Source organism: Lemur catta, chromosome 9 (assembly GCF_020740605.2).
Source record: "Lemur catta isolate mLemCat1 chromosome 9, mLemCat1.pri, whole genome shotgun sequence".
NCBI classification, from domain to species: domain Eukaryota; kingdom Metazoa; phylum Chordata; class Mammalia; order Primates; family Lemuridae; genus Lemur; species Lemur catta.
In genome coordinates this window covers 101,072,717-102,162,704 of record NC_059136.1, presented here as the reverse complement: position 1 = coordinate 102,162,704, position 1,089,988 = coordinate 101,072,717, and the positions used below count along the sequence as shown (strand labels likewise).

At 42.8% G+C, this 1,089,988-nt stretch overlaps 6 protein-coding genes, 1 long non-coding RNA gene and 1 pseudogene across 18 annotated transcripts; 6 read left to right on the top strand and 2 right to left on the bottom strand.

Moving 5' to 3' along the window:
- The first annotated feature begins 115,930 nt into the window (after window positions 1–115,930).
- Window positions 115,931–531,336, top strand: SPIDR (scaffold protein involved in DNA repair). 5 transcript variants are annotated; one of them, XM_045561516.1, is made up of 21 exons: window positions 115,931–116,018; window positions 142,121–142,276; window positions 145,787–145,853; window positions 152,721–152,900; window positions 156,334–156,497; window positions 255,190–255,443; window positions 262,104–262,204; window positions 288,046–288,265; window positions 410,143–410,338; window positions 413,114–413,316; window positions 473,395–473,535; window positions 500,225–500,312; window positions 501,350–501,493; window positions 501,587–501,646; window positions 510,187–510,397; window positions 511,020–511,172; window positions 525,159–525,252; window positions 526,253–526,367; window positions 526,636–526,689; window positions 527,303–527,521; window positions 531,093–531,336. In XM_045561516.1, exons 1-21 carry the CDS (start codon window positions 115,986–115,988, stop codon window positions 531,234–531,236), a joined length of 2,997 nt encoding a protein of 998 aa, XP_045417472.1. In that variant the 5' UTR covers window positions 115,931–115,985; the 3' UTR covers window positions 531,237–531,336. The 5 variants fall into 5 exon arrangements, with proteins under 5 accessions (XP_045417472.1, XP_045417473.1, XP_045417474.1 ...); XM_045561517.1 differs by lacking the exon at window positions 152,721–152,900; XM_045561518.1 differs by lacking the exon at window positions 527,303–527,521.
- A 1,352-nt stretch (window positions 531,337–532,688) lies between these two features.
- On the bottom strand, window positions 532,689–533,876 carry CEBPD (CCAAT enhancer binding protein delta). Its single transcript, XM_045561521.1, has one exon. It carries the CDS (start codon window positions 533,793–533,795, stop codon window positions 532,977–532,979), a length of 819 nt encoding a protein of 272 aa, XP_045417477.1. The 5' UTR covers window positions 533,796–533,876; the 3' UTR covers window positions 532,689–532,976.
- LOC123644428 (basic salivary proline-rich protein 1-like) lies at window positions 533,794–535,293 on the top strand. The gene is made up of 3 exons (XM_045560483.1): window positions 533,794–534,528; window positions 534,623–534,812; window positions 534,931–535,293. The coding sequence occupies exons 1-2, from the start codon at window positions 533,794–533,796 to the stop codon at window positions 534,758–534,760; spliced, it is 873 nt and encodes a 290-aa protein (XP_045416439.1). The 3' UTR covers window positions 534,761–534,812; window positions 534,931–535,293.
- Window positions 535,294–537,922: 2,629 nt separating this feature from the next.
- Window positions 537,923–538,747, top strand: LOC123644557 (annotated as a pseudogene). Its single transcript, XR_006737177.1, has one exon. The product of XR_006737177.1 is annotated as a 40S ribosomal protein S6-like (transcript).
- A 13,106-nt stretch (window positions 538,748–551,853) lies between these two features.
- PRKDC (protein kinase, DNA-activated, catalytic subunit) lies at window positions 551,854–722,697 on the bottom strand. 4 transcript variants are annotated; one of them, XM_045560693.1, is made up of 86 exons: window positions 722,516–722,697; window positions 720,960–721,036; window positions 720,765–720,857; window positions 720,016–720,090; window positions 719,167–719,275; window positions 718,607–718,719; window positions 718,420–718,519; window positions 711,489–711,544; window positions 711,374–711,404; window positions 710,721–710,878; window positions 697,628–697,774; window positions 695,706–695,870; window positions 695,093–695,261; window positions 694,715–694,764; window positions 693,717–693,842; window positions 692,398–692,550; window positions 690,053–690,168; window positions 689,555–689,714; window positions 688,742–688,828; window positions 688,183–688,302; window positions 687,587–687,746; window positions 678,934–679,040; window positions 676,207–676,297; window positions 675,210–675,373; window positions 673,888–674,040; window positions 670,153–670,260; window positions 667,650–667,876; window positions 664,590–664,684; window positions 663,041–663,140; window positions 661,708–661,841; window positions 658,710–658,961; window positions 656,527–656,750; window positions 655,077–655,285; window positions 654,512–654,644; window positions 653,898–654,056; window positions 652,877–653,080; window positions 650,073–650,258; window positions 649,587–649,691; window positions 648,407–648,574; window positions 645,696–645,823; window positions 632,306–632,513; window positions 631,106–631,284; window positions 629,458–629,626; window positions 629,119–629,184; window positions 627,948–628,020; window positions 626,692–626,840; window positions 626,059–626,196; window positions 625,725–625,844; window positions 623,378–623,521; window positions 620,968–621,119; window positions 620,665–620,796; window positions 619,445–619,556; window positions 613,944–614,068; window positions 613,721–613,870; window positions 612,028–612,201; window positions 611,517–611,615; window positions 610,190–610,397; window positions 609,369–609,558; window positions 608,339–608,551; window positions 604,302–604,414; window positions 602,352–602,483; window positions 599,518–599,697; window positions 596,681–596,886; window positions 593,827–593,965; window positions 592,817–593,005; window positions 591,938–592,162; window positions 590,970–591,078; window positions 587,768–587,879; window positions 577,848–578,037; window positions 575,049–575,223; window positions 573,267–573,457; window positions 572,287–572,464; window positions 571,608–571,768; window positions 568,958–569,169; window positions 567,464–567,551; window positions 567,228–567,371; window positions 563,517–563,721; window positions 562,491–562,558; window positions 561,523–561,743; window positions 560,843–560,935; window positions 557,395–557,484; window positions 557,115–557,186; window positions 556,845–557,046; window positions 556,077–556,262; window positions 555,003–555,142; window positions 551,854–553,505 (listed from the first exon to the last, which is right to left on the bottom strand). In XM_045560693.1, the coding sequence occupies exons 1-86, from the start codon at window positions 722,688–722,690 to the stop codon at window positions 553,301–553,303; spliced, it is 12,414 nt and encodes a 4,137-aa protein (XP_045416649.1). In that variant the 5' UTR covers window positions 722,691–722,697; the 3' UTR covers window positions 551,854–553,300. The 4 variants fall into 4 exon arrangements, with proteins under 4 accessions (XP_045416649.1, XP_045416650.1, XP_045416652.1 ...); XM_045560694.1 differs by having other exon boundaries at window positions 720,960–721,028; window positions 722,516–722,571; XM_045560695.1 differs by lacking the exons at window positions 551,854–553,505; window positions 555,003–555,142; window positions 556,077–556,262; ... (6 more) ...; window positions 563,517–563,721; window positions 567,228–567,371 and having other exon boundaries at window positions 567,471–567,551; window positions 569,047–569,169.
- Window positions 722,698–723,326: 629 nt separating this feature from the next.
- Window positions 723,327–739,770, top strand: MCM4 (minichromosome maintenance complex component 4). 2 transcript variants are annotated; one of them, XM_045560691.1, is made up of 17 exons: window positions 723,327–723,406; window positions 723,494–723,577; window positions 723,876–724,040; window positions 724,417–724,580; window positions 724,678–724,779; window positions 725,131–725,226; window positions 725,351–725,446; window positions 726,339–726,477; window positions 729,680–729,900; window positions 731,978–732,098; window positions 734,382–734,641; window positions 735,055–735,420; window positions 735,895–736,022; window positions 736,808–737,015; window positions 737,554–737,782; window positions 738,369–738,502; window positions 739,063–739,770. In XM_045560691.1, the coding sequence occupies exons 2-17, from the start codon at window positions 723,508–723,510 to the stop codon at window positions 739,153–739,155; spliced, it is 2,592 nt and encodes an 863-aa protein (XP_045416647.1). In that variant the 5' UTR covers window positions 723,327–723,406; window positions 723,494–723,507; the 3' UTR covers window positions 739,156–739,770. The 2 variants fall into 2 exon arrangements, with proteins under 2 accessions (XP_045416647.1, XP_045416646.1); XM_045560690.1 differs by lacking the exons at window positions 723,327–723,406; window positions 723,494–723,577 and adding an exon at window positions 723,661–723,725.
- A 41,537-nt stretch (window positions 739,771–781,307) lies between these two features.
- Window positions 781,308–826,293, top strand: UBE2V2 (ubiquitin conjugating enzyme E2 V2). 2 transcript variants are annotated; one of them, XM_045560688.1, is made up of 4 exons: window positions 781,308–781,374; window positions 808,918–809,066; window positions 814,224–814,349; window positions 825,396–826,293. In XM_045560688.1, exons 1-4 carry the CDS (start codon window positions 781,359–781,361, stop codon window positions 825,540–825,542), a joined length of 438 nt encoding a protein of 145 aa, XP_045416644.1. In that variant the 5' UTR covers window positions 781,308–781,358; the 3' UTR covers window positions 825,543–826,293. The 2 variants fall into 2 exon arrangements, with proteins under 2 accessions (XP_045416644.1, XP_045416645.1); XM_045560689.1 differs by lacking the exon at window positions 781,308–781,374 and adding an exon at window positions 801,831–801,859.
- A 27,049-nt stretch (window positions 826,294–853,342) lies between these two features.
- LOC123644552 lies at window positions 853,343–900,236 on the top strand. Of its 2 annotated transcripts, XR_006737176.1 has the most exons (6): window positions 853,343–853,662; window positions 865,174–865,287; window positions 893,910–894,505; window positions 895,802–896,114; window positions 898,846–898,943; window positions 899,859–900,236. It is a non-coding gene; the product is annotated as an uncharacterized LOC123644552 (long non-coding RNA). The 2 variants fall into 2 exon arrangements; XR_006737175.1 differs by lacking the exon at window positions 899,859–900,236 and having other exon boundaries at window positions 898,846–899,250.
- The last annotated feature ends 189,752 nt before the right edge of the window (window positions 900,237–1,089,988 follow it).

Below are 1,089,988 nucleotides of genomic sequence, written 5' to 3'. Positions count from 1 at the left end.
AGGGTTAGCATCAGCCCTAGGATAGTGTTAGGGTTAGGGTTAGGGCTAGCATCATCCCTTGGATAGTGTTAGGGTTAGGGTTAGCATTAGCCCTTGGATGGTGTTAGGGTTAGGGTTAGGGTTAGCGTCAGCCCTAGGATAGTGTTAGGGTTAGGGTTAGCATCAACCCTAGGATAGTCTTAGGGTTAGGGTTAGGGTTAGCATCAGCCCTAGGATAGTGTTAGGGTTAGGGTTTTCGTCAGCCGTAGGATAGTGTTAGGGTTAGGGTTAGGGTTAGCATCAGCCCTTGGAGAGTGTTAGGGTTAGGGTTAGGGTTAGCATCAGCCCTAGGATACTGTTAGTGTTAGGGTTAGCATCAGCCCTAGGATAGTGTTAGGGTTAGGGTTAGGGTTACCATCAGCCCTAGGATAGTGTTAGGGTTAGCGTTAGCATCAGCCCTAGGATAGTGATAGGGTTAGGGTTAGGGTTAGCATCAGCCCTAGGATAGTGTTAGGGTTAGGGTTAGCATCAGCCATAGGATAGTGTTAGGGTTAGGGTTAGGGTTAGCATCAGCCCTAGGATAGTGTTAGGGTTACGGTTAGCATCAGGCCTACGATAGTGTTAGGGTTAGGGTTAGGGTTAGCATCAGCCCTAGGTTAGTGTTAGGGTTAGGGTTAGCATCAGCCCTAGGATAGTGTTAGGGTTAGGGTTAGGGTTAGCATCAGCCGTAGGATAGTGTTAGGGTCAGGGTTAGCATCAGCCCTAGGATATTGTTAGGGTTAGGGTTAGGGTTCGCATCAGCCCTAGGATAGTGTTAGGGTTAGGGTTAGCATCAACCCTAGGATAGGGTTAGGGTTAGGGTTAGGGTTAGCATCAGCCCAAGGATAGTGTTAGGGTTAGGGTTAGCCTCAGCCCTAGGAGAGTGTTAGGGTTAGGGATAGGGTTAGCATCAGGCCTAGGATAGTGTTAGGGTTAGGGTTAGGGTTAGCATCAGCCCTAGGATAATGTTAGAGTTAGGGTTAGCATCAGGCCTAGGATAGTGTTAGGGTTAGGGTTAGCATCAGACCTAGGATAGTGTTAGGGTTAGGGTTAGGGTTAGCATCATCCCTAGGATAGTGTTAGGGTTAGGGTTAGGGTTAGCATCATCCCTAGGATAGTGTTAGGGTTAGGGTTAGCATCAGCCCTAGCATAGTGTTAGGGTTAAGGTTAGGGTTAGCATCAGCCGTAGGATAGTGTTAGGGTTAGGGTTAGCCTCAGCCCTAAGATAGTGTTAGAGTTAGGGTTAGGGTTAGCATCAGCCCTAGGATAGTGTTAGGGTTAGGGTTAGGGTTCGCATCAGCCCTAGGATAGTGTTAGTGTTATGGTTAGCATCAGCCCTAGGATAGTGTTCGGGTTAGGGTTAGGGTTAGCATCCGCCGTAGGATAGTGTTAGCGTAAGGGTTAGGGTTAGCATCAGCCCTAGGATAGTGTTAGGGTTAGGGTTAACATAAACCCTATAATAGTGTTAGGGTTAGGGTTAGGGTTATCATCAGGCCTAGGATAGTGTTAGGGTTAGGGTTAGGGTTAGCATTAGTTCAAGGATAGTGTTAGGGTTAGCATCAGCCCTAGGATAGTGTTAGTGTTAGGGTTAGGGTTAGCATCAGGCCCAGGATAGTGGTAGGGTTAGGGTTAGCATCAGCCCTAGGATAGTATTAGGGTTAGGGTTAACATAAACCCTAGGATAGTGTTAGGGTTAGTGTTAGGGTTATCATCAGGCCTAGGATAGTGTTAGGGTTAGGGTTAGGGTTAGCATCAGTTCAAGGATAGTTTTAGGGTTAGCGTTAGGGTTAGCATCAGCCCTAGGATAGTATTAGGGTTAGGGTTAGCATCAGCCCTAGGATAGTGTTAGGGTTAGGGTTAGCATCAGCCCTAGGATAGTGTTAGGGTTAGGGTTAGGGTTATCATCAGGCCTAGGATAGTGTTAGGGTTAGGGTTAGCATCAGCCCTAGGATAGTGTTAGGGTTCAGGTTAGGGTTAGCATCAGCCCTAGGATAGTGTTATTGTTAGGGTTAGTGTTATCATCAGGCCTAGGATATTATTAGGGTTAGGGTTAGCATCAGCCATAGGATAGTGTTAGGGTTAGAGTTAGGGTTAGCACCAGGCTTAGGATAGTGTTAGTGTTAGGGTTACCATCAGCCTTAGGATAGTGTTAGGGTTAGGGTTAGGGTTAGCATCAGCCGTAGGATAGTGTTAGGGTTAGGGTTAGCCTCAGCCCTAGGATAGTGTTAGCGTTAGGGTTAGGGTTAGCATCAGCCCTAAGATAGTGTTAGGGGTAGGGTTAGGGTTAGCATCAGCCCTAGGATAGTGTTAGTGTTAGGGTTAGCATCAGCCCTAGGATAGTGTTATGGTTAGGGTTAGGGTTAGCATCAGCCCTAGGATAGTATTAGGGTTAGGGTTAGGGTTAGGGTTAGGGTTAGCATCAGCTCTAGGATAGTGTTCGGGTTAGGGTTAGGGTTAGCATCAGCCCTAGGATAGTGTTAGGGTTATGGTTAGGGTTAGCATCAGCCCTAGGATAGTGTTAGGGTTAGGGTTAGCATCAGCCCTGGGATAATGTTAGGGTTAGGGTTAGGGTTAGCATCAGCCCTAGGATAGTGTTAGGGTTAGGGTTAGCATCAGCCCTAGGATAGTGTTAGGGTTAGGGTTAGGGTTAGCATCAGCCCTAGGATAGTGTTAGGGTTAGGGTTAGCATCAGCCCTGGGATAGTGTTAGGGTTAGGGTTAGGGTTAGCATCAGCCGTAGGATAGTGTTAGGGTTAGGGTTAGCATCAGCCCTAGGATAGTGTTAGGGTTAGAGTTAGGGTTAGCATCAGCCCTAGCATAGTGTTAGGGTTAGGGTTAGGGTTAGCATCAGCCCTAGGATAGTGTTAGTGTTAGGGTTAGCATCAGCCCTAGGATAGTGTTAGGGTTAGGGTTAGGGTTAGCATCAGCCCTAGGATAGTGTTAGGGTTAGGGTTAGCATCAGCCCTAGGATAGTGTTAGGGTTAGGGTTAGGGTTAGCATCAGCCCTAGGATAGTGTTAGGGTTAGGGTTAGCATCAGCCCTAGGATAGTGTTAGGGTTAGGGTTAGGGTTAGCATCAGGCCTAGGATAGTGTTAGGGTTAGGGTTAGCATCAGCCCTAGGATAGTGTTAGGGTTAGGGTTAGTGTTAGCATCAGCCCTAGGATAGTGTTAGGGTTAGGGTTAGCACCAGCCCTAGGATAGTGTTAGGGTTAGGGTTACGGTTAGCATCAGCCCTAGGATAGTGTTAGGGTTAGGGTTAGCCTCAGCCCTAGGAGAGTGTTAGGGTTAGGGATAGGGTTAGCATCAGGCCTAGGATAGTGTTAGGGTTAGAGTTAGGGTTAGCATCAGCCCTAGGATAGTGTTAGGGTTAGTCTTAGCATCAGGCCTAGGATAGTGTTAGGGTTAGGGTTAGCATTAGCCCTAGGAGAGTGTTAGGGTTAGGGTTAGGGTTAGCATCAGCCCTAGGATAGTGTTAGGGTTAGGGTTAACATCAGCCCTAGGAAAGTGTTAGGGTTAGGGTTAGGGTTAGCATCAGCTCTAGGATCGTGTTAGGTTTAGGGTTAGCATCAGACCTAGGATAGTGTTAGGGTTAGGGTTAGGGTTAGCATCAGCCCTAGGATAGTGTAAGTGTTAGGGTTAGGGTTAGCATCAGGCTTAGGATAGTGTTAGGGTTAGGGTTAGCATCAGCCCTAGGATAGTGTTGGGGTTAGGGTTAGCATCAGCCCTAGGATAGTGTTAGTTTTAGGGTTAGCATCAGCCCTAGAAGAGTGTTAGTGTTAAGGTTAGGGTTAGCATCAGCCCTAGGATAGTGTTAGTGTTAGGGTTAGCATCAGCCCTAGGATAGTGTTAGGGTTAGGGTTAGGGTTAGCATCAGCCCTAGGATAGTGTTAGGGTTAGGGTTAGCATCAGCCCTAGGATAGTGTTAGGGTTAGGGTTAGGGTTAGCATCAGCCCTAGGATAGTGTTAGAGTTAGGGTTAGCATCAACCCTAGGATAGTGTTAGGGTTAGGGTTAGGGTTAGCATCAGCCCTAGGATAGTGTTAGGGTTAGGGTTAGCCTCAGCCCTAGGAGAGTGTTATGGTTAGGGATAGGGTTAGCATCAGGCCTAGGATAGTGTTAGGGTTAGGGTTAGGGTTAGCATCAGCCCTAGGATAGTGTTAGGGTTAGGGTTAGGGTTAGCATCAGGCCTACGATAGTGTTAGGGTTAGGCTTAGCATCAGCCCTAGGATAGTGTTAGGGGTAGGGTTAGGGTTAGCATCAGCCCTAGCATAGTGTTAGTGTTAGGGTTAGCATCAGCCCTAGGATAGTGTTAGGGTTAGGGTTAGGGTTAGCATCAGCCCTAGGATACTGTTAGGGTTAGGGTTAGGGTTAGGGTTAGGGTTAGCATCAGCTCTAGGATAGTGTTAGGGTAAGGGTTAGGGTTAGCATCAGCCCTAGGATAGTGTTAGGGTTAGGGTTAGTGTTAGCATCAGCCCTAGGATAGTGTTAGGGGTAGGGTTAGCATCAGCCCTGGAATAATGTTAGGGTTAGGGTTAGGGTTAGCATCAGCCCTAGGATAGTGTTAGGGTTAGGGTTAGTATCAGCCCTAGGATACTGTTAGGGTTAGGGTTAGGGTTAGCATCAGCCCTAGGATAGTGTTAGGGTTAGGGTTAGCATCAGCCCTAGGATAGTGTTAGGGTTAGGGTTAGGGTTAGCATCAGCCCTAGGATAGTGTTAGGGTTAGGGTTAGGGTTAGCATCAGCCCTAGGATAGTGTTAGGGTTAGGGTTAGCATCAGCCCTAGGATAGTGTTAGTGTTAGGGTTAGGGTTAGCATCAGCCCTAGGATAGTGTTAGGGTTAGGGTTATCATCAACCCTAGGATAGTGTTAGGGTTAGGGTTAGGGTTAGCATCAGCCCTAGGATAGTGTTAGGGTTAGGGTTATCATCAGCCCTAGGATAGTGTTAGGGTTAGGGTTAGGGTTAGCATCAGCCCTTGGAGAGTGTTAGGGTTAGGGTTAGGGTTAGCATCAGCCCTAGGATAGTGTTAGTGTTAGGGTTAGCATCAGCCCTAGGATAGTGTTAGGGTTAGGGTTAGGGTTAGAATCAGCCCTAGGATAGTGTTAGGGTTAGGGTTAGCATCAGCCCTAGGATAGTGTTAGGGTTAGGGTTAGGGTTAGCATCATCCCTAGGATAGTGTTAGGGTTAGGGTTAGCATCAGCCCTAGGATAGTGTTAGGGTTAAGGTTAGGGTTAGCATCAGCCGTAGGATAGTGTTAGGGTTAGGTTTGCCTCAGCCCTAAGATAGTGTTAGAGTTAGGGTTAGGGTTAGCATCAGCCCTAGGATAGTGTTAGGGTTAGGGTTAGGGTTATCATCAGGCCTAGGATAGTGTTAGGGTTAGGGTTAGCATCAGCCCTAGGATAGTGTTAGGGTTAGGGTTAGGGTTAGCACCAGCCCTAGGATAGTGTTATTGTTAGGGTTAGTGTTATCATCAGCCCTAGGATATTATTAGGGTTAGGGTTAGCATCAGCCATAGGATAGTGTTAGGGTTAGAGTTAGGGTTAGCACCAGGCTTAGGATAGTGTTAGTGTTAGGGTTACCATCAGCCTTAGGATAGTGTTAGGGTTAGGGTTAGGGTTAGCATCAGCCGTAGGATAGTGTTAGGGTTAGGGTTAGCCTCAGCCCTAGGATAGTGTTAGCGTTAGGGTTAGGGTTAGCATCAGCCCTAGGATAGTGTTAGGGGTAGGGTTAGGGTTAGCATCAGCCCTAGGATAGTGTTAGCGTTAGGGTTAGGGTTAGCATCACCTCTAGGATAGTGTTCGGGTTAGGGTTAGGGTTAGCATCAGCCCTGGGATAATGTTAGGGTTAGGGTTAGGGTTAGCATCAGCCCAGGATAGTTTTAGGGTTAGGGTTAGCATCAGCCCTATTATAGTGTTAGGGTTAGGGTTAGGGTTAGCATCAGCCCTAGGATAGTGTTAGGGTTAGCGTTAGCATCAGCCCTAGGATAGTGTTAGGGTTAGGGTTAGCATCAGCCCTGGGATAATGTTAGGGTTAGGGTTAGGGTTAGCATCAGCCCTAGGATAGTGTTAGGGTTAGGGTTAGCATCAGCCCTAGGATAGTGTTAGGGTTAGGGTTAGGGTTAGCATCAGCCCTAGGATAGTGTTAGGGTTAGGGTTAGCATCAGCCCTGGGATAGTGTTAGGGTTAGGGTTAGGGTTAGCATCAGCCCTAGGATAGTGTTAGGGTTAGGGTTAGCATCAGCCCTAGGATAGTGTTAGGGTTAGGGTTAGGGTTAGCATCAGCCCTAGGATAGTGTTAGGGTTAGGGTTAGGGTTAGCATCAGCCCTAGGATAGTGTTAGGGTTAGGGTTAGCATCAGCCCTAGGATAGTGTTAGGGTTAGGGTTAGGGTTAGCATCAGCCCTAGGATAGTGTTAGGGTTAGGGTTAGCATCAGCCCTAGGATAGTGTTAGGGTTAGGGTTAGGGTTAGCATCAGCCCTAGGATAGTGTTAGGGTTAGGGTTAGCATCAGCCCTAGGATAGTGTTAGGGTTAGGGTTAGGGTTAGCATCAGCCCTAGGATAGTGTTAGGGTTAGGGTTAGCATCAGCCCTAGGATAGTGTTAGGGTTAGGGTTAGTGTTAGCATCAGCCCTAGGATAGTGTTAGGGTTAGGGTTAGCATCAGCCCTAGGATAGTGTTAGGGTTAGGGTTACGGTTAGCATCAGCCCTAGGATAGTGTTAGGGTTAGGGTTAGCCTCAGCCCTAGGAGAGTGTTAGGGTTAGGGATAGGGTTAGCATCAGGCCTAGGATAGTGTTAGGGTTAGAGTTATGGTTAGCATCAGCCCTAGGATAGTGTCAGGGTTAGTCTTAGCATCAGGCCTAGGATAGTGTTAGGGTTAGGGTAAGCATTAGCCCTAGGAGAGTGTTAGGGTTAGGGTTAGGGTTAGCATCAGCCCTAGGATAGTGTTAGGGTTAGGGTTAACATCATCCCTAGGAAAGTGTTAGGGTTAGGGTTAGGGTTAGCATCAGCTCTAGGATAGTGTTAGGTTTAGGGTTACCATCAGACCTAGGATAGTGTTAGGGTTAGGGTTAGGGTTAGCATCAGCCCTAGGATAGTGTAAGTGTTAGGGTTAGGGTTAGCATCAGGCTTAGGATAGTGTTAGGGTTAGGGTTAGCATCAGCCCTAGGATAGTGTTGGGGTTAGGGTTAGCATCAGCCCTAGGATAGTGTTAGTTTTAGGGTTAGCATCAGCCCTAGAAGAGTGTTAGGGTTAAGGTTAGGGTTAGCATCAGCCCTAGGATACTGTTAGGGTTAGGGTTAGCATCAGCCCTAGGATAGTGTTAGGCTTAGGGTTAGCATCAGCCCTAGAAGAGTGTTAGGGTTAGGGTTAGGGTTAGCATCAGCCCTAGGATAGTGTTAGTGTTATTGTTAGCATCAGCCCTAGGATAGTGTTAGGGTTAGGGTTAGGGTTAGCATCAGCCCTAGGATAGTGTTAGGGTTAGGGTTAGCATCAGCCCTAGGATAGTGTTAGGGTTAGGGTTAGGGTTAGCATCAGCCCTAGGATAGTGTTAGAGTTAGGGTTAGCATCAACCCTAGGATAGTGTTAGGGTTAGGGTTAGGGTTAGCATCAGCCCTAGGATAGTGTTAGGGTTAGGGTTAGCCTCAGCCCTAGGAGAGTGTTAGGATTAGGGATAGGGTTAGCATCAGGCCTAGGATAGTGTTAGGGTTAGGGTTAGGGTTAGCATCAGCCCTAGGATAGTGTTAGGGTTAGGGTTAGGGTTAGCATCAGGGCTACGATAGTGTTAGGGTTAGGGTTAGCATCAGCCCTAGGATAGTGTTAGGGTTAGGGTTAGGGTTATCATCAGGCCTAGGATAGTGTTAGGGTTAGGGTTAGCATCAGCCCTAGGATATTGTTAGGGTTAGGGTTAGGGTTAGCATCAGCCCTAGGATAGTGTTAGGGTTAGGGTTAGTGTTAGCATCAGCCCTAGGATATTATTAGGGTTAGGGTTAGCATCAGCCCTAGGATACTATTAGGGTTAGAATTAGGGTTAGCACCAGGCTTAGGATAGTGTTAGTGTTAGGGTTACCATCAGCCTTAGGATAGTGTTAGGGTTAGGGTTAGGGTTAGCATCAGCCGTAGGATAGTGTTAGGGTTAGGGTTAGCCTCAGCCCTAGGATAGTGTTAGCGTTAGGTTTAGGGTTAGCATCAGGCCTAGTATAGTGTTAGGGGTAGGGTTAGGGTTAGCATCAGCCCTAGCATAGTGTTAGTGTTAGGGTTAGCATCAGCCCTAGGATAGTGTTAGGGTTAGGGTTAGGGTTAGCATCAGCCCTAGGATAGTATTAGGGTTAGGGTTAGGGTTAGGGTTAGGGTTAGGGTTAGCATCAGCTCTAGGATAGTGTTAGGGTTAGGGTTAGGGTTAGCATCAACCCTAGGATAGTGTTAGGGTTAGGGTTAGGGTTAGCATCAGCCCTAGGATAGTGTTAGGGTTAGGGTTAACATCAGCCCTAGGAAAGTGTTACGGTTAGGGTTAGGGTTAGCATCAGCTCTAGGATAGTGTTAGGTTTAGGGTTAGCATCAGACCTAGGATAGTGTTAGGGTTAGGGTTAGGGTTAGCATCAGCCCTAGGATAGTGTAAGTGTTAGGGTTAGGGTTAGCATCAGGCTTAGGATAGTGTTAGGGTTAGGGTTAGCATCAGCCCTAGGATAGTGTTGGGGTTAGGGTTAGCATCAGCCCTAGGATAGTGTTAGTTTTAGGGTGAGCATCAGCCCTAGAACAGTGTTAGGGTTAAGGTTAGGGTTAGCATCAGCCCTAGGATATTGTTAGTGTTAGGGTTAGCATCAGCCCTAGGATAGTGTTAGGGTTAGGGTTAGGGTTAGCATCAGCCCTAGGATAGTGTTAGGGTTAGGGTTAGCATCAGCCCTAGGATAGTGTTAGGGTTAGGGTTAGGCTTAGCATCAGCCCTAGGATAGTGTTAGAGTTAGGGTTAGCATCAACCCTAGGATAGTGTTAGGGTTAGGGTTAGGGTTAGCATCAGCCCTAGGATAGTGTTAGGGTTAGGGTTAGCCTCAGCCCTAGGAGAGTGTTATGGTTAGGGATAGGGTTAGCATCAGGCCTAGGATAGTGTTAGGGTTAGGGTTAGGGTTAGCATCAGCCCTAGGATAGTGTTAGGGTTAGGGTTAGGGTTAGCATCAGGCCTACGATAGTGTTAGGGTTAGGGTTAGCATCAGCCCTAGGATAGTGTTAGGGGTAGGGTTAGGGTTAGCATCAGCCCTAGCATAGTGTTAGTGTTAGGGTTAGCATCAGCCCTAGGATAGTGTTAGGGTTAGGGTTAGGGTTAGCATCAGCCCTAGGATAGTATTAGGGTTAGGGTTAGGGTTAGGGTTAGGGTTAGCATCAGCTCTAGGATAGTGTTAGGGTTAGGGTTAGGGTTAGCATCAGCCCTAGGATAGTGTTAGGGTTAGGGTTAGTGTTAGCATCAGCCCTAGGATAGTGTTAGGGTTAGGGTTAGCATCAGCCCTGGAATAATGTTAGGGTTAGGGTTAGGGTTAGCATCAGCCCTAGGATAGTGTTAGGGTTAGGGATAGGGTTAGCATCAGCCCTAGGATAGTGTTAGGGTTAGGGTTAGCATCAGCCCTAGGCTAGTGTTAGTGTTAGGATTAGGGTTAGCATCAGCCCTAGGATAGTGTTAGGGTTAGGGTTAGTATCAGCCCTAGGATACTGTTAGGGTTAGTGTTAGGGTTAGCATCAGCCCTAGGATAGTGTTAGGGTTAGGGTTAGCATCAGCCCTAGGATAGTGTTAGGGTTAGGGTTAGGGTTAGCATCAGCCCTAGGATAGTGTTAGGGTTAGGGTTAGGGTTAGCATCAGCCCTAGGATAGTGTTAGGGTTAGGGTTAGCATCAGCCCTAGGATAGTGATAGGGTTAGGGTTAGGGTTAGCATCAGCCCTAGGATAGTGTTAGGGTTAGGGTTAGCATCAGCCCTAGGATAGTGTTAGGGTTAGGGTTAGGGTTAGCATCAGCCCTAGGATAGTGTTAGGGTTACGGTTAGCATCAGGCCTACGATAGTGTTAGGGTTAGGGTTAGGGTTAGCATCAGCCCTAGGATAGTGTTAGGGTTAGGGTTAGCATCAGCCCTAGGATAGTGTTAGGGTTAGGGTTAGGGTTAGCATCAGCCCTAGGATAGTGTTAGGGTCAGGGTTAGCATCAGCCCTAGGATAGTGTTAGGGTTAGGGTTAGGGTTAGCATCAGCCCTAGGATAGTGTTAGGGTTAGGGTTAGCATCAACCCTAGGATAGGGTTAGGGTTAGGGTTAGGGTTAGCATCAGCCCAAGGATAGTGTTAGCGTTAGGGTTAGCCTCAGCCCTAGGAGAGTGTTAGGGTTAGGGATAGGGTTAGCATCAGGCCTAGGATAGTGTTAGGGTTAGGGTTAGGGTTAGCATCAGCCCTAGGATAATGTTAGGGTTAGGGTTAGCATCAGGCCTAGGATAGTGTTAGGGTTAGGGTTAGCATCAGACCTAGGATAGTGTTAGGGTTAGGGTTAGGGTTAGCATCAGCCCTAGGATAGTGTTAGGGTTAGGGTTAGGGTTAGCATCATCCCTAGGATAGTGTTAGGGTTAGGGTTAGCATCAGCCCTAGGATAGTGTTAGGGTTAAGGTTAGGGTTAGCATCAGCCGTAGGATAGTGTTAGGGTTAGGGTTAGCCTCAGCCCTAAGATAGTGTTAGAGTTAGGGTTAGGGTTAGCATCAGCCCTAGGATAGTGTTAGGGTTAGGGTTAGGGTTCGCATCAGCCCTAGGATAGTGTTAGTGTTATGGTTAGCATCAGCCCTAGGATAGTGTTAGGGTTAGGGTTAACATAAACCCTATAATAGTGTTAGGGTTAGGGTTAGGGTTATCATCAGGCCTAGGATAGTGTTAGGGTTAGGGTTAGGGTTAGCATTAGTTCAAGAATAGTGTTAGGGTTAGCGTTAGGGTTAGCATCAGCCCTAGGATAGTGTTAGTGTTAGGGTTAGGGTTAGCATCAGGCCCAGGATAGTGGTAGGGTTAGGGTTAGCATCAGCCCCAGGATAGTATTAGGGTTAGGGTTAACATAAACCCTAGGATAGTGTTAGGGTTAGTGTTAGGGTTATCATCAGGCCTAGGATAGTGTTAGGGTTAGGGTTAGGGTTAGCATCAGCCCTAGGATAGTTTTAGGGTTAGCGTTAGGGTTAGCATCAGCCCTAGGATAGTATTAGGGTTAGGGTTAGCATCAGCCCTAGGATAGTGTTAGGGTTAGGGTTAGCATCAGCCCTAGGATAGTGTTAGGGTTAGGGTTAGGGTTATCATCAGGCCTAGGATAGTGTTAGGGTTAGGATTAGCATCAGCCCTAGGATAGTGTTAGGGTTAGGGTTAGGGTTAGCACCAGCCCTAGGATAGTGTTATTGTTAGGGTTAGTGTTATCATCAGCCCTAGGATATTATTAGGGTTAGGGTTAGCATCAGCCATAGGATAGTGTTAGGGTTAGAGTTAGGGTTAGCACCAGGCTTAGGATAGTGTTAGTGTTAGGGTTACCATCAGCCTTAGGATAGTGTTAGGGTTAGGGTTAGGGTTAGCATCAGCCGTAGGATAGTGTTAGGGTTAGGGTTAGCCTCTGCCCTAGGATAGTGTTAGCGTTAGGGTTAGGGTTAGCATCAGCCCTAGGATAGTGTTAGGGGTAGGGTTAGGGTTAGCATCAGCCCTAGGATAGTGTTAGTGTTAGGGTTAGCATCAGCCCTATGATAGTGTTAGGGTTAGGGTTAGGGTTAGCATCAGCCCTAGGATAGTATTAGGGTTAGGGTTAGCGTTAGGGTTAGGGTTAGCATCACCTCTAGGATAGTGTTCGGGTTAGGGTTAGGGTTAGCATCAGCCCTGGGATAATGTTAGGGTTAGGGTTAGGGTTAGCATCAGCCCTAGGATAGTTTTAGGGTTAGGGTTAGCATCAGCCCTAGGATAGTGTTAGGGTTAGGGTTAGGGTTAGCATCAGCCCTAGGATAGTGTTAGGGTTAGCGTTAGCATCAGCCCTAGGATAGTATTAGGGTTAGGGTTAGCATCAGCCCTGGGATAATGTTAGGGTTAGGGTTAGGGTTAGCATCAGCCCTAGGATAGTGTTAGGGTTAGAGTTAGCATCAGCCCTAGGATAGTGTTAGGGTTAGGGTTAGGGTTAGCATCAGCCCTAGGATAGTGTTAGGGTTAGGGTTAGCATCAGCCCTGGGATAGTGTTAGGGTTAGTGTTAGGGTTAGCATCAGCCCTAGGATAGTGTTAGGGTTAGGGTTAGCATCAGCCCTAGGATAGTGTTAGGGTTAGGGTTAGGGTTAGCATCAGCCCTAGGATAGTGTTAGGGTTAGGGTTAGGGTTAGCATCAGCCCTAGGATAGTGTTAGTGTTAGGGTTAGCATCAGCCCTAGGATAGTGTTAGGGTTAGGGTTAGGGTTAGCATCAGCCCTAGGATAGTGTTAGGGTTAGGGTTAGCATCAGCCCTAGGATAGTGTTAGGGTTAGGGTTAGGGTTAGCATCAGCCCTAGGATAGTGTTAGGGTTAGGGTTAGCATCAGCCCTAGGATAGTGTTAGGGTTAGGGTTAGGGTTAGCATCAGCCCTAGGATAGTGTTAGGGTTAGGGTTAGCATCAGCCCTAGGATAGTGTTAGGGTTAGGGTTAGTGTTAGCATCAGCCCTAGGATAGTGTTAGGGTTAGGGTTAGCATCAGCCCTAGGATAGTGTTAGGGTTAGGGTTACGGTTAGCATCAGCCCTAGGATAGTGTTAGGGTTAGGGTTAGCCTCAGCCCTAGGAGAGTGTTAGGGTTAGGGATAGGGTTAGCATCAGGCCTAGGATAGTGTTAGGGTTAGAGTTAGGGTTAGCATCAGCCCTAGGATAGTGTCAGGGTTAGTCTTAGCATCAGGCCTTGGATAGTGTTAGGGTTAGGGTTAGCATTAGCCCTAGGAGAGTGTTAGGGTTAGGGTTAGGGTTAGCATCAGCCCTTGGATAGTGTTAGGGTTAGGGTTAACATCAGCCCTAGGAAAGTGTTAGGGTTAGGGTTAGGGTTAGCATCAGCTCTAGGATAGTGTTAGGTTTAGGGTTAGCATCAGACCTAGGATAGTGTTAGGGTTAGGGTTAGGGTTAGCATCAGCCCTAGGATAGTGTAAGTGTTAGGGTTAGGGTTAGCATCAGGCTTAGGATAGTGTTAGGGTTAGGGTTAGCATCAGCCCTAGGATAGTGTTGGGGTTAGGGTTAGCATCAGCCCTAGGATAGTGTTAGTTTTAGGGTTAGCATCAGCCCTAGAAGAGTGTTAGGGTTAAGGTTAGGGTTAGCATCAGCCCTAGGATACTGTTAGGGTTAGGGTTAGCATCAGCCCTAGGATAGTGTTAGGCTTAGGGTTAGCATCAGCCCTAGAAGAGTGTTAGGGTTAGGGTTAGGGTTAGCATCAGCCCTAGGATAGTGTTAGTGTTATTGTTAGCATCAGCCCTAGGATAGTGTTAGGGTTAGGGTTAGGGTTAGCATCAGCCCTAGGATAGTGTTAGGGTTAGGGTTAGCATCAGCCCTAGGATAGTGTTAGGGTTAGGGTTAGGGTTAGCATCAGCCCTAGGATAGTGTTAGAGTTAGGGTTAGCATCAACCCTAGGATAGTGTTAGGGTTAGGGTTAGGGTTAGCATCAGCCCTAGGATAGTGTTAGGGTTAGGGTTAGCCTCAGCCCTAGGAGAGTGTTAGGGTTAGGGATAGGGTTAGCATCAGGCCTAGGATAGTGTTAGGGTTAGGGTTAGGTTTAGCATCAGCCCTAGGATAGTGTTAGGGTTAGGGTTAGGGTTAGCATCAGGCCTACGATAGTGTTAGGGTTAGGGTTAGCATCCGCCCTAGGATAGTGTTAGGGTTAGGGTTAGGGTTATCATCAGCCCTAGGATAGTGTTAGGGTTAGGGTTACGGTTAGCATCAGCCCTAGGATAGTGTTAGGGTTAGGGTTAGTGTTAGCATCAGCCCTAGAATATTATTAGGGTTAGGGTTAGCATCAGCCCTAGGATACTGTTAGGGTTAGAATTAGGGTTAGCACCAGGCTTAGGATAGTGTTAGTGTTAGGGTTACCATCAGCCTTAGGATAGTGTTAGGGTTAGGGTTAGGGTTAGCATCAGCCGTAGGATAGTGTTAGGGTTAGGGTTAGCCTCAGCCCTAGGATAGTGTTAGCGTTAGGTTTAGGGTTAGCATCAGCCCTAGGATAGTGTTAGGGGTAGGGTTAGGGTTAGCATCAGCCCTAGCATAGTGTTAGTGTTAGGGTTAGCATCAGCCCTAGGATAGTGTTAGGGTTAGGGTTAGGGTTAGCATCAGCCCTAGGATAGTATTAGGGTTAGGGTTAGGGTTAGGGTTAGGGTTAGGGTTAGGGTTAGGGTTAGCATCAGCTCTAGGATAGTGTTAGGGTTAGGGTTAGGGTTAGCATCAACCCTAGGATAGTGTTAGGGTTAGGGTTAGGGTTAGCATCAGCCCTAGGATAGTGTTAGGGTTAGGGTTAGCATCAGCCCTGGAATAATGTTAGGGTTAGGGTTAGGGTTAGCATCAGCCCTAGGATAGTGTTAGCGTTAGGGATAGGGTTAGCATCAGCCCTAGGATAGTGTTAGGGTTAGGGTTAGCATCAGCCCTAGGCTAGTGTTAGTGTTAGGGTTAGGGTTAGCAGCAGCCCTATGTTAGTGTTAGGGTTAGGGTTAGTATCAGCCCTAGGATACTGTTAGGGTTAGGGTTAGGGTTAGCATCAGCCCTAGGATAGTGTTAGGGTTAGGGTTAGCATCAGCCCTAGGATAGTGTTAGGGTTAGGGTTAGGGTTAGCATCAGCCCTAGGATAGTGTTAGGGTTAGGGTTAGGGTTATCATCAGCCCTAGGATAGTGTTAGGGTTAGGGTTAGGGTTAGCATCAGCCCTAGGATAGTGTTAGTGTTAGGGTTAGGGTTAGCATCAGCCCTAGGATAGTGTTAGGGTTAGGGTTAGCATCAACCCTAGGATAGTGTTAGGGTTAGGGTTAGGGTTAGCATCAGCCCTAGGATAGTGTTAGGGTTAGGGTTATCATCAGCCCTAGGATAGTGTTAGGGTTAGGGTTAGGGTTAGCATCAGCCCTTGGAGAGTGTTAGGGTTAGGGTTAGGGTTAGCATCAGCCCTAGGATAGTGTTAGTGTTAGGGTTAGCATCAGCCCTAGGATAGTGTTAGGGTTAGGGTTAGGGTTAGCATCAGCCCTAGGATAGTGTTAGGGTTAGGGTTAGCATCAGCCCTAGGATAGTGTTAGGGTTAGGGTTAGGGTTAGCATCAGCCCTAGGATAGTGTTAGGGTTACGGTTAGCATCAGGCCTACGATAGTGTTAGGGTTAGGGTTAGGGTTAGCATCAGCCCTAGGATAGTGTTAGGGTTAGGGTTAGCATCAGTTCTAGGATAGTGTTAGGGTTAGGGTTAGGGTTAGCATCAGCCCTAGGATAGTGTTAGGGTTACGGTTAGCATCAGCCCTAGGATAGTGTTAGGGTTAGGGTTAGGGTTAGCATCAGCCCTAGGATAGTGTTAGGGTTAGGGTTAGCATCAACCCTAGGATAGGGTTAGGGTTAGGGTTAGGGTTAGCATCAGCCCTAGGATAGTGTTAGGGTTAGGGTTAGCCTCAGCCCTAGGAGAGTGTTAGGGTTAGGGATAGGGTTAGCATCAGGCCTAGGATAGTGTTAGGGTTAGGGTTAGGGTTAGCATCAGCCCTAGGATAATGTTAAGGTTAGGGTTAGCATCAGGCCTAGGATAGTGTTAGGTTTAGGGTTAGCATCAGACCTAGGATAGTGTTAGGGTTAGGGTTAGGGTTAGCATCAGCCCTAGGATAGTGTTAGGGTTAGGGTTAGGGTTAGTATCATCCCTAGGATAGTGTTAGGGTTAGGGTTAGCATCAGCCCTAGGATAGTGTTAGGGTTAAGGTTTGGGTTAGCATCAGCCGAAGGATAGTGTTAGGGTTAGGGTTAGCCTCAGCCCTAAGATAGTGTTAGAGTTAGGGTTAGGGTTAGCATCAGCCCTAGGATAGTGTTAGGTTTAGGGTTAGGGTTCGCATCAGCCCTAGGATAGTGTTAGTGTTATGGTTAGCATCAGCCCTAGGATAGTGTTAGGGTTAGGGTTAGGGTTAGCATCCGCCCTAGGATAGTGTTAGCGTAAGGGTTAGGGTTAGCATCAGCCCTAGGATAGTGTTAGGGTTAGGGTTAACATAAACCCTATAGTAGTGTTAGGGTTAGGGTTAGGGTTATCATCAGGCCTAGGATAGTGTTAGGGTTAGGGTTAGGGTTAGCATTAGTTCAAGAATAGTGTTAGGGTTAGCGTGAGGGTTAGCATCAGCCCTAGGATAGTGTTAGTGTTAGGGTTAGGGTTAGCATCAGGCCCAGGATAGTGGTAGGGTTAGGGTTAGCATCAGCCCTAGGATAGTATTAGGGTTAGGGTTAACATAAACCCTAGGATAGTGTTAGGGTTAGTGTTAGGGTTATCATCAGGCCTAGGATAGTGTTAGGGTTAGGGTTAGGGTTAGCATCAGTTCAAGGATAGTTTTAGGGTTAGCGTTAGGGTTAGCATCAGCCCTAGGATAGTATTAGGGTTAGGGTTAGCATCAGCCCTAGGATAGTGTTAGGGTTAGGGTTAGCATCAGCCCTAGGATAGTGTTAGGGTTAGGGTTAGGGTTATCATCAGGCCTAGGATAGTGTTAGGGTTAGGGTTAGCATCAGCCCTAGGATAGTGTTAGGGTTAGGGTTAGGGTTAGCATCAGCCCTAGGATAGTGTTATTGTTAGGGTTAGTGTTATCATCAGCCCTAGGATATTATTAGGGTTAGGGTTAGCATCAGCCATAGGATAGTGTTAGGGTTAGAGTTAGGGTTAGCACCAGGCTTAGGATAGTGTTAGTGTTAGGGTTACCATCAGCCTTAGGATAGTGTTAGGGTTAGGGTTAGGGTTAGCATCAGCCGTAGGATAGTGTTAGGGTTAGGGTTAGCCTCAGCCCTAGGATAGTGTTAGCGTTAGGGTTAGGGTTAGCATCAGCCCTAGGATAGTGTTAGGGGTAGGGTTAGGGTTAGCATCAGCCCTAGGATAGTGTTAGTGTTAGGGTTAGCATCAGCCCTAGGATAGTGTTAGGGTTAGGGTTAGGGTTAGCATCAGCCCTAGGATAGTATTAGGGTTAGGGTTAGGGTTAGGGTTAGGGTTAGCATCAGCTCTAGGATAGTTTTCGGGTTAGGGTTAGGGTTAGCATCAGCCCTGGGATAGTGTTAGGGTTAGGGTTAGGGTTAGCATCAGCCCTAGGATAGTGTTAGGGTTAGGGTTAGCATCAGCCCTAGGATAGTGTTAGGGTTAGGGTTAGGGTTAGCATCAGCCCTAGGATAGTGTTAGGGTTAGGGTTAGCATCAGCCCTAGGATAGTGTTAGGGTTAGGGTTAGGGTTAGCATCAGCCCTAGGATAGTGTTAGGGTTAGGGTTAGCATCAGCCCTAGGATAGTGTTAGGGTTAGGGTTAGTGTTAGCATCAGCCCTAGGATAGTGTTAGGGTTAGGGTTAGCATCAGCCCTAGGATAGTGTTAGGGTTAGGGTTAGGGTTAGCATCATCCCTAGGATAGTGTTAGGGTTAGGGTTAGCATCAGCCCTAGGATAGTGTTAGGGTTAAGGTTAGGGTTAGCATCAGCCGTAGGATAGTGTTAGGGTTAGGGTTAGCCTCAGCCCTAAGATAGTGTTAGAGTTAGGGTTAGGGTTAGCATCAGCCCTAGGATAGTGTTAGGGTTAGGGTTAGGGTTCGCATCAGCCCTAGGATAGTGTTAGTGTTATGGTTAGCATCAGCCCTAGGATAGTGTTAGGGTTAGGGTTAGGGTTAGCATCCGCCCTAGGATAGTGTTAGCGTTAGTTATAGGGTTAGCATCAGCCATAGGATAGTGTTAGGGTTAGGGTTAACATAAACCCTATAATAGTGTTAGGGTTAGGGTTAGGGTTATCATCAGGCCTAGGATAGTGTTAGGGTTAGGGTTAGGGTTAGCATTAGTTCAAGGATAGTGTTAGGGTTAGAGTTAGGGTTAGCATCAGCCCTAGGATAGTGTTAGTGTTAGGGTTAGGGTTAGCATCAGGCCCAGGATAGTGGTAGGGTTAGGGTTAGCATCAGCCCTAGGATAGTATTAGGGTTAGGGTTAACATAAACCCTAGGATAGTGTTAGGGTTAGGGTTAGGGTTATCATCAGGCCTAGGATAGTGTTAGGGTTAGGGTTATTGTTAGCATCAGTTCAAGGATAGTTTTAGGGTTAGCGTTAGGGTTAGCATCAGCCCTAGGATAGTATTAGGGTTAGGGTTAGCATCAGCCCTAGGATAGTGTTAGGGTTACGGTTAGCATCAGCCCTAGGATAGTGTTAGGGTTAGGGTTAGGGTTAACATCAGGCCTAGGATAGTGTTAGGGTTAGGGTTAGCATCAGCCCTAGGATAGTGTTAGGGTTAGGGTTAGGGTTAGCATCAGCCCTAGGATAGTGTTATTGTTAGGGTTAGTGTTATCATCAGCCCTAGGATACTATTAGGGTTAGGGTTAGCATCAGCCCTAGGATAGTGTTAGGGTTAGAGTTAGGGTTAGCACAAGGCTTAGGATAGTGTTAGTGTTAGGGTTACCATCAGCCTTAGGATAGTGTTAGGGTTAGGGTTAGGGTTAGCATCAGCCCTAGGATAGTGTTAGGGGTAGGGTTAGGGTTAGCATCAGCCCTAGGATAGTGTTAGTGTTAGGGTTAGCATCAGCCCTAGGATAGTGTTAGGGTTAGGGTTAGGGTTAGCATCAGCCCTAGGATAGTATTAGGGTTAGGGTTAGGGTTAGGGTTAGGGTTAGCATCAGCTCTAGGATAGTGTTCAGGTTAGGGGTAGGGTTAGCATCAGCCCTAGGATAGTGTTAGGGTTAGGGTTAGGGTTAGCATCAGCCCTAGGATAGTGTTAGGGTTAGGGTTAGCATCAGCCCTGGGATAATGTTAGGGTTAGGGTTAGGGTTAGCATCAGCCCTAGGATAGTGTTAGGGTTAGGGTTAGCATCAGCCCTAGGATAGTGTTAGGGTTAGGGTTAGGGTTAGCATCAGCCCTAGGATAGTGTTAGGGTTAGGGTTAGCATCAGCCCTAGGATAGTGTTAGGGTTAGGGTTAGGGTTAGCATCAGCCCTAGGATAGTGTTAGGGTTAGGGTTAGCATCAGCCCTAGGATAGTGTTAGGGTTAGGGTTAGGGTTAGCATCAGCCCTAGGATAGTGTTAGGGTTAGGGTTAGCATCAGCCCTAGGATAGTGTTAGGGTTAGGGTTAGCATCAGCCCTAGGATAGTGTTAGGGTTAGGGTTAGGGTTAGCATCAGCCCTAGGATAGTGTTAGGGTTAGGGTTAGCATCAGCACTATGAAAGTGTTAGGGTTAGGGTTAGGGTTAGCATCAGCCCTAGGATAGTGTTAGGGTTAGGGTTAGGGCTAGCATCATCCCTTGGATAGTGTTAGGGTTAGGGTTAGCATTAGCCCTTGGATGGTGTTAGGGTTAGGGTTAGGGTTAGCGTCAGCCCTAGGATAGTGTTAGGGTTAGGGTTAGCATCAACCCTAGGATAGTCTTAGGGTTAGGGTTAGGGTTAGCATCAGCCCTAGGATAGTGTTAGGGTTAGGGTTTTCGTCAGCCCTAGGATAGTGTTAGGGTTAGGGTTAGGGTTAGCATCAGCCCTTGGAGAGTGTTAGGGTTAGGGTTAGGGTTAGCATCAGCCCTAGGATACTGTTAGTGTTAGGGTTAGCATCAGCCCTAGGATAGTGTTAGGGTTAGGGTTAGGGTTACCATCAGCCCTAGGATAGTGTTAGGGTTAGCGTTAGCATCAGCCCTAGGATAGTGATAGGGTTAGGGTTAGGGTTAGCATCAGCCCTAGGATAGTGTTAGGGTTAGGGTTAGCATCAGCCATAGGATAGTGTTAGGGTTAGGGTTAGGGTTAGCATCAGCCCTAGGATAGTGTTAGGGTTACGGTTAGCATCAGGCCTACGATAGTGTTAGGGTTAGGGTTAGGGTTAGCATCAGCCCTAGGTTAGTGTTAGGGTTAGGGTTAGCATCAGCCCTAGGATAGTGTTAGGGTTAGGGTTAGGGTTAGCATCAGCCGTAGGATAGTGTTAGGGTCAGGGTTAGCATCAGCCCTAGGATATTGTTAGGGTTAGGGTTAGGGTTCGCATCAGCCCTAGGATAGTGTTAGGGTTAGGGTTAGCATCAACCCTAGGATAGGGTTAGGGTTAGGGTTAGGGTTAGCATCAGCCCAAGGATAGTGTTAGGGTTAGGGTTAGCCTCAGCCCTAGGAGAGTGTTAGGGTTAGGGATAGGGTTAGCATCAGGCCTAGGATAGTGTTAGGGTTAGGGTTAGGGTTAGCATCAGCCCTAGGATAATGTTAGAGTTAGGGTTAGCATCAGGCCTAGGATAGTGTTAGGGTTAGGGTTAGCATCAGACCTAGGATAGTGTTAGGGTTAGGGTTAGGGTTAGCATCATCCCTAGGATAGTGTTAGGGTTAGGGTTAGGGTTAGCATCATCCCTAGGATAGTGTTAGGGTTAGGGTTAGCATCAGCCCTAGCATAGTGTTAGGGTTAAGGTTAGGGTTAGCATCAGCCGTAGGATAGTGTTAGGGTTAGGGTTAGCCTCAGCCCTAAGATAGTGTTAGAGTTAGGGTTAGGGTTAGCATCAGCCCTAGGATAGTGTTAGGGTTAGGGTTAGGGTTCGCATCAGCCCTAGGATAGTGTTAGTGTTATGGTTAGCATCAGCCCTAGGATAGTGTTAGGGTTAGGGTTAGGGTTAGCATCCGCCGTAGGATAGTGTTAGCGTAAGGGTTAGGGTTAGCATCAGCCCTAGGATAGTGTTAGGGTTAGGGTTAACATAAACCCTATAATAGTGTTAGGGTTAGGGTTAGGGTTATCATCAGGCCTAGGATAGTGTTAGGGTTAGGGTTAGGGTTAGCATTAGTTCAAGGATAGTGTTAGGGTTAGCGTTAGGGTTAGCATCAGCCCTAGGATAGTGTTAGTGTTAGGGTTAGGGTTAGCATCAGGCCCAGGATAGTGGTAGGGTTAGGGTTAGCATCAGCCCTAGGATAGTATTAGGGTTAGGGTTAACATAAACCCTAGGATAGTGTTAGGGTTAGTGTTAGGGTTATCATCAGGCCTAGGATAGTGTTAGGGTTAGGGTTAGGGTTAGCATCAGTTCAAGGATAGTTTTAGGGTTAGCGTTAGGGTTAGCATCAGCCCTAGGATAGTATTAGGGTTAGGGTTAGCATCAGCCCTAGGATAGTGTTAGGGTTAGGGTTAGCATCAGCCCTAGGATAGTGTTAGGGTTAGGGTTAGGGTTATCATCAGGCCTAGGATAGTGTTAGGGTTAGGGTTAGCATCAGCCCTAGGATAGTGTTAGGGTTAGGGTTAGGGTTAGCATCAGCCCTAGGATAGTGTTATTGTTAGGGTTAGTGTTATCATCAGGCCTAGGATATTATTAGGGTTAGGGTTAGCATCAGCCATAGGATAGTGTTAGGGTTAGAGTTAGGGTTAGCACCAGGCTTAGGATAGTGTTAGTGTTAGGGTTACCATCAGCCTTAGGATAGTGTTAGGGTTAGGGTTAGGGTTAGCATCAGCCGTAGGATAGTGTTAGGGTTAGGGTTAGCCTCAGCCCTAGGATAGTGTTAGCGTTAGGGTTAGGGTTAGCATCAGCCCTAAGATAGTGTTAGGGGTAGGGTTAGGGTTAGCATCAGCCCTAGGATAGTGTTAGTGTTAGGGTTAGCATCAGCCCTAGGATAGTGTTATGGTTAGGGTTAGGGTTAGCATCAGCCCTAGGATAGTATTAGGGTTAGGGTTAGGGTTAGGGTTAGGGTTAGCATCAGCTCTAGGATAGTGTTCGGGTTAGGGTTAGGGTTAGCATCAGCCCTAGGATAGTGTTAGGGTTATGGTTAGGGTTAGCATCAGCCCTAGGATAGTGTTAGGGTTAGGGTTAGCATCAGCCCTGGGATAATGTTAGGGTTAGGGTTAGGGTTAGCATCAGCCCTAGGATAGTGTTAGGTTTAGGGTTAGCATCAGCCCTAGGATAGTGTTAGGGTTAGGGTTAGGGTTAGCATCAGCCCTAGGATAGTGTTAGGGTTAGGGTTAGCATCAGCCCTGGGATAGTGTTAGGGTTAGGGTTAGGGTTAGCATCAGCCGTAGGATACTGTTAGGGTTAGGGTTAGCATCAGCCCTAGGATAGTGTTAGGGTTAGAGTTAGGGTTAGCATCAGCCCTAGCATAGTGTTAGGGTTAGGGTTAGGGTTAGCATCAGCCCTAGGATAGTGTTAGTGTTAGGGTTAGCATCAGCCCTAGGATAGTGTTAGGGTTAGGGTTAGGGTTAGCATCAGCCCTAGGATAGTGTTAGGGTTAGGGTTAGCATCAGCCCTAGGATACTGTTAGGGTTAGGGTTAGGGTTAGCATCAGCCCTAGGATAGTGTTAGGGTTAGGGTTAGCATCAGCCCTAGGATAGTGTTAGGGTTAGGGTTAGGGTTAGCATCAGGCCTAGGATAGTGTTAGGGTTAGGGTTAGCATCAGCCCTAGGATAGTGTTAGGGTTAGGGTTAGTGTTAGCATCAGCCCTAGGATAGTGTTAGGGTTAGGGTTAGCACCAGCCCTAGGATAGTGTTAGGGTTAGGGTTACGGTTAGCATCAGCCCTAGGATAGTGTTAGGGTTAGGGTTAGCCTCAGCCCTAGGAGAGTGTTAGGGTTAGGGATAGGGTTAGCATCAGGCCTAGGATAGTGTTAGGGTTAGAGTTAGGGTTAGCATCAGCCCTAGGATAGTGTTAGGGTTAGTCTTAGCATCAGCCCTAGGATAGTGTTAGGGTTAGGGTTAGCATTAGCCCTAGGAGAGTGTTAGGGTTAGGGTTAGGGTTAGCATCAGCCCTAGGATAGTGTTAGGGTTAGGGTTAGCATCAGCCCTAGGATAGTGTTAGGGTTAGGGTTAGGGTTATCATCAGCCCTAGGATAGTGTTAGGGTTAGGGTTAGGGTTAGCATCAGCCCTAGGATAGTGTTAGTGTTAGGGTTAGGGTTAGCATCAGCCCTAGGATAGTGTTAGGGTTAGGGTTAGCATCAACCCTAGGATAGTGTTAGGGTTAGGGTTAGGGTTAGCATCAGCCCTAGGATAGTGTTAGGGTTAGGGTTATCATCAGCCCTAGGATAGTGTTAGGGTTAGGGTTAGGGTTAGCATCAGCCCTTGGAGAGTGTTAGGGTTAGGGTTAGGGTTAGCATCAGCCCTAGGATAGTGTTAGTGTTAGGGTTAGCATCAGCCCTAGGATAGTGTTAGGGTTAGGGTTAGGGTTAGCATCAGCCCTAGGATAGTGTTAGGGTTAGGGTTAGCATCAGCCCTAGGATAGTGTTAGGGTTAGGGTTAGGGTTAGCATCAGCCCTAGGATAGTGTTAGGGTTACGGTTAGCATCAGGCCTACGATAGTGTTAGGGTTAGGGTTAGGGTTAGCATCAGCCCTAGGATAGTGTTAGGGTTAGGGTTAGCATCAGTTCTAGGATAGTGTTAGGGTTAGGGTTAGGGTTAGCATCAGCCCTAGGATAGTGTTAGGGTTACGGTTAGCATCAGCCCTAGGATAGTGTTAGGGTTAGGGTTAGGGTTAGCATCAGCCCTAGGATAGTGTTAGGGTTAGGGTTAGCATCAACCCTAGGATAGGGTTAGGGTTAGGGTTAGGGTTAGCATCAGCCCTAGGATAGTGTTAGGGTTAGGGTTAGCCTCAGCCCTAGGAGAGTGTTAGGGTTAGGGATAGGGTTAGCATCAAGCATCAGGCCTAGGATAGTGTTAGGGTTAGGGTTAGGGTTAGCATCAGCCCTAGGATAATGTTAAGGTTAGGGTTAGCATCAGGCCTAGGACAGTGTTAGGTTTAGGGTTAGCATCAGACCTAGGATAGTGTTAGGGTTAGGGTTAGGGTTAGCATCAGCCCTAGGATAGTGTTAGGGTTAGGGTTAGGGTTAGTATCATCCCTAGGATAGTGTTAGGGTTAGGGTTAGCATCAGCCCTAGGATAGTGTTAGGGTTAAGGTTTGGGTTAGCATCAGCCGAAGGATAGTGTTAGGGTTAGGGTTAGCCTCAGCCCTAAGATAGTGTTAGAGTTAGGGTTAGGGTTAGCATCAGCCCTAGGATAGTGTTAGGTTTAGGGTTAGGGTTCGCATCAGCCCTAGGATAGTGTTAGTGTTATGGTTAGCATCAGCCCTAGGATAGTGTTAGGGTAGGGTTAGGGTTAGCATCCGCCCTAGGATAGTGTTAGCGTAAGGGTTAGGGTTAGCATCAGCCCTAGGATAGTGTTAGGGTTAGGGTTAACATAAACCCTATAATAGTGTTAGGGTTAGGGTTAGGGTTATCATCAGGCTAGGATAGTGTTAGGGTTAGGGTTAGGGTTAGCATTAGTTCAAGAATAGTGTTAGGGTTAGCGTGAGGGTTAGCATCAGCCCTAGGATAGTGTTAGTGTTAGGGTTAGGGTTAGCATCAGGCCCAGGATAGTGGTAGGGTTAGGGTTAGCATCAGCCCTAGGATAGTATTAGGGTTAGGGTTAACATAAACCCTAGGATAGTGTTAGGGTTAGTGTTAGGGTTATCATCAGGCCTAGGATAGTGTTAGGGTTAGGGTTAGGGTTAGCATCAGTTCAAGGATAGTTTTTAGGGTTAGCGTTAGGGTTAGCATCAGCCCTAGGATAGTATTAGGGTTAGGGTTAGCATCAGCCCTAGGATAGTGTTAGGGTTAGGGTTAGCATCAGCCCTAGGATAGTGTTAGGGTTAGGGTTAGGGTTATCATCAGGCCTAGGATAGTGTTAGGGTTAGGGTTAGCATCAGCCCTAGGATAGTGTTAGGGTTAGGGTTAGGGTTAGCATCAGCCCTAGGATAGTGTTATTGTTAGGGTTAGTGTTATCATCAGCCCTAGGATATTATTAGGTTAGGGTTAGCATCAGCCATAGGATAGTGTTAGGGTTAGAGTTAGGGTTAGCACCAGGCTTAGGATAGTGTTAGTGTTAGGGTTACCATCAGCCTTAGGATAGTGTTAGGGTTAGGGTTAGGGATAGCATCAGCCGTAGGATAGTGTTAGGGTTAGGGTTAGCCTCAGCCCTAGGATAGTGTTAGCGTTAGGGTTAGGGTTAGCATCAGCCCTAGGATAGTGTTAGGGGTAGGGTTAGGGTTAGCATCAGCCCTAGGATAGTGTTAGTGTTAGGGTTAGCATCAGCCCTAGGATAGTGTTAGGGTTAGGGTTAGGGTTAGCATCAGCCTAGGATAGTATTAGGGTTAGGGTTAGGGTTAGGGTTAGGTTAGCATCAGCTCTAGGATAGTGTTCGGGTTAGGGTTAGGGTTAGCATCAGCCCTGGGATAGTGTTAGGGTTAGGGTTAGGGTTAGCATCAGCCCTAGGATAGTGTTAGGGTTAGGGTTAGCATCAGCCCTAGGATAGTGTTAGGGTTAGGGTTAGGGTTAGCATCAGCCCTAGGATAGTGTTAGGGTTAGGGTTAGCATCAGCCCTAGGATAGTGTTAGGGTTAGGGTTAGGGTTAGCATCAGCCCTAGGATAGTGTTAGGGTTAGGTTAGCATCAGCCCTAGGATAGTGTAGGGTTAGGGTTAGTGTTAGCATCAGCCCTAGGATAGTGTTAGGGTTAGGGTTAGCATCAGCCCTAGGATAGTGTTAGGGTTAGGGTTAGGGTTAGCATCATCCTAGGATAGTGTTAGGGTTAGGGTTAGCATCAGCCCTAGGATAGTGTTAGGGTTAAGGTTAGGGTTAGCATCAGCCGTAGGATAGTGTTAGGGTTAGGGTTAGCCTCAGCCCTAAGATAGTGTTAGAGTTAGGGTTAGGGTTAGCATCAGCCCTAGGATAGTGTTAGGGTTAGGGTTAGGGTTCGCATCAGCCCTAGGATAGTGTTAGTGTTATGGTTAGCATCAGCCCTAGGATAGTGTTAGGGTTAGGGTTAGGGTTAGCATCGCCCTAGGATAGTGTTAGCGTTAGTTATAGGGTTAGCATCAGCCATAGGATAGTGTTAGGGTTAGGGTTAACATAAACCCTATAATAGTGTTAGGGTTAGGGTTAGGGTTATCATCAGGCCTAGGATAGTGTTAGGGTTAGGGTTAGGGTTAGCATTAGTTCAAGGATAGTGTTAGGGTTAGAGTTAGGGTTAGCATCAGCCCTAGGATAGTGTTAGTGTTAGGGTTAGGGTTAGCATCAGGCCCAGGATAGTGGTAGGGTTAGGGTTAGCATCAGCCCTAGGATAGTATTAGGGTTAGGGTTAACATAAACCCTAGGATAGTGTTAGGGTTAGGGTTAGGGTTATCATCAGGCCTAGGATAGTGTTAGGGTTAGGGTTATTGTTAGCATCAGTTCAAGGATAGTTTTAGGGTTAGCGTTAGGGTTAGCATCAGCCCTAGGATAGTATTAGGGTTAGGGTTAGCATCAGCCCTAGGATAGTGTTAGGGTTAGGGTTAGGGTTAGCATCAGCCCTAGGATAGTGTTAGGGTTAGGGTTAGCATCAGCACTATGATAGTGTTAGGGTTAGGGTTAGGGTTAGCATCAGCCCTAGGATAGTGTTAGGGTTAGGGTTAGGGCTAGCATCATCCCTTGGATAGTGTTAGGGTTAGGGTTAGCATTAGCCCTTGGATGGTGTTAGGGTTAGGGTTAGGGTTAGCGTCAGCCCTAGGATAGTGTTAGGGTTAGGGTTAGCATCAACCCTAGGATAGTCTTAGGGTTAGGGTTAGGGTTAGCATCAGCCCTAGGATAGTGTTAGGGTTAGGGTTTTCGTCAGCCCTAGGATAGTGTTAGGGTTAGGGTTAGGGTTAGCATCAACCCTTGGAGAGTGTTAGGGTTAGGGTTAGGGTTAGCATCAGCCCTAGGATACTGTTAGTGTTAGGGTTAGCATCAGCCCTAGGATAGTGTTAGGGTTAGGGTTAGGGTTACCATCAGCCCTAGGATAGTGTTAGGGTTAGCGTTAGCATCAGCCCTAGGATAGTGATAGGGTTAGGGTTAGGGTTAGCATCAGCCCTAGGATAGTGTTAGGGTTAGGGTTAGCATCAGCCATAGGATAGTGTTAGGGTTAGGGTTAGGGTTAGCATCAGCCCTAGGATAGTGTTAGGATTACGGTTAGCATCAGGCCTACGATAGTGTTAGGGTTAGGGTTAGGGTTAGCATCAGCCCTAGGTTAGTGTTAGGGTTAGGGTTAGCATCAGCCCTAGGATAGTGTTAGGGTTAGGGTTAGGGTTAGCATCAGCCGTAGGATAGTGTTAGGGTCAGGGTTAGCATCAGCCCTAGGATATTGTTAGGGTTAGGGTTAGGGTTCGCATCAGCCCTAGGATAGTGTTAGGGTTAGGGTTAGCATCAACCCTAGGATAGGGTTAGGGTTAGGGTTAGGGTTAGCATCAGCCCAAGGATAGTGTTAGGGTTAGGGTTAGCCTCAGCCCTAGGAGAGTGTTAGGGTTAGGGATAGGGTTAGCATCAGGCCTAGGATAGTGTTAGGGTTAGGGTTAGGGTTAGCATCAGCCCTAGGATAATGTTAGAGTTAGGGTTAGCATCAGGCCTAGGATAGTGTTAGGGTTAGGGTTAGCATCAGACCTAGGATAGTGTTAGGGTTAGGGTTAGGGTTAGCATCATCCCTAGGATAGTGTTAGGGTTAGGGTTAGGGTTAGCATCATCCCTAGGATAGTGTTAGGGTTAGGGTTAGCATCAGCCCTAGCATAGTGTTAGGGTTAAGGTTAGGGTTAGCATCAGCCGTAGGATAGTGTTAGGGTTAGGGTTAGCCTCAGCCCTAAGATAGTGTTAGAGTTAGGGTTAGGGTTAGCATCAGCCCTAGGATAGTGTTAGGGTTAGGGTTAGGGTTCGCATCAGCCCTAGGATAGTGTTAGTGTTATGGTTAGCATCAGCCCTAGGATAGTGTTAGGGTTAGGGTTAGGGTTAGCATCCGCCGTAGGATAGTGTTAGCGTAAGGGTTAGGGTTAGCATCAGCCCTAGGATAGTGTTAGGGTTAGGGTTAACATAAACCCTATAATAGTGTTAGGGTTAGGGTTAGGGTTATCATCAGGCCTAGGATAGTGTTAGGGTTAGGGTTAGGGTTAGCATTAGTTCAAGGATAGTGTTAGGGTTAGCGTTAGGGTTAGCATCAGCCCTAGGATAGTGTTAGTGTTAGGGTTAGGGTTAGCATCAGGCCCAGGATAGTGGTAGGGTTAGGGTTAGCATCAGCCCTAGGATAGTATTAGGGTTAGGGTTAACATAAACCCTAGGATAGTGTTAGGGTTAGTGTTAGGGTTATCATCAGGCCTAGGATAGTGTTAGGGTTAGGGTTAGGGTTAGCATCAGTTCAAGGATAGTTTTAGGGTTAGCGTTAGGGTTAGCATCAGCCCTAGGATAGTATTAGGGTTAGGGTTAGCATCAGCCCTAGGATAGTGTTAGGGTTAGGGTTAGCATCAGCCCTAGGATAGTGTTAGGGTTAGGGTTAGGGTTATCATCAGGCCTAGGATAGTGTTAGGGTTAGGGTTAGCATCAGCCCTAGGATAGTGTTAGGGTTAGGGTTAGGGTTAGCATCAGCCCTAGGATAGTGTTATTGTTAGGGTTAGTGTTATCATCAGGCCTAGGATATTATTAGGGTTAGGGTTAGCATCAGCCATAGGATAGTGTTAGGGTTAGAGTTAGGGTTAGCACCAGGCTTAGGATAGTGTTAGTGTTAGGGTTACCATCAGCCTTAGGATAGTGTTAGGGTTAGGGTTAGGGTTAGCATCAGCCGTAGGATAGTGTTAGGGTTAGGGTTAGCCTCAGCCCTAGGATAGTGTTAGCGTTAGGGTTAGGGTTAGCATCAGCCCTAAGATAGTGTTAGGGGTAGGGTTAGGGTTAGCATCAGCCCTAGGATAGTGTTAGTGTTAGGGTTAGCATCAGCCCTAGGATAGTGTTATGGTTAGGGTTAAGGTTAGCATCAGCCCTAGGATAGTATTAGGGTTAGGGTTAGGGTTAGGGTTAGGGTTAGCATCAGCTCTAGGATAGTGTTCGGGTTAGGGTTAGGGTTATCATCAGCCCTAGGATAGTGTTAGGGTTATGGTTAGGGTTAGCATCAGCCCTAGGATAGTGTTAGGGTTAGGGTTAGCATCAGCCCTGGGATAATGTTAGGGTTAGGGTTAGGGTTAGCATCAGCCCTAGGATAGTGTTAGGTTTAGGGTTAGCATCAGCCCTAGGATAGTTTTAGGGTTAGGGTTAGGGTTAGCATCAGCCCTAGGATAGTGTTAGGGTTAGGGTTAGCATCAGCCCTGGGATAGTGTTAGGGTTAGGGTTAGGGTTAGCATCAGCCGTAGGATACTGTTAGGGTTAGGGTTAGCATCAGCCCTAGGATAGTGTTAGGGTTAGAGTTAGGGTTAGCATCAGCCCTATCATAGTGTTAGGGTTAGGGTTAGGGTTAGCATCAGCCCTAGGATAGTGTTAGTGTTAGGGTTAGCATCAGCCCTAGGATAGTGTTAGGGTTAGGGTTAGGGTTAGCATCAGCCCTAGGATAGTGTTAGGGTTAGGGTTAGCATCAGCCCTAGGATAGTGTTAGGGTTAGGGTTAGGGTTAGCATCAGCCCTAGGATAGTGTTAAGGTGTTAGGGTTAGCATCAGCCCTAGGATAGTGTTAGGGTTAGGGTTAGGGTTAGCATCAGGCCTAGGATAGTGTTAGGGTTAGGGTTAGCATCAGCCCTAGGATAGTGTTAGGGTTAGGGTTAGTGTTAGCATCAGCCCTAGGATAGTGTTAGGGTTAGGGTTAGCACCAGCCCTAGGATAGTGTTAGGGTTAGGGTTACGGTTAGCATCAGCCCTAGGATAGTGTTAGGGTTAGGGTTAGCCTCAGCCCTAGGAGAGTGTTAGGGTTAGGGATAGGGTTAGCATCAGGCCTAGGATAGTGTTAGGGTTAGAGTTAGGGTTAGCATCAGCCCTAGGATAGTGTTAGGGTTAGTCTTAGCATCAGGCCTAGGATAGTGTTAGGGTTAGGGTTAGCATTAGCCCTAGGAGAGTGTTAGGGTTAGGGTTAGGGTTAGCATCAGCCCTAGGATAGTGTTAGGGTTAGGGTTAACATCAGCCCTAGGAAAGTGTTAGGGTTAGGGTTAGGGTTAGCATCAGCTCTAGGATCGTGTTAGGTTTAGGGTTAGCATCAGACCTAGGATAGTGTTAGGGTTAGGGTTAGGGTTAGCATCAGCCCTAGGATAGTGTAAGTGTTAGGGTTAGGGTTAGCATCAGGCTTAGGATAGTGTTAGGGTTAGGGATAGCATCAGCCTAGGATAGTGTTGGGGTTAGGGTTAGCATCAGCCCTAGGATAGTGTTAGTTTTAGGGTTAGCATCAGCCCTAGAAGAGTGTTAGGGTTAAGGTTAGGGTTAGCATCAGCCCTAGGATAGTGTTAGTGTTAGGGTTAGCATCAGCCCTAGGATAGTGTTAGGGTTAGGGTTAGGGTTAGCATCAGCCCTAGGATAGTGTTAGGGTTAGGGTTAGCATCAGCCCTAGGATAGTGTTAGGGTTAGGGTTAGGGTTAGCATCAGCCCTAGGATAGTGTTAGAGTTAGGGTTAGCATCAACCCTAGGATAGTGTTAGGGTTAGGGTTAGGGTTAGCATCAGCCCTAGGATAGTGTTAGGGTTAGGGTTAGCCTCAGCCCTAGGAGAGTGTTATGGTTAGGGATAGGGTTAGCATCAGGCCTAGGATAGTGTTAGGGTTAGGGTTAGGGGTTAGCATCAGCCCTAGGATAGTGTTAGGGTTAGGGTTAGGGTTAGCATCAGGCCTACGATAGTGTTAGGGTTAGGCTTAGCATCAGCCCTAGGATAGTGTTAGGGGTAGGGTTAGGGTTAGCAATCAGCCCTAGCATAGTGTTAGTGTTAGGGTTAGCATCAGCCCTAGGATAGTGTTAGGGTTAGGGTTAGGGTTAGCATCAGCCCTAGGATAGTGTTAGGGTTAGGGTTAGGGTTAGGGTTAGGGTTAGCATCAGCTCTAGGATAGTGTTAGGGTTAGGGTTAGGGTTAGCATCAGCCCTAGGATAGTGTTAGGGTTAGGGTTAGTGTTAGCATCAGCCCTAGGATAGTGTTAGGGGTAGGGTTAGCATCAGCCCTGGAATAATGTTACGGTTAGGGTTAGGGTTAGCATCAGCCCTAGGATAGTGTTAGGGTTAGGGTTAGTATCAGCCCTAGGATACTGTTAGGGTTAGGGTTAGGGTTAGCATCAGCCCTAGGATAGTGTTAGGGTTAGGGTTAGCATCAGCCCTAGGATAGTGTTAGGGTTAGGGTTAGGGTTAGCATCAGCCCTAGGATAGTGTTAGGGTTAGGGTTAGGGTTAGCATCAGCCCTAGGATAGTGTTAGGGTTAGGGTTAGCATCAGCCCTAGGATAGTGTTAGTGTTAGGGTTAGGGTTAGCATCAGCCCTAGGATAGTGTTAGGGTTAGGGTTATCATCAACCCTAGGATAGTGTTAGGGTTAGGGTTAGGGTTAGCATCAGCCCTAGGATAGTGTTAGGGTTAGGGTTATTCATCAGCCCTAGGATAGTGTTAGGGTTAGGGTTAGGGTTAGCATCAGCCCTTGGAGAGTGTTAGGGTTAGGGTTAGGGTTAGCATCAGCCCTAGGATAGTGTTAGTGTTAGGGTTAGCATCAGCCCTAGGATAGTGTTAGGGTTAGGGTTAGGGTTAGAATCAGCCCTAGGATAGTGTTAGGGTTAGGGTTAGCATCAGCCCTAGGATAGTGATAGGGTTAGGGTTAGGGTTAGCATCAGCCCTAGGATAGTGTTAGGGTTAGGGTTAGCATCAGCCCTAGGATAGTGTTAGGGTTAGGGTTAGGGTTAGCATCAGCCCTAGGATAGTGTTAGGGTTACGGTTAGCATCAGGCCTACGATAGTGTTAGGGTTAGGGTTAGGGTTAGCATCAGCCCTAGGATAGTGTTAGGGTTAGGGTTAGCATCAGCCCTAGGATAGTGTTAGGGTTAGGGTTAGGGTTAGCATCAGCCCTAGGATAGTGTTAGGGTTAGGGTTAGCATCAGCCCTAGGATAGTGTTAGGGTTAGGGTTAGGGTTAGCATCAGCCCTAGGATAGTGTTAGGGTTAGGGTTAGCATCAACCCTAGGATAGGGTTAGGGTTAGGGTTAGGGTTAGCATCAGCCCAAGGATAGTGTTAGCGTTAGGGTTAGCCTCAGCCCTAGGAGAGTGTTAGGGTTAGGGATAGGGTTAGCATCAGCCCTAGGATAGTGTTAGGGTTAGGGTTAGGGTTAGCATCAGCCCTAGGATAATGTTAGGGTTAGGGTTAGCATCAGGCCTAGGATAGTGTTAGGGTTAGGGTTAGCATCAGACCTAGGATAGTGTTAGGGTTAGGGTTAGGGTTAGCATCAGCCCTAGGATAGTGTTAGGGTTAGGGTTAGGGTTAGCATCATCCCTAGGATAGTGTTAGGGTTAGGTTTAGCATCAGCCCTAGGATAGTGTTAGGGTTAAGGTTAGGGTTAGCATCAGCCGTAGGATAGTGTTAGGGTTAGGGTTAGCCTCAGCCCTAAGATAGTGTTAGAGTTAGGCTTAGGGTTAGCATCAGCCCTAGGATAGTGTTAGGGTTAGGGTTAGGGTTATCATCAGGCCTAGGATAGTGTTAGGGTTAGGGTTAGCATCAGCCCTAGGATAGTGTTAGGGTTAGGGTTAGGGTTAGCACCAGCCCTAGGATAGTGTTATTGTTAGGGTTAGTGTTATCATCAGCCCTAGGATATTATTAGGGTTAGGGTTAGCATCAGCCATAGGATAGTGTTAGGGTTAGAGTTAGGGTTAGCACCAGGCTTAGGATAGTGTTAGTGTTAGGGTTACCATCAGCCTTAGGATAGTGTTAGGGTTAGGGTTAGGGTTAGCATCAGCCGTAGGATAGTGTTAGGGTTAGGGTTAGCCTCAGCCCTAGGATAGTGTTAGCGTTAGGGTTAGGGTTAGCATCAGCCCTAGGATAGTGTTAGGGGTAGGGTTAGGGTTAGCATCAGCCCTAGGATAGTGTTAGTGTTAGGGTTAGCATCAGCCCTATGATAGTGTTAGGGTTAGGGTTAGGGTTAGCATCAGCCCTAGGATAGTATTAGGGTTAGGGTTAGCGTTAGGGTTAGGGTTAGCATCACCTCTAGGATAGTGTTCGGGTTAGGGTTAGGGTTAGCATCAGCCCTGGGATAATGTTAGGGTTAGGGTTAGGGTTAGCATCAGCCCAGGATAGTTTTAGGGTTAGGGTTAGCATCAGCCCTAGGATAGTGTTAGGGTTAGGGTTAGGGTTAGCATCAGCCCTAGGATAGTGTTAGGGTTAGCGTTAGCATCAGCCCTAGGATAGTGTTAGGGTTAGGGTTAGCATCAGCCCTGGGATAATGTTAGGGTTAGGGTTAGGGTTAGCATCAGCCCTAGGATAGTGTTAGGGTTAGGGTTAGCATCAGCCCTAGGATAGTGTTAGGGTTAGGGTTAGGGTTAGCATCAGCCCTAGGATAGTGTTAGGGTTAGGGTTAGCATCAGCCCTGGGATAGTGTTAGGGTTAGGGTTAGGGGTAGCATCAGCCCTAGGATAGTGTTAGGGTTAGGGTTAGCATCAGCCCTAGGATAGTGTTAGGGTTAGGGTTAGGGTGAGCATCAGCCCTAGGATAGTGTTAGGGTTAGGGTTAGGGTTAGCATCAGCCCTAGGATAGTGTTAGTGTTAGGGTTAGCATCAGCCCTAGGATAGTGTTAGGGTTAGGGTTAGGGTTAGCATCAGCCCTAGGATAGTGTTAGGGTTAGGGTTAGCATCAGCCCTAGGATAGTGTTAGGGTTAGGGTTAGGGTTAGCATCAGCCCTAGGATAGTGTTAGGGTTAGGGTTAGCATCAGCCCTAGGATAGTGTTAGGGTTAGGGTTAGGGTTAGCATCAGCCCTAGGATAGTGTTAGGGTTAGGGTTAGCATCAGCCCTAGGATAGTGTTAGGGTTAGGGTTAGTGTTAGCATCAGCCCTAGGATAGTGTTAGGGTTAGGGTTAGCATCAGCCCTAGGATAGTGTTAGGGTTAGGGTTACGGTTAGCATTAGCCCTAGGATAGTGTTAGGGTTAGGGTTAGCCTCAGCCCTAGGAGAGTGTTAGGGTTAGGGATAGGGTTAGCATCAGGCCTAGGATAGTGTTAGGGTTAGAGTTAGGGTTAGCATCAGCCCTAGGATAGTGTCAGGGTTAGTCTTAGCATCAGGCCTAGGATAGTGTTAGGGTTAGGGTAAGCATTAGCCCTAGGAGAGTGTTAGGGTTAGGGTTAGGGTTAGCATCAGCCCTAGGATAGTGTTAGGGTTAGGGTTAACATCAGCCCTAGGAAAGTGTTAGGGTTAGGGTTAGGGTTAGCATCAGCTCTAGGATAGTGTTAGGTTTAGGGTTACCATCAGACCTAGGATAGTGTTAGGGTTAGGGTTAGGGTTAGCATCAGCCCTAGGATAGTGTAAGTGTTAGGGTTAGGGTTAGCATCAGGCTTAGGATAGTGTTAGGGTTAGGGTTAGCATCAGCCCTAGGATAGTGTTAGGGTTAGGGTTAACATAAACCCTATAATAGTGTTAGGGTTAGGGTTAGGGTTATCATCAGGCCTAGGATAGTGTTAGGGTTAGGGTTAGGGTTAGCATTAGTTCAAGAATAGTGTTAGGGTTAGCGTTAGGGTTAGCATCAGCCCTAGGATAGTGTTAGTGTTAGGGTTAGGGTTAGCATCAGGCCCAGGATAGTGGTAGGGTTAGGGTTAGCATCAGCCCCAGGATAGTATTAGGGTTAGGGTTAACATAAACCCTAGGATAGTGTTAGGGTTAGTGTTAGGGTTATCATCAGGCCTAGGATAGTGTTAGGGTTAGGGTTAGGGTTAGCATCAGTTCAAGGATAGTTTTAGGGTTAGCGTTAGGGTTAGCATCAGCCCTAGGATAGTATTAGGGTTAGGGTTAGCATCAGCCCTAGGATAGTGTTAGGGTTAGGGTTAGCATCAGCCCTAGGATAGTGTTAGGGTTAGGGTTAGGGTTATCATCAGGCCTAGGATAGTGTTAGGGTTAGGGTTAGCATCAGCCCTAGGATAGTGTTAGGGTTAGAGTTAGGGTTAGCACCAGCCCTAGGATAGTGTTATTGTTAGGGTTAGTGTTATCATCAGCCCTAGGATATTATTAGGGTTAGGGTTAGCATCAGCCATAGGATAGTGTTAGGGTTAGAGTTAGGGTTAGCACCAGGCTTAGGATAGTGTTAGTGTTAGGGTTACCATCAGCCTTAGGATAGTGTTAGGGTTAGGGTTAGGGTTAGCATCAGCCGTAGGATAGTGTTAGGGTTAGGGTTAGCCTCAGCCCTAGGATAGTGTTAGCGTTAGGGTTAGGGTTAGCATCAGCCCTAGGATAGTGTTAGGGGTAGGGTTAGGGTTAGCATCAGCCCTAGGATAGTGTTAGTGTTAGGGTTAGCATCAGCCCTATGATAGTGTTAGGGTTAGGGTTAGGGTTAGCATCAGCCCTAGGATAGTATTAGGGTTAGGGTTAGCGTTAGGGTTAGGGTTAGCATCACCTCTAGGATAGTGTTCGGGTTAGGGTTAGGGTTAGCATCAGCCCTGGGATAATGTTAGGGTTAGGGTTAGGGTTAGCATCAGCCCTAGGATAGTTTTAGGGTTAGGGTTAGCATCAGCCCTAGGATAGTGTTAGGGTTAGGGTTAGGGTTAGCATCAGCCCTAGGATAGTGTTAGGGTTAGCGTTAGCATCAGCCCTAGGATAGTATTAGGGTTAGGGTTAGCATCAGCCCTGGGATAATGTTAGGGTTAGGGTTAGGGTTAGCATCAGCCCTAGGATAGTGTTAGGGTTAGAGTTAGCATCAGCCCTAGGATAGTGTTAGGGTTAGGGTTAGGGTTAGCATCAGCCCTAGGATAGTGTTAGGGTTAGGGTTAGCATCAGCCCTGGGATAGTGTTAGGGTTAGTGTTAGGGTTAGCATCAGCCCTAGGATAGTGTTAGGGTTAGGGTTAGCATCAGCCCTAGGATAGTGTTAGGGTTAGGGTTAGGGTTAGCATCAGCCCTAGGATAGTGTTAGGGTTAGGGTTAGGGTTAGCATCAGCCCTAGGATAGTGTTAGTGTTAGGGTTAGCATCAGCCCTAGGATAGTGTTAGGGTTAGGGTTAGGGTTAGCATCAGCCCTAGGATAGTGTTAGGGTTAGGGTTAGCATCAGCCCTAGGATAGTGTTAGGGTTAGGGTTAGGGTTAGCATCAGCCCTAGGATAGTGTTAGGGTTAGGGTTAGCATCAGCCCTAGGATAGTGTTAGGGTTAGGGTTAGGGTTAGCATCAGCCCTAGGATAGTGTTAGGGTTAGGGTTAGCATCAGCCCTAGGATAGTGTTAGGGTTAGGGTTAGTGTTAGCATCAGCCCTAGGATAGTGTTAGGGTTAGGGTTAGCATCAGCCCTAGGATAGTGTTAGGGTTAGGGTTACGGTTAGCATCAGCCCTAGGATAGTGTTAGGGTTAGGGTTAGCCTCAGCCCTAGGAGAGTGTTAGGGTTAGGGATAGGGTTAGCATCAGGCCTAGGATAGTGTTAGGGTTAGAGTTAGGGTTAGCATCAGCCCTAGGATAGTGTCAGGGTTAGTCTTAGCATCAGGCCTTGGATAGTGTTAGGGTTAGGGTTAGCATTAGCCCTAGGAGAGTGTTAGGGTTAGGGTTAGGGTTAGCATCAGCCCTTGGATAGTGTTAGGGTTAGGGTTAACATCAGCCCTAGGAAAGTGTTAGGGTTAGGGTTAGGGTTAGCATCAGCTCTAGGATAGTGTTAGGTTTAGGGTTAGCATCAGACCTAGGATAGTGTTAGGGTTAGGGTTAGGGTTAGCATCAGCCCTAGGATAGTGTAAGTGTTAGGGTTAGGCTTAGCATCAGGCTTACGATAGTGTTAGGGTTAGGGTTAGCATCAGCCCTAGGATAGTGTTGGGGTTAGGGTTAGCATCAGCCCTAGGATAGTGTTAGTTTTAGGGTTAGCATCAGCCCTAGAAGAGTGTTAGGGTTAAGGTTAGGGTTAGCATCAGCCCTAGGATAGTGTTAGGGTTAGGGTTAGGGTTAGCATCAGCCCTAGGATAGTGTTAGGCTTAGGGTTAGCATCAGCCCTAGAAGAGTGTTAGGGTTAGGGTTAGGGTTAGCATCAGCCCTAGGATAGTGTTAGTGTTATTGTTAGCATCAGCCCTAGGATAGTGTTAGGGTTAGGGTTAGGGTTAGCATCAGCCCTAGGATAGTGTTAGGGTTAGGGTTAGCATCAGCCCTAGGATAGTGTTAGGGTTAGGGTTAGGGTTAGCATCAGCCCTAGGATAGTGTTAGAGTTAGGGTTAGCATCAACCCTAGGATAGTGTTAGGGTTAGGGTTAGGGTTAGCATCAGCCCTAGGATAGTGTTAGGGTTAGGGTTAGCCTCAGCCCTAGGAGAGTGTTAGGGTTAGGGATAGGGTTAGTATCAGGCCTAGGATAGTGTTAGGGTTAGGGTTAGGGTTAGCATCAGCCCTAGGATAGTGTTAGGGTTAGGGTTAGGGTTAGCATCAGGCCTACGATAGTGTTAGGGTTAGGGTTAGCATCCGCCCTAGGATAGTGTTAGGGTTAGGGTTAGGGTTATCATCAGCCCTAGGATAGTGTTAGGGTTAGGGTTACGGTTAGCATCAGCCCTAGGATAGTGTTAGGGTTAGGGTTAGTGTTAGCATCAGCCCTAGAATATTATTAGGGTTAGGGTTAGCATCAGCCCTAGGATACTGTTAGGGTTAGAATTAGGGTTAGCACCAGGCTTAGGATAGTGTTAGTGTTAGGGTTACCATCAGCCTTAGGATAGTGTTAGGGTTAGCGTTAGGGTTAGCATCAGCCGTAGGATAGTGTTAGGGTTAGGGTTAGCCTCAGCCCTAGGATAGTGTTAGCGTTAGGTTTAGGGTTAGCATCAGCCCTAGGATAGTGTTAGGGGTAGGGTTAGGGTTAGCATCAGCCCTAGCATAGTGTTAGTGTTAGGGTTAGCATCAGCCCTAGGATAGTGTTAGGGTTAGGGTTAGGGTTAGCATCAGCCCTAGGATAGTATTAGGGTTAGGGTTAGGGTTAGGGTTAGGGTTAGGGTTAGGGTTAGGGTTAGCATCAGCTCTAGGATAGTGTTAGGGTTAGGGTTAGGGTTAGCATCAACCCTAGGATAGTGTTAGGGTTAGGGTTAGGGTTAGCATCAGCCCTAGGATAGTGTTAGGGTTAGGGTTAGCATCAGCCCTGGAATAATGTTAGGGTTAGGGTTAGGGTTAGCATCAGCCCTAGGATAGTGTTAGCGTTAGGGATAGGGTTAGCATCAGCCCTAGGATAGTGTTAGGGTTAGGGTTAGCATCAGCCCTAGGCTAGTGTTAGTGTTAGGGTTAGGGTTAGCATCAGCCCTATGTTAGTGTTAGGGTTAGGGTTAGTATCAGCCCTAGGATACTGTTAGGGTTAGGGTTAGGGTTAGCATCAGCCCTAGGATAGTGTTAGGGTTAGGGTTAGCATCAGCCCTAGGATAGTGTTAGGGTTAGGGTTAGGGTTAGCATCAGCCCTAGGATAGTGTTAGGGTTAGGGTTAGGGTTATCATCAGCCCTAGGATAGTGTTAGGGTTAGGGTTAGGGTTAGCATCAGCCCTAGGATAGTGTTAGTGTTAGGGTTAGGGTTAGCATCAGCCCTAGGATAGTGTTAGGGTTAGGGTTAGCATCAACCCTAGGATAGTGTTAGGGTTAGGGTTAGGGTTAGCATCAGCCCTAGGATAGTGTTAGGGTTAGGGTTATCATCAGCCCTAGGATAGTGTTAGGGTTAGGGTTAGGGTTAGCATCAGCCCTTGGAGAGTGTTAGGGTTAGGGTTAGGGTTAGCATCAGCCCTAGGATAGTGTTAGTGTTAGGGTTAGCATCAGCCCTAGGATAGTGTTAGGGTTAGGGTTAGGGTTAGCATCAGCCCTAGGATAGTGTTAGGGTTAGGGTTAGCATCAGCCCTAGGATAGTGTTAGGGTTAGGGTTAGGGTTAGCATCAGCCCTAGGATAGTGTTAGGGTTACGGTTAGCATCAGGCCTACGATAGTGTTAGGGTTAGGGTTAGGGTTAGCATCAGCCCTAGGATAGTGTTAGGGTTAGGGTTAGCATCAGTTCTAGGATAGTGTTAGGGTTAGGGTTAGGGTTAGCATCAGCCCTAGGATAGTGTTAGGGTTACGGTTAGCATCAGCCCTAGGATAGTGTTAGGGTTAGGGTTAGGGTTAGCATCAGCCCTAGGATAGTGTTAGGGTTAGGGTTAGCATCAACCCTAGGATAGGGTTAGGGTTAGGGTTAGGGTTAGCATCAGCCCTAGGATAGTGTTAGGGTTAGGGTTAGCCTCAGCCCTAGGAGAGTGTTAGGGTTAGGGATAGGGTTAGCATCAGGCCTAGGATAGTGTTAGGGTTAGGGTTAGGGTTAGCATCAGCCCTAGGATAATGTTAAGGTTAGGGTTAGCATCAGGCCTAGGATAGTGTTAGGGTTAGGGTTAGCATCAGACCTAGGATAGTGTTAGGGTTAGGGTTAGGGTTAGCATCAGCCCTAGGATAGTGTTAGGGTTAGGGTTAGGGTTAGTATCATCCCTAGGATAGTGTTAGGGTTAGGGTTAGCATCAGCCCTAGGATAGTGTTAGGGTTAAGGTTTGGGTTAGCATCAGCCGAAGGATAGTGTTAGGGTTAGGGTTAGCCTCAGCCCTAAGATAGTGTTAGAGTTAGGGTTAGGGTTAGCATCAGCCCTAGGATAGTGTTAGGTTTAGGGTTAGGGTTCGCATCAGCCCTAGGATAGTGTTAGTGTTATGGTTAGCATCAGCCCTAGGATAGTGTTAGGGTTAGGGTTAGGGTTAGCATCCGCCCTAGGATAGTGTTAGCGTAAGGGTTAGGGTTAGCATCAGCCCTAGGATAGTGTTAGGGTTAGGGTTAACATAAACCCTATAATAGTGTTAGGGTTAGGGTTAGGGTTATCATCAGGCCTAGGATAGTGTTAGGGTTAGGGTTAGGGTTAGCATTAGTTCAAGAATAGTGTTAGGGTTAGCGTGAGGGTTAGCATCAGCCCTAGGATAGTGTTAGTGTTAGGGTTAGGGTTAGCATCAGGCCCAGGATAGTGGTAGGGTTAGGGTTAGCATCAGCCCTAGGATAGTATTAGGGTTAGGGTTAACATAAACCCTAGGATAGTGTTAGGGTTAGTGTTAGGGTTATCATCAGGCCTAGGATAGTGTTAGGGTTAGGGTTAGGGTTAGCATCAGTTCAAGGATAGTTTTAGGGTTAGCGTTAGGGTTAGCATCAGCCCTAGGATAGTATTAGGGTTAGGGTTAGCATCAGCCCTAGGATAGTGTTAGGGTTAGGGTTAGCATCAGCCCTAGGATAGTGTTAGGGTTAGGGTTAGGGTTATCATCAGGCCTAGGATAGTGTTAGGGTTAGGGTTAGCATCAGCCCTAGGATAGTGTTAGGGTTAGGGTTAGGGTTAGCATCAGCCCTAGGATAGTGTTATTGTTAGGGTTAGTGTTATCATCAGGCCTAGGATATTATTAGGGTTAGGGTTAGCATCAGCCATAGGATAGTGTTAGGGTTAGAGTTAGGGTTAGCACCAGGCTTAGGATAGTGTTAGTGTTAGGGTTACCATCAGCCTTAGGATAGTGTTAGGGTTAGGGTTAGGGTTAGCATCAGCCGTAGGATAGTGTTAGGGTTAGGGTTAGCCTCAGCCCTAGGATAGTGTTAGCGTTAGGGTTAGGGTTAGCATCAGCCCTAGGATAGTGTTAGGGGTAGGGTTAGGGTTAGCATCAGCCCTAGGATAGTGTTAGTGTTAGGGTTAGCATCAGCCCTAGGATAGTGTTAGGGTTAGGGTTAGGGTTAGCATCAGCCCTAGGATAGTATTAGGGTTAGGGTTAGGGTTAGGGTTAGGGTTAGCATCAGCTCTAGGATAGTGTTCGGGTTAGGGTTAGGGTTAGCATCAGCCCTGGGATAGTGTTAGGGTTAGGGTTAGGGTTAGCATCAGCCCTAGGATAGTGTTAGGGTTAGGGTTAGCATCAGCCCTAGGATAGTGTTAGGGTTAGGGTTAGGGTTAGCATCAGCCCTAGGATAGTGTTAGGGTTAGGGTTAGCATCAGCCCTAGGATAGTGTTAGGGTTAGGGTTAGGGTTAGCATCAGCCCTAGGATAGTGTTAGGGTTAGGGTTAGCATCAGCCCTAGGATAGTGTTAGGGTTAGGGTTAGTGTTAGCATCAGCCCTAGGATAGTGTTAGGGTTAGGGTTAGCATCAGCCCTAGGATAGTGTTAGGGTTAGGGTTAGGGTTAGCATCAGCCCTAGGATAGTGTTAGGGTTAGGTTTAGCATCAGCCCTAGGATAGTGTTAGGGTTAGGGTTAGGGTTAGCATCAGCCCTAGGATAGTGTTAGGGTTAGGGTTAGGGTTAGCATCAGCCCTAGGATAGTGTTAGGGTTAGGGTTAGCATCAGCCCTAGGATAGTGTTAGGGTTAGGGTTAGGGTTAGCATCAGCCCTAGGATAGTGCTAGGGTTAGGGTTAGCATCAACCCTAGGATAGTGTTAGGGTTAGGGTTAGGGTTAGCATCAGCCCTAGGATAGTGTTAGGGTTTGGGTTTTCATCAGCCCTAGGATAGTGTTAGGGTTAGGGTTAGGGTTAGCATCAGCCCTTGGAGAGTGTTAGGGTTAGGGTTAGGGTTAGCATCAGCCCTAGGATACTGTTAGTGTTAGGGTTAGCATCAGCCCTAGGATAGTGTTAGGGTTAGGGTTAGGGTTAGCATCAGCCCTAGGATAGTGTTAGGGTTAGGGTTAGCATCAGCCCTAGGATAGTGATAGGGTTAGGGTTAGGGTTATCATCAGCCCTAGGATAGTGTTAGGGTTAGGGTTAGCATCAGCCCTAGGATAGTGTTAGGGTTAGGGTTAGGGTTAGCATCAGCCCTAGGATAGTGTTAGGGTTACGGTTAGCATCAGGCCTACGATAGTGTTAGGGTTAGGGTTAGGGTTAGCATCAGCCCTAGGATAGTGTTAAGGTTAGGGTTAGCATCAGCCCTAGGATAGTGTTAGGGTTAGGGTTAGGGTTAGCATCAGCCGTAGGATAGTGTTAGGGTCAGGGTTAGCATCAGCCCTAGGATATTGTTAGGGTTAGGGTTAGGGTTAGCATCAGCCCTAGGATAGTGTTAGGGATAGGGTTAGCATCAACCCTAGGATAGTGTTAGGGTTAGGGTTAGGGTTAGCATCAGCCCTAAGATAGTGTTAGGGTTAGGGTTAGCCTCGGCCCTAGGAGAGTGTTAGGGTTAGGGATAGGGTTAGCATCAGGCCTAGGATAGTGTTAGCGTTAGGGTTAGGGTTAGCATCAGCCCTAGGATAGTGTTAGGGTTAGGGTTAGCATCAGGCCTAGGATAGTGTTAGGGTTAGGGTTAGCATCAGACCTAGGATAGTGTTAGGGTTAGGGTTAGGGTTAGCATCAGCCCTAGAATAGTGTTAGGGTTAGGGTTAGGGTTAGCATCATCCCTAGGATAGTGTTAGGGTTAGGGTTAGCATCAGCCCTAGGATAGTGTTAGGGTTAAGGTTAGGGTTAGCATCAGCCGTAGGATAGTGTTAGGGTTAGGGTTAGCCTCAGCCCTAAGATAGTGTTAGAGTTAGGGTTAGGGTTAGCATCAGCCCTAGGATAGTGTTAGGGTTAGGGTTAGGGTTCGCATCAGCCCTAGGATAGTGTTAGTGTTATGGTTAGCATCAGCCCTAGGATAGTGTTAGGGTTAGGGTTAGGGTTAGCATCCGCCCTAGGATAGTGTTAGCGTTAGGGTTAGGGTTAGCATCAGCCCTAGGATAGTGTTAGGGTTAGGGTTAACATAAACCCTATAATAGTGTTAGGGTTAGGGTTAGGGTTATCATCAGGCCTAGGATAGTGGTAGGGTTAGGGTTAGGGTTAGCATTAGTTCAAGGATAGTGTTAGGGTTAGCGTTAGGGTTAGCATCAGCCCTAGGATAGTGTTAGTGTTAGGGTTAGGGTTAGCATCAGGCCCAGGATAGTGGTAGGGTTAGGGTTAGCATCAGCCCTAGGATAGTATTAGGGTTAGGGTTAACATAAACCCTAGGATAGTTGTAGGGTTAGGGTTAGGGTTATCATCAGGCCTAGGATAGTGTTAGGGATAGGGTTAGGGTTAGCATCAGTTCAAGGATAGCTTTAGGGTTAGCGTTAGGGTTAGCATCAGCCCTAGGATAGTATTAGGGTTAGGGTTAGCATCAGCCCTAGGATAGTGTTAGGGTTAGGGTTATCATCAGCCCTAGGATAGTGTTAGGGTTAGGGTTAGGGTTAACATCAGGCCTAGGATAGTGTTAGGGTTAGGGTTAGCATCAGCCCTAGGATAGTGTTAGGGTTAGGGTTAGGGTTAGCATCAGCCCTAGGATAGTGTTATTGTTAGGGTTAGTGTTATCATCAGCCCTAGGATATTATTAGGGTTAGGGTTAGCATCAGCCCTAGGATAGTGTTAGGGTTAGAGTTAGGGTTAGCACCAGGCTTAAGATAGTGTTAGTGTTAGGGTTACCATCAGCCTTAGGATAGTGTTAGGGTTAGGGTTAGGGTTAGCATCAGCCGTAGGATAATGTTAGGGTTAGGGTTAGCCTCAGCCCTAGGATAGTGTTAGCGTTAGGGTTAGGGTTAGCATCAGCCCTAGGATAGTGTTAGGGGTAGGGTTAGGGTTAGCATCAGCCCTAGGATAGTGTTAGTGTTACGGTTAGCATCAGCCCTAGGATAGTGTTAGGGTTAGGGTTAGGGTTAGCATCAGCCCTAGGATAGTATTAGGGTTAGGGTTAGGGTTAGGGTTAGCGTTAGCATCAGCTCTAGGATAGTGTTCGGGTTAGGGTTAGGGTTAGCATCAGCCCTAGGATAGTGTTAGGGTTAGGGTTAGGGTTAGCATCAGCCCTAGGATAGTGTTAGGGTTAGGGTTAGCATTAGCCCTGGGATAATGTTAGGGTTAGGGTTAGGGTTAGCATCAGCCCTAGGATAGTGTTAGTGTTAGGGTTAGCATCAGCCCTAGGATAGTGTTAGGGTTAGGGTTAGGGTTAGCATCAGCCCTAGGATAGTGTTAGGGTTAGGGTTAGCATCAGCCCTAGGATAGTGTTAGGGTTAGGGTTAGGGTTAGCATCAGCCCTAGGATAGTGTTAGGGTTAGGGTTAGCATCAGCCCTAGGATAGTGTTAGGGTTAGGGTTAGGGTTAGCATCAGCCCTAGGATAGTGTTAGGGTTAGGGTTAGCATCAGCCCTAGGATAGTGTTAGGGTTAGGGTTAGCATCAGCCCTAGGATAGTGTTAGGGTTAGGGTTAGGGTTAGCATCAGCCCTAGGATAGTGTTAGGGTTAGGGTTAGCATCAGCACTATGATAGTGTTAGGGTTAGGGTTAGGGTTAGCATCAGCCCTAGGATAGTGTTAGGGTTAGGGTTAGGGTTAGCATCATCCCTAGGATAGTGTTAGGGTTAGGGTTATCATCAGGCCTAGGATAGTGTTAGGGTTAGGGTTAGGGTTAGCATCAGCCCTAGGATAGTGTTAGGGTTAGGGTTAGCATCAGCACTATGATAGTGTTAGGGTTAGGGTTAGGGTTAGCATCAGCCCTAGGATAGTGTTAGGGTTAGGGTTAGGGTTAGCATCATCCCTAGGATAGTGTTAGGGTTAGGGTTAGCATCAGCCCTAGGATAGTGTTAGGGTTAGGGTTAGGGTTAGTGTCAGCCCTAGGATAGTGTTAGGGTTAGGGTTAGCATCAACCCTAGGATAGTCTTAGGGTTAGGGTTAGGGTTAGCATCAGCCCTAGGATAGTGTTAGGGTTAGGGTTTTCATCAGCCCTAGGATAGTGTTAGGGTTAGGGTTAGGGTTAGCATCAGCCCTTGGAGAGTGTTTGGGTTAGGGTTAGGGTTAGCATCAGCCCTAGGATACTGTTAGTGTTAGGGTTAGCATCAGCCCTAGGATAGTGTTAGGGTTAGGGTTAGGGTTAGCATCAGCCCTAGGATAGTGTTAGGGTTAGGGTTAGCATCAGCCCTAGGATAGTGATAGGGTTAGGGTTAGGGTTAGCATCAGCCCTAGGATAGTGTTATGGTTAGGGTTAGCATCAGCCCTAGGATAGTGTTAGGGTTAGGGTTAGGGTTAGCATCAGCCCTAGGATAGTGTTAGGGTTACGGTTAGCATCAGGCCCACGATAGTGTTAGGGTTAGGGTTAGGGTTAGCATCAGCCCTAGGATAGTGTTAGGGTTAGGGTTAGCATCAGCCCTAGGATAGTGTTAGGGTTAGGGTTAGGGTTAGCATCAGCCGTAGGATAGTGTTAGGGTCAGGGTTAGCATCAGCCCTAGGATATTGTTAGGGTTAGGGTTAGGGTTAGCATCAGCCCTAGGATAGTGTTAGGGTTAGGGTTAGCATCAACCCTAGGATAGTGTTAGGGCTAGGGTTAGGGTTAGCATCAGCCCTAAGATAGTGTTAGGGTTAGGGTTAGCCTCAGCCCTAGGAGAGTGTTAGGGTTAGGGATAGGGTTAGCATCTGGCCTAGGATAGTGTTAGCGTTAGTGTTAGGGTTAGCATCAGCCCTAGGATAGTGTTAGGGTTAGGGTTAACATCAGCCCTAGGAAAGTGTTAGGGTTAGGGTTAGGGTTAGCATCAGCTCTAGGATAGTGTTAGGTTTAGGGTTAGCATCAGACCTAGGATAGTGTTAGGGTTAGGGTTAGGGTTAGCATCAGCCCTAGGATAGTGTAAGTGTTAGGGTTAGGGTTAGCATCAGGCTTAGGATAGTGTTAGGGTTAGGGTTAGCATCAGCCCTAGGATAGTGTTGGGGTTAGGGTTAGCATCAGCCCTAGGATAGTGTTAGTTTTAGGGTTAGCATCAGCCCTAGAAGAGTGTTAGGGTTAAGGTTAGGGTTAGCATCAGCCCTAGGATACTGTTAGGGTTAGGGTTAGCATCAGCCCTAGGATAGTGTTAGGCTTAGGGTTAGCATCAGCCCTAGAAGAGTGTTAGGGTTAGGGTTAGGGTTAGCATCAGCCCTAGGATAGTGTTAGTGTTATTGTTAGCATCAGCCCTAGGATAGTGTTAGGGTTAGGGTTAGGGTTAGCATCAGCCCTAGGATAGTGTTAGGGTTAGGGTTAGCATCAGCCCTAGGATAGTGTTAGGGTTAGGGTTAGGGTTAGCATCAGCCCTAGGATAGTGTTAGAGTTAGGGTTAGCATCAACCCTAGGATAGTGTTAGGGTTAGGGTTAGGGTTAGCATCAGCCCTAGGATAGTGTTAGGGTTAGGGTTAGCCTCAGCCCTAGGAGAGTGTTAGGGTTAGGGATAGGGTTAGCATCAGGCCTAGGATAGTGTTAGGGTTAGGGTTAGGGTTAGCATCAGCCCTAGGATAGTGTTAGGGTTAGGGTTAGGGTTAGCATCAGGCCTAGGATAGTGTTAGGGTTAGGGTTAGCATCAGCCCTAGGATAGTGTTAGGGTTAGGGTTAGGGTTATCATCAGGCCTAGGATAGTGTTAGGGTTAGGGTTAGCATCAGCCCTAGGATATTGTTAGGGTTAGGGTTAGGGTTAGCATCAGCCCTAGGATAGTGTTAGGGTTAGGGTTAGTGTTAGCATCAGCCCTAGGAAATTATTAGGGTTAGGGTTAGCATCAGCCCTAGGATACTGTTAGGGTTAGAATAAGGGTTAGCACCAGGCTTAGGATAGTGTTAGTGTTAGGGTTACCATCAGCCTTAGGATAGTGTTAGGGTTAGGGTTAGGGTTAGCATCAGCCGTAGGATAGTGTTAGGGTTAGGGTTAGCCTCAGCCCTAGGATAGTGTTAGCGTTAGGTTTAGGGTTAGCATCAGCCCTAGGATAGTGTTAGGGGTAGGGTTAGGGTTAGCATCAGCCCTAGCATAGTGTTAGTGTTAGGGTTAGCATCAGCCCTAGGATAGTGTTAGGGTTAGGGTTAGGGTTAGCATTAGCCCTAGGATAGTATTAGGGTTAGGGTTAGGGTTAGGGTTAGGGTTAGGGTTAGCATCAGCTCTAGGATAGTGTTAGGGTTAGGGTTAGGGTTAGCATCAACCCTAGGATAGTGTTAGGGTTAGGGTTAGGGTTAGCATCAGCCCTAGGATAGTGTTAGGGTTAGGGTTAGCATCAGCCCTGGAATAATGTTAGGGTTAGGGTTAGGGTTAGCATCAGCCCTAGGATAGTGTTAGGGTTAGGGATAGGGTTAGCATCAGCCCTAGGATAGTGTTAGGGTTAGGGTTAGCATCAGCCCTAGGCTAGTGTTAGTGTTAGGGTTAGGGTTAGCATCAGCCCTATGTTAGTGTTAGGGTTAGGGTTAGTATCAGCCCTAGGATACTGTTAGGGTTAGGGTTAGGGTTAGCATCAGCCCTAGGATAGTGTTAGGGTTAGGGTTAGCATCAGCCCTAGGATAGTGTTAGGGTTAGGGTTAGGGTTAGCATCAGCCCTAGGATAGTGTTAGGGTTAGGGTTAGGGTTATCATCAGCCCTAGGATAGTGTTAGGGTTAGGGTTAGGGTTAGCATCAGCCCTAGGATAGTGTTAGTGTTAGGGTTAGGGTTAGCATCAGCCCTAGGATAGTGTTAGGGTTAGGGTTAGCATCAACCCTAGGATAGTGTTAGGGTTAGGGTTAGGGTTAGCATCAGCCCTAGGATAGTGTTAGGGTTAGGGTTAGCATCAGCCCTAGGATAGTGTTAGGGTTAGGGTTAGGGTTAGCATCAGCCCTTGGAGAGTGTTAGGGTTAGGGTTAGGGTTAGCATCAGCCCTAGGATAGTGTTAGTGTTAGGGTTAGCATCAGCCCTAGGATAGTGTTAGGGTTAGGGTTAGGGTTAGCATCATCGCTAGGATAGTGTTAGGGTTAGGGTTAGCATCAGCCTTGGATAGTGATAGTGTTAGGTTTAGGGTTAGCATCAGCCCTAGGATAGTGTTAGGGTTAGGGTTAGCATCAGCCCTAGGATAGTGTTAGGGTTAGGGTTAGGGTTAGCATCAGCCCTAGGATAGTGTTAGGGTTACGGTTAGCATCAGGCCTACGATAGTGTTAGGGTTAGGGTTAGGGTTAGCATCAGCCCTAGGATAGTGTTAGGGTTAGGGTTAGCATCAGCCCTAGGATAGTGTTAGGGTTACGGTTAGCATCAGCCCTAGGATAGTGTTAGGGTTAGGGTTAGGGTTAGCATCAGCCCTAGGATAGTGTTAGGGTTAGGGTTAGCATCAACCCTAGGATAGGGTTAGGGTTAGGGTTAGGGTTAGCATCAGCCCTAGGATAGTGTTAGGGTTAGGGTTAGCCTCAGCCCTAGGAGAGTGTTAGGGTTAGGGATAGGGTTAGCATCAGGCCTAGGATAGTGTTAGGGTTAGGGTTAGGGTTAGCATCAGCCCTAGGATAATGTTAAGGTTAGGGTTAGCATCAGGCCTAGGATAGTGTTAGGGTTAGGGTTAGCATCAGACCTAGGATAGTGTTAGGGTTAGGGTTAGGGTTAGCATCAGCCCTAGGATAGTGTTAGGGTTAGGGTTAGGGTTAGTATCATCCCTAGGATAGTGTTAGGGTTAGGGTTAGCATCAGCCCTAGGATAGTGTTAGGGTTAAGGTTTGGGTTAGCATCACCCGAAGGATAGTGTTAGGGTTAGGGTTAGCCTCAGCCCTAAGATAGTGTTAGAGTTAGGGTTAGGGTTAGCATCAGCCCTAGGATAGTGTTAGGTTTAGGGATAGGGTTCGCACCAGCCCTAGGATAGTGTTAGTGTTATGGTTAGCATCAGCCCTAGGATAGTGTTAGGGTTAGGGTTAGGGTTAGCATCCGCCCTAGGATAGTGTTAGCGTAAGGGTTAGGGTTAGCATCAGCCCTAGGATAGTGTTAGGGTTAGGGTTAACATAAAACCTATAATAGTGTTAGGGTTAGGGTTAGGGTTATCATCAGGCCTAGGATAGTGTTAGGGTTAGGGTTAGGGTTAGCATTAGTTCAAGAATAGTGTTAGGGTTAGCGTTAGGGTTAGCATCAGCCCTAGGATAGTGTTAGTGTTAGGGTTAGGGTTAGCATCAGGCCCAGGATAGTGGTAGGGTTAGGGTTAGCATCAGCCCTAGGATAGTATTAGGGTTAGGGTTAACATAAACCCTAGGATAGTGTTAGGGTTAGTGTTAGGGTTATCATCAGGCCTAGGATAGTCTTAGGGTTAGGGTTAGGGTTAGCATCAGTTCAAGGATAGTTTTAGGGTTAGCGTTAGGGTTAGCATCAGCCCTAGGATAGTATTAGGGTTAGGGTTAGCATCAGCCCTAGGATAGTGTTAGGGTTAGGGTTAGCATCAGCCCTAGGATAGTGTTAGGGTTAGGGTTAGGGTTATCATCAGGCCTAGGATAGTGTTAGGGTTAGGGTTAGCATCAGCCCTAGGATAGTGTTAGGGTTAGGGTTAGGGTTAGCATCAGCCCTAGGATAGTGTTATTGTTAGGGTTAGTGTTATCATCAGCCCTAGGATATTATTAGGGTTAGGGTTAGCATCAGCCATAGGATAGTGTTAGGGTTAGAGTTAGGGTTAGCACCAGGCTTAGGATAGTGTTAGTGTTAGGGTTACCATCAGCCTTAGGATAGTGTTAGGGTTAGGGTTAGGGTTAGCATCAGCCGTAGGATAGTGTTAGGGTTAGGGTTAGCCTCAGCCCTAGGATAGTGTTAGCGTTAGGGTTAGGGTTAGCATCAGCCCTAGGATAGTGTTAGGGGTAGGGTTAGGGTTAGCATCAGCCCTAGGATAGTGTTAGTGTTAGGGTTAGCATCAGCCCTATGATAGTGTTAGGGTTAGGGTTAGGGTTAGCATCAGCCCTAGGATAGTATTAGGGTTAGGGTTAGGGTTAGGGTTAGCGTTACCATCAGCTCTAGGATAGTGTTCGGGTTAGGGTTAGGGTTAGCATCAGCCCTGGGATAATGTTAGGGTTAGGGTTAGGGTTAGCATCAGCCCTAGGATAGTGTTAGGGTTAGGGTTAGCATCAGCCCTAGGATAGTGTTAGGGTTAGGGTTAGGGTTAGCATCAGCCCTAGGATAGTGTTAGGGTTAGGGTTAGCATCAGCCCTAGGATAGTGTTAGGGTTAGGGTTAGGGTTAGCATCAGCCCTAGGATAGTGTTAGGGTTAGGGTTAGCATCAGCCCTAGGATAGTGTTAGGGTTAGGGTTAGGGTTAGCATCAGCCCTAGGATAGTGTTAGGGTTAGGGTTAGCATCAGCCCTAGGATAGTGTTAGGGTTAGGGTTAGGGTTAGCATCAGCCCTAGGATAGTGTTAGGGTTAGGTTTAGCATCAGCCCTAGGATAGTGTTAGGGTTAGGGTTAGGGTTAGCATCAGCCCTAGGATAGTGTTAGGGTTAGGGTTAGGGTTAGCATCAGCCCTAGGATAGTGTTAGGGTTAGGGTTAGCATCAGCCCTAGGATAGTGTTAGGGTTAGGGTTAGGGTTAGCATCAGCCCTAGGATAGTGCTAGGGTTAGGGTTAGCATCAACCCTAGGATAGTGTTAGGGTTAGGGTTAGGGTTAGCATCAGCCCTAGGATAGTGTTAGGGTTTGGGTTTTCATCAGCCCTAGGATAGTGTTAGGGTTAGGGTTAGGGTTAGCATCAGCCCTTGGAGAGTGTTAGGGTTAGGGTTAGGGTTAGCATCAGCCCTAGGATACTGTTAGTGTTAGGGTTAGCATCAGCCCTAGGATAGTGTTAGGGTTAGGGTTAGGGTTAGCATCAGCCCTAGGATAGTGTTAGGGTTAGGGTTAGCATCAGCCCTAGGATAGTGATAGGGTTAGGGTTAGGGTTAGCATCAGCCCTAGGATAGTGTTAGGGTTAGGGTTAGCATCAGCCCTAGGATAGTGTTAGGGTTAGGGTTAGGGTTAGCATCAGCCCTAGGATAGTGTTAGGGTTACGGTTAGCATCAGGCCTACGATAGTGTTAGGGTTAGGGTTAGGGTTAGCATCAGCCCTAGGATAGTGTTAAGGTTAGGGTTAGCATCAGCCCTAGGATAGTGTTAGGGTTAGGGTTAGGGTTAGCATCAGCCGTAGGATAGTGTTAGGGTCAGGGTTAGCATCAGCCCTAGGATATTGTTAGGGTTAGGGTTAGGGTTAGCATCAGCCCTAGGATAGTGTTAGGGATAGGGTTAGCATCAACCCTAGGATAGTGTTAGGGTTAGGGTTAGGGTTAGCATCAGCCCTAAGATAGTGTTAGGGTTAGGGTTAGCCTCGGCCCTAGGAGAGTGTTAGGGTTAGGGATAGGGTTAGCATCAGGCCTAGGATAGTGTTAGCGTTAGGGTTAGGGTTAGCATCAGCCCTAGGATAGTGTTAGGGTTAGGGTTAGCATCAGGGTTAGGATAGTGTTAGGGTTAGGGTTAGCATCAGACCTAGGATAGTGTTAGGGTTAGGGTTAGGGTTAGCATCAGCCCTAGAATAGTGTTAGGGTTAGGGTTAGGGTTAGCATCATCCCTAGGATAGTGTTAGGGTTAGGGTTAGCATCAGCCCTAGGATAGTGTTAGGGTTAAGGTTAGGGTTAGCATCAGCCGTAGGATAGTGTTAGGGTTAGGGTTAGCCTCAGCCCTAAGATAGTGTTAGAGTTAGGGTTAGGGTTAGCATCAGCCCTAGGATAGTGTTAGGGTTAGGGTTAGGGTTCGCATCAGCCCTAGGATAGTGTTAGTGTTATGGTTAGCATCAGCCCTAGGATAGTGTTAGGGTTAGGGTTAGGGTTAGCATCCGCCCTAGGATAGTGTTAGCGTTAGGGTTAGGGTTAGCATCAGCCCTAGGATAGTGTTAGGGTTAGGGTTAACATAAACCCTATAATAGTGTTAGGGTTAGGGTTAGGGTTATCATCAGGCCTAGGATAGTGGTAGGGTTAGGGTTAGGGTTAGCATTAGTTCAAGGATAGTGTTAGGGTTAGCGTTAGGGTTAGCATCAGCCCTAGGATAGTGTTAGTGTTAGGGTTAGGGTTAGCATCAGGCCCAGGATAGTGGTAGGGTTAGGGTTAGCATCAGCCCTAGGATAGTATTAGGGTTAGGGTTAACATAAACCCTAGGATAGTTGTAGGGTTAGGGTTAGGGTTATCATCAGGCCTAGGATAGTGTTAGGGATAGGGTTAGGGTTAGCATCAGTTCAAGGATAGCTTTAGGGTTAGCGTTAGGGTTAGCATCAGCCCTAGGATAGTATTAGGGTTAGGGTTAGCATCAGCCCTAGGATAGTGTTAGGGTTAGGGTTATCATCAGCCCTAGGATAGTGTTAGGGTTAGGGTTAGGGTTAACATCAGGCCTAGGATAGTGTTAGGGTTAGGGTTAGCATCAGCCCTAGGATAGTGTTAGGGTTAGGGTTAGGGTTAGCATCAGCCCTAGGATAGTGTTATTGTTAGGGTTAGTGTTATCATCAGCCCTAGGATATTATTAGGGTTAGGGTTAGCATCAGCCCTAGGATAGTGTTAGGGTTAGAGTTAGGGTTAGCACCAGGCTTAAGATAGTGTTAGTGTTAGGGTTACCATCAGCCTTAGGATAGTGTTAGGGTTAGGGTTAGGGTTAGCATCAGCCGTAGGATAATGTTAGGGTTAGGGTTAGCCTCAGCCCTAGGATAGTGTTAGCGTTAGGGTTAGGGTTAGCATCAGCCCTAGGATAGTGTTAGGGGTAGGGTTAGGGTTAGCATCAGCCCTAGGATAGTGTTAGTGTTACGGTTAGCATCAGCCCTAGGATAGTGTTAGGGTTAGGGTTAGGGTTAGCATCAGCCCTAGGATAGTATTAGGGTTAGGGTTAGGGTTAGGGTTAGCGTTAGCATCAGCTCTAGGATAGTGTTCGGGTTAGGGTTAGGGTTAGCATCAGCCCTAGGATAGTGTTAGGGTTAGGGTTAGGGTTAGCATCAGCCCTAGGATAGTGTTAGGGTTAGGGTTAGCATTAGCCCTGGGATAATGTTAGGGTTAGGGTTAGGGTTAGCATCAGCCCTAGGATAGTGTTAGTGTTAGGGTTAGCATCAGCCCTAGGATAGTGTTAGGGTTAGGGTTAGGGTTAGCATCAGCCCTAGGATAGTGTTAGGGTTAGGGTTAGCATCAGCCCTAGGATAGTGTTAGGGTTAGGGTTAGGGTTAGCATCAGCCCTAGGATAGTGTTAGGGTTAGGGTTAGCATCAGCCCTAGGATAGTGTTAGGGTTAGGGTTAGGGTTAGCATCAGCCCTAGGATAGTGTTAGGGTTAGGGTTAGCATCAGCCCTAGGATAGTGTTAGGGTTAGGGTTAGCATCAGCCCTAGGATAGTGTTAGGGTTAGGGTTAGGGTTAGCATCAGCCCTAGGATAGTGTTAGGGTTAGGGTTAGCATCAGCACTATGATAGTGTTAGGGTTAGGGTTAGGGTTAGCATCAGCCCTAGGATAGTGTTAGGGTTAGGGTTAGGGTTAGCATCATCCCTAGGATAGTGTTAGGGTTAGGGTTATCATCAGGCCTAGGATAGTGTTAGGGTTAGGGTTAGGGTTAGCATCAGCCCTAGGATAGTGTTAGGGTTAGGGTTAGCATCAGCACTATGATAGTGTTAGGGTTAGGGTTAGGGTTAGCATCAGCCCTAGGATAGTGTTAGGGTTAGGGTTAGGGTTAGCATCATCCCTAGGATAGTGTTAGGGTTAGGGTTAGCATCAGCCCTAGGATAGTGTTAGGGTTAGGGTTAGGGTTAGTGTCAGCCCTAGGATAGTGTTAGGGTTAGGGTTAGCATCAACCCTAGGATAGTCTTAGGGTTAGGGTTAGGGTTAGCATCAGCCCTAGGATAGTGTTAGGGTTAGGGTTTTCATCAGCCCTAGGATAGTGTTAGGGTTAGGGTTAGGGTTAGCATCAGCCCTTGGAGAGTGTTTGGGTTAGGGTTAGGGTTAGCATCAGCCCTAGGATACTGTTAGTGTTAGGGTTAGCATCAGCCCTAGGATAGTGTTAGGGTTAGGGTTAGGGTTAGCATCAGCCCTAGGATAGTGTTAGGGTTAGGGTTAGCATCAGCCCTAGGATAGTGATAGGGTTAGGGTTAGGGTTAGCATCAGCCCTAGGATAGTGTTATGGTTAGGGTTAGCATCAGCCCTAGGATAGTGTTAGGGTTAGGGTTAGGGTTAGCATCAGCCCTAGGATAGTGTTAGGGTTACGGTTAGCATCAGGCCCACGATAGTGTTAGGGTTAGGGTTAGGGTTAGCATCAGCCCTAGGATAGTGTTAGGGTTAGGGTTAGCATCAGCCCTAGGATAGTGTTAGGGTTAGGGTTAGGGTTAGCATCAGCCGTAGGATAGTGTTAGGGTCAGGGTTAGCATCAGCCCTAGGATATTGTTAGGGTTAGGGTTAGGGTTAGCATCAGCCCTAGGATAGTGTTAGGGTTAGGGTTAGCATCAACCCTAGGATAGTGTTAGGGCTAGGGTTAGGGTTAGCATCAGCCCTAAGATAGTGTTAGGGTTAGGGTTAGCCTCAGCCCTAGGAGAGTGTTAGGGTTAGGGATAGGGTTAGCATCTGGCCTAGGATAGTGTTAGCGTTAGTGTTAGGGTTAGCATCAGCCCTAGGATAGTGTTAGGGTTAGGGTTAGCATCAGGCCTAGGATAGTGTTAGGGTTAGGGTTAGCATCAGACCTAGGATAGTGTTAGGGTTAGGGTTAGGGTTAGCATCAGCCCTAGGATAGTGTTAGGGTTAGGATTAGGGTTAGCATCATCCCTAGGATAGTGTTAGGGTTAGGGTTAGCATCAGCCCTAGGATAGTGTTAGGGTTAAGGTTAGGGTTAGCATCGGCCGTAGGATAGTGTTAGGGTTAGGGTTAGCCTCAGCCCTAAGATAGTGTTAGAGTTAGGGTTAGGGTTAGCATCAGCCCTAGGATAGTGTTAGGGTTAGGGTTAGGGTTCGCATCAGCCCTAGGTTAGTGTTAGTGTTATGGTTAGCATCAGCCCTAGGATAGTGTTAGGGTTAGGGTTAGGGTTAGCATCCGCCCTAGGATAGTGTTAACGTTAGGGTTAGGGTTAGCATCAGCCCTAGGATACTGTTAGTGTTAGGGTTAGCATCAGCCCTAGGATAGTGTTAGGGTTAGGGTTAGGGTTAGCATCAGCCCTAGGATAGTGTTAGGGTTAGGGTTAGCATCAGCCCTAGGATAGTGATAGGGTTAGGGTTAGGGTTAGCATCAGCCCTAGGATAGTGTTAGGGTTAGGGTTAGCATCAGCCCTAGGATAGTGTTAGGGTTAGGGTTAGGGTTAGCATCAGCCCTAGGATAGTGTTAGGGTTACGGTTAGCATCAGGCCTACGATAGTGTTAGGGTTAGGGTTAGGGTTAGCATCAGCCCTAGGATAGTGTTAAGGTTAGGGTTAGCATCAGCCCTAGGATAGTGTTAGGGTTAGGGTTAGGGTTAGCATCAGCCGTAGGATAGTGTTAGGATCAGGGTTAGCAACAGCCCTAGGATATTGTTAGGGTTAGGGTTAGGGTTAGCATCAGCCCTAGGATAGTGTTAGGGATAGGGTTAGCATCAACCCTAGGATAGTGTTAGGGTTAGGGTTAGCGTTAGCATCAGCCCTAAGATAGTGTTAGGGTTAGGGTTAGCCTCAGCCCTAGGAGAGTGTTAGGGTTAGGGATAGGGTTAGCATCAGGCCTAGGATACTGTTAGCGTTAGGGTTAGGGTTAGCATCAGCCCTAGGATAGTGTTAGGGTTATGGTTAGCATCAGGCCTAGGATAGTGTTAGGGTTAGGGTTAGCATCAAACCTAGGATAGTGTTAGGGTTAGGGTTAGGGTTAGCATCAGCCCTAGGATAGTGTTAGGGTTAGGATTAGGGTTAGCATCATCCCTAGGATAGTGTTAGGGTTAGGGTTAGCATCAGCCCTAGGATAGTGTTAGGGTTAAGGTTAGGGTTAGCATCAGCCGTAGGATAGTGTTAGGGTTAGGGTTAGCCTCAGCCCTAAGATAGTGTTAGAGTTAGGGTTAGGGTTAGCATCAGCCCTAGGATAGTGTTAGGGTTAGGGTTAGCATCAGCCCTAGGATAGTGTTAGGGTTAGGGTTAGGGTTAGCATCCGCCCTAGGATAGTGTTAACGTTAGGGTTAGGGTTAGCATCAGCCCTAGGATAGTGTTAGGGTTAGGGTTAACATAAACCCTATAATAGTGTTAGGGTTAGGGTTAGGGTTATCATCAGGCCTAGGATAGTGTTAGGGTTAGGGTTAGGGTTAGCATTAGTTCAAGGATAGTGTTAGGGTTAGCGTTAGGGTTAGCATCAGCCCTAGGATAGTGTTAGTGTTAGGGTTAGGGTTAGCATCAGGCCCAGGATAGTGGTAGGGTTAGGGTTAGCATCAGCCCTAGGATAGTATTAGGGTTAGGGTTAACATAAACCCTAGGATAGTGTTAGGGTTAGGGTTAGCATCAGCCCTAGGATAGTGGTAGGGTTAGGGTTAGCATCAGCCCTAGGATAGTGTTAGTTTTAGGGTTAGCATCAGCCCTAGAAGAGTGTTAGGGTTAAGGTTAGGGTTAGCATCAGCCCTAGGATAGTGTTAGGCTTAGGGTTAGCATCAGCCCTAGAAGAGTGTTAGGGTTAGGGTTAGGGTTAGCATCAGCCCTAGGATAGTGTTAGTGTTAGGGTTAGCATCAGCCCTAGGATAGTGTTAGGGTTAGGGTTAGGGTTAGCATCAGCCCTAGGATAGTGTTAGGGTTAGGGTTAGCATCAGCCCTAGGATAGTGTTAGGGTTAGGGTTAGCATCAGCCCTAGGATAGTGTTAGGGTTAAGGTTAGGGTTAGCATCAGCCGTAGGATAGTGTTAGGGTTAGGGTTAGCCTCAGCCCTAAGATAGTGTTAGAGTTAGGGTTAGGGTTAGCATCAGCCCTAGGATAGTGTTAGGGTTAGGGTTAGGGTTCGCATCAGCCCTAGGATAGTGTTAGTGTTATGGTTAGCATCAGCCCTAGGATAGTGTTAGGGTTAGGGTTAGGGTTAGCATCCGCCCTAGGATAGTGTTAACGTTAGGGTTAGGGTTAGCATCAGCCCTAGGATAGTGTTAGGGTTAGGGTTAACATAAACCCTATAATAGTGTTAGGGTTAGGGTTAGGGTTATCATCAGGCCTAGGATAGTGTTAGGGTTAGGGTTAGGGTTAGCATTAGTTCAAGGATAGTGTTAGGGTTAGCGTTAGGGTTAGCATCAGCCCTAGGATAGTGTTAGTGTTAGGGTTAGGGTTAGCATCAGGCCCAGGATAGTGGGAGGGTTAGGGTTAGCATCAGCCCTAGGATAGTATTAGGGTTAGGGTTAACATAAACCCTAGGATAGTGTTAGGGTTAGGGTTAGCATCAGCCCTAGGATAGTGTTAGGTTTAGGGTTAGCATCAGCCCTAGGATAGTGTTAGTTTTAGGGTTAGCATCAGCCCTAGAAGAGTGTTTGGGTTAAGGTTAGGGTTAGCATCAGCCCTAGGATAGTGTTAGGGTTAGGGTTAGCATCAGCCCTAGGATAGTGTTAGGCTTAGGGTTAGCATCAGCCCTAGAAGAGTGTTAGGGTTAGGGTTAGGGTTAGCATCAGCCCTAGGATAGTGTTAGTGTTAGGGTTAGCATCAGCCCTAGGATAGTGTTAGGGTTAGGGTTAGGGTTAGCAGCAGCCCTAGGATAGTGTTAGGGTTAGGGTTAGCATCAGCCCTAGGATAGTGTTAGGGTTAGGGTTAGCGTTAGCATCAGCCCTAGGATAGTGTTAGAGTTAGGGTTAGCATCAACCCTAGGATAGTGTTAGGGTTAGGGTTAGGGTTAGCATCAGCCCTAGGATAGTGTTAGGGTTAGGGTTAGGGTTAGCATCAGGCCTAGGATAGTGTTAGGGTTAGGGTTAGCATCAGCCCTAGGATAGTGTTAGGGTTAGGGTTAGGGTTATCATCAGGCCTAGGATAGTGTTAGGGTTAGGGTTAGCATCAGCCCTAGGATAGTGTTAGGGTTAGGGTTAGGGTTAGCATCAGCCCTAGGATAGTGTTAGGGTTAGGTTTAGCATCAGCCCTAGGATAGTGTTAGGGTTAGGGTTAGGGTTAGCATCAGCCGTAGGATAGTGTTAGGGTCAGGGTTAGCATCAGCCCTAGGATATTGTTAGGGTTAGGGTTAGGGTTAGCATCAGCCCTAGGATAGTGTTAGGGTTAGGGTTAGCATCAACCCTAGGATAGTGTTAGGGCTAGGGTTAGGGTTAGCATCAGCCCTAAGATAGTGTTAGGGTTAGGGTTAGCCTCAGCCCTAGGAGAGTGTTAGGGTTAGGGATAGGGTTAGCATCAGGCCTAGGATAGTGTTAGCGTTAGGGTTAGGGTTAGCATCAGCCCTAGGATAGTGTTAGGTTTAGGGTTAGCATCAGGCCTAGGATAGTGTTAGGGTTAGGGTTAGCATCAGACCTAGGATAGTGTTAGGGTTAGGGTTAGGGTTAGCATCAGCCCTAGGATAGTGTTAGGGTTAGGGTTAGGGTTAGCATCATCCCTAGGATAGTGTTAGGGTTAGGGTTAGCATCAGCCCTAGGATAGTGTTAGGGTTAAGGTTAGGGTTAGCATCAGCCGTAGGATAGTGTTAGGGTTAGGGTTAGCCTCAGCCCTAAGATAGTGTTAGAGTTAGGGTTAGGGTTAGCATCAGCCCTAGGATAGTGTTAGGGTTAGGGTTAGGGTTCGCATCAGCCCTAGGATAGTGTTAGTGTTATGGTTAGCATCAGCCCTAGGATAGTGTTAGGGTTAGGGTTAGGGTTAGCATCCGCCCTAGGATAGTGTTAACGTTAGGGTTAGGGTTAGCATCAGCCCTAGGATAGTGTTAGGGTTAGGGTTAACATAAACCCTATAATATTGTTAGGGTTAGGGTTAGGGTTATCATCAGGCCTAGGATAGTGTTAGGGTTAGGGTTAGGGTTAGCATTAGTTCAAGGATAGTGTTAGGGTTAGCGTTAGGGTTAGCATCAGCCCTAGGATAGTGTTAGTGTTAGGGTTAGGGTTAGCATCAGGCCCAGGATAGTGGTAGGGTTAGGGTTAGCATCAGCCCTAGGATAGTATTAGGGTTAGGGTTAACATAAACCCTAGGATAGTGTTAGGGTTAGGGTTAGGGTTATCATCAGGCCTAGGATAGTGTTAGGGTTAGGGTTAGGGTTAGGGTTAGCATCAGTTCAAGGATAGTTTTAGGGTTAGCGTTAGGGTTAGCATCAGCCCTAGGATAGTATTAGGGTTAGGGTTAGCATCAGCCCTAGGATAGTGTTAGGGTTAGGGTTAGGGTTAACATCAGGCCTAGGATAGTGTTAGGGTTAGGGTTAGCATCAGCCCTAGGATAGTGTTAGGGTTAGGGTTAGGGTTAGCATCAGCCCTAGGATACTGTTATTGTTAGGGTTAGTGTTATCATCAGCCCTAGGATATTATTAGGGTTAGGGTTAGCATCAGCCCTAGGATAGTGTTAGGGTTAGAGTTAGGGTTAGCACCAGGCTTAGGATAGTGTTAGTGTTAGGGTTACCATCAGCCTTAGGATAGTGTTAGGGTTAGGGTTAGGGTTAGCATCAGCCGTAGGATAGTGTTAGGGTTAGGGTTAGCCTCAGCCCTAGGATAGTGTTAGCGTTAGGGTTAGGGTTAGCATCAGCCCTAGGATGCTGTTAGGGTTAGGGTTAGCATCAGCCCTAGGATAGTGTTAGGATTAGGGTTAGCATCAGCCCTAGGATTGTGTTAGGGTTAGGATTAGGGTTAGCATGAGCCCTAGGATAGTGTAAGGTTTAGGGTTAGCATCAGCCCTATGATAGTGTTAGCGTTATGGTTAGAGTTAGCATGAGCCCTAGGATAGTGTTATGGTAGGGTTAGGGTTAGCATCAGCCCTAGGATAGTGTTAGGGTTAGGGTTAGCATCAGCCCTAGGATAGTGTTACGGTTAGGGTTAGGGTTTCATCAGGCCTAGGATAGTGTTAGGGTTACGGTTAGCATCAGCCCTAGGATAGTGTTAGTTTTAGGGTTAGCATCAGCCCTAGGATAGTGTTAGGGTTATGGTTACGGTTAGCATCAGCCCTAGGATAGTGTTAGGGTTAGGGTTATTGTTAGCATCAGCCCTAGGATAGTGTTAGGCTTAGGGTTAGCATCAGCTCTAGGATAGTGTTAGGCTTAAGGTTAGGGTTAGCATCAGCCCTAGGATTTTGTTAGGGTTAGTGTTAGGGTTAGCGTCAGCCCCAGGATAGTGTTAGGGGTAGGGTTAGCATCAGACCAAGGATAGTGTTAGGTCTAGGGTTAGTGTTATCATCAGGCCTAGGATAGTGTTAGGGTTAGGGTTAGCAACAGCCCTAGGATAGTGTTAGGGTTAGGGTTAGGGTTAGCATCAGCCCTAGGATAGTGTTAGGGTTAAGGTTAGCATCAGCCCCAGGATAGTGTTAGGCTTAGGGTTAGGGTTAGCATCAGCCCTAGGATAATGTTAGGGTTAGGGTTAGCATCAGCCCTAGGGTAGTGTTAGGGTTAGTGTTCGGGTTAGCATCAGCCCTAGGATAGTGTTAGGGTTAGGGTTAGCATCAGACCAAGGATAGTGTTAGGGTTAGGATTAGGGTTTCATCAGGCCTAGGATAGTGTTAGGGTTACGGTTAGCATCAGCCCTAGGATAGTGTTATGGTTAGGGTTAGCATCAGCCCTAGGATAGTGTTAGGGTTATGGTTACGGTTAGCATCAGCCCTAGGATAGTGTTAGGCTTAGGGTTAGCATCAGCTCTAGGATAGTGTTAGGCTTAGGGTTAGGGTTAGCATCAGCCCTAGGATTTTGTTAGGGTTAGTGTTAGGGTTAGCGTCAGCCCCAGGATAGTGTTAGGGGTAGGGTTAGCATCAGACCAAGGATAGTGTTAGGTCTAGGGTTAGTGTTATCATCAGGCCTAGGATAGTGTTAGCGTTAGGGTTAGCAACAGCCCTAGGATAGTGTTACGGCTAGGGTTAGCATCAGCCTTAGGATACTGTCAGGGTTAGGGTTAGTGTCAGCATCAGCCCTAGGATAGTGTTAGGGTTAGGGTCCGGGTTAGCATCAGCCCTAGGATAGTGTTAGGGTTAGGGTCAGCATCAGCCATAGGATAGTGTTAGGGTTAGGGTTAGGGTTGGCATCAGACCTAGGATAGTGTTAGTGTTAGGGTTAGCATCAGCTCTAGGATAGTGTAAGGGTTAGGGCTAGGGTTAGCATCAGCCCTAGGATAGTGTTATTGTTAGGGTTATGGTTAGCATCAGCCCTAGGATGGTGTTAAGGTTAGGGTTATGGTTAGAATCAGCCCTAGGATAGTGTTAGGTTTAGGGTTAGCGTCAACCCTAGGATAGTGTTAGGGTTAGGGTTAGCATCATCCCTAGGATAGTTTTAGGGTTAGTGTTCGGGTTAGCATCAGCCCTAGGATAGTGTTAGGGTTAGGGTTAGGGTTAGCATAAGCCCTAGGATAGTGTTAGGGTTAGGGTTAGCATCAGCCCTGGGATAGTGTTAGGGTTAGGTTCAGGGATAGCATCAGCCCTAGGATAGTGTTAGGGTTAGGGTTAGCATCAGATCAAGGATAGTGTTAGGGTTAGGGTTAGGGTTATCATCAGGCCTAGGATAGTGTTAGGGTTATTGTTAGCATCAGCCCTACAATAGTGTTACGGTTAGGCTTATGGTTCGCGTTTGCCTTAGGATACACTGAGGGTTAGGTTATCAGAAGCCCTAAGATTGTGTTAGTGTTAGGGTTACGGTTCGCGTTGCCCTTAGGATAGCCTTAGGGTTAGGGTTAGCATCAGCCTTAGGATAGTGTTAGTGTGAGGGTTACGGTCGCGTCAGCCTTAAGATAGCGTTAGGTTTACGTTTAACATGAGCCATAAGATAGTGTTTGGGTTAGGGTTAGTGTTCGCGTTAGCCTTAGGATAGTGTTAGGGTTAGGTTTAAGTTTCACGTCTGCCTTAGGATACTGTTAGGGTTAGGATTAGCATAAGCCCTAGGATAGTGTTAGGGTTAATGTTAGGGTTAGCATTAGCGTTAGGATAGTGTTAGAGTTAGGTTTAGGATTCGCATTAGCCTTACTATACTGTTACGGTTAAAGTTAGCATCAGCATTAGGATAGTGTTAGGGTTAGGGTTAGTCTTCGCATTACCATTAGGATATTTTTAGATTTAGGGTTACCATCAGCCATAGGATTGTGTTGCGGTTAAGGTTAGGATTAGCATGAGCCTAAGGATAGTGTTGGAGATAGGATTAGGTTTCGCGTTAGCCTTTCGATAGTGTTAGTGTTAGGGTTAGCATCAGGCTTAGGATAGTGTTAGGGTTAGGGTTAGTGTTCGCATTACCCTTAGGGTAGTGTTAGGATTAGGGTTAGGGTTCCCGTTAGCCTTATGATAGTGTTAGTGTGAGGTTTAGCATTAGCCCTAGGGTAGTGTTAGGGTTAGGGTTAGGGTTCGCGGTAGCCTTATGATGGTGTTAAGTTTAGTGTTAGCATCCGTCCTAGCAAGTTGTTCGGGTTAGGGTTAGGGTTAGCATCAGCCTTAGGATAGTGTTAAGGTTAGGATAGAAGCAGCCCAAGGATAGTATTAGTGTTAGGGTTAGGGTTCAAGTTAGCTTTAGGATAGTGTCAGGGTTAGGGTTAGGGTTAGCATCAGCCCTAGGATAGTGTTAGTGTTAGGGTTAGGGTTACTATCAGCCCTAGGATAGTGATCGGTTTAGGGTTATCATCAACCGTAGGATAGTGTCAAGGTAGGGGTTAGGGTTCTCTTTAGTCTTAGGATAGAGTTATTGTTAGGGTTAGCATCAGCCCTAGGATAGTGTTAGCATTAGGGTTAGGGTTCCTGTTAGCCTTAGGATAGAGTTAGTTTTAGGTTAGCATCAGCCCTAGTGTACTGTTCGGGTTAGGTTCACAGTTCAGGTTAGCCTTAGGATAGTGTTAGGTTTAGGGTTAGCATCAGCCCTAGTTTAGTGTTAGGGTTAAGTTTAGGGTTCGGTTTAGCCTTTGGATAGTGTTAGGTTTAGGGTTAGCATCAGCCCTAGGATACTGTTACGGTTAGGCTTATGGTTCGCATTACCCTTAGGATAGAGTTAGGGTTAGGTTATCAGAAGCCCTAGGATAGTGTTAGGGGTAGGGTTATGGTTCACATTGCCCTTAGGATAACATTAGGGTTAGGGTTAGCATCAGCCTTAGCATAGTGTTAGGGTTAGAGTTAGCAGCATCTCTAGGATAGTGTTAGGGTTAGGGTTAAGGTTCGCGTTAGCCTTAGGATACAGTTAGGGTTAGGATTAGCATCAGCCCTAGGATAGTGTTTTGGTTAAGGTTACGATTAGCATGAGCCTTACGATAGTGTTAGTGTTAGGGTTAGGGTTCACGTTAGCCTTTCGATAGTTTTAGGGTTAGGGTTAGCATCAACCTTAGGATACTGTTATTGTTAAGGTTAGTGTTCGCATTAGCCATAGGATAGTGTTAGGTTTAGGGTTACCATCAGCCCTAGGATAGTGTTAGAGTTAAGGTTAGGATTAGCATGAGCCTTAGGATAGTGTTAGTGTTAGGGTTAGGGTTTGCATTAGCCTTACAGTAGTGTTAGGGTTAAGGTTAGCATGAGCCTTAGATTAGTGTTAGGGGTAGGGTTAGTGTTCCGTTAGCCTTAGGATAGTGTTAGGGTTATGGTTAGCATCATCCCTAGGAGAGTGTTAGGGTTAGGGTTAGGGTTCCCGATACCCTTAGGATGGTGTTAAATTTAGGGTTAGCACCAGCCCTAGGATAGTGTTAGGGTCAGGGTTAAGGATTGGGTTAGCCTTAGGATAGTGTTAGGTTTAGGGTTAGCATCAGCCCTAGGGTAGTGTTATGGTTAGGCGTATGGTTCGCGTTAGCCTTAGGATAGAGTTAGTGTTAGGTTATCAGAAGCCCTAGGATTGTGTTAGCGTTAGCGTTACGGTTCGCGTTGCCCTTAGGATAGCGTTAGGGTTAGGGTTAGCATCAGCCTTAGGATAGTGTTAAGGTGAGAGTTACGGTTCGCGTTTGCCTTAAGATAGAGTTAGGGTTTACTTTAGCATCAGCCCTAACTTACTGTTAGGATTAGAGTTAGTGTTCGCGTTAGCCTTAGGATAGTGTTGGTTTAGGGTTAGCAGCAGCCCTAGGATAGTGTTTGGGTTAGGGTTAAGGTTCGCGTTAGCCTGAGGATACTGTTAGTGTTAGGATTAGCATCAGCCCTAGGAAAGTGTTTTGGTTAAGGTTAGGATTAGCATGAGCCTTTGGATAGTGTTAGAGTTAGGGTTCGGGTTCGCATTAGCCTTAGGATAGTGTTAGTTTTATGGTTAACATCAGTTTCAGGACAATGTTAGGGTTACGGTTAGGGATAGCATCGGCCCCAGGATAGTGCCAGGGTTAGGGTTAGAGATCGCGTTAGCCTTATTATAGTGTTAGGGTTAGAGTTAGCATCAGCCCTAGGATACTGTTAGGGTTAGGGTTAAGGTTCGTGTTAGCCTTAGTATAGTGTTAGGGTTAGGGTTAGCAGCAGCCCAATGATAGTGCTACTGTTAGGGTTAGGGTTCGCCTTAGCCTTAGGATGCTGTTAGGGTTAGTGTTAGCATTATCCCTAGGACAGTGTTAGAGTTAGGATTAGGGTTAGCATCAGCTCTATGGTAGTGGTAGCAATGTGGTTAGCATCAGCCCTAGGATAGTGTTAAAGATAGGGTTTGCATGAGCCCAAGGATAGAGTTAGGGTTAGGGTTCACATCAGCCCTAGGATAGTGTTAAGGATAGGGTTAGGGTTAGCATCAGCTCTAGGACAGTTTTAGACTTAGGATTACAGTTCACGTTAGCCTTAGGATAATGTTCGGGTTAGGGTTAACATCAGCCCTAGGATAGTGTTAGTGTTAGGTTTAGGGTTCACGTTATCCTAAGGATAGAGTTAGTGTTAGGGTTAGCATCAGCCCTAGGATAGTGTTAGGGTGAGGTAGGGTTCCCGTTAGCCTTAGGATAGTGTTAGTGTTAGGTTTACCATTAGCCCTAGGATAGTGTTAGGATTAGGGTTAGGGTTCGCATCAGCCCTAGGATAGTGTTAGTGTTAGGGTTAGCGTTCGCGTTAGCCTTAGGATAGTCTTAGGTTTAGGGTAAACATCAGCCATAGGATAGTGTTAGGGTTGGAGTTAGGGTTTGCATTAGCCTTAGGATAGTGTTAGAGTTAGGGTTAGCATCTGCCCTAGGATAGTGTTAGGGTCAGGGTTAAGGTTCGGTTTAGCCTTAGAATAGTGTTAAGGTTTGGGTTAGCATCAGCCCTAGGATAGTGTTACGGTTAGGCTTATGGTTTGCGTTAGCCTTAGGATAGAGTTAGGGTTAGGTTATCAGAAGCCCTAGGATTGTGTTAGGGTTAGGGATACGGTTCGCGTTGCCCTTAGGATAGCATTAGGTTTAGGGTTAGCATCAGCCTTAGGATAGTGGTAGGGTGAGGGTTACGGTTCACGTTACCCTTCAGATAGAGTTAGGGTTAAGTTTAGCATCAGCCCTAAGATAGTGTTAGGGTTAGGGTTAGTGTTCGCGTTACCCTTAGGATAGTGTTAGGATTAGGGTTAGCAGCAGCCATAGGATAGTGTTAGGTTTAGTGTTAATGTTCGCATTATCCTTAGGATACTGTTAGGGTTAGGATTAGCATCAGCCCCAGGATACTGTTAGGGTTAATGTTAGGATTATCATGAGCCTTAGGATAGTGTTAGAGTTAGGGTTCGGGTTCACGGTAGCCATACCACAGTGTTAGGTTTAGGGTTAGCATCAGCCTTAGGATAGTGTTTGGGTTAGGGTTAGTGTTCGCATTAGCCTTAGGATAGTGTTAGGTTTAGGGTTACCATCAGCCCTAGGATAGTGTTTAGTGTTAAGGTTAGATTAGCATGAGCCTTAAGATAGTGTTAGAGTTAGGGTTAGGGTTCCCGTTAGCCTTTCGATAGTGTTAGGGTTATGGTTAGCATCAGCCTTAAGATAGTGTTAGGGTTAGGGTTAGTGTTCGCATTACCCTTAGGGTGGTGTTAGGGTTAGGGTTACCATCAGTCCTAGGATAGTGTTAGGGTTAGGGTTAGGGTTCGCTTTAGAATTAGGATAGAGTTAGTGTTAGGGTTATCATAAGCCCTAGGAGAGTGTTACGGTTAAGATTAGGGTTCCCGTTAGCCTTAGGGTAGTGTTAGTGTTAGGTTTAGCATTAGCCCTAGGATAGTGTTATGGTTTGTGTTAGGGTTCGCGGTAGCCTTATGATGGTGTTAGGTTTAGTGTTAGCATCAGTCCTAGGAAGTTTTTCGTGTTAGGGTTAGGTTAGCATCAGCCTTAGGATAGTGTTAGTGTTAGGGTTAAAAGCAGCCCAAGGATAATATTAGTGTTAGGGTTCAGGTGTGCATTAAGCTTTAGTATTAGTGTTAGGGTTAGGGTTAGCATCAGCCCTAGGATACTGTTAGGGTTAGGGTTAGGGTTACCATCAGCCCTAGGATAGTGATAGGGTTAGGGTTATCATCAGCCCTAGGATAGTGTTATGGTAAGGGTTGGGGTTCTCTTTAGTCTTAGGATATAATTAATCTTAGGGTAAGCATCAGCCCTAGGATAGTGTTAGCATTAGGGTTAGGGTTCCTGTTAGCCTTAGGATAGAATTAGGGTTAGGGTTAGCATCAGTTCTAGGATAATGTTATTGTTAGGTTTAGGGTTCGGGTTAGCCTTAGGATAGTGTTAGGTTTAGAGTTAGCATCAGCCCTAGGATAGTGTTACGGTTAGGCTAATGGTTCACGTTAGCCTTAGGATAGAGTTAGGGTTAGGTTATCAGAAGCCCTAGGATAGTGTTAGGGGTAGGATTATGGTTCACGTTGCCCTCAGGATAGCGTTAAGGTTAGGGTTAGCATCAGCCTTAGGATAGTGTTAGGTTTAGGGTTAGCAGCAGCCCTAGGATAATGTTAGGGTTAGGGTTAAAGTTCGCGTTAACCTTAGGATACTGTTAGGGTTAGGATTAGCATCAGCCCTAGGATAGTGTTATGGTTAAGGTTAGGAATAGCATCAGCCTTAGGATAGTGTTAGAGTTAGGGTTAGGGTTCACGTTAGCCTTACGATAGTGTTAGGGTTAGGGTTAGCCTCAGCCTTAGGATAGTGTTAGTGTTAGGGTTAGTGTTCGCATTAGCCATAGGATAGTGTTAGGTTTAGGGTTACCATCAGCCCTAGGATAGTGTTAGAGTTAAGGTTAGAATTACCATGAGCCTTAGGATAGTGTTAGAGTTACGGTTAGGGTTTGCGTTAGCCTTTCAATAGTGTTAGGGTTAGGGTTAGCATCAGCCTTAGGATAGTGTTAGGGTTACGATTAGTGTTCGCGTTAGCCTTAGGATAGTGTTAGGGTTCTGGTTAGCATCAGCCCTAGGATAGTGTTAGGGTTAGGGTTAGGGTTCGTGGTAGCCTTAAGATGGTGTTAAGGTTAGGGTTAGCATCAGTCCTAGGATAGTGTTAGTTTTAGGGTTACGGTTAGCATCAGCCCTTGGATAGTGTTAGGGTTAGGGTTAGGGTTCACGTTAGCCTTAGGGTAGTGTTAGGGTTAGGATTTGCCTCAGCCCTACGATAGTGTTAGGGTTAGTGTTACGGTTCACGTTTGCCTTAGGATAGTGTTAATGTTAGGGTTAGCATCAGCCCTTGGATAGTGTTAAGGTTAGGGTTATCATCAGCCTTATAGTAGTGTTGGAGTTAGTGTTAGCATTTGCGTTAGCCTTAGGATCGTGTTAGGGTTAGTGTTAGCGTCAGCCCTACGATAGTGTTAGGGTCAGGGTTAGGGTTCACCTTAACCTTAGGATAGAGTTTTCGTTAGGGTTAGAATCAGCCTTAGGATAGTATTACTGTTCGGTTTAGTGTTCCTGTTAGCCTTAGGATAGTGTTAGGGTTAGGGTTAGCATCAGCCCAAGATAGTGTTAGGTTTAGGGTTAGGGTTCGTATTAGCCTTAGGATAGAGTTAGGGTTAGGGTTAGCATCAGCCCTTGGATAGTGTTAGGGTTAGCGTTAGGGTTAGGGTTAGTGTTAGTGTTAGGGTTAGGTGCCCTCTTGGGTGCCCTCTGGCGTGGTTGCTGTGCCATTGCTATGCCGGAGGCAGATCTTTAGTGTGTCCTCTGGGTTGTGTTGTGCTTTCCCAGTGTCCCAGTTATCCTCAGGTGTGGCTTTCTTTATTCTCGTGTGATGAATCCAGGGTGTTATCCCTGCAACTTTAACAGCAGTGGGCCTGATTAGGACTATAGTGTGGGGGCCTGTCCAGGTGGGCTCCAGTGGTGTCTTTTTCCAAACTTTAACCCAGATTGAGTCTCCAGGCTGGTGTGAGTGGACTGGGTGTCCCATCGCTATAGGGATCCTTTCTATAACATTGTGATGAATCTGACCCAGGGTTTTGGATAGGGAAATAAGCTGAGTGTGTAGGGTCTTTTCTCCTATCTGGGTAATGTCTCCCTTAAGTTGCTTAATTATGGGTGGGGGTCTTCCATACAAGATTTCAAAGGGGGAATACCCTTTCGGCCCTGGATTGCATCTGACTTTAAGCAATGCTAGACGAAGTAAGTCTACGCAAAGTAATCCTATCTCTTAGCATAACTTTGCAAAGGTGTTTTTGAGGGTCTGGGTCATGAGCTCCACTGTCCCTGAGCTTTGTGGTCTGTATGCAGTATGGAGTTTCCACTTTACCCCTAATATTTTAGTTAAAGACTGTGTGATCTCTGCCATGAAGCTTGGCCTATTGTCACTGCTGATTGAGAGTGAGTGGCAGTCCATATCGGGGAATGATTTCTCTTAGAAGAATCTTCACTACCTCTTTAGCCGTTTCAGTTCAGGTAGGAATAGCCTTGGTCCATCCTGAGAAGGTGCATATCATCACTAGCAGGTACTTCATTCCCCTGCATTGTTTTATCTCGGTAAAGTCATTCTCCACATCTTCAAAGGAAGATGTTCCTGTGTGTTGGATACCTGGGGCAGACCTGGGTCATGTAACTGCGTTATTTCTGGTGCACCTCTGGCAACAAGCACAAATGGTTGCAGCTAGGAAAGGGAGTCTAGGGATATAATAGTGTCGGTTGAGTAAGGTGGTTAGAGTTGTCTTCCCCATGTGAGAGTAGAAGTGATATTTGGAGGTGACTAAGTAGGCCAGCTTTCCGGGTATGAAAATCTGACTGTCTGGTAGGTGCCACCACTCTGACTCAGTCTTCTGGGTTCCTTCTTCCCCTTTCACCGCGGTGTCTTCTTCCGGGTTGTATTCAGGCTGTTCTGACCATCCAGGTGCTAGAAGAATTTGGCTGACTTTTTTAATGTTCTGTTTAAGTGGCTTCTGTTTGGCTATAGTTTTTGCTGTTTGATCCGCCAGGCGGTTGATGAGGGTTACTGGGTCTGTCCTCTTCTGGTGGCCTTGGCAGTGTATAACTGCTCTCTCTTTGGGCTCCCATATGGCCTGTAATAGTTGGAAGATTTCTTCTTTGTTTTTTATTTCCTTGCCTCCTGCTGTTAGCAGTCCTCTTTCCTTATAGAGGGCCTTGTGCACACGTAGGGTACTCCAGGCATATTTTGAGTCTGTGTATATGTTTGTCCTCTTTCCCTTTGCATATTTGAGTGCTTGGACTGGGGCCCAAAATTCTGCCCTTTGTGGGGACCATCCCACCAGTAGGGGCTCGGCCAGGATCACCTTGTCCTTGGTTGTAATGGCATATCCTGTCTTTCGTTGTCCATCTCAGATGTAACTACTACTACTCTGTGAACAGTTTTAATTCTGGGTCTGTCACAGGGGTATCCCTTAGGCCTGGCCGGCTGGCATAGACTTCCTCTACTACCTCGAGGCAGTCATGGTCTGGGAGCCCTGGGTCGATGGGCAGAAGAGTTATAGAATTTAGAGTCCGTACCTCCTCCAGAGTTATTTGTGGGTTGTCACACAGTAATACTTGGTATTGGGCTAGTCAACTGCTGGAGAGCCAGCGGTGTCCTAGATTGTTAATAAGCTGTATTATAGTGTGTGGGATGTGGACTCGGGTATGTTGGCCCAGGGTGAATTTGTCAGCCTCCTTGATTAAGAGGACGGTTGCAGCTACGGCCCTGAGGGATGAGGGCCATCCCGAGGCCACCGTTTCCAATTGTTTGGACAGATAGACCACCGGTCTCTGCCATGGCCCAACAGTCTGAGTTAGGACTCCTATGGCCACCTGATCCCTTTCATTAACAAACAGGTTGAAATCCTTTGTGTGGTCTGACAGCCCCAAGGCTGGAGCCAGCATTAGCTGAGTTTGTAAATCTTGGAAGGGCTGTTCTTGTTCGCTCTCCCATTCCAGGTCCTTCAACTCTGGTACTCACAGGGCTTCACAAAGTGGCTTGGGCATCAGTGCAAAGCCCCAAATCCCTATGTGGCAGAACCTGATTGCTCCCAGGAATTTCCACAGTTGTCTCCGTGTTGTGGGCTTTCGGATCGAAGAGATGGTGTGTTTCCGCTCATGCCTGAGTTCTCTCCACCCCTCTGTGATACAGAATCCTAGATACTTGACAACCTGACGGCAAATCTGGGCCTTTTTCCATGAGACTTTGTATCCCTTTTCTGCCAGCAATTGGAGTAGAGCCCGTGTAGCCTGTAGGCATTCATCCTTGGTCTGGCACGCCAGGAGGAGGTCCTCTACATATTGCAGAAGAGTGAAGTTGAATTTCTCACATGAGTGTGAGTCCAGGTCTGCAGCCAATGCCTCCCCAAATATCGTTGGGGAATTTTTGAAACTTTGTGGTAACCTCGTCCTGGTTAGCTGCCTTCTCCTCCCAGTTCCTGAGTCTTCCCACTTGAAGGTGAAGAGGGGTTGACTTATTGGTGCCACTCGGATGCAAAAGAAAGCATCTTTTATGTCCAAACAGGTGAACCATTTGGCGTCTTCGGGGATGAGTCCCAGGAGGGTGTAGGGGTTTGGCACTGCTGGGTGGAGGGTAATTGTGGTTTCATTCACTGTACAAAGGTCTTGGATGGGTCGGTAGGTCCCATCAGGCTTTTTCACTGGGAGCAGAGGGGTGTTCTGGGCTGACTGACATTCCCTTAGAATGCCTTCTTCCTGCAGGAGTCTGTCTAGGTGGGTCTGGATCCCCTCGAGAGCCTCCTTTCGGAGGGGATATTGTCTTTTTCTTGTGGGCTGAGCCCCTGGCTTTATCTCTGTTATGCCTGGTGCTCACTGATGCGCCAACCCAGGTGGGCTGTCCTCTGCCCAGACTGTTGGAAAGTCTCGCTTAAACTCGGGGGGTGGGGGGTGTCTCTTCCAGGGATTTAATGGTGTCATATTTGTATGGGCTTCTGCCCTTTGGTACTTGGTTACTGTGGAGTCACCATTCCATCTCCCTGGGAAGCATGACTGCCATTATCAGGGACTTTGGGGCTAACAGTAAGAAATCGGTGGTGCCCTCGGGGTGGAAAGTGATCTGGGCCCCTAACTTGTGCAGAAGGTCTTGTCCCAACAAGGGAACTGGACAATCGGAGAGGTAGAGAAACTCGTGTGTTATTTGATGTCCCCCAAGCTGACAGGAGCGGGATTGGCAGAAAGGCCTGGCTACTTGGTTTCCAGTAGCTCCAATTATGGTTATCTCTCGCCCTATGAGAGGGGCAATTTGGGTGGTCACCACTGAGTGTTCAGCCCCGGTGTCCACCATGAAGGTTATAGGTCGGCCCCCCACATCCATAGTGACCATGGGCTCCCGGGGGCCAAGGTTGAGGGAGCGCGGTCGGCCTTATTAGGAATTCATGCCTGCAAGTCCGATAAGATCTTGGGTCTCTGGTTCCATCTGGAACCCCTTAGAGGTGTCTTGTCTTGGGAGGGGACTGGTCTTTCGGTGTGGGCACTCATTCTTCCAATGCCCAGTCTCTTTACAGTACACTTACTGGTCCAGTCTTAGCGTCCCCTTCCTGCGGGGTCCCCTCTCTGGCTTTGTACTGAGCCCTGGTGTAGACACGGGAGCCCTGAGTGCTGCTACCAGAAGCGCAGCCTTATGTTTCATCTTTTTCTCACTCTCTCTCTGGGCAACGCACTCTCGGTTTCGGTACCCCTTTTGGGCTACTTCCATCAGTTGAGTGATGTTCATTCCAGCAAAACCCTCTAGCTTTTCCAACTTTCCCTGTATGTCCGGACTTGCCTGAGCCACAAAAGTGGCATTCACCATCCGTTGATTTTCTGGGGCCTCTGGGTCAAAAGGGGTGTAGATTCTGTAGGCTTCACAGAGGCACTCGTAAAAGTCGCTGGAGGTTTCGTCGGCTTTCTGAGTGACCAAGGCCACTTTATTCATGTTGGTGGGTTTCTTTGCCCCTTCCTGGACCCCATGTAAGAGGGCCTCTCGGTATCTGAAGAGTGCATCTCGCCCCTCAGGGGTGTTGGAGTCCCACCTAGGCGCGACATCTGGGACCATTCATGCCCACATCTCTGGATCAAGGACACCTGCTGGTGCATTGTCTTGAGCCCATTTCCGGGCTCCTGCAGTGATCTGGCACTGCTCCTCAGTATTGAAAAGGGTTCGCAGCAGTTGCCAACAGTCCTCTCAAGTGGCTGGTGGGTCTGGCAGATACTTTCCAGGAGGTTTATCATGGCTTGTGGCTTTTCTGAGTAAGAAGGGGTATGTTGTTTCCAATTTAGGATATCCGTAGTTGAAAAGGGTTGATAATAAAGAATCAGTGGCCCCTGCTAGACAGTCCTGTCATCGGTAACCTGGGGTTGACTGGATCTCAGGGACCAGCAATTGGAGGGCCGGAGATGTGTTCTGTGCAGAATGGAGACGGCGAGCTACCGGAGTCTCCTCGGCCAGGGCATCAGGCATCGGGGGCGGTGGGTTGGAGGGTGGGGGATTGTCCAGTGTTGACAGTAGGGGTCTTGGAGTTTTGTCACCAGGACTGTATGGAGGCAGCAGACCGAGTTCATCCTCTGGTGGCCCTTGGTGGATGGGCTTGAAGTTGGAGTCAAGAGACTTTTTTGGCTTCTGAGCAAAGAGGACCTTACTCTGAACCTTTTCTACACAGAACCTGACCCAAGCGGGCAGAGTTTGGGCAATTTCTAGCCAGGAATCAATATAGGGGAATTGATCTGGGTGTCCAGGGCTGCCTGTAACTTGTTCACAGACTTCCTGGATAATAGAAGTGTCAAGGGTGCCTGAATCGGGCCACCCAACTCCAAAGGAAGGCCACTCTATTTCGCAGAGTGTCTGGAGGCGATTCGGTGTCATCTTAATTCCATAATTGCCTGAAAATCCTTTCTTAAAATTTTTGATTATACACCTGAGGACAGTTGGCTTAGATTTCTTTCCTCCATTGTGTCTTACTGATTGGTGTCGCACTCGGTAGGGTTTACTGTCAGTTGTCCACCTGGTTGCTCTCCTCGTGGGGATTTAGGCACATCTTGGCTAAGGTGCTCCTGTATAAGTCCCGGGCCAGGTCACTCTCCTTTTGGAGGAGTGAGTCACCATTATGCCTTTCGACACTGCCACAGATTCGCAAATACAGACCCAATCAAGCTCCGTAGCTTTTGACCGTGGAGCTGCAGCACTCACACTCACACACACACAGAGGTTATCACATTCCCCCCTTTAGGGAACCTTAAACCTTTCCTTAGGAGGTGATCAAGCTCCTCTTCTGTCCTGAGATGGGCCTGGCTACCTTTAGACAGGGTCCCGGGACCCTACCGCGGCCGATGTCTGACGTCCTTTCCTGGTGGCCTGGTTGCCTGTACTTCACCGCTATCTGGTCGGGTCCTGGGCTCAGCGGTCAGCGGAGCCCCTCCGAGTGAAGAGAACATTATCCTCAAGTGGGATACAGCGCACCTTGCTCTCTCTCAGTCGTTGGGGCCGGCCGGCGTCCCGTCCCGAGCCGTTGGCTTCAAAGGGCCAGCTCACTTGGGGTTTCCCAATCAGGGAACCAAAATGTTACAGCAAAATTGACCAGGAAGAGACCGAGAGGCAGACTGCAGTACAGCAAAACAGGTTTTATTATGCCGGCGGTCTCAGAGGGGACTCATCACCAAATTCTGAGCCCCAAACAAAAAGTGTAACTGTCTTTTATACATTTTGTTTTTAGGGAGGGACCAGGTGGCAGTCGACAGTTGTAATATGGTTATCTTCAGCAGGGCTGGGGTCAGCCACCTCGGTTCCTGGTCCGGGAGTTGCTGCAAGCAGTTTGCAGAAGCGAGAGAGTGATGGCTATTAGGGGCGGTAGCAGGGGTGGCGAGCAGTGGGTTTCCACTTTAATAGGGGCTAACTGGGATTTTCAGTGTGTAAACATAGGCTACTTGGAATTTCACTGGTACTCCCATTCCTTGTCATCTATTCAGGTGGTAAACTCTTCTCTCCTTATCATCTACTGTGCAAACGCGTTGGCCACAAGGATAATTTCAATATCAGATTCAGAGCAAAAATAATTAAGGTCTTGTAACATTAATAAATAAAAAGGGCCATATACAAACCTGTGGAAGTTTGTGTCCATTCTTTAATATTGTGTGTTGCTCAGTTATGAAAAGGCAAGGGAACATAAAATCCGAGTTTTAGGGATATAACTTACAGGCTCAGTATTTTTTTTTTTGCCTCCTCTAAGCCTGTGTGAATATCAAGGAGGGTAAAAAATTCAGTGTTCTCAGTTCAGTACCCAATATCTGATTTCAGAGTAAAAATTGAACATCCTATTACACCTTTATTTCCCTTTTGTATGCTAAGGCCCAACTCGGCAAAGAGGTCACTGTTTATTCTCTTTACTAAAATCACACGTGCCATAGTCTGTCTGCTTTGTCTAGTTTTGGGGTAACCATCCAATCTTATCTGGGCCCCTCACATCCTCATGAAAATAGCCCTTCTTGTTTACTGAAATAGAAAATACCGGCTCATCAGCAATGTTTGATCAGTTTCTTCAGAAACAAATGTTGCTCTGCTTTCTTTACTATGTTTTTTTTTTTTCATCAGACCCAGTCCAACATAAGTGGGAGAAAAGGTAACTGGAGCCTCTTGAAAAACTGAAGTGAATCAAAGTGAGCTCACAGATTCAGATACAAATCGAGAGGAGGAAAAATTGAGAGATAACATGAATTTTCTGTCTAGCAGGTGCTCTCTACTTAAGATTCCCTTTAAATCCTACCAGAAGCATTAGGTAGGATGAAGATAATTGTGACAAACACTGTTCTCATTGGACAGATAAGGAGGCAGGATCAGAGTAACCTGGGCCCAAATATATCGCTAATAAGCATCATAGTGTGTTCCTTGATTACTCTGTTTTGTGAAGCTCAAAAAGTTTGGGCTGTGTGTGTGCGTGCATGTATGTGTCCATGTGCGTACGCAATCATAGGGATTTTAGTAAAACCGATATAAGGTAGGATTTCCCATAGCTTCCATGATTTCATGTCCTACAGGAATATAATATTCTGGGATCAGGTTTTCATTCTGCCTTCTGTGCTGCATGCTCAACATGCCTGTGACTTTACAGCTGAGACTTGCTCAGGAGGAGCCTATTCTCATCTTCTGGAAGGTTCTACTAATCTTTAAAAGACAAGGACATAGGAAGATGATCCTATAACAATGACCGTAACCACAATTAAAGGCTTCATGTTTGCCACATGTGTGCTTTGCCTGCATTTGCTTTTTCACTCTGCATAACATCCCTGTGGGATACACACCATTATTTCTCCATTTCCAGATGAGGAGGCTGAGGCACCAGAGGATTTATGACTTGCCAAGTGACCAAAAAGGGAGTGTCATCCAGGTAGCCAGTCCAGGCCCACTGGCTCTGCAGCCACTCTGCAATGCTGATTCTGAGCCTGACCAGTTCATCACTGGTGGCTCCCTGAGAACCTTGACTTGGCTCCCTTCCTTAGTTGACTTAGGAAGTATATTCATGTGTGTGTATGTCTCTCCCCTCCTCTCTCTCCCTCTTTCTCTGTCTTAGCTTTTCTGAAAAATGAATAGAAAAATAAAAACTTTAAAAGTAGAAAAAAGGTGGATGGGGAAGATGGCGAAGTGGTGGTTACCTCCTGGATTCCTGCTCCTGGACAGGAAGGCATGGATCTCAGTCTGCCACAATGCTAGAGGATCACTCCTCCAGAAGAACAGTGGTGTGAATCCACGGAGAATCAGAGTGGGACACAGAAAGCAAGAAAGGACTGAGGTGAACGGGAAATAAGATCGCGAAAATCTGGAGAGTGCAGGATGGACAATACAGAGGGGAGTGCAGGACAGCTGTACCCGCCTCACCAGCGAGTGAGGTGGGTTCAGCCCCACAGGAAAGCGGCTTATTTCCCCACTGACCTCCACACCCACTCAATTAGGGATCTGCCTGAAGTTGGTGCAGAATCACCACGGGAGATGTGGGGCTCTGCAGAGAGGAGACGTTAGTGGGAGACATTTTTGATCCCGGAGCTCTGTGCACGGACTGTGCCTCGTGGGGGAAGGTTTAATCTAGGCTGCAGCAAAAGGCAGCTAGGAGATGCCGACCTGTCTCCTTTACGTGGGCGGCTGGGCTCCCTCAATCCCCGGCTCCTCCAGCCCCTGCCGGACCCTGAACATTCACCCCCCAGTGCCAGCAATCTGTGGATGGCCAGCCGCTATTGTCAGGGTCCACAGCCTAGCCGCTGCAGAGCGATTGGGTACCAGGCGGCTCCCTGGGCGGCTCCCTCCCCTAATCCGTGGACCCTCACTAGGAGCTCTGCCTTTGCGTGAACACTGAGTGCTTCTCCAGTCACGAGAGAGTGGAGCGTGGACCTTGCGGACATTGGGGTGGGACAGACCATCACCCACGGGAGCTGCAGCAGCCGGGTCGTTGGGCGAACGAGGGCACCGCCCCTTCCCCCTAGCCACTGTTTTTCACGTGGAGAGAGGCATAAACCACCTCTGGAGAGGAAGAGGCAAGGAAAAAGACGCTTTCCATCTGCAATCAGAACAGCCCAGTGACTTGACTATTAAACCAGTTTTGGGTCAAATTAATTCTCTGGGGCTAGACTCAACAGGAGCAGCCCCCCAGCTGAGGTAGCAAAATCCTGAACAACAGGTGAAGGGCTCCCTCTAGTGACAGAGGAGGCAGCTCACCTGGGCTGCTGCACAGCCTAAGAACAGCACGCACGGCATGCCTCTATCCAGACTAAAGCTGAAAGAAGCTGAAAGAAGGGATCTAACAATTGATCCAGATGGGAAGGGCTTATCAAAAGAACTCTGGGAGCATAAAGAATCAAACTGAAATCTTGCCCCTAAAGAGGATTACCAGCTCTCTACCAATTGACACAAACCAGATTCAAAATAGCAATATGTCACAGGAAGAATTTCAAACATGGATCATAAATAAGCTGAATATTATGCTAGAAAAAATGGATAACCAACACAAAGAAACCACAAAAAAGATCCAGGACTTGGAAGAAAAATTCACTAAAGAAATCGAAATATTGAAGAAAAATCAAACTGAACTCCTGGAAATGAAGAATTTATTCAGGGAGTTACAAAACACAGTGGAAAGTCTCAAGAGCAGGGTAGATCAAACAGAAGAAAGAATCTCAGAACCAAAGATAACAGTTTCCAATTAAATAAGTCAGTCACAGAGATAGAGCAAAGAAATAAGAGAAAAGACCAGAGTCCACAAGAAATGTGGGATTATGTGAAGAAGCCTAACGTGAGAGTTATCGGCATTCCTGAGGGTGAAGAAGACAATAAGCAAGGGTTGGATAAGCTATTTGAAGATATAATTGAGGAAAATTTCCCAGGCCTTGCCAAAACTCTAGATATACAGGTTCAAGAAGCTCAAAGAACCCCTGGGAGATTCATACCAAATAGGAATACACCACGTCATGCAGTCATCAGACTGACCAAAATATCCACTAAAGAGGCCCTTCTTTGAGCTGTAAGGATAAAGAAACAAGTAACATACAAAGGAAAGCCTGTCCAAATTACACCAGATTTCTCAACTGAAACCTTACAAGCAAGAAGAGATTGGGGCCCCATGCTCACTCTTCTGAAACAGAATAATGCCCAGCCTAGAATCTTGTACCCAACTAAGCTAAGTTTTATATACAAAGGAGAAGTTAAGACATTCTCAGATAAACAAAAACTCAGAGAATTCACCAAGACAAGACCAGCCCTCTAAGAAGTACTCAAAACAGAGTTACACATGGACCAACACAAGAAAGACCCGCGAATGTAAAACTACTCAAAGAGATAAAGATCAAAACCCAGTTATCACAATGGCTCAAGAGAGAAAACATTACAATGAAGTTCAACCCAACAAGATGAACAAAAATCTGTCTCACTTATCAGTTCTCTCATTAAATGTGAATGGACTGAATTCCCCACTCAAGAGACATAGACTGGCCCAATGGATAAAAAAAATACAAGCCAAGTATCTGCTGTCTTCAGGAAACTCATCTAACCTGCAAGGATGCATTTAGACTGAAAATAAAAGGGTGGAAATCAATATTTCAAGAAAACGGAAGCCAAAAGAAAGCTGGTGTGGTGGTTTTAATCTCCAATAACTTAGTTTTTAAATCAACAAAAGTACTGAAAGACAAAGATGGTTACTATATACTGGTGAAGGGTACAATTCAACAAGAAGACATAACTATGCCTAATATATGTGCACCCAACTTAGGTGCACCCAGATTCATAAAGCAAACCCTACTTGATCTGAACCAAAAGATAGATAACAATACTGTAATAGCTGGAGACTTTAACATGCCACTGACAGTACAGGACAGATCTTCCAAACAAAAAATAAACAAAGAAATAATGGACTTAAATAGAATGCTAGAACAAATAGGCCTGACTGACATTTATAGGAAATTCTACCCAAAATCTACTTCTCATCAGCTCATGGGACATTTTCCAAGATTGACCATATCCTAGGACATAAAGCATGGTTTTTTGGGTTTTTTTTTCTTTTTTCTTTTTTTTTTTTTTTTTTTTGAGACAGAGTCTGACTTTGTTGCCCAGGCTAGAGTGAGTGCCGTGGCGTCAGCCTAGCTCACAGCAACCTCAAACTCCTGGGCTTAAGCGATCCTACTGCTTCAGCCTCCCGAGTTGCTGGGACTACAGGCATGCGCCACCATGCCCGGCTAATTTTTTCTATATATATTTTTAGTTGGCCAGATAATTTATTTCTATTTTTAGTAGAGATGGGGTCTCGCTCAGGCTGGTCTCGAACTCCTGACCTCGAGTGATCCACCCGCCTCAGCCTCCCAGAGGGCTAGGATTACAGGCATGAGCCACCTCACCCAGCCTATATCCTAGGACATAAAGCATGTCTTAAAAAAATTTAAAAAATAGAAATTATACCATGCATCTTCTTAGATCACAGCAGAATAAAAGTAATAATGAACCCTAACAGAAATTCTCATTCCTAATCAAAGTCAAGGAAGCTAAACAACCTTCTCCTGAAGGATTATTTTATAAATGAAGAAATCAAGATGGAAATCAAAAGATTCTTTGAATTAAATGACAAAGGAGACACAAGTTATCAAAATCTGTGGGACACAGCTAAAGCAGTCCTGAGAGGAAAATTTATTTTCACAAATGCCTATATCAAAAAGACAGAAAACTTACAAACAGACAACCTATTGAATAGACTCAAAGAGCTGGAGAAGGAAGAACAGATTGACCCCAAACCCAGCAGAAGGAGAGAAATTATTAAGATCAAATCAGAACTAAATGAAAAGGACAACAAAGAAACCATAAGGGAGAAAACTGAGTGATCCCTACCTGAAGTCTTCAAATAACAGCATGGAGAACTATTTGACCAAGCTGCTGCTAAACTGCAATCTGAATCCAATAGAACTTCTCTTCTAGGGTCTACTGATGACTAAAATCTAAACCAAGATCTAGCTTGAAAATAATCAAAATATGTACAGATTTTAAAGAAATATATGCTCTGAAAGATAATCAAATTTTATAACTGGGACATTTACATGACATTTTAATTGTTTCCCGTTAAATATATGATGTGAAAAACTTTATTATAAGAAAATATTTCTGTACCATAAAAAGTAAAAAATAAAAAAATGAAAAGCCTGCTAACCTGCTGGCAATTAGATTGGGATTGTGCTGGATCTATAGATTAATTTGGGGAGAACTGACATCTTAACAATAATGAATCTTTCCACTCATAAGCAAACTGTATCTCTCCATTTATATAGGTCATATTTAATATTTTCAGTAATATTTTATAGTTTTTAGTGTATAGGACTTTCCATATTTTGTCACATTTATCTGCATTTCATTTTTTTACAAAGTTGTAGATATTTTTAAAATTTCAATTTGATTGTTAATTGCTAGTATATAGAAACATTTGATACTGCTATGTTGATTTTGCATCCTCCAACCTTGCTAAACTCACACATTCCAGTAGCTGTTTTGGTAGCTACAATCAGATTTTCTACCTAGACCAAAGGTTGTCAAAGTTTTTCTTTCTCAAACTACTCCTTTACTAAAGATAGTAAATATGTTAGACTTGTAGCAAAATAGTCCCTGTTCCAGCTAATCAACTATGTCATTGTAGTATAAGAGCGACCATAGACAATACATAAATTAATGAGCATAGCTGTGTTTCAATAAAACTACTTACGAAAACAAGAAGCTGGCCCCCAGGATGGAGTATACTCACCCCTGTTATGTAATCATGATTGTGAATAAAGACAATTTTACTTCTTCCTTCCAACCTGGATGCCTTTCTTTCTTTTTCTTGCCTGACTGCACAGGTATCATGGCTTTAATTCCCCAAGTCCACTTTCTTGAAAATCATTGTTTAATATATTTTGTCTGTCTTGTGTTTGGTTGTTTCCAGTAAGAAGGTAAATCCAGCCTCTTACTCCACCCTGGCTAGAAGCAGATTGCAGTAGAACTTCAACACAGGCTGTTGACTGGCTAGAATGCTTTTCTTCCTCCTGTGCTTACTTGCATTCTTCTCATCCTTTATTCCTCAGTGTATCCATCTCTTCTTCCTCAGGGAAATCTTCCCTGGGTCCAGTATAGATCAAATTCTCTTATGTGATCATGAAACTCTGTTTTCTTTCTTTCTTTGTTTTTTTGAGACAGAGTTGAGACTCTGTCACTCTGGGTAGAGTGCAGTGCCATCAGCCTAGCTCACAGCAACCTCAAATTCCTGGGCTCAAGCGATCCTCCCGCCTCAGCCTCCCAGAGTGCTAGGATGATAGGCGTCAGCCCCCACACCTGGCTGAAACTCTGTTTTCTTAGAACATCTACCTGGATTTATATTTTTCACTTATTTTGTCTTTATTCTTCACTACACTTTAAGCTAAACAAGAGAAGCAGTATTTTCTGTTTTATCTGCAGAGGTGAGTATGTCTTCCACATCGTAGGCACTCAATATATATTTGTTCCATATAGGAATGAGTGAATGTTAAAAGGCACAGTCCTCTATATCCAAAAAGTACTTGAAGATTTTATTTCTGTTTTGTTGTCTCCCTGATACAGATTCTGTTAGCCTATTAAAAATCTAGGAAGCAGTGCCTTCATGTGAAAGATTAATAGAACTTCAAAATCTCACTGTAAATGATGTACAGTAAAAATTTTAAAAATGGCAAATAATGTTAATGTACTATAAAAAAGCTATCCAAAACAAAAGAAATAAAATTACAGAGCATCAAAAAGTTGAATGGGAATGAGAACTCTACAGTTTGAGGTATAGCATTCTAGTTTTAAAGACATATTTATACTATTTATACTGGAAATATGTAGAAGAATTTTTGTAATTTGTGACTTACCTTTTGGGGGATTCAACAGGGGAAAAAACTTCATCTTATGGAGTGTAAAATTCTTGGAAATAACATCACAAGTTCTCAACTGTGACTACTTCTACTAATAATTGAAAACATACTCTTTTAACTTGTAATTTCACTGGCTATATAGAAGCCCACCATATGGAAATCTCATTATGTATTTAACAAATTGAATTTCAGGTTTCTAAATTTTTTGTATTATAATTAATGTTGCAATGAACATCTTTTATAATCTTTTTCCACATTTCCAAATATTTACTTTGAATAAATTCAATATATAAATATTTCATAAATGTATAGAAACTTTTTTAAAAAGGTCTTTGATCAATGTTTCTAAATTGCTCTCAAGAAAGTTTATATTAATTCACAATTCAGCCAATAAAATAAGAAATGGCCAATCTTCTTTTCCAGAAGATTTTTTTTAAAAATTTATACAGTTTTACTACTCAAAAGCTAAATATCAAAGGCCAGATACCACAATGGCTCAAGAGAGAAAACATATCAATGAAGTTCTACCCAACAGGATGAACAGAAATCTCCCCCACCTATCAGTTCTCTCAGTAAATGTGAATGGCTTGAACTCCCCTCTCAAGAGACATAGGCTGGACCAATGGATAAAAAAATACAGGACAAGTATCTGCTGTCTCCAGGAAACTCATTTAACCTGCAAGGATGCATTTAGACTGAAAATAAAGGGGTGGAAACTGATATTTCAAGCAAATGGAAGCCAAAAGAAGGCTGGCATAGTGGTTTTAATTTCAGATAACTTAGTTTTGAAATCAACAAAAGTAATGAAGGACAAAAATGATCACTATATAATGGCGAAGGGTACAGTTCAACAAGAAGACATAACTATACTTAATACGTATGTACCCAACTTAGGTGCACCCAGATTCATAAAGCAAACCCTACTTGATTTAAACCAAATGATAAACAGCAACACCATAATAGCTGGAGACTTCAACACCCCACTGACAGCACAGGACAGATCCTCCAAACTGAAAATAAACAAAGAAATAATGTACTTAAACAGAACACTAGAACAAATGGGCCTGACTGACATTTCCAGGACATTCTATCCAAAATCCACTGAATATATGTTCTTCTCATCAGCTCATGGGACATTCTCCAAGATTGACCATATCCTAGGACACAAAGCTTGTCTTAAAAAATTTTTTAAAATATAAATTATACCATGCATCTTCTCAGATCACAGTGGAATAAAAGTAGAAATCAACCCTAACAGAAACTCTCATTTCTACTCAAAGTCATGGAAGCTAAACAACCTTCTCCTGAACGATTATTTTATAAATGAAGAAATCAAGATGGAAATCAAAAGATTCTTTGAATTAAATGACAAAGGAGACACAAGTTATCAAAATCTGTGGGACACAGCTAAAGCAGTCCTGAGAGGAAAGTTTATTTCCATAAATGCCTATATCAAAGACAGAAAATTTACAAATAGACAACCTAATGAATAGACTCAAAGAGCTGGAGAAAAAAGAAAAGACCGACCTCAAACGCAGCAGAAGGAGTGAAATTAATAAGATCAAATCAGAACTAAATGAAATGGACAACAGAAAAATTATATGGGAGATTAATAAAACAAAAATTTGGTTCTTTGAAATGATAAACAAAATTGACACTCCTTAGGCTACACTAACAAAGAGCAGAAAAGAAAAATCTCTAATAAGCTCCATCAGGAACATGAAAGGAGAAATTACAACTGATGCCACAGAGATACAAGATATCATCTATGAATTCTACAAAACACTTTATGCACGCAAACTGGAAAATGTGGAGGAAATGGACAAATTTTTAGAAACACACAGCCTCCCTAGGCTCAACCAGGAAGAAATAGAACTCCTGAACAGACCAATATCAAGAACTGACATTGAAACAGCAATAAGAAAACCTTCCCAAAAAGAAAAGCCCCAGACCAGATGGTTTCACACCTGAATGTTACCACACCTACAAAGAAGAACTGGTGCCTATCCTACAAAAGTTATTGCACAACATCAGGAAGTACAGAAGCCTCCCCAACACACTTTATGAACCCAATATAACTCTGATACCAAAACCAGGAAAGGACGCAACAAGAAAACTACAGACCAATATCCCTTATGAATATAGATGCAAAAATTCTCAATAAAATCCTAGCAAATGGAATCCAGGTGCTTATCAAGAAAATAATCCATCATGATCAAGTGGGCTTCATCCCAGAGATGCAGGGATGGTTCAACATATGCAAGTCTATAAATGTAATTCACCACATAAATAGAAGCAAAAACAAAGACCATATGATCCTCTCAACAGATGCAGAAAAAGCATTTGATAAAATTCAACACCCTATTATGACAAGAATGCTTAACAAAATAGACATAGACAGGGCCTACCTAAAAATGATACAAGCCATATATGACAAACCCACAGCCAACATCATACTGAATGGTGAAAAATTAAAAACATTCCCACTTAGAACTGAAACTGGACAAGGTTGCCCACTGTCCCCACTGCTATTCAACATAGTGCTGGAAGTCCTTGCAAGAACAATCAGGGAAGAGAGCAGAATCAAGGGTGTCCAAATGGGGACAGAAGAGATCAAACTCTCACTCTTTGCTGATGATATGTTATTATATCTAGAAAACCCCAAGGATTCAACTAAGAGGCTCCTGGAATTGATAAATGAATTAAGTAAAGTCTCAGGATACAAAATCAATACACACAAATCAGAGGCATTCATATATGCCAATAACAGTCAAACTGAGAACCAAATCAAAGACTCAATGCCCTTCACAATAGCAACAAAGAAAACAAAGTACCTAGGAATATATTTAACTAAGGAGGTAAAAGACCCCTACAGGGAGAACTATGAAACACTGAGGAAGGAAACTGCAGAGCACGTAAACAGAAGGGAAATTATACCATGCTCATGGATCAGAAGAATTAACATTGTTAAAATGTCTATACTACCCAAGTGATCTACAGGTTCAATGCAATCCCTATTAAATTACCAACATCATTTTTCACAGATATAGAAAAATAATTTTACACTTTGTATGGAACCAGAGAAGATGCCATTTAGCAAAAGCAATTTTAGGCAATAAGAACAAAATGGGAGGTATTAATTTACCAGACTTCAAACTATACTACAAGGCTGTGGTTATTAAATCAGCTTGGTATTGGCACAAGAACAGGGACACAGACCAGTGGAACAGAACTGATAATTCAGATATAAAATGATCCTCATATAACCATCTAATCTTCGACAAAGCAGACAAAAACATACACTGGGGGAAAGATTCCTTATTCAAATAAATGGTGCTGGGAAAACTGGATAGCCACATGTAGAAGACTGAAACAAGACCCATACCTTTCACCTCTCAGAAAAATCTAATCACAGTGGATAACAGACTTAAATCTAAGATGTGAAACCATTAGAATTCTAGAGAAAAATGTGGGAAAAACTCTTATAGACATTGGCCTAAGCAAAGAATTTATGAGGAAGGCTCCAAAGGCAATCACAGCAACAACAAAAACAAATAAATGGGACCTGATTAAATTAAAAAACTTCTGTACAGCCAAAGAAACAGTCCCGAGAGTAAACAGACAATCTACAGAATGTGAAAAAAAATTCTCATGCTACACATCTGATAAAGGACTGATAACTAGAGTCTATTTAGAACTAAGGAAAATCAGCAAGAAAAAAAAATCAAACAACCCTATCAAAAAGTGGGCAAAGGACATGAATAGAAATTTTTCAAAAGAAGACAGAAGAATGGCCAACAAACATATGAAAAAATGCTCAACATCTCTAATCATCAGGGAAATGCAAATCAAAACCACAATGAGATATCACTTAACTCCAGTGAGAATGGCCTTTATCAAAAAGTTCCATAACAAGAAATGTTGGTGTGGATGCAGAGAGACAGGAACACTTATACACTGCTGGTGGGACTGCAAACTAGTGTAACCTCTGTGGAAAGCAATATGGAGATACCTTAAACAGATACAAGTAGACCTACCATTTGATCCAGCAATCCCATTATTGGGCATCTACCCAAAAGAACAAAAGACATTCTATAACAAAGACATCTGCACCCAAATGTTTACAGAAGCACAATTCACAATTGCAAAGATGTGGAAACAACCCAAGTGCCCATCAATACATGAGTGGATTAATAAAATGTGGTATATGTATACTATAGAGTACTAGTCATCTATAAGAAACAATGGTGATATAGCACCTCCTGTATTTTCCTGGATACAGCTGGAACCCATTCTAATAAGTGAAGTATCTCAAGAATGGAAAAATATCCTCACATGTACTCACCATGAAATTTGTTTCACTGATCATCACCTAAGGGCACATTTAGGAATAACATTAATCGGGTGATGGGCAGATGGTGGGGGAGGGGATGGGTGTATACATACATAATGAGTGCAATGCACACCATCTAGGGGATGGACACGTTTGAAGCTCTGACTCGGGACAGAGGGGCAAGGGCAATATATGTAACCTAAACTTTTGTACCCCGTAATATGCTGAAATTTAAAAAAGGGAAAAAATGTGCTAGAGAGATGTATATTTAAATTAATCCTGCTATTATGTTTTCAGCTGGATATATTAGTTAGGTTATGCTGAATTACCAAACAACCCCTAAAATTCCAGTGGCATAGCACCATTTTTTGCCCACCTGGCATTGCTGACTAGGTGTTCAGGCTTAAAGGTAGCTGTCTTCACATGGTCATTCAGGAACCAGGGTTCTTCCATCATGTGCTTCCACCATCCCTCAGACCTCATCCATCTGTCCCCCTCAACAGAAGGAAATGTTCATGGAGAAATGAACGTGGGAGAAAATTATGGGGTGGGTCTGGAAGTGGCTCACATCAGCCCATTTCTCTTCCCTTGGCAAGAACTGGTCACATGGATACACCTAATACAAGGGAGGCTGGGAAATGCAGCCCAACTCTGTGTCCAAAAAAGGGGAGAATGGATTTCGATGGACAACTAGAGTTCTCTGCAATAGTGAAGAACTCATTTAGATTTATTGTGTTTCTCAAATCTTTATCAAGTGTCTACTGTGTGCTAAGCAGTGAGATAACTAAAAGCCGGACAGAGAACTGACTCAGCAGTGTCCTGGCCTGGGACAAGGTGCCATTCTAAAGAAGGAGACAAGATGTGGTATGAAAAGCCTGTCATGCTAAGAGGCAAAAGGATACAGTGACAGTGATCTGAAGTTTACTGAATTACTACAGATTGGAGACCTGTCTCAAGATGATAGCCGTGGACATCTACTTTTGGAAATAAACAAGATTTGGTTGTGGAGGAAAACAGCAGTGGGAACCATGGAAGTACATAATTTATGTACAATATATATTAAGGAATACTATGCAGCCATTAAAATTACATTTTCAAAAATTTTAAATGACAAATGAGTACTCACATTAAGTGCAAAATTAATTGGAAATAAAAGATGATCCCAGTTTTAGAAAAACTGTATATCTAAATTTAGATAAAAGTATACAGATATGGTAAGTGATAGTTTTCAAATTTTCTCAACTGTGCTTTTTATATAATCAAAAGGATTCCATAAATGTGCTTGGGTTTGATACAGTATTTTCTTTAAGCCAGACATAGCTACTTGGGACATAGTCCAGTTCTCCCACTTTCCCTCCTGCACGCTGCTGGTCCCCGGAGGTCAGTGGTCCTCCACTCTGCATTCTGTCCTGGAATCCAGGCCCTGACTCAGGAGCTCAGCAAGTACATGCTGAAATATCATAGTTGGCAAGGGGCCTACTTTTTCATAATGTAAAATGACAAAACCAGAACTTCCACTAGAAGACACTCGAATACACTGAATCTTACAGAATTTGCCTTGAGCAGTCCAAGTGGGACTCAGGCTCCTTTCGCTGACAGAACCCTGGAGCCCTGCAGCATTCATGCCACTTCCCCTGGGGCCACCAGAGGGCAGTACGTGACTGCGTCCAACAATGACATAGCCCCACTTCAAACATTTTACAAAGGAGCCTTCTTCAGAACATGTTTTAAAACCTTAGGGGATTTTGTTACATAATGAACAAAAGTCATTCTTTAACAAAGACACCTGTACCCGAATGTTTATAGCAGCACAATTCACAATCGCAAAGATGTGGAAACAACCCAAGTGCCCATCAATCCACGAATGGATTAGTAAACTGTGGTATATGTATACCATGGAGTACTACTCAGCTATAAGAAATAACGATGATACGACATCTCTTTGGTTCTCCTGGAGAGAGCTGGAACCCATTATACTAAGTGAAGTATCCAAAGAATGGAAAAACAAGCATCACATGTACTCACCAGAAAACTGGTTTCCCTGATCATCACCTAAATGTACATCGGGGAAGGATACCAATTGGATATCAGACTGGGATGGGGGGGGTGGGGGAGGGGATGGGTGTATGCCTACATGACGAGTGCGTTGCGCACCCTCTGGGGAATGGTCATGCTTGAGGGTGCAGACCCGGGGAGGTGGGGGGGGAGGGGATCGAGGTATGAATACATGGTGAGTGCCAGGCGCACTGTCTGGAGAGTGGGAGCGGACGCGCTTGGGACTCTGACTCGCGGGGATGGGCGGGACAGGGACAATGTATATGACCTGAACTTATGTACCCCCATGATGAGCTGAAATAAAAAAAATTAAAAATAAAAATAAAAAAATTAAAAAAAAAATGTTTATTTGGAACAAACATTTTATTCTTCAATGTCATTTGGAAGCTAATGAAAATTTGCTACAAGGAACAAATATAAAGTAATCCTCTAACTGGAAGGTGCAGCTTGTGACACATACAGATGTAAAATTGTGTTCGACCCCACAATCTCCATCCCTCCTCCATCCATCCATCTATAAACACCTGTCTATGTAAAATATCTCTTGACAATTAGATATAGGATATTATAGATATTTGTCAACCGTGTTGCTGCTTCTTTTTGATCTGAATCTTTTCATAGGAAGGGGTCTACTCATAAGACAGTCAAAATGTAACTGAAACAATGAGAAATGTAATAAAGAAAACAGACAACACACCTCAGCAGAAGTCAGTCAAAGTGGGAAATCTCATGGTTAGCATAGCCACAATCTAGTATACATTGTCCACTAGCCCCAAACCGCTGAGCTTTCTTTTCCCTGGGGAACATTACTAAAATCTTGTATAGCCAAAAGAGCTTCAGGTCAAAATAATGAAAAGTGGCTGCCACAATTTTGAGGCAGAGATGAGGTATGATTTTAATGATGTGTACTCTGCCTACAACAGCTCATCACTCTGTATTATACTATAATCCCTGGTCTCCCTCACCGGACAGTCAGCAACCTGAAAGCACAGTCTACACTTTGATTCTGACCAACCACCAGTCCCTAGCTCAATACCTGGCATAGAATAGATACCAAGTACTGCTGAATTGATAAACTTGAGACTCAGATCTGAAAAGCTGGAGAATACTATTTGCTTTCTGCCAAAACAGCCTGGATATGAGGTCACCATAAACATGCCATTTCATAACCTGCCAGGGTCTTTAAACCTGATTGCCTTCCCACAACATCCCCCAGCCAGGACCTACCTGGCCCTAGGTATTTTCTAGAACACTATCCTGCTTTGACTTCTGTTCGCTTTGGCTTCCCTGATGGTCCTACTGTGTGGTTCTCCACTCTAAGTCCCAGTGACAGCTCCCCAGACCTCCCCCCTCTGGCCTGCGGCCATCACCTGCTCTTGGTTCTGTGCACAGCCTTGACTGCAGCGTCACCACCTTGACTGCAGCGTCACCTTAAGAGATGCCCCAGCATGTGACTCTGCGGAGCCCACACAGCCAAGGTAGAACTCACCACCCCATCTCTTCTAGCATTGCCACCAGGTATCAGCGATTCAGATGTGTACAGATGTGTAGAGAAGAAAAAGGGTCTCATGCTATCTTCCCTGAAAATGAAGCCCAATTCCAGACAAGTTAGTAGTGGTTGGTTTTCCCTGCTGGATAGAATAAGAAAACTTGATGGCAAAAAATATAAACTGCAAAATACCAAACAAATGACAAAATAATTTAAACAATGTAACTGTATCTATGTCTTTCTGTTATGTTTATAACTCTATCAAGAAATTTAAGGTGAAGCCAACTCAGCATTCTAGGGATGGCTAGAATGAGAAAGTTCTGTTCCTGAAGGCAGGAACCAGCTCGCTGCCAGCCCACACCTTGCAGAGACTTCAGAGTGCCTTCTCCCCCCGACAGTTGCCAAACCCAGGCAGGCTTGCTTTTCCTCTCTGTCAGTTCTAACTGTGACTATTAAAGAGCTTCGTGCCATGGCCTCTTCACAGAACCAATCCACCAGGAAAAGTTCTCTGCTTTTTAGAAGAGAAGAGTCCAGGTCAGCTGTAGCCTGGGCCATGGGGCAGGCATCTGGGACCGCAATGACAGGCTGCCAACATCCAGTGGCTGGGCCAGCCCAAACACTCACCCCTGTCTCCTCTGCTACTTCAAACTCATGGGTGTCTCAGCCAGATGGGATTTGAGTGGGAGAATCTCTGACGTCAACAGGTCCCATAGGCTTTGCCAATCCCATCCACCCTGAACCAGCCCACCACCTCTCTCTCCTCTGCCCAGAAGCAGAGTGTAGCTCTTCTAGACATGTCGCATCCCTCCCTCCCTCACATACTGCAGTCTCTGTCACCTTCAGGGGCCTGAACCCCGGCATTGCACAGGTAGGTAGGAGCATCCCAGCTCTGCACACTCACCCCCCACACACATCCAGGAGAGACCAAGGCTGCTGGACTTACCCCCACCATGAGCCCCCAAACAAGCAGGCAAGGCAGCCAACATCTTCATCAGCCACTAACAGAGCCCTTGGGGCAGGGAAATTCACATGCTGGCCCCAAAGCTCCAGACCACTGGCTGCCATATGTGTGCCACCCATGGCATGGGAGGCTTCTCCTGCCAGACCTGGGCTGCTGTCCCAATAGATAAAATGTACTTGCAAGACACGGACCAAGGGTACAAATGGCCATTGTAATGCACATGTGCACACCAGTCTCCAAGAAACACGGTAAGGTGGGGACATGGACCTTGGGACTTCTTATTGCCACTGCTCTCAAGAAACAGTGGCCCTTCCAGAAATAATAGCAATAGCCTCCTGGGTCATTTTCTGCTCCCTCACTGCTAGTCACTGGGGGGAAGGACAGACTAGCCCCTGGGGTGAATGTCAGCATATTTAAGGGGTGTGTGTGTGCGCACGTGCATGCATGCATGCCTGTGTGTGTGTGTGTGTGTGTTTCTGTTGGGTTTTGGTACATTCCTTGTATTCCATTTTCATTTTTGTTGTCTCTTTCTCCCCTTTCTACATGAAGCCCCTAGTCTGGCTGACACTATCACACTGTTACTTGAGTGCAGTATCAGTGAGCAGTCCCAAGGGCCAGAGACCCCACCCGTCGTGATTTCCCAGAGTGGTATACACAGGCAGGTAGATGAGGGAGTCCCAGACTCATGGCCAGGGGCCCCTTGGTCTGTCCCTGTTGTTCAAGACCATGTCACCACACGAGAAAGCAGCCCATGTCTGGCAAAAGAAGGTTTGTTCTACCATAGGTTGAGGCAGCAGCCAGTGGATTACACTGATGGGTCCTTCTCTTGAACTTTGGGGCCCATCAGTGGCTGGGAGAGGTGGAGGACACATGGGGCCTCTGCCGGCTGGCTCTGGGCACTGGGTTGGGACCCTGCCACCCAGTCTCTCCTAGATGGGTGTGGGGGTCAGTGTGGAAGGCTGGGATGGCTCTGCCTGCCTGTGGGATGCCAGTGGTGGGGAGCAGAGAGGACAGAGATTGTGTTGTGTGGAGGAGCTGAGCTCAAGTGGCACTGGGAAGGAACTGTGCTCCACTCGCTGTATGAGGAAAGAGAGAGTTGGCTGGCTATTTCAGGGCAAGGGGCTGGTAAAAGCCCGCCAAACCTGGAATTGTAAGTGGATCTCCCATTCTAGTCCCATCCAGTCATGAAGCCCATGAGCTTCAGGCAGCAGAGGAGATGGGCCTGGGGCTGGCACAGCCCAGGCTGCTGCCGACCAAGGATGGACGTGGGGCCAGGGCCCCCAGGCTGCCTGCTGTGAGCTTGACTTTGCATATGGAAGTGTAAGATCAAATGCACACCAGAGGGACTGTTTCTTGAGGTCCCAGAGGATTCCTCTATTCCTGATGAAGCTGTGACTGCTCCTGAGATATCATCTATGCTCCGTCTTCTATCACTTAGGATGCATGCCCCAGACAAAAATTTTGACAACATGCCTAATGCTCTCTGGGCTAAAAATTCCACCTACATGGGAAAAATAATTGGAAAAGAACCTATAAAAGTTCAGACAGGTCCTACCAAACCATTGCCTAAACTTCCCCCACATCCCTTGAAGCTACTTCAAAGGAAGGGTAGCTATGGCCAAAAGCCTCCTATTCAAAGAGCTTTTCATGCCTTGCACCAGTCCTTGTAACACCCCCATTCTTCTGGTAAAGGAGGTAAATGGCTGAGGACGTCAATCTGTTCAAGAACTCAGGGTTATCAACAGAACTGTTATTCCTCATTTCCCAGTAGCATGCGACCCAAAAATCTACTCTGTCTTCACTTTCTCCCTAACAGCCCGCATCACCGCAGTCACGTTCTGCCCTGCTGCTTCCCGTGTTCCTCTAGATCAAGGGGCTCAACACCTTTTTGCCTCCACCTGTGAAGGGCAACACAATACCTGGACAGTCACAGCCCAGGGGGCCACTGAGGGTACCCCCTCCTATTAAGGAACCAAGACTTAAAAGAATTAAATTTCCCTTGTGATTCACTTCTGACACAACATGTAGGTGACATCCTTCCTTGTTCAGAGAGTAAGGAAGCCTGTAAAAAGGATTACAGTCACTTGATCTCAGCCTTAGCAGAAAAGGAACATAAGGTTTCAAAAGATAAATTACTATTTTGCCAGAACACAGTTCATTATTTAGGGCATGACCTATCCAAAGAAGGAAAAGCACTCTCTCCTGACAGACTAAAGGCTATACAAACTTATCCCAGACTCCCCCACAAAACAATTAAGAGGATTTTTAGGTTTAACTGGACATTGCAGACAATGGGTGCCAATTTTTTCTGAGATTACATCTTTGTGAACTAAGAGACCCTCTGTTAGTACAACTCCTGTGGAAAGTAATTTGAAGATACCTCAAAGAACTAAAAATAGAACTACCATTTGATCCAGCAATCCCACTACTAGGCATCTATCCAAAGCAAAAGAAGACATTCTATAATAAAGACATCTGCACTTGGATGTTCATAACAGCACAATTCACAATTGCAAAGATGTGGAAACAACCCAAGTGCCCATCAATACATGAGTGGATTAATAAAATGTGGTATATGTACACCATGGAGTTCTACTCAGCCACAAAAACCAATGGTGATCTAGCACCTCTTGTATTATCCTGGATAGAGATTGAGCCCATCTTTCGAAGTGAGGTATCATAAAGATGGAGAAACATGCACCACATGTACTTGCCATCAAACTGGTACTAACTGATCAACACTAAGGTGCTCACGTGGTAGTAATAGTCACTGGGTGCCAGGCAGGTGGGGGGGTGAAGGGGTGGGGGTTAGAGTGGGTGGGGTGGGTAAACCCACAGCTAATGGAGACGGGGTGCACTCTATGTGGGAAGGACACACTTGTGGCCCTGGCTTGAGCAAGGCAAATGCATTTCATGTAACCAAAATGTTTGTACCCCCATAATATCCTGAATTTAAAAATAAAAAGAGACCCTCTGCTTTGGGAGCCCAAATATGAGGAGGCCTTCTACAACCTGAAGAAGGCACTTCAACAGCCTCTTTCCCCAGGCAATCAGCACAACAGAAAGCCCTTTAGTCTATTTGTTCAGGAGAGATCTTGACAAGCCCTTGGGGCTTTAACTCAACTTCGTGGAAACCATCAAAAACCCATTGCTTATTACAGCCTTCCCATGGACTCAGTTGCAAAGGCTTCTCCCTCCAGTCTTAGGACAAGAGCTGTCACTGCTACCCTGTTTCTGTTTCTTCTGAACTAGTTCTAGGTTTCCTGCATGACCTCACAGTTCCTTATGCAGCAAAGATGTCACTGCTGAGACCACACACACACACTGCTGAGAACACACAGCCCTTTTCAGCCAGCCCACCAATCTCTCACTGGATCCATGACACCCTGCCTCACACGTTACCTTTCACCACTGGACACTGCAACTCCCCCGCCCCTACCAGGAGAAAGGGGCCTCATGATTGTTGTACCTTAGTTTGGGAACTCTCTGTGCCTTGCTCAGATTTATTAAAGATGCCTATTGAGAACTCTGACCTAATATTATTTGTTGATGACATCTCAAAACTGAAACTGGAGGTTATCAAGCAGGATATGCTATCACTAATCTAAGCTCTCCTTCAGAAGACAGTCCTTTCCTTGAGGTAAAATTATACCAGATGGCAGAATTTATTCCTTTTACTAGAACTTGTCAACTAGTCAAAGACCAGAGGGTAAATACATATACAGATAGCAAGGATGCTTCTGGAGTAGTGCATGACTTTGGGATGCTTTGGAAACAAAGAAGGTTTCCTACCTCTGCTGGAACCCCCATCAATAATAAACAACAAGTTAAGGAACTTTTAGATACACTCATACTTCCTAGGGAGATGGCGGTTATAAAGGTCAAGGCTCATGTGAAAAAAAACGTGGAAGCAAAAGGAGATGCTGTAGGAAGGCATTACACCAAACAAGTCGTATTACCCAAGATTATGATCCTGTCTAAACCCTCAAAGGATAAATCTCTGGAGAGATTCAAAGAGGACATTACAAAATATCAGTGTTTAGCCCCTGATGTTGAAAAGAATAAATAGAAAAAATCTAGTTGCACCCTTCACTAGATAATCTCTAGTAATCTAATCTCTGGTAGCACCAGATGATTTCAAATGGATATTAACTAAGTTTCTCCACGAAACTACTCATCAAGGAAGACAAATTGTTTAGTATCTTAAATCAACATTGGTCCAGAAACTTTACAGACAGCTGAAGTGATTTTAGGGTCGTGTGTCACCTGTCAATAGCATAATCCTGACAAGACTGTCAAGGTCAGACATGGCCAGGAACCAAAGTTTCAAGGGCCCTCTGAACACCTTTAACAGATTTCATCCAGTTTATCCTCTCCATGTGATTTTGTTATGCTTTATTTATTTTATGTCTACTTTCAGGATGAGTTGAAGCATTTCCTTGCCAAAAAGCTACAGCCCTTAAAAGCTCACTAAAAGAGTTGCTTAATTTTGTGGTTCCATCCTGGGGCATCCCAACTTTTCTACCAAGTAGTCAAAGGACACCTTTTTTTTATTTCAGCACATTACAGGGGTGCAAATGTTTAGGTTCCATATATTGCCTTTGCCCCACCTGAGTCAGAGCTTCAAGCATGTCCATCACAGTGCGCAGCACCCGTTAGGTGTGAATATATCCATCCGTCCCTGCCCCCCTCTCATATGCCTGACACTCCATGAAATGTTATTACTACGTGTGCACTTAAGTGTTGATCAGTTAGTACTAATTTGATGGTGAGTACATGTGGTGCTTGTTTTCCATCCTTGTGATACTTCACAAGGGGCTCCAGCTCTATCCAGGATACTACAAGAAGTGCTAGATCACCATTGTTTTTCAGAATGCATATTTTATAGGAACTATCATCAAAGAATTCCCTGTAAAGCCTTACCCCTTACTCAAAAACCACACTGTCCTTACCACTCACAGTCTTCTGGAAAGGTTGAAAAATAAAATTAGCAAAATTTTCACAAACATTTGAACTCCCTTGGCCAAAGTTACTCCCACTAGCCCTTGTAGCCATATGATCCACTCCCTTAGGAAGATATCAATTATTCCCCTATGAATTAGTGAATGGAAGTCCCATATGTCTAAGAATTTCACTCCCACTACTAGACTCTGCCCTACCGCCCTATTGCAGACATGGCAAAATACTGCAAGGGACTCACACACTATAATACCCAGTTACCATCAGCAGACTAAGCCTCCTTCCCACAGTAGCTTCCTAAACAGCATTCTTATGACCTTCAACTAGGAGACTTCATCTGTTGGGGAAAACATCGGAGAAAACCTGCTGTTAAATTTCACTGGAACCAGCTCTATCAGGTCCTGTAGCAACAAATAAAGCAGTGAAACTGCGAAGTCAATCTCTGGGTTCATGTTTCACGACTAAAGAAAACTTCAGAATTCCACACAACTGAAAGACTACTCACATAGAGGACCTCAAACTGAGGATTCTCAGAGACCCTCCAGAAACAGCTGGTCTTCAGAAGTAGACAACTGAATATGCAGATGATGACGGAAAGTGGACAGCTTCTGACCAAAACATCAGACCAAGATTCCTGTCTGATTCCTGTTAGGTTTTCCTTTTTCCCGCTTGGTTACTCTTCCTCTCGTCTTCTATAGACCCCGTTTTGTCATTCACTCATAATGACCCTTTTAGCCTTTTCTTTCCTCCAGTGTAAGAGTTAGGTCTGAATACACTCATTCTAACACCCTTCTTAGATTATCCCAGCCAGTAGCCACTGCCTTCGACCTCACTGACTGCTGGATATGCCGTCCCTCTCCAGACGCCCATGATCTTAATAAAAACCTCTGGGCAATTCCGGTCTCATCCAATGGAACCATAGGCATCATAGCCAATGGCATTTGCACTTGCACCGACATCCACTGTTGACCCCAAACAAGTTAACCCTTGACTTGCTAGAGCCCTTCTCTCCCAGAAGGATAATAATGAGCATTAATAATAATAGTTGATCATTTGCCAATAACAATGAATGGTTCTTTTACCGATTACTACAATCTATTAGATCAGACCCTCGAAAACTGTCAATTTGAATTCAACAACATTCATAGGGCAATAGGCCAAATCGTTGCCACCCGTAAGAGAGTAAGGGAGATCCAAATACGCAACCGGGCTAGTGTGAGGCCCTGGTGTCGACCCTCTGTGGCGAATGGCTTTTCTACCCGATCTCCGTGAATGCCTGCTGAATACTCCCTTTGCGGCCAGGACACGTAGGCCTGTTTGCCTCATCCACTTTGGTAGCAACAGTGTTCCGGGAATTGTACACAGAGCCCCTAATTATATAACTCCTCAGGGTTGGAAATCCAACCCAGACAAGAGCGTGAAAATTCCGATTATTCGGGCAGCCGGGGCGAGCCGGGCGGACGGGGCTCCGCAGAGCGGGCTTTGTTCTTCTCAGTTGGCGGTCTTCATTATTTCCGCAAAACAGTCCAGAAAATGAGTTCCGTGATGCTCTGTTAGGAAAACGTCCAGTAGCTTTTTCTGCCCGCGGACCGGGCCCACGTCTCCCACAGCTCAGCCCTCGGCCAGCTGCGGATGCGGCGGAGTGCGCATGCGCTAGGGGAGGGGCAGAGAGGGGGGTCTCGTCGCCGGGGCTGGAGAGCAGCGGCAGGATCACGGCTCACCGCACGGTCACGCTCACAGCACGATCACGCTCACCGCACGGTCACGCTCACTGCACTGTCACGCTAACCTCACGGTCATGCTCACCGCACGGTCATGCTAACCTGACAGTCACGGCTCACCGCACGGTCACGGCTCACCGCACGGTCACACTGCACTGTCACGCTAACCTGATGGTCACGGCTCACTGCATGGTCACACCGCACTGTCACGCTAACCTGACGGTCACGGCTCACCGCACGGTCACACTGCACTGTCACGCTAACCTGATGGTCACGGCTCACCGCATGGTCACGCTCACCGCACGGTCACGCTAACCTGACGGTCACGGCTCACCGCGCGGTCTTGGCTCACCGCATGGTCACGGCTCACCGCACGGTCACGCTCACTGCACGATCACGGCTCACCACACGATCATGGCTCACTGCAGCCTCGACCTCCTAGCCTCGGCCTCCCAGAATGCTGCGAATATGGGCATGAGGCCCCAAACTTATTTGTAACACACTGATGTGAAGATCAGGTTCTGAGTAGAATAGATTCTATAACTGTTTGAGACTATTATGAATTTTTATGCATAAAAATAATACTTGATTTCATCAACTATAAAAACATCTCACATATTCATAAATCCAAATGATTATCATTGGTTGTGATAATTTATGATCCTAGCCACTAATTGTCTGAAATTTTTTGTTGAGTTTTTGCTAGGAAATTTCCATTTTTCCAGTGACAAGCTGTTGTGTTAAATTAACCAGAAAACATTGCTTCTTGTTATTTTTGAAAGTTTATTGAAATTCTTCATTTAGAATATTTTTTAAATTGGTTAGAAAATTCAGCTTACCAGTTTCATTCTACATGAGTAACTGTTAGAGCTTTACTGACGGCATGCATCATTTCTATCGGCAAACTCACATATGGCGGAAATATTTCCAAACATTTAAAACTCACTCCAGGGCAGAGGATTCTTTTGAAATTCTGTTTTTGTTTCATTTCTTGTTAAAACATCAGTAGCACATTCAGGAAATGGTTTCTGTTCGTGTTTATTTTGTTTTACAGCCACTCGGTAACATAGTACTAACCACCATTGTCATTATAGAAAATGTCAGCAAACATCTGAATATTTGCACTTCAACATTCCACTCATTTTTAAGTTAGGCAAAGCTTAAGTATTTTGTAATTAAAATATATATATTGTAAAAAAATTCATACATTTCACATTTCAAATAATTATTTTCATAATTTTGATTTTTTTAAGCCAATTTCTTATTCGACTTGATTGGAGCAAGGCCAAGGGACAAGGTGATTGCTCCTTAAGTACATTCCATGTCTGTGGGGTCCACCTGTCTTGGAATAAGTCTTGAACTCAACCAGAATTCTCCATCCTGAAGGGGGAACTTGGAAAAGGGAAGGCCCTCCCCATGGAGACTCTATCTGGGGACTGGCTTGATGGCATAATTGCATAATTGCAGAGCAAAAGGATTCCACAGCTTCCCAAGATGGAGCAGCCACACAGCACCAGGAGGAAAATGAGTCGGAAAAGGAAAATGTGAAGGTTGAGTGTGTGGGAAAGGAGGAAAATCAATAAAGAGGGGCAAGGGTGGCCCACCTAGTAGGCAGGAATGAATGTTCCATTATTGTTAATCAGGACATCCCCCATCAAATGCATGCACGCACACGCATGCACAAATGCACATGCTCACTGCCTCACAGGCTGCTCCTGCTGTGACTGAGAAGGACTCTGTAGAACAGAATGGTAGTATGGGTGCAGGTAGGGGCATGTCTTTGAACAAAAAGACAATGTCTGCACAGAGGTTTTCATGCCAGCACCTCCTCTCTTGGGTAAGTGATTCTGTTGCCCTCCCTCCAGCCATTCTCCATGACAATATTCAGGATCTTGTTCCGAGTTCCATGACGGCAAGGTGGGACCCTGTGGTCTTCATGTGGTTGGTACAGCTGTCAGAGATCTCTTTCAGGGACACCACAGCTCGTGCACCAAAGGTGGGTTCTGCAATGTGTGAGGAGGTACAGTGTTCACTGTGGACCCACACTCAGCCACTGTGGACCCACACTCAGCCACAGAAGGCAACATGAGCCACAGAGTCAGTTGTATGCACCGGCTTCTCCACATCCATGTCCCCAGAGATCCTGAAGAGTGAGCGGAGTGGCTGGAAAAAAGCCACAAAGCAGCACATTCTCCAGAAAAGGAGATATGAGTGGCCTCAGTCCTCATGAAATGAGGAGAAGGAAAAACCTCTGGAACCACCTGCTGTACCCCTTACACTAGAGGGAGGAGAGCTTGGGGACAGCATGTCTCAGTTGGGCTCATGCTTGAGCCTTCTCCCCACCTCAGCTCCCAGATGCAGGGACTAGACAAGAACTTTTCTCTCCCATAGAGAAGTTTATACTTACAGAGCCAGCAGGGCCTGGAGAGATCCATGTCTGCTCTTTCCTATATATTTAATAGGAGTGTAAATTCAGGTTTTTGTAGAATCCTTACAACTTGAAGCTCAGAGAGGCTGACACACCCAGTAGGTAGGCAATGCAGGACTGCAGAACTCAGAGGTGGCAGTTCCCAGGCCAGTGGCTCCACACACTCCTGTGACCAAGGATGCTCATCAGGAGAGAGAGGCAGTGGCAGGAGATGAGGTACCAAACGACCGGCTGTGGGAGACATATACTAACCCACACTGACACCCAGATCTGTGCTGCTTTCCAGAGGCACCTGGTCGAGGCAACCAGACAGGATGTGTGCTGTGTTCACACCACGAAGTGACGTGTTCAACATGAGGTGGGGCACACTGCAGGAAGGATCCGTCACTGTGGATCTGCTTCCAGCCCTGGTTTCCCTCATTTTCCCTAACATTTGTACATACAGGAAAACAAGATGGGCCCCCAAAAGGAGGGAAGCTGGTTAGAAGAATGTATGGTAGGGAGCACCTCCATCACAAAAAGAGTTTCCAGTGCTCTGTTCCCTCCCTCAATTTCCTCAGTATTGCCCAATACTGGGACATCAAAAATGCTGTGTAGAGTTCTGTTCTAGCAGGAGACATGCATATAGAATACAACAGGTGTGCAGCTCCCTGAAGTTATCCATCACCAAGCCCTTCACCCCACCAGGAAACAAAATGCACAGACAGGCTAGCACCTCAGTGTGGCCCAGGGTCTCCGGAGGGCAGTGGTGGATGCCAAAAATGTTCCTCTCCAGAGGCAGCAGGAATTGTGATGGCGTGAGCAGATGTGATTGCTAAGGGGCTACACCTGCAGCACATGGACTTGGGCCCTACAGAAAAGCCATTAATGCTCCCACATGGCAGAGACGCTGTGGAGCCCCCTGCCTGTGAGTGGACCTATCAGTGCACTCTGCACATTGCAGGCGCAGCCACGATAGACCAAGGACCAGAGGATCTGTCCTAAGTATTTCTCACAGTGTACCCTTTGCTAAAGAGGGAAAAGAGCTCCCAGTAATTGACTGATTTTTATCCTCCACCCTCACCAATAAATGAGAGATTCAACTATAGAAAAATTAATGTGATGTTTCTTGCACAAATGAGTGTGGTTATATCCCAATGGTCAAGGGAATTTGAATTTTATATAATTTTCGTGTGTTATGAAATATGCCTCTTTTGATTTCTTTTTAATCATTAAACAATGTAAATACAATTTATTTGATACAATATAAATACAGCTGAACAATGTAAATACTCCTCGTATCTTGGGAGAAGGTATAAAAACAGGCAAGATTCAGCCTGCACTTTGAGTACCCTGATTACCTCGTTGTTTCCATAACCAGCTTTCTCAGCACAGCTATTTCAATATTCTCCACCTCACCATACCTCTGCCCCCAGCTCCCAAGCCTCTCCACAGATACACTAGATCCAGCTCCACAAGGAAAGTAAAAGCTGTCTGCTTGAAATTCACCAAATCTTAAGAAACAGAAACAAAAAAAACTTGAAGCCCAACTCCCTTTGCTTCCTTCCTTTCCTATAATAATAATTTAAAAAAGGTATTCCTTCTGCAATTCTTCCTTGATCATTCCAAGCTAGGAACGTTTCCTTTACTTCCTTAAGTACACTTCTCACTCTGTGCTTGTACCTTTTGGTTTAATATTCCATCTGAGGGTATGTCCTTCTCAGACTTGAAATCTCCTCTATTTTCTTTGGCTGCAGCCAAAGAAAGGTGCTTTTTAAAGAATGTAAAATACACATAACCTAAAATTTACCATCTTAACCATTTTAAGTCTACAGTTCAGTGGCATTAAATACATTGTTGTGCAACCATCATCACCATTCATCTCCAAAAACTTTTTATCTTCCCATACTGAAACTCTAGACCCATTAAACAATAGCTCCTTATCTCCTCCAACCTCCCAGGCCCTGGCACCACCATTCTACTTTATGTCTCTATGAATCTGACTACTCTAGGGACTTCGTATAAGAGGAATCACGTACTACTTTGTGTCTGGCTTATTTCATTTAGCATAATGTCCTCAAAGTCCATCCATGTTATAACATATGTTAGAATTTTCTTCCTTTTTAAGGTTGAATAATATTCTTTTGTATATACAACATTTTGAATATTCATTCAACTGTTGCTGGCCACTTTAGTGGCTTCCATCTTTTAGCTATTGTAATAACACTGCTATGAACTTTGAGTATACTAATATCTCTTTAAAATCCTGCTTTCAATTATTTTGGGTATATATTCACAAATAGAATTGCTGGATCATATGGTAACTTCATGTTTAATTTTTTTGAAGTAGTCATATTGTTTTTCTTAGAGGCTATACCATTTTATATTCCCACCAACAGTGTACAAGTTTTCCAGTTTCTCCATGTCCTCACCAACACTTGTTATTTTCTGTTTGTTTTTTTTTTAAGTAGCCATCATAATAGGCATAAGGTGATATGTCATTGTGGTTTTAATTTGCATTTTTTCCTAATGATTAGTGATGTTGAGCACCTTTCTGTGTGTTTGTTGGTCATCTGTATATCTTCTTTGGAGAAATTGCTATTTAAATTCTTTGCCCATTTTTCAAATGGGTTTCTGTTGCTAAGTTGTAGGAATTCTTTATATTCTGCATAGTAACCTCTCTCAGATATATGATTTGCAAATATTTCCTCCCATTCCACGTATTGCCTGTTCACTCTGTTGATTGTGTCCTCTCACGCACAGTTTTTAATCTTAATGTAATCCAATTTGTCTTTTTTTTTTTTTTTTTGCTGCCATGCTTTTGGTGTTATATCCAAGAAATCATTGCCGTATCTAATGTGATGAAGCTTTTCCTCTGTTTCCTAGAATCAGCAACACACCTGATTAACTCTCTTAAACACAGAATTTCAATATAGGTCAGCAAAGAATTTAGTATGTGCACTGCACACTGCTAGTACAGTGTTTCACGAATATATTACTATGTGCTGTATCACATGCACTAATTGTGTTAAATAGAATTTCAATGTATATCATTCAACAAAATAGTATTTGCATCAGAGAACGCTGAGTACTGTTTCACACTGATATCATTAAGCTCAGTAATTTGCATACCAACCTACTTAAACACAGCATTTCAACATATCTCACTAAAGAAAATAGTACAGGCATCACATACATACCTCTACAAATGTAGTAGATGTACCATACACTGCTCAACAGAGTTCCTCCCATATATCTCTATTTCCTACCTCTCTTAAATAAAGGGTTTCAACACATAATATCAAACAATGTCATATATGTAAGGTGCACTGAATGCACAGAGTTTTACATGCATGTAACTATATAACTCAGTAATACATGCACCTAGTTATCCCAGACAGTTTCAAAATATCAATGAACCAGTTTCTGTTTCTAGTTCCACATGCAAGGAGCTTGGAAGTCACCACTCTGTCCTAATAACAAGTAAAAGCTGAACAAACTAAAAATTCAACAACTTTTCTTAGATCCATAAGAGAAGTGAGGTCACAAGGCAAACTTCTGCTCCCAAAGCAGAGACTGACAAGCGAATACGGAGAAGAATGCCTTTCTGGAGTAGAAACCTCCACAGGAATGAGTGTTGGGGTGGGAAAACCTAAGCTGTGATCGATGAATTGCTGGATGTTCAGCATGGTAGCTCAACCAGTTGGTGAGGGGAGATTGGAGAAAAATTCCCTTATGCTTCTGCCGGGGGGGTGGGATGGTACAAGAAACCATTTTGCCATTTTGAAAGATACCAAAGCATTCTGTCCTTGACAAGGTCTCCCGTCAGGAGAAACCAATTAACCGAAGCCTAACGTGCTGAGATTTTATCAGACTCTGAGCTGGGGGAAGGGAAATACACAACCCCAGCCTTCTTCAGCCATACTGTCCCACCAAAGGGGGGGTGTGACTGAGAAGTACATATGAAGTTCAGAAGATCACAATCCAGAGACACAAGGTTCACTAAAAGACCGAGACCTCATCATAGGACTAAGGAATACTTCCCCTTGACACCTTAACACCACTTTACTAAAGGCCTATTTAAATAGTTTACTTTCCCCAGTACATCATGTCTGGATATCCAGAAAAAAGTACAAGGCATGCTAAAAGGCAAAACAGCAACAACAACACAGTTTGAAGAGACAGAGTAAGCATCAGAACCAAACTCAGATATAGCAGGGATGTTGGAATTATCAGACTAGAAAATTAAAACAACTATGATTAATGTACTAAAGGCACTAATGGATAAAGCAGACAGGATTCAAGAATAGATGGGTGGGGGCGCTGCGTGGGCCAGCACCTCCAGGCAGCCGCTGTGGCCGCGGCTGACGGTCAAGCCACGCTGAGGAGCCGGTGGCTGAAGCCGTACTATTTTACCGAATTAATGGAGAGCAGAAAAGATATCACAAACCAAGAAGAACTTTGGAAAATGAAGTCTGGAAGTCTAGAAGATGATGATTATTTGAATAAGGACGCAGGAGAGACCAGCATGCTGAAAAGACCTGTGCTTTCGCATTTGCACCAAACAGCCCATGTGGATGAATTTGATTGCCCTTCAGAACTTCAGCACAAACAGCAATTCTTTCCAAAATGGCGCTTGCCAATTAAAATAGCCGCCATTATATCATCCCTGACATTTCTTTACACTCTTCTGAGGGACTTCAGGGCCCAGTCTAACCACAGGGGAGCTGGAAAGCAGAGAACTATTCCCAGCTGTGCTCAAAGGGAGAAGGGCCTGTAAAAGGAGGGGCAGAGAGACCAATATTGCTCACTTTGAAAGTGGAGGCATGTAGCAACCTCTAGAGGTTTAGAAGGTAAAGGAAAGGGTTCTCCCCTAGAGCCTCCAGAGGAGACTGGAGCCCTGCTGACTCCTGTGTCACAGCCCAGGGAGACCTGTGTGAGACTTACAACCAACAGAACCATGAGGTAAATTTGCAGTGGTTTAAGCCACTAAGTTAAGGTCATTGTTATGTTCTACACATCATAATTTGTATACAGTCAGGATCATGTTGTGTGTTAAGTTTAGGGTCAGTGTGAGTGTCATGAGGAGGTTCCAGATCATACTCAAGGTCAGGATCAGGATGAAGGTAAGGTCAAAGATAGTGGGATGGTTAGGGTAAGGGTGAGTTTGACTGTCAAGAACAGATTCTGAGTCAGTGTGTGAGTAAGAATGAGGTTCAAGGTCAAGGTCAGGGAGAGAGTCAGCTTTAGGGCCAGGGTAAGGATGAAAATCAGAATCAGTGTCAGGTGATGGGTCAGATGAACATCAAGGTCAAAGGGTGAGGATCAGGGTCATGTTAAGTGTCAGAATCTATGTGAGGGTCACAGGAAGTATCAGGCACAGGGACAAAGTGAGTATGGGAGACAAGGTTGGGGGAGACTCAGATAAGGTTCAAGATGACGGTGAGGTTAGAGGTCACTGTAATAGAGTAAGGCCCAAGGTCAGGGGCAGCATGCTGTTGGGATCAGGGTCAGGTTTAGGGTCAGTGTCAGGGTAACGGGGTAAGGTCCCAGGGGTAACATACTGTTGGGATCAGAGTCAGGGCAAGGGTCAGGGCTAGGATGAAGGTCAGAGTGAGGGTCTGTCACAGGGGTAGTGTCAAGATCAGGATCAGCCCCATTAGGGCTGAGCAATATTTAATTGTTTATGTATACCACAGTTTCTTTATCCATTCATCCATTGACAGACACTTAGGTTGTTTCCATACTTTGACTATTGTGAATAATGCTGCAATGAACATGGGGGTGCAGATACATTTACAAGGTGGTGATTTCATTTCCTTTGGGTATATACCCCAAAGAGGGATTGCTGAGTCATATGGTGGTTCTGTTTTTGAATTATTTAGAAACCTCCCTACTGTTTTCCGTAATGGCTATACTGATCTACATCTCCACCAACAGTGTACAAGAGGTCCCTTTTCTTCACACCCTCACCAAACACTTGCTATCTTTTGACTTTTTGATAATATCCATCCTAATGGGTGTGAGATGATATCTTATAGTGGTTTTGATTTACATTTCCCTGATAATTAATGATGTTGAGCACCTGTTCATTCATATTGGCCATTTTTATGTCTTCTTCAGAGAAATGTCTATTCAGGTCTTTTGCCCATTCTTAATGGGGTTATTTGTTTTTCTGCTATTGAGTTGTATGAGTTCTTCATAAATTTTGGGTATTAACCCCTCCTCAGATACATGGTTTGCAAATATTTTTTTCTTAAATCCATAAGCTGCCATTTCATTCTGTTGATTGTGTCCCTTGCTGTGCAGAAGGTTTTTACTTTGATGTAGTCTCATTTATTGATTTTTGCTTCTGTGGGCTGAGCTTTTGGTGTGATATCCAAAAAATCATTGTCAAGGCCAATTCCAGGAGGTTCTGTGCTATGTTCTCTTCTAGGAGTTTTATAGTTTCTGTTCTTGAATTTGGGTCTTCATCAATTTTGAGTTGAGTTTTGTTATGGTGTAAGATAAGGGTCTAATTTCATTCTTTTGCATGTGGAAATCCAATTATATCAGCACCATTTATTGAAGAGACCATCCTTTCTCTATCATGTCTTCTTGGTGCCCTTGCTAAAAGTTAGTTTACTGCATATGTGTGAATTTCTTCCCAGGATCTCAATTCTGTTTCACTGGACTATTTGTCTGTTTTTGTACCAGTAATATACAGTTTTAATTACTATAGCACCGTAATATAATTTTAAATCAGGAAATGCTATGCCCCCAGCTTTGTTTTACTTTCTCAGAATGGTTTTGGCTATTTAGGATCTTTTAAGAATTTTTTTCTATTTGTGTGAAGAAAGCCATTGGGAATTTGATAGAGATTGCATTCGATTTGTATACTGCTTCATGCAGTTTGGATATTTAAACAATATTACTCTTTCCAATCCATAAGCACAGGATATCTGTTGGGAAACAGAGTTAAGAGACATGGAAAGTTTCCGGAATTTTGCAGGCTTTTGCCAAGGCTTTTGCCAAGGAATCTGTGGGTGTGTTAGGTCACAAACCAGAAGCTAATTAGCATTAAGGGGGGGATTCCACCAATCAGGGGCAACTGCAAGTTGGCACTGATCTCAAGGCCTGCAAGCCAGCACCTGGAGCTTGTGCAAGGCAGAGCTCGGCATGGGGCCCATGGTTAAGAGAACTGATCAAGAGATGTCAGCCCAGCAGACAACCTGCAGCTGGAGCTATCATAAAACCTCAAGGCTATTCCTGTTTCACTCCTGACCACATGTCTCGTTATGTAGAGAAATAGATTAGAGAAGTATGCAGGCTCAGTGTTCCTGTTTTATGTGTCACTGCTTAATTATCCATTTTATCTTTAACTTGGATACTCAGCCAGGTCTATTCTTAACTTAAGGGCTTAAGAAGTTTATCTTGGAAAAATTTTGTAACTGTTTGCTCACATAGATAGAATTAGATGAGGGTCTCTTGAAACCTTTGGGGAGCCTTGAAACCTAAATGAATAATCTGTACACATAATTCTATGACCAAGGACAACTGCTTGCTGTATGAATAAATACTGATGTGGGACTCAGTGCTTCCTGGCTTACAGGAATGCTGAGGGACCGCTGACTTCCCCATGACTTTAAACTACACTTTGTCTCTGTTATTTCCAAATCTCTTGCGACGATCCTCCCTGGGACCTGTTTTGTTGGGAGAGTAGCTAACTCCTGGCAAATATCGTTCCATTTATTTGTGTCTTCTTTCAATTTATTTCATCAATGTTTTATAGTTTTCAGTGTACAGATCTTTCATGTACTTGCTTAAATTTATTTCTAAGTATTTTTTATGCTATCATAAATGGGATTGTTTTCTTGATTTCTTTTTCAGTTAGGTACTCATTTGTGTCTAAGAATGCTACTGACTTTTGTATGTTGAATTTGTACCCTGCGATTTTATTGAATTTATTTATTAGTTTTAAAAGGGTTTTTTTGTGGAATCTGGGTTTTTTTACATGTAGAATCATGTCATCTGCAAATAGAGATAATTTTACTTTTTCTTTTCCAATTTGGATGCCTTTTACTTCTTTTTCTTAGCTGATTGCTTTTGCTAGTACTTCCAGTACTATGTTGAATAGAAGTGGCAAGAGTGGGTGTCCTTGCCTTGCACAGGATCTTAGTGGAAAAGCTTTCAGTTTTTCCTTAGTGATTGTAATTTTAGCTGTGGAATTTTTATAAATCAATTTTATTATGTTGAGGAAATTTCCTTCTATACTTTGACTTTTGAGAGTTTTTATCAAGAAAGTATGTTGGACTTTGTTGAATGCTTTTTGATATCATTTGAGATGATCATGTAGTTTTGATCTTTTATTCTGTAAATGTGATGTATCACACTGATTAATTTGCATTTATTAAGGCAGAGTTGCATGTCAAGGATAAATCCCACTTGGTCATGATATATAATCTTTTTGATGTATTATTGAATTTTATTTGAATTCACCAGATTCAAAATAAAAATGAACATTTTATTGAGAATTTATGCATCAGTGTTTATCAGGGAGATTGGCCTGTAATTTTCATGTGATATCTTTGTCTGGTTTAGGTATCAAAATGATGCTGGCCTCATAAAATGTGTTTAGAAGTATTCCCTATAGCTCCATTTTTGGCAGAGTTTAAGAAGTATTGGTATTAATTCTTTGAATGTGTGGTAGCATTCAGCAAGGAAGCCATCTGGTCCTGGGCTTTTCTTTGTTGGGAGGTTTTTGATTGCTTCTTTAATAACTTTGTGTATTATTGATCTATTCAGACTTTTTACTTTGTCCTGACTCAATTTGGGTATATTTTTCAAAAATATTTTATATTTTCCAGGAATTTATCAGTTTCCTCTAGGTTATTCAATTTGTTGCCATATAATTGTGCATAATCATCTCTAATGATCCTTGTTATTTCTCAGGCATCTGTTGTAATTTGTTAATTTCTATTTTTGATTTTATTTATTTGAGACTTTTCTCTTTTTTTCTTAGTTAGACAAGCTAAGAGTGAGTTGATTTTATTTTTTCAAAAAACCAACTCAGTTTTATTGATTACTTATATGTATTTCTGTTATATATTTGGTTTATTTCTGTTCTGATTTTTATTACTTTCTTCTGCTAATTTTGGGTTTAGCTTGTTCTTTTCCTAGTTTCTTGCAGAGTTAGACTATCTATTCAGACTCTTTCTTCCTTTTTAATATAGGCATTTATTGCTATAAACTTTCCTCTTAGAACTGCTTTTGCTGAATTCCATAGGTTTTGGAATATTGTTTTCATTGTCATTTGTTTTTAACCTCCCTTTTGATTTCTTCTCTGCCCCATTTTTTGTTCAGAAGCCTGCTGTTTAATTTCCATATATTTGTGCATTATCAAAGATTTCTCCTGTTATTGATTTGTAGTTTCATAACCACTGTGGTCTGAAGAGATACTGATTTCAGCCTTTTGAAATTTATTAAGGCTTGTTTGTGGCCTAACATATGGTCTGTTCTGGAGAATGTTCCACATGTTCTAGAGAAAAATGTGTATGCTGTTGCTGTTGGATGGAAAGTTCTATATATGTCTGTTAGGTCCATTTGGTCAAAAACACAATTCAAGTCCAGTTATTATATATTTTTTATTAATTTTCTTTCTGGTTTATCTACCCATTGTTGAAAGTGAGGTATTAAAGTGCCCTACTATTACTGTATTGCTGTCTTTTTCTCCCTTCATGTCCATTAATATTTGCTTTCTGTATTTAGGTGCCCCAATTTAGTGTGTATATAAATTTACAATTGTTATGTCCTCTTGATAAATTGGCCCTTTTATCACTAAATAATGACCTTTGTCTCTTGTGACAGTGTATTGACTTGAAGCTTATTTTATAAGATGTAGTTATAGCCACCCCTGCTCTCTTTTGGTTACCATTTGAACGGAATATCTTCTTCTGTCACTTCACTTTCAGCCTATGTGTGTCCTTAAAGCTATAGTTCAGTTCCAGACCACTGCAAGAAAGTGAATATCAAAATAAAATGAGTCACATGAACTCTTTGGTTTCCCAGTGCAAATAAAAGTTATGTTTACACTATACTATAGTCCTGTGTTTCCAACCCCTGGGCTGTGGACTGGTACCGGTCCGTGGCCTGTTAGGATACTGGCTGCAAAGCAGGAGATGAGCCGTGGGCAAGCGAGTGAAGCTTCATCTGCATTTACAGCCGCTCTCCATTGCTCACATCACTTCACAAGCCCCACCTCCTGTCAGATCAGCAGCGGCATTAGATAATAAAAGGAGCGCAAATCCTACTGTAAATTGTGCATACAAGGGATTTAGGTTGCACACTCCTTATGAGAATCTAATGCCTGATGATCTGAGCTGGAGCTGAGGTGGTGATGCTAGCACTGGGGAGCAGCTGCAAATACAGATTATCATTGGCAGAGAGGTTTGACTGCACAATAAATGTAATGTGCTTGAATCATCCTGAAACCATCCTGCCCTCCCCCCCTCCACCCTGGTACGTGGAAAAATTGTTTTCTATGAAACCAGTCCCTGGTGCCAAAAATGTTGGAGACTGCTGCTCTAATCCATCAGGTCAGGCACTATTTCATTTCATATAAAGGGATTAACAGTGCCTGCACATATAAATGTTACATGTTATTATTGTTGTTGACATTATTGCAGGCCATGACTAAAGAAAAGATTGACAAGGACTTCTCTTCCTACCCTGAGTTCATGGATGTTTTAGTCAGATGTTTTGAGGGTGACCACTGTGCAAGCACCTGTTACCCCATGTAGTTGTATCCAGTTCCATGGTTCTCAATGTTGAGCATGCCTCAGAATTACTTGGAGGCCTGTCAAAACAGATTGCCAGGTCCTGCCTGCCAAATTTCTGATTCAGTTGGTCTGGGATGGGGCCTAGAAATTTGCATTTCTGACAATTTGCTAGATGATGCTGATGATACCAGTCCCTGACCAAACTTTTTTATAACTGCTTTATTGATATAATTCAAATACACTAAAATTATCCTTCAAAGTGTACCATTCAGTGATTTTCACTATATTCACAGAGTTGTGCAATGATGCTTGCACTCTAGAACATAACATTTCTAGATCTAGAACAATCACTCTAGAACATAACATTTTTTATTACTTTTTTTTCTTTTTAAATTTTTAATCAGCCATCTAACTAGGCTACATGGAGAAAGCACTCTGCATCTGCTCCCAGACTAGAACTAAGCAGTCAAAGTGGATGCTTAGCACACTCTAGTGCCAGTGCCAGACACCACCAGAACAGTGACGGAGGCATCATAGGAGCGGTTCTGTCTGGACAGCTGACAACTGCTGGAAAATTTTTCTTAATTTTTCAATCTGTTTTTTCTTTTGTTTTTTTTTTTTTCCAGAGACAGTGTCTCACTGTGTCACCCAGGCTGAAGTGTGGTGGCACAATCGTAGCTCACTGCAACTTCAAACTCCTGGTTTCAAGTGATCCTTCTACCTTGGTCTCCTAAAGTGCTGGAATTATAGGCATGAGCCACCACACCCGGCCTCAATCTGTTTTTTAAATAGATGTGCACACAGTTCAAAAATCAAAACTAGGCCGGGTGCGGTGGCTCACGCCTGTAATCCTAGCCCTCTGGGAGGCCAAGGCGGGTGGATTGCTCAAGGTCAGGAGTTCGAGACCAGCCTGAGCGAGACCCCGTCTCTACTAAAAATAGAAATAAATTATCTGGACAACTAAAAATATATATATAGAAAAAATTAGCCGGGCATGCTGGTGCATGCCTGTAGTCCCAGCTACTCGGGAGGCTGAGGCAGGAGGATCGCTTAAGCCCAGGAGTTTGAGGTTGCTGTGAGCTAGGCTGACACCACAGCACTCACTCTAGCCTGGGAAACATAGTGAGACTCTGTCTCAAAAAAAAAAAAAAAATCAAAACTATATAAAAATGTAGAGATGGAGAAGTCTTGCTCCCCTCATCCCAGCCATTTGGTTCCTCCTTTCTACTAGGTACCACTTTTATTTATTTTTCTACACATGTAGCATTTCTTCATGCAGATACAAGCAAGTCAAGCAGGTAAAAATTTTCCCATTTTATTATACTGGAAAGGCAGCACACAATGAGTCCTATTCTGCCTATGGCTTTTTTCATCTGGTGTACCCTGGATATCATTATGAAGGTATACTGTGGGTTATTTAACAGTCTCTTTCATGCAAATGAATATCTCAGTTGTTTCTAGTCTTTTGCTATTGCAAACCATGCTGCAATAAATATCCTTATATACACATTATTTGATATTTGCTATCATTTGTACATGTCTCCTCCAAAATTAAGGTGTTGCCAATGTGCTAGTAATAAAAGGTGGGCCTTTAAGGGGTGATTAGGCCAATGAGGGCTCCTTCCTCATAATGGGATTAAGGCCCTTATGAAAGAGGCTTCATGCAGCATTCTGCTAGCTTACTCTCTTGCCCTTCTGCCTTCTGACATGTGAGGATGCATCAAGAAGGCCAACACCGGACACCAAATGCCAGCTCCTTGATCTTGGATTTCTCGGCCTCCAGAACTGTGACAAAAAAATTTATGTTCTTTATAAACTACTCAGTCTTAGCTATTCTGTTATAGCAGTACAAGACAGACTAAGACAATGTGTGTGCAGGTGTGTCTATAGGATTAATTCCCAGAAGTGGGATTGCTAGCTTAAAGGGTAAATACACTGACAGTTTTGAAAGATACTGCCAAAATCCCCTTGATAGGGATTGCATAATTTTGCACTTCCATCAGCAATATATGAGAGTACTCTTATGCCAATCTGTGTTGTCAAATATTTGGATTTTAGCCAATATGATAGGTGTGCAGTTTTAATTTGCATTTGTCTTGTTATGAGTGAGGGAGCACATTTTTCAAATGTATAAAAGCCAATTGTGTCCCTTCTTCTGTCAACTCTACTTTGCCCATTTTTCATTCGATTTTTGGTCATTCGAACCCTCTCTCCCCCACTTTCCAACAGTAAATTTTACTTCAGGGTGTTATTATTTTGCTCTGATGTGAATATCACCTATTCTTCCTATTTTGTCATTCGTCTTTGTCTATTGTCATTTTTGCCATGCATAAATTAAGGTTTTAGGTAGTGGAATTTATCAATCTTTTGTATTATGATCAGTGAATTTTGAGTCCCAGTTAGAAAGACCTTCTCTCCTCCTTCCTCTCTAGGATTATAAATGAATCTGCTTACATTTTATTCCAATACTTTGACAGTTTGATTGTTTTCATATTTTAATTTTGGATTCATTTGTAGCTCAGTGCTCTCTCTTAACTACCAGACTAAAAAAAAAATATGGACCAGTAGATTTCAAACACTTCTTCCCAAATTAGATATTTTTAAAAATATAATCTTATTCTGTATATAGGATGGATGGAAGGCGAGCTGCGCTGAAGGTGCAGCAGAGACCCCCTTATGACTCTTGGCCTCCCACAGACTCCACGGGTCCCATGGAGTCCTTAGGATTGTTATAGGTAGAGTGAAGACCGCAGAACAACAACGAGGACAAAAAGTTTGATGAGAAAAAAGTTATTAATAAAAGAAGAATGTTTCCGCTTGTCTTCGTGTTCACCAATGAGCGTTTGCTGAGCAGGAGATAGATACGACTGAAGAGGGTTCACATTCCAGCATGGGCTCACCTTTCTTATCAACAGTTCCCTTTTCCTAAGTTTATGTGTTTAATTGAAAATTCCTGGCCAGGCACAGTGGCTCACGCCTGTAATCCTAGCACTCTGGGAGGCCGAGGTGGGTGGATTGCTCGAGGTCAGGAGTTCGAGACCAGCCTGAGCAAGAGCCAGACCTCATTACTACTAAAAATAGAAAGAAATTATCTGGCCAAGTAAAAATATATATAGAAAAAATTAGCTGGGCATGGTGGCGCCTGCCTGTAGTCCCAGCTACTCTGGAGGCTGAGGCAGGAGGATCGCTTGAGCTCAGGAGTTTGAGGTTGCTGTGAGCTAGGCTGACACCACGGCACTCACTCTAGCCCGGGCAACAAAGAGAGACTCTGTCTCAAAAAAAAAAAAAAAAAAAACAACAAAAAAAAGTTCCTCATAATCATACTATGTTCTGATTGTTACAGTGGAGAAAGCATAGACCTTGATATTACACGTGGGTTCTAGCTGTGCAACCTCAAGAAAGTCATTTTTATTGAAGAATTATTAGTTCATTCACAGCAAATTTATTTGAGTGCTTTGTATGTGAAAGACACTAGTTTAAGTGCTGGGGATATAAAGGTGAAGAAGACAGAAATGGCATTACCTTATAATACAGAAGTAGAGCCAGATGGTAAACAAATAATTATAACAATTATTTAGATTATGATTGTTATAACATCTTCAAAGGCGCAGAGGGTCCTATGAAAGTGAAGAGCAAGGAGGTTCAGGCTTAGTAGTTTAGGGAAACTAAAGCAATCAGGTTCAGATTTGACAGGTGTGCAGGAACTGGCATGGCAGAGGAAGAACAGAGCCTTTAGGCAAAAGGAGGAGCAAATGAGGAGTGGGCACATTTGACAACCCAAAGGAAGGCCAATATGGAGAGCATAAACATCGCTGGAATATGTGTGAGACTGAATTGTATGTATGTGGCAGGTGAGGGGCAAGAGTGGATTAGGAGACATGGGTTGAGGTTCCTAGTAGTCTGGGCAAAAGACATTAGTGGCCTGGAAAACAGTGGTGGCAGTGGAGAGACAGCGGGTAGATTGGTAAGAGACACAAAAGTGTTCATGAAAATTCCCAGGTTTCTGCATGGGCTACCACCGGGTGGATGTCAGTGCCACTACTGAGATGGAGAATTCTGAATAGGAGCAAGTTTGGGAAAATAAATATTTAGGTGGACGCGCATCTCCAAGTGTAGATGACAAGCAGGCAGTGTACCGGGGCTACGGCAGGAGCATCACAGAGAGGTCAATCCAGATATGAAATCCAAAGCCCAGGTGCAGTAAGATGGTCAGGAAGATGAAGCAATGTGGCTAATCTCTTCTCTTGGTGCAGTCCCAGTCAGAGTATTATAAATCCTAAACTAGATTTAGCATCTAGTTTACCTTGTTCCAAGTGTTGACAGCAATAATATTAGCAATAATGTCTTCCCAAAGCCAAGATTTTTATTTTTTTTTCATTTTTTTTAACTATTGCAGAGTAGACATCTATCTATTAAGCATTTGTGGCTTCAGGCACCGGAACTCAAGATGATTGTCAACAGAAAAAAAGCCATTCTCTGTAAAACAATTTTAAAGAGATTAATTCTAAGCCAAATTTGAGAACCACGACCTGGAGCCATGCCCAAGAAGCCTTGAGCAAGTGGACTCGCTGTGGCTGGGTTACAGTTTTGTTTTATACCTTTCAGGGAAACACGGTTACAGGCATACATTGGTTTGGCCTGAAAAGGTGGGCCATCTCAAAGCAGGGGGGCTTACAGGTTTTAGGTGGGTTTAAAGATTCTTTGACATATAATTGGTTAAAGACATGAAGCTTTGTCTAAAGGCTTGGAATCTTTTAAGATGAGAGTCTGTTAATCAGATTGAGACAAGCCACCTGACATGTATTTGTTGTGTAAACTGAGGACCTGTAGGTTTATCTTGCATATCTTTAGGCCTATTAATGGGTTACAAAGGATGTCTCCAAGAAGGGAGGGGGCACGATGAGGCATGTCTGACCTCCCTCTTCAAGGCAGGCAATTTAATTTTAGGATATTCCTTTGGCCTAGAAGGGGGTCCATTCAGTCAGCCGGTGGGGGCTGAGCCTTAAGGTTTTATTTTAGTTCACATGCTGGAAGAATAGGGACTAGGGAAGAGAGAAAAACTGAGAATCAGCTGAAAAACAATGTATTCTTACAGAGGCACAAACGGTTGCTTTTGAAGCAGAAGACTAGCCTCCATTCCTGCGTACTTTTGAGAGTACAACTTTCTGAGAATCCTTTCTTCCGTCCTAGGCTAACACTTTTTCAACTTGTTTAAATTATTATTTCAGTTTTTTCTACGGTAGACATCTTTACAGAACCTTCCTATCCAGTCAGACTTTGTAACCTAATCCAGTTTCTGCTCAGGCCCGGCCCTCCTTCCGCTCTCCGAGCCGGGGCAGCCCGGCGGGCCCACGCGAGCGGCCGAGGGAGGGCGGCGCCCGGCGCCTCGGAAACGCCTGTTCTCTGGCCGGTCAGGCCTGCAGCATCCGAAATGCACCCGTCAGCGCTGCTTAACAAGCCGTGATTTCTGCCTCTCACGTTTGAAAGTCTCTGCTCTGGATACTCCAGCGTTACCTCATTCCCCACCCGCAAAACGCGAGGAGTAACACTGCTCTTTCTCCAGGTTACCAACAGCTACAACCACGCCTTAAGTATTGATTTGAATTTGTTGCCTACTTCTGGTTTTCATTTTATTTTCATTTAAGGTCAGTTGTTGCCTGACAACATAAATGACACAGGAGACAACACTCGGAGGCCGGCCCCTACGCACCCCACACGGCAGCCCGCGCAGAGCGACAGTGCCCGCCCCAGCTCGGGCGCGGGCGCAGCGCCCCCGCCCCTTCCGGGCTCGCAGCCCGCCTCAGGCTGCCCGCGAGCGGCCGGGAAGCCCCGCCCCGCGCCGGAGCGCCAGCCAATCGCAGCGCGCGGTGGGGCGCGCCGAGGGGCACGGCGGCGGCGTGCCGGGCGAGGGGCGGCGTGCCGGGCGAGTGCCGAGCGATGGCCAGCGGTGGCGGCGCTCGCGGCTCCAAGGTAGGCTGTGGGGCGGGAACCACGTCGTTTCCCGCGTCGCGGCGGAGCAGCGGGCAGGCGCGCCTCGCTGGGACCCTTCCCCCTTGGGAGGCCGGGGTGGCGTTGCGCCTGGGGGCCGGGCGGCGGCCGGTCCGGTCTGCGCGCGTGCACCGCGCCCGCGTTGCCGGGTGCCGCCACGGGTCGATCTCCTGTCCCCGGTGCGGGCTGAGCCCGCCGCGGCCGTCGGGGGTCGCGCCTCCTGGTCCGAGGGAGGTGCGGAGCCCGTAGCCCGGGAAGGGCGAGGGGTGGCGGCCGTAGGGGAGGTGAAGTGGGCGGCTGGGAGTTGAGTCTGGAAGGAGCGTGTGAGGTGTATCTGCCCTCGCTGGTGTCTGGCCGTTCTTTTATTTGTCTTTTTGGCTTTGTCGTGTAATGCACCAAGGCATGGGAATGGCTTCGCTAGTTTCTCTGGGTACCTCTGTGGCCACACTTCACACTCCGCAGCGGGAGAGGAGTTTGAGGCTGACTGCGCTCAGCCCGAGTATGTGCGTCTGCGCCGCCGCAGTGGCTAGGCAGGGAGTAGGCGTATCGCGCCCGTTGCGTGAGTATTTAAATTGCATCTGTGTTAGTGACTACATCCTCTTTGCTGTTGTGTTAATTGTGCTTGTCTTAGCGTGTGTCCTTTCTCTTTTTAAATTAAAGTTCCTTCTAAGTTCCTTGCTTACAAATATGTTTGATCATACCAAAACAGTTTAATGAAACATGCTGCCTCTTTTCTTGACTGCTCTTCTTTTTACTCAGAAACATCCTGAAAAAATAGTTCCCCTGTACTGGACTCAAATACCATTGCTTGTCAGAGCACACCACCAATTTTGTAACTGATTTTAAGAAATCAAAGAAACCACTGTCAAGCTTACCTATTGATTGTAAGAGATATTCCGATTTCAGAAATAGTAAGAAAATCAAGGAAGCATATGAAATTGCTAAATCCAGTATAAGTTATTTACTTGGTCACTGCAGCATTTGACACATTTGCCACCTGATTTTATTTCTTTTGTGACATCCCTGATGTTGCTGTCCCTGTTCTCTTCGAGTCTCACAACTGCTTATTTTCTTTTGTTTACTGTTTTCCTGCCGTACTCTAAATTTGACCTTGTGCTTTTTCTCACTTTACTAGTTTTCTGTGGGCAATCTCATACATTGGACTTAATTGTCACTGCTGGTTAGAAGACTTTCAGATCTCTATTTGACTATCCCTTGAGCTCAGTTAAACTCAGTATGTCATGAAATCATTATTCTCTCACCCTTAGTCCACCAGGCCCTAACAGTTCCTCCTCACTTAGAGATGTTAGTATTTTTGACTTGACGTTGACTTCTGCTCTCTTTATTCTGCCATTTTTCTGTCATTGACCCTATCAATTTTTCTTAATGGTTGCATTAGTTATCTGTTGTTGTGTAATAAGTTGCCTCAAAACTGAAGCAGCTCACAAATGTTTATCTCATAGAGTTTCTGAGGGTCAGGAATCTGGGAATGGCTCAACCGTGTGGGTATAGGTTAGGGTCTCCCACAAGTTTGCAGTCAAATAAAGGGTTGTTGGAGCTGGAGGGTCCACTTCTAAGCTCGCTCATGTGTTTGTTGGCAAGTCTCAGTTCCTTGAAGTTTCCATAGGGCAGCTCACAACATGGTAACTGGCTTTCCCGAGAACAAGAGAGAGGGAACAACCAAGACAGAGGCTCCAGTGTCTTTTATAATCTAATCTCAGAAGTGACATACTATCTCCTGTCCTATTCTGTTCATCATATAGACCATCCTGGTACAATGTGGGTGGATACCACAGAGAGTATAATGCCAAGAGGCAGGGATCATGTGGGCCATCATGGAGGTTGGCTGTCATAATAGTTTTGCTCCAGAAATTTGTTTTTCACTTGTATCACCCTAGGTGATAGAACTACTTCATGCTTTGAGTGTTTATATGTGGTATTAGCTAGCATGCTCCCATTCCATCTTCAGAGATGATTTTCATTTAGGCACCACTTTCGTAATATTGTTATTCTTCTGCTTAAACCTCATTTTACTTCTTAATGATTGTATAACAATTTATTTCGGGTGTATCCTGTGTAAGTGCTTTGTATGTGTTAACTCATTTAATTCCTTTAACATCCTGTGAGGTAGATACTATTAGTCTTATTTTATGGATGAGGACACTGAGGCTCAAGCAGAGAGGTGAAGTAATTTGCCCAAGGTCACACAGTACACAGCAGTTAAGTGAAGAAGCTAGGATTTGTACCCAGATGGTTTGCTCCAGACTTTTTGTTCAGACTCACAGCCTGTTGTTCACTGCTTCCATGTTTGTCCATGCCTTGTTCCTTAATTTTACAGCTTTGTTCATTATTTATCGTCTAGGTAAACTAGACTACTGTTGTCACTGTACTCTCTTGCCACTTGGTATTTGCTCATGTTCTTAGTTTGGAGTAATGCCATTTCTCCCATTTCTGCTTATTGAAATCTTAATCATACATCAAGGCTCACCTCAAATCCCACCTTTGCCCAAATCATCCAAGTTATAAATGAACTTTTTTCTGTATTCCTGTGGAATTTTGTCTTAGTTGCTCTTGTTATTTTATGTCTTGTATTAGGTTTATTTGTCTGTACCTTTATTCCCATATAATGTAGATGTTTTAAGATTAGGGACTGTCTTCACTCTGCGTTCCCCAGAGAACCTGCCATAATCCCTTGTATGTATTAGACACCTAATAAACATCTGATGAATGAATGAAAGGGGAACTAGTTTAGAAGAATTACAAGTATTCCAGGTTTAAAGAAACATGGGAAATACCCTGGCCATAAGTCTTGGGTATCAACTTCAGCTCTACAACTAACTAAGTTTGCAGTTTTGGACAAGCCACATAGATCTTCTTAGACTGGTAAAATGAAAGTTGATTTGGTTATGGACTAAAGTGGTAGAATTTGGAATAGTATACAAAGGATTGAGTTGATAGATTATAAAAAGATGAGATTTAAGGCAACTTAAATGAAAGACTGAAGAGGAGAGACTCAATATGTGACTCAGAAGTTGAACTTGTGAGAATGGGGAAGGTTAAGGAAAGTTGGTTGCATCTTACTTCATGTTAGGATATACAGATATGTGACATTTAAACCGCGGGGCGAGATTAAGGCTGAGGGTATCTTAGTTCTTCCCCTGCCCCCTTCTCCATAGGCAGCTCCTGCTCTGTCTCCCTCACTGTCCCTTAACATGCTGTGATTCTTTTTCCCCTGTATGCTTTATACTCTCCCTTTCCTTGCTAAAAGTAGCCAAGAGTGAGCACCTATACTACCCTCCTTGGCAAGCTGCTTGCCTTTTGAGATTTCCTTATGCCTGCCTCACTCTTGCCATTCCTTTTGCCTCCTTAGACTGAATTATAGCTCCTAACTCCTCCCCACCCTGTCTGCTTTTCCCTTCTCTCCACTCTTTTCCCACTGAAAGAAAAACTGCATCTTGGCAAGATCATGAAAGAGAAATAAAGATGACACTTCCTTTCTCTAACCCTTTGGGTCCTCATCACCAAAACTTATTCTATTTCTAGTGCTTGTTATGTAAAGACAAGCACAAGGTAGGTATTAAATACAATGTATAATACATATCAGTTTGAATTGAAGAGTAGTCAAGGCTATAGAGTGAAATTAAAAGTGTTTTCTTTTTCAAGAAAGGGAAACATTTTGTTTCTTTGAAGCAGGAGGGAAGGAGCCAATGAAGAGAGTAAGAACCTTTAACCATACTAGAAGAACTGGATTCCATTACATAGTGAGGTTACTTTTGGAGAATAGGGACATTTCCCCTGAGATGGTAGGGAAGAAGGAGAGTTCAGTAGATGGGAGATTGGCTGATTTTTACTATGGTTAATTTTTTTTCCCTTGGGGAAGATATGACAACTTGAGTTATGAGGCTGATATGGAGATATAAACAGAAGGGTAGGTGTGGAGCTCATTTTGTGTGTGATTCCACATAGGTGTGTGTGTGTCTGTGAGTAGAGGACTAGGAAATGAGTAAGAGTATTCACCAGCTGTGACCAAGGACATGTAATGAGAATATATATGGGAGCTGCTCTCATTTTTGGGTCTTTTTACATTTTACAGTAGCCCCATGGATTGGTGGTTGGTAAAGTAAGTTGGCAGAAGGGTAGGGGTCTTAGTGCTTGAAAGACAGCACTGAAGTAGTTGGCCATAGAGTACAAGATGGCAGGAAAGATGTTATGATTGGGAGGGGGCTAGTGACTCTGATAAAGTGAGTGGACATGAGACTTAAAAGTCCCAGTGAATTCCCAGATACTTAGAGCCCAATCAGACACTCACTTGTGGTGCCTGTGTGTGAGAGGTGCTCATATAGTTATTTGATAGGTACTGTTGTTAAAGTGAGATAATGGAGGACCTTCAGTTCTGGAATTAGACATCATGAGGGAAAATCTTTACCCATTGCCTACTAACTCTTTGACTAGGGCAATATACCTAACATTTCTAAGTTATAGTTTCTTTGTAAAATGGGATTAATACTTATCTTTCAGGGTTAGTATGAGGATTAAATGATAAGAATGTCTGGGATGGTATACTGAGGATATAAGCACTTGATAAATTTAATGATAATGAAAGCAATTAATAGCAAAATGCAATGATAATGAAAGAAATTATATGAGGACAAAGATCCTCTATAATTTTGCGTCTAGATTTCCCTGGAATTGCTTTCTTTCAGCTTATTGAACAAAGAATAGGAAAAGGGCTTAGTTTTAAAGTTGTTCAGTGATGGCAGGAAATTCTTTCATGGTTATCTTGGTAGGAGTACTTTATGTTTCTAGTTTAAGGCCTTGGTAATCTCATTGGATGATTTACTGGTGGCTCTACTCAGAATTAGACTACTAATACTGACATTTTAGTCTGGAAGTTGTCTTATCTTTATAATGGAAGGGAAAGAAAGCTAACTTTTGTTGAAGACTTTTTATATATCAGGTGCTTCACATAATGTACCTTACTTAATAGAAAAAATATGTATTTTTAATCAAAATGATATATGCTCATAGATAGGATAAAATAGTATGAAAAAGTTTATCATGAAAACCAGGAATGCCTTGCCCTTTATCTTTATGGGGATAATTGTAGATTCATATACACTTGTGAGGAATAATACAGAGAAATCTCACATACCTTTTATGCAGTTTCCCCCAGTGGTAACATTTTGCAAAACTGTGGTACAATATTACCACCAATATATTGACATTAATACAATCCAACTGTCTTACTCAAATTTCCCCAGATTTGTCTGTGTATTTAGTTCTGTGTTAGTCTATTTGAGCTGCTAATAACAAACTACCACTGACTGGTCCCAGAAACCACCACAGTGGCTTATAAACAAGAGAAATTTGTCTGTCATAGTTCTGGAGGCTGGGCAGTGCCAGATCAAAGGCTGATAGAGTCCGTGTCTGGCGAGGGCCTGCTTCCTAGTTCACGGACAGGTGTCTTCTCGCTATGTCCTCACATGGTGGAAGGGGCGAGGGACCTCTCCTTGGTCTCTTTATAAGGGCACCAGCCCCATTGCATCTGATCACCTGCCAAAGACCCCTCCTCCTAATACCATCACCTTGGGGGTTAGGATTTCAACATATAAATTTTGGAGCAACACAAACATTCAGACCGTAGCAGTTCTATACAATTTTATCACATGTATAGGTTCAGGTATCCACCACCATAGTCAAGATAGTGAATAGTTCCGTCAGGACAAGAATCCCTTTTATAATCACAGCTGCTCACTTCCAGTAATTCCCTTCCCTAGTCTCTGGAAAAAAAATTGTCATTTCAAAAATGTTATATAAATAGAATCATATAGTATGTAACCTTTTGGGGTGTTTTTTTTTCCTTCCACCCAACATAAACCCTGGAGATTTATCCAAGTTGTGCTTATCAGTAGTTTCTTTGTTGTTATTGCTGAGTAGTATTCAGTGGAATGGATATACCATAGTTTGGCTTAACATTTTACCCGTTGCAGGACATTTGGGCTTTTTCCATTTTTTGGCTTTTACAAATAAAGTCACCATGAACGTTTGTGTACAGGTTTTTGTGTGAACATATGCTTTCATTTCTCTGAGTTAAATGCTCAGGAGTGCAATTGCCAGGACCTGTGGTAACTGGATGTTTAGTTTTACAAGAAGCTGACAAACTTTTCCAGAGTGGTAGAACACTTTTTCATTCCTGCTGGCAATTTATATGATTCAGTTTTATGGAAAACAGCATGGGTCTGTGGATAATCAAGTGCACAATGCAGTGGTTTTTAGTATATTCACCGAATTGTACAAATATTTCTAATTACAGAACATTTCATGACCCCCCCCCCCAAAAGAAACCCCATAGCTATTGCTAGTTATTCCTTATTCTCTCTTCCCTCATCTCCCTGCAACCACTAAGCTACTTTCTGTTGGTATGGATTTGCCTGTTCTGGACATTCCGTATGAATGGAATCATAGAATATGTGGTATTTTTGTGACTGGCTTCTTTCACTTAGCATAATATTTCAAGCTTTATCCATGTTGTTCCATGTATCAGTACTTCATTCCTCTTTATGGTTGAATAATTTTTCATTTATGGATATACCATATTTTAAAAATCCATTCATCAGTTGATAGACATTTGACTGACTTCGAAGTTTTGGCTCTTAGGAATAATGCTGCTTTGAACATTTGCATATAGTTTTTTGTATATATCTAAGTTTTTCTTTCTCTAACAGTGGAATTCTGGATCATACAGTAACTCTGTTTAAATTTTGAGGAACTGCCAAACTGTTTCCCAAGGTGGTTGCACCGTTTACAGTTTCATCAGCAAGGAATGAATATTCTGACTTCTCCACATCCCTGCTAACGCTTGCCATTACCTGTCTTTGAGTTTGGCCATCCCATACCCAATGGGTATGAAGTATTATCTCACTGTGGTTTTGATTTGCAGTTTTCTAATGACCAATGAGGTTGAGTATCTGTTCATGTGCCTATTGGTGATTTGTACGTCTTCTTTTTTAATTTTTTTCCTAATGCAGATTTTGGTATTGTTTATCTTCTTGAAAAAAATATATATTCAACTTATTTGCCTATGTTTTAGCTGTGTTATTTGTCTTGTTAATATTGAGTTGTATGAGTTCTTTATAATTCTTGTAGATTTATAAATTCTTTTTATTGTTGGATGGTGAGAGTTCTTTATGAATTCTTTGTACAGTTCCCCTATCAGGTATGTGATTTGCAAATAATTTTTCCCATTCTGTGGGTTTTCTTTTCATTTTCTTAATGGTGTCATTTGAAGCACAAAAGTTTTTAAAAATTTTGATGAAGTCCAAATTGTTTTTCTTTTATGCTTGTGCTTTGCTCTCATATCTGAGAAATCATTGCCTAAACCAAGGCCATGAAGATTTATTTCTACATTTTCTTCTAAGAGTCTATAGTTTTGCCTCTTACATGTAGGTCTGTGATTAGGTCTGCACCTCTTACATTTAGATCTCATTTTGAGTTAATTTTTGTATATGGTATGAGGTGGGGGTCCAGGTTTATTCTTTTGCATGTGGATTTCCAGTTGTCCCTGTTGAAAGGACTGTTCTTTCTCCTTGAATTGTCTTGGCACTTTTTTTTGTTTGTTTTTTAGAAATTAATTGACCATACATGTAAGGGTTTATTTCTGGACTATGAATTCTGTTCCACTGATCTATTTAAAGTTTGCTACCCTTATTTCAGTACCACACTGTTTTAATTACTATAGTGTGGTAGTAAGTTTTGAAATTAGGAAGTCCGAGTCTCTAACTTGTTTTCTGTGTCAAGATTGTTTTGACTGTTTGGGGTTCCTTGCATTTCCATATGAATAGTATCAACTTGTCAATTTCTGCAAAAAGCCATCTGAGATTTTGATTGGGTTGAATTTATAGATAAATTGGAGAGTATTGCCATCTTGACAGTATTAAGTTCTCCAATCCATGAACATGAGTTGTCTTTCCATTTATTTAGATCTTCTTTAATTTCTTTCAATCAGATTTTATAGTTTTCACTGTAAAAGACTTCTTCTTTGGTTAAATTTATTCCTAAGTATTTTATTCTTTTTGATACTGTTATGAGTGTAATTTTTTAAAATTTCATTTTTGGATTGGTTATTGTTAGTATATGTAAATACAATTGATTTTTTTTTTGAGATTGTATCCTGCAATTTGGCTGAACTCTTTTTTCAGTTCTAATACTTTGGTTTTTTTTTTGGTATGGATTTCTTAGGATTGCCTATATGTAAGATCATGTCATCTGTGAATAGATATAGTTTTACTTCACTAGGAATCTAGACGTCTTTTATTTCTTCTTCTTGCCTAATTGTCATGGCTAGAACCTCCAGTACAATATCAAATATAAGTGGCAAGAGTTGACATCCTTTTCTTGTTTCTTCTCTTAGGGCTAAAGCATTCAGTGTTTCACTATTCTGTATGGTTAGCTGTGGGTTCTTTGTAGATATTCTTTATTAGGTTGAAATAATACCCTTCTTTTGCTAATGTGTTGAAAGTTTTTATCATGGAAAAGTGTTGGCTTTTATCAGTAGCTTGTGTTACTTCTATTGAGATGATCCTGTTTTTTTCCCCCTTTATTAATATGACATATTACATTGATTTAAATTTTGGATATTATATCAACTTTGCATTCCTGGAAAAAAATTCCTATTGAGCATGATGTGTATTTCTTTGTATATATTGGTGGATTCAGTATGTTAGTATTTTGTTGAGGATTTTTCCATCTATATTTATGTTATATTGGTCTGTGTTTTGTTTTCTTGTGATGTCTTTGGTTTTGTTGTCAGGGTAATACTGGTTTCATAGTGTGAATTAGTAAGTATTCCCGCTTCTTTTTTTTGGAAGAGTTTGTGAAGGATTGGTATTAATGCTTTTTAAAACGTTTGTTATAAATTACCATTGTACCATCTGAGCCACAGCTTTGTCAGAAGTTTTTAAGTTACTCTGTAGTCTCTTTATTTGTTATGGGTCTATTCACTTTTTATTTCTACTTAAGTCAGTTTTGCTAGTTTGTGTCTTTCTAGGAATTTGTTCATTTTATTTCAGTTTGTTTTCATACAGTTAGTCATATTTTTTTATAATTGTCAACGGAAAAAAAAAAAAACAAACTCTGTAAAATAATTTTAAAGAGATCTGTTCTGAGCCAAATTTGAGGACCATGACCCGGAGCCACACCCAAGAAACCTTGAGCAAGTGGGTTCCGTGTGGCTGGGTTACAGTTTGATTTTATACATTTCAGGGAGACAGGGGTTTACAGGTAAAGTCATAAATCAATATGTGGGCTGGGCGTAGTGGCTCATGCCTGTAATCCTAGCACTCTGGGAGGCTGAGGCGGGCGGATTATTTGAGCTCAGGAGTTCGAGACCAGCCTGAGCAAGAGCAAGACCCCGTCTCTACTAAAAATAGAAAGAAACTGTATGGACAGCTAAAAAAATATATATATAGAAAAATTAGCCAGGCATGCTGGCGCATGCCTGTAGTCCCAGCTCCTTGGAAGGCTGAGGCAGAAGGATTGCTTGAGGCCAGGGATTTGAGGTACTGTGAGCTAGGCTGATGCCATGGCACTCTAGCCCAGGCAACAAAGTGAGACTCTGTCTCAAAAAAAAAAAAAAAAAAATCAATCAATATGTGGAGGGCATACATTGGTGTGGGTCATGGAGGAGGGCTTACAGGTTATAGGTGGGTTTAAAGATTCTTTAACTTATAATTGGTTATAGGTGGGTTTAAAGAGTCTTTGACTTGTAATTGGTTAAGGAGCTGTTAATCAGAGATAAACCACTGGACATATATTTGTTGTATAAATTGTGTAAATCCAGGACCTGCAGGTGTGTTTTGCATACTCTTAGACCTGTTAATGGGTTACAAAGGATGTCTCCAAGAAAGGAGGGGGCCATGATGAGGCATGTCTGACCTCCTTCTTCCTGGCAGGTAATTTAGTTTTGGCCAAGAAGGGGTCCATTCAGTCAGCCGGTGGGGGGGTAAGCCTCAAGGTTTCATTTTAGTTCACATAATGGTCTCTATGATCTTTTTGAGCTTGGTAGTGTTTCCCCTCTTCTTTCGTTCCTAGTTTTTGTGATTTGATTCTTCTTCTTGATCAGCCTATCTAAAGGTTTGTCAATTTTGTTGACTTTTCAAGGAACTAACTTTTGGTTTTGTTGATGTTCTCTGTTGTTTTTCTATTCTCTATTTCATTTATTTTTTCCAGATGGAATGCAAAGTTATTAAGATCTTCTTTTTAAATGTGGGCATTTACATGTATAAATTTCCCTGTAAGTACTTCTTTAGCTGCTTCCATAAGTTCTGGTATGTTTTACTCTCATTCCTTGTAAAGTTATCTCCTAATTTTTCTTGTGATTTCTTCTTTGATCCATTGGTTATTTTGGAGTGTATTGTTTAATTTCCACATATTTATGAATTTTCTAGTTTTACTTCTGTTGTAAATTTTTAATTTCCTTTAATTATTGCTCAAGAACAGTACTAATATTATTTCACTTATTTTAAATTTATTGAGGCTTGTTTTATGGTCTAACATGTGGCCTATTATGGAGAATGTTTTATGTTTACTTGAGAAAAATGTGTATTCCGCAGTTTTCAGATGGGATCTTTGTGGTTTCTGATGAAAATTCAGATGTTACTCTTATTGAAGATCTTTTGTATATGAACAGACATTTTTCTCTTGCTGCTTCATGAATTTTTCCTTTGCCTTTCACCAATTGACACATAGTGTGTATAGGGTGGATCTCTTTGGATTTATCCTCGTTGGAGTTTTCTGAACTTCTTAGTGGTATAAATTGATGTTTCATTAAATTTGGGAAGTTTTTTGGGCTTTATTTCTATAAATATTTTTTCTGCCTCTACTTCTGTCTCCTTTCCTTCTGAAACTCTTATTATGCATATATTTTTATGTCTGATGGTGTCCCACAGGTCTCTTTGAGGCTTTGTTCAATTTTTAAAATTCTTTTTCCTGGTGCTGTCTTTATCCGTTAAATAGCTGTAGAATCAGTGATAATATTGGTCTTCTAAGCAGAGTTGGAAAGTGTTCCCCCTCAGTCTGTTTTCTGGAAGATATTGTGTAAAATTAATGTTAATTGTTTGTTTAAAGTTTGGTAGAATTCTGTAATAAAATCATATGGGCCTAGAGATTGTTTTCAGGGGCTTTGTAACTTTAAATTTAATTTCTTTAGTGGTTATAGGTCTATGTAGGTTATCTGTTTCATCTTGGTTGAGTTTTGGTAGTTTGTGGTTTTTGAGGATTTGGTTAATTTCCTAATTTCTTCTGAGTTGTTGAATTTCTTGAATTTATAACGGTAACCTTCATAGTGTTCCCTTATTATCTTTTCAGTGGCTATAGGATTTATAGTGATAATCCCTATTTCAAACTCATGTAAATGATTTTTGTCTTCTTTGTTTTTGTTTTAGAAGTTTATCAGTTGTACTTTTTGAAGAACCAGTTTTGGTTTCATTCTTTTTAAGATTATTTTCCTATTTTCAATTTTATTGATTTCTGTTCTTTATTATTTCTTTCCTTCTGCTTGCTTTCTTTATGTCTTTTTCTTCTAATTTCTTTCCTTTTTTTTTTTTTCCCCCTAGAGACAGGGTCTTGCTGTGTCCCGTGGGCTAGAGTGCAGTGGTTTCATTGTAGTTCACTGCAACCTCAAACTCCTGAGCTCGAGCAATCCTCTTGCCTCAGCCTCCCAGGTACCTGGGACTACAGGCATGCACCACCATGCCCAGCTAATTTTTCTATTACTTGTAGCAACGGGGTCTCACTCTTGCTCAGGCTGGTCGTGGATTCCTAGCCTTAAGCAATCCTTCTGCCTTGACCTCCCAAAGTGCTAGGATTACAGGGTGAGCCACCTCGCCTGGCCTCTTGTAGTTTCTTGAGGTTGGAATGTTGATTATTGATTTGAGACTTTTCTTCAATTATAATGGAAGTATTTAGCGCTGTGCATTTCTCTCTTAGTTCTGCATTAACTGTATCCCATATATTTTGGTATGTTGTACTTTCTTTTACATTTAATTTTACATATTTGAACAATTTCCTTTGTGACTCTCTCTTTAACTCATGGATTATTTAGAAGCTGGTTTTTTAATATCCACATGTTTAACATTTACCTGTTGTGTTTCTGTTATTAATTTTTGGTTTAATTCCTTTATGATCAAGCAACACACTTAGTATGATTTCAGTTTCTTAATTTGTTTAGGTTTGTTTTAATCACACTGAATATGCTTTATCTGGGCAAATGTTCCATTTGTGTTTGGAAAAATGTATTTTGTTGTTGGGTGGAGTGTTCTTTCTGTGTAAGCTAAATGTTGTTGAGTGATTGTTTTTGTTCAGATCTTTTATAACATAGCCGATTTTCTGTCTAGTAGTTCTGTCAGTTGCTGATAGTGGGGAAAGGTGTTGAAATCCCCAACTATGATTGTGGATTTGTCTGTTTATTATTTCAGCTCTGTCAGTTTTGTTTTATGTATTTCGAGGTTCTGCTGTTTATAATTTGTATTATGTCTTCTTGGTGAATTGATCCTTTTGTCGTTATGTACAGTTCCTCTTTCTTTCTAGTAATTATCTTCTTTGTGAAGTCTGCTTTATCAGATACTAATAAAGCCATTCCTACTTTTTTTTGATCAGTGTTTGCCTGGTATATCTTTTTGTGTCATTTTACTTTGAAGCTCCTTATAGTGTTGAATTTGAAGTGAGTTACTTCCAAATGGTGTGCTTGGTTTTTGTTTTTTTATTTGTTCTGCCAATGTCTGTGTCTTCTGATGTGTTTAGATCATTTACATTTAAGATAGTTATTGATATTTTTAGTGCTCAAGTCTACTATCTTATTATTGTTTCCCCCTCTGATCTCTTTCCCCTTTCTTTTTGCCTTCCTGGTATTTACTTGAATACATTCGGGATTCCATCTTGATTTATTTGGTTTTTAAAAATAATTTATCTCATTTTATGGTTTTCTTAATGGTTTCTCTAGATATCAATATACATGTGTAACTTATCACAGCCTGCATATGCAACAGTTTACCACTTCACGTGAAGTGTAGAAACTTCACTTTTCATTTAGGTACACATAAAAAGGAAAAACAGTTTTCCCTCCACTTTCATACTCAACACAGAGCACTTCTGTGACCAGATGTGTAGGGGTTTTTATCCCCATACCTGGCAATTTTCTAGTGGACACCAACTGGGTATACTATAGTTCAGTTCAATTCTGATACTCTTTACCTGGAGATAGCCTCAGATATTTCACATAGCCCCCACAAGACTGGCCCCACCTCAGATGCCATTTGCAAGTCGTAGATTGTCACCTATACATCTGACCAACTGACTACAAACCAAGATTTTCAAGACCTCCTCCTTAGGTTCAGTTAATTTGTAGATTGGCTCACAGAAGTCAGGGAATCACTTTTCTTACATTTACTGGTTTATTATAAAGGATATTACAAAGGATACAGGTAAACAGTCGGTTGAAGAGATGGATAGAGTGAGGTATTGGAGCTTCCATGCCATCTCTGGGCACACCACCCTCCCAGCACTCAGAAGCTCATCACATCTGGTCCAAGAGTTTTTATAGAGCTTGATCTCCAGCCTCCCCCTTCCCCAGAGGTCATGGGGTGGGGCTGAAAGTTTCAACCCACTACTCCTCTAATCACTTAGTCTTTCTAGTGACTGGCTCCATCTTGAGGTTACCTAGGGGCCCCCACCATAGGTAACCTCAGTAGCACAAACTCAGAAGTTATCAAAGGGGCTCGTCATGAATGACAAAAGATATCCCTATCAGGAAATTCCAAGGGTTTTAGGAACTCTATGACCGGGATCTGGGACAATGACCAAATATATTTCATGTTATACCATGGTATCTTTCTTTACCTTTGCCACTTTTAAATATCATTGTCTTTGGTGTCAGATGGTGTTATAATTTTTGTTTCAATCATTGAATATGACATAAAATTTGTGAGGAACTGTTTGGTTGCACAATAGTAAATAATTGCTGTGTTTTCCTTTAGATTGTTCTCCATCTACTTGTACTTAAAATTTTAAATTCTATGACTACTAGTCAGATTATGTGGTTTATTTCCTCCTTTTGCTGAGATATATTCTCCAGTGTCTTCCTAATAAAAGGATCATGAGAAGTAAATTTTTTTAGTTTTTGTGTATTTTAAAATGTCTATTTTATTCCCTTGATTGTAGTTTGGCTGGGAATAGAAATCTAGATTGGAACTCAGTTTTGCTTAGAGTGTTTGAACCATTGCTTCACTATCTTCTAGCATCCGTTTTGTTTTTAAATTAATTAAAACATAAGTGGGGATGGGATTGTAGCTAGGGATAGTCAAGGCCCGCAGATGTGTTTGGGAAAAGCAAGATAGAGCTTATTTCAGTACTCTTACTACATGAAATTCCTCTTTCATAATATGAGTAATGATCAGAAAAGGTAACGAGGGAGAAAAAAGTTTGAGTGTGTGGAAGAAATAGGGTGAAAAAGTAGATGGAGAAAGTTAGGGAAGAAAGCGCAGGAAGTAAATAGTAGGTTGTTTTCAGATATCTTCACTTGCTCTGAAATTTGTAGTCTTAATATCATTGCCTTTTGATATTTAATTGAAAATGCTTATTAGTTTCTGTCACTGCTCTTACTTTTGAGGAACTAGTTAGTAACTATTACTGGTGTTTAATGTTTTCATGTCACCAGCAGGGGGAGCACTTACTCATGTTCCTTTTGGAACAGACTCAAGCTGGATAAATAGAATTTTAGTATGTGTAATTTAGAACAGTTTTAAACAATTGTTCTCTTTACTGATTAAAAATAATGCATATCTATTGTAGAGCTGCTAGAAAGTAAGGAATACAGCAGAAACTATCACCTATAAACCTATAATCAGATAATAGAAGTATTTTAATGTATTTCCTGCTATTATTTTTCTACAAATGCTTTTCATGTCTATTATAAAACTGGAACATTATCATTTTCAAATTTAATGTAATTAGTAGTACATGGATATGTTCTTTGAAAATAATGCTTTCCATTGTGATAAAATCAATAGCAGAATATGCATTCTTATGTATAAGTAAGATTTTCATTGGGTTCTCATAAATTTATAAATTTAATTTTATTCTTACAAAGAATAGAACCTCCGTATAAAGAAAATTTTGTATTATTTTAGATTAAAAGAAGGAGCAGAATACAACATTGTCTATTTTAAGATCACAACTATGAAAAATTTATCCAATAAGAAGACTCAAATAGTGTAGGAAAACATTAAAATAGTTGTATCAGTTTGGTGGCTTGATACCTGGTGCATAATTTTATACTTGATAAACATTTTAGGAGTGGACGGATAGTGGTAACATGATGATTCTCTTTTTCTATTTATTTTGTTATATTGTTAATAGAATAAAGAAGGAGAAAATTCTATAAAGATTTAGACACACATGAACAATTTCTTTAGAAGTTACTTGTCCAGTTTGTATTGCTTTAGAATAGATTATATTCTATACCTCTTAAAAGCTATGAGAAAAGCAGTACATACTACTATCTGTCCAACTGTTAGTTAATTTATAGAAAAAAGAGAAACTTAGTGCCTGAATTATGGACACAATTTGAGCAAGATTTTGAAAATACTTCTCTTTCTACATTACCTCTGTAAGACCTTCCCTACTTTGAACCAGTTTGTTGAATTTCATGTTCAGCTGTTTGTCATTTATGCGTTAATAAAATGTAGATAACAAATATACCTGTACGTCTATAAGTGTGGAGAAGTACAGTAACCAAGGGGAAACAAATAAAAAACAAAAAACAAAAAAAAAAAAAGGAAAAAGTAACTAAGGGAAAAACAAGTTGGAGGGGTTGGTAAAGAAACTGCAGTTTTTGGAAAAACAAATAAAATATTTGAGTGGGCAAATCTCTGTGTAAGTCTACTATGGAAGGAAATGAGCAAGCTAGATGTGGTCAAGCTGAGGCAGAGATTTATGTTTTCTTTAATTATAGAGACTTGAGCATGACTGAATGATGGCCTAAGGTGTGGAACAGGTTAGCAGGGGAGAGGGGGCGGTCCTGATTGTAGTATCTCATGACTAGCACCTGGTTCGTTGTTGTAGCCTCAAACCACTGGAATGTAAGTTTCCTGCTCTGTTTTTTTTTTATAACTTGACAGAGTCTGCAATTTTACTCCTTTACCTAACATTATATATTTACATTACCCCAGTAAAAAAATTCCAAGCATTCACAGAAGCTTGTGGTTTTGAATTTGAGCCCGAGAGTGCTTTGTGTTTAATTTACCATACAGATTGAATTCTAATCCAATATGCTTAGCAGTGGTTCTTAAATTTAATAGGATAAGAATCACCAGAGTGGCCAGGCCCGGTGGCTCACGCCTGTAATCCTAGCCCTCTGGGAGGCTGAGGCTGGTGGATCGCTCGAGGTCAGGAGTTCGAGACCAGCCTGAGCGAGACCCCGTCTCTACTAAAAATAGAAATAAAAATTATCTGGCCAACTAAAAATATATAATTAGCCGGGCATGGTGGCGCATGCCTGTAGTCCCAGCTACTCGGGAGGCTGAGGCAGTAGGATCGCTTAAGCCCAGGAGTCTGAGGTTGCTGTGAGCTAGGCTGACGCCACGGCACTCACTCTAGCCCGGGTAAGAGTGAGACTCTGTCTCAAAAAAAACCAAAACAAACAAAAAAAACCAACAACAACAACAACAAAAAAAGAATCACCAGAGATGGTTGTTGAAATGCAGTTTCTTGTGCCTCCCCTCCTAATTTGCAATTTGGGTACCTAGCTAATTTACTATTTTAACCATTTTTAGGTGTGTAGTTTTGTGCCATTAAATACATTTGCTATAGACTGAATGTTTGTGTCACCCCAAAATTCATATGTTGAAATCTATTTCTTAGTGTGATGATGTTTAGAGTTGGGGCCTTTGGGAAGAATCCTTGTGAGTGAAATTAGTGCCCTTATTAAAAAGATGCCACAGACTCCTCCTCCTTCGGCCACATGATGACACAGTGAAGAGACTGCTATTCATGAACCAGGAAGCAGACTCTCACCAGACACTGAATCTGCTGGTGCCTTGGTCTTGAACTTCCCAGCCTCTACAACTGTGAGAAATAAATTTCTGTTGTTTATAAGTCACCCTGACTTTGGTATTTTGTTATAGCAGCCCAAACAAGGTAAGACAACATTGTTGTGCAACCATCACCACCATGCATCTTCAGAACTTTTTTATCATCCCAAATTGAAACTCTATACTTACTGAACAGTAGCTTCCCATTCTTCCCTCCCCAGCCCCTGGCAACCACCATTCTACTTTCTTTGTGAATTTGACTACTCTAGGAACCTTATATAAGTGGAATAATACAATGTTTGTCCTTTTGTGTCTGGCTTATTTTACTTGGCATAATGTTTTCAAGGTTCATCTATGTTGTAACATGTATCAGAATTTTAAGGCTGAATAATATTTCATTATACACACACACATACCACATTTTGTTTATTTGTTCATCCATTGATGGGTATTTAGGTTGTTTCCACCTTTTGGCTATTGTGAATATTGCTCGTGTGAACATAGATGTAACAAGTATGTTTGAGTCCTTGCTTTCAATGTTTTGGGGGTACATACTAAGAAGTGGCATTGCTGGATCATGGTAATTTTGTTTAACTTTTGAGGCTCTGCATACTTGTTTTCCACAATGACTGCAACATTTTACTTTTCCACCAGCAATGTATAAAAGTTATAATTTCTATACATTGTTGCCAATACTTGTTATTTTCTATTTTTTGATTTTTTTATAACAGCCATCCTGATGGGTGTGAAGTATATTATTGTGGTTTTAATTTGTATAGCTCCCTAATGGTTGGAGATGTTAAACATCTTTTTGTTGAGTTGTAGGAGTTCTTGATACACAGGTGGTCCTCGACTTACTGTTCTGCCTACAGTTTTTTGACTGTATGGTGGGCAAAGCAACACACATTAAATAGAAACTGTATTTTGAGTATCCACATATGCAACTATTCTGATTTTCAATTTTCAGTATTCAATAAATTACTGAGATATTCAACACCTTGTTATAAAATAGGCTTTGTGTTAGATGATTTTGCTCAACTGTAGGCTAATGTAAGTGTTCTGAGCATGTTTATGGTAGGCTAGGCAAAGTTATGATGTTTGGTAGGTTAGGTGTATTAAATGCATTTTGACTTACAATATTTTCAGCTTACATTGGGTTTTTCAGGATATAACCCCATCATAAGGAGAGGAACATCTGTATTTTGAATTCTAGACCCTTATTAGATACATTATTTGCAAATATTTTCTCCCATTACAGATTGTCTTTTACTTTCTTCCTAGTATCCTTTGAAACTTGTAAGTTTTAAATTTTGATGAAGTCTAATGTTTTCTTCTGTCACTTATGCTTTTTGTTATATCTAAAAAACCATTGTCTAATCCAAGGTTCTGAAAATTTACCTGTTTCCTTTTAAGAGTTTTTGGTTTTATCATTTAGGTCTTTGACCCATTTTTAGTTAATATTTGTCTTATATTCTTTTTCTTTTCTTCTTTTTTTAAAGAGGCGAGGTCTCACTCTGTTGTCCAGGCTTTGGAGTGCAGTGGCACAGTCTTAGCTCATTGCAGCCTTGAACACCTGAGCTCAAGTGATTCTCCCACCTCATCCTCCTGAGTAGCTGGGACTACAGGCATATACCACTAAGCCTGACTGATTTTTTACGTTTTTAGAGATGAGGTCTTGCTATGTTGCCCAGGGTGGTCTCGAGTACTTGGGCTCAAGTGTTCCTCCTGCCTCAGCTTCTTGAGCAGCTGGAACTACACGTACATGCCATGGTGCCCTGCTGTTTTATATTATTTGCATGTGTAATCCAGTTGTCTCAACACCAATTAGGTGAAGAGACTATTCTTTCTCTATTGAATAGTCTTCGAAATCTTGTCAAAAATCAATTTACCATAGCTGTATAGATTTAATTCTGGACTATGAATTCTGTTTCATTTAATAAGTCTATTGTTAGGCCGGTAATATACTGCTTTGATTCTTGTAGCTTTGTGGTAAATTTTAAAAGGAGGAAGTGAGTTCTCCAACTTTGTTTTTTCTTTTCCAGATTGTTCTGGGTGTTTCGGGCTCCTTACAATTTTATATGAATTTTAGGATTATCTTTCCATTTCTGTAAAAAAATGTTATTGGGCTTTTGATTCAGTTGAATTAACTCTGTAGAAAGCTTTTGGGTAGTATTGCCATCTTATCAATACTGTCCTTACATCTATGAACACAGGATATCCTTCTTTATTTATCCTTATTATTCTTCAATTTCTTTCAGCAGTGCTTTGTGGTTTTCCACGTACAATCCTTTTACATCCTGGTTAAATATATTCCTAAGTATTTTACTCTTCTTGATGCTACTATAAATGGAATTGTTTCTTTAATTTCCTCTTTGGATTGCTCATTGCTAGTGTATAGAAATGCAACTGATTGTTGCATGTTTATTTTACATCTTGCAACTTTGCTGAATTTGTTTATTAGCTCTAATAGTTTTTTCGTAGATTCATTGGAGTTTTCTATATGTAAGATCATGCCATCTGCAAGTAGAGGTTACTTCCTCCTTTAGAATTTGAATGCCTTTATTTTTTTTTTCTTTCCTAATTGCTCTGGCTAGAACTTCCAGTCCAGCACAATGTTTAATTGAAGTGACAAAAATGGGCAAACTTGTTCTGATCCTAGGGGGAAAACATTCAGAAAAGCCCTTTGTCATGTTAAAGAAGCTCTCTTGTATTCCTAGTTAAATGTTTTTATCATGAGAGAATGTTGGATTTTTTTTTAGTACTTTTTCTGTATCAATAGGTTATCTCTATTTTTTCCCCTTTGTTCTGCTATGTAATGTGTTACACTGATCGATTTTGATGTATTGAACCACCTGTATGTGCCTAGGATAACTCCCACTTGATCACATTATATAATCCTTTTAATGTGTTGCTGGATTCGATTTACTGGAATTTTTGTTGATGATTTTTGTATCTATTTTCATGAAGGACATTGTAGTTTTGTTGTGATGTTTATATGGCTTTAGTATGCTTGTCTGAGAAAGAAAAAGAGTTACTTCCTTGCATTTTGGGGAAGAATTTGAGAATGGTTGGTGTTAATTCTTTAAATGTTTGGTGGAATTCACTATTGAAGCCATCTGGTCCTGCACCATTGTTTGTTGGGAGGTTTTCGATTATTGATTTAATCACTTGTCATTGGTCTGTTCAATTTTTCTATTTCTTCTTGAGTCAATTTTGGTTGTTTCTATGTTTCCAGGAATTTGTCTATGTCATCTAGGTACTTTAATTTTTGTTGTTCAATTGTTCATAGTATTCTGTTGTCTTTTTTATTTCTGTAAGTTTTGTAGTAATGTCCCCACTTCTGTTTCCAATTTTAGTAATTTAAATCTTCTATTTTATTTACCAGTCTAATTAAAAGTTTTTAAGTTTTGTGAATCTTTTCGAAGAACCAACTTTATTTTTGTTGATTCTCTCTATTGTCTATTTCATTTACCTCTGTTCTAATCTTTATTTCTTTTTTGTTACAGTCTTCGATTTAGCTTGACTTCCCCCGCCAGTTCCTTAATGTGTAGGATTAAGTTATTGATTTGGGACCTTTCTTCTTTTTAAATTTCAGTGTTTGCATCTATAAATTTTTTTGTGAGCACTGCATCCCATAGATTTTGGTATCTCATGTTTTTATAATATTTTCATTTTTCTGAGAAAGTATTTTCTTTTTTTTTATTATTTCAGCATATTGTGGGGGTACAAAAGTTTAGGTTACGTATATTGCCCTTGCCCTCCACCCCCCCTGAGTCAGAGCTTCAAATGTGTCCATCCCTAGACGGTGCGCATCGCACTCATGTATGTATGTATACACCCATCCCCTCCCCCACCCACATCTGCCCGACACCCGATTGATGTTATTCCTGAATGTGCTCTTAGGTGATGATCAGTGAAACCAATTTGATGGTGAGTACATGTGGTGCGTATTTTTCCATTCTTGGGACACTTCACTTAGTAGAATGGGTTCCAACTCTGTCCAGGAGAACATAAGAGATTCCATATGCCCATTATTTCTTATAGCTGAGTAATACTCCATGGTATACATATACCACATTTTATTAATCCACTCATGAATTGTTGAGCACTTGGGTTGTTTCCACATCTTTGTAATTGTGAATTGTGCTGCTATAAACATTCGGGTGCAGATGTCTTTGTTATAGAACGTCTTTTGTTCTTTTGGGTAGATGCCCAATAATGGGATTGCTGGATCAAATGGTAGGTCTACTTGTATCTGTTTAAGGTATCTCCATATTGCTTTCCACAGAGGTTGCACTAGTTTGCAGTCCCACCAACAGTGTATGAGTGTTCCTGTCTCTCTGCATCCATGCCAACATTTCTTGTTATGGGACTTTTTGATAAAGGCTATTCTTGTGATATCTCATTGTGGTTTTGATTTGCATTTCCCTGATGAGTAGAGATGTTGATGAGAAAATATTTTCTAATTTGCCTTATAATTTATTTCTCATTTTTCTTTTACCCACTGATTATTTAAATTGTATTAATTTCCACTTATTTGTAAAGTGTTCATTTCTCATTTTGTTGTTGATTTCTAGTTTTGTTTTTTTTTTTTTTCCAGACAGAGTCTGGGTAGAGTGCAGTGGCGTCATCATAGCTTACTGCAACCTCAAACTCGTAGACTCAAGCGATCCTCCTGCCTCAGCCTCTTCAGTAGCTGGGACTACAGGCATGTGCTGCTACACCTGGCTAATTTTTTTCTATTTTTAGTTGCCTGGCTATTTTTTTCTATTTTTAGTAGAGACGGGGTTTCACTCTTGCTGAAGCTGGTCTCAAACTCCTGACCTCAAGCAATCCTGCCTCGGCCTCCCAGAGTGCTAGGATTATAGGGGTGGGCCACCATGTCTGGCCCATTTCTAGTTTTATTACACTGTGGTCAAAGAAGATACTTCGTATGATTTTGTACTTTTAAAATTCATTGGAACTTTTCTATGGTACATAATCTGTCCTGGAGAATGTTTCATGTACACCTGAGAAAAATGTGTATTCTGCTGTTATTGGATGGAGTGTTCTATATATACCTGTAAGGTTTACTCAGTTTGTAGTGTGTTCAAGCCCTCTATTTCCTTATTAATTTTCTATTTAGTTCTGTTAAAGGTAGGATACTTAAGAAACCAACTGTTATTGTAGAATTGTTAAGGTCTCTCTTCAATTCTTTTAATTTTTCTTTAATGTGTTTTGAGGTTATGTTGTCAGGTATGTGTATGTTTATAATTGTTCTTGATTCATTGACATTTTTGTCAACATCACTATGTCATTCTTTGCTTCTAGTAACAGTGTTTGTCTTAAAGTCTATTTTGTCTGATGTTGTTATAGCTACCCGGCTCTCTTTTGTTATTACTTGCATGGATTATCTTTTTCTGTCCTTTTATTTTTTTGTGTTCTTGGACCTAAGTTGAATCGTTTGTAGACAGTTTATAGTTGGATCATGCTCTTTTAATCCATTCTGCCAATCTTTTAAATCAAGAGTTTTATCCATTTACATTTAAATACTGTTAAGGAAGGACTTTTGCCATTTTAGTGTTTGTTTTCTATATATCTTATACCTATTTTGTTTCTTAATTTCTCCGTTACTGTCTTCTTTTGTGAGAATCTGTTGTTTTGTAGTGTACTGTTTTGATTCCTTTCTTGTTTCTCTTTTTTTCTTTTTTAGTTTTTTTTTCTTAGCTGATACCCTGGGTTTTACAATTGACTGAGCTTTTTAATAACAATCTAGTATGGCTCATCATCTCTTACTCAGGTTTCTCCGTAGGGTATGAGACAGGGCTGCCGGCTGCTTGGAGGTCACATCCCTGGCCAAGTTGGGAAGAAGGAAATCCTCCCTAGTAGCCCCAGTTAGAAAAGTCCTAGAGAGGGCCTCTGACTGACCCAGCTTGGGTTCCATGGCATCCCTGAATCAGGTGAGGCTGGTGTCCTGTGACCGTGGCTTCAACTGCCTAAAACTGTGGTGATAGGGGTATGTTTTGTCACTAGAAAAGAAGGGTAGGTGGGTGAGGAGGCTGGATAATCAGTGAAGCTGCTACTGTCAGGGCCTACTCTGGCTGAGTAAACACTGTGCAGAGAGACATCTACACAACTTCCATAAAGTACAAAGAGAGCTATAGTGCAGGTACTGTTTATTATAATCTAAAACAGGAGTTACTGTCTGATTTACTTTAGATATCGTTACCATCTGTGAACCAACTTTAAATTTTGTGACAGGTATGGTTAGAGTCAAGTAATTTACATATTCATTCAACAGTTATTTAATGAATGCTCAGTGCCTACAGAGTGCTGTGCACTGAGGGGATGGTATGAATTAGGTACATGACTCCCCTGCCATTCAGGAAGAGACATAGAAGTAGAAAAGGCAGGAAATAGGATGGCTTCACAGAAGGAAGGAAAGGAATGGAGGCATTGAGGGGTATTTATGGAGGAAGTGATTATTGATCTGTAGCAAAGTTGGAGAGAGAGGAGAGTAGAGAGGTGATTCTCAGCAAAGAGAGTGCTATGGATGCAGATGTTGGGGTGGGAATGCTTGGGCACTGTTGGCAGGGGCCAGTGTAGAGTAGACCAGAGCAGTTGGGGAGGGAAGGGCAGAAAAGTGAGGGTGAAGGCTAGGTTATCTGTACTTGGGCTCTGGCCCTCATGTTAAGGTGAAGTCATACTGCATTAGGGTGGCCCTAGATCCGGTGACATGGAGAATGCCATGTAACAGTGGAGGTAGAGATTAGAGATACAGGTACAAGCCAAGGAATGCCAAAGATTGCTAGGAAGCTTGGAAGAGGCAAGGAAAAATTATTCCCTCGATCTTACAGAGAAAGCATAGCCCTGCCAATACCTTGAGTTTAGACTTCTAGCCTCTGGACCTGTGAGAGAATAAATTTCTGCTGTTTTAAGCCAACTGAGTTTGTGGTAATTTGTTATGGCAGCTCCAGGAAACTAATACAACCCTTTATTCCAGTTCACCAATTTATTATTTGGATGTCTCTCTCTCTCTCTCTCTCTACCCCTTTTTTCTCTCCCCTTCTCTATGCATGCACACGTGTGTGTAATTTTTTCATGTACTATTTTAGAGCAATCAGGAGACATAGTACACCTTTACCTCTAAATATTTAATTATTTCCTAGAATAAAGACATTCTCTTATATAAACATAATATAATTATTTAAAAAAGGAAATTTAAAATTGATATAATACTGTTACCATTACAACAGTTCATATTCAAATTCTATCAGTGGCCCAATAGTGTCCTATTTTCCCTGGTCCAGGATCCAATCCAGGATCATACGTTTTATTTACTTTTCATGCCTCTTTGGTCTTCTGTTAATCTGGGACAGTTCCTTAGACTTTGTGTTTCTTCACTGTGTCATTTATTTTTTTTGAGACAGAGTATTACACTGTTCCCTGGGCTAGAGTGCCGTGGCATCAGTCTAGCTCATAGCAACCTCAAACTCCTGGGCTCAAGCGATTCTCCTGCCTCATCCTCCTGAGTAACTAGGACTACAGGCGCACACCACCACCCCTGGCTAATTTTGTTTTTCTATTTTTAGTAGAGATGGGGTCTTGCTCTTGCTCTTGCTCAGGCTGGTTTTCAACCCCTGAGCTCAAGTGATCCTCCCGCCTCGGCCTCCCAGAGTGCTAGGATTACAGGCATGAGCCACCGTGTGCTCAGCCTCAAGAGACTTTTTAAAAATATTTACTAGGATGTATCTTGGTTTTGATTGCCTCTAGGTTCATATTCTTAGGTATGTGCTGTGCTGTTGCAATGTGTAGATTCTCTGTTTTTGAATTTCAGGAAAGTTTTCTGGAATTGTAGTTTTTAATAAGTGTCCCATTTGGTTTTCTTCTTCAGAAATTCCTGTAATCTGTATGTTGGATTCCAACAAACTTGATCAGACTCTATTTCTCTTGAATCCTTTTTCTCTTTCTTCATGGGAGGTGGGTGGCAGAACTTTAAAATTTTTTCCTTTTATTTTCTATTTAATAAGATAGTAAGTGAAATATTTGTATTCTTAAGATACTATATGTGATATGTTGGTTCTTGGATTCTTTCTGGTTTAGTACCTTTTTCCTCACATGATTTTTTAATTTTATTCTACTTCTTTCTTAAGTTTGTCACCTCATTCCTAAGTTTTTATAACTCTGAATATTTTGTCTCCTTTTGAAATAGTAGTTTACCATTTTATCTGTTTCGTGTGTCTTTCGTGTGCTTTCTTTGTATGTTGGGATGTTATTCCACTTTTTATTTTTTTTCCCCCCTAATAATATCTGTATGGGATTTGGCTTTGATACTCTTCTGTTGCTTATTTTTATGTGATAGTTTTTCTGAAATGTGAGGAGGAGGCTGGATTTGGGATAGCTCTTCTACCTTGCATTGTTTTCATGTAGTTTGCAAAAATATGGCCACTTATTTATTTGTCGTATAGAGGCTTCCTAGCTCTGCTCCATTTGGGCCTTTTCTTTGTCTCTCGCCCTGTGTTGCTGAGGGTGTTCCACTCCCAGCACTTTCTCCTCATGTGGGACCCTGTCCAGAAGGGAGTCCTGGCTGACATGTTTCAGGTGTCCCAGTTTGCTCCCACCCCTTTGCATCTTCTCAGGGTTAGAGCTCTTGCCCTCACCGAGTTCTAGGCACTGATCTCAGATGGGTCGCCTGCTCCACTTCCCATGGAGCACTGGTGTCCAGTGCCTCCTTCGCCCCCTTGCTTCCCTTGGCTTCTTTGCTCTCAGATACTGATACCATGCAGGAATTTGGAGGGGTGGTGGTTTGTCCTCACCCACTTGTATTTTGGCAAGTGGTGTCTGTGGGTTTTTGGTTTTGTTATCACGTGGCTCTATCTTTATGTGAAGATTCAGAGATGTTCAAATACTTTGCTTACTACTGCCATTCCTGGGTTTCCAAATTGTTAATTGTCAACTTAATGTATATTTTTAATAAGATTGATTTTATTTTGTTTTTTTCTTTAAAAATCATCTCCACAGAGAAAAAGGAATTGGGATATAGAGCACTCCTCCTTTCCAGGAGAGAGGCCACTGCAGGTCAGAAGAGCAGGTCCCAGGACAGCAGGGGCAGCTGCCTCCCTCTCTGAAGCGTGGCTCAGGTGTGGAGAAGGATTTCAGGACATTTCTGGGACTCTGGTAAGGTAGCTGTAGAATTGTTTTCCCTGAATGCTGAAGAGTAAATCCTAAAATTCCTGAGTGTTCACGACATTGTAATTATGTTTCTTTGGAATTCCCTTCCTTGTTTTCTTTTAGGACACTGTAATTGGTGCATTACTGGTTTTTCCCCTCCTCATTCTTTGAATTCCTTTAATAATTGTGACAAGTTAGAATTCACCTCTTTATGACATGCAGAAAACCTTTATACTTCTTTGTAAGTGAAGGATGTATACTAAGAATATTCTCAGAAGGTGAAACCATTGAGCATACTATTTTTCACAAGAAGTGTGTTTATGAAATGTTTATCTAATCCTACTTTGGAGATAATGAGGGTTTAAACCACTGCAATAAAGCAAATACTGCAATAAAGTGAGTCACACGAATTTTGTGGTTTCCCAGTACATAGAAAAGTTATATTTACACTATACTATAGTCTATTAAATGTGCAATAGTATTATGTGTAAAAAATGTACATACCTTAATAAAAAAATACTTTATTGCTAAAAAAATGCTAACAATCATCTGAGCTTTCAGAGAATTGTAATCTTTTTGCTGGGGGAAGGTTTTGCCTTGATGCTGATGACTGCTGACTGATAAAGGTAGTGATTGCTGAAGGTTGGGGTGGTTGTGGCAATTTCTTAAAACAAGGCAACAGTGAAGTTTGCTGCATAGATTGACTCTTCCTTTTAGGAAAGGTTTCTCTGTAGAATGTGATGTTGTTCGATAGCATTTTACTCACAATAGAACTTCTTTCAAAATTGGACTCAATCCTCTCAAACCCTGCCACTGCTTTATCAACTATGTTTACGAAATATTCTAAATTCTTTGTTGTCATTTCAGTAATGTCCACAGCATCTTCACCAGGAGTAGATTCTATAATATTTCAAGAAACTACTTCCTTTGCTCATCCATAAGAAGCAACTGCTCACCATTGCAGTTTTATTTTGAGATTGCAGCAGTCATTCACATCTTCACGCTCTACTTCTAATTCAAATTCTCTTTCTGTTTCCACCACATCTTCAGTTACTTCCTCCACTGAAGTTTTAAACCCTTCAAAGTCCATGAGAGTTAGAATCAACTTCTAAATTCTTGTTAATGTTCACGTTTTGATCTCCTCTCAAGAATCATGAGTGTTCTTAGTGACATCTAGAATGGTGAATCCTTTCAGAGATTTTGTTTTCTTTCTTTTTTTTTGTTTTTTTGTTTTAAGAGACAGGGTCTTCCTCTATTAGCCTGGGCTAAAGTGGAATGATCATAGCTCACTACAGCCTTGAGTCCCAGGGATCAAGCAATCCTCCTGCCTCAGCCTCCTGAATAGCTAGGACTACAGACACATGCCACCATGCCTGGCTAATTTTTTAATTTTTTGTAGAGATAGGTTCTTGCTGTGTTGCCTAGACTGGTCTCAAACTGCTGGCTTCAAGCAGTCCTCCTGCCTCAGCCTCCCAAAGTGCTGGGATCGCAGATGTGAGCCACCATGCCCAGCCTCTAGGAGATTTTCAATTTATTTTGCCCAAATCCATCAGAGGAATCACTATCTATGGCACTGATAGCATTACAAAATGTATTTCTTAAATAATACCAGTTGAAAGTCAAAATCATGCCTTGATTTATGGACTGCAGAATGCATGTTGTGTTAGCAGACATGAACACAACTTTAATCTCCTGGTACATCTCCATCAGAGCTCTTGGATGACCAGGTGCATTGTCAATGGCAAGTAATTTGAAAAGAATTCTTTTTTCTGAGCAGCAGGTCTCAACATTGGGAGCTTAAAGTAGTCAGTAAACCATGCTATAAACAGATAATCTGGCATCCAGGCTTTGTTGTTCCATTTATGGAGCACAGGCAGAGTAGATTTATCATAATTCTTAAGGACCCTAGGATTTTCAGAATGGTGAATGAGGATTGCGTTCACTTTAAAGGCACAAGGTGTAATAACCTCTAACAAGAGAGTCAGCTTATCCTTTGAAGCCAGACATTGACTTTTCCTCTCTAGCCATGAAAGGCTTGGATGGCGTCTTCTTCCAGTAGAAGACTGTTTTATCTACATTGAAAATTTGCTGCTTAACGTAGCCACCTTCATCAATGATCTTAGCTAGATCTTCTGGATAACTTGCTGCAGCTTCTATTATATCAGCACTTGCTGCTTCACCTTGCACTTTTATATTGTAGAGATACCTTTTTTCCTTAAACCTCATGAACCAAGCTCTGCTAGCTTCAGACTATCCTGCAACTTCCTCACCCCTCTCAGCCTTTATAGAATTGAGATTTAGGGCCTCGTTCTGGATCAGACTTTGGCTTAATGAAATGTCATGGCTGATTCATTCTGTCCAGTCTGGTAAAACTTTCTCCCTATCAGCAATAAGGGTATTTCACTTTTTTATCATTCATGTGTTTACTGGAGTAGCACTTTTAATTTCCTTAAGACCTCCCCAGCCCCCGAAAAAAAAAAAAAGAAAAGGAAAAGAAAACAAAACAAAATAAACCTTTCCGTTTGTATTTACAACTTGGTTAACTGTTTGGAGCAAGAGGCTTAAATTTTAGCCTGGCTCGGCTTTTGGCATGCCTTCCTCACAAAGCTTAATCTTTCCTAGGTTCGATTTAAGATGAGAGATGTGTGACTGTTCCTTTCTCTTGAGCACTTAGAAGCCATTGTAGGGTTATTAATTGGCCTAATTTCAATATTGTTGTATCTCAGAGAATAGGGAGGCCTGAGGAGGGGGAAATGGGGAAACAGCTGGTCAGCGGAACAGTCAGAACACAGACATTTTCTGACTGAATTTGCTGTCGTATGTTGGTGGGTTAGTGGCACCCCAAATCAGTTACAGTAGTAACACCAAAGGTCACTGATCACAGATCACTGTAACAGATATAATTATATTGATAAAGTTTGAAAGAAATATTGGGATAATTACCAAAATGTGACATAGAGACATAAGGTGAGTGCGTGCTGTTGGAGAAATGGCTCCTATAGACTTGCTTGACACAAGGCTGCCACAGACCTTTAATTTGTGAAAAACACTATATATACAAAGCACAATAAAGCGGAGCACAATGAAATGAGATATGCCTGTATGTTCAGAATCTTTTGGCAGTGAAATATTCTGGTTACTTTTTTTTATGTGTGGTAACTTCCACTATAGAGGAATGGAAGAATGCTGTTGTAAACTCTAAAGATAATTTAGATACAGATAGTAATGAGGACCTCATAGGTGGTCAGAGTTGTATATATGAACAGGTATTGACGTTAAATGTTAATGCAAAACATTTTGATCAGTCAGATCTTTGTTTAGATTCTGGAAACATAAATTTATGAGTATGTAAAGAGTGTGTACTTCAGGAATATTGAAATTGGTGAATATAAGTAAAGGAAATCAAGAGAGGAATATGTTAAGGAGGATATAGTTTAATATTTTAAATATTTTACAAAATATGGTTGGTTTTTAGCATTTGTTACAGGAATTACATTATTATTATTTTCCCTGCAGTCATTAACAGCTGAAAAGAAGACTGTTACAGAAAAGCATCTTGAATTATCCCCTACACCCAAGAAAGGTAATACTATTTTGTTGGTTTCCTAACAGAGAAAGTATAAAGTTAATATATCCCCATGTGATTTTTTTTTTTTCTTTTTTTGGCTTTCTTTTTAGAAGTTACTTACATAGTTTGGGTAACCTGTATATACATGGTTAAAAAACACCAAAACAATGTAAAAAGATATTTTTGAGAACTCTGTCTCTCATCTCTATTATCATCTACCCCATTCCTCCTGCTCTCTACAGGTAATTATTAACATTTTTTTATGTGTGTTCTTTGTCCTTTTATCCTGCAGACCCCAGTAGGTTAGCTCATGCTTATAGCTCCAGGGGTTTGCTTTTTTGTTTAAAATATGATTTGGAAAATAAACATGACCTATGCTATAAGAATTGTACTGCCTTCAGACTGTGAAATTCTTTCATGGCTAATTAGTTAGGGAAGGCTTTGAAGCTACAAGCTGCAGGAAACTCTGTTCAAACATTCAAACACAAATGGGGTTGAATTTGTCTCTTGCAGTAAGACACCCAGAGGGCTAGACTCCTGCTGAGTTCTACAGCCTTAGCGTGGGGTTGGTTCTCATGGTGGTGATGTGGTTGCTGAGTCCTCCAGGCTGGGTTCTCGGAGGGGTGTAGGTGCTGAGGATTTTGCCAAGTGCACTTTGCCTTTCCTTTGGGGAGGAGTGCCCTCCCCAGTGTCTCTACCTTCATCTAGAACTTGTTACATAGGGTCACCTCCACTAAAGACACTTTAGTGAAATTAAGGATTTTTATATAGATATGTTGCTGCTTAAACAAATTTGGATTATTATAATAGTAATGAAGAAGAGGGGATGGACATCAGGCCACTAGCTCTGCTGCCACAGGCAGTCAGCTCCCCTGGGGGTGGGTGGAAGAGTGGGGGCTTGGGGCTTTAGGGATCTTGCTGTGTCCTGACTGTAATCTTGGGAAAACAAGCCAAACACTCTGAGCCTTGGTTTCTGCATCTGGAAAATGGGCACAGTAATATGTGCCCATTGAGTTCTTGTGAATATTAAGTGAGCTAAAAAAAACAGTAGGTAAAATGGCTAGTTCAAAGGCTTTCGTTAGGTACTTCATTGAGAGCAGCAATCGCTGTTAAGTCTGATGGCAGAGAGAGCTGTGTGAGAGCCTGCTCAGAGTTCTGCAGTGAATAACTTCTGTGACTAGAGACTAAACATTCAGACCATACTGTTTATTTCACTAACATTTAAGGGAGTTTTTTTCTATGCAAACAAAAAAATAAAATTTCCCAAAATGTTCTTTAAAATTCATAAAATAATGTATTATAAAATAAACTGGCACACACCCTTATGTAATACTATAATCTTCTGATGAAACTGCAGAATTTTACTTTTCTTATTAGTGCCAAATGCTGTGATACTCAAAGATCAATTTAATTCTATTTCTGAAACTTCATAATATATGGAGAACAGTATTTTTGTTTAAACAGATGTGGCTTATATCTCTTTCTGGAGATTTTAAGTAAGTGTAGCAAATTGAACTGTGAGAGAGAAAGAAATATTAAGTAAATTGCTACCTTGTATTAATTACATAATGCTCTTTTGGGATGATTTTCCCATGGCAGTATATATTCAACCCACTCTGCTGTACTTACTGTGCTATGGAATGATCAATATATTCTGAAAGGCCGAAAGAGCTTTTATTAATGTATAATTATTTATTGCATATGCCCTTGTTAAGACAAGAAAGTATTGTTAATAATTTAATACAGTCTTGCTATTTGTAATAGAGATAGGTAGAAAAAGGGACTCGAGGCATTTCCTAGAATGTTTTCTTTTAAAAACAGTAACTTCTGAAATATTAGTTTAAGACAGCCTATTAATACAAATTACAAGGGAAAAATTCTATACCACATTTAGGGTGAGGAAATAATATTTTTATTAATATGAAAGGTAGGAAGCAGAAGTAAGGGAACATACTTTTGTAAAGTGTACATAAGGTCAGAGGCTTGTGTCTATGTCTATTCCCTCATCTGTAAGGTATTGAGAACAGAGAAAACTGAAAAAGGGAAGAAAGAGAGAGGAAGGGGGTAAGAGAAGTGAGCAAATGAATGTTGGCAAAGGATTTTTTTTTAATTTACTTGTTTTTTACTTGTATTTTTTTTTAGAGACAGAGTCTCTCTCTGTTGCCCAGGCTGGAGTGCAGTGGTGTGATCACAGTTCATTGCAGCCTTGAACTTTTGGGCTCAAGCAGTCCTCCTCAGTAGCTGGGACTACATGCGTGCACCACCATGCCCCACCAATTTTTTTAAAAAAAATTTTGTAGAGACCGAGTCTTGCTGTGTTGCCCAGGCTGGTCTCCAACTCCTGGCCTCAAGTAATCCTCCTGCCTCAGCCTCCCAAATGACTGGGATTATGGTGCACACCACTGTGGCCCAGCTTGGCAAAGGATCTTGCAGATAGTTCAAGGGAGAAGGAAGATAAAAACTTAAAATGAAAAAAGTCTGTACTCTTTGTAGGTAGTGATTCTTATTATAAGGTGGAAGTTTTATTTATTTTTTTAAAAAGGGGGTTTACCAATCAAAATGAAGGGGAAAAAATGGAATTCATGTTTAATTTTTTTCCCTGAAATATCGTGCAAAGTATTTTCTTGAAGTCTTTATTCATTGAGGTCAGAAAACTCTTGCCCCTTAAAAGCATTACTAAATTTTTTATGATTGTTTCTTGACCAGCTTTTTCCCCAATGGGCCACTTGCTTCTTAAGGGAAGATCCTGTGTTGCTCATCTTTGTTTCCAGCTGTGGTAGTTTCCAAGGGCTGCTGTAATAAAGTACCACAAACTGGGTGGCTTGATCAATAGAAACTGACCACCTCACAGTTCTGGAGGCCAGAAATCCAAATGAAGGTGTTGGTAGGCCTCTTTCCTTTTGAAGGCTGTGAGGACAGGATCTTTTTGAGGCCTCTCTGCTTAGCTTATAGATGGCTGCCTTCTCTCTGTGTGTCTTCTCATTGTCTTCTTTCTCTGTGTGTTCAAATTTCCCCTTCTTATAAGGACACCAGTCATCTTGGATTAGGGTCCACCTTAATGACCTCACTTTAGATTACCCTTGTAAAGACCCTGTCTCCAAAGAAAGTAATGTTCTGAGGTATAAGGGGTTAGGACTTCAACAAATCAATTTTGGGGAGAAACAATTCAATTCATAGCACCAGGTCCTAGCACAGTACCTGGCATACAGTGGATACCCAGAAATGTTTATAAATGCTTGGTAACTGTTTTCATGGTCTGGCTGATAGCCGTCCTAGAATTCCATTGGAATAGGCCTTGGTCTCAAGGACATTCTCTTTTCAGTAAGTAAAATGAATTACTAATAAATTCCTGTTAGTGGTTTTAACTCAGTTGTGCAGTTAAGTGCCTTTAATTCATGCGTTTATAAATCTAGAGGCCTGGTGTCTGAGAATTTGAATGTCATAACTGTTAATTATCGTATCCCTTTTAATAGATGGTACAAGAGCACCAGACAGTTATGTATTTTCTTAGTGTCTCACACTAAACTAATGGGGAGAGAGACTATAAGTCTGTCTGCCTTGGGAGCTTTGCATAGTGGTTAAGAACAAGGGACTCAGAAGCCAAACTGTCTGGGCGTGCGTCTCAACCACCACAGCTCCTGGTCAAAAGGAAGCATTGCAGTTGGGAAATCCTTTCTAACAGTGACTCACAAACCAGAAGCCATGGGATAAAGGCTGACAAATTCACCGAAATAAAGAGAGAAAATCTGCATGGCCAAAAAAACACATATAAGTCAAGCGTGGTGGTGCACGCCTGTAATCCCAGTTACTTGGGAGGAAGGGGTGGGAGGATTACTTGAGGCCAGGAGTTTGAGGCTGCAGTGTGCTGTGATCCCATCTGTGAATAGCCACTGTACTCCAGCCAGGGCAACATAGCCAGACCTCATCTCTAAAATAATTTTTTTTAAAAAATTACATATATATCCGCACAATTTAAAACTCAGAAAAACTGGGGAAAATATTCGTAATACATACCACAAAGGCCAATCTTTCTAATAAAGAACCATTACAAGTTAATCTAGGGGAAAAAAGATAACTATTACAAAAATAAAGATTGTGAGATTATGATCCTTGGTGTAGAATTCTTCAGGAAAAAAAAGGAAAAAATATTATGAATGGACTTCTTACAGAAAAGCAAATAAAAATGATTTTCAAACATACAAGAAGATGCTCATCATCACCTGTAATAGGAAAAATGCACATTGAAGCTTCACCGAGAGACCATTTTTCTCTGATCAGATCATCGGAAATCTTAAGTATATGTCTTTCCATTTATTCAAGGCTTCTTTTATGTTCTTTTAAAAGTTTTCTTCATTTAGATTTTACATGTCTTTTAAATTTCTTTTAGGTATTTTATCTTTTTTTGCTACTGTTTTAAATTTGACTTTTTATAGTATTTTGTAACTTGCTACCTTTACTGGAGTTTCTTGTTATTGGTAGTAGTTTTTCAGTTGGCTTTTTGAGTTTTCCATGAATTCATTTTATAATTTGTAAACAGTGGTAACTTCCTTTTTTGAATTATTTTTTAAGATGCATAATAATGAAAGAGATTGACTGTCTTTTGCAAGGAAGAGCACAGCTTAGTTTTATTAGCTGTTTAATATGGAGTCTTAGGTTATTCTGAGTAGCTTGGTTCTCCTTTGATAATTTGAAGGATAGGCCACTTCAGTAATTCTAGATGTTCATGGCACAAAGTAAGTGTTCAGTAAATGTTGATTATTTCATGTTTTTGTCCTTTTGTAAGTACTGTTTTTGCAGACATCTTGTTGTCAGTGAATTCTCCTTTCCTGATCAGTACAAAGCAGAACATTCAATATTTTTTATGCCACCATTGTGCCATGACATACCTCTAGTATAATAATTTTATTTTTCTTTTCATGATTAGTATTTCTGTTCAGACCATGTTTTCCCTGTGGAAAGGAGTTTTCTTATTTTGTTTCCTCATGGTTTGTTGTATGAGAGGGCTTCTGTATATATTGAATGAAGCCATTTAGATTCCAAGCATAAGTTTGCTCTTTTATAAAACATGAATTATAAACATCTAATCTCTTAGTCTCATAGTATATTGAAATGTGGTTTGAAACTTGTCAAATACCATATCATATAGGATAAGATATATTAAACATATGTGTATGTATATTCAGTTTAGCATTATAGCTATAATTATGAATATATGCAGAACTATTTTTATTAGGTATGTATTCCTGTTCTTATCAATATCAGAAAAATTTGCCATTGACTTCTGATTCTGCTGAGATGAAGTAGCCCTATTCCTTCTAGGTCTTCTGCCTGTCAGACTGGCTAAAATACAAAATAGTGGTAATACCAAATACTGGTGAGGTTGTGGAGAGACTAGATCACTAGTACAGTGCTGGTAGACTGTAAAATGGTTCAGAAGTTTCTTATAACACTAAACATGCAATTAGCATATAGTCCAGCAATTGTACCTTTTGGGATTTATCCCAGAGAATGAAAATTAAATTCACGTAAAATCCTATACATGGATGTTCATAAGCAGCTTTATTCATAATAGTGCCAAATTGGAAATAGCACAGATATCCTTCAGTGGGTGAATGATTAAACAAACTATTGTGCATCCGTACCATGGAATATTATTTAGTAATATAAAAGGAAAGTAATTGTTGATGTATATAACAACTTAGATGACTGTCCAGGAAATTATGCTGAGTGAAAAAGCCAATCCTAAAAGGTTCATAGTATGATTCCATTTGTACAACATTCTTGAAATGACAAAATTATAGAAATTCAAAACTAGTTGGTGGGAACCAGGGGTCAGGGATTGGTGCAGGGGCAGGAGGTGGTGTGGCTGTAAAAAGGTAATAGGAGGCATCCTGTGGTGATAGAATTGTTCTGCATCTTGACTGGATCAACGTCAGTATCTTGGTTGTGATGTCATACTAAAGTTTTGCAAGATGTTACAGTTGGAGAAAGTGGGCGAAAGATACAAGGGCTCTATTATTTCTATATGTGAATCTATTATCTTAAAATAAAAAGTTTATTTAAATACAAAGTTTGCTGTTAAGTATTTTAAATACCATGCTGCTACTAGGGATCTTAGCATGGCAGAGGAAGCACATAGAAACATTCCTGTTATTCATAAGTTTTAGTTTGTGGTTTGCTTTGTGTTTTGTGTGGATTTTTTTTTCAGTTTCATCAAATATTTTAGGAAGTTATAGTTCTATAATTGTTACCTCAAGTCTTACTTTTCCAGTTTTCTTTTGTGCTCCAATCATTTTTCTTGTCTTGTGTAACTTTTCTCAACCAGTTCTTTTTCTTCTTGTACCTTGGCTGTAATTCAAAGAATCTTAGACTGTATGTAGAACTTTAGGGAGGATGATTTGACATAAGACATTGCTTTCATTATCAAAGAGTTTTGTGTATTTGTGACTTTGACAAAGTAGCATGCATAAAATCTTATTCTGATAAGTAACCATATTAGTTGATCATATTTATGTGCTTGCTTGCTTTCTCTCTTTCTTTCTTTCTTTCTTTCTTTCTTTCTTTCTTTCTTTCTTTCTTTCTTTCTTTCTTTCTTTCTTTCTTTCTTTCTTTCTTTCTTTCTTTCTTTTCTTTCTTTTCTTTCTTTTCTTTCTTTCTTTCTTTCTTTCTTTCTTTCTTTCTTTCTTTCTTTCTTTCTTTCTTTCTTTCTTTCTTTCTTTCTTTCTTTCTTTCTTTCTTTCTTTCTTTCTTTCTTTTCTTTCCCTCCCTTCCTTCCTTCCTTCCTTCCTTCCTTCCTTCCTTCCTTCCTTCCTTCCTTCCTTCCTTCCTTCCTTCCTTTCTTTCATCTTTTCTTTCCTTTTCTTTCTCTTTTTTTTTTAACAGAAACTACCACATCTAAGAGTACCAGTGGGCTTACAGATATAACATGGAGTTCCAGTGGAAGTGATTTGTCAGATGAGGATAAGACACTTTCTGAATCACAGAGAGAGAATGAACATAGCCCTGGAATAGACAGGTTTTGTAACAGGAATATTTTATGTCCAGAAGATGGGGCCAGTGAAGGTAAATTGATAATTTTGTAAGAAATACAGTTTCTTTTAAATATTGGATTTAATATTGCAAAAAACTTACATTCCTTTCTAATATTTGTCATTAATTATGATTTTACTGAGTCCCAGCCTCTATGTTAAGCCCTTTAGAAACATTGTATTATTTCATATTTCTTATAACAACTCTAAGAGATCTAGGTATTATTGTTTATTTTTGTATAGCTAACAACATAAGCTTGGACCTGTTAGAATTGGTTGGAATTTCATTTTGTCTCTTTGACTCCAAAACCAGTCTTTTCAACTCCTACATAATGCTATATCCATACTACCTCCCTGCTAACCTGTTAGTTGGGTAAATACTATGACAACCAATGTGTGCTAGAAATATAACTTGCTAACAAGTTTCTGTTCTGATGGCATTTTATATTGTATCATGTCTTAGTTTAAAATAGGGTTTCTCAACCTTGGCATCATTGACACTCTGGGCCAGATAATTCTTTGCTCCAGGGAGGAGTACATTCCTGGGCATTGCCGGATGTTTTGCACTATCCCTGGCTTCTCCCCACTACATCACAGCAGCACCTGCAACTCCAGTTGTGACAACAAAAAATGTCAGTAGATGTTGTCAAAGGGCCCCTGAAGGACAAAATCACCTCCAGTTGATAACCACAGACCTAGAATTATGGAAATCATGTTCTTTTAAAAATTTTAAAATGTATAGCTCATTTAGACTATTTAAAAGTCTCAATGCTTTTAAAATAACCTTGTGACTTTTAACTCTGTCAGTTCATGTTAGTTACTTAGTCAAGGTTAGGTTTGTACAGACTGCCTCTTTGTATAGACTGCCATTCTCTGGAAGGTGGTTAAATTCTTTTGGCCGCTTTGCAGGTCATTTTGGTAACTACCATTGACATTTTACTAGATGAAGTGATATTTTAAGATTATACATAAGCTAATAGTACTTGTATTATTAATTCAGCCATATTAAATGAAATTTCTTGTTATATAACTCTTGATTTATCTTAATACATTTCAGAATATAGTTTCAATATTAAAAACTATACTTTTTTTTTTTTTTTGAGACAGAGTCTCACTCTGTTCCCCAGGCTAGAGTGCCGCGTGTGGCGTCAGCCTCGCTCACAGCAACCTCAAACTCCTGGGCTCAAGTGATCCGTCTGCCCCAATCTCCTGAGGAGCTGGGACTACAGGCATGCACCACCATGCCTGGCTAACTTTTTGTATATATTTTAGTAGTTTGGCTAATTTCTTTCTATTTTTAGTAGAGACGGGGTCTCGCTCTTGATCAGGCTGGTCTTGAACTCCTGAGCTCAAACGATCCACCCGCCTCGGACTCCCAAAGTGCTAGGAAAAACTGTACTTTTTATGGGTGAACAATATGGCTTATGAATTATATCCCAGTAAAACTGGTAGTAAAATAAATTAACTTTTGGGAGGCTGAGGTAGGAGGATCACGTGAGGCCAGGACACAGCAAGACTTCATCTCTACAAAAAAATATTAAAAAAAAAATTAGCCGGGTGCAATGGCATGTGCCTGTAGTCCCAACTTCTTGGAAGGCTGAGACAGGAGGATGACTTGAGTCCAGGAATTTGAGGCTGCAGTGAGCTATAATCATACCACTGTCCTCTAGCCTGGATGACAGCAAGACCCTATCTCAAAAAAAAAAAAAAAATTAAAATTGAGTTTGTTCTTTTCAGTAAAAAGAGAAAAAGTGATAGTAGTTTCCAAAACTCTGTTTAAGAGTGGAAAGACGCTTTTGGCTAATCACTTTAAAATGAGTTAATATATTGTTGACTTCTGTTAAGAAGTTGAGCATTAAGTAGCAAGTGCATGCTTCCTTGGGGTATATATAGAGCTGTGTACAGCTGCTGGTTTCTCTCTCCGTTCCCCTCCTTGGGTTTCTCCCTTCCCTTCCTTCCACACTTCTTCCTTCCTTTTAACCTTTACTGGCTAACAACCATTACCATTTATCAAGTTTTGTTATTCTCAGACACTTGGCTGCATGTTATATGTTATTTCCTTTGCTTTCTACCATATCCTTGAGCCTAAGAAGTATCCTTATTTTACAGAAGAAACGTGGGACTTGGAGAAGTGAAGTCACTTGCCCAGAGTCACATAATTAATAAGTTTGCCAATTGACATTTAGAGCCAGGGTTGTCTAACTTCAATGCTGTGTGCTTCCACACTGTTCTGGTGGTTACCAAACCTGGCTTCATATCAGAATTACCTGGTGAGCTCTAAAAGCAATATTCCTAGACCTTCTTGCAGCCCTACTAGATTATAGTCTCTGAGTTTTAAGGTCTGGAATTGGGGTTGAGAAGGGAGAGCCCTGAGTTAAAATTGTGAAAATATTTTTCTCTTAAAAATTTTTTCCTTTCCATTTGGTTTTCATATAACTTTCAGGACATAGCTTATTGGAGACTCAGTTTCCTCATCTGTAAAATGCAACTTTAAGTCTACTAATAATTATCTTCCTGCGTCATAAAAGTATTGTGACCCAGGTATATAGCTCTCATCACATTGCAGTATGTTGTTCATGCACAGTAGGAATGGTGCTGTTTCCTCTCTTGTATTTGTTTACTTTGTATTGTGAGTATCTAGAATGGTGTGATGGGCCCTTAGTAGACACTTAGTAGACACAGACCTCCAAAATAGGACCAGTATCTTATTAGCTTTCTAAGTTGCTGAAGTAGCTCCTAAGGAGTACTTGTGCTTTGTGCTGTAGGAAAGGTTTACGTTACAGGCCACACCTCAGAGACAAATTTATCTTTAATAACTACTATTATTCTTTTAAGCATAGCAGATTAGAATTAGTACATTAGATTATTTAGTATTTGAAAGTATGTTAACATTCAGACTTAAAATTTTACAATAGTAGCATCTAGATAACAATGTTTATGAAATAAACTTAGAAACCGAATTTAGTTGTTTACTTACTGATGAAAGAAATCTACAGAAAAAAATTATTGGGTGAAAATACCTGAAAAAATAATTTTCTAATACAAGAGTAGTTAAATAAACTATGTCCAGCTGTATAATAGAATACTGTGTTGTAGAAAATAATAAGGATACTCCTTACTGTTATGGTAAAACTTTGTAATTATGTTAAGTGAAAAAAATGTAGGTGTCTAAGAAAGGAGGAAAAGATAACATACATTTTATTTGCTTAAACATGTTGGTGAAACTCTGCATTGATACAAAAACAGCTAATGAGAGTGGTTAACTTAGAATTGGGGTGGGGGTAAGGAATGGGAGAAACAAGGAGACTACAGATAAGTATAGAAATATGCTTTTGATTTTTCTGATGTATTTTTAGCAGTTATTCAGTGTCATGGATATATTAACCACTGAGAATAAAAAATAGACTTACAAGTGAAATATTGAGATATAAATTATACATGTTATTAATAAAAATTACATTTTTTAGATGAATTACAGTTTATCGACTGGGAGATTGACAGTGACAGAGAAGATGCTAGTGACTGTAATGAGTGTGAAGATGGTGAGGGTGCTGTGGACATCTCAGACTGCGCTTCTTGCGCAAGTAGTCATTCTTTGACAAGTGATGAGAGGCTGTCTGAGCTTCCCAAGGTAAGAACGAATTATTTCAAAAATTTATTCTCTTTATAAGATTTGTTAATCACACCCTTTGGTATTTTTTTCCCCTTCCCTCCCAATGAACAACCACTTTTGCATCTTAGTGGATTCTTCTGTTGTTTACCCTGGTACATCTAAATGCCATGCTTGTGCTGTACATCTAAACATGGATAAATATGGAGCTCTCTTCTTACCCACTCCCCACCCCCAATTCCACACTGAGATTTTCTATCCTTCCATTCTCCTAGTACAAATATATCAAAGTTCGGTTAGATTGTATTCAGCATTTACATAATTTTGAATAAATAATGATAACCAGGGCAAATATTTATTATTATTTTTCTTTCAGAATATTTTGTTTTCCCTGGATTTAAAATTGTTTTGGTTTTTATTCACCTAGTTTTACTAACCATTAATAAAATAATTGTTCACTATTGTCTAGCTCTCTTAGTAAGATTTCAGACATAGTAGGCATTCCACCAGTTTCATTTTTTTGGAGAACTCTTTTCCTACAGCCTCCTAGCTGCTCCAGTTTGAACTTGGCGTCGTCTGTGCTTTGTGGATGTTGTCACCCTGGGTCTCACTTCATTATCATTCTGGGAATTTGTTCAGCTCTTTCTCCTGCATGGAGCTTCTTTATCTGGATTTCATGTTTTCCTCTTTCTTGGTTTTCACACTTGTCCTGGTTGAACACATCTTCCAGTAGCTTCTTAAGAAATAATTAATGAAAGATAATTTTTTGAGACTTGTTATGTGTATAGATGCTTTTATCATACTTTGTTATGTGATTGAAAATTTATTTAGAATTTTAGATTGGAAATAATTTTCCTTCAAAGTTTTAAAGGCATTGCTTCATTGTCTTAGCCCAAGAGTTGCTATCTATATAAGCCTTAAGCTATTCTCATTCTTAATATTTTAAGATTTTCTCTTTATTACTGGTTTTAAGCAATTTTATTGTACTATGTCTTGGTATGGTTTCCTGCTTGGTGTTTGTCAAGCTTCTTGAATCTGTGGTGTTTTTGAGGTTCCCAAGATCACCTCCAGGTTTAGTAATTCACTAGGCAAATTCTCAGGACTTAGCATATAGTCATCGTCATGGCTATGATTTATTACAGTGAAAGGATACAAATCTAGATTAGCAGTCTTTCATGAGTCCTCTCCCAGTGGAGTCACATGGGATGTGCATAATTCCTCCAGCAAAGAGTTTGACAACGTGTGTAAAGTGTTGTCTACTAGGGGAACTTACTAGACTCGGTGCCCAGGGGGCTGGTGATGTAGGCACCGTCTGTCTAGCATATACCCAAATTCCAGACTTCAGATAAACCATATTGTTTGCATGTTTAGACACAGTGAGGCACCCTTATCATTCAAGGAATGATGAAAACTCTCCTGAAATCTGAGTTTCTAAAAGCTAGGTAAGGACCAAGTTTGCAAGCAGGGTTTTCTAAGGATAGCCATCTCAGGCTGACTGTGTTAACTTTGCACATGTGAGTTTATAGTTTTTGTCACATTTGGGAAATTTTTGGCTTTTATTTCTTAAATTTTTTTTTCTGACTCCCTTTTTCTTTTCCTCCTGGGACTCTAATTACATGTATATTAATTAGGCTACTTGATGTTGTGTCATGCCTCATTTATGCTATATTCATTTTTCCCCTTCTTGCTTTTCTTTTGAGTGATTTCTCTTGCTACATCTTCAAGTTTAATAACCTTTTCCCCCCTGCAGTATCTAATATGCTGTTAATAGTATCCAGTGTGTTTGTCATTTCAGATTATATATTTTTCATTTCTAGAGGTCTGATATAAGTCTTTTTTTATACTGTCCATGACTTTCCTTAATGTGATCATACTTTCTTCTGTATTTTGAACATATAGAGTATATTTATAATAGCAGTTTTTAATGGCTTTTTTGATAGTTTTATCATCTGTGTCTATTTCTATTGATTGATTTTTATTTTCATTATGAGTTGTAATTTTCTGCTTTTTTGCATGCCTGGAAAGTTTTTTAAAAACTTTTTTGAAGAATAAAATGAATTTTTATTTATTATAGTCACCATTGTATGCACTAGATTACTAAAGCTTGTTCCCTCTGTCTAAATGAAATTTTGTACCCATTGATCAACATACCTCCCCTTTTCCCATCCACCGCCCTCCTCCAGCCTCTGGTAACCACCATTCTACCCTGATTATCATGAGTTCTACTTTTTTAGATTCCACAAATAAGGGAGATCATGTGGTATTTGTCTTTGTGTGCCTTGTTTATTTGACTTAGCATAATGTTCTCCATGTTCATCCATGCTATCACAGGTGACAGAATTTCCTTCTTTATTGAGGGTGAATACTGTGTTTTCTGTATCCATTCATCTGATGAAGCACACTTAGGTTTCTTCCAAATCTTAGCTATCGTGAATAATGCTGCAGTGAACATGGGCCAGAAGTGGGATTTTTAGATCATAAGATAGTTCTATTTTTAGTTTTCTAAGAAACCTGCATACTGTTATCCATAATGGCTGTATTAATTTATATTTCCACCAAGATTGTATAAAGTTTCCCTTTTTGTTATAACCTCACCAACATTTATCTTCATCTTTTTGATAGTACATATTCCAACAGGTGTGTTTTGATACCTCATTGTGGTTTTAAACTGTATTTCCCTGATGATTCGTGATGATGAGCATTTTATCATGTACCTCTTGGCTATTTGTATATCTTCTTTTGTGCAGTGTCATGTCTATTTAGGTCTTTTGCCCATTTTTAAATTGGGTTCTTTATTTTCTTGCTATTGAGTTGTTTGAATTCTTTATATATTTTGAATATTAGCCCTTTATCAGATGTATAGTTTGCACATATTTTCTCCTAATGGGTTGTGCCTTTGCTGTGTAGAAGCTTTTTAGTTTGATGTAATCCCCCCATACCCCCTTTTTTTGCTTTTATTGCCTGTGCTTTGGGATAATATCCAAGAAATCTTTGCCCAGACCAATGTTGTGGAGCATTTCCCCTATGTTTTCTTCTAGTAGTTTTACAGTTTCAGGTTTTACATTTAAGTCTATAATCCACATTTAGTTGATTATTTTGTATGGTGTGAGATAAGGGTCTAATTTCATTCTTCTGCATGTGGTTAACATGTTTCCACAGCATTATTTATTGAAGACTGTCCTGTCCTCCATTGTGTGTTCTTTATACCTTTGTCAAAAATCAGTTGACCATAAATATGTGGGTTTATTTCTGGGCTCTCTGTTCTGTTCCATTGGTTAGTATATCTGTTTTTATACCAGTACCATGCTGTTTTGATTACAGTAGTTTTATAATAGATTTTTGAAATCAATAGTGTGATGACTCTAGCCTTGTTCTTTTTGCTTAACATTGCTTTGGCTATTCAGGGTCTTTTGTGGTTCCATATGAATTTTAGGATTGTTTTTTCTATTTCTGTGATAAATGACATTGGAATTTTGATAGAGATTGCATTGAATCTGTGTTATTGCTTTTGGTAGTGTGACAATTTAACAATATTCTTCCAGTCCATCAACATGGATATCTTTCCATTTATTTATGTTATCTACTTTTTCTTTCATCAATGATTTATAGTTTTCAGGATACAGGTCTTTTGCCTCCTTGGTTAAATATACTCCTAAGTATTTTTTAAATTCTATTGTGAATAGGATTGATTTTTTTCAGATAGTTCATTGTTAATGTGAAGAAATGCTACTGATTTTTGTGTGTTGAGTTTGTGTTTTGCAGCTTTATTGAATTCATTTATCAGTCCTAACAGTTTTTGGTGGACTCTTTAGTGTTTTCTATACATGAGAACATGTTATCAGCAAACAGAGATGATTTGACTTCTTTCCAATTTGGATGCCTTTTATTTCTTCCTCTTGCCTAATTGCTCTGGTCAGAACTTCCAGTACTATGTAGATTAGAAGCAGCAAGAGTGGGCATCGTTGTCTTGTTCCTGATCTTAGAGGAAAAGCTGTCAACTTTTCACCATGGAATGTGATAATTGGGCTTGTAATATAGCCTTTAGTACATTCCTTCTATACCTAATTTATTGAGAGTTTTTATCATGAAAGGATGTTGAATTAGGTCAGTTGCTTTTTCTCCATCTATGGATATGATCATATGGCATTTTGTTAATGTGGTGGATCCCATTTATTGATTTGCATATGTTAAACCATCCTTGTATCCCAGGGACTAAAACTTGAAATGTCATGACCAAATCCCACTTGTTCATGGTGAATGAGCCTTTTAATGTGCTGTTGAATTCAGTTTGCTAGTATTTTGTTGAGGATTTTTGCATCCTTGTTCATCAGGGATATTGGCTTATAATTTTCTTTTCTTGTAGTGTCCTTGTCTGCCCTTGGATCATGGTAATTCTGGCCTCATAAAATAAGTTTCGAAGTATTCTCTCTTCTTGAGTTTTTTGGAAGAGTTTGAGAAGGATTGATATTAGCTCTTCCGTAAATGTTTGGTAGAATTCAGCAGTGAAGTAGTCAGGTCTTGAGCTTATCTTTGATGGGAGACTTTTTATTACTGATGCAATTTTCTTACTCATTATTGGTCTGTTCAGATTTCCTACCTATTTATGATTTAATATTGGTAGGTTGTATATTTCTAGGAATTTATCCATTTCTTCTAGGTTGTCCAATTTATTGGTATATAATTGTTCATAGTATACCATGGAATATGTCATCCCATTCTCTCTTGACCTGTAAGGTTTTTGTTGAGAAATCTGCTGATAGTTATTTAATACTTTGGAGCTCCCCTGTATATGATATGCTTCTTTTCTCTTGCTGCTTTCAGGATTTTCTTTGTCATTGATTTTTGACAGTTTGATTATAATAGGTCTTGGTATAGTTTTGTTTGGATTGAACATAATTAGAAACTTTTGAGCTTCTTGTACCTCGATATTTATATCTTTTTTCTTTTCCAAAGAAAACTTTCAGAAGCTTTCTGTGATTAGAGTACTTCCCCTTTGTCCAGAGTTTTACTTTCTGCAGTTTCATTATCTGCAGTCAACTGTGGTCCAAAAATATTAAATGAAAAACTTCAGAATTAAACAAGTTGTAAATTTTAATTCATGCACTGTTTGAAGTAGTGTGATGAAATCTTACACTGTCCCTCCTGGGATGTAAATCATCCCTTTGTCCAACATATCTATACTGTATATGCTACTTACTTGTTAGTCATTGACAGCATCTGCTTTTGACATCCAGCCATCAACATCGTCTTTGCTTAATAGCCCAGGGTCACCCAAAGTGAATGATCCTCCTTCTGATGTCAGAAGATCAGTAGTAGGCTAATGCTACATAACAGTGCTTACATCATTCACCTCACTTCATCTCATCATGTAGGCATTTTATCATCTCACCTCATTATAGGAAGAAAAAGGGTGAGTATAGTACAATAAGATATTTAGAGACCACATTCACATAAATTTCATTGTAGTCTGTTATAATTGTTCTATTTTATTAGTTATTAATCTCTTACTGAGCCTCATTTATAAATTAAATGCTCATAAGTGTGTGTGTGTGTGTGTGTGTGTGTGTGTATATGTACATATATGTGTGTGTATATAAAAAACATATATAGGGTTTGATATTATTGTTGCTTCAGGCATCTACTGGGGTTTTGGAATATATCCCCTGCAAATAAGGGGGAGACTATATCTTTAAATAAACTTTCTGCCTCTTTCTTTTTCTTTGCTCCTTCTGTGACATCCGTAATGCATGTATTGGTTTTCTTGATTGTGGATTCCTATAGAGTTTCTTTATTCTTTTGTCTGGGTAATTTCAAATAACCTGTCTTTGAGCTCACTGATTCTTTCTTGTGCTTGGTTGAGTTTACTGTTGAAGCTCTATGGAATTTTTCAGTTCAGTCATTGTGTTCTTTAGCTCCAGAATTTCTCTTTGGTTCTATTTTATGCTTTCTATCTCTTTGTTGAACTTCTCATTTTGTTTGTGTGTTGTTTTTGCTTTTTGTTAACTGCATTCTCTTATAGCTCATTGAGCTTCTTTAATATGATTATTTTTAATTCTTTGTCATGTAATTTGTAATCTTTACTTAGGGTTGGTTACTGGTGCTCTGTTTTGTTCCTTTGGTCATCATGTTTCCCTGATTGTTCATGATCCTTGTGGCCGTGTATTGGTTTCTGTGCTGGAATTAATTATTCCTAACCAGACCAGAAAGCATGCCGTGGTCTGACATTTTCTGTTAACCTTTCAGTATATGAACTGGACTAGTAATACTTTACCTCTAATAACTTCTTCAGTATAGAAGTAAAGACTTATGTGATGGTGTGGTCTGCTTCTCTTCTTATTCGCTCATTATACTAAGAGCATGCTTCTGAAAGTTTTTGCTCAATATTTACTTATTGCAGTGGTTGCTTCACTGGCTGACTACCTGTTACCTAAATGTTCCTGGCTTTTTAAATCACCTCATTTCTATTGAGAGAGGTGGGCTTCTTGTGCATAGTTTCCTACCACAAGTCAACTGTCTTTATAATTTTCATGTTTTATCTGGTATTTTATGAACAGGTTCTGTACTGAGAATAATAAAATATTCAATAAAGTTAGCTTTATGAATTCTTTTTTCTTGTTTTGAATAAAAGAAATGGTGAATTATTCTTATGATAGAATATTGCCATCACTGAACTAAAAATTAATTTTATTATTAATTTGTCAAAAACTAATTTTCTAGGCTGGGCACAGTGGCTCTCACCTGTAATCCTAGCAGTTTGGGAGGCTGAGGCAGTCGGATCAATTGAGCCCAGGAGTTTGAGGTTACAGTGAGTTACGATGAAGCCACTGCACTCTAGCCTGAGCAACTGAGCAAGACGTTGTCTCAAGAAAAAAACAAAACTTTAATTTTCTTATTAGGAAATAACACTTTTTTAGAACTTTTCATTTTTTTCTTCCTTGTTTTTGGGAATAATATTCTGTAAATCAAGAATATATTTATCCTTTCAAAGCTCCTGTAAATAACCATGACGAGAACAACTTTAATGCTACGTGGCTGGAGATGCTGGCTGGGTGGCTGGGCTCACTGGCTAAGAAACTCTCAACCACAGGTTGCTTGTTGCGTGCAAGTCAAATTCATGGCTTTTTAAAATTATAAGTTATAGTATGACACATTTTTCAGTTAGCTCTTGAATAATAAAATATACACTCATAAAAAGTGAATTGTAAGTGTTCGCTGTTCTCTGAAATGTGAACAATATATCTCTGGTAGGAATATTGGAAAAGTTTGTTTCCTCCTTTGTTTTATTTCTTTCATAATAAAAACATAAAAGACAACATAGCATTCAATGGATGTTTTCCTCAAAGGAGAAAAAGAAAACAAATCACATATACTGAGCATTTATCTATTGGGCCTTATATTGTACTTGTTGCTTCATGTATTAATAAATTTTCCATTTGAACCTTAAAACAATCTTGTGAAGTAGAGTTATGTTCAATTTTCAGACAAGGAAACTATTAGAAAAGGTATGTGACTGTGAGCAAGTTGCTTATGTAGTAAACAAAAGTATACTGGTGTAGACTACATGCCTTAGAATCTATTAGTAATATATTCATTGGTCATTTTGGAAAAGCATACATATGGTCATAAAAAAGAGAAGACCTTGGCCTGCTTTGTATTAAAAAACTCAAGACTTCTTTCATGTATACACTTCCTCTTCAATTATACTTGTTTTTCTTAATAAACTTATGTGTATTAAAGCATAATATATTACATTGTTGTTAAAAAAGTGACTTAGAAAGCAGATTTCTCATGCTAGGTGCCAGGGGCGCATGCCTATATTCCTAGTTGCTCAGGAAGCTGAGGCATGAGTATCACTTGAGCCTAGTAGTTCAAGTCCAGCATGGCCAACATAATGAGACCTCTTCTCTAAAAAAAAGAAAAAATTAATCATATACGTATATATAGAAAAAAGTGGGTTTCTCTGAGCAGACATTGAGAGGCATTCCTATCATGCAGAAAAGGCCCTTTTGGCTTTGTGATCTGCCCTAACACAGTGGTCTTCTCTCTCGCCTCAGCTACTGTGTCCTTTTCTTCCTTTCCCTTCCTCATATGTGGGGAAAGATTCAGTTATTTTCCTTTTTCCCTCCTCAAACTATAGTCTCCTCCAAATACTGATAACTGTTAAATCTTTTTCTAATCCCAGTTACTCTCCTGAATATATGGGTTTCTAGCTGCCTAATGACATCTTTGTGTGGATATCCTGAAGTTACTGTAAGTTTAAGAGCCATTTCTTTTAATTTCTTTTAATTTTAACTCATGCTCATCCTTTTTATGCATTTTTGGTCTTAGTTAATGAGTAGGTTAATGACTTTTCATTTTCACTGCTTGAATCTATTTCATTACCTGGTCATGGAATTTGGTCTCTAAACTAGATCATTCCCAGTATTTCTTCCCCCAAATTAGCCCTTTCACCTGTTGTGTTTATTGTTTCAGTTTCTTCATAACTGATTTCCTAGCTTATGTCTTTTCTTAGAATTATCTTAATAAAAATTATGACCTTATTACTCACTTATTGGAATACTGAAAGTCAAGATCAATATAATTTAACCTACTTGCATCTATGTATAACTTAATCATCACAGTTCAGCCTTAGGCTCTTAAAATGAATAAACAGAGTACATACTGTATGATTTTATTTATAGAAAGTACAAGTGATTCTGTAGTGACCAGGTCAGTGGTTGACTGGGGCTGAGGGTGGAAGAAGGTTTGGATTGCAGCAGGGCATGAGGAAAGATGTCCAGAAGGATACATATCTATAAATATTCATTTTAGCATTGTTTACAAGAGAATGAACTTTGGGAAGTAACTATTGACTGCACACCCAGGGGTGCTAATGCAGGCCTAGTACTGTGAGACACAGAACCCCTCTAGGGCAGTTTTGGATTAAAGGCCTCCCATCAGCCTGGCCAAAATTTTCTACTGCTGCACTGTAGCCAGAGACTCTTTCTACCCAGTCCTCCTTCCTTCCCCCTTTTTTCCCATAGCTGTCTGAGCTGTGTTGTGGTCTTAAGGATCTCCTTGACTATTCCTGCTTTGTCCTCTTTATCCTTCACAGGGGCTTCCTACAGCTTGTACAGCTAGCTGGTGCTGTCTTGGGATCTGCCTCCCAGAAGACTTTAACTCATATACTTGCATACCGTGCTCTCTGATCAATATCTTGCACTCACATTAGCACTTCCTTTCAAATACTTCCTTCTGCTAATACCTAAAACTATTCTTTTCTCTTTACTCAAAATATTTCAAGTAGGTTGAAATAAGTAGAATAATTACAATGTAGTTTTTGTACATTTGCCTATATTTGTGGTTTATAGTTTATCTTTGGATTTCCTTAGAAGCAGGACATCTGATACCTCTGGGAAGTGAAGTGGGCAGGTGAGCTTGGGAAGAGGTATCAGCCAAACAAGAATCGTTATCAAGCAAGTTACCATTGTGGGCACCTGGAGGTTAGTACTGCTTGGAAACTCTGGAAGCCTCAGAATTACCCCACCAGAGGAACAAGGAAGCTGGGGTATTTATATGTGGATCCGTTCATTCATTGGTTGAGGGCTGCTCTTTGGTGGAATTGGGGAATGGCAGTATTTGCAAGTTCTTACAGCCTACTGCACAGGCAGGACAAATGAGTTCCAGAAGTCAGAGGATGCTGCGCATTAAAGAAATGGAGATGCTAAAAGTTGGGAATTGGGCCAGCATCACTGAAGGTGTTAGGGAAGGAGATAAAAGTAGAGCATTGACAGCTACAATGTTTAAATGAGCCATATACATTGAATAACACTCAGCAGAGGGATACATTTATTCTGTAATTAGGAATTTTGTAAGTATTACTTAGATCTCCAAAAACAAAAGTTTGCTTATATAACTCATGAGGCTGTTACTTTTTGCCTCTTATACATGTTTGTAGAAATGGAACATATACAATGATTGGACACTTACCCTACAACAGAACCATACTTTAACTCAGTGGGAAGCATTGGTTATATTAATAATTCAAGTCTAACTTGAATCCCTTCCCAGATAAAGAATGTTGCTGATTTAGGACACTTTGCCTGTAGGCATGATTCTGTCAGTCCTCTGGAGCAGAGTGCTGTTAGTGTTGATGTGAAAGTAACTGAGCTCATAACAGCAGCAACTAACTAACATGAGTTCTTCTTTGCTGGGCACCCTTCTAAGTGCTTTACTTACTTGCATTGGCTCATTTAAATCTCACAGTAACTCTGTGAGGTGGTAGCTACTGTTGTCATTCCTATTTTCCAGATGAAGATTCTGAGGCACAGAGAGATTAAATAATTTCCCTTTTGTTATGAAGTAGTAATTGAGCCAGGATTCTACCTCCGGTATTCTGGTTTCTGGGCTGTGATCCTACCCATTTTGCTATAGTGTTAATAATAGTAATAGTGATAATAACAGTAATAACAGCACTATAACCCTGTATTCTTACTCTGTGTTAAACACTTGGCTAAGTGCTGATCACATGAGGTTGATGTTATTGTTAACCCCATTTTAGAGAGGAGGTAATGGAGGCACAGCTAGTAAAATGGCAGAATGAGATTCTAATGCATGTGGTCTGATGCCAGATTCTCTTAACTCTGTATGTTATATTCCTTGGGGTATAATAGTATAACTACATGTTAACTCCAGTCATGTTGTCACTTAATGACAGGGATACATTCTGAGAGATGTGTTAGGCAATTTCATCATTGTATGAATGTCATAGAGTGTACTTCACAAACCTAGATAGTATAGCCTAATGTACACCTAGGCTATGTGGTATAGCCTGTTGCTATCCTAGGCTACAAACCTGTACAACATGTTACTGTACTAAATACTGTAGGCAACTGTAACACAACATTAAGTATTTGTTTATGTAAATGTAGAAAATGAATTTTTTGGATACATTATAATTTTATGGGACCATTGTCATATATGCAGTCTTTTGTTTACTGAAACGTCATTATACTTACAGACTTGGAGGAGGAGCGTGACAGGAGCCAAAGAACACAGCAATAACTTCTTTCTGCAATGTATTTGATGATTGATATGACTTTCCATATTTTTAAGGCGACAGCAGTCCAATATTGCTGTCTGGGTTTTTCAGTTTTTTTTGAGACAGGGTCTCACTGTGTCTCCCAGCCTAGAGTGCAGTGGTGTCATCATAGCTCACTGCAACCTCAAGCTCCTGGGCTCAGGTGATCCTTGTGCCTCAAGCTCCTGAGTAGCTAGGACTACAGACGTGCACCACCATGCCCAGCTAATTTTTCTTATTTTTTGTAAAGACAGGGTCTCGCTATTGCCCAGGCTGGTCTCGAACTCCTAGCTGCAAGCAGTCCTCTCACCTCGGCTTCCCAAAGTGCTAGGAGTCGTCGCACCTGGCCATGGGTTTTAATAACTTATTTTGTCAGTGTCTTCCAAGAACCATTTGTATGGTTTTGAATGTTCCCTCCAAAACTCATGTTGAAATTTAATTGCCATTGTGACTATTATTAAAAGATAGGGCCATTAAGCAGTAATTAGGCCATGAAGACTCTGCTTCCTGAATGGATTAATGTTGTTTCTGAGGGATTGGGTTGATTATTACGAGAGTGCATTGTTACAAAAGTGAGCTTGGCCCTGGCTGCCTCTTGCTCTCATCCTTGCTTGCCCTTCCGCCTTCCATCATGGGATGATGCAGGAAGAAGGCCCTCACCAGAGGCCAGCACCTTGATATTGGACTTCCCAGCTTGTGAGAAATAAATTTCTTTCCTGTATAAATTTTCCAGACTAGTAGTCTGTTACAGCAACACAAAATGGACTAAGACACCATACCTATAGAGGGCAGCAGAGACATAGCAGTGAGTTTTCTTCATAACCTACATTTTTCAGGAAGTAGGAAGGAAATTGGATTTAGGTGAGCTTTGTTATGTAATTCTCATATACTTTATGTAGTGACCCCTATGAAAATACATGCTTATTATTAAACATAAGTTCCAGATTACTTGAGTGAGGGTCATGCATTTTTGTAAGAAGGTGAACAACAGCAGTTAACTGGGATAGATAAAAGATCTGAAAGTAGTTAATGCAATTTTAAAGAGAAAGCAAATGTGGTTTTCAAATTTGAAATATGGATTCATTGTTATGAAACAGATGGTTTCTTTGTATTCTTACCAATAAGGGTAGAAAAAAAGTGATTCAATAGTTCATAGAAGATGGAATTATCGAAAAGTTGTAACAAAACTGGAATAAACAAAATTTTGTATTCTTATGTGGGAGGATACTGTAACCCTTTAGAAAGTGATCTGACAAACTTTGAAAGTATTTAATGAGCATATATGTGATTTTATCTTTGTTTATTTTTATTAATATTTGTTTATCGAAAATTTTGAAAGTAATATATGTAATTTTGCTTTTAATCAGTTTTAATAGTGAATTAGAATAAAATGTATGACTTACTAATTGTTAATGGCAAGAACTGTCCATTGTATATATTTTTTCCCCAAATTTTTAAACGGTAAATTCACATGATATAAATTTTAATTTACCATCTTGACCATTTTAAAATGTGCAGTTCAATGGAATTACATATATCCATAATACTATGCAACCAACACCAACATCTATCTCCAGATGGTTTCTGATTTTGTAAAACTGAAACTCTCTACCCATTAATCAATAACTCCCCATTCCCTCCCCCCATCCTCCTGGCAACCACCATTCTACTTCCTGTCTCTATGATTTTGACTGCTGTGATTACTTCACATGAGTAGAATCATACAGTATTTATCTTTCTGTGACTGGCTTCTCTTAGGTTAATATCCTTAAGGTTAATCCATATTGTCAGAATTTTCTTATTTTTATAAGGCTGAATACTATTCCATTGTATAGTTATACCACATTTTTACTTAATTTGTGGCCTGACATGATCTATCCTGGAAAGTGTCCAATGTATACTTGAGAAGAATGTGTATGCTGTTGTTAGGTACAGTGCTGTATGTGTATTTTTTAGATCTAGTTGGTTTGTTGTCATAGGTCCTCTGTTTCTTTACTTCTGTCTGATTGTTCTTTCCACTATTTTCAATCTGTTTGATGTCATCAGCTATTATTGTAGAATTATCTATTTCTCCCTTCAATTTTTGCTTCAGTTTTTGGTTCAGTATTTTATGATCTCTTAATCAGTACATAGAGTTTATAATTTTTATATCTTTTTGCTGTGTTTAATCATTTATTAATATATAACAAATTTCTTTGTCTCCTATAATGTTTTTTGACTTAAGTCTATTTTTTCTGATATTCATATAGCCACCTCTGTTCTCTTGTGGTTACTATTTACAAGAAATATCTTTTTTCATCTTTTAATTTTCAATCTGTTGTGTCTTTGGATGTAAAGTGAGTCTAGGGTAGGCAATGTATGGCTGGATCCTGTTTTTCCTTATTCATTCCACCAATCTCTGTCTTTTGGTTGGAGATCATACATTTTAATCTAAAATAATTACTGGTATAAAGGGTTGTCTGTCATTTTGCTATTTGTTGTGTGTATGCCTTATTGCTTTTTATTGTCCCTCATTGCCTGCATTACTGTCTTCTGTTTAGTTGACTTTTTTTCCTGAAATGTTTCAATTCCTTTCTCATTTCTTTTTGTGTATATTCTATAGCTATTTTCTTTGTATTACCATGGGGATTACATTTAATGTCCTAAAGATATAACACTCTAATTTGAATTTACCAACTTCAGTAACATACAAAACTTGTGCTTCTTTACTTCTCTATTCCCACCCCTTTTGATTGTTGATATCACAAAATTATATCTTTTTACATTGTGTGCCCCCAAATATAAACTAGTAATTCTTTTAAATGCATGAGCCACTTCAATTACATAGAAAACAAAATATAGTTACAAAGTTATAATAATACTACTTTTAGATTAATACTTTTTTAATGTAATAGTCTCTGAAATCATGTAGAAAACAAAAAGAGTTATAATAATACTAGCTTTTATAATTGACCATGTATTTACCTTTACTGGGATTTTCATTTCTTCATTACAGCTTCTAGTTACTGTCTAATGTCCTTTCATTTTAACCTGCAGGACTCCCGTGAGCATGTTTGTATGGCAAGGCTAATGGTAATAAATTCCCTCAGCTTTTGTTTATATGGGACTATCTTAATTTCTCCCTTACTTTGAAGGACAGTTTTGCCAAATAGCGGATTCTTGGTTGACAGTTTTTTTTTCCTTTCTTTTTCTTTTAGCACTCTTAATATGTTGGCATATTGCCTTCTGGCCTCTACAGTTTCTGATGAGAAATCTGCTCATAATCTTATTGATGATCTCTTATATGTGACAAATTGCTTCTCAAGCTGCTCTAAGATTCTGTCTTGTTCTTTCCTTTTTGAAAGTGTGTAATAATGTGTCTCTGTAGGAGTCTCTTTGAGTTCATTTTACTTGGAATTTATTCAGTTTCTTGGATGTTTTTATTCATGTCTTTCATCAAGTTTGGGACGTTTTCAGTCATTTCTTCTTGAAATATTCTTTCTGCTCCTTTCTCCTTCTCTTCTTCCAATATTCCCACAATGCATATGTTGGTCTATCTGATGGTATCCCACAGGTTCCTTAGCCTTTGTTCATTTTTCTTCTTTTCCTCAGATGCAATAATTTGCATTGTCCTATCTTCAAATTCACTGCTTCTTTCTTCTGCCTTTTCAAATCTGCTTTTTACCCATCCTAGTCAGTTTTTCATGTTCATGATTGTACTTTTCAACTCCAGGATTTCTATTTGGTTTCTTTTTAGATTTCCTGTGTCTTCATTGCTAATGATATTCGTACATTATTTTCGTGCCTTTCTCTACATCTTTCTTAGTTCTATGAGCATCTTTAAAATACTTGTTTTAAAGTCTTTGGCAGAACCACCATTGGGTGTATTCCACTGACCATTACTGTTGGTTTATTTTTTTCTTTTGCATGTGCCATGCTTTCCTGTATATCTTGTCTTTTTTTTTTTTTAAATCTGGACATTTAAATCCAATAATGTAGTAACTCTGGAAATCATATTCTCCCTCTACTTGAGGGTTTGTTGTTTTTTGGTTATTGTTTTTGCTTTTATTGTTGTAGGCTGTCTCTGTGTGAAGGGTCAGCCTGAGGAATAAACTTCAGATCTGAGTTTTCTCTGAGTATGAACCTTTCCCTGGGCATGTGCTGTCACCTTCTAATTTTCCCCATATATGCAGTTGCTTTTGAATGGTCTATTCTTTAACGTCTGGCTCCCAAAAGGGGAAAAAGAGAAAAATTAAGGGGTGGAAAAAGGTGTCAGCTCTTTAAATACCCTGGTAGTCACTTAACCTGGAGGGGGAGGGCCTTGCAATGATGCAGGGAGACGTAACAACAATGACTGCCTGCCTTGTTGTCTTCACTTCTGTGATCAGAAGCAGCAGTTAGTGATCTGAACACACTTGGGGGACAGGGTTCTTTTTGCCCATTCTGGCTCCCATAAAAAGCTGCATGTGAGCTGCTAGTTAGAATGCATGCACAGCTGTCTGCCATGGAGCTAAAGATGGCAGAGGAATAGCTGCTACTGTGGTAACACCTGAAATTGAGGAAAATTAACTTCAATTTGCTGTTTAAGCCTTCGTCTGGAAGTTGCAAGCCTTCAGTAGACTCCAGAATTTCAAAATACCACATAGGACAGATTCTGCCAATACAATTATTGTCTAGGTGGGGAGACAGATTTCTAGGGCTTCCCACTCTGCTGTCCTCTCAGAATTCTCTGATTGCACACAACTTACATGTACAGTTGAGGGAGTTTAATTATGATGATCAAAATTATGATCATACATTGTAGAAACCTTCTCTCATATATAATTATGTTTATGTAAACACTGATAAAATTTAGTGCTTGTAAAGGGAATTCTGAAATTTTTAGTTTTTTTGTGCATGATTATATTTAAAAGATTTAATTATAGAAACATTAAGAAAATGTTATATTCCAATGTGTTCTCATGGTAAAAGAGAGAAATGTTGGAGATTACATTGAGGAATCTATTTTTTTATTATTTTATATTATAAGTCATGTGCTATATGATCTATGATCTTATAACATTATAACATTTTTTTTGGCTCTTATTCTCTTTGTGAAAGTGACTTACTATATATACCAATATCATTTGTAGCATCTGTGCCAGAAATTTTATCTTATTTTTCCGACATCTTCCTTCATTCATGGCTGAACTTTAGCTTATGAGATGCCAGGACAAGAAGTTTGTCAGTTTGTCCTTTTTGTTAGCGTAAATCTTCTTCCCCTTTCACTATCACCCTGTCATCCCATTTCCATTCATTCCCCTCTTTCTTCTCAATCCATTCACATCCCAAATACTTCTGTTTTCTGATATAAGAAGGGCTAGAATAGAAAAAGAACAGTTGTAGGAAATATTGTTACAACCATGTAATGTTAAAAAGTGATAGTAAAAGTCACGATGGGTGTGACTCTTCTAATATTAAAAATAATTCTTTAGAGTTCCACTTTTAATAATGACAGAGTAGCACATGTCAGACTACCTTTTCTGCAAATAACAATGATGACTTTTGGACAAAATATAAGAAACATGTATGTGAAGGCACAATAGGAAGACAGAAAGTAGGCTGAAACTGGAGGATGTTGACACTTGGAAGACAGAAAGGCACAAGGTGAGTTTTTCATTCTTTGTGGATGTTTGCCTGTGAGCATAGCCCAGTCAGTGGTTGTGTAGGCTGGCTGAAGCTTGAATAGAAACCACAGGGCAGGATTAGGCTGACTGTAGCAGCTAGAAAGTGTGTGAGTGTAAAATAGAGTCTCATAGAGGAGGGTGCCCCAAATTCTGCATAAAAATCTCAGGCTAAAAGAACTAAAGAGATTTCATTTGTTGCCCACCATAAGGGAGAAAGAGTTTGGGGAGGAGATATGGCCAAGTTAACTGCCTATTAGGCAAAAGAATAAATGCTCTTCAGAAGAAAATAATTGAATCCAGAGTTTCTAAAAATGTATCATTCACAGTGTCCAGAATGCAATCCACATTTATTAGACACACAAATAAACAAACAGAAAAATATGATCCATACTTAGGTGAAAAGTCAATTAATTGAGAAAGGCCCTGGTATGACTCATAGGTTAGAATTGGCAGCTATTGTAACTCTGTTTAAGGACATAAATGAAAATATGTATATCATGAATGAACAGATAAAAAACCTTAGCTGAAAAATAGAAAGTAGATGAAAGAACCAAATGAATATTCTACAACTAAAAAGTACATTTGTAATAAAATAATTAAATGGGATCACAGAAGATTGGGACAAGATAGAAGAGTTAGTAAACTTGATATATTGGTAGATGTTATTCTATCTTAAAAAGTGAAGAAAGAGATTTCAAAAAATGAAGTTAGCCTGTTACTGGTAGGACAATATCAAAAGGTCTAACAGGTATGTTACTGGGATCTCTAGAAGTAGAGGTCAGAGGAAATTGGCTCAAAAATTTTTGAAGAAATTATGGCTGAAAATTTCCCTAAATTTACAAAAAACATGAATTTACATATTCAAGAAGTTCAGTGACCTCCAAACAAGATAAATACAATAAAATAACACTTAAGAACATTATAATGTAGCTGTTTAAAATGATAAATAATCTTGAAAGTACCCTGAGAAATAAGCTAATGAATGATAACTAACTTCCGATGAGGAACAATGTATGACAGCAGGCTGTAAACACTCTTAAAGTCCTGGTCAAAAGACAGGTCAACTCAGAATTCTGTAACCAAATAAGAAAACTTATTTTCTAACTAAGAAAATTTCTGCCCTACAAGAAATGCTTAAGGAAATTCTTCAAGCTGAGGGGAAGTGATACCAGTTGAAAACTCACATATTCAGAAATGAAGAGCACTGCAGTTGGTAAATATATAAGTCTTCCCCCCCAATTAAAGATACATATAATTCTTACAGTTTAAAGTAAAATTATAATATCATAATATGTTTATGGCATATATTTATATAATATGATTACTGATGCATAAAGGGTGGGGCTAGGTAGATGGAACTATGTACTTACTAGATTCTTTTTTAATATTTATTTTTAATTATTATAGGTACACAGTAGTTGTATATATTCATAGGATACATGTGATGTCTTGATACAGTTATACAATGTGAATTAATCAAATCAGGGTAATTGGCATATCTGTCACCTCTTCCATTTAACATTTCTTTGTACTAGAAATATCCTAGTTCCATTCTTTTAGTTGTTTTAAACTATACCCTAACTTATTGTTGATTATAGTCATTTTGTTGTGCTATCAAATATTTTTCATTCTGTCTGACTATATTTTTGTACCCATTAACCATCCCCACTTTATCCCCTCCCCCCTGCTACCCTTCCCAGCCTCTGGTAACCATCATTCTACTCTCTGTCTCCATGAGATCAATTATTTTTAATATTTAGATCTCACATATAAGTGAGAATATGTGAGGTATGTCTTTTGGTGCTTGGTTTATTTCACTTAACCTAATGTTCTCCAGTTCAATCCATGTTGTTTCAAATGGCAGGATTTCATTCTTTTTGTGGCTATATAATATTCCATTGTATATATTTAGCACAATTTCTTTATCCATTCATCTGTTGATGGACACTTAGGTTGATTCCATATCTTCGCTATTGTGAATAGTGCTGCAACAGACATGGGAGTGCAGATAACTTTTCAATATATTGAGTTCCCCTCCTTTGGGAATACCAGCAGTGGGATTGCTGGGTCATTTGTTAGTTCTATTTTGAGTTTTTTTGAGGAACCTTTATACTGTTTTCCATAGTGATTGCACTAATTTACATTCCCACCAACATTGTAGGAGGATTCTGATTTCTCCACATTCTTGCTAGCATTTGTTATTGCCTGTCTTTTCAATAAAAGTCATTTGAACTATGGTGAGATGATATCTCTTTGTAGTTTTGATTTGCATTTCTCTGATGCTTAATGATGTTAAGCATTTCTTCACATACCTGTTGGCCATTTGTATGTCTTCTTTAGAGAAATATCTATTCAGATCCTTTGCCCATTTTTTGATCGGATTATTTGATTTTTCTCCTATCAAGTTGTTGGAGCTCCTTATATATTGTAGTTATTAATCCCTCATCAGATGGGTAGTTTGCAAGTATTTTCTCCCATTCTGTGGGTTGCCTCTTCACTTTGTTGATTGTTTCCTTTGCTGTGCAGAAGCTTTTTAGCTTGATGTGATCCCATTTGTCCAATTTTGTTTTGGTTGCCTGTGCTTTGGGGCTGTTACACAAGAAGTCCTTGCCCAGACCAGTGTCTTTAAAGTGTTTCCCCAAAGTTTTCATAGTTTCAGGTCTTCAATTTAACTCTTTAATCAATTTTGATTTGATTTTTGTATATGGTGGGAGATAAAGGTCTAGTTTCATTCTTCTGCATATGGATATACAGTTTTCCCAGCACCATTTATTGAAGAGACTGTCCTTTCCCCACTATATATTCTTGGCACCTGTCTTGCAGATAAGTTCCCTGTAGATATGTGGATTTAATTCTGGAATCTCTATTTTGTTCCATTGGTCTATTTGTTTTTATGCCAGTACCATGCTGTTTTGGTTACAATAGCTCTATAGTATAAATTGAAGTCAGGTAATGTGAATCCTCCAGTTTTGTTCTTTTTGCTCAGGATGGCTTTGGCTATTCTGTGTCTTTTGTGGTTCCAAATAAATTTTAGGATTATTTTTCTATTTCTGTGAAGAATGTCATTGGTATTTTGATCGGGATTGCATTGAATCTATAGATTACGTTGTGTAGTATGGACATTTTAACAGTATTGGTTCTTTCAATCCATAAGCATGGAGTATCTTTACATTTTTTGTGTTCTCTTCAACTTCTTTCATCATTATAGTGTTCATTATAGAGATCTTTCACTTCATTGGCTACATTTATTCCTAGGTATTTTATTTTATTTGTAGTTGTTGTAAATGAGATTACTTTCTTGGATTCTTTTTTGGGTTGTTTACTGTTGACATATAGAAATGGTACTGATTTTTGTATGTTGATTTTGTATCCTCCAACTTTACTGAATTTATCAGTTTTAATAATGTCTGGGTGGGATCTTTAAGTTTCTCTAAATAAAAGATCATATCATCTTCAAACAAGGATAATTTGACTTATTTTTTTCCAATTTGGATGCCCTTTATTTCTTTCTCTCATCTGATTGCTCTAGCTAGAACTTCCAGTACTATGTTGAATAAGAGTGGTGAAAGTGGGCATCCTTGTCTTGTTCCAGATCTTTGAGGAAAGGTTTTCAGTTTTTCCCCATTCAGTATGATACTAGCTGTGGGTCTGTCATATGGCTTTTATTGTGTTAAGTTCCTTATATACCCAGGGTTTTTGTCATTCTTTCTATCGATATGATGTATCACATTGATTGATTTGTATATATGTTGACCGTGCTTGCATCCCTGGGATGAATCCTACTTGATCATGATGAATAATCTTTTTAATGTGTTGTTGAATTCAGTTTGCTAGTATTTTGTTCAACAGAGATATTGGCCTGTAGTTTTCTTTTTTTGTTGTTTCTTTGTCTGGTTTTGGTATCAGGGTGATATAGACTTCATAGGATGAGTTTGGAAGTATCCCTTCCTCCTCAAGTTTTTGGAATAGTTTGAGCAGGATTAGTATTAGTTCTCTGAATCTTTGGCAGAATTCAGCGTGAAGCCATCAGATCCTGGGCTTTTCTTTTTCTTTTTATTACTGCTTCTATTTAGTTAATTGTTATTGGTTTATTCAGGTTTTGGATTATTTCTTGGTTCAGTCTTGGTACATTGTATGTGTCTAGTAATTTATCCATTTCTAATAGATTTTCCAATTTATTGGCATATAGTTGCTCATAGTAGTCTCTGATAATCCTTTGGATTTTTGCAGTATCACTTGTAATGTCTCCCTTTTCATCTATGATTTTATTTATTTGGGTCTTCTCTCTTTTTTTCTTAGTCTGGCTAAAGGTGTGTTTAGTTTGTTTATCTTTTCAAAAAACCAACTTTTTGTTTCATTAATCTTTTGTATTTCTTTGGTTTCAATTTCATTTATGTCTGCTGTGATCTTTATTATTTATTCTATTGATTTTGGATTTGGTTTGCCCTTGTTTTTCTAGTTCTTTGAGAAGTAGGTTCACTTCCCATCATTAGGTTATTTTTTTGAAGCTTTTCTACTTTTTTGATGTAGACACTTATTGATACAGATTTTCCTCTTATTACTGCCTTTGCTGTACCTTATATGTTTTGCTGTGTTGTGTTTTCACTTTCATTTGTTTTGAGAAATTTTTAAATTTCCTTTTAATCTCTTCAGTGACTCACTGGTCATTCAGCAGCATGTTGTTTAATTTCCATGTGTTTGTATATTTTCCAGTATTCCTCTGTTACTGATTTCTAGTTTCAGTCCCTTGTGGTCAGAGAAAATACTTCATATGATACCAATGTTTTTGAATTTTTTGAGACTTTTTTTGTGGCCTAACATATCTATCCTTTAGAATGATCCATGAGCTGAGGAGAAGAATGCGAATTTTGTAGCTGTCGAATGAAACGTTTTGCAAATATCTATTAAGTCCACTTGGTCTATAGTGCATATTAAGTCCAATGTTTCATTGTTGATTTTCTGTCTAGATGATCTGTTCACTGCTGAAAGTGAAGTATTGGGGTCTCTAACACTTCCATTGTATTGGGGTCTCTCTCTCTCTTTAGCTCTGATAAGATTTGCTTTATATGTCTGGGTTCTCCAGTGTTGGATGCCGATATATTTAGAAATGCCGATCAATTGCTGAATTGATCTCTTTATCATTATGTAATGACCTTCTTTGTCTCTTTTTGCAGATTTTGTTATGAAATCTATTTTATCTGACAGAAGTATAGCTACTTCTCCTCTTTTTTGGTTTCCATTTGCATGAAATATCTTTTTCCATCCATTATTTTCAGTCTATGTGAGTCTTTATAGGTGAAGTATGTTTCTTGCAGACAACATATAATTGGCTCTTGTTTTTTTTATCCATTCAGCGACTCTGAATCTCTTTATTGGAGAGTTTAGTCCATTCTCATTCAATATTATTATTGATAAGTAAGGACTTACTGCTGCCATGTTGTTACTTAGTTTCTGGTTGTCTATGGTCCTCTCTTTCTTTCTTTCTTCCCTCCTTCCTGTCTTCCTTTGTTAAAAGTGATTTTTGGCTGGGCATGGTGGCTCACACTTGTAATCCTAGCACTCTGGGAGGCTGAGGCGGGAGGATCGCTCAAGGTCAGGAGTTCAAGACCAGCCTGAGCAAGAGCAAGACCCCATCTCTGCTAAAAAAATAAAAAAGAAAGAAATTAGCTGTGCCAACTAAACATATATGGAAAAAATTAGCCAGGCCTGGTGGTGTATGCCTGTAGTCCCAACTATGTGGGAGGCTGACGCAGGAGGATTGCTTGAGCCCAGGAGTTTCAGGTTGCTGTGAGCCAGGCTGACACCACGGCACTCTAGCCTGGGCAACAGAGCGAGACTCTGTCTCCAAAAAAAAAAAAAAGAAGAAGTGATTTTTCTCTGGTAGTGTGTTTTAATTTCTTATTTTTAATTTTTTTTTTTTTTTTTTTTTTTTTTAGGCAGAGTCTCATTCTGTTTCCCGGGCTAGAGTGAGTGCCGTGGCATCAGCCTAGCTCACAGCAACCTCAAACTCCTGGGCTTAAGCGATCCTACTGCCTCAGCCTCCCGAGTAGCTGGGACTACAGGCATGCGCCACCATGCCCAGCTAATTTTTTTCTATATGTATTTTTAGTTGTCCAGATAATTTTTATTTCTATTTTTAGTAGAGATGGGGTCTCGCTCAGGCTGGTCTCGAACTCCTGAGCTCGAGCGATCCACCCGCCTCGGCCTCCCAGAGGGCTAGGATTACAGGCGTGAGCCACTGCGCCTGGCCTTATTTTTCATTTTTTTGTGTATCTGTTGAAGGTTGTTTGATTTCAGGTTACCGTGAGGCTTGTAAAAGACATTTTATAAGTAATTATTTTAAGCATTTGATAACTGTGCTTATAAACAAAGAAATAAAGAAGCAAGGAGAAATCTAACAGAAATTCTTCCCTTTAACTCCATCCCCCACCAAGCTTTTTAACTTTTGTTGTTTTCATCCGTCTCTTTTTATACTATCTATCCCAAAAAGCTTTTGTTGTTATTTTTGATGGATTTGTCTTTAGTCTTCCTACTCAAGATACTTCAATAATAGCAGCAGAGTATTCTGTCTTTGTGTCCTTACTGTTACCAATGAGTTGAGTTGTATACCTTCAGAAGATTTCTTATTGTTCTTTAATGTGTTTTTCTTTCAGATTGAAGAACAACTTTTAGCATTTCTTGTAGGACAGGTCTGGTGTTGATGAAATCCCTCAGCTTTTGCTTGTCTGTGAAAGTCTTTATTTCTTCTTCATGTTGAAGGATATAATAGGGTTAAGGATGTTTCCTTCAACGCTTTGAATGTGTCATGCCACTCTCTCCTGGCCTATAAGGTTTCCACTGAGAATTCTGCTGCCAAACATATTGGAGCTCCTTTATATGTTATTTTTTTCTTTTTTCTTGCTTCCCTTAGGAACTTTTCTTTATCTGTGACCTTTGGCAGTTTGATTATTAAATGCTTTGAGATACCCTTGTTTAGGTTGAATCTGCTTGGTATTGTATGACCTTCTTGTACCTGAATATTGATATCTTTCTCTAGGTTTGGAAAGTTCTTTTATTTAATATCATTTCTTTGAATAAACTTTCTGCCCTAATCTGTCTCTCTCCCTCCTCTTTAAGGCTAGTAACTCTTAGATTTGCTCTTTTGAGGCTATTTTGTAGATATTATATTCATTCTTATTTATTCTGTTTTCTGTGTACTTTCAAATAGCCTATCTTCAAGCTAACTAATTTTTCTTGGTCCATTCTGCTATTGAGAGACTGTGGTGCATTTCTCAGTTTGTTAATGGAATTCTTAAGCTCTAGAATTTCTCCTTGATTTTTTTTAATTTCAATCTCTTTGTTATTTCTCTGATAGGCTTTTGAATTTCTTCTCTGTGTTATCTTGAAGTTCATTGAGATTCTTCAGGACAGCTATTTTGAAATCTTTGTCTGAAAAATCACCTATGTTCATCACTCCAGGATTGGTCTCTGGTACCTTATTTTAGTTCATTTGGTGAGATCATGTCTTCCTGAATGTTCTTGATGCTCATCAACGTCTGGGCATTAAAGAGTTAGGTATTTTAATCTTCATAGTCTGAGCTTGTTTGAGCCCGTCCTTCTTGAAAAGGCTTTCCAGATACTCAAAGGGAATTGAGTGTTGTGGTCTAAGTCTGGTCACTGTGGCTATATCAGCACTGGGGGTGCCTCAAACGCAGCAATGCTGTGACTCTTGCGGACTCCTGGTGGTACCACCTTGGTGAGATTGAGTAAGATACAAGAGAATTCCCTGGATTACCAGGCAAAGTCTCTCATTCTCTTCCCTCACTCTCTGTGCTGGGCTGGTGGAGTTGGGGGATGAGTGATTTGGCCATTCTCTAGTGGCCATCAGCCCCAGGTCATACCTGAAGCCAGCTAAGTCTCACCCAAAGCCCATGTGGACTGTTGCCTGGCTACTTCTGATGTTTATTCAAAGCCCAAGGGCTTCTTTAGTCAGCAGGTGGTGAATCCTGCCAGGACCGGGTTCTTCCCTTCAAGGCAACATGTTTCCTTCCAGCTCAGGGTGGGTCCAGAAATGCCATCCAGGAACTAAGGCCTGGACTCAGGGACCTCAGGAGTCTGCTTGACACTTTATTTTACTGTGACTGAGCTGGTTCCCAAGTTGCAAAACAAAGTCCTCTGAGCTCTTCCCTTTCCTCTTCTCAAGTGGAAAAAGACTCTCCCTGAGCCTTTCTGGCTGTAGCTGGGGGAGAGGTGACAGAGGCACTGGCTTGGCCACAGCTGCTGACATCTCACTGGGTCATGTGTACCCCAAGTCCACTGGCTCTGAGTCAGCACAGCCACAGGAATTGGCCAAGGACTGCAACCCTGGTGACTTGACTACCTTACCAGGCCCCATGCTGTTCTTTGTCTGTCAGTGGTGGGATTAGTGGGAACTCGGGCTTCAGGGCACAAGATTTCCCTCTGGCCAGGCTGGTCAAAATGCTCCCTCCATGGGCACTGGCAGAATTCTGCCCAGTGCTGTGTTCCCCTGTGCCAGGGCGGCCCTGAGTTTCAATGCAAAGACCCCACAGTCACTTCACTCTCCCTCTGCCGGGCACACAGATTCTCTCTACTCCACTCTGTGTGCTGGCGCAGTACTGCTGTGGGATGGGGGTGGTGGTGCAGGCAATGCAGGACTGTCTTTTCTGCCCTCTGCAGTGCCTCTTTCCTTGGTTTGATGTTAAAATCAGGTACTATGATTGCTCACCTGATTTTTGGTTCTTCTGAAGGTTCTTGCTTGCATGGATAGTTGTTGAATTAGGTGTTTGTGTGGAGGGACAATCACTGGAGGTTTCTATTCGGCCATCTTGCTCCACCTCATCATCTCTAGTCTCCTAGGTTCTTATTGTGTGTGAAGTGTTAGAATTAGCTCTACGTGCACTGTGAAAAGTTAAAGGTGTGTATTATAATTCCTAGAACAAACACTAAAAAAGAAAAAAATGCAAAGGTATAGCTAGAAAACAGGAGAGAAATCAAAATGGAATTCTAAAATATATTTAGAGAATCTGAAAGAAGTGTAAAGGGAGGAACAGAGGACTAGAAAACAGATGGGATGAAAAGAAAACAAATAGCAAAACTAAAAACTTAGATCACTTCTATCAATAGTTACATTAAATGAAAATAGATTAAGTATTTTATTTAAAGGTATAGATTCACACACTGGATAAAAAGCAAGACCTTTCTATATTCTTTCTCTCAGATGCATTTTAAATATAATGACACAGATGGATCGAAAGTATAATAAATGTATGGGAAAAGATGTAGCATGCAAATAGTAAGCCTATGAAAGATATATTGGCTTTATTAATGTTAGATAAAGTACACTTTAGGACAGTATTATGGGAGATAAAGAAGGGCATGTCATAGTGATAGAACTCATTAGAAATACATATTATACATTTTTATGCACCTAATAAGATCTACAGTCATAGATAGAAATTTTAGCCCCACTGTGTAACTTACACAAAATGTAGACCAAAAATCAGGACAGAAAAGATAAGAAAAACACTTTAACCACCTTGACCTAACTGACATTTGTAGAACATCACATGCAACTTAGAATGCAATGGAGTGTACATTCTATTCAAGTGCACGTGATATGCATACTAAGATGAATCATTTTTTAGGCCATAAAACATATCTCAGTACATTTCAAAAGATTGGAATCCTGAAGTATATTCTCTAGCCACAATAGAATTTATTTTTATTTTATTTCATTTTATTTTTTTAGAGACTGGGTCTCATTCTGTCGCACCATAGCTCACTGTACCCTCAAACTTCTAGTCTCAAGTGATCCTCCTGCCTCTGCCTCCTGAGTAGCTAGGACTGCAAGTGCAAGCTACCATACCTAGATAATATTTAAACAAATTTTTTTGTGCAGACAGGATCTTGATATGTTGCCCAGGCTGGTCTTGAGCTCCTAGCCTCAAGCCATCCTTCCACCTCAGCCTCCCAAAGTTCTGGGATTAAAGCATGAGTCACCACACCTGGCCTTCTAACCACAATATAATTTAAAGTAGAAATCAATAACAATAATATAACTAGGAAAAATTCAAATATTTGGAAATTAACACAATTTTCCTTAGTTGCTGTATAAATTTAATGTGGTCCAAATCATTATCTTAAAAGGTTTTTTCTATTTTAGTAGAAATTGACAAGCTGATTTAAAATCATATGGAAATATTATAAAAAGTACCTAGGTTATGCAGAGCAATCTTGAAGATTTTCAGGATGGAAAACTTAAACTACCTGTTGTCAAGATTTACTCTAATGCTACAGTAATCAAGACTGATATCAGCATAAGGATATACATATATATAAATGGAACAGAATAGAGAGATGAGAAATTGTTTTTAACAATGAAAGCTGTCCAATGAGGGCAAAGAAAGGCTTTTAAACAAGTAGTGCTGGAACAGCTAGACATCCATATGGATAAAATTTCATCTTGACCCTACCTCACATGGTACACAAAAGATAAATCAAGATGAATCATAAATCTAAATGTAAAAGCTAAAAGTATAAAGCTTTTAGAAAAACAAAGTAGAGAACAGACGAAGTTTTCTTTGACAGGTTACATAAAGCAGTTAAAAAGAAAAACTAGCCTGGCGCGGTGGCTGACACCTGTAATCCTAGCACTCTGGGAGGCCGAGGCGGGCGGATCGTTTGAGCTCAGGAGTTCGAGACCAGCCTGAGCAAGAGCGAGACCCTGTCTTTACTAAAAATAGAAAGAAATTAGCCAAAAAACTAAAATTTATACAAAAAAATTATCCAGGCATGGTGGCGCATGCCTGTAGTCCCAGCTACTCAGGAGGCTGAGACAGAAGGATCACCTGAGCCCAGGAGTTTGAGGTTGCTGTGAGCTAGGCTGACGCCACGGCACTCTAGCCTGGGGAACGGAGTGAGACTCTGTCTCAAAAAAAAAAAAAGAAAAACTAACACTAGAAATTATACTTCATTAAAATAAACTTCATGTCAATAGACACCATTAAGAGATGGAGAAAACAGTATCAAAACCTTTATCTGTAAAGGACTTGGATCAAGACTATGCATAAAGAACCTCTATAACTCAACAGTAGAAATACAGCTTCAATTTGAGAAGGATTAGAATAGACACTTCATAAATGATGCTGTATGAATGGTCAGTGAGCATATATGAAAATGTTATCAACGTCATCAATCATTAGGGAATGCAAAGTAAAACCACAATGAAATACCACTTCACACCCACCACATTATAAAGATTTTTTCAAAGTGTTTATTATAGGCAAAATCTGGAAACAGATTATGTATCTGTCAGTTGGAGACTTGAAATAGGTATAGTCATAAATAGAATACAACTTAGTAATGAAAAGGAATAACATCTTGGTATATCAGCAACATGGTGAATTTCTAAAACATGCTAGAAAGGAGCCTTATGCAAAAGAGTAGGTTCTGTACCATTCCATTTACATTGAGTTCTAGAACAGGCAAAGCTGATGTATGGTGAAAAACAATGTTGCCTCACAGTGGGGTGAATATTGTGAAGAGTTTCAGGGGAACTTGCTGGGTGACAAGGAATATTTTATGTCTTGCTAGGAGTTTAAGTTAAATTATTAAGTGACAAGTCTTTTATTGTACATAAAATTTACCTAAAAAGATAAACATTAATACATATAAATACACGTTGAACTCTTACTATTGATGTCCATGCTGAGGTATTATGAGGTAATGTGTACTGTTCTATGCAACTTTGAAATGAATCTAAAAGTAAGATGGATTAATGGATGAAGAGATGTTATAAAACAATCACAGCCAGATATTAACAATTTTGAAATCTAGGTGATGCCTATATTGGTGTCTACTATCTTTAAAAAATTTCTGTATGTTTGAAATTTGCATAATATTACTACAATGTGGGGAAAAATAAATTTTAAAAAATCTCAGGGAGAATATAACTGTGTTTTCTTGTTTATGTAGGTAGTTATAGAACTCTTTAGTCTTAGAAAGTCTGAAATTACCAATTGGGTGTACAGTGTCTCCTTTTGTCACCATCTGGGTTTATTTCCAGTTGTTGTAAAACACTACAATTGACATCAGAAAATATTTTGATATTTTTATACTAGACATGGGATATATAATGCTCCCACTTTTACTCTTTGAGAGACAGAGAAAGGCCCTGGGCATTTGTGTTGTATGAACCATCCTAGGCTCAGATCTCTATTCTACCTTTAACTCTATGGTTGGCCTTCAGCAAGATATAATCTTTAACTTTTCTTAGACCCAATTGGCTTGTCTATTAAATGACTTTAATAATATATTCCTCACAGAGTTGCTGTTAAAATTGGTGAGTCATGGCACAGAACCTACCTAGCACATAAAAGGTATTCAGGTAATAACAGATTCCTTTTAGAATGCAGGTTGAGATTTCTGGGCTTAAAATAAATTGAGAAGCAGAATTAGTCTTTTACCTCTTCAGAACTCCTTTAAAGTCTTAGTGATTACAGAACCCATGGGATATACACCTATAGTCCCTACATGCTTTAAATTAAAAAAACAAAACAAAACAGGTTCTTTAACCCTGCTTCTCCCGTATTCAAGATGGGTTGTCAAGTAGTTGGTCATCTGTGCTGTGAAGTTGAATAAATATCTTTTGTGTCCTCTTTTAGATTTCAACATCAAAACCTTTTAAGAAGTTTCATCTTTTTTTTAAAAGTCTTTAATCACAAGTTAGAGCAACTAACATTTATATTACTAATAATCTTCTCGATTATATGGATCCTTTGGTTATTGTTAAATGGTTCTAAAATCCACAAATGAAAACCTAAAGGGCTTTTATGGCCAGCTTACCATTTCTTTGGAAGAGGAAGAGGAAGTCTAAACTGATTATATTGCTTTGAGTTAGAATATCTGAGAAAATGATACTTATATTAGTTTGCTAGGGCTGCTATGACAAAATACCACAGACTAGGTGGCTTAAACAACAGAAATTTATTGTCTCACATCCTGGTTGGAGGCTGGAAGTCGGAGATCAAGGTGCTGGGAGTGCTGGTTTCTCCTGAGGTCTCTGACTTACATGTGGCCACCTTCTCACTGTGTTTCCACAGGGCCGTTTCCTGTGTGTGCAGCCCTGGCGTCCCTCCCTCTTAGTGTGTGAGGACGCCAGTTATACTGGATTAGGGCCCACCCTAACACCCTTATTTTAACTTAATTGCCTATTTAAAGACCTTATATTCAAATACATTACATTCTGAGGCTCTGTGACTTCAACATGTGAATTTGAGAGGACACAATTTAATAACAGTACTATAAAGAGGAATTCAAAAATTAAGATGGAGACTACTTTTATAAAGAAAGGTAATGAGTTTACTTTTGGAGTCTTAAATTGGGAATGTATAGTAGATAGTTGATGGTGTCACTTGGAATTTGAAATAAACCATGATTGGATGCTGATTTGGGTAGCATTTGCTTAAAGGTAGTTTAGTAAAATTAAAGCAACATAAGGACATTTCTTTTTCTCTTCTCTCTGAGTCTACATTTCTGGGGCACGAAGAAAAAGTCAGTAGTATAAGTAATTGTAAAAATTCTTAGAAGCATGAAGAAAGAACCCGTAAGAGAAATTTGAAGAATAAGATTTGTTTCTCATGGGTTTATTTTCATAGATTGGCCGATTTATTTTTCCTTTTTGAAATGCCATCATTTTATGATGTTTTTTAAATCAATTATGATGAAAACGTTTTTCACGTTATAAATGTTTTGCAAAGGATTTACCTAAAATAGACTACTGATCCAACCAACTTTCTGAGTTCTAAAGCCATAGAGACATCTTACGGTGCTTCCTTTCCTGGCGCCTGGCTGCTATTGCTACAACAGCTATTAACAAAGGCATTTGAGGTTTGTCCTCTTTCCATGAGAATGGAAACCTCTTCCAGCTTGCTTCCCCTGATGTCCTGTGGGCACACTGCCTCCTCTTTCTGTTTTTCCTGAGATGCCTCTGAGATAGCTAGCTAGGTTGTTGAACTTTTCCTGGCGCTCAACACTATTTCAGGGATTATCTAAGGAGAAGAAAGCAAGCTTCCAGTAGAACTAAAGTTGATAGGAAGATAATGGTCAAATGACTTTACTGTGCCTTCTTTTGGCTATTTCTGTATCTTGTCACAAAAGAAGCAAGCTTACATCCACACAGTTTCTTTTATACAATAACAGAAAGTACAACTATTTTCTTTCCAGACTGATTGCTTTCAACATTGCCACATATATCCACTTGCTTAGCAACATGCAATTGGATACCAGATCTTTCAGTTTAGTTTTTTAGAATTTGATTTTATTGAGATGAAATTCACATAGGATAAAAATAACATTCTAAAATGAATAATTCAGTGGTACTTGGTACATGTACAGTGTTGTGCAACTATTACCTCTATCCCGGTCTAAAATATTTTCATCACCCTAGAAGGAGATATGATACTAAACTGTTAAACATCCGCTCCATACTTCCTACCGCATCCCAGTCCCTAGCAACACCAGTCTGCTCTCTGTCTGTATGGATTTTACCATTTCTGGATATTTTATATAAATAGAAATTGAACAGTATGTGACTGTTTGTGTCTGGCTTTCTTAACATATGTTCTTGAGGTTCATCTATCAGTACTTCATTACTTTTTATAGCTGAATAATCCATAGTATGTATATATACATATATATATGTATATATATACCGTAAATTATTTATCTGTTTATCTATTGATGGATATTTGGGTTATTTCTACCCTGTGGCTATTATGAATAATGCTGCTATGAATTTTAGTGTGCACATATCTGTTTGAGTACCTGTTTTCGATTAATCTTGGTTATATACCAAGGAGTGGAATGGCTGGATTATATGGTAATTCTATTTTTTTTTGGCATTTCTTTTATTTATTTTTTTATTATTTATTTATTTCAGAGTATTACAGGGCTGCAAACGCTTTGGTTACCTAATTGCCTATGCACCTCCCAATTCAGAGCTATAAGTGTGCTCATCCCCCAAACAGTGGGCAAAGCACCCATTAGGTATGAATTCACCCATCCCCTTCTCCCCCTCCCACCTGCCCAACACCTGGTGAATGTTACTTACGTATGTGCACCTTAGTGTTGATCGATTAGTACCAATTTAATGGTGAGTACACGTGGTGTTTGTTTTTCCCTTCTTTTGATACTTCACTTAGAAGAATGGGCTCTAGCTCCATCCAAGATAATACAAGAGGTATTAGTTCACCATTTTTTTATGGTTGAGTAGTACTCCATGGTATACATATACCACATTTTATTAAGCCACTCATGTATTGATGGGCACTTTGCAATTGTGAAATGTGCCGCTATAAACATTCGAGTATAGATGGCTTTATTATAGGATGACTTTTTTTCCTTTGGGTAGATGCCTAGTAGTGGGATTGCTGGATCAAATGGTAGTTCTACTTTTAGTTCTTTGAGGTGTCTCCATATTGCTTTCCACAGAGGTTGCACTAGTTTGCAGTCCCACCAGCAGTGTATGAGTGTTCCTATCTCTCCACATCCATGCCAACATTTGTTGTTTCAGGACTTTCTGATAAAAGCCATTCTCACTGGAATTAAGTGATATATCATTGTGGTTTTGATTTGCATTTCCCTGATGATTAGAGATGTTGAGCATCTTTTTCATATGTTTTTGGCCATTAGTCTATCTTCTTTTGAAAAGTTTCCGTCTCTGTCCTTTGCCCACTTTTTAAATGAGGTTGGTTGATTCTTTTCTTGCTGATTTTCCTGAGTTCTATATAGATTCTAGTTACCAGCCCTTTATCATATGTATAGCATGCAAATATTTTCTTGCATTCTGTCGGTTATTTGTTCACTCTAATGATTGTTTCCTTGGCTGTGCAGAAGCTTTTTAATTTGATCAGGTCCCATTTATTTTTGTTGTTGCTGTGATTGCTGTTGGGGTCTTCTTCATAAATTTTTTGCCAGTGTCTGTAAGAATTTTTTCAATGTTTTCTTCTAGAAATCCTTGGGTTTCCTGCTTTAGGTTTAAGTCTGTTAACCATCATGAGTTGATTTTTGTGAGTGGTGAGAGGTGTGGATCCTATTTCAGTCTTCTACATGTGGCTATCCAATTTTCCCAGCACCATTTATTGAATCAAGATTCATTTCCCCAGTGTATGTTTTTGTCTGTTTTGTCAAAGATCGGATGGCTATATGAGGATGGTTTTATATCTGGGTTCTCAGTCCTCTTCCATTGGTCTGTGTCTCTGTTCTTGTGCCAGTACTATCCTGTTTTGGTTACTGTAGCATTATAGTATAGCTTGAAGTCTGGTAAATTGAAGCCTACCAATTTGTTCTTTTTGCTTAAGGTTGCTGGGGCTATATGGGGTCTTCTCTGGTTCCATACGAAGCATAGAATTATTTTTTCTAGATCTTTGAAAAATGATGTTGGTATTTTAATAGGGATTGCATTGAATCTGTAGACCACTTTCAGTAGTATAGACATTTTAACAATGTAGATTCTGCTGATCCATGAGCATGGTATCGTTTTCCATCTGTTTATGTCCTCTGCTATTTCCTTCCTCAGTGTTTCATAATTCTTCCTGTAGAGATCTTTTACCTCCTTAGTTAAATATATGTCTAGGTATTTTATTTTTTTTGTTGTTATTGTGGAAGGTATTAAGTCTTTGATTTAGTTCTCAGTTTGACTGTTGTTGGCATATATAAGAATGCTACTGATTTGTGTACACTGATTTTGTAACCTGAGACTTTGCTAAACTTATTTATCAATTCCAGTAGTCTCTTGGCAGGATCTTTGGGGTTTTCTAGATGTAAGATCATATCGTCAGCAAAGAGTGGTGGTTTGACCTCTTCTGCCCCTGTTTGGATGCCCTTGATTCTCTTCTCTTGCCTGATTGCTCTGGCTAGGACTTCCACCACATTGCCTGGAAGTGGTGATAAAGGGCAGCCTTGTCTGGTTCCAGTTCTAAATGGGAATGCTTTCAGTTTTTCCCCATTCACTGTGGTGTTGGCTGTGGGTTTGTTGTATATGGCTTTTATCATTTTTGGATAAGTCCCATCTATACCTATTTTGTTAAGCGTTCTTGTCATAAAAGGGTGCTGAATTTTGTCAAATGCTTTTTCCTTGTCTATTGAGAGGATCCTGTCTGTGGTCTTTGTTTTTACTTGTATTTATGTGGTGAATTGCATTTATAGATTTGCATATGTTGAACCATCCCTGCAGCTCTGGGATGAATTCCACTTGGTCGTGATGGATTATTTTTTTGATGAGCAGTTGAATTCAATTTGATAGGATTTTATTGAGAATTTTTGCATCTATATCCATAAGGGATATTGGTCTATAGTTTTCTTTTTTTGTTCAGTCCTTTCCTGGCTTTGGCATCAGGGTGATGTTGGCTTCGTAAAAGTTGTTGGGGAGAATTCCTTCTTGATGTTGTGGAATAACTTCTGCAGGATAGGCACTAGCTTTTCTTTATAGGTCTGACAAAATTCAGATGTGAAACCAACTGGTCTGGGACTTTTTTTTTTTTTTTTTTTAGGAAGGTTTTTAAATTTCTGCTTCAATTTTGGTACTTGATATTTGTCTGTTCAGGAATTCTGTTTCTTCCTGATTGAGCTTAGGGAGGCTGTGTGTTTCTAAGAATTTGTCCATTTCCTCCACATTTTCAAATTTATGTGCATAGAGATTTTTATAATATTCATAGATGATATTTTGTATTTCCATGGTATCAGTTGTCATTTCTCCCTTTTCATTGCTGATTGAGTTTATTAGCATTCTTTCTTTTCTGTTTCAGGTTAACCTAGTGAGAAGCGTGTCAGTTTTATCTTTTCAAAGAACCAGCTTTTTGTTTCATTAATCTTGCATATAGTTCTTTTGTTATTGATTTCATTTAGTTCTGCTCTGGTCTTGGTTATTTCTTTTCTTCTGCTGTGTTTGAGGTTGGTTTGCTCATCCTTTTCTAGTTCTTTGAGATTATTCATTGGATTGTTGATTTGTGATCTTTCTGTCTTTTGAATGTAGGCATTTATGGCTATGAATTTTCCTCTCAGGACTGTCTTAGGTATGTCCCACAGATTTTGTTAACTTGTGTAGTCTTTATCATTTACTTCAAACAGTCTTGATTTCCATGTTAATTTCCTCCTTGACCTGATTTCATTCAGCAGTAGGTTTTTAGTTTCCATGACTTTGTGTAGAGATGAGTGTTTCTGTCAGAGTTGATTTTTAATTTTATTCCACTGTGGTCTGAGAAGATGCATGATGTAATCTCTGTTTTTTTAAAATTTATTGAGACATGTTTTATGGCCTAGCATGTGGTCAATCTTAGAGAATGTCCCCTGAGCTGATGAGAAGAATGTATGTTTAGTGGTTTATGGGTAGAATCTTCTGTAAATGTCTGTTAGGCCCATTTGTTCTAGAGTTCTGTTTAAGTCTATTGTTTCTTTGTTTATTCTTTATTTGGAGGATCTAGCCTTTTCTGTCAGAGGGGTGTTGACATCCCCAGGTATTACGGCATTGCTGTTTATCATTTTGTTTCTATCAAGTAAGATTTGCTTTATGAATGTGGATGCATCTGTGTTAGGTGCATAAATATTTAGAATTGTTATGTTTTCTTATTGAATTGTTCCTTTTACCATTATATAATGACCATCTTTATCTTCCATTAATTTTGTTTCAGAGTAAGAGAACTGCTACACCAGCCTTTTGATTTCCATTTGTGTGTAATATTATTTTCCATCCCTTCACCTTGAATTGGAATGCATCCTTGCAGGTTAGATGTGTTTCCTGAAGACAGCAGATACTTGACTTGTATATATTTATTCATTCAGCCAGCCCATGTCTCTGCAGTGAGCATTTTAAGCCATTCACATTTATTGAAAGAATTGATAAGCAGGGTGGATTTCTGTTCATCCTGTTGAGTGGAACTTTGTTGCTTTGTTTTATCTCTTGAGCTATTGTGGTGTCTGGCCTTTAACCTTTAGCTTTTGGGTGATCTTACATTGTTGAGTGTCTGTTGTGCTGATGTGTATATAATGCAGTTCTGAGTACTTCCTACAGGGCAGGTCTTATTTTGACACATTCCCTCAGTGTTTGCTTGTCTGAGAAAGACTTTATTTCTCCTTCTTATGTGAAAGTTAGTTTTGCAAGATACAGAATTCTAGGGTGGCCATTATTGTGTTTGAGAAGACTGAGCCCTTCTGGCTTGTAAAGTCTCAGTTGAGAAGTCTGCAGTTAGTGTGATGGTTTTTCCTTTGTAAGTTACCTGCTCCTTTCACCTTACTCTTCGTAGGAGTGCCTCTTTTATGTTTATTTTGGCCAGTCTGATGACTATTTGTTGTGGTGTTTGCCTCTTTGTGATGAATCTCCCAGGAGTCCTTTGAGCATCTTGTACCTGTATATCTAGCAAGGGTAGGGAGATTTTCCTCCATTATTCCCGCAGATAAATTATCCAACCCTTGTGTATTTTCTTCTTCACCCTCAGGGATGCCTATGATTCTAAGGCCTCTTTATATAATCGTACATTTCTTATAGGCTTTGCTTGTTCCTCTTATTTCTCTGCTCTGTCTTTGTGACTGACTTGTTTCATTGAAAGGTGTTGTCTTCAAGCTCTGACATTCTTTCTTATGTCTGATCTAACCTATTTTTAAGGCTATCCACTGTGTTTTGTAATTTTTTGAATGAATTTTCATTTCCAGAGTTCTGTTTGATTTTACTATAATATTTCAATTTCTTTAGTCAATTTTTCATTCTTTTTCTGCATTGTTTTTGTGGTTTCTGTGTGTTGGGTTTCCATTTTATCTTGCATTTCATTGAGCTTCCTTACAATCTGTGTTTGAAATTCTTCATCTGTCATTTCAATATTCTGATTTTGGTTGGAATCCGTTGCTAGAGATCCGGTGTTCCCTTTTGGGGGTATCCTTTTGCTTTGATTCTTTATGTTTCCTGGGGTTCTTTCACTGATTCCTTCTCATCTGGAGCAGCTGTGGCTTCTTACTTTTGGATTTTCTTTGTTCAGATAATGACATGCCCAGTTTACTCTCTGAGCCAGTAGGTGGTGCTTGGGGGTGAGAATCGACCATACCTCTGTGTTTGACATTTTGAGAAAGCACCAACCTATTTTCCACAGTGACTGAACCATTTTACATTCCCACCAGCATTGTACAAGGGTTTTAATTTCTCCACATCCTTTCCAACACTTATGTTCTGTTTTTTTAAAAAAAAAATCCTAGTGGATGTGTGTGAAGTAGTAGCTCATTATGGTTTGGGTTTGCAATTCCCTATAGCTAATGGTGATAATCATGTTTTCATGTGTTGGTTGATTATCTGAATATCTTCTTTGAAAAATGTCTATTAAAGTTCTTCACTGAATTTTTATTGGGTTTTTGTTATGTTATTGAATTGTAAGAGAATTATATATACGTTCTGGATGCTGAACCCTTGTGAAATACGTGATTCACAGTTGTTTTCTTGCGTTATGTAGGGTTGTGTTTTCACCTTTTTGACATGTTCTCTTAGTTTTGAGAAAGTACAGTTTATCTATTTTTTCTTCTGTTGCTCATGCTTTCAGTGTCATATCTAAGAATCATTTGCCAAATTGATAATCATGAAGATTTACGCCTATGTTTTCTTCTTAGAGTTTTATAGTTTTAGCTTTTGCATTTAGGCCATTGATCCATTTTGAGCTAATTTTTGTATATGGTATGAGGCGGGAGGGGGGTGTCCAACTTCATTCTTTTGCATGTGACAATGCTGTTGTCCCAGCACCATTTGTTGAAGACTATTTTTTCCTCACTGAAAGGTCATTACCTCCTCTTGAATCTATATTACATCCTTTTTACAGAGCATTAGTGGAATGTTCACTTTTTTATCCGATATGACTATCTCCACCTTTGGTTGGATTAATTTATTAAAATCTAATGTTATATTGATATAGTAGCATTTATGTAAACCATTTACTTTTAAATTTCTATATATTTTAGGGTTTTTACTCTTTCCTGACTTATTTTACTATAAAGTAATATTTTCTTTTGCCACGTTTAATTCTTTTAATGTCATTTTCACTATATGCGTTTAGTTAGATTATCTGATTGCTCTTGTGCTTATCGTATACATCTCAACCAAATCTCTCTCAGATTTGTACTAGTTTTATTCCAGTGAGACACAGAAACATTACCCCATATAGGTCTATTTTCTCTTCTTCCCCTTCATGCTGTACATATTGTATCTGTATATGTGTTACAAACTCATCAATAGTGTTATAATTATTAATTAATATAATTTTGTGTTTTATAGAAATGAAGAGAAGAAAGGAGAGCAAGTATACATTTATAGTGTTAGACGATTCTTCTTATTTTCCATTTCTCATTCTCTTCCTTTGTTTCTGTGGAGTCACATTACCATTTGGTGTCATTTCCTTAGTTTGATAAGGCTTTATTCCCACCTGCTGCTTTTCTATTATTGACAGATATATTACATTTCTCTATGTTATAGGTATAACAATACAGTTATATACATATTGTTTAATGCAGTTTTTAAAATTAGTTAGAAAAATACACATATATACTGATTTTTAATGAGATAATTAGTTTTACATCACTCAGTGTTTTCATGTGGATTTGTGTGGATTCTTAGATCACTTGCTTTTTCAGCCTTAAGAACTTGTGTTAGTGTATTTTATAAGGTGGGCCTTCAAGCAGTGATCAGTTTTTGTCTATCTGGGAATGTGTTTTTTATGCCTTCATTTTGTTGGTGGTGGTGTTTTTCTTAAGATTTTTTTTTTCAGAGCAGTTTTAGGATTACAGAAAGATTGATAGTAAGGTACAGAAATATCTCATATATCCTTCCCTACATGCATAGATTCCCTGTTACCAACATCCCCCACCAGAGTGGTACGTTTTTTGCAATTGATGAACTTAGATATAAACATCTTTATAACTCAAAGCCTGTGATTTACATTAGGGTTCACTCTTGGTGTTGTACATTTTGTGGGTTTGAACATGTTTAATGACATGTATCCACCATTACAGTATCATACAGAATGTTTTAATTGCCCTAAAAATCCTCTATGCTCTGCGTAGTAATTTGCTCCCTCCACCCTAACCCCTGGAAACCACTGACATTTTTACTGTATCCATAGTTTTGTCTTTTCCAGAATGTCATATAATTGGAATCATATAGGATGCTGCCTTTTCAGATTGGCTCCTTTCCCTTAGTAATATGCATTTAGGTTTCCTCCATGTCTTTTTATAACTTGATAACTTACTTCTTTTTAGCACTGAATAATGTTCCAGTGTCTGGATAGAACACTATTTATTTATCCATTCACCTACTGAGGAACATCTAGGTTGCTTCCGAGTTTTAATTATGAATAAAGTTGCTATAAACATTCATGTTCAGCTTTATATGTGGACACAACGTTCAGCTCCTTTGAGTAAATACCAAGCAGAACAATTGTTGTGTTGTATTGGTAAGAGTATGTTTAGTATTATAAGAAACTACCAAATTGTCTTTTAAAGTGGATATAACATTTTGCATTCCCACCAGCAATGAATGAGAGTTCCTGTTGCTCCACATCCTTGCTAACATTTGGAGTTGTTAGTGTTTTGGGTTTTGGCTGTTTTGGTAAATGTGTGGTTATGTCTTTGTTGTTTAAATTTGCATTTCCTTGATGATAGATGATGTGGAGCATCTTTTCATATACCTATTTGCTATCTGTATATCTTCTTTGGTGAGGTATATGTTAAAGTTTTAGGCCAGTTTTCAAGTAGGATCATTTACTTACTGAATTTTTTTTTTTTTCCTTTTGTTTTTTTGAGACAGGGTTTACTCTGTTGCTCGGGCTACGGTGCCATGGCATCATCATAGGTCACTGCATCTTCAAACTCCAGGGCTGAAGCAATATCCCAGGCTCAGCCTCCTGAGTAGCTGGGACTATAGGAGCATGCTTCCACACCTGGCTAACTTATTTATTTATTTATTTTGTAGAAACAGGGTCTCACTATGTTGCCCAGGCTGGTCTTGGAACTCCTGGCCTCAAGCAGTCCTCCTTCCTCAGCCTCCCAAAGGGCTAGGATTACAGGTGTGAGCCACTCACTGCATTTGGCCTCTTAATGAGTTTTAAAAGTTCTTTGTACATATTGGATGACAGTCCTTTTTTTTTTAATTTCAAAGTATTATAGGGGTACAAATGTTTTTGGTTACGAGGATTGCTTTTGTGGTGCTTGTGTCAAGGTAGTAAGTGTGCCTGTCACCCAGATAGTATTCACTGTACCCATTAGGTAGGTTTTGCCCATCCTCTCCTCCTACTTCCCCCCTGATTGATTTCCATTGAATTATACTTCCCTCTGTGCACATGTGTGCTAATTGGGTTAGTTCCAATTTAATAGTGAGTACATGTGGTGTTTGTTTTCCCATTCTTGAGATACTTCACTTAGGATAATGATTTCCAGTTCGTTCCATATTGTTGCAGAAGGCATTAAGTTGTCCTTTATCTCATGGCTGAGTAGTATTCCATGGTGTACATATACCACCTTTTGTTAAACCACTCATAAATTGATGGGTTTTTTGAGTTGATTTCACATCTTTGCAATTGCGAATTGTGCCTCTATAACATTTGAGTGCAGATGTCTTTTTTATAGAATGAGTTTTTTTCCTTTGGGTAAATACCCAATAGTGGAATTGCTGGATCAAATGGTAGACTTACTTTTAGTTCTTTGAGGAATCTCCATACTGTTTTCCATAGAGGTTGTACTATTTTGTAGTACCACCAACAGTGTATAAGCATTTCTTTGCCTGTGCATCCACACCAGCATCTATTGTTTATGGACTTCTTAATAAAAGCCATTCTAACTGGGATAAGGTGATATCTCATTGTGGTTTTAATCTGCATTTCCCTGGTAATTAGTGATGTTGAGCATTTTTTTCATATATTATTTCCATTTGTCTATCTTCTTTTGAAAAGCTTTTATTCGTGTCTTTTGCCCACATTTTAATAGGGTGGTTTGATTTTTCTTCTTGCTGATTTGTTTGAGTTCTTTGTAGATTCTGGTTATTAGCCTTTTATTGGATGTATAGTATGTAAATATTTTCTCCCATTCTGTAGGTTGTCTGTTTGCTCTTTTGATTGTTTCCTTGGCTGTGCAGAAGTTTTACATTTTATATTTAAGTCTGTGGTCCACTTTGAGTTAATTTTTATGAAGAGTATAAGGTTTGTGTCTAGGTTGATTTTTTGGAATGTGGATGTCCTGTTGTTCCAGCACCATTTGTTGATCAAAGATCAGATGATTGTGCTTTTATGAGTCTTTTAATGGGCTCTCTATTTTGTTCCACTGATCTGTTTGTTGTTTTGCCAGTACCACAATGTCTTAATTACTTTATATTAAGTAACTTTATAGTAAGTCTTGTAGTTGGGCAGTGTCATTCCTCCAGCTTTATTCTTTTCGTTCAATATTATGTCACCTGTTCTGGGTCTTTGGCCTCTCCATATAAACTTTAGAATTAGTTTGTCAATATTGACTAAATAACTTGCTGGGATTTTGGTTGGGATTTCATTAAATATACAGATCAAATTAGGAAGAACTGGCATCTTGACACTATTGAGTGTTTCCATACATGAAAATGGAATAACTCTCCATATATTTACTTCTTCCTTAGTTTCTTTCATCAGAGTTTTGAAGTTTTTTCGAATAGATCTTGTATGTATTTTGTTAGATTTATACCTAAGTATTAATATTTCATTAGGGGGATTAATGTAAATGGTATTGTGTTTTTAATTTCAAATTCCACTTGTTCATTTCTGCCATATAGGAAATTGACTTTTTTATATTAAATTTGTATCCTGCTACCTTGATATAATTGCTTGCTGGTTCTAGGAGTGTTTTTAACGATTTTTTTTTTTTTTAGGGTTTTCTAGATAGATAATCATGTCATCTGTGAACAAAGTTTTATTTCTTTTTTCCCAATCAGTGTACATTTTATTTCCTTTTCTTGTCTCACTGCATTAGCTAGGACTGCCAGTATGAGTTTGACAAGAAGTAGTTAAAGGGGAAATCCTTGCCTTGTTTCTGATCGTAGTTAGAAAGCTCCAAGTTTGTCACGATTAAGGATAATGTTAGTTGTAGATTTTTTGTTGTTTTTTTATCAAGTTGAAGAAATTCCCCTTTATTCCTATTTTACTGAGAGTTTTTGTTGGATTTTTGTCAAATGGTTTTTCTTTATCTATTGATATGATCATGTGTTTTGGTTTTATTTTTGTTTTTTTTTTTTAACTTTTTGATGTGATGGGTTACATTAAGTGATTTTCAATGTTGAACCAGCCTTGCATACCTGGATAAAACCCACTTGTCATGGTGTATAATTCTTTTTATACATTGTTGGATTTGATTCGCTAATAAATTATTGAGGATTTTTCATCTACATGTTCATTGGAGATATTGGTCTGCAGTTAGTTTTCTTTTCTTGTGTTTTTTTTTTTTTTTTGCTTTGTTTTGCTATTGGGTGATGTTGGTGTTATAGAATGAGTTAGGAAGTATTCTCTCTGTTTTTATCTTCTGAAAGAGATTGTAGAGTATTGTTATAATTGTTACAAATTCACCAGTGAGCCCATCTGGAACTTTTGCTTTCTGTTTTGGAATGTTATTAATTATTCATTGAATTTCTTTAATTGCTATGGGACTATTCACATTGTGTATTTCTTCTTCTGTGATTTTTGGCAGATTGTATCTGTTAAGGAATTGTCCATTCCATCTGGGTTATCAAATTTTGGGGCATACATTTGTCATTCACTTAATGTCCATGGGTCTGTAAAGATGTTTCCGCTTTCATTTCTGATATTAGTGATTTCTGTCCTCTTTCTTTTTTTCTTTGTCTGACTAGAAGCTTGTCTATTTTACTGATCTTTCAAAGGCCAGTTTTTGGTTTCTTTCATATTTTCTATTGATTTCCTATTTCTAATTCCATTGATTTCTGCCTAATTTTTATTATTTTATCTCTTCTGTTTATTTTGGATTTAATTTGATCTTCTTTTCTTAGTTTCTTACGGTGTAAGCTTAAATTATTGATTTTAGATATTTTTTCTTTTCTAATTAGTCATACATGACGTAATGACTTTGATATATTCTGAGAAGTGCATTGTTAGGTGATTTCATACTTGTGGGAACATCATAGAGTATACTTAACAAACCTAGGTGGTATAGCTTGCTATACGCCTAAGCTGTATGGTATTGATCCTAGACTACAAACCTGTACAGCATGTTACTGTACTACATACTGTAGGTAGTTGTAACACAATGGTATTTGTGTATCTAGACATATCTAAACATAGCAAAGTACAGTAAAAATATGGTATAAAATATAAAAAATGGTGCACCTGTACAGGGCAATTACCATGAAGGGAGCTCTGGGGGATTCAGTGACTGGTGAGTGAATGTGAAGGCCTAGGACATTATTACTGTAGACTTTATAAACACTGGACACTTAGGCTGCACTAAATTTATAAAAACATATTTTTCTTTTCTCAATAATAAATTAACCTTAGCTTACTTTTTTACTTTATAAACTTTTAAATTTTTTTTGAACTTTTAAACATTTTCTGATAACACTTAGCTTGAAACACATATTGTACAGCTGTACAAAAATAATTTCTTTCTTTATACTCCTATTTGATAAGCTTTTTCCTATTCTTAATTTTTTTAAATGTGTTTTTACTGTTGAAACTTTCTGGTTAAAATTTAAGACATAATCACACTTTAGCCTAAGCCCACACAGGGTCAGGATCACTAATATCACTGTCTTCCACCTTCACATTTTGTATCACTGGAAGATCTTTAGGGGCAATAACATGAATAGAGCTGTCTTCTCCTATGATAACAATGCTTTCTTCTGGATACCTCCTGAAGGACCTGTCAGAAGCTGTTTTACAGTTAACTTTTTTTTTTAAAAAAGGAATATGCTCTAAAATAATGATAAGATATATAGTATAATAAATGTAAATACCAGTAACAGTTGTTTATTATTATCATCAGGTATTTTGTAGCATACATAATTGTGGTATACTTTTATACGACTGGCAGCGCAGTAGGTTTGTCTACACCAGCATCACAATGAACACTTGGATAATGTGTTGTGCTTGGGCATTGTGACTGCCATGCCATCTCTAGGTGATAGGAATTTTTCAGCTCCATTGTATCTTATAGGATCACCGTCGTCGTATATGCAGTCTGTCATTGACAGAAACATGTTATATGGCACATGACTGTATATGCTTTCAATGCTATAAATTTCCCTCCAAGCATTGCTGTCACTGCATCCCATAAATTTTGATAAATTGAGTATCATTTTCGTGTAGTTGAAAACATTTTAAAATTTCTCATCAGATTTACACTTTGACTCATGTTTTATTTAGAAGCATCTTCTTTAATCACCACATATTTGGGGATTTTCCAGGTATCTTTCTATTAATTGATTTCTAGTTTAATTCCATTGTAGTCTGAGAACAGACATTGTATGATTTCTGTTTTTTAAAATTTGTTAAGGTGTGTCCTATGGCCCAGAATGTAGACTATTTTAGTGATTGTTTCATGTAAGGTTGAGAAGAATGTGTATTCCACTGTTTGGAGATGAAGTAATCTATAGATGTCAATTATATGCAGGTGATAGATGGTGTTGTTGAGTTCAAATATATCTTTACTCATTTTCTGCCTGCTGAATCTGATAGGAATCTTGAAGCCTGCAGCCATAAAATGGATTTGTCTATTTCTCCTCACATTTCTACCTGTTTTTACCTCATGTATTTTGACACTCTTTTGTAAGGTGTATACACGTTAAGGATTGTTGTATCTTCTTGCAGAATTGACCCCTTTATCACTATGTAATGCCCCTCTTTATCCCTGGTAACTTTCCTTACTTTTAAATCATCTTTGCCTGAAATTAATATAGCTAGTTCTGTTTTTCTTTGGTTAATGTTAACATGGTATATCTTTCTTCATTCATTTACTTTTAGTCTATATGTGTCTTTAATATAAAGTGGGTTTCTTGTGGACAACATGTAGTTGGATCTTGTTTTTTGTTCTACTCTGACAATTTCTGTCTTTTACTTGATACTTTCACATTCATATTTGTTACTGGTTTCTGTTTGTTGTCCTTGTTCTTTGTTCCTCTTTTTGTCTTCCACTCTTTTTCTGCCTTTTGTAGTTTTAATTGAGCATTTGATATGATTTTATCTTCTGTCTTTTCTTAGCATATTAGTTGCACTTTTTTTTCACCTTCTTTAGTTGTTGCCCTAGAGTTTGCAGTATACAATTACAACTAATCCAAGCCAGCTTTCAAATAACACTATTCCACTTTTACAGATAGTGTATGTTATAATAGCAAAATAATCCTAATTCATCCTTACTGTTCCTTGTATCATTGCTGGCATTCATTTCAGTTATGTGTAAGCATGCACAAGCACATTATAAACATACATTGAATACGTTGCTATTACTATTTTGAACAAATTGTTATTTGTTATATCAATTAAGAATAAAAAAAATTTTCATATTTTACCATCATTTATTCCTTCTGTGATGCCTTTCCTTTCTTAATGTAGGTCTAAATTTCTGACATACAGAGATTTATTTTTCTATAGAACTTCTTTTAATATTTCTAAAATTCAGTTCTATTGGCAACAGATTCCCTCAATTTTTGTTCATCTGAGAAAGTCTTTATTTTTCCTTCACATTTCAAGTATAATTTTACTTGGCACAAAATTCTAGGTTGGTAGTTTTTTGTCTCAACACTTTAAACATTTCACTCTACTCTCTTCTTGCTCACATTGTTTCAGTGATGTTAGATATAGTGCTTATCTTTGCTTCTCTGTAAATAAGGTATTTTTTTTTATCCCTGGCTTCCTTCAGGATTTTTTTCTTTATATTTGATTTGTCTGTAGTTTAATAATGATATGTACAGGTGTAGGGTTTTGTTTTGTTTTTGTTTTTTGCATTTATCTAGCTTGGTGTCCTAAGCTTCTGGATCTGTGGTTTGGTGTCTGACAGTAATTTGGGGAATTTCTAGTCATTGTTGTTTTAAATATTTCTTCTCTTTTCTTTTTCTTGTTCTTCTACTTGTGGTACTCCCATTATGTTTGTGTTACACCATTTGTAGTTGTCCCACACTGCTTGGATGTTCTTGTTTTTCAGTCTTTTCTCTCTTTGCTTTTCAATGTTGGAGGTTTCTAATATAATATCATATGTATATAACACATTTTTCAGTCTTTTCATGAGTTGATGAACATTGGGTTCCCTCGCCACCACCACCGCTACCACTTTTTGACTATTAGGAGTACTGCTGCTCTGAAATTGATGTATAAGTTTTTCTATGAATGTATGTGTTCAGTTCTCTTGTATATACATCTGTAAGTGGAATATACATCTGTAAGATGCAATCATATTGTATCTCTGTTTAACTTTTTAAGGAACTGTCAGATTATTTTCCAAAGTGGCTGCACCATTTTGCATTCCTGCTAGCAGTGTATGAGGGTTCCAGTTTCCCTACATCCTTGTCAACACAGCCCTTCAGCTCCTTTTTTGTTATAGCCATTCTAGTGGGCATGAAATGGTATCTTATTTTGGTTTTGATTTGCATTTCTCTAATGGCTAATGATCTTTTCATGTGCTTATTTGCCATTTGTATATGTTCTTTGGAGAAATGTCTATTCAAATTCTTTGTCCATTATTTAATTGATTTTTTGTGTCTTGTTATTGAATTGTAAGAATTCTATTCTGTATGCAAGTTTTTTGTTTGTTTTTTGAGACAGGATCTCACTCTGTTGTCCGGGCTAGAGTGCCGTGGCGTCAGCCTAGCTCACAGCAACCTCCAACTCCTGGGCTCAAGTGATCCTACTGCCTCAGCCTCCTGAGTAGCTGGGACTACAAGCATGCACCACCATGCCCGGCTAAGTTTCTCTAATATATTTTTAGTTGTCCGGCTAATTTCTTTCTATTTTTTTTTTTTTTTTTTTTAGTAGAGACAGGGTCTCACTCTTGCTCAGGCTGGTCTCAAACTCCTGACCTCGAGCAATCCTCCCGCCTTGTGTATGCAAGTTTTTTAAATCAGATGTATGATTTGTAAATATATTTTCCCACGAATGTGTTGTTTTTTCACTTTCTTGATACTATCCTTTTTCACCCAAAAGTTTTTATTTTTAGCAAGTCCCATTTATGTAGTTTTTTCTTTAGTTTCTTGGGCTTTTTGTATCATATTTAAGAAACCATTGTTTAATACAAAGTCATGAAGATTTACACCTTTGTTTTTGTCCGAGAGTTTTATAGTTAGCTCTTCAATTTAGATGTGTAACCATTTTGAATTAATTTTTAGGTGGTGGTGGTAGGTAGGTGTCCAAATTTATTCTTTTACATGTCAGTAATCAGTTGTTAGAGCACCATGTGTTGAGAAGACTATTCTTTTATTAATACCATTTAAACGTCATCACATCTTTGTGAAAAATCAGTTGACCATAGGTACATAGGTTCATTTCTAGGTTCTATATTTTATTCCATTGATCTACATACCTGTGCTTAAGTCAGTTCCACCCTTTCTTGATTAGTGTAATTTTTTGGTAGGATTTGAAATTGGGAAGTGGGAGTCCTATAATTTTGCTTTCTTTTTCAAGATTGTTTTGGCCCCTCTGGGTCCTTTGTATCTCCACAGGAATTTTAGAATAAGCTTTTCTATTTCTGCATTCTTGCCTCCCAATCATGGGTCCCTTGTCTGTCCTTTTCTTGCTGTTGGTTTTGGGGAAGCAGGAGTGCATCCTACACTGAGAGAGATCACACTGTAGTAATGCATGAGTAATAGTGATTATGGCCTGAAGACTCCAGTATGGGACATGGTTAAAAGATGTGCTGTTCTACTTTTATGCTATGAAATTCCTAACAGTAAATGTAACATAACCAGAAAACTTGAGATTGTCAAATGAAGCACAATAACAACCTTTGAGAGAGTCATTGGAAATTTATAGTCATATGCATTACAATGGAAGATGCAGCATCCATTAGTAATGATTTAAGCAGCATTAAATAAATGTCATTAATGAACTACAGCAGATAATATGTTGTTTCAGTACTAACATGTTCTAGGAGCCATGGCATTGTGTGTCATAATAATGTTACCTTTTTCTTGGGAGACCTTTATGAGATTAGCCAGGAACAGCACATTTGATAATGAAGAATTTAGGTATGGTACCTGGACACTGTGAAGAATGTTCATTTTTGTGACTGGCCAATAAAAAAATACTTGGAGTACCTCTTTTCTACCACATATTCTAAAATTTTATTGATAAATCATTCAGCACCCATGGGTCCATGAATTTTGTAATGTATTTTAAAATGACATTATTTATATAGAAAGGACCTCACAAAAATTATTTGCCCAGAGCCTCCACAAATCCTAGGGGTAGCCCTGCTCAAGTTTACATTAGTAGAATATGATCCCAAATGTTGTTGGGAGGTCAGCCCTGGCTTTCTTTCAGCCTAAATGGTTTAGCCTACATGAGAATAGGGAATATTTTCAAACATAAAGGACAAAATGAGTAAAATGAATTGAGCTTGCATTGTTCTAGTTTCAATAAAAGTATTGTTTAGAGTGAATCTTAATGGGTGAGGGGTCAGTCTGAGGAAGTAAAATTTTCTTTAATTGGGTCTAGGAACTTGTCTTAATACAACTGCTTGCGAGGGGTTTTGATTTTCCTGGACTATGTAGAGAAAAGGAACAAGGATCTGAGGGTATTAATAATTATAAACTGTAATAGGTAGGATTTATAGATTTATAACAAACATGAAAATATTTTCAAATATTGTGTTTGCCTTTCATTTCCATTTTAAATATTATCTTTAAGAAATGATTCACGATTCAAGAATTAAGACCTGACCAAAAAACATGGGATTAAATTTTAGGAACTTTAGAGATTTTATTTGTACCTTTTTAATAAAAAACAAACTGAAAATATTCAAGATTGTGCTTTGGTAAGATTGTCCCTTGTGTTTAATTTACTATGTTTCTAGTGAGAACTAATTTACCACGATCGTATTGTGAATTATTCTACTGCTTTCCTATGGAGAACTAATCTAACAACCTCCTATTGAGAACTAATTTTCCATGTTTCTATAATGGTAGCCAGAGAAACGTATTTGAAGGTGAAAAATTATCTACCTTGCTTTTTATGTAGTTAACCTATATTTTTCTAAACAATTTTCACACATTTCTCACTTTCCTGAAGATGAGTAGTAGATGAGAAGTGAACTAAGCACTAGGGCTTGTGAAAATGGATATATATTTAAATAAACCACAGCATAAGGATTTTCTTTACCGCTTTGAGGACTTAGAGTGATAAGAAAGAACTCACTATTTTAATGTAAAACAAGTTTAAGTTGAATACCTTTCGAGCATAACTATTTACATTCTTCAATTGCTGCTTTAATTTCTATCCATGAGTAAGTGTAGTCTTTGCATAATTATAATCTAGTTTTGATATAATTTTGTGGGGCTTTTCCAGCTTATCATTTTTAGTGGCTGCTATAATTTTATATTATGCCTTCTTTCTTCACCTTCCAAATGGATAAATAGTTTCTAACACAAAGGAGGCCATCAGTGAATGAATGCATGCATTTGGGACATTTTGTCACATGTGGCTACCGGTTCGAAAGGGGAGATATAACTATGGGACTCAAAGTAGTTCAGTTTCTGACTTCCTCTAAACATGTTTATTGTACACTGATAAAGCACTTTTTACTTATTTATATAATGCCTGTTTTCCCACCTAGAATGTAAGTTTCATAACAGCAGGGATTTGCCCTTTTTTAGTCATTACATTATTCCTAGCCCTAAGTACAGGCACTTAAATAAATATTTGTTAAATTAGTTTAATAAATATTTGTTAGATTGAATTATCTAATTTTTCACTTATTAAAAATGTCTGCTTATAGGTAGATATATACGTAGACAGATAACGTGCACATCTCTTTTCTTTTTAATTATTTTCTTAGCGTAAAATCAGTAACAACAGAGACAGGATTATGAATGAACTTTTGGCTTAAAATATTGAATACGTTATATATTATATACATTATATGAATACATATAAATATATTACAAATATTTTACTCTATTTTTCTGTGACCTCTCCTTGGTGGTGTTTTAAATCTATCCTCCATTTATGTCTCTCACAATTTGGCATTTTAACTATGCTAATAAGCATTCGCATTTAGAGATGAATGAGATGCAGACTGTTAGGGCACTTACAGTCAATGAGAGATGTAGAAAAGTTGACTGAAGAAAGCACCGAAGAGGACCGTCACATGTCACATTAGATTGAGAGCAACCAGAAAGGTATGCCAGAGAAGGAGCTTTTGGATTCAAGGTGAAGGGTAAATAGGTACTAACCAATTGAAGATCTTTGGGAAAGAATGTGCTTTGTGGTTGCCAGAAGGCAGTAACCCTGTTGCTTGGGATATCTTTGATCACACAGTATTACAGAAGTCTAACTACTCATACTACAATTTTGCAGGAGGAGGGGGATTTTACATAATTAGGGAGAGATTTCTGTTTGCTTATTTTCATATAAAATAATCTAAATCTTAGAGAAGTTAAAGGGGCCCTGTAATGTATACTACTCCCTGTTTTATTAGATCTTAACCCATTCCATACCCTCAACAAAGGAGATCCCCGAAGGTAAGATGGTGAGACCTATCGGTGCCAAGGGTCAGCCCTATTCCTGAGGGCTATTTGTTTAATAGACATAGAGTAGAGCAATAGTTGTTTTAATGTATATTTTAAATTTTTTAGGGAAGTTAAAATTCTTGTTTACTGTTTGATTTCTCTTTTTGATATTTCTATCTGCCCAGTTAGGGATGTATAATACGGAGAAGTGTGACAAGCATTTAGATAAATGCTTTAAAGAATTACAGGTGCTTTTATAAAAGTATGTATACTGGAGACACAAAAAGATATAATTTTACTGTGGGAGGATCTTTCATAATTTCTATCATGCTCAAAATAATTATTGAGATATACATATTATTCTGCTAATACTTTTAATAATAGTAGGATTTGAAAACATTTTAAATCCTTTAATAGACTTCGATTTTGCTATGGTGTGAAGTGTAGGTTTGAATTCAATTACATGCTTATCCTAGTAACACTTTTTAACTGTTGATTCACTTCCCTTATATTTTGGTACATAGAATTTGCAGTATATTAATTTTTTACAAATAGTAGGGTCTATTCCTATGTTCCCTGTTGTGTTCTATTTTTCTCAATTTCTATTTTTGTTATATAGTATTCTGTTTTAACTATTGCCAATAATTTTTTTTTCTTATAACCGACTGAGGTAGGCCTATTCTATTTTTTCCAGCAGGAGAAGTAGATGAGTTACAGTTGTTCTAAAGGAAAGCAACTTTGGCTGAGAAAAAAAGATTAGCTCCAGCTTACTTAGCTAATTAGTGTGGAACCTGATTGAATCCAGACCTGTCTGACTTAAAGCCTGTGTTCTTACTGTTGTGCCCAGTGTCTTCCTGCTTTTCTCATGTAATTCTAGCTACAGTTACACGGGGTAGCTAGTAGTATTCTTGTCTTACAGTGAACTAAGCTGAAGACATGGAAGGCAGTTAGCTTATTTAAGGTTACTGAGCTAGTGGATGGAAGAGTTGGGATTTAAATTGAAGTTGTTTTGACTGTTGTGTAATAAAAAATATATCTGGTCTTTTTCCAGGTTTTTGGCACAGATCTTCAAAAATCCTTGGAATTTCTTGAGTGATAGGAGTGTCTTTGTTATGCTAATTAGGTGGGTCTCTAGATGGCTTCAAGTGAAGGCTGGTTACTAGCAAAACCAAGTATGTGACTGGGACTTCAGCCCCTAGACCTCTAGGGAGGCCATTGATTTAATCAATCACTCCTATGTAATAAGACTCAAAAGAAAAACTCTGCAAACTGAGGCTCAGTGGCTCTTCCTGGTTTTTGAACACACAGTGTTTCTGGAGGGTCCTGTACCCTGGCTCCGTGTCACACAGTCAGGAGAGGGCATAGAAGCTCTGTGACTGGGACCTGCCTAGGCCTCACCTTGTGTGTATCCTTTATATTAATGGTAAAACTGGTGGAAAGTGTAGTACTTTCCCTGAGTTCTATGAGTTTTTATAGTGAGTTATTGAACCTGAGCAGATTGTGGAAACCCCTGTGTTTCTAGCTTTTCAGCCTGTGGATACCTGGAACTTGGAATTGATACTGGAAGTGAGGGCAGTTTTGTGTGGAAGACTTTGCCCTTAACCTCTGGGGTCTGTGCTAACTCAGGTGATTAATGTCAGAATTGAATTGTAGTATATTCGGTTGGCATTAGAATAGTTGGAGTTGAAACAGTGTACTGATATGTAACCTTTTCCTGACATATTTGCATATATCATATATATTCTCACAGCAACTGTATTCCCTTTCCAGCTGTAAGATTTATGTCTTTTAACTCTCTCATAGCAGAAAAATTTCTGTGTAAGTAACTTAAAACCTATGGTAAAAATAATGCTTGTGTGTCTTTGGTTGCAGGTTAGGGCTTTTTTTAGAGGTACATAAACGTGTATTTTTTTTGTTTAAAAAATTCTTGTTCGGGGGGATGGAGGGGAGGGGAGGGGATGGGTGTATACCTACATGATGAGTGCGATGTGCACTGTCTGGGGAAGGGACACGCTTGAAGCTCAGACTCGGGGATGGGGGGGCATGGGCAATATATATAACCTGAACTTTTGTACCCCCATAATAAGCTGAAATAAAAAAATAAATAAATAAATAAATCCTTGTAACTAAATATTTCATACATTTAAATTAATAATAATAGGTTATTAAATACTAAGTTCCATTTACTATTCTACTTTCAAAATTTCTTTTTTTCAGTGTAAATAAAATGTTTCACTTTGTTGCAGGTAATTCTTATGCAAAGCAGAACTTTATATATCTACAGCTGCATCTTCATCCCCATGTTTGCTGCTAAATTTTACATTGTTGACACTAAGTTTTAGTTTCCAGAGCCATGAGTAACTTTTTTCCTCATTTGGGAACAACTTAAGGGAACATTCCTGTGTACATCCAGCAGCATTTTTCAAATTCCTTTAGTAAAGCTTCATTGCTGCCTGTGATCATTTCTTGTCACAGCATGGAGCAAGCAGCAGCACTGTCCCACTTAGCTTTCTCAGCAGTCCCTGTGGGGGTCTTCCCCTTCCCCTCTGCAGTCTCCTCCAGAACCACACAGAGCACGTTTCTGAGGGTGGTGTGTGCTGTGCTTTGGCTTCCTCTCTCATTGCCCAGATTCTCACCAATGTATTTGCTGCAGCTCGGCCTTTCATCTTAGCCTGTTTGTCCATTCTTCACCCTGTATTATGGTTTCTAATATCCCCAAAACGATATTTTATGTGAAATTTTGTATTTAAGGAAACTATTGTAGCAGTCTAACCATTCGAACTAAAATTTAGCATAATGAGGCAGATTTTGCCTAGTTTGGGAGACGTTTCTGTGTTGATTTTCACATAGAATCATCTGAATCTTAAAGAAGTGAAAGCCCGAGGACCCACAGTTGGTAAGAGGAGGACTTGCCAACCTGAGAGGAGGCCCTGCGCTGCTCCTCGCTGCAGCGTTTCTGCCCGGTGGTGTCTAGTCACCAAGGGAACAGGCAGATTCTCTTCCTCATGTTTCTGATCTGCGTTGTTTTGTACTTTGAAATTAGTCCTTACTTTACTTTACTTTATTTTGTTTTACTTTATTTTACTTTAATTATTTTATTTTTGAGACAGTCTCACTCTGTTGCCCCTGCAAGTGTGCAGTGGCATCATCATAGCTCACTACAAGCTCCAACTTCCTGGGCGCAAAGCAATCCTCCTGCCTCAGCCTCCCTAGTAGCTGGGACTATATAGGCTTGCACCTCCACGCCTGGCTAATTTTTTCTATTTTTGGTGGAGAGGGAGTCTTGCGCTTGATCAGGCTGTTCTTGAACTCCTGAGTTCAAGCAGTCCTCCCACCTTTGCCTCCCAGAGTGCCAGGATTACAGGTGTGAGCCACTGCATCTGGCCTCTAATTTTATATTTGCAAAGGTAGCTTTTAGTACACATTGTAAACTCCATTTCTTATTATTACCTTTCTTATGTATCTTGGTAATTAAATATTTACTTACCTTTAGTGCAGACACCTTTCTTTCTGATTTTAGGCTACACTGTACTAACATAGTAATTGTGGGGATTTTCTAAGCATATTCTTAAAACCAGACTGGTCATCTTTATGAGCAGACATTTCAGAATATATAAGTAATTTATAAAAATAAATCTCGCAGTTGCATCTGGGGTTCCACTGGATTGGAAATTATTAAAAGACACACATTCTCCAAGTTCATTATCTGGCTGTTCTAATTTTATTATACTAGTAAATTAATATTATGTTTAATTAAGTGATGTTATGTTTTTCATGTTAACTTTCCACTTAGGAAAAGTTTTGAAGATGGTAGCCTTGTTTTGTTCATTGATTAGATCTTTTTTTTTCTTTTAAATTACCTAATACATATTTTAGAATTTGAGGATATAGAGTACCTTTTCTGAGCTAATTTTCCTAAAAAAGCTTATTTGGAATATAAAAATCTGATGATGGTATTAAAATTAAGCAAATTAGGAAAAGAAAGGTTGCCTTATTGTCTCTACTATTTTTGACTGTAGGTGTGTGAAAGTTGGACTTTTTTGTGTTCAGGAAAAACTTTGCATCTCTTTAGTCTATGTTTGGATTTCTCTTTCACATTACTTAGCGTAGAGGTTGGCATGTGCCAAATGTTTACTTAGTCAATGAATTAGTGACGTGAAGGATGTGAAGCAGGTTCACTGTGCATTGGTTGCCAACTTGTCTGAGTCTAGTGAGACAGAATCCACAACAAGTTATATGAGGCAGGCTTATTACTTACAGATAGGCAGTGAGAGACAGAAGAATCCTAAGGACTTCTTGCTGGCCGGTCACCCAAGGCTCAGGAAAGCTGCCAAGGGTGGCTGGAGACTCATCTGTGTGTATCCCCTTTGCACCACAGCTAAGGGACCCTGAAAGCAGCCTTCCCAGGGTTTTATACCACGGGGGGCACAAGTCTGTTGGGCTAAAGTATTGAAGGACATCTCGTTTTGAGGGAAGGGGTGATTGGAACAGAGCTTGGGCTGCTCCAGCCAGTCCTTCCCTAGTTCAGGATGTTTCATTCCTAGCACAGTCTACAGTTGTTCTTGAGAACAACAAGGGAGAAAGGGGAGAGAACTGGGAGTCTAAGGCCACCTGGAGAACCTCCCTATGGAGGGGAAAAAGAAAATGCTTCTAGGACGTTCTTATGTATTTAACCTTCTGTATCAGACACTGTACTAGGTCATTTTATGTGTTTTGTTGGTTTTTTAAAAGTAACAATCCAATAAATTTGCTGTTATTGTAGTCTCCATTTTAAAGGATGAAATTTGTATGAAGAGGGATTAAGTAAATTATAACAAAAAGGATTTGCAGATTCCCAAGAAGAAGCTCTGAGCAGGAAAGGGATGTTTCATAGTATGAGTGCTAAGATTGATGGTTCTAAACCTTTTTTTTCCTTGACACATGTGAAAGGTGACATTTAATGTAATTTATGCGTCATACTCTCAGAGTCATATGCATTTCTGGTACTAGCTAATAATGTCATGTCTACCTTTTTTACCCAAGAAAGCCTGCTGACATGTAAGTGTGATGGGAATCTAACTTCTTAAATAAGGGGACAAATATAAACTGTGGTACTTTATCATTAATGACCATATCTTAAATCCCTTCACAGCCGTCGATCATAGCCCATATTATATTATGGTTATGGGAATGGCTGGCTTAAATGAAACTTTAATATAACATTTGAGAAACAACTTTTGTGTGACATAGTCCCCCCTTATCCACAGTTTTACTTTCTGAAGTTTCAGTTACCCATGGTCAACCTTGTTCTGAAAATATTAAATGGAAAATTACAGAGATAATGATTTGTAAGTTTTAAATTGCATGCTGTTCTGAGTAGCATGATGAAATCTCTCAGCGTCCCACTCCATCCCACCTGCGATGTGAGTTCTCCCTTTGTCCAGCTACCCACACGGTAGCTGTTTCCTGCCATGCATGAGTCACTTAGTAGCCCTTCTGTGTTCAGATCGACAGTCATGGTATCTCAGTGCTGTGTTCAAGCCACCCTTGTTTTACTTACTAATGGCCCCAAAGTGCAAGAGCAGTGATGCTGGCATTTTGTTATAATTGTTCTGTTTTATTATCAGTTATTGTTAATCTCTTACTGTGCCTAATTTGTAAATTAAACTTCATTATAGGTAGGTATGTATAGGAACAAACATAGTGTGTACAGCAATGCCTCCTTATCCACAGTTTTGCTTTCTGCAGTTTCAGTTACCTGCAGTCAATTATGGTCCCAAAATAGGTGAGTACAGTACAGTAAGATATTTTGAAATAGAGACTACATTAACATAGCTTTTATTATAGTATATTGTTATAATTGTTCTGTTTTATTATTAGTTGTTGTTAGTCTCTTACTATGCCAATTTATAAATTAAACTTTATCATAGGTATGTATGTATAGGAAGTATCATAGTGTATGTAGGGTTTGGTACTATCTGTGGTTTCAGGCATCCACTGAGGGTCTTGGGACATATGCTCTTGGATAAGGGGGGACTACTGTATTGATTCTTATTTTTAAGTCTCAAGTCTTAAAAGCAATATGGAGAAATGAGGTGATTTACAAAGGAAATTTTGAGTTGGGTTTTGAAGGCTGAGTGAGATTTCCTGAAGTAGAAAATGTGGTAAAGACATGGGGTGAAAGGTGTATTTAATTGTCATGGCAAGCTGGAGTGTGGAACTCTAGGGTGGGGAAGATGATAAGAGATGAAACTGTAATGGTGGCTTGGAGCAAGGCTGTGAAGGGACCTGAGGAGTGGATTTAAGTCTTGGGGAGTGGGCCAAGTGCAGCCACACTAGGCCATCAGTATTTATAGGTGGGTCTCAAACTCAGGTGGCTGTGCAGATCAGGCAGGTTGAGAGTATGAAGCAGGCTGATATTAGACAACCCAAAGTGGTGGGGGCTATGGGAAAATGGAGAGAATCTGTTCGTGGATACAGCAATGTTTCTAGCCACCTGTTGTCTTATAGAAACACTCGTATGGTGTCATCTAAACCTCTCATTCTCCGTTAGAAGTTAGGAATTTGGATTCATGTGAGTAATTTAATGATTAATGATTTGTTAAATATACCTGCTATTACAAACCTATCAGAACAGCTAAAAAACCAAAACACAAAAAACCCCAGAACTTGACAACACTGAGTGCTGTGAGAATGAGGAGTAACTGGAACTGTTATACATTGCTTGTGGGAAAACAGTTGGGCACTTTCTTATAAAATTGAGGATATATTTACCATATACGACTCAACACTCAGTTTTGGGTATTTACCCAGGTGAAGTGAAAACTTATCTTTTCACAAAAACCTGAGCATGAAAGTTACAAGCAACTTGTTCATAGTCATCTGAAACTGGAAACTCAGACCTTCAGTAGGTGAATGGATGCATTCACACAATACTGTACTCTCAGCAGTAAAAAGGAAAAAACTATTAATCCATGCAAAAAGTACAGTGAACCTTCAATGCATTTTGCTACTTGAAAGAAGCCAGAACCAAGTATGTTACAATTCTCTTGTGAGGGAAAACAGATCAGTGGTTAATAGGGGTTGGGGCAAGGAATTGACTGCCACGAGGCAGCGTGAATGAGTTTTGGGGGTGAGAGAACAGTATGGTGGCAGACTATGCATAACTCTATGCATTTGTCATAACCCATAGATGTCTAAACACCAAAGAGTGAATTTTACTCTATGCACATTTAAATAAACCAACTAAGTTGTTAGGGAAACCCAGGATATAATAATCTAGACTGTGGCAAATGATATAACCTCACTGAAGGGGATAAGGAAAAGGGAGCTGACCTAAGTAACTTTGGAAAACAGTGTTTGACTGGATTCTATAAAGCTAAAGACAAAAAGAGTGTACACAAACATTGTATTCAAGTTGATAAATTTATTTTTCACAGCTATATGGTTAGCAATTTTGAAACTACTATAATATACTGTATGTATATTATAATTGAATAAGTACATATATTTGACATTGTAGATATTGAAAACCAGAGGAGAAAGAAGTTACAGATAAGCCATGGGGATTGTTGGAATGAACCCTGTGGTGCTGGATTGGAGCTCAGTGTATCAGTAGGAAATTAGGTATTTTCTTTTCTTCTATACATACACACACACATATAGATAGACTCAAGAAATAGTATTAAATATGTGTGTGTATAATTTCCTATTGCTGTCCACTGAGGGGACCTAGAAGCAGTGAGAAATGACCACAACTAGTACATAGATGTTGGTTTCTAATACCATTTCCAACAGGGGAAGCAGGACTACTTAGCAAAATGGCAGACGCTATGGCCAAGGCAGAGAAAATACAAGATGAGCCTGGAGCACCAATTACCATCAGAAAATAAGGAAGAGTTCAAAACAAAGGGAGTGGATAATGTCCAAAGGCCATATCCAATCTGAAAGTGTTCTGAAAGGCCAAAGCTGAAACAACTTGAGCAATGAAATAACAATGATAATACTGGATTATAACTCAGAGAATGAAATAAATATCCACAAGTACATGCCAATATAGATATATGATTGAATATATCTATCTACATAGTAGAAAAAGAGCAACTTTTGCTTTTAGAAGAATTTACATTAAAAGGTGTAGAAAGAATGAGAGAAATAGAAAATCACGTGTAGACTACCACAGTAGTAGTATTGCTGAAGGCAAGATCTCTCAGTGAATGTTAAAATTAGTGGGCAAAACTTAATGTGAAACAGGATATTTGTATGACTTCACAGCATTTTCTCCAAAATATTTGGAGGGAAAAGTAGTAACTTTATGTGTTGAACCACGTCATACATCCTTTTAACCAAGTGATGAAATGTTGAAAATAATAAGGTATTGATATCATGTACTCCTGAGGGCACACCACCACACAATCCATAACTGCAGTCTAATTTAAATATTAGACAAACCCCAAATGAAAGACATTCTGCAGAGTACCCAAGTAAGATTCTGAAAGGTGCCAAATTCTGAAAGGCAAAGACAGACAGAAGAATTGTTACAGACGGGAAGAGACTTGGGGCATGGCAGCTAACTTCCAGATGGGAACCTGGGTTGGATGCTGAAACAGAAAAGCTGGAGATAACTGATTGAAGCCTTCAGTTTAATTAGAAGTATTATATCAATGTTAATTTTTTAGTTTTCCTAATTATACCATCATTATATAAGATGTTAACATTAGGGGAAGCTGGATGAAGGCTATGTAGAAATTCTCTATACTATCTTTGTAACTCTTCTGTGTCTAAAATTTCATCAGAGCAAAAAGTTAAAACATAGTCAGTCCTGCCGTTTTAAACACTTCCATCTCTTAACTGAAGTTGCCAGTCCCCTAATGTTCATGTTTGTTAAATGGGCACTAGAGGGTCCTTCAGAGCCCTGGGGTCCCAGGAGGACACCCTGAAACCCACTGCTGAAGATGTACAAATGTCTTCTCATATATACAGGTAGGGGTGTGTACAAAAGCAGGTAGTCTCATTTCTCTGTCATCCTGTGTAGGCAGAATAGTTTCTACAAGGAGCATCAGATGGTCTTTGCATTGAATTTTCACAATTCTAGTGTCAAGGCTGTCTGAATTGTTGAAGTGCTTCTGTTTAGAACTGTGGAATGCCATCAGCGAGCATATCTTAGTAAAATGTATAATATAAATGATGGTTTTATATGAAATGAACTGAGAGTGAACAGCGTGTTTTTATTTATTGGTTAGATGGTCATATCATAGAAATACATAGTAGAGATGACTTTTTAATTAACAGAAAAATTTTAAGCCCTGGCTGACTTCTAAACACAATATTGGTCCATATATTCATAGGTATCAGTTGATATCAAGATATTTATATTAGTTTTGACATTCATCTGAGTCAACCATATTTGGAAAAATAAATCTGATTAAAAAAAAGAGAAGCTTTTATTTGAGGGTAAGCCATATATATTTTAATTCTTTTTGTCCTTTTATGTTTGATGTTACTTATAACTTTTTGAACATAAGTTAAACAAAATTATATCATAATTTTGAGAGTAACTTTTAAAGTACAGCTGGCCCTCCTATCTGTGGGTTTTGCATGCATGGATTCAACCAACCACAGATAAAAATATTCAGAAAAGAGCAGTTCTATAAATTTCCAAAAAACAAAACTTAAATTCTTCATGTGCCAAGTACTACATTGATTCCATGCTAATGAAGTGATTTGTAGGCATTGTATTATTATAAGTAATCTAGAGGTGACTTAAAGTGCACAGGAGGATGTGCATAGGTTATATGCACATACTATAACATTTTATATCAGGGACTTGAGTATCCGTGGATTTTGGTATCCACGGGGGTCCTGGAACCAACCCTCCACAGATACCACAGATAATTTTGAAGGAATAGATGTTCAAAATCCTTTAAACATTTTACTATGTTGAAAAAAACACTTTGACTTCTTGTCTTCATGGGCTGTAAAAATATAAACATTAGAGTTAAAGGCTTTATTTCTGTTTGCTTTAGCCTAGACATTGGATATGTATTCTTACAGGATGAGAGATCTGATTTCTTTTAGCCATAGCAGTAAAAGTGATGAAGAATTAAGACTGAAAACTACAGGGTTTAAGGGTGAAAGGAAGGACTAAACATTTATCATTTTAGTAGTGGCATCTGCCAGAGTAGACTGCTGAATGTTTGTGATTTGGATCTTGTTCACTCTGTATATTCTAGGACTTGTGTAGGTTTTCCCCAGAGTTGTGAGGTGGCTGTAAACCGCTTTTGCTAGTGATGAGAATGAACTATTCTAACGCTATACCAAGGATGATGACATTTTGGGAGACCTGGAATTTAGAGAAAAGGAGGATGGTAAAAACTAGGGGAAATAAGTAGTGTTTTTTTCTGAAAGAAAGTATATACAGTCCCTGCATATTTCTATATGTATACCAGGTTTTGTTTTACTTGCCTTCTCATTTGCATGTTACCTTTGTGGCTGCATTAATGTAACCCGTACAGGAATGACATAGTTGTACTGCTTCTTACCTGCTCGAGCTGCATCGCGTGAGAGGGCTGAACTGTGGCCCATATTTTTCTCTAGGGCTTTCCACGGAAGTGAGTCAACACATTGTTTCTGGCTTTACTTGCCGTCCCTCCCTAATACATCGGCTTTGGGTGCCTTGGAATTTTCCAGGCACAGTGTTGGAGGAGTCCTAGCATAGAAGGAGGGCTGGAACGTGGGTTTAGTGTGCTTGGGAAAGGGTTGAAGTGATTATTCAAGGGAAGCATTGAACGTGACCAAAATGGATTGAGAATTAAAAAAAAAAACAAAACACCTGAAATAAATGTGTACCAAACATTGAAAATCCCTTATTATATTTAAGTATCTTTTATCATTGTATGTTAAAATTGATTTAAAATGTATACTGAGATACTTTTTAGTGTGTATTTCAACACTTTGTTTTGTGCTTGTGCCAAGAACACAGTGTTCTGTTAAGTCATTCAGTGACGAAGATTGTTGGCCTGTTGCCAGCCAGGGTCAAGTTCATTCAAAAAAGTTTCAGTGTAGATTCTGACTGGGTGAGGAATGTTCCTCTTGTCTTTGCATGTTAGGTGGGTCTGGAGAGTTAGTTGTTTTAAAATAAGCTTATTAATACTTCTGTTTTTTCAGGGTTAAGGTTTTTTTCTCTTTTAAGACTTCGTATACAAACAGTGCTATGATACTAGTATCACATTCTTGTCTACTTACTGACTTTCTATGTCTGATTTGGTAACAGCTTTCCTAACCATACCAGATTAGAATCTACCATATATCACATTGACTGAGCTATATGATTTAAGGTATTGCTTTATACCTTTAAAAAACACCATATATTCAGAAAGTGCTTTTCTCAGGCTCATGAGAATTAAAAAATTGAACAAAGTAGAAGTAAGAAAAACACAATGTTTGATAAGGAGTGTATACCTATGAAGATATGTCCATCTTTAAGTATTTTATTCATTCCTTCATTCCTTGGAATGAATAGTTCTTCCTCAGTTTCTTTCCTTTTTTTTCATTTACCTTCTTTGTTTTCCAGCCACAGAAATGCATTGACTCTTGTATTCAAAATTTAATGAGTATACAGAAAGGTAAAGATTAGAGCTAATTATGCCTCTCATTTGGTGCTTAGCAGTTTTGGCTGGAATATTTAAGTTGCGTATATGTGGATGAGTGGACAAACACATCATGTCTTCTAACTAGCTCAGCAGACCTTCAGAAGGTAACCTTTTTCCTGTTCATTGTGGTATTTAAACCAGGGCGATCAGTGTATATTGATATTGATGGAGGTTTGTTAGAGAAGGCTTGTCTTAGTGTCTATTGGAATATGTGATTTTTTTGTTTAATGTTTGGTAATGTGTCTTTTTGTGATTAATCATTATGTCTTTCTTATTCATTAATGCCTTTGTAGAATCTGATAGGCTTCCTGGCCCTCAGTTGCTCACCAGATACTTACAACCTGACTGATAAATGGGTAATTGTCATAGCTCAGACTGGAAATAATGGAGCATTTATGTCTAGGAACCTATTTTATGTCACAAAAAAATAAGTGAAGAAAATAAATCACAAATATATGCTTTCATAGACATATATTAAGTATTTAAACCTAAACACATTATCAAAAAGCTATATTATAACCATTCTTTTGGTGCATTTTTCTGCATGGGTTACGTTGGCTGGGCTACTTAAAATCAGAGTCCAGTGAAGTTTGAGTGCAAGAAACTTATTTTCCCATGATATATTCCTTTGGTAAAGATCCTCATTACCCTTCCAAGGACCTCTTCTGAATAGTATTAAATACTTTTTTTGTAGATTGGATATATATGAATTTCTTGGGAAACCTTTCATCTTAAATGCTGGGAGTAGTTTATTGCTTCCTCCCCTGCCCTCTGAGGCTCTATTGCAGTTGTCGGTTACCAGCTGGGTTTGGGTATCACATCATGACAGCACCTTCTCGCTGCCTTTGTGTCCTCTGTCATAGCTCCTGGTGATCATTGCCTTACTCACCTCTGTCTTCAAACAGACTGCAGGTTCCTTGAGGGCCAGGGTCATCACTGAGTGAGTGAGTGAATAAATGAGTATAGTAGACATGAGACATGTGGACAGATAGTGAGTGGCAAGGATTTTTTTAAAAAGTGTCAAAGAACCATATACTCATGAGCTAATGAGTTAAATGCCTATATATCTCTATGGTCAAAGTATAACTAGATATGACTCTTTAAACATTGAGTCCTCATGAAAATAGAATTGATGATATTAAACTTTTTGATTTGTATTTATTCCCTTAAATGTCTCTGCTTTTATAAGGCAGTTTCATTCCTGAAATGAGGGTGATGGGATGAAGTTAAGGGAGCATAATTTCTCTTTAGTGAAAACTCCCTCAGAGTGTTCGTCAGTATCGGAGCTTTCATGTCAGAGTTGAGAATACTTAACAAAATGTGTCTCCTGATACAATCAAGACTTTCAACCATGAAAAAAATTAAGTGGGGAAAAATTCTGCACTTAATTAGGAAAAATAACTAAAGAAATGAATGTGTAATGATCTCACGGTGTGGTCATTTGAAAACCTATTACCAGGATTTATATGATGATTCAATTTTTTTTTTTTTTTTTTTGAGACAGTCTCACTTTGTTGCCCGGGCTAGAGTGAGTGCCGTGGCGTCAGCCTAGCTCACAGCAACTTCAAACTCCTGGGCTCAAGGGATCCTCCTGCCTCAGCCTCCCGAGTAGCTGGGACTACGGGCATGTGCCACCATGCCCGGCTACGTTTTTCTATATAGATTTTTAGCTGTCCAAATCATCTCTCTATTTTTAGTAGAGACGGGGTCTCACTCTTGCTCAGGCTGGTCTCAAACTCCTGATCTCGAGCGATCCTCCCGCCTCGGCCTCCCAGAGTGCTAGGATTACAGGCGTGAGCCACCGCGCCCGGCTGATAATTCAATTTTAAGTAGACTGCTTGTTAACAAAGCTGACGTATCCCATGGGTTCAATATGTAGCTATGATTTGTATAACTTATATTTCCAGAAGAAATTTTAGTGGAAAACATTATTGCACAGACAGCACATTTGCAGTAGGCGGTAGTGGGGGTGGGGTGGGGTGGTAGTTTGCATCTGTTACCTTAAAGTAAGACCAGTATGAACATAAAGTCCTAGAAAATTTTGGATACTGAACTTCACTTTTTAAAACTTCTACAGTAATGACAGCTGCTATTTTGTAGGCACCTACATACTATGTGGGGGTGCCGCAGAATCTGTTTTGTACATATTTTCTCATTCAGTTTCCACAGTGACCCTGTTGAAATGGGGTTTATTTTGCATATGGGATGACTTGGCTTTCATCTTGGCTGTGTCTCAAATAAATTGCCTAGCATTGCTTTGCTGGTAAGGGGCAGAAGGAGGACAACCAAGGAAATCTTTGAATTAGACCATATGAAGAATCCCCTTGTGTTCTACTAGTCAGTTTAAGTTGAGTGCTCACATGAAACATTTTCTTTCATAAGTAGGAAATTAAGGAATAAGAGAGTGTTCATTTATCAGCTAGGCTTATAAAGGAACAGTTAAACTTTATATGCTAGCTTGCTTCTTGTTCATCTTAAAGTCTGGTATCCAAATTTCTGAGCCTTGGAGTACTTTGGTATTTGGATCTGAGGGAGGGAAAATCATTCCACCAGGTTCTCATGTCCTGACACCCACTCCCTAGCTACCTGTCAGAACTTGCTGTGCTTATCTAGCGTGTGGGGGAGACTATCAACACTCTGCTGTGCCCGGTGTGTCTTGTGGTTACTTGAGACATCCCACCAGGCTCTAGGATATCTGCCTGAAGAAAAACTGGGGTGGGGGAGATGTTAGACAGCCAAGAGGAGGAGGAAATTTGCTTAAGTCAGACTTCTTTATTTATCTTATTTTTGCTTAACATCATTTACTTTGGTCACAGGTTACATTCTTTTTGTGGTATGATGGAGCAAGATAGCATTTATTGTCCTTTCTATGTAATTTTTGATTCTTTTGTTTTAGTTGAACTGAAGGGAATTCCCTTTCCCTTTTTATTAAATAAGAAGGAGAAGCAAAATGAACCTCATACTCATTTCCATAAATATGTGCTATTACTTTGTTTTTAACTTGTAAGAAAGAAATTTGAAGTCTGGAATTTGGAGTTCTGGAAAAGAATTAGGGAAGGAAATGGGGAGGAAATAAGGAGAAAGAAAGGAGATCTCATATGTGCTGAACATGTAATGTTTTAAAGCCTCATGAAGGTCATTAAGTAATATTAGAGAGCATTAAATAAGATGTGCTTATCAGTGATTTTAGTAGATTTGTGAAACCTTTAGTCACTGAAATACATGTGGTTTAAGTTCACTCTGGCAATCTTTGCTCTCCAGCCTGGTGGGAGTTAGCATCCTTATTTACCAAATCTGTTAACAAGGAGATGGACCATTTGGCAGACCATTTTATTTTTTAAATTTTTAAAGAAATAAATATTGAGAGATTATCTTGGTTTTTCTCAAACACCTTATGTTACAAATGATAAATTTACAGTGTACACTGACTCCTGAGTTTGGCCTATTACCTTGAGGTGACAGGAGACAGGACCGAACACCAGCTGTTAATTCAAGGTTAAGATTTGAGGCTAAGGTTTCCCTATGCTTTTCCCACAAAGTCTTGTGAAGAGGAAATGATGAAACAAAGCCACGTCATTTCTCCCTGTATTTCTCTGTAAATGTGGCATGGCAATGGCTTGGATTGTCTAATTAGAATTTGTTTTTCAGTTCAAAAGAATTATTTGACCCCTATATTACTTCAGTGGGGGAATTTTAAAGATTTTACTTACCTTCATAGAATGTGTTTCTTTACATTTTTATGGGCTTTAGTCCTGCCCACAAATATTTGCATTTAGGAAGTTAGGATGTAGGATACACATATATATATGTTACTGTCCCCCCCCCCCCCCCCCCCGCAAAAAAAAATCTTTTTGAGTTTTCTCTCCATTATTAAAATAACTTACAATCACAGAAATTTTTCTGGTAGTCTCTAGCTGGAGGCAATAGGAGTTAACTTTTTTTTTTTTTTTTTTTTTTGAGACAGAGTCTCACTTTGTTGCCTGGGCTAGAGTGAGTGCCGTGGCGTCAGCCTAGCTCACAGCAACCTCAAACTCCTGGGCTCAAGCGATCCTTCTGCCTCAGCCTCCCGAGTAACTGGGACTACAGGCATGCGCCACCATGGCCGGCTAATTTTTTCTATATGTATTTTTAGTTGTGCAGATAATTTATTTCTATTTTTAGTAGAGACGGGGTCTCGCTCAGGCTGGTCTCGAACTCCTGACCTCGAGCGATCCACCCGCCTCGGCCTCCCAGAGTGCTAGGATTACAGGCGTGAGCCACCGTGCCCCGCCAGGAGTTAACATTTTTATAAAATTTGTTTTCATGTTAAGACTAACTCTAGCATGACTGGGCTTTCAGAGACATCTGGTAATGGGATTGAGCAGAGAGATCTCAGATGCTTTTTCCTTTATAAATTTTTGTATTGACCTGTTTTACATTATTCACCTTGGCACATTTGATGAGGAATTTACATCACCTCTGTTATCACTGTTGGGACAAAAGTCGTAGTCTCAAACTCTGACAACTTCTCTTTTTTGGAAAGCACCACAGGTCAAGGCCTCTGCTTGTTTGGCCGTCCTGGGTCCCTCTGTGTGTGTCAGAGCGTGTAAAGGAGTCTGAGAGATAGCCTTTCTTTTTGGCTGTTCTCAAAGGGGCAAAAAAGGAGAGAAGACCTGATGAGTGCAGGACAATGATTTTGTGACTCACCTTTTCTGCAGTGATATGGGTAGGGGGGAATTTGCTTGAATTCCTTTTCCCATATTTCTAGAAAATCAACCACTGCAGATGAGCTTAAGTGAGATTTTGATCACTCAGCATTGTGCCCTGTAGAGTTTATAATTGTTCTCTAATTTAGAGTGGAGAGCATTGTGTTTCTCAAGAAAGTATAGTCATAGTTTTTTTGTGTCGTGTGTTATTTTTTGTGGCTCAAGAGTATATCATAAATGGTAGTTTTCATTTCGGCATGTGCCACTAGCTTCCTCCTTCTCTAAGAAACAGATCCTCAGTAACAACACGCTGTTAATAGTGTGGAGGGTTGGCTTCTGGGCTGTATTGTGTGTATGTGTGCATCTATGTGAAGCTATTTGAAAGTGCGTGGAACAATTTATTACTCTATTATAGAAATGAAGGGACTGGCTCTCCCAAAGAGAGGCAGCAAGAATCAATCTCTCAGTCTCACTGTTGTGTGGTTAGTGATTTGTCTGTTATTTCTCAGTAGTCCCTAAGTAGCCAGACTGTATCACTCTTAAGTTGTAGTTCTGTGAGCCTGCAGAAATTTATTTTGCTCAACTTGTTTGTCATTGATCCATTTTAACTCTGTTAGAACAAGCTCCAGGGCAGGAGGCCTTTGAATGCCTGTGGACCCAGGCAGGTGGTATAAACCAGTAGGCCCAGAGGGCCCTGCCTGACTAGAGAGGCCACCCTGGCTTAGCCTGTGCCCCAGCAGGCTCCATAGGAGTCTGGTAGGCAAGCTCATGTGGCAAAAGCATCTCGGAGGGACTTAAGAGGCACAGAAATTAAAGCTGTTTTTTCTTTTAAATTAGGTAGAAGAATACTTCAGACTCTTCAGTCTCCTGGTTTCCCTTCCTCCTGCCCCATCCCCTGGTGGCGCTCTCTGGGGAAGAAAGCTTGTTGGATGGCTGCTTTCCATAATGGTTATGTTTGGAGCCATAGTGGAGAGTATCATGTTATTGAAACCTTGCTTTTAAAGAAGCGCTCCCTTTCTGATTGTGCTGTCCAGAAGAGCAGAAGCGTGCAGTGGTGCTGCAATTAAATGTGGGGACTACTGAGCACATGCTCTAGGCAGGAGGGTAAACTGCCAACGCAGCGTCTAGGTTGTTTTTCTGTTTTGTATTTCTCTCTGTGTCTCATTTGGTGGTGGGTAAAGAAAATCACTCTCTTTCAGCAAGGTCTGCAAGATATTTGTGCACATGAAGGAAGGTAGTTGATGTCCCTGTAGAGGGTCTGCACTCATTTGAAGGAGAGAGTCTTTGTTTTAAATATACTTGGAACATTGTTTCAGAGAAGACGATGGAGAGGAGGAAATAAGCTTTCTTTGCTCAGTTATTGCTCCTATAAAAGTATTGTTCTTCAGCTAATTAGGAAATAAAGCATTTGCTTCTTGATGAGAACATTTTGTGCATTTGGCTTAGAATAGTAACTGGTCACATTTAATCCTGTATAAACCTGAAACTGACCTTTGCCTCTTCCAAACTCTTGCATGGCTGGTGCCCTCTTAGACGTCAGGCCAAGGGTTACTGTGAGCCTGGTGTTGCTGTTGGTGCTTCCCAGGGCCTTGGCCCATACATTGTAGCTGGAGCCTCCTGGAATCTCCCAGTTGAAGTTTACCTGGGGAGTCTTTGCCATCATCTTGGCCTAATCTGAATCAAAAGCAATCAGAAGAACTCTATTATTCGAAGCAGTATTTTTGATCGTACAACTTCAATGCATATTTTTTTTTATTACATATAAGATGTGGAACCTACCCCTGGATGAGAGACTCATTCTACTAGTTGGTTAGGTCTGCTCAGTTGTTCAATTACCAGCTGGCAGGCTCAACTTTCTTTTCACTTCACAAGTAGAATTCTCATTCGGAATATATCCAGTATTCATTTGGTTTCTTTCAGTTGCAACAAATCTTACAGACTATGATTTCAGTTTCTAAAATACCATGTGTTTCTCAGGAAGTGGCATTTCTGGTAATGCAGGCCTCATGATCCAAAAAAAAGTCTACTAAAAAGCAGATTCACCTTTAATTATTACGTTTTTTCTGAGTTTGTGGTCAGAGCTTGTCCTGGATCCATAAATACTGCAGAGTCTCTGGTGAGTTTCTAGGCTTCCCCTGCATGCACTCGGTTAGGTAGCAGATGGGCGGATCTCAATGCCAGCGGTGAGGATGCTGTGGCACATACGTGCAGGCGCTGCGGCGGAGCCCCGCTGCTTGCCTCCGTCTTCCCCACGGCAGGCCTGTGGCCGGCTCCCAGTGCATCCACAGCAAAAGGAGGGGTCTGCAAGCGTTTGGGAAGACCTGCATAGTTTGTTTCCTTCTGCTGAAGAACCTGGAACACGCAAAGTTATACATATATATTTTTTTTCCTTCAGAAGCATCAAGTTCCTTCCTGGGCATTGACCTTTATGACGACTGTGGGTGAATCTTACCTCTTTCCATACTTACAGAGGGGCTCAGCCTGGGCTCCTTCCATGTTCACACGGTCCAAGTGGCAAGGAGAAGGGTGGAAACCACCTTGCTCCTGTCCCCATCTACCCAGAGCCGCCTTCTCTAATAGGCAAACACTGTATTCAGTTCTTCCAGAGATTTAAATAAACGTATATGCAGATATGTTGCCCCCCTTTCATAGAGAAATGGCAGTGTGCTCAATAACTGCTCTGCACTCACAGTGTACATTTTAGCATGCCCCAAGTCTTGTCTGGAGACACAGAAAGACGGGATCCTTCCTTTCACCACTGTGGTGTAGGCTTCCGTCGACTAGTGCTGCCTTATCCATTTAGCTGTCCCCTGTGGGTGGACTTTCAGATTGTTTCCCATTTTTGGCACTTGAAAACCCACGTTTTCCAAATTCTGTTCCTTTTCCTGCTTTAAAGCTTCTTTTGCTACAAAAGACAAGGTTTCTTTTCCTAGAATCTCTTTTCCATTTATTCCCATTGTAAAAGTCTTAGATTTTATTTAATTTAAACGTAAAATAAATTGACTTATATATAACCCTGGGCTGTTATTTGTACTGTTATTTCATTCATTCAGAGACCAGGGTGGATAACCTACTTTATTAACCTCTAAGTCCAAAGACCTGTTCTTCTAGGCAAGGAAAGATAAAGAGATTTTAAAAGTGGGTCAAAGGTCAGGACTGGAGGTGTAGATTGGATTGTGGAAAAAAGAGCTACTCGTTTAGTTTCTCGTGTGTGCTGCGTAAGATGCTATGGAATAAGAAAAAGAGTATATATATATTACACACACACACACACACACACGCATGCACATGTACGCACGGGGAGTTCACAGCATAGTGGGAAAGGTAAAGTGCACCTATTGAAAAATGACAAGAAACCAGAACAAGATAGAGATAATACCAGGTGGCCTGGGTCAGAGCACAGCCAAGCAGCAAAGCAGATTGCGGGATGAGAGTGATGAAAAAGTCTTGGCGGAGCTGACTCTTCCAGGCTAGGAAATGTCTGCTTGAGAGAGCAGCTGCGCAGGGAGCTGGGGCCAGAGATGGGGCCAGAAAGGCGAGGTGTCCCTGGGGCTGAGGAGTGCTGTGGCATTGGGCACAGGCTTTGAAGTGTGAGTTCAGGGACACTGAGTGTGGGCCTTGAGTGCTGGGGTGGGGAGCTTTGGTAGCCTGACTAGACCGAGGGCTGCTGTGATTCCTGAAGAGAGGATTGAGCACAGCATTGGGGATTTTCCTGGTAGGTTTGTGTAGGATGGGGCAAGCGTGTGCAGGGAGAGAACGAAAAGGAAGTGGCAGGGAGGTCGGGTTAGGAGACCAGGGCCTCAAATGATCCTGTTCTAGACACAAAGTGTGCTTGAGAATGGAGAGAAAGGGCAAGTTGTTAAGATTTGTTGGTGAATTAGTTTCCAGTTCATTTTGACGTAAAAAAGAATGTAGAGTAAATGATGAAGAATCATTCGAAGGCTGAAATCTTGGAGTACTGGCAGCCTGGAGGTATAATGGAAATCTGAGAAAGGGGAAGGTTATTAGTTCAGTTTTATCATGTGAGGTTGAGTGAGATACTCAAATATAAATGTCTCTTAGGTGTTTGTAAAGATGAGCAGTTAATCAGCTAAAAGAGGCATAGATTCAAGAGTTGCCCATAATTTTTGTTTATTGCACTCCTGGGATTGAAAAACAAAAGCTTTGTTAGGAATTTGCTTTGCTTTGCTTTGCTTTGCTTTCATTCATTCATTAATTTATGTATTTATTGAGATGGAGTCTCACTCTGTTGCCCGGACTAGAGTGCTGTGGCGTCAGCCTAGCTCACAGCAACCTCAAACTCCTGGGCTCAAGCAATCCTCCTGCCTCAGCCTCCCGAGTAGCTGGAACTACAGGCATGTGCCACCATGCCCGGCTAATTTTTTCTATATATATTTTTAGTTGTCCAGTTAATTACTTTCTATTTTTAGTAGAGACGGGGTCTCGCTCTTGCTCAGGCTGGTCTCAAACTCCTGACCTTGAGTGATCCTCCCACCTCGGCCTTCCCAGAGTGCTGTGGCATCATCACAGCTCACAGCAACCTCAAACTCCTGGGCTTCAGCAATCCTCCTGCCTCAGCCTCCTGGGTAGCTGGGACTACAGGTGCATGCCACCACACCCAGCTAATTTTCCTTTCCTTCTCCCTTCCTCCCCTTCTTTTCTCCCTTCCTCCCCTTCTTTTCTTCCTTCCTCCCCTCATTTCCTTTCCTTTTTCCTTTCCCCTCCCCTTCCCTTCCCTTCCCTTCCCTTCCCTTCCCTTCCCTTCCCTTCCCTTCCCTTCCCTTCCCTTCCCTTCCCTTCCCTTCCCTTCCCTTCCCTTCCCTTCTCCTTTCCTTTCCTTTCCTTTCCTTTCCTTTTTCTCTCTTCCCTTCCCTTTCCCTTTCCTCCTTCTCTTTTCTCCTTCCCTTTCCCTTTCCTCCTTCCTTGTCCCTTTTCATCTTTCCTCGTTGTTGTTGTTTTTTTTTTTTTTTTCTGTAGAGACAGTGTCTCACTCTTGCTCAGGCTGGTCTCAAACTCCTGAGCTCAAGCGGTCCTCCTGCCTCGGCCTCCCAGAGTGCTAGGATTACAGGTGTGAGCCACCACGCCTGGCCTTTGTGTTTTTTTATAAACTGTGGTAGGTAGAATTCTAAATGGCCTCCAGTATACCCACTTCTTACTGTGTATTACATAATTGCTGGGATTGTGAATAGGATGGATTTTACTATTGTCATTAGGTTTTCTTATATGGTACAGTTGACTTTGAGAAGGGAGTTTATCCTCAGTAGGCTTGACCTAATCCTGTGAGCCCTTTAAATCTGAGGCTGGAGGTCAGAGGCTGAGGAAGTGAGGAATTCAGAACAGGAGAGGTGTTTATGTGCTGCTGCTGGCTTGAAGATGGAGGGGGCTGCAGGTCTAGGAGCTCAGAGCAGACGCCAGCTGGTAGCCAGCAAAGGAACAGAGACCCCAGTCCTATAACCACGGTAGCTGGATTCTGCCAGCTTCAAGCTCCTTGAAGAAGGACCTTGGAATTGGATTTTTCTACAGAGCCTCCAGAGGAGAGCTAAGTCTCACCAATACCCTGGTATCAGCTTTGTGATACCCTGAGCAGAGGCCCAGGTTAAAATGCGCTGGACTTCTGGCCTATGGAACAGTGAGCAAATAAATGGGTGTAGCTTTAAGCTACTGAATTTATAGTAATTTGTTACACAGCAATAGAAAACTAAAGCAAAATTTGTGAACAACAGTTCAAGGATGTAGGTAGTATGGACCATTATATAAACCCACACACTTAAGACAGTGGGGCCGGGCGTGGTGGCTCACGCCTGTAATCCTAGCCCTCTGGGAGGCCGAGGCGGGTGGATCGCTCGAGGTCAGGAGTTCGAGACCAGCCTGAGCGAGACCCCGTCTCTACTAAAAATAGAAATAAAAATTATCTGGCCAACTAAAAATATATATAGAAAAAATTAGCCGGGCATGGTGGCGCATGCCTGTAGTCCCAGCTACTCGGGAGGCTGAGGCAGTAGGATCGCTTAAGCCCAGGAGTTTGAGGTTGCTGTGAGCTAGGCTGACGCCATGGCACTCACTCTAGCCCGGGGAACAAAGTGAGACTCTGTCTCAAAAAAAAAAAAAAAAAAAAAAAAAAAAAGACAGTGGGAATATGGGAATTGAAAGAAGTTAAGTGGTTGGCAAGAATTTCTACCATTAGCCCTCATTCCTTTCCTTCTCCACTGACCCTCTCCACTCCTTTCGTAGCACTTAGTGTGCTGTGTCCGGAATCACTCTGAGCCTCAATGGAGATCATAAAAACATGCTGATTCAAAAGCCAAATTAGAAACTGTAGGATGACAACTGTTGTCTCAGTCCTTTGGTGCTGCTGTAACAAAATACTGCAGACTGGGTGGCTTATAAACAACAGAAATTTATTTTTCATAGTTCTGGAGGCAGAGAAGTCCAGGATGAGGGTGCCAGCATGTTTGATGTCAGGTGAAGGTGGCTTCCTGGTTCATAGATGGCCATCTTTTTGCTGTAAACTCACATGGCTGTGGAGGAAGGCATCTCCCTGGGCCTCTTTTGTAAGGGCACTAATCCCATTCATGAGGGCTCTGTCTTCACTTCTTCTGATTACTTCCCAAAGCCCCAATGCTGTCACATTAGGGATTAATTTCAATATAAGAATTTTGGGGGCACACATTCAGTCCATAACAGAAGTCAGTGGTTGTTAACAGTCAGAAGGAGTTGAGAAGTCAAACAGATGATTTTGCTTGGGAGACTGTGCTGCTAGGTGGTTTTTAGTGAAATACTGAATACTGAAACAAGATTTTAGTAATTGGAATAAAAAGCAGATCCTTGGAGCCTCGTGTCTTCTTGCCAAGGTGAATGTGCTATGGTATTAATGTGAAGAGTGGAAAGTAGCATGTGGACACAAAACTTCATGCTCACCTTCCATACATATATCTTTTCTGTGCAAAAGTGGTTAATGTGTGGTTAATCATGGAAAAGACAGTCATGTGTGGTCTTCTTTTATGAAAAATTGTCAATAGTCTCCTTGTTAATACCACTATTAACTATCTTACTGACTGTGAAACATATATGTAACACTCAGTTTTCTGTTTAATGATGGAAAAGGTCTGTTCTGTGAATATTTGTAAGGATCAGGAAAAGAATTCTAGGAATGATTTTAAAAAATTGAAAAGAGAAATAAGTAGGTGAGATATAAAGTTTCCATGAAGTTCAAATATCTACAGATGAAAGGGCTAGAAACAGCTTCTAACAGAGGTTCCTTAGGCCTTAATATGAAAGTTGTAGTAAACTGAACTTGCTAGCTACAATGCCAAAGACATGACTGGTAATGTGTTCTCTGTGATGAGAATACATTTCCTAGGCAGGTAGAAATGAACAAACTTTAGGAGAAGCTAGTCATTTATTACATAGACTGGAAGCTTATTGGGGGTGGGTTTGTATATGAAGAGGGCATCACAGGATATTATAAAGTGAAGAGAAACATTACCAAGATCCTCATAGTGTGCACGAGTAGGTGAGTGAGAGAGTTCTTCCCCTCTGTCCCTTTCATTAGATATCATTATCAGATATTTTTTCCAGAAGAGGTTTCTACAAGGAATAAGGGGAGAGGTAGCTTCTAACAGAACAAAGGTTACAGAGACATGACTTGGCTTTTGTGGGCTAGCCTTACCCTGAATTGCATTGTTAAAGTTTTGAATTTATAATTATGATACCCTAAATTACTTAGTGTTTTAACTGTATTTGAGACCACAAGCATTTCTTCAATATTTTCTCAAGTCCTTGAGACACTTAATTCTCCCTCTTGACTTCCTCTTCATCTTAGAAACTGCAATTTCCTTTGTAGGAACAACTTCCTGCTGGGTGCTGCTCTCTTGGGTCACTTCTGTCTTAGGTGCCGGTGTTTTATCTAAAGCCGTAAGTGTGTTGCAACACTAACCGTTGCATCATCGTGTGGATTGGGAAAGCCCGGCAGGAGGTCACAGTTGGCCATCCCTACACAAGCTTCACACTTCTTGGCTGCTGTGTCATGAGAGACAGTTGGGGTTCTGAATAGCAGTTGTGAAGAGGATGCTTTGCAGAAAGGACTTCTTTTCTAGAGATGTATTTTCACCACAGTCTAAAAAAGATCTTACACGGTCCGTTGCTGTTTTCCTTTATGGTCATATTCATTAATTTCCAGCAGTAATTTTCTTGGTTTATCTGTTCATTTTTACTTTTTAAGGGGTTCTCACCCCCATTGTAGGAGAGTTTTTTCTTTAACAGAACCGAAAGAAATTTCTATTTTTTTCATCTTCTTTTCTTTCTTGTTTTTTGCACTGCAAGTCTGTTGTGTACTGTTAATCTCATCTTTTCTATATGGGATCTGGTTTCATGATTATCTATTGAAAAGATGATTTTGTAGGCACAATAACAGGTCAGAAGTGATTAACCTACGGAGTGAGTATTGTCTATAAATTTCATCATGATCTTTGGAGGGTCTTTTTCTGCATGTGACATCTAATGTAGCAAGAAATCTGTCTGCTCTCCTAAGGCAAAAGGAACCTCTTTAGTTTCCTTCTTTATCAACTGCAGAAGTGGTGCAAAGTTTATTTCCCCTTTGTTGCAGTTCAGATAAGACAGTTGCCTCTAGAATTCCCAACACATAAGGGAAAAGTATATCATGAAATAAAATTTTTTTTCTACTATCATTTAGAGATCAGATGAACAGAAATTTTTGGTAAGTAATGTGGTCAAGATTTTATTTCATATTTTCTTGCATAGTAGATTTCTCTATGCCGGTCTTGGAGCCAAGCACACAAAAACCTTTTCAAGGAGTTCACAGTCTCAAAGAAGGAATAGACTTGTATACAAATAGTTGTAGTGAATAGAAATTCAATAATAGAAACAGTATAATATGTGGTGGTGACCATCCTTCTGTGGATGATGTGAAAGCAGGTATAGGGAAATGCTGTCAGATTCACTCATAATAGAATATTGGGGTGGGAGAAAGGCTTCACAGATGAAGGATGTGTGAATAAAGTCTGTGAGTAGGAGTTTGCCATGTGGGCAGAAAAGAGGAAGGGCATTCCAGGTAAAAGAAACAGCGCGTGAAATATATATATAAACCAACTAGCTTTCTGGGGAAACTTCAGTAATTTGGTATAGTTGAGTTAGGCTTTTTTTGTGGAAAAGCAGCAGGAAATGAGATTAGAGAATTAAGATTATGAGGGCCTTGAATGCCAAACTATTTGATTTTTATTTTTTTTTGAAAAAAAAAAAATAGATCTTTTCCCACATTTTTTAAAAAAGGAAGAAACTCACACCTTTCTTGACCACACTTCCCGGTGGCTCCTGCCTCATTCCTCTGCTCCTGTTTACCCCTTGAGATGTTGTCTAGGTTTGCCATCTCTCATGACTCCTCTTTCATTGCTCTTGCTGCCTACAGTCCAGCTTCTGCCTCTGCCCTGCACAGTGCTGGTCAGCAAGGACCTACACAAGGTAAAATCCAGAGGCAGGCTCTCCATCCTCATCCTGTGTGGCTTACGAGCAGCATTGAGACTGCTGATGACTTGCTTTTCTTTAGACACCATAAGCAGAGATTTATTTATTTATTTTTTTAGAGAAGAGAATGAAAATCATCAAAGTGTAGGTGCTACTTCATGAAACTCTTGTTTCAATTACAATCTGTCTTGCCAGGTGAAATGTGTGTTGCTGTGCAAAGAAGTTTGAAAAAATTTGAGAACACTGACGTAGATCACAGGGGTTAAGGGCTTACACAACCTGGGCTCAGATGGCCAGGTTGGAGCCCATTGGTCACTAACCCTGTGCCTGGAGCAAATTGCTTAACCTTTTTGAGTCTTTTGGGTTAGTTCAGGCTACTACAACAAAGTACCATAGACAAGGTGGCTTATAAACAACAGAAATTCTAGAGGCTGGAAGTCAGAGATCAGGGTACCAGCATGGTCTGGTTCTGGTGAAGGTCCTTTTCTGGGTGCAGTCTGCTGACTTCTCGTATCCTTGAGTGGCAGACAGAGAATGAACGAGCTTTCTGAGCTTTTCTTACAAGAGCACTAATCCTATTCACGGGGGCTCCACCCTCATGACCTAAGTGCCTCCCAGAGACTCCACCTCCAGATACCGTCACATTGGTATCAACAAATGATTTCCACATACGAATTTTGGGGGGAGGAGGGGACACAAACATTAAGTTCATAATAGTTTCCTTCTCTGTAAAATGAGTGTAATAATTCCAATCTCATATGGCTGTAGTAACGATCAAAAGAGATCATGAATATAAAGCCTTTGGCACACAGTAGGTTGCTTAAAAAAATAGGGAGAGCTCATACATAGATGGATAGGTTCTACCTGGTGAGACAGAAATCCTCTGCTTGTAACTTTCTGGAATGCGTGAACCACCTTTCAGCTTGACTGCTCACATCGTCTTTCCTCTGGCTCTGCCATACTGGCCACATCATGGCTCTCCGGACGTGGTGGGCTGGTCATTCCTCCATCTTGCTGCTCCTCCTGTTGTCTTTGCCTGGAGCACCCTCTTCTTCCTAACCTCTGCCCCGTACTGTGAAACATCTGCTCATTTTCAGGTCACCTCTTCTGAGAAGACTTCCCCATCAACCTCCTTGCCCAGAAACTCAAGTTCTCCCATGCCCCATGTGTATTATAGCACCTGTAACTCTTTATGTTACTGATATGTTTGCTTTTCTGTTCCTTTTTCTATATTGTAAGTTTCTCAAGGTCAAGAAAAATGCCTTCTTTATCTTTTGTTCCCAGCCTAGAACAAAGTCTGGCTCATAGTAAACATGTAATTAGTGTTTGATAGGTAAGGGTAGAAAGGCTTACCAGTTCCATAGCCAGTGCTGGGCATTAGGGATAAGTAAGACAAGACACTGTCTCTGTCCTTAAGAACCTTATAGTGCTTTTTATACTCTTTCATTTAATCCGCATGATGATTTTGTGGAATAGGCATTATTAATCTTTTTTTTTTTTTTAGTTGGAGACACTGGGGCTCAGAGAGGTTAAAAAACTTGTTCAGGTTGCAGCACTAATAGAACACAGTGCCTAAAATTCTTAGCAGGGAATTTACTCTGCTAGTCTTGAAGGAAATGGAAAGGAAGAGGTAAGAGGGCTAGGGCTAGAATTAGGGTATTCAAGAACTTATTCTTTAATTCCCAGCCTTGTGATCTAACTGTGGAAAACGGAGGTAAACATGAAAATATTCAGCACACTACTGTGGAATGTATTCTTTAAATGATATTATAAAACCATTAAAGTCTGCAGTTTATCTGAGTAGTGTTTCAAGTGGTGCCACTACTTTTAACAATAATGAGCTCCACCTTCTCTTAGTTGAAAAGGTTAAATTAAAAAAAATCAAATTTTTAAAAATTCTATAGACTAATTTCCTAAATTGCCAATTTTTATGTCAAAAAAAGTAGAGATTATCGTTGTGTAACTCTTACTTAGGTAGGGTACATTAAACAATTCTGATCAAGCAAAGTTTTACCCATAGTGAGGAGAAAATTGGGCATATAGTTGGCATACGTTAGTAATTAGCCTGACTTTTGGCAATTTGGGGGAGACACGCATACAAAATATTTGCAGTTTCAAGGTTTAAAATGTGGCAAGAGTCTAGGTGGTTTTCTTTCTTTTTAAAGAAAAAAGCTAGTGCTTTTCATTATATAGGCTTAGAGTAATGTGCTCTAGCCATATCAAATCAGTAATTTTTCAGTGGATTCAAAATCATTGAAATTAAGGAGGATTTTAGTGTAGGCCCAAATTGTTATTGTTTAAAATTTCCAAAGAATTCACATTAATATTTGATTGTGTTAACGTGTCGTATTCTGGCTTAAGATCTATTTTAAAAAATTCTAAATTGAAAAGTGAAGGTGGAAGATAATGATCTTCAGTTGTCAGTAAATATCCAGGGCATAGGCCTGGAAGAAATACGCTGCTTGCCCCTGAGGTTTACTTTTTAAAGTGCTACTGTCCACCTAGTAATCATATGTTACTGTTTTGTTTTGTTCTTTTAATGAAAATTGATCTTTTCTTGACCTGTTGGCATATGCTCTTTTAGGTTGATTTGTTTTACTCATCCTAGCTGTAGTGATGGTTTCTGCTGAGCCATCTTTTTTCTTTTGTCCATCTGGGAAATTTTTAAAAATAGGATTAGGGACAGATGTGGAGAAAGTCAATCAAAAGATTTTAGAAGAAAATTAAACTAGGTAAACATGACATTTCTCTAGAAATTAAGGCAGCATATTAGAAACCTGTTCCATTAAAGCCTGTTTGCCTTATGTACATCCTTAGTTGCCTATTTAAACTTTTATTGTTTAAATACAGACCCTATTCAAAAGCCATTAAACTTTGTTACTTAGAATAACAATGAAAATATAAATTGTCTCAAATTGTTTGAACTTAATTATTTTGCCATGCATATGTAATTTTGAAGTCTAAATATCTGTGTAGGTTGACTTTTGTTTTCCTATTTTTTTATGTCTGTCAGGATATAGAGAATATCTTCCTGTTTGTCTCCAGCCTAGGCATCTTTGTGATGTTTAGTTTTATATGCTGTCCTCAGTTTTAGCTGGGTTTTAATATTCTAATTTGTTCTGGACAACTCTGCTTTCAGTTATACCTAATTTAATCAAGGAGGCAAAGTCTTCTATTGTAAGAAATGCCATTTATAAACAGACAACATGTAATTATAATAATTGAGGCCAGGTAGGTTTGTAGACCGTTTTGAATGCATGTGATTCTCTTGTTTTGCTTTGTCTAGTTTAGAAATTTTATTCTTTTAAAAAAAATTTTGGGTAAAATAGATCAAGATTTAATAGCTATTAAGAAAACAAAAATAGTAATGTTTTTCTAAAGCAGGGCCATCAAAGAAATAGGTCTAATTGTTCCATATTCTCAAGCTATTACAAATGTCTTGTAGTTTCTTTTAAGGTAGTTGTCATTAAATCAGTAAGTTGTGGGTGATGAAGAAAGGTATTTGAATAGATTCTGGGCTCTTACAAGTATTACTAAGAACATAGCACAATAGAAAAGCTTTTTCTGTGTGAACTTTTTCAGAGATCTGCATTATCTGAATGCTTAAGATTTATGTTCATGCTGGTCCAGTGTTCCCAGGAAGTTTGTATCAGTCCTGGGAAATCTATCAGTCTTACACGACTTTAAGATAGAAGTTTTTCTAAGAAAAAAACTTTTCCAAAATCTCCTCTCACTGTGCCTTTTTAGGGGCTTTATGTTAGACATGCTTTGAGGTCGTCTTTGAGCAACATTGAATCCCATTATTGAGTAAATTAAATGTTTTAAGCTTTTTGGTTGTAAGAGCCAGTTGTAGGAACTGTACAGTGATTGGACATCAAAAAGATTCTTTATTACTGCCTGGCTTAGATGATGGAGGAGATCATGTGGCAAATAGTGTGAGCAGTCAGAGAGCTGAGAGCAGCCCCAGCTGACTGCTAGCAAGGAAACGGGGCCCCAGTCTGCAAGGAGCTGAGTCCTGCCACAACCACATGAGATTGGAAGAGGATTCTGAGCTCCAAATGAGAAGGCAGCCTAGCCAGGGCTTTGATTTGAGCCTGGGGAGCCCCTGTGTGGGCCTCTTCTGTTTGCCCAGATAAAGTTTGTACAGAACTGTGAGCTAATAAATGGGTGTTTTTTAAGCTGACAAATTGGTGGTAATTTGTTGTGAAGCTTAAGAAAACCAATACAGGGGAATGTGAGCCAGTCTGGACTATCCCACTGCCAGTAGCAAAGTCTTTTTTTTTTTTTTTTTTTTTTTTTTTTTTGAAACAGAGTCTCACTCTCTTGCCTGGGCTAGAGTGCCGTGGCGTCAGCCTAGCTCACAGCAACCTCTAACTGCTGGGCTCAAGCAATCCTCCTGCCGCAGCCTCCCGAGTGGTTGGGACTACAGGCATGCGCCACCATGCCCAGCTAACTTTTTGTATATATATTTTTAGTTGTCCAGATAATTTCTTTCTATTTTTAGTAGAGACGGGGTCTCGCTCTTGCTCAGGCTGGTTTCAAACTCCTGAGCTCAAATGATCCTCCCACCTCAGCCTCCCAGAGTGCTAGGATTACAGGCGTGAGCCACTGCGCCTGGCCCTGCAAAGTCTTAACTTACGCTTTCTCTTTACAGCATTTGGTGTTGGACTGAGGTTGTAGTGGGTGCCAATAAATAGTAAGTTGAATTTTAAAATTCATTTATACTTCCAGTGTAGGTGATTTGAATATTAGAGTTTTATCGGAGCATATTAAGATACATTGAGTGATGAGGAAAAAAATCTTAGGACTTTCCTTTGTCTTTTTTTAAATTTCATTTTAACCTAGAAAAGACATTGAGAAAAATTATCTTTATTGAAGCTCAGTTGTTCTGGTTTGAGGCTGGCAAACTATAGCTTGTAGGCCAAATCTGCCCTACCACCTATGTTTCTGCATTAATAAAGTTTTGTTGGAACCCAGCCACACTTATTAGTTTATGTGTGGTTTTTGGTTGCTCTCACTCTACAATGGCAGAGTTAAGTATTTGCAACAGACACTGTATGGCCCACAAAGCCTAAAATATTTACTATATGGTTCTTTATATTAATAGAAAAATTTCTGACACCTGTTCTGGATGACGACTTGCTTTCTAGCCATATTTATTTAACCTTAAATGGGTTCCACAGATGAGGACTGATGTTTCTTTAAGTCCTGAACATAAGTTATTTTTTAAAAAAAAATATATTCAGCCATACCCGATTATCAGGGTTATATAGACTAGTTTTTACTTCTTACTCTACGCAAGTTTTGGGGAATGTGTTAAACTTAATAAAATCCCATAAATTTATGTGTCTGGGGTCCCCAAGATCATTTTCAAGTTCAGTGATTTGCTAGAAGGAATCACAGAACTCAGAAATGGGTATACTCATGGGTATGGTTTATTATAGCAAAGGAAACAAAGCAAAAGGTGCACCAGGAACAGTCAGGAGGAGACCAGGCACAAGCTTCCAAGAGTCCTCTTCCAGGGGCATTGCACAAGACACACTTAGTTCTTCTAGCAATGAACTGTGGCAAGACATGCAAAGTGTTGCTTATCGGGGAAGCTCACTTGGTCCTAACAGTTCAGGGTTTTTATTTAGGTTCATTTGTGTTAGGTACACAGTACCTGAGTGACAGACCACAATTGCTGAAAACTCTGGTTCCCCAGGAGGAAAGCGCGTGTTCACCATTGTTTGTGCGGACTACTTAGACAGAGTGGTACAGTGTGGCCAAGGCCCTGAGTGTTCAAAACGTTTCTATGAGAATATTCCAAGAGCTCAATGCCCAAGGAGAGCCGGTCAAGGGCCAGTCATGAGAACAGGCCCTTTGTGGTTGGAGCAACTCAGCCTCTGAGTTAATGCATTCATGAACTCTCCATAATAAGGATCTTAAGTGGCATATATTTCAGAAACACAAAATGTTCTGCTAGCTATAATTACATTTCAAAATGTTCTTTTAGTGACTTGACTATTTTTAATACCAGTATCTTATTTTTCACATAAGAAATACTTGTATGACTTCATAAATCAAGTCCAGAATAACTTTATAGCATTATGGGTATTTAAACGTTCACCAAGATAAACATTGTTATGTTTGAATTCACAGTTTAAACCAAGTATCTTCCCCAGAGTGAGGTTCCTAGGACTGCCTTTGCTGTTTCTAGTTTTTATAGGGACTGAAAGTGTCTTGCACTTTTTCCTCATAGTTCATGTTCTTGCATGAATATCAAAGAGTAATCATTTTCAGAGATGACTTATCTCTATAATATTGTTTTAGCTCCTTGTGGCCAATAAAATTCCCAACAGTATATTAAACATTATTGTTTCCCTATTGAAATAGTGATGAAACAAGCATTATGAAACATTACATCTTTTATTGAAGTCCTTGGTGTATCACCTTTATTGAACCTCATGGTTATTGAAAAATATACAGGACAAACTTGTTCTTTAGAGATAATTCATTTTGCCTTTCCTCATGTTTGTAGCTATTAAAGTTATATGCATATGTTCCCCCCCACCCCCAACCTCATTCTGCTGCCTGCCATATTTTCTAGGCAGAGCCTGGTACAGGGTGTGTAGGATGCTACGTGGGTAAGTAAGGATTCCTGAGATTTTTCTCTTGTGTGATTCTGGGACAACTGCGTATAAATCACTTAATCTTCTGTTTCAGTTTACCTCATTTGCTTTCTTCCACCACAGAGTAATCTCATGAGGCTTATTTTGATAAAATTTGGTTATTTCAAAGAAGCACCATCACACACATATATGGTGAGGTGCCGCTTGTGAGAAGTCCTGCCAGGGCCTTTGGGGCTACCCTTGTATCTGGAAGGAGGCTCTGAGTCTCTGACATAATTGCTGTTAGATTTGCTTTACAGCTGAGTGTTTGGGGCTCTTAGTGGCTTGACTTAATTATGAAAATGTAGCCAGATGTGACACTTGCAGAATCTATAGTTTATTAATCTTTATAGTCATCCCGATGTCCCACATTGAACCTTGCTGTTTCCTGATCCCTAAACCCAAGCCAAACAAGAAGGGGGCTGTGACTTTGGCAACCAGTCAGGAAAGCTATGTGGAGCAGACTTGGCACTGTAGCAGTGGGGCCAGCTAACAGCCTTGCAGACGGAGAGAAAGGAAACCCAGCTGGCATGTGCAGAACTGCATTACCTCAAAGTCCAAAATAATGATTCTTCACAAGAATAACTGCAAGCTGTCATTAGATTATTCAACTATATTCAGCATATACTATTTAAGAAGATAAGAGTAGAAATAAACAGAAATTTCTACTTTGAAATAAAGTAGAACATATGATGGAAGATTTCACTTCCAAGGACATTCCATTAAAGTGATTAAAATATAAAAGTTTTTAGAGGTTCAGTTCAATGAGATGCTTAGTGAAAAACTGGTTATATTGTGGCCAAAGGAGTTTAGGAATGACTACATATTACTCCTCTTAGAGGTCACAATATGCACAAGTATATTAAAGGCTCCAGCAAAGTCTTACTATGGAGACCTGTTTAACTTTATTCAGCTGGATTTATTCAAACTGTGGATCTCCTTGTCCGCTTAATACCTGTTGCCATCGCTCCTGCCCACAGCTCAGGGCTGTCCGCTCACTCATCACTGCTTTTGTTTTGTTTTGTTTTGTTTTTATTTATTGCCTTTGTTCTCTTAGTGCACCCCCCTGGCTCGATTCCTCTGAAGCCTCTACTTTCTCAGGGCTCCTCTCTCAACTACTTCCATTTTACCCCTCCTCAGTCCTCCATTGCAGAGGATTTTGATTCTTTGCCTTGGGTAATGATAATAAAAAGCCTGGCTCATAACCAGAAGCAACTTGCATCTTGCCTCTGGTTCCATTTGCCTAAGTAAACATATTTATTTTTAAAACATGCTGTCTTTTTTGTTTCTCTATTAATTTAAGGCCCAGGTTTTGAGTGTAGGTCTCAGTTGGATGACCCCTCAGCCACCACCAGCCCAAGAGCAACACATGCCACCCCTGCCTGGGACTGGCGGAAGGTGCCGTTGCAGAAAGACTCAGGCCTGCGTCTGTCACTGAGCATATTTTGAAACACAGAGAATAGCCTGACAGATCACGTCACAGTTTGTATCACAATTCTGAAATTTATGCTATTTTCCTTTTCTTTCTGTCTGTGATCACTGTAGACAAGATGCATGAGGATGTTGGAGCTCAGGGGACCGCACTGCTGGGTGGGAGGACTGCCGTGTTTGCTGTGGGGTCCTCCTGGCCCTCGCACGCTCTTCTCCACACTCAGCGACTGCTCCACGAACTTTTAGTGACCTAGCAAGTTACTTCTTTGCAGAGCATGGTACTTCTCCTCCCCTTTTCTCTTAAGGTGTGCCCTTGCCCTGCAGTTTCTCATTTTCTTCTCAGGCTCCTCAGAGCAGGCCCTTGGCGGTGAAGATGAGTGGAGTGGTGCTTTTTAAACCCACATCGGTAGAAGTTGAGTTCTCTCATTTTCACTGGGCTGCAACTTAAGTTTGGAAACACATATTTGGTTTGAGGAAGGCAAGCCAAGTGATTTTCAGAGGTGTAACCATGGGTGTAGCTTGTGAAACCTGTTTACCTTAGAAAAGGTTTTTTTTTTTTCTTTTTCTTGAATGTGTGAGAAAACCTATAGCTTTTGTTTTCGCTCTCAGTAGCTGGCTCGGATTTTCATGGATAAAGTTTCAGTCACAAAAAGCACACCATGTAAACAGTGAAAGTACATCTCTTAGTAGTTTAAACCTTTCTATTGTCTGGACTTGTGTTGCTTTATTGGTTTTAATCCCAATAGAAAATAAAATTTTGTTAGCAACTGGGAGTAAGGTATAGTCTCCATTTTTGGTGGTTTGCTGTCTTTTTTTTACGCAGCCAGTGAAGCTCTTGATGAATAGCCACAGAGCAGCCCATGTCATTGAAGATGTGTGCGGGTTATGACTCCACTAGGATATAAAGATTACATTGGATGAGGACTTTTGAGTTTTCCCCCCACTATATTCATTGTACCTAGAATGATTCCTGATAACACAGTAGACATGCCATTTGTTAAATGAATAAATTCCATTTTAGAAATGGGAGTGGAAATTAAGGCATTTGATAACTAAATTTTTTGGCTTATCAGCCCCCAGTGCTTTCTCATTCCCCTTAAGTTTTCAGAGCAGTCTTGATTGGTAATTTTACCTTCTGTAGCATTTTTGTTGTTGCCCCCACTGTCCAACCTCCTTAAAAACAGTTAACGGTTTATACGGAGTTTTAAGCTTCTAAACAGGGATAGCCTTATAATTCTCTTGTTCTTTCCTTGCAGTGCTGTTTTCATTTGTAATATGACTTTAAGAAAGGACGGTTGAGCCCAGGATAAACAGGGTGAACTTACCGCAGCACTGCACTGGGTGATGTCAGAAGCTCCCACGAGGGCAGGTCTGGGCCTGGTCAGTAATTGGGTGGGAGGCATCAGGGAGCAGAAACCAGTGCTCAGCAGGATGTGGCTTCGTGAGCCTGCCTGGCCTGTGAGTCAGGCACAGCCAGCACCTGCCCCACATGGTGCCAGGCGCATGGGTATCCTCCCAGAGCTGCCCCGTGACACGCCTTTGCATGTTGGCTGAGACCAGAGACTGGAGACTTTTACTTTTGGACAAGAGTGACAACTTTTCTGTCTTATAATTGGTTATCTCGAGAAATGATTTTAGTTACTCTCCTTCCTTTGTTCTAGCTGGGTAGCATTTGGCTACAAAGGTATAATTTAAAAATAAGGAGGTGATCATTTATCAGTGATAGTCCACTGTTGTTCTTAGTGTGACCTTTCTATAAATTTTAGAATTAAAAGCTTTAATTTCTAAATGTTTATGGAGCAGTGTTTCATCTGGCTAATCTGTTTCGTTTGTCATTAAGGCAGCTTTACCCCAGGGGTACAGCTTCATCTTGCAATTAGACTCTGATTTCTTCCTGGCTTTGTTCATAGGCACAGTTTTTCATCTAGGAGGCCCCATACATGTAAACTTTCTATGTGAATTTAGATTAAGATTTGGTTTGCAGGAATTGGGATACTGCATTTCGACGGTAGCACGTCAGGTATTCAGGGGAATCACAAGGATCTTTTAAGAGTATCACGTGAATTATGTAGAGAATTATGCTAATTTATCAATTTTTAAATTTAAAGTTTATGATAGTTATTTAAGCATTTTTAATTTTATTTTTTAAAGAAAAAGTGATATTGTTGAATATCCACCTGTTTAGAATATCATAGGATTTTCTGATTGTTTTTTTGGTCAGCTCACATAAGTATATGCATGTGCTTCTCATCCTACCCTCCACCCCCAGTTGCATACATTACCAAAAACCTGGCAGATTGTAAGAGAAACAGTGGGTCTTTGTCTTGTCATCTTGGCTACCCAGGGTTATAGAATGTCAAAATAAAGAATTCCCAAAAGGAATGGAAGTCGTGGAGTCATTGCAACTCTTAATATACAACCTGTGGGAGGATGTGATAAGACCGAGGCCATAGAAATGCACCTTAACTTTCAGAGAGCCCGGGAGTTAGGGTGCTGACCTGGCGTGTCCTCACGCCTGCCTACCACGAGGGGTCTTACAGATATCCTTTCTTCTCCAGTGAAGAAAGTTGTTTGGCCTCTTTGCCAAACAACTGCGTTTCTAGCCTTCTGCCAGGTGCTCTGTGTCCTTGTGCTGGTACTGTGAGTATTTAAACTCCAAATAGTCTCTTCTTTCTCCTTTCTTTGCTCCTAAATGTGTTCTCTATTTCAATTAGTAGCATCACTATCCTGGCTGGCATGAACTTTGGCCTCTCCTAGAACATCCCTTGAACTGACTGACTCTTTCTCTGAAGTATTTTCATTAGTACTATTTGGTTACAGAACTGTTTTAGAATACTAATTATTAAAGTAATGGGGAAGAAATGAATCAACACCTGCCAATGTACTGAATTATTTTCAGTACATTAAAACGCTATATTAACTTAATTTGCCAGAATATTTCATCAGTGGAGTTGGGGATAGTAACAAGTCAGAATGCACAGATTTTACCACAGACCCAGTCAGTCCCCTGGTGTGGAGAAACCAGTGAACGGGTGTGGGTAAATTTGCCCACATTCATCACTATTCTAAGAAAGTAAATGTGGAGCATAGTCCCCACTGCAGATGGGTGTGTCCCCTTATCTCCGGGTAAGAGGACTTGTGTGCTCTCTCTGTGCACACACACCTGGGCACACCCTTTTGTATTTAATTAAGCTTTAGAAAATCATCAGTTTTTGTCAGTATAACTGTGCATTTGTGTTTTTATAATTATTTTTATATTTTATAATTAATAGAAAGCCTTGAACTTGCCATGTGGCTTTTATTTTTTTGACTGAAAGATAGAAATCCAGGTAATCTGTTCATCTTTTGTGATGCAGTCTTTCAGTGAACTCAGTATCCCTAAATAATACAAGACAGTCATAGTATAAAATGTTCATGTTTTGATATATGGTATTTAATATTTTCAACTTACCGTTTTGGTAGAGCATTTATTAAACTTTAAAATAGGAAAAATACAGAGAAATACCTGTACAAAAATGATAACAATTTATGAAGGATTCCACTTTTTTCCCCACTGAATTCTGATGAATACATTGGCATGTATTGTTTTGTTCAGTGATTTTTGAATGAGAGTTGAATGCTCATTTTTAAACCCTACCCCCATAAAGCAAAACCATCAGTATTTCTGGTGAAACTACTCCTGAATCTTTGGTTCTATATAGACTTAAACCTAATTGTTAGCTTTTGAGAAAAGAGTGTAGCTTTACTGATACTTCTGCTTTTCTATTATCTTTCGAGATAGTAAAATAAAGCTTTTAAAGACTAATGAAACAAATCTAGCATTGAAGAAAAGTTGGAAATATCTAAAATCAGTTTCTTTTTTTAGCATTTTAGTATAATTTGTACTAAAACTGGTATATGTAGGTCCTATTGCCCTCATACCATGTTTAGGAACTTTTTTTTTTTTAGTTAGCAGCAAACGTTTTAAAATCCTCCTTCCTCTCACTGCATAGGGTTGGAGGCCAGAAGCTTAGACCAGACCCTTTGCTAGAGAATTCCATTGGTGATTCAAGTCAGTTGCCACTGATATATTTTTGTTTTTTATCTAGATGGCCTAAGAAGTATTTCTATATTTCTTGTTCTGTTCATTTTGAAGAGAAAACAAATGTCCCTGGTTACTTAACAGCTTGGAATAATGTGTCCTCCCCATGAACTAGCTTCCTGCCAGTCTCTTTTTGTCTTTTTTGTTCCTTCTTTCCCCATTTTGTGTTGTTTTGTTTTTTTCTCTTTTGGCATTTAAGTATCTGGATCCTCTAAGTAGGTTTTATATTCCCTACTTTGAATTTACTAAATTTTAAATATTTTTAATAAAAAGTTAATACATGTTCGTGGAAAAAGTTTTCAGTTAGAATAGTAAAGAGGAAAGTAAGGATCTCAGCACCCAGAAGTAATAGAGTTAAGTTTCTTGTGTAGTTTTCAAGAACAGTTCTTTGTGTATATGAGAACATTCCTGTGTGCTCTTCTGTTGTGTTTTTTTTTTTTTTTTGGGGGGGGGGTTTGCACCAGTAAGATCTTCCTGTGTCATACATTGCTTTTGTAATTTTCTATATCCTTATAAAGACTTAATGAATCTATTACATTCCTTGTAATGTTTGTATAAACCAGCACTTGATTAATACATAATTCTAGTTTTTTGGGTTTTGATTTTTTTTTTTTTTGCAAACTATGCTACGATGTGCCTCTGTGTACATTTGAATTAATATACCCTGTAAGTATAATTGAAAGTATCTACATTTTAATTTTTGACACATATCGCTGTTAATCCCCCAATGCAGTCACTCTGATTTACTCTTTCCTTTAGTAGCCGTCCACCCTGCCATCCCCAGGGACTGAGCAGCTTGTCTTGACCATTGGTGTCATGTTTCCTTTGAATGCCTGTTTGCATCCTTTGCTCCTTTTTTCCATTGTGTTGGCTTCCCTTTTCTTATTAACTCACGGGAGTTTTTTGTATAATACATTAAAGAAAACTAGCTGCTTGTTAGTTGTGGCAAGTTTTTTCTTTCTCATCCTCATCTTTTTTTGTGTTTTTTTTTCCTTTGTTTTTTACCACTTTGCCTGCCTTTTAATTGTTTCTATTTGTAAATATTTTTGTACACAAGTTTTAAATTTTTATGTAGTCAGTCTTTTTTTTGTGGACTTTGGGTATTGTGTCATACTAAAAAGACCTCTTCCCAGTTTACAATTATTTAAAAAATGCATTCATATTTTATTTTAGTTCTTTATAAGTATATTTTGATTGTTTTGATCCTTTGGGAATTTATTTTTGTATAATGAAAGAGGGATGCAGCCTTTTTTCTCTCTAGATAGGTAGTCAGTTGTCCCCTAGTAGGTTTTTTTTAACCCCTCACTGATTTGGACTCCTATTTTTTGTATTCTATTCTATTCTATTTTTACAAACATTTTGGTTACATATAATGCATTTGCCTCATCCAAGCCAGGGCTACTAGTGTGTCCTTCTCCTATTCAGTGCGCTCCGCTTCCATTAGTTGTGGTTTACCCACCTCCCCCTGCTCCCACCTGACCAGTACTCAATGAATATTACTACCATGTCAGCACCTTAGTGTTGATCAGTTAGTACCAATTTGATGGTGAGTACATGTGGTGCTTGTTTTTCCATGCTTGTGATACCTCAGTTTGAAGGATGGGTTTGACCTCTATCCAGGATATAACATAAGAGGTGCTAGTTCACCGTTGTTTTTTGTAGTTGAGTAGTATTCCACGGTATACATATACCACATTTTATTAATCCACTCATGTATTGATAGGCACATGGGTTGTTTCCACATCTTTGCAATTGCGAGTTGTGCTGCTGTAATGGCCAGAAAACATGTAAAAAAGTGCTCAACATCTCTAATCATCAGGGAAATGCAAATCAAAACCACAATGAGATATCACCTAACTACAGTGAGATTGGCCTCTATCAAAAAGTCCCAAAATAACAAATGCTGGTGTGAATGTGGAGAGTTTGGAACACTCATACACTGCTGGTGAAACTGCAAATTAGCACAACCGCTGTGGAAAGTAATTTGGAAACACCTCAAAGAAGTAAAAATAGAACTACCATTTGACCCAGCAATCCGACTACTAGGCATCTACCCAAAGGACCAAAAGACATTGTATAATAAAGACATCTGTACTCGAATGTTTATAGCAGCACAATTTGGACTCTTATTTTTATTATTTTTTATATATAGTCTTATTTGTGCTTGGGTCTATTTCGTTACTCTTCATTCTGTTTCACTGGTTTGTCTATTCCTGTATTGGTACCAAACGTTTAATTATTATAGCTTTACAATATGATTAATTACCTCGTAGGAGTAGTTGCCCATCATTTATTTTCTTTTTTAGAATTTGCCTCACTTGAATTAAAAAAGCTGGAGGGAAATCCTTTAAATTTAACAGGGTGATTCTACTGGTGTAAAAAGTATTTGCATAGTATACATAATTTCTAATTACTTGTTTAGCTGAGGCTCCCAGGTTCAGTGAGAGTGCCAGCCATGTGCAGGCCTGGGGAGAAAGGACAGCTTCTTGGAAGAGTGGAGTCAGGAGTGGTGGGGAGCAGGCTGCCTCCCGGCTCCGTCACTAGATTGCCGCGGGGGCTTGAGGAAGTCACTGAACTATCCCTATGTTTCCTCGTTTTTATAGGACAGCCTCTCCCGGTATAGTTACTGACATTTAGATATAATTAATAGTTTTCTGTCACTGTTTTTCACTCATCTGATGTGAAGAACAAATGAGATAATATATGTATAATAACTTTAAAACTGTCAGAGCCTTGTGTGAGAACTTGGTGATGATGGTACTATTACTGTTTTTGTCTTACTTCAGTTGAAGGGAGCCTCATCTCATGCTCCAGAAAATAAGGGGGCGTAGAAGAGAAGGAGCTGTGAGTTTGCTGCTGTTGCCCCTGCTCAGCAGTCCCGTCCCAAGACGGTGCTGAAGGCAGGCCTCCCTGGTGGGGGTGTGTAACCTCAACCGTGAGAAGGACTCGGGGGAACACAGAGGGGTGTGCTGTCCACAAGGCAGGGAAAAACATGACGTGAAAACCTGAAAGCAGGTCGGGGGGCTGGGGAGCAGCCAGAAGCCAAGGCCCGGAGGGAGCAGGGGCCATGTGAGGCCTAAGTGCACTGGGAGGTCATTTATGGAACCTAAAGGGGGAGAGTGTGACGATCTGACTGTGGTGTACAGGGGGTTCAGGGTGGGAGGGCAGGAGTGGAGCGGCTCAGAGGTGTTGCCACAGTGGGGCGGGGGCGGGAGGGGAAGAAGAGGGCACATTTGACATAGTTTTTGGGGTAGAACTTACTGATGAATTGGTGATCTTGGGGATTTCTGACTTGAGAACCTGGGTGGAATGTGGTATTACTTACTGATATAGGGGATACTAGTTTTGAGGAATATATTAGGAGTTTAATTTTGAACTTGTTGAATTGAGATACTTGTGAATTTGTGAAGTGAACCATCTGAGAGAAGGTGGACAGCTCTGAAATATAGAGAAGTCTGTGTGGATATTTACAGTAACTTCCTGTGGGTCTCCTGTGCACGAACATCTCTCATCTTCAGATCCATTCTGTATGCAGCCTCTAGAACATTCTCCTCAATGTGCCTTCCAAGTTCATCCTCCTGGCCTCCTTGGAAATCTTCAGAAGCTTTCTGCTTTCTTCAGGGGATACCTATTCTTAGACTTAGCAGTCAAGATCCTCCACAGCTTGATCCTCACCCACCTGTGGGATTATGTTGTTCGTGTTATTGGCTCTCGCTTCCCACTGTGTCCTCTGGGCTCTCAGTTGTCTGGACTCGTCTGTACACCATAAGTAACATTGTACTTTCCTGCCATATGTGCTTCCTTCCCTCTTTTTGCGACTTCATCTGTTAAGGATTTTCCAATCCTCTCAGGTTTTACCTCTTCCAATCTGTCTGCTGGTTTTAGATCAGCCAGAAATAAGGGCTCCTTTGTCCATTTGGAACATTTAATTTGAGCTGTGCTTATAGTATCTCCTTTATTGTATTTCATCCTCTCTTTATGGAATTGTCTCTCATTAAATTTTCTATCTTTCATGGCACCTTATACATGATGTATACGAATACATATTTGTTTAAGGGAATATTTTCTCTGTTTGGAGATATTTAGCAGGTAGTTAGCTTCTTAGTTGCAAGTAACAGAAACCAAATGTAGCTAGTTTAGAAAGAAGAGGCAATTCACTAGAATAGTACTACGAATCTTAAGTAATGTAAGGTAAAGGTGAAGGGTGAACTGGGCCCTGGACAGCCCTGGGGCCCTCACCAGTAGGAGCTCGTGGCTGTTTCATCTTGAGACTTGTCATTAATGTAGCTTAGCTTCCACTTCCCCAAATCTGTGTCTCTCAGTTCAGAATGGGGAGAAAAAGGATCTGCTTGGCTCAGCTTTGGTCACTTGTCAACTTGAGGCCAATCAGCTCTGACACCTGAGAGAGGCCTTGTAATTAGACAGGTGGCTGCTGAGATATGTGACCCCGCTCGCCCTTCCTGTGGCTGCCCAGAGGCTGAAGGGTATCCACCCCTGTGGATAGGGCGGCTGGCTCTCTAAAAAGAGGGGTAAGAAATAAACTGCAGCAGATACTTGCTATAGCGGAATTGCTAACTTTTAGAAACTGAGTCAATGTTTAACACTTTATGGTTTTGATAATTATAGGTGGCTTCGGCCAAGGACAGGTTACAATACTGGAGTGGAAGCAGGACCAGGCGATGGTCTTTGGTGACTGGCTTCATAGGAACTACTCCTTGCCCGTAACTTAATTTTGTCATTTGTGATATTTAATCAGTGAATCAGAAGATCCTCAACTTCCTTAGGTCAGGGGAATCCTGACAGTAATAATGTTATTACATTTCAAACATTAGCAAATGATGATAATAGCTATATAGTCATTTTCTGCTCTATGAATTTGACCACTGCAGTTGTTTTTCTGCTATAAAAGATCCTTATTTATTTGTTTGTATTATTTCTGTAACTGGGCTGTATACCTGAAGGAAGTAATCTTTTGTGAAAGTTTTAAGACAGCACCAGTTGATTAGCTTTCCAAAGGGAGCAGGAAAAAATATTGGAAAATATAAGTATTTTAAAAGAAAAAGTTTAATCTTTTATGTTGGTACCCAAAATCCATCATTTATGCAGAATAATTCATTTCTTCATAAAGATGATTTGGTAAAGAATGAAAATTTCCAAGGAACAAAAATTTTGCCCAAGTACATTGGGTCACTGTGTAGCTGTAGGCAACCTATCAAGAATAATGGTTAAAAAATTTTGGTTGAAATAATTTTCTTAAGGTACTGGAAAATATGTCAGTGTTGTATATTATGTTCTTTCTCTGTCACTTTTAGATTTTAATAACAATTTTCTGACTATCTTCTGTGTCTCTGTGCAACACATAGATCCAGGTGATAAAAAAATTCATTGTCTCTCCTACAAGAGAAGTAGGTAAAAGAGTCAATAAACAAGTGCAGTGATGCACAACCCTATGGATAATCAGGGACATACAAATCAAAATGAGAATAATACCATTTCATACCCACCAGAAAGATAAAAATTTAGAAGTTTAAAACTGCTTGGTGCTGCTGCTGATGGCATGTCTGTCAGCACAGCATCTCTGCAGAGCAGCCTCACGGTCGCTGGTGGAGTGGAGAACAGACTGTCTGGTGACGCTGTGCTGGCACACACCCCAGAGGAGGCAGCATGCACGCAGCCCGTGAAGCAAGTATAGTGCATGTGTGTTGCCATGCTGTTGTGAAAATCTGTAAAATCCTCAGTGTCTACCAACAGTGAAATAGATAAATATTAGGTTATTGGGTATGAAATGTCCGATTTCTTTAAGAACTAAGTTAGACAGTTGTTATCTCTGACGTTTCACTTTGACACTTCTTGTTTTATTTTTATTGTGAAGGTACATCCTCATTCTTTCAAATGTACGGTTTGGCTTGTGGTTATCTTTCAAAAATTTTTTAGAGCAATTTTTGTGAAACTCATGGATAAGTCAAAAATTTATGTTATTTTCGAATATGATTTCTGTCGTGAAACCAATGCACGCAGACCGCTCAAAATATCAAGAAACTGTTTGGGAAGGATGTGGCTGATGAACACACAGTACGTCAATTGTTTGAGAAATTCCGCTCTGGTGATTTTAATCTTGAAAATGAACCATGTGGGCAACCTGAGACCAAGGTGGATAATGATGAGCCGAAAGCTGTAGTGGAAGCGAATCCATCTCAACCTACACATGAATTAGCAGCAAGGTTTGATATTACTATTCTGACAATATTGGACCATTTGAAACAAATGGGCAAGGTAAAGAAGCTGGACAGACGGGTTCTGCATGAATTAAATGAGTGTCTGAACAGAAGTCATCTCAAAGCTTGCCTTTCCTTGCTGTCACGACATAAAGGCAAACAAACAATTTCTATACCATACTGTTATGTGTGATGAAAAAGAATTTTTTTGACAATCACAAGTGTGTGGCATAATGGTTGCAAAAAGATGAAGTGCTGAAACACAGTCGAAAACCGAATATTCATCAAAAAAGAAAAAGCTAATGGTGTGTGTTTGGTGGTCCAGCACTGGTATTATCCACTACAGCTTCATGAAACCCTATTTCTTCTCTCTAGAGTGTTCTTCCTCCTTTTTCTGCCTGATTAACTCACACTTAGCATTCAGCTTCAGGTGGCAGATCCTGGGAAGCAAACCTTTTCTGATGCTTTAACTCTTCTCTTTACTAATACCCAACCTGGCTTTGTCACTGCTCTTATGTGTTCTCCTTGGTGCCCAAGCAATACCTCTATTGCAATGTTTTTATCATGATGTTTTATAACTATTTAGGCCTGGCCTCGCCAGCCTCATGAAGCAGTGTGAATCTGTGCATGCAAGTCCCCAGCCCAGGCCACCTGTAGGTTGTTTATTTGTTGACTTATTTCTTGGACAGTGGTTCTCAGGTGGGGGTAATTTTGCCCCTCAGTGAACATTTGGCATCATCTGGAGACATTTTTGAATTGCTGTGACTGGCGGGGCAGGTGCTCCTGTTACCTAGTGGTTAGAGCCTAGGGATGCTGCCACACATGCCCCACAGTGCACAGGACAGCCTTATCCAGCCCCTCCACCTTATCCAGCCCCTTCACCTTCTCCAGCCCCACCACCTTCTCCAGCCCCACCACCTTACCCAGCCCCACCACCTTCTCCAGCCCCACCACCTTAACCAGCCCCACCACCTTACCCAGCCCCACCACCTTACCCAGCCCCTCCACCTTACCCAGCCCCACCACCTTACCCAGCCCCACCACCTTACCCAGCCCCTCCACCTTACCCAGCCCCTCCACCTTCTCCAGCCCCACCACCTTAACCAGCCCCACCACCTTACCCAGCCCCACCACCTTACCCAGCCCCTCCACCTTACCCAGCCCCTCCACCTTACCCACCACCTTACCCAGCCCCTCCACCTTACCCAGCCCCTCCACCTTACCCAGCCCCACCACCTTACCCAGCCTCTCCACCTTATCCAGCCCCTCCACCTTACCCACCACCTTACCCAGCCCCTCCACCTTACCCAGCCCCTCCACCTTACCCACCACCTTACCCAGCCCCTCCACCTTACCCAGCCCCACCACCTTACCCAGCCTCTCCACCTTATCCAGCCCCTCCACCTTACCCAGCCCCACCACCTTACCCAGCCCCACCACCTTACCCAGCCCCACCACCTTACCCAGCCCCACCACCTTACCCAGCCCCTCCACCTTACCCACCACCTTACCCAGCCCCTCCACCTTACCCAGCCCCACCACCTTACCCAGCCCCTCCACCTTACCAGCCCCACCACCTTACCCAGCCCCACCACCTTACCCAGCCCCTCCACCTTACCCAGCCCCTCCACCTTACCCAGCCCCACCACCTTACCCAGCCCCTCCACCTTACCCAGCCCCTCCACCTTATCCAGCCCCTCCACCTTACCCAGCCCCACCACCTTACCCAGCCCCACCACCTTACCCAGCCCCTCCACCTTACCCAGCCCCACCACCTTACCCAGCCCCACCACCTTACCCAGCCCCTCCACCTTACCCAGCCCCACCACCTTACCCAGCCCCTCCACCTTACCAGCCCCTCCACCTTACCCAGCCCCACCACCTTACCCAGCCCCACCACCTTACCCAGCCCCACCACCTTACCCAGCCCCTCCACCTTACCCAGCCCCTCCACCTTACCCAGCCCCACCACCTTACCCAGCCCCTCCACCTTACCCAGCCCCTCCACCTTACCCAGCCCCTCCACCTTACCCAGCCCCACCACCTTACCCAGCCCCTCCACCTTACCCAGCCCCTCCACCTTACCCAGCCCCACCACCTTACCCAGCCCCACCACCTTATCCAGCCCCTCCACCTTACCCACCACCTTACCCAGCCCCTCCACCTTACCCAGCCCCACCACCTTACCCAGCCCCTCCACCTTACCAGCCCCACCACCTTACCCAGCCCCTCCACCTTACCCAGCCCCTCCACCTTACCCAGCCCCACCACCTTACCCAGCCCCACCACCTTACCCAGCCCCTCCACCTTACCCAGCCCCTCCACCTTACCCAGCCCCACCACCTTACCCAGCCCCTCCACCTTACCCAGCCCCTCCACCTTACCCAGCCCCACCACCTTACCCAGCCCCTCCACCTTACCCAGCCCCTCCACCTTACCCAGCCCCACCACCTTACCCAGCCCCTCCACCTTACCCAGCCCCACCACCTTATCCAGCCCCTCCACCTTACCCAGCCCCACCACCTTACCCAGCCCCTCCACCTTACCCAGCCCCTCCACCTTACCCAGCCCCACCACCTTTCCCAGCCCCTCCACCTTACCCAGCCCCACCACCTTACCCAGCCCCACCACCTTACCCAGCCCCTCCACCTTACCCAGCCCCACCACCTTTCCCAGCCCCTCCACCTTATCCAGCCCCACCACCTTATCCAGCCCCTCCACCTTATCCAGCCCCAGATGGCAGTAGTGCTCAGGTTGAAAGAACTTCTAGAATGAAATGCAAAACTTTAGAGTACTAAAGAAAAGACATCTCTTAATAAAAAGATGAAATTATTTAAGTATATTCTTAAATAATATATAAAAGTTTTCAGTGTCAAAGAGCTTCATTTTCAGTCTAAATTGCTCTGGTTCTTTGGTGGCTCATTTTTAATATTCAGAAGCTGTCTTGTGGGGAAAACATGTGCCCAAATGCCTATTAATGGGTCAGCAGATACCTGCAGTGATTTAGGCACAAAGCTGAAATGGGGAGGAAGATGGTAGATCTAAGCTCTTCATTTACTTTAGAAATTTAGTCATATACTTTTTCTTATTTTCAGTGTGCCTAATAGAAGGTATGGAGATAGATGATGTCTTTTTTAATTAAGACTCATAAAAATGATTTAACTATATAATCCTCAGAAAAGGCCTTTTGTTTTCTGTAGAGTAGCAAACGATGAGGACTCAAGTGCTATCTGTGCCACACCAGGGCACTGAATTAGATGGGGCTGCTAATACACTGGGAAATTAGACTGTTGAAGAAATAATTGTTGCTGACACTAGAACAACATGGGAACTGACCTACAAAACCAAGTAATGGGAAAAGAAAGTTTTAGTGTGTCTAGACAAAGAAAACGTAAGAAAGAAGCTTTTGATTCTTCTCTCCAGAAATGGTCATGTGTTATGAATTCTTATTTTATAATTCAATTTTCAAAAACTTATTTAGGAAGTTTAGAAATTTGACTAGGAGAAAGAAGAAACATTTTAGGAAGTGTTAGGGAAAAGAAACAGTGATTCATATTCTTAAATAGTTCCTGTTGATATTTGCAAGTTCAAACTAGTTTCTGGAAAATATTATATTAGAATTATGCCTAAAAAGTCAAGTTTTTATCTTTAGCTTTGGATACTCCTTTGGTAAATTAAATGGTTTGTACCTGTAAAGGCAATTTTTTTATATTTGGTTTATAACAAATAGTGAATATTATTTAGTTCCACATTACATTTCAAATGAGAAATGCTTTTTTGGAATAGGTGTCAGATTACAATGACTGTCATTAGCCTTTCCGATTAGTATGATTAGTTCTGTTAGAGTCTGACTATATATGTGGCACTTTTAGTTTGCTGAAAGAAGATTGAAATATTTGTATTGATTTCAGTGGGTCCCATGAGATAATGTCCAGCTTACAACTGGTTTAACCTCTTCTTGTCTTTGTCTTGGGGACTTTTGGATTTTGTGTTAGAACAGAAGTTTGAGCAACAGATACTGTATTTAAAAAGCCATTTCAAGGAATATAATAAGGGAATAGAATGATAGGCATATGTAAATTTGGACTTGAATAAAGAATTCCCCATATTTAATTGGACTTTTCTTAATTTTTTCAGCCAAGTTCTACAGAAATTTTGGAATATTCATCAGATAGTGAAAAAGAAGATGACTCAGAGAATATCCTATTCATTGATTCAGAATCCCCTCATAAACACCACACAGAGTTTGGATCAGATGCAAGACAGGGTGTAGAGAGACTGACAGACCCAAGGGCAGAATCGACAGAGATCATCTTGTGTACTCCCCAGAAATGGACAGCTACGTTTCCCAAGACTCCAGAAAATTCAGCAAAGAAGAAGAAGCTTTTAAGGTTAAGTTATACCTTTTAAATAATTTTTTCCACTTTTCTTTCTTCATAAACCCAAATATCTAAAATGTTAATTTAAAAATACTTGTTTATTTGGGAAGGAAAATTAGCAGAAGAGAATGGTAATTTTGATAAGCAGTTATTGAAATCCTAAGTTCTAGAACTGATTTATGGAATTGTCCATCCAAGCTGAGCATTCAGGGACTCAGTCATGACCAGCTTACATGACTGCTTTCCTTAATGGTGACGACTTGTCAAATTTTATCGAGCATCAGTGTTCTGGGTGCTGTCTTAGACAACAGAGGCATGTTCTGTTCATGAGTAACTTGTAGTGTAAAAAGGGAAATACAAATAAATATAAGCCATGTCAGATTACTTTTACGAGCATGGTGAGAGAGCTTGGCCAAGGCAACACTTGCAAATACAAGGAAGTATCAGAGAGGAAAGACTTATAGACAAGAAACAGCTGGTGTGCCTATTGAGCACCACAGAGGAGGAATGTCCCTGTCACTAGAGTATCAGGGGCTGGGCTTGGTGGCCAAGGACTCGTTCTTGCCCTGTGTAATACAAAGTCTCTTTGTTTTCTAAATAAGGTCAAAACAACACAACCAAAAACCCAAATAAGAAAATAAGACAGCTTATGAGAAGCAGTGCCACAAAAGCAAAGTCGTAGAGAATTTCAGGGAAAAGGAGTTTCAGTAGAAAGAGTAAACGTGATAATGAAGAGCACAGGTTTTGGATCCACCTGATATTTTCACTTCAAGAGAAGGCAAGACTTGCGTGCACTGAGGAGAGCCTGGGCAGTGCCAGTGGGCCAGTAGCACGTGGCTTAAGGTGTGGGGTCCGAGGCTCCTTTATGGGAGTTGGGGCCCAGAAAGGAGGGCTTTGTTCTTTCTCTCTAGGATTGCTGCTGGCCTGAAAGGGATGCAGCTTTTAGAGAGGGTGCAGCGAGTAGCAGAGACAGACTGAGAATAGTGGGGGTAGCAGTGGGACAGAGGTTGGGATCATATGTCTGTCAGTGTCCTGGAGAGGAGGAGGGGAAGGGAGGCCCGACTTGGGCACAGGAGTGAAGGGAAGGGCGTAACGACGTGGCCAAGTCTGGTCGGGCAGATGGAGCACAGTGAGTTACTTCATGTCCGTTCACTCCAGAATTTTTTTTTTTTTTCATGAAATAAAGCATAAGGACTTATGCCCAAACCGAAGAAGTTGAGCCCTCAAGAGAGAATGGTGGTTTGTACCAGTCTCTGGGGAGAACAGAAAGGAAACCCATGAAAGGGATTAGCATGTTCTTGGTGAAGGTGATGCCGCGCGATTACAGGAAGTCATGCCCCAGCCCTTCCAAGGGCGTCACGTGCAAAGCACCGTGTCAGGCACGGGAGTGAGCAGAGGTGATCAGAGCCCACGCCTGTGTCCAGAGGAAGGCTGATAAGGAGCCGACAAGAATTAAAGAAGACGTGATGGCAAAGGAGATAAGCTTTATGGAGAAAAAGCAGAAAGGGAGGACAGAGAAGGGTCCAGAGGTGAGGGGGGCATTTCCATTTTACATGGGCATAGGGAAGCCCCTGCGGTGGGGTGCTGAGCAGCAGGAAGCATGGAGCACCCTCTCCTGTGCTGAGGAGCAGGGCTGTGCAGGGGAGTGGACACTTGCGTTTTTGTTTCTTTAGTACGAAAGTCACAAGCTTTTCAACATTTTCAGCTGGATATCATGTATCTGAGTAGGAACATGAGTCTGGACTCCACAGTGAGACCTGGTGCTGGGGAGGTGAATTTGTAGGCTTTGGTGTCCAGACGGTGTTACAGCATGGGCTGGTTCAGGTCGCAGGGGACACAGTGCAGAGCAAGAAGAGTATCTGTCCGAGGCCCAAGCCCTGGCTGTTCTGCAGAGCTCAAGGTGTGGAGGAAGAGGCTCCTGAGGGGGATGCAAACCGAGCTGGGTGTGGTGTCCTGGAGGCAAGTGAGAAGAGAGGTGACCCACCGTGAGGGATGCTGCTTGCGCTGACCTCTGAGATTCCACGGTGGCAGGCGGAGTGTGGCACTGTCTTGGTGGAGTGGCCAGGCAGAGCAGACTGGTGTGCATTCAAGAGAGGAGGGAAGGGGGGAAACTGGAGATAGCACGGATGGAACTCTGGAGGAGTTTGGCCTTAAGGGGAGCAGGTCAACGGGGTGTTAGCTGGAAGGAAATGGGAAAGTCAAGATTTTTTTTCTTAAGGAGGGAGAAATTTCACTTGTTTGTATATTGATGGGAAAAGTCTAGGAGGAAAGGGGAGACTGCTGAGGTTGGGGAGGAAGAGGACAACTGATGTGGGAGGGAGGTCATAAGTGATGGTGACCTGGCTAGGAACACAGCATCCACTGGGCGTGAGCGGAGTCTACGCAGGTGCAGGCAGCTATATGTGGCTGGGGAACAAGTTCTTTCTGACAACTTCTATTTCAGTGAAACGGGAAGTTCCATCATCAGCTGATAGGAAGGATGAGGAGGGATGTTTGAGGAGAGAGGGTATGTGACCCAGGCATTATGGCAGGGGGTGAATGGATGGGGAAATGCTTCCGGGTTATGTGACAGGATGAGATCCTGTTGGGAGCAGTGGTCATGGATTGAGTTTGAAACCCACCAGCCAATGTGGATTCAACCCTGGGGCTGCACTTACAGAGCAGGCAGAGCATGGGAATCGCCCAGGGGCACATTGGAAAAGTGTTAACAAGAGTCCAAGAGAGAAGTTGTAATGGCCCATGAAGCCCAAGCTGGCTGGGTAGAAATGAGACCATGCAGGGTGTGGAGCATAGTGAGGCGGGGTTGGACCAACCAGCCAGGCCTTGGGGACAGGTTGGTCAACCCTTCTAGAGTCAGGCTGCTAGAGGGGACAAGCTGCAACAGTAAGGACGATGGGTGCTTAGAGTTGAGCTAATAGGGGAGAGAGTTTGTAACTTTAAGATCAGAGAATGACCTTGGGGGTTGGAGGACATGGTCTTGGAGCCTGGCTGGCCAGGAGAGAAGGCCTCTGAAGGTACCCAGACAGTGCTAGGGAGTGCCTGCCCAGGGTGGGTGGGCTGGAGTGTAAGTGAGGGTGTGCCATGGTCTGGAAAACTGCAGTAAACAGCCAGGCCTTCCCATGAGAGGGCAGGGGAGAGAACACAGCACCGTGACTGAAGGCCACTGCCTGGAAGTCGAAAGAAGGTGAAGGCCGAGTGCTGTGGCTCACGCCTCTAAACCTGGCACTCTGAGAGGCCGAGGTGGGAGAATCACTTGAGGTTAGGAGTTGGAGGTTGCTGTGAGCTGGGCTGACATCATGGCACTCTAGCCCGGGCAACAGAGACTCTGTCTAAAAAAAAAAAAAAAGAAATAGAGTTTCATTATTTTTCTTACCTAATAGTGGCTAGCTAGCAGGGATCAAGAAGTGGTAGTTGGGATTTCAAGGCTGGAGTACATTGGCTCCTCCCTCTGGTTTTCTCCATGGGAAGTGTTACTCAATCTCTTTGAGCTTTTTCTTTTTTCTTTTTATCTTTTTGATTCATGGCACTGTTTGAGGCATAACTAATAAAAGCCAATGCAAAATTGTTTAGATATTTAAGTGTGCTGTTAATAATAAAGCTGTATCTCCACAGTCTTGTGATCCAGTTATTTTCACAGTATCTATTATATCTAACAGAAAGCAAAAGTTGAAAGCATTACACTAAAGTCATTTTAATTATTTTTTCTTTACCTGGTAGTATAGCTTATTAAAAATATTTTAATGAGTATTTTTTTCCTCCCTTTTTGAAACAGGGTCCCACACTGTTGCCTGGGCTAGAGTGCAGTCGTGTCAGTCATAGCTCACTGCAACCTTAAACTCCTGGGCTCAAGCGATCCTCCTGCCTCAGCCTCCCAAAGTGCAAGGATTATAGGCCTGAGCCACCACATCTGGCCTTTAATGAGTATTGTGACTGGAAATGAGTTAGAATATTTTTTAATCTTTATTATTCTTCTCTTCTCCATATTGATTTTATAGAAATGTTTGCCAATGTTGAATTGATGCCAGTAATCTTTTGAGATCGGTTACCAAACTGTTAATTTTGTAGAAAAGATATTAGGATATCTTAACTTGCTCAGTGAATTCATATTTTCATTCCATTGGAGTTCTGGACTTTGTGAATAACTTGGCTGGCCACATTAAAGTGTTGATATGTGTGTAGATCACAGGGCTTCCTGAACTTCCTATGTGACTTTTGTTTTTTAGCATGGGGTAAGTTTTTACTAGAAATGCGATTATCTATTAGAGAACTTGGTGTTTCCATTCTTAAATTCAAGTGCATCTGGCCCAAATTCCCTGTAGGATAGGCCCCAATGCCCAAACTCAGCTGGAGATGCAGTACCTGAGGGGCTCCAGGTACTCCCATGTGTAGAGAATTCTTGTGCTCAGGTTTCCTCTTGCTTTTACCTCTCATCTTGAAATTCCTACAATTTTCTTCTGGGGTTCTAGGCTTGACTTAACCAGATACTATCTTCAGATTCTGTTTTGCTTTTTTATGCTCTGTAAAGTTATAGCACTGAAAAGCAACATTTGGCAATGAATTACCTATCTGATCTAGATAATTATGCAAAGAATACAGTGTTTTGCCTTTTTCTTGTACGTATTGTATTATGAATGTCATTTTAAATAGTATTCTTTAAGACGTGGTCTGTATATTATCAACTAAGAGTGCGGACTCTGGAGCCAGACTACCTGGGCGTGTACCCAGCTATGCCACTCATTAAGCATTTCACTTTGGGCAGGTATTAATGTCTCACTGCATCAGTTTGTCATCTGTAAAGTGGGGATAATAGTAGTACCGACTTCATACTGTTGTCTAGAGGAGTATAAATGAGTTATTTCATGTAAACAGAATGATGGTATAAAGAAGGGCTTACGCTTAAGTAGAGGTTAGTCATAATATGTAAAGCAGAGGTTCTTTGGCCTATTTCTTTTTTTTTTTTTTTTGAGACAGAGTCTCGCTTTGTTGCCCGGGCTAGAGTGAGTGCCGTGGCGTCAGCCTAGCTCACAGCAACCTCAAACTCCTGGGCTTAAGCGATCCTACTGCCTCAGCCTCTCGAGTAGCTGGGACTACAGGCATGTGCCACCATGCCCGGCTAATTTTTTCTATATATATATTTTAGTTGACCAGATAATTTCTTTCTATCTTTAGTAGAAACGGGGTCTCGCTCTTGCTGAGGCTGGTCTTGAACTCCTGACCTCGAGCGATCCACCCGCCTCGGCCTCCCAGAGTGCTAGGATTACAGGCGTGAGCCACTGCACCCGGCCCCTTTGGCATATTTCTGAGTATAAGGTGTTTTTTAAAAAATGTTTCTGTTATATATACTATACACACACACACACACATTCAGAAATAATTACTGCCTATAGGAAAACATGCTAGGTAGTAGGGATAATATATTTATTAAAATAAGAACTTTCAGTCATAGTGGAAAGAGCATAGGGTGCAAGTAAAAACCATAACAAAAGCAGTAACAGCAATCGTGGGCACTTCTTGAAGGTTTGCTAAATGATGGGCACCGTGGTAAGTCCTTTCTGGTTTTAACAGCGTGTTCCTCATCTGGCTGGTTATGTAATACTGAAGTGCCTTAACTTCTCTCTAAACTCTGTGACGTTGCTATTTGTGCCATGGGTATTGATATCTTTTCTTTCTACCTCAAAGGAATATTAGTTCACTAAAACAAGATAATGTAGTGAAATGATTAGTGAACTGGTAACAAGATAATAAACTTATGAGAAAATACATTGATAAATTTTGTAGCATGTAGCCCTAATGGTGATTAACAATTGATTTTGAAATCTCTTGAGATTATAGATGTGTTAGGAACTGCTGACTTCTCTGTCTTTTTTCTCTCTATGTGTGTGTATGTATATATTTATAATGCATATATACTTTCATACATTTATAAAAACATATACATACACACATACACATCAATGAATATATATGTTCATTGATAGGTAAGGGTTCTTGTGAAGTACCTGTATGTCCATTGCTATGAATTGTCTTCCTGTCATATATGGAAGGTTTTTTTTTTTTTATCATGTTAGTATATTTGCTCTGTGTTTGTGATTGATTCTCAGATATCACTAGAGTCCAAATAAGGGACCCATACTTAAATGCTCTTATTTGAATGTTCTACCTATGAACAGTTTGGCAAGGTTATTCTTGACTGGAACTCTGAACCCACTTTGCATTTATCTGTTTTTTCCCCATCTGCTGAACCCACCATGAGCCCTCCTGTGCTCCATGGGGTAGCTCATGGCTATGTTTGTGTCCCTCGTATCTAGCAAAGTGCTAGGTTGCCAGCATATAGCAGGCGATAAGTAAGCAGTACATATTTATGGAACAAGTGAACTAAGAAAGAGCAGAAAAGGAGTTAAACTGATATTTAACTGTCATATTTCTGAAAATAAGATATTCTTAGGAAGTAATATTAGTACATATTCCTAAGAATCATGAAACTGAGCTTCTAAGAAACCTAAAGTCTGACTTAGGGAGGATATGGCCTCTAGGAAGAGAATATAACAAAAATACATTAAAATTTTGCATGTTTTACCTGTTTGTCTCTGGTTGAGGGATATAAAATATGAATATTCTAATTCTCTAGTTTTTCTTTTAATTAAACTTAATACATTATAATTCATTAAACAGAGGCGGGCTAGCAGAAAGACTGAATGGACTGCAGAATCGAGAGAGATCTGCCATTTCTTTGTGGAGACATCAATGTGTTTCTTACCAAAAGACACTTTCAGGTAAGGCTTGCATAGGTATCTGAAACGGTGTGTAAAATACATTCCAGTTAAAAGAATTTTTATTGTCTAAAAGTGTATCCGGTAAAAACAACAAAAAAAGTATTTTTTAATTAAAGTATATGAATTTTTCATATACTTTATATATGTTTCATATACTTTACTATTTTCATGAGTTTTTAAAAAAATTTATTTTCTCCCAACATTTTTATTTAATTTTGACATATAAAAAGCTGTATATTGTTAATGCACACAACTTGGTGAGCTTGAAGATAAATATACATGTGTGAAACCATCACCACAATCTATGCCATAAATCTGTCACCTCCAAAAATTTCATTCTGTTTTCTTATTTATTTTCATCATCATTATTATTTGCAATAAGAACACTTAACATAGGTTATATCCTCCCAGCAGAATTTTAGTATGCAATACAGTATGTTTGACTGTAGCCGCTGTGCTGTGCAGTAGGTCTCTAGGACTCATCTATCTGGTACAGTCACGACTCTGTACCCTTTGACTAATGCTTCCCCATTTTCCCTCCCCCAGCCCTGGCTGCCACTGTTTCACCCTATGCTTCTATAATCAGAGCACTTGGTCAAGAAAAAGAAGTAAAAGGTATCCAAATTGGAAAAGAGGAAAGAAAGTTATCTCTGCAGGTGACATGATCTTATGTCTAGAAAACCTTATGAGATTCCATGCAAAAAATGTTAGAAGTAATAAATGAATTCAGCAAAGTTGCAGGATTCAAAATCAACATAAAAATCAGTTGCATTTCTATATACCAACAAGGAATTATCCAAAAAGGAAATTAAGAAAGGAATTTCATTTACAATCATATCAGAAAGAATAAAATACTTAGGAATAAACTTAATCATGGATGTGAAAAATTTGTACACTCAAAACTTGACTTTTTTTCTCTAGGTGTCATATAGATCTCAGAAATTTTTCCAAGAGACAAGTCGGTTCTTATAAGGTCTAGTGACCACTCCCTATAAAGGACCCTCTCGGAGTTCATAGAAGCCTTACTGTTAAAGATCTGACTTGGAGGGAAATTTTTTAATAAATCTAAACCAGTGGGTTTCAGACTTTTTTGACTGTGATTCTGGAGAGACATACATTGTATATCGTCTCCTTACACCCACCCCTGAAACAAACATACAATACTAACTTTAGTATGTGTGATACAGTCTGATGCATTCTTTTTTACTTTCACTATAGTCCTTGGTCTCACTAAATTGATTGCAGGACCCTTCCAATGGGTTGTAACTTGCAGATTGAATGTTCTTACTATAAGCAAGTGACTGAAAACTCTTATTTCTTAACAAATTGTTTGATATTAAAAATATTCCACATGTCTAGAAAAGCTCCCGCTCCACTGAAACAGTGCACTTTTTGATGGTTTCTTCCCATGTTGCCTCTCCATCTGGAGTGGGGGATGGGAGGGTGGGCTTGGTCACTTACTTCAAAACTACTACTAATAGTCTCTCTGGGGGGGTCCTTGGAATATGCATTTTAATAGGCTTCCAGGTGATTTTTGCACATGTTAGAGTTTAAGAAACATTATTCTTAAGAGTTGATCCCTCAACTGCCAGTAATATATTCTACTAGACTTACGTTCTCAACTATTACACATTTCTTCAGAAGAATTTTCAATTTTTATCTCATTTATGCTTTTTAAAATCCTTTACTAGCTGTTGCTTAACAATTTCCTTCTCTCTTTCATATTCTTATAGAGTATTATAATATGAAATACATGTGTGTATCAGGATGACCTGATATACATATGATCCAAGAATACTTTTCCTTTTATAGAAATATATGGTTCAGTCCATTGTTATATTTATGACTGTTTCTTGGTATTTTTTTTTTCATATCAAGGATTATGACATTAATCATCTTTACAACTTATTTGATCAGTCTGAAAGCAAGGCATATATAAAGTTTACTTAGTCAAATTATTTAGGGAAGTCTTAATAACACACTTGGCTTAAGCACAAAAAAGAATTTAATGGTACTCATGGATTAAAAGCTATAGGGAAAAGACTTCATGCTTCAGGCATATTGGATTTGAAAAGGTTTGCAGTCATTCTGCATGTGGTAACTCCCAGCTTCAAGTCCAATAAAAAGAAAGCTTTCTTTTCAGTATTTTATCAGAATTGCTTGAAATATCTTTTATTGGCCTGGCGGAAACAAGATTCCCTCCTTGAAATAATCCTGATCACTCTTGCCAGGATGGAACACAGTTGATAATACTCTACTAAGCCATTTGCTTTAACTTCTTTCTAGACTTATTTAATAAAAGTCAGCAAGAACCATTTGTGATGCTATATTTCATTTTAGTCTTTTTGTGATTCTTCATGTTTTCCTATTTTAAAATATTTGCATGTATGTATTTAACCTCTCACGTGTGAATGACCTTGAAGTGGAATGATCACTTTCTCTTGAGAAATAAAAATAAAATCCTAAGCCCCCCAACTGACTGAACAGACCCCCTCTTGGCCACGGGGACCCAGAGAAACCTTAACATTGAGTTCCCAGCCATGACAGGATGAGCGGTCAGACATGCCCAGTTGCACCTCCTCTCTTGCTAAGCACCATCAGGCGTTCTTCCTTAAGGGCTAAACAGAAACCAGCCCTTTGGAAAAACTTGCCCCACCACTGATTTCAACCAACCCTTTGATCACCTCCTCCCTTTTTGTGGTTTCAACACAGCTGACCAGCATTCCTTCCTAATAAGAGACCAGCAACCATGCAGTAGGTCTGACCAGTCTAAGGTGGCTGCAGCAAAGGGGATTTTCATATCTTCTGCTTTACCTTTTGCTATCAGAGGGCCAAAAACTCCTCCCTTGTGGCATGCTGATGCCACAGTTTTCTGAGTGTGGGACCCATGAAGTTAGCAAGAAGCTCAGTTGTGCCTGTGCATGTTTCTCCTTTAATGAATATTCAAAACTCCTCCTATAGCCTTTTAAATATGCATATTTGGCCACCCCGCTCAGCATAAATTCCTGTTTGTACCCCATAATCTGAAATTTAAAAAAAAAAAAAAATTCCTGTTCCTTACAATTCCTCCAAAGTCTTCGGGGGACTCCACTTCCTGCCTAGAGGTTGTGGTACCCTTTTTAAGGAATTTTATTCCTTTTTTTAGGAATAAAGCCTACTTCTAAATTTACAGATTTTGAACTTTTTTGGTCAACACTTGTAATCTACCCACCTTCATCTTTAAATAGTTTCTGTTTAGTCTTTGTGTCACTCATCGTTTTGAATTTAGTTTGGGGTTCTATGCATTATAAACTTGTTTTATTCTGTTTGAACCAGGAAAGTATGGCCTTGCTCCTCCTTTCTGTTCTGCTTTTGCCACCTTTCTTTTGAGCTAATTACACAAGAGAATGGCAAACTTGAATTTCTTTTGACTGGATATAAATATTTGCATTATTGGGTTTCAGGTAGGCCACTTTGAATCCGCGCCATAGAGACTACTCTAGGTATTGAGGTGTTGAGACTACTCTAGGTATTGAGGTATTGAGCCTACTCTAGACTACTCTAGGTATTGAGGTGTTAGAGTGGGTGGAGGGCAATAGGATGAACACGAGGGGTGGACAAGAGGTGCACAGCAGGCAGGTGACTGGGAGGCACAGCTTTCCCCTGGAATCTGGCCTCTGCAGGCTGCAAAGGCCGGAACACTGCGGCTGCTGTTTCTGTAGTTTCGATACCCACATAGCACCCTTGTTTCCTTTTCCCACACAAGAAGGCAGAATGCTCATTCTTTAAGGGCTCTTAGAAATCTAGTCTAAGCTCCTCTTTGGGGAATTGAGAGTATGTGACCTAGAGTAGGTAAATGACTTGCTGTGATTATTCAGCCAGTCAAAGGAAGGGACGGGGCCAGAAGCAGGTCTCTTGGTTCCCAGTACCAGGCTCTTTCAACCCTGCCACTCCCCTGCCGTATGCAGATAATTGTGTTACTTCTCTGCCAATTTCCTCTTGATATTACTGTTGAGGAATAACCAAATAGTTCAAATTCCACTTCCTGTGTTTAGTAGGGTATCCTGAATTTTGTTGACATTTTAGTCTTGACAAAGTGTAAATATCTTCAGGGCAGCAGCAAAACATGAGCAAACTTTGAATTGGACCATAAATTCCTAAGAAACAGTTGGGGGAAAAGCTTCTGTCCTTTTTCGTCTTTAATGTTGTTCTTATCGTGATATCACATTTGGAGGTTTACTGTCTGCAGGTGCAATGCTGTGCGATTATTACGTATTAAATCATTTAGAATGTAAAATAATCCTAGAGTTTGCTTTCCTTATTTTCCAGATGAAGAGAGTGTAGGTTGAGTATATGCTGTCAATGAGTCAGCCCAGACTTGAATTCTCTCTTGAATCTGTATTCTTATTCACTAGTCTAAACAGACCTTCATTAGTTAATCTGTTTGGGCTGAAGAAAACTAGGATTAAGATTGGAGACAAGATTAAGGAATCAGCAAAATTAGAAATATTAATATAAATGTTTTTCTTTTTAAAAAAGTAGTCTTTCAAAATGTAGGTCTGTATCACATTCTTGAGACAGTACTAATTTGAGGAATGTAGGACATAGGTTTGAAGATCGTAAAGACTGTGTAAATTGTGAATATGTATAGGATGTCCTAAATCTTATGATTTTGTTAGGGAGGTGGCATATTGTCTTCTTAATTATAGATATTAATATACACTAGAGATCACTAGACCTTGTTATCTTGGCTACTCTTTACAGTAAATTGACCAAATTGACGAGAACAGAGTTGGGAGAATATCTTCGGGAGGGCTAGGTAGAAAAATACCAAGTCATACATGTGTGTCTGGCTATACCAAATGAAGAGAGAAAAAGATGATTTTTTGTTTGGCTCCTAAGTACCAAGTAGCTTATGGAATGTTCCTTACAATTTCCGTTTTTAAATTTTGTTTGTTCTAGATATGAAGTATAGCATATTGAACTGAGAGTCTCCTTATTTATCTCCTTCAGGTATGAGAAATTATGGTTTATAAAAGTAATCTGTAGATTATATTTATTTAGCTTGAGACTCTTCCTGGGTGTCTTCCATTGGGGAGTATTATTTAATTACCCTATGGTTGAGAGGTGCATGTTGTCTGTATTTTGATTTGAAATGTTTGAGTGAGTGCCTCTAATGCATTTTTCTGCCCTTTTAAAAAACTTTTTATTTTGAAATAATTGTAGATTCACATGTATCACATGTTGTTGTTTGAAATAATACCAAGTGATCCCTTGTACTGTTCTCCCAGCTTCACCCCAAAATGATATCTTTCATAACTCTAGTATAGTAGGAAAACCAAGATGATAATTCAAGATACAGTTCACTGAACTTATTCAGATTTCACCAATTTCACATGCATTTGTATGGGGGGGGGGTGTGTATTTTGTTTTATGTAATCTTATCACCTGTTGCTATGGTCTAATGTTTGTGTCACCGCAAATTGATATGTTGAAACTTAATCACCAATGTAATGGTATTAGGAGATGAGGCTTTTGGAAGGTGATTAGGGTATGAGGGTGAAGCCCCCCTGAATGGGATTAGTGCCCTGATAAGAAGAGACCTCAGAGAGCTAGCTAGCCCCCCCACTGTGTGAGGACACAGCAAAAAGATGCTGTCCATGAGAACATGGACTCTCAACAGACCCTGAATCTGCTAATCTTAAACTTCTCAGTCTCCAGAACTGTGACAAATAAATTCCTATTGTTTACAAGCTACCGAGTATATGGTATTTTGTTACAGCAGCCCAAGCAGACGTGTAGATACACAGTCTGGACACAGAAGAGTCCATCACCACAAGGATCCCTTGTGCTACCCTTATAGCCACAGCCACCTCTTTTCTGCTCTCCTTCCTGACACCTTGTAACCACTGATCTATTTACTGATTTCATAGTTTTATCATCTCAAAAATGCTGTAGAAATGGGATAATACAGTTTATAACCTTTTGGGATTGACCTTTTTTACTCAGCATAATTCCCCAGAGATTCATCCAAATTGTCATGTATATCAGTAATTTGCTCCTTTATACTGCTGGGTAGTATTTCATGGTGTGGACGTACCACAGTTTGTTGAACTATTTGTTGACTGAAGGACATTTGAGTTGTTTCCTTGTTTGGGCTGTTAACAATAAAGGCAATGTGAACATTTGTGTATAGGTTTTTGAATGAACATAGATTTTTATTTTTCTGAGATAAAAGATCAAGAGTGTAATCGCCAGGTATTATGGTAAGGACATGTTTAGTTTCATAAAAAAAAATTACGTATGAACATCAAATATTCCAGTGAATGTCTCTAATACACGGGCTGAAAAAATTTATTTTTAACACCTTTGGTATATGGATGGCACTTTTTCTTTTCCTCCCTCATGGATAGCTGACTTTGCCAGGCTATTTTATAACTCCCACTTATACCTTGTGGTTTTTTGTTTTTTTGGTTTTTTTCAAGAGACAGGGTCTCGCCCTGTTGCCTAGGCTGGAGTGCAGTGGCACAGTCATAGCTGCAGCCTCCAGCTCGTGGGCTCAAGCGATCCTCTTGCCTCAGCTTCCCGAGGAGGTGAAACTGTAGGCGTAGGTGGGACTATAGGTGCACGCCACCACACTCCACACTGATTTTTTTATTTCTTATAGAGACGGGTTTTTGCAGTGTTGCCTAGGGTGGTCTCGAACTCCTGGCCTCCAGCAATCCTCCCAGCCTCCCAAGTGCTAGGATGACAGGCGTGAGCCGCTGCACCTGGCCCCACTTATACCTTTTAATAATCAGTGGGTTTTTTTCCTTGTTGGTGCCTTTAGTACATTTCAGCCTAAAAGACATATATCTCAAGGTTCTTTGAACTGGAATAAACTTCAAATATGTGCCTACTTCCTCGGCTGTTCTTTGTGATGCACTGAGGAGTTAATGAATTTAGCTTTTAAAGATCAGTGAAAAGTGCAAGTTTTGTACACAGAGGCTGTGTAGAGAGTGTGTTAGATGACACTGGGTGGTGGGGGGTGGGTCGCGAAAGAGACGACCATGCAGGAGCTTGAAGCCTTGGCTGGATTTTACTTCCAAGGTGATGCCTTGAAAACGTGTACTTTAAAATGTGGCTCACGCTGTAATCCTAGCACTTTGGGAGGCCAAGGCAGGAGGATTGCATGAGGTCAGGAGTTTGAGACCAGCCTGAGCAAGAGTGAGACCCCATCTCTACCACAAAAAGAAAAAAAAAGAAAAATTAGCCATGTGTGGTGGCATGTCCCTGTAGTCCCAGCTACTTGGGAGGCTGAGGCAGGAATATTGTCTGAGTCCAGGAGTTGGAGGTTGCAGTGAGCTATGATGATTCCACTGCACTCTAGCAGGGGCGACAGAGCAAGACTCTCAAAATATACAGATAGATACCAGTGGATGGATGGATGGATAGATAGATGGATAGATAGAGGTTGTGGAATAGAGAATGATGACTTACAGAGGCAAGGGGAAAAAATTTCTAGATTTCTCTTCAGAAAACATTGTATTTTTCTTCTTTTTTGAGGGGAAGCAGTTTTCTGGCTCTGCTTTGCTGTTTACCTGGATGATGATGGCCAGTGTTTACTAAGTGATATTCAAAGCATTTTGCATGTTTATTAACTCATAGTCCTCACAGTGACCCTTCCAGTTAGGTCTCGCTCTCCTTATGTTAGAGACAGGAGATGTGGGTGGGCACGGCCCTGTGTGCCTGGCTAGTAGCGGCAGAGCTGGGTTCAGGCAGGGCAGCTCACTTGGTGGCCCATTGTCTTGGCCCACTTGTTTGGGGGGCAAGTCTGGGCAGACACTGAGAGCAGGAGCCCACGGTGGGATGAGCTCTGCAGATGTGAACACAGCACCGACAGCTGTGCCCAGCTCCCACGTGCAGCCTGTGTTTAGTAACGGTGTGACAGCCATTTTCACAATGTGTTTGATATTATAGTTTTTAAAACTAAAAATAGTTATAGATATTTTCAAATGAAAAAAACTATTATTCAGGAAGAAAGTACAGAAAAAAAGTAACATCAAAAAAATTGGTGGGCTTCAGATAAAAGATTTTTCACTATGAGATTTTTGTTTCTAAAACAACCTCTAACCTTAAAAAAAAGATTGTAGAAAAAAATGAAAATACAAACAAAATCAATGAAATTTAGTAGCCTTTACTGTTATCCAGAGCAGAATTCTCTCTGAATTTTCTTTTTCCTCAACTTTTTGATCTCAACTGACTCTATGGAGAAGTAACTTAACCATGCACTATTAGAACATCTGTTTCAGTAACTTCACATTTCTTGTTTTTTCTTTTGTCTATTTAAAAATTTTAATTTCTTAACATCTTTTTGTGTGGAGAATAATTATTTCTTTTGCTTCTCTCTGTGGCTTTTGCAAAATTATATTCACTGTCTTACTATCTTTCCAATGCCAGATTTTAATACATATTGTCCTCTCCAAAGTTCTTGTGGTCGTGTAGATTATTTGTTAAATGAAGAAGGCTGATTTAGGAGTTGAGAGGAAGAGCCTCTATTCTTTTAAATTTAAAATTTTTAGATGCTTATTCTTCTTAAGCAAGAGACTTTTTTAAAAAAAACATTTATGGTTATTTCCAATAGCTAATTAAAGAAAACATTGATTTTCCTTTAAATTGTATTGTAGAGGGTAAGCAACCAAGTAATATTCTCAGTGTCTTTTTCTATATAATTCTCATGTACATCACTTACACAGAGGAAAATTTTGCGTGTGCCCATATTTCTGTGTTTACTTGAGTTATATGAAATAATTGTTCCTTTTCTACCGTGCTGCTTTATTGTTGCTTAATGTTGGAGATGGGATGGTGGGAAGCGAGGGATACAGGCACCAAGCCAGGTGGGTCAGCATTCATTTATTCACTCAACAAGTGCTCACTGGGGGCCTCCTGCGTGCCAGGCCCTGCACTGGGTTCTGCAAACACGCTGGGCACGAGCACGATCTGGGCACTGCACTCACAGAACTTCTCTTTTAGTGGAGCAGCTGGATGGGAAGCAAAGGGAGAAAGTAGGGGCAGGGTAGGACAGTGAAGGGTGCTGTGTGTGAGGGGCACCACTGGACAGGCTGTGGAAGTGAGTTTCATATTCACGGTGGATACTTGCAGCCTCTCTCTAACTACCAGGCCAAAATACCAAAGTAAGGTGGCTAAAGAGTTATGGGACAGTGGAAGTTTTGTTATTTATTCATTGTTGTAAGAAAAATTTTATTTAACAGATTTTGAATAGCCTATATTTTAAGTATTTTTTTCCACTGGCATAAAATTATTATAATTGAAAAACTTCTTTAGATTATTGGTGATGCAAAGGCAATATATGTAACCAAAATGTTTGTACCCCCCCCAATATTCTGAAGTTAAAGAAAAAACTAAATAAATAAATTGAGAAAAAATAAAAAACACAAAAAGAGGTAGTTTAGAATATATTATATTCAAACAGCAAAAAATAAAAGTATAATTTAAACCTTTGGAAAATCAGGATGGAACAGAATTTTGGTTTAGAAGTACCTTTACCATGTGAATATTTGCTTTTATTGAATTACTATTTCGTGTTGAAATATAAAGGTACAGAAAATATAGATGTACAGCTTAACAAGTATTATAAAGCAAATACCCCTATAACCATTGCTACTCAAGGAATAGAAATAGATGGTTTTCTATTCATCATTTTTTTACTCACTACAGTAATACAGTACATTGGTGTTTTCTTTTTGTTTTTTCATGCCAAATAGCTGTAATATTTTGGCTAATGGTTTGTTTTTTTACTTTGTTTCTTCATTCATTCAACATTTATTAAGCAACAAGTCAGTGTTCATCATTGATAGAACTGTTTGGCTTCATCATAACATTATAATTAATTTATCCTTGCTTCCTTATTTAAGATGTTAAAGCTTCATTCTTTAGAAGAAAACAAAACGTTATTTTAGACATGAAGATGTTTTAATAACTGCTTTAGTTCATTTTGTGTTGCTATAACAGAATACCACAGACTGGATAACTGATAAAGAAAAATTTATTTCTCACAGTTCTGAAGGCTGGAAAGTCCAATATCAAGGTGCTGGCAAGGTGAGAGAGGGGGCGAAGGGGGCTGAACTCAGCCTTTTATCAGGAACTTGCTCCCATGATAATGACATTAATCATTCCTGCGGGCAGAAGAGCTTCGTGACCTAATCACCTCTCCACACAGTTGCACTGGGGACTAAGTTTCCAGCAGTGAACCTTGGGGGACACATTCGAACTGTAGCAACATCATCTGTAACTTTTTATTATTGAAGTTTGTTTTAGAAAATCAGAAGAAAGAAACAAAGCCAAAGAGGATAAAGTATTATTTCTTAGGACTCATAAAGGAGAATAACTGTAATGAGTTACTCCTTGAAGAATATTTTATGTATACAATTTCAAAAGAAATTGAAACCATATACTAATTTCATGTCCTGATGATTATGATAAAATAGGATAACACTCCTGAGCAATCTAGGGCTTGTAGACTTTCTTCACATATGTAATAGTTTGGAAGTATTAGCAAATATTATAATTTAAAATAAACTGTAGGAAATAGTTAACAAAGGTTACCAGTGGAAAAGGGGTTGGTATAGGGTTTTTTAATATTCCTTTTATAAAAGAAAAAATTTGTCAAAATCAAATATTTTCACAAAGAAGAAGGGAGATAAATGTGAAATGAGACAGAACTGCATCCTGAATTTTATTTATGAAGCACTAAAAAAATTATACCTTTGTGTCAGAAGTGAAAATTCAATAATAAGACTGGTTTTCCCAGTGATAAAACCAGTCCAGCCTCTTGGTGGACTGTTGTCCTGGTTCTTTGGCTCCTTTGCTTAAAAGAATACAAACAAGTCAGTGATCGCAGACAGGCAGCTATTCCACACAAACAGCTTTTATTGCAGAAAAGGAGGAAGCTACACAAAGCAAAAATAAGTTCCAGAGAGAGGAGCAGGGTCAGTCTCCACGAGTGGAGAAAGACATTAAGGACTCCCAGGTGGTTTCCTTTTATTGGCCTGGTCCGGGGAAGGGCTTACAGGAGGTGTGGGGTGTTACCAGGTGATTGATATACATGACTGACAGGTGTTCTGCGTTTTTCCTGCAGTCCCTTCCCCTGATTGGATACCCCACCCCCCCTTCTCCGCCTCTAGAAACTGCCCTTTTGGCCTGTATCTGCCACCTGCACTTTTGGTCCCTGCCTAAGGACGTGGTTTTTCAAAACAAAGAGTGTATAGTTGCTTATTGACCTTGAGGAGCATTAGCAGTGAACACACTGGAAGGGTTGGTTTTGTAACCTGCACCACCACCCGAGCCCTCCGTGTTTCCCATGCACCTTGCTTTAGCGTTTCTGTGCTCCTGACACAAGGAAAGGGGAGGCTGTGGGGCACCCTTGCCTGAGACCGCCTGCCACCTGTCCCTCAGTTGGCCTCAGGAGCAGCAGCTGTGGCACCCTGACAGTGCAGCCCTGGAGTGGGGTCCCCTCAGCCTCGTTGAGAACCGGCAGCCAGAAATTTGTCCCCCTCCACCTGTTTCTTCTGCTTCCAAGGAGCTCCTCTGAGACTGAAGAGCCTCTAGGTGGGGTCCTGGTCTGGACTTACCACCTGAGTGGCTGGCAGAGGAAGCAGCGATGTCAGGCTCAGCAGTTTCTCTACAGAAACGGCCCTGCGAGCAGGAAGAACAGCACAGAAGAATTCTGTGTAGATAATGTGTGTCTAAAAAAATTAATTTCCTTGATGTAGTATTAATATTTTCTAATAAAGATTAACTCAGTAGAAAATGGTAGACTGATCATTTCTACCAAAGCAAGTCAGTAAGATAAGATCCCATTATTTAATTGAAAAATAATTGTTAGGAAACATGTATGTATCTATGTCTCCTAGTATTGTAAATTTAAACCCAGGAAAGAGAAATGTGTGGTGTACTGCTCTTAATTTGGCCAATTTTTGCAATATTTTATGCTTTTACAATCTTTGGTTTCTGTGGGAATTTTTTACATAATATGATTTTTTACATAATTTTTTTGATGATGATTTTTTTTTTTTTTTTTTTTTTGAGACAGAGTCTCACTCTGTTGCCCGGGCTAGAGTGCCGTGGCATCAGCCTAGCTCACAGCAACCTCAAACTCCTGGCCTCAAGCAATCCTCCTGCCTCAGCCTCCTGAGTAGCTGGGACTACAGGCATGTACCACCACGCCTGGCTAATTTTTTCTATATATACATATGTTTTCAGCTATCCGTATAATTTCTTTTCTATTTTTAGTAGAGACAGGGTCTCGCTCTTGCTCAGGCTGGTCTCGAACTCCTGAGCTCCAATGATCCACCCGCCTCGGCCTCCCAGAGTGCTGGGATTACAGGCGTGAGCCACCGTGCCCGGCCTGATTTTTTACGTAATTTTTAAAAACAATTTATGTTTATTTAGATGTAAGAAATGAGGATGACAGATTGAAGAAGGGTTGTTAGTTTTGTAGTTCAAAGTCTTTAAAAAGTCATTTAAAATTTTGCCTTAAACTCCTTTGCTGTCTTATCTTCCACCCTGTCTTTCAGTTGAAGGGATGCTGCTTGTGACCTGCTCCCTGTGGTCAGCTCTGACTTGCCCAGAGAGGTTTTGCTCCAGTTCCTTTTCTTACTTCCCCTTTCCTCCAGGGCCAAGGGAGCTGACTCTGGATTATCTCCAACTTCCCTCTGGCCGATAAAAGCAGAAAGCCAATTACAGCGTTCAAGCTTTCTTTTTTCCCTTTTTACCCATATTTCAGTGCAGCAGTGATATTTAATATCGTTCTTTGTACTCATGGACTAGAAGAATTCCCATGAATACTCTGGGCTAAACTATTCAAGACAGGAGGCAAACTATGCTATTAGTATATCCACTGTTAGAGCTGTGATTTCATGCCTCAAAATATTATGAATTTTGGTGATCATTTTAAGTGTGTATTAGCCAAAAAAGTAAAAAATTCATATTTGACTTTCATGATGTTATTTCATGATTTTATTAAAAATAGTGATGGGAGGCCAGACATGGTGACTCACACCTGTAATCCCAGCACTTTGGGCAGTTGAGGCAGGAGAATTGCTTGAGCCCAGCAGTTCGAGACCAGCCTGGGCAACATAACAAGACCCCATTTTATACAAAAAATAAAAGTAATAATGATGGGACCTAATAAACAGAGGAAGGGAGACTTAATACCAAAATCAGTTCTTTAGCTAATGTAGTTGTCATGCCTCAAGTGCTTCTGCCTCATTTGTTTATACCTTCATCTCTAGAAATAAATTATTTCTTGTGAATTTTTATGTGTAAAAATCTATGAAGTAAGATTTGGTGATACCATGGAATTAAATAATACTTTTGGATTCCTTGTGGATTTATTTAATCTGTGACTTCTTCATTTCTTTTTCCATGAAAAGAAAAATAGTAGTTCTGTAGTTTTAAGATTAGTTTCTCATAGGCCTGAAGCTTAAGAGAATCTTTCTTTCTACTCTGTGTTGTAAATAATCCAAAAATAAGCTGTAAAGTTAGCCTATTCTAAGTGTATTACATACGTGGCTAAAATGTGTTTCCTGTTCAATTCCATATGTGGCTTGATAAATAAAAATTCATTTATAGGGTTAAATTGGGATGTCATTAATGATAAAAATTATCTATATGTTGAAAACTCTGTTCTTGGCCTTCAGAAAAGTATTGATATTGGCAAGGAAACTTTTTTTTTTTTTTTTGGCTTGCTCAACACATTGTCATTTTTACACACTTGCCTACTTCAAAGTCACACTGGCATTTGTCCATGCTGTGAAATTGTGGTATGTCATCTTAACCTTTCTGCCAATCTAGTATCCTAAATTTCTTCAGCTCATTTTTATTTTCAAAAGGGCTATAGGTTTTCCACTTGGGATCCTGTTGCCTGGAGAAGCTGTTGGAATGTGCAAGCCCAAACTTGATTTTTCCTCATCTTTCAGAGGAGCTTGCCACAGGGTGTGAGTTGGCAGGCCAGGTGGCCCTGCTCTGGTCAGCCCACGCAGCGCAGATCCCCCAGAAAAAGTGATCTAGGAATGGATTGCTATTAATACTTGCCATATAGTACTTCTTATTTTTCTGAACAGATGCAGCGGTAAATTTATTTTTGTGTTACAATATAGGAAACGTTTCAGCTGGCAAATGGAATAAACAAGTCCTTGGGTTAGTAAAATGCTATGTAAAAGTTAGAAAACATTGGAAAGTGCAGTTTATTATTGTGAGAGTGGTTGGAAAGAGTGACCTGTGCCCCACGTTCACTCCCCTTCCATCCCAGAATGACACGGCTTCACTCCCACCAGCGCACAGAAATCGTCGCCTCTCCTGGCCCAGTTCCTATCCTCCTTACTTGAAGGACAGCACTTCTTCTTGGTTTGCTGCCTCATGTGTTCATTTTCCGTCTCTGTTCTTTGCTCACTCCTCCTTGGTGTGCTGCTTCAGTACGGGTCCTCAGGCTTCTGCCTTGGGCCTCTTTACTTGTTCTACGTGCCGTTCCCCCTACTCGGTGACCTTTGTGGGCACTTCCCCCGACTGCTAGGCCCCGCCCCAGTCCCATCGGCACCTGAGTGTCCTGCAGGTGCCTCAGACCCGGTGTGCCCCCACCCTCGCCTTTCCTGGCCTGTTAACCCAGCAACCTTTAATCGAGTTTTCTCTTACATTTTTCCTACCCATCTGGTCCCCAGATTCTGATGATGATTCTTCCTCAGAGCTGTCTCTCAAGCAGATCTCATTTATCTGTCTGCCGCCACCTCTGCTCAGGCCCCTGCTTCATGCCAGGATTGTGTGTCAGTCTCCAGCAACCTTCCCTCGTTTTCAGTCTGTTGGGGTCATCATCCTAACAGGCGAATCTGACACTATTACTCTCCTCTTTTAAAAAATTTCCATTGACTGCCCAGTGTCCTTGGGATAAGCGTTTGTCACTGTAAGCTCTTTGGTGCAGCATTCTTCATGGAGCTCTCAGCCCAGCTGCCTGGGCCTCGTCTCCCACTGCCCCTGCTGAGCCTCCCCACACATGCACGCAGCACTGCGTGCCTCTTCCCTGGATCACGCCATGCCTTCCATGGTATAAGGTTGGCCACTAGGCCTGGTACGCACACTTTCCTCCCAATGCTTTGTTTGTAATTATACTTCCAGTATTTTGTAGTATTATAATCACCCAAAGTCTAAGTAAATAATAACTACACAGCATGCTACAAAGACGTATATGGCTTATCTAGCAACCTTGAGCCACGCTCAGTAACTCAGGGAACTAGTAATGAATTTTAATATATTACGTGGCACCCGAGTGCAAAAATGGTCCTAGTCAGGAGATGTTGGTTCTGGTCCCAACTCGACCAGGGCTGAAGGCCCATAATAGGGTCACTTCATATATGCCTCAGTTTTTTACTGAGAAAGGGTGACTTTGTTAAACCTTAGGTTATTTCTACTTTTAAAATTCTGTGTTTCTGTTCTATCTTGCCTTATATGTAATTCCCATGTGGAAGTCAATCTCACAGTGTTTTTAACTTCAGAGTGTTTGACTTCCCTTGAACTTTTCTATCATCGAAGCCCACTAATCTCTTGCAGCATGCCTTTCAAGAGAAGCACTTTTATGGTAACAGTCACTGTGTTTACCATGACATCTTTTTTTTTTTTTTGGAGACAAGAGTCTCACATAGTATCCTAGACTGTAGTGCAGTGGCACAATCACAGCTCACTCTAGCCTCGAACTCCTGGGCTCAAGCAATCCTCCTACCTCAGCCTCCCATTAGCTGGACCTACAGGTGCACCTACCATGCCTGGCTAATTTTTTAAATATTTTGTAGAGATGGAGGTCTCGCCATGTTACCCAGGCTGGTCTCAAACTCCTGGGTTTAAATGATCCTCCTGCCTCTGCCTCCCAAAGTGCTGGGATTATAGGCATGAGCCACTGTGCCTGGCTGACATCTCATTTTAATCCTTAGGCTAATTTCTCTTTCCCTTTTCCGTCTCTTCCTTATCAGTTTGTTAATGCCATGGGAAGGAGGTAGCAGCAAGACTAAAATACCTGCTTGTGTCTAGTAGTTGTGAACTTGCCATGCTCCTACTCAGGCAAGCACTGTTCTGGCTCATCATAGATTTTGCCTGTTTCATGCCAGTGACTGATGAATTAGAAGTTGTTCCTTAGATTATCCTTTATTGATAGCCATTGTGGAGGGGCCAGGATTGAAGGGTTGATGTTGGAGTATCAAGGATAGAATGCCGGGCAGAAGGGATACCCTGGGTTCTGCCAGTTGTGTTTTTAGCTCCCTCTGCCACACAGGTTCACGGTGTGTTGACCTCATGGTGGAGACGCCGTTCTGCGTGGATACACTTGCGCTGTTGGGACACTGGAATTGTTTAGGGGGTTGGGAGCCTCTGGACTCTGGAGGACTATAGCGACTACCCATAGTTAGTAACTTGCTATTTCACATTGGGTTCTTGAAATTTTTCCCAACACATTTATTTATTTATTTATTTCTCAGTTCATGCTACATTTATAAAAATAAACACACTTAATTTTCTATTTCCATAAAGGTTGTTTTCAGTCTGATTTTTGGATACCATTTTAGTCTTATTTTCTTAGCAAAAATACTACCTATAGTTGTGTAAAATAAGGTGTTTTCAATGAGGAAGTTTTCAGGAAAGAAGAGCTTGCTTTCTGGGTACTCGGAGTGGAGGGCGGCTCCGTGGTGGCCGTGTGTGTGCCGGGCAGTGTCGGCATCACGTCGCCCACCGTCTCAGTCGGCTCAGGCTGCCGGAGTGAAGCACCACAGACTGTGACTTAAACACAGACTTGTGTTTCTCACAGTGCTGGAGGCTGGTCACCAGGGTGCGGCATGGCCACTTCCCAGAAGGGCCCTCTCCCTGCTGTCAGGCTCCCACCTGCTCGCTGTGTTCTTACAGGGCCTTTCCTCTGTGCGCCTGGAGAGATCAAGCCCTCTGGTGTCTCTTCTTGGGAGGACACTAATCCTATTGGATCAGGGCCCCACCCTTAGGCCCTCATTTAACCTTAATTACTTTCTTAGAGGCCCCATCTCCAGATACAACCACAGTGGGGGTTAGGGCTTCAACATGTGAATTTGGGGAAGGAACCACAAATATTCAGTCCATAACTTGCCCCCCCCCATTGTCTGGTTTAACTTTGCTTAGGGATCTGTTGCTTTCTAGAGTCTTTATATGCTTTTTCCTTACTTGGATTTCTTTAAAAATGGGACCTTCCATTGCCCATTCACCCTCTACAGCTGCGGTCCCCAACCCCCGGACCAGTAGTGGTCTGTGGCCTGTTAGGAACCGGGCTGCACAGCAGGAGGTGAGTGGTGGGCAAGTGAGCGAAGCTTCCTCTATTTACAGCCACTCCCCATCGCCCACATCACCTGTCAGATCAGCAGTGGTGTTAGATTCTCACAGGAGCAGGAACCCTACTGTGAACTGCGCATGCGAGGGAGCTAGGCTGTGGCTCCTTCTGAGAATCTAATGCCTGATGGTCTGAGGTGGAGCTGAGGTGGTGATGCCAGCGCTGGGGAGCGGCTGCAAATACAGATTATCAGTAGCAGAGAGGTCTGACTGCACAATGAATGTAATGCGCTTGAATCATCCCAAAACCACTCCCCTCCCCCACCCCCGTCCCTTCCTCTATCCGTGGAATAATGGTCTTTCATGAAACTGGTCCCTGGTGCCAAAAAGGTTGGGGACTGCTGCACAGGACAGTACAGGCTACCTCTGCAGAACGAGTCACAGTGATGTGCCTGGTGGTAGGCAGCACTGTGACATTCTGACCCCCCGGAGGCTTAGGTGCTCAGCTAAGTTTCAACTGCTCTCATCACTAGGGATTGTGACAAACTTTCTGATCGGCTGGTCAGTCTTGTCTAGTTTTTTATTTTTTTTTTAAGAGTTGGGTTTCAAATTTCTGTTTCATGCTTAGAATTATTGTGGCTTCTGGAGATGGATATTTTAAACTGGGTGAAAAGGCAAAAAAATGTGGAATCAAGAAGTGAAAGCACAATTGTTTACAGTTCAGTAAGTAGTTGTGGTTAAGAAATGTGTCTATTCATCATTGCCAGATGACTTAAAATTTTATGGGGAGGCATAAATTTTAAATAAAAACTAATTGTGCTATTCACAGGGTAAGGATGTGAATTTCTCCAGAATTTGTTTTTTAAGTATTATAATCTGGTTAGAACTTTATGAATTTTATCCCGAAATTATCTGTGAAATGAATATGATTGCGTTTTACAAGCGTTACTCAGAAACTAAAATTTGTGTTTACCAAGCATTAATAATACAACCAGTGATTTAACAGAGATTCACTTACTGAACACTCACAGGAACATGTTGTTGCTACGTGTTTGGGAATCACTGGTAAAATTATGCATAGTTGTAACTTCTCAAAAGAAAACAACATAATTATATACAAATAAATACAATTCAGCTTTTAGTGCATGTTAATGAAAAAATTGTGGTACAATACAAACAGTGAATGGATAAAACATCATTTGGGTTTGATTTTGGAATGTATTGTTTATTTTTCCCATTGGGACATCATTTGATTTGTAGTTGAATGCGCATTCTCTGGGTGCATGCAGAGTGCAGCTGAGATCAAGGGCGGCAGGGCAGAGGCACCTGGACTGGCAGTGAGATCAAGACCTGAAACAGAGTCCCCAGATTCTTCACATCAGTTTGTGTTAGGGTTTGTTCGGCTCTCACACATTTATTGGTACTGATCCAGGTACAGCACAGAGTTTATGGTTTAGTAGACAAAATTATTCATTTTCTGTGTTAAACTAGAGGTGTAAACAAGAGGAACAGTGTTAACATAAAGGAGAGTGATAAACTGCAGGTGACGAGAAGAATTGTGCTCAGAGAGACGTTTACCAGGGAGACTCTCCCTTAAAGCATGATTTTTATTTTTCACCTCATCGTAGAAATAATTTGAAGTTGCTTGAATGGAGCTATGGAATTGGAGGCTAGAGCAGTAAGAAGTAGCGTGTAACAAAGGACTTTCTACACAGTGGCAAGTAGTTTGAATTTTACACAGTAAGCCATGGAATGGTTCAAGTATAGGATGGCTATTATTAAATCTGCATTTGCAAAGATTATTCTGGTGGGCCTTAGGAACAGTGGGTTCAAAGAGTTAAGTACCAGACTGGGGAGGTGAGTTAGAACCAGATAATTGTAATAACTAAGAGACATCTCAGACTTAATATATTCAAAATTGGTGTCTTGATACCAGTGTCTTCTACCACCTCCACTTCTCAGAAGATAGAAATCTCCACTATCTCAATAAATGTTAATTCTATTCTTATTCTTGCTCAAGCCAAAAACGTTGCCTTCATTCTTGACTGCTGTTCTCGCTTGTGTTCACTCCTCGTCTATCAATAAGTCCTATTGGCTCTACCTTCAAAGAATAGCTAGACTCTACCTATTCCCTCCTGTCAGCCCCCGGGTCCCAGCCACCACCACCTCTCCTAGGCTGCTCTAGGAGTCTCCTAACTTGTCTCCCTACTTCTTCTCTGTCTCCTTCCGTGTGATCTCAGCCTTCCCTGTTGGCTTCCCATCACACTCAGAGGAAACACCCAAGTCTACACATGTGGTGTGAGACCTGTCTCCTCCCCACTTGGCTATGCTGAGCTGATCTCCTTTTCCTGCTACAGGAAAGACTGACTGCAGGCTCAGGCCGACTGCATTTAGTTCCAGACAAAACACAACTGGGCTCTTCTCCAAAACGGTGGGGTGAACTTGTGGGGAAAGCTAAGACTTATTATGGGGATGTTGGGGCCACCAGAATATAGCCTTTTTTCTTTTGGCATTTGAAGGGCCTGATCAAGCATGAGAATTATTACAGTCAAACCATTTGACTTGAGGCTGAGATGTTCTCCTTCAAATATAATGCCTGACTCTAGTCAGGCATTGAATTCTGTTTCTATAATTGTGCTAACATAAATTTGTTGATTATTTGCTCTCAGACTACAGCCAGAGCACAGAGGTTTGACGTAGGTTATAGGACACACTTTGAGCATTAATCTTGACAGTGAAAGTGGAATTGTATGGAATTAAAATTGTGTAGCATGTTGGGGAGGAAAAATGTAGAGCGGGAAATATACCCTTCATTTTACAAAGCTCTTCATTTTACAAAGCTATGAGCCCCAGATCCCTAGCAGAAGTGAATAGAATAGGACACAGAGTTAAAGATACTGTTTAAAATTTCATAAGTAACTAACAGAAACACCCCAACACCGATAAAATGATATCGGTACTGAATACATGTATTATTTTGGGGGGAAAACGATAAAATGCAATTTTAAAATGAGTAAAATGTGAAATGATTATAGCATGGTAGTTTGGAGTGAGTGCAACAAGGTGAATCGTAATAACCACAGCTGGTGGTGGCCAGTGTCAGAGAGCTTATTAAGGACAGAGGTCGTGTCTGCCTGGGAAGCAGATGAACTTTAAAATCCTCTGCTGTCCGTCCCTGACCCCTGGGCCTGCGTGTGCTGTGTGTGTGTGTCTGCACACTCACACGCACGCAGGCGAGGAGTGAGGGGAAAGGACAGCGGGCACTTGATGGGTTGACCTGAAGGAGACGAAACATACTGATCTCAGGAAATACCAGGACATACATTTCAGAGCAAGATACTGAGTGGGTTAACCTGTTGGGGTATCTGTGAAGATAAGTACAGACCAATAATCTAGGAGGAAAACTCCAAATTACTATGTGGTCATTGTCCATAATAAATGGACAACTTAACATTAGTGTCAGCAATTGTACTTGGAAAAGATTTTCTCTTGGAAAGTCTTACAGATGCCCGTGAGTATGATTTCAGTATCTCTGCTCCCATACTAACTTACTTCACTTTGTGCTTTCTTGTATAATATTTGTTATCCTCATAACATGTATTAAGTCATCAACATAACCTACCTAAGAGGATTTGAGTTGACATGCACATAAATGGACCCTGGCTACTTGTATATTTATTATAAAATAAATCAGTTAACCCAGTAGTCAAAAATATATTTTATTCTTATATGATTTGCTCAAGTTTTTTACAAACTCTTGGCCATTTAAATCCAAAGACTTTTTAAAGAGCAGTTAGCTGAAAATTAAATACATCATTCATGCATTCATTTCGCAAATGTTAGCCTTTAAGTTAAATACTGTCCATTTGTAACTAAGAACTCTGTTTTATCTGTTAGGCATTTGTATGAATAGAAATGACTAGATCTCATGGTGTATTTTCTAGATGAATTTTTCTGTTCCTGTTTCTTAATCATTTAACATTTTTGCTGTTATATATTAATATTTGTGGTCTCCATTTGATCTTTGTGGCACTTTCTCTTCAGTGTTTAGTACTTGAGAAGTTATCCTTTTCTTTTTCAGTGCAAATTCTGTGAAATCCTGACCAGTGTCCAGGCACAGCAATGGGCCTTTCGGAGTCCGTTTGTCAACCTGAAGTGCCATCTGTCTTTACATTTTAAAAGGCCTTATGTTTTAGCATAATGAGTAGCTAGGGAAAATCACTCACAATTTTCTATTTTTACTGGCATTTACCTGAGAGAAGTTTTGGTCTTTGGCTTGTAAGGATACTCAGTTTCTGGGATTGGACTTGCCAGTCATCCTCTCTGTTCTTAAGAAAGTCATGTGATCAGCTAACTTTATTTTATGATTTTCTTATCTGTCAAAAAGGGAGATTAATATCTTCATTACCTATTTTTTTCATTTTTTTTTTTTTTTATGAAAACAGGTTCAGAAGGTATTCCTTACCTATTTTGTAGGGTTATTGTGGATCACGTAAGCGAATGGACTTAAAAATGCCTTGGAAAGCCAGTGGTGGTGACAGTCGCTGCCATCATGGTGTGTGCTGGGCCAGGCACGTTGCAGTGCGCTTGCGGGGTTTGCACCTGGGACCGCAGTGCACCTCGGGGGAGCTGGCGTCACGTCCATTGAAATTGAGGGCCCTCTTACAGCAGAGGGAAATGCAGATAAAGGATTTGAGGGTTTCAGAGGGAAGGAATAGTCACTTCTGGCTGGGATTCAGGAAATACCTCCTGGACAAGGTGATGTTTTAGCTTTCTTGGCAGCATTTGTGTCAAATGTTGCCCTGGTGACACTGAAGTGGCCTTTTATATACCAGTCATCTAATTTCAAAATAATCTTCTTTGTAAAATGAGTATGTCTTGTGCTCTGATTAAAAGCTTGCCTCAAGTGCATAATTTGGCACAGATTGCCCTGTGCTTTTTTCTCCCTCAAACAAGGGGAACTTAAACTGCTTCATTTTCTTCTGGATAGGGGAGCACTGGAGGCTGCTCTGTAGGAAGGAGTTGAGAGCACTCAGGGGAGAGGGTAGCACTGTCCCCAGCCAGGTGGTACAGCCGTAAGAGCTGCTCACCACTGCTTCCCAGGCTGCCTAGTCACCAGGTGAGCTGTGGTGTACAGTTGTTGTGGTGACAGTCAACATCATAAAATGTGTTTATTCCACAAGTTATTTGGTGCTACAGATCTTGAGCAAAATTCGTAGTTAATGGAATGTTGTCAGGATTTATCATAAACATCTTCAAAGAAACTGTGGTCAGTGGCAGTATGATGCATCTTAGGTACACAGGTATTTCTGCTATAATACTATTTATGTGTTTCGAAATAGCTGCCCTTTTATAAAACATGTCAAAGTCTATAGGAACTATTGGGTTGGACAGACCACTGAAAATCATTGTCACTTTTTAAGCCAGACTGCACAAGACAGTAATTTTCTTTTTTTGGAGACAGGGTCTTAACCTGTCACCCAGACTGGAGTGCAGTGGCACGATCGTAGCTCATTGGAACCTCAAATTCCTGGGCTTGAGCTATCCTCCCGCTTCAGCCTCTTGAGTAGCTGGGATTACCGGCACACACTACCACAGCTGGCTAATTTTTTCCATTTTTTTTTAGAGATTAGGTCTTCCTCTTACTCAGGCTGATCTTGAACTCTTGACCTCAAGCAGTCCTCCTGCCTCAGCCTCCCAGAGTGCTAGGATTATAGGCATGAACCACTGTACTGAGCCAGCAATAATTATTATCTGAAGAGAGAACTCGGGCTGCTTGGGCAGGCAGCTGATCATGGCTGAGGACTGCCACAGCAAATATTGCAGTGCACGGAAGCAAGAGCCTATGCTCAGCTGGTCCACTTGAACTTGAGCAGGGCAGTGGGTGCTTGAGGGCACAGGTGGTCATGGAGCCCTGGACGACAGCTGCTTTCAGCAGGAGAAAAGGGAGATAGCTAGCCTGTCACATGTGGAGGACAAGCCCTGAGTATAGATACAAGTTTTAACCATTCTTAAAATATGTCCAGAAATGTTCCTGTGGCCACTGGAGCCCCTAAAAGTAGGTCTTTTCCCTTTGCTTCTAAAGACCCTAATTCTCTACCCATGGCTCTGGCTGCCCTGCCCAGGAAAAATTATATGGACTGGAGAGACCTATACACTGTCCTGACTTCTTTTCCCATTCACCAGTTGAAGATGAGCTACTTTTCACTAAGAAACACCTGTCGTGGCAGAGTGACTCTGTGTTCACTTCCGAGTCAGTGCCTTTCTATAGTTGTTTCCACACCTCCATGTCCTTCCCCAGAGTGAACAGTAGCAGCTTAAAATTGTGCTTGTTCATATCCTTCCCCCATCCACTTCCTTCCTTGCCTTGAGAAATAGCAGCAGTGTAGGTGCATACCTTAAGAAACAGTCATCCACAGTGGAGCTCTGGGTAGGCGATGTGGCCCCGGGCTCAGGGCTGTTGGCACTTAGACAAAGGAGGGGATGGAAAATTTGGGGTTGAGTGGACAGTGAATGAAGAAAAAGTGAGAGGGAGAAATAAATGAAAACAAAATTAAGCCATATAACTGAAATCTTAGCTCTATTTAAATATTAACTTTTATTATTCACTGTGAACCAGTTGGCTAAAGTGGTGGAGAAACTCATATTAGTGTCTATCATTAGAAAGGCAGCATGTTAGATACATCACTTTTGTTGTTCTCATTTAATTAATTTATTTTTTCTAATTAAAAAGCACAGAGAATAATAGAAACACATAAGTGTACTCACCACCTAGAATAGATAACACATGTTAATCTTTTATCTTTTTTCGCTTCAGATATTTTTATAATAGACACAACATGACAGATAAGTTTGAAGCCCTTTTGGTTTCCCTGCTGAGTCACTCTCCTCTTCCTCTCTCCTCATAGACAGCAGCGACTATCATGACTTTTCTGTGTGTCCTTCTACTTTATATTTTTATATTTGTATTACGTGTGTATCCATAAAAAAGACTACATTGGTTTCCATAAATTTTTGAAAATTACATTATAGATATCTTATACCCCACTTTTGTTTTTGAGATCTCTCCATCTGATGCTTGTAGATCTGGTTCTCTGACTATATATTCAGTGCTGTACAGTGTCCTGTTGTCTGAACACACCACAGGGTACCCATCCTGTTGGTTTATTCTGGGTCCAGTTTTCTCCTTTTACAAACAACACTGAGATATGTACTCTTGTTTAGGTCTCCTGGTACATGTGACAGTTTCTGGGAACATAAATAGGATTTCTGGGTTATAAGTTATGCACACTCTCAACTTTATCTCATTTAATTCTCACAAATGTTCACTGGGGCAGGTGTCATTATCTCCATTTTACACATGTGAAAACAGGTGTTGAAATGGTACATAACTTGGCCAACTTAATAAGAAAGCCAGCGCTGAGTCCAGATCAAATTCTACCCGTTTAAATCTACAACTCTAATCCCCAGCAGGCCATGTAAATCCTCAGCATAGGACCTTTGTGGTCGTTGGAACAGTTGTAGCCAGCCAGTCGCATGGGTGCTTCCAACGCAGAGAGGAAGCAAGCAATGAGGAGGAGGCGGCGTGTGAGAAAGAGGCGGCCGGGTTCCCCTTGCTGTGGTTACCAAAAGGGTTCAAGAATTAGAGTAAGACATGCTCCTTGAAATGATGGATCTGAGGTTTCTATATGTGCATGACTGTTTCTTTATGGTAGAAGACTCTTTGTGTTGCTTAAAGTGCATATATTAAATGCAGCTTGCAGGCATATTTTGATTAGAGAAAGATGTTACAGTGAGCGTAGAACAGTCTGTATTTTACTTTGCAAAGTGCGTGGACCATTTTCTCCAGGTGAAGAGTGTTATCTGAATGTGGATCTTTTTTTCTTTTTTCTTTTTCTTTTCTTTTCTTTTTTGAGAAAGAGTCTCGCTCTGTTGCCTGGGCTAGAGTGCCATCAAGCTTACAGCAACCTCAAACTCCTGGGCTTAAGCAATCCTTCTGCCTCAGCCTCCCGAGTAGCTGGGACTACAGGCATGCACCACTATGCCTGGCTAATTTTTTCTATGTGTATTTTTAGCTGTCCAGATCATTTCTTTTTTTTTCTTTTTTCTTTTTTTTTTTTTTTTTGAGACAGAGTCTCTCTTTGTTGCCTGGGCTAGAGTGAGTGCCGTGGCATCACCCTAGCTCACAGCAACCTCAAACTCCTGGGCTTAAGCGGTCCTCCTGCCTCAGCCTCCTGAGTAGCTGGGACTACAGGCATGCGCCACCATGCCTGGCTAATTTTTTCTGTATATATTTTAGTTGGCCAGATAATTTCTTTCTATTTTTAGTAGAGATGGGGGTCTCGCTCTTGCTCAGGCTGGTCTCGAACTCCTGACCTTGAGCGATTCTCCCGCCTCGGCCTCCCGGAGTGCTAGGATTACAGGTGTGAGCCACTGCGCCCGGCCCGGATCTTTTTTTCATAACACTTTATTCATGCTTGAACCATATGTATTTTGGACTTTATTTTTGTTTTGTTCTTTTCTTCAACTTCCAGGTAGGAAATCTGGTGTATTAACTGTGAGAATTCTAGAGCTACATGAGGAATGCACCATGCATGTTGCCCTGTGTGAGCAATTGGCAGGGTCGTCAGCCGCTGGCCCTTCCCGAAGTATAGGCCCCAGGCCTGGAGCCCACCTGAAAGTTCTCTTCACCAAGGAGACTGCAGGCTACCTCAGGGGGCGTCCCCAGGACATTGTCTACATCTTTCCTCCCTGGTGAGTGCAAAGAACTGGTTCCAGCAGTCACCAACTGTGAGTCTGTCTTGTAAGAAAGACTTTTATCAAGAACATTTTTGTCACTTTATTATAGAGAAATGCCAGGGGAAGAAAGCCAGGATTTGACATAGGTTTTATGTAACAGAAGTATTGAATTGTCTCTAATGGTTTGTTTGTACTTTTGTCAGCAGATTTTTGATAATTTGAGGTGAGAGGGTTGAGGAAACAACCATATTAAGATTCTTGCCCAAGTGGTGTGTTATTGGATCTGGCTGTTTTTGTTTTTCTCCTGCTTATAAAAATAATTTTCATAAGAGGCATTATGTGACAATAGGATAGCCCATGTTAATTTAATATTCCTTTGCTAGTCACTTGAGGGGAAGGATAAAAGCATGAACTGAGACATAATAAGATTTGAACTCCAGGAGCATTAAATGGTCATCACTGGGTCAGAAACTATTTTCAAGGATACCACGGTTGCTTTCTTTTGTATGAGATACTGATTTTTGCCATGAAAAGAAAATAGTCTGATTAGTTTTCAGGGAAAATTTGAGAAGCCTTGTTTTAAGAGCTAATAATTAAGTTTTGTGGCAATTTTTTTTTTCATTTCAGCATATTACTGAGGTACAAATGTTTAGGTTACGTATGTTGCCTTTGCCCCTCCCAAGTCAGAGCTTCAAGCGTGTCCATCCCCCAGACGGTGCGCACCGCACCCGTTAAGTGTGATGTGGCAATTTTTTTAAGTTTCATTTATCTGTGATATTCTTAGATTCTTAGATTTGGAATCAACTAACAAATCTTTAAGTTAAACTTCCAGAGAAGGGATGTTTTGATCACATCCATAACAAGCGCCTGGTGCTTCTGTGTCCACAGTGACCTCCATGTGGCTGCTGCAGTGTCAGCCCTGTGGGAGCCCTGGTCTTCCCGGGCATGCTCCCCTGGCTTGCTGCGCCTCCTTCCTGCACTCCGCCTGTCCCCTTCTCTGGCTTCTAGGTGCTGTAGTGCTGCCAGACTCAATCCTGGACTCTTCTCTGCTCTATCACCTCACTCCCTGGGTAATTTCCTCTAGTTCTGGAGTTTTAAACACCAGCTGCATACTGATGGCTTCTAAAACTGTTTCTGCAGCCCAGGCCTCTGCCCCATCTCCAGAGCTGCACACCTTCCTGCTGCACCCATGGATGCCTGCAGTGTGGTAAAATCAGGGGTCTGACCTTCCTCCGTCAACGTCATCTTCCCACTCTTCTCCATCTCAGGAGAGAGAAACCACATTCTTGTTCCCCCAGGTATCCTTGCCTCCTCTTTTTCTTCTAACCTCTGTTCTGCCCATGGGAACCTCCTGGCAGTTCCGCTTCAGAATCCGCACAGTCCAGCGCTTCTTGCCACCTTGACTGCCATAATCCTTTCTAGGTTATATTGTCTCTTCTGGAGTATTGCAGTCATCTCCTAACTGTCCCTGCTTCTGTCCTGGCCCCCTTCTGTCTCTTGTCATACACAAGTCAGATCCTACTGCCCTTCGGGTCTGCAGTCTCTAATAGCAGCACACCTCATGCAGAGTCAAAGCCAGGCCAAGTGTGACGTGTCCTGAGCCCTGGGATCTCATCTTCTATTGCTCAGACATACCCACTCTCACCTCAGGCCGGGGTTCTTGCTGCTCCCTGTGCTGTGGTGCTGTGTCCCCCCATTGCCTGGGAGTTTACTCAGACGTTACCTTCCAAACGAGGCCTTCCCTGGGTCTCATATCTAAAATTGAAACTACCTCCTTCCACACCCTTTATTTCCCTATTTGATTTTTCTCTTTAAGTTAGCACGATCAGACATGTTGAAGTATATTATAATACTTTTATTTGTTTATTTGGTTGTGTGTTTCTCCACTGCACCGTTTTGTTTACTGCATAGGCCTGAAGGCACTCAGCAGAACTTTGATGTGGAGTGAATGCGTGACCTTCTCCCTGTCTAACAGTGCCCCATCCCCTATTTTTTTACTATAATTTCTTGTATTCTTTCAGTTGTTTCATTTGAAGTCCTTTTTGTAAACTTATGGTAAAAACCAGTAATATTAAGAGTATCTTATTCTTGTAGTGTGTCCTTGTTTTATCTTCTTTATAAATAAAAAACTGCAGTTTACATTTTAGTTTATTGTAGCTCAACCAAATGTTTACTCAGGCTACGTCGAGTTTTTTACAGTGAGCCCATAAAACTTGAGGGTAGTTGTGTTTCGCACTGACTTTAGAGACGGTAGGCTTTTGGGTTATATCATTGCATTAAGTAAGCAGGGAAAACTAAACTCTAGACATCATCATATAGTCCCTAAATCATCATAGTCCCTCTACATCTCCACACCTTTAGTATGTTTTTTTTCCTTTCCCATTTCATCTTAAAAGTAATTAGTTGGGTTTTTAGTAGGTATTTAATACGTATGATACAGAATTCAAAAAGTACCAAAAGGATGTATAGTGAGCGCTGAGTCTTCCTCCCATCCTCCTTCCCAGCGACTCCATTCCCATCCCCAGAAGCAGCCACTGACACCAGTTTCTCATACACCTTCCAGAAATGGGGTGTGTGTCATGTACACACATAATCATATGAATGTATTTTCTGCCATTATTTATTTTTACAAAAATGGTAGCAAACAATGCTCTTTTTTTTATAATTCCTTTCCAACTTAAATTTATCTGGAAGATTATTCAGTAATGGCATATCAGCACATAAAGAGTTGCTACAGTCTTTTCACTGATTCCAGTTTAGAGGTCCCATGCTGAGGCAATCAGTGCCCTTCAGGTGGACATGCAGGCTGCTCCCCCTCTTTAGTTACTTCAAACAATACTGTAGTGGATTTCCTTGTACACACATCCTTTTGTACATGTGTGAGGAAGGGCTCTCGGATACATTTCTGTAAGTATTATTGCTGGATCAGAGGATGTGTGCCTCTTTAATTTTAGCAGATTTTGTCAAATGGCACCATTTTATATTCCCACCAGCAAGACACGAAGTGCCTATTTCTCTTCCCTTACCACCCTACTGTATTGATCTTGACCAAGTAAAAAACTGGAAAAATGATATTTATCATTTTAATTTGTATTTCTTTTATATAAAATGGGTTTATACATTTTCCCCTATGTTTAAGAACCATTTGTATTTTATTTTCTGTGAAATATTCATTTATAACTTTGACCTTCTCTTAGACTATTGGCCTTTATCTTAGTGATTTCTATTAACTCTATAAATAGGTCAAAGATTTGAAAAATTTTATTTTATTTACAAATGAAAACATGTTACATGTGCCTTGTAAAAGATAAAAAAGAGCTCCTGTCAGTCATGTATGTTAACAGTTGTTCCTTTCTCATTGTGTCATTTGCTGATGGACTTTTTTAGGGGCCAGAGGTTGGTTCTGCTGATTTGTTTTTGATAAGCCAGAGATTTTCTGTTTTTCTGTGGTTGGTTTTCTCCCTCTTTTATAGCTTCTGAGTTTTTTGTCATGGATAGAGAAGACTTCCTTACTATGAGGTATAAAAATTATTCTGTGTTTTATTTGAATACTTTTATGGATAATTATTTTTTGATTTTATATTTAAATCTTTGACCTTCCTGAAATTTATCTTTATGTAATATGTGAGGTAGGGTATGTAGCTTTATCTTTTAAATGGCCAGTCAGGGGTTCCAGCATTATTTATTGAACATTCCATCTTTTTTCCATATAACTACAATGCCATCTTTATCATGTACTAAATTCCTACGCATATTTTGTACTAATTCTGGTTCTTTTAACATAACTGTATTTGCATATGCTAGTATCACACTATTTGAATTATAGCTTTGGATGGTATTCTGCTAACTGCTAGGGCTACTCATCTCTCATTATGCTTATTTTTTAGAACTTTTCTACTTATACTTGTATTTTTCCTTTTTGCTTTAAAGATATTTCTTGTTTTATTTTCAAATGAAAACATATATGCATGGTAAAAGATAAAAATACTTCAGAAATATATAATGTAGAAATGAATCATTTTCTCCCTACCTCTTGAATTAAATCACACTTTCCCTAGATAATCACTATTAACAATTTAGAATAATTTTCAAACATCTTACTTTTTAAAAATTAATTCTTAAACACTCAATTATGTATTTAACAGATACTAAGAATATGTGTAATGTATATGTAAGTTATGTAACCCTGCTTATTTTTTTTATAAGAACTTTAACTTAATTTAAACCTTTTGTGATGTTTATTGGTATAGGCTAAATCTATGCATTCGTGGAGTAGAGCTTAAAGGTGATTTCTAGCAGGACTTTTATGTGACACTCCCCCCCCCACATTCGCGGGGTGCATGGCAGCACATCACAGTGGAGGGCTCTCATCTCTCACCTTGAATCTGTCTTCTCTCCTTCAGAAATCTGTCCTCATTCAGGTCTTCTCTGTTTGTACCTTAGTTTTACTCATCAAATTTAGGTCTTGCTTTCGATAGAATTTAAGTATATTTATGGTGGCAGAGCCTTTGTTTTTTTTAATCTCCTCAAGTGCTAATTTTTTTGTACACCATTACATATTTTAAAATGCATTTATTAAGTGACCCAGTTTTTTAATGAAAAATTTTAGTGTCTTAATATGATTATTTTTCCTTAGAGAAGATGTTTTAGAGGCATTGAATGTGGGACATTTTCTTGGGCTTGTGAGAAGTAAAATTAGATCGAGATCATGTGCAAAGATTTATATAATGAAAAATTTCCAACTCCCACGTTAGAATTTACAAATGGATGAGCTATAATCATTTGACTTTGGAATGTTTGTAGGTCTGGGTCTTACCAAGGCACTTCCCTTGGGTGTTGGTTCTTTTACTGTTTTAGGCAACACATCAGACTCCCTGTGTGGTGCTATACACAGAGATTGTTCAGTGACTATTTCTAAACTTGATTTGGATGTTTTCTTTTTCCTCCTGAGGTTTGTTGTTGTTGTTGTTGTTGTTTTGAGACAGAGTCTTACTCTGTTGCCCTGGGTAGAGTGCAGTGGCATCATCACAGCTCACTGCAACCTCAAACTCCTCGGCTCAACCAATCCTCCTGCCTCAGCCTCCCGAGTAGCTGGGAATACCGGCACACATCATGATGCCCAGGTAGTTTTTCTATTTTTAGTGGAGACAGGGTCTCGCTATTGCTCAGGCTGTTTTGGTTTTTAGTCTTTGAGTATTTTTGCTCCATAAATGGCCTATAGGTTGAAAAATAAGAGTGAAAGAAAATCCTACAGTTGCCCTAAAAATGATATGTGGGATCTTACTGTTTTTGTATATTATGCCATCCAATGGAAAATGATCTTGCTCTTTAGGACGACAACTTGAAATGCTTATGTTAACCAAGCCAGATGCTGTCAGATGTTAATGCTGTCTTTAGGAATCTTAGCAAATCCTTAGACACAAAAATATCTGAAATACATGTAATTTGATAAATTTCTCTGCAGCCATTTGACTTCTCTGAATGGCTACCTCCAAAGAAGGAAACAAATATGGATTAATACAGTTAATAAATACGAACACGTGTAAGAAATTTGTTCATGTAAGTATCAGTGATATAAAGCAAGTTACTCTGGCAAATATTAGCAAATACTAATCATTCCCAAATGTTGGTGGGAATGTTAAGTTGGTACCTTTTCTGGCAATAAGTCACTGTACTAGGAGGAGTGGTCCAGCTGTCTGGGGTAGGAGGGGCAGTTGGGATCACTGGGGTAGAAGGAGTAGCAGCACTTCTTCCTTGGTCACCTTCTCATTAAGGAGCAAATGGGCTACACACTATGTGTATTGGTCTGCTCAGGCCGCTGTAACAAAATACCACAGATGGGGTGACTTAACAATGCAAATTTATTTCTTTTGGTCTGGAGCCTGGAAGTCGCAGATCCAGGTGCCTGTGGGGTTGGTTTCCTCCGAAGCCTCTCTCCTTGGCTGTAGAGGGCTCTTCCCAGCTGCACCTCATGTGGTCCCTCCTCTGTGCACACACACCCCTGGTTTCTCTGTATCTTCCTCTTGTAAGGATAGTCAGATTGGATTGGGGCCCACCCTAAAGGCCTTGTTTTATATTAATTACCTCTTTAAAGGCCCTGGGGTTAGGGCCTCAACATATGAGTCTTGGGGAGATACAATTCAGCCCCTGACGCTATCATAAAAATGAATATTTTTTTCTGCTGGGTCTTTTAATTTTGTGAATAGGCAAGTCAGCTGATTTCCGTGTTCCCATAAGTCCCAGAAAAGCTTATTTGATAATTTCCCAAATAGTTTCCTGAATTGTATTATGTGTTCTTATATATAGATTCAGATTTTTTTTGATGAAAAAATGCTTTCTTAAAATAAATATTCATAGTATTTTTTAGGTTCTTCAGGAGGAGAGATAGAGGGTTAATATTTTGAAAGATGAGCATATTAATCTGCTGCTATAGGTGATTTAGGCTGTTTGTCGTAGTAATTTGGAAGTTTCTGCTTTTAACTAAGAACTCTTTATCTAAGTGTTAACTGAAGTTTAGTCTAGATTCCACTCAAAAATAGATCATACTTAATAAAAAAAAGCCAAAATAATTTTTAAAAGGACTATTTTTTTTTAACAGAAACTTGACCAGTCATAGTGAATCTATTTTACTTGTGAGCTGTCTAATCTTTTCTCACTAAAAGCCTTTTGTATTCATTTAAACTGTTTTTCAACATGGGCACAGTGTTTAAAAAAAAAAAACAACAAAGAACTATAGACTTGAAATGCTCCTATTTGTGCTTTAGTAATAGACGCAGGTTTAGGTACAATGTCTGCTGACCCTAAGGAGCTTAGAGCCCTCTGTAGATGTTTCCTAGTAAATTCTCGTTGAATTCCTATGAGAGGTAATGTTACCTTGGCTCTGCTGATCTGAAAGTGAAAGTAGAAGTAAAAGGCCTTGCCTAGGATTAATTGCATTATGAAATACTCATAGAATTATATAGCAATAAGCAAATTCTTAAAAAACTTAATGTGTAAAATTTCAAACATCTATAAAAATAAAATAGTATAATAGAAGCCCATGGCCCATCATATAATTTCAACATTTGTTACCTAATGAATAAACAGCTTTTACTAATGAAGGAAACGGAGAGCTTTAAATGTAATATGATTGCAAAGAAACATCTTTGCAATTAGAAAGAGGGAGATAGAACCCATCTGACTGATTGACTATGTCCTGCCACCAAATCTAATGCCAGAATGAGGGCCAGAAAAAGGTAAGTATATGATGGTGTATCAAGGGACAGCCAGGACACCTCTAACTAGCATTCACTAATTCATTAATTGATATAGAAATATTTACTTGTGCCCCTGTGGTGGACCCTTTACTTTCCCTCATAATACACATCCTAATATGAGGGAAGAGTGAAATTTGACTTTCCCCTTTATCATGAATCTATCTCTATATCAGTAAATTCATATTATCATTTTTAATGATTACTTAGTAATCCACTATATGAGTATATCATAATTTAAAGTCTCTTATTTTAGGTTTTTAAGGTTGCTGCGTATTTTGAACTGTTTTAAACAATGCTTGAATGAAATAGTCATCTTTATACCTCTCTTCTGAATATGTTCTTAGGATATTTCTAGAAGTAGAAATTCTTGGTCATAGAATACTAGTGGGTTTTGAGCCTTTTGATTTATGGTTTCCATAGCAACCTATAAAAGTTGTATCTGTCTCTGCTGCTGCCAATTTCTCAGTCATGCTACTCCCAACATTTTTTATGGCTGCACAGTGTGATATAATTTCTGTCTATATTCTCAGCATGTAGTACATGTTGGTTCTTTTGCTATCATAAAATCTCTGCAGTAAACATTTTTGTATGTATAGCTTGCTACATATTTTAGATGATTTTTCAGAGTAGATTTCAGGAACTGTGTTAGTAGGTTAAAGGGTATGTTTTGTTACTGCTGCTGTGACTTCTTGATATGGTTAAGTCATCTACAAACCTCGTAGTACTGCTATGACTACCTGGTGCTGGCCACATTAAATACAGGCATACCTTATTTTATTGCACTTTGCTTTACTGCCCTTTGCAGGTGTTGCATTTTTTATAAAGTGAAGGTTTGTGGCAACCCTGTGTTGAGAAAGTCTGTGGGCGCCATTTTCCCAATAGCACGTGCTCACTTCATTTCTCTCTGTCAAATTTTGGTAACTCTCCCAGTATTTCAAATTTTCTCATTGCTATTGTATCTACTGTGGTTATCTGTGATTAGTGATCTTTCATGCTATTATTGTAATTGTTTTGAGACACCATGAACCTCGCCCATATCTGATGGTGAAGTTAATAAATATTGTGTGTGTTCTCACTGCTCCACCAACCAACTGTTCCCCCTTCTCCTTTCCTCTCCTTGGACCTCCCTAGTCCCTGAGACTTGGTAATATTGAAATTAGGCCAATTAATAACCCTGTAATGGCCTCTAAGTATTCAAGTGAAAGGAAGAGTTGCACATCTCTCACTTTAATTCAAAAGCTAGAAATGATTCATTGTAGTGAGGAAGGCATGTCAAAAGCCAAGATAGGCTGAAAGCTAGGACTCTGGTGCCAAACGGTTAGCTAAGTTGTGAATGCAAAGGCAAAGCTCTTGAAGGAAATTAAGAGTGCTACTCCAGTGAGCACATGAATGATAAGAAAGGGAAATAGCCTTATTGTTGATGTGGAGATAGTTTTAGTGATCTGGATAAAAGACCAAACCAGCCACAATATTCCCTTAAGCCAAAGCCTAATCCAGAGCAAGGCCCTAACTCTCCTCAATTCTGTGAAAGCTGAGAAAGGCGAGGAAGCTGCAGGAAATAAAGTCTGAAACTAGCAAAGGTTGGTTCATGAGGTTTAAGGAAAGAAGGCATCTCCATAACATAAAAGTATGAGGTGAAGCAGCAAGTGCTGATTTAGAAGCTGCAGCAAGTTATTCAGAAGATCTAGCTAAGAGAAGTGATGAGGTGGCTACACTAAACAACACTAGGCAATGTAGGTGAAACAACCTTCTGTTGGAAGAAGATGCCAACTAGGACTTTCATAGCCATAGAGGAGAAGTCAATACCTGCCTTCAAAGCTTTAAAGGACACTCTGACTCTCTTGTTAGGTGCTAATACAGCTGATGACTTTCATTTGAAGCAAATGCTCATTTACCATTCAGAAAATCCTAGGGTCCTTAAGAATGATGCTAAATCTACTCTGCCCATGCTCTAGAAATGGAACAACAAAGCCTGGATGACCACACATCTGTTTCTAGCATGGTTTAATGAATACTGTAAGCCAAATGTTGAGACATACTGCTAAGGAAAAAAAAGATTACTTTCGAAATGTTACTGCTCATTGACGGTGCGCCTGGTCACCCAAGAGCTCTGATGGAGATGTACAAGGAGATTGAGGTTGTTTTCTTGCCTGCTCACACAACATCTGTTCTGCAGCCTATGGATCAAGGAGTAATTTCGACTTTCAAGTCTTATTATTTAAGAAATACATTTTGTAAGGCTATAACTTCTGTAGAGAGTGACTCCTCTAGTGGATCTGGGCAAAGTAAATTGAAATTTTCCAGAAAGTACTCTACATCCATTAAGGGCATTCATGCTTCATGGGAAATCAAAATATCAACATTAATAGAAGTTTGGAAGATGTTGATTCCAACCCTCATCCATGACTTTGAGGGATTCAAGACTTCAGTGGAGGAAGTCACTGCAGATGTGGTAGGAATAGCAAGAGAACTAGAATTAGAAGTAGAGCATTAAGATATGTATGAAATTGCTGCAATTGCCTAATAAAACTTTAACAGATAAGGAGTTTTTTATGAATGAGCAAAGAAATGGGTTTCTTAAGATGGAATCTACTCCTGGTGAAGATGCTGTGAACATTGTTGACAACAAATGATTTAGAATATTACCTAAACTTATAAAACAGCAGCAGGCTTGAGAGGCTTGAGTTCGATTTCAAAAGAAGTTGTACTGTGGGTCAAATGCTGTCAAACAGTACCAAATGCTATAGAGAAATGAAGAGTCAGTCAACGCAGCAAACTTCATTGTTCTCTTATTTTAAGAAATTACTACAGCTACCCCAATGTTCACCAACCACCACCCTGACCAGTCAGCAGCCATCAACATACAGGCAAGACCCTTCACCAGCAAAAAAAATTATAACTCACTGAAGGCTCAGATAATTGTTAGCAGTTTTTTAGCAATAAAGTACTTTTAAGGTATACACATTGGTTTTTTTTAGACATATGCTGTTGTACACATTATAGGCTATAGTATAATGTAAACATAACTTTTATATACACTGGGGAGCCAGAATATTTGTGTGACTCACTCTATTGCAATATTCACTTTATTGAGATGGTCTGGAATGGAACCCATAATATCTCGAAGGTATGCCTGTACTTTTTCTTACATTTATTTACTGGTGACAGCTTCTTTTTTTGTAGATTGTTTTCCTTAACCTTTACTCATATATTTGTTGGGATCCTAAGGCCTTTCTTACCAATTTGTATGCCTATTTTATATAATAAAACTTTCCTGCTTTTACAGTTGTGTCACTTACAATAATAATTTTGTTGTTTCCTTCCCAGTACTTATGCTTCTTTATCTGTTCCATGTTTTCTTGCCTTGGCTAAAACTTCCCAATCCAAATTTTTTGTCTGCTGTATTCCCAGTGCCTCGAATAATGCTTGAAATACGGTGGACACTCAGTAACTGTGTGGTTGATGTTGAGTATCAAATCAGCATGAAGATGTTGTCACCCTTGTTGTCCTCCCTGTTTGAATGGGAAGACTTCGTTGATTTGTACATTCATTTAAAAATATTTATTGGATGTTCACTTACTGTAAAATAAGTCTCATACTAGAAATCCTGGGAATACAGTATTCAAAATGAATCACAAATTGTCTCTCACTTTAAGGAGCTCACACTGTGGTAGAAGAGAAAGGTAAAAAAACAACTTATAAAAGACTCAGGCAAGTATAATAACAGATCTGTACAGGGGATATAGAAACATGGAGAAGGTAAGCACAACTGGTAGGTAGAGATGGGTGGTTGTATGTGTAATTGTGTGTGTGTGTGTGTGTGTGTGTGTGTGAGAGAGAGAGAGAGAGAGAGAGAGTATGTGTGTGTACCTGTGTGTGTGTGTGTGTGAGAGAGAGAGAGAGAGTGTGTGTGTGTGTGTGAGAGAGAGAGAGAGAGAGAGTATGTGTGTGTACCTGTGTGTGTGTGTGAGAGAGAGAGAGTGTGTGTGTGTGTGTGTGAGAGAGAGAGAGTATGTGTGTGTACCTGTGTGTGTGTGTGTGTGTGTGTGTGTGTGTGTGTGTGTGTTGGGGAGACAACAGATTGAGATGTGGTGTCAAAGGTGGCTTCCTGGAGTTGGTGATGCCCTATCTGAGGTATAAGGGCTGGGTTGGAAAGAACCAGGGGAGGGACTGTGAGGACATTTGAATCAGAGGTGAGCACACAACTAAAGACTAGAAAGCCTGAATGGCATGGTGTAAGACATATGTAGGGCTATGTGTACAAAGTGGAAATGCCAAGACAGAATGGCAGAAAGTGGATCTGGAGAACCTGTGTTCAGTGTTAACAAGCAGGGTTTTATTCCCCAGAGGGCTGTGATCTGACTCACACTTCAACATCTGTGGAGGATGACTGGGTGGAGGATGAAGGGTAGATACATATGTCTGTGAGGTTTTGGGGGTATTTTGACTATGAAGGAAGGTGATAATTTGTACTATGATGGTGACCAGTGGATTCAGAATGTATTTTGGAGTTAGAGGCAACAGGATTTGCTGAGTGATTTGATGTGGTATGTGAAGGAAATATAGGAAACAAGGAAGACAACTAAGTTTTTGGTTTGAGCAAATAAGTGAATCATTATGCCATGTATGAAAATGGGAGACTTGGGACAGTTTTGTGGGGCATGGTCAACAGTTCCTTTTTGTTACTAGCTATAGCTAGAGCCTGGAGTAAACACAAGAGAGGTGGTGATGCCAAAAGAGAAACTGTGTCAGTTGGTCTGGATTTTCAGTGTAACCTACACATGGTAATTAGCAGAGGACTGAGGCAGAGCCCACAGGCTTGTTCACAACTGGTTTAGTTCCTATTTTATATTTCCCACCTGCGATTCTTTGAAATGAAGAAATTTCTGGCTCTTACTACTAGGAGCAAAGCAGTACTACTAAAGATGGAAGATTTGTTTACTGGGTGGGATTTTCTTCTTGTTAAAACAGCCAGGAAGCCCATCCTTTCCTACCAGAATTACAGGGTGTCTTGAGAGGAAATAAATAGGAAAGAAATTTAATGCAGTGTGAAAAGGAAAAAATGAAGACCATGAGGGTAATCTGGAGAATCTGAAAAACTGGAGGGAGGGAAAAAAGAAGGCAGTCATTCATTCTACATGAGGAAAAAAGTAAAGCAGATGACACTTTTCCATGGGTGTATCTTATGCTGTTTTGTGTTGCTGTAAGAGAATACTTGAGACTGAGTAATTTGTAAATAACAGAAGTTTATTTGTCTCAAGGCTTCGAATGCTGGGAAGTTCAAGAGCGTGGCACTAGCATTTGGTGAGGGCTTTTGTGCGCCATCATCCCACCGTGGAAGGTGGAAGGGCAAAAAAGCACAAGAGCAGGCGGGGGCCAAACTTACCTTTATAACAAGTCCACTCTTGTGGTAACTAACCCACTCCAGTGATAATGACATTAATCTGTTCATGAGGGCAGGATAATCACCTCTTATTAGGCGCTACTGCCCAACACTATTGCATTGGAAATTAAGTTTTCAACACATAAACTTTGGGAGACACATTCAAACTATAGCAAGATATTCATAGAGATATGATTAAAGTGTTCTGTGCTCAAGTAAGTTTAGGAAAGGCTGCTCAGATGTGGACCAGTTGCTGTACTGTAGGACTGCTCTGAGTCTCTCATATGTGAGTGTACGTTATGGTTTCTAATAGAGGGAAGCAGAAATAGAGGGGGCCATTCGAACAAAACTTTAACAAATGACCATGCTCTTTCTAATCTAGGACAGTGGGTAAAGAGAGCAACTAAGGGAAGTGATATCATGAAAGATGGTGGAGTATGAAGCTCCAGAAATCCATCCCTTTACGTAAACAATTATTTGAAGTAGCAGAAACTATCTGAAGTACCTGTTCTGGAACTGTAGCATCTAGTTGAATGCTTGCAGCTCCAGGGCAGAGCCTGATGAAGAAGCTGGTAAATTTCCATGAATTTTAGCCTTTCAAGTGGTAGCAGCTACCATGCCACATTCCCTAGCCCCACAATCCTGGTGTGGAATGCTGGAACCAGAGTGGGCAACATATGATGGTTGTGTGTTCTGATTGTTGATTGCTGTTTTTGATCACTAAGGGGCTGGCACAGAGGCAAACAGCCATTGTTACAACCTCTGTTGGTTTAAGTGGCTTCCAGTAGATTTAAAGAGCAGTAATTGTCTACTCTCCTTCCCCCTTTGGGAGCTGGACATTTACAGAAATCTTTATCAAGTCCCTGTCTGACCACAGAGACAACAAAGCAACCACATATGACAAGGGACACAAACCTTGCAAATAAAATTGGGGAATTCACAGATGGATGATACCAGTCTTCAGCAAGTAAGATTCAGCAGTCTCTGGGCAGTGGGAGAATTAGATTTCCAGAGTTTGCAAGAAATGCTACTCAAATGCCAATTCTCAACAAAAGTTACACAATATACAAAGAAACAGGAAAGTATGGCCCAACAAAGGAAAAATATAATTCTATATAAGCCATCCCTGAGGAAACCCAGATTGGAATCATTAATCAAAGATGTAAAAATCAGCTGTCTTAAATATGTTCAGTGAGTTAAAGGAACCCATAGATAAAGAACTAAAGGAAATCAGGAAAATGATAATAGGAATGAAATAAAAATATTAATAAAGATATTTAAATTATTTAAAAACCAAAGAGAAATTCTGAAGCTGAAAAAACAATACTTACATTTTAAAACTCACTAGAGAGGTTCCACAGCAGATTTGAGGAGACTGAACACAGGATCAATGAACTTGAAGATAACAAAATTGAACTCATCCAGTCTGAGGAGCAGAGTGCAAAAAGAATGAAGAAAAGTTAGCATAGCTTGGGGGACCTGTGGGACACCATAAAACAGAAACCCAGACATTACAGAGGTAAAAGAGAAGAGAGAGAGGGGGAACAGCAGAAAAATATTTGAGTAATGGCTAAAAACTCAAATTTGATTTTAAAAAAACAACTTTAATCTACATATCAAAGAAGTCCTGTGAACTTCAAACATAAGAAACTGAAAGAGATCTGCACCAAGGCACATTATAGTGAAGTTGCTGAACCCAAAGACAGTGTATTGAAAGCAGCAAGAGGGAGGCAGCTTGTCATATACAAGGGATCTTTAATAATATTAAGAGCTGATTTCTCATCAGAAACTGGGGGCTAGAAAGCAGTAGGATTACATATTTAAAGTCCTGAAAGAAAGAAACTGTTGACCAACAGTGTATATCTTGCAAGATGTCTTTCAAGAATGAAGGAGATAAAGCCAGGTGTTGTGGGGCACACCTGTAGTCCTAGCTACTTGGGAGGCTAAAGTGGGAGGATCACTTGAGCCCAGGAGTTCAAGGCTGCAGTGCACTATAATCATGCCTGTGAATAGCCACTGTACTCCCTCCATCCTGGGCAACATAGCAAGATACCAACTCTTAAAAAAGTATATACAGGAGAAATTAAGTCATTTCCAAATAAACTAAAACTGAGGGAGTTCATTACTAATAGACTTACACTATGAGAAATGCTGAAGGAAGTCCTTCAGGCTGAAGTAAAAAGATACTAAACAGCAACTTGAAGCCAAAAGAAAAAATAAAGAATACTGGTAAAGGTAGTTACAGAGGTAAATATAAAAGCCAGTGCTGTTATACTTTAGGTATTTGTAATTTCTCTTTTTCCTGTATGATTTGATGGGTAAACGCATACAACAATAATTACGCATCTGTGTTAGTAGGCCTGTAATGTGCAAAGATGTAGTCTGTGACAAGAACAATATAAAAGGGGAGGGACAGAGATGTGTAGGAGCACAGTGCTTGTATACTATTAAAACTTAGTTGGTATGATCCAAAGTACATTGTCATAATTTCAGACATTGTAATTCTCAGGAAAATTATTAGGAAAATAACTAAATAATATGGGAAAGAAGGGAATTAAAATGAAACACAACCAAAAATCCACCAAAAAAGCCAATAATGAAGTAATTGAAAACCAAAATATATAAGACATACAAGAAACAATAGATGGAAAAAGTGAATCTTTCTTTATTGATGATCAATTTAAATGAATGAAACACAACTATTAAAAGGTAGAGATTGGTAGTTAGGATTAAATAAAACCAGGATCCATCTATATGCTGTCTGCAGGAGACTCAAACTAAATATAAGGACTCAAAACAGTTGAAAGTAAAAAGATGGAAATAGTAACTAAACGAGAACTGGGGTGGCTGTTTTATTGTCAGACAAAACAGACTTTTTAAATTTAAAAAGGTTACAAGAGATAAAGAAGGTCATTATATAGTGATAAAAGGTTCAACACAGCAAGATGATATAACAATTCTAGATGTGTACACACCTAACAAAGGAGCCCAAAATATTATATATGAATTAATTAATATTTCCTAATAATTCTGCATTAATTGTTGGACACTTCAATACCTACTTTGATAATGGGCAGAACAAACATACAGAAGATCACTAAGGAAATAAAGGATTGAAAAACAGCATAAACCAATTAGACCTAACAAACATACAGAATGCTCCATCCAAAAATAACATTCTTAAGTGCACACATAACATTCCCCAGGTTAGGCCATACATTAAGCCACAAACCAAGTTGTTATGGACAGAATTGTGTTCCCCTAAAATTCATATGTTAAAGTCCTAACTCCCATTGTACAGCAAAATGTGACTAGAGATAGAGCCTTTAAAGAGATAACTCAGGTAAATTAGAGTGGGCCCTAATCCAGTGTGACTGCTGTCTTTATAAGAAGAGGGACAGATACCAGAGATGTGTGCACACAAAAGTGCCATGTGGGGACACAGTGAGAGAGGCAAGCCAAGAAAAGATGTCTCAGGAGAAACCAAACCTACCAACACCTTGATCTTAGACCTCTAGCATCCAAAAATGTGAGAAAATAAATTTCTGTTATTTGTTACCCAGTCTGTTGTATTACGTTATGGTAGATTTAATGAACTAATAATAAGTCTTAATACATTTTAAAAGATTTAAAATACTCAAGTTACAAAGTATCTTTTCTATTCACAATGGAATGAAACTAGAAATCACTAACAGAAGGAAAACTGAAAAATTAATAAATATGTAGAAATTAAACAACACAGTCTTAAATAATAACCAGTAGGTCCAAGAAGCAATTATTTGAGGTGAATGAAAACAAAAACATAACATACCAAAACTTATGGGATTACATGAAAGCAGTATGAAGTTGGAAATTTATAGAAGTAAATACGTACATTGCAAAAGGGAAAGATCTCAGATCAGTAACCTATCTGTACACCTTCAGGTACTAGAATAAAGAAGAGCAAACTAAATCTAGTGCTAGCAAAAGGATGGAAATAATAAAGATTTGAATAGAGCTAAATAAGTATACAAAATATTAGGAAAAATTAAAGAACTTTTTTTAAACATTGTATTTTTGAAAAAATCAGCAAAATTGACCAAACTGTCACTAGATTAACCAAGAAAAAAAAAGTGAAGACTAAAATTATTAGAATTAATACTGAAAGGAGAGACATAACTATTGATTTTACAGAAATAAAAAGGATTATAAGACAATAATATGAAAAATTGAACACCAACAAATTGGGTAACCTGGACGAAACAGAAAGTTTTCTACAAAAACACAATCTACCAGAACTCATGATTCATGAAAAAAATAGAAAATCTGAATAGACCTATAGCTAGTAAGGGGATTAAATCAGTAATAAAAACCTTCTAACAAAGAAATACCTATGACTAAATAGATTCAGCAGTCCTACCAAATATTTAAAGGAGATTTAACACCAGTCCTTTTCAAACCCTTCCAAAAAGTTGAAGAGGAGGAAACAAAAACACTTCCTAACTTATTCCATGAAGCCAGCAATACTCTGATAACAAGCTAGACAAAGACAATATAAGAAAACTGGGGATCAGTATCCCTCATGAATATTGATGCAAAGATCCTCGACAGAATATTAGCAGACTGAATTCAGCAGCATATTAATAGGATTATACCCCAAATCAAAGTGGGATTTATTCCTAGAATGCAGGGATGGTTCACCATAGGCAAATCAATCAATGTAATGCACCACATTAATAGAATAAAGGAGAAAAACCATACAATTGTCTCAAGTGGTGAAGAAAAAGCATTTGATAAAATTCAGCACTTTTTTATGATAAAAAATACTCAAGGTAGGAAAAGAAGGGAACTATATAGCATTTGTGAAAAACCCACAGCTAACATTATACTTGATAATGATAGATTGAAAGCTTTCTCTCTAAAATCGGAAACAAGACAAAGATGCCTGCTTTCACCACTTCTATTCAATATAGTACTGGAGGTTCTGGCCAGAGCAGCTAAGCAGGAAAAAGAAAAGCATCCATATTTGAAAGAAATAAAATTGTTTCGGTTTGCAGATTACATGGTCTTATATGTAGAAAACTCTAAAGTTTGCACTCACACACACATACACACAGAGAGAAAATTAGAGCTATTAACACATTCAGCAAAGTTGCAGGATGCAGATCACAAAAAATCAGTTGTGTTTCTGTACACTAGCAGGGAATAATCTGAAAAGGGAAACTAAGAAAATAATTTCATTTACAATAGCATTAAAAAAAAAACACTTAGGAATAAAGTTAACCAAGTAGATGGAAGGCTTGTACAACAAAAACTACAAAACATTGCTCATAGAAATTAAAGAAAACATAAATAAATGGAAAGATATCCTATGTTCATGAGTTGGAAGCCTTAATATCGTTAACATGACAATAATCCCCCAAAGCAATCTACAGATTCAGTGCAGTCCCTATCAAAATTCCAGTGGCACTTTTTTGAAAAGAGAAAATCTGTCCTAAAACTTGATATATGTGGAATATCAACATACCGCAAATAGCCAAAATAATTTTCAAATCTTAATACAAACCTACAATAATTAAAACAGTGTGGGCCGGGCGCATTGGCTCACGCCTGTAATCCTAGCACTCTGGGAGGCTGAGGCGGGCGGATTGTTTGAGCTCAGGAGTTCGAGACCAGCCTGAGCAAGAGCGAGACCCCGTCTCTACTAAAAATAGAAAGAAATTATATGGACAGCTAAAAATATATATAGAAAAAATTAGCCGGCTATGGTGGCGCATGCCTGTAGTCCCAGCTACTCGGGAGGCTGAGGCAGGAGGATTGCTTGAGCCCAGGAATTTGAGGTTGCTGTGAGCTAGGCTGACGCCACGGCACTCACTCTAGCCCAGGCATCAGAGTGAGACTCTGTCTCAAAAACAAAAAAAAAAACAGTATGGTACTGATGTAAGGACAGAGTTATAGACCAGTGGAATAGAACAGAGACCCCAGAAATAAAAACCCTTGCATATATGGTAAAGTGAGTTTTGATGAGGTTGCCAAGATCATTCAATAGCAATAGTCTTTTGAGCAACTGGTAATGGGAAAATTGGATATCCCTATGCAAAATCATGATGACATTGGGCCCTTATCTTACCACATATACAAAAACTAACTCAAAGTAGATCAAAGACCTAAATGTGAGAGCCAAAAGTATAAAACCATTAAATGAAAATATAGGGGGAAATCCTTATGACGTTGGATTTGGCAATGATTTCTTGGATATGACACCAAAAGCATAGGCAACAAAAAGAAAAAATAAGTGGAACTCTATCAAAATTAAAAAGTTTTGTGCATCAAAAGACATTGTCAAAAGAGTGAAAGACAACCCACAGAATGAGAAAATATTTGCAAATCATTTATCTGCTAATAGATTAATACCAAGAATATATAAGGAAGTCCTACAACTCAATGGGGAAAAACAGCCCAATTCAAAAATGAGCAAAGGACTGTAATTGACATTTCTCCAAGGAAGATACACACATAGTCAATAAACACATGAAAAGATGCTCTGTATCATCAGTCAGTAGGGTCATGCAAATCAAAACCACAGTGAAATACCACTTCTTACCTATTAGGATGGCTTTATTAAGGACCATGGGAATCAAAAGGGTTGGATGCAAAGAAATTGAAAGTCTTATGCACTGCTGCTGGGAATTTAAAAAGGCATAGCCACTGAGGAAAACAGTTCTGGAAATAGATAGTGGTGATGATTATACAACATCATGCATATACTTAATAACCGTGAATTGCTCACTTAAAAAATGGTTAAAATGATAAAATTCATGTATGTTTTATCACAATAAAAATGAGTTCAAAAAAGAGCAATTAGAAGTTATTCTTCTGCATCGACTGAGAGGATCATATGGTCTTTGTTTTTGCTTCTATATATGTGGTGAATTACATTTATAGATTTACATATGTTGAACCGTCCCTGCATTTCTGGGATGAAGCCCACTTGGTCATGATGGATTATTTTTTTGATGAGCACCTGAATTTGGTTTGCTAGGATTTTGTTGAGAGTTTTTGCATCTATATTCATAAGGGATATTGGTCTGTAGTTTTCTTTTTTTGTTGCGTCCTTTCCTGGTTTCAGTATCAGGGTGATGTTGGCTTCATAAAATGTGTTGGGAAGGATTCCATCCTTCTAGATGTGGAATAATTTTTGCAGGATAGGCACGAGTTTTTCTTTGTAGGTCTGGTAAAATTGGAGTTTGAAACCGCAAAGCATTTGACAAAATTCAACACCTTTTTATGATAAGAATGCTTAACAAAATAGGCATAGACGGTACTTACCTAAAAATGATACAAGCCATATATGACAAGCCCATAGCCAACATCATACTGAATGGGGAAAAATTGAAAGCATTCCCACTTAGAACTAAAACCAGACAAGGTTGCCCTCTATCATTGCTTCTATTCAACATAGTGCTGGAAGTCCTAGCCAGAGCAATCAGACAAGAGAAGGAAATCAGGGGCATCCAAATGGGGGCAGAAGATGTCAGGCTATTGCTCTTTGCTGACATTATTACCTTATATCTAGAATACCCCAAAGATTCTGCCATGAGACTACTCAGCAAAGTCTCAGTTTACAAAATCAATGTACAGAAATCTGTAGCATTCCTATACGCCAGCCACAGTCCAACTGAGAACCAAATCAAAGACTCAATACCCTTCACAATAGCAATAAAGAAAATAAAATACCTAGGAATATATTTAACTAAGGAGGTTAAAGACCTCTACAGGGAGAACTGTGAACACTGAGGAAGGAAATAGCAGAGGATGTAAACAGGTGGAAAACCGTACCATGCTCATGGGTCAGCAGAATCAACATTATTAAAATGTCTATACTACCCAAAGTGATCTACGGATTCAGTGCAATCCCTATTAAAATACCAACGTCATTTTTCACAGATCTAGAAAAAATAATTCTACGCTTCGTATGGAAACAGAGAAGACCCCATGTAGCAAAAGCAATCTTAAGCAAAAATAACAAATTGGGAGGCATCAATTTACCAGACTTTAAGCTATACCACAAGGCTAGTAACTAAAACAACATGGTACTGGCACAAGAACAGAGAAATAGACCAATGGAACAGACCTGAGAAGCCAGATATAAAACCATCCTCATATAGCTGTCTAATCTTTGACAAAGCAGACAAAAACATACACTTGGGGAAAGGAATCCTTATTCAATATATGGTGCTGGGAAAACTGGATAGCCACATGTAGAAGACTGAAACAGGATCCGCACCTTTCGCTTCACAAAAATCACCTCACAGTGGATAACAGACTTAAACCTAAGGCGTAAAACTATAAGAATCCTCTATAGAAGAAAATGTTGGAAAAACTCTTACAGACTTTGGCCTAGGCAAGGACTTTATGAAGAAGACCCCAAAGACAATCACAGCAACAACAAAAATAAATGGGACCTGATCAAATTAAAAAGCTTCTGCACAGCCAAGGAAACTATTATGAGAGCAAACAGACAACCTACATAATGAGAGAAAATATTCGCATTTTACACATCCAATAAAGGGCTGATAACTAGAATCTATATAGACTCAGGAAAATCAGCAAGAAAAAGTCAAACAACCCTATGAAAAAGTGGGCAAAGGACAGGAACACAAACTTTTCAAAAGAAGATAAACTAATGGCCAACAAACATATGAAAAAATGCTCAATATCTCTAATCATCAGGGAAATGCAAATAAAAAACCACAGTGAGGTATCACTTATCTCCAGTGAGAATGGCCTTTATCAAAAAGTCTCAAAACAATAAATATTGGCGTGGATGTGGAGAGTTAGGAACACTCCTTCACTGCCGGTGGGACTGCAAACTAGTACAACCTCTGTGGAAAGCAATATGGAGATACCTCAAAGAGCTACAAGTAGAACTCCCATCTGATCCAGCAGTCCCATTATTGGGCATCTACCCAAAAGGACAAAGGACATTCTATAAAAAGAATGTTTATAGCAGCACAATTCACAATTGCAAAGATGTGGAAACAACCCAAGTGCCCATGAATACATGAGTGGATTAATAAAATGTGGTATATGTATACTGATGGAGCTCTACTCAGCCACAAAAAATAATGGTGATCTGGCACCTCTTGTATTATCCTGGATAGAGCTGGAGCCCATTCTCCTAAGTGAAGTATCCCAAGAATGGAAAAACAAGCACCACATGTACTCACCGTCAAATTGGTATTAATTGATCAACACCTAAGTGCGCATATAGGAATAACATTCATTGGGTGTGGGGCAGATGAGAGGGGGACGAGGGGATGGGTATGTGCACACGTAATGAGTGTGGAGCGTACCGTCTGGGGAATGGACACGCTTGAAGCTCTGACTCGGATGGGGCAAGGGCAATATACATAACCCAAACATTTGTACCCCCATAATGTGCTGAAATAAAAATTAAAAAAAAGAAATTATTCTTAGCTACTTATTCTCTGGTATTTGTTTTAGTTCATAAATTAGTTATCTCACCAAAATTCATACTTGTATAGTACACATGTTGATGTGGAAGCATACTGAATCTGTAGATATATCCATCCAATTTAAATAAAATATTTAATAAAGCTTAGTTCTGATATTGATAATGGGTATATTTAATGAAGGCCAATAATTCCTTTGTTGTAAAGTCCAAATCTGTGAGTGTTCAGTGTTCCAAAATTCCAGTTATGTCTCAACTAATTAATCATAAGACTTATAAATAGTACAGGAGCAATAATTGCAAACTTTTACATGCGTTTTCACCGTATGCCAAGTACAGTGCCCGATTCCTGAGTCTCATTCAGCCTCACACTAGCTTCAGGGCTGTTATTCTTTAGCTTGCCCATTTTCTATACCAGATCACTGACAGTCGCCAACACTCCACCAGAAGGCTGTAGTCAGAAGTCACTGTGTCTAACAAAGCTGCAGCTCACTGCAGATGTCCATGTACAAGTGTGCTGCAGCAGGGCTGGCCCCTGCCCCCACATGCTGTCTCTGAAGAGAGTCTGGGATGATGGGCCGTCACCTGTGGGGTCTGATTAAGACTTGGTGGAGAGCTTGCACCTGACTAAGCTGAAGGGTGGATGCTGTGTCGCGGCCAGTGATGAGGCGGTCGTAGAGGAAGGAGTGGTGACTGAGTTCCAGGAGAGTATTGCAGGACCCAGGGGCCTTTGGGGCCAAGGGTAAATTCTGCAGAGAATTGTGACATAATTTTGCAGGATCCACATCTGCAAGGCAAACCAAGTGAATTCATAGAGATGAGATGTGCTATGGACTTGTTTCTGAAAGAGTGATTTATTAAGATAAGAGGGTACTGTGCTTTTCCTATTTAGAGCCCAGTTTGTTTACTGCAGAGAAGCTAGACATCACTGATCTCAAAATAAGTAACTTTGATGCAACAACACAGCCATTACTTACCAGAGACAAGCAGTTTTGATCCAGCTTTGAAGCCTTGTTAGGAATTTTACAGCTAAAGCAATAAACTTACGGTTAAATATTAAACATTGAATGAATGAAATGCTTCATATCTAGTGCAGCATCCCAGGTGGTCCATTTCTATTCTTTGTTTCAAAGGTAAAGATTGGAAAACCAAACCAAAAAAATTTCACTGTTTAAAAATGTTTCCTTTCTGGCCATAATCTTCTAGGAGTGCAGTGTTAATGAGCACAGCCCCGAACCTCTGCAGCATACTGGCCGCTGCACTCTCTCTAGGGCTGCCCTCTGTAAGGATGGGCCGCTCGGTGCCGCTGTGCTTTTGAACGTAAAATGCAGTGTGACTCATCACGTTAAATGATATATGTGAATAAAATATTTCATTTATAATTTAATATAAATTTATTCTTGCTTAAAGGGTCTCAGAAACAAGCATATTGTTTGTCTCCTGTGAGTTCACAATGTAGAAGCATCACTTGCTATACCTGCACATGTCCTGGTTGGAATAAAGGAGGCTTTTCTTAATTTTTCTAACTCATTTTCTTCTTTTATTTTTTCAACATAAAGATAATAATCTATATGGTAAAGCAAAGGGTCAGAATAGAGCTTATACCTTCCCTGCCATCTTCCTCTCAACATCGAGCACACTTGGTGCCCTCCATGTAGGCCATTGAAGCACACTCAGTAGTGTCTCTAGTTAACATTTCTGCCTTTCCTCCTCCACTGCGAGCTTCTTGAGTGCAGGCAGGTATGATTTGTGGCTTAAGTGGAACTCTTGGCTCTGCAAGACCAGTGTAGCCATATAGACTCCATGTTTTTCCACAGGATCTTGAAATTAGATACTAGCTCATTTCTGGGGAACCAGAGGGACGGTGGGAATTTGTATGCTGGTATTTGTAGCTATGAAAGTACATGGTTTAGTTGGACCTTCCTACCCCAGCTAAGATAGAAATGATTGGGAGGTTTTCGTTCTTGTCTGTACCTTACAGAACAGAGGGCTTACGGTAGGAGAGGTGGGTAGTCTTCAGTTGACAGTAGGCAGACAAAGAAAATACTTATGAATAGGCATGATTACTGGCCTTCCTGTTGTTTTCACATGGGACAAGTTTTGTCCCTCAGCCTGCATGGTGGTGCTGTACAGAATTCTTTCAGTCCCTTTCTTTATCCAACTTTTAATTGAGTAAAGAAAACTAACCAAAAGGAAAAAAATCCAACGTTTCCTTTTCTTTTTTTTTTTTTTTCTTTTTTGAGACAGAGTATTTGCTCTGTTGCCAGGGCTAGAGTGCCATGGTGTCAGCCTAGCTCACAGCAACCTCAAACTCCTGGGCTCAAGCAATTCTCCTGTCTCAGCCTCCTGAGTAGCTGAGACTACAGGCGCATGCCACCACGCTTGGCTAATTTTTTCTATTTTTAGTAGAGACGGGGTATTGCTCTTGTTCAGGCTGGTTTCGAACTCCTGAGCTCAAGTGATCCTCCCGCCTCAGCCTCCTAGAGTGAGTGCTAGGCAAACTTTTCTGATTAATGACTACTAAGTGGAAGTCCCGTTTTCTATATATTTGACCACAAATGCTAAGCATATTATGGAGTAAGAGTTTCTGTAAAACAGGTCTTCTTTTAATACTGTGTAGAACAGTCATGTATATTCTGAAAAGAGTTGAAAAGTAGTATTTTGAAATGAACATCTATTTATCATGAGCTTACTTAATATTTTTGCTCAATGAAAATGCCATCCTTAGCCGTTTTAGAGATATAATCTGTAAGAATAGTCCAAAGGGGAAACAAGTAGGAGTTCCAGTGCCAACTTTTCAGATTATCCCAGCCCCAGTCACAGCGTGGTACTCTCAGTGGTGGCTCCCAGCATTGGCCTCTTTCTGACGGGGTTGAGGGGCAGCTTTTTGCCTCTGGGCGACCTGTGAATGCATCAGGCTGCCACTTTGCATATTTTCTGTTTCACACAAGTCAATAATGTAAAAATGGAGTTCTAAATCCCTATTCTCTTTCCAAAATTGGCTTCAGGGCTTTTTCCTTGGCAATAGAAAATATAAATGTCTGTTTGACTTTATTGTGGTATCTAGAATCCTAAGGATTTTTTAAAGAATTGATTTAAGAAATGAGAATCCAGTCCAACAGAGTTAATTTGTTACCTGGTGTGTTTTATAGAATGTCCGTAGAATTTGTCCTTTCCATTTTACAGATAAGAATACACAGTTTACACAATATAAGTATAATTAATTTGCTGAAAGCAATTAAGTCTGTGTCCAAGTCATAATTAACATTTAAAATCCTTGGCTCTCAGATCTACCTGGGTTGTGTGTTGTTATTTTTACCAGTAGCTTTATGGACACTAAGTTATGGAAAACCAGTTCTGCAATATTGCTTAAGTTCCTTTTAGACCTCTGGGGAAGCAACTTTGTGTTCTGGAAGCAAGTGTTTCAAGATTCTCTTCAACTACTAAGGTGGTGACGGTGGGCAAATCAGAGAGTGTGTTGGGAAAAGAAGGTTTTACTTGTATTACTTGAAAGCAGTGACACTGTCCTGACCTGCTGCTCAGAAGGCAAATGTAGCTGAGTTATTCCTCCTGTTTGTCCCTCCTCCCCGGCTCAGCAGAGCTGTGAGGAAGGCAGGCTGCCCGGGGGCTGTGCTGCAGCACCCCCTCCACAGTCCTCCCCACGCGCCTGCCCAATTCCAGAACGCCCTCGCCAAAGACGGGAAAGTGGTCTCATCTGTTGTTTCCCATTTATTGTATTATTAACTTCTTTCCTACATTTCATGTAAAAATCAGACCAAATATTGAGGAATAAATGTGTGTTTGTTAGACTGTTTCATAATTAAAATAATCTAAAGATCATGCAGTGATCTTTAAAGCCATGTACTGATTTAAAAAATATATTCTAATAAAATTTCAAGGAAAATATCACTTGGGTAATTTTTAAGTAATTGTTAGCCTTTCATGTATCTGAGCCTTTGAATGTAACATTTTTCTGTGAAAGAAAAATTATATAAAAGGCTATATATCTCTTGGAGAATGTAATGCTGATGTTACATCCAGTTTTAACTACGGAGAGAAGAGGAAATAGTAAGCATATTGGTACTGGAGCCAAGAAGACACATATAATATGACCTAAAAAGGTGAGGGGTAGATGATTAGGATTTGTTTTCCTAAACTGATACAGGATTATAACTGGAAAAAGAAAAGTTTATTTTCTTGGTTATTGGTGTCATTTTAATAAAAAGATATAGCATGTTTTAAAAATTGATTATAGAATATTTAAGAGAAAATATAAATTGTTGGGATTACCTCTTTAAGGTTTTTCTTCCAGAAATTGTTCCTAGCATTCAATATCTATGAGTATCAGGCAGGACCAGCTTAAGGGTAGCCATTGTAACACAAAAGTTTTAGCTTTTGTGTTAAAAATTGCAAAGCATGTATATTTTCAGCAGTGGCCCTTAGAAAAATCTTAGTAAAACTATTATTTTCACTCCATATGTTTGAGTCTACTTATAGATATTATGTTAACATGTGACGGTCTTGTTGGAGCTGTGAGTTTAGGTTGTTAAAAGCTAAAATGTTTCTTCACAGGCAGATAGCCAGGTCTGTCATGTCTAAACTCCTGGGGACTGCCGCAGGGCAGAGTGATCTTCAGCAGTTGGAGAGCAGAGCTGCAGGAGCATAGGAGTTGGAATGAGGGCTTTTGGCTTTGGGAGTGAGATGCCACAAGCTCCTTGTTTGCCATGAATCCCCTTCTCCACAGCTGTGACAGAGCTTTAATAGCTGCCTCATTAGGGTGTCCGGGAGATTATGAAAATACCATGTGAAAACACCTAGCTCCCGGCCACTAAGTAGTAGCAGCTCAATACATAGTAGCCACGGTTGGACTACAGTCCTAAGTTGGAAGACACAGTCAGCATTTTGAGTTACGCAGTTCCCCATAGCCTTTTGTTTCTCCTTCCTGTGAGCCACCTCGTCCCCCTCTGATCTCACCTTCCAGGGACTCTTCCCCCGGACGACCTCTAGCCCTGATTAACTTCTAATTCTTCATGGACCAAAGGCTGTGTTCAAGTTGGAAGTTCACATTTATTTGCTTGTTTTTAATGCATCCCATCTTGTTCAAAAATGTATTTTCATTGGCTGACAAAAACACAGGGATTCAAAGAGTACAGAAATCTGTAACTCAATAGAAAGGAGGAGACTCAGTCTTCTCAACACCAAGGCCAGAGTTCTGCCCGAAAACAGATCCATTAACAAGAAAAGCACAGCAGTATCTGGTAGTGAGACCTTAGAAAAATTTCCTTACAAGGAGGGAGCTGTAACAGAAATAAAACAGTCCAGGACACCAAGTATGATAACCTGTTTAATGAGGATTATTTCTCTTAATATCTGTTGGTACAAGCTGCCAGCATAAGAGCTCAGTGCTGTGCAGCGAGATTATAGATTTTATAGTATTTATGGGCCTTCTTATCATGAGAATGTTTTGAACATCTCTGAGCATAGTTTCCTAATGAGTAAAATGGAGATAAAAATACTTAAATGGGAATGTTAAACCTAGTGAAACATAGTATCTGATACCAGTGTCTGTACATAGTAGATGCTTAATAAATTTTAGCTATTTTGTTATTCATAGTAATTTGTAATGTTTTATATAGTAAAGATAATTTTAAAAATCTAGTCCTGATATGCCTAATCTAGGAGTACCTCTTAAGATATCTAGAGGAAAAAATAAAAGTCATTTTAAAGCTACTACTCAAGAATTATTACTTCTTGCAGACTGTCTCTTGGTAAGAATTAGGTGGCAGTGAGTTTAGTTAGGCTATAGGTATACTTTCCTCCTTTGTTCCATTCAACAGATACTTTTAGAGTGCTGAGTACTGGGAATGCAATCACGTCCGGACCTTGGTGGACCTGATAGTCTTGTGCACAGGCAGGCAGGGCCCGGTGGGTGGCAGTGTGCACAGGCACATCTGAGGGCACGGAAAGCGGAGGGGCCTCTGAGATGGGTGCCCACGGGAAGGAGAGCTATGCTGAGCTGGGAAGGATGAATTGAAGGGGCTGGCCAGGATTGGGGAAATGTTTGGTTGCAAAATAACTTGCTCTAGTGGAATGAAGGGGTGGCTTGTGGAGGGGATGAAGCTGCCCGTGAGGGGTGGACACAGGCTGGAAAACACAGAGGCCGCAGAGGACAGGTATCAGGTCTGCTTTAGAAAACCCGCCAGAGATAACGTGAGGGGTGAGTTGAAGGTGGGCTAGGGCATCAAGTCTTTCAGGCACTCTTCTGTGGAGGTCCTTGCAGTGAGCCAGGCGAAAGGCCGTGAGAGAAGGTGGCAGCAAGCTGGGTGGAGACAGTGGCGGTGGGGAGAAGGGACCGATGGGGAGAAGGGATGGGGTTCTGAAAGCACCTAGGAGAATGAGGGTTGGGTGGTTGCAGGTGGGACAGTTTTTTTAGCTTGAAAGTTTTGGGCTAGTATAACTGGGTAAATGGTGGCATCTTCATAAAGTTGGAGAAAACAGGAGGGACAGCTTTAAAATGTTCTTTAAGTCTTGATTAAGTGCAGATTGACCAACTTGCTTTAAAAGTCAGGTGAGCTGAGGTTGCTGAAAGTGAGTAGCCTGAGAGCAGATGTGCCCAAATAGAGCACTCTCTCAGCCCTGTACAGAAGGGGGCCTGGGAGTCCCTGTGGCAGAACCACAATCACCCGAGAAAGGACATTTGGGGTTCACTGTGAACACACGGTCACTATGGTTCAGGTCCTCAAGGCTCCTCCCCATAAATTAGGAGCATTTCTGAGTGTTCACAAATACTCATCTCTCCACTGAAATGGAAGTCCCAGTAAAATGCTCATAAGGTATAACTGCAGTGAGACATCAGATGGACCTTGGGGAAATGTTCACCGCAGAATACAACTTGGATTTTTGAATCATTAATCTGAGGCCATATTTATTATAATTAGCAGAGCCAGTCGCTCATCCAAGTCACTCTTAGTAATAAAATATTAATAATATATGATTGCTTTTCAACAATTTTTTTCTGTTCTTCGTTTTGGTGAGGGAGGCAGTCATCTCATCTAAAAGTGACTCAAAGTCAGCAAGGTAAAATTTTAAAAGAAAGGGATGTAGAGCACAATTCTGTTTTACTTTGCTGGGAAGTACATCTGTTAAGACTGCAGTCCCCAACCCCCAGGCCACGGACAAGACCGTGGGGTGGGAGGTGGGCAGCCGGCTGGCGACCGAGGCTTCGTCTGTGTTTGCCGTGCTCCCGACCACGCGCATCGCTGCGTGGGCTCTGCCTCCTGTCAGCTCAGCACTGGATTCTCATAGGGGCGAAGCCTACTGTGGACGGCACATGGAGGGTCCAGGTTGCTCGCTCCGTGTCAGAGTCTGGTGCCTGACGATCTGGGGTGAAGCTGGAGTGGTGGTGCTGGTGCTGGGGAGCAGCTGCAAGTGCAGATTGTCACGGGCAGAGGTTTGACTGCACAATGAATGTGATGTGCCTGGGTCATCCCGGGACCACTTTCCAACCCTACCTCGACCCCCCAGCCCCATCCATGGAAGGATTGTCTTCCATGAAGCTGGTCCCTGGTGCCAAAAATGTTGGGTACCGCTGTGTTAAGAGGTTTCCTCCTGGCTCTGACTCCCACGGTTAGTGCAGCCTCTGCTGCAGTGTCATAAACAGGCTGAGCTCCGCAGCTCAGCCTGCCCTACAAGGGAAGAGGGAGAATATCACTGATGCTGTTGCTGAGATTTCTCCTTCTGGTGATAAAACACCAGTGGTACGCAGTGCCTGGAAAATGGCCTGAAGATGGCTTGCTCTTCCCAGACCAGGGACATGAGGAGTCCAGGAAGGAATTTGTCAGGAAGGAATTCAGCACGTGTAATTGAAAGTTTGAATGAGCTAATAGCACTGTAAATTTGGGCAATTAAGGTTTACCAATTTAAACAATAGAATAGCTTGTGCTCAAGAACCAAGCAGCATTTAGTAAAACTAATAGTTCAAGTCCATAATGCTATGAGGACTGTGATATCTTCTTTAGTGTTTGCCATCCTGTTTCTCTTGGAAAAAAAAGTAAAATAATATCTTGGAGACTTTCTTCCACTATTTTCCCAGTATTTTTCTGTCTTGAATCTACCTGATGAATCAAAATACATCCATTTGCTATTCATGAGAGCCGGCCTGGTATCAGATGCTGTGCTAGGGATTGGAGATTCAGAGGTGAACATAAAGACAAGATGGACTTAGTGAGAAGATTAGAAAGGAAGCAATTTAAGCACCTACTGTGTTTATAATATTATCCTACAGTGTTCATGGACTTGTTTATAGGCTGTATCTTAGACACAAACATGTTTATCTCTTAAATTAAATGACTGTGTCCTAATTTAATGATCCAGGGGAGAAATGTCCTAAATCCCGAGGAATAATAGCATGTACCATTTTATTAAAATGAAAAGTCTGTACTTGAAACTTTCCAGCTCTTACAAATGAGGAAATTCCAAGCATTCTGCAGTAACAGATAGTGTTGGGGGGTAGCTGGTGGATGACGTCAAATGTGGGAATGGTGAACAGCATCATTCACACAAACTGAGAATGTGCAATCTGGGATCAAGTGTTCTCCGTGCTCAGTGACTGGCATGGCCTGTGTGCTCCCACGTGGCCCGGCTTGGGTTTCAGAGTTTATGTGGGATATGCAGCTGAGAGTCAGGAAGAGGCACAGCGCCCCATGCTTCCCGTCCAGAGCAGCCAAGGCAGCAGGCAGGGGCTGAGCATCTGTTCCCGGGGCCCCGTTAGAGGATTCTTCTTCATTCCTTTATAGTGGTCAATCCCTTCATCGGGAAGGGCTTGGTTTGTCAGAAGAAAACCGTAGCCCACATGTTAACAAGATCATTTGTTGTCTAAACTTTAGAGGCTTTAATACCTCTAAAGTTTTATTTTTATTAACCTTGTCAGTACTTTTCTGATAGAATGTTGGTAAATGCAACCATTCTTTGTTACAAAAGCAAAAGTTAGGCATACAGAAAATTAATTCAAGATATCGGCAAAGAGGGACCTGAAGCCAGCGGTCATCGTGGGATTCCTGTATAGTGATGGTGGTAATTGCAGGAAAAGGGAAGGCTTTTTTTTTGAAGGACAGCACAAGGACTCCCTGCGCAGGACCTGTCTTTGTGATGTCTCTCTGTAATGTATGCTGCCTGCTGTGGCCTTCTGACAGATCTCCTAGTCACAGTGTCAGTCACGACTGCTGTAAGGTATAATGGTATTTTCTGGTCATTATGTTTCATTTACAGTTTGTAGTATGTGAGAGAGATCTGAGGGAAAAGGAATATAATTTGACATTTGTGTGTATATGGTAAAAACAGAGAATTGTAATGTAGCTCTAGTTTCCGGGATTACTGGTAAAAAGGAGGACCTAAAGGTTTGAGAGGTTTTGCTGGGGATAATGGTGATATTCTACATCTTGATGGGTGCTTGGGTTACATAGGTTGTGTGCATTTGTCAAAACTTAGTGAATGTTGGCCGGGCGCGGTGGCTCACGCCTGTAATCCCAGCACTATGGGAGGCCGAGGTGGGCAGATCATTTGAGCTCAGGAGTTCGAGACCAGCCTGAGCAAGAGCGAGACCCCATCTCTACTAAAAATAGAAAGAAATGGGCCAGGCGCAGTGGCTCACGCCTGTAATCCTAGCACTCTGGGAGGCCGAGGCGGGTGGATCGCTCGAGGTCAGGAGTTCGAGACCAGCCTAAGCAAGAGCGAGACCCCGTCTCTACTAAAAATAGAAACAAATTAGCTGGCCAACTAAAATATATATGGAAAAAATTAGCCGGGCATGGTGGCACATGCCTGTAGTCCCAGCTACTCGGGAGGCTGAGGCAGTAGGATTGCTTAAGCCCAGGAGTTTGAGGTTGCTATGAGTTAGGCTGACGCCACGGCACTCACTCTAGCCCGGGCAACAAAAAAAAAAAAAAGAAAGAAAGAAATGATTTGGACAGCTAAAAATATATTTAGAAAAAATTAGCCGAGCATGGTGGCTCATGCCTGTAGTCCCAGCTACTCGGGAGGCTGAGGCAGGAGGATCGCTTGAGCCCAGGAGTTTGAGGTTGCTGTGAGCAAGGCTGATGCCACGGCATTCACTCTAGCCTGGGCAACAGAGTGAGACTCTGTCTCAAAAAAAAAAAGCTTAGTGAATGTTTATTTAAAATTTATGTATTTTATTGTATATAAATTTTACCTTTAAGAAAACTGTAAAATATTGAACTCCAGTTAATGATATATAAGCTAAAGTATTTCAGCAGGGTGTGTGCTGATGTCTGTAATCTACTTTGAAACGCATCAACATAAGTTAGACTGACAGGTAAGTAGAGGCCGGGTATGTGTTAAGCAGGGGTAGTCAGATGCTAATGCTGGAGTCTAGGTGATGGGGGCACAGGTGTTTCCTGTAAAATTGTTTCAGCTTTGCTGCATGTTTGAGAAGTTTCCCAATAAAAATGATAGAACAGAAAGAAGACTTAGGGGTTATTTTTTAACTCGGGTGTCCAGAAAGTAGAAAAGGTAGAGATTTTTTATGGTCATAAAGTTCTGTCTGTAAGCAACTGATGGGAGATGGTTGTATGTACAAAGGAAATTGAAGCCTGAGGCCCTGGGGTGTGGAGGTCACCTGTGGGGCTGAGAACGGGCTCCAGGGAGCGCCAGGGGCTGTGCTGGCCAGGCGGGAACACTGTTTTGCTGACCACTGTGTTTCTGGCCACTTCAGTGTCTGTGCCCAATCTATACTGAATGACTGTGGAAAAAGTGAATACAAAGGAAAAAAGGAACAGTGGAGGCAGGAAAACTATTTTAGGAGTGACTGGGTTGACTGATAATGTGATCAACAGGGTTGACTCTACATAATTGAGTTAAAAAAACCTAAAAAGGACCAATTGAAGTTGGCGAAGAGGAAGTCTCTGGAGGCAGAATAGTTCTCAGTCCTTGTTCTTCATTCTTAAGTGTTCAGCTATTTTGGATATGATAGTGATCTGCCTTCAATTGCATGTGGATAATGTTATCACTTTTAATAGTGACTGAAGCCAATATTTGCCATACCTTGCTCTACTCAGAGTAAATAACAAACATTTTTGGGTGATTCATCATGTCCTAGCATCTGTCATTTTTCATGTGAGAATTCAGTTCATGGGTTATGTAACAATACAAGTTGAGCATGGTGGGTGGGTATTTGTACCTAAAGTACGCACTTCCCTTCTCCCGTTGCTGATGTCTTTCCAGTAAACTTGTGCAGCTTGTCATCGGCAGTTTGACCCTCAGTGTTGACCTCTGCCCTCTGAAATCTTCTCCCAATCATTTTGTTCACTCCTTTCCAAGGCCCAGAGCACCCTTTAATTGACATCACTGCCCTCTGTTACTGTACTCCTTGGGACTCCTATTCTCAAGCTTGTGTACATCTTTCAATTTCTCGTCGCTTCTTCTCCTGTAGGCAAGACCATCTCCTGCTGTTGCCTCTGCTTGCATTCTCATGCACACTTACGGAGCAGCTCTTCCTGGCAAGGCACATAGGTGCTGGGGCACAGATCCTCCCTTTAGCCTACATCCTAGTTAGGGAAGGGAATAACTGGATAGGCTGCTGTAGGTGAGAGGTGTTGTCAGGGAGGTTTCTTTAGGGCTCCAGTGAGTGAGGCACTGAGCCCAGACATAGGCTTCAGAGGTGCTTCCTAAAGAATGAAGAGAGGTTGGCAAGCTGTGAAGGAGGAGGGTACAGGCCCTGGTTCTGCCAATCTCTGCATTCTGGTTGATGCCCCTCACCAGCTGAGTCCTCATGGGCAGCCATGTGTTCAGGAGCTTTTCCACTTACTGCCTTAAGTCTTGACCCCATAAAACTTCCATTGGTTGATGGTTTATTGGGTAATAAATAATATCAGGGTTATTGGTTTGGATGTTATTTCTGTCTTTTCTTTCTTTCTTTTTTCTTTTGGTAGGTAGTTTGGGTGGAGGGGAGAGTATTGAAAATATGGAAAGTGGAAACAACCAGATATATTTAACAATGAGCCCCAAGTGCCTCACTTACAGGAGCACGTGTGTGAAGGCGAAGACTGCTTGTGACTGAGTTCCTTCACCGTGGACGGCCCCTCCGCAGCGGGTGGTGTGCAGAGCAGGGCATGCCTGGGCCTCCCTGTCCCTGCCCACTCAGCTGAGACACCCTGCCAGTTCCTGTTCGGGGGGGGGAGGGGGGGTCATAGTTGCTTGGTTTTTTATCACATGTGTGTGTCTTTTAGTTTATTCTTGGGGTTGTCTTATTTTTGAAAAGGTTTTTTTATTTTTATATCTGTGTCTTTGTACAGTTATTTATTTTAAGTAAGCCTTTTTGTTGGTTTTTGTTTTATCTGTTAAAAATCTTTATAGCTTATACCATCTAGCTTATATTAATTTTACTTTTTTTATTTCCTGCTATCCAGCAGAGTTAGTAGAAAATGGAAGCATGAGAAGTAAAACATGAAGCCAGCCTGTACCCCAAACGGGGCAGGCTAAAGGCCTGTCTTGACTCTAGCAAGCCCTGAATAGACACTCCAGTAGCGTCCGCTCTGCTGCCCTTGGGGGTAGCTGCCTTCCCAAAAGTAGTCAGTCTAGAGGAGCCGATGGCCAATTTAGGTCAGGTGGCTGTACAGATTATCCCTGAAGGAGGTGAGTAAGAAGCTGAGTTCCAAAGATAAGACAAGGAATGGATGGACAATATCATTGTGTTATCTCTAGGATTGGGATTCTGTGAAAATTGTGTGTATGTCCTTTTTTTTAGGAAGAGGGTCCCTTTATATCTGATTATCACAGACCCCATGTAAAATCATCCGTCACTGCTGTAAGACCAATCAAGCCATTATAATCATGATCTAAACACCTTGGTCTCCTGTGTTTTATATGTCATTTGATTAAAGTTACTGAAATCAAATGGCTCATGTACATTCTTAGAAGCATGTTTAAGAGGGTGTTGGGATGGGATGGAGTGAAACTGGAGTTTACTAGAAAAAGATCTAGAGAAAGTGCTCAAATTTTGATTCCCAAATTTAAACCTGGAAAATTACTGAGTGGAGCCTTATGCTAAAAATTTTCAGAACTTCTTTATCAAGAAGTTTCTGGGAGAATCAGAAGCAATCTGTTTCCGGGATTGTCAGAGTAATTAGATTGAACTGGTTTTCAAGAATGAAATTGTATAACTGGGGATATAGGAGTCTTCCCCATCAGGGAACATAGACCAAGTGTCTGGCACACAACCTGACAAAGTTGTTGGATGAGTGAGTAGACATCGGAGTTGTACTGTTTTCTTTGCCAAAGTCAGGAACCCAAGAGAAACAATAGTATCAATGGTAGTAGTAGCTTTTGGTGAACACTGACTCTAAGGAGGCCATTTGCTCACTGTTCTTGGAGCAGCTATGAATTTGTTGGTAAAGCCGTGGTGGGTGAGCTTCGCAGTCCTGGGTGCAGTGCCTCCTTGAAGGCTAACTCATCTCCAGCACTACTTTTCCCTGGAGTGGAACATGGGTGAGGGAAATGACACTGGCCATTAGGCCTCCGTACGCAGTGGCTCCAGCTGTTGAGTTTCCCAAGGCTCATTGCTGCAGACAGTGCAGCCGGGAGAGATGTAGTTCATAGTTCTAGGCATATAAAAGCAAGAGTAAAAGAGTAAAAACCAGATAACAAAGCTGACACCAGACACAATTGTAATCCTGGATTAGAAAAGAACTCATATGAAGGACATCATTGGGACAATTGGTAAAATTTGAATATGGACTGCATATTAGATTATAGTGTTGTAAGCTTTCCCAAATGTGTTCACTATTCTGTGGCTTTCCAAGAGAATGGTCTTGTTCTTAGGAATGTAAGTAGCTACAATTACCACAACAATAATATATATATGCATATTTATTTGGAGAGAGTGATAAAGCAAATGTGACAAAAGGCTCACCATTCGTGAATCCAGGTCAAGAGTGGTAAAAGAAGTCTTGCATATTTTCTGCAAATCTGAAAGTATTTCAAAATAAAGTGTTGAGGCTATCTTAGGAAGCCACAAAACCTAGGTGCAGAGAGAAAGAGCGTGAATGCAATGAAAGCATGGAAGGCCAGGGGCAGCTGTTTGGAGCAGCTGCTCTCTCTGTTTGCCTTAGTATTCCAGAAGGAGATAGGTATGTGGAGATTTAAAGCGGGCCCATGTTGAACCTTTTATTTTTAAAGTAATTCCATATCAAGTTCTGTAGTCACACAACAACTTTGAGAGAGGTAGAGAGGAGCCAGGCCCCAGAAGGTCAGGCGCTATAAGGAGGGCTAAGGGGGCAAGGCCCAAACCCATGGAATACCACCCCTGGGTAGTGCCAAGGAGCCTCGCTGGCTCCCTAACCCGAAAGGACAAAGCCTGCTTAACTAGACCCCCGTGTATCAGGTTCGCCCTTTCCCCATGCCACATGTGAAGAGGAGGGACATGATATGGCAAGAATGGCCATGCTGCTTTTTGGCAGCAAACCTCCCACCTAAGCACTATGTCTTTAGCTCACGGCATGACTCTCCTTTAATTTCCTTTGTCATTAGCCAGACACAGACATACCCTGAACTCCATCCAGACCTAATTTTATTCTTCCCCAGCTATAAAACCGACATCTTGCAAAGCTTCTCACCAAGGCTCTTTCCTCTACAGCGGGGTTAGTTTTGAAAATCTGTCAGTTCTCTCATCCCTGAGAAACACATAAGCCAAGGTGCATTTTAGCCTTAATGTATTCACTTCTTGCACCCTGGCAGTTGTAAATCAGTGGTTAGCATGGAATACCAAATTGTATGTGACAAACAAGTGCCTCGGTCTTCATAGACTGTGCCTCCAGAATGGCTCTTTGATTCCCTTTCTTTTCCATTTTCACTACTACCTTTTTACCTCTTGCCTAAACGGTTTCATTGCAATAGCCTCCTGCTGGTTACCTACGCACTTCTGGGCCCTCATTTCTTCCAGCCATTTTGGGTCCTACTTCTGGTGTTGCCACAGCCCTGATGTAAATTTAGGAAACGTAGCTCTGGCCATGTTGCTCGCCTGCTTAGAAATCTTAGATGATTCCTTGATGTGTATTAGAGCCTGTTTCTCAGTGTACCAGTTAACATTTCCCTCCCGCAACTTTTCCAAGTGCATCTTCTGTTCTGGTACTTATTCTGTGGCCCAGTTAATGAACCAACTCAATATTCCTGGTATTTCCACCCTCTGCCTGGAATGTCTTGACTCTTCATTTAAGACATTTCAAATCCTGCTTCCTCATGAAGTCTCTACTGATTCTTTCCAGCTGGATGGGCTCTCTCCAATGTTTGAACCATTAGAGTTTTTTTTTTTTTTTTTAGCTAGTGCTTCTCATGTAGCACTTGTCATATTCTGCTTAATGCAAGAGCTGTACATAGGTTTGTCCTATCTTTCTACTTTGTAGATTGCTAGCTCCTTAAGAGTAGAAACTGTGGTTGTGGCATTTTGCCGTACATGGGACAGATCTTCAGTGCAAGAATTTGCTATAATTTGAAATGACATTATAGAAAAACTCACTTATTCTATATAGGTTTAACATTATTACCTTTAAACCTGTTACCAGTACGAAACCCAGAGTTAATGCCACAGATACCACTATTAGCTATTTTAATATATTATTTAAGCAGACTTTAAAATTTATTTTTATTTCCTGGAAAACATTTAAGAAAGGGAAATTAATGCTCTAGGACTCCAAAAATAGGATGTCCTTTTAAGTATTGTGCCTTATTTTAACACTTCAGGATCAAGTAGGAAGATATTAAATGGAGACCAATTCTTTTTTTTGAGATAGAGTCTTGCTCTGTTGCCCGGGCTAAAGTGCCGTGGCATCAGCCTAGCTCACAGCAACCTCAGACTCCTGGGCTCAAGTGATCCTACTGCCTCAGCCTCCCGAGTAGCTGGGACTACAGGCATGTGCCACTACATCTGGCTAATTTTTTTCTGTTTTTAGTTGCCCAGCTAATTTCTTTCTATTTTTAGTAGAGACAGGGTTCGCTCTTGCTAAGGCTGGTCTCAAACTCCTGACCTCAAGCAGTCCTCCCACCTTGGCCTCTCAGAGTGTTAGAATTACAGGCGTGAGCCACTGCACCCAGCCTAAACCAATTTTTAATGTTTTCAAGGCCTTTTTATTTTTCAGTAACACTATGTGAGAAAAGCTGAAAACACTGATCGCTATTGTACTGGCCCTGGGAGCAGAAGTCTGGGGCCTGGCAGGGGCCTGGCACCCCGGGGCTGGGGGGCAGAGTCCCACTCACAGTGCTCAGATGGTGAGGAGGGCCTGATGTTTTATCATAGGACTTGAGAATGTTCGTTCCATCTAGTGACAATTCTTTAAGAGTACTTTTTCATCCAGAAGTTGGTAGATTTTTAAGGTTTTGGTCTTTTTAAAAATTATTATTATGGTAAGATTTTGGTCTCTTAGGAGCTGGATGTTTAATATGTAGAATTAAAAACAAAAACCTTTTTTTCCCAAGTTAACACAAAACTTCATTTGTTATTAAATAGAGCATCCCTTTAAAACAATTTTATATTCCCTTCAAAAAGCAGACACAGGAAGAGTAAATTACAGAAGCAGTCTTTAAATAAACAGGAAATTGGTCATGTGTGTGATATGCATATATGTCTTGAGGTCAACTTTTAGATAATTCTTAGCTATCAGCGTCTTGAGCTTTGCAGAGTTCTCCTATGAGAGGTGTAATTTCGCTCTGTGCCTGGCAGTTTCCCACCTGCGCTGTGGCTCCCCCTGAGGCAGGGCTGCTGGGCTCCCCTGGAGCCAGGGTCCATGCACGGCCCTGCAGAGGCCCGCCTCGCCTTGCCTCGCCTCTCTGCCCCGAGGTGCAGGTGAGCCAGGAGAAGGGGACGTAGGGCACATGGTTAGGCTGTCTCCAACACCACCGCTTTCGTGTTTTTGTTCATTTTTATACAGTATTTGCTATTTTCATTGTTCTTCATTTATCTTTTATCCACTCAGCTCAAGTACCTTTTGATTTTGGACATGACACTTGCTACATCTCTGCAGTTCCATTTTTTGGTGAAAAACTTTTCTGAAGCCTCCCATGATAAAAATAAAAGGATAAGTTGCTAAATACTGCTTTCCTGTTTTCCTCTCTTTAGGTTTTTTGTTGTAATAAGATGTTTGTGTTTTTTTTTTTGAGACAGAGTCTCACTTTGTTGCCCGGGCTAGAGTGAGTGCTGTGGTGTCAGCCTCGCTCACAGCAACCTCAAACTCCTGGGCTTAAGCGATCCTCCTGCCTCAGCCTCCCGAGCAGCTGGGACTACAGGCATGCGCCACCACGCCCGGCTAATTTTTTTTATGTGTATTTTTTTTAGTTGGCCAGATAATTTCTTTCTATTTTTAGTAGAGACGGGGTCTCGCTCTTGCTCAGGCTGATCTCCAACTCCTGACCTTGAGTGATCCTTCCACCTCGGCCTCCCAAAGTGCTAGGATTATAAGCATGAGCCACCGTGCTCAGCCTGTAATAAGATTTTAAATTTACTTTTTAAAGGTATCTCCTAAAATCTGCCTTTTTAGCGAGAACTCCATATTTTTAAGGTGGTATGTTCTGGGGGTTTGATAGAGTATGCCTTATTATTAGAGTTATGATAGAATGTCCTATTTAATGTTTGGACTTTTGGTAAATAGTCTATGACCTAGTGAACGTTTCCTATTAGGTTTATTTTCCATGCAAATATTTATTTTTTAATAAAATAATACATTTTAAGGAAAGTACTCATTTTTTATGAGGAAAGGAGCATATATTATTGGAATTATACCAACAGCCAACATCTATTAAGCTCTCAAACTCATATTTTCTGGTTATATTTTTAAAGACTTACGAGGTAATGACTAATCTTTTTCCAAATACAGGAAGTTATAGATGGGATTTGTCCAGGAGAATAAAAGGGACCTGCTGAACTGAAGAACAGTTTCCAAATTAATTTATTAACTTCTGAAAGGAAATCCACATTTATGAGAAATAACATTTAAAAAATACAATATATTGGTGAAAATATAAATAAATGTTAGTATAAACAAATATTTTTTAATTACATTAGAACCATGAAAGATTTGTTTATACTATCAGACTTCATAATGACTGATTTATAGAATTTATAAATCACAATTGACTCTGTAATTTTATCATTTGAGACAAAAGGACTTAAGATACTGGATTCCACAGGGCTTTTATGAGGGTCATATGAGATTATAGGCATGAAAGTTTTCACAGTCTGTGAAGCACAAGTATTTCTATTGCGTGGCATGCCACAATGTATGGTTTTTACTGTGGCTGTTAGGATGTGAGATTAATTGAGACCCTCCTCCTCCCTTCTTGAAGGCATGGAAGACTTCCCACCTCCAAGGATTTCTTTCACTCTCACTCAGAAGGGAATTAGTTTGCCCTGCTCGTGTTTGGGATTGAAGTGAGGTACTTATTTTTTAAACCATCTTTGAAAAATTTATGTATTTTTTTTCTTTTTGTTATAGGTTCGTTCAGATTTTCCTGTTTCTACCTATCAGTTTTAGGATTTTGTGTCTTTCTAGAAATTTGTCACTTTTATTTAGTTTTTTAATTTGTTGGCATATGGTTGTTCACATTATTTCTTTTGAGTGTGCCATATAATCCCTTTGCCTTCTCTAAAGTGGATAGTACTTCACCCCTTTCAACTCTAATTTCACAATTTGAGTTTTCTCTCATTTTTTCATGGTCACTCTAGCTAATGGTTTGTCAATTTTCTTGATTTTTTTAAGGAACCATCTTTTGGTTTGGTTGGTTTCCTTTATCGTTTTTCTATTCTCTGTTTCTCTGTTTATTTCTACCTAATCTTTGTCATTTTTTTCCTCTGTGTAATTTGGATTCAGTTTGCTCTTATTGCTTTGGTTTCTTAAGATTAAAGGTGAAGTTGATTTGAGACCTTTCTTCTTTAGTACAGGCATTCACAACTGTAAATACACCTCCAGGCACTGCTTTCACTCCATGTCGTAAGTCGAGCCTTGTCGTATTCTCCTTTTCATTCCTCCCAAAGCATTTTCTAATTTCCCTGTGATTTCTTCTTTGACCCATTGGTTATTTGGGAGTGTGCTGTTTAATTTCCACATATTTGTGAATGTTCCAAATTTCCTTGTGCTACTGATGTCAAATTTCATTTCATTGTGGTCAAAGAAGATACTTTGTATGATTTCAATCTTTTTAGATGTACTGAGCATATGGTCTGTTCTGGAGAATGTCTGTACATTTATAAAGAATGTGTATTCTGTTATGAAAGCTTTTATAACTTTTCATTTAGCATAACCACAGATTTTAATTTTGCTTGCTATTTTGATAAGATTTGCTGAGATCATTAGTTCTACAAGTGTAAAGGTTGTTTTAAATTGACACTGTATGTAAATACAGTGTTTTATAGGGCTTGGAGTATCTGTCTTACAGTCCATTTGGTCATGGAACAGCTGTTGTTCAAGCATCACTGTAAAGACAAGCTAACAAGGAAACTACCTATGGCACAGTCTTCATTTGGAGAGCCTGTTCATTATGATAGTTTCACAGAGTGAATTGTGGTAATTACGTATACCGCTTCCTTGCTGAAAGAAGGTATACATTTGTACGACAGAGTGATTTAGAGGTACCCAAAGAGGAGTGAAGGAGCAAAGTGTGTACTGTTTTCTTTTTTGAATTGACTATAACATCAATGAGTAAATACTAACAAAATGTCAAGAATTAACTGTGACTTTTAATGTTGAAACAAAGAGAAGGACAGATGTTACGTGTTTTTCATAAGGCTAGAGGAAGGATGGCCCCTCACTCTCTCTCTGTCTCTCTCTTTGGCAGTGACAGGGCAAAGGGAAGCACATTGTTGGCCAACTGATCTAACAGTTCTTTTGCATCATTCTTATAATGAGCAACAAACACAGTCATTGGCATGCATTCCCTCTTGAATAATTAGGGTCAGCAGTTTCTTTATCAAAGCAACCTGGGTTTAGTACACTTTTCTATGATCCAACACATTGTAACATTCAAATCACAACTTTTAAAAGCAACCCAGAACATTATTGAAAGATAGCTTTTTTATTTAAATAAAAAAGTCATAATAAACAAAACAATGCTTAAGTTATGGGCAGCAATTAATACCCACGCAGATAGTCTCTAGGAGGATTTCCTATATTCTGACTATAAAAACAAGTCCAAATTTTTTTAATATCACCACAGGGACATCCTGGATATTCTGTGTTATTTTCTGGACTTTTTCTTTGCTGCCTCAGGGAGAGAGTATCATGTCTACCCAGTCAAGATTTGTACATTTTCCACACCAACGTAGACCTATCATGTTTGCATTTATATTCAACCAGTCCATAGTATGTAACCTACTCCATTATCTTTTCCATAAGAGAGAGACATAATAATAATATCTTTTAAAAATTTTATTTATTTTTGATTTAGCAAATAATTGTACATATTCATGGAGTACAAAGTGATGTTTCTATATATACATAATGTAGAGTGATCAGATTAGGATAATTAGCATACCCTCATCTCAAAGATTTATCATTTCTTCGTGTTGAGAATGTATCTTTACTTGACTAATTGCCCAGCCCTTACCTAGTTGGTTCATTCAGGTCCCAAATTTGGTGTTTCTTCACTTAGCTTTTTGCTCACATAATGAATAAATAATTTCCCAATATGTACCTATTTTGCTTATTAAAGAAAATATTGGTAATGCCTACTACTAGATTTTTAGTTATCATTTAGAAAAGACCTCTATTTTCCTTCAGTTTCAATCTCAAATTCTAACTGTTTTACAAAAGAAACCTAAAAAAACATTTATGTGGATCAGTGACCATTTTGCTGCAATCTATCCAGGAAAGGTACTTAATAAATGCCTCTTGGCTGATATAAAATTGCTTCGGTAAAACCGAGCACGGAAAATATGAAGAGTACCTAACACATTGTTTGCTTGATGCATGAATCATGGGTGTGGTACATTGATATGTAACTTGCCATGGAAGCTCGTACAAAGTTCGATTGTCAGACTTCTGGAGTATAGATTGATGTCACCCAAAAGATAGGATGTATGTTTGCACTAGAGTTGGCCCAGAAAGTCTCTTGTAGTTTTGGGGTTACTTCTAAATGATTGTTCTACCCTAGGCTGTCTCTCTTCTGTTGAGCACACTCAAATCCCTGGGGTGGCTCTAGAATCACTTTGGCTTCCTATCTGCCTGAACATACTTGGAAAGTAAACAAGCTGCTGTTGGCATTTTCTTTTTCTAACTGAGAGAAATACACGTTACCCCAGAGATATATTTAGGCAGCCTTGATTGCCTGTTATTTCCAGCCCATCTATGGTTGATTTGACAGAATTTGGTAAAAAGACAGCCCTAATTAGCCAAGAAAACATACAGTGTTGTGTGACAGTACCTCAACTTAAGCCAATTGTGTATTGGTGCTTACCCAAAAGACTGAGAAAATGTAGATGGGCCAATGAAAACTTAAAAACCCTTACTGGAAAAGGAATTGAAGCATTTACACTCCTCGTGAAGAATTAAGCACCATGGCTTTCAGAAATAGAGAACGTTGAATGGCACAACAGTATGTCAAGTGTACTGATTTGCCACGACTGAAATGAAAAAGGCCTCGTGACAATGCTAGCACTATTGTGCAGGTTTCCGCACTGATAAATTAGTGTTCACTCCCTCTGAGCCTTTAACTTTGGTGAATTTCTTTTCACTCACTAATGGATCATATGTGTACTTAGCCTATATCATGTACATGATATCAATATATATAATTCATATTATTTTTGAGTATTACCCTCCTGACTCATCTAATATATCTTCTGACACATTATTTTCTCAAACTGAAATGATAAAATGGGAAATTATACCTTCCATATGTGTTTCCAGACGTTATTTCTCAGAGCATTTCTGCATATATTATCTCCTTTGATTCTTGTAGTAATGCTACAGGAGTTCAGAGTTCAATTGCAGACTACAGAATCCAGTCTAGGTTGTATAAGCAGGAAGAGCATGTTTGGATGCTGCTTACCTGGGAGTGATGCGGGGAGGAGGGAAGCTAAGAGACAGTCCAGCGCAAATGCTGCTGTTGCGACTGCGTGTTTGACTATTTTGTATCAACATAAACCTCTTACATTTCGAAACAACAGCAGCATCATGTGTTTACACCTGTCATAATGCAGCTCTCCCTTACAGAAATAACTAGGGTCTTTCTCTCTCCCTTGAGGGAAAACCCCAGATTTCCTCAGTTACTGCAGTCAGTTCCATCAGTGATCTCAAAGTGATAATCTTTTCTCCTCTAATTTAGGCACTGTTCTGTCTTAGAATTCTGGAATTCTGTAACCTATGGAATTAATTACATGGTTAATATCACCAGCACATCCTATCTAAAATAGGGGAAAGAGAGAAAGAAAATGAGTTAACATGCATAGTATTTCTCAATTGACATACCAAGAAAGAAAGAAACATGCATAGCTATTAAGAGTTCTCATTTCTGCGGGTGGTTACTGCCTGTTTCCTGGTCTGTTTGCCACAAGAGCCAAGGGCAGAGTTGCTTGCATTGTATCCTGGCCCACATGGAGAACTCTTCTCCACCCACTTACTGCTGGCAGCTTTACAGGTTATTCAATCAATAGGTCAGGGTAGTATATGAAAAGGTGGCATGTGTTACCTCCAGAAGCCAATAGATCTACTAAACAGTTTTATTTCTTTTTCTTTCTTTCTTTTTTTTTGGTAGTAGTAGGTGCAAAGAGCAACATTTTTTCACTTTGGAGGAAGTAATCTCAACATGCTCCAGATTGGTGCCCCAACAGAAATTTTACTTAGGGAACAGGCTCCTAAATTTTTGTAGTATTTATTTTCTACCCTCTGGCACATACTTTTCTTACTAGGGTATCCTTGGGTACCTGTTACTTCTTACAAACAAATCCTGTCAGCATGATGCCATGCTGTCATATGGGATGGTAAGATGATTAAGGTTCCTGCAGACTGAATTGATGGCACAGAACCAGAGTTGACATAAGGCAATATGGTGAAGGTGTCCTGCTGCCCAGCCGGGGGAAATCAAGTAGCTTTCTGTCTTCTCTTCCTGTTGGGATAGGAAAACACACACACACACACACACACACACACACACACACACACACGCACACATATCAAATCACTAGCTGCACACCAGATGAGGGGATGCATTGATTTGTTCTATTAGAAACTGTATCTGGATCAGCAACTGGAGCTGCTCCCTGAGTAAGTTGTGGTAACCTATTGACATTCTCAAAGACCTGTTTGTCTTGTGCATAGGCCTGACACATACAAAAAGAGATGTAATAGAAGTCACCACCCTGCACCTTTCAAGTCTCTGATGGTGGCACTAATCTTGGTGATACTCCCAAGAGATGCAGGAAGCTTCTCTTTAGCTCTTCTAATCATAATAATGCTCATTACACAAGTCAAGGTACAAATGTGGAAATTCTGCCTATGTGTGAGTATATATTCCCTCTGTATACTCAGGTCCCAGGCAGGTAATCATAAGGCAGACTCCATTTGTGTCTAACACCTGTAAAGCCTTCCCCCGACCAACAGGACACAGAGGTGTTGAGTCCTCAGGTATCAGCATGAGCTCAGGGACAACATCCAATAAATGCTGAAAGGTCTAGTTATTTCCCTTTCTCCTCAAAAGTAGCTGTACATCCTTTGGGAATAGGTAGAAGGAAGATTTAAATTACATGATTACAATATTATTGAAGAGTCTCTTCAGTTAGAGGCTGCAGGCCCCTAGACTTACTTGGGCTGGGCCAAAAAGAATGACTGTTGAAGCTGTTGTGCAGGATCATACCTGCTTCTGTCACTTGACCTGCAGATCAGATCAGAGTTTCCTAGGCTTTCCCGCTATTCTGGTCCTACAAACCCCCTCATTAACTGCCCACCACCAAATACCCCTGTCACTTGGGCCCTTCTGCTTATTATGTTCACTGGACCCCTCTTGCCTTGGGACACTGAACTCTGCTGTCTCAGCTGTCTCTGGCCCTTGTGGACATCAGGAAGCCCCTGAGGCAGCATCTGCAATGCTGACCTTCCTGTCCAGGGCCTCCCGGGGGTGTAGTTACGAGATGGGTAAATCTCCCTGTCTTTATTTTCACGTCTGTATTTTATCAACATATATCTGACATCTAGGTATTCTGATTCCAGGGTGCTGTTATAGTATGTGGAAGGTAGAAACTTTAAGTTATTTTGTTTTAGAGCCCAGGAGAATGCCATTTATAGACTGATATATTTTGGCAACTGTGACAAATTCCCAGTTTTATACTTTGGATATCTGTCACTAGTAACAAATTACAGCATCTAACAGACAAAAGCAAGTCAAAAAACTTCTCAGAGTACTTCCACACGTACCACCCATGCACATACCCCACACGTATCACCCATGCACACATACCACACGTACCACCCATGCACACACACCCCACACGTACCACCCATGCACACACCCCACACGTACCACCCATGCACACACACCCCACACGTACCACCCATGCACATACCCCACACGTACCACCCATGCACATACACCCCACACGTACCACCCATGCACACACCCCACACGTACCACCCATGCACACACACCCCACACGTACCACCCATGCACACATACCACACGTACCACCCATGCACACATACCCCACACGTACCACCCATGCACACATACACACACCACATGTACCACCCATGCACACACACCCCACACGTACCACCCATGCACACATACACACACCACACGTACCACCCATGCACACACACCCCATATGTACCACCCATGCACACACACCACACGTACCACCCATGCACACACACCCCACACGTACCACCCATGCACGCACACCCCACACGTACCACCCATGCACGCACACCCCACACGTACCACCCATGCACGCACACCCCACACGTGCCACCCATGCACACACACCCCACACGTACCACCCATGCACACACACCCCACACGTGCCACCCATGCACACACACCCCACACATACCACCCATGCACACATACCCCACACGTACCACTCATGCACACACACCCCATACGTGCCACCCATGCACACACATACCACACGTACCACTCATGCACACACACCCCACATGTACCACCCATGCACACAGACACCACACATCACCCATGCACACACACCACACATGCTACCCACATGCATACACACCACACATACTACCCACGCATGCACACACCACATGTACCACCCATGCACACAGACACACCACACATCACCCATGCACACACACCCCACATGTACTACCCACACACACAGATACCACACGTACCACCCATGTACACACACACCACACGTACCACCCATGCATGTACCACACACACACCCCTCCTCTATCCAAAAACTATAATTGTGTCATGTTAAATGTTGATGCTTTTAACAACAGCATATATTATTAAGAAACTCAAATACAGCAATTTTTGGGGGGGTTTGGATGAATGTAAAATCTGCATTTTGATTTTATCTATAATCATTACTTGCAGTTGTGGTATTTTTTCCTAAAAATTCTAACCTTAAAAGTTGCCCAAACCCAATTCATGAAGGAATCTTCAGTCTCATTATCAACCAAAGAAATATAAAGTATCTTGGCAAAGTGTTATATGTCAATTATGCGCAGTTACGTGTGTGCACACATGTGGCTGACAAAGTTACACTACAGTGCATCTGCTAAAATTTCTAACTGTCTTATAATTGAGTACAGTTCTTTTGGAAATCAGGATGGCAATATGTAGCAAATGCCATAAGAAATTCCATACTCAATCTAGATATCCATACCTACAAGTTTATTCCAAGGAAATTATTTAACAGAAACAAAAATAATTATGCACATAAAGCATTTTTTGCAGTAGATTTACTCCCTCCTACCCAAATAACATTTTACAGTTCTAGGGTTTCTTACAGTATGAAAGGTCATAATATATAATGGGGAAGTATTCTTGTTATGGTTTAGAATGTGAGAAAATGACCACTTGAAAGCCGAATTGAGCCAAATTAGGAGTCTTTATTAGCTGGCCAGCGGCTGCCCTTTGCACCTGTATAGGCCATTACATTCTACATAGAATTTGCAAAACAATGAGAGTACAGACTGTTATATACAATATATTTGCACAAATAGTTAACAATTTTACTTGTTGATTGAGTCTAAGACATTACAAATGAAAATTGTAAAAGGCTTATGTGTTTATGTTTTCTTTGCAGTATTTACACTTTTCAGTTTCTGTCTCTATAAAATATTTCTCTTTAGCGAAAATGCACTCACTATGTTCTGAGCATTTCTGAAGCATCCTTGAATGGGACTTTTGTCTTTTTCTCCTAGGAGGGAGTTTGGAAACTAAGTTGTTGAGGATGGTTTGATAAAGGAGAGTCCGCTGGTTTGAAGCCCAGGCTCTTTGTGTTCATATCAGCCTGTTTGCACACTGATGCCAAAGGTGACTGATCTGCTGATGACTGTTGTTCAGTCACTTTTTATTTTTACTTATTTTTCTCCCCAAAAAACAAAACAAAACAAAACAAACAAACAAAAAAAAAAACGTTTGGAAGATTAGCAGTGAATATGGCTTATAAAGCCAGGTCAGTTCATTCTCTCTCTCTCTCTCTCTCTCTCTCTCTCTCTCTCTCTCTGTCTTTATGTCTCTCTGTTTTGGGAAGAAGATATTATATTGTCCATTTTTAAAGCATAACATGAAGGAGTTCTTAGTATGACTTAGTGCAGGCCTCAGCTGCTATCTCTTCCAGGGATTTTGCTGGAGGCTGGAGCTTCCCGGCAGCCCTGACTGTGGAGAGGTGGAATGCAGCACTGACGTCACGGCCGCTCCTGGGAATGTTTTGCATTCCTCTTCCTGGCAGTGGTCAGGTGGCTTCCAGCAAGAATGAAGGACAGCAGCTTCCAAAGAAGAAAAAAAAGAGAGGAGGAAAAGAACAGTTTATAATCAAAGTGTTGTGGGGGAGGCACTTTTATTCTGAGCCAAATTGAAATTAGAACCAGATGTCTTGCATTCTGGTGCTGCATGAATGTTAAATACATTTATTAATGAGTGTAATAGCTGAGCTATTTGGCTTTCTACTGAATTTAAATCTTGAAACACTCCTTAACAATTATGGAAAAATAGCTTCTTGTAGTTGACATTTTAACTATGAAAGCAGCTTTGTGAGTGTAAAATCGAGGACGCTAATGAATTGGCCCTGTAGTTAATGTAAAGGCTGTTTTAAGGTCTGTTAATCTTCTGAAATGAAAAGTCATTTCTGAAACATAAAATCTCTGTAATCCATTAATGTATCTTGTGCTGTTCAAATAAATTTAAGCCAATCACTAAGAAGTGAACTCTATTTTAGCATCCGCGGCAGAATGTTTTTTCTCAAAATATTTACATTTCCAATGTTATTTATGTCTGTACATTACTGCTCAAACTAGATATTCAGAACAAAACTTAGCAGATTTTTAATGTAATAAAAGTAGTACCAACTCTGCAACAATATGTGCAACAGAAAAATGGACAGTAATTGAGTCTAATTTAAACTTTATGTTTTTCTTACAGCAACTGAAGTATCTTTGTTCAAATTCACTGTGCTGGTTTAGCTAACCACTATCAGTGTGTCTGTATTTTTAAATAAAATATTATACTCTTTTTTTTTTTTAAACTAATGTCTTTATAGATTTTCACTTATTTTGATGTAACAGCAGTTACGTTAACAACAATTTTCCAGTTTGGATACAATCTGTTAGAATACTTCCTGTTATACATTGAAATGGAAAGTTGGCTTCCTGTTGTAGGTCATGTTGCTGGTGAGGAATTTCCAGAAATGTGGAGAAATGCTGACTCATAGTATACAGTGGCCTGATCCAGCGACAGTAGGGTTTGAGGGGGTTTTTTGAGCTCTTGGCTAAAGTAAGCAAAATATGTGGCTGTAATGTTCTTTTTATTTTTAGATGTAGGAGTGGGGGTGGAGAAGAGATGGCTGCTTGAGATGGGATCCTTTGCTAATAGCTTTAATGGCTAAAAGTTCTAGGGTTAGATGTGTGTCTAAATGTATGTCTTCCTACGGTCTATTATTAGAATTTGGAAAACAGCTTATTTTTTGCAGTCTTCATCTACTGTTGTTGTTTTCTGCCTCCTGCCCACAGGTGAGCCACGTGGCTCCGTAGGCTGGGTGATGACTCAGCCAGGGGCTCCACAATGTCAGTCACTAGAGCTTGCGCTTAGGGGATAACTCCAGAAAAAGTCCATGGTACTGCACCCTTCACATCTGTGATTAGTGCACCCTTCACATCTGTGATTAGAAGCCCCTGGACCTAATAATAAGAATTTACTAAAAACTTTAAATATTAGCTGGCAGGCTTTGTTGCCTTTAATGTGCCTGGCACTGACCTGAATATTTTACATTTGTTAAATTGTCTGAATCTGAAATTACTGATTGAGATTTTTTTTTTTTTTTTTTTTTTTTTGAGACAGAGTGTCGCTTTGTAGCCCTGGCTAGAGTGAGTGCCGTGGCGTCAGCCTAGCTCACAGCAACCTCAAACTCTTGGGCTTAAGCGATCCTCCTGCCTCAGCCTCCTGAGTAGCTGGGACTACAGGCATGCACCACCATGCCTGGATAATTTTTTCTATATATATATTTTAGTTGTCCAGATAATTTCTTTCTATTTTTAGTAGAGACAGGGTCTCGCTGTTGCTCAGGCTGGTCTTGAACTCCTGACCTCGAGCGATCCACCCGCCTCGGCCCCCCAGAGTGCTAGGATTACAGGCATGAGCCACCGCGCCCGGCCGAGATTTCTTTCTAGTTCATTTGGTATAAAAATGACTGCTGGATTGGGTAGAGGAAGGGACTTTCTATGACAAAAACTCATCTCTGGTCTCATAAAGTTAATGTATCCCAAATGTATTCTTCCTTCAATTCCACAGACACTTACTGAGTAACTGCTCTGTGTTGGTGCTGAGGACACAGAGAAGAGGAAGATGTGCTCCTCGTTCTCTGTGTGAGGGGAGGGAGGCACTGGGAGGCCAGTGCAGGGGATGTTTGTACGTAAGTACGCAAGGCATTGCTTCGGGGTTACTGTGGTAGAATCTAAGGCATGGTGAAGCCCAGAGAGGGGAAGTGCTCAAGTCTGTGCTGCAGTCCATGGGAGTAGTTTCTTCTGGTGTGATTCTCAGGCCCTCAGATTTGTTGAGGGAAAGTAATTTGAATAGGAAATGTTAGGAGAAATATAAAAAATAGAAAACAGAATCTAATGAGGAAGATGAGGGAAATATAAACATATAGGTGATAGATATTCAGGCTTCCTGAAAGGAAAAATAAACAAATATAAACAGTACATTGCAAGTTATATTTGTATGTGCTTTGAGGCCACCACGGAGGACGGCCTGGCGTCTGGTTCCTCGGCACCTGTGAGTGCTGTCACAGGCTGTGCTCGCCCAAGAGGCCGTCGGGCCTTTCTGCTTCTGTGGTCTCCCTTTCTCATACACTGCTGAAAAATCTGAATAGCATAAGGAATCACAAAAATCATAGAACACCATTTTGAAACTATTTTTTGATATCTTTAAAGGTTGATAAAAGGAAGAGCACATGTCTTGCTCTTACACAGAGGCCCCATGTGGGGGACGTGGGGACCATGCCGTGGAGGCTGAACCTGCACCTCTGACGCCCACCGGCCCTCCTTGTAATGCTAGTGTGCTCTGACAGTGAGCCGCTCTCTTGACTGCTACGTCTACCCCTTTCTTCTGCTAAAAGATGATAAAGAAACCAGTGACCTGTTTTGGTGCTTGTAAGGAATTATTAACAGAATTAAACTCATATTTCAAAATATGAGGTATTGTTCTCTGCTTTTTTAAGTGTGTGTACTTTGAAAACTTAGCAAAGAAGTACCTGTGGCCATCTGCCTGGTGTTCTGTGTGAGAATTGAGTGAGCACGGACATGTGGTCACCCTCAGCTTTGATGTCCACTTGGATAGGGAGGACCGACAGTGATGACAGGCACATAGGGCCTGTCACACTGTCCCCAAGGACCCTTGGGAAGTGTCACAATCCCCTTGAGTGGGCAGTCTACAAGTCTCAGTGCCAGAATAATTACGTATGTGTTTCTATAGTAGCACTTACAGGGCTTTATTATATTTATGTGCTTTTTGTCTGTTGTTCCCAATTACTTTATGAAATTCTAGGTACTAAATTCTCTAAACTATTTTTCTATGCACATGTCATAAAGTGTATAGATATTTAATATATTTGTAGACTGAATATATGAAGTTGCTCTCCTTTAAAGCAGAAATACATTTCCTCTGTAAACTTTCATATGTTTACACACATTATCCATGGACACTTTTTTTAAAAATTGTGGTAAAATATACTTAATATATAATTTACCATTTTAACCATTTTTAAGTGTATACTTATATTCAATAGTATTAATTACATTCATAATGTGGTAAAACCATCACCACTATTCATTTTCAGAACTTTTTCATTATCCCAAACATAAACTCAACACCCATTAAACACCAACTCCCCATTCCCACCAGTGCCAGCTAACCTCTGTTCTACTTTCTGCCTGTATAAATTTGTTTATTTTAGGTAACTCACATAAGTGAAATCACATGACATTTATTCTTTTGTTGTCTGGCTTATTTCACTTAGCATAACATTTTCAAAGTTTATGCATGTTATACAATATATCTGAATTTCCTTCTTTTTTTAAGGTTGAGTAATATTCCATGGTGTACATATGCCGCATTTTGTTTATCCATTCATCTGTTGTTGAACATTTGGTTTGTTTTTACCTTTTTGCTATTGTGAATAATGCTTCTGTGAACGTAAGTGTACACCTATCTGTTTAGTTCCTGCTTTCAATTCTTTTGGCTATATGCCTAGGAGTGGAATTGCTGGATTATGTGGTAATTCTCTGTTTAACTTCATAAGGAACCACATATTGTTTTCCATAGAGGCTGCACCATCTAGCAATGCATGAGAGTTCCAGTTTCTCCACATTCTTACCAACACTTGTTATTTTTTGTTTTTGATAATTGCTATCCTAATGGGTATAAAGTGATAATAGTGGTTTTGATTTACATTTTCCTAATAAATCATGGTGTCAAGCACATGATACACTTTTAAATTCTGAAATATCCTCAGTGCAAAAATTAGTCACTATTACCTATGAAATAAATGTGTACAGCAAAGATGCAGAATTCCTTATCAGTCCTTTTCTACTCCAATACTAGCTGCCTGTTGCCCATGAACACCAGTTGCTTGAACTGAGGTTCACATCCATGACCTCAGGGCTCTCTAGGGCCATTGCTCTCTGTGTGCTCAGAGGAGAAGAATGGACTCTCCTCTAATTAGTCCCTTTCTAAAATATTCTTTTGCTATATTTGTATCAAATTCATTAGGTATCCATAATGATTATGTTCACTTATACTGATTTTAGTTTTCTCAAGAAAAAAATCCAAGCTTTTAACCTAAAACCATAAATAATATGTAGGCATTAAATAATTAGAAAAGAAAGGTTTATGGAATTATTACAGTGAGGACATTTTGTAATCATGAAATCAATGACATGTTTGCTTATTTTCATGGTTTCATTATTTATATTTAATTGGTTTAATCCATCTGAAATGGATTTTGGTGTATCATGTGAGGTAGGGATCAATTTTAATTTTTTTCCAAATAATTTTATCAGCATTACTTTCTGATTAATTTTAAATAATTGTAGACTATTCAGTGAGCATTCAGAGATATTCTCCACATGAACCAGTGTACCAGTAACAGTTCATAGCTACATTGGTCTGGCAGGAAAGCCGGGCAGCTTAAGTTCCAGTGTCACCACATGCTATATGCAGGCATGCTACAAGCTCTGGTGTGGTCTTGTGATGTCTTCATCACTAAATTCAGGAACTTATAATAGAAATTAAATTATACAACCTCCTGCTCCATCTAGTTGGCTGGGACATTCTTGCGAGTAGTAACTGTTTGCCTTGGGCTTCACCTAATGGTCATTGTTAGAAGAGTACAAATGTTTATAGCATTTCCCTTTTGAAACAAATATTTCTATTATGATTTATGATGTTTTCTCTTTATTTGATCAAGAAATGTTATGGTGGTTCTATTACTTGTTCAGACACTGTGTCTAATGCAGTCGGAAGCACAACTGCCCCCTCACCAGAACCTCGTGTCTGGTGCTGGTCACTTGCTGGAACTGGGGTGATAGTGCATTTTATTATATCACTCAAGCGTTATGTTACTCTTGAAGTCTTATGTTAGCAAGATGAAAAGACATGAATATTGGTGAAACCTTTGAAAGCCAAGCCCAAATATTCCTGTAAAGAACTGTAGATTGGAAGTAATGTAATAATGCCAAGTGCATATGAACAAGGAAATGACAGAGTGGACCCTTCTCTGACCTGGCTGTGTGTTCTTGCGAGCTGTATAACAAAGTTTAAAAAAGATGGATGCTTGTTTATACCCAGTAAGAAGGTGGCAAAAATATATGAGATTATAAATATAGATTTATATTCACTATTATTTCTTAAATAAGCCTTGCCCTAAGTTAGTGTCTTGCTTCTTGTGTGTATGAATAATTTATAAATGGCTGTGTTTTACTGGGGGCATGTTCTTAAAATTTTTTAAAATAAGATATGTGATTGGTTTCAAAAACCAACTGAACTAGTCAGTAAAAATAGAGTTTGGCAGAAATTCTACCTCTTGCTATTAGACTTAAGCCAATGGTATAGCGCAAATTCATCCCGATTCCTGTGCAAGGAAGAGGGGTACCAAGGGTCTTATAACCTGAACTTTATAAATAATATAGTCTCATTGCATGGACTTTGAATGTGGAGTATCTATTACTTGATTCTCAATTATATTGTTTCTCAGTTTTCCTGAAAAATTCTAAAAGGGAATTTTAGAGCCTTTTGTAACATGGAGACACAAATATTTTATAAGCAATGTACATATTCCTATATTGATCAACTAGCTTGTTAATGATCCCCTAGCACGTTAATGATCAATTTAGCATGTGTAAGCCTCATGGGTGGCAGGGACCTCTTCTGTTCATTTTTTTCTTTCTTTTGAAAGTAGTACAAATTGAGGACGGGCGCGGTGGCTCACGCCTGTAATCCTAGCACTCCGGGAGGCCAAGGTGGGAGGATCGCTTGAGGTCAGGAGTTCGAGACCAGCCTGAGCAAGAGCGAGACCCTGCCTCTACCAAAAATAGAAAAAAATTAGTGGGACGTGGTGGCAAGGACCTGTAGTCCCATCTACTCAGGAAGCTGAGGCAGGAGGATCGCTTGAGCCCAGGAGTTTGAGGTTGCTATGAGCTGTGATGATGCCGCTGCACTCTACCTGAATAACAGAGTGAGACTCTGTCAGAAAGAAAGGAAAGAAAGGAAGGCAGGAAGGAAGGAGGGAGGGAGGGAGGGAAGGAAGGAAGGAAGGAAGGAAGGAAGGAAGGAAGGAAGGAAGGAAGGAGGTACAAATTGTTTTATATGAATTGAACAAAACTCGAATTGTTTGATTTTATGCTTGTATCAGGCAAGCTTCAAGAAGTCTAGCTGAAGATTATTTTGTTTTTTTCATTTTAAAATCCAGACTTAAGAATCTTTTTACCCTGGAATTTTGTCTCTCAGCCCCTGAGCTGATTCCCACCCCTCACAGTCTAGCCTTTGGCAGCCCAAGACAGTGTGCTAGAGAGGGCTTGACAGTTTCTAACTTACTGCTTTCAGAAAGAAGGTAAACATTTAATGCTTTGTGTAGGTTATTTCTTTTATTCCTTAGCACAGTATAAGGAAGCCATTATTATTGTAAATTTGCAGATGAGGAAACTGAAATCAGATTAAATAATTTGTTAAATGTCCCACCACTAGCAGATCGTAAAGCTGTGTGACACTGGGCATGACTTCAGAAAAGAGCCCCATCTTGTAGTCTGTAGGTGGAAGTAGGTATTGCTGATGATCCTGAGAAAATCTGAACAAATTGGATGAGGCTTAAAGAATTTTCCAGGGACATGGCTCCAGAACCGTGACCTTCCCCTTTGTGGTGACAGCAGGACCTTGTCCTGCCACTCAATATGGCTTCTATATAAATGTGGACATAGCTTTGCTCTAAAGAAAAGTTAAAAGGCTTCACTTCTTAGAGGAAAATGCATGTGTAGCATTTCGAGAATGAATGTTAGATCCAAGTCATCTACAACAGAGAGATTTCTAAGAGTGGAGTGTCAAATCAGAGGCAGATTGGATAGAATCCACCTACGTCTCTGAAGCCTTTCTTGTTTCCAGGGGGCTGGCTCCAAGGAAAAGTTGATAACCTCATTCAGTTTTCCCACAGAGACTTAATTGGAGATGCTTTAACTAATAAACTAGTAATAACCATGTTTCACATTTCTTCCTTTCCTTACAACTTTCTCCTTAAGAACAAATAATTAAAACCAGAAATTTCTGTCTTAGATATTATGGGATGTGTGTGGATATAAATGAAAAAAATACAGAAACTACAAGGAGGATACCAGAGACAATATCCAGACATTTTGTTGTGGTTCTAATAGAGGAGAGATCCGTTTTGCATCTGGAAGCATGCCACCTAGTTTCTGGAGGTGGAAATATAATCACCAAGATAGGAGAGTATTTTGTGTTAATGACGCATATTCCTAGGTCTTAGAAATATATGAGCAGGAGAAAAATAATTGTTGTGCTAAAAGGACTGTCCTATTCCTGTTGGGCTCTGTTCTCTTTGATGGAGCTTGTGCTTTGACTTTCTGGTTTCTGCAACATCCATTATAAATACAGTCATGTATTTTCCCTTGCATGGTCTCTTTCCCTAACTCTGTGAAGAAAATAACTTTTAAAATTTATTTATTTTCTCCATTTGGTTGTCAGCAGCAGGAAAGGTTGCTGAAGGATTAGAGCCAGTGTGGAAATAGGAAGGGCCTGTGACCTCAAAGGGAAAAAGGAAGTTTCCATGTCCTAGCTGCTGGCATGACCCTAGACTGAGTGATTCCCCGACACTTCCCTCCTATAAATGTTGGTTAGGGTACAAATGTGTTTGTATCAAAAGTCACAAAACATCACTGTGTCATTTATGCAATATTCTATTGCTTTACTCTTTTAAAAAAGACAAAAGTAGGAAGTATTTATTGCATTTTTAAAATGTGGTTTTAAAATCTCTCTTTATTAGTTTTTAGTCCTAAAAATGTTTTATTGTTTTTTGGATAGATGTTTTCTTAATTTTTTTTTTTTTTTTTTCTGAGACAGAGTCTCACTCTGTTGCCCGGGCTAGAGTGCGGTGGCGTCAGCCTACCTCACAGCAACCTCAAAATCCTGGGCTCAAGCAATCCTCCTGCCTCAGCCTCCCAAGTAGCTGGGACTACAGGCATGAGCCACCATGCCCAGCTAATTTATATATATATATATATATGTTTTTAGTTGTCCGTATAATTTCTTTTCTATTTTTAGTAGAGACGGGGTCTCGCTCTTGCTCAGGCTGGTCTTGAACTCCTCAGCTCAAACAATCTGCCTGCCTCGGCCTCCCAGAGTGCTAGGATTACAGGCGTGAGCCACCGTGCCCGGCCGTTTTCTTAATTTTTTAAAGAGGGGGAGGGTCTCACTCCATTGCCCAGGCTTTAGAATATAGTGACTCTTCACAGGCGCATCCCACTGCTGATGGTCATGGAGTTTTGACCTGCTCTATTCCGACCTGGGGTGGTTCACCCCTCCTCGAGCGACCTGACAGTCCCCTGCTCCCAGGATGTCACCGTATTGATGCTGAGCTTAGTGTGGACACCCAGTCAGCACAGCAAACTACAGCCCGGAATTCCTGGGCTCAAGTGATTCCCCTGCCTCAGCCTCTTGAGTAACTGGGACTGCTGTACACACCACCATGCCCAGCAATAGATTTTTTTCCTTAGGTGGTAGTATTCTGTTTCTGAAAAAGCTCTTTGTTATGTGTTATTTGTGAAATCTGTGCCAACTTGATGTTTCTGCCACATTTTTTAAAAGCAACATTTTAAATAAAGATTTAAAGTTTTTAAAAATGTTTTTCTTTTAGAATTTGAACTTTAATATTATTTTGTTATGTTTTCACCTAAATTCTATTTTGTGAGCTTTTTGGTATTCTTTGAAAACCTATTTAGCTTTACTTGACCGTAACCAGGTCAGCAAGACTGAGGCATTGCCCAGAGGTGGTCTCTAGTAGGATTACGGCCACAGATCTCAATTCTGGGGCCAAATTGGACCAGTGTGGACCATGACCCTGGCTTGGGAAAAAAGACACATTTTCACGGAGGTTTGAAGACTGTGTGCACTTTAGGGGAAAAGGCCAACTGAATGCAAAGGGTGAAAAAGCGTCATTGACACTTCAGATTTTCAAAAGCCCTTCAGTCTTAAACAAGCCACCTCAAGTCATCCAGCAGCTGAGTTTTGTCTTCGGTGTCTGTCTCCACGCCAGGTGGGGATGCAGGTCCCACTGGGTCACAGGAGCAACCACAGTGCGTCCGGGCTGCCCTCTTCTCTGTGACATCTGAGAGCCTCTGAATGGCTCTCAGACTTTTAATGGGAATAACAGCATGATCAGCCCACAGTCTTTTCAATAAGAAGTGCTACTTCCTCAGGAAAACAGAAGTGTGGTATATGCCATTACGTAATCTAGTTTCTCTGGTGATAAAATTTTAGTTTTGAGAGCTGTTGTGAAGTCTTCCTGCAGAACCGTGGGCCCCTCTGCCTTCCTGTACTGGGTGAAGAGTTGGCAGCTTTGTCCACACACTCCATGAAAAAACACGGTGACAGCCAGACTAAAGTGTCCTGAAGTGTCAGCATGATATCTGACATGGGTTTAATTCACAATCCTGAACTCCCAGTGCTAGAAGTTATTTTAGAGATGAATTAATTGATATTGACACCTGAGTCAGGTTACCAGTAAAATAGAGGGTACCCAGGTAAATGTGAATTTTAGAAAAACTACAGGGCATACTTACACCAAAAAATTATTCATTGTTTGTCTGAATTCACATTTACCTGAGCATCGTGTATGTTATTAGGTAAATCAGGCAACTCCATACCTGAAGCAAGATTATGTAAAATATTAAGAATTTACATGAAGTATTATCATTGTGTAGATGAGAAATATTCTCCCTTCTTATTCTTCACCTAAAACTTTCAGTTTAGGAAGCCTGTACTTCATCATTTCTTCTATGATCTCCTCCCCTATGTATCTAGATTAAAGTATTTATATCTGGCATGCAGTTCACTGTTTCACTTGCCTAACTGCAATCCCTTGATGCTTGTAACTGCAGGACCATTTTGATAAAGCCAGCCTTGGGCAGCAGGTCCTGACCTCGTCTGACCCGCCCCTAGACGCTCTTGCCATTTGTGTGTGTTCCTACTCAGGGCCCTGTGACAGCCCAGCCAGCTTGAGGCAGGAGAAACAGGCACGCAAACCACCTGGCAGAGATCAGGGGGTGCTTGGGCCAAAGTATGTGAGTGTCCTAATTCTCTCTCAGGATCTCAAAGCATTTTCATATTAAGTTATTCAAGTGACCTAGAGAACAAGAGGGGAGTTGTGATGTCAGAGAGCTCAGAGGTTAGAAGGGAATTGGAAGAATTAAGTAATTACTAATATATTCTAAGACTTAGTATCCAAAGGAAAAAGAGCAGAGCCAAGAATTTCTACTAAGAGTGATGGTTGTAGGAATTCAGACATTTTCCGCAAAGTGTTTCTGATATAATTTAGTAAAATTTAGTGTTTTGGGTAGATCTTTTGGAGAAGGAAGCCTATATTTCCAAAGGACTCCATGAAAGGTGTAAAGGCCACGCTGTGAATTAGGGATGACACACCCTGTTTTGAATTGGATTTCCTGCTAGTTCTGATCGGAGGCATTCTTCCCGGACTAGGGTGAATTCAGTTCCAGTGTTTGCTTGTAAAACTGAATCCAGTCATTGTATTTGCAGTTTGGCTGCCTGCCTGTTATTAAAGTACAGAGCAAACTTCAGCTGGTTACTCCCTGTGATTCTGTGTGCTCCATAAAGAGCAGGGAAAGGAAAGGGGAAAACCCAAGGGGTGACTGAGTTCATGTGCACACCGTGCCAGAGGGCAGCTGCTTGCTGCCTGTGGTCACATGACTCTGTGGAGAACCCTGATATTCCATTTACTGGAATAGGAGACAGCCTTTTCAAAAAAATATCTAGTCTCTCTCTTTTTATAGTCTAGTTTTGGCATCACCAGCCAAATAACTTACTGACTTTTACTTTAATAAGTATAGGTGTAAATTTAGGAGATTTTATGTTTCTGCCTCTTTCCATAGTTTTGTGTATGAAGAAAGAATTTCTAGAGAAAGAGATCACAAGGCAGGGTGGTGGCACTGCTGGCTAGGACCTGACTGTGCCCGCTTAGTTGTCTTGGAGAGAGCATCGGGTTGTGTACACGGCCGTCTGGATTTGTGGGAAAAGTCTGCGGGGCTCACTCCATCTCCCTGGACTTGTAGAAAATGTGATGCAGTTTGCTCAGTGTAATTCCAGCAGCCCCATGAAGACACCTGGTAAAATGCAGTGGAACGTGGCACCAACCTGCATGCCCTCAGGAATCATGTATCAGAGTCATTTTCCTAGGTTAAACTTAAAGCCCCTGAATTTGGGGAAGGGACAGAAAGGAAGGATGGTCTGCTCTGGGGCTGTTCCCACATTGGGGGGGTGCCATCTGGTACTTGAATAAATATCAACACATGTTGAGTTTACTATTCACAAAGAGCAGAGTCATGTATCTTGCTGTTATTTTACTAGGTGCCAAGAGAGAAATCAGAAAATTTAAGACATGGATTTTGGTCACAGGGAGCCTACGGTCTTTTATTGGCTAGAAGCCTTAAAAGTCAGCTAACTGTCATATAGTGGCAGACCATGAACAAAAAGAGAAAAACCGAGTTCCGACTTCTTGGATGTTTTATGGAGAAGGCTGCCTCATACTCAGAGGAGCCAAATGTACAGAAACGAAACTGTTGAGGGGCTTCCCAAAGCTGACCGTAGGTGCTGCTGGGACGGAGGGGACCAAACACCCAGCAACTCCAACAAGACAGTGTTCAAAGAAGCCAAAATGAAGCAACCATGAAGCAGGACTTCTGACTTCTGATTTCTGGTCTGGCATGTAAGGAAGCGGCTTGGAAGTCATCATTCCTGTCTTCACAACAACAACAAAAAAAGCTGAACAAACTAAAAATCAGTACTTCTTAGTTACATCAGAGAATTGAGGTCACAGGACAAACCACTGCTGCCAAAATTGGAGTGAGAAATAGGCAGATATAGAGAATCACGGCTTCCCAGGGCAAAAGACCAGGAACTGGAACGAATACCAGGGTAGGAAAATTTAAATTAATTGACAAATTGCCAGATGCTCAGTATAGACAAGCTTGAAAGTTACAAATTCTAGTGGCCCAGTCTGGCGGGGTGGAGGGGGGGGGCAGGGGGGGGCTGATGGGTACATTTTGTGAGTTTTACCTCTAGGAACCCTACCAGGTTCTCACTGTGAAGATGAGAGAAAAATCCCCTTGTGCTTCCAGCAGGGAGGAGGAGAAAGGTAGCCATTTAAAAACATACCAGAGCATTCTGTTCTTAACTATGCCTGCCCTCAAAAGAAGCTATTTTACCAGAGTCTAACCTATTGGAGTTTTATCATAGCTCAGCTAGCCTGGGGGAAGGGAAACACCCAACTCCCTATCCCTCCAGCCTTTCTGTCTTTCCTAAGGGGGTAAAAAAGCCGAGAAGTACTTGTGAAGGTCACAGCCCAGAGGCACAGGCTCACTAAAGACGGAGACCTCATTATAGGACCATAGAATGCCTCCTCTCCACCACACCTTACCACCATATGCTCAGGGCTCCTGCATAATAACAGGAACTACATGTCTCAGACTTTATTTAAGAAGGCTTTAGGGAAACCCAAAGACAATAGGGAAGACAAAAACATGGACACCAGAGAAACTTTTAGCTTCTGAAAACACTGGAGCAAACAGTACTAAGACAGCCAAACTCCTAGCCAGATAAACCTCACCCGAAAGATATATACACCTAAGTTCCTCTTACCCAGTATGTCATGTCTGACTTTCAACAAAAAATTGCAGTTTGAAGAAACAGAGGAAGCATTAGAACCAGACTAAGATATTGCAGAGATGTTGAAATTAATTAGACTAGGAATTTTTAAAATACCTAAGATTTATGTGTTAGGAGTTCTAAAGAGAAAAATGGACAACATGCAGGAACAAATGGGTAAGCAGAGAGATGGAAACTCTAGGAAAGAATCAAAAGGAAATGCTAGAAATAAAAAATATCATAACAGAAATGAAGAATGCCTTTGATACATGAGTAGGCTGGACATGGCCCCTGAAAGAAAGAATGAGCTAGAAGAACTGTCAGCTGAAACTACCAAAACTGAAATACAAAAAGAAAAAGGAATGAAAAAAATGGAACATAATACCGAAGAACTGTGGGACAATAATAAAAGATATACATGTAATGGGAATACAAGAGGAGAAGAAAGGAACAAAAGAAATATTTGAAACAATATAATGACAGAATTTTTCAAAATTAATGATATGTACCAAGCTACAGATGCAGGAAGCTCAGAGAACACCAAGCAGGATAAATAAAATCAATACCTAGGCATGTCATATTTAGTAGACAAAGAAAAAAATATTGAAAGAAACCAGAGCAGGAGGAAGCAGAAACACTACATATGGAGGAACAAGGATAAAAATTATGTGAGACTTCTCTTCAGAAATCATAACAAACAAGAAGGTGCAGTGAAACATTTAAAGTATCAAAAGAAAAACCTCACCAACCTAGACTACTATATATTAGCAAAAGTATCCTTGAAAAGTAACAGTAATAAACACTAGTTCAGACAAACAAAAACTGAGGGAATTTGTTGATAGTAAAGCTGCTTTGCAAGAAATGTTAAAAGAAATTCTTCAAAAAGAAGGAAAATAATATATATAGGTTAGAAACTGAGATCTGTATAAAAAAGGAAGATCATTAGAGAAGGAATAAGTGAAGGTAAAATAAAATCTTCTCAATTGATTTAACAGATAGTTTGTTTAAAATAATAATCACAATAATATAGCCAGTTGTTATATCTCATGTATCAGTAAAATGAATGATAGTAATGTTATAAGGAATGTGAAGGAGAAATTTGGAATATTTTGTTGTTATAAGATACTTACCCTACCCATGAAGTGTAGTATAGTATTATTTGAAAGTGGACTTGAATTATTTGTAAATGTATATTGCAAACTCAAGGGAACCACTTAAAAAAGTGAAAAAGGAAGTACAGACAGACATACATCATTTAATGACAGATATACATTCTAAGAAATACGTCATTAGGTAATTTCACCATTATGCGAACACCATGGAAGTGTACTTACACAAACCTAGATGGTTTAGCCTACTACACACCTAGTCTATATAGTGTAGCCTTTTGCTTCTAGGTTACACACCTGAATAAGCACATTACTGTACTAAACACTATAGGCAATTGTAACACAATGGTAAATATTTGTGTATCTAAATATATCTATACATAGAAAAGGGACGGAAAAACATACAGTATAAAAGGTAAACAGTGGCATTCCTGTCTAGGGCACTTACCATGAATGGAGCGTGTAGGACTGGAAGTTGCTCTGGGTGAGTCAGTGAGTGAGTGGTGAGTGAATGTAAAGTCTACTTACTGTACACTACTGTAGACTTTATAAACACTGAACACTTAGGCTGCACTAAATATATTAAAAAAATTTTTTTCTTCAGTAATGAATTACCCTTAGCTTACTATAACTTTTACTTTGTAAGCTTTTTAATTTTTTTAACTTTTTAATTCTTTTATAACTCTTAAACTCATTGTACAGTTACACAAAAATATTTTCTTTGCCTCCTTATTCTATAAGCTTTTTTCTATTTTAAAAATTTTTTATTTATTTTTTTCTTACTTTTTTTTTTTTTTTTTTTTTTTGAGACAGAGTCTCACTCTGTTGCCCGGGCTAGAGTGAATGCCGTGGTATCATCCTAGCTCACAGCAACCTCAAACTCCTGGACTCAAGCAATCCTTCTGCCTCAGCCTCCCGAGTAGCTGGGACTACAGGCATGTGCCACCATGCCCGGCTAATTTTTTCTATACATATTTTGAGCTGTCCATATAATTTCTTTCTATTTTTAGTAGAGACGGGGTCTCGCTCTTGCTCAGGCTGGTCTCGAACTCCTGAGCTCAAACAATCTGCCTGCCTCGGCCTCCCAGAGTGCTAGGATTACAGGCATGAGCCACTGCGCCTGGCCTATTTTTTCTTACTTTTTAAACTATTTTGCTAAAAGCTAAGACACACACACAGTAGCCTAGACATACACAGGGTCAGAATCATCCATATCACTGTTTTCACCTCCTCATCTTGTCCCACTGGAAGGTCTTCAGGGGCAGTAACAGGCACGGAGCTGTTATCCCCCAGGATAACAATGCCTTCTGCTGGATACCTCCTGAAGGACCTGCCTGAGGCTCTTCTTTAGGAGGTGTCGCTCCTTTAAGGAATATATCCATTGTGGTTTGTTTCTTTTTTTCATCATAGATTTGTTTGTAAGCAGATGATGCACCATGAACATTCCTCTCTATTAACCTTTAAGTGTTGGGATCCATGTTTTCAAACTTTTTAAAAACCTTGTTGTGGTCTGTAAAACCTCCTGCTAAACCCTGTCTTGGGAGGGAGGTCTTCTTTTCTTTTCCTGCATTTTCCTTTTCTCTTTCTTCTTCAGCTGTGCATTCCTGTTCCAGTTCCAACAACTCCTTCTTAGTCAATTCCTGAGGACAGCATCACTTGGCAATAGGAATTTTTCAGCTCCATTACAATCTTATGGTACCATTGTTGTATATGTGGTCCATCATTGACCAAAATGTCATTATATGACACATGACTGTATAATACATTAAGAGAGGAGAAAAAGTGGAATCATATGAAATGTCCAGTTAAAACTACAGGCAGAAAAAGAATGGAATACAATAACAGAAACAAAGAACAAGAACAAAGAATAGAAAGTAGTAAACAGATGGTAGCTTTTAATCCACCTATATCAATAATCACTTTAAATGTTAGCAGTCTGTACCCTCTAATTAAAAGACAAAGACTATCAGAGTGGATTAAAAAAAAGACCAAGACTCAACTATATGATATGTGTAAGAACTCCATTTTAAATATAAATATACAGATAAAAGTCAAGAGATGGAGAAAGAATATACCAGGCTAACATTATCAAAAGAAAGCTGGAGTAGCTATGTTAATTTCAGACAAAACTGACTTCAGAGCAAGGAAATTATCAGAGGTAAAGAGGAGGGAGCATTACATAATGATAAAGGGGTCAGTTCTCCAATAAGACATAACAGTCCTGAATGTGTATGTATATAATGACAAATTCAATATATGTAAGGCAAAAACTGATAGCACTGCAAGGAAAAATAGATGACTTCACTATTATAGTTGGAGACTTCAGCACTCTTTCATAAGTAATTGACAGATCCAGCAGGCAGAAATCAATAAAGGTATAGTTGAACTAAAACTACACTATCAATCAATTAGATCTAATTTCCATTTATACTTCAAAAAGCAGAATATTCCTTCTTCTCAAGCTTACACAAAACATACACCAAGACAGACCACAATGGAATTAAATTAGAAATCAGTAGGAGAAAGATAGCTGGAAACCTCAAAAATACTTAGAGCTTAAACAGGTTTTGTTTTGTTTTGTTTTTTGAGGTACAGTCTTGCTCTGTCACTGGAGCTGGAGTGCAGTGGCATCATCATAGCTCAAAGCAACCTCAAACTCCTGGGCTCAAGTGATCCTCCTGCCCCAGGCTCCTGAGTAGCTGGGCCTACATACAGCAAGCACCACCACACCTGGCTAATTTTTTCTATTTTTGGTAGAGACGGGGTCTCACTCTTGTTCAGGCTGGTCTCAAACTCCTGACATCAAGTGATCCTCCTGCCTCAACCTCCCAGAGTGCTAGTAGATTTATAGGTGTGAGCCACTGCACCTGGCTGAAAATTTGTTTTAACCTCTGTGAAATAATTACTTTAACAACTATTTATTGGAATACTATCATTGCTAAATAAAACAAGATACCATATAATGATAATAACCCACTTTTTTCCCATGACTAACTTTTTGATAGGCACTTTACAAGTGCTATCTCATTTAGTCCTGACACAATCCTATAATGTAAATGGTATTATTATTTTTATTTTACAGATGAGGAATATGAGCTTTAGAAAGGTTAAGGAACTTGTCCATGGTCCTACTGGTAGTAAATGGTTTGCTGGACCTGAAAGCCAGATCTGTCTGACTCTAGAACTCTTTATCTTTGTGGCTCCTTTAGAGTCAACCCATGGTCCTGCTCCCTGCCTGCGGAAATAATTGGCAAAATTCAATTCTTCTACTGGAAGGCCAAAACAATCAATTCTGTCATTTGAGCGATGTGTGAAGAAAGGAGAGGGCTCAGTGTTTAAATTCTAAGCAGTGTAAATCCTTACAAAAAAGTTATGATCATACAAATATAATACAATCTTAATTGAGGAAAATTATCACCAAATAAAAGTGTCTACCAAAAAAGAAAAGAAGTCTTGAGAAATTTTAAAATATTTTAACTTAAGCGAAAATGAAAATACAACTTAACCAAATTTGTCAGTTGCAGTGAAAGCAGTGTAAATCAATTTATAGCATTGAATGTATGCAATAGAAAAAGAGACCTAAAATCAGTAATCTAAGCTTCCTTTTTAGGAAACTGAAAAAAGAAGAGGAAATTAAACCCAAAGTAAATAGAAGAAACAAAATAATAAAAACTAGGCAGAAATCAGTGAAATTAAAATCAACTGAGAAAATCAACAGAACCAAAGCTGGTTCTTTGAAAGATTAATAAAATTAATAACCTTCTAGCAATTTAAGAAGAAACTAACATCAGAAATGAAAGAGGGGCCATCACTACTGATCCCATGGACATTAAAAGGATAATAAAGGAATATTATAGAAATATCTGTGCCCACAAATTTAATAACCTAGTTGAAATAGATCAATTTTTTGAAAGACACAATCTATCAAAACTCACACAAGGAGAAATAATCTGAATAGGCCTATATTTATTAAAGAAATTGAATCAATAATTAATAACCTCCCCAAACAGAAAGAACCAGACCCAAATGGGTTCACTGGTAAATATGCCAAATATTTAAGGCAGAAATTATACCAATTCTCTACAACCTCATTTAGAAAATAGAAACAGGGTAATTCTAAGAGGCCAGTATTACCCTAGCAGAAAAATCAAACAAAGATATTATAAGAAGGGAAAAACTACAAACCAGTGTCTCTCATGAACATAGATATCTTTGACAATATAAATAATTATCTACCACAACCAAGTAGATTTGTTTCAGGTATGAAAGACTGGTTCAACATTCAGAAACAATTAATGTAGTCCATGAAACTAACAGGGTAAAGAAGAAAAATCATATGATCTTATCAGTAGAGAAAAAGGATTTGACAAAATCCAACACCCATTCATGAAAAAAACTCCCAGCAAACTAGCAATAGAAAATACTTCCTCAACTTGTTAAAGAACATCTACAAAAAAACCTGTAACTAACATTATACTTAATGGTGAGAAGCTAGGTATGTTCCCATTAAGATCAGGAATGAGCCAAGTTGGCCCCTTTTCCCATTCATAGATTGTCTTTGTTTGCAGGCGACAGGATTGTCTTTGTAGAAATCCCAGAGAATTGACAAAAACATTCGTAAACCTAAGAAGGGATTTTAGCAAGGTTACAGAATATGTTAATATATAATAGTTATTTTCTTAGATACTAACAATGAATAATTTGAGAATAAAAATACAATACTACTTAATTTGCATCAAAAAATCAAACAATTAAGTATAAATCTATCAAAATATATAAAAGATCTACATGTGGACATGTACAAAATTCTGGTGAAAGAAATCAAAGATCTAAATAATGGAGAGATATTCCATGTTCATGGGTAGGAACACTCAATTTTGTTAAGATGTCAATTCTTCCCAATTTGATCTACAAATTCAATGTAATCCCAATAAAAATGCCTCTCAGTTATTTCATGGGTATTGACAAACTGATTCTAAAGTTTATATGGAAACACAAAATACCTATAATAGCCACACATTATCTAACTTTAAGACTTACTGTTAAGTCTTCAGTAATCAAGACAGTAACGTAGGCAAAAGAATAGACAGGTCAATAGAACAAACCACAGAGACTGGAAATAGACCCACACAAATATAGTCAATTGATCTTTGAAAAAGGAGCAAAGGAAATTTAACAGAAAAAGGATAGTCTTTTCAACAAATTGTGCTGTAACAACTGGACATCCATGTGCCCTCCCCCCCCCCAAAAGCATCTAGATGCGGACCTTACTCCAAAAAGTAACTCACAATGGATCATAGACCTAAATGTAAGATGTGAAATGATAAATCAACAATATAACATAGGAGAAAATCTAAATGACTTTAGGTTTGGCAATGACCAAAGGCACTATCCATGAAACAAAAAATTTATAAGCTGGATTTCATCAAAATTTTTAAATTCTGCTCTGTGAAAAGCACTGTTAAAATAGTGAAAAGACAAGCCAGACTGAGAGAAAATCTTTGAGAAACTCATAAAGAACTTGTACCCAAGATATATTAAGAACTCTTAAAACCCATTAAGAAAACAACCAACTCAATTAAGAAATTAGTAAAAGATATGAACAGGCAACTCATTAAAGAGATGTACAAATGACAAATAACCACATTGAAAGACTCAATGTCATCTGTCATCAGGAATTGCAAATTGAAACAGCAGTGAGACACCACTTACATCTGTTAGAATGGTTAACAGCCAAAACACTGACAACACCAAATGCTGGTAAGGAGGTAGAGCAACAGGAACTCTCTTTCCGTGGTGGTGGGAATACAAAATGGAACAGCCACTTTGGAAGACAGTTTGGCACTTTCTTACAAAAATAAACATACTCTTGCCGTATGATCCAGCAATCACACTCCTTGATATTTACCCAAATGAGTTGAAAAGGACATGGATATTTATAGCAGCTTTACTCGTAACTGCCAAAACATGTAAGCAGCCAAGATATCTTCAATAGGAGGGGGGATACCATACTATGGTACATCCACACAATAGAATATTATTCAGTAATAAAGCCATGGAAAAACACGGAAGAACCTTAAGTGCATATTACTAAGTGAAAGAAGCCAATCTGAAAAAGCTGCATTCTAACTATACAACATTCTGGAAAAGGCAAAACTGTGGAGATATTAAAAAGATCTGTGATTGCCAGGGGTTTGGGGGGAAGGAGAGATGAATAGGTAGGTGTAGCACAGGGGATGTTTTGAGTAGAGAAACTATTTTGTTTGATACTGTGATGGTGGATACATTTGCCAAAACCTACAGACCTGTAGGACACAAAGAGTGAACCCAATATAAACTAGAAACTTTACTCAGTAATAATGTATCAATATTGGCTCAAGATGTTACTAACAGCGGAAACTATGTTTGGGCTAATGAGGGTATATATGAGAACTCTGTACTTTATGCTCAATTTTTCCAAAACCTAAAACTTCTCTAAAAAGTAGTATATTAATTAAAAAAAAAATAAAAACAGGACTTGCCAGAGGTTGCTATGAAGATGAACTTTGGAAGGAAAAAAGAACATGAGAGTAAATTAATGTTCATTGCTGAGGCGCTGTTCTCTTTCTCAGTTTTGAGCTTGTTCGTTTTGGTCCAAGTCATTATACTTAATATTGGAGTTTCCAGTTTTTGCCTCCATGAATTTCATACAGCTCTCTGCCTTACTTTATAAAATCGAGGGTAAACCAAACCCTTCAAAAGGAAATTTGTATAAATTGAATCATATTTTCCTTTTTATGAACAAATTTATTTTTTTCTCATAGTAACAGTAAGAAATGCTTGTTGTGGAATACTTGCAAAAAATGCTGACAGATATAGTAGATAAGAAACTATGAACCACCCCTTATTGCATTATGCAGAGGTAAATGTTTTTTATTTAATAGAAATATCATACTGTATATTAATATAAGATTTTAGATTCTGATTATTTTTTGCTTACTGGCATACCATCATATACCGTGCTTTGCTTTCTTTTATCATTAGAAGGCGTCTAATGATATGTAATGATGTATAATATATAATGATTGCATCATATTTGATTGGGTAGATGGATGATAGTTTATTTCCTGGTTTGTTCAAAAACATTTTAATTCTTTTTGTACTATTTCTTTTTGATAGATTGAGTCAAAAGATATAAATATTTGCAAAGCTGAGAATACATTACCAAATCTCTGCAAATAGACATTAAGAATCTTCCTGGACCTTGCGGCATTTTAGTGTGCCCATTTCCCCTTGTCCTCTCAAGTCCTGAGCAGGCACACCTAGAATATTTGAGGGTCCAGGGTAAGAGTACAAGTGGAGACCCACATATTGCAGTTTGAACAACATGGAGGTTGGAGGAACCATCCCCCTATGCAGTTGAAAATCTCTGTATAACTTTTGACTCCCCCAAAACTTAACTACTAGTAGCCCACTGTTGGCTGGAAGCCACTGTAACGTAACATCGTAACATAAACAGTTGATTAACACATTTTGTGCATGCTATATGAATTTTATACTGTATTCTCACAATGAAGTAAGCTAGACAAGAGAAAATGATACTAAGAAAACCAAAAGGAAGAGAAAACATATTTACTATTCATTAAGTGGAAGTGGGTCATCATAAAAGTCTTCATCCTTGTCTTCAGGCCAAGGAGGAGGAGGAAGAAGAGGGGTTGGTCTTGCCGTCTCATGGGTGGCAGAGGCAGAAGAAAATATATGTTCAAACCTGTTTTCAAGAGTTAACTGTATATTCAAAAGTTATACCTCAAGCACCAAACTGTTAAATAACATATTCTACCCTTTACAAATGTATTAATACCTCTGTAAAAACGTAGAAGGCCATGTTCAAACTTAGACTCTGAGGGCCGAAAGATCCAGTCCGTGCCTTTGTCCACATGCCTCTTTTCTCTCTGCAATGCAGGGAGGGCCCCTTGCCCGGGGTTGTGGGTACCCCAGCCTGCCAACGGTGCGCTTGGGCTCCTAATCAGGCCGGTAACTGCTCTAGGTCTACCTGGAGAGGCATCTCTCCTGGGCAGGGGATTCTGGGGTTCCAGGAGCATGATCTGGACAGAAGAGGGGGTAGCTCTGCAGTGTCCAGAGCAAGGCTGCATCTCTTAGCTCTAAAGGTGTGGCCAGACAAGAACCACACAGGCCCATCCTACCTAAGGCTGAGAGTAGTGCTGAGACTTTTTTTTTTTTTTTTTTTTGGTATTTATTACAGTGGCCCCCAACCTTTTTGGCACCAGGGACTGGTTTCATGGGAAGAGGAGCAGCTGTAAATACAGATGAAGTTTCACTTGCTGGCCTTTCTCTCACCACCTGCTGTGCAGCCCCCCCACCCCTTCCTAAGTTTCATGGAAGACACTTTTTTGGGGTGGGGCAGGGGAGCCGGGACAGAGCTCTGCAGCCAGGCCCCTACAGGCCGGGGGGACGGCAGTTTCAAAACATTTGTTTCAATCGATGGTAAATGACATCTCATCATTTTACTGTGGATTTTTTAAATTGAAGAAGTTGTACACTTTTTCAAGCATTTCATGTCCTCTTCTGTGGTTTTTCTGATCAGGTGCTTTGCCCATTTTTCTGTTGTTATTTTGGCGTTTTTCTAATGAGCTCATATAAATGCTTTATAAATCAGATTCCTGTCCTGCAGGGGACTGTATTTAGTCCAGGGAAGTGGGGTTTGGAGCATAAGTGACAATCTAAAGTCCTTCACTTTCCTCCTGAAGCATGTCCTTTTCCCGAGGGAAGCTATCTGGTGGGTAGTTTGATGGCTTCTTGGACCTGGTCCTCTCCCTCCAGGGTGGGGACCTGGCCTGGCCCTCCTAGTGCATGGAGTGTGGATTGGTCCAACTTCTTCCTTACCCTAATCCTAATCTAACTTTTAGAAAAAGAAGTAAAAAAAATTATATAGACTGGGCTGGGTGAGGGGTGAAGGGGAGACAGAGAAAGAGAGAGAATGAATGGGAATAAGAGGAACAGGGAAGCACATGTTTTCAGGAAGAAGAATTGGATATGAGGAATTTTGGCTGCTCTGTTTCCCCAAGTTAATGCTTGGCAAGAGGTAAATAAACTCTTGGAACTTGTGTGGCTTGCTATGTGAGAGACTGTGCCAGGACCAGGTTTGAATCTTGAACACATTCGCGAATATCATGAAAAGGTCATAAAGCTAACTTAAGACCATAATTTTCTAATGGAATAGAACCAATAAAATGTTATCCAGATTATCCTTTGGTGAGGAATGTGTAGGCCAGTCTGAAGCATAGGGAAAAATAAACATTGACATTGTCCAAAAAGAATAGGCTGACTTTTTATATTCAATAGGTAAAAAGGAAAATAGAAGATTTATCTTAATTTAACTTTGAATTTTATAAAAAAGTATCCCTGTTATTACAGGATGATTTTTTTGAAAACTCATATTACCAGGAAAGATTACAAATATATAATTGCAAAACTACAATAGAGTATTTTGAGCCTTGCCTAGATAACCCTGGCGCTCTTCTGCCCCTGTAGCCAGGCTGCCATTCTACTTTCTATTGAAGGTTGAGTATCACCTCCTTTTAGGCACTTTCCCTCACTCCACCTTCGGTTCGGAACATCATCTTCCAAGACATCCCTCTAATCTGCATGATTTGCAATATTACTGATACCATTTGCCACACACTGGTCGTTTTCTTCTTGTCTTTCCCCCACTGCCCTTAGACAGTTGGCAGCTTCAGGAAAGGTACTGTTTTATGAAACTTCTGTGACTGGGGCATAGTAGGTGTTCATGAAATATGACTAAGTGAATTAATGGATAATGGAAACTTTTCTGATTTTACTTAATCAACCTGTCTTTCTACTGAATTCTTTACATGAATTATCTCATTCAATCACATTAATCCTGTGAGTTAGAAACTGGGGCCACCCTGACTTTACAGGTGAGGAAACTGGCTCAAGTCTACCCCACCAAGAAGACGCGGAGCTTGGACTCCAGCCTGGGTCTCTCTAACTCAGCCACTTTTGCTTTTCACCATCGTACTGTACATATCTTCCCACGGGAAGGGAGATACTTTTGGAACAGTTTAAAATACAGCGAGTAGAAGAACTTTTAAAAATTAGTGTATTTAACATGATTTTTCTTAATGTTAGCAACATCCCCAATTAGATATGTGGCAATTCTTCCCCATTTCAAATAAAAGCTCTGAAATGTAGTTTTATTTTCGCAGTACTTAGAATTATTAGAAGAAAATAAATGTATATACACTCACACACCTCCATCTGACCTTTACTGAAAGTCCCCAGACACATTCTAGAAACCGCGCTCAAATCAGTTATGAACTTTCACTTGCTACTTCTTAAATGAAAGGCTAGAAAGTCTCATAAAGAAATCGAAGCAAAGTTTTCTTAATTTCTTTAGGAAGAAAATTTCTGTAAGCAGTGTTGTCTTAACTGTCATTTGCTAATGAGCAAGATTGTAAACAAGGAAATACTGGGTGGGGCAGGTGGGTTCTCAACCATTTGTTCTCTTGTGGGCCCCTGGAAGAGGACCTAGAGAATGCAACCAAAGGCAAATCTGAAGACACCCTATCAGTGGACGGAGCTGCTGTGGGTGGTCCGAGAGAGCAGGGGCCAGAGCGGGGGTTTCTGAAGGGGAAGAGCTGGCGTCATAAGACCTACAGCTTCCTTGGCATACCTGCCTTTTTCACACAGTAGCCAGTGATTTTTAAAAAGGTAAATCAGATCATGTCTCTCTCTCCTGCTTAAAACCCTTTTAGTTACTGTATAGACCTGTTATGTATGGGAGCGGATGAGAAAGGTCCACGCACAGAGATTTTTAATTAAATTTTTTATTTTGAGATAATTGTAGATTCACATGTGGTTGTATTACAAGAAGTAATGCAGAAAGATCCTGTGTACCCTTTACCCAGTTTCTCCTAAGGGTAACCTATTACAAAACTACGGTATAACATAAAATCCAGGATTCACGGGTACAGTCAAGATAGAACATTTCCAGTTCCCCAGGGACACTCCTGCAACTCTGCTATGGCCACACCCTCTCCTTTCACCCTGCTCCCTCGGGAACCCCTGACAATTGTTAGTCTATCTTTCATTCCTATTATTTTTAATTTCAATCATATTATAGAAATGGAATCATATAGAATAATCTGTAATCTTTTGAAGTGGGCTTTTTTCACTCAGGATAATTCTCTGGAGATTTGTCCCAGTTGTTGCACATATCAATGGTTGGTTATTTACTCATTTATTTTAAGACTAGTTAAGTGCAGTAGTGAGGAGGGGGGAAAGTAGTAGAACAAGGAGTTCAATCTGTAACTGACTGTGAACAATCAAGTGAGATAACTCACTACCTTCAGACCAGCCAGTAGTTGGTTATTTCTTACTGCAGAGCATGGTGTACCACAGTTTAACCACTCACCCATGGAAGGACATCTTACTCTTACGCAGAAATCTGCTGTGAATATTTGTCTACAAGTTTTTGTGCAAATGTAAGTTTTCATTTTTCTAGGATAAATACCCAATAGTATAATTGCTAAGTCTTACAGTTGTTACATGTTTAGTTCTTTTAGAAACTGCCAAACTGGTTTCCAGAAGGCTGTTCCATGTTACATTGCCACCAGCAACGTGTGAGTGATCCAATTTCTCCACACCAGCATTTGGTGTTGTCAGTATTTTTTATTTTAGCCATTCCGTTAGGTGTGTAGTGAAATCTCATTGTGGTTTTAATGTGCATTTCCCTGTGGATAATGACATTGAGCATCTTTTCATGTGCTCATTTGCCATTCATTTATCCTATTCAGTGAAATGTGTGTTCATGTCTTTTGCCCATGGTTCTAATTCGATTGTTTGCTATTTTACTGTTAAATTTTGAGAATTCTTTATATAGTCTATATGCTAGTCCTTAATCCAAATCTGTAGTTTGTCTTTTCATTCTCTCAACAAGGTCTTTCACAGAATAAACGTTTTTTATTTTATTGAAATCCAAATTACCAATGTTTCCTTTTATGGATTGTGCTTTTGGTGTCAAGTCTAAGAACTCTTTGCCTAGTCCTAGATCCCAAAGATTTTCTCCTATGTCATTTTATACTTAAATTCATGATCTACTTTTAGTAATTTTTAATATAAGGTGTGAGACTTAGGTGGAAGGGTTTTATTTTTGCCTATGGATGTCCAATTTCTCCACTACCATTTGTTAAAAAGGCAATTCCTCCAATGAATTGCTTTTGCACCTTTGTCAAAAATCACTTGGACATTTTTGTATGGGTCTATTTCTGGGTGTTCTGTTCTGTTCCATTGACCTATGTGTGTGTCCTTCTGCCAGTACCATGACACAGACATGACTATAGAAGCTATATGTCTTAAAATCAGGTTCTTAACACCATATTTTTCTTTTTTAAAATTATTTCAGCTATTCTAGTTCCTTTGCCTTTTCATGTAAATTTTAGAATGATTTTATCTATAGCTACAAAAAAGTCTTGCTTTCAATAGGAATTATGTTACACATATATTATTTAGGGAAGAATCGAGATCATTACTATGTGAAGTCTTTCAGTTCATGAACACAGAATGACTCTTTGTTTTATTCTTCTTTGATTTTATTCATTAGCATTTTGTAGCTTCACCATATAAGTCTTGTACATGTTTCATTAGATTTATACCAGTCTGTCTGTCTGTCTCTTGCTTGCTTGCTTCCTTGCTTTCTGCATTTTTTTTTATTTCAGAATATTATGGGGGTACATTTTGTTTACATGAATTACTTTTGTACAGTTTGATTCAAAGTTATAAGTGTGTTCATCACCCAGATAGTGTGCATTGTACTGTTAGATGTGAATATACCCATCTCCTCCTCCCCGCTCCCACCTCCTTGATTACCATTGAATTTTACTACCATATGTACACATGAGCGTTGATCATTTGGTTCCAGTTTAATAGTGAGTACATGTGTTTGTTTTTCCATTCTTGTGATACCTCACTTAGGAGGATGGTCTCTAGTTCCATCCACATTTTCACAAAAGGTATTGAGTAGTACTCCATGATATACATATACCACATATTATTAATGCACTTATATATTGATGGGCACTTGGGTTGTTTCCACATCTTTGTGATTGTGAATTGTGCTGCTATAAGTATAGTTTTTATAAAATGTCTTTTTTTCCTTTGGCTAAATACCCAGTAGTGGGATTGCTGGATCAAATGGTAGGTCTACTTTTAGTTCTTTGCAGTTATCTCCATACTTTCTATAGAGATTGAACTAGTTTGCAGTCCCATCAACAGTATATAAGTGTTCCTTTCTCTCTACATCTCCATGCCAGCATCTGTTTTGGGGGGAGTTTTTGATAAAAGCCATTCTCACTGGAGTTACGTGATATCTCATTATGATTTTTATTTGCATTTCCCTGATGATTAGAGATTTGAGCATTTTTTCATATGTTCATTGGCCATTAGTCTATTTTGAAAAGCTTCTGTTCATGTCTTTTGCCCACTTTTTAATGGGGTTATTTGATGTTTTCTTGTTGATTTGCTTGAGTTCTTGGTATATTCTGGTTATTAGCCCTTTATTGGATGTATAGTGTGCATATATTTTCTCCCATTCTGTAGGTTGTCTGTCTACTCTATTGGTTGGTTCCTTGGCTATGCAGAAGCTTTTTAATTTGATCAGGTCCCATTTATTTATTTTTGTTGTTGCTATGATTGCCTTTGGGGTCTTCTTCATAAATTCTTTGCCTAGGCCAGTATCTCTAAGAGTTTTTCCAACCTCTTCTAGAATTCTTATAGTTTCATGCTTTAGGTTTAAGTGTGTTATCCATCGTGAATTAATTTTTATGAGTGGTGAGAGGTGCAGATCCTATTTCAGTCTTCTACGTGTGGCTGTCCAATTTTCCCAGCACCATTTATTGAATAGGGATTCTTTTCCCCAGTGTATGTTTTTGTCTGCTTTGTCAAAGATCAGATGGCTATACGAGGATGGTTTTATATCTGGGTTCTCTGTTCTGATCCATTGGTCTAGGTCTCTGTTCTTGTGCCAGTACCATGCTGTTTTGGTTGCTATAGCCTTGGTCTATAGCTTGAAGTCTGGTAAAGTGATGCCTCCTGATTTGTTCTCTTTGTTTAAGGTTGCTTTGGCTATTCGAGGTCTTTTCTGGTTTCATATGAAGCATAGAATTATTTTTTCTAGATCTGTGAAAAATGATGTTGGTATTTTAATGGAACTGCATTGAATCTGTAAATCACTTTGGGTAGTATAGACATTTTAACAATGTTGATTCTGCTGATCCATGAGCATGATATATTTTTCCATTTGTTAACATCCTCGGTGATTTCCTTCCTCAGTGTCTCATAGTTCTCACCGTAGAGGTCTTTCTCCTCCTTGTTTAAATATATTCCTAGGTATTTTATTTTCTTTGTTGCTATTGTGAAAGGTATTGAATCTTTGATTTGATTCTCAGCTTGATTGTTGTTGATGTATAGGAATGCTACTGATTTATGTACATTGATTTATAACCTGAGACTGCTGAATTTATTTATCAATTCTAGGAGTCTCTTGGCAGAATCCTTGAGGTTTTCTAGATATAAGATCATATTGTCAGCAAAGAGCAACAAAGTGTCAAAGAAGTTTGACGACTTCTTTCCCCATTTTGGTACCCTTGATTTCCTTCTCTTGCCTGATGGCTCTGGCTAGGACTTCCAGCCCTACATTGATCAGAAGTGGTGACAGTGGAATAACCTATAGATCACATTTGGCAAGCTTCCAAATTAACTTGCCTAGGGGAGGTCTTATGATTCATAGCAACATTCTGTCCTTGAGTAAAGAAGCTTATGATAAGTTCCTTAAATCTTATGGTGAGTTCCTCAGATTGTTGATATACTGATCAATGCATAACCTACTGACCTTGAAAAGGACACTTTATTTCTGAATCATGAATATTTATGGATTGTGTTGTGCATAGACATTTTAACCTATATGTTGCAATATGTAGCCGATAAAAAAGGACAATTCCAGTATGAGGAGTCCTTCTCCCTTCTTCTAAACTCTCCCATAAAAGCCTTCCAACTTGTAGCAGACTCTGGAACACACCCAACTTTGTTGGTGTGTCTTGCTGGATTGATTCTCACATTTGGCTTCCAATAAAACTTATTCAATTAAAAAAAAAAAAACGACCGGGTGACAGTAGGCAACTTTGTCTGGTTCCAGTAAGTAGGAATGCTTTCAATTTTTTCCCATTTAGTATGATGTTGGCTGTGGGTTTGTTGTATATGGCTTTTATAATACTGAGGTATGTTCCATCTATGCTGATTTTGTTAAGAGTTCTTACAATTAAGGGGTGCTGAATTTTGTCAAATGCTTTTTTCTGCATCTATCAAGAGGAACATATGGTCTTTGTATTTGCTTCTGTGTGTGCGGTGAATCACATTTATAGATTTGTGTATGTTGAACCATCCTTGCATCTCTGGGATGAAGCTCATTTGATCGTGGTAGATTATTTTTTGATGTGCTGTTGAATTTGGTTTGCTAGGATTTTATTGAGAACTTTTGCATCTATATTTATAAGGGATATTGGTCTATAGTTTTGTTTTTTTTTTTTTTAGTTGTGTCCTTTCCTGGCTTTGGTATAAAGATGATATTGGCTTCACAGAATGAGTTGGGGAGGGTTCCTTCCTTCTCTATGTTATGAAATAATTTCTGCAGTGTAGGTACCAGTTCTTCTTTGTAGGTCTGGTAAAACTTGGCTGTGAAACCATCTTGTCCAGGACCTTTTTTTGTTGGGAGGTTTTTTATTGCTGCTTCAATTTTGTTACTTGTTATTGGTCTGTTCAGAAGTTCTGTTTCTTTGTGATTGAGCCTAGGGAGGTTGTGTGTTTCCAAGAATTTGTCTATTTCCTCAACATTTTCAAGTTTATATGCATATTTTTATAGTATTCAGAGATGATATTTTATATTTCTGTGGTATTAGTTGTAATATCTCATTTTTCATTTCTGATTGAGCTTATTAGAGTCCTTTTCTGTTTCTGGTCAATCTAGTGAGAGGCCTGTTGATTTTGCTTATCTTTTCAAAGAACCAATGTTTTGTTTTATTAATCTTCTGTATAATTCTTTTGTTATTGATTTCAGGTTTCTGCAATTATAAATAGTGTTGTATTTTTTTATTTTTGTATCCATGTGTTCATTGGTAGCATATAGAAATATAATTGATTTTTGTATGTTGATTTTGTTGCCTGCATCTTGCTGAACTCATTTATTAGTTTTAGAAGTATTTTGTAGATTCCTTGGCAATTTTTACATAGGCAGTCATGTTGTCTGCAAATAGGGATAGTTTAATTCTTCTTTTCTGATCTGTGTGCCTTTTCTTGCCTTATGGCACTGGCTAGAACCTCAGTACTGTGCTGAGTAAGAGAAGTGACAGCAACATCCTGGCTTATTCCTAATCTTAGGGCAAAGTTTTCAGTACTTCCCCATTAAGTATAATGTTAGCTATAGGTTTTTTGCAGATGTTCTCCATCAAGTTGAGGAAGTTTCTGTCTATTTCTAGTTTTCTGAATTTTAACATGAGTGGGTGTTGATTTTTGTCAAATGGTTTTTCTGCATTGATTTATAAGATCACATGATTTTCTTCTCTATCACTTAACTTGGTGGATTACATTGGTTTATTTTCAAATATTGAACTAGCCTTGGATCCTTGGAATAAACTCTGCTTGGTCATGGCATATATATATATATATATATATATATATATATATCTTTCCATATTACTGAATTCTGTTTGCTTATATTTTGTTAAGAATTTTTACATTGTATATTTATAAAGCTTATTTGCTGTAGTTTTCTTTTTGTGTTTCTGTACTTTCTTTACTTTTGTTTTGGTATCAGCTTAATTCTAGATTCACAAAATGGATTTGGAACTGTTTCTTCCTCTTCTATTTTCTAAAAGAGATTGTATAGAATTGGTATTAATTCTCCTTTAAACAGTTAGTAGAATTCTCCCATGAAACTATCTGAATCTAGAGATATCTTTGTGGGTAATTTTTAAATCACAAGCTCAATTTCCTTAGTAGTTATAGAGCTATTCAAATAATCTATTTCATATAAGATGAGTTGTGGTAGTTTGTATTTTTTTCAAGGAATTTGCTCATTTTATCTAATATGTCAAATTTTATGTGTATAGTTATACAGAATATTCCGTTGCCATCATTTTGGTGTCTGCAGAGTTTGTAGTGATATTCACTGTTTCACTCCTAATATTAATAATTTGCATCTTCTCTGTCAGTCTTGCTAGAGGTTTGTATCATTTCCTTCTCTCTGCTTGCTTTGGGTTTATTTTGCTCTTCTTTTTCCAGGTCCTTATGGGAGAGCTTAGATTATCGATTTGAACCTTTTCTCATGTATGCATTTAGTACATATAAAATTAGTACATATAAAATTCCCTCTAAGCACTGCTTTATCTGTATCCCACCAGTTTTTATTAATATAGGTAGTATTTTCATTTTCATTCAGTTGAGTGTATCATTTTTCAGAAAATTCCCTTTTTGACCTATGGATATTTTAGAATGTGTTGTTTAGTTTCTAAGTGTTAGGAGATTTGCCTGTTATTTTTCTATTACTAATCGGAAGGTAAGAAAAAATAGTTTTTGCCTTGAATTAAAACCCAATAATTAATATGATAAAGTATGGTATCATGGTACATGAAGTATACAGGTTAAGTGAAATTGATAATTACATATACATTGATTAGATCTGCTATGCACATTAACATGAAGGGAAGAAAATAAAGTAAATAGATAATGTTTTAAACTGTATTTTTAGTAAAAATGATGAAAGAATTCATTAAAGATCATTTTAAGAGACAGCTGGACATATTCTATCTTGTGTGTTTAAATATTCTTACTATTTTGTTTAAATACACATTATCCAGTTTAATTTTTCAGCTGCAGGTGGCCTATAATTTTCATCTTTCAGAAATAACCAAGTTCCTATCATCCAGTTCTTCGTCTAGAAATTAATGGCAAAATTTTTTATTTCCTAATTCTTAGTCTTGACATAACTAGAGTTATTATAAGCAAGCAAGTAGTATAATCTGGGTTTATTATTATTATTATTATACTTTTTATCTTTGTTTTGCTTTGAATTTCTCCTACTCTATACTCAGAATGATTATTTGATTGTCTTAAAGTATAGATTTTGGAAGAAGTTGTATATGGCCTCTTAGGAATAAAGCAATTAGAGAGTATGTCAGAAATTAGTCCAGCCATAGCACTCCATTACATAAAATAACCATTCTAAGATAAGAATAACTTTCTAAAGGAACTGAGAAAAATTCATTTCAGTTTGTATCTATTGGTGCCTCTTGAGTGCCTAGCATTTACTGCATACTATAGGGGTGAAATAAATAGAAGGTATAATTCTAGTTCCTTGAATCACTAAAATCTCATTGAGGAAATCATCACATCCTACAGAATGGACTGAGGATATAGATGCTTGTGTACAATGATGTGCTCTAGTAACTTTTCCTTTGGTCTATCAACAATTCAGTAACAGGATAAGTGACTTTTTTATAAAGAATTCTGTACTATTAAGAACTACATTATAATGGAATTCAGATTCCTTCGTGAGTACATTGCATTTTAATGGAGGTGATAATAGCTGGGACTGGGAATGAGGGCATGTGTATTCTTTGGACGGTTGTCATGTGGTTTCCCCATGAAGCGAGGCCTGTGGTTTTCTGTATATATAGCTGGCGCCCTCTCAGTGGGTATGGGGACATTCTTGACAGTTTGGGTATCAAGGCACTCTGTGTATGCGAGTTCTTACTCTATCCGATAAAAATCGTGGTAGAATGGAAGGAACATCTCGCTGTAACGCCCATCAAGGCAATCTTGAACAGTTCTCAGAGCCTTTTTCATCTATCAAGTGAGAATGTTGACAATACCTTGTCCACCTGACAAGGTTGTCATGGGAACTGGATAAAATAATAGAGGTAACATCCGTAGTCATCTAAGATTTTAAAGATGGCACAGGCATGTTAATGAGTTTTTATGTAACCCTACACATGTGTCAATTCCTAATGCTCCCTGGAAGGCCATGCTTACTCCTGTTACATTTTCTGTTATCACTCGGGGATGACTGTCCATCTCTGCTGGGCCAAAGAGAAGCCAGACAATGACAACTAGCTCGTAGGCCTAGTGGCCTCAAGCATAAAACCACAGCTGTGATCTGAAGGCCGGCTGACCTCAGACAGCCAAGTGGGGCTGGCTGGGAGCGCGTTTTTTTGAGTTCCTGGGTTAGCTTGCCCGTACAGTTGTCTTGTGCTGAATCCCAGCCTGCCTGTACCCACTCTGCCCACTCATTGGCTTCATTCTACTAGGGAGACACTTGGTCCCATCTGGTGCTCTGATTACAGAGTGCGCAAGGCTTCCCAAGCCAGAACTGTTGTCTGAAAGCTAGGTATTTAGGCTGAAAAACTCTTGCTTTTTGTTTTCTGGAACACATGCGTAGTTTAGTAAAATATTCTGGCCTTCGCATTACTTGAGGAATGAAATCCTGTGGTTAGTCATAAACCATAGTGCCTAAACTGCATGTTATAATTTAAACCTACAGGTGGATTTTTAAGACTAGAAGTTTTCACAGGTCATGGGGTGGAGGGAGGAGTAAAGCTTAGTAAGTTTAAATTAGGGTGTTTATATGTCCCCACCTTACTACTTTTTGCTTTCTGATCCCAAAGGACATACCCTTAAAGTATGAATGGGTTGCTTCTCAAAAGTTCCTTGCTTAGAACTTAGACTGCATTTGCCCAGAGAACAGCAGCAGAAATCATGACTGCATTTCCAGGCCAGCCCCTAAAAGTCTGTTCCATATTAATGCATTATAATATTTTGCTGATAATGGGACTTCAGCTCTCCATAACCATATTTATAAGATTTCTCTGAGAAAAAGAATTTTGAATCCAAGTTTAGATGCTATGGGCGTATGTCCCCTTGGAGTTGGGAGAAGGAGAGGGATGGAAACAAGGAGAGAACTCTGGGTAGTAGGGGGGTAGGCATGGCGAATAAATTAGAAAAACATTCCCAAGTGCCAGAAGCCTGAGTCTTGATGCCTTCTTAGAGAAAATACCTGTCCAGGCCAGTTGCTGCTCCTCTATTCTGAACTAGTAACAAAAAGGGCAGTTGCAGGAAAATTATGAACAGCAGACTATGAAATCTTTCATGCTAGTCTGTGCACGTCTTCGGTTATTGGAGAAGGAAAAGATAAGAGCAAAAATCAATGAAGTCAAAAATTTAAAATAGAGAAAATTCATGAAACAAAGAGCTGATTCAGGGACAAAAATCAATAAAATTGACAAACCTCTAGCAAGACTGACAAAGAAGATACAAACTATTATTGATAACAGGAATGAAACAGGGAATATGACTGCAGACTCTGCAGACACCAAAAGGATGACAAGGGAAAATTGGATGCAAGTTAGAAACTGATTATATAATCTTTGGTATATATTTTCCTCATTTTAAAATTAAGCTGCGTCACTATTGCTGTATTAAAGTGTGAATAACCGGAGGACAGAGGCAAGTGTTAGCTTCCCTCCCCCCACACAGCCTTCAGGCCACACTCTCAAATCACGCTGTTGGCCAACATTGTGTGTAGGTAGATTCGTCTCTTTTCTAAGCTGATGAACCTTTGGTATATTACTCAAGACAAGTGAGGTATTTTGAGATATGCACCAAACTTTAGAATTCCTTAATCCATATAAGGAAGCCAATTTTGTGCTTCACTTTGATGCTTCTGTGTAGAAAAGAGCTATGCTGAGTAGCAGTTCTAACACTCTTACAAACAGATAGAGCTCTTGTCTTTAACTTTGATATGAATATTTAAACCATATAAATGTAAATAGTTTGTCTTGAGGCTTTCTGTACCTCCAGTTGAACACAAATTATTTTCCCCCAAAGAGGAAAATTTCTGCAGTGTTCCAGTAAGATACCAGTAGATAATGGGCAAGTTACAGTTACATTTGGGATTGTGGATAATGATTGTCTTTACAAACCTAGTTCTGGGTAAGTAACAAGTTTTACTGTTTTTTAAACATGAGGAAGAGTCTGAATTCCAAATTAACCTTGTAATAAGCCAATGAAATATGCAATGATGTATCTTGTGCAGTATCTAACCCTTATCTGTAGATTTTAATCTCCTTTGTGGTTGCTGGTGACGTGATTTGTTTTACTCTTTGAGGAATGTTTGCTCTTGTTTATTTCTCTGGTTTGTCACTAGTTCATCTTGTAGTGTTCCTTTAAACAATGAGCTGTATAACACAAAAGGAAAATAAAAGCAGTTTAGTCATACAGAAGTGAAAAAAAGGTATGAATAATGGACATTTTTAAGTAATATAGTTTTTGGAATCATAACAATTCAGTACTGAAAAAATGTGTTGCATATGCCCATCTCTAAGTATAATCTAGCTTGCTGTCTGACTAAAGCTGCATATGATATTTTTAAAAAGCGGTTGTACCCTGCCTGGCTGTTACTGTCTACTTCATATGTGTGTTCCATTAGAACCAGATGCTTCGCATGGCCCAGGTGACCAGATTGGAGCACACGAGCCCATCCTCCTTCCGTGGCTCCAGGCCCCTGGGAGCCGGTCACCTGGTCACCCATGACTCTGCTTCCCTTTCTGTAAATGTCCAGGGTACTGTGAAGACACAATTGTACATTCTTGCAAGAAAGGGAAGTCCTGAGGACCGGTGAGGTCTTTGTTCTTCATGCAGTGGTGGTTGAGAAGACAGGAGTGAGAAGACAGGTGTGGCTTGACCCAGCAGCATCCCCTGTGCCCAGTGGTGGGGTTTAAAGATGAGAACAAGGGGCAGCAGCATATGGTCTTCTCCCCTTGCTTCCTTTGTGGAGAAAATGAAGCAAAATAAATCATGAAATAACTGTTGGTAGGAAAGACTCCATATTGTAGCATCCTGTATCCTTTGTGACCCAAATCCAAGTTTTCTCTGTCAGACCTGGTTGACTTTAGAAAGCACAAACAGAAACTTTGATTGTTGTTCTTACTTTTAAGTAACCTATGACAGACCACTTGCAGATAAGAACAATGTTAATTTAATGTTATCTGTTTAAAGTGAAATGCGTATTCCCTTTGGGGAAAACAGACACAAATGGTAACTCTGAACGGATACAATTTCCTGGCTTCTGTTATGTTGACAGGCCATAACTGATAAAATTCCAGATGATCTTATCAAAAGTAAGTGGCCATTCTTATTGGTGGAACTAAAGAGCATTTCATGATTTTCCCCGGTATTAATTCTCTTTCTTAGACTATGAGATGCAGCTGTCAATGTGAAACTTGACATTTGTCCAACTCCTCTGATAGGAATTGCTGTTCTTTTACCTTGTGGGATACTTTTCCAGTCTATCTCTTTCGTACACATGCTGGTGGGCTGAGCGGAGGCTCCTCCTCTGCACTGCCGCACAGCTTCCTGGGCCCAGCATCCTTTCCGGAAGCCCCAGGTTAGTCACCCGCCAGCTCCATCCTGGTGTCTTTGGGCACCAGGCAGCCCAGCGTGCTCTTTTTGTCTTGTCAGCCTGCAGCTGTCCTCTTGCTCCTGGCCATTGCCTCCAGGTCATTCCCTGAAAAGCCTTCTGGCTTCTGTTAAGTAAGGAAGTTCAAACTAGAAAGGCATTTTAATAAAATCTCCTGGGTTTGCTCAGGGACAAATAGTCCCAGAAGCCCAGTGTAATTGCTTTTACATATTACACCAGAGTTACAGAATCACATGTTCACTATGGCTGTCTGCCTAATGAGGATTTTTCTTCTATTTTTTTTTTTTATTTTCCCAAGTTATCTGTAATGGCCATTTATGACTTCCACAATGAGGAAATACTTCCTTTTTCCTCACTGTGCTCCTGTCCTTCTTTCACACAGACCTTGGGGTAATCTAGGCATTCTTAAGTCCGCAGTAACGCCCACATTTTGCCACTTTGAGAGTTAGCATCTGTGTATTTTCCTCCAAAGACATAAGCATTTCGCTTTAAACAGTCCCTTACAGGCTCTTTGCTATACAAGGAAACTGAGGCTGTTCTCTTGTGTCCCTGGGGTGTCCTGGGTGCTGTGTTAGATTGCCTAAGGCAAAGGTAGTTCAAGCCCAGGTTCTCCAGCCCTGACTTCGTCATCTTGGCCAGTTAATGTCCTCAGCTGAAACTTGTGATAATAGTAAGGTCACCATGATGCTTCACTGAGGGAAAGCAGCTGAGTGGCAAACACGGTGGCTGCCATGGAACAGGTAGTTCCTAAATCTTAGCTGTTGTTTTAAGGGCTGCTACATTGTCCACACATTAAAATCAGACCCAGGTATACTGCCAGAGTCTGGGAATGTTGGTTGTGTGTCTGTGACAACATATCAGATAGAAGTATTTCTCAGTTAGAGTTTATTTTGGAGTTTGCACCTGGAGCCTCCAAGCAGAATTGCTGCAACATCCTGACATTTAATCCCAAACCTCTTCAGTAGCTGCTCCCTCACTTGCAGGGAAACTTCCCTCACTCCGCCTCCCTGAGCCATGTCCCCTCAAGCTGTGCCTCAGGACTCTCCTCCCCCAACCACTTGAAGCTGCCAACAGCCTCTGTCCATGTGCAGATCTGACATTCTTTTCTCAGCCCTTCGGGGTCAAACTTTAGCCCCCTATTCCCTGCTGGGATTGTCTGCTCAGTGGTCAGTCGTGACCACTTAATGTTTCAATCCACTGGCTTTTTCTAGCTTGCATTCTGTTTGCCTTCTCTGCAGCATGGCCAGTTCTGACCTGCCAGCCAGGGTGCAGCGCTCGGCTGTCCTCCTGTGGGTTCCTCCCCAGCTCCCTCCAGCAGGTCCCTCACGCTGCCTCTGCCAGCACGGAGGGTTACTGTGGGTTGGTGTGAAGCTTTATGAACAATTGGTGACACAGTATATCTATTATATTGATGTAAAGAAATACTTATGGAATAACATTGAGAAATGGATTATTGAATTTTTTTGTGAAGCATGATAAAATCTGTGAAATATATTTAAAGAAAGAGGTAAAGGAATTGCACCAGTGTTTATTGCTGTCTGCCTAATGATTTTTTTCCTCATGTCTCTTGGAGTGATTGCAGCCATATAAGTATGATTTCACAGCTGTAGTGCTATGCATAATTTTCTTGTCTTCTTTCTGTTTGGCACTACAGAATGTGGGTAACCTGTTCTTCTGGGTAGTATCTGTGATCATCTTATTGATGTCATAATATTCCATTGGTTTGAAAAGATTCCTAATTTTAAATAGTTTTTGTTAATATTACATATATAATATATTGTACAGGTCGTAGAGGTTATGAATTCTCAGTTTCAAGTTTGAGGGCACTTAAGTACTTAGTTTCCTTAAGGGGTAAAATGAGAGCAGGGACTGTTTTGGGACTGTGGCAGGCAGCACCTGGGGGACTCCCCTGGTCTCTGTCCACTCTCCACCCTCACCCCCGAGACATGATTAACTGGTTGCAACCAAACACACAAGGCACCACACCTCGGTGGAAGGCCTCAGAATCAGCAGAGAGAAACCCAACAAATGTCATTGTCACCTGAGGTGACTGCCTTTGCTGACACTTGCTGCATGCAGTCTAGAATCCAGTTGCCATTGTGGTGGCCACTTTTTACCCTTGCGGGGAAAGGCCCTATTTTTCCCTATTCATGAATGTGTATAGATTTGTTTAAAAAAAAAAAAAAAGCTTTAAGACAAATGTTTTTTCTTTGAATGTTTTTAAACTGTTTATTATTGTTTCAGGGCATACCTGTTTTTAGGATTAGTTATAGGGCATGGGGAAGGGGAGATAACAGGGAAGATACTTATTCGTACGTCTTTGTCATTGTCCCATCCTCCACCCCTGCCAAACCTCACCCCTCCAACTGTGCTCTCTGAGCGCACTCTGGGCGTAGTCTTTGTCCACTCTCTTGGGAAAGTTTCTGATTGAAGACTGGAAAGAATTTCTTAACTCTCTTTTGACTTATGACAGTTCTTTTTGGCAAATGTGCTTCCTGGTATTTAGAATCATTGGGCTAATTAGAAACAGTACTTTACTGGGTTTTCTTTATCAAAGGAAAGAAATAAACTAATCCTTATCAAGGACGACTACATGTTTTGCTTTTTAAGTTACTACATTAAATTCTCACAAAAGCCCAGTGAGGGAGCCGGGTCACACAGGCCCCCTTGAAACCCAAGTCTCTGCGGGATCCCAAATCCCGTGTTCTCTGTGAGACCACACCACCTGCCACTGAGCCAGAGGCTCTTGTTCCACCTTTGTGCTGTCGGTCCACAGTGTGTCAGGACTGTCCCACACTGGGGAGAAGCCTGTCCAGGTAGCAGTGGTGCGAGAAACCGAATTCAGAATCTACGAGGACACAACTCTTTGGCACACTGTTAGCGTTAGGAAAACACTCCTGAGATAGAGCCTCTCCCTGTCTCTAAGCTGATCTAAGTTTTCCTAATTCTGCAAGAGACTGGGCAAGTTTTTAAATGTTTTTTAAAGTCAGGTATTTGAATAAGAGGACATCTTTGTGGGATTACTACCTTTGAATAATTTTTTAGTTGTTGTTCTTGGAAATAAAAAGGAGGAAACACCTATTTAATGTAATCTCTGGCTAGTCTTTTATCCCATCATTGTAATACAACTATTTTAGATATTTTTAAATATTTTCCTCTTTACTCATTTGTATCCTTACTTTTCCATTGTTACAATTACATTTTTATTAAACATTGTATGTATGATTATGTAATCTTTACATACTGTTTTAATACTTATATAAACCTCCTTCATGTTGCTGTCCCACGAAGTATTAAAGTAGTCCCATATTGTTTAAAATTTATCTTATTAATAAAATTTTGGTATTAAAGGTTAAGAAAAAAGAAAATAAGGCAGCAAAGGAAAAATTCTTCTTTCTATTTGGCTGAAAACTATATAAGCCCAGTATTCCAGATATTGTCATGGATAAGAATCTAATGTTTATACTAAGATTTTTTTAAAACTGGAAACTTTTTTCCCTTCTAACCTGAATTAATTTCTTTCTCTGAGTTTCCATATGTAGTCACAGGTGCAAATCCACTTCCCTTTCCTTCCAGTTGGTTAAAGTGCAGTTTTAAGAGGGTAGTCCTAGAACTCAGGACTAGAAAGGACTTGTAGAGTCCAGCTTCTTGCCTCAAGACAGGGGTGACCCTCAGTCACCTGAGGCAGGTGCGTATCTTTTTTATCTTTGAAGCTCTCCTGGGAAAGGGATTTCATAACTCTGAAAACACTGTTAAATAGTTTTAAATCATTCTTCTGCTTTTTAGGTCTATCTTAAAACACATTTACTGTAGTTTCAGCTCCTGTCAGTCAGTAGTCACTGAGCACCTGCTGTGTGCAGCATACAACACCAGGTACTGGGAAGTATGTAAGTTAGAGTCTTAGCCCTGGACTGAGCACCTGCTGTGTGCAGCATACAACACTAGGTACTGGGAAGTACATAAGTTAGAGTCTTAGCCCTGGACTGAGCACCTGCTGTGTGCAGCATACAACACTAGGTACTGGGAAGTACGTAAGTTAGAGTCTTAGCCCTGGACTGAGCACCTGCTGTGTGCAGCATACAACACTAGGTACTGGGAAGTACGTAAGTTAGAGTCTTAGCCCTGGACTGAGCACCTGCTGTGTGCAGCATACAACACCTGGTACTGGGAAGTACATAAGTTAGAGTCTTAGCCCTGGACTGAGCACCTGCTGTGTGCAGCATACAACACCTGGTACTGGGAAGTACATAAGTTAGAGTCTTAGCCCTGGACTGAGCACCTGCTGTGTGCAGCATACAACACCTGGTACTGGGAAGTACATAAGTTAGAGTCTTATCCCTGGACCACTTGTGGAGACTGGGTGGCCTCAGATATCACACTAAAGATTTTGGATTTTATTCTGAGTCATCAAGGATATCTTAGTCTAGATGCAACACTGTGGAAGTGTTATTTTAGGTAGAATTAATCTGTGGCTCTGGGCAGCAAGGTTTTATTTATCATTCATTCAGCAAATACTTGTTCAGACCCTATTTTATATGTCCTCTGATTAAGGAATGTGGAGCAGATAAATAAATAGAAAACACAAGTTGTTCTCCCTTTAGAAGATTTTAAACATACAAGTGCATAAATAATTGCAATATAAGCCAGGGAATACTATGCGGATAATACAGACAGAGGGACTATATTTTTTTCTGGTTGCTTTTAACGCATGAGGACAGCTTCCTGGACAAAATGAGGATTAAGCTGGTTTTGGAAGATGGGCAATATTTCTAAAGAATGTGAATTCTGGACTCTGCTGTTGCATTCAAAGATCTCTTTACCTGGCCGGGCGTGGTGGCTCACGCCTGTAATCCTAGCCCTCTGGGAGGCCGAGGCGGGTGGGTTGCTCAAGGTCAGGAGTTCGAGACCAGCCTGAGCGAGACCCCGTCTCTACTAAAAATAGAAACAAAATGATCTGGAGAGCTAAAAATATATATAGAAAAAAATTAGCCGGGCATGGTGGCGCAAGCCTGTAGTCCCAGCTACTCGGGAGGCTGAGGCAGTAGGATCGCTTAAGCCCAAGAGTTTGAGGTTGCGGTGAGCTAGGCTGACGCCACGGCACTCACTCTAGCCCGGGCAACAAAGTGAGACTCTGTCTCAAAAAAAAAAAAAAAAAACACACACAAAGATCCCTTTACCAGAAATACATTTTCTTTCAGACTTCAAAACTCAGGTGCTCAGAGAAGTAAGGCCATATTGTAGGAAAGGGCTGGCAATTAGGAGGCAAAGTTATCATCATTGCTTTGCCATTAATAGACTGAATATATGACCTTTGGACAATTCACTAACTTGAGCTTTTGTTTTCTTATTTTCAAAATGAGTAACTGGGTCTGGGTGATTTTCAAGGCATTTTCTAGCTCTATTGAAGTACCTGTATGGAGAGCTTAGTAGCTATGAGCATGAATCTGATGCTAATATGCCTTGTTTGTGTCCTGGATCAGCCATTCCCCATCTCTCAGATAAGGCACATTACTGTGCCTCCCTTTCCCTATCTGTAAAATGAAGATCTTCGTAATACACTCCCTCGTAGGGTCAGTATGAATATGAAAAGTACTTAGAACAACACTTGGCACAGAGCTCAGTAAATATGAGTTATAATATTGGAGTGACATTAAGGAAGATGGCAGAGGAGGAAGCTCCAGGAATTCATGTCTTCACTAAAACAAAAAATAACAATTGGATTGACAGGAACTGTGTGAGGCAACTATTTTGGAGTTCTTGATCTAGTAGAGTACTTGTAGCATCCAGGGAAAAAGTCTCTGACAAATTTCAGTAAATTGTGGTCAAATTCAGCTTTCACACTGTAGCCATTACCACTCCCCACCCCCAATCCCATGGCAGGTGGCTGTCAGGCTGTCAGCATTCCTGGTGCAGCATGCTTGAGCCGGCGCGAGCAATGAGGATTTTCTCAGATCACAAAGAGAGAGAGAGAAAGGGACAGAAAAAATATTTGAAGAAATAATGGTCCAATTTACATAAATTACTTCCTCCAAAAAGGAAAGACCTGAATATGCACGCCCAAGAGCTCAACATATTCTAAGTAGGATAAACACAAAGAGATCCATGCCAATATATATTATCATCAAATTGTTAAAGCCCAAACACAGAGAATTATGAAAGCAGCAAGAGAGAAGCAACTTGTCATGTACAAGGGATCCTCAATAATATGAAGAGCTGATTAATCCTTAGAAACCATGGGAGCCAGAAAGCAATGGAATGACATTTAAAGTCTTAATAGAAAAAAGTATCAACCAAGATTGTAAATCTTGCAAAGTTATCTTTCAAGAGAAAAAGAGAAATTAAAACAATTCCAGATAAACAAAACCTGCGGGAGTTCATTACCAGTAGACCTGCCCTGCAAGAAATGAAGGGAATCTTGCAAGCTGAAGTGAAAGGACACTAAACAGCAACTTAAAGCCATAAGGAAAAAGAAAAGAAAAGAAAAGAAAAAACTCATATCAATAAAGATAATTATGTAGGTAAATATAAAAGCCAATATTAATTTACTTTCAGTATTTGTAATTTTTCTTTTTCCTATATGATATAATAAGCAAATGCATATAACAATAATTATAAATTTATGTTAATCACATGTGATGTATAAAGATGTAATCTGTGACAATCACTATGTATAGGAGGAAGGCTGAAGATGTAGCAGTGTGTTTATATGCTGTTAAAACTAAGTTGGGGCTAGGCGCAATACCTCACACCTGTAATCCCAGCACTTTGAGAGGGTGAGGCAGGAGGATCACTAGAGCCCAGGAATTCAAGACCAGCTTGGGCAACATAGCAAGACCCCATCTCTATAAAAAAATTTTTAAAAATTAGCCAGGCGATGTGGCACACACCTATAGTCCCAGCTACTCAGGAGGCTGAGGCAGGAGGATCACTTGAGCCCAGCAGTTTGAGGCTGCAGTGAGCTATGATCAGGCCATTGCATTCTAGCCTGGGTGACAGAGCAATACTCTAAAAAAGAAAGAAAGAAAGAATCTAAACTGGTATAATTCAAACTAGGTTGTTATAAATTTAAGATGTTCATTGTAATCTCTAAGGTAACTGCTAAGAAAATAATTTTAAAATATACAGGAAAGGAAAGGAGATGATCATTAGAAAACTACACTACAAAAAAATCAACTAAATAAAAAAAAAACAAGGCAATAATGTTAGAATTGAAGAACAAAAATTTATACATAAGATATAGAGAAAATAATAGATAAATGTCAGGAGTAAATCCTTTATCAGCAATCACATTAAATGTAAATAGATGACTAAAAATTAGAAAAATGTAAATGGATGAAACTCAACTATTAAGAGATAGAGATTGGAAGATTGGGTTAAAAAAACAAACAGGACCCATCTATAGCTGTCTACAAAAGACAATTTATATATAAAGACACAAAGGGGTTGAGAGTAAAAGGATGGAAAAAGATATTTCATGCCAATGGTAACTAAAAGAGAACCTAGGTGGCTATATTATTATCAGACAAAATAGACTGTAAATCAGTAAAGGTTGCAAGAGATAAAGGACATTATATATTGATAAAAGGTTCAATACAGCAAGAAGAGATAATAATTATAAACATATACACACCTAACAAAGGAGCCCTAAAATATGTGAAGCAAAAATTGACAAACTCAAATGGAGAAATAGACAGTTCTAAAGTAATAGTTGGAGACCTCAATACCTCATTTTCAAGAAGAATTAAAACAACTAGACAGAAGATCAATAATAAAATAGAGGATTTGAACAACACTATTAAGCAATTAGACCTAACAAGTACAGAACATTCCACCTAACAACAGCGTAATACCCATTCTTTTTTTTTTTTTTTTTTTTTTTTTGAGACAGAGTCTCGCTTTGTTGCCCGGGCTAGAGTGAATGCCGTGGCGTCAGCCTAGCTCACAGCAACCTCAAACTCCTGGGCTTAAGCGATCCTACTGCCTCAGCCTCCCGAGTAGCTGGAACTACAGGCATGAGCCACCATGCCTGGCTAATTTTTTTTTCTATATATATTTTAGTTGGCCAGATAATTTCTTTCTATTTTTAGTAGAGACGGGGTCTCGCTCTTGCTGGTCTCGAACTCCTGACCTCGAGCAATCCACCCGCCTCGGCCTCCCAGAGTGCTAGGATTACGGGCGTGAGCCACTGCGCCCGGCCATAATACCCATTCTTGACAAGTGCCATGGAAAATTCTCCAGGATAGATTATATGTTAGGCCATGAAACAATCCTTAATAAATTTGAATTCAAATATTACAAAGTATATTTTCAGTAACAACAGAATAAAGCTAGAAATCAAATACAAAAGAACCACTGGAAAAGTCATAAATATGTAGAAATTAACACACTCTAAACAACCAATGGGTCATGAAGAAATCACAAAGAAAGTTAGAAAATACTGGCGATGAACGAAAAAAGCACAACATACTAAAACTTATGAGATACAGCAAAAGCAATGCTAAGAGGGAAATTTATAACTGTAAATGCATGCATTAACAAAGAAGAAAGACATCACACCAATAATGTAATTACACGCCGTAAGGAGCTGGAAAAAGATCAGACTGAACCCAGTGTTAGCAGAAATAATTATAGGTAAAGAACAGATAATAGAACAGAGAAACAGGAAAAACAAGAAAATCAGCAAAACCAAAATTGGTTTTTGCAAAGATCAACAAATTGACAAATCCTTAGCTACACTAAGACAAAGAAAGAAGACTCAAATAACTAAAATTAGAAATGAAAACAAAGGTAGTAATTATTGATCTTACAGAAATAAAAGGATTATAGAAGAATACAATGGACAGTTATAATGCCAGCAAATTAGCCTAGAAAATGGACAGTTTCCTACAGATCCAAAACAAACTCAAGAAGAAATAGAAAATTTTAATAAACGCATAACAAGTAAGGAGATTGAATCAGTAAACAAAAACCTCCCAACCAAGAAAAGCCCAGGACCAGATGACTTCACTGATGAATTCCACCAAACATTTAAATGAGAATTAACACCAATCCTTAAACTTGCAAAAATCGAAGAGTAGACTCATTCCATGAGCCTACCATTACCTTAATACCAATACCAGGTGGTGACATTGTAAGAAAACTACAGACTACAGACTAATATTGACACACAAATCCCCAACAAAATACTAGCAAACCAAATTCAGCAACGTATTTAAAGGATTATATATCATAACCAAATGAGATTGATTTCTGGAGTGCAAAGAAGATTCAACATACAAAAATCAATCGGTGTAATATACCACATTGATAGAATGAAAGGGGGAAAAGCCCACATGATCTTCACAATTGATGCATCAAAAGCATTTAACAAATTCAACACTCTTTCATGATAAAAACACCAGTAGAGTAGTAATAAAAGGGAACTTCCTCAATATGATATAGGCTTATATGGAAAACTCAAAGCTAACATCATTGATAAAAGACTGAAAGTTTTTCCTCAAAGATCAAGATGAAGACAGGAGTGCCTGCACTCACTACTTCTATTCAACATAGTACTGGAAGTTCTACCCAGAGCAATTAGGCAAAAGAAAAAAAAACGAAAGAAAGAAAAGTCATCCAAATTGGAAAGAAAAAAGTCAAGTCATCTCTGTTTGCAGATGACATGATTTTATATGCAGAAAAAACTAAAGAATCTGCAAAATCATTATTAGAACTAACAGTTAAATTCAGGAAAGTTCCAGGATGTGACATCAACACTCAAAATGCATTCAGTTGTATTTGCTTATTGCAAGTCTATACACTTGCAATAAGCAATCCAAAAAGGAAAATTTTAAAAATCTATTTATAGTAGCATCTAAAAGAATAAAATACTTAGGAATAAATTTAAGCAAAGAGGCAAAAGCTTTGTACATTCAATACTTCACAACATTGGTGAAAGAAATTATGGAAGACCTAAAGAAATGGCAAAGTAACCCATGTTGGAAGACATATTGTTAAGATAACAGTATTACCCATAGCAATCCACAGATTCAATGCAATCTCTATCAAAATCGTGATGGTGATTTTTACAGAAATAGAAAAACCCATCCCAACATTCATATGGAATTGCAAGGGACCCTGAGTAACCAAAACAACCTTTAAAAAGAAGAACAAAGTTTAAGGACTTACACTTTCTGGTTTTAGAACTTACTACAGGCCAAGGCGGGTAGATCGCTCGAGCTCAGGAGTTCGAGACCAGCCTGAGCAAGAGTGAGACCCCGTCTCTACTAAAAATAGAAAGAAATGATTTGGACAGCTAAAAATATATATAGAAAAAATTAGCCGGGCATGGTGGCGCATGCGTGTAGTCCCAGCTACTTGAGAGGCTGAGGCAGTAGGATCGCTTGAGCCCAGGAGTGTGAGGTTGCTGTGAGCTAGGCTGACGCCACAGCACTCACTCTAGCCCAGGCAACAAAGCGAGACTCTGTCTCAAAAAAAAAAAAAAAAACTTACTACAAAGCTACAATAATCAAAATGGTGTAATATTACCATATAACCATAGATGTGTGGATCAATGGAGTAGAACCCAGAATAAACCCTCACATACATGGTCAGCTGATATTCAACAAATGTGCTACCAAGACCAATAATGTGGAAAGCACAGTCTTTTCAACAAATGGTGCTGGGAAAACTGTATATCCACCTACAAAAGAATGAAGTTGGACCTCTCCCTCACACCATACACAAAAATGAACTCAGAATGGATTTAAGACCTAAACAAAAGAGCTAAAGCTATAAAACTCCTAGAAGAAAACATGACTTTAGATTTGGCAATGATATTTTGATTGTGACACCAAAAGAACAGGGAACGAAAGAAAAGATAGATAAATTGGACTTCATCAAAATTCAAAAATTTTGTGCACTAAAAGACATTATCAAGAGAGTGAAAAAACCTACGGATGAAAGAAAATATTTGCTAATCATATATATTGTAAGGGATTATTTATCTACAATATATAAAGTAATCCTACAACTTAATAGCAACAACAACAAAAAAAACACTTCAAACCTGGATGAAGAATTTCAATAGAAATTTCTCCTACAATGGTATAAAAATGGCCAGTAAGCATATGAAAATACGTTCAACATTATCACTCATTAGAGAGATATAAATGAAAGCACCATGAGATACCACTTTTTACCCTTCAGGATGGCTACTACAGGGAAAAAAATGAAAATCAGCAAATGTTGGTGAGGATATGGAGAAATTGGAGCCCTTGTGCACTGTTGCTGGGAATGTAAAGTGAGACAACCACTGTACAAAGCTAAGCATGGAATTAACATATGATTCAGCAATTCTACTGCTAGATATATACGCAAAGGAATTGAAAGCAGGGACTCAGACACTTGTATCCCAATGTTCATACAATCTTATTCACAATAGCCAAAATGTAGAAACAACCCCAGTATCTATCAACAGATGAATGGATAAACCAAATGTGGTGTGTACACACTGTGGAATATTATTCAGCCACAAAAAGGAATAAAGTGCTGATACATACTACAAACTGGATGAACCTTGAAACATTACACTAAGTGAAATAAGTCGGAAACAAAAGGACAAATATGATATGGTTCTCCTTATATCAGATACTTGGAATAAGCAAATTCATAAGGAGATACTAGATTAGAGGTTAATGGAGATTGGGGGTAAGAGGAATGGGGATTTATTATTATCTATAATGGGTAGAGTTTCTGTTTGGGGTGAAGGAAAAGTTTGGCAATAGTGATGGTTACACAGCATTGTGAATATAATTAATGCCACTGAATTGTAAACTTAAAATGATTAAAATGGCAAATTTTATGTTACGTATATTTGACCATAATTTCAAAAATTAATCATGTAAAATACTAAAAACCATTGAATTATATACCTTAAATTGGTGAAATATGTATGTGAATTTTATGTCAATAAAGCTGTTTTTTAAAATGTAACTATTGTTATTACTGTTTCAGATACTATTACTACTAAAAATAACAACTCTCAAATTCCTAAAATTTTGGTGCTAATTGTTCCTTGATCCCTTCAGCTAAAAGTAATCTCTTCTTCAATTTGTACGTGTTTATTTGTATCTCTTTTAACTAATCAGTACTAACAGGAATTATGTGTATTTCCAAGAAAAGTAGTATGAGAATAGTGATAGCATGATCATCTCAATAGACGCAGAAAAACCATTTGACAAAATCTAACACCTTTTCATAATAAAAACACTCAACAAACTAGAAATAGAAGGGACCATCCTCAACCCAATAAAGGACATTTACAAAAAACCTACAGCTAACATATTCAATAGTGAAAGACTGAATGTTTTTTCTTTAAAATCAGGAACAAGAAAAGGGAAGGCATCCACATTGGAAAGGAAGAAGTAAAACTATCTCTGTTCAAAGATGACATAATTTCAAATATAGAAAATCCTAAGGAATTCACTAAAAAACTATTAGAAATAATAAATGAGTTCAGAAAGTTTGTAGGTCAATATACAAAAATCAGTTGTATTTCTGTATACTTGCAATTAACAATCTGAAAATGAAATTTAAAAAACTGATAGTATCAAAAAGAATAAAATACTTTCTTTTATTTTGTTTTGAGACAGGGTCTCACTGTCACCCAGGGGTAGAGTACAGTGGTGTTATCACATAGCTCACAGCAACCTCAAACTCCTGGGCTCAAACGATCCTGCCTCAGCGTCTCAAGTAGCTGGGACTATAGATATAAATTTAATGAAACAAATGCAATACTTATATTCTGAAAATTACAAAACTGTTGAAATAAATTAATATTGTTAAGAAGACAGTACTCACTAATTTGATCTACAGATTCAACATGATTCCTATCAGAATCCCAGCTGGCTTCTTTGTAGAAATTGACAAGCCAGTCCTGGAATTCATATGTAAACCCAAGGCATCCAGCATAGCCAAAACAATCTTTAAAAAGAACAAAGGTGCAGGACTCACACTTTCCAATTTAAAAACTTACTACAAAGCTACGGTAATCAAGACAGTGTGATCTAGCCATAAGGATAGACACACCGACCAATGGAATAATACATTAGAAAACCCATCTATCTGTGGCCAGTTGAATTTTTAACAAGGATACCAAGATCACTCAATGGAGAAAGAATAATCTTTTCCACAAATGGTATTGGAAATACCAGATACCCACATGCAAAATAATGAAGTTGGATCCTTACCTTAAATCATATACAAAGATTAACTTGAAATGAATCAAAGACCTAATTGTAAGAGCCAAAGTATAAAACTCTTAAAAAAAAACACAGTAGTAAGTCTTCACAACCTTGGATTTGGTGATGGATTCTTAGGTACAACAATAAACTCATAAACAACAAAGGAAAAACAATTGTGGCCAGGTGCAGTGGCTCACGCCTATAATCTTAGCACTCTGGGAGGCTGAGGCGGGAGGATCGCTCAAGGTCAGGAGTTCGAGACCAGCCTGAGCAAGAGCGAGACCCTGTCTCTACTAAAAATAGAAAAAAATCATCTGGCCAACTAAAAATATATAGAAAAATTAGCCGGGCATGGTGGCGCATGCCTGTAGTCCCAGCTACTCGGGAGGCTGAGGCAGGAGGATCGCTTAAGCCCAGGAGTTTGAGGTTGCTGTGAGCGAGGCTGACGCCACGACACTCTAACCCAGGCAACAAAGCCAGACTCTGTCTCACAAAAAAAAAAAAAAAAAACCTTCTGTGCTTCAAAAGATACTATCAAGAAAGTGACAAGTTAACCCATAGAATGGGAGGAAATATCTGCAAAACATATATGTGATAAGGGACTTGTATGTAGAATACATAAAGAATTCTTACAACTCAATAGTAAAAAGACAACCCAATTTTTAAAATGAGCAACTAATCTGAACAGGCATTTTTCCAAATATACACAAGTGGCCAATAAGGGTCACAGTTAAGATTATGGGTTTTAAAGTCAGACTGCCTCAATTCAAATCTTGGTCCACCACTTACTTAGAGTACCCACCACTGGTAGTTTAGGCAGTTACTCAACTTCTTTGTGCGTCAGAAGATCTTCTGTTAGGTATGAAGGACTTGATGTGCAAGCAGGTTGTAAGCTGTCAGGCACACAGGAGGCACGGAAGTAGTGTTAGGCGTGCTGGTGCTATTGCAGCTGTCATCAGCACTGTCACATCGTGGGACACCACTGCCAGGTTGGGAGTGTGAAGCCTGGGTTCCAGCACCCTTTTCACTGATTCACTATGCAAATCGCACGGCTAGTCTTCACCTCCAGAATGGAGGTAATCCAGATTGGACACCTAATGACCAACAGGTATATAAGTAGTTGATCAACATTACTAACCATCAGGGAAATGCAAATCAAAACCACAATATGATATCACCTCGTACCTATTTGATGGCTATTATCACAAAGTTAAAAGATAACAAATGTTGATGAGGATGTAGGAAAAAGGGGAACCCTTATATGTTGTTGATGGGAATAGCCATTGTGAAAAACAGTATGGAGTTTCCTCAGAAACTTAAAAATAGAACTACTATTACGATCCAACAGTCCTACTTCTTGGTATGTATCCAAAGGAGATAAATCACACTCAAAGAGGTATCTGCACCCCCATGTTCATTGCAGCATTATTCACAATAGCCAATACATGGGGATAGCCTAAGTGTCTTCCAGTGGATGAATGGATAAAGAAAATGTGGTGCATATGCACAATGGAATATTATTCAGCCTTAAAAAAAGAAAGAAATCCTACCATTTGCAACGATGTGAATGAACCTGGGGGACATTATGCTAAGTGAAGTAAGACAGGCATGAAAGAAAAATACTACATGATCTCACTTATATGTAGAAACTAAAACGTTGAGCTCATAGAAACAGAGAAGAAGGGTGGGACCAGAGGTGGGGAAAAAAGGAAGATGCTGGTCAGGGGTGCCAACTTTCAATCATAGGATGAACATATTCTGAAGACATAATTTACAGCATGGTGTCTACAAGCAATGATAGTACATAGTATACTTGAAACTGGCCAAGAGACTAGATCTTAAGTGTTCTAACCAGACACACAGGAAAAGGCTACGTGAGGAGATGGCTGTGTTAATGCTGTAGCAGTCATTTTGCATTATATATGTATGTCAAACATCACATCGTACCCCTCAAATTTAGATAATTTTTATTTGTGAATTATACCTCAATAAGCCTAGAGAAAATAAAAAATAAAATAGAGCAGAATAAATAATAATAATGAAATAAAATTAAAAATAGACATAATCCTGTGTATCCCACTTCCTTCCCAGGGTAGCTACCAGAATCAAGTGAGACAATTTAAGGGAAAGTAATGTATAAAATACATAATTAATATATAAATACAAACATTATAGTAATAAACATAATTGTTAAACTTTGCAGTAGTTCCCCCCTTATCCATGGGGGATAGTTCCAAGACTCCAATTGGATGCATGAAACCTCAGATAATACACCTAACCCTATATAAACCATGTTTTATCCTATACATGTATACCTATGATAAAGTTTATATATATAAATTAGGCACAGTAAGAGATTGGCAACAATAATTAATCAGAAAATAGAACAATTATAACAATATACTGTAAGAAAAGTTGTGTGAATATTCCCTCTCTCTCTCTCTCTCTCTCTCTCTCTCTCTCCCCCTCCCTCTCTCTCTCTCAGAATAGCCTATCGTACTATCCTCACCTGTTTTCAGACATTGGTTTTCCTCAGGTAAATGAAACTACAGAAAGCAAAGTCATGGATAAAGGGGAACTACTGTATTATAAAAAACATGATAACGTTATCATTATACTTTCCCTCTCCTAATAGATTAAACTTTTATCAGGTTGATCCTGTTGTTATTTATATCAACTGGTGTACCGAGTAATCTCTTGTATGTACTGAATACTCAGTAAATGTACCAGAGAAGAATTCAACTGAAATAGTATAAAGTTTGAAACAATATAAAATATTTGGATGGTATTTCATTTTCCTGAGAGAGTGCTACAGACTATGTAGAATCTAATATCAATAACCTATTTGTTTATTTTGGTAAAGATAACTTAGATAATCCTTAGCATTGTATTTATAGCCCAGTAGAGTGATAGTTTACAACCTTAACATTCATATGTCTTTAACTATAAATTCTAGGAGGCCAGTAATTCAGTTGATAGATATTATCAGTAATAAACTGGTGAAAGAAGGCACACATACTTGTACAATTGAATCCTGTATTGTTTCCTCTGAAGATGTGCTTTGCAAATGAGAAATGGTATTAAGGCAGAAAGGAAGCATTCGGCTGGAGCTTTGCCGCTGCCTGTCCCCTGGGGAGCCTCTAAGTCAAGCCCAGAAAGAGAAGTGTGCTGTTGACAGATAAGATATCCTATGGAGAGAAGAAAATGACTTCATCACTGATGAAAACAAGTCCTCCTATGTTTCCCTTTATTTTAACAAACAAGACATTTTTGGTTTACTAACTAAAAATCATTCACATTATTTAGGTAATAAATTTAAGGCAAGTATGCCTAAAGTATAAAATGACTTGAGGTCCTATTTAAAATAAGTTGTCTAAATTATAAATTGAAACTTCCACCCAGTGAGCTTTTGAGAGCAAAGTCTACTTGGTGCTTGTCCTGATTGTCTCCTGAGGGCTCAGCACAGCCCTGGGCCCCACTGGCATCCGGGGAGACTCGGAAGTACAAGAGGGTACCACAGGTGACGGTTTGTAGTTAAAAGTTTGTGTTTCATGTTGGCAGTACAGAACTTAAAGGATGAAGAGTTGAAAATGGCAGAGTACTGACTTCTCTAGCCTTGTACTTCACCTTCAGGTAGGATAGGGCACGCGCAGGAGTCCTCCGTGAGAGTCGGAGTGTGTTGAGAGGTCTGCCGTGAGATGCTCCCCTGCGTGGCTGCCACATCTGCAGGCTGGGCACCGTAAGGTCTGGGACCAGAGCCAGGCAGCTCTCAGGAAGACATGTCAGAGGGCCAGGTCTGTTCTCTCTCCTCACCAGCCTGGAGGAAGGTGACAGGAGCAAGTCACAGGGGCAGCAAAGCCCAGGAGGTTCCATCCTCTCCCCTGGGTTGATCTTCATCAAGACTGTAGCCTTTAGACAGTTGCAGAATCTCAGAGAAAGTTTTCCTTTTCAGGGGCACAGTCCGTCTGAGGGTCAAACTTTGTATGTGTTTCTGACTCTACTCATAGCAGTGTTTCTCACAGGCAGGCAGTGGAAGCTCACCTTGGGGTAGTATTTCGATTTTAGCCTAGGACACACCCTGCTATGGTTTTGCTGACCATGTGACTTTCTGAGGTTTTTGCTTTCCTTGTTGCCCTAATTTTTGTTTGTAAAAATAAACTGTGCCATTCAAGAGAAATTGTTTCCTCTGTAAAATATAGTTTAAATCCAAGAATGTTCTTATTAGTCTTAAAATTCAAAGTATTGTCCTTTAACCAGTCTTGCACATTTATCTAGTTTAACTGAGGTTTGTTCTGTTTGAAGCTAGACTAAGCTTAGTATTTGCCTCTGTGTGGTAATGATTAAATTTAGGCTTTGTGATTTCTGAGCACAGTATTTCTTGGTCTCATTTTACTGATTCTTTTATGTTAGCTCTCATGTGGTCATTGTCTTCCCAAACTCCTTTTATTGCCAGTCAGTGTGAATCCTTTTGTTCTGAATTTCTTCATATATTTTTGACTGAAAGTTCAATTTAGGATATTTTGTGGATTTTAGAAAAAATTTTCAAACCATCTGACTTGTTTTTTTCCCCTTTCTATTCTCAGTTGCACTATTCAAATACCATAATCTGTTCTTCATCTCTTGGGCCATCTTAATTTTTACTTCTGCTACATTGTGACATCAAACATTCAACCATTAAAACTTATGAACAATGTTGACTTTTATTGAGGTGATATGTATTATGGTGATCATTACTAGAATACCTTTTAAAGCATGCTGATACCTTTCTTCCTTTGTTGATTTTTAATGATCTGAATCATTTGCAGATTATTAAATTATTCATATGAATAACTAATACTATGATGTTTCTTGATAGTGATATTTTTAATGTTCTTTGTCAATGTCATCTCAACTAGAATTAAAAAACTGGAAAACAAAACAAATAGAACCCTTGAGATACTTTTGCTGGTGTGACTCTTCAGCCTGTCCTGAGCCAGTTTACTCTTCCCAGAGCTCTAATAAAAGTTAGCCTTAATAAGCACAGAGTCACCTTTTCTGCCCTCTGCTTGTGTTAGGAATTGCCACTTTATCTTTTTGTTTCAAAATTTCCATTTTCTTTGAAGGTGGTCACCACAGTTGAGCTTTGTGGTTATTGATATTCTAGAACTGAAGTTGGCTTTGTTACCTATGTATTTGGAAATTCATATATTTCTAATTTAAAATGGTACACCAAAGTTTTTGCAATTTGTGGTTTAAAATAAGCTTCAATTTTTTTGTTTAAATAACTTTGTTTTAGTTAAATGATAATTTTAAAAGATTTGTCATAGGAGAGATACTGTTTTGAAAATTTTCTATAAGAGACTAATTTTTATAGTTGGACTTTCATATTCAAGATCTTTTAAGAATAATAAATATCATTTATATAAAGAAGTCTAATGTATCGAATACCTTCACATACATTATTGCCTTAAAATGCTCTAACATAAATATTGTTATACCTATATATATAAGACCAAATGGATTTTGTTAGGTTAGGTGATATTATCAAGATTATTTGGCTGGCCAGGCGCGGTGGCTCACGCCTGTAATCCTAGCCCTCTGGGAGGCCGAGGCGGGTGGATCGCTCGAGGTCAGGAGTTCGAGACCAGCCTGAGTGAGACCCCGTCTCTACTAAAAATAGAAATAAACTATCTGGACAACTAAAAATATATATAGAAAAAATTAGCCGGGCATGGTGGCACATGCCTGTAGTCCCAGCTACTCGGGAGGCTGAGGCAGGAGGATCGCTTAAGCCCAGGAGTTTGAGGTTGCTGTGAGCTAGGCTGACGCCACGGCACTCATTCTAGCCCGGGCAACAAAGTGACACTCTGTCTCAAAAAAAAAAAAAAAAAGATTATTTGGCTTGTAAGTGACAAAACTGGGACTTGAATCCATGTCTTTGGACTTCATAGTCTGTAGGCTACCTGCTATATCACACTGTACTGAACAGGACAGTTTGCACCTAGAGAACAATGTGTAATGGTGGATTGGATGCTTCTAAGAAAAGCGTGTATATTATAGTACTTGTTGACATGATTTGTTGACACTACAGATGAGATGCTTAGGAGGCTTTGTTAAATCAGTCAAATGAAGAAAAATGTTCTTCAAATTGTAACTTTCTCTGCAGCAATTAAGCTGTGGGCCTAGAGACTTAAGGTGTAATTTTTACCTTTTCTTCTGTTGCATGGAGTGAGATCTTTATTATTAATTAGAGGGCTAGAAGGTCAAGCTGTTCATGTCAACAAGTTAATGCACTAAAATGCTATAGCTCTAAGGATTGCAGAGATCAACTAGACGTGAGGGAACATCAAGCCATGGCGCTTTCCCGCCGGCACTGATGAAGCCGAAGGCTCCATGGAAAGGCTTTCTGTCATTTACTCTTAAGTCCTAAGTTTTGAGCAGCTGTTTTGTCAGCTGAAAAGTGTGAGTTTCAGTTACATTCTAGGTACACTGACCCTTGAACAACACAGGTTTGAACTGCGTCAGTCCCCTTATACGCAGACTTTTTCAGCCCACTATATTGACAGTTTCCACACCCATGACCAAATGTGGATTGAAAATACAGTATTCACAGTATGCAAAGCCCACATATATGCAGGACCAACGTTTTGCATCAAATACAGCAGGGACAACTGGGGGACTTGAGTATGTGCGAATTTGTTATCTTTGGGGGATTCTGGAACCAATGATACTGAGGGGCGACTGTACTTGAGTAAATTTAGGTAGAAGTAAGCAGTCTTGTGTGTGTTTTTTTGTTTTATTTTTTATTTTTATTTTTTTAGAGTAGTAATAATCAAAATTGGTTGTGGGACCAACGGCATCAGCATTACCTTGGAACTTACTAAAATGCAGATTGGGGGCTCCACCCTAGACCTGCTGAATCAGAAACTCTGGAGGTGGGGCTCAGCAGTCTGTTTGAACAAGCTTGTGCTGCTGATTCATGCTGGAGTCACACTGGGAGATATCCGACTTTGAAGGTACAGATTTAGGGTTGGCCTGGTAAGAGTAGTACTGGCAAGTGTGGGAATGTATTTAGATTTGTATTCAGGAGATGCTTTATAACTCAGGGTTGGAATGACCCTTAAAGATAAAGACCAGTCATAACTGATACTACGGTATCCAATTTTCTTTCAGGACTATACTATATACTTCATTTGTTAATATATTTTATTTTGATCTCATTATAAAGATTGCTACTTGTAATCTTCAAAACACATAAGTGAAGAGAACAAGTATAATTCTTTACCCAGAAACCATATATGCGGGAAGCCCAGCTGTAGCCCTGCACTACCCTTGACCTAGTAGCAACATGTGTTAGTGACACAAAGTGTGTGAAAGACACCACTGTTGAGTGCTAGACTCACAACCAAACTGTAGACAGATCATACTGTAATAACATGACTAAAAATTAGAATAAAAAATATATATAGTATACATATGTATATGTTATTGTGATGCTGAGGAAAAGAAGACAATGAGGAATATGTTGCATCTTAGCTAGTTTGGTCAGTTTGGGTATATTTGAGAGTTACTCTTAGGAAATGATTGTTACTTTATCCAAGGAATGAGGCAGTTTACTATTAAAGAATAGATTGATTTGAATACTTATTTATTTGTATTAAAGAATAATACACTTTTAATTGTGAAAAAAGACACAATAATACAGAGAAGAAAATAAAGCTTACCCGTATGTAATCCTTTCATCTAGAGATAAATTGCTTAATTTTTTAGTGAGGATAACTCTACTTTTTTTTTTTTTTTTTTTTTTTTGAGACAGAGTCTCACTTTGTTGCCCGGGCTAGAGTGCTGTGGCGTCAGCCTAGCTCACAGCAACCTCAAACTCCTGGGCTTAAGCGATCCTACTGCCTCAGCCTCCCGAGTAGCTGGGACTACAGGCATGCGCCACTATGCCCGGCTAATATTTTTCTATATAGATTTTTAGTTGGCCATATAATTTCTTTCTATTTTTAGTAGAGACAGGGGTCTCACTCTTCCTCAGGCTGGTCTCGAACACCTGACCTCAAGCGATCCACACGCCTCGGCCTCCCAGAGGGCTAGGATTACAGGCGTGAGCCACCGCGCCTGGCCTCTACTTTTTCTTTATGAGAATGTTATATTAATAATGTATAGTCCTACCGTCTTAGAATCACATAGTTCATATAAGCCTAAGTCTGTTTTTCTTACTCAATAATATAATAAGAACACCTCCAACAATGTCATTAAAAATATTTTTTGAATTAAGATTTTAATGCTATAATTTATATAGCATATGCTTCAAGATTTGTTTTTCTAATTTTTACAAGAAGTGTAGATTCTTTACCATATTTCACCATAGTAAATAAGACTGTGATGAACATTTTTGTACATAAATGTTTTTTTCTCCACACCTCTCATTATTTCATTAGTACAGCTTCTTTACAGTGCCCTTGTGGAATAAAAGTATATGAACATTTTTAAGGCCTTTAATTACCCAGTTGTGCACAGGAATGGATAACTGCTGTGAACCCAGGGAAAACTAGATTTTTTTTTAAGATGTCTTGTCTTGCATTGGAAAAGTTAAATTAACCTCTAGAGAGTTTAGAAATAGCCAGTATCTAGTAACATTAGCTACTATTTTAAATAATAGCTGCTATGGTGTGCCCAACATTGTATATACATGTCTCCACGTGTGACTTCTACATATGAATATGTGTATATAATGAATACCATTAGGTGGATATTATCCTCATTTTATATATGAAAAAGTTAAAGTTCAGAAAATTGAAATAATTTGATCAAGATAAAATAGGCAATAAGCAGCAGAGCTAGAATGTAAACCTATATCTGACTTTAGACCATGCTTCTCCTCCTGCTCCATCCTCCCTCTTTCATATTCTCTGTTGAGTTCTGACAGGATTTTTGTGACTAAATAAAAGTACAAGATTTGAGCCTTGAAAATAAAGTTTACAACTACCGCCAGAAATATGGTGGTTCTTTCATAGAATTACTGTTTCCAATGACCCTATGCCTCAAAAAAAGAAATGATCATATCAGAGACTTATATTTGTCTAGAGAATTAGACTTCCGGTCTATAGAAAAAGTTTAATCTTACAGCCTTCTGTGACTGTATCGTTATTGTACTGTTCACTTTCATATAGAAATGAACCATGCGCAGTATGGTCTGCTTCTCAGTGTTGTATGTATTTGGATAAAAAGGGAATTAGACAAAATATACTCTGGGGATTAAAAATAGCATAGACAATCATATGTATCTAACTTGGGTAGGAAGGTAGAAGAAACACATTTGAACACAGGAGATAAATCTTGTCAAATAAGTTGAAAATAAGGGAAGTATGAAGCTTAAACTTATTTCTGAAATTGTCTTAATATTTCACTTCAGAGACATTTCCTAAAACTTGTGTTTTTAGAGTTTTCTTGACTAAATCTGATTATTGATAGGGAGGAGGGGTGCTCCTTCACTCTCTAAATGATTGAGAAGGCAGGCTGGGTATTTTGCTATTTTAACAAATTCGTTACTTATTGTCAGTTAGACTATTGACATTGTCTTGTCACTAACTTAGATTTCATGCTGGTTTACTGACGCATGTGTCCAAAGTGGGGAACGTAGATGGTATCAAAACCTGTGAATTCAGCCCTGGAAGTCCATGAGGGCATAGTAGCCCCTTCACATCCAGTCAGTCAAAAAGTGTTTACTGAGTACCTAGTATGTGATTTATTTTCTATTCTGAGAATCAAAATTCTCAGGTAGCCCTTTCTGCAATGATGGAAATGTTCTATTTTTGTGCTATCCAGTATGTTATTCACTAGCCACATTGCATATTAGAAATAAGGTTTATGCAACTCAGAAACTGCATTTTAAATTTTATTTTACTTTATTTCATTTAAATTTGATTACCCACATGGCTAATGGCTACCTTACTAGATTCTGCCACCACAGGGACCCTTGTGCAATCAAATGTAAGTCTCTCCACCGCAGCTTGTCGAACTGCCTGGCACTGGGTAGCTATGAACAGGTAGAGCAACACAGTTTTCTCTGGCTCCCCCACCCCTGGCCAAATTTCCTGCCTTCTGATCCTGTGTGCCTGGCTAGCCAGCCACCTCCTGTTAGTTTGTGTCACTTGTCTTTCTCATGCATTTGCTTCCTTTGTGGTTAATGGCAGGATCTCTCTTGCCAGTGTCCAAGTGGTGAGTCCCACCCTCCCTCTAGGGAGGTGGGCTGGTATCTTAGAAAGAGAACAGACTGGCTTTAAAGCCAGGTGGCTTGTATTACAGCCCTGTCATGGGCTAGTGGTGTGGAATTGGTTGTTTTTTAACCTTCTTTGAAGATTGGGATAGTCATATTTGCCCTGCGGAGTTGTGAAGGGGACTGGACAAGTGTGTGGCAGTGCAGTGAAGCCCAGTAGCATCTAGCCAGCGAGCACAGATAGCAACAAAGGCTTGATGCGCATGAGCCTATAGGCAGGTGATGGAAAAGTAGTATTTGCTGCTAATGATTAAAATTCTTATTAATATTTAGGAGGTGAAAGATAGTGGGCCTTGAAGAAATAACACTGGGGTTATTTCACCAGGTTTTGCTAAACAATAGCTATCAACTAACTTGAAAGGACTGAAAGTATAAGTCATAATTATAATGATAGCAGAAATACTAACATCGTTACCCACTAAGCCCTTGAACATGGGAAGATCTTCTAAGAACTCTATATCAGTTCATTCGTTGCATTCTCACAGGAAATCTGTGTAGTGCTTATAGCTACTGTTAATACTCCCATTTGATAAAAACAGAGTCACGGAAGAATTAAATTTGTCCACAGTCACACAACCAGCAAGTGGCAAAGCCAGGATTTAAGTTCAGACTTTTTAGGTCCAAGCCTATACCCTTGTCTCCTGCCTCTCCTGTCATTATGTGCTGTGCATTAGATTCTTATGTCCCTTGATGCTTCCTGCTCAGAGCTTTTATCCCTCAAGCCCTTTTTTTAAATTCGTACCATTCTCAGATGCCTACTTTAAAGCCCATGGGACTCAGTTGTACAAGGTCTGGTTTATCTGTTTAAAAGGTACTGTCGTATATATCCCCTATAAATAGGAATGTATACATACTCATTAATTTAGCATACATCCCTTGTATATGTCAGGTACTGTTAAGCACCTGGAAAAAAAAACATAAAGAAACAGCTGCTGTATTGTAGAAGTTCAGGATTAGTTATAGAGGCAAGACACTTGAACATGTCGATGTGAAATGCACTATCAGAGCACAGAGAAAAGAGCAACTTTTCCTAGGGAATCGAGACAAAGGGGTGACATTCATTCCAAAAACATTTATTTTCCAAGTGTTGGTGACCCAGCCAGCCAAGTCCCCTTCTCTCATGGAAGCAACGCTCTGGAAGAGACTTAGCATGGAGAAGTCCATATTCCTTTTACTGCAGCCCCAACAGTGCTTTACTGCGCTTAGTTGTTTCCTGATGTGTCTCTCTATGAACGTGAAGCCGTCGCAACTAGCCCCCACCCAAAGATTCTAACTTATTTTCCGTAAGTCTAGAGAAAAACCCAGGCATCTTCATTTTCAGTCATTTTAATTTATAGACTAAATTGAAAAATAGTGATTTCCTAATTAGTTATTAGTAAGTTTATAAAGCCAGGATTAGATCTGAGGGCTCACTTTGATGATACAGTAAAAGTGGGATCATGTTTTTGAGCAAAGGACTAGGTTTTCTCCCCAAAATTAATCAAGCAGTTAAAGAACACACACCTGTAGCATAGCTGCCACAGTGTGGCCACCACGACATTCCCCCAGCAGCACTCACACAGGGCACCGCAGCATGATGACCTCGCCGGGCAGGCTCTCTCCGGCTCCAGACCTGGGCCAGTGGGCCATACGGTTGAGACTGAATTGTAAATAACGTTGAATGGTGTATTCCAAGCCTATCTGCCATGAAAAGAAAAATAAAATCTAGATTATGTTCTGACAACTACAATTCTTAGTCTAACCTTCTTTAGCTAAATGAGGGAAGGAAAAAAAGGGAGAGGAAGGAAAGAAGAAAAGAATATTTTCTTTCTTTTATTCTTTTTTTCTTTTATTTTAGAGACAAGGCCTTGCTCTGTCTCCCAAACTGGAGAACAGTGGTGCCATCATAGCTCACTGCCACCTCAAGCTACACATTCTCCCTACATAGCAAACAAGCAAATCAGTTTAATTTATGATTTGGAATACTGTTTGTCTTTAAAGGTGGTTATGGTAATCTACATATCAGTCACATTGTCCCTATCTACATATTCAGTGCAAAACATATTCTTGATGTAATTAGTTGCTAAACACAGGAAAATTTTGAGAGAACTTAACTAGTAGGAAAATAAAAATAAACATCTCTCACAAAACTGAGACTTCCTGAAATAAGTCACTAACAGGGTATTTTACACATTCACAGTGATAGAAAACAAAAAGGTATTTCACATGGTTTTCCTTCTCTTGTTTCAATGACATTTTTTTAAAAGTCTATTCTGTTGTTTCCTGTTCACTTGAGTTCTACACCAGCAGTCCCCAACCTTTTTGGCACCAAGGACTGGTTTCATGGAAGACAATTTTTCCACAGACTGAGGCAGAGGTAGGGGGATGGTTTTGGATTCAAGCGCATTACATTCATTGTGCAGTCAGACCTCTCTGCTACTGATAATCTGTATTTGCAGCCGCTCCCCAGCGCTGGCATCACCACCTCAGCTCCACCTCAGACCATCAGACATTAGATTCTCATAAGGAGCCACAGCCTAGCTCCCTCGCATGCGCAGTTCACAGTAGGGTTCACACTCCTGGGAGAACCTAATGCCGCCAATGATCTGGCAGGAGGCGGAGCTCAGGCAGTGATGCCAGCGGTGGGGAGCGGCGCTAACTACAGCTGAAGCTTCCCTTCTCACCTGCCACTCACCTCTTGCTGTGTGGCCTGGTTCCTAACAGGCCGTGGACTGGTACTGGTCTGCAGCCCGGGGCTTGGGGACCACAGCTATATACAGGACATTCTTGGATGAGAGGTGGAAATGATCCTTAATGCAAAGCATGTGTGTTTGGACAGCCATTTCTGAACTGTAATCAGAAAACATTTTGACAAAAAAGCTGTAGCATTTGAACTCCACTGAAGACTGTCCTAGTTTTTTGCGTATTTCATTTGTGTGTGTGTGACTCTTCCACACTGTAGCCTGCCCTACCGCCATGGCTGCTGACTTTTCAAGGATGTTCTGATGGAAAGTAAATGCATATCCTTAAAATTCCTTATAAGAAAGGATCAGTGGGAGTCCAGCATCATTTTATGTTCATTGGTGGTATTGATTGTGTGTGTGACTTATCAAGTGAGGTTTAACACCTTAGGTTTGTTTTTAGTTTCAGTTCAATCTTCAGAAAAGCTAGTTAAACATGCATTTCTGAAGATCTTTAATCTCAATCCATACATGCTGTGTCAACTTGCTTTTTGATAGTCACATGTTTGTGGCAATGAGATCCGTAGAGAGATTGCAAAGGCCACACCGCTTAGCGTTAGATTGCAGCATGAAAGATGATGCTAACTACAAAAATAATGCTGGTACTGTGGATATGAGTGGTTACAAGCTATAACTTCCTCTGCATGCTAATAAGGGAAACTGACCATGTGAGTCTTTTCTGTGTCCCCCTCGTCATGCCTGCTGCACCCTGCCCACGGGACCCTTCGTCTGGCCACCTCTCCTGGGAAGCCGCCCAGAGGGGCCTCCTGGGCATCGTGTTTCACTCACCACCTTTCCCTTTCCACTGACACCATCTACACCACAACCTTGTTCTCCTTGACTGAGTTCCCACTCCCCTAGCACTATGCCCACATGTCACAGGTGGTCATTAAAAGGAGACTGAAATGAACCAAACAGACCTAGATAATGGGTTTTAAGATCGTTCACATACCAGTGGCCTTGCAAATCTATTTTATAAAGGTGTATTACTGTGTGAATTAATTTTCCAGATCATATGGGTATAAGAAGTTACATCTGTGACTAAAATCTCAGACTTCCCACATTATGCTGAATCGTACTTTAAACCTCATTTAGATTCCCTAATTCAGAAATTATGATCCTTTGAATCTAGTTAGACTAACACTTACCTGTGTAGTTATCTTTGGGGAACAAAGGGGACTTGTGAGTATATGAGAAGACTGAACAAAGTTTAAAAGGTATCTTTACCTTATGTTAGAGAATCAAGTGTTTTCAAATCCCAGTAACTTTTGTACAGAAACAATTAATATGCTAATCAAAAATTAGTTGTATGCGTTTAAGAAAATTTGCTATATTTTCTCTGTCTCAAGGACCGTAACTTTATTACTTTATGTGATGTAAAATAATGAACTAAATTTCCTTACAAATCATTTTTGTCCTAGACTAATTCAGTATGATTAACTTGAATCAGGAAGAATGGCCTTAAACAACACTTTCAATTGGACAGAACACAGTTCTAATATTGGTATCTTTATCTGTAAACTGGCAGGTTCTGAATACATACACATACTTTACCTTGTGATTTCTTCTTAGCTGTTAAAATAGTATTACTTTATTATATTTTTAAAAATTAACTTGAGGCCAGCCGTGGTTGCTCACGCCTGTAATCCTAGCACTTGGGAGGCCAAGGTGGGTGGATCGTTTGAGCTCAGGAATTTGAGATCAGCCTGAGCAAGAGCAAGACCCCATCTCTACTAAAAATAGAAAGAAATTATCTGGCCAACTAAAAATATATAGAAATAATTAGCTGGGCATGGTGGTGCATGCCTGTAGTCCCAGCTACTCGGGAGGCTGAGGCAGTAGGATCGCTTAAACCCAGGAGTTTGAGGTTGCTGTGAGCTAGGCTGACGCCACGGCACTCTAGCCTGGGCAACAAAGTGAGACTCTGTCTCAAAAACAAACAAACAAACAAAATTAACTTGAAAGAATTAAAAAGCTTGATGTTTTATGACATCCCTCATCCATCCGACTGTGTGCAGCAGTCATCCTCAGATGGTGCCAGACGCACGCACACCCTCCTTACCTGCTTATGTTCTCATAGCCTGTTCCCTCTGGTTCTCTCTTCTCTTCTCTCTCTCCCTCCTTCCCCCTCCCTCTCCCTTCCCCCCTCTCTCCATTTCTCACAACTTTTTTTTTTCTGGGTTGCCATGCCTATAGTCTATAGGTTTAAAATATTACTATGGTAAATTTATATTGAATAAATTGCATGTAAATATGCTAGATACTAAGAAAATTTACCTAGATTAGGATAAATTACAGTCTAGTAGAGAACTGAGTCTAGCTCTTGAAAAATATTCATATAGGATTACAAGCTTTACATACAGTCACATGTTCTGTGTGTTGGGCAAGTTGTGCCCAGAATATATTACATGAAGTTATAAATAAGCATTTTATCTTTCAGGGGGGAAATTTGAATACCAGAAAATTTTGCACAAAGCCCAAAAAATGCTTGCATAACTAGTACTGATGGTTGGACAGAAATTAGATATTGACCATTGTTAACTGGTCGTTTTCCTTAATGTAGGAAAAGTCTTAGAGACTAGAATCCTCATGAGTTTAAATTGACCAATGGGGTGATTTAAGGGAATGTTGTTTTAGATTGATTAATATTACAGAATTTCCACTATGTTTTTCACTAAACTATTTGAGATAATTGTAGATTTACATGTAGTTGTATGAAATAATTCAGACAGATCAATTGAAACCAGTTTTCTCCAGTGGCAGAATCTTTCAAAATTATAGTATAATATCACAACCAGCATATCAACATTGATACAGTCAGGATATAAAACAATTCCTTCACCACAAGGATCCTTCATGTTGCCTTTTTATAGCTATATCAACTTCCCTCCACCCCACCCCCCCACATCCTGAACCCCTGAACCACTCTTAGTCTGTTTCTGTTGCTTATAACAGAATACCTCAAACTGGGCAATTTATAAAGAAAAGGAATTTATTTCTAACAGTTATGGAGTCTAAGAAGTCCAAGGTTGAGGGACCACATCTGCTGAGAGCCTTCTTGGTGGTAGGGGGCTCTCTGTGGAGTCCCGAGGCAGCACAGGCATCACGTGGCAAGGGGGCTGGGTGTGCTAGTTCAGGTCTCTCCTCCTCTTCTTATAAAGCCATCAGTCCCACTCCCATGATAACCCATTAATCCATGAGTGGATTAATCCCTTCATGAGGGCAGATCCCTCATGACCCAAACACCTCTTTAAGGCCCCACCTCTCAGTACTACCACCTTGAGGATTAAGCTTCAGTGTAAGTTTTGGAGGGGACAAATATCCCAACCATAGCAACCACTGATATGTTCTTCATTTCTTTAGGGATTGGGTTTTTTTACTCAGTATAATTCCCTGGAGAGTCATCCAAGTCATTGAGTATATCAATAGCTCGTTCCTTTTTATTGCTGGATAGTATTCCATGGTATAGATTTAACAGGTGTTTTAAGCCATTCACCTATTGATAGACATTTAGGTTATTTCTAGTTTGGGACTATTATGAATAAAGCTGTTATTAACATTCATATGTAGGTTTTTGTACAAATGTAAGTTTTCATTGCTCTGGGATAAATACCTAAGAATACAAATGATAGATTATGTGGTAGTTGCATGTTTAGTTTTTTTTTTTTTTTAACTGTCAAACTTCTCCAGAACGGTTAGACAATTTTACATTCCTACCTGCAGTGTATGAGCAATCCAGTTTCTGCACATCCTTACTAGCATTTAGCATTCTCATTATGTTTTGTTTTAGCCATTTTGATAATGTACCTCACTGTGATTTTAATATGCATTTTCTTAATGGCTAATGATTTTGAACATCTTTCATTGTGCTAATTTTCCACGTGTATATCTCTTCAGTAAAATGTCCATTCATGCCTGTTGTCCATGTCCTAATTGAATTGTCCAACTTTTTGCTGTGAGGTTTTCAGAGTTCTTTATATGTTCTAGATATTAGTCCTCGCTAGGATATATGGTTTGAAAATATTTTCTGTGTGTCTCTAGCTTGTCTTTTCATCCTCTTAACAGGGTTTTTTCCTCAAAAGTTTTTATTTTGATAAAGTCAAGTTTTTTTTATTTTAAGTCTTAAATATTCTTTGCCTAATCCTAGATCCTAAAGATTTTCCCCTATATTTTTTTCTAACAGTTTCATAGTCTACATTTATGTTCATGATCCATTTTGAGTTAAAATTTGTATAAACTATGAGAACTAGGTTGAAGCTGACATTTTTCTGTCTGTGGATGCCCACAATCTATCCTTCCTTTGGCACTTTGGTTGAGAATCAGTTGTGACCAGGCGTGGTGGCATGTGCCTGTAGTCCCAACTACTCAAGAGGCTAAGGTGGGTGGATCACTTGCGCCCAGGAGTTTGAGACCAGCCGGAGCAACATAGTGAGACCCTGTCTCTAAAAGACAAACAAAAATTACACTCTAGAGATCATTTTTTTAAAACAGTTTTTGCATATTTGTGGGGTCTATTTCTAGGTTCTTTGTTCTGTTTCATTGGTCTATGTGTCTGTCCCTCCACTAACACCATACAGCATTGATTATTGTAGCTATGTGATAAATTTTTAAATTGGGTAAAGTGATTCCTTCCACTCTATCCTTTTTCAACATTGTTTTAGCTATTGTAATTTCTTTGCCTTTCTGTATAAATGTTAGAATCGGCTATGTATAGCTGAAAAAAATGTTGCTGGGATTTTGGTGGGAATTGCTTTAAGCCTATATATCCATTTTGGAAGAATTGACATCTTTAAGATACTGAGCCTTTCAGTTCATAAATGTGGTATGTCTTACCATTTGTTAAGGTCTTCTTTGTTTTATTTCATTAGCGTTTTAGAACTTCAACACGCAAGTCTTGTACGTGGTCTTTTAGATTTATACTGAAGTTTTTGTTTTTTTTCTTTTTGTTTTTACAATTTTAAATAGCATTATATTTTTAATTTTGGTATCCATGTGTTCATTGATAATATATAGAAATACTCTTGATTTTTTTTTTTTTTTATGTGTTGGTTCCTGCAACCTTGCTGAACTCACTTATTAGTTCTAGGAATTATTTTGTAGATACCTGGAAGTTTTCTACATCAGCAATTACGTTATCTTCAAATAAGGACATTTTTATTTTGTCCTTTCTGATCTGTATGCCTTTTGTTTCCTTTTCTTGCCTTATTGTACTGTCTAGAACTTCTAGTACTATGTTGAATAAAAGTGGTGAGAGAGGAAATCCTTGCCTTGTTTCTCAGCTTAGGTGGAAAGCATTTATTCTTTCACCATTAATTATCATGTTAGCTGTGGAGTTTGTGTAGATGCTCTTTATTAAATTCAGGAAGTTCTCTATTTCTAATTTTCTGAGGTTTTTTTTTTATTATTGCAGGTGGATGTTGAATTTTGTCAGATTTTCTAGATTGATTAATGTAATCATCTGATTTTTCTTCTTTAGCCTTTAACCTGATGAAGGTGATTTTCAAATATTAAACAAGACTTGCATTCCTGGAATTAACCCCACTTGGTCATGTTGTATAATTTCTTTTATATATTGCTGAATTCTGTTTACTAACATTTGTTAAAGATTTTCATGTCAATATTTCCAGACGTATGTTGGTCTATAGTTTTCTCTTTTTTTGTACTATCTTTGTCTGGTTTTAGTATCAGAGTACTACTGGCTTTATAAAATGAATTGGGAAGTGTTTCCTCCTCTTCTGTTTTCTAGAAGAGAAAGTATAGAATTGCTAATTTTCTTTTCACATTTGGTAAAATTCTCCAGTGAAAATATATCACTTTTGAGAGTTTTTAAGTTACAGCTTCATTTTCTGTAACAGTTATAGGAGTATTCAAATAATCTATTTCATATTGCATGAATGTGGTAGTTTGTTCTTTTTGAGAAATTAGTTCATTTTATCTATGTTATTAGAATGTATGTGTGTAGAATTTTTCATAATAGACCCTTACTAACCGTTTTCAGTGTTTTCTGTTTCAATGATTTCTGCTTTTTATTATTTATTTATTTCTACTTGCTCTGGGTTTATTTTGCTTTACTTTTTTCCAGGTTTTTGAGGTAAGAGCCTAGATTACTGATTTGAGATTTTTCTTCTTTTCTAATGTAAGCTTTAAGTGCTATAAAATTTTCTCTCAGTATCACTTCAGCTATTTCTCACAAATTTTAATATGTTAAGTTTTCATTTTCATTCAGTTCAATTCTGTTAAAACGTTCACTGAGACTTCCTCTTTGACCCATGGATTACTTAGAAGCGTGTTGTTTTATTTCCAAGTGTTGGAGAATTTCATGTTATTTTTCTGTTCCTGGTTTTTAGTTTCATTCCACTGTGATGAGAGAACATATTCTATAAGTAATTTCAGTTCTTTAAAATCTGTTGGGATTTGTCTTATGGCCCATAATATGGTCTCTCTTAATATATGTTTTGTGAGCACCTAAAAAGAATACGTATTCTGCTGTTGTTGGGTGGAATGTTCTGTAATGTCAATTAGATCCTGCTGATTGGTGGTGGTGTGGTGCTCTTCTGTATCCTTTCTGATATTCTCTGTAGTTCTGTCAAATGTTGAGAAGGATGTTGATGTTTGCAACTCTAATTGTGGATTTGTCTATTTTCCCTTTCATTTTATCACTTTTTGCTTCATGCATTTTGAATGTGTGTTGTTTGATACATACACATTTAGGATTGCTATGTCTTCCTGGTGGATTGACCTTTTCATAATTATGTAATGTTCCTTTCTGTATCTGTAATTTTCTTTGCTCTGAAATCTACCTCATCTGATATTAATATAGCCCTCCACTATCTTCTGATTGATGTTTACATGATATATCTTTTTCCATTCCTTTACTTTCATTCTACCTTTATCTCTATATTTGAAGTGAGTTTCTTATAGACAGCACATAGATGAATCATATTTTTAAATCCATTCTTCCAATCGCTGCCTTTCAATTGGTTTATTTAAACCATTTGCACTTAGTGTAATTATTGCCATGTTAAGACTTAAGTGTACCTTTTTACTTTGGGGTTTTTTAGTTGTTGTTCTTGCTCTGTTTTTATTTCTGTTTTATTTTTGCTGGCTTGATGTGGGTTACCTGATCATTTTTTAGAATTTTATTTATAATGTTTTTGTGTGTATCTCTTTTAATAGGTATTTTTAGTAGTTCTGAGTATTACATATACATAACTTGTCAAGCCTACTGGGTCAACATTTTGCCAGTTTGTGTGAAGTATAGAAACCTTACCTCCCCTTATATCCCTTTACCCTCCCTATTTATAATATGATTGTCTTTAATATTTTCTGTGCATACATTTAGAACCACATCAGAAAGTGTAATACTTTTTATAACAACTTCCCAATATAATTTAGAAAACTCAAGAGGAGTGGGAAATCCTATTGTATGTACGTAATTATTTTATCTATATCTTTCTGTTTTTATTTCTTCCTTCCCACAGGTACTGGACTCTGTTTTATTTCATTTTGCTTTCCAGTCTGTTTTCCCTTTATTGTTCATATTGGATAATTTCTATTATTTTGTCTTCAAGTTCATTGATTCTCTGTTCCTTCCATTCTGCTATTGAACCTATCCATTGAGTTTTTTTATTTTCATTATTTTATTTTTTTAGTTCTGAAACTTTCATTTTTAAGAAATAGTTTATTTCTTTTTCTTTTCTGAGACTTCCTTTTTCATTGGTCTCAGCTGCATTCATAATTACTTGTTGAAGCATTTTTATAATGGCTGCTGTAGAACCTTTGTCAGATAATTCTAACATTTGTGTCATCTCAGCATTGGCACCTGTTGTCTTTTTTCATTCAAGTTGAGATTTTTCATGGTTCTTAATATAACAAGTGATTTTATTTTATTTTATTTTATTTTATTTTATTTTATTTTATTTTATTTTATTTTTGGAGACAGGATCTCACTCTGTTGCCCAGGCTAGAGTGCCGTGGCGTCAGCCTAGCTCACAGCAACTTCAAACTCCTGGGCTCAGGTGATCCTCCTGCTTCAGCCTCCCGAGTAGCTGGGACTACAGGCATGCACCACCATTTGGCTAATTTTTTGCATATATATATATTTATTTATTTATTATTTTTTTATTTTTTTAGCTGCCCAGATAATTTCTTTCTATTTTTCTTAGTAGAGACAGGGTCTGGCTCTTGCTCAGGCTGGTCTCAAACTCCTGACCTCGAGCTATTCTCCCGCCTCGGCCTCCCAGAGTGCTAGGATTACAGGCATGAGCCACCACACCCGGCCTAACAAGTGATTTTAGATAGGCACCTGGACATTTGCGGTATTATGTTAAACTTGTTTTAGGTGGTTTCATGTGACACTGATCTGGTAGGAGAAGGTGAGGGTGGGGTGGGATTGTTACTGCCAGGTGGGGGGAGAAGTTCAGGTTCCCCATTGGCCACCTAGGACACAGGGAGATTCCTTGTTCCTGCTGACCAGGGGTATGAATTCCAACTTCCTGCTATGCCTCTGCTGACACTACCCTGGCTGGGGGGAAATGGGCGGGGGCAGCCAGGGAACCGTTTCTGCTCCTCACATGGTTTCTACTGACAACCCTGGAGGGGTGTGAAAGTGGAGGGTGACCTCAGCACCTCAATCCTGACTCTTACTAGCTTCCTGTGACACCACCCCAGGCAGGGAGGGAGGAGTACTTGGTTACTATTGTCCAGTGAAGATAAAGTCCAGGCCCCCAGATAGTCTCCAGTGTCATAGTAAGGGGGGCACTCTCTGCAAGCCTGTGCAGATGAAAGTCCCCGCTTCTCGCCCCACCTTCTGTCACACACAACCCCTGACAACCCAGGTATTGAGGCCCTTCATTACAGCCCCGTGAGGGTGAAGGCCAGGCTCCCCACTTGGCCTTTGCTGGTGTGCATGGGGACGAGGCATAATTTGGCTGTGGCGTTTGCCTACAGTAGAGCAGTTACCGTGTAAAACTTTTCTGCTTTGCTAAGCTGCCCTTCCCTGGTCCTTTGGTTGGAGAGAGCAGGCTTTGTTGGGACTTTGTCTGCCTGTACCCATGGTTGTTTTCAGGATGCCAGCTCTTTCAGTCCCAAATCTGGGATATTAGAGGCAAAAAGAAAACCCAGGAACTTACCACGGTTTTGTTCCTTGGGTCCTGAGGCCTCTAGGCTTTAGCCTGTCAGCCTCCTTCTCTCCACCTTTCAGGGTCGTCTTATGTTTACTTTACATAAAAGATCAAGTGTTTTAGTTGCCCTTACTGAGAGGAATAGGGAAAAGTATCTCTACTCCATCCTCCCAGAATCAGAAGTCCTAAATTTTTCTTTATGCTAAGCAGCACTCCCTACTTTGAGGAATGGGCATAAAAGCACTTTCTCATGTCAGAGGACTGAGCAACCAGTAGAATTTTGTCTGCTCTATTCTCTGATGCCTTTTCTACTTGATTGTGAGCTATTTCAGCAACTGTGGTTAGTTTGATAGCAAAGGTAGATGTTCCTGTGGCATTTAATGGAGGATTCTTTGAAAGATTAGCGCTGTCGAAATGTCTGAAGGTTTTATTTGTAAATGTTTATTTCATTGTCTGGGCATTTATTTGAGCCATTTATTGATAGTTTTTGTTCATTCTCTATTTCTCCCTGAGGAGAAAGCGAAGTCAGAGTCATTGACAGTCGTGCGGGAGCGTGCGGGGCAGCTGTCACTCCCCGGGCTGGCGCTGTTCTCACTGTCCCTAGCAGGCCCGCCACCGCTCTCTGCATCCCGATTTAGCAAGAATAGGAGGGGTATCCAACATTGCAAATAAACTGTTGAACTTCTTTCTCTTTTCTAGGCAAAAACTTACTCTCCCAGATGGAAGTTGCTCTGTTATTCTGAATACTTACTTTTGTCAGAAAATCGTTGCCAGAGAAGATGCAGAAACAACTCATCGAGTATGCAGTCGGGACGCACTCCTTCCAGGAAGAAGCATCACTTTGGCCCACATGTTTAGAATTAAGAGTCTAACAAATAAGTCACCTGAAATCCAGGTAAATTCTCATTGGCAGAGGTTTTATGCTTGTAATGATATTGGTGACTGGATTTGAAAGGGCTTCAGTGTGAGTGAAGCTGTTCACCTTTTGTTCCCCTCCAAAAAAACAAATATATGTGCTGGAGCACATTATTACTGTCATACCTGACTATATTATAGTTCAGTTTGGCATTTAGTTGTGGTCTTTTTACAGTATTTCATCTAATTATTTAATATATATTTTAAATCCTTATTCTACTTTATTAAAATATAGTCATGCATCACTTAATGATGGGGATACATTCTGAGAAATACGTCCTTAGGTGATTTTGTTGTGTGCACGTCACAGACTGTACTTACATAAACCTAGGTGGCACATCCCCTACTGCACACCTAGGCTGCCTGGCACAGCCTGTTGCTCCTGGGCTGCGGACCTGGACAGCATGTTACTGTACTGAATACTGTAGTTAACTGTAACCTAATGGTAAGTATTTGGGTATCTAAACATACCTAAACATAGACAAGGTACAGTAAAAATACGGTACAAAAGATAAAAAATGGTACACTTGTATAGGGCACTTACCATGAATGGAGCCTGCAGGACTGAAAGTTGCTCTGGGAAAGTAGGTGGGTGAGTGGTGAGTGAATGTGAAGGCCTAGGACATTACTGTACTTTACTGTAAACTTTGTAAATACTACACACTCAGACAACACTAAATTTATAAACAAATATTTTTCATTCTTTAATAATAAACTAACCTTAGCTTACTGCAACGTTTTTACTTTATAAACGTTTTAATTTTTTTAACTTTTTAATAACACTTAGCTTAAAACACATTGTACAGCTGTACAAAAAATACTACCTTTCTTTATATCCTTATGCTATAAGCTCTTTTCTTCTTTTAATTTTTTTTTTTTTTTTTTAGACTTTTTTGTTAAAAGGTAAGAAACAAGGCACACATTAGCCTAGGTCTACACAGGGTCAGGATCATCAATATCACTGTCTTCCACCTGTGCATCTTGTCCCAGCGGAAGATGCTCAAGGGCAGTAACAGGCATGGAGCTGTCGTCTCCTGTGATAACAGTGTCTTCTTCTGGGCACCTCCTGAAGGACCTACCTGAGGCTGTCTTACAGTTAACTCTTTTTTAATAAGTAGAAGGAGTACACTCTAAAATAACAGTAAAAAGTGTAGTATAGTAAATACATAAACCAGTGGCATAGTTGTTTATTATCATTATCAAGTGTTCTGTACTATACCTAATTGTATCCTTTTACATGACTGGCAGTGCAGTAGGTTTGTTTATGCCAGCATCACCACAAACACATGAGTACATCTCTAGGCACTAGGGATTTTTCAGCTCCATTAAAATCTTACAGGACCACCGTCGTATATGCGGTCCATAGTTGACTGAAACATCATTAAGCAGTTAATGACTGTATATGAAAGTTTTCATTTTCTCTATTCTCATCTTGTAATTGCCTAAGAATTTTTCTTAAACCCTCCTTTATTTATTAAAAAGTCATATTTTTCTTTTCCACAATATCTCTTAGGATAAAAATAGCTACATAAGCTTGAGATTATACACTAGAGGTTGTTTTCTGGAATTCTGTTGGCCCTGAGCCATGATCATCTGCCAAGATGAATTTAGGGAACTGCCAAAATTCACTCAGAGTGGGCATGAAGTATACCCCTGGGCCCACTCTAAGTTCTGAGTGTCCGTGTGACTGCCAGTGTACTGGCCTCCCTGGTCCCTGGGTTATTTGAGTCGTCACCGAACAGAGTACTGAGACTGACCGATCCAAGGAGGGGAAATAAGGAAGAAAAGCAGGCAAACCTTCATCGTGTTTTGTCCCATTCAGTGAAGCAAAATGTCTCTTTGACTATCAAAAGAAGTGTCTGAAAAGGATTTTTTGAAAAGGAAGGCTCTCTAATCAATTTAATTTTAACAGATTTAAAATATGGCTCACAGTGCATTACTGCTTTAATATATAATTTTAAACAGCTATGTGATATTAATCCCATGAGATGCATTTTTGTTTCATGACAGTGACAAGAAGCTACAGTGTAGCATAGTAGTTATTAGGTGTGTGGACACTGGAGTCAGATGCCCTGGTTCAAATCCTGCCTCAGTCACTTCCTGCTGGGCTACCTTGGCAAGATCTGTAGTCTCTCTGTGTCCCAATTTTCTTATCTGTAAAATGGGGATAATAATATTATCTACCTCCTCAGGTGGTTGTAAGGATAAACATGTTTAATACGTAAAGAACAAAGCCTGGAATGTGGGAAGCACTCTGGAAGTGTTGCCTTACTGCAATAGTTAATATTATTATAAGGGGTTGTTGGGAGAATACATGAGCATGTAATGTACTTAGCCTAGGAGATTGCACATGCAATCACTTAATAAATGATTCATTTTTATTAATGCCTCGTCATTCTTTTATTTTGCCTTTTAGTTTGTCCTGATGGGATTGTTACCTCAGTAAAGAAAATTTTTCAATTACCATGAGGTATTTTAATAGCAAGACTTTCTGTGTGTCTTCAAAGAGCTGCCTAGTCTGTGGCTCCACTGGCAGGAAACACGGGCTGGCGTCCAGTCACCCTGGCTCCCTTCCCTCCCGGGCCGCCGGCTCCCGGGCGGACACAGGCCCAGCCGCAGCTCCTTGGCTTCCGTCTTTGTCACTCCTTAGCGTAGCGCACATACATTGCGGGATTCCTGCAGAATGCCATTTTTTGGCGTGCAGCATGCTGTTCTGAGTGAAACTGAAACCGTTTCCTTTGCATGTCTTGGCCAGGTTGTGTGCGGCCGTGTGGCCGCCACAGGGACAGGCTGGACCCACAGGTGCGAAGAAGCAAAAGGACACGTCGCTGCCCTAAGGGACGCCCTCCTGGACGTGGTGGAGAGCCCGGGAGCCGGCGTCCGCGTGCTGGTGCAGAGGACGTACTCCCTTCCCGGCCGGGACGGCGCCCCGACCCCGCTGGGGGCGCCCGGAGTCCGGTGAGTGACCAGGCGCCGCGTGGGCAGCCGTGCGGGACGTGCAGGCCCCGCGCAGAGGGTTGCCCAGCTGCATCCACCCAGGACGTGGGCTGTTTTTGTTTGTCTTTTTCTTGCGTCAAAATTTGGGACACATGGATAATTTATATAAAAAGTCCTATTAAAAATTAAATTTGTTACGTTTACTTTTACCTTTAATGGTTCATGTTATTTAAAATAATACAAATGTACATTATTTGAGTAATGGATATCCTAAAAGCCCTGACTTCATCATAATGCAGTCTATGCATGTAGCAAAATTATATTTGTACTCCATAAATTTATACAATTTTTAAGAAAATGTTTTAGAAACAAATACAAGAAATATTGGTATTGTTCTGGAAAAACCAAGACATGCTTACTGTAGCTAAAAAGACAACATGAAGTTTCATGTCTTGAAAACCAGAGCAAGTAACAGTTGATGACCCTGTGGCTTTCGGAGAGTGCTGTTTCACAGTCCGCACCGGCGTGGCTGCCACAGGCCTTTCTGCAGCAGAGGGAGGTCTGCCTGCACCATCTCAGGTCGCCACTGAGCACTCGAAATATGGCTAGTGCGAGTAAGAAACTACATTTTAAGTTTTACTTAATTTTAATTGACTTTAAATAGCCTCCTGTGGCTAGTGGCTACCGCAGTGTGCATGGAGCTCAGTGGCTTCACGCATGAGTGAGGGCCAAACCCACGATCTCCAGGACTGTGCTCAGACAAGCTGTGGGAGTGATGTCTTCTCTTCTGCTTAGATGTAGGCCCTTCCTGGCTTTTTTTTTTTCCCAATAGCTGTAGACCCATCATTGACCGAGGAGTTTATTTATGTCAGAGCCTTGGCATAACCTTTTGAGGTTATCTTTCCAGCAATGTTAAATTGCCCTCAAAGAAATAAGACGATTTGCAATAGAAGAGAAATTAAAAGTATAGATGCCATGTCATCACGACAGCCATTTCTTCTGTCTACTCTTTCCGTCACACATTGAAGAAACAGTAATTAACAATCGTTCTAATCTTGTGATGCCTTCTGATTCCATTCAGAAGGAGCAACAGGAAACACTTCTATGTTATTTATGAATCATCTTCAAGTGGAGGAAAGTTATTTGAAAATACTGTGAATTTCAAAAATCTCCTTGAGGTCTAAAATTAGATAATATTTCTTTTGGAATTGTAAAAAAATATTTTTCTTTTGTTTGGAACATCTTTGTGTGTGAAAGCCATTAAATCAGTTTTAAGGTCTTTAAAGTGGCATATAGTTGTAGACCAGCCTTATACCAAGGACTTAAAGCTGTGGTAGATTTAAATAGAATTATCTAAGACAATTATAGATCAGGCATAGGTATTTGTTTTGTGTTTTTGTTTTACTTGGCTTTTTTCATGGCACATATCCAGTGTTAGGGTTTGGAGAAAAGAATACTAGTAAGCTCAGCAGTGAGGATCTTGGTAAGATCCTCCAAGACAGCACACAGACCGCACACTCCAAGGGGATGAGGAGGCAGAGAGACAGCAGGGACTGAGTCACCCTGATGAGAAGGCACCGTGAAACTGACAGTGTGGTCACTTCCTATGAGTAATCAGAAGCAACGCATGTCTTGAAGGCTGTCCCTCCAGGTCCTTTCAGTGGTACTTGTTTTACTTGTCGAGCAAAGAGAAGAAAATTGGAAGCTAAGGTCTGATGAATTGCTGCCAATGTGAATGGTGTTGTGAACGCTTTGGACCTTGGAACATATGCAGTGCTGTATCAAATGAGAATATGCTTGTGGTGGATTGAAAGAAGACCAGACACAAACTTCAAAAACAAGAAAACAAGTTATTCAGATGTAATGAATATGCATTCTGTGTGGTGCATTTCTTATAGCACATCTGAGATTGTACAACACTGAGGCTATAGGATATTATTTTCCTTTCACGAATGAGGATACTGAACCTCAGAGAGATTTTTACTTGCTGGCAGTTATGCAGGTAGACAAAAAGAAAAACATAATAGAATATGGAACCCCAAGATAGCATGATTATAGAGTATTGGAGTCAAAAGAGAAGGGAGAAAATGGGGTTAGAATCAAGCTGTGTTTGGGTGAGGGCTGACCCAGGGTCACGTTGTCCGGAGCGGCAGAAGTGCAGGTGTCTCTCCGTGGGGGGACTTGCTTGGAGGGTGCAGAAACATGAGCTTTTGAACAGAGGGCTGTAGCATTTGGTCTTGGGTTGGAGAACAGGGCTGCTTAGATATCTTTTGGGTACAAGAGGGTCTGATCATTAATACGTTCCAGATTCATTTGCTGTGATAATTACTCACTAATAATTCTTTGATAATATATATAGAAAAAAATCTACAGTATTGAGGTTTCTGCCTTGGAGACACATTTAACAGGATGCTAAATGTGTTTCTTATATGTATCTATGTAGCACATACAAGAGAATACAATTAGAAGATGTAGATGTGTAGCCTGGAACATTCCTTTCGTTTCTGCTTGCGACTTCCACCTTCAGCTTCCTCACCATAGATAATTTTATGGGACACCCTGTGGGTCCCCCCAAATGGACACATCTGGGTTCGTCTTGTACAGACTCCTCAGCATAGCAAGCCACAGAGGAAGGAAAACTGGACAAGCAGTGACCCCTTCCAACCAAAGGCAGCTGTCAGTCCGGTCCCATGTTTTTCAGAATGGCTTTTCTAGAGCTCTGTTCTACCCCAAAGACCTTCGTAACTATCAGTGAACTTAAAGATAGCCTGGATCACTGTGGGTTTTCTATAAAGCCCAGAAATTACCATGTCAAGTGAAACTAAGGCCTGTGGGAAAAGAAACTATGTCGTACGCATTTAACACGATAGTCCCCTCCCCCACACAGGCCGGATCAGACGGTCCTAGTGAAACCCTGTGGTGCACTTCTGTCTGACTGTACTGTGCATCTCGCTCATAGGTGTCAGTCTCAGTCTGTTCCCAGCGCTCCAGCAGTATCACTTTTCTGAGATCAGTAAGGCTTATCTTCTGATGGCAGATAGCCCAATTTGTGCCAACTTTGAAATGAAAAGAAATTTATTTGAAGCCAACCAGTCCTGTTCAGGGTCACAGAGGTTTGGTCAGAAGGCTTATGTCCTCTGAGTTGTGAAACATTATCAAAAATATACTTTAATATGTAAAATTCTCCTCTCTATTGTTCTTCTGGATGATTTCCTTTAACTCAAGCTTTTAATGAAAACATTTATTTTCGGTTTCTCAAGGTATTATAGGTCAGAGTAACCAACACAAATACAAGTTTTATAAATCACTAAAATCAAAGGTAACAGAAAAACCAATGCAGAAGACACTCCTTAACCACCAGACTAGGCAATCTGTTCAGAGCCCAAAACACAGCTTTTCTACATCTACTGCATGTTAAAGGATTATTAAATAAATTCATGACTAATAAAACCACAGGCTTTTTTAACAGAAAGGAACACTGGTCCTATAGATAATTTACAGTGGAAACTAAGGCAAAGAAAGGGTAAGCGAATTCCCTTGAGACTCCCTCTGTCCTGGCAGAGCAGGTCTGGACCATACGGCCTCACTCCCAACCGTGGTGGTTTCCGTTAGACATCACCTTTCTCTCTTCCTTCCTGAAACATTCTCTTCCTTTCCCCTTGAGATATTTAACTTAGGGACCAATAATTTAATTTTATCTCTTAGAGGTGCACATTCTTTCTTGCCTGTCATTGTGGAAATATTTAAAAAGCCAGAGTTAGTATCTTGCAAGAGCATTTAATTCACAAAACGTACTAAATAACCATGTCTTCAGACAGAAAGCTGGAAGGATAGAACCTTCCAGTTTAACAGTTTAATAGTTATCTTGTATTATAGTTTTATGAAAATTTGCTGAAATGAATGCAGGAAGAAAGCACATTTTCCTTTTTCCATACTTTGATATTTTATTCCCACTATTTGTCCTTTGCCCTTTGCTTTATTCTCTTGTCCTATATTTATTCCTTCTTTTCTCTAAGAAAAAGAAAAATCCACCATGTTCTGGCCCAGGCCCTGAGTGTACAGTGGTTAACAAAACCAGATGTCATTCCTGTGCTCATGGAACATAGTCTAGTAGGGGGATCCTATACAAAATTAAAACAAATACATTTATATTTACAAGTGTGATAAATGCCCTGTAAGAAAAAATAGGGCACAGTGGAGAAGGGACAGAATTTTATTTAGAGGATTCAAAGGTGGGTAGTCTAAGGCAGTTCTAGTTAAGTTCAGGTGTTAGTCAGGTAAAGAGCAGTGGAAGAGAATTGCACACGGAAGAGAGGCTGGCTCTGCAAGCTCCTTGGCAGGAGGGAGAAGCCAGAGTGGCCAGGATGCCCAGGCCAGCAGGAGAGCCTACACACGTGGTCAGCCACAGCCTCCCGGGCCACATGCAGGAGCTGTGGGGCTCACTTTGGCTGCCCACCGACCCAAGAATGAAGTTGCCCTGTTTGAAAGGCAGCTTTAGCTGTCAGGTAGTTTGGGAAGATGGGTGCATGGGACAGGGCCCCCGAGGAAGCAGAGAGGTCAAGGAAGTGGCACTGCGGCAGTCCAGGCCAGAGATGACTGGCAGGGTCCTGAGTCTCCTGGGCCCCCACTGGAGACAGAGGAGAGGTCTGTGTTCTAGATGTGAGCGATGCCTTGGTGATGGATTGGGCATGTGTGGGGAGTAAAGCAGAAGGAAATGTGAAGAATGATCCTCAGCTTGAGTCCCTTGGTGGAATGATGGGCCCTTGACTGAGATGAGAAAAGCTGGAGTGAGAGCAGGTCTGGAGAGAAGCTCAAGAATGCAGTTTGGGGCCTCTGTTGTTTGAAATTCCCGTGAGACATCCAAGAAGAGATGTCAGATTAGAAAGTGGGGCATACACATATTACTTGCAGAGAAGGATTTGGGGTGCTCAGCCTGGTCAGTGTGTGTATTTGGATGTACATGCATTTTATGTGCTGATGTCAGCAGGTTGCGATTGGCCATGCTGCTAAGCTCCAAAGGCACTAGTGGGCATGAGTGAAAAGCAGACGTCCCCCCACCAGCAGCCAGTCCTCCACAGCCCAGGATGTCCTCCAGCCCCCGCTCCCTGTGCATTCTTCCCAAGGTGTCTGTCACAGCTGCCCCCAAAGCCAGGGCGATGGAGGATTTCACGTTAGGGAAATGATAGAGACAAAGGAAAGAAGTGCTGGCGTTGAGCTCCAAGCTTCTCTTGCATTGGAAAGCAGGTAAAGACAGGCCAGCCGAGGAGGCTGGGCTGACGATACAAGAGGAAAACCCACGCCTGTGGCAGGAGCTCAGGATGGGGCTTCAGTGTGTGGGAGTGGGCGGCTACACAGAGCGCTGCAAAGAAGCCTAATAAAGCGAGCACTGAAAACCTGTGCCCCAGACTTGGTGAGGAGCTGCTGGGTAACTTATGGGCAGGCGGCATAGGAGGTGGGAGGTGGGAGCAGACGAGCTCGGATAACAAAGGTTTTGTTGATGCGTAAGGGGATGAGCGTGTCCAGATTTAAGTAGAACACGAGGACCACAAGCGAGGGCTTCTGTCTCTTGTTTCCTGATGGTACACATAGGTACCAGTTTTCTTTTAAAAATGCATTGAGGTAGAAGCAGGTAGCAAAATGGAAGGAACAAAAGGTCTGGAACCAGACTGGTGTGGGCTCAGTGCTGACTCCAACACCTAGCAGAGAGATCTGGGGCAAATTATGTTCCCTTATCCATGAAATTGGAATCATAATACTTACCATAGTGCAGACTCGAAGTGAGCGCTGACTGGGATGACGAGCGTGAAGTCCCCGGCACGATGCTTCCTGCGTGGCAAGTGCTCGCTGAACAGCAGCTCACCGGCTCTTTTAGAACAAGCACATTGGACAAAGTGTGGTGAAACAAATCCTAAAGAAGAAAAAAAAAGCGCATATGCTTCAGATTGTAAGATACTGATGAACAACATTGCTACATTGACAGAAACCCAAGATGAGCAAAGACGAGACATCCTATCCCACGTCACCTCTCAGTGTCAGTGGAGTCTGGCCGGCTGCTGGGGACGCTGACTTTGAAGCTGATTTCTCTTTCTGTGCATTTGCCACCCACCCCACTCCACCCACAGCCCCACCACTCCCATCAACAAGGAGTTCATGCCCATTTACTTTAGAAAACACACATTTGTGTAAATTCATATGTGGACTGTGACTAGTGCTATCTAAATGATGGAGGCATGGAAGTTCTGCTGTAATAAACATGTTACAGAAAATTGCCCTAATGCTATTAATAGGTCCAGTATTGAATAGTGCTGGAATTATGGTTGGTATAATTTTGTCTTTGTCTAGAACATTAAACAGATAAAAAAATCCCAGACTCCTGGTGGTGAAAATGGCCCAGTATTAAAGAATGAGGAACGTGGACCAGTAGACAGTGGATGTGATGGTTAGAGGCACTAGCTCTTGTGTGTGTTTGGACAGCGGAGACTCTTGTGTCCAGCTTGCTAGATTCCTTTTGAAAAGAAGGGAGTCAGCTGTGGTGCATTGATTCCTTAGCTGTGTGTTCACCAACCATGTCCCCCCTGGGTGGGCAACACCTCTTCCCCCTGCTTGTGAACATTTATTTTTCTTCCTGTTAAATGATTGGGTGATATGCTGGACTCACGTCCTGTTTTTGCATTGAGAGGGTGGCATGCATTCCTTCTCCAGAACAGTGAGACGTCCTGCCTCTTGTTAAAGAGCCCCAGGGAAGACAACCCCTCATCAACAATACCTGGGCCAGCTCACCTGCGTTTCCTCTGTGTACCACCACACACCGCCAGAGTCCATGGGCTGACTTTGCTGATCCATCTGCTTGGCATCACATTTTCTTAAGGTGGTTGTCACTGATACTTTATTTCTTTTCTTTCCTCTTCATGTTGTAGAAAAGTTGGAAGTGCTCCTATTCAATGATTCAAGTATTTGGGGCTTTTATATTTTTATTCATTTGTTTATTTAGAGATGGGGTCTCATTCTATCACCCAGGCTGGTGTGCAGTGGCACAACCATAGCTCATTGCAACCTTGGCCTCCTGGGTTCAGGCAATCCAATTTGAGTATTTTTATTGTGATGTGAAAGATATTGTGAGTGCAAGGTATCATTCTTTAATATGTCCTCATAATGGATGCTATAGCCCATTCTTAGGTTTGTTCTTATCTGTGCTCTCTCAATAAATTCAAATCATCTCTTAGTCATTAGTTCTGTGCTCGTGAGTCTTAAATAAACCCTCTGATCTCAGTTGCCTACCTCTTAACTTTTGCTTGTTTCCTCTCTAAAAACAGTTCTTGGTGGTCCTGGTGACACATGAGGTCATTTGGCACTATTTCTTGTCAGCCCTATCTTACTACTAGTTCTGCTAATTGACGTCTAGGTCTTTTATATTCTTTGCCATTCTTCCTGGTCACATTCTGACTTATCTTGAAGGGTAAAATAGTATCAGGACCTGTGGAATTTAGTCAAGTTTTTATTGTTCTCGTACTGTGTACACAGAGAGATCTAGACATTGAAACTTGGCAGAAGGGAAGCTGAGGGAATCTATCTTATCCCTTCCCCCTTTTCTAAAGAGCTTCATTGATACGTAATCCTCATCCCATAACATTCATCTATTTAAAGTGTACAAGTCAATGGTTTTTATTATATTTACAGACTTGTGCAATCATAGCCATAATCTAATATTAGAACTTTTGGAGACCTCAAAAAGAAACCTCATACCAATTGCTAACTCCGCATTCTTCCCAGCCCCTGGCAACCACTGATCTACTTTCTGTCTCTACAGATTTGCCTATTACGGACATTTCCTATCAATGGAATCGTACGGTAGGCAGTCTTTTGTGACTGGCTCCTTTCACCCAGCATAATGTTTTTAAGGACTATCCATGTTGTAATGTATCAATACTTCATTCTTTTCTGTGAATGAATAATGATCCATTGTATAGATATGCCATATTTTATTTCTCTTTTGAGGTGACGTACAATCTGGGTTGATGCACATCTGGGTTGGTTCCACTTTTTGACTAATATCAATAATGCTACTATGAACATCCATATACTTAGGAGTGAAATTGATGGGTCACAAGGTAACTCTATGTTTGATTCTTTGACGAACTGCTGAACTATTTTCCAAAGTGACTGTACCATTTTACATTCCCACCAGAAATGTATGAGGGTTCTGATTTCTCCACATGCTTGCCAAAACTTGTTATTGTCTTTTTGATTCTGGCCATCCAAGTGGGTGTGAAGCAGTATCTCATTGTGGCTTTGATCTGCATTTCCTGATGACTAGTGATGTTGGGCATCTCTGTGTATGCTGTTGGCCAATTGTATGTCTTCTTTGGAGAAATATCTTTCAAGTTCTTTGTCTATTTTTTAAATTGGGTTGTCTTTTTATTGTTGAGTTATAAGAGTTCTTTACATATTCTGGATACAAATCCCTTATAATTTGCAAATATTTTTCCCATTCTGTAGGGTTTTTCACTTTTTTAATAGAATCCTTTGAAACACAAAGGTTTATGATTTTGATGATGTCCAGTTTATCTTTTTTGTTATTGTTGCTATGCTTTCAGTGTCCTGTCTGAGAAACTATTGCCTAATTCAAGGTTATAAAACTTCTATGTTTTCTTCTAAGAATGTTACAGTTTTTACTCTTATATTTAGATTAGTCATCCATTTTGAATTTTTATGCATGGCCCAGCATCATGGGTTTGACCCTCCTTGCGGGTAAGGATTATGTTTAGTAATATTTATTGCATTTTATGCAAATACTACTTTACTACTGTGCCTACTGCATCTGTTCTCAAATATATTTCAGTTAAATGTGTATTTATTACATTTTGTACTGTATTAGTTCTTTTTTTTTTTTTTTTTTAGACAGAGTCTTGCTCTATTGTCCTGGGTAGAATACAGTAGCATCATCGTACCTCACTGCAAACTCAAACTCCTGGACTCAAATGATCCTCCTGCCTCAGCCTCCTTAGTAGCTGGGACTACAGGCACATGCTTAGGACACCCGGCTAATTTTTCTATTTTTAGTAGATAGGGAGTCTCACTCTTGCTCAGGCTGTTCTTGAACTCCTGACCTCAAGCAATCCTTCCACCTCAGCCTCCCAGAGTGCTGGGATTACAGGGATGAGCCACTGCGCCCGGTCCTGTATTATATCATTTCTTCCCTTCTATAATAGATGGCAGAAAATGGATCCATTTTTCCACCCCTTGTCTCTTTTTTTAAGTTTTTATTATCTTGTTGGTCTACTGTCACATTACAGCTATCTGATTGAAATTTTAAATGTTTCATAGTAGAACCAGAGGTATAGATCATTTGAAAGCAGTATGTTCATGTTCTCCACACACTCTATAATAGAGTTTAAACTCCATATTCTCGTTTATAGCTACATACCTTGAATAACATTCTCAATGAACTTATGGGTAATATGAAAATAGCAGCAAAAGTTTCCATGTTCTTTTTCCATAGATATTAAACCAATGATAGACTTGAAGGAAAAAAAGAATATCAATGGCAACAGCCTAGAGATGTGAGTACAGGCAATTATTAAAATACAGTTTGATAACAGAATGAGGATTGCAAGAGTAATTTTCCAGATTCATATCCAGACATGGTATGTGCAACCATAGTTCTAAGTTTGCATCTTCACCTGGCCATTGTGATTTTCCAGCACCTGTTATCCATCAAGATCAAGAATGCTCTCAAAGTAGCCCTGTATAAAAGGCATGGAATATTTTCCTCCCTATTCCTGACCTCCTTTCCCTGGAAACTTTTGTTCCTAAAAGAGGCTGGAGAACTGGAACGGTCCACCCCATCCCCACCCCCCATGCCTGCAGCTGCCATCTGGAGCAGCACTGTAGTCACACTAGGACTTTCCTATGAGCCAGATCGAAGCTCTGGAATGTGCTTCGCTGAGATGACAGTATGGAAAAGAGTCATGGGAGACCGAGCACACAGCCTGGAGACTGTCTGCAGGGGCACTCGTGTGCAAGCTCACAGTGCCACGTGCCTCCATGGCTAAAGAGCAGAGTGATGAGATCAACTGTGACCCCTCTTGGCTTCCTACTGCAGCAGAGCTGCTGCACCTTGCTACCCCTGTCCTCCCTGTTTGTCAGGGGGGGCCTACTCTGCCCCATCTCCCAGCTGCTGCGAGACCCAGAGTGCGGGGTGCAGCCAGCTGGCAGCCTTGGTAGGCTCACCCTTGTTGTGCTGCCTTCCTGGTTCCACAGCTCTTAATGGCTTGAGCCAGCTCAGCTCCACCTCCACAGGAAACTGGAGCAAACAGACTCCAGAGCAATTCTGTGGCTGAATATCCTCCTTCTCAAGAGAGAGATCGTTATATATAAACAGGTACCCTTGTTTCTTCCTGAACTGTTGGCCTCCACTGGTATTATAAATGTTCTGAACCTTCACATTTATTTGCTTAGAAAGATACAAAAGAGATGACAGATACAAGAACATCTAGATAGGTGCTTGATTATGTAGTGAGACTATTGCCCAGGTCTAAGGACCATTTCACTGGTACTTGTCAGTGCCTTCAAAATAAGCTCATACATGTTTTCTTTACTTCACTTCTCCCATTTAGCTGTAAATAAGCCTGCAGAGGGCAGAACTTGACTCATCTGGTTTTGGTACAGGACCATGAATCAGTAGATACTCAACAAGCCTGTGCTGGTGGGACAAAGCAGTGGCCAAGTGAGCAGCTGAGGAGGGAGGGTAAGGTGTGGGCTCCCTTCTTTCCTCAGGACTAACCACCATGGAGTTGTGCTGCAAATGCTGTCATTTGTCCAGGGAGATTGACAAGGAGGCCAGTAAGGTAGGAATTGCCGAGGAATACTCTGCTTAAGACAAAGATGAAATCTTGTCTGCTCCAACCAGATCAAGAGTGAGACACTTGGAACTGAGTTCCCCGGAGAGTGTTTGGTCTGTGTGAACAAGCAGGGAGCAGGGCAAGAAGGAGGTGGCAAGGGAGGGACAAGGGCAGCCTTGCAAGAATGCCTGTAAGGAAAATAAAGAATTCAATTGATAATGACTTAAGGGTATTAAAGCATTTATTACAATTAATGTAGAACTAAGAAAGGTCAACAAAAAATTAAGCAACCACAGGCAGACAAAAAAAGTATTAAAATATAACATTTAACATTGGGTGAAATTAAGTTACCTGAGAAGAAGGAACCCATAATATGAATTAAACAAAAAGGAGACCTGAGCCACGCAAGGACATCTGGCGGGAGAGACTCGTCCAGGTTTCTAGGTGGCTGTGAGGCCCAGCGAGTGCATGCCCAGCCGCCATTTCACTTCCCTTAAAAATGTGACCATCCTTCTTTTCTTTGGTGTGGAATCAAATGCAGCTTGTCAAAAGCTCCTGCAGGAGGGAAGAAGAAGAGAGGACCAGACTGTATTCACATGTTTGGGAGTGGGAAGAAGCAGACTGAAATAAACATGAAAATCTCCTCAATGTCTACCACTTAAATAGACTTTTGGAAAACTTCAGAAGTAGCTTATTCAGCTTTGTGCCTTGAGTTTGCACCCAGGTTAGTTATAAACAGAACACTGAGTACCCAGGAACAGACATTGGATGGGGAGAAGCTGAGTGTCTCTGAGGGTCCAGAGCTGTAGAAAAGTGGGAAACTGCAGTGGCAGCAAGGATACCAGGAAATCTTGTTGTCTTTAAAACTTTGGAACGTGATTAATTGCAGTTTTTACTGTGCTCATTGGTGCATCATCATCTCTCCAGAAAAGGCTAAAATGAGATCTCCTAAAATGATATACTTTGCACAAGAGTTACTACATCTTTGGGGGAAAGTGTCTAGTGTCTTTCTTCATGGTGGACTATAAAAGCACCGTCTGGCATTTTACTTTTAAGCCTCAACTTCAAATTTCTTCCAGGTGCTTCCTAAAGAGGAGTATCTGGTCTCTATTGTAGGGCTGGGTGGAAAGTTGGGGAGAGTATAGTCTGAGGAGCTGAGGTGCGGTGATCTGAAGCCACGTACCTTTGAGCACTCTTGCAGGCGTTCACCGGTATGTATGGTGAGCCTGCTGTGCTAACATTTGGTAAAAACAGCACTAAGTGTGTGTGTTCCTGTGTGTACATTCATATATGTCCCTTTCTGTATAAACTACCTTGAAGTTTACAAAGAGGCTATTTCCAGTCACTGCCTCCAAGGAGGAACTGGATGCTGTGGGACAGGCTCCCAAAATGCCTGGTAGAACCATGCGAATTTTGTGTGTGTGCATACATTACCTTTTGCTTGTTTTATGGAGATGAAATTAACATAAACTATTTTAAAGTGTGTAATTTAGGTGGTGGTACATTCACAGTGTTGTGCAACCACCATTTAGTTCTGAGACATTTTCATCATGCCAGAGAGGGAACACAATGCCCACTGAACAGTCTCTCCCTGTTAAACCCTTCCCAGTTCATGGCAGCCTCTAATCTGCTTTCCGTCTCTAGATATTTGCCTATTCTGGATGTTTCATAAAAATGGACTCATTCAACATGTGACCTTTTGTGTCTGGCATCTTTCTCTTAGAATAATGTTTTCAAGGTTCATCCATATTATAGCATGTACTGGTACTTCATTTCTTCTTATGGCTGAGTAATATCCTATCGCATAGATAACATCAAATTTTTTTATCCCTTCATCAGTTAATAGACATTTGTGTTGTTTCTGCTTTTTGGCTGTTATGAATAATGCCGCTATGAACATCTATGTAGAAGTTTTTCTGTGGATGTCTGTTTTCATTTCTCTTGGATATATCCCTAGGAATACAATTGCTGGGTCATATGCTAATTCTATGTTTAACTTTTTGAGGAACCACCATACTGTTTTCCACAACGGCTGTACCATTTTAAGTTTCTACCAACAATGTGCAAGAGTTCGAATTTCTCCACATCCTGGCCAACACTGGCTGCTTTCCTCTCCTCCCCTCCCCTCCCCTCCCCTTCCCTCCCCTCCTCTCCTCTTTCCGACAACCATCCTAATGGATGTGAAATAGTGTCTCATGGTGGCTTTGTTTCACATGTCCCTAATGAGTAACAGTGTTGAGTTTCTTTTCATGTGCTTGTTGTCCATTTGTGTATCTACTACAGTGAATTGTCTGTTCAAGTCTTATTTTTAAATTGTGTTGTATTTTTATTGTTGAGTTGTAAGACTTTTCTTATTATGTATTCTGGATTCTAGACCCCTTCTCAGACACATGACTTGCAAAAACTTCCCCCCATTCTGTAGGTTGTCTTTTCACTTTCTTGATAGTGTCCTTTGATGCACAAACGTTTTAATTTTGATGACATTCAGTGTATCTATTTTTTTTATTATGTTGTCAAATCCAAGATCATGAAGATTTATCCCTGTGTTTTCACTCGAGAGTTTTATAGTTGTATCCATATAGATAGATAGATAGATAGATACACCTTATATTTAGGTATTTGGCACATTTTGAATTAATTTGGCTAGTCAATGTTCATTGCAATTCCATCTTTATTTTAGGATTGGTATATCCATTTCTGCAAAAATGTCCATTGGTTTTTGATAGGGATTTCACTGAATCTGTACTTGACAGTATTGTCATCTTAATAGTATATTGCCTTTCAGTCCATGAAGACAGAATGCCTCTCCATTTATTTAGATCTTCTTTAATTTTTCTCAGAAATGTTTGGAGTTTTCATTTTATGAGTCATATACCTGCTTAGATACATTTATTTCTCCTTTATTTTTTTGATGCTATTATAAACCAATTGCTTTCTTAATTTTTTCAGATTGTCTATTGCTAATGTATAAAAAACATAACTGATTTTTGTATCCTGCAAATTTACTGAATTTGCTTATTAGCTGTAACAGATTTCTGTGGATTTTTTTTTTTTCAGATTTTCTATGTATAAGATCATGTCATCTGCAAGTAAAGACAGTTTTACTTCTTTCCAATTTGTCTATTTCTTTTTCTTATCTAATTGTTCTAGTTAGAATTTTCAGTACAATGTTGAATGGAAGTAGCAAAAGTGGGGATCCTTGTCTTATTGCTGATCTTGGGAGGAAAGCTTTCCCTCTTTCACCATTGAGGATACTGTTAGCTATGGACTTCTCATAAATGCCCTATGCCACGTTGAGGAAGTTCCCTTCTTTTCCTGCTTTGTTAAGTGTTTTGATCATGAAAGGGTGTTGGATTTTGTCACATGCTTTTTCTGCTTAGCATAATCAAACTTTTAAAATATTACATACTGTATGGAATCAGCGAAGTTACTTACATATGATGATTCTTAGTAGAGAATGTGTTATAGCCAAATTGCTTTGAGTCATTAGGATATAGACCTAATTCTATTCTACTGATCCAGTAATACTCTCTGTAATGGGAATTTACAAACATGTACTTATCATTGCTTTTTATTTAAATAATTTTAATAAAATTTTTATTTTAGTATAGTTTCAGAGTTATAGAAAAGTTGCAAAGATAATACAGAGTTCCCACATGCCCCATACCCAGTTTCCCCTATTGCTTACCTTTTACGTTAGTATGACACATTCATCTTAATTAATTAACCAATACTGATACAGTATTGCTAACTGAAGTTCGTACTTTATTTAGATTTTCCCTAATGTACCTTTTCTGTTCCAGCATCCCATCACACTTAGTTGTCATGTCTTCTTAGGCTCCTCTAGACTTTCTTAGACGGTTTTTGTTTTTTATTACCATGACAGTTTTGAGGATTACTGGATAGGTATTTTGTAGAATATCCCTTGATTTGTGCTTTTCTGGTATTTAGATGGGCGTGGTTTGGGGAGAAGTAGCTCACAGAGATAAAGTGCCACTTTCATCTCACCCTGTCCAGGGTGTTAGGTTGTGTTTGTCAGTTTTCTACATTGTGAAGTTACTTTTTAAAAAATTAACCTATTTTTAACTCTCAGTACATTTTAACTCCCACCTGGGAGATGAAGTTGGAGCATGACTGTAACCTCCAGGGATGCCTAGGAGAGTCTGCAGCAAGAGAGAGCATTTGTGACATAGACAAGATCAGAGAGGTAGCATACAAGCCAAACTTCTGAGTAGCCCTTGGGGTCAATTATCATTCATGTTTGTTTCTGGATTGAGGATATAGGGTTGGGGGCACTTCTTAGTCCTCAAACATAATTTTGTAGTGGGAAAAGTATTATTATGGCCATCAAAAACTTGATGTCTCCCTTTAGTCTCATCAAATGGAAATAATGAGGCCTGCTATAAGTTACCTGTCATTGCAAAGGTTAAGTAGCATCATATCGTATATAAAAGGTATCCTTCAGTTACTAGACCTTTGTCAACTGCCTACTGTGGCACACCACCCTGCAATGCAAAACATGGTGTGTATAAGGGAGACAAAATATGGCTCTTGTCCTAAAATATCTGTATGAATAAAAGTCATCTCCACAGTGAGTCTTACCCCGGTCCAAAACAACACCCAAACTGTGTTACCATTTGATTAAAACAAAAGGGGGTCATATACACTTACGTGTTTTATGTGCATAAAATATATCTGGAAGAATACACAAGAAGCAGGTAACTTTAATTGTCTCATGGGAGGAGAACTAGGCAGTTGGGGAACAGGAGGAAGAAGTTTGAATTTTGAACCATGCTAATGTATTGACCTATTTTTAAAGGCCTTTTGTAATGAATTATCTAAAACACAGTCCAGGCCAGCTTTCAGGTTTGTTAGTGATTGGACCTCACTTTCTGATAATTTCAGTCAGTCTCAGGCATGGAGTCGACCTCATGTGCTCTAAGATAATAATTCTGCAATGAATCTCCGCATATTTCTTTATAGGTAGTAGGATTATTCAGCTTTAACTAATTTGGATTTTCATGTGTTTTTGGTTTTAGTTTAAATTTCTCTTAATAAAAATGTTATACAATCATGGAATTTTTGCATTAGATCAGCCCTTAAATGCCAGTTACAAATTATTGATTTGCTGCTTGTGGCATATTTGAACTCCTCCTGTGGCTGACACAGTGCTCCGCCGTGGCCCTTGTGCAGCTTGCACTCCCAGAAGGTTCTCTCCTATTTTGAGCCTGAATCTCTCTCCCTGGATCGTCTGCACTTCCTAGGGTCTGCCCCTCTCAGGGGCATGTAGAATCGATCTGTTTATTTTTTCTGCATGACAGCCATGCAGTGTACACGGTTCTCATCATAATCCTAATTGTTCTCCCAGCAGTATAGCCTCTGACATTGCTGGTGAGCCATATCTTCTCTGTCTTTGTGGAGCTGATTTTTGGGGGACCCAAATGCAGTATTTTATCTCCATTAAATTTCATTTTGGCAAATTTAGCCCATGAACATTCCATTTCTTTAAATTCTGGTTCTGTCATTGAAAAATTATTTTATTCCTCCCAGTTTTTCTTTTAATCTAAAGATTTTTATTTAAGTACTCTTTGCTTAGGGTGTACTGTGGAGTGGGCATTTTTTGTTGCTGGGAGCATAGTCCCAAGCCGACTGTGAATGTGCATTGTGCTCAGGTGGGCCTGGTAGGCCCCAGACGGTGACCTGCCGCAGTTGTCCAGGAAGGCTGCTCACAGCTAGGGTTAATTCAGTAATTGATGCCTTTTATGGGAGGAGGTAGGGAGTATGGTCACTCCACCAAATCAGTTTCTAATTCGCAAAGTGGTCCTTGCATTTCCTCTTGTTTCTCGATCTGGCTTCTTGACCTGTTCGCTACAGGCGGGGCCTGTGGTACCTGGGTCTGTGTTGCTCTCCTGCGCTCCCCAGGCCTGGCCCAGCACGGGGGACACGATAAGCCCTCTGCCTGCAGATACCCCTTGAGCTGATCATGGTGATGGCGCAAACGTAGAGAAATATGGGGAAGGGTGAGTCCTGTGCCCGCCTCCCTGAAGTCCTGCCGTCCACAGGTTCAGATGGGCTGCAGCCCCCACCCGGGGCCCATCCTGCCACTTCTCTGGCCACACCTCTCCCTGTCCCCAGGTGGACCTGCCTTCTGCATGTCTGTGCCTCCCTCCATCCTCCCCAGCTGCAGGCCTCCCCAGCTGTGCAGCTGTGCCAGGGGCCACCCCCGAGATGAGGTCCCTCCCTTTGACCACCTGTCCCGCTCTTGGCACCATGACTATGTGCGAGGGTGCTGAGTCACCATATGTTGCCTGACTTTTTAATCATCCGGCCCCTAGTCCAGTGCCTGAACCATAGGAGTTGCTAAATGTTTATTAAGTTTTGAAAGTACAGGATAAAGTACTAGGATGCAAGCCTGAACTGAGTTGACTGCTTCATTAAGGTTTTTGTCTTTAAGGCTATGCAGTTGATTTGAAGTTGGTGTGTGAGCTGCATGTTGGGTAAATATAAAGTGTATCAGTCTCCCCGTGGTTCGGAAATGTAAGCCCCAGCCACAGCTGAGAAGCTGGCCCTGGAGTCGGGTGCTTGGGCCCCCCAGGCAGCTGCATGCAGGTGTGCACCCTGGCTCCTCCACCAGCTTGCTCGGGCCACGGGCAAGATATTTTCACATCAGTTTCCTCATTGTGAGATTTCCGCTCTTGTGTCTGTGCTTTTGGTTTAAGGTTGCCGCAGAAGCTGCCTGCCATGTAGACCGTTCTCAAAGCAGACAGTGTCCTGGCCCCACCTTCCCCAGAATTTTTAGCCATGCTGGGAGTGAGAGCCTGGAAAAGAAGTGGCAGTGTGACAGTGGGCAGGTGTGCACGCCCCCTCTGCCGGGCAGGGGCATGGCTGGACAGGCACCGTGCAGCTCTTACGGCGTGGGGCAGGGTGGGGCACCGGCAAGGTGCTGTGCTGGGTGGGTGTTGGCCAAGGCAGAACATACAGGGGGTTAGGCCAGGCCTGCCCAGGCTTAGACCTTTATTTTATTTCAGATAAAATCTATTTGAAATACCAGCGTCACCATCTCTAGTCCTCACACTGCTCTGAACCATAGGAAGACATTATTCCCAGGCACGGAGGTCTGAGTGGTGAAGAATAAGTGCACGGAGGAAGGAGGGAAGGCAGGAAGGCAGGGCCAGCCAGCCATCCCTCGGATGGTCCTTAGGGCTCGGAATCAGAATAGTGTGAAGAGGAGGCTGACAATGGCAGGCGTTCGACAACAGTTAGGTAAGCTGCTAGCAGAACTTAGTGAGTCCTTGTGTGTAAACCTTGGGCGAATAGAGAATCATCACACATGCACAGAAATAATAGCCATCCCCTCCCTGGGTGACAAGGGAGTGTGGAGATGCTGTTGCTTCCACATTCTTTCAAAGTCCTGATTTCACTGTGACAAATCCCAGATCAGTGGACTTAAATGAAGTATTTTACATGGCTGTGTGGCAGGATTATTGATTCAGTAGTGAGGGTCAGGGGGAGGGTGTGGGAGATGAAGGAGGGCCGGAGCCTCCATGGCAACAGAAGTGAGTTTGGTAAACTAGAATAATCCCCTGGGGGCTTTGATGTTGGGGGTCAAAGTTTAGCATTAATGAAGAGGGGAGTTAAGGTAAGCTCCTAAGCAGACAGTGATGTGGAAAAACTATCATGATACTGTAATGCAGAAAGAACAGTTACCTGAAAAGCAGGATTCCACGTTTTCTTTTGGACTGTGGTGTTGCCTGACTGTGTGACGTTAGGCGTGTAACTCAGTTACCTCTCAGCCTTCTTGTAACATCTGAAAAATGAATGAGTCTTTATAGTGCTGTGCTTCACGTTCTTTTCTTCCATGGTTCTTTAATGTCTTTGAGAGCAACTCATTATTTGGTATTATGTTAATTGCAAAATAATTTCAACCATACACCCTGCACATGTATTCTGTTTCCCCCACCTTGCTGCCTTTAAGGGCAGTTATTAAAAAGAAAAAATGAGTAAGAAGGAAAGGAAGGGAGAAGGGAGGAAGGAAGAAAGTTCACGCCGAAGATTAACCACAGATTCATATGATACCATGTCTGTGCTGAAGGAGCCCACTACCTTTTTAGGAAGGCAGAGAGGATATATTCTCTCTCTCTCTCTCAACACACACACACACACACACACACACACACACACACACACACGCTGTGTTCTAACAGAATGCAAGCTGGAAAGTACTAGCAGGGTGGGGAGTAAAACATCACAACAGCTGCCATGAGTTGGCAAGGAAGACACTTTGAAGGAGAGTTTGGCCAGGTTTTGAGAAGGACAAGTGAGATCTCTCTGTGAAGTTAGAATGGAATCATTTGGTTTTATTTTGGTTGTGAGATAAAATTCACCATTTAAACCGTTTTAAAGGGTACAATTCAGTGGGTTTTTGTATATTCACAGTGTTGTACAACCATCACCACTGTGTGACCCCAGACCAGCTCCATGGCCCCAGAATGACAACATACTCATTAGCAGTTACCCCTGCCCTCGTGTGCTTTCTGTCTCTGGATTCACCTACTTTGGACATTTTATATCAGTGGAGTTTTAGCCATGTAGAGAACTAAAATAATGATCATCTCTTTATCATAAGATTGCTTCCTCTTGGAGAGTAAATCATTTAATAAGAAATAATTTACTTTTACTTAAGAATTTTGAATATTTGATAAGGCATTAATTTATCTCAGATTTAGTGATACATTTTCATAATAAAAACGAAAGTACTCCAAGTATGTATATGTATTTAAGAAATTGCTCAAGGTACTTCTCCCTCTGCTTTTGAAAAGTTTCTCTGCCTTCTGTTTGTTACAGACTAAATCCAAGCTCATCCGGAAACATTGGCTTTGTGTACTGACTGATCATGTGACCCCCGCCCCGCCCCCACAGCGGTGCTCAGCCGGTCCTGCACACACTGTCCAGTAAACAACTGCAGAGAACCAGCCCTGCCAGTTCATTCACTGAGAGCATTTGGAAAGGGCTGTCTTTGTGCAGCCTTGACGTCCTGGCCGGGCTGGAATGGAGAAGTTAGCATTTGTGTTTTCATTAGTTCTTTTTATAGCAGCAAACCAGCTGGAGCTGGTTAAGGTTAGCCTGGGCTGCCCGTTAGTGTGCAGGTCTCTTACGCAGGAGGAAGGGCTTCTGATGAAAACAGATTTTGTTACTCATGATACTGCTGACTGTGTTTACGTGAGTTCACTCCTTCTGTCATGGGACATGACTTAGAACGGCTCCGTTAAAGTACAGGAACTCTTTGGGTACTATTCAGATCCATCCTTAAAAACAAACAAGAGATTGAAGAATATAGATAGGTTTCCCTGTGAAACCAGCCATCCTTCCACAGAACCTGCTTCCCCAGGGATGCGCTAAAGAAAGCTAGATTCTGGCTACCCAGCATGTCTTCCCCTCAGTGTTTGAGTGGAGAAAGTTGTTTTTCCTGCAGCCACAGCAAGGAATCATCATCTTATAGGGGGTAGAGAGTAATTTACCCAACCATTTCTGGCCAAATTGAACAGAACTGTTCTCATTGCTGCAAGTTTCATGGGTAGAAACTCTGAAGGAAGGCCGGGCGCGGTGGCTCACACCTGTAATCCTAGCACTCTGGGAGGCCAAGGCGGAGGATTGCTTGAGATCAGGAGTTTGAGAAACTCTGAAGGCAAAAATTACCGTTTTAGGAATCATTAATTTAGGATAAATTAGTATGGGTTGAGCATCCCTAATCCAAAAATCTGAAATGCAAACTGCTCCAAAATCTGAAACTTTTTGATACCAGCATGATGCCACTTGGGTGGCTAAGATAGTGACACCTTTGCTTTCTTGATGGGTCAATATACACAACTTTGTTTCATGGCCAAAATTATTAAAAATAGTTTATAAAAATTACCTTCAGGCTATATGAAGAAGGCATATGAAACATCAATGAATTTTGTGTTTAGACTTGGATCCCATCCCCAAGGTATCTCATGTATATGCAAATATTCCAAAATCCCCCAAAATCTGAAATCTGAAATACTTCTGGTCCCAAGAATTTTGGATAAGGGATATTCAAACTATATCTACCATGAATATACAAGGTCCAGCATGGTGGCTCACGCCTGTAATCCTAGCACTCCGGGAGTTCGAGACCAGCCTGAGCAAGAGCAAGATCCCATCTCTAGTAAACCCTGGGAGTTTGAGGTTGCTGTGAGCTACAGTGACGCCATGGCACTCACTCTAGCCTGGGCAACAGAGTGAGACTCTGTCTTTAAATAAATAGACAGATAGATAGAATATACATATATTCATTTCTGTCTAGTGAAATGGAAATGAGAAATGAAAACCAGTTTGAATGGAGAACGTTGATTGGTTTCTTTTGTGGCTTGTTTTGAGATTAAAGGCTAAACCAATTTAGCCAATATTCTGAAGTAGCCAAGACTCGGGCTCAGCTACTTCCAGGATCAGTCTCATTGGAAATTAGAAAATGTATCCTCCTTGTAAACATAATTCATTTGCAAAATGAGTTTAGGCCTTTGAAAAGTGCTAAATGATTAAGTTGTGAAGATACAAGAGCTAAGATTCTTCCTTTAAGGGTTGCAGCAGCAGTTCGAAGAGATGCAGACATCTCTCACAGTCTAGGTCACTTGAGGAAAAGTTTTATTTGATTCCCTGATGCTTTGTTTTCCTCCAGAATAGGTGGTAATAGCATTAGAGGTTTAGTAGTAACATGTGTTGGGATGGTAGTAGGGACTTAACTGTCCTCCACCTCACAGAATTGGTTAGTAGATTAAGTGAGGTTAACTAAGATGAGATGCCTGGTGCCCAGTAATAGGTCTGGATTTTTATTTATTTATTTTTATTTCTATACACCAAGTGTTGGCAAGCACGTTATTTTAGACTTCACTGGCCGTACCACAGTCCTTTGCAAACACTCAACTCAGCTGTTGTAGTATGAAAGCAGCTGTAGACAATAATACCTAAATAGATGGGTGTGGCTGTGTGCCAATAAAATTTTATTTACAAAAACAGGCGGCAGGCAAAATTTGGCCCACAAGCTGCAGTTTGCCAACCTCTGATCTATACAAATAGGTAAATTTCATTATGTTTAGTATTTCCCTTCAACTTTCTCGAAAGGATAAAAGAATTTTCAGCTACCGTTTTACTACAATTCCAGTTTTCCACACTGTGCATTAAAATAACACTTGAAAGTAGAAGTATGTGCTTATGTATTTTTAATTACATGTAGAAAAATGTAAAATTACAGTGCTGAATGTATTAATATATTAATTTTCAGATAAAATAGCTCCTGTCACATGAGGTAAAATGATGTGACATTTTGAAATGTCTGGTTTTTTCTGCATACTTTGTGTCTTAAACATATTAAGTTACAAAATGATACAGGCAGCATATTGAATTTTCGAGCCAAGATAAAGTAAAAATTAAAACCTTATACCAGAATTTATGATTCAGAAGTGAAAGAAGAAACACTGGGGAAAGTAGCAGAGCCCCAGCGGAAGAACACTTAAAGAGCCGGAAACAATGGGCAAACGCAGCGTTTGATGTGAATTCTAAGGAAAGCAGTAAGGGGAGTGGGAGAGAATCCAGGATTTGTAATCAAAGGCTGTACATTCCCATGCCAGCTCTGGTCTTGACGCAGGGGTGACTTTGGCTGACTTATCAATTGCTCAGAGCTTTAGTTTCCTCAGTATTAAGCAGGGAGAATCATATACTTTACACATTGTTTTCTGGTATTAAAGAGAAGTGCTTTGCGAGCTTTAGGTTGCTATAAATATCGCTGGTGACTGTCCAGTGACAGAGGCACTTGCCTTGGTCCAGGCGATCCACGCCGCCTTCTGAGGAGGGCAGCCAACCTTTCCAGGGCAGGAGGACTTCCCCTAGTCACGCACACATTCATCTTGGCTGTCACAGCCAACCTTCACAGGTGTGTATGGGCTAAACGTTCTAAGGAAGAAGTTACTAACTCCTGGCTCAGCAAGTGTCTCATAACCTGCAGCCCCTGTGCTCTTTGGCTGCACCTGTGTGGCTGACTTCCTTGGTTCTTGCTCACAGGGGATGTAGATCAAGTCCATTTATTATACTCTGCTGACTCAAAAAAGTAAAAGAGCTACCAGCACTGAGAGAAAGTCACACTGCCACTGTCACACTGAATCCAAACCCTTCCTGCAGGGACCCTTACAGACTGGTAGAATAAGAACTTGCACCAGCAGCCACAGGCGCCCCAAGGGAAGAGGCAGGTAGGGAAGGCATGAAGGGCTCCGAAAGAGGGGGGTGGGGATCCAGAGAGGAGAGGCTGAGGCGCACCCTGGAGAGGGGCAAGGGGCACTTGCATTTCCGACACTCCCAAAGGCCCTGGAGGCATTAGATGGCAGAGGCAGGATGTGAGCCCCTTCTTTTTCCAAGTCTGTGCCCTGCCTCAGGCAGCCCTAGGGTGCCCTGACCCCGACGGGGCAAATCTGGGCACCTGGACCAGGACTTGTGGCTGCCCGGATGCCTTGTGACCATGGGGAGAAGAAAGATCACAGTTTTGGGTTTAAGACTTTGTGTTCTCTATGCCCTAAGTTATAACGATAGATTTTAAGGAAAATCTGTATTAGGGTCAATTTACAAACAGTTCTTGAAAATAAGAATTTAGGCTTTTGTTTATAATCACATGGGTCTTACCTCCTGATGGTTACATATTTCATGCATTAGTTAATGAATTATAAAAACCACACAAATATTACTGCATATTTTTAAACTAAAACAGTAACACAGAAAAATACTGGATTCATGAATCATCCCAATAAATATGTCAGGGAAAATGGTGAAAGAGGAAATTTATATCTCTGAAACAGATTAGATTTTATTTGGGACATATTAAGAAAGGAATGAAGAGTTGCTGAAGAATTCTTATGTGACTCTTCAGAGTTCAATATTCACCAAAAATTCAGAGAATCAACATACAATTTTAAATTCATAGGTAACAATAAACAATAACTAGTTTATTTTCTGGAAGGCCAGTGAAATACAGCTCCTTGATTGTTAATGAAATTTACTCTGTGACAAACTAAGTCTTTCTAATGAGACCAGGGTCCAGAATTCTTAGAGCTTACGTTGGGATGATGAGAAAACTGAGGGGCCAGTTATTCTATTGCCATAGATTAGTTAGGTGTTGATAACCATGAGCCGTTATAATATTATTTTAAAGCTGGCCCTGTGAGATTTTGAGACATAGAACTGAATGTACTGCCAGATATTTTTGCAGGAGTCACAGATGTAAAAGAGAATTCTGCACACATATCCGCCTCCCCAGCACCAAAACAGAACATATTTTGAGTTAAACCCCTTGGAATGGGCTATTTTTAGAGAAATGGTATGGGGAGGGGTGGATAGTTAGGAAATATGTTCTTCACAACCTTTTTTCATTACATACCATAAAAAATATTTACATTTTAATTTAATTGTAACGTGTCCCGGCCTGTGACTCACCCTGCTGGAAGTGAAACACCAAGCTGAACTACCGTCCTGTCTTTTTCACACAAACTGCAAAGTTTCGCCTACTCTGAAATTTGAGAGTTAACACATGGCACCCAGGCATGGGCTAGGCTTGGCAAAACTCAAAATACAAGGAACATTGCTCAACGTCACACCCTTCACCGTGCTCACAGCCCATCTTGTGCATAAAATAATGTGACAGCTTGGTCCATTAGGATTTTGAGTGTAATTTTAAATGCTAAAAATCCATGTGATTATATAGGTTTCAAAATTTGCAAAAAATATAATAGAAAAATTGTCCGAATTCTACTTCCCATATAATTATTTTGCGTATTGTCTCTAGTCTGTTTTATAATACTTACTTAAAGTTGAAATCATGAAACATTTTGTTCTTAGCCTAAAGAATGTCAGTAAACTATAATCATCTTTACTCCCACTTGTATAACATTTCAATTTTACTATGTTATGAACTCAGGGGAAAAAGAAGGAGCTTGGTTGAGAAATTATCATATTCTAAGTGCTTATTTTTGTCCCTTGTTTTGTCTTTTTTTTTTTTTTTTGAGAAACTAATGAAATAAAGCACACAAAAGACCCATGCAGTACCTGGCCTTTTGGGGCACTCTGCACAACAGTTCTGGAAAGGCCAGCCCCTGCAAGAGGTGGGTGTGAGTTCCCTGTTGCTCAGGAGGATCAGCCAAGGGCCGGAGGCTGGAGACTCCCAGGCTGAGCTGGAACTTGAAACCAAGTCTGTCTGACTCTGAGTGTTAACAGCAACAAGGGCACAAGGCAATTTGCCTTTATAAATGCGGCAGCCAGGCTATTTCACACTCTGTGCTCAGTAGAACAGTGCCCACTTAGAACCACTGATCACAGCATAAAAACAGTTATTCTCAGTCATCACCTCTCATGGAACCCACACTAGTACAGGTAATAGAAAAAATACAAGTAATGTTTTCATTTGAGGCATAAGCAGTTATCTGTCAGCTTCACTTGTAAAGAACCTAGCTGCCGGCCCAGCACGGTGGCTCCCGCCTGTAATCCCAGCACTCTGGGAGGCTAAGGCGGGAGGATCACTTGAGGTCCGGAGTTCAAGACCAGCTGAGCAAGAGTGAGACTCCATCTCTACAAAAATTTGAAAAATTATCCAGGCATGGTGGCGTGTACCTGTAGTCCCAGCTACTTGGGAAGTGAGGCAGGAGGATCGCTTGAGCCCAGGAGTTGGAGGTTGCAGTGAGCTATGATGACACCACTGTACTCTAGTCTGGGCAACAGAGTGAGACTCTGTCTCAGGAAAAAAAAAAAAAAGAACAACCCAGCTGTCAAAATAGGTGTCTATAATCAGGAGTTCAGGAGTTAGGCAAATTAATACTACTAGCTTATTATTTCTTGATGTCTAAAAAACACTTTTAAACAAAAAGTCATCTGAGACTCTGATGAAAAAGAAACGTAAATGGAAGTGTTTCAATGTCACCTCTGGCTTTTGTTGGCTATGTGGGTAGCAGGGAAAGGAGTCCAGTGCTTCCCCTTAGGAAGGGGTGTGGAAGCAGACCAACAGGACGGAGAAACGAGGAGGGATGTTCCTTTCTGTTGTTGTGATGCCTCAGGGCCCTGCCACCTGATGTGTACAGGACACTGTAGAAAGATTTTTTTTTTGAACACTTTCATACTCCACTTTTAATAATGGAGGGAACAACTTTGCAGAAGCTTTTAATACAAAAAAACAAAAGTATCACAAGAAAAAAAACCCTACAGACTAATATTATTTGGGACTATAAACAAACTATCCTTAACAAAATACTATCTATCTAGCAATATATAAAAGGGCTTTTACACCATGACCAAGTGGAATTTATTCCAAGAATTCAAGAATGGTTTAGCATCTGAAAATCAATTAATATATCATATGAATAAAATAAAAGACAAAATATACATGATCATCTCAATAGAAGGAGAAAAAGCATTTGACAAAATATTTCATCCTTTCATGATTAAAAAAGACCTTAGTGAACTAGAGGTAAACTTTCTGAAGCTAACAAGGTTATCAAAAAAGGCATTCAGATTGGAAAAGAAGATTTGGTTTTCCTTTTTAAGACTAGACATGAAAATTTAAAAAGCAGGTATAACATAATGATATAAAAAAGTAGATATCAAACATGAAGTAAGGCAAGAAAAGTAGAAAAGGAAGGGAAAGGAATCACTTCTAGTCAGAAATAACCATGTCGAACTACTATTCATATGTGTAAGAATAAAGTGTTAGCACTTAGAGCAAACCCAGAGGAGAGGGTAGCCTTGGGACTGGGTCTGTCCAGCTCTACCTCGGACGTGTGGACACATCCCCGAGCCCTTCCTGGGCAGTGTGTGGGGGCCACCCACGCATGCCTCTTGGAGGGACGTGACTGAGAAGGTCCCATCACTGCCCTTCCTGAGCCATCGTGTCCTGGGTGGCAGCCTCCGTTAGTATTATAGATGTTTAGACTTGCTCTGCTGGCAATTCAGAGTTGCGATGGAAAGGCACTGACTAGACAGATTCTCTTTGAGTCTCACAGTTTGTTGTGTTTTGTTGGTAGGGATATTTATGACAGAAACAATAGTAACTTTAGTTATTGTCCAACTCAGTGCCCACAGGGATATTTCGATAATGAACCCTGTGATGGTGTTTAGTAACATTTTTAATGTCATGTGTTGATTTGGTATTTTTTTCCCGTTAATTTATCTTTTTTAATTGAAATTTTTATTGAGATAATTGTAGAGTCACATGAAGTTATGAGAATTAATACAGAGAGATCCCATGTATCCTTCACTCAGTTTCTTCTAATGGTAACGCTTTGCACAACAGTAGTACAGTATCATACCCAGCATACTTTAATGCAGTCTCATTCAGATTTTCAGTTTTACTTGTGCTCCTGTGTGTTCTGTGCGGTTTTTCATGACACATCTAGGCTCGTGTGTGCACCACTGCAGTCAGGATACTGAACGCTGCAGTGCCACGGAGACCCCCACTGTTGCCCGCCTAGTGCTGTGCGCACTTCCCTCCCGCTCCCCTGCCTCCCAAAACAGGCCCCTACCCCAAGCCCACTAATGTTTTCTAATTTTCTCATTTCAAGAATGTTCTGTAAGCGTTGTATAGATACGCAGTATGTCACCTTTGGGGCTGGCGTTTCTCCCTCAGTGTCGTTGCTGAGGGATTCATCCAGATTGTTGCACGCCTCAGTAGTTTGTGCTTTGCTGCTGCTGAGCAGCGGCTGCTCCGTGGTGTGGCTGGACCGTGGTTTGCTCATCTCTTCACCTGCTGAAGGGCATCTGGATGATTCCAGTTTTTGGCTATTATGAATAAAATTGCTATAAATATTTGTGTAAAGGTTTTTATATGAACATAAGTTTTCATTTCTCCAGATAAATACCCAAGAGTCACGCACCTACCCAAGAGTCATGACTAAACTAAAAGGTTTACGTTCATAAGAAACTGCCAAACCATTTTCCAGAGTGGCTATGCCATTGTACGGTTCCAACAGCAGTGTATGAATAACCCATTTTCCCCATGTCTGTCACAGCATTTGGTGTTTTTAGTAGTTTTAATTTAGCCATTCTGATTCATGTCTATGTATTGATTTTAAAACTAATGTTTTAGGTTTTTAGTATTTTTTGCTTTTCCCACTTTGGAGCATATTTCATGAGGTACTTTAAAAAATCATCTAAGTTTATCTTTCTGTAGGTGCCACTGGACTATAAACTTCATCAATATAAGAAGGTTATTTCATAGAGGCTTGCATCCCTCGCTTAGAAAGCAGGGCCAAGTCAGTGTGGTGGGGCATGGAGGGAGAGAGCTTTTCACTGACTGCATTCCTTGTCACCATCAGCTAACATTTATTAGGCATATTCAAAGTACATGGCAGTATTATGACTTGGAAAAAGCATAGTGAACTTAGTAAGTTAAAAAATAACCTCTAGGCCGGGCGTGGTGGCTCACGCCTGTAATCCTAGCACTCTGGGAGGCCAAGGCAGGTGGATCTCTTGAGCTCAGGAGTTTGAGACCAGCCTGAGCAAGAGCAAGACCTCGTCTCTACTAAAAATAGAAAGAAATTATCTGGACAACTAAAAATATATATAGAAAAAAATTAGCCAGTCGTGGTGGCGCATGCCTGTGGTCCCAGCTACTCGGGAGGCTGAGGCAGGAGGATCACTTGAGCCGAGGAGTCTGAGGTTGCTGTGAGCTAGGCTGACGCCAGGCACTCACTCTAGCCCGGGCAACAGAGCAAGACTCTGTCTCAAAAAAAAAAGAAAAAGGAAAAAAAAAAAAACCTCTAGTCCATCTAGATTCTTAACTCAACCCTCGATACTGCTTTAAAAACAATGAAAAAAGAAGTTTTCCAAGTACAAAAGTGGGGGAGGAAACGCTGCCTGTTCTGACTCACTGTATTCCTCCAGAGGAAAACCTCCACTCATTGGATACCCTGAAATTAGTAGGGATGTTCATTAAAGCCATTGTTTCTCTTCGAGCATCATGCCCTGGCCTGAGAGCCAGGGGGCAGCGTGACCCCCTGGCTGCAGGGGGAGCCCCTGCCCGCCATGTCCTGGGCAGGAAAGCCAGCACTCACTGAGACTGTGGCCGGCCTCCTGGCCTGGAGCCTGTGCTACACAGTCCTCGACTCCCGCCTGCAGCCTGTGCTGACTTACCTTCCACAGAACACCCATCAACAAGATGCTGCCTCTGCTTTCTGCATTGCAGCCTGTCGCCCCACAGAAATGAATGGAGACAAACAGCTGGAGGAAATCCTTCATCCGTAAAGTGTCCAGTGAATCTCTTATGTACCTGGCTGTGAAGAGTAATCACCTGGCCCTAGTAAAGTGTGTGTATGATCAAGTAACACTTGTCTTGAGACTGAGGTCCTGTGTTATCAGTTAAAGGAACTGGGCCAGGCGCGGTGGCTCACGCCTGTAATCCCAGCACTCTGGGAGGCCGAGGCGGAGGATCGCTCGAGGTCAGGAGTTCAAGACCAGCTTGAGCAAGAGCGAGACCCCATCTCTACTAAAAAATAGAAAGAAATTAACTGGACTCTGTCTCAAAAAAAAAAAAAGGAACTCTGGAAGAACTATAACAAGCATCAAAAAGCAAACTGCCTTAAGAAGAGTATATCTGGGCAAAGGAGACTGACCTCTGGGAGGGAGGAGGAAGCCGACATGCTCACCCTTTTCCACTGGGTCAAGATTGGGCAGACATACATGTTGGCTTTCTGTGCAGCCTTGGGCAAGACAACACACCCATGAAGGTAACTGCTTCCCTATGTGTAGAAAAATTTAGCTAGAATAGCTTTCTAGTAATTCGGGAGTGCTATACAGGTATACCTCTTTTCATTGTGCTTCCCTTTATTATACTTTGCAGATACTGCACTTTTTAAAAATTGAAGCTCTGCAGCAACCCTGCATAGAGCAAGTCTATTAGCATCATTTTTCCAACCACATGTGCTCACTTCATGTCTGTGTCCCATTGTGGTAATTCTCATAATATTTCAAACTTTTTCATTGTTACCATATCTATTATGATAATCTGTGATCAGTGATCCTTGCTTGTTACCACTGTAATTGCTTCGGAGCACCACAAGCCATGCGTGTGAGGGACAGTAAATTAAATCAATCACTGTTGTGTGCTGACTGCTCCACTGACCAGCCTCCCTTTCCCTCTCCTTGAGTCTCCCTGTTCCCTGAGACACAACTATATTGAAATTAGACCAAGTGAAAGGAAGAGTCACACATGTCTCACTTTAAATCAAAAGCTATAAATGATTAAGCTTAGTGAGGAAGGCATGTTGAAAACTGAGATTGGCCAAAAGCTGTGCCACTTGCACCAGTTACCCAAGTTGTGAATGCAAAGGAAAAGTTCTTGAAGGAAATTAAAAGTGCTACTCCTGTGAATGCAGGAATGATAAGAAAGTGAAATAGCCTTATAGCTAGTATGGAGATAGTTTTAGTGATCTGGATAAAAGACCAAACCAGACACAACGTTGCTTAAGCCAAAGCCTAATCCAGAGCAAGGCCCTAACTCTCTTCAATTCTGTGAAGGTGAGAGGTGAGGAAGCTGCAGGAGTAAGGTCTGAAACTAACCAGAGCTTGAGTCATGAGGTTTAAGAAAAGAATCCATCTCTGTAACATGAAAGTACGAGGTGAAGCAGCAAGTGCTGATGTAGAAGCTGCAGCAAATTATCCAGAAAATCTAGCTAAAAGAAGTGATGAAGGCGGCTACACCAAGCAACGGATTTTCACTGTAAACAAAACAGCCTTCTGTTGGAAGAAGATGCCACATGGCATAGCTGGGGAAAAGAAGTCAATGCCTGGCTTCAAAGCTTCAAAGGACAGGCTGACTCTCCTGTTAGGGGCTAAGGCAGCTGGTGACTTGAAGTTGAAGAGGCCTTTAAGAATTATGCTAAATCTACTCCTGTGCTGTAGAAACGGAACAACAAAGCCAGGATGACAACACATCTGTTTACAGCATGGTTTATTGAATATTTGAAGCTCAGAAAAAAAGATCCTTTCAAAATATTACTCCTTATTAGACAATACACCTGGTCACCCAAAAGCTCTGATGGAGATGTACCAGGAGATTTTCATGCCTGCTAACACAACATCCATTCTGCAGCCCATGGATATCAAGTAGTAATTTTGACTTTCAAGTCTTATTATTTGTTTTTGCTGTGCTGCCCAGGCTGGAGTGTAGTGCCTATTCACAGGCATGATCATAGCTCAATGCAGCCTTGAACTCCTGGGCTCAAGTGATCCTCCTGCCTCAGCCTCCCAGGTAGCTGGAACTACAGGCACGTGTCACCATCCCTGGGCCTCAAATGTTATTATTTAAGAAATACATTTCATAAGGCTACAGCTGCCATATATATTGATTCCTCTAATGGATCTGGGCAAAGTAAACTAAAAGCCTTCTAGAAAGGATTAGCCATTCTAGGTGACATTAAGAACATTTGTGATTCATGGGAGGAGGTTAAACTGTCATCATTAACAGGAGTTTGGAAGAAGTAGATTCCAGCCTCCATAAATGACTTTGAGGGATTCAAGAATTCAGTGGAGAAAGTAACTGCAAATGTGGTAGAAATAGCAAGAGAACTAGAATTAGAAGTGGAGCCTGAAGACATGACTGAATTGCTACAATCTCATGATAAAACTTTAACAGATAAGAAATTTCTTTTTATGGAAGAGCAAAGAGAGTGATGTCTTGAGATGGAAACTACTTGGGGTGAAGATGCTGTGAACATTGTTGAAATGAGAACAAAGGATTTAGAGTATTACATAAACTTAGTTAATAAAACAGCAGCTAGGTTTGAGAGGATTGACTACAATTTGCAAAGTTCTACTGTGGATAGAATGCTATCAAACAACATCGCATGCTACAGAGAAGTCTTTTGTGAAATGAAGAGTCAGTCAATTCAGGCAGCAAACTTCATTCTTCTCTAATTTTAAGAAGTTGCCACAGCCACCCCAACCTTCGCGAACTACCTCCCTGGTCAGTCAGCCCCGTCAATATCAAGGCAAGACCTTCCACCGGCAAAAGGATTATGACTGACTGAAGGTTCAGAAGGTAGCATTTTTTAGCAATAAAATATTTTTAACATATGTATTTATTTTTAATTATTATGGGTATACAATAGTTGTATATCTTTCCAGGATACATGTGATGTTTTGATACAGGCATACAATGTGAGTTAATCAAATCAGGGTAATTGGGGTATCAATCATCCCAGGCCCTTAACATTTCTTTGTGTTAGAAACAATCCAATTTCACTCTTTTAGTTATTTTAAAGTATACCCTATCTTATTATTGCTTATAATCCCTTTGTTATGCCATCAAGCAATAAAGCATTTTTAATTAAAGTATATACTTTGGTTTAGACATAATGCTATTGCACACATAATAGACTACAGTATAGTATAAATAAAACTTTTGTTATGCACTCGGAAACCATCTTTTTTTGTGATATTTGCTTTAGTGCAGTGGTCTGAACCTGCAATATCTCTGAGGTGTGCCTGTACTAACAAATGAGATTGTCTAAAATTGTAGCAATTTGGAAACATTTACTATTAACAAAATAGTAACATAGTCATGCTGGACATGAAAAGTACTACCTACTCCGAGGGGGTTGATACCTAAAACTCAACAGAGGGCCTGAGCTCGAGGGTGAGGGGTCCTGGAATTGGCATAGACATTTATCAGTGTCTATGCAGACTGAAATGATATGTTTGACACAAATATTTTCTACTTTTGGACAATATATAGATGTGATTTTTTAAAATTAAGTAAAATCCATACCTTATTCACATTTCCTTAGTGTTTACTTGATGTTACCTAATTCGGCTCCAGAATCCCATCCATGACACCACGTCACACTTAGTTGTCATGTCTCCTTAGGCTCCTCTTGGCTGTGACAGGTTTCCAGGCTTTTTTTTAAATGACCTTAAAAGTTTTGAAGAGTACCAGTCAGGTATTTTATAGAATCCCTTCAATTGGAATTTGTCTCATTTATTACACATGCTGAGACTGGAGTTATGTGTTCCTGGGAGGAAGACCACAGGGGTGAAGTACAGTTATCACATCATATCAAGTGTACACACTAACATGACTTATCACTGTTGTTGTTGACTGTGTTCGCCTGGCTGAGGTAGGTTTGTCAAGTTTCTCCACTGTGAAGTTACTCTGCTCTTTCCCCCTTTCTATCCTGAAGACTTGGGAAGAAAGTCATTATGCACAGCCCATACCCAAGAAACGGGGAGTTTCTGACCCCTCTGTGATGCTGGATTAATTATTTAGAATTCTTCTGCATGGGAGATTTGTCTCTTCTCCTCCACTTATCTATTTATTCAATCATTTGTATCACTGTGGACCTGTGAGTACTTATTTTATACTTTGAGTTATAATCCAATACCATTTTATTTATTTTGTTGCTCAGATTTCTCCAGCATTTGTCACTGGGAGCTCTTTCAGTTGTTGTCTGTATCCCTTTAACGTTCTCCTGTCACTGTGGGCGTCGTGTTTAGTTTGAGCACTTCCTTGCTTTCTGGCATTAAAAAATGCTCCGGACTCATCTCATGTATTTTCCACCATAGTCCTAGAACCAGCCATTTCTCCAGAGAGCCCTGATTCCTTTTGTTGGAGAATGGTATTTGATACCATGAAATACAAGAAGATTAGGAAAACACAAGTTTATTTCAGAGCATTAGAGAATTGATACTAGCATTGGCAATCCTGGCCAGATAGAGGCTTCAGAAGTAGGAATGCTCTGTTTTGGAATATTTGATATGTAACTCTTACCACTGGGAGAGTTTATCTACAGTCCAGGAAAAGGCCCTTTTCTCAAAACTGTTTACAGGTAGAGCTTTCTTTGATTGTTTACTCATTTACTCTGACCTGTCATTCGGACAGTTTTCCGTATCGCTGGTGACCTGACTCTCTTGCTGTAGATGATGATTTTATCATTTATGGCAATCAGAAAGCGATTCTGAAGGAGCTGGCATGAGGACTCCAGTCTGTCAGTCTCTCTAACTCCCTGTGCCATTCCAGATCCCTGGGTGGGCCTCCCTCCTCCTTTATCTCTTGGGGGCAGGGGGTCTTCACCACATGCCAGCATTATCTCATACTCTGAATCATGTCAGGGTATCATAAAGGTTCCTATTCACAATAAGGCTCCTCTGGATGGTTTACCCATTCTCCTTGTGAGTCTCTGGTGCCTAGATGCTGTGGTTTCTATGATCTGTGATGATGATATTAAAAGAATGTGCATTCTCAAATACTTCTTAAAATATTGTTGGGCTAGATAGTAACTAGGTATTTTAACTACTGGTTATCAAATAATAAAAGCTTTCCTTTAGCATCAGAAATTCTTTTTTAATAAAAATTTGGCATCCTAGCTGAGTAGTGTTTTGATTATGATTGTCTTTGATGAAATTGTACTAAACAATAAATGAGAGATAAGGTGAAATCATCTGGGTGTATTCTTGCTTTGCTGTGGGTGTTGATCCACTATAAAAATGCTATAGTTCTTGACACATCATATATAATATTTTGTTATGGATTTTCTCATAAGTCATAACAATGAACATATATTAAAAGGCCTCAGTCCAACAAATTAATTAGGTCCCCACACTCTAGGGATTTCTAACCCAGACAAGTGAAATGGTTCATTCCGTATTTCACCTACTTCTCAAAGAGATACATTATTTTTGTAAGAGTAGACACCAAATTGTTTGATTTGTTTATGATTTTGTCTTTTCATTTTAGTGGTAGTTGTTGATTTATCTAGGGAAGAGTGTATAGAGTTCTTTTACCTTGTAACTCGAATTCTACATATTGAATATTCATTGTAGAATATTTGATATGGGGTCTACATATTCAACTACATACCGAATGTATCATTCTGACTCAGTGACAAAGAAGTCTACTCTATTCAACTTAAACAGAGATTTATTAAAGGATTTTAAATGGCTTACGGAATCATTGGAAAAACTGAAGAAACAGACTCTAGTTTGAACTTCTAAGCAACACTAAAGAGCTAGGCTGTCCCGGGAGCTGCTACCTCTCCTACAGCCAGAGCCCTGGAGCCACAGCTGACAGCAGGGAGCTGTGACCCTGAAGCTGTTGCTATGGCTTCCAGCTCTGGAGCCACTCAGTGTGGGCTCCAGGCTGAATGAATCAGCTGGATGCCTCATCCTGCCTTTTGACCCTGCAGAGCTATTGGCCAGACCCTGAGACCTGTGTCAGTGTTGTGCTTGCCAACACAAGTGGCACAGTCAGGCCCTCTGTTTCTGCCTGACAGGCCCTGAGCCACCGGGACACCGGGGTGGGCAGGGTTTGCTGCCGGTCTCTGGGGTTCAGGGAGCCACAGACGGTGACCGGACTCCTGCATCTCCACCAAAAGGGCTGGAAAGGACTCTCTGAAAAGAGAGAAGTAAAAATATATGAAGAAGCAGAGGGATGACCACAAAGCCCCACAACCCTAAAATTTATTTCAGAGTGCCATTAGCTGGAGGATGTAAGATGTGCAAACACATGTTTTTGTCTTTTAACTTAATGTGCTATCTTTTTAAAGAATTCAAAATCCAAAAATTTCTACATACGTTACTTGATAATAAATATTGAAACTATAAAATTTTATGCTATAGACTATAACCTTTGAGCTATATTTAAAAGGAAATTTTAATTAGTAGATGCTGAAAGTGGTTATGCCTCTTCAAGGTACACTTTAAAATTTTTCAAATAAGTAAATTTTAATGCAAATAGATATTGCAAACATTAAGAAATTAAATGAATGGCTAATCAATTTTAACTTTTCTCTGTGCTACTTGCTACTCCAGTGCATGAACTTGTGTTATTTTTGAATACTTTTTATTTCTATGATGTAAAACTTGTCATAGATTCATTTCTACTTTATATCTGAAGCAAGATTCAATTTGACAAGTTTACTTGAGCACTTACTATAGAAGAGACATTTTAAAAAAGTATGACCATTACAAATATGTGTTTAATGATAATGGGATTATTAAATAGTAAGTTCTTAAAGTAATAATACTAAGGACTTAATAGTTCTTAGCTGGGCACCATGGCATGTGACTGCCGTCCCAGCTACTTGGGAGGCAGAGGCAAAGGGATCGCTTGAGCCCTGGAGTGCGAGGCTGCAATGAGCTGTGCTCAGCCACTGAACTACAGCTGGGTGACAAAGCAAGATCTCACCTCTTGAAATTTAAAAAAGTTCTTGAAACTTACAAGTAAAAGGTGTTGGTACTAAAGCAAGCATAAATGGATTCCACATGAGGTTGGGAGCTGCTGTTTAGTATGCATCCTCTAAGGCAATGAGGTGGAACCGTCAAGAGGGATGAACCAAACAAAGCTAGGGAACTTGGCCACTATTGGTGTGGGAAGCCCGGCTGGCTGTCGCAACTTTACCCAGCCAGGCACTTGTAAGAGCTGGGTGAGACAGCAACAGATTCCCTAAGTGGCTCCGTGTGAACTGAAGTGGAATACTTACCAGTAGGGGGGCAGAGGGGGGCAAACCAGCCCTTTGGCCTGCAGGAAGATGGCAGCAGGGATGGCACATCTGTGAGGAGCCCCAGGGCCTGGCGTGGTGCTCTGGGCTGAATGGACTCGGGCAGTGCCGGAGGAGCCCCGGAGAGCAAGGGTTCGAATTCATGGCCTTGGCTGAGGATGCCCCGAGGGCCGGCACTGTGTGTGTGGAGCAGTGACTCTGCTGGGGCAGGAGCTTGCCTTGCTGTGCGAGTGAACCTGCACCCGAGGCTCAGCACCTACAGGTCAAGGCAGCCCCGCTGCTTTCTGTGGGACCTGCTAAACAGTAACTCTCACAAAGGGTTGTGGCCACTAACGAGACAGGAAACTTCACTGAAGATTGAAAAAGCAGTTTTGAATGACATGAGTGTGTGCATAGAAAACTCAACAAAAACGCAATTTGGTAGAAGACAGGAACATGTACAAATAATGCAAATTGGCTTTGTTCAATTATTTAAACTTTTTGAGGTCATTCATCGTAGTTAGTGACATGTAGATGCTGTTTACTTGCAGTGTTTAAACTCTAAGAACAGTGTCAGCAGAGGCTTAGGGTATGGTGTTCACATTTCTGAAACCCGCGGGCTCCGCCCCCAGTTGGTGCTGGCTGCTATGAGCACAGAGTGCTGGTGGCTGGTCCCTAGCAGTGACTTCAGCTCACATGCAACCAAGCTTAGGCTCCACTCTGCCTCCCCAGCCATCCTCTTGACGTGCACACTGGCAAGCAGGGCTAGGTAGGACAGTCAAGCACAACATAAATCCAAACGGAAGCCGGTGTGGCCTCTCCGCAATGTCCTCAGTGCCCCACCATCGCCCAGCGTGGTTCATATAGGGCACTCTGTGACGAGGGGGTGATCCTGTTACCTTGGTTTAATGAGTATTCACTACGCATTAAAAAGTTATGACACGCCTCCTTTGTGTTTTGGGCTTAGGGATGTAGAGCAATGAACAAAAGAGACAGGGCCAGCTCTTGAGAAGTTTCCTTTCCAGTTGGGCAGATACAGGCAATAAAGTAAACAAGATGATTTTCAGTTGGTTTGTAGCTATGTGACTTTGGGCAAATTATCTAACTATATGTCTTGCTTTTCTCATCTGTAACATGGAGAGAGGATGGTGGTTCCTTATAGGACCGACACATTAATGAGAGGGCATTCCCAGAGCACTTAGAACAGGGCCCGGCACGTGGTAAACGTTAAGTGCTCAAAACATTTGCGATTATTATCAGAAATAATACTGTGCCATGGTATGGAGTAAGCTGGGTAGGAGTGTTGAGGTCACCTTGGAGTGAGTCGCAAGGGAAGCCTAGGAAGGAGACCGCTGAGTGGGTCTGAAGGACAAAGCGGAGCCAGCCGTGAGAAGCTCTGTGAGACACGCTTTCCAGGCACAGGAATCGACTGCTGCAAAGGAAGAGGTGGGTGTGGTGTGCTACAGAGCGGGGGCAGGCGTGTACCTGGGGCTCAGGTAGCCCAGGGGCTGTGACAGAAGGTGGGTGCACAGAGGAGGCAGGTGCCAGGAGTTTAGACTTTGTTCCAAGGATAGCGAGAAGCTGTCAAGGTTTTCAGCATGGGATGGATGTGATCCGGCCTGTGCTTTGGAAAGGTCACTCTGGCTGCCCCAGATCAGTGGACTGTGGGAGTACAGGAGTGGGAACAGGAAACAAATCAGGCTATTTCAGGAATCCAGACAGGTCAGACTGGTGACCTGGGCCAGAGTGCTAATGGTGAAAAGGAGAAAGATTCAGGGTCTGTTTTAGAGAGACGGTTCACGGTACTTCCTAAAGATCGGATGTGGGATGACAGGAAGAGGGCACTCAGGGACGACTGTGAGGTTGTCGTGTCGGTGCTTGTGGAGGTGGAGGCGATGGGGGAGGCATGGCGGCGGGAGTCCAGATGTCTGGTGATGGCCTTCCTGTGGTGGCAGTGCCCGTGAGACGGAGTTGAGAAACGCATCGGATGCGAGTTTGCAGCAGAGGAGGGAGGTCGGCGCAGGAAGGCCGAGCACTGTGCCCAGCTGGGGGTTACCTGCCTCGCCCTTCGCAGACACAGCCCAAGAGAGTGAGATTTAGCTACGGGAAGCAGAAGTTAATGAAAGTCACGTCTTACAGTTTAATTAAAAAGTCTTTCCCCTTAATGTAACAAATAGGCCAATGGAACAGAGAGTCCCAAGTATACACAGAAATTTAGTAAATTATATAAATATATTTCAAATCGATGAGGAAAGATGAACTATTTAATAAATGGTATAAGGACAATAGCTTAGCCATCTGTGAAAAAATTAAACTAGATCTATATACCTCTTAACATATACCTAGATGAATTTCAAATGGATCAAAGATTTAGACATACAAACTCAAAACCATAAAAGTTCTAGAAGAAATCATGAAAGAATTATCTTGAGGTGGAAGTTTATTCTAACTGTGACTCGACATCCATAAGTTACAAAAGAAAATATTAATAAATTCTGTTAAACCTTCATGATAAAGTCAAAAGTTCAAGGGCAAATTGGGAGTATGCATTTGTAATTCATATTACAAAGAGCCACTGTCTCTAATACATGAAGTGCTCATAGAAGTTATTAATAATAAGGAAAAGACTGACAACCTCTGTATAAAAATGGGCAAAGGGTATGAACATAGTTCATAGAAAAAAGAAACATATGAAAAGATGTCCAACATCTCATAATAAATAAATGCAAATTGAATAACACTATTATTTTTCACCTATCAATTTTGTAGAAATCCAGAATGTTGGTAACATTTGTTCAGTGATGCTGAGAGGGAACACACACTCTCTTACTTTGGTGGAGGGAGAGTAAATTGTCACAACCCCAGAGAGAGACCTAAGCGTGTGTATATACTAGTGTGTGTGTGTGTGTGTGTGTGTGTGTGTGTATATGAATTTTAAACACCTCAACTCTTTGACCCAGCACTTCTACTTCTAGGAGTTTATCTTGCAGATATACTTACATACATATGAAGTGCAAAGTTGTTCTTTGCCCCGTTTTTTGTGATAGCAAGAAGTGCAAATAGCCTAAAAGTCATCATCAGAGGATTCAGATTAAGTTATGGCATGTGCATGTGGCAGAAGACTATGCAGCCCTCTATGCAGCTGCAGAAAATAATGAGTGAGCGCTCTGTGAACCAACATAGAAAAATGTATGTGATTGGTTAAGTAGAAAAAGCAAAGAAACGGAGGGGGTTCTTGGAATGTGCTATATTCCTTGTATGTATGTGAACTCTGGAAGGATGTGTGATTATCCAAGTAGCAGTGATTATCTGTGATGGGCAGATGGGACTTGGAGAATGGAGGACAGAAGCCAGAGAGAAGGAAACTTTTCTCCATATACCTCTATACCTTTAAATTTTGAGTTATGTATATTATTTATTCAGAAAAATTAAAAGACGTTATGCACAGTTATTGCTCTTGGGGTTTTTAAACCTTATAACTCTTTTGGAAAGCAGTAAATGACACGTAGCACTAAAGATACTACTCTTTGACCCAATATCCCTAGAAATTTCATTCATAAGAAACAAACAAAAACTACATACAAACACTATTCCTCTTCATGGTAGCAATGCCTATAAGAATGGAAAAAAATAGGAGCAAGAAGCAACCTAAATGTCCAACGTAGGGGAATTATTTAATTGATTATGACATACAATATGTTATAATATTAAGCCACTGTGTAATATAAGTAAGAAGACCATGGTAAAATGTTTATTTATTCAACAAATAGATATTGTGTGCCTACCATGTGTCAAGCTGTTAGAGACAGCAATAAGTAAGACCAAAAAGGACAAAATCCGTACACCATTGAAACTTCCATTGTTTAGGGGAAAACTGGGAACAGAAAAATAGATACAATGTAAGAAAGTAATAATGGTTACAAATTCAAATAAAGCAGGATAAGGGACAGAGAAGATGGAGGGGTTGGTATTTTTACATACGAATAGCGAAAGCCTCGCTGAGAAAGTAATATTTGAGTAAAAAATCCCAAAGGAGATGAGTGAGCAAGCCACGCAGGTATGTGAGCAGCATCCCAGCAGAGAGAGCGTGTACGAAAGGTTTCCAAGCAGGAATGTGCTTGGCATGTTACACAGCGGCAGGAGGCCGGGATGTCTGCCCATCATGTTGTAAATGAAGGTCGGAGAAGTAGGAAGGGCAGCATGGGAGTTCTGATCATGAGGAGGTCTGGAGAGCCGGGGGAAGGCCTTTGGATTTTATTCTGCCTGTGATACAAAGCCACCGGAGGACGTGAATCTAAATGCCTGTGTGAGAAGGAAAAAGGTCTGAGTCCTCTATTGGGGCAATCAGGGGATAAAGGGATGGTTTCTACCTGGAGCTAGCCAAGAGGTAGGGATCCAGCACTCTGTGAATGGCTGGGTGTGGAAGGAAAGGAAGGTGTAGGCAGCAAGAGGAACGGTGGTGCCATTAAACAAGACAGGAAATTCAGGAGGGAGAACAGAATTGGACAGAGCTGGGAAGATGATGTGTTTTTTTTTAAACAGGTTGAGTTTGAGAGAGCTGTGAGTCACAAATATAGAAAGGAAGAAAACTAAAATGAACCCAGTGGTGTTGCATCAGAATTAGAGGTAGTGTAAACTCATTTTCAAGATAGATGGATGGATGGGTGAATAGACAGAAGTTAATGTATGTTCATGAGTGTACACAGTCCCCAGCTCCGTCTACTAAGAGGTCCTGCAGCAGTGATACGTCAGCAGCAATGAGCACATTTAGTACTCAGACACTAGCTTCTGGATACCTGAAGGAAGCTAGGCTCCTTGACAAAGTGGCCAACTCCAGGATGAGAGAAGACACAAGATGAGCCTTGGACACCTTGTAATGTCAGTAAGAATGTTCTCAAAGAATGATGGGGACATCAAAAAGAAAAAGGTCACAGGAACTAGCTAGAAAGAGGCTCCCACTAGCTAAATCTGAAACAGTTTAAATCAATGGTAGTTATAGATTATAACCCATTCAGTAAGAATCTGTGAGTCCACATTGATATGAAAATGAGCGGGATGGTGCTCATGGGAGTGGAAGTCTGCTAAGGAGTGTGTAAAACTCACCTGCCAGATCAACTAGCCCTGAAAATGAGGGGGGAAATCTGAATGACTTGAAAATCTGACAAGGGATAGTGCATAGTTTCACGGTATCCCCCACATAGTATTTTTTAATTTTAAAAGGAAAAAAGAAACTTGTAATTAAGAAGCGTAGCAGACATCACTTCAGTCAAGTAAAAAAAAGTGAACATCATTAGTAATGGGACTAATTGAACTGATGTGCCAGCTCATGGGATATAATCAGGAGGTAGGCACAGTGGTGCAGTGTGTAGTCCCAACTACTCAGTAGGCTGAGGTGGGAGAGTCACTTGAGCCCAGGAGTTCAAGACTACAGTGAGCCATGATCACGCCTATGAATTGCCATTGCTCTCCAGTTTGGGCAACATAGCAACACCCCATCTCTAAAGATTAAAAAAAAAAAAAGAAAACATTAGACAAACTCAAAATAAGGGTTTGTAGTCTACAAAATAACTGGCCTGTATCCTTCTAAAACATTAGGGTCAGGAAAGTCAAGGAAAGACTGAGGAATCATTCCAGATTGCAGGGGATCAAGGAGACACAACTAACTGTAACACGTGGTTCTGAACTGTCTCCTTTAGCTATAGAGGATGCTACTGGGCAGTGGGTGAAGCATGAGTGGGTGTGGACATTAGGTAGAGGGAATTTCCGTGTTCATTTCTTCCCTTGATGGCTGTAGAGCAGTTATATGACAAAGTCCTTATTTGTAGGAAATACACACAAAAGTTTTGAGAATGAAGGTGCATCATGTCAGGAACTTACTCTCAAATAATTCAGGTAAAAAAAAAACATGCTTTGTACTGTACTTAGGACTTTTTAGTAATTTGACATTGTTTAAAAAATTGTGTAATTATCACAAAAGTGAGTAAGAGGTAAGTAAATGGAAATAAGTAAGGCCCACACTCTCTAGGAGGTTAGCAGGAGGGGAGGGTAAGACAGGCTGCAGTGCAGAGGAGAGCGCGGAGCATGCGGAGCTGGCGTGTAGAGAGGGGCCCGGACAGATGCTGGTCGCTGCACAGCAAAGCCCTGCAGACTGGGCGGTGTGGCCAGCAGGCCAGCGGGAAGACCAGGCTGGGGAGGAGCCGGGAGGAATGTCAGTGGGGTGTGGCAGGCAGTCCTGTGGGCTGAGGTGCAAGCTGGAAACGGGGCTAATTCGTACCTGGGGATCTTCCTTCTCTCTGAGAAACAGAATTGTCTTCTGAATGTGGCCTCCTGTCTGCTCTCTTACAGATAGCAGACTGAATATGGGTTAGTCTTCGAAATTGAAATTACTTCATTGTAAAACATAGTGTAACAATTTAATACTTCTCAGTGATATTGTTCCTAGAACAAGTTTTCTTAGGCTTTCAGAAGGATTTACCACTGATATTTGAAAAAGAAAAAAACCTGTGTGTATGCATTTTACCAAGGCAGTTTGTTACTGTGTAGGGCCAGAGCAGGCAGAACATGTGTACGTACTTCACAAACACAGAAGATTTGTAAGCCATTGCATGAGACAGGACTGGTTTCTAAGCCAGTTAGTCAGCTTAGAATGTGAAACCCTGATTCAGAAGCAAACCTTCTAAAAGTGACTCAGCAGTGTTCCCTGTCATGCCAGCAGCCCACTGCAGGGGTGCAGTTCACCCCTCACCCAGCTCCTTTGGGCTCCTGACCGGCTCCTGTGTTGGTACAACAGAGCCTGAAGATTACTCGAGTGTCCTCTCAGTTCTCCCGAGACTGCCCGTGACCAGTGCCACGCCAGACACGTGCGAGAGGCTCCAGTCCGCTCCATGCCGGGGGGCCCGAGGGTTTTCAGGCTTCCTTCCCTCACAAACCCTGCCGGGGAAAGTCTGCGACGACTCTGGCTTGGGCCGACGAGCCATTTGGTGGTCCAGACCAAAACATGTGCCCCACAACTGGTGCCTCGTTCCTTGCTCCACGCCCCGGTACAAGTCCTTGCCCCTTCAGATTTCAGGGATGAGTAGGCAGGGGAAAGTGAGAATACTGAATGACCCCTCATGTGGGACGGAGGAGAGAAAACAAGACCACAGCCTGCTGGGGCACATTTTGAGCAATAAACTTTCTCAGAGTAGATCCCTCCTTCTCTCCTTCTTTTCCTTCATTATTCTTGTCCTACTTTAGCACTTCACTAAGTTCTTCCCTTCCCACTTCTATACTTTGTAGCAATACACAGGTCTCACTTTGTGAAGTACCTGTGCACAGCATTTTGATACCAGTTATTTTCCCCAAGGGCCAGAACTATGTCTTATACCTTCTTTCCTAGAAAGGGGTGCCTGTTGATTAGTTCACCTTGGTCTAACAAGCCTGTATCGATCATCGTGATGCATAAGTCTTTGAGCTGAGGGCTCTGCGATGTGCATGGGGAATAGGAAATATCCCTGCCCCCAGGAAACCTCCAGGCTAAAAAGAGAGAGAAAAGATCTACTCAAATTGTTAGAATGAAGAGTAGAGTGTGACAAGGACTGACATAAAGGCCAAAAATAAACCGCTTTGCATACAAAGGAAAAGGAAGAATTATTTATACTATGGGAATGAGAAAAATCTTCGAAAAAGACATAGAATTTAAGTTTGTCTTTGAAAAATGAGTGTACTCAGATGAGTGGGCATGGAGGACTATGGGTCTCCATTAGAGGAGCAGGTGGGGGCCGGGACAGATAGGGTGGGGCTGTCACAATCTCGATACTACCCTCAAGCACGCATGTGTCAGGAGACATGCAGGGCTACTGGGGTGCCCCCAAAAGTTCTTGACCAGGTGAGTGGCATGATTAACAATGTCCCATGAGAAAGAGCACCGTAGCAGCGACCTGCAGGAGGGTTAGGAGGAAGGAGAGAACGGAGGTTAGGAGACCAGTGGGGAGGCACCTGCCGAACCCGTGTAAATGGCAGCAGAGGCTACAAGCAGGACGAGACAGTGGCAGCAGGATAAGAAGGAATGAGGATATAAAAAGATAATGCAGAGGTAAAATGGACAGGCAACTGGATGTGAAAAAAGGAAACCGAGTACTCCCAGATTTTGAGACAAAGGGACTGGGAGGGAGGGGGCCAGTCTCCAAGAGGGAACTCCGCACAATGACAGTAAAGTAACAGAACTAGAGGAAATGAGATACTGGCCAGTTTGCTCTGTACTCATTAGGCCTAAATAAATCCAGTAGTGATCTTAGTCTGCATATGTTCCCTAGGGCTGCGTCCCCAAGCCCCAGGCTGCAGACTGTACCAGCCTGTGGCCTGTTAGGGAATGGCTCACAGAGCTCCGCTGCCCACCTCCCCACCCCCACCCCTATCCCGTGGAAAATTGTCTTCCATGAAATGTAGGAATGGGCTGTGCAGCAGGAGGCCATGCAGGCAAAGTTTCATCTGTATTTACAGCCGCTCCCCCATCGCTCACATCACCACCCGAGCTCCGCCTCCCCCTGCTGTGGAAAAATTGTCTTCCATGAAACCAGTCCCTGGTGCCAAAAAGGTTGGGGACTGCTGCCCTAGGGAATATAGACATAACTCAGTATAACTGTTTGCCAGTGATAGGCTAAAACTGTGGTTAAATCCCCTCTAGAGGGTTCAGACTTATCTTTTGTTCTTAAAGACGTACACTCAATATAAGACATGTTTTTAGATATCACTGGCATGATGTTTATGTTCTTAAAAATATACAATACCTTACTGTCTTGGTCAATTGATTTTTGACAAACATATCAGACAATTCAATGGAGAAAGAAGAGTCATTCCAATAAATGGTTCTGGGATAACTAGGTATCCACATGCAGAAGAATTAAGTTGGACCCCTGCCTCTCACAATACCCCAAAATTAATTCAAAATGGATCATAGACCCAATGCAAGAACTTAATTTCTCAGAAAAAAACATAGGACTGTATCTTCCTAACCTTATATGTTAGACAGTGGTTTCTTGGATGTGACACTAAAAGTATAAACAACAAAAGAAAAAATACATAAATGGGACTTTACCACAATTTAAAACTTTCATGCTTCAAAAAACTTTTATATAGAAAGTGAAAAGATAACCCCTAGAATGGGAAAATTTTTTGCAAATCTTATATCTGATAGGGGACTTGCATCCAGAATGTATGAACAGTTACAACTCAACAATAAAAACACAACCCAAATAAAAACTGGTCAAAAGATTTGAATAGACATTTTTCCAAGGAAGGTACACAAGTGGCCAGTAAGTACCAGAAGTACATGATTGATGATCAACATCATCAGTCATTAGGGAAATGCAAGTCAAAACCACAATGAGATACCATTTCACATCCACTAGGATGGCAATAAGAACAACAAAAAAGATGAAGAAGGACAATAACAAGTGCTGATGAGGTTGTGGAGAAGTTAAAACCTTCATAAATGAAAATGTACAATGTTGTACATACTTTGAAAAAGTCTTTACAGTTCCTTAAAAAATTAAATACAGTGTTACCATATGACCCAGCAATTCCATTCCTAGGTTGTTTTTTTTCTTTGTTTGTTTGTTTGTTTTGATACAGAGTCTGGCTCTGTTGCTCGGGCTAGAGTGCTGTGGTGTCAGCCTAGCTCACAGCAACGTCAAACTCCTGGGTTCAAACGATCCTCCTGCCTCAGCCTCCCCAGTAGCTGGGACTACAGGTGCGCACCACCATGCCCAGCTAATTTTTTCTATTTTTAATAGAGACAGGGTCTGACTCTTGCTCAGGCTGGTCTTGAGCTCCTGACCTTAAGTGATCCTCCCACCTCAGCCTCCTAGATTGCTAGGATTACAGCCGTGAACCACTGCGCCCAGCCAGCCACTCCTAGGTACATACCCACAAAAATTGAAATCATATGTCCATATAACTTGTACACAGATGTTCATAGCAGCATTATTCATAATGCAAAAAGTGGAAACAACTGCAATGCCCATCAGCTGATGGACAGATAAATAAATGTGATGTATCTATGGGATGGAATATTGTTCAGCAACAGAAAGGAATGAAACACTGGTCTCTGCTATGACATGAGCGAACCTAGAAAAACGTGCTAAGTGAAGAGAAGCCAGGCAGAGAAGGCCGTGTACTGTATGATTCCATTTGTGTGAAATGTCCAGAACAGGTAAATTCACAGTGATAGAAAGTAGATTAGTTGTTGCCAGGGACTCAGGGGAGGGGGAGAATGGGAGTGATTGCTTAATGGATGGAGGTTTCCATTTGGGGTGATGGAAATATTCTGGAACTAGATAGTGCTGATGGTTGCAGAACATTGCAAGTGTACTTAACACCACTGTTGTACACTTTGAAAGGATTAAAGTGGTAAAGTTTGTTACATATATTTTGCCATAATAAAAACAGGTGAGAGGCCGGGCGCGGTGGCTCACGCCTGTAATCCTAGCTCTGGGAGGCCGAGGCGGGTGGATCGCTCGAGGTCAGGAGTTCGAGACCAGCCTGAGCAAGAGTGAGACCCCGTCTCTACTAAAAATAGAAAGAAATTATCTGGCCAACTAAAAATATATATACAAAAAAATTAGCCGGGCATGGTGGCTCATGCCTGTAGTCCCAGCTACTAGGGAGGCTGAGGCAGTAGGATCGCTTAAGCCCAGGAGTCTGAGGTTGCTGTGAGCTAGGCTGATGCCACGGCACTCACTCTAGCCCGGGCAACAAAGTGACACTCTGTCTCAAAAAAAAAAAAAAAAAAAAACAGGTGAATTTTATGCTATATAAATTATATCTCAGTAAAACTGTTATAAAAATAAAAGACATAATAGCGTGTTTTAATCACCAGAGAATTGTGCTGAGGAAAAATATCCAATCCCAAAAATTATATACTGGACGATTCCATTTTTATACCATTTTTGACATGGCAAAATTTTAGAAAGGAAAACAGATTAGTGGTTTCCAGATGTTGGAGATGGGGGTGGGGAGGTGGAAGGGCCTATCCAAGAGCAACGTGAGGGCCCTTGTGCTGATGGAGCTGCTCAGTATCCTGACAGCGACGGAGGGTCCGGGACCCTGCATAGTGATAAAAGTGTATCGGAGTAAAGACACACACACCAGTAACATACAGGTAAACCTGGTGCAGTGTGAGTAAGAGTAGCGGGTTTTATCAGTGTCAGTATCTGGGTTGTGATAGTGTACTACTGTTTACTGGGACGCATGGTGTACACTATTGGGGGAAACCTGGCAAAGTGTACTTGGGATCGCTCTGTAGTATTTCCTACAATTACGTGTGATTCTACAATTATCTCAATAAAATTTCAATTAATAAGAAGACATAAGAGGGAAATATCTTTGAAAACTTGTTCTATAGGTAAACTTCTATCAAGTTATAAAACATCTTATCTGCACGAGCAGTAACCAGAATTGAAGTTCAGGTTGGCACCAGTTGTGTCGGCAGTTTTTATTTGTGTCTTTCTTAAAGACCAGGCTTGCAGCAGAGGCTTTGTTGTTGTTTTTGTTGTTTGGTTAATTTCACCAATGCGGTATTGTCCTAAAATAAAGAGGATGTGTGAGTATAGAAAAGGCCTAACTCAAGTTTTTTTTCAGTTAAGTCACTTTTAGCAAAGTAAGATTGTTACTCCTTCCTGTTCACTGATACTAGAAAGTTTACATGTCACAGTTTTATTTCAGCAAAGAGAAAACATGATCTTTAAATGAATAAAAAACACATTTCTGTGCAGTAGAAATTCTGCTGTTAACATCTCAAGTTAAAAAGATAAACAACAGGATTAACTGTTTACTTTGGGAGTGCAGAGGCTGGTTGTTTTTGAGGAGAAGAACACGATGTCCCGCTGTCTCTGGTTTCCAGTCCATCGCAGAGGCCGCCTGTGCCCGCCCCTCCTCCGCCCGCGCTCCCCTGCTTTTCTCCCTCGTTTAGTCTTCTCACTGGTCCTCCAGTTTCTTCTACTTTTTCCTCAGGTGGAGGGGTAGAGGTAAGAGATTATAAGGTGGAGAAAAAGGTCCCTGTTGATCTTTAGAGGCTGCTTACGCTGACGGTGACCTAGAGTGAAACAGCCGGGCCTGACTCCGGTTCCAGGAATTCCCGGGGGGCGCCGGACTGCTGGCGACCCGGTAAACACCGGCCACTCACTCTCGCGGCCAGGGGAGGCAGGGGCAGACGCGTGGTTTGGGAGAGTGGGGGGAGCGCTTAAAACCTCACAGAGAAATTAGATTGTACTCCCTGTGACTCCCCCCACATCACCGGTTTTGTTTTCCTTCTTCCTGGTGATTTGTCCGGTTGCTTTTACAGATAAACAAGAAATGTATTTTTAGAATTTTTTAATATTCTTTAATTGACATGACGTGACATTAAACTGGTGAGAGAAGAAGGAAAACATTCTTACAGACAGATGTTAAGTCCATCATGGACTTTCATGCCTCCGACAGGGCCCTCCTGTGCCGGAGCGGGGCCGCCGGCCCTTGCTGGCTGGAACCCGGGGGCTTCCGTTGCAGGGCTCGTCCCTGGAGCTGCTTTTTCACACGGCCTTGTTTTCCCAGCTGAGAGGCAGCAGCGTGGCTGGCCAGGGGCGAGCTGCAGACCCCGGGTATTTAACGCCGTTTGTTGCTCTACCCCACAGAGCAGAACTGCAGTAGCTGAATGATGAGTCCGTGCGCCCCACGCCGCTCTCAAGGCCTTCCTCGAGCCCCTTCCCGCAAGATCACCCCTTTTGTAGAGGTGCAGACATGCTGTTTCAGGACTTGGGAGCGCTGGCACCAGATGAGAGAAAACTGGATTTTTTAGTCAATTAACGACATCTGTAATATTGTGAATTTGCCTGGTGGATAAGGCAAACTAAGATTTTTGAGCACAGAAGAGGTGTAGGCACTTACCTGGTGGGAAGCAAGTCAAGTTACCTGATTGCACAGGTGCAAGGGCCAACTCCCCCACCCTCTCCCCTGCACCATGTGCTTGCAATCCTAGACCTGGGCGTTATTTGGAAGAGGACATATGTTTTAGGCATGGGAGGAGCATTGATCTTAAATAAGCGGAATTCACTTGCTAAACTGTTATCCCAAGAATTTTTGAATGGCGAGCTCTGTCTCATGAAATCAATGCAGTTCTGAGGCTCATACTCAGAACTCATACTATTTAGGATAAATTAGCTACTTCCTACTTCCTCCTTGTGAGACATTTTCTCTTTGCTGTTCTAAGTACTTATCTAAGTTAATCACTCCTAAAAATAGCAGTGTCCCTCTCAGGCAGGGTGCAGGTAACCCACCAACCCTGCTCAGTTCTGCCTGGGACGTGAAAGTCACCTACAGCTCCAGCCTTAGCTCTCCATCACAATGCATAGAGTTTGCATTGCTGAATGTGCACGTTTGCCTTGCCCAGTGGGTATTCTGTGACAGGTCAGCAAAAGGTTCTGCTCAACTTGCTTCCCAGAGTGGAAGCTCAATTTTATGAACATTAATCTATCACATACCTTTAAAACGTCAAATATTCTAACACCCTGTGGCTTGGCCAGCCACTGGTTCACAGCATTCCAGAGCTTACCAAGGATGGTGCTGGCGTCTGCAGGTTGTTGCAGGGCACTACCACACACCATTACAGCGTCTGCTCAGAGAACTCGGGCGCTGTGCCTGACGCGCACCCATGTGCCTGCCTTAGACTAGAGCCCTGGACAAGGCCTCTAGAGAACAGCGCTTGTCCGTGAGAGGACTCTCAGCCCAGAGAGCTGCACGGCGAGCCAGTGGTGGTGGCTAGGCTGGTACCCGGAGCCCCAGCCTCTGCTGCCTCCGCTGTTAGGAGTCGCATCCTCCACTGGGCAGTTTGGACTTCCAAGTTCTGTGTTGACCAGCTCCGTCCTTGCCTGCATCCTGACTCGAGTCACTGGACCCGTCTTCGGTTTCCGTAGCCTCTCTGTTCTCTGAGACAAGACCCTCTTGGGCTGCTTGTTCCTGCAGCTGCTCTCTGTTCTCCGCCTCAGGCCGGAGCAGGCTCTCTCCGCCCCCACCCCTCACCCACGACCCTGCTTTCTTGTCTCTACCTTGAAAAGTTTCTCTTGCGCATTCTCTCGTGCTGACAGGGGCGGAAGGGGCAAGAAGGATGGCAGCATGTGAGGGCCAGGATCAGGGATGGCAGGGAGGGTACAGGTACAAACTGACAAATGCATGCCTCAAGGGGCAGCCACTGAGGGCCCCACGGTGTTGACCCAGTGCCACCAGAGCTGCTGATTTCTCAAGATAACAGGAAATTGTTAAGTTCTTCCAGTTCTTAATTTTAGTTACTAATTTTTAAAAACTTAAAAAATCTAACACCAAAAAGTGTAAAGAAAAAAAACACATACCAGCCAGCGGGCTTGGCCTGTGAACACCACTTTGCAGTTTCACTCCTTCCTACCAGGCGTTTGTCACTGGTTGGGGCAACAGACTCCCCCAGGGTCTAAGGAGACTCCCTGTAAAAGTTCTCTATTCTGGCAATCCTCCACCCTGCGCTCAGAGTTAACATTTCTGAAAAAGAAATTTTATCAGGACATTCCTTGATCTAAGGCCTCTGAGTGGTGCCCCTGGTTCACACATTGATGGCAGGAGGCAGGTGTGCTGGCCCACACACCTGGCCATCATGGCCCCGGCCCCCGGTCAGGTCGGCCTCCTTACACAGCCTCCAAATGGGGCCTTTCCACCCCACCCCCTACAGTCCTTTTGCCCCTTAGCCCATTGCTCCCTTCTTTTCAAATGCCTATCAAAATTTTAATTTTTTTCATAAACATAACTTTGACTTTATGAATAATGCGTTGGAGTCCCCAAATAGTAAATAGTCTTTCCCTTTATCCCTGCTTTCTCCTATTGCTGTGGTCTGAATGTGTTCCCCCTCCCCCGAATTAATATGTTGAAATTCTCACCCCCCACGTAGGGCCTTTGGGGGGTGATGAAGTCATGAGGGCAGAGCCCTGATGAACAGCATTAGTACCCTTAATGAAAGCGGCCTGAGAGTTCTCTTGACCCTCCCACCATGTGAGGTTGCAGCAGAAACCTCCTCTGTCAGTGAGGAAGGGGCCCTCGCCAGATGCCCAATCTGCCACTGCCCTGAGCTAGGACTTCTCGGCCTCCAGGACTGTGAGGAAAAACCATTTCTGTTGTTGATGACCCATTCAGTCTGTGGTATTTTTGTTATAGCAGCTCAAATGGACTAAGACATCTATCTTCTCATTCTCTCTTATCTTCTAGTCTTCTTTCAATTTCACAAACATGGAGAGACCCTTTCTCATTCTAGGGTTTCATACACCTGTGTTCTCTGTTGTCAGTGCTCTTCTCCCCACTTTTGGCATGGCTGGCTTCCCCTTCTTCAGGCTCAGCCTAAAGATCGCTTCCTTTCAGAAGCCGTCACTGGCCATCCTGGCTAGACCATCCCAGCACGTGGCCCGGTGTTGTCTTACACAACACTCTTTATTTCCTTCCTGGCACTCACATAATTTGTGGCTGCATATGTGTCTGTGTGCCGGGTCTCTCTTGCCAAGGAGCTGCAGAGGGAGGGACTGTGCCCCTGCCCGGACCTAGCGCCTCCCAGAGGTCCTGGCCAAGAGGCAGTCCTTGGCATTTCGCACAGAAACGGGGGGTCATTAATTTACTAGATGCCTGCAAGAGGCCAAGGCGCTGTTTTGGAGCACAGTGGCAAGCCCCTAAGTGCTTTTGTTATTAAGGTGAATGTGACACTTGTTCCTTGGCTCTGCAGCCCGTCGTGCTTCACTGCATCTGCTGCACTGCCATTGTCTGTCTTGGTAATCTTGTACTTGGCTCATTTACTGTGTTCAGGAAAATCAAGACATCTCTTAGGATAAAAAGAACAACTCACACTTAAGTCTACAAATTCAGAATGAGTAGTTTCCAAATACTCTGAAATTTATACGCAAGGGCTAAAGAGCCATTATGTTTCCTCACAGGACACATGCCAAGCATCCAGAGGATCTTTATTTCCAGTGGAAGTAAATCAAAGAAACAAATAGAAGGCCAGCTTTCAGAATGGAAACACAGTGGATTCTGTCCTTACAAACAAACATTTAAGTGGAAAAAATCATAAAACGCAATAATTTAAAGTCTATGGAAATTGTCCTAAGGGCATACAGCAAATGCAGAAACATTCCATGAATGGAATCAAGAAAATCACTAAACTTCAGTAAGAACAGCAAGTCTGCAGCCTCTGAGCCTCGACTCACTCCCCCACCATCCAAACTCATCTTGTAGAGACTAATCTGGGGCTCTCCTCTGGGGGGTGCTGTCAAGAATGGCCCACTCTATCCCCCAGCCCCCAATCTGGGGTACATTTCACCCTGGCAGGGCTAGCCACCAGCACCTCTCATCGCCCACCAAGATTACTAACCTGATGGTCCCTCTCATCTTGCCCTAGGTTAGTGGCTCCAGGCTGGAGAGCCCAGCCCGGAAGATCAGCACCCACTCTAGAGCAGGGCTGTCACTCCAGGAGGGGGCTACTCTCCCCTCTCCCAGATGCTATGAAGTGCTCAGAGCTTTTGCCCAGGTGGGAGGCAAATTGTAAGGAAGGGGCTGACTTTATTTGGAACAGACCAGGAGAATTCCATGCCCAGGAGTATTGTTGAAAATAATGGAGATCTTTGGGGAGAGCTATTTGGAGAGTACTTATAGCCGCATGATACTATAGCAGTAAGTTTAACAGAGAGAATCAGAGAAAAGTGATAGCCAAGAAGAGCCCTCCTGGGATCACAGTCAAACCATGGGGTTAGGAAGGCTGTGCACAAGGGCTGTTCTGCACCCTCTCAGGAGCAATCAGAACAGCCTACAGGGAAGACTTGAGAGAAATCGATTGACAAAGAGCGAAGGCTTCATTGTCTCTGCGGCTTCTGCACCACCTCTACCCACACTGGATGAGGCATAAGCTACTCTGACCTAGGAGCAATGCCTAGGAAGCCAGGATTTAAAATGAAAGCCCACATATCCCTGGCAGTCTGGATGCCCTAGGCCATACCCTCATAGGAGTAATTGGAGAAGGAAAATTTGAGCCCTGCCTGAAATAGGGGAGAGGGCAAAAAACTATACTCCTTGAACTGTGATAGCTGCCTCCAAGCCACACATATCCAATGGTAAGAGTCAGAATCTAGCTGGCTAAGGGGGCTTAAGCACAACCTTTCACCAGTAAATGGCTTATGCTGACCTAGGAACAATCCGTAGATAACAATGTCAAGAGATAAAAACAAGACAAAATCTGAGCAGGAACATGAGAGGCTGCACCATGCAGGGAAAATAAACTTTACAAACTTAGTTCAGACAGGTCACCAAACAAATGAATAAACTACCATGCAAACAACATCATCAACCTCCAGGGTAAGAGAGGAATCAATTCACAGTTGCTACAATATATTATCAGAAATTGCCAGTGGTCAACAAAAAATTATAAGACATGAGAAGAAACAGGAAAATGTGATCCATACACAGGGGAGAAAAAAGGCATGCTATAGAAACTGCTTTTGGAGAGGCCCAGATGTTGGACTTAGCAGCCATTATAAATAAGTTCAAAGAACTAAAGTAAACCAGGTCTAAAGAATTAAAGGACAGTATGATGACAATGTCTAATCAAATAGAGTGTCAATAAAAAGATACAAACTATAAAAAGAACCAAATGAAAATTCTGGTGTTGAACAGGATAATAACCAAGATGAAAAGTTCACTAGAGGGTCTCAACAGTAGATTTGAGAAGGAAGAAGAAAGAATTTGTGAACTTGAATTTAGGGTAATCAAGGTTATGTAATCTGAAATCAAGAGAGAAAAAAAGAATGAAGAAAAACAAAACAGAACCTCATAGAAATGTGGGACACAATCAAGTGCACCAACATATGTGTAATGGGAGTGCCAGAAAGAGAGAGGATGGTGCAGAAAAAATATTTAAAGAACTAGTAGCTGAAAACTTCTCAAATTTGATGAAAAACTTTACACATCTAAGAAGCTCAGTGAACTCCAAGAGGGATAAATTTAAAGAGATCCACACCCAAGCACCTCTTAGTCAAAATGTTGAAAGCCAAAGATAAAATCTTGAAAACGGCAAGTAAAAATGACTCTTCACACATAAGGGAACCCCAGTAAGAACCTAGCTAACTTCTCATCAGAAACAATGAAAGTCAGAAGGCACTGGGATACATCTTCAAAATGCTGAAAGAAACAAATTGCTTATACCACACTTTTTTTGGCCTTTAATTCCTAAGGTTAGCTCAGTAGGATTGAACGTTAATTGCTTCATCTTAGGCAACTCACCTTTTCATTTTTGTAGAAACCAAAGGCCACAGTTGTTCCTCTTCATTTTGGAGTATTCTAGCTTTTTACTTGTTTGGACCAGACCTAATTATTGGCCACAGAACCCTAATTTTTGTATAAAATTTCCTTTTCTTTAGTCACAGAACCATTAGAAATGAGTCTGCACTATACAAACTCTTAGATCAAAAAAGAAATAATGGAAATTTAAAGATACCGGCTGGGCTCAGTGGCTCACGCTTGTAATCCTAGCACTCTGGGAGGCCGAGGCGGGTGGATCGCTCGAGGTCAGGAGTTGGAGACCAGCCTGAGCAAGAGTGAGACCCCGTCTCTACTAAAAATAGAAAGAAATTATCTGGCCAACTAAAATATATATAGAAAATCTAGCCGGGCATGGTGGCACATGCCTGTAGTCCCAGCTACTCGGGAGGCTGAGGCAGTAGGATCGCTTAAGCCCAGGAGTTTGAGGTTGCTGTGAGCTAGGCTGACGCCACAGCACTCACTCTAGCCCGGGCAACAGAGCGACTCTGTGTCTCAAAAACAAAACAAAACAAAACAAAAACAAAACAAAACAAAACAAAAATACCTACAACTGGTAAATAATAAAAATACTAAATAATCAAAATATACGTGAGGCAGGATGTGGTGGTTCATGCCTGTAATCCTAGCACTCTGAGAGGCTAAGGCAAAAGCATCACTTGAGGTCAGGAGTTCAAGACCAGCCTGAGCAAGAATGTGACTCCGTCACTACCAAAAATAGAAAAAATTAGCCGGGCATGGTGGCGTGAGCCTGTGGTCCCAGCTATGGCGGGAGGCTGAGGCAGGAAGATCACTTGAGCCCAGGAGTTTGAGGTTGCTGTGAGCTAGGCTGATGTAACTGTACTCTAGCCCAGGCAACAGAGTGAGACTCTGTCTCAAAAAAAAAAAAAAAAATCAAAATGTATGTGATATCATTAATTTGGTATTTAGAATAAATTTTAGTCTAAATAGTTCATATTTTAAAAAGAAGAAAGGCTTTTCAAAATTAATGAGCTAAGCCTCCAACATAAGAAATAGGAAAAGAACAATAGAATAAATACAAAGAAAATGGAAAGGAAAAGATTATAAAAGTTAATGACATAAACAAATAGTGAATAAACAAAGCTAAGAGTTGGTTCTTTGAAATGATTAATAACAATCCTATGGGAAAACTGATAAAGCAAAGAGAAGATAAATAACAGTGAAAAGGAAAAATAGGGACATCAGCTCCATCAGGGATTAGAGACATAGTAAGATGTGCTCATATTGGCAGCACATAGACTAAAATTTGTGAAGTGTTCTATATTTTTTAGTCAAATTAATAAAACTTGAAGAAAAGAAATGTAGTAAGAGAATACTATAGCATCTTTATGTCAATAAGTTTGAAAACTTAGACAAAATGGGAAAATTTCTACAAAAATGTTACCAAAATGTCTCAAGAAAAAATTAGAAAGCCCAAATAGTCCAATTATCATTAGAGACATTGAGTTTAAATTCTTTTCAGGAAGAAAAAGCCCTAAAACCAAGTTATCTTATTGCCAGATTCTTCTAAATTGTCAAAACACAGATCATTCAGGTCTTATATTTGAAATTTTTATTTTAAGTTTTTCAAAGAAAAAAGTAATCTTCATCAGTTCATTCTGTGAAGCTGACATAAATGGTCTCAATACCAAATGTAGTGTGAGAAATAAATTAAAGGTCAATATCACTCATGAATATAGATAGAAAAATCATAAATAAAACATAGCAAGTAGTATCTTGACTTTATGTCAGGAGTGAAAAATTAACAGTTGAAAAGAATTTGGAATTGTGATTTACCACATTAACAAAGTTAAAGGGAGAGAAACATATAATCATTTCAACTAGTACAGAAAATGCATTTGATGAGACCCAATACCCACGCATGATAAATAATTTCTTAGCAAACGAGGAATCCCTAACTGGGTGAAGGATATGTACCAGAAACAAACTATAGTAAACATTCTTAACTGTAAACATTGAAGACATTTCCTCCAAAATCAAGAGCAAGGTAAGGATTCCCAAAGCCACTGGCTTCTCTCTAGCATTGTCCTGAAGGTCCTAAAAGGCAATCAGAAAAGAAAATAATTGAAAAGCATAAAGATTGGAAAGGAAGAAGCAAATTTGGAATTATGAAATGATTACATAAAACTATATAAAAGGGATTATAAATAATAAAATTTAATGATTGATAGATTATAAAAGTTCAATATATATGTCAGTTGTACGATAAACCAACACACAACAACAAACAAAAATACCACTTAAAATAACACAAAAAACCATAGGCAATCTAGGCATAGATCTAACAAAACATGTATAAGAATTATATAGAGAAAATTATAAAATTGTATTATAAAAATTGACCAAAATACTCCACCAAGGAAAGACGTATCTACTAGTCACCATGCCAAACCCTATAAATTGTGAATCCTTTAATGCTCACAACAGCCCTCTAAGTTAGGTCCTCTTATTCCTGGGTTAAAATGAGTAAATTCAAGCTCATACAGGTAGGTAACTTTTGCAAGATCCAGAGTTACTAACACGATGCTGCCTCCCTGGGAAGCTGCTGTGTTCCACTGAACGTGATACAATTTATGGGAAATATCTGGTGGTTCAGGAAAAACGAGTTGATCATGGGGCCCTTTTCTGTTTCGACCTGTCACACTAGCGCTGATTTTGGGAGATAGTGTTTCACTGAGCAGGAAGCATTGACAAGTGGCTAGAATTCTGTGTGGGCTGCTGATAAACTAACTCTGGTTTGGGCTGTCTGTGGAATGCCACAGTTTCAATCCAGTTGAACCAGTAGGGGTGATGAGTCCACCTTGGGCCTGCGCCAGCCTGCCACTGAGCCGCAGCTGCAAGAGCAGAACAGGGTGGGAGAGCGTGTGTGGCCGTGCATGAACGCAAGGTGAAGGGTAACAGGGATAAAAGGGTAGAGAAGAGCACACTTCCTTGGTTATTTGGGAAAAGGGCAAATGTCGGAGCAAACTTAAAGGTGAAGATGCTAGCCAGTTCCCCACCTCTCCATTCTCAACATAAACAATCAAAAAGAGAAATTTTATGTTTGGATCCATGGGAATTTTTCTATTTGTCTTGCCTTTTGTATATGTTAAGAAGCGTCTTAGTTGCAGATGAGCAGGCCTTAGCAGAATCGTGTGCAGCAGGTCAAGGGCCACTTTGGCTCTGTCCTCTTGCAGGAGAGCCTGGGGCTTCCTCCCAGGAAATGCAGCCTGGTCCTACCTCAGTCCACCTCTGGCCTGGTCCCCAAGGCTGTGCCTAGACCTCCCTATTTAGGCATGGAACAGGGAGGCAAGTCAGGGGAGGAGGTAGTTAGGGGGAGAGGAGGCCTTTAAATGGCCTACAGACAAGAAAGACTTTATAAATTCAACATGAAAATGTATACTTTCATTCCTACTCTCACGTAGCACACTGGAAACTAATGCAGATCTCAGCTCTCAAAGACAAGGGAGGGAAACAAAATGTGATTGGACTTTGAGTGGAAAAATTAGTTCCAGTCTAGAAGTCTATATCCAGCCAAGCTGCCTGTAAAGTTTGAGGACAGATCATCAACAATTTCATGAACGGTTTAAAAAATTTTCACTTCCATTCTCTTTCTCAGGAAGCTAGATATGAGATACTGAATTGAAGTCACTTAATAAAGAAAGATGTGGAATGTAGGAAATAGGAAATCCAATATAGTAGAGCAGCAAAGGTGAACCCCCAGATTTTGTGGCAAGAGATCGCAGAATGAGTGCTGTGCCCCAGGTACAGACACCAACCCGTCCGGATTGGCTCTAGTTTCATTACAGTGTGAGTATTCAAATGGATTTCCATTTAGTTGTTCTGCTCTGTATTTGTGAGCAATTCCTGTTAGACATAGGTTAGACCTTCTCATTGTATCCTCTGTATTTCTCCACCCTTCTCGCATGTTTTTCTCTTTCTGCTCTCAAGCTACATTCTGTGTAATTTATTCAGATTTATAACCCAGATTCCATATACACACTCTTCAGACATATGTAGCAATTTGTTATACCTATTCAATGATTTTTTTATTTCAATAAATTGTATCTTTCCTTTTTGAAAATTGTATTTCATTCTTCTTCAAATCTGCCAAGTCACTTTGTATAGTTTCTCCTATTTTTATTTTGGGGACTTTACCTTTTTAAAATAGTTATTCTGTGTTTCATATCTGTTAATTCTAATATCTCAAGTCCTCAGCAGGTCTATTGTTATTTCTTTAGACTCTCCCCACATAGTAGTTTGTTTCCTTGTGTTTGATGATTTTTATTTGAGCACATTTTTGTTTGATCTTACTCCATGGCAAACTAGGCAATACAATTAAAGATACTTTCTTTCAGACACGACATACCTTTGCTTCTCTTGCAAACCAGAGGGCCCTGTGGACTTGAGGTCTTCATCAAGGAGTCTAGAGTTCTTGTCCCTTTTGTCAAGGCAGTGCTCAAGGCCCCTGGCTTCAGATTTATTAATAGCTTTCCTTTGTTCATTGTTTGTCATCTGTTCTCTTTCAACACATACTTTTCTTTATATTCTTATCTTTAAAATAATTTTATGTCCCTCAGTCTATTTTGTGATGTTATTTACTAACAGGCTGCATGAAATGTTTGAGAATGTGTCATTTTGTGGTAAATAAGACTTCATTTACCTGAATTATGAAGTGAGAAGATTGGAAATTCAGTCATAAATAAACTTTCATGAATACTGCCCTCTGAACTTAAAACTCAGGGGGAATCCTGTCATGTCACTGGATATCCGTCACGTCTGTGTTGCTGCAGCCCGGGACACTGACTTCCTCGTGCTGGGATATGCATGTCTGTGAATACGCACCTTTCCAGAGAAAGCAGTGTCACTCTGAAGCTTTCCTCAGTATTGAATGTCCACACAAAATATAAATGTTTCCTCTCATGGGAAACAGGCTAAAAATGGGGAAAGAGGACATCCTGTTTCTGGGCAATGGTATTATGTTTGGTTTAAGAGACTGGTCATCTTTATATGTTTTTCAGCCACATTTGGCTTAGGGTTTAGTTTCATGCCAAAAGAGAATTCTGTCTCCTGTGTTTTATGGATAATAATCCAAACACCTGCGTGTACACATCCAAATGGTGTGTGCTTGAATCCAACTTCATTTACCCTGACTCATCTATGTAGGAAGACGATTATGGTGGATTTGTAGTAAAAGAGAGAGAAATCCTGCTTTCTTTATCAATCCATACTGCCTCCTCGAAGAGCAAATGTGGGCTGGGCATGGTAGCTCACAGCTATAATTCTAGCGCTTTGGGAGGCTGAGGTGGAAGTATCTCTTGAGCCTGGGAGTTTGAGGCCAGGCTGAGCAACATAGCAAGACCCCATCTCTATAACAAACAAACAAACAATGAACAAACGTGAATGCTTTTTTACAGAATCTGTCTTCTGGTGCAAGACGCCTGTGGAATGTTTGGTGAAGTGCACTTGGAGGCCGCCATCTTGAAGGGAAGACAGTTGGAAGGGAAGTCCTGCAGCCTGGTGGGCATGAAGGTACTACAGAAGGCCACCAGAGGAAGGTGAGAACGGGGAGAATGGCTGCAGTTTGCTACAGTGGCTGGTTCTTTCATTAGTCTTTCATCTCTAATTTTATTTGTAAAGACAATAAACCAGGATCCTAGAGTTTGCCTGTAAAACAAGGCCACAGGTTGAATGGAGCCCATAAAGTACCTCTAGGGGAAAAGTTATAATAGACAACAGAAAGAATTGTGCATGTTTAGTAAATCATAATTTCATTAAAAATAAGAAGAGAAAAAATGTTGTATATATGTGTTTAAATTCCAAAGATTTGTTTTCTGTGTTTTCTTAAGTATGATAATAAATCATCTTTGCATGACAGTTTAATGTGAATGAAAATCTAATTTAGTGAAAAGGCATTTTGAGCTTTAAACAAAACTCTTAAATTGTCACATCTTTGTGCTTTCTGTAGTAAGCAAGCTTTGTTCTCTGTCAAGTGTCATGGCGTCCCACCTTCAGATGTTGTTTTAGACAGGCAGAGGTGGAATGGTACAAAGATCTGGCCCAAACTGGGTCTGTTACATCTCCAGTGATCATTCTAATCTATAAATTAGGGAAACGAAGAAACATTTTTAAGGGAACTATCCAGTCATACAGTGAATTAGTATAAACAGTGAATTGGGAGTTTTCTCAATCTTATTGTAACATCTCCTTCTTCAAATAGTATATTATTTTAGCTTTCTTGATGTTGATATTTTGTCTAATAATAGTAATATCTGAGCTTATAAAAGTATCTGAGGGAGAAAAAAACATTATGAGTATATGATATTCTGATTTTTACACATTTATTGATAGCATCCTCCAGTGGTTTCCTTAATTACCATTCTAGCCATGGCCATTCTAAATTGTGAAAATTTACCAAGCATTTCTCCTGAATGACCTCAGCAGGCAGTCAGCTCTCCCTCAGGCCTAGATTCCGTGTCTTGTTTGTTTTGTCTGTGGCACAGTATTGGTGGGTGACGGCTCTGCCCGAGAGCTTGTTTTCCTGGAAGACGTGTATTGCATAGATGTTTCCCTTGTAAGCACTGAGTAGATACAGGAACATTTTATTGATCCATATAGATATGTCTTACAACAAAGCTTCCTTTTGTTTGTAAAAGGGCATTTGTATTATAATATAGTTGCATTATGGATTTGGGGGGGTGGGATTTGCCCAGGTATTTGGAAGTCGTGTCTGGATAAGAGGAAACCTCAATTGTGTCACATGAACCTTATCCTCATTAAAGCTGAACCCACTTTTGTCCTCATTAGAATGTTCATGTGGATAGTTGAGATTCGCAAGCATCTGAAGACAGAGTAGTTTGGTAAGATGACTTGCCTGCCATGAGACTGGCCTGACAGCGGTTTATAGGGGGGTGCTCTTTCACTCAGATTCCATGCAAGACCACCCACCTGTGCCCACCATGGACATCAGAGGCTCCTGCCCAGACGCTCTGGCTGTCAGGAGTCCTGGTGTGCTCCAGACAGGGACTGCGGGACATACCTTCTTGTGGAAATACTGCTGATGAAGAATACAGCCAGGCCTGGGGCCCTGGTGTCTTGGGCTCCATAAAGTTCCCCTTCTTTCACTATTATGCTTTATAGCCACACATGTACCTAATATTTAACATAGCTTTTGTGTGGGTCACACTGGAAGCCTAACTACCGTCTACAACATTTCCATGGGAAATGCACCAAGTATTCCAAAAAATTCATTTAGATGCCTTTCCATGTTAAAGTTCCGTGATGTTTTTTTAGGTTGGGATTAATTTTACTTTATATATTTAGCATTATTTTGGCATGCAACCATCCAAATAAATATTTAGATTGTCTTTTTGTTCTTTTGGAAGCTATATTTCTTCAAAACAAGTGATTAAATAGTTGTGGAATGCTGCATGTTATACCTGCCTGTTAGTGACATCAGCCATTGTCAGTCACCCGCCTGCGGCCCAGTAAACACAACAGTATCTCTCTTTTTGTTCCCCCCAAATTATTGTGTTTCATAGCAAATCTCAAAACTTTAACAAAATACATTTCTCATAAACCTCAAGAAAATATGCTTACTTTCCAAAACTCAAGCTAAAATTACTAATTTTATAATTTTAATATCTAATACAGAAAATAACTTTTTCCCCATTGAACTATAGTTGTATGTTTGGGCTAAGTCATAAAGTCTTTTAGATAAAGCCTTTTAGCACCATAAGATAGGTGCTATCTTATGTAGACTTCTTGAAAGGCCCTTTTAGAGCCATGTACTGGAGAAGATATTTTTGAAAAGCATTTTGTCAGTACTAAATGTATATAGAGGGCTCTGAGTGTTGAGAAAGGAAGCAACTGACATGGTCTCTGAATTGCGTTCCTTGGAACCAAAAACAGGACAGGCACAAGTACCAGAACAGTTGATGACTGGAGTGACTAGGTCTTACAGCTGGCTGATCTCAGAAGGTTTCATGAAAGAAGTGAGAACAATGCTTTAAACATCTTTATCTGGCAGAAGGAAAAGTCTGTTTAAATTGGTAAGATTTTATCTGTGAAGACATAAAAGTAGGGTTAGGACAAGTATATGCAAAAGGGGAAGTAAGAGGGTTTATTGAAAAGATAATTCACTCATTTATTCAGTAAATATTATTTAGTACCTCTTTGTACTGTGCCCCTAGCTACTTGCCGTGGCATTAAGCTATGCTAGCTTTGGGGGATTTATCACAATCCAGTATATACTAAGGTATAAAGTCAGTTAGATAAAGCCTAAATCCTATTATTAGGAATTTTGCATTAATCCCAGAGAAGTTTGGGTCATAAATTTTTCAGTGAAGGAAGGAAAAGGTCATAAAAAGGCAAATGGAGTAAGATCGTCTTTACCATTGTACCTACAGTAGATGGGAAATAGAAGGAGAGATTGGGGCAGGGCTGCTAGGTTGGAAACTTCTACCAAAGTCGAGGGAAGAACAGAGAACTGGTTATGTACTCTCTTAGGAGCTGTGGTAGACGCCCAGAGGACAAGACAGCCCACTTCCTTCCTGGGAGCCAGGAAGAGACCCCGAAAGCCGCTGGCGATGCAGGCCCCACCTGGCAGTACCCACGCAGAGAGCTGGCCTGGAGCAGCCAGTTTGGAGGGGGCGCGGGGGAGGAGGTGGGAACCCTGGAGAGACGGAGACAGGCCCGGGGCTGAGGCCGGAACGGGAGGGCACGCAGCAGTTTCGCCGCCCGTCCCGTGCCCCCTTGCCCGTGAGGACCCAAGCGGCCTGGCTCAGCTTCAGTGCGGGGGGCGGGGGGCACAGGTGCATTTCAGAGAATAAGCCAATTAGTAAGTTGTTTAAATACCAGCTTTTGTTTTTATGGTAGCAGATTAAGGTGCTGATAAATTTTACACCAGAAGCCAAGCTTAGGCAATATGCTGAAAAACTATCCAATCCCATGGTCAGGTACGAAAGTGCCTTGGAAGCCCCGGCCTGATCCCAGCCCGCTGCCCCGCAGCCTCTGCAGCGCCCGCAGGCCGCCTCCCGCCCTAGCGCGCGGCTTCCCGGGGGGCTTCCCGGGGGGCTTCCCGGTGCCTTCCCCGGTGCCTTCCCGGCGGCTTCCCGGGGGGCTTCCCGGTGGCTTCCCGGGGGGCTTCCCGGTGGCTTCCCGCGCAGGTGCCGCTGGGCCGCACTCTGCTCTCCTGCACCGCCGCGGTGGCCAGAGTGCGGCTCACTGCGTTGCCTGTGGCTGGGGCCTGTGTCCCACCAGAGAGGTATGTTTTAATGTCAGTGAGAGTGACAGTCCCAGGCATGGGTTTGAATATGCCCATTTTTTTTCAGTAAATAACACACGAACATCGACATTCCTATAAGAAACCTTGAGACGCATCCCAGAATGGGCTGGCTGGCTGCCCTCAGCCCCGGTGCTGGCCTGCGCAGCGTCCCTGCCTCCCCAGCCACCTCGGTCCCCCCGCCCCCGGCCCGGCCTGCACCGCATGCCGCCTCCTCCCCATGTGCCAGGCTGCTGGGTCCCGTGTATCATGCACCTGTTACTCACGGACCGACTGACGGCCACGTCTTGGCCATCGGCATCCTCTGGTCCTTGTATGTTCCCAGCTCGCAGAGAGCCAGTGAAGGCGCCTCCGCCGCGCGCCCCGCCGGGGTTTCACACGTGCTGGTCGGGAGGCTCCCGGGGGCAGGTGCCGTCTCAGTCGCCGCTGTGTCTCCTGTATGGGGCAGAACTCCTGGCGTGGGCCAGGATGAGAGGCAAATAGTAAGTATCTGTGGGATGGAAAGTAGGTGTTTTCTTGGGTTCATTTTAGGATTTTCTCAACAAGATTTGAATGCGTAGTTTTGTACTTCATGAATAATTATTGGAGCCAATTTTAGCAGCAAGAGACCGGTTTGGTTCCAAAATCGTCTTTCAGTGCAGGTGACAACCACACTGGCCATGCACCTCTGGAGGCAGACTCGGTCTCCTCGCCAAGTCTAAGGCGAAGTAAATGAGGGCGTGTTGTGAAGCACTTTATCAAGGATGGCAAGAGTGTGAGCATTCGTTACTAATTTTTTAAAGGAAAAAAGTCGTGTGTGCATTGCACTTTTCTTGCCCCTTTTAGTCCACACAAAACTCAGTGAGGGAGGAGGAGGCTCAGCACCCACCCAGCCCTACAGAGGAGGGTCTGAGACAGAGGTGGGGTGACTGGGCGGGTGCAGGGGCCTTCAGTCTCCCACAGAGCCCATCACTTTCTCACCAGCCCGGTGAGACCCCGAGTGCACGAATGTCTGTAGAGAATCCTTGGAAAGTGTTCCACGCCGCTCTAGTGGGCTGGGCTGTTTATTGGAGAATCCTTCCAGATGCTCCTTTAACAGGATATGGGCAGTGGTAAGAGCTCTCCTTGGGTAAGAAACTTCAATAGTAATTTCCTTCCTTTGATTTTCCCTCTTCAAAAAGGCCACCCTTTTTAAAAGCCACACACTTCCCTTGGGGTTTGAGGCCCAGAATCTCCTTGCTAATTGCTGTGCTTAGAAACCTTGCTTTAGGGGACATTTGTAAGCTTTCATAATTTTGAAAAATAAAATTGTTCCTGGTGATTTCACACAAGTTTCTGAAAGGAGAGTAAAGTAGGAGTAGGCATCTCCTAACAGACCAGAATTCTGTTATTTCAAGCCCTTCATCAGTTTAGAAGTGCGTGTTATATTTTCCCTATGGGTTTTATTTTTTTCTTTCTGCCAAATATTACTTTCACTAGTATTTGAAGTCAAAATTAAATCTTTTTATTTTCCCTTAAGAGTGGGTTTTTTTGGATCTGTATTTAACAATTGTACTGGGAGGCATAAATAACAATAAAAGAATAAATAGAAGTTCACATAAGCAACCGTTTTCGAGGTTGTATCTCCTCTTCTGATAACCAATAGCTGGCATTGACTTTTGTTGGCTGTTATGTTGATATTGTGAACGTGCTGGCCTTGTGTTCTCTTGACCTTATTTCTTAGACTTGTGTATTTATTCCTAATTCAGGAGCACAGGGGCACTCTGTATGGTGGAAAGGGCTTTAAACTTGAAATCAGGAGCACTGTGTGTGACTGACTCTGCTCCCAGTGCCCATAGATGCGGCCCCTGATTTGTCTGAAAATAAAAGGACTGGATAAAATGACCTTTAAGCTGCTTTAGAGTTTGAGGTTATTCCTTTCCTTTTCGGGGTTAGCAGGATGGGCTTCCTTGTAAGCCTTGTACAAATATTACACATGCTTTTTCCATTTGAATGCCTTTCCTTAAAGGAAAGATTGAACCTGCTGTTTAAACATTTTTTGAGAGATAAACTTGAAAACTTCTCATCTGTTTGCCAGATATGTAACATACATCTTTGATTAAGCATAATAAATGTAACTGAAGCATTTCTTTGTAATGTTTTCTACTAGAATAATGGGTTTTAATCATCTGGAATGTGATTTCTTTTTTAACATAGAGCATTTTGGAAGGTAACATAAGCTCTACAAAACATTTTCTTGGGAATAGCTACATTTTAGGAAGAAGCAGTCTATTTTCCTAATTATTTGCTTAGTCACTTTATTTCTGAGTGTCTTTATTGTTACTGTAAACTGTCATTTATTTTATTGGTGATTCCAATCAAAGACTAATACAGATCATGACTTCTATTTTTATTTTAGAGGAAAGGTAATTTAGAACATCTAAGGTCCTAGTCCTAAGTCATACAAATCATGATTAGAATATATAGCTCTCTAAAGCTGCAACTGTTTATTTACACCCTTACATGTTTTATTGCTTTGCTTTAATCACATTAATTAATTCTAATACAAGGAGGTCCTTATCAACTTAATAACTTAATCTGGTTAGAATAGTTTTGAACTATATATTTTGCATAAGAACAATGAAGATAATCAGGAAAAGTTAAAAAGTTCAATCTTTAATTTACAAAGACTTATTTTCTTATTAAAATAAGAAGAAACTGTTCAGAAATACAGTAACTTGAGCAATATCATATATCCAAGCTTTAGTTTCTTCATTTTCATCAGCAGCTCAATAGTCATGAATCTTTGATGATTTAATTAAGGGGGAAAAAAGACATTTGTGTGCCCAGGCCAGAAGAATATGATATTTAACAGCAATAATAAAATTCAAAGGGATACAATTAAGCCAAACTGGTCATTGTCCCAAAACACCACCCTGTTGCAAACACAGAAATAGAATCCAAATAAAGGAAGGAAATGTCTTCAAAGAAAGACAAGGAGTGGCCACAAAAGAGGTTTTCAACAAGTCCACAGTGAACTGACTGAAAGAAACATGCTACAACATGGATGGACCTCAAACACGTGATGCCAAGTGAAAGAAGCCAGAACAAAAGGGCCCGTGCCATGTGACTCCACCTCCATGAGAAGCCCATGGGGACGGACAGTGGGTTGGGAGTGGCCAGGGCCTCCAGAAAGGGTAATGGGAGTGACTGCAGTGGGGGTGGGGTCTACTTTGGGAGTAATGAAGGTATTCTGAACTACACAGAGGAGATGCATGCACACATTATGAATGTGCTGAATTGCGTACTTGAAAATGGCTAATTTTATGTTATGTGCATTTTACGTCAATTTAAAACAATAGAAATGAACTGGTTATCTAGAAAGTGCTTACACTAAGTTATAAAAATGACTACAGGCCAGGCGCGGTGGTTTGAGCCTATAATCCTAGCACTCTGGGAGGCCGAGGTGGGAGGATCACTCAAGGTCAGGAGTTCGAGACCAGCCTGAGCAAGAGCGAGACCCTGTCTCTACTAAAAAAAAAAAAATCGAAAGAAATTAGCTAAACAACTAAAAATATATATAGAAAAAAATTAGCCGGGCATGGTGGCCCATGCCTGTAGTCCCAGCTACTCAGGAGGCTGAGGCAGGAGGATTGCTTGAGCCCAGGAGTTTGAGGTTGCTGTGAGCTAGGCTGACGCCACAGCACTCTAGCCCTGGCAACAGAGTGAGACTCTGTCTCAAAAAAAAAAAAAAGAAAGAAAATGACTACAAATGTTTCATAAGTCCAGTTGGAGAAGAATAGTTTTTAAACAAAATTTCTCAAAGTAATTCCACATACATCAAAAAGACACAACATAGGGAATACGGGCTCAAAGAGAAAATGCCAATCATTATTAACCTTGGCTATTAAGGCTATTTTGGGGAAATAAGGACAAGGATTTGTTTCTTAAAATGGGCACCCCTCTAAATCAGCCATCACCTTTATTTTTCAATGAAAGCTTCTTAAGATAAGAAAACTGATTTCATATCTACTCTATCGAATCTACTTTCACTATCAACGAGAGTGAAAATCAAGACATTGATTAAAGAAAAGGAGACAACAGGCTACAACAATGCTTGGAACACCCACAGGATCACAGGAAGAAGGATGAATGAGAACCACACACCACCTGAAAGATACTATTTGAACTGTGCAGGCTAAGCATTAACCATTGCCAACATTACTGCCCAAAGTACCCTTCAGCTACTGAAATAAAAAGGATTTAAAACTTTTAGACTATACTTACCACTATTCAAAAAAATAAATTGACATTGTTGTCTATTAGATAAGAAGTTCTGCTGTGACTATAGTCTTTTCTATGTTGCTGTCTCTTCACTTACTCATTTATTAAACAGCACCTTAGCATGGACACATGAAATCATAGCTCCAGTCCTCAGTGCTTTTCCACCTGGAGTGCAGCAGGTTAATGAGACTTTTGCTGGGGTGGGTGGTCGTCCCCTCATCTGTTTCAGTCTGCAGAGGAGGAGGCCTTTGGTTGGGACTCAGGTTCATGGAGTTTCTAGGTAGAGGCCCGTGGGACAGCACGTAGAATGAGCTTCCCTCCCACCCATAAACTTTTCCCAGTACAGCTTTCATATCCCTTATTTGAAATGCTTGGGGCGAGAAGTGTTTTGAATTTGAGGGTTTTTTTGGATTTTGAAATATTTTCATTATAGTTACTAGTTGAGCATTCCTAATCGGAAAATCTGAAATCCAAAATGCTCCAATGAACATTTCCTTTGAGTGTCATGTCGGAGCCTAAAAAGTTTGAGATTTTCAGATTAGGGGTTCTCAACCTGTATGTTTTGAAAATAGGCTGCTGTTCAGGGGCTAAGTGCTGTTTTTCTTTGTGTCCTCCACAGCAGTTAGCATAGTGTTCAATAAAAATCTGATTAATAAGTAATGAAGGCCGGGCGCGGTGGCTCACGCCTGTAACCCTAGCACTCTGGGAGGCCGAGGCGGGAGGATTGTTTGAGCTCAGGAGTTCGAGACCAGCCTGAGCAAGAGCGAGACCCCATCTCTACTAAAAAAATAGAAAGAAATTAGCCAAACAACTAAAAAAAAAACATATAGAAAAAATTAGCCTGGCATGGTGGCACATGCCTGTAGTCCCAGCTACTCAGGAGGCTGAGGCAGAAGGATCACTTGAGCTCAGGAGTTTGAGGTTGCTGTGAGCTAGGCTGACACCACAGCACTCACTCTAGCCTGGGCAACAGAGCAAGACTCTGTCTCAAAAAAAATAAAAAATAAAAAAAATAATGAGGTCTGAACCAAAACAAACTGCCAAAAATATTTCTTGGCCATAAAAAACAAATTTTTTTTTTTTAGAAGTAGTTGTCTCTTCTCAAAAGTGACTTTGGTCTTCGTCCCTCCACTACCTACCCCTACAGTAACCAAGGGACACAGTAGATCCAAGCTATCTCTGAATTATTTGATTGTGTGGGCTAAGCGTATGCAAGGGGACTTGCTAGTTAAAAAAAAAGAAAACAAAAACTTCCAGGAACATCCCTGGTCCCTGAGGGGAGGCCGCTGTGATTCTGCTCTGGCCTCAGAACCCATATATCTCTGTTCATACATTGGCTCTTAAATTTGCTGGTTATTTGGTACTAACCTCATACTCAGTTATCAGTCAGGATAAGTAGCATCTATTGCCCAAAGTTGCTAGGAGAATGTAGTGAGATCATGCACATGAAAGTGTTTTATACAGCATAAAACACCATATAAGAAGTGGTTCTTCCCTTTTTCTCCTTTCTAATTAACTGGAAAAGTAGAAATCTAGCCACTATTGATGCAAGACTTTTTTGCCTTGTTTTTGCAAACAAACTGGGAAGAGAAAGACAATCAAGAGTAATTTTCGAAGAATGATAGTTTAGAAGTGTTCCATTTTTTCCAAGGAAGAAAATAAATCTAGTTGGAAATTGCTAGGCTTTGTCAATTATCTGATAATGAGGGGAAAGAATAGATAATGAAGCCAGTGGAATTAAAAGTACAGAGAGATTTAGTTAAAACAGGGATAAAAGAAACCAGAAGGAAAATCAGCTGATAAGACAGCATAAAAACAAATACCACTTATCCCTCCAGATTAGTAATTTAACTAGTTAATTTACCTTGCAGCACCATGAGTCTAGAATTCAGTAAATAGGCAGGCTTTATTTTTCTTTTTCATTCTTTCCTTCTCTCAGAAATATCTTCTCCTCCCACAACCTCCCTATCCTCCTCCCCACAAAAATCATACCAGTAGGAGGTCAGTAGTTTTAAAACTTTGAAACTTTTTTAAGTAGAAATCTAAAGGGGAAGCTCTACCAACATTGCAGCAGATCCATGTGGAGTTGTTTGTTCTGTTTGAAACTGGAAGGTGGATGGGTTGGGCCGCCATCTCCTCCCCGCCTGCCCCTTAGAGCTCCAGCACCCTAGTTTGAAAGCAATTGTTGGGGATTCATCGCACATGTAAACATTTCACATGTCCGACATAGTATTTTCTCACTGAGGTAAATAGCTTGTGGCAATAGTTGTCATGGGATCACGGGGTAGCAATCTGATTCAGAAGCAGAATGGAAATGTTCTTTTGTTAATCTCAAATACGAAATCCAAATACCTAATTGCTTTTATTAGCTGCATTCTCAAATTTAGAGAATCTTATAGATTTTAATTTTGGTTGTAATACTCTCAAATCTTTATAATTTGCCAATGAGATATCTCTCTGTTAATATGGGATGCTGAAAGTTGAAAGAAAAGAAAGCGAGTCATTCTGGTTTTTTTCATTTAACCCTCAAACTAGCTGGGAAGTTAGGTAAAGGTATATATTTTTTTAGATAAAGACCCTGAAGCTCACTGAGATTAAGTAATTTGGCTCCATGTGTGGGACCTGGGCCTGGGGCCAGACACAGCAATTCCAAAGCCTGCATTTTTGGTACAACAGCTAACATTTAATTACCTCCAGTTTTAGGGGAATTCATTTCTGTAAATTTCCCATTTGTTTTATAGTTATAATCCCTGGCCTTCAAAACAGAAATCTGATTATTTCTTGTCAGTGATGTTGATATTAATTTAGATTCTTGGTGTTTTCCATTGTTTTTGTTAAACAACAGCAATAAGCTAGCTCTACTTGAATTGTCTTGAGTAACCAGGAAGAATGTCAGATCTGTAGTAAATAATTAGACTGCATGCTTTAAGTTTAGTTAGGGATTTTTTTTTTCAGTGTACTTAGACATTTACTACTGCAAATATGAGTTTTTAAGAAAGATAATTTTCATTACTGTTGAAAAAAGTAAAAGCAAGGTAATTTACTTCCTTCCCTAAAACCACTGACAATGGGGTGGGTTGTCATGAAGCCGTTGAACCTGTGTCAAACATCTGTAAAAAGCCTCAAATTAGCACTTTTGATACTATCTGTGAATGAGGTAATAATATAGCTACTGCTTTTGTTGGTTGTTGCTGTTCAAATAATTAACATAAATTATAAAGAAAATTTAATCATCTCCCTTTTGCCCTTTACCCACTGGATGTTCACTCCAATGAATAATCTTTCACATCCTTCTCCACTAGTGTAAACATATCTATAAACAAAAAGATACGGTTTGCCTTTTTCACTTAATCTCGTGAGGATGTCCACTTCCTGCTAGACATTCAGGTTGTTCCCATCTTTGCCACTTCAAAGCAGCGCTGCAGCACACATCCTTGTGTGCCCACAGACGTATCTCCTTTATTTACTGAGCTTTATGTTTTAATCTTTTTTGCTGTAAGATACAATAAACATATAATTGTAGAGTAATGAATAATAAATGAATAAATAAAGCACACTCATGAAGGCACCGCTCAATTCAAGAAACGAAACGGCCAGTGTGCAGAATCCGCTTGCTGCGTGTCTCTCCTCACGCCTCCCACGCTCCCCGTCCTGGAGATCTTTGCCGTTGTGACATTTCTCCCATGTGTTTCTTTACAGTTTTGCCACTCTGTGTATATCATTAAAAATATATTTAGGTTTACCTGTTTTCAGCTTTATCGAGATGGCATCATGCTTGTGTGTTCTTCGTGTTTTGCTTCTTTCATTCACCAGAAACGCCTCGGGCCAGCCATGTGCACAAAGACTCTGGCGTGGGGGCCACTGACTGCTGTGTGAGTGTCTGTGTGCAGCTGATGTCTTGTTAAACCAATAAACTTCACAAGATTCGTCCATTTATTGCAGGTAGCTCAGATTTGTTCAGTTTCATTCCATTTTGTGCATTTACAATCTGTTTATCCACACAGTTGTTGTACGCACTTCCAGCCACTACAGGCAGTGGCATGAGCCCCTGATGTGTGTCCCTTAGGCACAGGGGTACACATCATGGGGGTGGGGGTGTTCTTCACCCTCAGTAGATAATGCCAAGCTGTCTTCCAAAACTGGGAGTTCCAGTCTCCATTCCTTTTTTTTTTTCTTTTTTAACAGAGTCTTGCTCTGTTGCCTGGGCTGGAGTGCAGTGGTGTCATCATAGCTCACTGCAGCCTCAAACTCCAGGGTAGCTGGGACTGTAGGAACACACCACCACACCTGGCTGATTTTTCTAGTTTTTGTAGAGACAGGGTCTCACTATGTTGCTCAGGCTGGTCTTGAACTCCTGGCCTTAAGCAATCCTCCTACCTCAGCCTCCCAAAGAGCTAGGATTACAGGCGTGAGCCACCGCACCCTGCCTTCCAGTCTCCACTCCTGTTAGCATTGTAGCATGTTCCTAATTCTCTACTGTCTTTCTGTTATTGGGTATATTTAGATGTCTTTTTATTTTTTCACCAGACTTTGCAATTTTTCCAGCCTGCTATGTGTTGCCATTTGTGTTTCCGCACTGATGAAGTGCTATTCCAGTCTATTGCTCATTCTGGGGAAGGGGTATTGAGCTTTACATATTCTGAATATGAGTCCTTCATTGGTCGTATATGGCTTATGTGTATATGGCTTTTTGTTCTTTTTATTAGCTGAAGTACCAATTTATCAGGTTCATCAATCTTTTCCTTTGCGGTTAGTATTTTTTTTACTTGTTTCAGACATCCTTGCCTACCCTGAGGTCATGAATGGTGTCTCGTTTGGGATAGCATTCCCGAGCGGGGCTGGAGCATGTAACTGGACTCGTTTCCATGGCCCACACGCAGGGCCCCAGGAGGCATCATAAGCGTTTTTGAAATGGCTGGTTGGACCCGTGACTTTCCTGGGCCAGGTCACCTTTAACAGGACACTCCCAGCACAGCGGGAGGCCTTGGCGCCTTCATGCACAGCCCAGGAGTCTGCTTACGGGTAAAATGAGGTTAACTTAAGCACCAAGGGAAACAGTGAAGTGCAAAAGTCAAGTGGGTATTTATAATAACAAGATCTACCGTTTATCATGTACCTGTGTGATCCTCAAGATAACCTGTCGGTGCAGGTATTATTTTATTCATTTCACAGACAGATGAGGAGCTTAAAGCCCATCAGAAGTAAATATTTTACCCTATCCAGCACAACTAGAAAGTGGGAAGATGGGGTTAAAACCTGCCTCCACATTGCTGGAAAGCCAACTCTGCTTCCATTCTAGCAGCCTCGCTGGATCACACCTGGGGCCAGGGGGTGGGGTGGGAGGGCCCACGCCAAAGGTCTGACTGTGGCACAAGCCACAGCCTCTTCCCTGCTGTGGCCCTCTGTGACTGGGGGGAGTCGTGAGAGCTGTGGCAAGACTCAGAAATGCCAGCTTCCCACCCAGGGGGTGGGTAGGAAGGTCCCGGTGCTGCCTCCCGCTGCCCAAGGCCATCCGCGGGCCTGCAGGTGGGTCACTGCTTAGGTTGAAGCCTGGTCACTTCGCGAGGGTGTTTGTTTTCCTCTTCATTATTTGACATGTCAGTGTAAATTATTTTAATAGGACTCACAGGTTCAGTCTTTGAAGAAATAAATGAGGGGAATCTGCTTGATAGGTGGATTCATGGTACTAGAATGAATTGTGAGGAGGCAAGTTTTTTTGTTTCAAGTGTCAGAGCACACTTGTAACGTTTGGTTAAAAAACATTCATGTTTATCAAGAGATACGGCTGACAGATTGTGTGTGCAAGCGTGGGTGCCCTGCCTGCGTGCTGGAGCGCGAGCAGGTCCCGGGAGGCTTGGAGTAACAGGTACCACCAGGGCGGGAGCAGAGCTGCGGGTAGTGACACGTTTCGGGAGTGCGGCCGAGCGTGTGTGCGCGTTCCCGATGAGGTACGGCAGAAGTGTGTAAAGAACTTGTTTCTTACAAAGTTATGCTGCTTGATAATTTTATACCCCAAACCCTGAGGCAAGAGTTGATATTAGGAAGGATGTTTTTCATATAACTAGCAGATGTTCTGTAAAATGTAAGGCATTCAGAGTTACAAATTTATCTTACATAAATATATAAATTTAAGTAGTGACAAAGGAAGAGTGCAAAAGGCTTAATTTCAGATACGTGTTTTAATTTCCCTTTTTTTTTCCCCAGTTTCTCCAACTAGCTACAATTTGAAAAGTATCTTCCTGAGATTCAGTGAACTAGCTTTGGGAAGTGTTTAGCAATTCTCCTCATCCGTAAAATATCCATAGGGCATTCTTGGCAGAGAACAGTTTCTGGAGTCGGAATGCCTAGTCTGATGCCCGGGCCGCCTGCTCCACCTTGGGGAGGGCCCATCCCTCCCGAGTGGCTGAAGGGTGGCTTCAGGAGACACCCTAAGTATCACTGAGATACTGTTCTGTAGTGTGCAGTGTTTTGTAGTATCTTATGTCAGAGCAATAGGTTTAAATATGAAATTCATCCATCAGTCAGGACAGCCGGTTCTGAAGGTTGTCAACATCTTTATATAGATGTTCGTGGAAACTCAAGGTGAAATTATGTATTTTTCTTTGTATTCTAAGCCGTGTTCTCCTTAGCTCTCAGGAGCACTGAGCCCGGTACGGGGCCGTGCTGTCCGGCGCCCACAACCGGCTCCCGCGGCTCCGCAGAGGTGGTGCCAGCATCAGCAGGTGTGTGGGACATACCTGGGGGGGTTCTTGTGGCCAAGCACTGGGGGTTACATGGAGCTAGTGTCCCATGTCCCATCTTGACTTACAAAAAGGAAGAGCAGCCACTTCAAGAGAAGGGTGCTGAGAACAATCCAGCCCTCTCCTGGCCGGTCCTCCCTCCTGCCTCCCAGCCCTCGTGCTGCCCTGGTCCTGGGCCAGCTTTCCAGTACAGACAGCGCCTCACCATCTGACTGTCGTCTCCTAGAAGCTGTGAGATCGGTTTGGGTGGGGGGTTTCAAGGAAGGGAGGAAAGATGTTTGTAGCAAAATAATTACGCAGGGCTGAGGAAGGTATAACAATGAACGTATTTTGGGTCAGTGTTCGTGATCTCCTTGCTGGAGGCCCCTGTCTTAAGTTAATGATGCTTTTTAAATAGCAGCTTTATTGAGGTGTACTTTACATACCATAAAATTTGCCCTTTTAGAGTGTATAAATCATTGGTTTTTATTATATTCACAAAGTTGTGCAACCATCACCACTGTCCAATTCCAGACCGTCTTCGTCACCCCAAAGAGAAACCTTACACTCATTAGTGGGAGCTCCCCGTGTCCCTCAGCCCCTGGCAGCCACCACTCTGCTGGCTATCTCTATGGATTTGCCTGTCCTGGACATTTCACAGAAATGGAACCAGACCTTTTGTGTTTGATGTTTTTCACTTTAGCAGAGTGTTTTCAAGGTTCACCCATGATGTAGCATGTATCAGAATTTCATCCTTTTTATGGCTAATTAATATTTCATTGTATAGATAGAATTATTTATTCATTCATCAGTTGATGGACATTCGAGTTGTTTCTACTTTCTGGTTATCATGAATAATCCTGCTAGGGACATGGTCATACAAGTTTCTGGGTGGACGTAAGCTCCCAGTTCTCTTGGGCAGATGCTGGAAGATGAATGGCTGGGTCCCTGCCAAGCTGCTTTCCAAAGCGGTGGCCCCATTCTACCAGCTCCCCAGCCTAATGATACATTTTAATTGCTGCTAATCTAATCTTGTTAGGGTCTCAAGGTTTCCATGGCTCCTAACCAATTTGTTAATGATCTCTTGGGCTATTTGTTGGTAGTAGAAGGAAATGCATTTCAGTATCAAGGCAAAAGTTTGTTTAATTCATTCAAGGTTGTCCTTTTTATGTGTAAAGGTGACGTAAAAGGAGACAAGCTGCCTTCTGGAAGACATTCTTGTTTCTTCTTAATTATATCTAAACTGTATGTCCAACCAGCATAGAGTCTGATAGTATGTACGTTAAATGAACATGTGAGGTTAGGTGGAAGAAATGTATCAGAAGCCATGGGTTTCTTAAAAGAGAAACCAGGGCTCATGAAAAGCTCTGAAGCTGAAGCCCTGAGGGAGGCTGCAACGAGTGACAGGTGCCTGCCTCGTGGAAGCACTGGCACAGCCACGGCCCTGCAGGCCCCTTGCCCCCCGGCACCAGACGCTCCCGTGGGTGCTGGGATTCTGCAGAGAACAGACACACGGGGCCTGCTCTCAGGAGGCTCATGTCCTTGTGAGGACATGAAAATAGTAGCAGTAAGCAAGAGGAGTTCAGATGCCAACAGGTCCCAGGAAGAGATGGTGAGGTGGGGCGGAGCCACGTCGGAGTGGCCCGGGGTGGCCTGTCCGCCCAGTCTCCTATGTCCTTGCCCAAGCACTGACGGTGGTTCTTACAGGAACAGTCTCCTCCAGACCGCGCGGCCCGTGTGCAGTGCTTGTGGTGGGAACCGGGGCAGTGCCCAGAGCCAGCCTGAGAGGCGGCCTCCTGGCTGGGGGGCAGGCGCCTGGGCTGCTCGGGTGTGAGCCTGGGGCCGTGCGAGGCACACCCTTCCTCAGAGTCCCCGTAGGTCTTTCTCCACACTGCAGGTTGGCCTGTTCCTAAAACTACTATTTCCTTGTTGAGTGTTGGGCCACAGGAAAGGATGGAGTTATAGGAAGTATTACATTATTTACAAATAACCCACATGCATTGACCTAATTTTACAAAGAATGGGAAGTTATCTTTGCAACTCAAAATAGGATTCCTCTCTAAGTTTACTGGGCACTATTAATAATGATTCAGCAGTAGGTAGGAAATTGTTTCTTAGACCACATTGAGATTATATCTTAAAATACAACCTACCAGAAATGCCTGGAGTCTGTTGTCTGGCACATAGAGCTGCCGTTACATGAGGGAAGATGTGTGGCATGCGTGTACCCTGCAGCAGGCAGGAAAGGGGAGATGGTCTGAAGAACACCTCCAAACTTCTTCTCAGAACCCCTTTATACTCTTAAGAATGACTCTGGTGGCGTGTGCATATAATCCCAGCTGGTTGTGAGGCTGAGGCAAGAGGATTGCTCAAGCCCAGGAGCTGGAGGCTGCAGTGAGCTGTATCATACCACCACACTCCAGCCTGGGCAACAGAGCCAGACCCCATCTCTTAAAAAAAAAAGATTGACCCAAAGGGTTTATTTTAATGTTGGTTTTATTGACAATATTTACCATATTAGAAAACTGAAAAATTTTCAACACATTAATTCACCTAAAAGTTCCAATAATAAACCCATTACATGATAGCATAAGTAACATATTTTATGAAAAATATTTTCTAAAACAATGTAGTGAAAAGAGTGGCATTGTTATATGTTTTTGCAGATGTCTTTAATGTCTGGTTTACTAGGAGATGATGGAGTACCATCTGTGCTCTGAATTCAGGCTGTTGTAATAGCGTGCATCATGAGCCTCTAGAAAACCCCACTGTATACTCATGGGAGAACAAAAGTGAGAAAGAAAAATAAGGTCTTAGTAGAAAATAGTTCCGGCCTTGCAGACTTCCTGAAAGGCTCTCGGGACCTCCAGAGACCCCAGGCCCACTTTAAGAATGGTCTAAAGTATTCACTTTCCAGGTGCACTATTTTGGAGAATTGTGAGTACTACCATAATGATAGGTACAGAGAAATTAGCAACAACGTGACAAATTTTAAGAACATTACCCAAAATATGTGCTTGGTTTAAAAAAAAAATAAAACATTCCGAGCTCTCTGAAGATGAATCAGGTCTGTGGGCCAGGCAGCTTCCTGTCCTCTGCTGTCCCCATCACCATTGTGCTTTAAATCTCCTAAAGCAAATTCCACTCTGTCCACACCCAGAAGAAAGTGGTTTAGGCAGTTTTAGATTGCCCTGTGCAGATCTGGGAGTAGTTATATGAGGCAGTATCAGATGGAAAAACTACACCCTGAAATACCTCAGAGAATGGGCAAGTGAGCCGGCAGCATCAGATGGTGGTCCAGTGGGCAAAGGAGGAAGACTGTCTGTGCTTACTTCTTTCCAGTGGGCTGGAGTTTGTGGAAATCTTACTTGCCCTTATTTTGAGTGGCTGGTTTTCCAAATGACATTTGTGAGCTACCAGTCAAGATAAATAACACCAGATACATGAGGCCAAGGAAGTCAATCATTTACTTCACTAAAATATCCATAAAATTTGTGTCAAAACATGTAAATTTAGCATCGCTTTCAATGGCATTGAGGCAGGAATCCTATTTCCCTCCTTATCTGTTTGTCTGTTTCTAAGACTCCCCTGGGCTGTGGTCCCCTGTCCCACTCTCCTCTTCCGTCCCCAGCAGACAGCACCCTGCTCCCCTGGCCCCGGGACTGGCCCCAGTCCTTGCTCCTGGGTGCACGGGCGATGCCGGGGCTGAAGTGCAGGAGGTGGATGGACCCAGTCAAGGTTCTCTGCTCATGTGTAGCCCACTCAGTTCACTGCACCTGATCGTCCCAAGACAGGAAGCCTTGGCTCTTCCTAACTCCAGAAGAAACATCTGTGTGTCGACATCACTTCACTTGTTTTTGTTTTTTTGATTTAGCTTGGAAAAGTAAACCTTGTGGTTTATTTGATGCCTAATACAAATTACTTTCTAATTTTCTTTTGAATTTCAGAATATTAATGGGGACACAAATGTTTAGGTTACATATATTGCCTTTGCATCACCCAAGGCAGAACTACAAGCGTGCCCATCTCCCAGACAGTGGGCATCACACCCTTTAGGTGTGAATGTACCCACCCCCTGCCCCCCACACCTGCCCGACACCAATGAATGTTACTTCCATATGTGCACATAAGTGTTGATCAATTAGTACCAATGTGATGGTGAGTACATGCAGAGCTTGTTTTTCCGTTCTTGTGATACTTAGGAGAATGGACTCCAGCTCTGTCCATGATAAGACAAAAGGTGCTAGTTCACTGTTGTTTTTTGTGGCTAAGTAGAACTCCATGGTATACATATACCACATTTTATTAATCCACTCATGTATTGATGAGTACTTGGATTATTTCCACATCTTTGCAGTTGTGAATTGTGCTGCTATAAACATTCGAGTGCAGATGTCTTTTCTTCTTTTGGCTAGATGCCCAGTAGTGGGACTGCTGGATCAGATGGGAGTTCTACCTGTAGCTCTTTGAGGTGTCTCCACATTGCTTTCCACAGAGGTTGCACTAGTTTGCAGTCCCACCAGCAGTGTATGAGTGTTCCTATCTCTCCACATCCACACCAACATTTGTTGTTTTGGGACTTTTTGATAAAGGCCATTCGCACTGGAGATAAATGATATCTCATTGTTTCATTTGCATTTCCCTGATGATTAAAGATGTTGAGCATTTTTTCATATGTTTGTTGGCCATTAGTTTGTCTTCTTTTGGAAAGTTTCTGTTCATGTCCTTTGCCTACTTTTTAATGGGTTTTTTTGATTTTTTCTTGCTGATTTTCCTGAGTTCTATATAAATTCTAGTTATCAGCCCTTTATCAGATGTATAGCATGCGAATATTTTCTGCCATTCTGTAGGGTATCTATTTGCTTTAGTGATAGTTTCTTTGGCTGTGCAGAAGCTTTTTAATTTGATCAGGTCCCATTCATTTATTTTTGTTGATGCTGTGATTGATTTTGGGGTCTTCTTCATAAATTCTTTGCCTAGGCTGATGTCTGTAATAGTTTTTCTAATGTTTTTCTAGAATTTTTATGGTTTCATGCCTTAGGTTTAAGTCTGCTATCCATCATGAGTTGATTTTTGTGAGTGGTGAGAGGTGTGGGTCCTGTTTCAGGCTTCTGCATGTGCCTATCCAGTTTTCTCAGCACCATTTATTGAATAGGGATTCTTTTCCCCAGCACTTCAGACTCCTGAGCTGACTTTGTGAGACTTTTTCTGAAGGTGGTTTCAAGTCAGTCCGCTCCCTTTGTGATTCGTGTCTTTTCTACTTAGGTTTCGACAGCTTCCAGAATATCTTACAAACAACAAAATCCAGGCAAGAAAATGGATTTTTCATTCTAAAAAATAAGTTAACTTTGCTCCGTATAAGTATCTCTATTTGTTTCTTCCTAGTGCTTGATAATCTTTGGAGTATTTTTTCTCTCTCTCTCTTAAGAATTTGGGAATTATTAAAACAAATCAGGGGATGTTTTTTAAGTTAGAGTTAGTTGCTCTGTCTTTGTGATTTTTTTTGTCACAGACGAGCTGGAAATGTTCAGGTTCAATTTTGCATTGTTTTAATCAACACCCAAAGCCCTTAGCAGCATGAAAAGCCTCCAGTCGGCTGAGCTTGCACAGCACCTGCAGCGCTCCACACTGCTGCCCTCCCAGGGGACAGCGTCTGCCTGCCCTGCTGCTATCCTTCCGCCGCGTGGGCTTCACCACCCTCACCCAGTGCTGGAGACTTTGGACGTTCGAGGCACATGACAAAGAGGGATAGCAGCAGCGCTGGAAACTACAGAATCACAGAAACCTACAAGGAAGGAAAATGAAGCTGAGAGAGGCTTCCGAACTCCCACCTTACAGTGGATAGGTGCCCTCTGCCCCCAGTGCCCATCGCCAGCAGCGGCGGTGGGGTGGGGAATGTGCCACCGAAGCCCCAAAGGACATGAGTCGGTGGGACTCCCTTCTGAGCAACCCTCATCTCAGTCACAGTCCTAAGTCTCAGTCAGTCCATGGGGACTTCATTAGATTCAAATGGTGTGGTCCCCCCCTCCCTGTTGTTTCTCTTGAAGGGTGTCGCCAAGGTCTTTTTCCAAGTGAGAATGTGTTATCAGAAGGTCCCTCTAGCACGAAGGGGTGACCGTCGCCTCAGAGGGTGTGGACGGCTTGATAGTGGTCTTCAAGGAGATCTCTGCCCACATCCTGTGTGTGCCGCAGGCCGCAGGCTGCACATCTGAAGAGAGCAACGCTTTGTACCCGTTGAGTACCTGTGTTGTTAGCTTGTTCTATTGCAGCACTTTGCACATCTAGACTGTGTTCGCTTTCTCTTTGGAAAGGTGATTTTCAAGTTTATCTACTTTTCCTGCTAGAGAAATCCATCTTTGGGTAACCTTTCCAACAGCCTAAGGTTCAGTGAAGCTACCTGCAGTAAGAGCCTCCTGGCAGGTAAATTATGACAAAAACATGTGAGTCTATTTCTTGAGGAAATTAAGATATCTCTTTTTCATTATTTGCTTACAAGATTATATAGAAAACAAAACCTATCTGAAATTTTGCATTCCCAGCCTGAGCAAGTGATGAGATAATATGAGAAAACCCTGATGTGAATCTCTTAGTGTTTTACTCACCCAGAAAGCCAGTCCACTTGCTGAAACCAGGCATTTGGCTTCAGGCAGACGCGCACAGAATGATGAGAGGTGCGTTTGTTTTTTGTTTTTCTTTAGAGGCCCATATGGGTTGGTAGATTCTCCCAGTCTTTCTGGAGAGTAGTTTCATCGTTAGGAGTACGTGTGTGTGCGTGCATGTGTCAGGCAACAGGGGAGGGAAGAAATGAAAGAAATCGTTGTAGAGGAATTTGAGGGGAGAACGCCATTCAAATTTGACCTGTCGGTGCCGGCCTTGCTTTCTCCATCCTGCTTCCTGAGTGCCTCGTCAGCCCACGTGTGTCCCCTCCTCTGCGTGTGTGTCCCCACGCTCGCGGGCCGTGGGTTCGCCTCCTGTATCAGACCTCAGACCTGGCTAACGGTGGAAGTCACATGTTAGATTTGGACAGAGTGCTTTAAAAGTGAGTGCACTGGACAGCGCAAAAAGTCAAGAAAAGGAGAGAAAAGGCAAACAGATCACAAAAGAAGAAATAAAACTGTCTCTATTTACAGATGACATTATGGTCTATGTAAAAAATCCCAAGAAATCTACAAAAAGCAAGCAAATAAAGAAAAACCTCCTAGAACAAATAAGTGCATTCAGCAAAGCTGCAGGGTATAAGATTAACGTATAAAAACCAATTAATACATTTCTGTATATAATAAAATACAATACCATTAAAAATGAAATATGTAGGTATAACTCTAATGAAACATGTACAGGATTTGTATGGTGCAAACCACAAAACCCTGATTACTCAGGGAAGATCTAAATCCGTGGAGAGGCAGCCCGTGGTCGTGGGCCGGAAGGTGCAGCACTGTCAAGGTGGGAGTTCTCCCCAAAAGGCCGCATAGGCCTGATGCACTGTCCACTAAAATCCTAGAAAAAATGTTTGTAGATATAGACATGCTTATATTAAACTTACATGGAAATGCAAAAAAAACTAGAATAGATAAAACAATTTTGAAAATGAATGAAGTGGTAGGAATCAGTGTACCAGTTTCAAATTATGTAGTTACAGCAATTGGGCTGTGGCTTTGGTGAAGGGATCGATACAGATCAATGGGGAGAATAGAGAACCTGCAGGTAGACCCACAGAAGTGTGGCCAAATGACTTTTGACCAAGGTGTTAAAAAAGGCAATTCAGTAGAGGAAGGATAGTCTTTCAACAAATTGGATATCCACAGGCAAAAAAATGAATCTCAACCTAAATTTCACATTTTAAAAAATTAACTCAAGATGGATCTGAGGTTTAAATATAAAACATAAACTATAAAACTTTTAGAATGAAATCTTTGGGACCTAGGACTGGTGAGTAGTTCTTAGGCTTGACACCAACAGCACAATCCGTAGAAGGAAAAATTGGTAAATTGGACTTTATCAAAATTAAAAACTGATCTGAAAAAGATCCTATTACAAGAATGAAAAGACAAGCTACAAATAGGGAGGAAATATTTGCAAATCTCATATCTAAAATATAGAAAGAACTCAGCAGTAAACACAGACATTCACATAAATAAGGAGTCCAGCTAAAAACTGGACAAAAAACATGGAGACATTTCCCAAAGAGTACATGTAATACATGATGGCAAATAAACAGATGAAAAGATATTCGGCATCACTAGCCCTGAGGACAAAGTAAATCAAGACCCTGATAAGATGTCCCTAGACTCCTGTTAGAACAACTTGAGTAAAAAATCTAGTAACACCAAACACTAGTGAGGACACAGAGAAGCCAGATCTCTCGTGCATTGCTGGGCTGTGGATGTGGGATGTAAAATGGTGCCACCACCCTGGGAAAAGTTTGATGGTTTCTTTACAAAAATAAACATACATTTACTTACCCTACAACCCAGCAGTTACACTCTTGAGCATGTATCCAGAGAAACAAAAATTTGTGTTCACCCAAAAACCTGTACAGGATGGTGGTTCACAGCAGGAGTTTCATAATGGCTAAGAAATGGAAACAATCCAAATGTCCGTCAGTTGTGGAATGGATAAATGAAGTGTCCTTTATCCATACCATGGAATATTTATTCAGCCATAAGAAGGAATGAAGTACTGATACATGCTACAACATGGATGAACCTCAAAAACATGCTAAGGGAAAGAAACCAGTCACAAAAGACCACATGTATGATTCCGTTCATAAGAAACATCTAGAATAGGCAAATTCATAAAGATAAAAAGTAGATTAGTGGTTGCCAGGGGCTGGAGGGAGTGAGAGTACTGCTTAGTAGATACAGGATTCGTTTTGGGAGTGATAAAAACATTCTGAAATTAGATAGTGGTGGTGGTTGTATAACGCTGTGGACATGCTAGCAAACAGTGCTCTTTAAACAGGTGAATATTTTTGTATGTGAATTATGTCAATTTTAAAAATCGGATTTATACTTTTTATATTCCTATTATACAGTAAAGAACTTGGGAACCTCATATCACATCACACCTCAGGCAGAAGAGATTGTTACTGTTTTAATGAACTATCAGCAATCCCTAGAGAGACTAAAAAAACACTTGGTATTTTTCATGGCAAATATAATCATTGTGGTAACATACTCATTTGTACAATTTGGTAAATATAATTTCAATACGTGCATATATCTTGATATATTCTCATTTAAAAAGGCCATTGGTTACTATACATGAAAATATAGCTCTAATCTTGTCAGCGTCCCGGGCGTGAGTTTAGGGAAGCTCCAGGCTGTCCCCGTCCCTGCCTGCCGCGCTCCTCCCGTCTTGCTGCTCCTCAAGTGCAGCTGGAGTTTAGGCGGCAGCGGGCGCGTGTCGGGAAGCGCTGGGGAACGTGGCTCTCCGCCCTGAGCGCGGCTTGACCTTCCCGCCCGCGCTCTGGGAGGGCGTCTGCCCCGTGCTGCGGCCGCAGGACCGACGTCGGGGTGGACGGCCCGGCCCTGCTTCTCTCCCGTAGGCTCCACTTTCCAAGTGCAGAGCCCAGGGCAGCAGAACTTCCTATCACGTATCGGCAGGAAAACTTTTATTGTTGAAGTTTAATGACCCAAAGTTTTCTGCAGACTCATTTTATGCAATCTGTAAATTAAAGTATACCCCAGGAAGTTCATTCTGGCATAATGATATTATCAAATCCTAAGCATACTGACTTAATCTGTATGTCATTGTTTTCTTTAATTAAACATTTATTTTAAAACTTTTTTTTGAGACAGAGTCTCACTTTGTTGCCCGGGCTAGAGCGCCGTGGCGTCAGCCTAGCTCACAGCAACCTCAAACTACTGGGCTCAAGTGATCCTCCTGCCTCAGCCTCCCGAGTAGCTGGGACTACAGGCATGCGCCACCATGCCCGGCTAATTTTTTCTATATATTTTTAGTTGTCCAGTTAATTTCTTTCTATTTTTTTAGTAGCGACGGGGTCTCGATTTTGCTCAGGCTGGTCTCAAACTCCTGAGCTCAAGCGATCCTCCCGCCTCGGCCTCCCAGAGTGTTAGGATTACAGGCGTGAGCCACCATGCCTGGCCTATTTTAAAACTTTTAATAAAAACTTTTATTAACTTTTGAAAAAACAAGCTTATGGTAGCCACTTGCCTCTCAGCTTGTTTGTTGTTTAAACATTTCTAAATGGTGGCTTTTTAAAAATAATGTGTTTCCTCTGTAACAAAATGAAACCTTATGCAAAAATGGATAGTAAGGAATGACTTGCAGTGACAAGAGCAACACACTTTATGCCAAACAAAGTTAGCTTCCGCACCAAGCGTGTCCCCATCAGAGGCTGGGGGCCTCTACAGGGATGCGTGAGCTGCCCAAGATGAATGAGACTCCCCTTCCCAAAGCAACAGCAGCCGTCCAAATCATATCTGTTTTTATAAAACAGTAGAGAAGCTGATTTTTTCTGAGGTAAGCATTTTATTTAACACATAGCCAACCTTTACCTAAGAATCTGCATTAAATATATCCAAGCTTTTAGATTTAGCCAGAAGCATCCCCTGAATAAATAAAAGTCATTAAATTCAAATACAACTTTTCTAAGGCTGTGTGCCTAGAATGGCATTTCTCAAAGAAAATTCCAAGGAATTACTAGTTCCTCAGGATGTTATTAGTGACTACACCAAAAAGGGTTTTATGGTTATAAACTGAAGAAACTTGGGTTTAACGGGACCTTAAGGTGCCTTTACAGAGAGCTCTGGGGCATCTGCCGTCTCCAGCCCCACAGCAGCGTGAGAGTGTGAGTGTGCCCAGCTGAAGGTGTGTCAGGCACAGCAACCCAGCTGACCGGGGCTTCATGGATTGGACTCCACAGAACACTTTTGGGGAAACTCCAAAAATTTAGGAAAATTGATAAGCACTGTGTCACTCTCTGGAAAGGGTTGTGTATTTTCTTTTTCATACAAAGAGAATTGTTTTACACATCTTTTATCATACTCAGTTTTACTCTGTTCCTTCACAGAGTAACTCTGGCATTAAAATCCTGTCTTAAACTGGGCAAATTTTTGAGCAAAAAACAGCATATGAGTTTACGTCCTAGCAGCGATGATGCTGATGATACAGTGATGTCAGGCGGCAGGCACGCACGGAGCCCTGGGGAGAGCTGCGTGTGCCTGTGTCTCCCACGCTGCAGTAGCACCAGCAGCTGGGACTGAGCTTGCTGACTTCACAGGGTCCGAGCATGCTGTGACTTTCCTAAGGTCTCACAGTGTTCAAAGGCAGAGCTAACGTGAGACAAGGCTGTCTACCTGGAGGCCCGTGCTGTTCCCCTCCCTGTGAGCAAGGGGCTTGAGTCAAGGTCAGAGCTGGGTCTTGGAAGTGCAGATCTAAGGTGAAAACCATATAAGCGGAATCATACGATGTTTGTCCCTTTGTGTCCCACTATATTTTTTATTTTAGGTAAGTTTCATATTATAAGTAGTTTACGTTTGTTTGGGGAAAGTGTAGAAAATGCACAATCCAAAGAAGAAAATAAATATCATTTCCAAGCTCTACTCAGATAACCCTCTAAAAAGATTTTTATATCTTTTCATCTTTTCCTTTGGCTTATTACATGTAGTTACATGTATAGATATAGACAGAAAAGCATTATAATTTGTTGCCTGCTTTTGACTTAGAAAGGTTATCATAAACATGTTTCCACGTTCTTATGTATTTTCTGTATAAATGGCTATACAATATTTCATTGTGTAGATGTATCGTAATTTAATGGACAGGACCTATTCCTGCGCAGTTGGTTTCCCCTGTGTGTGTGTCTGTTTTTGTGTCTGCTGTCCTCCCTGTCTGAAATCACCAGCTCCTCAAACTGTAGCCCCATAGCATCAGGGCTGATGTCTGTCAAGCCTTCCACCAGCTCCAGCTCACTGACCAGGCACTCTGTGGGCGGTGTGTAGTGAGGAATGCCTCTGCCAGTGTCTTTTCTTCTTCCAGGGCAGCGGGGCTTTTCAGTTTGATCGACTCCCTGTGGCCCCCAGTGATGCCGCTCAAAGCACCTGGCCACAGCCAGCCCTGCGAAGAGGTGAGCCCAGCGTAGGAAAAGCTCCCCTAGTTGTGGTTGCCGCACACCAGTGCCGGGCCAGGCCTCTGCACCGCCTCCTGCACGGCCCCGTCCCGCCTCGTGCACGGGCCCCGTCCCGCCTCGTGTACGGCCCCGTCCCGCCTCCTGCACGGGCCACGTCCCGCCTCCTGCACGGGCCACGTCCCGCCTCCTGCACGGCCCCGTCCCGCCTCGTGCACGGGCCCCGTCCCGCCTCCTGCACGGCCCCGTCCCGCCTCCTGCACGGGCGACGTCCCGCCTCCTGCACGGGCCACATCACGACAGGGCAGCGAGGAGCCCGGCACAGCCGGCTCTGTGGTCTGCAGACACCGCAGTACCGGCTGGGGCGGGATTCCCATCCCCTTGGCTCACGCGGAGCCGCAGCCCTGGCCGCGTTCCCCTGCGCTTGGCATGTCTCTGGAGGACATCTTTTGATGACCGCTTACCTCACAGTCTTCACTCACGTGGCAGCAGTCACGGGCCAGCCTAGTGCCAAGGCGGACGCGGATGGTTTCCCACCACCGTGCAGTCACTCGTAGAACCAGCGCCCACTCACCAGGGGGCCAGGAGCTCCCCGGCCACAGATGGCCACACCTTGCCTGCCTCGTCGGGTGCCCCCCACCCCCCGAGCCTTTGGCAGCCGCTGGCAGCAACCGCAGCTCCGTCGGCCGAACACCGGGCGCCATCTCTCGCCCACACAGCGCTGTGCCAGACAGCACAGTAGTTGCCAGAAGTGCCCAGTTGTCGATTATTTAAGAAGAAGTAATTTCTAAATGGTGTTTTCAATATACTCTGAAAACTAAATTTCTAAAATAAAATCTCGAATTGGTAATAAATTCAGAAGTACAGAAGTTCTCATACTTGGTCCCAGAGGTAAACATAACCATTCCTTGTATAGCATTCCAGAGAGGGTACACGTCTATAGGCAAATACTTACATATTAAAGAGTAGATTTTAGTAGTGTATTTGAATCTTTTAGCCACGTGTCCACGTTCTGCCTTTGCTTTCATTTTAAACAGATAAAAACTCATCTGCCTCTTCCTGCCTTCTGTTACATCCTCACGGCCCATCCAGCTCTGGGACAAATCGATATCCTTGAAGGAGACCCCATTTCAAAGCTCTACCGGCCTCCAGCTACCCGCTGCTTAAGAGAAATTCTCCAGGTAATGTTTTTGTTTCTGACAAGTTCCTCAAGTGCTTTTGCTGTGTCTGTGTGCTTCATGTAATGTCACCCGTCTCTTTCTCTGCCCTCCCAGACTGGTGACCTCGGTACCCGCTGCAGTTTCTGTGCCAGGGTGATTTATCAAAGACCACAGGTAATCTGTCTGGCTCTTTCTCTCTCTCTCATAAGATGTTATAATGTATAATATATTATAAGTTTATTAAACGATAACCTCTATTAGGAATTAATGGAGTGCCAAAATAGAAAAGCATTTTTAAAATCCAGTTAAGCATGCTCCATGCTGAAGGGGTGGTAACTCCATTCCTTGTGCGGGTGTGGACTGTCAGCCGCTGTGCCAGGCACTGGGGTATAAAACAACCTAGCACAACCCTGACTGCAGAGATTCTCAGCTCAGTAATGCTCATTGTTCTCTGACACATAGGCTGGTTAAAGAAAAGAAAGAGAAGCTGAAACCTCGTTCCTGGGGTGGAAGCGGGAATCTGGAGATTGAGCTCAGCCGCTTCTGGGAACTCTGAGAGCCTTCCAAAGCTGAAGGGCCCCTCTGTGGTCCCTGTGAGGCCTTGGGCAGTCCTAGGGAGTGGCAGCCTAGAGGAGCTTGCTGTTCGATCAGCTAGGAGTAGATGAGGGAAAAGATGTCCTTCGCAGCCTCGCTGCACAGACGACATTCTATGAGAAACAGCTACGGGACCTCCACTCATGGAGGAGCATCCATGTAAACCTCATCACCCAAGAGACACAGGGAATATCCTGTTATGTCCTCGTCCACTCCTGGGTGGTGTGCAGCAGGTACACAAGTGCCCTCTGAGCGTTGCCTCCTCAAGGGTGTGTGCGGCAGAAGCCGTGGTCAGGGCTGCCTGTGCCTGCCCGGGCTGTTAGTGTGTCACCTGGGACCAACCAGGTCGGAACACCAGGGAATTGCCCGTGAGGGGTCTCGAGGGAAGGCAGGAAGCTGGCACCTGGGCAGGTGAGCTGGGCACAGGGTTGGGGTGGCACCAGGGGGTGTCTTTAAACCAGACTATGCCTGGTTACCAAGACCTGACAAAGCAAACCCCAGACCTTGTGCCTGTCACCTACACACTTGATGGAAATCTCCCCAAAGCCTGCATGCTTTCCACACAGCCACGGCTCTGCTGCCTGGCTCGGGAGCTTTTCTCTTCTGCTTAAGTTATCCAGAGTTATTCTCTGTTGTGCTTTTATTTTGAACAAGTTCTTTGCATTTTTCTGATCATTCTTAGGCAGTGGAAGAGCTATAGAATGACTAAAAGAATATGCTTCTTAACTTCCAGTCAAGTTCTTGATGACGTGCATATGTAGGAGCGTGTTGTATCAACCTATCTTTCGTCTGTATCAGGAGTAGGCCGACTGTTCGGTATTCTTCTTGTGAGTTTTTTCAACTTAAAAATGTGAAAACCTTAAATAAATTCAAAGACCATGCTTAGCTTGCAGGCCACACATGAGCAGGCAGTGAGCTGGTTTGGCCCACGGGCCATATTTTGCTATCTCGGGTCTACCGAGATCCCTGACGTTCTTCAAATGCTGAGTGGGCCGCAGGGCCTGGGAGCTGTGAAACAGGGAGAAACGCAACGGGACACGTGTCCCCTGGTGTCTGGCAGGCTGTCCCAAATGCACAGCGGGATGCGTGGCAGGGATGGGAGGAGGGAAGGGCCGTCGCCTGGCAACCATCAAGTGGGGTGCAGGCTCGTCACCTAGGGGTGCCAGAGGTTCTGCACGAGAACATGGTGCTGATCTTTGTACAAGAGAGTATTTTAAGGCTTTGTCTCAAGTAAACTTTGCGCTTCGGGTGTAAGGAGTGCGCCGCAGGTGATGCGCCAGTGACTGTCTGTTGCCTTCCTCTCCTCTGCAGCTGAACTTGTGCATCAGCTCACACAGATCCTGAAGTTTAAATAAGAAGTACCTTGCCCATAGAAACAGAAACAGAGAATTAAATTGTGAATATAAATGAACTTCATTTGGCTCTTCATTTTTGATTATCTGTATTTTGCCATCTTTAATTTCCATGCGAGATTTTTCAGTTTTTCAAACCATTATCATGTAAATACCATTTTATCTCAGCAGCAGTAGTGTACGTGTTCTGGGAATGTTGCTAATCCAGTGCCCACGATGCCTCTTGCTGCTGCAGTCCCTCTGTTCCCGGCAGGCGTGGCAAGGACGCAGCACACCTCCGCCACATGCTGACTGAGCCTGTGTAGTCACTTAGCCTCCTCGCCTCAGTTTCCTCATCTGCCAAATGAGTGTGACATTCTCTTACCGTAGTGGGTTATTCCAGGGTAAATTTAATAGTTTTGAAATGCCCTCTTTTTTCCATCGTTTTCCATTAATCTGTTTACCTTTTCATCACTTGACGGCTAATTAGTGCCTCTCCTGAGGAATTAGAGAATGATTAACAGAAGTGGCCCAGTGGTGTGCCTTGTGAGCTGTCCCAGTGCCCAGCTCGACAGGCAGGGGGCAGGGCCCTCAGCAAGGACAAGGGTGGAGCACAGGGTGTGTCTCTGACTTTCCAGGTCTGAAGCGAACTGCAGGCCAACTTCATGCTCCTCCACCCGTCTTGAGAGGGCCGGGTGGCAGGGCCACGCTGCAGGCAGAGTGCTGTCCTCTGAGCAGGCGCCTGGCCATGGCAGCACACGCTGCTGCCCGCAGCCCTCCCGCTGGGAAGGCCGGTGTCAAACCCTCACGCAAACCCAGGAGGAGGGGAGCGCTGGGGCAGAGAGACAGACCGTGAGCCGTCTGCCCGCGGCTGGGGGGGCCTGCCCCGGAAGTGGGGGAGCCGGGGTGCATCCATGGGTCCCGCCCTGTCCAAGAAGCAGCCCGCCCGTGAGCAAGGCTCGCAGTGGCTGTGTGCCTGGGCAGTGATGGTCCTGTAGTCGGGAGACAAAGACCCAGAACCCAATGGAGCAGGTTCTTTGATCCACTAAAATTCTGCCTATCTCTTGCTTTTGTGGGAAAGAGAATCGCTAGAAACCACCTTCCTCGGGGAGGAATTGACGTAAGCGGAGTCCTGGGGCCAGTCCGTAATCCAGCCAGTGGCCCGCACCCTCTGCAGGAAGGGTCTGCTGTGGCATGGGGCCTGCCCCGTCAAAACAGACGCAGTGACTAAGTCATGAAAGTGAAAAAGACAGACATTTTTTATATTTAACTTTTATTTTGTAATAATGATAGATTCAGAGTAGATTGCAGAGAACTGTACAGGGAGCTCTGTGGCACCCTCCTCCATGCCAGCACCCCGCACCCGCAGCACCCCGCACCCACAGCACCCGCAGCACCCCGTACCCGCAGCACCCCACACCCGCAGCACCCCGTACCCGCAGCACCCTGCAGCACCCCATACCCGCAGCACCCCACACCCGCAGCACTCCGTACCCACAGCACCCTGCAGCACCCCGTACCCGCAGCACCCGCAGCACCCCGTACCCGCAGCACCTGCAGCACCCACAGCACCCGCAGCACCCCGTACCCGCAGCACCTGCAGCACCCACAGCACCCGCAGCACCCCGCAGCACCCCGTACCTGCAGCACCCGCAGCACCCCACACCCGCAGCACCCCGTACCCACAGCACCCACAGCACCCGCAGCACCCACAGCACCCGCAACACCCGCAGCACCCGCAGCACCCCGTACCCACAGCACCCGCAGCACCCCGCACCCGCAGCACCCCATACCCACAGCACCCACAGCACCCGCAGCACCCGCAGCACCGTGCACCCGCAGCACCCGCAGCACAGAGTCAGGCCAGGAAACCAACGTCGGCATGGTCCACAGAGCCCACTCGGATGCCACCGTCATACCTGTATTCTGTGTGTGCGCACACGCTTCTACGCAAGTTTGTCCCACGTACGGCCTTGTGTAACCACCACTGCTGCTGTGCTGTCACCACAGGGTCCCTTGGTTCCCTTCATAGCCACACCCGTCTTTGCTCCATCCCCAGCCCCGGCAACCGCTCATGTGTTCGCTGCCATTATAATTATTTTATGATCGTTACGTGAATAGAGCCATGCGGTGTGTGTCTGTATCAGTTTCCCAGGACTGCCATATAAAGTTCCAAAGACTAGATGGCTTCAAACAATAGAAATGTATTCTGTCACACTTCTGTTTCCTTGTTTTTTATTTTTGGGTTTTTGTTGTTGTTGTTGTTGAGACAGAGTCTCACTCTGCCGCCCGGGGTGGACAGCAGTGGCCTCACTGTGGCTCACTGCAGCCTCCAGCCCCCGGGCTCCGTGCGGTCCTTCTGTGTCAGCCTCCGGGGTGGAGGTGCACACCACCGCGCCCAACTGCTTTTTTTTTTCCATTTTGGTAAAGACAGGGTCTGGCTCTTGCTCAGGCTGGTCTCAAACTCCTGAGTCAAGCAATCCTGCCGCCTCGGCCTCCCAGAGTGCTAGGAGTAGAGGCGTGAGCCACCGCGCCCGGCCTCTGTCACACTTCTGCAGGCCGGAAGTCTGAAATCAAGGGTGGGCAGGGCCCTGCTCCTCTGGCAGCTCTAGGGAGGACCCTTCCCGCCCCTGCCAGCTTCCGGTGTTCCCTGGCGCAGCACTCCAGCCACGCGGCCACCTTCTCGCTGTGTCTTCACGCTGTCTGCCCTCTGCGTGTCTGTGTCCAGATGTCCCCGTTTTATAAGGACACCGGTCCGTTTTGGATTAGGGCCCCTCCCCCCAAATGTCCTCATCTTAACTTGGTTAAATCTGCAAAGACCCTCCTTCCAAACAAGGCCACATTCTGAGGTACTTGGTTGAAGTCCTAAATGCCAACAGATCTTTTTGGGGGGACACAGTTCAACCCGTAACAGATCCTTTTGAGACTGGCTTTTTTCAATTAACATAATTCTCTGGAGATTCATTCAGAGGACTAATGATGTTGAACATCTTTTCATGTGTTTGTTTGCCATCCATATATCCTTCTTGGTGAAATGTCTGTTCACGTCTTTTGCCCACTGTCTAATTGGATTTCTTGTTAGTTTACTGTTGAATTTTTAAAGCTTTTTATATTTTCTAAATACAAAGCCTTTGCTGGGTATGGGATTTGCAAATATTTTCTCAGGGTCTGTAAATTGTATTTTCATCTTTTTAACAGGTTTTTTTGTTTTTTTTTTGTACAACACAAAAGTTTTTAATTTTGATCCAGTCAAATTTACCAACTTTTCCTCTTACGGATCATGGTTTTGTTGTCCAGTCTAAGACAAGTTGAGTCTCTTTGCCTCATCCTGGGTCCCAAAGTTTCCCTCTTAAGTTTTTTGCTAGAATATTTATAAATTTACATTTTACATTTGAGTCCGTCATGTATTTTGAGTTGGATTTTGTACAAGGTGCGTGGTTTAGGTCAAGGTTAGTTTTTCCACCTTGGATGTCCATTTGTTCCAGCACCATTTGCTGATAGACCATCCTTCCTCCATCGAATTGCTTTTGTACCCTTGTCAAAAGTTAATTGGGCATATTTGTGTGGAAGAGATCTGTTAGGTTTCTACATCATCCATGCTTAAATACTTTTCCTGATTACATAGGGCTGTAAGAATTTTTCTGATAGACTTTATTTTTAGAGCAGTTTTAGGTTCACAGCGAAACTGAAATCAAGATATAAACATTTTCCATACGCCTTGTGCCCACACACATGCACAGCTTCCCCCATTGTCGACACCCCCCACCCGAGCGGAACATTGTCACAACTGATGAACCCACATTGGCACTTCATTAGCACGCAGAGCCCATAGTTTACATTAGGGTTCACTCTTGGTGTTGTACATTCTGTGGGTTCGGACAGATATATAGTGACATGTGTCCATCATTTTAGTATCATTCAGAGTAGTTTCGCTGCCCTAAAAGGCCTCTGTACTTCATTTATTCATTTCTCCCTTTCCTAAGCCCCTAGAAACCACTAATCTTTTTACTGTGTCCATAGTTTTGCCTTTTCAGAACGTCATATAGTTGGAATCACACAGTGGGTAGCCTTTTCAGACTGGCTTCTTTCACTTAATAATATACATTTAAGTTTCCATGTCTTTTCATGGCTTGATAGCTCATTTCCTTTTGAGTACTGCATAATATTCCACTGTCTGGATGCACCACAGTTTATCCATTTGCCTACCAAAGGACATCTTGATTGCTTCAAAGTTTTGACAATTATGAATAAGAAGAGATCTATTTTTAATAAAGTTTTAGCGATGAATTATTGGTACTGCTTCAAATTAATTGGTTATTGGTATATTTTTACAGATGATTTTGTTGTTACTTTATTCATAACCCCAATAGTAGAGATAACTTGATAGTTAATCTTTCTCTGAAGCAAGTTGGAGAAAAAAAGTTTGATAGTTAATTTCAAAGGAAATTGGAACATTTTTGTTCATATTTTGAAAGAGAAACTACAGGCCAAATCCATAGTATTTAAAAAGAGCATCTAAAATCTTTGAAGATTGTCTGAAGAACTCTTAACCTCTTGTAGATATCTTTGCCTTTCCTAAGGTGTTCACCAATTTTTAAAATTTTGGTTTTGTCAATTATTCCAAAAATATTCTTTATAACTCCAGGGTCCAGTACAGGCTCATACAATGCATTTAATTGCCATATCTCTTTCATCTCCTTCAAATGGAGTACTTCTTCATCTTTGCTTATCTTTTACGGCCTTGACTTTAAGAATACTGGCCAGTTATTAATACTTAGGAAAATGTCCATCAGTTTAGGTTTGTCTGATGTTTTCTCATGAATAGATTCAGATTATGCATTTTTGACAGGAATACCACATATAAATAATTCTGTGTTCATATCAGGAGACACACAGTTAACTTGACCCAGAACTGTGATGTTTTATCAGTTGATAAAGATGGTATTTTCCAAATTTCTTCACGCAAAAGTTAACTAGTATTTCCTTCTGATTAATTAATAAATAAGTATTTTATGGGGAGATACTTTGACCGTGTAAATATCTTCTTTCTTATCAAACTTTTATTTTAACATCCATTATGATTCTTACCTGAGTTAATTATACTCTGTGGCCAAATGGTAAATTTCTAATTTCAGCATTTCTTCTATATTTATTAGCTGGCATTCTGCTGTAATTAGGAGCTTTTCATTCCCCTGATTTATTTATGTGGTCACTTATTTATTTATATCAGTATGGAACAATGGATTCATTTTTTATTCAACAGATTATAATCCATTACTATTGTTCATTTTGGTGCTCAAATCTTCCCATATTTAAGCTGGCTCCTGTGTCCTTAGGACATGTTCCCATCATTGTTGAGTACTTGCTTACTTTCTGACACAATAAGATGTTTCAGACTCAACTTTTGTTTTCTGAGCTTTGGAATCAGCCATCTTTTCAAGGAGCCCTGGTTGATTTTAATGGAAAATGGTATTCTTTAAAAAAATTTTTTTAAGACAGGGTCTTACTATGTTGTCCAGGCTGTTGTGCAGTGACTATTCACAGGTAAAGTCACAGCACACTACAGCCTCGTCTCCTAGGCTCAAGTGATCCTCCCTCCACAGTCTCCCAAGTAGTAGGGACTACAGACATGCACACCACACCCTACTGAGAATGGTATTTAGAACCCAAGATCTGGGTTTAGACTGCTATTGGGCTGTTATTGCTTCTAGGCCCTCTCAGTGGACAGAACAAGGACATATGTGTATGTATATTCATGCACACACACATAAATCCATGTCTACTTCTCTATTTCTGTCTATCTGAAATCATGATTTTACACCAATACTCCCAACTCTAAACCATCACCACAGAATTTACTGGAGGCTTCCCCAATTCCATGTGCATATCTCTAGCTTCTCCAGCAGTGAGCAACCAAGCTCCACCAGCCTCAGTGTGACTCAGACTGCTTGTATGTAATCAGCCTTCCAGCCACAGAGGCCCCTCCCGCGCCCCACCCCCAGCTCCTGACAATGAAGTCACCTTCTCTGCCCAGTCTGGTTGAGCAGCCACGCAGAACCCTCAGCCTGACCACATCGTCATGCCACCAGCACCACCTGAGTCCCAAGCTGGCTGCGTCCTAGGCCCCCGCCCGGCTGGCCGTCCTTGGCCCCATTTGCATCTGCTGAATCCCAAGCCCTAACCAAGGGGAAGGGGCAGAACACCAAGTGAACAGAACTTGAAAAGGCATTACAACTTTTACAGATAAGAAAAAAATCAATATATATACATATACATATATATATAATAAAATTAATGAAGAAAAAAAAGAGAACCTGTTGCAGGGATAACAAGTATGTGACACGTGCTGTATTCAGAGGCCTTGCACAGAGTCTGGGGGCCAGTGAGATCTGTCCCTGACCCTCGGGGGACTTACAGCCTCCCAGAGAGACTGATGTGTACGCACTAGATAGAAAACAATGTGGTAATTAATTAACATTCTAGGACTAAGCACAAGACTAAGAGGGAAAAAATGATGATGTCTACCTAAGTGGGTCAGGAATGACAGAGCCCTGCTGCGCTGCCCAGCAAGGCAGGCCTTCAGCCAGGCACAAGGTCGAGGCTCTGGGGGCACAGCCTTGTGAATGGGGGCTAGTGACCAACATGTGCAAAGTCTACTGCAGGTTTTAAAGTAAGTTTAAAATAATATCTTAAATTGTTACTATTAGTAATAATCCTCTAAGATTGTTGCTTTAAGAAATTTTAGATATAGGAATAGTTAATGGTTGTTACTGTGTCTTCACATTTTAGCCAAAGAGTCTACTGCTTCTGGAGCAAAGGGAGGTCTGGCTGCTGGTGACTGACACCAGCCTGCAAGCGGGGCATGGGAGTGACCCAGCGCTCCCCAAAACCCTGCCGGTCTGTGTGTCCCCCGCCTGTGTGCTGGGCCCGGAAGTCCTGGAAGCGTTCACCGTGGCTGCTCCTCACACCATCCTCTTCAGGGACGCTGTCCGAGACCAGGGTGTGCTTGCTGTGTCCCACAGCTGTGATCTAGGGGCGCCTGACTGCTGCCCACAAAATGGCTCGTGTGGCTTCTGGATGCTCCATGTTGCCTGGGCCCCATCAGCACTTGCACGAAGCCTGTCACAGACGTGGCCTGAGGTGGGAGGGGCCCGCTGTCGGCCCCGGGCTTTCACTGACCCTGTCATGGCCGCTGGGCAGAGCCAGCACCCCGCAGAGATGCCACTGGTCACTCCGGGATTGCCTGTCGATGGCACGCTGTGCTGCTGCAGAAGCCACGTGAAGTTGTGGCCTAGAATATCGTTTTTAAAACAAACCAAAAGCTAGAACGTTATAAACGTATATGCTTAGGTCGGTCAGTCCTTTTGTCCAGGGATCAAACTGGAATCCTGCCTAAACTATATATTTTTTAATTTTATTTAAATATAATTCACATACCACAAAATGTACCATTTCTGGATTGAATCTGAGTCTGGTGTTGCTCACTGGCATGGTGCTGTGTCGCAGGTCCCTCGCGGGCGCCCGTCCCCACAGCGCTGGGGGCCAGCCGAGGAGCCTCTTCCCCGCTGGGGACGCCACTGCTTTGTCAGTGCTTCAATAATCCGAAGTGTCTCCCTTGGCAGGTCGAGTTGTTTGTGTTGAGCGGACTGTCCTCCTACTTCAAAAGCCACTTTTGTGTGTGGCCTCTGGCGCTTGCCCCTGCGAGCTGCCTGGCCCGGTGACGCTGGACCGGCTGGACCCCACCACACCCGTCGGCGCCATCTGCAGTGTACAAGGTGGGCATCCGTGTCGCTGGAAATGGCATTTGTGTTGTTGCAAGCACAGTGCTTACTTTGTGTGCCTTTCCCCGTTCATCAGCAAGTACTTGCCGGGTGGCTGCTGTGTCGCAGATGCCAGCAAACCGGCAGCAGCTCTGGTGTGGCGCTCACCGTCTGTACAGCCAGACGGGGTCGGAGTGCAGGGACACGGGACCTGCGAGCCTCACCGTGTCTGGGAGGGGAGGGGGGCTCCCCAAGGCCAGGAGGCTGCAGCTGCCAGCTCATGGGCAGGTGGGGCGACTCAGGTCAGGGCTGGGGGCAGGAGGAACGTCTCAAGGAAAAAGAGCAGGACTCACCTTTGCCGCCACAGGAGAGCGGGGTGAGCGGGGCGCTGGGGAGGCGGGCAGGCTGCTGGCCGCAGGGAGGGCCTCCGAGTGGCAAGCGGCGGGTCAGGAGCGGCGTGGAGGGGCTGGTGGCCGTGAGGACGGCAGTGGGGAAGTAGATCCAGGAGTGGAATTAGGATGAACGTTCACAGTCGGTGAGGAATTGGGCACAGAGGGAGCAGGGCATCCCTGCAGATGGGGACGTGCCCGGAGACCCCCACGCTCCTGGCTCAGATGAGGAGGCCGTGGCCCTGCTGCTCCCTGAAGGGCGTGGTGCGTGGGGCCAGCGCCGACGGGGCCACCTCTGTTCCCGCTGGACAGTTTGGGTGTTTCGAATACATCTGAGATGTTGCAGCAGCTGCTTGGGTATATGAGTCTGGAGCTGAAAATAGCATTAATACTTTCTTTTTTAACTTTATAAAATTTGTATTACTAAAAGTAATACATGTCCGTTGGAAACAGGGAAAGATGGGTGAAGAGAAAGGTCACAGCCTCCTGCCCACACCCACCCTGCGGGAGCACACGGGAGCACACGGCTCGCTGCCGTGAGGGAGCCTGCGTGTTTGCAGAGCAGGTGGTTTGCTGCGTGTCACTCTGGGGCTTGCTTCTCTCACTTAATGCTCCAGCAGGGATGAGAGAGCTCTAACCCCAGAGTTTAATAGTCAAATAATATTCCCTCAAATGAATGAACAAGCTGTCCCTCCACTGATGGCCATGCGGGGTGTTCTTGTGCTTTGCAGTTACAAGCAAGGCTGTAACAAGCATTCCTGGACATCAGTCCCTACTGATACCTGTAAGGGAGGATTTCAGGGGTTTAGGGTTCATGTACTTTTTAATCAAGTTTATTGAGACATAACTCTGTATCTCACACACCCTATAATTCACTCATTTAAAGTGTTTATAATATATTCACAAAATTGTGCAACCATCCCTACAATCTAATTTGGGAACAAAAAGAAACCCTGTGCCAATTATCAGTTACACCCTGTTACCCCCACCTCCCACACCCTAGTCTTAGGAAACCACTAGTCTACTTTCTGTTTCTATGGATTGCCTATTCTGGATATTTCATACAAACGGAATCGTATAATATGTGGTCTTTCATGATTGGTGTCTTTCATTTAGCAAAATGTATTTAAGGTTTATCTACAATGTAGCATGTGTCAGAATTTTATTGCTTTTATGGCAGAATAATCTTCATTGTACAGATATGCCACTTTTTGCTTATCTTTTCATCGGTTGATGGACATGTGGATTGTTTCTACCTTTTGGTTCTTGTGACTAGAACTGCTGTGAGTATTCATGAACTGGTCTTTGCTTGAGCACCTGTTTTTAGGCTTTGGGTGTGAATCCAGGGATGGAATTGCTGGGGCACGTGGTAATCCTGCATTTGACCTTTTTGAAGAATGCCAAAGTGTTTTCCAAAGTAGCTGTACTATGCATGGTTTTGTGTATGTTTATTATTTTTTATTTATGTTTATTTTTTTTCCAATGGACACCTATCTAGGAATGTGTGTAATAGTAAATGATATGTTGCTAAATTACTTTCCACAAAGTTTATAAAAATTCAAACTTCCAAAAGTAACATCTAAGATGGTCCGTTTTCCCCACCTTTACCCACCACGACTTCCTATCTTCTTAGAATTTTTGATGAACAAAAAAAAATTATTCCATTGTTGCTTTAAATCATATCCTGCCTGTGAGATTGAACACTTGTTCATTGCATTGAGGCCTTTGAACTTTCTCTTCTGTGCATCTCCCTGTGGGGCCAGCGCTGACACGGGACTGCAGCTGTGAATTGATGGCGCCTGTGGGGCCTCCATTTTCTCACCTGTAAAATGGGGCTAATAGAGTCGGTCTCAGAGCATCGTTCAGGATTAAATGAGATCATGTACAGGAAGCTCTGGGGGCTAAAGCCTCAGAGTCTAGTGGAGGAAATAGGCATCTCCATGCTTCTGCTACCGGGAGCCAGGAGGAAGGGATGGCTGTCTGGGGGCTGGAGCCAGTCATCGCCGAGGCTGGGTGGCCCTAGGGCCACCGGGATTTGTCGAGCAAAGTTGGCGAAGGCTCTTCAGGCAGGTGGAAGGGCAGGTGGAAAACTCACAGAGGTGCGAGGAGCAGCTGTAAAATCTCCAAGTGCTGGTGGAGGAACAGAGACAAAGCACAAAGTAGGGAGGCTGCCTGCCTTGGGCCAGTGTGGGCCAGACTGGTTCTGGGTTGTTCTCCTCCCCTTGGCCATTCTGAGGAGATTACATGATCAGATTTTTAAATGAAGGAATTCTGGCAGCACCATAGACGATGGTGCAAAGCAGGGACAGATTATTGGCAGGAAGAGGTAAGGAAGGTGGAGGGTCTGCAGAGATGGAGACTGCGGCACCAGTGAGCCAGCATGGAGCTGGTCCTCGGTGGGCAGCAGCGCTGCATCCCTGGGCAGACAGGCATCGGGGACGGAGCCACAGTGCAGACAGGACAGCCCACGTGCCCCGAGTGGACAGGCGTCAGGGACGGAGCCACAGTGCAGACAGGACAGCCCAGGTGCCCTGAGTGGACAGGCGTCGGGGACGGAGCCACAGTGCAGACAGGACAGCCCAGGTGCCCCGAGTGGACGGGCGTCGGGGACGGAGCCACAGTGCAGACAGGACAGCCCAGGTGCCCCGAGTGGACGGGCGTCGGGGACGGAGCCACAGTGCAGACAGGACAGCCCAGGTGCCCCGAGTGGACGGGCGTCGGGGACGGAGCCACAGTGCAGACAGGACAGCCCAGGTGCCCCGAGTGGACGGGCGTCGGGGACAGAGCCACAGTGCAGACAGGACAGCCCAGGTGCCCCGAGTGGACGGGCGTCGGGGACAGAGCCACAGTGCAGACCAGCATCACACACACACACACACACACACACACACACACACACACGCGCGCGTGTGCATCCCTTTAGGGCATGCGCCATGCATGTGCCCTTGGCACTCACCAACAGCAACTTCCAGAGCTTGCAGCTCTCCAGACGCCTCTGCCAGGACTTCCCCCTTATTCTCTGTACTGGTTGCTACTTGTTCTCCTCCCACCCTGCCTGCCCCCTTCTCCCAGAACCCAGGGTTGGTCCAGGGCTCAGAGGCGATGATGATGAAGGGCTCAGATGATGAAGCAGCCCTCCAGTGGACTTCCCTCCCCAGTGTCTGAAAGTCACCGCCGTGCCCCACATGGCTTCGGCTGCACGGTTCCCTGTTATACTATGCCCATAAGAGTTGCCATGCCTGGAGCACTGTTTTATGAGAAAATACGTACGTGAAGAGCTGGTCCCCAAAGGAGGGTTTCCCTGACCGGTTCCTGGCTACGGCCAGTGGGTGCCACAGAGACGCACAACGAGGCAGATCCACTCTGTGCAGGGCTTAGCTCCTGGTGCACGGAAGGAACTTCGTTCTGAGTGATCAAGTACACCCTTGTGTCACAGGCCAGGGGCACCTGCCTCTGAGGCCTTGTGCCCAGGCAGCAGCCGCTAGGAGCACCTGACGAGGCTCAGCCACCCTCAGGCACCACCTCGCTCTAACTGGACCTTCATGTGGGGTGAGAACTAAGCATTGTTTAAGTAAACCACAGGTAGTTTGATCCATCTTGAAGCTCTGTTCGTGGTGGCACGAGACAAGCTTGGATGTTCCAGGGATCAGGGTTTCCAACCCTGAGGCCCCAGCGCCCTGGAAGGCGGCCCGCAGGCCTGTGTGCCCGCCCTGCTCTGGGGGCGTCGCTGGGTGCAGCACGGCCCTCACGTGACCAGGCCTCAGGGCAGCTGCTCTTGGCACCTGCCGTTGTCCAGAACACCTGCACAGGTCCCGGCCCAGAGTCCCCGTGCCTGACACGTGGAAGGACCCAGGAGCTGGGCGCCCTGGTGTCTAGTCCACGCAGGCCACATAGTGATGCCACCGCTTGCGCCCTGGGCCTGTGCTTCCATCCCCAGGGTGGCAGACACTGGCGGTGACAGGGCAGCCGCTGACGGTGACAATGCAGACGCTGACAGTGGCAGGGCAGCTGCTGACGGTGACAATGCAGACGCTGACGGTGACAGGGCAGACGCTGACGGTGACAGGGCAGCCGCTGACGGTGACGGGGCAGCCGCTGACGGTGACAATGCAGACGCTGACGGTGACAATGCAGACGCTGACGGTGACGGGGCGGCCGCGCTGTCGCAGCCCCAGGCCCGCCTGCGGTGCGCGGTGCAGGGCCTGGGCAGCTGCCGAGACCACACGCGCTTGTCCGCTGCTCCTTGGCGCTCTTGCAATCTGCAGCAACAAATCCAGTAAATAAAGCAGTTTTCTATGACTGGAATCTCTCAGGTATTGTTACCAGAGGTGGAGAACAAGATTTCTAAACAGAGCAAACAGGCTCTGGTTGATCCATGTATGTCCTTTGTATTAAGATGAAAAGGTGTTTTTTTTTTCCATGCCCTCATCTTATAAATTGGTAAGCTCTACATTTCTGAATAAGCCCTGTTAGGCCCTTTTCCTTTCTCATTTGCTTAATGAATATACTGAAACTATTCTACTTACCTTTGGCTCGTTTTTAATCGAGAAACGTTGGAGAATCTCACAGGTCCTCTCTCCGCGGGAGCTGTAGGTGCAGTCTGAGGGGCGCCGAGACGGCCCCGAACGCAGGCCCCGTTGGTCTGTAAGGACAGGGTCGAGGCCTCTTATATCCTGGGAGCCCCAGGCCACTTCAGTGGTCTGAGCAGGGAGGCAGCCCCGCCGTCCCAAGTGTCACGGAAGGGCTGTAGACACCAGTTGTGCCTGCCAGTCCCACCGAGGCCAGCAGCAGCGGGTTCTTGGAGCAGCCACGGTCAGCCCGAGCACTGGGCTAACCACGGGCAGGTGCCCTGGAAGCCAGGCTGGAGGGGCCAGGACCGGGGGCTTCCACACCTGGGGAATCCAGGGGCCCAGCGCTCCCCACACTCTAGGGAACCAGGGCTCCACCCCCCGACATCCAGAGCAGCCCAGCATCCCCACGCTCAGGGGAGCCAGGGTTCCCTGTGTGGTACAGTTCTGTTGGTTTTGACAGATGGATAATAGCGTGTATACACCGTTACCATTACTGTAGCTCACAGAAGGGTTTCCCCACCCTAATTCCTCTGTGAGAGCACTGCCTGTTCATCCCTCCGCCCCCAACACCTGGCAACCACTGATCTTTTTACTATCTCCATAGTTTTGTGTTTTATGTTTAAGTCTGTGATCCATTTTGAGTTAATTTTTGTGAAAGGTGTAAGGTTTGTCTAGATTTGTTTTTTTCATATGGATATCAGTTGTTCAGCACCATTTGAGGGAGGGTGTTGTTTTTTATTTGTTTGTTTGTTTCTTAAGAGCCAGGGTCTTGCTCTGTCACCCAGGATGGAGTGCAGTGATGTTATCATAGCTCACTGCAAACACGAACCTCCAGCGCTGAAGTGATCCTCCGGCCTCAGCCTCCCAAGTAGCTAGGACTACAGGTGTGCACCACCATGCCCAGCTAATTTTTTCCTTCTTTCATTTTTGTAGAGATGGGGTCTTACTGTGTGTTGTCCAGACTAGTCTTGAACTCCCAGCCTCAAGTGATCCTCCTGCATCAGCCTCCCAAAATGCTGGGATTACAGGCGTGAGCCACTGCGCCTAGCCAGCACAATTTGTTGTAAAGACTATCCTTTCTCCATTGAAATGTCTTTGTTCCTTGGTCAGATATCAGTTGACTAAATTTATGAGGATCAATTTATAGAGGCTCTCTATTCTGTTCCATTGATCTATTTGTCTCTTCTTTGGCCACTACCACACTGTCTTGATTACTGCAGCTTTACAGTAAAGCCTTGAAGTCGGGTAGTTCCAGTCCTCCAATTTTATTCTTTTTCTTCAATATTGTCTTGGCTATTCTTTATTATTGTCTTGTCTTTCCATATAAACTTCAGAATCCATTTGTTTATATCCACAAATTAACTTGCTGGAATTTTGTTTGGGATTGCATTGAGTCTGTATATCAAGTTGGGAAAAACTAACATCCTAACACTATTGAGCCTTCTTTGCCATGAACACAGAATATCTCTGCATTTATGAATATCTCTACATTTATTTATATCTTGATTTCTTTCAGCAGAAGTTTTTAGTTTTCTTCGTATAGATCTTGTGCATATTTTGTTAGATTTATTCCTAATTATGTCACTTATTTTGGTGCTAATGTAACTGGTATTAAAAATAATTTTAAATTCCAATTGTTTGTTGCTGGCATATAAGAGAGCGTTTGACTTTTTAATATTAACCCTGTATCCTGTAACCTTGCTATAACCAGTTAGTAGTTCAAGTAGTTTTTTTGTTGTTTCTTTTGAATTTTCTTTGAAATATGTCATTTGTGAACAAAGACAACTTTACTTCTTCCTTATCAGTATATATGCCTTTTATTTTCTTTTTTTGTCTTACTGCATTAGCTAGGACTACTAGTACCATGTAGAATAGTAGTGGCGAGAAGAGACTTCCTGCCCCGGCTTAAGGGGAAACGATGTAGTTAAGTATTAAGTACGATGTTAGCTGTGGTGGTGTTGTTTGTTGTTCCGTCTGCTAAAGACAATATCACTTTGCAAGAAAAGAATATTAGCTCTCCTGCCCTTCTTTTATTGCACTCTTGCTTTCCACCTACCTGCCTTTGCTTCTCCATTTTATATTAAGACTCAAAACATTCTGTTCTATCGCCATAATTGAGCTTTGCACATGCTATCTACAGGTTGATTCTCAAAAATGAAAACTAATAAATGGTATTTACATTATTATGATTATATAGGTTGAGTATCCCTTATCTGAAATACTTGGAACCAGAGTGTTTTGGATTTCAGATTTTGGAATATTTGCGGTATATATACCAGTTGAGCATTTCCTTTTCCTCCAAAATCTGAAACTTCTCGAGTGCTGACGTGATGCTCAAAGGAAATGCTCATTGGAGCATTTTGGATTTTCAGATTGGAGGTGTTTGACCTGTCTAACTGTGTTTACTGTGCAGGAAGATAGGATACCACATTTGGTTTCCTTTCTTGTATGACATTTTTTCCTGGAGCCTTATATTGACCTTCATTTTCCTGGCATTACCTGAACGTCAACCTAATTTTTTTCTAACTCCTCAAGAATGATATCAAATCATTGGAGTTATCCTTTTCCTTTGTAATCTTCCTGTTGGAGCCTCTATCCTTCTAATTCAGTTTTGCTCTGCTCTCAGCTATTATCCTGTATTAATCACTTAGGTTTGTTCCAACTATTGGTTTTTTGTAGGTGTTCTTTAGCAAGTTGAGGAAGCTCCCCTTTATTCCTAGTTTGCTGATGGTTTTTATCACAATTGAGTGTTAGATTCTGTCAAATTCCTTTTCTACATCTATTTATCTGATCATATAATTTTTCTTCTTTAGCTTGTTAATAGGATGCATTATATTAATTGATTTTTGAATGTTGAACAAGCCTTGTATACCTGGCATATATCCCATTTGGTTGTGGTATATAATCCTTTTTATATATAGTTGGATTAAATTTGCTGATATTTTGTTGAGAACTTTTGCATTTATTTCATAAGAGATACTAGTCTGTGGTTTTCTTTCCATGTAACGTCTTTGTCTGATTTTGCTACTAGGGTAACGCTGCCCTCATACAATGAGTTAAGGAGTATAGTATTCCCTCTGCTTCTATTTTCTGGAAGAGATTATAGAAGTTTGTTGTAATTTCTTCCTTAAATGTTTTGTAGACTTCACCAGTGAACTGGGCCTGGTGCTTTCTGTTTTAGAAGGTTATTAATTATTGATTCAATTTCTTTAATAGATATAGGCCCATTCAGATTGTCCATTCCTCCTTGTGTGAGTTTTGATAGATTGTATAGTTTAAGGAATTGGTCCATTTCACCTAAGTTATCAAATTTTGAGGCATAGGGTTTTTCATAATATTCCTTTAGTATTCTATTAATGCCCATGGTATCAGTAATGATGAGTTCTCTTTTATTTCTGATATTAGTAATTTATATGTCTCCTCTTTTTTATTCTTGGTTAGCCTGGCTAGAAGTCTACCAATTTTTATTGATCTTGTCAAAGAACCAGATTTTAGGTTTCTTAATTTTTCTCTGTTGATTTCCTGTTTTCAATTTCATTGATTTCTGCTCTAGTTTTCATTACTGCTTTTATTCTTTTTCTGGGTTTCAGTTTGCTCCTATTTTTCTTATTTCACAAAATGAAAGCTTAGGTTATTGATTTTAGATATTTTTTCCTAATATATGCATTCAGTGCTATAAATTTCCCTCTAAGCACTGCTTTTGCTACATCCCACGAATTTTAATGTGTATTTTTAATTCGTTCAAAATATTTTTTAATTTCTCTCGAAACTTCTTCTTTGACTTATATGTTGTTAAACTCCAAATATTTTGGTGTTTTCTTTTTTTCTGTTACTGATTTCTAGTTCTTTTGTGGTCTAAGAGCATACTTAGTATGATTTCTATACTTTTAAATTTGTTGAGGTGTGTTTTGTGGCCCAGAGTGTGGTCTTGGTGAATGTTCCATGTGAGCTTGAAAAAAATATGTATTCTGCTGCTGTTGGATGAAGAATTCGGTAATGTCAATTAAATCCTATTGACTGATGGTGCTGTCAGTTCAACTCTGTCCTTACCGATTTTCTGCCTGCTAGATCTGTCAGTCACTGACAGTGGCGTGTTGAAGTCTCCATCCATAATCGTGAATTTGTTTCTCTCTCCTCGAGGTTCTGTCAGTTTCCCTCACGTATTTTGATGCTCTACTGTTAGGCACATACATATTAAAAATTGTTATGTCTTCTTAGTGAATTGACTCCTTTATTAATACTTAATGTCCTTTTTGATCTACAGTGATTTTCTGTGCTCTGAAGTCTGCTCTGTATGAAATTAAAATAGCTATACCAGCTTTCTCTTATTAGTGTTAGCATGGTACATCTTTCTCTGTCCCTTCACTTTTAATCTGTCTGCACCTTGATATTTAATGGAAGCTTCTTTTAGACAACATATAGTTGCTTCTTGTCTTTTTTCCACTCTGATAGTCTCTGTCTTTTAATTTGTGTATTGAGATCATTCACATTTAAAGTGACTATTAACATGGTTGAATTAATATTGACCATATTTATAATGGTTTTTGATTAGTTGCCCCATTGTTTCTTTTTTTGTCTTACACTCTTTTTCTGCCTTTTCTCATTTTAATTGAACAAATCTTTTATGATTCCATTTGCTTGTTTCTCTCAGCATATCAATCATACTTTCTTTTTAAATTTTTCTAGCGGTTCCCTAGAGTTTGCAATATACAATTAAAATCAATTGAGTCCACTTTCAAATAACACCGTTGCACTTCACGGGTGGCACAGGTGCCTTATAATAGAGTGTTCCCAATTCCTCCCTCCCATCCCTTGTAACGCCTCTGTCATTCATTTCACTTGTCCATACGGATGTAATCACTGAATAGATTATTGTTTATTATTTAAACAAACTGTTATCTCTGAGATCAACTTAGCGTAAGAAATGTAAAAGATTTTGTTTTACCTTCATTTATTCCTTCTCTAATGCTCTTCTTTCTTTATATAGACCCAAATTTCTGACATATTTTCCTTGCATCTCACCGTTTTCATAAGCATTCTCTGTGGGTCTCGTCTGCTTCCGGGCCTGCTCTGACGCTGCCCTGCAGGCCCCTGTGCAGGTCTGAGGGATTTATTAACAGACTGTTATCAGAGAAGCAGGACTGGGTGCTGCCAGATCCTGTGATAAGAGCCAGTCAACTGGGCTTTAAGAGAAAACAAAGCCCCAGCTTCCAAATAGCAAAGATTAGCTGAGCCTCCCACCCGGAACTCCCACAGCAAAGCAGCAGCTGGGAGTGACGGGCTCCCACCAGTGTCCTTGCCCCGCTGCAACTCCACCAAACCCGTGCGAGGCCAGGGTGCCCGCTGCTCTGTGACAGCAGCAGGTGCCCCCCTCTCGGCTTCCAAGCCTTGCCCCGCTTGCCTTTGCTGGCCAGGTCTCCGTGATGGCCTGTCCTCCCCGTGGCTCCCAGGGAGCTGCTTCACAGCCGCAGGACAAGTGTGCGGAAACCTCCGCAGCTCCTAGCGGCAGCTGAATCAGCTGAGCATCTGGGTCTCAGACAGCTGAATATTGAGCATTTTCTCTGAGCAGGGATTGAAAGGGCCCTGAGTGAATTCCAAGCATGAAGCAGTCACTCACTGGGAGCTGGCAGCATCCCTTAGTCCGTCCAGGCTCAGGGATGGCACACTTTGCTCATGGCACCTGGCCGTCTCATCTCTGCACTCCCTGGCTGGCAGCTCTGGAGTAGGGGGACTTCTTTCTGGTTTATTGTCTGCGATGAAATAGCTTTGCAGCGTTGGTTTTGTCTCCCTCTCACACCGCTGTGGCAATGGATGCAGCAAGCACCCATGTATGCGGATGTCTCTGTGGAAGGGCTGGCAGAGTCCTCGAACAGGGTTTCAGCCTCTAAGCAGAGGGGAAGCATCGTGAGCCCCGGCCTCCTTCATTCAGGAAGCCGGGAGAGGAGGGCACAGCAGAGGGTTCGGTCGCTGAGGAAGCTGGGCCGCCAGGCTGCGGGAGGGCAGGCCGGCCCCGTGTGCCCCTGCAGCCGAGGTGCTTCCCTGAGGACCCTTCGAAAGCATCTTTTAAAAAGGAAGTTGTAATAACTATGTGATATCTTTCCTAAACCTAATTACAAGGGATTTCTCTACATAGGACAAACAAAGTAAAGGCCTTTCATAGCAAACTGCAGGCAAGTTGATGAGTGTCGTGTCACAACCTTCAACCCTGACGAAAATTGTTTTTTCTTTCTGATGCTCATTTAATGAATATTCAAGACACTAACAGTTTAATTGTAGACTTCCTAGACATCCCTTGAAATTTATTTAGGGTTGCCAGAAAAGATTTCCAATGGTTTGTAGACCTTAGATGAAATACATTTCCTCAACTCTTGCCTTGTTCTCTAATTGGAAGGAAATTGCTTAATCCCATATAAATGTAAATGCTGTTAACAGCCACAGACATCCTAGGATAAAAAGTAACTTTGGCTGGTAACAGTCTACTTTTTATTAATTCATTTGGCAGTCATTTACTAAGCACTGGTGAACCAGCGAGCCCAGCCCCATGCCGGGCCCACAGCCCCGGGTGAGCGCAGGGCCACCGTGCGGGGACTCAGCCACGCAGTTCTGCCCCTCGCACCTCCGCGTCTGCCTGCTGGGGACTAGTCACGCTCCTTTCCAGCTGCATTGTGAGCCTTTATTGACTTGACTTTTCATCCCTTGGACCCAGTTTTGATTAGATTTGCAAGGACAGTGTCATTAGCTGGGGCAGCCTTTTCAAAATCAAGATCTATTATTTTCATTTTTAAAAAGTTGTTCAAGTATGCATTGCATGAGTGTGTTTTAATGACTAAGGCTACCAGTTCTCATACTTCTGTTTTATTCTTTTAAAGATAAATTTTCTCCTAATGCTTCCTCTAGTGGGGAATGAAATTTTTTGCTCCAAGAGTGAGAAGGAAGACTCTTCTATTTTTCTAAATATTCCACATCTTTTTCTTCAAACATCTAATTTTACCACTTTTCAACAAGGATGGTCTGCGATTTGCCAATGTATCTAGGTGATATCTGTAATGCTTCACATCCAAGAAAACCATTCCATCTCAGTCCCTGGCAAGACCCTGAATCACGGAGGCTCTGCCAGCTTCCCAGTGTGATACCTGCCCTTCCTCCGTGCCTGCCGGGCCCAGCCCCGCCGCAGTGTGCAGGCTCAGCCAGCGCACACTGTGGCCTGGCCCTGTCACCTGTGGACCCACCTCACTGCCTTCCTTAGGAGCCTTCCCTGACCCTCAGGCCAGCCCAGAGAGCATCTGTGCTGCACTTCCTAGGGGTCCTTTCCATTCCTCCCCCCAAGTACTAACCAGGCCCAACCCTGCTTAGCTTCCGAGATCAGACAAGATCAGGCACGTTGAGGGTGGTATGGCTGTAGACTTTTCTATTTCTCATTTAGCAATTTTTTCATGGTATTTTTACTCATTATTTATTTATCTGTTTCCCCAACCAGACTGTGGAATCACAAAGAGTGGAGATTACAGTATTCATCTTTGTGTTTCTAGTACTGCACGTATATCCCACACTAAATAGCATCATACGCATATTTGTTGCTTGAATAAATAAGTCACAGCCAGGCATGGTGGCTCACGCCTGTAATCACAGCACTCTGGGAGGCCAAGGCAGGTGGATCGCTCGAGGTCAGGAGTTCGAGACCAGCCTGAGCAAGAGCGAGACCCATCTCTACTAAAAATAGAAAGAGATGATTTGAACAGCTAAAAATATTTATCGAAAAAGGTAGCCGGGCATGGTGGCGCATGCCTGTAGTCCCAGCTACTCGGGAGGCTGAGGCAGGAGGATCGCTTGAGCCCAGAAGTTTGAGGTTGCTGTGAGCAAGGCTGATGCCACGGCACTCTAGCCCAGGCAACAGAGCGAGACTCTGTCCAAAAAAATAAATAAATAAATAAATAAGTCACGGATTTTGTAGTAAAAAAGAAATTTCTGTATCCTTAATCACAATAGCAATAAGGATACCAGAGAAATCACATAATGGGGGATATTAACATGCCAATAAGAATATTTACCTTTCTTGGCTGGGCACAGTGAGTCACACCTGTAATCCCAGCACTTTGGGAGGCTGAGGCAGGAGGATCGCTTGAACCCAGGAGTTAGAGACCAGCCTGGGCAACATATCGGGACCCTGTCTCTATCAAAAATTAAAAAAAAAAATAGCTGGACATGGCGGCATGTGCTTTTAGTGCCAGCTACTCGGGAGGCTGAGGCAAGAAGATCACTTGAGCCCAGGATTTGGAGTTTGCAGTGAGCCATGGTCGTGCCACTGCACTTCTACCTGGGCACCAGAGCAAGACCCCATCTCTAAAAGATAAATGATAAAATAAAATAAATAAATAAAATAAATTTTATCTTTCCTTATGAAAGAAGTGGAAATTAAAATAAACAATTCTGTTACACAAGAGACAAATTCTTAAGATGATGTTAGTAGCCATGTGGTAGAACCAGTGCTCTGAATTCTGGCTGTGTAAATCAGAAAGTCCTTTTGGGAAGCACTTTCTAAATGAATTTTTCTACGTCTCCAATATCATACTCTTTGACACAGGAATTCTACTCACCCAAGGAAGGGCCTCAGTACAGAAAAGGCCTTATGTACAGAGATTCACAGCCACACCCTGAAGTCACCTGGAGACCTAAATGTCCAGGGCCACATCAGTGGAATGGCGGTGAGATGTGACAGTCCTCACCGCAGCTCACAGCAGCCTGAAAAGCACAACGAGACAGGGCACAGGTGGTTTGGCTGTAGGTGTAAATATGTGTGCATCTGGAAAAAGATCACAACAGATCAAGCAAAAACAAAAATACTTGGTTAGGTAGTGGTATTTGGGCAAGTTTTAAAACTGCTTATTTTGTTTGTACAACAAATGGAAAAATTACAGAAAGCTTAGGAACATTTATATAAACTCACAAGTGAGAAACAAGAAAATCACGTGGGGCCTCTCATGTCATCTGTGTGCCAAGGGGCAGCAGCGCCTCTGAGGGCCGACTCTCCCGTCCCTGCCTAGGCACCGTGGTCGGTGTGGATGAGAGCTCCGCTTTCTCGTGGCCTGCGTGTGACCAGTGTGGCAGCGGGAGATTGCAACGGAGGCCAGAAGCCAGGTGAGGGCGCAGCAGCAGCCCAGCCCCGGCCCGCGGCCGCCTGGGCCCCGCGTGGGCAGCTCCCCGGGGGCTCCCGGGCACCTCGGCGCCTGCCGCGCTGCGGGAAGGGAGAGCCCGGTGCTCACTGTGTTTCCTCACAGGGATTTCTGCTGGTTTTGCAGCTGCTCCTATCTTAAAAGAGAAAGCTGGGTTTTGTCCTTAGCTGCTTTATTATCAGGAGAATAAAAAAGAAAAAAAAAGAATCAGTTGGGGAGAGAGGAGGAGGGGAGGCACGAAAACCTGCCTGACGGGCGAGGGGCACGTTCGGCCACACTCGAGCGCTGCTGAAGCTATCCATGTCACAAAAGCAGTTGCACCCGCTTAGTATTTTGAAGCAAAAAGAGGTGAGGCACAGTGGCGACCGTCCGGCTCGGCCTGCGTGAGAGGCAGGGACTGTGCGGGGCCCCGTGTGCAGCCTCCTGGGCAGACACCCACCCCGTCCCTGCCCAGCCCTGCCACCCCCCACCCCGGGCCTGTGTCTGGGCTGGTGCCACCTGGTCTGGCCTCCAGAGTACACTGTGTCATCTGCCCAAAGGGGCAACCCCATGACTTTCCTGCTTCTTAAGGAGCAAAGAGCAAACGTGTCCTTGACAGCCCCTGGGTTGGTGGCCTTAGGAATATGCAAGTCACCGCGGGATCACATTGAAGGGACAGGGGGCAGGGCCCAGGCTCGCGTGGTGGTGCACAGGGGCTGCAGTGGTGGTTAAGGGCAGGTCCCCCCGGGGAGGGTGGCCTAGCTCCCTCAGCTGCCAGAGGGCCTTGGGCCCTTGGCCGTCCCCTCCGCCCCGCGTGCTTTCCGCCCGTGTCCCCGCAGCAGCCTGCAGGTGCCGTCAGCCGAAGCTGGCGTCCGTGAGGACAGCGAAACTGCGTTCCTTTCCCACGCCAGCAAACGTCCAAGTTAGAAGGAACTGCTGACTGCGCCCCTCTGCGCCTTGTCCTCCCTTGTGTTCCCACCCGCCAGAGGCGCCTTTTCCTGCGGGGACTGTTCCCGGGTGGTCACGTCTCCTGTTCTCAAGAGACACCTGCAGGTCTTCCTGGACTGCCCCTCGAGACCCCGGTGCAGAGTGAAGGTCAAGGTAGGAGCCGGGCCCGGGTCGGCCGTGTGCCCAGCGGGTGGCGTCGGGGCTCTTGCCAGACGGGCCTCCCGGGGAAGGGGAGGACTCGCCCCTCCCAGACGAAGTCTCTCCACGTTGTGACTCAGAAGTCAGGTTTGACTGGAGGCTTTGAGACCGAAGTTCTGAAGACAGTGGTTTAGACGGGACACGCACATTGTCGGGACACCAGTGACGTCACAGGAGCACCTGCCGTGACGGGGTTTAACGCGCCTGTCTCATTGTCTTGCAGCTGCTGCAGCGCAGCATCTCCTGCCTGCTGAGCTTTGCCGCCTGCGAGGACGGGGTAAGTGCAGGGGGCCCGGCCCAGGGGCCCGCGCGGGCAGTCGCCCCAGGGGAAGCCCCTCTCTGGAAGTGAGGTCACCTCAGCTCAGCCCTGAGGGAGATGCAGACATCTGTCCCCCTGGCTTTGATCACAGTAGCACAGTCCTGAGATTGGAGTCCTCCTGCGGCAGTGTCACGTTAAGAGAAGAGAATTGCCCGAGACAGTGTTTCTAATGGCTGGGCATTCAGACTCTGCTGAACTGGCACTGTCACTGTTTCTTCTCGGAACTGGTGTGCCTGCCCGGGAGCTGCTGTGGGGAGGCTCAGGAAAGTGTGCTGAGCTCCTCCAAGAAAAGCACCAGCTGATGATAAGTTATAGGCCAGAGACAGTTCTGCTTTGTGAAATTTGGCCCTCGTAAATGAGATGTCCCTGAGATGCCACCTCTGTCTTGACAAAGCATTTAAAAGCACGATGAGTGGGCACCTGGGCCGTGTTCTGTAGCGGCGTCTGTGGCCAGCACGGGGTCCACATACAGGGAGCCCACTTGGGCCAGCCTCTTGGGGTTGTGCTGGTAGGGGAGGATGACTGTCCCTGCAACTGTTTGCTCCACTGAATACAAGGGGTCTTTTTCCAGTGGGCCCCCATGGCCAGATTCCAGCCAGAATTTATGAAAACTCGATCCGTGCTGTGGAGGCTCCTCCACCCACCCCTGCCTGCCCTTGTCTCCCCCTGCACCTCGGGGACTGCAGTTGACCCTCTTTCGTCTGAACCATGGCTGGCAGCGTTGGAATTAAACTGGAATGTAGCTAAACCCACGAGCAGGATCTCTGAGAATCACCAGTCTGAGCCCAAGGTTCGGAGCCCTGACCTGGCAGTAGAGTGGTCTGTGGAGCTCTGGAGGGTTTGTGCTCCCTCGTGGGATAGAGCCCCCCGACTCTAAAGGTCCCTGGTGACCCTGGGCTCCAGCTCAGAGCCTTCACCAGAGCTGCTGCTCTAGTGGGAGCTGAAGCTTGGCCCGGGCTGCAGGAGGCTCGTCAGCAAGCGTCCCCTGATTGTGCGAGAGCCAGGTGATTGCACAGGCCGAGGACTGTGCTCCCTGCTTTTCTCATGTTACTCCCTGCAGTCTCCCCACATCCCAGCGAGGCAGAATCTGTTGCACTGCCAGGGAGGTAAAGAGTACAGGCTCCCAGCAAACGCGTCCCACGCAGGGAAGGTCATCATTAGCCCCACAGAGGTGACCATGTAGCAGAGCCGGGAGCAGCCCACATGGCCACGTATGGCAGGGCCCCTCGTGCGTGTGTTTCTGCTCTCGGGGGGCTCAGTGTGCATTGCAGCAGGTGCGAGGCAGGGGTGCTGTTGACTGACTGCTTCCTTGCAAGGTCCCAGGGAGGGAGGGAGGGAGGAGGCAGTGCTGGAAAGGGGCACGCTGCCCAGGGCTGACTCTAGGGAGGCTGCCAAGGTGGGGCTTGGAGCAGGTGCTGAAGACGGCGGGTTATCAGGGAGTGCGTCTCAGTGGAGAACGTTGGGGGAACCACAGGATAGGAAACGCTCCTGTTCGAGAACGCAGAGCAGAATGAACCAGAACCCATGACCTAAACAAAACTAAGAACACATGGGCGTGGCAGGCAGATGCCCCCGGCAGAGCTGCGGCTGCACAGGAGGGTGGCTTCAAGAAGCCCCCAGTGGTGGACAATCGATGGCGCTTCATGCCCCCTGACAATCCCCACCACTCTTTAGGGACCCAGAGACCAGGAAGCCCTGGCAGAAGTCCTGCCACCTTCACTTGGTTCCTTCTGGCTGGGGCAGCTTGTTCCTCCCACTCATTTAACTTGTCCACTAGAATGTTCCCGTAGGTAAAACCCTGCTTATAAAGAGCTTCACAGCCTGTGTGTGCATGTCTGCGGGGGTGTGCTGCGTGTGTGTGCCAGCGTGTGCATCGGGTGGGGTGCACAGGGTGCCGGCAGCCCAGGTGCCACCGTGGTGGGTGCTCTGGTCCCAGGGCCTACACCAGCGGGCTGAGGGCAAGTTCTGAGCCGAGAGGTGCACATTTTAGGAAGCTCCTTACCCAGGCCCTCGCTTTATTCACAGTGGATAATTGGTTCTTTACGTCTGACCTGGAGAGAAGCCAATAGAAAATGGGCATCCAAAGGGCCTGGGTGTAGACCAGCTGAGGGTCACCAGTCTGGGTTCTTTCCGTCTTCTGGGTGAGAATGTACATTCACCGAAATCCAGAGAATCAAATCAGGGCTTTCCACAAAAGCGGTCGCTCCATTCCCTGGAGCAAGTGTGCTGTTTCTGGTTAGGACACACGGTGTTAAGTTTTATCCTCCACTCCAGTGTGGTCAAGCTGCAGATTGAAAACAATAGGATTGGCTGTGATGCGTGTCATTTCTCAATGGCAACATTATGGAGATATGGAATTTGAAGTTTGTTTCCTCAGCTTTCAGAAAAGGAAAAGTTAGAAGAACATATATGTATATTGTGACTTTTAAAAATAGAGACACATTTTATACGTATATGCAGATATACATTCAAATGAATAGTGCATGTGAGTTTGCCAGTATGATTATCTTAACCTCCCCACGTTAATTTTCCCCAACTGTAAAAGGTTTATAATTTAAACTCCATTTATAGATGATGCAGCCAAACCTAACATTCTGAAAAGGAATGACTTTTTGCTGACTCTTTTTCAAGTCAGAATTCCATACTTTTACCCCAGAAGAGCACAGGGGGCTGGGCCCTCTGCTTCACGCTGTCGTACACGCAGGGCTGACGGAGGCGCAGGCGACACGGGAGAAGCGGCCAGCTCTCCCACCCCCACCCGCCAGCACGGCATGGCGCCCCTCTCCGGGCCAGCAGCCTGCGGCTCTGTCTGGTTCACCGCCGCGGCCTCAGCGTGGGCCCACGGGGCTTTGACCCACAGCGAGTGAGCGAGCCCGGGGAGGCTTCAGCATGCCTGCCGCCCGCCAGCCACCCCCCACCGCCCCAGCTCCCCGACACTGCCCTGTTGACCGTGCTGTAACTTCTCACTAAGGAAGCCAAAACTTCCCCAAGGCGCACCATCCCGCCCCACACACGGGGAAACGAAAGCGTCCTGTGAGTTGGCATCACAGTGGTGTTCGCGTCCCAGACTGATCCTGATATTTATTGCTAGAAATCAGACCATCTCAAAACTTAGTGGCTGCAACATTTATTCTGCTCACAGCCTGGCAGTCCGGACAGGGCTCCACCAGAACAGCTCATCTCTGCTCCACGGGGCATCAGCGGGTTCCCCAGCCTGGGCGGTCACAGCAGGCTCCGTCAGTCCTGGCAGGGCTCTGGCTGGACTCCCCACAGCATGTGTCTGGGGGCCAGAAGGCCCGCTGGAAGCTGAGCACCTTTCCCAGCCAAGCTTGGAATGTCACTTGGTGTCCCTTCCCCTGCATTCTGTTCCCGAGAAGCTAGTCGCTGAGGCCAGCCCAGACTCAGGAGGTTCCCCCCGTTGGCGGGAAGGGCACGAGGAGCCACAGACTGTGCCTGCTTTGGCCACATCGTCTGGCTTCTCCAGCTGCAGTCCCCTCGGCCCTGGCACTTCAGGACGGGCACACACTGAACGCAGCTGCTGCGGAGATTGGTGCAGGCCTTGCACCCAGGAGGGGTTCTCTGCAATGGCCTGGCCTTCCAGGGCTCAGCCTCCCTGAAGGCCAAAGGGGAGACTACCTCAGTGCTCTTGAGCGTCTCTTTATTTTCAGCCCCAACAGCAAATGCTCTGCAGCTTGATCTATAGGGGCACACCACACCCGTCCAGCCCCGGCAGGGATGGGGACCAGGCTGCCCTGTGCCTGTGTTCTCATCTAGAGATAAAACTCGCCCGGGCTTAACCAAACAGAATGTGAAGAAAAAGCTCAGTCTCACGACTCCAGCACAGAAAGAGCTGTTTAGCCAGTGTAACTCTAAAAGAAATGGGATCCTATCGAGGAGGGAAGTTTGGGGCAAAGTACCAGGAAATCCTTTGACCGGAAGTGTTGCTAGATTGGGGAAGTGTCCCGAAGGAAGTGGAGACAGCTGCAGGCACACCACCGGCCTTTCCCGGCAGAGCTCTTGCGTGTCGCCCCCAGGCCCTTTCCTAAGCCAAGGGGGATTGCCTATCGTGACGTCCAGTAAAAGCATTAATAAGAGGTATTATAAATGTTCCTTGTGTAAAAACAGAATTCAGCTGTCACAGTAAAGTCATTTTTTCATTTGCCGTAATAAATGGGGCTTTTATAGCAGCCGTTCATTCCTCCCTCCCTACCACTGTCCTCAGCGGGCCGAGCGCCCAGGGGCGGAAGGTCGTGGCTGCCGACAGGGCCTCTGCCCCGGCGCTTTGCTGTTCTGTGTTGTTGGGAACAGAACGTCCGGGGCTAGCTCTGTTTGCTCTAACCAGTGTGCCTTTATCACTGCAGAGTTATGAAGTGAAGAGTGTCCTCGGAAAGGAGGTGGGGCTGCTAAATTGTTTTGTGGAGTCTGTAACCACCCACCCGAGGAGCTGTGTTGGATTGGAGGAGATCAAGCTGCTGAGTGCAGGGCGGCCGCCCTGGGACCTGTGACCTTGCCGAGTGGCCGCGAGGGGGGGGGCAGTTATTTGTTAACTATGGACAGAGTGAATGTAGGTTATGATCTTGGAATGAAACTTACCGAGATTTTTCTGGGACAAATGTTAATAAAATGGTTTTGTAAACTAAAAATCAAAATTCTTTACAGTTTTGTTTTTTTATTACCTTCTTGCAAATTCAGGAACATGGTGAATCTTAAGCTTGAGGCCTTAATTTTATATTAGGCAATAATATTTTATCAGAAAAAAAAACTTGTTCAGTTGTAATTTTAAAGTACTTAAAATTTTACTATGATTCATTATGTTTTTCTTGTAGTAATTGTTTTAACATTCCCCCAAAGAATTCCCGGCAAGGTTCAAATATTTGTCCCATATTGTGGTGCTACTGTTGTGCTACAATAAATGTCAAACGTAAGCATTTTGCAGTTCAACATTTTGGGAAAAATGTTCTGGGGAACTATGTCAGAGGTGAAACTGTTACCCATGAAGTGTAGATAACTTAACCAGTGTGCTGTACTGAACGGGGATGCAGATGGCTCACCCACCATGGCCCTGTTTAATCAGGCTGGGACGCAGAGAGCAAAGATTACAAACTTCAGTCAGTTAGTTTGCTTTGTTCGCAGATTGAAACCACAAATTAATTATCTTTGGACGCTAAAGATTTTGTGTTTCCTTCTGTATAGCAATATAATCATGACAGGCCAGGGTTAATTAATTACATAATATACACGTAGCAGCCCAAGTCCAAGACAAGGTGCCTCATACCTAGTTTTCTTGGGGGGAAAGGCAGATAGCTTTGTTTGGATTAAACCTTGGAACATACAATTACTGGCAAAATAGCCCATTTTAAGTAGCTTTGTGACTGCCTTTTTCATCTCCTACATGATTATTTTGTCCTTTTTCTGCACACTTTGAAAATCTACTTGACATTGTCCATAAAAGACTGAGGAAAGTGAAAGTAAAGTCCCACAAAAGCCCAAGATGACTGAGACAAGCTTTTGGATGACTTGAAACCTCCTACACCCCCTCACCCTTCTGGCAGCCATCTAGTTAGCTCTTTAGCTGTCCTCAGCAGGGTCCCCAAATCAGCCAGCCCCTCCCCAAGTCTGGGTACTTTTTTGAGAGCACCTTCCACGGGAGAGCTACTGGCTCAACTGGCTTAGTCAGCTGCGCCGAGCAGGGCGGCTAAATGCAACGTACGGAGGCGGACGCAGGCATGTTGCAGGGCAAGCAGACCTCGCCTCTAAGAAACTCGGTTCCTCCGCGGGGACACCTGGTCCCCTGTCTCCCAGGTGCTCCTGCACGCCTGGAGTGCGCCCGCACCCTTCCCTAGTGCGGGAGTCACCGCAAATACAGGAAGCACGGGCGATTTTAAATGCTGCTTTATTCTTACAAATACTGTAAAAATTAATATAAAAAAGTGAGCATGCTCAGTCTTTCCCTCTTATGTACAATACAAAGGGCCCTCTGAGGTCTTTTTTTTTTTTTTTTTTTTTACAAATGTACCTTAGCTGCATGTATAGGAATAAGATGTAGAAAAAGCCACCGTTACAAAAATAATTTAAGGGGAAACAACCACGAATAGCTTCTCTCGCAGTTCAGTGGCGGTGAGTCCAGGCTGTAGCTTCCTTGCGCCCGTGTGTCCCACAGAAACTGCGGCCGGCGCCCGGCGGCGCTCGTCGCGGCCCGCGGGGCTGAGGTATGGGTCGTTGCGAGTCTCCGCGGCCCGCGAGCGTCACCGGCAGTCGGCGGCCCCGGCGGCCGGCAGGAAGGGCGCGCCGGGCAGCTGCTTGAAGAACTGCCGGAGGCCGGCCAGGTCCCGCGTGAGCTGCTCCACGCGCTGGTGCAGCTTCTCGTTCTCGGCCGACAGCTCCACCAGCTTCTGCTGCATCTCCTGGTTGCGCCGCTTGGCCTTGTCGCGGCTCTTGCGCACGGCGATGTTGTTGCGCTCGCGCCGCTGCCGGTACTCGGGGCTGCCGCGGTCCGGGCCCCTCTTGCCGGCGCCCTTCTCGCGGGCGGGCCCGGGCGCGGGGGTCGGCGCGGGGCTGCCGCGCGGCGGCTCGGGGGACGTGGGCGGCGTGGGCTGCCCCGCGGCCGCCAGGCTCACCACGGTCTGCGCGCACGCGGCCACCTGCGCGGGCAGCAGCGACCCGGGCGCGTCGCCGTCGCCCCAGTCGGGCTCGCGCTTGAGCGGGCGCGGCGCGGCGGGGCTGGGGCCCTGGGGACGCGCGGGGCCTCCGGGCAGCAGCTCCAGGGCGCCCGCGCCGCCCGCGCCGGCCGCCTTGTGGTTGCTGTTGAAGAGGTCGGCGAAGAGCTCGTCGTGGCACAGCTCCAGCGTGGGCACGGCGGCCATGGAGTCGATGTAGGCGCTGAAGTCGATGGCGCTCTCGTCGTCGTACATGGCGGGGCCGGGGGCGCCCGGGTCGCCCGGGTCGCCCGACTCGGCGCCTCGGCCCTGCTTGCCCGCCCGGCCCGGCTCGTAGAAGGGCGCGGGCTCCGCGGGCCAGGGCGCGCCGCGCGCCGGGCCGTCCAGGCTGAAGAGCGCGGCGCTCATGGCGACGTCGGGCCGGCTCCGCGTCCCGGGGCGGCTGTCACCCCGCCGGGCCGGCCCGCCGCCTTTTCTAGCCCCGCTGACGCGCACGCCACGCCCCGGCTCCGGCCCAGCGGGGGCGCCCCGGGAGGAGCCGCCCCGACCCCCGCCGCCCGCCCGGCCGGCCGGCGCTGAAGGAGGCGCTGCCGGGAACGGCCCTCCCCCTGCCCGCACGCCGGGCCGCCCCTCCTTCCCGCCGCGGGCCGGGCCGAAATCAGAACCAGGACTGGGCGCCGCGCGGGAGGGGCAGAGCGCGCAGCGGCCCGGGCACCGGGTGCGGGGCCTTCTGCAGCCGCGAGCGGGTCGTGGGGTCCCGGGTCCGCGGCCCGGCCGGCGGGGGTCCCGCGAGGGGCTGCCGCACCCTCCCGCCGCCGTGAAGCCGCGCAGACCCGGGCGCCCCAGGCACTGCGGGCCGCGCCGGCTGCGCTCCTCGCGTGTCCCGGCCCGGCCCTCGGGTCAAGGCCCAGCGACGCGCTGGAGCGCCCCGACCGAGGGGACGCGGACCTCCTCGCCGACGGCGCAGCAGCAGGCGGAGCCGCGGTTGCGACACCGCGTCCGCACCCTCGGCCGCCCGCGAGCTCCCGCGCCGCGTCCCTTCCCGCTGCGCTCGGGCGCCACCTGCTGGCGGCGTCTGGCCTTAGCCCCTTTCGTTCCCGGTGAAATAGTCCGTAAAGAACCACCCCCAAATCTAAAGCAGGTGGGTCCTTCAGGGGAGACAGATAAGATTTATACGAGTCGTTATAACACGGTATAGACGGTCCTCGGCTCACGATGGGGTTGCATCCTGGTAGACCCTTCGTAAATTGAAAATGTCTGCAGTCCGAGGGGCTTTCTCAACTTACGATATTGTCACCTGCACGGGTTTCAAGGAGCTGCGGAACACGAGTTGCGCCCTCACCGTGGGAAAGTCCCAAGTCGAACCACTGTGAACCGGGGCCATCTGTACTTCGCGTTGTAAAATGCATGAAGAAAAGACTGAGGGTAGGCGTTGTTTGTTAACGTTTCCTGCAATTTGGGGCAGGCAGTTCTGGTCAAATCATTTATTAAATCTGTGTGGCCATTCACACTTTCCTCCACCTCCAATCTCTTCTTCGTGTAGGCTTCTCAGTCACCAGACGTTGGATTCCAACACCAGACGCTCCACAAATTGTGCAGTTTCTGCAGTCAGTTCCACACGCGATTTCTGATGTTGCACCTTGGGATGTCTAATAGGTTTTCTAAAAGGACTAACGTATTGCTTTAGAATTAGTCACAGAGAGTATATGATGTTGATATTACACTATTAATTACCCATCAGGTGTCAAACCTAGCAATGCTTGTAGTGTGGGCTCATGCACACTCAGAAAAGGGGCTAGAACAAATTTCTTCCCTTTTCCAGAAAGAGGGAGAGAGCATAGAACAACAGAGTGTGGATTGTTGTGATGTTTGAGGGCAATTAATTAAAGACTTAAAAAAAATAAAACAGTTTGTCCTCATTTCTTGACAGTCTCTATTTACTGCCCAAGGCCCTTTCCTAACTCTGCTATTAGTTTATTCAGAACAATTGCAAAGTCGTTCTAGTCATTTCTCATTGTTGATGGGCTGTTTGGGGGAAATGTTTGAGCCTTCTTGACTTCAGTGTTCTCAGCAGACCTGTCACGAGACAGGAGTCAGAAAGCCTTCTGGGTGGAGTCTTGCGTTCTTCCCGAGTCGACCAGAACATTCTTGGGCTGTGCACAATTGAGTTGTTCCAGCAAGTCCACTCCGTGTGGACTCCTAAGCACACCGGTGTCCAGACTCAGGCGGCATGGAGTGACTGCAGTTCAGCTCGCTCTCCCTGGGGATCACATTCAGGCACTTCATGTGGCACAAGAACAGTTCTGCTCCAAATTAGAGTCTGAAAAAGTGAAAATGTTTTTTTGAGCAGTGCTATCAATATGTAAATATGAAGTGAGGTTTCCAGAGGTGGGAAACTGTTGATTTTGATGCCCTCTTCAGACTGTGATTCTCAACTCTCAGATCAGATACTTTTGTTTACCTTCTGCTGTAGGGCTAATTTTAACTTTGTGGTTTATTTGCCTGGGTTTTGTGTCACAGTAGTGAGGTTTCTAGATGTTATATGTGTATATCCAAAAATACAGACTTTTCTGGATGAACCTTATTCCCCAGGCGTGAGTCTGTTAAAGAGAGGACAGGGCCAACAGAATAAAGCCAGGGGTGCTGGGGTCACCCCCAACTGGTAAATCCCGTGTATTTCGTTAGAAAGCTGCAGGGACGGCTGGGTTTTTAGGCCCAGAACCTAAGAGACTGAGCCCCGGACGAGGAAGCAGCCGGAGCTGAGAACAGCGTCTGGCGGGGTGTCCCTCCCACCATAGACTTGCTCCCATTCCCCGTGACGCAAAAGCGATCTGTCCTCCCAAGCTGTGTTCCCGCCGAGTGGACCAGCCGCGGCTGGCGCCCAGCTGTCATCACACCCTCCCCCCAGAGCTGTGACTCGGCTGCTTTCTCGCACGCCCCCACTTTTTGTCATTCTCTTCCTGTTCTTGTAATCTTTTCTGTTTCTTTCATTCTGTCTTCAGCCCCATGTTTTCCTTCTCAGGGACCTAATGGAAACCAAGTAGCATTTCCATTATTCGGCTTTGGTCTGTGGACCTGCCATGCAGAATCAAATCTCCCACAGGCGTGTGCTGCAGGGTGGGACCCTCACACCTGTTCCCGCCACCCAGTCTGCTCTCCAGATGGCTGCCCCGAGAGCCCATCATGTCCCTCTGTTCCTTAGGATCTGCTGGAAGGTTCTTTGGCTAGAGAATGCAGTTTCAGGTTCCCAGCAGGAGCCCTCCAGCGCGCAGGCCATAACGTCCCTTTCCTACCACAAGCAGCTGTTCCCTGACTCAACTGTGAATACCCGGGACTGGCCTGGTCCGCAGGTGATGCCGATGCTTCCGCTGAGAGGCTTCTCTCCTCTCCTCTGCTCCACTAGCAGGATCCTTCAACCCATTCGCGCCTGGCTAACCCATTCTCGCTTTCTGTGACTTACTTGAGCCAAATTTATCATTTTCTTATGTGGATTTTCAGGAAAAATACATCTCACATCTTGCTAGCTAGGTGCACATTTTTCATATTTCACTGAAAGTGGGATGTATATGACAATCACCATTGCCAAGGTGTCAGTGATGCTGCTTGTGTCATTGCCCGCATATGGGTGTCAGTGACATGGAGTGAATCCTGAGGATGCTGGCAGAGCACCTTTTAAAGAAATGCTTGGCCCTTGCGGGGGTGGTTGGGGAGCAGGGCTCACACCTGTACTCCCAGCACTCTGGGAGGCTGAGGCGGGAGGATCGCTCGAGGCCAGGAGTTAAAGACCAGCTTGGGCAACCGTGAGACCCCCATCTCTACAAAAGAAGAAAGTAGCCGGTGTGGTGATGCACACCCATAGCCTCAGCTACTCAGGAGGCTGAGGCAGGAGGATCACTTGAGCCCAGGAGGTCGAGGTTGCAGTGAGCTACGATCCTGCCACTGCATTCCAGCCAGGGTGACAGAGGCAGACCCTGTCTTAAAAAAAAAAAAAAAAGACACAAAGAAAAAGAAAGAAATGCTAGGTTGCTTATTAAGTATGATGTCATCTGATTTCCTTAAGTAGTAAGTTACACAGTTGATATCTCTGACATTTCACTTTGACACTTCTTGTTTTATTTTTATTGTGAAGGTACATCCTCATTCTATCAGACACATAGTTTGGCTTATGATTATCTTTCAAAAAATTTTTAAAGCAATTTTTGTGAAAGCATGGATAAATAAAAAATTCATGTTATTTGCAAACATGAGTTCCATCATGGAACCAATGCAGCTCGAACTAATGCAGTGTTTGGGAAGGATGTAGCTAATAAATGCACAGTACGTTGACGATTTGAGAAGTTCCATTCTGGGGATTTTAATCTTGAAAATGAGCCATGTGGGTGACCTGAGACCAAGGTGGATAATGATGAGCCGAAAGCTGTGGTGGAAGCAAATCCATCTCAACCTACGCGTGAATTAGCAGCAAGGTTTGACGTTACTATTCCGACAATACTGGACCATTTGAAACAAATGGGCAAGGTAAAGAAGCTGGATAGGGCCTCTTTTCCGTGGCGCCTCGGAGGCGATCAGCAGTTTCAACATGAAGCTGAATATCTCCTTCCCAGCCACTGGCTGCCAGAAACTCATTGAAGTGGACGATGAACACAAACTTCGTACTTTCTATGAGAAGCGTATGGCCACGGAAGTTGCTGCCGACGCTCTGGGTGAAGAATGGAAGGGTTACGTGGTCCGAATCAGTGGTGGGAATGACAAGCAAGGTTTCCCCATGAAGCAGGGTGTCTTGACCCATGGCCGTGTTCGCCTGCTACTGAGTAAGGGGCATTCCTGTTACAGACCAAGGAGAACTGGAGAAAGAAAACGCAAATCTGTTCGGGGTTGTATTGTGGATGCCAACCTGAGCGTTCTCAACTTGGTTATTGTAAAAAAAGGAGAGAAGGATATTCCTGGACTGACTGATACTACAGTACCTCGTCGTCTGGGGCCCAAAAGAGCTAGCAGAATCCGCAAACTTTTCAATCTGTCTAAAGAAGATGATGTTCGCCAATATGTTGTAAGGAAGCCCTTAAACAAAGAAGGTAAGAAACCTAGGACCAAAGCACCCAAGATTCAGCGACTTGTAACTCCACGTGTCCTGCAACATAAACGTCGGCGTATTGCTCTGAAGAAGCAGCGTACTAAGAAAAATAAGGAATAGGCTGCAGAATATGCTAAACTTTTGGCCAAGAGAATGAAGGAGGCCAAAGAAAAGCGCCAGGAACAGATTGCCAAGAGACGTAGGCTGTCCTCTCTGAGAGCATCTACTTCTAAGTCTGAGTCTAGCCAAAAATAAGATTTTTTGAGTTAAATAATAAATAAGACCATATCCTAAAAAAAAAAAAAGAAGCTGGATAGGTGGATTCTGCATGAATTAAACAATCATCAGAAGAGAAATTCTCTCGAAGCTTGCCTTTCTTTGCTGTCACAACATAAAGGCGAACCATTTCTACACTGTATTGTGATATGTGACGAAAAATAGATTCTTTTTGACAATTGCAAGCATTCAGCACAACAGTTGGATAAAGATGAAGTGCTGAAACACAGTCCAAATCCAAATATTCATCAAAAAAAGCTAATGGTGTGTGTTTGGTGGTCCAGTGCTGGTATTATCCACTACAATTGATTACAGCGATGTCTACTGCAACCAACTGGATGAAATGATGAGGCTGCTTGTGATTAAGCAGCAGAGACTGGTTAATAGAGACAGACCAATCCTCTTGCAAGATAGTACTTGACCACATGTCACACAAAGAACGCTGCTCAAACTACGGAGGCTGGACTTGGAAACTCTCTGTCAGCCACCCTATTCACCAGACCTCGCACCAACTGACTACCACTTCTTCCAGGCTTTGGACCACTTCTTGCAAGGAAAAATACTCAGTTCTCAACAAGCTGTGGCAAACGCCTTTCAAGATTTCATCACCACTCGCTCTCCAGGCTATTTTGCTGCTGGCGTAAACAAGCTACCGTTAAGATGGCAAAACTGTGTCGCTAGTTTAGGCTCATACTTTGATTAATGGTGCTGCTGCTTCTTTGAGACATAATAAACTACACTTTTGATTCGAAATCAGATATTTCATATGTAATGACCTTTACTACATCAACTCTCTTGATGGAACAGACAGCAGAGTTGTGTAAAAAGCTTCTGAGATGAAAAGTGATTCATTCAGAGGAGCCAGAGTGAACATGGAGACATTTAGCAAAACTTAACTGATCTTCTTGGCTTCTATTTTCCTTTTTACATGTGCATAAGAGTGACATATTATTGAAATCAATGTCCAAAAGAGATTAAGTTCTTTGTATGAGTGCAAAATAGAAATTTTAAGAAACATGAGAGGAGCAACGTACCACACATGGTGGAGGAGGGAACTCCAGGGCTCATACCTCCACAAATACTACTGGCAAAAATGGTCAGAATCAATTTTTGCAGCAGTCTGGAATTTGGCCACAGACTTAGAGCAAGCAGGGGAAAGCATTCGTCTATAATGAGGAGGGAAGTTGCCACACTGCAGTGACAGAGCACAGTGAATTTCAGTTGCACTTGCTGTCCCCATTCTCCAGATCGCTGGTGGCCGCAGACAGCACCATGAACCTGGTGCAAGTTGCTGGTGGCAGAGGGAGCAACACAGACTCTGTCCCCAAAGGCTGTGCGTCTGGACTGACTGGTCCCTGAGGGCCTGGAGCCAGGGGTGGCATCTGGGCGTTGCCGAAAGCACGCAAGGGCAACAGCCTGCACTGGCGGCAGCAGCCTGGGACAAGCAATATAACGAGCAAAAAGTCTGGGAAGACAAGTTTGGAAAAGGAGCTGTGTAGGGAATAAGCATGTTTAAAAGATCCTCACGGACCAGGGAACCAAGAAGGCCGCAAGTGTGCGCAGGACAAGCCAAGCGCTCAGAAGAGGCCTGAGAAGACCCCGAGCTTCACTCCCGGCTGCGGCCGGCGGCACACACACCCCGGAAGAGAGGGCTAGGGCAGAGTCGGGCACGCACGCCCCGGAAGGGAGGGCTAGGGCAGAGTCGGACACCCACGCCCCGGAAGGGAGGGCTAGGGCAGAGTCGGACACCGCCCGGCTGAGTGTTGCAGGAGCGTCTCGACACAGAGCCAGCTGCAAAGACTAGGGAGTTTGTGTGGGTTTTTTGCTTTTTCCTTTTTATCGGGGCTGGGGTGGGGCATTTAAAGGAACTGTTAAAACACTAGCTGACCACTAAGCTAATGGAACGTGGACGTCCGTGGCCACACAGAACAAACAAGAAAGACTTTACAAAAGCAGTTTTGAAAAGTCAGGAAACAAATAACAACAGCCCACAACAAACAGCAACAACAAACCCTGGGGAGGAGAAAACATCTGATTAGCAGAGTTGCTATATAATACTCAAAATGTCTAGTTTTTGACAAAAATTTATGAGGCATGCAAAGAAACAGGAAAGTGTGAGTCATCCAAAGGGTCATATTGTGAAGATATTTGTAGAAGCTGTCCCTTAGGAAGCTTGGGCTTACTAGACAAAAACTAAATCACTTGTCTTAAAAATGCTTAAAGCATGTACTAAGAACTAAAGAAAACCGAGAGAATAATGTATCACCAAATAGAGAATACCAATAAAGAGACAGAAATTATCAAAAAGAACCAAATAGAAATTCTGGAGCTGAAATGAAATAAAAAATCACTAGTGGGTTACAACAACAGGTTTGAACAGGCATAAGAAAGAATCAGCGAACTCGAATATGGGACAATTGAAACCAGGCAGTCAGGGAGCACAAACAGAAAAGAATGAAGAGGAGTGAGCCCAGCCTAAGGGACCCGTGGGCCACCAGCAGGCAGAGCCACATGTAGTCCCAGAGGGAGAAAGAGAAAGGAGCAGAAAGAATATCTGAAGAAATAACAGCCAAAATTTCCCAAACTTTATGAAAGACATGAATCTATGCATCCAAGAAGCTCAATAAACACCAAGCAGAAAAAACTCAAAGAGATCCACTCCAAAAAACATTATCATCAAATTGTCAAACACCAACACAAAGAGACAATCTTGAAAGCTGCAAGAGCAAAGTGACATCAGCTTCTTCTCTTCCCAAACCATGGAGGCCAGGAGGCGGTGGGATAAAAGAAAGACAATGTCAACCAGGAACTCTACATCCAGCAAAGATGGAGAAAAAATGACATTCCCAGCTAAACAAACAAAAATCCTAAAGGCTGAAATGAAAGGGCAACTAGACAGTAACTCAAAGGCATATGCAAAACTAAAGAACAATGGTAAACATAGCTCCATAAGTAAATATAAAACCGTTTTTGGTTTGTAAACTCTTTTGTTTTACTAGATGGTTTAAAAGACGAATGAAACAGTAATTATACAACTATGTTCATGGGCACACAATGTGTAAAGATGCAGTTTGTGCTAGTACAACATAAGGGGGGCACAGGGGTGCAGAGGAGTAGAGTCTCTGCATACTGTTGAAACTCAGTACTAATTCAAACTTGGTTGTTATAAAGTTAATATGTTAATAGGTATCCCTAGGGCAGCCACTGAGACTAAAATTAGAAGCATACACAGAAGTAGAAATAAGGGAATCAACACTGCAGCCCAGATGTCTTCCGGCCACACCGTGCAGTATCATCAGCACTAAAAAGAAGCGAGCCACCAAGCCACGAAAAGACATGGAGGAACTGTAAATTCACATTACTAAGTGAAAGAAGTGAATCTGGAAAGGCTGTGTACTGTGTTTTAACAGCTCTGTGACATTCCAGGAAAGGAAGGCCCTGGGCACAGTGAATAGCCCAGGGGCTGCCCGGGCTGCGGGTGCAGCAGGGAACACAGGCAGCACGGACTTCCAGGGCAGGGACACTGTCATGTATGATACTGTCATGGTGGACACGCGTCATTACACATCTGTCTGAACACACAGGGTGTGCAACACCAGAGTGAACTCCAGCATAAACCATAAGCTCTGGCTGATGCCAGGGGGTCAGTGCTGGTCCACCAGCTCAGGCTGTAGGTGCCGGAGGGTGTGTGTGCTGGGAGGGGCAGGGGTGCGTGGGAGCTGCTTTCCACTCAGTTTTTCTGTGAATCTAAAACTGCTCTAGGCCGGGTGCGGTGGCTCACGCCTGTAATCCTAGCACTCTGGGAGGCCCAGGCGGGAGGATCGCTCAAGGTCAGGAGTTTGAGACCAGCCTGAGCAAGAGCAAGACCCTGTCTCTACTAAAAAATAGAAAGATCTGGACAGCTAAAAATATAGAAAAAATTAGCCGGGCATGGTGGCACATGCCTGTAGTCCCAGCTACTCGGGAGGCTGAGGCAGGAGGATCGCTGAAGCCCAGGAGTCTGAGGTTGCTGTGAGTGAGGCTGACGCCACGGCACTCACTCTAGCCCGGGCAACAGAGTGAGACTCTGTCTCGGAAATAAATAAATAAAATGAAATAAAACTGCTCTAAAGTAAACCTTGAGATTTAAATGTAAAATCGAATGTGTTCTCCACTCACAGAACGCAAACACTGTGAGAGTAAGAGCTGCAGCACTTTATTTTTCCTCTCATATCTCTCACTCTCGTAGCCGCGTAGTTTGCACTCAAGATTTTCTGAAATGAAGGGAATTTTGTATGTGACCTTAGGCAAGTCATCTTGCCATTCTTTACCTTATACTTTTTTACATAAAAAATAAGGATAATAAATGGGAAAAATGGTACACTAGAAAAAAATCAAACAAAAAAAAGCAGTGTTATGTAAATTAAAAAACAAAAAAGATATGAACCTCACAGGAAAAAAAACAGCAAAATAACCGAAGTGCTTCCCATTCAGTAGACATGTAAATGCTAACCAAAGCTGGCGGAGGGGGTGGATTACACAATATCAAACAAAAATTCTCTAAGTCAAAAATGTTTACAAGAGACAAAGAAGGACATCATATACTGATAAAAAGGTCAACCCAAGATCACATACCAATTTTAAATATATATGCACAAAAACCCAGAGCCCTGAAACAGATGAGGCAGGAATTGACAAAAGTGAGGGGAGAAATGGAAAATTTTACAGTAATAGTTGGAGCCTGAATCCCTCCACTGTCAGTAGTGAATAGAACATTTAGGATTTAGATCAATAACAGAACAGAGAACTTCAAGAGCACCGCACACCAATTAGGTGTGATGGGCACATACAGAACCCCCCCCCCACGGCAGCAGAACACACAGCCTTCTCAAGCACACACGGAACGTTTTCCAGGACAGATAACAATTTTGGCCACAAACAAGTCTCCATAGATTGAAAAGATTGAAGTCATACAAAATACCCTCTCTCACCACAGTGAGAAGCAGCTAGGAATCAATAACAGAAGGAAAACTCAGACATTCACAAATATGTGGAAATTAAACAATACGCTAATAAACAAATGGGTAAAAGAAAAAATTGAAATTAGAAAATACTTTGAAATAAATCAACACAAAAATACAACATATCCAAACTTACAGGATACAGTAAAACTAAGTGTTCAGAAGGAAATTAATAGCTGCTAATGCCTACATTAAGAAAAAAAGAAAGAAAAAGAAAGATTCTCAGATTGATCATTTTACACCTTAGAAAACTAGAAAAAGAAGAGGAAGTTAAATACAAAGCTAGAAGAAGAAAGGAATAATGAAGATTATAGTCAAAGTTTTAAAAAATAAAGAACAGAAAAACAATAGAATCAACAAAACCAAAAGATTGGCCACAAATGACATTCAACTAGATTTAACCAGACTGACCAGAAAAAAAGAAAGAAGACTCAATTACTAAAACCAGTAAGAAAATATGCATTTTAATAGACCTTACAGAAATAAAAAAGATTATAAGAGAATAATATGAGAACTTGTATACTAACAAATTAAATAACCCAGATCAGGGGTGGGGAACCTCTGCCCTTAAGGCCACATGTGGCCTTCTAGGTCCTTAAGTGTGGCCTTTTGACTGAATCCAAGTTTTACAGAATAAATCCTTTTATTTTTATTAATACATTTTTTTGTTCGTCTTTTATATTTTTATTTTTTAAATGAATGTATTTAAAATACCAAAGAATAAAATAAGTTTCAGCAAAATAATCCTCCCAGATTGACACAATTAGAACATTAGTAAGCCATAAGGGCTAAACTGATGGCTGCTACACTCATGATTTAGTTCTAACTTCCCCCGCCTGACTGGGGCCACTACCACACAAGGCTGGTTGGCGAGAGTTTATGGGGGTTGAGTAGGCCAGTCTGTTATCAGCTTTTGACAACGGTGCATGCACTGTGTTTCTGTTTGAAGTGGAATTTGTGAGTAGTTGGACAGCTCGACAGTATTTTTTTAATTCTGTCTTCTTAACTGCCCATCACGTGAAAGAAGACCAAGAGAACGCTGAAGGAAGAAAACAGATTTTTAATGAGAATTGGGAATTGCAATATTATCTTGTTTCTGCTTAAGATAAGATGATTTGCTTGCTTTGTGATACTGCAATATCAACATTGAAGAAATTCAATGCTTGTCACCATTACAACACTCATAAGGACCACAAACATTTTAAATTGGGGGAGAAGCACAAAAGGCTGTATTGCAGAAACTAAAAGATGAAAGGCAAAAGCAAAGACAAATATTTTGAGAACAATAAGACCTGGAAATAATGCCACTGAAGCAACTTACTTATAAAGTAGCTTATATATTCGGGAAAAATGGGAAGCCATTCAGTGATGCAGAAATTGTGAAAGAAGGCACTGCTGAAGTTGTAGGAAGTTTAGACACCAATAACGTTTCAAAGTACAAACGACTGCCTCTTTCAAGGGCAAGCATAACTGATCAGCAGCATGAATTAGCCTCAACATAACAGAACAACTTCATGCAATACTTCAAAAGGAAAATATGTATCATTCAATTGCTTTGGATGAATTAACTGTTACTTACTTGGTGCAGGTTTTTACTTCATTTGGGTCATAACGGAAGATTTTTCTTTGCTAGGAAGAGTTACTAGCTTTGGGCACTCTTGTGAATAGAACATGAGGAATAGATATCTTCAACAACTTTCAAGATAAATGTCATGAAGTTGGACCGAATTTGGTAATTTAGTGAGTGTAAGTACAGATGGTGCACCTTCCATGACAGGAAAACATGAAGGGTTTATTGCACAGATTTAAAAAAAGCGTAATATTAACAGATCCAGATGCTCTCATTTCTTTTCATTGTCCCTTGCATCAGCAAAATCTCTGTGTAAATCTACTATTTCTAGTAACACTTTGCAACAAGTTGTAAGTATTGTTAACTATATTTGTGTAAATACAACATGGCATAGTCAGTTTCCTAACATGCTAAAGCTGAAAGACGAGGTATTCAGTGTGGATTTGCAATGTCATTCTAAAGTGTGTTGGCTATCACAGGGACAGGTGTTAGCCAAAATTCTATCTCTGCAAGAACAGATAAATTTTACGAAGAACAGAATCAGCAATGTGAATTATTGAAAGAAAATTTCTATAGGAATGCAGCATTTGTGTGATATCATGTCAAATCAAAATGGAATATTTCTTTGCAAGGTAAAACTGAGTCTACATATGATACATGGCAAAAAAATCCAAGCATTTCAAAAAAGCCATCTTTTTTCAAAACAGTTCTTCTTCAAAAGGAAACTTTGGATGGACATTTTCCCCAATTAGCAAAGGTCACTGATGAGCAGACTGATATATGGGAATCATTTAAAAAATATGCAGCTGCTACAGACGTATTAGTCAGAGGATACAATGAAAGGTTTACTGACTTGAGAATGATCCACATCACACTCAAATTAGCATTTCACCCTCACCTAGTTGATACCACCAAGGCACCTAAACCTACAGATGGAATTGATTGAGCTCTCAGTAGATGACATTTTAAAGTCATTATTTGATGCTAAGAAAGATCCAATTGAAATATGTAAAAATGCAGAACACCCATGCCTTCAGCAACATGTCCCCAAAATGCTTTCTTGCTTTTCAACCACTTATTGCTGTGATTCTACATTCTCCTTCCTAACCCAAATCAAGACTCCCTTAAGGTCACGAATGACTGATGCCCATCTAGAGGATCAGCTGAAACTGCGGACCTCCATGCTGCAACCAAATATTCAAATGCTTTCTAACAAAAAGCATTACAAGGTTAGTTAACTTTAAAATTAACAAATGTTATAATAGTTCTCATTTTTTGAAATTATTAAGTACAAAAGCCAGCTACTGCCACATTTGCAAAATGGATGTTTGATAATGCAACTTTGACACGAGTAAAAGCGATCCCTTTACACAACTGCTGTCACGGAGTCGGGCGGGGGGGTGGGGCGGATTATTCGAGTAACACAAAGGAATGAAAACCAAATTTTCCTGAAATTGTCAGTGTCGCGCTTTTTCGGAGTTTCTGTTTCCATCGGCTTCCAAGGCACTTTGCAAACCACCTCCCCACTCAAGAGAGAAGACTCTGGCGGGCTGCAAGCGGCACTTTGAACGGCCCGGGGGACCCTAACAGACCAGAGATTCCTGGCGTAGGGCAGAAGTGACCCAGCGAGTTCTCACGTCTCACAGACTGGTTTTATACCGACGACTTTTGTTTATAATATCAGAATAAGGGATTGAAAAGCTCATGAAGCTGGTATAAATCCTAGTTTCACCGCCAGGATTTCAAAGGGTTATTCTACGTCGTTTTCTTAAGTAAAATCCATTCATTGCTAAGAACCGTAACTGAAGCAGAACTATCAAATTGTATTTGTGAACGGATTGACGCCAGGGCAACGCAATATAAGAAAACTAAATACAATTAAGGAAAACCCCAAAGGAGAAAGAAGTCACCCAGATGGGTGAAATACCGCAGCAGAGAGAGCGCCTCCGCCTTTGCACGCACCTCCCGACCCCCAGGGCCCGGACGGCGGCCGCGCAGGTCGGGACAGCGGGGCTGGACTCAGGCCGCGATTCGGGCCCGGGAGGCAGGCGCTGGAGGGACGCACGACTTACTTTTGGGCTCTGAGAAGCAGCCGCCGAGGGTCCACTTCCCGGATCGTGCCCCAGTGTCGCTCGTACAAGGCGGAGAGCTGGCTGTCACACTTGCTGCGTGGGAGCCACTGGCCCCGTGTGTCATCTCAGTTAACTAGAGTTGACCCTCTGTGTTAATGGATTCTGAACCCCCGCTGCTCGCTAAAGTCTGTAACCCCCAAATCAAAACTCTCGCTGCCCCCGAGGCCGTCCGGGGCGCGCGCAGAGCGGGGGGGAATCCGGGCCGCCCGGGACAAGTGTCTTCGACAGTCGATTTCGTGCCGGTTTCTTCCATGCTGCGCTTTTGGTCGGTGACTTTGCCGAATGGCCCCAGGCGTCGTGCTGCAGTGTGGCGAGTGTCCCCGAGGGCAGGGGCCGAGGGGCGCCTTGCGGAGAAAACGTGTCCGCGAGTCCCCGCAGGCGCGAGCTCTGCCGCTGTCCCTGCGTTCGACGTGAATCAATCAACTGTGCTTATTAAATACGGTGACGTTAAGCAGAAACACTCATAAAACAAGTTAATACACAGGTCGGTTGGTGGAAACGTGACCAGGGCTCACAGGGACCCTGGGAGCAATGGTTCAGTGTTCAGTGATTCACTGTTTCCAGTGACTTTATGAAACATAGTAAGAATTAACTATAAATTTAATAAAATTAAAAACCCAGGCATTCAGTCACATTAGCCACATTTAAGGGCCTCACCAGCCGCAAGGCCGGCAGCCGCCTTGCCGGGCAGCAGAGACCGGGCCTTCCCATCTCGGCGAAAGCGGCTCCCGGACTCGGCGGCCTGGAGAATCATTCTGGAGAGCAGCGAAGCGCTCCCTGGGATGTTCTAGGAGCAGCTCCCGGGCCTGGTCACAGGCAGCCTGTCCTGGAGCCAGCGCCCTGGGAACCGCCCCAGCACGGTCCCCCCCGGCTGCTCCTGGGTCGTGTCGTCTCCGGCTCTGGGCTCCTCTCCTGTGCCCTACCCCGCGACCTGCCAGCAGTGGACACACGGGGCTCCTGCTGCAGGGACACCTAGGGAAACGGCAGGGCAGGACCCTTCAAGAATGAGTCCCTCCACTACGGCAGCCAGTGAGCTGGCCAAAAAAAACAAAAGAACCGCAGAATCAACTATTTTGGAACTTCAGATTCCACAGTAACCAGGGAAGTGCTTAATGAGGAAAGAGGTCGCAAAAACGTGGTGAGAGTGTCGTGGAACTTTTGTTTACCTGCCTGCCACTCCTCTGCTCAGCAGTGGCGGCTGCGGCTTGCCGGCGCCACGCAGGGGCCATGGGACCTTGCTCTGAAAAAGCTGCGGCCGAGCCCTGGACCTGTCTGGCGGTGACCTGAGGGACCAGCACAGATGCTCCCCTTGTTTTGTCCCATCAGTCGGAGCAGCTTTCCAGGCCGCAAGTGTCAGAGGTGTTACAGACATTTCTCAAAAAGATGATGTATGAAAAAATGCTCCATATCATCAGAGAAATCAGATTAAATCATCAGAGAAAGCAGATTAAAACCACAATGAGATATCACCACATCACAGGTAAAATGGCTTTTATGAAAAAAAGTAACAAATGGTGAAGATGCAGAGAAAGGGGACCCTTTACGCAGCCAGTGGGAATGTAAATCCACACGGCCACTGTGAAAACAGTATGGAGGTGACTCAAGAAATTAAAAATAGAGGCCAGGTGTGGTGGCTCACACCTGTAATCCCAGCACTTTGGGAGGCTGAGGCAGGAGGATAGCTTAAGGCTAGGAGTTCGAGACCAGCCTGGGCAACATAGCGAGATGCCATCTCTAAAAAGAAAAATTAACAATAGAACTACTTATGATCCAGTAATCCTGCTACTAGATATATGTCCAAAAGAAAGGAAATCAGTGCATGATATCTGCATGTCCATGTTATTGCAGCTCTATTCATAACAGCCAAGATAAGGAATCAACCTGAGTGCCCATCGACAGATGAGTGAATAAAGAAAATATGGTGCATATACACAATGGAATGTTATTCAGCCATAAAAAAGAATGAAATCTGTCATTTGCAACAACACGGTTGGAACCGGAGGGCATTATGTTGAGTGAAAAAGCCAGGCACAGAACGGCAAGTATTACATGTTTTCACTCATATGTGGGAGTTAAAAAAATTGATCTCCTAGAGACAGAGTAGGATGATGGTTACCAGAGGCTGGGAAGGGTGTGTGTGGGGGGGGCGTTGGTTAATGGGCACAAACACACAGAAAGAAGGAATAAGATCTAGGGTTCGGTGACACAGGACAACTATGTTAACAGTAATGATGTGTATTTCAAAACAACTCGAGGAATGGAATTGGAATGCTCCCAATACAAAGAAATGACAAATGTTTGAGGTGATGGGTATCCCAATTGCCCTGATTTGCTTATTACACATTGTTTACTTGTAACAATGTATTACACGTTCCCTGTAAATAACTATACTATTATGTATCCTTAACAATAAATAAACAAAAATAAAAAACAAAGGCATGTACAACCCAAGGGGCACCAGGGCCCAGACGGGTAAGCAGCACAGGAAGCGGCGGCTGGAGAAGGCCGAGGGGGTCCAGGCGCAGGCAGCCCTGCCAGGTGGCGGGGGACAGCCCCGGCTCAGAACCAACCTGCACAGGGCAGGAGACAGTTTTTTTCCTTTTTGGTGCCTGGTGTTTAAGAAAATTGCTGTCACATCACTGGCTCACCAGGGAAATAATGGAACAGAGATTTTAGTAGCATACATGACAAAGAATACAGTCATTGCAAAAGGTTCAAAAAAGTCATTTAAAAAATAGACAGTTGTAGCCATCATGAAACAACTACCAGGTGGGCGTGGTGGCTCACCCCTGTAATCCTAGCACTCTGGGAGGCTGAGGCGGGTGGATCGTTTGAGCTTAGGAGTTCGAGACCTCTACTAAAAAAAATAGAAAGAAATTATCCGGACAACTAAAAACATATACAAAAAATTAGCTGGGCATGGTGGCGCATGCCTGTCATCCCAGCTACTCGGGAGGCTGAGGCAGGAGGATTGCTTGAGCCCAGGAGTTTGAGGTTGCTGTGAGCTAGGCTGACCTCACGGCACTCTAGCCCAGGCAACAGAGTGAGACTCTGTCTCTAAAAAAAAAAAAAAAAAAAAAAAAGACAAATCCATGAATAATTATAAGGCCATATTAATGGGCATGCAACACACAAAAATGCAACTTGTTACATCAGCAACATAAAGTGGAAGAAGAGTGGAGCTTTGCAGAAGCAGAGTTTTGTATGCTACTGAAGCTAAGTTATAGCAATTCAAGCTATATCCTTAGAAATTCAGGCTGTTAATTATAATGACCAGGATAACCACTAAGGAAAAACTTAAAAACATACAGAAAAGGAAACAAGGAGGGAATTCTATTCTAGCAAAATCAATCAAACACAAAACAATATTGGAGGAATTCAGGGAAAAAAGAGATGAGACATAGAAACAAACAGTGACATGACAGAAGTAAGTGCTTCCTGGTCAGAAGTCACTTTAAATGTAAATGGATGTAACTCATCAATTAAAAGAGATTGGCAGAACGGATTTAAAAACCACATTCTCGACAGATGCCATCTACAGGGGCCTCACCGGCAGGGGCTGAGTCACAGCCTTTGTCCTAAGGCAGCTGATACACGGGTTTTCAGTCTGATAAGACACTCAATGAACACTCATAAGCAAGCAATCATTCAAGTCTTCTTCATTAAGTTTAAATCTGGACCAGCATGGATTGTTTTAGGGTGGAAAAACAAACATTTCATATGCAAACTGCATGTAATGTCAAAATCTATTTATCACTAGTAAAATTACCATTCATATATTCGTAAAACTTTTAAAAATAGCTATACTGAATATATGATATATAAAATTAATAGAAATAAGCTCAGTAGTAGTACACAGTGCGTTTTAAATTGTGATGCCTCCCTAAAGCTTTGCCACCTCCCTGAGGCCCGTCTCCCTGCCCCCAGCACGCAGTGCGGAGGGGTGCCTGGGCCACGCTCCCACAGCTCCCTGAGCTGTGTGGTCCACGGCAAAGAAAACGGCTCAATCTCTTCTACTTCTGGGAAAAACACTCTGCTTGCCTTTGGACTCTTACATCTCTGAAAATGTATGTGGCTTCCACTTTTTTAAAAAACATTAAAATGCCTAATGATTTAATAAAATGCTTAATGAAAATATTAATGTCATGCATATTTCCTTATAATCAGTAAGGGGTGTCTTCTTTTATTTCTTGCAAATATCCTTATTCAGCAAGAATCACAGGTTGAAGTTTGGCCACACGTGGGTCAGACGTGCTGTCTCTAAGTATGTAATGAGGACATTTTTTATCATCGAGTAACTGTGCGAAGGTCCTCTGAACGCTGTGCACAGTAACAATTTCTTTCTGTTGGACCCGAGTGAGCTATGAGGGGCTTTTTGAGCAGCTTTGACATTGAACCCATATATACAGTCAAATTGTAATAATCAACTTTTATTGATATGAAAAGTAGTCATTAAGAAACGGGTTTCCCATGATACAGGTGATCCAGTTAATGAGTGTAACACAAATTATCTGGACTCCAGTGAAAATTACAGCAAATTAGTTGTTGCAGAAAACAATATGTTATAATTAACTCAACTCCCAAGTAGGCTCACTTTGATTGTTTTTGTGTTATAGCGAAAATATTTACTAAATTATATTGACTAGATTTTCACATACATGGTTACTTTTCTTTGAAGATAAAATGTATTTAGTTCAATAGATGCTATTTGTTGAGATCATAAATGTTTACTTTCAATGCCATAATGCACTCAACTTATATTTATCAGAATAAACTTGGCAAGTAACATGATCTATTTTTGTAATACAAATATTTTGCTCTTGAAACTGCATAAGAAAGCTACACACTGATTTTTTGCAAAAACTTTATCATTAAATATTCTTAAGATTATTATTTTTCAAAATCACAAAAGAGTTTCCAAATACAAGTGTTTGCAGGAAAAGAAAAACCAACAAAAAGCTAGAAGGCAACCGGAAGGCAGCCCCTGTGTGCAGGCCGGGAAGAGGGCAGAGATCTGTGGGAAGAAGCCGTTTCGGTATTCCGTAATTTGGTCTTGCTGTTCCTCCAAACGAGGAACTCATTTCCAACAGAGACTTCCTCTGTGCTCCCAGCACTGAAATGCTTAGTGCTGTCCCTGCGTGCCTGGGCTTTCGGAGTTACCCTGCATCTGGCATGCAAAGCACTTTTATCTTCCAGCTGTGGATCAGAGGAGCAAAGTGAACGCTGAAGACCACGGCTTTCACCCCTGAAATAAAGACTTGCTCTTCTACAGGGCAAATTTGTCACAAAATGTGAAAACCAGAAGAGGATAAAATGAAGGGAAAAAAACTAGAAAAATATCCTAAAATAGCAAATAGAGTCATTTCTAAACATAATAAGCCATAATTATAGCTTTACCTGTGGTTCTTATTATTCCTATACTGCTTACATAACATAATGTGACATCATGCCAGCTACACTGCTGGCTTCACTCTCGCAAAACCTTGGTGACGACGTCCTCCAGAGTTATTTCCAACGTGCCGTCACCAGTGAGGATGCTCCAAGGATTGCCCAAACTTACACCGTTTATCGAGATAGCTGGTTTATCTTACAGCACTTGTAAACGCTTTGAAAGCTCACCATATGCTGCATTCTTGATTTAGAACTTGGATGAGCCTGAATATATGATTTTCTATAACCCTAACCTAATCTTTGATTTAACCCGTATTTATCATGATCTTCATTGAAACTCACACTACAAAACTCTATCACTAAATAAATTTCTTCTCTTTAGTGCTTCAGGAAAAATCAGCTCATTGATTGCTGTCCATAAGTTTAGGGAGCTTCTTTAAACAATTTAGTATCTGCTGACCCCACAGACCTCACATCCAGGGCTCCCATCCCTCCCAAGTCCTGCCAAGGATGTTGGGGTCTGTTGCCTGGTCAATCAGGCACCTCACTTGAGTCTCCTCTGAAAGTCCACGCTCTGGTTCTCGAGCACGAATATTGTGATCTTTGCTTCCTCGTGCCACAGCTGTGTAATCCCTGAAGGCAGGTGCCTTCTCGTGGCCCAGAAGTAACTCATCACTGGAAAAAAAGATGAAGTAACCATGAAAACACAAACCACACCTTATTTTTCCTCTGTTGCCTGAATTTCTAGCGCTCCTATCATAATGCATCCCCCACCCCCATCCCTCACAGAACATTTTCTGTGGCTCGTAACCTCGAAGTCAAAGACTAGATGTGTAGGAAAATAGAACATGAATAATGCTGCTCCTAATGTCTGTTTTCAAGCTTTGTGTGAATGTACGCTTTCCTCTGAAACATTCCAGGTCCAATGGTGACCCCATGTTTAGCTTTCTGAGAAACTGCCAGACTTTCCCACAGTGGCGGCACCAGATTCCACTCCCACCAGCAGTGCGTGTGGCCCCAACTTCTCCACACCCTCAACACCTGCTCCATCCCACTGTGTGGTTACAGCTGTCCTAGTGGGTGTGCAGTGGCATCTCATTTGCATTTCCCTGATGACTACTGATGTTGAGCAATTTTTCATGTGCTTATTGGTCATTTCTATATTTTCATTAGGGAAATGTCTATTTAAATCCTTTGACCATTTTTAAATTGGGTTGTTTTTTTATTATTGTGTTATAAGGTTTTTTAATGTATTCTAGATACAAGTTCCTTATCAGTTACATGACTTGCAAACCTTTTCTCCCATTCTGTGGTTTGTCCCTTTACTTTCTGTTAGCATCCTGTGAAGCACAAAAGTTTTAAATTCTGACTGAAGTCCAATTTATTTTTTCTTCCTTGTGCTTTTGTTGTCATACCTATAAATGCCAAACATCACAGCCAAATCCAAGATCATGAAGATTTACCTCTAAATGTAAGAGTTTTAGCTCTTATATTTAGGTCTTTAGTCCATTTTGAATTAACTTTTGTATATGGTATGAAATAAGGATCCAACTTCATTCTTTGCCAGTGGCCTAGTTGGAAAGATCACCAAGTGGTCTTGGCATCCTTGTCAAAAGCAAGTTGACCGCAGGTTGCCATTTACTATTACTGAATTCTAAAGTCCAAGTTTTTTTCCTTCCATTGGAAAATCTCTATAACTTTCTATTTGCTTTACACCTCAATAAGAAAAAATTAAAGTTAACCTAAAGGCCAACCCAATTTGGATTCTGATCTCAAAAGCCCACACTGTATTCTTCACACTGAGGTGCTGTGCCCATCAGGATCAAATGCCCTAAAAGGACAAAAGCAAATCTAACCCTAAATCTCTCTCATGTATGTAGTAAAATTCTGGCAGCTGTCTAAGACTAGGACTCCCATTCCCCAGACTGGCCCTGCTGTGCCGGGTGCCGAGGTTGAGCCTGAGCCCTGCAGAGCGTCTGGTGGAGTGCAGGCTCCACGCCCAGCTCTGGGCCCAGCCTCGCCCAGCCCGCTTTCCCATCCGCACAGCGAGGACAGGTGCGAGTGCCAGCGGCCAAACGCAGAGTGCTCAGCACTTGGTACATGTATTGGTGCTTCAAGAATCGGTAGCATATTGGGGGTCCATTTGCTTCTTTCCACAAATAACAGTCTTACCAAGTAATAATGGCTGGATTGGCACCTGCTAACTTTCTCTTAGCATAACCTATTTTCTGTCGGGGATACCAATTTTTTTCAGTTACATTTATTTCTTGAATCCATGATCCTCCTTTTTTCAGCATTTTTTGTTCTAAATTCTAAAAGAAAAGAACATGATTTTCTGTTTATTGTAACAGTATACACAATCATATTCAAACAGACTAAACCAAGTAATGATCTTAAAGTAAACAAATATCCACAACCAGGAACAGCTCTAGCTTCCTGCAGACCCTAATGGCAGTGCTCAACGCCGGCAACCACAACCTCAAGGGCCTGGGCGAGGCCCTGCAGTGCCAGTCTCTGCAAAGGCAGGGCCGCAGACAGGCTCTGGGGCTATGGCACGGACAGCCTTTGAGATCTAAGAAAGCACCGTCTCCCTTTATGATCAAGGAAGACCTCACATGGAACAGTTTTTAAACTAAAAGTTGCACCAGAGATAAATCAGATCCACCATCACCAACGGGTTCATATTCCCTTTCCCAGCAAGATATAACTCAACTGAAGCTAAAATTTTCTCCAAATATAGGTTGGTTGGTTTCTTTATTTATAAGAGACAAGGTCTCACTCTGGCACCCAAGCTAGAGGGCAATGGTCTGATCGTAGCTCACTACAAACTCAAATCCCTGGGCTCAGGGGATCCTCCTGCCTCAGCCTTCCAAGAAGCTGGGATTACAGGTGTGCACCACCATGCCTGGCTAATTTTTAAATTTTTTGTATAGATGGAGTCTTGCTATCATATATTGCCCAGGCTGGCCTTAAACTCCTGGCCTCAAACAATCCTCCTACCTCAGCCTCCCAAAATGCTGGGATTACAAGTATAAGCCACTGTGCCCAGCCCAAATAAAGGTTTTGTCTCTTTTCTGGTATTCGGGCCAAACAACCCTAAATGTTAATTTTGAGAAATGCTGTTCAAAACCATGTAAATATTTCATAAACATGATTTGATATACTCCCATCGTATGAAAGGAGACACTGGATCAGTCCCTGGGACATTATAATGAAAGTGAAAAGTACGTATGAAACAGAGCCTACTTTCCAGTCGAAGGAGGGCTCCTTCACAAACACATCCATGGTGCTGGTGAGCAGGTCGGGGGCCGCGCGAAAGGCCCTCAGCGCATGCACCATGACGCTGTACAGAAGACCCGTTTCCTTCATGGGTAACATCAGATTGATAAACTGGCGAGTTAGACGAAAAGGCATCAACTCAGGGACCGGCAGCTAAACAAAAGGAAAAAAAACATGCAAAAAATAGAGATCTCAAAGTAACAGGCACAAATGCAACATCCTCTCATGGTGATTATTCATGTTTCCTAAGAATACAAACTCTGCTTTTCTTGAGATCAGCTCCACAGATGTGAATTCTGGTGTTTAAGAGTGATCAATCGCCTCAGCTTACATCCTCCCCTCAATGCAAAACCCGTGAGTAGGCCCACAGAGCCCGTAGAGATTAGGCAGTAGGATCCAAAACGCTCAGAGGTTCATCAGAGGAAAGATTTGTATCACATTTTGTGCAAGACATTTTGATTATGGGGCTTCATAAAACTTCCTCAGAGCCCTTTTATATAGGAACCCATTTTGCTCCTGGCTCTGATTCTATAATTTATCACCACCTGTCTGAACAAGGCCACAACGAAGTGGACCTCATGCCTTTCTGCATGAATGTCAGATTTAATAACCACAACAAAACCAGCCTAACTGATGTGTCATTTCTTCCTTAAAAACTATCTATTTCTAGAGGGTGCTATTAAGTCACAAGACAATTCCAGACTCCCCAGAACAGCAGGAGTAAGGCAAGCACACCTGGGTGGCGGACCCGAATGCATGTCCGAAGTCGATTCCAATCATGCCGCCAGTCTCCATGGACACCATGAAGTTGTTCAGGTGTCTGTCTCCAATCCCCAGGATCCAGTGGCTGACACACATCAGAGCGTGTGAACTGGCGAAGTGGGAGCGGAGCGCCAGGAAGGCTTCGGGGCCCGTGCTCATGCTCACGAAGGCCCGCCTGGAAGAAAGACACCGTCTGGGGTCTCTGCGAGCCACTGCCTGGCTGGGACGCAGCAGTCTACTTACTTTAAGAGATCAGCTGGCACTCTGCTTTCCCTTTTTCTAAAAGCTGTGACTGCTTCAGTACGGTTGGCTCTCCTATGATTTAATAATAGGAAATGTCTTGTTAGAACAAATTTCTTGTGACTTGAAATTTTAAAACTCTTTGTTTATATGAAGCTCAAATATCAAATAACTAGATTTTGATCATCTGTCTGAGGCAAAACTTTGTAAGAATCAAAAGTAAATATGCAACCTTAGGACGAATGAACTAGTTAATACAAGGGAAAATCAAAACAAAACTTACCTATACATTTGCACGTAAGCTCCAATGCCGTGTCCTTCTGACATTTTTGTCAGCCAGTCTTTATATTCATACAGTGGTGCTCTGGGATAACTAACAGCAGGAAAAAAGAAATTCATATTAGGAAGATATTCAGCATTATATAATTTCAGAGGCAAAGATCACCAAGAATTCACTAAAAAATGGTGAAGATGCAGGAAAAAATAATATGACTTTTGATTATATTTAATATTAACACTAAACTCATGTTACTCTGGATCTAGAATTTCAATATACCAGTATTCATTCTTGATTACTCCTACAGAAACTCAAGCTATTTCCTACAAAAAATCCAAACAAAACAATCAGATACGATAAATTTCCCAGTTCACACAGACAGGAACAAGATAAGCCAAACATCGGGGTTTATCAGCCAGGTGTAGGACTCCCACACTGGGACCAGGAAGAGCCACACAGCGCAGGGCAGGCGGGCGGGGCCGGCGTGTCACTGCTGCAGACAGACATCACTGCAGTATTTGTGGAAGGCGAATTAAGTCTGTTTTTATCCTTATTTGCACCATTGCCACCCCTTTCTTCCCCATTTCATAAAGAGATACCCACAAAACCCCTAGCAAATATGACAGTATTTTCTTAAATGGCACGGTGCTGAGACTAAACTTGAAAAGCTGTTTAATAATGTTTCCTGGGGAAAAGGCAGGGCTGGGCGGGCAGACAATGTGAGATACGTACGTTTAGGCACTTTTGGGTTTTTGCCAAAAACTTTTAACAAGTCTCCCAAAAACCTAAAGGTAGAGCAATTTCACAACATGTGACTTAGCAGTTACATAAGGTGAATCTTTTCTGAGTTGCTATTAATTTCACAAATAGGCCACTCCATTGTAATCAAAATTCTCTTCTAGTTTACAATGAGATGAAAATTCTCTGCTTTCTTTTTTTCTTTTTGAGATGAAGATTCTTAGGTTGTAAAACTGCAACATGCTAAATTAAGGAAAAAATAGCAATGATTTTAGTAACATGGGTTTGAAAGTGACTTGTTTTAAAAAGGTAGTCCTATGTTATTAGGTTAAGTATGAAATGTCCGATTTCCTTAAGTACCAAGTTTGACAGTTGGTATTTCTGACATTTCACTTTGAGATTTCTTATGTTTATTGTGAAGGTATATCCTCAGACTTTCAAATGTGTGGTTTGCCTTATTATTATCTTTCAAAGTTTTTTTAGAGCAATTTTTGTGAAACCATGGATAAGTCAAAAATTCATGTTATTTTCGAATTTGACTTCCATTGTGGAACCAGTGTAGCACAGACAGCTCGGAATATCAACAAAGTGTTTGGGAAGGATGTAGCTAATTAGTGCATGCTACGACCATGGTTTGAGCGGTTCCATTCTAATGATTTTCATCTTGAAAATGAGCCACATGGGCGACCTGAGACCAAGGTGGATGGATAATGATGAGCCGAAAGCTGTAGCGGAAGCGAATCCATCTCAACCTACACGTGCATTAGCAGCAAGGTTTCACGTTACTATTCCAACAATATCGGACCATTTGAAGAATACGAGAAGGTAAAGAAGCTGGACAGATGGGTTCTGCATGAACAAGCGTCAGAAGAGAAATCTTCTCGAAGCTTCCCTTTCTTTGCTGTCACGACACAAAGGTGAACCATTTCTACACCATATTGTGATGTGTGATGAAAAATAGGTTCTTTTTGATAATCACAAGCGTTCAACACAATGTGATTGTGTCAGATAAAGATGTGTTGGATAAAGATGAAGTGCCGAAACACAGTCCAAATCCAAATATTTATCAAAAAAAGCTAATGGTGTGTGTTTGGTGGTCCAGCGCTGGTATTATCCACTACAGCTTCATGAAACCTGGTCAATTGATTACAGCGATGTCTACTGCAACCAACTGGATGAAATGATGAGGATGCTTGTGATTAAGCAGCTGAGACTGGTCAATAGAGACAGGCCAATCCTCTTGCAGGACAGTACTTGACCACATGTCACACAAAGAACGCTGCTCAAACTACAGAGGCTGGACTTGGAAACTCTGTCATCCACCGTATTCACCAGACCTTGTACCAAATGACTACCACTTCTTCCAGGCTTTGGACCCCTTCTTGCAAGGAAAAATATTTGATTCTCAACAAGCTGTGGAAAACACCTTTTGCAATCTCGCTGCCACTCGCTCTCCAGGCTTCTTCACTGCTGGTGTAAAAAAACTACCCCTAAGAGGGTAACCTGTGTCGGCAGTTTAGGCGCGTACTTTGATTAATGGTACTGCTTCTTGTTTGAGAAACCACACTTTTGACTTGAAATCAAACATTTTGTATCTGATGATCTAATATTTACGCAACTCCGCTTTCCACTCTACCGATGTCCCTGACCCCTCAGGCGGCTCTGCGCCACCTCCCTGTCCCACAGACGGAGGCGGGCACACAGGCGCGCGGCGCGTGCTCAGAGCTCCCACTGTGAGTCAGAGCCTCGGCGCCAGGGCGGGAGCCGGCGTTTCTGACGCCCGGAAGCGGTGATCAGGTTCCCTGTCTTCCCGGGAAAGCAGAAACAATCCCAGACAAAGGACTCAAATGTCTAGAATTGAAAGTGGGTCAGCACTGCCCTAATTAGTAACTGTTACCTGGGAACACAAGTTTGATAAGAACATGCTTAATTTTTTCAGAAATTTTTCCTGAGGAGAATATTGCTCCGATTTAAACACTTTCAAGAAAGAACAAGAGGACAAGGCAGAGAAACAGGCCTTGCGGCTATTTCTGACCATTTCCTCTCCCTTCACCCTACAGCTCGTCACCAAACCCCATCCACTCGACCTTCAGAATGTCCCTCAGTATGCTGCCCTTATTCTTCTTTACAGAAACAAAAAAACAAATAAAAATGCTTCTGATTAAAAAATACATGTTCACTGTAGAAAACTTGAAAAATAGAAGAAAGGATAAAGAAAACTAAAAAGCACCATATCATGACCTAGAATTAATCACTAGTCTCAGCTACACCACGCACAGGCTGGGGCACGTAGGATGAGTTACTTGACCTCTCTGGGCCTCTGCTTTCTCATTTGCCTAGACGCGCTAATAGTACTTACCTTGCAGGTTGCTGTGAGAAGTAAATGAGTTCACATACATTAAGAACTGAGAATAGTGCCTAGCACACAGAAAACATTTAATTAAATGTTAGTTGCTAATCTTATTTTTATTTTATTTAGTTCAAGAGTTTTCTTTTTTTTCAAAGTTAATATATTTTTATTGTGATAAAATATCTGCAACTGCTGTTTAATACCCTCCACTCCATTCATTCACCCAGCCAGAGGCAGATTAAAGGGCAGGCAGCAGGCTGGGCCCCGCGCTGGCACGGCCCCGCTGGCGGCTGGGGACTGGGCAGGGGCCAGCGGCGGGTGGACACGGGCGGCCGCTGCAGAAGGCGCCGCTGGGCTTCACATTACCTCACATACGCTGCTTTCTCCTCTTGTGACATGCTACTCAAAAGAAGGTCCTTCAAGGTAATAGTATTTTCAATCCATTCAATTAATCCTAACCTGAAAAGGAGAATAAAACGTTTACAAATAAACCCAAAGCCGAACTGTTCTTTCTTTATTAGAAAAAAGTTCTGGTGGTGTATGTACACCAGGGAGTACTTCTCAGCCATACAGACAATGGTGAACTACCTGGATGGAGCTGGAGCCCATTCTTCACCGTGAGGTATCACAACAATGGAAAACGAGCCCCACACGTCCTCACCACCAAACTGGCACTAATGAGCAACACTAATGTGCACGTATGGAAGTAACATCCACAGGGTGTCGGGCAGGTGGAGGAGGGGGGAGGGATGGGTAAATCCACGCCTAACAGACGCGATGCCCGCCGTCTGGGGATGGGCACGCTTGTAGCTCTGACTCTGGTGGTGCAATGGCAATTTATGGAACCAAAGTGTCTGCACCCCCATAATATTATGAAATAAAAAGAGTTCTGCAGAATCAGAGCAAAACAGATTTGTTCCTGTCTGTTCTCCCCTGGCTCCCCACAGGCAGGGGTGCTGGCAGCTCTCTCAGCTCTGTCCGTGCAGGATCCACAGCCTGGCTGTCAAGTGACTTCCACGCCCCTCTGCACGCAGACCCGGCCGCACCTGGAGGTCATGGGCACGACGCAGTAGGTCCTTAGCTGCATGTCTCTCTGACTGCAGGCGGCATCGCGGGACAGGATGACATTCATGACCTGGAAGAGCTGCTCGAGGCGCTGGTCCTGCCGCAGGTCCTCGCCGCCCTTCACCAGGAAGGGGTACTCCCTCTCATCGTGGCCTCGGATGACAATGCGCTTCGGTTTTCTGATGGAGGCCATTACTTTTACCTTTAAAAATCAAGAAAATGTTTCAGGTGCGGTCTGAGACTAGCCCACCTGTCATCGTCAAGAAGGCTGGTTGTGTGTATTCCTCAGAGACTCTCCCTGAAGACAGAGTTAGCTAACAGAGAAGAACAGAGAACCAGGCCAGCAGACGCCAGGGCCAGAGAAATATTTCTGTTACCTGCTGATGCCTGGCTGCTGTGCCCACAGCAATGTCATACTCCTGGTCACAAATAATTGCTTACCAATGTGGACACCCTTAGCAACAAGCAGTAGCCAACATGCAAACTTTCTACAATAAGTAAACTCTACACATATTTCATAATGGATACTCTCAGCTTCCTCTTTGAGTTTATTAGATCCTTAAAAATGATAGTTGTTGAAATTCTGGAGATATTATATTAAGAAATTCAGTAAATTGGCCGGGCGCAGTGGCTCACACCTGTAACCCTAGCACTCTGGGAGGCCGAGGTGGGAGGATCACTTGAGCTCAGGGGTTCAAGACCATCCTGAGCAAGAGCGAGACCCCGTATCTACTAAAAATAGAAAAAAATAGCTGGAAATTATAAGAAAAATTTAAAAAAATGAAATTCAGTAAATAATAGAATCAGAAAATTCCATACAATTGAAGTCAACCCGGCAAGTTTACTGTCCCTTCTTAGTAAGGATGAACAGATCATTCTACCTGAAGAACCACACCCTGCACGGTAACAATCCCCACGGCAGTGACAGGCCCACAACCCTCATACCTACCCTCTCGTCAAACCCAGCGATGCGCGCGTGGTACTCGGGCAACGGCTTCCCCCTGCCGTCATACTGACCTGCAATGAACCACAGAGACCTGCTCACACACCTCCAGTCAGACAGACCCTGCGCTTTAAACTGTCTGTTGATCTAATTAAGAACTAAGCTAACATGGTAGTATTTTTTACTGAAAATTTTCATTTAAACGAAATGGACTTACGGTTCTTTTTAATGTTAGTATTTCTCAATTTCACTGAATGGAAGTTAGCTTCCTATTCTAATCGTGGAGATAAATTCCAAATAGAAAAGATAACGCACTGACTAGAATGCTGCATCAAGCTGCACATTCGCAGTCGTACATTTAAATGTTTTTCTTGAAACTGGACACAACTGTATAGCTGTTAGTAACAAAGAAAAGTGTTTCTCCAAATATATTTTTTCTTGTACCTACTAGAATGAACACAAGAATAACCAGATTAAAGTATTTTTCCCTCTGGCAAATTCCAGGGTGAGACATGGAATTTACATAGACTTCCCCTGGAAAACCACGCTCTGTCCACATCTGACCAACGGGCTGAGCGTCTCTATCCTCAACGTCACCATCCTTTCTCCTGCTGGTAAGTCATTTATCAGTCATTCGTCCCTTTAAATGGTACCAACGTGTACACCCCAGGAAGTGAGCTGCATCCATACCTGTAGTACACTTCTGAAGAAAAGTTTTTGGGAGCAAAGCATGAGTACGTTCAGAGGAAACCTATGATTACGGGTTATCACTGTTACTAAACGGAAATCTGAACACCTGTCATAATCAGGACAATCTCAATAGACATTTAGTAAAGTGTACTAATTCTTAGTAATCATGAATTTTCCCAGTGATGAAAAATATGGTGAAACTTAAAATTCTTTTAAAAAAAAGAGATAACTTTTAAAATTGTTTAAACAGAGAGAGAACAATATCACTGTTTCAGAAACCGAGCGTCCTCCCCACAGCACGGCCCTCCTTGCAGCACAGCCCCGCCCGCGAGCCCAGCTCACCAGGGACCTCCAGCTCCCCGCGCAGGGACCCCGCCTGGAAGGCGCTCATCCACGGCGAGCACTCGCTCAGGTTCCCCGGCGGCCGCGAGGCTCTGTGCATCTTCCCCAGCAGCGAGTTTGTAATGTCACTGAAGTCACTGAGCTTCATTCTTGGTAGCTTAGAACCTCCTTTCCCAAAGTGTTGATCAAATTCTTTCCCGAAGGCCTGAAATTAATAAGAGTTTACTGTAAAGATTAGTGTTTAGTGTGAACTCTGTAAAAGGGCCTAAGCTTATGAATATTTGTGATGAACAAGTGGCTAATTATATAGCTTTCTTCTGTGTTTTTGAGATTCACAGTTTTTGGATTGAATATTTTAATACTCTAAAGCATCTGGCACTGGTCTTCGTCTGCTTCTTGTGTTCCTTTAGAAGTGACATGGTTTGTGGTAACTTCTAGTTATAAATTCAAAACTTACCACAGTCATTTAGCCTCTGTGTGCCCACTGTCCAGTTGCTAGTCTACATCATTATGATGACACAGGCAATCAGGAACGAAGTTAAAAACAAAATAATAAAAATAAATCGCCTCTAATTCTTCATACAAGCTGAGGAACATGAAATGGGAATACTGCTTTCCTTAATAAGGGTCTTATAAGCCATTATTTTCCATCACAAACCAGTGTAAACACTATTGAGATAATGTCTATTCCCAAAACAATTATTATTAAAAGTATTCTACCTTGGAATATATCAATTCTTTCTTTGTATTAATATTAGCCCTTACTCAGATATTTATTTGAATTATAATCCTGATAGCCAATAACAAATAAACAACAGTACTACTACTAGCAGTAACTCAATACTTAACAAGATTTACTCGATCATCTTTAATTATTATAGAAATGTTTTTACCAAATTTAGAACTAATGCCACAACATAAATCTGGTATAAGTGAAATATAGGCTCTATTTTAAGACAAGCCACTATAGGAAAACTGACATGCATAAAACAGATTTATTCTTTGATGTATAAATGGATTAAAAACACAGAAACAATCTGCAACTCTCAGAACACATGGAAAGATTAGCTATTCCCAAACATAACCAGCACCAGCATCATGTCTGAAAGGCACGATACCCTTAAGGAGCCTCTAAAGTGAAATTTGTTTTGGTAGATTATTATTTAAATTAATACAAATTATTTGTTGACTGGCACCAGGTAGAGAGTTCTGGATAGATATTCCAAGGTACAAGCACATCCCAGGCCTGGAAGGCACGGTGGCGCTGGGGCCCTGGGAAGGGCTGGGTGTCGCTGTGCTCCGCGCAGCTGGGGAGAATGTGGTCTCCACGGGCAGGTTTTCAGGGCAGTCTCATGGAGTCCAGCATGCAGGGAAAGGAAGCGGCCACGAATTCAAGGAATAACGTGCAGTCTTGATTGGGGTCTGGGTAGAATTTTTCCACACGAGGACATCCCCAGACTGGCCGAGGAGACTGGGTGTGCTAGAGAGCGGGCCAGGCCAGGAGGCTGCGGGACAAAGGGCTGCCGAATGACACCCTTCCGCAGGGATGGCATGGCCCCACTGAGCCAGCAGACCGGGGTCTAGCGTGCACTCTGCCACCCTCCCCAGTGACACCAGGAGTCGCATGCTCAGCTCTAGCTTCTGTTTAGAACAAGGCTTGGCAAACCCCAGCCCTCGAGCTGCCCCCAGCCACTGCCTGCTTTCACCAGGAGGATTCTGCTGGCCGCTGCCAGCCACACCGCGGCCTGTGCACCCTCGAGGGCGGCTCTCCTGCTGAGGGCAGATGCACGCTCTGCTGACAGTCGCGGCTGCAGCGCCAAACCTGGGCCCTCACAGACAGAGCGCAGATCAGTGGCTTCGGAGAAAACAAACACTTAGACACTTCCAAGCCAATATTCTACAATTTTATAAATTAATCTTGGCACGTTAGTTTTAAGCAGAACTTCTTTAGCTCACTTAACTACAGCAGGTGCAGTCCCTGCCCTGGGCCCTTACGTGCTCAGTGGCGGCAGCACTGACGCCACGTGGCACTCGCGGCGTCACGGTGCAGAGAGCAGAGGCCACGGTGCCACCTTCACTTGCAGGACATAGCTTAGGTCCCATTAGGCCGCAGGTAGTCCTGTATGTGTTGACGTTCATACCTGTAACCAGAGCTGCCCCAAGTGGGGGTGACCCACCAGAACTGGCCTCCACTTACCAAAACTGCATCATTCATTCATCTAATTAAAGACACCCATTTGACACCAGGCACCATACTAGGTAGTGGAGAGACCACGATGGAAAAACAAAACATCTGCCTGCAAGTCTAATTCAGGAGGCAAAAAGGAAAGGAACAATTAAAGATCAAATGGTTTTCCACTCCTGAGGAGGGGCCACAGAGCTGAACACACACTCCCCACAGAGCCTGTGCGCAGACATGCACAGCAGCACCACCTGTGAGAGCTCGGACACGGAGCACCCAAATGTCCGCCAGCCGACGGCAGGAGAGACAAGGGGCGGCACACCCGGAGTGGAGCACCACTCAGCGACAGAAAAGGAATGAGGCACTGAGATGGGCCACAGGGTGGATGAACTTAGAAAACATCACTCTAAGTGACAGAAGCAGTCACATATTGCATGATGTCATTTACATGACATGTCCAAAACAGGCAAACCCTTAGAGACAGAAACTAGTTTGTTGGCTGCCAGGGGCCGGTAACGGGGAGGGACTGCTGATGGGTGTGGACTTTCTGAAGCTGATGTGGTGGTTCCACAGCTCTGTGAGTGCACTAAAACTACTGCACTGCACAGTTTAAACTGATGAATTATGGGACATGTAACGTATCTTAATTAAAAAAACCATAAAAGGACAAAGGTCTTCCTTTGCAGTATAGACTGTGGAACTTGAGAACTCTGTAAACATGGGTACAGAGACTTTTCCTCTATGCCCCTAAACTTCTTGAGGTTTAATGAATAAAAGTATTTTGACCAAAATTGGGAAAAAATTATCACTATGATGGAATGCTAAAAGAGAGACATTCTAACGTAAGGTGCTCTAGGCAAGACAGGAAGGAGCCCCGGCTTCTGTCCCAGGGCCCAGAGTGAAGGGGAGGAGGGTCAGGAAGGCTCTGAGGGGGCCGTGGCGATGCCGACGCTGGGGGCAGTGTCCAGACAGGCAGGGAGCGGCGGGGGGGGGGGGGGGGGGGGGGCGCTGGGCGGGGCAGTCCCCTCGCACCCAGGATCCCTCCAAACGACACTGTGTCCCCCTCCGTCCAACTCCAGCGCAGCTCTGAGACAGACCCGACATCTACCACACCTGCCCTGCGCACCCACAGCCCCCCTGGGCTCCGGGAGTGCGTCTGTCTCCTGCAGGTGTCTCCCGAGCACCCAGACTGTGCCCTGAGCTGAGATGGGTGCTCAAAAACATTTATCAACTTATATAAGACATAATACAAGCATTTTCTTGATCCGATATTCAAATCATTTAAAGAATTAAAAACACTAAACCACACATTACCTTCAGATCTAAGAATCTGAGCAGAAAGAACAGAACGTAACGGAGCCCTGAGGTTTCACCTGACCCTGCTGATCAATGCTCACAGAAAGCCTCGGACCTAAAGTCCTTTACAAATTCACTATTTTTAAACTAGGACTGTTAACGAATTGTCAGATGTAAATCCTGATCGTCACAATGATTCTGCTGCCACAAAGGGAGGCTCCGTCCGTCCATACCTCAATAAACCTCCTTCTGAAGGCCCCCAGGCCCGGAGCACCCAGGTTGCCCAAGGCTGCAAACATTCTTTCATACATTTTCTCAATGTTTTCTTTATTTACAGGGGTTTGTGCTAGTGCAACTCTCATATCATCAGTCCAGTCCTGTGCAGAATAAAAAAGAAAAAAATCAAGCTAGAATACTACTAAGTCTTACTCAAGTTCTATGTTTTATGTGCTAGAAACTGTTCTATTACCTTAAAGAGCAGTTCGGGATTAGAGAGCTGTTCTAGGGCATTAATAAAATCTTGAATCACTCCTCCTTGATCCAACTTACTTTTAATCCTATTAAAACATTACCAAATTTAGGTAATCAAACATCTTCCAAAGGTCAAGGCCTATAATATATATTAAAATGTGTATTTTATATAACTATATGTAAGTCTATAATTTATACATATTATATATACATAATACCACCTATACAGTCCAAGGAAGGAGCAATTTAAAATTCCATCCATGTTAAATGAAGCATGAAGTATCTATTTCTATCAATAGGTGAGGTTCTTAGATAAAAGCAAATCTTGCAACTGATGTTGACATTTTCATGTTATACAATTTGATATATAGGTTCTGAAGTTATGCTATGAAAGAAAATGTCACTTTCTTGATACACTTCTTTAAAATCTTTTTCTCTTTTTTCATTTTTAAAAAACAACCCTGCTGCAGCTGACTGTGAGCTAGCACGATAGGCCGGGCCGTGGAGGCAGCAGGCGGCAGGTGCTCGGCCGAGCCAGCGACAAACCACCACAGAAGCTGGGCCTTGCTCTTTCTCATCTCCCCAAGACAAAACACTTGCAACAATGAGGCCAATCAGCTCATGACCAAAAAAAGTCTTGATGGAGCTGAACTGAACACCATGCGTTTACAAAATATTCCTGCAGACGTGATGCACCAACGCTCATTCGAAAACTGTCTCCGCTCACAAAGTAACTGAGGAAGTGCACAGGAGAGCACCTCAGGCCGTCCACCGCCCACCGAGTCCTGATGAAGAAGAGGGGTCGGCCGGGCGCGGGGCTCACGCCTGTAACCCTAGCACTCTGGGAGGCCGAGGTGGGAGGACTGCTTGAGCTCAGGGGTTCAAGACCAATCTGAGCAAGAGCAAGACCCCGCCTCTACTAAAAATAGAAAGAAATTACCCAAACAACTAAAAATAGAGAAAATTAGCTGGGCATGGTGGCGGGTGCCTGTAGTCCCAGCTACGTGGGAGGCTGAGTCAGGAGGATCCCTTGAGCCCAGGAGTTTGAGGTTGCTGTGAGCTAGGCTGACACCACGGCACTCTAACTCCGGCAACAGAGCAAGACACTGTCTCAAAAAAAAAAAAAAGAAAGAAAGAAAAAGAGGGGTCTTCCTGTATATTTTAAATTAAAGGACAATTTAAGGAACTGATTTCAAAAAGCATTTCATCTAGTCTGTCTCAACCAACAGAGTAATAACTGTGAGCATAAGGGCAGGATGCAATGTGAGTAATATTATAAGATGAAAAGTTGTTTAAAAAGGAAATAAATTCTATAACAAGTAGCATAGTCAGAGTTGATACATTCAACAAACAGATATCTAAGATTTTCTATTCTTAAATGACAGTTCTAATTAACTAGAAGACAAACAAAAGTTTCTATGTGTTTGCTTTTACCACACACACGTTTTATAACCTATAGTATTTGATCAACCTTATTTTTCTGTAGTATCACCTTGCCACAAACTCCTTATTCTTATGACCAGCAGAAGTATCTCTGAAGGAATAGCTTTCACTGCTTATTATAAACGGGTACACAATTGCCTGCGGGTAGCTGTCAGCAATCTCTTCCACGGTGTGCTGGACGGCCACGGCCTCCTCTCTGTCCAGTAAGGCCACCATGTGGCTGATCCAGCCAATGAACTGCCAGCAAGGAATGGAAGAAATCTGAAACACAGAGAGCTGGAACTTAACAAGGACAAAACATTCAACATAACATCGTCTTATTATAAAAGTAACATGTCCAATATAAAAAAAATCAGAAGTATAAAATAAAAAGTCTTCTATCCCTCATCTCTCTTTTGCTGAGGCAACCAAGGATTCTCCCAGACATTTCTGTGCATGTGTACACATGTCCCCCTTCTAGAAGAATGGAATCATACAGACAGACTGCTCCTGATTTTTCTTAGATGTACAGATAGATTTATCCCATTCCTTTTTTTTTTTATTTTTTGAGACAGAGTCTCACTCTGTTGCCCAGGCTAGAGTGTCGTGGCATCATCAGAGCTCACTGCAACCTCAGACTCCTGGGCTCAAGTGATCCTCCTGCCTCAGCCTCCCAAGTAGCTGGGACTACAGGTGTGAGCCACTACGCCCAGCTAATTTTCTTTCCATTTTTAGTAGAGACGGGGTCTTGCTCTTGCTCAGAATGGTCTCGAACTCCTGACCTCGAGCGATCCTCCCACTCAGCCTCCCAGAGTGCTAGGATTACAGGTGTGGGCCACCGCACCCGACCTATCCCCTTGTTTTTAACAGCTGTGTATCCCATTTTATTTAACTACTGCTCTATAATGAATATTTAGGGCATTTTCCAATGTTTGTTGTAACAAGTGATGCTGCAGTGGACATTCCTATACACATGACTCTTGTACTTTTGCTTATATACCTGTAGCATAAATTCCTAGAACTAAAATTACACTGTGAACCTTAACAATTATTCACATTATAACAACTGTAAGAAACATTGCTAGATTTACTTCCAAAAAGATTTTTCAACTTTTCATTTCTAAAAGCATTAGACTGACTCCTTTCCAAAATCCTTACCGGACACAATGTACTTTTGAAATCATTGTCTAAGTGAAAAATGTCCAATTTAAATGTTCACATTTCATTATTAGTGAGGCTGAACATTCCACATTTATTTGCCTTACATACTTTAATTATGCCTGCATTTCCTCTGACCATTTCCTTTATAGGTTGGAGATGTCAGCTCTCTGTCTCTGTACTGCAAATATTTTTCTCCATTTTTTTTTTTTAAGTTTGTATATGGTATTTTATTTCTTTGAGACAGGGTCTCACTCTGTCACCCCAGCTAGAGTACACTGACATCATCATAGCTCACTGCAACCTCCAACTCCTGAGCTCACACGATCCTCCCGCCTTGGCCTCCCGGAGTGCTGGCATCACAGGCGTGTGCCACCAGGCCCAACCCAGCATTTTCTTTTTCTACATAGAACTGTCAAATTATTTTTCTTCATGGCTTCTGGTTTTTGTCTCTACTCCAAGACCATTTAAAAAATGTGTTCATGTTTCCTATAATACTTTTAAGGTGTTATTTTCAAGACAAGATCAGATGTCCCCGGAGTGCCGCGTGGGCAGGGCGAGCTTCCTAACTGATCCGTGAGCTGAGGACAGCGGCAGGAGTGCGGACAGACAAGTCGGCCCACACTGCTCACGTGCTGCAGACGGAGGTCAGCTGCCCACAGGCGTCTACCAGGTATAATGACAACATTGAATACTCCATTTCCTCACAAATTCAAAGTGTTATTTTTGTCATATATCAATAAAATACTATTTTGGAAAAAACCAAAATCATAATAAAGTTATTTAACTATTTGCTCACTTATCTTTAAGAAAAACACATCTATGCTGCCTTTCTGAATTTACTTTAATCTCCTGTTTACGACCTAGGAAAATGCCCACCTTTCAAAATCCATGCAGTGGACCCTGACAGTCACACTGGGTCCCCACAGCTCAGGGACCAGCACTGTTTGCAAACTCACTGTGTGACGCTACTAGAGAACCAGGTGGCCCTTTCTGAACTATTACACTCTCAACCCAAGTTGGCCCATCTTCCAGGTGCGCATCTACAAGAGTCAGCTCAGGAGCCTTCCAGACACAGACTGCGCCGAAGGGCAGGGGCGTGGCTGGCAGGGCAGCCCTGGTGGGGCCGAGGGCAGGCTGGTCCCACACCTGTAGCCACAGGGCTGCCGCTGGGCCCCGCACTCACCGGGAGGCAGAGCTGAAGCCGCCGTGCTCCCAGGGCCCAACGCTGGCCGGAGCGGGAGCAGCAGCCGGCGGTGCGGAGCACAGCTGGGTCCGAGGGGCAGCAAAGCTCCCCGCAGGTCCCAGCCTCGCCCACTCACCCCCGCCTCCGCTCCCGTGGCTCCCTGTTCAGGGTTCCACCGACACCCACAGACGGGAACGGGTACGTGTGAACACTCCTTTATCCTGTTTTTAGTTACCTATGCTCTTAGACTGTGGCAGGACTCAGTGCTGGCTGGGAAAAGCTACGATATATGCACTGCACACACAAGCACGTGTGGGTAAAAGAGTCTATAAGTTCTGTCAAGTCCCCTTCCACTCACTGGAATAAAAATACCAACCTCTTTTGTCATTAGGCTCAAGGTCTCTTCTGGATACTGTTCTATAATCTGAAGTAATCTAGGAAACTTCATCCTGGCTTCATTGGAATTTAATTTTAAAGCTTTCAACATTTTCTCCACCACAAGTGCTGGATATGCCTGTAGTTCCACAGAGCCAGTAGCTATCGAGGACAGCAAATGACAAAACAACAGTCAGTACCTCCACCTCCACAGAGAGTGTAAGTTTAACAAATGGTGACATTTCCTTTTTTGTCTTATATTTCGCAGTATGTCATTGTTCTCTTCCTAACGACCACTTCAGGTCAACACTGCCAGACGTGGTTTGCATTTGTCCTCTGAAGCAGCACCTGCCACGGGAGTGCCCCTTCTGTGTCCTGGCCTGGGAACATGCAGGGCACTGAATTGACCCCAGGAGCAAGAGGCAGCCACGAGTCAGTAACACCGAAGCTGCAAGCAAAACGTGCCAATTAAGCAAACGGAAATGGAGGAGACAGCTTGACTCCACTCAAGCGCAGGTCATGCCGCTTGGAGATGCCATGGTCTCTTCAAAAGACAACAGATTTTTCTCAAAATATCTGTTATTTGAAAACAAACAGGAAATCAAAAGTACCTACAAAATTCTTAGGACTCTACACTGACACAGAGGAATACCAACTTGCTTTTATCTTTCGCAATTCACCTGACGAATCCTCTTCCTCCTTGCGGAGCTGTTGATCACAGAAATCCACCAGCGTCATGTAGGCATCGGCCACCCCGGCTGCAGGCCCGCGGCCCCCCAAGGAAGACTGGGCCTCCTCTGCCATCTGCACAGCCTTGGAGAGGTGACCGAACGCTCTCTGGTACAGACCCGCCGTCACCTGGAATTCACAGAGACCTCAGGAAACCTGAGTGCACCTGAAGCTGCCTCAAAGAACTGTACTTTCCACTTGTCATTCATGAGGCATACACGGACCCACATCTCCAAAATAACACTGGACATGAGCTAAGTGGGAAAAGGAGAGCCTGCCCTGCTCGTGCAGGAGTAAGCGATTCCTGCAAGATCCTGAGCACAGAACCGCCAGCCAAACAGAAAGCAGTAGGCTCGGGTAGGCCATACAGCCACGAGCCGCAGAGCCGGGCCAGTCGCCAGGGGCTGTGCGGCTCTGCCGAGCTGGGGAGGGCGAAGCGGCTCCTCCTGCTCCTGGTCCCACACAGACGGCAGCCTCACGGTGGGAGACCAGCCAGACACCATGAGACGAGGAAGGAGAAACGGGTAACCATCGAAAAGCCAAAATAATCTGAAAAAAGCTATGCACAGTGGGTACCAAATAAACAAGCAGAAGGGCTGACTCATCCCACAAGCTGAATGGGCTGTCTGAATCGCGAATGATGGTGAAATTTCATTAACAAAATTCATGAAAGAACTGTCCACATCAATCCAATGAAAATTAGAAACTTCTCATTTTTAGTACTAAAAAATTTCTATCATTCAAATAAACAGGAAACACATGGAGTATGTCAATTTTCCACATAAGAAACTTGGTGGTGCAAAACTATCAAATATATTTTAAAAACACAAAGTGATACCCTAATTATTACTTTCCTATAGCCTGAAGGCTGTGCATTAAAGACACACACAGTACACAAACACAGAATGTTCACGCTTCCAGCATTCATTACCTTCTCCGTATCCTCTGACCTGGATCCAGAGAGCTCCAGAATTCTAGCCTTGCTGTCCTCGATTCCAGTGAGGCAGGCCGGCTCACTGCTGAGAGCATCGGCTATGATCCTGCAAGCTGTGCCCAGGAGAATGTTCTGATCACGGAAAGCCAGAATGTTTTTGCTTAAGTAGCTTGAGGTGGTGTTCTCATCTGTCAGATTAAAAAAAAAAAAAAAAAAAAAAAAGCAACATAATTTTTTCCTGAAATTAAAAGAAGAAATTCATAGTGTACAAAAGTTGTTTTTTATTAAGAAATTAATTAAAATAAGTCTTCAAAGTACAGGAAACTGACTTCAAATACTGGCTAGGGAATTTCTTAAACTCATACAGTAATAAAAAAAATGTTAGAAGTAACTGCATCCAAGTCCATGGAGGCTTAGCAATTAAAACTATGAATTAAATTTTTATTCAAGCATCATAGTACATGTTTTTAAAGCACCTAATTCCGTCTGTTGCAAAGAATAAAAAATATCTCCTATTAATGCACTGGTGCATATACACTAATAACTCAGAGTAGACTTTACAACTGATACTGGGGCCTGCTGCTGATAAAGCAACAGACACGGCTACATTTGAAGTTCTAGTTCCACTTCTTACCGTGTGGTTCTGGACAAGGAGCTTAACCAGCCCTGGTCAAACCTGCAGCATCCAGAGGGGTGATGCTGTGTGAGGAACCAGCAGACCTGGCCAACCACACTTCCTGCGTGTCCGGGCTCTGACGGCCCCTGCCAGAGCCGTGCCAGACACAGGACCACAAGGCCCGGCCCTGCTGGTCTCACCAGGTTGTTATACACTACAGCCATGCTCTAGCTGTAAATTATTCTCATTATCGTACTAACATTACCTTAATATCACAAACTCTTCCTCTCCACCAAAGAAACCCCTATAAAATTATTTAAGCAATCTAAGGATGACCTCCTTCTCCTCCTCCTTTTTTTTTAGACAGGGTCTCCTGTGTTGCCCAGGCTGGAGTGCAGTGGCATGGTCACAGCTCACTGCAGCCTTGAACTCCTGGGCTCAAGTGGTCCTCCTGCCTCAGCCTCCCCAGTAGTTGGGTCCACAGGCACGCACCACCCTCTCAGCTGATCCTGGGATCAGTATGCAAAGACTACTTCTCCTCTGGGCATCTTTACTAAGGCTGCCACTCCGGCCCTGTGCTCCATCTTGCTGGAGAGCCATCTGGGAGGACGGTGGGAGTGTGCATGGCCACCCGACCACCACTGTGCCTGACAAGGAGCGGCAGGGCAGGGGGACCCACACCCGGGAAAGCACCTCTCCCCCGGTCTTAAAGTCTTCATTATTATGAAAAGAGAAGAACTAAGGGGGACAACAGCTTTCCTTGCTTAATGTTTTACATCTTATATGCAAGCTTAGAGTTTTCAAACTAATTAAACTATTAGACCCATAATTTGGTTAAGTATTAAAGAGAAAAACTTTAGCTTCTATTTTATTTTATAGGCAAAGAAATAAAAGCTCCAATGCCGTATTCAAGAGCATGATTAGAACACAAAGACTCCCCATCCTTTGCCCTGTTCCCAGAGAAATCACATCATTCTCTACGGCACACTTTGCTAATTTACTAAAATTACTACAAAGATTTACCACCCTAAAGTCAGATCTACCTCCCTACAAAGATTTACCCAACGTCTTTGCTTCTAAAACAAAGAATAGTTTTAGAAGAGACGCAAGGCATCATATAAAACAGTGTTCTACATGTGTGTGCACGGCGGCAGGCTCCTCACCCAGCAGAGAGACCGTCTTCAGCATGGTGCGGATCTGCTCCGGGCGGCGCTGGGCCCAGCTCCGGCCCTGGCTCAGGCGGCAGTAACTGTGCGCCCACCTCACCTGCCACTCCTCTCGCGTCTTCGACTCTTTGTGCAACTCCTTCAACAGCTTCATGGCCAGTGAGAAATTGTTCTGTATTGACAGAAAAAAAAGCGACAGTGGTATGCTGACATGTAGGTGACACTTTAGAAATAAAACCGCTTCACAGAGAAGGTGCTAACTGATCCCCCTCCCCTTGGCACGGCACAACTGCCTTAGGACAGCGGGCTCTTCTCAGCTTGAATTGTGCGGATATCTGTTTATTTATCATTGGGATAGAATTCACATTTAAAGAGTAAATTCAGTATTTTTAGTGTACTTACAAAGTTTGGCAACAACCACTACTAACTAATTCCAGAACATTTTCCTCACCCCAAAGAGAAACCCTTGGCCGGTAAGCAGTCACCTCCCATTCTGCTGCGCCACTGGCAACCACTAACCTACCTTCTGACTCCACAGATTTGCCTACTCTGACATCTGGGAACAACGCATCACAAAACAGGTGGCGCTCCTGTGTCTGCTTCTTCCCCTTGGCGTGATGCTTCCCAGGTTCCCCCTGCTGTGGCAGGTGTGGGCTCCTCTTTATGGCCGAGTAATATTCCACTACATGGATACACCACGTTCTGTTCACCTACTGAGGAACAGGCGGGTGTTTCCACCCCTCCAGCTACCTTAGGGAATGCTACTGCGGGTATGTCTGTGTAATTTCTGTGTGACTGTGCGGCTTCCCTCTTCTTGGGTCTACAGCTAGCAGTGGGACTGCGGGGTCATATGGCAACCCTGTGTTCAGCGTTCTGAGGAGCTGCCGGACTGTTCCCTTGGCAGATGCGCCATGTTGCATTCCCGCCAGCAACGTGCGAGGGTTCCAGTTTCTCCACAGCCTCAGCAACACCTGATGCCATCCGACTGTTTGCTTCTAGCCATCCACTGGGGGTGAAGCAGCATCTCACTGTGGCTTTGATCTGCCCTCCCTGATGACCAGTGATGTGGAGCATCTTTTCCTGTGCTGTTGGCCATGTGCATATATTGTTTGGAGAAATGTCTACTCAAAAGGTTAATCGGGTCGTTTGACTTTCTGTTGTTCAGTTGTAAGGCGTTCTTTATATATTCTGGATACCAGCCCTTATCAAATATCTTCTTCCATTATTTGGATTGTCTTTTCACTTTCTTCCGCATGTCATTTGAGACACAAAATTTTTAACTTTGATGAAGAACAACTGACCTACTTTTTATTTACTTGCTCGTTATGTGCGTGTCTTTTAAATCATGCACATGTTCTCTAATTCTCACCCAAGTTTCAAGAGATTTTCATCGGACCTCAGTCTTCCTGATTACTGCCCTTTCAACCACCAAGGCTGGAAATCCATGTCGCCTGCAGCCTAGCCCTCGTGTCGTCCCCAGCACCTAGGGTCTCCCATACTTCCGCACAGTCTCTCGTGCTCTGCTCAGCTCCACCCCACGCCCCAAACGCAGTCGTCCCAGTCTCTCTCTGCCTCTGCTTTCCCTGGGCAGCCAATCTTCCAGTGGACCTGCACGCTTGGAGAGCCGGCCCTGGTTTCCTAATCCCTGCGGCACACGGTCTCCAGCTGTCCACAGAAGCCCCAGTGCGACGGGACCTTGAAAACCCACCATCAAGAGGCCCTGCAACCCTTGGAGGGAGCAGACTGTCCTGCCCAGCACCTCACCTTCATGTTTTTGTGTGCGTATTTCTCAACAACTGGAATATCTTTCTCTCCTCTCCACATCCAAACCCTTCCGTTCCCATAAAGCACACCCTAGATCAACTGCCCCTTCCCCAGAAGCCCCCTCGCCTCGGGCGGAAGCTCTCTTCTTCCTGCGCTCTCCTGGCTTTGCTGATATCTCCTTTCCTCACCCGCTTGGGCTGTTGTGGTCATGCATGGGGCCCCTACCACCCGCTCTCTCACTAGACAGTGACCGCGAGGGCAGGGACCGTGTTTCTCCCTTGTCATGACCCCAGACTGCCTCACCACAAAACTCTTAAGCTCAGATCACCTCTTTGGCCCACTCCCTGCTCTTCTCACCTGACCTCTGCTCTCTGCCTCCTAACCTGCTTGTCTCTCGGGACCTGCACCTCCACTCTCTAGGACTGCTCTGTGTTGGCTTTTCTGTACTTTGCAATATAAAAATTCCTAACTGATACGACACCCATGAAAGAAAAATCTTTAAGTGAGAATTTAAACCTACAAAACAAATATTAATTATTCCTACTAGAATAACATCCTTTGCTTTGCAACAGCAATCAATATAGGGTCATTAAAATAGCAACCCTCCCTAGTACATTCAAATATGATTTACTACATCCAAATAGATAATATGCAACTTTTAAGCCAAGTATACTTAATATCAAGAAAGGGCCTTATTATTAAATGATAGATTTCCACAAACTAAACCTAAATATAATTTGTAACTAACTGCCAAGGATTCGTTTTGTTAAATGAGTTCAAATCTCACATTAGGTCTATTTGCTTTTCAAATAATAGCATACTGATCATTTTGAAATGATCAACAGGCATATAATAAACTTTAGAGGCTTTCTGGCTAATTTTAAGTGTTTCTTCAAGTTTACTTTCTTACAAAGAGAAAGAAAACACTATCTACTCAATTATTTTTAAGCTTCAGATTTTAAAGAAAAGCTAAGTTAGGAAAGATGCCAACGCGGGAAGGTCTGGGGTGGAGGGGCGCGGACGAGCGCCGACCTGCCTCCTCGCACTGTCTGCCATCTCCATCTTCATGGAGAACCTGCAGCTCCTGATCCGGCAGCCGGCACTCTCCTCCTGCTCGGGGGCGCCCCTCCCGGCCCTGGGGTCTCCGTCTCCATCCGCGTTCACGCTGTGATCATCCGGAAGAGCAGGCAGCTTCTCCTCTATTTTGCTAAGAAAGAAACATCTACACCAAACAAAGAAAAAGGAGGCTTAATGTCAGACACTCATGAAAGAAAGCTCTGACAAACAGGAATCTACTGGATAGCAGTTACAGAGAGAAATCCCACAGTTAATACATTTTTGCTCATATTTAAGCCATTAATGTACACTCTCCCTTTTAATAAATCAACTCTTTAAAAGATCACTAAAAATATTTCAACAGAATTTTACAGATATCAGTTAGCACTTCCACTTCCAGAAAATAAAGCATTCAAACTCAGTTTTCCCTCTTGATGAATGGTAACACACCCTGTGTTGAGTCAAAAGCCACTTTTCTCCTTTGATCTGTCAATCTAAGGTCATACAACCAAAGGTGAAAAGCGTACAGCTGCAAACAGGCTTTAAACAATCACTGGGGATTTTAAAAGATAATGCTGGGCTGTTATAAAATTATTTTTATTTGTATCATAATTTACACATATGACTTTAAGTATTTTATTTTCACTAATAATAGTGCCACTGACAAGGGGCCTTAACATATAAAGTCCCTCCCTAATCAATAATCAAGTAAATTTCTATTGCTCATCCAGGGACTGATTTCCAATTTTCCTAGAAATACTGTGGCCAGATAAACCAGCATGCCTCACATCTCTCTTTTGTTTCTTTTTTCTTTCCACTCTATACTTCTCACCCCAAACCAATATGCACTGCCTCCCCCAAAAGCTCCTACTGTTTTTAAACTTTCACTATTTTTAATAATAAGACTACACCAGTAAAAGTGGTACAGGCCAGGCACAGTGGCTCACATCTGTAGTCCCAGCACTCTCGGAGGCTTGAGGCCAGGAGTTTGAGACTAGCCTGGGCAACATAGCAAGACCCTGTCTTGATAAAAATAGAAAAATTAGGTGGGCATGGTGGTACGTGCCTACAGTCCCAGATACTGAGAGGCTGGGGCAAGAGGATTATTTGAGCCCAGGAGTCTGAGGTTACAGTGAGCTACAATGGCGTCACTGCACTTCAGCCTGGGTGACAGAGCAAGACCCTGTCTCTGGGGAAAAAAAAAAAGTGGTACAAAAAGGTACTTGATTAATATTTGAAGAATATGATGAATAATGAATCCATAAATGTCCCTGTCAGAGTGACCTCAGAAAGGCGGAGGTGGACACCGAGTCACACGATGCACGGGCCCCCTGGGCTCTGAGGAACATACTCAACTTCAGGAGCAGAGCTGGTGAGGGAGTCCCATGCAGAGGGAACAAGCCAAACAAAGGGAGAGGAGAGCTACACTACACGTCATGTTCTTGCATCAAATCGAGGAGCACAGAGCCAGGATAAGAACCATCTTTTATAAAAACTACAGAGTCTGGCTCTGGCACGGCACTGTGAGCCCTCGGGGCTCAGCCCTCTGCGGGTAACAACCAGAGACTCCGGGTAAAACACGAACGATTAATACAACTCCCGAGAACCCTGAGGGTGAAGGAAAGACGGCATGCTGTGCGGGGAAATGAGAAGTGGGAGAAGGTCTGCTGTTGGGGATGAGTTTCTTATTTCTTCTCTGTGTCCGTCTGTCACGAGGGTGACTGCAGCTATGAGGCGGGTGGCAGCTCGAGTGACAGACCCTTAAGGGAACGCTGCTGCCTCGTGCCCAGAGGAACCTGGAAGGCCCTGGCGGAGAGGCCAGAGCAGGTCCTCAGTCCCCGGATGTGCGCAGGCGCGGTGGGCTCAGGCGGCGCAGGGAAGGCTTCAGGACAGACGCGAGGCCCTAGCCGACAGAAGCCAGACAGAGCCTGCCGTCCAGACACGGCGAGGCGACTGCCCGCCAGAGAACTACGGAAAGGGGCCCGGGGCCGACACAGGAGACCACAGCGCCCCCCCTTGCCTGTGGCTTTGCTGTCCGTGGGTTCAGGTACCTTTATAATGAGATATTTTGAGAAAGAGAGAGCCCACACTCACGTAACTTTTATTACAGTATATCGTTGTAATTGTTCTACTTATCATTATTGTTTACTCTTGGCGTGCCTAATTTATAAACTAAACTTTCTGATAGGTATGTTTGCATAAGAAAAAACAGTATATATGTAGGGTTTGGTACCTCATGGTTTCAGGCATCCACTGGGGGGTCTTGGAATGGATCCCCCACAGATGAGGGGGGCGCTACTGTATTCACAATGTCCAAGTTAAACTCCAAAGTCAATTAATAAAAAGCACCAGGAGAATGTATCAGACGTCAACTCTAGGACGACCCACATGTTGGAAAGATCATGTAAGGACCTTGCAGTGCTGTTTTAACTATGCTCTAAGAGATCAAGAAAATATATATGAACTAAATGAGAAGGTGAGTATCTCAGTACAGAAAGAGAAAATATACAGAGAATCAAATGGAAATTCTACAAGAGAAAAATACAATATCTGATATACAATATTTACTAGATAGACTTCACAGAAGAGCAAGCAAGGCAGAAGGAAATGACAGCTAACTTGAAGACAGACCAATAGAAATGAGCTAACTTGAAAACTTGAAGAATTAAGAGGAACAAGACTGAATAAAAATGAACAGAGACTCATGGACCTATGGAACCAAAGGTTGGTGTATGTGTAACTGGAATCCACGAGAGAGAGAGAGAGAGAGAGAGAGAGAGAGAGAGAGAGAGAGAGAGAGAGGCACAAAAAGTGTTTAAAGACACAATGAGGCCAGGTGCACTGGCTCACATCTGTAATCCTGGCACTCTGGGAGGCAAAGGCAGGAAGATTGTTTGAGGCCAGGAGTTCAAGACCAGCCTGAGCAAGAGCAAGACCCTGTCTCTACAAAAACTAGAAAAATAGCTGGGCATGGTGGCATTCACCTGTAGTCCCAGCTACTCGGGAGGCTGAGGCAGGAGGATCACTTGAGCCCAGGAGTTGGAGGCTGCAGTGAACTATGATGACGCCACTGCACTCTAGCTGGGGAGACAGAGTGATAGTCTGTCTCCAATAAATAAAAAAAAGAGAGAGAGACAATGACAGAAAACTTCGCAAATGTGGTGACATAAATGTACAGATTCAAGCAGCTCAGTGAATCTCAAACAAGATAAATTCAAAGAAAACCAACCTAGACACATCATAGTCAAACTGCTGATAACCAATGATAAAGAAAAAAAATCTTAAAAACACCTAGAAAAATGACACATTATATTTATATAGGGCAGCAGCAATTTAAATAACCATGACTTTCTCCTCTGCAATATGGAAGCCAAAATATACTACTGAGGGTGTACAGAGAATCTCCCCAGAATTGTACATTCTACATCCAGAGAAAATATCCTTCAGGAATGACAGTGAATAAGGATATCTACAGAGAAAGAAAAAACTAGCAGAATTCATCACAAGTAAACCTGCAGTACAAGAACTGCTAAAGGAAAATGACACCAGGAAAATGTGGATCTCTAGGATGAGCCTCAGAAACAGTGAGTACACAAAGACTGCTTTCCTCATACATTCTTTGGAGTATGTATGACTCTTTAAAGTAAAATTATAGTATTATTTAGTAGTGTTTTCATTGTATCATTACTACATAACAATAAAAGGACATTTCATCAGGAAGACAGCATTTATCCATGTGTATGTGCCTAATAACAGAACCAAAATACAGTAACTAAAAACAAAATTAAAAAGAGAAACAGACAATTCTACAATCATAGTAGAAAATTTTCATATCTCTGTCTCAGCAGTGATGGAACTAGAAAAACAAACACAACAGTAAGACAGGTTATAAAAGTACTACTAATCACCTTGATCTAAATGAAATCTATAAAACAGTACATCCAAGAACTATAGAACATACAAGATTTTCAAGTTTACAGGGCATATTTACTAAAATAGATCATTTCTTGGACCACAAAATAAGTCTCAATAAATATAAAAGGACTTAAATGATAGAGTGTATTTTCTGACCAGAAGGGAATTAGTTTAGAAATCAATAAGATAGCTAGAAAACCCACCTATTTGGAAATTAAAATACTTTTAAATATTTCGTGGATCAAAAAAGAAGTCATATGAGAATCAGAAAATATTCTGAACGGAATGATAATAAAAACACAACATACCAAAATTTGAGAATGCAGCTAAAACAATCCTTAAAGGAACACATATAACTTTAAATGCTTATATTAGAGGGAAGAAAAGTTATAAAATCAATGATCAAAGTTTCCACCTTAAGAAACTAGAAAAAAGGCTGGGCGAGGTGGCTCACGCCTGTACTAGCACCATGGGAGACCGAGACGGGAGGATCGCTCGAGGTCAGGAGTTCGAGACCAGCCTGAGCAAGAGTGAGACTCCATCTCTACTAAAAAAATAGAAAGAAATTAGCTGGACAACTAAAAATATATAGAAAAAATTAGCCTGGCATGGTGGCGCATGCCTTTAGTCCCAGCTACTCGGGAGGCTGAGGCAGGAGGATTGCTTGATCCCAGGAGTTTGAGGTTACTGTGAGCTAGGCTGACGCCACAGCACTCTAGCCCAAGCAACAGAGTGAGACTCTGTCTCAAAACAAAAAACCATAAAAAAAAAAGAAACCAGGAAAAAAAAAAAAAGCAAAGTAAATTTAAAGTAAGTAGAAAGAAGAAAATAGTAAATGTGAGACCAGAAACCAATGAGACCACAGAAACCAATGAAATAGAAACAGATAATAAAAAATAATAACAAAGCCAAAAGATGGTCCTTTGAAAAGATCAACAAAATTGAAAAAGTTCTACCTAGATAAATCAAGGAACAACAAAAAAAGAGAGAACACAAATCACTAACATTAGGAATGAAAAAGGGGTTCCCACCACACATATTACAACTAGTAAAAAGGATAAGAGAATGATATCAACACATTTATATCAACAATTTGACAACTTAGATAAAATGGACAAATTTAAAATATAAAGGAAGAAGCCATTTTTTTTAAAGTTATTGAAAAACATAATTTAGGCCAGGCGCAGTGGCTCACAACTGTGATCCTAGCACTCTGGGAGGCCGAGGCAGGAGGATGGCTTGAGGTCAAGAGTTCGAGACCACCCTGAGCAAGAGCGAGACCCTGTCTCTAAAATAAATGAATAAATAAAAATAAATAAAATAAAATGATTATTAAAAAAAAGAAAAATATAACTTAACAAAATTGACACAAAAAGAATTAGAAAATTTAAATTCCCTATATGTATCTACTAAGGAAATAACATACATTTAAAAAAAATCTTCCCCAAAGGAAAACTCCAGGCCCAAAGAGTTTCACTGGTGAATTTTATCAAATATTCAAGTAAGAAATTATTAAAATATTATACAAATTAAAAAAAATAGTGAAGGGAACATGCCCAATCATCTCATGAGCCCACTATAACCCTAATATCAAAACCTGACAAAAATACTACAACAAAGAAAATTATAGACCAATATTCCACTTGAAAATAGATGTTAAAATCCTTAACAAAACTGTTTGCAAAAATATATAAAAGGAATCCTCGTGACCACATAGAGTTTACCCCCAAAATACAAGATTGGATTCATACTAAAAAAGCAATCAACGTAATACACCATAGACATAATAAAAGAGAAAAACAATATAATAATTAAACAGATGCAGAAAAAGCATTTGACAAAATTTAACCCCCATTCAGGATAAAACAAAACTCTCAGAAAACCAGGAACAGAAGAGAATTCCCTCCATCTAATAAAAGGCATCTACAAAAAAACTCTATCATTCTTCACAGTGAATGGGTGAATTGTCTTTCCTAACATCAGGAATTAAAACTAAGATGCTCACTTTAACACTTATATTCAAGGTAGTACTGAAGGTCCTAACCATTGTAACAAGGCAAGAAAAAGAAATAAATGGCATAAAGTTCAGAAAGGAAGAAGTAAAGCTGACCCTAATTGCAGATGATATGATTATGTACATAGAAAATCCCAGGGAGTCTCCAAAACAAGAACCAAAATCAGTATGTGAAGTTAGCAAAGATACAAGGTTAATATGTAAAAAGCAATTGTATGTGAGCAGTAAATAATTGGAAAATATAATTTTTTAAAAAACTTCCATTTTAATAGTGCTGAAAAACATAAAACACTTAGGAATAAATCTCACAAAAAACATCCAAGATCTCCATCCTGAAATTAAAGAAGACCTAAATAAACAGAGACATACCATATTCATGAATTGGATAACTCTCTATTGTTAAGATGGCAATTCCCCCAAATACAGTCAATACAATAATCCAATAAAAAAATCTCAGTACTTGTTTTGTGTAGAAATTTCTAAAATGCAAATATAATGTAAGTGCAAACTGCCTAAGATAAAGAGATTTTCATAAAGAAACACAGAGCTGGAGAACTCATCCTCTTGGATTTCAAGACTTACTAAAGTGACATTAATGGAGACAGTGTGTTTTTGCAAAAAGATATAAATCAAGAACTAAAACCCAGCATCCAGAAATAGACCGACACAAAAATGGTCACCTGATTTTCAAAAAGGAGCCAAGGTAATTCAATTATGGTAAGAAGGACTTTTGAACAGAGTAGGCTAGACAACTAGATAACCATATGGAAAAAATGAACATCTATCTCACACCATGCTGGGAGCTAGGTACTCTCCCAGCAAAACAGGTCCTAGGCAGGACTGTCGCAAGAGATTTGGAAATAATAGAGACAGAGACAAAGTGTAGCTGAAAGTGAGGGGGGAGTCGGGTCCTCCAGCATTCCCGTGAGCCATGAGGCCCTGAGTGGAAGTCCTGCATCAGTATTTATTGGTACAGCAACTAGTTGTTTGTGGCTACAGATTTATCTGTACAGATCATTTGTTTAGGTTTCAAGGCTCCCCAAAGGTTTCTAGAGATCCCTTAATTAATTCTATCTACGTGAGCAAACGGTTACAAATTTTTTCTAAGATAAACTTCTAAGCCCTAAGTTAAGAATAGACCTAGCTGAGTGTACAAGTTAAAGATAAAATTGCCAATTAACAGAAATATAGAGATCACATATTTCTTTATCTAGTTTCTCATTAACTGAGACATGTGGTCAGGAGTGAAGCAGGAACTGTCCTTGAGGCTAATTGGCTTTAGCTGCAGGTGTCTGCCGGGCTGGCATTCTTTGATCAGTCCTTAACCTGTGACCCCATGCGGAGCTCTGTCTTACACAAGCATCAGGCACTGGCCTACAGGTCTCGAGACAGGCGTGCTTTGCATTCGCCTCTGATTTGATGAGAAGCCCTCCTGTTGCTAAGCAGCTTCTGGTCTGTGAACTAACACACTCACAGATTCCTTCAAGGCAAAGCCCTGCAGAACTCCTGAACCTTACATGTCTCTGAGCCCCATATCCCAACACCATCCATGAAAATTATCTTCCATAAGCCAGGCATAGTGGCTCATATCTGTAATTCTAGGACTTTGGAAGGCCAAGGTGGGAGGATTACTTGAGGCCAGGAGTTTGAGACCAGCCTGGGTAAGCCTGTCTCTACTAAAAAAATTTTTTTTTAATTGGCCAGGCGTGGTGGTATGCGCCTGTAGTCCCAGCTACTCAGGAGGCCAAGGCAGAAGGATCGCTTGAGCCCAGGAGTTCCAGGCCTCAGGGAGCTATGATTGTGCCACTGCACTCCAGCCAGAGTGATAGAGCAAGAATGTCTCTCAAAAAAAAAAAAAAAAATTATCTTCCAATGGATCATAGACCTAAATGCGAGAGCTGAAACTATACAATTTCTAGAAGAAAACAGGAGAATAACTTTGAAGATAAGCCTTGAAAATCAGCTTGAAGGGGCTCCCACAGGCCAAATCTGAGAAAACTGAATACAAAATAAATGACAGTAATATATTATATGCCATTAAATAAAACTGAAATCCATGAGTCTATTTTGTTAATTTTTAAAAGGTAAATAAATAAATAGATGGGAGAGAAAGGAGGATGCTTCCATACAATAAAATGTAGACTGATAAACATGAATAAGTGGTGGAGTTAGAAATTATTATTTTGCAACCATATTGTCAAGGCTTGTTTGAGCCAAGAGTCATCCACAAACTTGAAATACAGAGGGCTGAGTCTTATCAGAAGGAGGACATTTGCAAGGCATCCTGCACGTTACTTAAAGACTGGCATTATACAGTGGGGAAAGCAGACGGTATTTGAACAAGAGAATCAAAATGACTATCACCAATAAAAGGCAGATGGATACCATGCCCACCTATCATGTGCTAGCCAGAGAAGAAAGAGTGTTCTGGCCAGGGCTGGGTCACCTGAGTCTCATCATGAGTACATAAGACAAACCCAAACCGAGGAACATTCCTTAAAAGCATCAATGTCATGAAAGACAAAAGAGGGTGAGAAATTGTTCCAGATTAAAGGAGACTAAAAAGACACATCAACTAAATGCAGTATATGATTGTAGACTGGATCCTGTCCTAGAGGGGGAGAAAATGCCACCAAGGACATTAATTGGACAATTGACAAAACTCAAAATGGGCTGTAGATTAAAATTGAAAGCATGGAAGTTGATCGTTGAACTGTGATGATCTAAGAGAACACTTTTTTTCTTAGGAAATGCAAAATGATATATAAAGAGGCAAAAGGGGCTGGGTGTACTGGCTCATGCCTATAATTCTAGCCCTTTGGGAGGCCAAGGTAGGAGGATCACTTGAGGTCAGGAGTTCAAAACCAGCCTGAACAACATAGCTAGACCCTGTCTCTACAAATTTTTTTTTTAAAAAAGAGCTGGGCGTGGCAGTATGCACCTGTAGTCTAGCTACTTGGGAGGCTGAGGCAGGAGGATTACTTGAGTCCAGGCATTTGAGGTTGCAGCGAGCTATGACTGTAACACTGTACTCCACTCTGGGTGACAGAGCAAGACCCTGCCTTGAAAAAATAAATTAATTAATTAAAAATTTAAAAAAGAGGCCAAGGGACATGATGTGAGCAACTTATGCTCAAATGGTTCGGAAAATAAACGTACATGTCTGGGAGAGAGGGAAAGAACAAAAAAGCTAATGTGGCAAAATGTTAAAAAAAATTAATGAATCTGGGTAAAAGGTACATAGGAGAATACTACTTTTCTTATAACTTTTCTACAAGAACTTATCTCAAAATAAAAAATTTTTAAAAAAGTAGTAGAGGAGGAAACGATGGAAAAACACTGCACTTGAGGTCAGAGTCCTTCAGTTCTATTCCCGTGGACATCTGTACAAGGTAAATCACAACCTCTCTGATTCTGCTGCCTGTTCCCTAAAACACACGGCTGGTTCTCTGGCCTGTGGAGCCCACAGGGTCACTACAGGAGCAGATCAGGATGCGAAAATGATCTCAGACCTGGGAAAGTGATACACAGCTGTGTAATACAGCTAGGAGGCAGGAGGTAGGAGTGTCAAAAATCTAAGTTTTAATAATATAATAATGAGAGTCGTTACTCGGTAGTTTCTTTGCTGTCATCCCACTAATTAAATTTCAGCCATAAGAGAGAAACAGATGCACCCTGCCCTGCCTCTCTCACCGCCCCTCACTGCCAGCAGCCCGGGCATGGCCCTGCAGTGCCACGGTGCCCCAGAACCAGGACTCTCCCGCAGGGCGCAGGGCACAGGGCAGAAGGCGCACGGCCGGCGGGGAGAGTTCCGTCAGAGGAGCTTCGCTGGGAAACAGGCAAGATGGGGACAGACAGCTACACCAGACTCAAACCCCACATTTCCCTAAACCACGGTTTAGAGGAAAAACCATTCTAGCAATTTCAAAAGAGTATCCACATTTGACTCAAAAGGACTACATCTTACCGATTTGTGATGATGTCATCCCAGATGTTCATTGGGTCCATTTTAGCATCTGGATATCTGTTTGTCCAGGTTTTTAGAAGTCTCTTAAGGGGAACTTGAGATGATAAATTGCCTAAAAATAATATAAGTGGATGATCATGTCCACAGCTCAATGCCAAGGCCAACAGACAAAGTGAGGTAGTCATTAGTAAACAGAAACTCAATCCAAACTTCTTGTCCAAATTAAAAATAAAAATCTTGTCTTTCCTTTCATAAAAGACAAATTTACCACACTAAATCTAAAATATTCTAAAATTAAAACTCAATTATTGTACCCCTTAATATTTTGAAATAAAAATTATTTAAAAAAAAAGAAAAAGACTCAATTGCTTAAGCATCTGGAGTAAAGATGGAGAAAATAAACATACACCATCCTTACATTTACTACGGGTCTACAATCCTTCATCCGCAATTTCAAAATCTAAAAAGCACTGAAAACTGAAAAGATTTTGATAGGTTTGCAGCAAATTTTACTAATGGCAAAATCAGGATCTTATTGGCAAAGTGCTACTTATCCAATCTTTGTTTATGCCACTGACGTGAACACTCACGATTTAGGCCGAAGATGCATCGCTGTGTTTAATTATGGAATACTGCCCCCGCCCCTGGCATGCGCACACATTACATTTCTAATATCCCAAACAATCTGGCCTCTAGCCACATGTAGAAGACTGAAACAGGATCTGTACCCATTACCTCTCACAAAAATCAACTCAGTGGATAACAGACTTAAATCTAAGCTATGAAACTATTAGAATTCTAGAAAATGTTGGAAAAACTCTCACAGACATTGGCCTAGGCAAAGAATTTATGAAGAAGACCCCAAAGGCAATCACAGCAACAACAAAAATAAAAAAAAGGGACCTGATCAAATTAAAAAGCTTTTGCACAGCCAAAGAAACTATCATGAGTGCAAACAGACAACCTACAGAATGGGAGAAAATATTTACATGTTACACATCTGATAAAGGGCTGATAACTAGAATCTATATAGAACTCAGTAAAATCAGCAAGAAAAAAATCAAACAACCCTATCAAAAAGTGGGCAAATGACATGAACAGAAACTTTTCAAAAGAAGATAGACTAATGGCCAACAAACATACTAATGCTCAACATCTCTAGTCATCAGGGAAATGCAAATCAAAACCAAAATGAGATAGCACTTATCTCCAGTAAGAATGGCCTTTATCAAAAAGGCCCAAAACAACAAATGTTGGCATGGACGCGGAGAGACAGGAACACTTATACACTGCTGGTGGGACTGCAAACTAGTGCAACCTCTGTGGAAAGCAATATGGAGATACCTTAAACAGATACAAGTAGACCTACCATTTGATCCAGCAATCCCATTACTGGGCATCTACCCAAAAGAACAAAAGACATTCTATAAAAAAGACATCTGCACTAGAATGTTTATAGCAGCACAATTCACAATTGCAAAGATGTGGAAACAACCCAAGTGCCCATCAATATATGAGTGGATTAATCAAATGTGGTATATGTATACCATGGAGTTCTACTTAGCCACAAAAACAATGGTGATCTAGCACCTCTTGTATTATCCTGGATAGAGCTGGAGCCCATTCTACTAAGTGAAGTATCCCAAGAATGGAAAAACAAGCACCACATGTACTCACCATCAAATTGGTATTAACTGACTTAACTGACCAACACTGAAGTGCACATACAGTAGTAACATTCATTGGGTGTTGGGCAGGTGGGAGGGGGGAGGAGGGGATGGCTGCACCTAATGGGTGATGCGCACCGTCTGGGGGATGGACACACTTGAAGCTCTGACTCAGGTGGGGCAAAGGCAATACATGTAAACTAAACATTTGTACCCACATAATATGCTAAAATTAAAAAAATTAAAAATTAAAAAAAAAAATCCGGCGTCAAGGGTCTCAGAAAAGGGATTCATAATAATCCTCATGGAATTGAAATTTCACATTGCTGATATTTATAGCTTTAATTTTCTCTCATTTTGTTGGTGGAAAGCAGGGTTTAGAAACACAGACCTAAATAAGACAGCCGTGGGTTCAAAATCTGAATCTTTCACTTACTAGCTTATGCAAATCATTTAATCTCTCTAAGGCTCTATAAAAGGACAAGGAAAAAAATCTGTATCACTTAAGGTTGTTTAAAAAAACAAGGTAGGCCAGGTGCAGTGGTTCATGCCTCTCATTCTAGTACTTTGGGAGGTCAAGGGAGGAGGATCACTGAAGCCAGGAGTTCGAGACCAGCCTGAGCACCATAGTGAGATCCCATCTCTATAAAAAATAGAAAAATTAGCCAGGTGTGGTGGCGCATGCCGGTAGCTCCAGTTACTCAGGAGGCTGAGACAGGAGGATTGCTTGAGCCCAGGTATTTGAGGTTGCAGTGAGCTATGATGATGCTATGGCACTCTAGCCTAGGCAACAGAGACCTTGTCTCAAAAAATAAACAAAAAAACACTTTTAGTGTTTGTTTTTACAAATAAAACAAAAACCCAGATAATACTGATAGAGATTAAAATAGCTCCTGAAAAGTAGAAAGCATCTAATGAATACACATCATTAATAATATGTACTTGAAAAATAATTCTCCAAATTTAAAATACAGAACCATTAGGTAGAGAGATATGAATACCAATTTTTATTAGTATTCTGAAGTATCTTTCATAATTATTTTTAATTATTAGGACAAAAATTGAAATTCAGATTTACAACTAAGACATCTTACCTTTGAAAAGAGGTACTCTTGCCCTCGGACTGTGGGACGGCCTCCCACGGGCACAAGAACCCTCGTGATCTGGGCACTGCCACCCGCACCCTGCCTGCCACACGGTGTGACACTCTGGAGTCAGCCCCACTGTGGGAGCTGTGTCAAGCCAGGCAGCGGGTTTTATTTCGACTTGCATCCCCGGTGCCCAGAACAGAACCCGACCATTTAAAACATTTATTTCATTCTTTTTCTTTTCTTTCTTTTTTCTTTTTAAGTACATAACGAAGGAATAAAACATTTATTTCAATGATTTTAAAATATATTTTTGGAGAACAAATTCAATGCAGTTTCCAAATCATAAATTAAGAAACACGTACTTTCACTAAGCAAAAAAATCTGATGCTAAAACTGTTCTATAATTAAAATTGAAAAAAATAATGGTAGATTAAAAAAGATTACCTTGTTTGCTTATAAAGCTGATGAACTCCTCAATTTCTATTAAAGCTTGTACAGACTGCAATTTGGCAAGTCTACTTCTGTGTAAGAGGGCATCAATACTAGAATAATTCTACAAAAAGGCATTTAGCACTGTTACAAATCAAGTTTCGACTTTAAATTTTTAACGCAGTTCTCTAAAACATGAAATATAGCAACTACTCTATAAACATAGCAATTACCCAATATGTCCCAGAGTAGTCAATAATTAGGTCATAGAAACAATTAACAAATGGCTTACATTTTAAAAAAATAATTTCAGTCACATTTTAGTTCAATAAAATGAACAAAATGAATATAATCAGGCTATCATTGCTTCTATTTGTCAATTTTTAAAAATCTCATATCCTCTAATGTAACACTGCCAACTACAGAAGTCAGTTCTTTCTTCTTTGATAAACTCCCTCTGGAGTGTACTAATCAACTTCAAAACAGTTAAATAAAAATTAAAATAATAAATGAATGTGCTTCTATGCAGAATGTTATTAACATATGCTAATGCTGCTAACAGACTATACAAATGAACCGACAACAGTCAGGAGAAGACTCTCAGAAAAGCACAAAGGAAAGAGAGAATAGCAGACAACAAACAGGCAAGATCAATCAATCCCTGCTCTTCTCCACAAAGCATCCAAACTTCTGTTCTGCTACTCCAAATGGAAGTCTATTCTCAAAGTGTTAACAGCATGAGAAAGGTGAGAACTAAAGGGAAAACAAAAAAATGCAACTTTTTTAAAACAGAAAAGAAAAATGTAAAAAGCATTCAAAGGACAGAGTAAGGAGTACTAACAGAAGAAACTGGAAGACTAGGAAGGAGGAAACGGGCAGTATGAAATAGTACTTGAAAATTTCATTGAATTTTCTTCATGAGTTTACTGCCTTTTAAAAATACCGTGACACTGATAAATTTCAGACAGCTCCATCTGCGTCACCTGCATGAAAGCCTGAATGCCTTGCTCGATGTAGTATTTGGCTCTGCCCATGTCGTCCTGCAGGACGTAGAGCAGACTCAGCTCCTGGCTGTACCGCAGCTCGACAAGGGCCTTCTGGAGCTCCGAGCGCATGGCTTCGTCCACAAACGTCAGCAGGGACTGGTCCCCCTCTCCCCGAAGCAGCAGCTTCAGCTTGCTGCGGACCATGTAAGGTAGGTATGTCTCCTGAGGAATTTAAAAATCTGCTTGTAACTTCAGAGAGCTGATTTGAATGTGTCTAATTATTTTATTTCTATGATATTCTTTGCTCTAATTTTATAGGTTAAGATTTAAAGACAAAGTGACGATATTTGATGTTTCAAACTTAAAACTACAATTTTAGAAATAAGTTCATCTAAAATAAGTTTGTTTTGTAACCACAAAATGTATAGGAACATGTTCTATAGAAAACAGAAACCACTTTCAGCTGTTAGACGATCTGTATGTTACACACAAACTAAGGAGTTTAAAAGCACCACCAGAGAGGGGTGGTGTGGCAGGAGTCACCGTCCCCAGGGGTCAGGCGGCCTATGTGCAGCCACTGATCCAGGGCAACCCTTGTACTGTAAGAGACAAGAGGAAATGTTCTTCCATGAAGTCGTGCCAGAGATTTTAATATTTATTTTAAAATGCATCCCATTTATTTTGAAAGGGTTAGCTAAAAGTGATGAGAGATATAGCAATACAATGGAGTTTGTGGGGGGAGTCAGGTTATATAAATAACCTGATGCTTCACAACTACTTCCTTGTTTTTGAAAAGTTTTAAACAATTTTATTAAGTAGAAAATGCCTAACCATTTAAAATAGTTATTTTAGTAAATTAAAAATAATTTTACCTACCTGATAAAATGGTTCACTCCACATTTTATTTAGATCCGGAGGGTTGGCACTGTCTACACTTGCTGTAGAACAGTATTCAAGTGATTTCCACTCGGCGAGGTGGTTGTAACAGTCAAGAGATGCAAGTTCCCAAAAATCCTTCTCAGCTTCCATGGGCTCACCATCCACCCACTCTTGTTTATTGAGAGCCTGGCAGAGAAAAGTTAGTAAGATTATTTTACACATTTGGAAAGAATACAAATGAAAACATGTAAAAAAGGAGGTACTATAACGATCAAACTAAAGACAATCATTTTCAGCTTTATGGCAAGGGAGAGAAAAGGGAAAATATTCATAGTAGCATTGAAAGGAAGAAAAAACAAAAGGAATCTTCCAGTAACAAATGAATATAAAAACCCAACCAGGAGGAAGCCATTTCTCAAAGAAACTTACCAATGAAACCAATTATTAATACTGAAGACTTTCAATGACCCATAATTTTATTTAAATCAATGCTGTGGGTTATTTATTACTTAATAAGTTCTTCAAATAAAAATTAGAATATAGGGCATTTGCAGAAAATCACAGAGGATTTTAAAGCCTGGGCTGCTCACTCACAGTTTCACAGGTCACGGACCCTGAATTTCAACACTTACACTCAGAAGGCCACAGCAACTCAAGAGCACAAAAGGCACAAAACTGTACTTAGTCACCTTCCCCAATTCTTCCTTAGTTTATACATTTTTTACTTATTAAAAGAAGACAACCTAATCAAATAGAAATTGCATAATAATTGCAGACATAAAATTAACATTGTTCAGTTTTTAGTATGGTAGACCCTCAAGTAGGTTCTTGCAAACTGCAACTTTCAGTGAACCCAAGTATAATGAAACCAGCTTTTTCTCATCAGCATTATAATGCGAAGACATTGAATGAACTACACTTGAGGACCTGCTGTACCTCGTTTTGCTTAAAGTCACAGTTCATGCAGAGAACGAGCAAGTGACACATTTGCTAGAGACCAATCTTACCTCATCATACAGCTTAGCAGCTTCAGAATAATTACTTCTGGCTTCTGCTAAAAGCGCATTCTGAGTGATTTGCTTTGTTCCTATCTCACTGCTAAAAATACCACGGAGGACATCATATTCTCCAATTGATCTATATAGCCTATAAAACAAACCAAAAAAAGGTCCAAATCAATGAACACCATAATATTTTAAAAGTATTTATTCTAATGAAATGATATTAAACCAAGATGCCACATATTATATTAACTAGGCCTGCTGTGGTGGCTCACTCCTTCACTCCTGTAATCCCAGCACTTTGGGAGGCTAAGGTGGGAGGATCGCTTTGAGGCCAAGTGTTCAAGACCAGCCTGGGCAACTCATCAAGACCCCATCTCTAAAAAAAAAAAAAAAAAAATTAAAAAAATTAGCTGGGCATAGTGGTGCACGCAGGAGGCTGAGAAGGGAGGATGCTTGAGCCCAAGAATTTGAGGCTACAGTGAGGTATGATGACCCCACTGCACTCCAGCTTGGATGATAAAGCAAGACTTTGTCTCAAAAAAAAAAAAGACATATAACATGTTATAAACTTTGAAGCTATCGTTAGGTTTTACTACTTTAGTTATACAGAGGGCAGAAATTGTTCTAATGTGCATTTAAAGTAAAATCTGAAAATACCAAAGGTTCACAATGTATTAGCATCTTCAGTATTAATCCATTATATTACCTGTAGGTGAGCTCTTAGGAATCTTTGCCTACCCCAAAACACCCAGAAGCAAGTAAAAAATAACCCTGACCCTGCAGACGCCATGTTTAATCCACGTGCTATGGACCATCTCAATTCCACTGACAAGCAATTTCCCTGTAGCCTCCATATCTACTAGAGCACTTGTTCACCTCTTTACCTTAACAAAATTCTGGCTAGACCCTGTCAACAAAGCTTGCCCTTCAGCGATATTCTCAAGTAAGTGTTTATTCAGTTTGTTCCCTTCCTCCATCTTCAAGTTTCAACCCAAACGTCCTCTCTTCTTAAACATGCAGTCACCTGACCAGGAGCCAGGGACTGCTTCCTCCTTGGTTCTCCTGCTGTTGGGTTCCCTTCCTGGCTGGGTACTAGATCTCTTGCGTTTACATCAAAAGAGCCCTGCGGGGTCACCCCAGAGCCTAATGATTTTTGAACTTATATAAAAATCTAATAGATGTGGCTCTCACTGCCCTGATCGTAGAGGGTTAAACGTAACAAATCGGAGGCAAAGGTGGGTGGGTGGGCAGAGGACAGCAGCTCACAGCCCCAAGGATCAGGGAGGGGACGAGCACTGCACACGCTCTCCATGAGCTCAGAAAGGAGACCACGTTACGTCCACCCTGCACGGGTCCCCAGGTCCCTGGATTACATTTACTGTAACAGGCTCAAAACGATGACCATGACCTATCAAGAAAAGGCTAAATTATGTTCACAATACTCTGTCTGCAAGGAATGCAAAAATATTACATACAAAAGTATGAGGAAGTATTTAATCAAGTTAGAAAAAAATGTTTAAAGTTTAGGCCCTTAAAAGTTGTATGCTCCATTAATTAAACAAATACACATTATATGGGTTTCTCACTCCCCGCAAATACTAAACAGACAAGGTATCACTTACACATTGGAGGCAGTGGGATAAAACAGCTCCTGGGTGGAGTTGGCATAGCCCAGAGGCCCTCTCTGGATCGCCCTGGCATTCCACCTTGCCTCTCTGCGTGCTCACCACCTTCATGTAGTGGCTGGCTGTGTGGGAAGTGCACCCACTCCCTACTGGGTCGCTAGTTCTGTGAGTCTGGGACCACCGTCCAGTCCACCTGCACATTCCACTCAGCGCCTGGCTCAGCCCCTGCCACACTCAGCGCTCAACTGAAATGAAACACACGGGCCAGGCACAGTGGCTCACGCCTGTAATCCTAGCACTCTGGTGGGCCAAAAGTGGGAGGATCGCTTGAGCTCAGGAGTTCAAGACCAGCCTGGGCAACAGTGAGACCCCGTCTCTACTAAAAATAAAAAAATCAGCTGGGCGTGGTGGTGCACACCTATAGTCCTGGCTACCTGGGAGGCTGAGGCAGGAGGATCGCTTGAGCCTAGGAGTTGTAGGATGCAGTGAGCTATGATGGCACCATTGCACTCCAGCCTGGGCAACAGAGACTCTATCTCAGAAAAAAAAAAGAAACGTGTGCACTAATGAACTAACTACAAATCAGCAGAAAGCATGAGGGGCCCCAACCTTACTTTTATTATCTTTTTTCCTAGAACCTAACGCTCTAAAAATCAGCACTACGAAACAGAAGTTCAAGTTAAATTTCAATGTTAATCTAACATTCTTCTCCTAATTAGGTCCTGGTGAATTTCATATGATAAACCCACAGGTAGAGGAAGAGTCAGACATGATGCAAAATGACCTGACTACAAGAGGGAATTTGTTTTTCCCAAATAAACAAAAATAACAGGATTAAACTGTTTCTAAAATTTTGAGCTGAAAATACTAACTCTTCTTCTATTTAGTTTGCAAAGTAGGAAAGAACATGAAATATTGGCAACTATAACTTACAGCCATACTTTACAGGAAACTATACATGGTAGATAATACCAAGTCCAAAAGATTGTATGCTAAAAGAAATCAACAGGTTTAATTAACGTTTTCTTTCCTTGACCACGACATCCCTTGTTGTGGCAACTATTCTTGACTTCATGGAATGGTACTCAGACCGAAAGATTTTTTGAAAGATTTCACAGAAGTTCTACAATCAACTTGATGGGTTCATTTTCTGCTAAAAGGAAGGCAAGTTTTTTCTGTATTACTTTGGTCAGATTCCCTGTGCCCCTGACAGTGCCCGATCGCGAGCTCACTTGGCCAGCTCCATCCATCTGGTGACGTCAGGAGGGTGGGGGGTCTTCCCTCGGACACGCTTGGCGGGCGGCTCCACAGGCAGCAGGTGCAGCAGAGCCTCCTCCAGAAGGCGGATGCCCGTGGGCTGCTGCAGGCTGGCCAGGCAGCCGGCACTGGCCGCGGCCGGGTCGAGCTTCAGCAAGGCCGCGTGCTCGCAGCTGATCTCCTGTGAAACCACAGATGCAGATGCTGAGCCGCGGTACCTGGACCATATCTTCACAAAGAGTAATTCATTTTACCAAACATAAAAGAAAGTTTTGACGTAAGTAGTGGTATTACCAGAAGTTTCTCTGTGTAATAATATAACAAATTTTCCATCAATATTCAATTTGCTCAAAAGAAGAAATGACTTCTATTTTTACATGTCTAAACCAGAGATCAATTTCAAGCAGGAAAAACACTAGCAAAACGGGAGGATTTCTCTCTATAAATACTCTATATATCTAAACAATACTTGCAATTTCCAGGAATATTCAGCCTGACTTGATAAGAAAAGCAGCTGAGACACGAAGATTTCACATCCAATCACCAAAAAGTGGGTGCATTCTTCTTCCTGTTATTCTAACCTTTTCCCCCGTCTTTTTCCACTCAGCAGCTATCTTAATTCAATAATATTTGAATAGAGGATTTCAGGAATTATTACAATGACCTTTACTTTGTAACTCTGAGAATCCTATATACATCAAAGTAATGAAAAATAAACCCCAGATCAACATTAAAAAAACATGAATAGTGTGACAGCATTTTAATGAAAACAAACCTGTACACAGGTTTTGTGAAAAGCCAGCCCCTCGCCATCGGCATGAGCCCCTTCCCCTTCCTGTGACGCTGTTCCCCACACATCAATCACTGGCCGTGCTACCACCAAGCCAACTTAAGTTCTACTTTAGGATTAATGGAAAAATGCAAATTCTCCAGAGCAACCAAACAAGCAAAAATGGCTGTCACCCTTAAAAAGAGCCTGTGGTACAGAAAGGAAAACCTATTTCAATTAATAACACAGCAAAGGCTCTGTCTTGACACGTCAGATTTTGAGGCACTGCTACCCTAATTTGGAGAGGGAAGCCCACTTTAGGATACAGAGTATCTTTTTTAGGTTTTTAATTTCTAAGTAATCTCCCTATTCTATACATATTTATCAAGTGCCCTTCCAGGTTCTAGACCCCACGGTAAGCAGTGCTGTCCCTGATTGTGTGCAGCTTAAGATTTGTCTATCCCATGTGCCCAACAGAAGTCTAATAAGAAATGGTCTTCATGAATAAATGACTATTATTAGGATATCTTTCCTTTTTATGTACGTGTGCACAATTTAAATGAGTTCTTTTAAGTTTATTTTCAAGAAGATTGACTGTTCTGTTCAATCCTATTTATAATATCATTTTACTTTATAAACAATGATTTGCTAAGCAAAAGATAAACTTTTAGTTTAGTAATCCTTGCTCCAACAAGAGCCCACGTAAACACTGGGCAAGGTACGATGATGGCATGGGAACAGAAATCAAATCCTCGCCCCACAGAAAGCTGACACGGGATGCTGCCCGCGGCAGGCGCCGACTGGCATGCACGCTGCCGGCTCCGGTCAACGGCAAACAGCAAGCTCTAGAAGTTACTTATTTTCTCAGTGTTGGCTGATGACTCTCCTAAACAGCAATCAGAAAAACTTGTTTTTTTTAAAAAAAATAAATATTGGGTCAAAACTGGGAAATAAGATTTAAAAGATTACTTCAGAATACAATGTAAAGAGCAACATTCATTCTGAATACTGGCTGACTCAATACGATGACTCAAACCTTTTTATCTTTAGGGTGGCTGGGAGGAAAAAAATGAAGGAATTCTACCTGTAAATTGTAAACCAACAAAAACAGAGCTAACATATAAAAACAATCTATACTAACAGTTTCATGGTACATCAAAAAGAACAAAACAAAAAAACTATGTATGTACTTCATCTCAGAGAATCATTACCCAATTAGTTTGTAAACTAATACTACTACTGATACATTAAAGAATATAATTTAGTAATTACTTCAGAGAGGCTAGTAGATGCAAAAATACTAAAATGAATCAAAAACATTTTCTACTAGGGAATTTGTAACGATTCATGTTTTGAATGGCACAGAAAATGCTTCTTACATGAAAAATAATCTCCCATTAAGTATATGTAAGCAGTCACAAAACATACACCTCCACTTGGTGTTCTCTGCTCAGACCACGCAGCCCAGGAAGGACTTACTGCTGCACCTGCGTATCTGTAAGGACACACAGCCGCCCCGACAGAGGTCTCGCTTCCCCGCTTCGTTGCTATCCTACACTGCGTTAATACTTCCCTGCTGCTCAAGTAATAGGACACTTACTAATGTTCCCTTCCATATTTGCCTGTGGATTGCCTGTCGCCTGTGTAGAAAAGTTCTGGGAGGGCAGGGATTTCTGCCTCTTCCCTGCTGTGGTCCCACTGGGTGGAACAAAACCAGGCCTGTGCTCAATCGATCTCTCTCAAGAGCAGTCGAGAGGTAGGAGAGAGTTTGGTAAAATACTACATAAGAAAACAACTAAACAAAATGCAGGCTTTAATCTAAACTCTGAATGGACTGGCTTATTACAAAATAAACACATATAATAAGTTTGATTTCTGATTATTCTGTCATATATAAGTTTTTTTGTTTGGTAAAATATAGATTCCATCTCCCAGTTTGGGATAGGGTTACCCAAACAGTGTATCACTCTATCAAACACCCTACTGTAATCAGTGATGATAACAGAGTCACGTGAGGCAAAGGGAGACAATGCAGACTTTTACCTGGATACAAGAGACAAAAGGTGGGAAGAAAGAGAAAGTGGTATTAAGAAAATGATTGAAGTCTTGGAGCAACTTTTGAGTGATATTGTTTTTTTCAGATGCCGTCTTAAATCTGTCCATCTCTTTCAAAATTCCGGAGAACAAGCCGCTAAAGAGCTGTTTTGCAATTAATGGGTCTCTCTGTAAGAAATTCAAAACAAAAACAAATTAGCATCTGAAGTGAAAATGCTATAATTTACCAATACCATCAGAGCTTTATTTCAAAATACAAACTGTTGTAAACACATCTATCGCACATCTCAAATCTATTCGGGAAGTTTGAACAGGCAGGCATTGATTGGCAAGGGGAGTGTTAGGAATTTAATCAAATATAGCTAATATATGTTATAGAGGCACAGCCTTTCGACCCAGAGAGATGAATTTAAAAGCTAGCTTAATCAATACATAACCACAGAGCTTCTCTCCTGAGTGAGTCTTGGTCTCTGAGGCCTCACCTTTAAAATGGGGCCACCAGAACACGGCTGGGGCTGTGGGGAAGAGCCCTGGTGGCACGTGCCCAGCGCTCAGTGCAGTGCTAGATAAGACCTTCAAGAAAGATCAGATTTCTAGGTGTTATCCCCGTGTCAGCATCAAAGTGAAGCTGAAATAACTGATGAGCTTAAATAAAATGCCAGTTTCAATTCTCAAAGTCCTACCATCCTGCCCATTTAAACAGCTGAAACCATCAGTGGCCGTGTCCGAGTTTCAGTCCCACCTGGCGGCACCAGCTCCCCCACCGCTCACTCCTCGGCCACAGGACCACCGCCCTCTATTCCTGTCTGTGACCCCAGTCCCAAGAGCACTTCCTGGCATTCAGTATCTGCATTTGTTAAATGAAGGCATGTGTGCTTGAATAAATAAAAGACTGACTTGTCCTTTGTTATAAAAATCTATAGTGGATACTATATAAAATTTCAGAAAAGATAGATTAGGAAAAAAGAAGAAAACAAATATCACCCATAATTGTACTCCATAGAGATGGTCACTGGCCCGTGTTGGCCTTTTACTGATGGTATATGTTGTTTGGAACCTGCTGTTTCCATGACAGGCGGTGCACAGGTTTCCACGTCTACAACCCACTGGTTCCTGAGTGCTGCGTACAAACTCCTCCACTCATGCTCACTCTGTTAAGAAACTGCGGTGGTAACTGAGATAGATAACATCGTCAGCAGGAGGCTTCTGCGGCTGCTGCTGGAAGCGTCCTGTGATAACGAGTTTATAAGCTCCCCAAATTCTTTTCTCGTGTGAGGCCCTTAGGGTAGAATGGCCGCCCCAGGAAGGCAGAGGAGGGACACTCTCGTGTCCCCCACTGTACCCATGCTCAGAACGGTCCTGGCACACAGGAGGCCCTCCATGAACGAGCATTTGTTGAATAAAGTACTAGAATTTGAGAACTATAAGGCAACACGTCCTTAAAGGACAGAAACAATGTACAGTCATGCTTTTACAAAGCAGCACTCAGCCATCTCTATTTTTTCCAAGCACAAACGAGAGGTCCTGACTGGGACAGGGGTCTCTCCCCAGTCCAGGCCACAGCTCCCCTCGCTGGACGGGGTGGGCTGGAGAGCAGTGTCGGCATCACTACAGAGGCAGCGACACAAGGTGCTAGCAGCTGGGCAACAGCGAAGTGTAGAACGACAGGGTCTCGTCCCTGCTCCTGCCCAGGGAGACCTATGGCTCACGCCGTACGATTCAAGCTTTGCTAACCTTCAGTTCATCTATAAACAGCTCTAATAACTGCCTCAATGTCACAGATCACTGGGAGAATCTGACGTGAGAATGTGAATGCATTTCGTGACAATGTAGGGCTTTGCTGTGGGGATCCCTGAATCTACACGTGGGTTGAACGCAGGGGAGGGGATGAGGCTGACCAAGGCCTGCGGTCTAGTTAACACGCAACATGGTACTACCGTTACACAAGGTGTCACCGCTAGGGGAAGGGTGGGGTGCATGGATTATCTACTATTTTTGCAATAGTATTACTATTCCTATCAATCTATAATTATTTAGATCAAATAAAAAACTTAAAAAAATAGTAAAAGGCCACACAGATGTAATCTGTTACTAAAATCAATAAAGTATTGAATACTGAAGTACAACAAAATATAAGGTATTATATTTCAGTACCTAGATTAATGTTATATATATTACAATAGTTTTTTATTTTTAAAATTATTATTTCAATAAAAGTCAAAGGGATCTTAAGCAGGCCTTTGGGGGATAAACATCCTGTTTTTGTCAAAGGACTCAGCTAGAAAATTTCATTCACTCTTGACATTTTCTTTTGCATTCTAAGGCATAGAAAAATATTTCCAGTCGCTGTCACTGAGCAAATAACCAGACAAGGAATACTGATCTCACTGATAAACTGATACTTCTCCAGTGTTCCCCAAAAAGGATTTTGTATAAGCAATGACAGGAGTGGCTTAGCACATTAAAGCTTACAATATTTTTCATGTTATTTCATTCTGATTAACATTACTGGATAAGGAAAATGGATTTTACTCTCTGATTTTACAGATGGAGACCAGTGGCTCAGAACCTTCATGGACTTGACACGGACACCGGTTTTAGGGCCAGATTCTAGGTAACTCCGGCCAGAGGCTCACTGTGGAGAAGCCATGGAACCAGGAAACGGCAGGCCAGGACTTCCCACCAAGCCCACTGCTGGGGACAGATCAATGCCTCTCTGTGATGCAGACCAGCCTCAGCCAGGCTCCCGGACACACTGCAGACCCTGCGCGGTGAACAGAGACCGTCCTGTGTCAACAGAAAACAGAGCAGCAAGGACAGACCTGGGCCACGGCCTGCAAGGGGGCGATGAGGCTGCTGTGCGGGATCTGAATGTCAGGAAGGTCTCCATGCCGGTAGCTTCTGTACAGGATGACCTGGGCGTCCTGCTTCATTTTTAACTCACTCTTCATCTCCTGCAACCAGAACCGAGGAAGCAAGATTAGAACTCACTGAAGAAAGGCAGTCGCACACGAGATTGGGTGTCAAGACCCGCCTTGCACACAGAGGCAGGTGGTGACAACCGGCATTCACAGTGGTTTCGACTCTGCTTCACCAGTCCGTGGCAGACCGTAAATCCAAAATCAAACATTAACGCTATGGCACACAAGCAGAGCAAAGGCTGCTTAAATATTTATTACAAAGTAATCCAAATATTCATAAAATCAAAACATTTTCTTGAAAAACACAGATTGGAGGGCTGCCACTGCCCCAAACTCCCGACAAACGCAGGCCCCAGGCACCTGCCGGCCTCTGCCCGGAGGCCTCTCCCAGCTCCGCCCATCACTTGGTCCCCCTGGGTGGCACCGCTCAGAGAGGCCTTCACCACAGCGCCAGCACTGGTCCTCAGACATGCTTGTCCCGGGTTTATTCCGACACAGCCCAAGGTACAAGCTCAGCCTGTCGTCTGTCTGTGAGGCTTACTGGGCCGTGGCTCCATGGAGCTTGCATTCCGCTCGCCGCGATACTGCCAGTGCCCGGCCCAGCGCCAGGCAGCAAGCACAATGCCCCAGAGGTGTGTGTTCAACAACCAGACGGCCACCGACACACGCCGACCCTGGTCAGCACAGCAACCTGCACGCCGGTGTGCGAGGGCAGACCTGGCTCCCGGGGCGCTGCGCCACACTCATGGAGCAGCACTCACACCCCCTCACACCAAGCCACAGGCATGGCCCCGGAGCTCCTGCCCAGCAACCCTCCTGTGCTGGCTTTCTCCTCCTCTGCTGCCTAGATGCCATCCTTCCCTCAGGCACGCCCCACGGGGTCGGGGCTGCTCAGGATCCCAGAGCCTCTCCTCTGGGGGCCAAGGAGAAGACCCCCAGGTGTGGGGGCCAGTGAGGGTCCTGCACACGCCCTCCCGTCTTCAAACGAAAAGTTTTGGTTGCAGAGATAAGAGGAAGATGAAAAGTACATTTTCTTCCCACAGAAGATACAATGGAACCATTCAAACATTTCCTACTCAGATTTGGAAGTAAAGTACATGGCTAAAGATTTGAACTGAACTAGAACAATGAGAGCACTTTTATTCATAACCTATCCTATCTTTCCAGAAAATTTTGTCAGTTACTGATGTATAATTAAAATTGAAACTACGGCTAAGCAAATTCTGTCCTGACTTCCACATTTTGAGAAATGTGTAACTACCAAGTCATGCCATACTCGTGTCTCCATTCCAGTTCTGGATGTCTGGCTGGCCCTGCTGCCCCTTCTTCCAGGCTGGTGTCCCCTCCTTGTCTCCTGGCTCACCCCCGCAGCACAGTTCATCAGTCCACAGTCCCTGACCCAAGGTGCCCAGGGAATCCCTCCCCAGGGCTCTGGCCTTGAGGAGGGAGCTGGCCCACTCCCATTCTAGTGCCTGAGGTCGCAGGCTGCAGGATCCAGGATGACTGAGGGTTGTGTTCCCGCCCTCCGAGAAAGCTGACCTGCAGAGAGAGCAGCGCTGAGCGCTGGTGAGAAGCAGGGACCAGAGGCAGAGATGGCACCTGGCAGTCCTGTGGGCCAGGCGGACCAGAGTCGGGGGACACCCTCACACCTCTCTCTAAGAGCCCCATCGCCCAGGGCAGTCAGACGGGGCGTGGTTCATGAGTAACCTTGACTCATACAGAGCTGCTTCTGTAATTCTGGTTTGCAGAACACTGGAACCAATATCTGACAGGAAGCTTATTTCCTTCGTATATATCAGTGATATAAAACAGATATTTCTGACCAATCCAATTCTTGAAAAAGATACAAACCTTCTCTCGTTTTTGTTCAGCAAGACCTTTTCTGGCATAAATCAAACTGAGTTTTTCTTGGTCCTTTAAAAATCGTCTACGTAACCTTAGTATCTCTGCCCGACTGTCTGTGCCTGAAGAACACAAAGCAGATTTGGTTACAGACGGCCATGAGACAGGGGCATGTGCCTGCCTCCCTCCCCAAACCCCTAAAGTGACAGTGAGAGTGCTCAGCACCACTTTAACATCTTTATCCAGTGTTTCCTTGAAGACTTAAGCCTACCAGGAACAGCAGAGGCAGCAGCTAAGCTGGAGAACAGGGACCAGAGTGGCAACTGCCTCAGCTGAATCCCACCTCAGCTGCGCAGAGCCCGGGGAGGAGGCGACGCGAGTGGACAGGGCTCGAGGGGCTCGAGGAGCTCGGGAACCAGCAGGGCCAGGCCCCTGCAGAGCGGGGAGAAAGTGCAGCCACAGCCGGCGACTGGGAGGGGACATGGGCCGTGCAGGAGGGCAGGCTGGCACGGCACCCACGGTGAAGCGAGGACTCCTGAACCGCAGCTGCCCCTGCCGCTGGCCCCAGAGTGCGCCCACCTCCGGCTGACCCACCAGCAGATGCACCAGGGGCTTCGGCGTCTCGCTCCAGCCCAGCTGCCAGGCAGCACACCCCCAATCTGCAGTATTCCCGTGCAAAAGTCACCAGACATTTTGAGGTAATCTTTAAATATTAAAGACAGAAACCAAAATAAGTGACAAGGAAAGAGCAACTGTTAAAAGCAGACCACGCAGGGAAAAATTTCAAAAAATTGTCATGTATTAGAAAAGTAAGAGTAGATATTATAGCCGTGAACCAAGAACTAAACAAATGTTCAGGGAACAAAAGAAAAAAGCTCATGGAAATTAAAAATATGAGCAAGGCCTGAAAGATAAGATTGAACAGATTTCCTAGAAAATAGAGGCCAAGAAAAAATAAGAAAGTTAGAGGGATAATCCAGAAGGGATATCTAAGCGCAAAGATTCCAAAAAAGAGCAAAGAGAGAAAACTGAGGTGAAGAAATCATCGACAAAAGCACCCATGATGCACCCACAGTTTCAGAACCAGAACACATGAGGCAGCAGTCTGAAAGGGCCCACATTAAACCCAGAAAAAAAGACTGAAATAGACCCGCACCAAAGGACACTTTTGTGAAATTTCAGAAAACTGTTTGAGAAGTGAAGATGTTAAGAGCGTCCAGAGAGAAAAGACCCGGGTTCTCACAAAGCACGGACAGGGACAGGGAGGACACCAGTAGGCCCCCCGCCTGCACCCTGGCGGCGCCACACCAGGACGCTGCAGCTGCGCTGCCCTCCGGGGCGTGAGCCTCAAAGGCGATGCGAGGGCATCCGGACCTCAGGAAAGCTCACTGCTATGACCCCTTTTCTCAGCACGCTACTGAGGAAGGGCTTCCCCCAAAGAGCGAATAAACCACCAAGGCAGGGGAGCAGACCTCCGGGTGAGGAGGACGAGAGGGGGTCCCTGGATGACAGCTGAGCAGAGACCGTGGGCAAGCACCCGGAGGCTCCTGGACCGATCTCTTTAAGAGGATGAAACATCACTGTTGGGACATAGTAAAAGACAACTGCACAATTCGGGGGAATTTGGTGATAAATATGTAGAAATCTAGGCATATAAGCCAAAGTAATTATTAATAGCCAGGAAGAAATATTATACAGTATTGCTAATGGCTTAATCACAAATAATATTTCATAGTCAAAATAAGAAGAAATACTGAACACTGATAAAATTATGACTCAACTAAGCAGGAGGATGAGGCACAATCGAACGAACCGCGTGTGTGCATGTGCACATGTGTGATACAAAGGAGAGGGAGAAGGGCCAGACCCACGAAGCCAAAGGATAACGACTAATACTGAAAAAGAAACAGCAGCTGTACAAAAATACTATTTGGAAACACGGAAGTAAATACCAAAACTCAGCTAAAAGGGTTGTCAGTGGTTGTCTCTGAGATCTGGGAGACGTGTATAGCTGTCATTTCTTCTAACAAGCTTTCAAGAAGTATCTGACTCTTTCAACAACCCGCATATATAACTGATATAAATAACTGAAGGAAACGGAAACGATTAAAATAATGGTTGTAAAGTGATATTTTAACTAAGCTACAATTTCAATTTTCTAAACTGTATTTCCTTTTAATAATAAATAGTATTATAGTAAGTACTAACTCATCACATTTTATGAACTCCAAATGTTCTCGTTTAGGCAAGAAAGTATGCATACCCCAAAGAAGACAGCATGTGAAATATTTTAAAGCTACAAAAGGACGTGGGCAGACTCAAATATTTTAAATGAATTAAAATAGATCATTATTAGTATTCATTTTACCTACTTCGTTCTATGACTGCTTTTTTTCCCAAATCCATACACAAAACTCTCAAGGAAAATAGTTTCAAATAGGTTTCACGTCTTACCTTCCTTAATTTCTATACATGGTCCCCCAATTATATGGACACCATCCATGACATTTGTTTTACTCTACAAATGTAGACAAGGAAATATTGTGGAACAATCTGCGTCGCGGACAATAACTGCTGCCATCCTTAGCAATTTTCATTGACTTCTGAGCTGTATCCCCATTCAATAAAGAGCTCGACCAGCCCAGAGTCGTTAACTAGCAATTGTCAGAAATCACCCCAAATGCACACCTCTCTTTAGTGATCCTCCGAAGCTCAGAGCAAAAGCTTTCCTGGTGGAAGCAGCGTGTGCGTGGGCTTGCGAAGAGCAAGCGTGGGGACAGACAGCCGAGCAGCCGTGGGAGGCCCCAGTCACCAGGGACTTCCTTTTAAGCTTGGGGCCGTGACAGTCCAGGCTCACAGGCAGGACCAAGGGCTCTGCACTCCTGGTGCGTCAGAGCCATGAGGGGGGAAGGAGGTAAAAGAAAGACTCCTGTGAGGCAGCTGGGCAGGGAGGAGAAGTGGGAGGGGCGCTCGCTGGCACTCCTTCAACTCACAGTGCAGAGCAGAAAGATGCCAGGTTTACCTCCCTCAGTTAAGTTTAGAGCATTGGGTACGGGCCACAGGTTTGCAACTGAAAAGTATGAAAAAGAGTAGTTGGGAGTAAAGCATTTTGTGTGTGTTTTAGTTCCTATGATTACATAAAAAGGAATTTAACCTTGCTTCTAATTTTACTTCCACATATCTAGGTTTCTAAGTCGGCACTTCCCCAGCGCTCTGTCTTGGGAGCTTCCCTCTGTGCATGTCCTTCCTCTGCACTCTCCATCACTCCCAGAGCTGCAATTCCGTAAAGAGCTGGCTCTTGGCGCAGGGTCTGTGAGCCCTGCCAGTGGGTGCCCCCTGGTTGTGGTGCCTCTGGCCTCTGTCTCCCGGCCCCCTCACTCCACTGCCCCCTACGAACCTGTCTCAGGAAAGGCCGTTCAGAGCTCCGGGGCCTGCCTCTGCTGGTGCATTACGTAGCTGCTTCCTAACACTGGAGTTCAAAGCATACACCCCGCCCCCCGCCACAAGCCTGTCCTCTTAGTACCTTTTATCCAACGCGTCCCAGAGCATCATGTGCCTGGATCACACCGGGCCCACAGTGCCCTGGCTCGGAGTCAGCTCCCACCCCACAGCTCTGCGTATCTGTCCGCTTCGTCCTTTCCCTTCCTACACTCCCAGGAAGGTGAGCTCCTCTCAAAGGCTCCCTCATTAAGTCTCCCCTGAGGCTCTCTCCACAGTACCTGCCTGAATGAATTCTCTCACCTTTGACACTTCATTGACGAACCTACCTCATCTATAATCAACAGTTTATGGCCTTACCCACCCCAGAAAGTCACCAAATGAATGGACTGAGTCCAGCTTATTCTATGGTTTTTCTAGAACTTCTAAAAAACAATCTTTTCAGCACGGTAAGTGCTCAGACAACATTTACTGAATTATATTTTAATGGGCTTAATTACAGGTTACAAGGCAATGTGGACACAGTCAGCAATGTGCTGTCCTGGCCTGAGCCTCTGTGCTAATGCGGAGGGCAGGTCATCTGAACCGTGTTTCCGCACCTTACTGACCTTTCGCTTTGTTATCCACCTCATCCCCTGGGAGGCCCAGTCTTTTTTTCCCAAAATCAGGTCCCACTGACTTCAAGGGTACTTGCTGTGACTTCTCACTCCTCTTGTGGGCAAACAGCAGGGAGGAAGACAAGGAGTCAGACGAGGAGACCGCGTGATCCACGAGCGGGTCAGTGCTGCTCCCTGTCAGCCAGTTAAACGAGCTCCGTCCACCTGCAACACAGAATCAGCAGTTACTGCGCCCAGTGCCACACAGGGCAGTGACACCTGCTGTGACACCCCTGCCGGGACACACTGGCAGCACCTTGATCTTGAGCCTCAGCATGCTCACCTGTGACCTGGCTGAGTCTCTGTCAGGTCCCCAGGGTGTGGCCTGAGGCAGGGTGTCCCCACTGCAAAGTAAGAAACAAGCCACCCGCTCCCAGCACAGGAATGATACTTTGTATCTATTGAAAGGTGCCAAGAGCCCGGATTTCTAATATTAGTGTCACAGAATATCCATTGGGATTATTCAAATTAGTCCCAATTCCAGAACCAACAAAATGTGAAAAAAGTTACATAAAGGAAAAACATTGAGGTGTTTACATAAAAGGATTAAGATATTTTATTTTATAATTTGTACTTTGCTGATCAAAGGAAACAGACCATTTGAGAAAGAACAGTTTAATAAACTGTAAACATAGCAAATGAATTTGGTTTAGCTCTACTTTGCTTTTGAGATGTTTTAAATTTGCTGCATTAGATTGTTCTGTACAAAAACAAAACAAAAACATACATGCACTGAAACTTGCCTTGGATTTTCTAGTCAGAAACAATCCTCTTCTCCTTTTTAAAAAATTATTACAAACATACGTAATATAAAATTGCTATTTCAATTATTATTAAGTATACAGTTGAGGGGCATTAAGCACAATCATGTTGTTCTGCAACCATCGCCACCACCCCTCCCCAGAACGCTTTTCCACCGGACAGAAGCCGCTCTCACGGGCCAGAGTGCCTCGTGCTCAGAGGCAGCGTCCAGGTCTGTTACCTGCAGTCTGTGTCAGCGTGAAATCACCCTGCTGTTGGGTGGCCCTTATCTGCCCGGCCGTTGGAGGGCGTGCTGAGAGGGGCCCCTCCTGGGTTCGGGTCTGGAGAGTGCTCTGGGAGGCCTGGGTCTCAACGAACATTGGAGTGAGAACAGTACTTCGGAAACGCCAGTCAGAATCAACGGTATATTCCTGCATATAAGAAAGTTTCAAATGAAATGTTCCTTTTTTAGCAACACTGGAATACTTCTATTTAAAATCCGATGATGCTATCAGCAGACATGTACCACAATTTCATATCTCTCCGTGGAAAGCAGGTGGAGAACCTTTTCTAATTTAAAAGTTTTAACGAATTATTGCCCAACTAGAAAAACTACTATTGGGGGAGAAAATGCGTTTTCTTAACGTTCTGCATTACAGGCGGGATGTCAGCCTCATAACGGCACCACAACACGACTGCAATGGGTCCAGCACAACTGGCTCGACTCTCCTGCACGGCGCACGTGCCGAGCCCCGGGACAGGCTGGGCAGAGTGGGCGCGAGCCTTGCCCACGTGCAGATCACCGGGGTGCTGAGCCCAGCGCCTGCGCAGGGACGGGAGGCGGGACGGGAGGGTGGCATTCCTGAGAAAGGAGCCGAGTGGAGGCCGACAGCGAGAGCAGTGTGAGCCTCCAGGGGGGAGGCAAAGGCAAGTGCTTCGGAAGAATGTGTGAGTATTCCAAGGAAAGGACGACAGCCAGCTGGACGCTATTAGAAACATTCATTAACTAACAAACAAGAAAACTTACAACATTCATCATCATTACAGAGACAAGAACTTCACCTGAAACTCGCATTCTGACAGAGGATGCTCAAACATGGGGTTTGGATAGTCTGGGCTCATGCTGGTCATTTCAAGCAGAAAATCTGTTGCCAAACTTAAGAAGTGCACTTCTATCTTAGGCGAATATAAAGAGTTTAGTGCCAACAGTCGGTCCAAGGCATTGGAAGGTAACCTAGTTTCATGGCTCCAGAAATTTCGAATCATTAATCTGAAAAGCAGAGAGAAGAAAAGCACACTTCTCAGACGCTGCCAACGAGGAAGAACTTGCACGTGGTGTCATGTGGGGAAGGCTGCTTTTCACCCACCCAAAGCCTGACACAGGGCGACCACAAACGTGCAGGAAGAGCATGGCCCGAGTTATGAAAAGATGCACTGAAGGAAGGGGATGTCAAAATATGTATTAAAAATTTAACAGGAGGTGGGAGACTGGGTGATTTAAGTTTTCAATGATAAGTAGATAATATAAACTATTTTGAAACTGAAAAAACACATATAATACATATAATTCTTCACTGCCTTGCTAAGACAATTTACTCCAAAAATTACTGCCATCAAGTATTCAAAACTTTAAATTAGTTAAAAGTCAGGTTAGGCTCTATAATTTATGAAGGCTTATGAAATCCAAATACAATTTTTAAAAGCTCAATGAATTTAAAATTGTAGCAGAATGGAAACATAAGTGATACATAGAATCATATAAAAAGTTTATGCCCCTTCCTATGTAATTAGTACTTGATAAGACACTCATGTAACTGACTTACGTCAGGCATTATAGAAGATAACAATCATTTTTCCTACTTCCACCTATAATTAACATGGTTTCCTCTTATTACTAAGGTTTCAAACACTTCATTCAATATTAATATAAGTGTGATCTCCACTTTTTGTGTTAAATGGGAAACAGATTATAGATTTTTTTTTTTTTCTTAAAACAAAAAAAGGAGACAAGGTCTCGCTGTTGCTCAGGCTGGTCTCAAACGATCCTGCCACTTAAACCTCCCGCGTAGCTGGGATCACGGGTGTGCGCCACCAGATTTTCTTTTTATTTTGAAATACTTTAACTCACTGCACTAGCAGAGAACGCTTTGTCCACATCACCTTTTCAAAAGTTTTATTTTAAAGTAACTTGTCAAGATTTTGAAGTCTTATTCTTCATAATGTGATTTAAAATACATTTTTACAAAACATTACGAAATACAGGAGGCAGAGAAAATGCGGATACTGCGAATACATTTCTAAACCTGCAGAGAAATGCTCTGCGCTGGCCTGGAAAGCGATGCCCGAACGCGTCCCTGCCGCGGCCCCGGCGCCCGGGAGGAGCACGTACTGCAGCCCAGGGTTCTCGTCCACCAATCCTTGAATCAGCACCTCTTTGGCCAACTTAAATATTTCCTGGGAGTCATCATCTGATTGACTTTCTGGATCTCTGTTTGAGAAAATAACAAAATGTCAAAACATTAATATCTCTTCTAGCCCCGTTGTTCAAGCCCAGTAACACCATCTGGAACTACAGTGCAGACGGCTGGTTTTTGCCCTGGGGCTGCAATGCCCCAAATCCCAGCAGGACCCAGCTGTGTGCACGCAGGACTGACACCCTCTTCTCGGGCCTCAGAGCTTATGCGTTTATAAGCTTGTAAGTGTTTATAAACTTAAAACATTTTAAACTCAACCAGTTTCACTCTCTAAATATTTCCCACACGTGTGAAATGAGTTAAAATAAGGACAGAATATATGAAAATGCATTTAATTATTAATCACATGGTTAAAAAGGCTTTATTATGTTCCAGATTGCTAAGGCACCCAAATGATACCTAAAAAAATGTCAATGTATAGCTTACCTGTAATTGTCATGTGTCCACATGAGAATGCTATACATCTGCTCCCTACATGTCGTGGAAGGATGGGAAACAAATTCCACAACAGGGCCCAGAAGTTCTCGGAGTTCTACTGGTTTCAACTTTGCCATCATCCTATAAATTATGTCCAAACACACTTTTTGTCTTTCATCATCTCTATAAGAAAGATTTAAAAAACACACAAATTTACGCACTTTTATTACTGTACTTTCAAATTATGACAGACAACCTCTTCTTCTTTGTGCTGTTCTGCAGTTTCAAAATTTGAATGGCATTATGATAGATCATATTACACTTAGGTAAAAATTGCACTCTTAAAATAATTATTACGGGCTAGATTATTAAAAATAAACAAATTTATTCAATGTGCTATCCTGGAATGAATCTTGGAATAGAAAAAGGACACTGGGGGGACTGGTGAAACGGAAATAAAGTCTAGTTTAGTTAATAGGAATGTACTAATGTGGTTTTTTTTAATTTTTTTATTTTATTGACATCTATGCCTCAAGGAATGTACTAATGTTAATTTCTTAGTTTTAACAAACGTATTAAGGTTATGTAAGATGGGGAAACTGTGGAAGGGATATATTTGGGAATTCTGTGTACTATCTTTAAACTTTTCTGTAAATATAAAATTATTTTAAAATAAAAAGCTTATTTCAAAAAACCTGATAATAGCAAACAAAATAAGCTAAAAATATAAAGAATTTCTGATTTTAAAAATGCTCTCAAGAGCTATCTGGAGCGTCACCCGGTGGAGTGCAGTGCGGTCCGCGTCCTAACCGAGGGCAGGCCTATCTCCCCGTCCAGTGTCCCTTTCCCTCCCCGCGTCCTAACCGAGGGCAGGCCTATCTCCCCGTCCGGTGTCCCTTTCCCTCCCCGCGTCCTAACCGAGGGCAGGCCTATCTCCCCGTCCGGTGTCCCTTTCACTCCCCGCGTCCTAACCGAGGGCAGGCCTATCTCCCCGTCTGGTGTCCCTTTCACTCCCCGCGTCCTAACCGAGGGCAGGCCTATCTCCCCGTCCGGTGTCCCTTTCGCTCCCCGCGTCCTAACCGAGGGCAGGCCTATCTCCCCGTCTGGTGTCCCTCTTGCTCCCCGCGGCACCCGCCTGCACGCCTTACACCCCGCACACAGTAGATAGTCACCCAAGGACACAAGGACACAATAACATACATTCTTTGCTATTGGCACATTGCACATTTATCAGTAATTTATTGCCATGTAAAAGTATGTATAAAGACCAAGACTGGAAAAGAGTAGAGAAATAAAATAATATAAGCCATCAGCAGCTTTCTCCTTTAACTTTTACTTTTGTACTACACTGTAACTCTGAAAGTAAAGAAACAACTGTAGTATTATACATTCACTGAAAGCTCTTACCTGGCAAAACAGGTACGGAACTCAAAAGCACGCTGTTTAAATGTGGAGGGCCTGAGGCGACTGCGGGCCTCCTCTATTCATGGGTGAGGGACGGGGCCCATAGGCTTCGGGGTGGCGGTGGGGGCCAGGCCCCCCTCCGCACACATTCCATCATTACTCTCTCTTCACGTTTCCTTCTCAGATTCAAACATCACAAATATACCTTTCATGGAAACCCACAGGTTCTTCCTGAGTTGAAGGAGAGGCATTAGCGTTTTACGAGCCCACCCGAGAGTGTGGGCGGCTGTTCACTCACCTGTGTCTCATGATTTGAACAAAGTCCTTGCTCTTTAACTGGAAGTACAGGTCTGTCATTTCCTCAGCACGACAAAGCACCACCTCTAGACAGAGTGTCTTCATCACTCCGTGAAACTTGGGCAGCAGGAAGAACACAGCATTCATGAACCTGGGTGGGGAGGCACAGTGGTGAGGGGAGGGCCCCAGACCCTCCACCCTGCCATGCGCCCGAGGGTCCCTACCTGTCAGCAAGAGGAGGGAAGCTCTTGGTCACTTTGTTCAAGCACACAATAAATTTGTCCTCCATAGCATTCTGATGTTGCTTCAACTGTTTTACAACCAAGTCACGCACGGATTCCTCTAGTATCTGAAAAATTAAGTTTCTTTTCAAATACACAAAGGTGGAAACTTATGTTAAGCACTGAAAATAAGGTTTACCTTGAATATTTAAGTGAACTCAAGGAAGGTGTTCAATGTTATCACCTACAACAAGGCTCACAAAGTGTGTGACAAAACAAGAGGTGCTAGGGATGCCCACCGGCCCACACTGACCACTGCATGCCTGGCTCCTGGTCCCTGAGGTCCGACACCCAGTGGGTGCTCAAGACCACACTGCTGTGCTCTGCGCTGGGAGCACCAGGGCGCCTGGCTTATGTCAGATGTCGGATCAATGAGGATCAGTGGTTCCTTCTGACACCGACACACGCCAAGTAAGCCCTTTGGGAAGTTAAGCTAAAATCAGTGACTAAATACCGTTTAAGACACATTATAAGATGTTCGGGTCTCTGGTCAAAAATATTTACATAAAACAGAAGCTTCCAGCAACTCTCCCCAAACAGCAGCCCCATCGGATCTGGCTGCCCACGGCCACTTTCCCTCCAGTGCCTGGAGGACCAGGAGCAGTAACCACCTGCCGTCACAGACTCGTCTGAACCTGACTGCCTCCCTCCCCAGCACCAGCTCCCCAGGGGCAGGGACATGGCCTGTCCTGCTTCCTGCTGCATCCCCAGAGCCTAGAAACAAGCAAGTCCTCGGAAATAAGTGTTCAGCTAGAGAAGTACTCAGTATAGTCTACTGGCAGGAAGTGATGGAAAATGTTTACATCCATCATTCATACCTCATCTTCCTCCTCATAAAGACCAGAAAAAGGGAAGTGGGCAACCTTTTTAAAGGCACTAAGACTGGATGCATAGTTTTTCAATACAAAATTACTATAGGTTGAGCATCCCAATTCTGAAAATCCAAAATTCAAAATGTTCCAAAATAGGCCGGGCGCGGTGGCTCACGCCTGTAATCCCAGCACTCTGGGAGGCCGAGGCGGGTGGATCGCTCAAGGTCAGGAGTTCGAGACCAGCCTAAGCAAGAGTGAGACCCCGTCTCTGCTAAAAAAATAGAAAGAAATTATCTGGCCAACTAAAAAAATATATATAGAAAAAATTAGCCGGGCATGGTGGCGCATGCCTGTAGTCCCAGCTACTCGGGAGGCTGAGGCAGGAGGATCGCTTAAGCCCAGGAGTTTGAGGTTGCTGTGAGCTAGGCTGACGCCACGGCACTCACTCTAGCCCGGGCAACAGAGCGAGACTCTGTCTCAAAAAAAAAAAAAAAAAAAAAAAAAGTTCCAAAATCTAAACTTCTCAGAGCATTGACATGACACTCAAAGGAAATGTTCATTGGAGCATTTCAGATTTTAGATTCTTGGATTAGGGATGCTTAAACAGTAAGTATAATGCAAATATTCCAAAATCCAAAATCTGAAACACTTCTGGGCCCAAGCATTTTGGATAAGGGATAGTCAACCTGTAATATGGGGCCATTTGAAAACAGTGCTCAAGGAAAATCCTTAACACAAAACCACAAATTTCAATGGCCTGAACCCCATGGAGATTATTTTAATTGAGTATTAAACAACTGATTCATCAGTTGTTTTTGTTTGCTTGTTTGTTTTTTTAGACAAGGTTTCACTCTATTGCCCCGGCTCGAGTGCAGCAGTGTGATCCTAGCTCACAGCAACCTCAAACTCCTGGGCTCAAGTGATCCTCCTGCCTCCGCCTCCCAAAGTACCAGGATTACAGGCCCAGATTATGTCTTTTTATTACAAGTATTTAATCTGATGACACAACAAAATGTTCAGAATCTAGCAAGTAAAAAAGCAAGTGAGGCTGGGTGCACGGATCATGCCGGTCATGCCAGCACTGCGGGGGGCCGGGGGTGGGGCAGCACAGGACACAGGCACGGCGGGACACAGGCACAGCGGGACACCAGGCACGGAGGGACACAGGCACGGAGGGACACAGGCACAGCGGGACACAGGCACAGAGGGACACAGGCACAGCGGGACACAGGCACGGAGGGACACCAGGCACGGAGGGACACAGGCACAGCGGGACACAGGCACAGCGGGACACAGGCACGGAGGGACACAGGCACGGAGGGACACCAGGCACGGAGGGACACAGGCACGGAGGGACACAGGCACAGCGGGACACCGGCACGGAGGGACACAGGCACGGAGGGACACAGGCACAGCGGGACACAGGCACAGCGGGACACAGGCACGGAGGGACACAGGCACAGCGGGACACCGGCACAGAGGGACACAGGCACAGCGGGACACCGGCACAGAGGGACACAGGCACAGCGGGACACAGGCACAGCGGGACACAGGCACGGAGGGACACAGGCACAGCGGGACACAGGCACGGAGGGACACAGGCACGGAGGGACACAGGCACAGAGGGACACCAGGCACGGAGGGACACAGGCACAGCGGGACACAGGCACAGCGGGACACAGGCACGGAGGGACACAGGCACGGAGGGACACAGCGGGACACAGGCACGGAGGGACACAGGCACGGCGGGACACAGGCACGGAGGGACACAGGCACGGAGGGACACAGGCACGGGGGACACAGGCACGGAGGGACACAGGCACAGCGGGACACAGGCACGGAGGGACACAGGCACGGAGGGACACAGGCACAGCGGGACACAGGCACGGAGGGACGCAGGCACGGAGGGACGCAGGCACGGAGGGACACAGGCACAGCGGGACGCAGGCACGGAGGGACACAGGCACAGCGGGACACAGGCACAGCGGGACACAGGCACGGAGGGACACAGGCACAGCGGGACACAGGCACAGCGGGACACAGGCACGGAGGGACACAGGCACAGCGGAACACAGGCACGGAGGGACACAGGCACAGCGGGACACAGGCACAGCGGGACACAGGCACGGAGGGACACAGGCACAGCGGAACACAGGCACGGCGGGACACAGGCACGGAGGGACACAGGCACGGCGGGACACAGGCACGGAGGGACACAGGCACGGGGGACACAGGCACGGAGGGACACAGGCACAGCGGGACACAGGCACGGAGGGACACAGGCACGGAGGGACACAGGCACAGCGGGACACAGGCACGGAGGGACGCAGGCACGGAGGGACGCAGGCACGGAGGGACACAGGCACAGCGGGACGCAGGCACGGAGGGACACAGGCACAGCGGGACACAGGCACAGCGGGACACAGGCACGGAGGGACACAGGCACAGCGGAACACAGGCACGGAGGGACACAGGCACGGAGGGACACAGGCACAGCGGGACACAGGCACGGAGGGACACAGGCACAGCGGGACACAGGCACAGCGGGACACAGGCACGGAGGGACACAGGCACGGCGGGACACAGGCACGGAGGGACACAGGCACGGCGGGACACAGGCACGGGGGACACAGGCACGGAGGGACACAGGCACGGAGGGACACAGGCACAGCGGGACACAGGCACGGAGGGACACAGGCACGGCGGGACACAGGCACGGGGGACACAGGCACGGAGGGACACAGGCACAGAGGGACACAGGCACGGCGGGACACAGGCACGGGGGACACAGGCACGGAGGGACACAGGCACGGAGGGACACAGGCACAGCGGGACACAGGCACGGAGGGACACAGGCACAGCGGGACACAGGCACAGCGGGACACAGGCACGGAGGGACACAGGCACAGCGGAACACAGGCACGGAGGGACACAGGCACAGCGGGACACAGGCACAGCGGGACACAGGCACGGAGGGACACAGGCACAGCGGAACACAGGCACGGCGGGACACAGGCACGGAGGGACACAGGCACGGCGGGACACAGGCACGGAGGGACACAGGCACGGGGGACACAGGCACGGAGGGACACAGGCACAGCGGGACACAGGCACGGAGGGACACAGGCACGGAGGGACACAGGCACAGCGGGACACAGGCACGGAGGGACGCAGGCACGGAGGGACGCAGGCACGGAGGGACACAGGCACAGCGGGACGCAGGCACGGAGGGACACAGGCACAGCGGGACACAGGCACAGCGGGACACAGGCACGGAGGGACACAGGCACAGCGGAACACAGGCACGGAGGGACACAGGCACGGAGGGACACAGGCACAGCGGGACACAGGCACGGAGGGACACAGGCACAGCGGGACACAGGCACAGCGGGACACAGGCACGGAGGGACACAGGCACGGCGGGACACAGGCACGGAGGGACACAGGCACGGCGGGACACAGGCACGGGGGACACAGGCACGGAGGGACACAGGCACGGAGGGACACAGGCACAGCGGGACACAGGCACGGAGGGACACAGGCACGGCGGGACACAGGCACGGGGGACACAGGCACGGAGGGACACAGGCACAGAGGGACACAGGCACGGCGGGACACAGGCACGGGGGACACAGGCACGGAGGGACACAGGCACGGAGGGACACAGGCACAGCGGGACACAGGCACGGAGGGACACAGGCACGGAGGGACACAGGCACAGCGGGACACAGGCACGGAGGGACGCAGGCACGGAGGGACGCAGGCACGGAGGGACGCAGGCACGGAGGGACACAGGCACAGCGGGACACAGGCACGGAGGGACGCAGGCACGGAGGGACACAGGCACAGCGGGACACAGGCACGGAGGGACACAGGCACAGCGGAACACAGGCACGGAGGGACACAGGCACGGAGGGACACAGGTACGGAGGGACACAGGCACAGCGGGACACAGGCACGGAGGGACACAGGCACAGCGGGACACAGGCACAGCGGGACACAGGCACGGAGGGACACGGGCACAGCGGAACACAGGCACGGAGGGACACAGGCACGGAGGGACACAGGCACGGAGGGACACAGGCACAGCGGAACACAGGCACGGAGGGACACAGGCACGGAGGGACACAGGTACGGAGGGACACAGGCACAGCGGGACACAGGCACGGAGGGACACAGGCACAGCGGGACACAGGCACAGCGGGACACAGGCACAGAGGGACACAGGCACAGCGGGCTGGGAGGCCGTGCAGGGCCTGTCCCTCTCACAGCTGGGTAACAGCTGCCCTCATCTTGGCAGCCACCTGCCGGGTGATTTTCTCCAAAAGGAAATCTCAAGACCAAGTTCACAGGAATGAAAGCTGGTTAAATACTCAAATAACTTTTACAATAAAAAGTGAGCCGCCAATCTGTCAATCTTTAAATGTTCACAAGGTTCCCATGTGTTTAAAAAATCTTACATCATCTCTAACAAATTGAGCCCTGCATTTGGCATACAGTAGGAAAACGGTGAAACATTACATGCAGATGCCACTTTGTTTCCAGCAGCACGCAGGAAGTACATGTAAGTATCATGGGTCATAACAAATCAAAATTGACAAGTGTTTACTTAAAATTGTGCAACACACTCACGCTTTTTCTCTCTGTAATATATTGAAGAACAAGTCCCAGAACTTCTGCTGCTGCCGCATATACCTCTTTGTATTTTACAAAGGACATATTATTGACCAAAGCTTGAAAGTATCTATAACAAATAGAGAAAACAAGTATGCTTAAAATAATGCATTCTGTTGTTTGACATAAAAAGTCAAAATTTTCCCTCTCTTGTCATATTAATAGCACAAATTAAGAAAATCTACACATAAAACAATATAAATTATGTACAGGAATACACACGTCAGTTTGCATTCAGGGCTCTGACATCGTAACCAGAACAGTGTGGGTGGTCCAACGCCAACCACACACAACTGCGAGGCCTGACAACACGCTGCAGTGAAAGAAAAGGCTACTGTCCAAGAGTGGGAGGCACTGACCCCCTTTCAAAAGCCCCTACTATGACAAGCCAAAGACAACAAAACGACAAGGAAGACAAGGCCTGTGCCCAGAGCACACATTCTACGTGAGGCAAAGGGAGCGGCACATCCAACCATCACCCTCACAGCAACTCCCTAGGGCTGTTCTTGGGGCGGAAACCAAAGATCAAAACAGTGACCTGTCTACAGGAAACGAGTTCCTGTTGAGTGCCGAGCCCCTGGCTGTCTCAGCTGTGAGGTCACACAGTCCCTGGCACCAGTGACGGTGTGACGGGTCTCGGGTTCAACACGGAGGGCCCAGAGATGGGAGGCCAGGGTGGGCGGGCAGAAACCTATGGGACAGCTACGGTGGGAACCTGACTTCAAAAGTACCCTCTGTGGTGTCCTTCCCTCTGTGTGTCACACCCGCTGCCCCTGTGCCCAGCGGGGGACGGCCAGGCTGGAACAGGGCGAGCACAGGGACAGCGCCGCCCAGCGTTCTGGCGGCCCTTTGTAGTCAGAGACCCCGTAGCGAAGCTTTCAGGTGTAAGTGTTGACAATATCAGTTTAGAAAATAAGACAATACCTAACACCCCTCACCTGCCAACACAAACATGAAAAAATTCCACTTATTTTTAAAAACCTATATTCCCCATTCACTCCAGACATATTTCTTCTCCCAAATGACTCTAAATCCAACTTTCTAAATTTAGGTAGAAATATTTTTAACATGGGTTCTGGCCCTTAAATTTATCAAAATTGAACCACACTCCAGTCTGTCAATCCAATTCAAGGAGACTTTAACCCAAAAAAGAATCAAGCAAAAAATATGATACTTACTGGAAACTTTCTACACCACACTTTGGGTCGTAGGGAGGCAAGTCATTGGCCATCACGATGCCTAATAACTGAATCCCTACTGAATTGTCTTTAGAATTAGGATCTTTACTGGAAAACTTTTCAAATATTAACCTGAAACATAAGCACACAGGAGAAAATAGAGACTGTCATATAATCAAATTTCAAATTATGTTCGTCATCTATCATTTCAAGTAATCAAATTTCATTGTAATCACCATTTACAACATGCTGCATTTTAACCTAAATTTCTAAACAATATTGTAAAAACTAGTAAACTTATACCTGTAAGGGATGGACAAGCAATCCTTCCAGCATTCAACGAGGGTCTTTACAATTTCAAGGTTGTGTCTAAACACAGCTCTTTTTGGATGAAAGACATGTTTCATCAGGAAATGAAGCAATCGATTTGCTAATACTTCATCTTTAGGGACTCCCTGAAAAGGTAATAGAAATTCTACATTAACATGCAGCATTCCATTCTGGAAAAGGCTTTTTTAATCCAAAAGTCCATTTATAAAAGAAATCTGGCTTTTACTGAGGAGCCCAGCTCCTGATTGAAGCCCTATGTGTGATGTTTTAGGGCTGACCTCGAGCAATGACCAGGGCTCCCTGGCAGGGCTCAGGGAGCAGCTGCTGCCACACGGGCGGCACCGCAGTGTCTGGGGGAGCTGCAGGCCAGGGCGCAGGCCCCCACCGCCACACCCTTAGCACCTCTGCATTCCTCCCCAGAGCCTGCTTCTAGGTCCCTTCACCTGCGGCCCTGGACAGAGGTCCTCTGCACGGAAAGAGGGGGAAGCCGGGAAGAATTTTCACGCTCTGACCCAGTACCTAGCGCTCTCCCACTCTGAGTCCTTCCCCTGGCACCCCCCCCAACACCACCTCAGAGTCCATAAGACGGCTGGAGCCGTTTGTCCAGGGCCCCTCACCAGCAACCCACAGCGACCTGTGCTGATCCCCTGATCGCTGACCAGGGCACTGCTCCTGGGGGGAAAACGGAACAGGATCAGTGCTTTTCCCTCTGGTTTTAGCCTCTTGCTTATGCATGTGCAGCGGAGGGAACCTGAGGCCTGAGGGCCACCTGAGCCCTCTAGGTCCTTAAGTGGAGCCTTTGGGCTGAATCTAAACTTTCCAGAGCAAATCCTTTCATCAAAAGGGGCACAGCAGAGAAGATGAAGCTATGAAGCTTTTCTTGCCTCCTTTGGTACTTAAAAAAGGACAATCTTGAAATCAGAAGTCCGTAGGTTCCCTTGCCACTTTCTTTTCACCTTTTCTTTTTTTTTTTAGAGACACAGTCTTGCTCTGGTGCCCAGGATACAGTGCAGTGGTGTGACCACAGCTCGCTGTAACCTGGAACTCCTGGGCTCGAGCGATCCTCCCGCCTCAGCCTCCCAAAGTGCTAGGATTACAGTGTGAGCCACGGCGCCCGGCCTGCTGCGGCTTTAATCAGCTACTGACAGCTGGCCCTGTCATTCTCTCATGCTTAGCTGAGCGCCTAACATCGACATCAATCTTTTCAATGGTTCCTAAGTTAAACTAAACACTCTCTTAATTTTTTCATGTTATTAAGCAGACGATAAATTGTTTTATTACATTAAGACTAAGAAATCTAAATTTGGTTTACTGGGAGATAACAGAGATAGGCACATCCAGACAGACACGTGAAAAGGCTACATGTACATTTATCGTGTTTAATAACGATCATTCCCATGATATCCTTGCATGGAAACTTTCAAACATTGTCAGTGTCCACAGTTTTAAATGAACAGGCAAAGCTCCAGCACACACCAGTCTGCACCCAAGCTGCTCCCCCACAACAGTGTCCCCATCCAGCAGCTACAATCTTAGCAGCACTCTCAGCAGTGTAGATTACGGTTAATACTCTGGAATAAATACACTGGCAAACAAACACCAGCACACCCAGAGGCTTTACTCTCCATAGAAGTCCTCAGAATCTCACACTGGGGGTCTACTGACATTTAGCTTACACATAATTTTAATAAATCTGTTATCTAGTTTCTAAGCTCCTAATAAGTAAAAGCAACAAATAAAACAAAATAAAATAAATGCCTGACAGGTTAGTAATAAAAGCAAGGTCAAAGGAATTATCAAAAGCAGACGAAAGAAAACACAACCAAAGCAGTCTGAGGCTATTTCATATGGGAGCATCACAAAACGACAACTCAAGGTCCTGAAGAAGAGCTTGAGTTACCTGTCATATGCATTATACCTGCAGTCCCCACCCCTGGGCTGCAGACCGGTACCGGTCCACGGCCTGTTAGCAACTGGGCTGCAGAGCAGGAGGTGAGCAGTGGGTGAGTGAGTGCGAGCGAGTGAAGCTCCGTCTGTGGTCACAGCCGCTCCCCACCACTCGCATCACCGCCTGAGCTCCGCCAGCCTCCGGTCAGATCAGCGGCAGCATCAGCTGCAGTAAAATAAGCTCAGCGCTCCCACTGATTGTGCATTATGGTGAGCTGTATAATTATTTCATTATATATTATAATGTAACGATAACGCAAATAAAGCGCACAATAAATGTAATCATCCAGAAACCATCACCACCCCCACCCCCACAGGCTGTGGAAAAACTGTCTTCCAATCAGTCCCTGGTGCCAGAGAGGCTGGGGACTGCCGCACTGTGGGGTACCAGCACAGGGGTGGTGCGTGACTACGGAACAGACGCATCAGTCCTTACTGCAGGGGTGGCCACGCCCGTCCACGAAAGAACAGTCACCACGATCTCAACCAGCATGTAGTGAATTCCTCCTTCACCACTGGCATCAGAAACAGCCAGCTGCAGCAAGGGGCTAAGCCAGTGCTTTGCGTAAGGGCGAAAGACCTACGAGAAAATTTAGAAGTCAAATGTGAATGAATCGCTCTGAATAATGAAAATAATATTAATAATACAGGAATATGTCCTCTATCAGCCAAAATTTTATATTATTACTGGATCTAAGTCCCACACAGATGTAAATTCCAACAATTACCCCACTTGATCAGATTAGATTCTCTGCTGAATTATCTCTTCGTGGGCTCCTGAAGCAATTCAATGGAAACGGATTTGTTATTGATCTTTTCACTGCTTAAAACCCTTCCGATACAATGATGCTCAATAGAACTCAAAATCAAAGCATTCTATAGCAACCCTCTCTGTCCCATCTGAATAATATTGAGCTACAGAAAATTCTTTTATTTTATGGAGATGCATAAGGCATATGAAAAATGAGATAATAAAAATTAGGTAGGTACATATGGCTAAATTTTTTTTCACTTTTTCCTATATTACCGAAGTCATTCTGTTATAAACGTCACATGCTTAAGTTTCTGAAATCTAAATAAAATGTATCCATATACTAAATGCCACTGCAGGAGAATGCCATTTTGATGGAAAAGAACAGACTGAAGAATACAATCCAAGCTGTCTACCTTCTTAACCTTCCCACCTTCTCTTTCAAATTGTTTCCTTGGGGGTGTCTCATCTACTCTTCTCACGGCTTCACCTTGTGGCTTCAAATCCTTTTTGATCACGCCCCCATAAGTTAAAAAAAAAAAATCAGAGGACATTCCACGTATACATTTATTTATAAGTGACATATATGAACCACTTTACTATGCTATTAAACTATAACAAATACTTAAAGGTTGAAAATTCTAAGATAAATGCAAATAAAATTCTATTATTTTCTTCCATAAGACAAGGACCATCTCTACCATCTCCTCTTGGGAACCACTGCCCTGCTCACTCCGTGCTCCAGAGGCACACGCTGCTCCGGAGACAAGTCCCTGGGACGCCCCGGAGGTCTCTCTCACCCACACGTGCAGACTCGGGCAGCAGCTTCCTCCTCAGCCCACCTGCCCATGCCCAGTGCCTCCAAGAAATCATCCAAACGCCAAACACCCAGCTCCTTTTCAGTAGCAACCAAGAAAGCACTTGGAAGAACATGAGCTTGAAGTCACGCGTGACTGAGAACGTTATGGGGCTGAACTGTGTCTCCTAAATAGCTGTTAAGTCCTAACCCTCAGAATGTGACCTTATTTGGAGACTCGGTCTTTACAGAGGTAATCAAATTAAAGTGAGGTTATTAAGGGGGCCCTAATCTAACTGGTGTCCTTATAAAAAGCAGAAATTTGGACACAAAGACAGATATGTGGGGGAAGAGGGTGTGAAGACACAGGGAAACTGCCATCTACATGCCAAAAAACGCCTGAGGCCACCAGGAGCTGGGGGCAGCCTAGACCAGACTTTCCCTCAGAGCCCTCAAAGGAACCAACCCTGCTAACACCTTGACCTCAGACTTCTGGCCTTCAGAACTATTGTTTAAGCCCCTAGTCCATGGCACCCTGTGACAGCAGTCCTGGGATCGAGGAACCAAGCAAGGCCTGAGGAGAGCAGGTCCCTGCAGTCCCAGACCTTCTGGCGGGCTTGGCCTTGGGCTCATCACATCTACAGAGCCGCCTAGGACTTTCTAGGGGCCAAGAGGATGATGTTGCCCACCCCCTAGCGCCCTCCAGTGACTCGCCATTGCTCAGCAAACGAGCCCGCCCGCTGCTCCAGAGCAGACCTGCCCACACTGCTCCCTCCACGCAGGGCACACTCCTGCTGCACTTCACGCTTACCCAGGGGCTCTCCCAACCTGCTCTACGTCCCACTGGTAGCAGATGCCCCTGTCTGACTTGGGGATGTACGGAGATAAACTGACAAATTCAGCAACTGCCTAAGAGTCAGCTGTTTTTAATAGAGAGTTAGCAGGAATGTTTTCACCAATTTTTTTGCTACTATAAACAAAGAAGTTTGGCAGCCATAAGAAAGTTGCTACATGTACTTTATACAAAGATCACTTCAAAATTAATAGAGGTTAGTTTATATGTTTTAAAAGAAAATGATATAATAAAGAATGGTGTTGAACAAGTAGATAAATGTGGCTGGGTAATTTATTCAGAGAACAACTATGTCATGTTCTGTCCCTTTATATCTTCCTTTGTTGTGTTTTTTTAAATAGATTCATAGAATTGCAAAGAATTGTTAAAGAAATATTACTTACCTCTTGTGTATTAACAATAAGCTTGGCTAAGAAGAGGCGAATATTTAATGGTACTGATGGATTTCCAAGTTTGCCATGGAGAAATTTCATCCAAGGAGAAAGATCTCTTGGCACTGAACCCTGAAATTAAACACTCAAAATTACTTTAAAAACTGGAAAAAAATAACCTCACATTTTGATATTATGAGAAAACAATGACAAAGACAGACATGAACAACAAAAAATCATGTTTATTTGATATGCAATTTGGCTTGGTCTTCAAGATTAAAAGTTAATTCTCAATATGATACCGACAAACAGTATAACAGGTAACAGAAGGTGCGTGGGGCAGTACCTCCTCTCCTGCAGCGGGGCTCAGGCTCCTGTGCATGTGCTGGATCAGGGCTACCATTGGCGCCATACATTCGTGCTGGTTGAGCTCGTCCACCTCCAGCTCCAGGACACCACCCTTAGCCGCGGGGGCCTGAGGCTCCTATGGAGAGGGAAGAAGCCCATGATGCAGAGTGTGCTGTCAGAATGTCCGTGAACATAAGAGTCTCACCTTGGGGGCAATATCATATAACAAACACTTAGGTAATGATAATTGGGTAATAATATCAAATACACTCAGTGTGTTTTCTTGTTAAACGACTAAAATATAAACAGTACCTCATGTCCTCCTTACATTCTGGATACACAGAACTCCACACCCCGTCTTCTCAGTCACTCCCCAGGTGGCACCTCAGGTCAGACATCTCCGCTACATTGACCCCCAGACCCCCCGACTTCCTTCCTGTGTGAAATCTGCTCAGTGTACAGGACAGAACACCAGGGGCTTAGGACTTAGAAAATTCTCCAAATTAACACTATTCTCTGAGGACTACCTACAGAGAACTGGGCTCCCACAGTAACGGCAAGGCTGAGCTGTGACCCCCCTCTTCTACAATCTTCAACAATGTCCTTTTACTATGTGAAATGTGATCATTACCCGTCTCTGAAAACGACTAGTGGTAGAATTAGGGTCTTGGGAGCTGTAAGAATAACTCTGAACTCCAGTTGAGAAATCAAATTGACTCATTTCCTCACTCAGGCTACTGTCTGCCAGATACGACAAGGAAGACATATAATGAGGAACATCTGAAACACAAGTAAGAAGAAAATACACGTATTCAAACATTATCAGTAAGAAATGTATTTCTCTAAGCTCAAATGATAATAAAATTAAAAGATACTTTTAACTAAGGCTTCCATCAAACCTGTGATTTCTTACCCACTGTTCAGATTAACAAAGCAAAAAGGCAATAGGGGAAAGACCTCCCTTTGTTTTCGTCATTATTCAGCAGTTACTCTCTTTTGTCATAGACAAATTAAGTTAAACTGGATCCAATTTTTGGATATGATTAACAGATTTTGTTTGCATTTAAAATTCTGATGTGTACATTTTGCCCAATATGTCTAACATAAATACGAAAAGAAATACTACTGAAAAATAGCTCATCTAAAATATATAAAGGATTTAGAAAACTGGTCCAAATTGTATCCTTACATCAAGAAATGTGATAAAAGCTATGAAGAAAAATTAAGTAAAAAAAACTCTAACAAGGAACATGTGGAGGGACAGAGGGTTAACTTTAAATAGAGAGGCCAGGGAGAGCCTCCTTCAAGGGTGAACACTAAACAAAATGTCACAAAGTACACCGATATGTGGGGTCTACATTGTTAGAGGGAACAGCAAGTGCAAATGCCCTGGAACAAAAACAAGCCGGGCACCCAAAAGGCACATCCAGGGGCCCTTCTGCCAGCATGGAGTGAGCAGGAAGGAGGGCTGCAGGGGAGGTGGCCAGCAGTTCAGGGGCCTCAGGCAGCTCTGCCCTCAGAGAGATGGGAAGCTGCTGGGAGGTTCAGAACAAAGGAGTGGCAGGATAGAATTTGTCTTCTAAGACAGATTTCTGAATGTATAGAAATATACAAACATAATCCATACACAAAGAGACTTCGCACTAATCTCACACTTTTTTTTTTTAAGTGTAACATATCTGAGCACCATCTGGCTGCTATGAGACCTTTTCATGCAGTTAAGTTTAGCTAATTACATTCCCTTCAAAATAAAATTCCATTTGCCACTTAAAAATAAAATGTTTTTCAGATTCAATTTTAATGTTTTGGAGTAGTTAAAATATTTTCTATTTACATAAAAAATACCAATTTTTAGAAGGCTTTCTCATTTTTTTGAAAACATCCTACCTGAATCCCCATTTGCTGCTTCCCTGGCTTCTTTCCTGATTTCAATGTACTTTTTCTTTCTTTCCATAGGAACCTATTAGGCAAAACAAATACATAATTTAAAATATTTTAGAATTGTGGTCACACTTTTTCTGTTTTAATGGCAATATGGCAAAAACACAAATTATGAAATTTTAAACAAAATTTTGATCAAATTTAGAAGTACCCAAAAATATCCACAAAAAGATATGGGTAGGTATTTCTTAAGGGAGTCTTTTCCATACACTCTCAAAGTCTGTAGACCTAAGTACTTGCCCCCTCCCCACCGCCCACCAATGTTAGCTCTTATACAGCTGAGCACAGTGTATGCTGAGCTTTTACAGCCACATGCCTGGATTACCAATAATTTTTACTTGATCTCTGAGCCTCAGTGTCCTCAACTATACAGTTAAGATATATCCTGGCACCTTACAATGCTGCTGTAAAGATTAGAAGAAACATATAGCATGTGTCTAGATGCCTAATAAACTGGTGCTATTATTTTGGTTTTTAGTTCTTTGAACATATGCCTAGATTAAAAAAATCCAAGTCTATTCCAAAAGGATGCAAGGTAGCAAGCAACCATTCATATGTAATGATGTGGTCGAGGTCAGAAGCTGTGTGGAAATGTACAGGCCATGGTATATGAGCTTGGCACTCTGCCCACCTTCCCATTTCTAATGGGCCATGAAGGCAGCAACCACCACCCTCTCACCAATTGCTGAAGCTGGCATGTCAATCTGAACTTGGCTAAAACCAAACTTGTCTCATCTGCCAGAGCAAGTCTTCCAGTTACCCCTATGACATCTCCTTTGTCCCGCCCAGCTGCCACAGCAGTGCCACAAAGTTAAGATTCATATCAGTATAGGTCTCAGCTCCTTTAAAGGAATTTACTCAGAAAACAACTCTGGGATATGTCCTAACACCTCCTTTTATTGGCACTGTTTTTCCTTCACAAGTTAAGACATGGAAAAATCTAGTTCTAATGAATTTTGTTGTAGTTGCCTGAGACTGTACCTCAAGCTGAAACTCTCAGTTTTTGTAGTTGAATCCAGACTTGAATATTGACAATTTAACATGTTCAACATTACAACTTTTTCTGTGAGAACCTGATAAATTTTTTCAACTTAGAAACATGAAAAATTTTACTCACCTCTACTTCTATAGGAAAGGTATAGCAGTGCTTCAGATCTATCAGATTTTCAAAAATAAGCACGTTCTGTAAATCCAAAGAATCATAAAACAATATTTAAATGGTATAATTGATGGACTATAGAATTGATGCTACTTAAAAACTCATGGAAAAAGAAAAAACAAAACAAAACAAAAAAAACTCATGGAGAAGCACTTTGGCTTTAAAATATACCTGCAGAACCAAAAGAACCACATCTTTAATATCATAAGAAGATGCAAATTATAATACACTTTGATAGACTATAACCTTTGAAATCCTACAATGAAAGTAATAGTGAATACTTCGGGGGAGGCCTACCTTTTCTGGTTTTTCACTGAAGAGAAAACCTTGGTAAAATTTTAGCTCACTGAAAACACAGCAGATGACAGAGATGGCACAGTTGTACGCGGCACAGTGATAAAGTCTCCTCCTCTCCAGCAGCTGATTCTCCCCGGCCATGTTTTCTGTAAATGCATCGTGGCACAATCTGCAGAGTACAGCCAGGTTACAATCAATTCGCATAATATGGAGATCACTGCTCAAGCTCTACGATGCCAGACAACAGGATCTGACGCAGTTCACCTTTCTGAGCGTCAGGTTTGTGCTGGGCACAGTACTGGGCACTGGGAATGTAAAGATGAGCACATCACATCTCACAGCAAAGGCAGCCTACATGGATCTCACAAGGTGAGCACAGCAACAGTGGTAAGTAAAGAAACAGCGAAGCAGGGAGGACAGACAGCAGCCCAGTGTGAGGACCTAGCAAAGGATCTAAGAGAAACTATCTGAGCTGAGTTTTGAGATATAAATTAGCCAAAGGAAAAACATGTGCTGGCATTCCAGGTAGAGAGAACAAGTATCACTCTGAACAAAGGTTAAACCTGGTGGTGAGAGAGAGGAAGAAGGTAGGTCCCTAGGAGAGCTCACCACAATGCCACGGAGTGTGGACATGAGCCTGCAGGAAGCAGCCACTGGTTTTGCAGTACTATGTAGCAGATGCAACATACTATCTGGCCCGCAAAGCCAGAGGTGTTTACTATCTGGTCCTTTACAGAAAAAGTTTGCTGATCCCTGCTCCTGAAAACCAGGTGCCACTGATGGGTTTTAGGCAGAGAAATGAAACAATCAGGCTCACATTCCAGCTGTAATTGTCGTTCTGGCAGCAATGCAGACAGAACAGAGAGACACAAGCCTAGGAGCAGGGAGAATAGTTACAAAGGAAACAATGGCAATGGCTCACCAAAGAAGTCCAGACACTAAAACAAGGCCGAATAAAGGGGAATGGGTTTCAGGAATACTGAAAAGATAAAATCAGCCAGATCTATTTGGTGAGAGACAGGGTGTGCATGGAGGGTGGGGAGATGAAGAAGGAAGAATAAAATAGGACTCTCAAGTCTCTTGTTTGTGCAAGTAGGTGGATGGTGACATCATTCACTGAGGAGGTAAGAAAAGGAGTAAGATAAGGTAGGAGGAGAGTCATGATGAGTTTGGAGATTCAAAATCAGACACCACAAAGTCTGTGTTCAACATTTATTAGGACAAAAACTTCATCAGAAGACTAGTTTTAGAGAAAATGTATTTGATTACCTTGTATTTTATAGAATATCTGTAAAAAAAAATATTTACCACTCCTTTAATTTCCAATGATAGTCAGAAAAAAGTAAAATACCCTAAATCCTTTCTTACTGTAATCATAGCACTACAAATATATCAAGCTATGCAGGGGGAAAAATGGCAGTAAAAGAAAAAAAGTTTTATTCTTTAGAAAAGATGAGTACAAGAAAAAATGTCCATAATCCAATAACATGCTAAATTAAGTCCACCTTGGTAGTTCATACATAACAAAACTATAAAAGTTAGTATTTACATAAAACAAACATTTATTCATATTACATACATGCATAAAAATATATGTGCCAAAAACATTAACAAATCAAATAAAACCCAAAATTAAGTAAATTCTTACTTAATCAGTGTCTTCGTAAGTTCATTTCCTTCTGTAATACATGACCCATGGAAAACTTGATTAATTTTAGATTCCTTAGAGTGAACATCATCTTTTGGAAGACGAGAATACATTACATCTAGCATTTTATAGTAGCCCATCTTCTTGGTGATTTGAGTATCAAAGGTAGATTCATTTAGCTTAGAAGAGATAACAAACAATTATCTTTAGTGTTATCAAACATAAAAAATACATTATCGAAATTCACATCCAAATTAATACTTAATACATTAATACTTTAGATAGAAATACTTTAAAAGTCAAAAATGTTAAATCACTTCAATAAAAGAGCACCCAGTTGTCCAGCGTCTAAACTGTGGATATAAGCACTAATGTGTTATACTGGGCGAGTAGGAAATAACACACCACGTCCAGATAGCAAGGCCAGGGTATACGGTGTTTGCACAATCTGATTGAAGATATGGGACCAGCAGGGGAAAATCCAACATAGTAAAACACAAAATTTTTAACTATTTTGAAGTCTACATTAATAATGTGCCATTTGGATATTCATGATCTTTCCCAATGTGATTCTTAGGGAGGCTGGATGATGCCCCACGCCCCCACCCCACAAAGGATATCTGAAAGATGCCCTAACCCCTGGAACCTTGACTATAACTTCTGTAGTGGCAAAAGAGGGCTTTGCAGACATGATTTATCTGAGGACCTTGAGATGGGAGATTATTTTGGATCATTCAGGTGGTTTCTGAATGAAATCACAGGCAACCTTACAGGGGGATGTAGAAGGAGACCAGACAGACAGGAAAAGGACAGCGACAACAGAGGCAGAGACCCGAGGGATGCTGGCACCACCACAAGCTGCAAGAGGCAGGGAAAGCTTTTCCCCGGAGTTCCCAGATTGAGCACGGCCCTGACAACACTGGTTTTGGCCCAATGACACTGACTCTGGACATCCGACCACCAGAACTGTGAGAGCACACGTTTCTATTGCCCTGGGCCTCCAAGTCTGTGGGGCGCTGTCACAGCAGCCACAGGAAACACACGCAGGCCCCGTGTGGCCACACGGGTTATCAAGAGTGGAGGGAATGCTCCAGGAACAGCAGACACCCCTCAACTGAGCATGTGGCAGCTTCTAATGACACCGGTCATTAGAGATTGGGTAAATTCCCATTAATATTTAATTTATCAGATAAATGATACCTTTGTAAACCTGGACTTCAACACATCAATGGCATCTACCACGATTCTACCGAAGAATTCTCTCAAGGCATCCAGGCTACAGTGCCACAGCAGGGTGAGGAGAACTCGATCTACAAATGCTTGGCGAGTGACACTCAAAAGCAGATCCTCCCTCCTGAACATGCTGTGTATGCTTTCCAGAAGGCCTAACTGTGTGACACATGAACCCCTAAGAAAAAAAGATAAAATAAAATTACTATTCATGCTTTCAACAAATATTTTATTAGTGTCATAACAGGCAAAGTAAATACCAATGATTATAAACTACAAAAATACCTTTACGGATTATATATACAAAACCCATGAAACACAAGAAACATTTGCATATAAACCATACTGTTTTACTCATCCCCCAAAAATCTTCAAATCAAATTTAGGCATTAGGAAGAATGTTTTCATTTGCTTTTAAATCTGGGCTTTCTTAAAGAACATCTGGAAGGCTATGGAGAGTCTCAGGCCCAAAGATGGTCACATTTCCAGAATTTGAAACTCACGAGTTACGATTTAAAAATTCCAGTCTCTCCCTACTAAAGAACCACCATTCCTACTTCCTACATAGAGAGGCACCCATCTGGCCTTTTACTTTCTCACCTAACAAATAACATATTATAAAGTTTTGCCTATCGATCTGTAATTTAAGAATGCAAAGCCAGCTTCCTCATCTATAAAAATAAGAGGGTTAGGACTAAATCATCGTTAAAATTCTGATGCTCTGAAGGCAGACTTTATAATAGATTTAGAAGGTAACACACGCATAAAAGTTTGAGGGTGCAGCACACTACTAGATGCTGCCCAGGCTTCGTAATATTCATCCGGGCACTACCATGGACGGCACGTTTGTGCCCCCCACATGCACATGCTGAAACCCCAACATCCAGTGTGATGGGATTAGGAGGGGGAGCTGGAGGGAGGAGAGTAGGGCCTTATAAAAGAAGCCCCAGAGAGCTGTCTTGACCCTTCTGCCGTGTGAGAGCACAGCGAGAAGGTGCTGTCTATGAACAAGGAACCAGGCCCTAACTGGACGCTGAATCCACTGGCATGTTGATCTTGGACTTCTGGCCTCCAGAACTGTGAGAACTAAATTCCTGTAGTTTACAGGCCACCCAGGATGTGGCATTCTGCTACAGCAGCCTGAAGGACTAAGACAGGCATGGTCCTGGATTTAATTTCTCTTGAGGAGCTTTCTGCTAGTGAGCACAACAGAGAGGCACGTGGCTCCCAGCCTTCGAGCAGTCAACTCTTGTACAAAAAGCTAAGAGAAGATGGAGGAGAAGCCAAAGATAGAGAACAAAGATCTAATTTTAAAACGGGCCAAAGGATGGGTTACCAAAAATTCAATGTAAGTAAACATTAAATAAATGAAACTATGCTCTATTTCACTCATAATAAAAGAAAAACAAATTAAAGTGTCAATGAGAGACCCTTTCTCACCAGTAAAATTGGAAAAAATCCAAATGTTTGACAATATTGCCAAGATGGTGGTGACACAGACACTTCCCTAAGTTGCTGGAGGGAATGCAAGTAACACACCCCAGAAGAAGAGGTGTGGAGGGAGAGCTGGCAAAACCACAGATGCATTTACCCTGGTGCCTACGCTGAGGACTCTACCCCAAAGATACACTGGCAAAATGCAAATAACATCAACACATGCCTATTTTCCGTGGCATTATTTTAACCAGCAAAAAACTGAACCCAAAAGTCTATAGGTAGGGGGCTGCTTCAAAATACTATGACACTTCCACACATTGAAGAATTATATGCTTGTTTTTTAAAAAAAGCAATGAGGAAGATCTGTATGCTGATGTGGAGTGACCCGTAGGAGCCGTCACATGGAGGGAAAAGGACAGACAAGAGGCAGAGACGGAGGCAAGACCCCTGCAATGCAGCTCAGTTGAGAACCCTGTAAATATCTCACCTGCTCAAAAAGAACAGAAAAAAGAAAAGTAATTTCTAAAATTTGAAACTTAATTAAAATACGCTTATCTAATTGGTGTAATAACCACACATCAAAAAAAGCTCTATCACATTATTTTAGAACACAAAATTTGACTGTTTATCCTCAAAGGGTACTTTTTTTTTTTCAGCTCATCATGGGGGTACATAAGTTCAGATTATATACATTGTCCATGTCCCACCCATCCCCCTGAGTCAGAGCCTCAAGTGTGTCCATTCTCCAGACAGTGCGCCTGGCACTCACCATGTAGTCATACCTCCATCCCCTCCCCTCACCCCCACCTCCCCGAGTCAGCACCTTCAAGCATGACCATTCCTCAGACGGTGCGCAATGCACTCATCATGTAGGCATACACACATCTCATCCCCCCACCCCCCACCCCCGTCTCAGTCTGATATCCAATTGGTATCCCTCCCCAATGTGCATTTAGGTGATGATCAGGGAAACCAGTTATCTGGTGAGTACATGTGATGCTTGTTTTTCCATTCTTTGGATACTTCACTTAATATAATGGGTTCCAATTCTCTCCAGGAGAACCAAAGAGATGTCGTATCATCGTTATTTCTTATAGCTGAGTAATACTCCATGGTATACATATACCACAGTTTACTAATCCATTCGTGGATTCATGGGCATTTGGGTTGTTTCCACATCTTCGCAACTGTGAATTGCGCTGCTATAAACATTCGGGTACAGGTGTCTTTGTTATAGAATAACTTTTGTTGTTCTGGGTATATGCCCAATAATGGGATTGCTGGATCGAATGGTATCTCCATAATGCTTTCCACAGGGGTTGCACTGTTTAAGGTATCTCCATAATGCTTTCCACAGGGGTTGCACTAGTTTGCAGTCCACCAGCAGTGTATGAGTGTTCCTGTCTCTCCGCACCCACGCCAACATGCGTTGTTTGGGGACTTTTTGATAAAGGCCATTCTCACTGGAGTTAAGTGATATCTCATTGTGGTTTTGATTTGCATTTCCCTGATGATTAGGGATGTTGAGCATTTTTTCATATGTTTGTCAGCCATTCTTATATCTTCTTTTAAAAAATTTCTATTCATGTCGTTTGCCCACTTTTTGATAGGGTTGTTTGATTTTTTCTTGCTGATTTTCCTGAGTTCTAAATAGATTCTTGTTATCAGTCCTTTATCTGATGTGTAGTATGTGAAAATTCCCATTCTGTAGGCTATCTGTTTATTTTCGTGACTGTTTCTTTGGCTGTGCAGAAGCTTTTTAATTTAATCAGGTCCCATTCGTTTATTTTTGTTGTTGCTGTGATTGCCTTAGGGGTTTTAATCATAAATTCTTTGCCTAGACCAATGTCTGTAAGAGTCTTTCCTATATTTTCTTCTAGAATTCTAATAGTTTCCCACCTAAGATTTAAGTCTGTTATCCACCGTGATTTGATTTTTGTGAGAGATGAAAGCTTTGGGTCCTGTTTCAGTCTTCTACATGTGGCTATCCAGTTTTCCCAGCACCATCTATTAAATAAGGATTCTTTTCCCCAGAGTATGTTTTTGTCTGCTTTGTCAAAGATTACATGGCTATATGAGGATGGTTTTATATTTGGATTTTCTGTTCTGTTCCATTGGTCTGTGTCCCTGCACTTGTGCCAATACCAAGCAGTTTTAATAATCACAGCTTTGTAGTATAGTTTGAAGTCTGGCAAATTAATACCTCCCATTTTGTTTTTGTTGCTTAAAATTGCTTTTGCTAAACGGGGTCTTCTCTGGTTCCACACAAAGCGTAAAATTATTCTTTCTATATCTGTGAAAAATGATGTTGGTAATTTAATAGGGATTGCATTGAATCTGTAGATAACTTTGGGCAGTATAGTCATTTTAACAATGTTGATTCTTCCGATCCTTGAGCATGGTATGGTTTTCCACCTATTTACATATTCTGCGATTTCCTTTCTCAGTGTTTCGTAGTTCTCCCTATAGAGGTCCTTTACCTCCTCAGGTAAATATATTCCTAGGTATTTTGTTTTCTTTGTTGCTATTTTGAAGGCTATTGAGTCCTTACTTTGGTTCTCCGTTTGACTGTTATTGGCATATATGAATGCCTCTGATTTGTGTGTATTGATTTTGTATCCCAAGACTTTACTGAATTCATTGATCAATTCCAGGAGTCTCTTGGTTGAATCCTTGGGGTTCTCTAGATATAACATCACATCATCAGCAAAGAGTGAGAGTTTGATCTCTTCTGTCCCCATTTGGACACCCTTGATTCTGCTCTCTTGCCTGATTGCTCTCGCAAGGACTTCCAGCACTATGTTGAATAGCAGTGGGAACAGTGGGCAGCCTTGTCTGGTTCCAGTTCAAAGTGGGAAGGCTTTCAATTTTTCCCCATTCAGTATGATGTTGGCTGTGGGTTTGTCATATATGGCCTGTATCATTTTTAGATAGGCCCTGTCTATGTCTATTTTGTTAAGTGTTCTTGTCATAAAAGGGTGTTGAATTTTGTCAAATGCTTTTTCTGCATCTATTGAGAGGATCATATGATCTTTATTTTTGCTTCCATTTATGCGGTGAATTACATTTATAGATTTGCTTATGTTAAACCATCCCTGCATCTCTGGGATGAAGCCCACTTGGTCGTGATGGATTATTTTTTTGATAAGCACTTGGATTCGATTTACTAGGATTTTATTGAGAATTTTTGCATCTATATTCATAAGGGATATTGGTCTGTAGTTTTCTTATTTTGTTGCATCCTTTCCTGGTTTTGGTATTAAAATTATGTTGGCTTGGTAAAATGTGTTGGGGAGAATTCCATCCTTCTCGATATTGGAGAATAGTTTATGTAGGATGGGCACCAGTTCTTCTTTGTAGGTATGGTAAAATTCAGGTGTGAACCCATCTGGTCCAGGGCTTTTCTTTTTGGGAAGGTTTTTTATTGCTGTTTCGATTTCAGATCTAGATATTGGTCTATTCAGGAATTCTATTTCTTCCTGGTTGAGCCTGGGAAGGCTGTGTGTTTCTAAAAATTTGTCCATTTCCTCCTCATTTTCCAATTTGTGTGCGTAAAGATTTTTGTAAAATTCATAGATGATGTCATGTATCTCTGTGGCATCGGTCGTGATTTCTCCTTTCATTTTCCTGATGGAGGTTATTAGAGTTTTTTCTTTTCTGCTCTTGGTTAGCCTAGCCAGAGGTGAGTGAATCTTGTTTATGTTTTCAAAGAACCGACTTTTTGTTTTATTAATCTCCCTTATGGTTTGTTTGTTGTCCTTTTCATTCAGTTCTGATTTGATCTTAATAATTTCTCTCCTTCTGCTGGGTTTGGGGTCGGTCTGTTCTTCCTTCTCCAGCTCTTTGAGTTTATTCATTAGATTGTCTATTTGTAAATTTTCTGTCTTTTTGATATAGGCATTTATGGAAATAAATTTTCCTCTCAGGACTGCTTTAGCTGTGTCCCACAGATTTTGATAAATTGTGTCTCCACTGTCGTTTAATTCAAAGAATCTTTTGATTTCTGTCCTGATTTCTTCATTTATAAAATAATTGTTCAGGAGAAGGTTGTTTCACTTCCATGACTTTGAGTAGGAATGAGAATTTCTGTTAGGGTTCATTATTACTTTTATTCCGCTGTGCTCTGAGAAGATGCATGGTATAATTTCTGTTTTTTTAAATTTTTTAAGACATGCTTTACGTCCTAGGATATGGTCAATCTTGGAGAATGTCCCATGGGCTGATGAGAAGAAAGTATATTCAGTGGATTTTGTGTAGAATGTCTTGTAGATGTCAGTCAGGCCCATTTGTTCTAGTATTCTATTTAAGTCCATTATTTCTTTGTTTATTTTTTGTTTGGAGGATCTGTCCTGTACTGTCAGCGGCGTGTTAAAGTCTCCGACTATCAATGTGCTGTTATCTATCATTTTGTTCAAATCAAGCAGGGTTTGCTTTATGAATCTGGGTGCACCTAAGTTGGGTGCATATATATATTAAGTATAGTTATGTATTCTTATTGAATTGTACCCTTCACCAGTATATAGTAATCATCTTTGTCTTTCATTACTTTTATTGATTTAAAAACTAAGTTATTGGAGATTAAAACCGCCACACCAGCTTTCTTTTGGCTTCCATTTGCTTGAAATATCGATTTCCACCCTTTTATTTTCAGTCTAAATGACTCCTTGCAGGTTAGATGAGTTTCCTGAAGACAGCAGATACTTGGCTTGCATTTTTTTAACCACTGGGCCAGTCTCTGTCTCTTGAGTGGGGAATTCAATCCATTCACATTTAATGAGAGAATTGATAAGTGAGACTGATTTCTGTTCCTCATGTTGGCTTGAATTTCATTATTCTGTTTTCTCACTTGAGCCATTGTGATAACTGAGTTTTTATCTTCTCTTGAGTAGTTTTATATTCGTGGGTCTTTCTTTTGCTGGTCCGTGTGTAGCCCTGTTTTGAGAACTTCTTGGAAAGCTGGCCTTGTCTTGGTGAATTCTCTGAGTTTTTGTTTATCTGAGAATGTCTGAATTTCACCTTCATATATAAAGCTGAGCTCAGCTGGGTATAAGATTCTAGGCTGGGCATTATTTTGTTTCAGAAGAGTGAGAATTGTGCCCCAGTCTCTTCTTGCTTGTAAGGTTTCAGCTGAGAAATCTGGCATAATTCGGATGGATTTTCCTTTGTATGTAACTTGCTTCTTTCTCCTTACAGCTCGTAGAATGGCCTCTTTAGTGGAAATTTTGGTCAGTCTGATAACTGCATGATGTGGTGTCTTCCTATTTGGTATGAATCTCCCAGGGGTTCTTTGAGCTTCTGGAACCTGTACATCTAGAGTTTTGGCAAGGCCTGGGAAATTTTCCTCAATTATGTTTTCAAATAGCTTATCCAACCCCTGCTTATTGTCTTCTTCACCCTCTGGAATGCCGATAACTCTCATGTTAGGCTTCTTCAAATAATCCTACATTTCTTGTAGACTCTGGTCTTTACTCTTATTTCTTTGCTCCATCTCTGTGACTGACTTATTTAATTGGAAAGTGTTATCTTTGATTTCTGAGATTCTTTCTTCTGTTTGATCTACCCTGCTCTTGAGATTTTCCACTGTGTTTTGTAGTTCCCTGAATAAATTCTTCATTTCCAGGAGTTCAGTTTGATTTTTCTTCAATATTTCGATTTCTTTAGTGAATTTTTTTTCAAGTCCTGGATCTTTTTTGTGGTATCTTTGTGTTGGTTATCCATTTTTTCTTGCATAATATTCAGCTTATTTATGATCCATGATTGAAATTCTTCCTGTGACATATTGCTATTTCGAGTTTGGTTTGTGTCAATTGGTGAAGAACTAGTAATCTTCTTTGGAGGCAAAGTTTCAGCTTGATTCTTTATACTCCCAGAGTTCTTTCGCTGAGGCCTTCCCATCTGGATCAATCCTTAGGTCTCTTCTTTCAGCTTTAGGCTGGACAGAGGTACTCGTGCGCGCGGATCTTGGGCTGTGCAGCAGCCCAGGTAAGCTGCCTCTTCTGTCACTAGGGGGAGCTCTTCACGTGTTGTTCAGGATTTTGCTGCCTCAGCTGGGAGGCTGCTCCTGTTGGGTCCAGCCCCAGAGAATTAATTTGGCCCGAAACGGGTTTGAGAGTCCCGTCACTGGGCTGATTTAATTGCAGACGGAAAGCGACTTTTTCCTTGCCTCTTCCTCTCCTGGGGTGGGTTCTGCCTCTCTCTGCACAAAAGACATCGGCTAGGGGGACGGGGGGTGCCTGTGTTCCCCCAGCACCCCGGCTGCTGCAGCTCCCGGGGTTGATGTTCCACCCGCTCCAATGTCCGCAAGGTCCACGCTCCTCCCTCGCGACCGGGGAAGCGCTCAGTGTTCACGCAAAGGCAGAGCTCCTAGTGGGGGGCCACGGACCAGGGGAGGGAGACGCCCAGTTCCCAGTTGCTCCACAGTGGCGAGGCTGGGGACCCCAACAATGGCGGCTGCCCGCATGCCGGTTGCTGGGGGCGAATGTTCAGGGTCCGGCAGGGGCCGGGGGAGCCGGGATTGCGGGAGCCCAGCTGCCCGCATAAAGAAGACAGTTCGGCGTCCCCCAAGTGTCTCCCTGCAGCCTAGCGCGAACCCTCTCCCGTGGGTCGCAGTCCATCCACAGAGCTCCGGGGTCCAAAATGCCCCCCGCTATTTTCTCCTCTCCACAGAGCTTGTGTCTCCCATGGTGATTCTGCACCAGCTTTAGGCAGATCCCTAACTGAGTGGGCGTGGAGGTCAGTGGGGGAACAGGCCGCTTTCCTGTGGGGCTGAACCCCCCTCACTCGCCGGTGACGCGGGTACAGCCGACCCACGCTCCTCTCTCTATTGTCCGTCCCGCACTCTCCAGATTTTCACGATCTGATTTCCCGTTCACCTCAGTCTTTTCTTGCTCTCTGTGTCCCACACTGATTCTCCATGGATTCACACCGCTGTTCTGGTGGGGGAGCGATCCTCTAGCGTGTGGCAGACTGAGATCCCTGCCTTCCTCTCCAGGAGCAGGAATCCAGGAGGTCACCACCACTCCGCCATCTTTCAGCTCCCCTCAAAGGGTACTTTCTAAGTAAATTGTAGCTAAATTTAAAAATGTAAACTTTATCCAGCTGTCATTCTATGTAGTAATATTGGTCTTGTTATTTTTGAAAGTGTTTTTTTTTTTTTTTTTTTTGAGACAGAGTCTCGCTTTGTTGCCCGGGCTAGAGTGAGTGCCATGGCATCAGCCTAGCTCACAGCAACCTCAAACTCCTGGGCTTAAGCGATCCTACTGCCTCAGCCTCCCGAGTAGCTGGGACTACAGGCACGCACCACCATGCCTGGCTAATTTGTTTCTATATATACTTTTAGTTGGCCAGATAATTTCTCTCTATTTTTAGTAGAGACGGGGTCTCGCTCTTACTCAGGCTGGTCTCGAACTCCTGACCTCGAGCAATCCACCCGCCTCGGCCTCCCTGAGTGCTAGGATTATAGGCGTGAGCCACCACGCCCAGCCTGAAAGTATTTTATGTATATTGTAGAATAAAGTAATTAAGTAATGATAGAATATCATTGGAAACAATATTGTAAAGGGAAAAAAGGAATACTATCTACCATGTAAGGGAATGTGAGAATAATATTAATAAAAGTTAAATTAAAATCTTATAATGTTAACTTTGAAAAGGCAAAGAATAAAAGAAAGAAAAAAGGATAAGAAGTTAAATTACAATCCCATAAGGAGAAACAAAGAAAATAATGAAAAATATTTAATAGTAAAAAATATGATTGCCTTTTTTTTCTTTGCCTGACTACACTGGCTAGAACTACAGTATTAGGTTGAATACAAGGGGAAAGTGCAGATATCCTTGCCTTGTTCCCAATCTTAGGAGGAAAGTATTCATTCTTTCACTATTAAATATTCTGTTGGCTGTTGCTCTTTCGTAGATGACCTTTGTCAGTTTCATCATGAATGGGTGTCAGATCCTGTCAAAATGTTTCTGCATCTACTGCAATGATAACATGGCTTTTGTCCTTTATTCTACCAATATGGTATATAAAATTGATTTCCAGAGACTATACCAGCCTTGCATTCCTAGGATAAATACCAAAAGGTTATGGTGTATAATCTTTTGTATATGCTGTTAAATGTCGTTCACTAATATCTTTTAAAGAAATTCTGTGTGTATATTCATGAGGGATATTATGGGTCTATAGTTTTCTTGTGATGTCTTTTCTGTCCTTGACGTGAGGGTGATACCGACCCTATAGAAGGAGCTGGGAAGCGTTCCTTCCTCTTGGTTGTTCCAAAGAGTTTATGAAGTATTGGTATTATTTCTTCTTTAACAGTTTGATAAAATTCACCAGTGGAGCTATCTAGGTCTAGGCTTTCCATTGTGAGAAGATTTTTAATTATTAATTCAATTTATTTACTTGTTAGAGGAATACTCAATAATTTTTCTTACATAAAATAAAAATATTTCTTCTTGTGTTAGTTTTAGTAACTTGTGACTTTCTAGGAATTTGTCCATTTTACTTAAGTTGCTTTGTTGGCATAAGGTTGTTCATAATATTCCCTTATCATCTTTTTATAATTTTTGAGAAGCCAGTGGTAGCATCCTCTCTTTTATTCTTAATTTTCATGAACTATGTATGTTTTTTTCTTTATTTTGGTTAGCCTAGCTAACAGTTTATCAATTCCATTTACCTTTTCAAAAATCAATTTTTGGTTTTGTTGATTTTTTTCACCGTTTTTCTGTTTGGGGGTTCATTAATTTTTACTCTAATCTTAATTCCCTTCCTTCAGTTTGTCTTTGGCTTAGTTTTTTTTTTTTTCTTTTTCTAGAGTTTAAGGTAGAAAGTTTAGATTATTGATTTGAAGTCTTTCTTATTTTCTAACATAGGAAATAAAAGATATAAATTTCCCTCTGAGCACCTCTTTAGCTGCATCCTGTGCATATGGATATGCTTTACTCTTATTTTATTCAGATCAAAATATTATCTGACTTCCCTTGTAATTTCTTCTTTAACCCAAGTGTTACTTAGAAATGTGTTGTTTACTAATTAGTTGGTTATTTAGAAATGTTTTCAGATTCCCCAAAATTCCTTCCATTGCTGATTTCTAATTTAACTTTATTGTGGTCAGAGAACATACTCTGTATAATTTCAATCTTTTAAAATTTATTAAGACTTTGTTTTATGGCCTCACATATGGTCTGTCCTGAAGAATGTTCCACATATGTTCAAAAAAAATGAGTGTTATGCTGTTGTGCAGGTTTTATAGTTGGTGATCGACAATATTTTAAAATGTCAGTAGAAAGCAATGAACTGTATCAGGGTTGAACTGGAAAGATATTATGCTGAATAGAGAAGCCAGACATAGGGTCACATATTGTGTGATTCCATTTATATAAAATGTCCACAAAATGCAAATTTACAAAGACAGAAGGTAGATCAGTGGTCGCCTGAAGCTGGGGCTGGGAACGGGAATCAACTGGAAATGGTCAAGTCAGATCTTACTGGGGGATAAAAATGTTACATAGCGCTGGTTGTACCACTCGGTTAAGTTCCTGAAAATCACTGAACAGTATACTAAAAATGGGTAAATTTTATGATTTATAAACTATGACTCAATAAAATAAATTTACATGGATATTTACAAATATAAATGCCAATTAAAAAATTCACTGGAAGTTTACAATTAGAAGTAAGCATGGCATTAAACCCTTACTTTAAAAATCAATAATCAAATATGTCCCATATTTCCCACTGTATTTTTAGGTAACCAAAGAGTCCTAGTGATGAGGGCAAGTTCTTCATCTTAGTGTAATTCTAGCTACTAAATTTAGAAGGGATAAAAGAATCAGAAAAATGGCCATTGGCAATTCCCAGTGATGCATGGACAACTATCATAAAAGAATCAGAAAAATGGCCATTTGGCAATTCCCAGTGATTCAGGACAAGTATCACAAATGGATGCTAACTTGCTAGGAGAATGCTCAGGGGCACGTCTGGTCGGTCCCAGGACCACTAAAATCAGGACTGTTGACATTACAGCCTCCTAATACCACGAACACGTGAAGTATAGAGCACCAACTAAGCAGTCTTGCCAAAATCCGAACCTGAATCTAACTGAGCTTTTAGATGGAACTTTCCATTTACAGGAAACACAGAGCTGGAAGAGCAAGTTAAATGAAAAAACAGAAAAGAACCAGATAAATCCAGAATGTACAACTGCACAGCACAAGTGTCCAGGATACTTCAACAACAAAAGGAAAGCTAATAAAGGAGGCGGACTGTTCTACATGCAGACGGATGTGAGAGACACAACCATGAAATGCCACGCATGAAAATTCAAATAGTCCAACAAGTAAGGGGCACTGGAGACTACTGAGGAGATCTGAATATGGAATTACTGATAATGTTGTTCAGTTGATAATGGTACTGTAGCTACCCAAGAAAACAGCATTTCTTAGAGATACATACAGAAGAATTTAGAGGTAAAATAACATGGTGTCAGATATTTCCTTTAAATCATAGTAACAGCAGCAAAAGAAAAAAATCAAAGAGAAGGAAAAAGCTGGGAAATGCTGATGTATTCAATCTGGAACCTCGTTTATATTCTTCGTTTAGCTTTTTTTTAATAACTAAAGAACATTTACTTTTTTTTTATTTCAGCTTATTATGGGGGTACAAAAGTTCAGGTTATATATATTACCCATGCCCCCCACATTACTTTTCACTAAGACTTTATCTTGAGGACGTAACTACACTGTGTTACCACTGCCCACCCCATCCTGAAGAAGGGTTAGTACAGTGAATGTTATAAAGCAGCTATGAACAGTTCGAAGGACTGGAACCAACATTAACTGACAAAGAACTCCCATCTAAATCATCATACAAATGTTTAAGTAAAAAAAAAAAGGAAAAAATGGGGGCAATGGGGGTTTCAGATTGAACAAGATCCTCACATTTCATCTAATATATTCAGTCTTGGCTAGAGTGTAACCAAATGGAAACAGAATTACTATAATACAAAACTTTCACAACGGCACGTTGTACACACCTGTCCGAGCCCACCCCCACCCTCCTGATGCTTCCAACTCAGTTATTTCCTGGCCTGTTGGGCCTGCCGACGAAAGATCTTCTCTTTAATCCAGTCTTTGTTGTAAGGCTGGTATGTCTGGGTATCAGCTCAGCAAACCAGGCAGCGGAGGTCTGCCAGTTCATCGATAAAATCAAACTGAATGATAGCGTATGTGATGGAGGGACATTTTACAAACAGCATGCACTCATCCCCAGACGCACAGTGCCTGTTCTTACGCTGGCCTCCTGGTAGGCAGTGCCGGCACAGTGGTGTGAGACATCGCACCCAGTTCTCTTCGCTGCAGCCGCCAGACACCGCCACCGCGGCGGCGTGAGCTTAACCACAACACCTCCAACAGCCAATCCCTCTTCCTTTAGTTTTGATATGCTTGAAAACCATTATAATAAACGTTTGTTTGTTTTGAAGAAAAAAAATGAAATAAAATTTAGTGGCCGCCGGGCGCGGTGGCTCACACCTGTAATCCTAGCACTCTGGGAGGCCGAGGAGGGAGGAGGACTTGAGGTCAGGAGTTGAAGACCAGCCTGAGCAAGAGCGAGACCCTGCCTCTACTAAAAAAACAAAAAAAAAACTAGCCAGGTGTGGTGGTACAAGCCTACAGTCCCAGCTACTCAGGAGGCTGTGACAGGAGGATCGCTTCAGCCCAGGAGTTTGAAGTTGCAGTGAGGTAGCACTGCACACCACCTGGCACTCTAGTAGCCTGGGCAACAAGCCAGATTCTGTCTCAAAAAAAAAAAAAAAATTTAGTGGCAAGAGTTGAACGCAACTGCCACTCAGCTTTGGAACAGAGAAGATGATATTGCCCAGAACTAAAACGTGCATGGTTCCTGGGATGCCAGACTGGAATGACTTACCTTCTGGCAATCCTCTTGAAAGTGGATTGAAATAATTCTTCCATAACATGTTGTTGTTCCCGACAAAGAATTTCTGTCATCAACTGCAACAGTATAGGACTTTGAGATAACTCCAATGCATCTAGAAACTACAAAAAAAAATATCATCATCATCAAACTTTTATTGGGTTTTATTTTTTCTTTTTAATAGTTCTAATAAAAAATACATTGAGAAAAATATAACAATTTCACAAAAAATTAAGAGAGGTAATGTTTTTGTCATCTTTACAGATACAGTGAATGCCTGGCATATGCTAATGTTCATTAAATATTTAAGTTTTGATTCCTTTCAGGTTTTGCAAATCGTGTTCTTCTCTTTACCCCCAGGTTCTGAAAGTCATCTTTCTTCACTATGCCAGTCATTGTTGCCCTTTTGTTCTGGAAACACGTGTCTTTTCCACACCACCTTCCAGACTTGAGTTCACTATCACAGAGCAGCCTGATGCCACCTGCCCCCGCTGTGCTACTGCTGCCTGAAGGTTAACCTAAATCTCATGACCCCTTCCCGTTTAGAGGAAAATGTGATAGCGGGACAAGTTTAAAAAACACCTCAAGAAAACAATCACGCTAATAGAGGATAACATCAAAGAGAAGTTCTCTGGTTTCTTCCAAAAACTCAATGTCAGGGAACAACAAAAGGGTTGGTATATGAACTAGCTCTAGATTAAAAGAGACTAGTGACATGACAACTCGATGGGACTGCTGATTAGACCCTGTCTAGAAAAGCCAATTATACACAGGGCATGTGGGAAATGTGAATGTGGACTAGAAACCAGACGACATGAGAGGGTGGTCAGGTCTCCTAGGTGCGGGGACAGTATTGTGCCTTATCCTTAGGACATGCATGCTAAACTATCTGGGCATAAAGCATCATGTCTGAAACTAACCTGTAAATCTTTCAGCCAAAACACACACACACATACACACATACAGACAAAGCAAACATGACAAAAGCTAGCAACTGTTGAATGCAGGAGACAGTTATATGGATTTTTTTGTACTATTTTTTCAACTTTTCTGTGTGTTTGAAAACAATTAAAAGGATGAGGAGGAGAGGATCTGTGTGGACAGGTGCTGTCTGCAAACTCCTTCCCGGGGCTGTTGGCTCCCTTGCAGCAGGGAGGGACTGGGGCCCATGGATACGGGCCCAGGAGGGTCGGCAGGAAGCTGTGATGCCTCTGGTGGCCTGTCCCGACACCACAGAACAGGGGCAGTTTCCCTGCACTCTCCTCCTAAAAGAGCGTCTCTCAGTCCAACTCCCACGCAAAGTTAGAAAGTCACTGCCTCTCCCGGGAGGAGTGACAGCGTCACTGTAAGAGGGGCATGGGGGATGGGCTACAGGACAGACACTGCCACACCCACACCATGCGCTGCCTCCAGCCCAACATTATTACAGGGTGTTTTCATCATCTACGTCTTTGAGTTTCTTCCTTGCTCTATGTATATGTGCCTTAAAAACAAAAACAATGTCTTGTTTTAGGGTATTGGAACATTAGCCTAGTGCTCAGCACATTAGGAGTATGGCAGATCACTGCCTGCCCCCCAAAGGTGATTCACTTTACTTTTAGTGGTCAAACCCCTGAATTTTAGTTGAGTACACAGTTGCCCAGAATGACAATGACATTTGCAGCCTTGCCCACAGGGGCACGGGGAACAGGACATCAGCAGAGACAATGCCATGCACCTCCTGCACTGAGCCCCGAGGGGAAGGGATGGGTTTTCTAGCATCCTTTCCTCCCTCTTTCTGGCTGGAAGGGGCTGAAGCAGCCACCCTGGACAAAACAGATGCTGCGTGAACAAAAAGGTTAAGAGGAGACTGGGTTCCTGCTGACTGTGGGGCTGCCCGGGGCTCGTACAAAGCGGAGAGAGAATCTACCTTGTTTAAGGCACTAGCTGAGACCCTGCTGTATACTAAATACAAGTTTAGCATCTCTAATCCCAAAATCCAAAATCTAAATCCAAAATGTTCCCAAATCCAAAACTCTTTGACTGCCAACATGTCACCACAAGTGGAAAATTCCACACCCAACACCTTTGCTTTCTGACAATTTAATGTAAACAAATGTTATTTCAAGCACAAAATTATTAAAAATATTATATAAAATTATCTTCAGGCTATGTTTATGAGGTATATAAGAACCATAGATGAATTTCCTGTTTAGATGTGGGTCCCCTCCCCAAGACGTCTCATTATGTATACGCAAATATTCCGAAATCAAAAAAAACTCAAAATCCAAATCATTTCTGGTCGTAAGCATTTCAGATAAGGGATAATCAAACTGCAGTATCAGTGATATTCACTAAATGTTTCTCGAATAGTCACTACTCTATTAAATTTTAGAAACTCGAGCATACTGACAATATTCCATTTCTTGGCTTCTTTTGGAATTACTGTTCATAATTTATACATACATTATATATTCCATTTTTGCACATAAAATATTTCACAATTTGAAAATGGGGGAAAAATTAATTCCAACAGATTGAGATATGCTCCTGCCTCCACAGACAGCCAGCTTTCCAAATGAATTAAACTGAATTTTTAAAGTTAGAGCATTTCTCTGATACTGGATATCTCACTCACTTTTCATCAAGAAATGTCACCGCCCCCACAAAAAAAAAAAACAAGAAAAACAACATTTTACTTTTACTTGATACTACTAAAGACTAACCTTTCTCATGCAGTCTACATAATTATTGTACTGCAGAGTCCCTGGGGGAAATTCACCAGACTTCATAGGGAGGCTGGAAACGATGAACTTTTCGAGGACGTGCTTCAGCTCCTCCAGGTGGTCCCCCGTGGGACTGGTGAAGAAGGGGAGGAGGAGGACAACCTGGCCCTGAAGAGCAAGGCAAGTGTATGAAACTACCTGTCGTGGCTTACAGATCCTACAGAATAAATAAAAGCACTGCTTTCTAAAGCCTTCAGAATAACTTGTATGTTATATTAAAAACCAACCTGAACGCAATTCTGTACCTCGGCTTGCACGCTCGAGGTCAATCAGCTGACTCGGGGCTACACACGTGTGAATAAACAGGACGCTGTGCTTGGATTCTGCATGTGCTTTCTCTTTCTACAAATAAAGACCCTAGTAGAAATGTACTGGACAAGCTTTGTGTGGGAAAAACATCATAAACAACATATGGGGTAATTTACAGCCAGCCACTGCAGAACCACTTGAGAACTTGGCACTGAGCTCAACAGGACCTAGGTATTAATTCCTGTTTCCCTTGACTAACAGATAAATTCCAAGAGACTCCATCAAATCTGAAATGGGAAACCTGTTAACCACATAGAGCAGAAAATTCCATAACATTATGCTCTTTAACTAGTAAAAAGATCCATTCATTATGGCCACACTTCAACAGAGCTTTAAATCAAATTATTATAGGACTTTAAAATTAGTGACATTGAAATTAAAATACTTATTAAACTCTTGACACTAAAAATCGCCAACAGGTTTTATATTATTCTTAATAGAAAAATGGTTGAGTAATAAAGTTGACACAGCAATTCCAAACCATGATGATCTCACGGCTATGCTGTAAAAGACACATCCTCATCTCTTGCAGAGACGCAGGGCAGCATGTGCAGACCCGATCCCATGGAGCCCGGGTTCCCTGGGGCTGGCGGGTGGCATGACTGCACTACTGCAACAGGCTCGCCACACACCCGTGGCTGTCAGGACCCAGTGATAACCAGGGGGTTCACTGTGCTAAGCTCTCTATTTTTGTACGTTTGAAATTTGCCAAAATAAAAAATAAAAAGCACCACAAATATGCAAAAATATAAAAATAGGAAAATAAAAGAGAATGTAAACTGAAAAAGAAGTCTTTTTTTTAACCACTTACCTTTAAATGTAGACCCAACTTTGTATCAGCCAGTAGACTAGTATATGTTCTAAAGACTTCAGGGAATGAGCTGTGATTTGTACTAAAAGATACAGATGAATCAATCTACAAGAGGGAAAACAACAACATGACACATTTCTATATTAAGCCTCTATTTCCTGTAACAAATGTTTACATTTCAGAAATGAACTGTAAATTTGTCCTCGGGCTTCAACAATATTTCAATAATCTTGTTCTGGAATATTTTAATATTATCTGTTAAGACAATGCATGTAAAGTATTAGAAATAGTAAGTAGGATAAATAATGATACAAAATAATGGGAAAAGTAACAAATGCAAGGTAATCAGCAATTATCCTATCAAATATTTTTTATTTATCAAACTAATGAACTTTTAAAGCAACTTATCAAAAAATTTTAAAGATATAAGTTATAGAGTTCAAAACAACAAACATTCCTATATTTTTTTTAGGTTTCTCAAAGTACCTGTAAAATTTTTGCCAGTAAGGCCAGCACTGCCATTTTACTTTCAGGAGCAGAATCTCTGGCCCACCACAAATCCAACTTCCTCCAGTTTTGCAGAATTGTAGTCACAAGTTTCAGTCCTTGGTGTCTCTGACTTGCTCGATCCCTGAAGCTCTGGTCTAACATGCCATTCAAAACGGCACTCACCTGAAACAATATTGTGGTGTTGGAAGAAAAAAGTCTTAATATTGAGAATGGCAGATATACAGCAAAATTTACTTTCATTTCACAGCTACTCTTGCAAAATAAAAATGCTATTTCTATAACAGAGGTTTGCCTACCTCAAAATTCAAATTTGATCTGTGTCATCGGGTTCATCCTGCTGTTCCGGCTTTCTTATGTGTTTTTTTTTTTTTTTTTTGAGACAGAGTCTCACTTTGTTGCCCAGGCTAGAGTGAGTGCTGTGGCGTCAGCCTAGCTCACAGCAACCTCAAACTCCTGGGCTTAAGCGATCCTCCTGCCTCAGCCTCCCGAGTAGCTGGGACTACAGGCATGCGCCACCATGCTAGGCTCATTTTTATATATATATATATATATATGTTTTTAGCTGTCCGTATAACTTCTTTTCTATTTTTAGTAGAGACGGGGTCTTGCTCTTGCTGAGGCTGGTCTCCAACTCCCGCACTCAAACAATCCGCCCACCTCGGCCGCCCAGAGTGCTAGGATTACAGGCGTGAGCCACCGCGCTTGGCCAATTTCTTGATCCTTTTATGTATAACTGGTTTTCTCTTGTAGGGACTTCTCAGGATCTTTTCTTGTGGTGAAACCCCAGGGTCTGAATTCCCAAGAAAGGTGCTCCATCTGGCGCTGTTTCCACGCTCTGTGCTGGACAAGCCACAGCCCTTTTCTACCTGGACACTCAAGGCCTTCTCTCCTAGGGGTCCCCATGAGCTGGCAGCAGTGAAGTCTGTCCTGGCCCTGCCCTCTGGCACCCAGGCCTGCTGCTCAGCCTCAAGCTCCGACCCCAAGGCTCCTCCACGTTTCTCTATTTTCTGCATTTTTCACTCCATTCTCTGGGAGAGTTCCTTGGTCTTATCTTCCAAACCCATTTCATTTTTAATCTCTGATGCCTGTGCTTAATTCCAAAGAGCTCTTTTTTGTTCTCTGATGTCCTTTTTCAGTAGCAATTCTTGTTTCGTGGATACAGTATCTTCCTGCAACTCTGAGGTTTTCTTCTTCCTATATTTCCATTTCACTGAAAGGTCTCTGCCCCAAGTTGTTTTTTTCCTGCTGTCCCTTTTGGAATCCCTTTCCTCGGTGCCTGGGCTCCTCAGCTGCTGGCTCCCACGTCTGAACAGACGGGAGCTGCTGTGCAGCGTGCAGGACGCACTGGCGGTGAGGCCTGTTACGAGCTGAGCTGGCTGGTGGTGATGTCTCTATCTTTGTTTCCCGTTAGGGCTTGTCAGGATGTTCTGATAGCCAGCCAAGCAGACACACTGAGTTGATAGTATTCTAGAAGCCAAATCAGAGAAGAGGGCCAAGAGCCTCTAGGTCTAGCATTAGGCAGGCTCCCACTTGATTTCCCTGTTTTCATGCAGGCATCCTTACGCTCAGCCATGCCAGCGATGACCCACCCAGAGACGCTGACCCTCTCCAGAGAATCAGTGCCCATCCTCTCCTGAAGAGGGAGGGCGAGGCCTCCGACAGCAGGGAGAGGTGGGTGCTGCAAGGAGGGCCGGCTTTCACCCAGTCCTCCCTGTCAGCCTCCCCCTCACACTTGCCCTCCACGGCTGGCCCTGCCAGGGCTCGGCACACACGGCCGCCCCGTGTCCCTGCTGCCCCGTCGCGGTACAGCTGTCCTGGACTCTAATGTCTATCATACTTGTCCTTTGTATTTACAGCTATTGTCACTCCTGGAACTCATTCCTCTTTTTTTCTGTGTCCTTTAAGATTGTGTTATTGCCTTTTTTAAAACTCATTCTGTCACTTTAGAGGGATTTAGAGGAGTAGAGGTAAAGGTATATGCTTTTATCTATTGCGTTCTCCAGACATCTGAATAGTTTACAAGCTCAGAATGCTAAATCTTCTGACTAGCATGGGTATACTACAATTTTATTTCTGACTTTAAAAAAATATAAATTCCTAGTATAATCTACCACAAAATATTCCTCTATAATAGACAAGCACTTTTTGGAATAAAAGCTCAACTTACTAGGAAATTACACTCTCCCTTAAAATGGTCATACCAACAGTTAACAGTTTCTGTCCCTACAGAGCAGGTTAGATTTCACAATCCCAGAAGTTTAGCAAACCAAAGTCAAACATGTGTTAAGTACTGATCTCCAGATTCAGTGTGAGGGACACAGGGAGTCACAGCAGGAACATGCAGGAAATGATGGCTCAGCCTTGAGACCAGGAGTGAGCTCTGAGCACAGGAAGGTCACTGGAGTGTGGGTGGCAGCTGCGGCAGGCAGGAGAGCAAAGCCAGCACTGGGCCTCAGGAGGCCTTCCAGGCGCCAACGCCACATCTTGGCAAAAGTCAACATCCTACTTAGTTGTGCCTTATAATCCTAGGCCTAGAGATTTGCGGGGGGCATGAGGGAATGGAAAAAATAATTGCTGTTGCAAATCCACTAACATTCATTAAGTATTAATTGGTAATGGCTGTGTTTTGGTTTCTTTGATTTTGTTTTTAAATATTAGCAAGAGCTTTTAACCCTCTAAGAAGAAATCGTGTTTTGTTTTAATGAAATTATTTCAGGAATACGGTAACCCTTCATAAGCATTATATGAGAAAATGTTTACTTAAAGGAAAATTTCATTACCATTTTTGGATTATCCACTGATGATTTCATGAGCTCCAAGACAGCAAGATCTAGATTTTTTAGCAGTTCAGTGTTGATTGTTTCGGAGAACAAGCTATAGAAATATTCCCCGTGGGAGAAGCTGACGATGCCTCTCTGCAGGCTGCCTGAGGCCGGCGTGGACAACACAGCCGAGTTCAGAAGAAGACTCACGAGGCGCTCACGCTGCAAGGAAGAAAGGAGAAGGGCCCTAACTGGGGCACATCTTCACATGTTACAGAAAGACCCTCGGCTAGCAGATAACTTTGAAACTGGAAAATCACAGTGAGGTCTAAAGAGAGCCTGATATGTGAAGCCTGGGTTCAAGTTTAAACCAGCCTTGATTTTCTAGGTTTCCCTTCGGGAAAGAAATCTTCCCTGACCCATATTTCTTCCAAATGTCCAGAAAATCTTATTGTTGTTGCTTTGAGGGTAAAGTCTAGGAAGGGCAAGTATCTTTAGACAATTTAAACATGTAATCATCTACATTAAGTGGTTAAAGGGGCAAAGAAGAGGTTTCTGCTCCAAGAGAGAAGATGGAACGGAGTGAACACACGAGCTGGCTGCAGAGCTCGGCGACAGCAGGGGCTATTCTGAGGCCAGCCTGCATCGTTCAAAGGGCCACAAAGACATGTTTTTGCGGTGCCTCTGGGATAGTCCTTCAGAGGCCCTCCCAAATCATCCACCCAAAGGACCACCATGGATGGGAGAAGAGGCCACATGTCAACTTTACCGTCACAAAGTGTTCTCTGCCTAAGTACTTTTGGAAACAAGGTGGGATAGATGAAACCACAATTTAAAAAGAATGTTGTTCTATTTCTTTTATTAAAAAAAATTGCTGACATTATAGTCTTTTAGAAAGAAAGTCAGCTCATGTAGCCCAACTACAACGGTTGTCCAGCTAAGACCTTACCCAACTAAATTCCAGTTTCCAGAGACACACTGCAAGTGAGTTACGTGTCTCCACCATTAGGAGAGCACAGTGTGCAGCCGTTTTTCCTACCAGTCCTCCAAAGGCAAAGGCCAGCTCCAGAAGTCCATGGGCCAGTCGCCTACAACTGGGGTCCAGCAGAGGCAGACACTGTCTCTCATCTCCAGGGGCAACGCCGTGATAAACCAGGGAAAGAAGTTCTGTGCCACGAGAATGATGCAGATCTGTAGGCTAAAATAAGGTCGACACTGAAATGCCTAGCAAAAAGATAATTTATAGAAAAAACAATTTCACTGCTCTCATTAATTAAAAAAAATCTACTTTAGCTACACTGACAACTGCCTTCCAATTTTCAGGAAAATTTTAGCTCAGCTTTGTTTACTACACTATATTTTTCATTTGTGTTGTCTTACCACAAAGACACAATAGCAGTTCCTAAAGTTTTTCAGAAGGCTGCTCTGGAAATATTCATAATGTCCTTTATTTTACTGTCATTTTTTATTTATACTTTTTTATATTTACTTTCATGTTTATATCCCAGATACTACCTACACATCTAAAGCAAGTATTTCTATAATTCCCATTCAAGCATACTCTATACCTAAAGGATATCCAGCAAAGACTATAAATAAGTAATTATCATACTAAAGCTCAAAGAAATGCAAAACCAAACTGGCTGGGGTTACCCGCGATGGTAATACGATGTGCAGCAGACCAGCACTGTGAAGCTGTTTACAGGCGGACACAACAGACGCCAGCCTGGTCCTGTCCAGGTGTGTGTCAGGGCCGTACAAGTCAAGAGCACAAAGCTTCTCAATACTGGACATCCAAGAAAGGCCAAAAAACAGAAAGAAAACTAAGTGAGTTCTGCTCTCATTAAGTTATCAGGCTACACTGAAAACATATGTGCAATGTTATAAACTTACCAATTACCTGGCAATCAAATTCACTAACGCGGTCTTAGAAAGCAAACAGGCAACACCAAACAAGGCCCATGCATCTAGCATGGAAATCTAACATGGCGCTAACCATGTCTGAAGCTTGCTTACGCTTGGTGCAGGGAAGGCACTTGCTAAATATATGATTTCCAAACAACTGCTGAGGTCGCTGGCACCGAACACCCACTGATGAGACCCTTTCCCGGGGACACGGGAGTGACACCAGCCACGGAGGCGGCTGCAGGAGCACTGCAGAGCACTGGGACCACAAATTCCAGGATAATGCAGGGCCTCGCACCACCCGAGTGCCCACCTCTGCGCCGTTACTGCTTCCCTCAGGTGGGCCTCCAGGATGGCCCTGTATGGGGACTTCTGTAATGCTTTCATCAGGTTCACACAAACACCGGGGAGATGATCCATCACCTGGACGTCGCCGACATTGAAACCGACACTCACAGGCTCGTACAGCGTCTTCACCAAGAGTTTCATAAGGTCTGTGTTACATACATCCCTTTCCAGCAGCTGTAAGAGATGGTGTGAATAAAAACACTCTGTCAGCCAGCATTTATTAATGTATCTTCACCACAGTGTAGAGTCCGTGAAGTTGGGAATTTTGCCCACCTAGGGCAGGGTTGGCAGAATTTCTCTGCCGAGGGCTGGACAGTCAACACTTTAGGGTTGTGGGCTGCAACTCCTTACCCATCACAGCACGTAAGAGCATAGACAGCAGGTGGACAGAGGCACATGGCTGTGTTCTGATACAATGTATCTACGAGAGCAGGCGGCAGGTGGGGTTCTGCCTGTGGACACAGCTTCCCAGCCCCCAGCTTAGGCCTCTGATGTATCCCCAGGGCACAGAATGGGGCCTGGTATGCAGCAGACACGCAGTACATATTCCCTGGATGCACTGAATAGAGTTTATTTACAGAACGGGCCTCACAAATATATCTGCAAATATGTGCCAATGTGTGTTTCCTAATGTAGATGCTTGATCATAGTATAAAATGTAGCTGGGCATGGAGGCTGAGGCAGGGGGATCACTTGAGGCCAGGAGATGAGAACAGCCTAGGCAACATAGCGAGACTCTGTCTCTATCAAAAAATAAAAAAATAAAAAAATTAGCTAGGTGTGGTGGCGCACACCCGTGGGCCTAGGTATTCAGGAGGCCAAGGCAGAAAGATTGCTTGAGCCCAGCAATTCAAGGTTACAGAATGAGACCCTGTCTCTAAAAAAACCAAAATAATTTTGAAAAAGGAAAAAAAATGCAACAAATAAAAGAATTAGAAAAAAATTTTTTTTCTTTTTTTTTTTTTTACAATGGGCTCACCATGCCAAAGAAAAAAAATTTTGCATTTTATTCACACAATGAAAATCTAAAGGACATGCAAAGTTTTAATATTTTTTAAAACAGATGTATAACATGGTGACTTTAGTTAATAATAATGCATTGCATACCTGAAAATTGCCAAGAGATTTTAAATGTTCTCATTACAAAAAAATGCTGCATATGTGAGGTAACAGATGTGTTAATTAGCTTGATTTGGCCATTCCACAATGTATACATATATCAAAACATCATGCTGTATACTATAAACATATATAGTTTTTATTTGTCAATTAAAATAAATAAATAAGAACAGATAACTCTTCTGACAATGGAAAGTTCTAGAAAAGCCAAAACCTCTTCTAACAGGAGCTTTCAAAGCATTTTTCCAGTACCACATACTGACCTCACGGTAGCAGAGCGGCAGGAGAGACCCTACCTTCCATCCGTCCGGGCCAGTGCTGAGCAGGGTTGTGGTAAATTCCATAACCCGGACCGCAATGGTACACTTGCTGTAGTTGTACCTTTCTCTCTCCTGTGGGCTGGGGCTGTGGCCTGCTGCCCCAGAGCCAAAGCACCTTTCTGCTGCTGTAATATCGTGCAGAGCGATGCTTGCTAAGAAGAAAGACACCGACTTCAAAAGCGAAGACTGTGCTCCAGTACCTAGAATAATTATATTAAAATATTAATATATGCTTCCTCCCAACTCGAGAGCAAAATAAAATGGCTTCTCTAAGTACAGGTATGATATACTTTTAGTCAAAATTCAAAATTTTTAAAAGAAAAAAAAACAGTTCAATAGAAGTTGAATAAAATGGCAGTTATTTCTTCTCATTTCAAGATTAATACAGCCCAAATAGAATTCAACTTTAGACTCATACAATAAGAACACATCTATGGAAAATCAGGTCTTAAAACACTAATTGGAGGAGTATAAATTAACACAATCATTTTAAAGGGCAATCTGGTAATTCATACCAAAAGCTTTAAAAAAAAATGCACGCCAATTCTATCAAATGTTTAAAAACCCAAATGCTTTGATCCAGCACTGAAATTTTAACCTAATGAAATAATGGCAGAATTTCAAAGATGTGTAAGAACGTTTGCTTTAGCATTGCTTTTAATAATGAAAAAAGAGAAACAACCTAAATGTCCTTCAAAGGGGCAACACAGAGACAGATTATGGCAGTGGTCTTCAAGGGGGTGTGGATGGCCACTGATCATCTTACGAATTAAGTTGCAGATCGAATCCCAAACAGGCTTTCTCATAAAACTCATCTGTCTGAAAACACACTCGGGCCGGTTCTCCTTTCCCATCTCCGCCCCGGTCACCACCCCCTTCTCCTGCTTAACAAAAGACGGATGGGTGCTCCCCTGTCCCCAGCCTTACTGCAGTTCACTACCCCAGGGGAAAGAGGCCTTCAGAGCCCCAGACAGGTGGGACAATTTAAAATACTGGTGTACATGACAAAAGAGTGAATAAAAGCAATGACTGAGTAAGACAGCCTTTTGCATAATGATCCCATTAAGTACAAAAAGAGAATAAAATATATACATATAACTTTTTCTGTATAGAAAAAATTTAGAAGAGTAAACAGTAAACTGTTACTCGTGTTTTATCACTGCGTAATGAGATTAGTTTTACTTCTTATGGTTTTCCCTTGTTTAAATTTTTAAAATGAGGACATGCGATCCCTTAAAACAACAAATTTAAGGTACGATTTAAAGTTGTGCAGCTAACACTGGTAAAAGTGCCACAGCTGTCCCGACCTATTCTGAGCAGTATCTCGTGCTGATGAGTCGTCTTCTCAGAGCAGTACGAAATATCCGTGTTCCTGAATGCCAGCACGCAGCGCACACGCACACGCCCCACACCATTAGGCCGCTTCTACCACCCGCAAGGTAACAATAAGAATCCTGGTGCCTTTCTCCCAAATTCCCGTAACAGGGACTTCATCTCTGACAGCAGTCAAGAGAGGATGACAGTTCCTTCAGTAAAGCACCACTACTAAGCGCTAGAGCAGATACCCCAAGCTAAAAATCATTTAAGTAACAGAACAGATTCCGACGGGCAAGGCCAGGGTTCAGTCCAAGGGGAAAAGGACTCACACGCCTGCCGGCCGACGTGCACTACGGGGGCTGCACACTGAGGCCGCCCCCTCCCTCCAGAGGCTGCCCGCGGCCTTCCCGCCCGCTCGGGCCGAGGCGCACACAGCACCCCCCTGGCGTTCTATCCTCTGCCAACACCACCATCATTAACACACTAGGATAAAAAAGCTCAAGGAATATGAACACACAAGAAAAATAAAGGCACTCTACACAGAAGCTTAGAATGAGATCCCAGAGCTTCCTGTCAGGAAGAGCTCTTTTAAAGTGCTACACGCAAATGAAAACTGCCAAAGTTTATTTTAGAAAAAGATCAAGAGCCTGTGAACAGGACAGAAAGCAAGCAGAGGCTCTGCCACCTGCCTCACGGCCCTCGCTGGGAGACCGCCCGAGCCGGCGGGCGAGGCTCCTGGCACAGCGCCTGTCATCCTCGCCGGGATTCTGGCCCGCAGAGAGCTGTCTCCTGGGTGGCCCCCGCAGAACCTGGCCATACCAGCTGGGGGAAGGGCGACCCACCCAGGACCGCGGGCACCTCCACAGTCCCCTCCTGGGCGAACGTGCCGTAGCACTCCAGTGCGGCCAGCAGCAGGTCCAGCCAGTGCAGCGCTGCGCGCAGGCTGAACGGCCCTGGCAGGTGGGAGAGGGTGGGCTGGGCCAGGATGCCCCCGGGCCGGCCACAGCCACCGCCCCCCTCAAACACGTTTATGAGGAAAGAGACATCGTCTTCCTTGGTAATGTCTTTCAGCCATAAAGAAGGGGATTTGTTGCCTAAAAAAAAAAAAAAAAGGATTAAAACACATGTATAAGTAACTTCCATATAATTAAATTTCTTTAATCTTTGTAACTAATTAAAATTTGAAAATGATAGGGGATAATTTTTTATTTTACTATAGCACTCATAACTGTTTCACTGTAATTTTTGTATTTCCACCAAAGCTGGTCTCTTCAGTGTCTTTATACATTCTAAAAATAGTTGAACACCATTGGAATAGCTATAAACAACACCCTGTCCCCTGTCTTTTTTCTTAAAAATTATTTTTCTTTTTTTTAAGTCACAAAAGAGCCCTGTGATCCCTGGGCTCTGATGCTGGCTGTGCTGCTCCCAGCTGTGAGGACATGGCCTCTCTGCGACTCTGTTTCCTCATTCATAATGGAAACAACACTAATACCTACCTCTTGCTTATTACAAAGGTTGAATGAATTAAAGTAGTTAGTATTTTAACACATGCTTAGAACAGCATCTACCACATGGTAAGTGAAGTGTTTGTTAAATACAACAGTCAAATGATAAGCTTTTTAAAAGGTATTTTCTTTTAGATATTAAACTTTTACTAAATCAAAGAAAGAAATACATAAAATACACAGGCCTCCGCCTCCGATCCACCAGGTGTCTCTGGGCCTGGGCCGCCCTGGCCTTCCATGGGGCATGTCCACACTCACCGGGAGTCTCAGCATTCAAAAGCCACTGCAGCCGCCCCTCTCCAACAGCCTGACACGGGGCAGGGGCAACCCTGTGCCTGTCACCACGTCCCACTGGTCTGGGTGCTCACACACCCAGCACCCCCACTGCAATGACCCAGATACACCTGACACTGTCCCTTAAAAACCACTGGGGGGAAAAGAGACTGAATAAAGAAAGGCAGATGCCTGGAAGGCCACAGTGGTTAAGTCAAGGAGGCTCACTCAGTTTTTACAGATTATATGTTGGGAGAAGGGCAAGGCTCACCGACTACCCGGCACCCTTTGTCTAACAAAAACAACTAGAGTCCGGGCACGGTGGCTCACGCCTATAATCCTAGCACTCTGGGAGGCCAAGGCGGGTGGATCGTTTGAGCTCAGGAGTTCAAGACCAGCCTGAGCAAGAGCAAGACCCCATCTCTACTAAAATAAATAGAAAGAAATTAGCCAAGTAACTAAAAATATATAGAAAAATGAGCCGGGCATGGTGGCGCATGCCTGTAGTCCCAGCTCCTCAGGAGGCTGAGGCAGGAGGATTGCTTGAGCCCAGGAGTTTGAGGTTGCTGTGAGCTAGGCTGATGCCACAGCACTCTAGCCCGGGTGACAGAGTGAGAGACTCTGTCTCAAAAAAAAAAACAACACAACTGTGAGAGAAAAAGCTCTATCTATTTAATTCAAAATATAGGAGGTCCCTATCATAGGCAACTGAGAGGAGAAGAGCAACAGAGATTTGGGGATCAGTAAAGCTGACGTCCCTAGAAACTGTGTGGGCCACAGGAGACAATAACTAGTTCTACCTACGTAGTATCAGGGCCCCAGTTTCCTCTAAAAATAAGGAAACTATGACACCTGCTATCCCCCAGCCCCACCCCAGCCACCGGTCCACTCTTCATTGACTGACTTTACAGGATCGTTGTGAGAATGACTTAATACAAACAAACTTTAACTAAGAGCAGTAAGCATATTTACTAATGATGTTTTTAAAACAATTATCTAAATTAAAAACACAGATATACATTTCCATTATACATGTAAAACAATGTAGTAAATTTATCTATATATTTATATAACATATAAAATATAGTATGAATTCAATTATATTTACATGTACCATACAGTATATAAAATATAGTACATAACATGACATATTCTATAGTATAACAAAATTTAGAATCCTTCTAAATTTTAGAAGCCCAGAAATATGCAAAGTAATTTTTCTCTTCTTGCTCCATGAGAAAAAGTGCAGACAGCAGAGCTCCACACCATGTCCCGCAAGCCTGTCATCTGCACACGCCACACCTCCCTCCTCGCCCCCCACACCTCCCACACCCCCCAGCACCTCCCTCACCCCCCACACCTCCCACACCTCCCTTGCCCCCCAGCGGCCCGTGCAGAGAGGGGGCACAGTGCTCTGGGCACTGCAGGGAGAGCTGAGGCCTGCTGCATCCTGGCGCACAGCTGCCCCACTTCAAAGCTACCAAACCCAGGTTTGCACTTTATGGAGAAAACCAAACAACACATTTATTTCTGAGAAATTCTGTAATTATTTCAATCCATAAGTACAGTTTAATGGTTTAGTGAATAACTACTGAAAAGCACAGGTTCATTGCTTCTTTAATATCACAATGATAGCAGATCATTCAGATTTAAGGTTCTGGCAATTTCATTAATTGCTAATATTCTGAATCTTAATTAAATATCATGTTAACTGCAGTGGTCATCCAACTCTTTACTTTCTTTAAATGGGATAGAAAAGCAAAACTGTAGCAAATAAAAGATAACGGAAAATTCAAAATTTACTTTTTATCATTTGACTAACATCAAAATAAGTGTTTTTCTTTCCTTCTACAAAATCTTTGAGAAATGAATACTCATAATTTATCATCTGTCATACAAATCTGAAATGATTATTGAACATACTTCTATGTATTAGAAACATATTATTCATTACATTCATTTAAATAAATGGAAAGATTACATTTTAAATAAGTCCGCATCTCTAAGCTACTGGCAAAAGCAAAACCCATCATTTTATAGGACATAAGGATCACCATACCTGGCAATAACGGAACAAATTTATAAAAGAGTTCCATGGATTTGTGTCGACATTCTGTCTGGGGCCTCCCACAGCGGGCTAGCAGCCACCTGACCAGATCCAGCAAGCACAGGGAAGCGGAAGGAGGGAACCCCCTGCACAGAGACAACACGCTGTCAGCAACACACTCTTCAGCTCTCAACACTGAGCCACCCAAAGGGCCTAGAAACCAGCAACTCAATTTTGCCACACCGATACGTATGCAAAACTCATCAAAAGGCATTCAACTTCTTTTTAATGTACTGTCATTAGAATACAATCAAAACATATCAGGTTAAATGGGTCCCAAGTGCTGCTAACCTTCATTTTTAATGTTTTTAATCTAGAAAAAAATCTAAAAGCATTTTTTTAAAGGACTTGCATTAAGTATTTTCATGCTTCCTTTTCAACATATCTTAAAATGAAAGGGGGTTCAAGATACAAAGTAGCACTTCTCAAAGTGTGGTCCCTGGACCAGCTTCACCAGCACCATCTGTGCACTTGTAAATGCAAATTCTCAGGCCTTGCCCCAGACCTACTGACACAGAAATTCTGAGGGAGAGGCTCACTCAGCAATCTATGTTTTAACTATACCTCCAAGTAATTCTAATGTATGCAAAAGTTTGAGAACCAATGATCTAAAGAGATGTCATAAGTTAATAGTAGAATCTGGAAGAATCAATTTTAAAACAGCAGAGAAAATATCACTATCTAGTCCACATGAGACCACACTTCCCCAGACAGGTAGCTGCCAGCACAGACACAGAGCTCCCCAGACAGCCTGCAGGGATCCGGAGGGCTCATGCACGGCACCCCCACCCTGAGAAGGAGACACTGCGGAGATGAAAATGAGGGCAAAGAGTAAAATCCACTAGCCAACACCCTAGCATTGAGTAGCTTCGTTTCATAATTCTGTAATTCCGTATCTTTCAAGATCCTACTATTTCCACATTCAGTACTTATACTTCAAAATTTACGACATAACTGTTCATGCATATTCCGGTCCAATAATCCACATGTGTATTCAAAATTACAGCAAATAAAATAAAACATCTCAGTTATAAAGCTAATTTTCAATTTCTATCTACTATCCCAACCAATATCAAACACCTTGTATCTTATACCTTTAACCAAGTATTTTCAAACATAGAGCTGTTTAACTTCTTTAGAAAACTGATTCTTCATACTTCCACACATTCCTTGTTTAGAAATGAATTCTTTATACTTTCACACATCCATCTCAGGTGTTCCTTTATTAGCTAAGAATTAGTTTTACATTGGGGAAAAAAATAGAAAAGGAAGCAAGATCACCTACCGTGGTAAACGTCGCTTTTTTGCTTTGTTTAAAGAAACGTGCTTCTTTTCAATGATGCGGCTTAGGTGATCAATGGCATCACAACACTGTTGAATTGTACCTGTTCTCAAGCACAAAGATATATTTCCAAAGAAATTATATGCCTGGTTATTATTAATAAACCTGTTGGCCTAATTATTTAATTAAAAAGGTAATATTACTATAGATTTAATATCATTTCATCCCTCCGAATACAAAACTTAAATAAATGATTTATGCTGCACGTCCAAAAACAAACACAAAACTCATACTCAGACTGCAGGATAGTATGGTACACGCACGCACATACAGACCAAAGCCACACCTGACCAGAAACTGCACTGGGGCAGCCCAAAGCACAGCCACACTGACAGATCTGAGACGGAAGACACCTTGCAGATGTCACAAAGCCTGTGTACCAGGCCAGAGCCTGCGCACTTCAAAATAAGGCTGTTGTTTAAGGGGTAAAAGTTCCTTGACCTTCTTTCATCTTATGTAGGATAAACTATAATATAGTTTAATAATACAGCCACTGTAGAAGGAGAACTTAAGTAAGATGATAAAACCACCCACAGATGTCTAGAATTATTTAGGAGAAGAGCCTTATACAACTTATTTTGTTCTTTGTCACCAAGAAAAAGTTTTCTTTGTATGCTTTTTAAATACAGCAGTGATTTTGTTGAGAAAATTCACCTATGTAGGAAATAAACAAATAAAGCAAACCTAAGCTATTTGATGGCAAGGACTAAATTTTAAGCATTTTTGTCCACAGTAAACTACCAACGTAAGAATAATAGAGCTCAGCCTGTCTTTTAAAAAAATAAACAGAAACTAAGATCTGGATCAGTGAAAGAGAAGTCCTACCACCCCCAGGTGTGTGACCTTCTCTGTCACTGACACGCATGGGGTCTCCGTGCCCGACAGGGAGATCTCTAAGAAGTCTTCTAGCTCAAAAACTCTACGAAGTTCCTAATAGCTTGTGGACAGAATTTAATCATCAAGACTACCATTTATTACTCTCTTAGACACTTTAGCCCACTTCTGACTCAATCTTTATACTATTCCCTAATCATGGCCCAAATAGCTTTGTCACAATCTTGTAATGAGACCTACTTCTACCTTTCCAAGTTGTAACTAGTGAGTTCAAAGACACTGACGACATCTCAGTGGTTATTACATCCAGCTTCTTTAGCACAGCGAATCTGCACATTCTCACACTGTGTATCACCAGAGTGACTGACTGGCTACGCCGTCCCCCTGCCCTGGGTGGGACCTCTGACCCACCAGGGGCAGAGCTCTACAGCAACCAGGGACACATGGTGACTCGCAGAGGACGAGGACATGAAAGAACCTTTCACAAAGCAGACTTGAGGCACTGGAGGGCATATGTTCCCTTCACATTTATCAAATTCATTCATGAGAAACAGGGAAAAAAACCCACCACCTTGTGGGAGTATCACCTGGGCCTCGACTCCTGTGTGGGGGCAGCCCGCGGACCTGTGAGGCAGATGGATGCCAGGAGGAGACGTACCTAATGACTTCTCGTCCGTATGTGCCAAGGCTAGACTTTCCATATAGATCACCAAGGCTTCAAACACAAACTGTTCCACCAGAGACTCTTCTTCCCTGTAAAATAAAGAGTGTGCAGACTCACCTAAGAAAACAACAAAGTGGAAGGGACAAAGAAGAGATTTAAAGAATGCAAACATAGTTTTTTTCAAAAGGCTCAAATGTTTTAAAACATGAAACAATGTAAAATACTTCTCAAAGAAGAATACTTGCTCCAGAGCAGACCAGAGACAGAGGCGCAAGGAACCAAGAGGCAGCGCCGGCTGCTTGCCCTTCCTGACAGCTGCAGGACTGCCCACGCCCGCCCCGAGCACCACCGCTCTGACCACCCTCACATGCTTACTACCATCACTGCAGGAGAAAAGAAGAGCTGATACCATGTCCATGCTCTTTTAAAATAAAGCAATTTTAAGAGCTCTCAGTGTATCTAAAAACAAGTCAGAATCAAGAGTAAACTCTAAGTCACACCTGGTACATGCAAATAATTCGCTCACCAATGTCTGTGGACCATCTACTTATACAGAGTAAACTTATGGGTGGTTCCAAGCACCAACAGCTGACGGCTAAGTGGCAGAGGCTAGATCTCTCACTGTAAAATGTGTTCCTTAACGACACGGGACAGTAAATGATTTAAGTACAAAATGACAGGTACAGGCAAGATTCCCACAGGAGTTCACAGAGAGTTGGAAGTTCTAGTTGAGACTTCAGCTTCAGCCCCCAGCACGCAGAGCTGCACCACCTGCTGGGAGCAAGGCATGGATGACGGGGCAGCCCCAGAACAAGGACTGCAAACTATGTTTGGGTTGGCAGGAATATTATCCTAATTTTTTAAAAATTTGAATCCCAAGAGGCGCAGAGCCCTCAGAGTTCCAACGGCCCCACATCTCCCCAAACCCAGATCTGACACTGAGAACAAAGGATGCTGCCAATAGATAAAACCCGTACAGAGGTAAGAAGGAAAGCACAGGGGTGTGCAGGCAAATCAGTACAGCTATAAGAAAAGGTTTGTTAGGAGAAGCCATGTGTGGTGAGACTGCAGAAGTTGGTGGAGTTGAACTGCAGAGGTCGTGGGAGGCTATACTAAGTATAGTAGTTTTTATATGAGCTACCCGGTGAGCAGTCAAAGGGTATAAATAGAGAAATGACAAAAGAAAACAAGATGCTAGAATTGTGCCCTGCAAAAAAGGGTGTGCAGAAGTTCATCAGCATGCAGGCAGGAAATACTGTAACTTCTGGTTATATGATTCAACATGCAAGATCTCAATAAATTTAACTCTTATGCACCCTTTCTCAAAAAGCCACTTGAAATGTGGTCCAACAAATGAAGAGTCTCCAAGAGAGATGGCAACAGGGGGAGAAGGAAACAGATGCCCAAATGCAGGAAGAAGTAAAGGGACACACAGGAGGATAGACACAGAGACTGAGGTTGGGGGCCACCCCCTCCAGGACGCTGCCGCGTTCTTTCTTCAGGCTGGACGGAAAGCGGCCCAACTTCTCTGCACCCGTCGTCCCACGACCATGTGCTTGGAGTTCTTCTGTCCACGTTCAGCCTGGCTTGGCTGACAGAGCTCATGTACCCCACAGGAATATTTGCTCTGGCCTACTCCTGACAGATGGAGGTTACACTGTTTAGGGATACATGCATAGATAATAAAACTATAAAGAAAAGAAGGAAATGAGAAATATAAAAGCCAGGAGATGAACAACTTAAGGTGAGGGGAGACACAGGCTTGGGAGGTTGTTAGAATACTGGTAATACGCTACTTCTTAACCTAGGCGATGGGTATGCAGGAACTTGTTTTATTACTACTATTCTATAAATTTTACACATTTTACACACTCCTCTGTATGTACAAGTTTCGCAATTTAAAAAAACTAAAAAAACCCACAGTGGTCAGTATGTACTGTAACAAAAGTACTTAATCTCTAGTCAATTCTCACAGTCACACACACACACACACACACACACACACACACACACACACACACGTACATACAGATTCCCATCCATCTACCCATTTACCTATCTATGTATCTATCTGATTTTTATAACTCATCTCCTTTTCTCTATCCCAACTGCCTCTTCCTGAGAGGAGCTATTCTGACCAAATAAGGTCAGGTTCCTCACATAACATTACTTAGTAGTCATGTAACACTATTTAACAGCACTGATTTTAGCTACAAATTTTACATTTACCTATGTGATTAATTATTCTCTCTCTTTGAAATGTTACCCTCAGGAAGGGCTGTATCTTTCTATCTCCAGCACTGACCACAGTGCCTGGCACAAAACATTCTTAATATGTAGTGCGGAATGAATGAATGAATGAACGAACGAACTAATGAACACCACTCCCACCTAAGATCAGTGACTAATTTCCTTTTCCTTGGGCCTCTGAAACAGCCTCTTCACTGGTGGCCCAGTCTTTAGTCTTGCCCTGCTCAGACCCACTCTCCGTGCGGCCACCAGCAGGACAGTCGCAGGAGGAAATCTAGGGATTCCCCTCCACTGCTCCAGGGACCCACCGCCACTAGAGGTGCCCCATACCCCTCACCATGGCAGACAGGGCCTCCTCACCAGCCTCACCACAGCTCCTTCCAAACGACGCCACCCTATTCCTGACCTCTCCCCACCCCCTGGACCTGAAATGCCCTGGGTGGTCTCCTTTCACCCCTCAAGCCGCACCTCAAGTGGAGGCCTCACCCGACCTCCTCAGGCGGATCGGACATGCTCCTCTGTGCTCCCAGAGACTCTGTATACACATCTTTTGCTGCATGTACAAAACTGCTCTGGTATGATGTTTGTTAAGTATTTCCCAGTAGTTTCGAAGCTTCTTGAGTACAAACTGAATTTTAACTCATTTTTTAATCCCCAGCACAGCATCCAGCAAACAATGATTTACTAAATGCTTGATATACTATTACATCAACACATAGAATTAAACACCAAGTCACTTTTCAAAATCACTACTAAAAGTTTAAAGAGCATCCTTCACTCTTTCCTGTCACACAGCTCACATACCTGAACTCCCTGTAGATGTTATTAAAAGCAAGGGACGCTCCCAGCCTCTTCGGGGCGCTGGGGTGCAGCGCGAGGCTGTACAGTCGCTTGAACAGGGATCGGGTGTTCACTGGACTCTTCTCCTGCTGCTGTGGTGTGGTTTGTTTAATGGACCATTTGAGGAATTCTCGAACACACTGACCACAAAAATCTCTTAAAGTGCTGTCAACGGGGTCTACGATTCCATCCTGAAACAAAACAAAAAGGCCTTTATTATACTAATTTTTATAACCATAAAATGAGAACTGAATACCCTTGGTCTGCTTCTGAGCATAACTAAAGTATATTATGAAAATTAATTTATAGCACTAGTCAAGAAAAAATAAACACTAGTGAAACTAATCTGACTGTCTAGAACCTAGACTCAAATAACAACTTCCTTTTGACATAATGAAAATACTTTCTTTTAAACAAATTAATAAACTGAAAAATCCATGGAAAACGGAGAGAATTCTTTCATTGTAACAACAGTCTTTCCCATCCCTGAAGAAACACAATGGCTATATCATAAGAATTTCTGTGGTTGTTGATTTTATCCCGTAACAGCATCTGAGATGCTTTGTATGCTGAGGTTAAAGAGAATAAGACCCTTGGAAGTTCAAAGGAAATTGTATTGTGATACAAAGAAAAATCATATGGAGGCATGGTTCTGAAAATATAACTTTCTGGAAGAACAGTCCCCTTAAAGGCAGTCTCTAAATACCTGAAGAAAAGAGCTAAGGAAATTTGACCAATGATTACACAGAAAATTATTCTGTTTAATGGTTTTGTTTCCCCTAGGCATTATTCCTCTCAGACCTATAAAGGGAAAGTTTACTTTGAAAAAGTACACTCAACACTGAAATAAGGGAATTCTGCCCAGTACCACCAGTTATTTGCTACCTGCCAGTCCCTGCAGGGCTAATGACAAGTCCTGAGGGCGGCATGAGCCACGGGGAGGTGTCTCTCGCTTCCCAGAGCAGAGGACACAGTGCACCTGCTGACCTGGGGGAACTGGCAGCCCCACCCGGGGAAAGCCCCGCTCTCCTTCCCTGGAGCAAGGAGAGTGCTGGGCCTGGGCGCTGGGCCTCCAGGCTCACATTTCTTCTATACCTTTTCTTTCCCCAACTATCTCATTTCACTTGATCATTATCTAATCACACTTCTGAAGCTCTTACCTATGCTACTTCAACGATCAAAGAGGGGGGAAAGAAACAACTAAAATAGAAATTTCAAAATAGAAATGTTAGAATAAATCTACCTAAATGCAAATAAGCCACAAATTAAATTTAATTAACCATATTTAGTACAGGCAGGATTCACTGGGAGCCACTGCAGGGAACTACAGATGCAACTGTGTCACATCCTAACGACTAATGTTCAGTCACCCTCCACTGCCTGTAACGTGGCATCTGTCTAGGGTAACTCAGAGTGACAGGAGCACTGTCAATTATCACGCTGCCCCGAAGGCACAGCCAGGACCAACCGGGCAAGCTGGGCACGCCGCCACCCTGCACCCAGTGCTCAGCTGCTGCCCGACCCCTTCAGGCCTCCCCTCCACAATGCTCCCGGCAACCGAAACTCGAAAGGACCCAAGTCCTCACAGCCACCACACGTACCCGGTGCCTTTGTTTCCTCTTGGGATGCTCTCATCAACTCCCCTATTTCCTCTGGCTCATCTCAGACTTCGCAGAGTGACACAGAGAGGCAAAGTGGAACCAATTTGCAAGAGTAGAGAATCAAAGGGTACGTGTTTGGACAAACCTGCTGTGCATTTAAGTGAGGCTTTTGATTCTAAGGTGAATATGTGACAAAACGAGGGACTGAAACAACAGGTAAAACTAAGGAAGACGTAAAGTCATCTGCACAAGTTCAAAAACTATAATAAAATAAACGCCAAGACACTGCCTGGTAGCTGACCTCACTGCCTCTGCCCTCAGAGAGTCAGGGATCAAATCCTCACAAGCCTACCCCTGTCTGGCGAAGCTCCGCATAAACGGAGCTCCGATGTCCAGGGCCCTTTAGTTGTTCAATCTGAATACAGGAGAAAACTGGATAAGTTCAAAATTCCTTTTACCCTTAAATTAAGTATTGTACTATGAGTAATTTGTGTTTTAAAGAAGCTATTGTAACTATGATAAAAGTCTAAGGACATTCTTACTCTGTGCATCCTCAACACACACACATCATTAAAGTAGACAAAATTTGTCAAATTTATAACCATCCTCCCAGAAAATAGAACAAAACAAAAACACATGAACTAATACTTAGTTGCAGACATTTAAAAAATCACTTAGGTAAATAAATATAGCATCATGTCCATTATAATGGCATTTCATAAATAGAACAAAAAAGACAAAATGATCCAGCTAGACAGAGGCTACATTTTAGTATCCCAACAGGTAACTTTTTAAAAAAGGTCTAAATACACATCAAATACAAGCAATCAATGGAAATAGCAGGAAGAGAATTAACTACTACTCACCAATATAGTTTCTAGTAAGGCGACAGTATCCTGACTTTCAAATTTCTTATTGTTAGTGAACCAGTGAATCAGCTGCATGACTAGTGGCTCATACAGTTGCCTTGTCACCTGAAGAAACAATACCATTATTGACTTTGTTTCCTTCATGCTAAGGTAATTTTCTATTGGAAAAAGTACCATTTAAATGGCATTTGCAAGGCCAGACGTGATAGCTCACACCTGTAATCCTAGCACTCTGGGAGGCCGAGGCAGGAGGATCACTTGAGCTCATGAGTTCGAGACCAGCCTGAGCAAAGAGCGAGACCCTGCCTCTACTAAAAATAGAAAAAAAAATTAGCTGGTTAACTAATAATAGAAAAAAAAAAAAATAGCCAGGAGTGTGGGCACATGCCTGTAGTCCCAGCTACTCAGGAAGTTGAGGCAGGAGGATCGCTTGAGCCCAGGATTTTGAGGTTGCTGTGAGCTAGGCTGATGCCATGGCACTCACTGTAACATGGGCAACAAAGTGAGACTCTGTCTCAAAAAAAAAACAAAAAAAAACATAAAAAATAAATAAATAAATAAATGGCATTTGCAGTGGGGCAAACTTAAGCAATACTACTACCATGGTTTTATTAGTTTCCTTTTCTAGTTAGTTCTATGATGAAGAGTCCGGCAAAGCAAAATATGCGTACTAAAGCTCACTGTTCCTCTAACTAGGAGGGCAATTTAGGGCAGATATTGTTGGGTTTCTAATATTCATCTTTTTAAATTTGATCCTGAATGTGCACATAAAATAATCTGGGTCAGAGATTATGATTACCCAACCACAAAGCAAATAATGACCCCTCGTCCCCCACACCCCAACTGCCACCGTTGTGATGACTAAATGAAAGACAAAATCCATCCAAATAGCAGAAGTCATACTCTGCACACAAAATAAAACGTTTTTGAATGCTATGAGATTCTACTTTTTGCAAATACAACAAAATGTATATGCACATCTGCCAAGGTGTTTTCAGAAAGATCTGGGAGTCTATTCACCAAATTTTTCCCAGAGGAAGGACAGCTTTGCCTGGGGAGTAAGCTTCAAATGCTTTTATGTTAATTATGTTAGCAATGAAAAAGATCTAAAGATATACAGATGTTAAACTTTTCTATAATTTATTTATAGTTTGTTTTTCCTTCTAAATCTTTTTGATGTGGAATGCATTTTTTCATAGGTGACAAAGACTCTCTCCCATGACCTAGTCGGGCTCCTCTGAACTCTTCTCAACGAGGCCTTGACCTCTGGGCTCCCATATTCATGTGTAGTCCAGTTCTAGCAGGAACTCTGCTGGGTCAGCTTAGTGAAAAGTCCCACCCTTAATGACTGACCAAATTCCTCATCCCTCTTCTCCCCAGTGCTGTCTGATCGCCAGGCCTGCATTCAACGAGAATCCTGGTCAGTTTAGCCTGAATCCCCCTCACCCCTGATGTTTCTCTGGGTAATTTCCACCCACTGACCCTCACCCTGCTCCTGGCTATAAATCCTGTTGGTCCATGCTGTACCTGGAGCGGAGCCCAATCTCTCCACTACTGCATTAGTCACTGGGGTAGCCCCCTTGGAACGAAGTCTTCCTTAACATCTTTAGCAAGTGTCAGGAATAAGTTCTTCTATAACATGTAAGTCAACTGACCTAATACCATTTATTAAATTAAATATCATTTATTACATGATCCATTTCCCACTTGCTTAAAATGCCCCCTCTACCATAAATACAACTTTTACATACATACATGGGGCCACTTCCTGACACCTAGCTCTCCCATTGAGCTATCTGTGTACTAGTCCAGCTTTTTATACTTCGTATGAAGTATCTTAAAAAAGATCTGCTAGGGCAAGACTCTCTTCAGTACACTGCTCCTTCAAAATGTCTTTGTTAAGATCAAGCAATTATTCCTTCAAATTTTTTTCTTTTTTTTTGAGAGACAGGGTCTCACTGTTCCCTGGGTTAGAGTGAGGTGGCGTCATCATAGCTCACTGCAGCCTCAAACTCCTGGGCTCAAGTGATCCTCTTGCCTCAGCCTCCCAAGAAGCTGGGATTACATACGCACACCACCATGCGGGCTAATTTTTAAAACTTTTGTAGAGATGGGGTCTCGCTATGTTGCCCAGGTTGGTCTTGAACTCCTAGGCTCAAGCAATCCTCCTCACCCTTCCAAAGTGCTGGGATTATGGGGGTGAGCCACTGCGCCCAGCTTCCTTTATTAATTCTTATAATTTAACAGTTACTATGCTTGGGCCTTCTAGATGTAAAAAATTATATTCAAAATAATAATTTTTCTCCTTCCTTTCTAATATTCATTCTTCTATTATTTTCTAATCTTACAGCATTAACTAAAATCTCCCGAATAATTGGTGGTGCTGATGTTCCAACTTAATGGCCCACTAACAAGCATCTTTTGATTGCCTGCCAAGTGCCAACAGCTGGGATGTTGGAGAGGAGTAGAGAACACCACACTCTCTGCCCTGCCCTCAGGGACTCTCACAGCCTATGAGGGCTCAGATGCTAAACTCGGGGAATACCTAATGGCAAGCAAAGCAACAACTGCTCCCAGCAACAGGCATGGCTCCAGTTCCGAGGGCCAACACACAAGGGAGTACTAGTGCTTCACACAGAGGATGATTTGACTGTGAGCTTCAGGTAGATGTTCTTTATCATACTAAAGATAATATTAAACTATTTCTAGTTTACCAGGTGCTGCAAAATGCCTCTTAAGCTTCTACAGAGAGAATCACTGCCTCTCATAATAAATCTATTGCTGTGGTAAATTTCCAGTTTTAACCATAAATCCTATTTAATCATGGTGTCTCTTAACACCCCGCTGGACTGTACTCATTCATATATACTGCGGAATGGTCCATCTATATTTATAAATGAGCTTTGTGCTCTGTGTTGTTTATATGTGTGCCCCAACATTAGGGTCATGCTAGTTTCATACAATGAACTGAGAAGATTTTTATCTTTTTCTCCTCCGTGGTGGCAGTGGAGATTTGCTCATAAAGCCATCAGGAATGGGCCATTTGCCAACATTTCCAATCTCCTCCAAGACTACTAGCCACAGTTATTTATGTCTTCGCCAATCCATGAAAGACTGAGTCCATCCATGAGAGGGGCAACAGCTAATTTACCTCCAGACACCTAGACTCTCAGTAATTGTTAACACAACAGGATTCTCAAACTCAGAGGCACACTAACAGTTGCAGGGAGAGCGTTTAGACATCCAGATCCCCAGGGCAGGGCCCTGAGCAATTAAATCAGAGCACTTGGTGTAGCAGCCAAGCAGTATTTTTTTTTTTAAAGATCCCCAGGTGAGGCCAGGCCTGGTGGCTCACGGCTGTAATCCTAGCACTCCGGGAGGCCGAGGCAGGAGGATCCCTTGGGCTCAGGAGTTTCAGACCAGCCCGAACCAGAGGGAGACCTCATCTCTACTAAAAATAGAAAAATTAGCTTGGTGATGTGGCGTACACCTATAGCCCCAGCTACTTGGGAGGCTGAGGCAGGAGGATCACTTCAGCCTGTAAATTTAAGGTTGCTGTGAGCGAGGCTGATGCCACAGCACTGTAGCCCAGGCAACAGAGCAAGACTCTGTCTAAAAAAAAAAAAAAATCCCCAGGTGATTCCAATGTGTAGCCTGCTGACCGCTGAACTAAACCAACATTTTTTTTTTTTAATTCTTGCAAGTATTTCAGATTTAAAATCATTCTCTTACCTGATCTACATCACAGGCAAGTCGAAGCAGCACAGGAAAAGTCCGCTTATAGAGCTGGTACATGGGAGGGGTTCCCTGACCCCCTTCAGGCATTTGAGTGGCTTTGCCCAACATAAACATAACCATGCTATGTAACAGTTCACAAGCTGCCACCTAAAATAGGCCAGGAGATCAATAAAGTTTAAGTTATCTATCACGCTGATGACAAAAGAATATTTTGAAATATTACTCAATTTAGCTCTTTAAGAAGAAAAACTTTTACTGCAGGTAACTATCATATAACCCAAATATAAATGAACTAAAAGAGTTTGAGGTTGCTGTGAGCGAGGCTGACACCACAGCACTTTAGCCCGGGCAACAGAGTGAGACTGTCTCAAAAAAAAAGAACTAAAAGCAGCACTTCTTCTTCTATAAAATTAATGCTTCTGTTCACTTTAATCTTTAGGCAAGAGTTAAGAATTGAAATTTAAGAGCTTTTGACATTGGTACTAACACATTCATAAGAAATACATTTCAATGCCGTCGTAACAGATCTATATAACCCTGCTTCATTTGTAGGCATATTTTCAACTATCACTTTTGGTAAAAATATTTCTGAAGCACTATGAAAATTTACAAATTAATACAGGTATGCGTTGTTTTACTGGGTTTGTTTTATTAAACTTCACAGATAATGTGTTTCTTTTAACAAATTAAAGGTTTGCTGGCAAATCTACATTGAGCAAGTCTATAAGCACCATTTTCCCAACAGCATGTGCTCATTTAGTTAGCATTTTTTGAGCAATAAAATATTTTTTAATTAAGGTCTGTACATTTTTTTAGACATAATGCTACTGCACTATAATACAGTATAAACATAACATTTATATGCACTGGAAAACCAAAAAACGTGTATGACTTGCTTTATTTTGATATTTGCTTTATTGCTGTGGTCTGGAACAGAATCCAAAATATCTCCAAGGTAGGCCTGCATTAAAATTTGAGATTATTTGTTTCTCATCTCCCAGGATTAAGGGGATAATTCAGCACAGACCAAATATGACTTTTAAATGCCTTTTGTATTAATACTACACTTTCTATTATGAAGAGCGTTTGGTACATTAATGCTTTGCCAAGCTATTATCTATTAAGATTATTTACGCTTAACTTCCATTTATCAGTAACACCTCCTCTGATAAATCAGTTTTCTAATTACTATATCACAGAAAATAAAAAATTAATGATACTGGAGTGGCTGAAATATGTTATCTATTTCCTAACCGATACACATTTTAAAAGCAGTAGACTCTAAATAATGAGTGAAATGAAAAACCAGAGAGTACCTTAGTTTGTCTGTCGCTGGCTGACAGCGCTAACTCTGTGACCCGAGGCAAGAACACGTCCAGATAAATGACAGGCTTCATCTCTCTGAAGGGCACGGCAAAGCTGAGCCTCTTCTCTCTGTCCCAGGCCACACATTTCTTCATCATTTCATCTGCCGAAGCAGCTGTTAAAAAAGAATTAAGAAAAGTACTTTAACACTCAAAAGCTTTCTAATTGTTCTACCTCCCACTAAACCAGAGTGCTTTCATAATTTTCAGTGAAGCACTCATTCATCTTCCTTTTTATTTTTGCTTCAGACATGTAATTACATTAGAAATCACTATTTCTGAATTTAATTTTAAATAAAATCATTTTAAGCAAGTCTAGCAGACTCAAATGTTTAATATCCAAACTCAGAGAGAGTGACTTAAGATATTTTGTGGAAAAATAGTAAATGAGCAATATTTTTATTATAAATCTCCTGTTTCAAACACTTACTTTCCAAATACCAGCTCTAACTTCATAAGTAACCAGAAGTCACTAGTATATTTAACATCAAATTTCAGAAGTAAAAATACAGATCAATCTTTACTAATCAAAAATGTTAATTCTCATAAAACCAATCTAAAAGTATACAGATATTAAGAATACTGGATTTTAAAAAGATTAGCTTTGAATTCCCCTGATGCAATGTCCATCATAAAAATGAGTGTTATCACTTCTCTGCCTTTTGGCTAAGATCAAGTGTAGAAATGAGTGTTAAATTAGGTTCTGTTTCAAAATGGAAAACATGAGTAATGAATCAAGCTACATTTTTGCTGATGGTATACTGAATCACTCCAATTCCATGGATACAGTCAAAGCATTTCATTATGCAAAATACTCTTTATAATCTTACTTGAAAATATGTAAATCACATATAGGGGTAAACTATCAGGATAGACTATGATCTATACACATCCAAATTAAAGTACATATATATCTACAGAGATCTATTTATTTTAAAGTTAAGGTTACCTGTCACGAGATTTTTGTTTATTTGTCCTCCTAGAGATCCAAGCATTTGTACTACTCTAATTCTTATTTCTTCTAAGGATAGTGCTTCATTCTGCAAATTTGAACAATGGTATAAATGTAATTACAAATGGGTTAAAAATTAAAGAGAAGAAGAGAAGGAAGAAAACTATTTTACCACCCTCTCTACTGTTAATGTCTGCTAGTGGTTAATTATATCCTACACAGTAGTGTTAATTTTACTGCAAATTCAGGAAAGCCCCATCTCTTCCAATTTTGTAGTTAGATGTCCATTTCCTAGGCCAGTGGTTCCAAACTTTTTGGCAAGGCCTTTTATACTCTTAAGAAATATCAAGGGGCCAGGCACAGTGGCTCACACCTGTAATCATAGCACTCTGGGAGGCTGAGACAGAGAATCACTTGAGTTCAGGAGTTCAAGACCAGCCTGAGCAAGAGTGAGACCCCATCTCTCCTAAAAATAGAAAAATTAGCCAGGCATCAGGGCATGTGCCTCTAGTCCCAGCTACTTGGGAGGCTGAGGCAGGAGGATCACTTCAGTCCAGGAGTTGGAGGTTGCTGTGAGCTAGGCTGACACCATGGTACTCTAGCTTGGACAACAGAGCAAGACTCTATCTCAAAGAAAAAAAAAAAGAAAAAGAAATATCAAGGACCCCCAAAGAGCTTTTATTTATGTCGGTTGTATTTATCAATATTAACCTTGTTAGAAATTAAAACTTAAAAATTACATAAAGTCATTATTTTATTTAAAAATACTAAACCCATTACATGTTAACAAATGGCATGCTTTTATAAAAAGTAACTACATTTTCCAAACAAAAACCCTCAGACGAGTGGCCCTGTTTCTCATCAGTGCAAATCTCTTTACAATCTGGCTCACTGGTAGACAGGCACGGGGTTTGGGCCTCATACTGACATGTAGTTGGAAGAGGAAAGAGCATTTAAATAGTCTTTTTAGGTAATTGTGGTTGTTCTTCCTTAATATCACACCAAAACTGAACCAGTGGCAATTTCTGAAAGGTTAGTTACAATGTGAAATCTGAAATCTTATCAATGAACTTTATATACTCTACCATGTTAAAATCCATTTATCTTGCACTTTGAATGGATTTTTTACCCCTGCATTTGGCAACATCATGTATTGCTCATCTGAAAATATTGGTTCAATGGATTATGCAGATCTTCCAAATGCTGACACTTTTCATTGTATATGCGAAAGAATCACATTTGTGAGTATTACCACCAATATCATCAGAAAAATCCTTTAAGTATTGAGAGCTATCAATATGAAGGTTATAAGCTTTCCAAAATTTTAATATTTGCTTAAAAGCTTGAATTATTACCATTGGCAGTGGATGTTTTAGATGTTTTCCTTGAAGTGGCAGGCTCACTCTGATCATTTTAGAGAAAATGTTTGCCAAAACCCAAGTCTGAGCAACCAGTATGTCTGTCAGTTGTTATTTCAAGTAACAATGGTGTCCATGAAAAAAGTGGCTACTTCAGCTCCCAGGTCAAAGCGTCACAAGCACTTTCCTCTAGACAGCTGTCACTCTGCCCGATGTCCCATCGCACAGACTGTGAAAAACACCTGCGCTCAGGGTCCAGCGTCAAGACAAGCTAAGGGCCCACAGTGTTCCCACAACGACACTGCCATGAGAATGCCCACAGGGCAAAGATAACTCTGGCCTTGCACCCTGAAGCCCCCAGGGCCCACAGTTAGAGCACCGTGGGCCCCGGGAATAGGCATTGTGTAGCCATAAAGAAATTTTGTTTGTAAAACTGGAGATATGCCCAAGCAATTTTGTCCTGCAAAAGTTATGTGTGATGAAATAATAAGATATTTTTAGACAACCATTTCTAGTTTCATTCAATCTCTCAATCAAAAGCTGACAAAAACAATGAGGTGGAAAGAACTGATCCTGAGTTTGTACTACCAGTTTCGGACAGTAAAAGTTTTTTAAATTTTAATTTTTACTTCATACCCAAAATGGGTCTCTTCCCTATTCTAACTTAATTTTCTCTATTTACATCATTTTTTCCTATTATATCAGATGGCTCATCTCAGAAAAATTGGTCTCAAGATATTATCACCAAACAAAATCTGACATGAATTAAAATCAATAAAATGATATATTTAAGATCAGTAAATAAAAGTCTTCCATATCCATGATATCAGTGTTCTGATTTGCTTATTGAATATGAACCATTTTACCTTTCATCATCCACTAAATCTGTGGTCCCCAACCCTGGGCCGTGGCCCAGTGCTAGTCCGTGGCCTGTTAAGAACCCGACTGTACATCACTGCCTGAGCTCCATGCCCACCTCTTTGCGCCCCGCCCCTGCCCCACCGCCGTGGAAAAATCGTCCCAAAGTCTCATCTGTATTTTACAGCCACTCCCCCATCGCTGGCACCATTGCCACCTGGGCTCCACCTCCACCCTGCCCACATGGAAACTGGTCAGTAGGGACCATTGCACTGAATACATTTGAGGGAAGCTGACAGGAAAAGAAGGTTAAGACAATAAACCAAATAGTTAACACAGTTTATATTTTCATTGCTAAAAATATATTGAAATTGTTTCTATATTGTACTCTTAATCTCCACGCAAAAATAACTAACATTTTAAATGAAGATTTTTACTTTTCCCAAGTGTTAGAATCTGATCTTTGTATATGTTATTTAAGGTAAAGAAAATACAAAGGATTTCTTACTGATGAGATGTTCTTTGTCCTTTTCAGATGCTTTAACACAACTTTATTAAATCCCTTCTGGGCAGCCCGAGAAAGTGCTGACACTTCCCAGTTATTCTTGGTCTCATCTATCAATAATAAACAGAAATCAATCTTATATAACATTCATTCATTATTTGATAAATGTCAGGGAGAACACATTATACTGTCAAATAGAAACATTAAAATCCTAATTTTAAGTATGATTTAAAAAATTAAGGTTCTACACTCATACACTGCTGGTGAGACTGCAAACTAGTGCAACCCCTGTGGAAGCAATATGGAGATAACTTAAACAGATTCAAGTAGACCTACCATTTGATCCAGCAATCCCATTATTGGGCATCTACCCAAAAGAACAAAAGACATTCTATTACAAAGACATCTGCACTAGAATGTTTATAGCAACACAATTCACAATTGCAAAGACATGGAAACAACCCAAGTGCCCATCAATACATGAGTGGATTAGTAAAATGTGGTATATGTACACCATGGAGTATTACTCAGCTATAAGAAATAACGGTGATATGGCATCTCTGTGGTTCTCCTGGAAAGAGTTGGAACCCATTCTACTAAGTGAAGTATTCCGAGAATGGAAAAATAAGCACCACATGTACTCACCAGCAAACTGGTTTCGCTGATCATCACCTAAGTGCACATTTGGGAATAACACCAATTGGGTGTCGGACAGATGTGGGGGGTGGGGAGAGGGGATGGGTGTATTACCTACATGATGAGTGCGATGCACACTGTCTGGGGAATGGACACGCTTGAAGCTCTGACTCAGGGGGGTGGGGGGGCATGCGCAATATACATAACCTAAACTTTTATACCCCCATAATAAGCTGAAATGAAAACAAAAAATTAAGGTTCTAGAACACAAAATATTAATTGTGGTTATCTTGTTCTCAAACACTATTGTCTGCCAAAAGGAATAGGGCTCCTCAGGGAAGGGCGTGAACTCTAGGCTTGGACAGACTTGAACTTCGGAGGAGAGCCGGAGTCACCCCATGGTACAGGAGCCAGTGCCCACACCTTGTACACCAGCCACATCTGGGACAATGTGAGCATTAAAATCAATCATGATGGCAAAAGATTAGACCCACTGAAAAAAAAAGAATCCTCAAGTCCCTAATAATATAGATAAATAAACAGAAAGGGAATATTATTTTTTACAGCAGAATGTCAACTAGGATGAAAGAAATGATGGAGGTAGAAAAATCATCAGTTTGCAACTATCATAGTACTAACTGATTCAGGAGGAATTGTCAGTGAATACTAAAAGTATTACAGTGAAAACTCAAAAAATAAGAGTATTTACAGTCTTAAAATAGCCCCCTATAAGTTACTTTTTTTTGGAAGCAATCATAAATTTATAGAAAATTTGGAAGTTTACTACAAGACTTCTTTCCTGAAGCACTGAAGGTGAGTCACCAACCCGACGTCTACCCCAGCACGGCCTCAGTGTGTATTTCCCACAGCAAGGACGCTCTCCGCGGAACAGCCACGCAACCGTCCACACGAGGGCACTCAGTCCCAACCTTCACTCCTTTGGTTTAGAACTACACACTGCATTTCATTGACCTGTCTCTTGAGCCTCATTTAGACAGAAGCCATTCCTTGAGATTTCCTTGAATTTCACAATTTGGACATTGAAAAAATTATATGCCAGTAATTTTAAACACTGTCCCTCCGTTTGAGTTTGTCTAATGTTTTCTCGAGATTAGACACACGTTATGGGAACCAGCTATAACTCATACTTCTTCCCTTATTAACTGCTGAATTAAATAAAATCTGTGACATACGATCATTTTATATCTGAGTAGTCATATTTTACAGCTATTAATATCAAGCAACTTTTCAACAGTCCTGAGATGCCCACGCAGACCAGGCGAGCTGGACTGCTGCAGGGCTCCTCGGCGCGATGTACTCCCAGCACGCCTTTTCTCCTGGCTCCAGGATGAGTCCTGACAGCAGCGTGACCTTCCTTCTGCTTCTCTCAGCTCTTTTCCTTTCTGATTTTGTGGTCCATTTGGTGACCTTCTACCAGTAGATGTTAGAGATCTACTCTCTGATGGGCCAGAGATGATAAGTGAATCTGGTTTTTAGTCTTTTTTTCTTTTTGAGCTCAAATAAGAATTCTGAGTACACTGGGAAAAACAGCTCTTTGATTGCTGCACTGCTCAGTGTTTGTGTCGCACAGCTTTTGACTCAAACTGCGGAAATAAAACTATAAGCTCTGGGTGTGCATCTGTGTCTGTGACTGAGCAAAGCCTGTACCTCTCATTTTGTGTATAATGTTCTCCTATATTTGCAGGATATTGATAAATTAGATTATAAAGTCGCTTAAAGGAGCTCTCTTCTGATTTATACAAATATTTAAATGAATATTCCTAAAATTCTCTGAAAACAAGGAGATTCTACCTATAGTGCTTTAAACATGCTAGACAAATCTTATAGAAAGTAACTTAGGAGCATTTTAGGAATCCATATTCACATAATTAAGGCACATCTTTGGTAAGTAGACAAGTTTAATAATTTTGGTTTTATTGCTTCTTGGCTAAGATCAAGTATAAATAAAAAACATCTCATATCTATTTGTATTAAGTACAATACAAACATACATTTTATTCTATAATACTTGGAGTTTGTTTTTCCTGTAGTCATTCAGGCTTACTAAGCAAATAAGGTAACATTACTTCTCATAACTTTTTTTAAATTGTGGTATAACAAACACTACATAAAAAGTACTCTTTTAGCCATTTTAATTAAATGGATTAATTACATTCACAATGTTGTGTAACGATCTCCACCATCCACCTCCAGAACTTTTCAGCATTCCAGAGAGTCCTACACAACTTTTAAGATTATGAAAAATGTAGTAAGTTTATGTTCAACTAAATTGAATCATTATTTATTTGGACAAACTTCCTATTTTCCCAGACATGTTTTGTAGCATGTCAGCTGAAAGATAATTTCTAAGATCTTTAGGTAATTTGAAACCTTGGACTAAGTTAGTTAATAGATAATCATACACCTTGATAACTTCTAAGTAAAAAAATACTGAAATATTGATCACAAGGCATAATTTATAAGTTTATATGCTTTTGCTTCTTGTTTCTACAGGCTATCAGAGGCTGGAGCTCTGGGTCACGTTAATGAGTATGTGCTTGGGGTCCCCTGGAGATGGCTGCAGAAGGTGACACCACGTGAGCTCCAAGAGGCTGATAGGCTGCTGGTGTGTAGCAAGCAGTTCTCAACTATCCACCCCAGCTTTCCTGGTGAAACAGAAGTTATTTTGGTAGCAAGTTGTATTAGTGTGTTCTGCACCGCTATAAAGAAATGAGGCTGGGTAACTTGGAGGGGCCAAACATCCAAACCATATCATAAGTTATATAGGTAAGGAGCAGCTGCAGCTATACTAGAAACAGTCGTACAGAACCACAATCATGTGTGTGCTTTTGATTTTTAAAGAAAGAGAGTAGTAGCTCTTTCTAAGCAGTAGTCTCAGGCTTTTTGGTGTCTGGACCTCTTTCCACAACTGGGACTTACCCCACGGATCTTTGCTTTGTGGGTTAGAACTAGTATTAACAGTAGTTTCCATACTAGAAGGAGAAACAATGGTTTTAAAGACTTAATGATTTATTTGGAACTGTTAACATGAATAATATCTCAGTATTACCATGAAAATAGTTTTGATCTCACAGACTGCCTGAGAGAGAACTACAGCTTTAAAGTTGGTTCAGTTTGCTCCAGAATGTGAAAGGATATAATAAAAGGACAAAGTTTAGAAAGTGAATACCTGAGTCTGAAAAGCAGCTATGAAATGAGTTAAGTTTTCAGCAAAGCCATTCAATCTTGAAGGGTTTGTTCTTCAGTTTACTGGTCAAGGCCTTTGACTACACTATGAAAAGTCACTCTTTACTTTCTATATAGTCTGCCCAGAAGGCAAAGATTCAGTGTCTTACTAGAAGAATTTACTGAGCATTATGTTGACTTCGTGGTCTGAAAAAGCAGATTCAGGCTGCGTGTCTTTGGCAGGAGAGGTGCAGACCAGTGCTGTGCTCCCCTCGGCAAGCCACGTCAGGAGGCGTGTGGCCCACGGGTCCCAATGCTGGCCAAGCTGTCTCCACCGTAGTCATTTTCTCGCACTTAGTGTTTAGTATGTGTTTTGAATGAGATACTTTAAAACCATATATGGCAGGAAGAATTTTTTTTTTTTTTTTTGAGACAGAGTCTCGCTCTGTTGCCCGGGCTAGAGTGCTGTGGCATCAGCCTAGCTCACAGCAACCTCTAACTCCTGGGCTCAAGCGATCCTCCTGCCTCAGCCTCCTGGGTAGCTGGGACTACAGGCATACACCACCATGCCCAGCTAATTTCTTATATTTTTAGTAGAGATGGGGTCTTGCTCTTGCTCAGGCTGATCTCGAACTCCGGAACTCAAGCGATCCACCTGCCTCGGCCTCCCAGAGTGCTAGGATTACAGGTGTTGAGTCATTGTGCCTGGCCGGCAGGCAGAATTTTAAAATGGCCCCATGACCTGCCCCCCCGGAGTTCCTCCTATAACTGCATGTTAATAACAAAGGGAGATTATCCAGATGGGCCTAATCTAATCACAAGCCCCTTCAAAGCAGTTTTCTGTGTCCGGTAGAAGTCAAAGAGACAGGACTCAAAGCTCTGTGGCTGGTTGTGAAAGTGCAGACACCACATGCAAGGATCCAGAGGGGCCTCTAGCAGCTGAGCATCACCCCCAGCTAATAGTCAGCAAGGAACAGGAACCTCAGTCCTCCAACTCTGTGGAACTGAATCCTGCCAACAACCCGAATAAGCCAGGAGATAGATTCTTACCCAGAGTTTCCAGGTAAGAGCTTGGCTGGGCCAACATGCCCGTTTCAGCCTTAGGAGGGCCTGAGCAGAGCGCCCAGCCGACCACCTGGACTTCTGACCAACAGAACTATAATATTTTATATACAAACGGGTGTTATTTTAGGCTAAGTTTTTGTTAACTTACTACACAGCAATAGAAAACATTAAGAAACTTTCAACTTACTCATTTAATCATTACTCATTTATAACCACACATGCTCACTGCTTCCTATTTGATTCAATGGATTACAATCTGTTTCTAGAATTATTTATTTTGATGCTCAAATTATCCCCAACTTTGCCTGTGACATTTCCCTCACCATTCTTTACATAATTCCTTGTTTTCTGGATACTCCAGAAAACACAATATTCTAGGTTTATGGTGTATATTTCCAGTCCCAGGCTTGAGCCAAGGAGTTCATTTGGAAGCCATGACATTTGGAAGCCATGACCCGGGCACCAGGTTTGCTCATTAGTATTAAGGTACCACAGTCCCAGGCAGGCCTTTAGGGGACAGAACTTGAATATATACACACGTGTTACACACAAGCACAGTCTCATGTCTATTTCTACGTTTATTTATAGGCATCCACATATGTATGCATATATGTAACGAGGGGCAGAGAGAAGGAGGACAGTGAGTTCACACTGACACATCCGCTTCCAATCCAACTTCCCAGGCTTCATTCCGGTTCTTTCTGGACTTGTAGCTCACTTTGATAGCGAGAAACTCAGCTTTCATTATCCTCAGTGTATTTATTTGTGCAATCTCCCATACGTAGCCAAATTACTACTCTATTGCCCTCTTCATCCTGCCTGGACCCCCACCTCACACGGCTGTCCCAACACATGGGTGCTCCACCCTGCTTTGGCTCTGACTCCACCAGGCTGCTCCCTGGGGGACACACTCTTCACAATCATGGGAGCACCACGGCCCTCCCCTTCCCAGAGCCCACCTTCCTCTGCACCACCTGACACCTCAGGACTGATCGCTTCAGGAAGCGGAGAGGGAGAGGGCCTCACAAAGAGGGGAAAATAGTAACCTTGCAACTACAAAAAGATAGTGCAGACACATGCTGACCAAATGTGCAGAATGAGCACGAACGGCGATGGTACCACCTGCCATGAAGTGCCCTGAAGAGCACCCAGCATCAGTTCTGAGCATTTCCGCCAAAAGGGCATAGTCAGAATCTCATCATCAAGAAACATCACTGGAACCCACATTGAAGGACATTCTACAAAATAACTGGCCTGTAACCTTCACAAATATCAAGGTCATGAGAACTAAGAAAGGTTGAAGAACGATCCCACGTTAAAGGAGGCTGAACAGTTATGACAACTAAATGCAAAGCATGATCTTAGATTGGATTCCGAACCTGGAAAAATATAGCTAAAAAAGAAATTAATGGGACAACTGAAAAATCTGCATCTGCATGTACTGTAGATGATAAGAGTGTGTATCCATATTATTTTCCTGATTTTGATGATACCACGGTTATGTAAAAGAATGTCCCCACTCTTAAGAAATACACGATGAAGTATGTAGGTGTAAAGATTCATGACGACTGCAGCTTACTCACAAAGGGTTCAGAAAAAAATGTCATGTATAAATATACATACACACACATATAATCATTCAATATATAAAGTACATGCAATGACAACATAAATGATACAAAATCTTAATAACTGGCGAATCTGGGTAGAGTACATAGGAGTTCTTTTTACTATTAATGAAACTGTTCTAGAAGTTTGACACATCAAACAGTTTGTTTTTTTTGGTTTTTTTTGAGACAGAGTCTCACTCTGTTGCCCGGGCTAGAGTGAGTGCCGTGGCGTCAGCCTAGCTCACAGCAACCTCAAACTCCTGGGCTTAAGCGATCCTCCTGCCTCAGCCTTCCGAGTAGCTGGGACTACAGGCATGCACCACCATGCCCGGCTAATTTTTTCTATATATATTTTTAGTTGGCCAGATAATTTCTGTCTATTTTTTTTAGTAGAGACGGGGTCTCACTCTTGCTCAGGCTGGTCTCGAACTCCTGACCTCGAGCGATCCACCCGCCTCGGCCCCCCAGAGTGCTAGGATTACAGGCGTGAGCCACCGCGCCTGACACATCAAAAAGTTACTAAAAACTGTAGTCTTTAAAATGATGAATTTCGTTTATCATCTAATTTTCTTAGTTTCTACTTTTCCCTACTGTCAAATGACCTAGAGTATACATATTTACCAACAGGCAAATCCTTTGCTTAAAACATAGTAATCTCTTTTATTAATTTAAAACAAACACAAATCTTTTCAGTGAGTTAATTAACAGAATTAATTTAAAAACGGAAATAAAAGTACTACAAAGATATTTGTCGGCTGGGCGCGGTGGCTCATGCCTGTAATCCTAGCACTCTGGGAGGCCGAGGCGGGTGGATTGCTTGAGGTCAGGAGTTCGAGACCAGCCTGAGCAAGAGCGAGACCCCGTCTCTACTAAAAATAGAAAGAAATTATCTGGCCAATTAAAAAACATATATAAAAAAAAAATTAGCCGGGCATGGTGGCGCATGCCTGTAGTCCCAGCTACTGGGGAGGCTGAGGCAGTAGGATTGCTTAAACCCAGGAGTCTGAGGTTGCTGTGAGCTAGGCCGATGCCACGGCACTCACTCTAGCCTGGGCAACTAAGTGAGACTCTGTCTCAAAAAAAAAAAAAAAAAAGATATTTGCTATCAGATATTTGCATTCTTTTTTTTAAGTGATATATTTTTCCCCAAAAAGTAATATATTTTGGGGGAACTACTCAAATAGCAGTATTCTTTACATAATGTGAATTTTAAAAGCCTAAGTTATAAAGGTTAACTAGTTTATAGTTTTTATCTCTAAAACACACTTGTTATTACCAAGATTTATGTAAAAATCTTCCAAAATGTTGACTCTTCCTTCATGAACTCTGCATATGTATTGAGGGTATAACAAAAACCAGACACCGTGAATGAAATCTGTCACACAACCTTCACTAATGCTTCCAAGCGAACAAAATTTAAGTTTAACAATAAAATGATGACTTAGGGTAAAACTTCATGAATTAATACTTGATATCTACTTTGAAGAAAGTAAAGTTTAAATTCTCACAAATACTTCAGTCTTTCCCCCAGCTGAAACTTTCTTTTTGCTTACATCTGATGACAACATCCCTTTTCATCCTGGTTTAAGTAAATCTGTCCCCTTCACTATAAATACTATTTTTTCTTGAATAGAAATATTTTTGCCTGGCCAGATGGTTTTTTTCCTTTGGATCTTTTCCCAAACCCATTTCTTCTATGATTTTTTTTTCCAATTCTTCTTAACTGGCTACCATCACAGCTTCATCAGTTACACTTTAAAAGCCAACAAAAATCAAGTGAAATTAAGTCAGAACATAAAATGACTATGGAATTTTCTGATGGTTTTAACTACTGATTGACTTATTCAACAAAAGTGTTTTACAAGGCAGTGTATTAGGAGCCATAAGGGGTTCGAGATATTTACAACAGAGTCCTGTCCTTGAAAATTTTATAAATCCTAGTAGAATATAAGTAAGTAAAATGAAAAATAGTTTTAATGCATCGATTATATTTCCTATCAGCCCAATTATATTGAGATGAATTGGAGAGATTACAAAAATACCAAACATATTTTGAGCATGTTGGGTTCAAATTTCGGAAGTTAAAAAATACAGTCCTGCTATAGTTATCGCATTGCCGAGTTAATTATTATATACATCCCAATTCTTCTAAGCCTTACCTGAAAAGGCTGAAGTCTTCAGATATCCATCAAGACAGGGGAGAATGTCTTTATAATAAGGCTGAATTACACGTTGCGGGATGTAAACTGTCCACTCTTCTAGAGCATTCAGGCCAACTTCCGCCAACGGGGCATAGCTCAGGCCCAGTTTGAAGGCCATCTACACGTTAATACAAACAAGGTAAACTGAAATGCAGGGAATAATAAGACTTAATGAAAACCACAACAATTTACTGTGGTTTCTAACTACTGTGGCTTTCTATTGCTGGAACACCAGACACTGCTGGAGGGAAGAGGGTGCAGTCCAGGTGATCATGAGGAAAACAAGCAGCACCAGTCTATACGGCTTGTGGTATACTGCAGACTCTCAACACACGCAAGGTTTAATTCTCATCAGCCTCCAAAGGAAGCTCAGAGACACCAAGTCAAGTGTCTCAAGTCCCAGAGCTAGTAAGTGGCAGTAGCAAAACTTGAGCCAGGTGTGCCTGCCAGGCAGGCACCTGCTGAGACTGCCGGGCAAAACCTTGGAGTTTCCACATTCTCTAGGAAACACCACACTGACCAGGAGACAGCTTTGCTGGAGACGATGTACCTACCTGCAATGCAGGAACATAGGCTCTAACATCAAGTTCAATGACATCATGTGGCAGGGACAGAACAAAGGTCAAACAGGAGGCCAAAAGTTCATCTTTGTATTGCCTCATCTTGACTGCTACCTTAACAAGAAAGAAGAAAACAAGGCTGTGTACCTGAATAGAGCCCACAATTTGAAAATCAATTAAAAATTATCTGCCCGATTTTCAAATACAAAAAATGGGCATGTAGCCTTATTTGACATGAGTGTATTCACTGACAAATTAAGCACTGACCTCTAGAAAAAGTTAATTTGTTGAAGTACTTTATTCCCACTATATGGAAAAACCAAAGAATTTATTTAATTTTGAGTTGTCATCATTCAATTGAATTACTTTAAGAAAATTCAAGGGACTTTTGAAGCACACTAATTTCCCGTTAGTTTTTTTTAAGACTTCATTCCCAATCTAGATTTAACAAACCAATTTCCAAATAATTAAATCATTTATGATCACAATTTTTTCAATAACATTCATTTAAAAAGAGCCCATGATAACATTTAGATAAATCATTTAAAATTACCTCTTTACCAAATTTTGCAAATAAAGCAAAGCAAGCATACTTTTCTGGGTCCTCAGGAGACTGTTTCGAACTCTTTGGACTAACTCCCTGTCAAATAAAATAGCAAATTAGTACACTGAGCAAGAGTCAGGTGATTCTGTAACCTAATCCACCAGTTTCCAGCCTATTTTCGAAGGGATAAATCTGTTTCACTTTACCAATATCTAGAGCAGAGAAGAAGGAGAATTGGCTTGGAGGACATTCCAAGGCAGAAGCCAGTCAGAACAGAGAGAGGGGAGGGAAGGTGGACAACTGTCAAAAGCCATGGGCACGGCTAAGTCCACATCCCCCTTCCCGTCTCACCCTCTAATTACCCAGGCGGGCTCCTCACATGCCTGACTGGCACCACCACAGTGCTAACCCAGTTGTTCCCAAACCTCACTGGGCACCAGGATCACCTGCGGCTTACGCACAGATGGCTGAGTCCTGCCCCCAGGCTTTGTGACAGGTTAAGTCTGAAGAAGGCCTGAGACTTCCCAAGTAGTGCTCAATGCTGCTGGTCCCAGGACCACACTTTGAGAAGCCCTGCTCATCTTACACAATGAGCCAGGTGCTTGAAAATCAGGGTGGAAAATGCCACTAACTTTTTTAAGAGTGTCATCCAAATGCCACTTACATATCAATTTTTAAAAACACATAAAATAAAGTTAGTAGACTTTAAAACTGCATGTCATAATTTTTATAACATAAAACATATTTTATAATGCATTTATATATGTTCATGCAATCTAAAATAATATAGGAATATTCAATGTCCTCAAAAAAAAAACTCACCTCAAAATATTTTATTTTCTTGGCATTTCTCACTGCAATAGAAAGCAATTTGTAGAAACCACTGATGAGGGGCAACCGCACCGACTGCAGAACTAATTCATATGCAAATGAGTACACCCATGGTTCAAAAAATCCTACTTGTTTCTCAGGCAGAATCTCTCTGCAAAAACAAATTAAAGCTTAAGGCAGAAATTTTTATTATACTAATTTTTATTCAGCTTTATAATTATAAGGGACATAAACAATTACGGACTACAATTCCATTTATACAAAATTTTTAGGTATATCTATATTCCATTTTTCTCTACCTGAAGATCTTTTAAACATTAAAAAAAAATTCTATACTGGTAGATTTAGATATATTTTAAAGGTCTATATAAGTGAGTTTATCTTTCACTATTAATATTTCATTTCTTATATCTATATAAGGGTATTTCCTATATTATAGCCAATAACTGATAATTTTCACTCTTAAATAATTAGAATTTTACAAAATACCTGCAAAACTCCACCAGGTTAATGAAAGCTGAAAAATCTTTAGGTTTAGCAGGATGCAGGTTTGCAGCTGGATCTGAAGTTGGGATCACTAAGACACCAGTAGCTTCATCTCCATCCTTAAAAATTAATTGTACCAAACAAACATTGTACCATTCAATCATAAATCATTCAAGAAATAACTTTCCAACTGACATCATGGTCAAGGCCTGATGCTGTGATGAAATATACAAAATGAGAAAGACAGAGACGGGTCCTCAAGGGCTCACAGTTTGATAAGAAGGATGGGACTTACAGGAAGTGATGAAAGATTAGGACAAATACAAAAATACCAGGGGTAGCACTTCTTGAAGGAGCTAGCAATAATGCCATGACAGAGGTAGAATTTCAAAAGGTGACTTGGTGATTTCAAGCTGAGAAATAGAGGAATAATTAACAGTAATAAGACAAATGAAAAATATGATTTGGGGGGAAGTATATGAAGTTCAGGTTTTTGTTTCATTTTGTTTTTAATTTTAGAGACAGGTCTTGCTCTGTCACCTAGGCTGGAGTTCAGTGGCATGATCATGACTATATAGTGACTATAACCTTGAACTCCTGGGCTCAAGCAATCCCTCTGCTTCAGTCTCTTAAGTAGCTGGGACTACAGGTACAAGCCACCACACCCGGCTAATTTTTCTATTTTTTGTAGAGACAGGGTCTCACTATGTTGCCCAGGCTGGTCTCAAACTCTGGGCCTCAAGTGATTGATCCTCCTGCCTCCCAAAATCCTGGAACTATAGGCCTAAGCCACTGCACTCAGCCTGAAGTTGAATTTTAAACATACTAAGTTTATTCACCAAATCTGTGTTGTCAAATACAATCGTGTATTCAAATTTGAATGTTAAACAAGTGGTTGGAAATACACAGTAGGAACCAATAAAGGAGGATTAGGCTGGAGACCAGGTGTATTTGGGACGTGATAACAGAGGCATAGCTGACCTACTGGAAGGAAGCAAGAAGGGCAGGAAACAGAGGAGAAAGGGAAGCCACTAAAGACACCAGGGACGATAGACACATTTTCTAAAATGCAAATCTGTTGACTGACATAGTTCCAGGAAGTTTCAACAAGTACCTTTTGGCAAGTTTTTTAAAACTAAAATTATTTTAGATATACACAAAGCACAGAAAGCAATCAAACACATACTGGTGTTCCTATCACCCAGCATAAAAAAATAGAACATTACAAGTGCACCAAAGCCAGCGTGGCCATAGCCTTGTCCTGTTTCTTTTCTTTATCCTCTGCATATCCTCCCCATCATCTCCTCTAACTTCACAGGATTGTAGTGGAAGTACATACACACAAATCCTAATGAGCACAACCTAGTCTTAAAAAAATCACTGTGCTCGAAAGCAAGCCAGATGTTTTCCAGTGGAACTCGGGCCTTTCCCATGAGCCTCCATACCATGGCTTCTGGTTCCTATAAACTCCTCAGACAGTAGCAGGGCAGCTCCTAGCTGGCAACTTTAAACCATGACTTACCTTTTTACCCAGACTAGGAACACTGGGTACAGAAAAAAGAGGGCACTTTCTTCTTTCTCTGCCTATTATCTACATTCTACTACCTCGAAAATACATTTGAGGCCGGGCGCGGTGGCTCACGCCTGTAATCCTAGCACTCTGGGAGGCTGAGGCGGGTGGATTGCTCGAGGTCAGGAGTTCGAGACCAGCCTGAGCAAGACCCCGTCTCTACTAAAAATAGAAACAAATTATCTGGCCAACTAAAATATATATATATAGAAAAAATTAGCCGGGCATGGTGGCGCATGCCTGTAGTCCCAGCTACTCGGGAGGCTGAGGCAGGAGGATCGCTTAAGCCCAGGAGTTTGAGGTTGCTGTGAGCTAGGCTGACGCCACGGCACTCACGCTAGCCTGAGCAACACAGCGAGACTCTGTCTCAAAAAAAAAATACATTTGACACTTTATACCTCAATTTGGAGTTTCCTTAACTCTAAATAAGAGGAACCCCAACCTTCCCTATCATACTGCAAAAAGTCACTTCTCTGCAAAATAAGATGTATATCACTCTTCACTATTGCTAAGGAATGAGAAATAAACAAGCCTAGTAAACAATTTTTTCAAAAAAATTGTTTTAACATATTAAACATATAAATTACTTTTAGAACAATCCAGTAATAACATTTTCTATATATTAGGCCACATCCAATAGAAAAGTATCAATGGCACATAATTCTGAAGAAACCAACTTTCTTCAGTCCCATACAAATGTGCTATTATCCACTCAATATTTACATGCAAAGAGAGTTAGTATAAAAATGATGCGAAATTATTGACAAAAACTGCTAACCTCTTGTTCCCCAACCATCTGTGTTTCTAGTGTAAGATCCAATTTCTCGACAATCTTCAAAACAGATTTTACAAATTCATTATACAGTAAACGGTTCAGACTTTGAAGGGAGGAATTCACAAAGAAAAATGCTTCATCTGCTATGATAGAATCCTTCAAATAAAGAAAAATAATAAACCTCAAAATCCTATGCAAAAAAGTATTAGTATATTTTATCAGCATTAATACACACACACACACACACACACACACGTATATTTATATATTACGGAAACATTGATATATAAACTGTAGCAGACTTACCTGGAAGTTTTCAAGCTGCAAAATTTAGATACCTTCCTACCTTATGACAGCATCATTTTATGATTTATCCACATATACATAGATAAAAAAATTATATATATATATCTCCATTAAAAACATAATGTATCATTTCTTTAAAAGTGAGCCTATTCTACCATTCCAAAATTACAGGCCAATTACTCTGCCTATACTCATTCAAATATTTTACAGGACTTAACCTCAAAATATAGGAATATCTAACATCACACACAAAAAAGATACATTTGAGTAAAATTACTACCAACTGCTACACTATTTTATGTCAGTAAGAAAAAAACTAAAAAATGCCTAAGACTTCTCATAAGAATCATCTATTGACAAGAATAGCTTGTCCTAGGCTATTAATGCTTAGTCAAGGTATGTATTAAAATACTAGCCACCACCTGGGTTAAAGTAGACACAAAAGAAACATCTGCTAGAAACATATTAGGTAGGAGGTGTTATTCTAATCGTAAGTGATGTAAATAATGCTGTGCACCAATCCTCTTCATACCTACTAAACCTACTGGATTTATCTTCATCTTTAACAAATAAAAGAGAATACAGAAGTGGTGGGTGAGGGAAAAAAAAGAAAAAAAAATAAGAAAAAGAGAATAGCTCTTGTATGGTGACAATACTATTAATATTAATGTGTTTTGTTACCTAAAAGGTTGGACCTATTAGAAAGAACAATGTAGCATCCACTGTACTGCCCTACTACTGAAAGCTAAAATGGGGATTCAGCAACGGTAACTAACTGATGTCAAAAAGAGGACTATAAACGTTTGTGTTCCTTTCAACTCATTTTTTTTCTAGTCTCGCTGTAACTGTCCTTAGACTGTTTAATTTTTTATTATTTCAAGTACATGTTTTTAAAAAAACATTTGAAAGTTTGTAAAATGTAATTCTGAAATAAATAGGTCTTAAATCTAACATTATGGAGACTAATAAAGACAGAAAGTAGGGTACTTTCATGGCTTTCAAATTGTAAATTTTACCATCATCTGGTCACAGCTCAGGAGATTTCTAAAAAGATCCACATAATCTTTGTAGGTGGGCACTTTCCATTTGCCAGTTCTGACTTCCCCCAAGGCACGACGGTCTTCAGATCCCGACTCAGCACCCTGACAAGGGAGGTAACATGCCAATATCTGCCCGAGGATTCACAAAAGCAGCACCACTGCCAGAACTTGCTGATTTTCTGAATTTTCTAAGTTAAAACAGCTGCCCCCAGGGAGACTAAATAATTATATTGAGGAAGATACTGTATTATGAAAGCATAATAAAAAGCTGAAAGAAAATTATGACTCTTCTGTGACTAAAATTGAGATGCACCCACAAGCATTTCAACACGCTGTCTACCGAATGTTATAAATCATTTCAGCAACCCCCAACCCTTTTGGTACCAGGAACCATTTTCACAGAAGACGGGGAGCAAGGGGATGGTTTTGTGATGACTCAAGCACATTACATTTATTGTACACTTTATTTCTATTATTATATTGTAATATATAATGAAATAATTATACAACTGACCATAGATTGGGGACCCCTAAATTTTATCTCATTCTTTTTTTTTTTACAGGAGGGAGGGTAAGAGGGGTAAAGGGGGAGGAGGGGAGAGAAATCTATCTCACTTTCTCACACAGTTCAATCTCTCATCTCAACCTATTTCCTGTAGTTTCTAGGAACTAAGATATGCCTCCCATAATACACATAATATCCATTTTGTTTCAGAGTTTCAAGAGAGAAAACATTTCCTTTTTGTAAAAATGTATATAACAGTAAAGTTATGCTTAAAGATGTTTCATACCTTAGGAAAAGTGTATTTACCTAACAAAATGTAAAGGTATTACATCCTACACTTTTCTAAATGTAAGGCATGGCTAACAACCAAGAAAGGCTACTTTTATATATTTACATAAAACCTCAGCAACATCTCTAACTTTCAGTGATAAAAGACTAATTTTCAAAAAACATTAAATTCAGAATTTACCTTTTGAAGGATCACTGGTTTAGAACATATTCTGATTAAACCCTGATGCACTAAAAAAAGAAAATAAAAATAAAAATGAACGAAACACTGGAAAATATAACCACTCAATAAAAATGATAGTCATTATTTTTTGGAACCTAACTTTATCTCTCAATTTCTTTTCTAAGTTTCTTAATATCTTTAGTTTAAAAATTTGAACTATTAAGATTCAGAAGTAAAAGGATGAAAAATGGAAGATGAACTCCCAGAATTTAGGAGTTCATCGAAAAGCATCAAAGATACGAAAGAATGTGACAACCAGATTTTCTTTACCTATATCAAATAACACGTTATTTATTCATCATTCATCATAAAAACAAGAAAGAATTGCAAACTTACCCACAGTACTGATGCAATTCCAGAGAACTGGTCCTTTTTCTGCTAAGGCCAGGAAAACTTTCACTATGGCTCTGCAACACACCAGCTGCATTTTGGGACTATACTGTGGGAAACTGTCTATCTGTACCACCATGAGATGCTCCAGAACTGGAGTGTACACCTCAGGAACCTACCAGAAATGGAGAAGAACTAAGTTAGAGGAAGGAATAAATAAATATAGGAACAATACAAATATTCAAAGTAATTACAACTGAATTAGACACATATGTTAGATATGTGGAAAACATGGCTTATTATCTATTCTGCTAAGCATTAGGTTTATTATTGTGATTGTCTAAAAAAAAATCAGAATAAAACTGTCTTAAGGTGCAATTCTAACCCAAGGGGCAATTCTTAATCTTTTAGAAAGATGGAAAGAGTAAGAAAACCCTGCTCTGTATAACAAAAATATCAAGTTTCATGATAATTCTGTTGACACAAAATACTAACTAAAAATACCATGTGGATCCCAACACTGCCTGCACTAAATGCATTGTATGACCCCATCAAAATATTTGAAGAAAAGATCAAATATTTAAAATTGCGCTCAGTTTAATTTAACTATTTCACTTACTGTGTCAAGGTAAAGTAAGACACTTGCAACAGACTGGAGGAAACTTGGCATCTGATAAACATGGTCATCAACAGTGTCTGTCTGAGTGAGGAACATCTGCTTGCAGCGCTGAATGAGCTCAACGTACATGAAGTCAACATCTTTTGCATTTACCACCTTGCAAGGCTTTAGGAAGGGTAAAGCAGAAGTCCGTCAATCTTATCAATATCAAATAATGGCATTTAAGGTGTCAGGGTCACGTTAAGCCATGGGATTATAAACTGAATATTAACAAGCTTTTTAATTGAGAAGAAATACAGATATAAAGTGCAGTATCTTATAAAGATACTTTTTATAATAACCCATAATCACATTCTAAACATTGTCAGTTATAGGTACGAGGCACTCTCTAGACAGTGGGATCGAAGACAAGTGAGGGGCAGTCTCTGCTCCCCAAGGTTGGCCATTCACAGGAGAGACCAGAAGACACCACCTAACTGAGACACGCTGCTATACCATACCTAGGGCCATCTTTTTGAACTCCTAAATCTGTTACTGCAACTACCCAATTTCAGACTTTTCAAAGGCTTCTCTAGACTTCCAAACCTGATCCAGACTCCTCAAGGATCTGACTGGTTTATCTTTCACAATCCTCTCCCTCTTTGCTTGTCTATCATGCCCTAGCCACGGGGACAAGCTGAGGTTGCGTAGACCACAGGATGTAAAAGGAAAATCCCATGCTGTCCTTTACCTCTGAGCCTTCTCATGTGCTGTTTCTTCTGCCCTAAGCGTATTTAAAGGAGCTGACAGAGACAAACAGAGATGACGATTAAAAAAAAGGGAGAGAGGCAGGGTTCAGGGGCTCGTGCCTGTAATTCCAGCACTTTGGGAGGCCGAGGCAGGGGGATCACTTGAGCACAGGAATTTGAGACCAGCCTGGGCAACATAGCGAGACCCCATCTCTACAAAAATAAAAAAAATTAGCCAGGCAAGGTGGTACATGGCTGTAGTACCAGCTACTTAGGAGGCTGAGGCAGGAGGACCACTTCAGCCCAAAAGTTCACAGCTGCAGTGAGCTATGATCATGCCACTTCATACCAGCGTGGGGGACACAGTGAGACCCTATCTCTGAAAAATAAAAAATAAAAATAAAATAAAAAGACACAGTAGAGACTGATGGATAAATTTATAGGAAGAGAGGGAGGAAGCTATTTTCTCTATAAAGTAGAAGTCACAGAGATCCACTAAGAGGGAAGTAACTAGGGTTATTCTTAATATTCTTAAATATTCCAGTCACATGAACTTCTCTTTCTAAAACTCTGAGTGAAATCAGCTACAATTTTACTTTATAAATAAGGGGCAGTACAGCACAGAGGGGAAAACATGGTGTTTCTAGCCTTCAGACTTAGATTTAGGGCTCGAACCTGTCAATTCTGTGTGTCCTTTGACAAGTTTCCTAAGTTCCCTGGGACTCAGTTTCCTCATCTGTACAACAGAGTTAATACTCAGCTTGTAGGAGAGTTATGAATATTTAACACATATACAGAATTCTGGTACATAGTGGACACTGAAAAAACCCAGAAGTGCTAATAAAACAAATGACAGTAACACAGTTGCCCCTCAGTATACGTGGAGGTTGGTTACAGGACATCCCCCACCCTGAGTATATCTAAATCTGTGCATATATTCTGCCCTGCAGAACCCCTGTAGATGAAAAAATCAGTCTTCCTTATGTACAGGTTTTGCATCCCACAAACACTGCATTTTTTGATCTGCATTTGTTTCAAAAAAATCCACATCCACATAGTTCAAACTCATGTCATTCAAGGATCAGCTGTATTGTCACAAGTATGAGATGCTACTCAAAAATGTAATAAATTACATTCCTTTAAACACTCAAGTGAAATCAAAAAGATTAAATAGAGTAAATTAATGAGCCATACTCCCGCAAAAAGTCCATATCCACGAATAGCAATGGATAACTCCTTGTTGTTTGAATCCACATTTCTGATGATTCCATAGAACTGCTCCATAAAATACTGCAGCTTACTCTTATGCATTTCTGCATCTTTTGCCACCATAAAAGAAACCTGCAATTGCATATTTACTTTTTAGAAATATTTAACAGCAAAATAAAGAAATCTATACAAACATGAAAAAGCTAGAATTGTATAGCTCTTACTAAGACACTGTTATACTCACATACAACTGCTTTTACTTATAAAGACCGTTTGCTTCAGTTTTGCTTAGTCTCCATCAAGTTCAGAAAAGACAGTCTTTTTTTTCTTTTTGATACAGAGTCTCGTTCTGTCACCCGGGCTAGAGTGCCATGGCATCAGCCTAAGTCACACCAACCTCAAACTCCTAGGCTCAAGTAATCCTTCTGCCTCAGCCTCCCGAGTAGCTGGGACTACAGGTATGTGCCACCATGCCCAGCTAATTGTTTTTTAATATATATTTTTTTAGCTGTCCAGATCATTTCTTTCTATTTTTAGTAGAGATGGGGTCTCGCTCTTGCTCAGGCTGGTCTTGAACTCCTAACCTTGAGCAATCCTCTCACCTCGGCCTCCCAGAGTGCTAGGATTACAGACGTGAGCCACCACGCCCGACCAAGACAGTCTTTTAAATAGGGATATGTGATGCATTTTCCCAGAGAAAGGGACCAGGGAGATGCAGGAAGAAATCTGCATAAGAAAACAGGTTTTGAATTAAGGCTCCCTAATGAAGCAGAAAGCAGTCTGTAGAGATCATCTGTCCCCAGAGAGTGAATGAGAGCCATCAAGTGGCCAACGAGTTCAGTTTAGAACTATCAATCTAAAAGAAAGATAAGGCATCTCAGTTTTTGAAAAAATAAGCTATAAACTGTAAAGCTTAAATTAAGTGAGGCTAGGGAAAAATGTACTCTGAGAAACAAATATATCACTATTTACCCAACTAAGTAACATCCTAAATGCAAGAACTAACAAAAGCAGTCAAAAAAGCATTCCTCATACCAGCAGAAAAACTGTCTAAATCAAGGATGGAAAGAACCTAAATAATTATCAAAGGCAGAAAAAAAAATCCACCTTCCACTGCCAACCTACCAATATACTGCCCAAGCCCACCCAAAGCCATCCAGCTTTGTCTTTCCAGGTACTTTGCTCCCCATTTATTTTAGAAGGTCAAATATGATACATACTGTTTCATAATTTCCTTTTTCACAAAGCATGCCTAATATTATTTGGACGTTGGGCCCCTCTAAACCTCATGTTGAAATCTGATGCCCAGTGTTGGAGGCGGGGCCCAGGGGCACATGTCTGTGTCGGGAGCAGATCCCTCAAGAATGGCTTGGTGCCCTCCTCACAGGAGTAAGTGAGTCCCTGCTATTAGTCCATGAGGGGGTGTGGCACCTCCCCCTTCTCTCTCTTGCTCCCTCTCTGGCCAGGTGACACACCTGCCCCCCCTCTGCCTTCTGCCTTGACTGGAAGCTCCCTGAAGCAGACACTGGCACCATGCTTGGACAGTCTGTAGAACCATGAGCCAAATAAACCTCTTTTCTTTATAAATTACCCAGTTTCAGATATTTTCTTTATAGCAACACAAAGTGGACTAATAATACAACACCATAAACATGTTTCTCAAGAAGTAAACAATGCCAAATTAATTAATTACAGTATAGTTTTTTGTTTTATAAATATACTATTTGTAAGCACTTAAACTATTACTAATTTTCTATTATTGTATTTCCAACAGACATTCTTTTTATCATTTTTATCCAACTATTTTCTGTACATAATAGTAAAGACTTGAAAATAATTATTCAACAATAGAGGATTGATTAAAACATGATGACTCATAAATATAATGATATATTATGCTTCCCTTGAAAATTAACCATGTAGATCTCAATGTGCTGGCAGGAAAGTATATCCAACATAGTAGAAAATCCTAAGCCAAAATTTTATGAATACTCCTTGATGTAAAGGTACCTCTCTTCCTCTCTCCTCACTCCCTCCTCCTGAAGAGGAAAGGGAAAACAAGGAAGGGAGGTAGGAAAGAAAGAGAGAGGGGGGGGGGTCACCAGCATGGTAAGTGATTTTTTTTCCTTGGTGGTAGGATTTCAGAAGATTTTAGTGGTCTTCTTTGTACTCTTCTACATTTTTTCACTTATATGCAACTAACCTGCAATGTTTTTCGTAAGAACTTTATGTAAAGCTATAGAATGAAAAATGGAATATTTCTTTCCACAGAAGTGTTGTTTAAATTCAAAAATACACATACAATAGGCAAAATAATAATGAAAAAGAAAGAAGATGGAGAACATCCACTACCTAATTTCAAGACTTAATATAAAGCTGGAATCAGGCCGGGCGCAGTGGCTCACACCTGTAATCCCAGCACTCTGGGAGGCCGAGGCGGGTGGATCGCTCGAGGTCAGGAGTTCGAGACCAGCCTGAGCAAGAGCGAGACCCCATCTCTACTAAAAAATAGAAACAAATTATCTGGCCAACTAAAAATACACATAGAAAAAATTAGCCGGGCATGGTGGCGCATGCCTATAGTCCCAGCTACTCAGGAGGCTGAGGCAGTAGGATCGCTTAAGCCCAGGAGATTAAGGTTGCTGTGAGCGAGGCTAATGCCATGGCACTCACTCTAGCCCGGGCAACAGAGAGAGACTCTGTCTCAAAAAATAAAAAAAATAAAGCTGGAATCATTAAAACAGTGGGATACTGCTGTAAGCATGGGCATAAATATGAATGGAACAAACTAGAGAGTCTAGAAATCAACCCACACATAGATGGTCAACCGATTTTTGAAAAACGTGTACAGGTAAGTCAATGGGGAAATAAGAGTCTTTTTAACAAATGGTGCTAGAACCAACGAATTGGGGAAAAATCAACTTCAACCTTTACTTTACACCATACACAAAAACTAATTCAAAATGGACCACAGGGTCGGGTATGGTGGCTCTCATGCCTGTAATCCTAGCACTTTGGGAGGCTGAGGCGGGAGGATCACTTGAGGTCAGGAGTTCGAGACCAGCCTGAGTGAGAACTTGTCTCTACAAAAAACAGAAAAATTAGCCTGGTGTGGCATGTACCTGTAGTCCCAGGTACTCAGGAGGCTGAGGCAAAAGGATCGCTTGAGCCCAGGAGTTTGAGGTTGCAGTGAGCTATGATGATGCCACTGCACTCTACCTGGGGCAACAAAGTTTAAGACCCTGTCTCAAAAAAAAAAAGTTGGACTACAGACCTAAATGTAAATGCTAAAACTATAAACTACTGAACTTCCTAAAGAGGTTGGTCTGAGTGCAGTGGTGTTTACAACTAATTGATCACAACCAGTTATAGATTCCTTTGTTCCTTCTCCACTCCCACTGCTTCACTTGACCAGCCGTTAAAAAAAATAAATAAATAAAAATAAACTTCTCAGAGAAACATGTCAGAAAATCTTTCAAACTGTGCGATAGGCAAAAAGATTTCTTAGAGAGGACATACAAAGGAGGAATCAGTTTAAAAACTGATAAATTGGGAGTCCTGATCAAGATGGCAGACGAGAAAAACCGCCAGCCAGAGTGTCTGTGCAAGAAAGACAGATTTTAGAAGAAAGTGAAAAAAATAGGCAGATGAACATAGATCAGACGAGGGTCAGAAGGGAGAGTGCCTGAAACTACAGGAGACTCCACATGAACAAGCTGCGGAGGAGAACTGGAAGGAGAGAGGCCCCCAAGAGACTTGGAGACCAGCGACAAGGGTAGGTAGAGCAGCTACATTTCCCCTCCCTTGCGTTTTGGACTGCTGGTGGGCTCCTGAGCGGAGAGACCTGCCCACACCAGCCCAGAGACGGCCACCGCCAGTGAGCCGTGAGCCTCTTGCGGACAGGGCCCCAGGCTCCCATCTCCCTCGGGGCACCTCCCAGTCCATAGACTGAGCAGATCGGTAGGCGCCATATGGCTTCATTCTCCCCTCCCACTTTGCCTAACGGCCACTGCCGAGAGACACAATTTAGCCACCACCCAGAGGCATCTGCAGGGAACCAGACCTCTCCTTTTGGGGACCTACAGCAGACTGAGGGGTACTCAGACTGTGAGCTCCCTACCCGGCAACCCTCCCAGGTGCTGCTTGCCTGGTGACTCCAGGAGAGCAGGGCAAATCCTGAGGCGGAGAGACACCGACCCAGCCTGGGCACCCTGTGGGTGACTTGAGACCAGCTCTCCTCTCCCTGGAAGGGTCAGGGACTGATCTCCAGGGCCCAGGGGACAGGCTTGCAGACCAGATCCCGCACACCCAGGCCTCCATCGCATTGCCCTGGGGCACAGAAGGGTTATTTGTGAATGACCCTACTGAGTGTGTGTGCCTTCAGGGGCAGATCAGCGTGCCTGAGGGGCAACCCTCCTCTCACGGGAAGGCCGTGCGCCCAGCCCAGTCTGCGATCCTGGGCAGGGAACCTCCTGACCTGTATGACAGCCAGAGGAGATCCACTGGCTTGAGGTCCTGCCTGCTGGCAGAGGCCCGGGAGAAACTGCGGAGTGGCGGAGGGTGGAAAGGAGCAAGGCCTGCTCCAGACTGCGGGTCTCAGACAGTCTCACCCCAACGCGCAGACTTTCCTGCTGAGCGGGCCCACTCCAGCCCCTCCTTGGTAGCTTTGCCCAGAAGCAGAGAACAGACCTTTGACCCCTGCTAACAGCACTGTGGAGCTTGAGGGCAGGCTCACCCAACCCAGCTCTGCCCAGACTCACTCCCTGACCTGCCTCCACTGAGGTGCAGGATAAGGACACACCTGGAAGTCCCAGGGCCCCATCTACCACCTGAGGCACTAGAGTGTCTCTCCAGAGGAACGAGAGCCGGTTACAAGACCTAAAAACAACACTGCAGTCTGCCCCTCCCAGCAAGCGCCATCTACTGACAGGGAGGTCATTTTGCACACCCTTTTACTGCATCTACTGAATTATTATCATGTAGGGTGTGGTCAAATTTCACCCACAAACACTACCTACTGGCACAGAGACTAAACAGGGCGTGTCATTATCCAAACAAAATCTAAAGGCACGAAGCAGCAGCTGATCCAGATGGGAAGGAATCAGCTAAAGAACTCCGGAAGTATGAAGAATCAAATGGAAAGCACACCCCCAAAAAGAAACACCAGCTCTCTAGCAATGGACATTAACCAAACTCAGAACACCAAAATGACAGAAGAATTTCAAACATGGACCATCAGAAAACTGAACGATATGCAAGAAAAAGTGGATAACCAACACAAAGAAACCACAAAAAATATCCAGGACTTGGAAGAAAAATTCACTAAAGAAATTGAAATATTAAAGAAAAATCAAACCGAACTCCTGGAAATGAAGAATTTATTCAGGGAACTACAAAACACAGTGGAAAGCCTCAAGAGCAGGGTAGATCAAACAGAAGAAAGAATCTCAGAGATCAAAGATAACACTTTCCAATTAAATAAGTCAGTCACAGAGACAGAGCAAAGAAATAAGAGAAAAGACCAGAGTCTGCAAGAAATGTGGGATTATGTGAAGAAGCCTAACGTGAGAGTTATCGGCATTCCTGAGAGTGAAGAAGAAAATACACAAGGGTTGGATAAGCTATTTGAAGATATAATTGAGGAAAATTTCCCAGGCCTTGCTAAAAATCTAGATATACATGTACAAGAAGCCCAAAGGAACCCTGGGAGATTCACTGCAAATAGGAAGATACCACATCATGCAGTCATCAGACTGAACAAAATATTCACTAAAGAAGCCCTTCTTCGAGCTGTAAGGAGAAAGAAACAAATAACATACAAAGGAAAGCCCATCCAAATAACGCCAGATTTCTCAACTGAAACCTTACAAGCAAGAAGAGACAGGAGCCCCATCCTCACTCTTTTGAAACAGAATAATGCCCAGCCTAGAATCTTGTACCCAGCAAGGATAAGTTTTGTATATGAAGGAGAAATTAAGACATTCTCAGATAAAGACTGAGGGAATACACCAAGACAAGACCAGCCCTCAAAGAACTACTCAAAACAGAGTTGCACATGGACCAGCAGAAGAAACACAAATGTAAAACTACTCAAAAGCTAAAGATCAAAGGCCAGATACCACAATGGCTCAAGAGAGAAAACAAAGCAATGAAGTTCTACCCAACAGGATGAACACAAATCTGCCCCACCTATCAGTTCTCTCAATAAATGTGAATGGCTTGAACTCCCCACTCAAGAGACATAGGCTGGCCCAACGGATAAAAAAAAATACAAGCCAAGTATATCTGATGTCTCCAGGAAACTCATCTAACCTACAAAGATACATTTAGACTGAAAATAAAGGGATGGAAATCGATATTTCAAGCAAACGGAAGCCAAAAGAAGGCTGGTGTGGTGGTTTTAATTTCAGATAACTTAGTTTTGAAATGAACAAAAGTAATGAGAGACAAAGATGGTCACTACATAATGGTGAAGGATACAGTTCAACAAGAAGACATAACTATACTTAATATGTGTGCACCCAACTTAGGTGCACCCAGATTCATAAAGCAAACCCTACTTGAACTAAACCAAATGATAAACAGCAACACCATTAATAGCCGGAGACTTCAACACCCTGCTGACAGCATAGGACAGATCCTGCAAACAGAAAATAAACAAAAAAATAATGGACTTAAACAGAACACTAGAACAAATGGGCCTGACTGACATTTACAAGACATTCTATCCAAACTCCACTGAATATACGTTCTTTTCATCAGCTCATGGGACATTCTCTAAGATTCACCATATCCTAGGACACAAAGCATGTCTTAAAAAATTTAAAAAAACTGGCCGGGCGCGGTGGCTCACGCCTGTAATCCTAGCACTCTGGGAGGCCGAGGCAGGCGGATCGCTCGAGGTCAGGAGTTGGAGACCAGCCTGAGCAAGAGCGAGACCCCGTCTCTACTAAAAATAGAAAGAAATTATCTGGACAACTAAAAATATGTATAGAAAAAATTAGCTGGGCATGGTGGCGCATGCCTGTAGTCCCAGCTACTCGGGAGGCTGAGGCAGTAGGATCGCTTAAGCCCAGGAGTTTGAGGTTGCTGTGAGCTAGGCTGATGCCACGGCACTCACTCTAGCCCCGGCAACAAAGCGACACTCTGTCTCAAAAAAAAAAAAAAAAAAAAAAAAGGAAGAAAAAAATTTAAAAAAATAGAAATTATACCATGCATCTTCTCAGACCACAGTGGAATAAAAGTAGAAATCAACCCTAACAGAAATTCTCATTTCTACTCAAAGTCGTGGAAGCTAAACAACCTTCTCCTTAATGATCATTTCATAAATGAGGAAATCAAGACAGAAATCAAAAGATTCTTTGAACTAAATGACAAAGGAGACACAAGTTATCAAAATCTGTGGGACACAGCTAAAGCAGTCCTGAGAGGAAAGTTTATTCCCATAAATGCCTATATCAAAGACAGAAAATTTACAAATAGACAACCTAATGAATAGACTCGAAGAGCTGGAGAAAGAAGAACAGACTGACCCCAAACCCAGAAGAAGGAGTGAAATTAATAAGATCAAATCAGAACTAAATGAAGTGGACAACAGGAAAACTATACGGGAGATTAATAAAAAAGTTGGTTCTTTGAAAAGATAAAATCAACACGCCTTTGCCTTGACTAAGACCAGAAAAGAAAAATCTCTAATAACCTCCATCAGGAACATGAAAGGAGAAATTATAACTGATGCCACAGAGATACAAGATATCAACTATGAATTCTACAAAAACCTTTATGCACACAAATTGGAAAATGTGGAGGAAATGAACAAATTTTTAGAAACACACAACCTCCCTAGGCTCAACCAGGAAGAAATAGAATTCCTGAACAGACCAATATCAAGAACTGAAATGGAAACAGCAATAAAAAACCTCCCCAAAAAGAAAAGCCCAAGACCAGATGGCGTCACACCCAAATTTTACGACACCTACAAAGAACTGGTGCCTATCCTACAAAAGTTATTCCACAACATCAAGAAAGATGGAATCCTCTCGTTGCAACACATTTTATGAAGCCAACATAACTCTAATAACAAAACCAGGAAAGGATGCAGTAAAAATAGAAAACTACAGACCAACATCCCTCATGAATATAGATGCAAAAATTCTCAATAAAATCCTAGCAAATCGAATCCAGGTGCTTATCAAGAAAATAATCCATCACGACCAAGTGGGCTTTATCCCAGAGATGCAGGGATGGTTCAACATACGCAAATCTATAAATGTAATACACCACATAAACAGAAGCAAAAACAAAGACCATATGATCCTCTCGATAGACACAGAAAAAGCATTTGACAAAATTCAACACCCTTTTATGATAAGAACACTTAACAAAATAGGCATAGATGGGGCCTACCTAAAAATGATACAAGCCTGATATGACAAACCCACAGCCAACATCATACTGAATGGGGAAAAACTGAAAGCCTTCCCACTTCGAACTGGAACCAGACAAGGCTGCCCACTGTTCCCACTGCTATTCAACATAGTGCTGGAAGTCCTTGCGAGAGCAATCAGGCAAGAGAGCAGAATCAAGGGTGTCCAAATGGGGACAGAAGAGATCAAACTCTCACTCTTTGCTGATGATATATTATATTTAGAAAACCCCAAGGATTCAACCAAGAGACTCCTGGAACTGATAAATTAATTCAGTAGAGTCTCAGGATGCAAAATCAATACACACAAATCAGAGGCATTCATATATGCCAATAACTGTCAAACTGAGAACCAAATCAAAGACTCAATACCATTCACAATAGCAACAAAGAAAATAAAGTACCTACGAATACATCTAACTAAGGAGGTAAAAGACCTCTACAGGGAGAACTATGAAACACTGAGGAAGGAAATTACAGAGCACGTAAACAGGTGGAAAACCATATCATGCTCATGGATTGGAAGAATCAATATTGTTGAAATGTCTATACTAACCCAAAGTGATCTACAGATTCAATGCAATCTCTATTAAATTACCAACATCATTTTTCACAGATACAGAAAAAATAATTTTACGCTTTGTATGGAACCAGAGAAGACCCCGTTTAGCAAAAGCAATTTAAAGCAATAAGAACAAAATGGAAGGTATTAATTTACCGGACTTCAAACTATACTACAAGGCTGTGGTTATTAAAACTGCTTGGTATTGGCACAAGAACAGGGACACAATCAGTGGAATAGAATCGAGAATCCAGATGTAAAGCCATCCTCATATAGCCATCTAATCTTTGACAAATCAGACAAAAACATACTCTGGGGAAAAGAATCCTTATTCAATAAATGGTGCTGGGAAAACTGGATAGCCACATGTAGAAGACTGAAACAGGACCCACACCTTTCACCTCTCACAAAAATCAAGTCACGGTGGATAACAGAGTTAAACCTTAGGAGTGAAACTATTAGAATTCTAGAAGAAAATGTGGGAAAGACTCTTATAGACATTGGCCTAGGCAAAGAATTTATGAAGAAGACCCCAAAGGCAATCACAACAACAACAAAAATAAATGGGACGTGATTAAATTAAAAAGCTTCTGCACAGCCAAAGAAACTGTCAGGAGAGTAAATAGACAACCTACAGAATGGGAAAAAATTTTCACATGCTACACATCTGATAAAGGACTGATAACTAGAATCTATTTAGAACTAAGGAAAATCAGCAAGAAAAACTCAAACAACCCTATGAAAAAGTGGGCAAAGGACATGAACAGAAATTTTTCAAAAGAAGACAGAAGAATGGCCAACAAACATATGAAAAAATGCTCAACATCTCTAATCATCAGGGAAATGCAAATTAAAACCACAATGAGATATCACTTAACTACAGTGAGAATGGCCTTTATCAAAAAGTCCCATAATAACAAATGTTGGCATGGATGTGGAGAGACAGGAACACTTATACACTGCTGGTGGGACTGCAAACTAGTGCAACCTCTGTGGAAAGCAATATGGAGAGAACTCAAACACATACAAGTAGACCTACCATTTGATCCAGCAATCCCATTACTGGGCATCTACCCAAAAGAACAAAAGACATTCTATAAAAAAGACATCTGCACTAGAATGTTTATAGCAGCACAATTCACAACTGCAAAGACGTGGAAACAACCCAAGTGCCCATCAATACATGAGTGGATTAATAAAATGTGGTATATGTATACCATGGAGTACTACTCAGCTATAAGAAGCAATGGTGATATAGCACCTCTTGTATTTTCCTGGATAGAGTTGGAACCCATTCTACTAAGTGAAGTATCCCAAGAATGGAAAAATAAGCACCACATGTACTCACCATCAAATTGGTTTCACTGATCATCACCTAAGAGCACATTCAGGAATAACACTGATCGGGTGTGGGGCAGATGTGGGTGGGGGAGGGGACGGTTGTATACATACATAATGAATGCGATGCACACTGTCTAGGGGATGGACACGTTTCAAGCTCTGACTGGGGGGTGGGGGTGGGGGGGCAAAGGCAATATAAGTAACTTAAACTTTTATACCGCCACAATATGCTGAAATAATTAAAAAAGAAAAGAAAAAGCAAGAAGCAAAAAAAAAAAAAAACAAACAAAAAACTGATAAATTGGATTTCATCAAAATTTTAAACTTCTGCTCTTTGAAAAATGCTAAGAAAATGAAAAGGCAAGGCACAGAAGAAAAACTATTTGTATTATTTTTAGAGAAAGACTTGTATCCAGAAACTCCTATAATTCATGGGAAGACATATTTCAAAAGGAGTAAAATATATAAACAAATATTTCATAAAACAAGATATAAGAATGACTAATAACTGTAGGCAAAAGCGAGCAACAACAGTCACCACAGATATGCCGATGGAAACCATATAACATTATATGCCCACTAGAATGGCCAGAATGAAAAAGAAGGAGAATACCAACTGTTGATAAGGATGTGCGGTAACAAGAACTCTCGTGAGTTGCTGGTGGGAATGTGAAATAGTGCCACCACTTCAGAAAAGAGTTTAATAGTTTATTAAAAAGTTTAACGTATCCCTAGCATGTGACCCAGCAATTCCACTTCTAGGTTTTTACTGTAGAGAAATAGAAACATTATGTCCACAAAAATACTTGGGCAAGAATGTTCTTGGTTGTTTTATTTATAATAGCCCAAACCAGAAACAACCAAATGTCCATAAACAAACATGGTACAGCCATACCATGGAGTACTATGCAGCAATAAAAATGAATGCGCTACTTATATATGCTATAGCATGAAAAACACCCAGATCCATTAGTAGAGCAAAACAAATTGGCCATCAAAGAACAGATACTGTAAAATTCATATAAAATTCTAAATAAGGCAACACTAATTCCCTATGATAAAAAACACTGGTTCCCTGGAGCTGGCGCAGGGATATAACACAGAGGCTTGAGGAGACTCTCTGCGGTGACAGAGATGTTCTATGTCTTGAACATGGTGATTATACAGGTGTATATATTTGTCTAATTGAACTGTAAACTTAACATACACGCATATTAGTATATGTAATGTATTTTAACAAAACTGATTTTTAAACTAATGCACATATAATTGCTAGACTCTGAACTTCTCAGTAGCTACAATAAAGGGATGATTTTAAGTGCCCCAATATCGGTATGAAAAAAAAATTCAGTTTTTCCTAATAATGAGAGGTAAAAAATTCCTGCCAGTGGCCTTCATCATGGAGGCACTATAAACAATAAAAACCTTACAATAAATATAGCAGGAAGTTCCTGTCTAACGACAGCATAAAGCAAAGAGCACCTTGGTTAAAAAAACAACAACAACAAAAAAAAGTCATACATAGGCCCTTTCTTTCTGACACTCTGAACAAATGCAAAGATAAAACTGACAATACCCAGATTGTGTAGTAAAGAATTTAACCTTGCCCAGAAAGAGGTCTGGCCTTCGCCTTGGCTTCTAGGAGGTGATCTGGAATGTCCTGCCTGGTAGGGGTGCCTCTCCTTGCCCAGGGGCCTCAGGTCACACTGGATAAGCTAACAAATCACTGGATGATTTTGGGGGGTGGAGGAGAGGCTGGCCACACCCAATGGTAACAGTGTGACTTAGGGTAGGGGCTCTGGGTCACATCAACTTGAGGGAACAACTTGAGGGAGACGACAAGCCTGATAGGAAGGCTGAGGACAGCAGGAGACAGTAGGAAGGTGAAAGGGACAGAAGCAAGAGGCAGATGCCAAAGACACTGCCTGTCTAGTCCAGTTTTTGATGGAGCTGAGCCCAGACCCAGCAAAAGGATGGCAGTGCTTCCTCCTCTCCCTCCCGCACACCCAGGCTATGAATCTCAGGCCAATACTATCCACAACACAGTTCACACAGGTTTTTGCGGACTAGACTATGAATTTAACTACCACGTATCCACTTATTACCTGTTCCAAACAAAGCTTTTGTTGTAAATCGCCAGTGTTTTCCATTAGAGCCAACCTAGGCAGCCTGGTTCCCTGGTGACTAGCCTGAACCACAGGCCTCCCAGACACTTCTGGAGCTCGGGACATCCTCGAGACCAGCACCCAGGACCACAGGCACTTTCTCCCTGGCCAGCCAAGATGTGCCGCCAGACCTGCAGGCTCAAGTTCTGCAGCCCACACCCTACCTACAGAAAGCACGAGGGGCAAGGGGACTCCCTCACTCTTGAGGTGATCCGACTCTGGACAGCTGGCCCTCGCCTCTCGGAGACAGGACTCCTCCCCAACCCCAGCACCACCCACCCTTGTGCTCGCAGGAGCCCTGGCCGCCCAGCCCTGCCCGCCACCTGCTCACCTGCACGTCTTCCCCCACTGGACCCGCCTCAGTCTCGGCTCTGAGGCCCTAGTCAAACCTGGGATCTCCCATGCGCCCCTTCAGTGCAGCTGCCTCCCACGGGGCTGGGTGACCAACAGCAGCTTTCTGTCTTAATTTACTATGGAAGCTGATGGGCTGACTTGCATTTGTTTTTCAAATGTGTATGTATAAGATTGGAATTTAATCCTTTGTGTAGAAAAAATACTTTTAAATGAAAGTTGAATTTGTTGTACCTGTTTCAGAAAGGATTCCAGGGCTGAATGTGCAGCTTTTTTCAGTTCTACATTTGTGTGGCCACACCATCTTGACAATACTTCAAATAAAGAGATGTAGTTGTCCAGAAGGCAGGTGCTGAACTGAGATGCATGCAGGGCGAGTAAGCGCAAGCCAGCTGCAAAGGCAAGAACCATTATGTTTCAAATAAGACAGCACAAACCAGAACAGAGACTCAAGAAGGCCGCAGGTACATGCTGAAGTGAAAACCGTGTGTGCGAAGAGTAGGACGTGACACTACAACAGCCCGAGACCCTGATCTGCTCTCTACCACTCCCAGCCTCCAATACCATCAACAGGCCCACACTTTGCCCAACAAATCTCAAAACAACAGTCAGAGGTGGGATGAGGATTTATTTAGGCAAAGTCAGAACTGGACAGCTTGGATCCCCTGAAAGATGCCCTAAAACAAAAATTTTTTTAAATCACGTAAACAGAGTATGACCATCTCAACCAGAGCTTACTAAGTCCCCAAAAGCGTCTCTGTAAATAACTGTGTGTGCAACATCAGAGATGTCACCACGTTTACTTTCACTCAGAGTTTGCAAAAGCTTACTTGAAATGCTAATCCAGTAATCCAAAATACTACACCTCATTAAACACAGAATCTTACCTGAGGGCACAGCATACCTCTTCAGATCAATCTGTTTTAGAAAAAAATCCATTGTCAATGTTTGGAAATCACAAGTTTCAAAACTGTAAAAGATTTAGAGTGATATTAATCTTACCTGAGGACGAATTGCCTTTAGTGCAAAATCAAAAATCTCTCTTGAAGTCTGGGGATCTGGACAAAGAGAAAGAAGCCTCTGCTACACATTGTAACAACAGTTATCACCTGCCACACTTTACCAACACCTGTACAACCTTCAGCTACACTTCAGACAGCCTGACATCTCCATTAGCCCCAACAGTCTCTTGTGAATTCAGGAGGAACATCTTCTATCATTTGATCCAGCTAGAGAGTTGCAAGTGATTATCGCTGCAGTTATTACTGAGGTAAAGTATTTATATGGAGAAGATCCGGAAGAACAAAGACATGGGTTTAAATTCTAACATCATTTTTAATAAGCTTTGTTAGATAACCTCTCAGAATATCAATTTTCTTATTTCCAAAAGGGACAGTATATACTTTAATTTAGGGTTGTTTGGGAGATTAAATAACTTTTTCAAGGCCAAACATATTATTTTTACCCCAATACTCCCAGGCATTGATTCAACACATAGTATATGCAAAGTTATTATGAATTACAAATTAGAAGTAAAATACGATATTTGACATTAGTAAATTTATTATCTAAAAGGGATGATAAAACAGGAACACATCTAAAACATGAGGCTCTGATCCTAGCCTGCATGGACATCACAGTTATTTGAGATGCAGTCTAGCTATATCACCATGGCTGGTCTCGAACTCCTGACCTCAAGCAATCCTCCCACCTCAGCCTCTCAAGTAGCTGGAATTACAGGTGTGAGTCAATGCACCCATCCACAAGTATTTGTGTAACTGTCTCCCACCAGAGTATTCATTGCAGCTGTACAGAAGTCATACTTCACTCATCACTAATTTCTCTGCCCTTGTTACAGTGACCTGCAAACACTAGAGGCTCAAGAACTGTTTGCTTTGATCACAAGGACTGAGGTATTTGAGACAGAGCCTAGAAGATTATGTGATAGGAACTGGAGGGAGAATGTGGTCAGAGAGGCCCTAAAGCAAAGAAACATCACTGTGTTTCAAAGATGATGTCATAGAAGAAATATACAAAAATCTCCTTTGGAATTCAAGAGAAGAAGAAATTTCTTCTGTTTTCTGGCTGTGAGTATTTAAGAAGGGCTTTAGCATTTGAACTGGGATTTTGGGGGAAATGGTCCTGCAATCAGAGGCCAGGCACAGTGGCTCACACTATGATCCCAGTACTTTGGAAGTCCAAGGTGAGAGGATCCCTTGAGGTCAGGAGTTTGAGACCAGCCTGGGCAATATGGCAAGGCCCCCATCTCTACAAAAAATAAGGAAAAAAAATTATCCGGGTATGGTGGTGCGTGCTTGTGGTCCCAGCTACTCGGAGGCTGAGGTGGGAGGATCACCTGAGCCAACGAGTTCAAGGCTGAAGTGAGCTATGATGACGCCACTGCACTCAAGCCTGGGCAGCACAGTGAGACTCTGTCTCTAAAAAAAAGAAAATTTTTAAAGAAATAGAAAGTAACTATGTAAACAGAAGTGTGCAATCACAAGAGCACCTGGCACAGGGGTCTGGGACATGTGGACTTGGTGAGCTCAGAGTGAGGCCTGAGCTGCCATGGCCAGGAGAGGGAAGAACCACAGTGGCTTCTCCCCAGCTCTGTTGCCCAGGTCCCCTCTCCTGCAGCCCTCGCTCTGGTGGACGACTCCCTGTACAAGGATGGTCTTAGATCTATTTTTTTCAAAGTGGTAAAATATACATAATTTTTATCATTTAAATAATGGGTACAGTGACAAATCAGTGGCATTAAATACATGCAGGTTGTTGTGTAACCATCGCCACCGTCCATATCCAAAATGTTTTCACCCTCAACAGAAAGGCTGTCCTATCACACTGAACCTTCCACCCCGCCCAGCCCCTGGCCACCACTCTGCTTTCTGGCTCTCTGGATCTGACGACCCTGAGTCCATCACAGAAGTGGGATCATACAGCATTTGCCTTTTTGTGACTGGCTCACTCCACTGGGCAGGGTGTCTTCAAAGTTCCTCCATGTGGCAGCATGTGTCAGAAGTTTCTTCCTTTTTAAGTCTGAGTAATATTCCACTATGTATATGTACATCTGTTTATCCATTCATCCATCGATGGACACTTGGGTTGCTTTCACCTTGTAGCTTATTGTGAGTATGCTGCTAGGAACACTGGTGCAAAAATTCTTGCATCTATTTTTTAAAAACCTCTCTTATCCCCATATCCTCTATCGGCTACACCTCATTTCTTTGCTCTCTTCTGTTGTTAAGATTTCTCTAAAGGGTTTTCTAAATGGCTTCACTTCCTCCCTTTCATCTGCCTCTTCTTTGTTCTATAAGTTCAGCTTCTCCTTCGATGCTCAACTGGACCCACTTCCCGTCTTGCCCCTCTTCATCAGACCCCACTGGGAGGGAGGCAGCCTGCATCACCACCAAGACCCTCTGCCTAGTCTCTCCACACCTGGCTCCGGCTTACCTTGCTCACACTCGGAGCTTAGCAAGTACCTAATGCTGAAGACTGCCAAATGGGCAGCTCGAGGTCTGACTTCTGCAAGGTCCAGTCTTACATGCACAACTGCACACTTGACATCTAAGTCTGGATGCTCCATAAGTTAAACATGTCCAACACAAAAGACTAGGTTTCCACCTGAAACCAGTCCTCCTGAATCCCACCTGGCTTGATCACTAGCGCCGGCCCTCGGTGCCTCACTCCCACACTCAGGAGCAGAGTCTCTCAATCCCACACTAACTCAAGTCCCACATCTGGCAGCAGTCAGGAGGAGCCTTGTAAAACACCTATGGGCTCACAGCTGCTGCTTCTTGAAAAGCCACAGCCTTCTACCCCAGTCTGGGATGAGAGCCCAGCTCAGAAGCCCCTCACACACCAACCCTGCAACCTTCCTATCTCACCCCAGCCCACCCTGCATGCCTCTAAACTGTGGCCATACCAGCTTTCTTGGCCCCTCAGATCACTGAGTGCTGGCCTGGCAGAGCAGGAGGCTGGGAGCTGGCCAGCAACCCTCCCTGGAAGGACGGCTCTTCCCCTCCTCCCCAGTCTCTCCACACTTGGCTCCAGCTCGTCTCCGCTTCCCATCCCTCAGGCCACAGCGTCTTTGCTGCATCTCAGAAGGAGCCAGCGGACTATGTGCTCCCTCCCCTCCCTTCGCCCCACCTGCAGGCACCAGTGAACCTGACATCAACAAAGCTGGTTACTTGTTTACTTTCCGTCTCCTCCACCAGACTGAGCTAGGGGTGGTAGGCACTTGGTTATTTTGATCGGAGTTTCACTCTTTCGATAGAAAACACCCAGAAAATACATAGTATAGAAATGAATTATTAGTATTTAGTGCTTAAAGTCACATGATCATGGCATGACAGAAAAAGTCGAAATTTTAGTCTCAGACCAATTAGGCATATTAGTTTCCTACTGTTGCTATAACAAATTACCAGAAACTTAATTGCTGTTTTAAGCAACAAATTTATAACCTGAGGTTATGGAGGTAAAAAAATCTGAAATGGTTCTTACAAAGCTACAATCAAGGCATCAGCAGGGCTGCATTCCTTTCTGGAGGCTCCCGGGAGGATCGTTTTCTCCCTCTTCCAGCTCCTAGAGGTGCCCCTATTCCTTGGCTCATAACTCTTCCACACCACCTCTCCGACCGCCTCTTGTGCCTTTCTTGCACATGTAAGAAGCACTGTGATCACACTGGGCCCTGGGCGTAATCCAGGGCTACCTCTTTATCGTAAGGGCAGCATTAGCAAGCCTAATATCCTTTTCCAGGTAGCATAACAGGTCATGAGGACTAGGATGGGGACATCTGTGGGACCATTCTTCTGCCTACCACACTAGTCAACCGTGTGACTGTGGGCAAGTTACTCATCTTAGCTGCAGTTTTCTAATCCATAAAACAGAGATATTATTACCTCTCTTATAGAGTTATTACAGGAACTTTCCTTGCAACGTGTCTGGAATACTCCTTAACACATGGTAAATGAGCACAAAGTACTATTATTTTCCTTAAACTATGACATATATGTTCACCAAGTGCCAATTTATAAGCCAAGTACACACATAAATAAGCAAATTACCTGCCAGCAAGGTCAAGGACAGACGCAAACACATAACCTGGCAAATTTACAATATGACACAGTAAATGCTGTGACAGGCAGCAGGACAGAAGCCAGAGGAAGTGGCTCAGCTGAGGGGAAACATAAATGCTTCATAAAAGGGGTATTCTTTGAGGAGAACCTGACAGAATGGGAGTAACAAGGTATACGAGAGAAAAGAGAAAAGACAAAGGAAGGGAAATCACACAGGGCTGCTCCAATATTATTGGTAAGAAGCAATAACAAAAGGTTTCTATATTATGTTGAAACATGAAATTGCTGTTTTTGCAGGTCAAAAACCATTAGATATCAGCAATTTTATAAGTTTCAACCAAATATATGAAAAAAACAGAAGAGGTACAAAAATTTAGCAATAACTTGAATACAAAGTGGTTAAGGAAGAGCAAACACCTTTTTTTAAAGAATTTGTTAAGGTTAAAAACCTTATTTGCCTTTCAAAAGGAAATGAATTTCACAATGCTTATAATGGTGTCTGCTACATTATCTTCTAAATCTTTAATTTTTAGTTACTATAGGAGAACACTGTTGATACCTATGAATGTTAAACCAATAGGCAAAGCTCTGCATCTTAAAAATTACAAAATGCTGATGAAAGACATGAAAGAAAATCTAAATAAATGGAAAGATATACCATATTCATGGATTGGAAAACTCAACATAGTAAAGATGTCAATCTCCCTCAATTAATGTACAGGTTTAATGCAATGCTTACCAAAAAACCCAAGAATGGTTTTTTTTTTAAGACACAAACTTATTTTAAAATGAGCCTGGACACAGTGGTTCATGCCTCTAATCCCAGCACTTTGAGAGGCTTAGGTAGGAGGATCACTTGAGGCCCGGAATTCAAGGCTGCAGTGTGTTATGATTTTGTCTGTGAACAGCCACTGCACTCCAGCCTGGGCAACACAACAAGACTTCATCTCTCAAACAAAAAATAGAAAAAAAAAGAAACTGAACTTTAGCAAAATAAAGAATTTTTGTACATAAAAGGACACAATCAACAGAGAAAAAGGCAACTTACAAATTTAGAGAAAATATTTGCAAATCATATATTTGATATCTAGAATATACGAACTCCTACGACAAAACAAACAACCTATTTAACCTAAAAAATGGGCAAAAGATCTCATTTCTCAAAAAAAAATAAATAAAAGGCCAATAAGCACATGAAAAGATGCTCAACATCACTAATCATCAGAGAAATGCAAATCAAAACCACAGTGAGATACCATTTCATATCCATTAGGACTGGCTATTATCATAAAAACAGAAAATAAGTGATGGCAGGATGTGGGCAAACTGGAACCTTGTGCACTCCTGGTGGGAACACAAAATGTTGCAGCCACTGTGGAAAACAGTATGACAATTCCTCAAAAAAATAAAAAAAGTTACCATATAGTCCAACCATCACAATTCTGGGCATGCATATACACAAAACAACTGAAAACAGGGACTTCCAACAGATATTTGTACATCAAAGATCATAGTAATACTATTAATAGTAGCCAAAAACTGGAATCAAACAAAATGTCCATCAACAGATGAATATATAAGGAAAATATGGTACATAAATGTAATGGAATATTATTCATCCTTACAAGGCAAGAAAATTCAGGGCAGGTGCGGTGACTCACACCTGAAATCCTAGCACTTTGGGAGGCTAACTGGGAGGATTGCTTGAGGCCAGGAGTTCAAGACCAGCCTGAGCAAGAGTGTGACCTCATCTCTACAAAAAAGTAGAAAAATTAGCCAGGCGTGGTGGCATGCACCTGTAGGCTCAGTTACTTGGGAGGCTGAGGTAGAAGGAGCACTTGAGCCCGGGAGTTTGAGGTTGCAGTGAGCTATGATGACACCACTGCACTCTAGCCCAGGTGACAGGGCAAGACCTTGTCTCAAAAAAAAAAAAAAAAAGGAGAAGAAAATCCTGACACATGTTGCAACATGGATGAACCTGAAAGACATTATGCTAAGTTAAATAAGCCAGATACAAAAAGTTACACACTACGAGGCCATTTGTATAACATTCTTGAAATGACAAAACTACAGACGGAGACGGATTAGGGGACCGGGGCAGGGGGTCATATAACTGTGGTATATAACTGTTGTAATTATAGATATAAAAGGGTAGCACAACAGACACTTGTGGTGATGAATCTGTTCAGTAACTTAACTGTAGCAGCACATACACAAACCTACAGCTGTGAGAGACTTGCACAGAAGTAAATACACACACACAAACAGATGCACATAAAAGTGGTAAGTTCTGATGAAGGTTAGTGGACGGTCCGGCTGTGCTCCTGTGCTTAGTGAAAGACGCCATCAGCAGAGGAAACTGGAGAGGGCGTACGCGTCTCTCTGGATTACGTCTCACTATTGCATGTAAATTCACAATTGGCTTAAAAGTTCAAAAAAATAAACAAGCCATTCTTGTTAGACTTATAGCTTTTGAATAGAGAAAGAAAATCAGGTGGCCGGGCACAGTGGCTCACACCTGTAATCCTAGCACTCTTGGAGGCCGAGGTGGGAGGATCACTTGAGGTCAGGAGTTCGAGACCAGCCTGAGCAAGAGCGAGACCCCGTCTCTACTAAAAATAGAAAGAAATTATCTGGACAGCTAAATATATATAGAGAAAAAATTAGCCAGGCATGGTGGCACATGCCTGTAGTCCCAGCTACTCGGGAAGCTGAGGCAGAAGGATTGCTTGAGCCCAGGAGTTTGAGGTTGCTGTGAGCTAGGCTAATGCCATGGCACTCTAGCCCGGGCAACAGAGTGAGACTCTGTCTCACAAAAAAAAAACAAAAGAAAATCAGGTGAAGCCAAACAATACCTTCTTCCATGGACTTAGTGAAGTTGCACAGAAGTGAAGACAACCCCTTCAGACATCCTGCCACAACAGGTAGCTTGGGCTCTCTTACTGCTGACGTCATCTAAAAGGAAAGTTTTAAGACGGTATCATGAAAATAGAAAAATACAACCAAATCTATGGAAGCAGAATGTTATAAAATTCATCATACCTGAGTCTTAAGTTCACCCAGAAAAGCCCGGAACAGGTTTTCTGAATTATTTATCATCTCACTAGGATGAACTTCTCCTAATACTCCTACGAGCTCATATACTTTTTCTAAGACTGAAAAATAAATTTTAAACAAATGAAAGCCTAAAACTACATTTAAATAAGTTAGAAAAATAAAAATGTATGAATAAGAAAATGAGAGAATATTTAGTTCAAAAGTAATTTCACAATAAGACATACAAAATACAAAATATGGCATACTAAAATCTTTCCCAGTAAGTTTTATGTAAATCTACTACTTATACTTGACGTGTGTTGTGAGTTTTCTATTGAAAGAAATCATTTCATAAAGATTAACATTTTTAAAAACAGAAGTCTTAACATATTGTTTTCATTTGTTTCCATTTTGGTTTGTTTTCAGCTTTTTGCTTTTTTTTTTTTGGATTCATCTGTCTGTAAAACATATAAAGACCTTGGTAAAGGAAACCTAAGTCTTACACTAATAATTTGTTCATGTTAATTTGCTAAAATACTGGAAAATAACATTTAAATGCATCTCACCTGTATCTGGTATTTTTGTTTTCACTGCAAGTTCTCCATAAAATTTAGTAAATAATTCTCCAATTTTAAAGTCATCCATAAGTGTAGAACTTCTCAAAGTCTGAAGCAACTAAAAGAATACAAATATAGCATTTTCTAAAGAGAAAACTAAAGAGAAGGCTTTCTGTATCTCGGTGAACCTGTACACAGCAAAACTTCAGAATCAGGTATCTCTTGGGGATTTATACGTGGCCTATCAAAACTCATATCTGTCCAGATTATTTGGAAGTTAGGGGTTGAAGTGGGTGGTGGAAGAACACAAGAGGAAGGGTGGTCTCAACCTAATTTTACCTCCCCAAGAAACTAATAACATGACTAGAACCATTCTCCCAGAGGAACTCAAGACCAAGGACCAACGACCTGAAGGAATTGTAAAATACAGATGCAAAAAGAGACAGAGACATGGGCCAGAGAGCCCCAACGACCACTTAAATGCAACATGCAGACCCATTCCCACTGCAGAGGTTTCCGGAAAAAACTCAGAAACAAGGTAATCTTTTGGCAATTCCTAACAGCATTAGGTTTTGCCAAAAGCAGTAAGGGTGATAAATGGAAGAGCAGCAAATGCCTTAGTTATTTTCCCCCTTCATGCCCCTCACAACACAAAATTCTTCTTTTACCATCCAGAAGGGTCTAAGAACAAAATACCAGGATATTGTCAGGTGATGGTTGGAAAATGTGTTATCTTACCCATATATCAATATGATTTGATCCTAACCTCCCCCAAAAATCTCACCCAAAACTCCAATTTTCTGCTTTATAAATTATAGCTCTAATATAAAATACGTGGACTTAGAAATATAAAATTACCTTAATAAGAAGATCCAGGGCTGGAATTCTACATTTAGCAGCTCTATCTTTTGTGTAAACACTGGTACAAGTATTCTAGGTTTTAAAAGGAGACATACCAAAATCATCAATAAGATATAAAAACTAAGTTTCAATTATAGCTAAAACTACATCTGAGAGAAGCAATACCAACATATGACATAATAAAATTTAGTATCTATTAAAAGTATAACATTAGAATATGTAAATATACAGACTAAACATTATTAAAAACAATGATGCAACATGCCACGGTAAGAATATCAACAAGAACCAAAAAAACAGAACTGAACATGGTGGGTCACGCCTGTAATCCCAGCATTTTGGGAGGCCAAGGTGGGAGGCCAGGAGTTCCAAGACTAGCCTGGGCAACAGAGTGAGACCCCATCTCTACAAATAAAAAAAATTTAAAAATTAGCTGGGTGTGGTGGTGTGCACCTGTAATCCTAGCTACTTGAAGGGAGGCTTAGGTAGGAAGATAGCTTGAGCCCAGGAATTTGAGGCTGTAGTGAGCTATGACTGCGCCACAGCATTCCAGCCTGGGTGACAGGGTGGGACCCTGTCTCAAAGAAAAAAAAAAAGGAACAGCCCACTTCATTTCTAACACAATCAAGTACAAATAAGAAAATTCCCCAATGAGAAAGGCATAAATAAAATAAAAACCCAAGTTCCCTATACCACAAGATAAACTAAAAATTGAGACAGCATGAGGTGTGTTTTTTCCACTTTACCTTAATATCAAGAGAGTAAGGCTCGATCTGCTGGCCAATTTTTTCTAAGAAAATACATAAAAATTTTAGGATTTCTTCTCTACAGTCACGAAACTATAATAAAAGAGATACACATAGTCAATAATATGGGTAAAAATAAATCACTCCAACATAAAGGAATATACAAGAAAAGTAAGATGAAAATTTTCAACTTACTTCATCAATGCTGAGTGATTTCTGAACAAATACAAGCAAACCAAAATCTCTGGAAAAAACTAAGGAAGTCTGTAATGCTGAACAACAAACAACAACAAAAAAACAAGTTAATAGAGTGTCAAGATGAATTTCATAAACCACCCTTAAAAGAAGTGCATGATTTTCAAGGTAGTCTTCTAAGTGAGAAAACATTACCCTTAAGGCTGCTGCATTAAAATATGAAAAGCATAAAATTCTAGGTGATGTTCCACAGAGATGTGGTTGGCAGAGTGGCCCCCAAAGACGCTTGTGCCCTAATCCCTGATGTAACCCCTGTGAATATGTTAACTTTACATAGCAAAAGGAAATTAAGGTTGCAGATGGAATTAAGGTTGCCGGTCAGCTGACCTCAAAATGGAGAGATCATACTGGATTATCCAAAGCATACAATGTAATCACATGGGCCCTTAAAAGGAGGGGGTGGAAGAAGAGTCAGAGAGATGGGAAGATGGGAAAGCAGGAGATTCCAAACCTCTCATGAGGGGCCTTGGCTTTGAAGATGGAGGAAGCGGCTATAACCCAAGGAAAGTAGACAGATTCTAGAAGCAAGGCACATCAGCAGAGAAACAGGGACCTCAGTCCTAAAACCTGAATGAATAAGGAAATGGATTCCCCCCCTAGAGCCTTCAGAAAGGAAAACAGCCCTGCACTGATACTTTGCTACTAGCTTGTTAAGACCCCTGTCTGACTAAAGACCTGTAAGAATAACAAACCTGGGTTGTTTTAAACCACTAAGCTTGTAGTAAATGCTACAGCAGCAAGAGGAAACTAAGACACTCCCCTAATAATCTTTTAAGTGAAAGGACATATGTTGTATAACACATTGAGAGTACACTTGGAACTGCTTTAGAAACAAGTTACAAAAATGAATTCTGACTTTGAAACCTTGAGGATAGAAAGCACCGTTATTTCCATTCAGCACTGACCTCTTAGGAAGAAAATCTCACTAGCTATTAAGAGGGCACGCCCTCCAGAGGAGGCCTGCATACTTGTTCTAAAAAAGGAATACAAGTCTTTTCACACAATGACATGTTTAAATTTTAAAATGCTGAAAACAGGCACTTTTACTACAAAGAGAAAAATAATTCCCATCCAGGCATTGCTAAAAAGTTAAGAAAGAACATCATGATTTTTAAGTTATATTTCTGCAATTCTTCACAAAGTAGGAACAGCAAATATAAGGGTTTGGAAAAGGTACTGGTAGTGGGTTTAGGTGAAATTAAGGTGAAAGAAAATACTTTCTTATGTCCTCTTCCCCCATTTTGGATAGCAATGATTGCCAAATTAGGGGTAATTTTCACCAACTTTGGTTTTGGAACACCTCTTCTCTAATGCAACGAGAAAAAAGGCAGTATGACAAATCACTTTTTATACACATGCACAGACATTTCCCCAAGATCTAACCGCTGGACTTCAAAACTGTTAACTGCGCCCACGGAGGAGTGGCGCCGGGCTGCCCGGCTGCACGACTCAGAAAGCCGGGAGGCCACAGGCGGCCAGCCCGGGACGGTACCCACCCAGCACCGCGGGGCTGGTGGTCAGCACGCACTCTTGCCCCAGGCCGCGGATCAGCTGGTAACCGGCCGAGGCAGCGCCGCCGCGGTCGGCGGAGGCCAGGCACTCCCGCAGCTGCCGCAGGCGGCCCTGCACGCCCTCGCCGGACCCCGCCATGACGGCGAACCCGCCGCGCATGCGCGTGCTCGGCGCGAGCCCGGAAGTGCCTTCGCGGCGAGGTCAGGGGCGCGGGGCGGGGCTCGCGCGGCGGGAACCGTCCACCGGCGCTTGCGGGGGGACCTCCCTGAAGCAAGAGCCCGCTTTGACCCGAACCGACGCACTGGCGGACTTGCGCCTGTGCCCCACACGCCCTCAGCATGCGCACGTCAACGCGCAAGGAGAAACGAATGCAACGGACGGCGGGGGCTGCCTGGTGGAGGGCTGGGCTGAACGCCAGAGGCAGAAAAACACAGGCCGGGGCCTGAGGCAAGATCTACAAGCTCGTTCATCGATAAAGAGTGAAAGATGCATTTGAAATGTCTCCATAAGTTAAAAAATGCCTAAGGGGTAGAGAAGTATATTCTCAGCGCTGCAGTGAGGAACACACCTCCGAGAACATGGTCCGGTCCGACTCCCCAGATTTCCCGCGAAAATGCGGCCGCGTGGGGGACCAGACCATCCGAGCCGCGGGGGGGCAGCGCGGCCGGCGCCGCCTTTCCGCCGGGCAGGCTGCTCGGTCCCCTCCCCGGCGGCGCGCAGTGGCGCCTCCCGGAGGCGGAGCCACGCGAGAGCGCCTCTGTGATTGGTGAGGCGCCGCCGGGGGCGGTGTCAACCGTGCCGCTGGCGGGAACCTTCGGTCCCGCCCGTGCAGCCCCGGAGAGATCCGCCGGGTGGACGGCAGCTTGCGGGCGTTGGTAGGCGGCCGCTTTTCCGCGGTAACTGCGCGGCGGGGCGGGTAGGCCGGGCGGAGGGCGCGGCGCGATCCTGTTGTTGTCGCGCAGGTAACTCGAGCACCATGTCGTCCCCCGCATCGACCCCGAGCCGCCGCGGCAGCCGGCGCGGACGGACAACCGCCGCCCAGACGCGTGAGTACGCCACCCCTCGCCCGAGCCGGTCTCGCCCCGCAGCCCCGGCTCCGCCCTTCCGCCTTCGGCCGCCGGCTGCTAGCGCGGGCCCCGCGCGGGCGGCGCTGGCCGCTCCTCTCCGCCTCGGCCGGTGCTGCTTAATCCGCGGGTAAAACGTGCCCTGCCCGTTTGCCCCGGTCGGGTTGGGTCGGGCTGGGCTTGTTCGGTACAAATCAGACTGTCTCAGGATCGGGAGACGGACAAACCCAGGAAGGCCAAACCGGGTTGATAGCGGGCTTTTCTGTTCGGTGTGACACAGCTCGAGGCGAGGACGCCAGGTCACCTCCGTCTCAGAGACGTAAAGGCGAGGACTCCACCTCCACCGGAGAGCTGCAGCCCCTGCCGACCTCGCCGGGAGCGGACCCGCAGAGCCCCGCCGCGCAGGACGCGTTATTCTCCAGCCCTCCCCAGATGCGCCCCTCAGGTGCGTTTCCGAACACCTGGGCTGTGGGGGGGGTGCGCAGCTGGGGCTTCGGCGGGCCGGTGTCGCTGGTTTGGTGACGGTGGTTTGCAGACGCCCAAAGCATTCCCTCTGTGCCCGGGCGAGTGTGTTCTTCACGAAGCTGGGGAAGGGGCACGGAGCGCAGTACGCAGTGAGGACCTGGTGAGCAGGAGCGGCCGCTTTTCTTGTGCATTTTTTCCACGGAACGTTTAATAGCCCTCGGAATCTTCAGCCACCGCAGGTTGCAGTGGATACTGCTTGCTACCGCAATTAGACGACAGATCCACAGCGTGCCGTAGTTTCGGGTTTGATATGCCACCAGGGTTTCATGGTAAACTTTCGAATTTTGTTTTTACAGGCATCCCTCTTGACTTTGACGTTAGTTCACCACTGACCTATGGCACTCCCAGCTCTAGGGTCGAGGGAACCCCGAGGAGTGGTGTCAGGGGCACACCCGTGAGGCAGAGGCCCGACCTGGGCTCTGCGCGGAAGAGTCTGCAGGTGGATCTGCAGTCTGATGGGGTGAGTGTACAGCACGTGCAGTCTCCTGATAGCACTGTTTGGGAACAGCAAGTGGGTAAATCCCACGGACATGATTCTGCTGTGTTTTTCTGTGTAGGCAGCAGCAGAAGACATAGTGGCCAGTGAGCAGTCTCTAGGCCAAAAACTTGTGATCTGGGGAACGGATGTAAATGTGGCAACATGCAAAGAAAATTTTCAGGTGAGGTGTATGTGTTAAAATTCATACTTTAGTGCAGCAGTCCCCAACCTTTTTGGCACCAGGGACTGTTTTCATGGAAGACAATTTTTCCATGGACGGGGGAGGGGGGATGATTCAAGTGCATTGCACTTATTGTGCACTTTATTTCTATGATTATTACATTGTAATACATAATGAAATAATTATACAGCTTACGGTAGGTTGGGGAACCTCTGCTTTAGGGCACTGAAAACTTTGAGAAATATTATTTATTGTCTCTCTCCAGGTAATGACATACTCATAACATTTTGTATTTCGAATAGTTACCTGTTCCCAAATGCGTTTAGCTTAATATATTCTCTCTCCCTGAAGAGATTTCTTCGGCGTTTCACTGACCCTCTGGCTAAGGAAGAAGAGAATGTGGGCATAGACCTCACTGAACCGGTGTACATGCAACGACTCGGGGAGGTAATCAGAGGTTCTTACCTATAAATTCAAGTTATATGTGGTTTTTTTCTTTCCCCATCCCCCAAGTTATGTATTTTAAAATAATAAAATTAATGAAACATAACTTGTTCATTTTATCTTACAGATTAATGTTATTGGAGAGCCATTTTTAAATGTAAACTGTGAACACATAAAATCATTTGACAAAAATTTGTACAGACAGCTCATCTCCTACCCACAGGTAAGAATTTGTCTCTGACCTTGATGAATGTCAGTAACTATCTAGAAGGAATGCTTCTGGATAGCAAAATTTCCTTGGAAACAGAATATGCACAAACACTATTTTAATAAAACCATGTTTTATCTCCTTTAAGATGAATATTTTTTCACACTTCAATGTTTCAGCAATTGGGGTGTATATTATTGTCAATGGCATGTTGTAGTTTAATTGGCAGTGTTTCTCATAAAATAATGGTGAATCTTACAAGTGATAGCTTCTTGGGATTCATGAAGTAAGTTATCTTAAGTGGAAATATTTTAAGTGCATTACACACTTCTTGCCATCTTTAGCAGAATATATTAGCTATGCTATAATCGTTTTCTTCTAGATCTGAAGTCAGCTTTTATTAATTAAATATTAGCTATATTGACTCTGGATATAGGCTCTGGAGGCAAACTTGGTTTTTGAATCTTGGCTTTGCTGATTACTAGCTGCAGAACCTTGGTTAAGTTCCTTAGCTGTCTCCTCATTTGTAAAATGAGAACCATATGTTAATAAATTTGAGTAAAATAAGTATGATTGAATTTATTTTGGTATCATTTCATTATGGAGGAAAAATAAGAATGAAAGTGGTAGTTTAAAATCCTTTCCCTTACTAATTGAAAGCACAAAATATGCCAGTACCATATAGCAGGAAGGCACCTTCATGTATATTATCATATTTAACACAAATTAGAATGTGTAGTGGTGCCTAAGTTTGAAAACAGTATGTGTGTGATTCTGTGGGGTAATGCTATGGGAGTATGCCATGTTATTTTGTTTTTATACTTTGCTGATATGAAATGTTTTATTGTATTTATCTTGAAGATGGGAATACAAGCATAGCTTGGCATCTTTATATTCATTTTTATAGGAAGTTATCCCAACTTTTGATATGGCTGTCAATGAGATTTTCTTTGAGCGTTACCCTGACTCAATTTTAGAACATCAGATTCAAGTAAGACCATTTAATGCGTTGAAGACTAAGAACATGAGAAACCTGAATCCAGAAGGTAATGTATTAATAGTATTCCTCTCTTATAAAGACAGTGCCTTACATTAAAATAAATAAAACTTTGTTTCATAAACGAACGTTAAAAGAATTGGTGGTGGTAGTGGTAGTGGCGGCGATGGATTATAATTTAACAAAATGCAGATTGAGCAACTATATACTTAGGAACCCCCATACCTTTTTGATTTAACTCAAATGTCTGATATAAAAGATATTGTGATTTTATGATCCTCTACCTTAAGATGAACTTACCCAAATATAATGTCTACAACTATTTTATTAGGTAGACATTTTCCTAGAGTCACTGTAGAAAACAAATACAAAATATGATCCGTGCCCTTGAGCTTAAGAAAGAAATCTAGTTTGGGAAGTAAATAAAAGATAAGACAAAAGAACAGGGCGGGAGATGTCTCAGCCCGGAGCGGGCAGAGTGCCGGGCCTGTGTGGGAAAAGGGCCTGTGTGGGAAAAGGTCGCAGTGACGGAGGTCTGGATCACAGCATTTGGAAAGCAAGCGTGGGGGCGTTTGCTGTAGACAATAGCAAGTGGGGATAATAGGCAGAAGCAAGGAGGCAGACAATGCTGCTGTGTGGACGCTAAATGACATGGGTGGCTGAAGAGGACGTTTGGGAGGATGTCTGCTGGGAAGCCTGGGTCCTGAAGAGGTTTGAACACCAACTTAGAGGATCTACATTTTTATTCCAAAGTCAATAAGGGGCCATTGACACTTTTTGGAGAGAAAGATTTTGCAGCACTTGAAGTCCACAATGCTTCTAGGGTACCCGGTATATTGAAGTAGGTTAGTAGACTTGGACGGTAGCTTGGATGTGAGGCATCAGGGTCCTAACCTGGACAGTAGCTATGAGAGTGGAAATGTAGGACAAACGTATTTGCCATGTATGAAGATTGAGGTATAAAAGCTATTAAAAATTGGCGGGACACAGTGGCTCAACCCTGTATTCCCAGTGCTTTGGGAGGGCGAGGCAGGAGGATCACTTGAGCCCAGGAGATGGAGGCTGCAGTGAGCCATGGTCGTGCCACTGTACTCCAGCCTGGGCAACAGAGTGAGACCCTATCTCTAAAAAAAAAATTAATAAATGCCTCTGTAGATAAATGTGTTAAAGGCACAAAAAAATGTAGGATGTAGCCAGTAAACATGAGCAAGTGTTTGACTTCGCTATTTACTGAGGAAGTGTAGTACTTTCCTCTTGTGAAACTGGCTCCAGACCTCATTTCTGTGACTGGGAGGTTCTGGGGCGGATGCTGGAGGAGGTAGAGGGCTATTTGGTTGGAGTAGTCAACTGATTTCAAAAGTTATGAAGTTGCATTTTAAAGTAAAAGAAGGATCAGTAGGGAGGAAGGCAGGGAAGATTTGTAAGTAGGTGGAAGGAAGATAGGATCAAATTCTAAAGGCCTCGTGCATCAGCTGTCAGTGCTGACAGGCTGGGGTGAGCTTCAAGGCCAGCAGTGGCCAAACACAGGCTGTGTTTTATTGATTACCCAGAACAGGGTAACCGGTTTGAAACCCGTAGTGGAAACTAGTTGGGGGCAGTATGATCTTCAAAGGAGAAAAGTTATGTCAGGAAAGGTCCAAATTACAGAGGAAGCACGAGCGAGAGTGGAAACTGAGACTGCATAAGGGCTGCCTTGTGTGGCCAGTGAGAATGCCCAGGGTGTGGAGCGTTTTTCCTCTGCCAGGGGCTGTCTCATTAGGTTTGAAGTATAGTGACTCGCTCAGTCCTCAGCAACCAGGTAGGTACTTTTATTTCCCCATTCTGCAGAGGAGGCAAAATGAAGCACAGAGAGGCTAAGGGCATCCCCAAGGTCACGCACACTAAGTCCAAGCCATCTGGCTTTTCCTGTGAGACAGCAGGTTACAGGTAGCCTGGCAATCAAGGTGGGAGCTGGGGACAGGATATGCAAAAGCACTGAGCTTCTCCTCTGTTGCCTGGAAGTGGAGCCGACCAAGGCAGGTGGGAGCAGATGGCGGGCTGTCTACTGGACAGAAGCCCTGAGGAAGAAAGGGCCAGAGGTCCATGGCTTGAGAGGAAGGCAGGCCGGATGCCAGAATGGCATCCTAGGCCAGATGCTGGGGTACCCAACTCATTGTTTGTTGAGCCTAAGAATACTGAGTCATGGAAATGCCCCCTGTATTTCTGGAGACAAGATTTGACTTCAGAAGTCACATAACGCTTTGCCTTAAAGAAAAAAGAAATGTGTTCAAAAGCTGCCTCGTCTCAGGAGGGTGTCTCCTTGGTCAGTAATAGCTGCACTTCAAAGAGACAGCTGTAAACTGGGCCTATGGTTCTCACCTGTTTTGAAAGACAAGGCAGGCCTCTTCCTAGAGCCATGGGTTGCCGGAGCTGGCAAGGACCCCCGGAGATGAGAGCTGATCAGAGAGAGATGCTAATGCCCAAGCCGGGCCCAGAAGGAGCCATGCGGTTAAAGTAATTAACACAAAGCACAGCTCATGTTGACTTCTGAAATCATCTGTCTCCAAGAACACAGTCACAGAGCCAAGATGTCTCTGGTTTTTGCTAAAGTAATAGCCTTATCAGAAAACTTAGAAGTTTGCCCCGAGAAGATTTTACAACTCATTGTTCCCCTAGTTAGAGTTAGTTAAAGGATCTGTAGTAGCCTTTTAGAAGACTTTGACCCTAAAGCAAACTGCCTGTTCGTATGTAAATCCCATTGCCAAGGGCAACGGGAGCTTGTACCTACCCTATATAATACCTGTGTGGATGTTCAGTTTTGGATATATTTCTGGCGGGAGGAAATATCCCCATCCGGATACCCTGCTTTTATCTATTTTCATAAACCTTTACTTTATAAACCATATCTTTGGCTCTGTGTATTGTTATTATTATTCTGTTTCCTACTATTTTTTCATCCTTTGCGATGACCCCTGCCTGAGAGACCCGATCGGAAGGAAAAACCTCTTTGCTGGGAGCGCAGCCAACTCCCTGCAAACTGGCGTGGTCAACTTAGAGACCTGATCCAAAGAAAGAGACAAAACCCCTTTGCGGGGAGCGTAGCTAACTCCCCGCAATTGTCAGTGCCTGGGCCTCAGTGCCTGCCAGTGACCCCAGCTGTCCCCCAGCACCGCTGCGCCGTGGGTCAGGGGGGCTGGCTTGGCAGCAGGCCCAGACCTGGCTGGGCTGTGGGCATGGCTGCCGGGCGAGCTAACCCCACTCTCTCCTCATAGACATTGACCAGCTCATCACCATCAGTGGCATGGTGATCAGGACATCCCAGCTGATCCCCGAGATGCAGGAGGCCTTCTTCCAGTGCCAAGTGTGTGCCCACACCACCCGAGTGGAGATTGACCGCGGCCGTATCGCCGAGCCCAGCGCGTGCGGGCACTGCCACACCACCCACAGCATGGCACTCATCCACAACCGCTCCCTCTTCTCCGACAAGCAGATGGTGCGCCTGGGCTTGGGCAGGCTCCCAGGACACCACGTTCACCTTTGTCCTGCGTGTGTCTGGGTCCTCAGACAGCCAGTGTAACTCATCACTCTGGGGCTCTGAGGCCCTAGCTGTGCTTCCTGAATGGCAGTCGGCTGCCTCCGCCCTTCTCTGAGGGTGCAGGTTTTGTTAGTGGGCTGTGGGCTGGACTGCACAGAGCACACTAAGGCCCCGGCTCTGGGCCATGTCCCTGTCCATTACCAGTGAGCACCGCGTCATCAGGGCCTGAAACTCTTCCTAAAAAAAAACACCTTTCCTGCTGTAAACATCCTAAAAGTTTTGGGTCATTTGTATATTAACAGATCAAATTAGCCTATTCTTTGATTTATTCAATCAAATTTAACACGTTTTTATGGGAAATATTTGAGATTGTATAATGTTTAAGGTAAGTTAGATATGAGTATATAAAACATTTGAGATCAGAATTACTTGGGCATTTTGCAACTATTCGTTTCTCCACTGGATGGAGAAAATTTTCTGAAGTTTTTATCACAAATTTTATTGTCTAGTAAGTTTGACCTATTATATGTCTTTAATCATGAAAATTTTAAGATGAAGTTATTAAAATGACGTGATAAGTGAGGGAGAGGCAGAAAATCATTCATTTACTATGATTGTAGCTATGTAAAAGTTTATGTAGGAGGACAGAATTTAAGTTTTTCAGATAGTCTTACTTTGTTCTAAGGCTGGAGTGCAGTAGCACGATCATAGCTCACTGTAGCCTCAAACTCCTGGGCTCAAGCGATCTTCCTGCCTCAGTTTTCCCAAGTAGCTAGAACTACAAGTACATACCATTGTGCCTGGCTAATTTTTTATTTATTTTTTTTTTTTAGAGATAGGATCTTGCTATGTTGTCCAGGCTGGTCTCCAACTCCTGGCTTCAAGCAGTGATGCTCCTGCCTTTGCCTCCCAAAGTTTTAGGATTACAGACATGAGCCATCACACCTGGCCCAAGATTTAAGTTTCTTTACGTTGCAAAGTTCCAACAATTTCTTTAATGTTAGGTGGAGCATTAAGCAGGCTAAAGGCTGGAGATAGAAAAGCAGAGGCCCTACTCCCCGGGAGCTTGTGGTCTAGTATTCTCCGAATCCTCAGACTCCCCAACTGGCTTAGAATAAAAGCCCTAGCATCCTTAGACCTCACTGAGAGGCCGCCTGGTTTGAAAGGCCTTGCCTGACCTTGCTCTATGGAAAGCATCTCTACCCCCTCCCCCGCAGGTCCCCAAACTCCCCACCCTGCTTTGTTTCTGGCTGCCGCATTTGTCAGTGTCACATCTTACTGCTCATTTGTCTGTACTCTGTGCCCCCACTCCATGAGGTGGAGGAACTTTGTTCACTGTGGACTCCCCAACACCTAGAACAGGGTCGGCATGTGGCAGGTGGTCAGCAGACACCTGTTAGGTGAGTGGACATAGACAGGGACATAGACTGTGAGGTGCACAGAAGTACCTAACGGCAAACCTTAAAGGTATGCACTAGTTCACCCAGGAAATCTAGAAGTAACTTCTAAAGGAATAATTAGACATGTGGACAAACATTTATGTGGAGAGATGCACTACAGTCTTAACACGGCAGAAACCAGGATCACATAAATTGCCTCCTATCCCCAAGATGGAAATGTTAAATAAACAGCATCCTTACAAAACCTGTGTCCACATCTATTAAAAGATTTTTCAGGCTGAGGCAGGAGGATCACTTGAGGCCAGGAGTTTGAGACCAGCCTGAGCAAGAGTGAGACTCCATCTCTACAAAAAGTAGAAAAATTAGCCGGGCATGGTGGTACATGCCTGTAGTCTGAGCTACTCGGGAGGCTGAGGCAGGAGGATCACTCAAGCCCAGAAGTTTGAGGTTGCAGTGAGCTATGATGACGCCACTGTACTCTAGCCTGGGTGACAGAGCAAGACCCTGCCTCAAGAAAAAAAAAAAATAGATACTTCTAAAAAGCATTGAAGCTGCTAGGAATCAGATAGCTATCTCCAAGCAGCACAGACATGCAGATGGGGTCTCCACGTCCCATGCTTTCTCTGTTCTTTCAGATCAAACTGCAAGAGTCTCCTGAGGACATGCCTGCAGGGCAGACGCCTCACACTGTTGTTCTTTTTGCTCATAATGATCTTGTTGACAAGGTTCAACCTGGGGACAGAGTGAACGTTACAGGTAAGAATATAGGTTTGCTTTTGATGCCACTCTTCAGTGAGTTCTTAGACTCATTCATGAATTTGTTGGAACAAGGCTAGTTCTGCCTCCGGTTGTCAGTGCAGGTCTTTGTGACCATGGGTTATAATGTCCCTGCTTTACCACCACCTTTTTACTTAGCCCGATGGCCCTGCAGTACAAAATCTTTCAGTTCTTCCCGAACTTGGATTTTGGAACTCAAGGTCCTCGTGGTCACTTGCCTCTTGCTACCTTGGCATCGCAGAGCTACGTGTGTATCCCAGATCAATAGGCTGGTGTCACGAGAGAGCAGCTGCAGACAAGGCCATATTGGTAAGATTTGAGTTCTGCCAGCAGCTCAGGGCAGTATCACTAACTCTGGAGTTTTAAATAATTTTCTACTTATTTCCCAAAGGTTCAGCTGAGGGTTAGCATTTGTTCACTATAGAGGAGAATGGATTAGAGTGCCTGTTTCCATGCTCAGAAGCTGAGGTTCGGGGACGGGGAGGTAGCTGTAGTGCAGGTGCTATGCTGAGTCATGGTGCCAGGATCCAGAGCCTCTCCTCCTCCTGCCCAGATGCCCCTTCCACGCCCGACATGAGTATGGCAGTCTCCTCACAATGTTCTGGTCTACAAGGGATTTTGACTTGCTGGGGGTGGCGATGGCAGCATTGCTCTTCATGGACATGTGGGGTGGGGAGTGATCCAAGGAAGGCCTGGGCTCGCAGCCCCATGGGCAGTTCTCATCCTGTTTCTTCCCCAGGGTGAAGTCCATCACTTGTCATCAGCAATCTTAAGTTGTAAAAGTACATGTAGTAATTGAAAATTTGAAAGAAAGTAGTCTTAGGTTAATGAGATGCTCAGTCCCAGTTCTGCCAACCTGAAACCTTTGATAAAGTATTTAATTCGATATTTTAGTCTCAACTGCAAAGCAGAGTTAATGTGATAATTCATGTTAAAGCATTTGGGGAAGGGGGCTGTGGAACATGATACACACAGCTGTGCAGTAAGTTTGGTCAGTGCTGCCGTGTGAGACAAATCATGCCAGGCCACTTTCTGCGTAATCATCCATTCCTAGTATGTCTTGGAAAGAATAATCTAGCCTATATTCTAAGAATGTTATGTATAAACTGGTTTTTACATTTGGGGTTTTTGTGGGTTTTTTTGTTTTTATGAGACAGAGTCTTGCTCTGTTGCCCAGGCTAGAGTGCAGTGGCATCAGCCTAGCTCACAGCAGCCTCAAACTCCTGGGCTCAAGTGATCCTCCTGCCTCAGCCTCCCGAGCAACTGGGACTACAGGTGCACGCCACCACACCAGGCTATTTTATTTTTTAATTTTCCGTAGAGATGGTGTCCCACTATGTTGCCCAGGTTGGTCTTGAACTCCTGGGCTCAAGCAGTCCTCCTGCTGCAGCCTCCCAAAGTGCTGGGATTAAGGATGTGAGCTGCCGCACCCAGCCAGTTTTTATGTTTTAAGCAAGAATTACATTTGACCTGTTAAATAAACAAAAGGACAGTGGCTTATGCCATTGTATTGTGACAGGTATAAGGAAAAGGTTGGGCTTTTTCATCCAAAAGCAGCAGGAAATGGAATCGACTGTTACAGGCTTATAGTTTGAAATCCAAAAAAGATAGATGTCAGACCTCATTGTGGGAAACCTTCCTTCTAGGAGAATAGGTGAGTTGGTGTGCTTGAAGTGTTAGTCATTCATCTACTACTTTTCATGTCCTTGAATTACTTTCTTTAGAAAACGGCAGGGTGCAGCCATTTGCCGAGAAACACCTCTATTATTAACAGAAAATAGTCATTTTTTTCCTTCACCTTTGATGCAATGGACTATTACTGTCTGTGAAATAACTTATGAGTGGTTTTCTTCTAAGACTTTTGGGATTTGCTTTCTTTCCAAGTTTTGGTATGGAATTTTAGCATTTTGTTCCCGTCAAATAAGTGCTAAGCAGATTCTGTACACTCAGCTTTAGGGAAATGAAACTACTTACTGAACACAGCCACGAACAGGGCTTGAAACAATTGTGTGTGGTGGGGTCATGCTCACATAGCTGCTGGAGGTCATTACGACAAGCGGTCACAGGCAGATCTTTTCGGGTCTCTGCCACTGGCAGCAACCTGGGTGCTTCCAGCTTGCCCCTCTCCTGCCGCCACCTCCCTGCTCGTCAGGTGGGCAGCTGGAGCACCGTGGTCTCCTTAGGGCTGCCTGCTGTCTCGGGGTTACCGAGCCCCCCAGCAGGGTTCAGGAAGGTAAAGCGCTCTCGTGCTCATGCCCTCAGGCATCTACCGAGCGGTGCCTATTCGAGTCCATCCCAGAGTGAGTAACGTGAAGTCTGTCTACAAAACCCACATTGACGTCATTCATTATCGGAGAACGGATGCAAAACGTCTGCATGGCCTTGACGAAGAAGCAGAACAGAAACTTTTTTCAGAGAAACGTGTGGAATTGCTTAAGGAACTGGCCAGTAAGCCAGACATTTATGAGAGACTTGCTTCAGCCTTGGCTCCAAGCATTTATGAACATGAAGATATAAAGAAGGTAATGATGGATCTTCAACTGGGACTTGGGAGTTAGTTCTTTGGGATCAAATAGTATAAACTTCCACACCCTCCCCCCATAAAGGATATGATCTGTTGCCTATTGGATCAAGCAAACTGTTGGCACCCTGCCTTGGTCATTGGTTGAGGAAAATCACAGCATTGTTTTCTGCATCCTCATCTCTGCACTGAACTTACGTTTCTAAACGTGGGAAGAGGCCAGGCAGGTTCAGAATAGGGATTTACTTGGCCAGTGATGACTCAGAGCATATCAAAGCACTTTCGCATGCCTTTTTTACCTTCCTGCATTTCCTAATTGTAGTTCTTTATAGAATAGATCTGCACCTCTAAAGTTTAAATCTCAGTTCATCTGCAGTAAGTGAGTGTTTAGATGTGCTTTGTGTGTTTGTTCAGGGAATCTTGCTTCAGCTCTTTGGCGGAACAAGGAAGGATTTTAGTCACACGGGAAGGGGCAAGTTCCGTGCTGAGATCAACATTCTGCTGTGTGGCGACCCGGGCACCAGCAAATCCCAGCTGCTGCAGTATGTGTACAACCTGGTGCCCAGGGGCCAGTACACCTCTGGGAAGGGCTCCAGCGCAGTCGGCCTCACTGCCTATGTGATGAAGGACCCCGAGACAAGGCAGCTGGTCCTGCAGACAGGGGCCCTTGTCCTGAGTGACAACGGCATCTGCTGCATCGACGAGTTCGACAAGATGAACGAAAGCACGCGGTCTGTGCTGCACGAGGTCATGGAGCAGCAGACTCTCTCCATCGCAAAGGTGAGTCGCGCTCCACTGCGTGGACACAGACAGGATTACAGTGTGTGGGTCCCTGAAATGCAGTGACTGTGGAGCCATGCTGTTACCCTGGCTCCAACTTGGGGAAACTGGTATTTCTCATGTCAGATTTCAGCTCAGTGTCTAAGTATTTTCTATAAGGTATCCTCTTTTGTCTTTTCTGCTATACTAACCCACTAACATGGTGTTCATAGAAGTTGAATTTGTCCTAAAGCTCATTCGAGGGGTTTGCTTTCTAAAAAAGATGTGGGAGCAGCATGCACTCATCTGTCTTCGGCGTGACTCCGAGGACAGGGCTGTCCGTGTGGAACTGCGGCAGTGAAGACGTGGCTGTTAGGCACCAGCCATGTGGCGCCACGTAGCAAAGGGAGGGGGCCCAGTGGGAGGTCAGGCGCAGAGGCTCGTGTCCTGCCAGTGTTGGGGAGGGGCTCCTGACTGCGCTGTTCTCTCTGATAGGCTGGGATCATCTGTCAGCTCAATGCACGCACCTCTGTCCTCGCCGCAGCCAATCCCATTGAGTCTCAGTGGAATCCTAAAAAAACTACCATTGAAAACATCCAGCTACCTCACACATTATTGTCAAGGTATTAAAGTATTTTTATAAAACATGTTTTTCTCTTGCTCATTTGTAGACTTTTCAGGGTGAGACTGAGAAGGAAATACTAAGATTAAGCACTGCCCATGTAAACTCTTCATTCTAATGCAAAGTGTTTTGAATTTGGTTAGTCAAGAGTTTCATAACAAGGATTACGTGTTCTCTGCCCAACTCTGGGTAGCATCTTAACAGTGGTTTATTTTTTGAAGCAATTGGGACATTCCACCCCAACATCTTGTTCAGATGGCCGTCACTCACTGCTTATATTTCAGTCTTAAAGCCACTGTTGAGAATCGACACAGAGCAGAACCGCACAAGGTTCTGAAAAATTAAATTTGTTAAAGCACAGTCCCATAATCCTCACTTTTTTCAGCCCCACTACTTCAAATGTGGGATATGTTTCATAAATGGAATTTAGATTTTAATTATTTGACTTTTTTTACAAAATAGTTTTTTCCCCAAAGCAGCAGTTCAATGTGTTTCATTCAAATCTTCCAGTCTTCAAAATTGTAGTGACATTTCCCCGAGGGAAGTCCCACTCTGACTGAGCTGTTTGGTCTCCAGCCGTTTCCTGGGTGGCCCAAGGGCTGAGGACGGTGCGGGGTGAGTGGGCCACCCCGAAGGGCCTTGCGGCGGCACGGCAGGAAGACACCTGCTCTCCCGAGGGGGCTTCACGAGGCGCACGCTCACTGCACACGTCTGCGCCCTCGGGCGGTGTCGGTGAGTGTGTCGGTGCCCCAGCTAGGAAAACTGTATGTCTGTCTGTTTTCTCAGGTTTGATTTGATCTTCCTCATGCTGGACCCCCAGGACGAAGCCTACGACAGGCGCCTGGCGCACCACCTGGTGGCGCTGTACTACCGGGGCGAGGAGCAGGCGGAGGAGGAGCTGCTGGACATGGCCGTGCTGAAGGACTACGTCGCCTACGCGCACGCCGCCGTCGCGCCGCGGCTGAGCGAGGAGGCCAGCCAGGCCCTCATCGAGGTAAGCCGGCCCGGAAGGGCTGCTGAGCCTGTAGGCAGAGCGTCATGCGTTCGCTCGGGATCCCTTGTGCGCCTGCTCGGGTGGGCCCTGGCCCGGGCGTAGACCAGGGTCGGTGCCGAGGGCCTTGGCAGACTGGCCCCCGTTCGCCCTCTGCGCCGATGGCAGCGGGTTCCCGGCCCCACGTGCCACGTCCCCTTCCTCTGCCACGCCGTGCGCTCGTCTGCTCTTCAGAGCTACGTCAGATACCACCTTCTCCAAGAAGTCTTCCAGATATCTCCCCAGTCAGAATATTTCCGGTCATCATCGTACACTGGACGTTGAAATCCTCTCCCAGGATTTCTGTGTTGCATGTGTGGTCTCTGCCGTTTGGGGACCTCCAGGGCCTGGGACCAGACCGGACCTTGGCATTCTCCGCAGTCCCTCCACGCGGCAGCCGGGCAGTTCAGTTCATTTAATGGAACCCTCGCTGCAGAGTTCAGCCCCGAAACTAAAGCTAGTATCGCCCACGGGTTTGCTTTTGTTTTTCTGCCGACTCTAGGCTTACGTAGACATGAGGAAGATCGGCAGCAGCCGAGGCATGGTTTCCGCGTACCCCCGGCAGCTGGAATCGTTGATCCGCTTAGCGGAAGCCCACGCTAAAGTGCGGTTCTCCAGCAAAGTTGAAGCGGTCGATGTGGAGGAGGCCAAACGCCTCCACCGGGAAGCTCTGAAGCAGTCGGCCACGGATCCCCGCACCGGCATCGTGGACATCTCGATTCTTACCACGGGTATGCGGTGTTCATTGAACAAAAAAGCTTTTGAATGTTATTTAAATATGTAAGTAGTTGATAAGCCAGATTTACACCAACAGTCAAATAATTTGAAGCAGAAGTTCTTAACCTTTTTTGGATCAGGACCCCTTTGAGAATCTGATGAAAGTCTTCTGATAAAAATACACGGTAAATATAGTTTTGAATATAATTTTATTTTTTTAATATTTTTTTTGGTTTAAATTTATGTTTCCCACTCGCCAAGCTGATCTATAATATATAGTTTTAAGGAGATTCTATTTCCTTCTCTGCCATCTAGGCAGTGGTGTTAGCCCATTTTATAGTTCATTCCTTAATAAATAGTGACTGCTTGCTGTACAGAGCATGTGTGCTGTCTTCAGAGGAAAGCAACAGCTACTGGCTCACAGAACATTGGAAACAGCAGACAATTGAAAACTCACTGTGTTTCGAATGTGCTCTGTCTGGCGCTCAGCCACGTCCCCTTACCTTTCTTAGCAATGCTACTAAAGAAATATTTGTGGGAATTTGAAATATTTCACCTCCTAATAGCAGAAATACTTTCCTTGGTTTTCTTTAAAATCAGGGATGAGTGCCACTTCTCGTAAACGGAAAGAAGAATTAGCTGAAGCATTGAAAAAACTTATTTTATCTAAAGGCAAAACACCCGCTCTAAAATACCAGCAACTTTTTGAAGATATTCGGGGACAATCTGACATAGTAAGTGTTCATATGTATTTTTTATTTAACAGAGTTTTTCTCTTTTCCCTTAATCCTGCTTGGGGGCGGGGGTTCTCATTTTTTTCTTTATTTATTTATTGTTTAATCAATATAGATAAGAATAAAGAATAAAAGATTATTCCTAAGCCCATCATTGAGAAATAGTTACAATTAAGATTTTGTTGTACCCATTTCAGAGTTGTTTCGTGTATGAATCTGTTTTAAGGAAGAAATATGTAGGTGTCCCTTTGTGCATAAGTAACATGGGTTCAGTGAAAAGAACTGTGGGGGCCAAACCAGCTCTTTGCCTGCTTTTGTAACTCCTTTTACTTAATGTCACCAAGGATAGTTACGACAGAGACCGAACAGATTAGATGCCAGGCCTATGGTACGTGCCATCTTTACAGGAAACGTTTGGCACCCTGATTTAGAGAATTAAGAAGTGCGTGCAACCACCAAAAAGAGACTCTGAGTGGTACATTAACATTAAAATTATCGTGTCTCTAGCAATTACGGGAAGACTTGACATGTAAAGTATTTATTTTTCCTCTTCTCCAAAGGCAATTACCAAAGATATGTTTGAAGAAGCCCTGCGTGCCTTGGCTGATGCCGACTTCTTGACGGTGACTGGGAAGACTGTCCGCTTGCTCTGAAGCGCTGTGAGCAGTGCTGCCCCGTGTCCTGCCCGGCACCCGTGCTCACACGTGGGCAGCCTGGAGGCCAGGCAGCAGCCAGCACTGCCGTCGGCGTAAATAGATTCTTAAAGTCATTGCTGAGCTATATAAAAAGTTTCTAACCTGGGTTCAACTTTTGTAGTAAAGTGTGTGTGTTTTCACTTTTTTAACATTTAAGTAAAAATACTATGCCAACTTACAAGCATACAATAGAGACTATTTGTTTCAAGTGCCATTTTTTAGCAACAGGGTTTTTATTCTGTATGTATGTATAGATAGCAGCATGCCAGTCTGCTTTGAAGAGGACAGTCTGGGTTGTGGGTTTTGTGCTAGACTTTCTAGTGGCAGTCATCGATGTCCTTGAGGATTTTGTGACAAGAGACCAGATACAGTAAGGGCATATCACCTCAGTAATTAAGGGCTAGCTAGAGCCTCTCCCTTTTACAGCACCCAAGTTTAATTCCTTTTAGAGGTTTTTCCTCATGGCTGCTATTAGATTAGGAATGGGTGATTGGAAGTGATTAAGTTCTAGGTTAACCTCTTCTACTTGATCCTAATATGTAAAACTTTTCCTAAATAAATGATAGAATACTATTTGGTTGTCTGGCATAATTTTTCATTAAGAAAAAAGCTTTACATTATAACAGAAATGGTAAGTATTTTACAGATCATAAAAGAAACTCACCATAATATAATGAATTACATTTTATTCAAATATTAATTAAATCCTAGTACTCATTCTTACAAAACCACCATAGCCTGAAATCCTATATGTAAATACTACTCCAAAAAAAAAAGAATTCCTAAAACCTTTAAATCATGAGTTAAGCTTTTTTTTTTTTTTGACAAGATCTCACTCTGTCACACAGGCAGTGAGTGCAGTGGTGTGATTATAGCTCACTGCAACCTCACACTCCTGGGCTCAAGTAATCCTCCTGCCTTGGCCTCCCGACTAGCTGGGACTACAGGCGCTCGCCACCATACCCAGCTAATTTTTTTCTATTCTTGTTAGAGACAGAGTCTTGTTCTTGCTCAGGCTGGTCTCAAACTCCTGAACTCAAGGGATCCTCCCACCTTGTTCACCCAGTGTGCTAGGAATACAGGTGTGAGTCACCATGCCCAGCTGAGTTAGGCTTTTTTTAATAACTTAGAATTAAGACTCGTTAATAAAGTATCCATAGAAAAGGACAGATCCAATCAAATGTTTAAATAGTACTAAAATGGCAGTGGTGGGATGATGTCTATTGAAAGGGGCAGCAGTTGGGTCAGGTGCCACCAAGGGTGCATGGCTGACTGCCCACCTGGTGGCTTTGCTGACATAGCTTCCTGTGTGAGCCCCTGTGCAGGAGATGCTTGTGTGTCACCCTCACGGCCACTCTGGACGATCACGTCTCCCTTCACAGATGAAGCAGCAAGAGGGCTCGTAGTTGCCTGAAGTCCCAAAGCAGGGGATGAAGCTGGAATTAACACAGCTGAGTTTTCTGACTTTAGAACTTAAGTTTACCTACACCATGTCATGCTTTAACTCAGGTTTTAACTCTGCTCATTGCTTTTAGACACACTGCTTAGGCTTCCAGAGCCATGCAGAGAAGGCTCCCTGTGTCTGCCACATGGTGGGTATACCAGTGAGCAGAGAAAGTGGAATCTGTTGACTGTTCTCACAACCACATGATTTTCAGACTGGAAATGTTTTATTCACAGCTCTGCAGTTGCTCAAAGATAACTGGTCTTCAGACTGTCTGAGCACAGTATCATGGAAGTTACGCAGTATTGTAGGCTTTTGTGGGCAAAGGCATCTAAAGGTGATAGGAAGGCATATCCTGCAGCCACAGTGAGAAGTAGCTCTCCAAACTTTTCCCCTAAGCTGCATACTCAATGTGGTCACCAAAAGAGTCCCAACTTTTTAAATTATAAACTTTCATTAAAGAAACCAAAGGCATTGCCTATAAATCAAGGTATCATAAAGTTCAAGAGCTGATTCCCTGCAGAGTTATATTAATAGAATTGATGCAGGAGATAGGCTCTTTCTCCTAATTAAATTCTTAGTCTAATAATGGCTAGAAGATTAGAAGTTATACTTGAAATTACATAACATGTATTCAGTGCCTGAAACTGATGGGATACTATGTAAATAGTATGCTATTTACAGTAAATGCAGTAAATACAGATGCTCCTTGACTTACAATAGGATTATATCCCAATAAACCCACTGTAAATTAAAAATATCCTAAGTCAAAGTTGCATTTAATTCACCTAACCTACCAAACGTCGTAGGTTAACCTTGCCTATCTTAAAAGTGCTTAGAACACTTATATTAACTGTAGAGTTGGGCAAAATCATCTAACACAAAGCCTATTTTATAATAAAGTGTTAAATATCTCATAGGCCACATACTGCTAGCCCGGGAAAAGATCAAAATTCAAAGAACATTGAAATTGCAGTTTTGCACCATCATAAAGTCGAAAAATCCTAAGTTGAAGCATCAGGAAGTTGGAGACCATCTGTACTGTTTGACTAGTGTTTCCCTCCTTAGGTTTATACATTACTAATATTTTTCTAAATCTAGGTATTCAATACCATGATGAAGGTATGTACAGCTGCAGATGGAATGTATATATATTAATAGCTCCGTTTTAGGGGGATTTTAGTTGAATGAAAGGAATATGGCTGTCTGGTTGCCGGTGGGTTCCATTACAGTGGATCTGCTTATTCAATTCAGCAACCTTCTTGTTCACATCTGTAACCTGCCCACTGGTCTGCAGGTGTCTTGAAAGCAGGGGTGGTTGTGTCACCCCGGTGACGTGCCTGGTGTTGTATGGTTGTTACTTGTTTGCAGAGAATTAACTCCTGTGAAGGGTGGGTGATGGTGTAAGAGTTGTCAGAGAGTGTTCTTGAAATCAGTGAAATATCAGGCTATGGAGTGGAGGGATAAGAGGAATTCCAGCTCTCCCTGAATCTTGACAAATGCTCCCTTGGAAGGGTGTGTCTGGTGATTTCATGGAGCACACCCTACCTGCAGGTGTGTGGGGGCAGAAAAGGGCACTACTTTGGGCTGAAGAGCATCTATTTTTGTAAGGTGGTTTATGGTACACGGGTTGAGAGTGCCCAAGCAAAGCTGCCCAAGTTCAAATCCTACTCACCACTCACTCAAAATGTGCAGTGTTTTGGACAGTGACTGGCACATGGTAAGTGCTCAGTAAATATTAGCTATGGTTACAGTGAACAGAAATAATGAAACCGTGGAATTTTCTTACTAAAACAATACAATTTCAGCTTAATTCCCAGGATTGTATTTTTTTAAAAGCACCACATTGTAATGTCATTTCATTTGAATTTTTCCCTCTGACATTGACCCTGGAAGATGCTCAGACTTCCTAGTTAGAATGGCTTTCTTTCTTTTTTTATTTTTTATTTTATTTACACAATACACACACGCCATTCTTTTTCAGTATGCATTATAGATATAACCAACTGCATCCAGAGGAGTCACAAATTAGCCAGAGAAATGAAGAAACCCAGCATTTAATGACTTTTAGCACTTGAGTTAGGAAATACTTCAAGAAAGTGCTGTTACTTATGAAATCTAAGATAATTTCTTAAATTCTTTTGCAATCCACTTTTTCAAACTTGTATTTGAAGTAATTTCAGACTTACACAAAAGCTGCAAGAATAATATAAGTAATTTTCATATACTCTTTACTCATACGTTTCTTTAACGTTAACATTTTATCAAATTTGCTTTTATCATTCTCCATAAATCAGATTCTTCTCTTTCACCAAGGTTTGCTGTTACTAATTTTTGATTATTGAAGGCTTTAATAGCCCATTGGATTTAAGTCTTTTCCAAACTATATTGAAGACTACTCCTTGTTGCGTATAATCCCTGAAGTCTCTATTCCTTTAGCTCCTGTTCAGCTAGTGTTTTGACAGAGACTTCGCTGAATTCCAGGAGCTAAAACAAACAAACAAAACACACACACGCGCGCACACACACACGCACACGCGGAAAAAGAAAGAAACATAAAGAAAGGAAAAACCAGACAACACTCTCAGGCTTTGCAGACTTGCTCTGGGCGTTCTCACCACTCAGCTGGGTTTGCTCTCGGCCTAGGGATCCGCCCAGGGTGAAAGCTCAAGGTCTTCTCAGGACTTCTCTGAGCATGTGTCTTGCCTGGGTTTGCATGTGGCTTTCTAAATTCCCAGAGATGGAGAATATTGGTTACTGACTTAAACCAGTTTAGATTGCTTTGGGTTGAAATTGGTAGCTTTCAAAATGCCTTCTTTTTCCAAACTTGCTACCGATAATTTGTTACAATTAAAACAAATACGATACTGCATTATGTACCTGTTAAAATTTATAGAACAAACATTTTTTAGTATGTAGGCACAAAAACAACTTATTTAGTGTCCTCTAAGCTGTAAGTAGTCCCAGTTTTCTGTCCTTTTAGATGCTCTGACTACACCTGACCATACTTACCATGGAAGGTTCACCCAAGGCTGACAGAGGGACCTTGAGACAGATGCAGGATTTAGGTATACCCTCTAGAATTGTGGCTAGACCTATGGTTATTTCATCACAGAGCTCCAGGGCCATTCTGAAATACCTACCATTCTAAAAGATTGCCAGATTCTAATGTCCTGTGTATGCAAGGTTGTAGAATGTCTCTAAATTACTTTAGCCCATCACTGTATCTTAAATTCAAATAATTTCATTGATAAAATCCTATTTCTAACACTCATTTTGTTAACTGAGTTGCTAATTTTACCAACAAAAGCTCCTTTCTGACATTCATTGTGCTAATTAGTAAAAGTTTCTGGTATTGAGGGAAATAAAGACACATAAGGGTTTACAGTGTCAGCCTCGGGAGCATGGCCTTTCTGACAGAATACTAGGAGGTGTGAATTCCAGAGAATAATCCCCTAATATTTATCTTAAACAAAATAACTCTCTCCATGTTGTAGTGTTTTAAAGTAAATTGACTGCATCAAACCAGAGGATGGCACAGGAGGAGCTTGACCAGGGGAGCTTCTCCAGGTTATGGGGATGAGAACCAACTGGAACCCTGTGGCCACTAAGTGGACAGTGATGACCATGGGGTGGGCCAATAGCACCAGTGTGACCAGGTTCCACCTATTCTCTGAATATATTTGATGCATATACAAGCGAATATAAGTTCTTTCTCTTCTTTGTACTCAAATGGTAGCTGTATTAGGCTTCTCCAGAGAAACTGAACCCATGAGAGGGTGTGTGTGTGAGTGTGTGTGTGTGTGTGTAGAGAGACAGAGAATAAGGAATTGGCTGACATAATTCTGGAGGCTGGAAATCCAAAATCTGCGATGTGGGCCAGCAGACTGAAGACCTGGGAGAGCCAATGGCACAGCTCTTGTCTGAAGGCTGCAGCCTGAGGCGCAGGAGGACCGAGGGCGCAGACGAAATCCAGTGGCGCTCTGCTATGGAATCTTCCCTCTCGCTCAAGGCCTTCAGCCGATTGGGTTAGAGACACACATGATGGAGGGCAATTGCTTTACCCAAAGTTCACCAGTTTAAATGTAAATCTCATGCAAAAACACCCTCCGCAAAAGCTTATAAAATTAACCATCAGAGTAGCATACTATATACACTTCTGTACCTTGCTTTTTTAAAAAAAATTGTGGTAAAGAATACATTACATAAAACTTACCATCTTAACAATTTTTAAGTGTACAGTTCAGTGGCGTTAAGTACATTCACACTATTCTGCAACCATCACAATCATCCATCCCCAGAATGCTTTTCATCTTGCATAACTGAAACTCCTTAACCATTAAACGATAATTCTTTTCTCCCCCAGCCCCTGGCAACTATTAATACCATTCTATAATACTTTGTCACTATGAGTTTGACTATTGTAGATACCTCATATACGTGCAATTGTACAGTATTTATCCTTTTCTGACCTGCTTATTTAACTTAATATAATGTCCTCAGGGTTCATTCATGTTGTAACATGTCAGAATTTCCCTCCTTTGTAAGGCTGAATAATATTTTACTGTATGAGTATATCACATTTTGTTTATCCATTCATTCATTGATAAACACTTGGGTTGCTTCTACCCTTTGGCAATAGTTAATAATTCTGCTATGAACATGGTTGTAAAAATCTCTCTTTGAGTTTCTGCTTTCAATTATTTTGGGAATATATCCATCAGTGGACTAATTATATCATATGATTATTTTATTTTAATTTTTGGAGGAAGCTTCATACCACTATCTATAGCGCCTGCACCATTTTACATTTCCATCAATGGCACACAAAAGTTGCAATTTCTCCACATCCTTACCAACACTTATTATTTGTTTGTTTGTTTGTTTCATAGTACCCATCCTAATGGGTATGAGGTAGTATCTCACTGTGGTTTTACTTTGCATTTTCCTAGTGATTAGTGACATTGAGTACTTTTTTATGTACTTGTTGGCCATTTGTATATCTTCTTTAGAAAAATGTCGATACAGGCCAGGCATGGTAGTGCACACCTGTAATCCCAGCACTTTGGAAGCTAAGGTGGGAGGATCACTTGAGGCCAGGAGATCGACACCTGCCTGAGTGACATAGTGAGACCCTGTCTCTACAAAAAATAAAAAAAATTAACCAGGAATGGTGACATGTGCCTATAGTCCCAGCAGTTTGGGAGGCTGAGGTGGGAGGATTGCTTGAGCCTGGGAGCTGGAGGTTACAGTGAGCTGTGATGACACCACTGTACTCCAGCATGGGCAACAAATTGAGACACTGTCTCCAAAATAAATAAATAGATAAATAAATGTATGTCTATTCAAGCCCTTTGTCTATTTTTAAATTGGATTCTTTGACTTAAATTTTTGTTGTTGAGTTGTAGTTCTTTAAATATTCTAGACATTAACTCCATCAGATATATGATTTGTGAATATTTTCTCCTATTCTGTGGGTTGCCCTTTCACTCTGTTGGTTGTGTCCTTTCACACACAGAAGTTTTAAATTTTGATGTACTCCAATTTATCTATTTTTCTTTTGTTGCCTGTGCTTTTGGTGCCTGTTTTAAAATTTTTAACCTAACAATATATCTTTGAGATCTCTTTACTAGTAGATAAGGAGTTTATTCTTTTTTTATGGCTACATACTACCCATTTTAAGGATATACTATAATTTACTTAGTCACCTAGTGATAAACATGTAGGTTGTTTCCAATCATTTTTCAGTACAAATAATGCTTTCAGGAGTAATTTTGCACATATATCCTCATATACATGAATACATCTGTGCCATAACTTCTTTTTTTTTGCTGTTTTTGTTTTTTATTTTTTTATTTCAGCATATTATGGGGGTACAAAAGTTTAGGTTATGTATATTGCCCTTGCCCCCCACCCCCAATGAGAGCTTCAAGCGTGTCCATCCCCTAGGCGGTCCGCATTGCACTCATTACATACGTATACACTCATCCCCTCCCCGCCCCATCTGCCCGACACCCGATTAATGTTATTCCTAAATGTGCTCTTAGGTGATGATGAGTGAAACCAATTTGATGGTGAGTACATGTGGTGCTTATTTTTCCATTCTCGGGATACTTCACTTGGTAGAATGGGTTCCAGCTCTATCCAGGAAAATACAGTAGGTGCTATGTCACCATTGTTTCTTATAGCTGAGTAGTACTCCATGGTATACATATACCACATTTTATTAATCCACTCATGTATTGATGGGCACTTGGGTTGTTTCCACGTCTTTGCAGTTGTGAATTGTGCTGCTATAAACATTCGAGTGCAGATGTCTTTTTTATAGAATGTCTTTTGTTCTTTTGGGTAGCTGCCCAATAATGGGATTGCTGGATCAAATGGTAGGTCTACTTGTATCTGTTTAAGGTATCTCCATATTGCTTTCCACAGAGGTTTGTGCCATAACTTCTTAGCAGTGAAATTTCTGGATTGAGGATTATGTGCATTTATAATTTTCATAGACATGGCCCAACTCCTCTCTTTAGGAATTGCTCCAATTCACAACATCATATGAAACTCTTTCCCCACCCCACTCCCCAACACAGTGTTGTCAAACTTGTAGATCTTGGTGGAAGTGTTATTTCAGTGTAGTTACAGTTTGCATTTATTTTATAAGTGAGAGCACACATCTTTTCAGAGCTATTTGTATTTCCTATCTTGCAAACTAGCTATCCATATCCTCTGCCCATTTTTCCATCAGGATGATATATTTTCTGACCAATTTGAAGAAGACTCTTTGTATATATTAGGGAAATTAACTCTTTGTAACATATGTTGCAAATATTTTCCAATTGTGTATTTATCATTTTATGATAATGTCTAGAATAAAATATCTATTTTTTTCATATTTAAAAATATACTGGCCGGACACGGTGGCTCACGCCTGTAATCCTAGCACTCTGGGAGGCCAAGGTGGGAGGATTGCTTGAGCCCAGGAGTCTGAGACCAGCCTAAACAAGAATGAGACCCTCATCTCTACCAAAAAGAAAAAAAAAATCAGCCGGGTGTTGTGACATGCACCTGTAGTCCCAGCTACTGGGGAGGCTGAGGCAGGAGGATTGCTTAAAGCTGAGGAGTTAGAGGTTGCAGTGAGCTGCAATGATGCCACTGCACTCTATCTAGGGTGACAGAGTGAGACTCTTTCTCAACAGCAACAAAAAAGGAAACTGAGAACCCCCCTCACAACTTCCAATCCCTTCATTAAAAAATTAAAAAAAAATAAAAATATACTTATTTTTCCTTGTGATTAAAAAAATTTATTTTTGTAAACTTGTAAATAACAGAAAAGTAGGAAGATTTTTAATGGATAAAATATGTAAAAGAAAGAGGTCAAAACTTCAATAATAAGTATGTCTGTGGGGTACACACCTATGATTGTGGATGACTGCTAGTATATGCTAGTATTATTGGATATGATTATATGTATTATTTAATATACTGCTTCACATATGGTAAGCACTTTAGTACAATTATGACTAATTATGCTTATTTTTCATTTTTTACAATAATATTTTGTAAAATAATGTCTTAGCTTTATAACCAGCTAAGGTGATGTTATTAACAACAATGGGCCAACATCTAGTGGGCAAGCAGAGGAAACTAAAGAAGGACATAGAGCAACAGGTAAGGGGAAGCAGTCCCAGAAAGACACATGGTGAACACTTTCCAAAACAAGAAAGTGGTTAAGCAAGACCAGGACCCAGAAATGCCCTCTGGCTTGGGCCACTGGGATCTCCTGTGACTGTAGCAGTGGCAGGTGACGGGTGACAGGGGAAAGCCTGCCTGATCATAGAGGTTGATTGGGGAGGGAAAGAAGTAGGATTGGGAAGACTAGTAAGGTGACTTACCTGGGAAAGATTGAGAATTTTATCACTTATTTAGGAGAAAATTGAAATAATAGTTTTGTTTGTGTTCTCTAATTTAGCCTGAGAAATAATCTTTACAGACAGCCACGTTTGAAGAGCATGAAACATCAGGAGATAAACTGACTTTGCTGCATGTGCTGAAACTCACGGGTATCATGTGTGTCTCACGTTAGGAGCAGGCGCAGAGCACAGTGTCTGCAGCAGAACTGGCCAAGGACGTTTTGTGGTGAGTGAAAGAAGCTAACGAAATGAATGTGACTGTTTTTCCTGGCACCTTAGGAAGTAATTTCTATTGCAAGCAGTACATCACTTATAACCCAAAAAGTGATTCATGACTTCCTAATGTAACGAAATCAAACAGAGGTGTCAGCTCGCCATGCGTAGAGGGAAATACAGGGAACGCCCACTTCATCTCCGTCACCTGTGCTTGGCACACTGTCATCCAGAGTAAGAAAACTTACAAATTTTATTTTTAGACAGTTTATGAAGCCACCTCTTAAAAGTTTTATTTTGAATTAATTTTAGGTTTACAGAAAAATGTCAAAAATAGTGCAGAGAGTATCCATATATTCTTTATGACCTTCCTCTAGTACCATAACTTTAAATAATCAGAGTACAACAATCAAGCCAAGATGTAAATATTGATACCACACTGTTAGCCAAATGGCCAACGTGATTCTGTTTCACCGGCTTTCCCAACTACGTGCGTTTCCTAGTCCAGAACCAAATCTAAGACCCCACGTGGTATTTATCTGCCATGTCTCCTTAGTTTTCTTCAACTTGGGACAGGTCTTAGTCTATTTTTGACCTTCATGAACTTGTACGTTTGAAGAATACTAGTCACATATTTTGTAGAAGATCCCTCAATTTGAGTTTGTCTGACGTTTTCTCATGATTAGATTGACATGCATTTTTGACAAGAAAAGGACAGAAATGATTCTGTGCTCTCCTCAGTGCACTGTAGGATGGGGTCCCTGTGTTGAGAGTTGTCTCAGGGGTGGTGTCAGCCTTGATCACTTACCAGGACTCTCCACTGCAAAGTTACTGTTTTTCTCTCTGTAATTAACAAACATCTTGGAGGGAGATACTTTCAGATTGCACAAATATTTTGCTTCTCCTACTTTACTCACTAATTTTAGAATCCATTGATGGTTCTTGCCTACAACAATTATATTGTGGAGTTTGCATAATGATGATTTTTCTATTTCCCTAATTCATTTTATTTTATTTTTGAGACACAGTCTCGCTCTGTTGCCCAGGCTAGAGTGCCGTGGCGTCAGCCTTGCTCACAGCAACCTCCAACTCCTGGGCTCAAGAGATCCTTCTGCTTCAGCTTACTGAGTAGCTGGGACTACAGGCATGCGCCACCGTGCCCTGCTAATTTTTTCCATATGTTTTTAGTTGTCCAGCTAATTTCCTTCTATTTTTAGTAGAGACAGGGTCTCACTCTTGCTCAGGCTGGTCTTCAACTCCTGAGCTCAAGCGATCCTCCCTCCTTGGCCTCCCAGAGTGCTAGGATTACAAGCGTGAGCCACCATGCCTGGCTCTCATTTTACATTTATAAATGGGATTCTTCTGTAAAGCAGAGCTGTTCCTTCTCATCCATGTATTTATTCAATTATTAATTTTCATTAGTATGAATTAATATGTATTTATTTTATTCTGTGTTTTATAAAACAATATTATTATTTATTTTCTTGCTCAGATTGTTGCACCTTTGGCCATGGGGAGCTCCTTCAGGCTGGCACCTGTATTCTTTCAACAGGCCACCATAATTTTTTGAGCTTTTCCTTACTTCTTGGTACCATGTGATACTCCAGTTTCATCTTTTATTTTCCCTATCCCATTCCTAGAATAAACCATTTCTCCATGGATTCCTGGGTTAAAAATTTTTTCGCTGGGAGGCCATTAGGCTGAGACAGCTCCACTACCACGGTTTTTTGTACAATCCGACCGAAGTCCAATGTAAACAGTAAAATTAAAGTTAAGTTTAACCAACCAGAAACCGCCAATTAACTTCTAAGGACTTTTCCCTTTAACCGATCAAATGTATTTTCGTTGCCTTGCTTCCACGAACACCTTGTGGGAGTTTGCCTGTGGTCTGGTGCCGTCACTATATGAATCACTGTCTGCTCAAACTCTTTAGCATCTGAGCGTGGCTCAGTCTGTCTTTCACAGCCCTGGGGTCAGAAGCGAGGGTCTGAAGTCGGGAGGGCCGCGCCGGCCCCCGCAGCAGCGAGCCCCGCGGAGGAGCCGCCGTCGCCGGACGCTGCGGTTGTCCCGATACCACCTGAGGTCACCCCGCGAGCAGCCCCTCTCCGCTGCGAGTTGCACAACGTGTAGTGACATCTCTAGGGTTATTTGAGCGTTTTTGACCCAGACTTGGGCCAGAGGTCAGACTGGATTTGACGTGGGTCCAGTAGGAGGGCTCGGGTAGGTTTCAAGAAGACAGAGAGCAATGGTTTCATCCGAATCCAAGAAGTCTGGAACTCCTCAATCTACGAACCTATGCCTTTCTAGAGAAATGGGTAAATCTGACAAAAAATAATTTAGAATTATGGTGGCCACGGCAGGGAAGTTTTAACCTAGACAAAGTTCTGCATGTACGGGGTGCAGTGGAAAAATGAGGGATCCCAGATACCTTAGAAACAATGGGACATATTTTGATTGGCATGCAGAGACTCCTACAATAGGCACAGTGGTTCACACCTGTAACCCCAGCACTTTGGGAGGCCAAGGTCGAGGATCGCTTGAGGCCAGGAGTTCCAGACCAGCCTGGGCAACATTTTGAGACCCTGTTTCTACAAAAAGTTTAAAAAATTAGTTGGGTGTGATGGTGCATGCCTGTAGTCCCAGCTACTCAGGAGGCTGAGGCGAGAGGATTGCTTGAACCCAGGACTTATAGGCTGCAGTGAGCTATGATTGTGCCAGTGCACTCCAGCCTGGGCAATGGAGTGAGACCCTGTCTCTTAAAAAATAATAATAATTAAAACAGGCATGTCTTTAGAGTTGTCAGCATTAAATATAATGCAGACTAACCTTTATTCTACCTGGGTTTACTAGTCAAATAAGTTCATGTTTAAGATTATAGAACTATGAGTTCAACCTAAGAACAACTGTGCAAATGGAAACATAGTGTCCGTTACTTCATCTATATCAAACACAGCAATGAAGGAAACCAAAATGTCATCCCAAATTATGACTCTTTGACCTGAAGGCAATTAAGAAGCAGCAAATGCAGGAAAAGTTCTCTTTCTCTCTGCCTTTTCTCTTGCATGTAAATTCTCCTTTACTGGAGACAACTCAACTCTTATCTGCTCAGATAAGAGGAATACTGCACTAGAGGAATACGCAAACAAAAGGAATATGCGAACTCCCTTAGTTCCCGCTCATATATTTACCTTCACAATTTCCCACCCTTGGAATTCTAAAATCCTTTCTTTTTTTTTTTTTGTTTGAGACAGAGTCTCACTCTCTTGCCTGGGCTAGAGTGCTGTGGCGTCAGCCTAGCTCACAGCAACCTCAAACTCCTTGGTTCAAAGGATCCTCCTGCCTCAGCCTCCCGGGTAGCTGGGACTACAGGCATGCCACCATGCCTGGCTAATTTTTTCTATTTTTAGTTGTTTGGCTAATGTCTTCTATTTTTAGTAGAGACGGGATCTCGCTCTTGCTCAGGGTGGTCTCGAACTCCTGACCTCGAGCGATCCTCTCGTCTTGGCCTCCCAGAGTGCTAGGATTACAGGCGTGAGCCACCACACCCGGCCAAAAAAACCTTTCTTTCTTCCTGTTGCTTCCCCACAACTTTCTTATTCTTTGTTGAAGATGCTACATGAGCCAGAGTTCTAAGCCACTGCTTTGAGTTACTTTTCATTGAGGTTCTTCCTTCATGATGTGCACTGCAGGCATTAATAAATTTATTTGTTTTGTTTTTCTCTTGTTACTCTTTCTTTTATAATAGGGTCTGTCCCAACTAAGAACTTATAAGGATTGAAAAAAAATTATTATTTTTTTCCTCACCCACAACAGACATAACCAGACAATTATTAGGAACTAAAGTTGACTCTATGGAGCCAATAAAGTCCATTGGAGGAAACAACTGGCTTGGTACCTTGTATATGTGGTTTCCTTACATGGTTGCCTGACAGCTGCATAAGGAATGTCATTTCCTGGAAAGCCTGGAAACCTCAGGATATTTTTGGAATCTCAAAAAGGGGGGAATTCACCGAAATATATAGGTATTGCGGGTGAAGTCTGATGACAGGTCCTTGACGTGGCTTCCTAGTGGAGAGAGGCCTTTCAAAGTCTAACCTGAGAGTTCTTATTAAAGGTTCCAGCAAAGCAGACTTCAATAGAATCATATAAAATATAAAATATGATCAATCACTATTTTTACTGTACGTATTTAAACAATCAGGCTAAGTTTAGGAAGACCAGACCTATTTTGCAAACAAGTTAGTCTTAATGCAATTATTTTTGGTAGAAATGGGGGCAACTGTACAGACAAAAATTATGTTTCAGTAGAAACTGTAATATGCCCATCATTAGATTCTAGCCTTGTTTATTCTCCTTGATATTTTGTTATCTATCAACTGCCCTGTTACTGAAGCCCTGCAGCTGGAGCTGGACAACTCGATACGGATTTCAGAGCACAGCCTCATGCCTGCTGCCATGCGGGCCACTCACAGAGTTCACTGGAACACCCAGTAATCAGGGACATTCAAACTGCAAACCAGGAAAATATGCTTCAAGCTCAAATCTGGAAATCTCAGCTAACTGCTCTCTGTACTCAGAGACTGAGTTTACAGCTTCTTCTAGCCATTAACATTTGTTTTTCTTTTGTTTCTATAGAAGTATTGGTTGGCTTGGTCTGTGGGGGCCTTGGCTAAAGAGCATACTCCAGTCTTTCCTATCAGCTTCCTGATAGTCATCATGCCTCCCTGGTGTGCTGTGTTCTCTCAAAAGGGTCTTTTTACTTTTTTTTTTTAATTAATATTTATTTATTTATTTATTTATTTTTAAAAAAGGAGAGGTCCATTCCAGGACCTACTCCCTTACCTTACCCACTAGGATGAAAAAAAGCAGCCCCTCTCCAAAGGGTCTTAAATGTGTTTTCACAGCCATCAGTGGTATGCCAGATGGTCTTGTGATTAGCATGACAAAAATAAAATAAACAACAAAAGGACTATTTCCTCAATAAGCTTGATATTTTATGAGATCCACACTGAGACAAAGATGAACTGGCACTTATGCCCAGGTTTTGGTCAATCTCTAATAAATGAGAGGCTGACAAAAAGGGAAGAATTGATTGTACAAATCTAATTGAGGGGGCCGGGCGCGGTGGCTCACGCCTGTAATCCTAGCACTGGGAGGCCGAGGCAGGAGGATCACTTGAGCTCAGGCGTTCGAGACCAGCCTGAGGAAGAGCAAGATCCCATCTCTACTAAAATGAGAAAAATTAGCTGGGCATGGTGGTGGTGCCTGTAGTCCCAGCTACTCAGAAGGCTGAGGCAGGAGGATCACTTGAGCCCAGGAGTTTGAGGTTGTAGGGAGCTATGATGAGTGAGACTCTGTCTCAACAAAAAAAAAAAAAAAGACAAATTGAATTGAGAGGCTATTAATCTGAGATGGCTCCAGTGCCTTGAGTTCCTGCATAAGCAAACTGAAACCCAATGTAAACAGTAAAATGAAACTTAAGCTTATCCAATCAGAAACGACCAACTAAACTATAACTAGGAACTTTCCACTTTAGCCAATTAAATATTTAATATATTTTCTTTGTCTTGCTCCTGTGAACACCTTATCAAAATTTTCTTCTTGCCTCCCTGGTGGAGCACTGAGCTGCTTGTGGTCTGGTGATGCCTGGTTCCTGAATTACTGTCTGCTTAATTACTGTCTGCTTAAACAAACTGTCTAGAATTGTAATGTGCCAAAGTCTATCTTTTAACATCTGTTTCCTATACTGGAGGATGGCATTGGAAAGCGCAGTCTGGGCACTTGGTGTACTTTGTTGCTGGAATATCATTACTTCCAGGTCATCTCAGGGGACAGATGTAGGAAATATGTGTATGTACACTAACCCATACATCCATGAGTTCACACGGATACAACTGATTCCAAAGCGATACCACAGATTCATTCTAGCCTTCTCTTTTTTCCTTTCCATTAATTCTTTTCTTTTAATCAGGCAATCTGAATGAGGAAACTTAAAACAAAAAAGTGGCAGTTGGGACTTAATGGTATTTTCAGTTAACCTAAAAGCAAAGGTTGAAGAAGTAGTTGGCTATGATCCCTTCAGCCTTCTCAAAAATTATATGCAGGAAAATAATAAAGGAAATAACCATCTACTTCATCTTTTTATTCTTACTCCCCCCACATTGAGCCACTAATTATAGACATCACAATGCAAAGGTTAAAAGCTTGGGTGTTAGAGTCAGGCAGCCTATGTTTATTCTCTGGTTTGTCACTTACAGCATGACTTCGGGCAAATTACTTAACTCCTTTCAGTTGTATACACAGAAAAGTGATAATAGTGTCCATTTCATAGGGCTATTGTGAGGATTAAATGAAAAACACATGTAAATATTTTTTTTTTTTTTTTTGAGACAGAGTCTCACTCTGTTGCCCGGGTTGGAGTCCCATGGTGTCAGCCTAGCTCACAGCAACCTCAGACTCCTGGACTCAAGTGATCCTCCTGCCTCAGGCTCTCAAGTAGCTGGGACAATAGGCATGCGCCACCATGCCCGGCTAATTATTATTATTTTTTTTTAGAGAAGCAGGTATCACTATGTTGCCCAGGCTAGTCTCGAACTCCTGGTCTCAAGCAATCCTCCCACCTCGGCCTCCCAGAGTGCTAGGATTGCAGGCTTGAGCCGCCACTCCCTCCCCACACACGCCCGCCCAACATGTAAACAATTGAGTAGAGTGACCGATCCAGGAGAAGCACTCAGCTTAGTGGGAGCAATTATCACTCATTTGTGAAAATGTACACCGTTTCTTTCTCTGACTTTAACCCTCATAATAAGAGCAATAAGAAGAGATTGGAAGGCCTGAATTCACATTCTAGCTTGAATACTTCATCTCCCTGAGATTCAGTGTCCTCATTTGTCAAACAGGAATAATACAAATCTAACCCATGTTGCAAAGTGGTTAGGAGGTCACACTTGGACTGTGACCAAGAGTGTCTCCTTGACCAAACTTCAGTCAGGGCCCCGTGAGTTCTCTATGAATCATGGCCCGAGCCTCAACTTTTGAACTTCTGTGTCTGTCTTTGCGTCACACAATTTTATCAAGAATTGTTTTAAGTTGGTTTAGCCAGAATTCCTCCTTACCCCTAGTAATTTTCCATTCACAGACCCCCACCCCTTAGCTATATAAATTTCCACTTTTCCTTGTTGTGTTCAGAGTTGACCCCAATCTCTCTGCCCTCTTGCAAGACCCCATCGTAGTAGTCCTCCTGAATGAAGTCTGCCTTACCATCTTTAATAGAAGCCAGGAATAATTTTTTCCTTAACAGTTGTGCTGCCATGACTCAGTCAGAATCAGATTTACCATTATACCCTCGGACCTCTCACCCAGGACCCTAAATGCACACTTTGGAGACTCTGTCTTTCCTCCTGGCTGATGGATTGGGGATCCATTGTTGATTCAGCCTTCTGAACCGCTGTTCTGCACAAACATCTGTTTAAAACTGGGAAGGACAGATTTTTGAGTCTTAAGATTCTGAGTTGTCTTAGTCTATTTCTCCTGCTATAACAAAATACCTGAACCTGGGTAATTTATAACGGATGGAAATTTATTTCTCACACTTCTAGAGGCTGGGAAGTCCAAGATCAAGGCGCTGGCAGGTTTGATGTCTGGTGAGGGCACAGCCTGTGCCTCCAAGATGGTGCTTTACACACCATCCTCTGGAGGGGACACACACTGTGTCCCCACATAGTGTAAGCAGTAGGAAGGGGGAAGGGAGCCAGGTGTGTCCTCGCAGCCCTTCTGTGAAGGCGGGAGTCCACTCTGAGGGCTCCACCTCACGAACCACCTCCCAAAGGCCCCGCCTCTTAACAGTGTTGCATTGGACATGAGTTTTCACGTGAATTTTGGAGGGGACACAGAGACTCAAACCACAGCATGAGTATACGCTCTGAGGTTGGGTTAGCATCCCAGCCTTCTCTGTCTGCTAGGCTGCACGTCTTTCTTCCTGGCTCTCTGTCTTGAGTGGGTGAAATGGAAAAAAAGTCCTGCTCCCTCACTCTCCCAAGCCCCTGCCAGCGGAGAGCGTGGGGTGAAGGAGAGCCCCCATCCAGACGGCAGAACGAGCCACGGACAGCGAGGGGTGGCGTTGGTGTTTAAGTCAAGCCCACGAAAGAAGCGAATGCTCTTTCACAAACAGGCCTGGCAATTTTTGTTTGAAAAGTGGCCACGTCAGTGACATGTAAACAGAATGAACATTCTTTGCTCATAAAAGAATAGATTATGTTGTCTTCTGGAAAAATCCATGGTCTGCCTGGCACGGGGCGCTGGCTTTCTCGGTGCTCCAGTCAGGGACCTCTCAGGCGGCCTTGGCAGGAGGAAAGCCACCGGTCTTCACTCCTGGGCCCTGTGCTGACAGAGTCCTGAGTGCCACGGAGCTTGGTGGGGGTGGGGGACACGGGCTGAACCCTGGAGGGGGAGGTGCTGCTTCTGGAGCAGAGAAGCAGAAAGAACAATGGAAAGACTTGTTCCGGGTGATAAGAAAGAGTAATGAAGTTAGATACTTTCAACCTCTACTCTTCCTATTTTTTAAAAAGTTGAGGTGAATTTCATGTAACATAAAATTAACTACCTTAGCTGGGTATGGTGGTGTGCCTGTAGCCCTAGCTGCTTGGGAGGTTGAGGCAGAGGGATCCCTTGAGCCCAGGTGTTCGAGACCAGCCTGGGCAACATAGTGAGACCCAGTCTCTAAAAAAATAAAAAATTAATTAATTAATTAAAATGAACTATTTTTAAATGAACAAGTCGCTGGCATTTAGTATAGTCACAACGTTGTACAACCTACACCTCTATCTAGTTCCAAATGTTCTCATCTCCCCAGAGGACAATCCCATGCCCATTCCTCCCACTGCCAGCACCTGGCAACCACTAATCTGCTTGCTGTCCCTACAGATGCCCACTCCTGGAATTTCCTATGAGTGGAGTCATATAGTATGTGACCTTTCGTGTCTGGCTTCTGTCACTTAGCGCGGGGATTCTGAAGCTCATCCACCTGGCAGCATGCACAGTACTTTGTTTCTTTTTATGGCTGAATGCATCCCTTGCTGTTTTCTTGCTCTCTTGAGACTTACCAGGTCATTTAAAAAGGTATTTAATTCACCTCCATTACCTTCTGGTCTACACTGGCTTCTGGAAGGACTACTGAGGCAGTGGGTACTTGGCCAAAAGAAGGCCACCAGCAGAGAGCTCTGCGGGCACATGCAAGAGGCAGGTGAGGTCCCTGCGTACACTGCTTTGCAGAGGACCCTGTCGCTTGCAGGTTTCACACGAGTATAGGGCTGTTGCTTCCGAGGTAGCAATGACTTCTGCTGCTCCTTTTAGTTGTCCATTTCTACGTTTTCCTGGAAGCCCTGGTACTGGTCAGAGGACTGTGGTGAATAACTCTATAACAAACTGAGAAACGATTGTTAATAACTTCCAGTTAGCTTAAGGAAAGGGTTCATCTACTCAACAGTCTTTTCTTTCTTCACAGGACACAAAACAATTTGTTTCGATTTCATTTTTTTTTTTAAGATTATAAACTTTCTTTACAGCTTTACTGAGGTACAAGTGACAAATAAAGTTGTATATATTTAAAGTGTGCAATGGGATGATTTGATTAACTTCGTTACTATGCAGAGTTCCATCCTCCCTCCTTTGGTGCTGGTGCACCTCCATGGCTTAACCTTTCTGTTTAGTGTTATGGCAGATGTGGTGGTCTGGTTTGGATCCTTTTGAAACTGTGCTGGTCGTGCTACATTATCGTGAGGAAGAAGCAGTCTCATTGATTGACTTGCTGCTGGTATAGTATGTCCAAACGAGGTCACCTGGACAGACAATATACTCATGAACAGGCAAGAAAATTTGCACCATTTATATTCATCCCTTTAAATTGCCTTTAAAAAAAAAACAATGAAAACTAATTGCATCTTAAGGACAGAAGCACTGGTAGATGTTGTTCATGACATGATGTATTGCTTTGAACATAGGCCTTCAGGTAGACAGGCCTGGGTTAAAGCCCAGCTCTGCTGCTCATTAGCAATACAATCTCGAGCAAATCACTCAACTTCTCTGCACCCAGTTCCCTCGTGTAGAATGGAAGTAGTACTACTATATTAGTAAGGATCCTTTAGGTGGCTTAGGAGAAAATCCTAGCACAACTGTTTTTTAAAAAAAGGAAATGTGTCTTTTGCATAACTAGCATGTTTATGGGCATATGGATTTCAGTCTTGGTGGGGCCCAAGCGTCACCTGATGCCGTTGGCTTCTGTCCCACCATTCTCCTCTGCTGCCTTCCTCAGTCCTGTGAGCTCGGGCAGGTTCCCCTGCTGAAGGCGCCAATCTATGGCACAGTTCATCAACCCCAAAGACAGACTTCTGTCACACTAAGATGGTCCCGCTCACGTCACTGCAGATGAGTGGAATATCCAGAGGGTCAGTCCGGCCCCTGGTCCCCCTTGGTCTCCGCGGCAAACCACCAGCTGAGGGTGGGGGGGGTGGCCTTTCTCCTGAGGGAAAGTAGGGTGATGTAACCCCCCCAGAATGGGACCAGTGCTTGAAGGAAAATGGCAGGTACCCACTGCCAACACCCGCCTACCCTCTGGGTGGATGGGATGATTTACCCGAGATGATGTGTTTAAAGGACTGGGGCAAGAGTAAGAGGCTAACAACTGATAGCTCTTATTGTTATCACTTATCCCAAATACACTAATTTTCACATAATAAAAACCGTACATTTAAATTTTTTTTTCTTTTCCTTTTTTTTAAAGACAGGGTGTCTCTCTGTCACTCAGGCTGTAATGTAATGGCATGATCATAGCTCACCGTAGCCTTGAACTCCTGGGCTCAAGCAATCCTCCCACCTCAGCCTCCTGAGTAGCCGGGACTACAGGCGCATGACACCCAGCTAATTTAAAAAATCTTTTGTAGAGATGGGTTCCCACTATGGTGCCCAGGCTAGTCTGGAACTGCTGACCTCGAGAGATTCTCCAACCTTGGCCTCCCAAAGTGCTGGGATCACGTGAGCACCACGCCCAATCCGTTTAAAAAAAAAGCTGAAAGTATGGTATGATTTCCTTTTTGTAAAAAATTATATGCATATATTATATGTAATATATACACATATAAAATTATTGAAAGAATATATCTAAGAAATAACAGTGGTGGTCTGTGGGTGATAGGATTATAGGTAATTTTAAGTTTCCTTTTTTTGGCTCACATTTTAAAAAAATTTAAACTTTGGTTTTGAAATAGGGGCTGCCCTTACATAGTTCAATGCACTGAGGATATAAAATGACACACAGTGGAAACACTCTCCTACTCTTGTAGGAACCAAAAAATGTTCCCATTTTCTTATGTATCCTTCCAGATACACTTTATACAATTTGCTTTATTTTTAGCCTTTCTGCAAGTGACCTTTTACTTTTGTGTTCATAAAAAGGAAGGAAAACCTGCCCTTGTGAGTTGGACTGTGTTCCCTAAAAAGGTGTCTTCAAGTCTTAACTCCCAGTATCTGTGAATGTAACCTTACGTGAAAATAGTCTTTGCAGATGTAAGCACGTTAAGATGAGGCCAAACTGGGTTAGGCTGGGCCCCAGATCGAACACTGGTGTCCTTATAAGATGACAGCAACGTGGACACACAGAGAGGCACAGGGAGAGTGCCGTGTCATGACAGAGGCAGAGATTGGAGTGATGTGTCTGTCTTTCAGCTGAGGAACACCAAGGATTGCTGGCAAGCTGGGAGAGGCGTGGGACAGAGTCTTGCTCGGTCTCCAAAAGGACCCACTTTGCCAGCACATGATTTTGGACTTCTAGACTCCAGACCTAAGAGATAATACATTTCTGTTGTTGTAAGTCAGCAAGTTTGTGGTAATTTGCTTTGATATCCCTAGGAAATAAATACATATCCATGCTATATAAAATTTGGAAAATATAGAAAAGCAAAAACAAATGAAAAATCACTTAATAGTTTCACCAGTCAAAAGTAACCTTTTTGAATAAGAATAAGCACATATAAATGCATCTTCTTCCTGCATGCATAGTTGTTTTAAAATATTTATGTTCATACTATGCATCTAATTTTGTACTTTGCTTTTTAACTTAAATTTTTTTTTTTTTTTTTTTTTTGAGACAGAGTCTCACTCTGTTACCCGGGCTAGAGTGCTGTGGCGTCAGCCTCGCTCACAGCAACCTCAAACTCCTGGGCTCAAGCAATCCTCCTGCCTCAGCCTCCCGAGTAGCTGGGACTACAGGCATGTGCCACCATGCCTGGCTAATTTTTTCTATATATATTTTTAGCTGTCCATATAATTTCTTTCTATTTTTAGTAGAGACGGGGTCTTGCTCTTGCTCAGGCTGGTCTCGAACTCCTGGGTTCAAACAGTCCACACACCTCAGCCTCTCAGAGTGCCAGGATTACAGGTGTGAGCCACCGCGCCCAGCCCCTTTAACTTAATTTTAAAACATTTCCTTTTTACACAGTTGCCTTTGAAATCAAAAGACTCTGGGGGCCAAAAGGAAAGAAACATTCAAAAATGATTTTTCATTACCCCTGAAGAACATAAATAAACACTCATATACACAAATGGTAAACAGTGGGGGAGAAGTATGGAAAAGGCCATGTGAGGTCAGTTGGAAATACATCCTGGAGATGCTATAGTCTAAAGAAAACACCTTTGGAGCAGTTTTATTTGCCTACTGTATTAGTCGGTTTGGGCTGCATAACAAAACACCATAGACTGGGTGGCTTAAACAACAGAGATTTATTTTCTCACAGTTCTAGAGCTCTAGAAGTCCCATGATCAAGGTGTGAGTAAATCTGGTTTCTAGGGAGGGCTCTTTCCTCTCTTCCTGGCTTATAGACAGCCACCTTCTTGCTGTGTCCTCATGTGGCTTTTCCTCTGGGCTTGCAGGAGGAGGGCAATGGGGGCAGAGACAGAGAGATAGAGAGATAGAGAGAGAGAGAAACCAAGATCCAGATTAGGACCCTGCCCTTACCATCTCATTAACTTTAATTACTTTCTTAAAGACTTTCTCCAAGTACAACCATATTGGAGGCTTCAACCTACGAATTTTGGGGCCATGCATTCAGTCCATACACTTATTAGAATTATTTGTAGGGCTGGACACGGTTGCTCACACCTGTAATCCTAGCACTCTGGGAGGCCGAGGCGGGAGGATTGCTTGAGGTAAGGAGTTTGAGACCAGCTTGAGCAAGAGCTAGATTCTATCTCTACTAAAAAGAGAAAAATTAGCCAGGCATGGTGGTGGTGCCTGTAGTCCCAACTACTCGAGAGGCTGAGGCAGGAGGATCACCTGAGCCCAGGAGTTTGAGGTTGCTGTGAGCTAGGCTGATGCCACGGCACTCTACTCAGGGCAATGGAGTGAGACTCTGTCTCAAAAAAATAAAAATAAAAATAAAAAATAAAATTATTTGTAAAAGGGCAAGTTTAACACCTGGTTTAAAATATAATATTATACCAATTATAGCTTTATTATAAAGGCTACAACACAGGAACAGCCAAATGCAGAGCTACACGGGCGTGGTCTGGGGCGGGGCTGGAAGGGATGCAGGGCTCTGATGCTCTCCTCCCGGCATCTGGGCGTGTCACCTCCTGGCACATCAGTGTGTCAGCAGCCAGCAAGTTCCACAGTCTCACAGTGTCCAGACTTTTTACTGGGGCTTCTTGTGTAGGCATGATTAATTAAATCACTGGTCTTTCTGGGGGCCAGCCCCCATCCTGAAGCTATCTAGGGAGCCACGACGAGTCCCTGCATTAGCATAACAAAGATACTCCTATCGGCAGAAAAGTCCAAGGTCTTTTTTTTTCCAAAATATTAATGGGGTACAAATGTTTTAGGTTACATGGATCACTTTGTAATGCTTGAGTCTCGGCTATAGGTGTGCCAATCACCCAAATAGTGTTCATTGTACCCATTAGGTAGGTTTTTGCCCCTCTTCACCTCTCCCCGCCCTCCTGCTTGATTTCCGCTGAGTTTTGCTTCCCTCTGTGCACATGTGTGCTCATCGGTTAGCTCCAGTTTAATAGTGAGTACATGTGGTGTTTATTTCTCCATTCTTGAGATACTTCACTCAGGAGAATGTTCTCCAGTTCCCCATCCAGATTGTTGCAAAAGGTATTAATTTATCTTTTTTATGTCTGAGTAGTACTTCCTGGTATACATGTACCAAATTTTATTAATCCACTCATGAATTGATGGACACTTGGGTTGATTCTACATCTTTGCAATTGAGAATTGTGCTGCAATAAACATTCGTGTGCAGGTGTCTTTTTGATGAAAAGTCTTCTTGTCTTTTGGGTAAATACCCAGTAGTCGGACTACTGGATCAAATGGTAGGTCTACTTTTAGTTCTTTGAGAAATCTCCATACTGTTTTCCATAGAGGTTGTACTATTAATAATTTGCAGTCCCACCAACAGTGTATAAGCATTCCTTTCTCTCTGCATGCATGCCAGCATCTATCATTTTTGGACTTTTTAATAAAAGCCATTCTATCTATTGTAAGGTGATATTTCATTGTGGTTTTAATTTGTATTTCCCTGATGATTAGTGATGTTGAGCATTTTTCCATATGTTTATTGGACATTTGTCTTTCTTCTTTTGAGAAGCTTCTGTTCATGTCTTTTGCACACTTTTTTTTTTATTTCAGCTTATTATGGGGGTACAAAAGTTCAGGTTATATATATTGCCCATGTCCCGCCCATCCCCCTGGTTCAGAACTTCAAGCGTGTCCATTCCCCAGACAGTGTGCCTGGCACTCACCATGAAGTCACACCTCCATCCCCTCCCCCCACCACCCACCTCCCCGAGTCAGCACCTTCAAGCATGACCATTCCCCAGACGGTGAGCAACGCACTCATCATGTAGGCATACACCCATCCCCTCCCCCATCCCCATCCCAGTCTGATATCCAATTGGTATCCTTCCCCCATGTGCATTTAGGTGATGATCAGGGAAACCAGTTTTCTGGTGAGTACATGTGATGCTTGTTTTTCCATTCTTGGGATACTTCACTTAATATAATGGGTTCCAACTCTCTCCAGGAGAACCAAAGAGATGTCGTATCATCGTTATTTCTTATAGCTGAGTAGTACTCCATGGTATACATATACCACAGTTTACTAATCCATTCGTGGATTGATGGGCACTTGGGTTGCTTCCACATCTTTGCAATTGTGAATTGTGCTGCTATAAACATTCAGGTACAGGTGTCTTTGTTAAAGAATGACTTTTGTTGTTCTGGGTATATGCCCAATAATGGGATTGCTGGATCAAATGGTAGGTCTACTTGAATCTGTTTAAGGTATCTCCATAATGCTTTCCACAGGGGTTGCACTAGTTTGCAGTCCACCAGCAGTGTATGAGTGTTCCTGTCTCTCTGCATCCACGCCAACATGTGTTGTTTTGGACTTTTTGATAAAGGCTATTCTCACTGGAGTTAAGTGATATCTCATTGTGGTTTTGATTTGCATTTCCCTGATGTTTAGGGATGTTGAGCATTTTTTCATATGTTTGTTAGCCATTCTTATATCTTCTTTTGAAACATTTCTATTCATGTCGTTTGCCCACTTTTTGATAGGGTTGTTTGATTTTTTCTTGCTGATTTTCCTGAGTTCTAAATAGATTCTTGTTATCAGTCCTTTATCTGATGTGTAGTATGCGAAAATTTTTTCCCATTCTGTAGGTTGTCTGTTTATTCTTGTGACTGTTTCTTTGGCTGTGCAGAAGCTTTTTAATTTAATCACGTCCCATTCATTTATTTTTGTTGTTTCTGTGATTGCCTTAGGGGTCTTCTTCATAAATTCTTTGCCTAGGCCAATGTCTGTAAGAGTCTTTCCCACATTATCTTCTAGAATTCTCATCGTTTCCCATTTAAGGTTTAAATCTGTTATCCACCGTGATTTGATTTTTGTGAGAGGTGAAATCTGTGGGTCCTGTTTCAGTCTTCTACATGTGGCTATCCAGTTTTCCCAGCACCATTTATTGAATAGGGATTCTTGTCCCCAGAGTATGTTTTTGTCTGCTTTGTCAAAGATTAGATGGCTACATGAGGATGGTTTTATATTTGGATTTTCTGTTCTGTGTCCCTGCACTTGTGCCAATACCAAGCAGTTTTAAGAATCACAGCCTTGTAGTATAGTAGAAGTCTGGCAAATTAATACTTCCCATTTTGTTTTTATTGCTTAAAATTGCTTTTGCTATACGGGGTCTTCTCTGATTTTTTCTAAATTTGTGAAAAATGATTTTGGTAATTTAATAGGGATTGCATTGAATCTGTAGATCACTTTGGGTAGTATAGACATTTTAACAATGTTGATTCTTTTGATCCACGAGCATGGTATGGTTTTCCACCTATTTACATGTTCTACAATTTTCTTCCGCAGTGTTTCATAGTTCTCCCTATAGAGGTCCTTTACCTCTTTAGTTAAATATATTCCTAGATATTTTATTTTCTTTGTTGCTATTTTGAAGGGTATTGAGTCTTTAATTTGGTTCTCTGATTGACTGTTATTGGCATATATGAATGCCTCTGATTTGTGTGTATTGATTTTGTAACCTGAGACTTTACTGAATTCATTAATCAATTCCAGGAGTCTCTTGGTTGAATCCTTGGGGTTTTCCAAATATAACATCTTATCATCAGCGAAGAGTGAGAGTTTGATCTCTTCTTTCCCTATTTGGACTCCCTTGATTCTGCTCTCTTGTCTGATAGCTCTCGCAAGGACTTCCAATACTATGTTGAAAAGTAATGGGGACAGTGGGCAGCCTTTCCTGGTTCTGGTTCTGAGTGGGAATACTTTCAATTTTTCCCCATTTGCACCCTTTTTAATGTTTTTTTTTTTATTTTTTCTTGCAGATTTGTTTGAGTTCTTTGTAAATTCTAGATATTAGCCCTTTATTGGATGTGTAGCCTGTGAATAGTTTCTCCCATTCTGTAGGTTGTCTATTTGCTCTGTTGATTGTTTCCTTAGCTGTGCAGAAGCTTTTTAGTTTAATCAAATCCCATTTATTAATTTTTGTTTTTGGCATGATTGCCACTGGGGACTTAATGATAAATTCTTGGTCTAGGCCGATATCTAGAAGAGTTTTTCCTACTTTTTCCCCCAGAATTCTTATGGCTTCATGCCTTAGATTTAAGTCTTTTATCAATCTTGAATTAATTTTTGTGAGTTGTGGGAAGTAGGGGTCCTGTTTCATTCTTCTCCATGTGGCTATCCCATTTTCCCAGCACCATCTATTGAATAGGGCTTTTCCCCCCAGTGTATGTTGTCATCTGCTCTGTTGAAGATCAGCTGGTTGTAGGTAGATGGTTTAATATCTGGGTTCTCTGTTCTATACCATTGGTCTATGTCTTTATTTTTGTATCAATACCATGCTGTTTGGATTACTATAGCCTTGTAGTATAGTTTGAAGTCTGGTAATGTGATGCCTCCAGATTTGTTCCTTTTGCTTAAGATTGCTTTGGCTATTCAGGCTTTTTTCTGGTTCCAATCAAAGTGTAGATTTCTTTTTTCTAGATTCGTGAAGTATGACATCGATAATTTGATGGGGATTACATTGAGTCTGTAAATCACTTTGGGTAGTATGGACATTTTAACAATGTTGATTCTACCTATCCACCAGCATGTTATGTTTGTCCATTTGTTTGTATCTGCTGTGATTTCTTTTCTCAGAGTTTCATAGTTCTCCTTGTAGAGATGTTTCCCCTCTTTGGTTAAGTATATTCCTACGTATTTTATTTTCTTTGTAGCAATTGTGAATGGTACTGAGTCTTTGATTTGACTCTAGGCTTGCCTTCTATATACTCTGGTATATAGAAATGCTACTGATTTATATACATTCATTTTGTATCCTGAGACTTTTCTGAATTTATTTATCAAGTCCAGGAGATTCTTAGTGGAATATTTGGGGTTTTCTGGATGCAAGATCATATCATCAGCAAAGAGTGGTAGTTTGACCTCCTCTCCCAATTTGGATACCCTTTATTTCTTTTTCTTGCCTGATTGCCCTGGCCAAGATTTCCAGCACTGTGTTCAATAGAAGTGATGACAGTGGGCATTCTTGTCTTGTTACAGTTCTTAGGGGGAATGCTTTCAACTTTTCCCCATTCAGTATGATGATGTTGGCTGGGGGGTTGTCATATATGGTTTTTATAATTCTGAGATATGTTCCTTCTATGCCTAGTTTGTTGAGGGTTTTTATCATGAAAGGGTGCTAGATTTTGTTGAATGCTTTTTTGCATCTATTGAGATGATCATATGGTCTTTGTTTTTGCTTTTGTTTATGTGGTGAATCACATTTATTGATTTATGTATGTTGAACAATCCTTGCATCCCTCGGATGAAGCCCACTTGGTCCTGGTAGATTATTTTTTGATGTGCTGTTGAATTCAGTTTTTCTTGAGGACTTTTGCATCTATTTTTATAAGGGATATTGGCCTGTAATTTTCTTTTTTTGTTGTATCCTTTCCTGACCTTGGTATCAAGGTGATACTGGATTCATAGAATGAGTTGGGGAGGATTCCCTCTTTCTCAATATTATGGAACAATTTTTGTATTGTGGGTACCAGGTATTCTTTGTAAGTCCAATAGAATTTGGCTGTGAATCCAAATTTGTGTACAGGGCTTTTGTTTGTTGGGAGGTTTTTTATTACTGTTTTGATCTCACCGTCATTGGTCTGTTCAGGAGTTCTATTTCTTCCAGGTTGAGTCTTGGGATGCTGTGTGTTCCTAGGAACTTATCCATTTCCTCTATGTTCTCTAGTTTATGCCTGAAGAGATTTATATAGCATTCATGGATGATGTTTTATATTTCTGTGGCATCAGTTGTAATGTCACCTTTTTCATTTCTAATTGAGCTTATTTGGTTTCTTTCTCTTCTGTTCTTGGTTAATCTAGCAAGAAGTCTGTTGATTATCTTTTCAAAGAATCAACTTTTTGTTTTGTTTTTTAATTTTCCAACTTATTGAGTTCTGCTGCGATCTTCATTGTTTCTTTTCTTCTGCTGGCTTTCGGTTTGGTTTGCTCTTCCTTTTCTAGTTCCTTGATGTGTGACATTAGATATCAATTTGTGATCATTCTGTCTTTTGGATGTAGGCATTTAGAGCTATGAATTTTCCCCTGAGGAATGATTTTTCTATGTCCCATAGATTTTGATAGCTTATGTCCTCTTTGTCATTCAGTTCAAAGAATTTCTTATTTCCATCTTAATTTCATTGTTGACCCAATAATCATTCAGTAGCAGGTTGTTTAATTTCCATGACTTTGTTTAGGCTTGAGTGTTTCTCTTGTGATTGATTTCTAGTTTTATTCCACTGTAATCTGACAAGGTACATCATATGATTTCCATCTTTTTGAATTTGTTGAGACCTGTTTTGTGGCCTAAGATATGATCAGTTTTGGAGAATGTCCCATATGCTGCTGAGACTAGTGTGTAGTCTGTTGTTTTTGTGTAAAATATTCTGTAAATGTCTATTGGGTCCGTTTGATTTAGAGCTTGGTTTAAGTCCATTGTTTATTTATTTTCTGCTTTGATAATTCGTCAAGCTCTGACAGTGAAGTGTTGAGGTCCCTGGCAATTAAGATGCTGCTATTTATTTCTTTGCTTAGCTCTAGTAAAATTCGCTTTATGTATCTGGGAGCTCCTGTGTTGGGTGCATATATATTTAGGATTGTTATGTCTTCTTGTTGAATTGCTCCCTTTACCATTATGTAATGACCCTCTTTGTCTTTCTTTACCTTTGTTGGCTTAAAGTCAATTTTATCTGATGTGAGAATGGCTACACCTGCTCTGTTTTGATTTTCATTTGCATGGAATATTTTTTTCCATCCTTTCATGTTGAGTCTGTGTGCATCCTTGTGGTTTAGATGTGCTTCCTGGAGAGAGCAAATACTTGGCTGTGTTTTTTTCACCCATTCAGCCAGCCTACATCTTAGGAGAGGACCAGTCAGTAAACATTGATTGATAGCACTGATACCTGGGATGTTGGTCTGTTCATCCTGTTGGGTGCTCCCTTATTGCATTGTTTTACTTTTTGTTCTACTGTTTTATAAGGGCTGTGAGTTTTCAGAGTTTTTAAAGGTGATTTTACACTGGTGGGTATCTCTTGTGCTGATTTGTGTATAATGCTGTTCTGAGTATTTCTTGCAGGGCAGGTCTGGTCATGGCAAATTCCTTCAGTATTTGCTTGTCTAGAAAAGACTTAATATCTCCATCGATTGTGAAACTTTGTTTTGTATACAAAATGCTAGGCTGTCAGTTGTTGTGTTTAAGTCTATTGAAGATGGGGCCCCAATCCCCTCTGGCTGTAAAGTTTCCACTGAGAAGTCTGCAGTTAGCCTGATGGGTTTTCCTTTGTGGGTTATTTGATGATTTTATCTTGCTGCTTGCGAGTTTTCTCCTTTACTTTGACTTTGGCCAGGTTGATTACTATTTGTCTTGTAGATGACCTATTTGCTGTGAATCTTCCTGGTGTTTGATGTCTGAATTTCTGGCTATACCAGGGAAGTTTTCCCCAATAATATCCTAAAATAGGTTTTCCATGAAGCTCTTTCTTCTGCTCCCTCAGGGATCCCTATAATTCAAACATTAGTTTGCTTCACATAGTCCCACTTCTCTCAGTGATGGCTCAGACCTTTTTATACTCTTCTCTGCCTCTTTGAATGACTGGGTTATCTCAAGAGCCTTGTCTTCAGGCTCTGAGATTCTTTCTTCTTCTTGGTTTAGCCTGTTGTTAAAGCTTTCTACTGTGTTTTGAAATTCCCTCAATGACTCTTTCATTTCTTTAAGTTCTATTATATCCTTTCTTATGTTGTCTAGCTCTCTAATGACTTTTTTCATGTTTTTCATTGATTTCCTGAAATGTTGTTTTGGATTCCTTTTATTTTCAATTTTCTCTTCAATTCCTTTCATCTTATTTGGCATCTATATTCTGAATTCCTTTCTAACATTTTGGCAATTTCCTTGTGGGTGGAGTTCACTACTGTAGCTCCAATTGTGTTCCCTTTGGGATACTGAAGTATTTTTTTTCCATGTTTCCAGAGTTCTTTTGCCGATTTCTTGTCATCTGGCTCCTCTTCTCTCAGCTCTGGGTTAGTAGGATTGCAGGGCACCTGTTCTCCTTTCCTGGGGACTCTCTCAGTCTAAGTGCAGGAATGATGGCTGCTCAGGGCTGGGGGTCCTGAGTGAAATGTTGGACCTCAGGGAGGTTCTGCCAGCCCAGTGGTAGTGGTGGGGGCTCAGTGGTGGGGTCTTGGGGTCCAGTCACAACTCTGAGTCTCATGGGTGGAGCTGTAGGCCTGGCAGAGGCCCTGGAGCTATAGGGGCAGAGCCTCAGACTTGAGCACAGCAAGAGTTTAGAGCTGGCTCTGGGGAATTTGGGGGTATAGCTGCCCATAGGGGGACTGTCTCACCAGTGTAGGGACTGCTGATGCTCAGTCACATAGGCACGGTTTTGTCTCAGCAGCCCAGTGTGCATGTAGGTGAGCCAGAGCTTCTGGTCAGCCATGGTTCTCCACCCACCCTTAGGACCCACTGTGGCAGTCACTCCAGTCTTCCCAAGCAGTGCCTGTGACATCTGGGGCTCCTCCTCTGTTCAGCTCCCACACCAGGGAGGAGGCGTGCTTGCCCCCCAGTCACAGGGCATGACCCCGGGGAAGCATCTGTTCCCTCTCTGGCCCGGCGGGGGTGATGCAAATGCTACTGTTGGAAGGTCCTGAGAGGACCTGGCTCTGTGCCCCAGAGTGATCAGGGTGGCGTCAGGTGCAGAAAGCTGGGATTGGCAGGCAGCAGATCTCTGCTGCACCTGCTCTCAGGTGCAATGTCTCTGCACAGACTCTGAGCAGCTCCCCTATCAGTCCAGAGGTCCGCAGTGGAGGAGGGAGACCCCTCACACATTGAGCTTCCTGTAGCTTTTGTCTCTCTCCTAAAAAGCAGTGTTCCCTCAGGTTGCCTCTATCCTGCTGTCTTCACCTCTTCCCAGCAGTGCCAGTTGTACTGGATGCCCCAGGTTAATCTCTGAGACGTGGATGATGCATGTAAGGGTCAGCCACACCCTGTTTGACTGAGTTGGTAGACGCTGTGATGAGCTATAGAGTTGTTCTCCCTGTCAGTGGTTGATGCCTGCAGAGAAGAGCCAACTGCAGAGATGTTCTTTTGTGCCTGTGATAAGCTCTAGTCCCTCAGGAGGAGCACTTGAAGGCCCCAGGCTTTGGGAGGGGCCCTGTAGCTCCCAGGGGGTTGCTTGTTCTCCACCACTACAGAGGTGGGTGGAGGAGCGAGGCTGGATGTGGTTAGGCTGGGTGAGCCTGGAAGGCTTTGCAAAGCCTTGGCAGACCTCCAAGGTTGTTTTGCCGGCCACTAGGGAAAGCCACTGGGAGGACAGTCAAGGCAGGCTCTCCTAACTGGGAAGGCTGCTTGTGCAGAAGCAGCCACAATTCAGGAGTGAGCTCTGTCCCTCTTGCATTACCCCTGCCCTCCAGTGTCCGATTGCAAATGGGTGCCTGAATGTGCTGTACTTGGTTGCTATGGCGCTGTAGGCTGGGATCTTCCCCACTGGAGAACCAACCCTGGTCCGACAGTGTGGCTTCCCTGTGGGGGGATGGGTGCGCCCCCAGATAGAGGTGTCTCAGACCCTCACAGTGTTCTCCCATCAGTTCCACCCATGTGGGCTCCCTCGCCTCCCAAGTCCAGCTCCCAAATTTCCACCTGTGTCTCCTACCAACCTGGGGGCACAGGATCCAGCCTGCATGTCTGCCCTGCAGGCATGTGTCTCCAGGAAATGCCAGCAGGCCCAGAGCTTCCAGATCAGGCACCCCGGGTCCACTGCAGGTCCTCAAGGGGAAAAGTGTGGGCCCTACTCCCTGCAGAAACCTCAGACTGGAGGACACACCAGCTGGGGAGAGGTGGCCACTTGCCAAACTCTCAGCTTAAACTGCTGCTCTCCTGGTTGCAGTGGGTAGGGGAGGGGCGGAGGAGGAGGGGGAAGAGGAGGAGGAGGAGGGGGACGGGGAGGGGGAGGAGGGGGACGGGGAGGGGGAGGAGGAGTCCGAGTCTGAATGGAGAAAGCCAGCTCTCTCACCTCTCAGGTCACTTTCCTTGGAGGGGAACTCTGCACGGGATGTCCAAGCTCTGGGATCACACAGGTTCTCCCCACAATTCCGTGGTCGCTGCAGTGCTTGGGCTCCTGGGGGTGGAAAAGCTTCCGAGTAACTTGGTAGCCCACTGGTCACCAAAGGAGTGTGGGAAGGAGAAAAGGACCCCCCTTACCCCTTCACTGGGCTCTGAGCCTCTCTGGGTTTCATCTTCGCAGATACCTTTTTTCCCCTTTATCCTCTTCCTTCTCTGCTTTGCAGTTTTCCTTCATGAGGTCCCTGGCAGGCTCTGCTACTTCTTCCTCTGACCTACACCTGAGCTGGGTCCTTTCTCCCTGCACCTTTATCTGAAACCCTTCCTTCCCTCTGGGACAGTCCGGCAAGCGAAGTCTCCAGTCAGCCATCTTGCCTCTCTCTGCAAGTCTAAGGGCTTCTGAAGCTCTGTGCCAGCTACTAGTTATATCCTTTATTATACCCTCTGCCAGAATCACTCTTTCCTTCAAAGAGCCCCGCCATTCCATAGCATTTGGTGGTGTTACGGTGTGGTAACTTTGAAGGATTTTGCTAGTAAGAGAGAGACTATTGTTATGTACTTTGGGTCCAATCTCCCCAAATTATGTACTTTAGGTGGGAACTGTCAATATTTTTGAGTTGTCTCATTAGTATGCAAAATCTATTATCTAATACCTTCATATTCACATGTAGTCTTTTCTCATATTAGAACTACAACTTCCTGAGGTTAAAAAAATCTTTTAATTCTTTCATTTTCTTTTCTATGATATTATTCATTAATAAAAATAGTAAGAGCTTCATAAATGCAGAGCAAATATTAAAGAAATGCTGATAAATTTCATATTTTATTAACAGGACAATCATTTTTCTGGTATAGACCTAGATTAATTTACTTATAAGTGGCCTAGATTAACACTTGTCTAATTAAAGACAAATTAATTTTATGCCCAGAAGTCACAAAAGACCTGTTTTAAAAATACTCTTATTGAAAAACAATTTACAAATAATGAAATTATTTGTATTTGGGGCATACTACTCAAAGATTCTAAAAGTACTCTAATCCACCCGAAATGATACCACTCAGTAGGGCATGAGAAGTGCTGCTACAGTCATCTGGAATGGTGTCCATAGTAATTTCTAGCAAAATTTTAGAGATATTTTCTTTTCTGAAATACATTCAATCAAGCGTATGATTTCCCCCGCGTGACCTCCCATGTATCTGTCCTGCAGGTCACTCGGCCGGGCAGCAGGCAGGGAAGTCCTGGCTGCAGCAGCAAGGAGCCCACGTCCGGCAGGGGGAGTCGCCCACGTGCATCCTGACCACCAGCTTTTCTGAAGGAGCTCCACCTGTAAAATTTGTTGTTAGGCCTAGACTTCAAAGGTATTCTGCTGGTTACGACATAAATAGAAGCAAAAATAAAGACCATATGATCCTCTCAATAGATGCAGAAAAAGCATTTGACAAAATTCAACACCCTTTTATGATAAGAACACTTAACAAAATAGGCATAAATGGGACCTACCTAAAAAGGATACAAGCCATATATATGACAAACCCACAGCCAACATCATACTGAATGGGGAAAAATTGAAAGCAGTCCCACTCAGAACTGGAACCAGACAAGGCTGCCCACTGTCCCCATTACTTTTCAACATAGTATTGGAAGTCCTTGCGAGAGCTATCAGACAAGAGAGCAGAATCAAGGGAGTCCAAATAGGGAAAGAAGAGATCAAGCTCTCACTCTTCGCTGATGACATGATGTTGTATCTGGAAAACCCCAAGGACTCAACCAAGAGACTCCTGGAATTAATTAATGAATTCAGTAAAGTCTCAGGTTACAAAATCAATACACACAAATCAGAGGCATTCATATATGCCAATAACATTCAATCAGAGAACCAAATTAAGGACTCAATACCTTTCAAAATAGCAACAAAGAAAATAAAATATCTAGGAATATATTTAACTAAAGAGGTAAAGGACCTCTATAAAGAGAACTATGAAATGCTAAGGAAGGAAATTGCAGAACGCGTAAATAGGTGGAAATCCATACCATGCTCATGGACTGGAAGAATTAACATTGTTAAAATGTCTATACTACCCAAAGTAATCTATAGATTCAATGCAATTCCTATTAAATTACCAACATGATTTTTCACAGATTTAGAAAAAATAATTATACACTTTGTATGGAATCAGAGAAGACCCCGTATAGCAAAAGCAATTTTAAGCAATAAAAACAAAATGGGAGGTATTGATTTGCCAGACTTCAAACTATACTACAAGGCTGTGGTTCTTAAAACTGCCTGGTATTGGCACAAGGGCAGGGACACAGACCAGTGGAACAGAACAGAAAACCCAAATATAAAACCATCCTCATATAACCATCTAATCTTTGACAAAATAGACAAAAACATACTTTGGGGACAAGAGTCCCTATTCAATAAATGGTGCTGGGAAAACTGGATAGCCACATGTAGAAGACTGAAACAGGACCCACAGATTTCACCTCTCACAAAAATCAAATCACGGTGGATAACAGATTTAAACCTTAAATGGGAAATGATTAGAATTCTAGAAGAAAATGTAGGAAAGACTCTTACAGACATTGGTCTAGGCAAAGAATTTATGAAGAAAACCCCTAAGGCAATCACAGCAACAACAAAAATAAATGAATGGGACGTGATTAAATTAAAAAGCTTCTGCACAGCCAAAGAAACAGTCACGAAAATAAACAGCGTACAGAATGGGAAAAAATTTTCGCACACTACACATCAAAGACTGATAACAAGAATCTATTTAGAACTCAGGAAAATCAGCAAGAAAAAATCAAACAATCCTATCAAAAAATGGGCAAATGACATGAATAGAAATTTTTCAAAAGAAGATATAAGAATGGCTAAAAAACGTATGAAAAAATGCTCAACATCCCTAATCATCAGGGAAATGCAAATCAAAACCACAACGAGATACCACTTAACTCCGGTGAGAATGGCCTTTATCAAAAAATCCCAAAACAACACATGTTGGCGTGGATGCAGAGAGACAGGAACACTCATACACTGCTGGTGGGAATGCAAACTAGTGCAACCCCTATGGAAAGCAATATGGAGATACCTTAAACAGATTCAAGTAGACCTACCATTTGATCCAGCAATCCCATTATTGGGCATATACCCAGAACAACAAAAGTCATTCTTTAACAAAGACACCTGTACCTGAATGTTTATAGCAGCACAATTCACAATTGCAAAGATGTGGAAGCAACCCAAGTGCCCATCAATCCACGAATGGATTAGTAAACTGTGGTATATGTATACCATGGAGTACTACTCAGCTATAAGAAATAACGATGATACGACATCTCTTTGGTTCTCCTGGAGAGAGCTGGAACCCATTATATTAAGTGAAGTATCCAAAGAACGGAAAACCAAGCATCACATGTACTCACCAGAAAACTGGTTTCCCTGATCATCACCTAAATGCACATCGGGGAAGGATACCAATTGGATATCAGACTGGGATGGGGGGTAGGGGGAGGGGATGGGTGTATGCCTACATGACGAGTGCGTTGCACACCCTCTGGGGAATGGTCATGCTTGAAGGTGCTGACTCGGGGAGGTGGGGGGGGGGGAGGGGATGGAGGTATGACTATATGATGAGTGCCAGGCGCACTGTCTGGAGAATGAGAATGGATGCGCTTGGGACTCTGACTCAGGGGGATGGGCGGGACATGGACAATGTATATGACCTGAACTTATGTACCCCCATGATGAACTGAAATAAAAAAAAAAAAAAAAGATATTCTGCTGGTTACAAACCAGCAATTTTGAAGAAGAAAATAAAAGCCTAACAACAACACAGAGAAATGGAAAACTCAGTAGGAACAATGCAGTCATCTCTCAGTAGTCAGGTTACTTTTTAAACTGAGGTCTCCAACTTTAGAATCCTTTAGCTTAATTTAAATTTAATTTCAAAGGCTCATTTATTATAAATATTGGGACATATTATTAGTCACTTAAATTAAAAATTAATAATTTAGACTATTTCTTCTTTATAACTCAGCAACTTGAGAATTCATGGATTCATAAGAGAAATCTTAACCAAAAAGTGATGTACTAACACATAAATTTTTATAAATCATTACATGTTGTCAGCTCATTGAATTATTTTATTGATCACCATACATTAGCACAATGATATTTCATCTCTTTTGAGCAAACACAATTAAAACATTAATGACTAACGGCTATTATGTAGGTCCCATCACCTGATCCAGCCATTGCATTTCTAGAAATGTATTCTAAAGCAGTGGTTCAGTGGAAACAAAAGTATGCTTACTATTGTCGAGAAATAGTAAATATTGGAAATAGCTTAAAATGTCCAAAATTAAGAGAATAGCTTGGTAATGTGATAAATATCTTAAAGCCTTAAAGCTTTTAAAATTATAATTATGCAGACTGAGTAAAGTGAAAAAATATCATTACTGAAAAAGCAAATAACATGTAGAATATAAGAGGAACAATATAAAAATGTCTTTATGTGAGAAGCATATAAGAAACAAAAACTGGTAAGTTAAAGTGACAGAATTATGAATAAATTATATTAGTATTTAATAGAATTGTTAACAATTTAATGTTATCTCTTTTCTTTGAAAAAGAAAAAAATAACTTAGTTATCTAGGAAATTTGCAAGTTTATGTTAGTTCCTTCACATCAATAAATTCCATGTATCACTGAGTCATCCTTCTATTTTTAATATAATTCATATTATACCAGTGATTATTTATTCTTCCTAGCTAAGGACATGAAAATTTCAAAAATTATCAATATTCCTAAGAATCCCCTCTTATAATGAGAAAAAAGCAAGGGCTTAGCAACAGATTCCATCTGTATTATCTTGGTTTCGCCATCTGTTGTTTGCTCAGACCTGAGGATACCTCAGCTGCTGACTATGGGGAGGGGCAGAATGGGCCCGCTGGACTCAGACTTGGCACTGTGCTCATTCACCAATATTCCATCAAACGGGAGAGAGGGAATTGATAATGTCCTACCTTTCCATCTCAGCATCGTGGTCAAAACGCTTACTTGCTGGGTTCTAGGCTTGAATACCCAGCTGTCAGAAGGTGGTCAAGAGCTTTGTTATGCTTGGAGACTTTGGAAAGGACCTGCGGACCGTGAGGAAGAACCGATGGAATGGGCAACAGGGCTGTATAGACCTTCCTTTGGGAGCCTGCTGATGACATCGCATAGCCTGCGACAATCCCTGTTTCTGTATGGGCTGCTAAAACAAAGTGTCGTAGAGACTGGGTGGCTCATAAACCAACAGAAATTTGTTTCTCACGCTTCTGGAGGCTAGAAGGCCAAGATCAGGGTACCAGCACGGTCGGGTCCCGGTGAGGGCCGTCTTCCAGGTTGCAGACTGCTGACTTCCTGTGCCCTCACACGATGGACAGAGGATGAGCTAGCTCTCCGGACTCTTCTTATGAGGCTAACCACCCCATTCATAAGGGCTCCACCCTCATCACCTAATTACTTCCCAAAAGCCCTACCTCCTAATACCACCACACTGGGGATTAGATTTTCATATATGAATTTTGGGGAAACAGAGACTCTCTTAGTCTATGCTGTGCTGTGGTCTGAACATGTCCCTCAAAATTCACGTGTTGGAAACTTGATCTCCAGTGTGGTGATGTTGGGAGGTAGAGGTAGTGCCTTTGGAGAGGTGTTTAGGTCATGAAAGCTCCGGCTCTGTGAATGGATTTAATACTGTGATAAAATGTGCTGGTGGGAATCGGTTCTCTCTCTCTCTCTCTCTCTCTCTCTCTCTCTCTCTCCCCCCATCTCCCTCTTCTGCCATTTGAGGCCACAGTGTTTATATTCTCTTGCCAATCTGCCTTCGCCACGTGAGGATGTAGCAAGAAGACCCTCACCAGATACAAGATGCTAGTGCCTTAGTCTTAGACTTCTCAGCCTCTAAACTGTGAGAAAATGAATTTCTGTTTTTTATAAATCACCCTGTCCGTGGTGTTCTGTTATCACAGCACAGAATGAGCTAAGACAACTTTATGGGCATAAAGTTGTTCACAGTGTTCCTTTATCATTGTTTTAATGCCCATGAAATCTGTAATGATGTCCCTCTTTCATTTCTGATATTATCAACTCATATCTTCTTTCTTTTTGTCTTAGCCTGGCTTGAGGATTACCTATTTTATTAACATTTTAAAAGTACCTGCTCTTGGTTTTGTTGATTTTATCTATGGATTTCCTGTTTTCAATTTTAGTGATTTCTGCTCTAATTTTTATAATTTATTTCTTCTGCTTACTGTGGATTTAATTTTCTCATCTTTTCCAAGCTTTCTAAGGTGGAAGCTTAGATAACTTATTTTAGACCTTTTTTCTTTTCTAATTAATATATGCACCCAATGCTATAAATTTCCCCCAAGAACTGCTTTTTCTGCATCCCACAAATTTTGATAAGTTGTGTTTTCATTTCCATTTAATTCAGAATAATTTTTAATTTTTCTTGAGATTTCTACTTTGACCCATGTGTCATTTAGAAGTGTGTTATTTAGTCTCCAATTATTTTGGGAGCCACTGGAGGATTTTAAGCAGAGAAGTCATATAATCTCATTTATGCTTTAAAAAGATCACTCTGGCTGCTCAGGTAGGAGTGAGCTATTTGTGAGAAGAGTGGCAGCAAGGAGGCCCTTGGAATAAGTCAGGTGAGATATGACACAGACTTGTGAATGGCAATAGAATGTTAGCTATATTTCGAAGGTAGAGCCAACATAACTTCCAGATCCATTTCTTTTTTGCATCCCAAGAAAGCTGAAGGAGTCTTTCACCTGTTTTTTTTTCCTGGTTGTTATTGAGGCTTGTTGCTTTTTTGCCTCATATAACATTGAGAAAAAGCAAAAATTGAGCATTTTGTTTTTCAAGTTATGCAAAATCTGACTTCCTCCCATTACAATAAGTAATTTGATCTTCAAGGAAAGATGGGTAGGAAGACAGTAGGACTACTGGCTCTGCAAGTCTACTTGACACAATTTGAAGAAAGTATTCATGCATTTTGTCACTAAGATTTAAACATTTCCTGAGAAAACATTTCTCATTTGTAAAGTAAAACTGAATTTGGTCAGTGTTTTGCTACTTGTTACTTTTGATTCTGTTGGGAGGGGCATATTTAAACTTGCCATTATCCATCAGTCGGCCCTAATAAAATGGTAAATGTATGTCAGTAGTGGTTCACTAACAGGTATAACTGGATTGGGTATTTGTGAAAAACATATGATAATGGTTACTTGAACAACGTTTCCATGGTTGGTACGTAGGAAGAGTATATTAGTTTTCTATTGCTGCATAACCAATTATCCCAAAATGCAGTGGCTTCAAACAACAAACATCTGCTACCTCACCTTCTGTGGGTCGAGAATCTGAGCGTGCTTTATCAGGGTTCCTCTGCCTCAAGGTCTCTAGCAAAGTGGCAATCCACATGTTGGCCAGGATGTGGTTCCATCGGAGGGAGGATCTGCTTTCAAGCTCACCCATGGCTGTCGATAGGCTTCAGTTCCTCATGGGCTGTTGAACTGACGGCCTCAGTTTCCTGTAGCTTGTTGGCCAGAGGCTGCCCTCCTTTCACTGCCACATGTTTTTCCCCCCGAAAGGGCAGCTCGCTCCTGTCAGAGGGAGCAAGAGAGTGCTGAAGACAGAATTCAGTCTTTTAAACATATAACCTCAGAATTGATACAGCAGTATTTTTGCTTTTTCCATTCATTAGAAGCAAGTCACTAAACCCAGCTCACACTCAATGTAAGATGACTATACAAAACAAGGGCATGAATATAAGGAGGGAATATTTGGCGGCCATTCAGTGAAACAAATATTAAAAGAATGCTATATAGTGTCACTTCATATTAGGGGGTATAGGTAGGACCAACTGAGAAGCAAAAGCAGTTGACACTACAAGTTCAGCAATTATGAAGAGGGTCTTCTTTTCCCAAAGCTTGAGCCTTGTGTAAGAGATGGGGTAAGTTGTGAGATGGAAAGAATTAAAAACCCCCACCCAACGTAATTACTCCTTTGCATAACAATTACCCCTACAATTAAGAGCTTTAGACAATAGAGTACCACTATAGCAACATCAGCATCTACAAGTATTACAACAAACGTTGCAGTGGAAACCAGGACTGAAAAGAGCATTAACTTTAGGGTCAGAACTTCATTAGAATCCCAGCTCTGTAGTAACTATCGGTAGATATGTGCTCTTAGAAAAGTCATTTAGGTTCTTTGAAGTTTGGTTTCTCGGGGAAGACGGTGTCGGTGCCAAGTACTACTAGCTTACAGCCTTTACATCTGTGAAGAACCATCAAGAGCCACGATGGTTACACAGCACATTTCCACTGTTTTGCTGGGGCGAAAACCAAGGATGGAAAATCGTTGCGTTTTGAATGGCATAATGCCTTCTACTTGGAAATTTTATTTTACACTTTTTGAATGATCTTTTTAAGCTTAGACATATTGTAATTATGTTTCACTATTATGCATATATCAAAAGAAACCAATGAATGAAACAAATTGGTTTAAGTCTTAGAGTTTCTTCAAACCTATTGTCCAACTCTTTTTTTTTTTGAGACAGTCTCACTCTGTCACCTGGGCTAGAGTGAGTGCCGTGGCATCAACCTCGCTGACAGCAACCTCAAACTCCTGGGCTCAAGCAATCCTCCTGCCTCAGCCTCCCGAGTAGCTGGGACTGCAGGCATGCGCCACCATGCCCGGCTAATTTTTTTCTATATATATTTTTAGCTGTCCAGATCATTTCTTTCTATTTTTAGTAGGGGTGGGGGTGGGGTGTCGCCCTCTCTTGCTCAGAGCTGGTCTCGAACTCCTGACCTCGAGCGATCCGCCCGCCTCGGCCTCCCGGAGTGCTGGGATGACAGGCGTGAGCCACCGCGCCCGGCGTCCAACTCTTTTAAATCGTTTTCCAACACAGAATTGTCAACGCCCATGTTTTGTGTTGGTTCTCATTTTAATCATATTTTACGTGACCCAATTTTATTAAGATATTATCACTTCGCTATTTAATCGATAGGAAATTGATTGATGGGTTTTTGGACGTCCTAGGGATCGGAAGCCGGCGCACTCTCCGTCCGGCGCGCGGTTCGCGCTCACGGGGCGCAGCCCTTCACGCGCCCTTTGCCAAACGCCTTCTCTTTGTCCCGCTCTGCGCCGGGGCGGCGACTGCCCGCCGTCCCCCAACACTCTCGGGAACTCAGTCTCCGGCGTTTCAGTCCGAGAGCCGAGTCGCAGGGAATCGAGGAGCAGCCCACGCGCGCACCGCCCCGCTCCGGCCACCGCAGGCCGCCGGGCGGAGTCCGCGGTGACGCGACCGCGCGGCGCGCTCCCGGAAGTGACGCACGACGTCCCGTGCGTGCGGGCGGCTGCGTCGGGCTGCAGGAGAAGATGGCGGTCTCCACAGGTCGGTTCCCGGGCCGGGCTGCCTGCTTTCCGCTCCGACCCGGCTCTGCCCTGTCGCCTGCCGCCGGCGGCCGGGCGCTGACCGTGCGGGAGACGCCCGAGCGCGCCGTCTCGAACACTGCTCCCTCCGCGGAGCGAAGCCTCGGGACCGGGGAGCGTCGGGGCGGGCCGAGGGCCCGGGGCGGCCGGCGGCGGGTCGTGCTCGCGCGTCGGCCGCGCGCCCGCGGGCCCGGGGCGGGGTGGCTTCGGCGCGGGAGCGTCCGCAGGGGCCGGCGGGCGGGGTCCGCGCGGGGGTGCGAAGGCGGAGGGTGAGCCAGGAGAGGACGCGGGGCCGGGCCGAGCGGCGTCCCGGATGGGGCAGGGGCCCGTGCCCCCTCGACTCCCCTCGACTCCCTCGACACGGGCGAGGGAGGGGAGGACTAAAGAGGATAATAATGCGCCTCAGAGTAAGGGCGAGATGATCATTCTTACCTGACTGAGTACGTGTTATCTTCTTTTCGTTTGTGAAAAACAGTGCAAACAAAATAAAAGCACAGAGCAAGATGAAAGCTAATTGAAGAACAAGTGATTTCTTAGATAAGCTGGTCGACTCTTCTCCTGTACTGAATACAACGTTTGGTTTCCTTAGAGTACAGACTTTGCAATTAAGTATTAACGCCGAGGTTTTAGAAATTTGACCTTTTCAAAAATGTTAGTAAGTTAAAAATGTTAAGTTTTACTGTTTAAAAATGTTGATACACATGATCTTTTTCTAGTCTTTATTGAAACTAGGTTATAGAACAGTGTGATTTAATATTTAATGCCATCACTGCATAATAAAACGAAGTTTCAAATCCATATATACTAAAATAGAAGGCTTCAAATGTATATTGTGATTAGTACTTTTAAAGTAATATCTCAGGATACATTCTGCACGTTTTAATTAAAAATGATGTCTTTTAAATCTTTATTATGTACTGGTGTCCTGGATGATAAGATCTTTAGAAATTTTATCGATCGGGAAACATTTCAATATACTTGGGGTCAGAGCTAACTGGTAAAGCAAGGATTATTTTTAAAGGGATATTTTGGTGTTACAACTTTAATTGCTGTGCTTACTGTTTGAAATCCATGTGCTTGTGAATAGGACCACATAAGTTCTTCAAAATTTAGTAAGTAATAAAATTATGCATTTCAATTTGATTGATAGTTTTATTTTTATTTTGTGGATTGCATTGTTTGTTACAACACGATTTTTTTTAACACTATATATATGAGAGGATTTTATAATATTTTGAAAAGACCAAAGATTAGATAATATTAATGGCAAATGCTTTTTGTTAACCCCTTTTAGTAGTTTTTGGAAGTTGAATATAAATTGTAACGTTATTTGCTGATAGGTTATTAGTATCTTGTACTTTGGAAGCCTGTCCTTTCTAGTTTATATTTCAGCATTGTTACAGTTTCACTCTGTTTGTAGACTTAGAAATTTAAAACCTTGGCACAATTAAGAAGAGAATATATTTTATCTATTGCTTGACTGATTGAGACAGAGTTTCACTCTGTTGCCCAGGCTACAGTGCTGTGGCGTCAGCCTAGCTTGTGGCAACCTCAAGCTCCTGGCTGGAGCAATCCTCCTGCCCTAACCTCCCAAGTTGCTGGTACTACAGGTGTGAGCCACAGCGCCCAGCCAAGAAGAGAATATATTTTAGGCAGTTAATTGAGTTTTCTTAAACCATTGAAATTTGATTTGAAACTGTTGCTAAAAACTTGCTCATGTCAGTTTTATATTATTCTATTTATCCATTTTCTGTGCTTTAGATAATTGATTGTATTGTCAAACCCTCCCAGTTTGACAATTGGGAGGGAAATTACTCCAGAAGAAACTTTGCATTATATTTTTGGTTTTTTTTTTTTTTGAGACAAAGTCTCGCTCTATTGCCTGGGCTAGAGTGCCGTGGCGTCAGCCTAACTCACAGCAACCTCAAACTCTTGGGCTCAAGCAATCCTACTGCCTCAGGCTCCTGTGTAGCTGGGACTACAGGCATGCACCACCATGCCCGGCTAATTTTTTCTATGTATTTTTAGTTGGCCAGATAATTTCTTTCTATTTTTAGTTGAGATGAGGTCTCGTTCTTGCTCAGGCTGGTCTTGAAACTCCTGAGCTCAAACAATCCACCCGCCTCGGCCTCCCAGAGTGCTAGGATTGCAGGTGTGAGCCACCACACCAGGCCTGCATTATGTTTTGAAACTATTTTTTAATTATACTGTCTGTTAGCTATCCTTTTGTATTGTTTGCTTTTTGGTACCATGGGAGGGAACTAGTACCTGTGTATTTGTGAAATAAATGTGATAGGGCTTGAAATTTAAAATTGGACATGCCAGATAGATGTAATGCACATATTTTTAATTTAAGCTAAAATATCTTGATAAAAATAATTGTTTAATAGGTCAAAAAGAAAAAAAACCCTGACAAACGTTTTTTGATATTTATTAAAGCCTTATAGTTCAATGTGCAGTATCTAAGTCATATACTTTTGCCTTCCTCTTTCTAGAAGAGAATTTAGGGGAAAAAATTCTAAATGATTGAGACTTTTAAGCTGAAACATACTTTGTTTGCCATACCATCTGGCCCTCTTATTTTGCAGATATAAAAACTGAGGCTCAAAGAAATGTAAGTTTATACATAGCTGGTTAGTAGTAGAGGCAAGGTTAGACTCCAGGTCTTTTACCTCAGTCTAGTGCCGTCTCCATTGAGGAGCTATGAATTTGGAATATTTCTGAAAACATGAATCTTACTTTCTTTAGGATAGAGAGTGGCTTTTACACTTCCCTTCCTAGCAGAATCCTTGTTTCGTACTCTTAGACCTTTCTTATGGATGGAAGAGGGACTTTGATGGAGACCCCACTGGCTAGGTTCCCCTTTCCAAGAGGCAGAGTCACTGTTGGAAGTCAAGAGGATTTCAAAGGGTGTAGTTTAAGAAATACTACTCTAGGGAGTAGTAATTTATTAATGCTATTTAATATCCGTGATTCAAAATTTCATTAGATCTCAACAATAATAACAATTACTGTAGGATGGAAAAGTATGTACAATAGTTATTTAAAAAAACAAACTTACAATATGTACATTTACAGAAAAGTTGTGAAGATGATGGAGTTCCCATATACCTCACATTCTTTTTCTTTGTTAATTTCTTATATTAGTATAGTGCATTTGTCACAATTAGGGAGCTGATATTGACACGTTTATTCTTTTTTATTTTCTTTGAGACAGCATCTCGTTCTGTTGCTGGGGCTAGAATGCAGTGGCATCATCAAAGTGATCCTCCTGCTTCAGCCTCTCAAGTAGCTGGGACTACAGGCATGTGCGTCAAGCCTGGCTAATTTTTCTGTTTTTTTGTAGAGACAGGGTTTCACTCTTGCTCAGGCTGGTCTCGAACTCTTCTCAATCTTCCTGCCTCAGCCTCTCAAAGTGCTAAGATTATAGGCATGACACATTTACTAATTAAAATTCATACTATATTAAGATTTCCTTAATTTTTACCTAATGTCCTTTTTCTGTCCCAGGACCCCATCCAGGATACCATATTACATTATAATATGAAATGTTTTAAAATTTATCACTTAGGTTATATTAGTGTTACAATGGGGGTCTAGTCTCTTTGAATGTAGATGCTTATAAAATGTCTTTAAATAATGAGAAACTCAGAAAAAATGGAATTGTGTTTAAATTAGTAGGTCTGTGTAAGCTCTGAGTAGAAAAGAAAACCAAAGTAAAACCTACTAATTGCCCTTTTCGGAAGAGGGCAGCGTTGTGTATACTGCAAGAGGAACTAGTTTAGCAGTGTTCTGATTTCCCTGCTGCCCCTTACAGACTACTGTGCCACCTTGAACATGTCACTTCATCACTAAGCTTTGCTTTCCCCATCCCATTTATGAAAAGGATGGACAACATGATCTTGCTTGTTCTCCCCCTGCCTTGTTTTGTTTTGTTTTTTAAGAGACAAGGTCTCACTCTGTTGCCCAGACTGCAGTGCAGTTGCGGTGGTGCGATCAGAGCTCAGTGGCCTGGGACTCCTGGGCTCAGGCGATCCTCCTGCCTCAGCCTCGAGTAGCTGGAACTACAGGCACTCACCACTGTGTCTGGCTAAATTAAAAAAGTTTTTTTTTTTTTTTTAATAGAAATGGGATCTTCCTGTGTTGCCCAGGCTAGTCTCAAACTCCTGGTCTCAAGTGATTCTCCTGTCTCTGCCTACCAAAATGCTGGGATTACAGGCATGAGACACCACGGCCAGCTTGTTTCCCTTTCTTTAGAAAAAGATACTTGGCCATGGGCAAAACTTGGGAGTAGTAATATAAGAGAATTACATGTATAAATCATAAAATAGAACCTAGAACATGAACAATATGTAGTAGTCTAATGTATTTCCCTCTAGAGACTTTGATATCTGGCCTGGTAGATTTTTCTAGGTCAGTTAGGAACCTGGATGCTCTTGATATACATATGCTTTTGATAATGTGATTAAATAATCTTACTGTACAGGCAGTCTTTGCTTTGAATGGTAGTTTGGGGAAGTAAAAATGGCCAGGCAAACTGTAACCATTCAAAGCGATCTCAGTAAGTGAGAAAATTTTGATTATTCTGAGACCTTTAAAAATGTCAAAACGTTGAAAACTCTTCCTGTTGATTACAAATGTGTAGGAAAATTTTTAAAAAGGTAAAATTAATATTTAGTACATTGTAATTTAAAACAGACATTAAGAATTAAAGTTTTATTTTTTATAAAAAACTTATCAAGAGTAGTTTGAATAATGCTTGCCTTTTTCTTGCATAACTTACACAGAGCAAGTATCTTTTTTTCAAATTCATTTTCTAAAATAAATTTGACATAAAATTGTATATATTTGTCATGTACAACATAATGTTTTGAAGTACAGTATATATACATTATGGAATTGTTAAATTAGCTATTAATATTTAACAAATGTCTTGCTTCACATAGTTACCATTTTTGTGGTGAGAACACTTAATATCCACTGTTATAGTGGTTTTCGAGAATACAGTACGTTGCAAACTATAGTCACCATGCTGTACAATAGTTCTCTTGAACTTACTCTAACTTTAAATATACATCCTTTGATCAACATCTCCCCAACCCCCACCCCTATCCCACAACTACCCCAGCCTCTGGTAACTACCATTCTACTTCTCTCTACTTTTATGATGTCAACTTTTTTAGAGACCACATGTGAATGAGATCATGTGGTATTTGTCTTTTTGTGTCTGGCTTATTTCACTTAACATAGTGTCCTCTAGGTTCATCTGTGTTGTCGCAAATGACAGGATTTCCTTCTCTTTTTATGACTGGAATAGTATCCCATCATATATATTATGACTGGAATAGTATCCCATCGTGTATATATATACATATACACCACATATTTTTTATCCACTCATCTATTGATGGACACTTAGGTTGATTCTATTTGTTGCCTATTGCGAATAGTGCTGTAATAAAATGGAAATGCAGATTTCTCTTTGACATATTCCTCTTATTTTCTTTGGACATATATATATATATATGTATCTCCAGTAGTAGGGTTGCTGGATCATGTTGTAGTTTTATTTTTAGTTTTTTGAGGAACCACTGTACTGTTTTCCATATGGCTGTACTAATTTACATTCCCCTCAACAGTATGCAAGTGTTCCTTTTTCTCCACATCCTCACCAACACCTGTTATCGTTCATCTTTTGAGAATAGTCATTCTAACAGGAATGAGATGATATCTCATTGTGGTTTTAATTTGTGTTTCCCTGATGATTAGTGATGTTGAGCATGTTTTCACACACTTGTTGGTTATTGCATGTCTTCTTTTGAGAAATGTCTATTCAGGTCTTTTGCCAATTTTTAATCAGGTTATTTATTTTCTTGCTGTTGAGTTTCTTAAATATTTTGGATATTAGTCTCTTATCAGATGTATAGTTTGCACACATTTTTCCCATTCCATAGGTTATTTCTTCACTCCATTGATTGTTTGCTGTGCAGAAGCATTTTAGTTCGGTTTAAACTAAACTTTTTTTGCTTTTATTGACTGCTTTTGAGGTTGTATCCAAAAAATCATTGCCCAGACCAATGTCATGGAGCTTTCCCCTGTATTCTTCTGGTAGTTTCAAAGTTTTGGGTCCTACATTTAAATTTTTCATCCGTTTTGAATTGATTTTGTATTTGGTGAGAGATAAGGGTCTAGTTTAATTCTTCTGCACATGAATATCGAGTTTTCCAGGCACCATTTATCAAAGAGACTGCCCTTTCCCCATTGTGTGTTCTTGGCACCTTTGTTGAAAATCAGTTGGCTGTAAATGTGTGGTTTTATTTCTGGGCTGTCTTTCCTGTTTCATTGGTGTATATTTTATGCCAGTACCATGTTGTTTGGGTTACTGTTGCTTTGTGTAGTATATGAAGTCAATGTGATGCCTCCAGCTTTCTTCTTTTTGCTCAAGATCTTTGCCTCTTTGGGGTCTTTTGTGGTTCCATAGGACTGTAAAGATAATTTTTTCTATTTCTGTGGAGATTGTCATTGTTATTTTGATAGAGATTGCATTGAATCTGTAGATTGCTTTGGGTAGTATGGACATTTTAACAGTATTAAATCTTCCAATCCATGAACACGAGATGTCTTTTCATTTATTTGTGTATTCAGTTTCTTTCATCAGTGTTTTATAGTTTTCAGTGTAGAGATCTTTCACTTCCTTGGTTAAATTTATTCCTTAGTATTTTTTTTCTTTTTAGCTATGATAATTGGGATTGTTTTCTTGATTTTTTTTTTTTTTAGATAGTTCACTGTTAGTGTATAGAAATGCTGATGGTTTATTTATTTATTTTTTTTGAAACAGAGTCTCACTCTGTTGCCCCGGGCTAGAGTGCCATGGCGTCAGCCTAGCTCATGGCAACCTCAGACTCCTGGGTTCAAGTGACCCTTCTGCCTCAGGCTCCCGAGTAGCTGGCACTACAGGCATGTGCCACCATGCCTGGCTAATTTTTTGTATATATTTTTAGTTGTCCAGCTAATTTCTTTCTATTTTTTTTTTAGTAGAGATGGGGTCTTGCTCTTGCTCAGGCTGGTCTTGAAACTCCTGAGCTCAAATAGTCCAGCCGCCTCGGCCTCCCAGAGTGCTTGAATTATAGGCATGAACCACTGCGCCCGGCCAACTAATGATTTTTGTATGTTGATTTTTATATCCCATGATTTTACTGGATTTGTTCATTAGTTCTAATAGTGTTTTGGTGAAGTCTTTAGGGTGTTCTATATATAGAATCATGTCATCTGCAAAAAGGGACAGTTTAACTTCTTCCTTTCCAATTTGGATGCCTTTTATTTCTTTCTATTGCCTGATTGCTCTTGCTAGGACTTCCAGTATTATGTTGAATAGAAGTGACAAGATTGGGCATTCTTGTCTTGTTCCAGATCTTAGAGGAAAAGTTTTCAACTTTTCCCTGTTTAGTATGATGTTACCTGTGGGTTTGTCATATATGACTTCCATGCCTAATTTTTTGAGAGTTTTTATCATAAAAGTATGTTAAATTGTGTCAGATGCTTTTTCTGCATCTATTGAAATGATCATACGGTTTTTGCCCTTCATTCTGTTAATGTGATGTATCACATTTATTAATTTACATATGTTGAACCATCCTTGTGACCATGGGATGAATTCCACTTGATCATGGTGAATTGTCTTTTTAATGTGCTGTTGAGTTTAGTATGCTAGTATTTTTGTTTGTTTGTTTGAAGTTTTGTTCTGTTGCCTGGGCTAGAATGCAGTGGTGTCATAGCTCACTGCTACCTCAGACTCCTGGGCTCAAGCGATCCTCCTTGCCTCAGCTTCCCTAGTAGCAGGGAATACAGGTGCATGGCACCACATCTGGCTAGGAACGCTAAGTATTTTGTTGAACATTTTTGTATCTATTCTCTTCAGGAGTATTGCCCTGTAGTTTTCTTTTCTTTTTTTTTTTTTTTGGTTGTGTCTTCATCTAGTTTTAGTGTAAGGGTAATGCTAACCTTGTAGAATGGATTTAGAAGTATTCCCTCCTCTTCAATTTTTTTGGAACAGTTTGAGTAGAACTGATATTAATTCTTTAAATGTTTGGTAGAATTCAGCAGTGCATCTGTCAGGTCCTGAGCTTTTTTGTGATGGGAAACTTTTTATTACTGCTTCAGTCTTGTTACTTGTTTTTGGTCTATTCAAGTTTTCTTTTCCTTTATGATTCAATGTTGGTTAAGTTGTATATATTCAGGAATTTATCCATTTCTTCTAGGTTTTCCAATTTGTTGGCATATAGTTGTTCCTAGTAGTCTTTTATGATTCTTTGTATTTCTGTGTTGTCAGTTGTAGTATCTCCTTTTTCATTTCTGGTTTTGCTTATTTGAGTTTTCTCTTTTTTTAGTCTAGCTAAAAAGGTTTGTCAATTTTATCTTTTCAAAAAACTAACTCTATTTTGTTGATCTTTTCTATTGTTTTTCTAGTCTCTAATTCATTTATTTCTGTTCTGATCTTTATTATTTCCTTTTTTATACTAATTTTGGGCTTAGTTTGTTCTTGTTCTTTTAGTTCCTCTAGGTGTCACGTTAGGTTTTTTATTTGATTATATATGTATTTTTTGTTGTAGGTATTCATTGCTATAAACTTCTTTGTTAGAACTGCATCTGCTGTATCCCATAGATTTTGGTATGTTGTGTTTCCATTTTCATTTGTCTGAAGAAATTTCTTAATTTCCCTTTTAATTTCTTCATTAACCTATTGGTTGGTCAAGAGCAGGTTTTTTAATTTCTATGTATTTTTGAATTTTCTGAAATTCCTCCTGTTATTGATCTCTAGTTTTATACTATTGTGCTCAGAAAAGATACTTTATATGATTTCAGTCTTCTTAAATTTGTTAAGACTTATTTTGTGGCCTGACATATGATCTGTCCTTGAGAATGTTCCACATGCAGTTGAGAAGAATGTATTATTTTGTAACTGTTGCATGGAATGTTCTGTTTGGTCAATTTGGTCTGGAGTGGGGTTTGAGTTTGATATTTGCATGTTGATTTTCTGTCTGGGTGATTTGTCCATTGCTGATAGTGGGCTATGAAAGTCTCTTATTGTTAGTGTATTGCAGTTTCTCTCTCCTTTCAGATTTATTAGTATTTGCTTTATATTTAGGGGCTTTGACGTTTGGTGCATATATCTTTACACTTGTTATGTTCTCTTGCTGAACTGACCCCCTTATTATGTAATGACCTTTTTTCTCTTTTTATAGTTTTTGACTTAAAATCTATTTTATGTAATATAAGTGTAGCTACTCTTGCTGTCTTTTGGTTACCATTTGCGTGGAATATCTTTCTCCATTCTTTCACTTTCAGTCTATGTGTGTCCTTACAGGTGAAGTGAATTTCTTTTAGGCAGCATATAGGTAGTTTTTTTCTTTTTCTTTTTATCCACTCAGTGACTTTGTCTTCTGAGTGGAGAATTTAATGCATTTACGTTCAGGGTAATTATTGATAGGTCAGACTTACTACTGCCATTTTGTTAATTGTTTTCTGTTTGTTTTGTATCTCTTTTCTTCCTTTCTTCTGTCACTGTCTTCCTTGCTGGTTAAGTGCTTTTTCTCTAGTAGTGTATTCTGTGTGTGTATGTGGGTGTGTTTCTTTTATAGGTTTTTTTTTTCCTTTGTGGTTATCATGGGCTTACAAAAAAAGTGTTAGAGGGCTGAGTGTGATGGTGTGCGCCTGTAGTCCCAGCTACTCGGGAAACTGAGGCAGGAGGATGGCTTGACTACATGAATTTGAAGTTGCAGTGAGCTATGATGGTGCCACTGCACTCTAACTGGGGCAACAGAGCGAGACTCTGTCTCCAATAAAAAAAAAAAATAAAAACCAGTCTTATGGATGGTTTGTTACAATAGGTTATTTGAAGCTAATAATAATTATACTTTGATTGCATTGAAGAAAAAAACCCCGTACACTTTTATCCTACCCCTCCAACATTTTGAATTTTTGATGTCACAATTTACATCTTTTTATATTGCATATCACTTAACAAATTATTGTGGTTATTTTTAATAGTTTTGTCTCTTAACATTCATATTAATGATAATGAGTAATTTACACACCACCATTATGATATTAGTGTATTCTGAGTTTGCCTTTGAGCTTACTTTTACCAGTGAGTTTTATACCTTGAATTCTTTTTTTTTTTGTAACGGAGTCTCATTCTGTTGCCTGGGCTAGAGTACAGTGGCGTCAGCCTAGCTCACAGCAACCTCAAACTGCTGGGCTCAAGTGATCCTTCTGCCTCAGCCTCTCGAGTAGCTGGGACTACAGGCATGCGCCACCATGCCTGGCTAATTTTTTGTATATATTTTAGTCGTCCAGATACTTTCTTTCTATTTTTAGTAGAGACGGGGTCTCGGTCTTGCTCAGGCTGGTCTCGAACTCCTGAGCTCAAACGATCCACCCACCTCGGCCTACCAGAGTGCTAGGATTACAGGTGTGAGCCACCGCGCCCAGCCTTAATACTTTGAATTCTTTACGTGTTACTCATTGGTGTCCATTTTTTTTTTGGCTTTAAGAATTCTTTGTAGCTTTTCCTGTAAGGAAGATCTGGTGGTGATAAATTCCCTTAGCTTTTGTTTGTCTGGGAGAGTCTTTTTATTTCTCCTTCATTTCTGAGGGACAGCTTTGTTGGGCACAGTATTCTTGGTTGGCAACCTCCCACCCCCAATATCATTGCACTGTCTTGTGTCCTGTAATGTTTCTGTTGAGAAGTCTGATGCTAGGTGTATTGGAACTCCCATATATGTTATTTGCTTCTTTTCTCTTGCTGCCTTCAGGGTCTTATCCATGTATTTGAGCTTTGATGGTTTGATTATGACATGTTTTGGGGTAGTCTAATTTGGATTGGATCTGACTAGAGACCTTTGACCTTCCTGTAGTTAGATATTTATATGCTTTCTACCCCTTTATCTTTCTCTGCTCCTTCTTGAATGCCAGTAATTTGAACATTTGCTCTTTTGATGCTATCACATAAATCCTATAAGCTTTCTTCATTCCTTTTCATTCTTTTTTATTTTTTCTCTTCTGCCTGTGTATTTTCAAATAACCTGTTTTTGAGTTCACAGATTCTTCTGCTTGATCAATTCTGTTGATTGTCTGTATTATACTTTTCATTTTATTTATTGTATTTTTCAGCTCTGCGATTTCTGTTTGTTTTTTTAAAAAATTATTCCTATCTCTCTTGTTAAATTTCTTGTTCTGGTCAGTTATTGTTTTCCTCATTTTATTGAATTGTTTCTCTATATTTTATTGAGCTTCGCTGAGCTCCTTTAAGATAATTATTTTGAATTCTTTGTCAGGTAGTTCATATACCTCTATACCCTTAGTGTTGCTCACTGGCATCTTATTTTGTTCGTTTGGTAATGTCATGTTTCCCTGAATGTTCTTGATCCTTTTGGTCATATGTCGATGTCTGTGCATTGAAAGAGAAGGTATTTATTCCAATCTTTGCTGTCTGGCTTTGTCTGGGAACACCCTTCAACAGTAAATATGTCCAGAAATTCTGGACAGACCGTCTGGTGTGGTCCCTAAGCCTGTGACTGCCGCAGATGTTGCAGGGCTAGGGGGCACACTAAGCCCAGGATTACAGGAGCTGGCCCAGAGCCAGGCTGGAATCCTGTGGCCGCCGAGACTGGCTCTGCGTTGGGGTATACCCACAGCCCATGGCCACTGAGGCTAGGGCAGCATGGGGGTGTGTTTGAAGCTTGTGGCTGCTGAGGCCTGCCTGCTGACATGGCTTGTCCAGAGCCCAAGGTGCAGTAGTTTGCCATTCGTGATGCGGACTGCAGATTGAGCCCTTCTGACAGAGGCTACACCTTCTTGCCTGGTGCCAGGACAGGTCTGGAGGCTTAGTCTCTGGGTTACAACCTTGAGTCGGACTGTGGGGGTTTGCTTTGTGCTGAGTTTTACCGTAGCAGGTCCAGTGTTGGGGTCCAAGGCAAAGTCCTACACTTCCCTTTCTTTTCCCCAAGCATATGGTATCTCTCTTTGTGCTGTGATGGCTGGGGTTGGGAGAGGGATAATGTGGGTAATGTAAAACTGTCCTTCCTGTCTTCTTCAATGCATCTTATTATTGTGGTATAACCAGATACTGTGATCTCTCACCTGGTTTCCTTACCTCTTGTGAAGGCATTTTTGTGCATGGATAGTTGTTCAAATTGATATTTCTGTGGGGGGATGATCATTGGAGAGTCCTATGCTGCCATGTTACACCACCCTGCCCCATAGCAAGCATCTTTTCTAAGCTTTAGTGAATTGTCATAGTCCTGGGTTTGGACCACCTTCCAGTATTTTATCCTTTGTACTTTCAATGTTAGAACTATCTCTGAGAGTTCCTTTATTGTGAAGTTTTCACTCTGGGATATCATTCTTTCCTCATAACCAATTTTCTCATTTATATGGATAAACTCACTTCATGAAGTTTTTCTGGCTGCTTATCTGGAGTCCCTCAAATGGCAGCAGTGTCAACATTTCCATGGTCAGCTGTCCTATAACTTTTTATATATATATGTTTTTGTTTTGTTTGAGGCAGGGTCTTCCTCTGTTGCTCGAGCTAGAGTGCAGTGGTGTCAGCATAGCTCACTGTAACCTCAAATGCCTGGGCTCAAGTGATCCTCTCGCCTCAACCTCCTGGGTAGCTGGGACTGCAGGAGTGCCCCATGATGCCTGGCTGATTTTTTGTAGAGACAGGGTCTTGCTATATTGCCCAGGCTGGTCTCAAACTTCTGGTCTCAGTGATCCTCCTGCCTCAGCTTCCCAAAGTGCTGGGATTATAGGTGTGAGCCACTGTGCCCAGCCTTTATATTTGATTCAAATTTCATTTCCAGCTTAACAGTTTTTATTTCTTTGCTGTAGTTTCATCTTTGTTGAATAATTTCCTTTATAACTACCTATTTTTGAAAATGTCACACGGGTTTATGGGAGTTCAAGAACAGCCTGGGTAACATAGCAAGATGTGTGTATAGATAATATTGATAAGGAGGCAGCACAGTTATAGTCTTTGTGTCTGAACTGGTAAAAGCAACCAAAGCGCACACAATACAGTGTGATACAGCAGCAGCATTAAAGAATCTGAAATCAAGAAACTAGCTCTGGGCTCAACATCTAGCTAAATAATCTTGTGAAAGTCATTTCATATCTAGATTCCCACTGCTCATCGATTAAATGAACTTGGCCTAGAGTCTAGATGATCCATATGTACTTTCTTTTGGAACTATTATTTCTATTTCTATGAAAGGACCTATACAGGCCACCAGGATTTCTCTCCTTCTGTAGTTTGAAACTTTGCTGAGTTCCAACTTCAAGTGAAAATCACACCTGCTGTCACACCAATCAGCTAATACTCTATAAACAAGAAGAGAAAGGCACTCCCAAACCCAGTCCTGAAGTCCCACCTTATATATCTCAAAGACTTATTTTACATCAGTTCTTTGAAAAAGAGCCTTTGAAAAAGTGAACTACTTCGGAAACAAACTGTCAAACATTAAATTTCATTCTTTTTATTCTAGTCTGCATGCCTCATATCCACTTCTATTTAGTTGTATGTTTTTGTTGTTATTGTGGTTGTTGTTTTGAGACAGAGTCTTGCTCTGTTGCCTGGGCTGGAGTGCCATGGCGTCAGCCTAGCTCATAGCAACCTCAAACTCCTGGGCTCAAGGGATCCTCCTGCCTCAGCCTCCCGAGTAGCTGGGACTACGGGCATGTGCCACCATGCCCGGCTACGTTTTTCTATATAGATTTTTAGCTGTCCAAATCATCTCTCTATTTTTAGTAGAGACGGGGTCTCACTCTTGCTCAGGCTGGTCTCAAACTCCTGACCTCGAGCGATCCTCCCGCCTCGGCCTCCCAGAGTGCTAGGATTACAGGCGTGAGCCACCGCGCCCAGCCTATTTAGTTGTATGTTAAACAGCTCTCAAAATAATAATCTCAACTGACTGTATATTTGTCAGTTGAGTAGTAACCTATCATCAACAGACTTTGAAAAAAGTGATGTGATTGGTTGTTGCTCATGATATGCACCTCTTATGTACATAGTGATTTGTGGACTAAAGAGCTAGAAGCAAAGTTTGTACTTTATGTAATTACTCACAGTTAATATACTATGGTAACTGAAGTTTGAACTGTTTTGTTGGGAGACTGGTATTATTTATCTAAACCGTGGTAACTGAATTTCATGCATATGAGAACCATGGCAAGGATTGTGTGTATATGGAAACATCCACTTAATAATTATTATTTTATTATATAAAAAAAAAATTAGCCAGGCATGGTGGCACATGCCCGTAGTCCCAGCTACTCGGGAGGCTGAGGCAGGAGGATCCCTTGAGCCCAGGAGTTTGAGGTTGCTATGAGCTAGGCTGACGCCATGGCACTCCAGCTTAGGCAACAGAGCAAGACTCTGTCTCAAAACAACAACCACAATAACAACAAAAACATACAACTAAATAGAAGTGGATATGAGGCATGCAGACTAGAATAAAAAGAATGAAATTTAATGTTTGACAGTTTGTTTCCGAAGTAGTTCACTTTTTCAAAGGCTCTTTTTCAAAGAACTGATGTAAAATAAGTCTTTGAGATATATAAGGTGGGACTTCAGGACTGGGTTTGGGAGTGCCTTTCTCTTCTTGTTTATAGAGTATTAGCTGATTGGTGTGACAGCAGGTGTGATTTTCACTTGAAGTTGGAACTCAGCAAAGTTTCAAACTACAGAAGGAGAGAAATCCTGGTGGCCTGTATAGGTCCTTTCATAGAAATAGAAATAATAGTTCCAAAAGAAAGTACATATGGATCATCTAGACTCTAGGCCAAGTTCATTTAATCGATGAGCAGTGGGAATCTAGATATGAAATGACTTTCACAAGATTATTTAGCTAGATGTTGAGCCCAGAGCTAGTTTCTTGATTTCAGATTCTTTAATGCTGCTGCTGTATCACACTGTATTGTGTGCGCTTTGGTTGCTTTTATTTTCTGGAAATGTTATTTTATAAATAAATGCCATTAAGGATCAAGAGAAGACACTGAGTCTAATGGCATTATAGATAATTAAAACTCCAAGTTCTTTTAATGAATGAAAGATTGTGTTGGAAAGAATAACAAAAAAATTTCAGAAAAGTGATTTTAGTGGCTGAATGTTCCACATTCACATAAATATTTTTTGTGAGCAAAAATTTGGTGTTGCAGGCAAATACATACATAGTAATTGTTCCCTTAGTGATTCTTATAAATCTATGATTTTTCTTTCAGGTTATTTTGGGGAGGGGAGAGGAAGGTAGTTTATAGGGAGTGCTATGAGTGGTTGATAAAACCTCATCTCTGTATTTGAAGTAGGAATCACAGCCTGATAGGTTATCTTAAACATTTGCAGTATTGCACCTACTTTTCTTAAAGTGATGCTTTCAAGCATTTAATACTGTTTTTTTCTTTTATTCTTCCTTTTACCTACTTTCCCAAATAGGGTGTCTCTAGATAAGACTGTATTTTTGTCAGATAGGAAGAACTTGGTGCCAAGAATTTTGGGACAAGGCAATGGCCGTGTAACCTGGGCTTCTTATTCTTTCCAGAGGGTAATAAGTTTTTAAAAATCTAGAGTTCTGTGAAAAAGGGCCAATCTCCTCTAGTCATTGACCACACCTTTGAGTGATGCATCGTAAGAAAGCTGAAACTTCTGGTGAATGGAGTTGTAAATGAATATTGAGTTTGGTTTCAGGGAGTTATTTTTTTCTACTTTTTTTTTTAAACAGCTTTAGTGAGATATAATTCAGATACCATGCATTTGCCCATTTAAACTGTACAATTCATTGGTTTCTGGTATGTTCACAGATGTGTGCAACCATCACTATAGTTGTATTAGAGCATTTTCATTATCTCAGAAAGAAACCCTGTACCCTTTAACATGACATGTCACTGTCCTAGACCCCCAAACTCCTTCTCAGCCCCTGGCAACCACTAATCTGTTTCAATAGAATTGCCCATTCTGTACTTTTATATGAGTGTAATCTTACAGTATGTGGTCTTCTGTGCTTGGCTTTCATTTACTGTGTTTAAGGGTCATCCATGTGGTAGTATGTATTAGTACTTATCCCTTTTTATGGCCAAAGAATATTCCACTGTATGGATATACCACATTCTGTTTATCCATTCATCTGTTGATGGACATTTGGGTTGTTTCCATCTTCTGGCTATTGGGAATAAGGCTACTATAATATAAACATTCCTGTGAAAGTTTTATACAGACGTATGTTTTCTTCTCTGGGTAAATACCTAGGAGTAGAATTGCTGGGTCATATGGTAACTATGTAAACATTAATGTAAACACATTAACTGCCATGAGAGTTGTATTTAACTCACTCTAGTTTTGACCCTGGGGCTGCGTGAAGCATATATAAAATCTTGTTGCTGTTCTTACTGTTACAATTAATATTGAGAGTTTAATTCTGAAAACGATTAAATGAGTAGAAGTTGATACATTTTGTTTTTCTATTTATGTCTACCTTTAAATTACAGTTGACAGTTGTTATTCTGTTTTCATAATAAAAGCACTGTGGCCCAGGGAAAAGTTTCTGTTTTTTTGTGTGTGTGGCAATCAGTGTGTTAACTGAGGAACTGCCAGGCTGTTTTCTGAAAGGAAATCATTTTATATTTCCACCAGCAGGTATGTGAGGGGCTCAATTTCTCCACATCTTCACCAGTACTATTGATTGATTGATTGATCAATTGAGATAGGATCTCACTCTGTTGTCCAGGCTAGAGTGCAGTGTTGTGATCATAGCTCACTGCAGCCTTGAGTGCCTGCTCAACTGGTCCTTCTGCCTCAGCCTCCTGAGTAGCGGACGAGCCAACATGCCCAGCTCTCACCAATACTTGTTATCTTGACTTTTTGTTTCTAGCCATCCTTGGGAGTGTGAAGTGATATTTCATTGTAGTTTTGATTTGCATTTCCCTGTGACTGGTGATCCTGAGTATATTTTCATGTGCTTACTGGCTATTTATGTATCTTTGGAGAAATGTCTATTCAGATCCTTTGCCTATTTTTTAACTGGGCTATTTGTCTTTTTATTGTTGAGTTGTTGGAGTTCTTTGTATATTCCAGATATAAATCCCTTATCAAATATATGGTTTGCAAGTATCTTCTCCCATTCTGTAGGTTGTCTTCACTTTCTTGATGTTGTCCTTTGAAACCAAAAAGTTTTAATTTTTTTTTTTTAAATAGAAATGAGGTCTTGCTATGTTACCCAGGCTATTCTCAAACTCCTGGCCTCAAGAAGTCCTGCTGCCTCAGCCTCACAAAGTGCTGGGATTATAGGCATGAGCCACCACACCCAGCCCCCGACAGTTTTACATTTTAATGAAGACCAATTTAACTATTTTTTTCTACTTTATTAAATTACAAAGTCTGGCTTTTGGTATGTACTGCATCCAGCTGGTTCTTTGTTTTAAAGACATCATGTTGATGTACTATGAGTTCTAATTGATGATCTTGTTATAATTATTTTACAAGATTACTGTATGACAGAGGGGCAGGACTCTGAGCTCTACCTTGCCAGGTGTAAGGTTTAGCCTCACATTAAAAAAAATTTTATAGCCAGATACCACGCATACTAGCAGTCCCCAATCTTTTTGGCACCCAGGGACTGTTTTCATGGAAGACAATTTTTCCATGGACCGGGTTTGGGGTGGAGTGGGGTGTCATGGGTAAGAGCAGGGGTACAGAGCTCAGGTGGTAATGAGTGGCCCGTTTCCTAACAGGCCACTGACTGGTAGTGGGCTGCAGCCAGATTTTTCAGTCTTGTGATGGGAATGTTGTAGGAAAGTTCAAACAGTGCATGGCTTGGTATACTGTTACCCATGCTAGTGTCATCTGCTACCTAAATTATCATTTGTGGTTTACTAAACTTAAGTGCTGATGTAAGTGGTTATGTCATCAGAGGAAATACTTATGTTATTGAAAAGTCTTTCATAGTCTGAAGTGTTTACCTCTTAAACAGTGATTTGGAGGGGTATCTATTCATTTTGTTTAATATGGTTTTCTCACTGTGGAAGCTAACTGTAGCTTCCTGAACTCACAGGAGAGCTGTTTAGTTTTATTTTTAGTTTACTTTTCTGAAGCGAAACAGTACTAAAAGAATATTTTATGTTTACATATGCTCATTAAATATAAAAACATGAAGCTGCTTATTTTCCCCTGATCTAGCTGAGTTAGTGTCTGGCAAATAGACTTCTGAATGAACTATCCGTATAGCTGCAGGAGTTTTTTGCAGGTGTTTAGGGGGCAGGGCAGTTTTGGTTGTAATCTAAAGAGTAACAGTATAATGATTAATATTCTGTATATAATGCATCCTCCACACGTTGTGCACTTTGCACATCCTCTAATCCAGAGATTTTTCCTGAGTAGAGAACTATCATGGAGATAATGATTCACGTTCCTTCATTTACTGCATGAATGTTCAAAGCTGACAGCATGGCAGGCCCACCCAGCAAGGAATCCCTGACGGTGTCTGGAAGGGAACAAGTACAGTCCAGAACAGAGGGCGGAGCAAGTGATCACACAGGACGACTTCATTTGCTCTTATCATGGCTTTGCTTTTGTATGTGTTACGAAATATTCTAATAACTTAATAGGGAAAAAAGGCCCAGTGAATTTCTTTTTATTGTTTTTTTTTTTTTTTTTTTTTTTTTGAGACAGAGCCTTGCTCTGTCATCCCAGTTAGAGTGCAGTGGCGTCATTGTAGCTCACAGCAACCTCAAACTCTTGGGCTCAGGCTATCCTCCTGCCTCTGCCTCCCAAGTAAGTAACTGGGACTACAGGCGAGCAGCACCACACCTGGCTAATTATTTCTCTCTCTCTCTCTCTCTCTCTACTTTTTTTAGTAGAGACGGGGTCTCACTCTTGCTCAGGCTGAACTTGAACTCCTGACCTTAAATGATCCTCCTGCCTCAGCCTCCCAGAGTGCTAGGATTACAGGCATGAGCCAGCACTCCTAGCCTATTTCTTATTTTTTAAAATAAATTTTATTGTGTATATTTAAAATATGTACATGATGTTATGAGTTGGATTTATATAGTACAATGGTTACTATGGTGAAGCAAATTAACATATCCATCATCTTACATAGTTATCCATTTTATCCCTTGTGGCAAGAGCAGCTATAATGTACTCACTTAGCAAAAATCCTAAATCTGGTACACTGTTATTAACTGTAGTCCTTGGGATTGTACATTGGATTTTTAGACTTGTTCATCCAACATTTCTACTACTGTGCGTCCTTTGACCTATGCCCCCCCATTTCTTCCCCCCGCCCCAAACCTGGTACCCACTGTTCTCTCTGTATATTTGACCTCTCCCTCTCTTTTTTTTTTTTTTTTTAAGATTCTGCAGTTGTAGGTTATCTTTGGGTCCATATTCAAATAAAATTTTCATGTATATATGAAAATGTTTGATAATTATGACCAATATATATGTGTGGCTATTAGGTCTCTCTTTTTCCTTTTTACTTATGCACAGTTAATGTAATTCAAGTACGTTAAAGTGACTTTATATAATGTTTTAAATATGTGATATAGTTTACCTGAATGTATGCCACTTGGCCTCTTTAAGTTTTTGCACTGCCAAATAAACTTTTTGATCAGATTGCTTTTCTGTACTGGCCCCCCCTCCCCCGCCACCAACACCTCCTTTTAGGTATCTATTGCTGTGTCACCCAGTAACTTAGTGGCTTCAAACAATGATTTATTCTTTCTCACGATACAGGAGTTGACTGGGTGGTTCTTCTGCTGGTCTCCCTGTGGGTCACTCGAGGGGCTGCCTGGACTGGTGGGCTGGGCCTCTTGCCTGGGTGCCTCTCGTCCCCACCCTGCAGCCGCCTTAGCTCCTGGTGGTGTAGGGGTGGTCAGAGTTCTTCCATGGTCTTCCAAGAGAGCTAAAGCAGGTTAGCAGGCTCTTTCAAATGCTAGTGCCAGAACTGGTCCAGCATCCGATCAAACCAGCAGGAGGGACCGCCCAGCTTGAAGGGAAGAAGAAATAGGCTCTCTCTTGAGAGGGGCCTGGCCTGGAGGGTGGAGAGTGGCTCACAGTGGCTCTGGAGGCAATCTACAGCCCTGTGTTTGTCCTTGAGGGGAAATTTCACGAAGTGGAATTTGAATCAAAGCATATGCATATTTAAAAATTCTTGTTATATTTTGTCAGATTACTTCTGCAAGATTTCTAGTGCCACTAGTGATGTATAAATATATTTTTTCTACAGTTCTACCAACATTGTGTTTAGGTTTTTAATTTTAATTTTTTTTTATTTCAGCTTATTATGGGGGTACAAAAGTTCAGGTTATGTATGTTGCCCATGTCCCCCCCAGCCCCCCGAGTCAGAGCTTCAAGCGTGTCCATTTCCCAGACAGTGCGCATTGCACTCATCACGTAGGTATGCACCCATCCCCTCCCCCCACCCCCCTTAATTTTAGTTTTTTGATGGGTGTATAATAACCTTATAATTCTTATAGTTTGTGTGCTTTTCTTTTTGTTACTAGCTATATTTCATGTCTATCTGTCAAGGTACAAAATATATATGTACCTATTTACTACTTGTTCTTTGGAACTGGCTATTGTAGGATTTTAATACTTTAAAGATTAACTTGAAAATTTCATACCTTATGTTTACTGCTTTTCTCCCTTTGCTTTGAATTTTTTTAAAAACTGAGGCTAGGGTCATGTCTGATGTCCTGAAGTAATGCTCCAGATGAAATGAAGGAAGGTTAAATAAAGGAGGAGGGAAATCAGATCCCACTTCTCAGTGGGAGGAACGGCAGTGAATTTGTGGCCATCTTTAATCAGCTACAAATGCTTAATATATATAAGGGTCATGAAGTTTTGGGAAGTAAAACATAAATTGCACAACACTTAAAACTGCATTTATGTTGGATTCAGAAGACATACAGGCATCACATAGATAGGTTGTTTGTTTAAAATCAGTCTATAATAGCTTGCTTTCACAGAATTCAAGAAGCCTAAATTTGGAAGGGGCTTTAGAAATGATGTGGTTCCACGGGGATTTTGATCAGAGATAGAGGTGGGGTCAGAGGCAAGGTGATAGGATTTCTCCTTTCTGTTGCCTCTTCTCCTCAGTCCAGTGGATCCTCCTGCAGTGAGGTCTAAATTTTCTCTATTAGAAACAGTGCTCAGCCAGCATTCCTGTTCATGTTTTCCTGTGAATACTTAACGGAGTTCTCTAGGCCTGTGCCCAGGGTCTCCATAAAAATTACCAGTTTGCTCACCAGAGTAGTTGTACCAGTTTATTCTAACCTCTGTAGCAAATGAGCTTCCATTCTACATCTTTGCCCAGACCAAGAATTGTCAGACTTAATATTTGTCAGTTTGGTGGCTAGAATAAATCATTATGGTTTTAATTTACGTTTCCTGATTACTAATGAGGTTAAGCATATTTTCATGTTTATTGGTCATTCCTGTTTCCCCTTTTATAAACCTTCTTATTCACTATATTGTGCCCATTTTTCTGTAGGTTTGTGTTTTGCTTGTTAATTTCTAGGAGGAAGTCTTTCTGTATTTTGGATACTAAAATTTAGCCTGTTACATGTTGTTCATATCTTCTTTCAGTTGGTGACTCGTCTTTTCATTTGTCTTGTGAAACTGCAGTTTTTATTTTAGTCAAGTTTATCAGTCTTTTGGTTTGTGTTTTTTTTGTTGTAAGAAATCTTTTTATCCTCAAGTCATAAAGATATATTAAAGTCTGGTTTGCTCTTCACATTTAGGCATTTAATCTGCCTAGAATTGATTTTTATGTATACTGTAAGATAGGGGTCTAATTTTATTTTATTTTTCCATGTTGATAAAATGTTCCAATACCATTAACTTTTCCTATTTTTTTCCTTTTATTTTGAAGTAACTTTAGATTTATAGAAGAGTTAAATAAATGGTACAAAGAATTCCCGTATACCTTCACATAGATGCGTCAGATGTTAATATTTAACATTTTCGCATGCTCGTGTATTCTCACTTCCCCTCCCTCCATGATTATTTTTTATATCTGGAATCATTCAAGGCAAGTTAACATATATATGCCTCTTGATCCCTAAATACTTCAGTGTGTATTTACTGAAAGCTAAGACATTTTCTTACAACAATGTACTTATCAAAATCAGGAAATTAACATTGATAAAGAACTGTTATCTACAGGCCCTGTTCAAATTCTGCCAGTTTTCCCACTAGTGTCCTTTAAAGCAAAATAATAATAATAATAACCTTTTTTTTTTTTTCTGGTACCAAGGTTGCATTTAGTTGTCATGCCTCTAGTCTCTTTTAATCTAGATTCCTACTGACTTTTATTAAATGTCTTTATTAATGTCTCATTTTCATATACACGTGTCTGTTTTGGAGCTCTTCTTTTTATTAGTCTGTTGATTCCTGCACTAATTCCACATTATCTTAATTAATTTCTTTAGCTGATGACGAGGTCTTAATATCTAGGAAAGTGTCCCTCTGTTTTCATTTTTCTTTCTTTTTCTCTCTCTATGTATTTTTAGAGACTGGGTCTTGCTCTCTAGCCTAGGCTGGAGTGCAGTGATGAGATCATAGCTCACTGCAACGTTGAACTCTTGGGCTCAACTGATCCTCCTGCTTCAGCCTCCCAGATAGGTGGGCCTACAGGCATGTACCACCATGGCTAATTTTTAATTTTTTTGTAGAGGCAGGGTGTTGCTGTGTTGCCCATGTTGGTCTTGAACTCTGGGCTCAACCGATCCTCCTGCTTTGGTCTCCCAAAGTACTAGGATTACAGGCTTGAGACATTGCATCTGGCCTCGTTTTCTTTTAAAATTTTCTCCAGATTCTTGTCCCTTAGATTTTTCCATAAAAATATTAGGACTCTGTCCCAGGAACAATGCTGGTGGAATTTCAGTTTAAATTGAAAGAATACATAGATTAATTCGGAGAAAGCTGACATCTTTGCAGTATAAGTTTTCTCGTCTAAGTAGTTTGTTCAGTTTTTTGGTGGTGTTTGTTCATACTTGGTGATTTCTCCACTGCTGTCTTACATGTCTGTACCTGCTCTTCACTTAGAAGATTTCCCTTCTTTTTATGGTGCACCAGGAGAGTTTCTTCTTCAAGGAGACCTTCCTTGTTCCTTCTTTTCCGGGTTATTCTTTCTATCTTTTGTCATCTTCTTCTACATTGTAAACTTCTTGAGAGCAAACAAAATTCTTAGTCTTGGTATCAAGTGCCTTAGCATAGTAACTGGTAGCTAGTAGTTGCCAAATGTTTATTTAGTGAAGGAATGAATTGATATAAAAGTGAAAGACTGACAAAATATAGTTCTTTTGATATTGTGCTGCCTACTGTGTTTTCTTCTACATCCCTACATGGTGTTTTCATAATTTTTTTGTTCCCTTAAGGAGGATAAGAAAGTTAAAACAAAACCAAACAAATAATTTGTTTTAAATTTCTGAAAAATTAGAAAATACTACAGAGAGCTCTTATAAATGTTTCTATTAATATTTTAAGCACTGCAAAACTAGAAGGTGAGTCTCTATTTCTTGGACTTAAATTTTAAAACTTTGTTTATAGTATATTTATTTACATAGAGAATTTCAACGAGTAGCTTTTGAATAATCTGCATTTTAGTTGTACACATTCTGTAATCTCCCTGCTGTGTTTTTTTCTTTCCTTTTTATTTTCTGGATTTTGAGATGCAGTATACAGTAACAGAATGAGTATTGTACCCCATGTTGAGGAAATTTGAATTTTAGTTTTGACTCAGCTACTAGCTTGCCATGATCTTGAATGAGTTAACTTTTATGTCCTTGGTCTTTGTAAAATATGGATATATCTGCTCCTCATACCTCAAAAAATTTTTCTTTAAGATACGATGACTAATGAGAACGTATTTGAAAACTATACAGTGGTGGTTATGTTACTTCCCTGGACAGGAGTATTTTGCTTTGAATATACCCAGTATATGAAAATCATGATTTGTATTGGGGTGCTTCACTTTATGGAAAAGTTCTTTTTCAGAGATACCAGGACAGGGTTTATTTTGTAAAAGTTGCTCCCACAGTTGGTTAAGGTGTGTTCCCCATCCCTATCAGATTTGCAGGAACTGGGGGCCCTTTTGCTGGGAGCTAGGGAAGTGCATGCCATCCAGGACCCAGCGTGGGAGAATAATGGCTGTGAGGTTCAGTTTTGGAACCCAAGTTTCAGACCTGACTCCCCTGCTTACTCTCCTTGTTGTTAGATTGAACCTTATGAAATTGCTATTTCTGTTGGTTGAAAATATGCCTGAATATCAGCAGTTTCATAAGGTTCAACCTAATAATAAAAGCCTCAGTTTTCTCACCTAGTAAAATGGTGATGTTGATAATGACTTATATGAGGACCAGCTGAGGTGGGATTAGAAAGGAAATAAGACGGAAAAAGTGACTCCATTCCTATACATGTTTTTCCTTTAGTTTTTGAGTAGGTTGATCATTCACCTGGTCAGTGTAGAAGGGTGTACAGTGAGATCTCCCTGCTTCTGTCCCCCAGCAAGACTAATATTTTAAAGTATCTAGTCTATTTGTGCTTTTTTCCCTTTGTTAACTTGAAAAAGGTAAAAGGTTTATGATTTTTTTTTTTTTTGCCACTAGACTACAAGGGAAAACATTTCTGAATTAAAATCGGGAAATCTATATTCCTAGTAAGCACAGCATGGTAAGACTCATTCTCCTGGTATTTATTTGGCAGTCTTTATGCCCTTTTTTGGGTATTGTGAGAATTAAAGGCAAGTAACCAGGTATCAGATAGATATCTTTCAGATTAAAAACTGGAAGCATGTTTTCCAGGTTGTTTGTCTTTAGGGTTTTGCTTATATTATCACTAACTTTGTTATCTCTTACGAGTGGAGGTTCATTGCGATGTGGTAACCAGGAGACTGGATTAGTGGGAAGTCTGGAGACTTGGGTTCTTGACCTGGTTTGGGGACTAATAGTTACTAGTAGTTCTGTAACCTTAAGGTTATGGCCAAATGCAAGAGATCCAGAGGGCAGTCAGTGCCTGAAAACTGCAACATTTGTGGAGCAACATCCCCACCTTGTGGCTTTTTCTTTTCGTAGACACTAGTGGTTAGATGAAATAAGACAGCGTTCTAGCCCTGAATTCGAAAACATAGCTCACTGTTTGTTTTGTTTTTGAGTCTCATACTTTAAGAACAAAATAGTCTTAACTGCTGTAACCCTTTAAATGCCAACAATTGATCTGTTAATCTTAGAACTGTTTCCCCAAAGTGCTGTGTAGAGAGATGGTGAAAGCTTAGCAGTAATTAGGTTTGTCACTTTCATGGCACTTAGGTAAAAGGAAACATTAGTTTTACATTGTGTACTTTACAGTTTTGGATGCCCATAAAGGTCACCTGACTGAATAGGTTATAAAAATTGGCAAAGAAATTCAACATAAATTTAGAATTATTCTTAGGAGAATGACTTAATAATGGCAAGGGTAACCCAACTTGTTTACTATTACTTTAAAAAGCAATTCAGTAGCAATATATTGTGGAGATCATTACTATACAGTTACAGAAAAGTAAAAAAATAGTTGTCCCAATGTTATATAAATAGAAACTTAGAGCTTAGAATAAAATTTCCAGGGGCCACACTACAGGAATTTACACAGAGCTTTTATTGTCAACAACTTAGATGGAGGTACAAAGAAGTTTTATGTCATTCTATTTCATATAGGCACTAAAATGATCATAGTCAGTATTTACTGTGTTTAAGGTGGATTACTTTGTTTAATTCTCACAATGATTTGATGAGGTAAGAACTGTTGTTATTCTGCTTTTACACGTGAGAAAGCTGTGCAAGGGGCTGTCAGGTGGGCAGCAGAACTAGAGCTGGACCCAGGCAGTCTGGTTCCTGCCACTAGGATGTGCTGCCTGTGTCGCTTGTCGTGCTGTGCAGCATGGTGCTGAAAAGGGCAGCAGTGGAGAAGCTGAATTTTTAATACCGGATCTGCCATCATAGCTGTGCGACCTTGGAAGAGGTCACGTAACTTTTTCAATTTCAGGTGCTTTTAGGACTAAACGGGATAACTTATTTAAAATAGCACTTAATGTATCCTAAACAAGTTGTTATTAATAATCATAGTAATTATAATGACTACTTTGTGATTTATAACAGCTCCATGTTTTTGTGACCTATGATTTTCAAGCACTTTTTAAAATCGCAGTACACAAAGTGGCTAGTGGTTTGTTTTTTTAAAGTTACAGTACTTTGATGGCTTTTCATATGTCCAGAAGGAGTACTGTGAATTAGTAAGTCAAAGAAATGTTTTGATTTCAGTGGGACAGGGAAGTGATAGAAAATGGCAGTCATTTTCAAGGAGATGCCATTTTTTCTTTCTGTCTTATGACTGTGTGCACATGTGCAAGAGAGAGCGCCAGTGAGAGGATTCTGAGTGCATTTACAGCTTTTTTACAGACTGCTGTGATGGGATTGGAGGGTGTTTCGTGTTCGATGCTGTGGAGAGCACAGAAGCCCACAGGGTCCAGCCTGTGGTAGAGAGGCCAAGCCAGCAGTCCTAGGAAAGGTTGTGGAAAATTGGGGTAAATTGTGGTTGGATTCCAGGGATTGGAGGTCAGAATGATGGCAAAGACCAGATTCAGTGAGAATGAAGGGGTGGGAATGTGAAAGGATAGGAGATTCCAGGCAGAGAGATTTCTGTGTTAAGATTTTAGAAATAAAGTAAGGAGGATGGAGTTTAAAAGAGTAGAAACATGTATGACATGGAGTGGAGGTGTGAGAAGGGTTAGCGGATTGTGAAAAATTTGCTAGTTGAGGCAAGGAGGCAAAGAAGTGTCCTGGAAAAGTGTTTAGGAACATGAGATTCGTTTCTCAAGTTGAGCGACTCCCCCACGATGGTTAAGTGATGGTGCTGGGGTGGCATGGCGGGCCCGTGGCTCAGGGCAGGAGCAGCAGACAGGCAGACTGGGGGGCTGAGGGTGCGGCCGCCTCAGCATTCTGGAAGACACACATTGAAGTGCATTTTCTAAGAAATAATATAATTTTCCTTTTGAAAAATCATTAGAGAGTATATATTAATGAACTTTAGCTTTTAAGAACTTTCTGGTCATGCCTGTTTCTTTCATGCAGCGTGCTTGGCTAGGAACAGAAACCTAAAGTAGGGAAAATGTTCACTTTACGGTGATTTCCTTATGATTGATTTATTGATTGATTTATGTCAGTATGAAATTGATTAAATAGGAATTTATATACACATTCTATACTGCTGTTAATGTTTCGTACAGTGCTTTCTTTAACATTTTTATTTTGAGAGGTTATTAGACTGAGCATTTTCTGGGACAGATTCTTTTTAAAGGGAATTTTGTCTTTTTGGGAGATAATTTTTAAAGGTTAATTTGGTAAAAGCTGAATTTAAATATCTGTAGCTCTTATAATTATGAGCTTTTTACATTTACATTGATGTTCTTTTGTATAGGAGTTAAAGTTCCTCGTAATTTTCGCTTGTTGGAAGAACTTGAAGAAGGACAAAAAGGAGTAGGCGATGGTACGGTTAGCTGGGGCCTTGAAGATGATGAAGATATGACACTTACAAGGTGGACAGGCATGATTATTGGGCCACCAAGGGTCAGTGCTATAAATTACATATTTTCTATTAATATTTATTGTTGCTTTAGAGTAAACATTTAATTTTATACAATTGATATTAAAATAAACAATTATGATAACTTCTAACTGAAATAATTCCTCCCTTTTTACATGTATTTATTGATGCTTCCTATGTGCAGGGTATATTCTGTGATTATCTGAAGGACTGGGGGAAGAAGGTTGATGTGGTGGTTGCTATCAAAGTATTTGCAGTTTAGTAAAGGAGAAAAAATCAATACGGGTGACAGATTCTACATACAGCAGAGCAAGTTCACTACAGGACTTTAGAATATGTTTCTTCTAGCTGGAATAATTGAGGAAGGCTGAACAGTGGAGGAAGTTGCCTTTGGAATAAGCCCTAAGTGACTGACTGGTAGGATTTCAGAAGGTGGTGGTGGGGATGGAGAACAGTCCAGATAGGAGAAAAGGTGAGGGAATGCAGGGGGATATTGGGAAGAGCAAACATTTGATTTACCATGTTACTAACCCCCAGGTGTGTAACTGAGGGTTTCTGAATTGGTGGTTTATATTGAGTGCATATGCTGTCTGCCCTTAGACACTTCACACGCTGTGGAAATGCGTAGGCCTCAATTTCTTCATCTATGAAGATACATAGAAAAGTCTGTGATTCTTATATATTTTCTAATATTGTTACTGGCGCCTGGCCCGTTGTGTTTTATTCTTAGGTCTTTCTCAGGTTTATGACATTTTATTTTTACTCAAAATCTTTCTTCTGGATTGGAAGTTATTTTTTCTATATTGGATTCTTTACTCAAAGGCCCCATCCACTGCTCTCCCTGCAGTAACTCTTTGAAATGTATATTATGTAATGCTTTTGATTTGGTGAAAAGGACACAATTTTGAATGTTTTTTTAGTCTTTGGTTTTGTATATAGTTTGCTACCTTATGATGAGAGCATTTCAACTGTTTGCTGTTGGGTAAAGTTTAGATTTCCTCTTGATTATTAGAAAAGAAAAAGGGATCAGATAATTAGCAATGTTAACTTTAGAAAATGAATTAATCCATTTTTATATTATTTTCTGGTATTCCTTTGCAAAATTTGCATATACTCTTAAAAGTTCCCCTGTTTCCTTCCTTGCTCTGATTTTTCCATAAGGCAATCTGAGGAAGGAAATACAATATTGATACTTAGAATTCTTTATAACTTGGTTATTTGTAATGAAAACCTTGATTTTCACTGCCTGTGAACATTATTACCATGATCTGTTTGGTGAAAAAAAAATGCTTATAACTTATTCTGACTTTAAACTTAGAAGATTTAACAGTCAGAATTTGGTAGAATGTAAATTTGAAATGAGTTTAGATTTGGTTTTTCTCCAGCCACTGCCTCTAATAAGAGTCTGGAGCTTGTATGAGTCCATCAGTGGTCCTGTAGGCTGAGCCTGCAGCACAGCTGCCAGATTGGAGGAACAGCTCCAGCTTGGTCTCTGACCCGGCTGGGGTCCCCAGGAGGATTCCCCCCTTCCTGGTGTCGCCACACCTCAGGAGGTTCTGGCTGTCTGTGCCCAGTGAGGGGGGCGAAGGCTGCTCCTCTGCAGCTTCTCTCTCCTAGCCCAGGGGGCAGAGGGCACGTAGACAAGGTGTTGCCGTGGGCCCTTCCCTCTCTGTGGGTTGTGGTCTTAGAGCTGCAGGGGGCAAAAATATTTTTTTCTCACCTATTACAAAGTTCCTGGGCAAGGCACTTGTAATAAAAGACAGATGAATAAGAGAAAAGCATACACATTTATTTTTTATGTGACATGGAAACATTCAGAAATGAAGACCCAAAGAAGCAGGGAAAACCTATATATTTTTATGCTAAGTTTGATGAAGAGTGGACAGTCGTGCAGAAGTGTGATTGGATCTAATTAATGGTAACAAAGTGGGTAAAAAACTGGGGGGACTCAGCCAAGGTTTGTTTGTTCAGGTTCTTCTTTGTGTCTCTGTGCTTTCATTACTTCTCTCTGGGTATAAGACAGGGCCTACTTCAGGGGAGGTCAGCTAGGTTTGGGGACCTGCCACGGGAGAAAGGATGAGGGGAAGGTGAGAGTGACCGTGCTTCTGCTCGGTTGCTGTATTTTGGGGTAGCATGTCCTGAGCCCCATCGGAGCCCCCTCTCACTCCGCGTGCCAGGCGGAGGTGGGAGGGGTGCCCGTAGAGGCCTGGTGTGCTCCCGGAGCTGGGCCCGCGTTCTGCCCGCCAGCCTCTCCTCACCCTGTCTCGAGCTCTCTCAAAGGCCAGGGGCCGCAGCACACATCCAGTTGCTTTTCATAAAACGGGCAGGAGTTTGTGTCTCACCCCAGTTGTTTTCTTTTTAGAAGGTGTGATATTGAGAACAATTTTGTCCTCTTCTATGGGTATCCACATCTAGCCAGGATACTAGGAAAACTCTGACTTTAACATACTATTACATGTTTTTTATTTTTTGTATTTTATTGAATAGGATCCCTAGTGTTTTTTGTTATTCCAGTATTTATTTGGATTCATATGATTAGCAGTTTTGTTTTTCTGTGTGTTTGTGTGCAGTTTTATGCAGCAGTGTTTGTTGGTATTAGAGCTTTAGTACCTTTTTCAAGTTTTCTCATACGTAAATGAAGGTACTTGTCTCCATCTTTAAAATGTAAAAGTTGTGAGAATTAAGTGAAATAATGATTAGATAATAGGAGAGTACCTGATAAATACTAATAGTTCGTTTTATTACTTTCTATTTTATTTTGCTCTTGCTTTTTTTTTTTTGAGACAGAGTCTCACTCTGTTGCCCTGGCTAGAGTGCAGTAGCTAGGACTACAGGCACGTGCCACCATGTCTGGCTAATTTTTTCTATGTTTAATAGAGACGGGATCTTGCTCTTGCTTAGGCTGATCTCAAACTCCTGAGAGCAGGCAGTCCTCTTGCCTTGGCCTCCCAGAGTGGTGGGATTACAGGCGTGAGCCACCGTGCCCGGCTTGCTCTTGCTTTGGTTAGATAACAGAAAAACTTGGTTGTTAACTTAAAATTTAGAGGTAATAAAGTTAATCAAATGTGTCAGAAGTTAGGGTGATGTTTACTATAAGCATTGAATTAGATTAATAGGCTAGCTTAGGGATTTTTCTAACTTTAAAAAATGAAGGTAGAATTTACATATAGTGAAAGGCACAGGTCTTGCCATGAGTTTGACAAATGTAGCTTGTTATTTACACCCCTACTGAGATACAGAACAGTTCTGTCATCCTAGAAAGCTCCCTTTCCCATCCCACCCCTGCTTCCTGTGCGGGACAGTTTTGCATGTTGCAGAATTTGATAAGTGAAATTATGCGCTGTGTACACTTGGGGTTCTTCTTTACCCAGTATAAAGTCTGAGTGACTCAGCCGTGTTGTGTCAGACAGTAGGAAGTGTGTTTCTTTTTATTGCTGAGCAGTATTATACTGTATGGATATACTATAATATGTTTATTAGTTTTCCTGTTTATGAGCACTTGGCTTTTATCTACTGTTTGCCATTACAAGTAAAGCTGCTATGAGCATTCTTGTAGAAGTCTTTTTTGTGAACACATTTGTTTCCATTTCTCTTGGGCAGATGCCTAGGACTAGAAGTACTACATCACAGGGGAGTCTGATGTGCATCCAGATTGGAGAACCACAGATAAGATACTCTCTTGAGATGTCTGATTTTAGTCATTTTTATATATATAGTGAAAGTGCTGGCCATATTATTATTTGTTTGCTCTTAAATTTGGATGAGTTTTATACAACTCTTTCTTTTTTAAAATATTGAAATGTTTAATAACACGTATGAGGTTGTCACATACATTTTACATTATAGGAGTTTACTATTACAAATCTGACCTCCACTTGGGAGTAGCTCTTATTTATGGGAAAAGGATTAGTTTGCGTGAGATGTAGATGGGTGATTAGCTTCTTTTTTCCCTGATCTTATATAGGAGCCATCAGTTATTAAATATATCACTTTCACTTATTTTTTACTTCCCTGTTTTAGTGGTACACTAATAAGTTAACCAAGTGAATAAAAACTGTAAGGAGAAAGAAGAGTTAATTTATAGGCATGAAAATAAGCCCTGAATAATCTAGATGCTGTAAGTCTGCTTTAAAATAGCTGTTTTATAAGGTGTTAATGTTAATTAAACTTCATGATTAAGAAACCCTATTTTATTTTGTATTTTATTTAGAGACAAGGTCATACTCTGTTGTCCAGGTTGGAGTACAATGGCATGATCATAGCTCACTGCAGCCTCGAACTCCTGGGTTCAAACGATCCTGCCTCAGCCTCCCAAGTAGCTGGGACTATAGGCACGCATCACCACACCTGGCTATTTTTATATTTTAATTTTTTGTAGAGATAGGGTCTCACTGTGTTACCCAGGCTGGTCTCAAACTCCTGGCCTCAAGTGATCCTCCCATCTCGACTTCCCAAAGTGCTGTGGGATTATAGACATGAGCCACTGCACCGGACCGGAAAACTCTATTTTAAAATGATATGTAAACATAAAGTTTGCTCATGTGTCTCTGAATTCAGATAATGGGATTTAATGAACTACAAAATTAATGATGTAGTAATGTAAGTATAACTAATAGGAGACATGAAATAATTATGTTTTATTGCTGCAAGATGGTATAATATGTTTTTCTTTTTGCTGGAAGTTATTGATTGCTATATAAGTAGGGTAACCATATAAATTTTTATCCAACAAGACCATTTAGAGAATGAAAAGAGGCACTACTAATAATTAATACTGAGGCAACAGGAATGAACAGCACTGTACTGGAAACCGTGAGCCTTCATGTATGTGTGATGCAACGCAAGTCGTTCCTCCCTCCAATGTAAACCTTTTAGCAAAATCTAAATTTAAATTTTTTTCCTTAGAATTTGTTATAGGCATTGTTTGTATCACAAAAAACAAGTTCTGATCATATTGATGTTACTTTGTAGAATTATTTTAATTTTATAAAATCTCTACTTTTAAGTATGCTTGCTGCAGTTTTTTTCTAACCATGTAGGTTAAATAAGTTTGAATGTAGAAAAGTCAATTCTTAATCATAAACACTGTCTTATCAAGTACGTTCATATTTTACTTTTCTTCTTTTTTAGCACTTGGATATCATTATTGTGACTTTGTCCTTTTGTGTTTTGCTTTTCAGACAAATTATGAAAACAGAATATACAGCTTGAAAGTAGAATGTGGATCTAAATACCCAGAAGCTCCTCCATCAGTTAGATTTGTAACAAAAATTAATATGAATGGAATAAATAATTCCAGTGGGATGGTAAGTTAAAATAGCCATTTTGTTTTTAATATATATAGTTATATGTTAACTATATGTAATATATGTATCATAATGTACAATATACTAATGTATAGTCAGGAGAAAGTTTTAAAAAAAGGACCTTTGTTAAGCTGAAAGCCTAAAGTTTGTCTTATGTTGTTTTTCTTTTGTAAATCGGCCTGTCCTTAAAAACCTTAAGTTGCTGGCCTAGATGTGATGGTAACACTTTTCTTAGGTTTTTATTAATTTTTCAGCAGTTATATTTTGGTGGAATCCTTTTTGGTGAAAAGATAACCCATTATTTATTTCTCTTTGGATGTTACTTTTCTTTAAAAGTACATTTGGTGAAATTAAAAAGATGAATGTCGGGGGGTGGGTTTCTCAAAGGAACAAATATGTCTGTATTGGAACAGTTATAGCTGAGCACGGTTGTCTCTTCAAAGCAAATAAACCAAAATGACATGTTCTCCCTGACCCACACAAGTCATATAGGAATATTTTTTTTTTTTTTTGAGATTGCATAGTTTTTTTTTTTTTTTTATTTCAGCTCATCATGGGGGTACATAAGTTTAGGTCATATACATTGTCCATGTCCCGCCCATCCCCCCGAGTCAGAGTCCCGAGCGCGTCCGTTCTCATTCTCCAGACAGTGCGCCTGGCACTCATCATATAGTCATACCTCCATCCCCTCCCCCCTCCACCTCCCCGGGTCTGCACCTTCAAGCATGACCATTCCCCAGAGGGTGTGCAACGCACTCGTCATGTAGGCATACACCCATCCCCTCCCCCTACCCCCCATCCCAGTCTGATATCCAATTGGTATCCTTCCCTGATGTACATTTAGGTGATGATCAGGGAAACCAATTTTCTGGTGAGTACATGTGATGCTTGTTTTTCCATTCTTCGGATACTTCACTTAATATAATGGGTTCCAGCTCTCTCCAGGAGAACCAAAGAGATGTCGTATCATCGTTATTTCTTATAGCTGAGTAGTACTCCATGGTATACGTATACCACAGTTTACTAATCCATTCGTGGATTGATGGGCACTTGGGTTGTTTCCACATCTTTGCGATTGTGAATTGTGCTGCTGTTATAGGAATATTAATAGCTAATTTTCCAATGACTGTGGGGTTCATGTTAAGACTTCGAAGCCTAGGCTCTTGGTGCCATGTTGAGAGCACATCCATGCAAAATATATGTTAGGAAGAAAAATAGCATCCTCGTCATAAAGTGTATATCATCCATCTTAGCAAGTAAGGCATTGCCAGTATCCATGACCTCCTGGTGCTCCTTCTCCTCCCATCCCGCGTTCCCTCTCCCCACGAGTGTATTTCGTACCACTAATGTAGAACATGGCCCTCCTCCTGCCCTCTCTCCCTCCCTTTCCCCTCTGAGCATCTATCTGTTTACTGTCTATTAAAAAAACCAAGTTTATACTCATACCTCCAATTCTATTCTAACACTACGGAGTTTTTCTAGGCTTCTTTGTTTCCATATTTGTAATTCCCTCCTTCAACACTGAGAAGTCTGGCTGCCCTGGTCCCCAGTGCCTTTGCTCGTTGGCTCAGTTTCCCCTGCCTGCAGCCACACGCTGGCAGCAGGCCGAGTCCTGCACTCGATCAGCCTCCTGCCCCCAGCCGCAGCCTAGGGTGCAAGTCCAAGGCTGGGCCCCAGATGGGCTGCTGCCTCCCCGCTGGGCGCACCAGCTCAAAGCATGACCCTGAGAAGGTTGAAAGGTCATTTGAAATCTCAGCCCTGGACCTGCTGCACCACTCCCCACCCCGCTAATTCTCCCCCTCCCCCTGTGCCCTCAGAACTGGGCCCTGGAAATCCCCCCACAACATCTGTCGATTTTCGTGATGTGCTGGAAACCTTCAGTTTTTACATTTATTGTACAATAATTGCTGATATGTTCAGGTTTAAATAGCTCATCTTCGTGGTTCTGTTTTCTTACATGTTTCTTGTTTTTTGCCTACTTTTAGAATAGCGGCTCTCAATTTTTTTCATTCTGTTTCTTTTCTTTCAGTGGTTATTCTAGAAAGTATACATACTTATCTGTTTCTGTGTGAACTCATTAAAAGGTGTGATGGGCGCAGGATTTTGAAGCATTTGAATTTATAGAAAGGATATTGTTTAGGGAATTTCTTTCATGACACAGCATTGCCTTTATGAGGAAGATACTTTGTTAGATTTCACTACTAGACATAGCTGTTCTCAACTACTGTTTCGTTTTCATAGTATAACTTCTGTAAATTAAGTAACCAATGGTGGGTTCTGCATTGTTGTGGGAGCTAGGAAATTCAGGGTTAAATTTCAGAAGCTGCCTCTAACAAGCTTATCTGATCTCATGGGCTTCTGGGCCATTTTTTGACATTTTGCCTCTCTCTCTACCTCCCTTCTCCTAACCCATCTATCATTAAGTCCTATCAGTTTTATATTCTAAATGTAACTTGATTCAGCTCTTATTTTTCTATTTGCATTGCTACCAAATAATTGTTGACGATCATCTCATGGCTGGATTCTTACAGTAACCTCTCTGATTCTATTATTTTTAATCCCTTCCAATCTTTACAGAGCAAGCAGCTAGTAGAATATCCCTAAAACACAAATTGTGTCATGTCCTTTCTGTGCTTTAAAATCCTTTAGTGGTTTCAGCCTCAGGGTACATACTTCTCGCCATGGCTCATTGGGAGCTCACAAGGTGCACACTGGCCTGCATGCTTTCATTGGGGTTCAGGACCTTTGTACTTTCTGCTTTTCCTGTGTGGACATCTCCTCCCCCAGTCTCCTAATGCCTTGTGGGACCTTCACTTGTCAGTGTAAATGTCACTTTCTCAGGAAAGTCTTTTTTATTTTATTTTTGAAATTTTTTTAGAGTTGGAGTCTTGCTCTGTTGCCCAGGCTGCAGTGCAGTAGTGTGACAATAGCTCACTGCATCCTCCAGCTTCTGGGCTCAAATGATCTTCCTGCCTCAGACTCCCGGGTAGCGGGCTTAAAAAGTCTTTATTAATTTTCCGATTTGAATTATATCCCTTCTGTTACTGTATTATAGTCACTCTGTTATGCCTTTGTTGCCGTTACTATAAATATTTTTCTTTTGGGTTTTTTTTTTGGTGTTTTTAAAAGAAATATTTCTAACATACATTTTAGAGAATGACACAGTCAACATTTATGTATCCTCTGCCCAGCTTTATCAAATCTTAGCATTCATCTTATTTATAACAGATTTTTTCTTACTAATACAAAGACTACATTCTAAGTAGAGGCATTTAGATCATTAAATATGAAATGTCCAATTTCAGATCAAAAAGTTTAGTTTATTATATCTCAAACAAGAAGCAGTACCATTAATCAAAGTATGCACATAAACTGTCGACACAGTTTTGCCATCTTAATGGTAGCTTGCTTATGCCAGCAGTGAAGAAGCCTGGAGAGCGAGTGGCAGTGAAATCATGAAAGGCGTTTGCCACAGCTTGTTGAAAATTGAATATTTTTCCTTGCAAGAAGTGGTCCAAAGCCTGGAAGAAGTGGTTGTCAGTTGGTGCAAGGTCTGGTGAATACGGTGGATGACAGAGAGTTTCCGAGTCCAGCCTCTGTAGTTTGAGCAGCATTGTTTTTTGTGACATGTGGTCTTTCAAAAGGATTGGCCTAGCTCTGTTGGCCTGTCAGCTGCTTAATCGCAAGCACCCTCATCTTTCATCCAATTCGTTGTAGTAGACATCCACTGTTATGGGTTGACTGGATTTCGTGAAGCTGTAGTAGATAATACCAGCACTGGACCACCAGACACCATTAGCTTTTTTTGATGAATGAATATTCGGTTTTGGAGTGTGTTTCAGCACTTCATCTTTATCCAGCCATTGTGCCGAATGCTTGCGATTGTCAAAAAGAATCCATTTTTCATCACACATAACAATACAGTGTAGAAATGGTTCACCTTTATGTCATGACAGCAAAGAAAGGCAAGCTTCGAGACGATTTCTTTTCTGACGCTTTTTCTTTACCTTGCCATTTGTTTCAAATGGTCCAATATTGTTGGAATAGTAATGTCAAACCTTGCTGCTAATACACTTGTAGGTTGAGGTGGATTCGCTTCCACTACAGCTTTCAGCTCATTATTATCCACCTTGGTCTCAGGTCACCCACATGGCTCATTTTCAAGATTAAAATCACCAGAACAGAACTTCTCAAACCATCGATGTACCCTGTGTTCATTAGCCACATCCTTCCCAAACACTTCGTTGATATTTCAAGCTGTCTACACAGCATAGGTTCCACGACGCAACTCATATTCAAAAATAATACGAATTTTTGACTTATCTATGGTTTCACAAAAATTGCTCTAAAAAAAATTTGTAAGATAATCACAAGCCAAAACATGTGTTTGAGAGAATGAGGATGTACCTTCACAATTAAAAAAAAGTGAAATGTCAGAGATATCAACTGTCAAACTTAAGGAAATCGGACATACTTAATAACCTAATAACTTTGTGTGTAGCTTTTTCCTGTTTCCCTTCTTCTTCGCTTGGAGGTAGCCAGCCCCATTTTGAATTTGGTATTTATCATTTTGTGCATGATTGCTGTGCTTTCATAGTGCACAAATGTATGTGTGCTTCTGTATTGTATCACTTTTGTATGTTATGTACATGTCAGTCATTTTCAAGATCATCCATGTTGATTGATGTAAATTAGATTGCTTGTTTTTGTTTAATATTTAGTTCTCCGCTTGCTGGGCACTTAGGTTGTTTTCAGTTTTTACTGAAAAGATTGTTGTAGTGAACATTGTTGTACAAGTATTTTTACACCCTAGGGCTGTGCTTCTCGGGAATAGCATGTTTGTTAGTTGGTTTATTTGGTTCTAATCTGTTGTGGATCAATACTATTGTAAAATATAATAAAAATGAATTACTAGAAAAATGAAATAAGAAAATTTTCTAAACACTTACTCTCAATTGCTATGTTTATCTTGTCAAGGACCAGTGAAATTCAGTTCACGGCCTGGCACTGTTGCATGGACATACTTTGAATACCACTACTCCAGGGAGGACCCCTAGAAGTGGAAGGCCGCAGGGTGGGGCTTGGCTCCAGCCTGGATGTCGCCCAGCTGGTCTCTGCAGGCTCGTGTCCGTGTCAGCCTTGCCAGCAGTGTATGCGAATGCCCTGTGAATGTGCATTCCCACCAGCCCTCCACATGTCTGCAGTGGGGATTTGGGAATAGAAAAATAAATTCTTATTTTAGTTATTAATGGATTGTAGGGGTGTGTGTGTATAGGGTAAATATATTGCACATTTGTTTTTCTCTTGATTGATACCTAAGGGTTTGGATTATTACTTTTATAACTACTGAATACCACAGAATTTCACATTGACCATTGGTGATTATAGCAGGATAGTTTCATATATTTTGAGGCTATTTAAGTACCTGATGAATTATAGTTTACGAGCAGTGATGGTGAGTGTTGCTTTAGTGATTTTGGTTTATGTTTAGTTAGTACAGGAATTATTCCTTGTGGGTGGTTAGCACTCTAAACATAAATTAAAGTGCTTTATGCTGTGAGGTCTCAAGTCATAGAGGCTGTTGTATACTATAGACTGATAAGATGCAGATTTAGTCTGACATGGTATTTATTTTCCCATGCTCTTTTTCCCTCCTCTCTCCTCTTCATCTTTTTTTCCCCCCTCCAGTTTTTTTTGTGCACTCTGTTGGTATTTCACAGGATTTGCAATCACTTATGTTTATTTAACTACCATTTACAGCTGGAAGTGTTTGTTTCTGCTTTGGAAATAGCTTAGTGTTCTCTCTACTTATTTTATAAACTGTTGTTCAGTTACGGATTCTATGTAAAATAGGCTAAGGGGTTTGCTACTCCTTCAAGTTAAAGCATTAAGAGGAAGCATTTTAAATACACCTTAACATTATAACATTTTTCTTATTTTAGTTACTAAGAGAAGTATCACTCTAAAATAATTTTTCTTTTCTATTTGTAAACAGTTTTATTGTGATATAATTCATATACCATACTGTTCACCCATGTAAAATGTGCAGTTAAATGTTTTTTAGTGTTCATGGCATTGTGGACCCATTGTCATGATCCAGTTTTAGAACATTTTTGTCCTTCCCAAAGGAAATCTGTACCCATTAGTTGTTATTTCCCATCATACCACCCTTACTCTAAACAACCACTGATCTACTTTCTGTCTTTGTAGATTTGCCTCTTCTAGATATTTCCTATACATGGAATCATATATGTTCTTTTGTGACTTATGTTAGCAAGGTTCATCCATGTGTAGCATGTATTAGTACTTTATTCCTTTCCATTGCTGAATAATATTCTATTTTATAGATGTATCGCATTTTGTTTATCCATCAGCTAATGGACATTTGTATTTTTTCCACTTCTGACTATCATGAATAATGCTGCTATGACATTTATTTGTGTACAAATTTTGAGTTGGCAAATATTTTTATTTCTTTGGGTGCGTATCTTCTAGGTGTAGAATTGCTGGGCCATATGGTAACTGTGTTTTATTCTTTGAGAACTGCCAGCCTGTTTTCTAAAGAGGACCGAACATCTTACATTCTCACCAACAGTGTATGAAGGTTCCAACCTCTCTGTATCCTTGCTGACAACTGGTTACTGTCTGTTTAGTATAGCCATCCTAGCAGGTGTGAAGTGGCTTTCCACTGTGGTTTTGATTTGCAGTTCTCAGATGGCTTAATGATGTTGAACACCTTTTTGTGTGCTTATTGGTTATTTCTTTATCTTTGGAGAAATATCTATTCAGATTCTTTGCCCACTTTTTAAAAGCAGTTTAAAACAACAAACATTTATTATCTCACAATTTCTGTGGGTCAGGAATGTGGGTGCAGCTTAGCTGGGTCCTGTGGCTCAGGGTTTCTTATGAGGCTGCAATCAAATTGTCAGCCTGTGCTGATGGGTGGCTCATGCCTGTAATTATGGCACTCTGGGAGGCTGAGGTGGGAGGATCACTTGAGGTCAGGAGTTCAAGACCAGCCTAAGCAAGAGCAAGATCTGATATCTGCAAACAGTACAAAAATTAGCTGGGCATGGTGGTGCATGCCTGTAGTCCCAGCTACTCGGAAGGCTGAGGCAGGAGGATGGCTTGAGCCAGGAGTTTGAGGTTGCTGTGAGCTGTGATGACACCACTGCATGCTAGCCCGGGTAACAGCAAGACCCTGTCTCCAAAAAAAGAAGAAGAAAAAAAAAAGATGTCAGCTTGTGCTGTGGTCTCATCTGAATGCTTGAGGAAGGATCCTATTCCAAGCTCACTAATGTGGTTGTTGGCATGATTCTGATTTTTGTGGGTTTTTAGACTGAGGGCCTCAGTTTCTCACAGGCTATTGCCCGTAGACCACCCTCAGTTCCTTGCCACATAGGCTTCTCCATAGGGCAATTCACAGCAAGGCAGCTGACAGCCATCTCTGAAACAAGGGAATGAAAGCAAGAAAAAACAAGTTGGAAGCCAGAGTTTTTAAAAATCAAAATATGACTTAGTATTAGAAATGATATCCAGGCTGGGTGCGGTGGCTCGCTCCTGTAATCCTCCACTCCGGGAGGCCGAGGTGGAAGGATTGCTTGAGCTCAGGAATTCAAGACCAGCCTGAGCAAGAGTGAGACCTTGACTCTACTAAAAATAGAAATATTAGTCTCTACTAAAAATAGAAATATTAGTCTCTACTAAAAATAGAAAAATTAGCCAGGCATTGTGGCACACGCCTGTAGTCCCAGCTACTCGGGAGGCTGGGGCAAGAGGATCACTTGAGCCCAGGAGTTTGAGGTTGCAGTAAGCCACTGCACTGTAGCCTGGGCCACAGAGCAAGACTGTGTCTCAAAAAAAAGGAAGGGAGGGAGGGAAATGACAAATGACATACTGATGTTGTGTTCATTAGAAGTAAATCACCACACACACACAAAAATAATAATAATAAATAAGAAGGCAAGGAGCAAACATCTGGAGTAAGTGGATAGGTCGATGGCATAGATTTTGTATTCACAGGTGTATACTTATCTCCAGTTTATCAAATAGTATACGTTAATTATATGCAACTTCTGGTATGTAAAAAAATCAATGAAAAAATAAATATTAGAAAGGAAGAAGTCATAGATCTAGCCTGTACTCGAGGGCAGGGATTACATAGACCATGTGATCTTAAAAGCTGCCTGCCATAATCTGCCTTTGCTCACATTTTAATTTTAATTGGGTTGTTTGGCCTTGATTGTAGGAATTCTTTATATACTAGACATAATTGTTGGACATAGGATTTGTAAGTATTTTCTCCCATTTTGTTGGTTATCTTTTTGATGGTATGGTTTACAATGCAGAAGTTTTTAATTTTGATGTAGTCAATTTATCTATTTTTTTCTACTGTCAAGTGTGCTTTGGGTGTCATATCTGAGAAACCATTGTTAAACTCCAACATGACAAAGATTTACTCCTCTGTTTTCTTCTAATAGTTTTATCGTTTTGGTTCTTAATTTAGGTGTGTGACCCATTTTGAGTTAGGTTTTGTGAATGGTGTGAGTTAAAGAGTCCAGCTTTTTTTTTTGGCATGTGGATATCCAATTGTCCCAGCACCATTTGTTGAGAAGACTATTCTTTTCCCACTGAGTTGTGTTGGCACCCTTGTTGAAAATCAGTTAACCATAAATGTAAGAATTTATTTCTGGACTCTCAGTTGTATTCCATTGATCTGCATGTCTGTCCTTAGGTGAGCACCACCCTTCCTGATTACTGCAGGTTTGCAGTAAGCTTTGAAATCAGAACTTTGTTCTTCTTTTTCATATTATTTTGGCTATTCTGGGTTTCTTACATTCCCATATGAATGCAAGGATTGGCCTGTTCTTTTACACACACACACACACACACACACACACACACACACACACACACACACAGGCAGTTTGAAAATTTGATAGGGATCATATGCATCTGTAGATCAATTTGAGGAATATTGTCATCTTAACAATAGTTAACTCTTCTGATTGATGTTCTATTTATTTAGGTCTTTAATTTCTGTCCAGAATATTTTACAGTTTTCAGTGCACAAGTTTTACATTTCTTTTGTTAAATTTATACCTATGAATTTTATTCTTTTTGGTTTTACTGTCACTGACATGCATTGTTTTCTTAATTTTTTTTTTTTTTGAGACAGAGTCTCGCTCTGTTGCCCGGGCTAGAGTGAGTGCCGTGGCATCAGCCTAGCTCACAGCAACCTCAAACTCCTGGGCTTAAGCGATCCTACTGCCTCAGCCTCCCGAGTAGCTGGGACGACAGACATGCGCCACCATGCCCGCCTAATTTTTTTTTTCTATATATATATTTTAGTTGGCCAGATAATTTCCTTTCTATTTTTTTTTTTTTTAAGTAGAGACGGGGTCTCGCTCTTGCTCAGGCTGGTCTCGAACTCCTGACCTTGAGCGATCCACCCGCCTCGGCCTCCCAGGTGAGCCACCGTGCCCGGCCTGTTTTCTTAATTTTTATTTTCAGATTGTTCATTGCAAGTGTAAAGAATTACAACTGGTTTTTTAATATGGATCCTGTGTCCTGCAGCCTTGCTGAACTTGTTTGTTAGCTCTAATAATCTCTGTAGTGTATTCCTTAGAATTGTCTATATTTAATAAGATCATGCTATCTGCCAATAGAGGTAGTTTTACTTTTTTCCAGTTTGGGTGCCTTTTATTTCATTTTCTTGCCTTGTCCTGGCTCGAACCTCCAGTACAATGTTGAATAGAAGTAATGAGAATGGACATCCTTGTCTCTGATCTTAGGGGGAAAGCATTCAGTTTTTCGCCCTTAAGAATGATGTTAGCTATATGTTTTTGTAGACCTCTTTATTAGGTTGAGGTAGTTCCCTTCTATGCCTAGTTTGTTGAGTTTTAGATCATGAAATGTTCTTGGATTTTGTTAAATGCTTTTTTACATCTATTGAGATGATTGTGGTTTTTGTTGTCTAATAGGATGTATTACATTGATTTTTTTTATATTGAACCCATCTTGCATTTCGAGGACAAATCCTAATTGGTACATAATCTTATATGTTGTGTGAGGTCCGTCATAGGTGAGAGCTTATTCTCAGGACTTCCACAAGCCTATGCACAGCCCCACACCTGCCATCTAGATTCCCAGGCCCATCTTGGAACTTTTCAGAGCCTCTGTGCACATCTCATTTCCCAGTTTGTCTGCTTAAGTATTTTGATCACTTTCCTGTTTGCCCCAACTGTTACTGACAAACACCCAGGGTGGGAGGTGGGGGAGGATAGGCATTTCCCAGTGGGTGAGCTCTGAGGTCAGACAAAGGAAAGAAGGCTCTGTGGTTAAAGGTTAAGTGCTGACAGTCACCTGGGAATGGGCTTTGAAGGAGCTCCAGGCCCATTCTGTCAATCTTACATAGTAGCAGATTGGAAAGAAAAACCTGAAAGCAGAGATTAGTTTAGCAGCACTTACCTAAATCTCAATGTGAGATAATTGCCCAGATTTTGGGTAGTGGCACTAGAAATGGAGAGAAAACTTTTGGCCTTTTCTCCTCAAGAAGAAATTGGTAAATATGTTTACAAAGTAGTTATTTAATATAACATTTATTTATTTTTGATGACCAAAGTTTACTGCATGTTTATTATAAAATACAGAAAAGCAGCCGGGCATGGTGGCAGCTATCTGTAGTCCCAGCTGCTTGGGAGGCTGAGGCAGGAGAATCATTTGAGCCCAGGAGTTGGCATCTAGCCTGGGCAACATAGGGAGACCTGTTTCTTTAAACAAACAAACAAACAAACAAACAAACAAACAAAATATATAAGCAAACACACAAACAGATCCAGATTTTTAGGAACTACCTGTTAGAGAAGGAATATTTTCCCTAAATACTATACTAATTATGCAACTGTAATCTCATATTGTACTTTTTGTGAAAATAGAGCCAAGCCATGATTTTTTAAAAGTACTCTTATTAAAGTATGTTTAAAAAATTGGTGCCATAGTAATTTCAACTTTGTAGTTAATTGTACTCTTTTCCTTCCCTTTCAGGTGGATGCACGGAGCATACCAGTGTTAGCAAAATGGCAAAATTCATATAGCATTAAAGTTGTACTTCAAGAGCTAAGACGTCTAATGATGTCCAAAGAAAATATGAAGCTTCCACAGCCACCAGAAGGACAAACATACAACAATTAATTTTAGTGGATCTCAAACTTGTCTTAAATCAACAACCTTCTACTCATGTTAATGTCTTGATTAAATATCACAATGCAAAATACCCACACATTAAGTAAAAGAATTCCACCTGGTAAACATAACCTGGACATTTGTATTAAATAAGAATATATTTAATATATGTACACCCATTATGTTTTCAGGTAACAGGAGGAAAAATGCACAATTTTTTTCTCTTGTTAGGGCACTGTCATTTAAACATAAACCTGGAATACTCGAGATAGAATTCAGGTTTACAAGATGAAAGCGTGAAGAGAGGTGTCAGATGGCAATGGAAGCATGTGTGTTTCTGAAAAGTTAAAATCTCAAGAAGGAATAACAGAAATGGCATGCATTATCCATCTTGCTCAGTGAAAGAGCTGCAGGTGAAATTGTTTAAAGTAGCAGGTACAATGAATATTGTCACAAATTGTGTTAATTTTTGAAGCGGTGTGGGTGCTGACTACTAGTAGTATCAAAAATATGTTCAGGATTGTTTTGATACCTGTATTTATAATAAAAAATGTTGGGGGGGTTGATGAGTTTCTGTTAAAAGCTGTTCCTGTGTGTTACATGTAACAGACATGGTAAATATTTGTTTACAGTCTTTGTTGAACAAACCATGCATTGAAGTTTAAGTGAAGTCAACAAAAATGAAATAGGTGTATGGATATGTGATTTTGAGATTAAAGTTAGTCTTAAAATGTAAATAAAATGTGGAACGTGTGTCCTCGGACTGTGCCATTTCTATTATATTGATGTAGTATATGTACAGTACCTTGCTAAGGCAGCAAAAATTGAAATTATTGTAGCTTTTCATCTGTCACATCCTTTATTGTTTATCTTGTTTTGTATACTTCTTGTGGATTGGGACTTGCGGAGTATTTCAGAGAACCAATTACCTAATTAGTTTAATTTCTTTGGACGAGGAGGAATCCAGGTGTTCCATTTTGAATTTCATTTCACCAGAAATATTATTATTAAAAAGATCTTTGAATTCTAGCACTGGATTCTTATAGAATTATAGATTGCAACTTATTCAAATATACATTCCATTTGTTCTTCATAACATCTTTTTTCTTTATTTTTCTGTGAAGCTTTCGGTTAATAGATTGAACTAATGGAGACATTTCCTCCTCTAATTAATGCTTTCCATACTAATGAGGATTAATTTCATTTATTCCATGTATCCTCCACTCTCACAAGTAAGTACCCATGAAGTTGAAAATTCATTTATGTTCTGTTTTTACCAAACGGACATGAGGCTTTGGGTCGCTGGTTTTCACTTCAAAGCACTGGGTATATTGCTTTGTTGGAAATGCCGTTTTGTTAGGAATTCACTGAAGAATATAGAAAGGTGGTCAGGTAAATTCTCCTTTCATTTTGGCAAGCTTAATACTTTGTCCATAGTTCACCCCAGCAAGCCAAAACCATGATTGTCAAAATATGAAATTAGATGTTCAAACTTTGCTTATAAAGTAAAGAAAAAACAATCAACCTTGGACATACATGAAAATGTTTAGTTTTGTAGTGTAACAAGAAATTTCTTAAACATACCCTGATGTTTTCATCAAGCTCATTCAAAGGTAGAGTTTTGAGCTACCTTTTCTTGGTCAAAAGTACATTGAAGTCAGTGACAGTTTATCTAAATGTATTAATTTCAGCATGGTTACTCAGTTATCAGAGATGTTTAAAATGCTTTAAAATGACACATAGAGAACATACACATACACATTAAAGCATGTGTAATTCATTAAAATACATTTGAAATGAACTATTACCTGGAAATATAGTCTTAAAATTTTTAAATAGTTAAAGGAGATTAAGTTGAATTATACTGACACTATATAAAGAGTCTGATGGTAACTGATGGTCTGAATCAATCTCTCTAATACCTTGTTTTCTGCTTTGAAAACGTGTCTAGTCGTATGTGGAAGCTAGTGTGAAGCTGTTCGAACGCTGTTCACAGGCTGAACATCTGGGGACCTTGATCTCTTGTCCTCTTTCCCCATGTCCACCGCTGAGAAAGGACCCCCTCCCCCAGCCCCCAGTACGTGTCAGAATCAGCCCTAGAATGCTTAGTTCTCTTCTTTTGTTTTTGGGATCATGGATGTCTGCAGAAATCTGCATGCCAATTAACCAGTTTCCAAAGCGGAATCCATTTTGCATGTCACAATCAAAATGTGCAAGGCAATCTAAGGGACGCTGGGTGATTGTAAGAGGAGTTAACGTAGAGCCACTCTAAATTATAGTAACATTTCTAAGACAGCAGTTTTGAAGCAATTTTTCCTTTGTTTTGTAAAGTGGCTAAGATTGTAGAAGTGTGTGGTATTACTTTTTAAATGACCTGTAAAATTGCCTTAGAAATTTGTTTAAAAGGCTAGCAAGTAAGAGACCCTTGAGGATGATCATATATTAATAAAGATTATAAAAACAAAATTCTTGTCCTATTAGGTCAGTGTTGTGCTTTAATAGTTTTAACTAAATAACTAATTTTCAGAATTGATAATTTAAAAAAAATGTTTTTTGTAGCATTTTAAAGTAATGGCATTTGTTATGGGTTTATGTGTAACTTTACAGGATTTCAGACATTTGGAAGGATACTCAATGGTATTTAAGTCTTTTGGATATAAAAATAGAGAGAATTTATAATTTATAATCCTTTTAAAAGACTTGTTCACATTTAAAATGTGAGTAAGTGCACAGTGAATTAGTTGGACTCATGGTTTTAGTATGGATTACTTAATAACAATACACTGATTGTAGTGTTAATTCTCATTAAATATATATATAATTGGTAAATATATATGAAATATTGTTTTGCAAATTTAGAGGAGATAGCTGGACAATATTAATATTTTTTCCTTAAGAGATTTGGTATGTATGGCTTTGCATGGCTCTGGTAGGTGCACCATAGGAAGACAGCATTGAACTCTAGACTTTGATCAGAACCATATCAGTTTTTTTAATGAGCCCATGACCATGTTCTAATGTATGTTTTAAAGAATATAAGTACTAATGATAAAGTCTAGTGTCATGCATAATAGGATTGCAGGAGATACTTAAGGAATTTTTTCCCCAGGTTTTCCTTTTATAAGTATACTTTTAGGCATATATACGTATAGAGTCATGGTATCATTTATTGCTGGGAAGGATCCAAAAGGCACTGATTTTACTTTTTGGATAAGTATCAATATAATTTTCCAGTACCAGTTTGACTGGCTTTTGATTATTTTCACAAAAAATTCTAACTCCTCAAGGATTTGAATAAGTGTATATATTTTGTATATAAGATAGAAACATCATAAAAAGGAATGGATGCAGTATGTTATAAGATTGATAGGAACATTAGCATTTCCTACCCAATAACTAAGTTTACTAAAAAACAAGAAATGCATGGGAATAGAATATCTTTTATGCTAAAATCGATATGCCTTATAGAAGTTGCTAAATAGTAGATGGAAATCTTACCATAGTTCATACTGAAAATGTTTAAAAAGTATTGTGGAGTGTTGAAAATAAAGATACACAATAAGTATTTTCTGAAGAGAAAATTAATGGAGGTATTTGGTGATAAAATACAGAAAATAAGTGACAAGTCAAAACCACCATTTTGTGAAATAAAGGAGTTTTGCAAACTCATGGAGTGAGTTACATGATTTAAAACAATCATTGGATATGAAGAGGTTGCCATGGTATTTATATCCTTAGAAGGATGTTCTCATTTTAAAAAATTCCTAAGAGTCTGTCTGCTCCATCCGATTTTTACATGTAGTCTTTAAGACCAACTCAAGGTTTTTTGTGCAAGTTTATTTATGAAATCAATGATAAAATCCAGATCTCATTTTTTTAATTTGGAAAGATTCTAGGAATCATCCTTTCTCCAGTGAGTAAGTGACCAAATACCATTTAAGGGTTATGCAGTGATCCGTTTGCTGCCAAATGTAGACTTAGTATGCGAATTCTTTTTTTTTTTTTTTAGAAATTTTTTTTTTTTAAATTCTTATTTCAGCATATTGTGGGGGTACAAAAGTTTAGGTTATGTATATTGCCTTTGCCCCCCACCCCAGTCAGAGCTTCAAACGTGTCCATCCCCTAGACAGTGCGCATTGCACTCATTATGTATGTATACACCCATCCCCTCCCCCACCCACATCTGCCCCACACCCCATCAATGTTATTCCTAAATGTGCTCTTAGGTGATGATCAGTGAAACCAATTTGATGGTGAGTACACGTGGTGCTTATTTTTCCATTCTTGGGATACTTCACTTAGTAGAATGGGTTCCAACTCTTTCCAGGAAAATACAAGAGGTGCTATATCACCATTGTTTCTTATAGCTTAGTAGCCATGGTATACATATACCACATTTTATTAATCCACTCATGTATTGATGGGCACTTGGGTTTTTTCCACGTCTTTGCAATTGTGAATTGTACTATGCGAATTCTTTTATCTTGTCCTTGCTCAGTAGTGAGTAGCTACTTCATCTAGAAATTTTGGCAGCCAAGAGTATACAAAAGCAAAGTTAGTATTCCACCTCCAAAGGAGGACTAGCAGTTGGCACTAAGAAACCAGTATTAATAAGAAACCTATGGTCAGTAAAACAAATCATTGACCTTATTGGTAGTAAAAACTTTCAGTTGCTTGTTGATCACAGTAGTTGAGTAATTAAAAAGAAAAAACGCAGAGATTACAAGGAAGCACTCATAACAATTGAATCCATATTCTTCCTCAATAGTTTTTTTAAAAAACAGGTCTTTAACAATAGATTACAAAGTAATCTTGCAAATTCACATTATAATGTGAAATGAGATTTTAAAAGGACTTCCTCATTAAAATGTAGTAAAATTAATTATAATACTGAATGTCCTTTTTTTTGGTTTAAGGACTTTCATCCATTTTTAAGTAATAAACAGGATACTTGTAAATGCTTTTTTACACAGGGATGGAATTTTAAAGCCCTTGAAGTTTAGTGGCTTTTAATTTGAAGAAAAAAGGTGTTCTTCACAGTTGATAATTGAGAAAGAGAAATATATTGTTTTATTTATTCTCAAGCCACTCTGGCCAAATAAACAATCACAGTCAAATAGATTACAGCCATTATCATAAATTGTCTTTCTATTATAATTTTTAAAATCTGGATAATTATAATGATTAAAGTGGGTGATAAACTTTTCTTTAATTATCCTGACACTCAATTGAAGATAGTGGGTTCACAAGAAAAGTAATATAGCTGATTGCCTGGGTTTCTCAATCTTGAGTAATGAACGGACCCGTATGAGAAGAAAATTCTTGTGGACTAGTACTGCCCTGAATTATTTTTGTTTAATTATTGTTTAATGCATACATTGTGTAAACTTAGGCTCTTACCTCTTTTAAAATTATAAAGTAAATTATACTCAACTGCACAGTACTTAAAATTTAAAATAATTTAATATTGAGGATGTTTCATTGAATTAATTTCTGCCTGAAATGTAAATATTGGTGTCATCTCTTGGTTTTTTTCTTTGTTTTTATAATTTGCTATGTCTGTACTACTGTGTGCTACTGGACCTCTCAAATTTTCTTACCCTTTTTCTTGCCAAACTGTTAAAACATCCTTGTTAGGTTATTTGACCTTCACTTGGTATAAATACAATCGTGTATTAAGCCCACCTCTTTTTAAGTCAGAGGCAGTTCTTTCAGAGAACTGAAACTCCAGAGACTTTTTGTTCTCCTTCAAGACTGCAGTTGATTGTGAAGAGTTACAGTAATACTTTGTTGTGGCCGTGGTCCTCTATAGGAGTGAAAATTACCTATCATGGTGATGGTGCCGTGTTAATAACATTTTAAATTAGGTTGACACAGTTTAATCAATGATATCTTAAAGCTAAGTGGCGCGATTTCGCCACACACCGTAGTGAGGGTGCTGATGGCATTCGTTGGTCTGGAAGACAAACTGCGGTTACAAGTGCCCCTCCCCAGGCCTGTGACTCCCACGCCACTGCTCCCTTCTGAGCTCCCCTTCCCTGTCCTCTCTTTGCCCCTCGCCCGCCCCTCTGTTTCTACCAGCGTGGTCACCTCTCTCCTTGTGACCAATTCTGTTCCTGTTTAGTTAGTTCTTCCTTCAAGCTTAGCGTGTTCACTCTTCCTTTCTCTGTCATCCGCTTCCTTCGACGTGGACCCTAACCGTGCATTTGAAGGGTGCTCTTGAAAGATCATCCCCCCGAGTGAGCCTTTCTATGCAGAAGTCTAACTCTAGTCCTGTTACTCTGCTCAGCCCTGGCCCTTTGTTTACCACCTCTGCTAGTGTTCATTCCTGTTGCCTCCTCAGCGTGGGTCCCCTTCTAACCTCTTCCCCAGGCTGTTCTTTTTCTCAGCGTATCACTGTTGTCCTCGGTTTACCTGAGTTGAAGTTTCTGGCTTTATTTGATGTCCAAGCAGCCAACTATCGCCATCACAATAATAAAGTTTTAAAATTATTTACAAATGTATTTTGAAAAAATTAATTATATGCACTGAGTTTTTAAAAACAAATATCTCCAAAGTATATTTTTTGAAACTAAAAATGAGCCAATATTAGATATTCTCATTTGAGATTTTTTTCTTGAGTTCTTTTTTTATTAGTGTAGTAAAATACCTACATAAAATTTTAACTTTTAGGATTTATTTATATATTTTCTTCTAATAGCTTTAGTTTTACCTCTCATTTTAAAGTATTTGATCTGTTTTAAGATAATTATTTTATATGGTGTGATGTAGGGGCCAACTTTCTTTTGCATGTGGATATCCACTTGTCCTGGAGAACTATCTGTCAAAAAGACTATTCTGTACTTATCGAATGATCTTGACATCTTTGTCAAAGATCCTGTATGTATGGGATTATTTCTGAAATCAATGTCCATCCTTATGCCAGTACCACTGTTTTGATACCTCTTAGTAGGTTTTGAAAATTTATCTATTTTGTCATATTTCATGTGATTTTTAGAATCAGCTTTCCCACTTAAAAAAAACAAAACAAAACAGGTGGTGGGATTTTGATGGGGACTGCGTTGAATCTGTGGATCACTTTAGGGAGTATTGCCATCTTAATATTAAGTCTTCCAAGCCATGGATGTGTGATGATGCTCCATTTATTTACATCTTTATAATTATTTTCAGCAAAGTTTTGTAGATTTCAAGCCTTTTCACCTCCTTAATTATTTCTAAGTATTCTTTTTGATGCTACCATTTGAGATTTTTAAAGATTGTTATAAATACCACTTTTTGAAAACAATGTATTTGGCAACAAATGTTATTCATTTAGATTAAAAATATTGAAATCTTTACTGCCAAAAAAGGGAATTTTTTTATGAAACACTTGATTGAGTTCTGTTTACCAAACACGTTGGCGTGCGTGTTGTCAGACCCTGCCCATGTGGTCTTCATCTGGCACCTCGGTCCAGGCTGCCTGCCCGTTAGTAATACGGCAACGCGGATACACGAAGAGCAGTCAAGAGGAATCTTTGGCAAATCCTGAGGCAAACACCATTTGCCCTATGCCCTGTGACTTTGGGCAGTCAGTCCCTGTAACTTCTGTCAATTTCTTCTGTCGAGGCTGTGCTTACCTCGGAGTTGTACTTCAATGAGAGAACATGAATGGGTTTAATCACAGAGTGTGATGCACAGTGATTAATAAATGGTAACATTTCTTAATGTTATTAATCTAGGAACGTTCAACCTATGTTACAATATGCATTTGCATCAAGCCTGTACTTCTGTGTAAAGGGTGGGTTGATTTTTTTTAAGAGGTTATATGGGACTTCATTAGGCCTCTCGTGCGTTCTGAAGTCAGTTTATGCTCAGGGTTGAAGGTGAACAGGTAGGCTTAGGACTTTCACGAGTCCTGATCCTGCCTGCCCAGAGGGTGCCTCCCATAGCACGCCTTGGCGCAGTGGGCCTCGTGGGTCCCTTTCGGGATGAGCACAGTTGGCTTTGGGACCAGCAGCAGGTCTTCGTGATGAAGTCCGTTGGAAAGAGGTAGCTTAACTGGTAATGAAAAACAAGGTTTGCAAAGCTTGGGTTGAAAAGCCTGTGGTATTTTAACCACATTCTAATTGAAAACTTGATTCTCTGACTTCATATATGCAACCTATGTAAAAGTATGTGCTAAGAAATATGAAAGGAAATAGGAAAGGGAGGTTATATTTTCAGCTTGCTGTTTCCACTAGTCACTTTTGAATATAATCACAGTGAGGTCTTAGTTGTGGAACCAAAAAAAAAAATAGTACCTACTTTTAATAAGCATCAGTGGGTTGTGCTTCTAGGCAAACCTCAAAAGTGCTTTTTCTAATTCATCCTTGCCTTCTGGGAGTTGTGAGTAACCTAATTGTTGAACAAGTTAGGGCTTCAGTAAATATTTATTCCATTAGTCTTTTTTTTTTTTTTTTTTTTTTGAGACAGAGTCTCACTCTGTTGCCCGGGCTAGAGTGCGGTGGCGTCAGCCTAGCTCACAGCAACCTCAAACTCCTGGGCTCAAGTGATCATCCTGCCTCAGCCTCCCGAGTAGCTGGGACTACAGGCATGCGCCACCATGCCCGGCTAATTTTTTCTATATATATTTTTAGTTGTCCAGCTAATTTCTTTTTGTTTTTTAGTAGAGGTGGGGTCTCACTCTTGCTCAGGCTGGTCTCGAACTCCTGAGGTCAAACAATCCGCCCGCCTCGGCCTCCCAGAGTGCTAGGATTACAGGTGCGAGCCACTGTGCCCAGCCTCCATTGGTCTTTAGTCAAAATTAAAATGTGGATTAAGTTGGTAAAATTTGCTAATAATTCTGCCAGGTGTTAAAAGACTGGCTTTTAATGTTGGTTTCACCATAGTTGTGTGATTTCTCATTTGATTGCATTTGTTCAATTGCATTCATTCATTCATTCAACAAAGATGTGTTAGGTTCCTGCAATCCACCAGGCACTGGAGGTGCTGAAGATACAGTGGTGAGGGCTGGGCACGGGGGCTCACGCCTGTTATCCCAGCATTCTGGGAGGCCGAGGTGGGAGGATCGCTCGAGGTTAGGAGTTGGAGATCAGCCTGAGCAAGAGCAAGACCCCGACTCTACTAAAAATAGAAAAAATTAGCCGGGCATGGTGGCGCATGCCTGTAGTCCCAGCTACTCGGGAGGCTGAGGCAGTAGGATCACTTGAGCCCAGGAGTTTGAGGTTGCTGTGAGCTAGGCTGACGCCATGGCACTGTAGCCTGGGCAACAGAGCGAGACTCTGTCTCAAAAGGAAAGAAAAAGATACAGTGGTGAGTATCGCACAGCCTCTTTTCTCCTGGTGCACAGTCTAGTGGGATTTAGAGATGGGCAAATAGGCAAATTAAACGGTGACGAATGGCAGGAGAAGAAGGGACTGGTGTGTGCGGAGCATTCAGAAGGGGCACCTACCCTCTTGGGACTACATTTACACCCAGGGTTATGATTGATAGCATTTCTTTAAAAGAGAATTTAAACTATACCCAAATATTGGCTTGTTCCTCATCCTCGTGTTTGGTCACCTGTAATTATTTATTAAAGAATGACATCATCATTTAAAAAAAACTCTTAGATTTTGGACAGGCACATGTTCTCTGGAATAGATTCATCTCAACGAAACAGAAATTGGAGTAGACAATTTCTGAGCCACTGCCAGTGCCAAGTTCTTTAATTTCTCGGTCCTTCACCGTGTGCGTGTCGGCGGGGCGCCACTCGCCCGTTGCGCCGTGTCCCGCGCTCTGCGGGTCCTGCGGGAGGCGCACGGCAGACGGTTTTATTCTCAAGCAGTGCAGTCTGTCATTCGGAAAGACTTGACTCAGTGGCACGGCCCAGTGCTTCTCAGGTTGTAATGACGTTCCTGGGGGTTGTTAAAATGCAGGTTTTAATGCCGTGGGTCTGGGAGGGACCAGAGGTTCTGTGTTTCCGACAGGCTCCCGGCGGTGTCCAGGGCTGCGGGGCCCGTGCCCGGGAGGCTCAGCGGACGGGTCTCCGGGCGGGGCCCGCGCGGCGGAGCGGGACGTGCGCACCGTGTCCGGGCGCGGGAACTCCGCTCTCCGCCCGCACAGAGGGACGCGCGCGGTGTCCCCGCAGCGCCGCCGGCGACCTGGCTCTGTCTCTCCAGGCTCTTCTCTCTTCCTTTTCATGGCCCTCTGCTGTAAACTCCTCTGGCGCTCGCCAGCCTGAGACTTGTGACTTGATGTGCTCGCTCTCAAAGTGTGTGTGTGTGTGTGTGCCACATCACGAAGGTTAATTCCGTTTTAAAGGCTCCCGTCCGTGCCCCGCGTACAATGACCTCCACTGCGGCTGCTGCCCTCGGCTGCAGGCGAAGCGCCCCCAGACCCGCCCCGGCTGTGCCGACGCCCCGCAGACCCTGCCGGCGCGCGCTGTGGGCCGTGGGCTGGGTTTGCAGAGCTGCTTCCCCTGGTCGAATAGGCACTTCCAAACACCACCTTGCAGATTCCAAACCTTCATCTTCTGTGCATACGTGTTCTCTTTCAAAGCCTGGGAAGCTCTTCCTCCTCACCCCCGTTTCAGGCACCTGGGCATTTCCTTTTGCAGAACAGGTGAAATTTCTTTGAGGGAAAACCATAGGTCTTATATGCAAAAAAGTTTCCTTCTATCTGTTAAGGACAAGTTTAATCTTACTTTTTCAACTGAAAACTGTAGCTTCCGTTCATTTCTCCCTCCCGCGAACTGTACTGACAAAGGGAAATCTCGCAGGTGGAGGCACCGTTTTCCCGGAGGGGCCACGAAGCGCTTGTGGCGGTGCAGGGGCGGCACTGCCGGGTGTGGGAGTGGCCGCTGAGGGACGGGGTCAGGGTGGGAAGAAGCGAGGCAGGGGACAAGGTCACAGAAATGCTGCTCGTAGTGACAGAGAGAAAGAAGTGAAGAGTGGGGCCTCCTGCCCAGTTCCCATTGCTGCTAGAACTGTTGAGGGTTTAAAAACAACAAGAATTTATATTTCTCAAATATTTTTAAATGACCGGGGCAAATAGATATGTAATAGACAGACACATGATAGGTATTTGTCAGTTTAATAATTTACTATGTAGTTAAGTGTGATGTTAAGGTTATCTGAAATGCTGACTATTGAAAACCTTCATTTTAATTCCTTTTTCTCCAGGTTTGAACTTCATATGTTGTGAGATTAGGTAGAAGGCCTCTTAATACATTTCAAGCACTATAAGCATTTCTGTTTCTGAGGTTATGTTGTTATTTTTCTAAGGCCTCTGTTAGCACTTTTGGTTGAATAGGACTATTCTCTCATTTTGAGATCATTTCTCATCTAATGATGGCTCTAAATATTTGATTACCACTGGGTTTCAAGATGTGTTTCCTGGGCAAGGGAGGGGCCAGGGTCAAGGGTCGGCTGTTGTAAAGATGAATCCTGCTGGGATTAAAGATGGAAATAGTGACATCAGGAACCAGCTTTGTTTTGAAAATATTTTCATCTCTGAAAAGTATTGCCTGTCTTTAAGCAAAGAGTAAAGGTACAAATAAAACTCCCATGATGACTTTCAGAAATTTGTCATCAGCTCAGGTTCTAAATATTTATGTTGTAACCTGGATTGAAATTTTAACAGGTTATGTATAATTTGAAACAAATTGAGGAATGCAGTGTGGTGGCAGATACCCACTGTCTGGGAAGTGGGGCTGCAGCAGGGCGGGCACCGTCCTCCCCCAGATGTGCAAGGGTCATGGTGGCAGTGGGGAATTTGCAGCAGAAGGAATGGCCTGAAAAAAAGTGGTAACATATATTCTGTCTCTTTAAAACATCCCCCACTCCTCTGTAAGAACTAAAACCTACGCTCTTGCCTCGGGCCCCTGGTTGGGAGGGGCGAGGCATGTCCTTCAGTTTTGTGCTGCAGGAGAGGGCTCCTGGGACTCTCCAGGTGGAAGTCTGGGTGGAGTCAGGAGATTGTCTTCCGGGGAGATGGGACAGATCAGAATCACCAAATGCAGTTGAACAGCAATTGCCTGAAACTGAATGGCATCCCTTTGAAAACTGTTTCTGCTTATGTACAGGAAGTTTGAATTTTGAGATGAAAAGTGTTACCATTTTTTCTCCTTTTCTGGCAAAGTAATAAACTTCTCTTTCCTTCTCCTCAAACCACTTGTTCCCATTCTTCTGATGAGGCCTCGAGGATAAGTGCCAACCTTCTGGTAGCAGGGCAGATGTGTGTGACATGGGAGGAGGAGATCCTGCCGGCCGTGCTCTGACTGCAGGGTGACACCAGTCTGGGAGGGCAGGCTGGCCATGGAGACAGCGTGGAGAGGGACAGAGGGGTGGTCCAGCCAGGTCCACGCCTGCGCTTTCTGTGGTCATGTGAGCTACTGATGTCTGATTGTTTTATTCCTTTTCTGTCCAGACTGACACAAGTTACAGGGGAAACTGGATGTGTTGTTGATGGTGTGATCTACCCATACATTCATTTGGTGTGTGCCAAGTGACCAGGCACAGGGATTGGCACATGCCTCACTGGCTGGTAGGCACAACCCACCAGAAATACAGACCTTTGCATCTTGAAGGTAGCCAGTAGAGGCCAGACAGTCCCCCTTTGGACATGTCGGGCTGCCACTGGAAGTACAGAGATTGGACCTGTGGGGGAAGCCAATCCACCTCTGAGCTAACTGGGTGTGCGATGCTGCCCAAGCGCTCTTTGTTAGAGAACGGCGACTGACAACCTCATCAGACCTTCTCTCCTAAGTGCCAGGAAGGGTGTCCCTGGAGCTGGCACGCCGCTCTGCTGCCCCGGAAGGCCTGCTCCGTTCCAGCCTGGGGAGCGGGGAGGCCGCTAGTGTTGGGGGCTGTGGTTCTGTCGAGCCTGTGTTCCCATGGGCTTTTCACTTATCTTTATTTTTTAAATTGGGATATAAATCACATACCATAAAATTTATCATTTTAAAGTGTACATTTCAGTGGTTTTTAGAACATCCACAAGATTGTGTAACCATCACCACTATCTAATTTCAGAACATTCCAGGATGATGGACATTTAAGCTGTTTGCACCTTTTGTCTATTATAAATAATATTGCTATGAACATTTTTGTGTATAAAGTTTTTTGTATGGGTGTATGTTTTCATTTCTCTCGGGTAGGAATGGAGTTGCTGGTTCCTATGGAAACTCCATGTATAACCGTTTGAGGAACTGCCAGACTTTTCCTCAGTGGCTGTATCATTTTTCCTCCCCACCAGAGAACAGCTTTCTTTGCTATGTATAGGTGCATGTGTTAGCTTAGCCCTCTGGAAGCAAAAATTCCTATATTTGACCAGGGCTGTTTTGCCAATGGGCAGTTTCCTAAGAGAAATGGGACATTTGTTTATTTGTTTTACTTTTGCTTTTGCTGAATAAAAGCTGCGACTTTGTAAAGACCAGAGTTGCTTACTATCAGGCACTTTGTAGATGTAAAATGTGCATAGATGTAAAATGTTTTATTGCAATTACCTGTCGTCATGTGACACAACAGAAATCAGAGCAGACTACAGCGTTCAGCACTGTTTCCGGGCAGGGAGTCTAGCTTGGGTAACACAAATGTGTGCCTAAGAGAACAAAGAGACTAGGGAGAGACCGATTAGAAGCCAAATTCATGTTCTCAGAGCACGCAGGTGCTTTTCCGTTTTGATTCTTTGGGAGGATTTACTTTTTATATCATGCTGTGGGCACATAAGTGAAACCGAGGCAGTTCTCAAGCCTGCTCTTTTCCTCTGTTGCTCTTAGAAATAGTTTACCTTGGGCATGACTCACTTCCCTTGCAGTTCTGGGTCTGCCGGCGGAGGACGCGGGGTGAGGTCGCTGCCCGTGGAGCGGGGAAGAGGGGCTCAGACGTCCGAGGGCCCCGCGCCCGCCTCCTCCTGTTGAAATACCGCCGCTGAGTGCGGCAACCGTGTGCAGAGAAACCAGGGACGCAGTTTCCTCAGACGATCCTGGCAGTTTTAGTGAAGGAAAATCCATTATAAACAGAGATCTGTCTTTCTGGGGTGAGCAAACCGAGACTGTAAGCCAGAGTTCTGGGGCGGCGCGAGCTGCTGCTGACCGTCAGGACGCCGGGCCCCTCGCCGCGCCTGGCTGGTCCAGGCTCTCCAGCGCTGAATCTGAGCCGTTTCCTCTGGGGCCCCAGATTGGTATTTTATCACTTTTGGCACATTGTTTGGTTATGAGTCAATAGGGATTTGGCTAGAGTCGCTCTTCTTTTTTTCTTTTCTTTCTTTTTTTGCTCCTAAACATCCTATAATGCAAGGCTGTGGTCTTTATATCCACAGGGGTTATTTTGTTTAATATATAAAAATCATTTAATCAAGTATAATAAAATTATAAGAGAGCAACAATAAATCTAATTGCTGGGATACCGTGCTGTATTCATTTGAAAAATTGAGTAGAGATATTAAGATTAATATGAAGTTTGTAAGTACGGCGTCTGCAAGAACTAAAGTTCTAGGAAGACACATATCAGAATCATCCTTCAGGCTCTTCAGATATCCTTATATCATATCAAGGGCTTCTTGTTATTTTTTGCTAATTTCTGGCTTTTGTGGCAGAAAAAGAGACCTCTGAGGCCAGAGGGAGAGAGGGGCGGGGGGTGGGGAGCTCGACAGTCCCGAATGGCTTCTCCTCGGCGCCGCGGGTTGGCCGTTCCTGTGAGGGAGCAGCGTCCACACTGTCCCCGGATCTGCGTGGCTTCGTTAGCAAGTGTCACAGTGGGTGGTCCCGAGGACAAACCGAGTGGCACACGGAGAGTCGGAGAATCAAGGTTTATTCGCTGGCGGGCTCAGAGGGGTCTCGCCACCAAATTCTGAGCCCCGTCTACCCAATTTTTCTCATTTTTATTAAGTTGGGGTGATCCAAGGGCAGGGATCTCAGGAGACTAATGCCCTCCAGGTAATAGGTTAGGTTAGTGTCTTGCACCAGGCAATTAGGTTTAGTGTTAAGCTGATGTGCCAGGTGTTAGGTTAGTAATATGCTAATGTCTGTCTTCTGTGAGGGGTGGGGGTCTCGGGTGGCTGCTGTGCCAAGTAATAGATGGCGGTTTTCCTTATCATTCCCCCTTTGATGCCCTTATATGTCTATTATACGGCATCATTTCCCAGTGGGTGATAGCCTCGTAAGGCCATTATGTGAGTTGTTGCTCTCGGGTTACAGTTGTTTCTACAAATTTAATAATTGTGCTGAGTATGCAGGGGCCTACAGTGACAAGGAGAATAGCTATTAGCGGCCCAGCCAGAGGTACCATGGAGTCCATTGTCCCGAGTCGAAACCCCAGGTTTGTTCTAATTAGTGGAGGGAATCTAAGTCCTAGCATAACAAGTCTCAGGGCAGGGTTTTTCTGCCATAGTTGTTAGGGCGAGTGCCCCAACCAGGAGGACTGTAGGGACTGAAGTAAGAGCAGGCATCCTACAGTGAGCCAATATATCACAGTCAGAGATGCCCTCTGCAGTATAGTCCAATCTTCCAGAGCTACCGAGAAGAGTCCAGTCCCCAGTAAAGTCACTACAACCCCAATGAGGGTCAGGGCCAGTGGTCCCATTTACTCCTGTTCAGTCCCGGGTGTGGCTGTCCCTGTTGGCAGATGGTTAAGCTGGATCTTCAGCAGGTTCCGCTGGTCCTGATGTGCAGTCCAGAGATCAGTTTCATTGTCTGGTTCGGCCTTTTTCACCCGGGAGTGGTGGATCCATGGAGTGATACCTGCAACTTTAACAGCAGTGGGAGTAACTGATATCACAGTATGGGGACCCTTCCAGGTGGGCTTTAGGGGTATTTTTTTTCCAGTCCTTTACCCAGACTAGATCCCTAGGTTGGTGGGGGTGGACAGGGTGACCCAGGGCGATAGGGTTTTTTTCTAGGACGGTGTGGTGGATATGGCACATAGTTTTGGCTAAGGCTTGGAGGTGTGTGTTTATATTTAATTCCCCTAGTTGTCTGATGTCTCCCCTTAATCCCTTGATGAGTGGGGGAGGTCTACTGAACAGGATTTCAAAAGGTGAATATCCTGTGGGCCCCGGTGTGCACCTGACTCTGAACAGGGCTGGGCTTAGCATGTCTACCCAGGGTAATTGTGTTTCCTGACACAGCTTTGCTAGAGTGGTCTTGAGGGTCCGGTTCATGCACTCTACTTTCCCTGAGCTCTGTGGCCTGTAGGCTGCATGTAGTTTCCATTTGATTCCTAGTGCCTTGGTGAGGGTTTGCATGACCTCTGCAGTGAAGCTTGGTCCGTTGTCACTGCCAAATGAGAGTGGTAGACCATACCAGGGGGTGATTTCCCTCAACAGAAACTTTGTCACTTCCATAGCCTTCTCGGTCCGGGTAGGGACTGCCTCGACCCAGCCTGAGAAGGTGCATATCACTACCAGCAGGTATTTATAGCCCCGACATGGTTTTACTTCTGTGAGATCAACTTCCACATCCTCGAACGGAGAGGTTCTGGTGTACTGAATTCCTGGGTGGGTCTCGGCCCGACCGCTGCATTGTTTTGAGCTCAGGTCTGGCAGCGGGCACTGCCTATTGCCACAATGGATGGAAGTTTGGCGATGTGGTAGTACCGGGCGAGTAGCTGCGTGAAGGCTGTTTTCCCCAAGAGTCAGGGAACCCGGTCGGTCCTATTCTGAGTCAATCCCAGTGAGACCGATGAGGTCCTGGGTCTCCGGCTCCTGCTGGAAGCCCCTGGGCAGGTTCCTGTTTGGCGGTGGGTGGTTTCTTTTGTTGGGGCATTCATGCTTCCAGTGACCAAACTCCTTACAATAGGCGCACTGGTCAGGCTTCAGGGTCCCTCGTTTCCTGGGTCCTCCTTCCCGCAGTGGGCCAGGTCTCCTGGCTGGGTCAGGTCGTCCAAGGGCAGCGGCCAGGAGAGCGGCTTTCTGTTTCATTTTCTGGTCCTTCTCCCTCTGGGCCATCCGGTCTGGATTAGCGTAGACCTTCTGGCTACTTCCGTCAGCTGCGTGATGATCAGTCCTGCAAACCCATCAAGTTTCCGGAGTTTCCGTCGGATGTCAGCGTAGGACTGCCCAACAAACGCAGCATTCACCAGCCGCTGATTTTCAGCCGCCTCTGGGTGGAAGGGTGTATAGACTCGGTAGGCCTCACAGAGGCGCTCGTAGAATTCGTTCAGCGATTCCTCCGGCTTCTGGGTGATCAGAGCAACTTTGTTCATGTTGGTTGGTTTTCTGGCTCCCTCCCGGAGCGCGTGGAGGAGAGCTTCCCGATACCTTCCGAGTGCCTCTTGTCCACTCGGGGAGTTGAAATCCCAGTCCGGGTTGGTCTCGGATGCTGTTCTCAGTGCCCACTGCTCCACGTCCAAGGTCCCTGCTGGAGCCTGGTCCTGGAGCCACCTCCGGGTCCCAGCTATAATCCGGCGTTGTTCTTCCGTGTTAAAAAGGATCAGAAGGAGCTGGCGGCAGTCTTCCCAAGGGGGACGGTGGGTCTGACAGATGGAGTCTAGGAGGTCAATGAGGGCCTGAGGTTTTTCGGAGTAAGGTGGGGTGTGGTGCTTCCAGTTAAGAAGGTCAGAGGTGGAGAAGGGCTGGTAGTACAGGACTGGTTGCCCTGACTGAACGGACCCATCGTCTATAACCTGCATCGGACCTCGCACCTCACGCAGGGGCATCTGGAGGCTGAAGTTGGGGCCTGAGCTGACCGTAGCCGGCAGGTGATGGGAGTGCCGGCACCTGGTTGGTCTGGAACTGGCGGCGGGGAGACCGACGGTGCTGGGGTGTCTGGCAGATCCGGGGGCACTTCAGGAGGTGTCACGGTAGGGTTGTAGGGCGGCGGTGGTGGCTCCTCTTCAGGAGCTTCCTGATGGATGGCTTTGTACAGCTTGGAGTCTCTGGTCCTTTGGGCCACAAAAATCCTGCTCTGTCCCTTATTAGCACAGAACTGGACCCAAGGCGGCAGGGTCTGAGCAATCTCTAGCCATGAGTCTATGTGAGGGAATTGGTCGGGGTGGCCGGGAGTCCCGGTCACAACTTTCCAAACTGCTCGCACGGTGGGAGGTCTAAGGTTCCTGTCGCAGGCCAGTCAACCCCAAATGCCAGCCATTCGTGTTCACAGAGGGCCCTAAGTCTGCTGGGACTCAGTGTGACGCCGTAATCTCCTGTGAAACCCTTCTTAAAGTTCTTTAACATGCATTTAAGGACTGTAGGCTTAGATTCTACACTACCCATTCTAGGCCCTTGAATGGTGTCGCAGTTTAATAGACAAAAGGTGTGGGGGGGGGAGGGTTTCTCTCAGGTGTCCGCCTGGCTGCGTCCCCTGTGGGAACTTAGGCGCGTCTTGGCTAAGGTGTACCCGCATAAACCCCGGGCCTGGTCACTCCTTTTAGGGGAGTGAATCACTGTTATGCTGCACGCCGCCGCCACAGAACCGCAGGTGAGGACGCACTCAGGTTCTGTAGCCGTAGCCGTGGAACCACAAACAGTCACTCTTCACTCACTCACTCAGACAGGCAGAGGTTACACATTCCCACCCTGAGAATTTCCTGCATTCAGGAGGTGATCAAGCTCCTCTTCTGTCATCTGACAGGCCTGACTCGGACGGGTCCCGGGACCTTACCTGGTCCGATGCCTCCAGACCTGACTTGACTTGTCCTTCTCTCTGGCATGTCCGGCCAAGTCTGGAACCCCACGGCCGGTGGGACCTCCCGAGGAGCAAAGATATTCCGCAAAAAGGCGGTTGGCGCCAGTTCGCTTCTGTCGCTGAGGTCCTGCCAGTTGCTGCGCCCATCCCCAAACTGGTGGCTTCAAGGGGCCAGCGTGGTCAGTTTTCCTGGTCAGGGACCCAAAATGTTACAGTGAGTGTTACAGTGAGTGGTCCCGAGGACAAACTGAGCGGTACACAGAGAGTCAGAGAATCAAGGTTTATTCGCCGGTGTGCTCAGAGGGGTCTTGTCACAAAATTCTGAGCACCGTCTACCCCATTTTTCTCATTTTAATTAAGTTGGGGTGATCCAAGGGGAGGGGTCTTATTATGGTCTGAGGTGTGAGAAATGACCACCTAAAGACTGAATTGAGCCAAATCAGGAGTCTTTATTAGCTGGCCAGTGACTACTCCCTCCACCACTGCCAAAGGCATCGGAACAGAGAGCAGCATTGAGACTTTGAAGCAGAAAGCTTTTATCATGAGTGAAAAATCATTGGGGCAGAGCAAGCATGATTCCAGGGGTAAAAAGCAGCATAACATCACTCTCACGTCCTGGTGCAACAGGATCTGGGCAGTTTAGGGCTTGGTCATGCAGAACATGGGTGTTGCATTCCCACACTTGGGGCACTGTCTATAGCAAGCAGTTTTACAGAAGTGAGATAGCAGGTTAATGATTTTTCAGCACGAAACTCACACTGTGACATTACAGAAATAGCTTTGACAATGCTAAAATTTCAGCCTTTAACATTATATGGCCAAAAGTTATAACAGTCAGTAGTCTTGAAGCTTTTGGCCCTTAACAGGTATCAGGTGACTAATGCCCGCCAGGTAATAGGTTAGGTTAGTGTCTTGCACCAGGTAACTAGGTTTAGTGTTATGCTGATGTGCCAGGTGTTAGGTTAGTGGTCTGCTAATATGCCAGGTGTTGGTCAGTAATGCGCTAATGTGGGTCTTCTGTGAGGGGTGGGGGTCCCGATGGCTGCTGTGCTAATAGATGGGGGTTTTCCTCATCAGCTTTGCCTGTTGTCATGCCTCACAGACGTCTGGAACGGTCCTTCGCCTTCTGTTACGCATGGATTGACGCGCTGAAGGCCACAGAGAGAGATCACAGAACCGGTTGCAGACATTATCTCACTGTAGCTTTAATCCAGTTTAAAGGACTCTTCTCTAGACACAACCCATTTTCTGAATCAGAGGACCCCTATTCTCATATTTGCTGTCATGGTTGTTTGAAAATTTCACAAATACCAGATTTTATTTTATGATTTATTTACTCAGTGCAAGTTACTTTGTGGCTTGTGGCTACAAATGTGATCCTTTCTGTTGTTAGGTGTATTTGCCAGTTTAACAACATTTCCCCTGTCTTCTCTTTGAGTCCCGATTCTCTAATTCACAGGTGTAGACACCAGATGTGCCCTCGGGGTTGTGAACTGCTTCCTGAATCTCTTGAGGGAAAATGAGAAATCAGAATCCAATGTTTTGAGAACCTACCACCAGATTGTGCCCGTCGGTCTTGTGTGGACAGCAACAGAGAGGTATTCAAGGCACTGTGGCCCAGACTGGTCCTTCCTCTCCTCTCTGTCCTTGTGTTACAGAAAGCTTGGCACTTGTCTGCCAGGCCACGTCAGAAGAACAAGAACAAGTGGTTGAGGAGAAGGAATGAGAAGTTTATTGCTTTGCCTGCAAAGGAGGAAAGTGGTAGACTTACTCGTCTCAAAATCCAAATTCCTGTCCATAAGCAAAAATACAGAGCTTTTTAAGGGAGGGTCCTCAGATCTAGTCTACCGTCCTTAACAGATTCTTATTGTCCCATCTCTGCCCATCTTTGCCGAAAACAAAGCCTGTGTCCTCACCCATCTGGGAGGCCAGTGCTGGGCCCAGGATGGCTGAGCACCTCCTGTAACACAAAGAACAAAAGACATTCCCCTGCCTGAGGAAGGGATGCAAAAAGACTGGGGGAAGAACATCCAATAATGACAAAAAAAAAAAAAAAAAAAAGAGTCGGGGAAGTTTTAGAGAGACAGAAAACATTTTTGCCATTTATTTCGGGCCATTTCCTCCGTTACACTGGTCCCCTGGGTGTGTGGAGAGGGGCTCACAGGCACCGTGGCCCAGGCTGGTCTCTGTCTGTCGCTCCATTGCTCTTGCCCGTCAGGTCTCCAGGATTCAGCCTCCGAGATGGAGATTTCCAGACAGGAAGTGTTACAGAAGGAATGGCCTGAAAAAATGGCAAAAATGTTTTCTCTTTAAAACATCCTCCACTCCTTTTTTTTTTTTTTTGAGACAGAGTGTCACTTTGTTGCCCTGGCTAGAGTGAGTGCTGTGGCGTCAGCCTAGCTCACAGCAACCTCAAACTCCTGGGCTTAAGCAATGCTACTGCCTCAGTCTCCCGAGTAGCTGGGACTACAGGCATGCGCCACCATGCCCAGCTAATTTTTTTTAATATATATTTTAGTTGGCCAGATAATTTCTTTCTACTTTTAGTAGAGACAGGGTCTCACTCTTGCTCAGGCTGGTCTCGAACTCCTGACCTCGAGCGATCCACCCGCCTCAGCCTCCCAGAGTGCTAGGATTACAGGCGTGAGCCACTGCGCCCGGCCCCTCCACTCCTTTTTGAGAACTAAAACCTGCAGCCCCATGTCAGGCCAGTGGTGGGGAGGGGCGGGGTAAGTCTTTTGTTCTTTGTGCTACAGGACATGGCTCCTGGGAACTGCCATGCGGCAGGCACAGGCACAGGTCCTGGGAGTCCTGGTGGGTGGAGTTTGTGGGATTGTCTCAGGCAGGGAGGAAATGATCAGAATCAACTGTAGCTGAACAGCACTTGCCTGAAGCTGAACGGCCTCCCTTTAAAAGTTCTGTGTTTCTGCTCAGTGTGAGGACGATGGCAGTACTGACAGGAGTCTCCATTCTCCTCATTTCTCGGCAGATTAATAACTCCCTCTTTCCTTCTCCTCAAACCACTCATCCTCGTTCTTCTGACATGCCCTCGGGGACAAGTGCTGAGCTTTTGGTAATAGAAGTGTATTTAGAAATGCTCTTCATTGGCTGTGCGTGGCAGCTCATACCAAAACCAGACAAAGACACTACAAGAAAACTATAGACCAATATCTCTTATTATTACAAATGCAAAAATCTCAACAAAATACTAACAAAAAATATCTAGCCACATATGAAAAGGATTATATGCCAGGATCAAGTTTATTCCAAATACGAAAGTCTGGTTCAATATACAAAAATCAATCAAAGTAATACACCAAGGGAATAGAATAGAGGACAAAACCCACAGATCATCTGAACAGAACTGAAAAAGCATTTGACAAAATCCAACACCCTTTCGTGACAAAAGCACTCAACAAACTGGAAGCAGAAGGGGACTTTCTCAGCCTGATAATGGGCATCCGTGAAAACCCCACAGCTAGCGTCATACTCAGCAGGGAATGGCTGAAATAAAGCTCTCCCCCAGAGAGCCGATGTTCGCTGCCACTTCTTCCTTCCCCTCCTCCTCCTCCTTCTTTGGGAAAAGATTCTTCATTTGCAAGTTGGAGTGAAGTATTTCCACCACATATAATTCTTGGGTTTTGCACAGATTAAAAGTTCAGTTACTGTGCCAGTGTGAATGGTCTGCAGAGGACGGACTGGAAGGGACTCGTGAGAGGTGCCATCCTGGCGGTAAGAATGTGTGGGATGAAGATGGTATGGCTGGGGAGGGCTGGACGGGATGGTGTCTGTGTGGATGGAACTGGGAGGAAGAGTGAGCTGCGGAACAGACAGAATTCAATGGTTTATTTGAAAGGAAGAGGGAAGAGAAGACAGCAGACATCACTGACCTCTGAACATAAAACTAGACCCTTTCCTGCTCTGAATAACCCTAGTAACATTAGACAGCATGTGTAAGCAGAGGAATACTGATGCTACTGGCCCCACACAGGAGAGAAAGGAACAGATGATCTCCATAAAATGAAACAAACGTGGCTCTCTCACCTTCGACATCTAAGCACTTACCATGACCTTGCTCAGGTGTGCAGGCTGCCTGCGGGAAAGGGGCTGGTTTACCCCATGATCAGCTGTAGCCACCTCCATCAGAAACACATGGAAATGAAAATAGCGAGGTTGCTTTCTAGTTATTCAAAACCAATAACTAGTTTTAAAATGCACTCACGATACTTCTATTATTCATCATTGTAGTGGAGGTTCTACCCAGGGTAATTAGACAAGAAAAAGAAATAAAAGGCATTCAAACTGGAAAGGAAAGAATAAACAACAACCCCAGTAAAAAGTGGGCAAAAGACATGAACAGAAGTTTTTCAAAAGAAGGTAGACAAATGGCCAAAATATATATGGAAAAATACTTAACATCACTAATCATCAGGGAAATGCGAATTAAAACCACAATGAGATATCACTTTACCCCTGTCAGAATGGCCATTATTAAAAAGTCAAAAAAACAATAGATGCTGGCGTGGATGCAGAGGGAAAGGAAAGCTTATACACTGTTGGTGGGACTGCAACTTAGTACAACCTTTATGGAAAACAGTATAGAGATTCCTCAGAGAAATAAATGTAGACTTACTATTGGATCCAGCAATCTTACTAGTGGGTATCTATCCAAAGGAAAAGAAGTCATTTTATAAAAAAAGACACCTGCACTTGAATGTTTATTGCAACATGATTCACAATTGCAAAGATGTGGAATCAACCTAAGTGCTCATCAATTCATGAGTGGATAAAGAAAATGTGATATACATATATACACACCATGGATTACTCCTCAGCCATAAAAAGGAATGAAATAATGTCTTTTGCAGCAACTTGGATGGAACTTGGATACTTCCGAAGCGAAGTATCTCAGGAATGTACTCTCTACCACATGTACTCTCTAATAATTGGGAGCTGAGCGATGGGCACATGTGGGCACAAAAATGTAAAGGACATTGGAAACCAGGAAGGGGGGAGGGTGAGATGGGAAGAGGGATAAAATCTTACCTATTAGGTACAATGAACACTATTCTGGTGACAGGCTCACTTAAAAGCTCCGACGTAAGCATTATACAATGTGTCCATGTAACAAAAACATTTGTTCTCCCTTAATATTTTGAAATTAAAAAAAAATTGGAAAGGAAGAAGTAGAACTATCTTTACTCACAGATGACATGATCTTGTATGTAGAAAATCCTAAGCAGTCTACACACACACACACACACACACACACACACACACAAACACACACACCTATTAGAGCTAGTGAATGAGTTCAGCAAAGATCAACTGTGCATATCAGACGGGCGTACATTCCCAGCGGACGACAGCAGTGCGAGTGAGGGACGGTGAGAAGTGAGGCGGTCAGGAAGGAGGCAGGAGGCAGATCCAGCCGTTGTTAGGTCTTGGGCATGTCTGGTTGCAGATTCTTCACCACACTCGTTGGAGAATCAGGGAGGGCGTAGGCTAGAAGGTGTGGGTCCCAGGTAAAGCTGCAGGTCTAGGGAGAGCTCTCAGGTGGAACCAAGGCCAGGAGGTTGAGCCTTTGGATACCCATGATCTGAACTTGGAGGTGCACCTGATCCAGGTGAATCTACAGGACTGAGACCCACAGCTCAGGGATGTCATTTTTTCTCGGTGCCAGCTGCTGCCAAGTGCAGGTGCAAAACCAGTTTGTGAGGGACCAGTGGTGCCCTGGAGGTTGTTTCAGTCCTCATCTGACCTAAAGGTCTTGAAATGCTCCTCCAAATGTTTTTTTCAGTCTGCTTGCTGAGAAGTTTTATTTCCTCCAAATGGGGACAAACACCAAGTGAAGTGAAGAATTTTGGGTGTGGGAGTAAGGAGGGTACAGATCATTAAATGCAGAGTGATGACTGCTGCATGTGTTAAGTTCTATGGCTGCAGGGCATTTAGAAGAAATAAAAGGGCTTTTTTTAGTATTATATTTTCCCAAGGAAAAATATTCATAATAACATATTCATGTCCTGAAATCCCAATTTTAACCCTGACACTCATCAGACATTAGACTCATCTTAACAAATCCATTTATTAAATGTTAATAAATGGTTTCTAAATACCATTCTATACTTAAAAAACAAAAATAAAACATGTACTCCTTAGAGATGTGGAGAAGGTCTAGTCTTGTGTTTACATATTTTTATTTTATTTTATTTTATTTTGAGACAGAGTCTCACTCTGTTGCCCAGCTAGAGTGAGTGCCGTGGCGTCAGCCTAGCTCACAGCAACCTCAAACTCCTGGGCTTAAGCGATCCTACTGCCTCAGCCTCCCTAGTAGCTGGGACTACAGGCATGTGCCACCATGCCTGGCTAATTTTTTCTATATATATATTTAGTTGGCCAGATAATTTCTTTCTATTTTTAGTAGAGACAGGGTCTCGCTCTTGCTCAGGCTGGTCTTGAACTCCTGACCTCGAGCGATCCACCCGCCTCGGCCTCCCAGAGTGCTAGGATTACAGGCGTTAGCCACCACGCCCGGCCTACATATTTTTAAAATAACATGTATGGATTTATTCGACACATACTGTTCCATACCTTGCCTTTTTAGAGAACCTAATGATGCATTTTACCAGCCTTTCCCTGGCAGTGTATGTGGGTCCACCCTGTCCCTTACGTGGCTACATTACAGTCGCTTTGACCCCTCTGCACCGTTGGTCAACCCTCAGGTCAATCTTTAGTTTCCACCATTACTGACAATGCTGCAAGGAGTAAATTTGTATGTCTTTGTGTGTATATGTGAATATCTCCGTAGGAGAGATTATGTTTATCACCCATTTGGGTTTCTTCTAGGAATTTCCTCTTTTTGGGGGGGTGTCTTTTTCCCTATTGATTTTGTAGGAACTATTTGTGTGTGTGTGTGAGAGAGAGAGAGAGAGAGAGAGAGAGGGTCTTGCTCTGTCGCCCAGGCTGGAGTGCACTGGTACAATCATGGCTCAAGTGCTCTTCCCACCTCAGCCTCCCAAGTAGCTGGGACTGTCGAAGTGCACCACAGCACCTGGGTAATTTTTTAGTTTTTTTCACAGATAGGCTCTCGCTATGTTGCCCAGACTGGTCTTGAACTCCTGGTCTCAAGCAATCCTCTTGTCTCAGTCTCCCAAAGTGCTGGGATTACACATGTGAGCCACTGTGCTGGGCCAGAACTATTCATAAATGTTGGCTATTAATCTCCACTGGTTTTGTGCGCACTGAAATAGGTTTCTCCTAGCCTGTCACTTGTGTTTTACTCTGTTTATGTTCTAGTTCATCATTTGGGGGTTATCAGTTGTCTGCTGTAGGTAAGCACGTTCTCTTCCCTTACCTGTCTGTTGCATTGGTTCAAACCTCCTTGGTGTTGGACGGAGGTGATGGTGGTGGGCGTCTTGTCTTGCTCCTCCTTGGACAAGACGATGTTGCCAGTGGTTGCGTCCCGACACCCTCCATCAAGCTACTCTCACTTAACGGACGTTTCTCTTCTTGTATGTCAGCCTACCAATAGTTTTGACTAGGTACAGGTGTGACTTTTCATTCCCGTCCTTCATGGACTGACCTCTATTTGGTGTGTCTCACAATTCACAAGTCGTCGGAGGTTGAATCGCCCATGCGTGTGTCTCAGCGCTGTGTGGGCGCCTTCCCACTCCATTTCCAGCCCCAGAGGGCCGGCAGCTCTAGGATGGATCTCGTCTGCCTAGAAAGCCAGGTTGCAGTCTCCCAGTTGCTCCCGTGGGATCCTGGGGCTGCCTTGCCCCCAGGAGCTGAGCCATGTGGTTCTTCTGGGCCAGGCCCTCTCCTGGGTTCAGCCTGGAGCCTGAGGGTGGGATCAGCTACACGGAGATCTTGTGGCCTGAGGGTAGTTAGAGGTGTCTTTCCAGGGACACTGGTGGTGGCAGGCAAACACAGCAGCTATTAATGACAGTCTCCCTCCTATTAGCAACCAGGCTGACAGCACAGGCTCCTGGTCTCCCTGCCCACAGAGGACTTCTCACCCCCTTTTCTATTGTCTCTGCATGTCCCCAGGGGGCAGCTTACGTGTGTTCACAAGCATGTGTACCATCCCTGTCCCCGCTGGTCCTTAGAGACTTGCACGGTGTGCCGAGGGTGTCCCGGCCTTCTCACAGCAGCACGGGGTCCGTGCAGCAGCAGGCAGAGTGGCCCCTTCCTGCTCTGTGAGGCGCCCTGAAGCACGGGCCACCTGCTGTCTGCCTCCAGAGCAGGTAGCACGTGGCCGAGGGACTCACATCTCAGGAAATCAGAAAGGGCAGGGCAGGTCTGTGAGGCTTTGCTGCCATAGCTTCCGTTCCCCGGTACAAACCACGGGCCTGCGCAGCGTGTTTCCTGCACCCTTCCTCGCCCTCGTGGGCGAGGGCACGGCATGCACGGTGTCTTTGGTGTGGCGCCGGGGCGGGCGGACGCCAGCGTTGACAGTGGCTGTCAGGAGCCTTCACAGCCCTTACCTGGACACCTGGCTTTTCTTGTCTGTTAACATGGGGAGGGGAAGGGAGGTCATTTGAAGTCGTCACAAAAAATGGCGCGTTGCATTGTGATAACCTGTGTTCTCCAGAGAAACAGAACCAAGAGTAAATATGTTAAATACATACTCACTGGGCAGAGCAGGCTCATGGGATTCCGGAGCCTGAGGTGGCCCAAGACCCGCGGCTGGCAGGGTGGAGACAGCAGAGCTGACGCTGTAGCTCCAGCCTGGGCACGAGTCTGAAGACAGAAGAAGCGTCGCGGCGTGAAGACAGTCAGGCAGAAAGAATTCTCTCTCACTCGCCCTTTAATTCCGGTGCACCGCCTGGGCCTCCGCGGCAGCGAGGGCGCGTCGCCCGCCCCGCCCACGTCGCCTGCGCCCCGCCTGCCCTCCCCGCCTGTGCCCCCCCCGCCCCGCCCCGCCTGCCCCCGCGCCCCGCCCGCGTCGCCTGAGCCCCGCCCCGCCCCGCCCGCGTCGCCTGAGCCCCGCCCCGCCCGCGTCGCCTGCGCCCCGCCTGCCCTCCCCCGCCCCGCCCGCCCCGCCTGTGCCCCTCGCCCCGCCTGCCCCCGCGCCCCGCCCACGTCGCCTGCGCCCCGCCTGCCCAGCCCCGCCCAGCCCGCGTCGCCTGCGCCCCGCCTGCCCTCCCCGCCTGTGCCCTCCGCCCCGCCCGCGCCGCGCCTGCCCCCGCGCCCCGCCCCGCCCGCGTCGCCCGCGCCCCGCCCCACCTGCCCCGCCTGCAGACTCGGAGGCTGCACGCCCACGGCCGAGGCAAGCTGACACGCACGTCAATTCATCACCCCCTGCCTCATTCACATTCTCACGCCACGGGCAGAGGCTCCCTTCGGCCTTGGTCCCTGGACACAGAGCCCCCTTCCTTAGGCCTCTGTCTCTCGGTGCTCCTGCCCTCCTCCGCCGGCCTTGTCGACCGCAAACCACCCTGTGGATTCTAGCAACGTACTCAGAGCACCTGGATACCTAGAAATAACTGCGACAAACTTGTGCAAGATATGTCTGGGCAAAGCAGGAAGACTTCATTGAAAGATGTGAGTGAACAGGAAGAGAGATTGTGTGCGTGACTGGGAAGACTTGATATAAAAGAGAATTTTTTCTCCCTGATTAATTAGTATGGTGCAAATTAAAATATCAACAGGCTTTTGTTAAAGCTTGAGATGCTGATGCTAGAATTCTTACAGAAAATCTAGCAGCTCCAAACAGTAAAAACCAAATCTGAACAGGAAGTACAAAGAAGGGGTGTTTTTCCTACTAGAGGTCAAGTTCTTTTTTATAAAACTATGTAATTAAGAAACAGAAATAGGAAATAGCTCAATTAAACAGAGGAGAAAGAGCCCAGAAACAGAGCCGTGTGTGTACATGGAAACTCAAGCCGTGGCAGGGGTGTCTCTGTGGAACGATGGCTCTTCGGTTCCAGACCCCAGGAGGAGGTTACACAGCAGGTGAAGGAGAGTCCCCACCACACTCAAAACCCAGTTCCAGACACACGCAGGCCTGCAGGTGAAAAGCAAAACTCTAAAACTTGGACAGAAAAATAGAGGAGACTTTTGTTGGCTAATTTTTGTCCTCCCCACAAAAGATCTGTTGAAGTCCTAACTCCCAGTACCTCAGAATGTGACTTTGTTAAGAAAGTGGGTCTCGAGGACATTAGGGGGGGCCCTAATCCAATACGGACTGGTGTCCTTATAAAACGGGGACATCTGGACACAGACACGCAGAGGGCAGACAGCGTGAAGACACAGCGAGAAGGTGGCCGCGTGGCTGGAGTGCTGCGCCAGGGAACACCGGAAGCTGGCAGGGGCGGGAAGGGTCCTCCCTAGAGCTGCCAGAGGAGCAGGGCCCTGCCCACCCTTGATTTCAGACTTCCGGCCTGCAGAAGTGTGACAGAGTCAATATTTCTTGTTGAAGCCCCCAGTGCGGGGTGCTCCATTACAGCAGCCCCAGGAAGTTCAAGCACTGACCGTCTTTATGACCTTGGGATGTACTCAAGTATCTTACTGTGCAAAACCCTGAGTCATGGAGAGAGAGACAGCCTTCTTTCCATCAAAAGTTACCATTAATGTGAAAAGTCAAGCTGGGAGAAAAACCGCAACTGGGATAACAGACACAGAAGCTGTACTCGGGAATGTGCACAGCAGCGCCGTGTAAAACTGCAAAACTTGTGGGCTAGTCACACAATGGAATATGACACAGAAATGAAAATGAATGAATGAGAAGTACACGTGCCCACGCTGGAAAGTCTCAAACATGATATAACGCAAAAAATCCAGCTTGCAGAAAAAGTGTACTCTGATATTTGTGTAAAGTTTAAAAACATGCAGAATGATATTACAGAGTGTGAGTCTGGGCACACACCTTAAGAGTGTAGGAACGTGCATGCGGACAATGGCGAGGAAGGAGGGACACGTGGGCTCGGGCTTGATCTGTAAAGTGACGTGTGTTAGAAAATGAAGCAAGTATGACAAAAGAACATCCATTGTCTTGTCCATGTTCTTCCTTGTGCTTGAAGCAGTCCAGTATGTCACCAGAGCATTTTGCCGGGTGCTCGGCCCGTGGGACTGAGCTCGGGGTGGGCAGCGGCTCCCAGACACCCCTGCCCTCGGAAGCGTTCTGAGAGTAAACTGCGTTTCGAGGAACCGGAGTAGCAGCAAGGGGACTGGTGGGCTTCACCTTCAGCCAGGTGGGGTGAGGGCGCCGGAGGGAAGGGGGAGGCCCAGAGCCGCTCCTTCCTGCGGCAGAGGGGACAGGGTCAGCCACTGAGGGGCCTGAGCCAAGGACGGACAGGCAGGGACATAAGGTGAGGACATAATGTCAGCGCCAGTCCTAGGATGCGGCGAGGTGGGTAAAGGCTGGCGGCTGAGCCCGGCCACCCCTGGGGCCCGCGCCTCTTCCACGCGGCAGAGACTCGCAGCAGACAGACGCCGCTCCTAAATCTCAGGTGTGCCAAACTTGAGCTGGGTACCTTCCTGTCTACTTTGGTGTTTCTTTCCCGTGACATCTGAGGTCCCTGGGGTGCCATGCGGAGAACAGGACTCTGGAACACCGCGGACAGTTCTGGAAACTCGCTACTGGGTTTGCTTCGCGCATGGCAGAATGATTCTCTTCCGTGTTTTGAATTTAGGAGGAATCTGTACAGCACAGCTGCACCGTGCGAGGGTCCCTGTCAACGCCACGCAGTTGGGCGGTGGGCGTGTAGCTTGGAGCGTTGCCCTGGAGGCCTACCCCGTGCGGACCCCGCCCCGGGCCGCCCCGCCCCGCAGGACCCCGCCCCGCAGGACTCCGCCCCTCCCCGCGCGGACCCCGCCCTGCGCCGCCCCGCCCCGCAGGACCCCGCCCCGCAGGACCCCGCCCCGCAGGACCCCGCCCCGCAGGACCCCGCCCCGCAGGACCCCGCCCCGCAGGAACGACTTGTCCCCGCCCACGGCGGTGGCGCAGGCACGGGGCTGAGGGGGTCCCCAGACGCTGGGTATTTTAAGGAAATATTTTAAGGAAAATGTTGTTGTAAACTTTAAAACTCACAAACAGCATTTTGGTCTGTTATTTAATGGGAGCCACAAGAAATCTGGCTTAAAAATGAGTGAGTGAAACAAGGTTAAATTTGGGCCTGGCGGAGCTCGGGTGCACAAGGGCGCGGCCTCCGGGAACGTCCACTGCCGCCGAGGAGGAGCAAACCGTCTCCCGGGGCTTCGTCCGAGCCGAAGGCCCCGCACGGGCCGGTGCATGCGCGGAGGACGCTCTGCGGCTGCGCGGGCTTCCGCACTAGGAAGAGGAGGCGAGTGGCAGTGGCCGGGGAGACGCGCTCTTCACTGTGCGGGGAGGGGGAGAGGTGGCGGGGAACGTGGCCGGCGCTCGCACGCGGCTCGGAGCAACCGTGCAGCCGCCGTGGGAGGCGCTCCCGTAGGTTCCCACGGGCGCGGACACCCGGCTCCCACGAGCGTGCTGCCTCACTCCGCGAGGCCGGCTGGCCGGGCCGGGCCGTCATCGTAGTGTGGCCCGGGAAGCCTGTTGCCTGTGCAACCGCTTTCCCTTCCAGTGTGCCCCGCCACGGAAGTCGCAGGCGAGGCAGGAAGCCGGCGCGGAGAGGTGCGGAAGTGTTTGCGGCCCAGCGCTCCTCCCGCCTGCGGCACGCAGCTCCGGCGAACCGCGTGTGCCTAGTCCCAGCGAAGTCGCCAGCGGGAGCACGTGCATAGCAAGTCCTGGTCGCTTTCTAAACGCTGATGAGCTTGTGGGCTCATCCTTTGAAGGTTTGAGCTGGGCGGTTCTCAGCTCTGAGTTCCCCCGTGCTTGGGTGCCTGTTTCATTTAGCACAAGTTTTCGTTAGGTGTCAGGACTAAATGAGCTGATGAAGAGTGTGCTGAGGTCGCAGAGGAGAAGGCTGTAAGGGTTGCTTGTTGCTCCTGTGGCCAGCCCTCCTTTAGTGCTGGAATTGACTGAAAATCAATTAAAATTAAAATCATGGTTTCAGCTGCTCTCAGCGCATCTGTCCCCCACACCCCGGACATTTCTGCGTCTAGGGCGTCTTTGGGACTCAGAAAGGCAGGCGTGTCGGTTTGTGGAATATGGTGTCAATGAAGCATGCCATGTTTTGATCAGTCACTTCCTTAGTTCTTGTAGATATTTTGAGGAATTATTTTTTATACTGAGTTTTACCGAGTCTGGAAGTGGATTGTTTTCTGTGTGCATGTCACCTCAGCGTATTTGTTAGAATGGTGGGATGGTAGGTGTATTAAAAACTACTTTCCTTAATGTCTATATGGGTTTATTGTGCAATACTAATAATACTAACACCTTGAGAAATTTCTTATTCAATTTTAAGATCAAGTGTTTTTTCTTGGCTCTGTCAGGTAGGGACGAATTTGTACAATGCTTGCGTCCTACTTTTGGCTGTGCTTTATGAAGGGCCCCTGTCAAGGTCGAACCGCTGCAGCGTACACTTGTCACTGGAGCAGCTTTGTCTGGCCGCGGGGCCTCTTAGGCCCACAATGACGCCTCTCCCCACCATGGTGGGGAGAATCACCCCCCCTTCTCCCCAGCACCCCATTCTCTACGGCATCTGTAACACTTTTATTTAACTTAGCACAGATGTATCTAAATGCACGAATGCCACGTTTGTTGCATGAATAACTTGAGACTTTTCCTATTAGGCATGTTTCTATCAATGCGAGTTAAGTTCAGTTTCTTTTGTAATATCAAGTTATGTTGTATTGCAGTTGTAATTGATAGAGGAGATGTATTTTTGAACAACATATTTAAACTTATTTTTTTCAAGTCTTATATGATATTGCATTAACCTACAGGTTCAGTTTTTATATTTATGATATGCTTTTAAGGTATTTTGTATGTAATTAAAAAAAATCAAACTCATTTTCCAAATTACTATGAAAAAGTAACACTGTGATTCAATAGGACTCAATCGATATTACCTTTTTCATTTCAAGGACTTCTTTATGTGTTGGATGACAGGTATTGTTTTTTGTTGAAGTGAACGTTCCTTTGAAATATTTTACTATATCTGACAAACTAAGATATTATAAGGTTATCCACCCTCTGCAAATACCCAAATTTTCCCAAAGGGTTTTACTAATGTTTTCAATCCTAGTGTGCTATGTAAGGGAAGGGGAACAGCAGAGTACCTTATTTTTTGTTTGAGACAGAGTCTCTCTCTGTCATGTGGGTAGAGTACAGTGGTGTCATCATAGCCCACTGCAACCTCAAACTTCTGGGCTCAAGCAGTCCTTCTGCCTCAGCCTCCTGGGTGGCTAGGACTACAGATGCTCACCATGCCTGGCTAATTTTTCTATTTTCAGTAGAGACAGGGTCTTGCTCTTGCTCAGGCTGGCCTTGAACTCCTGAGCTCAAGTGATTCTCCCACCTCGGCCTCCCAGAGTGCTAGGATTACAGGCATGAGCCACCACGCCTGGCCTTGAGATCCTTTTTCATCTGAGGAATGATTTTTAAAAATGTTTTGTTCTTTAAAGTAATAGATCTACTTCATGACAATAGACCCTGACACCATAGTGTGATATTTTCTTGTCACAAAGCAGGCTAGAACCCTGGCACCCAGGACAGGGATTTGGCACTGTGCGCTCTGTTTTGCCTTGACTGGACCAGGGAAGGAAATGAAATACATAAACCATTGTTTCACAGCAACTGGAGTGGGAGACCTTGTCACACCTGGAGTGAAGGATGGTAGAGATTTACAGACTCTCTGTAGAGCAGCTTCCCCACTAACGGGCATGAACAGATAGGATGACCCGGTCATTTGCAAAGTGAGCCAGGGCTGTGATTTGGTCATTTGCTGCTGTTTCCAAAGATCCTGGCAGCTCAGCAATGTGCCCGTGGGGTCTCTTCTTCTTGCCGTCCCCTCAGCCGCACAGAGACAGAGGCGCTTCCGGCCACAGCACAGCATAGGTGGAATGGAATAAAGCTGATCTTAATCTACCTGAAGATTCTGAAGTTAAGTGTTAAATTATTAGGTGAACATCACTGAGTCTGTCCAACGTATGTGACAGCGGCAGTGGTAAAATGAGGAGTTTGGAACTTGCTTATTCATCACTGGGTCATTTTGACTTGCTCAGGAGCATTTTAGAGATCATGAACAACACTGGCATTTTTTAGAAGAGGAAAGGATATTTCTGTGATTGGCAAATAAATATTTTAACTTATTTATTCTCTTTTGGTGAAATGTCATCTAGGATGCAAAGGTTATGTCCTCCTTAAAGTGGTCTCTTTGGGCACAAAAATGAAGCCGTGTGCCCCAGTCCTGACCTTTTTGCTCCCGTGGCCTCCTGACTGCCTCTTATCAGAATCTTTGCTTCCATGAATATTCCTTCCATCCTGTTGTCTCATTCCTAGACCTCTGTGTTCCATATTCTGATTTTCCATCTACTGACACATTATGATCACACTGAGTGTTCTCTATGAACCCCAGGGGTCTGGGAGAGAGACAGCCTTTCATGGAGGAGTAAGATATTAAAAGATTGGGTTCCCAAAGAGCATCCCTGGAGAGTGTCCAGTCTGCAGGCTTGGGCCCCACGGTCTTGGGCCCCGTGGGGAAGTGCCTGTGGACCTGGCAGTCCTGTGTTAGTCCCAGCGGTCTGCCCCAGATCTAGACTGTGAAACAGTCATGTTAGAGGAGTGGTCATGCATAAATCCCAAATTTCAGTCCCCAGAACGCAGGTTCTTGTGATGTGGGCCCCTCTTAGACCAAGTCCAGTCCAAGCCAGAGGGTTTCAGAAGACGCATTGTTTTTTTTTTTTTTTTTTTTGAGACAGAGTCTCACTTTGTTGCCTGGGCTAGAGTGAGTGCCGTGGCGTCAGCCTAGCTCACAGCAACCTCAAACTCCTGGGGTCAAGTGATCCTACTGCCTCAGCCTCCCGAGTAGCTGGGACTACAGGCTTGCGCCACCATGCCTGGCTAATTTTTTCTATATATATTTTTATTTGTCCAGATAATTTATTTCTATTTTTTAGTGGAGACGGGGTCTCGGTCAGGCTGGTCTCGAACTCCTGACCTCGAGCGATTCAGCCGCCTTGGCCTCCCAGAGTGCTAGGATTACAGGCGTGAGCCACCGCACCCGGCCCAGAAGATACATTGTTAAGGGCCAAAAACTTCAAGACTACTGACTGTTATAACTTTTGGCCATATGATGTTAAAGCCTGAAATTTTAGCATTGTCAAAGCTATTTCTGTAATGTCACAGTGTGAGTTTCATGCTGAAAAATCATTAACCTGCTATCTCACTTCTGTAAAACTGCTTGCTAAAGACAGTGCCCCAAGTGTGGGAATGCAGCACCCATGTTCTGCATGACCAAGCCCTAAACTGCCCAGATCCCGTTGCACCAGGACATGAGAGTGATGTAATGCTGCTTTTTGCCCCTGGAATCATGCTTGCTCTGCCCCAATGATTTTTCACTCATGATAAAAGCTTTCTGCTTCAAAAGCTCAGTGCTGCTCTCTGTGCCACCACCTTTGGCGGTGCAGGGTGTAGTCACTGGCCAGCTAATAAAGACTCCTGATTTGGCTCAATTCGGTCTTTAGGTGATCATTTCTCGCATCTCAGACCATAACAGCATCTGTGTTTACCTAAATCTTGAGATATCTTTTTTTTGTTGGAATGAATGTTCCTTGAAATATTTTCCAATGCCTGACAAATTCATCCTTTTGGCCCATTGCTCCTGGCAGGCTGGGGGCATGCCATGGCCTCTGCTGCCTGGCGTGGCAGTTGAGGGAGCATTACCTGTGAAACCATGAGCCTGAGGTCCAGTTTCTGCTGGGTGGAGCTCTGGGGAGCTCAGGCCCCTTCTTACCCAGATTTATGGGCTGTGACCCCAGAAGGATCGGGGGTGATGTAGGCCAATATGTGGGTGACTGAGCCAACACTGACCCACCAGACGCTCATTTGCCCGAAAGACTTGGGTGATTTGTCCATGCTCTGGGGATCTGGTCTGAAGTGGTCACTCCAGCAGACACGTTCAGACCTGCCCGGTAGGAAGGAGCAGGCACTGTCCCCAGCTGACCATACCGTGCACGCGGGTGGGTGAGCTCCTTTGCAGTGTAAGTACAGGGCATGCCAATGCTTGTTTTCCTTCCTCCAGAGACAAATCCAGTCAGAATTACCGTGGAAAGCTTATGGGTCCAAGCCCAAGTGCAAGGTCCAGGGCTCCTCAGAGACCCAGCTGCTCTGGTCACCGGCAGTGTCCTCCATGGCCACCGCCAGACTCCCGGAAGCCAGGCCGCTCTCACATTTACACTAAACACATGCAGATGGAAATCTCATGGGTGTGCTTCTCAGGAGAAACAGTTGATTTTTCAGTTTTGCTCTGTGGGGTCTGATGTTACCAGAGGGATTTGCTGCCTGTGCCAGGCACCTTCAGTTAAAACAAAACCAGGTGCTCAAAAGTAGATTGAGTTTTTTTGTTTGTTTGTTTATGTAATTGGCTAACTTTAGCGTCCAGAGTCACTCATGTTCAATTCTGTTTTTACAAAGCTTCAAGATGTTTCCTGAAAAGGGAGATTCCAGAAAACGTTATAACTGTAGTGAAATCAGAGACCCTTTCTCTGCTCTGTTGTCCTTTTACACAAGTCGATGTATATAGTTCATCATGACGTTTTTACTAAAGAGTAGCTGTTGGATTTAACCTCAGTTCATGTTCATGGTGGCGTTTGTTTTTTGTTTTTATGTATTTTTTTAGAGACAGGGTCTTGCTCTGTAGCCCAGGCTGGAGTGCAGTGGTGCAATCATAGCTCACTGCAGCCTCAAACTCCTGGGATCAAGCCATCTTCCCACCTCAGCCTTCTAAGTAGCTGAGACTACACACATCCCAACACGCCCAGCTAGATTAAAAAAGTTTCTTTTCTGAGAGAAGGCGTCTCACTCTGTTGCCCAGGCTGATCTCAAACTCCTGGGCTCAATCCGTCTACCCATCTTGGCCTCCCAAAGTGCTGGAATTACATGTGCACAGCCAGCTGTTTTTTTTTTAATTAAAAAATTTTTAATTGATACACAATAGATGCACGTATTTTCGGGATACAGGCGATAATTTGATACATTCATATAATCCCTGCCGTGTGGCCGAGGGCTGGTGCGCTTGGCTCGCGTCTCGGGCCTGGTGCTCGGCGGGCCAGCGCAGACGACGCTCCCTGGGCGGGCTCCGCGCGTCCCGGCTGCTGTGTGTGGAGCTGGCGCGTCCCCGCAGTCAGCAGACACAGGTCGGCTCTTCCCTGGTTGTGCTCAGGCTTCTGTGCCCCCTGGCCTCCCTGGTGCTCGCTGCCGGGGGAGGTACCGCTGAGGCCTCCCCGCAGAGGGAGCTTGCGCCCTGGCTGTGGCCCTCGGAGGCGGGGGTCTGCCCGCTGCGTTCTGGGTTGCCCACGACTCGGCTGGGTGTCTGCCTCATCTGTGTGCAGGTGTCTCTTTTGTTCCCTGAAATTTGCTGGCACCGAGGGCCTGTGGTTGGTCAAGCTTCCAGAGCACAAAGTTTGAGTCTGTCCCGGGCGTGCGTGAGGCTTTGGGGAGGACGTCACGGGCTGGTGCCCGTCAGCCAGCGGTGAGGCGACGCCAGGGCTGCCCATCGCCCCGAAGGTCAGGGAGAAAGGACGCCGGGGCTGCGCGTCACCCCCGAAGGTCAGGGAGAAAGGACGCCGGGGCTGCCCATCGCCCCGAAGGTCAGGGAGAAAGGACGCCGGGGCTGCGCGTCACCCCCGAAGGTCGGGGAGAAAGGACGCCGGGGCTGCCCATCGCCCCGAAGGTCAGGGAGAAAGGACGCCGGGGCTGCCCATGGCCCCGAAGGTCAGGGAGAAAGGACGCCGGGGCTGCCCATGGCCCCGAAGGTCGGGGAGAAAGGACGCCGGGGCTGCCCATGGCCCCGAAGGTCGGGGAGAAAGGACGCCGGGGCTGCCCATGGCCCCGAAGGTCGGGGAGAAAGGACGCCGGGGCTGCGCGTTGCCCCGAAGGTCGGGGAGAAAGGTCGCCGCCTCCTGCGCAGCCCCCGCTCAGCAGCAGGAATTGACTGGACGGAGGGGACGCCTGTCCTATCAAAGACCTTTCCTCTTTCTGTTTCTGAATAAGCCGCAGGGCGCAGCACCCGCCCTCGCCCCGTGAAGGAAGGAGGGTCTGTGCTCCGGGAGAGGAAGCCGGTCCCGTGCGGCGCAGACGGGTCTGCACGGAGCGAGGGCGGCATCTTTTCCTCATTCTCCTCAAAGCTCCCCTGTGCTGAGGAACTTGGGGCCCGCATGTATCGCCGACCTTCCCTCTGCTCACCTGCTCAGCACCTGGCAGGTCACTGCTGTTGCTCTCGGTGTAAACATCAGTGAAGTACAGAGGAAGCGTGTTAGCGAGTTCCTGAGGACGGTCTCGGACAGGGGGCAGGGTGCGGGAAGTGGTGTGCTTCTGGCGCCTGACGCGTCTTACCTTCCCGGCCTGGGAAGCGCCCCGAGATCGGGTGGGCGGGACGGGAGGAGCGGGCTGCCCCTGGCGGCTTCCGGCCCTGCGGGAGGCCCAAGGGTGGCTTCTAAGGCCGAAGTGGAAATGGGGCCTGGCGTGGGCGGGAGGCCCATGGCAGGAGCCGCCGCCCGGGCCTTTGGCCCGTTCTGTGCCTGTTACTTTCTTCCTCCACGTGCATTTTAGGCCCAAAGCACATCTCCTTTCCCGTAGCCTGCCTTTCGCTGATGGCCCGGCGTCCCCAGGGAGAGAGCAGAGTGTGGCACCAGGTGTCCGGTCCCCAGTGCCCCTGCGAATGTGCCTTTGGAGTGACCTCTGAAGCACCCCTGCCCCAGCCCAGACTGGAAAGTTCACTTCCAGTGGGCTTTAAAACCACTTCTGTTCTAATTACATCCTTCACTTGGCTTGTCATTGTTTTGCTTTGCACATTTGAAAGATGCTCACACCTTAGAAAGGAGGAAGGGTGTCTGGCATGTTCACAGTGTCCACGTATGCAGTTTAGCAGCTTTCCTGAGTATGGCAACCTGGAATATTCCCTTTTTGCCTTATTAACTGTTATCAGGAAACAGCACAAGCGATACTGGCGACCTCGCTGTGGACAATCCAGACGGGTCTGAACCGCTCGGGGCTGAGTGTGGGCCGGTCCGCAGGAACCGCAGAGAGGAGGGGCCTGGACGCTCGTGTAAAATGAGCTCCAAGGCCAGAGGGGTAGAGTTAATGATGTCACATGATTATTGACCGGGATACATATTTTTTCCTGACAGGGCATCTGTGCCTTTTATTTGAAGCCCAAATACGTCAAAACCTTTTACTACCATTTTATAAACTTGACTTTCCCCACTGTCTTCTGCAAATACCTTTCCAGCCCTATCTTGTATTAATTTAATCTTCACCTGCTTAAGCTACTTATTGTACTTAGACATGATAGTAATTCTCAATGGGGTTTTCGTGTGCTGGTATTTCTCTCGGAACGTCTGCAGCGCTCTCCTGGCCAGGTGACCGAGCTGTGAGGCCACTTCCTTGGTGGCCCCGCCCCACCCCCAGCTCTGTCTTGCACCCCCGCATGTACAATCCTCCCACACATCGTGTTCATTCGGTCCTCCACCAGTGAGCATTGGGGCCATTTCCACCTTTTGTTATTGTGAATGATTCTGCTGGGAACATGGTGCACAGGTGCTTCTCTGAGTCCTGTTCTGGATTTTTTGGGGTATATCAGAGTTGCAGTTTTAGGGTAAGTCCCTTAAAGGAGGGAATGGTGAATTGTGCCCACTCGATGGCCTATAGAACCACACTCCAGTGCAGCGTGCACTCTCAGTTACTTGCTTGGTGACGCTACTTCTTGCTCCTTTATCCGTATCTACCTCGGTCTCACTGCTTCCTTGGCTCCTTCCTGGAAGGATGCTTGTGTATTTCTGGTTACCAAAATTTGCTTTCTTATGGAAGTGATAAACTTAATTGATGTATTTTCCCCAAATGCCATGCATTTCGGATCTCTTTTGGGAATGTTTAATCACGGTGTTGTCATCTAAGCTCAGAGTGTTACACACACACACAGATCACAATTCCACTCTGGCTTCTGACACCTCTGTCCTGCTTTCTTCCAGTTCCTTGACTTTACTGACCTTCTAAATATGAAGAAAGCAGCTCAGAAACGGAATGAATATTGCAACACTGAAGACGTCCATGTCAGCCTTCAGAAGCCTCCCTGGTGCTGTGCGGTAAGCTGTGGGTCCATGGGCACAGACACAGCCGTTTGTTACGAGCCTTTCTTTTTACCCACTTATGGACGAGTATTTCTCAGGAGAAAAGTGCTAAACCTCTCTGATGCATGCATAATCTGCATTTCCCTTTGCCAACACGATTGTTTTTTCTCTTACGGGAGAGGTAGAAGAGGGAAGAGGAAGAGCAGTGGGCGCGGCTCTCCTGAGCTCTGGCTGCTTTGCAGGAGAGCAGCAGCGACCTCCCGGAAGGCACCAGGTTACCATTGCACTCTGCAGGCTTTGCGGGAGTCTGTCAAGCTGGGAGCTTCAACCCAGAGCTTTGAAGATTTGAACAAGACATAAAGAGTGTTTTACAGCCTGTGCTTTAGCAGTGCTGTGCTGTAATTTTCCACTAGACCAGAAAGGCGCCGAGCAGTTATTTTTCCAAAAGGTCAGAAGGCAAATGGGCAGTTTCCCTTGATTTGGCCAGAAAATGCTGCCTGACAAGGCGCCATAATTTTTGTGCCACACTGAGGAGATAAGGAGAGGTCTGGCAAGGCTGCCTCTTCAGGTGGGCTCCCCTGAGGTAAGAGAGGAATCTTCCTGCCGTAGAGTCCTGGCACAGGGACATTATCAGGTCACAGGTGATTCCAGCTGGCCTCAGCACACAGTGATGCTGGCTGGGGAGGAGGCTGAGCATGCACAACGGATGGTGGCGAGGGGACCCGGGAGTGCCCGGAAACAAGTCTCCTGGCTCCACGTGGCAGAACTTGGGCCTGACAGACTAACTGTAGGGTCTCTGCACTGTCACTGAACCTTGTCACTTATAGCTCTTCCCAATAGCATCATCTTTCCTCTCCCTCATTGGCATTCCTGAAAACTTTCACCTGGAGCAAATGCAAAGGAGCTACAGTGGAATGTGGGCTATGACTGTGTCAGTAGCTCTGCAGGACACAGCGTGAAAGAGAACAGTTTGGGAGGAGAGAGGAGAGGCCCAAGAGTTGATAGGGACGGGAACGTGGAGGTGAGATTAGGGATCGCTTAGCTGGCCCTGCCCTCCCCACCCTCCCTCCTTAGCTGGCTGACAGACAGAAGTGCTGCCGCAGCTGGGGCACTGCCAGAGGGTCATTCTCTGCTCCCCCTCACTGCCCCGTCCCTGCTTCCTCTCCTAGTGATGGGCAGCTGTGCTCCTCTAACCCAGTGGTCCCCGAATTTAGAAATGATGCTGTGTGTCTGGCTCCTGGGAAATAAAAGGGTGGGGTCCACCTCTGGGCATCCTGGGTGGCTGTGCCTTCCTTTCCTCCTGTCCTCTTCTGTTCAGTGAGGATCAAGTGGTTCCAGCAGCCTCTCCATTTCCTTTTTCTTTATTTTTGTAATTTTGAAAATATGCATAATATAACACACTTACGTGTATAATGCCAGTAAACTCGTCTTCCAATTTAAGCAAATGGTCACCATCCGTTTTGACGTCTCTGGGCCCCCCCAAGCCGCCCCCTCGTCTGTCCCTTCCAGGTGGCTAATATCTAAATTCTGTGTTTATCTTTCTCTTGGTTCTCTTTGAAGTTTTGCCACATTTGTTGTTGTAATTTTTGTTTTTCTTATTTTTGAACTTAAAATAAATGGAATCATACTTTATATAAGCTGTGATTTCCCAGTTTTACTCAATTTTGTGTGTCCCATGGAGATTTATCGGGGTTGTTTTGTGTAATTGTAGTGTGTTCATTTTCACTGCCATATAGATTTCAGTTGAAGGGATAGACCATTCTTTTGTTGATGGACATTGGATTCATGTCTAGCTTTTTGTTACTGCAAAACGTGCCGCTATGAACCTTTTCCTACATCTCCTTGTGCACAAATGCAGCAGCTCTTTACGGCGCTTGTTCACCTGGGAGTTGAATGGCTGAGTCGTACAGTATACACTCACTTCACATTTTCTACGTTCTGCTAAATTGTCTCCAAATTGGTTCCAGCAACGAATTCTCCACCACGAGTGTGTGTGATGTTCCACATCCTTCCCAAGAATCGATATTGTCAGATATCAAAATCTTTGCCAGTCTGGTGGGTCTGAAATGGTTTCTCATTGTGGCTGCTGATAAGCTGGACGTTTTCCTGTATTAATGAGCTGTTTTTTTATTTCTCTCTGTGAAGTGTTTTCAAGTTTCTTTCCCATTTTTATATTGGAATTGCTTGTCTCTTATTTACTTCTACAGTTCTTTTTTTTTTTTTTTTTGAGACAGAGTCTCTATCGCCCTGCACAGAGTGCAGTGGCATCATCATAACTCACTGAAACCTCTAACTCCTGGGCTCAAGCAATCCTCCCGCCTCAGCCTCCTGAGTAGCTGGGACTACAGGCACACAGCAATATGCCCAACTAATTTTTCTATTTTTTGCAGAGGAGGGTCTTGCTCTTGCGCAGGCTGGTCTCGAACCCCTGAGCTCAAGTGATCCTCCCGCCTTGGTCTCCCAGAGTGCTAGGATCACAGGCGTGAGCCACTGTGCCTGGCCGCCCTTTGTGTTTTTGCTTTGGTATTTTGAGAACTCCTTCTCTGCTTTGGTACACTCATACTTTGCCTTTTAAATTTTATGGTTTTGTCTTTCTCCTTGGTTTTTAATACTCTAGGATTGACGTTTGCTTATGGTGTGTGCTCCAAGTCCAGTTCCGCGTTATGGTGCGTGCTCCGAGTCCAGTTCCGCGTTTTCCATATGTGTAACCGGAGTCCCAGCGCCTGCTTGAACGCTGCTGTTGGTCTGGGCTCCCTGACACAGGCCGGCCTTGTGCGCTGTCTGGGTCCAGCCTGTTCTGTTCTGTCCACCAGGTCGTCTATTTCTGCATCAGCCACATTGTTCTCATTTCTGTAGTTTTGCAACAGTTCTTGGTATCAGTAAGGCAATTCCTTACACCTTTTTCTTCTTTGAGGTGTGTCTTGTCTGGTCTCTGCTTTTTATGCTTCATATATATTGTTCAATCAGTTTATCAGGTTTTACAAAAAAACTTGTTGGGTATCAACTGAAATTGCATTGAATCTATAGATCCATTGGGGGAGAACTAGTATTTCCAGCATGTAGTTTTTTGATCCACAAATATGATTGCCTGTTTCCCTATTTATTTAAGATTCCTTTAAAAAGTCTTTTAATACAGTTTATTTTCCTCATAAAAATCTTATTTATTTATGGTTAGATTTAGTCTTAGATTTTTTATAATTTTGTGTGTCTCTTTTAAAGAATACATTTTCAAACTATTTGTTGCTGGTACATAAACATGTAGTTGATTTAAAAAAATTTATTTTGAAATAATTGTAGGTTCACAGGAAACTGCAGAGAGTACAGACAAGCCCCATGTATTTCACCCACTTTCCCCCGTGGTTACCTCTTATGTAAACACAGTATGATATCAGATCAGGACGCTGACATGGGCACAACGTGTGTGTGGTTCTGTCTTGTGCCATGGGCAGGTTTGGGGACCACGGCTGAGACACAGAACTGTCCCATCCCGGCCAGGCGCTCTGTGTGCCACAGCCTCCCCTGCCCCACCATCACCATTAATCTTTTCTCCATTTCTATAATTTTGTCATTTCAAGAACTTTATATAATGGAATCATATAGCATGTGATCTTTTGATATTGGCATTTTTCACTCAGCACAGTGCCCTTGAGATTCATTCACGGTGTTGTGTAGTTTGTCCCTTTCTGTTGTCCATGGTACACACATTCACCTGTTGTAGGATGTTAGGGGTGTCTCCAGTGTTTGGCTACTATAAATAAGGTTGCCATGGACAATTGTGTGTAAGCTTTTGTAGGTATAAGTTTTCATTTCTCTGAGATAAAGTCTCAAGATAATTGCTTGGTGGTGTCATAGGTATATCTTTAACGTTTTAAGAAACTGCCAGCTGTTTTTCAGATTGATTCTACCATTTTGCATTTCCACCAGTAATATATGAGAGATTTAGTGTTTAATGGATCCTCGCCAGTATTTGGTATTGTCACTATTTTAATTTCAGCTGTTGTATGGCTGTGTAGCGATACTGCATTGTGTTCTTCATTTTCATTTCTCTAATTGTTGATGATGTTGAATATCTTTTAGCGTGCATGCCATCCTTATGTCCTCATTAGTTCATGTCTTTTACTCATTTTTTAATTGGATTATTTGATTTTTTTTACTGTTGAGTTTTGAGAATTCTTTACTGTATTCTAGATAGGAGGCCTTTGTCAGATATGTGGTTTGCAAATATTGTCTCCCAGTCTGTGTCTTGTCTTTCCACGCTCATAACAGTCTTGCAGAGCAAACGTTTTTACTTTCAGTGACGTCCGCTTTGCTGACTGGCTTTTCTTTTGCGTATTGTGCTTTGGGTGTCAGGTATAAGAACGCTTCCCAAGTCCTAGTTCCTGAAAGATTTCTCTTATTTTTTTGTAAAAGTTTTTAAATGATACATTTTGTGTTTAAATCTAAGATTGATTTTGAGTTAACTTTTATATGAAGTGTGAGGTTTAGTTTAGGGTTAAGGTTCATTTTCCTTATAACTTACGGATCTCCAATTTGTTGAAATAACTATTCTTTCTCCCTTGAATTACTTTTGCACCTTTGTCAAAAGTACTTCCGTGGGTCTGTTCCTAGATTCTCTACTCTGCTCCACGATCCACGTGCCTGTTGCTCCAGCAACCCCACAGTGTCCTGACTAATACAGATACTCAGTACGTCTTAAGACTTCATGGAGTGATTCCTCCTGCTTTCTTCTTCTTTTTTCAAAATAGTCTTAGCTATTCTAGTTCCTTTGTCTTTCCATATGAATTTTACAATAATATTGTCTATATCTATAAAAAATCTTGCTGGGATTTTGATAGGATTTGGGTTAAATCTCTATGTTACATGGGGACAACTGGTATTTTTATGATATTTAATCTCTAACCTATGAACATGGTACATATCTCCATTTATTTAAATCTCTGATTTCTTTCATCTATGTTTTGTAGCTTTCTGCATACAAATTCAGTACACATTTTATTAGACTGTTTCCTAAGTACTTAATTTTTTTTGAGTGACTGTAAGTGGTGTTGTATTTTAAATTTCTGTTTCCACATGCGCATTGCTAGTATATACAATTATTTTTAAATATCTTATATCTTGCAACTTTGCTTAACTCATTTGTTAGTCCTAGGAGTTTTAAAACTTAAGTTCCTTGAGATTTTTCTCTGTAGACCACCATGTTGTCTACAAATAGGGGCAATTTTGTTTCTTCCTGTCTGATTCATATGTGTTTTTCTTTTCTTGGATAGGCCCAATCTAATCTTGTAAGTCCTTAGAAGTGGAAGAGGAAGGACGAGGTGTGGGTGAGGGAGACGAGATGATGGACGGGGAGGCAGGAGAGTTGAAGTGTGGGAAGTGTGACACACGAGATGGCGCCTGTTCTGCCCTGTTATGCCATGTTGCACTCCCCTGTGCCACCTCCTGCAGTGGGACCCCCCGTGCCGCCTCCTGCAGTGGGACCCCCCGTGCCGCCTCCTGCAGTGGGACCCCCCGTGCCGCCTCCTGCAGTGGGACCCCCCGAGCCGCCTCCTGCAGTGGGACCCCCCCGTGCCGCCTCCTGCAGTGGGACCCCCGTGTGCCGCCTCCTGCAGTGGGACCCCCCCGTGCCGCCTCCTGCAGTGGGACCCCCCCCGTGCCGCCTCCTGCAGTGGGACCCCCCGTGCCGCCTCCTGCAGTGGGACCCCCCCGTGCCGCCTCCTGCAGTGGGACCCCCCCCGTGCCGCCTCCTGCAGTGGGACCCCCCGTGCCGCCTCCTGCAGTGGGACCCCCCCCCCGTGCCGCCTCCTGCAGTGGGACCCCCCGTGCCGCCTCCTGCAGTGGGACCCCCCCGTGCCGCCTCCTGCAGTGGGACCCCCCCCGTGCCGCCTCCTGCAGTGGGACCCCCCGTGCCGCCTCCTGCAGTGGGACCCCCCCCGTGCTGCCTCCTGCAGTGGGACCCCCCCGTGCCGCCTCCTGCAGTGGGACCCCCCCCCCCCGTGCCGCCTCCTGCAGTGGGACTCCCCGTGCCGCCTCCTGCAGTGGGACCCCCCCCCCGTGCCGCCTCCTGCAGTGGGACCCCCCGTGCCACCTCCTGCAGTGGGACCCCCCCGTGCTGCCTCCTGCAGTGGGACCCTCCCCCCTCCCCCGTGCTGCCTCCTGCAGTGGGACCCCCCGTGCCGCCTCCTGCAGTGGGACCCTCCCCCCTCCCCCGTGCTGCCTCCTGCAGTGGGACCCCCGTGCCGCCTCCTGCAGTGGGACCCTGCCCCCTCCCCCGTGCTGCCTCCTGCAGTGGGACCCCCCCTGCCCCGTGCCACCTCCTGCAGTGGGAAGCTCTGCGTCACCACATTTTAAAACTCCGAAGTAGCTATTTGGTGTGGAATACGGTGTGCTGTGGCCGTTTCCAGACCGATGTTCTTGCAGCCGGCATGGGCATTGCTTTTTTACTTTTTGCACAAGGTTGGATGCGCTGCAGGTAGTGTTGCTCTGTTGGCCTCAGTTCTGGAGGGAAGACGATGTGGAACAGAGCTGCTGCTGGCACTGGAGGAACACGTGACCATTAGGGAAAGGCACTGGGCTTTTGGGTTGTTGGCAACTGCAGTAAAACCCTGTTTGTTATGACAAATACATCCTCTCCTCCTTCCTTGATATCAAAGGCACTCTGTTTCCACCTCACCCGCCATGCTGTGTGTGCTGGGAGGCCCATCTCTGTTGCCTGCCCCCTCCAGGCCTCCTTTCCTGCTGGCTTCTGGCTGGGCTCAGCCTGTGGGAGGCACCAGGGGCTACTGGAGAGAGGAGAGGAGAGCGCTCAGGTATTTATCCCCTGGCTTTTTCCTTGCCAGGCTGTGGGTTAGAGGTGGCTGTGCTCCTCTACCTAAGACCTCAGCAATCTGGTAGCACCTCTTCCCTTGCCCGTCGGACCCCAAGATGGGCCTTCTGCTATTGTTGTAGCTCAGGTCAAATCTTACCATTTCTCTTCACTTCACCACTTCATTAAACTCCTTAATCACCCGTGACCCCTGCCTGGTACCCTGAGCGCTGGTGCAGGGTGGATGCGCCAAGTTAGAAGGAGCAGACAGAGTTGTCACCACCTGGGAAGGACGTTCAGAACACTGCCCCTTCCAGTGGGGCGGGCGGAGCCCCCCCAGCATTGCCTTTGGGTGGCCAGGTCAGCACTGGGCATTGTGCCCGCAGTCACATGCTGCAACCAGATGTCGGACCTGAATTTGCAGTCATTATTGTGATGTGCTGAGTCCTGAAGAAGGGTCGTTATCCCAGAGTCTCAGGAAAGGAAACTGCCAGTTTGAGAACTTCCCGACACACTGCAGGCCACCTACAAGGAAGCATGCAGGCCGTCTTCACAGCTGTGGTAAGCAGAATTTCTGAAATCGCCCCCAAAGGTGTCCTGCCCTGCCCCCCACACCCCGTGGACGCAGGCGTGATGAGAAACTCTCCCTTGCTCGTGGCAGGCCCTGCGGCACAGCCGACCTCGGGAAAAGGAGGTCATCCGAGAACCCTCCAAGGCCCAGTGCTGTCCTGGTTGCTGGCAGAAGTCAGAGGATCAAAGCACGAGGGGGATGTGATGCCCTGCCGCTGGCTCCGGCCAGCTGAGAAGGTGTGTACTTGCTGACCTGGTGGCCAGGACGTCGACACAGACAGATGTAGGGCAAATCCAGGAAGCTGGAAGCTGTTCTTTTGGCTGGTAGCAGCGTGAAGGAAGTGGTGGCTGCTGTCCTTTTGGGTTAGGGATTCCCTGCTGTGAAACACGGAACTGCACGTATTCCTGGCCTTTGGTCTCCCAGATGGAGCCGCAGCGGATGCTGTACCACGTCACGCTATAGCCACGCTGTGCTGTGGGGTCATCCTTCCCTCAGGCCTCTACTTCCCCGTCCAGTGTTTGGCAGAGTACAGCCGCAGACCACTGGCTGCAGGGTCCCGGGCCTGCACCGAGCCTGGGAATTACTTAGAAGACCCAGGACAAGCCAGGGTCCACGTTTGCACAAGCCCCCATTGGCAAGGCTTATGTACCGTGAATTTTGAAAGCAACTGCCCTAGAAATGTTTCTTTGAGGAAATATTCTTAAGGACAGATCTGTGTTAATAGTCCGTAGCACCCCACTTTTGTTAACAAGTACAGTTGAGTGAATCGTACTCTTAGAAATGGTAACTTTTCCTGAATCTCTGAATTGTACTGACACTAGTCTCCCCATGAGCTCTGGTGTCAAGTAAACTCTAAGCTACTTTACTCAGCTGATCAGAGAAAGTTCCTTTATTCATGTACAGTTGGGCCACGTCAACCCCATATGGGAAGAGTCTAAATCCAGTTTCAGCTGGTTGCCTCGTGCGTGGTCACAATGGACAATGAGGGATCCGCATCAGTGCTACGAAATAATTCAGAAGTGCATGTTATGCAGACGGTGGGTGGGTATGTTAGAATCTGGAACTTAGCATTTCTGATTTTTTGGCACAATATAGGTTTAAGCTATTCGTACATGTGTCCTATTTTGGCAATCTGTGCTATCTCAAAGGTCTGAAAATGCAGTTGCTCATTTTGAGTCATTTGTTCACATTTTTGGGTGTTGTCTGATTGATGGCAAGTCTTTTAAAGAAGGTATAATTTAAAAATTACTTGTACACACCTGGAGAACTTGGATGGCACGAACCATGCATTTGAGGAATTAAAAAATTACAATAAAAAACAAATAGAAGTGTAACTATCAACTGTATCAATGAGATTTGAAAAAAAGTTATTTGCATAGTCAGTGAAAGAACATTTGATCTGTTCGCTGTGAGAAGGAAGCTTTGCCAGGTGACAGTCATGCATTAAGGATAATTGCAAAACAGAATAAGCTGCAGCATGTTGGTTTGATCTCCTTGGTTTGTGGTAATAAAGTACTTTCTTTCCTTTTGGAAAAAATCATGGAAGCCACATCATCTCTAGAATTCTATTATTTCATGACTCTTTCTCAACTTTCTTGTCTATTATTGGGAAGAAAAGCTTTTTCTCTTGAAATATTCCCTTTTTTACTTTAAGCCCTAACAACTTGCAAATGTCAGTGGAAGAACAAAAAGGCCTTTTGGAGTGAAGCTGGACTGGAGGAAAAGATGGAGGTGCAGTTATTTCTTCATGGGGGCTTTCCTTGGGGCCACGGGCACACCCGCGGTCACCAGACCTTTCAGTGTGGAAGGCAGCAGCCTCGGGGGCAGCCTGGGCTGGTTCACAAGGCAACCCGACTGCCTCCCCCGCTGGCTTTTCCAGTGCAGGAGACAGGGCTTTGAGGCTCCAGAGACTGGAAACCATTGGTAGACTTTTAGGAGGGCTTGGAAATATGTTTATATTTTGATAACTTTTCTATTGACCAAATGTTTCTCAAATTGATGTAGCTCAAAGGCTAATGTGTCACCTGTCATTGGATATAGGGAAATCAGTCTTGGGCATGTGTGGGACCGAGGAGGAGAGTGCAGTGAGGAACAGGGGAGGATGGCTATTCAAGAAATGCGCCTGGGACAGGTGCCTGCTCAGTGGGTGAAAGTCAGAGTACTGCCTTTTGCCAGACACCCACGTCAATTCTAGAGGAAATACATTCCGAAAATGAAAAATCTAAAATTGAAAAAGTGCTAAAAGAAAATATAGGGGGATATTTTCATGACTTTGGAGTCTGAAGAGTTTACTAAGCAAGACACAAAATCCAAAAACTACAGAGAAAGTGATTGATAGATCTGACCAACAAAACCAAAGCCAAATAAAAACCCAAACCACTTGTCATTAGTGAATGATACCATAAACAAAGGTTCAAATATGAGCCAAAGGCCAGGAGAAAATATCTGCCACACATAAAAGGGTTATGATCACAACAGTTAAAGAGTTCACACAAACCAGTGAAAAAAGAAGACAAATGACAGAAGGGGCAAAGTCAAGTTTGAGAAAAAAATGGTAATGACGAGTAGACGCTGCAAAGCAAATACAAACGTCAGCGAGGGGCCAGGTGTCACTGGTTGGATTGGCCGAAGCTGGGAAGGTGGAGACTGCATCTGGGTCAGTGGGGCACAGGGAAGGTGCACGCACAGCCCGTTCGTGCCGATCAGGGCAGCTGTTTAGGTGGTGTTTTGGCAATGGCCATCACAATTTGGTAGGATTTAGAAAAATTAAAAATGCACATTTTTGACCCAGCAATTCTGTTTTTGGAATAGAGCTTACATGAATACTTGCATATGGACACAAGATGAATAAACGATTGACTATACCTTGCATTATTGCACAGGGAAAATTGGAAACAACCTTAATGTCCATTAACAGGAGGTTAGTGAACAATTTTTGGTACATACATATATCTTGTGAAATATTATGTGGCACTGCAAAACAGATGACTGCTTAGATGCAGAAATAGATGTCTTTTTGGTGACTTTTTAGTGTCATGGTGCCTATAATTTCTGAGCAAATCTTATTTCCTATAGTGGTGTTTGGGAAAGAAGCCTCAGAGACGGAAGGACGGGAGTGCTGGCTCCAGCTGAACGCCCAGAAGGGATGTTACGCCTGTGCGCCATCCCATGCTTGCCTCCTCGTCCCTTCTCTGCCCACTGGAAGCCAGGCCAGCTTTTGCTCCACCAGCCCCAATATGGTTTTGCCAAGATTACCAAAAACTTCCCGGCTGCTGAGTCAAATGGACAATTCTTAGTTCTCATGTCACTTGACCTCTCCATTTTGAAATGTTCTCTTAACTTCCATGAAATCACACCCTTCTGGCTTTTCCCGCCTCTGGGCTGCCTTTTCTCTGCAGTTTCTCTCTCTCTTCTTGCTCCTCAGATGCTCTCTAGGGTTTGTCTTCAGACTGCTTCTCTTCCTTTCTGTGTTCTCTCTGGTCTTCTTGCACGAATCTTGAGCTCTCATGGCTTAACTCCAGTCCCCATGCCATGTTTCTAGGCCAGACTCTTCCTCTGTGCTCCAGACCTCCATCTCCACTGGTACCTGGGCATCGACCTGGGCACCTGACTTCAGCACGTCAGCATCAGGCTCACTTTCTCTGAGCCCGGGTCAGTCCTCCTTGCCTGGCACCGCCTTCGTGATTGGCAGCACCATCTGCGCCTTCAGAAACCCAAATGTGTTCTCCATCCCCCCCTTTCTTTGTTCCACACTCAGTGAAGATGCAGCCCTGCCTACTCTTTGTCACTAACTCTTTGTCACTGAGCCCAGTCTACTCTGTGTCTTCCACTCAAAGCCACTGTCTTGGCTCAAGTCATGTTTCTTGGCCTGGACCAGTGGAACAGTTTTCTGAACAGTCTTTCTGCCTCCAGCCCGGCTTCTCTCTAACCCACTGTGCTGCAGTGGGTAATGCACCATCCACCAGTGACTTTCCGTTAATTTTAGGATAACATATAAGGCTCTCACTATCTGCCATTTATCTTTCATTCCTTCCTGTCCTTTCTCTGCCATACCTTTGCACACAGAAATACCTGTGGTCCTTCTTATGTGCTATGCTCTCATGCCATGTTTTATTCCGTAACAAGATATTTCCTGAACTCTTCCTAAGTGCCAGGCTCTAATCTACGTGCTGCACCATGTTCTTGCCCTCATGGGCCATACATCCTAGCAGGCAAGGCCGAAAATAAGCGTGCAGACAGATAGGATCATGTATTGTAATGACAGATGCTGTGGGGAAGGTAAAAGAGAGCCAGACACCAGACAGTCTGGAGTAAGGAGGTGGTGTTGACCCTAGCCAGGGGGTCAGAGAGGTCCCTGTGACTAAGTGAGGCTTGGCCTCAGATCTGTCTAGGGGAAGATTCTGGGACAGAGCACTCTGTACAGGAACAGGCAGTGCAAAGGCCCTGTGGCAGGAGCAAGCTTGGCTTGGCACATTCTAGAGACAGAGAGAAGGCCGGTGGTGCTGAGTGTGAAAAGGAAGGTGCAACCTCATGCTTTTGGGTGCAGGTACAAAAGCCCCAACTCGGACTGACTTAAACTGTAGGGAGACTGGTGATCCGCTATTTCAGGCAGTGTAGAAATGCGGAGTGCCTGGCTGGTTTGTTTGAGACTGCCACGTCGTCAAGGACCAGGCCATCCATCTGCTTTGCTCTGCTCGTGGCGACTGCTTCAATCTAAGGCCGGAAGCCAGAGAAACGCCGAGCGCCCAGGGTCACAGGCAGGCCCGACAACATCCACAGCTAAAAGGGGAGCTTCTCTTCTTGGGGCTCCTCTCCTGAGGAAGGCCGTTCCTGAAGCCCAGCGACTTCCTGAGTCTCACCTGCTGCACGGGGCTCTGTGGCCCTCGCAGAGGCGCCCGGCACGGGGGACCGCAGCACAGGCCGCTGGAGGAGGCGCTTGCGGAGTAGACGCAGTGTGCGTGTGTGGCAGGGCGACACTTTGGTGACGCCAGGGCAAACGCTCGGAGGTTTGGACAGGTGGCTCGGCAGGATCGCTGCCGTGTGACAGATGTAGCCCTGTCGGCACAGGCTGTGGCGAGCCGCGTGTCGGGTCTGGGGACACGGTCTGGAGAGCGGGGCGCGGGGCTGGGCCGAGGGGCCTCCGAGCGAGCAGGGCCGGCGGCGGCGACGGCGGGGCAGGGAGGAAGGAGGGCAGACCCCCAGAGCTGTGGCTGGGTCGCTGGGTGGCCACGTCTCGGGCCGCGGGGACTGGCAGAGAAGCGGGTGTTGGGCAGAGCGGAGCTTCAGTTTTCACCTGGTTGGTCCAGGGCGCCCGTTAGACCCCAGCCGGTGCCGGGAAAACGGCTGCAGAGCCGGGCACGGGCGGGCAGAGCGGGGCACCGGCGGGGAGAGGGGCCGGAGCCGCAGGGGAGAAAGGCGAGCACTGGAGCCCGCGCGGACCGGAGAGAGGACAGCCTCACGACGGGGCGGCGGGCGGCGGTTTCGGACGCCGCGAGAGAGCAAGTGCGGGAAGACGCACAGGGCCACCAGGTTGGGCGTTCTCAGGCTTCTTCCTGGGGAGATGGAGGCGGAGTCCCGACCCGAGCACGCGGGGTCCCCTGCCGCCTCTGAGGCTGTGCGGCGGCAGTCAGGAGGAATGTTCCAGCCTTTGCCGCCTCCACCTCCCCACCCGTTTGCAAAACTCTCGGCGACCCTCCCTCGGGAGCCTTCTGGAACCTTCCTACGCTCCACCCGGCCGCTGTGACTGGTTCTGTGCGACTTCATGGCGCCCCGTGCTTACCTCTGTCACCGGGAGAATAGTAGGTGCCCCCAGATGTCTCCAGGGTTGACTCGAACCCTTTCCCCGGAGGTTGCGAGCTCTGCCGCAGCACAGACTGGCTCCCTGCGCCAATGGTGACGGGGACACAGGGTGGCTGGTGGGGCGTGAGTGGGGTCCAGCAGGCCCGTAGCTGTCCCAGCCTCATGCCGATCACCCGCCGCTCCCTTGACTGTGCTCAGGGACCACTTGGTGTTCCCCGGCCCTTCTTCCCGGAGGCTCTGGGACTCCGAACACATTCGTGCTTGGCTTCTGTGTTCACCTATGTGACATTATATTTTTGGTCCTTTGTCATCTTTCCAAATTATTTGTATGTGAAAGCCCCTCCCAACACTTTAATCAGCCTCCTTGGCATATTTCGAGTTTTGGTCTGCTTTTCCCAACCCGCAGTACTAGTGAATGTTATGGCATTGACGCTGCAAATGTGTGATGTTATACAGGTTTGAGATTTGTGCTTTGGGTGAATTATGGAGAAATTCGTCACAGGAGTAACTTGTAAACTAATTATGCTTAACGTATATATTTAAACAAGGCAAGTATGAGAGCAGCCCCATGCGTGCTAGCCCCACAGGGAGCAGAGCTGCACCCAGCCTCCTGAAGTAGGAGCCTGCTGGCTCCTAGGACGGAAGGCTGCTCTTTGCGCCGGAGCTTCTTGATGTCATAGAGGAAACAAAGGCCCCTTCTGAGGTGCCAGTTTGGCCAGGCGAAGACAAAGGGACATTTAGATAAAGTCTCCAGACATTTACTTAGCCTCAAAATCACTTTTTCAAATTTGCACGTTGTGCAACATTGCAGATCTTCAAATGTATTTCTGTCACTGGGAACTGGCTCCAAAAGGCTTTATGTTGTCATGGGGAGGGAATAGGAAAGCGATTAGTTGTCTTTTTTCCCCTTCCAGGGAACTGCCAAAATAATTTTGACTCTCCCAGATGAAGTAAGTCTTAGAATTGTGGTTCTCCTGAGGTTCATTTGGAAGAAGACAGGAGCAATTCTGAGAAGCCAGTGGTGGGGGCCGCCAAGACTCTTGTTTCCCTGGCCAGAGCCTGTGTTTCCTGGCATCAGGGTCAGCTGGGGAACAAAGCCACAGACTGCAGGATTGGAGAGGTGGTTCAGACACGTGTCCTTGCTCACCTGAAAGCCCTCTGCCTGGCTCAGTATCCTCACTTTAAATTGCTGATTGTAATCCAAATCCAAGATAACTGTTCTGGAGTTTGCCCTCCACCCATGGGGCTGTGGCTGCCTTTGTTCTTTCCCAGGGAGGCCTTCCTCCTGCTGGGTGGCACCTGGCAAAGCTAGGCTCAGCTCAGGCTGTCTTTGAAGGTGGGCCTTTTCCAGGTAATTGGAGACTGCCACACCCTAGTGCTGCATCTCTCATTCTGGAGTTTAAAGATAGACAGGGAAGGGCTGTGACTAAGGGTTGGTAAGGATTACTCAGGGTTATAAGAACCATGGACTTGGAGAGCTACAAGGTGCTTTTAGACAGTTGCAGAGTGGAGGTGCAGAAGTAATCTGGAGGGCCGGGCAGTGCAATCAGTGTGTGCCCACTGCAGATACCTGCCTTGTCGGCACCTTCATACCTCTTGTGCAGGCTGGGGAGGCATCAGTTTTGAAATGACAGGTCGGTGAGGTTCAGAAGAGGGGAGGAGTCAGTTCATTCATCTGTGAAATGGGCTGTTGTGAGGAACGATGAGCTCATAGGAGCAGTGCCAGCAAGTAGCAGGTGGCTATCGTCAGTGCATGGATGATCATCTTCTAATAGAGTCCCTTTATTTGAAAGCTAAATACACGAAAGCCAAGAGAGACTTAGGTAATCTGTCCAACAGCACATGGCTGTCATGGCAGAGCTCAGGAGTGGACCATCTCTTCTAACCTTTTCCCATTCACTTGCAATTCAAATCTTTCAATTACGGCTTCATAAAACTGTAAAATGAAATGTTTTAATTAAAAGTTTTTTATGATTATCTTTTGCAATAAAAATAATATTAGTGTAAAAATGAGAGATTTTGTGAGGGCGCTTCCACAGGCTGGAGGCATGGTATGGCCTGTCTGCCTAGGTTCTGACGTTGTCTGGACACTACCCCATGAAGACCATTCTCGAGGTTCCCGTAAGAGTGGTGCTGGGAACAAAAGCTGAAAGTCACTGTCCCACTCCCCCAGTTGTTCATGGCCTCCTGGGGAAGGCAGATTAGGGAGCACATCATTGACAACGTTGCTTAATAAACCAGAGCAGACCCAGCCTGGGTTCTGACTGTGGCCGGTGCTCAGTAAGAGGCAGTCGTTATTTCTGAGTGACTTGCACGGGTCACACAGCTATTGGTGCAAGACAGGCTGGCACCAGGCACCTGCCGTTGCCTCCACACTATGTGATTTTCCTGATATGCTAAGGCTGTGTGGGAAAATGAAGTTCAGAATTTATGATTGGTAATATCTTAACTACACACTTTAGAGATTGCCAAGAACTCTCATATTGGGGGTGGAAGTTAAGAGCACAGACTCTGGAATCAGATTTTCTGAGCTTAAATCCTGACACTGCTGCTTCCTGGCTGTGTGGTGCCGGGAAAGTTACTAAACTCTCCAAGCTCGATTACCTCATTTGTACAAGGACAGTAATAGCATCTACTTCAAAGGATGGGATGAGATAATACTTGGAAAGTTCCTAGAATTGTCGTCTAACACAGAATAAGGAAATAACTGATGTTATCAATTGTTGTCTTTATATTCATTTCTTTCGATCTTCACCCTATCCAGTGAGATAGGGAAGGTGGATATTATTACTCTCATTATACAGGTGGTCTTAGAACCTGCTCAAGGTCATGAAGCTAATAGGACTTGAGTCCTATTTTAGTGCCTCAAATATTTTGGTGTTTTGAATCTCTAAAGACAGGAAATAGTTGGTGTGTAACCCCACTAAGGTGGAATTAAACCCAAAATGTGAGTGTTGCATTTCCTCCTCTACCAGGAATGCCTGACCGTGCCGCTCCTGGGCTGTGAATCCTGTGGAGAGCTCCGGGTTCTCCTGAGCTCCACACACTTTCTGCTCATCAATTTACCTGTTCCCACCAGACTCAGTGATGAAACTAGTGTGACAAGTTATTACATGGAAAAATGGTGTTGTGGTCAAATAAATTTGGGAAATCAAGCTACAAGATTTCTATTTAGAAATGCACAATGTATATTAGCATACTGTAGGTTAAAAAGTCGTGCAGAACTTTGTTGAACCCAGGGTTTCTCTGAGTTATTTGTCCACAAGATCCCGTTCCCATTATGTCTGTTATTATCCTACCAAACTTGTGCTAAGTGGAGTACACTTTGGGAAAAACTGTAAGGCTCACTTATCTCATGGGCTAGAACTACATGTGCATGTTCACCTGTCCGTCCACTCTCTCTGTAAATAGGCATGGGCCAGGCTCTGCTGGGCGCTGGGGGTGCTGTGGTGAGTGATACAGGCACGTTATCTGTCTCTGATAATATAGCATTAATCAAGTAATGCAACAAAATGTGCAACTAAAACTAGATAAGAACTATGAAGAAAACTGTTCAATAGAAATACTCAACAAAGGAAATGGACGTGTAGGGGAGTCAGGAGGAGGTGCTGCCGGGATGGAAACTTCTGGGGTGAGAGAAGGACATGTGCAGAGGCTGAGGACGGGGTGGGCAATGAAGTGGAGGGGCTGACCGAAGTCCCATGTGACGGGCACTGCCACAGCAGCGTCCAGGAGGAGGCTGGAGAGGCAGACAGGGTCAGGCCCGTGGACACCTGCAGACGTGGTAGGGATCTCGGTCTTTAGGAACCATGGAAGCCAATGAATTGGTCAGGGCTGGGATTATGGTGAGATGAGTAAAGCACTTGCCTCAGGCACAAAACTTAAGAGGGCCCCAAAATTCAGTAATCAAGATAAGCAATGCAATATTAAAAAACAGTATTAATGCAAAAAAAATCCAGGATGAACACAACATCAGAATTCCAGGTGAAGACAGGATCCCACAGTACTATGACAAGCCATTAGCGGAGACTGTGGCCAAATGGAAGATGCATGCCCCTTGTGCATGTTTGTGTAGTCGCCCCCTCTACCTGCAGTGTTACTTTCTGTGGTTTCAGTTTCCTGTGGTTAACTGTGATCCAAAAATATTATGTGGAAAATTTCAGAAATAATTCATAAGTTTTAAATTGCATGCTGTTCTGAGTATCATGATGAAATCTCCCACCATCCTGCTCCATCCTGTCCTGCGTCAAGAATCATCCCTTTGTCCAGTGTAGCCACTGCTGGGTACGCTCCCCACCTGGTAGTCATCCACCAGGCCTGCTCCTGACGTCCAGCCATTGTCATAGCTCAATGCTCCAGGGTCACTCAAGGCAGATGATTGTCTTTCTCACTCACTGTTAGAAAGTCAATAGTAGCCTAATGCTTCTATTGACCTACTGCTATGTCACAATGCCTATGTCATTCACCTCACTCCTCATCACATGGGCATTTTATCATCTTACATCATCACAAGAAGAGAGGTGAATACAGCACAATAGGATAATTTGAAAGCAAGAGAGAAACTACATTCACAAAACTTTGATTACAGTATATTGTTATACTTGTTCTATTTTAATATTAGTTATTGTTAATCTCTTACTGTGCCTAATTTGTAAATTACATTTTTATCATAGGTCTGTATGTATAGGAAAAAACATTTATGTTGGGTTTGGTACTACTCACAGTTTCAGACATCCCCTGGGGGTCTTGGGATGTGTCCCCTGTGGATAAGGGGGACTACTCTATACCTGATGCCAGAACATTAAAGTAGAAGAACTAGATTTTGAAAACATTATTAATGAGTTAGCTTCTATTAAAGCTAGGAAAGTAAAGTTATATTTGATCTGTTCTGGTATAATTAAAATTTTTAAACTTAAAATACTGCTGTGAGTTTTAATAACCTAGAGTTAAAATATTTCTTTTTTTACTACTTTAATGTTCTGGAAAAAAGTTAATCATTAAAAATTACAAAAAAGACAAATGTAGGGCACACATTTTTCGTTCTGTCTCAGGCTCCAGCATTTCTTGGCATGGCCCTGACAAGGAGGTGAGGGGTCAAATGTGACTTTTGCAAGCTTCTCTGACTGCACCATGGGGAGAAGGTTGGTGGAGGGAGGAAACTCATCAAGAATGACTCTCAGGTGTCTCCATTGTACAGCCACATGGACGGTGCTGTTCTCTGAGGAGGGGAAGGCTGGAGGAGGAGCAGGTATTTTGGAGGGAGTACAGATAATGACTTTTTTCTTGGGTATGTTGAAGTCTGAGATGCCTTGGAGCTTCAACTGTCTGATAGTTTCAATTTCTCAAAGAAGAGTTATCAAACAGGCAGTTGGATAAATGGATCTGAAGCTCAGAGGAAAAATATGGGTTAAAGGCATGAGCTTGGGAGTTATGAATTGGCCAGGAGATGATAACTACAAGAAAGGAGGCCATCTATGGCAGATTCTCAGCCCTGGGTGCACATTGGAATCACCTGGGAGGCTTTTTAAAGTTCCTGATGTCCAGGCACCACTCCAGACCAATTAAATCAGTCCTTAGAAGTGAGGTCCAAGCATAGTTATTTTTCAAAAAGCTTCCCAAGGAGTTCTGAAGGTGGAGTAGATGATTCCTCCTTTTGCCTCAGTTGCTAACTACAACTAAAAACCTTGGACATTACGTATGAAACAAGCATAAGAGGGCTTTGAAAGGTGGAGAGTAAAAGACAGACTGGATAGGAACCTTGGAACCCAAGAAACAACAGGACAGAGAGTTTCCTGGGTTTTCTTTCTGCCTCATATAGACCATACTTGGAGCTGAAAAAGGCAGCAACCTGGAAACAGCAATGCATGCAGACAGACAAAGCCCAACAAAGCCTGCTCTCTCCAACCAAAGGACCAGGGAATGGGCAGGTTAGCAAGGCAGAAAACTTTTAGACAATAACTGCTCTACTCTAGGCAAATGCCACAGCCAAACTATGCCTCGTCCCCATGCACACCAGTTGGGGAGCCTGGACTTTCACACGTGAGGCTCTAAAGAAAGACTCTAACAGAGCTGCCTGGTTGATGTCAGAGAAGGCCAAGCAGGGAGCTAGGTCTGTTATCACCTGCAGCTGGCAAGGAGCTCTCCCACCCTGTTGTGTCCCTGGAGACTGCATGGAGAGCCTGGACTTCCACCTCCACCTGGCAGTAACTAGGTGTGTGTTGACAAAGGAAGCTGAATGAAAAGTCAAGACTTTCACCATCACCCAGGGGTAAGAAGCCCACTCCTCTGTTGGTGTCAATGGAGACAGTGAGCTGGAACTCCCACCTGCCTCCAGCAGTAATGAGGAGCCCCTCCTCACTTTGGATATCAATGGTGGCCTAGTAGGGAACCTGGATTTCTAACTCTACCTGACAGTAATGAGGCAGCATTGCCCTTCCCTTCCCCTTCTGGAGTGGTATCAGAGACATCTAGCTAAAATAGAGGCTTACATAAGATTCAGCATCTTATAACATAATATAAAAATGGTTCAGGCTTCAATTAGAAATCATTCATCATAACAAGAACCAGATGATCTCAAAATGAAAGAAAAAAAAAGACAATCAATAGTTGGCAGAACCAAGGTAATAGAGATGTTAGAATTATTTGACAAAAGCATGACATCAGCAAGATGGCAGACTAGGAAGCTCTGAGCCCTCTTTCTCCCTACAAACACATCAATTCAATAACACACAGACAAATTTCCTTTGTGAGAAATCCAGTAACTGGTTCAGAGGCTTCTGCACCCTGGATGTGCATGAAACCAGCCACATCAGAGCAGTAGGAAAATTTGATACATCTTCTCACCAAAATTCCTACCCCTAGCCCAGCACCATACAATTGGAAGGAAACCCTCAGCTGCCAGCTTCTCCTGGGAAGGGAAGGACTTAGACTGTACATCCAGTATTCCAACTTTTCTGGGGGCTTCCCAAGGGACTGGTTTCTGTCTTGGCTGTCTCAGACCACTGATGGGACTCAGCATACAGATGTTTGGGGGCCTCTGAGAACAAAGCTGGTGATTTGAACTAGTGTGCAAGCCATAACCCCTCCCTCAGCCCAGCACAGAGTGCACAGGCAAAAACCTCAGATCTCAGTTTCTCCCTGGGACTGGAGGGAGTTGGAATATGTGTCCAATGTTCCAATTTTTCTGGGGGCTACCCAAGGGATTGGCTTATGTTTGGCCTGTATTGGAGTGCTGATGGGACCTAGAATACTCTAGAAGCCTGGGTGCTAGTGAGAACAAAGACAGAGTTTGGACTGGCCACCAGAATCTCTGGCCAGCCTGACTGGTGAAGATCATCTGTCTATATGAGGCCAGTTGGTGAAGTCTGGAGAGGTGGCTGTTTTCTGTAATGTGCAGACACCAACACAAAGAGTTAGGAAAATGAAGAAACAGGAAATATGTCCGAAACAAAGGAATGAGGTAAATCTCCAGAAACTGAACTAGTGAAATGGAGATACATGATTTACCTGACAGAGAATTCAAATTAACCATCATAAAGATGCTCAATGAGATCAGAAGAAAAATTAATGAACATAGGATAATTTCAACAGAGATAGAAAATATAAAAAAGCACCACACAGAAATCTTGGAGTTGAGAATAGAATAACAACTGAAAACATCACTAGAGGGATTCAATAGTAGACTAGATCAAGCAGAAGAAAGGGTCAGTGAATTTGAAGAAAGGTCATTGAAAATTATTCTTTAAATCACTTTTAACTCTAGAATAATAGGTAAAAGATAAAATTATTAAAATAACTAAAACTATAAAATATGTTAATGGACAAGCAATATAAAAAGATGTAAATTGTGACATCAGTAGCATAAACTGTGTGTGTGTGGGAGAAGTAAAAGTATAGAGTTTTTATATGTGATTGAAGTTAAGCTGTATCAGTTTAAAGTAGATTATTATAAGATGTTTTATGTAAGCCCCATGGTAACCACAAAGAGAATACCTACAGAAGATATACAAATGAGGAAAGGAGCCAACTATATCAGTGCGATAAATCAATGAAACACAAAGCAGCAGAAAGTAAAGAGGGACAAAAGAACTACAAGACAGACAGAAAAGAATAAAAAAAAAAGCAATGGTAAGACTTTTCCTACAAATGTTGATAGTTCCTTTAAGCGCAAATGGAATAACCCCCCCCCAGTCAAAAGACATAGAGCGGCTGAATGGCTAAAACAAGATCCAGCTACATGCTTGTTTGTAAGAGACTCACTTCAGTCTTAGGACACACATAGGCTGAAAGTGAAGGGATGGAAAAAGAGACTGGACACAGTGGTAACTGACAGAGTGCAGGGGTAGATATCCTTATATCAAACAAAATAGACTTTAAGTCAAAAACATCTTTGTCAAAAGAGACAAAGAAGGTCATTATATATTGACAAAAGGGTCAATTCAACAGGAAGCTATAACAATTATAAATATATATGCACCCAATATCAGAGCCCCGAAATATGTAAAGCAAACATTAACAGAACTGAACAGGAAAATAGACAGCAGTACAATGATAGCAGGAGAGTTCAATACCCCACTTTCAATAAAAGATAGACTATCCAGACAGAAAATCAATAAGGAAACAGTGGACTTGAACAATACTTTAGATCAAACAGACCTAATAGACGCATACAGAACAGCAGCAGAATACACATTCTTCTCAAACGCACATGGACTATTCTCCAGATAGATCTCATGTTAGGTCATAAAACAAGTCTTAACAAATTTAAGAAGATTGAAATCATACCAAGTATCTTTCCCAACTACAGTGGAATGAAACTAGAAATCAATAGCGGAAGGAAAACTGGAACATTCAGAAATATGTGGAAATTAAACAACACACTCCTGAAAAACCAATGAGTCAAAGAAGAAATCACAAGGGAAATCAGAAAATATCTGAGACAAAGGAAAACAAAAATACAACATACCAAATCATATAGGATAAAGCAAAGGCAGTACTAACAGGGAAGTTCATAGCAATAAATGCCTAAATTAAAGAGGAATAAAGAGCGCGCTACCTGGCCTTTTCACCTGTCCCGAGGCTGAGCATGTGGGTCTCTCCTTGCAGCCACTGCCTGAGAGCAGAGTATGAGCTGCAGCTGCTGGAGTCACGGCAGGATGAGCATTTAGAAAGCTTCTTCCTCTTTTTGACTGTGCATTGGTTGAAAGGAGTGCAGCTGAAACTCTAACCAAAGGAGGCATTGTGCTTCCAGAAAAATCTCAAGGAAAAATATGCCAAGCAACAGTAGTGGCTGTTGGATCAGGCTCTAAGGGAAAAAGTGGAGAGATTCAACCAGTTAGTGTGAAAGTTGCAGATAAAGTTCTTCTCCCAGAATATGGAGAAACCAAAGTCATCTGGATGACAAGGATTATTTCTTATTTATGGATGGTGACATTCTTGGAAAGTATATAGGCTGAAATAAATCATTATTGACATTTCAGGCATTGACATGAAGCTTCCCATACCGCTGAAGTTCTGAAGTCTTTCATCATGTAAATAATTTCCATGTCTCTCTTTTATAGTAAACTAATAATATCTACATTGCTGACATCTAGTGTCTAAAATCTAGTTTCACTGTAGTGTTACATTTCCAAATAAAAATATCTAAGTGAGTGGTTAATCTTTACTTAGGGATTTAAGGTGGTTTTAGGGTTCTCTAGTTTATGCTTTACTCAAGTAATCTGCAGAAAATTCTGGGAGACAAAGTTTTCTAGGTAGATGCATTTTCACACTGAATTTAGTTTATTACATGGTTGATACTGAAGCAAAGCTGTGGATTTACATTTTAAGAAAATTAAATAGCAATATTCTGACTTCAAATTTAACAAGCTGGAAAAAAAAAAAAAAAAAAAAAGAGGCCGGGCGCAGTGGCTCACGCCTGTAATCCTAGCACTCTGGGAGGCCAAGGTGGGTGGATTGTTTGAGCTCAGGAGTTTGAAACCAGCCTGAGCAAGAGCGAGACCCCATCTCTACTAAAAAATAAAAAAAAAGAAATTAGCTGGACAACTAAAAATATATAGAAAAAAATTAGCCGGGCGTGGTGGCACATGCCTGTAGTCCCAGCTACTTGGGAGGCTGAGGCAGGAGGATTGCTTTAGCCCAGGAGTTTGAGGTTGCTGTGAACTAGGCTGACGCCACAGCAGTCTAGCCAGGGTGACAGAGCGGGACTCTCCCTCAAAACAAACAAACAAACAAACAAAAAAACCAAAAACCCACAAAAAATATGATTTTAAACAAAAAAAGAGACTAAAGACCTCAAATAACTTTATACCTCAGAACCTAGGAAAAAAAGAGAACACACTAAGCCAAAGTTAGCAGAAGGAAGGAAATAATAAAAATTAAAACAAAATAAATGAAACAGAGACTAGTAAAGCAATAGAAAACATCAATGAAACTAAGACTTAGTTTTTTAAAAAGATAAACAAAATTAACAAACCTCTTGCTAGATGTTAATGGAAAAGAAGCCAAACTCTGTAAAATAATTTTAAAGAGATTTATTCTGAGCCAGATTTGAGGACCATGACCCAGAGCCATGCCCAAGAAGCCTTGAGCTAGTGGACTCACTATGGCTGGGTTACAGTTTGGTTTTATACATTTCAGGGAGACAGGGGTTACAGGTGAAGTCATAAATCACTATGTGGGAGGCATACATTGGTTTGGCCCCAAAAGGTGGGCCATCTCGAAGCCAGGGGGCTTCCAGGTTATAGATAGGTTTAAAGATTCTTTGACTTATAATTGATTAAAGACATGAAGCTATGTCTAAAGGCTTGGAGTGTTTTAAGATAAGCTGTTTATCAGAGATAAGCCACCCGGACATGTATTTATTGTGTAAATTGAGGACCTGCAAGTTTGTCTTGCATATCTGTAGGCCTGTTAATGGTTACAAAGGATGTCCCTAAGAAGGGAGGGGAGCACGGTGAGGCATGTCTGACCTCCCTCCTCCTGGCAGGCAATTTAGTTTTGGGATATCCCCTTGGCCAAGAGGGGATCCATTCAGTCAGCTGGTGGAGGGGGGTGGTGCGGTGGACTTTGAGATTTTATTTTAATTCACATAGACTTAGGGAAAAAAGAATACTCAAATAAATAAAATCACAAATTAAAAAGGGACTGTTACAACTGATGCCACAGAAAGAGAAAAGAGACACCTTTGAATGATTATATGCCAACAAATTGGATAACTGAGAAGAAATAGATAAATTTCAGGATACATATAACCCACCAAGACTGAGTCATGAAGAAACAGGAAATCTGAACAGACCTATAGCTAGTAAGGAGACTGAATCAGGAATCAAAAACCTCCCAAGAAAGAAAAGCCCACGACCAGATGATTTCATAGGTGAATTCTACCAAATATTTAAAGAATAATTAACACTTACCCCCCTTAAACTTCCAAACAATTGAGAAGAAGGGAACACTTACAAACTCATTTTACGAGTCTTACCCTGATAGACAGCCAGGTAAACACTGTAAGGTAGGCACCGGTGAACACAGATGCAAGAATCATCAACAAAATGCCAGCAAACTTACTTCAACAGCACATTCAAAGGATCGTACGCTATGATCAGCTGGGATTTATCCCTGGGATGCAAGGACAGTTCAACATAAGAAAATTAATTAATGTGATAAACCATATTAACAGAATGAAAGACAGAAATGACACTTCACAAAAGTCGAACATCCTTTCATGATAAAAATTATCAACAAAGTAGGAATAGGAGGAAATTACCTCAATATAATAAAGAACATCTAAGAGGAGCCCAGAGCTAACATCATACTCAACAGTGAAAAACTGAGAGCTTTTCCTCTGAGATCTGGGACAAGGCAAGTAGACCCATTCCCACCACTTTTATTCAACATAGTATGGAAGTCCTAGCCAGAGAAATTAGGCAAGAAGAAGAAATAAAATGTATCCAAAGTGGAAATGAAGAAGTAAAATTATTTCTATTTGCAGATGGCATGCTCTAACATGTAGAAAACCCTAAAGACTCCACTAAAAAACTATTAGAAGTAATAAATGAATTCAGTAAAGTTTTGAGCTACAAAATCAACATATAAAAATCACTTGTGTTCTATACACTAACAACAAACTGTCCAAAAATGAAGTTAAGAAAACAATCCTGTTTACAATAGCATTGAAAAGCATAAAATACTTGGGAATGAACTTATCCTTTGTTAACCTTAATGTAACCTTTATTAACCTTTTTTTAGAAGCCTTTACTGTGGCTTTTGGGAGGGGGAATGGGTGAGGCAGGGTAAGCATGCTAGGAAGGTTTAGAATTGGCCAGTTTCAATACTTTCAGTGGGCTTTGGGCTAGAAGGTGGTTCCTAGCTGTTGGGTCCCTGGCCCTGGGGTGGTTCAGGGTCGGGGATGGTGTCCAGGGATGCAGGAGCCTGGGAGCAGGGGCCGGGGGATGAGTGGCGTGGGTTGGGTGTCTGCATGTCAGAGGCGTGCTGGCAAGCAAGATGTTTGCTGTCTCTAGGAATTAGCTAACCCTGGGAGGAAAATATAGCTAATACACCCATATGACTGATTTTTTTATTTTGAAAATACATCGTATTGCTTATATTAGTAGCAAAACCATACTCCCCCCAACCCCCACTGCAGGTTTCTTTGTGGCAGGAATTCACAGGTCCTTTATTTCTTATTTGCAGGTCGAATCTCCGTAAAAGGATGTAAGTGCGCAGTATTTCCCTTAATGCAGGCCCACTTCTGGTCATCTGGGGGACTTGCTTATCTCAGAAGGCTGCAGGCTTTGCTGGCTGCTGTCCTCCCATCTGGAGAGTATTGGAGGCACCTGCCAGTATTTGGGCTTGCGGGCTGTCCAGCTCCCTGGGGTTGATGAATTCCCTTTCATTTGCAGATAATGTGAACCTGGTTCCAGTCAAGTCTTGCTAACCTGGAATCATTCAGTCTCTTCAGGGAGACTGTATCTCTGTTCTCATCCAATGCATCCAATGTTTGTGGTAATATCTGCTGATTTTTTACTTTTATCCTGTGAAGGGAGTCTTCTTTGTCTTTTTCCAAAGTTTGCGATGGCTACCCCACTCTGATTTGGGCTGTGAAAAGACTAAAGCACTCTGCAGTCTAACAGAACCCTTACCTCAATTGGCCAGCATCTTCTCTTTAGGAAAACATATTGGTTTGGAGAGTTTCTGGATGCATCACAGGGCTATTTTGCAGTTGGAAAGTGATCATTATTTTCCCCCTGAATTCAACTTACAGTTTCTCATTTATGAGTGTGCCGGAACACAGGGAGGCCAGAGCGTGGTTAGGGGCAAGGGCTTTGAAGGTGCTCTGGATTCAAATCCTGGCTTTTCTTTGTGAGTTTCAAGTTGTGCACCATCTTGGAACAATGGCTTCTTCATGTTCAGACCCTGGAGTAAACTCCCCGGAGGCTGTTGTGGGGACTGACCACATGTAAAGTGAGTGGCCTGGCCCCCAGCACCGTGCACTTAGAATTTACTCCTGGTCGCCCAAACCTCCTCCGACCAGTCCCACACTAATTCCCAACGAGGCCCCAAGCTGTGGGTTTCTGGGTTATAAACTAGGAGGGCTGGTTGCAGACCCCAGCATAATGTCCACCCTATTGTAGTGTCTCAGTAAATGTCTACTGAGTGACAGAGCTTAGGGCAAGAGATGTGCAGAGCAAGATCCCACTCCAGGGGGTGGGAGACCCTAGGAACCCGGCAAGGTGTTCAGACACAAACCTTTGAAGGAGGCACTGAGTGGGGTGGGGAGGTAGGGTGGGGAGTGGTCCCAGGCCCTAACCGCCAGAGAAGAGGGGAATGGGGAGAAGAGTGGGGCAAGGGGCTGGGAGGCCTGTGGAACTCCTCCTCCGTGCTCCAGGTGTGTGATGCTGGCACATGGAGGCCATGGGAGTGGGAGGCACAGCCCAGGGCCAATGTCGTGGGCTGAGGTCCTCACAGCCAGTCTCAAGGGACAGGACTGGGTGCAGCCAGGGCAGGTGGCCAGTGAGCCAGGTAGGCTTGGGCTCCCCTGGGCACCAGGGCCTCGGCCTCTGTGGGCCAGTATGTGTGTGTGCACCTGGGTGGGCGTGTGCACATCTCACCTGTCTCTCCCCGCCCAGCGTGTGGGCAGAAATCCGCAACGTGGCTGCGTGGAGCCGCAGCAGCAAGGCCGGCTGCTGAGTGCAGGTAGCTGTTGAAGCACAGCCAGGCTCCTGTGCTGGGCACATGTGTGTGGTGGCCCAGCTGAGCCAAGCTCCCTGGGTGCAGGGATGAGCCCGAGTGGATCAGTGAGTGTGCCTGTGCACATAGGGAAAGCCATTTATTTCTGATTCCAAAAGGGGTAAATACGTAGTATAAGGTAAAGACGCAGGAAAAGAACCTTGCTCTTTATCCCATCCTCACATAACAGCCATGTAAATATCTTGATGTGCTTCCTTCAGTTCTGTTTTCTTTATACAGTTAAGCAAAGTTGAGATTATAGTTACATATGGTTTTTGTGTCTTGCATTTTTACTTATTAATATTTATTGAGATATTTTCTCATGGTCTTAAAAATGTCATGGCCAATCATTTTAATAACGCGTTCACAGTCTGTTCTGTGAAGACCCCACGTTGATGCCGCCAGTTTCCAATGGTTGAACGTTTACTTCTCACTGATCCTCCACCCTCAGAAAGGCACCGGGAGGGCACAGAGGGGCAGCGGCAGGACGGGGCTGCACGTAGGAGCATGTGCAGGGTTCAGGCCTGAGTTCGAGTCTTGCTCAAATCCATGGGACCTTGGGCAAGTTATTTAACTCTTTGTGCTTCAGTTCCTGCAAAGTGGGGAAGAATAATGTTGTGGTGATTAAATTAAGTGAATTAATATTTTAAAACACATAGCCTGACATACAGTAAAAACTATATATGTTTATCAAATAAAACCGCAATCTGTCCATACATTGTAGATTGTTTCTTTACAATGGGCGTCTATAAGTGGACCTCCCAGGGCGGGGCTGTGCGTGTTTGCGAGGTGGCCGGGGCGTCCAGCTCAGCGGCTTCCCTGGGTTCCTGCTGAGCCCTCTCCCTCCAGCAGCCTCTGAGTGAGTCCTGCTGCTGCCTCTGTTTCCTGCTCCCTGGACAGCATCAGCATTGGGTATCAGAGTTAAAAATACTTTTTGCAAATGGGATATGTAAAACACAGTATCCTTTTACTTTAATTATTTCACGAATTAGAACATTTTCTAGATGTTCATTATGACCTTTTGTTTACTCTTCTGCTAATTCTCAGCTGCTGTCCTTTGCCCACCTTAAAAAAATTCAGTTCTGAGGGTTTTTCTGATCCACTAATGTGGTATGTGAAGGCTATTCACCTATATGTTTATTGTTTCTGTTTAATTTTGAATGCTCTTCTTATAGAAACTCTGGCCTCCATATTACCATTGATAATTATCTCTATTTTTTTACCCATAATGTCAAACAGGGCAGTCCTGGCTGTCTGTAGAGTGACGCCCACCTCTGTCTCTGTCACTGGCACAGCACCGCCCCCGGCCCTCGCCAACAAGGTCTCCCGCTCTCGGGCCCCGTGTGAAGGAAAGAGCAGAGGGTCTGTGAAATGCAGCACGGTGCCATTCCTTCCTGCAGGGCTTGAGGTTCTGAATGCTGTCCGAGGGAGAAGCAGAGTAACCCGGAGCAGCTGAGACTGACAGAAGAAAACAACAATCACAAGAAGCAATGAGAAACCTCGAGGAATGCCACGCGGGTGCTGCAGTAGCCCCGGAGTCCCCTAGGTGTCAGGGCAGAGCTCTGCCACCTCTGCTCCTCGCGGCAGACGGCTCCGAAGTAGAATGCTTCCATCCAAAGTAAACAGCTGCACTGCTTAAGGAAATACTAATTTTCAAGAAGAAACAAAAGGTCTTGGATATGATAACACAAAAACACAGTCCAAAGTTTGTCCTCTAGCTCACAAACTGCAGAGACTTTCCCTATACTGCTTGATAGAATCCAACAAGAATTCAGATTGTGTGTCTCGGCATTTCACGGCACCTTCCGTTTGGAAACACTCATGGAAGTGAACAGGTTGGTCACATGCTTTTGCTTTTGCGGCCAGCGCACAGGGCGTCTCCTGCCTCTTCGCCTTGGGCTGCGCTTTCCCACCCCTGCCCTGCACCCCCTCCTCTGCGGTCCCTACCATGTCCTCTGCCGTGGCGATGACTGCCAGACCCTGTTTCGGGAGGGACACTCAATTCCTTGTGCTCGGTTCTGGTCCTGACACACTCACGAGGGGCCTCACTTGAGTGCATTTAACTGAGAACAGCTGTTTCCGGCTCTGGCCGGACTAGCCACTGCCTGTTCCCGGAGCCACCGCCCTGTCCTGTTCCTTGTGTCAGGAGGAACACACTCTTGCTGTGTCCTCGTGGAGCACCCGGGATACCCCCTGTAAATGCTGCTTGGGTGGAGGAATAACCTGTAAGATCCCTGGGGCTGGGCCCACCTTTGTCCGGGAGTTCTGGGGCCACTAAACAGCTCAGGGCATGAGCAGCGTTCCTGCTGTCACCCACAAAGCAAACACACTGTGCTTTACAGGAAACTTGACAGGGAGGACAGCAGTCATTGGCATGCACGCGCACGCGCGCGCGTGTGTGTGTGTGTGTGTGTGGGGGGGCACTCCAGGGGTGGCTGGTGACAGAGCCTACCTGAGTCTTTTAAGGCTGCTATAACAAGATACCACAGAGCAGGTGGCTTAACAGACATTCGTGTCTCAGTTCGGAGCTCTGCTCCGAGGTCAGGGTGGCAGCGAGGGTGGGCTTGGGGGAGGTTGCAGACTGTGGTCTCCTGTCTGTCCTCACATGGTGGAGGGCAGAGAGAATATGCAATTTGTCCCATCACAAGGGCCCCACTCTGATGACCTACCCACCTCCCAAAGATACCTGACATTGGCGCTTAGGATTTCAACCTGGGAATCTGGGGGCACACACACATGCAGTCCGCACCGCAGCCGAAATTCACGCCACAGAGCAGCGTCCGCTCTCCAGAGTGGCCGGGCCCTCTCCCCACACCCAGCCCCGAGCGTGTCCCGTGCAGTCGGTGGGACATGAGTAGGGCTCCGAGTGCTCGCGGGGCGGGGGCGGGGGCACGGGAGCGCTTTCGCTCTCACCAACTGCGCTTTTGTATCAGGCTTTTCACCGTAGCTCAGTGAGTAAGATTCATGATTTGAATGAATTGTGCTAATTCTCATTCAAGCAGTCGGTTTCTGAAGTGAGAGACAAATGCACTTTTGCCATGAATTGGATGAGTCAGGACATCAGCCTCTAGAATTATTTTGGAATTTTTTTAACTTTGCACCTTTCACATGAACTGTGTTTTCGTTCGAAGGACCAGTGGGAGAGACTTAAAGACGGTGGTGGAAACAGCCGTGGCCTGCGTGTGGCTGTGCCTGGGTCACATCCCAGCCCTTCTCTGAGGGCTTCCCGTCTGAGCGTCCTTCGTGAGTCTGAGAAGTGGAAACTGTAGCACTATCCTGTGTCTATGTCGCAGTGCAGAGCTGCTGTGAAGATCCGACGAGACAGTGCGTGTGACACTGCTGTGACAGTGCTGCAGGCGACAGCTCGGCCGCGAACGTCCCCTGAGCGCTCGTCGCCACTGCGCAGCGTGGCAGCCCGATCCGCGTCCTCAGCGTCCTGTCGTGGTGCGTGTTTGCAGGCGGTGTGGGAAGCGTGCGTTGGGCTGTGGTGCGGTCGCCTTCTCGTCCTTGGGGGAAATGGACTCCGAGTCCTTGCTTTCACTAAGATGTCACTGAGGACTCTCGGCCTTCTCCTCTCCAAAGCAAGGAGGGAAATTCAGGGAAGAAATGAATTAGGCCTCAGTGTGCTCGGGGCTAAGGAGAGAGTAGCGGGGCCAGCCCCTGGACTCAGGGGACTTGAGGATAATTTGGGATTTCAGTGTGGACGTCTGCGTGTGTGTGGTGTGGGGCAGTCTGTGTGCGGCATGATGCGACTGTTTGGTCATTGTATGTTGTGGGTGTGATGTGGGTGTGTGGTCTGTGTGTGGTAGAAGGTAGTACTTGTGGGGTGTGATGTGAGTTTGTGTCCTTTTCGTGTGGTGTGGGGCAGTCTGTGTGTGGTGGCTGTCAGCGTGCTCTGTGTGTGGTGTGGGGTAAGGTGCGGTGTGGTGTGAGTGTGTGGTGTGTGTGGTGTGTGTGTGTGGTGTGATGTGTGTGGTGTGTGTGTGGTGTGATGTGTGTGTGGTGTGACGTGTGTGGTGTGTGGTGTGGTGTGATGTGTGTGTTGTGTGTGTGTGGTGTGTGTGGTGTGATGTGTGTGTTGTGTGTGGTGTGTGTGTGTGGTGTGTGTGTGTGGTGTGTGTGTGTGTGTGGTGTGTGTGGTGTGTGTGTGGTGTGATGTGTGTGTGGTGTGACGTGTGTGGTGTGTGGTGTGGTGTGATGTGTGTGTTGTGTGTGTGGTGTGTGTGGTGTGATGTGTGTGTTGTGTGTGGTGTGTGTGTGTGGTGTGTGTGTGTGGTGTGTGTGTGTGTGTGGTGTGTGTGGTGTGTGTGGTTGATGTGATGTGTGGTGTGTGTGATGTGTATATTTGTGGTGTGATGTGTGTGGTGTGGTGTGTGTGTGTGGGGTGTGTGTGATGTGTGTGGTGTGTGGTGTGTGTGTGTGTGTGGGGTGTGTGGGGTGTGGTGTGGTGTGTGTGGTGTGTGTGGTGTGTGTGTGTGGTGTGTGTGGTATGGTGCGGTGTGTGGTGTGCGGTGTGTGTGTGTGGTGTGTGGTGTGTGGTGTGTGTGTGTGTGGTGTGATGTGAGTGTGTGGTGTTAGTGGCAAAAGTGACGTTGTTCGTTGGGTGCATGAGGAGTGTCTCTGTGAGTGCCGAGGCCCCGTCACCCCAGCCCAGGTTGTGTGGCCCTTGGTGGCCGCAGTCCCGGTGCGATGCTTTTGCAGCATTCGTTTTCTAGTAAGTTCGACTCGGTGGGAAGGGTCCTCTAAGCGCGAGGGTGGCGCAGAGGGAGGTGGCCCGGGTGTCGAGGGCATCAGGACGGCTCCACCGAGCGGGGCGGCCGGACTGGGAGGCGGCTGGGCCGGAGGGGAGGCGAGGGCTGTCCGCAAAGCGCCTCGCGGCCCTGTGGAGGCCTCAGAGCTCCGTGGACGCGGTGGAGCGGTGCCAGGGAGCGTGTCGGGACAGCCAGGGGCCCGGCCTGGCTGACAGGGTGGAGAGTGGCTGCGGGGCAGCCGAGGCCGCGCGTGGGCGCAGTGAGGGGCGCTGCGGGGGCCGCCCGGGGCTCCAGGGGCAGAGGGAGGGGGCGGCCCACCTGGTGATTTAGTGTGCGTGGGGCGCCCCGACACAACGGCCGGCCTCGCCTGGCTCTGAGGTTAAGCAAATGTTATAACCCAGCTTAGAATGGTGTATTATCAAAACATACTTAAATTACTTCACTGCTTTAGTATTTAATTTATATTTGTTTAATCCGTGTTCTAAATCTCTTTCTTCTTCATTGGTAAGCTTCTCCAGACAGAAACCATTTGTTCAGTTCATTTTGTGCAGCACTGAACAGAGGCCCTGTGTCAGGCCTCAACCTAATTTTTATCCTGACTTAGGGACTCATTTGAGTAAATGCAACACGTTGATTTCTGAAATGTTTGGTAAAATACTGTGGTTGGTTGGGTAATTTTCTGTGGCTGAAAAGATCATCTCTTAGGCCCCATCTAGGTTACTAACAGCCTTATGAAAATGCATGAGAATTTTCTATGCAGTTGTTAATTTTTTAATCAAAATACTTTGTTTTTTATTTTGTTATTTAAAATACAAAAAGCAATTAGACCCTTTTGGAGCCTAATTGCTTGCCAAATGTAACTTGTTTCCAAACTGAAATGGTCTTGGAGCTGGACTATCACAGTGTTTGGAATCAGTAAGCTATATTTATTTTTAGCTTTGAAAATAGCCAAATAGTTTGCCCTCAATTTTCAGAGGAAAAAAATTTCCTTCTGGGCTAAAGCCTTGTGTACTGAGTATCTTTATGCTTGACTACTCCCATCTGAGCTCCAAATGGTGGAAAACAAAGGTTTCTAGTGATTCACTCTTAATAAGTTTGGCTACTGTCAGTGCTTATTAAATACCAGTTTCTTAAATTATAGCGAAGGACATAGTTAGAGGCTGAGCAGACTTAGTCAGGCACATGAGACCAGAAGACATCACCACGCTGGGAGTGAGTGGGTGGTGGCAGGCTCAGTGTCCTAGGGTTGGAGCCCACAGTGGCTTTCAGGTGCAGGGTTCTGTGCCTTTAGGTTGTCCTTGGAGGTGGGAACTTGAGCCAAACAGTTGACCAATCTGATTTCAGATTTGGTTGAGTGGAGGAAAAAGGGCATATGTCCCAAGCACTGGACACTTTGTCTCCTTCAATGTCATTTTCACTGGCAGGTGGTGTTACTCTCTGCGTTGGCATATGAGGCCTGGCAAGTGGAGGGGCGAGTCACCTGCCCAGGTGCTGCAGCGCTATCCATCAGCACTGGGCTCAGGTAAGGGCTGTCCATCAGCAGGGCTCAGGCCTTTCCACTCGTCCTTGCTGTCTGCATTAAGTGGTGGTTTGGCAAGTTTATCAAAGTTTTACTATGTTTAGAACCTATATGGATTTAATTCCAGTTGGCTGTAGAATTAGCAAACGAGGGATGTGTGTATATACATATGTTTAAACAACTCAGAACTCTGGTTTTGTTTTGGCTGCGTGGACACTGACACTGACCTTCAGCCGTGGGTCTGTGTGCATCATCCGCCTGTAGACTCGTGGTACGTTAGGTCAAAGGCCAGGTCTGCCTGACTTCTCCTAGTGTGGCCGGCACAGGTCGTGTTGCCCTTGGCCCACCGCTGGATGCACTGACACCCACAGCAGATCACAGGGACAGATTCCTGGAGTGGCATTTCTTTCAATCTGTACCAGAAAATCTCCAGAACAAAATTGTGCTCAAGACCAAGGAGGAAGCAGCCACGTTTTGATTTAGTTGGGTGATGGATGAGTTTGTGATCATGAATGGGCCGCAGAAACCAGTGGTGTGTTTGTGAGGACTTAGCCGGGGACGTGCTGTCTGCCCTTCCTCATCCTTGCTCCGTGTGATCATTTCACTGGTGAAAACTACAGTCTTAGTAATCGACATGGGGATCTCAGGGTGAGGCCATCGTGCCACACTCTGGCAGGGCGAGATCGTGGGCTTTCACAGCAGGCTCTCCCAGATTTGAGTTTTAATTCTGTGACTTCCCAGTTGAGGGACTTTGGGCAAGTCACTCTGGGGCTTAGTTTTCTCATCTGTAAAAGGTAATGACAATAATACCTGCCTCCTAGGACTGTTGGAAAATAAAATGCCTCTAAGGCTTTCAGAATAGTGCGCAGCACATGTAACGTGTGGTTGTGAGTTACTGCTGTGCTGTGCTTCCTTCAGGCAGACTGGCATGCATCTTTCTCCAAGGCATCATGTGCAGAGGATGAGGAACCTGGCTCTCTGGGGTTCCAGGACCGCTGCCGGCTCCTCCACGACTCACAGGGCTGCATTTCTCCATCTGTGGTCCAACTGCAGCATTTGACACATTGGTCTTGTCTGGAGTCTGGGGACATGTGAGATGAAGTCAGCATCCTGAGCCCTCCCCGAGAGGGCGGCTCCATGTTTTCTTCATGGCGTCTCTGCAGAGACACCGGAAGGAGAATTTCTAAGAAGTTCTCTCCAAATGCAAAAGAACTGGGACCCTGCCGAGCCACGAAGGTTTTTGTGGCCATGTCCTGCTGTGACAGGGAGACTCCTGAGGCCCAGCAGTGAGTGACAGAGTGGTGTGCACCTCCTAGCGGGGCTGGGAGGGCTGGGGAGCGTGGGGTGGGGGTGCAGGGGAAACCCGGTGTGTGCAGAGAGGCCAGGCCCCACACTCGCTGTCCCTGGGCTGGTGTGACCACAGAGTCCTGCCTCGGCTGCCTGAGGCCTCTGTCTCTGTGCCGGGGCCGAAGTGTCGGCGTGTGCAGGCCAGTAGCCTTCCCTGCTGCCGGAGCCTGGACCGGCGACGCCTGCCTCCTCCTCACACGGAGCGTGTAACCGTTGCTGAGAAGGTATCTCAGGGCGCTATTCCTCTTGCTCCCACCACAGCCAGGACTGGCTGGCCCTCTGTGAGCACCGACTGTGTCCCACTGCTGTACACAGGTACGGACTGTATGTGTACGTGTAGTCTCTTAACTCCACGATGAAGATGGTACAACTCCCATTTTCTAGTAAGGAGGACGGAGGCACTGGAGAGAGGCAGAGGCGACGTGGCCCCCAAGTCCCACAGCTGGCGGTGGCGAAGCCTGACTGCAGGCCGCCTCGTCCGCAGCCCCAGCTCCGAGCCACGCTGCCGGCCGGCCAGGGTCTCGAGCACAAGGCGTTCAGAGTGAAGATCCCAAGAATCTGCTGGCAGGAAGCACTTTCTCTTAGGCTGTGCGGGTCCTGGGGTTGGAGCTTTCCAGTCTTGAGTTTCCAGAGGGTCGTCTTCATATTTAAACTGTGTAAGTGGGCATTGTTGGACACTTACTACATATAAAACTCTGGTTCTCCTTGTTTTTCTCCTTCTCTACTATTGAAAATAAAGATAAAAAAATGTCTAAAGACAAGGATATCCTCTTAGCAGGTCCCACTGAGATGACACCGAGTCCTGCAATATATTCATAGGTGAGCAAGTGAAGCGAAGCTTCAGTCGACGTGAGTGTGTATGTGATTAACGTTTGAGTTGTTGCCGTGTTTCTTTGATGGGTTGTGTTTACCGAGGTTGTTAATAAAATGTGCAAATATTTGTCGTGTAATAAAGCCAAACCCAAATGCATGAACTAAAGTGTTGTAATACAGTGGAAGTCTGGGATAAACAGTCAACAAGGAAGAAAATGGCCAGAGTTCAGAATTACAAAACAACACTCGGAAGAACAATCTTTTGAAACAGTGTGGGAGAAGCCATTTTAGAAACCCGGGCCCGCGGCACCCAGCCGCTGTCCCTCCGCTGGTCCGCAGCGTGTCACCACCGTGTGCAGGCACAGCTCTGCGGAAACGCATGTGTGCATCGTGTTCCCCAACATTTTTTCTGGCTGGAACTACCCTAACTCTCATCCTACTCTAGATTTTCCACAGGCATCTGCGTCTCTCCCCTCAAGTCCTGGGGGGCTGGCTGTGGGCTCCCAGGCACCTCGGTTCTGTCGGTCTGGCGCTTCCCTCCCGGTTCTGTCGGTCTGGCGCTTCCCTCTCGTGCACAGCTGTTCTCCGTCGCGACAGGAGACTGGCTTCTCTGAATATAGGACCTCTTATTTAAAATCAAAAAATGCATCTGAAGAAGAAAAACTTGGGTAACAGGTGAGGCAGGGGCCATTTCCACTTTACAGTTTGTAATTTATGACATCAATAGTCTTATTGCAGATGGAGTCTTTTGCTGTCTCAGAAGCCTGAAGGAAGAGAATATTATTAGGTTTCAACTTGTGGTTCGGACCCTCCCAAGTCTGAAAACCAGGACTAGTTTCTGAGACTACCACAGGAAAGTGTGCGGTTCCCGCCGCCGGGGAGCCGGGGCCTTGCGGGGCTCTCCGGGCCGGGCCCAGACCGCTCGGCGCCGGGCTCCGATGCCCTCCCGGCCGGCTGCAGCCCGGCCCGCCTTGGCGGCTGCCCACTGAACTCCTGCAGTCGGAGTCCTTCCTCCGCCTCGGCTGGAACGCGGCTCCTTCTAACATCGTTGCTCCTGCCCAGCTCCAGGCCTTCCCGGCAGCCGTGTCCCCGCGCCCAGGCCTGGCCAGGGCTCGGCTCACTCTCAGCCTCCGCCTGAGGTGCCGCCTGTGGGAGGCACAGGGGACACCGGAAAGTGGCTCCCAGGGGCGGCGCCCTGCGGCCCCTGCTAGGCCCACCCTCTGATGTGTCCCTGCTCCCCACATTGTCGCCACGGAGAATGCACTCCCTGCGCTGCACTCTACAGTTTGTGAAGTGCTTAGCACCCATTATTTATTTCTTGGACATCGAAAAATATTTATGTTTTTCCCGGAAGGCCTTGACATCTCTTATTTTGATTAAATAAGCATATTAATTGTTGTCTTTTATGCCCAAGACTACATTTTGTTTTAAGCAAAGGCCTTAACCAGAGCTGATAGTTTGACTCTTTGCTCTGATATGTGAGAAGTAGACACACGTTTTATAGGCTATAATTGAGAAAAGAAGACTTTAGTTAAATGCACAATTAATGCTTGGAATTAAAAATTATGGAGAAAAACAGTTAAAACATTTGCTAATTGCTTCTGGTGCCATGTGTCTAGTGAGACCTTTTTAGCCTTGACTTCTTTTATTTACGTTGGATTTGCTTCCATTTGGGTGCTTAGCCTAACTGGAGCTGGACGACTCACTGCAAAGAGGGAGAGGACAAGGAAAACCATTTTTTAAATTGGGTTTGAAAAAACCTTTTCATTAAAAGAAAAGTTTTAATGCATAAGAGTTTGTGTTTTGCTTTGATCCAAAAAAAACTATTAACAATTTTTTAAAAATAGAAAGTGGTTATTACATTGTATGTTCATAATAAAGGATTCAAAGGCTACCGATGAACAGAGAATTAACTAGGTCAAACCAAGAAAGCAATCACATGGCTCTGCTACCCAAGGTCCAGGAAATGTGAGAGAGCTACTTATAACAGCTTTCCATTTTGTGGTCTTTCAGCTTAACCTTAAATTACAACTCACAAGAACAAGAACACTAAAGTAGGGGAGGGCAAGGAGGAGGATGAGGGGAAAAATGAAGAATAACAACACCATATTCTTGCACTTTCTATTATCAAAACCAGATTTATTAATAGTCTGGAATACCAAGATAGAATTTGAAAAATTATTTTTAATATTTCTCAAAATATGCTTTACTTTATATGATCTGGGCGCATCAGGTTCCTGTTGCTGCTGTAATGAATTACCACAAACCTAGTGGTTTGAAACGGTACAAGTTGACCAACTTGCATTTATATGTGAGAGTCCAGCGTGGGTCTCCCTTGGCTGCGCTTCTTCCCGCAGGCTCCGGGGAGAGCCTGCGTCTCGTCCGTCTTCCAAGGCCGTCCGGATTCTCGAACTCACGGCCCCTTCCTCCACCATCTGAGCCCGCCGGCCCCGCTCACCCCGTGCCATGCGTGCTCAGGCTCTGCGGCCTCCTTTTCCATACTTACAGGCCTCGTGGCCACATGGGGGCCCCCACATAATTCAGGACAGTCTCCCCATCTTCAGGTCAGCTGATTACCACCCTCAATTCCCTGTGCCACCTTCGTTCCCCATTGCCATGTCACAGAACGCACTCAGATTCTGGGAATTAGGGTGTTAGACGCCTTTGAGGGCCATTATTCTGTCTACCTCACATGATACTGTTTAGGTTTTTAGTATGGTCTGTAATTAGGAATAGAAATGCAAAAAGTAAAAAATTTATACCCTAAAACGTTTTGGTTTGAGTCCTTTTGCAAGATTTTAGATGACATATGTACTTATGATGTTTTGTTAGAAACAGATTATTTCGGAGGTTTCTCACTTCTGAACCAGAGTAGCCAATCTATTCTGGCAGGTTTACAGAGCAAGGCAAACACTTTTTTCTCCTTCCCCTTCCTTATAAAGAGAGTTAGGTGTGATTAGAAGCCCTGAAGAGATTTCGTCCCTAAACAGGTGTGCTGAGGACTTCTCCCAGAGGGCAGAGCAGAGGAGGGCTGGGGGCCAGGCAGGACGAAAACACACTTCAGCTCAGGGAGGCCTGGGGCTGGAGGAGAAGCTACCAGAATGAGCAAAGCTTCCGCAGACTTGTTTTCTCTCCAAGACCTTGGGATGAATATCTAATGGTAAAGCTGATAGAGAAATGTCATTATTGCAAAATCATGGGAAGATGTTGGCTGAAGGAAAGAGAATCCCATGTTCACAGTCTACCTGGGAGGCCTCTATTTATCATTTAGCTTCATTAAGATCATTTAGTTCCCGGATGAAAAACTTGTGTTCTGCTATGAAATCTATTTGGGCTAGGATGGAACTAGGGATTCAGTTTACCCTGATATCATCTTAATTTTAGTTATTTTTAAAATTCACATTCTGCTTATTTTCAAACATGATTCAAGAAGCAGAAGACCCGAAAGGCACACAGGGAAGGCACTTCCTCCAGACCCAATGCCTAGTTTCCCTTCTTGGACACAGCAGTGTTATCTGTTTCTTGTTTGTCTTTCTAGGAGTATTTTATACATTTCTAAGCAAGTATGTACAAACAATGCTAACCCCACCACTTTATATATAAATGATAGCATACTTTATATGCCATTCTGTGTCTTACTCCCTTCACTAAGGTATTTATCTTTGAGATCGTTACATATCAGTAGCTACAGTGCTTCTCCATTCTTCTTTGTACTTAAAAAAATTTTGAGATAACTTTAGATTTGCCTTTGCAAAAAAAGGGTACGGAAAGTTCACATGCATCCTTCACACAACCTCTCTTATGTCTTTTCTCAGGATAGAACAATAATCAAGAAATAGACCTTGGTATGATATTATTAACTAAAGTCTTCCTTCTGTTTCATTAATTTTTCCACTGGAGACCATTTTGTTTGCTTTAGAATTCAATTCAGAGTCCCATACTGTATTCAGTCTTCATTTCTCCTTATTCTCTTCTGTCTTAACACAGCGCTTTCATCTTTCCTTGTTTCTCATGGTCTTGAAGAGTACTGGTCAGTTATTTTGGAGAGTATCTCTCAGTCTGGCTTTGTCTGATGTTTTCTCTTGATTGGTTTGAGGTGGTGCATTATTGAGAAGCCGATGACAGAGTGGGGTACCCTTCTCAGTGCAGCATATCTGAAGGAACATGATGTTGAGCGTCTCCGTGGCAATGTTAGCTTTGCTTACTTGACAAAGGAGGGGTCTACTAGAAATCTTCATTGTAAAGTTATTATTTCCGCCCTTGTAATTACTAAATACTTTAGAAGAAATACTTTGAGACTATGTAAATAGCACCTTTCTCTTTAACTTTTGCTTGTTAATTTAGCACCTGTAGGTGGATTTTGTCTGTGTATTAATAGTTATTACTACTGTGGTGTTCTGATGGTGATTTTATATTTTCGTCACTTCTGTGTTTATTTACTGGAATTTTTTTTTTTTTTTTTTGTGAAGGAGAGTTGTTCCTTTCCCCTAGTTTATCCGTTTATATCTGTATGGACTCATGGATATTTATTCAATTATTTGGATTATTTAATCCAATAGTATTGTTATTTATTTTGTTGCTTTAAGTTCTAACTTTTGTTATTGGGAGCATTTTCAGGTTGGCCCTGTGACTTTTTGCCTTTCCTTCTTTCACACTCTCTCGCTCTCTTTTTAAAGAGATGGGGTCTTGCTATGTTGCCCAGGCTGGTCTCGAACTCCTGGGCTCAAGTGATCCTCCTGACTCAGTCTCCCAAAGTGCAGGGATTACAGGCATGGGCCACTGTGCCCAACCTTGCTTCATTTTTTAGTCTGAGAGATGCATATGCAAAGAATCAATGCTTACTGGGAGCATAAGCCCAGCAACGGAAGCCCCTGCTGCAGCCATTGCAGGTAGGAACCCTGAGATCCTTGATGAGTTGCTACAGGCTCAGTGTGGACTAGCTTGACAGTTTCAAAACTCTGGGGCCCAGTCATAGGAGTATCCGGCACATGTGTGTTTTACCTCCAGGAGCCCCACCAGGCCCTCAGAATGAAGGCTAGAGAAAAATCCCTGTGCTTCGGGGAGGCGGAAGGGAATAGTAACCACTGTGAAATACACCCAGAGAATTTTCTTCTCCTTAGCAAAGGCCTGCCATCAAGGGAAAATACTCTACCAGTGCCTAACTGATCTAGGGGAAGGGAAATATCCAACTCTAGCCCCTCTAGCCTTCCTGTCTCACCTGAGGGGGTAAAAAGGGTGAAAATATTTGTGAAGGTCACAGCCCAGGGATACAGGCTTACAAAAGACTGAGGCCTAATTACAGGATTATAGAATGCTTACCCCTCTTCCCTCAGGGGATTATAGCTGAAACTGCAAGCCTCAGACTCTATTTGAGAAGGAATCTCTAGAGAAACCCAAAGACTACACGGAAGACAGAAACAAGGACACTAGAAGAAATTCTATCTTCTGACACTTATAGCTATAGTGAACTGTAAACACAGCCTAACTGCTGACCAGATATACATTAAACCTCATACTACAGGCCTGTTTACCTTAGTTCCTTTGAAATGATAATTCCTGCCCAGCTTTCAATAAAAAATTACAAATCTTCTTTAAAACAACAATAATAATAAGAAGAACAAGAAGAACAAGAACAACAACACAGTCTAATCAGACAAAGCAAACTTCAGGACCAGACTCACACAAGGCAGAAATTTTGGAGTTACCAGATTGGGATTTAGAATAACTATGATTAATATGCTAAGAGCCCAAATGGAAAAAGTGGACAACATGCAAGAACAGATGGGTAATGTAAGAGGAGAGAGGAAAGATGGAAACATTGTTAGAAATGAAAACACTGTAACAGAAATGAAGAATGCCTTTGCTAGGCTCATTACTAGACTAGACATAGTCAAGGAAAGAATCAGTGAGCTTGAATATATGTCAATAGAAACTTCCTGAACTGAAAGCAAAGAGAAAAAAGAATGAAAAAAATGTAGCAATGTCTAAGAACTGTGGGACAGTTACAAAAGTTATAATATATGCATAATAGAATACTCTGAAATACCAGAAGGACCAGAAGGAGAATAAAGAGAGAAAGGAACAGAGCTTATTTGCAGTAATAATGGCTGAGAATTTTCCAAAGTACAAATTTAAGAAGCTCAGAGACCAAGTATGATAAGTAATAAAAATTTACACCTAGGTATATTTTATTCAAATTACAGAAAATCAAAGACAAAGAGACAAGTTTGGAAAGAAACCAGAGGGGAAAAAAGACACTGCACTCTCAGGAAAACAAAGGAAGGATTACATCAGATTTCTTTCCAGAAACTATGCAAACAAAAATAGGATGGAATGAAATATTTAAAGTTTTGAAAGAAAAAAAAAAAAACCCTAAAACACCAACCTATAATTCTGTATTAAATGAAATTATCCTTCAAAAGTGAAGGAGAAATAAAGACTTTCTCAGACAAACTAATATTGAGGGAATTTATTGTCAGTAGACCTGCCTTGCAAGAAATGTTAATATGAGTTAGTTCTTCAGAGAGAAAGAAATAAATATAAATTGGAAACTCCAATCTACCCAAAAGAGGGAAAATGTTAAAGAAGAAATAAATAAAGGTAAAAAGAAAATATTTTATTTTTCTCATTCTTAGTTGATAAAAGATAACACTTTGTACAAAATAATAATAGCAAGAATGTATGGGTGATTATAGATTATGGGAAAATAAAATGAATAAGAGAAATAAAATAAAGGATGTGAGGAAAGAATTGGGAATACTTTGTTATGAGATTCCTGACCTAACTCATGAAGTGGTGAGGTGCTATCTGAAAGTGAACTTAGATTAACTGTAAATGTATATTACAAACTCCAGGGAAACCACTGGAAAACTTAAAAAAAAAGTATATTTGATATGTTAAGACATCAGAAAAAACTGGATCATATAAAATGCTGAATTAAAACCAGAGAATGCAGGAAATTGGATAGAACACCAAAGGAAAAAAAAAAATGGAGAGGGGCAACAAATACAAAATAGTTACAAATATAGTAGATGTTAAGCCAAATACCAAATATATCAATAATCTCCTTAAATATGAATGGTCTAAGTACACCAATTAAAAGATGGATTGTCAGAGAGGATAAAAAGCCAGCACCCAATTGTCTATTGTTTATAAGAAGCCCACTTTGAATATAAAGACACCAATAGAATCAAAGTAAAGGGATGAAGAAAACATACTAACACTAATCAAAAGAAAGCTGCATAGTTATATTAATTTCAGAGAAAGCAGACTTCAGAACAAGGAAAATTATCACAGATAAAAAAGATCACTACGTAATGATGAAGGGGTCAGTTCTGCAAGAAGATATAACACTCCATAATGTGTTTGCACTTAATGACAAATTCAATATATGTAAGGCAAAAACTGATAGAACTGCGAGGAGAAATGGATAAGTCCATTATTATAGTGGAAACATCAACTCTCCTCTATTAGAAATGGACAGACCCACAGGCAGAAAATCAGTAAGGACATACTTGAACTTAATACCATCATCAGCCAACTGGATCTAATTGACATTTATAGAATACTTTGTCCAACAGCATAATACACATTTTCCTCAAGCTCACAGGGAACATTCATCAAGATAGGTCACATTCTGGGCCATAAAACACACCTTGACAAATTTAAAAGAATAGAAATAATACAAAGTAAATTCTGATACCACACTGGAAATTAACTAGAAATCAATAATACAGAGATAGCTGGAGAGAGTTAAATATTTGGAGATTAAACAACACACTTCTAAATAACACATGGGTTAAAGAAGAATATCAAGATAAATTTAAAAAATTGAATTAAGTGAAAATGAAAATGCAACTTATCAAAATTTGTGAGATGCAGTAAGAGCATGGCTTAGAAGAAAATTCATGGGATTGAATGCATACATTGGAAATGAAGAAGGATCTAAAATCAATACTATCAGCTTTCACCTTAGGAAACTAGAAAAAGAAGAGCAAATTACATCCAAAGTAAGCAGAAGAAAATAAATAGGAAAAAGTTAGAGCATAAATCAATGAAATTGAAAATAGGAAATCAATAGAGAAAAACAATGCAACCCAAAGATGTTTTTCTTTTCAGTTTCTTTTTTGTTTTATTTTAGCATATTATGGGGGTACAAATGTTTAGGTTATGTATATTGCCCTTGAACCCCTCTCCTCCCCGAGTCAGAGCTTCAAGCATGTCCATCCCTCAGACGGTGTGCATCACACTCATTATGTATGTATACACCCATCCCCTCCTTCCCTCTCCCATCTGCCCAACACCTGATGAATGTCATTCCTATATGTGTACTTAGGTGTTAATCAGTTAAAACCAGTTTGATGGTGAGTACATGTGGTGCTTATTTTTCCATTCTTGGGATACTTCACTTAGTAGAATGGGTTCCAGCTCTATCCCGGAAAATACAAGAGGTACTATATCACCATTGTTTCTCATAGCTGAGTAGTACTCCATGGTATACATATACCACGTTTTTTTAATCCACTCATGTATTGATGGGCACTTGGGTTTGGCATCTACCCAAAAGAACAAAAGACATCCAAAGATGGTTTTTTAAAAAGATCAATAAAATTGATAAGCCTCTAGCCACATTAAAAAAGAAAATAAAGGAGAAATATGTCATTAATAAAAGAAGTGAGAGAGGGGACATCACTACAGATCCCATGGTCATTAACAGGATAATAAATGAATATTGTGAACAGCTCCATTTCCACAAATTTGATAACCTAGATGAAACAGAACAATTCCTTGAAAGACATAGTCTACCAAAACTCACACAAGGAGAAATAGATAACATGACTTGGCCTATATCTATTAAAGAAATCCAATGAATAATTAATAAGCTTCTAAAGAGAAAGCAGCAGGCCCATGTGATTTTAACTAGTAATTTCTACCAAAAATTTAAGGAAGAAATTATAAAAGTTTTCCACAATCTCTTCCAGAAAATAGAAGCAGAGGGGAATACTTCCTAACTCATTCTATGAGCCCAGAATTACCCTAATACCAAAATCAGTTGAAGAAATTACATGAAAGGAAAACTACAGAACTATATCTCTAATGAACATAGATGTACAAATCCTCAACAAAATATTAGCAAATCAAAAACAAAAATGTATAAAAAGAGTTACACATCATGACCAAGTGGGATTTATTCAGGTATGCAAGGTTGGTTTAACATTCAAAATCAATTAACGTAATCCATCACATCAACAAGCTAAAGAAGAAAAATCAGATGGTTATATCAATCAGATGTAGTAAAAGCATTTGACAAAATCCAACACCTATTTATGATAAAAACCCCCAGCGAACTAAGAATAGAGCGGAATGTTCTCAACTTGTTAAGAAAAATCTACAAAAGCCTCCAGTTAATATCATGCTTAATGGTGAGAAACTAGAAGCTTTCTTCCTAAGATCAGAAATAAAGTAAGGATGTCTCCTTTCACCACTCTTATTCAACACAGTACTAGAAGCCCTAGCTAACCCAATAAAGAAAAAGAAAGGAAGTAAAAGGAATACATATAGGAAGGGATAAATAAAACTGTCTGCAAATGACATGATTCTCCATGTGCAAAATTCCCACAAATTGACAAAAAGCTCCTAGAACCAATAGGTGATTTTTGCAAGGTTGCATGATACAACATTGATATACAAAAGTCCATTGCTTTCCTATATATCAGCAATGAACAATTTGAATTTGAAACACAATACCATTTACAGTAGACCACCCCAAAAGAGATACTTAGGTATAAATCTGACAAAATATATGTCCTAGATCTAACTGAGGATAACCACAAAACTCTGATGAAAGAAATCAAAGATCTAAATAAATGGAGAGATATTCTATATTCATGGATAGGGAGATTCAGTAGTGTTATGATGTCAGTTTTTCCTAGCTGACCTGCAGATTCAACACAATCCCAATCAAAATCCCAACAAGTTATTTTGTGGATATCAAGAAACCCATCCCAAAGTTTATATGAAAAGGTGAAAGACCCAGAATAGACAACACAATATTGAAGTGGAGCAGATTCAGAGAACTGACTCTGGCTGTCCCATTTCAAGACTTATTATAAAGCTACAATAGTCAAGTCAGAATGCTAGAGTAAATGAATAGGCAAGCAGATCAGTGGAATAGAATAGAAATCCCCAAAACAGACCCACACAGATTTAGTCAACTGCTCTTGGGCAAAGGAGCAAAGGAAATTCAATAGAGAAACGGTAGTCTTTTCAACAAATGGATGGTGCTGAAACACTGTACATCTGGACATCCACATAAAAAAAAAAAAACCACAAGCTTTAATTAATTCAAAACAAATGTGGACCTAAATGTAAGATACAAAAACTATAAAACTTCTAGTAGAGAACATAGGAGAAAATTTAGGTGACCTTAGGTTTGGCAATGACAACACCAAAAGCATGATCTATGAAATAATTTCACTGATAGTCCTGATACTAATCAGAATTTCTTTTTCATCTTGAGTTGTCCTTGGTAAGCATTCCAGTTCCTACATAACAAATTACTCTCAAACTTAGTAGATTACGGTAGACATTTTTATTGTATTTATTGATTCTGTAGATCAGGATTCTGTTAAGTCTTAGTGGGAATAACTTGTCTCTGTTTCATGATGTTTGGAGCTTTATCTTGGCAGACGCCATGACTGGGCATGACTCGATGGCCAGAGGCTAGAGTCATCTAGATGCATGTTTACTCACTTATCTGATGATTGATATTGGCCTAACTGGGATTTCAGCCTGGGCTTCTATGGCATATGGTGACCTAACAGTAGTCAGACTTCTTAAAAGCTGGATCAGAACTCCAAAACCAAGTTTTCCAGTAAACAAAATGACAGCTTTGCTGCCTTTTATGGTGTAGCTTTGGAAGCTGCACAATATCAATTTGCAGGAATTATATGATTACATGCAAGTAATTAAAATCAGCTGAGATTTATGGGGAAAAAACACAACCCTCTTGTCATGTCCTTTCCCCATAAATTTCAAGGTTCAGAGGACATGTAGGCATGTTTTAAAACTGCCATGTTAGGTTATATATTTCCAGAAATTTGTCCATGTTGTCTATGTTTTAAAATTTATTGACATAAAGCCATTTACAGAATTACTTTTATCTTTTAAATCTCTGTTCAAACTATAATTATCTGCATTTTTGTTATGTATTTGCACCTTTTTGTTTTTCTTTTAGTTACAGTCAAGATATTTGTATATTTTGTAAGTTTTTTAAAAAAGAACCAACCTGTGGATCCATTGATTCTCTCTGTTGTAACTTTGTTTTCCTATTTTGTTGCTTTCTGCTCTTTTAATTCCTTAGAGTTAATTCTGTTTTTCCTATTTTTTCTTATTTTTGCATAATATGCATAATTTTTGGCTATTATTTTTCTCTTAACACTTTGTTGTTCTCATTCCACTTATCTTCTGGTCTCTATTGTTGAAAAGTCTGCCTTTGTTTATTTTAGCTGTCATTGAAAAAAAGGAATATAGCTCTTCTTGCTCTGTACTTCCGTGATATGCTCTTTGATTTTGGTGTTCTCTAGTTTCACTGTGAGGGATATCTTTATTAATCTTTCTCAGGATATGTAGTGATTACGTGGGTCCATGGGTTCATGGTTGACATCATTTCTAGAAAATCTGCAGCTATTATCTCTTTATGCATTGCCTTTTCAAATTTTTTCAATTTTCTCTTTTTAGGACTCCATTTTGGTGAGTATTATATTTTCTTATTACATCTTCCATATCTCTTTAACTCTCTTTCATATTTTCTGTATCTTGTTCTCTCTTTGCTACATTTTAAATTCTTTGAATATGTCTTCCAGTTCACTAATTCTCTTGTCAACTATGTCTAATCTCTTTAATATTTAACCCAATTATTTCAGATTTTGAATCCAACAATTTTACATTTTATTCCTGGAGGTTAATATTTTAAAATTCTGTCTATTCCCTTTTACTGGTTTATTTTAATATACTTATCTTTGTAATTTCATTCTTTATTTCTTTAAATATTTCATATAAAGGTTTTTAGCATGTTGTATGTCTCACTGAGTGGCTAAACTTCTCGTGGGTTTGGTCATCTTTGTGAGCCCACACTTAAACTGAGTCTATGAGACATGCAGGCCTGACCTGGGGAAGCTTTCTTCCAAAGAATGTGTATTTATAATTCTATGAATAGCCTGGAGGCACCTCTACTCAAGGTCTACTTCATCTCTTCCTGAAAGTTTTGTCTTAGAGTGAATATGTCAACCTCAGCTTCCTCCTCAATGCTGTTGTGTAGGTCAACATTCCTATCACTACCTAGCCGTAGAACTCAGGACTCAGGGCAGCCAGCCCCCGCTGTTGGTCCATGCTACTTGATTCCATGTCAACTCCTTCCTCTAGCTTTCTGCTGCTCTGCCCAGGCTGCCTGGTGTTCTTGCCCTGACTTCTTCCAGCTGCCAGCTCCAGGCCCACCCTCTCAGCTCCCCTCACAGCAAGCTCTGGCCTTAGTGCTCATTTTTGTCTTTTTCTAGGGAGTTGTCCCTAAAAACCTCTCCTACATTTTGTGAGACTAGAAACACCTCAAAGAGTGTGTCATATCTGCCTCTGTGGACTAGTTGTGGACAAGAATTTTCCCCAGCGCTCCTAGCTACTCATGAGACCAGAAATGGAAGCCTACCCTGTTTTCATTGTTGGTATTTTTGTTTTTCTGAACTAGAATTTCTGCTTATCAACAAAATTTAAAGCTATGAAGTTAAGCACATCCTCTTTGTCAAAATCAAAAGAAAGGAACTTAGTGATCCATCATGGTGCATAGATTTCATCTTTCACGAAACTCCAATAGATTGGCCTTGGCCTCCTGTAATGCCGGTTGAAAAGAATTCTAAGGCCACATCCAGGCTCAGTGGAAACAGGCATTGATTGGTTAGTATTGTCCTCTAGAGGTATAGGAAGGGGGAATGACAGCATATGAACTCCATAGCTCATCCTTGAATACCATTTATTCCAAACTATGCATTTCACAAATGAGAGAAATAAAATTCAGTTCAATTAATCAGCTTGCCCAAGGCTACGCAGTGAAATAGTGGCTGCTAAGATGACTAAGGGAAGGGCTTTAAAACTCCCAGTCCGGGGCATGTTCCACTACGCCACTCCTCACATAGAAGTTCTCCTCCCCGTTTCCCCGTGTCTGTCTGTGATGCCGCTGACTGTCCGGGAATCCCTGGTCAGCACCTGTGAATTGTGCCATTCATTTCAGCCTTTCATCCTCCAGTGGGTGAATCACCACTTCACTCTTTGAAATCAGCCCCAGCTGCCCTTTCTGCTCCTGTCTCCGAACGTCGCTGTGGTCAAGGACATCATCGTCTCAGCCTGGATTTCCATGAACAGCTCACTGCTGCTCTTACATCTCTGAGTCTCCGTTTTCTACCCATTGTGAAGCATGGGAGATTTTATGTCATTGTTAGACGTTTAAGCCATGTTGCATGTTTTCCTGCCACTGGTGTGTGGAGTGAAACACGCCCTGAGCGCAGCTGAGTCGAGCTGCAGCCTTGCCGTGTTGGAGTCCGCCTGGGCCTCGCACTCGCGGTCTCTGGCCTTCGCTCCGCCAGCAGGGCCAGGCTGGGAAGTTGCTCAGGTGTCCTGGAGGTGTACGAAAGGGCAGGGTCTGTGGCAGTGGAGGCAGGACGACCTGTGGTAGCAGTTTAACTGTGAGTAATGGAAATAGAATGAGCTACTCCTCTAAAGGAGGAGTTTAGGGTCTAGAACTAAATTTATTGTCCAATTGTTTGATGCAACTTGTGAGCAGATTTCCCCAAGGTTCCCAGCTCAAGCGATCTGCCCACACATTTTCAATAGGAACAAGAAATGTGAGATTGGCATATTACTCTCCTCACCCTTTTCTTTGTCTTTCTGGGGAGAAATGCCTCCAGACTGCATAGTAATATTTTTAAAAACAAAGTAGAAGATAACAAGGTCAATAATGTAGGAATGAGTGACGTATTACTCTTAAAAACAACCAGGAAGTCACATAGTTATCTGCACAAGAAAAAAAATATCAACATGTAATTACTTTCTGAAGAGACATTGCTTTAAATGAGACCCAGCGGGTTTAGGAATCCGACATGAAGCGCCTGCTGGCTTGGGAGAATGGGAAGAGATCAGGGATTGGCATTTTTGGCTACAAGAAATAGAGGTGCTTTACTAGATTTCTCCTGCTGTTCACAATCTGAAAGCACATTTCAGAGTCAGTGAGACCTGTCTCCCACCACCAGGTCTACTCAGGTCTAAGATGAGGTGAAATCCACTCAGCTGCAGCCCGAGGGGCTGTCCCAGTGGATCACCACTTTCGCTCCCTTCTGGAGGCCCAGTGCACGTCTTGGCACAGGAAACCCTTGGACCTGGGCTCCTGGCCATCCAGTGCTGTGCATCATGGTGCCTCTGTCCCTCCCTCCATTTGCTCTTGACCCACGGGGCTTGGTGTCTGCTTCCTTTGGCAGAGCACAGCCTGACTCTTTCCCAGGCTGTGAGCTATTCCTGATTTAATGGTGGGTCCACGGAGCAGCTCAGCTTGGCTTATTTGTCCTTCCTGAGATGGCTGTCAGCACACAGTGGGCTCTAATGCTGGGTGCTGGGGTGCTCTGTGGCTCCAAGCTATGCTTCACACCCCTATAAACACCACCCTCCCATATAAAGCTGGTTGGAGTCTTTGGTTGCCAGGGAATGCTATTTAACGAGGGTAAATTGTGCCTGAACACGTCTACAACTTGGCAGCACTTCTGCTTCTCATAAGCTACTCTGCACATTGGAGAAAAAAAGTCTTTCAGAGGCTACTTTTTAATGGGACACGTTTACTTAAGAGCTGAGAGGAGATGGTGCCAGTAGTCTTGTTTTGTTCCCGTCCAATATTATCCTTGTCAAAGGCTTATAGAGTTTCCCGGGTATTTCTGTATGACATTCCACATAAAGCTCTCTTGGGGAGCCAAGAATTTTGGCTGGAGGATACCGAGGGCTCATTATATGGGTGTGTGTGCAAGTGTGCATTTGTTTTTGAGTTTTAGAGGTAGCCCTATAAAAAGGCAATGCAATAATGATGAAGTTCTTGTTATTTTCTTTCTTATTGTTGTTGAGGAAATCCATCACCGCCTTGCTGGTGGAAGTACAGGCTCTTACTAAAGTCTGCATGTCTTGTTAGGTTTGCATTAGGGAGAAAAACAGAACACATATTACATTCAATTCCGTTTTAATTATTAATAATACATGCCTTTCAGTTATAGTGGGCACTATACGTCCAGACTGGGTTAAAACATTGTTTCCTTTGTGCTACATTTCAGAAGGGACTGTGCCTTTTCAACCAGTGCCTGTCAGCCACCATCTCTCCCCGGAATCCCTGAGAGGTGCTGGGAGGTTCCGTGGGTCTAGCTTTTCGAGTGCACGTTGTGAAGTAAAGACTGCAGGTGTGCTGCTCTCTGTCTGAGGACGCGTGCTGGCTCTCTGGGCATGACAAGAGCAGTAATTGCACCCAGCGTGGGCCCTGGAACCCTGCTTTACCCGGATCTTCACGTGGTCATGCTTCAGGCTCCCTGTGTGGAGCACACCCATATTTATCCTCAGTAGGATCGAGTCTGAGCGCGTCTTCTAACGAGATGTCAATCTGTAGTACTTACTGTCCAGGCCTGCTGAGATGCTGGCGACATTCAAACAGAGAATCATGCCTGAGAAGGGCCACACGTGGGTGACAGTGAAGTCCAAGCGTAAAGAGGGAGGTTTCCGGCCTGTGCTCCTGCGTAGCGCTGCCCCCGGGACGTCCAGGCCCCTCTCAGAGGCGCTGGCCCTGAAGCTCAGGGAGGCTTGCCTGGGTCAGAAGCTGTCTGCGAGGAGCGAGTGCTGGATATCTGGACCTGGGAAGTACTCTGGTCTTCCAGGGTAGTGGGTCAAAACTGGTTTTAGTCCTTGGGTAACTTTCCAGTCATTCACGCAGCCAGTACTTATTGGATGTGTACTGTGCTGGGCATGCTAGTTCTGTGGGTCCTGGGGCACGAGCAGGACAAAGCCTTCTCTTCCCGTGAGGACCAGCGCTATTGATGGGGGAGGGGCGGCGTGTGAGCAGGCGTGGTCCTCCCATCATGTAGTGTCTATGTGTGGAGGCCGATTACATGCCAGGTGCTATTCAAAGTGTCGGGGATACAGCAGAGAACAAAATATGCAATTGTTATTTTTGCCTTCAGGGCACTTATGTTCAGGTCAATACTTGCATGACAACCAGCTCTGTCAGGAAGCGTTTCGCAGAGGAGAAATCTGCTCAGCTGCTGTGGAGGTGATTAGTAGGTCTACTTTCTGTGATGGGCCTTTCAGGTAAAGGGAGCCACATAGTATGTGGTCTTTGTGACTAGCTTCTTTCGTGGAGCGTAATGTTTTGAGAATCACCATGTTGTGACACGTATCAGTACGTCATTGCTTTTTATTGCTGAATAATATTGTGTGGACGTGCCACAACTTTGTTTTCTCTGTTCAGCAGTGATGGGCATTTGGGTTAATTCCACATTTTGGCTATTATGACTACTGCTGCTATGAACGTTCATGTTCACGTTTTTGTGTGGACATATGTCTGCAGTTCTTATGGGAATACCAAGGAGTGGAATTACGAGGTCACATGGTATGCATATGTTAACATTTGGAGGAACTACCAGGTTATTTTTCACCGTAACTGCACCATTTTACATTTCTACCAGCAATGCACAAAGATTTCAGTTTTTCCACATCCTTGTCAGCACTTGTTATTGTCTATCCTTTAATTGTAGCCATCGTAGTGAACATGAAGTGGTGTCTCATTTGGTTTTGATTTGTGTTTCCCTAATGACAACTGACTTTGAGCATCTTTTCATGTGCTTATTGGCCATTTGCATGTCTGTTTTGGAGAAAGATCTAGTGAAATCCTTTGTCCATTTTAAAATTAGATTATTTGTCTTTTTATTATTGACTTGTGTTCTTATATATTCTGGATACATGCCCCTTATCAGATATATGGTTTGTCAATATTTTCTCCTTGTCTGTGGGTTGTCTTTTTACTTTCTTAATGGTGTCCTTTGAAGCATGAAGTTTGTTAATTTTGATGCAGTGCTATTTCTCAATCTTCTCTTCTACCACTTGTGCTTTTAATGTGATAGCCAAGATATTACTGCCTGGTCCAAAACTATGAATGTTTACTTCAGTGTTTTCTTCTAAGAATTTCATGGTTTAAATGCTTATATTTAGGTGTATGATTCACTTGAGCTAGTTTTTTTCTGTATGGTGTAAGATATGTCCTATCATTTTATCCATAGCATTTTTTACCCTCTCCCATAGGACTGATCTATTATGTTCATTGAATAGTTTTCCCATTTGAATATATGCTTATCTTAGTCCATTTGTGATGCTATAACAAAATGCCTTAGACTGGATAATTTATAAATAATAGAAACTTATTTCTTACAATTCTGGAGGGATTTATCTTGGACTAGGATCACTAGCACAAAGCCATTGTGCAAGCCCAGGTCTCTGGAGAGTAATGTTGTTCAGGGCACAGGGTTTTTGCCTTATGGATTCTTTGTACATTAATTTATTTGTTTGAATTTCTATGGATTTACTAATAAATATATATGAGTAAAAGAGTAAGATTTGAATACAATAGTACCTCCCTATCCATGGTTTTATTTTCCGTGGCTTCACTTTCTGTGGTTTCAGTTACCTGTGGTCTGAAAATATTAAATGGAAAATCCAGAAATAAACAATTCATAAGATTTAAACTTCCAGCCACTCTGAGCGGCGTGATGGACCCTCGCATCGCGGCCGCTCTGTGCGGCTGGAGCTTGAGCTCACTCTGTGCCGCACGCGCTGCACACGCCAGCGGCCACTGGGTTATCAGGCTGAGTGCTACGGCCTCGCAGTCTTTGTGTCCGAGTAAGCTTTATTTTACTCAACAATGGCCCCAAGGCACAAGAACAGTGATGCTGGCATTTTTGCTGCGCCAAAGAGTAGCTGCAAAGTGCTTCCTTTAAGTGAAAAGGTGAAAGTTCTAGACTTATAAGGAAAAAATAATTGTATGCTGTGGTTGCTAAGATCTATGGTAAGAACATATCTTCTGTCCGTGAAACTGTGAAGAAGGTAAAAGTAATTTGTGCTAATTTTACTGTTGCACGGCAAACTTTATCATAGCTATGTGTGTATAGGAAAAAACATGGTACATATAGGGTTCAGTACTGTTTGTGGTTTCAGGCATCCACTGGGGGGGTCTTGAAACTTATCTTCTTTGGTTAAGGGGGTACTACAGCATTCATGTTATTATACATTTATTTTTCTAGAAATTCTCAATGATTGACAACCCTTTTACTTCAACTGACAACCCTGGAGCCCTAAAAATTGCAACTGGGCATTTCTTATAAGGTTTGGAGTATATTCTACAAATTTCTCAATGTTCCAGAGATGAAGGGCAATTAATGATTAATAATCAATCAATGAAATTTTTTTTTTTTGAGACAGAGTCTCACTATTGTTGCCCAGGCTAGAGTGCTATGGCGTCAGCCTAGCTCACAGCAACGTCAAACTCCTGGGCTCAAGCGATCCTCCTGTCTCAGCCTCCCGAGTAGCTGGGACTACAGGCATGCGCCACCATGCCTGGATAATTTTTCTATATATATTTTTAGCTGTCCGTATAATTTCTTTCTATTTTTAGTAGAGACGAGGTCTCGCTCTCGCTCAGGCTGGTCTCGAACTCCTGAGCTCAAACGATCCACCCGCCTCGGCCTCCCAGAGTGCCAGGATTACAAGCGTGAGCCACCGCGCCTGGCCAATCAATGACATTTAATGATTGCTTTCTCTATACATAAATATTGAGCTAGAGGCTGCTTGGGAATCAAAGGTGAGTAATATATATTCTCTGCCATCAAAGAGCTCACAGTTCATAGAGACCAATACACAAATATCACAATACAGTGCAGAGTATGGTTATGCCAGAGAGGAGACATAAAGCATTTGAGGGATTTATAGAGGAAGAAATACAATCCAGTGAGGGAATCAAGATAGCTTTATGGAAAGTGTTTACCTGAGACGAACTGTGCAGAATGGGTGGAAGGTGACTAGAAGAGGTGGTGTGAGGATCCGCGGGAGCAGGTGTGCAGGGCAGGAGAGGGCAGGTCTGGACAGACAGCCTGGGCTGTGCACGCCTGTGGGGGTGGGGGAAGCAGAGGAGACCAGTGCGGAGTAGGCATGTCACGCGCACGAATATTGAACCCCTGGTCCAGGGACAACTTCTGACATCAGCAGCAGCAGGTGATGGCAACACTATGAGGAAAGCTGAAAACCTGGAGAAGTCTGTCATCGCTCATTAGTCAAGTGGCCTGGCTTGTGGGAATCCACACACAATAGCCCAGGAGACTCTTAAACTGGCTTCAGAGATGGGGATGTGTGCTGAGATTCTGACAGCGTGGCTGAGACTGCAGCCAGGAAGCTCAGTTGTGTGACTGTGGCCTGGAATTCCCGCATTGCCAGGGACTGTGGAAGTAGCTGTGCCTCTGAGCATGTTTGCGGGTGTGTGCGTGTGTGCATGCGTGCATGAGATTGCTGGAAGGTGGCTGGAGAGACTGTATGTAACCTGCTAGGATTAGCCTCAAAAGCTTAGCAGAACATGAGGGGTTTCCTAGGAAGTTGAATTTCTCAGTCGTGGCTTTGGATCTTGTCAGAAAACTTTTTGAAGGACTGTGCTGTGAGGGGCTCTAAAAATGTCTTGGGACAAAGAACCTTGACCAGCCTTTGAGGAGAATAAAGCCAAGGTCAGCTAACAGAGTGGGCGGGAGACAGCTGCACTCTGACAAAGGTGTCCTAGCCCTGTCTGCAGAGCCTTCCGGGCCCCTCCACACCAGGTTGGATGCCAGTGCGGACCGTGCAGAAAGCAGGGACCCTGGAAAAGTGCTCCCAGCACGAGGCCACACAAGTTCAATCAGAGTATCAAGTCCGTTCCAATTCCTAACAGGTCTCCCTCCATGATCTCTTTTCCTTGTCATAAGAAACTGAACTTGCCTAATGGCAGAGGAGCACAAGGAAGGCCCTGACAGTGACCCTGAGGAATGCCCAGGGGGGACTGACCCAGGGTAAGGGTGCGAGCCTGCCTGGGTGGGACAGTGCCTGGGTAAGGCCATCTGGGTGGGGCTGCGGGCGGTGTCCTGTCCTGGGTGGGGACACGGCCCAGGGTGCTCAGGGACACCCCATCTCACTAGTCCTTCCCTGGGCCACCTGCTCCATCCTTCAGTTTCCCGCCTCTGAGGTTGCTGACTTGAGGCCCTGGGGTCACTGATTTTCAGGTTCCCTGGCTCCCACATTCCAGAGTGCTGTGATCACCCGTGCAGGGTGTCAGGCAGGCAGGACAGTCTGTGAGCCGGCGGGAGAGGTGCCCTCCCTCAGGTGCTGCACGGGGCACGGGGTCTTGATTTCAAACGCCCCCTCTGACCCCCAGGCTTCTCCCGTGTGCCAGTACCTTTTCAATTCTTCAGAACATACAAGGGAAAAGCTTCTCTTAGCTAATACTCTTCTGTTAACCCCTTTAAGAACTATCTTGTATATTTATGGCTACCTCAAATCTAGGTCAGTTTTCTTTTCTTTTTAATTAAGGCAGCACCAAAGCATAGAAGGCATTTGAGATTCTGATGGGCCGGGAGGGCATACAGTGGGTGTTCAAGATTTGGAATATTGGGTGATCAAATCCAGAGGATTTACTGTGAACAGCATATAAATATGCAACTTAATAGAGTTCAGACTGAGGACTAAGAACATAAGGGATTCCAGGTAAAGTAACAACTCCTTTTTTGTGGAATATCCTATGACTTTTCATAGCCAGCTTCCAGAAGTCACCCAAACCCTGCTCCCACCCTCCAGAGACAATAATTTCCACTTAGCAATGCAGTGATTAAAAATATAATATATAAAGAAGTCATAAAAGTAGACCAAAGTCAATGACTAAAATGCATATTTCCTTAAGAAAATAGACTAGGGAAAATTTAAACAAAATACCTGGCAATCTCTGTAATGTTTAAATTAATTGGTTTTGTGCCAATCTTATTTTTCTTTTTATTTCAAAATATTCCAATCCTGTTTTTATTAGACAGAAATCCAGTCATAAAAACACGGCGCCAGGGCTCTGACGATGCTGGGCTGCAACTGTCTGCAGGACGCCACCGCAGGGCGTCCTCTCAGTGTGACAGGGGCCACAGCCGTGACTGCCCTCCCTTCTCCGCCTCTCCCCCTGCCCCTCCCCCCTGTCTTCCAGGGCGGCGGAGGCTGTTCATGGGAGAGCAGGACAGACAAGGCCCCTGCTTTCGTGCAACTTACCTTCTGGTGGGTGAGAAAGAAAAGTAAACTTTTCAAAAAATAAATTACACGATTGCAGACAGTGATTAGTGCTCTGACAAAAATGGGATATAGAGAGAATAATGTCCTCCTTTAGGTGAGGTGGCTGGGGATCTCATTCTAGCGGAATGTCCTGGAAGGGTCTGAAGGCTGGGCCGGGTGCACAGCTGCCTACACGGTCTCCAGGAGCCCCCCACCGGCCCGGCCCTTGTTTCTCTAGCCCACCTGCCAGACAGCCTTCCTGCAGCTGAGTCCAGCTGCAACTTTCCCATTCGATGGAAGCCTCTGTAGATTTCTTGTTTCAAGCATTAAATGTGTGTAGATAGATTCATTTAATCCTTAGCACGATTCTCTGAGGTGGGTACAATTATTGTCCCCGTTTTACAGTTGAGGAATGGAAGCACAGGCGCTGTGGCTGGAACCCAGATGGCCTGGCTTGGGAGGTGGCTTCCGTGCTCCACACCCCTGCCCAAGTGGGGCAGGACAGAGCTGCCCCCACAGCCCACACGGCACAGCAGTCACACCCGCGGTGGCCACTCCCCTCTTCAGATACTTTAAGGACAGTCACAGGTCATTTCTCTGAACTGCAGACTCCTCTCCACAGCTCCCACTTATCCTGAGCTGACTGGGGTGTGGCCATACATGATTGAGTGGGCATGACCAGCAAGTCCCCAAACAATAGATGCGGCCTCGTCGTAAGGGCCTGCAGATGCTCGGAGGGCTGTGACTCGGCCTTCCTTTCCCGGGCACGATGGGACACGGGGGTTGTGTCCATGTTGGAAGTCTGCGCATCTCGTGGGACCGACCCTTGGCCGTGTCTGAGGCAGCAGCAGCCGCGCGATTCTGCCGCGTGTGCGCGGTGCGTGCCTGGTGGCCACATTCGGGGCTCGTCCGCGGCGTGCGCGTGGCAGGCGGGGCGCTGGGCCGGGCGGCGGGTCAGGAAGGCCCTGCGAGGCCAGCGCGGCCGTCTGCTCCGACTTCCGTTGGCTTCCTCTTGCGTCGCGGAGCCCCGTGCTTCAGCGGCCCCGGCTGGGGAGTAGGGACAATGCAGCGCTCGGGGCCGCGGGGCCCGCAGTCCTGCTGTCACCGGAAGTCGGCGGGCAACCCCTGGCGGCTCGTGAGAAAGGCACAGTCCTTGTTATCTGGGGTAACCACACAGAGGGCTATGCCACGTGCTGGATGATAAGACAAAACAATATACAGCATTTAACGAGTGCTTATGGATGCCAGATATTTTGCTCAGTGCGTTACGTGCATTATTGCATTTATCCCCATATCGGACCTCTGAAGTAGGTACTGTTACTAAACTTAATTTTTAATAGCAAGGAAACTGAGGCAATTTATCCAAAGTTTATATTAAACATCCTCAAAAACAAGATTGAGGTGAGACTAGAAGTCAGCTGATTTTGCGGAGGGAGCCCAGTCTTGTAGCTGCTGCTCTGAAATTATTTTTAGAGGCATTTTTACTTAAAAATAAAAAGCCCATAGGAAAGCCACCCACAAGCTGGACGTGTTGCCATGGCACCCCCACCCCCATATCCACCGGAGCTCAGAGTGAGGCCCTATTTGTACATCTGCCTGCAGTTCACTTTGTGTGTGGAGGTCTAAACTCTCTGGGTACCTCTTCTCCCCACGTATGCAAATGATCTCAGTTACCAAGGGGAACACTGAATCTCATCAAAGTTAGACCAGATTTAATAAGGCTATCTGAAAGAAATCACTCTGATGTTGTCACTTCTCACTTATTTATCAAATACCTGAGAAAGTAGAATGCTTCATTAATTTATTATTTATTAATTCAATAATTTATTCTCTGCTTATCCTGGGTCAGACTCTGGGGATAGAAACGTAAGCAAGGTTTATTACCATCTGTTGCCTGGGAGGATGTTTTCATTGATATGAGAGGTTTCCAAGTGTGTTAGGAGCTTTTCAGAACTTTTGCTTTGTCTACTTGATTTTTTATTAGCTTAGCATAGACAATCTTTGCCTAGCCTCAACATTTTAAGTAAAGAAGATTTCTCTTCTCATTATGGCCCATGAGAACTAGGAGAACTAAATCCATTTTAAAACAGCTCTTTAATTTTGTAAATATATTTTATGTTTATTTAGTAAATACTTGTACTGAAAGAGACACACAGTCTCTTTTAGTGTAGGTATTTTGGATAAGTAATTCCCAATTTGGCTTCTCCAAAATAATGATTCTAGACAAAGATAAGTAAACTCATATTTTGAACTTTGGTGTATCTAAACGTACTATAATATTAAGTGTTCCCGTGATCTAAGCCAGGGCCATCAGACAAGAAATAACCGGGCACTGGCGTCCGTCTGTTTAGGATGTATTTACGAGGTGGACTCAAGGCTGGTGTGGCCCACAAGGCAGGAAAGGTCTCATGTCCTAGTGACCATGTGCAGGAGAGGGGCGGGCTGAGGCCTGTTTCTTGCTGGTGGCTGGCAAGCATTTGGTGGCCACTGCTCTTCCTGCCGTCCCACAACCATGGAGGTGTCCGAGTGTGGCAGTTACCTGCTGCTGCCCCAGCTCAAGGACCCCCGTCTCTGAGGACTTCCTGGGATTATCCAGTTCCAGAGTTCTTTGTTATGTAGCAAAACATTTTGCTCTTTCCAGAGGGGCTTTAGCTTCCTATGTTTGCACTACTGCTTCAAAAGCTTCCATTTTGGATGTTCTTCCTTTTGGCTTTCCCCCATCATTCTGTAACTTTACACATTGGTACTTAGAGAGACACTTTCTTTAGGATACAGTTCTTCAAATATACTTCTTTTTTTTTCTTTTTTTTAATGTTTCTACTTCCTTCTGACCTTATACTTGTTCACTTTTCCATAAGTAAGCAATGTTCCATAACTGGAAAAGTTTCTTTTGGCTGACTACATCATTTTTGCTATTTCCTAGTGCCAAATCTCCATCTCCATTTGTTTAGAATGTTTTTCTCTTAATAAACACCTACAGCTCTTTGTTCTGTAAAGACTTTACTTTGGAGTTGTCCAGCAATGCTGGTCAACCTCCTGCAATGATGTTTACGTGTCTCGACATCTCTCCCTCCCAAGTTCTGGGAGTCGGTTGATGCTGGCAATGCACTTGCTGAGTTGTGCGTTGGAATAGGCTGTTAGCTATTTGAGGCCACCAGTTTCTATCTTCAAATGTAGATAAGATGCCAAGTCACATTGGGCTATGAGTTTGCTTCTAGGGTCCGTGGGGCCTGTTTCAACCCTCTGTCACATTCAAAGACCTGGAGATCCATCCGGATGTTTGCAGTCTCTAGGTCCCTTCCATCTTGTCTTCCAGTGGCTTTCTGGGAACTTCCTGGCAAAATGGACCTTCAATCCAGATCTTTCCTCCCAGAGTCGAACACCTCCTGGGTCTCATTAGAGCCCAGTGGCTTGTCAGATTTGGGCTCCTGTATCTAGGGTCTTGAATTGTTTATCTCAACACTTGGAGATCTAAAAGATTCAAATTGCCTAAGGATCCAGAAAGCTGGTATGAAGCGAGGTATCCTTAGAGGCAGCTCTGTCTCCTGTAAACTCTTCTATTAACTGCTGTTCCTAATGGAACCACCCTTGCGTGACACCTGCCAGTCTGTGCCTTCATTGCCCTTCTCAGCTGCATGCTCAGGCTCACGGAATTTTTTATTTGACTTGAAAAACCCTGCAGGGCGTAGGAACATTACATCTGCCAGAAGGTGGGGGGCCAGTGTTTGTCTTGCTGCGGTGAGCCCTGTGAGGTCACCACGGTGCGGCTTGGCGGGCGGTGCGTGGCCTCCGAGTGGCCTGGTGACCCAGTTGCTTCCCTGGCTGTAGAGCGGTGCATGTTTTCTCCCCTGGGACTCGAATCCTCTGTCATGGCCAGCCTGTGCTGTGGCATCCTGATTACAGCGGGAGCACTGCCGCCACAGTCTTCCTAGGTCTCCAGCTCCGGGGGAAGCTCTCATTTCAGACTGAAGGCCCTTGTCGCGACTGCCTGCCCCACCAGGAGTATTGCCGCGGTGCGGAGACCCGCTGCCCTCTCTCCCCGGAGATGCCCCCTGGCTGCCCATGTTGGCCTGGAAGGGGCCTAATTCCCCATGCGCAGCCTGCCAACCATGCGGCACCTCCTGGACTGGGCGCAGAGCTGGGGCCTGCGCAGCCACGTTCCCACCCGCTTCCCGATTGCCCCGGGACACGTGGTTAGGCTCTGTCCTGCCTTGTGTGTGACTCCGCTCCGACCGCCCACGGGCCGCGTCTGTGGCCTACTTGTATAGCTTGCAGCCTAAGAGGGGATTTTACATTTTTAAATGTCTGAAAACAGTCAAAAGAAGAATACTATTTTGTGACACATGAAAGTTATAAAATAATTTCAGTGTACGTAACTCGAGCTTGGCTGGAGCACAGGCACACTCGCCCTCAGGGCGCGGCGGCGGCGAGGTGAGCATGCGCCGCGGGGTCCGGATGGCCCGCAAGCCCGGACATTGACTGTCATGTAATACGATGGCTCTTCACAGAAAAGTTTGCCCAACCCTGGTCTCCACGGTCATGTTTGCAGGAATTATGGCAACTTTTTTTTTTTACTACGACTTTGTTTTACTTTTGCTGCCACTGTTGTTAAAAAGGTAAACTGAGGCATTATAAATTTTTTTTTTTTTAAAGAGTTTATTGAGCAAAGAGTGACTCATGAACCGGGCAACTCTAAGCCAGAAGTGGTTTTGGAGTTCCACCGAGGGAGTGCAAGCGGGTGGCTTTTGTAAGACGCACACGGAAGTAAAGCAAAGCAAATGTTTCAGCATTTACAGGGTACAGGTGCCGGATTTGGTCTATCCTGTTGGAAAGTCCGTAATTATACAATTATAAGTTTGTTGGCTGCTTCTGATTAGTTGAGTTTAAGATCTGATTTTCTTTATCATGGGCATTTATAATAAATAGATGATGTTTTCCTTGTGTTTGTAAATCTAGCAAGGTTGAGGTCACTTATGAAGCCTGACTGGCTTTGTCTGCTCAGGGATTCTTCAGGCCTGGTCTTTTTAAATTTCTTATCACTGTCTCCATCCTTTTCAAGTCTCTTTATTATTCCACATGGCTTAAAAAAAAAACTCCTCAAACCTGCCAGATTCTGTCATCTGTAACTTTATATGCCATTTTAGTGGAACTTTTATTCTTGTGAAAAATTTGCGTTAGACCAGATAGATTGTGCATCAACATCCTTCTTCCCTGGGTCCCTCTCTGGTCCCTCATGCCACCCCCTCCTCCCCCACCTCCTCCCTCGCTCCCCTCTCTCTTGGGGCATAGTTTTTTCATATCAGTTACCCATTTAAGCTTGAGATTTGAGCTACTGTTGTATGAATATGTTCCACGAATGGTTTCTATGCTTGCTTAGCTTCAAGGATATCATTTAAAAATCACTCTGAGCTCTGAAGTCACAGGTGTCGTACAGAGGCAACTTTCTGAATTCATCAGGAGCACTAAACACCCAGATGTTAAAACAAAATTATTTCCCATAGAAATTACAATCACCCAATTATTGCAGTTGCCCACGTTTCTCAGACCCGAGAAGGAATGAAAACATGAGCAGAAAATGCCCGGCATGAATTGTTCGAGGACCTTCATCTTTGTAGGAATCGGGTGACTGAGATTTTGTCTGTTGACAGTGCACTTTTGCCTCAGGAGTTATGCACAAAAAGTAGATTCCTAGAGGACATCTTGTACTGACCACAATGTCCCATGGTCAGACGACGTGGTCCACAGGACTGTCCCCCACACAGTTCAATCTAATAAGCGAGCACGTGGCAAAGAGAGCTGTGTGTGGCGCGGGCCCACCCTGCAGTGCTGCAGGCTCTTGACAACAGGCGGCTGCGCGGGGCGTTTCTGGGCTCGCCTTTGTCTTGTCGGCAGCCATCAACCCACAGATTCGTTTGTGGGGTGGGAATGTTTGCCTCCCCACTACCCACAGGATGTCTTGCTTTGGAGGCTCTTGGGTTTTATTTGGGTTTCCTGTAAACTATTGTTTTATTATCCCTAGCGGCTACTGGGTCTTACATAAATAATTCTCAGGAGTTCATATTGGATTTGCTTTGTATTTGAAATGACTGATTACCTCCAAGGGATCACCCTGTGGATAGAGAAGACGTACAGGTAATTTGGTTACCTAGCCTGCAAAGACCCCAAGAACTTTAGTAATCTCTTGCCTTTCATGGTTTATGCTTAGGGCTTCCTTCCTAGTATTAATGGTTTGTATAACTCAGCTAAGCTGGTTTTTAGTGGGTTTCACTTTGTGGTTATCTGAAAACTAAGTTGCTTAAGACAGTAGAATTAAGATATGTTTAAATGTTTGCTAGGCATATTATTTTGGAAGTTTTGGATCCGGGGAGCTTTTCTGTTTCTTTATGCAATCCAGGGTTTTTCGAGCTACATGGTCTTGGGGTAGGAATAAGGCCACAAGGAGAGAAGCCCAAGAACATTGTTCTCTGTGTATCTCCAACACAATTTAGGAATTCTAGTTCATCCTTTAATTTCTCCCAGCTGTTTCTGGGAGTCTCTGGGCATTGCCTCACATGTATTTGGGGACTGACTCTGACCTGCCTGGTGTCTGTCATTTCCCAGTTTTCTGCTCTGGCTTTGGAGGGGCTTCTCCTGTGGCTGCCAGAGCCGCGTGAGTCCTGATGCGTTGGGCGTGGGGGTCTCTGGGTCTCGTGTCCAGACTGCCCCTAACAAGAGAGACCCACATATCACACGTGTAATATTTAAAGTTATAAATCTAACTAACAAACAGTTAATAAATGTACATATTCTATCCTTCTATCTTGATAAATGTCTTTGTAATGACAAAATAAGAATATGTGTAAAACTATGTTTTTTTATATGACCAAAAGCAAAGAATCAAAGATTAATTATTATTTTATGTGCGTGGGTATTCTGTAGGTGTTTGAATGGACAATAAAATAAAATATACATGATTAATATATATTTATCAGATAAAATTTATTTTTCTTGCCTTCGCTTCAGCTACATCACTAATTATATGGATATCAAAGGTTTTTACAGTTTGTGTTTAATTAACAGTTATGATCTAAATGATTAAAATAGAAATGTATTTATAAAAATATAAGTTAAAACAAGTGTAAAATTTAAAAAGTTGACATTTTCATGTTTTTGAAAGACTATTTTATTCTAAAAAATTAAAATTAAAATATAAAATACAAATGGCAAAAATGAATATCCAATTTTAAATCAAAACTATTTAAATAAAACTGAAGATTTAAATTTGGTTTTAAAAAATATAATTACAGTTACAGGTGGCTTAATGATGGGGATACATTCTGAGAAATGCATAGCTAGGTGATTTTGTCCTTGCATTAAACATCCTGGAGGGGACTTACACAAACCTAGACTGTACAGCCTACTGCACACCTGGGCTGTATGAGATAACCTCCTGGTCTCAGACCACAAACCTGCTGTGAATGCTGTGGGCTGCTGTAACACAATGGTAAGTATTTGGGAATCTAAACATAGAAAAGGTGCAGTAAAAATACAGTATTATACTCTTATGAGACCACCATCATATATATGTGGTTGATTGTGACAAAAATGTTGTTACACAATGCATGACTATATATTTTACATAATTTTTATTTATATTTTTATGAACATAAAACAATTTGTAGTTCTAGCATTCAAGGTCCATCTAGTTGCCAATGTAAAGAACTGCTCATATGCTTCATGCGTGTGCTGTCTAGACTGACATATACAGATGTAAGAGTGATACACATTGTTTGACATTGCAATGTATTTCTCAGTCACCATGTGGTTTCTCGGCAGCTGTGTGAATACTCTGCTGATATGTGGCTCTCTCCGGAACCATGAATTAGCAAACCAAGAAAAGCAAGAAAATGGACTCTTGGCAATATGGAGTGCTACCGGGAGCTGACACTCGGTTATGCAAGGATCTGCTGCGTTTATGCTGAGGAAGGATTGAAAAAGTACATTAAATTTTGAAATTATGAGTGTAAATATCATGTCTTTCTCAGACCTGAGCATTCTCCTTGTCAATTCCTCCTTGCACGCAAAAGCTGTGCTTGTCCCAGCTTGCTTTTATAGCATTTGGATACTGCCACCTTTGTGTCGAGGACACTGGGCAAGAGACGCAAGGAGCCGTGCCTGGGACCCGGGCTGCCAAATCTCGGGAAGGGCCAGGCTGTGCCAGTGTAGCGTGAGATCTCAGGTGAAAGAGGTGCCTTGCAGTGCTGCATCCTCTCTGGGTGGTTGTTCGTGATGCAATGGGCCCAGTGCAGAGGCCTCTCTTGCCTAGTCTAGGTCCCAAGTTGTGGCTCTTACAAGAATTTCTCTCCATGACTTGTGTTTTATTATGTTGTCTCAAATATAAAAGAGAGCAGACTTGTGCTCTTGATTTCCTGAAGGAAACAAATGAAATGGCTTTTATTTCTACTTGCCTTTTATTGCATTCCTTTCTTTCTAGGAGTCAGGCATGAGCCCAGGGAGCTGGGTGGAGGATGCCTGAAGCAGCACATTCCACTGTGCTGTGCCCAGAGAAACCCTTACGCTTCGACATGTACTCACTGGATTATGCTACATCTGTGGACCTTGACTCTCTTTTCCCTTACAAAGAAATCTTTCTTGAACTCAAACTCCTGGCCTCAAGTGATCCTCTTGACTTAACCTCCCAAAATGCTGGGATTAGAGGCATGAGCCACTGCGCCCCACCTAGAAATCTTTCTTAGGAACCTTTTTTTTTAATTTCAGCTTATTATGGGGGTACATAAGCTCAGGTTATATATATTGCCCGTGTCCCGCCCATCCCCCTGAGTCAGAGCCTCAAGTGTGTCCATTCCCCAGACAGTGCGCCTGGCACTCACCATGTAGTCATACGGAACCTGTTTTTTATTCAGTATACAGATATGTTTGTTGACAAGTAGGATACACATACCCTACACAGGGATCACTGGGACATTTCTGGCATCTTGGAGCTGGGAATGCCCCTTCCTCTCTGTCCACTTCTTCCCTAGGCTCCCTCCTGACTCAGCTTTAGCTCTCTAGAAAAGGGTTTCTGGCATTTTCTTGCTGTGAAACCTTGTAGGTGTGCTGGTGGGCCTCTCACGGCTTCTCATGTCTATACTCACCTGTCCCTCTGGGCCATAGACAAGGGGTAGTGAGCCTCTGCTCAGTCATTCATGTTCAGACCAAATGCTGGATGCAGCCTTTGGTGGTGACACCTCAGATCATGGCTAGTTTGCCCAGCAGCATCTGCCCTACATCCTTGATGTCACTGTGCTCATGGTGCTGGGCGATGTTCCTCCAGTTCATCCGCACTGTGGTCTTCAGATCTGGGAGATATCCTGGTTCAGCACGTCCTTCTTATCCCTCAGTTTCTCAGTGTCAAGGTGCGGAGACTCCTCACTAGTCCCAGCAGCCTGGCCAGACTTGGGAGATGGTTGCTGAGTGGCAGAAAAGTCGTCAGCCAGAAGGGGATTGGAAGGTCCTGCAGTAACGTAGGTTAAGTCCTGGTTCAGTGCTGGAGAGGAATCAGAGGGGAAAGCCTGGTTGAACGAGAGCCCACTCTCAGAGGCTTAGGAAGTTTCCTGACTTCTCATGCAAATACTCCCCAGATAGGATCCCCCATCTGTCTTCCACAAATACCCCAGACATTCACCCTAGACCAGCCTGGTGTGGCCCGTCACATTTACATGATGTTACGGAGTATGGAAATGGGAAAGCGTATGAACCTACCAGTTTGGCATCCACATAATACTTCTCTAATACAATTAGCTAAGATTAATAGCTTTGAGGAAAAAGTTCATAGTCTATGTTCCTTTTTGCCTAGTGTAGGGGACTTTTTATTCACTATTAGGACTTTATATGTGCTTTCTTATTTAACTTTCACAGTATTCCTGAGAGGCAATTGTTGTTTTCTCCATTTTTTTTTTTTTTTGAGACACAGTCTCACTCTGTTGCCCAGGCTAGAATGCCATGGCATCAGCCTAGCTCACAGTAACCTCAAACTCCTGGGCTCAAGCGATCCTCCTGCCTCAGCCTCTTGAGTAGCTGGGACTACAGGCATGCACCACCATGCCCGGCTAATTTTTCTACATATATTTTTAGCTGTCCATATACTTTCTTTCTATTTTTAGTAGAGACGGGGTCTTGCTCTTGCTCAGGCTGGTCTCAAACTCCTGAGCTCAATCAGCCTGCCTTGGCCTTCCAGAGTGCTAGGATTACAGGCATGAGCCACTGCACCTGGCCACTCCATTTTTTTAATCAAATGAGAAAACAGAGTTTTATGGGAGTTAAGTAACTTGTCTAAGTAGTAAGTGCTAACTAATTAATTCAGTATTTAAATACTGGTCTGTTTGATTTCAAAGCCTTTGCTTTTTCTGATAAACCATTCCTTGGTTTTCACTGCCAGTAGTAAGATTTCACTTAAAAAAATTTCAAATGGGAAGCAAAATTTTTTCTTATAATGAAATTTGAGGAATGAATCAACCCGTGCCACTTGGAAGCCACCACTAAATACCTTCTTTGACTCTTAGTGATTCTAGCATCTGGGAGGCTGTTCAAGATCTGTTGGCTGTGCTCTGAGGAGGCTTCTTAGCTGGGAGGCTTAGTTTTGGGTTCATTGAAAACACAAATAACTGTAATGCAGGGCTCTGATTATGGTAGAGATGTTGGTGAGAACATTAAGATGACAGAATAAAGATGACTGAGATAACACTGTGGTTGATTATGCTGTTCTTCGAATGGTGAGAGGTTTGCCTCCTGGATGTGGCTGACAGGAAGCTGCTGGAGATATAGAACATGTTGGATGAGACCATCTGAAGGCTATAGTGAGAAAAACTCAGTAGGCTAAATAATATAAGTTAATTTATAGATTTCTGAACTTAGGTTCAAAAGACCACTACACTAGAAGAAGTTTAGAAACTGTGAATAAAGTCAGTAAAATAATTAAAAAAACAGAGAACTTGAGGGGGAGGGGTGATGTTAGCAAAGTGGTGGACTAGAAATCTCTAAGCTTTCATTCCCCCACAGAAACATTGAAAGAAACAAACCAAAACTATCTCAACCAACTTTGTCAGAGCTCTGGAAAATAGTCAAGGTTTACAGCAACCAAACAGATGCCCAATCAAGAAAAACCCACCTTCAGCATGGTCAGATAGTTTTGTGGTGTTTTTCTCACCCTTGCTTCATCCCTTCCCTGATGTGGCAGCAGTCCTGACTTGTAATAGCAGCATCCCAGTTCCCAGTTTCCTCCTTTAAACTGGAGGATGCAGAGTAGACTTTATTGGCAAATTATTGTGTATGTCTGTTCTAAACTGTCTGAAGAATACCTAAAAGACTAACACAGGCACTCATCTATGTTTTTCCTACCTCAGAAATCAGGTGGGAAAAGCTGTGGGCACTGCTCATAACACTGTAAGGCAATTACGGACCCACAGATGCCTGGGGCAAGAGATGATGGGGGAGACATACAATAGACAATCTAAGGCCTAGGGGAAAAGTTAGGGTGTTCAAAAGCAGCCTTGTATATGGGGGAATTTAGAAAGTCACACACATACCCAGGAAAGCCACATGCCAAAAAACATGTGAGAAGACATTATGCATTCAGCTTGGGCTGATTCCTAGCCTCTGAGAAACCCAAACTAAGTGTTGAAGGAGTTCCCCAGCACAGAGCCAACCTGAACAGTCTGGAAGAGCTCTTGGCATTCAAGGAAATCTCTGTGAAAGCATTAGCTGAACACAAGCTAAAAGGACAGAAACTTCAGTGATCACATGTGACAAAGATTAGTCTTTGCAAACATAGCTTGGAAAAGTCTAAAAACTAATGGTTACAGCCTTCAGTAATAAACCAAACAACTAACCAACCAACAAATCAACAACTCCTGGAGAAGGGGGCAATCTGATTTCAGAGATCCCACATTACAATAATCAAAGGTGCAATTTGCAAGGAAAAAATTCACAATGCATACAAAGAAACAGGAAAATATGGCACATTCAAAAGAACAAAATAAATGGACAGAAACTACTTCTGAAGAATCTCAAGCATTTGACTTTCTAGAAAAAGACTTTAAAAGACCTATCCTAAACATACTCAAGGACCTAAGGGATGGACAAAGAACTATGGGAAAACTAATTATGAACAAAATGAGAATATCAGCAAAGAGACAGAAATTATAAAAAGGACCAAAATAGAAATACTGGAGGTGAAAAGTACAGTAACTGAAATGAGAAATTCACTAGAGGGGTTCAATAGGAGATTAGCCCAGGCAAAAGAAAGAATCAATAAACTTGAAGTTAAGACAATTGAAATTATTGGGTCTGAGGAACAGAAAAAAAAAAAAAATAAAGAAAAGTGAACAGAGTTGAAGGGATTTGTGGGAAATCATGAAGCAGACCAACATAAGTATTATGGGAATTCCAGAAGGAGAAATGAGTGAGAATGGGACAGAAAGATTATTTAAAGAAATAATGGCTAAAAGTCCCCCAAATTTGCTTAAAGATGTGAGTGTACAAGTAAAAGACACTCAACAAACTCCAAGTAGGATAAACTCAAGGAGAATCACAGGTAGATAAATTATAATTAAACTCTCAAAAGCTAAAGACAAAGAAAGAATCTTGAAAGCTGCAAAAGAAAAGTGCCTTGTTACATACAAGTTATCCTCAATAAGATTATCAGCCTATTTCTTAGCAGAAATATTGGAGGCCAGAAGTCAGTGGGATGATACATTAAAGTACTGAAAATAAAAACTGTCAACCAAAAATTCTATATCTGGCAAAATTGTCCTCCCCGAAAATGGGGTGAAATTTAGACATTCTTAGATAAACAAAAAGAGGAGTTTATAACTACTAGACTTGTCCTAAAAGAAATGCTAAAAGGAGTCCCTCAGGTTGGAATGAAAGGATGTTAGACAGTAACTAATAGATAAAGATATAAAGATCTCCAGTAAAGGTAAATTCATAAGAAAATACAAAAACCAGTATTAGTATAATTTTAGTTTGTAATTCTACATTTTACATTCTATATTGTAATTCTTATTTTCTATAGGAATTAAAAGACAAATACATAAAATAATTAAAAATGTTATTTGGCACACAATGTATAAAGATGCAATTTGTGACATCAATAATAAAAAGTGAGGGATGGAGCTGAATAGGAGTAGTTTGTGTATGTGATTAAAGTTAAGTTGATGTCAATTCAGATTTGACTTTTATCAAAGGATGCTATTTGCAACCTCCATAGTAATTACAGGGAAAACATCCATAGAATATAAACAAAAGGGAGTGAGAAGGTAATCAAAATGTGTCACTACAAAAAAATCAACTAAACACAAAAGAAGGCAGTAACAGAGAAAATGGGGAACAAAAAGTGGTATAAGACATACAGAAAACAAATATAAAAATGGTAGAAATAAGTTCTTCCTTAAAAGTGCTGTGTTTAAATTTAAATGGATTAAACTATCCAATCAAAAGGCAGAGATCAGTAGAATAGATTAAAAACATGATCCAATTAATGCTATGTAGATGAGACTCATTTTAGATCTAAGGACACAGATAGTTTGAAATTAAAAGAATTGAAAAAGATACTCCATGCAAATTGAAAGCAACAAGGAGCTGGGTAGCTATACTAATAGGAGACAAAATCAACTTTAACTATAAAACTGTTACAAGAGACAAAGAAGGATATTAATGATTATAAAAGAGTCATTAAGGTATAAAAATTATAATCATATATAGAAGGTATAAAATTATAATCATATATAAATCAACATCAGAGCCCTTAAATATGTGAAGCAAAATTGAAGGGAATAATAAACAGTTCTACAATAATAGAAACTTTAGTACCCTACTTTTAATTATAAATAGAACAATGAGACATAAGACAAATAAGAAAATGGACTTGAATGCTACTATAAACCAATTAGATCTGATGGACATATACCAATCATTCCAACCAACAACAGTGGAATATACATTTTTCTCCAGTGCACAAGGAATAATTTCCAGAACAAGTCTTAATAGATTTTAAAAAATTGAAATTATACAAAATATGTTTTTCTATAAAGTATTACAAAGGAGTGAAACTAGAAATGGCAGAAATGGCAGAGGGAAACTAGAAACTAGAAATATAAAAAATTCACAAATTTGTGCAAATTAAATAATATACTCTTAAATAATCAATGAGCTAAATAAGGAATCACAGAAAAATTAGAAAATACCTGGAGACAAATACAAATGTAAACACAACATCTTAGAACTTATAGGATGCAGAAAAATTAGTGCTAAGAGGGAAACTTATAGCTATAAAAGCTTGAGTTAAAAAAAGAAGAAAGATCTCTAATCAACTTCCTACATTTATGCCTTAAGGAACTAGAAAAAGAAGAACAAACTAAACCCAAAGCTAGCAGAAAGAAGAAAAATAAAGATTAGAGCAGATATAAATAAAATAGAGAACAGAAAAACAGTAGAGAAAATCAATGAAACCAAAAGTAAATTGGTTCTCAAAAGGATCAACAAAATTGACTAAACCTTTAGCTAGACCAACTAAGAAGAAAAGAGAGAAGACTCAAATAACTAAAATCAGAAATGAAAGAGGGGACATTATAACTGGTTCTACAGAAATAAAAAGGATTGTTGGAGAGTATTATAAACAATTGTATGCCAGCAAGTTAGATAACATAAATGGAATAGACAAATTGCTAGATATACAAAGCTATCAAGACCAAATCATTAAGAAATAGAAAATGTGAACAGACCTATAACTAGTAAGGAGAGTGAACCAGTAATAAAAAATCTTCCAACAAAGAAAAGTTCAGGATCAGATGTTGTTATGGGCCAAATGTATCCCTCTGAACTCATGTGTTGGAAACTTAATCCCCACTGCAATAGTGTTGGGAGATGGGTCCTTTTGGGAGGTGTTTAAGTTGTGAGGGCTCTGTCCTTAGGAATGGATCAATGCCTTTATATAAAGGCCTGACAGAGGTAGTTTGTCTCTTTTTGCCCTTTCACCTTCTGCCACGTGAGGACACAACTTCCCTCTCCTCTGGAGGATGCAGCATTTAAGCCACCATCTTGGAAGCAGGGACAAGATCCTCACCAGACACCAGACATGTTAGTACCTTGATCTTGGATTTCCCAGTCTCCAGAACTGTGAGAAATGAATGTATCTTCTTTATAAATTATCCAGTCTCAGCTATTTTGTTTTAGCAGCATAAATGGAGTAAGGCAGATACCTTCATTGGTGAGTTCTACCAAACAAAGAAGAACTAACACCAATCTTTCTCAAATGCTTTCAAAAAAGTGAAGAGGAGGGAACACTTCATAACTCATTCTATGAGGCCAGCACTACCCTGATACCAAAGCCAGGCAAAGGCACTACAAGGAAACTATAGGCTAATATCTCTTATAAATATTAATGCAAAAATCCTCAAAAAATACTAGCAAACTGGATTCAGCAGCATATTAAAAGGACTATACACCATGACCAAGTGGAATTGATTCTTGGAATGCAAAGATGGTTCAACATACAAAAATCAATGTAATATATCACATTAACACAATGAAGAACAATACCCCATGATCATCTGAATTGATGCAAAAAAAGCATTTGAGAAAATTCAACAGCCTTTCATGATGAAAACACTCAGCAAACTATGAATAGAAGGAAACTACTGCAATGTAATAAAGGCATTATATGAAAAATCTACAGTTAACATCATACTTAATGGTGAAAGACTGAAAGCTTTTCCCCTAAGATCAAGAAAAGACAAGAATGCCTGCTTTTGCCACTTCTATTCAACATAATATTGGAAGCTCTAGCCAGAGCAATTAAGCAAGAAAAATAAATAAAAGGCATTCAAATTGGAAAAGAAGAAGTAAAATTATCTGTTTACAGGTGACATAATCTTACATGTAGAAAATCCTAACAATTCCACACCAACCCCTAACAATAAAAAAAGCTGTTAGAACTAATAAATCAATTCAGCAAAGTTGCAGAATACAAAATCAATGTGCAAAAATCAGTTGCATTTCTGTATAATAACAGTGAAGTAGGTATTAATAAAACAACTCTATTTTCAGTAGTACCAAAATGAATAATATGTTTAGAAATTAACTCAACCAAGGAGGCCAAGTAAGTGTACATGGGAAACCACAAAACATTGCTGAATGAAATTAAAGAAGGTATAAGTAAATGGGAAGACATCCCAGGTTCACTGATAGGAAAACTTAGCATTTCTAAGATGTCATTTCTACTCAAAGCAATCCAGACATCAATGCAATTCCTATTAAAGTTCCAATGAGTTTTTTGCAGAAATATAAAAATCCATCCTACCATTCATGTGAAATCTTATGGGTCTCCAAACAGCCAAAATAATCTTGAAAAAGAACAAAATTGGAGGATTCTGAGGTCCTGATTTCAAAATTTACTGTAAAGTTACAGTAATTGAAATAGTGTGATACTGGCATGAAGACAGACATACAGACCAATGGAATAGAATAGAGTGACCAGAAATAAACCCTTATATATATGGTCAAATGATTTTTGACAGGGATACCAAGACTATTCAATGGGGAAAGGGCAGTCTTTTTAATAAATGGTACTGAGAAACTGGATATCCACTGGCAAAAGAATGAATTTGAATTCTTTTCCTTCACCACGTTACGAAAATGGATCAAAGACCTAAATGTAAAAGCTAAACCTAGAAAACTCTTAGAAGAAAACAGGGGAAAAGCTTTGTGACAATGGATTTGGCAGTGGTTTCTTGGATATGACACCAAAAATAGTGATGGCAAAAGAAAAGATAAACAAATTGGACTTCATCAAAATTAAAAACTTTAGTTCATTAAAGAACACTGTCAACACAGTGAAAAGGTAACACACAGAATGTGAGAAAACAATTGCATATCATTTATCTGATAAGGGATTAATATTCAGTAGACATAAAGAACTCCTAAAACTCAACAACAGAGAAAACAAACAACCCAACTCAAAAATGGGCAAAAGACTTGAATAGGCATTTCTCCACAAAAGATATGCAAATGGCCAATAAGTATATGAAAAGGTACTTAACATCACTATCACTAATTAAAACATGCAAGTTGAAAGCACGAGATACCACTTCACACCCATTAGGATTGCTGTGCAAAAGACAAACCAGTCAATTGCTGGGATATTGGAACCTTGTGCGTTGTTGGCAGGGATGTAAAATGGTACAGCCTCTGTGGAAAATGGTGTGGTGAGTCCTAGAATAATTAAATATAAAATTACCATGTGGTCCAAAAATTTTACCTCTGGGTACATGCCTAAAAGAACTGAAAGCAGGCACTTCGAGTAAAATTTGTTCATAACATCATTATTAACACACAAGATCTGAAAGGTGTAAACTACTCAAATGTATATCAATCGATGAATAAATAAAATGTGGAATATATTATATGTACAGTGAAATATTATTCAGCCTGAAAAAGATGTGAAATGCTGACACGTGCTGTAACATAGAGGAAGCTTGAAGACGTTGTGCCAAGTGAGATAAGCCGGACACAGGAGGAGGCAAACTGTGCGGAGGCGCCGCGCGGCGGCTGCACGCGGAGCGCTCTGATGAGCGGCACTTACGCGAGGCGCTAGAGCGTCAAGTGCAAATAGACAGGAGGTAGAATGGTGGCTGCCAGGGGCTAAAGAGGGTGGGAAATAGGTATTTCTTGCTTAGTGGGCACAAGAGTCCGTTTGGGATGTTTAACAAGTTCCAGGAATAGTGGTGATGTTGCATAACATTGTAAATGTATTTAATGCCACTGAATTTTGTACTTAAAAATGATTAAAATGGTGAAGTTTATTATATACATATTTTATCACAATAAAAAGACTTGGGAGGAGACAATATAATAAAACTGTCAAAACAGGACTTAGATCGCATTTTTAATCTATGATGCACTGGCCTGACCACACCACAATTAACTATTTAACTAATTAATGAATTCATCCATTTGCCCAAGCAATGCATCTGCCCTAGCTGTAGTTGTAGGTAGTGGGATAAGAAGAAAACCTTTCTGCCTTAAAGAAATCCACAGTCCCAGGGTAAGGTTTTAAATGTAGTGTCCACAGATAGACATTAGGGAGTTTGTCTACCTCCTCAAGTTGTATGTAAAAGTTGTTTTTTTTTCTGTAGAGATCTCTAGAACTTTCATCACATTCTCAAGGATATCTGTGATCTAAAATTGAGTGAGAATCAGTGGCCAGGAGGACAAGAGAGAAAAGTAGACATTGGTAGCTGGACAGTAAGCCAGAAGGGACCACACTCTCTCCAGGAGTCTGGGAGGACAAGTGCCCTACTCTGCACCCAGGGAGGGCGGTCAGGCGTGACGGCTCCAGAAATCAGTGTGTGTCAGGGATGTCCGAAAGAACTGAGCTCGTATGATGTGGAGAAAAGATGTGATTGCCATCTTTATCTACTCAAAGGTCTATTTTATATCAGAAGGATTATATTTTGGAGTCAACTTCCTTTATTAGTTTTGGAAAAGCAAGAATTTGGCATACTCCTGTGCCTGAGGGATCCATCTGACGAATGCTGCTCCCGACCGCCTGCATGTGGGTCACCGTCGGGGCTGCACTCCGGGCCACCCTCTCCCTGGTAGGCTGCTCCTTGCTCGCATCAGGGAAGGCAGATTTTGCATTTAGTGCTCCATCCCATCAAGGGGAAAGCACAATGGTATTGGGACCAAGAAGTGACACCAATGAAGTTAAATTACTGAAATTAAGGCCACCCTGAAGACTGGGTTGCCTCTCCTCCCTCCTCAAGGCTTTAGATCTGTCCCATCTTTAGGCTTCAGATCTTGATTTTGTTGCGGTTGTATAGACTGCAGTTTTATCTTACAGTTTGCCAGCGTTGCCCTAGGCATTTAACCTTTAATAAAAATAGGCGGGGAGGAGTGTGACTAGGATGCTTTGCTGACACGGCAAGCCTGGAAGCAGCTGCTCCAAGGTGTGTTGCACGGTGCACATGGTCACGAAGGTACCTTTCTGCTCTGCCCCTGTTGGCGCGGTCCTCACATCTGCCCTTCACGGGGCAGTATATCTGCTGCAGTTCAGGTGTCACATACAGTTACCTGAAGGTTTGGTCAAAGAGGAGGGCATCTCTTCCCACGCCTCGCTGGCTGAGTAGCAGGGAAATCCTTCCCAGATTCCCTCAGCAGGCTGGCCCGTGCCCTGCTGCCAGGCTGGGGATGTAGATATCTGGCACATGCAGCCCCCGCGTGGAGGTGGGCACTGCTAGCAGGGAATAGGGGGTAGGGGAATAGCTGTTGAGTGGAACAACAACAATATCCTAGAGGGAGAAACTTTCTTCAGTGTTGTTTAGGAAGGGAATTTAGTTAATTTTAGATAAACATTTCCAGAAAATCAAAGAGGAGGAGTGCCTCCCTATTCATTCTAGTTGCTACACTGTACTATTCAGAACTACTCTGATACTCAAACTAGACAAAAATATGAAAGAGAATTTTAATATGGGAACATTACATATTATATTAACATGCACAATAGCTTTCATGATGCCTATCTCTCTTATTCAACATGATCGTACAAATTGCTTCTGGATAAAAAGAGGGATGAAGTGCAGCTTGTCATTAAAGATGAGAATAAAAGTGGTTCTGAGATGAGGATAGAAGACATTGCATTTGATTGAGGAGGGAATTTAGGTTATAAGCATTTTTTTCTTTTTATAATTTTTTGAATTTTTCTTTTTTATCTAAAAAATGTGGACTGCACGTCGTCCTTGTGCAGGGCTGTACTGATCTTCTCTGTATCGTTCTGATTTCAGTGTGTGGGTTGCAGGAGTGAGCAAGTTATAACCGTTTGGACAGTGCTGCTGCAACACCAGAAAGTTATGAAGCTAGAAATCAACAATTAAAATAGAGCCACCCTTTATAAGTTTAGAAAATTATGGTAAATCTAAATAATTCATGTGTTGAAGAGGAAATAATGATGGAAATTATAAAATATTTAGAAATTAACAACAACAAAAGCACTACATTTCAAAACTAAAGAAGTACTTACAGGAAAATTTACATCCATGAGCACATTTGTTGGACAAAAAAAGATAAAAAAATAAATAAGCTAAATATTTAGCTGAAGAAGCTACAAAAGAGCAGCAGAACAAACCCAAATCAGAGAAGAAGATATACAGACAAAATCATAAGCTAACGCAATATGAAGTAGTAAAAAGAGATGACTGCCAAAATCATAATTTGATTATTTAGAAGACCAAAAAATTCAGAAAACTTTTGGCATGACTGATCAAGTAAAAGAAGAGGGGAAAATTAAATGAACAATATTAGAAATTAACTAAAAGATATCACAAGTTAAAAAACAGAACAAAAATTCTATGAACACCATTATGCCAAAAAGCAGGAAACCTTAGATAAAATAGATACTTTTTAAAAGACAAACTATAACATGAATAGCCGTATCTATTAAATAAAGAACTTCCTACAAAGAAAATTCCAAGTGCAGATGGCATCAATGATGAATCCTAGCAAACATTTATAGAAGAAATCATACTAATGTCTCAAAAACACTTTCGAAACATTCCCACTCATTCTATGCACTGCTGTATGTACTACTTCGTATTATTCAGAACTGCTCTAACACTAAAATTGGACAAAAATATTACAAGAAAACAGCAGACATGCTTCTCATGAACATAGATGCAAACATTCTTCACAAAATGTTAACAAATTGAATCCAATAGTCTACTAAAAGTGGGGTTTATCCCTGAAATGCAAGTTTAGATTAATATTAGAAAATTAATCAATATCAATTTGTCATCTTAACAATGAAAAAAGCCCCAGGCCTATGTTAATCTCAGTAGATGAAGGAAAAGCAGTTGGCAAAATCTAGGATCCATTCTTGATAAAAGTCTTTCAGCAAACTCGGAATAGAAGGAAACTTCCTTAACCTGACAAGGCCTACAAAAACCTGTAGCCCTATCGCTAGCACCACTCTTAATTCTGAAAGTGAATACTTGCCCCCAGAATGAAGACTGCAGTAAGGATTCTCAGTTTACCATTTATTTCTATTTAGCACTGAATCAGACTCAGTGCAGTCAGACAGGAAAAAAAAGCCATCACCACTTAGTAAAAGAAGAAGAAAAGCTGTCTTTATTCACAGACATGCTCGTCTCTGTATTATAGAAAAGCTTATCAAACCTACAAAAATGCTACTGGAAATAATCAGTGGGTTTAACACATTTGGAGAACACAAGAGCAGTGCATAGAAATCAATTGTATTTCTATATATTAGCAGTAAAGTGTTGTTAAAATACCACTTAAATGGCATAAAATATGAAATATTTAGATATAAGTATGAGAAAAGTTGTATAAGAACTGTACATTGAAAACTACACAATATTGCTAAGGAAATTAAAGAATACATAAATAAGTGGAGAGTCATGATTTGGAAGATTCAAGATTGTTAAGACGTTAATTCTCCCAAATTGATCCATAGATTCAAATGCAACCCCTATCAATATCCCAGCAAGGTTTTTTTTTTTAAACTAGAAATTGATAAACTGATTTTTAAAATTCATAAAGAAATGCACAGTACCTAAGAGACCCAAAACATCTTTTAAAAAGAAGAAGCCTGGAGGACTTATACTACCTGACTTCAATGAAACAGAACAAAGAATCCAGACAGAGTCACACAATAGATGGCCTATTTATTTATTTATTCGGGGGACAGGGTCTTGCTCTGTTGTCAGGCTGGAGTGCAGTGGCGTCATCATAGCTCACCACAGCCTCAAACTCCTGGTCTCAAGTGATCCTCTTGCCTCAGCCTCCTGAGTAGCTGGGACTATAGGTGCGCATCACCACCCCTGGCTAAGGGGGGTCTAATCAATTTTTGACAAAGGTGCAAAGGCAAATTGAGTGGAGCGTTGTCCTATCTCTTGTTCTGTGACACAGGACGGTGTTTGACCATGCGCACGTCAGGCTCTGCCCCACTGTGCTCCACGTTGGACAGGTCTGTCTGGACCCTCAGTCCAGACGGTTTTATGAGGGGCTTTATCAGAGTAGAGAGGGTGTTCTGAGGATTTGGATCAGGATTGTGAGGGATATGGAAATCATGGTGTTTGAGGGACGGTGGGAGGAGCTGGGAATGTTAGGTTAGGAGGGAAAGGGACTTGCGGATGAAGTGCTCTGCTCTGTCAGGTCTCTGCGTGTGCTCTCTGTGCAGGTGGCCACTCCTTTCCGACCAGCTTGTACCACCCTTCAGCCTGGCTGTCTCCTCCTCCAGGAAGGCTTCCCCGAGGCTACCAGAGCGGATTACTCTTGTATGCTTCCTTAACATCTTGATGTTACCCTAGTGATGGCATTTATCTTGCTGGCCCATTCCCTTCTAGTTCTCTGCTGTAAACCCATCCTTCAGCACGAAGCCTGCCTGCAGCGGGTGTATTCGAAGGAATGGATGAATACATCACATGACTGCTCCCTTTACCCATACAAAACCCGAGCTACAGGAATGATTACACATTTATTCTGTATTGATCCAGCAGGCAGAACCCGGATTAATTGCTAGAAGTTATATGAGTCTGATTTCACTACAATGCAAAGGAGAACTTTCTACAAATTAGAACTTTTGAAACATACAAGGAGTGGCAGACAAGTCCCCATTGCAATAGAGGCCGGTTGATCAACTGTCAAGGATAATGTCAACGAGCTTAGTCCAAGGTGACCTAAGATGTCTTGCAAGTCACAGAGTCTATGAACCCAGGGCTGTTTTTCTCCAGGAGTGTTCTGTGGGACGTAAGACAGTGAGAAGTTGCCAGGTGATAATTAGAGGGAAAAAGTGCTCTGTGTAGAAGGTTAAACTGGTTTCCTCACTGAAGGGTATTTTGGAGCCTTGGTATGTAAATATGCTGTGATCTTCAAGAAGGACATACCCTATATATCATGCCAAACTCATTTGATTCAGAAACCTTATTTTGACAAAGTATTGTGGTACAAATTTTCTGCAGAACTTACTTTGGGACGCTAATCTAGATCCGTAGATCCCTGGAGGGGGTGACTGCATTAGAATAGCCTGAGGGGATTTTAAAATGCAATTTCTCCTTCCTGACACTCATCCTAACTCAGCCTACACAGTGAGGGTTCTAGGCTGTGACAGCGTGGGTGGAACCTTAATCTCTCTCTGTCCACTTTCTTACGATTCACTTTTATTTAGGAACTCTGGCTGTTACTAAGAGACAATGAAATAATCTGAATTTTAATTATGGGTAGTAAAATAATCATTTGTTTAATCATTTATTCAACAAATATTTATTGATTTTCTACTATGTGCTAGGCACTAGGTATTTGGCAGTAAACACTATTCTCTATAGTCAAATCGTCACATGGAGGAAAAGCCGCCCGCGGAAAGTGGCGGATCACTGCATAGACTTGGCTAGATCGGGACAAGCTCTGAAGCAGACAGACCTGGACACTGGCAGGGTCGTTAGACATATCCTCGTTTTCCTCTAATCCCATACTTACCATAAAAAACAAACTTCACATCAAACAAACCACTATCCGTCTCCCCACCTCCAACCTCGTTTCTTTTTCTATTACTTAATTTGCTGGTTCCTTTGGCTTCAGGTTTTAAATGGGCGAGTGCACACAGCTGGAGGTTGCTGTGCAGCTGGGCGCGGGTTCCTCCGCAGGGGGCCAGCCTTCCCCCTTCCTGGGGCGGTGCGATGCTCCCTGCTGAGGCTGAGTGCAGAGTGAATACGTTTTTAAATGGACTCTTCTCAAGTAGGTGTAGAAACCTAGGGCTGACTTGTAGATATCACACAATATCTAAGCAACTCAATAGAAAAAATATGTCACAGCAGAAATTTTATAACTTGAATACATGGAGTGCCTTTCTCCAGAGACTCTCAAAATGCTTTGCAGCACACATTTATTTTTGAAGACTTCTCTTCTGGTTGGGCTTGGAAAGTAGGAGAAAGTTGCTATTTTGATGTCTGTTGAAGAAAGAAATAGTATGAACGATGCTTGAACTCCTACACTGCCCTTCACAGTTGGCCATCTGCCCTCTCCTGCACACCCAGTGCTCTCCAGCTGCGTTCTGACCCGCGGGACCGCCACGGTGGGGCAGGGCAGGTCCCGGGAGCATGTGCGTTGGCTGGTGCCCAGGGTGGCAAGTGCTGCTGTGCGGGGCTTGGCTGTGCTCCCAAGCCCTGCTTGCCGTGGCGTCTGAGGCTTCCACCATGGGGCTCCACCCTTCGGAGCACAGATATGTTGTCACAATTGCTTCTCGAGATTTTGGATCCCCAACTGGCTTTTCATTTTATCTGTGGATTGTACCCTTAACTAGCCATTGCCATCAAGTGGCTTGTGGGCTTGTTTAACAAAGTGCCTTTGCAGGTACAATTTTGGGATTGAAAAACTGAGAATTTGAAAGAAATACCAAAGTGATATTTACATACAAAACAGAGAAACTTTTATTTGTGACAAAACTTCAATGAGTTGTTGCATTTATTAAACATAAATAGATTCAGGAGTACAATGTAAATATAGCAAGAATAAAAACTGTTCTAGGATGCCACATCTCTTCCCAATTTGTTCAGCGTAAGTCGACTCTGCCTCCCTTTGCGAGCAGTTGAAGCTGTCCTGCGCAGAGGCCGCGGGAAGACTCGCCTGCGTGGGACGCTGCCTGGAGGCCAGGCGAGGTGACGGCTGAAAAATACCCACTGACGTAAGGTCACAGAGGGGACCTGAGTGAGGGGTGCTTCTGTGAGAAGCAGCAGCTATGTATGGAGCTGGTTGAGTGGTGAGGGGAAGGCGAGACGGCAAATCCAAATGCTCTCTGAACACTTGGGGGAGAAGGTGGACCCTGGCGGGAATATTCTGTCTGCACTGATTTCTTGGGGGAACATATTTGAAGGCTGACAGTGGGGAGCTAGCTCAGAGGGAGTTTGGAGACTCAGGAGAAAGGAGATACTCAACAGTGTAAGGGCGGGGGCGGGGGGAGAGGAGGCCCAGAGTGCAGAAGAAGGAAGAGGAGATCTTTGAAAGGGGGAGGCGTAGGGAAGGATGGGCACTGATGTGGGCAGGGCTTGGGTCTGGGGCGGGGAGTATGGGGGCTCTCATATGGTGGCTTCTACCTTCTCCGTGGAGTAGGGAGTGCTGACTTCTAAGGATAATGGGAGGGAAGGTCGCAGTGGGCTGGACAGGGCTGGAGAAAAGCGAAAGCATTATTGGGAAATGTAGGAGAGCAGGTTTTCCCAGAGAAACACCGTATTACTCCCCGGCAGTATTGAAGCTCAGATAAAGTTAGTGGTCACAAACGTGGGATGGAGCCAGTCTGCCGGGGTGTGTGGTTTTCTTCAACAGTGTTCGGCTCCCTTAGTTTGCGCATAGAAAAGGGAGTTTGTCACCAGTGACCACTGAGTTTTGGGAGGACTGGGGAGCTGCATCTGCTCCTCTGTCCTTACAGTGCAAATCCTGCTTGTGCTTCTTTCTGATTTGGTAGTAAGACTACGAGACTGCAACTTAAGCCTAGGACCAGTCTTCTTTCTTACCGATCTTCAAAAGAGCAGACCTCATGACCCGGCCCAGCTTCTGCCATGAAGCAGAAGTTGAACAGGAAGAAGAGCCGATGGGGAGAAATTCGAGACGTCTGTGATGGGATGTCCCAGACTGGACATCCCTGGGAGACAGAAGCAGGGTGTGGAGATAGCTGGAGAAGCGAGCCAGAGCAAGTCTAGGACTTGGTTAGAGCAAGGGCCCCCTAAATTCATCACTGGAGAGGGGCAGCAGTGCTGGGACCAAAGTCTGACCCCTTGAGAGAGTGGCCGGGGAGCAGTGCAGAGCAGGCTGAGCTGAGAGGCCGTGTTGCTGACCAGGCCCGGACCTCTCAGGAGGATGCTGGGATTGGGGTGAAGAGTGTGAGCCCAGCGTCAAACAGGGAGGCATGAGGAGGTCAGGAGCCAGCAGTGTGGCCAGCGCCAGCTCTCAGAAAGAGTGACGTGGGGCCATGCAGCCAGCTGTGTGAAAGCTGGCTATGCTATCAGCAGGGCTTTTCGGTTTCTTCTGAAAATCAGCTTATCTGCACCGTCCTGATAGTTTAGAAAAATGGAAGTAGCTCCATTCTTTATTTTTACATATGTTGTTTTGTTTAAACCTCATGACAACAACAAATTAAGGTAGAGAGATAAGTGGCTTGCCTTAAGTCACAGAGCTAATTGATGGCAGAAACAGGATTCCAACTCAGTTACAACTGACAATGAAGTGCACACTTTTCACTATACCCTCGTGAGTGCACCATCTTTGAATGGACAGTATCAAAATGTATCAATGTGATGCACGTTCACTAGCTAGCACAGGGGGAGAGAGAGGTACTGAGATCTGGCTGGTTTTCTTTGGTGGGTGGTGGATTTTGAGGGAAATGGTTGAAGATGGGGTGGCCTGGAACAAGTGCAGGGTTGGGTGTGGCCGCAGGGGTCCGTGGAAGCAGACTGAAGAAGGAAGCGTGGAGAGAGAGAGAAAGTGTGCAAGGGGAAGGATGGGTGGAGCAGGACCCCAGCCAAGTCCTGCCTACTTCCAAGATTTGCAGAGGTTGCCTGTACATGTGTGGGATTAAGTTTTATGCCAAATGTAAACTATTTTATGGTTATTGTTTTTCTGAATTATCTGTACCTATTTCTCCCCACCCCCCAAACTGAAAATGGCCTGCGGTACAGTCTCTGATCTGGATCACTGCTGACCCTTAACCCTAGATGCAGAATCACCATGTGTTCTGGAGGTAGGTAGTAAGTGTCATTAAGCAACCAAAAGATCCCACTAAAACCAGATATTCTGCAGCAGCTCTGATTCCTGTGTGCAGTTGCAAAGGCATCCTTCCAAGAGCACTGTCAAATGGAACCACTTTCCTGCAAAGAAGTTCAAGAAAATCTGTGGATAAATTATTAGCAGAAATAATAGTTAAGCAAGGTTCATGAATGTAGAATCAATGCTCGGTAATCCATTATACTTTCATACTGTAGTTATAAACACTTCAGAATGCATTTTAAAAGGGCACTTTATGAAAAATTGCAATAATAATATATTAAGTGCCTAGTAATAAATCCCATCAGAGTTTATTTTTGTGATCTTAAAAATCTGCTTCTAAAATTTACATGGAGTAGTAAAGGGCCAGTAAAGCCATAGTAGGTTGGTTTCCGACATGAGCTCAGTCCTCAGTCTCCCTGGCTCTGCCACCTTTATGATATGGGCGGGCAGCTCCTTACACTAAGAGGAGGCCCTCTCCTAACCCTTGGAAGCTGGGCTGGCCTCCTGATTTGCTCTGGCCTGTGGAATGTGGCCTCAAAGGACTTTGTGTTTCTGTTTACTCTCTTGCTCCTGTGCCTGTGTGGTGGCTAAGCTGTCTGGGTGATGAAAGGCATGTGTCCCAGTACCGCCTTGCCCCAGCCAATAGCTGACCAGCTGCCTGACATATGAGCCGGCCCGGGCTAGAGCAGAAGGACCATACAGCGAGCTCAGCCCAAATAGCTGACCACAGGTTTGGAGAACTAAATAAATGCTTAGGATCTTTTTTTTTTTTTTTTGAGACAGAGTCTCACTCTGTTGTCCGGGCTAGAGTGAGTGCCGTGGCGTCAGCCTAGCTCACAGCAACCTCAAACTCCTGGGCTTAAGCGATCCTACTGCCTCAGCCTCCCGCGTAGCTGGGACTACAAGCATGAGCCACCATGCCCGGCTAATTTTTTTTTTCTATATATATACTTTTAGTTGTCCAGATAATTTATTTCTATTTTTTAGTAGAGACGGGGTCTCGCTCAGGCTGGTCTCGAACTCCTGACCTTGAGCGATCCACCCTCCTCGGCCTCCCAGAGTGCTAGGATTACAGGCGTGAGCCACCACGCCCGGCCAATGCTTAGGATCTTAACTAAGCGTTGGGATGGTTTGTTATCAAGCAATAGCTTATTGATACAATAGCCAAGATAATTTTAAGGAAAAAGAGAAAAACGGAGGAACTCACCTCGTTAGATATTAAGACTTGTGAAAGGGCTTTAATAATTAGGACACGGTAGCCGCTGTCATCAAACAGACTGATGTATAAGACTAGAGAGCCCAGAAAGAGATGTATACAAGTAAGAGAACTTGAGGTATGAAAGAGCGGGCTTTACAAATCAGGAGTGGTATTGGAACTATTGGTTATAAAAATGAAAAATTCAAATTCCTACTCCACACCCTTCTCAAAAAGTTTTAGAAGAAAATATGGGAGAACATCTTTATGACTTCTGGGTAGGGTAATATTTTTAAGACACAAAAAGCAACGACTGCATAAGAAAAGACAGATACCTTTTATTTAATTTATTTTAAAATAAATTACAATATACTCAGACAATGGAATGATATAGAGTATAGACTAGAGGTACACAGTACCATGGATAATTTTCAAAAATGTGTTGAGCAAATACAATAAAAAAAGTGCAGAGTATTTACGGGAGAATGTCATTTATATCAGGTTTCCAACATATGAAACAATGATATAAACTTTTTCAGGGCATATATATATATATATCTCCACATCTTTAGTCTTTCTATTTTTCTATCATCTGTCAATTCCTATCAATCATCTGTCACCTATTGACACCCACCCACCCCTCCACTCATCTGTCTCTCATCTGTCATCCGTCCGTCCGTCGTCTCCGGAATAACCGAGCTCGTGCGAGGGCGACCCACGCGGGACGCAGGAGACAGGCGCCTCCTGGGAAAGGGCGGGGTGGAGGGGCGCAGGGCCCCCGCTATGCTGTGATATTTTCTTTCTCAAACTGGGAGGCGGGCCCTTTGTCACGCATCTCAAGCATTTCTTGGTGAAGCTGCAAGTCTCAAGGGGCAGCTGAGCTGGGTGGAGTGCGCAGGGGTCCCGGTTCCGGATCCGGGTCGCACCCCGACGGTCTCACAGGTGTGAGAGGCTCCTGCCCAGCGCCTCGCGGGGCGACAGTGTGGCCGAGAACTCGGCGTCACTGGTGAGCAAGTGCTCGGTGTCTGCAACCACGTGCTGCCGTCCCGGGGCGAGGGGGCGCCGCCTGGGCGGAGGGGAGGGCGGAGGGGAGGCTGGTGGGGAGGGCGGACGGGAGGGCGGAGGGGAGGGCAGACGGGAGGGGAGCTTTGCTTCCTGCTCTGCTTCCGCGAGGCCCTGCCACACTGGCTTCCGGTACGCACGGGGCGGCCTCCTGTCTTCCCGAGGTTCCGAGCCCCCCGCGCCCTCCCCGCGTTCCCACGGAGGTGCGGGGCGCGCTCCCTCCTCCCCGCACCGCCTAGCCGGCCCCTGCGGGCTCCCGTTCCGCCGGAGAGGGCCCCACGCCTGGCCACGCACCGGGCGACTCCGTGGCCGGCGTTTCCTGTAATTGGGAATTTGGCAAGACTGCCCAGGTTTGAACTCATTAGCGAGGTGACCCTGGGCAGTTTCTTTATCTGCAGAGTGGAATTAGCATGGTGCCTACCTTATAGTACCGCTGTGATGATTCCGTGAAATCGTGCACGTACAGCACGTGGAGCTGTGCTAGCAGAAAAGGCACACTGTACATTTTAGTTATCGTAATAATAAAATAATAATTTAAGTCTGATTTGCTCATATATGCGTAAGCATGCCTGGAGACGTTTTGTGGCAAAAATGCCAAGCGTCTCATTTTTTTCATGAAGGAGGACCTTGCTGCCTTCCTTCATTCATTCAGGGTCTGCAGAGCACCTCCCAGTGCCAGAGATCGCTGGAGGCTCGGCGACAGCAGTGCGGAAAGCCACTTGAGCCAGGGTGTGGGGGCAGCTGAACAGTGAGCAAACAGACCTGCAGGATGTTCGGGGGACCGGGAGGAAAAGCGAGTGCCAACGGAGCCTCCCTGGAGGGCTGATGCCCCAGAAGCCCTGGGCACTGGACCAGAGCTGGAGGAGGCGCCTGAGGCCTTTAGAATTTGGAAGACGTGCCCTCTGACAATTCAGGTTTTGTCACTCCTGTGTCCGTGCAAGCTCTTGGCATTCGCGGTTCAGCACAGCGAGTGCAGAGCACTTCCACACGCGCGCCACCCCGGGCAGGAACGCTGCCAGGGCTGATGGCCGCTGTGTGGCCCAACAGCCATAGTAGACACAAATATTTTCTGGTGGTGGAGAAACAACAGTTTTGTTTTGTTTGTTTTGTTTTTGAAAATATTGTAGGCTTCTGATTTTCCTCTGATTCTGGACTTCAGTCAGCAGGTGTGCAGTTACCTGCAGGTGCTGCTCGGGTGAGCTTTGCCTCATGTGTGGTCTTATGTATTACTTTCTTTCTGCTTCCACCCTGAGAATGTTTAGCAAAGTGGAAAATAAACAATTAAGAACTGGGTAGTCTATTTTTAGTTAACACACCTGGAGCAGAAATAGTAAATCCTGCTGCTGGAGGACACGTGGCTTCCTTTGAACTTGTGTGGAGGAAGTGATGGCATTGTCACACAGCATCAGCCCAAGACTGTCTGTGGCAGAGGGGAGAGAGCATGGAACTGGGAGTGAGGGTTGGCTGTGTGTTTAGGGCAGCATCACGGCCTTCCAAGGCCTCAGTTTCCCCTTCTGTAAAATGAGGCCTTCAAACTCTGTCTCAAAGCCTCCTTCAGTTTCTGTCTTTGCTGACTGCTTCTTCCTTGTCTCAGAAGCATGATTTTTATGCTTCAGAGACATGTGTTAGGTAATTTAGTTTAAAAGCCTCAAACACAGAGTAGAGCTGGCGAAGTTGAGAGAAATTGATCCGCCGAGGTCAGGGGTTGAGAGTGGGGCCGTCTGCGGAAGTGGAATTCTCACACTTTGTTAGAAGGAAGATGGTCTTCTCGGAGAAAGCACAGAACAATGCAATGTCAGCATAAATGTGAGTTAAGCTAGCTCTGGACGGTGGTTTGGCTGGGACTCCCGGTGCAGGCTACATCTCTGCTGTGTGAGAGGCACCTTCCTGCCTGACAGCGGCTGGGTCACATCTGTGTGACTGGCAGAGTGTCCCTGTCATCTATCCCAAGTCCTATCACTTAGAAGTAGAGATGAATGCTGTGTTTCAGGAGTTTTACCTAATTTATCTCAAATGATCAAACATGATTTGTCTACAGCCAATAAGAAATTTAAACTTTTTTGAGGGTGTACACGAGAAAAATTGCAGATTCCCATAAAAGAACACAAAAACCCCAATAATTTGCACATTCCTTAAAGGTTAAGGGATTGACAACAGCAGAAAGAGGAGATCTTAATATTTGAAAACTGGTTGACTTTTTGCTCCCCTCTTGTGAGCCTGGTGGTGTAGCCGGGGCCAGTCTGCGGGGCCGCGGGGCCAGGGGAGCTGGGAGACTGCTGAATGGCTCTGCGACATCCCACTTAGGGAGACCGAGCTGCACATCTGGTTGAACTTACCATGTACTGTGTTAGCCTAAGTCTGTGAAAGAACATACCACATACCCACACACACAGAGGTTGATAAACAATTTTGTTAGTCAATTTTTAAAAATTTATGACAAAAATAGATTGGTTTCAGCTTGAAGTAATTTACTGACACTTTATAAACTCATCAAATGCCAGCTTGGGAGAGTTAGCACCGTTTCATGTTTGCTGAATGGCCTTTGGTTTCCTGCTGTGTGTCCCCGGGGTTAGACCTGGGATTGTTTTCTGCCAGAGACATCGAGGAGCCTCGTGTGTGGGTGCTTGCCACACGGCTGGGGATTCCTGCAGCACACCCACCGGGGCTGGGTCCTGGAGCCGTGGACAATCAGGCAAACCCCTTCGTCCTCAAGAGGCCTGTCCCCACTTGGGGCAGGGCTGCACTGACCTATGGTGTAAAGGGGGCATAAGGCCCCTGAGTGACTTGTGTGTCTGGGGACATGCGTTACATGATTTAGATGTGTAATTGCAGACGTAGATGAAAATGCCTTAAGTCCTTGGAGGTCCCACCCACAGGGAAAACATTTCTCACTTTTGATATCAGTTCGGGCTTGCATGTTGCCTCCCGTAGAGGCATCAGTAGGTTCTAAAAGTTTTTCTACGAATGAAACTGTCTTTCTGAAGTTTACCTTGTGTAAAATCTTCATTATCTACATGATAGACACTGGGCACCAATCTTTGACTAAATCCCATTGTTGCTAGCAACGAACATGGTGTCAGTCTCACACTGCCCCAAGTGGTTGACCACGCCGACCACGTCTAAAAGCGAAGACACGAAGGAACAGCGTGGCAGGCCATGTCTTCCAGCTTAGGGTTTTCTGAATCAGCCACACCAGCCTGCCTAATTGGTTCACTTGGATTTCCAAATGATCATCCCTCTTCTGCTTTTGCTCCTGTACCAAGCTTGTCCCCGAACTCTCGGTGTTCAGAGAGGGGCCGTGGGAGCAGGGTCCTCCATTCCTTTCCATTGACAAGAGCGGTTAGAGTGCTTGCAATTTTAAGGCATGACCACTCGCAAAAAATCTTTCACAGATGGTAACATTTCTTGTCCTTGTGATTTGTAGAGGACAGTTTCTTAACCTTTGAGAGTCCTGGTTATTTTTGCTGGGGGTAACTGCTGATCCATTCTTAAGGAACAGAAATGCAGGAACCAGTTCCCTCAGTGTTAGAGCTTAGGCTACGATGGTTCCTGGTAAACCATTTTAATTCCTTTGCTGCCCATGAGAAAATGTGCTTGTTTGACTTTCCCAAGGTTACCTTTGGGGACAGAGTGACAGCCTGAGACCTGAAAGACTCTTAGCAGGCTGGATGCCATGGAGTGCTGTAGCAGTCTGGCCTCAGGCCTGAGCTCCTCAGGAATCCCTAAGAGACCTCGCTGGTGGGAGGTGACCAGCCCCTGACCCTGGAGACAGAGCTGATCTGTCTCATCTGTGCTTGGCCGCAACTGCCCAGGAGGAGACAGCTGCTATGGTGAGAGGACTTGGGGCTGTCCCTAGCAGGGTGGCCAGGGATGTGTTGGGGAGACCTGGAGCTGGAGGAAGTCCAGCCCTGCTGCTGGGAGAGTGGGCCACCATAGAGGCTGAGGGTCAGGCAGACAGAGGCACAAAGAAGCCCCTCGAGGTCATGGCTGTGGCCGTAAACCAGTGGTGGTGACACACTGACCTCCATGAGATAGCCACTGTCTGTCTACATTGGCTTTCTTTTTTCTTTTTCTTTTTTAGAGATGGGGTCTCATTCTGTTGCCCAGGCTCGAGTGCAGTGGCACAATCATGGCTCACTGCAGCATTGAGTACCTGGGGTCAAGCGATCCTCCTGCCTCAGCCTCCCAAAGTGCTGGAATTACAGGAGCACCTGGCCCTGTGTTGGCTTTCTTAGACCTGCCTGTGGACACAGGCAGTGGCTGTCCTCCACCACATCCTGGGGAGCTGCCCAAGTGGGGTTGAGGGTGTGCACCCAAACCCTGGCTCTAATCCAGAGGAGCTTCAGGACTTCGGGTGAATGTCTCCACTGCCACCAGCTTCTGGGTCATCATCAGTAAAACAGAGGTAATGATGCTTCTGTTAGAAGGATGCTGTGAGCATCAGACGATGACGTGGAAGGGAAGTATTTAGCCACTGACTGCAGATGCTGACAAGTGCATGCTGTTAATATTTTGCCTGATGTGGAGTTAGCACAGAGAATCTGAGTAGGGTCAGCTGGCAGCAAGGAAAGTAACGATAGACTAGCTCATCACAGAGCATAAAAAACTGCAGAGCAAGCAGTCTAAAATTTCTATTAGATATTAAATTGCTCACATCTGCAAAAGCATCATAATTAATAGGGCTCACTTCAACTATCCATGGGTTAGAAAACCTCAGCAACTGTTTGGAATTAGAGAAAAACAGTGATTCACCAATTTGAGTCTTCAAGGGTTGCTGGCAAGATGCACTCTAAACCTCCCAGTCACACAGCTGAGTCATTTAAAAGACACCTGGGTGACTCAGCTTTCAGGGAAGCTTGTCTCACAATGGCCACCTTCAGCGCCTCCCCACGAAGAGGTGGTATCCATTTTCTACTCCTTTGAATCTGGGCTGAGCTGCAACTTTGACGGACAGAATGGATGGGAGGGGAGCCAGTTCTGGGCCTGGACTTTTAAGGTGAGCAGTTTCCTCTTTCCTCCCCTTGGAACACGGTGGGGGAAGCCAAGATACCCACATTCTGAGGAAGACCCTGCTGGCCATGTGCAGAGGCCACGTGGAGGGCACCATGCCGCCAGCCCCCTTGCTGTTCCCGGTGTCCCGACCCAGGCACCAGACACGCTGGGAGGGAGCCGTCTGGGACATCCGGCTCCCACAAATGACAGGCGGTGAGCACGGGAAGCCTGGCTGCAGGGCTCAGGTCAGGCTGTGCCACTAGCTCTGGCTGACAGTATGGAACAAAAGCCACTGCAGGTGTCCTGCCTGACTGGACAGGAACAGCCCTGTGGCTTCTTCCAGCCCTGCTAGTCTCATGTGTGTCTGTGGCCTCAGTGACACAGTGCCGGCCACTTGGGTCTCAGAAGACAGGCTGGTGGTGGGTGGCACATAGCACGCGGGAGCTCTCAGGGTCACACCTGGGGTCCAGACTCCATCCTGGTTCACGGAGAGGCAGTGGGACCACTGTCCCACGTGTGGCTGGCAGTTCTGTCAGGACTAGACAGTCATCCCTCGGCAGCTCTACGGTCCTCCACCCCTGACAACACTCAGCCTTCATCTTTTGGTCTTCCCGATCTCCGCCACCCTGGCCACCCCCCGTGGTTGCGGGCGGACACTATGCTGGGCTTTCACCAGCATTCTGACAGTCACAGGAAATGACCAATCACAAGAGCAATACCTGGAGCATTCAGGGTGGCTCTGAGCCACGCGTTTGAACTTGGTGCCTTCTGAGCAACTCTTAACTCATGAGTTTTCTTTTATACACTGTTTGCCTATTTAGCTTGCTTTCATGAGGGGAAATAGGGTAACATATACTTTGGATAAGTAGTTTGAATATTGCTTGCTAATGGATATATGTGCATGTACATACATGTACACTTATGTGTCCACAAGTGTGCAGGGCTTTTCTAGTACATGTGCACACACACACGTGGCTATGAAGGAGCCATGTGAGTAGCCTGTGGCTTGGAGCTAAGGAATGGACCCTGTTGGCAGGCATGGTGGTGCCTTGATTCTCTGAGCTCTCCCCAGTGTGGCCTGCTCCAAACACCCACCATCGGCATCCAGGCCGTGTACTTTAGAGTCTAGTTGCTGGTCTGTGCCAAGCCTGTGGTCTTTCTGGTAAGGAGGTTGGTTGTGCACCAGGGACTGGGTGAGTTAAGTCATTTGGTTTTCAGATTGGACTCAGCCTCTTGGTCTGTAGGGACAGCGTTTCCAAGCAAGCTGCCCTGTACTTGGGCTCAGGGGAGGGCCCTGGGAACAAATGAAGAAGACTGTTTCCAAGTAGAAAGACCACATGCAAGAGATTGTGGGTCTCCTGCCATGGTTCTAGAACCCTGGGGACCACTGTCAGATGCAGACTGCGAAATTTTAACTTGAACACTTGACACCCATAATTGAACTGCAAGAACTTCAGCAGGTTTTCAGGGCCTGGCTAATAAAGTATCAAAATAGGGCAAGTGATCTCAATCAGTTTGAATGGCATTTGACTGAAGTAATTACTAGAAATTCAGTCAATCATGCAGGAATAGCGTCTATGTTTCTCTTTTCAAGGGCCCAGAGGGAGGCAGGCGGGCTGGTCTAGAAGCTCACGGCGTCAGTTCTCCTTCCGACTTCCTGCTCCCCCCGTGTCAGTTTGCAGCTTTGTTCTTCTGACGCCAAAGATGCCTGCTGCACATCCAGACACCACTTCTGTGTTGCAGGCAGGAAGAAAGAGCGAGAGCAAAGGGCAAAAGGCGTCTACCTGCCTTTTTATTAAGAAAACAGCAACTTTCTTGGAAGTGCTACTGAGGAGCATTCTCCTTCTTCTCATGGGCGGGCTCCTGGCTGTCCCCGCTGCAGTTTGTCAGTAAGGAAGAAGGAGGGAGAGGCTATTGTGATGGATACCAGCAGGGTGTGTCCTACATCCTCTTTTTAAACGAGGAAGCTTATTTAGGAAGTGGATGCCGAGCCAGGGAGGCTATTCTGCTAAGTGCTGGTGTGGGAACCTTTGCAGACCTTGGTGGGCCAGAGGGGAGGGGTGGGAGGACGTCCACCACACACAGGCAGCCGCGGAGGTGAGTTGCGCAGAGACAGACGCCAGGTGTGTCTCTTGTCTGCAGAGAGAGTGAGGTGGTCATGGCTAGCTGAAGCTGGCGAACTGTTTCCAAGGCTCTAAAAAGCATGAAACACAGCTATAATGAGTTCTTTTCTAAAAGAAAAACCATATAGCTGATAATTTTTACCATTTTAAATGGGGTTACATAGTCTTATAACTTGCCAAGCAAGACTGCATTAATATCTCCATTTTATGAATGTGAAGACCGAGGTCTGGGCAGTTTCAGTGGCTTTTTGTCATTCCCAGGTCACAGAGTGGTCCACGTCCACCACAGCTACCTCCCATTTTTATTTAATCCCTTCTTGTTCTTGATCTCTGTCTCATTTAGGATTGAGAATGTAGAATGTTTTCTTTTATTCATTGAGAGAGAAAATGGTGAAAAAAAAGGCATTTCTTAACTTCTTGCCATTCGCCCTGAGGAGAAGCCGCTGGCAGTGGCTGCTGCCCCTGCCTTTACCAGCATCCTCCTCCCTGGGTGTGCGCGGGCTGCTCAGGCCGGGACTCCTGGGGGGGCTGGAGCCCCGCGTGGCCCCGAGGGGCCCCTCCCGTCACCCCTGCCACCTTCATCTTCACCTGCTTGTTCCTACTGTACAAACTCTCTTTGTTTAAAAAATGGTAGCTGCTCATTGTAAATCTTATCTATTTTTATGTGTATTATATATTTTTTATATCTATCTAGAGAGAAGACCAGATAAAGGAATCCAAATTAGACAAGATCCCAGCGTTCAGAAAGAATCACTCTGCTAATTTGCTGGTTTAACATCACTCTAGAATCTTCCTCTCTCTATATAAACATGCGTATATAGGTAAATATCTATCATTTTACATAAACAGGATTACATTTTATATGTGGTCCTGTTACCTAATTCTTCATGCAGCAATATGTTGTGGGTTTCTATTCATGTCAATAAAATGAACTCTGCATCCTTATTTTTAATGGTTGGTAGAATTCCATTGTATGTGTGTACCATAATTTGTACTCTTGTTAATGGGCATTTATATTGTTTACTATTTAAAAAAAGCACAGAGCAGCGAGGTGGGCCAGGATGCTGTGCCACCTTCTGTGGAAGGTGCTGGCGTTGACCCAAGCCTGGCCCGCTGAGCGCTTTTTACCTTGCGGGTGTCTGGTGCAAGACTGTGGCTCGGGTTGACCCTGATAAGAGCAGGGTGGAGAGCGCCGAGGCGCCCAGGCACCTGGAACCTGTTTCTATGGAGAACAAGTGACCCTCAGGGCAGGTTTATCTCCTGCCCATGACCAGAAACGCCGTGGGCAATTCTCCCCGTCCTGGGCCACTCTCCTTAACATTTACGAAGTCAGGCGAGTGCAGGAACAAGTCCAAATGGCACCTCCTTGTCATCTGTCGAGTCCCCTCTGTGTTCTGGTGAGGAGTGGCCCCATCCTACTCCGTTGGGGTCGCCGTCTGCGTGCATAAGGCCTGGCCAGGCTGGCAGACCACCTGGACACGGGAAAGACGGGATCTTTTCAATGCTCTTTTGCCCTGACAGCCAGGCAGTCTACCGCTCAGCTCTGGGTTTTCGCATGCTTGGTCCTGAGCTCGCCTGGGATGGTCACACCAGATCCCGGGCCGTCCTGCGCAGGTCTGCCGTCCCCATGGCACAGAACCCCTGTCCCACTTGTGAACTGGTACCGCAGACTGTGGTCCACGATGGAGAGGGCAGAGCAGCTGTTACCAGTAACAATAACGATGCGATTGCTGAGACAAACATTTTCCCTGTGCTCCGTGGGAACAGTAAATCCAAACCACAGTGTTTAGCTTTGGCTGCAGGGAGGGGCTGTCACATCCCCAAAGTAAATGGAAAAGATCGTAGTTTAGAAAATATGACAGAGTTGAAAACTTAAAGCTGTATCACACAGTAACATCTTCTGGAAGGGGAAACAATTGATACAAGGGAGTGTACATATATTTCCAAGGCAGTTTATTGGTTTGGAGACTTCCCTAGTCTCAAAATTGAGCCCCGTGGCAGGGAGTCAGCAGTGCCGCAGGCGGGCGCTGTGGGCAGGACCCGTGCACGGTCGGAATGCGGCACCCTGGGAACCGTCCTCATGCGCCTGCTTCCGCCCAGTGTTTGTTTCAGACTGACATCAAGTGCCACACATGGAGCTGTGTGACCCTCATATTTACATGCTCCGGTTCCCTGTTTCTCTTGCGGGTTGACAAGTCACCAGGAGTCTGTAAACACTGTGCACGGAGTCAGGCTGCTCTGGGGGAGGGCCCAGGGCCGGCGGCCGCAGAGCGGGGCTGACACGGAGTTAGCAAGTGTCCCGCTCAGGGCGCTCCCTCGCGCGGGCCTGGCGGGAGGTGCTGGGCGGTTGGAGTGTCCAGGTGGAAAGGAAGCCGGGTTGCAGTCCGCAAGCTTTTCTGTGTAAGCATTTCTGGTAAATTAAAGAGCTCTCAGAAGAAAGGGTCTGAATCCCTAAAACTCACTCCATGTGTTGGGATTTCTTTTTTCATTCTGGCAAAATTTCAATATCTTATGTAATTTCGTATTTGTAGTTGTGTATTCTTTTCCTTAAAGAAGGGGTGCAACCTGCGTAGGATTCTGACCTCGCAGGACTGGGGCCCTGTGCCGGGAACTCTGGCCAGCGCCGTCCTGGACGCCTGTGTGTGCCCGGCGGAGGGTCCCGGGGCCTCTGCAAACCCCGGTGTGGGGTCATTCCCTGTTCGCTGCCGGCGCGGGCCGTCAGTCAGGTGGCGGCACACGGCAGATGCCCCTACTGCCCACGGCACCAGAAGATGAACTCCAGAACCCACTCCTAAGCCCTGCAGGGTGCTTCCTGTGCTAGGAGGTGAGTTTGGAGCATGAGGACGCGGAGCAGCCGTGGCAACCTTGCTGCGGTGGGTGTGTGGGTCCCGCCCTCCCGCTCCTGGCAGCTGCCGTAGGGAGCACACGGCTGGGGATGGGAAGGATGCAGCGAGGCCCGGACCACACGCGGGAACAACATCTGGTGCCCGACGACGGGCAAAGGGAAGTGACTGCTTGTGCAGGAGCCAGCCGTTTTCTACGTGGCGGTCCCCTATGTGGTCACCACCGCTGGAAAACACCACGTGTGGAACTAGAGACACCAGCTGTTGGAATTTGCAGAGGCCTGAGGTACCGTCTAGTTCAGTCTCTCATTGCGCAGATTGGAAAGTGGGTTTGGAGAGACCCATGACTGGCCTTAGGGGCAGGCAGCGTGCACCCCAATGTGGGACTCAGGGCACTGGTGGGGTGAAGCCCAGCAGAGGCCCAGGAGGGGCAGGTCCCGCAAGGTCTGTGCTGGTCCACGTGGCCTGCTCCTTCAAGGATGTATCATGTAGGAAAGAAGCCAAAGTGCCACATGTTATGGATTTAAGAATTTTATCTGGCATCCAGAGGATGTGATAACTTTTTCCATTATGGTGTAATAACCTTCGGGACTGTGGGATTCTCACGTGGTGCAGGTGTGTGTCCTACGAGAGAGGTGTGTGGACACCAAGAGGGACACATGTGTGGGTGCAGCTGCCTCAGGCCTTTGCCGTTTCTGCCATCTGAGCACCCAGCGGGCCTGAGTATCACCTCCTGTCCTGCCTTCCCTGTGTCTGGCGCTGGCCACTGGCAGAGGTAGCAGGAAATGCAAGAACAGGGCCTTGGTCCTGTCAGAGTTTGGCCTGGGAAGCAGCTTGGCAGGACCCTCTCAAACAGACTGGGATCTGGCCATGGGCAGCTCACACTTTTCCATTGGAGCCATTAGTGAATGGAAACACCCTGCAGCCTGGCTCCCAGCAGGGCCAGATGGCACGCAACACGGCTTTCCAGAAAGAGGACATGGGTGCCTCCGTTTTACTTCATAACCCTTTGTCTCTGTTCAAAGTTTTAGCAAGCTGGGAAGCCTGGTGAGAAGTGGTGGCTCTGCTGACGTGGGCTCTGCCAGAGCGGCCAGGACTGCGGCCGTTTCCCTGTGAGACCCGCTGCGCTCCCTGCATAGACGTGGTCTGCAGGCCAGCACCTCAGTCACTGTTGGTGACCAGCGGGCCCTGCAGGGCAGTGAGTTCCCACTCCTTAGGGCTTCTGCTCTGGCAGCCCTGCTGTGTCAATATTGCCCTTCTATGCTTTGTGCCAGGAGACAGGAAGCCGTCCTAGATGTGACCTGGGAGATGCCCTGTGCATGCTTCAGAGAGTGGTGCTGACGGTCTAGGACGTGGCCTCCAGGGGACCCAGAGCTGCTCAGACCCCTGGAGCTGCTGTCATAACCGCTACAGAGCTGTCATGCAGGGTCGTTCACCGGGGCCCTTTCAGGCCTGGGCCTGTGGTGCCAAGGGGGTTTTAGCTCTTGGATTACAGGAACGCTGATCCACTGCTGACCTGGGCACACAGGTTCTCAAGCCAGTTCTCACAGGGGAATCACTGGGCTGCATTCAAATACGGGTGCTGGGCTTCCCCCGCTGGTGGCCTGATTTAACAGATTTGGTGGGGCCTACAAAACGGCAGTTTTAGAAGTGCAAGGACTGGGGGTGAGTGCCGCAGACTAGATCACTGCCTCGGACTGATCACCGCCTCGGACTGGATCACTGCCCCGGACTGGATCACTGCCCCAGACTGGATCACTGCCCCAGACTGGATCACTGCCTTGGACTGGATCACTGCCCCGGACTGGATCACCGATTTGGACTGGGTCACTGCCTCAGACTGGATCACCTATTTGGACTGGGTCACTGCCTCCAACTGGGTCAGTGATCTCAACTGGCACTGCATTGCAATCACACGGGGGCGTCACTGATCCCAGTGACCAGGCTGCCAGATTTGGAAGAAGAAATGGACGAGATCAGTCATGGCTCCCCCTCCCTGGAAACAGCGGCATGTGGCAGCCGAGTTCCTGTGCGATCACCACCCATTGTCATGTGTGTCATCTCATCATGCTGCATAAGGACCTTCCGAAATCATCAGTGGAGTGGAGCAGAAAAGAGTTTAGGGTCTATTATTGGGTTCTTTAAAAAGTCATTGTGCACGTGTTCAGAACCAAAGTTAAGGCCTGAAACGAATCAGGCAGTTGTCCCCAGTAAGGTGACTAGGAATGTGAAAAAGCGCCAGGAGCGCTCGGGGCCCTCTGGGTGGTTCTGAAGCACGGGCCGCACACGTGCCTTGCCGGTCCCTCTTACGCCTGTCTTAAAGCACTTGTTCTGTAGAAAGCAGAACCCAAGCAAACACCCACTCCTGTCGTTCTGGGAAATGGTTCAGCGACAGTTTGGAAAACAAACAAACAAACAAACAAACAAACAAAAAACACAGCTCAAGTTGAGCTGCATTTTGTGCCTCCAGCATATTTCAAGCATGTGTGTTAGATGCAACAAAAAAAATGTGTTTTTTAAAAGATAAGAAATGCATTTCTCCTTTAGAACAAAAATGGTATTCATTACAGGCCCTGTCAAGTTCCAAGAATGACTCATGTCCTGAGTGGACTTGTGCAAGTTGGGAAGTGAAAAAGGCCAGTGCTCGGGATCGCCTGCTCTCTGGCCCTCAGTCCGGCTCCCAGCACATGCACTTTTAGTTTCACAAGCTAATGTACTTGCTGATTGAAAAAAACTGCCGTTGGATCCTTGTCACTCCTAATGACCACACTCGGGGTGGCAGACGCATTCGGGCCGAGCTGCACTACCTGGCGCGTGGGTGTCCTGGGGCTGCCTGGCAGTGTGGGCCACGGGTCAGGGCTGCCCTTGCCAGGCATTCCTGAAGTGAAGTCTGCGACTTACAGGTTTTGTTCTTCCAGACGCGAACACAGAGCAGTGAGCAATTCAGCTTCTGTGATCGCAGCCCGGCACTTGCTTCCAGGCCTGGAGGGACACAGGGGCCCTCTGGCCCAGCCGCGGAGCCTGGTGACGTGGCTGGAGGACGCGGCGCATCAGAGGGCCCTGGTCAGATCTCTCCGTGCTAGGACGCCGAGCAGGCAGCCGCTTTGTGACACAGGGTTGTAAATCCGAGTCTGGATTTTTATCAGCTGCAGGCTGACAGCTTCCTTCCCTCTGTGGGTTGTCCGCTTATCTGACTTGCCAGATTTTTCTCACGATTTTCAAATCCACCCTCAGTGACTCTGCTGGCTGGAGCGCAGAGCGCGGCCCTGCAGGCGGAACCGCCAAGCCCAGGCTCTAGGTGCGCAGCGACGGCTGTCGCGTGACAGGCTGCTTTTCCTTGTTTCCTGGGGAGCCCGGCCTGCGCGTCCCCTGCTCTCCCCCACACCCCGGAAAAGGCCTGGATGGCCCTGCGCAGGGGAGGTCACGGGGCTGCCCGGAGCGGACCGGCCTTGCTGCGGGGCGCGGCCGGAGACGCCGCTCTCACGCCCCTCAGCCTAGCTGGGATTAAGGACAGGCGTTTTTTCTGTCTCCATTTTTGAAGGCAGACATTTAACAGACATATTTTTATAGGTTATGATAAAATATATTACTAAAAGTGATACGAAAAGAAGACATACAAAGTACAAATTCAATGGTTTATTTTTAGATTCAAAAGACATCAAATTACACAGCCCAATTGCTATGATGGTTTCTAAACATTTACTGTCAATTTCTGTACGTATCTTGTCATAGACCAGGAACAGTGAGTGGACAGGCCCCATTCGGTGCTTCATGCTGTGTGTGTGTGTGTACGAGTGTGAGTGGGTGTGGATGTGGCGTGTGAGAGTGTGTTGGTATTGTGTGTATATGCGTGTTTGGGTGTGCATGCGTGTGTGTGAGTGGGTGTGGATGTGGCGTGTGAGAGTATGTGAGTGTGCGTGTGTGTGAGAGAGAGGAACGGGGGACGGGAGGAGGGGCGCAGGCTGGTGAGAGTGTGTTGGTATTGTGTGTATATGCGTGTTTGGGTGTGCATGCGTGTGTGTGAGTGGGTGTGGATGTGGCGTGTGAGAGTGTGTGAGTGTGCGTGTGTGTGAGAGAGAGGAACGGGGGACGGGAGGAGGGCCGCAGGCTGGGGCCAGGGCAGGAGTGGGATCCTGGGGACTCAGCCAGCGCCTCTGCCTGTGCACGGTCTACTTCCCGGGTACCTTCCGGAGGGAGCGCACACCCAGGACAGGTGCGCGAAGAAAGGCCTGGGGACAGGGAGGACCCCTCGTCACGAAGGGGATGGGATGGCCGTTGCCAGGAGGGCAGGACCATTTCTGTCGGATCCATCCATGTACAGGGTCCACGGGGTGTGTGTGTCACCCCGTCTGGCCCTCCGGCCCTGTGAGGACGTTGTTGTCAGCCCCGGCGGCTTGCTGAAGGGGCAGGGCTGGGTCCCGAATCCGCCGCTTGCGCCCCCAAGCCCAGGTCTCGTTCCCAGCAGGGCCACGCACCCGGGAGCCCCGTCCGGCGAGCCAGTCGCGGCTGCCGCGTGGAGAGCGCCGCGCCGCCGGGCAGCGGGAGGCCTGGCCAGTCTGGACTCGGGGCTGTAATCAGAAACATATGATGTCGTGTGATGTCATGGTAACAGAAAGTATTTTAAATAGACATTTTGTAACTACTCTTTCATCCAGGCCTTTCCTTTGCAAGAATGGGGGGGGGGCACAAAGGTGTTTTTCTACATTTTCTGTAGAAATGTGTTTTTTTCTATTAAAGGTTAAACGAATCTTTTCTCATTTTTTAAACTTGAGGCCAAGAGATAAATCTAGTTTTAGTTACGGGTCTCCCTTTTCCCCCATTGCAGACAGTGGTCTTCAGGAAGACCCCTGAGGGCTTCAGCAGCCGTGGAGCTGTGTGTCCCGCGGAGCCAGGCCTGGGCCTCCAGCCGCGCCTCCGCGCTGTCGCTCGCGCTCCGGCCCGCGCCGCCGGGCTCTGCAGGGCCGCGAGGAAGGGGCTGGCACCCTGACCTCTGAAGGCTGGCAGAGGCTCCAACGCCTCCAGGTTGCTGAGCCTCCGCGTCCTCAAAGACTGGCTGTAGGACAGCCCCAGGAACCCCACCGCACAGCATAAGGATGTGATAAAAAGAAACCATGGAAAACACCCTTTAAAACAAAACATTCCCGTCAACAGAACCAGTGCCCAAGGGAGATGGAGGACAAGAGTGGAACGTGACCTCTTCAGATTTGTCGCTATTGCTTTTACTCACATCTGCCTGCTCACTGAGCTGCGCTGCCTTGCCGGGTGGGACCCAGAGAGTGGGCCAGGAAGACGCCTGAGGGGCTGCCATGCCAGTTCTTGCGTGGCTGGACCCCCTGGCACTGGGCACGGGACGGGGAGACGCTGCTTGTGTGGGCTGTGCCTGAGGGGTCTGAGCAATGGCGGGTTGGTCAGTGCTTGTTTCTTACAAAGAATGGCACATTTGTTGGATTGGGGTGGGACATTTTTATAGTTGGTTATTGACACCAGTGATACAAATTGTGTAAGGTTTAATATCAGATGGACCCTGGAATCAGAAAGGCACAGGACCTAGCTGGAAAGAGAAGCAATGCACGGACCAGGCAAGGTTGGGCGCATTGAACGTGGTTTGTGAATTGCCCATTGCACACTGTGGGAGGGGATGGATGAGAAGAAAAGGTGATAAAATGATGCAGATTTTTGCCTCCCAGCCTTTGCTGTCCTATGTGCATTTTGGGGCCCACCACGTGGATGCCACTGACTACTGTCTGACTCAGAGGAGAATTTGTGGTGAGCGCCATTTTTAGCTGTCTGACTTCCCTCTGGCTTCAGAAGCCAGTAGAAGTGATTCTGCTCCATTGGTCTGGGAGGGTTCCATTGGGCCAGGGTGAAAAGTGAATGGTGGTGCCCTTGGCCGTGGTGTGTTTTGAGTGTCCTGGGTCAGAGGGCAGGCACCTCCTTGGAATCAAGCGGTTGTGCCAGGGCCCAGCTGGAGAAACATGCCCGTCAGAGCACGGGGGTAGACACCAGGAGCCAGGGGGCACAGCCAGGGACACAGGATGGGGAGAAGCTGGAAGGAGCATGAGGGAGTGGCATGGAGGGTGGCAGATGCCCCGAAGGCCTGCCTTCCTCCTGAGGCACACCTGCATGGGGAGACCAGGCCAGGGGCTGGGTCCCCACCTGAGCGATACCTGGCTGTCGCCAGGCCGGCTTCTAGTGCCCCAGGCCTTGGTTCCAACATCCAGTTCTTTGTTTATTTTCATTTTATGCTTTTGAACTTATTTTTAATTACACTGGTGATACACACGTATATTATATATAAAATAAAGCACAAGATCTCTTATCACCCTCTGTTATAATCCTGTCCTCTTTCCAGAAAACCCTTTAAAAAGTTTGGTGTGTCCTGCCCTATTCTCTTGGTGTCTGCATACTCTTGTGTGCTCATAAGAAAATGTGTACATATAAAAACCTGCACAGTATCGTGCTATACACGCTATACGTGTTTTCGTGCAAACTGGCTTTTACACTTGGTGTTTTATCTCGAGGATCTCTCTGTGTCTGCCTGTTTAGCAGCTGCGCTGCACCATAGTTAATTTAGCCATTTTCTCATCGACAAATATTTAGCTTTTTTCTGACTGGTCACAAGACAAATACTGCTGCTGTGAATATTCTTACACTCATCACTTTGTGGCCATATCTGAGAACTTTTCTAGTATAGATATCTAGAAGTGAAATTTCTGGGATGCAAAGATCAGTATTTAGTCGTTTCTTGTTAAGTAGTTTTTTCTAGGATGTTTACCGTTGGGTTTGATTTATGCAGGAGTGGCTCTGATGACCACAGTCGATTTGCATAAGGCGGCACATTGCCAGGAAGGATGATGATGCCTTGAGAGCAGCAGTCCTTGGCTTGTGCTTCGGCAGCCGCTGCCCTCTCGCTGGGGTGGCCGCAGTGACCTGGCGTTGGAGGGATGCTGTGCTCCACAGCCAGGACGAATGCCATGTGGACCCTCTGGACTGGCCATGTTCTTTCAGACCTCCAGCCTGGGGTATTGGGTAGATAATCCAGATAGAGAATATTTGAAACCTCTTTGGAAACTTTGCTTTTACTATGGGTCAACTGTGAGGTACGCAAATGAATCTTGGTGCCCTGTGGGAGGATTGGAGCTCTCTTTGGTGGGCAGGTGAGATATTTCAGATTGTGCCACTTGCCACAGAACTCAGTCCCTCCAGAGATTTGTCTAAACACTGCAGTATCTGGAGGTCCCCCAAGCCTGCTTTTCTCTGGCATGACATTTGGACAGCTAGAACTGCTTGTGGGAGAAGAGATAGAGTTAGAAATTTCCAAGGTGTCAATCTGTTGAATAATTCATCCTTTGGAACTATGGCAAATCTTGCTTGAGAAGCCATCAAGTTTGATCTTATTAAGAAAAACCCCAGTGAGAATGGCCTTTATTAAAAAGTCCCAAAACAATACATGTTGGCGTGGATGGGGAGAGACAGGAACACTCATACACTGCTGGTGGGACTGCAAACTAGTGCAACCCCTGTGGAAAGCAATATGGAGATACCTTAAACAGATTCAAGTAGACCTACCATTCAATCCAGCAATCCCATTATTGGGCATCTACCCAGAAGAACAAAAGTCATTCTATAAAAAAGACACCTGCACCCGAATGTTTATAGCAGCACAATTCACAATCGCAAAGATGTGGAAACAACCCAAGTGCCCATCAATTCACGAATGGATTAGTAAATTGTGGTATATGTATACCATGGAGTACTACTCAGCTATAAGAAATAACAGTGATACGACATCTCTTTGGTTCTCCTGGAGAGAGTTGGAACCCATTATATTAAGTGAAGTATCCCAAGAATGGAGAAACAAGCATCACATGTACTCACCAGAAAATTGGTTTCCCTAATCATCACCTAAATGCACATTGGGGAAGGATACCAATTGGATATCAGACTGAGATGGGGGGTAGGGGGAGGGGATGGGTGTATGCCTACATGATGAGTGCGTTGCGCACCATCTGGGGAATGGTCATGTTTGAAGGTGCTGACACGGGGAGATGGGGAAAGGAGGGAGGGGATGGAGGTATGACTACATGGTGAGTGCCAGGCACACTGTCTGGGGAATGGACACACTTGAGGCTCTGACTCAGGGGGATGGGCGGGACATGGACAATGTATATAACCTGAGCTTTTGTACCCCCATAATAAACTGAAATAAAAAAAAAAAGAAAAGGAAAAGAAAACCAGAGTTTTTAACCTCTGAATGGAAGAAAGTTTTGTGCAAAGCAGAAATCTTAGGCCCATTTTCTGTGGTTCCATAGCACTAGGTATAAATATCTACAATGTTAAAAAGTTGCTATTTCCAGGAGGCGTGGTGTGGAAGGGGGCCAGGGGACTTGGTCTCATGTCTATTCTGACGTTCAGTGGCCCTGTGACAGGGTAAAGACACTGCTTTGGGGCTGTTCCCTCTTTTGTAAAATGAGGGTTTATAGCAGATCTTCTGAGTTCACTTCCAGCTATAAGTCTCTGAGTTTGATTAAGTGCCCTCTTCTGGAAGCTTTCTTTTTAGTGTAATCTGCAGAAAAGAACTAATTTGTTAAATATTCTTTCCTTGCTGTCATCAGTTCAGGGGATTTTTCTAGAATCAAGGGGATGTAATTAGCAGAGACTCAAGAGGTCTGAATCAGTGTCTCAGCATTGCCTGGACTTGGCTGAGGGCTCTGGACCTGTCACCCTGTGAAAGCAGGGGTGAGGCAGGCCTCTGCAGCCTGTGCCCAGCCCCGTGGGTTCCCAAGCACTCACCTTTGTGCAATGCAATCTCCCTGACTCCCTTTCTCTGCCCTGCATTATCATGCCTCGTTGCATCTTTTCTAAAAGATTGTGGTTCATTCTGCAAATTCAGTTCTCAGGAGTTTAGAGCTCTCCCCTCTGCTTGATATCCCAGTGGGTTGGAACAGCCACCGTCGGGGGCACCCAGAGGCCGTGCACAGGTGGAGAAACCAAACCAGGCTGTGTCCACAGCCCATCATGGACAGAGCCTTTGCTCGCTGTGAGGACTGGCCTCATGCGAACTGCGAAAGAAGTGACAATGTCCTTGGGCTTCCATCTTCCTGTTCCTGTCCTTTTCCTCTCTAGACATGCTCCCATCTCTCAGTCAGTCAGCACCTACCTGTTAAATCCACCCTTCCTATGCCAAACCTGCTTTTCTAGGGAGTGACTTAATAAATTCATTTACATTAAGTTACAAGTGAATTTCATCACTGTCACCTTAAGGAGGAAAAGGCACCAAAGCCGTCTGTCTCATCAGGTTCCTGATGTCACTGTGTTTTTAGCACTTTCTTTCCTTCAGGACTGGGGCTACAGAGATGAGTAAGACTTCTGTTGTGTGCTGTTTTGCTTTGCTCTGCTGGTACTGCTAACTCTGTAAGATGTCATCACTGACACAGAGCACACCATGACATAGACGGGTAGGTCCTCCATTTTTTAGGCTCCAGAACATTCAAATGTATCATAATTCCTGGGCCAGTGTGCTCAGTAGATTTGGTTTTCAAAGATCTTATCGACTTGTGTGCTTAGAGAGCCATGCCTCTTATCTTCCTCCAGGCTTAAGAATATGGATGCACCAGTGAGGGATGGAGAACATGCATTGTTATGGCATCACCAAACACATGCAGCTCTGGAAAAATACTGACATGGTTCCTCTGGCTGGGGGAGCCAAGACTGAAGGTGAAGGGTGAAATCAGTTGCTCTTTTTAGGTAGGTATTTTCGAGCACAGGAATTGTTTGCACCTCTTTTTTGTTGTGGTAACACCAGCTTGTGTGTCCTTCAGCTAGTGCAGTTTAGCATTCTTGCCTAAGACAACAGGGAGATCCTTTTCTGCCTTTCCTGTGCCAGCTTCAAGGTTCTAGGCTGTTATAGTTTTTCTCATTAGTAGTCATGAATCACCTCGCCCACCTTTTTTTCTTTTTCTTTTTGTTTAATTACAGATTTAAGTGCTCCATCCATCCATCCATCCTCCCACTCATCCATCCACCCACTCACCCACCCACCCATCCATCCACTCTTCCACCCATCCACCCACCCATCCTTCCATCCACCCACCCATCCACACACTCCTCCACCCATCCACCCACCCATCCTTCCATCCACCCATCCACCCACCCATCCTTCCATCCACCCACCCATCCACACACTCCTCCACCCATCCACCCACCCATCCTTCCATCCACCCATCCACCCACCCATCCTTCCATCCACCCACCCATCCATCCACTCCTACACCCATCCACCCATCCACCCACCCATCCTTCCATCCACCCACCCATCCACCCATTCCTCCACCCATCCACCCACCCATCCTTCCATCCACCCATCCACCCACTCATCCATCCACTCCTCCATCCACCCACCCACCCATCCTTCCATCCAACCATCCACCCACTCATCCATCCACTTCTCCACTCATCTATCCACTCCCCCACCCATCCACCCACTTATCCATCCACTCTTCCAGCCATCCACCCACTCATCCTTCCATCCACCCATCCACCCACTCACCTATCCTCTCTTCGACACATTCACCCACCTATCCTTCCATCCACCTACGCACCCACCCACTCATCCATCCACCACCTACCCATAGTGCTGGATCTTCTGTAGTATAAGAAATCCTGATAGGAATAAGATAGTCTAATACCATTCTGTGTTCCCTAGCCATCAGTGTTCTAGACAAGGAGGGCTTTGTGGTGTGATTTGGTTTAAAAGATGCTCATGGGCCAAGAAACATTGTGAGCATTAAAAATGGACCTGGTTCCTGTTCTTAGGTTGTTCTGGTGAAGGTCTCTATGTTGAGGCCTCATCATGTTGACAATGATAAACAACTGTGATGTGATGATTTGACAGTGGGAAATGCCTAGCCCCATACCTTGACTATTGGATTCTCAATAAATGTTTAATAAATCGATTGATCGATATACTTATAAAGATTGTTGGTGAAAGAGTCTGCACATGAAATGATAAGTGTGAGTGGAGTCTTGGATTCAAGGGGAGTGGCTCAGTGGACACCATTGTGCCATCGTAACAATACAACCTTAGTAATGTGATATCGTTAACGTCTCGTCATTCTTCTAGGGCTTGGTACAGGAAAGGTTGGGTCTCCTAAATGGCAGAATACCGTTACTACAAAACGGATTTGGATGCACTGGGACTTCTTCATTTCCTTAGTGCCTCTTTGGACCAAATAGACAATCATTTCTTGGGAGAAAGATGCTCTATTCCGGAGATGTGGTAGCATCACAATCTTTCTCTAAATATAAGAAACACTTTGTGGCCACAGTTTGCTGAGAACAATGGCAAGCCCTGGGAAGGAGGTGTTATTTCTCTCACAAAACAGAGAGCGAGTTCTGGGGCTAATTATTTCCTTCTGTCAAGCAAGGCCGTAGCAAATGGTTGTTGCTTTCATCACAACCCAACGGGATGAGCTCAGCCACTTCCCTGCTCCGAGTTCCTGCATTGCTGCACAGAAGGTCTGCGGAATTCGGCACAGGATCCTTTTGAAATTGATGCGGGAAGCCCTTGCTCCCCAGCCGCTTTGTGCGCACGCAGGATCTTGTTTAGCGAAGCGGGGCTGTTTCCTGTGCAGGATCTCCGCAGGAATATCAATGATTGGGTGCTGCATGTTATTGGCCCTGGCAGGTCTTTTACAGGTCATCACAATCTCAGGAATTTCCCTGCGTCCTTTCCCCCTTACTGTTAGAAACGTCCCTAGCATCACTCAGGTGTCTTTGTCTTTTCCCCCGCAGCGACTCGCCTGGCAGCAAAGCGCCGCCCTGCGCCCGGGCTCTCGCCGGCGAGCCCCAAAGGAAGTTCTCCCCTACCCACCACCTCCTCCCTTCTGCCGTCCGTGAAAAAGGCCACCTGTCTTGGTTTTGATCCCAGAACTCCAGGTGGAGGGCAGGACCTCATACATAAGGAGAATAAGGGAACGGCAGACGGGAGGATGCCTTCGAAGGCAGCCAAAGAGGGCGAGCGGCGGCGTGTGTTCTTCTCACCCCGAATGCCATGAAGGGTTGTGGCATTTGACAATGTCCTGAACATCTAGGCCAGAGCTGTGGTTACTGGTCAGTAACATGCGCTTGGCGTTTTTGCCTTTGTGCTCCTGGAGCGTAGGATCACGAAGGCCTCTGGGCAGCATCTGAGAACCAGCGCCACTGCCAGGCACCGACTCTGCGTGGCTGCCACGTGTTGCCACCCTGGGACTCCTTTAGACATCGGCTCCTTCACCCAGGCCTCTGCGGGACAGACGCTCCTGGGGGGTCTGCTCTGTGCCCAGCCCTGAGTCGAGGGTGGAGGAGACAGAGACAGTGAGGAAGGCAGTGCGCGTGCGCGGGAACCTATTGGGGCTTTGGACGCTGGCAGGCCACTTTGAGGCGCTGCGCTGGAGTAGCATTTACTGATGGAGAGTCAGGATTCATGGAGATACGATCAGAGTCGTAGGTTCGATGTCACAGCAGCTCCGGCTTGTGCTTTGGAAGGTCAGCTCGCTGCACACCTGGTGGGATTCCAGGCATCTCAGGATGATGCTCTGTGCGTCCTCCTCCAACCAGAGAGTAGATAACTGAAAATTTGCCATTAGGCATTTGTTCCTTAGGTATCATTCTTTTGGTTCACTCCTTGGTTAAAATAAAAAAATTGTTTAGGGTAGAGCCACCTTGGCATCACAGCTCATTAACCTTGTGGTGTGGGTATCACATCACTGCTCAAGAAAGAAGTTTGGAGGAGTGCAAAACTGGGTGGGAGTGCATACTGTACTGGGTGCACAGAGTGCAGGCCTTGCTGATGGGGGAGAGCCGGCAGGCTTCATACACAGGCTGAAAGTCTAACTGCCTTCACAGGCCCAGGCAGCACCAACCGCGGCTGTTGTGCGGGCGGCCTGGGTCATTTGCATGCACCGTCTGCTCCCACTTTGTCTGTTGGCCTTCGGAGGAGTTCTCATAATCGGGCTTGCAGGGCGAATCATTGCCTCCTACTTATGGACTGGTGCAAAGCGTGGAGAGCACAGTGTCGGGGGGAGGGAAAGGCCAGCCTTGTCCCCTGAAGGGATCGTGAAAGGAGATGTCTGGACAGCCTGGGACCTCAGGGGCTGGACAAGGCTCAGAAATCATCTAATCTGTCTCCTTTACTGCTTGGCTAACAAATTGGAGATGCCATGAGGTTAAAGGGCCATCTTCCAAATTCAGGGAGGGGCAGTAACCCAACGCTCCTGACTTGTGTCCAGCAGCCCACAGTTGCTGAGCACTCCTTCTGCCCCGGAGGAGCGCATGTGCTCTGCTGAGTGCTAAGGCTGCAAGGCCCTGAGCTCACCTTCCCCAGTGCTGAGGCCTCCTCCCTGCCCTGCCGATGGAGGAAGAGGAGGGAGGGAATGGGCTTGAGGGACAAGGATGATGCTTATTTGGGAGCTGGAGATATTCACATACAGGCCACGGTCTATATGGTAGTGCTGGCAGAGCTGATCTGTGGCAGTGGCTCAGTCACCATATGAGACTCCAGTGGAGTACTGCACAGCATAGTGCAGTGTGGCAAAGTGCAGTGTGGCACAGTGCAGTGTGGCACAGTGCAGTGTGGCAGAGTACAGTATGGCACAGTGCAGTGTGGCACAGTACAGTGTGGCACAGTGCAGTGTGGCACAGTACAGTATGGCACAGTGCAGTGTGGCACAGTGCAGTGTGGCACAGTACAGTATGGCACAGTGCAGTGTGGCACATTGCAGTATGGTACAGTACAGTATGGAACAGTACAGTATGGAACAGTGCAGTGTCGTCCCATGCAGTATGGTCCATTCCAGTACTGCATAGTGTTGTACAGTATGCCACAGTGCAGTATGCCACAGTGCAGTGTGGAACAATACAGTGTATAACAGTGCAGTGTGGCACAGTGCAGTACTGCATATTATACTATAGTAGACAATGATTCAGTGTGTCACAGTGTAGCCAAATGTTTTCCAGAATCATTCATGTTGACATAGCAGTACTTCTTTCCTTTTTATTTGTGAATAATAGTACATAAATATGATCACATTTTGTTTTCTGTGCATACGTGTTTTCATATCTCTTGGTTATATACCTAGGAGTAGCAGTGCTTGGTTAGATGGTAATTCTACTTTTAGCTTTTTGAAGAACTGCCAGACTGTTTTCCAAAGGGCTGCACCAATTTCCGTTCCCACCAACAATGTCTGAAGATGCCGATGCTTCCGCATTCATGCCCACACTTGCTGCTACCCCTCTTTGTGACTGTAGGCACCCTAGTGGGTCTTTCCTTTATTTTTATAAGAAGTATTTTATGTAATGCATACACACAATAAAAAAATTAACAGTATAAAAATACCAAGCAAGCCTCCCTGTGAGTTTAAACTCGTGGTCTCCTAGTACCTCTCCCCTGAGGCAACCACCAGTTTCCTGAGATCCTTCTGGGCAGGATGTGCGAAGCCTATACAAACAAATATAAACCCTCTTCCAAAGGACACAAATGGGGGCCATTTTGTGCCATTTTGCATGTCACATGTTCACTTCCCTGTGGGAGCTGGAGACCGATGGCACATAGCTTATGTCCTTTGCTCTGTCACAGCTATGTGGCATGCCGTGGTTCCGTTGGCATGTAGGTTGTGTCTTTTCCTCTGTCGCAGCTACATGGCATGCCGTGGTCCCGTTGGTGTGTAGGTTGTGTCTTTTCCTCTGTCACAGCTACGTGGCATGCCGTGGTCCCGTTGGTGTGTAGGTTGTGTCTTTTCCTCTGTCACAGCTACGTGGCATGCCGTGGTTTGGGTGCACCACCGTCCAGGGTTGGGGAACCTGCGGCCTTCTGATTTCAAGATTGTTCTTTTTTAAGCACCAAAGGAGGCAAGAAAAGCTTCCTTTTCTCTGCTGCACCCCTTTTAATGAAAGGATTTGTTCTGCAAAATTTGGATTTAGTTAAAAGGCCACACTTAAGGACCTAGAAGGCCACGTTTTGCTGTGAGGCCACAGGTTTCCCACACCAGGAGCTTGTTTCTGGCCTTTGGTGTGTGTACACAGTGCTGCAGGGAACGGCACTGCCGTGCGTCTCCTGGTGTGCTCGTGTGAATAGTCCCTGCTCATCCCTTCTTCCCAAATGAGCACTAGGACGTAGGGTCAGAAGGGCCTTGCTGAAGCTGTGCCGGTTCCAAGCGCCACGTGACGGTGTGCAGCTGGCTATGGACACCCAGGTGGAGCGGCAGCACCCGCCCCAGTCGTCTGCGGCGCCACACGCGGCGGAATCCCTCCAGCGATCCGCTGCGGCTGGAGAACGTCAGCAGCTGCCTTGCAGGGGCAGGGGTGAGACTTGGGCCCTGGTTCTGCCTCTGCAGGCGACGCCAGCGTCGGGAGCGCTGCCTGGGCTGCTGGGGGCCGGAGCCTGTCGCACAGCGTAGCACAGATCTGCGGGATCAGCAACTCCTCGCCAATCCAGTGAGACCAAAGCCAAGTCTCAAAACAAACATTTCCTGCGTGAACAATGTGTTTGTTATATTTTCCTCATTTGTTTATGATGGCTGTGTCAGCCACACTGATTTACATAAACACTGCCAATCTTGGGATGTTACACTTTCAACAAAAGTAGCTGAGTACAAACAGCATTCCTCAGTTTTAATTCATATTGTCTAAACATAGCAGATGTTGATAAAACGAGCCAACAAGAAAATACAACAAAGGAGACCATTTCAAGGGGGCTTTGATTAAAATGCGTTCCAGATCGACACAGTGATACAATACTAATGGAATGGATCACTTAAATGTCATACTTGGCTCCTATAGAGCCATAAAACAAGCTTGCCCCAAACTTTGCAGCTTTCAGACTGTGCGTGCACAGGACAGCTGTGTGTGCATCTGCGGCCGAGCCAGCTCTGCCGTCCTGGCTCCTCCATCACTGATTCAGTTGCTCGCCCCTGCACCCGTCCTGCCACAGCTGAGCGGCAGCCTCAATCCTGGACTCAGTGGAGGTGTGTGACCTTCCTAGAGGATGCCCTCTGCTCCTCCTGCAAATCACATCGAACCGTGGGGCAGGATTCCCAAGGTGCACGCAAGACAGTGTCTTGCCCTGAAGGACCACATGACTAATTTGGAGCCTCTTCATCTCTGATTAATGTGATTTGGGGAGTCAGGTGTTCATAATCCCAGAGGGTGTGACTGTGAATCGGGAGACCACAGCAGACGAGGAGTTTGACAGTTCACTGCACTTTACGTTGGCTGCCAGGGAGGAACTCCACAGGGTATCAGCATCCTCCCGCCATCGAGTCATTTGAAATCAGACTAGGGTGAGCAGTAGGGTTATAATCTTTCATAGTAAGGGATAACTTAATGGATTTTGAATGTGGACAGTGAGACTTTGTTTAGGATGGGCCAGAGAAAGAAATAAGATGTAATATTGTATCTTTGCCTTTTCAGTGGTCTCCACACTTTTTGGCACCAGGGACCACTTTCATGGAAGATAATTTTTCCACAATGGGAGGAGTGAGGGTGTTGGAAGTGGAAGGGGACAGGGATGGTTTCAGGATGATTCAAGCACATTATATTTATTATGCACTTTATTTCTATAACAATAGTTACAGTGTAATACATAATATAATGACATAATTATACAACTCACCATAATGCAGAATCAGCGGGAGCCCTGAGCTTGTTTTCCTGCAACTAATGCCTCCTGACAGGAAGCGGAGCTCAGGTGGTGATGCCAGTGATGGGGAGTGGCTGTAAATACAGATGGAGCTTTGCCTGCTCACCCACGCTCCTCCTGTGGTCCTGGTTCTGCACGGTACCAGTCTGCAGCTGGGGGTTGGGGACTGCAGCTTTAAATGGATATGAATTCAAAGAAAGAGTCTTTGGAATCAGCTGTGGATGTTGTGGGACCCAGAGTGACTCTAGCTGGGGACCCTGGTGGTGGGAAAACTACCCAGCTCAGTTCAGGTCCTTCCTGAGCTGCCTTAGCATCCCTGGGATTCTTTGGCCCAGAGCAGATTTTAAAATTCAGGCTCTGCCACATGTAGAAGACTGAAACAGGACCCACACCTTTCACCTCTCACAAAAATCAAGTCACGGTGGATAACAGACTAAAACCTTAGGAGTGAAACTATTAGAATTGTAGAAGAAAATGTGGGAAGACTCTTATAGACATTGGCCTAGGGAAAGAATTTATGAAGAAGACCCCTAAGGCAATCACAGCAACAACAAAAATAAATAAATGAGACCTGATTAAATTAAAAAAGCTTCTGCACAGCCAAGAAACAGTCATGAGAGCAAATAGACAACCTACAGAAAGGGAAAAAATTTTCACATGCTACACATCCGATAAAGGACTGATAACTAGTATCTATTTAGAACTCAGGAAAATCAGTAAGAAGAAATCAAACAACCCTATCAAAAAGTGGGCAAAGGACATGAATAGAAATTTTTCAAAAGAAGGCTAACAAACGTATGAAAAAATGCTCAACATCTCTAATCATCAGGGAAATGCAAATCAAAACCACAATGAGATATCACTTAACTCCAGTGAGAATGGCTTTTATCAAAAAGTCCCAAAGCAATCAAGCAATACTGCTGGTGGGACTGCAAACTAGTGCAACCCCTGTGGAAAGCAATATGGAGATACCTTAAACAGAGTCAAGTAGACCTACCATTCAATCCAGCAATCCCATTATTGGGCATCTACCCAAAAGAGCAAAAGTCATTCTATAAAAAAGACATCTGCACCCGAATGTTTATAGCAGCACAATTCACAATTGCAAAGATGTGGAAAGAACCCAAATGCCCATCAATACATGAGTGGATTAGTGAACTGTGGTATATGTATACCATGGAGTACTACTCAGCTATAAGAAATAACGGTGATATAGAATCTCTTTTGTTCTCCTGGAGAGAGTTGGAACCCATTCTATTAAGTGAAGTATTCCAAGAATGGAAAAATAAGCACCACATGTACTCACCAGCAAATTGGTTTCCCTGATCATCACCTAAGTGCACATTTGGGAATAACACCAATTGGGTGTCAGACAGATGTGGGGGGAGGGGGGAGGGGATGGGTGTATACCTACATGATGAGTGCGATGTGCACTGCCTGGGGAATGGACACGCTTAAAGCTCTGACTTGGGGTGGGGGGCATGGGCAATATACATAACCTAAACTTTTGTACTCCCATAATAAGCTGAAATAATAATAATAAAAATATTAAAAAAAAAAAAGAAAATTCAGGCTCTGTTGGAGCGCAGAAGGTGGGAACACAGCCCAGCCTTTGGCCTTCAGTGGGTTTGGGGTGGGCGTGGAGAAGGGCCATTGAGTTGCATGTGCATACATGGCGTGCTGCTGGAAGTGGGGCTGCCACTTTTGATCTTTATGTCCAGATTCTAAGTGGGGATATTAACACTCACTGCATTGGGTTACTTTTAGAATTAAACTCTATAATGCTCTTAAAAAGACAGAACGTTATAGACAGAACTAATAAACATCCCATGAATGGTAGCTGTTATTGTTGTTGCAATTATTGGTTTTGTGCTGAGACCAGGAACTTCATTTCTCACCAAAGATCATGTACTCAGCTGCTGTCCTAGGTGAGTCTGCAAGTTAGGATGCTGGGGTGGGCCCCGCACGTGTCTGAAGTCCTCCCAGCTGGTGGAAGTGGGTTCAGTCAAGGGCAGAGATACTCACTTAGGTGTGGTACCTGTGACGGAAGGAGAGGGGAAAAGGAAACAAAGTTAATTGGATAAAGATAACCTGCTTTGACTAATGCCACATTAAGGAGGAGGCATGGAACAGGACAATATTTCTTTGTAGTGGTGTAATATGTTAATTCCATAGAATATTGGTTTACAATGCAATGCCAACATTCAGGTCCATTTTGTAGGGGGAAAAACAAAAGCCAAAGGGCTAAGTGAGTTGTCCAAGGTCACGTAGAGTTTGGAGCCACCCCAAACTGAGGCTAGTGTTTGGTCCTTGTTTGCACTGCCTTTTCAGTCAAACTTTATATGATCTCTAAACCAAGGAGCCCATTATACTGCTGAGAGAAAGGACCATGGTATAATATTTAACGCCTAAGTAAGTAAAGTTGTTTGTTCAGTGTCTTTGCAGAATGTTCAGGAGATTGTAGATCATTAGAAAGGAGTAAAAATGAAAATCCTTTTTATTTGTTCCCATTGGGCTTTGGACACCAATGAATTGTCATTAACATTTAAAAAATTAACCTTTTTATTTTGAAATAATTGTAGATTCTTATACAGTTGTAAAAAAGAATATGGAGTGATCCCAGGTGCCCTTTACACAGCTTCCCCCAGTGGCGACATCTTGCAAAAGTAGAGAGCAATGTCACTAGGACAGTGACGGTGGCACAGTCACGGTACAGAACCTCCCACCACCTCCCTTGGCCCTTTTGTGTACACGCCCACCACCCTCCCCTGTACACCCACCTGAAGTGGGGCAACCACTCACCTGTTCTTCATTTCTGTAATTTCCTCATTTCCAGAATGTTATGTAAATGGAAGCCTATAGTTTGCAGCATTTTTTCACTCAGAATAATTCTGCAGAGATTCATACATGTTGTGTCAATAGTTCATTCCTTTTTATTGTTATGCACGCACCACATTCATTTAGCTATTCACTCAATAGCTAAATTGGTATTTCCCAGTTTTGGCTGTTATAAATAAAATTGAACATTCATGTACAGATATTTGTGTGAACACAAATCTTCATTTCTCTAGAATAACTGCCCAGGAGGGCAGCTGCTAAATTGTACGGTAGTTGCATGCTTAGTTTTTTATTGTCAAATGGTAAGACACTTTTCAGATTGACTATATCATTTTACATTCTCACCAGCAACGTATGAGAGACTCAGTTTCTCAACATCCTTGCTATTATGGCATTTGGTGTTATCATGATTTAAAAAAAATGTAGCCACTCTGCTAGATGTGTGACAGTACCTTGTCATGCGTCTTATTTAAGTTGCATTTCCTTAATGGCTGATGGGGTGGAGCATCTCTCCACGTGCTCATTTGCCACCTGAGTATCTTCTTCAGTGAAATGTCTCTTCATGTCTTTTGCCCCATTTTTACGAGGATTTTTTCTTTTTTACTGTTGAGTTTTGAGAGTTCTTTATATATGCTAGATAGGTCCTTTGTCATATACATGCCTTGCAAATATTTCCTCCCAATTTGTAACCTGTCTTTTATCCTCTTTTTTTTTTTCTTTTTTTGAGACAGTGTCTCACTCTGTTGCCCGGGCTAGAGTGCCATGGCATCAGCCTAGCTCATAGCAACCTCAAACTCCTGGACTCAAGCAGTCCTCCTGCCTCAGCCTCCCAAGTAGGTGGGACTACAGGCATGCACCACCATGCCTGGCCAGTTTTTTCTATATATATTTTTAGTTGTCCATGTAATTTCTTTCTATTTTTAGTAGAGATGGGGTCTCGCTCTTGCTCAGGCTGGTCTCGAACTCCTGAGCTCAAATGATCCTTCCACCTCGCCTCCCAGGGTGCTAGGATTACAGGGGTGAGCCACCATGCCCGGCCTGTCTTTTATCCTCTTAACGGGATCTTTCATAGAGAAAAAGTTTTGAATTCTGATGAAGTACAATTTATTAATTTTTCTTTTATTGATTGTGAATTTGTTATCAAGTTTAAGAACTCTTTGCCGAATACTATAGTAGATCATGAATATTTTCTCCCATGCATTTCCTAGAAGTTTGATAGTTTTACTCTTTAAATTTAACCCCACAACATACTTTGAGTTAATTTTTCTATAAGGTTTGAACCTTAGGTCTAGGCTGATTTCTTCCCTTCTTCCCTCCCTTCCTCTCCCCCTCCCCTCCCCCTCCCCCTTCCCCCTTCCCTTCCCTCCCTTTTCTTTTCTTTTCTTTTCTTTTCTTTTCTTTTCTTTTCTTTTCTTTTTTGCCTGTGGATGTCTAATTGCTCCAGCATTCTTTGTCAATAGGTTATCTTTATGCTATTAAGTTGTTTTTGCAATTTTGTCAAAAATCAGTTGGACATATTTGCATGGTTCTACTTCAGGGTTCCTATTTTTATTTTTATTATTACTTTTCATGGATGGATCATGCTATGTTGCCCAGGCTGGATTCAAGGGATCCTCCTGCCTCAGCTTCCTGAGTAGCTAGGACTGCAGGTGCCACCACCACTCCCAGCTACTTCTGAGTTCCTTAGTTTGTCTCATTGATCTATGTGTCATCCCTCTGCCAAGACCACACAGCCCTGATTACTGTAATTATTTAAGCCCTGAAATTGGGTACTGATTCTTCCCACCTTATTCTTCTTTTTCAAAATTATGGCTATTCTAGTTCCTTTGCCTTTTCATGTACCGTTGCTTTTTTGAGTTGAATAACAAAAGTAGCTTTTTATTTTATTTACTTATTTATTTATTTTTATTTTTTAATTTTTTAAAATTCAGGATATTATGGGGATACAAACATTTTGGTTACATGAAATGCATTTGCCTCACTCAAGGCAGGGACAGGAGCATGTTTCTCCCCCATACAGTGTGCCCCATCTCCATCAGCTGTGGGTTTACCCCCCAACCTGCTCTATCCCTCTCCTCCACCCCCCCCAACTGACTGGCACCCAGTGACTATTACTACCATGTGAGCACCTTAGTGTTGATCAATTAGTACCAGTTTGATGGCGAGTACATGTGGTGCTTGTTTTTCCATCCTTGTGATACCTCACTTAGTAGAATGAGTTCCACCTCTATCCAGAAAAACACAAAAGGTGCTAGATCACCATTGTTTTTCGTGGCTGAGTAGTACTCCATGATATACATATACCACATTATGTTAATCCACTCATGTATTGATGGGCACTTGGGTTGTTTCCATATCTTTGAAATTGTGAATTGTGCTGCTATAAACATTCGTGTGCAGATGTCTTTATTACAGAATGTCTTTTTTTCCTTTGGATAGATGCCTAGCAGTGGGATTGCTGGATCAGTCCCACTACTGGGTATTTCTATTTTTAGCTCTTTGAGGTATGTCCAAATTACTTTCCACAGGGATTGTACTAATTTACAGTCCCACCAGCAGTGTAAGAGTGTTCCAATCTCTCCCCATCCATGCCAGCATTTGTTATTTTGGGACTTTTTGATAAGGGCCATTCTCACTAGGGTTAGATGATATCTCATTGTAGTTTTGATTTGCATTTCCCTGATGATTAGAGATGTTGAGCACTTTTTTATGTGTTTGTTGGCCATTAGTCTGTCTTCTTTTGAAAAGTTCCTGTTCATGTCTTTTGCCCATTTATTGATGGGGTTGTTTAATTTTTTCTTGTTGATTTTCTTAAGTTCTATATAGATTCTTGTTATAAGCCCTTTATCAGAAGTGTAGAAAGCAAATATTTTCTCCCATTCTGTAGGTTGTCTATTCACTCTAAGAATAGTTTCCTTGGCTGTGCAGAAACTTTTTAATTTGATCAGGGCCAGTTTGTTTATTGTTTTGCAACTGTGATTGCTTTGGGGATCATCTTCATAAATTCTTTACCTAGGCTGTTGTCTAAAAGAGTCTTCCTCACATTTTCTTCCAGTATTCTTAAGGTTTCACACCTTAGGTTTAAACGTCTATTGATTTTTGTGAGTGGTGAGAGGTGGGGATCCAGTTTCAATCTTCTGCATGTGGTTATCCAGTTTTCCCAGCACCATTTATTGAATAGAGATTCTTTTCCCTAGGGTATACTCTTGTCTGCTGTTGAAGATTAGAAGACAATATGAGGATGGTTTTATATCTGGGATCTCTGATAGAGAGATAGATTCCAAAGGTCTATATCTCTGTTCTTGTGCCAGTACCATGCTGTTTTGGTTACTATAGCCTTGTAGTAAAGTTTGAAGTCTGGCAGTCTGATGCCTCCCAATTTTTCCTTCTTGCTTAAGGTTGCTTTGGCTATATGAGGTCTTCTTTAGTTCCAGACGAAGGGTAGAATTATTTTTTCTAAATCTGTAAAGAATGAGGGTGCAATTTTGATAGGGATTACATTAATTCTGTAGATCACTTTAGGTAGAATGGATATTTTAACAATATTGATTCTACGAATCCATGAGCATGGTAGGAATTTCCATCTGTGCACATCATCTATAATTTCTTTTCTCAGTGTTTGTAGTTCTCCCTATAAATATCTCTCACCTCCTTTGTTAAATATATTCCTAAATATTTATTTTTCTTTGATGCTATTATGAAAGGTGTTGCGTCTTTGGTTTGATTTTCGGCTTGACTGTTATTGGTGTATATGAATGCCACTGATTTGTGTGCATTAATTTTGTATCCTGAGACTTTACTGAATTCATTTATCAACTCCAGGAGTCTCTTGGCAGAATCCTTGGGATTTTCTAGGTATAACAGCATATCATCAGCAAAGAGTCAGAGTTTGATCTCTTCTGACCCCTTAATTCCCTTCTCTTGTCTGATTGCTCTGGCAAGGACTTCAGCACTATGTTGAATAGAAGTGGGGATAGTGGTAACCTTGTCTGGTTATAGTTCTAAGTGGGAATGCTTTCAATTTTTCCCCATTCCATATGATATTGGATGTGGGTTTGTTATATATGGCCTTAATAATTTTAAGGAATGTCCCATCTATGCCTATTTCATTGAGGGTTTTTATTATAAAAGTGTGCTGGAGTTTATCAAATGCTTTTTCTGCATCTATTGAGAGAATCATATGGTACATTTTTGAATAATCTTGCTTATATTTAAAAAATAATCTTCCTAGATTATGATAGAAATTATGTTAAGCCTGTATATCAATTTGGGGAGAATTGGCATCTTTACTATGTGAGTCTTCCAATCCATCAACATCATATGTTTCTATGTTTATTTAAATTATTTTTCTTTTATCTGCATTTTATAATTTCTGGCATACAAATCCTGTATATGCTTTGTTACATTTACCGTTTCTTTTTTTTTTGACCAATTGTAAATGGTATTTTATTTTTAATTTCCATTAAAAATACATGTGCCAAAGTGTTTATTGCTGGCAATTCTGTGGCTGACATATAGAAATACAGTTTATTTCTCTATGTTCCTTTTTTAACTAGTGACCTTGCTGAACTCACTTATTAACAGAAGTGTTTTTCTTTTTCTTCAGCTTCTTTGCAGTTTTATATGTACATCACCATGTCATTTGCAAATAGTAACAGTTTTCTTTTTTCTTCTCTGATCTGTGTGCTCTTTCTTTCCTTTTCTTGCTTTATTGCACTGGCTAGAACTCCTAGCACTATGCTGCATAAGAATGTTAGAGTAGGTTAAAGTAGACTTCTTTACCTTGTCCTCAATCTTAGGGAGAAAACATTCAGTTATTTACTACTAAGTATAATTTTAGCTTCAGGGTTTTTGTAGATATACTGTATCATACAGAGGAAGTTTCTTTCTGTTCCTACTTTTATGAGAGTTTATGAAGGATATTGAATTTTATTAACTACTTTTTCTGTATTGATTGATCCAATCATATGAGTTTTTTGTCTGTGAATTGTGATGGAGTACAATGATTAATTTTCAAATACTGAACCAGCTTTGCCTCTTTGAAATAAAACCCAACTGGTCATTGTGTATAACTCTTTTTACATATTACCTAATTCTATCTCATAATATTTTGTTAAGGATTTTTACACGATATTCCTGGAGAATAATAGCACATAGTTTTGTTGTTGCTATTGTTGTTGTGCTGTGTCTGTCTAGTTTTAAAGTGGAAAGTGTTCCCTCTTTTTCTGTTTTCTTAAATGATTCTTTAGAATTGGTATTACTTCTTTAAATGTTTGGTAGAATTCTACAGCAACACAACCTGGACCTACAGATGTCTTTTTTGAAAGTTTGTTAATTATGAATTCAATTGTCTTAATAGTTATAGGGCTAATAAAATTGTCTATTTAGTATTGGATGACTTATTCATTGTATTTTCTTACTATCCTTTTGATGCCTGTAGGGAAAGTGATATCCCCAATTTTCTTTCTGATATCGGTGTTTTGAGTTTTTCTCCCATTTTTATCAGTTTTGCTAGAGATTTGCCAATTTTATTGATCTTTTCAAAGTACCAACTTTTTGTTTCACTGATACTTTCTCTTATTTTTTTCTCTTTTCAATTTCCTTGATTTCTGCTCTTATCATTATTATTTCCTTCCTTCTGCTTGCTTTCAGTTAATTTTTTTCTTCATTCTCTAGGCTATTTTTTTTTTTTTTGGCATGTGTGACAGGTTCTTGCTCTGTTGCCTGAGCTCCAGTGCAATGGCATCATCATAGGTCACTGCAACCTCAAACTCTTGAGCTCAAGTTATCCTCTTGCCTCAGTCTCCCAAGTAGCTGAGACTACAGGTGTGCCACCATGCCTGGCTAATTTATTTTTTATTTATTTTTTTATAGAGATAGGGTCTTGCTATATTGCTCAGGCTTGTCTCAAACTTCTGGTCTCAAGCAATCCTCCTGCCTCAACCTCCAAAAGTGCTAGGATTACAAGTATAAGCCACCTTGCCCAGCCTTGAAGGGGAGAAGAAATTATTGATTTGAAACATTTATCTTTTCTAATGTATGCATTTAGTGGTATAAATTTCTCTTCCAGTGCTGCTTTATTTGTGTCTCACAAATTTTGATGTGTTGTATTTTCATTTTCATTGGTTCAATGTATTTTTTGATTTCCATGAGACTTCCTCTTTAACTTAGGGGTTTTTAGAGGTGTTTCAGAGGGTTTTTAGTTTCCAACTATTTGGATATTTTCTTGTTAGTGATTTCTGGCTTGTTTTTATATGGTAATAGAAGGTATGATTTTAATTATTTTAAGTTTGTTGACTTTTTTTTTTTTAATGCCACAGAATGTAGTCTGTCCTGGTGTATCTTTTCTGGGTCCTTAAAAAAAACTATTCTGTTGTTACTGAGTGGAGTATTCTATAAAAGTTGATTAGAACCTCTTCATTAATGGTATTGTTTATTTATTCCACATCCTTACTGATTTCTGTCTAGCTGTCTTCACAGTTGTTGAGAGACTCATGTTGAAGTCTTCAACTATAACTAGGGATTAGTCTATTTCTTCTTTCAGTTCTATTAGTTTCTACTTCACATATTTTGTGGCTCTGTAGTTTGGTGCATACATTTTTTAGGATTGCTATGCTTTCTTGATGGTTTCACCCATTTATGATTATATAATACCCCTCTTTATCCCTGGTATTTTTTTTTTCTCTTAAGCCTACTTTTTCAGGTATTAATGTAGCCACTCCTAAATTCTTTTGTTACTGTTTACATGATATAATATATATGTTTGCACTCTTTTTCTTTTAACTTGGCTCTATCACTATGTTTAAAGTGAGTTTCTTGTAGCCAGCATATAGTTAGGTTATGTTTAGACCATTTGCATTTAATGTATTTATTGATATGTTAAGAGGTAAGTCTATTATTTTATTTTTGGGTTTCTGCTTTTTCTGTTTTTTATTTCTCTGGTTTCCTTTCCTCCCTAAGTGTTACAGGAGCACTTTTTTGAATTCCATTTTGATTTACCTGTAGTGCTTTTGAACACATCTCTTTATGTAACTTTTTTAGTGTTTTGCCCTAGGTATTAGATGATATAATTTATCACAGCTTACAGGTTGGTCATTTTGCCAGTTGGCGTGACCTGTAGAAACCTTACCTTCAATTTCATCCCTTCACACTTCCCTTGTAATAAAACACTTGTCTTAAACATTTTCTCTGCATACATTTAGAGAACTATATCAAACTCTTATAATTTTTGCTTCAACTGTCCAATATAATTTAGAAGACTTAAAAGAAGGAAAGTCTATTGTATTTACCCATATTTTTGCTGACTGTGTTCTTTCTTTCATCCTAATGTCCCAAGATTTCTTCTTTTATCATTTCCTTTTTGTTTAGAGAGTTTCCTCTAGTCATTCTTTTAGGGTAGATCTGTTGGTCACAGTCATCTTAGTTTTTCTTCTTCTGAGGATTTTTAATTTCCCTTTCATTCCTCAAGGGTATAGATTTTTAGCTTCACAGTTCTTTTCTTTCAGCACTTCAATCACGTTGCACTATTGCCTCTGGCCTCCATGGCTTCTGATGAGAAATCTACTGTCATTTGAATTGTTTTCTCCTTATAGATGAGGTGTTGTTTTTCTTTGGTTTCTTTCAAGAATTTTCTTTTTATTGTCTTAGTTTTCAGAAATTTAATTATGATATGCATTGGTGTTGATTTCTTTGAGTTTCTTCTATTTGGGATTCTCTTTGCTTCTTTAATTTGAAGGCTTGTCCTCTGCTAATTTTAGGAAGTTTTCAGCCATTATTCCTTTGGGTACTTTTGAGGCCCTCCCACTTTCTTCTCTCCTTCCAAAACTTCAATGACACAAATGTTAAATGTTTTGTTATAGTCTCACAGGTCTCTGAGGATCTGTTTATTTATTTTTTCCAGTCTATTTTCTGTGTTATTCAGATTGGGTGAATTCTACTGATCTGTCTTCCAGGTTACCGATTCTTTCCTCTGTCCCTTTCTGTTCTGCTGTTGAGCCCATCCATTGAAATTTTTTCTTTTTTAATTTTGGTTATATTTTTCAGTTCTAAAATTTCCATTTGATTCTTTTTCTTTTATTTCTTGTGGAGACTCTCTATTTCTTTGCTAAGATTATTTTTTGCATTTGTTTCAAGCATGTTTGTATTTGCTCATTGAAATATTTTTATGTTAGCTGCTTTAAAATGTTTGTCAGATAATTCTAACATCTGTGTTACCTCAGTTTAGGGATGTATTGGTTTTCTTTTTTCATTCAGTTCAAGATCCTCCTGGTTCTTCGTATAATGAGTAATTTTAGATTGAACATCTGAGCATTTTGTTATAAGACTTGAGATATTATTTAAGCTTTGGTTTCAGTCTGCTTCCTGTGACACTGCTGGAGTGGGAGGAGGGTGTTGCCCGATTGCCACTAGGTGGGGCAGAAGTCCAGGTTCCCCACTCTGTCTCCACTGATACCTGGGGGCCCTCCCTGTTGCCCTGGATTGGGGCATGAAGGCTTCCAGTGATAGGTCCCTGGCTGTGAGGGGTAGGACTGCTCCCTAGGTGGCCTCCCCTGACACAATGGCAGGGGTTGGCCTCATCACTGCTGGGCCATAGTGACATTCCTGACTCTCTGCTTGGCCTCCTCTGATACTGCCCCAGCTAGCAGAGGGAGGGGCACTTCATTAGTGCCAGGTGGGAGTAGAAGTCCAGGCTCCCCACCTGGTCTCCACTGACACCACTCTGGTGGGGGAGGGGCCAGCATGGACAAAGCATCTACTTACAGCCCCGAGGACAGAGTAGGAATTGAGGCTCTCAACCTGGCATCTGTTGATGTGTTGTGAGGGTCGGACCATAGTTAGTTCTGTGGTTCTTGGCTGGAGCAGAGCCATTATTTTCTAAAAGTTTTCTGCCTTGATAGGCTGCCTCTCTTCTGGATCCTTGCCTAGAGAGAGTAAGCTTTTGTTACGGCTTTTTTATTTTTTAGTTTACCTGTACCCCTGTTGGCATTTCCAGGTTGCCAGCTTCTTCAGCTCCAAAGTTTGGGATATAAGAGGGAAAAAGAAAACCCAGGACTTGCAACATCATGTCACTCCTCAAGTCTCTAGCCAGTCTGGCTTCTTCTCAGCACCTTTCAGTGCTTTATATGCAATGCCCAGCGTTTTTAGTTCTACTTGGCAGGATGAGTCAGGAAAAGTACACCTACTCCATCTTCCCAGAAGCAGAAGTCCTGTTGTTAACTTTCAGATGTCTTTGCCAAATAATATAAACAGCAAGTGGGAAGCAGAAAGCCTGAGACTCTGTATGCAAATTTGTCATCATGATCCAATAATGCCCACCTCCAGAGAGGGCTCCAAATTCCTTTCTGGTTGCTTACAGTGCTGTGGGTGTCAACGTTCTCTTGAAATAGGTGTCACTTAATGTCTGCAAACTTATTTTATATTTGGTTATTCTGAAACTCTTGCACTGAGTTTCCTAAGGACAGCCAAGATGGACAAGTATGACTTTTCTCAGCAGCAATCACTTAGAAGGGAATCTAAACGCTGCTACAAACAATGGGGACTTTCTGGGGTGGGAGGCACAGGGCGTCCATGCCCTGAGGGAGGGGCAGGGCCTGAGTGTTGAACACAGAGCTTCATAGTTCACATCATTAGGCAGTGAGGGGTTTAACCGACTGTTTCTGGACAAGACTCGCTAGTAGATTTCCTGTAGCACTTCATAATGAGCGGTTAATTTTAGCCTGCTCAAAGGGGAAAGACGTCCTCGCTGGCCTACCAGCTCGGTTTTCAGGGAATCACTATAGTGACGCATACTGTTAGAAAGTACACAGAGGAAAGAGATTACTAAGCGCCCACTGATGATGAAGTGTTGCCAGATTTCCTGTGAAGTGGAGCAGTGGTGTGAAGACCAGGCTGACTATTGGCATCTCTTGTAAGGAGTGATTAATGTGCTTTTGAACCCAACTTTTCCATTTGTATGTTGTTTCTAACTAGGAATAGAAATGGAAACTATTTATTTTTGGAGCCAAACCCTAGATCCAAATTTAGGAGTTCAGAATTCAAAAAAGGAAGACTAAGAACTGATTAAAGTAACTTTAGAAATGTAGATTATTCTAGACGTTATTGATCCATCTGACCCAGAACAAAATACTGTGCCTCGAATAACAGCCTGTTCTAAACCAGAAGTTGATTCTCCCACCTCTTCCACTACTGCATGCTGCACTCGGCAAGTAGACATCCCTGATGCCCCGTCTGGGCCAGCCCCCTCATTTGTGACATGCAACCAGGTTTTCTGAATATTGTGGTCACTGTGGTCTTTCAGGCACCGGCCCAGAGCAGGTGCTTGACAAATGTTTAATGAATGAACTGGCTGTGGGAGATGGGCCTGCTCCATGTCCCCAGGGTGAAAGGAAGGTTGGACTCGATTTCAATTTGGCCCTTGAAATTGGGTGGGCCTTCAGATGACTGGAGGCATTTATTTAACTTAATAGTTAAATGTAAAAAATTCTTGGTCTACTTTTTCAATAGGACTTGAACTTTGGAAATGTGCTTGAATTAGTAAGGACATTATAGCTTGGTCTGGGAGGAACACTATTAACAACTCAATACATACCTATTATACATACATAATACACACTAGTTTCCTTCTCAACTTCTAGATGTGTGTCATTGTTTGTCGTGGCACACAGAGAGTAATTTTTGTAATATTTTAGCATCTCCTTGTACAATAGTGTCTTACGGTGTAGGTTGAGCTGTGTGTGTAGAGGTCAGTGGCTGCCTCGTCTGTGTTAGTCAGAGCTGGGTTGAGCTGCGTGCGAGAGTCACTCAGCACAGGCGTTCGTGTTCTGGACAGAGTGGCAGGCTACGCCTGGCTGCAAGAGTCTGGCGGAGGTGAATGTTTTTAATTGGGAATGTTGCTGCCCCAGACAAAATTGAGATTATGTTGATAAAAAAGGAAAGAAAAGGTAATATTCAGTTGACAATTTGCGTTTTCTGCCACACTCCTGAAGCATGTATTTATACGCACTCATTTGCCCGGGCTGGAAAGCCTCCTAGCATCGATTTCTTAATACTCACCAACATGGAAACACAGTGACAGGCTTCGGCTTTGCTCTGTGGCGGGACAGGGTGGCACACCTGGGGACTTGCTTTCTGGCCAAGTGAGTCAACCAAGACGGGAACATGAATTTGTTTCAAGAGTTGTGTGTGAACATCAGACTGAAAAAAAGAGTCATAGTAACATACATTCTTGGAGAAATAGGGAGCGCGGGTTAAAGGCAGCGCCGCCCCCGCAGCAGGTAAAGCGGGCCTGCGGGGCCACGGGCGTCCGCGCCCCGGCTCCCCCGGGCGGAGGCTGGAGCCCGCAGGTTCCCCGCCTGCCTGCCGTGGGCGTGTCTGGAAACAAGCTGTCTCATGGCCTGGGCAGGGCTCGGGAGCTGGTGCTGCTGCCTACAGAAGCGCTTTGTGAGCCCCTGACGTTGTCTTGATTGTCTACATCCTTGCCCCTCACTCCTTTCGTTCGGCTTCTTTCCCCCCTTTCCCTGGCTTCTGACCCCACGTGGACGATGCTACCGTGTAAGTGTTCAAACCGAGGAACGGGATGTCGGGAACCGGGCCCCGGACCCCACCTCAGAAATCCCTGCGCAAGATCCCTGCCGTCGGTCTCCCGCCCATCTTCCGCAACGGAAAGTAACACAACGGCCTGCTGTTCGCTCCCTGTCCCCCCCAGCCGCCCGCTTTCCCCCACCACGTCTTCTGCACGAAGGGCGACGCCGCAGAGATCTGCCGCAGTTGAAAACATTGATGATCAAGGCACTGAAAACATTTCTTAAAACTGCCTATTTTTACAAATAATGTGAGCACCTCTTCACAGCTACAAGGCATGGGAAGACCAGGCCATTCTTATTTTACAGAATTTGTATTTGTATATTGGTTAATAATCTATCTTTTAAAATTGTTATAATGCACAATGATAATTGCTCATTTTGGGGGAGCACTTAATATATGCCAGTTATGACGTGATATGATATAAACTGATATATCAGTTAGGATTTGTCAGTTAACAAACTACTTCCAAATTTCATGGTGGTTATGGGCTTAATGTTTGGATCCCCTCAAAAGTCATATGTTGAAGCCCTGACACCCAGTGTGATGGCATTAGGAGGTGGGGCCTTTGGAAGCGGATCAGGTTAGGGTGAGGTCATGTGGATGGAGCCCCCGTGGTGGGATTAGTGCCCTTAGGAGAAGAGGAAGCACACACAGCCCTTTGTCTCCGCCTGTGGGGACACAGCGAGAAGGCAGCCTCTGCAGACTAGGAGGCAGGCTCTCGCCAAGAACCCAGTCTGCTGGCACCTTGAACTTGGGCTGCCCGGCCTCCATAACTGTGAGAAATGAACATGTGTTGTCTAAACCACCCAGTCTACTATTTTGTTATAGTAACCTGAGCTGGCTAAGACATTGGCTTACACCAAGAACCACTTATTACTGCTTGTGAATCTCTGAGTGAGTGGGGCTTGGCTTGTCTGATCTTGGTGGGCCTGCTCACGCATCTGAGGTCATCGGCAAGGTTAACCAAGGCTGGCTGGCAGAGAGGGCTTCCCTCCTAGATCTAGCAGTTGTCCAGCTGATGGCTTGGGTCATGTAGTAACTGGGCCACTTGTCTCCCATCCAGCAGGCCAGCTTCATGTGTTCACAGAGGGCAGCAGGAGTCCAGGAGGAAGGCAAGAGAACACACAGCCTCGGGAGGCCTGGTGCTGCTTCCACTGTACTCTACTGGCCAAACAGTCACATCCCAGACCCAAGGAAGAGGCTCCATCTCCCGAGGGAGGGTCTGCAGCACCACAGGCAGCAGGGTTGGCCATTCAGGGAGGGATGGAGAGTGGGGGCCCTTTTTGCAGTCTCCCTCACCTGTGTTTAACCCTGCTAAGCCAGCAGTCCTGGGAGGCAGCACTACTCCTGCTCCTATTTTATATGTGGGAAACTGAGACTTAGAGGGGCTAAGTAACTTTGTTTCAAATCACACCCTTCAAAAATAACAGAGGTAGAACTCAACTCAGGCATTCTTCTAGACCTGTCCTTTCAGCTGTTCCCCCACACCTTTAAACCAGGTACCCAGGTCAACACAAGTTGGTTTGACCATCACATAGAGGAATTCTAGGTGGCAATAGAGAAATCTAAGTGTCAATATGTAACCGTTTAGAAGGGTCTTGAGGAAAGTTGGTAAAGAGGCAGGTAGATGGTGCACAGCCGGTGTGGAGAGATGGCGATGACACGGGTTTGTGACTGCGCCGTTCCCCTCCTGCGCCTTCTGAAGAGGCAGCACCATGCGTTCTGAACGCCGCTGTGTCTGAGATGCAAAACAACAACTGTTTAAGTCCCTGAGGATCCTGGATGTGTCTCTGGTTTCCCCAAGAAACATGCTCCCAGATTATTCCAGACACTGGTGGTCAGATCACACTGAAGCCTGTGGACGCAGATTCAAGAAGTTAATTGTCAACTGCGGCCAGGCTGAGACCACCAGAGAACGAGGCTCTCCGAGGACAAGGTGATGGAAGAGGGAGGCTGTGTCATAGGAAGTGAGTCACTTGCCATCAGATGTATCCAGTCACAGTTGGTGACACTCCTGGTGCACCACCTTGTTACAAACATCACCGACCCCAGGTCCTGATACTCTGAGAAATATGAGGACAACGAAATCTGCTGACGGCTCCAGGGAAAACAAGCGGAGAGGCGAGTCTGTGTCTCAGATGCCTGCGAGGCCAGGGGGTCTGAAGCAGCAGGGGCGGCAGCATGGAGGGACGCGCCTGCCCCGTCCAGACTCCACGCTGGTCCTGTGCGTTACAGAAGAGGTGTTCAGTGCCTTGTCCCAACGCCTCCTCCCTGACTCCAGGCCTGGTATGCTGGGATGGGGTGGGTTCATGACGTTTGGCAGCGGATGAGCGGCGGTAGTGAGGCCCCTGCCGGTGTGGAGAGCGTGGTCTCTGCTCCGCCGGGACGGAGCTGGGAGAGCAGAGCAGCGGTCACACGCAGGTGCTCCCAGCTCTGTGCACCTGGGCTGGGTGGAGCGGCGTGACCTGACACATCCTGAAATGAACAGGCTTTCCCTAGAATAAATAATCGCCTTCCCGGGACAGTGACTAATGGTGAGCCTGAATCCTCCCGTACGAGTCTCCGCATCACAGTGAGATTGAGAACTGCCTGGTCAGCGACCACAGGTGGCTGGTGGACATTGATGCCCACACTGACTTTTCGACACTCAGTTGATGGAAAACACTGAGATTTCAAACGCCCCTCCTGGAGAGTAGAGTGGACACACCAGCAGGTGCATTTAGCACCCTGGGAAGGACGCAGAGTGCCTGTGAATTTCGAGTGGCCCCCGTGGAGTGGCTGTGAAGCTGCCCTCAGAAGGGGGCGAAGAAGCCTGGGGGTGCTCTGCACCCTCCTTGCTGCCACGCCAGTGGCACAGCTGTGGAGTGAGTGGCTCTCTCATTCTTCTTTGGACTCACATGGAAACAATCTCTTTCCAGCTGTGTGCTTTGAAGAACAAGTGGCCTGAGGATTGCACCAAGGCAGCAAATGACCCAGAAGGGCAATGAAGGACTGAGGGTGGGCAGCCCTCTGCCTGAGTCGGCTCCTCAGACACCGTGTCTGGCCAGGGGGAGGGCTTGGGCCCCGCAGGCCCAGAAATGAACCAACATCTGGACAGTGGGGGCGCTCTGTGCACTTCCCCGTCCAAAGGGCCCAGAGCCACCCGATTGCCAACCTTTTTCTGTCCCTTCGTAAGGAGGAATATCTGCAAGGACAAACTGTTCTCTAATTTACTGGAAGCTAAGTGAGCACTCCTGTATAATTCTTTGAAATGTTGGGACTGGAAGTGTCAGTGCTACCAACACTCACCTTGCTCAATGTTTAAACACTCTCACTTAGAAAAGAACTAGAAACAGAGGAGATGCCAGCTGCGGAGGCTGGCCCCCTCCACACAGAGCTCCCACTGAGCACGGGGCCCATCGTAATCGGCCCGGGGCGGCGGGGACACAGCACTGCCGAGCCCTGAGCCCAGGCTGAACTTGCCAGGCAAAGCTCAGTGAGGAAAACAAAGCTACTCCGAGGAAAAGGAGCTTATTGATCACGCATTTTATTGTAGCCATATGCCGGAGCACCTCGCTGAAGACAGGTAAATGGATGGGAGGCTGGTCTCTGGAAGTATCAGACAAGAAAAGCTCTGCAGCAATCCGAGTTTGGAAAATGTTGGGGTAAACAAATTAAATGAGTTTCTTTACTGCAGGATTTCTCAGAATATTCTTATCCTCAGGTGCATGGTGAGTCTCCCAAATTTGTGTAGCCCTGGGACTCGAGTTTCTCCCTCTCCCGCGGCATGGCTTGGCGTAGTGGGTGAGCGTGCAGGCTCTGGGGCCAGCCTGTCTGCTTGAAGCCGCGCTCTCCAGCCTGTGAGCTGTGTGGCACTGGACGAGTTATTTAACCTCGCTAAGCCTCAGCTTCCTCATCTATAAAAGGAGTATAGTGTAATAATGGCACCTGCCTTATTAGGCTATTGTAAGGTTGTGGAAAATAAATTAATAAATAAATAATTTATATAAAGCATTGCATTTATCCCCCGGCCTCAGAGATAGTTAAAGCTGAACAAGTTGTCCGTACAAAGCATCTCGCAGAATAAGTGTTGCATGGTGAATACTTTCAAAACATCAACGTCATGGACGTTAGCGTAGCGTAGGGCTCTGGTTTCGCATCTTTGACATCCCCCGCTGAAAGGATTGGTTTAGGTTGGTCTCATTAGAAGGATGCAGAAGAATGTTCTTTGATGGCTGAGAAAAGAACATCACTTTGAACCTGAGTGATCAGTGGGTGGGTGCTGGACGCGGAACCGCTGCGGGCGATTTACTGTAATGAGGCGAGTCGGCGCAGGAGGAAGCAGACGCCAGAGGACGGCAGGACGCAGATGGTGCCCTCATCAAACCTCACTCGCAGCCTGCCCCTGCCCCGGACTTTTTCAGTCAGGAGAGCCTGTAAATTCCTCGCAGCTTAAATAAGTATGAGTAAGGTTTGCTGTTGCTGGCGCCTGCAGCCTCCCGGCTGACGGAGCGCGGCGGTGCAGGCGCGGGGGCAGCGGGACGCTGGGACCGCCCGGGCGACATGCGCTTCAGGATGCGCGGGCGCGGCCGCCGCGATGCCCTCCCTGCGCAGTTCCCTCAATGATGAAAGGGGGGGTCTGGAAATCTTTTCTACCCAAACTTCACGGTGAAAGTCAGGTACGAATGAGAGAAAGTGTGTGAAAACACTTTGGAGACAGTCAAGGCAGAAATGTTTATAGCAATGGTGGAAACCTGACCACTTCTTGATTTAATGCTGTTACAGTGATACAACATTTTTGGCTAATGCTAAAATAAGAACATAAAAGCCAGCTGTCAAAATATTATAATTGGTTTCTGCCTAACCCTAAGGCTTTAAATTCTGTGATGCTGTAAGTTTAAGGGCTTATCTGTGGATTTCTGCCATTCTATAATACTCTGTCCCATTTAAAATTCTATAGCCCTGAGTATTTCAAAAGAGACTCTGGAAAATATTCGTGTATAAACAAGGAACCTCACATTAAGGTAATTTTATTTTTCAAAAATTCCAAACTCTGTGAAATATTAGTTCTCATTTATCCTTATTTATAATTCAACCAAGTGGACCAAATACTATTTGATAGAAGTGAAGTTTTAACTTCTTGTTTTAGACAGAAATAGTTTTAACCTACAGTATGGTGGAAAGTTAAAAAAGAAATCATTGACAAAAAGCAAGAAGAAAGAAATTCTGTAATGATTTTAATGAAGTTGATACTTTAAATTATGAGCAATAATAATCATCTAGTCTTTATTGGAAAAGTCAGTTCTCCATAGATTTCTTGCACCCTGCAAGTCTTGCTGGGTATTCCAAGAATGCAAGGCCTGACTACTCTTTAGCCAGGCCATTTCTCAGGGTTGTGTGTACAGCAAACAACCTTGAGGAATGGGTTAAGTTCTCCCTCCAGGAAAAAGAATGGACTTACTTACTGTTTGCTGTAACAGTGGTGGGTTCGCCAAGCTCAGTGTTCCTCAGATATGACACGAACCCAGGGCATGTAATATTGCATCTGGGCCCCTCCACGTCAGCCTGCAGGATTTCAGGAAGAGGAGAACTGGCATGTGCATGCTGTGTTCAGAGTAACAAAGTCCTGTGTCTTTGATCTAGGCATCGCGTGTCTTCTGCTAGCATTCCTGAAGGAGAAACAGGCTAACTTATTTGCTTGTAAGGAGGATAAAAGTAGATCCCAGACTCTCCACAGGTCTTGACATTTTTGGCGATTTTGTATTTGATTTATTTTCATGGAAGTTTCTTGTTAAGAATTCACACCAGTAGTATTCTTTGTGGGCTCCTGGCATCTTCATCAACCAGCAGAGGGCGCCCGTGCAGGCTGGCTGTCCTTGTGGCGCACAGGTGGAAGCTCGCACGTACAACCCACTCAGAATTATCCTGCTGCTGCCAGCACTTAGGGAATAATGCGGGATGTGAAACAGGTGCATCACTCACTGGGGCTTCAGGGCATCAAAGGTGAAAATATTACATTTTCCAAGGGAACCTCCCAGGTAGGAAGAAGTTAGAGAATGTGCATTACCCACCCAAAAGCAACTGAAAGAAATATTTTCTAAACAAGGAATTATTCCAAAGTTGATAGCACTGGATCTTATGAAGGGAGAGGTCTTGAATATGGTAAAATATTTGTCCTTGGAACTCTAGAACTTTCTCTTTCTTTTTCACTGTGTATGTTATTAAGAAATGAGGTCTTGAGTCTGCCATGGTGGTGCACACCTGTAGTCCCAGCTACTACAGGAGGCCGAGGCAGGAGGATTGCTTGAGCCCAGGAATTTGAGTCCAGCCTGGGCAACATAATGGGACCCCATATCTAAAAAGAAATAGAAACAAGGTCCTAACTTGGAAATTATCTGATGTTTACTATACTTAAAAACTGTGTGTAAGTCAAGTGCATAAATAAGTGCACATATGGGTCCTGTGCACTTTGCTTTATCATCTTCGTGTTTGTACTTTCACCCATCAAGATTTCAGGTGCATATGGGCAAGTCTGGAGCTGACCACCTGCCTGAGGCCAGGCCAATTTCCCTGAACAAGTTTCAGCATCAGTACTTGACAAGCTTCAAACCTCCTGTTTGTTTATAAAATAAAGCTCCTCTCAATCATTTCGCCTCTGGGTAGAAGCACAAAACAAACACATTCATTAAAATAAAGAAAATAAATTTAATAGTAATTCCAAATTTCATTTTAAGAATTGCCACATGGAAGAAAACCAAATTGAATGTTATTAATGATAAGGACAGTGAGAGTGAAAAATATTTAATAGTCTCTGTTGTAACTTGAATTTTATTTTGGAACATGGGGGTTGTACGTATGGTACAGTTGTTTTTCCGCCTCCAAAGGCATTTTCACTTCTATCTCAGAGATGTAAGCCAGTGGATTTGGGAAAGTGCTCTCTTTAATTGTGTGATTTTTTTCATCCTTAGTTTTAATTTTTGGTGTTTTTACTTCTTATAATAGCTGTAATACTTAGAAACACCTTCAAGAACTTAAATGGTAGAAGGCTAAGAGTGGTGAGGAAAGCAAAAGGCTGGTTTCCAAATATACAGCAGGCTCTGCTCTTGGAAGAAGTTTCGTAAGAGGAAGTGATATAAGTCAAATCTAATTTTCCCATACAAACCATTTTATGACTATAGGGTTATTTTCCTTAACAAGGATTTAATGCCTAAATTTTAAAGGAATGCTTTAAACACCCTATTGATTCAACTGCAGATATATGCTGTAGAGCTTTCTGAGGCACATGCAAATTGGTTAAGGAGGGCAATTGAGAAGCTGGTTGCATATTGTTTATAATTTAATTTATGCAAGAGGACCCCTGAAATGGGGCAGATAAGACTGGAGGACCCCTGAGAAAGGCTGGTGTCAATCTAGGGGCACCGCCGAGGAGTGGGCAGCGTGGCCACACGGAGGAGTAATGCGGCCTCACAGTCCCAGGGCCGCCGGATCCCGGGCAGAATTAAGGATGAACCATTGGAGGGGAGTGACGTCAGCAAGGTGGAGGACTGGAGGTCCCCCACGCGTATGCCCCCACAGCAAAAATAATTTGGCAGCCATCCACCGACAAAAGTGCCTCTGTGGGAGCTTTAGGATCCAGGTAGGAGGTTGCAAAACCCTGGTGGAGCCCTTGAGACTGAGGAGGCCATTCTGAGAAGGCACAGCTGCAGCCAGATGTCTGCCCACGGTGGTCCCGGCTACAGACCTGGACACAGCCCAGCCCTCTGCAGACTGGGCCCAGCCCTGCTTGGCCTCGGTACTGCCACCAGTACCATCTGCCCCGCAAGGAACCTGCAGGAGCCGCGCCCACCTTCAGGCTCTCAGCAGGCCCCCGCCAGCTGTGGATGGCGAGCAGCAAGGGGCCCAGCTGCGGCCCCTCTCAGCGCGCCGGGAGCAGTGCCTTCTGCCAGGGACCGTGCGGGGCGGGACGGGACACCTGTCTGCGCAGTGGAAACACAACACTCCAAACTCAGGGTATGTAGCAACAGCAGTTCTAAAAGGGAAGTGTGTAACTACAGATGCCTACATTAAGAAAAAAGAAAGATCTCAATGAAACAACTTAACTTTACACCTCAAGGAACTGGAAAAAGGAGGACCGATAAAGCTCCAGAGTTAGCAGAAGGAAGGGAATAATAAAACTCTGCAGAAATAAATGAAACAGAGACCAGAAAGACAATTGAAAAGAGCAACAAAACTGAGTTGATTTTTTTTTTTTGAAGAGATCAACAAAATTGACAAACCTTTAGCTAGACTAAGGAAAAAGAGAGATGACTCAAGTAAAATCATAAATGAAAGAGGAGACATTATAATTAATATCACAGAAATACAAAGGATCCTGAGAGACTACTATGAACAATTATACTCCAACCAATTGAATAACCTAGAAGAAACAGATAAATTCCTAGAAACATACAAGCTACCAAAACTGAATCATGAAGAGATAGAGAATTGAACAGACCCATAACTAGTAAGGAGATTGAATCAGTAATCAAATACCTCCCAACCAAGAAAAGCCCAGGCACAGGTGGCATCATTGGTGAAGTCTACCAAACATTTAAAGAACTGATACCAATTCTTCTCAAAAATCTTCCAAAGATTTGAAAAAGAGGGAACATTTCCAAACTCATTTTATGAGGCCAGCATTACCCTGAATATCAAAGTCGCATAAGGACACAAGAAAAGAAAATTACAGGCCAATATTCTTGATGAACATATATGGAAAAATTTTCAACAAAATACTAGCAAACTGAATTCAACAGCACATTAAAGGGATCACACACTGTGAAGAAGTGGGACTTATCCCTGGGACGCAGAATGGTTCGACATGTGCAATACCCTTTCCTTGAGGCTTTTCCTCTGAGATCCGGAGCAAGGCAAGGATGCTCACTCTCACTACTGCTTTTCAAGATGGTGCTGGAAATCCTAGCCAGAGCAATTAGCTAAGAAAAAGACATAAAGGCATCCAGGTTGGAAAGGAAGAAGTTAAATTGTCTCTGCTTGTAGATGTCATGATCTTACATTTATAAAATCCAAAAGACTCCACCAAAAATCTGTGAGAACTAATAAACAGATGAGTAAGTTGCAGGATACAAAACCAACATCCAAAAATCAGTTACATTTCTATATACTATTGATGGCTATCCAAAAAGAAATTTATAAAACAAGCCTGTTTACAATAACATATTAACAAAAAAGAATAAAGTATTTAGGAATAAATTTAACCAAGGAGGTGAAAGATCTGTATACTGAAAACTAGTATTTAAATTAATGAAAGAAACTGAAGAAAACATGAATAAGTAAAAAGACATTCTGTATTCATGGAATGGAAGAATTAATATTGTTAAAATGTCCATACTACTTCAAATAATCTACATATTCAACAAAATCCCTATAAAATTCCAATGGCATTTTTTCACAGAAATAGAAAAAAACATCCTTAAATTTATGTGGAACAATAAAAGACTCTGAAAGCTAAAGCAATCTTGAATAAGAAGAACAAACCTGATGGCATCATACTTCCTGATTTCAAACTATATTATAAAGCTATAGTAATCAAAACAGTATGGAACTGGCATAAAAACAGACACATAGACCAATAGAACAAAATAGCTCAGAAATAAACACAGATATGGTCAACTAATCTTTGACAAAGACACTAAAAAGATACTATGGGGAAAGGATAATCTCTTCAAATGTGTTGGGGATACTGGATATCCACATGGAAAACAAGAAATTAGACTCTCATCTTTCAGCATACACAAAAGAGCTCAAAATGGACTAAAAGATTTAAACATATAACCTGAAACCATAAGACTCCTAAAAGAAAACATACAGACAAAGCTCCTTGACATTGGTTTTGGCAATGATTTTTTGGTTGTCACACCAAAAGCACAGTCCACAAAAGCAAAAATAGACAAATGAGATTACATCAAAATAAAAAGCTTCTGCATAGTAAACAAACAACAAAATAAAAAGACAAGCTACAGAATAGGAGAAAATGTTCATAAACTATATATCTGGTAAGGAGTTAATGTCCAAAATATATAAGGAATTCGTACAACCTAACAGCAAATAAAAACCAAAAATAAAACAAAACAAACAAACAAAAAAACCTGATTAAAAAATGGACAAAAGACCCGAATAGACATTTGTCCAAAGAAGACACACAAATGGCCAACATGTATATGAGAAGGTGCTCACCACCACTAGTCATCAGAAAAATGCCAATCAAAACCACAGTGAGATGTCACCTCACTCCTGTTAGGATGACTACTATTAAAAAGACAAGAGATAACAAGTGTTGGTGAGGATTTGGAGAAAAGGGTACACTATTGCTGGGAATGTAACTTTTTACAGCTATTATGAAAAAAGATACAGAGTTTCCTCAAAAATTAAAACTAGAACTACCATATGATTTGGCATTCCCACCTCTTGGTACATATCCATAGGAATACAATCATTGTGTCAAAGAGATATCTGCACTCCCATGTTCACTGAAGCATAAGTAACAACAGACAAGACCTGGAAACAACCTAAGTGTCCATACGTGGACGAATGGATAAAGAAAATGCACACACACCATGGAATGTTACTCAGCCATAAAAGCAAAGCCCTGCCATTTGCCAACAGCACGGATGAACTGCAGGACATTGTGCTAAGTGAAGTAACCAGACACAGAAAGAGAAATACTAAATGGTCTCACTTATATGTAGAATCTAAAAAAGTTGAGCTCATAGAAACAGAGAGAATGGTGGTTACCAGGGGTCGGGGACAGGTGGAAACGGGGACGTGTTGGTTATAGGGTACAAACTTTCTGTTGTAAGATGAATAAGTTCTGGGGATCTAAGGGACATTGTGGTAACTATAGTTAATAATACTATATTGTATACTGGAAATTTGCTAAGAGAGTAGACTGTAATATTCCTGCCACACACACACACACACACACACGCACACGCATGCATGCAAGGTAATGGTGTGACATGATGGATGTAATTAGCTTGATTGTGGAGATCATTGCACAAATACACATATATCCAATAATCAGGTTGTATTCCTTAAATACATACCATTTTTATTTGTCAATTATACCTCAATGAAGCTGGGGAAAAAGCATGCACCATTGGGAGATGCAGGGAGGTTGATACTGGTTTTATGAAGAGCGCCCAGAGGGTCTGGGCAGGTCAGGCGAGGAGCCACCTGTCCACTGGGGTTTCCTCTCAAACACTCTTAACCAGACGGGAAGGAAAAGAGTGAAGTGTTCTGCAGACACGTTTACCACGCTCCTTGCGCAGTTCCGGGCGCTCTTCCTGCTGAGGTGCCGAGGACAGGTGTGCTGCTGTCTTGGACGCTCAGCCAGTGCACACAGCGGTCGCCTTGGGCTGATTCCCTCCTTTCGGGTTCGAGTGATGAGCTAGTTAATGGTATTTGCTATTAGATGTTTTTCTCTTCATCTCTTTCTCCAAGAAGTTCTGACATTTTTCACTCCTCTTATTGTGTGATCCAAAAGATAGGCTTCTTGAAAGTGGTAATTGCAAATGAGAAACATGGCTGTGGTATTTTATCCCCAGCTACTTTCCGTGGAACACATGCATATTCAGAAAAAGGGAGGTGAAAGCAAATGAAATGACTCTGAGTCACGCTGTGCAGTCGGGGACAGAGGGAACGTTTTCTTCCAGGCTGTGCATCGGGGCGGGCTCTGGCGGCAGCCGTGGAGCTCACCCTGGCAAGGCGGAGGTCCAGGCTTGGCACGCTGAGCCTGAGTTGTGTTAGTTCAATGGCAGGAGGGCCAACTGGCTATCTCGGTCTGCCGGGGAGGGTCTCGTAAAGCCTGTCCCGGCCTAGCCACCACGCCCGCACTGACCTGTGAATGACATGGCAGGCACAGAGTCCTATTCATAAGCTTGTGTTTTTGGAAGAAAGATCCAGAGTCTCTAAAAATGAGCAGTGAGACAGTGACATCATAATGGTATTTATTATTTCAGGTTAGACTGGCACCTACTAAATCACGAAGGCCACAGGTAGGTTTTTCCACTGGAGGGAAGGCGTCTTGCTTCCCTCTGAGCGGGACTGCTGGGAGCGCGAAGCACGCACCTCCCCTCCGGGTGCCGTGCGGTGGGCAAAGGCCCCAGCGACTCCCGCTGCGTTTTACTTTCCCACGCTCCCCACTTAGAAGCTGAGTGGATTAGTTTTTATAGGGCACAGACTGAGCACGGCTCAGACACAGGCGCCCCTGGCAGCCACCGCCATGATGTGATCGTGGTGTGAGGAGCATCTCAGGACATTCTGCCCCCAAATGCCTCCTTTGGGGCCAGAAACTCCCTTTCTACTTAAGCCTTTAAGTTCAAGGTTTCAGGGGCCCTATTAACACATATTACCAATTTATTCGAAATACATAACAAATCAGATTGTTAACATTTTTATCGTAGGTTAGTTTATCACATTAGCCTATCCCAGAGAGAATGGGCCTGGTCAACTTAGGTGGTGAAGGAGGGGTGGAAGGAACCCGTGAAGAGGACTCTGCCTAGAGTTGTCATGTGCTCACGGAGGGGTATGTGTGCACGCACGCATGCATGTGTGTATGTGAGCATGCATGCATGTGCACAAGCACACAAGGGTGCTGTTCATGCATGTGCATGTATGCGGGTGTGTACACATGTATGGTTGGCAGTTCTGGCCTGGCCCACCAGCCCTTGAGCTGCTGCCAGCCGTGGGGCAGAGAGGAGGAGCTGGCAGAGGACCCCACGGGCTCCTGCTTCGTCCCTCCACTTCGGGGACATGGTCTTTCTGCTGTTTCTCCAACTCAAGGAGTTGATTTGGCCTTGGGATGTTGCACTGGGGTCCCCTGTGCCTGGGTTTGTTCCTGCCCTAGCGCTCCCTCCTTTGTGTCACTCAGGTTACTGCCACATGTCAGCTCCACAGGGAGACTGCCTGACTGCTGGCCAAAGCGTGGGGCCTCTAGGCACAGCCAGTGCCCTCATCTTCGTTCCTTCTCATAGCGCGCACCTGTTTGAATTACCGTGCATTTGTGTCTGTGCCCTGTTTATTGTCTGTCTCCTCAGCTAGAATATGCGCTCCCACATTTGGGGTGTCGTTCCATGCTCTGCTGTATCCTCAGGGCCTTAGGGCAGGGCCCAAGACATGGTAGGTGCTCAGTAACCTCCTGTGGATGCAGCCGTGTGTGCGGTGCTGCAGCTGGAGATCCCTGTGTGCTGGCCTGTAGGGGGACATGTGGGCAGATCCAGCCACAAACTTCTAGTGCCGTGGCTTGTGCGGAGTTGACGTTTTATTGAATTAAATGGAGTTTGTCACTGAGAGAGGCCTCTGCTTTCTTTAGGGCATTTTTGATATGGTGCAGACTAGGAAGATAGAAGTTTTTCTTTTCCTTTTCCCATTCAGAAGGGGTTTTGATGTGTGCTAGGATGGACTGAAACAGAGCAGTCTCTCTGACTTTTCCCATTGGAGGAAAGTGAAGAGTCGGTTTGATCGAGGCAGGTCCCTGGGTCGACTCACAGAACAGTGTCCATCCCTGTCTTCAAGAGTGCCACAACCTTTGGACAACAGATACAGCAGCGAGAGGACACAGTATACTCACAGGTGTGTGGCAAGAAATGGTGCAGCACAGGTGGCGGGTCCTGGGATGGGTGGGGTTTCCCTGGTGGAGCGAACTGTACGAGCAGGCCCTGGAGTCAAAGAGGACGTGGGCAGGGAGCAAGCGGGAGCCATCAGTACCTGGGGTTAGAGCCTGGTGGGACGGGCCCGCCCTGCCCTGCACATGATCTCGTCAGCTGGGCGGGACGAGGCCTGGGCCGGGAGTTGCGAGGAAGCCCTCCCAGGAAACCAGGGGCTGCACGGTGGATGCTGGTGATTCACTGAGTGGCAAATCCTCTGGGTCAGTTTTCAGTCGGTGTTCTAGGACTGTGTGTGTGTGTGTGTGTGGGGTGTGTCAGTGTGTGATTGTGTATGAGTGTGTGATTGTGTGGGTGGAGCCTCAGTCTTTGGGATGAGGGGACACTCAATCCCTTGCACCCTCAGGATGCTCTGCGGGATGCCCTCCCGTGGTCTGAGCCGCGGGGATTTCCTTCTGCTCAGTTGCCAATTCCTTTGAAATGATCTCTGGGACTCTTGCCTTCTGAGAGGATGCTGGCTGTTTTACATCAGAGGGAGTGCACACACAGATATTTCTCAGCCCTGGGAGACCTTTCAGAGGCCAGAGGCTGAGTGCAGTGGGATGACCTACGCTCCTGTGTGAATACAACTCTTCTTAGCAAAGTGAGGGTGTCCAGGTCCCCGCAGAACAGGAAGGGTCCATGCCAGCAGCTGTTTATGGAGGTGAGGGTGGGCTGGACCAGGGAGCCAAGGCTCATCTGGAGAGGACAGGCAGTGAGAAGTGCCCTGCTGAGAGTCACTGTGTGACCCCCATGTGACTCCCCATCCTAACGCAGCCCTTTGTGACTTGTACTAACCCTGGATCTGAGCTCAGCGGACTGGTGGAGCACATCCTCCTTGTTAAGCAGAGGTATGACTTGATCACTCTGGTCAAAGTGGTAACGGTTCCCTGAGGAAAGCTCTATTGCCCCTTAACAAGCCCTCCCCTCTGGGTTAGCTGCCATGCCTTTTATCCTGGACTAGTGGTTCCCGGGGCTGGCAGGGTGTGTGTGTGGCATATCCCCCACTGTCTGGGCGGCAGTGCTCAGGCAGCCACCCACCACCCACCACCCACCACCCACCGGTGCCACGAACATGCTCACCACTTGGTACCGGCGGGGTGGCTGGCTGAGAGCGGGGAGAGCTGAGCCAACATCCATGACATGTTGGTCAGGAAGGCCGCTGATAGACTTTGTTCTCTTTGCTCAGGGGAGACCATAAATGAAAACTCTTTATTGGTCCTGTCTTCAGGCAGGCAGGTTTTTCTGAGTTACTTTTGTCTTTTTTCTTCCATAATTAAAGACAGATTCTTACCATTACCTAATATTTTATTATGAAATAGTTTGATATGTTCATTGCTGGTAGGCTTGTAACTAAGACTCCCAGACCAGTAGTGAGTTTTAGAATGATTTAAAAAATAATCCTCAGTAGCTGGTTGTAGGATGCTGCCGATCAGGGGACAGTGTGGGAAGGCCTAGGCATTCCACAGAGAGTCTCTCATTCCCTAAGATCAACAAGCCTCAAAATCGAGATTGAGAAGACTTGGCGTCAGAACACCATCTATATTCAAGCATAAATAGGTCAGCGCATAGATGCAAATACAGGCCTTCCCTGTGACATGACTTCGTTGTGTGTGGATGCAGGAGTTTTACAGATCACTGCATAATTTTCACTCTGATTCTAACATGCCGAGTATGCATAAGCCACATAAGTGAGCTGGTAGTTTAAAAACATGAGTTTTCTATATTTCTTGACTTTTCTATAACTCATAGTTTGAGTTATAAACTATGTGATGAATATTCTTATCCACATGGAGAAATATCAAGAATTCTCCATGTGGTAACTGGGCAAATGCATCTAAACTTTCTGGCACACCCAAGTCATAAATCTCTTTGGAAATGTAGGCCACATGAAGCCTGTACTTAAAGATTCCAATTCTATTTCTGCCTTTTTAGTCAATATTGTGACTTTGTCGAGGCTGAAGGTACACCCTCCCTCGTTATCTCTAACAGATTCCTGGCGATTGCTCTTGGAAATGCTGGCCAGCACAGGGAGCGGTCCCCTGAGTTACAAAATGCAGTGCTTGTCATCTGAGAAAAATGAAGCGCCCCCGGCGTGATGACTGATCGCTGATCATCCCCTCCACTTGCTTTATGAGCGCAGAGTCCTTCCTGTGTGGCTGTCTGCGTGCCCGTGCCTGCCTGCGCGCCGACTGCCAGCCGTGGCCCCGCTCGCGCGCTGACGCCCACCTGCGTGCGTGCAAGGTTCCCTGCCTGGGGCGGAGCGCTCTGGCAGCGGTGCTGGGGAAATGCGCCAGCCCAAACCAGGTTCTGCGCCGGGAAAGACGAAAGCAAGGTGCAGATAGGGCCCACCTGAGCCTTTTTCTTAATACCCTTTCGAAATGTCTGGCTTGCTGAGGCTACATGTAGCGTGTTCTCTAAATTTCTTTCCCTGCTTCCTATGCATTAAAATTATGTATTTGCTAGGTTAGATGCCGTCTAGGGCCACTAGATGTCACCGCCTTCAATTCGTTGTGCGCCCCGCGGGGCGAGCAGGAGCCGCGCTGCAGCCCGACTGCGCAGCCGCGAGCGCGGAGGCCGCCCGGCGACGGCGGGCGCTGGCGGCACGTGCGGCGGCCGCTCGCTAGGCTCGGGCGCGGGGCGCAGGCCAGGGGGAGGCAGCGCACCTTCGGGCGTCTGTCTCGCGGGCGGCGACGGACCGAGCAGGGCGTGCGGAGCGGGGAGCAGGGCCTCGAGTCCCCGCGGGCCGCGCGCCACCTGCCCGCACGTGCTCCACGCTGGGTGGCGGCGGCCACAAGCCCGCATCGGTGCCCGCGATGCCCGTAGGCCTGTTGCCACTTTGTGAAAAAGGAAACGGAGTGAGGAGCCAGCAACGGGCACAGGAACCTGTTTTCCACATCAGGTCCGGGAGGCCCTTGCGGAGGCCGCAGAGGAGCCTTATCCACCCTGCTTCCTGCGCGGGGCTCCACATGCGGGGAACCGGGTCAGGTCCCCAGGGACCCGAGCCAATGGGGCAGCGGGGCCTTAGAACCCGTCACTAGCACTACACAACTGCCAGAGACACATGGCCCACGAGAAAGGCCCAGGAGTAACATCTGGAAGGACCATTTGGAAATATATTTTAATATGCACTCCTATTATGTATAACAAACTCACTGCAGTTCTTACTGGAAATGATAATTTGTGCAGGAGGGACGACAGCCTAAATTAATCCATTTGTTATACTCCAGCTCTAGTTAGAAAGCATAGAACACTCTAGGATGCCTAGAAGAAAGAGGATAAAATAAAATAGCAGGTTGCACATTTGTGCTTGTGCGAGTGAGTTTTAGAGCTCTCGTTACTGAGGGCTCTGTGCTTGCATCCAAGGCCTGTCCATTTCCTGCTTCTGAACTCAGGCTTCCCTGACGAGGAAACCCTCCCTGCGTCAGCCAGAGGACAGTGTGGCTCTCCGTGTGAGCAAGCCTTTTTACTAAGGGAGAAGGTGGCCACTTTCTTCTGCTGCCCTAGCCAGAAACAGCAGGCCCTGGGTGAATGAGAATTCTTTCTGCTGTGGGCACATTTGGGCAGATTTCCATTTTTCTGTTTTTACTTGAAGCAATTAGCTGGATGATGGGATTCAAAGGTTTTAGCTACAGCTTGTGTTTGTGCTGGGGCTAAGGTGGTTCTAAGTGGCAGGAGCACAGGGGCTCCCACAGGGGCAAAGGCAGACGCGAGCGTGGCCCGGCCCAGGGCACTGGTGCCGTCCGTAACCGGGGAGGACTTGGCAGAGGAAAAGGCAGGTGGAACAGCAGTATTGTGGTGCTCAGACCAAACTGGATTCAGTAAACATGGGGCACTGGCCATGTGCTGGACACCACTTTAGGCTGTTTCAGTGAACAAAACACATAAAAATCACAGGCCACATCCTTCTAGGAGGAAGAGATGCAAAGTAAATGAAGGTGGTAAATTGTTCAGTTTGTGGATTACAGGAGAGGTGCAAGGAGAAAATAGGTGGAAAGGGGGCAAGGGAGCGTAGGTGGGAGGGTCAGGGAGCCCCTCCGAGAAGGTGCCATCTGAGCGAGTCCGTCATAGAGAAGGCAGGGATGGCGTCAGAGCTGGCTCTACCCAGGGCTGAGGCAGGAGCATGCTGGTATGTGGGAGAAGTGTGGCAGGACAAGTGACCAGGGAGAGTGCTGAGCTGGGTCAGAGGGTGTGGCCCAGATTTTGGCGAGCTTGCAGGACATGTGAGCATTTCAGCTGCTGCCCTGGGGGAGATTAAAAGGTTAAAAGGGACAAAGGCTGAACAGAGGCTGAACAAGGCTGATGAGGAGGCTGTTGTGAGGATCCAGGTGAGAGATCGTGGTGGTCAGACCTGGGAAGTAGCAGGGGTGGTACTGAGAACTGATCAGTTCCTGGATATATTCGGATTGAATGTGGCATGAGACACCACCCCGTGCTGGACTGGCCGGAATTGGCTTAAGAGGGTGGGTTGTCAAATAGTCAGAAACTCTGCCACCTGGTGGTTAAACCTTTGGTGGCTTGAGATCAGGCCCATGGGAGTGTTTACGCCACAGAAATGAGCAAAACCTAGAAATTAGGGCCCTTTTCTCCCGTAGAGCTGGTTTCTCAGTACGTCCTGGGATGTGAGAGGAGAGGAAGGGATGCGCCGGGGCTGCGCTTGCTGGTGGGATGGGGCGGCTTGGGGCTGCTGAATCCTGCTATTGGCAACGTTCTGCTGTCTGTCTGTGAAGGTAGTTCTGCGCTGAGTAAGCAACCTTTCCATTCAGGTTGATTATCTCCATTTCATGCCTCTCCAAAAGAAAACAGATCTGAAAAATATCATATGATTAAAAACAATCATGTATTTTAGGTCACATTCTTTCTTTTTGAAATGGCAGGTGATGGCTGGACCGTAGTTGTTTACAGTTGTGTCAGATGGGACTGAGCCCACTTTGGCCCGTTGGAGGGATTTTCTTTGAGCTGTTTTGAACAAAAACATGTCCTTGTGAACCAACCTTCTCTTCCTGGTGCAGCCTCAAACTGTCTCTCCCTCTGTCCTAATCTGTACCTTCTGAAGATGTCAACTAATTAAACACTGTTCCCTAACACTTTGAAAAATATCACAAAGTGTGTACCCCAAAGTTCCATATGATTAATTTTTGACATTGTTAGTGATTCTGACTTGGTACATTTGGTTATACCAATTTACCCTCTTTGTTATTGGACTATCTGGGGTTAAATTTTAATAAGAATTTAGCATGACCCAGGCTCTAGATGGTGGGCACTCTAGTGTCCAGGAAAAGTCCTGAGACCCTTTAGAATGCACAGAGCTAGAGTCATTTAGAGTGCACAGATTTTCCTTTGGGGCTAACAAAAACACACTGGAAATTTTACAAGAACTGATTTTTCTATGAAGTTTCCAGAACTTTCACCTACTACATGGTCTGGCATCGACAGCCCACATTCACCTGTGTGGGCCTTTCCAGCTGGAGCAGGAGCTCAGAGGGCAGTCTGCTGTGACGGCCGAGGCGGGCCAGGTGTCCCAGCCCTGGATCCAGGAAGTCCAGCCACTGGCCCCGTGTGGCCTCAACTCACTCTTGGATGGAAAGAGCCACGGTGGACTCAGCCTCCCTGAGGGTTGTGTGGGGTTGGCTCCTGTGGGCTCATGGGGCTTTGGGGGCAGCTGTGGCCACTCCTGCTGCTCCCAGGGGGTGGGAGGCCCTGCGCCTGCACTCTGCTGCTGAGACCTGCTCACAGGCCCACAGAGGGGACCAGCCTGGGTTTGCGTCCCACTCCCACATGTGCCAGCTCTGTGGCCCTGCCTGGTGTCTGCTTCCTCACGGGCCGGAGAAGGATGACACGGCTTTGAGCGAGAACACTTAGAATCATGCCTGGTGCACGGTTGTGCCTGCTGGGCCTCAGCGGGGAGGAGGAGTGTTTGGGGTGTGTGGGGTGTACCCCAGATGTTCCTGAGGCCCAGGGGGTGCTCCTGTCATTAAGGGGTGGAGCTGGGAGGAAAACTTGCCAATGTGCCCCCTGGGGAGATGCAGTGAGGTGCCTTCCACTGCCTTCAGCAGGTCAGGACGGTGCAGAAGAAATAGAGCCCCCAGTGCCTGCACTAACCTGGGGATTCCCGTGTGCAGAAGAAGGAAAGACTGAGGAGGGAGAGAAACACACACAGTGTTAGTGAATGTGCTGCCCTGGGCTAGAGCAGATCTTGGGGCTCTCTGAGTGATCTTGGTCAAGGTGCTCACTCTCTGGGCCTCCGTGACCTCTGTGACTCCTGAGGCCCCAGGCTTTGTGGGACCGTCTCACAGCCCCAGGAGCTGGCTGTGAGAGGGTCCCAAGGGAGAGCCATTTCAGGTGGGGACGGGTGCAGAGGACGCTGGCAGCACAAGCCTGAGGATGTGATACTCTGCCTGCAGTCAAGGCAGTGGGACCGGCCCTCAGGTGGCGCTGACCACAGCCCCACGTTGGCACACAGTGGTTCCTTGCCCGTCGGAGTGGAGGCTGCAAGGGGACCTGCTGCTGGCCTCACTGCTGGGCCCTGCGGGGCTGTCCGTTCCTCCGATGGTTCGCGGAAGGGCTGAGAACACTGGATTCCACAAAGGAGAGGGATGCTTGTGGGCCGAGTGCTCCTCTCAGAGCAGCCCTCCTGTTCCACGTGCACACGGTGTGCTGGCTAGTTTCGAGTGTCAACTGGACTGGGCCGCGGGCTGCCCTGATGGTCAGTATTTCTGGGTGAGATTAAAATTTGAACCAGTAGACTTAGTAAAGCAGATGGCTCTCCCTCAAGTGGGTGGGACTTATCCAATCAGTTTAGGACCTGAATAGAACAAAAAGGCTGACCCTCCCCAAAGTAAGAGTGAATTCTCCCACTTGGAGGCCTTCAAACTGGGACCTCATCTTTTCCTGGTTCTACAGCAGCTTCCGGCCTTCATACTTAAGCTGGGACATTGCTCTGCAGATTCTGGACTTGCCAGGCCCCATAGTAACATAAACCATTTTCTTATAGTAAATCTCTCTCTCCCCCCCTATCTATTATCTATCTGTCTATATCTATCTATCATCTATCTATCCATCCATCCATCCATCCATCCATCCATCTATCTCCTATTGGTTCCATTTCCCTGGAGAACTCCGCCTGTATCTCGCTTGCTGGGATTCTCACTGCTGTGAGGGGGCCACGGGCTGTGCCAGAGGAGGGTGTCTGAGGTCTCAGGGGGTGACCTTCGAGCTTCCACGAAGTCAATGAGCTGCCAGAAGTAAGTGCACGGGTCACACCTAGGAGTCCGCACGGTACCGTGGAGATGCGGGGAGATCACGGATCAAAAGCTCCCTCTGCTCTGCGGAGATCTGGAGAGAAAGAACACAAGGCCGGCACCTCAAATTGTCTCCTTGTTCCAGGGCCCACCCTGACTGAGCAGAGCGATGAGGCCTGGGGACTTTGGGGTGGAGTGAGCTAATCCATGTGTATGTTCTCAAGGGGTTTGAAAGAAAGATGCTGGAAGAATATTTAATATTATTATCATTAGTTCTGGGTTTAATTTTACCTATATGTAAAGAAAATTAGGAATAGAGTTCTATGTTCTATACATATATATTTTTTTGGCAAAAATACTTAAAATTTCCCCCAGCCTATATTGAAAAAATCTTCCATAATTCTCAGGTCAGACATATAAATACTCTAAACAAAAGCCCATTAGTTCTACCCACTCCACAAACTATTGAGTTAAGACTGGCTAATCCAGAGGTTGACACAGTTAAATGAAAAGGTTCATTTGGAACTGTTAACACCTTGCAGTAACACCTTGCGCTTATATAGCACCTTTCATGCTGAAGGACTGCAAAGTGCTCTGCAGACAGTGTATAAATAGAAACCCCGCCCCCACCTCTGAACGCAGCCTTCTCACAGGCACAATGCAACCAAAACACCACTCCACAGTCTTTTTTTCCAAGGAGAAAATTGCAGACTATAGTCTTCATTTCAAACTGAGAGGTTTTTCCTCACACCAGTCAATTCTCTGATTCTTCAGTACCAACTGGGTGTCCAGTGGTTCAGTTTAATGCTGACATTAACTATCCAGAGTCAGCCCGAGCCCCACAAATTGAGGCCTCAGTCCCACAAGACCGCCCCTCATTCCAGATGCCCACTGCAAGTAGTGGGTCCCTGGGTACCCCACACTTTTGTTCAGTTTGGCTACAAATTAGGGATTCCCAAGACCCACTCCTCAGTTTTGATAATTTGCTATAATGGCTCACAGAACTTGGGGAGACGCTTTACTTACGATGACCAGTTTATTGGGAAAGATACAATTCAGGAACAGCCAAATAGAGGAGATGCATGAGGACAAGGACTGGGTGGGCACGGAGCTTCCATGCCATCTCAGGGTGTATCACCCTCCCAGCACCTCAATGTGTTCAACAGCTGGGAAGCTGCCCGAACCCATCATTTAGGGTTTTGATGGAGGCTCCATTATGTAGGTGTGATTGATTAAATCACTGGCCATTGGTGATTAAACTCCATTTCCATCCCCTCCGCCCTCAGGATAGGTTGGGGTGTGGGCTGAGAGTTACAACCCTCTAATTACATGGTGGGTTCCTCTGGTGACCAGCCTCCATCCTGAGCTGTCTAGGGCCCACCAAGACTCACCTCATTAGCAAAAACTCACTCATGGTGGAAAGGGGCTTGTTAAGAATAATATAAGATGCTCTTCTCACCCCAGTCACTCAGGAAATTCCCAGGGAGTTAGTAGCTCTGTACTAGGAACTGGGGACAGAGATTGAATGTATATTTCCTGTTACACCATGCAGATGACAGGCTGTTTCATTTCAGCAGCGCTGGTCATGTTGGGATGAAGCCAGGGTACCAGTGTGAGCATGTCACTACTATGGAAGGGATCTGGGATCTGAGATGGCTTTCTCATGTTTTCTTGTCCCACAGAACACGCCCTTTGTATCGACCCTGTCTAATGGAATTTCTGTGATGAGGAAAGTGCTCGATGACATGCACTGCACTTGGAGCTGTAACTCAAAGTGAGGGGATGCTGGTGTCTCCAGAAAGTGTAGTGTGGGGTTCATTCATCCAGCCACCACCCACCCATTCATCCATCCATTTGTCCTTTGAACAAATATTTCCTGAGTATATTCAATAGTATACATTTCTTGGTAGATGGAGGTTTTAAATTTAGAATTGCCCATCAATTCTTTGTACAGATACAGAATCAAACTTTGAATGAAAGTGAATTGCTAAAATTATGTTTCAAAGTGTTCCTCCCCAAAGTGACTGCAGCTTGCAGGGGTGATTCCGAGCGGGAGGAGAGGGAGGTGTGGAGGGATGACTCCAGCTGGGAAGTGTTGGCGGGTCCTCCCGACACGTGGTGCTTCAACATGGTTTACATTTGCAGTGCCTGCAGGTGACGCCCGGAGAAGAGCAGTTGGTGACTCTGGCTACAATGAGGGCATTGGTGACGGAGGGAAGCTGAATAGTGGGGATGGCAGCTTTTTAAGGAGCTAAGTTTATCTTCTTCCAAGTGAAAGTGTGGGTTGGAAAGAGGATGGGGAAGGCGGGAGGCCTGGGAGCGGAGTACAGGAGGTGGAGTGAGGCAGACCACAGAACTGCAGGGGCGCTGAGCAGGGAGACAGGAAGACGCACCGAGAGCAGCACTGGGGGCAGAGCCTTGTGGCGGCAGCCTCGGCGGTCCTGTGCGACACAAGCTGGCCAGCCTCTCTCTAAGGCAGCGGAGTGAGAAAGCAAGAGGGACCAGGCAGCCCGGGCTGGGGGCAGGGCGGGAGGGAGACCACGAGACCCCGGCTGAGAGGGGCTGCGCTCTAGTCCTGAGTCCCGGGAGGGTGTGCCCCTCACGTGAGGGCAGCTGGGACCTCTGCTGGGCAGGAGCAGTTGTTTTCCAGGAGCGAGAAGCCCTCAGGAGCTGCATTTGGTGGGGCTTCGGACGCAGCTGTCATTCTGCGTGCGGTGGAGAGCGTTGCCCAGGGGGCTTGTGCCTTCTCGCGCTCGTCCACACGCCTCAGGCGAAGCTGCTTGGCGACGGCCCTTTACTGAAGCTCTGAGCTGGTCTGCCTGGTCCTCAGTGGTTCGCGCTCTCACCTCTAGTGACTGCGGCATCTTGATCACAGGACTGGCCAGCATAATCTTTATGACATTTCCTAAACTCTCTGTACGGGAACAGGGTGTTTCTCACAGACGACACCGCTTTTCCGTTTGCTGTAGCTGGGCCATGGCCCGCTTTGCTCTCTGTGGGACTGAGTGCCAGGGGCAGGTGGGCAAGCTTGACTGACAGCTCCCAGGAGCTGAGCTGTTGAGTTTAACAGGTGCCAGAAACTGTGGCTTCTCTTATGCACTTGAATTAATTGTGGTCAGGTTATGCCTGTATCTTAGCATAAAGGGCTCAATTTAATTTATTTATTTAATAATTACATATAAGATATATAATAATATATAGATATATTATATACATATATATTACATACGTATATATACACACACACTTGCGAAGGATTTGGAATGGAATTCATGAATTCTTATACTTACATAAATCAGCAATCACTTGGTCTGGTTTGTTTAAATCTTTACAAGTTTACATAAGGGTTTTAAATCTGATTACTTTGAAGTAATTTTTGAGCTCCTAAGGGACATTTCTGAACCAACTGTGGCAGAGTTATTAGAATTCCCATAGTTCAAGCTCCTCATTCCAGGATCCAAGATAACTTTGCATTTGAAATGTCACGGACAGAAGAAGCTCGTTCCTTGACTGTGTGCTGGGCAAAGCTGGGGGAGAAGAGCTGGTGCCAGCCTCAGGGGCAGGGCTATGTCAGCGGTTCCAGCCTCAGAGCCCTGGGATCAGGTCGTGCCAAGCAGACAGCCCAGCTTACTGCTGTGCTGAGATCTGGAAGGTAGACTACCAGGGCTGGCGCAGTGGGGGCAGGCCGCATACGAGAGGTGGAGCTGCCGCAGACCTGCCGCTGCGGCGTCCCTGCTCCGCGCCGGCCACACTTTTGCCTGGAAAAAGTGCAGACAGATGGCAGGTACGGAAGACATCGCCCTCGGCTAGTGCCGGCGCCCTGCCTTGTGACGACAGAGGGAGGAAGTCTGCAAGGGCCGTACATGCTGCACAGGGATCCTCAGCTTTCCAGCCTCTTGGATTCCTGACTTTGTTTCAAAATAATGTGTCTTTTCCCTTATAAAGTCTTTAAAATTGGACTTCTATTCAAGGACCTAAGGGAACGAAGGTAATAATGGTAATTTAGTAAAATGTTGCGTTCACTGTTTGGAAGTTGGCTTTCTATGCCGGGCTTTCCCGTTCGCTTTGGGTGTGTCTGACCCCGCGTCCCTCTGCGCACCTGGCGTTCTGACCGCGCAGGGGCCTTTTCACATCCTGCTCCGAAGGAAGGTTATACCCCATTAGAATTAACTGGGTGAAAAGCGTCTGGCTCCTCAAGGAATGTTTATTGGGGGCACCTTGGCCCTTTTCCAGCGAGTGGGCACGTGGCGGGGGTGGCGCCGCAGCACGTGGAGGCTCCGGACGCTGAGACCCAGCTGGGCTCCCCGGGCGCAGGGCTGCGGGGCCGCTGCACGGGCTCACTCGAGCGGCCGTGGCGCGCCTTCCGTGCATGGCTACTGGTTACGAGGCCGCCTGCGTGTGTGGCCCCCCACGGGAGCATCGTCATAATGGGGCGTACGAGTCTGAGACCTGCAAACGTGGATGTGGGGAGCCCAGCCGCGGGGAAGAGTGACGCATCCCCGGGGCCTGAGCTGCCCAGTTCCTCTGCCCGAAGTAGCCAGGAAAGCCTGGGGTCCCTGCTCGAGGGCACGGACGCACGGGCTTCCTAGCTGGTGGAGGCGGCGCGCCTTGGCCGGCCGGCCGCCCGGTGTGCGATTCCCAGGGGCAGCGAGGCGGGCGGCCCAGGCTTCTGGCCGCGGCCGGCGCCGCTCTCCGGGGCTGGAGTGCGCAGAGGCTCGGCCTGGACCGGCCACGACCTGCAACCCTGCGGGGTTGGGGGCTTCTCGAGCTCCCCCTTCCGCTTGCTCACTGGGGCTTGAAACTCCTTTAACAGAGAAAGAATTCTTCCACAGGGTCAAGTGTCCTCATACTTTTTTTGGCAACTTATGAGAAAGTTGTCATTGGGTCTGGCCTCCTCAGGGCTTTGAGTATTAATGGAAAGATGTACTGTCCACATTGAAACGATAAAGAAATGACTAATTATGTCTTAGGAAATTTATGATTTTCAGGGGTGAGGAGTCCTTTAGAGACTGACTTAGCTGTGCCCTCCTGAGCAAGGCGTTATCCTTGTGGACCTCAAACTGCGCCTCTTTAAATGGAAGCAGCTGTACTCGAGGATCGCTCGGAGCCATTCCAGTCTCAAAGTTTTACCATTCTCTATTTTCATGATTAGACAAACAATGCGTATATTGTGGGTTCGGGTGATGATATTGACTAAAAATTATCCTGAGATGCACCCCAGGTACAGTGGTGGGAGTGATTCTTCCCTTAATTCAAGTTCAAGTCTTAATCTGAGAGTAGAAGGAAGTGAGGTAGGAATGAACTTTTAGTCTGGAAGAGGTTAGCTCGTTGGTAAAGCAACAGGGAGTGGCTGTCACATCTAGCGGATCTCAATCTAGGGAGCTCCGTAAAAACTGCTGCCCTACCACTTCGAACAGCTACTAGTTTCGTTCTGGCTCTGCATTTGCATGGCTTTTGAAAAAAGCACTGATTCTTTTAAAGGGGCATATTATATATTTTCAGGTTTTTAGTAATTTATATAGTTTTTTTCCCTTAAGGTTTAAAAAAGTTCCTATTTTAGGATGACTCCAGTTGGCTTCATAGTCCCAAATGTTTCTGTGATAATTTATTCACTGGCCTGAATGCAGCTTAGAAATACAATATAGGCCGGGCGTGGTGGCTCACGCCTGTAATCCTAGCACTCTGGGAGGCTGAGGAGGGAGGATTGCCTGAGTTCAGGAGTTTGAGACCAGCCTGAGCAAGAGCAAGACCCTGTCTCTGCTAAAAATAGAAAGAAATTATACGGACAACTAAAAAAAAAAAATATATATATATATAAAATTAGCTGGGCATGGTGGCACATGTCTGTAGTCCCAGCTACTTGGGAGGCTGAGGCAGTAGGATCGCTTGAGCCCAGGAGTTTGAGGTTGCTGTGAGCTAGGCTGATGCCACGGCACTCACTCTAACCTGGGCAACAGAGTGAGAGTCTGTCTCAAAAAAAAAAAAAAAAAAAAAAAAAAATACGATATAGTCTGTAAAGTCTCGGAACGGCGCTTCAGTGGTTCTGTTGCCTGGGGCACCTGAATCTGCTCCGTGGAGGGTGCTGTGCCTTCCCTCTCTCCACGCCATCCCGGAGTCTTCCTGAGGGCCAGACCCCCCTCACAGTGCTGCCCCTCCCCTCATGGGCCAGTGGGTGCAGCCTGGGGACCTGTGGCATGGCCTTCCTCCTGGGCTCTGGACCGCCTCTTGGGCTGTGGGTACAGGGGGTGGAGTAAGTGCTGGCTTCCTTCCGCTTTCTAGGGTTTGTTTAGATCTACATTCTGTAGGTTACTCCTTTGCAAATATGCAACGTAATTTAACTATTACACGGTACCTACTTTAAAATTACGATTGGAAGTTGCCTAAACTAAAAGTCACATATGATAGGACCGTTAAAAAAAGGATAGGCTGAACATGGTGGCTCACACCTGTAGTCCCAGCACTCTGGGAGGTTGAGGTGGGAGGATCGCTTGAGGCTGGGAATTCAAGGGTGCAGTGAGCTGTGATGACGCCACTGCACTCCAGCCTGGGTGACAGAGTGAGACCTCGTCTCAGAAAGAGTGGAAAGGAGGATATAATCACAGTCTAGAGATATTAATACTTGCTGCTCTCCGCCTTAGTTCAGCTTTGAAATGGCTAGCAACTAAAGTAGACAGATCGACAGAGATGAAAATTAAGCACTATGAGTTATGCGATTTCCATTATAGCACCAATAAAAGTAGACCAGCTGGGGAATCTGACTCTCAACTCTCAGTGCAATGTCACCTATGTCGTCATGTAAGGGACCTTGACCACGTGTGGGTAAGGGTTCAGCAGAAATGCTGCAAGAGTTTCAGGGAGTTTATTCTCTGTGTGTCTATTTCTTATTTTTTATCTTGTCTATCATAGTGAGGGGAGACACAATCCCTGGCCACCTACTCTAAAAGGTAAGATGAGTCAAGAATAGCGAGAAGCCGCCAAAGGAAGTCCTGAGACATCGCTGAGAGGAGGCTGGCGGCTGCAGCGCCTCCGCTGCCCACCTGGCAGCCACCTTACTGCCGCCTTCTGCCCACGCCGGGCTGCCCCATGCAGGGAGCCGGCAGGCGGATACTACCATGCAGAGAGAGACATAGCGGGGCCACTTCAGGTCCTGTTAGAGGCTTTGTTTCTTATTACAAGAGCAATGGAAAGCCATTAAAGATTTTATTTTTATTTCTTTTTGCTACTATGATTATTTTTAGTGTGGGAGAGACATGCCATGTGTGATTTTGGAAAGTCACTCTATGTGTGTGGGGGTTGCAGGGCAAGGGTGCAGCAGGGGACCGCGCACAACGTTGGCACAACAGGTGGGGTGGCAGATGTGGGGCTGGTGGAATTCGGTGACAAAGGAGAGGGACATGGCAGTGACAGCCCCTAGGTTCTGAAATGCAGCGTGCTGTGCATGAAGGAGCAGGCTGTGGAGCATGGGTGACAAGTCTGGCCTGGGATGTGCTCCTGGGTCCCCAGGGGGAGCTGTCCAATGGGAGCTTTCTGCACACATCTGGCTTCAGAGTGGTTGTCTTGGATGGCAGACTTCCCTGGGAGCTCTGAGCATGCTGATGGCACCTGAGAGGAGAAGAAGGTCTGGGGCAGGAAGGGTTATGGGGCTTGAATCGACGGCAGAGGTGCTGCAGTGTGTTGTGTCGGGAGCAGCAAAGGAGGTCCAGCGGGAGGAGCTGGGTGGGCCTGCAGAGCACCCTGGCACCCCAGGACTCAGCGGGGGTGCTTCTGAAAGTGGGAAGAATGGGACCTAAGGAGCTGCGAGAGACTAGGAGTTGTCCCTAGAGCCCCCGTCATGGAGGTGGCAGGTGTCATGGTGCAGGCTGTTCTGGGCAGTGGAGAGGACTCAGCAAGTGAGGACACAGAAAACCCCACGTGAGCGAGTCTTTCAGGAAGTCAGACTGTGAGGGAGAAGGAAGGGCTGGAGCACAGGGTCTGGGAGAGTTCAGACAGGTCTGTAAGCATGATGGGGTGTGGAGGGGCAGAGTCAAGTTCTAAAGCTTACAGCACTTCAGCAGGTTCTGAATCATGAACCCAGAGGAACAGACACACGGGGTGCGGGACTCTGACTAGTGTCACTATCTTTAATTACCTTGCAGGACTACTTTGAATAAATAACCTGAGTTTGCAATTTAAGTCATAAGTGGTCCTGCACAGATTGCGGTCGTGTTGCCTGGACGGTGGCCGCCTGTGGAATGGGACAAGGACTGCACGGGGATGCGGGGCGTCAGGGAGAGACAGAGCAGGGAGGCGCCCACCGTCTTCCGGCCAGGTTGGTGCAATATGTGCTGTCCTTTCCACAATCCTTCAGTCGATTCCTCTGAGTGTAAACATAGCGCCTGGCCCCTGCCCTCCAAAGTGTCCAGCGCTGTCTGCTACATCACTTACAGCACGCGCTTCACAGTCAGCTCAGCCTCCAAGCCCAGGTCCTGTTTCCGCCTTTGACCATAACAGAGACAGTTGGAGCTCTTTTTGCCTCCTCCTTCTTCTTTTCTTTCCAAATGATCCCCAGAAGTGCAGCCCATCAAACTACACCTCCGTTGCTGGATGCAGCCGGGGCCAGGCAGCCCGGCGCCAGCAGCGCCAGCTCTGCTCAGCAAGCCTGGCCCCCGCACAGGGGACGGCAGCCAGGCCGGGACGCAGGCGTGGGAAAAGGGCAGCCCGGGAAAGGGATAAAGTGTGTGGTGTCTGCTTGCCAAGCACCCCCTTGGCTGCGTTTTCCAGCGTCGGTGCCTGCGGGGGCTGGGGCTGGGGGACGAGGAACACTCACAGCACTCCTCTGTCCAAGGACCATGATGCTCACTTTCACGAAAAACCTGTGATCTGTGAGAATTAGGACTTTGGGAGTTGACTGCACTATGGTGGCACCAAATGTAGTGGGTTTATTTTATCCATATGACAAAAAATCCTTTTCTACTTCCTGGGGATTCAGCTGTTGGATCCAGGCAAACAGATAGTCTGTTCAGAAGAAGAAAAAAGAAAATGCACATGTTGTGGGTGCAGGTGTGGGCTGGACCCCCAGCCCCGTTGCTAAGTGCTGTTCTCTGTGTTCCGTCGCTAACCAAGCACGCGTGAGGGGCAGAGGGCACACAGGAACCCCATGTGGCTCGCTCTTGCCTACAGGTGAGCACGGCCCACAGCCCTTACCTGCGACTACAAATGTGCTCAGGCAACTGCCTTCATGAGTCCAAGCAAACAGGGGTGGGGTGGCAGGAGGGGCAGGTCAGATGGGAGAGAAAGGTTTCGTCTGTGGGCATATGGGCAGGGTGAGCCATGTGTAATCAGAATCTGATTTGGATTCTTGGAATTTGGGCATTGCAGATTTTGGTGCTCATTCACGATGCTCCCATTCTGATTGGCCACCGTGGTGCATCCTAAATTTAGTTTGATTGCCCTAGTTTGGCCTCCTGACATGCCCTTCCAGAAAGGGGAATTTCTGCTTCTGGAAGGTGCAGCCAGAAGTTTGTGGGGCTGGAGTGCTGCAGGATAAAGTGCTGGCCTTGGGGAAGACCAACGCCAATATCCAAAAGGACCCTGTCTGACAGGCAGGGCAGGGGCAGCAGCAGGACCCTGCGGTCGTGAAGACAGAGGCCAGCAGCATGGCAGCACCGCACTTCAGAGTGGACTCTGTGCAGGAGGCTGGTTCTGGCAAGTGCTGAGCTTCTGCTCAGCATTCTAGCTTTAGGGGAAAACTGAGCAATTAGCAAGGCTGGTGGGGCCATCAGGCAGTTGACTAGACAACTTGCAAACTGGAGCAAGTGTACCTTGCCCGCCTCAGCTCCTCAGCCGCTGCACCCTCAGACGGTACACTGCACTGTGCCTGGCTCTGAGCTCTGCACCTTAGAATCGCCTTGAGAACTTAAGATAATAGGATGTCCAGACCCACCTGCTCACTGGCTGAGCCAGAGCTCTGGGGTGGGGCTGATGTGTTGGCACTTTTAGAAGCTACAGAGATGATATTAATGCACAGCCGAGGGTAGGACGTGCCAGCTACTAGCTGGTCCTGACAGTCCCACTCCCCCCTGCTGCAGCATGGCTGGGGGTGCACTGGGGGTGAAAGCTCTGTGCCCTGAAAACTGTACATCATTGATGAAAGAAATTAAGGAAGGCACAAACAAGTGGAATGATATCCTGTGTTCATGAATTGGAAGAATTAATATTGTTAAAATGTTCATACTACCTGAAGTGATCTACAGATTCAATGAAATCTCTATCAAAAATTCCAATGACGTTTTTCACAGAAATAGAAAATACAATTTTTGAATTTATGTAGAACCACAAAGACCCCAATAACCAAAGCAATCTTGAGCAAGAAGAATAAAGCTGGAAATATCATTCTTTCTGATTTCAAACTTTATTACACAGCTATAGTAATCAAAATGGTATGGCACCAGCATGAAAAGATGAAACAGAATAGAGTACCCAGAAATAAAACCATGCATATACAGTTAACTGATCTTTGACAAGGGTGCCAATAACACAACACAGGAAAAGGATAGTTTTTTAGTAACTACTGTTGGAAAAACTGGATATCCACATGCAAAAGAATGAATCGAACCCTTATCTCAAACTATATACAAAAATTAACTCAAAATGGATTAAAGACTTAAACATAAGATATGAAACTACAAAACTCCTAGAAGAAGACAGGGAAAATCTCTTTCATGTTGGTCTTGGCAGTGATATTTTGGCTATGACACCAAAAGCACAGGCAACAATAAACAAGTGAGATTATATCAAACTATAAAGCTTCTGCACAGCAAGGGAAACAATCAACAAAATGAAAAGACAACATACAGAATGAGAGAAAATATTTATAAATCACATATGTGAAAAGGAGTTAATATCCAAAATATATAAGGAATTCATAGAACTCACTAGTTCAAAAAATCAAATTAGAAAATAGACAAAGGACCTAGAAAATAGATGTCTCTCCAAAGATGGTATACAAATACCCACAGGTATATGAAAAATGTTCAACATTGCTAATGATCAAGGAAATGGAAATGCAAACTATGGTGATATATCACCTCCTTCCTGTTAGGATGGGTATTATTAAAAAACCCAAAAGATAAAAAGTGTTGGTGAGGATGTGGAGTGCTACGGTTTGAATATTTGTCCCCTCCAGTGTTGCCATTGTAACAGTGTTAAGAGGTGGAACCTTTGGGAGGTGATTGTGTCATAAAGGCTCCATCCTCATGGGTGGGACTCATCCTGTTATAAAAAGGCAAGTTTGGCCCCCTCTTGCCCTTTCTTTGCTCTCTGCCTTCTGTCATGTCATAGACCCACAAGAAGGCCCTCACCAGATGCCAGCATCTTGATATTGGACCTCCCAGCTCCAGAACTGTGAGCCAGTAGATTCTGTTCCTCATAAATTACCCAGCCTGGGGTATCCTGCTAGAGCAGCACAAAACAAATGAAGGCGCAGAGAAAGGGCACTCTGCACATTTTTGGTGGGAATGCGTGTTGGTACAGTCACTATGGAAAACAACGTGGAGGTTCCTCCAAAAGTGAAAACTAGAACTATCATATGATATATGAATCCTTCTTCTGGGTATTTAGCAAAAGAATTAAAATCAGTATATTGAAGAGATGCCTGCGCTCCCATGTCCATTGCAGCATTATTCACCACAGGAAGTAACCTACGTGTCCAATGATGGATTAATGGATAAAGCAAATGTGACGTAGACATGCAATGGAGTGTTATCCAATCTTTAAAAAGAAGGAAATCCTGCCATTTGCTAAGTGAACACTATTCTAAGTGAAATAAACCATACCCAGAAAGACAAATACTGCATGATCTCACTCATGTGTGTAGTGTAAAATAGTTAAAATCACAGAAGCAATGAGTAGAATGGTGGTTGTCAGGGACTGGGGGATTGGGATAGGGAAAGGTGATAGTCAAAGGGTGTGAAGTTTCAGCTATGCAAGATAAATTCTCGAGGCCAACCATACATACAGTATACTATACGTAGGTATCTGCTACATACAAAGTGCCCATAGCTAATAATATTATATTGTACAACAAATGAAGAAATTAAATCAGTAATACAAAAAATCCTCACAAAGAAAAGGCAAGAACTAAATGGGTTCACTGGTGAATTTTACCAAGCATTTAAAGAAGAATTAATGCCAATTATTCATAAGCTACTCCAAAAAATAGAAGAGGAGGAACCCCTTTCAACTCATTCTATGAGCCTGGGATTGCCCTTATACTGGCCATACAAAGAAATCAGAAGGAAAGACAAGTGCAGAACAAGAGAACAAGATCTCCTATGGACGCAGACAAAAAAAAAAAAAAAAGCCCCCAAACTAAAGAAGATAATAGCAAATTAAATACAGCAGTAATTAAAAGGACTATACACCATGTCCAAGTGAGATTTATTCCAGGGATGCAATGCTGGTTTCACATCTGGAAATCAATTAATGTAACACACTACATCAATAAAGGCCCAAACCCGCATGATCATATTAATAGACTCAGAAAAAGTGAATGACAAAATTCAACACCTTTTCCTGATAAAACACACCCAACAAACTAAGAAGAGAAGGTAACTTCCTCAACCTGATAAATGGCAGGTATGAAAACTCACAGCTCATGTCATACTTAATAGTGAAAGACTAAATGCTTTCCCCTGAGATCAAGCACAAGACAAGAATGTCCACTCTCACCACTAGTCCACATTATACTGGAGGTTCTAGCCAGGCAAGAAAAAGATACAAAAGACATCCAGATTGGGAGTAAAAAGCATCCCTATTTGCAGATGACAAAATCTCATGTATAGAAAATCTAAAGTAGACACTAAAAAACTATTAGAACTAATAAACAAGTTCAGCAAGGTTGCAGCATACAAGATCAACTGTATTTTTATGCAGTATCAATGAGGAAACCAAAAATAAATTACGTTTTCTTTGATTTACTTTTGATTTGCACCAGCATCAAAAATAATAAAATACTTAGAAATAAATTTAACTAAAGACGTGCAAGACTTGTACACTTAAAACTATCCAACATTACTGAAAAAAGATTAAGGAAAATCTAAATAGATGGAAAGACATTTCATATTCATGAACTGAAGGACTTTACATTAAGATGACAATAGTCCCCCAAACTGATCTATAGACTCAATTAAATTTCTATCAAAATCACTACTGACTGCTTGGCAGAAATTGACCAGCTGATTCTAAAATTCATGTAGAAATTCAAGGCATCCAAAATAGTCAAAACGATGTTGAAAAAGAACAAACTTGGAGGACACATACTTTCCTACATCAAAACTTAATAGAAAGTGTTGTACTGTCCTAAGGATAGACATACAGATCAATAGAATAGAATGGAAAGTCCAGAAATAAACCCTAACTTTTATGGTCAATTGATGTTCAACAAGGGTATCAAGACAAATCAATGAGGGAAAGAATAATCTTTTCAACAAATGATGCTGATAAATGGTTATCCACATGCAAAAGAATGAAATTTGACCCCTCCTTCAAACCATATACAAAATAACAAAAAATGAATCAAAGACCTAATGTAAGAGCTAAACTGTAAAACTCTTAGAAGAACGCACAGGCAAAAATGTTGTATACTTGGGTTATGCAATGGCTTTTACACATGACACCAAAAACACAAGGAAAAAAAGAAAAAAAATCATTGTATTGGTCATCATCAAAATTAAAAACTTCTGTGTTTCAAAGGACATTATCAAAAAAAGTGAAAAGACAACCCACAGAATTAGAGACAATTTTTGAAAATCACATATCTGATAAACAACTTGTATATAGAATATATAAAGAACTATTAACCATTCCATAATAAAAAGATAATAACCAAATTAAGAATGGGTGAAGAATCTAAACAGCTAGTTTACAAAGACTATATACAAATAAATAATAAACTTATGAAAAGATGTTTAACATTTTTTTCCATCAGGGAAATGCAAATCAAAGCCAAAATGAGATACAACTTTACCCTCATTAGTATGACAGTAACAATAAAAAAAGAAGAAGAAATGTTGGCAAGTCTGTAGAGAAACTGGAGCCCTCACATATTGCTGGAGGGAACATAAAATCATGGAGTTGATTTGCACATCAGTCTGGTAGTTCTTCAAATAATTAAACATATAGTTATCATATAATCCAGCAATTTTATTTCTAAGTATATATGAAAAGGACTGTGATGTTTAGTTTTATGTATCAACTTGACCGGGCCTTGGGGTGCCCAGATATTTTGTCAAACATTATTCTGGGCATGTCTGTGAGGGTGTTTCTGGCTGATATTAACACTTGAACTGAATAAAGAAGATTGCTCTCCCTAACGTGGGTGAGCTTCATCCAATCAGCTGACGGCCTGAATAGAAATAAATAACTCTATATATGTAGGCTATGGACCCTGGAAAACTTATTTCTACTTAGTATGTTTTAATTTGCCTAAAATATACTCCATAGTCAGTTATGAGGGGTTCATTTTATGCTTAAGATGAAGCTTGCTTCTGCTCTCACCTAGTCTTCCTCCATGGCAAAAACTTCTATTCCAGAAGTTTGTCTTGCATATAAGCCCCTTCTGAAGTTCACAGAGGGTCTCTGTATTTTGCTGTTCCAAAAGCTGTGCCCCTTTGAAACTTCTAAAAAGATTGTGGCTCTCATAAGGTGATGGTGGCTGGGGGCTCTGGTTCTTAGCTCACCAGCTAAGCAGAGGTGAGCAGTGCATGCTGAGCCTGAAGAGGCCACGTCCTCCTCCAGGTTATTTGAGTTGACTCACTCAGGTCACTCTTTTCCTACCCAGTGGTCATCCATAGCCTGTAGCTTCAGAATGAAAAAATGCCTCAACAACAGAAATATTTTCTCTTTAGGCATGACAATGGGGTTTCCTTAGAAAAAGCATTCCAGGCCAAGTGAAGAGTAGAGAAGGTAGTTAGGCGGAGAGGACTTCTGCTTCTGGTAAGAGGGAGTAGGCTCCCTCTTACCCATTCCTCTTGCTAAACACAGCTAAAAACACTGGAATATGGATGTCTATCTGTCTGCTTATCTATCTATCACCTTGAACCTGTTAAAAGGACATAGCAGTTCCTTGGGTTTTAATTTCCCTCACGTATCCCAGACTGGTTATGGGAGAAGCTGGCAACCTGGAAACACCAATGGGTATAGGGAAAAAAGGCTCCAAGGAACATGTGCTCTACCTGGGCAGAGGATCGGGAAGTGGACAGACCAGCAAGACAAAACTCTTTTGCAAAACAGCTGCCGTGGTGCAGCTACACACAGGAAAAACCCCCATGGCTTCTGCCTCCACGATACCAGCAACGGCTAAGTGAGGAACCCAGACTTCTACCCTCTCCAGGCTATCCCGAAGTGTTCCAATATGCTTATTAGGGTGGTGTCAGTGACACTGACTACAGAGCCTCAGGAGGAGAAATGAAGCCCCCTGTCCCTGTGGCATCAGTGGATACCATGGGGAGCCTGGACTTACTGCCCGCTGGTAATGACACACCCCTTCCCCTCCCATTCAGGGTGGTATCAGCAGAGGCTAAGAAGTGATGGGGACATCTTCTCCCCACTTCCGCAGGTGTTGATGGAGGCCAGGTGGAGAGCCTGGACTTTTGCTCATCTGGCAGGGGCATCCCTCCTTCCCCTACAGGAGTGGTGTCAGAGGAGGCCTGTTAGAACAAAGTGTTTAAACAAGATCCAGAGTCTCATAATGTAATCTCCAAATGTCCAGGTTTTAATTAAAAAATTACTCTTCCTAACAAGAGTCAGGATGATCACAACATGAATGAGAAAAGACAATCAACAGACGCCAACATGGAGATGCCAGAATTATCTGATAAAGATTTAAAATCAACCATCACAAAAATGCTTGGACAATGAGAAGTGAGCACTTATAAATAAACTGGAAACAAATTTAAAAATGAGACATTTCAACAAGTAAACAGAAGATATAAAGAAGACCAAATGGAAATTTTAGATCCGAGAAACATAAAAACTGAAAAAAACAAAGATTGGCTCAGTAGCAGAATAAAGAGCACAGAGGAAAGAATCACTTGAACTTGAAAATAGAACAATAGAAATTACCAATTGGAACAACAGAAAATAGGCAAAAATTAAAAAAAAAAAAACTAAAAGAAAGATCTGATTTTTTGTCATTGGAGTCCAAGGAAAGGAGAAAGACAGCAGAGATAAAGTACTATTGGAAAAAATAATGATTGAAAATTTCTCAAGTTTGGTAAAAGGCAAAGATTGAAGAAGCTGAGTGAACCCTAAGGATTTACGCTCCCTTCAAAATTCACACCAAAAGAATGATAGTCAAACTTCTAAAAACTAAAGATTAAGAAAAATATTGAGAGCAGTGAGAGACAACACATTATTTATAGGAGAAAAACAATTGAAATAACAGCAAATTTCTCATTAGACCCATGGAAGCAGGGAAGAAGTGGAACAGAATTTTTCTAGTGTTTAAAGATAACGGTGAACCCAGAATTCTAAATCCTTTGGGAAGAAGGCAAAATCAATATGAAGGAAAACTATGAGAATTTGTCATTAGTATACCTACTCTAAAAAACAGAGTACAGGAAATTCTCTAAAAGTAAAGGAAATGATAAAAGAAGGGATCCTTGAACATTGTTCTTGAAATAAAGAACAATGGAAACAGCAAAACAGATATCCCTTCTCACATTTATTTTTCTAAATTATGTTTGATAGATGGAACAAAAACTATAATATTGTCTAATGTGTTTTTAAATGTAAGTAGAGAAACATTTTAAGGAAATTATATTGTAAATGGGGGAGAGTAAAAAAGGACATTAAGGTTGGTAAGGTTTCCACATTCCAGATGAACTGATAAAATTTCAGCACCAAGAGACTAAGTTATACATATATAATGTAGTACTTGGAACAGCCATTAAAAGAACTATAGAAGCAAATATACCCAACAACACTGTAAAGAAATCAAAATAGAAAGCTAAAAATGTTTAAATAACTCCTAGGAGGGCAGGAAAATAGCACAGAGAAATGAAAAACAAAGAGAACAAATAGAAAATAAATAACATGTGGAACACTTAAGCCCTATAATATCAATAATTACTTTAAATGTAAATGGCCTAAATATATGAAGGAAAACACAGAGATTGACAGAGTAGATTAAAGAAAATCATGACCCAACTCTATGCTATATATGAGAAACTCACTTGCAATTCAAAGACATAGGCAGGTTGAAAGTAAAGTGATGGAAAAAGACATACCACGCAAACATTAAACAACAGCAAAAAAGCAGGAGTATGTAATGTACCCATTATAGCAGAGAAAATTACCAGGGAAGAAGAGGAACGTTACATAATGATAAAAGAATTAGTCCATCATGAAGACACAGCAATCCTAAATGCATCAAACAAAATAGCTGAAAGAATTTGTGGAAAAAATATTGATAGTGCTGAGACAAGATGTAGAACAATCCAAATTATAGTTGCAGATGTCAACATCCCATGCTCATCAATTGATAGAACTACTACAGAAAATTAATAAGGATATAGAAGAATTCAAGAATACCATCAATCAACAGGATTTAATTGATATTTTTAGAATACTCCATCCAACAAGTGCATGGAGGATTCACCAAGCAGATCTTATTATGAGTCATAAAACAAACCTTAAAAAATTTAAAAGAATTGAAATCTTACAGGATATGTTATCTGACCGCACTGTAATCAAACTATAAAGAAATAAAAGAAAGATAATAGGAAAACTTCAAATACATGTAAACTAATCAACACTAAATAATAATCTATGCGTCAAAGGGGAAGTCTCAAGGGCAATCAAACAATATATTGAAATAAATGAAATGAAAGTACATGTCAAAATTCATGGTATGCAGTTAAAGTCATACTAGGAGGGAAATTTATAGCACTAAATGCTACATTAGAAGAGAAGAAAATCCCAAATTAATAATCTAAGCTCTCATTGCAATAACCTAGGACAGCAAGTGCAAAATAATCCCAAAGCAAGTAGAAATAAAGAAATGATAAAGGTAAGAACAGAAGTCAATTGAAATTGAAAACAAAGACAATAGAGAAAATCCATGAAACAAAAAGGTGGTTCTCTGAAAAGATCAAGAAAACTTATATAGCAAGTCTGAGAAATACACAAAGAGAGAAGACACAGATTATCAGAAATGAAGCAAAGAGTGTCAGTACAGACTTGAAGACATAAAAAAGAGAAAAAAATACAAACAAAAATTCTACACATGGAACTTCAACAACCTGAATGACATAGATCTATTCTTTGAAAAACAAACTCCCAGAACTCACTCAATATGAAATAGATAATTTAAATACTCTATTAAGTAAACTGTATTGTAATTAAATTCCCCCAAATAAAATCTCTAGTCCCATATTATTTCACTGATGAATTATACCAAACATTTAATAAAGATTTAATACTAGTCTGCCTAAGCTTTTTCAGAAAATATAATAAAAGAGGTGGGAGCACTTCCCAATTCATCCTATGAGGTCTGTATTATTATGTTACCTAAAACAAAAACAATCCAAAACAACAACAACAACAACACAATGGAATATTATTTAGCCATGAAAAAGAAGGAAATTTTGTCATTTGCAGAAACATGGATGGATCTGGAGGGCATTATTTTAAGTGAAATAAACCAGGCACAGAAAGACAAATATTACATTTTCACACTCATATATGGGACCTAAAAAAAATTGATCTCAAGGAGGTAGTGAAGAGAATGCTGGCTACTAGAGATTTGTAAGCGTGGTGGGAAGGGGTAATGAAGAGGTGTTGGTGAAGAGGTAATTCTGTTAAATAGAAGGAAAAAGTTCTAGTGTTCAATAGGGCAATAGGGCAACTATAGTTAATGATGTGAGCAAGCCTTCAAGATTTGGGGGCTATTCTAGTTATAGATCCCAGGCAAAGGGAAAGTCAGACTGTTATTTTATTTCCTAACAAAAAATTGCATGGATGGTGAGTGAGGACAATGTCAGACCCAGCAAGATCTCAAAGAAAGAATTTGAAAAACTGGGGGCTGATGCTCTGTTCCCGATTAGGCAGGATGATGGCCTTAAATAAAGAGACTGTTCTCTGTCCCTTCCTGGAGAAGAGTGTATGCTGATTTTCAGAAATTCATAACAGGGACACTTTGGAGTGCTATATTTAAGTGTATCGGGTTTCAATATCAGCCCTTAAATGATGGAAGGTTAAGTGACCAATGCTCATTTCTATCCCTGGAAGGGGAAGAGGAGCAAGAAACCACTGACTAATAAGATACTGAATAATAGGCCCATGCACATTGATATTCTGAGTCTGGCTCTTTAAGTGAAATGTTGAAGAAAGGTCTCATATCATTTATTATTGATAAGCAGGAAAGGGCTTTGGCCCTGGAGAAGCCCTTTCTGGAGGTTCCCTCCTTGTCTCCCTGGAGCCCGCCGGGGACTGAGCCTCCCACGGGCAACCCTTGCGCTCTGCTCTTTCCCAGGTGTGGGGTTGGGGCAGGGTGAGCCTTCAGCCCACATTTGTCAGTTTGTTGCAGCCTACTTGTATCTCATAAATAATGAGAAAATATTTAATATGATTAATTAAATAATGTAACTTTCTTCTGTCAGATATTTACTGAACGCTCATTTTTTTTTTCTTGCTAGCTACTTAGTGAAAATTAGAAACACTAATTAGACATTGCTTGGACTTCCAAACTGTGTGGTCTCCTGAAGGGTGAGGTGTGCGTGTCAGAGAGGTTTTAAGAAATAGACACAAGAGAGTGCAATTCAGCGTAGAAGGGAAGGAACACGCGTGCACAGCCCCGCGGGGCGGAGGGGTGCCTTTCGGAGTTGGGGCACCAGTCGCGGAAGAAGCCCTGGACGTGGGCTGCCCCGAGGCGGCGGGACGAGAGGCGGAGGCGGCTGCGGAGAAGGAAGGAATGGGGAAGAGCCGCCGCTGGCCGGAGGGGGCCCGGGAAAGAGGTGGGAGCGTCGCCGGCGGTGGAGAGTTTGGCTCTCAGGATCAGGAGTTTAGATTTGATTTGCCAAGCCATGAGCAACAACAGCAACGTTCTGCATATGAAAGTGCTCGGTTTGGAGTATTTTAGGTAACTGCAGTGGCGGCGGCGCGGTGCGTGGGGGCCGGCGGAAGCCTCAGGCGGGCGGGCGCAGCGGGCGAGGCGGCGGGGCGCTGTCGGCGAAGGCTGTCCGCGGGGTCGCACAGGACGCCTGCTTGCCATGCGCTCACCGGAGTCTTCCACGGAGAGCTGAGAGAGGGCGAGCTCTCAGGTGTCTCCTCCTGCAAGGCCACTAATCCTGTCGGATCAGGACCCCGCCTTTAGGACCACATTTAACCTTAACGTTATACTTCCTTGGAGGCCCCACTCCAAAAACAGCCACACTGGGGGTTGTATTAAGTGTGAATTGGGGGGACCCAACATTCAGTGCGTAGCAGAGCCTGGGCTTGAAAACAAGGGAAACCGGTGACAGGGCGCTGTGATGGCCCGGGAAGGACGGGCGGGAGGTTGGCGACCGTTGGAGCAGAGGCCGCCTCCTCCCGCACCCAGGCGGGCTGGTCCTCCTGGGCCCCGCCCGGGCCTGGAGTCCGGGTCGCGTGCGTGCGTGCGTGCGGGGAGAGGACGCGGGACAGCACGGAATCTGTAACGCTTTGTGTTGGACCCAGACCCTCTCTGTGTGTGACGCTATCCCATCACAAATGCAAAGCACCCTCGGAAGCAGGCTCTGGAAGGCGAGAGGCGATACTGAGAGCATTATGTAGTTACTTCAGCGACAAGAGAAAAAACAAATTGCTACAAAGTTTTTATTGACAAAATTAGACACGTAGCAACTGTGTACAGTGTTTTGTAATACAGTTCTCCTAACAAGAAGCATGGGATTCTTTACTGAGGGGAATGACCTTGCACTTGGCTGGAGTTCGGTTAGCGTTCTCTACCACCGCGATCAGTCGCGAACATTCCTCTCTCAGCGCTGACCTGGAAAGAGGTTTTATGTACTTTACACGTGAAAATATCTTTCACACAGCTAGTTACTGCCAAATTAAGCCACGAGCATGTGATTTTAACTGAGAATATTTGTCACTTTGAAGACAGGTACAGAATTCGATTAGATTCTGCTCTTGGTATGTGCTCTAAGTATGTCATGATGTTCCAGATTTAATACTTCCTGTTGAAGGTTAGGTGGAGGCTCCTCAATTGCAGAGTTTAATGGATTTTTTATAAAAGAAAATTATTTAATTAATGTTTTCAAACATCACACAAAAGTTAAGAAAACAGTCTAATGGACCACCTGTACCTAGATCCCGGAATGACCTAGACTGTCATGTTCACCCCACCTATCATTTTCTCTTCTTTCTTTTTCCTTTTCTTTTCTTTTAAAAACATTTTGGAGCAAATCCCAGGTATTACATCACTTTAATTCCTACATATTTTAGTATCATCTCTAAAAAATATGGACCCTGTATGACTACCCTTTTAAGCCAGAAAAAAATCTAAATACTTTAAATTAGAAAATTTAATGTTTTTCTCTCTTGCTATCCCGCAGTGGAGGGCTTGAGGGCAAGGTCAAATGAGTCATAGACAAACACGCAGCAGCCTTTTCTTTGCACATCTGAATGTGGAAATGATCACCTTTATATGTTTTTCAAAAAGATAACTTTTTATTTTGAAATAATGTAGATTCACAGGAAGTTGCATGGGAAAGGTGCAGGAGGTCCCTGCACCCGTGCCCTGGCCTCCCCTGTGTCGTCATCCTGCATAAAGATAGTACAGTATCAGCCGGGAAGGTGATGTTGGCTCCATGCATGGAGCTATTCAGATCTCACCAGGTATACATGCACATATGTGTGTGTTGTCTGTGTGTGTTGTTCTACACAATTTTGTCAAATGCAAAACCTTGTGTAACCACTGCTACAACCAACATACTGGAATGTGCCATCACTCCAAGGCTTCCTCATGCTGTTTATAGACACACCTGTGCCTCCAATCTCTATCCGTAACCCTTAGCAACCACTAACCTTTTCTCCGTCTCTGTAATTATGTTATTTCACAAACATTATATAAATGGAATCATGCAGTATGTATGCTTTTGAGATTGGATTTTTTTTTAACTTAGCATTATTTCCTTGAGGTTCATTCCAGTTGTGTGGATCGATAGTTTTTTTAAAAAAATTATTGTTGAGTAGTATTCCACTGTCTGGATGTAGGATATTTGGTATTATAGTTTTGAGTTTGGGACTATTAGGAATAAAGCTGCAATGAATATTCATGCACAAGTTTCTGCATGAGTTTCATTGTTCTGTAGTGCCCAAGAGTACAATTCTGACTCATATGGTAAATTCACTGTTAGGTTTTAAAGGAACTGCCGATGTATTTCCCAGAGTGGCCATAGCATTTTACAGTCCCACAAGCAGTGTGTGAGTGGTTCAGTTTCTTCGTATTGTTCTCTTTACATTTGAGGCTGGCACCATTTTTGCCTTGGCCTTTCTGATGGACGTGCAGTGACAGCTCCCTGCGTCCTCATGTGCGTTTCTTTAGTGGGGTGATGATGATGAAATCCTTTCAGGTTCTTATTTGTTACCTCCATATCCACTTCAATGAAATGTCTCTTCATGTTGTTTGCCCATTTTCTAATTGGATTTTTTTAAGAGTTGAGATTTGAGAGTTTTTTTTAGGTATTCTAGATACAAGTCCTTTGTTGGATACGTGATTTGTGAATATTTTATCCCATCCCGTAGCTTGTCTTTTCATCCGTTTTAACAGGTTTTTTGCAGAGCAAAATTTGAAATTTTGCTGAGGCCCAGTTTATTATTTTTTCTTTTATGGATCATGCTGATGAGATTGAGTCTAAGACATCTTTGCCTATACCAGGTCCCAAAGATTTTCCCTTAGAAGTTTTATAGTTTTACAGTTTACCTGTAAGCCCGTGATCCATTTTGAGTTGATTTCTGTGTAAGCTGCTGTGTTTAGATTGAGGCTCATTTTTTGTTTGCGTATGGATGTCAAATTGCTCCAGCACTATTTGTTGAAAAGACTTTCCCTTCTCTGTTGAACAGTTTTTGCTCCCTTGTCAAAAATTAATTGGGCATATGTGTGTAAATCTACTTCTGGGTTCTTTTTTCTGTTACACTGATCTATGTGTCTAATCCTTCACCAATACCACACAGTCTTGGTTACTATAAATATATAGTAAGCCTAGTCATTTCTCCTACTTCATTCTATCTTTTCAACATTGATTTGGCTCTTCTTGGACCTCTCTGTGTCCATATAAAATTGTCTATGTCTATACAAACCTTTCTAAGGTTTTGATAGGAATTTCATCAGACCTGTATTTAAATTTTGAGAGAATTGATATTTTTATGACTTCTTTGATTTCTTTTATTGGCATTTTGTAATTTTTATCATACACCCTATGCATGTTTTGTTAGATTTATAGACAAGTATTTAATCTTTTTTGGAGAGATTATAGTTGGTAGTTAATTAAAATTTTGTTTTCCATTTGTTTGTTTTTAGATAAAAGTGTAGGGAATTTTTATGTGTTGATTTTGTATCTTGAGATCTTACTGAACTCGCTTACTGGTTCTATGAGGGTATTTTTTGTAGATCCCTTAGGATATCTACATAGACAATCATGTCATCTGCAAATAGAGTTTTATTTCTTTCTTTCTAATCTGTATGTCTTTGTCTTGTCTCTTGCACAGGCTGGTGCTTCTAGAACTGTGTTCACTAAGAGTGCTGAGGCAAGACATCCTTGCATTGCTCCTGATCTTAGAGCAAGAGCATTCAGTTCCCACTATTAAGTATGATGGTAGTCATAGCATTTTTTTAGCTGCTCATTATGAGGATGCAGAAATTTCTATTTCTAATGTACTAATAGCTTTTTAAAAATTATGAAATGGTATTGAATTTTGTCATTCTGCATCAGTTGATATGAGCATATAGGGTTTCTCCCTTAGACTGTTAATATGGTAGATTACATTGATTGGTTTTTGAATATTAAACCAGGCTTCCATTCCTGGAATACACCCCACTTGGTCATTGGGCATATTTTTAAATATTTATTGCTGAATTCATTTGCTAATATCTGATTAAGAATTTTTACATACACATTCATGAGTGATATTGGCCAATGGTTTTCTTTTTTGTACTATGTCTGGTTTGGGTATCTGCATAATACCATCTTTAAAAGTGAGTTAGGAAGTACTCTCTCATCTTCTGTTTTTTGGAAGTGATTATGTGTACTGGTGTTAATTTGTCTTTGAACATTTGATATAATTCTCCAGGGAAGCCATCTACTGAGAAATGTCTATTTTGAAAGGTTTTAAAATTAGAAATTCAAAACCCTAAATATAGAGATAATAAAACTATCTATTTCATACTGGGTGAATTATGGTAGTTTTTTGTACTCTTCAAGAGATTGGTACATTCTATCTATGTGGTTAAATTCATGTGTGTAGAGTTGTTCATAGTATGATTTCAGAAATATTCCCTCCTCTTCTATTTTCTGGAAGAGTTTATATAAAATTGTTGTTAAGTTTTCTAAATAATCTGGGCATGGAGATTTATTTTTTGGGAACTTTGGAATTATACATTCAATTTAATAATTGTCAATTTAAATTAACTAGTTGAGTTATTTAGTTTATGTTGGCTGAGTTTTGGTCGCTTGAAATTTCCAGGAATTGGTCATTGTTCTAAGTTATTTAACTTTGAAGTATAAAGTTGTTAGCAGTATTCCGTAGTTATTCTGAAGAAGCTTTTGTAATTTCAACTGTTTTCTTCTTGATATTGGTGATTTGTGTCTTCTCTTTTTGTTTTTATCAACTTGCTTCGAGGCTTGTCAGTATTACTGATATTTTTCCCCAAACCAACTTTTTCCATTAATTTTCTCTATTGTTTTCTGCTTTTGATTTCATTGACTTTGGTCTTATCTTTACTATTTCCCTCCTTTTGCTTGTTTTTGGTTTATTTTGCTTTGCTTTTTCACATTTCATGAGATTGAAACTTAGATTTTTGAGATATTTTCTCCTATTCATTAGAAGAATTTGATACTATAAATTTCCCTCTCATCACTGCTTTAGCTGAATCCTACAAATTTTCATATGTTGTCTTTTCATTTTCATTCAGATGTAATTATTTTTAAAAATTTCCTGTGGACTCCTTCTTTGACTCATGGATTATTTAAAATTGTGCTGTTTAATTTCCAAGTGTTTGAAAAATTTTCCTTTTATCTTTCTGTTATTTGTTTCTAGTCTGATTTTATTGTGGTCACAGAGTACATTCTGTATAATTTAATTATTTTAAACTTGGTGAGATTTATTTTATGACCCAACATTCTTAATGAATGTCGTGTGGGCACCTTAATAGAATGTGTGTTTTGCTGTTGTTGGGAGATGTTCTGTGAGTGTCAATTAGATCCAGCTGGTAGCTGGTGTTGTTGCGTCCCTTTATAACCTTGTTGATTTTCTGTCTAACAGTTCTACCAATTGTTGACAGTGATGTGTTGAGGTCCTCAGCTATAATTTTTTCATGTCTCCTTCCAGCTCTATTAACTAAAGCTCTGGTGTTTGGTGCACACAGATTTAGGATTGCTACAGATTCTTGGTGGGTTGATGTAACATCTGTTTTTTTACTCTGTTATTGTTCTTTTCTCTGAAATCTACTTTATATGATGTTAGCTTTTTAAAAATTCATGTCTGATATTGTATCTTTTCCATCTTTTTACTTTAAATTTACCTATGTTGTTATGCTTTATGTGATTTTTTTTAGACAGGCTATGTTTGTGTTATGTCTTTTTTTGACCCACTGTGCCAAACTATGTGTGTTTATTGGTATATTTACAGCATTTATGTTTAAAGTAATTATTGATATGGTAGGGTTTAGGTATGGACTTTTATTTCTTTTCTGTTTGTTTTCTGTTTCCCATTTTTTCTTTTTATCCCTTGCTTTTCTGTGTGTTACTTTAACATTTTTTTGGAATTCCACTTTGATATCTTTATATCGATTTTGAGTATAGCACTTTGTACAGTTTTCTTTTTTGTTCTCTGTGTTACTATATGCGTACATAACTTATCACAGCTTGCTGGTGTTGACATTTTATTACTTTGAATAATGGGTAGACTTAAGTTTTTATATGTAATTCTCTTAAGTATCTCCTCCACATACACGGAACACCACATCAAATGGTGTTATAAATTTCGCTTCAACCATGAAATATGCTCAACATAACTCACTAAGAGATAGTCTATTATGTTTACTTCTATTTTTACCCTTTCCACTGTTCTTTTTGTTTCCTAAATTATCAGCCCTCTTTTGTTATTTTCTTTCTGTTTGGAGAGTTTCATTTAGTCAGTCTTTGCTGGGAAGAATTTATCTTAGTTTTCCTTTACCTGAGAATGTATTTCCTCTTCATTCATCAAGGATAGTTTACTCAGATATGGAATTCACAGTTGACAGTTCTTTTCTTTTAGCACTTGAAAATTGCTGTGTCGTGTCTTCCTGGCCTCCACAGTCTCAGATGAGAAATCTGCTGTCCTATAAATTATTATTCTTTTATAGGTGATATGTCATTTCTCCTTGATTGTTTTTAAGATTTGTCTTTAACTTTCAGAAATTCAATTTATGATGTGCCTTTGTATGGATTTATTTGGGTTTATCATATTTATGTTTTTCTCAGCTTCTTAAATCTGTAGGCTCATGTATTCCTAAATTTGGGAAGTTTTTTAGTCTCATACTCCTCTGTCGCTTCCTTTGAGACTTCAATAATATGAATGTTAGTTCTTTTGTTATTATTCCATAGATTCCTAATATTATGTTTATTTTAAAGTCTATTTTCTCTCAGTTGTTCAGATTGAATAAATTCTCTTGATCTGTCTTTAAGTTCACTGGGTATATCATCCATCATTGCCACTCTACTATTAAATTCATCAAGTAGTTTTTAAATTTTTGGTTACTGTATTTTTCACTTCTGTAGTTCCTATTTGGTTCTTTTTTATAACTTATTTTCTTTGCTGAGATTTTTGATTTATGTGTTTGTTTCAAGAGAATTTGTAATTGATGGCTGAAGCATTTTTATGATGGTTGGTTTAAAATCCTTGCCCGATAATTCCAACTTCTGAATCACCTCTGTATTTGCATCAGTTAACTGTTTTTTCTCATTGAAATTATGGTTCTACTGGCTCTTGGTATGATGAGTGATTTTTGGTTCTATCCTGGACATTTTGTTTCTTATGTCAGAAGACTCTCATCCTGCTTAAATCTTCTTTTTTAGCAGGCGGTTGTCATGTTTAGGTTTAGCATGCATGTTCTGGCCTTCTTTCGGTGGCTCTGGTACCGTGTCAGTTTAGTTTTCAGAACCCTTGCAATAATTCTTCTGGCATGCATCATTCTTCTGGCACTTCTGGGGCCTTATTTCAGTCTCTGTTGGTATTGCATGGAGAGGTAGAGGGCACTTCTCGGGGCTGGCTCACTTCTGTCACTAGGAAGCAGAGGCCCAGAAGCTGCTGGGCCTGGGTCTCCTCACCCATCTGGGTGGAGGTCAGGGTGGTGGAGCTGCTGATGCGGGCCCTCAGGTGGAACGGCCTGCCTGCTGGCTCCCGGCTGCAGAGCAGATGCTGGGGCTTCTCCTGGAAGGAGCAGGGCTAGAAAAGCTTTTTCATCTTTGCCTGCTGATGGTTCTGAGCTGCAAGCCTCTCTGGCCCCTTAGGAAACCTAGGGAACCGAGCAGGACGGGCAAGGGCAATATACGTAACCCAAACACTTGTACCCCCATAATATGCTGAAATTAAAAAAAAAAAAAAAAAAAAGAAAGAAAACCTAGGGAACCACATTGTTTTTCCTTAAGTCTTGAAATCCCTAATTGGTCCACATCCTTCTTTCCAGGCTTTAGAGTTCTTTTTATCATTGTTTGTTTCATAATTTCCAGGGTTATTTAACTGTATTTAGAGGAGACACATAGGGAAAAGTAGGTATATACCATCTTGTTCCAGATTCAGAAAGCTTTAATGGATTTTTAAATATAAAAAATTTCTATACACTTGCAAAAATATGCAAGAATTGCTGCTGCAATTGTAGTTTGTGTTAAATATGTGTGTGGGTGTCTCAAATGCATATTTGTGTAGGAAGGGAGAGCTCATTTCTTGTTTTAAATTTTAACAACACAGAAAGTGTTTTAAGCGTAATGACTTTATCACATTATAAGTGCTGTATATAAGTGCTGTTGTGCCTTGTCATTTTAGGTTGAATTCATTAAGAAATACAATCAAATCTACAGCAAAAGGTAATTTCTAAAAACATTCAATGTTTGATAACAGTGGTCAAGGGTAGTTCTTCCCTTTAAAAGCACAGAAAACATTCTTAGCCTGGGCCGTATTAGAAGAGGCGGAGGGCTTTGGTTTGCCTGCTTCTGCACTGCAATGGCTTTCCCCAGCGGTGTGCTGGTAACCGTGTGACAGTCGGGGAACAGCAGCCCTGGCTTGTGGGGTTTACTGGTTTGATTTCCAGCTACCGACGTGCTGTCGCTGACTGAGGTGTTGTGAAAGGTGCGCACAGTGGGCCCTCGCGAGCTGCCAGGGCAGGCTCCGGCACACCACTGCCTGCGGAGGCCGGAGGGGACCCTTTGAGGAAACCTTAGCGTCTATGCCACACATGCTGAACCGCTTCAGTGGGCATCATGTTTTGATAATTGTTCACGTAGAGTTTCCCCACCTTTTGAAAACATGCACACATACGGAAACGGTGCTTTCTGCACGATTTCATTTTAATGGAACAGAACAGGGGAAAAATAAATCAGATTTTTAATTTTCTGCACTGGCCTGAAAAACTGGTTTAATCAATCCCACTCTTTTCTTTATAAACAAATATTTACTTTTGGAATGCCAAGCCATGTCGTAGTTAATACCACCTATTAAATGATGTTTCTTTGTGTTATTTACAGAAGCATTAGCCTGGTTTGGGTTTCCAAAAAAATGGCAATTTTTGTTTTAAATATCTTTTGTGGAGGCACTGGTTAATATATCAAAGAGATAAAGAAATCTGCTTCTTTGAAAGTTAAAGCTATGCAGCCAGTGGTTTGCTGCCTCGCCGTGAGTAGATGCTTTGCTGCCACGCAGCCAGCAGGCCCTGCTCTCACGGAACACGTGTGCAGGGCTGGCTCTCTCCAAATTCTCCCCTGCCCTCTGCCCTGTAGCCTGGTGCCCGACCGCCCCTGTGGTCCTGGCCACTTGGTGCCTTAGTGTTTTATGGGCCCTGCAAGTCCCTGCACCCAGGCCTGCCCTCTGGGGTACTGGACACTATCTGACACATCTCCCTCTGCTCAAATCAAACTTCCCTCACGGCATGTCAGGCCACTGAGCCCAGGGCAGAACCACACTCCAGACCAAGGGCCGAAGACAGTGGATGCTCAGCTGCATTATCAAAAGAGAACTTTTGATCTCAGTATTAATCTCGGAATGGTAGCATGTCTGGGATTGGGCAGGTCAGTGGCACGGGCCCTTCCATCAGGGATCTCAGAAACAACTGCTGACTTCTGCTGTCCACGAGGCTGACCTGAAGCTTGGTGTGAACAATTCAGTAAAGCGGGCGTGTCTTCCTTTGCCTCATTTAGGAACTGTCTGCCACATGGGGTCCAAACAGAGCTCAGTCCTGGAAACGAGGAGGCTGCACCTCACCCCTGGGCCTGCCCCTGACTCAGGACACTGCCAGCTCTTCTATGACATCTTTGCATTTTGGGAAATGGGACAGAACCCCATCTGTGGCAGAGGGATTTGGGAGCCTTCTCTACTCAACCCCTTTGTTAGCACCTCTTCAAAATGCTGAGGGACTCTCGGGGGTGTCAATGGGGAGAGGGTGGTGGGAAGGGCTGGCCCAGGACCCCACAGGTGGGCGCTTACTTCTGAGCACCCACTGCTGTGTTACAGCTACCCCCACTGGGGGCTGGGGACTGAAATGTGTAATTGGAAGGCCCTTTATTGTTCTTATGAACGTATCACTTGTGCGAGTGGAACCTTCCCAGAGGGAAGTACCACACTCCTTCAGGATGGTCGGTGACTTAGTCCTCAATGATGGTCAGTCCATCGTGTCCCTTTCAGAAGACTAGTGGCCAGAGGGACGGGGATGGGGGCTTGGGGAAGGCGGGATGCCTGGGTTGGGCAGCAGCTCAGAGCTGGCTGAGGGTAGACAAAGCACAAACTGATCATTTCACACTGTGGCTTCCAGCCAGCCCTTGGAGAAGCAAAATGCCACCATTTCAGCAGTAAGCATGTCAAAGGACAACTGGAAGATGTTAGCTGCACATCTGCCCAGGGGATTCTTGCTTTAAAAGGATGCAGCTTTTATTCTAACTGAAACAAATACTTGACTTAGTGGAGTCACAGCCTCTTTCTTTACCATTCACTACATTAAAATATCAAATAGCAGAAAAGTAGAATGAGATTTGACTGGAAAAAGGAAGAAAGAGAAATTTTCTTTTCAAGAGGTGTCTAATCACCAGTGTTTCCAACACCTTCTATAGTTTCTTTCACATAACTGTGGATGGAGGTTTCTTATTCAGAACAATGATTCTGAAGCATTGCAGGACCCTAATTTATCAAAGGAAAGTTAATCATGCTCACAGCACTGTGCTTGTGAAATAGAGCTGACTTTTATGAGAACCTGCTGAAGGTGGGAACTTTGCCTGAAGTTCTGACTTCACTGTCTCAGTCAGCTCCGGCTGCTGTAACAAAATACCACAGACTGGGTGACAGACGCCACAGAAATTTATTTCTCAGCGTTCTAGAGGCTTGGAAGTCCAACCAAGATCAAGATGCTGAAATATTTGGTGTCTTAGGGGAGCCCCTTCCTGGCTTGTGGATGGCCACCTTCTTGCTATGTCCTTACTCAGCAGAGAAAGAGTAAGAGCTCTGGTCTCTCCCTTTTTAGAAGGTTACCAATTTTATACAATTAGGACTCACCTGAAGATCTCGTTTAGCCTTAATTACCTCCTCCTAAAAGCCCTGTCTTCGAATAGGGCTTCAACATATGAATTTTGGGGGGATACAATTCAGTCCATAGCACTCACCTTGAAGGTAGATTATATTTAAAATAAAGAGTTGCAGAAGGGGAAACCGAGGCCAGAAAAGATGACGTAGTGCTCAGGGTTCCATCACAGAGCAGTGGCTCTGCTTGCTCTGGTGTGCTGGCCTGTCGGATCCAAAGAGGGTTCTCTCAGTGCACCATGCAGAGGCCCAGATGCTGGGCTGGCTTGGAAGGGTGGATGCCATGAAGGCTACGTTCAGCCTGTCACTTACTTTGCTCTAAAGAAACTTGGAACCAGCCTGAAAGCATGAATGCTCCAATACCCAGTATAGGACAGGCTCATAGTTCTCTTCTTAGGGGTTTAGTGAGTTGAAAAGCAAAATCTAAAAATGTTAATAGATGTCTCTGAAATACAAGGCCCAGTTGTGGATTCCATCCCATACTTAGTGTGGCTGTCCATAAGAGGGGAGGCTCTAAGATACTCGCTATCTATCCTATGTGTTTGTGCTGCTCTAACAAAGCACCTTGGACTGGGTAATTATAAACAACAGAAATGTGGTTGTCACAGTTCAGGAGGCTGCGAAGTCCAAGAGCAAGGTGCTGGCATTAGTGTCTGGTGAGGGCCGGGCTCTGCTTCCAAGATGGTGCGTGTTGGCATCTCCTCATGTGGAAGGTCAGGAGAGCAGGAGGCCGACTCTCTGTGCAGCCTCTTTTGTGAGGACACTAGTCCCATTCATGAAGGCAGAGTCTTTGTGACTTAACCGCTTCCTCGAAGGCCCCACTTCTTACTTCCACTGCCATGGGAACTAAGTTTCAACATGCATTTTGGGTGGGATACATTCAAACCACAGTGCCCTGCAATTAAAAAAATTCCCATTGAAGTGGACGTAAGTGGCCTGAGGGAAAGCATGCAATCTCTTTAGCATTAGCATTTACCGAGTTTTTTTTTTAAACTTATTTAATCCTCCCATAACCTCTGTGAGGTGATTAAATTTCCATTTTCCCAAGAGAAAAACAGAGGCCCCAGCAGGTGAGTGATGTGGACAAAGTCCTAAGAACCAGTGCTGGGCCCAGGGCCAGTTCCGTGTCCTCACGCTGTCAAAGCCTTGCTCACGCTGCTTCTACCTTCACTTCACTCATCCTTTTGTGGTTCCCTCGTTAGGCATCCCCCACATGCTGCAGCGTGTGCTGTGCTGGGACTGGAGAAGGTGCGAGCAGGACAAAGCTGCAGCCCCACCGCCCGGACTGGTCCCTCTGGGAGGTGGCCCGGCAGCGGCCGGTCATGTGCGCCTTCCATGCAGGCCTGTGTAGCTGGTTTCCTATTTTATTTTATTTCCTCCTATTCATTTTATTTCATTTGTTTCAGGACACATGCATAAAACCATGCTGCCTGAGTAGATAGCGCCACAGAAGAAACTGATTATAAAGACCAAGTGGTCGTACATTCGTGGGCTTTGTTGCTGTAATCAAAGACTTAAGTTAATCTGACACACATTTCACGAGGTGCGCGGTCACTATCGTGCTGCGTGGTAATCAGGCATAAGTGATCAGCAGTTGACCAACATGGCTATAATCAGAACGGCTTTCACAGACAAGTCATCTTCCAAATGTTTTCCCTTATTTTGTTAGACCGCTAGCACTCGGACCTGGTGTCAGCCTCCCTTCGTGGGGCCGGTGCAGGGCTCGCCTGTGCACACACCGGGTGGGAAGCCGAGCCCCCGTCTCCGCGCTGCGGGCTGGGCCTTCCCGGGCCTGCCCAGCGTGCTCTGGGCCGTCTACGCCTGCCCGCGTGCCCGGAGAGCCCCCACGTTCCTCCCCTCGTCCCCAGGTGCCCCTGAGGCCTTGGCCCAGGTCAGCGCTGCCAGGAGAGTGGGGGCCTGTGCCGGAGCCCACAGGGCGCGGGCGGCTGGGAGAGGCCCGGGGAGGCTGGGAGGAGCGCCCGCCAGTGCCCTGGGCTCTCAGATCCAGGCGCACAGAAGTCCTGATGTGATTTTAGGTGTAAGGAGATTTATCCAAAAATCCTCTCCTCAAACCAGACATTCCTTTAACAAGACATAAAGCTTCCATTTAATGATGGGAGATAAAAATCTGAAAACGCAAATGCCTGGAGTTACCATGCTGGCTTGAAAGGGGTCGGGTTCTAGGATAAACATGCTGCTTCGGTTTAGAAAGGAGTTAGGAAGCAGGAAGCCCCTGGAGTCAGGAGAGGGAAGAGGAGAGGTCTCTGAGGAGGGAGGGAGGGAAGAGCTGGTGACTGCAGTCGCCCAGACAAATGTCCTGGTCTTGCCTCAGGGCCCTGCCTTTCTGGTCTGCTCTAGGGCCCTGGGAGTTGCTGGGGAATGTCTGTCCCCTGGTCCTGTGACTCGGGGCCACCCTCAGTCTGAGGCCACACACGGTTTGACCTCTCCTCCCGCTCTTCGAAGGGTGAATCTTCATGGAAGAAGAGGACATAGGCCAATAAAGTGAGGCTAGATGGCAAGGTTGGCGAGGTCCGGCATTGCATTTCAGGGCAACTCTTGGATGCTTGGGCTGGAGTTAGAGGCGTGAGCCTAAAGCCGCCCACGGAGAGCGATGCTTGCCAAGTGTCCAGGCTGTCCAGCCGGCGGGAGGGGTGGCTGTGCCGGCCGTGTGGGGAAGCCCGCCGCGGGAGGGGTGGTAAGAGCACAGAACGGGAGCAGGTAATGCTCCCCGTGCCCAGCCGCGCCTCTACATCCTGCTGGGGCCCAGCAAAGCCAGCACCCCCGCCAGGGCCACCCCAGACAACCTGCACCCACAGCTGCTAGGAACCTGGGAGGGAGGACAGCCAAGTCGCAACTTTCTAAGGAGCCCAGAGAAGCAAACACAGAGGCCCCGGCTTGCTCCGCTCTAGCCAGGGCCCCATCGGTGTGCAGCATTGCAGGTTCCAGGGGCAGGCTGGTGACTGTGGTGGCAACACACACCCAAAAAGAAACTGAAGACAGATGGCTCACTCTGGGTCATAATTTTTCTCACACAATATTTATTGTCAAAGAAATTAGGGGAAGAAAACGTAGGCCCCAGATCCGTCCGGCACGGCACATTCCCTTGTCATGATTATTCTGGTTCCTGCGTCTCACTGGGGGTTGCTCTTACTTGGGACAGGACGCTCAGTGCTGCCACCGAAGACAGGCTTCACAGCAGGATGCTGCTCCTGAGAGCAAGGGCACACCGGTCTCTCCCACCACGCAGAATGACACGTATTTCTCATAGGACGGTGCACATGATCAAATATGTAAATTAGCAGATAAATACCACACCCCTTTATGTATCCTATGAACATATACATTAACTGTTTTATATCTGATAAAGAACTGTCCTCTGTCAGAAAGACAGTGCAGGTGGGTCCGCACGCAGGCCCCTCGGTCTGGAGTCGAGGATCCCCCTCCTGGCCAGATCCAGACCGCAGGCCATCGGCCGCCCCTCCCGGGCCCCTTTTTCAGCAGGTGGAGGGAGCAGAGGTGGCAGGTACAGTCGGAGGTGGCAGGTACAGTCGGAGTTGGCAGGGGCATCTCGCCCGTGTTCCTTCTGTGCAGCCTTGTGGAGTTAGGCCACGCATAGGTTTAGGGTGTGAGATGCAGGAGGGGCCCCGTCCCACCTGAAGGATGCACACGCCTTTTACTTACCCAGCCACAGAGTCAGGCCTGTTGGGAAGGTTGAAAATATTGTTTGAAAGGGATTGCCATCAGTTAGAATTGTCACTGAGTCTGCAGCTAATTCATACATAAACACATAACTCTACACTTGGCATCATCTGGGACAGTCTGCCCATCCCCCCTGCATGCCATCGCTGGGGGTTTTCTTCCCATGTGAACTGCAGCCCTGCTCCGCCAAGCCCACCCCGGCTCTCTCTACAGAGCCTTCCTGGCCGCTCTGCCCCGCGCTGCGGGGCCCTCAGCCACGCTTTGGTCTGCCCCACCCCATTCCCGCCCCCTCGGCACCCGCACCCGACACCACTTTCTGCTCCAGATGCTTCCCAAACATTAAGTTTGGGAAGCGCAAAAACTCTGCAACACAGAAACTGTTGTCTTGTGTTTTCAGATCGGGCGCATGAATCCCTGAGAGGTCCACCGACTTCCGCAGGTCTCACTGCTCGTAAGAGTCGTGAGCAAAGCTGTGCGCCTGAGCCGGACGCAGGCCCCTCTGCACGGGCACCGCGCGGGGCGATCTGACCAAGGGGTGGCGCGAACAGCACAACACATTCTGCCAGCGGTTCCTGGATACATGTCAGCGTAATCTGGGAGCTTTTAACAATAAAAAGTTCTCAGGCTCCACACTGGATTCAGGAGATCAGAGAATCTCTTCAAAACTCCTTCAGTGCTTTGAAGGTGAAGTCAAGTTTGGGGATCTTATTTCACGGAGTGTGACCGTAGGTGCACTGTGAGTGTGTGATGACTGTTCACCGAGACACGTGTGTGTGGACACGCGCGTGAACAGGGCTCTGTGGCGTGCCCGGCAGAGGCTTGAACATCCGTGGCCTCGGATGTGAATCTGTAGGAGCAGATGCTGTGCCCCAGACAGGTGAGCGCTGTCACCGTTGGTCCTAACAGATACGCAAGTGTGGAAGATGGTGGGTTCCTATTCAGAAACCTTAGGGAAACTTATTTGGATTTGAAATCAAAGCTTCTAACTAACCAAAGCCCATGCTCCCAGTTCTGTTGCTTTCCTAGTTACAGAACTCCACTTGCAGGTTAGACTGTTCCTGGCTGAGGGAGACAGCCCCGCCCTGCGGCCAGCAGTCCTGCGCAGTGATGCTGACATCCGCACCCCAGAGGGACAGGGCTGAGGGACAGAGAGCTGCTCGCTCTCTCGGGGCGGAGATGTGGCCTCAGACCCCAGTAAACCCGTCGCCTCGCTCACGCACCCTGTCTGCACTCAAACGCTTCGTGAACGTGCAGTGCCTTGTCGCGGTGCTGTGGAGACGCGGCGCGCGGCGCGCAAGAGACGGTCCTCTAGCAGGACAGGCCTCCCCCGTGGGAGGGTCCTCGCTGCCCACTCCCTCACCCTGCCAGAACTGGGGAGGGCATTTTAAGCGAAACTCCTCCTCCCTGCAAGCTTCCAAAGCTCACATTTCTGCCTCCCGTCAGAGCGCAAAGACGGAAAGCAGAAGTCCCAGGGCGGCAACGGCAGGGGGTTCTCTTCCTCTCTCTGTCGCCTTCTCCCCGCCAAGGGTTCAGTGTGTGGAGGAAGAACTGCTAGACTTCGTGTCTGTGCTTGGTGGGAGCTATTAAATTACCGCTGGGTGTTTCTGATTCTACCAAACATCGGTGCCTGAGAAGCCCTGGGGGCCACATGTGCCCGGCCGGCTGCCCCGTGGCCCCACACGTGCTGGCAGGGGCCCTGTGGTGGCACCGGAACAGTGTAGGGACGGGAGCTGGTGCCGGCAAAGGGAGGAAACGGGCAATAAAGCAGTAGCCGGGACGCGAGGTTCTGCTTAACTGCTTTCCATGAAACCTGGTAGGCACCCTGGCCAGGCCTCAAATCTTGGATTGAATTACAGTCCTAATCCCCTTCCCTGCCCCCGGCCCTGTGTCTTAGTTCTTCTGGAGGTTCTTCTCCCCAGCTCTGGGCGGAGAGGAGAAAGGTTGGTGGGAGTGGCCCAGGAGCACACAGCACCCATGCAGGGCCCCTCACTGCAGGCAAAGGCATCCACCTGTGCCAGGGTCCAGCTTCCCCCAGGGCCCAGGGGCCATTTCTCTGGGGTCAGATCCAGGCCTTTGTCAGAGTCTCAAAGGAGTCTTCAGAAAAGAAGGCAAGCAGCACTGAGAGAGAAGAAAGAAGTGTGACAACACAGTAAGGGTTGTTCCCGGGGAGAGGATGATTTTAAGGGAAAACTAAAGGAAGGATGGGGCGAGCAGACAGGGCCACTGGTCGCCAGAGGGCGGAGGCACTGGCCTGCAGGGTTTTCAGGGGGGGAGGGGAGGTGCCCACTGACCTCACCCAGTGGGAAGCGCCTGGCTGGGCAATTGCGGGAAGGAAGCCTGGCCAGGCAGGGAGGATGTGCACGAAGGCCGGCCCGGGTGAGTCGGGAGACGAGAAACGCTGGCCCGTGCAAGTGCAAAGCCCTGTCAGAGCAGAACAGCAGAGAGCTCAGAGGGGGCCGGGGGGCAGCACCGACAGCAGCCGGGTGGCACCAGGGAAGACAGGCCCTGCTCCACTGGGCAGCCACGCGGCTCGCCACTGTTTCACACTTTCTAGGCCCAGGACGGAGGGGAGGGAAACTGAGGTCTCTGCGAGAGAGTGGCAGGCCCACCCTAAGGCAGGTGGGTGCCCTTCACCACCAGGACCTCGCAGTGCTGGGAAATCAAGGGCCCCTGCACAGAAGGTACCCCGAGAAGACTGTGTGCCTAAAGATTTAAGCTTCCTTGTGTCTTCCACGGAGGTGCCTCCCGATGGGTTGGAGGACACCTTCACTATTCCTCGGGGGACAGAGCACCCGGTGCTTCTGGAGCAGCGTGCTCGCCCCGCAGCGCCTTCTCCCCGCCGCAGAGCCACGGGAGGCCGCACCGGGCTGACAGCAGCAGACCCGCCCGGGCCGCCGGCGCTGCCCCGCAGCCAAGGCCCTGGCGCCGCAGCACGGCAGGCCCTGGAAGAGCTCGCCACTGCCGGGCCGTGCAAACTCCTGAGCTTTCCGTGGCATTCGTAGAAAAAAATGACACTGAGATCTCAGAGACTGTAAGTTCCTTTTCACTTAGGATTGGGAAAATTCATTAAGTTACAGTTTTGAGTAAATCTCCAAGAAAAGTGATAGGAAGAGCATGAGAGTATCAGGGACATGGTGTGAAGTCAAGGACATTTTGGAGGCCATCAAGATGAACACGCAAGAAAAAGCAAGGCCCACGTGTGTTTGCGCCGCCGTGTCATCGCCAGCACCAGGGAAGAGGCGCTGCTTCTCCGCCTTCCCAGTTCACCGAGCGCTCGGCTCAGCGTGAGCCGCACCCGGAGCCCCGCTTCTCCGGCGCAAGGACCGACCTCGCCGCGTTTTCCGGAGCGGGATGGATGCCGCTGCTGTCAGTCCGGGCCTCCGACACCACCTGCGCCGTGGCCGAGGTGACGGTCTGCCGCTCTGCGGTCTGCCGCGGTGTCCTGTTGCCCAGGCTTACAGCCACACCGTGGGTCTGCTGCCGTCCGCCCGGTGCGGCCGCCCGCGGCTCCGCGGCGGGGAGAAGGCGCTGCGGGGCGAGCACGCTGCTCTAGCAGCGCTGGAGCCAGGCGTTCCGGGTGCTCTGTCCCCCGAGGAATAGCGAAGGTGTCCCCCAACCCATCGGGAGGCACCTCTGTGGTGAACACAAGGAAGCTTAAATCTTGAGGTGCACAATCTTCTCGGGGTACCTCTTGAGGGGGGCCCTCGATTCCCCAGCACTGCGAGGTGCTGTTGGTGAAGGGCGGCTGACGGCCTCAGTGCCAGGAGAAGCCATGGGAGCGGGCGGCGTGAGCGCAGAGTTCAGCCTCCCGAAGTGCGTGGAGGGATGAGCTGTCCCTCCATACGCCTCGTCCCCAGCCTGTGCCATCGCATGAAGAAACTGTTACCCCGCACAGCTCCCTCTGGGAGAGGCGGGCTTGCAAGCTGCTCCTCAGGACAGCACTGCTGTGGGCTGGGGCTGCCACCTCACTCAGGGCCACCTGCAGACAGAGGGCTGGCGGCATCCTCCCTCTGCAGCTGCGTGCTGGGCAGGAGCAGAGAGGTCAGGCCCACTGTTGCAGGGACACCTTGCTCTTCCATGAACATCATTTGATTTAGGCCTCACAGAAACGCTCCTAGATGCTACTTATTATTCTCATTCTTTCCAGTGGGAAAGCCCAGAAATATGTTCGTTAACACTAGCTATCGTAACAAATAAAACTTCAAATACATAAAGGCTAAAAAATGACACAGGTTTGTTTCTCACTCATTTCAATTCCAATGGGTGTTCATTCTCCACTCTCCTCCAGAGGATGGTCCAGGGATGCGTTTTCCTGCACCCTTGGGACTTGTCACTTTCTACATGTTTGCTGCACTTTGGTCCCTGTAGTGAGACCGATTTAAAATTTGGGGAGAATGGCATTTTAGAACCACAATGGGCCATAGCCATAAGTAACCTGAACTCCGTATTTAATTGAATAAGAAACTTAAGGAGATGAAGGAGTTGATCAAGGTCTAAAGATGAGGTGATATAAAAATTCGGTCATGCATCCAGTTCCACAGATGCTGGTGAGAGTGTGTGGACGGGGGCAGGACGTAGGTAAGCTTCCCCCTTAATCAATTATAAAAACAACTCACAAATGCAACTCAGCTCCTACATGTAGACATAAAACATGAGGATTCAAACCTCTTATAGAAACGATTGGCATGGATATTTTGGCAAGGAAAAAAGCAACGCATGTAGCTGTGGGTGGCAGTGACTTTCAAGGAAATACTGTTAGGCTTTCTCCCTACCTATTCAAAATATTTGTTTCTCTCTATTGGCTGACAATAAGTGTACCCAAAGGGAGGCAAGCAAGGTTTCTCAGTTAACTGGCAAAGAGGCAAATTTGACTGTGTTTTACTTTTGCCATTTCCCGTATTCCTGATGAGCATGCGGTGTGGGGTGGGACGGGGCACAGGAGCGGGCGCCACAGACCTCCACTGGGCTCCGGGGGTGGGGGGCCCGGCTTGTGAGATTAGAAGGCAAGGGCTGTTACAGGAGAGGAGGGACAGAACAAGGGCACAAGGAAAGTCAAGAAAGTTCCAGTGCAAAAACACATACAGGGTGAAATTCATTTAACACTTCGTCTTTTGATTCACTTTATCTGCAGCTGAAGAACGAAATCCGCTCTGTGCTTAGGAGATTAAAACCCAGCCTGGCTGTCTCCACCGCAGACGGCCGTGTGTGGTGTGCGAGGACACGCCACGCCGGGCCAGGCGGCCGACCAGAACAAAGGGCAGATGGCCAGCTCTGAGCATCTTGTCTGGTTTTTGTCCCTATCCTTAACATCCACTTCCTACCACCAAATAAAGGGTAAAAGAAAAGAACGACAACAACAAGAGTAAAACATCATTTACAACACGGTGTGATGTGCAACAGAGCCCTGCAAATGCTCCTCTGCTGGGGTCCGCGCATTCGGGACGACAGTCTCGCTGCTTCCTGGTCGGCCGCGACAGCGGGCAGCACAACGCAGATGGCGTTGGGGCGGTGGGGCAGTGGGGCGGTGGGGCAGTGGGGCAGTGGGGCAGGAGACGTGCTCACTGGGGAGAGATCGTCACCCAAATGGGATGTACGCTCACTTTATTTGCACACACAACAAGTCAAGGTTTACTAACAATTTTTTAAGTGAGAGAAATAATTTGTAAAAAAAAAGGCCATTGGTTTTGAACACTTCTTTTTGTTCCTGTTTGTTTGTGGTTGCCAAATCTGCAAAAGTGCATAACTTTAAAAAAATCTTGTTGAAATCTCTTGGAAAATGTATGACCTTACAGAAATTCCCCTGAGTTTTTGTTTAAGTTAGACAACAAATGGAAAGAAATGGGTGTGCTGTCCTGGAGGCCGTGCTAACAGAGGTGTTCTGTAGGTCTGAAGACAGAGGTGTTTGATTCTTATCTATTGTGCAGAGAAAAGTTGAAATAAATTACATTTCAAGTACTCTAGTGTCTGAGCTCTTTTGGAGTCTTAAGTGATTTTAGTAGTGGAATTCTAGCCAAAAAAAAAAAAGGGGATAATAATAATACAAACCATGGCTGAGACTGGAGAAATCTCAAGTGCGACAGCATTTTTAGACATCTCATTTTAAACAACACCGGGCTGGAATAGCTGAGGGATTTCGCTGTAATGTTCAGATCAGCTTCCTGGTAAAGGCAACTGCCTTGCCGGCAAAGAAGTTAGAATGAAAAATACATGGAGAAGATAAGATAAAAGGCATCTTTCTTCTAAACTGCAAAAGTCTGGTGACCAACTGCCTTCCTTATTTCACTTTTTAAAATTTTGTTTTATTTTCCAATTTTATTTGGTTTGCAATACTATTTCTCTTGGGCTTGTTATGGTAAATGTGCAATACGTTTGGCTTCTTTGGAAAACAAAATGGAAAACCCTCAGTCTCTAGATAGGAAAAGAAGAACCACCAGCACCAGGCTGCAATGCCACTTGATCCATATGGTGACTGCAGCATGTGACACACTGGTCCTGGCTCCACTCTCCTCCCTCCTTCCCTGTTCCCTCTTCCTCTTCCCCAAACTGTACAAGCTTCAAAGGAATCTCCCTGTAGCTGAGTGACCAAGGCTCGGACGCCCCACACTGGGATAAAACTTGGATGCTCTGCAGAAGACTTCTGGACACATTCAGAAGAGGGCAGGCAGCAACCCCCAGCTGCACCTAGAAACAGCTGTGTCAGATGAGGGTTCCTGGGATGTTTTCTAATCAGGCTATTCTGCAGATGTCGCAGATTTGGAAGCAGCAAAACATCCCCTTTAAAACAGATCATATTCTGGCTGCTATGCTGTTTTTTATATTAAAACATTTTTATATTGAAAAAAACCTTTTTTTTTTTTTTTTTTTATAATATATATTTTTTTTATTTCAGCTCATCATGGGGGTACATAAGTTCAGATCATATACATTGTCCCTGTCCCGCCCATCCCCCCGAGTCAGAGTCCCAAGCGCGTCCGCTCCCACTCTCCAGACAGTGCGCCTGGCATTCGCCATGTATTCATACCTCGATCCCCTCCCCCCCCACCTCCCCGGGTCTGCACCCTCAAGCATGACCATTCCCCAGAGGGTGCGCAATGCACTCGTCATGTAGGCATACACCCATCCCCTCCCCCCACCCCCCCATCCCAGTCTGATATCCAATTGGTATCCTTCCCTGATGTACATTTAGGTGATGATCAGGGAAACCAGTTTTCTGGTGAGTACATGTGATGCTTGTTTTTCCATTCTTTGGATACTTCACTTAGTATAATGGGTTCCAGCTCTCTCCAGGAGAACCAAAGAGATGTCGTATCATCGTTATTTCTTATAGCTGAGTAGTACTCCATGGTATACATATACCACAGTTTACTAATCCATTCGTGGATCAATGGGCACTTGGGTTGTTTCCACATCTTTGCGATTGTGAATTGTGCTGCTATAAACATTCGGGTACAGGTGTCTTTGTTAAAAAATGACTTTTGTTCTTCTGGGTATATGCCCAATAATGGAATTGCTGGATCAAATGGTAGGTCTACTTGAATCTGTTTAAGGTATCTCCATATTGCTTTCCATAGGGGTTGCACTAGTTTGCATTCCCACCAGCAGTGTATGAGTGTTCCTGTCTCTCCGCATCCACGCCAACACGTGTTGTTTTGGGATTTTTTGATAAAGGCCATTCTCACCGGAGTTAAGTGGTATCTCATTGTGGTTTTGATTTGCATTTCCCTGATGATTAGGGATGTTGAGCATTTTTTGATACGTTTTTTGGCCATTCTTATGTCTTCTTTTGAAAACTTTCTATTCATGTCCTTTGCCCATTTTTTGATAGGATTGTTTGATTTTTTCTTGCTGATTTTCCTGAGTTCTAAATAGATTCTTGTTATCAGTCTTTTATCTGATGTGTAGTATGCAAAAATTTTTTCCCATTCTGTAGGCTGTCTGTTTATTTTCGTGACTGTTTCTTTGGCTGTGCAGAAGCTTTTTAATTTAATCAGGTCCCATTCGTTTATTTTTGTTGTTGCTGCAATTGCCTTAGGGGTTTTCTTCATAAATTCTTTGCCTAGACCAACGTCTGTGAGAGTCTTTCCTACATTTTCTTCTAGAATTCTAATCGTTTCCCATTTAAGGTTTAAATCTGTTATCCACCGTGATTTGATTTTTGTGAGAGGTGAAATCTGTGGGTCCTGTTTCAGTCTTCTACATGTGGCTATCCAGTTTTCCCAGCACCATTTATTGAATAGGGACTCTTGTCCCCAGAGTATTTTTTTGTCTATTTTGTCAAAGATTAGATGATTATATGAGGATGGTTTTATATTTGGGTTTTCTGTTCTGTTCCACTGGTCTGTGTCCCTGCCCTTGTGCCAATACCAAGCAGTTTTAAGCACCACAGCTTTGTAGTATAGTTTGAAGTCTGGCAAATCAATACCTCCCATTTTGTTTTTATTGCTTAAGATTGCTTTTGCTATACGGGGTCTTCTCTGTTTCCATACAAAGTGTATAATTATTTTTTCTAAGTCTGTGAAAAATGATGTTGGTAATTTAATAGGAATTGCATTGAATCTATAGATTACTTTGGGTAGTATAGACATTTTAACGATGTTAATTCTTCCAATCCATGAGCATGGTATGGATTTCCACTTATTTACGTGTTCTGCAATTTCCTTCCTTAGCGTTTCATAGTTCTCTTTATAGAGGTCCTTTACCTCTTTAGTTAAATATATTCCTAGATATTTTATTTTCTTTGTTGCTATTTTGAAAGGTACTGAGTCCTTAATTTGGTTCTCCAATTGAATGGTATTGGCATATAAAAAATTATGTATTTTCTCCAATACTGCAAGTGTAAGCTAAGGTGTTGGAAACATAAACAGCAGTGAAACCATATTTGTTGTAAGGACTTAAAAAAAATTGTGAGATGCTCTCAATTGTTTTTTATTTCCCTTCTACCTCCCACCACTTTTCTCTTTCTCTTATTGAAAGATTACTTACGACCACCTCCTGGGCATGGTTCTTTAAAAAAAGATCCTTTTGCCTTCAGTTCCAGTAATGTTTTGAACCTCTCGAATTTCATAAGAGGTGTCAAATTTAGCTGACCCCAAACTTTTCGCTTGAATAGAAATGGAAGCCTGGAGGGAGCCGCAGGTCTGCGAGGGGCCACCTTGCACTGGCAGGAAGGACGGCAGAAGCCCGGCTGATGGTCCGCGGCAGAGCACCTCCGGCGTGGCCTCTCAGGAGTGGGAAGAGAGAGCTTGGTGTAGCTTTGCTGCGACTGTCTCATTTAATCATAATAATACTATATTGAAATGAGCTTTGTGTTTATTAACTTGATGCTTTAACCTATATTGCCATTTCCTTTCCTTACCTCTGTTATAAGTTGCTATTCACGCATTCATTCAATTCTTAATGGTTCCTAGCATGTGTCTATGGGGAATAAGCAGGTGAATAAGGCACAGATCTTACTTACAAGGAATTTATCCTTAATTTTGTCACTTTGAAGTTCAAATATTATGTCTCTGACTTTTTAATTACAATGATGTGATCAGGCATTATTTCCATGCCATGCCTGGACCCATCCCGCACGTGCAGACTGCTGCTCCGTGGTGAGAGTTTTGCTCATAGCAGTCTTACTGGCCTTAAGAGATTGCTCAGAGAGACCGTTTGCTGTTTCTAGTCCTGGACTGGCTTTTCTTGGTGCTACCAGAGATGCAGAAGACATGCTGCTTTTCCTCAGAGACTGTGAGCCTGCAGGTGAGCACAGAAAACCACAGTCCACACTGCGGGAGCTCCCACGGTGAACAGGCAGGCCACAGGTCCTGTGACGACGGAGGCACACGTGGAGGGCTTGCAGCCAGTCAGCGAACATCTGGGCCGATCAGCGCAGGGCATGGCTCAGGACAGGGACCTTCCCGACGCCGGGGTGGAGAGGCGTGGGAGTGTGTATGGCAGCAGGGAGGGCCTGACACATGGCACTGTGCTCAGAAGCAAGAGAAGATGACACTGGCTTTTGCTTATTAGTGCATCTCTCTGCACAGGGGAGCACACTCCACCCCACCTGCAGCGACTCAGAGAGCCCAGAGAGGAAAGCCCTGTAGGCGAGCTGGGTGGGGGTGAGGCGTGGGGTGAGGCAGCGGCAGACAGGCTGGCAGCCAGGGTGTGGGCCCTTCCTCCACTGTGCCACGTCGGTCTGATTTGCTTGCAAATATCCTGCTCAAGACAGGGGCATTCTTGCAATCATGCAGAATATTAAAGTACTTTTCAGGCAGCAAAGAGGCCCTTTTGCCTCTTCTGGCATCTGAAATCCCATCTCTAGAAATCTCTTCCTCTCGTGAGTAGTGAACATGGAACCCACTCCCCAAGTTGTAGCAGCTGTCTATGGAGAGTATCAGAGGCTCTCGTCAGAGTGGGGGGCTGTCAAGGTGGGGCACTGCCCACCTGTCCCTGGGCAACTGAGGGCGGACACAGCTGCAGGAGCCACAGGGAGGAGAGGCGCTTGGTGTCCCGGGCGCACTGTGCCCATCCCACGTTGTGTGTGGCATGCAGGCACTGTTCCTCGGTTGGCAGTCCAAGAAATGCTGGAACTTTGATGGTCAAAGAGGCAGCAGCGAGGAGCACGGGCTGATTTCCCTCACCATGGCCTGCACCTCGGGCTGTGAGTATTTCGGGTGACTTTAGTGGGCTCCCCTGGTCACCCAGAATGAGAACTAGCTGCGAAGTGAAAGCACCCAGGTGGGACAGCTTGCCCTCCCCACACGGGGGCTGACTAGGGCTGACTGTGGAGACCGTAACAGGGGTGCGCCCGGGCCTGGAATGCCCTGAGAGGTGGGCACAGTGGTGGTACTAAGGAGCGTGGTGCCGTTTCTGCTGCTCCCGGGAGACTCTGGGCAGCCAAGAGGGGCCTTGCTGGCTGCCTGTGTGCCCAGAGCCACCGGCACCACGAGCCGGGCACGATTACAGAGCATGCCACCCTTTCCCAACTTAGTTCAGATGCTCCATTGTGAGTCTGTAGAGTTGGACCAGGGTAATCCAAATATCGTCTACCTGACCTAGTTTGAAGGCTTTTTTTTTTTTTTTTAAATAAGGAACTGAATTCATAGCGTTTTTCACTTTAAAATTATTGCACATTAGAGCTGGAAGAGGGACTTCTGGTTTTCAAGCACTTCATTTTGTAGAGGAGCTGTGTACCGCAGGGCCAAAGTGCAGGCCCTGGCTTCTCATTCTCAGGTCTTGACTGTGTGAGGTACGTGAGCTTTTCAAGTCTCAGTTTCTTCCTTTTCAAAAAGGGAAGCTTAGAGTTCACTCCATGTTGCTGCAGGGATGACACGAGGTGGCAGCGTCGGGGGCACGGTGCTGTGATCGTCACTAGCCTGCCTAAGTTAATGGCCCTGCCTGTGCTTGAGGAGACAGGGACGGCCTTGGCGGGACTTGCACAGCCAGCCCCGAGAGACGGGCGAGCCCCTGCCAGAGCCCGGGGCTCCCCAAGCCGTGTGTATTCACGTGCTGCGCCGCGACCGTCGCACACCAAGCAAGGGAGCGAGTCATGCAGGTCCTTTTTCTGTTTTATATGCTGGGACATAGAGGGGAAGAAAATAACCTTAAAAGACCCCAGGAGACCTGATATGACTTTGAAGCTAGGCTCTACCCCATTCCTGTGAGACCTGTGGAATGTCCATAATTTCTCTCCACCTTGTTTCCCTCACCTGTAAAGTGAGGGTAGCCCTAGAGCCTGGCTGGTGGGTGACGGGGTAGAGTGACCTGGTAATATGGAAGGTGCTTCCCATAGCGACCGTGCTTGGCTGGCACTCCCTACACCAAACTATGGATGTTTCTGGCAGCAACTCACTGTGAGAAATCGAGGTCGCTGTCTCTATCCACCTGAGCTGGGACTCTGCAAGCAGTCACAAGCTGTTACAGACAGCCACTTGCAAGGTGCTTCACTTCCCGTCTCTCTGGCGGCTCCTCAAGGAGGCCAGCCGGCCTGGGAGGCCGACATCCTGCCTGTCTGCTTTTCCTTCTTGGTCCTGGCTCCTGACCCAGGCACATGGTAGGTGCCTAATAAATATTTGTTGAGCAAATGAATGCAGAAGGATAACACATTCTTGTGGCACTTCTGGACCATCTCCAGGCTCCAGATGTGGTCTTAAGTTCCCATCACACGGGCTGGCTGCCCAGCCTGGGGAGCGCACAGTCGCACCCACCTGCCCCCAGAGGGTTCGGACCGCCCAGGAAAGCAGCGGAGGATACATTTCATCAGCCTCCCTCTGATGAAGACATCCTATGGGAATTTAACTAACATGTTGCAGTTTTCTTATGCACTGTATCATGATTTTAATACCTTTTCCAAAAAGAGAAATTCTTCTGTCTTTTGTTGGCTGGGTCTATATAAACATATGTGTTTGAAATAAATGCAGTAAAATTAAAGTTAAATTCAGTTTCTAAAAACTTATAAAAGCTAAATTACACCAGATCCCCAACTTGACTTTCTATTTCAGTCTTTAGAAGCTGATGCTTTGGCTTAGGGAAGCCGGGCTGTGCTGCCGTGGCGCTGGCTGGGTGGCTGTCTCTCAGAATGGAGGCTGCTGGCTGGCTGGTATCTTGCTTTTTTTTCTTTGCAACTTATTTGCTAGACTAATTCTGATTCCACCTTGCTTTGATTCTTAGAGACGTGCCTGAATAAGAATCCCTTACTCAAGAATGGGTATCAGTGTTTAGGAATTTTCTCAAAAGACAGTTCTCTCTAGGAAGCACCTTCTCCTAATTCCGGGATCCCAGGAGGGGCACCCCAGAGCACATGCCCCCTCTTCCACTTTGTGATAAGTGGGGTTTTATTCCATCCTAGTTTATGGCAAAGTGGATGTCACCTGGTGCTGGGCAGGTGTGCTCCTAGCTGCGCCGAGCACCAGCCTGGTGCAGCCCTAAGGGCCAGGAGGCCCAGCCCTGGGCCCGCCAGTCTTATGTCCATCCACTTAATTTCTCTATCTGTAAATTGAAAATGATGATGTCGATACCGATCCCACAGCAAGCTTAAGAAATACTCCAACCTTTCCGCGGGGAGAAACAAGGAGTGTGTACACAGGAAGCGTATTTCCCATGGCTTTCCTCGGTGGGATTCCCGCAGGGCAGCGTCCCCAGAAGGTCTCTGCACCCCAGTCACAGGCGGGAGGCCCAGCCAGCCACAGGCCTCGCCGGCAAGGGGCTCCAATGGCCTCACCTCCGCTTGGACCTTTTTTCTTCCTCAGCTACGCACCTGCCTCACCGCCAGCGAGGCCCTCGCCACCTTCAGGGCCCTGTGGTGGCGAAGAGCTTCGGAGAGCTCACCTGTGCGGAAGGAAGGACCTCAGCGCACGACGCCCGCCCTGCCCCATCCCGGTCCCCGGGCGTGTCCCCGCACCGTCACCACCGCACCTCGCGCGCCGCCTGCCGGCCTTTCCCTGCCCTGGTCCTGGGGCGACAACAGGCCCAACCTCTGGGCGCTGCCCCTCATTGCCCCGCTCGAGCTGGGCCTTCCGTCTCCACTTGCCCCTGCCTGGGTCCCTGCGCTCCTTCCCGCCCCACCTCTCCTTTCCTAGGGTCTCCGAGCGCTCCCCTGCCCGGGCCTCCCCTCCCGCTGCCTTGAGTCCCGGTCCCCGGCGACCCCACGCCTGCGCCTGGCCCTGCCCCGCGTCCGGGCGCTCGTCCGGCGCTCGCCCCTCCAGCCAGGCCCCCGGCGCGTCCCCGCCCCGCCGACGCCACCTGACGCCCGCCTTCGCCCCGCGCTCCACTGGCGCCAGCCGCTCAATGCTTCTCGCACTTTGATTATTTGTGTTAACAGTTAATTTAGCAACGTGGCCACGTGCACCAAAGCTGCCTCCACTTCCTCCCGGCTCCCAACAAATGGCACTTTTATGAGGGCCTCGGCGGCGCTCCGGGCGCCTGCCACCCCGCCCTCCCGCGCCCCCCGCGCCCCCGCGGCCGCCCGGGTCCGCTGCGCGCGGGCGAGGAGCCGGCTCTGAAACTGCCCTCCGCGGCACCAGGGCTGGTCTCACGCGGCCGACAGGCCACCCGCGCTTTCCTGCGCACCTCTGTCACCTGTCGCACACACTGAAGCCCTGACTGCGGCATTATGCAGCGTGTCCATGCGACAAAAACATTGGTTCCCCCTTAATATTTTGAAATAAATAAATAAAGTGAGAAGTGAAATAAAAACACGGAAAATCTCAGTTCGGCGTCCTAGCGTGGCAGGCGTGCCCAGCACGGAGCACTTCTGATCCCCCCGTCCAACCCATCTGCTCACCTGCCATTCGAGCCCCGCGCCGATTTCCCACCCCCGCCCGGAGCTTCGCGCCGACACTGCCGGGACGCCAGGAGGCCTGTGCCGGGCTCTGAATCCCGCCTACCTACCGCGCTTTTCCCGGGTGCGGGGTTCCGAGGCTAGGAGAAAGGGAAGGCTTCTGCAAAGGGGCACGCTCGGTAAGTCACCAGTCTTCTAAATTCTGGCTCTTTTTGCCTTTTAAAGGATTTGATTACCCCTGTGCTTAGATTTCTAATATAGGCGAGGTTCCAGAACATTGGTACAATTTAGGTGTTTATGTTTGAGATAAACACGCTCCTGGGTTGGCGTGGGGCAGGGGCTTTGTGAGCACGTGGCCTGATGCGGGGGGGTGCAGGTGTGAGCTGGCAGGGAGCCGGAGGACAGCAGGTCTTCTCTGGCCTGAAGGATCAGGTCACCCTGGGCTGATTTTAGTAAAACCTGGAGGTTCCAGTCTGCTTTGCCACCAGCCCAGAGATTCTCAGCCCAGGGATCGCTCTGGATCAGGCCCAAATTCCTACACATCTTGGAGACTCACCTCTTCCGCGACGGCCTGGCGGGAAGCTGTGCTCCTCCCACCCCACCGTGAGACAGCCCCGCAGTGGTGGGCTTGCCTTTTATGCCACCCGGGTGTGCAGGAGCCTGGCGGACATGCTCCTCTCTACTTGACGTCCCATCGCCTTCTCCACCACAACACGCAATCAAACGGAAGGTCTCACAGTGAGGTCCTCCCATAGTCACCTACCCTTTGGCAAAAATCCTAATACTCCCCTCAAAACGAATGTGTTTTGGCTGACCACAACCCCTGAAGAGAGACAGAGACACTGTTTCTGTATGAAAATGTAAATGTGTTCCTTGAGCTCACATTTGTGTTGTGGTATCTGACTAGGGGTAATGAAACTGATCTTCAGTACTCACAATTCTAAAATTACTTTTGTGAAGGTCACAGTGACCTTCAACTTGCCAAATTCAGTGACTGAGTCCTAATGCGCACTCCCTTTAAGTTGTCTGGACACAGTTGCTCAGTCACACTCCCTCTGGGAACTCTTTGATCCTTGTAATCACCAACCGGCATCTCCCCCTCCTTCCCTGCCCTTGCCTCCCAGCTGTGGATGGGCACAGGCCTGCGTCTCCAGCAACTGCCTGTGCAGATGACTCCAAAATCTAAACTTTCAGGGATACACACCAGGCCTCCTATTTCTAACTAAATCAGACATTTGTGAGTGGTTTGCCATCATCTTAAATGCAAGATGTTCACTTGTTTGTTTGTTTGCTCAAAAAATGATGAGAGACCAGCAGCCTATGTTCCTGCTGTTGGGGAAATAGTAATAAAAAAGCAAAACTGTGAAGTCCCTGCCCTGTTGGGGCCACAATCTGTGGGGGCAATATTTCAGCTGAACCCGGCCCAGTGCGGCTTCTTGCCTCCTGGAGCGAGCACTTGGAGCCAACTTATTTTTACTTCTTATACTTGATCAAGGAATATTGGTCCTTCCGCTATAATTTCTTTCTGATCCATTCTTCCCATCTCATTCTGCTTTACCAAGCTTCACTGGGATAGAGGTTCTGAATTCCTAAACAGTTCTGGTTTCTTCAAACCCTCTCTCCCCTCACAACTTCCATCTACTTACTCCCCTGCTGCTAGGTCATTTTCCAAAAAGTTCAGGTCTGGTTCATTTAATCATGCATTCAGCAAACAGGGATGAGAACTCGCACATGCCAGGCACTGAGCTGAGCTGAGGTGGTGGAGAAGACACGAAATGCCCTTGTAGATCCTACCACTTTCCTGCCTAGCAGTGGAAACTTGGTAGGGAAATGCACTGAAAGCCACATTAAAATACAGCATATGATAGCAGCTAAAATAGCAGTAGGATTCTCTACTATCTATGGGACTAAACGTTTTCTTAAACCTGGTATCACAGCTCCCACCACCTGGGCTTCCTAACAGATCTTCCTCTACCTGCTTCCTGTCCTCACGGCCACACAGCCTCTTCCGGAGCCTGCCTGGCCTTTCTGCTGCTCTGTTTTGTCTCCGCCTCTTCTCTTTGTCTCCAATGCCCTCCCTTTACCATCACTACTAACCACGATTTTCTCTATACTCTAAGACCAAGCTTAAATCCCACGTATTCCAAGCAGTTTTTGTTCAAATTTCCCCCAGCTAAAAATCTTATCTCTTTCCCAAACTCTTAGAGCATTTTATTTGGATTTCCTCCACGACACAGTCAGAGACTGCCTAATATTAAAGTTATTTGCACTCCCTGCTATGTTGTAATATCCCTAAGTGCAGGCTTCATTCTTTATCTTGTTATTCTTTGCAGCAACTACACAATGCATCAGCCTGCAGAGGCCGGCAGCGAATCTTCTCAAGTGCATGGCTGATTGAGAGGGTTTGTGGAGGAGGTAAACTTCTTTTGGGCCATGGTAGAGGTCATATCTAGGGTTACTGATGATGAGCAAAGGACCTTTTGGAAAAGAGAGGGAGGTTATAAAGATATAGGATATTGAACACAACCCACTAACAGAGGAGACAGCCACATTTTGGTCAGAACAGAGGGTCTCTGAGTCGGAGAGACTGGTATCACATCTCCAACCGAATGTATTTTCAATAGGAATTCAAATGTGATTGTGTCTGGGACTTTCAGAAAGGAAAAAGACCGCATTTTAGTTGAGATAACAGGGCATGACTGTGCCTGAGTTTCAGGGTGAAACTAGAACAAGCCAGCTCAGAAGAACAGCAACCCCAGGGACTAAGGGAAAGTAAGGACTAGAAGCTTCTAGAAGTTAGCTTGATTCTTTTAACCACTGAACTGAGTAATGCAACTTCTTCTTTTACAACCTCTACTTGTCTATAACTTGTACCCTGAATTTTCCTCACACTCTTGGAGAATGAGAATGGTGGCAAAGGGCTGGGACTAGGGGTACGGTTTTCTGGGGAAGAGTCACAGAGTCTGACATTCCCCAGGACAAACACTGGGCCTGAGGAAGCACAGAATTGACCCTCACGTTGTGGATGAGAAAGCCCAGTCCTCAGTAGCTCAGTGGCGGTAGAGCCAGTCCTCACTGCTGATTATAGTAAAAGAGGAACAGCATTCGCCAGGTGAACCTTTCGGGATGTTTTTGTTGCAAGTGACTGGAAGCCTACCTCCCCAGGGTGTGAGTGGCAAAGACAGGCCTTGCTCCTGTCTCTGGAAGCCTGCAGGGAGGCCGGCTCCAAGGCTGTGGGGCTCCATTTCTTCACGGCTGACCCCGTATCCCCAGGGGCAGTGGCCAGCGGAGACTCTGCCCCCCTGACTGGCCCCAGCCCACCTTCGCACAGGCCACAGTCCTTCGCGGGTGCATGTGGAGCTCCACAACCGTGACTGACAAGGGGCCTGGAGACACCGTGCTTGACTTAGATGACGAGGGCTCGGTCCTGGAGCTGGAGATGGGCCAGATTCCCTCGTGTGCCATGGGCTGCCTGGGTGGCTTCCTGCAAAAGGGTTGGGAGGGAGGAGGAGGGATCCCGGGAGGCCCCAGGGAATGGCGTGGAAAGCAGAGTGTGCTTCCTCACGGTCCTCACACAGATCGCGCTTGGAGCCACATGACACTCGACAACTTACCAAATGTGTTGGTGGAGGTGTAAGTACTTCAAGGACAGATATGTTACTTTTTAAAAACTGTCCGAGTCCTCCTAGGCTGTCCTCACTGCCAGGCTGCTCGTCTCTGCTCCCACCCACTCTGCCCACCCCGCTCAGCTCCCTGCTTGCTCTCTCTGGACCCTCTGCCAGGCTTTCTCTTTCTACAACAGCCTTTTCTCTTCTTCCACAGACGCACATGCCCGGAACACAAAGTAGCATTTAATTCTGGGTTGAAGCAGACAGGAAAATTGGAGAAGTGTGTGAAAACCTTTTCTATTCCTATTCTTTTTTAGTACCTGCTACCCTTTATGGAACAAGCATTTATGGTGGACGTTGCACAAGACAGCATGCATCAGCCTGGGCACAGTTCTAGCAAGGGCCCGTTAAGCGACTTGCCTAAATTCCTGTAACTCGTAAGTTGTCAGAGTTCTGGCTTCAAACCTCATGCTTTTATCTTTTATAATCTTCTGCCAAAGTCTATCTCATCAAAGGGAACTGAATATCAGGCAGCGTCTCATCACCAGCATAGGAGGCTGGATAAACAAGGTCAGCATTTCCAATCCCCCGAAGAGGGCTTGGTGTTTTCCGATGACCCCCCATTATATGCTTCATGTTTTAATGGTTTGTCCTGGAGAAACGTGCTGTAGAGTGGGGGGATTTGGCTCCATGCCTCACTGGTTCATATTTGGATACACCGGGGCCAAGCATACCTCTAGCACATTTCTGTACGTGGCTGGGAATACCGTAGCCGGGTTACAGGCTGGCTTCTTCAGGATGGGGCCCTGGGCCCTGACACCGCTGTCCCGGAGGGTGTGTGTGGCCGCGGTTTGCAAGCAGGGCTGGTGTGTGTGCTGACCCCGCGTGTGCTGGGCATGTGCCGCGCAGCCCGAGCGCTTTGCCTTCGGAAAGACGACATGCCCAGGTGTTTGAAGAAGGCCCTGGTGCCTGGTGCTCATCGTGAAGGGGTATCCCAGGGAAAGCTTTTGCTTCACTTCCCGACTTAGGTAACAATGAATAACTTAGTTTTATTCACCAGGAAACATTAAGCTGTGTTCTTCATGTCCTCCCTAGATTCAATGAGCTACTCCATAGCTTCTCCGTAAATTGTTACATTGGCCAGAGTAGATTGCTCTTGCTTGCAGTCAAAGAGAGAACTTACTGATACCGTGAAGAAGTAATAGTTAGATGATGGTTCTGGAAGCACAGAAATTTGATGTTTCACCACTCAGCTATCACAAACAAGTCCAACGTGACATTCTAGCCGTGTCTCTACAAACAAGCCGTTTGGAATATCTGGTCTAGCAAGTCATCTCAGGAGCATGTTGTGTAAATCTTTCACCCTGAGAGGAAGGCTCTGTGGAAACAGTTTGTCATAACAGATCCAGAATGATCTACTGGGCCGTTTCTTCCTTCCTTACCAGGATTTGCGCCTCCAGTTGCCACCTGGCTCTAGGAACCCTGCCTGCTTACCTGCTGTTAACTACCTCTGAGCCGTGAACATCTGGGCAAAGTTCTAATTATAGACATAGGCAAAGAAAAGAAAAAGTAATAGTTCTTGAATGAGGGTGCGGGATGGGATTCAGTAAAACATGTTTGTGTCTCAGGAGTGTATCTGCAGGTTGTAATCCCCTCCCACCGCCCTTCTTTCCGTCCGTTGAGACAATCAGCGGGTGGAGGCTAAGCCTATCGGTCGTCAGGCTGGCCTGGTGAAGGCTCTGGGGCAGGGCGGCTCTGCTCGAAAGCAGGACAGGGCTTCCTCGGACCTCGGGGCTGTTGAGGTCTTTAGAAATCCTGTGGCACCTACTCCTCACCCAGTAGGTGGAGATCCTGAAGCCCAGAAAGGTGAGACCGAGGTGAGGCAGCCCCCACAGTGGCCACCTCCACCAGGCGGGGGCAGCACTTCCTGTCGTGTGAGCCTCATGGCGGTCATGGTCCAGAGGTGTGTCCTTGTTACAGAGTCCCTCGGCTCAACGTCACTGAGCCAGGTAGAAAGATGCAAGTGACACTCGAAAGATACAAAGTTGAGAAAAGGCCATGCTGGCAAGTTGAAAGACGCGCCTCCTGGTGGCTGCACCCTCCAGTCCCCCAGGACGTCAGGCACAGCTCCTGGAGCCAGTCCGTCCCAGTCTGCCGGGGTGAGAGATTGCCTGGGGCCTTGGTCAGTTCGAAACACAGCATTGCACTTCTCTGAGCACAAACAGACTGACAGAGGTAATGGAGGAAGAAATATAGCTCGCCTGTGCGTTGAACTGGATTTATGGGCATGAGGGTGGCAGTAGAACTGAGAAGTTTGGTGGTTAGAGTGTTTCAGCGAGCTGAGTTTTGTTCCCTCTTGTAGTTACAGGCTTTGCATTGCTGGGTGTCGTTTTGTACCTTCTTGGTTTGAATGAAAGTTTCTTCCAATGTTGTCTAAATTCAAATGCCAGAGTCGTATTTCTGCTGAGGTCGATAGTCATTGATCAGGCTGTCGTTAGAAAGGAAAACCAAGTGCAGACCCTCTCCAGCAAGACCTGCCCTGGTGTGTATTGATAAGGCTGCAAAAATGGACGCAAGGAAGAAAACCAGTCACTCACCTGGAGGTTCCCAGATTGTCATGTGCTCAGTGGCCCTCGTGAGATGTGTCCTTTGCTCCCTGGTGTGTCCTCCACTTACGACTCCTGACCCTGCCCTGCCCACTGCCGGGTGCTCCCCGAGATGAGCTGCGTGAGAGCTCTGCATCTGCCCGCCTGCATGGCTTCTCACGCCTGCGGGTCATTGTGCGGCTCGTTTCCCAGTGAATCGCTGTCGAAGGGAAGCTCCCCGAGGGTTCTGCGTGCTTCTGCTTGTGTTTTACTGGGTGTGTGAAATGACGTTATTTAAATCATTTCCTAGATGAGCTTCACACTGCTAGAGTCACAGTCCACAAGGAGCTGTGTCTCATCTGGTTGCAATATCTAAACAATTAGTGCCTTCTGGAACAATGTGTGGAGTTCCACAGAGAAGGCCTTCCTCACACAGATCTGCATGAGGTGTTATGTTCATATCAGGAGATTTAAGATGTTTTTGACCTTTAAAAGAATTACTTGTATTTTTTTAACCTCTTGGGGGGTAATTTTTCATCTTCCCTACTTCCTGCATAAGTTAAAAGCCAGTAAGCAGAATTCTGAGGTTTATCAGGTTTTAACTCTTAAAATCTGCCAACCTTGAGGCCAAAGTGCTAAATGGTGGGTAATGAAAACGCTGGCTGTGCCTGCTGTGGCAGGCCGGCCGTTCATTGTTTATTCAAAGGGACAGACATGGGCTGAGGCCAGAGGAGACCAGGCGGGTGGGTGTGGGCCCCACGGCCGCTGCCTCTGAGGAGCTCGCAGCACCGGCCTGCGCGGGGCTGAGCACTCCAAACGGGAGCAGAGCCTTCATGGTCATGGTTAAAAACCAAAGTGGAATTGAAGCTTTTCCTTTAGGCCATGTAATGTGTATGCAGTGAAAGCTGTCCTGCTTCTTGTTAAACTTGGATGCAAATACGCTGCATTGCCCAGGAAACCTTGTAAGGGACGGATGTAGTGGAAAGACCCTGGAGAGGCGCACGGAGGTGTCCAGGTGAGCACGGCGCGCTCACACTTCCAACAGGGACTCTGAGCCCTTGCCTGGGGGGCCAGGCATGTGTCCTTTTGCCAATGAAGCCCCCACAGGCCACGTGTGAATCATGGGACAATTCCCGTCTGTCCCTTGAGTGTTTCCTACTGTGAAACACGTGTCCTTCTGTTTCTTGGGAGGTGGGAGCCTGGCCCACTCTCGGGGGCAGCAGGCTACTGGGCACACAGCTGCCACGCAGAAGCACAGGTGTTAGGTGAATCAAGACAATTATAAAGCTGCATTAGAGGACCATTGTTCTACGGGTGCCTTTTTTCAGGTTCCATGTATCGAGACACCTCCTGTGCCCAGACATTGCACCAATGCAACCTCCTTTCAAACTCACCAAGCTCTTGCAAGGTAGAGATAGTTATGCCCATTTTGCAGACAAGGCAACTGAGGCACAGAGAGACTAGGGAGCCTCGCCAAAATGTCATGCCTGAGAGGTGGTGGAGACAGGACCTAAATGCAGGTCTCCTTGGTTAGACTTTGTGTTCTTCCTCCCACAGTACTGTCCCCTTGAGGATAGCAGGGGAGAGCATGGCAGGTGGGGGTTCAAGTGACCGAGTGGCCACTGCCATAGAAGGGCTTATATTCCTAAACCTCCATACCAACCCTTGGGTACCCTGTCATTTAAAGTGATGATCATGGTGTCAACATTCTTAGTGGGCAAAAGTGCAAAGTCAGAGAAACAGGAGATAAGATGACTAATGTGAGAAAAGCCAGGGTGGTGTCTGGACAACTGATGACTCATTTGTACTCCACCAGGACATCGGATGGCTCGGAGCCTGGGACTAACACATATTGCTTCCTATGCTGCTGCATACAGCTGGCACTTGCAGATTTTCCTGCAGGTATTCCTCGTGCAGTGGCTGTCTGCATGGATCCACTGCGCACACTGTGCTTGTGTGAAGCTTGGGGCCCAGGCCTCACTAGCCCAAGGGCACCCCCAGATGTTCTATCCTCTCAGCTGTTGGAGAACCTGCTGCAGCCACAGAGATCTGACTCATCTGAGAAGCTTGACTGTGGGTCCCACTTCCCTCACAGCCAGCTTTTTCCCATGCTTCTCTCATCTGGGATCAATCAGCCCTCGAGTCTCCTCATTGCAAAGATGAATAAGACCTAGCTCTTCTCAGCTGGCATCTCTCACTTCATCATTCCCAAAGAAATGATCTAGCAAGAATATTTACATTAGGAAAACTTAGCACCTTATGATATGGAACCGTCTGAACCCCTTTTCAGAGTTGAATTTGCTGCAGAAGAAGCAAGGAAGGAGGGAGAAATGAGATACACGCACATCTTGCCCCCACCCCCCGACATGTGGAACTGCAGGCCCTGGTGGGGGCTGTTCCCTGTTGCCAGCAAAGCTGCTGAGAAAGCACACGCCAGCCATGGTGGTGAAGTCATGCAAATGCTATGCCCCCAAAGGCCGCAGGAATTGTGGAAAGATCTGTGTAAATATCTCACGCATTCTTGTGATCTAAGGTTTATGGAAATAAAAACCACAATCAAAAAGCCAATGCCATATTTATTCCTCCCTCTTCCTTTTCCCCTTTAGAATAAATTCATAGACCATTACATGGAGCAGCCAAGAAAATAAATTATTTCGATTTTATTGCCAGGAAGACATTAACCAAAGTGCTCAGTAGGATGAGCCCAGGCTGGATCCATTTGGGAAGAAGAGGAGCAGCCACCGCTGAGTGTCCCTGAGTGGGGAGGACAGGAGTAGTTCCCACAGAGGCCCCCCACTGCCCCGGCTTCCAGACGGGATTGGTGCAGTTACTGGTAGGATTACCAGTACTTGGTGAAATTCCGGCTTCCTTTCCTACCCTCTCCTTGCTTAATTTTGTGGTGTGTATTGGTGTTGGGAAATCTCATACTCCCAGAGCACAGCTCAGATGTTCAATTTGCTGACGATCCCCTGGAACCAGGTTTAAAGGAACCATGGAGGAGTGATGGTTTCCCACATAGGCTCCCCCTGGGGCACGCCTTCCCTGGGACCCCAGCAGCCAGCCTGGGGCCCAGGCCTGAGAGTGAGGAGGGGCCCTCTCTGGAGAGCACCTGGGATGCTGTGGACGCATGCTCCTGCCCCTCCTCCCAGCTTGCATAACATGCCAGGGAAGTCAGTGCCATGAGAACACATTTCCACCCTAGGGTTTTCAGTGCACCTGTGTGCAATGCTAAAATGTTCATTGAATTCTTGCCCCAATTTTTCTGATTTATAACATGGACCAACAGATTACTTCCTGCATCTTCCTGCCCTCCCTTTCCCCCACTCACATTCCAGCTCTGTGTGCCACCCATAGATTGAGTGGACTTGACTCAGGAAGGTGCAAGCAGGAAACAATCCAATTTCTAATTAATCTACTTGAAGTTTTCTTCATATGTGAAAATAGGTGTTGAAAGTGCAACGTGATGTAAATCCATACTTTAATCTCTTATCTAATTGAAAGTGTCCCTTCTCCCTGATCCCATCGCTGTCCTGATCTAGGCTTGGGACTCGACATTGGGAAGGAGAACATTTCTCCATCCTTCCTCCTACTCTGGAGTTAGGGCTGAGGAAGGAAGACAGTTGGCAGCAGGAAGGTCTTATTTGCCTGGTGCCATTATTATCTGACATTGGTGCCTCTCCAGGGGCTCAGAAACTGGCTTTCCCTTCCCCATCACAGAAGGTGACACTTGCATGGTCTAGCTAACTGCTTTGAGCCACTCTTAACTTGTGTTCCAACAGCAGCACTGTGGGTCTTGTTCCTGGAGATGTGGGCCATGCCCTGCCTCACAGGTAAGGGTGCAGCTCCTGCTACAGGTTGTTCTCCTTGCTCTGCCATCAGGGATGCTCATGCAGCCCCTCATTGGTTAGGCTTCTTCAACAAGAAGCAGGCACACTCATCTAGTTTCCCAGGACCTCTCTGAGAGGCCCTGCATGATGCCAAAGGGCCTGTGAAGCGCCCTTATTTGGCTTGAGGTGCATGTGTCTTGGGGAACACAAATACCCTAGCACTCCTCCCCTCCCTGCTAGGCCAAAAACTCTTCCAAAAGATCCCCTCTCAGCAGGTAGGTCAGCAAAATGGCAGAGTAGGCATAGGCAGCTCCCATATCTCCACAGAAATGTCAAAAAACAAGTGAAAACTGTCAGAATTCTAGAAAATAGTCAAAAATTTATAGCAACCAAAAAATGCTGAATTAAGGAAAAGGCAACTTTAAAAAATGGTAGGAAAGCTTTGTGGCATTTTTATTTGCTCTGACCTCACCCATTCTCCAGCTTGGTGGTGGTCTTGAAGAAGGCAGCCTGCATTCTCAGAGCTGGAATGCTGGTCTCTGACTCCAGGATCTTATTAGCAAATTATTGGGTTTATCTGTTCTAACATGTCTGGGGGATAGCTGAAGGATTGACAAATGATGCTCGTCTCTGTTTGGCTAACTCAGACATCATTCAGGGTGGGATAGCAGTGAGCATTGCTCAGAAACACTGTAAGGCAAATAAATAACTCACAACCTCCTGGGAAAAAGGTTATAGTTGAGACATACAATTGGCCACATAAATCCTGGGGGTGAAGTTGGAGAGAGTTTCTTTGTGAAATCAGAGCATTCAAAAGCACCCATGTGTACCAAGGAATTTAGAAAGCAACATGTCTACTCAAAGCAAGACATATGTGATTAAAATATCTAAGGAAACCCAAAAATTTCATCTCTGGCTGACCTACAGGCTCAGTGCAAGCACAAAATGAAGGCTAATGCATAACTGAGAACAGACTGGCTAAATGTTGAAGGAGTATCCCAGCACACAATCAATCTGCAAAGACCAGGAGAAGTTGTTTTTTTTTTTTTTTTAAATTTTGTTTTTGTTTTTAGTTATGGGCATTCAAGGAAATCTCTATCAAAACACTGGCTGAAAACAAACTAAAGGAACGGAGCCTTCATTGACTACACATGATAAGAAATACAGTCTTTGAGGCTGGGCATGGTGGCTCATGCCTGTAATCCTAGCACTCCGGGAGGCAAAGGTGGGAGGATTCTTTGAGCTCAGGAGTTTAAGACTAGCCTGAGTGAGAGTGAGACCTTTTCCCTACAAAAACTATGAAAATTAGCTGGACGTGGTGGTGCACACCTGTAATCCCAGCTAATCAGGAGGGTGAGCAAGGATAACCACTTGAGCCCAGGAATTTGAGGTTGCAGTGAGCTATGATGACATCACTGTACTCTAGCCAGGGCAACAGAGTGATGCTCTGTCTAAAAAAAAAGAAATACAATCTTTGAAAAACAATAGTTTGATAAATTTACCACACAAATGGATTAATGTAGCCTTCAGTCAAAAACACCAAACCCTGGACCCTGGTGAAGGGTAATAATTAGATTTCCAGAGATTCCACATTATTAGATACAAATGTCTAGTTTTCAACCAAAAGATTACACATACAAAGAAGTAGTTAAGTGTGGCTCATTCAAAGGATCAAAATAAATGGAATCCATCCCAGAGGAAGCCAAGACATTGGAGATAATAGATAAAGATTTAAGTTATCTGTCTTAAATATGCTCGAAGGGCTAAATGAAACCATGGACAAAGACCTAATGGAAACCAGGAAAATGTTATATGAACAAAATGAGAATATCAATGAATGGATGGAATTCTAAAAAGAAACTAAATAGAAATTCTGGAGCTATAAAGTACAATAACTGAAATGGCAAATTCTTTGGAGAATTTCAATAACAGATCTGACCAAACAGAAGAAAGAATTATCAAATTTAAAAACAGGACTGCTGAGATTATACAGTCCATGGAACAGAAGAAAAAAGAATGAGGAAAAGTGAAAAGAACCTAAGGAATTTGTGGGACACCATCAAGCAAACCAACATATACATTATAGGCATCCAAGAAGTAGAAGAGAAAGAAGAAAAGGAACAGAAAGAATACTAAAGAAAAAATGGCCAATCACTTCCTAAACTGGATGAAAGACAATCCAAGAAGCTCAAGAAATTCCAAGTACAACACATTCAAAAAGATCTACACTACATATGGTATATAATCATTGAAAGCCAAGACAAAAGGATCATCTTGAAAATGGAATGAGGATATGACTTGTCACATAAAGAGATCCTCAATAAGATTAATAGCCAGTTACTTACCAGAAATTGTGAAGGACAAAATGCAGTGGGATGACATATTTAAAGTGTAGGGGAAAAAAAGGACTGTCAACCAAGAATTCTACACCTGGCAAAGTAATCTTTCAAAAATGAGGGACAAATTAGGACATTCCCAGATAAACAAGAGCTGAGAGAGTTTGTTATCAGTAAGAAAAATAAGAAAAATCTCAAATCAATAACTTGACTGTATACCTAAATGTACTAGAAAAAGAAAAGCAAACTAAACCCAAGGCTAGAAGAAGGAAGTAAATAATAAACATTAGCTCAGAGATAAATAAAATAGACAATAGAAAACAATAGAGAGACTCAAATAAACTCAATGTTGGTTCTTTGAAAAGATCAACAAAATTGACAAACTATTAGCTAGACTCACAAAGAAAAAAGAGAGAAAATGTAAATAACTAAAATTAGAAATGGAAATGAGAACATTATTACTGATCTTGCAGAATTAAAAAGGATTCTAAGATAATGCTATAAACGATTGTATGTCAAAAAATTAGATGACCTAAGTGAATTGTACCAATTCCTGGAAACATACAAGTAATAAAAACTGATTCAAGAAGAAATAGAAAATCTCAAGAGACTTATAAGAAGTAAATCAATTGAATCAGTAATAAAAAGTTTTCCAACAAAGAAAAGTCCTGGACAAGATGGGTTCACTGGTGAATTTTAGCAAGCATTTAAAGAACAATTAACACCAATTCTTCTCAAACTCCTTTAAAAAATAGAAGAGGAAACATTTCCTAACTTATTCTATGATGCCAGCATATTCATCATACCAAACCCAGATAAAGACATCACAAGAAAAGAAAATTACAGACCAATATCATTTTTGAATGTGAATACAAATATCCTCAACAAAATACTAGCAAATTGAATCCAACAGAATACTAAAAGGATTATACAACATGACCAAATGGGATTCATTCCAGGAATGCAAGGTTCAACATAACAAAATCAATCAATGTAACATAACTCAGAAGTAAAACAAAGGCAAAAAACCCACAATATTTTTATCATTGATGCGGTAAAGGCTTTTGACACAGTGAACACCTTTTATGATAAAAATTCTCATCAAACTAGGAGTAGAAGGGAACTTCCTCAGCAATATAAAAGGCATTTATGAAACATCCACAGCTATCATCACTCTCAGTGGTAAAAGATTGAAAGCTTTCTTCCCAAGATCAGGAACAATAAAAGGATGCCCACTTTCACTACTGCTATTCAACATTTTATTGGAAATTCTAGCCACAGCAATCAGAGAAGAACAAAAAAAGGTGTCCACATTGAAAAAGAAGAAGGAAAAGTATCTTTGTTTGCAGATAGCATGATCCTATATGTAGAAAATACCAAAGATCCACAAGGAAGCTGCTAGAGCTAATAAATGAATTCAACAAAGTTGCAGGATACAATATTAACACAAAAAAATCAGTTGTGTTTCAATATACCCCCAATGAACAATATGAAAAGGAAATTAATGAAATTCCATTTACAATAGTATCCAAAAGAAAATTCCTAGGAGTAAATTTAGCCAATAGGACTTGTACACTGAAAAGACTTGTGTGCTGAAAACTACAAAGCATTGCTGGAAGAAATTAGAGATCTAAATAAATGTAAAAGACATCCATGTTCATGGATTGTAAGACAATATTGTTAAGATGTTAATTCCATCCAAAGCAAACCACAGATTCAAAGCAATCACTATTAAAATCTTCATGACTTCTTTGAAGAAATGGGAAAGCTGATTCTCAAATGTATATGGATTTTAAATGGGTCATGAACAGCCAAAACAATCTTGGAAAAGAACAAAGTTGGAGAACTCACACTTCTCCGTTTCGAAAGTTACTACAAACTACAATAACCAAAACAATGTGGTACTGTCATAAGGATAGATATATTGACCGAGGGAGTAGAATTGAGAGTCCAGAAATAAAACCTTTGTAGTCAACTGATTTTTGGCAAAGGTCCCAAGACCTTCAATGGGGAAAGAATAGCATCTTCAACAGATGGTGCTGGGTCAACTGGCTCTCCACATGTAAAAGAATAAAGTTGGACCCCTTCCTTACATCACATACAAAAATTAACTGAAAATGGATCGATGACCTAAACATAAGAAGTGAGCCCATAAAATTCTTAGTAGAATACATAGAGATAAATCTTCACGACTTTGGATTTGACAATGAATTCTTAGATAAGACACCAAAAGCATAAGCAACAAAAGAAAGAAATAGGTAAATTAAACTTTATAAAAATTAAAAAGTTTTGTGCATCAAAGAACATTGTCAAGACAGTGAAAAGACAAAAAAGAATGGGAGAAATGTTTGTAAATCATGTATCTGATAAGGGTCTAGTATCTGGAATATATAAAGAAGCCATACAACTCAACAAGAAAAAGACAAACAACCTAATGAATAAATGGTCAATAGAATTTCTCCAGAGGAGATATACAAATGGCCAAAAAACACATGAAAAGATGCTCAACATTGTTAGTCACTAGGGAAATGAAAATTATTATTTAATGAGATATTATTTCACACCCACTAGGGTAGCAATAATAAAAAAATGGAAAATAGAAGTGTTGGCAAGGAAAAATTGGAACCCTTGTGCGATGCTGTTGGGGATGTAAAATGGTTCAGCCTCTGGGAAAAACAGTGTGATGGTTCTTCAAAAAGTTAAACATGAAATTACCGTAAGATCCCACAATTCCACTTCTAAGTATATATAGTCAAAAGAGTTGAAAACAGGTACCTAAACAAGTACATGCACATGCATGTTCCTAGCAGCATTATTCACATGAGCCAAAAGATGGAAACAACCCAAATGCCTATTGACAGAAGAATGGACAAATTGTGGCATATTTGTACAATGGCATATTAGTCAGCTATAAAAAGGCAGGAAATACTGATACTTGCTACAATGTGGATGAACCTTGGAAACATAATACTAAGGAAAGAAGCCAGGCATAAAAGGTCATATATTGTGTGATTCCATTTATATGAAATGTGCAGAATAGATATATTCACAGACACAGAACTCAGATCGGTGGATTGCAGAGGAACGGGGAGGGAGAGGTAGAGAGGAACTGCTTACTGGATACGGGGTTTTACTCCGGAGTGATGGAAATGCTTTGGAACTAGGTAGGGGTGGTGGTTGAGCACCACTAGGAACCTACTAGATGTCACCAAATTGTTCACTTTAAAATAGTTAATTTCATAGAATCCCCTGTCAATCTGCTGTATCCATCTGGAGCTTTCTCTTAGGCTGGGAGTGGATGATGGCCAAGTGTCCCAGAGCAGGTGCCCCTGAGAAAGTCTATTGCTTTTCTTTGGCATGTGGCTGGCGCCTTCACTGTGGGGCCTAGGGTGGTACACTATTACTGTGCCCTGCCATCTGTGTGGCTCCCAGGCGTGACCTGGCGCTCTCCTCCCAGAGGGGAGTGTATGAGTGTATGACAGAGTGGGGAAATGGCGTGTGACATGCTCCTTGGGCTCTCCAGCAAATCTTACCCTCTTTCAACTAAAGGAACAACACAGCCCAAGCTAGGGCCAGCGCCATGGTCTGTTTTTGCAAGGTCACATGAAAAACTGGTTATTACATGATAATGGTCTTAGATGTGTTAAAGGGGCAGAGGCTTCAGAGGGCTTCCCTAGTATCCACATGTGCCAGCTCCCTTTTCTTTCATATACAGAGAAACTGAGGCTCAGGCATATAAAAAATTTGCCCGGAATTTAGGGATGGAAAGTAGATTAATGATTGCCTAGGACTGGGGTGATTGATTGTAAACGCGGAGTGACTACTGATGGGTACAGGGTTTCTTCTGGGCTGATGGAAACTATTCTAAAATTGATTGTAGATCACACAACTATAGCTGATCACACAACTTTGTGAATATATCAAGAGTCATTGAATTGTGCACTTTAAATGGGTAAATAGTATGGTATGTGAATTATATCTCAATAAAGCTGTTATTTATTATTTTAAAATATCTTCTGAGATCACAGGCTCATTACTGGTAGAGCCGCTCTCCAGCTCTCTCACCAAAATAATAACTTTTCATCACCAGCCTCAGATGACCCTTTGTCACAATACCTGTGTCTTTTGCCAAGAGTGGTTTGAATCATTGCTTTGATCCTCTAAGTCACTTGCCTGAGTGACAGCTTCATGAGCCCACCCCTGTGAGACAGGTGCGACTGTACCCCTCTCCTGAGCTTCGTATTGAAGGCACTGAGCTGTGGCTAGACCACCTCTGCTAGGAAGATGGCTTTGCATTTTGGGAGTAAAATCTGCCCAGGAAGCAAATAATGAAGGGTTCATTTTTAAGGCTCTGGCCATGCAATGGACCCTGCTGGGAAAACCTTCTGGATATCGGCAGGAGAAGGTCATGTTGGGAAAATAGGAAAGGATGTGCCCGATAAGGAGGCCACGCCACTTCTGCAGCTACCTAGACACAAACCAGACACAGGGGCCACAAAAGCCTTCTGGCAGTTGTGTAAGTACATGGCCGTAGTGGTCACTGAAGTACTGCTAGCAAAACTGCTTTGTATAAACAGCAACTCCAAAGCACACTGAGACCCGACAGATCCAAAGCTGTTTTTTTTTTTTTTTCCAAACGCAATGGCCCCTGCAGCCTTGGGCTAGCCTGAGTGACAAACGACTCTCTGTGGTTTCCCGAGTGTGGCTGCTCTTCTACCTGAGATTCCTCTTCCGGGAGGTTTCCACCTCCAGAGCTGGGTCCACACAGCACAAAGCCAGCTGCAGGCCTGGTACTGCGCTGACGGGGGAGGACCCCCAGGGAAGATGGCCAGCGTGCCCCCGCCCGCCAGCAGGCTGCGGGAAGAGGCTGGCAGCTCCCTGCACGCCCCAGCACGTGCTTGCCGTCGCGATGGCTTTGGCTGGTCTGTTCCGAGGGTGCAGGGTGCGGCCTTCCATGCGGAAAGCAGCTGTGCTGGGTGTGAGACGCCGTCCTCCCAGCAGCTGCGGCTTTGTGCCCGCCTCCGACACGCCCGCGTCTCCGTCTGCCGTCGGTTCTGGGGGAGGCGGCCGTGCTCTCTTGACCCAAGTTCCGTGGTCTGTTGCTTATTTTACCTCTCCAAACAAAACAGATTTCTCTCCATTTTGTCCCATTTCCTACCAGATAGAACCTTTTGTTTTCACTTGCTGCCTCGTCAGCTTCCAAGATTTTTTTCGTCTTGAGGCCTGTCGAGGCTCTCAGGGTTCCGTGGTCTGTGGCCAGGCTCCGGCCCAAGGTTGAGGATTCCTCCTTTTCCTTCCCAGTATTGTCCAGCATCCTGCCGGGCCCCTGTCCCCGACAAGCCAGCGCCGCCTGGCACGGGCGCCCTCCTGCTCCGGCCCACTGCCCGCGGAGGATGGAGCGCGAAGGTGCGGGAAGCGCCGTCGGTTCCGTCCTTCCTTCCCTCTGCTCTTGCCTCGGAGGCTACCCGGGAAAATGAGCCCAGACGTGGTCTCTTCCTCAGGATCTTTCCTGCAGACTCAGTTTCCACCCTGATCATATTGCTTTGTTTAAAAGTCTTCCACAGCTTCCATTCGCCGTAAGACAGAGTCTGGATGCCCCAGGCTGGCCCCGGTTCCTCCACAGCTAACCCCAGGGACCCTGCCCGCAGCCCTGGCCCCCCAGCACGGGCATGTCCCGCGCGGCTCTGCCCGCCCCGGGAGGGGCCCAGGAACCGGGTCTGCTCCGTGAGACTTCTCCCGGTCTTCCAGAAAGTCATTAGCATTGACAATGATGACGTAATACCCATCAGAGTGCACCAGACCCATCGTACCCTGCCTGTCTCCACCCTTAAGACCTGAGCTCCTGCCCTCGGGCCGGCGCGGTGCTCGGCACGGAGCGGCGCCCCAGAGGGGCCGGCTGGGGGTCTGTAAGATGAAAATGGAAAGGCGCTCCGTTTCCTTCCAGGCACGTTCTTTGAACGCTGTGCCAAGCAGTGGGGGTGACGCAAAGGTGATGAGGGGCCTGTCCCTGCGTGCGGAGCGAGCAGTCCTGGGTGAGGGCCGACTCGTTGCGCTGCGGTGCGCGGGGGGCCGGGCAGTTGGCAGCCACTGGGAGAGACGCGGCTGAACCCACTGCGGTTTGTGAGCGTGGAGGGCGAATGAGGCTGGTCTGATATTTAGCTTACACCGAGAGGTAACTCCTCTTTCAAACATCAAAAATCACTTAAAAGGATTATCCTAGTCATTTCTATTTTGGGTGGATTAGTTCACTCAGATAAAAAAATTGCCTTTAAGACTGTTTAAATCAATTGTGCTAAGAGAATGGAGCAATGTGTATAACTTAGGAATTATGGCATTTTATAGGAAGGAAGGCTGAGACACCTCTCTCCGCTCTCCCAGGTCCAAATCCTCTCTGCCCAGGATCACAGGTCTGAGGTGTGGAACTGCATTACTACAAACATGTGTTTCTCCAAGTGTGTTCCACGGAACACCAGTCTCCGCAGAGGGATTCTAGGTGTTTTATGAGACAAAGGTGTACGGAGGCCAGACACATTTGGGGAATGCTAAACAGGTTTCTTTCCTGCAGAATCTCCACCCAGGCTACGGAGCATGCCCCATTTTCCAATCACTTTTGAGTATGGAACCCCTTTTTCCTCATAAACACAGAGCACACATCTCAGAAGTGCTGGTGTGTAAGAAGGAAAGAGCCTTTGCAGCCAGAGATGCGCGTGAATTTCTCCCAGTGGTGCCCTCTGAGCCTGGCTCTGCCCCTGCGAGATGAGGCCGCGGTCCCGGTGCCCTGGCGGGCCGGGGGGCCCTGGCATGGGGCTGTCTGCAAAGCTATTTTCGGCTGTGTATGATCGCTTTGTCCACACCTGGGTGACGAGCCTATTGCACTCAGACTTTTCATTCTGGTTCTTCAGAAGAATGCGGAGTTGTCAGCGAGCCTCGGCCGTGACAGCAGTGCAGGGCTTGGGGGTGACCAGAGGGGTGAGGGAAAGAGATGTGAGATTATCTTTCCGATTCCTGGCCTCGTGACCATCTTTCCTTAGCAAATGCCTGAGGGTGGGAAGTGGGACTTGTAACCTGGCAGGTCTGAGTGTTGACCCATCCATCTGACCCGCACCGATGGATCCCTGCTGGGTGCGGGCACTGTGCGGGCCACGAAGATATTAAGGAGAAATAGACACAGAGTCAGTCCTTGCTGGGCTGCTGCTGTCCAGTGTGGGACACAGACTTACCAAATAAGCACAAGCAGGGGTTGGCAAGTGTTTGCTGAAAAGGCCAGGTAGTGCAGACGTCAGGCAGGGTGGGCCTCACGGTCTCGGTTGTAACATACAGCTCCACCCTGCTGTCGCGTGGTGCCAAGCAGCTGTGCACCGTGTAGGCGCCCTAGCCAGGCTCTGCACCAGTGGAAAGTTATGCACAGAAGCAGGTGGCAGGTGGCTATGGACTGCGGGCTGTAGTTTGCTGACCCCTATCAAAAGGGTAAATTTATAGTTGAAGTGCACTAAGCGAGCTGAAGGTGTGAGGTGTAGTACAGTTAGGACATATGAAGGGAACCTAATATATTTGACTTGAGATTTGAAAGATGAGAAGAAAGTCAGTAACAAAGGGAGATGGGAGTGTCACAGGCAGATGGAGGCCTGAGGGTGAGGTCTGAGATGCAGCCAGGAAGGAGGGCCAACACTCAGGCAAACTCAGGACTTGTGTCTTTACTCTGAGAGTGATGGAAGGTGTTTTATGCAGGGATGCACAGGCATGATTGCATTTTGGGACCATGCTGCTGGCTGTGAAGTTTGCAGGTGAGTAGGACGCCAGTCCTGGAGGGTGACACGTGGAAAGAGGCTGTGCCATTGGAGTGGCATGCAAACCTCCAGTAGCTCCCAGTGAGTAAAATCCGAATGCTCCACACTGGAGTTAGATGTGGGCTGAGGATGCAGGGGGGCTCCACATGACCCCAGTGCCTGGTTTGCCTGCCTGGGTGGCTGTGCCATTTCTGAGATGGAAAACACAGAAGAGGGACGCATGGAGCACGGGAGGCTGTAAGGTCAATGTGGTGATGTGTCAGGCGTGCTTTGTTCATTCAAGGAGGAAGGAAAGACTGGTAATTCAGAGGATGGATTGGTACACATGGGAAGGTATGGAGTGGCAGTTGGCAATCCCACCTGATTTTGTGAATAAAGTTTTATTGGAACATGGCCATGCTCAGCTATGGTGGCAGAACTGGGCAGTTGCAACAAGGATCCTACAAGATTAGCTATCTGCCCTGTAGAGGAAAAGGTTGTTGAGCCCAGGTACATAGAGTGAGGAAAGAAAGGGGATGAGGTGGGGGCAATCCTTGGAGAGATCCAGTGTTTGATGTGCAGGTGGAGGCTTACGAGCTTGCTGGGCCCTGCATGGAGTGGAGTGGCAGGTAGGGAGGAGGGAGGAGGGAGAGGAGGGCATTTTAAGAAGGAAGGTGTGGTCAGGGTGTCAAAGCTTTGGGATGGTCAAAGAGAGGTGGGTACAGAACCATCCGTTGAGTCCAGCGTGAGGCAAGGGGGGCCCTAACAGGATGTTTCATTAGAGTGATGGGCAGAAGCCAGGGGCACAGACCCTTGTGATCCAGTCACGTCCCAATGGCCCCACCTCCTAACACCATCACTTTGGGGGGTAGAATTTCAACACATAAATTTGGGGGAGACACAAATACTCAGTCCATAACATTTCATTCCTGCCCCCACAAAATTCATATCCTTCTCATATGCAAAAACACAGTTATCCCATCCCAGCAACCCCAAAGGTCTTAACTCACTCCAGCATCAACCCTAAAGTCTAAGTCCAAAGTCTCATCTAAGCATCAGCTATAGGTGAGACTCGAGGTATGACTGAGGCAGGCTCCCCTCCAGCTGGGAATCTGTGAAACCAAACAAGTTACATGCTTCCAAGATGTGATGGTGGGGAGGCCTAGGATAGACAACCCCATTCTAAAAGGAGGAAACAGGGAAGAAGAAAGGGATGCAGGGTCCCAAGCAAGTCCATGACCTCGAATGGCAAAGCACATGAGATATTAAGGCTGGAGAATAATCTGCTTTGGCTCAGTGCTCTGCCTGCCTGGCCCACTGGGGTGGGGGTCCCACCTTCTGGACCCACTGGGGTAGCAATGTCACCCTGCAGTGGTTAAAGGAGAGCAGAGAGGAGAGAACTAGAGGACACAGGGCGGGGAGGACTGGGTGACACAGCCCGGTGGCAAAGGGAATACGGCAAACACGGGTAACCAAAAGTAAACACTGGAGTTTTGTCTGAAAGCCCCACCGTAGCTCCAAAGTCCTCAGTGCCGTCTGTCACTGCCGTGTGTGTGTGTGTGTGTGTGTGTGTGTGTGTAAATCAAGGAAAGATTTGGCTGGTGTAATACGTCCAGAACAAGAATTCTGAGTGGGCAGGAGGTAGGAGGCAGAATGACCCTGAGAAGTAAGCTCCTGGGAACATGTTTGCAGAAAGCCTTGGGAGGTCACAGGATTTCTTCCACAGGGCACAGGATAGAGGTAGGACACAATGTTACTTTTATCTTAAGGCACGGGGCATCCCAGCTAACATCTGGATTACCACAGCTGAGAATGGGATGGGGGGTAACAATTTTTTTTTTTTGTTATTGACTTTTATTGTTCTCTCTCCCTAGTAGGGTACAAGTTTCCTGATGATAGAAACCAGGTCTGAGCTGCTCATTGCTAAACCTCCTCACCCTGGAGCAGTGCCTGGCACAGAGCATGACTGAGTCCTGAACATAAGTCCTGAGCATGAACAGCAAGAAGAAACAGCAATGATTGCTAAAGAAACTGAGGTTTGGAGAGCCCGAGGAATAAGCAAAGGAGCCAGACTTCTAACTTACGCTTTCTTATTCCCAATCCTTACGCTGTGTGGCAAGGGGGCCACACCCCTCTCTCGGGCGTCTCTGTTGCATGGCTGTGTCCTCTGCCCTGCAAAGCGTCTTCTGTGATTTGTGCAGAGGCAGCTCCAGGAGAGATGCCCTGACCTCCTGTCTTATAATGGCTCCAGCTCAGGAGCCTTCACCCCTCTTGACTGTAGCCTTCATCCTCTTAGCCGACTCCACCTTCCGCCTCTGCTAAATTCTCACTCCTCTTAAAGTTTTAGGTGTACACTGAGTTATGTGGGTTCAGATTAGAATAACATAGACTGAAATGTCACCCCAGTGTGGTTAACCCTACTAACCCTAACTCTTGCCTCTACTATTGTTTTTTCAGTAGAAGATTGTTTTTTCTTCTTCTTCTTCTTTTTTTTTTTAGACAGAATCTCACTCTGTTGTCCTGAGTAAAGTGCAGTGGCATCATCATAGCTCACAGCAACCTCAAATTCCTGGGCTCAGGTTATCCTCCTGCCTCTGCCTCCCAAGTAGTTGGGACTACAGGTGCACACCACGACTCCCAGCTAATTTTTCTATTTTAGTAGACACGGGGTCTTGCTCTTGCTCAGGCTGGTCTCAAACTTCTGAGCTCAAGTGATCCCCCTGCCTCAGCTCCCAGAGTGCTACGATTACAGGCGTAGGCCACCCCCAGGCAGAAGATTGGTCTTGATATACATGTTTAAGAAGCTGCATGAGCTGCCAAGTGAAAGCGGCTGGTGTGGGTGCACAGGGCAGAGAACTGCAGAGAATGGCATCTCCGAGCGTTGGCCTTCTGGGGTTGAACCATGGCTGTTAGCAGTCACTGGATAGGAAAGTGACTGGAAGGAAGCCTTGCCTCAGGATTATTTAGAATATAAAAGGTAGGATTATTTCCCTTGTTTGCAGAATGTGTTAAGCTCTTTCAATGGTTCCAATTTATTTATCTTGAATAAATAAATTGAAAATAATGTTTCAATTTATTAAAAATTTTAAAAACTTGAAGTAGGACTCATTGGGTATCTGGTGACACTGTGATGTAGACAGGGTGTACAGATCCGATCAGGGTAATCGGTGTATCCAGCCTCTCAGACATTCATCATTTCTTTCTGCTGGGAATGTTCAACATCCTCTTGTCTAGCTATTTGAAACTGTGTAATACGTTATTAACCATAGTCCTCCTGCAGTGCTGTAGAACACCAGAGCTCTTCGGAGGCCAGAGTCTAGATTCTCATTTGCTTTGCAAGCTCAGCTTTCCAGCAGGGTTTCTGCCCACATCCTCCTCCTCATGGGAGCCCTGGTGGGAGGCCTGGCCGCTGCTGGCGGGCATGCCATCCGGGTGGCTGTCCTGGACAGGTCCCGGCCCCATTAGCCAAGTCCAGTGTGGGGCCAGCCTGGCACCCAGCGATGGGAGCCGTGGACATTGCAGGCAGGTCCTTGAGGTGATGGGTGTGAGGATGCTCGTCATAGCGCTGTGTGTGGGGACATAGAGTTGGGGCATCTTGGGGGCCGGTCTCCAAGGCCTGGAGAGGTGGGAGGCGGTGGACTTGGGCTACAGAAACCGTGTGTTGGTCAGAAGTGATGGACTCTGTGTGCTTAGTGACAAGGATGGGTTTAAAAACATAGCACTTGGTTAAAACAACAGGAAATGTAACAAGATAAAATACACAACCATTCACATCAGTCAAGAAACATGCACATAAAGCCATAAAACACACTTTGCAAGAACACATTCAAATAAGAAGAAATGCATTTTAACGACATTGCCTTTGAAGGGGCAGGCGATGGGCGGCACATGGGATGCAATGGGATTTAAAAATTACAGCAGATGGAGGCCTTGCTCCTACGGAGGGAGATGATGTGCCAGGAAGTGGGGGGCATGGTGACCTCAGCCCCCCATAGTGGGTGTTTAAAAAAATCCTTCAAGGCTTTTCTCTTCAAGAGTCTAACCCTTACAGCAAGTACTGGCGAGCATGCGGAGACATCAGGAGCCTCCCACACTGTTTGTAGGGCTGCTGTGGGACACAGTGTGGCAATTCCTCAAGAAACTAAAAATAGAATCACCATATGATCCAGAAATTCCACTTCCGGGCATATATCCCAAAGAGGTGAAGGCAGGGTCTCAAAGGGGCACTTGCCCGCATGCTCATAGCGGTGTTGCTCATGGCAGCTCACGACAGCAAGGGGCAGAAGCCCCGTGCATTCTGATGACTGGACAGGTGTGTTATTCAGCCCTGAGGAGGAGGGAAGTTCTGACACCTGCCACAGCATGGATGAACCTTGAGGACGGTGTGCTGAGTGACACAAGCCAATCGCAAAAAGACAAATGCTGTATGATTTTATTTATATGCAGTACTTGGAAATGACTGAATCCATAGAGATGGAAAGTGAAATGGTGGATGCCAGGGACTGGGAAGAGCAGAAGGTGGGGATTGCTGTTTAATGGGAACAGAGTTTCGGCTTTGCAAGGGGAGAAGCGATCTGGAGGTGGGTGGTGGTGACAGTTGTGCGACAGTGTGATGTGTGTGGCATTGCTGGATGTATGTGGTACACTGGAAAATGGTTAAGATGATAAATGTTATGTGTATTTTACCACAATAAAAAAATTGAAAACACCAAAGGTCTAATTCTTCCCAGGGTGTAAAGGCCTGGACAGCGGGCTGAGGGTGGCCCTGCTCACCCCAGACTCACGCTCTGTGCAGCACCTCCTCTTCCGTTCCGCCTGCACCCCAGGCCTTTGCAGATGCTGTTCCCCTTGCCTGAAATGCTTTTCCTGTTCTCACCACCCGAGTAGCTCAGAAGCTGTCTAGATTCTACTTCCATGGCCAGCCGCCTTAGCCCCAAACTGGATTAGATTTCTCTCCTCAGCTTTTGGGACCCCGCGAGCCTGCAGTGTGCACGTGCCCACGCGGGCCCAGCCCTGTGCTGGCACCTCAAAGCACGGCTCCTGGTCGGGGCCAGAGGCCTCCTCTATCAAAGAATCTTTTATTTTCTAAAAAACTTAAAAAGCCAAACATTTAGCTACTTAAGTTAGTAATTATCTTGCTTTCTGATACATTCTCAGAGAAAAAAAAATAATTTTGACTATTTCTTTTCTAATGAATTTCTTTTCAAATGAGCCTCTCTGGCTGGCCGGCTCCTCTGTGTCTGCACACATGCCCCGTGTGGTGAGAGCCCTGCACGTCTGTCGTGCTCTGTGCTCTGCGCTGCCAGGGTGGGTGACTCACAGTGAACAGCCCAGGGCCCCCTGGGGCCACCTCCACACACTTCCCCGCGGGGGAAAGGCTGTTCTCTCGGCGAGGCACGTGCACACCCCGGAACAGTGCCCTCCAGCTCCAGCCGTGCATGCTGAGGGCACCGGCCCCTCCCGGACCTGGACCAAGCTGCCAACGGGGACTGTCCCTGGAAGGAAATAGAGTTGAGAGGAGGAAAAAATTTGCATTGAGCATGTGCCCCAGCTGGGACGTGGCTCTGGTGCGGCCGTCCTGCCCCTGCTGCAGGGCCCATGCACAGCCCTGTACTCTGAGGGGGCCTCATGTGGGTGGCCCACCCCAGGCCCTCCTGTTTCCAGCTGGGCACCGACTGAGCATGCCTGGGTGCCTTTGCTTCTGCGTCCACACAGCTGGAGGGTCCCCAGGGTCACAGGTGCCTTCGCACAGGAGGGATGGGAGGCCGTTCAGGAGGCTTTGGGGTCACTGTCCCTGCCTGCTTGGGCCATGGTGAGCAGCACCCAGCCTTTGCCTGTGCTTTCCTGCCCCAGGCCCTGTGCGTGGATGAAAGGGGAGCACAGATGCCCCTCCCCAATTTGTTCATGTCCTCTTGTCACCTACAGTGGTCCCGGCGTCTGGGAAGCCTGGACCACAGCTCTGGCCCAGCACCCGGGTCTGCCCTGCAGGGTGGGCAGCTGGCAGGGTGTGGACCGGGCCTCCCAGTGGAGGACGCGGTGGGCTCAGCCGCATTTTCATAACCAAGCCGAGCTATGAAAGGCCTGTCCAAGGGCTGCTGTGAGGCCTGCTGCCCAGCAGCTAATTCATGCCCTTCCCTGAACACGCAGCTCTCCAGGATCGCCAGGCCTGGCAGTCTTTGAAAGGAGACTTTCTTCCCATTTTGGCAGCTTGTCTCTTTACAGACACTGCATTCTTTCTATTGGATGGGAAATAATTCCACAAGTAACACATTTACTTTAGTAATAAGCCTCCACCCGCCCTCCTACGCGCACTTCCCACCAATCTCATTTCTCTCTTATCTATTTTTTTTGCTTGGCCTCTGGTGTTAATTGTCATAAGGTCAAAGTATAAACTCTCTAGGGGACCCCAGCGTTGTAAGGACTTGACTGAAGATCAGAAAGAAACAAATTGCAGTGAAGCAGAAACATCAGGGCCACAGCGCCGAAAGCTGCGAGCCTCCCAAACGGCCGCCGTGTGTGCCGCGCTCGGCCGGCTGGCGCCAGCCGCGGCTTGGCTTGGCCGCCTCTTACTCAGCGCTCTGTTTTCCTTGGGGGGCGGGCGGGTGGGAGCGGGAGCCGGGGAGGAGGGGCAGAGCTGAGGGAGTTCGGCTGCCCTTTTGCTGCGTGATTTATACTCGGTCGGAGGAGCCCTGTTCCGCTTTCTTCTGGCTGGAATGTGCCTGGGACATGCTGTTTCAATATGAGACAATCAGCTGGGCCCTCTCTGGAATGTCCCTGGAGACTGGAAACGACCTCCCAACAGGGTTATTTGTTCAGCAGGGTTCTGTCGCATTCTCCACCAGCTGCATTCTATTAATACCTTCAGAATATTTCCATCGGGGAAATCAGAAGGTGCGTTGGGATCTTCAGCACCAGATCCTGGCGTCTTTTAAACTCTTCTTTGTGATTCTCTGTTTTCTGGGAAGACCCCTGCCCCGTCCTCCACCTCCGTCCGTTTGCCTGTGCGGCCGCGCAGGTGCACATCCGTGTCCGGCGGGGAGTGTCAGGCGGCCTGCGTGAGCCCCTGGCGGTGAGGGCGGCAGGATCTGTGAGCGCACAGCGGAGAGATGGGCGCAGGGGCGCCACGACAGACGCTCGGGGCGTTTGCTGGAAGCCAGTGGGGAGAAAGCCACGCTGTGGGGGCCTGAAGCACGGCTGCCCCACATTGGGCCTTGCCATGTCCTCCCAGGGTACGATGGCCTCAAAGGAAAGGAAGGAAGACCAGGAGGGGGGAAGGAAGAGAAGGAAAGAAGAGAAGGGTGCGATACAGTGATGGAAGTAAGAGAGAATTTATTTAAAAATAATAAAAATAGGCGGAGTATCTAGATGGAATGGAAATGAAGTCACCGCAGTGCAAC

Bases quoted from the DNA above. Each gene is read 5' to 3' on its own strand.
- SPIDR (XM_045561516.1), top strand. From the start codon at position 115,986: ATGGCCAGCGGTGGCGGCGCTCGCGGCTCCAAG. The intron at 255,444-262,103 runs GTTAAGTTATAC...TTCATTAAACAG, and splicing joins AAGAAGAAGAAGCTTTTAAG to AGGCGGGCTAGCAGAAAGAC. The intron at 413,317-473,394 runs GTGAGTGACCAG...GCTTTTTTACAG, and splicing joins CTGGGGGCGCCCGGAGTCCG to AATCTGTCTTCTGGTGCAAG.
- LOC123644428 (XM_045560483.1), top strand. From the start codon at position 533,794: ATGGCGACGTCGGGCCGGCTCCGCGTCCCGGGGCGGCTGTCACCCCGC. The intron at 534,529-534,622 runs GTGGGTCCTTCA...GCATCCTGGTAG, and splicing joins CACCCCCAAATCTAAAGCAG to ACCCTTCGTAAATTGAAAAT.
- CEBPD (XM_045561521.1), bottom strand. From the start codon at position 533,795: ATGAGCGCCGCGCTCTTCAGCCTGGACGGCCCGGCGCGCGGCGCGCCC.
- PRKDC (XM_045560693.1), bottom strand. From the start codon at position 722,690: ATGCGCGGCGGGTTCGCCGTCATGGCGGGGTCCGGCGAGGGCGTGCAG. The intron at 721,037-722,515 runs GTGGGTACCGTC...TTTGTTGTTCAG, and splicing joins CACCAGCCCCGCGGTGCTGG to CATTACAGACTTCCTTAGTT. The intron at 650,259-652,876 runs GTAATGAAATTT...ATATTGTTTCAG, and splicing joins CAGTGGATAATCCAAAAATG to GTGAGTGCCGTTTTGAATGG.
- MCM4 (XM_045560691.1), top strand. From the start codon at position 723,508: ATGTCGTCCCCCGCATCGACCCCGAGCCGCCGCGGCAGCCGGCGCGGA. The intron at 729,901-731,977 runs GTGCGCCTGGGC...CTGTTCTTTCAG, and splicing joins TCTTCTCCGACAAGCAGATG to ATCAAACTGCAAGAGTCTCC. The intron at 735,421-735,894 runs GTGAGTCGCGCT...TCTCTCTGATAG, and splicing joins AGACTCTCTCCATCGCAAAG to GCTGGGATCATCTGTCAGCT.
- UBE2V2 (XM_045560688.1), top strand. The intron at 809,067-814,223 runs GTCAGTGCTATA...TTTGCTTTTCAG, and splicing joins TGATTATTGGGCCACCAAGG to ACAAATTATGAAAACAGAAT. The intron at 814,350-825,395 runs GTAAGTTAAAAT...CTTCCCTTTCAG, and splicing joins TAAATAATTCCAGTGGGATG to GTGGATGCACGGAGCATACC.